The sequence below is a fragment of the Salvelinus alpinus genome, chromosome 1, assembly GCF_045679555.1.
Source record: "Salvelinus alpinus chromosome 1, SLU_Salpinus.1, whole genome shotgun sequence".
NCBI classification, from domain to species: domain Eukaryota; kingdom Metazoa; phylum Chordata; class Actinopteri; order Salmoniformes; family Salmonidae; genus Salvelinus; species Salvelinus alpinus.
Window position 1 is genome coordinate 76,195,351 of NC_092086.1, and position 1,153,433 is coordinate 77,348,783.

The following is a 1,153,433-nucleotide window of genomic DNA, read 5'->3' on the forward strand; positions in this document are numbered from 1 at the left end:
CCCTTCTGGATCATGACAACTATGGGTAAACATGTTGCAGCCTTCATCACAACAATATTATGCACTGCTTATTGACGAGAAAACGTAGGAAGTGACACACAGGCACTGTTGATTACAAAATTGGATGATGTTACATTGTTGTAAACCAAAAATGTATTCAGTATAGGCCTATACAATTATCAGGGAATAAAGCCTAATATTCTATTGTTATCAAATAGATTTTAAAGGCTATGATGATATTATATTTACCTTATTATAGAGGTGGGAATACATATCAAATAATTTGACCTCACTCTATATTCACTGTCCTCACTTTGCATTGCACGATAACAAACCATCATGCTAGCCATGACATGTAAAAGTTGTTGAATGCAGCCGGGAAAATGTTTTTGAATCCTTTAAGTTGCCAGCCGTATTCTGCTTAAATGCTTAAATCAACTCTTTCTAATTGGATTTTGAAGCCTTCGGATGGCTAATTTGGACGGCAAGTGCGTTCAGCGTTTTCCTCAGCATTTAAGTGGTGGCTTTAATCAAAAGAGCATGCGGACGATGCTCCCCCCATCCTGCTAGACAGCGCCGTGGATGGGGAGATAAACCCTTCCACTTAACCACTTAAATGAATATATCAAGAAACTAATTTGCCATTTTAATTGCGTGATTTAAGGAGACGCTGCTTCACTCTCCCTCTTCCATTTTGGTTGATTTCCAATGTGAGCGCACATTAGATTGATCTAGGAAAGACTGCAGAAATCACAACACTTAAGTCTTTTCATTTCCCCCCTAATGAAATAATTGAAATTCCTGTCACTGTCTGCACTTTAGCGGCACACATACACACACATACACACACCGGAGGCAAATGGATCGTGAAAGGTTTTTGTTTTTCCTTTTTTCCTCCGTTGCTTGTTTCCTTTTCTTTCCTCTGTCTCTATCTATTTTCGCCCTTGCAAGAGCCAAAGATTCATTCCCTCTGTCAAACCCCAAAATAGCTCAGTGCATGTCCATTTTGTCAACATTTGCTGGTCCCATTAAGTGATTGCTTGCAGAAATTACAGGGGACATTTCTCCTGATACGTTCCCTGAAACACCGCTGTGAACATTAAGGAGACATTATTGGGTCCCATTTTCTCCCGACTACAAGGTTATCCATTAGGGTGGCACACAGCCCTAAATTTTTCAATTTTCTCCCTCACCAAACTTGACTTCGCACATTATTACAGCCTCAAATTATATCCGAAAAAAAGCTATCTCGCTCCATGTTGCTCCTCTTCCTAGGGCTATTTGCCCACACTGATTCTGGAGTGTCAAAATGGGGACATAATTTGGCCTAATAATGATTGATAGGTGGATGCTTTAAAGGGTAGGAAGCATGAGTTTTTACTCACCAATGTAACATTACACAGTGTGGTCAAACACTTCGTTGTAGTCACAATCTGGTTACCTATACTACAAACATAGTTATGTTTTTGGGTTATTATATATTTATTAACTTATTTCCGGATATCTTCTAAACTACCCACAATGCACTATTTCTCAACGTCATATGGAGGATCTACTCTGTACTACCGAGTTTGTATGCTAGCTTGGTAGCTAGCTCAAGCTGGCTAATGTTATCCACTAGCCATGCTAGCATGTAATTACATTCCAGACCAAGCATACTCTTCACAGACTTTGTGGCTGTGTTATCTAGTGGGAACTTGTTAGCACAACAGGCTCTGGTGACTTCTTCCCGTAGGCTCAAAACAAAAGAGAAAATCCTACCTACTTGCTCTAAGTTGGTACTATCTCATCTCATCTTGGCTTTGTGCTAGTGCGCTAGCTGATGGACATCTGGACTCTATCTATTTGGGATTTCCCTGACCCTCCATCGGCCAGTGAAGCAACCGTCTCCCCCTGGGTTTGGTAGCTAACTCAGCAGGCATGCTTTACAAGTTTTAGTTGTGTTGTGTTAGTTGTGTTCAAACAGTTCTCCTTTAGTTGGGCACTAGCTTGCTGACCATAACTGTGGTTGTTGGCTAGGCTGGCTAGGCTAATAGCTAATTGGCTAAATAGCTAACGTTAGCTGGCTGGCTAGCTTGCTGGCTAAGATAATTGCATATAGCTAACATTATTTAATAACTGGTTAGATGGCATTATGCATTTCCAAATCTTTGGTTTACTTTAACACCCTAAGGTCAATGTCCGCACACCCGTGGAAATCTAATTAGCATTAAAAAAAATCCCCATAAAAATGTGCCAGTTTAAAGATATCTGTTTTTTTTGCATTGGAGGCGTCTCAATCCACCGCATCCGCCTGTAGCACTTCCGTATCTGCAGTGAAAGGTGACAGAGCTAGAGCGGTGTTTGTCAGACCATGGCCCGGATATTGGTCTTCTCACAAAATCGTCTGTGGCCTCTAAACGGTTTGTCCTACAAACTATTATGGAAAGGCAACAAATAAATACTTTGCCTGAACTAACCCTTTAATTAAATGTGTGTAAACTTTTGGGCTGTGAATAAGGAACCTTGAATATAGGAGTGAGCAGAGTTCAAGTGATGGCTTGATGGTTTTATTGTAGAATAAAGACATTTCCGCTTACCTTTTGCTGCTCCCACAAGTGATCTTTTCATAAAGCTTTTAGTGAGACAATTTTGACCGACAGTCTGTATTTCTATCTCACTAAAAGCTCTATTTTAAGATCCCTTGTGAGAATGGCAAACAGTAAATGAACATTACTTTATTCTACAGTTCTTTTATGTTCAGCTCCTGTGCTAAGATGGCTGTACGTAAAACACTCTCCTTTCATTTATAAGAGTCGTTTCAAAAATATATTACCATAAGAATATACTTTGTTTAGAACAAATGTTTTTGTCGTCTTCATACATCATTTGACACCCTTTTTCTTAAATGGTTTTACTCCCTTCTACCTTTTGAATGCATAATGGCCTTCCAACATACATCTATATGCATACGTGGTACCCTTTTTTACTGCACATTCCCACAGAGTGAGCAAATTACATATTACAGTGGTAAACATCTTGATACACTGTGGGTGTGTTCCTTGGACAGTCTGAATAAAGATAAATAATAAATAGAGATACATTTAAACGGCTTAATCTTGGATTATGGAACTAAACCAATGAGAATTAAACCAATGAGGGACAAGGTTTATGTTATGTACATATTCCTATAGACCTGGAGTTATTTTTAATAATAATTAAAAAATACATTTTCAAAGACTGGGAATGTGTTCATGCAACCACTTTCAGTAGTTTGGTTTTGATCAGTTTAGGCCAGGAGGCTGTGTAATCTACCTAGAAATGATGTACAATTTGGAAGATCACTTGGTCAGATAAACATTTGAATAATGTATTTATTTTTTTACGATCAGCAAACACATATGGTGTTCTTATTATAGCAAGCCAAATCAATGATATGCCGAATATTTAACTACATTTGATAAAATACTCTGCGCCAATATTTTGTTATTCAAAAGATGACCTCACCGGGTCACTGGGTAAGCAACCAAATAACCCAAACTGAGAGAAATTGTAAACCCAATACAGCGACTTACGCATTCAAAACAAACAAGTAAATACACAAACAGGTCAAGCCTCGTCAAAGCGCTTTGGGAGAGCGCCATCGTATTGGCGGTGGAGGCAGGCTCAAAGGCCACACACGCCCCCTGTAGCGCTGACATTCTCATCGTGCCTTGCCCATTAATTCTGCCATTGTTGATGCCCCGGTCTCATGGGGTCCTATCAAGCACTCAATAACCACTGCTTATCCAAAGTCCACTGGCAATTCCCCTCTCTCTGTGTGTCTGTCACTGGCTAACCCGGGCCAGCTGACAACACATGGGAGTACATTGCAACTGCCCGGGCTGCAAGCCTTTCACTGGCACTATTCAAAAGGCATTATTACCCTTTAATTGTAAGAGTCAAACTCAATTAAGCAAATCTGTTTTGGGGCAGATGCCACTCTCTGTATTTCCCTGTCGCTCTGCATGACCAAGCTGATCTCCGAGGCCTCCTGAAACAAGCCTTTGCATCGACCCCCGGCCGGGGGGGAGACATGTTGCTAATTGAGTTATCGCTGGTCATTTGCTCCCCTTAAGTGAGCAAGAAGAAAAAGGAGTTCGCCGCCTCCTCTGGGGAAGTGAGGAGTTTCCCAGCCCTGGAAAGGGAGGGAGCGAGCACCACTTAATCCACAGGGATGGGACGAAGGAGAGAGGGCTGAGGGGGTTTAGGGCAGCTCACCGGTAGCCCCATTTCAGCAGGGCGCCAGACAGCCATGGAGCACCTTTCTTTCTGCTCACACGACGGGACCCGCAGGCCCACTGCTCCTCGAGCACACTCTAACTGTGTGAAAAAAAGAGTCAACTGCTCCCATCTACTGTAAATGTATTGTACACGTCAAACAAAAACTCTTGTGGTTTGAGATTATAGTCATGTGATTGTTAATGCTATAATGCACAACTCAATGCCAATGTTCATTAGGCTTGTGTCCAAATTGTATATGGTAGCCTAAGTATTATGATTGCCTTCAATGAAAACAACCACAGAAATTGATGACATAGTGATACGACTAGCAACACGTATCTTAATCACTTGTTATATAGCCGTCACTATATCCTCCCCATCACTTTATAATAGTGGCAGGCACACAACTGGCATATTGTCAGTATTCACCCCGGTGGGGATTGAGTGAATGAGAGCACCCACCCAGTTGATTTAAATGTGTGTGATATCATGCCTCTTTCACTCCCACCTTTGTTGCCGTCAGAATGGCGAGGTCGTCACGGGTCAGCAGAGACACATCCATTGGCAGGGGGGCTGTTTTATGTGTGACTCTGCCCCTACTGAGGGGATGGATGGGGTTTGATCTTCCCCAGAATGTACAATTGTTTAAGCAGCCACACAAACATGCCCCCCTCTCGACCCCTTCCATATTCACAACCAGAACAACCAGGATGACCAAGACCCAGGGAAGTACAAGGGCTCATGTTGGGAGGATTACCCCTGAATTGGTGAGAGAATCTGGGGGGAAAAGCCTGACAACGCCACTCCTTCCTGCCTCCCGCCAGCACCTTTAGCTTAGCCTAAAGCCCCCTCACTCTATCCAGTCTGGCCGTTAAGCAGATGAGCAAACAGGCTAGACAAATGGTGGTGGAGGAGGGGTTAAGTGAAACAAGTGTTTTGTCACCTTCAACATGTGTGCTGAGGCTGCTCCATTTGGGGCCCACCACATGGTACATCTACAGGAAACTTCCAAAATAAAGGAAACACCAACATAAAGTGTGTTAATAGGGTGTTGGGCCATCACAAGCCAGAACAGTTTCAATGCACCTTGGCATAGATTCGACAAGTGTCTGGAACTAAATCGGAGGGATGCGGCACCATTCTTCCATGAGAAATTATATAATTTGGTGTTCTGTTGATGGTGGTGGAAAGCGCTGTCTCAGGCACGCAATCCAGAATCTCCCATAAGTGCTCAATTGGGTTGCGATCTGGTGACTGAGACGGCCATGGCATATAGTTTACATCGGTTTCATTCTCATCAAACCATTCAGTGACTACGTGTCATGTGGATGGGGACATTGTCATCCTATGGGGGCATAGCAATGATAGCCAAAATAATGGCCTACCCAGCATTTTTATACATGACTCTAAGCAATGGAGATGGGATGTTAATTGTTTAATTAACCACACCTGTGTGGAACCACCTGCTTTCAATATAGCCAACTTTGTTTCCATTATTTTAGTAGTTACCTGTGTATTGCCATTGAAATGTTGCATATGGCTTCAGAAAAAAAACACTTTCAAAATGTGAAAAGTTACCGTTATGTCTGAAAGTATTATGCAAAATAATTTTAAATAATTACAAATGTAGTGTAATGAAACAATACAGTAAGTTACCATGTACTAATGTTTAACACATACGACATGATTTAAAAACATTTCCCAAGAAAGAAAATTGAATTTAACCTTTATTCCATGCCAAATACATAGCATTTAATTTCAAAACTACTATCAATGCTTTATGAAGCGGTTACAGAAGTAGCTTTTAGAGGCTCACTTTTTGTCAAGAACTGAAAGGACGACTAATTCAGAGACCTCCATGTTGTTTTTGCAGTCCTCGATATAAGAGGCTTGTTAGTGCCACTGCACTCTGACTTTCCCTTGTAAAACGGCTTAATCATCACCCACATTAATTAACAACTTGTTTTGCGTTAGTAAATGGAACCCACAGTTAGTGCATAATTGAGTGTGCATTTACGTTTTTTTTCTTCCCCAGCCCCCCTCTCCTGGTTCCTCCTCCGTCAATCACGAAATGATGGCGGCTAAAGAACAAATGTGCCACTTTAGGGAGAATCGGGGCCAACAGTCAGCAAAGTAATTAACTAGATCATAAGGCAATCTTTTTAATTATCCCCTTCAGTGGCGAAGGCAAACTCTGGACTTCCTGATTACATGCCTATTGACTCTGAATCCTATAACGAAATGTTCAGCTCGTCGCTCAACTTCCTAATGGAGTCTAAAAGAGGAGTCATTTACAAATGTTGGGCGGCTATATTAAAGCAGAGTGCCTGCATACAACCTTTAAAATGTTACCGCCAATGCAATTTAGCCTGTCAAGTAGGCTTTCATGTACTTATGCTGGGGTTACCCAAGCATCAATGCAATTAGCGAACCTACATTTTTTGCCCAAGTACAGTTGATGGTTGATTTTAAACATGTTACACACCTGTTCTGCATACTCCTTTAAATCATTAGGCAATTATTTTTCTGAGGTGGGATTTATGGCTCTGAAAGACATGTTATTCAGGCTTGTGTTGTATTGTGGACACTGCATGGGGCTCTTTGAGTGGTTTTGTTTGCCGTGGACATCATGGCAGGGAAATAGGAAGTAGTGTGGCTAGTCTAAAACCCAGATGGTTTAGTTCAGATTGATTGGCAGCCTTCGCTAGACAGCATGCCAATGATCATTCCAACTCACCTATTTTGTTTTATAGTGGGGTTTCTCTGTAGCCCAGCCTTCCCAGGTTCACAATGTGTGGCTTGATATGAGCAAAAAGCTCATCGCTTCCTTCATGTGTTGCTTTTCCTCATGAAATATGTTTAGCAGTGGAACAAAGGGGAATCAGTTGGCATAATTATAAGCACAGAACCAGGTAGCATTTCTACATTAATTTGGACACCATAGTACAAGTATAGATGTGGTTATTTAAGACAAAATATTGGTTGAATCCACAGCCACAATATCCACATTCTCAGTTTCCCCTCTTACAACATTGCCAAATCGCTCAATATTACCACTTTAAGTATTGTAATTTATCAGTAATGGGCATATAGTATTCCAATAACTAGTTGTAATACTAGTAAGTATAAGTACATGTCCTCCTGTAAATATCAAAATTTTCTAAGCAAACTCTAAACACAGAAAGCCATTGAATGAGCTTCCATTGGTTTTTAAACAATAAGTGCCTTCGGGCACAGTAGCAACCTGCATGAACCTCCCCTATCGTCTATTGCACTATCAAAAGCAATTAAAAACAACTTACTAGTCCATTGTGAAGCAGCTAGATGAAATGGTAAATGCAGGCAGGGCTGAAGTTTCTTGAAACCCCACCGAGACACTCAGTGTGACTCTAAATGCAGATAATGAAGAAATGGAAAATTGAGGCCAAATTGACCCTTTCACAGCATGTTAAGTCTGTTTGTATGGGTACCTGTGGAGGCCATCCCCTTTCCCATCAATAAAATAATTTAAGAACACATTATACTTCTTTGAAAGGCCCCATTTGTCTGACCAGGTGACTCCTAAAAGACCTGTTGGATTAGAGACACCCTGCTTCAGGTACTTTTAAATCAACACACAAGCAATGACTTAGCAACCATTGTGTTCGAGTGAATATTAAAGAAAAAAAATAGAATATGCTGGTTGAAATGTTTTTAATTTGGATAAGATCTAGGTCAATGGACGGATAGGGGCATGTTAATGCTGTGTGCAACAAACACTCAGACTAACTGAGTACATGATCAGGAAACAAGATGCCATAGTTACACAAATATAACTTAGGTTATTAAGTGGTGGTACACGTTTCTTACTGTTACACAGAAGCTAGATCAATTACACCAAATGTTCAAAATAAAGATAGTCAGGTCTAAAATAGACACCCTTGATAAAGATCAGCAAAAATTCCTAAAATAATGTAAATACTGAGCTATATTGTATGCTCAACATTTCTCAAAACGTAGGGGTCAAAATTATTGACATCCCTGTTTACAATACCTCACCCTGTGAGGATAAGGGCGCTGATAAGGACGCTAAACCGTTTGAGTTGGAGAACACATTGGGAAGGATCTTAGACCCTTCCTCCATACATGGCCAAAGAACTCTACTTTCATGTCATCCTACAAATGTAAACACCTGGAGTTTGTCTAAATGGCATTGGCATCGATGCTTTAATCATATGACATTAAAATAACGCTCTTTGGTCACGCACACTAGCTGTGGTTTTGGAGATGAAATTAGAATGCATAAGCAGATAACCCATACCTAGTGTAAAATATAGTGGTGGATCTTTGATGTTATGGCGGCCTTGTTAAAAAAGTCAACGGTGTCATGAACTCATGAACACATGAATGGTGCTTGCCTACGGAGCTGTGAGGGGAACGGCACCTCCGTACCTTCAGGCTCTGATCAGGCCCTACACCCAAACAAGGGCACTGCGTTCATCCACCTCTGGCCTGCTCGCCTCCCTACCTCTGAGGAAGTACAGTTCCCGCTCAGCCCAGTCAAAACTGTTCGCTGCTCTGGCACCCCAATGGTGGAACAAACTCCCTCACGACGCCAGGTCAGCGGAGTCAATCACCACCTTCCGGAGACACCTGAAACCCCACCTCTTTAAGGAATACCTAGGATAGGATAAAGTAATCCTTCTAACCCCCCCCCCCCCTTAAAAGAGTTAGATGCACTATTGTAAAGTGGTTGTTCCACTGGATATCATAAGGTGAATGCACCAATTTGTAAGTCGCTCTGGATAAGAGCGTCTGCTAAATGACTTAAATGTAAATGTAAAAATGAACTCCACCCATACCAGTACATTTTAGCCAAAAAACCTGGTTGCCTCTGCCAGAAGGCCACAAGTGGATCTTCTAGGAAGACAACCCAAAGTGCACATCAAAATGTTTAATTGGTCACAAAAATGTACATTTTGTAATGGCCATCTCAGTCACCAGACTTGAAGCCCATGGTTTAAATTGAAGAGGGCAGCCCATAAGCGCAGATGAAGGACAAAAGGATCTGGAAGGATTATGTATGGAAGAATGGTCTAAGAACCCTCCCAATGTGTTCAAGTCATAAAACATTTTAGAAAAAGGCTCTGTGCCGTTACCCTCTGAAGGTGAGGCATCTCTCTCTTACCAAATGTATTAGTGTAAAATAGATTTCAATTTTTTTTGCATACAACATAGCTATGTATATTAATTATTTAAGAACCCCTGATTTATAGAGTAATTTTTGCTAATCTTTATCAAGGATTTCAATAATTTCAGACCCCACTATATAACACAGCACTCAGGTTGGCTTAATGAATACACAGCACACATGAGGATGCCACAAACTACAATACATTTAAAACTAATAAAAGCTACCAATGAATCAGAATGAAGTCAAAAACAAAATGGCAGCCTTGTCCTTTAAAAGGTAAAACTACAATACAAACATTGAAAATAGAATCTTGTTGAGCTCCAATCTGCAATATCTAGTTACAAACAATACACTTTACTTCACCAAAATGGTCCAACAACAATTCACTAACGCTCAACCATCATTGGGGCCGCTACCTCTCCCTGGTCTGGCTTGCACCTAGAACACACCATGTGCTCCTCATCTATAGGAAGGGGCACAGGTGTGCTCAATCACCTCCTTACCTGGAAGCAAGAACACACAAATAATCAATCCCAGAGCACATTCAATACAATAGCAACAATGCAAATGATGTAGACGTTCCAAACTCATATTGTTTGTGCCGAGGCCTATCTATCTATATGACAAAATGTGCATATTTATTTCTTACCCTGTAAGGAAAATTTCAGACAGCTTTGTTTTTGTTAACCTGCCTGCTGTCACCCTTTAAATTACCTACACAAATCATCTTAAAGCAGGGCTGCCCAAACCTCTTCCTGGAGATCTACCTTCCTGTGGGTTTTCAGTCCAACCCTAATTTAACACACCTGATTCTACTAATTAGCTGCTCAACAAGACCTTAACTAGCTGAATCAGATACCCTAAATTAGGGTTGGACTGAAAACCTACAGGACAGTAGATCTCCAGGAAGAGGGTTGGGCAGCCCTGTCTTAAAGTAATCCTTGAGCTAAAGAATACATTTTCCAAAAATGTGGGAAATGTATGCTGCTCAATATGCTTTATGGGGGTTATTGACTTGCCCTTTTTTGTTTCATTTTCAAATTTTGGAGAAGCATAGTATTTTAGTGTATGTTAGGATTGGACGTGTTATTTGCACATATCACAAGTTAGCTCATGTTGACTATTTCCAAGCAAATACTTATCAACGACATGCGGCACTTGTCATGGCACATCTCCATGTCTCCACCTGTCTGGCGTCAAGTAGAACCCTGTGTTACCTCGCCTGTCTTCCCCGATTGGAGCTCTCGGTGGCCAAACAAAGCAGTGATTTGGCATGTTAGCGTGGGTGTTGAGGCTAATAAGACAGAGGGGCCGCCGTAATGGACAGAATCTGGGCGGAATCACAGCTAGCCTTGTCGCAGCAGGGAACCAGTAATACAACTAATTTCTCCTCTGTCTCAGTAACCGCACAGACTGAAACGGGGTCAGCAAAGGTGCAGGCAGCACCAAATGAACAGCTGTTGCCTTCACGGAGCAGAAGAAGCGACACATACCAAAGCATAGAGACAAGACAATACCCCTCCCTTTCCCGCTCCCCCTTTTTCTATAAATGCAGAAGTTTGTATGTTCAAATTAAGGTCAGGACCTGTGCATATTTCTTTCATACTTCGGTAATCATTTTACAAAGCCTTCCCTATCACCCACACTGTGTTTTTGAAACACTCAATATGGGGATATGCAATGAAATGTAGGCAGGGGTCATGGTAAATTGCTTGGCCAAGGTTCGGATTGTTTGTTGGGATGTGGAAGCAATTGGTTATTACATAGATGGCTCTCGTAGGGAAATATGGGACAAGAGTCTACATTGGAAATCCTTAAGGTGGCTACATGGAGCAAAAGCCATGGTGGTAAGAAGCCGTATATACACTAATGAAACAATATACAGGTAAATTTGTAGGGTTCTGAGTGAATACAGTGTCCATCTTGCTGTTTGATTGGAATGTATTACACAGAACATGAAGATATGAATTTCTATTTTACATGGTGATTGCTACAGTATGTCATTGGAATATTGGCAGCTGTATTCTTGAATGTGTTGTATATACAATTCTAGTGCTGTAGTACTAGAGCAGGGGTTGCCAAACTTTTTCACTCAGCCCCACCCTGCGCGCACCACATTTATTTATATTGGCACAACCAATGTTCATGACACAGACTGTTCACACCCCTCTTGTGGGTGAAGAGAAGATGTTGCAGGTTTAAAGCTAATTTCCTGCAATTATACACATTTTGTCATGGGAAGCAGATCATTTTTTTTCAGTTTAACAGCTCATTTTTTTGCTATTCTATACTTTTTCCCATGTCTGATGTGTATTCATGTGATATTTACGTGACTCAAGCATTACAACAAAATCTATGGGCTAAAAAACCAAGCTAAAACACGCTATTAATAGTTGTCTAAGGTATGCAATGACTGACATGACAAGAGAAAAACTGGTGATGGACTACCCAATTTCGAAATTGCACCTTGTGCATCCTACCATTACAACTTTCAAGAGTAAAGTCACATTGTGTGAAATAAAGTCCACCTGTGTGCAATCTAAGTGTCACATGATCTGTCACATGATCTCAGTATATATATACATGTTCTGAAAAGCCCCAGAGTCTGCAACACCACTAAGCAAGGGGCACCACCAAGCAAGCGGCATCATGAAGACCAAGGAGCTCTCCAAACAGGTCAGGGACAAAGTTGTGGAGAAGTACAGATCACGTTTGGGTTATAAAAAAATATCTGAAACTTTGAACATCCCACGGAGCACCATTAAATGGAAAGAATATGGCACCACAACAAACCTGCTAACAGAGGGCCACCCACCAAAACTCATGGACCAGACAAGGAGAGGACCAAGCATTAATTGGAGAGGCAACAAAGAGACCAAAGATTACCCGGAAGGGGCTGCAAAGCTCCACAGCGGAGATTGGAGTATCTGTCTACAGGACCACTTTAAGCTGTACACTCCACAGAGATGGGCTTTATGGAAGAGTGGCCAGAAAAAAGCCATTGCTTGAAGAAAAAAAATAAGCAAACAGATTTTGTGTTCACGAAAAGGCATGTGGGAGACTCCCCAAACATATGGAAGAAGGTATTCTGTTCAGATGAGACTAAAATGGAGCTTTTTGGCAATCAAGGGAAACGCTATGTCTGGCGCAAACCCAACACCTCTCATCACTCCGAGAACACTAATCCCCACAGTGAAGCATGGTGGTGGCAGCCTCATGCTGTGGGGATGTTTTTCATCAGCAGGGCCTGGGAAACTGTTCAGAATTGAAGGTATGATGGATGTCGCTAAATACAGGGAAATTCTTGAGGGGAAACCTGTTTCAGTCCCCCAGAGATTTGAGACTGAGACGGAGGTTCACCTTCCTGCAGGACAATGACCCTAAGCATACTGCTAAAGCAACTCTTGAGTGGTTTAAGGGGAAACATTTAAATGTCTTGAAATGGCCTAGTCAAAGCCCAGACCTCAATCCAATTGAGAATCTGTTGTATGACTTAAAAATTGCTGTACACCAGCGGAACCCATCCAACTTGAAGGTGCTGGAGCAGTTTTGCCTTGAAGAATGGGCAAAAATCCCTGTGGCTAGTTGTGCCAAGCTTATAGAGACACACCCCAAGATACTTTCAGCTGTAATTGCTGCAAAGGTATAATATAATATAATATGTCACCTGTCATATCTGTTTCCGATGCATGCACCATGACACGATCTTGTCACTTCAGACATTCAGTGAAATAAGATGTGTTTTCTTGTTCCTTGACATTTGGTGACATTGTTCCTTGACATTTGGTGACACAACATTGATTATGTCTTGCTTGTTTATGTCAGTTAAAATAAAGTGTTACCAAACTATTTATGTCATACATTTCCTGCAGCTTAACACAAATTTACCCACTTAGGGCTGAAAAACCAGGTGAACACGACAGGAATCAATTAAAGCCTGTTCGTTCAGTCAGGATACAGCACTTAATGCTGATGCAGCGCTCTCATAGCAACCAACCACCAGTTCAGCCCGAGAGCAAGGGAGAAAGGGGGATGAAGGAGGTAGAGAGGGACTGAAATGCAAATACAATCTACGCTGGTGATGCATTAGGCCCTCCCCGTTAGGAGCTGTAATGGATTAAAGGCCGCAGTCACTCCACAGTTTGCCAGTCAATGTTCTTTATTTTCTTTATTTTCCGTATCGTCCCCAATCTCATTCCCTTCCCCATTCGTTCGGATGCCATTGGAAAGAGTCGATTTGCCGTCAATCGCCATCTCGGCCAGTGGCATTAATGCGCGTCCACAAAAGGATGACACGCCGCATTATCACCTCACTTGCTTTCAAATTAGAGGGGCGAGCAGCGCTCCGGCGCAGCTTGTGACTGGTTAACACTATCAGCTATTTGTTGGGGATTGGCCCTAATACAGCACCGTCTAAAGATTTCATCAGGCATTTGATGACGGAAATAAACCACTGCCCAGAGGGAAATTGCTCTGATTAATGGAATTAGGAGTTGGAGGGGAATCAATAAGGACAGGGCCCACTCACATGGGGGACGAGCCTAGCTGCAAATCATGGCAGAGGGAGACGAGTGTGGCTGCTCCAGTCCAAGGAGCTCCGCCCAAGGCCCACGGCAGCACACGGTGGCCCACCGGCACACGGCCCCCTCGGCTCTAATAGGGTCGGGGCACCACCGTGTGCATCTCGAAAAGCCAGGGATTAGCGCCGGGCCCCGCACCATGGTGGCCACTAGCAGCCGGTTCCCTTCAAATGGCCGACCATATGGGTCCTTCTAGATGCGGAGCATTTCAATACAATGCAATCCATCTCCGGAGGAAAAAATATACTGTAAAGCTTTTAAAGCAGGAGACAAACAAGCATAAAAACCGTGTGCCTATTACCCAGGCATTGTACTCGCAGGGTACCGGGGCCCATCTCCACCCCTCTCTCGTCCCAGCATTCTTAGCCAGTTAAGTGCTCTCATGGTGGAGCCTTCCCCTTAATGCACCTCTGCCCCTCACCCCGACTCCCCACCAACCCCCTCACCCCGAACGGCTTTGTGTCCAATTCCGGTCCTTTGCATGAACTGCTGCTGGCGGGTGACTAGGGGCAGATAGGGGTGGGGGGGGGTGGGGGGTGAGACTCTCTTTCTTCCATGCCCCCCTGTTTGTCCATATGATTCTCCCATTACTGAGTGACAATCAGATGAGAGAGGCATCATGCCCATTGAAGGCCATACACTTGTAGCTAGACATTAGAATATTAGAGTAGTTTGTTTTATGTCAGTCACAAAGAGGGTTGTTTTTGAAAGTACTACTGCTGCAGTAAATTTACCACCACACCGGTCTTTTGAAAACTGTTCTGGAAATTCACCCAGATTGGGTTGATGCATGGGCTGTTCTCAGAAAACCACTGTTCACATACCATAGTTTATTATATAGTTGCTATCTAAATAAATAGTATAGTAAATAGTTGCTATTTAAATAAATAGGCTACATATTCTGTAGTTCAAGTCTGGTGTATAACTGAAAAACAAGAGAGTGTTTGCACCCCTAGAAATGAGGAAGATCCTGTGTGTGTGTGCGTGTCTGCGTGTGTGCTATCACGGATCATTGATATCAGTCAATTGGCTTGCTTCTTTCTCTTTCAAAATGATTGAGATAGACCTCTTACCGCTCCCACCCCTTACCACTCAAACGCTGGCAAGTTTTTGTTCGAGGTCACTTTCCTATTCCAGGTAGCTAACCATGTTTGACAGGTGTTCTAAGACCTGTGTGAATGTCTGTAGAGATCTTTCACCATAAACTATGCATCTTACCTAAAAGTTATAGAAGTAACAAATAACTTTGGATGACTGACATGTTATTCGCTGTCTACTGGGTTCACATAATACTAGTTTTGTTACAAGACTACAAGATTAAAAGACTACGACTCCAGACAGCGACTCTTGGCTGTACCTGACTGACACCATGTAAGCTTTCTTGAGAGACTTTTCCATGATAGTGAATGCAGTTATACCCTTGTCATTGTCTGACAGGCAATTCCTGCTCTTGTAAACTTGCAAAGGCCATTTGAGCCAGTGGTGTATTGTACTTATTGAATGAGGTGTATTGGTGTTAAGGATGTTTGATGAACTAATAACTACTGTGACTTTCCTATGTTGGTGAACTGAACACCTCAGTTCAGGACATCCACAGAGTGTGCAGACCTTTGTTCAATCTCAGTACTTACACACTAACACAACTGATCAACAAATCATCAAGCTCTTGGTTTGTTAAGTCTGGTGTGTTGGTACCCACAAAGCCTACACTCCATGTCTCTCCAGGCTCAGGTTGAAAAACACTAGTTAAATGGTTTGTTTAATCATTCTCAAATCTGCAGCAGTAGTGACCCCTGCTGTCTACTGTTTGTTTTCACACTGTTGTATTAATGTCTTTTATTACATTGGCTCAAAAATGTTGACATAGGATTACATACTGTACAACAAGCAGGTCTGTGTTGACGTCAACAGGTATATATATATACCTACAGAAACAGAATGGACCCTAGAGGTTACAAATCAGCACCCATAGGCCAGGGTATTTGGTAAGAGCATGGGCTGGATCATTTAGAATCATTCGTGGGTGATGCTGCTGAATGTTGGTGATACAATAACCTAGTGGAATACTGTCAGCACCAAGAACACCCCTCATATACTACAAAACAATTTAGTATAAAACTTTAGGAAATCTTGATTGATAAAATTAGTATGGTTACAACTTACAAATGCCTTTAAAAGAACTGTAGCGAATAGCCTACTTACCTAACTGTACATTATCCAATACAGTAACTAGCCTAATAGATGCAAAACATCTTAGGACCCTAGAGATCTGCAGCTGATCGCACTACATGGAAAAAATGCTTTGCTTATTAAAATGGTTTAACGAACAACCAATTGTAGCAGAAGGATAAGATATATCTATCTCTAAATCCCTTTAGTCAAGGTTACTCCAGAGTGATCTGCTTTGCTGCAGGATCCGGCTGAGCCTGAGGTCCAGCATCTCCAGTTTGCAGTCAACAGGACTTTTCACCCATGTAAACCCCAACCGCCCTGCTCTTTTTCAACAGGGGTGTATTTACTAGGAACCAAACGGAAGCAAATGGGCAGGAACGGGGAGGGACTAACCTGAACTTGGCGTGTACTAATGAATACACCCCAGCATACTGTACCCAAGTTTTCCAGAAGCCTCAGAGAGAAGAGATGGGGCTGAGGGTATCCACCAATGCTTGCTAATCTGGAATTAATGGTGAAAACCTGCAGGGAACAGAGGACTGCATTGTGGGAGTTTCTGGCAGGTGCTTTGAAATGGCTGAAGGGGAAGAAAGGGACTTCGAGGTAATCACTGCAGATTTGTTCCTCCTGGTTTCATCCCTCCCTATGAAGATTAGACCCATACGCTCAAATGAGTCCTACCAGCAACATGACACACAGACATATTGCACATGGACTTGACAAGAGGAATAAAAGAGAGTCTTAGCTTTTGGCCTGTGGTGGTTAAAGTGAGACAATGTGAGAAATAATATCACTGACTGGGATAGCCCCATAGCATTGTGTCTAAGCCCCTCATGGTGTATTCATCAAATGCATTAAAGTAATCCCATTGCCAATAGCGTCTCCATAATGAGCTTACACAGAGGCTCTTTGGAGATTGAAACGAGCAAAACAACACCACAATTTGTCATGCTCAAAAATATAAATGATGTCAAAGAGAAGTAGAAGACCCGGGTTTGATCATGTTTCAACATCAAAGAAAACTTAAGCATGTCACCAACAAAGGACCAAATGAATGCAATCATATGAATACACAGAAACCTTGAAACTGTAAATGTAAACTCTTGGACTAACGAATGTTGTTGAATATGATATGTCGACAAACTGTCCACTCAATTGCAACAAAAACACATCTGACCAGAGAGGATTTTTACTAAGTAGAGCTACAGATGTAGAAATAACCGGCCAATATCTCCTGAAATGAAACTGATAGATGAAGGCTCTCTAAGATCTTACGCTCCTGGGAAATTAGTGTCATATCTGAGCATAGCGATAGTCTGCTGTCACAAAAGATCTTTCGCTTTTTGCCTTGAAAAAGGCCTTCCCATGACTCCCCTCAGGAACATTGAAGACACCCCACTGTTTAAGAGAGATGAAGCAAGCAGGATATCACACTAACACACAGAGACCCCCTCAAAAGCTCTTGTTTGATTCAATTCTCCCAATTCTCAAAAAATGGCTTGACAGGATTTCTAAATGGCTAACCACTGTTGAGGAGCTTGCGAATCAACTCCACTTTTTTTCTCTTCCATAGATTGTAGTTTAAAGAGGCAATCTGGGATTTGTACATCCATTCATGAAGAATCCTTTAAGGAAGGGGAACAGGCAGAATAAGAGTTGGTGAGGAACATATTTTAGTCGTTTTTTTAAAACTTCATGTGAAATAATACACTGCCTGCTAATTGAACCTTAAAATTGAGAGGGCCATACGTTTAAGGCGAGGAATATACCTGGCTGAAGCACAATGATGTGCTCTCCAAATGAAGTGGATTTTGTACTAGTGACGTTAACCCAACATCTAGCAACCTGAAGAGGTTTGGGTCATTTGGCATAACGGCTAAGTTGGTTGACATTCGCAAGGTCCTGGGATCAAGCCCCACTTCGGACTACCTCCTGACTTCGCTACAATATTGACAAATATAGTAGACAATATATAAACTCTATTTCCCATACGTCATCTTCTTTAGTAAATTCTTATAGCATCCCATAGAAGAACATTGCTGCCACCTATTGTACAAATGTGTAATATTCTCCATGTTCTAAAACACTAAATACTGGTAAATCCAGCACCTGTTTGTATGCTTACCATTCTCCATGTTATTTCAGGGACTCCCTATCTCTTCCAGATACAACCCCTAGCCTCTTATCCCCTAGCCTATGCACTTGACTAGTAGATCTGAAAGGATTGGATTGGTATGGCCATATGGCTCTAGGTATGGCAAACATTTAAACTGGTTTAGGCCTATCAGAGGAGAAAAAGAGAGCTATTACCTATCCAAATCTAATTCTTTCAGATCTACACAAGGGGCTAGTGGTTGCTTTTGGACATGGTCCTCATGAATAGTCCCTTGATCTTGCATCATAAACACCTTGATTCAAATACAATAACAACTTACCACCAGCAAAAAAATGATTGAGAACATTGTGCTTCATGGAATTAGACTATTGAGACACACAAAATAAGTATAGGCTACTCAACAATATATTAAAATACCATACTTTAACCTACTTATGGATAGCCTTTTTAACGTACTGTACTGTATATTCATATCACAGCAGGTTGATGGCACCTTAATTGAGGAGAACGGGCTTGTGGTAATGACTGGAGCGGAACCGTTCCGGCCATTATTATGAGCCATTTTCCCCGCAGCCTCCACTGATTCATCATTTAAAAAATATTAATAGTTAAATTATTTTATATAAATCATTTTAATGTTTGATATAAAAAAGGAAATATCTATATAAAACATTTTAATGTATCTATATAAAACATTTTACAGCTCTTAGGGCAACATATCCATTGTTTTTGTCAAAATTACACAAGCTCAGGAAATTTGGTTGCGAATAATTAATGGTCAACAATATTCCATGCTTGTCACTGATTTTCAAGCAGATTTAGCAGACCATGGCATGTTTTCCTCTAACTTTGTACCTTTCCTTTACTCCTTTCATATTTATTTTGATCATATGATACTCCTAAGCCCCTGCCGGTAACAAGCATACCCATAACATGGTGCTGCCACCACAATACTCATCATATTCAAAAATATTCACACCTGTAATGACTGCCAATGGTGCTTCCACCAAGTTCCCCTATTCTATTCACACTGTATACAAACGACTGCGTCTGCAGGCACCCCAACAACTACGTGGTTAAGTTCTTGGACGACACCGCTGTCCTCAGGCTCTTAAACAAGAGCTCTGACACCAATGGCTACAGTGCAGAGATTGAAGGATTTATCAGATGGTGTAATGAACATCACCTATAACTGAATGTGGAAAAAAACAAAGGATGTGGGAAAAAAACTGAGGAGATGATCCTTGACCCTAAGTCCATTGGGGACCACAGCCCCATAGTGGTACACAGAGAGAACGTTGAGCAACACCATAGTACCCTCCAAGCTCATCATCAAGCTGAAGGCCCTGGGTCTCAACCCCTCCCTGTGCAACTGGGTCCTGGACTTTCTGATGGGCCGCACCAGGTGGTGAAGGTAGGAAACAACATCTCCACTTCACTGACCCTCGACACTGGGGCCCCACAAGAGTGTGTGCTCAGCCCTCTACTGTACTCTCTGTTCACCCACGACTGCATGGCCATGCACGCCTTCAACTCAATCATCAAGTTTGCAGATGACACAACAGTAGTGGGCTTGATCACAGCAGTGGAGAAGGTGGAAAGTTTTAAGTTCCTGGGTGTACACATCACAGACAAACTGAAATGGTCCACCCAGACAGACAGTGTGGTGAAGAAGCCGCAACAGCGCCTCTTTAACCTCAGGAGGCTGAATAAATCTGAAGAAAACCCTAAACACTGACAAACTTTTACAGATGCACAATCGAGAACATGCTGTCGGGTTGTATCACAGCCTGGTACGGCAACTGCACAGCCCTCAACCGCAAGGCTCTCCAGAGGGTGGTGCAGTATGTACAACACATCACCGGGGGCAAACTACCTGCACTCCATGACACTTACAGCACCCGATGTCACAGGAAGGCCAAAAAGATAATCAAAGACAACAACCACCTGAGCCACTGGCTGTTCACACCACTATCATCCAGAAGGCGAGGTCAGTACAGGTGCATCAAAGCTGGGACCGAGAGATTGAGAAACAGCTTCTATCTCAAGGCCATCAGACTGCTAAATAGCAATCACTAACTCAGAGAGGCTGCTGCCCACATTGAGACCCAATCACTGGCCACTTTAATAAATGGATCACTAGTCACTTTAAACAATGTCACTTTAAATAATACCACTTTAAATAATGTTTACATATCTTACATTACTCATATCACATGTATTTTATACCATCTACTGCACCTTGCCTATGCCGCTCGGCCATCGCTCATCCATATATTTATATGTACATATTCTCATTCACCCCTTTAGATTTGTGTGTATTAGGTAGTTGTTGGGGAATTGTTAGATTAATTCTTAGATTTGTGTGTATTAGGTAGCTGTTGGGAATTGTTTGATTATTTGTTAGATATTAATGCACTGCTGGAACTAGAAGCACAAGCATTTCGACTACACTCACATTAACATCTGCTAACCATGTGTATGTGACCAATAAAATATGATTTGACTTGAAGTGAACTCCTATACGTACCTGGGGGTCCACATTGACAGTGGGCTGTGCTGGCACACCCATGTGGAGAGCATGTGCCACGGGAGGTTGGTGGCACCTTAATTGGGGAGAGCGGGCCTGTGGTAATGACTGGAAGGGATTTCAGCGGAATGGTATCAAATACATGTTTTCTAGGTGTTTGATACCATTCCATTTACTCCGTTCCGGCCATTATTATGATACATTCTCCCCTCAGCAGCCTCCACTGGTGTGTGCTCATGCATCCAACAGCGCTTGCACTTCTTGCATTGACTCAGGGGCTATGGAGTCAACCAGAAGATCATGCTCCTCTTGTATAGATCCACCATTGAGTCAATCTTACACTACGGCATTGTTACATGGTTTGGTAACCTTACAGTGCAGTTCAAAGCCCAAATCTTGAGACTGATGAAGACATCAGGGAAGATTATAGGCATGACACTTTTCAGACAGGTCAGAAAGGTAATATCGGACCCCACACATGCATTGAACACAGAGTTCCAGCTGATGGCATCGAGGAGGCATTACAGGGTGCCTATATGTAGGCTGAACAGACATAAACATTAGTTTGCACCACTGTCAATAAAACTGCTTAACAGCAGGGGGATCCTTAGTAAAAAATAAATACATACTGTACAGTCACCGGACAGTTTATAAGGTACACGACCCCATTCACGAAAATGGATCGCTATATAAAGCATGTAGACAGGCATCAAGGCATTCAGTTACTGTTCGATTGAAAGCTAGAATGGATCCAGTATCTCAGAGACGGCAAAAAACATCCAGTCAGCCACAGTCCTGTGGGCGAAAAACATATTGTTGATGAGAGCAGTCGAAGGAGAATGTCAAGAATCGTGGAAGCTAACAAATAAGCTCACAAATAATGGCACGGTTTAACAGTGGTGTGCAGAACAACATCGAGCAACGCATAACTCATCAATCCTTGTCACGGATGGGCTTTTGCAGCAGACGACCACACCGGCTCCACTCCTACCAGCTGAAAACAAGAAGAAGCGGCTCCAGTGGGTACGCGGTCACCAACACTCGGCAATTAAGGAATGGAAAAACATTGCCTGGAACATGACAGCGAGTTCAGTTTACTTGAGTGGCCTACGCAGTCCCCAGACCTCAACCCAATAGAGCATCTTTGGGATGAGATGGAACGGGCTGTTCTCAACGTGAATGTAACGCCGTCCAATCTGCAGCAACTGCGTGATGCCATCGCGTCAGCATGGACCAACATCCCTGTGGAACGTTTGCGACACCTTGTAGAATGCCACAAATAATTCAGGTTGTTCTGGTGGCAAGACCCAGTACTAGATTGGTGTACTTAATAAACTGGCTGGTTTTTCACCTAGTCGGCTCAGGGACTCAAACCAGCAACCTTTCTGTTACTGGCACGACGCTCTTTACCTCTAGGCTACCTGCCGACAGACATGTACTTAACCTTTTGTGTGGGGAGGGGGGTGTATGATGGGGTGTTATTCTCAGTTGATTCTATAATTGTATGTATTTATGTGGAAGCAGCAGCACTTTCTATTGTCCAAGCCAAATATCATATTAACTATGGGGTGAGAAGACAGTACTTAGTCAAGACACCAATATATTTATTATTTTAATGAATTTTGAAAATGTTTTATACATTTTCTTTCACTTTAGAAATTTGCAGTAGGTTGTATACATCTATATATATTGTTGCGTACAGCAGGTCAGCCACCGGGGGAGACTCGTCGAGGCCTGGTGACAGATGGAGTATACATCACGAGGCGATGGCTCCATCTGCTGGACATGCCAGGTCTCGACGGGATCTCCGGCCAGGACTAATTGGGGATTGGGGGTAATCAAGGGCTGATTGCTCACCAGCTGTACAAGTCTCATGAAGCTGCCAGAAGGGCAGCACACTTGGGAGAGACTGGGGGAGGAAAGGACTCCCGTATAGTTGGGGGCGGTACCAGAGGTAACCGGAGGGAGTTCAGTTTTGATCCCCACAGGATACAGCAAGTCCCGGAGCCCAGAAGACGGTTTCCCGGAGAGGGTCTCTTGGGGGAGACCTATTCTTTTCTTTTGGACTATTATTTTAATAAATACCTTTGAAACTGAGCTAATCCTACTCTGTCCGTGTCTGATCTGTGTAAACGTTTTGACCCAACCCCCTGGTCTGCCACTTTATATATATTATTATATATACACAGTTGGAGTCATTAAAACTCGTTTTTCAACCATTCCACAAATGTCTTGTTAATAAATATAGTTTTGGCAAGTTGGCTAGGACATCTACTTTGTGCATGACACAAGTCATTTTTCCAACAATTGTTTACAGACAGATTATTTCACTTATAATTCACTGTATCACAATTCCAGTGGGTCAGAAGTTTACATACACTAAGTTGATTGTGCCTTTCAAAAAAATAAAAAATAAAAGGTTAAATGTCTACACACCTTTATAGTGTTCCCACATGGCCATATTTCCATGTTACAGTGCTTCTTCACGGAAAACAGACACCTGTATTAATTAGCTGGAAGACGGTGTTGTCACTGATGTGTTGTCACTGAAAAATACTGTTGACTGCAACTGTGTTAAAACTGGTTAAAATACTGTACAGTAGCCTCCCGGGTGGCGCAGTGCTCTAGGGCACTGCATCGAAGCGCTAGCGGCGCCACCAGAGACTCTGGGTTCGTGTCCAGGCTCTGTCGCAGCCGGCCGCAACCGGGAGGTCCGTGGGGCGATGAACAATTGGCTTAGCGTCGTCCGGGTTAGGGAGGGTTTGGCTGGTAGGGATATCCTTGTCTCATTGCGCACTAGCGACTCCTGTGGCGGGCTGGGTGCAGTGCGTGCTAACCAAGGGAGCCAGGTGCACAGTGTTTCCTCTGACACATTGGTGCGGCTGGCTTCCGGGTTGGAGGCGCGCTGTGTTAAGAAGCAGTGCAGTTGGGTTGTGTTTCGGAGGACGCATGGCTTTTGACCTTCGTCTCTCCCGAGCCCGTACGGGAGTTGTAGCGATGAGACAAGACAGTAATTACTAGCAATTGGATACCACGAAGATTGGGGAGAAAAGGGGGTAAAAAAAATAAAAAATACTGTACAGTAAGAGTATATTTTGCATTTGTGAAATTATTCTGATATGATATGAAAGTTCAGGGCTTTATGTTTCTAGAACCGTACCGCAATTGAGAATTGATTCACGTTTAGATGGAGAGCTTTCAATACTAGATTCATTCTCTGATCCTTTGAATGGGTGGACAACATGTCAGTTCTTGCTGCAAGAGCTCTGATAGGTTGGAGGACGTCCTCCGGAAGTTGTCATAATTACTGTGTAAGTCTATGGAAGGGGGTGAGAACCATGAGCCTCCTCGGTTTTGTATTGAAGTCAATGTACTCAGAGTAGGATGGAAGCTAGCTGTCCTCTGGCTACACCCTGGTGCTACCCTACAGAGTGTTGTTAAGGCTAGTGTAGACCTTCATTGCAAAACAGTGTATTTGAATCAATTATTTGGTGACGTGAATATATTTAGTATAGTTTTATCTACAGTAAAAGGATAACTTTTTGAATGTTTTACAATATTTATTTTTATGAAATTCACTGAGGAGGATGGTCCTCCCCTTTCTCCTCTTAGGAGCCTCCACTGGAAAAGAGAGAGAATGACATTGTGAAGGTTGATGTGTCTGTGAAGAGTGGGAAGAAAGAAAAGATGGGGATTGAAAGGAGCGACATGTCAGTGATTCTTTGCTGATATGAATATGATTCAAAGAAAAAGTAAGGTGTGGGGATTTGTCTGACCTGTATGAGGTGTCAATGTAACAGTTTAGCTTCCGTCCCTCTCCTCGCCCCTACCTGGGCTCGAACCAGGGACCCTCTGCACACATCAACAACTGCCTCCCACGAAGCATCGTTACCCATCTCTCCACAAAAGCCCCGGCCCTTGCAGAGCATGGGGAACAACTACTTCAAGGTCTCAGAGCGAGTGACGTCACCGATTGAAACTCTATTAGCACGCATCCCGCTCACGAGCTAGCCATTTCACATCGGTTACACTCACCCCCCTTTTGACCTCCTCCTTTTCCGCAGCAACCAGTGATTCGGGTCAACAGCATCAATGTAACAGTCTGACCTGTATGAGGAGGTGTCAGTAACGTTAAAAAAAAGGCAAGCATGGGTATTTGTCTGACACTATGAGGTGTCGAGGTGGGTTTGAAGTAGCCTAGAGAAAGTGCAGTCTATCCAGGTAGCAGATTCATTATGATAGGGTGTATCTCTATCATGAAGAGGGACTGAGCATTGCATTTGGTTCGACTGGGGGCACAAGAGGTAACATGTTTTAGCTTGAGGAAAAGGGCTCCTCTCAAGAGGGTGATAACAGTGCCGTTAAGTATAAAGGTTGAGCAGCTTAAGAGGAAGGTTCCCGGTGTGTGTGAGGCCAGGCGGCTTAGCCGCAATGACGATGGAGTGAAGGAAGAGAGCATGGCTGTGTTGTTGTACTTTAAGTTGGAGGTTCTCCCTGATATGGTGTTAGAATATTGTAGCTATCAGGTTAGAGCCTTCGTACCTACAGCATTGCAGTGGTTTCGCTGCCAGAAGTTTGGTCATGCAACGACAGTGTGTAAGGCAGGATCAACTGAGATGTGTTAGATGTGGGGGTTTTCATTTAATGGAAACATGTCTGGAGGACAAGGCCCCCCAGTGTAGTAATTGTGGAGGTAGTCATGAAGCCAGGTCTACAGAATGCATGGAAAAAGTGAAACAGATACAGATAGCTAAAGTCAGAGTAGGACAGGGTGTTACATATGCAGAAGGGTTGAGGGTAGAGAATGCTCCCTCGGCCGCTGTTACAGAAGGGCAAACGGCAACAGTGAATGTTCCCATTTCAGCGTGTGGACCTCAGAAACTGTGTGTTGACAAATACCTTCATCGCGATGGTCGTGAACTGTGCAAGTAGAACACACCTTTGGACACACCTAGTCATTCAAGGGCTTTTCTTTATTTCTTACTATTTTCTACATTGTAAAATAATAGTGAAGACATCAAAACTATGAAATAACACATATGGAATCATGTAGTAACCAAAAAAGTGTTAAACAAATCAAAATATGTTTTAGATTTGAGATTCTTCAAAGTAGCCACCAGTCACCTGCCTTGATGACAGCTTTGCACACTCTATTTCTGGTATCCCACTATCTAAGGCAAATAAATCCAGGAGTAGTTAACTTCTCTAGGATAGGGGGCAGCAGTTTCATGTTTGGATGAAAAGCATACCCAAATTCAACTGCCAGCTACTCATCCCCAGAAGATAAGATATGCATATTGTTAGTATATTTGGATAGAAAACACTCTGAAGTGTCTAAAACTGTTTGAATGATGTCTGTGAGTATAACAGAATTGATTTAGCAGGGCGAAACCCCGAGGACAAACCATTCAGATTTGTTGTTGTTGTTGAGGTCACTCTCTTTTCAATGGATTTTCATTGGGAATACAGATTTCTAATTGACCTTCTTGCAGTTCCTACCGCTTCCACTGGATGTCAACAGTCTTTAGAAATTAGTTGAGGGTTTTTCCTTTGTGTAATGAAGAAGTACGGCCATTTTGAATCAGGGTCACTTGAAGTGTCCTGTTAGATAGAGGCGTATGACCAGAAAGCATGCTACAGATTGTTTTAATCCTGTATTGAACATAGGTCATCCCGTCTTCAATTTTATCGATTATTTACGTAAAAAAATACCTAAAGTTGTATTACAAAAGTAGTTTGAAATGTTTTGGCAAAGTTTACAGGTAACCTTTGAGATATTTTGTAGTCATGTTTCACGAGTTGGAACCGGTGTTTTTCTGGATCAAACGCTCCAAATAAATGGACATTTTGGATATATATCCATGGAATTAATCGAACAAAAGGACCATTTGTGATGTTTATGGGACATATTGGAGTGCCAACAACAGTAGCTCGTCAAAGGTAATGCATGAATTATATTTTTATTCTTGCGTTTTGTGTCGCGCCTGCAGGGTTGAAATATGCTTATCTCTCTTTGTTTATATTGGTGCTAACTCAGATAATAGCATCGTTTGCTTTTGCCGAAAAGCCTATTTGAATTCTGACATGTTGGCTGTATTCACAACCAGTGTAGCTTTAATTTGGTATCTTCATGTGTGATTTAATGAAAGTTTGATTATTATATAATTTTTATAGTAATTAATTTGAATTTGGCGCTCTGCATTTTCTCTGGCTTTTTGCCAAGTGAGACAGTAGCGTCCCGCCTAAACTCAGATTTTTGGATATAAATATGAACTTTACTGAACAAAACATACATCTATTGTGTAACATGAAGTCCTATGAGTGTCATCTGATGAAGATCATCAAAGGTTAGTGATTAATTTTATCTCTATTTCTGCTTTTTGTTACTCCTCTCTTTGGCTGGAAAAATTGCTGTGTTTTTCTGTGGCTATGTACTGACCTAACATAATCGTTTGGTGTGCTTTCGCCGTAAATCCTTTTTGAAATCAGACATGTTTGCTGGATTCACAACAAGTGTAGCTTTAATTTGGTGTCTTTCATGTGTGATTTCATGAAAGTTTGATTTTTATAGTAGCGTCCCACATATCCCAGAGAAGTTAATGCACGTCACTTGACTCGTATGGAGAAGGGGAAAAAGGAGCAAAGTTTATCTGTGTCATTGATGTTTGATGAGCATTTAACACCCTATGTAAAGTTGGGATTTATAAGATACGCCGTAAGAGCGTTCATGTAAAACCCGATGCAATGCAAGAAGTGTAAAAAGTTTGGCCATGTGTCAAGTGTTTGCAGACGGAAGGAATATGTTAGAGTCTGGGAATGTAAAATGTTGCAACTGTGGTGGGGATCATATGTCCCGAATTCCCTGAGTGCCCTGTTAGGGTGAAAGAGGTTGAGGTGTCAAGGATCAGGGCTGTACAGCAAATCTCCTATGTACAGAGCGTTGTGAAGAGCGTCGAAGGAGCAAGAGGCCACAGTTCTGAAGAAGATATGGTGGTGGATGCACCACAACCAGTTGCAATTGTTTTTCTTCAATCAAGTGATCTGGATACACTTATTGTGAAAAAGGTTGATTTTGTAGCATTTATAGCCACAGTTATTAATTATACTGCTGTCACGTCCGTTGATGGAATGAGGAGACCAAGGTGCAGCGTGGTAGGCGAACATCTTACTTTAAAAAAAAGGACACCAAAAACCAACAAAATACAAAACGAACGTAAAGTTCTGCAGGCTATACAGCAACTAACAAAATCAAGATCCCACAATCAAAGATGGGAAAAAGGGCTGCCCAATCAGAGACAACGATACACAGCTGCCTCTGATTGGGAACCCTACTAGGCCAACAAAGAAATAGAAACATAGATTTGCCCACCCAAGTCACACCCTGACCTAACCAAATAGAGAATAAAAAAGGCTCTCTAAGGTCAGGGCGTGACAGTACCCCCAAAGGTGCAGACTTCGGCCGCAAACCTGAACCTATAGGGGAGGGTCCGGGTGGGCATCTCATCTCGGTGGAGGCTCCGGTGCGGGACGCAGACCCCGCTCCGCTTGAGGCTCCCCCCACTTCGGTGGCACCTCTGGTGCGGGGATCGTCGCTGGGGACTCCGGACCGTAGATCATCGTCGCGGACTCCGGACAGTAGATCGTCGTCGCGGACTCCGGACCGTAGATCGTCGTCGCGGACTCCGGACCGTAGATCGTCGTCGCGGACTCCGGACCGTAGATCACTGCTGGAGGAACCGAACCACCGATCGTCGTCGGAGGCTCCTGACTGGGGACCGTCGCCGCAGGCTCCGGACTGGGGACCGTCGCCGCAGGCTCCGGACTGGGGACCGTCGCCGCAGGCTCCGGACTGGGGACCGTCGCCGCAGGCTCCGGACTGGAGACCGTCGCCGGAGGCTCCGGACTGCAGACCGTCGCAGGATGCTCCGGACCTTGGATCGTCGCTGGAAGCTCCGGGCCATGGATCGTCACTGGAGGCTCTGGGTCATGGATCGTCACTGGAGGCTTCGTGCGTGGAGCAGGCACATGACGTACTAGGCTCGAGACACGCACTGGAGGCCGGGTGAATGGAGCTGGCACAGGATATACTGGACCGTGGAGGCGCACTGGAGGTCTGGAGCGTAGAGCTGGCACAACCTGTCCTGGCTGGATGCTCACTTTAACCCGGCAAGTGCGGGGCGCTGACACAGGCGCACTGGAGATACCCTGCGTAGAGCCGGCGCAGGATATACTGGACCGAGGAGGCGTACTGGAGACCTACTAGTGACACCCCCCTTCTAGGGACGGGATGAAATAGCCCTACTAAGCCAGAGACTCAACCCCCGTAATAGGGTCAGAGGCAGAGAATCCCAGTGGAGAGAGAGGAGCTGGCCAGGCAGAGACAGAAAGGACGGTTCGTTGCTCCAGTGCCTTGCCGTTCACCTTCGCACCCCTGGGCCAGACTACACTCAATCATAGGACTTAGACTTAAAGGTCTCAATCTATTGCCAGAGGGCTGAGGACACACCACTGGGGGGGCCCTGTGTTAAGAGATAGTGTGGAGGAGGTGTTGTTGCCAATACCCACAGCATGTGTTCTGCCCGTCAGGAAGTCCGGCATCCAGTTGCAGAGAGTGGTGTCCAGATCCAGGGCTCTGAACTTGGTGTCGAGCTTGGAGGGAACAATAGTGTTGAATGCTGAACTGCAGTCAATAAACAGCATTCTCACATAGGTGTTCTTCTTGTCCAAATGTGATACCGCCGTTTGAATACTGAATAGCAATGGAGAAGGCACCTATCCCTCAATGTAACCAAGACTAAGGAGATGATTGTGGACTACAAATCAAATTTTATTTGTCACATACACATGGTTAGCAGATGTTAATGCGAGTGTAGTGACATGCTTGTGCTTCTAGTTCCGACAATGCAGTAATAACCAACGAGTAATCTAACCTAACAATTTCACAACAGCTACCTTATACACACAAGTGTAAATGGATGAAGAATATGTACATAAAGATATATGAATGAGTGATAGTACAGAACGGCATAGGCAAGATGCAGTAGATGGTATAGAGTACAGTATATACATATGAGATGAGTAATGTAGGGTGTGTAAACATTATATTAAGTGGCATTGTTTAAAGTGGCTAGTGATACATGTATTACATAAAGATGGCAAGATGCAGTAGATGGTATAGAGTACAGTATATACATATGAGATGAGTAATGTAGGGTATGTAAACATTATATTAAGTAGCATTCTTTAAAGTGGCTAGTGATACATGTATTACATAAAGATGGCAAAATGCAGTAGGTGGTATAGAGTACAGTATATACATATGAGATGCGTAATGTAGGGTGTGTAGATATTATATTAAGTGGCATTGTTTAAAGTGGCTAGTGATACATTTTTTACATGTATGGCAGCAGCCACTCAATGTTAGTGGTGGCTGTTTAACAGTCTGATGGCCTTGAAATAGAAGCTGTTTTTCAGTCTCTCGGTCCCTGCTTTGATGCACCTGTACTGACCTCGCCTTCTGGATGATAGCGGGGTGAACAGGCAGTGGCTCGGGTGGTTGTTGTCCTTGATGATCTTTATGGCCTTCCTGTGACATCGGGTGGTGTAGGTGTCCTGGAGTGCAGGTAGTTTGCCCACGGTGATGCGTTGTGCAGACCTCACTACCCTCTGGAGAGGCTTACGGTTGTGGGCGCAGCAGTTGCAGTACCAGGCGGTGATACAGCCCGACAGGATGCTCTCAATTGTGCATCTGTAAAAGTTTGTGAGTGCTTTTGGTGACAAGCCGAATTTCTTCAGCCTCCTGAGGTTGAAGAGGTGCTGCTGCACCTTCTTCACCACGCTGTCTGTGTGGGTGGACCAATTCAGTTTGTCCGTGATGTGTACGCCAAGGAACTTAAAACTTTCTACCCTCTCCACTACTGTCCCGTCGATGTGGATAGGGGGGTGCTCCCTCTGCTGTTTCCTGAAGTCCACGATCATCTCCTTTGTTTTGTTGATGTTGAGTATGAGTTTATTTTCCTGACACCACACTCCGAGGGCCCTCACCTCCTCCTTGTAGGCCGTCTCGTTGTTGTTGGTAATCAAGCCTACCACTGTAGTGTCGTCTGCAAACTTGATGATTGAGTTGGAGGCGTGCATGGCCACGCAGTTGTGGGTGAACAGGGAGTACAGGAAAGGGCTCAGAACGCACCCTTGTGGGGCCCCAGTGTTGAAGATCAGGTGGGTGGGGGCGGCCCGTCAGGAAGTCCAGTACCCAGTTGCACAGGGCGGGGTCGAGACCCAGGGTCTCGAGCTTGATGACGAGTTTGGAGGGTACTATGGTGTTAGGGCGGTAGTCGTTTAGGTCAGTTACCTTAGCTTTCTTGGGAACAGGAACAATGGTGGCCCTCTTGAAGCATGTGGGAACAGCAGACTGGGATAAGGATTGATTGAATATGTCCGGTAACACACCAGCCTTATCTCAGCTCACTGGTCACCATAGCAGCACCCACCCGTAGCACGCGCTCCAGCAGGTATATCTCACAGGTCACCCCCAAAGCCAATTCCTCCTTTGGTCGCCTTTCCTTCCAGTTCTGTGCTGCCAATGACTGGAACGAACTGCAAAAATCACTGAAGCTGGAAACTCATATCTCCCTCACTAGCTTTAAGCACCAGCTGTCAGAGCAGCTCACAGATCACTGCACCTGTAAATAGCCCATCCAACTACCTCATCCCCATACTGTATTTATTTATTTATCTTGCCCCTTTGCACCCCAGTATCTCTACTTGCACATTCATCTTCTGTACATTTATCACTCCAGTGTTTAATTGGTATATTGTAATTACTTCGCCACCATGGCCTATTTATTGCCTTACCTCTCTTATCCTACCTCATTTGCACACACTGTATATATACTTTTTCTACTGTATTATTGACTGTATGTTTGTTTATTCCATGTGTAACTCTGTGTTGTTGTATGTTTCGAACTGCTTTGCTTTATCGTGGCCAGGTCGCAGTTGTAAATGAGAACTTGTTCTCAACTAGCCTACCTGGTTAAATAAAGGTGAAATAACATTTTAAAAGTATGACGCTACAAGCTTGGCACACCTGTATTTGGGGAGTTTCTCCCATTCTTCTCTGCAGATCCTCTCAAGCTCTGTCAGTTTGGATGGGGAGCGTTGCTGCACAGCTATTTCCAGGTCTCTCCAGAGATGTTCGATTGGGTTCAAGTCCGGGCTCTGGCTGGGCCACTCAAGGACATTCAGAGACTTGTCCCGAAGCCACTCCTGCATTGTCTTGGCTATGTGCTTGGGGTCATTGTCCTGTTGGAAGCTGAACCTTTGCCCCAAGTCTGAGGTCCTGAGCGCTCTGGAGCAGTTTTTCATCAAGGATATCTCTGTACTTTGCTCCGTTCATCTTTGCCTCGATCCTGACTTATCTTCCAGTCATGGGTGCTGAAAAACATCCCCACAGCATGATGCAGCCACCACCATGCTTCACTGTAGGGATGGTGCCAGGTTTCCTCCAGATGTGACTCTTGGCATTCAGGCCAAAGAGTTCAATGTTGGTTTCATCAGACCAGAGAATCTTGTTTCTCATGGTCTGAGAGTCCTTTAGGTACATTTTGGTAAACTCCAAGCGGGCTGTCATGTGCCTTTTACTGTGGGGTGGCTTTCGTCTGGCCACTCTACATAAAGGCCTGATTGGTGGAGTGCTGCATAGATGGTTGTCCTTCTGGAAGGTTCTCCCATATCCAAAGAGGAACTCTGGAGTTCTTTCAGAGTGACCATTGGGTTCTTGGTCACCTCCCTGACTAAGGCCCTTCTCCCCCGATTGCTCAGTTTGGCTGGGCGGTCATCTCCTAGAGGAGTCTTGGTGGTTCCAAACTTCTTCCATTTAAGAATGACTGAGGCCACTGTGTTCTTGGGGGACCTTCAATGCTGCAGATATATTTTTGTACCCTTCCCTAGATCTGTGCCTCAAAACAATCCTGTCTCGGAGCTCTATGGACAATTCCTTCGACCTCATGGCTTAGTTTTTGCTCTGACATGCACTGTCAACTGTGGGACCTTATATAGACAGGTGTGTGCCTTTCCAAATCATGTCCAATCAATGGAAACAGGATGCACCTGAGCTCAATTTCGAGTCTCACAGCAAAGGGTCTGAATACTTATGTAAATAAGGTATTTCTGTTTTACATTTTTTATACATTTGCAAAAGTTTCAAAAAAATCAGTTTTCGCTTTGTCATTATGGGGTATTGTGTGTAGATTGCACATTTTTTGTTTGATTCAATCATTTTAAGAATAAGGCTGTAACGTAACAAAATATGGAAAAAGTCAATGGTCTGAGTACTTTCCGAAGGCACTGTATATGATCAAATTAGGCCTATTTGTGATTTCAGGTTAGATATTGGAAATGTAAATACTGCTACCTGTATTACCCCATTGTCTCTCAAGTAAGACAACAGAAATCAAGCAAAGCAGAACATTTTGAACACACAACATTCTCTGCTCTCATAAGCCCATGCAAAATATCCTGTGATCTATTGGCACATGCAGTCAATGTCCAGCAGAGGGCACCATGCAGCTGCATAAAATACTTTTGTTCAAACTAGAAGTCTTATATTGACCTAAAGTATGACCCTCCATAATGTGACAGAGACGTTGTTGGCAACGTCATAGATAAGTTCTTAGTTGCTATGCTTAAATATCTGGTTGATAGGCCTACTGTAGGTCAGTTCAGGGGTGCATAACTCTGGCCCTGTTGTATCACTGTCCTCCTGTTGGATTTCATCCTTGCTTTTTCACTCAACTGATTTCTAGGTCTTCAGTTGACCAGTAACATGTATTGGTCAATGAGGTGCCATGGAGAGGAAAACTGTCTGTATTGCGGAACTGGAGTTGTGCAATGTGCATCTCTGCTGTTGGTCGTGATAAAGCTGGCCAGTATATTCTACTGCTGAATATTACCCATATTTCCATTTTTATCCCAGTCAGCAAAGGCTATTGTAATGCAGTGCTCATCTTTTGTTTCATGAATGTAGATGAATGTCCTCGCATTAGGATTCAGCAGTACTACAATTATGCACATTGCAATACTCTGTTCCAACCAAAGCCTTTGTCGAGATCTCTATTGAGTAGTACCGTGTTCAACTGGGAGAGGTAAGTTAATTATTGATGAGAACGGAATATGGTATAAGTGGGGCCACAGTTTAATGGTTATATGAATAGTGTAGTGCAACCCACAGATCTGCTATGGCATAGTTATTCCACATCAGTGGAAAAGAGTCACAGTCTTTGTGTGTCTCATTCTTAGCTTGCATGAACCTCCGTCTTAAGCCTTTCTTCTCAAATTCTCTCTGTATTTATGTGGTTATTTTCATAATATATGGTGTCTATTAGATTGCCCAAGCTGATTATCATGCCAAAGTCAAAAGAAAATAAATGTCAGAAATGTCAGGCCATTCATCCATCTCTGTGGGACCGAAACGCTGTGTCATTTACCATAAAAATGATGAATTATGACTGGGTCCGCCAGAGCGCGGCACCCATCAACAGCCCGAACGGTAGCACACCTTGGCGACGCAATTCAAACTCACTGTGTGATCAGCTTCTCAATTCCTTGTCCAATTCCATAACCCTCTCTTTCCCAGTACAGTACCACATTCCCCACCCTCTCATCGTCCACTCTCGTCCTAGAGTCACTCCAACACATACAGTACCAGTCAAAAGTTTGGACACACCTAGTCATTCAAGTGTTTTTCTTTATTTGTACTATTTTCTACATTGTAGAATAACAGTGAAGACATCAAAACTATGAGAACACATATGGAATCATGTAATAACCCAAAAAGTGTTAAACAAATCAACATATATTTTATATATGAGATTCTTCAAAGTAGCCACCCTTTGCCTTGATGACAACTTTGCACACTCTTCAATAAAGAAAAACCCTGGAATGAGTAGGTGTGTCCAAACCTTTGATTGGTACTGTACATATCTACCTACATTTTCCTCGTACCGCTGCACATCGACTTAACTGGTAACACCATGTATATATCCAAGCTATCATTGTGTATTTAGTCCCCGTGTTACAATTTTGTTCTATTTTGTTCTACTATTATTATTTCTTTGTAAAATGTGTATTGTATTCTGCATCGTTGCAAAGGGCCAATAAACAAGCATTTTACTGTTGGTCCCACCTGTTGTTTACAATAAAAAAATTATTTAAATATGCAGTTTATCTCCCCGCAGGTCCCCACAGTGCCGGCCCCTTGCCCAATATATCTGCTTTTTGGGGGGGATGCCCGTACTCATAACTCAGTAGGGAGAGTGGATGTCTACTTTTCCTTCTTTGCTTCAGCACACAAGATAATTTATCAACATCTGACTGTCTCATCGCAGATGGGGGCAAGATGAGGTATAAAATGCAAACTGGTGGAAGACAACTTGAAATATGCATGAGGGACTGCGTGGTGTAGCCTCGTTGCCTGCCTGCCTAGCTCCTCATATTCCCCTCTTCATAAAGTATTTGGGCGTGTGGTGGGGCTCAAACCAGTGAATGTAGAAATTAAATGAAGGGATCACTGAGCCAAGCGGGCGGCTCAGTGATCCCTTCATTTAATCGGTACATGCACATTCATGCTGAGTTGCCATCTTAGAGCAACAGCAACAAGGAAACAGTCGGTGATTGTATTTGATTAACGCTTTATAAAACAGTATGGATTTCAGCAAACAATGAAAGGCATGCAACAAGAGGACAAACATAGGTACACGGTAAGGGTGTAAGTAATTGAAAGGTGTACATTTTGAAGTATCGACTGCACAGCAACTCGAAGGAGTTGGAGGTTCACTCCAAAAACTTTTGTCTGCACTCACCTCCGAGGACGTGGTGTCGTGGAGTTGAAATATACTTGGCTAGCCGCAGCAAGATCCCGGCACCATCCTAGTTAACCTCCAAATCTGACTCCATCACATTACACCTGCAGTAGTAGAGATTGGAGCCCTATCCTTATCTCCTTTACTCTGAGTCCTTTCACTATTTATTTTACATGGCGCAGGGCCTTCTCGGTTCTATCTCGACTGCCATAGACATTCCTGCCTGTTACCAAGCCCCTCAGGCTGGCAGAGTATTTGTGTCAGCGAATGTCAATGAATACAATAATTATTATTATGGCTTGCTTTGACGTGTGGTGCTAAGCAGGATTGTCAAAGAATCTATTTTTCCCGCATGCCTTATTTTCAGCTGCAGCAGCCCTGCCATTCCTATTGAGATGTGGCTTCAGATTTTGACAATTGATCTTGTGGATTTCATTGACACTTGGACTTGACTGCAGTTGCACTTCGCTGAACCTGACTGGAGTTGCACTTGCCCGAGCTGGTGAATTTTTTTTACCATTTGCATTAAAAACATATTTACCCTTACAAAAATACATTTGTTGCTGCAAACTAAATAGTGTGGCACAAAATGTTGTCAGATGTTTGCAAACGTTTTCCACTAGTGGTGAATCTGCGGCAAACCTTTGGCAACAATAATATTTATTGCCACTAGTGGCAAACAATTTACCAGAAGTTGTTTCAGGTGAACACGAGTTACAAAACCAGTAACCATAGATTACCAATCAACCAACCTATCGAGCTAGCTACAGTTCTTACCAAAGTTGTCCGGTGAGTGTCTAACTTATTAATTAAACTTCCTAAATGATGCCTAGTTAGTAATGTCATGTTTTATGGGATAGAGTGAAACATATTTAGTTGATAACAGTTTTAAACTGTCTGCACTACTGACTGATTAGCGCTTAGCTAGCTAACGTTAGCTATCATATTTTTGGCACAGTTCATGTGGTTGGAAGCTAGCTAACTAAAGATTTGCCTAGACACTTATATTTTTAGGTGAATACGTTACTTTCAATTAATACCAATATGCATGTCAATACGATAGTGTCACAGTTCAGTAGCATGTTAGCTAGCAACAATATGAGTTGATCTGCAATCAAAAGCAAAACTTCACTTGCAGATGAATACCCTTCCCTTACCCGTGGTGATAGAAGAGGCTGTATTAGGACGAGGATGCATAAACACCCTGGAAATATTTTTGTGGTGCACTCACTCATGACTTTTTGTTTGTATAAATGAGCCTATCGTCTTCAAGAATGATAAGGTACAGTTGAAGTCAGAAGTTTGCATACACTTAGGTTGGAGTCATTAAAATTCATTTTTCAACCACTCCACAAATTTCTTGTTAACAAACTATAGTTTTGGCAAGTCGGTTAGGACATCTACTTTGTGCATAACACAAGTAATTTTTCCAACAATTGTTTACAGACAGATTATTTCACTTATAATTCACTGTATCACAAATCCAGTGGGTCAGAAGTTTACATAGACTAAATTGACTGTGCCTTTAAACAGCTTGGAAAAATCCAGAAAATTATGTCATGGCTTTAGAAGCTTCTGATAGGGTAATTGACATCATTTGAGTCAATTGGAGGTGTACCTGTGGATGTATTTCAAGGCCTATCTTCAAACTCAGTGCCACTTTGCTTGACATTATGGGAAAATCAAAAGAAAATCAGCCAAGACCTCAAAAAAAGTCTGGTTCATCCTTGGGAGCAATTTCCAAACGCCTAAAGGTACCACGTTCATCTGTACAAACAATAGTACGCAAGTATAAACACCATGGGACCAAGCAGCCGCCATACCTCTCAGGAAGGTTCTGTCTCCTAAAGACGAACCTACTTTGGTGCGAAAAGTGCAAATCAATCCCAGAACAACAGCAAAGGATCTTGTGAAGATGCTGGAGGAAACAGGTACAAAAGTATCTATAAAAACGAGTCCTATATCGACATAAGCTGAAAGACCGCTCAGCAAGGAAGAAGCCACTGCTCCAAAACCGCCATAAAGAAGCCAGACTACGGTTATCAACTGCACATGGGGACAAAGATCGTACTTTTTGGAGAAATGTCCTCTGTTCTGATGAGACAAAAATAGAACTGTTTGGCCATAATGACCCTCATTATGTTTGAAGGAAAAAGGGTGAGGCTTGCAACTTTGCTGCATGAGGGACTGGTGCACTTCACAAAATAGATGGCATCATGAGGTAGGAAAATTATGTGGATATATTGAAGCAACATCTCAAGACATCAGTCAGGAAGCTTGGTCGCAAATGGGTCTTCCAAATGACCGCAAGCATACTTCCAAAGTTGTGGCAAAATGGCTTAAGGTAAACAAAGTCAACGTATTGGAGTGACCATCACAAAGCCCTGACCTCAATCCTATAGAACATTTGTGGGCAGAACTGAAAAAGTGTGTGCGAGCAAGGAGGCCTATAAACCTGACTCAGTTACACCAGCTCTGTCAGGAGGAATGGGACAAAATTCACCCAACTTGTTGTGGAAGGCTACCTGAAAAGTTAAAAAATTTAAAGGCAATCCTACCAAATATTAATTGAGTGTATGTAAACTTCTGACCCACTGGGAATGTGATGAAAGAAATAAAAGCTGAAATAAATCACTCTACTATTATTCTGACATTTCACATACTTAAAATAAAGTGGTGATCCTAACTGACCTAAGACAAGGAATTTTTACTTGGATTCAATTGTGAAAAACTGAGTTTACATGTATTTGGCTAAGGTGCATGCAAACTTCCAACTTCAACTGTAAGTAAATGCATGTATTATTCTCATAAATGTAGCCCATACATTGATTCTTTGTAACAATTATATATTTAAACTGTTTTGGAGACTGTTTTTTGTTCGGAATTTCGGATGATTGACGTGCCCAAAGTAAACTGCCTGTTACTCAGGCCCAGAAGCAAGGATATGCATATACTTGGTAGCATTGGATAGAAAACACTCTGAAAATAATGTCTGTGAGTATAACAGAACTGATATGGCAGGTGAAAACCATAGGAAAATCCATCCGGAATCTTTTTTGTTGTTGTTCGAAAACTTCCGGTGAAATTGCGGAGCGCCAAATTAAATTACTATAAATATTAAACTTTCATGAAATCACAAGTGCAATACCTCAAAATAAAGCTTAATAAAAGTATAGAACCTCCTTTTGATAGAAGCTGTAATCTAATTCTTACCTTAACATTTAACAATAATTATCACAGAGTGATAAGAGGGATTATGAGGGTAATTTTTTGGGAGCTTTTCTAATAACCATTCCACCTGGGTTCATGCAAGTGACTGATTGATGGTGCCTGGGAGGATTCTCAGTATCTGCAATTTGGCATTATGCACAGAACATTTTTTTGAGTTTCAAGGTCTCAGCTTGGAGAAAAGAGGACTCGTGACATATTGGTCGGTCACATGGATGAACCAAACGGTAATGATGAATAATGCAAATATAACTTGTCTGTGTAACCAGTCTGTGTTGACCACCCCCCACCCCCTAACGGGACTGCCCTGACGGAGCTCCTGACAGACGTGTACTACTTGGTGCATTCAGCTTGCTGATAATAAATAATTATGTATTTAAGATTGACTTCAGCTGTCCCTGGTGGTAATTTCCACGACAGCCTTATTTCTATTCCATTCACCCAGCTCAATGTAACATCGATAGGTTTAGGCAACTACATGATACGTTAATTTTCCCTATACCCATTATGAGGTTGCTACAACTTACAACCTAGCACAGGTCGATTTTTTTTTTTTTAAACTAATGCGCATTCTGACTGAGTGACAGCAAACTTGGTTGCCCACTGCAAGTTGAGGACACACAGACACAGCCACACACACAGACACACATAACCAGGTTTGCCAGGTCTAGCCCAATGACCTCTGAAAATCTGCCTACAAGGCCTGAAAACTAGCCCAAGAGTTGCCACATTTATCCATGAAACCCCTTTTTCATGACGTTATAGAGTGAAAAAGAAGGAATATCAACTGCATTTTTAATGACGTAGGCTAAGAAGCAAAATTTGGTTTTCCATCAAAATAATAAATATTGCAAGTTTAAGAATATGTCTCAAGGGAAAAGATAAATCGTCCTTATTAAACTCTCCAGATCAATTTCCATCAATGGATGTCGATTTAACTTGTTTTGACTGTTATGATTAAACAAAAAGGCCAGAGGTGTGGTATATGGCCAAAATACCACGGCTAAGGGCTGTTCTTTGGACAAAGCCCTTAGCCATGGTATATGGGCCATATACCACAACCCCCTGAGGTGCCTTATTGCTGTTATGAACTGGTTAACAATATAATTAGAATAGTAAAAAATATTTTGTCATTCCCATGGTACACAATCTGAGCCACCACATTTAACCATGGAAACTTGACTGGGAATATGGCCTAATATAGTAGTTATTCCCCCTGCAAGGCAATCAAAAAAGCGTAATGTCGGTATAGGGACAAAGTGGAATTGCAATTCAATGGCTCAGACACGAGATGTACAGTATGTGGCAGGGTCTACAGGCAATTTCGGACTACAAAAAGAAAACCAGCCACGTCACGGACAACGACGTCTTGCTTCCAGACAAACTAAACACCTTCTTTGCCCGCTTTCAGGATAATACAGTGCCACCGACGTGGCCCGCTACCAAGGACTGCGGGCCCCCCCTCTCCTTATCCGTGGCCGATGTGAGTAAAACATTTAAACGTGTTAATCCTCGCAAGGCTGCTGGCCCAGGCGAACTCCCTAGCCGAGTCCTCAGAGCATGCGCAGACCAGCTTGTTGGTGTGTTTACTGACATATTCAATCGCTCCCTATCCCAGTGTGCTATCCCCACATGCTTCAAGATGGCCACCATTGTTCCTGTACCCAAGAAGGCAAAGGTAACTTAACTAAATTACTATCGCTCCGTAGCACTCATTTCTGTCATAATAAAGTGCTTTGAGAGACTAGTCAAGGATCATATCACCTCCACCTTACCTGCCACCCTAGACCCACTTCAGTTTGCATACCGCCCCAACAGGTCCACAGACAATGCCATCACACTGCACACTGCCCTATCCCATCTGGACAAGAGGAATACCTATGTAAGAAGGCTGTTCATTGACTACAGCTCAGCATTTAACCCCATAGTACCCTCCAAGCTCATCATTAAGCTTGAGGCCTTGGGTCTCAACCCCGCCCTGTGCAATTGGGTCCAGGACCTTCTGATGGGCCGCCCTCAGGTGGTGAAGGTAGGAAACAACATCTCCACTTCGCTGATCCTCAACACTGGGGCCCCACAAGGGTGCGTGCTCAGCCGTCCTCCTGTACTCCCTGTTCATCCATGACTGCATGGCCATGCATGCCTCAATCATCAAGTTTGCAGACGACACAACAGTAGTGGGCTTGATTACCAACAATGACGAGACAGCCTACATGGAGGAGGTGAGGGCCCTCGGAGTGTGTTGGTCAGGAAAACAACCTCTCACTCAAAGTCAACAAAACAAAGGAGATGATCGTGGAGTTAAGGAAACAGCAGAGTGAGCACCCCCCTATCCACATCGAAGGGACAGCAGTGGAGAAGGTGGAAAGTTTAAAGTTCCTCGGTGTACACATCAGGGACAAACTGAAATGGTCCACGCACACAGACAGTGTGGTGAAGAAGGCGCAACAGCGCCTCTTCAACCTCAGGAGGCTGGAGAAATTTGCCTTGTCACCAAAAACCCTCACAATCTTCTACAGATGCACAATTGAGAGCATCCTGTCGGGCTATATCACCGCCTGGTACGGCAACTGCACCGCCCTCAACCGCAAGGCTCTACAGAGGGTGGTGCGGTCTGCACAACGCATCACCGGGGGCAAAATACCTGCCCTCCAGGACACCTACAGCACTCGATGTCACAGGAAGGCCAAAAAGATCATCAAGAACAACAACCACCTGTGCCACAGCCTGTTCACCCCGCTACCACCCAGAAGGCGAGGTCTGTACAAGTGCATCAAAGCTGGCACAGAGAGAATGAGAAACAGCTTCTATCTCAAGGCCATCAGACTGTTAAACAGCCATCACTAACACAGAGAGGCTGCTGCCTTCATACAGACTCGAATCATTGGCCACTTTATAAATGGATCACTCGTCACTTTAAATAATGCCACTTGAATAATGTTTACATATCTTACATTACTCATCTCATATGTATATACTGTATTTTATACCATCTATTGCATATTGCCTATGCCGCTCGGTCATCGCGCATCCATATTCTTATTCCATCCCTTTAGATTTGTGTGTATTAGGTAGTTGTTGTGGAATTGTTAGATTACTTGTTAGATATTACTGCACTGTCGGAAATAGAAGCACAAGCATTTCGCTACACTCACATTAACATCTCCTAACCATGTGACCAATAAAATTTGATTGGTTGAAAGCCATGGTTTATCAAATCAGCATTCAGGGCTCAAACCACCCAGTTTATAATTGTGAATAAATCCTGTTTGCGCTTGTGCATAACTATAGATAAATCCGACAGCAGAGTTTGAGTGATAAAAGTTGGACAGAGGATCTCAATCTCTGTGCAAGAAACACTCAAAAAACGAATGTTGGGGCTATTTTCTGGCAATTTTGCCATTATTATGTGCCAGATGTTAAGACTACAAACCCTTGTAAATGGCTTATTTACAAGATTGACTTGTTATTCAATAGGCATTGGCTACTGACTAAAATCTGGGTTTATAATTGCAATTCAACTTTGCCATGGTTTGCTGATCTAGATGCAGGCAGCGTATAGCCCGTGCTAGGCCAACATCTCATTTCAGGGAAAGGTCTACAATGAAACTGACATTTAAATGTGGAGAATGATACATTCGCGATAGAGCGGTGACCACGATCACAATTGATACCTTGCAATTTAATAAACTAAACATGGCCATGAACAATTAATTAATAATATAAGGCTACAACAACAAACTGCTATTCATTAAATCCAGATCCAGGTGGGCTACACAAGTGGACCAAATTGATTTACAATGACTCCAGTGATATCGTAATTTCAACATATTTATTGTACTGTATCAAATGGTAGGCTACAATGTCAGTCGCCTACAATGGCATAGAAATTAATAGCCTACTTGATGGCCAACAAATGCAAATGCAGCCTATCATTCTCCAAAGTTAATGCCATTTTCATTGTGGAAGCATGTGAAGGAGTTCCATAATTTCCATTTCAAATTTCCACTCACGCAGCACTCCAGACCCTAGATCTGAGCATGAGTAAAACCTTTCGCTTGATACAGTTATCCATAAGAAAAGTTGACATTAGAATGCAGTTTATTTTTAACCACCTCTGAGCGAATGTATCTAAAGAGCTCTAGAGCGCCTTTGAGTTTTTTTTCCATTGCTTTGTCACCGTTATTTAAGTTCCAGTGTGTTAATTTAATATGTTTTATTGAAAAAGGGTGTCTCCACAATGACCAATCTAAATAGACTACCTACAACTAGTTAAATGGTGTCACAATGTGTGTGCCTGCTGCTCTGTCTCCATGACTCAGCTGCTTTTTCTGTAGCACTCTCTCAACCCCCACATAACCCTCTGGCCCTCCCCACCATTTCCTCACTCACTCACTAGCCCAATTTGCCAGGAACCGAGAACATGGCAACCCTGCACATAGCCTACACACCCAACCCTCTACTGCTCCTGCAGCTTTTTTGCAGTGAGAACGTGCAGGGAGGTATTTTGCCAACATCTATTTAGGCATATTAAAACACTTCCGTTTTTTCAGATGACGAGTAGAATCCGATCCAACAACCAACTGTCAGTCATGTGCTGTCAAAATAACTCAACTGTCTAGTTTTCCTGTCTGTAAAGAGAAGGGCGGGCTGTATGTTGATCCTGCTGCTCTGATTGGAGAGAGTGAAGCTGTATTTCTTGTCCACTAGCTCCAAAATATCACCGATCACTTTTCCGTTTTCGGTCTGATCATTTACATTGCTGCTGCCTGCTAGTATGATAAATCACATGGTGAGGACGTTTGCTATCAAGCTATCAATGTGCATAATATCTAATAAGTGTGGCAAGGGTAGGGAAAAATATGAAACTAACCCAGGTAGCACAAACATCTGGCCCACATCTGGCCTGATTCCGGCCTGATTCCGGCATGCCAGATCTAAAACTGCTGGCCCGGGTCTGGCAGCCAGATTAGGACTGAGTCCGAAATGAATGACGGTACAGACTAGGCCCGAGTCATTCGGCCCAGATCTGGCAGCCTGAACTGAGCCAAAACAGCCATTTTAGAGCCAGAATCAGCCCAGCAATGGCCCAAATCCGATTTCCTCCCACCACTCAAATGTTTTTATATTAAATGTAAGTAGTAATATTGCAGCTATCAACAGAACTAATGACAACAAACATAAAAAGTTCTCATTTTAAAACAAAAATATAAACGCAACATGCAACAATTTCATAGATTTTGCTGAGTTACAGTTCATATGAAGAAATCAGTCAATTGAAATACATTCATTAGGCCCTAATCTATGGATTTCACATGACTGGAATACAGATATGCATCTGTTGGTCACAGAAACCTTAAAAACATGGGCCTCACAATGGGCCTCAGGATCTCATCACAGTATTTGTTTGCATTCAAATTGCCATCGCTAAAATGCAATTGGGTTCGTTGTCCGTAGTTTATGCCTGCCCATACCATAACCCCACCAACACCATGGGGCACTCTTCACAACATTGACATCAGCAAACCACTCGTCCACACAACGCGTAAGGGTGGTTGTGAGGCTGGTTGGACATACTGCCTAATTCTCTATAACTTCATTGGAGGGAGCTCATGTGTCACGTTCGTCGTTTGGATGAAGAGAGGAAGACCAAGGCGCAGCGTGATAAGAATACATTCTTCTATTTATTTAACGAAACGAAGAACACTTAAACAAACTATGCAAAACAACAAACGAACGTGAAGCTATATACTGTATTAAACAAGTGCAGACACAGGCAACTTACATATAGACAATAACCCACAAAATACCCAACGGAATATGGCTGCCTAAATATGGTTCCCAATCAGAGACAACGATAAACAGCTGCCTCTAATTGAGAACCAATCTAGGCAACCATAGACATACAAACACCTAGACTAGTAAACACCCCTTAAACATACAAAACCCCTAGACAAGACAAAACACATACATCCCCCATGTCACACCCTGACCTAACCAAAAGAAAACAAAGATAACTAAGGTCAGGGCGTGACAGTACCCCCCCCCCCCCCAAAGGTGCGGACTCCGGCCGCAAAACCTGACACAGAAGGGGAGGGTCCGGGTGGGCCTTCTTACGGTGGCGGCTCGGGTGCGGGACGTGGACCCCACTCCACCATAGTCATTACCCGCTTTGGTGGCGCCTCTGGAGCGGGGACCCTTGCAGCGAGTCCCGGACTGAAGACCGTCGTAGAGGGCGCCACTGGACGGAGGGGCAGCTCCGGACTGAGTGGTAGCTCCGGACTGAGGGGCAGCTCAGGACTGAGGGGTAGCTCAGGACTGAGGGGCAGCTCCGGACTGACGGGCAGCTCCGGACTGAGGGGCAGCTCAGGACTGAGGGGCAGCTCCGGACTGAGGGGCAGCTCCGGACTGAGGGGTAGCTCCGGACTGAGGGGCAGCTCAGGACTGAGGGGCAGCTCCGGACTGACAGGCAGCTCCGGACTGAGGGGTAGCTCCGGACTGAAAGGCAGCTCCGGACTGAAGGGCAGCTCCAGACTGAAGGGCAGCTTCGGACTGAAGGGCAGCTCCGGACTGACGGGCAGCTCCGGACTGACGGGCAGCTCCGGACTGGCGGGCGGCTCTGGCGGCTCCTGACTGGCGGGCGGCTCTGGCGGCTCCTGACTGGCGGGCGGCTCTGGCGGCTCCTGACTGGCGGGCGGCTCTGGCGGCTCCTGACTGGCGGGCGGCTCTGGCGGCTCAGGACAGACGGGCGGCTCTGACGGCTCAGGACAGACGGGCGGCTCTGACGGCTCAGGACAGACGGGCGGCTCTGACGGCTCAGGACAGACGGGCGGCTCTGACGGCTCAGGACAGACGGGCGGCTCAGGCGGCGCTGGACAGACGGGCAGCTCAGGCGGCGCTGGACAGACGGGCAGCTCAGGCGGCGCTGGACAGACGGGCAGCTCAGGCGGCGCTGGACAGACAGGCAGCTCAGGCTTGCCGAGGCGCACTGTAGGCCTGGTGCGTGGTGCCGGAACTGGTGGTACTGGGCTGGAGACACGCACCTCAAGCCGAGTGCGGGGAGAAGGAACAGGGCATACTGGACTGCCGAGGCGCACTATAAGCCTGGTGCGTGGTGCCGGCACTGGTGGTACCGGGCTGGGGGCACGCACCTCAGGGCGAGTGCGAGGAGCAGTAACAGGGAGTACTGGACCCTGGAGACGCACAGTAGGCCTGGTGCGTGGTGCCGGAACTGGTGGTACCGGGCTGGGAACACGCACCTCAGGGCTAGTGCGGGGAGGAGGAACAGGGCGTACAGGGCTCTGGAGAGGCACAGGAATCCTGGTGCGTGGTGTTGGCACTGGTGGTACTGGGCTGGGGACACGTACCTCAAGGCGAGTGCGGGGTGCTGGAACTGGAGGCCTGGTTCGTGGCACCGGCACCGGAGGACTGGTGCGAGGGGCTGCCACAGGAGAGCTGGTGCGTGGGGCTGCCACAGGAGAGCTAGTACGTGGGGCTGCCACAGGAGGTGCAGGACTAGGGAGGCGCACAGGAGGCCTGGTGCGTGGGACTGGCACTGTCATTACCAGACGGTTAGCACGCACCTCAGGACGAGTATGGGGAGCTGACTCAGGTAACATCAAAACCCGGACACGCTCCGCCGGGCGGATGTCGTGTCTCATGCACCAACACAGCAACTCCCTCATTTCACTTTCCTCCAATTTCCCCATTAATTCCTTCACAGTCTCTGTTTCACTCCCCTTGCTCACCTCCAATTCCATCTTTCAACCTATAGAATGTTGTTTTATATTATACTTATAGTTAGTGGAAGGTTAAAATGTATTGATAACCAGAATGGATGGACTTTAATTGTTGTTCAACAAACAATACGTTATTATGAGTGATAACTGTTGTGTCACATACGTTTCTGGCTGTGAACTGTCTGAGTATTTGGCGCATGGTGGTGTAAGGTGAAGACAGTTTGTCAGAGAGGCTGAGGGTGGAGAGAGAGTCTGCTGGCAGGAAGACAAACAAGCAGAGGTGTGGACTCGAGTCACATGACTTGGACTTGAGTCAGATTTGAGTCACAAATATGATGACTTGCAACTCGACTTTGACTTTAACACCAATGACTCGTGACTTGGACTTGAGCCTTATGACTCGACCTGACTTGATACCCTCCCCAAGCCCAAATATAAAAAATGCTATTAAAAAAAGTGTGCAGCGCATCAACTCTTCATTTAACGGATTACAGCAGCCAATCAAATTGTGCCAGCGGAGAAAAGGTTGTGCGTGGCAATGCAGAGGAACGTCAGCGGGTGAATTCAGATTGAGCCATTGGAAAGATGATACCCAAAAGGATTTTCAGATATACAGACTACGCTGTAGTCAACAAAAACAGATTGCAACTTGCAAAACATGCAGGAATAAAATTACAGATGGAGGCGCAACAACTTCCAACTTTGTTAGACATTTGAAGCTACGCAAAGAACGGTAAGTCGTGGCTAATATAGCCAACAGCTACAGTATATATAACTTTGAAAGTATAGCATGTAGGCTAACATAACGTTAAATCAATGAGCCTCCACACAGTCAGCCAGTGCGGGAACGTGATCATTGCACCCAAGATTGAGACCAGGCAAGATTGTGCTACTGCCCCGCTCAATGTTTTTTTTTATATGCTTACAGATTTGAACAATACCAGATGAACAAAAGTGTCACAAGAACCACGACATTCTCCAATCTCACAGTTCATGGAGACCTGTGTAGGGCAGTACAGCATGAATAATCCACAGCAGAAAGCCATCAACAATGCAATACTGTCCGACCTGGTTATTGATTGCAACTTGCCTCTATCTATTGTGGAAAACAAGAGTTTTCGTCACTTTCTGTCAGTGGTTGACAGTAAGTACAGCCCAGTGTGTCATAGAACATTGACATCAAAAGTAGAGAACCTCGCTACAGAGAGACGTTCAAAACTGAAAACTCAGTTGAGCAACACAGACCATGTTTCAGTCACAGTGGACATTTGGTCCGACCGAAAGATGAGGGTGTTCCTTGGTGTCACTGTGCACTGTATGGAGAAAGATGGAGAGAGGATACAGCTCAAGTCCAATCTCTTGGCTTGTGACCGCTTCAAACGCCCACACACGATCAAAAGAATCTGTGAGCAATTTGAGGCCATATGTGGTGACTACAGCATTAAAGATAAATTGTACTATATCATTAGTGACAATGCTGCCAACATGAGAAAAGCATTCACAATGTGCTTCCCCATTGAACAAGAAGAAGTACATGACGAAGATCACCTTGATGACCCAGAGCTCTGGAATGACCTAACCCTGGAAGACCAGCAAACAGTAGATGCTGCTATTGCAAAAGAACAGCGCTTGCAATGTTTTGCCCACACTCTCCAGCTGGTGGTGGGAGACGGCTTGAAAGAAACAAAAGTGATGACTCCTTCTCTTTCAGAGTTATCAAAAATCAGCTCACTGCTACATACAAGCACAACATTCAAAAAGGTGTTTGAGGCTGAATTTGGGGAAAGAGGCATCCCTGCTGCTGTCAACACAAGATGGAACTCAACACTGAGACAAGTGAAGGCAGTTATCCAATGTGACCATCTAAAGCTCAGTCATATTCTAGAAAAGGCTGGGCACAAGGAGTTGTTGTTCACAGTACGGGAGTGGAATAAGTTGAAGCAGTTGGTGGACATCCTGAAGCCATTTGGAGAAGCAACAGATATGACACATGGGGAGATGTTCCCTCGGTCCTTTCCCTGAATCACCACCTGGAGCAGCGGAAGCCTCAAGTCCATTTCCTGAGTGGCCTGGTCAGAATTCTCCAGGCATGCCTGAACAAAATATTTATTGGAATCTTCATCAATGTGAAAATGGCCAGGACACAAGATGGAATCACTGCCCCTTTTCAGATCCAGTCTACCTCAAAGCACCTGCCTTGGATCCAGCTTTTTCTCTGATGTGGGTGGAGCACCATGTGCTGGTCAAGGAGGAGGTGGCACAAAGAGTGAAAGGTAACTATTATTTAATGTAACTCTTTCTCATAATTTAATCCAATAATCCAAAATACTTTTTTAGTTTAACCCACTGCATCACCAATACTCTAATACCGGCCTTTTTGTTTCTGCTATGCTTTTACATGTTTTGCCAGAACTGATTCTGCAAGATGCTACAGGGACTGAGCAAGCTTGGCCTCTTGTTGATGAGGAAGAGCGAGAGGATCATAGTCTTGGACGAGTAGAAGCGCTGTTTGCAGCATACTGTAAGAGGCAGAAGAAAGCTGTTGGGACCACTCCAGCACTACAGCTAAGTCACTACCTTGACATATGCGAAGGACAGAATGCCCTCTTCCTTCACTGTCCCGAGTGGCCATCAGGGTCTTGGCAGTGCCTGCCTCCAATGCTCCGTTGGAGCGTGTCTTCAGCCATTGTGGCATCATACTGCGGCCTGCACAAATGACTGACAGACTTTTATCCAATTTGGTCTTTTGCAAATGCAATGCATCATAAGGCGCTGAGATAAGAGAAAAAATGAAACTGTTTATGCATTACACACACACGTAGTCTCCATGTTCAGGTTTTATCTCCCATCTTTGGGATCTGTATTTTTTCTCAGACATTCAGGCCAGTGTTCAAATTGTAGGCCTACTTGTAGTTCAGTGTCAGTTGTTTTGATGTATCTTTTAATAAATGATTGTAACTCTTATGGCTGCAGGGGCAGTATTGAGTAGCTTGGATGAAAGGTGCACAGAGGTGCCCAGAGTAAACGGCCTGCTCGTCAGTCATAGTTGCTAATATATGCATATTATTATTGGATAGAAAGCACTCTGAAGTTTCTAAAACTGTTTGAATTATGTCTGTGAGTATAACAGAACTCATATGGCAGGCAAAAACCTGAGAAAAAATCCAAACAGGAAGTGGAAATTCTGAGGCTGGTTGATTTTCAACCAAGATCCTATTGAAATCACAGCGAGATATGGATGAGTTTGCGCTTCCACTAGATGTCAACAGTCTGTAGAACCTTGTCTGATGCCTCTACTGTGAATGGGGGCCGAATGAGAGGGGAATTAGTCAGGTCTGCCATGACCTGACCATTCTTTGACCATGTGCGTTCACATGAGAGGGAGCTCTGTTCCATCGCTCATCTGAAGTCAATGTAATTCTCCGGTTGGAACGTTATTCAAGATTTATGTTAAAAACATTCTAAAGATTGATTCAATACATCGTTTGACATGTTTCTACTGACTGTTACGGAACTTTTGGACATTTCGTCAGCTTTTAGTGAACGTGCTTCCTGACCTTGGATTTGTTTACCAAACACGCTACAAAAATAGCTATTTGGACATAAATGATGGACATTACCGAACAAAACAAACATTTCTTGTGGAAGTGGGAGTCCTGGGAGTGCATTCCGACGAAGATCAGCAAAGGTAAGTGAAGATTTATAATGCTTTTTATGAGTTTTGTTGACTGCACAATTTGGCGGGTAACTGTATGGCTTGCTTTTGTGGCTGAACACTGTTTTCAGATTATTGAATATTGTGTTTTGCCGTAAAGCTTTTTGAAATCTGACACAGCGGTTGCATCTTTAATTCTATGTAAAACATGTATCTTTCATCAAAGTTTATGATGAGTATTTCTGTTATTTGACGTGGCTCTCTGCAATTTCTCCGAATATTTTGGAGGCATTTCTGAACATGGCACCAATGTAAACTGAGGTTTTTGGATATAAATATGAACTTAATCGAACAAGACATATATGTATTGTGTAACATGAAGTCCTATGAGTGTCATCTGATGAAGATCATCAAAGGTTAGTGATTAATTTTATGTCTATTTGTGCTTTTTGTGACTCCTCTCTTTGGCTGGAAAAATGGCAGAATTTTTCTGTGAGTTGGTGGTGACCTCACATAATCGTTTGTGGTGCTTTCGCTGAAAAGCCTATTTGAAATCAGACACTTTGGTGGGATTAACAACAAGATTACCTTTAAAATGGTATAAGATACATGTATGTTTGAGGAATTTTAATTATGAGATTTCTGTTGTTTGAATTTGGCTCCCTGCACTTTCACTGGCTGTTGTCATATCATCCCATTAACGGGATTGCAGACATAAGAAGTTATGGCAGGATTGTTTTAGGTGTCTAGAGTATATCTGGAGAGAGAGAGAGCACTACAATATTTTTGTGTTGTCATATTGATGTCTTTCTCATGGCTACCCATGTATTTCCATGGAAATATAAAGTTTATATTCATGATTTGCGTAAATTTAATATACTATTACTCTTGTTAAATATTTAATGGTATTACATTTGGTGAAGAGCACATTACGACTTGTTTAGAACTCGAAACTCAAAGTTTAAGACTTGACTTGATACTTGACCGTCTTGACTTGAGACTTGACTCGGACTTGCCTGTCTTGACTTGAGACTTGAGTGCTAAGACTTGAGACTTGTAAAACAATGACTTGGTCCCACCTCTGCAAACAAGAAGACATGCATGTATTGTCAAGCACATCGCTTTATATGGGGTTCAAGTGAGGAATGGGATCAGCTGGAAACACTAATCATTCAACCTATAGAATGTTGTTTTAAATTTTCCTTATATTTTCTTTTCAATGAAGAAGGCAGCAGCTGATTCACCATTGACGGTGTAGGGTCAACCATGAATAGTTTTGTAAAACTATTTATTGTTCTGTGGTCGACCACTAACTAATTTAGGTAGCTAACGTTACACAGAACCACCAGGACCATAAATATAAAAACATATATATTTTATGTGTTACTGTAATTCAGCGTTTAGCTTCCATAGTACACATGAAACTAAATAAACCATTGTCATCATTATTGAATCTTGATGCGCTCTTTGCCATCTCAGGGTCGCAAGATTCCTTTGTGACTCACTGGACATAGCTTGCATAGCTAACTGTGACTGTTAGCTAACTAGCATAGCTAACTGTGACTGTTAACATGGTGCTTTCTTGCCTAGTCTTAGCTAGACTACCGATGTTTTAAAAACAAAAGCTAAATTAGCTACCTAATATCACATAGGCTAGACCCTAAACATATTGACTTAGCTAGCTACCTTTGCTCTAACAGTTAGCTAAGATCGTTAACTGATGTTAATGTAGAAACTTTGACAACAACCATGACCAGCTCAGAAATAAAGCTAGCGACTGCGACAAAATACACTACTACAAATATAATAGTTACAATTACCTATTTTGAACTTTTTGGTATCTTCTCTGTCTGTCCTCGACTGTTAACCAACTGACTGACTCTCACAACGACCGCTGGAAAGTCAGGCGCCGAGTCCGGCTCGAGCAGCAACTGCTGGATCGTGTGTTTTTGGTTCCTTTAGAGGTAATGTTAGGTACCTATTAAGGATACTTCAGAAAGTATTGATGTTGGCAATTGACGATACATGTATGCTGCTATTTGCTATGTTGAAAATTACAATCACAGATTTGTAAAACAGACAAGAAATAGTAGCCTATTTTTGACTTGGTGTCAGGTCTCAATCCCAATGTAAAACTACATCTATGTTTAGGTTCAGCAAAAATTTGGCATGCAACCTTGGGTTATGACAAAGAAACACTATAACGAAGTTACACAGTTGGGGATACAATACCTGACTTATCCGGTTTACATACGTTGTTTTATTTTATTTAGTCTTCTCAGAATGTGCAGGCAGCCCATAGCCCAATGTTCGATGTCTCACAAATATGAGGTGTGCAAAAATAATACATGTGACATTAAGCAGATGCTTTTTTCCAAAGCGACATGCATTATCTTTTCCGTTCGTGGCCCAGGGAATCGAACCCACAATCATGACGTTTCGAGCTCCATGATTTTTTTCATTGACTGCCATGGTCGTTATTTATTTAGCTATTATAATAGGCTATAGACTAAATTTGTAACAGTTTAATAGGCTATTGAAATAATTCAACATGCATGGTTGTAGGCTGCATCACTCCTTCAGCCTAGGTAGCAGATGATCAAATGGAAGATATAGGCCTGTGCGTTCCTCCAGGCTGCGCTCTGCATTCCCCCGGGCACGTTCCACTATTGATATCATTCAGCCTATGTTTTTCGAAAATACAATTATTATACCACAACTGTCAGTTGGATGAATTGCCTTGGCAAATGAGAAATGCTCACTAACAGGGATGTACACAAATGTGTGCACAAAATTAGAGAGAAATAAGCTTGTTGTGCCTATGTAAAATTTGGGGGATCTTTTATTTCAGCTCTTGAAACATAGGACCCAGACTTTACATGTTGTGTTTATATTTTTGTTCAGTGTAGATACATTTCAATGTTTTTTAACACACAGTAACCAAAAACCTGATATAATTTGCAAAACAAAATGTTCGCCACAAGTTTCCCAGAATTGTTTTCCAGAAGTTCACAAGTTGCTGCAAATTAACCGCAACAGTTTGTCACAAAACTAATTTGCATGTGAAAATATGAGCTTGCTGCAAATTGGCTGAAGGTTTGCCACAACTGTTTGCCAGAAGCCTGTTTTTCCGGTTAGGGTACTTCTGTGGCTCCCCTTTTGTTGAGGCTTACCTGCTGACCAAACCGCGCGTGTGTCCGCCTGCGCTATTGTGTGCAAGTTGATTTTGTTCACCCACACCAGAAGCGATCAGGACATGCAGGTTGAAATATAAAAACAACTCTGAACCAATTCTATTAATTTGGGAACATGTCAAAAAGCATTAAACATGTATGGCAATGTAGCTAGCTAGCTTGCTGTTGCTAGCAAATTTGTCCTGGTATATAAACATTGGGTTGTCATTTTACCTGAAATGCACAAGGTCCTCTACTCCGACAATTAATCCACAGATAAAACGGTAAACCGAATTTGTTTCTCGTCATCTCTCCTCCTTCCTTCAGGCTTCTTTTTCTTCTTTGGACTTCATATGGTAGTTGGCAACCAACTTTATAGCATTACTACAACTGACCGGAGTGTGGACCTAAGTTCATCTTCCAATCACCCACGTGGGTATATGCTCCTAAAAACCAATGAGGAGATGGGAGAGGTGCATTGCAGTGCATTGAGCGTCACAAATAGAACCAATTTCTATTTTAGCGCATGGCCAAGCAGACAATGATTGAATAACATGTATGTGTACATTTATTTTGCAACGGAGCGGTGTGGTCAGCATGTTAGATGAACAGGCGAGAAAAGAGAATGTATACAAGAAATGTCTGACAGACAATTCTGTTTTCTTTGCCAGTGTAACGGATGTGAAATGGCTAGCTAGTTAGCGGGTACGCGCTACTAGCGTTTCAATCAGTTACGTCACTTGCTCTGAAACCTAGAAGTAGTGTTGCACCTTGCTCTGCAAGGGCCGCGGCCTTTGTGGAGTGATGGGTAACGATGCTTCGTGGGCGACCGTTGATGTGTGCAGAAGGTCCCTGGTTCGCGCCCGTGTCGGGGCGAGGGGACGGTTTAAAGTTATACTGTTACACCAGGCCAAAAAAGGCAGGTTTCCCTTTATGTCCTTTTACCTGCTCTTAGTCTCTCAGAGACATAGCATGTAATGCTGGCTCTTCTGCTTTTTCTATTCCCAGAAAATTGCCCTGCAAATGATGGTGAAAAGAATTATAATCAAAGTGAATATTTTGGACAGTAACCATAGTGTAGTGAAATGGCACAGTTTTTCAAAGCAAAAACATATAATTAGAGTGCATTAGCAATGCAGTTGATGGCCTCTCGAGTGAACTGTTTGGTCGTCAAAGTGTTGGACCGGGCAGGTTTGTCAATATGGAATTATTTTAATGGGTTTTCACAGGAAAGGGGCTCATTTAGGACAACTGTGTGTTCTGAGTGGGATCTGCTGAGTAGGTGCTGATTTAATGCTTTACGTAATGTTGTGTTATTTTACAGTCTGACACACACAGTCCACCCACAAGGATATTGATGGGATTGCACAACATCTTCATTGGGCACATGTTTAACCCATTGCAAAGGAACTATACTTAAAGTCACTTTTCAGTAAAAATCTACTTTTAAAAGTTAATATTCTGATAATACATACCCAAATAATGTTGCTGACTCATCCTACAGTGTATACTCGTATTTGTGGCAAAAGCATACATTGGAGAATTATTTTTTTTAAATCCCCAACTTGTCTCTCAAACAGACCGTTTAAAAAATGCTTGCTATTTCCTTATAGAGGATTATGTCATCCTCCTGATGAGGATGAACTGGCCAATCAGTGGTCTACTTACATTAATATTTTATATGACCGGTATACGCCCACGCCATTCTGTTTGGGTACGCCCACACATTTCCAACACAGAAAAGCTGCTTTTCAACATACTTAATTACCCTTTTTGGAAGGAAAACTATTTCACTCATATTGCAATTAATTATAGGTCATATTTCATAGAAATCTGGAAACACTGGACAGTTACTTTAATGCAATTATCCCAACACTTGGTGCACCATAGAAAAGTGTACAGTAAGCATGGATATGTTAACACTATAAGGGTCATTCTTGGGCTCGGGTAATATTTCAGTCCCCTGACTTTTTATATTATATTATATACATTGTGTCACCAAAATGAAAATATTTTCTATATAAATTGAAATGTCCAGTATAATGAATTGAAATAAATATAGCATTAATTTCAACTTTATTATTAAAAAATCTTATTTTTTAACTGACAATAAGAATTGTGTCATGTCCCCCAGGCGTTTTACAAAATGTTTACTTGGGAAATTAATATTGAAATTTGCACATAATTAATAACTTTTGCCATTAATGCAAACATATATTTTTGTTCTTTTGTTGAGAAAGTATTTTTATCAAATAAATGCATGATTATTGATTAAAATCACACAATTTAGCTCTGTCTCTCAGTCTACACTTAACCTCGTCACGCCAACCAAACTCTGACAATAAAAATGGTCAGTCCACCCTTATGTGCCATCATTAACAGGAAGTGACATCATTCAACCATTTTCAACTGCATGGTACAGAAACAGGCAAGTAATCACATTGTTTTATTTCTGTATTTTGATGTTTTTTAAAGTCAGGTGGGGATCATCGAGGTGACCAACTCAACACTGTTACATGAAAATATTGTTACTTCAACACAGTCTGCACTTGGGTCTTACCTGAACACTGATAGTACGAACTGGCCATGACTGACCCAGCAGACTTGGACCAGCTCCACATCGCCATCTCCTCCCAAGAAGCTCTCATTGGTAGATGTGAGGAGTTGCTTCGTGGTCTGATGGAAGGGTTCCAGGACGTGGCCGAATGTCACAACCTAGCATTGGACGCTTTGCGAGAGCAATTCCGTGGGTTGCCTACTTGGCAGCCTACCACGACAGTAACCTCCCAGCCCCTCAGTTACCCGGCTGGTTGCAGCGCCGTCGCCCCGGGTTCCCAGAAACCCCGCTTACCTCCCTCGGAGCAGTACGATGGATATTCCAGAACCTGCCGAGCCTTCCCCCACCAGTGCTCTGTTTTCGAGCTGCAGCCTTCTTCGTTCAACCTCGGACCGCTCAAAGATAGCGTACATTATTACGCTGATATCCGGGAGGGCACTCGCTTGGGCCACGGCGGTGTGGGAGTGACAATCCGGCGTCTGCCTCAGTCTGAAGGTATTTGGGGTGGGGGTGAGAAAAGTTTCAGGCTCCGGTGTCCGGAAAGGAGGCTTCCCGGAAGTTACTCCAGCTTCGGCAGGACTCCCTCAGAGTGGCAGACTATGTGGTGAATTTACGCACACTATCAGAAGAGGGTGCCTGGAACCCTGCACGGATTATCGGAGGAAATAAAGGACGAGCTTGCAGCCCGGGAACTACCGACGGATCTCGGCTCACTCATCACTTTAAACATCCGGATCGATGGTCGGCTACGGGAACGTAGGAGGGATAAGAGGTCTGATTGCGGTCCCAATCGCTCACTCAAGGATCCCACCTTGCATCTGATGAACTCCGAAGACCGCCCTTTTGCTCCTTCCTGAGCCAATGCAGCTCTGCAGGGCTAGGCTGTCTCCAGCCGAACGCGTATGCAGACTTAACACCCAGAGTTGTCTGTATTGCGGTAGTGCTGGTCATTATGTGTCTACCTGTCCCTTCAAGAGACGGAGTACTCTGGTGGGTCTTAAGGATAATGTTGCTTCTCCCCCTACTCGCCCCCCTCTCCACTCCAAGTCTCTCCAGATACTCGGCGGCCGATATGAGTCTTATGGACGTTACCCTGGCATCTGAGCTGGGAATCCCCATTCAACCCCTCTCCATTCCCATGGATGTTAGAGCGCTGGACAGGCGCTCTATAGGCTGGGTCACCCCCCCATACCACCCCCATCAACCTACGAGTGTCGGGGAACCACAGTGAGACGATCCACCTCCTGCTAATTGAGTCTCTGCAGGTTCCTGAGGTATTGGGATTATCAAATCTAATTTATTTATGAAGCCCTTCTTACATCAGCTGATATCTCAAAGTGCTGTACAGAAACCCAGCCTAAAACCCCAAACAGCAAGCAATGCAGGTGTAGAAGCACGGTGGCTAGGAAAAACTCCCTAGAAAGGCCAGAACCTAAGAAGAAACCTAGAGAGGAACCAGGCTATGAGGGGTGGCCAATCCTCTTCTGGCTGTGCCAGGTGGAGATTATAACAGAACATGGCCAAGATATTAAAATGTTCATAGGTGACCAGCAGGGTCAAATAATAATAATCACAGTGGAGGTCGAGGGTGCAACAGGTCAGCACCTCAGGAGTAAATGTCAGTTGGCTTTTCATAGCCGATCATTCATACCACTCCTGCTGTCTCTAGAGAGTTGAAAACAGCAGGTCTGGGACAGGTAGCACGTCCGATGAACAGGTCAGGATTCCATACCCGCAAGCAGAACAATTGAAACTGGAGCAGCAGCACGGCCAGGTGGACTGGGGACAGCAAGGAGTCATCAGGCCAGGTAGTCCTGATGCATGGTCCTAGGGCTCAGGTCCTCCGAGAGAGAGAAATAAATAAAGAGATTAAGAAAGAAAGAGAGAGAGTTAGAGAGAGCATACTTAAATTCACACAGGACACCGGATAAGACAGGAGAAATACTCCAGATATAACAGACTGACCCTAGCCCCCCGACACATAAACCACTGCAGCATAAATGCTGGAGGCTGAGACAGGAGAGGTCAGGAGACACTGTGACCCCATCCGACGATACCCCCGGACAGGGCCAAACAGGCAGGATATAACCCCACCCACTTTGCCAAAGCACAGCCCCTACACCACTAGAGGGATATCTTCAACCACCAACTTACCCTCCTGAGACAAGGCCGAGTATAGCCCACAAAGATCTCCGCCACGGCACGACCCAAGGGGGGGTGCTAACCCAGACAGGAAGATCACATCAATGACTCAACCCACTCAAGTGACACACCCCTCCCAGGGATGGTATGGAAGAGAACCAGTAAGCCAGTGACTCAGCCCCTGTAATAGGGTTAGAGGCAGAGAATCCCAGTGGAGAGAGGGGAACCGGCCAGGCAGAGACATCAAGGGCGGTTCGTTGCTCCAGTGCCTTTCCGTTCACCTTCACACTCCTCGGCCAGACTACACTCAATCATAGGACCTACTGAAGAGATGAGTCTTCAATAAAGACTTAAAGGTTGAGACCGAGTCTGCGTTCCAGAAAAATGGAGCTCTATAAGAGAAAGCCCTGCCTCCAGCTGTTTGTTTAGAAATTCTAGGGACAGTAAGGAGGCCTGTGTCTTGTGACCGTAGCATACGTGTAGGTATGTACGGCAGGACCAAATCGGAAAGATAGGTAGGAGCAAGCCCATGTAATGCTTTGTAGGTTAGCAGTAAAACCTTGAAATCAGCCCTTGCCTTAACAGGAAGCCAGTAGAGAGGCTAGCACTGGAGTAATATGATAAAAAATGTTGGTTCTAGTCAAGATTCTAGCAGCCGTGTTTAGCACTAACTGAAGTTTATTTAGTGCTTTATCCGGGTAGCCAGAATGTAGAACATTGCAGTAGTCTAACCTAGAAGTGACAAAAGCATGGATTAATGTTTATGCATCATTTCTGGACAGAAAGTTTCTGATTTTTGCAATGTTACGTAGATGGAAAAAAGTTGTTCTTGATATGTTCATCAAAAGAGAGATCAGGGTACAGAGTAACGCTGAGGTCCTTCACAGTTTTATTTGCAGCGACACAATCCCGCGATTGACTGGTCTACTGGTGCCATCGTGGGCTGGAGTCCGTTCTGCCATGCCCATTGCCTGAAACCAGCTCTGCCTGCCCCTGGACGTCTTCCTGGGGGCTTGGAAATAGCCCCTAACCTCTCTGCCATTCCCGCGGAGATCCAGGACCTCCAGGAGGGGTTCAGTAAGGCTCGGGCCACTTCGCTTCCACAACACCAACCGGTACCCAAGGAGGTTAAGCCGGATGCGCTGGCACGCCGCTATAGTCCCACGGCTACACCCAAGGAAGCCGAGACCTTTCCACCCTGCTCCAAAATCAATAGCCCCTCTGCTGTTCATCCTCTGTTGCCCTGTACCCTCCGTATACTTCCTACTTCTCATGTGTCTAGATCTAAACCCATGTCTCACAGCCCTTTGTCTTCTGTCTCCACCCCCCTCCAAGTGACGCCCATCTTCCCCACATATTTATACCTGTTTTTTCTCTGTCTGTGCCAGTTTGTCTTGTTTGTTCAAGTCAACCAGCCTTTTTCTCAGCTCCTGCTTTTCTCCAGTCTCCCTTTTTCTCAGACTCTGAGCCTGCCTGCCATCCTGTGCCTTTGCCCCTACTCTGGATTACCGACTTCTGCCTGACCTGACCCTGGGGCTGCCTGCCGTCCTGTACCTTGGCCCCACTACTCTGGATTATCGACCCCTTTCTGCCTTGACCTGTCGTTTGCCTGCCCTTGTTGTTGCAATAAGCATTGTTACTTCAACACAGTCTGCACTTGGGTCTTACCTGAAACCTGATGAAGGCAGTGTTGAGCACGTCAAAATACTGACCCAGAAAAAAGGGAACAATACCTTGAGAGAGAGCATCAGAGATGGAAAAGGCAAGGAAAAAGAAAAAGATCAGTGATTTAAGTGAGAGACCAGAGTCAGAAATGTAAACAGCGGAAAACAGCATACAAAAGAAGCAAGGAGTGAAAAGGAGTACTGAGGACCTTGACCACTCCTCCACAAAGTCCAGATCATGTTCCAGAGCAGTCCCCACAGCCAGGAGCGTTGAAGAATGTGGCGGACAGGTTGGTGGCTAAGGGCTGTGACATCAGTGATGCACAGTAACTTTACAAAGCCCTCAGTGACACGAACATATCAGTGAAGCTGATTGCCAATGTTGAATGTGTGATGGAGATGTTGCCAAGCCCAATTAAAGCAGTGCCCTCCAGCATGAGAATACACCAGGTCATCACCCTTGCTCCTGGTGAGCTGATGTCTCATGATGTCAGCTGCCTTTGTTCAACAAAGAAGGACCTAAACCGTACATGCTTTAAAACACAGCACTTCAGTTTCAGGCAGAAGGTCCTGGCTGCTCCAGAACAGCCAGCCAACGAGAAAAATCAACAACCTGTGGACAAAATCCAGTGGGGAAATGCAGGTCTTCTTGGACAGTGGTGTGTAGTGGAATATGATGATGACCTTTATCCAGGCATCATCCTCGGCACGGATGAAATGAGTCTACAAGTGAAATGTATGCATCGTGTAGGACCAAACCTTCTTGAGACAACATCCACTGGTTTTCAGTTTGATGAAGTCCTTGAGATGATTCCACCCCCACAGTGTGTGACATTCCGCCACATAGAGGTTGAGAGAGATGTGTGGGCCAGACTCTCAGGAAGAAAACCATGAATTAATGAATATGGTGCTCCTGAGAAGGATAGTCATGCTGACACTAGTGCTGTAGTTACAGCTGTTCTAGCATTCTAAATGCCCTTAGAAAATTGTCCTACAATTTGATGACACGTTGAACTGTTCTGATGAAACCTGTTGAATTATTTTAACCTGTTTTTGATAGGAAATTATATAAATATGTAGGGTAGTACTTACTTTTTTGTTACTATTTCAACTCAATTGGACACTACCAAATTGTGTATACTTCTGGTGCTAGGTCCAAAGAAACAAAGTAATTCATGTGCAATTGTGTAAGTGATTTCTAAGTAAATGCCTTGTCATTGCTGAATTGTAATTTAGCTATAAAAATTTTAATTAGAATACTAGAATGGACATTAACCTTCTGATAATGGTCTAAAGGTCAGCCATTTTGGTCAGGGAGTTGGTCAACCATGTGCTATGATAAGATATTGTGTAAAACTAGATGGTAACTTTACATGAAGTAAAGTTGTGGGGCTTTCTTTAGCTCTTTAAAAATATGTTTGTGGTTGTGGAAGAAGTTCAAAAAGTTTTACATTACTATTTAAAGCAAAGCAGTTACATATAGTCAAAGTTCAATTTAGTTAAATAATTGGTCTGATTACTTCAAGACTACTTTATCAACCTTATTACTTTGGATTGTGGGGCAGTTAGATGACAATGATGTCTAAACTAATGTCATGACTGTCCTGTGAGGATCAAATGGCTCAGATCAGCTTGGCAATGGTTGACAGAGACTTTTGCCCGCCCAAAACTCTAACGTCCAAAAAGTTAATACCGGAACAATATTTCTAACATAACCATTTGGGGAATGGTCAGTGGGGAACTATGGAAAACAAATGTAATATTGGTTTACATTTTGTGATTAAAAAGTTGATGGACAAAATACTGTAACTTGGAAAGTATATCCCCTTTATCTGTCAGGTTTCCATCCAATATGTTGTGCATATAATATGAACAATTATGAAAGTATTTTTGTTAAGATATTAATCTGATTTTAGGAGGTATAATCTATCTCCTATAAACTGTGTATAAGTAAGTAGCCACATCCCGAGTGAGGTCGGAGAGAGTGTCAGACGGATGGAGCCGTCCCCTTTGGCCAGAGTGTATAAAAAGCCTTGGTAACAAAATTAATGTGATCGCTACACGTCTGAAATGGTTGGAACTTTGAACCCTAACACGAGGTGAAGAAAATGATCTCACCTACCTGACCAGGACATCGCCAGTCTGCAGCTGTGCGTGTAAAGTGGTTCAAACTCTGGTTATCCACACGAGGTGGAGAAAGGAGAAAACATTCAGTTTCTATCTAACCTGTTGGGAAAGTGGCCAGAAGTTTAATGAAAAGAAAAGCAGAAAGGCATGACATTTTAGCATGAGCCCTGCCCATTCCGGCGATGTTCAGGCCCTACCCTTCCCGGGCCCAATTGCTCAACATGAAATTAGAAATACAGTAACTTCCTCTGTTAGTATCCATAGCTGATTGTCTGTACATGACTCCCTGCGCTGCCCCATGTGGTCCTCTGCGTGCGTGAGTATCCATAGCAATGGCTCCGTTTGGGCTGCTCAATGACGAGACATGATAGCTCTGTTAGCTGATGTTAGCTAGCTACTTTTCGTCACTCTAAACTCCGACAAACAGATAAAACTTTTGTTTGGTATGTGAATTTATGTAAATGTTTATAGTTATAGTAGATAAGTGTTAAAGAACTTGAAGTTAGGATAGCCTGAACATGTAAAAGTTGGTTTGGTGTATCTAGCTTGAACATTTCAATAGTTACCATTTTTGAGTATTTCATACACATTTATGCACATTTATGTAGTTATAGAATATAAAGATTTTTTATATTTTCAAGTTAAGATAGCCGGATTGTTTTAAAATTGGTCTTGTAACTTAATTGTCTGAGGAGCAGGACCATTTTTGTCACGAATCCCGCTTCCTGAGTCTGTTTTTGCCTGTGTTCTGTCCTGGAGTGTTTTTTCCGGTGTCCTGGAACGCACCCTGTCTGGTTGCCGGGCGACGTAGCTAGTTGGAGGATCTCTGAGTACCCGCACCTGTATCCCATCAGCTATCTGCACACCTGGTCCTGATCATCACCCCTCCACTTCATAAGCGCTGACCTGACATCCATTCCCTGACGGATCGTTAGCCATGAACAGTATGTTGTGCCAGCGTATCAGCCTCCAGTTTGATAGAGTTTGTTTTGTTGTTTTGTACGTCTTGCTTGCCTTGAACTTACCTCCGTTTTTTCTGTCTACAGTCATTCACCCGGAACACTCATCCCATCCCTACCTGGTCGTCGGTGACTTCAGTTACTTCCTTGGATCTGCTTACTCAATTCCATCAACTCACCTCCGCTGCCCGCTCCGCTACTTGGATTTTTCTATCACTACATTTAAACTTGTAAATAAATACTCACCTTCGTCTTACTCTCCTTGTCCTGGTCTGCTTCTGGGTTCTACTTTAGAGAACCGTGACAGAACGATCCGGCCAGGAATGAACCCAGCGGACCTGGACTCCGTTCGACATGCCATTACCCATCAGGGGAAGATATTGGGACAACAAAGCACGGCGCTACAGGAGATAGCGATTTCAGTCCAGAACTTCTCTGCTAGCTTGGCGAGTATCCAGGATCAGCTCAGTTTGCCGGCGGATTCTCCACCACCTGTTTCACCCCTCTCACCTGCCGCTTCTGGAGCGGTTTCCTTCCGTGAGCCCAAGGTACCGACGCCTGATAAATACGAAGGGGATTTGGGAAGATGCCGTTCATTTCTTATGCAGTGTGGCTAAGTGTTTGATCTGCAGCCCCATTCTTACGCCACAGACAAGGCTAGGATAGCTTTTGTTATTGAATTGCTGCGTGGTAGAGCTTTGGAATGGGCTTCAGCTGTTTGGGAACAACAGGACACCTGCATGGCGTCATACCAGGAGTTCACGGCAGAGATGAGAGAGCTTTTTGACCATCCAGTCCGAGGTAAGGACGCAGCTAAGCGGTTGTTCTCTCTTCGCCAAGGAGCTCGTTACGTGGCAGACTTTGTGATTGAGTTCCGGACATTGGCTGTGGAGAGTGGGTGGAATGAGGAGGCACTACAAGCGGCTTTTTACCAGGGGTTGTCGGAGCAACTCAAGGATGAGCTGATCTCCTATCCGGAGCCTTGTGACCTGGACAGTTTGGTCGCATTATCTATTAGGGTGGATAACAGAGTTCGAGAGAGGAGGGAGAAGCAGTGGGTCCGGTCCAATCAATCAGCTACTCGGTTACCATTCGGGTCAGGAGGTGAACCAGAAGGTGTTAATCATGTTTCCTCACACGGGATTAGTGGAGGAGTCCTGCCGCCAGATCCTGAACCTATGCAAGTGGGGCGGCACTTGACACTACAGGGGGTGCTGTTTCAACTTGGACATTTATCGTTCCCAAATTAAACTGCCTCGTACTCAATTCTTGCTCGTACAATATGCATATTATTATTACTATTGGATAGAAAACAATCTCTAGTTTCTAAAACCGTTTGAATTATGTCTGTGGGTGAACCAGAACTCTTTCTGCAGCGAAATCCATGACAGGAACTGCGAAGGTCTGAAAACGAGGCTCTGTTCTCAGATCAGTTTAAAGCTCTGTATGTATCCTATGGGTCGACATGAACTGCACCCGCCTTCCCCTGGATGTCAGTAACCAATGAGAAGTGGAATGGAGTGTCTACGTAGTTCTCAGAGCTTATAAAAGGCCAAGGAACGAAGTGAGCTCTTTTCGTCGTTCGTCATTGCGCAAAGCAAGACCTCAAGATGGCATTTTGAAACGCTCAGTTATCGGCCTTAGCTATATCCGTCTGTAATTTAATTCGATATAGGTGTTAGAAACATCATAACGAAGTTATTTAAAACCGAGTTATATCAGTTTATGCGAGTATATTGCTATTTTCGGAATTTCCTTAGTATTGCGTTTTGGGGATTTGGGCATGTTGTGGCCACATAGCTATTGTTAGCTGCTAATTCCGAAGTTGAAGACGACGTTTTACAACCAAGCAACGGTTCTTTTGGACAAAGGACACCTTGCCCAAGATTCTGATGGAAGCTCGTCCAAAAGTAAGAGCTATTTATGATATTCCGTATTTATGTGGAAAAATGTAAACGCATTTGTCCGCCATTATTGCGGCACTAGTCTGGCTGTAACGCACACTGTATGTCTAGTAACGTTAATTTTAAAAATCTAACTCAGCGGTTGCATTAATAACTAATGCATCTTTCATTTGTTGTCCAACCTGTATTTTTTAGTCAATCTAATCGATAAATAATCGTAAACTTAGGTGCCTTTCCAAGATGGCGCCGGCCAGAATGCATGACCTGTTGCCACTGATCACATTGTATAACCACGATTTGTGCTGCTAAATATGCACATTTTCGAACAAAACCTATATGCATTGTGTAATATGATGTTACAGGACTGTCATCTGACGAAGTATATCAAGGTTAGTCAAAAATTATATATCTTTTGCTGTATTGTTACGATCGCTAACCTGTGCTGCTGGTAAATTGCTTGTGTTTCTGGCTATTGTGCTAAGCTAATATAATGCTATATTGTGTTTTCGCTGTAAAACACTTAAAAAATCTGACATATTGGCTGGATTCACAAGATGTTGGGCTTTCATTTGCTGTACGCTGTGTATTTTTCAGAAATGTTTTAAGATGAGTAATTAGGTATTTGACGTTGGTCTCTGTAATTATTCTGGCAGCTTCGGCACTATTTCAGATTGCAGCTGCAATGTAGAACTGTGATTTATACCTGAAATATGCACATTTTTCTAAAAAAACATATGCTATACAATAAATATGTTATCAGACTGTCATCTTATGAAGTTGTTTCTTGGTTAGTGGCTATATATATCTTTATTTGGTCGAATTTGTGATAGCTACTGATGGAGTAAAAAACTGGTGGAGTAAAAAAAGTGGTGTCTTTTGCTAACGTGGTTAGCTAATAGATTTACATAGTGTCTTCCCTGTAAAACATTTTAAAAATCAGAAATGATGGCTGGATTCACAAGATGTGTATCTTTCATCTGGTGTCTTGGACTTGTGATTTAATGATATTTAGATGCTAGTATTTACTTGTGACGCTATGCTAGGCTATGCTAGTCAGCTTTTTTACTGTGGGGGGTGCTCCCGGATCCGGGTTTGGGAGGAATTAGAGGTTAACTAAGGACGAGCGCCAACGTAGACGTGAGACCAACAGCTGCCTCTACTGTGGTAGCTCGGGACATTACATCTCCGTTTGTCCTCAGCGCCCGTTAAACTGCTCGGCTCGTTAAGTTTGGGAGGTTTGTTAGCGAGCCAGTTTCAACCTCTCAAGAGCCCTGTCAGACCTCGTTTTCCTGCTACCCTCATAAATAAGAATCAGAGTTTAGCGATTAACGCTTTCATCGATTCAGGTGCCGATGACAGCTTCATTGATGCCGACTTAGTGGAACAGCTGGGGCTTTCCAAAGAGCAATTACCGGAAGCCATTGAAGCAACCACTCTGAACGGCAGTAGTCTGGCACGGATCACTATGAGGACTGAACCGGTTAAGATGTTGTTGTCGGGGAATCATTCAGAGGTTATTTCTTTTTTCATTTTGCCTTCCCCCCATGTTCCTCTGGTTCTTGGATACCCCTGGCTAAGAGAACACAATCCCTCGTTCGATTGGGTGACTGGAAAGGTAACTAGTTGGAGAATTGAGTGCCATGCTAACTGCCTCAGGACTGCCTGTTCTCATGCTGTCCCCAGTCGGGTCAGTGAGTCTGCTCCTCCTGATTTGTCCCTGGTTCCTGAAACATATCACGAGTTGGGTGAGGTGTTCAGTAAGCAGAAGGCTCAGTCACTTCCTCCCCACCGACCTTATGATTGTACGATTAATCTGTTCCCTGGAGCTGCCTTTCCCAAGGGACGGTTATACAGTATCTCTCGACCTGAGCGGGAAGCCCTGGAGACCTACATAAAGGAGTCTCTTGCTGCAGGTCATTCGTCCCTCGTCATCACCCCTGGGAGCTGGATTTTTTTTTGTGAGTAAGAAGGATGGCTCTCTTCGACCGTGTATTGATTATCGGGGGTTGAATGATATTACGGTCAAGAACAAATACCCCCTGCCCTTGATGAGCTCCGCTTTCGATTCTTTACAGGGTGCTACTGTGTTTACGAAGCTTGATCTACGCAATGCGTATCATCTGGTTCGGATCAAAGAGGGGGACGAGTGGTTGACTGGGTTCAATACACCTATGGGACATTTCGAGTACCAGGTGATGCCGTTTGGACTTTCCAACGCTCCAGCAGTGTTCCAAAGTTTGGTGAATGACGTGCTGAGGGATATGATCGGTCTGTTTGTGTTCGTTTACCTAGATGACATCCTGATATTCTCCAAGGAGCTTTCCAGCTACATCCAGCATGTTAAGCAGGTCCTGCAGCGGTTATTGGAGAACCGTCTGTTTGTGAAGGCAGAGAAGTGTGATTTTCACGCTCACACTACATCCTTCCTCGGGTACATCATCTCCAGGGGTGAGATCAAGATGGACCAAGAGAAGGTTCGGGCGGTTCGGGATTGGGCCCGGCCCGGTACGAGATTGCAGCTCCAGAGATTCCTGGGATTTGCGAACTTCTATCGGAGGTTTATCCGTGATTACAGCCGGGTGGCCGTCCCTTTAACTGCTCTGACGTCTTGCACCAGAATTTTCTGTTGGACTCCTGAGGCAGACCGAGCATTTCTGAACTTGAAGAGCCGATTCACCAACGCCCCGATTCTCTCTCAACCTGACACTTCCCGTCAGTTTGTTGTTGAGGTGGAGGTGGACGCATCTGATGTGGGGGTGGGCGCCATCCTGTCCCAGCGTAGCTCCACTGACGGTAAACTCCATCCCTGCGCCTTCTACTCTTGTCATCTTTCACCAGCTGAGAGAAACTACGATGTGGGTAACCGGGAGCTTCTCGCTGTGAAGCTTGCCTTGGAGGAGTGGCGTCACTGGTTGGAGGGAGCGGAGCAACCGTTTGTGGTCTGGATTGACCACAAGAATCTGGCTTACGTACAATCGGCTAAACGTCTCAACTCCCGTCAGGCTAGGTGGGCTTTGTTTTTTGGACGCTTCAATTTTTCCCTGACGTTCCGACCTGGGTCGAAGAACGGCAAGGCGGACGCCTTGCCCCGGATGTTCTCCAAGACTGAGGAGAGTGGGGCCAAGACTGAGACGATTATTCCCCAGAACCTTGTCGTGGGAGCCGTTACATGGAGGATTGAGGAGGATGTGATGGCGGCCCTTCGGACGCAGCCCGGCCCCGGTAACGGTCCACCCGGTCGGTTGTTCGTGCCTGAGTCGGTCCGTTCTGATGTCCTTCAGTGGTCCCACGCCAGCAAGATAGCTTGTCACCCTGGCGTTGCCCGGACTATGGCGCTACTGCGCAGACGATTTTGGTGGCCTGCCATGGGAGAAGATACCCGGAGGTTTGTTAACGCTTGTCCTGTTTGTGCGCAGAATAAAAGTACCAATCGGCCCAGCTCTGGGCTTCTTCACCCCCTACCTATTCCCCGGCGACCTTGGTCGCATCTGGCCCTGGACTTTGTCACGGGGTTGCCCTCTTCTGTTGGGAACACGGTCATTCTGACCATTGTGGACAGATTCAGTAAGTTCGCTCACTTTGTCCCCATCTCCAAGCTTCCATCTGCCACTGAGACGTCCGAGATCCTTGTTAGGGAGGTTTTCAGGGTCCACGGATTGCCCAGTGACATTGTTTCTGGCCGTGGTCCTCAGTTTACCTCTGCTGCCTGGAGATCTTTCTGTTTGGCCATTGGAGCTACAGTCAGTCTCACATCTGGTTTTCACCCCCAATCTAATGGTCAGGCGGAGAGAGCCAACCAGAAGATGGAGTCCACGCTGCGCTGTCTTGTCTCCTCTGATCCCACCTCTTGGTCCTCTCAGTTACCCTGGGTCGAGTATGCCCATAATACTCTCCCTTCATCTGCAACTGGGATGTCTCCCTTCCAGTGCCTGTATGGTTACCAACCTCCCTTGTTTCCTTCTCAGGAGAGGGATCTCTCGGTTCCCTCTGTCCAGGCCCACATTCGTCGTTGCCACCGGACCTGGCATCGGCCCAGGAAGGCCCTCCTTAGAGTTTCGGACCGGTATCAGATCCAGGCGAATCGTCGCCGTATTCCTGCTCCCGCTTATACCGTCGGAGATAAGGTTTGGTTGACTACACGGGATCTTCCTCTACGGACTGAGTCGAAGAAACTGTCACAGAAGTTCATTGGTCCGTTTGTGGTAGAGAGAATCATTAATCCTGTTGTGGTTCGACTCAAGTTGCCTGCAACGCTTAGAGTACACCCCACCTTTCATGTCTCCTGCCTCAAGCCGGTTCTCCTCAGTCCTCTGTTGCCCCCTCCTCCTCGTCCTCCCCCTCGGATGATCGGAGGTGGTCCTGCCTACACGGTGCGCCGCATCATGGACTCCAGACGGCGGGGTCGAGGGTTCCAGTATCTTGTGGATTGGGAAGGATATGGTCCAGAGGAGAGGAGTTGGATTCCTCGACATCAGATCCTTGATGCTGACCTGCTTCGTGACTTCTACCGCCTTCACCCTGGCGCTCCGGGTAGTACGCCCGGTGGCGTTCGTCGGAGGGGGGGATACTGTCACGAATCCCGCTTCCTGAGTCTGTTTTTGCCTGTGTTCTGTCCTGGAGTGTTTTTTCCGGTGTCCTGGAACGCACCCTGTCTGGTTGCCGGGCGACGTAGCTAGTTGGAGGATCTCTGAGTACCCGCACCTGTATCCCATCAGCTATCTGCACACCTGGTCCTGATCATCACCCCTCCACTTCATAAGCGCTGACCTGACATCCATTCCCTGACGGATCGTTAGCCATGAACAGTATGTTGTGCCAGCGTATCAGCCTCCAGTTTGATAGAGTTTGTTTTGTTGTTTTGTACGTCTTGCTTGCCTTGAACTTACCTCCGTTTTTTCTGTCTACAGTCATTCACCCGGAACACTCATCCCATCCCTACCTGGTCGTCGGTGACTTCAGTTACTTCCTTGGATCTGCTTACTCAATTCCATCAACTCACCTCCGCTGCCCGCTCCGCTACTTGGATTTTTCTATCACTACATTTAAACTTGTAAATAAATACTCACCTTCGTCTTACTCTCCTTGTCCTGGTCTGCTTCTGGGTTCTACTTTAGAGAACCGTGACAATTTTGAATAGCTACCTCTGTATTCCTATGGTTCTCATTCAAACCTATGTTATTTGATGCACATTGGAAATGGTTATAGTTCATAAAATATATATAGTATCAAATCTTTTGACAAGCAATCTAAGTAGGGTCAGTCTGAACAGCTCAACATTGGTTTGAAGTGGATAGCTTAAATTGTGACAGAGGAGATAGGTATAGAAATGTTGACGATTTTAGAAATCTAGTCTATGGCCTTTTTTTGCCATTGAAATCGATTGCTCTCCATAGCAACAGCTCTGTTTGTGCTGCGCATAGATGAGACACAAGAGAGCTGTTATTTGGCATTAGCTAGCTACTTTTCGTCACTCTAAACTCTGACAAATAGCTGTAACTTTGATTGGTAGAAGACAATTATGTTCTGATTCCAGATTTTAAAAGCAGAGAAGTAGACCAAGATGTCAGGCCCTCTGGTTTGTTTAAAGTGCTGCGAAGGTTGTAAAATTACATGTTAATGTGCTTACTAAACAACTGTATCGTTAGAATGGTAGCAGATATGTTTGTTCTGATTTGAATAGTAGAGGAAGATTTCATACTTTTTGTCTAACTTTTGGGAAAGTGTTCAACATTTTGTTGAATGTGATTAGTAAAACAGCTGTATCGTTTGATCGGTAGCAAATATTTTTGTTACAATTTCAGAATTGAATAGCAGAGAAGTAATTTAAATAATTGAGTAAAACACTTTCTGATCTAAATAATTAATTAAAACACTTTCTAAAAGTCTAAAGTAGTTTGTGCGAGCTGCCATGTTTGTTTTTCCGCATCAACCAAAGATAAGAGGTGACAAGATGAATTGCGTCTGTTTGCAGTATGTTGAAGGGGTTTGTTGTCTGCCATCATTCACTTCCCATCATTCTCTTCTGGAAGTTTACTCTAAAGATGAGTGAACCATCCCTTTACCTAGTTGTTATAACATCTTTGGTATGATAGATGTTTACATGATACCCAGAATGCATTTTATGATATCAACAAACATGACTCCACAAATAGCTGGCAGTTAGCTTAGCATTAGCTCGTTATAATTAGTACAACCTTCAAAGAATAATTTTTCACACATTATACGTGTCCATTACAATCTATGCAAGAATTGGAATGCATGATTTGTCACCAGTACTTGAAAACATGAATAAAACAGTAAATAAATATTTACTACACAAACCATTTTCTGATAATGATTTATTGATACAAGTGGTGCGTGCCAGCAGTCAATCACGTAACCTCTGACGCTCACTTGGAGCCATTCAGTGTTGTTATTAATGTATGTAGCTAGTGGACTAAGCTGTAGCGTTCACATGTCAGAAATGCAGAAATTCTGGAGATTAAAAAAAGTCTGAAAATGAAAGTGAGGAATTAGATTCTGACAGTGACTGTGAAGAGCTGCCCCCAACTTTGTGGCCATTGAGAACACTCAATCGGAGGACCCCTTGCAAACTGACGAAGTCCCAGGTCCCTCGAAAGATGGTGGAGGTGATGGAGGAAGACCAACAGTAGGTGAAGTACGAGAGGTCTGCGGTAGCTTGAAAGCAGCCAGCCATTTTACCCCTCCTGGCCCCGTTGTTGCTTTGATGAGTCCCAGTCTGGAGTGCAAAGCCCCTTGCCGTCTCCATCTGAGGCAGAGTGCTTCAAGCTGTTTCTGACAGAGGAGCTGGTGGGAGACAGTAGAGGAGACCAATCGCTATGCCTTGGAGCTACTGGGCTGGCGTTCCACCAATATATTCCCTCCAAAAGGCAAATTTCTGTTATTTGTTATGTGTTACTCATTGTCTATTTATTCCTCGTTTTATTGTCTTTCTATTATTTTTCATTTTTTCTCTCTGCATTGTTGGGAAGTGCCCGTAAGTAAGCATTTCACTGTTAGTCCACACCTGTTGTTTACAAAGCATGTGACAAATAACATATGTTTGATTTGTGAAAACAGGATTTGTCCAGGCCATTATAGTCTACAGAGGGTCCACCCTGACATCCAACATTATGAGGGGCTTGAGGTGTCCAGGTCCATGGTGATGACCATGCTGGCTCCTCATCTCGGGAAGGGCCACACTTTGTATATGGACAATTGGTACTGTAGTCCCAGACTCTTCCAGCATCTGCTCTCCAACAGCACCGGGGCTTGTGGCACAGTCCAGTTGAACAGGAAGGGGATACCGGCATTCTGAAGATGCAGACGGGGAGTTAAAGTTCAAGGAAAGTGTTGTCCTCTCCACTATACATACAGCAACCATGTTGGCCACAAAGAAGGTGGGCCACCTGATGGGAGAGAGAAAGATCAAACCAGACTGTGTGCTTGACTATAACCTCAAAATGGGGGCAGTGACATTTTTCCAACACTTTAAAGGTGGGTGAGATTGTTGGCTTCTACTTGGCAGGTCAGAAGGAAATTTTTCCTCTTGAAGGCTTTGACAAGGCTGTACATCTGGCAAAACCAGCCAACCAACCATTCTTTATCTTGCAGATGAGGGAAATCCAGATATTTTCCTTTCATTTGCAAAAACTCAGCAATCTCCTACTTCAGGTCCCACACCCTTTTAAGCACCTTCTTCCCCAAACTCAGCCATCTCACGTTTGTGTGGTAGGGGCAATGACGGACTGGCCATCTGGAGCACTGGGAGTTTTCCTGGTGGGCCGCTTGACAATTGGGGCCGATGCAATGCAAAATATATATAACCAAGTGCTGTGTGTCTGACTGGCCCAGGCGAGTGGGCTGCTGGCCCACTGCCACTGCGGTTGGGTATTATATCTGTCAGCCTCTCTCTCCCAGCCAATTACATTTGGTCCAGTCCATTCTAACTTTACCTAGGCCCCACCCCTTTCCCATCTCTGTTAAGTGGTGACATTTGGATAAATAGTGGAGTGGAGCAAGATGGACAAACAAAAAGAGAAAAAACAAAGGTGGTACTGAAAAGCAGAGAGAGAAGAGGTTAAAAAGTCCCTTGAGGCTGATGCAGCCAAATCTTTTATAACAACAAATAATTCATTTGGTGACATTACCAGTCAATCATCTCAGCCTAGTGAGCCTGAAGGCACTGACAACAGAGAGAGCAGCCCATTGAGCTCAGCAATACCAGTTCAACTGCGGTAAGACAGAAGACAATAGGGATAAGATAAGCAATGTTTGGGTTTGGCTAGCTGGCTATTTAGCTACAGTATAGTATCAGATGCCTTTTGTTGAAACAAGTGCTCGTAAATGTCACTTTTTGTGGACCAACCAATCACAGCCTGGATGGGGCGGGACATTAAAAAAAGGTTGACATGAACAGCAACCTTTTGAAAAGTTGAACTCATTGTTATGCACGAATGGTTATGAGCATTAACAAATTAGTGACTAACCAGCAATGTAGACCATTTTTCTTGGAGGATTTAATGACGGAACAAAACCTGCAAAAATTATAAATGTTGGTTGTGTATTTCTTAAACTGCTGCATTGTCCAATTGGAATTATTATTATACTAGTGGTAAATAGTATACTATTATATGAAATTATATGAATATACTAACATATCATTAATATATTAATATTATACTAACATTATACTTTTTATTTAATGTAATACTATTATACTAATATACTTGTCAAGGCTGTGGGTAACTGGTGAAAGCAGTCAGGCGCAGGAGAGCTGAGATGCGTGGACAAGGTATTTAATACAAGATAACACCAGTATAAACACAATACTATGGTGAGGGGGAACAATACCGGTACCACGAAATAAACGGGCGTAATAACAAAACCCGGCAACAAAATACCAGCTGTCAGTAACAGCCTGAACACGCACACAAACATGGGGGAAACCAGAGGGTTAAATAATGAACATGTAATGGGTGAACTGAAACCAGGTGTGTAGAAAACAAAGACAAAACAAATGGAAAATGAAAAGTGGATCGGTGATGGCTAGAAGGCCGGTGACGTCGACCGAACGCCGCTCGAACAAGGAGAGGGACTGACTCCGGCGGAAGTCGTGACAATACTAATTACTAGGATAGTGGATAGTGCATCTGCAGTGGACAGATGTAGATTGAGCCAGAGTCAGGATGCCACTGCCACCCCAATATTTTATTATTTTAAGAGGCCGAAGTCAGGGGACCTAGATATGTTTTTTAATTTCCACCCCCAACAAAAGTGTGAAAAGTCTGTGGTGCAGAAGATGGGACCAACAGGACGTGGCTGTCATACAGTGAAGAGAACCATGCTTTATTCTGCTTCAATGGCAGACTGGAAGCATATCCATCAGAGAGTGGAAGAGCATGAGAAGAGCATTATGCATAGAGGTTATGCTGAGGCCTACTTTCTAAGGTCCTCCAAAGGTAACATTGAGAGCCTGTTCATCGGCAGTCAGATGTCTGCTCATAGCACTCACTTCTGTCATCATGAAGTGCTTTGAGAGGGTAGTCAAGGATCATCACTCAACGTCAACAAAACAAAGGAGATGATTGTGGACATCAGGAAACAGCAGAGGTAGCACCCCCGCTATCCACATCGAAGGGACAGCAGTGGAGAAGGTGGAAAGTTTTAAGTTCCTTCCTCCTTTGTCAGGGACAAACTGAAATTGTCCACCCACACAGATAGTGTGGTGAAGAAGCCGCAACAGCGCCTCTTCAACCTCAGGAGGCTGAAGAAATTTGGCTGACAAACATTTACAGATGCACAATTGAGAGCATCCTGTTGGGCTGTATCACAGTCTGGTACGGCAACTGCAGCACCCTCAACCGCAAAGCTCTCCAGAGGGTGGTGCGGTCTGCACAACACATCAACGGGGGCAAACTACCTGCCCTCCATGACACCTATAGCACTCGATGTCACAGGAAGGCCAAAAAGATCATCAAGGACAAGAACCACCCGAGCCACTGCCTGTTCACCCCGCTACCATCCAGAAGGCAAGGTCAGTACAGGTGCATCAAAGCTGAGACTGAGAGATTGAAAAACAGCTTCGATCTCAAGGCCATCAGACTGCTAAACAGCAATCACTAACTCAGAGAGGTCGCTGCCTACATTGAGACCCAATCACTGGCCACTTTAATAAATGGATCACTAGTCACTATAACCAATGCCACTTTAAATAATGCCACTTTATAATGTTTACATACAGTGGGGAGAACAAGTATTTGATACACTGCCGATTTTGCAGGTTTTCCTACTTACAAAGCATGTAGAGGTCTGTAATTTTTATCATAGGTACACTTCAACTGTGAGAGACAGAATCTAAAACAAAAACCCAGAAAATCACATTGTATGATTTTTAAGTAATTCATATGCATTAATTTGCAAACGAAAAATGTGCCATGGGGAAAGATTTCAGGCAGGTGGTGTTCTGACTGGAGATGCGCAAATGTCTGAAAACTTGGGCTCTCATCGAAGAGAGAAGTTTGTCTGGCCCATCTAGCTAATTCTCGCCTTACATTAGCGTGGGATTCCTCAAGTGTAACTTGTCCACAACTGTGAGATGGTGAAATGGGCTACTTCTATGTGAATTAATAAAGAGGTGGACAGTTTATTTCAAAATGTTGTTTGAAAATAAAACAGTTTTTTAAAAATAATTTGAAATTGACTAGTTGAAACGTAGTCTATAGATAATTAGCATGCATCATGCCTTGATTTAAGGACAGCGCTATGGAACGCCGTTTGGGTCTTTGCGTGTCAAAAAAGATACACGCCAGATAACACTATTTCACAAATATGGCACGTCTCATAAATGAATGTTCATAATTTTTTACGTAGTTATTACACATTGATTACACTATCACTTGTATTTCATATGTCACAGCGATTCACCTATACGTATACTATGAGTAATAGATTTGGTTGTTAACTGTTCTTCTGATGTAAAAAAAATCTAGCTAGTTAACAATGGCTGCCCAGTTTCTCAAAAAAATATAATTTACCATCTTTGATTGCACCAGACTGCTGCTCACGGATAGAAGAGAAGGACTTTAACCATCAATAGCCAGGTAACGTTAATTTAATGTGTTGAGTGAGAGTGGTGTAACAGCTGTAAAGAAAGTAGCTAGATAATATGTTACCTAGCTACCAACGTTAGCTAGCTAGATCTGCCTGCCTTTGACATTAAACTAGTCGTTTATAAATCGTTAGCCAGCTATTGTAGCTTGCTAGCTAGCTATAGTGATGTTTGTATGAAGAATTTTTTTGTTTTTGTTGCTAGTTTGTTAAAACTGCATCATCAATGCACGATTGTCATCATACAGTTAGGGCAGAGGCTCTGAGAGTTGGCACAATCGGATTGGACGCTATATCTTCAGCGCCACTCTTTCCGACTCTCCAACGTGACTTACTACACCCCTGATACTCCCCTACTGGGACGAGGGATTGGACGCTATATCTTCAGCGCCACGCGTTCCTTTGAATCAGTTCATTTTTATAATACTGTTTGAAATGTTAACGACTCATGTTTTCTCAGTCCTTGAATCAGTTCATTTTTATATCACCAATAATAACACCACCAATTAGGACGCCACCATCAGTGAACTTTTCTTCAACCAAAGCTTTGGAAACCCCCTCCTTGCACAGAAACTGTACCCGAGGGTTCAGAGACATATCTATGTGTTTAGGTACTACTGGAGTTGGCAGTGCGCAGTGGTCCTGACACCGTTGAGGTAACTAGACAACTCGTACTGTAGCTGAACTGGAGCGGACCTTGACCAGAGTTGAAGCGATGAGAGGAGACCTTCCCAAAAGCTAAGTACTTCTCCATTCAACATAAACCCCGCCTCTCCATTTACCTTTGATTTTGAATTGCATTATCACGCTTTGTTGATGTCCCTATTGGGTTGAGGATTTATCTACTATTATTCATCATTGTTTTTTGCTTTGCCATTACTGTATTCCCTGCTTTTGGAAACAACTTCCACCCTCCCTCTATACACACTGTATGATTTAGGTGTCTAGAAAGGTACGACAGACATCTTCAACTCTTAACGGACTGGGACCAGAGATTAGAAAGAGATGGCCATAACAAAAGTTAAGTACTTCTCCATTCCATCACGACTTTTTAAAATTTGGAGAGAGCCCGGTACTTTTAAGATATACGGCCTATGGTTGAGGTCTATTGTATTTTGCTCTATGGCTCTTTAGCACAACAGCGCCATCTGCTAACAGAATATTTGTCTTCCGCTTAGTACAACACGACCCAGGAGAGGCCTACTGCAAACACTGGATTGGAGCCTTCAGAGCGTGCCTGGCGTGGGACGGCAACAGAACATTCTTAAATGGAAATTAAAACAGAACTTTACCTTTAGGAAAGCCCAATCGAGACTTTTTTTAAATTATTCCAATTAATAATTGTGTGGAACACCCTACAGTCCTCATTTTTTAAATCAAGATAGGGATTCTAATGGACCAGTGTTTTGGCTCCCGTACAGCAGCCTATTACAGTTACCAACATAACTTGTTGACACATTGTGACAGCTTGAATAATGTGGTTGAAGCTGGACTGGTGCAGAGCTCTCCAACCCTGTTCCTGGAGAACTACTGTCCTGTAGGTTTTCACTCCAACCCTAATCTAGCGCACCTGATTTTAATAATTACCTGGTTAATCAGGTTAGTAACAACTGAGGTTGGATCAAAATCCTACAGGAGGGTAGATCTCCAGGAACAGGGTTGGAGAGCCTTGGACTAGTGGATCTAGTTCTTATATCAATGCATTTGGAATTTGATAAGTCACTACAAAGGTGCAATTCCCAGAAGTGGAGCTGCCACTTAATGCAATGGATGGGAAGCTTTATCATTGCATATAGTTCTAATTCAAGGATAATGGTTTAATTTAATTTGTTATTAAATGTAGAACATCAAATTATCAGATTTGGATGAGTTGGCTGCAATACGGCAGCAGTACTTCAGTCAATGTCAGTCAATATCAGCAAAGGATATTGGTTAATAGTGTTTCTGAAAAACAACTAAACCATGAAACACCAAGACAAACAACAATATGGACTATAATTAATTTAATTGCAGATGAACGACCCTTACGTGAACAGTAACAGCCAATACTGATATTCTAACAATACATAGATGGTAAGTAGATGAATAGTTAAATGTTGATGTGCAGTCAAAATAAATAAATGCCATACCCATAAATGCTCAGTTGCTACTGTAGTTTAGTGGTACTAGATAAAATGTATACATTCAACAAATTCTGAATCATAAAAATATTTTGAAAAACAATGAATTTAGCTGCCAAATATATCTGCTGACTTGTCTAGATTAGTCTAACAAGTGGGCAGAAAAGAGGTACATTAAGATATTCAAAGAACAGGGTTCGGAAATGTACAAGTCTTTAGTACATAGCTTGTACATATACAGTATGAAACGGTGAAAGAGGAAAGGCAGAACAAGACTTGTGAATACAAGTCATTCACCCTCCAATGCTCTAACTATTATGTCACACTCCACTAAGGTGTGTTTATGCAACACAGGTCATGAATTCCCTAAAGGTATTGTAGGTGCTATGAAGGGGGAGCCTTAGTGTCACAGCACACGTGTATGCCTCTGGGTACTTCATCTTCTGCTGACCAGTGAGACTGCCTCTCGCTGTGTGGAGGAACTCTATGGTCTGGGTTTCCGCAAACCCCAGGGGCGGCACCACCGTCGCACCGGTAGCAAACTCCAACACCACTGTTAGAGGAGGACATTCTCCATCTACGGAGTACACAGTAAAACATTTAAAATACACATTCAAATCACAAATGGAATAATATGCAGTTGCCGATAGACTAACAATTGAACTGCTATCTTACCTTGCACTTCAGTCAGCCAGTCGAACCAGTTGGTATTTGGTATTTTATTAGGATCCCCATTAGCTGTTGCAAAAGCAGCAGCTACTCTTCCTGGGGTCCACACAAAACATAATACAGAATGACATAATACATAACATCATTAGACAAGAACAGCTCAAGGACAGAACTACATACATTTCTAAAAGGCACACGTAGCCTACATATCAATGCATACACACAAACTATCTAGGTCAAATAGGGGAGAGGAATTGTACTGCGAGGTGTTGCTTTATCTGTTTTTTTTAAAACCAGGCTTGCTGTTAATTTGAGCAATATGAGATGGAAGGAAGTTCCATGCAATAAGGACTCTATATAATACTGTACATTTTCTTGAATTTGTTCTGGATTTGTGGACTATAGTGGTTCCTCCTTTAAAAGTTGAGTCACACTGCGGCACACCTTGCGTGCTGCTGCAGCATTCTGTGGCACGTTATTTAATTCTCAGCCATTTCTTCTGTTACTGCAAGTTATTGCTAGTTTGACCACCAAAGGGCATCTTTGAGAAGCATTTGATAGTATTCCGTATTGGCATTACCAGAGAATTGAAAACCTTTTTTGTAATAACATAGTATATGGGATTGATTTTAGGAAATTTGGCTTAATTCATTTGATTAATATTATGCTGTTTCCATTCAGAGAAAAATTGTCAGTTTGTAAATTCAGACCGTTTCGCTCTCGAAGCGCACACTGGACATTCGGGCGAGGAGTAGGGTTGATTTGAGCGTTCTGGCCTTACAACAGCAGTCAAGCACCCAAGCTAACGTTGGCTAGCTACTTCCAGACAAAAATGAGACCACTGACCATTTTACTCGCCCTAGCAGAGCTGGTAAGGCAATTTTAGTGTTAACCAGAGCGTTGCTGACTGTAAATGTGCTGCTGGAAACAATTTAATTACGCTTTTTTCCCCGACGTTTACTGACACCGGCCATATTCAACGGGTGTTGAGCACTATTAAAGTAATTATTCTGCGCTCTGGTACACTCAGACGAGAGTGCTCTGAAATCCGTGTAGATAGTAGGCTTTTGTGGAGCGATGGTAACGATGCTTCGAGGGTGGCTGTTGTCTATGTGTGCAGAGGATCCCTGGTTTAATCCCAGGTAGGGGCGAGGAGAGGGACAGAAGCAAAACTGTTACATGGGTATCATTTTAAATCAGGAGAATCTCCTCTTTGTATTTATGTAAGTCTGGGCAGGGAGTTTTTATTTTTCCCCTACTTTTTCATTACGCAGCATAAACACAGTTTACACCATCGAGGTGCGGATGTGCCGTGGAGCCCAGTTTCATAATATGACCATATTTCCCAGCTGCTTGCCGTCGTTTTGAAGTAATCGCGAAAAAACAGGCCTTATTTTTGTGCATTTTTCATCCTGCCAGCTCCTATTAGTTCTATTGAGCACCGTGGCACCAACTCGCCTTCCGAACGTTCTATTCCCAGCTTATTGTTCAACATCACAATGCCTGCTTCGCTATTGTTGGCAATGAGACCTACTCACGTTGTTTTATAGTTAAAATGTAAACAACAAAAATAATATTGGAACTCTGCGGTTTTCCCATTGTTTCCTATGGGGGAAATATAGGCATGTCTGTCTATTTCGCCAAGTATCTCGCAATGTGTACATTTATATTTTTTTCAAGTCGGGTGTAACCATTGTGAAATGGCTAGCTAGTTAGCGGGGTGCGCGCTAATCGTGTTTCAATCGGTGAGGTCACTCGCTCTGAGACATTGAAGTAGTTGTTCCCCTTGCTCTGCAAGGGCCGTGGCTTTTGTGGAGCGTTGGGTAATGATGCTTCGAGGGTGGCTGTCTGTGTGCAGAGGGTCCCTGGTTTGAGCCCAGGTAGGGGCGAGGAGAGGGACGTAAGGAAAAATGTTACGCGGGCACCATTTTAAATCAGGAGAATCTAGTCTTTGTATTTATGTAGGTCTGGGCAGTGAGCTCGTTTGTCATCGATCGCTAGACCAGAAATAGCCAGAAGTTTAAATTTTTTCCCTACTTTTTCATTACGCAGACATAAGTACAGTTGACACCATCGAGGTGCAATGTTTACTTTCTAAACAAGTTGGTTTTTTCCAGTTTCGTCTGACGATCAGATTGTAGGTGGTAAAATAAAAAGAGATACATTTTTAATGGAATTCTAAGCATCACTCCAGTCAAAACAGGCTCTGCGGACGTTCGATTCTATTAACTTGCTATGGGCTCACGCTAGTGTTCCAGTTTAGCCAATGTTCTTAAGCCGTTTTTCAGCCTTGGGTGAATTTTGACTCGTTCTATTGTACAGCCTATAGATAACCAGAACGAATTTACGAAAGCACCCGAATGTCCATTGAGAAAGTACGACTATACCATTTAGCTAAGCTAAGAATAACGAGAATAATCAAGTCAATAAATGTTGGGTAGGTAGTTAGCCTATATTTAATATACTGGTAAGTTTGATACCTACTAACGTTAGGTAGCTAGCTAACATACCGGTACATACTGCTTTAATGATATGCTATGTGGTTCGTAAGGACAGCGTAGCTAACAAATTGTCAGCCAACATAATGTGTCAGGTAACTTATTTGAAAAGTCATTACTTTATTACATTGAGTAGCAAGCTACCCCTTGGTCGTTCGGGCAAATCTGATCTGTGATAGGAGGGGGTGTACACACCTAGCTTGGCTATTAGACTATTCTTTAGTGAAGGTTGAATAGTCTATTGTTCAGCTATTAGCCCTCCTCCCCAACTTGCAACAAATTGCTGTTCCCATCACATTCCTTTCCCTGATCCACACATCAAAACCTTTTTTATTTTCAATCAAAAATAATTGTTCTGAAAGCAACTTTTTTCCCGACACAAATGAAGTATTCACTGATTGGTATGAATATTAGTTCAGAACCTAATGTTTTAGAGACCATACACAGATCGGCTACATACTATAGCTAGCTACACATCCATAGGCAAACAGTTATGCTTATCCTCCACTACACAATAAACAAGTAAATAGTTAGCTAGCTATGTAACTTCAGCTGCATTGCAAGGCAAGCTTACACAATTGTACATTCAATTTTCAGTAAATGCTTTAGCTCGCTAGATTCTATACATCCACTGTTTCACAAGACGACAGCCTGGTTTGCTGGTTTTCTCAGGAGTCCCTAAAACATTATAGAACACAAATTTCAAATTCATTCTCCTAACACTAGCTAGCTGGCTAATGTTAGCTAGTCTGCTAAATAGCGATTTTCGTAAATTAACTTTATGACAAAAAATATGCACAAACGTTTGTCTCTACATTAAGTAACATATTCCTCTCAATTGTACATTTTTTACTTGACATGTTATGACAACTTACATCTGGTTCCACCGTAATGTTTTGTCAGCCATCTTTGTTGAAGAACGACACAAGGCAAGGGTGGCTCGCGTCAAAATTCGTCATTGGAACCACGCGATATGATTGGTCATATAAAAACCTTGGGACCCAAATGCATAATGAGTGCTCTCACTCCCCCTTGTCGTGGTCTGGAGCAATGAAGCCGTGATGCTGGGTTCCTCTAAGTCCCGCGGTGCAAGCTCACAACTTTTAAAGGAGGAACCACTGTATGAAAAGATCCCTGGTGGCATGTCTGGTGGGATAAGTGTGTGTGTCTGAGCTGTGTGTAAGTTGACTATGCAAACAATTTGGGATTTTCAACACATTCATGTTTCTTATAAAAAGAAGTGATACAGTCAGTCTCTCCTCAACTCTTAGCCAAGAGAGACTGGCATGCATAGTATTTATATCAGACCTCTGATCACAATGAAGAGCAAAACGTGCCGATGCAGATGGTGTCGTTGATTGGCTGAGATAATGGATGGGCTGGACATGCCGAGAGATGAGATCGGATTGGTCTGCCATGTAGCATGCTTCTGTCTATGAGCTGCTACGTATGTGTGGATAATCCTGTCTGCTGCAGCTTTTTTTAAAGATATCATGAAGAACTGAAAAATAGCGCTATCGGCAAAGCTCAGTGGGAAACGTTGTGATGGACTTCCCCCCAGTCTAAGGTCCTGAGCGCTCTGGAGCAGGTTTTCATCAATGATCTATCTGTACTTTGCTCTATTCATCTTTCCCTCGAGCCTGACTAGTCTCCCAGTCCCTGCTGCTGAAAAAAATCCCACAGCATGATGCTGCCACCACCATGCTTCACCATAGGGATGGTGCCAGGTTTCCTCCAGACATGACACTTGGCATTCAGGACAAAGAGTTCAATCTTAGTTTCATAAGACCATATAGAATCTTGTTTAGGTGCCTTTTGGCAAACTCCAAGCAGGCTGTCATGTGCCTTTTACTCAGGAGTGGCTTCCGTCTGGTCGCTCTACCATAAAGTTACGATTGGGGGAGTGCTGCAGAGATGGTTGTCCTTCTGGAAGGTTCTCCCATCTCCACAGAGGAACTCTGGAGCTCTGTCAGAGTGACCATTGGGTTCTTGGTCACCTCCCTGACCAAGGCCCTTCTCCCCCAATTCCTCAGTTTGGCTGGGCGGTGGCCACTGTGTTCTTGGGGACCTTCAATAATGCAGACATTTTTTGGTACCCTTCCCCAGATCTGTGTCTTGACGCAATCCTGTCTCTGAGCTCTACAGACAATTCCTTTGACATTATGGCTTGATAGTGCATGTCAGAGCAAAAAACAACTGTGGGACCTTATATAGACAGGTGTGTGCCTTTCCAAATCATGTCCAATCAATTGAATTTACCACAGGTGGTGTCACGACGTTCGTTATAGCGATGAGACAGCGTTATTTGAATACATCTTCTTTAATGAAGAAAGAACACTGAACGAACTATACAAAAACAACAAAACGAACGTGAAGCTATATCATAATAGTGCTGACACAGGCAACTAACCATAGACAATCACCCACGAAATACTCAAGGAATATGGCTGCCTAAATATGGTTCCCAATCAGAGACAACGATAAACAGCTGCCTCTAATTGAGAACCAATCTAGGCAACCATAGACATACAAAATACCTAGACTAGTCACAACCCCATAAACATACAAAAACCCTAGACAGGGGAACATATACAGTGGGGAGAAGAAGTATTTGATACACTGACGATTTTGCAGGTTTTCCTACTTACAAAGCATGTAGAGGTCTGTAATTTTTATCATAGGTACACTTCAACTGTGAGAGACGGAATCTAAAACAAAAAATCCAGAAAATCACATTGTATGATTTTTAAGTAATTAATTTGCATTTTATTGCATGACATAAGTATTTGATACATCAGAAAAGCAGAACTTAATATTTGGTACAGAATCCTTTGTTTGCAATTACAGAGATCATACGTTTCCTGTAGTTCTTGACCAGGTTTGCACACACTGCAGCAGGGATTTTGGCCCACTCCTCCATACAGACCTTCTCCAGATCCTTCAGGTTTCGGGGCTGTCGCTGGGCAATACGGACTTTCAGCTCCCTCCAAAGATTTTCTATTGGGTTCAGGTCTGGAGACTGGCTAGGCCACTCCAGGACCTTGAGATACTTCTTACGGAGCCACTCCTTAGTTGCCCTGGCTGTGTGTTTCGGGTCGTTGTCATGCTGGAAGACCCAGCCACGACCCATCATCAATGCTCTTACTGAGGGAAGGAGGTTGTTGGCTAAGATCTCGCAATACATGGCCCCATCCATCCTCCCCTCAATACGGTGCAGTCGTCCTGTCCCCTTTGCAGAAAAGCATCCCCAAAGAATGATGTTTCCACCTCCATGCTTCACGGTTGGGATGGTGTTCTTGGGGTTGTACTCATCCTTTTTCTTCCTCCAAACACGGCGAGTGGAGTTTAGACCAAAAAGCTCTATTTTTGTCTCATCAGACCACATGACCTTCTCCCATTCCTCCTTTGGATCATCCAGATGGTCATTGGCAAACTTCAGACGGGCCTGGACATGCGCTGGCTTGAGCAGGGGGACCTTGCGTGCGCTGCAGGATTTTAATCCATGACAGCGTAGTGTGTTACTAATGGTTTTCTTTGAGACTGTGGTCCCAGCTCTCTTCAGGTCATTGACCAGGTCCTGCCGTGTAGTTCTGGGCTGATCCCTCACCTTCCTCATGATCATTGATGCCCCACGTGGTGAGATCTTGCATGGAGCCCCAGACCGAGGGTGATTGACCGTCATCTTGAACTTCTTCCATTTTCTAATAATTGCGCCAACAGTTGTTGCCTTCTCACCAAGCTGCTTGCCTATTGTCCTGTAGCCCATCCCAGCCTTGTGCAGGTCTACAATTTTATCCCTGATGTCCTTACACAGCCTTCTGGTCTTGGCCATTGCGGAGAGGTTGGAGTCTGTTTGATTGAGTGTGTGGACAGGTGTCTTTTATACAGGTAACGAGTTCAAACAGGTGCAGTTAATACAGGTAATGAGTGGAGAACAGGAGGGCTTCTGAAAGAAAAACTAACAGGTCTGTGAGAGCCGGAATTCTTACTGGTTGGTAGGTGATCAAATACTTATGTCATGCAATAAAATGCAAATTAATTACTTAAAAATCATACAATGTGATTTTCTGGATTTTTGTTTTAGATTCCGACTCTCACAGTTGAAGTGTACCTATGATAAAAAGTACAGACCTCTACATGCTTTGTAAGTAGGAAAACCTGCAAAATCGGCAGTGTATCAAATACTTGTTCTCCCCACTGTATGTAAATAAGGTATTTCAGCAAAAAAAATACAAAATAGCTTTTTCATTATGGGGTATTGTGTGTAGATTGATGATGATTTTTAAAATGTATTCAATTCATTATAGAATAAGGCTGTAACGTAACAAAATGTGTAAAAAGTCAAAGGGTCTGAATGCTTTCCGAATGCACTGTAGCCCCTCTAGTAATTTACCCTTCACTAAGACCCACCTCCCTCTTGGGTACTATTGCAACCTCGGTCAACATGTTCCAGGCATTTCAGGAATCACAAGAGTAAGTACCCCATTTAAACAATTTGATTTTGGATGAAAACAGTTTTTGCAATACCCTCAATGGCTTTCATGCATTTAAAACCTGAGCAGGTTGGCGGTGTCAGACTTGACAACAGTTGCTATCCATTGGATCGCTGCGATTGGTTGCCCCAAATTCTGGGGCGGGGCTTAGCGAAGGGTCAATTTAATAGGATCTCTATGTATAAAACAGCACATTTTTCTCTCTGTCACATGGCAAAAAATAAATAATCCCCCCACCCCCTTTAGGAACACCTGCTCTTTCTATGACAAAGACTGACCAGATGAATCCAAGTGAAAGCTATAATCCCTTATTGATGTCATCTGTTAAATCCACTTCAATCAGTGTAGATGAAGGGGAGGAGACAGATTAATGAAGGATTTTTAAGCCTTGAGATAATTGAGACATGAATTGTGTTTGTGCCATTCAGAGGGTGAATGGGTAGAACACAATATTTAAGTGCCTTTGAACGGGGTATGGTAGTAGGTGCCAGGTGCATCAAGAATGGTCCACCACCCAAAGGACATCCAGCCAACTTGGCACAACTGTGTGAAGCATTGGAGTCAACATGGGCCAGCATCCCTGTGGAACGCTTTCAACGTCTTGTATATTCCGTGCCCTGACAAATTGAGGCTGTTCCAAGGGCAAAAGGGGTACAATTCAATATTAGGAAACTGTTCATAATGTCTGGTTCACTCAGTGTATATTTTTGGGGGTTGGGCTGGGACCTTGCTCGGACCTAGCAGGGCCCCGTGAAACTGTTCTATGCCACTGTTTACATACTGTTCTCCACTAACACAAGTAAACTCAGGAAAAGAGCAAAGCTGTTTTTGAGCTGAAGGGTTATAAGTAGGTCCATAAATGCTGAGTATACACTACATGACCAAAAGTATGTGAACACCTGCTTGTTGAAAATCTCTTTCAAAATCATGGGCATTAATATGGAGTTTGTCTCCCTTTGCTGCTATAACAGCCTCTGGGAAGGCTTTCCACTAGATGTTGGAACATTGCTGCAGGGACTGAATTGCTTCCATTCAGCCACAAGAGCATTAGTGAGGTCGGGCACTGATGTTGGGCGATTAGTTCCGGCTCGCAGTTGGTGTTCCAATTCATAGCAAAGGTGTTCGATGGGGTTTAGGTAAGGGCTCAGTGCAGGCCAGTCAAGTTCTTCCACACTAATCTCGAAAAACCATTTCTGCATGGACCTCGATTTGTGCACTCGGGCATTGTCATGCTGCAACAGGAAAGGGCCTTCCCCAAACTGTTTCCACAAAGGTGGAAGCACAGAATCGTCTATAATGTCATTGTATGCTGTAGCGTAAAGATTTCCCTTCAATGGAACTAAGGGGCCTAGCGCAAAAAACAGCCCCAGACCAAACTTTACAGTTGCCACTATGCATTGGGGCAGGTAGTGTTCTCCTGGAATCTGCCAAACCCAGATATACAGTGGGGCAAAAAAGTATTTAGTCAGCCACCAATTGTGCAAGTTCTCCCACTTAAAAAGATGAGAGAGGCCTGTAATTTTCATTATAGGTACACTTCAACTATGACGGACAAAATGAGAAAAAAAAATCCAGAAAATCACATTGTAGGATTTTTAATGAATTTATTTGCAAATTATGGTGGAAAATAACTATTTGGTCACCTACAAACAAGCAAGATTTCTGGCTCTCACAGACCTGTAACTTCTTCTTTAAGAGGCTCCTCTGTCCTCCACTCGTTACCTGTATTAATGGCACCTGTTTGAATTTGTTATCAGTATAAAAGACACCTGTCCACAACCTCAAACAGTGACACTCCAAACTCCACTATGGCCAAGACCAAAGAGCTGTCAAAGGACACCAGAAACAAAATTGTAGACCTGCACCAGGCTGGGAAGACTGAATCTGCAATAGGTAAGCAGCTTGGTTTGAAGAAGTCAACTGGGAGCAATTATTAGGAAATGGAAGACATACAAGACCACTGATCTGGGGCTCCACGCAAGATCTCACCCCGTGGGGTCAAAATGATCACAAGAACGGTGAGCAAAAATCCCAGAACCACACGGGTGGGACCTAGTGAATGACCTGCAGAGAGCTGGGACCAAAGTAACAAAGCCTACAATCAGTAACACACTACGCCGCCAGGGACGCCGCCAGGGACTCAAATCCTGCAGTGCCAGACGTGTCCCCCTGCTTAAGCCAGTACATGTCCAGGCCTGTCTGAAGTTTGCTAGAGAGCATTTGGATGATCTAGAAGAAGATTGGGAGAATGTCATATGGTCAGATGAAACCAAAATAGAACATTTTGGTAAAAACTCAACTCGTCGTGTTTGGAGGACAAAGAATGCTGAGTTGCATCCAAAGAACACTATACCTACTGTGAAGCATGGGGGTGGAAACATCATGCTTTGGGGCTGTTTTTCTGCAAAGGGACCAGGACGACTGATCCGTGTAAAGGAAAGAATGAATGGGGCCATGTATCGTGAGATTTTGAGTGAAAACCTCCTTCCATCAGCAAGGGCATTGAAGATGAAACGTGGCTGGGTCTTTCAGCATGACAATGATCCCAAACACACCGCCCGGGCAACGAAGGAGTTGCTTCGTAAGAAGCATTTCAAGGTCCTGGAGTGGCCTAGCCAGTCTCCAGATCTCAACCCCATAGAAAATCTTTGGAGGGAGTTGAAAGTCCGTGTTGCCCAGCAACAGCCCCAAAACATCACTGCTCTAGAGGAGATCTACATGGAGGAATGGGCCAAAATACCAGCAACAGTGTGTGAAAACCTTGTGAAGACTTACAGAAAACGTTTGACCTCTGTCATTGCCAACAAAGGGTATATAACAAAGTATTGAGAAACTTTTGTTATTGACCAAATACTTATTTTCCACCATAATTTGCAAATAATTCATTAAAAATCCTACAATGTGATTTTCTGGATTTTTTTCTCTCATTTTGTCTGTCATAGTTGAAGTGTACCTATGATGAAAAGTACAGGCCTCTCTCATCTTTTTAAGTGGGAGAACTTGCACAATTGGTGGCTGACTAAATACTTTTTTGCCCCACTGTATCCGTCGGGCTGTCAGATGGTGAAGCGTGATTCATCACTCCAGAAAACGCATTTCCACTGCTCCAAAGTCCAATGGCAGTGATCTTTACGGTGAGCTTTATTTTAACCAACTCTTGTCATTGTGCATGGGGATCTTATGCTTGTGTGCGGCTGCTCGGCCATGGAATTCCATTTCATAAAGCTCCCAACGAACAGTTCTGGTGCTGACGTTGCTTCCAGAGGCAGTTTGGAACTCTGTAGTGAGGATTACAACCGAGGATTTTGGTTGTAATACAGACCTTTTATGAACTGAATTGTTGGACAGGAGGCGTCCTGTGATGGTGCCATCATTGAAAGTCACTGAGCTCTTCAGTAAGGCCATTCTACTGCCAATGTTTGTCTATGGAGATTGCATGGCTGTGTGCTCGGGGGGGAATAGGTTTTGTCGTGCCCTCTTCACGACTGTCTTGGTTTGCTTGGGCCATGTTAGTTTGTTGGTGATGTGCACGCCAAGGAACTTGAAGCTTTCAACCTGCTCCACTACTGCCCCGTCGATGACAATGGGGGCGTGCTCGGTCCTCCTTTTTCTGTAGTCCACATGTATCTCCTTTGTCTTGATCACATTGAGAGAGAAGTTGTTGTCCATGCACCACACGGTCAGGTCTTTGACCTCCTCCCTATAGGCTGTCTCGTCGTTGTCGATGATCAGGCCTACCACTGTTGTGTCATCGGCAAACTTAATGACGGTGTTGGAGTCATGCTTGGCCGTGCAGTCATGAGTGAACAGGGAGTACAGGAGGGAACTGAGCACGCACCCCTGAGGGGCACCCGTGTTGAGGATCAGCTTTGCGAATGTGTTGTTACTTACCTTTACCATCTGGGGGCAGCGCGTCAGGAAGTCCAGGATCCAGTTGCAGAGGGAGGTGTTTAGTCCCAGGGTCCTTAGCTTAGTGATGAGCTTTGAAGGCACTATGGTGTGGAATGCTGAGCTGTAGTCAATGAACAAGATCAGTTTAGTCCTGAACCCTTATGTGAAAAAGTAAGTCCCTGTGATAAACTCTGCAGATTCTATTGACATAAATCTGATTTTGAAGTAAGAAAGTAAATATTTTGACCAAATGTGTCTTTGTGATGGCATGAACTGCTTCATAGTTCCATTCACAAAACTTATAGCAAGTTAATAACTAGTCTGTGTAGAGATATTTCATGCAAGTTAGTAATGCTAACAGTTTTTAGTTGTATGGCATATGTCATGTGACTCTGTACAGATTCTGCAAAGAGAGAAAGAAGCTACTGGAGAAGGGGTCGAGAGAGCTTCCTCGTGTATTATTTATGCCCACTGCTCTCCAGCCCACCTCTCCAGCTGCCTCCCAGCCCACCTCTCCAGCTGCCTCCCAGCCCACCTCTCCAGCCACTTCACAGGGCACCACCCCGCATGTACAGTATCAGGCTGTGGCTGGGAAACACCTGATTACTCTTCTGATTTTAACCCAGTTGATGTACGCCCCTTCCAAAAAGCAGGGCCTTGGAAAATTACAACAAGGGGTAGGAAGAGGAGAACAACTGTGATTTTGGTGGATAAACCTGTCAAGCAGGCATTGGAAGAAGTGCATCAAAAGTTAAGCACTCAACAACAACAAAAATTGCCCTGCCTTAAAAAACAGCTGGAAAGAAGCAAGCCAAGACAAACCACACTGAACAACAACAAAAACTGTCCTACTCAAGAAAAAAGCCAAAACAAAGCAGACTGAACCATAAGATTCCGATTCCTCCAACAAGGAAAACTTCTGCATTGTGTACATGGAGCACTTTAACAATTCCAAGTCCAAGGAGGTCTGGGTGCAGTGCTGGGAATGCATATTATGGGCCCACCAAGCCTGTACCCCAGGACAGCCAAACAGTACCACTGTCACAACTGTGGTACTGAATGTGAACATGTCCAACATTCAGTGACACACACACACAGACACACACCACAAACATCCAGGTGTTTAGTTTAGCCTAGTTGTCGTTTGGTTGAGAAAGACCATTTAGTGGAGGGTAAATTTATTAATTTATTAATTTTTCTGCCAAACAAAATGTTAAACATGGCAATGTTGCTCTCATGGTCTCAATAAAGGCATCCAATAATTAGTTGAATGTCATGATTTCTGCACTTTTTCATTATTTTACAATTCACCCCACTGTTACAACTAACCCAGACCATGGGGTAAATTGTAACACTTCACTCCTTGTATTTAAGACAACACTATGCATTTACAGTTTGATTTACATATATAATAACCACGCCAATTTGTAAAGGACATATGTATATTGTTTGTATCAAGTTTTGAATACACTACCATAAATGATCTCTGAGAAACTGACGAAAAGGTGAAACGTGTTACCATCCCCAGTCTCCCCTAGTGGTGCAAGGGTCAGCTGCTCCTGCAATTGCTATTAACCCATCTGCAACCGCCCACATATGTGATGAAGTGAAAAACTGAGGCCATCACCCGACCCTAACCGACAAATATAGAAAATGCGCTGTACTGTACAGTCAGAGACTGCAGAACGATTTTTTGACAAGGGGTGCAGGATATTCTTTTGCCTAATTTCGATATGTTTCTGTTAATAATTTCAGAAATTTTGGCAGGCTATTTGTTAGTCAACTTGTCTATAATTAAATACATGCAGCTTCTCTTCCGTCATTTTATATGTTGCCACAGAAGACAAAATAAACATTTGCTCACCAGAACAATATTATAGAATAAATGATTCAAATGAGTTGACATCGGTAATGTTTTCTCTGTCATCTCTGTTTATTTCTTGGAGCAAATACGTTTAGGGAGCAGGGAGAAAATACAATAGGTTATAGACATACAGTCAGTGTCCAGATTTCAGTTTCCATTTAACCAATCTAAATAGGAGGCTACAGTTCCCTTGACGTGCCATATGGCTATTTGAAGTCACATCTTGTGACAGTCGAATTTGTATAGCACCTCACAACCATCACACGTATAGGCACTGCAATCATCATCCTCTTTTACCACTTCACCAAATCATTCTCAAATATGACTTTTCTGGACCTCTTCTCGTTGTTTTCAGCTCTCCGTATCGCAGCTTTCCTCTTATTAAATGAAACTCCGACATTGTCCTTTTTGCCTCAGTGTAACTACGTTAACTTTTTCTGCCTGTTTCCAAAAGCGTTTGGATGTAGGCTATTTGGGGCGCCAGATAGCCAGATAGCCGAAAAATAATGAAAGAAAAACCTCAATGTAGCCTATAGATATATAGATTTTTATGTATTGTTTTTTCTTTATTCAACCCTACGGATACATATCCGTGGGGACTGCAGGTTATGAATCAGTTATGAGTCAACCTGCGCACCACTACCTGATAGTTTCTAAAAGAAAGCCAATAGCAAATTTGATCACATTTCTGTAGAGGTGTGGGAAGAATGTGGCAGTGACTTTTCCCAACAAATAATGCATGCCGCCTTATTGTGCCAAACACTGGCCGCGCATTCTGCATGATTGATTGTCCTTTAGAACAATTTAAAAGTAAATGCTACACTTCTATGCAAAGTACGAATTGTTGTTCAATATTTTGTTTATCAATACATGATTGTGTTTCTATCTCCTGCCTTGGTAAGTATACTTTAGGCTCTGAAATGAAATAGGCTAGGCTATGATGTCGCGCTCCTAATATCGCACAGCATTTCTGTAACCTACCCATATTGTCACATAGGCTACTGTCTATGCTACCCGTCTATTTACTTTAGAGCATGCTTGGGTATTGAATGACCAATTAATCAATTTGTTGTGTATCCGCAATAATTTAAACCAATTATGTCAGCAAAGGAGAGACATGTCCTGCAATATGATTATGATTTAGGCATATAGGCTGTAATAAAAGTACAATAAATATTAGACGACATCCTGCTATGCGATCTACCAATGTCGAATGCATCTGTTTAATCATTACGCCTACGTTTTAATGTTTTTGCCAAAAATTATTATAATCCCCTGTCCATCAAACACCTCCCATTTCCCCCAAACGAACAATAAGCATATTTGCTTGCAATACAGCTGATAAACCTTCTAGAAGTTGTGCGGACGAATAGTGTGAGATTGGCGTGGAGATATGTACACTTCCCTTCAAGTTCAAAACTGATAAATACCAACCTTTGCGGGAAAACTGGCGCACACAAGATTTAGAGTATGTTTGTGCGCACGCACCTTTGATAAATGAGGCTCCTGGACAGCAGCGTCTTTGTAAGCCACTGGAAGCCTATCCAAGCAGCCTCTTACAAATCACGACCAATACATTAGTGAAGGAGGGACTTGGTACTGCTTGTGTTGGTGGCTGCTTTACAGTCAGAGGGACCCGGGACATAGTCTGGTACACTTCACTTTTCCCAGGATTTGCGTTTGTAGTAGCCTATATCCGAGCGACAACAACATCTTCTACTACTACACAGATAAACGACCCGTCAAATCACCATGAAGAATCCTATGTTCTGGGTTTTGCTGACCGGAATGACCATTCTTCTGATTCAACAAGGTAGGCTATTTTAATTTTGCTGGAGAAATGGCAGGTGCCATTAGTGTAATAGCTATTGCATTATCATGTAGCATATATTAGGTTAGCGCGCACCTCTTCTAGAGATGCGCGCGCTTTTTATATAGGCTATTGTAGAACCCTTACATATTGCGTGGATCCGAGATTTGACATCACATGCCAAAAAAGTGGCAGCGTAGACCAAGCGATTAGTGTGGGACTTGACTGTCATGATGTTGGTGGCCTTAGTCATCAAGCAATTTCGAGGTTTGTCTCACTAGTATAGCTCCAAGTGCTTGTAAACCCAATTAAGGCTACATTATGAATATGTTCCCTATCATTGGTTCTCTGATGCAGCAATTCGTCCGTGTCTCTTGATGCACCTTGTGACTCTAACCGCCGAGCTTATTGACGCATTGTAAATTGCACTCTGACAGGAGGACTTTGCGTAAAGTTGATTAAGTATTAGTGGTTAATCCGCATCTACAACGTGTTCAGGCCATCGAAGTTAAGCCGTGTTAGCCCTCACAGGCAACCCCCGTGATTGGAAATGCGACATTTGCTATTGAGGGAGTATCCTAGCCTACTTTATTAGTGACATGTGGCATGCTTCTAATGTTTTCTCTGTAGGCCTAATTGTTGTGGGCAGCTTCACTGAATGTTTTTCTATTAGCCAACAAGTTGCTTCTTCACATAGTCCATATGTTTTAATATTTTTGTAAATACAGTAGAATCTTTTTACCTGGGGCGGTAGGTAGCCTAGAGAGTGTTTGGCCAGTAACGGAAAGAACGCTGGTTCAAATCCCCGAGCCGACTAGGTGAAAAATCGGTCGATATTCCCTTGAGCAAGGCACTTATCCCTAATCGGTCCTGCAAGTCCCTCTGGATAAGAGTATGGACTAAAATGGAAATGTTATAGACTCCATCAATCTAATTTAATCACCTGTCTTCTTATGCGCCATCATGAGAATGCCAAGGCAAGTGAGAATGGGACACATTAGGCAATGTAGGCTAGTGGATGAGCAGTTTGGTAATCCTTTTTTTTTTTGTAAGTGGCATACCGTATGTCACTTACACAAAAAAGAAGATTACCAAACTGCTCATCCACTAGCCTACATTGTCTAATGTATCCCATTCCCACTTGCCTTGGCATTCTCATGATGGCTCATTAGAGAGCCACAACAATGTGTAGAGGACAGGGATGTCCTTTGTGGAAAACAGCCCTATGACAATTTCCCCCTCCAACCACTCGGCTCTGTGTGTTGAGAATTGAGTGCATTAGATGAGCACAAGTGGCAAGGATGTGCCTCGTTGTCTAGGAGGCTGAGCAAGCTTGTGTTTTCCTCCCCTCTACCCCCTCCCTCTTCCCCCTCCTCTCCCTTGAGCCTCTCTGTGTGGCTCCGAGGCAGATCTGTCCGAGCGTTGCCAGGATGCAGCACATATTCCTGTGGCGCTCCGGCCAAGATCCTCGCAGGTCCTGTCTATTGTGTCCCCCAGTCCTTCCACCAGCCTGCCTCAGCCAAAGGCGAGAATTATTGGTGGTTAAATCGAAATTTGGAGCAACAGCTGTTGTTCGACTTCCAACCGAGAGTGCGGGGGGGTAAGCATTGTGAGGGTGTTAAGCTTCCCATGTGAAAAGACATGAAGATCCTTGCTGATGGGTAGAGTGTCCTTTTCTTATAACAAGGCTACTAAATAGAGATCACCTCCCCTGGCAAAATAGGCTGGCAAAATATGCTGTTTTAGTGCGCCCTCCCTGTGAAAAGTTTACATTTGTACATTTTAGCAGACGCTTTTATCCAGAGCGACTTAGGGTTAAGTTAAGTGCCTGTCAGTCTATGCCCACTGTGCCCATCTCTTTGTACACAATGCACATAATACCTTATAGTGCTTTTGAAAAATTAATCAATGAGCATAACACACAGATGGAACACTATTACTAGCCAAATCTGACCAATCTGCATTGAAAAGGGATGTTTAAAATTTGACGAGAAAGAGGAACATGACCAATTCACATTGAAAAGTGAGGAAGTTATACAGTAGAACCCCAGAAATGACCTATTATTTTCCTTTGCTTTAAGTTGTGCAATTTTGTTGCAAGAAAGTGCCATCTTATTGGGTTCGCCCTCATTTTTCCAAAGTGACACTTCCCCTGTGCTTCCCAGCACAATATGTTATTAAGCAAATTAGGTGCAGATGAGGATCGTGAATAATTTACACCGGTTACTACCCAGATGTGAAATTGCCACTTTGCCCGTTTCATCAAAATAACAACAGGGCTTGCTCATTTCCTGAAGGCGCAAATTATAAGTGAGAGGTTTTTAGAGGTCATAGTTATAATAGTGGGACATTTGTCACTGTTGTTTGGGACAATTTATTGTCGCAGCATTACAGTATTATAGCACAGTATTTCAACACTCATACATGTTTGTAACTTGTTGATGTGCTTGTGCTCTGTAGACACTTCTTTGTCATTTAAATCCAATCATATATAATACTGTCTATTGAAACACCATCAGGTATGCATCAGAGATGGTCTGTAAACCCGATTGCATGATGAGCAACCTTGTCTGAGACCTGACTTGTGTTAGCTCCCCGAGTGAATGTCTAAGCTTTAGCTCAGGGAACTAACACAGTCTTGTGGCACGCAGGAGACAAACCCTGGTTGGTCACATATAGAATCTGATAATTATCAGGAAAAATATTCACAGTGCTTAGGCCTACCCTTAGGCATGACATTGACAATGCTATTGACTGCCATAAAAGTATACTCACTATTCAAATGGGATGTCGATATTTTATCAGTAAATAGCTAAGAAATATGATGTGAAAAGATTCCAAATATTTGCTTCTTGCAGCTTTTCCAAACCAAAGACATTTAATGAATTAACATAAACCCTTCACCTCAAATCCATATTAATTTACCGTGTGCACAAATTGCATTCTAAAGCCGTTAAATATGTCTTCGCGGGAATTTCAATGTGCTGAATTTGCCCCGTCCTTGTTGCAGTTGGCTCTGCGCTTTCTGGAAAGAAAAACATGCTGCACTGTCATTACGCCACATTATTGTTATTGTTATTATTTTTATTATTTTTTATTGTTTTTCCACAGCGCCCCACAAACAACACAAAACTCCCACTGTACAACACATTCCCCAAGGTGATCAACATATGGTTTCCCAATTTTGTTTTTTTTGTTTAACTTTATAATATACACTGAACAAAAACTTAAATGCAACATGTAAAGTGTTGGTCCCATGTTTCATGTGCTGAAATAAAAGATCCCAGAAATGTTCCATACGCATAAAAAGCTTATTTCAATAAAATTTTGTGCACAAATGTATATACATCCCTGTTAGTGAGCATTTCTCCTTTGCCAAGATACTCCATCCATTTTATTTATTTAACTAGGCAAGTCAGTTAAGAACAAATTCTCTAACGGTATATAGCTAGATTGTTCATTTCAAATATAGTATCTGTGACCAATGATTCTCCTCAATTTCTTACTTTAGATCTGTTTCCCATTTTTTCCTTATAGGTTCTGAACCATCAGGTAGAGTTTCAATCAACCCTTGATATAACTTGGAAATCATTTTCTTTTGGTAATTCAAAAATATTTCTGAGTTGTAAGATAAGACAGATAAGATGACGCCGACAGATATGGCGCTCTGCTTCAAGCTCTTAAGCAACTTTGCAGTATTTAGTTTTTTTGTGTGTTATTGCTTACATTATTAGCCCAGAATTTGTTTTGTGTTATTACACACAGCGGGAAATACGTTTTGGATATCAGAGCGCCAGTAAATCAACAGCATTACAACCAGAAATAAAACTTTCCCAAATTGGATCCTATGTTCGTACCCCCCAGGGCAATTAAAATTATTCCAGAGGCTGCTCCAAACCCCCTCATTTAACCATGGCAAGGTGACTAGGAATATGGTGGAATACAAACAGTGTAGTTATTCCCTCCGTAAGGTAATCAAACAGGCAAAACGTCAGTACAGAGACAAAGTGAAGTTGAAATTCAACGGCTCAGACACGAGACATATGTGGCAGGGTCTATAGACAATCACGGATTACAAAGGGAAAACCAGCCACGTCGGGAACACCGACGTCTTGCTCCCGGACAAGCTAAACACCTTCTTCGCCTGCTTTGAGGATAACACAGTGCCACTGTAATGGCCCACTCCCAAGGACTGTGGGCTCTGGTTCTCCATGGCCGACCTGAGTAAAACATTTAAACGTGTTAACCCTCACAAGGCTGCTGGTGCAGACTGCATCCCTAGCCACGTCCTCAGAGCATGCGCAGAAGAGCTGGCTGGAGTGTTTATGGACCATGCCCCTATTCACATCAGCGGGACCGCAGTGAAGAAGGTGGAAAGCTCCTCAGCGTACACATTACTGACGGCAAACTGAAAAACAGCTTCTATCTTAAGGTCGTCAGACTGTTAAATAGCCATCACTAGCCGGCTTCTAGCCGTTTACACAACCCTGCACCTTAGAGGCTGCTGCCTTATATACATAGACTTGGAATCACTGGCCACTTTAATAATGTTTAAATAATGTATATACTGTATTCTATTCTACTATATTTTTGTCAATTCCACTCCAACATTGCTCAATCGAATATTTATATTTCTTAATTCCATTATTTAATTTTTAGATTTGTGTGTATTGTTGTGAATAATTTTTAGATACTACCCCACTGTTAGATACTACTGCACTGTTGGAGCTAGGAACACAAGCATTTCACTACACCCGCAATAACATCTACTAAATATGTGTATGTGACCAACACAATTTGATATGATTTGTTTTTAAGTACTTAAAAAATTGACCTTGGATAATCCAAATCTTTTTTGTAATTGATTGAATAACAGTAGAGATCCTTCATAGTACACATGTTCAAAATTCATGATGCCACTTTGGAATCAAGACTTAAAGGTGTTGTCAACACTGGAGGTAAGGTGGGGTTATTCCAAATAGGGGTATCTGGCGATATCAATTCTCTCCACCTCATGAATTTATGTAAATTGTCCCAAATACGAATGGAATTGAGAATCATTGGATGGTCTGTTTTTTTCTTCAACACATTGGACCCAAATTGGTGAATATATTTGACATCATAAGGTAAAACATGTATGGCTTTGATACTCCTCCATGCACAAGGATAGTCTGCTGTCCATTGTTTAAGTGAACGCAGTTGTGCAGCCCAGTAATACATCTTTACAAGAGGTAGTTCAAGACTTTCAGCTTTATAGGGTAAGTCTAAAACAGTCAAATTGACTCTTTAGATCTTTCCACTCCAAATAAAGTTGGAGAGCAGGCCGTTTATTTATTCAAAAAGTTGGTTGGAATTTAAACTGGCAGAGCCTGGAATAAATACATCAACCTTGGTAGTATATTAATTTTGATTATTTTGACCCTACTTAACATAGAAATAGGGAAAGATCTCCATCTCTGAACATCAGATTCAATTTGATCTAAAAGGAAAATGATAAAATTTATATGTCTCTTCCAGAATGGATGGTATCAGTACACCCAGATATTTCACATGTGTCTTTGTCCATTTCCACTTAAATTGACTTTCTAAACTTGAGAAGTCATAATTAGAAATGAGGAATTGTTTTAGTTCTCCCAATTCACTTTGAATCCTGATACCGAACCATATGTGTCAACAGTAGTCAAATAAAATATAGAGAATGTTCTTGTTCAGATAAATAAAGTAAAATGACATCTGCATACAATGATATCACATGTTGATCACCAATCTCTATGCCCCAGATTGAGCCATGAGTTATAATTATTGACGCTAGGGGATCTGGCAAAGGAAATACATAACTAGACAAAGAGCATCCCTGTTTTGTCCCTCTTGATAACTTAAATGATTCAGAGATCTGTCAATTTGTTTGTATAGATGTTACAGGGATTTGTACAATAGCTCAATCCAGGAAAGAAATACAACACCAAAACCAAACTTGCCCATTCCACCCTATCAAATGCTTTTTAGCATCTATTGATACTGCCTCTTTTGGAGAGTTCGAGTTCTTAGTATGATGAATTATATGGAAAAACGGCTGAGGTTGATCAGAAGACATCCTCTTCCGTATAAACCATTTTTGATCTGAGTAAATTTATTTTTGTATTACTGTTTCTATACAAAAAGCCAATACCATAGCAATGATTTTGTAATCCACATTCAAGAGGAATACTGGTTGGAAGGATCTGCATGACAATGGATCCTTATCTTCTTTTAAAGTAGGGTGATTATAGCCAAACAGTGACTGGGGAAGTACATTTTTCTGTCATAAGTAACATAGGCTTTAGTAATTTGGGATGAAAGTGTCTATACAATTCCACTGGGAATCCATCAGTACCAGGAGATTTCCCATTTTGGAGATTATTGATGGCCTCCAACAATTCACCTGGGGTTTTTATCAATATACATTTTCTCTTGTTCACTTATTGGTAAAATGGCCTTAAGGAAATTGTCTATATCCTCCTTTGAACTTCTGTTTTTTGGATTGATACAGTTTGTGATAAAATGTTTTATTAAAGACTGAGCTGATTTCAGAAGGATCCATTGTTATGCTACCATCTGGGATTTGGATGGTTCATTCCTCTTCCTCTTTAATTTGCTAATAAATTAAAGGTGAATTTACACCTTGCTAAACGTATTGTTGCTTTGATTCCATGGCAGCAATCTCTGCAGATCAGGTGTTATATTCAAGCTTCAAAGTATCAACTGTTGAAGTGTGCTAGCATTTCTATCTAACTGTGTTTTCTTTCTAAGTTGTGAATTTTCTGTTCTAGTATTTCTAATTCGTTATGGTCTTCTTTTTCTTTGGGGAAGAGTAAGACATCATACAACCTCTCATATATTCTTTGAGAGCTTCGCAGACAACAGTTGGGCATACTAAATGATCAACATTTATTTCCTAAAGCATCCCGGAGTCGCCTCTAAACTGTTGACATTGGGACTGGTGTTTTGCAGGTACTATTTAATGAAGCTGCCAGTTGAGGACTTGTTAGGCGTTTGTTTCTCAAACTAGACACTCCAATGTACTTGTCCTCTTGCTCAGTTCTGCACCGGGGCCTCCCACTCCTCTATCTATTCTGGTTAGAGCCAGTTTGCGCTGTTCTGTGAAGGGAGTAGTACACAACGTTGTACGAGATCTTCAGTTTCTTGGCAATTTCTTGCATGGAATAGCCTTCATTTCTTAGAACAGGAATAGACTGACGAATTTCAGAAGAAAGTTCTTTGTTTCTGGCCATTTTGAGCCTATAATCAAACCCACAAATGTTGATGCTCCAGATACTCAACCAGTCTAAGAAGATCAGTTTTATTGCATCTGTAATCATCACAACAGTTTTCAGCTGTGCTAACATAATTGCAAAAGGGTTTTCTAATGATCAATTAGCCTTTTAAAATGATAAACTTGGATTAGCTAACACAACATGCCATTGGAACACAGGAGTGATGGTTGCTGATAAGGGGCCTCTGTACAGCTTTGTAGATATTCCATTAAAAAATCTGCCTTTTCCAGCTACAATAGTCATTTACAACATTAACAATGTCTACACTGTATTTCTAATCAATTTTATGTTATTTTAATGGACAAAAATGTATAAATGACCCCAAACTTTTGAACGGTAGTGTAAGTATTCAGCTCCTTTACTCAGTACTTTGTTGAAGCACCGTTGGCAACGATTACAGCCTCGAGTCTTCTTGGGCATGACGCTACAAGCTTGGCACACCTGTATTTGGAGAGTTTCTCCCATTCTTCTCTGCAGATGCTCTCAAGCTCTTTCAGATTGAATGGGGAGGGTCGCTGCACAGCTATTTTCAGGTCTATCCAGAGATGTTTCATCGAGTTCAAGTCTGGGCTCTGGCTGGTTCACTCAAGGACATTCAGAGACTTGTCCTGAAGCCACTCCTGCATTGTCTTGGCTGTGTGCTTAGGGTTGTTGTCCTGTTGGAAGGTGAACCTTCGCCCCAGTCTGAGGTCCTGAACGCTACAGAGCAGATTTTCATCAAGGATCACTCTGTACTTTGCTCCGTTCATCATTACCTCGATCCTGACATGTCTCCCAGTCCCTGCTGCTGTAAAACATCTCCACACCATGATGCTGCCACCACCATGCTTCACGGTAGGGATGGTGCCTGATTTCCTCCAGACATGACACTTGGCATTCAAAGTGTTCAATCTTGGTTTCATCAGACCAGATAATCTTTTTTCTCATGGTCTGAGAGTCCTTTAGGTGCCTTTTGGCAAACTCCAAGCAGGCTGTCATGTGCCTTTTACTGAGGAGTGGCTTCTGTCTGGCCACTCTACCATAAAGGCCTGATTGGTGGAGTGCTACAGAAATGGTTGTCCTTCAATTGTCATTTACCTCCAATCAAGTTATAGCTCAGAGTTATATCTCCAAGTTATAGCTCCAATCAAGTTATAGTCTGGCTCAGAGCCTGGGGAACATGGGCCGTGTGTGTGTGCCTGAGTAACCAGCACTATCTACCCCGTCGACCCCAACACCCTGCAGATTGCTGAGGTGGACAGAGGCACATACTGGCGCAACCCATTCAACAGCCTCGTTAGTCCACGGCAACTGGAGGAGTTTATTGTCATGGGTACTGACGTCATCAGGAACCAGAAGCTGGGGGCGGGAGCAGGCATAAGGTCCAATAAGCACATCCTAGCTGAGGTGTGAGTGCAGAAGACCTCAGAGATGGACACGGCTCAGCAGTACCACTGTCGCAACTACCTGGGCCAGCTGCTCGACATGACTTTGCCAATTCCAATGTTACTGACAAGTTTCTGAACAAGGTGAACCCTAGTCATATTCCTGACGTGGTGCTGATCAAGAAGAGCTACAACTGCAGCAAGAGGGTGAATGGCTACTATATTGTAGTAGCTACTATATTGTAATCACTACATCCTATGGATTTGGATACTGCTTTAAAGCAACTTTCTGCAGCATTAGTAAAGATGTGATCAATACATGTTGATGATTTCATTCCTGTGCTGTTTGTAACTAACCCTAGTACAGTGGATTGTGAAAGTATTCACCCCCTTGGAAGTTTTACTATTTTGTTGCCTTACAAACTGGAATTAAAATTCATTTTTGGGGGGTTTGTATCATTTGATTTACACAACATGCCTACCACTTTGAAGATGCAAAATATTTTGTATTATGAAACAAACAAGAAATAAGACAAAAAAATGGAAAACTTGAGCGCGCGTAACTATTCACCCCCCAAAGTCAATACTTTGTAGAACCACCTTTTGCAGTAATTACAGCTGCAAGTCTCTTGGGGTTTGTCTCTATAAGCTTGGCACATCTAGCCACTGGAATTTTTGCCCATTCTTCAAAGATGAACTGATCCAGCTCCTTCAAGTTGGATGGGTTCCGCTTGTATACATCAATCTTTAAGTCATACCACAGATTCTCAATTGGATTGAGGTCTGGGCTTTGACTAAGCCATTCCAAGACATTTAATTGTTTCCCCTTAAATCCCCACCTCCCCACCTGTCACCAGCGTTAGGCGCATAATGACACTCACCTGTACTCCATAACCTCCTTGATTACCTGCCCTATATATGTCACTCCCTTTGGTTTCTTCCCCAGTCGTCATTGTTCCTGTTCTATGTCGGTGCGCGTGTTTCTTGTTTTGTTCATTTATTAATTAAATGTATTCACTCCCTGAACTTGCTTCCAGACTCTCAGCGTACATCGTTACAACAGGACTAAGATCGAATCGTACTACACCGGCTCTAACACCCGTAAGATGTGGCTGTTACGGCTGTCGTCGGAATGAGACAAAGGTGCAGGGTGGTAGGCGTACATTTTGAATTTATTATATTCCAAAAAAACAAGAAAGATAAACGACACGTAAAGTATTGAGGCGCTAAACCAGCAACTAACAAAAACAAGATCCCACAACAGAAAGTGGGAAAAAGGGCTGCCTAAGTATGATTCCCAATCAGAGACAACAATAGACAGCTGCCTTTGATTGGGAACCATACTCGGCCAAAAACAAAGAAAGACAACATAGAATGCCCACCACAAATCACACCCTGACCTAACCAAATAGAGAAATAAAACAGCTCTCTAAGGTCAGTGCGTGACAGTAGCAGTGCTTGCAAACCATTAGACTACAAAGAGAAGCACAGCCGAAAGCTGCCCAGTGACACGAACCTACCAGACGAGATAAACTACTTCTATGCTCTTTTCGAGGCAAATAACACTGAAACATGCATGAGAGCACCAGCTGTTCTGGGAAGACTGTGTGATCACGCTCTCCGCAGCCGATGTGAGTAAGACCTTTAAATAGGTCAACATTCACAAGGCTTCAGGGCCAGACAGATTACCAGGACGTGTACTGCAAGTATGCTCTTACCAACTGGCAAGTGTCTTCACTGACATGTTCAACCTCTCCCTGTCCGAGTCTGTAATATCAACATGTTTTAAGCAGACCAACATAGTCCCAAGAACACTAAGGTAACCTGCCTAAATGACTACCGACTCGTAGCACTCAAGTCGGTAGCCATGAAGTGCTTTGAAAGGCTGGTAATGGCTCACATCAACACCATTATCCCAGAAACCCTAGACCCACTGCAATTTGCATATCGCCCTAATAGATCCACAGATGATGCAATCTCTATTGCACTCCACACTGCCCTTTCCCACCTGGACATAGCCATGAAGTGCTTTGAAAGGCTGGTAATGGCTCACATCAACACCATTATCCCAGAAACCCTAGACCCACTGCAATTTGCATATCGCCCTAATAGATCCACAGATGATGCAATCTCTATTGCACTCCACACTGCCCTTTCCCACCTGGACAAAAGGAACACCTATGTGAGAATGCTATTCATTGACTACAGCTCAGCGTTCAACACCATAGTGCCTTCAAAGCTCATCAATAAGCTAAGGACCCTGGGACTAAACACCTCCCTCTGCAACTGGATCCTACGACTTCCTGACGGGCCACCCCCAGGTAGTAAGGTTAGGTAACAACACATCCGCAACGCTGATCCTCAACTCAGGGGCCCCTCAGGGGTGCGTGCTCAGTCCCCTCCTGTACTCCCTGTTCCCTCATGAATGCACAGTCAGGCACGACTCTAACACCATCATTAAGTTTGCCGATGACAACACTGGTAGGCCTGATCACCGACAACGACAAGACAGCCTATAGGGAGGAGGTCAGAGACCTGGCTGTGTGGTGCCAGAATAACAACCTCTCCCTCAACGTGATCAAAACAAAGGAGATGATTGTGGACTACAGGAAAAAGAGGACCGAGCATGCATTCATTCTCATCGACAGGGCTGTAGTGGAGCAGGTTGAGAGCTTCAAGTTTGTTGGTGTCCACATCACCAACAAACGTACATGGTCCAAGCACACCAAGACAGTCGTGAAGAGGGCACGACAAAACCTATTCCCCCTCAGGAGACGGAAAAGATTTGGCATGTGTCCTCAGATCCTCAAAAGGTTTTATAGCTGCACCATCAAGAGCATCCTGACTGGTTGCATCACTGCCTGGTATGGCAGCTGCTTGGCCTCTGACCGCAAGTCACTACAGAGGGTAATGCATACGGCCCAGTACATCACCGGGGCCAAGCTTCCTGCCATCCAGGATCTCTATACCAGGCGGTGTCAGAGGAAGGCCCTAAAAATTGTCAGACCCCAGCCACCCCAGTCATAGACTGTTCTCTCTGCTAACGCAAGGCAAGCGGTACCAGAGCGCCAAGTCTAGGTCCAAGAGGCTTCTAAACAGCTTCTACACCCAAGCCATAAGACTCCTGAACATCTAATCAAATGGCTACCCAGACTATTTTTATTTCTCCCCACCCCTTTTTTTTACACCACTGCTACTCTCTGTTATCATCTATGCATAATCACTTTAATAACTCTACCTACATGTACATATTACCTCAATAACCTCGACTAACTGGTGCTCTTGCACATTGACTCTTTACCGGTACCCCCCTGTATATAGTGTCGCTATTGTTATTTTACTGCTGCTCTAATTACGTGTTACTTGTATTTCTTACTCTTATTCTTTTTTTAACTGCATTGTTGGTTAGGGTCTCGTGAGTAAGCATTTCACCTGTTGTATTCGGCACATGTGACAATTGTTTACATTTTTCATTTGAAAATGACTGTAAAAACTGTTAATACCCCTTGGATTGATGAGGAATTTAAAAATTGGTTGAGAGGGATGAGGCAAAAGGTAGGGCAAATAAATCTGGCAGCACATTCGATTGGTAAACGTACTGCAAATTGAGTAAGCATGTGACTAAACTAAATAAAAAGAACAAGAAATTATTCTATGAAACAAAAATAATGGATATAAAGAATGATGGTAAAAAGCTTTGGAGCACTTAAAATAAAATCTTGGGCAAAAAGGCAAACTCCATCATTAATTGAATCAGATGAATCATTGGCAACATTAGCTAACTTAGGCATGACATGCCAGCAACAAAAGCTGACACTACACATCCAAGTATATCTGACAAAATTATGAAAGACAAGCATTGTACTTTTGAATTCTGTAAAGTGAGTGTGAAAGCGGTGAAAAAATATTGTTGTCTATCAATAATGACAAGCCACCGGGGTCTGACAACAAAGAGCTGCAGTTAGTGGCACAAAACCGTAAACCTCGGCTAAATCTTGTAATGAATGATTTGGAAATTGACTGAACTACTTGGAGTTCCCCTGGATTGTAAACTGTCATGGACAAAACATATTGATACAGCAGTAGCTAAGCTCGCTAAGAAGTCTGTCCATAATAAAGCACTGCTCTGCCTTCTTAACAGCACTATTAACAAGGCAGTTCATACTGGCCCTAGTTTTGTCACACCTGGACTGCTATTCAATTGCGTGGTCAGGTGCCACAAAGAGGTACTTACAAATTACAATTGGCTCAGAACAGGGCAGCACAGCTGGCTATGCTGTATGGCATTTGAAATTCTTCCATTCCAGTTGTTACACAGATTTCGGGGAAATTCTATGAAACAAAGATTTGAATCTTTCAGTAATCTTTTTATCCGCTGTTCTCTGGAGCTTTTCTCTAGATTTTTTTTACATTATCAGATATTTTCTTAATCTGCTTGAACAGTTTGCCAGTGAGGATTTCTGTTATTAATGTCTCTAAACTCACTTTGTCAGCTACTCTGTGGAGATTTCTGGTATGACGACCGTGAGATAGTCAGGTGAAGGTGATCCGTTTGACATTCCCTTTCTTTACAAAAAATCTGCCTCTTGTATACATGTAGGAAAGAACTCGAATACAATAAATAACTGAAACGTTATGTTGGCAACTGCATGTTATGGCAAATATTAGATTGAGAAATAGAGACAAATAAACATAGCGAAACAACGTGACCATGGACCAAGTAGCTGGCGACAATACTTTCAATCACACAACATTTCAGGCTGCTAATAGTGATGGGGGAAAAATCGATACAGTTACATATCGGAACATTCTTTTTTAACAATATATCGTATCGTTTTGATAATATCGCAATATTATTTTTCCGCTAGTTGGCTGTAACTGTTTGGAACATCAAATCACAAAATCACAGTCGAATCGCAACACATATCTTATCGGCACCTAAGTATCGTGATACTATTGTATTGTGAGGTCCCTGGCAATACCCAGCCCTACAGTAGTTGCTAACAAACATTGTCAAGTTCAGTGGTGTGGTCACTTGGCGTGTGGTATGGTTTAGTAAAGCAGGAAGACTGATGAATAATCCATGCAGAGGACGACTTCAGAGCAGGCCATTCATGGGTTGTCATGTCAAAGGAATGCTCAATGGAGTTCTGCCATCCAGGACCTCTACACCAGGTGGTGACAGAGGAAGGCCCCACATTTTTCTTTCTCCAGCCACCCAAGCCATAGACTGTTCTGTCTGATATCGCATGGCGGTAGCCATAAGACTGCTAAATAACTAATCAAATGGCTACCTGCATTGACCATTGTTTGCACTAACTCTATACACACACACTGGACTCTACCCACACATACTTACACACACACACACACACACACACACACACACACACACACACACACACACACACACACACACACACACACACACACACACACACACACACACGACACACACACGACACACACACATGCTTTCACACTCACCACATACTGTCTCTTATCTATCCTGTTGCCTAGTCACTTTACCACTACCTATATGTAATGTACAAACAGTGGTTCTTCCTGTAAAAGTTGCGTCATACTGCAGCACACCTTGCGGGCTGCCGTAGAATTCTATGGCACGTTATTTAATTGTCAGCCATTGTTGCCATGCTAGTTAGTGCTAGTTTGACCACCAGAGGGCATCTTTGAGACGCATTCTTCAATATTGGTGGTACTAGAGAATTTAAAACCTTTTTTTGTAACAACATAGTATATGGGATTGATTTTAAGAAATTGTGCTTAATTCATTTGATTAATATTTTGGTGTTTCTATTGCAAGAAAAATGAAAAATGAAACCCTCAGGATTTCCGTTAGGAAAATGTGGCGATGTACAACTTGACGGTCGGGAGTTGACTACCCTAATTGTAGTCTAACCAATACACAAACGGACCTTTATTTAACTAGGCAAGTCAGTTAAGAACAAATTCTATGTACAATGATGGCCTACACCAGCCAAACCTGAATGACGCTGGGCCAATTGTGCGCTGCCCTAAAGGACTTACAATCACGGCCAACCTAACTAAGAAATACATTTGAAAATACAATTCTCCCCCACTCCCCTTCATGGAAAGAGTATTGTCCTGCTAATATCCTGTAATGGCGCTTGTTCCCCGCCCTCTTCAACGCATCACTCTCCGCCTGACTCTCTGCCAATGACGAGTGACTCTCCGCTAATACCGCCTGGCTCTGGACAATACATCAGCTGTTGCCCGTATCTTTGCACACAGACAATGTTTCTCTTTCGGATGTTAAAGGTGGAGTGTGGGGCGGGGTGAGGAGTACTGGAAAGGTGTGACTTTCAGGTTACAATGGGCCATAAGTATACAGCAGAACGCCGATTGTCCTCACTTTGAGTATGCTGTAACAACATACTGTAGCACGATGACCAGGATCTCTATTCATTTAAGTGAGCAGACTAGGGCTTTCGGGAGGAACGGGAAATCTACTGGAGACATTTCAAAAATACTGGTAGACTTGGGGATTTTGGTTACGGACAGTGCTATTCGCAAACACTATCATCAGATGCCTGTGTTACGCCGAATGCAAAAGCCTGGGAAAATTAACAGGTACAGTAGGCTACAATACTGTAAAGTAGGCCTAATAATGCTTAAATAAATCGACTGCTGGTATTTACTGTATGCTGCACATTTTTACGTTGTATTCCATTTCCAGCAAGACTATTCAAGCGATCAACTCACTAATGGATGAAGATGCGCTCTGCAAAGGCCATCAAAATTGCTACAGAAAAAAGGAAGAAGATCAAGCATGCTGAGTCCCAAGCATCCCCTCAAACTCCATGTGTGGGTGGAAATTTTTCGCCAGGGACCAGGCCCATATTTAATTTTTTTATAGTAAGTTTAGCTATTTACAAAGCAAAATGTACATAAAATATTGTAGCCTACACCTCACGGACTGCTATGTGTTCCACAATAATTCACTGTTGCCTCCTTTTTCAGGTATCATGGCTCGAAATTTCTTTGAGGAAGAAATCATCAAGCGATATGCTGGACCTTATGTCAGAAAGGTATTTCTGGGACCACATTGTTTCTTTCAAGGTAGGATTATAGCAATATTTGGTTATGTTTAGGCCTATTTACATGTATATTTCTAGTATTGTACCTGATGTTACCTGTTAGGCTAAATGTATTTTTTTTCTCCTCCAAGGTGCAGACAATGACTCAAACCAAATTGTGGGATTTACACACCTACAGTAGCCGGGCTATGAAGAGTCTATTGTCCTGCTAATAGCAAACATTGTTTGCATGATGGGCTACACCTGCTACAGTACTACAGTGCACTTGTGAAAACCTGTTTTTAAAATGCCTCCAGCTGTCCATCACTACTGTAAATAAAAATAAAGCATCTTGTTTCCATTCTTTGTTGTAATCATTTGTATCTATCTTTCCAATTACTTTTAGAGTTTGGGATTTACAAATGTGTGCTGTGAGAAAATCGAATAATAATAATCGCTTTGTAAATAAGGATGAATTATGAAAGGAAAATGACATGCGCAAGAGACGGTGGTAATATTTTTATTTTTAGAGACTATAATACATGTTGTCCAGGTCAGGATAACCAAAACATTTCTTTATTAAAGACTATCAGAAAGAATGCTGGTACTTATTTATTTTGATCCAAAGCCATGAATACGTGAATCACTCAGCTTTATGTAGGTGCCGAGGCTATATGACTGCGCCATAAACTTGATTATTTAGCAGACATCACTTGCTTATATTCAGTAAACAAATACACTACCGTTCAAAAGTTTGGTGTCACTTAGAAATGTCCTTGTTTTTGTCACGATCGTTATATAAATAATCGGACCAAGGCGCAGAGTGCATAAAGTTCCACATTTTATTTATCGTGAAACTTCAAGAAAACAACAAAGAAATAACGAACGTGAAAGATCGTAGCGCACATAAGCACACATACATAAAACAATATCCCACAACGCAGGTGGAAAAAGGACCACACTAAGTATGATCCCCAATTAGAGGCAACGATCATCAGCTGCCTCCAATTGGTAACCATACTCACACCAACATAGAAAATAAAAACTAGAAAACCCCCTAGTCACGCCCTAACCTAAAACACAGGGCGTGACAGTACCCCCCCCCCCAAAGGTGCGGACTCCGACCGCAAAACCTGAACCTAGATGGGGAGGGTTAGGGTGGGCAACTAGCGTCGGTGGTCAGGGCGTGACAGTTTAAAGAAAAGCACATTTTTTTGTTCATTAAAATAACATCAAATTGATCAGAAATACAGTGTAGACATTGTTAATGTTGTAAATTACTATTGGAGCTGGAAACGGCAGATTTTTAATGGAGTATCTACACAGGCATACAGAGGCCCGTTATTAGCAACCTTCACAGAGAATAGGTCAAAGCAATATGGTGGATACCTATATTGAGCAATTGTTATAATCTGTCCAGGTCTTTCAGTATAGATGAAAGGGAGGAGATGAGGGAAGGAAGCCACTTTCGAGATGGCCCCAAATGTCTCTTCAGTCCTCATCCACCCTAACAGTTGGGCGTCGTCACTCAATACTTTTCTCTGTCAGCCGAACATCCCTACCAGTGGGAAAAGTGCCTTTTTTGCATTTGGATCTGTCCTAGTGAAGCGGAACTGTAGTGGTGGCCGTTATCGTGGACCAGATGGAAGAGTTAGCCGTTTGCTAGCACATGGTCAGTGCAGTTAATCCCTATATGTCTGATTGCTGGGAGCCTGCCCAGCGCTGGTCCGTTTGGGTGCAGGGAATGGGATAGGGCCGATATTTCAATTAGTGCTATCACTGATTGTGCTGGAAATCTTGGCAAGGCTTCGGCATTGGCAGTCTGCGAGAGTGTCATTAGGAGGCTTTTGAGGCACTGGAGACTGAGAGTAGTGTTCGGAAGTTGTGAGATGATGACACAAACCACGTTTCCATCTAGCCATTTCATGCGGATGAATTACCTGAAGCATGAAAAAAGTCACGACTGGGCTGATGGAAACATGAAATGCCGGGACAAGATTATAAAGGCCGACAGACAATTAGTTCGTATGACATGGTGGGACCTTTTTCTGTCGGTAAAATGAATTATGCGAGAAAGGGCAGGTCTTATTCTGGTGACATGATGATTGATGCTTGGAAACAAATATAAATAATATTGCTCTTATCCATAATAATATCATAATGTAGGTAGCCTACCCGCACTGTATCTAGGAGCTGTTGGCTAGAGCGCATATGCCCAGACCTGAGTGGGCACATTTGCTATATAATGCAACAGTTTCTGTGACAAAACAATAAATAGAGTTGAAAATGCGATGGAAACCGATTTAATTTAATATTCAGTACAATATGAATGTAAATATATTTTACGGCAAAGGTAATTTTTTGTGCACTACATCACGCACAGCATTTTATCCTCAAAACTTCATATTGTTTGATGCAGATTTTAAAATATTAGCATTAAACTCTGTTGCAATTTGGATGGAAACCTAGAGTTGAAGTCGGAAGTTTACATACACCTTAGCCAAATACATTTAAACTCAGTTTTTCACAATTCCTGACATTTAATCCAAGTACAAATTCCGTTTTAGGTCAGTTAGGATCACCACTTTATTTTAAGAATGTGAAATGTCAGAGTAATAGTAGAGAGAATGATTTATTTCAGCTTTTATTTCTTTCATCACATTCCCAGTGGGTCAGAAGTTTACATACACTCAATTCGTATTTGGTAGCATTGCCTTTAAATAGTTTAACTTGGGTCAAACGTTTCGGGTAGCCTTCCACAAGCTTCCCACAATAAGTTGGGTGAATTTTGGCCCATTCCTCCTGACAGAGCTGGTGTAACTGAGTCAGGTTTGTTGGCCTCCTTGCTCGCACATGCTTTTTCAGTTCTGCCCACACATCTGTAGGATTGAGGTCAGGGCTTTGTGATGGCCACTTCAATACCTTGACTTTGTTGTCCTTAAGCCATTTTGCCACAACTTTGGAAGTATGCTTGGGGTCATTGTCCATTTGGAAGACCCATTTGGGACCAAGCTTTAACTTCCTGACTGATGTCTTGAGATGTTGCTTCAATATATCCACATCATTATCCTACCTCATGATGCCATCTATTTTGTGAAGTGCACCAGTCCCTTCTTCAGCAAAGCACCCCCACAACATGATGCTGCCACCCCCGTGCCTCACGGTTGGGATGGTGTTCTTTGGCTTGCAAGCCTCCCCCCCTTTTTCCTCCAAACGTAACGATGGTCATTATGGCCAAACAGTTCTTTTTTTGATTCATCAGACCAGAGGACATTTCTCCAAAAAGTACGATCTTTGTCCCCATGTGCAGTTGCAAACCGTAGTCTGGCTTTTTATGGCGGTTTTGGAGCAGTGGCTTCTTCCTTGCTGAGCGACCTTTTAGGTTATGTCGATATAGGACTCGGTTTACTGTGGATATAGATACTTTTGTACCTGTTTCCTCCAGCATCTTCACAAGGTCCTTTGCTGTTGTTCTGGGATTGATTTGCACTTTTCGCACCAAAGTACGTCCATCTCTAGGAGACAGACGGCTGCGTGGTCCCATGGTGTTTAAACTTGCGTACTATTGTTTGTACAGATGAACATGTTACCTTCAGGCGTTTGGAAATTGCTCCCAAGCATGAACCAGACTTGTGGAGGTCTACCATTTTTTTTCTGAGGTCTTGGCTGAAAATCTTTTGATTTTCCCATGATGTCAAGCAAAGAGGCACTGAGTTTGAAGGTAGGCCTTCAAACTCATACATCCACAGGTACACCTCCAATTGACTCAAATTATGTCAATTAGCCTATCAGAACCTTCTAAAGCCATGACATCATTTTCTGGAATTTTCCTAGCTGCTTAAAGGCACAGTCAACTTAGTGTATGTAAACTTCTGACCCACTGGAATTGTAATACAGTGAATTATAAGTGAAATAATCTGCCTGTAAACAGCTGTTGGAACAATTACTTGTCATGCACAAAGTTGATGTCTTAACCTACTTGCCAAAACTATAGTTTGTTAACAAGAAATTTGTGGAGTGGTTGAAAAATGAGTTTTAATGACTCTAACCTAAGTGTATGTAAACTTCTGACTTCAACTGTAGCGACTGTGATGCAAAACTTTGGAGTGTGTCCTTTTTAGAGGATCATCATTGCCCTCTATGGCAGTTTTATTTTCACATTGATAATCCAATTAATTTGTCATCGTCCAAACACGCCTGAAGCTGACAGAGAAATTTTTGGAAATGTACAGTACCAGTCAAATGTTGACACACCTACTCATTCAAAGGGTTTTCTTTATTTTTACTATTTTCTACATTGTAGTATAATAGTTAAGACATCAAAACTATGAAATTACACATGGAATCATGTAAGAACCAAAAAAGGCTAAACAAATCAAAATATATTTTATAGTTGAGATTCTTAAAAGTAGCCACACTTTGCCTTGAGGACAGCTTCGCACACTCTTGGCATTCTCTCAACCAGCTTCATGAGGTAGTCACCTGGAATGCATTTCAATTAACAGGTGTGCCTTGTTAAAACTTAATTTGTGGAATTTATTTCCTCCTTAATGTGTTTGAGCCAATCAGTTGTGTTGTGACATGGTAGGGGTTGTATACAGAAGATAGCCCTATTTGGTAAAAGACGAAGTCCATATTATGGCAAGAAATGAGAGTAAGTAAAGAGAAACAAGAGTCCATCGTTACATTAAGACATGAAGGTCAGTCAATTTCAAGAACTTTGAAAGTTTCTTCAAGTGCAGTCACAAAAACCATCAGGTGTTATGATGGAACTGGATCTCATGAGGACCGCCACAGGAAAGGAAGACCCAGATTGCAGCCCAAATAAATGCTTCACGGAGTTCAAGTAACAGACACATCTCAAAAACAACTGTTCAGAGGAGACTACATGAATCAGGCCTTTGTGGTCAAATTACTGCAAAGAAACCACTACTAAAGGAGACCAATAATAAGAAGAGACTTGCTTGGGCCAAGAAACATGAGCAATGGACATTAGACCGGTGGAAATCTGTCCTTTGGTCTGATGAGTCCAAATTATTTATTTTTGTTTCCAACCGCCATGTTTTTGAGAGGCAGAGTAGGTGAACGGATGATCTCTGCATGTGTGGTTCCCACCATGAAGCAACGGTCCATTAAAATAACATCAAATTGATCAGAAATACAGTGTAAACATCGTTAATGTTGTAAATGACTTTTGTAGCTGGAAACGGCAGATTTTTTATGGAATATCTACATAGGCGTACAGAGGCCCATTATCAGCAACCATCCCTCCTGTGTTCCAATGGCATGTTGTGTTAACTAATCCAAGTTTATAATTTTAAAAGCCTAATTGATCATTAGAAAACCCTATTGCAATTATGTTAGCACAGCTGGAAACTGTTGTCCTGATTAAAGAAGCAATAAAACTGTCCTTCTTTAGACTAGTTGAGTATCCGGGCAATCAGCATTTGTGGGTTCGATTACAGGCTCAAAATGGCCAGAAACAAAGACCTTTCTTCTGAAACTCGTCAGTCTATTCTTGTTCTGAGAAATGAAGGCTATTCCATGTGAAAAATTGTCAAGAAACTGAAGGTCTCATACAACGCTGTGTACTACTCCCTTCACAGAACAGTGTAAGCTGGCTCTAACCAGAATAGAAAGAGGAGTGGGAGGCCCCGGTGCAAAAGAAATCTGCGGTTTCCAACTACAATAGTCATCTACAACATTAACAATGTCTACACTGTATTTCTGATCAATTTGATGTTATTTTAATGGACAAAAAAATAGCTTTTCTTTCAAAAACAAGGACATTTCTAAATGAACCCAACCTTTTGAACGGTAGTGTATTTTGATTTGTTGAAAACTTTTTTGGTTACTACATGATTCCATATGTGTTATTTCATAGTTTTGGTGTCTTCACTTATTCTACAATATAGAAAATAGTAAAAATAAAGAAAATTCCTGAAATGAGTAGGTGTGTCCAAACTTTTGACTGGTACTGTATGTGTCCAGATATGTTGGTCTTGGTAATGTATTTCTGACCTGTAAGGAAAATCAACATATTGTTTTGTAACATTGAGACTTAATTTTGTTTACTGTATGTGATGTTGACATATATGGATCTTCTGCATAATGCAAAATGTGAGTGTATTGCTGAACTGAAATGAGTTAGGCTCGGAAGTTTACAGATTGTGTGTGTGTATTCGTATGTGCGCACGGAGATACATACAGTGAGCAAATGTTTTGTTATTTTGGCTCTGTACTCCAGCACTTGGGATTTAAATTATATAAAGACTATGAGGTTAAAGTTCAGACTGTCAACTTTCGGGTGAACCATTTAGAAATTTCTGCACTTTTTGTAAATAGTCCTCCCATTTTATTGGGACATATTCACTTATATGTGTATTAAAGTAGTCAAAAGCTTAGTATTTGGTCCCATATTCCTAGCACGCAATCATTACATCAAGCTTGTGACTCTACAAACTTGTTGGATGCATTTGCTGTTTGTTTTGGTTGTGTTTCAGATTATTTTGTGCCCAATAGAAATGAATGGTAAATAATGTATTGCGTCATTTTGGGGTCACTGTTTTTGTTAATAAGAATAGAATATGTTTCTAAACACTTCTTCATTAACGTGGATGCTACTATGATTACGGATAGTGAATAGTGAATAATGATGAGTGAGAAAGTTACCGATGCACTAATATCATACCCCCAAGATATGCTAACCTCTCACCATTACAATAACAGGGGAGGTTAGAGGTATGATATTCATCCCTCTGTAACTTTCTCCCTCATTATTGTTTTAACCTCATATTCATTGTATAATTTCAAATTCAAAGTGCTGGAGTACAGAACCAAAACAACAAAAAATGTGTTATTGTCCCAATACTTTGAGCTCACTGTATGTGTGTGTGGTGGAATCATGCAACGCAATGCTAGTGATTTGTGTCACACCCCCAAGAGTGGAGCGCCAGCATTACTCAGGCAAATCATGTTAATAATATTTTTTATCACTATATCATATCATCATATCAACAGCTGTCATAGATGAGCTCCAATGGCATTTACAAACATAATTAGGCTGTATGTGGGGATGCTTATATGGATGTGCTGTCAATCTGTATTGGTTGCCTCAGCAGGCTTCCCAGAGCCCTTAGTGTGTAGGAAGATATCCTTAAGCTAACACTGTGATATTATGTTGTCAACTGATGGGTTTTACATTCACTGGAAGAGGGACTTTGTCCCAATATTGTTATAGCATGTACTGTGTATGGATGACAGATTTAATGCTGTGGTTGCGTGATATCTTGATATGAATAGGCCATTGTCAAAGGTGACCACACTCAATAATCAGCTCTAGTTAACGGTGGTCCTCCTGTGGTAAAAGGGTCATTGGCGGCATGCTCAATCAATACAGAGATTGGCTCATCGAGTTGTTGTTTATGGTTTCACATTAGTGAGATTCAACTAATCTGTATTTATTTCTCCCCTTTTTCCCCCTTTTAGTTCGATTCCTTGGAAATCTTTTTCAAGCTTCTCCGTCTGTTTTGTTAGTAAAATTGAGAAATATTAGACCTAATACTGAAAAATATATAATTAGTAGGTGTGTATATTGAAAACACACTAACGATGAAAGTTGAATGTGGATGTTGATTCAGCACCTCATTTGCATCGGAACTTCTCCACAGGTTTCTTTGCGTGACTTCAGACTGCAATGTCAAACCAAATCAAATCAAATGTTATTGGTCACATACACATGGTAAGCAGATGTTAATGCAAGTGTAGCGAAATGCTTGTGCTTCTAGTTCCGACAATGCAGTAATATCTAACAAGTAATCTAACAAATTCACAACAACTACCTTATACACACAAATGTAAAGATGTGAATGAGAATATGTACATATAAATATATGGATGAGCGATGGCCGTGCGGCATAGGCAAGATGCAATAGATGGTATAGAATACAGTATATATATATATGAGATGAGTAATGTAGGTTATGTAAACATTATTAAAGTGGTGTTATTTAAAGGGACTAGTGATACCTTTATTAAAACCTGTTACGGCTAGTCGTGCCACTAGCGGGACACCTTGACAACATCCGGTGAAATTGCAGAGTGCGAAATTCAAACTACAGTATTATAAATGTTTAATATTCATGAAATATTCGTACAATACATCAAAATAAAGCTTAACTTCTTGTTAATCCAGCCGCAGTGTCAGATTTCAAAAAGGCTTTACGGTGAAAGCACACCATTCGATTATCTGAGGACAGCGCCCTGCATACAAATGCATGAAAATAATTTTTCAACCAGGCAGTTGTGACACGAAAGTCAGAAATAGCGATATAATAAATGCCTTACCTTTGAAGATCTTCTTATGTTGGCACTCCAAAAGGTCCCAGTTACACAAATATAATATCACAAATTGTCCTTTAGTTCGATAAAGTCCTTCTTTATATCCATAAAAACTCAGTTAGCTGGCGCGCTTCAGTCAATAATCCACCGGTTTCCCTCCATCAAAATGCATAAAAAATTTATCCCAAACGTTACAGATAAACTTCTAAACAAGTCAAACAACGTTTATAATCAAACCTTAGGTACCCTAATACGTAAATAAATGATCAAATTTAAGATGGAGTATTGTTATTGTCTTTACCGGAGATAAACAAAAAGAACGTGCTCTCGTCCATGCACATGGAAACACTACAGCCAAAATGGGAGTCACTTAGAAAAACCACAACTTCTACCTCATTTTTGCAAAAACCAGACTGAAACTCTTTCTAAAGACTTGACAACTAGTGGAAGCCCTAGGAACTGCAATCTGGGAGGATTTTTGCCTTATAATAAAAGTGACAGTCATTGAAAATAGTGGTAGGCTGAATTTTCTTTGGGGGGGGATGGTTTGTCCTCGGGTTTCGCCTGCCATTTCAGTTCTGTTATACTCACAGACATTATTTTAACAGTTTTAGAAACTTTAGAGTATTTTCTATCCAAATCTACCAATTATATTATATAGCTTCTGGGCCTGAGTGACAGGCAGTTTACTTTGGGCACGCTTTTCATCCGGACGTCAAAATACTGCCCCCTAGCCCAAAGAGGTGGCCAGAGATTTGAGTCTGTATGTTGGCAGCAGCATCTCGATGTTAGTGATGGTTTAACAGTCTGATGGCCTTGAGATAGAAACTGTTTTTCAGTCTCTTGGTCCCAGCTTTGATGCAGTGGTACTGACCTCGCCTTCTGGATGATAGCGGGGTGAACAGGCAGTGGTTCGGGTGGTTATCGTCTGTCGTGTCTTTGGCTATGCCGGATTAAGTGATATGACATGCTATTCTATAAAATCCTTTCTCTGTAATTAATATTACCTGATTAAGCTAATCATGTAAATGTAATTAACTAGAAAGTCGAGGCACCACAAAAGAGTGTTTATAGAGCTGTTATCTTCCAGATAAACTCTGAAAGACCTAGTAATATTTTACATCAATATTAATCATCACCTTATTTCAGTCTCATCTGAACATCGTAGAATTCTTGGTTATCTTCACGAACCCTGGCTAACAAGTTGAATCAGCAATACAAAATTGGTTTTAATTATTATTTACTAAATACCTAACTAATCACACAGAATTACATGTACACAGAATTAATCATACATTGATTACAAATTATGTCATAAAGGAAAACGTCCCTAGCGGACAGAACAGATATGACAGCTGGTTACACAAAGAACGTGGGTTGGGTTTGAGTGAAAGAGCGGGAAGACTGAAGAACAAAGGGAGAAGCTATGTCTCTATCGGGCCGTAGGCAGCTACTCTATCGTAAATACAGAATCTTATGCATTCTAAATTACCACCCATTTGGAAAAGGAAAATGCAATAAATATTTAATCTGAGCTGCGCTTCAATAGGTTGGTGGTAGATGGAAGGCCGTGTTGCCCAACAGAGTCCTTTGTCCTTTGAAGAGTGTCTCTGGTGGTGACGGAATACGTTGTAGTGTCGTCGTTGTGTGGTAGACGGGATACTCTGTCTGTCCTCTCCTAGCCCACGTTTACAGCGGCCGCTGCTAACTCAACGGCTAGGAGGTATCACTTCTGTAGCGAATAAGAGTTCAAAGTTCATACCATTCGCAACCAAAGCTTACGCTGAGGTTGGCTTCGTTCTGTAGTTATTATCTGAATCCTTCTGACATCGGACCGTCGTCCTAATGTACCCGGAACAGGAAGTTACATTTTCGTCAAGGACTTATATAGTGAAGGGAGAGAAGGGTGTGTTTCATAGTTTATAACCCATGTCTCTTCATAGGGGCGGGTCACTGATTGAGCAGAGCTCTAATCTTATGAAAACCCAATTCTTTCATTTGGAAGCTAAAATTACATTTTATTTTCACAAATTATTTCATTTAAATTGCACAACAATTCCATGTGAATCTGATAACTATAATGTGTAGACTTTCCCAAATACAGTTTATGTCGTCCTGTCATCAGTCATAATGTCTCAGATGACAACCGAACTGACATCATATTCATTAAGTACCAACGCATATTTTCAACTGGTTCTATTACCAAAATATGGTTCCTTTCCCTCCACTTGTTTGATGTTCCCAGACTCTCTATGTTTAACAAAGGCTATTCAAGAGTCCCTCAGTAGAGTCAAGAGAGATGGAAGGGAGAAAGGTATTTATGGGGGGTTCATAAACCTTACCCACAGGCCAACGTCATGACACGTCCTTGATTATCTTTTTGGCCTTCCTGTGACATCGGGTGCTGGAGGTGTCCTGGAGGGCAGGTAGTGTGCCCCCGGTGATGCGTTGTGCAGACCGCACTACCCTCTGGAGAGCCTTGCGGTTGAGGGGGGTGCAATTGCCATACCAGGCGGTGATGCAGCCCGACAGGATGCTCTCGATTGTGTGTCTGTAAAAGTTTGTGAGTGTTTTAGGTGACAAGCCAAATTTCTTTAGCCTCCTGAGGTTGAAGAGGCACTGTTCCTGAAGTCCACGATCATCTCCTTTGTTTTGTTGACGTTGAGTGAGAGGTACTTTTCCTGACACCACACTCCGAGGGCCCTCACCTCCTCCCTGTAGGCCATCTCGTCATTGTTGGTAATCAAGCCTACCACTGTAGTGTCGTCTGCAAACTTGATGATTGAGTTGGAAGCGTGTATGGCCACGCAGTCATGGGTGAACAGGGAGTACAGGAGAGGGCTGAGAATGCACCCTTGTGGGGCCCCAGTGTTGAGGATCAGTCGGGGTGGAGATGTTGTTTCCTACCTTCACCAGATGGGGGTGGTCCGTCAGAAAGTCCAGGACCCAGTTTCACAGGGTGGGGTCAAGACCAAGGGTCTCGAGCTTAATGACGAGTTTGGAGGGTATTATGGTTTTAAATGCTGAGCTGTAGTCAAATCAAATCAAATGTATTTGTATAGCCCTTCTTACATCAACTGATATATCAAAGTGCTGTACAGAAACCCAGCCTAAAACCCCAAACAGCAAGCAATGCAGGTGTAGAAGCAGGTGTAGTCAATGAACAGCATTCTTACATAGGTATTCCTCTTGCCCAGATGGGATAGGGCAGTGTGCAGTGTGATGGCAAATGCATCGTCAGTGGACCTATTTGGGCGGTAAGCAAATTGGAGTGGGTCTAGGGTATCAGATAGGGTGAAGGTGATATGATCCTTGACTAGTCTCTCAAAGCACTTCATGATGACAGAAGTGAGTGTAATGGGGCGATAGTCATTTAGTACAGTTACCTTAGTTTTCTTGGATACAGGAACAATGGTGGCCATCTTGAAGCATGTGGGGACAGCAGACTGGGATAGGGATTGATTGAATATGTCCGTAAACACACCAGCCAGCTGGTCTGCACATGCTCTGAGGACGTGGCTAGGGATGCCGTCTGGGCCGGCAGCCTTGCGAGGGTTAACACGTTTGAATGTTTTACTCACGTTGGCCACGGAGAAGGAGAGTCCATAGGCTTTGGTAGCGGGCCATGTCAGTGGCACTGTATTGTCCTCAAAGCGAGAAAATAAGTTGTTTAATTTGTCTGGGAGCAATACGTTGATGTCCGCAACGGGGCTGGTTTTCTGTTTGTAATCCGTGATTGACTGTAGACCCTGCCACATACGTCTCGTGTTTGAGCCGTTGAATTGCGACTCTACTTTGTCTTTATATTGATGCTTTGCTTGTTTGATTGCCTTGCGGAGGGAATAGCTGCACTGTTTGTATTCGGTCATGTTTCCAGTCGCATTGCCATGATTAAAAGCGGTGGTTCGCACTTTCAGTTTTGCTCGAATGCTGCCATCAATCTACGGTTTCTGGTTAGGAAATGTTTTAATAGTCACAGTGGGTATGATATCTCCGATGCACTTGCTAATAAACTCGCTCACCGAGTCAGCGTATACATCAATATTATTATCTGAGGTTATCCGGAACATATCCCAGTCCACGTGACCGAAGCAATCTTGAAGAGTGGAATCCGATTGGTCAGACCAGCATTGGATAGACCTGAGCACAGGCGTTTCCTGTTTTAGTTTCTGTATATAGGCTGGGAGCAACAAAATGGTGTCATGGTTTCCTAAGGACCTGTAGCGAGGCGACCATCTCTGTCGGCGCCATCTTAAACTTTGTTCATTGCATTTCATGGAAGCTTATGGAGGCCCTCGTAATAAATGTTCAATGCTTGAGTGGCAATCTTAATGGCCTTTTGAGGTCAATATAAAAATGTATGTTTCTCATTAATCACAATCTCATTGTTGTGGTTTCTCCAAAATCATTTTCTTAGGTAAGTAAAACACATCATTCAATTAGGCCACAAAGAAATAGTTTTTTTGAAACAGGTCTCATTTAGCGTTTAGAAAAATCATTGTTTTCATCAAAAGCCTTAGACTGATTTTCATATGCAAATGTATTTTAATGATCAGCACTCACCAAAAGGGCTGGCAGCATGTTTCAGTTTTGCAGACTGAAGCCGCTGGGATGTTAGCCATCCCAAGTGAGGGGGCAATTAAAGCCGTTACACATGTGTGGCTCTCAGCCATTATAGTGATGGTACTACAGTAGTCTAATTCTGAAGATTCTATTAGCAAAATGCTCATTCTTCCACGACAACAGACATGTGTCTTTGAAACACATACGTGAATGACAGCCCAAATTGAAGATGAGGGCTGTTAAAGTCCCTCTCTGTGGTTTTTACTCCTGATTATCCAAGATAATTGGACAAAATTAGCCAGTCAGTCAATCAGTTCACACTACAAAGGTTTGGATTTGAATAGACTTGACACCTTTCTCTAGCCATTAAATACAGTCGGTGGTAAGTAGTTATCCATCAAGTGAAGCAATTACACTTGGTCATTCTGTAGGCTACTCATCCACCAAGGTGCTTCCATTTGAGTCAGGAGGCAAAATTGAAAGATTCCCAGGCAAGATTCTTGATTGACCATTAAACAGGTGTCTGAGTTGAAAATGGGGGACGAAAAAGCTGAAAATGGTAATGCTTTCAGAGTTTATTGGGAAGTAAGAGCTTAGAGCTTGTTTGGGGAAAAATACATTCATTTCATACCACGGTCAAGTTCCTTTTGTTTGAACAAATAGATTAACTCAGAAAAACCATTGACCTCTCTTCACTATAATGTTATTTTTTTCTGAAACATTCTTATTAAACCAACACATATTTGACTCGGGACTTTTGTCGATTGGAAAGAAAAAAATGCAAGTCATCATCAATTTAAAAAAGTGAAATGTACTGCATATCATCACTCCTGAAAGTTGGATTTACATTATAATTTGATGATATCAGTCTACAATTGGGGGCCAGTCTATAATTCATATGTATAACGTTTCCCTGAGACCCTTGGTATGCTAAATATGTAATATATTCGCCCATTCTTCTTAGTCATAGCAGATTGCACTTGGCCTCATACTAACTCATCTCATTAAAAGTTGACACGTAAGTGAGAAACGTTTGAAACACACTCATTTTCATGTCCCCAATGGATTTTGCAGTGGTGGTTGAACATTTAAAATTTGCTTGAAAATTTATGTCAGCTTTTCAGTGTCCAGGAGAGAGGATGGCAATACATTAAACATTTTTATTTTTTCTTGTCCTCTGAACTGGTGTTGCTCTGTTTTTTTTTTAAATACATGGATGTAAAAATTGTATTTAAAGGTTTGAGACCACTAAGACAGGAAATGGAAATATGGTCTGTGTTTTTACCACAATCATCAGAAAATGAATAATTTCCCCTGCAGGTATTTCTAGAAAGGCTAGTTCTGTTCTGTGATGGTATCTATTTTTAGTGACCAGGGTATAAGTGAGTTGAATGTCTCTTTCATCCTAGAGACATCAAACATACAGTTTATAGATAAGACTTGAATACAATGATAGCCGTAACAATGTACATTTGTCTTGAGTTGATTTGTCATTTTAAAAATCAGATTATATTGAATTTCCAACCTCATATATCAGCATCCAACTTCAAAACTTCAAACCTGTCGGCATACATGTTTAGCTTACCCATATTGGGTTCTAGATGACACCTAGAGTAGTGTTTGTCGCTAGTCTTATCTTTCATCTCAACTGTACTGTAAGTTATGCGCAGAAATTGAATAGTATAAGCCTACTCTGGTGTTATGAAGCAAACGGTGGCAATAAGATAATATGACATGGGCACTCTGCTGCCAAACGTGTCAAAGCACTTTTTATTTGAAATCTCACTTCTCATCTACTAGATTTGAATATCTCATTACCGACAATGAGATTTGTGTAGAACAAGATTAATTGTGATATAATAAAGACTCCATCCAGCATTAGGCTCGTTGTACAATTTCAATGAGCTAACGCCGCGCTAATGAAAGTGTAATGTGATGAACCTGTGTGCTGAGATTTGCTGGGTTTTTAAAAAGAGCTAGGGTTGGAAACATGAAGCACTGTCAAAACAGACTTTCAGACACTGGCGACCGCTGATTGGCTGAATAAATGGGTCGCGAAGTGGTTGGAGTTGTCAATAAAGCAGCATAACAGAAATATGATGCCAAGTTTTCTAATTACTGGTAGTTTCTTTGAGAAGATATACAAAGAGATCTAGTCTTATCGGGGAGGTCCGGAACAACAGCATAAATACACCTCTTTCACTTTAGCATGTCAAAAACCGAATGACCACTTCTGCACATGCTGACACCGTTTTGAACAGATTTGATTATACTATTAAGAATGAGCAGCCAGCTCACGAACGAGCGCACCAGAGAGAACGGTCGTCACTCGTTACCACAGCTACAAAGTCATGAAGCCCGCCTATTTGTACAATTTCTCTTCTTAAAGTTTGATTTAAACCTAACCCTAACCTTAACCACACTGATTATCTTATGCCATACCCTAACCTTAAATAAATGTTTTGGTTTCATACATTTTTACAATATAGCCAATTTTGACTTTGTGGCTGTGGTAACTAATGGAAAGCAAGGAGAACGCAAAAAGCATGGATGCAATAAGTGAAAACACATTATCTAACGGAGGATAGCTATTGTAGCTAACAAAATGTCACAATGATGTGCTAGCCAGGTAACTTTCGTTCTGAAATAACTTCTTATTTCTGAGTTTAGAAAGACTATGGAGCTATCTAGCAAGCTACCATACATGTGTAGCTCGCTAGCTAGCTGCTTATTTGACAAGCCCTTAACCAACAATGCAGTTCGAGATAGAGTTGAGAAAATATTTACTAAATAAACTAAAGTAAATTTAAAAAAAAAAAAGGTTACAATAAAATAACAATAACGAGGCTATATACAGGGTGTACCGGTACCGAGTCAATGTGCGGGGGTACAGGTTAGTCGAGGTAAACTATACATGTAGGTACGGGTAAAGTGACTATGCATCAATAATAAACAGCGAGTAGCAGCAGTATAAAAACATTTGTAAATAGTCGGTCCGGGTGGTCATTTGATTAATTGTTCAGCAGTCTTATGGCTTGGGGGTAGAAGCTGTAAAGGGGTCCTTTGGACCTAGACTTGGCACTCCGATACCACTTGCCTAGCGGTAGCAAAGAGAACAGTCTATGACTTGGGTGACTGGAGTCTTTGACAATTTTTGGGGCCTTCCTCTGACACCGCCTAGTATATAGGTCCTGGATGGCTGGATGCTTGGCCCCAGTGATGTACTGCACTGTACGCACTACCCTCTGTAGCGCCTTAATGTCGGATGCTGAGCAGTTGCCATACCAGGCGGTCAGGATGCCCTCGATGGTGCAGCTGTAGAACTTTGATCTGGGGACCCATGCCAAATCTTTTCAATCTCCTGAGGGGAGAAAAGGCGTTGTTGTGCCCTCTTCACGGCTGGTGTGTGTTTGGAACATGATAGTTTGTTGGTGATATGGACACCAAGGAACTTGAAACTCTCGATCCGCTCCACTACAGCCCTGTCGATGTGAATGGGGACGTGTTTGGCCCTCTTTTTCCTGTAGTCCACGATCTGCTCCTTTGTCTTGCTCACTCTGAGGAGAACTTCGGTACTGAGTAGACTGATACCCCATTTCATTGGGGTATCAATCCTCCTTCACAAGGTGAAGATCCAAGATGGCAGCATGTCAAGTCGTTTGTTTGTGACTAGTACATTTTAACCTACTAATAATCTATTTATTTATGGTTGCGTAACTTCGTTGTTGTGTAGTGCAAACTATTTTATTTTTGCTGGTGTAAAGATCACGGGTCCTCCTCAACTCGGCACTTCATTATTTGAAGTTTACCAAAGTAACTAACTCTGGCTGCCCTGAGTTCCTCCTTCGTCCGCGGAGTGTCTTGTCCAAGCTGCTCCTTTTTGCTCTTCGCCTGGCTGTCAGTGGCAGCTCAACCCGTTCTCTCTATCCCCCTCAACACCCAATCTACCTACACGCGCAAACACTCACATTGTCTCACATACACGCTGTCCCTCTCTCCACTTACCTTCGTTGGCCTCTTATTTTTTTGTCAGAGAAAATGACAATTTACGTGGTATTGCTTTGTGCACTGACTTTACTGAACTCTGGAGAAAACGAACATTGTCGCTGGGTGAGTACATCTGACAATGTGCTCTCCCGTCCATTAGACATTTTGTCTGCAGGAACTCGCTCTTTTTCACTCGGTCCACTCGTCCAAGTGCTGATGCATTTGTGGCATGATGTGAACAGTACGAATTTGTGTCACTACCAAAGTCTAATGGTTTTAAATGACTGTTTTGTATTGTCTGGAAACTCACTTGTAGAATTCGCTTGCAGTAGGTCTCTTAAAAAAGAGAAGCCGTGCAAGGTTATTAAACAGAGGTGCCTAGTTATTCTTCTTTTGTTGATATCAGGTAACGTGCAACCTAACCCTGGCCCTGATATGCAATGTCTCCAAACCCCCTCTGATTTTAAATCAAGATCTAGTTTTGGTATTTTTCATCTAAATGTACGCAGCCTGTTGTCAAAAATTGATGGGGTTAGGATTTGGGCTAAATCAACTGATGCTGATGTAATTGTGTTTTCTGAAACCTGGCTCAGCAAGTCTATTTTTGATAAGGATATTTGTATAAGTGGTTACAATGTTTATCGCACTGATCGGGTTAAGAAAGGTGGGGGTGTGGCTATATATGTAAAATCTAAATTCCATGTAAGTGTGGCAAAGTCTGAAACTATTTGTAAACAGTTGAAATTTCTTGCTTTGAATATTGAGGTTTCAAAGGGTCTCTCTATAACTGTGATTGGCTGTTATAGACCCCCCTCTGCTCTCGGTGATGCATTTTCTTCTTTGATGCACCTTATGTCTAAACTTCTTTACAGTGAAATGATCTTGATTGGTGATCTCAACTGGTGTTGGTTAAAGCCGGTGTCGGATGATTTAAAAATGTTTTGTAATTCTATGAATCTTACCAAGTTGATTAATTCACCCACTCGCCCAAATCTTAAATGCCCAGATAAATCTACCCTGATTGATTTGATATTGACAAATGTTCCACATAAATATTCTGCGGTTGGTGTTTTTTGTAATGATTTAAGTGACCATTGTGCTGTTGTTGCTGTTAGAAATACTAAGGTTCCAAAGACAAATCCACGTTTTATTCGTAAAAGAAATTTGAAGTGTTTTAATGAGCAGGCTTTCTTTCATGATTTGTTTTATTTTGACTGGAGCAAGATTGATCTTATCCCTGATGTGGAAACTGCCTGGATATTCTTTCATGATGGTTTTTTCCAAATAGTAAACAAACATGCACCATTCCGCAGGTTCAGGGTTAAAGGGCGGGATAATCCATGGTTTTCTTCTGAGCTGTCTTGTATTATTCACGACCGTAATCTAGCCTGGGCTAAAGCAAGGAAATCTTGTTCTGATGCTGATTGGCTTATTTTTAGGCAGTTAAGAAACAAGTGTTCTTTTCTTCTCCGGAAGGCCAAGTCTGAATATTTTATGTCTGTTACCACTGATAACCTGAATGACCCTAGAAAGTTTTGGAAGGCTATTAAGTCTATGTCTGGTAACAGTAATGTTAATGAATTACCGTCATGTGTTTTGAAGGACTCTGTTGCTATATATGACAAAACTGAAATGCTGAATTGTTTCAATGAGCACTTTGTATCATCTGGTAGGCTGTTTGATTCAGTGTCCTCTGTCTCTGTACAACCCTGTGTGGATGAACCAGTGTCCTCTGTCTCTGTACAACCCTGTGTGGATGAACCAGTGTCCTCTGTCTCTGTACAACCCTGTGTGGATGAACCAGTGTCCTCTGTCTCAGTACAACCCTGTGTGGATGAACCAGTGTCCTCTGTCTCTGTCCAACCCTGTGTGGATGAACCAGTGAGAGCTGGTCAAACTTTTAGCTTTCTGCCATTCTCAGTGCAGGTGGTACATAAAGCCCTGAAATCCTTAGATCAAAGAAAGCCTGCAGGTCCTGATCTTTTGGATCCCTGCTTTTTATATCTGGCAGCTGATTTTATAGCTGAACCACTTGCATATCTGTTCAATCTAACCCTGGAATGTAATGAAATTCCAAAGATCTGGAAATCAGCATTTGTCCTACCACTTTTAAAGGGGGGAGATCCAACTCTTTTAAATAATTATAGGCCAATCTCAAAGCTGTCACCCCTGGTGAAAATACTTGAAACCCTTGTAAGTGAACAGCTAAAATAGTTTTTATTTACTAACTCTATTTTATCAATGTACCAATCGGGCTTCAGGAAAAAGCATAGCACAATTACAGCAGCCATGAAGGTTTTAAATGATATCACTGAAGCCCTTGACAAAAAACAGCACTGTGTCTCACTTTTTATTGATCTCTCTAAGGCTTTTGATACAGTTGATCATGCTATACTAAGGCAGAGATTGTTGAGTGTAGGTCTTTCGGAGCATGCAGTTGCATGGTTTGCTAACTATCTGTCTGATAGAACTCAGTGCACTCAATTTGATGGGCTTATGTCTGTTAAATTGTCTGTCCTGAATGGTGTGCCCCAAGGCTCTGTACTTGGTCCTCTCTTATTCACTATTTATATAAATGATTTAGACAAAAATGTCCAAAATGCACAACTTCATTTTTATGCTGATGATACTGTTATTTACTGTTGTGCCTCATCTCTTACAAAGGCTTTCCAGAACTTGCAAACTGCTTTTTATACTGTTCAACATACCTTGTGTCAATTGAAGCTCATCCTCAATACTGACAAAACTAAACTAATGGTGTTTTCTAATGCAAGAAATAGACCTCTGAACCTTTCACCTATTACTACCTGTCAGGGCAAGGAGATTGAGGTTGTAACCTCATATAAATATCTTGGAATTCTAATTGATGACGGCCTCTCTTTTAAATTGCATATTCAACAACTTACAAAAAAATTGAAGCTGAAATTGGGATTTTATTTTAGGAATAAGGCCTGTTTTTCTTTTGAAGCCAGAAGGAGGCTAGTATCAGCTACATTTATGCCTTTACTAGACTATGGGGATATTTTATATATGAATGCTTCCGCTCAGTGTTTGAGATCAATTGACACTCTTTACCATGGCACTTTGAGATTTATTTTAAACTGCAAAACCCTTACGCACCACTGCACTTTGTATACCAGGGTTGGCTGGCCTTCTCTAGTCACTCGTAGGCTCAGTCACTGGTATACTTTTATTTACAAAGCCATTTTGGGTTTACTACCTTTTTATTTGGGCATTTTTATTGTTCAGAAATGTGGTGGGTACTCTCTTCGTTCACTAGACTTTATCCTGCTAACTGTTCCAAATGTCCGAACTGAATTTGGTAAAAGGTCTTTTATGTACTCTGCGCCATCGTCTTGGAACACCTTACAAAATAATTTTAAACTGGAAGAACTTGTCCCGATTGGTGTTTTTAAATCACTGATGAAGGATTTTGAGGCTGATTCCCTGACCTGTCAATGTTTTTAATTTGCTGTTTTTGATATTGTTATACTCTTGTGAACTCAATGGTTTTTACTAGATTACTTGTAGTTTTTCATGTTGTCTGTCTGTAATTTTTTGTAATGACTTGGTGCTGCCTATCTTGGCCAGGACGCTCTTGAAAAAGAGATTTTAAATCTCAATGAGCCCTTCCTGGTTAAATAAAGGTTGTCATGGCACCACACTGCCAGGTCTCTGACCTCATCCCTATAGGCTGTCTCATTGTTGTCGGTGATCAGGCCTACCACTGTTGTGTCGTCAGCAGACTTAATGGTGTTAGTCAAGCTTGGCCACACAGTCATGGGTGAACAGGGAGTGCAGGAGGGGATTAAGCAGGTCGTCTACTTGAAACGTGTAGGTATTACAGACTCGGTCAGGGAGCGGTTGAAAATGTCAGTGAAGACACTTGCCAGTTGGTCCGCGCATGCTCTGAGTACACGTCCTGGTAATCTCTCTGGCCACGCGGCCTTGTGAATATTGATGTGTTTAAAGGTCTTACTCACATCGGCTACGGAGAGTGTGATCACACAGTCATCCGGAACAGCTGGTGCTCTCATCCATGTTTCAGCAATTCATTGTACTCATCTGGACTCAATCAACTGCTCTCCTTACCTCCCCTATATCTGTCTGTTCCCCAGCTCTGTTCCCCGCTTCAGCATTATTGTCATCATGTCGTTTTGTTCCCCGTGTTCTGACGCTGTTCCTGTCCTGTTCCATGTCCGTTCATTAAATGTTTAACTCCCCGTACCGGCTTCTCCTCTCCAGCGTCGGTTCTTACACTAATAGACACACACCACAACCCCTCGTCTTACCTGACGTAGCTGTTCTGTCCTGCCGATGCACGGAAAACCCAGACAACTGTATATTATCCGTGTCGTCGTTCAGCTACAACGCAATGAAACATAAGATATTACAGTTTTTAATGTCCTGTTGGTAGGATATTCTCGAGCAGAGCTCATCCAGTTTATTCTTCAGTTATTGCACATTGGCCAATATAACAGATGGTAGAGGCTGGTTACCCACTCACTGACAAATTCTCACAAGGCACTCCGATCTCCTCCCCCTGTACCTCCGTCTTTTCTTCAAGCAAATGACAGGGATTTGGGCCTGGTCTCGCAGAAACAGTATATCCTTTGCGTCGGACACATTAAATAAAACATCTTTGTCCAGTTCGAGGTGTGTAATCGCTGTTCTGATATTGTCACGCTGGTATGTACAGTTGAAGTCGGAAGTTTACATACACCTTAATCAAATACATTTAAACTCAGTTTTTCACAATTCCTGACATTTAATCCTAGTAAAAATCCCCTGTCTTAAGTCAGTTAGGATACCCACTTTATTTTAAGAATGTGAAATGTCAGAATATTAGTAGAGAAGTCCCTTAGGGCGGCTCACAATTGGCCCAGCGTCATCCAGGTTTGGCTGGTGTAGGCCGTCATTGTACATAGAATTTGCTCTTAACTGACTTGCCTAGTTTGGGTATTGGTTAGACTACAATTAGGGTGTGGAAATGTTATGCTCTTAGTACTGTAGCCTACTCCTGACCGTCAGGTTGAACAGCGCAACATTTTCCAAACAGAAACCCTGAGGGTTTTGTTTTTCTTGGAATAGAAACACCATAATATTAATACAATTTATTAAGCACATTTTTTTTAAATCAATCCCATATACTATGTTCTTACAAAAAAAGGTTTTAAAATCTCTAGTACAGCCAATATTGATGACTATCAAAAGTCTCCCAAAGATGCCCTCTGGTGGACAAACTAGCACTAACTAGCATGGCAACAATGGCAACAATGGCTGACAATTTAATAACATGCCATTGAATTCTGCGGCAGCCCGCAAGGTGTGCTGCAGTATGACACAACTTTTACAGGAAGAACCACTGTATGTACAGTTGAAGACAGAAGTTTACATACACCTTAGCCAAATACATTTAAACTCAGTTTTTCACAATTCCTAACATTTAATCCCAGTAAAACGTCCCTGTCTTAGGTCAGTTAGGATCACCACTTTATTTTAAGAATGTGAAATGTCAGAATAATTGTTGAGAGAATTATATATTTCAGCTTGTGTTTCTTTCATCACATTCCCAATGGGTCAGAAGTTTACATACACTCAATTCGTATTTGGTAGCATTGCCTTTAAATTGTTTCACTTGGGTCAAACGTTTCGGGTAGCCTTCCACAAGCTTCCCCCAATAAGTTGGGTGAATTTTGGCCCATTCCTCCTGGCAGAGCTGGTGTAACTGAGTCAGGTTTGTAGGCCTCCTTGCTCGGGCACGCTTTTTCAGTTATGCCCACATATTTTCTGTAGGATTGAGGTCAGGGCTTCAGCGACTTCAATACCTTGACTTTGTTGTCCATAAGCCATTTTGCCACAATTGTGGAAGTATGCTTGGGGTCAATGTCCATTTGGAAGAACCATTTGCGACCATGCTTTAACTTCCTGACTGATGTCTTCAGATGTTGCTTCACATAATTTTCCTACCTCATGATGCCATCTATTTTGTGAAGTGCACCAGTCCCTCCTGCAGCAAAGCACCCCCACAACATGATGCTGCCACCCCCGTGCTTCACGGTTGGGATGGTGTTCTTCGCTTTGCAAGCATCCCCCTTTTTCCTCCAAACATAACGATGGTTATTATTGCCAAACAGTTCTATATTTATTTCATCAGACCAGAGGACATTTCTCCAAAAAGTACGATCTTTGTCCCCATGTGCAGTTGCAAACCATTCTCTGGCTTTTTTAATGGCGGTTTTGGAGCAGTGGCTTCTTCCTTGCTGAACGTCCTTTTAGGTTAGGTCGATATAGGACAAGTTTTACTGTGGATATAGCTACTTTTGTACCTGTTTCCTCCAGCTTCTTCACAAGGTCATTTGCTGCTGTTCTGAGATTGATTTGCACTTTTCGCACCAAAGTACGTTCATCTCTAAGAGACAGAAGAGTCTTCTTCCTGAGCGGTATGACGGCTGCGTGGTCCCATGGTGTTTATACTTGCGTACAGATGAACGTGGTACCTTCAGGTGTTTGGAAATTGCTCCCAAGGATGAACCAGTCTTGTGGAGGTCTACAATTTTTTCTCTGAGGTCTTGGCTAATTTCTTTTGATTTTCCCATGATGTCAAGCAAAGAGGCACTGAGTTTGAAGGTACACCTCCAATTGACTCAAATGATGTCAATTAGCCTGTCAGAAGCTTCTAAGCCATGTCATAATTTTCTGGAATTTTCCAAGCTGTTTAAAGGCACTGTCAACTTAGTGTATGTAAACTTCTGACCCACTGGAATTGTTATGCAGTGAATTATAATTGAAATTATCTGTCTGTAAACAATTGTATGACAAATTACTTGTGTCATGCACAAAGTAGATGTCCTAACTGATTTGCCAAAACTATAGTTTGTTAACAAGAAATTTGTGGAGTGGTTGAAAAACGAGTTAAGTGTATGTAAACTTCCGACTTCAACTGTATGATTCAGGAGACAGGCGCAGGAATGCGTAATAGTTATTTTTTTAGCCCAAAATTATGGAGTGCTGTGTAAAGGCACGGGGACAAAGACCAAACATACACGTAACAAAAACACAGGGTTGAAACCCAAACAAAAGAGCGAGGAGTACCTCTAATAAATAACACTAGTGCACAATGATTGTCACACGGGACGAGAAACGTAATCATCTACGCAAACGACAAGGGCACGAAAGCACAAAACACACAGCACAGGTACTCACACGCTAATTGACAGCCCAATGGAAGCCGAAGGGCACACTTATACAAGTACTAATCAGTGGGAATAGGGGCCAGGTGTGCGCAATGAAAGTTCCAGAGGGATCCGTGACGATATCCAGAAGCTCTTTTCAGTCATAAGTAGGGCTGTGGCGGTCACAACATTTCATCAGCTGGTAATTGTCAAGCAAATAACTGTGGGTCTCACGGTAATTGACCGTTAATTAACATAAACACATTTGCATCACCTGGCTTCCACACATAGCCTACAAGCTACTGATGCAGACCTTTGGAAAATCTACATTTTAGAAAGTTTAATAAATCCATATAATTTATTCTAGACCTTCACAATAAATCCATTATTTATTTTAGACTGGTCTAAAGAAGCATGATATGAAGAAAATGTAGTCTATTTCAGAAGAAAAGAATAGCATACTCTGAGTTGTCCTGATGTGGCCATGGCTGTGGGCTACACTAGTTCATTTAGCAGACAAGATTTGCTTAGATTTCCATGGCATTATTTTATAGTATGAAGAATACAATTGAACAAAGCTGAATGAAATTATATATTTTTTCCAAATTATTTGAGTACGCACATGCGGCAATTCTGTGTTGAGCGGTTAACAAAGAAATAGGTACTCCTATATGCTTAATTTAGTTAATGTAATGTCAGGACCCGGTACGAACTCGGTTCTTCGTCACTTAGCAACCTGAGCCACAAATACTCGGCAGAACCCAGAAGATGAGGCAGACACAGCAGTACTTGAGACGGTGTTTTAATAAAGTAAAAAGGAAAGTACTTCAGGCAAAAATATAAGTCCACAACGTCAAAAGTAATTCCAAGAGAACAAGGTATAATCTCCAAGACAAAAGTGGTAAGAACAGCAGGGGCAAAAAACCTCAAAAGAAAAATCAAAATAAATAAATAAACGAGAACAAAAACAGAGTACCTCAAGAGAATCCAACGGGAGAAACAAAAGTTCACAGCATGGCTGGGGCTGGGTGCTAACATTCAAACACAGAGCAAAGAACTGAGGAAAACTAAGGGTTTAAATACATACAAGGGAAATGAGGCACAGGTGCAAATAATAACTGGAAATAAGGGAAAACAAAAGGGTCAAAAAAGCCCAATGGGGGCATCTAGGGACCAAAACTGGAACAATCCTGGCCAAATCCTGACATGTAACTTTAGTTGTTCTACAAACGTTGGGCTATATGTTTTGATTTTTAATACATTGTAAGGCTGGATGATGCGACTCTAATGACGCAAAGTCACTTGAAAGGCATGAGCTCTGCTTTGTTTTTTGTGTAGGTTGTACACACTCCAATAGTCTCTCATTCACAATTTGACAAGCACTTGATAATGCATCAAATTTCACAGAGGCATCCCCTTTGTAGCCGTTATGCACCCTAAACAAATCCATGCCTTTGTTATGCCCTTCTCCCTGAGTGCTGCTTGCTCTGAAGCACATCCTGAGCGAGATTAACGAGCTTAAGTTTTTTGGCCACTTTAGTTGTGATACCTTATCAAAACATATAGGCTACATGAGGTGTGCGACTATGATTCTAAAAAGTAAACAAAAAAAGTATGTTTCTTATGCTGGGCATCATTCACAAGCGATAATATATCATTCACACGTGATAGGCTAATATTGTGACCCATCAGACTATTCTTGATTTTATCCTGTCTTTACATATACTGAACAATATATGTGTGAAATTTGTTCTGATTTAGAATGGACCATTATCATGCGCCTCTCTCAAAACATGTCATCTATGCACTTAAATAGTGGATGGAGGATACTTTTCCAATGATTCATTTTCATGCCAGCCAGGTAGGCTATACTCCTGTTGTAAAGATAAGCAATCTGCTTAATATTAGGATAGTTGATAATAAATATAGTATGCCTAGCCTATAGATAGCTCATGGGATCCTCCTCTATTTAGTAGAGGCCATCATTCTGTTTTCTCACGCAATTGCATAGCTTATAGAATGTTGCGCAACATGAGCTCACTGGCTCTTATGAAGTGTTTGATTTGATTTTCGATTACATTTGCATTGATGTCAGAGTGATTAGAGGGACAATAGAGTGGTGAGTACCAGGCAGTTAGCAAGTTTGGTAGGCTACTAATGACCATGAGCAGCATCAGAGCTTGGAGAAGCCTAATTACCATGACTAAACGGTCACGTGGAATTTGACTGCATTCATGACTTGTGACCGCCGGTGTGGTGGTCATAAGAGACTGTAGCACTAACATTATGTACAAAATAAGTTACAAACAATGTGAAAAAACACACAAAATAGCACAGTTTGTTTGGAGCCCGTAAAACGTCAGCCATCCCCTCTTGGAGTCATTCTCACCATCCACCATTTTTGTCCTACCAGATCCACAATAAGAAGGTTCTAGCTAGTGTATACCTCTGTCTTTCGACTTTTGTTGGATGTAGTTGTCCGGTTTATCAGGTGCCAGGCTCCCATGACTGTTATGATTATTTGTTTACAAGTTAATTACAATAAGCTTTTAATTTTAGCTCCATATGTAGCTGATGGAGTAGTTCTAGTGTCACGTGCGAAAGTAAGCTGTCTGGCGCAAGAGACTAGAGCAGACCCAGAAGTTCTGTTATAATTTATACTATGAAATCGTGCGATTTAAATTGGGGCAGTTCCCTCATAGCAAATTGCCGGCAAGACATATCCAAGCAATGTTTGCACGGCCTGTGCACCCATGGAGGCACAGCTGACGCTGCTGGAAGTCACTGCGGGGCAGAGTACTAACAGACCAGCTTGTTTTGAACAATATATTTTTTTAAACAGTAAGATGTGCACTTTTACCACGTTTCCTAAGGGATAACAGGTGTGGAGATACATACACTTAGCAGCATCATTAGTAAGGGGAGTTTATTTAGCTTGATTGGCTAGTAGCGTCTGCCACTTTCCTTCAATAAACTGTCCCATGTCTCCATATCACCACTGTTAGCCGAAATCCCGTTCAGACCAAACACACAGTCTTAATTATGTGAAATGATTTCTCACTACGGTAGGTTTTGTGTATCCACTCTAGAGGTCGACCGATTATGATTTTTCAACGCCAATACCGATACGATTATTGGAAGACCAAAAAAAGCCGATACCGATTAATCGGACACTTTTTTACATTTATTTGTAATAATAAGAATTACAACAATACTGAATGAACACCTATTTTAACTTAATATAATACATCATTAAAATCAATTTAGCCTCATAAATAATGAAACATGTTCAATTTGGTTTAAATAATGCAAAAACAAAGTGTTGGAGAAGAAAGTAAAAGTGCAATATGTGCCATGTAAGAAAGCTAACGTTTAAGTTCCTTGCTCAGAACATGAGAACATATGAAAGCTGGTGGTTCCTTTTAACATGAGTCTTCAATATTCCCAGGTAAGAAGTTTTAGGTTGTCGTTATTATAGGAATTATAGGACTATTTCTCTCTATGCGATTTGTATTTCATATACCTTTGACTATTGGATGTTCTTATAGGCACTTTAGTATTGCCAGTGTAACAGTATAGCTTACATCCCTCTCGTCGCCGCTACCTGGGCTCGAACCAGGAACACATCGACAACAGCCACCCTCGAAGCAGCGTTACCCATGCAGAGCAAGGGGAACAACTACTCCAAGTCTCAGAGCGAGTGACGTTTGAAACGCTATTAGCGCGCACCCCGCTAACTAGCTAGCCATTTCACATCGGTTACACCAGCCTAATCTCGGGAGTTGATAGGCTTGAAACAGCGCAATGCTTGAAGCATTGCGAAGAGCTGCTGGCAAAACGCACGAAAGTGCTGTTTGAATGAATGCTTACGAGCCTGCTGGTGCCTACCATCGCTCAGTCAGACTGCTCTATCAAAACATAGACTTAATTATAACATAATAACACACAGAAATACGAGCCTTAGGTCATTAATATGGTCGAATCCGGAAGAGAAGAGAAGTGACACAATTTCACCTGGTCAATATTGCCTGCTAACCTGGATTTCTTTTAGCTAAATATACAGGTTTAAAAATATATACTTCTGTGTATTGATTTTAAGAAAGGCATTGATGTTTATGGTTAGGTACACGGAGCAACGACAGTCCTTTTTCGCGAATGCGCACTGCATCGATTATATGCAACGCAGGACACGCTAGATAAACTAGTAATATCATCAACCATGTGTAGTTATAACTAGTGATTATGATTGATTGTTTTTTATAAGATAAGTTTAATGCTAGCTAGCAACCTACCTTGGCTTCTTACTGCATTCGCGTAACAGGCGGGCTCCTCGTGAGGCAGGTGGTTAGAGCATTGGACTAGTTAACCGTAAGGTTGCAAGATTGAATCCCTGAGCTGACAAGGTAAAAATCTGTCGTTCGGCCCTAAGCAGTTAACCCACCGTTCCTAGGCCGTTATTGAAAATAAGAATGTGTTCTTAACTGACTTGCCTAGTTAAATAACGGTGTAAAAAAAACTGCAAAATCTGCGTCCAAAATTACCGATTTCCGATTGTTATGAAAACTTGAATCGGCCCCAATTAATCGGCCATTCCGATTAATAGGTCGACCTCTAATCCACTCCCACGTGGAGCCGATACGCAAGGTACAAGGTACATGCCGTTTCACTAAAAACAAGCCCACACTGGATCGTCAATAGTCTGAAACCCTGTTGGGGGGGGGGGGGGGGTTAAAATAATATCTAAATCAGGAAATCCGGGGAGCCAAGACAGAAATGAATCACTCCTGTCGCTTAGCATATTTTTCCTGTGCTCTTCTTTGATACCCCAACACACTGTATCTCTCTCTCCAGATGGAGTGCCTTTTAGAAGTTTTTTGCTTTGCGGCTAGGTACTGTGTGTGAGAATGGAAGAAAGAATATGGCTATTAATTTGCAAAAGGGTGGTTAGCCATTCCCCACCTATAACTTGGGCCCATTTACTTTGTAACTCACTGTTGGAATTTGCCCGAGCAAAATAATTCAAACGAGATCTTTTTATTTCTCCAGGGGTTGCAGGTAGCCTAGTGGTTAGAGCTTTGGGCCAGTCATCAGGTTGCAGGTTGCTGGATCAAATCCCCGTGCTGACAAATCCCCTAAACTACCCATAGTTCCCTGGTAGGTAACCATTGTAAATAATAATTTATTCTTAACTGGCTTGCCTAGTTAACAAAAAAATGTATCAGACATTGTAAAGGTCTATGTGTAGCTGGTGCAGAGGAGTCAGGTGCAGGACAGCAGAGATGAGTAAATAAAAGTCACTTTACTCAAAGTCATCAAAATACAAGAAAAATCCAAGCCCACAATACAGACCACAATACAACAAACAATCACTCACAACCAAACATGGGGAACAGAGGGTTAAATAAAAAACTGGTAATTGGGTGAGTGAAACCAGGTGTGTAAGACATAGACAAAACAAATGGAAAATGAGAAGTGGATCAGCGGTGGCTAGAAGGCCGGTGACGCCGAACAAGGAGAGGGACCGACTTCGGCGGAAGTCGTGACAGACATTTCATTTTAAAAACAATATTGTATTAAATCAGCAATATGAGGCTGTTATCATGTCGCTAGTGTCTGTGTGGGTTGATAAATTCAATTCAAAAGTTGCTGATGGACGAAACCAACCAATGCTTACAAAATAATGGGGATTCGGGGCCTTCCAAACACACACACATTGAAATGCATGACTTTAAATAGAAACTCCTAAAAGATTTTCCTTTTGCAAACTTTCAGCGCAACGGCCCAAAATAGCCATGGGATTGATGACCAGTCCCTCCCCCCCCCCGCGTCCCATTCTACACTAACAATTATGACCCGTTGTATAAAGCAATTTGTGCAATCGCTTTGAGAGGTGCAGCATTTCTTTGCATAAAATCTGATTGGATTTTTACAGTCTGCTCCTGGCATGGTCGTGATTATCACTGAGAGAGGTATTCTCCGTCAATCTCCTGGATTTATTTGCCACTGTGGATGATTCATGGTCTGATAGCCCCGATTTAATTAAGAAATGCATCAGAGTTTCCAGATTTAGGAAGAGCTTAACAGGGGACGGCAGGTAAGGGCACAGCTAGGCCCTCTAGGCTTAACAACAAACAATGTGCTCTAATGTTGCTTATACTCTAGCCTTTTTTCCTTCCTAATCCATTCAGCGAGAAATCAAAGCAAGACTAATGGGTGCAACGAGAAAAGGAGTCCCCCCTTTGGGGGAACCTAGAATTACACTCATGTTTTATAGATTGCTTGTGTAGATTGAAAGTAAACATGTTATTTTCCAATCCAGGCTGTATATCTTTCCAGCTTTAGGGATGTAGGCGTATGTGCCACTGTATTTCTTTGTCAATGTTGTATTTAGTTCCCATAATGTTGCTTTCGGTCAAAAACATAAGTTCCAGCGTGTGAGAACAGTGTAATTGTGTCCCGGCTTTGTCTCAGAAAATAAATGGAAAAACATTAGGGTGAAAGTAGCCATTTCTAGAATAATGGAGGAGGAAATATTTAATGGGAGCTTTAAACGGCTTCCGGGTATCCTTGTCACGTTGTGTTTCCTTTGTAACAAAAGTTTTCTTTGTCGTAACTTGTTTTCGTCATAATTGACAGAGATCTGGACTTAGCTGACATAACCAACATTTTTCCTACATCAAATTCAATGGCTTTCAATTACATTTTTGGGCATTGAGTTGTGCAACAAACACAATGGCAGAGCAGGATGAGGAATGCGTGTGGAGCAAGCAATGTACAAATAGAATTGGTTTTACAGACATTCTGGATGTTTGTCAAAATTTGTTTTATTTCTTTGAAACGGATTCATGTCCCACTTCCTCCAATTTATCTCATATCCATTTGCAAAACAAATGAGCACAGCCAACCTAATGTATGAATTTTTGCCGAAGCCAAAGGAAGTGCATTGCTATCTGTATTATGATATTGGCTTATACTGTTCAATGGTATAGGGCAAAAAAACGAAAAGTATTAACCAAGCAATGCCACATACATATAGAATTTTAATATAATGCAGTGGCACATAGAAGAAAACTAGTTTTGACGTTAACTGTAATCAATGATGGCAACAACCTTTCTGTTTGAATTTGTTTTGTCGTCCTCCCACACGTTTCCACTGTGAGTGGTGATGCTCCAACCAACAACAGACAACTCTGAGGGCGAGACACTTTGAGCTGACAGGTAATTTTGTCTTTGTCCACGGGGCTGCAGAGTACCACCTGATTCCCTGAAACATGGTCTGTTCTCTTGTAATGTAGGGCTTTTTCGCAGTGCAATAAGACCTTAGACTAGGAGGGACAATGAGTCCAGACTGTCACTGAGAAAATGGACTCAACTCCAGCATTCTGTCTTTTCCATCTCCCTATAATACTGGAGGGTCCTGGAGAGCTGCAGTTTGGGCAGCAAAAGCTTAAAGAGTGAATTCTTCCATTAAGTTTTCTCAACGCTCCGTCCGTCGAGCTGCTGCTAAATATACATAAGGCATGTTATAGGACAAGCCAGGGCCTTTTTGTGGCGAATTTGTAAAGTGATGTCCGGCCTCCACCAAGGGGATAAAACCTGGGACCCTTCCAAGTGCGTTGGCAATCAGTCTGGCGCTTGTTTCTTTCCAGCCAAAGTCACAGGTAGCAGTCAGTTGGGCCGTCGATATTCAATTAGTTTACCCAGGAATTCTTTGCATGGGCGCCCGCGGGGGGTGGGCATTCCTCCTTATACTCCATCTGTGTCTTTCTACACTCGCTTATGTCAGCCTTGGCTGGACGACTGGACTGTCTTTATTGGATAAACATCGGAGGATGAGTGAGTGACAAAGGGCCCTCCTGGATCTTATCTCTGTGGCAGGGGAAGAGTACCCAGTGTGCAAAACCTGGTTGATATGATATCATTACAACCAGTTTACAACCCAAACTGGTTGAGAGAGTGGGGAGGGAGAGTGAGAAAGCAAGGTTGTTTTATTTTCTAATTACAATCTCAGCATCAGATCGACCTGGGTATCCTCAATGTTCTGTTGAAATGGGGTTTGAAATAGCTTTCATACTCCTGCTGCAAAGCTTGTTAGAAGATGCAGGCACTACAGAAAGTTTGTGTTTTGTTATGTGATTTGATTACAGTAGTAATTTAGAACATTCACAAGGGGTGTTTCTCAACATGCATACCACCGTGCTCCGAGCACGCAAATTGGAGCACGGGGAACAGTCGGATTAAATCCAAATCAAAGTATGTGATACGGAGCACAAAGGGCAGTTCTCAGATGCTTACTTCATTTATACACATTTCGATTTCCATATACACAAAAATCGTATTTCTCTCATTTTGTGAACACATTTGTTTACAGTACATCCCTCGTGGTGAGAATTTCTCCTTTGCCAATATAATCCATCCACCTAACAGGTGTGGCATATGAAAAAGATGATTAAACAGCATGATTATTACACCTTGTGCTGGGCACAGTATAATGCCACACTAAAATGTGCAGTTATGTCACAGCACATAATGCCAAAGATGTATCAAGTTTTGAGGGAGTGTGCAACTGGCATGCTGACTGCAAGAATATCCACCAGAGCTGTTGCCAGATAATTGAATGTTAATTTCTCTACCATAAGCCACCTCCACCGTCATTTTAGAGAATTTGCCAGTATGTCCAACCAGCCTCACAACCGCAGACCACGTGTAACCACGCCAGCCTAGGACCTCCACATCCGGCTTTTTCACCTGTGGGATCGTCTGAGACCAGCCACCAGGACAGCTGATGAAACTGTGGGTTTGCACAACCGAATAATTTCTGCACAATTTGTCAGAAACCGTCTCAGGGAAGCTCATCTGCATGCTCGTCATACTCACCAGGGTCTTGACCTGACTGCAGTTTGGTGTCGTAACCGACTTCAGTGGGCAAATGCTCACCTTGAGAAGTGTGCTCTTCATGGATTGATCCTGGTTTCAATTGTACCGAGCAGATGGCAGACAGCGTGTATGGCGTTGTGTGGGCGATTTGCTGATGTCAATGTTGTAAACAGAGTGCTCTATGGTGGCAGTGGGGTTATGGTAGGGCAGGCATAAGCTACGGACAATGAACACAATTCCGTTTTATCGATGGCAATTTGAATGCAAAGAGATACCGTGATGAGATCCTTGGGCCATCACCTCATGTTTCAGCATGATAGCTCCCGAGTGGCACAGCTTTCTAAGGCACTGTATCTCAGTGATAGAGGTGTCACTACAGACCCTGGTTCGATCCCAGGCTGTATCACAACGGGTTGTGATTGGGAGTCCCATAGGGTGGCGCACAATTTGCTCTGTGTCGTCCAGGTTAGGGGAGGGTTTGGCCAGGGTAGGCTGTCATTGTAAAATAAGAATTTGTTCTTAACTGACTTGCCTTGGTTAAATAAAAATAAATAAAAAATGATAATGCATGGCCCCATGTCACAAGGATCTGTAAACATGTCCTGGAAGCTGAAAATGTCCCAGTTCTTCCATGGCCTGCATACTCACCCAGACATGTCACCAATTGAGCATGTTTGGGATGCTCTGGATCAACTTGTACGGCAACATGTTCCAGTTCCAGCCAATATCCAGAAACTTTGCACAGCCATTGAAGAGGAGTGGTACAACTATCAACAGCCTGATCAACTCTATGTGAAGGAGATGTGTTGCGATGCATGAGGCAAATGCTGGTAACACCAGATACTGACTGGTTTTCTGATCCATGCCCCTACCTACTTTTAAAGGTTTTGTGACCAACAGATGCATATCTGTGTTCTCAGTCATTTGAAATTCATAGATTATGGCCTAATTAATTAATTTAAATTGACTGATTTCCTTATATTGTCACGCCCTGACCATAGAGAGTTTTTTATTCTCTATGTTGGTTAGGTCGGGGTGTGACTAGGGTGGGACATCTAGGTGATTATATTTCTATGTTGGCCTGGTATGGTTCCCAATCAGAGGCAGCTGTTTATCGTTGTCTCTGATTGGAGATCATATTTAGGCAGCCATTTCCCCTTTGTGCTTTGTGGGATCTTGACTATGTATAGTTGCCTGTGAGCACTATAGCAGCTGCACGTTTTGTTTTGCATTTATTGTTTTCTTTGAGTTTCACTTCAAAATAAAGAGGATGGAACCATACCACGCTGCATCTTGGTCCACTCATTGTAACGATCGTGACATATATGAACCGTAACTCACTAAAATCTTAGAAATTGTTGCATGTTGCGTAATTTTTTTGTTCAGTGTATATATATTTATATAAACATTAAAATACAAAAAGTTATGGGAAGCACAAATAAAGCATCACAAATCACCCAGAAAAAAAGGTACATTCCTCCACAAGTAAGTCCCCAATCAATACTATAAATTGGACGAACGGCACCAGAACATCAAGATTTGTTTTGTTCCAGCAATAAGGTGCATTTAAACTAAAAACAGATTTACCTAGCTCTGTGGAGACCCTACCAACTTCAAGAGTTAATCAATCCTGTTGTTCCACTGGACATCATAAGGTGAATGCACCAACTTGTAAGTCGCTCTGGATAAGAGCGTCTGCTAAATGACTTAAGTGTAAAATGTAAATGTAAATCCTATGAATGGGTTAGGCAACTCAGTTGTCCGTACTTCAACAGCAAAGTTGGATAAGACGAAAGTTTAGGAAGTACGGCCTTGTAAATAAAAAGGAGAAATGTAGAGATCTACGGGCCTTCAGCGAAGTCCAGCCAACCTTTAGATTCAGGATGCTTAACTACCTTAGACCGCAGGCTAACTGACAAAGAATGGGTGGTTAGCTAGCTACCCACAATGGATTTGTAACTAATGTTGGCCATCTACCTTTCCTAACAACATTAGTTTTAGGTCATTTTGTACATGTAAAACTAGCTAGCTAGCAAGGTTAATATGATTCACATACAACTGGCTGTTAATTGTGAAGTTACAAGCTTGCGTTTGCTTTATGTAGTTATCTTGTTTGGTCTGTATTGATTAACGGTAATGCAGTAGCACGGTAGTGCGCAGTGCTTCTCAAATGTAAATTTTTATGCGTTCTCCACACTCTTGTCCTCACAAGAACGTACTCCAGAGAACGTCCTCGGAGAACTAGCATGATAGTGTGGAGCACAGTAGCATGCATATTGAGAAACAACCAAGGTCACGTTATAACGTCAAACAGTTAGATCATAAAACAAAAATATTAAAAAATTACCCCAAGGCTACCATTTTTTGAGAAAACGAATGCACCTGCATTACATTTTTTTAAACTATAGATAACCCTTCAACCTCTCTCTGTATCTCCCAAAAAAGGAGAGAGAGAGGTGATAAAATAAGCCACAGAAACAGCATATTCTGTTTGAACTGCTGCAGATAACAGAGTTCATTGTGGAGAAACAGAGAGATGGGAAAGTGAGAGAAGGCAAAGATGATTCTTAAAGGTAGACTCAGCGAGATGACTTTGCCTGCACAAAGTAAATACAATAGTGGGTCAATTTTCGCAACAAATAAGTGTTAAAGCGTGAGGCTTAACTTCTCCTCTGTTTTGGTCCCGTAGCTACCATGGTGAAGTGCACATGTGCAGATACTCTATGAGACTGTGAGAGCGAAGACTTGCATCCCACTCATCTCAATATCTGCGTTGCTGCTTGTTGCAATGTCATCTCGCTGAGTCTACATATCAACACCATGCCCTTTGATGGAAGAGAGCGATCAGATTCATTTCTCCATGTCCTCCGTAGCCTGCATATAGATAGAGCAGCAGCAGGCGTTGCCCTCCCTTTTGTCCGCTTGAAGAGCTGGAGGGGCCACTGTAGTGTGTTTGTGGCACCTTTAAAACGCTGAGTGTTAACTTTGCCCCCCCCCCCCCCCCCCACACACACACACACACCCACTGCCCTTTCCTTGAGGTTAGACAACAGCTAAAGAGCATGTAATACATGGTTAATCACTCCCTCTGTGTGTCATGAAGGTTGACAAATGAGATTGCGGTTGCCATATATAGGCTACCCACAAAGCATATTTTTAATATCTCCTATTGGATTTGCGCAACGCTGATTCATTAACATAAACACATACTTCAACATGAACATACATCTTAGAAGAGCATCTGTCAGTATTAAATTGTGCATGTTGATGCTTTGTCTGGTGCACTCAAACTAGACAGCTGATGTGAAGGTGATCAGGTTTTGGATGTATTATGCAACACAATGGTTTACTGCCCATTAAAGATACATGAGAGTTTAGCTATGCCCCATCAACTTGTGACCGGTAGAACCATAGCAGAGGCTGGAAGCAATGATTTATTTAATGCTCAGTCCCCGCTATGGACATGTGGAGCCAACACACACGCAGACAGCAAAGACGCAGCCTGACTTCGTTGGAACACATCCCTCACCGCCGACACATTGGAAAAACTGCTGATGACGGAGGTTGAAACACCTCCCTCTTCCTCCATTCTGAAAACAGTAGAAAAACAAATACCCATTCCCTCCCCATTCCCTTGTGTTAGCATTGAAATTAGCTTTGCATACCACTAGAGCATCTGTCCGTGGCGGGAGGTAGCAGCCTAATCCTATTACAGGACGCATAGATGAGCAGACTTCTGCCTGCACAATTCTAATCTGGCCCAGCTCCCAGCGTAAGCACTTTTTTCCCTGAGCAAACTTTAGCTCAAAGGAGAATTTAGGTGCTTGTCGACCGCATTTTTTTTCTCTCCTTCGTAGAGAAAGATCATACAAATGAGTTCAATAATTTTTTTACTCTGCTGTTTTTCTTTTAAGTGACCCGCCATGCCAAAAGCAGGGCCAGTGGCTCTCCCTAAAAAGCTTTGTCTGCTATATAAACTCTGTCAACAGCACTTTGACTATGAGATAGCCCCCTGAATTATTTCCTTCAGTAGGAGAGACTGATTAGACTGGGGTGAGATACATGAAGCCTGATGCACAGTCCCACTGGACACGGGATGTGTCCAATGTGACTCGTTTCAGGAAACTAGGCGTATGTCGCACTTCATAAGAGAGGCATTTAAACGTAAACAATTTTTTTAAAATCAAAATGCATTTTTGGGCAAAAATGCTTTCTGGAAAATGTGAACTTTCATGTGCCTTAATAACAAACTTGTATTCCATCCGTAAATACAAATAAAATTGTAAGAAACCTAGTTGGTTTAGCCATGGAAAAAGTTAGGAACCTTCCTGATAGCCATGATTGGTTGAGATAATGAATGGGCTGGGCATGCTTGGAGATGAGTTTAGATTGGTCTGCTTCTGTTTATAACGTGAGCTGATCAGTATGTGTTGATACTGCTTTCTACCACGCCGTTTTTGAAATATATAACGTTAGCCATTGTGAACTACAAAAGTTTTGAACTTTTCTCAACAACATTGATGCCTTGTATTTAGCAGTCGGTATCAACAGATCAGTTGGAAAAAGTGATTTGCTATTTTCTGCACACACCACGGTCAGTGAGATCCGGAGTGACTTGACACAACACTGGCAAAACAAGATGTAGCTACAAACAAAACAGAGTTACTGTAAATGGTCCAGTCAGCTGTGAAGCGTTCATCCAAGTATACTGGTAAGAGTCTAGCTACATTTTCAGATATTATACATTTCTAATTTTGTCAGAAAGTAATTTTCATTGCAAGTTAAAGTATACTGTTAGCTAGCTAGCAAACATTAGCTTGCTGGCTTGCTAGCTAACATTACATGTAAGATCTGTGTAGTAATATTATTCTAATCAGAAAGCCATTTTGCATTCTTAGTTTTTGCCTAATGTTAGCTAGCTAACATTGAACCTTGTTGGTTAGCTTTAGCTAACTGCAGATTCATAGTACAGCTATGACAATGTTTCTACTGGTTGCTAATAGTATGAGTTGGGATTATGCCAGTTCATTGTTTAGCTTGCTAGCTAGCTACATATCTAAACAAAACACTTTGTGATTACATGACTCATCAAGTTAGCCAGGTATGTCTGGGGGTGATTATAGGATATAGGATATAGGCCTAGGACTAGATAAAGTGGACTTCTACCTGGAGTTTTTCATTATTGTAGGCTATTACTTTCACCACTTTCAGTCTTGAAATCTTTGGTTGTTTACTAAACAAATCACTTTGTTTAGCAAATTGCCTCACGTGAATTTTTAAAGAGATGGGTGGGGCTAAGGCTTAAGAGGGTGTGAACGATGCTGAATGGGTGTAGACAAAGAGGAGTGCTCCAGTAGATGTACCAAAACATTCAAGGGACATTTTCTCAAAAGTGGGGTTACAAGTTTATCAACTTTCCCATTGATCTTCAACTGCAGTGTTTGATATACCATTTTCTAGAGTCTTTACTTTATCCTATGTAAAAAAAAAAAAAAAAAAAAACACAATTTCAAATGTTGCTTCTGAATCGAGGCGGTCGGTCACAAATTAGCTTTAAAATAAAATATGGTATAAAGTGGTGACCTATGCCTGCGGCTTGCACATTGCTTTGGCAATATTGGGAGCTCAAGGCAGCCAGTTCACCCGTGATGCAAGTCAGTATTCGACGTCCATCCATGTCTGATGACATCAGGAGATGAGACGGAAACCGGTGACTAGGGGCAACAGTGAGCTCTGTTAGCTTCAAGTAGGTTTCGGTTTTGCTAGGGAGTCGTGGACGGGGATGGCGGATGCATTTGTGTCTGATTCCAAAGGTTGCAACGCCGAATCCAGCTACAGAAATGTGTTTTTGAGAAATATGTTTTAAGCCTATCCCAAACATTAACCCTTACCCTAACCATTCGGGGTGAATGCCTAACTTTAAGATTTTGGAGTTAATCCCTGAACTTAACCTTCAACACTTGATGTTTGCAACAACTTCTAAATGTCACGTTTGAGAAACATGGATGAACGTCTAATTCTTATGTGAGAGCTAGATGCGCCAAGGACTACCAGTGCCCCAGGTCTGGCGACGAGATTTGTGTGCTACGTATTTCTTAATGCTATTGCAATCCTTCTTCGACTTGGATTTGCGCAATTAAGTGTTGAAAATGTATGCCTGGATCAGTCATCACTGTGTATCTTTCTGTAATAGGCAATGTCTATGCAACAATAAATCTCTCCTGAAAAGAAATCAGTACAGACGTCAAACATAGCACCTGAAATCCCCTTTTATCCAAATGTGGATCTCTTGTCATTATCTGGAAAAATGACATGTCTGCACTCTGACTGTCGGCTCACCAATCGGACAAAAGCATAATTACGGCGGATTAGTTGTACAAATGTAGAGGGGAGAGAAAAGGGAGTACAGAATTCGTTACTCATCAAATGGTCACGTTTGACCTTTTGGATGTTGACGTCAGTACGTTTTAGAAAGCATTGAATCCTAATGAATAGAACATGCCGTCTCTCTCCTCTTTCTCCTTCCCTCTGATTTGAAGATAATGTGTCACCTGTGTTAGTCTGAGACAACAGATTCCTGCCAAAAGGGCAAACACACTTTCGCAGCCTTGCATCGCTATGCAGGGTTTATCAACCTGTTCTTAAACCCTCCAACCCCTCCTAAATCCACCGGAAGTTACAGTTACAGGAAAACGTGTTCTGAGTGCCTGTCAGCCAATGGAAAATTAAAACCTTTCCGGGGACACTGCGGAGCCGTGTCGACTGCATTACGGCGATAACGTGGCGCCGGGCTGATGGGTGAGGCAGATTTCCCTGCATCCCAACGTTAACGATATTTTAGGATTGCTTCTGGGGGTGAGGAGATTCTCCTCTCTCTCTCTCTCTCTCTCTCTCTCTCTCTCTCTCTCTCTCTCTCTCTCTCTCTCTCTCTCTCTCTCTCTCTCTCTCTCCTCTCTCTCTCTCTCAATTCAATTCAATTCAATTCAATTCAAGGGGCTTTATTGGCATGGGAAACATGTGTTAACATTGCCAAAGCAAGTGAGGTAGGTAATATACAAAAGTCAAATAAACAATAAAAATGAACAGTAAACATTACACATACAGAAGTTTCAAAACAATAAAGACATTACAAATGTCATATTATATATATGCAGTGTTGTAACAATGTACAAATGGTTAAAGCACACAAGTTAAAATAAATAAACATAAATATGGGTTGTATTTACAGTGGTGTTTGTTCTTCACTGGTTGCCCTTTTCTTGTGGCAACAGGTCACAAATCTTGCTGCTGTGATGGCACACTGTGGAATTTCACCCAGTAGATATGGGAGTTTATCAAAATTGGATTTGTTTTCGAATTCTTTGTGGATCTGTGTAATCTGAGGGAAATATGTCTCTCTAATATGGTCATACATTGGGCAGGAGGTTAGGAAGTGCAGCTCAGTTTCCACCTCATTTTGTGGGCAGTGTGCACATAGCCTGTCTTCTCTTGAGAGCCATGTCTGCCTACGGCGGCCTTTCTCAATAGCAAGGCTATGCTCACTGAGTCTGTACATAGTCAAAGCTTTCCTTAAGTTTGGGTCAGTCACAGTGGTCAGGTATTCTGCCACTGTGTACTCTCTGTTTAGGGCCAAATAGCATTCTAGTTTGCTCTGTTTTTTTGTTAATTCTTTCCAATGTGTCAAGTAATTATCTTTTTGTTTTCTCATGATTTGGTTGGGTCTAATTGTGCTGTTGTCCTGGGGCTCTGTGGGGTGTGTTTGTGTTTGTGAACAGAGCCCTAGGACCAGCTTGCTTAGGGGACTCTTCTCCAGGTTCATCTCTCTGTAGGTGATGGCTTTGTTATGGAAGGTTTGGGAATCGCTTCCTTTTAGGTGGTTGTAGAATTTAACGGCTCTTTTCTGGATTTTGATAATTAGTGGGTATCGGCCTAATTCTGCTCTGCATGCATTATTTGGTGTTCTACGTTGTACACGGAGGATATTTTTGCAGAATTCTGCATGCAGAGTCTCAATTTGGTGTTTGTCCCATTTTGTGAAATCTTGGTTGGTGAGCGGACCCCAGACCTCACAACCATAAAGGGCAATGGGCTCTATGACTGATTCAAGTATTTTTAGCCAGATCCTAATTGGTATGTTGAAATTTATGTTCCTTTTGATGGCATAGAAGGCCCTTCTTGCCTTGTCTCTCAGATCGTTCACAGCTTTGTGGAAGTTACCTGTGGTGCTGATGTTTAGGCCGAGGTATGTATAGTTTTTTGTGTGCTCTAGGGCAACGGTGTCTAGATGGAATTTGTGGTCCTGGTGACTGGACCTTTTTTGGAACACCATTATTTTGGTCTTACTGAGATTTACTGTCAGGGCCCAGGTCTGACAGAATCTGTGCAGAAGATCTAGGTGCTGCTGTAGGCCCTCCTTGGTTGGTGACAGAAGCACCAGATCATCAGCAAACAGTAGACATTTGACTTCGGATTCTAGTAGGGTGAGACCGGGTGCTGCAGACTGTTCTAGTGCCCGCGCCAATTCGTTGATATATATGTTGAAGAGGGTGGGGCTTAAGCTGCATCCCTGTCTCACCCCACGACCCTGTGTGAAGAAATGTGTGTGTTTTTTGCCAATTTTAACCGCACACTTGTTGTTTGTGTACATGGATTTTATAATGTCGTATGTTTTACCCCCAACACCACTTTCCATCAATTTGTATAGCAGACCCTCATGCCAAATTGAGTCGAAGGCTTTTTTGAAATCAACAAAGCATGAGAAGACTTTGCCTTTGTTTTGGTTTGTTTGGTTGTCAATTAGGGTGTGTAGGGTGAATACATGGTCTGTTGTACGGTAATTTGGTAAAAAGCCAATTTGACATTTGCTCAGTACATTGTTTTCATTGAGGAAATGTACGAGTCTGCTGTTAATGATAATGCAGAGTATTTTCCCAAGGTTACTGTTGACGCATATTCCACGGTAGTTATTGGGGTCAAATTTGTCTCCACTTTTGTGGATTGGGGTGATCAGTCCTTGGTTCCAAATATTGGGGAAGATGCCAGAGCTAAGGACGATGTTAAAGAGTTTTAGTATAGCCAATTGGAATTTGTTGTCTGTATATTTGATCATTTCATTAAGGATACCATCAACACCACAGGCCTTTTTGGGTTTGAGGGTTTTTATTTTGTCCTGTAACTCATTCAAGGTAATTGGAGAATCCAATGGGTTCTGGTAGTCTTTAATAGTTGATTCTAGGATTTGTATTTGATCATGTATATGTTTTTGTTCTTTATTCTTTGTTATAGAGCCAAAAAGATTGGAGAAGTGGTTTACCCATACATCTCCATTTTGGATAGATAATTCTTCGTGTTGTTGTTTGTTTAGTGTTTTCCAATTTTCCCAGAATTGGTTAGAGTCTATGGAGTCTTCAATTACATTGAGCTGATTTCTGACGTGCTGTTCCTTCTTTTTCCGTAGTGTATTTCTGTATTGTTTTAGTGATTCGCCATAGTGAAGGCGTAGACTCAGGTTTTCCGGGTCTCTATGTTTTTGGTTGGACAGGTTCCTCAATTTATTTCTTAGATTTTTGCATTCTTTATCAAACCATTTGTCATTGTTGTTCATTTTCTTCGGTTTTCTATTTGAGATTTTTAGATTTGATAGGGAAGCTGAGAGGTCAAATATACTGTTAAGATTTTCTACTGCCAAGTTTACACCTTCACTATTGCAGTGGAACATTTTACCCAGGAAGTTGTCTAAAAGGGATTGAATTTGCTGTTGCCTAATTGTTTTTTGGTAGGTTTCCAAACTGCATTCCTTCCATCTATAGCATTTCTTAATGTTACTCAGTTCCTTTGGCTTTGATGCCTCATGATTGAGTATTGCTCTGTTCAAGTAGACTGTGATTTTGCTGTGGTCTGATAGGGGTGTCAGTGGGCTGACTGTGAACGCTCTGAGAGACTCTGGGTTGAGGTCAGTGATAAAGTAGTCTACAGTGCTACTGCCAAGAGATGAGCTATAGGTGAACCTACCATAGGAGTCCCCTCGAAGCCTACCATTGACTATGTACATACCCAGCGTGCGACAGAGCTGCAGGAGTTGTGACCCGTTTTTGTTGGTTATGTTGTCATAGTTGTGCCTAGGGGGGCATATGGGGGAGGGAATGCTGTCACCTGCAGGCAGGTGTTTGTCCCCCTGTGTGCTGAGGGTGTCAGGTTCTTGTCCAGTTCTGGCATTTAGGTCGCCACAGACTAATACATGTCCCTGGGCCTGGAAATGATTGATTTCCCCCTCCAGGATGGAGAAGCTGTCTTTATTAAAGTATGGGGATTCTAGTGGGGGGATATAGGTAGCACACAGGAGGACATTTTTCTCTGTTAAGATAATTTCCTTTTGAATTTCTAGCCAAATGTAAAATGTTCCTGTTTTGATTAATTTAATGGAGTGAGTTAGGTCTGCTCTATACCAAATTAGCATTCCCCCTGAGTCCCTTCCCTGTTTCACACCTGGTAGTTTGGTGGATGGGACTACCAGCTCTCTGTAACCTAGAGGGCAACCAGTGGGTCCGTCTCCGCTATACCATGTTTCTTGCAGGATGACAATGTCTGCATTACCGATTTCTTTGGTGAAGTCCGTGTTCCTGCTCTTTAGGCCAAAGGCAGATGACCTCAGGCCTTGGATATTCCAGGATGATATAGTGAAGGCTTTTTGTTCCATAAAGTGTCCAATGTTGTTGGCCGTGTGGTTTGGCCTCAGGCCAGTAAGTGTGAGCAGAGCCTGCTGAGCATCTGGTACATGCCGTTGGCTTGGGCGAGTGTAAGAGTGGGGGTTGGGCCTGTTTGCCCGCTCACTACCTGGGCGTATGTGTGACTTCCATGTTGATGCTCTCTTTGCGGGGGTGGGGTGCATGGGGTGGGCAGGAGTGGCATAGGTCTGATCTGAGGGGGCCTAAATGGGGTGTGGGCATGGTTGATGTGGGGGGGTGTTGATTGGTTGGGGTGGGGGTGTGGATGTGTCTGGGGGTGCTGTGGTCTGGATGTAAGTCCTCTTGGCGTGGGTCCTCTATGTGTAGGTCCACGGGGGGGTCCTGCAGGTCTTGGAGGGTGTCTCGCTGGTCTGGGTGGGGTGTCTATTGATCTGTTGCTCCTGTGTGAAGTGTTGGGGCTGCGTTTGAGAGCGATGTCCTTTAGAGTCCGGACAAAGGTGGGCACTGCTGCCTTATAGAGGTGGACCTGGTCATAGAGGCTGTTCAAGTCCAGGGTGGAGTGGTGGGCCAGGAAAACATTTGGTTTTGAGGCACAGTCACGGGAAATGCTTGCGTTTACCCGCTGTATTGTAGCAGGGTGGAAGTCTTTTCGTGGTAGCAGGGTGGAGATAACCACTTGTGCATTGGGGAAAGTAGAAGAAGCTTTTTCAATCACTCCCTTCAGTGCTGTGGCCACCCTTTCCTGCTTTGCTCTCAGGTCGTTTGTGCCTGTGTGTATTATTATGTGGCTAGGTGAGCCTAGTTTGTCCTCAGACAGAAGGTCTAGGGCGCGCTGGGTGTTTGGACACCAGAGTTTAGACACACTGTGTTTGGGAAAAAGTTTTTTTCTTCTATATATTTCCCATTTGAGTCCATAAGGAGAACAATCTGTGTCTTGTGTTTGTTCTCAGTGGGTGTGGGGGGGTTGTCAGGAGGGCTATCAGGGTGGCTGACAGGGGGGGTGCTCAGGGGGGGTGAGAGCTGCTGGGCTTGGGTTTTTTCTTTTGTCTGTTCTGCTGTGATGTTGACTCTATGGTCAGGGTCTGGTGTGGACTGTTCTGCTGTGGTGTCGAGACTTTTGTCCGGTGCTGAGGTGGGCTGTTCTGCTGGCGTCTCTGTGGGGATGGCCACCTCCCTAGTGGGTTGTTCTCTGTCACATGCCATCCCCCTCAACCTCTCCTCCAGCAGTCTGATCCTCTCCTCCATCCCCCTCTCCCTCTCCTCCAGCAGTCTGATCCTCTCCTCTAGTGCTTTGTTCTGCTCCTGCTTCTGCTCTTTCTCCTGTTGAAGTTGTCTCACCACTGTCCAGAGTGCAGATATGTCTCTCTCCACCTCCAGCTCTCCTGGTCTGGTTAAGGGGTTGTTGTGCTGGACTGTTGTCTGGGTCTGTGCTGACTGGAGTGTAATCACCTGCTGTTCCAGCTCCACCTGCCTTACCTCCAGCTGGGTGAATTTATCCTTCATTTCAATGAGGGAGAAGTGCTCTGTACTGGGAGGTTGACTGTCTGCTGAGGGTTGCTCGTCTGTGGGGTTATATGATGAAGAGGTCTGGTCTGACCCGCTTGGGGTGGGGGTATCTTTATCAAGGGAGAGCTTCTCCTGCTGGGCTAATTCTTTGATTAGGTGAAAGTCCAGCTGAAACTGTTTGGGGTTGCCCTGTACCAATACTGTTCCAGACTTATATAGATTTATGTTAGCTGACTCAGAGTCCTCGTTGTCAAGTATCCTGAGTTTCCACCCCTCGTTAACCCCCCCTCTCTTAACAGAGGGGTAGTGTGCTAATATAGCACTGTGCCATGCCAGGGGATGGTTTGTGTGGAAGATAAGGTTGCTGATGTTCCCATTTTTGTAATAGTCAGCAAAAAGTGTCTCTTGATTTTCCATAAGGAGCTTCATTTTGTGCTCTTTTCTTGCCTTATCATTCTTTACACTCACAGGGTACTGTATTTTAATTACCTCTGAACAGCAGGAGGGAGCTTCTAAGGCCTCTCCATTTGGTTGGGGTAGACTATTCGACTCTCCTGCCATTGTTGGGCTAATGGTCTTTGACACCTCTCACTTGACACGTCAGTGCTAGTTGAAGCTGTATCAAGTCAGTTACAGTTGAATACAGTTGAAGCTGTATCTCTCTCAGTTCCACAAAAAATCCAAGTTTAACTAACTCTAAATCTATCTTTTTTAAAGAAAATGCTGAAAAATGCAGGAGCTCATCTGATCATCTGATCATGACCTCTCTCTCTCTCTCTCTCCTTGTTAGCTAGCTAGCTTCTTTCAGGAGAGTCCCTAGCAACTGCCTAGCAACAGGTAAACAACTTAGCTAGCTAAGAAAATTGTATAATTTTACTTTTTTCGAAAGCCTTTCTTCTTTGTTTGCTGCTTGTTTGGTCTCCTAATCAGTCTTGCAGTTTTCTTTTGCTTTTTTTCGATATACTTTCCTCTAAAAACCATGTAAAATTCAATATTTTTAGGAGCTCATCTTTTCAGCTGTTGCTGCTTAATTTGGAACTCCGGAACTCTCTCTCTCTCTCTCTCTCTCTCTCTCTCTCTCTCTCTCTCTCTCTCTCTCTCTCTCAGCAATGACACATTCAATACACATTTACAGGGAGTGGAGGGGGAGAGGGGCAATGGTACATTGTGATTAAGTTGGGTTTTAGGCAAGTGGAAGCTGAATTGTGTGGCCCGTGAAGGGTGGCAGAGCTCAGTACTTATGACATTTTCTGGGACCTGCGTTCTCCTGGAGAGGCTTGGAAACATGACCATGGAGCACTCTCCGCGGAATGATAAGTGATGGGACAGAATTTCGCCGGCATATTCAGTAGCCATGCTCAACCTAACAGAACGCTCAAGATGGAAGCGGACAACCTAGAACAGACGCGGTTCTCTTATCTGGACAAGTAAACCACATTTCCTGCCAAGTCCAGTGGCATTATAGTTTGTGCATAAAATTTTGTCAACTGTATTTGCCCTCCGGGGGCAGTCCATGTGACCTTGGCTGCATTAATTTGAATTCACTTGGTCTTTCATCTGATTCTAATTCACCCGACCAATCTGATTCTGTTAATTCTCAGAAGCATATTCTCACTTCTTTGGACTATTTTGCCTGCACTCTGAAAACAAGACCAAATTAAAAGGGAATGGATTAGCCTTAATAAGAACCACAACTTATGCTAAATGAGTCGTATCATGAATCAAGTGTATACTCAGAAAGCACCTGGTTGTATTTTGTATAACTGTGAATATATAACAAAAGGAGATGTCCTTGCTGGAATTGGACCTTCTTTTCTATGATGAATGAACAACAATAACACAATGCTATACATTTGATGAGAGCCCTATTGAATGATAGTTTCTATGATTTCAGGGTAATTGAATGTGGGCTCATGAACCTTTATGCGAGTCTAAAATAAACGTACACTTTATTGCATTGTGCTTATAAATCATATTTCCAAAAATACAGCACTGATGAATCAGAAGGAGGATGTTGGTTCTCATACTAGACCAGTCAATCCAGTTAACATAAAGATTGATCAAATCTTTAGTGCCAAAGTCTCGAATAAGGGGTGCAGATAAAGTGGTGTGTGTGTGGGGGAAAATTGCTTCCTGTAGACAGTTTTCCGTCTGCGGAGACCTGCACGCACCAAGCTAATTCACTTTGAGTGTGCAGATGGATCGGAGCACCCGCTAAATACTCAATAGACTGATAAATAGCATTCGCAGTGCTCTTGGCACGCTATCATGGCTGCAAGAGCTCTGCCGTGGTCAGAAAGTGGTAGTCTCTGGTTGCCTCTTCTACTGAAGCCTAATGCTTTGCTATATAAGCCCCAAACTAAAGTCATCTCTCTGCTTTGATAGAGATATGACCCAATCAAATAAAGAGTAATGACTAAAAGGTTAAAAGCAATATCCTTTCAGAGCTGCCATTTGTTTCTTAATACCTCTGAAACTCTGAACATTATTGATCTCTGGTGCTGCATGACTTTGCAAAGTAATTACTAGGTTATAGGATGGGATTTTGTTCCTCAAAGGATACCTTTATTACTACAATATAACCTCCCCAAAGAAATACTATGTATTCCATACAGCATGTTTATTTTGTGTGCAAGAGAGATTAAGTAATGTCCAATTTATATTTGCAATTTATAATATAGAGGTTTGGAAAATAAAATAATTTCCCCCGTCAAAATCCCCCCTGTAATATTTCTTCACATGAAATTTGGTCCCTCCGTATCTGACGTGCGGCATCTCATACGCAGGAAAGCAAACCTCTATATACATAAAGATAATAAAGCCTCTTTTTATTTCACTGTTTTTGACTTGAAAGTGAGGGGAGAGGAGGAGAGAGAGGCATATACATGGCTGGTCTTGGAGGGAAGAGAGTGTTCTGATTATTGTGCTCCATGCTGTTGCGCATGGCTCCTCTTCCCAATAGCCCGGAGCGGCCTGCTTCGACTCGGGCTGCCAACCAACCAAAGGTGGAAATCAGTATTCCTCTGAGGCTTTCCCGCCTTTCTTCCCCTCCAACTGTGATGTCGTCCACACAGGAAACTTATTTGGTTATGTGAATTATTTTTCTTCAACTATAGGAGTAAGATGATGCTCTATCCAATGCTCAAACCAATTGAATCCAAATACATATTCATTATCCTATAGTATCAGTGTTGCAAGTTTATAGTTACCATAGCAACCCCTGTCAAAAAGGGGATGCAGGTGAAATGGGAGCTAAAGAAAATATGGTGTTATAGTGAACAGAATTGTAAAATGGTTTTAGTCGGACTTGGGCCCAGCTGCTGATAGCGAGATAATATGGGCAGCAAGCTTGACCAGACCCATGCAGATGCCCAGAGCACGGCCACTAATTTCTGTATTGCATATTCTCAGGAAACATACATTTTGTATAGGGGAAGGTTCCATTGTTGGGAGGCTTGAACTCACAATTCATTATGCATGAGGCTCCACCGAATAGCATTCAACAGCATGGAGGAGGGTAGGATGGCTGAAAACAGCATAAAATAACCAGTATCAGGTTGATAATTGTAATAGTTGTTAGCATGAAGACAAAATATATCCAGGTCAACATTTTCAGGCCTAATAAACTTCACAGGCCTCGTGATACCTCAGGTATAAGTTCTTGCCCATATGCATCATTCTCTGTGCAGGTTACATAAACACCTGTGATATTAAAATCTCTGTTGTATAGCCCAGTCAAGGCACATACAGTCAGGTCCAAAATTATTGGCACCCTTGATAAAGATGAGCAAAAAATACTGTATAAAATAAATAATACAAATACTGAGCTATATTGTATGCAAAAAATGGGGGCCATTTTATGATATACTAATATAATTGCTAAAGAGACATATATAGAGGTCAAAATGATTGGCAACCCTGTTTTTAATACTCTAGCACATTGGGAGGGATCTTAGACCATTTTACCATACATAATCTGTCCAGATCCTTGATATCCTTTATCTGCTCTTATCGACTGCCCTCTTCAAGTCAAACCACAGGTTTTCAATGGGGTTCAAGTCTGGAGACTGACCACTGACCATTGCAAAATGTCTTTGTTGATTTTGATTAGTGCTTGGGGTTATTATCTTGATGGAAGATCCACTTGTGGCCAAGTGTCAGCCTCCTTGCAGAGGCAACCAGGTTTGTGGATAAAATGTCCTGGTACTTGGTAAAGTTCATGATTCCGTTGACCTTAACAAATAATATCAAAAATCAAATCAAATTATTTGTGACATGCGCCGAATACAACAGTGAAATGCTTACTTACAAGGCCTTAACCAACAATGCAGTTTTAAGAAAAAATAAGTGTTAAGAAAGTATTTACTATAAACTATATAAACTGAAGTAAAAAATAAAGAAGAAAGTAGAAAAATAACAAATAATTAGAGAGCAACAACAAAATAACAGTAACGAGGCTATATATAGGGGGCACAGGTTAGTCAAGATAATTGAGGCAAATATGTACATGTAGGTAAAGTGACTATGCATAGATAATAAACAGAGAGGAGCAGCAGTTTAAAAATAAAAGGTGGGGTTCAATGCAAATTGTCCGGGTAGCCATTTGGTTAGCTGTTCCGGAGTGTTATGGCTTGGGGGTAGAACAAGGGCCCCAGGACCAGTGGAAGAAAAATAGATGCATAACATCAAAGATCCACCACTATATTTCACAATAGGTATGAGGTACGTTTCTGCATATGCATCTGTTTTTCAATGCCATACCCATGACTGGTGTGCGTGGCCAAAAAGCTCTATTTTCATGCAATCTGACCATAGCACTGGTTCCAATCCAAATGCCAATGCCATTTATCAAACTACAGACGGGGCTATGGTCAGATAACATTAATATGGAGCTCTTTGGCCACACACACTAGTGGTGGGGTTAGCGTTGAAAAATTGAAGCATCTAAAATATGGTGGTGTATATTTAATATAAAAATATTTTTGAAAAAGGCTCAGTGTCATTATCCTCACAATGGTAGAGCACTGAAAACAGGGTTTCCAATATATATTTTTAATGTATTACTTGTTAAAGGTCCAATGCAGCCCTTTCTTATATCAACATCAAATCATTTCTGGGTAACAATTAAGTACCTTACTGTGATTGTTTTAAATTAAAATGGTCAAAAAGAAACAAAAATAGCTTTTTAGCAAAGGGCAATTGGTCTGAGTGGTGGGAGGGGCTGAAAATTAGCTGTTATTGGCAGAGAGGTTTTGAACTGTCTTTCTTATTGGTCTATTAACTTTACCGCATGGTGATGTAACCATGGAAAGCCAAAACTCCATCCCATCAAAACAGGCTGAAATTTCAGGCAGTCTTTTCAAACTGCTCTTACACTAAAAGGGCCTTATCATAATTTTCCAAATTTCACAGTACTTATTATTACAACCTCATACTGGGAAATATATATATGAAACCTAGAAAAAAAATCAAATGTTTGACTGCTGTTGGCAATTCTGAGCTTGCAATATAGGTCAGTATTTGTATGATTTATTTTATACAGTCGTTTTTGCTCATCTTTATTAAGGGTGCCAATAATGATGGACCTGACTGTATACACTGAGTATAGTAAACATTAGGAACACCTTCCCGCCGTTTTGCCCTCAGAACAGCCTCAATTCGTCAGGGCATGGACTCTACAAGGTGTAAAAAGCGTTTCACATGGATGCTGGCCCATGTTGACTCCATTGCTTCCCACAGTTGTGTCAAGTTGGCTGGATGTCCTTTGGGTGGTGGACATGTCCATTCTTGGTACACACAGGAAACTGTTGAATGTGAAAAACCCAGTAGCATTGCAGTTCTTGACACAAACCAGTGCACCTGGCACCTACAGTACTATGTCTCAATTGTCTCGAAAAAATCTTTCTTTTAGCTGTTTCCTCCCCTTCATCTAAACTGATTGAAGTGGATTTAACAAGTGACATAAATAAGTGATCATAGCTTTCACCTAGATTTACCTGGTCAGTCTATGTCATGGAAAGAGCAGGTTTTCTTAATGTTTTGTATACCCTGTGTATATCACGCCAACAGTTCACATTCACACTGTAACACACGCCTATGAAGATTAGGCTGCATCTTTTCAGAGGATTCCAATTTTCTGCTTAAAAACTTTGTTCTCTGCTGGCTAATCATCATAGGCCAATGTTTTCTCTCCACATAATTAGAATGGAGAACACAATTACAAATCCTCCAGTCAACGTGATTACCTCCTGTCACTCCCGGCACCTCGTTCCCTAATTTAATGTATTGCTCAATGATCACTCCACAGTCATAAAGGCAAGAGGCTCACTGTCCCCACTTGAAGTCCATTTCCTAACCATCAGCTTGTGCTGTCTGATAAATGCCAGCTCTGGGAGGGCACACTGTGTTTTGAAGCTATTACTGCAACCCCTGACCCACTCTCAGACACTAGTGATTAATGCCCAGGCCCTTCCCTCTGGGCACACTGGTAGAATCAACGTTGTTTCCACATTTCATTGAAATTACATTGAACCAATGTGGAATAGACATTGAATTGACGTCGGTGACCAGTGGGTTTGCTGTTCACCCCCATGTAACGTACGATACAGGATTAACAAGCCCCTGTCATCGCCAATGAGAGCAATAAATGGCTGCCTGAACTACAGTTTGGATACTGACGAGTTCTGTATATGCAATGTTATGTAAGTACTGGTGTTTAATTACACTGATGGTTGCTCGCAGTCCTGTACTAGCTAATTTGGCTTTCATCTTAAACCTACACCTGCTCTATTGGATTCTCAGGAGATGAATTTGACATTCAGTTGTAGGTGTTTGTTGGCATCCAATATCAATCAAGGATTGAAGAAAAGTAAGCTACTTTCTTTCAAACGTTAAAGATGGGCTGCTATGAAGTGAATCCATTCTATCAACCATGTAGCTTAACTAAAATATCCAGATGCTGATGTGAAATGGAATAACAATAATGTAAGATAACAGTTCATAACAAGCGTGAATATCATGATAAAAAAATAATGTATTATTTTTTAAACCTATACCATACCACCTGCATAATTACCTACACAGCTCTACAGACAGCAGTGCCTTGTATAATTGAAAAGGTGTATGAATAATCTCTTGTAATATGTAAATGGCACACCAGGGAAACACCTTGCGGTCAATTAGACTGTAAAAAGCAGAAGCCAGAGCCTAATGTAATGAAGAGATATAGGCTTGTATGGAATGACTTTCAATCAGCAGTATTCAGAACAAAAGCGACACGCCTCGTCAGCAAGTACAAGGGTTGGTAATATGTGGAGGTTAATTTCATGCGAGGAAAGTGGAGAGGAAATCAAAATTTCATCCACAAATGGACACCCTTTGAAAGACTCCCGGCAGGAACAGTGTTTTTACATGCTGTGACATTTGTGCTGTCTATTCTGATAATTTTTGGTGGGACTGGCTGCTCATTGTCAGTTCTGTCAGGATATTGGTGACGTTGCAGGTGTTGAATGTCATGTCAGCGAGAAAAGTGGATTATATTTGGTCAACAGAAGTAGGTTAGATATTGGCATGCAGCTGCCCAAGCATAGTCCCCAAAAGATCAACAAACACTATTATTTGTATTTTGCTGCCTTGGTGCATAGCATAGTTCAACTGGTGTTTTGCATCATGACCTTCATGTTCAGTGCATGCAGTTAATGTATTCAGGCTATTGTACAGTGAAAAACTGTCTACAATAATACATTAACTGGTTTTAAAATGGTGCAAGTAACTTGTTATATTTTCCTTTAAGCGGCAATCTGCCTTTGGAACATACATTTTGGACTTTTAGATGAATGATATTGATGCTGTAAGAATATAACTTATAAATGCCTCATAAGTTTAACTACTGTCATACCCCATCAGCACCCCAAAAATAAGCTTGTTTTACTCCATTGTTTGTAAACAATGGAATTGAAAACAAACACTGTACACCCTCAAAACAAGGTCAAAACCCTCACTGTCTATGAACTTCAGAGTGGTTACATTTCTCCTGCCCCGAACCTCAGCTGTTTACCAAAACAGTGGTGGGTTAGATATTTTGTTTGAATTGCAGATTTCCCCTTTAAGTGGTCCATGAAAACTAAGAAGTGTTTTTCTACTACTACAAGATGCTGCCTGCAGGTTACCCAACTACTCACACAATTCATCAATGCTTACTTTGCTGAATTAGATGACACATCTGATAAATTTGTCTCAGAATATCATCCATCAGTGAACATGCCAACAGTAAAACCCATATCCTCACCACCACCTATTCTTCATCCCGCTGTCTTTCTCTCTTTAGTAGCACTCTTTGGTCATATCCTTCATGTGTCTGGCAAGGATTACTGGGCTTGCGGGAGATCTTTGGGGAATGGCTAATTTTGTGACTCAAACCTCTCACTAGATAAACGGCTCAAGCTGCTGTACACTGAATCGGAGAGCTTTCCACATTGCACATTCCGAGCCTGCGCTGAAAGCCTGATATTAATGAAAAGGTCAAAGCAGGTGGGTGGTTTGATAGTGGCGGGCAGAAACTGCCAATTCTCTCTCTTTACCGCCACGGTGCAGAGCAAAGTGAGAAACGAAGGACTGAGCTCATGGGGTGGGGGTATTACTTAAGAAGCTCACTTAATTCACAAATGGTTTTCTGTTGCAGCCACCTTCAAATTGTAATTCAAAACATGCCAGCCAGCTTTTGTCCATCTCCTTCTAACAGCAGTCATAACTCATCTTCTTACCTCATCTTTTGTCCTTCTTTGGTGTTTGCAGCTAGATTGAGATATTAACATCCCTCAAATGTCTCAAACTCCCGACACAGACAAATTCATTCATTTGCGTATTTTAATCTATTATCCATCCGAATTAAGGTCAGTTGTAAGGCTACTAATTGGTTCTTGGATTTGAGTATCAGACTATTCTCTGTGGCACTAATGGAAATGAATGGGCAGATCTCTGGTCTGTCTAATTTGGCAATAGAGGAAAAAGACAAGACAATGATATCCCCAGCCCTTTTATTTGCTCCGAAATTTGAACTAGCAATTATACCACAGAAAGATAGGACAAGGACCTCCGCAAGTCATTTTGTTGTAGGGGTTATTATAAGTGGTCCTTTATCTTTTTCAAATTTGTTTCAAACGACTTAGTCCATTTGTATCACTACAAGATAAGTGAAGGACATTTGCCTAAGACTTAACAAAGAACTTTGATATTTATTTTATGACTGTTTGCAACTGCTATATAGACCAAAAGATCCAGTTCTGTTGATGCAAAGCTAACACATTGAGTGGTGATTATAGAATTTTGGGTAACGATTAATAGTCATGCAAATCGCAAGGTTATAGTCATAATTGTCATTTTTGTAGATTTTTTTTTTAAGCTTGTAATGTATCATAATGCATCTTTTAAAATTAGCTTCGACATACCTACTGAATATAACACCGTTTGGTTACACCACTGTCTCCCCCCCCGAAAAATTGACCGATTTTGACCTTTTAAAAATGAAGCTTCACCTCCTGAAGTGTCGTTCTGCTCATAAAATGATTACCAACTTTAACGTAAAAATGTTAAACTGCTTGAGTAAACTATATCTACTTGAAAATAACGTTGAGACAATTATGCATTAAAGACAATTATGACTGTCCATAATTGTCTGTTACACGATTATACCATTATTGTGCCAGACCTAACATTGAGGATAAATGAATAAGCAGTTTAGTTACAGGGTTTGGCACAATAATTTAAATCAGGACCATGTGTCTTGATAGCAAGCAATACAAACCACTCCAGCCCAGTGCGTTCAATAGCCCGAAAGTTGTGTATAAACGATTACCAAGGTGTCACGGCCGTCGAATGAAGTAGACCAAAGCGCAGTGTGGTGAGCGTACATATTCCTTTTTATTAGGATGACGCCGACAAAAACAATAAACAATACAAAAACAACCGTGAAGTTTAAGGCTATAGTGCCACAAACAAAGACAACTTCCCACACTGAAAGGAGGGAAAAGGGCTACCTAAGTATGGTTCCCAATCAGAGACAACGATAGACAGCTGTCCCTGATTGAGAACCATACCCGGCAAAAACATAGAAATACAAAATCATAGAAAACAAAAACATAGAATGCCCACTCCAAATCACACCCAAACCAAAATAGAGACATAAAAAGGCTCTCTAAGGTCAGGGTGTGACAGTACCCCCCCAAAGGTGCGGACTCCGGCCGCAAAACCTGAACCTATAGTGGAGGGTCTGGGTGGGCATCTATCCGCGGTGGCGGCTCAGGTGCAGGACGCAGACCCCGCTCCACCACTGGTGCGACCCCGGACGGTTCCGACCCCGGACTGGGGACCCTCATTGCGGGCCCCGGACTGGGCACCCTCATTGTGGGCCCCGGACTGGAGGCCGTCGCTGGGGGCTCCAGACTGGGGACCGTCGCTGGAGGCTCCGGACTGGAGGCCGTCGCTGGAGGCTCTGGACTGGAGGCCGTCGCTGGAGGCTCCGGAATGGAGACCATTGTGGGAGGCTTCGTGCCATGACTCCTCACTGGAAGCTTCGTGCCATGGATCATCACTGGAGGCACCCTTGCCATGGATCATCACTGGAAGCTTCGTGCCATGGATCATCACTGGAGGCTTCGTGCCATGGATCATCACTGGAGGCTTCGTGCCATGGATCATCACTGGAGGCTTCGTGCCATGGATCATCACTGGAGGCTTCGTGCCATGGATCATCACTGGAGGCTTTGTGCCATGGATCATCACTGGAGGCTTCGTGCCATGGGTCATCACTGGAGTGAGGAGACGTCTGGTATGTGGAGCTGCCACAGGGCTCACCAGGCTGGGGAGACATACAGGAGGCCTGGTTCTGGCAGCAGGCACAGGACTCACCAGGCTGGGGAGACATACAGGAGGCTTAGTTCTCGGGGCGCAGGCACAGGACTCACCAGGCTGGAGAGACATACATGAGGCTTTGTCCTTGGCAGAGGCACCGGATACACTGGGCCGTGGAGGCGCACTGGAGGTCTCGAGAGACATAAAAAGGCTCTCTAAGGTCAGGGCGTGACACAAGGGATGAATACATGTAAGACACAAGTTTGCATGCTTTAATGTAGCTGGTTTTGGGCCCTCACTTTCAAACTTTCCAATAATGTTAGAGTCAGAATTACCCAGACAGTGACTGAGTATTGATAAACCTCCACAATGATCATTGTTTTCAGTATACAGTGATCCCTCGCCACTTCGCGGTTCACTTATCGCGGATTCGCTATTTCGCGGATTTTCATAATGCATTTTTTTTTTTTTTTTGGTGCATTGTGCTCTGCATTCTGATTCGCTAAAAACTCACTCCCGCTTCTTGTATCAAAACATGCTACGAATTGTGCTATCATTTTGTCGTCTCGTGCAGTTATGTGTACGTACATAAAACAGCTTGGCAAATTTACATTAAGTTGGCCAAATTATCTTGTAATTTCGAACATCTCCTAAACCCATAATGTCGACGAAACGGCCTACACGTGAGTCACTGTATTTGTATACATGTAATAGTTGCTAATTGTAAAAAAAAAAAAAGTTTTCTATTTCGCGGATTTCACTTATCGCGGGTCATTTTCGGAACGTAACCCCCGCGATAAACGAGGGATTACTGTATTCATTTAATGTCACTTGGACTCCCAGTGTTGGGGAAGCTACTCTGAAAATATAGTTTACTAAGCTACCAATTACTTCACACTGGAAGAAGTTAAGCTACACTAAAGTTACTCTAAAGCAGCATATTCACCCCCTTTGCTATGAAGCCTCTAAATAAGATCTGGGGCAACCAATTACCTTCAGAAGTCACATAATTAGTTAAATAAAGTCCACCTGTGTGCAATCTAAGTGGCACATGATCTGTCACATGATCTCAGTATATATACACCTGTTCTGAAAGGCCCCAGAGACTGCAACACCACTAAGCAAGGGGTACCACCAAGTAAGTGGCACCATGAAGACCAAGGAGCTTTCCAAACTGGCCAGGGACAAAGTTATGGAGAATACAGATCAGGGTTGGGTTATAAAAAAATATCCGAAACTTTGAACATCCCACGCAGCACCATTAAATCCATTATTAAAAAATGGAAAGAATATGGCACCACAACAAACCTGCCAAGCGAGGGCCACCCACCAAAACTCACAGACCAGGCAAGGAGGGCATTAATTAGAGAGGCAATAAAGAGACCAAAGATAACCCTGAAGGAGCTGCAAAGCTCCACAGCGGAGATTGGAGTATCTGTCCATAGGACCACTTTAAGCCGTACACTCCACAGAGCTGGGCTTTACGGAAGAGTGGCCAGAACAAAATAAGCAAACACATTTGGTGTTCGCCAAAAGGCATGTGGAAGACTCCCCAAACATATGGAAGAAGGTACTCTGGTCAGATGAGACTAAAATTGAGCTTTTTGGTCATCAAGGAAAACGCTATGTTTGGTGCAAACCCAACACCTCATCACCCCGAGAACACCATCCCCACAGTGAAGCATGGTGGTGGCATCATCAATCTGTGGGGATGTTTGTCATTGGCAGGGACTGGGAAACTGGTCAGAATTGAAGGAATGATGGATGGCACTAAATACAGGGACATTCTTGAGGGAAACCTGTTTCAGTTTTCCAGACATTTGAGACTGGGACGGAAGTTCACCTTCCAACAGGACAATGACCCTAAGCATACTGCTAAAGCAACACTCAAGTGGTTTAAGGGGAAACATTTAATGTCTTGGAATGGCCTAGTCAAAGCCCAGACCTCAATCTAATTGAGAATCTGTGGTATGACTTAACCTTTTCACATGTACCAACACATGGGTGTGATCATTCTACAGTGGTCCCTGTAGGTTACGATCAAACCGGTGTGATTAGAATGCTTATTTAGAACTCAGAATGCATTGTATAATGTCAACAAACATGGTTCCACACATAGCTGGCAAATAGCCTAGCTCATTATAATCAGTACAACCTTCAAAAAAGTATTTTACACACATCATACATAGGTGTCCATTACAATATATGCAATAATCGGAATGCATTATTTGTCACCAGTAGTTGAAAACATGTGAATAAAACTGTAAATACATTATGCTCCATACAAACATACATATACATACTGTATGTGCCTACAGTAGAAACGACAACACAATATACAGAAAATAAGGAACTTACTTTGATAGGAACGCACACATGTCCAAAGTTATTATTTGCAAGGAAAACAACAAGGAAGGCAAAGGAAGCACCAGCAAGAAAATGTTCCAATACGGAAATACAGTTGATGTCGGAAGATTACGTACACCTTAGCCAAATACATTTAAACTCAGTTTTTCACAATTCCTGACAAGCCTCCCCCTTTTTCCTCCAAACATAACGATGGTCATTATGGCCAAACAGTTCTATTTTTGTCTCATCAGAACAGAGGACATTTCTCCAAAAAGTACGATCTTTGTCCCCATGTGCAGTTGATAACCGTAGTCTGGCTTTTTTTATGGCGGTTTTGGAGCAATGGCTTCTTCCTTGCTGAGCGGCCTTTCAGGTTATGTCGATATAGGACTCCTTTTATTATAGATACTTTTGTACCCGTTTCCTCCAGCATCTTCACAAGATCCTTTGTTGTTGTTCTGGGATTGATTTGCACTTTTCGTACCAAAGTACGTTCATCTCTAGGAGACAGAACGCGTAACCTTCCTGAGAGGTATGACGGCTGCTTGGTCCCATGGTGTTTATACTTGCGTACTATTGTTTGTACAGATGAACGTGGTACCTTCAGGCGTTTGGAAATTGCTCCCAAGGATGAACCAGACTTTTTCTGAGGTCTTGGCTGATTTCTTTTGATTTTCCCATAATGTCAAGCAAAGAGGCACTGAGTTTGAAGGTAGGCCTTGAAATACATCCACAGGTACACCTCCAATTGACTCAAATGATGTCAATTACACTATCAGAAGCTTCTAAAGCCTTGACATCATTTTCTGGAATTTTCCAAGCTGTTTAAAGGCTCAGTCAACTTAGTGTATGTAAACTTCTGACCCACTGGAAATGTGATACAGTGAATTATAAGTGAAAGACTCTATCTGTGAACAATTACTTGTGTCTTGCACAAAGTAGATGTCCTAACCGACTTGCCAAAACTATAGTTTGTTAACAAGAAATTTGTGGAGTGGTTGAAAAACAAGTTTTAATAACTCCAACCTAAGTGTATGTAAACTTCCGACATCAACTGTAAATGCATATTTGATCTGCGCAAGCATGAGTGAAGTGCAGTGGGCTCTCCTCAAACAGAGAAGTTTATCCAGCTCAGTAAAGCCTCAAACATAAATTGTCCACAATGCAGAAATTGGCTACTTCTATGTGAATTAATGAGGAGGTGGAACACACCACAAGACAAAGTGTTGTTAGACAATACAACTTTTTATGAAAATAATTTGAAATTGACAAGTTGAAACATAGCCTATAGATAATTAGCAGGCAGTGCGTGTTAACGGTACTGTTGTGTAATAATCACATTTTGGAACAGTGAGTGCATTCTGACATCACGTGCATGAAACAACTCACGCTGGGGGTGACCGTTAGAGATCTTTGGAACTCAAGTGTGAAAAGGTTAAAGATTGCAGTACACCAGTGGAACCCATCCAACTTGAAGGACCTGGAGCAGTTTTGCCTTGAAGAAAGGGCAAAAATCCCAGTGGCTAGATACCCCAAGAGACTTGTAGCTGTAATTGCTGCGAAAGGTGGGTCTACAAAGTATTGACTTTGGGGGGGTGAATAGTTATGAACACTCAAGTGTTATTTCTTGTTTGTTTCACAATAAAACATATGTTGCATCTTCAAAGTGGTAAGCATGTTGTGTAAATCAAATGATACAAACCCCCCAAAAATACATTTTAATTCCAGGTTGTAAGGCAACAAAATAGGAAAAATGCCAAGGGGGGTGAATACTTTCGCAAGCCATTGTAGAACGCTGATCTATCGGTAGTCTAAACTGTGGCAATTATTGGAGGTGTTTTCAGTCTGAGTATCTCTCTTCTCTGGCACTAGAGTCCTGCATCAGCCAACAACAATAAAACTGTCGTTGGTCCTGGAGTTAAGAGAGAACTTGGGTAAATACAATGAGGGAATTTCACATGACATGTGGACTGACAATTTTCAAAAAATATTCAGTGGGCTTTTGGTTTCTCTCCCTTTAAAAACAGAAATTAATAATTCTAAATAACAAACTGGCTTTATTAACAAATGTGTAAGAATGTCTCACCCCATGTTCAAGAATGGCCTTCTTCCCTTTATTCAGATTACAACCGCTCACTTTCTGTTATTTTAAACGAAATCATCTCTATAATATAGTAAATTTTTTAACAAGCCATAAAAGTTGCTTGCAATTTCAGTTTAATCCACCAGAAAAGACAGAAGTTAGGAACTTGTCTGTCGGCCCTGCATTAAAGACCAAAATTGGTTAAATAAAATTGTGATAAATAAAAATATATACCAGTTTAATTTAAGGACCAAAAAATTGACAGCTGTGCCATATAGATTGCAAAATAGTTGGAAAGAGATTTTCGATATACAGATTCCATGGCACATGCTTTATGAAGTCAAATGTGCCCTCTGGTGGCCAAACTAGCACTAACTAGCATTACTGGCCACAATGACTGACACATAAATAATGTGCCATAGAATTCTGCGGCAGCCTGCAAGGTGTGCTGCAGTACGACGCAACTTTTAAAGGAAGAACCACTGACAGAAAACATTATCTACTATTTCTATTGGGCACAACATTATCTGAAACACAACTAAAACAAACAGCAAATTCATCCAAAAAGCGTGTAGCGTCACATGCTTGATGTAGTCATTGCAAGCTAGGAATATGGGACCAAGTGCTAAACTTTTGATTACTTTAATACACATACAGTGGTTTCGGAAAGTATTCGGACCCCTTGACTTTTTCCACATTGTGTTACGTTACAGCCTATTCTAAAACAAATTACATTTTTTTCTCCCTCATCAATCTACACACAATACCCCATAATGACAAAGCAAAATCAGGTTTGTAGAAAACGTTGCCATTTTTTTTTTTACAAATAATTACAATTACATAAGTATTCAGACCCTTTACTCAGTACTTTATTGAATCACCTTTTGGCAGCGATTAGAGCCTCAAGTCTTCTTGGGTATGACGCTACAAACTTGACACACCTGTATTTGGGGAGTTTTTCCCATTTTTCTCTTCATAACCTCTCAAGCTCTGTCAGGTTGTATGGGGAGCATTGCTGCACAGCTATTTTTAGGTCTCTCCAGAGATATTCGATCTGGTTCAAGTCTGGACTCTGGCTGGGCCACTCAAGGACATTCAGAGACTTGTCCCGAGGCCACCCTGCATTGTCTTGGCTGTGTGCTTAGGGTAGTTGTCCTGTTGGAAGGTGAACTTTCGCCGCAGTTTAAGGTCCTGAGCACTGGAGCAAGTTTTCCTCAAGGATCTGTCTGTACTTTGCTCCGTTCATCTTCTCCTCAATCCTGACTAGTCTCCCAGTCCCTGCTGCTGAAAAACATCCCCACAGCATGATGCTGCCACCACCATGCTTCACCGTAGTGATGGTGCCAGGTTTCCTCCAGATGTGACGCTTGGCTTTCAGGCCGAAGAGTTAAATTTTGGTTTCATCATACCAGAGAATCTTGTTTCTCATGGTCTGAGAGTACTTTAGGTGCCTTTTGGCCAACTCCAAGCGGGCTGTCATATGCGTTTTACTTTTACTGAGGAATGGCTTCCGTCTGGCCACTCTAGCATAAAGGCCTGATTGGTGGAGTGCTGCGGAGATGGTTCTCCTTCTGGTAGGTTCTCCCATCTCCACAGAGGAACTCTGGAGCTCTCTCAGAGTGACCATCGGGTTCTTGGTCACCTCCCTGATTAAGGCCCTTCTCCCCCGATTGCTCAGTTCGGCCAGGCAGCCAGCTCTAAGAAGAGTCTTGGTGGATCCAGACTTCTTCCATTTTAGAGTGATGGGGACCTTCAAAGTTGCAGAAATGTTTTGGTACCCTTCCCAATATCTGTGCCTCAACACAATCCTGTCTCGGATATCTACGGACAATTCCTTCGACCTCATGGTTTAGTTTTTGCTCTGACATGCACTGTCAACTGTGGGACCTTATATAGACAGGTGTGTGCCTTTCCAAATCATGTCCAATCAATTGAATTTATCACAGGTGAACTCCAATCAAGTTGTAGAAACATCTCAAAGATGATCAATGGAAACAGGATGCACCTGAGCTCAATTTCGAGTCTCATAGCAAAGTGTCTGAATACTTATGTAAATATGGCATTTCTGTACTTTTTTTGTAATACATTTGAAAAAAATTCTAAGAACCTTTTTTGCTTTGTCATTACTGTCTTGTGTGTACAGTACATTGATGAGGGAAACAAATTGTTTAATACATTTTAGAAAAAGGCAGTAAGGTAACAAAATGTGAAAAAGGGAAGAGGGGCTGAATACTTTCCGAATGCACTTCATAAGTGAATTTGTTCCAATACTTTCGATCCCCTAAAATGGGGGGTCTATGTGCACGTCTGTGCAATTTGGCATGTCTGATGCCAAAAAAGAAAAAGATTCTTGTCTCCTCTTTTCTTTCTGCTAAAAAAGTAGATGTGTAGTTTCAGCAGTTAGTTACACCACTACATGGCAAATAAATAAAACAATTACTGAAAACACTACCAAGATTTGAATTTACCACCAAGCCACAGCAAAATATAATTAAATTAATAATTAAAATACATGTAGTTCACTACTCCCCAACACTGTGGACTCCCTGTATTTATCTATTGGCACAGCATCTTCCAACTTCTTGTTTCTTGGGACATTTATCTTAATTTGTGTCTGTCCTCTTTCCTTTCTTCATTCCTTCCTCCTACATTTCCTGCATCCTCTTTTTTCAAGCCTTGGTTTGTAGGTGCAGTACCAGTCAAAAGTTTGTACACACCTACTCATTCCAGGGTCTTTCTTTATTTTTACTATTGTCTACATTGTAGAATAATAGTGAACACATGAAATCTATGAAATAACACATTTGTAGTAATGAAAAGTGATAAACAAATCAAAATATATTTATATTTGAGATTTTTCAAAGTAGCCACACTTTGCCTTGATGACAGCTTTGCACACTCTTGGCATTCTCTCAACCAGCTTCATGAGGTAGTCACCTGGAATGCATTTCAATTAACAGGTGTGCCTTGTTAAAAGTTAATTTGTGGAATTTCTTTCCTTCTTATTGCGTTTGAGCCAATCGGTTGTGTTGTAACAAGGTAGCGGTGGTATACAGAAGATCGCCCTATTTGGCAAAAGACGAAGTCCATATTATGGCAAGAACAGCTCAAATAAGCAAAGAGAAATGACAGTCCATCATTACTATAAGACATGAAGGTCTGTCAATCCGGAAAATATCAAGAACGGATGATCAATATCAAGAACGGATGATCTCCACATGTGTAGTTCCCACCGTGAAGCATGGAGGAGGAGGTGTGATGTGTGGGGGTGCTTTGCTGGTGGAACTGTCTGTGATTTATGTAGAATTCAAGACACACTTAACCAGCATGGCTACCACAGCATTCTGCAGCAATACGCCATCCCATTTGGTTTGCGCTTAGTGGGACTATTATTTGTTTTCAACAGGACAATGACCCAATACACCTACAGGCTGTGTAAGGGCTATTTGACCAAGAAGGAGAGTGATGGAGTGCTGCATCACATGACCTGGGCTCCACAATCACCCGACTTCAACCAAATTGAGATGGTTCGGGACCGTAGTGTCACGTCCTGACCTTAGAGATCCTTTTTATGTCTCTGTTTTGGTTGGTCAGGGCGTGAGTTTGGGTGGGCATTCTATGTCTGGTGTTCTATGTTGTCCTTGTGTTGTATTTCTGTGTGTTTGGCCTGATATGGTTCTCAATCAGAGGCAGCTGTCTATCATTGTCTCTGACTGAGAATCATATTTAGGTAGCCTGTTCCCACCTGTGTTTGTGGGTGGTTGTTTCCGGTTTAGTGTTTGTTTCACCTTTCTGGACTGTTAGTTTGTCGTGTTTGTTGTTTTGGTTTAGTGTTACGTATTTGAATTAAAGAATATGAACACTTACCACGCTGCACCTTGGTCCTCTTCTTCTCCTCCAGACGACAAGCGTTACACGTAGAGTGAAAGAAAAGCAGCCAACAAGACCTCAGCATACTTGGGAACTCCTTCAAGACTGTTGGAAAAGCATTCCAGTTGAAGCTGGTTGAGAGAATGCCAAGAGTGTGCAAAGCTGTCATCAAGGCAAAGGGTGGCTACTTTGAACAATCTAAAATCTATTTTGATTTGTTCAACACTTTTTTGGTTACTACATGATTCCATATGTGTTATTTCATAGTTTTGGTGTCTTCACTATTATTCTACAATGTAGAAAATAGTCAAAATAAAGAAAAACCCTTGAATGAGTAGGGTGTTCAAACTTTTGACTGGTACTGTATGCTCCGGGTCAAACCCGATAATTGTTCTCCAAAATATTTCCATCTGAAAAGTCAAATGGGCAGGATGTCTTTATTTGAGGAGCTTTTTGGTTGTGTTCGGCACTGAGTCATTCTAAGAGGCCCTCTTTGATCTCAAGGGGTTCAGCTAATGGATATTAAAAGCATGACACAGTTGTTGACAGCATGATGCCAGGTTCTTAGTTATTAGTGTCAAGGTTTAGACACAAGGCACTCAGGGAATACCTGGTTCTCTCAAAAATCGATTTTGAAATATTCAAACTAGTGCATTCAAAATATTTTTCATTTCAAGCCATAGGCCTATGCTGAAATAAAACTGTCCAAAACATATCTTGTAAAAGCAATGTGTCTTTCGGAAATGATTGGCAAACAGATCTGCTCTCTCTATGCCAGTACATTAGTAATCATATTAGGGATGCAGATTATATCTCGGCATGAATGAATAAAATGTTCATGACATTGTAATCTGTTACACAAACTTTGAAGTAAACGCACCCTCCCCTTCTGCAATTTAAATACTTAAATTATGTAATTGGGTCAAGTTGAAAATAATACGGAATTCTCATTTCACAAAGACCCGCTGAAGCTGAGTTTGTATTCATTTATTTGTGATTACTCCACATTTGCCACATATGTTGCTGCTTCGTGAAGACTATTAGCAACAGCCTGCAGCTCTCAGAACCCCTCAAATCACGTGTTCTAGTTGTGAAGGTGTTCCACTCAGGGAAAGCATTCCACAAAGCTTGCTAGGGGCAGGTAGGCTACTGCGGAACAGATAAGCCGTGTCATTTTGCAGCACAGAACCGCTCTCAGGTATTTTCTGCCACAGACTGGCCAAACTGTAAACGGTCCGTTTGCGCCTTAAATGTAGTTGTACAGTACACTTTCATGGATGACGGCATGAGCACGGGAAATGGCCTCGAGACTACATGTACCCCATGCAACCTCGTAATTGAGACAAAAAGGGAACCAAGTTGAAGGTGCTGGGTTTATTAAATCGTAAATCACGCTTGGACAGTATAGCAATGATGGATGTGTCACACTGGCCGAAAGTCGGGCATGTTGATTTGAGTTACCTTTTGTTGGAAACCCTACTGTTTGCATTGCGTTGGCTGTATACGCCCACATCCCTCATTTATTTAATATCCATATCCATCTCCAACTCTGGTACTAAGATTGTGCCTGCTAACACATTGGACCCCATTTATGGCCACTGAATCACACTTGAACTGAGTGATATATTGTACCAGAGCCCTTACGCTCCACTGCATGTAATATTCATGTCCTCACATAAGAGACGTTTGGTGGCTCTTTCAAGTTCAGTGAACCAACAGTTTATAATGCACTATGACCAGTTTTACAATGCACTTTACCCTCTCTGTGCAATGTATTATGAATGCATTTATAGATTTAAAGCTTTTATAAAGAAAAACGTATGTGGCCATGAGCTATAATTAATTGTGTTATAACAAAGTTGTATAGACAGTTTTGTAATGCACTAGGCATCATATCTACGCTGTTGTTTTCAACAAAGTGCTTCCAGATTATCAGCAGCTTATTTAGTGTAATTCAGTTCCTGCTTAGGGACTGAGGCTATGAGACAAGCATGTTAGAGGAGAGAGAGCTGGACACAACAGCAGTACAGGGAAGGCTGTGCCAAGTACAGCCAAACACACACTCTTGTAAAAAGCGATATGTGGATATTAGAAACATTTATTTTCCATCATCTTTACTTTTAAACAAATACTCCAATACCTTTATGTTGAACGTTGAGTTTATAGATGACCTCTCATGGACATGCGTAGGTATAGTTGATTGCAATTTGTTTTATTTTTTTGAATGTCCTGTGTAAGCTTGAGCAGTTCCTAACTATCCATATTCATTTACAACCCTTGAACCCAACTGTATGCATCAATAGTTTGCCGTTATTCAATAGCATTGAGCAGCCTAATTGAGATGTGTTATCTAAATTTGCATCCATAAGGGAGTATCATATATGCACAATACTCATTAATCTTTAAACCCCTTTGGAGGTTTCCACCTACGTTTGACTGCAGGTATCAATGAGGGGAATGAACAATTTGAAATAGGCTAAGGAAGCTAACCGCCACAGCTGTCAATCTACATTAGCACTTTTCATTTCAACCATATGAATGGTCCTCTGGCAGACAGTTTCACTTTAAGCTGCCAAGTAAACATGTTAACAAAATAATTCACGGTTAATTGTCATGCAAGGTGCCACTTTGGTGCTGTTGCTAGGAGTGGAGGCAGCTGGAGATGGAGGATTGCTGGCGCACTCAAGGTGCACTACACACCCCATTGCCTTGGGAGAGTCTGACATTGTGGTGTGAGCCAAGGCACGGATCATAAAAGCTGCCGGGGCAATGTTTCTTCACCTTAAAGGGAAATATCACCCAAATTACAAATTGACACTGGTTTCCTTATCCTGTAAGCAGTCTATGGACAAGGTATGACAACAATCCATGCATTGGTTTAGTTTCCTTGGCACTTTATCCATATACTGACGTTTTAGCATTTGTGGCACAAATGCCATTCAAATCATGGGGTCGATAGTAGCATTTTTTGCGCATCATGTTCAAATCATCAATAAGTGACGTTGTTGAGCTTCACAATCAATTTGAGGTACTTTGGGATTAACAAATACAAATGCAGTTCTGCACTCTTACATCTGGCTGCCATGTTCATTCATCATACAGAAGCTCAGCTGCTCAGCTTTCTCTATTTTCTTTGCTAAGAAAGTATATTTGAGAGAGGGCCGCAGGGAATCATGGACTGGCCTGGTTTCTGGGTGGAATTTGCTTTTCAGTGCACAGAAGAGCCAAATGACTTGAGAGAACTTGATGGGTGTGATGTTCCACTCACCACTCTAAAGTTATACCAAATGTTATGCGAAGGACCATAAGGGCTCCAAAACATTGGACGACACTGACATGTCTTGATGTTGTGAGCATACGTTACGACTAGCTAGCTGTCGTTGGACTGGCAGCTAAAGGATAAACATATTTAAACAGCACTCCCATTGAGAGCATGTTGACATTTCTCTAATGGCCCACAGCAAGATCAGCACAAAATAAAATACGCTTCCCTAGCAATACATAATTCCACATTTTGTCCCATCTCTAGTAACGTGTTGCTGCTCTGCTGACTTCAATGCAAAGTTTGAAAATAATCCAGTATTTTAAATTGGTCTTTAACCTTTTTCAAATGCTTGGCTCAATCAATTATTAATCAAAGAACTCAAATTGAACAAGCTCATTTCTGCATATGTTAGTGAGGACCCTGTGGAATTGAAAGCGGTAAAAAAGCAGAAGGGCATCTGTGTAATTTTTTAAAAGAGAATGAATGTTGTTACATTTTGAATTAAACATGAAAGGAGCCATGTTGAATTTTCAACCGTCACAGCCCTCTTTTAGTTATTCCGTTTATTGTGACAATTGACGGTCGAGTAGCAACACACAGCTCCTCTTATCACTGCTACTCAGGGTCTCTCTCAGCTTAAGGATATGTGTATGTCTCGCCGACTGTTGGCAAGTGACAGGACATGGGGAGTGGTTGTTTCCACAAAATTACCATATAAAAGTGTGCCCAAATTGTCTTGAATTGAGCCTTGCCAGTATGATATTAGTATTGTTCTGTAACAACATAGCAGCTGACAATCTAAATGTTAGGACTCGGTCGCTCACAGCACCGACTGTAAAAGTACAACACCCATTGGTTCACAGAGGATATAATCAAGAATCAGGCGATGTCAATCAGGGTCAAACTGAAGGGAGGATATGTCAGGGCTTACCCCTCTCTCTGCATGAAGACAGACAGGCCTGGTATAGATCCTTATCCATCGGTCTGCAATCGGGCAATCCAATACACAATGAGATCCCTCCGGACTGAGTCAAAGTCCAAGCAATTGGCCAAGCCGAACCTGTAATTTATATTTTCCAGAGGAAAGAGTGGATCCATGTCAGCTCAGAGACTGCTCTGGCACATTTCGAATGGCAGTACAAGGATAGAAGAAACCTGCAATGGTGGAGGTGTCCATTAGATATGCCATCTGCAGGACTATTACGAAATAGTGGACAAGTCAGGGCCAAGTCACAAGCAGAGTGTTCAAACTCAGTATGATAGTCTCTTGACTTTGCTTTCACTTATCTATGTCAGAAAATATAATTTTCCTGGTGTTTGTCCTTTTGTTCCAAGCACCAGGCCCACTCTGAAAAGGGAGCTTGACACGCTACAACTGACTCTGAAACCAATGGGGGAAAGCGCTCTGGGAACACGACAGCTAGCTGAGTGTTTGAGAACAGTCATCATGGTTTCCCCACTGTGTTTGAGGCCCTAGTTATTTCCTCAACTGTTGACCTTGTGGAAATTGGTGGTTGCTCCCTGGATCCCTCGTGGTTCAGGTCACAGCAGACTGCATCTCATCCTGCAGGAAAGCCTCCTCTAAGCTCGGCTGTGTGAAGTGCCCCTCAGAACTCTAGCTAGTACTCAACAGACTTCTTTCTGCTAGAACCCAAGTGATCATTGAGTAACTGTGAGATGCTTCATGGGCCAATCCCTATATTATTAATAAGTAGATATGGCTATTTTCACAACAGAACAGAAGAGAATGAGCACAATAGAGTTTCATGTATTATTAGCAGTTTAGATGCAAAGTGTTCTTGTCAATATACACTACCGTTCAAAAGTTTGGGATCACTTAGAAATGTCCTTGTTTTTGAAAGAAAAGCACATTTTTTGTCCATTAAAATAACATCAACTTGATCAGAAATACAGTGTAGACATTGTTAATGTTGTAAATTACTTTTGTAGCTGGAAACGGCTTATTTTTTATGGAATATCTACATAGGTGTACAGAGGCCATTATCATCAACCATCACTCCTGTGTTCCAATGGCACGTTGTATTAGCTAATCCAAGTTTATAATTTTAAAAGGCTAATTGATCATTAGAAAACCCTTTTGCAATTATGTTAGCACAGCTGAAAACTGTTGTGCTGATTACAGAAGCAATAACACTGGCCTTACTACATCTGTCCATAGAACATTCTTCCAAGAGTCTTGATGATCTTCCAGGTGCTCTTTGGCAAACTTGAGTCAACTATTTGGATGAGATGGGTCCCATTATGTCTGTTGAAAACCAAACACTGCAAGACTTGAAAATGGCTGTCTAGCAATGATCAACAACCAACTTGACAGAACTTGAAGAATTTTTTTAATATTAATGTGCAAATATTGTACAATCCAGGTGTGCAAAGCTCTTAGCGATTTACCCAGAATGACTCACAGCTGTAATCGCTGCCAAACGTGATTCTAGCATGCATTGACTTAGCGGGTTGAATACTTACAGTATGTAATCAAGATAATGATTAGTGTAATTTTATTTTTTACAAATGTTTGAATTTTTGTACCACTAGGACATTACAGAGTATTTTGTGTAGATCGTTGACAACAAAATGACAATTAAATCCATTTTAATCCCACCTTGTAAAACAACGAAATGTGGAAAATGTTAATGTAATAAAATGATACTTTTTTGATCAGATTTGTATCAACAACTTCTCAACAGCTATAACAAGTTGTCCACCACAGGAAATCCTGACAACCTAATTAATAGAAATGCCCTTTTGTAGCTGCAGCTAAAGCTATGGGATGTGCAAAAACTTTTGGTTTAACAAGCCATCCGTCTTTTACTCTCTTTGAGAATGTAGACTTTACTACTAAGATTAAGTGGGTTATTTCTGAATACAATCTCCTGGTGTCTGACCTGTCTGTGTCCCCATTCTCCCCCTGAGGGAGATTTTAGTAGAAGAGACTGAGTCTGGTAAATGATAGAGCTGAGGTAAACTCAGGTGTCAGAATGTGCAATTGCGATCCCCTGTGTTATGAATAGGCTTGTCTGAGGGGAGCCTCCAAGATGGCGGAAAGCGACCTTGAGGCACAAGGTACGATAGATATAAATGTTATGACAGTGGCTTTTCTCCTCCCCTGTCATAATTAGAACAGGATATACCATTAGGGGAGTGTAGAGGAGAGAAGAGGGTGAGGCTCTACAGTGTAGCCCACACACTTTTGTTTTTCTCTTGTAGGCTTTGGGAACTGAGAAGGGCCCCCTTAGCATTTATTGCAAGTTGCAATCTGTAGTGTCAGTTTTGGTCAAACAAATACATGTTTTTAACCCAGTAGGTTGAAGGGGAAGGGTAATTAAGAGAGTACTGTGTACTGATTGGATTAAATAGAGCTACATGTAGAGTTGTGTGTGCACAAGTGTGCATGCTTGTGTGTGTGTTTGAGCATATAGCCACAATTAGACATTACATATGAGAACAATACATGTACACAATTGATCCCTGGTAGACAGTCAACTTCAATTCGCCTTTGGGCCAATGATAAGGCATTTGTGGAGCATCCCAGTAATGCTTGTAAGCTACACCTCTTCTCAGAGACCTATAGTATTGGAGACTTGAAGAAGAGTGTGTTAAACACAATTTATTGTTCCCAGCCAGGCTGGCACTACATTAATGGTTGCCTAGGGTGGTATTAAAAATGTATCAGTCACCCAGTGATAACAAGCTGCTGCTGTTCATGAGCTTGCTACTACAGCTCTATAAAGGCTTTCCAAGAACAGATGTGAGAGGTGTTTGGCCCTTGAACAAAACACAGGCTTCAAAATGATGATCCTTTGGGAAGAGAGACTCCTAGCTCTCAACCTGTGTCTGTTTCCCACTGATTGTACTGACTAAAATACTGCTTAGTTTACAGTTCAGTATATTAACTCCTAATGAAATGAAAACGATTCTTTGATGTCATCGTATCACCTCAAAGTAATTGTAAGACCTTATTTCTGCCTGGATACTGGATATCTCACAGCAAGAGGAAGCCAGGGGATAGACATAGCTGCTATTACGGCTATAGTGCCAGTGTCGGTTACATTTATCTGTAGAGAAACTAAAATGGCATTCCTCTTAGGCTCTCTCTTTCCAAGTCCTGAAAGTAATTTCATCTTGGCGCTGATTTTATGTATTGGCGGTGATGGCTACACCCAGAGTCCAATACCGATATTAAATAAAATGCTGACTGTTTCTGCTGTGCATACTAACTGCTTGTGAGAATATGAAAACCAATTCACCAGAGGGAGCCATGTCGGGGCCTTAACAGCCTGTGGTGCTACCAGATGTCCCGTGACACCGATGCTTTAAACAAGACCAATTACCAACATACAGGAATAAGGATTGCAATTTTTTTTACAACACTCTCGGTTCAGGGAGACTGCCGTTTATTTCTCACAGTGAACCTTAAAACCTTTCAGGACATTGAGGTTAATAGCGACAAAAAATCGTAGAAGCATACTACCTCAAGATAAAATACTAAGAAATGTTAATGTATGTGATTTTTTCTTTACAAGCCATTACGTTGTGCAGACTGCAGTTTTTTTTTATGATATGCATTCATCATGTCCTCTCCATTCTAAGACTAGAAGGCTGTAAGCATTGTGGCATATTAAAGGCAGTTTTTTGTAATCCCACTTCAGAATTATATTTTGTGTACCATGTGAGGAGCATAAAAAAAGAACATTTCTGCTTAATTTAGTGTTCCCCCAGATTCTGGTATGGGACTAGAAAATGCATGGTTTGAAAAGCAGTTATTGGGTCATAATCCTCTACAAGGGGCACCTGGAGAGGGTTAGGGGGAACTGGAGGCCAAATTCAGGGGACACAGATGGGACTCATGGCCAAATTCCATATCTTTGAATTAATGCTGCGTGAAATGGTCTACAACTTGTATTTTGCATCCTAAATATGGATAAAATTTGCTTCAATGGGCATGACACCTTAGACCAGGGGTGTCAAACTCAAATACCCAGTGGGCCAAAATGTAAAACCTGAACAAAGTCGCGGGCCAACATTGAACAAATTAACCTTTTAATATGGACCCAAACAAGTTTTGCTTTAACATTGAATATGGAACAAGCATCGCTTATTACCATACAATATATAATTTAATAGTGGAGACATGCAAAATCGAATTTCAAATGAAAAAACACATCAATGGCATTCATTTTAAATAAATAAAATGTAAATAAAAATCGTATGCCTCTTTTCTATTTGCAGCCTTCTGATTTAAATACCAAAATAAACTTTTTCCACTGGCTAATAATTTTACAAATAAAATGATAATAAATCAATCAACCATTCAAGCCCATGCCTTGTAGCAAGAAAAAGTGCACAAAGAAAACGTTAATTATTGCACACTGATCTAATCTGATGTGCCCAAGCCAGCACTTTGTGATGTGGCTTTTTTGAACATATTCTGTTGTGAAACCAAACTTATTTTAATCTCCTCTACTTTCTGGCTCCTTTGAGTCATGTCCAGGTCCTTGTATTTGTCAATGGTGTTTCGTTTCATAGTGTCGTCTAATGTTGTACTCCTTACTTACAGCCACGTTGACTCCACAAACAAGACAAACAGGTTTGTCTTTTACATATGTAAACAGATATTCTGCCTCCCACTTGTTCAGAAAGCTCCTGTTTTCTGCCTTTCTCTTCGCCATTTTTGGGAAGGGATAGCGCGCTGACAGTTGTAGCGTCTATGTTGCTATGACTACTGTCACAGAGGAGAGGGCGTTTCTGGGTCCTGTCCTGATTGGCGCGCGAAAACAACAGCAGAGCATTACGGGATTCGTAGTATTAGCGGTGAATGCGCTGTATAATACCGGCGGGCCAGCTCTAGTAGTAATTTGGTATTGTCTCGCGGGCCAAATATAATTACCCCGCGGGCCAAATTTGGCCCGCGGGCCAGAGTTTGACACCCATGCCTTAGACCCTCTCCAATACATCACATTGATTGTCGAGTTTCCTCTTATGACAGACAACACAGTCGTTTCCTTGTCCCATATTTCGAGAGACTGACCTCGTCATACCTGCCAGTGCTGACAAGATAAATTGATACCATGCTGACCTGTGGTTTTGGATTTTCTTCCTCTTCCTTTTCTTGGGAAAAAGTTGCGGTACTTCCTGGTGCAAAAATGATACATCAGTGCCCTAGAAAAACAAGTAATTATATCAGTGGGAGTAGAATCCCAGTGAGAGAAATCTCATCTCGCTAGCATAGCAGCAGGTCCTCAGAATCTGCCTCTCCCTTTCAAATACCCAGGAAGCAAATTGGGACGGTGACACCGGTGTGCCATATGGGGAGAATATTGTAAACAGACACATTTTTTGAGATTGCAGACTTTAAAGATGTTCTATGTGCATGTTGTTGTTTTGATGGATGTTTTTCCATCTGAAGTGCTACGCCATTGTATTATCCACTCTACCTCGAGTGCACAATACACAGAGGCGGCACCCGCATTGATGTGGACTGTCATCTATACATACAGTGGGGTTTGAAATTATTGACACCTTTGATAAAGATGAGCAACAATGACTGTATAAAAAAATATTCAAAATCTGATATGCTATAAAAAAAAAAAGAAATTCTATTTAGACCAATACAATTGCTAAGAGAAGTACATTTTGTTTAACAAGTAATACAACTAATTCTCAAAAAGGTAGGGGTCAAAGTTATTGATACCTCTAAAAATTCTTATACATAAAGTAGTAAAGAGTTTAGTGTTTGGTCCCATATTCCTTGCACGCAATGACTACATCAAGCTTGTGACTCTGTTTTGGTTGTGTTTCAGATTATCTTGTGCCCAATAGAGATGACTAGTAAATAATATATTGTGTCATTTTGGAGTCACTTTTATTGTAAATGAGAAAATAATGTTTCTAAACACCTCTACATTAATGTGGATGCTACCATGATTACAGATAATCATGAGTGAGAAAGTTACTGTTATTGGTAACAGCCTTGCCTTTCTTAAGGCTGTTGCAGCGTAGTGGTCACCTATTCGGACTTGTAAAAAGGGCCCGTTCTTTTATGTTGCATGACAGCAGATCCCAGCAAAGTCACATTTTTCCCCATGTTCCTTCAAAGTAATGTCTACAAATGAGGAGTCTCTACATGATGAAGCTGGAGAATAGAGATGTAGGGTGCACTGCATTACGCACTAAGATGGAGCCGTGTAATGGCGTTCCTCCATTGGGTTCATAATGGCTTAGTTGTTGAGGTGTAGCTGGCCTTTGTTTGCTTATGGAGTTCTATAGATTGGCCAGACCTACAGTACTTTCATCATGTGGATAAAGGCCAACCAGGAACTGGTTGGCATCATGTTTTGTACCATATAGATCCTCAAAGTATATTATAATTCTGAGCAAGTCAAATAACACTTAGTTTAGGATTACAGAGGACATGCGAGAGGAAAAATAAGAAATGGACTTTATATACTGCACATACAGGAGCCCCTGTTAGTGGCTGAGCTATGTGGGCTGTAGGCCTATCTTATTGATATTCCAGACATGTCCTTGACACCTCCCAGAGTTAATTTTATCAGATGCTGGAATTTGAGAACTACCATCTGTGTCACAATTTACTCAGATGTGGGAGGTGTTCTTTTTTCTGCAGCTGACAAACTTCACCTTGAGCTCTGTATTAATATAACTTGTATATTTAGTGCACTGTGTTTAGTGGAACCCCAGACAGACTCAGGTGGTAGTGCCGTACTCTGTTGAAGATACTTTTTTGTCAGAAGCAGCGTGCGTGTGTGTGTGTGTGTGTGTGTGTGTGTGTGTGTGTGTGTGTGTGTGTGTGTGTGTGTGTGTGTGTGTGTGTGTGTGTGTGTGTGTGTGTGTGTGTGTGTGTGTGTGTGTGTGTGTGTGTGTGTGTGTGTGTGTGTGTGTGTGTGTGTGTGTGTGTGTGTGTGTGTGTAGTGGCTTTGGCCTTCTTCAACAGCCGTTTGTAAAATTAGGCCTCTGCCTCTTTTCCATTAAGGAGATAATGCCGCCCATAACAGCAACAGACTCTCTTGCCACTAATTATTTTGGAGTAGTGATCAAACATTGATGAACAAAACTGTGTTTTGTGTTTTGCAAGGAACAAATGCTAAATAATATTCCTCTTGAGAGTTGTGAAACAAAAAATAAATGTGGGGAGTGCCTAACTATTGCGTTAATGACACTTGTTCGAACATTGAGATGGCATGTATTCTCAACAAGACGATAATTTTGAACTAGGTAAACACTATAAATAATGGAATATGATTTGGTACATTAAGTCTCAGTGCATGAATGCGCAGAACTAGGCTATATTCCATATTACTTATTGTATTGTTCTTTGGTGTAATGATGCTTGCTTTAGGGAGATGATAGTGAGACTGCTTCTTTTAAGGAGGTTTTAAGTCCTAGGGTTTGTTAGGGGATACATTAATGTATTCCTTTCACCGGCTTTTTCTTTAATTCGGATGTTATTTACTTCGCAAATACGTATGTCAAATGTATGTATTTTTTTTAAGAACTTTGTTTTTCAGCTTGGAATAAAATGATCAGCCAAGCGCAAAGGGGAGGAATCATGATTTACCTCAAAGATATCTGCACAAGGTTTATCTGTTCATGTACATCAAGCTGTGAGCAAAGCCTGTACTGAATAAGAAATTATATTCTTGGAATGTGACCATGTTGTTCTCTGGAGGGGTTACGGCTATCAGTGATATGGAGGAGAAAACAATCACAACAGCACTGATGGTTATCATTGTGATATTACAGAGCTAATGTCCTTTTTGACTCTGCGGTAGTTGGTTTGCTACCAGACCTCCTCAGACTAGCATTTCATTGAACAAATACACGTGTCCATATATTCTCTATGCTCCTCTCCTATGGTCTTGGCTAACTTCATTATTTTGGCAAATTAAAATAATTTCTCATATTAAGCTTGAGCGTTCAACGCATTATTAAAACTGATTCCAAAGAACTCTATAGATTCTATGAACTTATCATTACTCAGGGTGAGACCGAGATGCAGACACTTGAGGCAGATTTATTGAGGACACTGGGGCAGGCCAAAGGCAGGTCAAGGACAGGCCTGGGTTCATAATCCTGGTAAATAGTTGGCAGACGTAGACGGCAGGCAGGGTCAGGACAAGCAACTGGGGAGACTAGAACAAAAACTAGAAATAGGAAAAACGCTGGCAAGACTTGACGGGACAAGACAAACGGCAACAGACAAACAGAAAACACAGGTATATATACACAGGTGATAATGGGGAAAATGGGAGACACCTGGTGGGGGGTGGAGAACAGCACAAGACAGGTGAAACAGATCAGGGTGTGACAGACCTACTCTCGGCCCAGACGAACATTTGGGCAGAGGGGTATGTTGACATTTTCCTCTACCAGTGGCCGAGCAGGAAAGGGTGTTCTGGGCATACGTCACCCTAACAAGTTGCTGGCTCCAGGTGGTGGGGGTTGGCCGAGATGAGGCACAGAAGAGTCGTTATCAGGTTCTGATTGGCACGCTACGACTGGCCTTTAGATTGAGGATGAAACGAGGACAGGCTGGCCGACGACCCAGTGAGGGTGCAGAACGCCTTCCAGAATCGTGACAAGACCTGAGGACCTTGATCGGAGTCTATATCGTCAGGAAGTCCATGGATTCGGAAGACATGCTGTACCATGAGTTGGGCTGTCTCATTGGCTGAGGTTAACGGATGTGGAGAACATGCTCCTAAACCGAACGGGAAAAGACAAAGATGTCGTCAAGGTAGACAAACAAGATCCGGTTCAACATGTCACGAAGCATATCATTGACCAGAGCCTGGAACACTGCGGGAGCGTTGATCAGTCCGAATGGCATAAGCAGATACTTGCAGTGCCCTCTAACTGTGTTAAAGGTCGTCTTCCATTCGTCTTCTTCCTGTATCCGAACCAGATGGTAGGTGTTCCGAAGGTCCAACTTCGAGAATACAGTCGCCCCCTGGAGAGGCTAAAAAGCCGAGGAGAGAAGTGGTAGCAGGTAATAGTTATTTATCATGATGTCATTAAGGCCCCGGTAGTTGAAACAAGGGAGACGGGTTTTGTCCTTCTCCACAAAGAAGAACCCTGCGCCGGCAGGGGAGGTAGAATGATGAATGATCCCTGCCGTCCATGGTCTTGGTCTCCAGACCAGACAGGGAATAAAGCCACCTCCAAGGCAGTGTAGTGCAAGGGAGGAGGTCAATGGCGCAGTCATACGGTCAATGCGGCGGAAGAGATGTGGTGTGGCCCTTGTTGATAACCTCCCGGAGGTTCTAATACTCCGCAGAAACGGCGGCGAGATCTGAGGCTTTACCCAAGCCTGCAGGAGGACATCCAAGGGTGGGCTGCGCCGCATTGAGGCAATATGCTTGGGAGAATCGGCTCCAACCCCTGATCAAACCCGTAGCCCAGTTGATCAGGGAGTTGTGTCTCTGGAGCCATGACAACCCCAAGTGCATGAGGAAATACAATGAGTAGAAACTGCATGAACTCACTGTGATTCACTGACATTCGCAGGTTGATAGGAATCGTACTGTGAGTGATCCTGCCAATAGAGCGTTCGTCCAATGCTCTGGCATCCATGGAAACGGAGAGGAGTTGTGTGGGTAGTGTCCATAGAGCTCTCGTCGGCCCCAGAGTCTATGAGCACTCGTTGAGATTTAATCACCCCATAACAGGATAGCACGGAGAGGAGTAATGGGAGATGGAAGACTCCCTGTATGGCCCAATAGCATACTCGTACCTACTGATGATCCTGGGCTTTTTACTGGACAATACAATACAGACAGATTTTAGAGCTCAGTCTGCGTAAACATTCCTCAGGGGACAATCTAGCCCTGCCCAATTGCATGGGAGCCGGAGGAGGCGAGTCAATAGTCCTTGATGTTTTCTGAGGGAACTCGGGTGACATCGGACTCTCTCTCGAGTGCAATCATTCCGGGGTTCTTTGGAGGTGAATGTAAAAATGTTGACGGGCGCGTGTGGCCGGGAACAGACCTCCTCTCCCTACTGCGTTCCCGTAGTTGCCCATCGGTCCTTATGGTCAAGGCTATGAGAGAGTTGAGGTCCAATGGCAGCTCCCGGGCTGCAAGCTCGTCCTTAATTCCCTTCGATAATCCATGAAGAAACGTGTCAAACAGGGATTCCGGGTTCCAGGCACTCTCGGCGGCTAAAGTGTGAAAGTCTACCGCGTAGTTTGCCACACTGCGGGACAGTCTTGACACAGTTGAAGTAACTTTTGGGGCGCCACTCTCCCAGACAATGGAGAGTCAAACAGCTCCCTTACTTCCACCACGAAATCCTCCAGACTAAGGCAAACGGTGGATTGTTGCACCCACACTGCCGTAGCCCAGGTGAGTGCTCTCCCGGACATCAGTGTTATACTATACTCTTTGAACGGTCCAACGGAAATGAAGAGAGCTGCAGCTCGAAAATGAGGGAGCACTGGGAGAGAAAAGCCCGGCAGGTTCCGGGATCCCCAGCATAGTGCTCCAGAGAAGGTAAGCAGGGTTCTCGGGAAGCCGGGGTAGGCTGGGGAGAAACACCGCTAGTACCGGGGTTAATGAAAGTCTGGGAAGTTTCCGTTGTGGGTTGCTGCCTAATAGATAGTCTGCGGAATTGTTCCAACAATGCACTGATGGTGGCATGGGCATGGTGTTACGCCAAGGTGTGGAATCCTTCCATAAGGTTATGTAGAAACTCCTCGTGTCTTCCAATGGTGGCTCCTTGTGAGGAGACAGTGTTGAAGAGCTGGTCTGAGTCTGCTGGGTCAGTCATGGCCAGTTAATACTATCATGACTCAGGGTGAGACCCACATGCAGACACGTAAGGCAGATGGTTCAAGTCTCAGAGATGTATTGACAACACAGGGGCAGGGCAAAGGCAGGTCGAGAACAGGCATGGATTCCTAATCCTGGTAAATAGTTGGCAGACGTAGTCGGCACGCAGGCTCAGGGTCAGGACAGGCAAAATGTCGTAACCGGGGAGACTAGAACAAAAACCAGAAAGAGGAAAAAACACGGAGAAAAACGCTGCCAAGACTTGACGGGACAAGACGAACTGGCAACAGACAAACATAAAACGCAGGTATAAATACACAGGGGATAATGGGGGAAATGGGAGACACCTGGTGGAGGGTGGAGACCGAGACAGGCACAAGACAGGTGAAACAGATCAGGGTGTGACAGAACTACTCTCTCTTTTTATTATTCTTCATAGTCGTATTTCATTAAGGTAATTCTTGAGAAACTTGTTTGTCGACTTGAGTTGTATAACTGCTATTATGTGTTTTATTAGAATAGCTTTGTATAGCCACTAATATTATGTGTTTTGATAGAAACTGAAATAGATTAACCTAGTGTTGTATAACATCAAGCAATAAAATCAAGAACAACCGCAGAAAGCTCCACTCAACTCTTTGGAACATGTACTTGACTTTTATCAGATAGACACAGCATGGAACAAGACATTTTCCCAGAAATGTTGAGAAGTCTATCTGACTGGGTAAGACGTGATATAATTTTAGGATGCATAGCTAGTTTTCTCAATGCTCTCGCACAACACCAATTACAGTTAATTCTCCAGGTCAGTGGGGCTTGTCAAATTTATACAGACTGGACCTGCCTCTCTGCTTATGTAGATTTTAAGTTGATTAGCAATCTTTGTGCCTTTCCCTCATTTATTTGCAGACTACGAAGCCAGCTAGGTTCAAGGCACAAATAATAGGCTGAGAAAAAAAAGACATGATGACGCCAGAATAGAAGTCTATTGAGGGAAATAGTACTATGACCTCAGTACTTCAAACATGATATTGGTGAGAGGAGAAATGTTTCTGAAGATTTTCTGTATTATTTTTCTCCCTTTGCCATAGTTTCTATTCATAACAAACTCTCTATAATCTCTGGGGAAATTAAGCTTCATAAAATACTGATTATTGATATAGAAACACATATGAATTAATGAACAAACATATACACTACATGACCAAAAGTATGTGGACGCCTGCTTGTCGAATATCTCATTCCAAAATCATGGGCATTAAAATGGAGTTGGTCCCCCCCTTTTCTGCTATAACAGCCTCCACTCTTCTGGGAAGGCTTTCCACTAGATGTTGGAACATTGCTGCGGGGACATGCTTCCAATCAGCTACAAGAGCATTAGTGAGGTCGGTCACTGATGTTGGGCGATTAGGCCTGGCTCGCAGTCCGCGTTTCAATTCATCCCAAAGGTGTTCGATGGGGTTGAGGTCAGGGCTCTGTGCAGGCCAGTCAAGTTCTTCCACACCAATCTCGACAAACCATTTCTGTACGGACCTCGTTTCGTGCACAGGAGCATTGTCATGCTGAATCAGGAAAGGGCCTTCCCCAAACTGTTGCCACAAAGTTGAATGCACAGAATCGTCTAGAATGTCATTGTATGCTGTAGAGTTAAGATTTCCAATCACTGGACCTAAGGGGCCTAGCCCGAACCACGAAAAACAGCCCCAGACAATTATTCCTCCTCAACTAAACTTTACAGTTGGGACTATGCATTTTGGCAGGTAGCATTCCCCTGGCATCCGCCAAACCCAGATTCGTCCGTCGGACTGCTAGATGGTGAAGCGCGATTCATCACTCCAGAGAATGTGTTTCCCCTGCTCCAGAGTCCAATTGCGGCAAGCACCACTCCAGCCGACGCTCGGCATTGCGCATCGTGATTTTATGATTGTGTGTGGCTGCTCTGCTATTGAAACCCATTTTGTGAAGCTCCTGACAAACCACATCTCTCTCTGTTTGAGCCTGGTGTTTGAGTAGGCTAAACTAGCTAGTTGCATTCACTAGTTAAGTAAGTGGAAGTGAAAAACTACAACGAAATATAGCTAGCTCTTTCTCTTGCTTCTCCTTCATTTTTGAAGAAATTAATCTGTTAGAAATTTTTTAACTATTGTCTTTCTCTCATTATTATTATTATCTTTTCTCACATTAAGTAGTTGACTCACCACTGCAGTGCTAGCTAGCTGTAGCTAATGCTTTCAGTACTAGATTCATTCTCTGATCCTTTGATTGGCTGGGCAACATGTCAGTTCATGCTGCAAGAGCTCTGATAGGTTGGAGAATGTCCTCCAGAAGTCGTCATAATTACTGTGTAAGTCTATTGAAGGGGGTGAGAACCATGAGCCTCCTATGTTTTGCATTGAAGTCAATGTTGCTAGAGGAGGATGGAAACTAGCTGTCCTCCGGCTACACCATGGTGCTACCGCAGAGAGTGCTCTTGAGGCTAGTGTAGACCTTCATTACAAAACAACGTGTTTTAATAAATTATTTGGTGACATGAATATACACTGAACAAAAATATAAATGCAACATGCAACAATTTCGGATATGTTACTGAATTACATTTGACATAAGGAAATCAGTCAATTGAAATGTATTAATTAGACCTTAATCTATGGATTTCATATGACTGGGAATACAGATATGCATCTGCTGCTCACAGATACCTTCACAAATAGGTCGGAGCATGAATCAGAAAACCAGTCAGTATCTGGTGTGACCACCATTTACTTAACGCAGCGTGTCACATCTACTTTACATAGAGTTGATCAGGCTGTTGATTGTGGCCTGTGGAATGTTTTCTCACTCCTCTTCAACGGCTGTGCGAAGTTGCTGGATATTGGCAGAACTGAAACATGCTGTTGTACTCGTCGAGCCTTCCACACATGCTTAATGGGTGACTTGTCTGGTGAGTATGCAGGTCATGGAAGAAGTGGGACATTTTCAGCTTCCAGGAATTGTGTACACATGGGGCTGTGCATTATTATGCTGAAAAATGAGGTGATGGAGGCGAATGAATGCTCACCTTCGATGGCCACCAGCACGATGGAGAAGTGTGCTCTTCACGGATGAAACCCTGGTTTCAACTGTAACTGGCAGATGGTAGACAGCGTGTATGGCGTCGTGTGGGCGAGCGGTTTGCTGATGTCACCGTTGTGAACATAGTTCCCCATGGTGGCGGTGGGGTTATGGTATGGGCAGGCATATGCTAAGGACAACGTACACAATTGCATTTTATCAATGGCAATTTAAATGCACAGACTGACAAGATCCTGAGGCACATTGTCATGCCTTTTCATCCAAAATTCCGAATGCTGCCCCCTACCCTAGTGAAGTTAAGTATTGCAGTAATTTAATTCGGTGTAGTAGCTGACGTGTACGGTGTTGAGTCATTCGCATACGTAGACACACTGGCTTTACTCAAAGCCTGTGGCATGTCGTTAGTAAAGATTGAAAAAGTAAGGGGCCTAGACAGCTGCCCTGGGGAATTCCTGATTCTACCTGGATTATGTTGGAGAGGCTTCCATTAAAGAACACCCTCTGTGTTGTTAGACAGGTAACTCTTTAACCACAATATTGCAGGGGGTGTAAAGCCATAACACATACATTTTTCCAGCAGCAGGCTATGATCGATAATGTCAAAAGCCGCACTGAAGTCTAACAAAACAGCACCCGCAATCTTTTTATCATCAATTTCTCTCAGCCAATCTTCAGTCTTTTGTGTAAGTGCTGTGCTTGTTGAATGTCCTACCTATACGTGTGATACTGACTATAACTTTGGATTTTGACCCCTCCCCCCTTTGTTCAGGGACACATTATTCCATTTCTGTTAGTCACATGTCTGTGGAGCTTCTACTGCACTGTTGGAGCTAGTAACACAAGCATTCTGCTTCACCTGCCATTACACCAGCAAATCTGTGTAAGCGCCCAATGAACTGATTTAAGACCTTAGCATACCCACCGACTAATTAATTAAATTAAAACGCTTAAGCCTAGAGACTTAGCATTGACATTTTAATTCAGATAAACACCTGTCAAAACTCTTTATACTTCTTCACATCATATGCATGAGCTTCTCTATCTACAGCAGAGTGTAACCTAACCTAATCTACACTATACAGTGCCTTCACGAAGTTGACCTTTTCCACATTTTGGTAAGTTACAGCCTTATTCTAAAATGGATAAAATAAATACAAATCCTCAGAAATCTACACACAATACCCTATAATGACAAACCCTATAATTCCATTGGTCATCCTTGAGATGTTTCTACAACTTGATTGGAGTCCACCTGTGGTAAATTCAATTGATTGGACATAATTTGGAAAGGCACACACCTGTTTATATACGTTCCCACAGTTCACAGTGCATGTCAGAACACACTGGCCTCCATCATTCTTAAACTGAAGAAGTTTGGAGCCAGCAAGACACTTCCTAGAGCTGGCTGCCTTGCTGAACTGAGCAATCGGGGGAGACAGGCCTTGGTCAAGGTGGTGACCAAGAACCAGATGGTCACTCTGACAGAGCTCCAGAGTTCCTCTGTGGAGATGGGATAACCTCCCAGACGGACAACCATCTCCGCAGCACTCCACCAATCAGGCCCTTATGGTAGAGTGGCCAGACGGAAGCCATTCCTCAGTAAAAGTAAAACGCACATGACAGCCCGCTTGGAGTTTGCCAAAAGACACCTAAAGGACTCTCAGACCATGAGAAACAAGATTCTCCGGTATGATGAAACCAAGATTGAACTATTTGACCTGAATGCCAAGCGTCACATCTGGAGGAAACCTGGCACCATCCCTACGGTGAAGCTTGGTGGTGGTAGCATCCTGCTGGGGGGGGATGTTTTTCAGCGGCAGGGACTGGGAGACTAGTCAGGATCAAGGGAAATATGAACAGTGCAAAGTACAGAGAGATCCTTGAGGAAAACCTGCTCCAGATTACTCAGAACCTCAGACTGGGGAAACGGTTCACCTTCCAACAGTACAAAGACCCTACGCACACAGCCAAGACAACACAGGAGTGGCTTCGGGACAAGTCTCAATGTCCTTGAGTGGCCCAGCCAGAGCCCGGACTTCAACCCTGATCAAACATCTCTGAAGAGACCCTAAAATAGCTGTGCAGCGACGCACCCCATACAACCTGACTGAGCTTGAGAGGATCTGCGGAGAAGAATGGGAGAAATTCCCCAAATACAGGTGTGCCAAGCTTGTAGCGTCATACACAAGAAGAATCAAGGCTGTAATCCCTGCCAAAGGTGCTTCAACAATGTACTGAGTAAAGGGTCTGAAAACCTATGTAAATGTGATATTTACATGTAATTTTTTTAAATAAATTAGCAAAATCAATTCATTCATTTTTAGATAGGGCTGTAACGTAACAAAATGTGGAAAAAGTCAAGAAGTCTGAATACTTTCTGAAGGCACTGTGTATAGAAAAGTATGGACACCCCTTCAAATTCATGGATTAGGCTATTTCACCCTCCCGCATTGCTGACAGTTGTATTAAATTGAGCACACAGCCATGCAAACTCTATAGACAAACATTGGCAGTAGAATTGTATTTATTTACTTTTTTATTTCACCGTTATTTAACCAGGTAGGCCAGTTGATAACAAGTTCTCATTTACGACTGCGACCTGGCCAAGATAAAGCAAAGCAGTGAGACAAAAACAACAACACAGAGTTACACATAAACAAACATACAGTCAGTAACACAATAGAAAAGAAAAATAGAAAAATCTATGTACAGTGTGTGCAAATGTAGAAGAGTAGGGAGGTAGGCAATAAATAGGCCATAGAGGCAAAATCATTACATTTTAGCATTAATACCGGGGTGATAGATGTGCAGATGATGATGTGCAAGTAGACATACTGGGGAGCAAAAGAGCAAGAGGGTAAGTAATAATATTGGGATGAGGTAGTTATTTACAGATTGGCTGTGTACAGGTACAGTTATCGGTAAGCTGCTCTGACAGCTGATGCTTAAAGTTAGAGAGGGAGATATAAGACTCCAGCTTCAGTGATTTTTGCAATTTGTTCTAGTCATTGGCAGCAGAGAACTGGAAGGAAAAGCGCCCAAAGGGAGTGTTGGCTTTGGGGATGACCAGTGCAATATATGACCTTACTGAAGAGCTTATTGACTTTCAACGTGTCAGTTCGTATATCTGGGTTTGGCGGATGCCTGGAGAATGCTACCTGCATAAATACATAGTGCCAACTGTAAAGTTTGGTGGAGGAGGAATAATTGTCTGAGGCTGTTTTTCATGGTTCGGTCTAGGCCCCTTAGTTCCAGTGAAGGGAAATCCTAACGCTACAGCATACAATGACATTCTAGACTATTCTGTGCTTCCAATTTTGTGGCAACAGTTTGGGTGTTTCGAGATCAGTGTGGAAGAGCTTGATTGGCCTGCACTGAGCCCTGACCTCAACCCCATCGAACGCCTTTGGGATGAATTGGAACGCCAACTGCGAGCCAGGCCTAATCGCCAAACATCAGTGCCCGACCTCACTAATGCTCTTGTGGTTAAATGGAAGCAAGTCCTCGCACTAATGTTCCAACATCTAGTGGAAAGCCTTTTCAGAAGAGTGGAGGCTGTTACAGCAGCAAAGGGTCGGACCAACTCCATATTAATGTCCATGATTTTGGAATGAGTTGTTTGACGAGCAGGTGTCAGCAACCTTTTGGTCATGTAGCGTACATTGTAAACTTTAATTTGTAGGCTAGGTTGTAGCAACCTCATGTTGGTATAGAGAAAGTATAAGTATCATGTAATAGCCTAAACCTATCAATGTTACATTGCGCTGTGTGAATGGAATATGAGTGACAGTCATCCAATATGCTGTAATAGAAATAAAGCCATGCTGATAAAAATAAAATCATCCTCCCTAATCTTAAATATCACCGTTCACCACTGATCTACAGTAGTAGGTATATTAGGATCAGCTATGTCGAGAATACTGTGAATTCGTACAAGGGAGTAAACAACAGCACTTACTCATCCATACTGAGAGGGTCCTCACTTCTAATCTTCAAGGATTCTGTGGCACCACTGCCTGACTTTCAAACAGCATTAAAATAGATCTGAGCTCAACCATTGGCCGTGGAATGGTAAAGCTCTTATGTTGGGAGGTGGCTTAGAAAGAGTCAGTCAATTTCGTTTTCACGACACTTTCTCTCTTTGGTCTTATCCATTAATCTGTCAAAGGAAGAGCATACATATTTCCCAAATAAATTAGGCCCGGTTTTTGGTATCTTAATAATGGGCTACCCTGCCTGTAGACATCTTTGGTATTCATGATGATACGTTGGATTAAGTCAAGCAGCTGCTTACAAGAACATTGCTTTGTGCCCATTCGCTTCTGCCCTGCCTCCAAATGTCATTTCACTTTGGAAAGATTAAGAATGACATGTCTTCTATATCATGGTCTGCTTATTTCTCTTACGGAATATCTCATCGAGGCTCTCCTTTGAGTGTCATTTCTTTTTTCGTCCTCATTTCATATTGCACCATAGCAACCATTTGAAGGGACATCTGAGAATTCTGTTTTAAAGGAAAAGGCCTAGAGTATAATTAAAGAGCAAGCAGAAAATAAGAAGGCATCTATGATGAGACCTCAATCTTCATGATATAAACATTCACTTTCAGTCTTCATTTGAGGTGTAACTTTTTCAGTACAGCTAAAACTAATCACTGGATCTAAAGGGCTACCAAGGTGGATATGAAATAAATTAGGAGACTGTACAGTTGGTGAGATGAATTGCTGAGAGCAGTACTAAACTTAGGTCTTTGCATGTGCCAATGATATGGGGCCGCACTCATACTGTCTGTGATCAACGAATTCAACGGAACAGAGACATCATTTAGACTCCAATGACACATGTCTGAATAGGTTTCTCATCCCATTAATGTATCTTCTGACGTAAAAGAAGTTACACACATTCACCACAGAAGCCCTTCATTCTGGGAGAGGCTGTCACCGCCTGACTCTGAGTTAGGGCTTAAAGAGTATCATTGACCAACAGAACGACGTGGCAACAAAGAAAATGGTACAAAAACTGGGCGCACCATAGGATAAAAGCATGTCACTTAACGAGCGATGAGGAGGAATTCATTGTCGAGTTTGTTCCAGGGCGAGTTCGCTGCACTCCCGCTCAAGGCCAACAGACTTTTATTTGACCGTCCAGTTCACTCCTCTTTCATGGTATCACTAATGGATGGAGAAGCGCTGTGTAGCCTGATTACCATTGATTATTTCAGCGAATTCCCTATTCTCTCACTTTGTTTGCTTTGATAGAGGAAGTGTGTGAAAGAGCCTGAAGCGGGGCACTGTCTTTCCACTGTTGGGGGCCTGTTGTCTGGAAGAGGAACCAGTGAGATGGAAATTGAATGATCTACTGCTGAGCTTTGCAATACCTGGCTGAGACGGTTTTTGTAGGTTTCTTGTTCTTTAACATATACCCCTCAACTGAAATACTAATATTTAGTGATGTTGTCCATAATACAGGTTACATACGTATTTGTATTAAGAATCATCAATAACTAATTTGGTATAAATACGTCAATGGAATATTGTAGACTGTAAATCATAGACGGCTTTATGAAATACCCATAATCAAGCCAAGAAACACTGAGGTGTCATTTTGTTGTTTTAAATAGATGTTCAGTCAGTCCTAGATAAACATACACAATGATAAGGATGTTCTGAAAATATAATATAATCATTGTAGATTGGATTGAAGTTAGACCAAGACTATTACACTGTCAAATTGAAGAGCATTACGCAGTGTCTTCTTATCAGATACAGTGTGACACATTGTTATCCATGGCTGTGAATTATTGTTAATTAAATGAAATGGATTCCTTGTTCTCCATAGCATGTGTTTGAAAGTAGAGCTGAGGGTTGTCATTTTGACTGGTTACCTCGCCTCGAATTGGTAAAGTACATTTTTATCTTCTCTGGACTTTAAAAAAATATTGTTGAGTAGATGTCTGTGCCAAACGACTTCAAAGTGCTATATTTAGCTTTTTAACTTGAAGTCAATTATACATTTTTTTTAAGACCCTCAGTCCCTCAGAATTTCTGTGGTAATTCCAAACACGTCAAAAACATTCTCAAAGATAGTTGAATAACTCCAGTAGGTACATCCAGAATTTAATGAGGGCCCAGAACAGACGAAAACAAAAAGGAACACACAAAAATGCTAAATACAGTGGGGAGAACAAGTATTTGATACACTGCCGATTTTGTAGATTTTCCTACTTACAAAGCATGTAGAGGTCTGTAATTTTTATCATAGGTACACTTCAACTGTGAGAGACGGAATCTAAAACAAAAATCCCGAAAATCACATTGTATGATTTTTAAGTAATTAATTAGCATTTTATTGCATGACATAAGTATTTGATACATCAGAAAAGCAGAACTTAATATTTGGTACAGAAACCTTTGTTTGCAATTACAGAGATCATACGTTTCCTGTAGTTCTTGACTAGGTTTGCACACACTGCAGCAGGGATTTTGGCCCACTCCTCCCTACAGATCTTCTCCAGATCCTTCAGGTTTCGGGGCTGTCGCTGGGCAATACGGACTTTCAGCTCCCTCCAAAGATTTTCTATTGGGTTCAGGTCTGGAGACTGGCTAGGCCACTCCAGGACCTTGAGATGCTTCTTACGGAGCCACTCCTTAGTTGCCATGGCTGTGTGCTTCGTGTCGTTGTCATGCTGGAAGACCCAGCCACGACCCATCTTCAATGCTCTTACTGAGGGAAGGAGGTTGTTGGCCAAGATCTCGCGATACATGGCCCCATCCATCCTCCCCTCAATACGGTGCAGTCGTCCTGTCCCCTTTGCAGAAAAGCATCCCCAAAGAATGATGTTTCCACCTCCATGCTTCACGGTTGGGATGGTGTTCTTGGGGTTGTACTCATACTTCTTCTTCCTCCAAACACGGCGAGTGGAGTTAGACCAAAAAGCTCTATTTTTGTCTCATCAGACCACATGACCTTCTCCCATTCCTCCTCTGGATCATCCAGATGGTCATTGGCAAACTTCAGACAGGCCTGGACATGCACTGGCTTAAGCAGGGGGACCTTGTGTGCGCTGCAGGATTTTAATCCATGACGGCGTAGTGTGTTACTAATGGTTTTCTTTGAGACTGTGGTCCCAGCTCTCTTCAGGTCATTGACCAGGTCCTGCCGTGTAGTTCTGGGCTGATCCCTCACCTTCCTCATGATCATTGATGCCCCACGAGGTGAAATCTTGCATGGAGCCCCAGACCGAGGGTGATTGACCGTCATCTTGAACTTCTTCCATTTTCTAATAATTGCGCCAACAGTTGTTTCCTTCTCACCAAGCTGCTTGCCTATTGTCCTGTAGCCCATCCCAGCCTTGTGCAGGTCTACAATTTTATCCCTGATGTCCTTACACAGCTCTCTGGTCTTGGCCATTGTGGAGAGGTTGGAATCTGTTTGATTGTGTGTGGACAGGTGTCTTTTATACAGGTAACGAGTTCAAACAGGTGCAGTTAATACAGGTAATGAGTGGAGAACAGGAGGGCTTCTTAAAGAAAAACTAACAGGTCTGTGAGAGCCGGAATTCTTACTGGTTGGTAGGTGATCAAATACTTATGTCATGCAATAAAATGCAAATTAATTATTTAAAAATCATACAATGTGATTTTCTGGATTTTTGTTTTAGATTCCGTCTCTCACAGTTGAAGTGTACCTATGATAAAAATTACAGACCTCTACATGCTTTGTAAGTAGGAAAACCTGCAAAATCGGCAGTGTATCAAATACTTGTTCTCCCCACTGTAAATGCAAAGACAGTTCCAATTTTCCTGTCCTCAAGCTTTTTTTGAGAGTGGGGTAACTGCAGAGCTAATTTGTAACACCCAAGGGATCCTTCAATGTATTTGCCAAACCTCTGGAGAAGCCAGTTGGCACAAGTAGTGTCTGCTATGGGGGCGGGGGGAGGGGGGGGGGGGGGGCAACTGAGCACACATCATACAAACTCTGCGTTATTTGGGATTATACTGTCTTGCTCCCTAGAAAATATGACAGATTCATGTTCTGCTATAACAAACGCTGGTACGCAGTTATGTTTGAAGGCTAAGTAGAGATTGTGGGCTTGTGGGCATCTTGGAGGGATGTAGAAGTGTGAAGAGTAGGCTATAATTCTCCCAGGTATAGATGCCCACTGGTGTGCCCTCCCACTCCTACCACTGCCACCACCAGCATCAGATCTACATAGACTGTCATGGTTGCCTTGTACCCACTTAAGACTAACTAAACGAAACAGAGGCAATAATCAATATTCCCTGTTAATTGCTTTGTTTTTGATGTGTTCATGTTCACTCCATGACTGAAAATAGCCATAAGCCTACGTGATGATGTTCTGATCATTTTTTTGAATGAAGGACCTTTGCATAACCCTTGCATACAAACCTGTTATGGACACACATTTTGTTGTCAGCATCTTTGAACAGAAATGTCAGAGAAACAGTTTGTGCCATTACAGTGGAGCGTTGTGTGTTCCCATGCGTTCCCATCCACACACCAGGCCTCCTCCCCTCTCTCCCTCTGTAGTTATTGGAGAGCCCTCCCCAGTTCATCGACTGTGGTGGGGTACACACATCATCTCACTAGCTCTCTATCACATGATCTGCAGCACACTGATGATACAGCCTTTGAGACTTTTGACATGAACCCATAACCTCCCCCTTTCCCCATGAACTCCCCACCCTAAACCCAAGGCCCTGTCTCTATCCCACTCTGAGAGGGATACAGTACAGAGATCTCTCCTCCCAGCCCCACCATACCCCCCTATTTGGAGGAGCAATTTCCACCCTCCTGGCAGAACAGCAGGGACCCATGATTGATGTGGCTCTCCAGGAGTCAAGATTTTTTATGAGTTCCAGGAACTTGCAATGAAGAAAAAAATAAATAAATAAAAGAGGTAAAAATAACAGCAAAAAATGACAAACAAGAGAAGATAAATGAAAACCTTGTGGCAGTGAGCGAGCTTGGCATCCTCTAGGAGAATAAAACTCCCTTTTTCTTTACCGTTTGACTGGATAAGGAGAATTAAACAGGGGGCTGAAGGGATTATTTCTTAAGGACTGTACTGTAGAGTTACAGTACCTTCAGAAAGTATTCATACCCCTTGACTTATTACACATTTTGTTGTGTTACAGCCTGAAATCAAAATGGATTAAAAATATTTTTTTAAATATATCACCCATCTACACACAATACCCCATAATGACAAAGTGAAAACATGATTTTAAAATGTTTTGCAAATATATTGAAAATGAAATACAGAAATATCCCATTTACATACTGTAAGTATTCACACCCCTGAGTCAATACATGTTAGAATCACCTTTGGCATCGATTACATCTGTGGGTCTTTCTGGGAAAGTCTGTTATAGCTTTCCACACCTGGATTTTACAATATTTGCCCATTATTATTAAAACAATTATCTTCAAGCTCTGTCTAATTGGTTGTTGATCATTGCTAGACAACCATTTTCAAGTCTTGCCATATATTTTTAACTAAAAGCTGCTTGAACATCTAACTCAGCCACTCAGGAACATTCACTGTCTTGTTGATAAGCAACTCCAGTGTAGATTTTCCCTTGTGTTTTTGGTTATTGTGCTGCTGAAAGGTGAATTCATCTACCAGTGTCTGGAAAGCAGACTGAACCAGGTTTTCCTTTAGGATTTTGCATGTGCTTAGCTCCATTTCTTTTTTATCATGAAAAACTCACCAGTCCTTAAAAATTACAAGCATACCCATAACATGATGCAGCCACCACTGTGCTTTAAAATATGGAGAGTGGTACTCAGTAATGTCTTGTATTGGATTTTCCCCAAACATAACACTTTGTTTTCGGGACAAAAAGTGAATTGCTTTGCCAATTTTTTTTGTAGTATTACTTTAGTACCTTGTTGCAAACAGGATGCATGTTTTGGAATATTTTATTATGTACAGGCTTTGTTATTTTCAATTTGCCAATTAGCTTAGTATTGTGGAGAAACTACAATGTTGTTGATCCATCCTCAGTTTTCTCCTATCACTACCATTAAACTCTAACTGTTTTAAAGTCACCATTGGCCTCATGAGCGGTTTCCTTCCTCTCCGGCAACTGAGTTAGGAAGGACACCTGTATCTTTGTAGTGACTGGGTGTATTGATACACCACCCAAAGTCTAATGAATAACCTCACCATGCTCAAAGTGATACTCAATCTCTACTTTTATTTTATTTTGGGGATGGCAGGTAGCCTACTGGTTAGAGCATTGGGCCAGTTACCGAAAGGTTGCTGGATCGAATCCCTGAGCTGACAAGATAAAAATCTGTTGTTCTGTCACTGAACAAGGCAGTTAACCCACTGTTCCCCAGTAGCCTGTCATTGTAAATAATAATTTGTTCACAACTGACTTGCCTAGTTAAATAAAGGTTTCATTTAAAAAATTGTTTTATATAGTTTCCCTTCTTTGCGAGGCATTGGAAAACCTCCCTGGTCGTTGTGGTTGAATCTGTGTTTGAAATGTCCTGCTCGACTGAGGGACTTTACAGATAATTGTATGTGAGGGGTAAAGAGATGTCAAACACTAGTATTGCCCACACTATTTAATCAGAAGCTGCTTCTTCTCTGTTGATCCTTTTCTTACATAAAAAATAAATGTACAGTATATTGAACGCCTATGTAGCTACATGCATAGCCTACCTGATTGCTGTGCGTAAAGGAAGGATCTTGATCAAGAGCAGACAGACTATTTTGTTCCCTTCAGATTCCAACTGCTGTGATTGATGTATGCCGGGTCATGGACAATATCACTCTAGTTACCAGAGGGGATCTGATAACCAACTACACTCTAAGTACCCCTAACCACACACATACACACCCAAAAACACCAACTCCATACTGTCAGTCTTTTAAGACAAGAAAAGTTTTTATATCAGCTAAGACTTCCCAACAGATTTCATTCATGGTTACTTAAATAAGGAAAGTGCTGTGAGCTGCACCTACAGTATTTAAATATAAAGCTGAGGATATCAAATGTTATTAGCCTACTAACTGTGAACTTGTAATGGAATGGTATGTGACCGTGGTACATTTTAAAAGCCACAACAGTGGCAACAAAAGGGAAAATACCAAGAAAGGGCATATTCAAATCTAATGTCCTTATCACAACTGCACACAAAGCACGTTTGACTGTGAAATGTCAATGTTTAAGTGATGCACACAGATAATTCTTTAGTGTTACATTTTTTTGTCATTTGATTCATTGAGCTACAGAAATGACGAAAGCAGTCCTTTTATATTAAGGAAAAGAAAGATGACACATTGACAATAATGTGTTCATTTTGAATACTATACTGTAAGTTTAGTACGATTCAGCTTTGAGTCCTTGATCCTTCTACTAAATGGCATTAACAACGGACCTATTTATGTATCAAATCAAACTGTATTTGTCACATGTGCAAAATACAACAAGTGTAGACCTTACCGTGAAAGGCTTACTTACAAGACCTTAACCAACAGTGTAGTTCAAGAAAGAGTTCAGAAAATATTTATCAAATATACAAAAGTAAAAAATTATAATAAGTAACACAATAAAATAACAATAACGGGGGTAGGGGTAGGGTAGGGGTGAAGTGACTATGCATAGATAATACCCAGCGAGTAGCAGCAGCATACAAAACAAATGGGGGGGTCAATGTAAATAGTCCGGTGTCCTTTTGATTAATTGTTCAGCAGACTTATGGCTTGGGGGTAGATGCTGTTAAGGAGCCTTTTGGTCCTAGACTTGGCGCTCCATTACTGCTTGCTGTGCGGTAGCAGAGAAAACAGTCTATGACTAGGGTGGCTGGAGTCTCTGACAATTTTATGGGCTTTCCTCTGACACTGCCTATTATATTGGTATTAGATGGCAGGAAGCTTGGCCCCAGGGATGTACTAGCCGTACGCACTATCCTCTGTAGCGCCTTACGGTCAGATGCCGAGCAGTTGCCATACCAGGCGGTGATGCAACCGGTCAGGATGCTCTCGAGGGTGCAGTTGTAGAACTTTATGAGGTTCTGGGGACCCATGCCAAGTCTTTTCAGTCTCCTGAGGGAGAAACGGTTTTGCCATGCCCTCTTCAGGACTGTCTTGGTGTGTTTGGACCATGATAGTTCGTTGGTGATGTTGACACCAAGGAACTTGAAACTCTCAACCCACTCCACTACAGCCCTGTCGATATTAATGGGGGCCTGATCGGTGTGCCATTCATGTAGTTCACAATCACCACCTTTTTCTTGCTCACATTGAAGGACAGGTCGTTGTCCTGGCACCACACTGCCAGTTCTCTGACCTCCTCCCTATAGGCTGTCTCATCATTGTCAGTGATCAGGCCTACCACTGTTGTGTCGTCAGCAAACGTAATGATGGTGTTGGAGTCATGTTTGGCCACGCAGTTGTGGGTGAACAGTGAGTACAGGAGGGGACTAAGTACACACCCCTGAGGGGCCCCAGTGTTGAGGATCAGCCAGGCAGACGTGTTGTTGCCTACCCTTACCACATGGGGGCGGCCCATCAGGAAGTCCAGGATCCAGTTGCAGAGGGAGGTGTTACGTCCCAGGGTCCTTAGCTTGGTGATGAGCTTTGAGGGCACTATGGTGTTGAACACTGAGCTGTAGTCAATGAATAGCATTCTCACATAGGTGTTCCTTTTGTCCAGGTGGGAAAGGGCAGTGTGGAGTGTGATTGAGATTGCGTCATCTGTGGATCTGTTGGGGCAGTATGCAATTTGGAGTGGGTCTAGGGAATCCGGGAGGATGCTGTTGATGTGAGCCATGACCAGCCTTTCAAAGCACTTCATGGCTACCGACGTGAGTGCTACGGGGCGGTAATCATTTTGGCAGGTTACCTTTGCTTCCTTGGGCACAGGGACTATGGTGGTAGGTGGACATGGCTCTGGCTTCTTATTCTTCATGTTGCCAAGGAGACAGATTCCACCGGATCTTTGCCACTTAATTCATATCAACTCCTTATTTTCAATTTGTTGTTGCAGATTTTTACTAAATGGAAATGTTTGTGGTGTAAAAAAATGGGTTGTGTTTAGAATGGTGAAAAGCTTCTGGAAGTTGCTTGGGTACTTGGGGATTGTCACGTTCTGACCATAGTTCTTTTGTATTTTCTTTGTTTTTAGTATGGTCAGGGCGTGAGTTGGGTGGGTTATCTATGTTTTGTGTTTCTATGTTGGGGTTTGTCGTTTGGCCTGATATGGTTCTCAATCAGAGGCAGGTGTTTGTCATTGTCTCTGATTGGGAACCATATTTAGGTAGCATGTTTTGTATTGTGGGTTGTGGGTGATTGTTCCTGTTCGTGTGTTCCTGTGGTCTGTGTTCACATTTTCGGGACTGTAGTGGCTTCGGTTGTTTTTGTCAGTTTATTGTTTTGTTCATTCTTGAAAGTATTCGATTAAATATGAATACACACCACGCTGCATCTAGGACCGACCATTCTAGAACGAAGACTATCGTTACAGGGATGGTCCTCAAAGAACTACTAAGCCCCTAACTTTACAGCATATTAATCAAAAGTATTTTTTGGTGACATTTCCTGGACCTGAATAGAGCAGAATCTTAGTTTGCCGCCATGTATGCTGGCTAATTTTGTTTGCACAACCTCCTCCACAGATGTACCGCCTCCTCCAAGACTTTAGTTCCAAAGAAAATGTATTACATCAAACTGAGTATGGTGGAACACATGGGCACTGTCTAATGTCCATTGCTCATGTTTCTTGGCCCAAGCAAGTCTCTTCTTATTATTGTTGTCCTTTAGCAGCGGTTTCTTTGCAGCAATTCGACCATGAAGGCCTGATTAACGCAGTCTCCTCTGAACAGTTGATGTGACTCTATGAAGCATTTATTGGGCTGCAATTTCTGAGGCTGGTAACTCTAATGAACTTATCAAATTGTATTTGTCACATGCGCCAAATACAACCTTACAGTGAAATGCTTACTTACATGCCCTAACCAACAATGCAGTTTAAAAAAATTAAATAAGAATAAGAAATAAATGTAACAAATAATTAATGAGCAGCAGTAAAATAACAATAGCGAGGCTATATACAGAGGGTACCGATACAGAGTCAATTTGTGGGGGCACCGGTTAGTCGAGGTAATTGAGGTAATATGTACAAATAGGTAGAGTTATTAAATTGACTATGCATAGATAATAACAGAGATCCTCTTATTTCTCTTTGCTTATTTCAGCTGTTCTTGCCACAATATGGACTTGGTCTTTTACCAAATAGTGCTATCTTCTGTATACCACCCCTACCTTGTCACAACACAACTGATTGGCTCAAACGCATTAAGAAGGAAAGAAATTCCACAAATTTACTTTTAACAAGGCACACCTGTTAATTGAAATGCATTCCAGGTGACTACACCGTGAAGCTGGTTGAGAGAATGCCAAGAGTGTGCAAAAGCTGTCATCAAGGCAAATGGTGGCTACTTTGAAGATTCTCTATTTGTTTAACCCTTTTTTGGTTACTACATGATGCCTTATGTGTTATTTCATAGTTTTGATGTCTTCACTATTCTACAATGTAGAAAATAGTAAAAATAAAGAAAAACTTTTTGCAACTGTTGGTAGCGTTAGCTAGAGCTAGTCGGCTGTACCTGCCACAAAACCCCTCTATGTTTTAGTCTATAGCTTGTTCTCCATCTTCTTTTTAAATATTGGGCATGTATTTCCCTGGCTGTTCAAAACTCATTTTCTCATGTTCTCTCTTGTCTCTCTGCAGCAGACACACTGTATAGTGAGCAATATGTTTGGAACATCAAATAGCAATACTTATAGAATCATGAGAATCACAATACATATCATATCGGCACTAAATATCATGATACTATTGTATCGTGAGGTCCCTGGCAATTCCCAGCCCTAGTGCTATGTCTCTGATGTTACTGGTGGGAGGTTGTTCCAGCTAGCGTAGTCTGTGTTACCCTGTTGTTTCCTGTAAGATCTCAGACTGCTCTTCATCTTACTGCCCATTCCTGTGAATGATGGTGCATGAGGAGACACCCCTGGCATTCTGACAGTCATTCCACCTCCAATGTTTCCTACCTGTCCCCAAGTGGAATTGTGTGCTGAAAGCCTCCCCCCAAAAAGGCACCTTCGTTTTATCTCAGCACCAGCAAACTGTGAATCCTTAAGTGCATCTTATAATGGATCCTCTCACATTCAAGTCAACAGAGCATCCTGACACCTACGATCTGGGGAAATCTAGAGAAAACATGGCTGGTAATGATGAATTTAAATGCAAACGGCAAGTTGACACGGGAAACAAATTACACCCCTCACTTGGCTAAATTGCTCCAAATCGAAGACGAGTCCTGAAACTTGAGCAAATTGCATCCCTGATTTATGAAAAAATTGAATATGGGAAACAAGGTAATGGCTAATTTCTCCCCCTAGTCCAATTGACTGTGGTGGCGGGAAGATACAGGCATTGATTTGATGGATGATTACAGAATCGTTTTGAATACGTGCCATTTTGCTCATTCCCTGATCGACATGTAGGTTAGCTATTTTAGGCCTGATTCATAGATTATGAACCCTTTTATACCCATCCATTATGGCCAACCAGGGTATTCACAGTATTTATTCAGTTTCAGGAAATGTCTCTTTCTGCTCCTATACTAATGCAACTTTGATGATTATTGATGCTCATCAGAAACATGGTAGTCATACATGTAGTAGAAAAATAAAGAGTGAACAAATGTGAAAGATGATGAAGGCCAGTGATGAAGATGCGTCTAGCGACTTGCTGGCACCGAGGCCCAACGTGATGACTCAATCACGATTTATGGCATTGTGCTGATGGCTGACCATATGTTGGCTATCACAAGAGTCAAACACATCTTATTCGTGGCTTTCTCTGGGGCGGGATATTCCCACAGAACCCTGGGAGCACGGACACCGTAGGAGGTATGGAGACAGATTAAAACTTTAATGGACAAAATTAATGTTACCGTGTGAATTAAATTGTCTTGTTTGGTTTATTTCAAGAGTTCACGAAGAGCTTCACATTTTTATATGTTCTATTGTAATGTACGAGTTATCAATGTCTTTTTACAGAGTTACTTTGTTAATCTCTTCGCCAGACGGCGGTTAGTTCAGATGTGCGCTCCTCTCATTTAGATAAGAGTTGTGATGATTAGATTCAAGAATGCGTGTGATGTTTTTATGCCCTTTGTGTTTTATTTTAGCCAAGCAAAGTGATGGTAAATAAATGATGGGGGTTATTGAGTTCCGCCGTAGTCAGGATAAAAATTGAAGTGATATTTCATTCGGCACGTCATTGTAAACCAATCTTCTGGTATAGCCTATGTTACACCGCAGTGTGTTTTTATACAAAATATCTAAGTATACAAGTATCTTTCCACATTTGTAGCCTTCTGGTATGTACCATTTAATAATTGTATTCTTATTGCTTAACTGTAATAAATCAGATTACTTTTAAATAGATACGTACGGTAGTCTGTATATTGCTGAGTAATATTTCATGAATTATTCTTTGATGTATGGTCTAATGGTAAAATATATTCCAAGCCTGGCAGGTAGGAGCTTTGGGCCAGAACCGAAAGGTTGCTGGATCGAATCCCCGAGCTGACAAGATAAAAATCTGTCCTTCTGTCCCTGAGCAAGGCAGTTAGCGGAAGACACATTTCAGTTGAATGCATTCAGTTGTACAACTAACTCGGTACACTCTAAAAATAAAAGGTTCCTGGAGTATCCTTTAGGGGTTCTTCAAATTGAAACTGTGGGGAACCCATATAAGTTCGTTTTGAAGAACCCTTTAATAGGGTTAAAAGGGTTCTTCAAAGAACCCCTTTTAATGGATCCTCGAAGAACCTGTTGAAGAACCTTTTGGTGTAAAATTATTTATTACCCCCCCCCTCCCCTATTATTATTATTATTATTATTTGTATTATTATTCATAATAATATACATGACAATAACAACAATAACACAATATTTGAGTCATCAGTGTTTAATATTATTTTTGTGGAAAAGCAGAATACAAAAATTAAAATATGAGGTAAACTCCTAGCAGAGCCCGAAGTCCAATGGGTATATCCTCTGGCATGTTGTTAGTGTTGATGTTCTCCATAGCCAGAATGATTTTGCAGTGCATGGTGATCGAACAGGTTTCCTGTAATATACAGAGGTGTAGGGAGGGTGAAGTCTGTGAATCCATTTTTTTTATTATACAGATGTTTAACAAAACATGCACACGACAGTATTAATACCTTGGTTTTTGTGGTAAATGTGAATGACAAAAACTTTTCATACACATACCTTGTCCATAATGTAGAGGCCTATTGGATTTTCATTGAAAAGGTAGAGGAGGATGGTACATGTGATCTGCATAACATACCAATACCAATTGGCATACCTTTAAAGCATCCATATTCTTACCTCATTGTTGATTGATATCCATTGATTTGTGCCCATTTTCTGTTTTAGAAAGATTTGCACGAATATGAAAAGCTAGATGGAATCATTATAAAACAATATACATTTAGATCATACAAGGGACAAACCTTACCTTAAATTGAGGAGAATATGACATTTTTCAGTTAAGTGCCTGCACCTGCTGTCTTTTCAAATTCAAATCCAAATGTTTCAGTTGGGCAGTTAGGTTCCTGCAAGAACCCCCACCAACTAAGGAGTTTTCTTGATGAACCCCACCTCCTATGGGGTTCTTGGAAGAACCTTTTGGGGGGAAATTTCAGTGCCAAGAACACGAAGGTTCTTTGAAGATCTTAGAAGAACACTTGTTGAACCCCTAATTGTTTGAGTGTATCCCCCTTTTCCTTTCCTTTCCCATAGCATATATGCTTGGCCTCAAACTGTGCAGCTTTGAGCTAAGGTTATCTCAATCATTTAATGCTGGGACATTCATCGCAAGATATTAGCTATTTGTCTCTTAACCTCTTAATAATTGTATAAAGGTACACCTAGACACGTGCAATAGTACTCCATGTGGGGACGATAAGACTCGCTATCTTACTATCCAATGGGCATGTTTATTGGCCTATAGCATTCACATGATAATGGAGTCAGATTGATTATTATATTATGGTCTTATTCATCCTACACAAATTTCTGTCATCCTCAGTCGAAGTGGATTTTCACTAATCTACATACACATAGAAAGGTGTTTTGTGTACTATCACCACACCAAGCAGTTTCCCCACTCTGAACCGGCAGAACAATACAGTCAGCTCTAGCACCTATGGATCTCTGCCGACACTGCTTGCACTCAGTGTAAGACATCCTATTAAAGTGCCTGGACAGAGTAATGGGAAATCATGCTCACTTGTTTATAGCGCTTTCTTTCTTCTGTGGGGCCCGAATAAGAATGTGGCAGGTGTATCAGTGGGATTGAACAAGCACCTCCCGGTTGTCTGATAGATTGATTGCTTGACACAGGGCTGACCTTTATCTTCATCCCATTTGAGCCCTCTTCCATTTCTTTCCCACACCTCCCACTAAAAGTGGCGGTCCATTGAAGAACACTAACATGTAGGAATATTGTCTTACATTTACCCCCATTAAACTGAGGAGGATATAAAAAAATACAAAAACAACTCCGCCATTACACCCCAGTTAATATTATCCTCAGAGAGAGACGTGGCTCGGAATACATAAGGGCAGCCGGGAGTTAACTGGTGCCCAGCCTATTTAGCATACCTAATTGACCTCTAGCTCAACGCCCGTTTCTGTATTCCCCTTTCCTAATATTATTTTCTGACTCAGTGCGAGCAGACGTTTTTGTGATTCGCAAGCTTAATCACGGTTCAAGCCACCGTTCCTGTTTTGCTAAAGATGTTGATGCAACAAATGCGACACTGTGGCCTTCGGTATTGTGTGTTCTCTTCTTTTCTTCCTCAGACAGTTGTAGTGAACGGGAGCCAAGTTCACTCAGGCTTGAATGGAGGCACTGTAATTTAATAGGCCTTGCACAGTTCAAGGGTACGATTTGAAAGTGCCAAAGCAGCAATCACTGATTAATAAGTTGTAAGTTACAGTATAACTATTGCTGTGTTTGGCCATTATACATAACATTGTGTACAATGGCACAAATCCAATTAACTTTTCCAGATAAATGTAAAACAAAACAATAACACAGCATCATTACACCAAATAGGTTTTTTATTTTTATTTCAAAGAATTAGACAAAGTGCTGGACACATTTGCATGATTTAGCAGAATAACAATAGGCTAATTCTATTCATTTCTTGTCTGCTTCTTGGAATCACCCATCAGATATTGGACACTGTCACATTGAACTATTTAGCGCATGAGTACTGGCCTCAAATAGCCAGTCTATCACAATGGGATATCTCCGGAGAGACTTAGCATACTAAAAATACGCAGTGATTAACTGCTTACATCGTCCTAATGGGGATTATTAACCTGAAAACACAGAGACATCTTATTTTAAGCATGGCGAGGAAAATGACAGGAAAGAGGTTTGGATTTGCCGATAATCATGAATAAACGTTCCACAGAAATGACAGATTTTCATATTTGTGAGCCCTAGTCAGTTTTATTGACCTTTCCAAATTTTCCATTGAAGTTCACTTTGAAAGGCCATTTTTTTTGCTCATGGTGAATAATCATGAGAGGTACAGTCGAACATACCTGTATCTTTTTGTTGAGATTGCTTTTATGCATTAGACAAAGGCTGATCATATATGCACCCTGCGTCCTGATATGTTTAACTGTTAGTTAATGAAAGGCCTGAAGGTCAGCCACCGAGGCTCAGACCATTTGCCTTTAACAAAGGGTACTGTAATGGAGATCTGAGTGGCTCTGAGTCGGCTCCGTTTACCACCCCGGTTGTGGTTTAATTGATTTGGATTGCAGAATAAGGCCGGCTGACACGGTAGTAAATGCTCGGCCCCACAGTTGTTTGCCGCTCAGCTAAACGTCCCCGGGCCAATGCTGCTTTGCATGGGCTAGACACCACCTTAACAGCTCTGTTTGGGATTCATAGACTGTGGCCACCGCTGGTTCAATATTTAGCAGAACTGAGGAACTCATCGAGAAAGGACTCTCTTTTTGGCCCCCAGCCAACATCCTTCCCCAAGAAGGCCTTGAACCTGTGAGGGTATCGTGGCAACAAACTGCGGGCGAGATGGACATAGGCTGCTAATGCTGCTCCTGCTGCTTAATGAAACCAGGTTTCTCTATCCTTAAGCCATTACACTGCCTCTGTGGTGTCACAGGTAGTAGTAGCTACAGCTCTGAATTGGCTGTCACGGTACCAATTTAGGCTACACACAGCAGAGGTCGAAGATTGGAACAGATGATATGACTCATGGGTCTGCACTGCGTCGCCAGATGTATCACTCGAGCGGCTCCATAACCGTCCCATTATCCCCTGATTTAAGCTTCTCGGGGCTAATCTGTCATAACAAGCAGACCGGCCCAGCGGCCCCCAGAGATGGGCCTTGTACAGTCCCCCCTGGCTCCCTCATTCCACTTCCCAACATTCACTAGATGTTTAGTACCCCAGACCTACTCCCTCCCCCTCTTACACCCATCATCCCTCAGATAGCAGACCAATCAATCTCTGAAGGCCAGAGGGACCCTGGTTGTTGAGGGGAGGAGTGATAAGTTGAAGAGGCACGCGGCCAAATGCATTGTGATTAGCCTAGTATCAGTTAGAGGTACTCTGTCAGCGCGCGATTCCCCGTGCCAGGGAGGGCTAGCGTTAGATAAATGAGACAGGCTGGCATAAGGACATGCACATCTGCAGAGGGACTTAACAACAAGCACAGGGCTAGAAGTGGCACCTATCAACGGCGACGCAGGACGGGACAGGCTCACGGTGTCACGTGACACAATATGAAGCAAATGTCCAGTGTGCTTTGTAGAGAGGTGTGCCACGCTGTCACTGCCAAGATGGATGATCATCCTACATCACTCTGTGCTAGGGGTCCAGTCTGAAAACAACCAACACACAATGATAACAATAGTATAAACCACAAGCCTCTGTCTGTTGCATACCGTGTCAGTTGCCACAATGCTATTTATTCATGGAATTTTAACACGCTTCCCCCCACCCCGCCTCAGTTCTTAAAAAGAGATAATCAAATTCTAAATGTCCAACAGACAAATCACATTGCGACTGCTACTCCCCCCCACCTCCTCCCCCCCTCTATTGTAGAGGAATATAATCTCCCGGTTTGATCTTCAAACACATCTGAGCAGTGATCACACTGACACCTCGGTGCCAGCCTGTGTTATTCGCAACGTGTTGTCTGTGGCATATGAAATTAATGCACAGGGGTGATTTATTGGAGCCGAAGCAAAGACTTGCTGCTGGGCACGTGCGGCGCGCCGGGGTGCAGGTAACCCCTTCTGCACACACTTGCACGTACACACACACACATCTCGTTCTATATTTCTCTCTACCTCCCTCCTGCTTGCTGCCTGTGCCGCATTTCATTTGTCATTGCCTAAGTAATCTGAGGAACGTGCTGAAAGCACGGCCGGCCGCCCACTGATAACCCTGCCAAACCTGGAGGACCCCAGCTGGCAGCTCTCAGAGGGACGTTGTTCCCGAGTTAATAGAGACTGACTATAGCTCGGCTTCAAGTGGACCCTAATGTGCATCAGGAACAGAATACTTGTTTACACTTGAGAGATCTGTGAATATGAGAAGTAATCAGCACCACCAGTAATCGGCAGTACCGCAAGTAGGAAACATGTCCTCCTCGACTGCTGGTTCTTTGAATCATGCTGCCATTGATTAAAAGTCTAATCGGGCTATGGAAATCTGTGATAAATATATGGATGTATTTTTTGGTTGGTTGATTGAGATTGAAATAGATAGATTAAGATTGATAAATTGACAGACAGACGGGAGAGACCGGCTGATCGTTTCCTATCATATAAGGTTAAGGAGTGTGGAATCCTTTTCGAAATCTTGAATCCTTGTTTTCGACATCTCCCAGGCTCCTCGGCCCTTTGATTTATAACCCATTCATCTTCCATGTAGCGGGAGGTGGGTTGGACGCACTGCCATCCTCTGTTGATTATTCAGTCATTTACTCATTTAGACACAAAGTCACTATTGGAGAAAAATGTTGGCTAAAGGAATGACTGCATAAATAATCTATCTTATTTTGTTGACATCAGAGAAATCAGATTTTTAACAGGCCCTCCCACCTAAAAACATACAGATTGGGAGATTGTGTGTGTGTGTGTTGGGGAGGTGGGGGTGAAAAGACATGTCTTTAGAGTAGCCGATCATGTGATTAGATGCAGGAATTGAAAAGGCATGGGTTTTACGGCAATGTTGAATGTGTTAATGTGCTGTTAAGGAGAACTATCCTCAAGGTACGTTCATTTAAGGGAGGGGGGAATTCTACTTCAAAGCCCACGCCATCACTTTTCTTTAACCAACTATGGATGTATGGATGTAGAGAAATAAATTGAACAAGCCATCACGCCTGCTGTTCTCATAACCAAACAAATTTTTGTTGCATACCAAAACCAAGTTGTTATAACCGCCCCCTTCCCAATATGTGATGTCTCATGTGTACATAGCTACTGTATAGCAATGTTGGGGCTGGCAGAACCAATAGACAGACCAATATTGGATGATGTAGATAGCAATTCTGATAGCAAACCACGGCAATCAGATTGTGTGTAGGCTACTTTTTACCAAGTGCCACATGCCCCTTACCTTACCAGGCTTTTGAAAGTGATCGCCAAGGTCTTTTTTTGTGCCCTGACAGACTAAACAGTGGGAGTTTAGTCTATATGACTATTCTTACAATATAAGGTAAATGCAATGTACAGCATGACATAGAAGTGTACAGTATAGTCTATGGGCCTAGGCTAACCAACTTTCTCAATGACAACCAGGCGTTATGTACAGTGACATGATATGCACATGCGAACAGCTGTCAGTAAGTAAAATATCGTAAAAGTATCTTAACAAACAAAAACTCATGACCCACCTGATAATGACAGGAAAAACTTACATAAACAAATGCTGTGCTGCCCTTAAGTGCCAACTTCTCTACAAAGTACACATCAACAATGAAAAGGGACAAGAATAACCATGCTAGCATCTACAGACACAAATTCAGTAGCTAGCTAGCATGTACTGTACAACATTTACAAACCAGAAATGACTGAAATGCATACATATCACAATATAATTGTGGGATTGCTGACAACGTCACGAAAATGATGCACGTGCATCTATGTGGTCGGAATGTGTGGGTTCTTTTAATTTTGAACGGTCAGACGGCAGCTTCTTCTCATTGTTGCTAGCTTTGTGGGGAATCGTAGGGGGCTCGTTTCAGCTCGGTGTATCTTCTTATTGATACCATGTCTTGTTTTGAGGTGTTTTGACTGATGTCATGTCTATGCTAATACGGCAAACCGTTGCTAGTTAACTAATCAATAACTGTAACTTTTTTGAGAGACAACATGTGCTCATTGTGCAAATGTATTTATATTTTCAATAAACATTTGGAGACTAAATATAGTTTACATGTTGTCAACCCCGTCTGCTTTGCCACATAGTTGCGTACCCATCTGTTTTGTTGCTTAACAACCAACATGTCGATAGGACTGATTATGATTTTCAGTCTTTTTTTCTTTTTTTTTTACAGTTACCAACCTCTTCCACATGAGTACAGTGGAAGAGGTTTATGAGGGGGAATGCAGAAGGAGAAGAAATTGTGCTTCATTAAAAAGTGCACTTACAACTACAACATGAATGTACACTAATATCAGGCAAGGGAACTATTCAGATTGTGTAATTACAGTCGTATGAAAAAGTTTGGGCACCCCTCTGAGGCTGCATAATAATTTACTCTGTCGTCACAGAAAATTATCACAGTGGCATGCCATTCATTTTCTAATAAAAGCTGAGTACTGGGTTATTGTCCAGACAAAGATTTTTAGTGTAGCAATATTAAGTTGTATGAAATTAAATCAGATGTGAAAAATGTGGGCACCCTTGTCATTCTGTTGATTTTAATACCTGTAACTACTTAGCATTGGAACACACAATTGGTTTGGTGAGCTCATTAAGCCTTGCACTTCATAGACAAGTGCATCCAATCATGAGAAAAGGTATTTAAGGTGGCCAATTGCAAGTTGTTGTTGTCTTTGACTCTCCTCTGAAGAGTGTCAACATGGGGGCCTCAAAACAACTCTCAAATGACCTGAAAACAAAGATTGTTCAACATTATGGCTTAGAGGAAGGCTACAAAAAGCTATTGCAGAGATTTAAGCTGTCAGTGTCCACTGTGAGGAACATAGTGAGGAAATGGAAGACCACAGGCACAGTTCTTGTTAAGGCCAGAAGTGGCAGGCCAAGTAAAATATCGGAGAGGCAAAGGCGAAGGATGGTGAGAACGGTCAAAAACAGCCCACAGACCACCTCCAAAGACCTACAACATCATCTTGCTGCAGATGGTGTCACTGTGCATCGTTCAACAATTCAGCGCACTTTGCACAAGGAGAAGCTGTATGGGAGAGTGATGCGGAAGAAGCCTTTTCTGCACACACGCCACAAACAGAGTCGCTTGAGGTATGCAAACGCACATTTGGACAAGCCAGCTTCATTTTGGAATAAGGTGCTGTGGACTGATGAAACAAAGATTGAGTTATTTGGTCATAACAAGGGACGTTATGCATGGCGGCAAAAGAACACAGCGTTCCAAGAAAAACACTTGCTACCCACAGTAAAATTTGGTGGGGGTTCCATCATGCTGTGGGGCTGTGTGGCCAGTGCCGGTACTGGGAATCTTGTTAAAGTTGAGGGTCGCATGGATTCCACTCAATATCAGCAGATTATTGGGAATAATGTTGAAGAATCAGTCACAAAGTTGAAGTTACGCCGGCGCTGGATATTTCAACAAGACAACGACCCAAAACACTGCTCAAATTCTACCCGGGCATTTATGCAGAGGAACAAGTACAATGTTCTGGAATGGCCATCCCAGTCCCCAGACCTGAATATCATTGAGAATCTGTGGGATGATTTGAAGCGGGCTGTCCATGCTCGGCAACCATCAAACCTAACTGAACTGGAGATGTTTTGTAAGGAGGAATGGTCCAAAATACCTTCATCCAGAATCCAGACACTCATTAGAGGCTATGGGAAGTATCTAGAGGCTGTTATTTTAGCAAAAGGAGGCTCTACTAAATATTGATGTGATTTTTCTATTGGGGTGCCCACATTTATGCACCTGTCTAATTTTGTTTTGATGCATATTGCACATTTTCTGTTAATCCAATAAACCTAATTTCGCTACTGAAATATTACTGTGTCCATCAGTTATTTGATAGATCAAAATGGAATTGCTGATCCAAACACCCAATTAATTATAAATGGAAATTGTCAGGGGTGCCCAAACTTTTTCATACGACTGTATGTTACATGGCCATTCGTCCCAATTCAGCACTAACACTGAACAGCCTGTAACAGGTCAACAAGATCTTGATTAGTAATTGATTAGGTTGAACTACGTGTTGAAACTGAGACATTAGCCCACACACAAACTCCAGATCTAGAACAGGAGAACACTGGTTGTTATAGGTCATTTCCATGTAAAAGGACTTATGAGTACCAACATGTGAAGTTCAAAGGAGCATATCAAATTGGGTGTCAAATGAAAGCTAAGAGTCTATATTCTTGGTAAATGAAGGCATAGATACATTTTTCAACCATTTTCCATAAAAATGTTTTGGCATAAGTAAGGGGCTGATTTCTTGTCAAACCGATGGGAAAGGGGTCTTAGAAAACATCTACCAGAAAATGTCTTAAAAGGTATTATAAATACTTCAAAACACAATAATGCTTAAGTACATATTTAGGAACTTAATTTGATCACCCAGTTTCAGGATAACTTTCCTGCAATTTGAGGTTTAAAAAGGCTTCTGAAGATTGTAATTTCCACTTTGAAATTTCAGACTTGATTTTCCATTACGAGAAATGTGTATACCCCTACAAAATTGTCCATTAATTATAATCCACATAACAATTTACATTTCCTGTTGCTGCAGGAAATTAAAATCCTACAACTGTAAAGACCCCTGCCAAGTAAAATCAACATTCATATTTAGTTGGAGAAATTTGCCTTGTGCGTTGTAAATCCGTTACCAAAAACCCACATATCTTTAAGATATTCAGTAATTTCTCTCCCCCATGAGGAGGGAGGAGAATGAAAGTTCACAGAAGTAACACGTAAAGGTAGACCTACCAATTAGTTGTAGGGCTCTGTTTTAGGCTGTCATTAAGGCAGCACTAGTCTACAGTCGTGGCCAAAAGTCTTGATAATGACACAAATATTAATTTCCACAAAGTTTGCTGCTTCAGTGTCTTTAGATATTTTTGTCAGATGTTACTATGGAATACTGAAGTATAATTACAAGAATTTCATAAGTGTCAAAGGCTTTTATTAACAATTACATGAAGTTGATGCAAAGATTCAATATATGCAGTGTTGACCCTTCTTTTTCAAGACCTCTGCAATCCGCAATGGCATGCTGTCAATTAACTTCTGGGCCACATCCTGACTGATGGCAGCCAATTCTTGCATAATCAATGCTTGGAGTTTGTCAGAATTTGTGGGTTTTTGTTTGTTCACCTGCCTCTTGAGGATTGACCACAAGTTCTCAATGGTATTAAGGTCTGGGGAGTTTCCTGGCCATGGACCTAACATATCTATGTTTTGTTCCCCGAGCTACTTAGTTATAACTTTTACCTTATGGCAAGGTGCTCCATCATGCTGGAAAAGGCATTGTTCATCACCAAACTGTTCCTGGATGGTTGGGAGAAGTTGCTCTTGGATGTGTTGGTACCATTCTTTACTCATGGCTGTGTTCTTAGGCAAAATTGTGAGTGAGCCCACTCCCTTGGCTGAGAAGCAACCCCACACATGAATGGTCTCAGGATGCTTTACTGTTGGCATGACACAGGACTGATGGTAGCGCTCACCTTATCTTCTCCGGACAAGCTTTTTTTCGGATGCCCCAAACAATCTGAAAGGGGATTCATCCAAGAAAATGACTTTACCCCAGTCCTCAGCAGTCCAATCCCTGTACCTTTTGCAGAATATCAGTCTGTCCCTGATGTTTTTCCTGGAGAGAAGTGGCTTCTTTGCTGCCCTTCTTGACACCAGACCATCCTACAAAAGTCTTTGCCTCACTGTGCGTGCAGATACACTCACACCTGCCTGCTGCCATTTCTGAGCAAGCTCTGTACTAGTGGTGCCCCAATCCCGCAGCTGAATCAACTTTAGGAGACGGTCCTGGCGCTTGCTGGACTTTCTTGGGCGCCCTGCAGCCTTCTTCACAACAATTGAACCGCTCTCCTTGAAGTTCTTGATGATCCGAAAAATGGTTGATTTAGGTGCAATCTTACTGGCAGCAATATCCTCGCCTGTGAAGCCCTTATTGTGCAAAGCAATGATGATTGCACGTGTTTCCTTGCAGGTAACCATGGTTGACAGAGGAAGAACAATGATTCCAAGCACCACCCTCTTCTTGAAGCTTCCAGTCTGTTATTCGAACTCAATCAGCATGACAGAGTGATCTCCAGCCTTGTCCTCATCAACACTCACACCTGTGTTAACGCATGGCAAATAGGGACTTTGCAATTCCTTGCAATTCATCTGATCACTCTTCATAACATTCTGTAGTATATGCAAATTGCCATCATACAAACTGAGGCAGCAGACTTTGTGAAAATGTATATTTGTGTCATTCTCAAAACTTTTGCCCACAACTGTACAATGCACACTCTTTGGCAATTTCGACTTGTAAAAGCCAGCGCTCTGCTATTTTCTAACCCTTACGCCAGGGTTGGTAATTTACCTGTCTTTTATCAGCTAGCTTGCGCTGAGGTGGGAGGGGTGGACATTTTTGAGGTACAGTACACCAGTCAAAAGTTTGGACACACCTACCCATTCTACATTGTAGAAAATAGTAAAAATAAAGAAAAACCCTGGAATGAGTAGGTGTGTCCAAACATTTGACTGGTACTGTATGTCTTTAAAAACGTGTGCCAATGTTCCAATTTCAAGCAGCACTACTAGAGATATTTAAGACTCTTAGGAGTAACGCAATTGGTTATGACATTGATTTTGCCAGTGGAGGTTCACAGTAGCCTATCTGCAGCCTATAACCAATGTTTTATTAAAATAACACGAGCAGCAAAAGTCAACATTTCAGTTTTTTCTTTATATGAGACATTCTTTTTGTCCATGCAGCTTCTGTAAAAAAAGTTTGTCCGTTTCTATGTATGGCCTGATATGGTTCTCAATCAGAGGCAGGTGTTAGTCATTGTCTCTGATTGGGAACCATATTTAGGTAGCTTGTTTTGTGTTGGGTTTGTGGGTGGTTGTCTTCTGTCTTTGTGTTCTCTGCACCAGATAGGACTGTTTCGGTTTTGCCACATTTGTTATTTTGTATTTGTGTAGTGTTCACGTTATCGTCTTTTATTAAACATGTTGAACACGAACTACGCTGCGTCTTGGTCCGATCCCTGCTACACCTCCTCTTCAGACGAAGAGGAGGAAGGCTGCCGTTACAAATAGTGTAATGATGAGTTTGTGTTATGCCTATTTATCAGCTTTGGCGCTCATGTTTGTAGGAAATAATTTAACCGTGCACCTTGCGAATTGATATCATTTTCTTTCACGTTTTACTTTGTAAAAAGAAGCTGTTACGGGACTGTTTTATTCACTATAACTCTGTGACTAATCACATTTATTGTAAGGGAAACTAAAACATGCTACGTGTTGCAATAAGCCTTTAGAATAATGAAAAACATATCCTTGACTCTATCCGAGTTGATGAGCGAAGAGGAAGCATAAGATGCCAGCCCACTGAATGAATGACAAATAGGCGAATGGGCAATAATTGTGCATGTTACTTCACAATCAAATTTAAATTAGGCCTAACTGAATGATGAACAATAGTGTAATGATGAGTTTGTGTTATGCCTATTTTCTTGTTACTGGTGCTCATGTTAATCATTTGACCAAGCGCCTTGCGGGTTGATACCAATTCTCTTTTACGTTTTACTTTGTAAAAAGAAGCTGTTATGGGAATGTTTTATAGCCAAGATTAAGTTGACAAAAGTCTGATGAGTGACAGTATTATCATTTGTAAAATTGTACATGAAGAGAAGGGCGCATCTTATAATTGACAGATGCAGGGAACGAAGCCTTACTTGATCAAATCCTCCTTCAGATTCACATGCAAGTAAAACATTTTGATTTCTATATAGTATCAGAAAGACCGTATTCTGCATTTTCTATGACACTTACCTTTGTCAAAATTCAAGAGGTGCAGCTTGGGCTGTTGCGGTCATGACATTTTGTCAGCCGGTGATTGTCAAGCAAATAACTGCCGGTCTCACGGTAATTGACCGTTAATTAACATAAACAAATGTAGCATTTCCTGGCTTCCACACATAGCCTACAAGCCACTGATGCAAATCTTTAAAAAGTCTAATAAATCCATGTAATATATCCTACACCTTCACAATAAATCCATTATTTATTTTAGACAGGTCTAAAGAAGCAGGATATGAAGAAAATGTAGTCCATTTCAGAACAGAATAGCATGCCCTGATCTGGCTATGCCACATGGCTGTAGGCTACACTAGTTAGTTTAGCAGACAATATTTCCTTATAATTCTGTAACATTATTTTATAGTATGAAGAATACAATTGAACATAGTTGAATAAAATAGTAAGGATATGTGCACATGCAGCTATTCTGTGTTGAGAGGTTAACAAAGAAAGAGGTACTACTATATGCTTAATTTAGAGTTATTTATGTAACTTCAGTTGTGATACAAATGTCGAGCTATATGTTTCGATTTTTATTACATTCTAAGGCTGCATGATACGAGTAATGATGATTTGAAAAAAGTTGCATGAAAGGCATGAGCCTTGCTTTTTTGTGCAGGCTGTACACACTTCATCAGTCTCTCATTCACAATTTGACAAGCACTTGATAATGCCTCAAATTTCCCGACTGCATCCTCTTTGTGTGGCCGTAATGCCCCCTAAAAAAATCCATGCCTTTTGATGCCAAGTGTGCCCTTGGGCTGAACGTAGCCTAATTATGCTCAGCCCAAGGAACCATGTGAGTGCCGAAGCACCTGTTGCACTCACATGGTTCTCCGTCACATGATCGGGTCTTTCTCACAGGCTACAAGTGAAGACAGACACATCCGGGACGCAACTGCGTGGGTCCTTATTCAATTCCCTGGTGCATATTTAAGATATTGGAAGAACTGTCCACATTTACTTTGTTAGCCAACAAGATGATTAGGCCTAACAAACAGCAAAAGCACTAGCCTATGTATGTACTATTCCCCACCGTACAAAAGTTGACCTATTCTATTCTGTGGGTGTCACGTTGTATAAGGATCATAGACATTACTCCACCCAAAATACAACATGTCATGAAAAAGGCACAGGGACGAAGCCCAAAACAAATGTGTATATAAAATATACAGGGATTTAACCCTAACAAAAGAGCGAGGTTTAAACCTCTAAAGATTGCACGGGACAAGACCCATAATAACACTACATGGGACAAGACCCACCGCTGCCAACCTTGTATCTCCCGGGTGGCGCAGTGGTCTAGGGCACTGCATCGCAGTGCTAGCTGCGCCACCAGAGTCTCTGGGTTCGCGCCCAGGCTGGGCTGGGTTCGCACCCAGGCTCTGTCGCAGCCGGCCGCAACCGGGAGATCCGTGCGGCGACGCACAATTGGCATAGCATCGTCCGGGTTAGGGAGGGTTTGGCCGGTAGGGAGGGTTTGGCCGGTAGGGATATCCTTGTCTCAGTATGTAAAAATGTAATAAAATGTATGCACTCTACTGTAAGTCGCTCTGGATAAGAGTGTCTGCTCTTGGCCGGTAGGGATATCCTTGTCTCAGTATGTAAAAATGTAATAAAATGTATGCACTCTACTGTAAGTAGCTCTGGATAAGAGCGTCTGCTAAATGACTAAAATGTAAAAATGTAAAATGTAAGACCCAATAAGATAACAAGTGCACAATACACGTCGCACGAAAGCCAAAACAACAAATCACAGGTACTCACAAGACTAACGGACATGGGAACAATAACCGACAAGGACAATGGGGAACAGAGGGCATATATACGTATATCATACTAATCAGGGGGAATGCGAACCAGGTGTGCGAAATGAGACAAGACAGTCCGGGGTTGGTGGTAATGAAACCAGTTCAGTGACGCCTAGAAAGCCGTAGACGTGAATGAGCAGCAGTACTGGGGGAATCCATGACAGCGCGAGAAATAAATATTCCAAACATATTCTGTGACAGTTGTGGGATGCGATAGATCCCAAATTAATAACACCACTAGCATCAAAAAAACTGTTTTAAGCAATGAGCTTGACACAACAGATCAGAATATTTAGCTTAAAATGTTGCTAAACTATAAGGCAATATCTTTCACATTATAAGCGCAGCAATGCGCACACAGCAGTAGACTATAAGCGCAAATGTTCCATTAGTAGGAAAACACCATTCTCAAAAGTGACCGCAAATGCGATTATGCATGTAATGCCTTTATTATAAAGGTACATGTTTATGGTGAAATTATCTTTCCCAAACTTGAAACTCACATGTTGCATATGAATGCCAGTTAGGCTCTACACCCATTGTAAAGTGGATTAATGCACTTCATTTTAAGAAGTTATTTGGCCACTTTTGTAGTGATACAAACCTTATCAAAACATATAGGCCTATGGGCTAGGCTACTTGAGATGTGCGACTATGATTTGAAAAAGTCGCAAAAAAAAGCATTCACTGTTTCTTGCCTTAAGCTGGGCATCATTCACAAGTTATATGATAATATTGTCACCCATCACACTATTCTTGATTTCATCTTGTCTTTACATATACTAAATAATATATGGGTGAAATTTGTCTTGATTTAGAATGGACCATTATCATGCACCTGTCTCAAAACAGGGGCAGGGGGAAAAATACCGGTCATCTATGCACTTCCATAGATAATTGTCATGGCAGCCAGGTAGGCTATACTCCTGTTGTAAAGAGAAGCTTAATATTAGGAAAGGTGAGAAATAAATATAGTAAGCCTAGCCTATAGAAAGCTGATGGGATCCTCCTATTTTTAATAGAGGCCATCAAAACTCTGTTTTCTCACACAATTGCATAGCCTATATAAATGTTGCACAACATGAACTAATGGGCTCTCATGAAGTGTTTGATTAAATGTGATTTTCGATCACATTTGCATTGATGTCAGAGTGATTAGAGAGACAATAGAGTGCTGAGTACCAGGCACTTAGCAAGTTTGCTAGACTACTAACGACCATCAGCAGCATCAGAGCTTAGAGAAGCCTAATTACCGTGACTAAACGGTCACGTGGAATTTGACTGCCATCAAGACTTGTGACCGCTGGTGTGGCGGTAATACGGTCACCGTAACAGCCCTAGGTGCAGCTCTGTTTCCAAATGTCACTTTTTTCAAGAATATATGCGTTGTTCATGCATTCAGGGCATGGCAGCATTGCTCTGGCTACTAAGCAGACTAGTAACATAATACATGTAAAATTCTCTATTCGGTTTTCTTTTAAATACATTTTCTTATTTCCACAATGTTTCTTTAGACCTGCCAAAATTAAATTAAATGGACTTCTTTGTGATGGACTTGAACTCGTGGTTTTTAGTTTTTACTTAAAGATAGGGTAACAAATTCATGAAAATGCTATTATGTTCTTTGAAATAATAGTTTTTAGTTTTCAAATGTTACCTAAGACCTTTATAAACACAACCAAATTATTATTGTTCTAAGTGCTTTGGAAAGTATTCAGACCCCTTGACTTTATCCACATTGTGTTACATTACAGCATCATTCTAAAATGGATTATATAGTTTTTTCCCCTCATTAATCTACACCCAATACCCCATAATGACAAAGCAAAAACAGGTTTGTATAATTTTTTGTAAAAAGAAAAGTGTAAAAAAAGAAGGAAATGTCATATTTACTTTAGTATTCAGACCCTTTACTCAGTACTTTGTTGAAGCACCTTTGGCAGTGATTACAGCCTCAAGTGTTCTTGGGTATGACGCTACAAGCGTGGCACAACTGTATTTGGGGAGTTTCTCCCATTCTTCTCTGCAGATCCTCTCAAGCTCTGTCAGGTTGGATGGGGAGCGTCCATGCACAGCTATTTTCAGGTCTCTCCAGAGATGTTCGATTGGGTTCAAGTCCGGGCTCTGGCTGGGCCACTCAAGGACATTCAGAGACTTGTCCCGAAGCCACTCCTGTGTTCAATCTTGGTTTCATCAGACCTTTGGGTGCCTTTTGGCAAATTCCAAGCGGGCTGTCATGTGCCTTATACTAAGGAGTGGCTTCCTTCTGGACATTCTACCATAAAGGCCTGATTGGTGTAATGCTGCAGAGATGGTTGTTCTTCTGGAAGGTTCTCTCATCTCCACAGAGGAACTCTTTCTACTATTTAGAACGCAAGTACAGGTATTCGGACATGGCCCTGGTCTGATGTAAACTAGGACCCGGTCTAGCCATTGCATTATCAATTATTTCAGCAGTTTTTGAAATGAAGTAGGCAAATATTGAATATCTAGTCAGTTTCTACACAGTAAATATTTTACTACCCTCTGGACTCTCGATGTGGTGGGTTTTCACGAAACATGATTGATTGTAATCGCTGATTGACAGGGGAGATCCACAGAGTGATAACGCTGGCACGTGCGACTAAGGACCTGACTTTGACTGGGATACAAATAATACATAAAAGATGATAAGGCTGCACTGAGACACAGGGCTGCTGCCTCGGCTCATTCAGTGTGTGTGCGTGTGTGTGTGTGTGCTGGGACACTGATTTGTGTTTTATTATAGCCATGAGTCTTGTTTACGTCACACTTTAATTGAACGAGAGAAACAGATCATGTTCTCCTGGTTCGAATGGAAAAGAGCTTTGACTTCCTGGTTTAAGTCATGCTATAACCGATCTGTTCAGTAGCCAAATGTTTAATTTATAAGCCACTTTTTTTTATAACCACCAAAGGAAGACTGCTCTTGCTTGTCAAGCTATGGCTCTGATTTCACGTACATTCAAGCCTTTTAAATACCCTTCAGTTTACAAACCATCTCTAGCTCTTTATTGAAGCAGAACTTCAACTAGTATTTGAGCTCAGTTTGAAAACCTGATTGATTTGGTCTCTTTTCATCTCCATTGCCTATGGTAAAAAGCAGTCCTTCTACATTTCAAAATGCGTTAATTAGACAAATAAATCAGAGGTAGACTGCTGTTCTGGATCTAAGGCCGTCTACAGATGGGATACGCACATCACTATCTGGAGTCGGTCGGTGTGGTGATTGTATTATATTTATTCACAAGCATCACAACGATTGACTTAAATGGGAAAGAAGGCTGGAGCTTCTCGCACCCTTTGTAAATATGCTCTAAAGTGGCAAGAGCATCAAAGGAACTGTCCGGGACTGTATGGGGGAAAATGTAATGCTGGGAGGGAATCGCACACAGAAAGCTATTACAGACTACGCGAGCAACCTACTCTCTTGTTTTTTAATCAGTGTGACTGTTTGGGTGTAGATGTTTTTTGGGGTTTGATAGTCGACATTGAAAGGAAAGGAAAACGCAATGAGAAACAATGTCTGAGTGTTCTACATTGAGAGATTGTCTCCTTCCTATAAGCCTACATCTGGTCGTGGGTTTCTTTGTATCTAGTGGCTCTAAATCTCTGTGCCTCTCTTCTAATCACTGGCTTGGGGGGTGACAAAAGAGACAATGTCACAGCCAGACCCCCGTGGACCCCTGTCACTTGTCATGTGTGAGTGAGCCTCCAGGACACCTTTATTTGCTCCACGAGGTGCCAGTGTGTGTGTGAGATGGTGTATGTGTGTGTGCACGCCAGTTTGTAAGTGCTCGTTGGTGTGTCTATTTGTCCTCTGTACCTGCCATGCTCTCAGCGCTACACTAGGGCTACTCTCTGGGGGTCCGGCCAGTGCTTCTGCAATAAGAGCCCTGCTGGGTGGAATAACAGAGGGCCGAGACTGAGAAAGCGAGGGGCTGCACCAGCCACTTTCCCTCTGTCGTTTTGGTTTCCGCTATTATTCTATGGACTTTGCTCGCTGAGGGTCACTTAACTAGCAGCCACCCCAACCCTCCAACAATACTGAGTCATCTATGTCATACTGTATGTCCCCTGTTGAATCTTCAATCCCCCCACAACCACCCTTCCTCCTTTCTCCTCCGGCATTTTGGAATCCTTATGGCCCCAGCCAACAAGACTGATGGTGATCTGCATCGATTTCCTCTCGGCCGGTGAACGACATCGGCGGGAAGTTCATCAGAGGTGCAGGTCATGGTGACATTAATGAAGATGACAACAATGCGCCGGCTCAAATTGATCTCGATCTTTCTACCCTCTCACTCTGCTCTCTCATTCTCTCTCTCTCTGCTCTCATTCTCTATTTTCTGTCTCTCTCTCTCTTTCTCTCTTTACCCTCTCTCTCTCTGTCCTTTCAATCGAACGGCGGGATTATCTCTGCGCCGGTTTGTGACCGCTGAATATTTTATTATCGTTGGACATTTTTAAAAGTTGGGATGTCTGATTAACGAGCGTGCTTTAACCCTGCTCCGTTAAGCGAGTCGAGGAAAATATCTCTTGAGATCTGTGCATGCTTTTTGTTTCTCCTTTTTCTTCTCTGGATCTGTTAGGCAGATTGTAGGCCAGCATACATTTTTAACTGTAGAGTGGCAGACTGTAATTTTTAATGGCATGTTTCACTTCGAGTGCCGGTGGCAAAAGTCTCACTTGTTCCATTAGTACCTGGTCTGTGAGGAATAATTGGTCCCAGTGTGTAAACCTTTCAATTAGTGTGTGCAATCTGGAGCTTTTTGTCTTTAACTGTAGAACCTAATATCTCTTATATTGATCTCATCCATTAACAAATCCTGAAGAAGGCTTAAAGGGTCATTACATTTCAAAATACAAGTTTGTCAGATATTTTCAGACCTCTAAAGTGGTCTTATATTGAAAGAGTTTGATTTTGTTTGTCTTAAGTGAAGACAGCATTCATTTTTCCAAATGGTTGAATAATTTGTTATTCAACTTTGATCAAGGGATTCCCATTGAGGTCAAAATACCTCTTTCACAAGGGAGACCTAGCCAAAAAAGGCAACTAAATAATAAACACACAGATCATTCAACAAATACAGTGCATAATAGGACCAGGACGATACTCGTTAGGATCGTGGCAAGGAAACAAAACACAAAGCGGATTTCACTTAGAAAAACATCCCTAATGTTGGAAACAAACATCATTATGTTGTCAACTTGAGTCACATTTATTTATTTTCCAAGCTATAGCACACAATATTTTATTTACAGCAGGCTTGAAAAGGACCAAAGAGTTTGGTCGGCTTCGTGTTTTCATTTTTTGTCAATTTTCTTTAATATCGATATCAACAAATACCCAACATCGTTGTAAAACATGTAGACATCAATACTTTAAACAGTTGCTCACTTGCTGCAATAAGTCTGTAGCTTTGAATTCCTCTAAATACAGTATACAGTGATCCCTCGCCACTTCGCGGTTCACTTATCGCGGATTCGCTATTTCGCGGATTTTCATAATGCATTTTTTATTTTTTTTTGGTGCATTGTGCTCTGCATTCTGATTCGCTAAAAACTCACTCCCGCTTCTTGTATCAAAACATGCTACGAATTGTGCTATCATTTTGTCGTCTCGTGCAGTTATGTGTACGTACATAAAACAGCTTGGCAAATTTACATTAAGTTGGCCAGGAAGGAAGGAAGGACTAACGCTTGGTCGCTTAGCAACCATGGTGCGAATGGCCACTGAACTTAAGCGAGTAGCTGAGGAATGGGACCCTTTGATGAGCCGTTCATTACAGTTCTCCAACGTAATCGATGGTGGCATGTCGGTGTACAAGGATCTTTTTGCAAAGAAGAAAAAAGAGCGACAACAGCTGCCTATCACTATGCTCTTCTCCCGAACAAACACACCTGCACCGCGGGCTTCAGAAGAAGAGAACACTGCAGAGCGCAGTCAGGATGCAGCGGCCCAGTCTGAAGAGCAGTGAAACGGCCTACACGTGAGTCACTGTATTTGTATACATGTAATAGTTGCTAATTGTAAAAAAAAAAGAAGTTTTCTATTTCGCGGATTTCACTTATCGCGGGTCATTTTCGGAACGTAACCCCCGCGATAAACGAGGGATTACTGTATTTGTCATTTTCACAGCAATATTTTCCTACCAATTCAGGAAGTAGAAACATTCAACCTGAATGGAGGCATCAAACTCAAAGTATAATAACCATGCCCTTCGACATTACAAATATGTAATTGTTGCCTTCTCAGAAGTCTTCCTATAGACATTATCGGGGAATTTGCAAGGCACCCGTCTATTCATTGAGCTTCACTTGTGTTATTGGCCTCCGTGAGAGGAGAGGAAGCTAGTGTTGCATAGTGTTGCATAGAACCTTATCATACAATTCTGCCACAGCCTAAGTGGTTTGCTGAATAGTCACAAATGCATTGCCAAGGGCATTCCCAAGGCGACAAGCCAAATCAATGTCAGTGTATTTGCTGGGGGTTCAACAGGCACTAAGGCAGTCATTTAACACAAACTACTTTTACTGACCCAGGTGGACTCTCAAAGGCACACATTCTCCCGCTGTTTTCAGTCAATGTTGCCCGTGGAAAATCCAGACATTGACCATTTTGTCGGGTCACACTGCATGACGGTTTTGTCAAAGTGTTGGGATATGAGACATTTCTCAAGAAGCGCAGATGAAATTACTGGTGTATTACACTGCACCTACGGCTGACTGCTGGAAAAATACATTTTTCTTTAGCTGCAATATGTCTGGCCAAATGAAGGCTTTACAGTAATGGTAAAACAATGGAAAAATACTTTTGTAAAGCATCTATATTGGATGACCATGGACTGATGTTGGTCTGATGATGGTGTTACACCTGGAAACTGGGTTTTGATCCTGATCAGTCCTGGACTAAAAATCACTTTAATGGAGAATTTCCCATGATCATGCTTTTAGTCCAGGACTAGGCTTAATCTGTGTCCAGGAACCTGGACCCACATTTAAAAACAGATAGATATTGTGTCTGAAATTAGGTTTTGTTAATTTTAATTGTTGATGTTGATAAGAGGAACGACTGAAAAAAATGGTGAAATACTGTTTGCCTGTTTTTGGTCATTGGTCCATTCCAAGTATTTATTAAATGAAAAAGAAAAGATGGGATTGAAGACATTGGCACAATTCATCTAGCCTACTTTTCTGAATTTGGCCTTGATCAAATCCCGGAAACAAGCCAAGAGCACCCTTTCAACTCTCAACATATTGTTTGATTTGATGTGTCAGTGGCAAGGCTAGCAGTTTAGTCTGTTACCTCTGCCCACTAGAGTCCTCATCCGAATAGGACAGAATACAGTGTCTAAAGCGAATTGTAATGTTCACTGGCAATGAGACTGAACTGAGTCTGACTGTTGATTCCGTCCAAAGTTTGACAAACCGTTAGATGAGTTCAATACAAGGCAAACAAGGCTTTTGTCCAACCCTTAATTGGTATTCGTCCAGAACACGTTTGTACGGTGTGTCCTTCGCCCTCCATTCACTCCTTTTGCCTCTGCTAGTGAACTGTACAGTAATTAAAATGTTTTATGTGTTATCCCAGTGCACAAAAGGCAGGAAGGCAGGGAGGGAGTCATTGAAAAGGGCAACTATCGTGGAAAATAATGTACTACATTCGGCTGCGCTCCCACCAACGGGCAGAGATTAGTGCGTGTTTAACCATTGTGTGGTGTTCACTGGATATCATAAGGTGAATGCACCAATTTGTAAGTCGCTCTGGATAAGAGCGTCTGCTAAATGACTTAAATGTAAATGTAAATGTGTTCATGTTTTTGTTATTCACCCAATGTTTGCAGGTCTGATGGACCCACAACATTTTTTTTTTTTTTTTTAATAATACAGCCATAATAATTTATGTAAAACTACTTCATACTTAATACTTAGATATTGATTATATACAAGCAATATAGACAGCATGCTGTACTGTACATGGTTAATATTTGCCATTTATCTCTGCTAGATCACATTTATCAATAAAAGCGCTATTCATTTTTTTTTTTATAAAAAGTGATTATTGTAAACAAAAATCTATTATAATCAAGAAATGGGTGGAATAAATCATGTTTATCTTGAACAAATATAAATTAAACAAGGTTTTCATCACTATTGCTGTTTATTGCTTTGAACTGAACAAATTGGAAGGACAAATTTTACATACTGTACAGTTTTTTATGAAAATGATAAATGAGCCCCATTGAACACAAATTAAGGCAGGTCTACACACCACACCATGAGGGACAGAGTTTTACTGTGTGTGTGTGTTGCAAATGTATTTCTTGCACTTGATGCATGTGTACTGTGTCTTCCTGTCCTTCTTGAGTCCACACACCTCACAGCGCTTCTTCTTGTTGCTACCGGCTGCAATCTAGAATGATGAAAACACTTAGTTCAGGAATTTTACTGACATCTCACTCACTCACTCACTCACTCACTCACTCACTCACTCACTCACTCACTCACTCACTCACTCACTCACTCACATATATAGTTACAACAGGCCAAGGTAGGAGAGTCAGACACACACACATGCAACAACATCACTCACACTTACTTCTGGTATTGGAGTAGTTGGTTCTGTGGGTCGGGCAGATGGGGCACCAACATCCTCCTCCTGAACCCTCCTCATGATGGCTGCATATTATTCCTTGGGATATGTTGCCTCCTCTAGATTTGAGGTCTTACCAATGCCTTGCCCAGCTCCTTTAGAAAGAGCCGTCTCTTCTGGAGCTTCCCTCTGTTCCAATCTGGGTTCAACGCCATCCAGATGACAACGTGTTGTGTGCTGAGATGTCCAAGATGTTGAAGAATATCACAAGTGGCCAGCGTAGGGTTCTTCTTTTGCAGCTGTAGCCAGTCACCAGCTTGTCTAAATTGTCCACCCATCCTTTTGTAGCATTGTAATCAATTATGATTTCTGTTTTTTGATGTTCCTGGCCACAGATTCTCCCATCAACATGCAGCGTACGCAGGAGTACCACATTTTTGCCTTTCTTTGACACGTAGGACACTAGGGACGTGTCGGTCGTGAACACAAACTTTGAGGAATGGATAGGCATGTTCCATGTATTCAACAGCTGAGGTGGGAGCTCTGGCTTGTTTTTTCGTATTGTTCCTACTATCGTCAGCTTCTTCTTGAGGAGCTCCAGTCCCAGCTTGTGCGAAGTAAAAAAGTTATCGCATGTGATGTTGTGGTCACGGAGTCCCTGTGTCACGTCCAGGACAACCCGCATCCCTTGGTTCATCTCATGGGCTCCTCCATCTGACTTCCCCATATACACTTGCAAGTTCCACGCATATGATGAAGCAGCATCACAGGCAGCCCAGATCTTGATTCCATATTTTGCAGGTTTAGACGGTATTTATTGCCTGAAGGGGCAGTGGCCCCTAAATGCATAAGCTGCTCATCAACAGTAATGTTGGGCCCAGGGTTGTAAAACAGGGGAAGGTGGTCCACCCACTTGTCCCACACTGACCTGATTGCAGCTAGCTTATCTCTCTGCCGCCGAGCTGGTCTGGTGTCTCGGTTATCGAAGCAGATAATCCTGGAAATAATGTGGAAGTTTTCCAGAGACACCAGTTGTCTGCCAGTTTCTGAGTTTGGCCCATCTCCTTCCATCTCTCTCCAAAAACATGCCTTCCCTCCAAATTAGTGCAGTCCAGAATGATTTTCTCAATGGTGTCTGGGATGAACAGTTCAAAAGAAGACTTTATGTCCTGCACATGAGTAACCGCCATCCACATCGGCCCTGGTTGCATCCTTATCACATTGGCAGCCATGCGGGTGGCTCATACCTTGGGCAAGTAGACCATTCCATTTCAAAATGTTTTGACATCCATATTTCTCCTCCTGCAGGCTGCTGATGAGCTGGTTGCTGACGAGCTGGTCCTGGGGCTGGCTGAGGGTCAATCTCATCCTCTTCTTCCAACTCACTGTCAGACTCCGAATTGACAGAGACATGATCCTCATATTTGGAAAATTCTTCATCTTCCAAAGTGGAAGACACTCCTTCCACACTAGCTTCTCTTCCTGCAAAAATTATTTCTATGGCCCTCCGAGCAGAGATGATTTTTGCCATACTGATTTATTGTGGTAAGGAGCCGGACATGCAAAGCTATTTATTTGTTGTGTCCCTCCACCAATTTGAACCTGGCTGGGGTAGAGTGTGGGAAAATACAGAATTTTTCACAATGTATCGAAATAATGTATTGTAATAACATTGTGCAGGTTCCCGCAAGACATTGTATAGTTTCACACACTACAAAGGGTAAATAGTGTGAGAAAAGCAGGAGACAGGCAGACCAGCAGGGAGACAGACAGGTTCTTGGTGCTATGTTGAAACAGCAGGCCCAGAGAGGCGGAGGACAGAGTGAAGGCACACAGCAAACCTTTTTTGTTTCATTTTTACTTGTTTTCATCGACACACACACTTTCCCACACTTGTATTACCCTTGGCTCTAGTGGACCTGAACACCACATATGTAATATAAATGTGTAGGGGGGTGCACAGTGTGAACTCAATGAAAATGTGTTATTTTACATGTTCTTCACAGAAAATGAGCCAATGCCAATGAGTCTCAGGTTGAAAAAATGATTCATTGTATCATTTTTCTTTTAGTAAACATTGAAAATGGGTCCCACAGACCCGAACACCACACAAGGGTTAAAAATGTGTGCCAGGTCAAGGGAATATACACTGAGAGTACAAAATATTAGGTACAACTTCCTAATATTGAGTTCCACCCCCTTTTGCCCTCAGAACAGCCTTAATGTTGAGGCATGGGTTCTACAAGGTGTAGAAAGCGTTCCACAGGGATGCTGGCCCATGTTGACTCCAATGCTTCCCACAGTTCTGTCAAGTTGGCTGGATGTCCTTTGGGTAGTGGACCATTTTTGATACACACGGGAAACTTTTGAGTGTGGAAAACCCAGCAGCGTTGCAGTTCTTGACACCCTCAAGCCTGGCACCTACTACCATACCCCATTCAAAGGCACTTTAATATTTTGTCTTGCGCATTCACCCTCTGAATGGTACACATGCACAATCCATGGCTCAATTGTCTCCTTCAATAAGGGATAGTGACATCAATAAGGGATAATAGCTTTCACCTGGATTCACCTGGTCAGTTCATGTCATGGAAGGAGCAGGTGTTCCTAGTTTTTTGTACAATCAGTATAAGTTATTCTGCATGGTGATGCATTTTAAAATCACACTGTTATTAAGTACAGACATGTGTTCAAATATAGTAGGCCTATTTGTTTTCTTTCAAATACTTTGAGCATTTGATTGAGCCTGCCTGTAGTGCGAGAAAAGGTGGGGTTTTCACTTTTGGGACTATTCTGTTGGTTCCATTGATTTAACTACAGGTTGAAGTCGGAAGTTTACATACACCTTAGCCAAATACATTTAAACTCAGTTTTTCACAATTCCTGACATTTAATCCTAGTAAAAATCGCTGTCTTAGGTCAGTTAGGATCACCACTTTATTTTAAGAATGTAAAATGTCAGAATAATAGTAGAGAGAATGATTTATTTAAGTTTTTATTTCTTTCATCACATTCCAAGTGGGTCAGAAGTTTACATACACTCAATTAGTATTTGGTAGCATTGCCCTTAAATTGTTTCACTTGGGTCAAACGTTTCGGGTAGCCTTCCACAACCTTCCCACAATAAGTTGGGTGAATTTTGGCCCATTCCTCCTGACAGAGCTGGTGTAACGTAGTCCGGTTTGTAGGCCTCCTTGCTCGCACAGGTCCGCCCACACATTTTCAATAGGATTAAGGTCAGGGCTTTGTGATGGACACTCCAATACCTTGACTTTGTTGTCCTTAAGCCATTTTGCCACAACTTTGGAAGTATGCTTGGGGTCATTGTCCATTTGGAAGATCCATTTGTAACAAAGCTTTAACTTCCTGACTGATGTCAGATGTTGCTTCAATATATCCACATCATTTTCCTGCCTTATGATGCCATCTATTTTGTGAAGTGCACCAGTCCCTCATTCAGCAAAGCACCCCCACAACATGATGCTGCCACACCCATGCTTCACGGTTGGGATGGTGTTCTTCGGGCTTTTCCTCCAAACATAACGATGGTCATTATGGCCAAACAGTTCTATTTTTGTTTCATCAGACCAGAGGACATTTCTCCAAAAAGTACGATCTTTGTCCCCATGTGCAGTTGCAAACCGTAGTCTGGCTTTATTATGGCGGTTTTGGAGAAGTGGCTTTTTCCTTGCTGAGTGGCCTTTCAGGTTATGTCGATATAGGACTCGTTTTACTGTGGATATAGCTACTTTTGTACCTGTTTCCTCCAGCATCATCACAAGGTAATTTGCTGTTGTTCTGGGATTGATTTACACTTTTCGCACACAAAGTACGTTCATCTCTAGGAGACAGAAGAGTCTCCTTCCTGAGCGGTATGACGGCTGCGTGGTCCTATCGTGTTTATACTTGGGTACTATTGTTTGTACAGATGAACGTGGTACCTTCAGGAATTTGGAAATTGCTCCCAAGGATGAGCCAGACTTGTGGAGGTCTATAAATTTTTTTCTTAGGTCTTGGCTGATTTCTTTTGATATTCCCATGATGTCAAGCAAATAAGCAGTGAGTTTGAAGGTAGGCCTTGAAATACATCCACATGTACACCTCAAATTGACTCAAATTATGTCAATTAGCCTATCAGAAGCTTCTAAAGCCATGACATCAGGCACAGTCATCTTAGTGTATGTAAACTTCTGACCCACTTGAATTGTGATACAGTGAATTATAAGTGAAATAATCTGTCTGTAAACAATTTTTGGAGAAATGACTTGTCATGCACAAAGTAGATGTCCTAACCGACTTGCCAAAACTATAGGTTGTTAACAATATTTTGGGGGAGCGTTTGAAAAACGAGTTTTAATGACTCCAACCTAAGTGTATATAAACTTCCGACTTCAACTGTATATGAACCCAGGCCTGATATGTAGCCTATGCCACCGGCCCGTCTTCAACTGTTTTTATTCAAGTCTATCTACCCCCGCAGGCGAATTTTCCGACAATGAAAAACTCCAACATTGTAACCTCATGAATCACAAAATATACCAATGGCCATACTCAGTAAAAAACGCCTACCGGGTGTCTAATAACAAAGCCATATTTCTCTTCTGCAAAATGGTTGAATGGCTACACATTTGGATCCACATAGTCAATATGGATCATATCTGATGTCTGAAACTCAAATAAACACCACCACATATGATCGATACCACTAAACTTACTCACTGCACACTGAAAATGTATTTATTTTAACATACCCTGGCCGGAAACTCTCGATTGCCACTTTTGATTGAATATTGTCCAAAGTAAAGGGAATAATTTGTTGTCCTCAAAATAACTGCTCTTGGTCATCAGCTTAGCAGCAACGATTACACAGAGCTTCCCAGAATTACAATGAATAATTTAACAGACAAACAAAGTGGATTATTAGCTAAGCTTTGAATTCTCAACCAACTGTAACTGTGATCAGTGACCATTTTCCTGGGTAGGGATTATAGTATAAACTATATCCTAGAAAATGGTTGCTGTGCTTGGCAGTAGCCCAGGGGAGCCTTGGCGCACATGTGTATTTGTGTGTGTCTTTTCTGTGTTTTCTATGTTTGACACATACATGTGTGTATGTTTGTATGTGTAAGGTTCATGTGTGTTTCTGTATTGCTGCCTATATGTTTTTGTCTTGTGTGCATAGTTTCATGACTCTTTGTGTGTGTGTGTTTGTGCGTATCGCTGCCATTTTGCTTGCGCTAAGCATCCCTAACCTTTGTTACGCTATGCCAGATCCTCTGGGAGAGCCTACTCTTTGACACACACTCAGGTAACTAGTTCTCCCCTCCTCTACGGCAGCCTATCCACTTCATGAATGATCTACGGTAGCAACAGGGGACACCACTTTAGTCAGCAGGGTCCTTGATATCATGCATTGCTCTAGAGGTTGTGTGTGCTTGTATTTATCCTAATACTTTTATTTCAATCGCTATTTTTTGTTGGGCTATATTGACTCGCCCAAGTTGAATATCAAGACGGTTTACATTAATGTTTATCTTGTATAAGAGCTTATATACACTGCTCAAAAAAATAAAGGGAACACTTAAACAACACAATGTAACTCCAAGTCAATCACACTTCTGTGAAATCAAACTGTCCACTTAGGAAGCAACACTGATTGACAATAAATTTCACATGCTGTTGTGCAAATGGAATAAACAACAGGTGGAAATTATAGGCAATTAGCAAGACACCCCCGATAAAGGAGTGGTTCTGCAGGTGGTGACCACAGTCCACTTCTCAGGTCCTATGCTTCCTGGCTGATGTTTTGGTCACTTTTGAATGCTGGCGGTGCTTTCACTCTAGTGGTAGCATGAGAGTCTACAACCCACACAAGTGGCTCAGGTAGTGCAGCTCATCCAGGATGGCACATCAATGCGAGCTGTGGCAAGAAGGTTTGCTGTGTCTGTCAGCGTAGTGTCCAGAGCATGGAGGCGCTACCAGGAGACAGGCCAGTACATCAGGAGACGTGGAGGAGGCCGTAGGAGGGCAACAACCCAGCAGCAGGACCGCTACCTCCGCCTTTGTGCAAGGAGGAGCAGGAGGAGCACTGCCAGAGCCCTGCAAAATGACCTTCAGCAGGCCACAAATGTGCATGTGTCTGCTCAAACGGTCAGAAACAGACTCCATGAGGGTGGTATGAGGGCCCGACGTCCACAGGTGGGGGTTGTGCTTACAGCCCAACACCTTGCAGGACGTTTGGCATTTGCCAGAGAACACCAAGATTGGCAAATTCGCCACTGGCGCCCTGTGCTCTTCACAGATGAAAGCAGGTTCACACTGAGCACATGTGACAGACGTGACAGAGTCTGGAGACGCCATGGAGAACGTTCTGCTGCCTGCAACATCCTCCAGCATGACCGGTTTGGCGGTGGGTCAGTCATGGTGTGGGGTGACATTTCTTTGGGGGGCCGCACAGCCCTCCATGTGCTCGCCAGAGGTAGCCTGACTGCCATTAGGTACCGAGATGAGATCCTCAGACCCCTTGTGAGACCATATGCTGGTGCGGTTGGCCCTGGGTTCCTCCTAATGCAAGACAATGCTAGACCTCATGTGGCTGGAGTGTGTCAGCAGTTCCTGCAAGAGGAAGGCATTGATGCTATGGACTGGCCCGCCCGTTCCCCAGACCTGAATCCAATTGAGCACATCTGGGACATCATGTCTCGCTCCATCCACCAACGCCACGTTGCACCACAGACTGTCCAGGAGTTGGCGGATGCTTTAGTCCAGGTCTGGGAGGAGATCCCTCAGGAGACCATCCGCCACCTCATCAGGAGCATGCCCAGGCGTTGTAGGGAGGTCATACAGGCACGTGGAGGCCACACACACTACTGAGCCTCATTTTGACTTGTTTTAAGGACGTTACATCAAAGTTGGATCAGCCTGTCATTCAGATCTAGGATGTGTTATTTTAGTGTTCCCTTTATTTTTTTGAGCAGTGTATATTCATCAATACACACGTTGTGGATGTCTTACTTCAGTAAACAGGAAATGATAATGCAGACAATCCAGTACCCAAAGCCGCTATCGCTCTCCACAGAACAGCAGCGATCTGATAGGGGGACTGTGCTCCAGCCCATGCATGTAGCAGCATAGTCAACATAGTCACGTTATCTCTCTCTCTGTTTGGGCTCCTCTAACCTAATATAGCAGGCATAGAAAGACGCCTGAACGGATTCCCACTTCCCACAATGGAAGTTAGGTTGAAAATACCTGCCTCTCTCGGCCCGACCACGGTGAAACCTGCGTCCTGCCACAGGACACGTCATAAGACCAGCTCCTTTTGCCCTGTGTCCTATCCGCCTGCGTGAAGCGTGGCGACAGTGTGGGCCTTCATGGCTCCTCAAACCCAAACCTAGGCTCCTACTGGACATCAGTGTCCTCTGAGCCCATGTAGATTCCTGCAGATGTCCAGCCATGCACACGCACATGCATGCACGCACGCACACACACACACACACACACACACACACACACACACACACACACACACACACACACACACACACACACACACACACACACACACACACACACACACACACACACACACACACACACACACACACACACACACTTGTTTTACTATCCTTGTGGGGACCAAATGATTGATTCCCATTCAAAATCCTATTTCCCTAATCCTAACCCTTAACCTAACCTTAACCCCAAACCCCTAACCGTATCTCCTAAACCTAACCGGTAACCCTAATTCTAACCCTAAACCTGACCCCTAAGCCTAAAATAGTATTTTTCCTTGTGATTTTTTCTTGTTTTACTATCCTTGTGAGGACTTCTGGTCCCCACAAGGATAGTAAAACCAAACACATACACATACCCTCTTCTCTCAGCTTCTCTCTGGCTGCTATTTTGGTGCAGTGGCTTCATATCAGAAATAAAGCAGGATGATGATGATGATGATGGTGGTGGTGGTGGTTTTGGAGGTGGGGAAGGGGAGGCTTTCCTCTGTGGCTGGGCCTTTTCATACTGATTGATGAGAAAGGCAAGCTGTGTTCTGGGCAGGCTGGGGGTCCATCCTCTGGCTGTGTCTGATATACTTATCTTGGTTCAATGGGGAAATACCATAGTATAGCTGGGGGATTAGCACAGAGAGCATCACACAAACGTGACAGGGGCCCCGAGTGAAACACAATCTGGACAAGGGGGGAAAAAAGCATAGAGGGGGTGGCTCGTGACAGAAAAGCCTCTGGTTTGAGTGGGGGTTGGAGGGAGAGAAGGGGACTGAAAGTCCATGTTTTCTGTCTCTCTTGTCAATGGGTTTAAAGAGAATATGGCAATATCAACTGGGTGACAGAGCGGAGAGGGAGAAACTGAATGACAGTGTAACTGGGTTGGGGATTTACTCGCGATTGATGTGATCCTGTGTGAAATTCTGACTGTAAAGTCTCAGGTCCCTTTGGTAAATTTCATTACCATCTTTGTGTTCGTGACAGTTGTTTTTTTCCCATCATTTTCTAGTCGTGTTCTTCCCAGCAAATTCAGCATAACATGCCTCCCGGGCTTCAAAAGAACAATACAGCTTGTTGCCATGTCACAGAATTACATTATTTGTCACAGCAACGACTTGCTTAACTACAGGCCTTCACGTTATTGCATCAACTTTCATAGCAGAGAGGATTGTAGACAAGTTAAGAAATAAGCTCATCGTATTCCCAGTTTGATATACACGTGTGGTTGGTAATCATGATCAAATGTGGAATTACTTGTGAGTGACATGACCATGCAAATTAAATTAAATTATCTGTTACCTTTTTTTGTTTTGTTTTCAGCGATCTGTTTATTATTTGGCTCAATGCTATTTCTGTATTCCACATTGACTGCTCTTATAAGAAATGAACATTTGTCTCACACAGAGAAGCTTTGATATTCTGTCTGTAAACAATGGAGATTTGTAAGTCCTTAGTGCACAGGATCAAAGCAGGACCTATTTGGTTCAGTGATGTCATCCACGCTTGCATGCTCGCACAAACAGAGATGCAGGCTCGCGCACACATTCTGAAACACGCAGAAACACACACCGACATTCAGAAAAATACCAACACACACATACACACATGTACACACTTATCTGTAAGTGTGAATGTTCGTATGTTCATACACTGAGTGTACAAAACATTATGAACACCTGCTCTTTCCATGACAGACTGACCAGGTGAATCAAGGTGAAAGCTATGATCCCTTATAGATATCACTTGTTAAATCCACTTCAATCAGTGTAGAAGAAGGGGAAGAGACAGGTTAAAGAATGATTTTAAATTAAGCCTTGAGACAATAGAGACATGGATTGTGTATGTGTGCCATTCAGAGGGTGAATGTGCAGGACAAAATATTTAAGTGCCTTTGAACGGGGTATGGTAGCAGGTGCCAGGCGAAACGGTCTGTGTCAAGGACTGCAATGTTGCTGAGTTTTTCATGTTCAACAGTCTCTCATGTGTATCAAGAATGGTCCACCACCCAAAGGACATCCAGCCAACTTGATTCAACTGTGGGAAGCATTGGAGTCAAAATGGGCCAGCATTCCTGTGGAACGTTTTCGACACCTTGTAGAGTTCATGCCCCGACAAATTGATGCTGTTCTGAGGGCAATATTAGGAAGGTGTCCTTAATGTTTTGTACATTCAGTGTATACTGCAGTACAGAACATCCTTTTGTAACATGGCTTGAGGGATGGGGAAATGTTCATTTAAACAAGTCAGAACAAGAGAGATGGAGAGAAAGAAACTCATCCAGGGACATTATCTACAGCAGAATCATACAGGGCAAAAATATCATGAACCCACTGCATCACTCTAGAGACTTAACCATAGAATAAACATTGCTAGATGTCTTTTGCAATACCTACACGGTCATTCATATTTTATACATCCCTCCTTGTCATCTTGGCGTAGGGCTTCCTGGTCATAATATAGGTGTCTTGAGATAGCAAAGTACAGTACCTCTGAGAGATTTGATGTGCCAATATCCTACTTTAGACTCTTCCCTGTTTCACACTCAGCCAGGCTAACAATGTCCCAGTGGTCACTGAGGTAGGATTCAACATCTCAAGAATAAGAATGCGCCAAACACTTTCACTACATGCTCACTTGAAGCAAAAAAAATAGCCTTTGTAAAGATTTCCAAGCAAACGTGGTTGTCAAGGTGGTGTTCCAACAGACAACCACCAGTGTTTATAAAGGATTATAAATCAAAGCAAGATAAATGTTTCATACAAGAATAGTATAGTATTGATGTCCACACCTATTCTATAACCTCATGTAGTTTTCCAGATTATAGTTAATTCTGCAATATTTTCAGTAATCATCTTTAGGATGCCTCTAGAATGTCCTTGAAGACGGTAAAGTGTCTTCTACATCCTCAATACAATCTTGTGACATTTATGACCTTCAGAAACATGGCAGTGTATCTTGTAGTCTGCAACTGAAAGTAAAGTGTACAATGGAGAACATTTTGCATATGTTTGGGTATACAATACAAGGAAAATATCTAATATTCCAGATTGATTAAGTGATACATTAGAAAGTGAGAATAGAGGTCATTCAGAAAATCAGCCTTCTGTAATGAGTTGTTAGCCCAATTCCCTCAAAAAAATGTTAGTTGTCTTCTTTAACAATAATGTCTGTAATGGTGTGCCCCAGGGCTCTGTACTTGGTCCTCTCTTATTCACTATTTATATAAATAATTTAGACAAGAATGTGCAAAATGCGCAACTTCACTTTTATGCTGATGATACTGTTATTTATTGTTGTGCCTCGTATCTCACAAAAGCTTTCCAGAACTTGCAAACTGCTTTTTATACTGTTTAACACACCTTGTGTCAATTGAAGCTTATCCTCAATACTGACAAAACTAAACTAATGGTGTTTTCTAAAGCAAGAAATAGATCTCTGAACCTTTCACCTATTACTACCTGTCAGGGCAATGAGATTGAGACTGTAACCTCATAAATATCTTGGAATTTTAATTGATGATGGCCTTTCTTTTAAATTGCATATTCAACAACTTACAAAAAAATTGAAGCTGAAGTTGGGATTTTATTTTAGGAATAAGGACTGTTTTTCTTTTGAAGCCAGAAGGATGCTAGTATCAGCTACATTTATGCCCTTACTAGACTATGGGGATATTTTATATATGAATGCTTCCGCTCAGTGTTTTGAAATCAATTCACAACCTTTACAATGGCGCTTTGAGATTTATTTTAAACTGCAAAACTCTTACGCACCACTGCACTTTGTATACCAGGGTTGGCTGGCCTTCTCTAATCACTCGTAGGCTCAGTCACTTGTATACTTTTATTTACAAAGCCATTTTGGGTTTACTACTATTTTATTTGGCCATTTTTATTGCTCAGAAATGTGGTGGGTACTCTCTTCAACTGTTCCAAATGTCCAAACTGAATTTGGTAAAAGGGCTTTTATGTACTCTGCGCCATCGTCTTGGAACGCCTTACAAAATACTTTTAAACTGGAAGAACTTGTTCCAATTGGTGTTTTTAAATCACTGATTAATGATTTTGAGACTGATTCCCTGACCTGTCAATATTTTTACTTTGCTGTTTTATGATTTTGTTTTACTCTCGTGATTTCTATGGTTTTTACTAGATTACTTGTAGTTTTTCATGTTGTCTGTCTGTAATTGTGTAATGACTTGGTGCTGCTTATCTTGGCCAGGACGCTCTTGAGAAAGAGATTTCAAATCTCAATGAGCCCTTCCTGGTTAAATAAAGGTTAAATAAAAATGTAATTCAATTTAAGATTGCACTCACTTCTTGTTTCTCTTTATTTTTCTTGGTGCTCTGCCTGGCCTTCCTGGACTTCTAAAGGTAAGATATTGTAGCCTTGTATCTCTCTAAAAGGGCTATTCTGGCATGGACATTGTGTACTGTTCCCCAGGCCTATTGAATTGATCATATGATTTACTTAGAACTGTTGGCGAGATAAGTACATAGGCAGGCAGTGGGCATAAAGGATCTAGCCCAGAAGTCTAGAAATACTGTGATACACAGTTTACTGTTGGTATGATCAGTGGCTCTGCTCATCATCATCATGGTGTTGATCCAGAAACAATCAATCAATATACATTACAGGATGATCTTTGACATCGTGTTATTGTTGACATCATGTTCAACCGATTGGAAATTGTACCCTTCACAGTATCTCCAATCAGATTGTGCTGGTACTTGCACAGACATATTCAAATGATCTAGTTATATTCAGAAATTGGCCTTTGTTCTGAAGACGGTCACTCCAATAAGCCACCCTATACATCACAGATGTCTAATTGTTTTCCACCATTCCACAAATGCCTAATGAACGATCCTCAATAAGAGAGCAGAAGTGGAACGAAAAATGAAAGTACATTTTTTTGGAGCAGTCGGATGGGCAGATCTTTAATCCATCGCAATGCAAGGGGCCACTGGCAATCAAATTAACATAATTATTAATTAATATGCAAATAAGCCCAGATGTTCAATGAGCAACAGATGTGCACTTTATGTTAAACAACAGCACAATATGATGAACTGCCGGGGGAAAGCACTACTGACTGGATAGAAAGCATGGGTAATTTATTACAATGTGTTTTTAAAGATCTCAAGTTATTATTATTTCAAAGCAGGCATAACATCAGATGCCCATACAAAATTAAACTTCCCTTTCACCACCACGCCAAAAAAGCTCATTCTAATCTACTGCCACAACATCCGGGTGATGCAGGCCCAGCAATGTTACACAAAAGGCTGCAAAACAATTACTTTAAGCAGGACTATCAAATCAGTCTTGGCAGAGAACTGCCGGGCCAATACAAAAATGAGAAATAAGCGGGCTTAAATAGAGCTATTTTACTCGCTGATGAAGATGTGCCGTTAATGTTTTAGAAAAGCACATTTCACTTACAATTACAGTACCTTTGCAATATCCAACTGAGAAGGCACTCTTGAAGCCCAGTAAGGCATGAACACTTTTAAAAGTGATGAAGTGATAGGTTTGGGGTTATTTGGGGTGTTAACATGAGTATCTAGTATGTTCTCTCACCATGTGGCTCTCCCAGAAAGATGGATCGATGACAGCCAGCTAATTATCCAAAATTGTGTGAAATAAGGTTTATACCACAGCGTTTTCTGACAAGAATGCAACTCCACAGAAGGTTAGTGCCACTCAGCTGTGCGTCGTGGCAAACACCTTGCGTGTCGTGCATTATTTTCCAGAGAAGGCATAAAATGTACAAGGTATAATTGACTCAACAACAAGAACCAATATACAAATGTAGCATTCTTAATCAACCAGGAAATCAAGTCATATGTGGCTGTTTATCAACGTTAGCTGGCTAACTTAATTATCCTGATTTCTGGAATAACCTATGTTTTTGCTTTTGGCAAACCTTTCACCTTAAAGTGATAGATCACCCAAATTACAAAATGACACATTGGTTTCCTTACACTGTATGGACAATGTATGACAGCAATCCATGGTTTGGTTTCCTTGGCACTGTTTCCAAATGATAATGTTTTAACATTTGTGGCACAAATCCCATTCAAGTCATGGTGTCGATATGTCCAAATCATCTGAAAGCAGGACTCTAAATTAAAATGTTTGATTGGTAGCACTGGTGCTCCAAACTTTTAAAAAGTTAGGAGCACAACATAACATTTAGGACCACCAGAAAATCTGTTTAAATTGATTGAGATACAGCCTATATTGGGCCTATACGAATTCTAGCTACTTTTTTAATACTTTTCCTTTCGTTCTGTGCCCCTAAATGTTTGGATTTTTATGTATTTACTTAATTTATATTTTATCAGGGAGTCATAACGAGATCAAGGTCTCTTTTACAGATCAGCCCTGAATTACATAAATTACAGAAAATACACAGATCAATATAAATACAAAATGCAAGCAGAAAGAAAAACAGTCATAAAAAACAAATAAATTCATCTGTAATAAAGTCCTCAATCAGCTTTCTGAATTCCCCTAGAGGCACCAAAACATTTTTAAGATTGTTCCACAAATAAGGTACAAGAATTACCTAACTCAGTAGAGACCAAAATCCTTTCCAGAGTTAACCATCTCTGAGACTGGGTGTGTTAACTCATATGTTTAAAGTTTATTAAAGATGTTAGGTACAGTGAGACTTTTTGTAAAAGGGTTTTATAAATGAAAACATAGCAATGAATGAACATACGTGACATCGGGCAACCAACTTTCTCATAGAGAATGCAGTGATGAGTACTAAAATAGTTGCCCGTAATGAAGTGTAGTGCTCGATTATAGACAGCATCTAATGGCTTTAATGAAGTGGCAACTGCATTCATATAGATGATGTTGCCATTTTCTAAAACCGATAGGAACGTCGACTGAATAATCTGCTTTCTATCATGACACAAGGCGAAACGCAGATGCAGACACAGGATGCAGATGGTTGGAATCTTACAATGTTTATTAATCCAAAAAAAGAAAAGGCAGGAGAATGGTCGTGGACAGGCAAAAGGTCAAAACCAGATCAGAGTCCAGAAGGTACGGAGTGGCAGACAGGCTCGTGGTCAAGGCAGGCAGGACGGTCAGGCAGGCGGGTACAGAGTCCAGAAACAGGCAAGGGTCAAGACCGGGAGAACTAGGAAAAAGGAGAATAGCAAAAAGCAGGAGAACATGAAAAACACTGGTTGACTTGGAATAACATACAAGACAAACTGGCACAGAGAGACAGGAAACACAGGTATAAATACACTGGGGAAAATAATCGACACCTGGAGGGGGTGGAGACAATCACAAGGACAGGTGAAACAGATCAGGGCGTGACAGCTTTCTACTATTTAGTGAGAGGTAGCACCTATTTTAGCCAATATTTATTCCCAGCTTCTTTACTAACTCATCAATATGCCCTTTAAAATACATATTTGTATCCATCCAGATGCTCAGATATTTGTAAGCAGTGATACGATCAATATGGACACCATCCAAAGTACATACTGTATGCTTAAATCGTCTGAGTTATTTCTGGGCGCTCTAGAGAAGAACATATACTTAGTTTTACCAGCATTCAATACTAATTTCAGGTCAATAAAGTTTTTCTGTAATACAAGGAAGGCAGACTGTAGTTCAGATAGAGCCTGGTCAACCGTGGGGGCAATACCATACACAACAGTATCATCAGGATACACATTTTTTATAGACAAGTCAATATTGTTAATGTTAACAGTTAAAAGTACAGGACCCAGAATTGACCCCTGCGGGACACCTTTTGTAATATCCAGGAACCCTGATTTAACACCATCAGTAGATACACATTGAGTTATATATGTCAAGTAATTTTTAAACCAGTTACATGCAGCCTGGTCTAGGCCAATTGAGGAAATCCTCGGAATAGTTTCTATCAAATAAAAAGCCTGCCGAGATAAAATGAAGATTAAAAGCAACACTTATCGCATTCCTCTCAGTTATGATGCCAGAATCAGACAGAACTTGCTTAGGCAGGGAAGAAGAGAAATTTGTATGATTCAGTGCATTAACTGTTTTCCAAAATTTAGAAGGATCACCAGCAGAGTCAAAGATATAGCTTAAAAAGTAGCTTGATTTAGTTTTCTAAAACGAGATAGTTCATCTGTTTCAGAATTGTCTGAAAGATTGCCAGTCCACTACAGTCAGTTTTCCTGGTTCAGACCTGCTTTCTCATCTGAATGAGCTCAGATAGCTCTGAAGAAAACCAAGGGTTAGATCTATCTTTGACTCTGAATTGTTTAAAAGGGGCGTGTTTAACTGCCAGAGGAATACATATGGAGGAGAATTTTTCCAGAGCCAACTCAGGGTCATGAATACAGGAGATAGTGGCTAAATCAGAGTAGAAAATGTCATGTAAAAACGCGAGGAGAAACATTTAAAGTTATCTTCTTAATTAAATAAGGATTTTGTCAAAATGAGTAGGTGATGAGGGTAAGGCGGAGTCAGGCGCAGGACACATAAATGAGTAATAACCGTTACTTTACTCAAAAACAATATTCCATAAAGGAGACAAATAATTCAGGTCACAAAACGAGACAACTTGACAATAACAAACACGCACAAAACCAAGGGGGAAACCAGATGGTTAAATAGGGAACAATGATATTGAAATGGAAACCAGGTGTGTATAATGAAGACAAAACAAATAAAAAATGAAACATGGATTGGTGGTGACTAGAAAACCGGTGACGTCCGAACAAGGAGAGGGACCAACTTCGGCGGAAGTCGTGACAGATTTGTATTTTGCTGTTTCGTATCTCTATGCATACTATGGAACAATGATCACTGAGATCATATGCAAATACTCCACTAGACAAATATTTATAAGGGTTATTAGTAAGAATTACATCAATCAATGGATATACTGGTAAATTACCAGATTGTTAGCTAGCTAGCTAATGAGGTAACATGACTGAACAAGGTGTTAACAAATGGTTAATGGCCCACAATTAGTTTTAGAAAGCCCCACGACATGGTTTATGAATGTAAAATTTGTCCACCAAAGCATGATAGAAGGAAATAACGGTTTAGGCTAGAAACAAGCAGTTTTGGTTTTAGTAATGGTGTAACCACGGCAATCATGACGTTCACTTTTTTCTCTAAGCCACACGGAAACAGTGGTACAGTGAAGCCTAATCATTACAAATTATTACATTCCAGCTCTCACAGAAAAATATTTAGGCGCACATGCAACAAAAATGGTCGCAATTTAGAGCCCTGTCCGAGAGTACCTAAAATGTATTGTGAAGCTCAACAAATTCAGTTATAGATGATTTTAACAGGATTCATGAAAAATTATATCTGTACCATGAATTGAATTGTGCCAAAAATGCTAAAATGTTAGCATTTGGAAACAGTGCCAGGGAAACTAAACCAAGGCATGGGTTGCTGTCATACAGGACAAGGAAACATTGTAAGGAAACCGATTTATAATTGAGTAATTTGGTGAACTATTCCTTTAACCACTTGCTTGCGTGCCTACACCTAACCTTACCCAAACCCCCAACAACCCTAACTACTCGCCCACTCCCTAGCCTTCCTCAACTTAACCTGTCGCGCCTGCATGTACTGTAAATATTGGACATTTTACGATTTAAAAAATATGGCTGTTGGAGCTTGTTGGAATCCAGGAAATGTGAGTATTTGTTGTGAGATCAAGTTTAAATGTCATAGGACACAACCCGGCCTATTGTATAATATACAGCCAGACTACCTTTTGTGAACTTTCAACGAGTCCTAACAGATGAAAGACACCTCCACACATTTCCTACTCTGTCATTCCTTTTGAAACTGGCGTTAATATGCATTGTGTGGGGTCTGCTGGGTTACTGTGGAGCATGACAATTGCTGGGACTGTTTCAAATGAATACAGTATGACACCACATGAAATTGAAATAAGCATTGTAATTCTATGGCTCAAATTATATTCCATTTCTCTCTTTTTCTAAATTTTTCTTTTGCTCTTCAATCACCTCTGATTATTTAGCTGTCAGCGAATGTCTTGTGTCTGTGAACAACATCATTATTCATCATTGGCCCTCTGCGGCTGAAAAGCAGCTCGTTCCTTCAAAAGATTTTGGCAGCTCTCAGTCTCAATCAACGGGCCTTAGTAGTGAGAGGATGCGTCAAGATCACAATATGATACTTGTAATGGCATGCTCCTGGTAAACACATGAATAAGGCGGTGAGGAAAGATCCCCCATGCTGCTTCGAGTCATTTACATCTGATAAGAAAACACTGGCTGAGACACCAAAGCAAGCCTTTCAGGCCTGTTGCTCAGAGTCAAACATAGGGTACACAACAGTAACTATAAATCTGTATCTTCCACCGCTGGCGGAGAACATGCTCCCTCAGAAAGGATCCTACAGGCAGCAGGCAGACAGTGTTTTTTCTTATGATGGGAAAATAACTAGGTTCAGTGTCATTTGGCGTAACCTCACAGTGCAGTTATATCGGTGTCACTAGGAAGCACCCAGACGTATTTGACAAAGGTTTCTCCTGCAGTGTCGTGAGTTTATAGATGTCAGGTCCAACGATCGCTCCTCTAATCAGATTGTTTCATTGGGTCTTTCAGACAGTCGCCACATGGCATGCAGGTCAATAACAAAGATGAATCTTTTAGTAAGCCTGTTGCTAAGTAACACAGTGGTACAAGGCTACTGGTTTTGGCTCCTATACTGCATGTACCTCAGACAACACTGAAACATCACCTCGCACATGCAGTAAAGCAACATTGGAGCTGAGAACAGAGAATGGGTTTCATCGATCCAATTCATTCTAAATCGAAAAAACAAGATGGCCGTCACCCTTTTGTGGGGCACTATGTCCATGAAGCCTCTTGAAATGCATGTCTGAAAGCACATGGAACTAGCCTGTGATCATCAATACAATACGCTACATTTTAATATTTTTTTTTTTTTAAAGCTTAGGATATTTAAAACATACAACATACTTGCAGTGAAGCCGCTCAACAACTACATCACATTAAACATCTAACAGACTCACATCCAGAGCGACACACATAATGGGATATAAACACATATCTCTGCTGGCCACCCTCTTCGGATTTCTACGCACCATATATCTTTCAACTATGCTGTGATGTTTAACATACAATTTCAATCTATCTAATCGAATAGAATCCACAGATTGTGAGTTGAAGATAAATAAATATATTATTTTCAGCCATACCTGAGGCTGAGACCAGAAACAGACTACCTGAGGGTAATACCAAAATAAATGGTCTATTGATTCTGTATCCTCACAACAAAATCTGCAGAGCTTCGATGGTTGTATGCCCCAAATATTCAACATTTTGTTGGTGGCAAGAATTCTATATAATAATTTTAGCTGAAAAGCACAAAGTCTTCAATTTTGCGTCGTTTTATATATCAACTCATTCACCCTGTACCACGGAATCGGTACATCAAAAATTCTTCCCAACTATTTTGCAATCTGTATGGCACAGCTGTCATCATCATGGTACTCAAATGAAACTGGTATGCTTTCCTATTTATGCTATTTTTATTCCTCTGCCAGTTTTGATCCTTTATATTGGGCAGACAGACCAGTTCCCTACCTCCTCCCGCTGCCACCTGCCACCTCCATTTTTGGGGTAATATGGCAATCAATTGGTTGTAATCTTGGATTGAGCAGACCTTCCCGTGCAATTATGATAACTCCATTAAAGACATATCTCTACCATTCCAATTTACAATATAATTTAAAAACAAAATACCCTTTTCAAACATCTTTCCCATAAATACAGGTATTTTATTAACCAGCACATTTGAGTTCAGCCATAATATCTGTTGTAATATTTGTTCTATCTTTTCAGGGGGGTGAAATACGCTTAATTTACCATTGTCCGTGTGGGGGAATAACACACAAAAGGAATGGCCAGCTTTAAACTCAAAGTACATTGTTTGTTGTCTTTAGCATGACCTCTATGGTCCCAACCACAGTGCCCACCCTCACACACACATCTTCCTGACATGCAGCCCATTGTGCAACCATTAGAGAACACACAAGGATACCCATCTCCATTTGTATTGTGCAGAGTTTTTTCTTCCCTTTCTCCATGGTCAACTGAATCCAGGGCCGACCTTGCATCCCTCCTGAACACTTTTCCCTTTGTGCCTTTTAATTAAAATCGTTCTCAACTGTTGAACGAGACCTCGCTTTAGATGTATCACTGATTCCCTCCTGTTTCATAATTGTCTCTCCTTGAAGTGCAATTTGTGTTCTGAAGCCACACAGTACCTGAAAGTGAACACAGTTTTTTTTCTCACTTTCTTGGTTAACAAAAACATACTGTATATTGAAAAAAAACACCCACAGCCACCCACATTGTTTTATGTGCAGTATTGAAGTGTATGGCAACACTGTGGTTGAGGGATTATAAAACCAACATGATGCTGATCTGTCTTGAGGGATCATGGCAATCATATACAACACCATATGAGTTTGTGACTACTCTTCATGGAATGTATCACCAAAAAAAGTTGAAAACATGAGGCTGTGCTCTAGTATGCCTCTGTTTTGGGATTCATTAGTAAATATTTTGGTTTTGACAGTGGAGCCAGGTTGGCTGTGCACTGTCACAGATAATCTGGTAGTTAAAAAAAAGCTGCCATATTCAACTGTAGTGTCTCAAGTGACAGAAAAAAGTTAGGAGGTGGGTTTTAGTGGCTGTGTACCTCGCAGTTGGGAAATCATATGCTAATATGATAATAGGGAGAAATCCTACAAAACAAACTTCCACAGTACTCCTCAGCGTTTAATGGAATGTACTTGTTAATTTCCCAACTTTTTCAATTTTGTGCAGAATATATTTCCAGTAGCATTTCAGAGTTTAGAGGTGGTGAGGAACATATTTTGGTGGGACCACGGCCACCGGAATTGCCTGTTTACCGTTTTGGCGAGGCAATGGTAATTATGGTCATTCAACGGCTGATAGCGCAGCGCGCTGCCTCATGTCTTCATCCCTAAGGCAAGCCATGTTATTACATGTCAACCTGAATCAATATCGCTGGACACCTTACATTTTCTATTTGCCGTAGATCAGTGCCCTCCCTCAAGACCCCTTTTCTAAATGAGGTCAACCCCTGGCCCTCACCTGGAAATGTATTAAATTATAGCCATATATTTCAAATGACACTCGGCTGCCGCATTTTAATGAATTACCCAATATGACTGAGCACTGCTCCCTAGACATTTACAATGCCTCTTCTCCTCCCCCTCCTTCACCCCTCAAGAGGTGAGGACTACTGAGAAATGGTGCCTTTGTTTGTCGATGCTGAGGTATGTTGGTTCTTTAACCTACAGTATGAGGCATAACCTTCTCCCGAGGGAGCCTTGAAGGAGGCAGAATTCTAATAACTATGACCTTGCAGCTACCGCTTCTTGGATTGATGGTGGTCTATGCTTGCTGGGTGATGTAATCCTCAGATTTTTTGTCTGGACATTTGCCAGCAGCATGTTATTAAAACGTTTAATGTATTGGAAAAATCCTTCATCCATTATACATGGAGATTCCAGAACTTAACGTGTGGGTTGGTAGACTCACATTTGGGAAGGATCAAGGGATGGGTTTGGGTGAAATACTTCCAGGAGGTCAAAACAGATCAGAGGGGTTAAGGTTAACGAAGAGGTCTGTCTCCCTTAGAGAGTGCCGATGTTCAATGGTTATTTATGTTTGGGACCTGTGGTAGGTTTATTGGCAGTTACTAAGTGGGGTATTGAGTGTTTGTTTGCATTGTCTCTGATTGAATAATTGTAATTTTTCTCTGGAGCGACCACAACAAATAACCGTCTTCTGCATTGCTATTGATTGCTTCTCATTGACCGTCAATCGATAGCGACTGGTATCTGTGTTCAAGAACAACGAATCACATTATAAATAAGAGAAAAACATTCCCTTTGTAAATGAAATGGGTCCAGAAAATAACAGAGCAAAATCTGAAAAGTTTTTGTGGAAAATCTAACTTTTAGTTACATGGTAGTGAGTCATTCCAAAAGTTCTAGTAGTGCATATTTGGAAAACATTTCAGTAAACTTCAATCATAACATAAGTATGTGATACATTGCATCTGTAAGTAGGCCGTCATTGTAAATAAAAATGTATTCTTAACTGACTTGCCTAGTTAAATAAAGGTTAAATATATATATATATTTTAATCTGTAAAACGTGTAAAATACATCAGAATAAGGGTCCATCGAGAACAATATCTGAGGATAGCTCGTGGCTATTTACCAAAATACCATAATCTTTAAAGTAGCCTCATGATTGATGGTGCATTTCTTTTGGAATGAACATTGCCTTCAGGGACATATTTCCTTGATTCATGGCAAGGCATTCTTACCAAACATTCTCTGTATCATACCGCGATGCAATATCTTCTGACTGAATGCTTGTAACATCTAAACAGGAATCTAGTTGTTGTTATGAGGTTATGATTCAACGCTACCAATATAGCACGAGACCTCCAACGTTCCCTTCTCAAAGTGAGTCACGGTGTTTTGCCACAGAAATCGAAGTTGGACAGAACTTCTGTGACCGGGTCAAGTGAAACGACTATTTAGCCCCAGTGCCGGTTTGGGTTTAGCCCTGGTTTACTGGGCCTGCCAAGAGGTGTCACTGTCAAAATCCTGTCCAAAGAGAGAGAGGGGGGCTTCAAGTGACGAGCCTAAGCAGGAGGCTCTTTCATAGAAAACCTCAGCAAAGCCTGAATTAAAAAGCTCTACAGTGTTCCGGAAATTGATTCCCCCCTCCTACTTTTCTCTCCATCACTCGATACCCACCCGAAAGCTTTTCAGCTGTAGTTTTTTTGGCACAGCTTGTGCCCATCACTGATCTCTTAACTCTTAAATACAAAACCCCATGGAAACCCACATTGGTGTCATGTCAGTCCGCTGTTGAAGCATTCAGAGTGAGAGATTAGAATTGTGAGGAGTCCTTTTTTGTGTTTAGTGGCTTCGCCGTCCAAAGCTGGCACAAAGCACTGTAGTCACAGCAATTTGGCATGGGCAAGCATTTAGTGAGCAAAGCCTCCACAAACAGCTGTGATTGTGGCCAATGGCATAGAGTGCATTGTGTTTGGGCTTTGCTCGTATTGCTCGAGTCAATTGTGTAAGCCAGGCTTTAGAAAGAAGAAGCAAACTGTACTTATACCACAAAGAATAGGACAATCCAGTGTGAAATTAAAACTGTGAAACAAAAGACGGAAGAGAGAAATTCCAGTGTTCTTCCTCCTTCTTTTCTCAATCTTATATTATAACTAATTTGCTGGGCAATGAGCTCATTAGTTTATGTGTCTGTATAATGCAGCATTGCACATTGAGATGTTCGTAGATAAAATTAACAACATACTGAAGAGCACCATAAAGAAAGAACAGTTTTACAGAAAAGCAATACAGCACTCAATTAATTTTGTCTCAGTCAAGTGCAATATACTGATAGGCACTCTCTCCCTTTCTGCAGACAATATTTGATGTTTTAGTGAGATGTTGTGGTGATGTTTTGCAAACCCCCATGGACAGAAGATAAACTCGAGGGTAATGTGCTGGTGCTTATCTTATCTGCCAACCCTGCCACACTGCTTACTACAGCTGCGGGCGCTAATACGAATTAACTGTAACACACAACTCCATTCAAACTCATATTATTCTCTCCTCATAACAACAAAGCCATGGAAAATAAGTGTATATGGATTCTCTCTGCACTAGATCTTGATATTGTATCTTTGTCCATGCAATTACCATCCCTCTCAATTGTGCTTAATTCAGTTATCGGCTTGCAGCAGAGTAGCAATAGCATCAGACCTTGGGCCATGATTTGGGCCTTGCACAACTGGATTTGTATTTAGAAAATCAAATAAAAAGATTTGGGGTATATGCCATTTATGCATTATATTGATTTCTATTATGCTCAGCCTAGTATGTGTTTTTCTACATATAGAAAGTGTTTCACAGTACAGCTGCTCATTCTCAATATGTAGGTGCCCATTGGGACCATTTAGTAACAGAACATCTGACACTTGTACAAAGAACCCTACCTAACTACCTTATGCAGTGAGCACATTAGCTACATCCCAAATGTACAATAAAAAGTCATTGGAACTATGAAATCATGGAACTAAATCATATTATAATCCAGAATCCATAGGAAAGCATTAGGTTAGGTACTCCTTGGAGAAGATCTAGGATTCCTAGTGGCCACATTAGAACCGTGACCTCTGCCAGCCCTGTCTAAACCTTTACAATACATTGGATTTTCTCCATTTGCTGTCTCCCTTTGAAGTGGTTTCCATACATTGATTGAATAGGCCCTCAGCTTCCCCATGCTCCTCATCTCTCAGGGCTGCCAACCCTATCCCTCTATCTGACTGGGGCACCTGAATGTGTGCCAACTCAATTGGGTTTCACTATTGGCAGTGGGATTTGCCACGGTAAAAGGAACTGTCCCCAAAATGGCAGGCCAGAGGCTTGATTAAGTATCACAGGTGCATTAGTTCAGTCCAGGGCATATTGGATTCACACCTATGACCAAAGTGAGTATGGCCAAATGGGCCATGCGAGGGTAAGTCCATGCGAGGACAGGTCCGTCTGAGCCTGAGCCCCTCAGTTTCCCCCTTGGCTTAAAGGGAATGATAGCACATTGAGGGCCACAGTCCCCATTCAGGCAATAACAGCTCTTTAATGGCGCCTGCCCATTCAAAGCCATTCAACGGTGCACAAAACGTCCTGCCTTGTCCATTTCTTCTGGGCCTAGGGACTCTAGTATTTGGCCTCAGAGGTTCTTCAACAGATCACTGTCAAAGGCTCCTCGATGGATAGCTATATGGCCTCACTTTCAAGCAGAAGCGTCCAAAGCCAAGTCAAATATATATATGATGGCATATAAATTGCATGTGAGGAAAAATTCATGGGACATGGAGAGATTGAGAGCTCACGCTGTGAATCATTCTTTGGGGACAGTCAGAAAAATAGGTCACAGACAACGGTAAATCGGAGGCTGCTTTTGAAGGAGAGATGATTGCAGTATTGCTGCTCTGTGGCAATTCAAAAGAAAAGAGGATCTTACATTCAGGAAATTGTGAGGAGACACATAGTAAAGTTCAAAAAGGTCTCGGGAAGAGTGAACTCTTTTAAGATTTGACAGTAGCACTTGTTCTTCCTCATAATCAACGTTGTACTGTGTTTGGAATGGAAATTGTCTCTGCCAGGAGGTTGAAACTTGGACGTAAGTGGATCTTCCAGCAAAACAATAACCCCAAGCACTAATCAAAATCCACAAAGAAATGGTTGTTTGACCACAAAATCAACATTTTGCAATGGCCATTTCAGTCTTCGGACTTGAAGAGGGCAGTCCATAAGCTCAGTCGAATATCAAGGATCTCGAAAGATTCTGTATGGGGGAATGGTCTAAGGAATGGTATTTTTTTATCAAGGGATACAATAATTTTGGACCCCACCTGTACACACTCACACACATACTGTACATATTTAAATGTCTGAACAGAGCCAATCTGCACTTCCCTCCACTCAAATGTGCAAAACACTCTTGGGTATCCACCCTTTCCTCTGTGTTGTGCTTTGCCTTTGTAAACCTTTGCCTTGAAGGCTAGGCCATGCTCCCCTGCGACAGCATGAATAAAAGGAAATCGACGCGTCTGCTACGGTGCGCCTGTGTGTGCGTCCTTCAGGGACGTCCAACTCCAAGCAGACACTCTAGTCACTGGAGTTCCACACCTGATCAACTTAACTTTTGATTCATAGATGGTTTCTGCTAGGTAAGGAATCATGCAACAGTATACATATTTTATGTTAACAGAATGCTATCTCTAGAAACATTGCAGGAACAGTCCAGTGGGACTATAGTCACTGCATCAATTGAAGAGAATGTTTTTTGCTCTAATAATGTTTCATTCTATCCACTGTCACCTTGCAAACAAGACACAATTTACCCCCTATACATTCCGGGACGGTTTCCTGTTAGCTCTGGATGCTCAATGCACTTCCAGCCCAGCATCCACCACAGCACGGGAGCACACATTGTTCCAGCTTTCAATAATGTTGGATGGGAGCTTCCACTCCCGTCCAACATTAGCGATATTAGCTCAGTTGTGACGTCTGTGGCGCAGCATACTCCCTGCCTGTTAATGAAGCCATTTTATCCATGGCTTGCCATCCATGGCGGGTATGGTTATTTCAGAACTCTCTCAGTGATACGCTCGTTAAAGCCCCAGTGTCTCAGATCAATTGTTTCTTTGCCGAAGTGAGTAAATCTCAGTCTTGAATAGAAGCCACATCTTCATATTAAAGCTACTGTGTGTAAAAAAAAAGAACCGTAAATAGGGCGAACCCTGTTTCTGTTAAGAGACGGTATGAGAATGATGTGTGCTACACCAAAACTAGAGTTTGGATAGAATACACCATCATTTCATATCTTCATTTGAAACAATATATGGAAATACGCAATGCATTGTAACTAGGTGAGGCCCATAAATGCATTCATACTCCACCCATCCACTCATTATGGTAATCCAGTAACTCAGTAGCCTTATTTGATCAAAGGAAAAGTAATCAGTGTGACACACACAGACAGACACACACACACACACCGTCATTGTGGCGCACAGACATGCACACGGCCACACAAAAACACTCAAGACACCGAAACAAATAAACAAATTACAAAGCCAATTATGGCACGTGGCGGCATTGTAGCAAAGAGAGAGATGGAGCGAGACAGAGACTGCCGACCGTATTATCTCCCGAGAGAATTCTCAATATAAATCGTCACAGCTGTGTATATTCCCCCTCAAGCCAATACCACGACGGCTCTCAAGGAAATACACTGGACTGGAAACTGCATATCCTGAGGCCGCATTTATTGTAGTTGGGGACTTTAACAAACAAATCTGAAGAAAACACTATCAAAGATCTATCAACAGATTGGCTGTAGTACTCGCACTTCAAAAACTCTCAGCCATTCTTACTCCCCCTCCCGGGATGGCTACAAGGCCCTCCCCCGCCCTCCCTTTGGCAAATCAGATCACGACTCCATTCTGCTCCTCATTTCTCAAACAGGAAGTACTCGTGCTAAGGTTTTTCAACGCTGGTCTGACCACTGATATCATGCTCACGGACAAGGTAAACACCTTCTTCGCCCGCTTTGAGGATAACTCAGTGCCACCGACATGGGCTGCTCCCAAAGACTGTGAGCTCTCGTTCTCCGTGGCCGATGTGAGTAAGTGAATTAACCCTCGCAAGGCTGCGGGCATCCCTAGACGCGTCCTCAGAGCATGTGCAGACCAGCTGGCTGGAGTGTAAACGGACATATTCAATCTCTACCTATCCCAGTCTGCTGTCCACACTTGCTTCAAGATGTCCACCGTTGTTCCTGTACCCAAGAAAGTAAAGGTAACTGACCTAAATGACTATCGCCTCATAGCACTCACTTCTGTCATAATGAAGTGCTTTGAGACGCTAGTTAAGGATCATATCACCTCCACCTTACCCGACAGCCTAGACACACTGCAATTTGCATACCGCTCCAATAGATCTAAAGATGATGCAATCACCACTGCCCTATCCCATCTGGACAAGAGGAATACCTATGTAAAAATGCTGTTCTTTGACTACAGCTCAGTGTTCAACACCATAGTACCCTCCAAGCTCATCATTAAGCTTGAGGCCCTGGATCTCAACCCCGCCCTGTGAAACTGGATCCTGGACTTCCTGACGGGTCACCCAAAGTTGGTGATGGTAGGAAACAACACTTCCTCTACGCTAATCCTCAATACAGGGGCCCCACAAGTGTACGTGCTCTACTCCTTCCTGTACTCCCTGTTCACCCATGACTACTTGGCCACCCATGACTGCTTGGCCACGCATGCCACTAACTCAATCATCAAGTTTGCAGACGACACAACAGTGGTAGGCCTGATTACCAACAATGACGAGACAGCCTTTAGGGAGGAGGTGAGGGCCCTGGCAGAGTGGTGCCAGGAAAATAACCTCTCCCTCAACATAAACAAAACGAAGGAGCTGATTTTGGACTTCAGGACACAGCAGAGAGAGCATGCCCTCATCCACATCGACAGGACCACAGTGGAGAAGGTGAAAAGCTTCAAGATCCTCGGCGTACACATCACTGACCATCTGAAATGGTCCACCCACAACGTTAGCGTGGTGAAGCGCCTCATCGACCTCAGGAGTCTGAAACTACAGATGCACCACTGAGCGCATCCTGTCGGGCTGTATCACCTCTTGGTACGGAAACTGTACCGTCCACAACCACAGGACTCTCTAGAGGGTAGTGCGGTCTGCCCAACGCATCACCGGGGGCACACTGCCAGCCCTCCAGGACATCTAAAGCACCCGGTGTCACATGAAGGCCAAGAAGATCATCAAGGACCTCAGGCACCTCAGCCACAGCCTGTTCACCCCGCTATCATCCAGAAGGCAAGGTCAGTACAGGTGCATCAAAGCTGTGAACTAGAGACTGAAAAACAAGTTTTATCTCATAGCCAACAGACTGTTAACATACATCTTGAATAACGTTCCAACCGGAGAATTACATCGACTTCAATTGACCGATGGAACAGAGCTCCCTCTCACATGAACGCGCCAGTTCAATGCGTGGGCACCTCATGGAAGTGATTACTCATTCCTGTCTCCTTCGGCCCCCCTTCACATTAGAGTCATCAGACAAAGTTCTATTGACCGTTGACATCTAGTGGAAGCCGTAGGAAGTGAAAACCCATCCATATCTTTATGTATTTTCAATGAGAGCTTGGTTGAAAATCTGGTACCCCCAGAAAATATCCAAACAGGAAGTGGAACTTCTCAGGTTTTTGCCTGCCATATGAGTTCTGTTATACTCACAGACATAATTCAAACAGTTTTAGAAACTTCAGAGTGTTTTCTATCCAATACTAATAATAATATGCATATATTAGCAACTATGACATAGGAGCAGGCCGTTTACGCTGGGCACCTCTGTGCACCTTTCATCCAAGCTACTCAATACTGCCCCTTCAGCCATAAGTAGTTAAATAGCTATCACTAGCCAGCCTCCACGCAGTACGCTGCCCTGAACTTAGTCACTGTCACTAGCCGGCTACCAACCCGTTATTCAACTCCGCACCTTAGAGTCTCCTGCCCTATGTACATAGACATGGAACACTGGTCACTTTAACAATGGAATACTGGTCACCTTAATCATGTTTACATGCTGTTTTAACCATTTCATAGGTATATACTGTATTCTAGTCAAGGCCATCCTATTCAACTATTGCTGCACATGTATCCTACGTATTCTTCAGATATATTACATCATGTCTATACATCCCATCACATACACTGTTTATATATTTACAGTACCAGTCAAAAGTTTGGACACACCTACTCATTCAAGGGTTTTACTTTATTTTTACTTTCTACATTGTAGAATAATAGTGAAGACATCACAATTATGAAATATCACATATGGAATCATGTAGTAACCAAAAAAATCGTTAAACAAATTAAAATATATTTTATATTTGAGATTCTTCAAAGTAGCCACCCTTTACCTTGATTAATGCTTTGCACACTCTTGGCATTCTCTCAACCAGCTCAACAGTCTTGAAGGAGTTCCCACATGTGCTGAGTCCAACTCATCCCAAACCATCTCAATTGGGTTGAGGTTGGGTGATGGTGGAGGCCAGGTCATCTGATGCAGTACTTCATCACTCTCCTTCTTGGTCAAATCACCCTTACACAGTCATTGTCTTGATGAAAAATAAATTATAGTCCCACTAAGCGCAAACCAGATGGGATGGTGTATCGCTGCAGAATACTGTGGTAGCCATCCTGGTTAAGTGTGCCTTGAATTCTAAATAAATCACCGAAAGTGTCACCAGCAAAGCACCCCCACACCATCACACCTCCTCCTCAATGCTTCACTGCGGGAACCACACATGCGGAGATCATCCGTTCATCTACTCTGCGTCTCACAAAGACACAGCGGCTGAAACTCATCAGACCAAAGGACAGATTTCCAAAGGTCTAATGTTCATTGCTTGTGTTTCTTGGCTCAAGCAAGTCTCTTCTTCTTATTGTGTCCTTTAGTAGTGGTTTCTTTGCAGCAATTTGACCAAGGCCTGATTAACACAGTCTCCTCTGAACAGTTGATTTAGAGATGTGTCTATTACTTGAACTATGTGAAGTATTTATTTGGGCTGCAATCTAAAGTGCAGTTAGGGGTGTTGCGGTGACCATATTACTGCCACAACGGCAGTCACGAGTCATGAAGGAAGTCAAATTCCACATGACCCTTTGGTCACGGTGATTAGGCTTCTCCAAGCTCTGATGCTGCTGATTATCATTAGTAGCCTACCAAACTTGCTAAGTGCCTGGCACTCAGCACTCTATTGTCCCTCTAATCAATCTGACATCAATGCAAATGTAATCGAAAATCAAATCAAACACTTCATGAGAGCCCATGAGCTCATATTGCGCAACATTTCTATAGGATATGCAATTGCGGTAGAAAACAGAGTGATGGCCAGTAATAATACAAAGACGAGGATCCCATCAGCTTTCTATAGGCTAGGCCTACTATATTTATTTCTCAACACTGTAATGTACTTGTACTCTTGCTCAGTTGTGCACCAGGGCCTCCCACTCCTCTTTCTATTCTGGTTAGAGTCAGTTTGCGCTGTTCTGTGAAGGGAATAGTACACAGTGTTGTACGAGATCTTCAGTTTCTTGGCAATTTCTCGCATGAAATAGCCTTCATTCTCAGAACAAGAATAGACTGACGAGTTTCAGAAGAATGTTATTATTTTCCGGCCATTTTGAGCCTGTAATCAAACCCACAAATGCTGATGCTCCAGATGCTCACAGGAGATAATGGGCCTCTATACGTCTATGTAGATATTCCATTAAAAAATCTGCCATTTCCAACTACACTAGTAATTTACAACATTAACAATGTCTACACTGTATTTCTGATCAATTTGATGATTTCTTAATTGACAAATGTGCTTTTCTTTCCAAAACAAAGACATTTCTAAGTGACCCAAACTTTTGAACGGTAGTGTATATTGTCGAGAATACTTTGCATCTAAACTGCTAATAATACTCTATTGTGCATATTCTCTTCTGTTCTGTTATAAAAATAGCCATATCTACTTATTAATAATATAGGCATTGGCCCAATATCATTTTCACCATAGAAATGCACATTTATAGTAAAAACATTACATGCTTAGTTGGATTTGCAGTCTCTTTTTATAATGTTGTTCCCCACTAATGGAACATTTACGCTTATAGCCTACTACCATGCACACATTGCTGTGCTTATAAAGTGAAGAAATAGCCTAATAGTTTATCAGCATTTTAAGCTAAATGTTCCGATCTGTTGCGTGGTTGTACTAATTTGGGATCTATCGCATCCCACAACTGTCCTAGATTATGTTTGAAATATTTATTTCTCACACAGAATAGACTAGGTCGACTTTTGTACTATGGGGGATGGTAGATTGACATAGGCTAGTGTTTTTGCTGTTCGTTAGGCATACTTATCTTGTCGGCTGACGAAAAGTAAAATGTGCAACATTCCTTTAATATCTTCAATATGCACCTCGGAATTGGATAAGGACCCGCGCAGTTGTGTCCCTGATGTTTCTGTCTTCACTTGTATGTAGCCTGTGAGAAAGACCCGATCACGTGACGCAGTACCATGTTAGTGAGAGATGCTTCGGATTACGCAGCACACTCAGGGAGAAGTGCACAATGCAGCACTCCGGGCCGCAAAAGGCCTGGATTTTTTTAGGGCGCATTACGGCCACAAAGGGGATGCCGCTGTGAAATTCGAAGCATTATCAAGTGCTTGTCAAATTGTGAATGAGAGACTATTGGAGTGTGTACTGCCTGCTCGTGCGTTTCAAGCAACTTTTTACAAATCATCCTTAGTCTCATCATGCAGCCTTACAATGTATTAAAAATCTAAACATATAGCCCAACGTTTGTAGAACAACTAATTTACATTAATAACTCTAAATTAAGCATATAGGAGTACCGATTTCTTTGTTAATCGCTCAACATAGAATCGCTGCATCTCCATACTCCATCAATTCGTTTGGAGGAAATATTTATATTTTATTCAGCTTTGTTCAAATGTATTCTTCATTTTATAAAATAATTTAAAATAAAGCCATGAAATTATAAACAAATATTGTATGCTAAATCAACTAGTGTAGACCACAGCCATTTGGCATAGCCACATCAGGACCTAACAAAGTGTCACGATCGTCAAAGGTAGAGAGTGAGGACCAAGGCGCAGCGCGTGAAAAGAACATCTTCTTTTATTCAAAAGAGAGAAAACATGAAACGAACACTATACACAAACTAAACAAACGACCGACCGTGAAGCTAGAAACGTTGTGCACACACACACACAGGCTACAAACGTTCAACATAGACAATTACCCACAAACACCTAAAGCCTATGGCTACCTTAAATATGGCTCCCAATCAGAGACAACAATAACCAGCTGTCTCTGATTGAGAACCAAATCAGGTAACCATAGACTTTCCTAAACACCTACACTCAACCATAGACAATCCTAGACACATACACTCAACACAAACCCATACACTAAAACCAACACCCCCTTTACCATAATAAACACCCAAAACACAAACATACCCCATGTCACACCCTGACCTAACTAAAATAATAAAGAAAACAAAGAATACTAAGGCCAGGGCGTGACATAACCCCCCCCCTTAAGGTGCGAACTCCGGGCGCACCAGCACATAGTCTAGGGGAGGGTCTGGGTGGGCGTCCGTCCACGGCGGCGGCTCCGGCACTGGTCGTGGTCCCCACCCCACCATAGTCACTACCCGCTTTCTTAAACCCACTGGAATAAGGGGCAGCACCGGACTAAGAGGCAGCACCGGACTAAGGGGCAGTACCGGACTAAGGGGCAGCACCAGGATAAGGGACAGCACCAGGATAAGGGGCAGCACCAGGATAAGGGACAGCACCAGGATAAGGGGCAGTACCAGGATAAGGGGCAGTACCAGGCTAAGGGGCAGCACCAGGCTAAGGGGCAGCACCAGGCTAAGGGGCAGCTCCGGACTGAGGAACGGATCCTGGCTGGACGGCTCTGGCGGATCCTGGCTGTACGGCTCATGGCTGGCTGACGGATCTGGCTGCTCATGGCTGGCTGACGGATCTGGCTGCTCATGGCCGGCTGACGGATCTGGCTGCTCATGGCCGGCTGACGGATCTGGCTGCTCATGGCCGGCTGACGGTCCTAGCTGCTCATGGCCGACTGACGGATCTGGACGCTCATGGCTGGCTGACGGCTCTGGACGCTCATGGCTGGCTGACGGCTCTGGACGCTCATGGCTGGCTGACGGCTCTGGACGCTCATGGCTGGCTGACGGCTCTGGACGCTCATGGCTGGCTGACGGCTCTGGACGCTCATGGCTGGCTGGCGGCTCTGGACGCTCATGGCTGGCTGGCGGCTCTGGACGCTCATGGCTGGCTGGCGGCTCTGGACGCTCATGGCTGGCTGGCGGCTCTGGACGCTCATGGCTGGTTGGCGGCTCTGGCAGATCCTGTCTGGTCGGCGGCTCTGGCAGATCCTGTCTGGTTGGCGGCTCTGGCAGATCCTGTCTGGTTGGCGGCTCTGGCAGATCCTGTCTGGTTGGCGGCTCTGGCAGATCCTGACTGACGAATGGCTCTAGCGGCTCCTGACTGACGATCGGCTCTGACGGCTCGGGACAGACGGGCGGCTCTAACGGCACTGGGCAGACGGATGGCTCAGATGGCGCTGGGGAGACGGATGGCTCAGATGGCGCTGGGGAGACGGATGGCTCAGATGGCGCTGGGGAGACGGATGGCTCAGATGGCGCTGGGGAGACGGATGGCTCAGATGGCGCTGGGGAGACGGATGGCTCAGATGGCGCTGGGGAGACGGATGGCTCAGATGGCGCTGGGGAGACGGATGGCTCAGATGGCGCTGGGGAGACGGATGGCTCAGATGGCGCTGGAGAGACAGATGGCTCTGGCCGGATAAGGCGCACTGTAGACCTGGTGCGTGGTGCCGGAACTGGAGGCACCGGGCTAAGGACACGCACCTTCAGGCTAGTGCGGGGAGAAGGAACAGGGCATACTGGACACTGGATACGCACATTAGGCCTAGTGCGTGGTGCCGGCACTGGTGGTACCGGGCTGGGGACACGCACTTCAAGGCTAGTGCGGGGAGCAGCAACAGGATGCACAGGACTCTGGAGACGCACAGGAGGCTTTGTGCGTGGCGTAGGCACTGGTGGTAATGGGCTGGAGACACGCACCATTGGACGAGTGCGTGGAGGAGGAACAGGGCTCTGGAGACACACTGGAAGCCTGGTGCGTGGTGTAGGCACTGGTGGAACTGGACTGGGGCGGGGAGGTGGCGCCGGAAATACCGGACCGTGCAGGCGTACTGGCTCCCTTGAGCACCGAGCCTGCCCAACCTTACCTGGTTGAATGCTCCCCGTCGCCCGACCAGTGCGGGGAGGTGGAATAACCCGCACCGGGCTATGTAGGCGAACCGGGGACACCATGCGTAAGGCTGGTGCCATGTAAGCCGGCCCGAGGAGACGCACTGGAGACCAGACGCGTTGAGCCGGCTTCATGGCACCTGGCTCAATGCCCAATCTAGCCCTACCAGTGCGGGGCGGTGGAATAACCCGCACCGGGCTATGCACACGTACAGGAGACACCGTGCGCTCTACTGCGTAACACGGTGTCTGCCCGTACTCTCGCTCTCCACGGTAAGCCTGGGAAGTGGGCGCAGGTCTCCTACCTGCCCTCGGCCCACTACCTCCTAGCCCCCCCCAAGAAATTTTTGGGTAGTACTCACGGGCTTCCAGCCTTGCCTCCGTGCTGCCTCCTCATATCGCCTCCTCTCGGCTTTCGCTGCCTCCAGCTCTTCACGAGGGAGGCGATATTCTCCCGGTTGTGCCCAAGGTCCCTTTCCTTCCAATATCTCCTCCCATGTCCAAGAATCCTTGATGCCTTGCTCCTGTTGCCGCTTGTCACGCTGCTTGGTCCGTTGGTGGGTAATTCTGTCACGATCGTCAAAGGTAGAGAGTGAGGACCAAGGCGCAGCGCGTGAAAAGAACATCTTCTTTTATTCAAAAGAGAGAAAACATGAAACGAACACTATACACAAACGACCGACCGTGAAGCTAGAAACGTTGTGCACACACACACACACACACACACACACACACACACACACACACACACACACACACACACACACACACACACACACACACACACACACACACACACACACACACACACACACACACACACACACACACACACACACACACACACACACACACACAGGCTACAAACGTTCAACATAGACAATTACCCACAAACACCTAAAGCCTATGGCTACCTTAAATATGGCTCCCAATCAGAGACAACAATAACCAGCTGTCTCTGATTGAGAACCAAATCAGGTAACCATAGACTTTCCTAAACACCTACACTCAACCATAGACAATCCTAGACACATACACTCAACACAAACCCATACACTAAAACCAACACCCCCTTTACCATAATAAACACCAAAACACAAACATACCCCATGTCACACCCTGACCTAACTAAAATAATAAAGAAAACAAAGAATACTAAGGCCAGGGCGTGACACAAAGACAACTCAGAGTATGCTATTCTTTTCTTCTGAAATAGACTACATTTTCTTCATATCATGCTTCTTTACACCTGTCTAAAATAAATAATGGATTTATTGTGAAGGTGTAGGCTATGTTACATGGATATATTTGACTATTTTAAATTGCTTGTAGGCTATGCATGGAAGCCAGGAGATGCTAAATGTGTTTATGTTAATTAACGGCCAATTACCGTGAGACCGACAGTTATTTACTTGACAATCACCAGCTGATGAAAGTTCTTGATCGCCATTGCTCTAGGTGCAGTTAACTCTAATGAACTTATCCTTTGCAGAAGAGGTAACTATGGGTATTCCTTTCCTGTGGCGGTCCTCATGAGAGCCAGTTTCATCATAGCACTTAATGGTTTTTGCTACTGCACTTGAAGAAATGTTAAAAGTTCTTGACATTTTTCGGATTGACTGACCTTAAAGTAATGATGGACGGTCATTTCTCTTTGCTTATTTGAGCTGTTCTTGCCATAATATGGACTTGGTCTTTTACCAAACAGGGCTATCTTCTGTATACCACCCCTACCTTGTCACAACAGAACTGATTGGCTCAAACGCGTTAAGAAGGGAAAAAATTCCACAAATTAACTTTTAACAAGGAACACCTGTTAATTGAAATGCATTCCAGGGGACTACCTCCTGAAGCTGGTTGAGGGAATGCCAAGAGTCTGCAAAGCTGTCATCAAGGCAAAGGCTGGCTACTTTAAAGAATCTAAAATCTAAAATATGTTTTGATTTGTTGAACACTTTTTTTGGTTACTGCATGATTTCATATGTACTATTTCATAGTTTTGATGTCTTCACTACTATTCTACAATGTAGAAAATAGTAAAAATAAAGACATAGCCTTGAATGAGTAGGTGTGTCCAAACTTTTGACTGGTACTGCATATATTTATAATCCGGACTCCGACATTGCTCGTCCTAATATTTTAATATTTCTTAATTCCATTATTTTACTTGTAGATGTGCCTGTACTTTTGTGTATTGTTAGATATTACTGCACTGTTGGAGCTAGGAACACATGCATTTTGCTATACCCGCAAACCCATCTGCTAAATATACTAAATATGACCAACACAATTTGATTTGATTTGATTTGAGGGGGGAGAGAGGGATTAGTGAACGAGGCCAGATGGCAGAGGGAGGGAGTTCAGATGGAGTCATCTGAAGCCAGGACCTGAGGAGGGCTGAGCAGATTGGAGGATAAGCGTAACATAAACCATATTACTGGTGTTATTATTATTGTAATAATCAGAGTAATGATACAAAAGATTAAGCTTATTATGTCAAATGGTGGCAGTCAAGAGACCTGAGCCACTGATGGTGCTCTGCTCAGGGCAGAGATGAGCTCTAATGCCATTTTTCTATTTGATATGCTTTGTGTGTGTGTGTGTGTGTGTGTGTGTGTGTGTGTGTGTGTGTGTGTGTGTGTGTGTGTGTGTGTGTGTGTGTGTGTGTGTGTGTGTGTGTAAATTCAATGGAGCTAGAATTTAGTCGAGTCCATAATGGCTTAAAACTGCAGTGCAGGAGAACAATATTTGCTCCGATTCTGATATATTGCTCATAGTATTGCTCAGTAGAATGTGTAAATAAAAATAAACCCAGTCCTTTGAAATATTTTGCAACTTTTTACCAAACTTCGCCAACAAAATATTTGACAGGTCTTTGACATATTCCATAGCTTTTTACTGAACTTCACAGCCTTAAATATTTAGATGGCCTAAATATTTTGCAGACCAAAATATTTTGCTGCTGTGAGATCACTCAGAATGTTACCTGATGTGTTACAGTGCCTTCAGAAGTATTCACACCCCTTGACTTTTTTTAATTGGATTTTAAAATGATTAAATGTAGATTTTGGCACTGATCTACACACCCATAATATCAAAGTGGAATTATGTTTTTATATATCTTTACAAATTAATAGAAAAATTTAAAGCTGAAATGTCTTGAGTCAATAAGTATTCAATCCCTTTGTTATGGCAAGCCTATATAACTTCAGCAGTAAGAATTTGCTTAATAAATCAGATAATATGTTGGATGGACTAACTAACTGTGTGCAATAATGGTGTTTAACATGATATTTGAATGACTACCTCATCTCTGTACCCCACACATACAATTATCTGTAAGGTCCTTAGTCGAGCAGTGAATTTCAAACACAGATTCAACCACAAAGACCAGGGAGATTTTCCAATGCCTCTCAAAGAAGGGCACCTATTGGTAGATGGGTAAAAAATAAAGCAGACATTGAATATCCCTTTGAGCATGGTGAAGTTATTAATTACACTTTGGGTGGTGTATCAATACACCCAGTCACCACAGAGATACAGGTGTCCCTCCTAACTCAGTTGCCGGAGAGGAAGGAAACCGGTCAGGGATTTCACCATGAAGCTAATGGTGATTTTAAACCAGTTCCAGAGTTAAATGGCTATGATAGGAGAAACCTGAGGGTGGATTTTCATTGTATTTATTCCACAATACTAACCTAAATGACAGAGTGAAAAGAACGAATCCTCTACAGAATTAAAATATTCCAAAACATGCATCCTGTTTGCAATAAGGCACTAAAGTAAAACGGCATAAATGTAGCAATGAAATTAACTTTTTGTCCTGAATACAAAGCATCATGTTTTGGGCAAATCCAACACAACACATCAGTGAGTACCACTCTTCATGTTTTCAACCATGGTGGTGGCTGCATCATGTTATGGGTATGCTTGTCATCGGCAAGGACTAGGGATTGTTTTAGGGCAAAAATAAAAGAAACAGAGCTAAGCACAGCAAAGTCCTAGAGGAAAACCTGGTTCAGTCTGCTTTCCAACACACACTGGGAGACAAACCCACATGTCAGCTAAAACGCAAGGCCAATTATACACTGGAGTTAATTACCAAGACGACATGGAATGTTCCTTAGTGGCCTACTTACAGTTGACTTAAATCGGCTTGAAAATCTATGGCAAGACTGGAAAATGGCTGTCTATGTAACAACGTGTGTGTAGGTGGCAGGGAAGTCAGGCGCAGGAGAGTCGAACTTGGTATAAATGGAGTTGTTTAATAAACTTAACAAACTCCAAAACCAAAATACAACATAAATAAAAGTGGGTACAAGAACCCGTCACGCACCAATACATAATACACAAACAAACAATCTCCGACAAGGACATGATGGGAAACAGAGGGTTAAATACACAACATGTAATTGATGGGATTGGAACCAGGTGTGAAGGAAGACAAGACAAAACCAATGGAAAATGAAAAATGGATCAGTGATGGCTAGAAGATCGGTGACGTCGACCGCCGAACACCGCCCGAACAAGGAGGGACCGACTTCGGCGGAAGTCGTGACAGTCTAGCAATGATCGGCAACCAACTTGACATAGTTTTTAGAAATGTTTAAGTAATAATTGGCAAATATTGTATAATCTAGGTTTGCAAAGCTCTTAGAGACTTACCCAGAAAGACTCACAGCTGTAATCGCTGCCAGACCCAGACCCAAGGTGATTCTAAAATATATTGACTCAGGGGGTTGAATACTTATCTAATCAAAATATATTAGTGTTTTATTTTCCAGTAATCATTAGTATGTCTTTGAATTGTTCTTCCACTCTGACATTAGAGTATTTTGTGTAGATCAATGACAAAAAAATGACAATGAAATACATTTGATCCCAGTTGTAACACAACAACATTTTGACAAAGTCAAGGGTTGTGAATACTTTCTAAAGACACTGTTAAACTAACACCACACAAGCTGTTCACACCACGCAAGCTTGTGGACATTGTGATTGTATATTGATGCTGTTATGTATGTTATGTAGTAAACGTGCAATCACACCAGTTCTGAGTGAACTCTGTGCGCATTCTGTTACCTGCAATTGATTGAATTGGGGCCCAAGTTCTACAGTAATAATTTACTCATTCATCTCCACCGATTACTAAACATGTTTGGCATTTTTTATGGAAGTTAGTCGATGGGAAGTTGGTGTCAGTCAATGCATCCTTTATCCAAGTATAATCCTTTTATTGATATGGACCTGTTTGGGATAAACATAGCAGAGGGGAAAACAAGCTTGCTTGCTCTCAATATGCGCTGATCTGCCCACAAGGTCTGAACAGAAGCAGATGCAGAAAAGTAACTCATTCCTATGGTAAAATGTGGTGGTGGATCTTTGATGTTATTGGGCTATTTTGCTTCCACTGCTCCTGGGGCCCTTGTTAAGGTCGACTTTAGCTGTGTGTGTGTATGCGTGTTTGTGTGTGATCTGATCTATCTAGTGAAGATTCAGTGTCTCGCTTCTCATGTAATCTGTCACTGTCTATATGAATGTGTGCATACATGCTTGTGCATGCATGCATATATGTATTTGCGTGCATGCGCGAGCAGTCTCTGTTCTGCCAAGTGCATGTTAAAATATTTGTAATGTAATTACATTCTCCGGCTGCATTGCTTAGCATTAGAGTGGGCATGGGGACATCCTCCTGCACTGTTGAATAATACAACAAGTTCATAAACCATGTCCCAAGAACATACCTCACGTGAACACAAGGAGAGAAAAAAAACTAAAATCTGTGATGGAAATGTTGCAGAATAAAGTGTCATGAATAATTGAAGAGGTTTTTGAAAAATGTATAATTACCCCACTAGTTTGAAGGTCACATATGCACTCGAAGGGGAAATTGAGTTAAAACATTCATTTCTTGAAAAAGTGATCGATGACCAAGGGGGAACAATGATTGAGATTTTGGCTAGGCTCCATAGTTGACAAAGGTTGGGGGGAAAGGATAGTGGATTGTAGTGAATGAGGATGTCATCTATCTGCTGGCTTCTCTTATTAATGACGTGATATATCAGTCATGCACAGCTGGGATGGAGTAAGCCTACCACCGGAGCCCTCGAGACGCAGACCAAGACCCAGACTAGATATTTTGAGACCCAGACCCAACCTCTAAAAGACCCAGACCAAGACTGGATCTGATGAGACACTGACCCAACCTCTGAAGACAAAGACCAGGGCTAAGTGTATCAGGACTGTGACAAGACAGTGACAAAGTGCATAAGGCATCTTTTCCCCAACTGTTAGTCATTGCATGCCCAAACAGCTCTCACATTATACTGACTCTTGTGTTGTGTCATTATTGAGCCAATAATGCTGACACGTGATGCACTGGTACCACATGAGTTGAGAAATGCCTAAGACTATGGTATTTTCTGAAACCATTAACCAAGACTAGAACAGCAGGTGCCAAGAACCAGACCTAGGCACTCAGCCAGACCAGGACCACTGTTCTGTGTTCTCAGGACCAGGGGCCATATGTATCAAGTGTGGGATTGCTGATTTATTATCAGTTTTGCCTTTTAGATCACCATTTTTAAGATTACAAGGACAGGGGGGACCTGATCCTAGTTCAGCATTCCTTCTCTGAGAAGCTTGATACATAGGGCCCCTGGACATCAAGATTATATAACAAAGAAGGCACACCAGGCATGTGTTAAGATATTTCAAGGCCAGGGTAACTACAGGGCTCCATAAAAAAAAAAAACTTGTGAATTAATGTACTGGAGCATTTAACCCTACTAACTATGATTCTCATTTGGGCTTTGACATAAGCACACATACATGATATGAAGGAAAACACTGCAGACGTCTTCACAGGAAATTATACCCTTAAATTGCTTTTCGCTATTTTGCCACTTATCAGGCAGTTTTAAAAGGCTGTTTCTAATATGCGGCAGGAAGATAACTGCTCTGCTAGTGTATCCAACACGACTTGACAGGTCTCTGATGATGTAAGGGTGGTAAACATAAGGCTAGTGAGCTTTTACGACAAAACAGTAGACAACATGTATATTTCTGTAAAGTACTGTATCTGTGAATATAGAGCCCTTTAAAAACTCTCTCCGGGTGAAATGTTCCTCTGTGGAAGACAGTCAGAAGCAAGCAAGCTGTATGAAATGTGAAGGAAACATTCCAACAGAGAGAATACTGTTATTTGGAACCTTATTGCCCTTTCCACTTTGTTATGGCATCTAAGGTCTTGTCATATGGAGGGAAAATACACTATGGTGCTCTATTCCACAACTTGTAGTTTGTCTGGTTGGTGACATAACATCCATATGTTTTGTTGAGGATTTGTTAGCCTGTCAATTTTCCATCCTTTGATGGGGAACAGTTTTAACCCTCTATTTATCTTCCCTTCTATCCCCCTCATTTTAATATGAATCGGCTGTTGTTTCTGGGCAAATATCTTACATGATAATTAGTCTGCCCAAATATGATCAATAAAAAGTCATTAGTATGGGAATTTAGCACTGTTTAATTATTGATCACTCTTCAGAGTCGGGATCGGCACTGCATATTAAAAATACTTCAGATTGCCATCATCGAGAGTGGAATTCATTTGAATTGGTCAGAGCACCAGCTAATCTCAATGTTTTTTATTAAATTATGAGGATTTGAATTTAGTTCACATCCAACGAAGTGAGACAAGAGAAGAATACTAACTAAGAAATGAGAAAAGAGGGGGAGGGCTTTCTTCAAAAGCTAATCTTGACAATAGCGGTTATCATTATGAGCTTTTATGTTCTTGGGATCAATTAGAATTACTGCAGATTTTCGCTTTGCCTTACTTTGTTTAGAAGTTCAAATATGGGGTGTGGAGATACGTAGAGAGAAGGGGAGTGTGACTCTCCTTGTGAACTGTTGCTCATAATCATTTTTTGTTGTTACCTTTGTGGAAGAGGCCTGTAGAAAATGAAAATAAATAGCAAACCATTTTAAAGTCAAGGCTCCTAGCTTGGAAGCTTCCTCAAATCAAATCAAATGTTATTGGTCACATACACATAGTTAGCAGATGTTATTGCGAGTGTAGCGAAATGCTTATGCTTCTAGATCCGACAGTGCAGCAGTATCTAACAGGTAATATCTAACATTTCCACAATAAAACCTAATATCTAACAAATTCAACAACAAAACTTAAAACACACAATCTAGAAAAGGAATGGGATAAGAATATATAAATATAAAATATATGGATGAACAGTGACAGAGCGGCTAAGATGCAATAGATAGTGTAGTATACAGTATATACAAATGAGAAAAGTAATGTGAGATATGTAACATTCTTAAAGTGGCATTATTAAAGTGACAAGTGTTCCATTAATTAACGTGGCCAATGATATCAAGTCTGTAGGTAGGCAGCCACCTGTCTGTGCTAGTGATGGCTGTTTAACAATCTGATGGCCTTGAGATAGAAGCTGTTTTTCAATCTTTCTGTCCTAGCTTTGATGCCCCTGTACTGACCTCGCCTTCTGGGTAAAAGCGGGGTGAACAGGCAGTGGCTCGGGTGGTTATTGTCCTTGATGATCTTTTTTGCCTTCCTGTGACACCGGGTGTTGTAGGTGTCCTGGAGGGCAGGTTGTTGTAGGTTTCCTGGAGAGCAGTTCCCATACCAGGCGGTGATACAGCCCAATAGGACGCTCTCGATTGTGCACCTGTAAAAGTTAGTGAGGGTTTTCAGTGACAAGCCACATTTTTTCAGCCTCCTGAGGTTGAAGAGGCGCTGTTGCGCCTTCTTCACCACACTGTCTGTGTGCGTGGACCATTTCAGTTTGTCACTGATAAGTACACCGAGGAACTTTAAACTTTCCACCTTCTCCACAGCTGTCCAGTTGATGTGGATAGGGGGGTGCTCCCTTTGCTGTTTCCTGAAGTTCACGATCATCTCTTTTGTTTTGCTGACATTGAGTTAGAGATTAGTTTCCTGACACCACACTCCGAGGGCCCTCACCTCCTCCCTGTAGGCTGTCTCGTCATTGTTGGTAATCAAGCTTACCACTGTTGTGTCGTCTGCAAACTTGATGATTGAGTTGGAGGCGTGCATGGCCACGTAGTCGTGGGTGAACAGAGAGTACAGGAGGGGGCTGAAAATGCACCCTTGTGGGGCCCCAGTGTTGATGATCAGCGGAGTGGAGATGTTGCTTCCTACCTTCACCACCTGGGGGCGGCCCGTCAGGAAGTCCAGGACCCAGTTGCACAGGGCGGGGTCAAGACCCAGGGCCTCAAGCTTAATGATGAGTTTGGAGGGTACTATGGTGTTGAATGCTGAGCTGTAGTCAATGAACAGCATTCTTACATTTTTTAAATATATTTTTTTAATTTCACCTTTATTTAACCATGTAGGCCAGTTGAGAACAAGTTCTCATTTACAATTGCAACCTGGCCAAGATATAGCAAAGCAGTGCGACAAAAACAACACAGAGTTACACATAAACAAACGTACAGTCAATAACACAATAGAAAAAATCTATGTACAGTGTGTGCAAATGTAAAAGAGTAGGGAGTTAAGGCAAAAAAAAATGAGGAAGAAAACTATATTTACATGGGACAAGACGGGACAAGACAAAATACATGTCCGACTCCTACGCCATCTTGGATAAGGTATTCCTCTTGTCCAGATGGGATAGGGCATTGTGCAGTGTGATGGCGATTGCATCGTCTGTTGACCTATTGGGGCGGTAAGCAAATTGAAGTGGGTCTAGGGTGACAGGTAGGGTGGAGGTGATATGATCCTTGACTAGTCTCTCAAAACACTTTATGATGACCGAAGTGAGTGCTACGGGGTGATAGTCATTTAGTTCAGTTACCTTGGCTTTCTTGGGAACAGGAACATAGGTGGACATCTTGAAGCATGTCGGGACAGCAGACTGGGATAGAGATTGATTGAATATGTCCGTAAACACACCAGCCAGCTGGTCTGAGCATGCTCTAGGGATGCCGTTTAAATGTTTTACTCACGTCGGCCACGGTGAAGGAGAGCCCACAGTGTTTGGTAGTGGTTCAAGTCGGTGGCACTGTATTGTCCCCAAAGCACGCAAAGAAGTTGTTTAATTTGTCTGCGACGGGTCTGGTTTTCTTTTTGTAATCCGTGATTGTCTGTAAACCCTGCCACATACGTCTCGTGTTTGAGCCGTTGAATTGCGACTCCACTTTGTCTCTATACTGACACTTTGCTTGTTTGATTGCCTTATGGAGGGAATAACTACACTGTTTGTATTTGGCCATATTCTCAGTTGCCTTGCTATGATTAAATGCGGTGGTACGTCCTTTCAGTTTTGTGCGAATGCAGCCATCAATCCACAGTTTCTGGTTAGGGAAGGTTTTAATAGTCACAGAGGGTACATCATCCCCTATACACTTCCTTATAAACTCACTCACCGAGTCAGCGTATACTTTAATGTTGTTATCTGAGGCTACCCGGAACATATCCCAGTCTACGTGATCGAAGCAATCTTGAAGAGTGGAATCCGATTGATCAGACCAGCGTTGGATAGACCTAAGCACGGGCAATTCCTGATTTAGTTTCTGCCTATAGGAGGGGAGCAACAAGATGGAGTAATGGTCAGATTCTTTAAAAGGAGAGCGGGGGAGGGCCTTATATGCATCGCGGAAGTTAGAGTAGCAATGGTCGAGCGTGTTACTCGCTCGTGTACTGTAATCGATATGCTGATAGAATTTAGGTAGCCTTGTTCTCAAATTAGCTTTGTCAAAATCCCAGGCCACAATAAATGCAGCCTCAAGATATATGATTTCCAGTTTGCATAAAGTCCAGTGAAGTTCCTTGATGGCCATCTTGGTATCCGCTTGCGGGGGGATATACACGGCTGTGACAATAACGGAGGAGAGTTCTCTTGGGAGATAATACGGTCGGCATTTGATTGTGAGGAATTCTAGGTCAGGTGAACAAAAGGACTTGAGCTCCTGTATGTTGTTACAATTACACCATGTGTCGTTTATTCCTGTCGGCGCAATGCACTGAAAATCCTGACAGCATGTCCCAAGCTAGCCATGATTCCGTGAAACAGAGCATGTTACGATCCCGGATATCTCTTTGGAAAGCAACTCTTGCCCTAATTTCGTCAACTTTGTTAACTAGGGACTGTACATTAGCGAGTAATATACTCTGAAGCGGTGGGTGGTGTGTGCGCATCGGAAGCCTCACTTGAAGACCGCTCTGGCACCCTCTCCTCCGGTGGAATTGTTTTGGGTTGGCCTCTGGAATCAGTTCGAATATCCTGGGAGGTGCAGACAAAGGATCTGCTTTGGGAAAGTTGTATTCCTGATCGTTGTGCTGGTTGTGCCGGTAAGTTGACGTCTCTCTGATATCCAATAGTTCTTCCCGGCTGTATGTAATAACACTTCAGGTTTTCTGGGCTAACAATGTAAGAAATAATTCATAAAAGAAGAAGCGAAGCTGCCATCTCTATTGGCGCTATCTTATTGTATTGCTTTTCAAGAGGGTTTTATTGCACTGTAAACGTAGATTTATTTTCTCTGAGCAGTAGTAACAATAACATTCTATCAGTTTTAATGACCACAAAACAGTGCACGAATGTCATTGAGCATAACCATGTCAGACTGAGTCTCAGTGGAATTAGAGTTGGGAGGGTTCAGAATTCTTTTAGTCATCACTATGTTTGACATGCTATTCCTTATACTATTCTCCCTACACTGGATCAGTTAGACTACACTATTTATGATGAAAAATGTAAATGTAAGATCTGGGAATCATTATGACCATCATTCATGATAAGAGACTTCACAATAGTCCAACTGCAATCAAATGTTTTTATGGACTGCAAGCAACAATGAGAGAGAATTTTAATTGGGCGAGCTGGACATTTTTCAAAACACAGCTAAGTGCACTCCTCTGTATGATAAAGGAGTACACGTAGCAAGCAGATAATTTGCAGTATGCGTGTTTATTGTACTGGTGTTTGAAGCTGATATTTAAAAAGCAATTTCTGGCCTCAATTACATAGTCAAGTCTGTTTCAATATGCTGCCTATTATGGTAGGTAGTAAAGTGAACAATGTCATTGACAAAGCAAACTCTTTCAATCCGGGAAATTCCAGGCCCAAATGAGAGGATGTCTAGAACAGAACAAAAGCCAGGGCCAAGGATATTTTTGAAAGTAAAACATTTTCCTCTCTTCATACATTAACGTTGATCAATATTTAATGTGTGGTATAGCAGTGTTTGTTTTCTAAATGAAAACAAATGAGGTTATTGTGATTATTGTAGCTATGTATGATAATCATGGAAAACTTTATCGGAAAACAGTAATTGTCTTGCAAGCAAAATACAGGCATTTATTGACGTTGTGTCGTAACATCTTTCTTCCGTAGTGTATGTATGTATGTACAGTATGGTCATGTTCTTGTTCACAAATAAAATATGTTAGATTGAACACTGTTTATTGAAAGCAAGCCTTCTTTACAGTATGTTCAGAACCCCAATTAATTCCTTCGTTTGTCATGTTCAAACATTTCCTTTTGCTAATCTTGTAGCCAGAGTTTATACGTCTCACAACTAACTTTGGACTGAGCTCAAGCCTTCTCCTCATTCTTCTCGCAGTACTTTGTTTAGATATTCAAACACTTAATTTCTTGTTGTGAGAATGGGAAAGTCAAGGACGACATGAAAATAGAGTTGTTTGGCATTGACACATAGAAGCATATGCAGAAAAGTACCTCAATCGGGCGCAAGTGGATCTTCCAGCAAGACAATAATCCCAAGCGCTAATCAAAATCCACAAAGAAATGGTTAATTTACCACGTCCATCTCAGTCTCCGGACATGAACCCCATTGAAAACCTGTGGTTAGAATTGAAGAGGGCAGTCCATAAGAGCATACGAAAGATATCAAGGATCTAGAAAGATTCTGTATGGAGGAATGGTCTAAGATCCCTCACAACCAGTGGAGGCTCCTCAGAGGAGGAAGGGGAGGACCACCCTCCTAAGTGAATTTCAGAAAAATAAAATAGTGAAACAATAATACAGTTTACATGATAAGTACATTAGAGTTATCAGCCTCAGAAATTGCAGCCCAAATAAATGCTTCACAGAGTTCAAGTAACAGACACATCTCAACATCAACTGTTCAGAGGAAACTGCGTGAATCTGGCCTTCATTTCTTTTTTTCTTTTTTTTTTTTCACCTTTATTTAACCAGGTAGGCTAGTTGAGTACAAGTTCTCATTTGCAACTGCGACCTGGCCAAGATAAAGCATAGCAGTGTGAACAGACAACACAGAGTTACACATGGAGTAAACAATAAACAAGTCAATAACATGGTAGAAAAAAAGAGAATCTATATACAATGTGTGCAAAAGGCATGAGGTAGGCAATAAATCGAATAATTACAATTTAGCAGATTAACACTGGAGTGATAAATCATCAGATGATCATGTGCAAGAAGAGATACTGGTGTGCAAAAGAGCAGAAAAGTAAATAAATAAAAGCAGTATGGGGGGTGAGGTAGGTAAATTGGGTGGGTAGTTTACAGATGGACTATGTACAGCTGCAGCGATCGGTTAGCTGCTCGGATAGCAGATTTTTAAAGTTGTTGAGGGAGATAAAAGTCTCCAACTTCAGAGATTTTTGCAATTCGTTCCAGTCGCAGGCAGCAGAGAACTGGAAGGAAAGGCGTCCAAATGAGGTTTTGGCTTTAGGGATGATCAGTGAGATACACCTGCTGGAGCGCGTGTTGCGGGTGGGTGTAGCCATCGTGACCAGTGAACTGAGATAAGGCGGCACTTTACCTAGCATAGCCTTGTAGATGACCTGGAGCCAGTGGGTCTGACGACGAACATGTAGCGAGGGCCAGCCGACTAGGGCATACAGGTCGCAGTGGTGGGTCGTATAAGGTGCTTTAGTAACAAAACGAATGGCACTGTGATAAACTGCATCCAGTTTGCTGAGTAGAGTATTGGAAGCTATTTTGTAGATGACATCGCCGAAGTCGAGGATCGGTAGGATAGTCAGTTTTACTAGGGTAAGTTTGGCGGCGTGAGTGAAGGAGGCTTTGTTGCGGAATAGAAAGCCGATTCTTGCTTTGATTTTGGATTGGAGATGTTTGATATGAGTCTTCATATGGTTCATGGTTGAATTGCTGCAAAGAAACCACTACTAAAGGACACCAATAAGAATAAGAGACTTGCTTGGGCCAAGAAACACGAGCAATGGACATTAGACCGGTGGAAATCTGTCCTTTGGTCTGATCAGTCCAAATTTGAGTTTTTAGTTTCAACCGCCATGTCTTTGTGAGATGCAGAGTAGGTGAACAGATGATCTACGCATGTTTTCTTCCCACCATGAAGAATGGAGGAGGTGGTGTGATGGTGTGAGGGTGCTTTGCTGGTGACACTGTCTGCAATTTATTTAGGAATCAAGGCACACTTAACCAGCATGGCTTCCACAGCATTCTGCAGCTATACACCATCCCATCTGGTTTGCGCTTAGTGGGACTATCATTTGTTTTTCAACAGGACAATGACCCAACACACCTCCAGGCTGTGTAAGGGCTATTTGACCAATAAGGAGAGTGATGGAGTGCTGCATCAGATGAACTGGCCTCCATAATCACCCGACCTCAACCCAATTAAGATGGTTTGGGATGAGTTGTACCGCAGAGTGAAGGAAAAGCAGCCAACACATGCTCAGCATATGTGGGAACTCCATCAAGGATGGTGGAAAAGAATTCCAGGTGAAGCTGGTTGAGAGAAAGCCAAGAGTGTGCAAAGCTGTCATCAAGGCAAAGGGTGGCTACTTTGAAGAATCTAAGACATAAAATATATTTTGATTTGTTTAACACTTTTTTAGTTACTACAGTACATGATTCCATATGTGTTACTTCATAGTTTTGATGTCTTCACTATTATTCTACAATGTAGAAAATAGTAAAAAGAAAAACCTTTGAATGAGTAGGTGTGTCCAAACTTTTGACTGGTACTGTATATAAAAAAAGAAATCATGCTCATAAAAAAAAAATCGTCCTCCCTCATCCACTGCTGTCAACATGTTTTCCAATCTTACAAAATCTTTTTGAAAAAGGCCATTATCCTCACAAGGGGAGGGCGCTGGAGTATTGAAAACAGTGGTGCCAATACATTTGACCCCTGTCTTTTTTATATTTATTTTATTACTTGTTAGACAAAATCTCTTTCTCTTAGCACAGTATTTTTTTTCTTTGTCTTTTTTGCTCATCTTTATCAAGTGTGCCAGTAATTATGGACCCGACTCTTTATCCCATGACCGAATAACTAGTGCCAATGTGCAGAAATGTAGGTAGATCATGGAAATTGTTGGATGCAGAAGTTAAGTCTATTTTGTAAAAAAACTAAAACTAAAACCACGTAGCTAAGCGGTGTACAATTGACTTTCAATTGCACCATGACAAAGCAGAAACGAGACAGAAACATAAGACAAGTAGACCACGTATTTTTTGTCTGGCAGATGGGGGGGGGATGTCTGTGCCCAGTGGGCTGTTTGGTAACTACATCATTTGGAACCTGCACCTGCCCTTTCCATTCTCTCCAAGGAGGCAATATACTGTAGGCTATACTGTAAGAGAGCTGGGACATAGTTGCCAGAGGCTATGTCACCTTTCTGCCTTGTTGTCAGTTTGCAGTGGCTAAACAGCCCTGAGTTTATTAAGTGGGTGACCAGGAGGTTAGAGACCCTCGGTATAGTAGGTAATCTGCTAAAAATGGATTTAGCCACCCAGCAATAGGCAGTGATACTTCTTGCTGATCATTGTGCAATGAGTCTTCGGCTCAGAAGTATCCCTCCCATGGCAGCCTCTATGCTCATGTGGCTTCAGTGATGCACGCATGCAGACACAGGCAAACGTATACACACAGACACACACACACACACAGAATATTGTGTCGAAGCTGAAATAACTTTCACCAAATAAAAAGAGAAACTTCAGACGAGGCACCAATTGAAAGCTTAATGTCGTCTCTGCGACTTGAGAGATGATGGCGCTCATTCCCCAGAGATCTCTCTGAGAGTAAGCAAGTCATCATCTGATTGGCTTCAACTATCCTCTCCTCAAAATCCACCTCAACCTGTACTAGAAACGTCTTCTTGCAGATGGCCACAACGCACCGGTACTGAGGTGCAGTCATGAGGGATCCTTAAATCATATCTCCCCTTTGGCTGCGATGGTAACAGAGTAGCTACCTCTTGCAATTCCTCTTAGTCAATTCATTCAAGTGTGAGCGAAACCTCAAGTAGAGTAATTATTCTTCATTTGTTCTTAACCGGTCCCTATTACAATTTTTACCTGGATGATTTCACCTTGACTTCACCTTGATGGAAGGTTAGGAAGACCAATTGCCTACAAATTAGAACAGTCCTTAGCAAACCCTCCATCAACAAGACGAACAAAATGCCTATCAATTGACCTGCTGATATGGTCATCAAACAGGAAAGGCAAAGACCTTTTCCATGTTTGGACTAACAGTAAATGCTCACGTTTGGCTGATTCTGACAGAAAGTACTGTACATGAACATTGAAAGCATGTAACATTTTAAAGCACAGATTGTGGGCATGCTGGTTTCCCTTTTGTGAAATTGCCTTTTAATTTCTAATGAGCAATTGCACATTAGAGCATAATAGTCTCTAATTGAAGTAAATGTTGCTCCCTCGAGGGGATTCAAAATCAAGCAGCGTCAAACAATATGTGGTAATGGAATTGAAAAAGATTATATGAATTATGATGATATTAATTATTTGTAAAAATATAATTGTGTAATATAATCTTCCACTAGAAAGAGCAGCTAAGTGCACTTTTAACGTTTTGTTATCAGTGATGTTATTTTGTACCACCCACAGTTAACACATTTGAAGATAAATCTCAAGGATCCAATAGTCACGTTGGGTCATACTGAACTAGAATGGAGCTAAATGAAAAGACCAGTCTAACGAGGTTAATTGCTATATCAAAGCAGTTCATTTGATTATCTACATGAATAAACCATGAAAAAAAAAATATGCATGTACTGTATACTTGAAATACAGAAAAAAAAGGTTCATTATGGAATAAAAGTGTAGATATACATACATCACAAATCAATTATCACATTTACATTGAATTATTTTGGAAAATCAGTAAACATATAGAATCATATACCAGAGGCAACATGCATGCACGTATATTGAATGAGTACATTTTGACAGTCAAAATGTTCAAAGGAGTTTCTTCAGTCTAATTTTTCCTCAGAGGGAGACTGTGGTCGATTAAGTAGACCACATATCTTAAAACTTAATTTCTCCAAATGAATCTTGTATAAGTAGCTAAGTGGAGGTCTGAGGCCTAGTGGGGACCCATTAATGTGAGGCATTGCCTGAATCAAGACATAATTCTTGCTAAAAGTTTGTCTTATGTGGCTGATACTTTAGCATGACATTTATAAGGCATTTGTCAAAGTAGCATTCCGTAAAAGGCAGACAGATTTTGAAGTTGAAAATAAAGGAATGCCAGAGCAGTGCTTTGCTCTGTATTTTGATGCACTCAAACGGATTGTTTCTCTAGAACGTAATGTGTGGTTGATGAGGCCTACACATACAGTAAATGTCTACACTGAGTGCACAAAACATTAGGAACACCTAATCTTTCCATGACGTAGACAGGCCAGGTGAATCCAGGTGAAAGCTATGATCCCTTATTGATGTCACTTGTAAATCCACTTCAATCAGTGTAGATGAAGGGGAGGAGACAGGTTAATTAAAGAAGGATTTTTAAGCCTTGAGACAACTGAGACATGGATTCTGTGTGTGCTATTCAGAGGGTGAATGGGCAAGACAACATATTTAAGTGCTTTTGAACGGGGTATGGTAGCAGGTGCCAGGCGCACCGGTTTGAGTGTTGAGGCTGTTCTGAGGGAAAAAGGGATGCAACTCAATATTAGGAAGGTGGTGTCCCTAATGTTTTGTACAGCCAGTGTATACTGAAGTTTGGACAAATCAGTGTTACTGGTAACTTGCCTATGGGAAGATGAAATCCAACACACTTTTCATGTGTGCTGAGCTGTAAAAAAAAAAACTATGATAAGGTAGAACATGCACACTCAGATACTAAAACAAATGTCATTTGGATCGAAAAATGTCAAATTTAAAGATCAACAATTAACGGTATGGGTTGGAACTTTGAGTGTGAGGGCCCCACTTTACCTAACCACTACCTTGTCTCCCATGTTCCTTTACGTTGACTTAATAGACTCAGAGAAACTATCAATCGCACTCCACACTGCCCTTTCCCACCTGGACAAAAGGAACACCTATGTGAGAATGCTGTTCATTGACTACAGCTCAGCATTCAACACCATAGTGCCCACAAAGCTCATCACTAAGCTAAGGACCGTGGGACTAAACACCTCCCTCTGCAACTGGATTCTGGACTTCCTGACAGGCCGCCCCCAGGTGGTAAGGATAGGTAACAACACATCTGACACACTGATCCTCACACTGCTGGGGCCCCTCAGCAGTGCGTGCTTAGTCCCCTCCTGTACTCCCTGTTCACCCATGACTGCATGGCCAAGCATGACTCCAACACCATCATTAAGTTTGCTGACAACATTGAGACAGCCTATAGGGAGGAAGTCAGCGACCTGGCAGTGTGGTGCCAGGACATCAACCTCTCCCTCAAAGTGAGCAAGACAAAGTGAGCTGATCGTGGACTATAGGAAAAGGAGGGCAGAACAGGCCCCCATTAACATCGATAGGTCTGAAGTGGAGCGGGTCGAAAGTTTCAAGTTCCTTGATGTCCACATCACCAATTTATTTATTTATTTTATTTTTATTTAACCTTTATTTAACCAGGTAGGCAAATTGAGAACACGTTCTCATTTACAATTGCGACCTGGCCAAGATAAAGCAAAGCAGTTCGACACATACAACAACACATAGTTACACATGGAGTAAAACAAACATATAGTCAATAATACAGTGAAAAAAAAAATAAGTCTATATACAATGTGAGCAAGTGAGGTGAGATAAGGGAGGTGAAGGCAAACAAATATATGTATAAATAAATACCAATGAACTATCATGGTCCATACACAACAAGACAGTTGTGAAGAGGGCACGACAACACCATTTCCCCCTAAGGACACTGAAAAGATTTGGCATGGGTCCCCAGATCCTCAAAAAGTTCTACAGCTGAACCATCGAGAGCATCCTGACCGGTTGCATCACCACCTGGTATGGCAACAAATACCCCAGTCACCCAAGTCATAGACTGTTCTCTCTGCTCCCGCACGGCAAACAGTACCGGAGTGCCAAGTCTAGGACCAAAAGGCTCCTTAACAGCTTCTACCCCCAAGCCATAAAACTACTGAACAATTAATCAAATGGCCACCCGGACCTGTACCCCCGCACATTGACTCGGTACTGGTAACACCTGTATATAGTCTCGTTATTGTTATGGAAATATCTTTTGATACTTTTTGATTTGATACTTACATTTTTTTTGTAAATACTTTCTTAACTCTTAATTTCTTGAACTGCATTGTTGTTTAAGGGCTTGTAAGGAAGCATTATACGGTAAGGTCTAAACACCTGTTGTATTCCGGGTATGTAACAAATTTGATTTGATAGACCCCAGGGCAACGTATGTAGCCTAAACTTTTGAAAACCCTATACATCATCAAAGCTCTAAGCAATCTGAAACAATCTGTGCGTGTTTGGCAATTTGATTTGTGATTCCAAAGCCACCAGCAGCCATTTTCACATAAAAACACTGTTTGAAGTGAGATGACAACAAAGTGAATGACATAAAAGGCTAGCACAGCTACATTTAGTGTTCCATCACAGACCTATTGTTGCGAATGTTCCAACCCACTGGGAACAGTCAATTCAACATTTATTCCATAGTGTAATTTCATAAACATGATGTGGAAACAACGTTGATTCAACCACAGTGTGCTCAGTGTAGGGTGACTACATTTAAAATACCCAAATGCGGGACAACAGAATGATTTTGCAGGACATTTGTGATACAATGTAGTAACCTATATGCATTTTTTGGGGGGTGGGCAGAAACCCGAAAATTCATTTAGATCTTCTTGCAATTGAATTACTGTTTCATGAGCAAATTAGAGCAGATGGTGTTAACAAACTATATAGCTTCCCTGTATTTTGTTTAAATCAAAGCACATTCTGCCTAGTAGCCGGCGTTCACGCGTTGTTGAATTTTCACTACATGATAGTTTTCTTGTTGGACTATTCAGCCAACCATCCGAAAATCTCATAACAAATCAAGTGATGTTTTTGGTGTAAGAGTAACAGTATACTATGCTATTATATTTGTTTTTGTAATGTAGAATACTAATTAAGTATTGTGTTCTTCCAAGACATTGATTCAGCCAGTGGCATGTATTCATGGATGCCAAGGGAAGCCAGGCTTCCCCAAATATTTGACCAATAAAAAAAGAGAAATTATAAATCTTTCGTCTCTCTGTTTCCTTCAATTCACAAGTGGCTGAATCTCACCGGAGAAATCATCAGAGCGAGGGAAACAGCGCTCCTCTGTCTCAGTATGTGTAGCCCACGTATCTGATGCTGTCTTGACCAAAAGAGAATGACATGTTGCCGCAATAGTATTTGATTGATTGATGCCATCAAGCATTTGGCCTAATACAGCTATGTATTTTCTTTTGTAGCTCTTCATCAGAAGCACGCTTTTGTAAGTAGTGAGGCCGAGCTGTCCTCTCCATGTTTAGCTGGAATTTAGCCCAAAAAGGGTTTTGAGAAATCTGATTGGTTGACGATAGGCCTATGACATCGGCCTACGTTCTGTCTTGCGCTGCAAAGAATATAAAATCTCAACAACGATTGGAGAAGTGTTTAACATCACCAGTACCACATCCTGATGATATACTGTATATTTTTTCATAAGCGCAACGTGACCGCAAGAGACAGGCTGGAATGTCTGACTGAAATACGGGACAAATCAATATTTTATTTTCTATTGGTGGTGTTTGAATTTGTTGATAAAATTAGAATTTTTGGGGGGGTTGTGGGGTAAAGGGCCAAAATGTGGGACTGTCCTGCACAATCTAGGACATGTGGTCACCCTAGCCCAATGGGAAGAAGTATCTTACAAGGTTTTTGGGACAGCGAATGCCCATGAATATTGCATTAGCTTTCATACTTAACTAAACTCCTTTTATGTTACTGCCTGAAACTAAAAGGTAGCTGTCCTCTTTATGGATTAATAACGTTCAGGACAGATTTGCCATATTTATTTACTCCTATTTAATTGTACTTCCTACTGCTTTCCACAACAGAAGTGAAGTGCAAATGAGCTTGGGAGCGTCAAACAGACGGAATAGCAACAAATTGAAATTGGTGCCACGAATCAGCGCTGCCAAACTTTGTTGTTTGGCTAGCAGGATGTCTTCGCTCACTCGTAATGCTGTGCACCTCCAAAAGTCAATAGCTTCAAGGCCTTTCCGGGAACACTTCCGTATGGATCTCCATCTGCCAAGAAAACTGCACAAACGCTTAGCCCGACTCGGTCGGCACATTGAGTAAATAGCTGCTCTGAACCTTAGTAAAGGGACGACAAGCATTAAATACTTCCAGATTTTTTTAAACATAGGCAATCATCACATTTCTTTCTCTCTGTGGAAAGCAGGACTGTATTGCAGTTGCTTAATATTCTCGCTTAGTGAATATGAAATGGCGGGGCCTGTCTATTTGAAGGTACCATTTAAATGAGGCGGGGGCCAATCGGGCTCCCATAGCTGTGCCCTGGCATGACAAGTCACTATGGAAAAAACCTCATCAGAATAAACCTGCCAGTCATCTTAGCCACCTGACATTATGTTTTATGCCTTAAAAATAGTTAATTCCCCCTCTCTCTCCTTTGGAACTCGGAAACCGGGGGAAAGAGATTAAGCAGCGGATGTTTATAATATCAGCCATAGGTGCACTCATGCGCCGGGATGTTTTAAATCAGGCATGAAATTCATTTTCAAACTCCCTTTCAAAGGAGGCCTATGTAATGAGACCAATATGCATTGTGTTTTGGATCTGACGGCTAGCAGTCGCACTAGTAGTCTTTTATAATCTGCGCGAGTTGTACGTCTCTGTCACAAAGGTCCTCCCTTGTAGGCACCAACTGCTTTTCATCCAAACATCAGAGGCAAAAAGACTTTGACTTTGCTTGTGTTTATGTGTGTGCGGTCACAGACGGGACAGTTGTGGTAGGAATGTGTTGTGCTGGGGCTTTGTCTTTTGGCACATGTGCTAAATTATGGCACTTTGAATGCTAAATTATGGCACTTTGCTGTGATCTGGCACTTAGATTAGGCTTGCTTGGAATTGATCATGCGGCTGTCAAGGTGTCTATCGCAAGAGCCTTTAGCTAGCTTGTCTGTTTCTTTCAGTCTCTCTCTCTCACACACACTACAGTATCTCTCTTTTTCTTTCTTTCTCCCTCTCTCTCTGTCCCTCCCTCCTCTCTATCATTCCTCACTTCTCACAGCTGCTCGGGCAGTAACTTTAGTTCGCTGCACATCATATACAGTATAATCAGCGTCATACTCTCAGGCATGCTACACTTTGGTTCATGCTACACTCAGGCCCAAGTCCATTACAATAGCTTAGATACAGTGCCTTGCAAACGTATTCAGACCTTTTGGATATTTTCACATTTTATTGTATTACAAAGTGGGATTAAAAATAACTTAATTGTCATTTTTTGGCAGCAATCTACACAAACTACAATGTAATGTCAAAGTGGAAAAATATTAATACAAATTGATTAACTAAAATATAGTTGTTACATAAGTATTCAGCTCCCTGAGCCAATACATGTTGGGAACACCTTTTGCGGCAATTACAGCTGTGAATCTTTCTGGATAAGTTTCTAAAATCTTAGTTTGCACACCTGGCTTGTGCAATATTTGTCCATGATGTTGGGTATCATGGCTAGACAGCAATTTCCAAGTCTTGCTATAGATTATAAAGCAGATTTTAAAGCAAAAGTCAAAACTGGCCACTCAGGAACATTCACTGTCTTCTTGGTAAGCCACTCCAGTGTAGATTTGGCCTTGTGTTGTAGGTTATTGTCCTACTGAAAGGTGAATTCCTCTCCTAATGTCTGTTGTAAAGCAGACTGAAGCAGCTTTTCCTCTAGGATTTTTCCTGTGCTTTGCTCCATTACATTTCTTTTTTATCCTGAAAAACTCCCCAGTCCTTAACGATTACAAGCATACCCATACCATGATGCAGCCAAAACCATGTTTGAAAATAAGGAGGCAGTTACTCAGTAATGTGTTGTATTGAATTTTCCCCAAACATGAGGCTTTGCAAGTAGGCCAAAAACTGTATTCCTTTGCCGTGTTTTTTTTTACAGTATTACTTTAGTGCATTGTTACATAGAAGATGTACTCTATGTTTAGGAATATTTTTACTCTGTATATTTTTATTCTTCTTTTCACTCTGTCGTTTAGGTTATTACTGTGGAGTCACTACAATGTTGTTTTCTCCCATCACAGCGATTGAATTCTGTAGCTGTTTTAAAATCCCCAATGGCCTCATGATAACATCCCTGAGCAGTTTCATTCCTGTCCTGCAGCTCAGTTCAGAAGGCCGACTGTATCTTTGATGTGTCGGGGTGTTTTAATACATAATCCACAGAATAATTATTAACTTGACCATGCTTAAAGAGATATTTAATGTCTGATTTGTTATTGTTACCGATCTACCAATAACTGCCCTTCTTTATGAGGCTTTCGAAAAGCTCCCTGGTCTTTGTAGTTGAATCTGTGCTTGAAATGCAATACTTGACTGAGGGACCTAACATATGTTGTTTGTATGGGGGACAGAGGAAGGATTAGTCATAAAAAAATCATGGCAACCGCTTTTATTTCAGAGTCCATATTACTTATTATGTGATTTGTTCAGCCACATTTTACTCCTAAACTAATTTAGGCTTGCCTAAACAAAGGGGCTGAATACTTATTCAACGACTATATACTGGGTAGACAAAACATAAGGGACACCTGCTGTTTCCATAACATAGGCTGACCACGTGAATCCAGGTGAAAGCGATGATCCCTTATTGATGTCACTTGTTAAATCCATTTCAATCAGCGTAGATAAAGGGGAGGAGACAGGTTAAAGATTGATTTTGAAGCCTTGAGACAATTGAGACTTGGATTGTGTATGTGTGCCATTTGGAGGGTGAATGGACAAGACAACAGATTTAAGTGCTTTTGAATGGGATAGGTGCCAGGTTCACCGGTTTATGTCAAGAACTGCAAAGCTGCTGGGTTTTTCTTGCTCAACAGTTTCCCACCACCCAAACGACATCCAGCCGACTTGACACAACTGTGGGAAGCATTGGAGTCGACATGGGCCAGGATCCCTGTGGAATGCTTTAAACACTTTGTAGAGTCCATGCCTCAACGAATTTAGGCTTTTCTGAGGGCAAAGGGGCATGCAACTCAATATTAGGAAGGTGTGCCTAATGTTTTGTACACTCAGTGTATTTTAGTTAATACATATGTATTAATCTTTAAAAAAGTTTATTCCACTTTGACATTAGAGTATTTTGTGTAGATTGTTGACGAAAAATTACATTTAAATAAATGTTAATCCCACTTAGTAACACAATAAATGTGAATGGGTCTGATAATATTATCTTGATACTGAGAGAGGGTAATCTTTAATGTTGTTCAATCTTTGAAACATTATTGAATTGGAGCAAACCTAGGCCTAAACTCTTTTAAGCTCTTTGTCATGCCAGTATGTAAATCCTGTATGGTAATTACGCAATGGTTTGAAAAAACTAACAAAAATGTACATTACTCACTTCAGCTATTCAGATTAGTTTCACTTTGAACAGGGGTGGAAAAAGTACCCAATTGTCATACTTGAGTAAAAGGAAAGAGACCCTAATTGAAAATGACTCAAGTAAAAGTGAAAGTCACACAGTAAAATACTACTTGAGTAAAAGTCTAAAGGAATTTGGTTTTAAATATACTTCAGTATGAAAAGTAAATGTAATTGCTAAAATATATGTAAGTATCAAAATTCCTTTTATTAAGCAAGCCAGACGGCACTATTTTCTTATTTTTTAAATGTATTTCTACGGATAGCCAGGGGCACACTTCAACACTCTGACATTATTTACAAAAAACGAAGCATGTGTGTTGAGGCAATAGGGATGACCAAGGATGTTCTCTTGATAAGTGTGTGAATTGGACCATTTGCCTGTCCTGCTAAGCATTCAAAATGTAACAAGTATTTTGGGGTGTCAGATAAAATGTGTGGAGTAAAAAGTAAAAACATTTCTTTAGGTATGTAGAGAAGTAAAAGTAAAAGTTGTCAAGAATATAAATAGTAAAGTAAAGCACAGATACCCATAAAACCTACTAAAGTAGTACTTAGAAGTATTTTTACTTAGGTACTTTACACCACTGACTTTGACCAAGTCCAGGAGATAAATCATTTTGTAACAGCCCCATCAATTCATCTTGCGTAGCCTACTGTAGCATACACCAAGGGGAGTTAAGAGGTTTACCTGGTTGGAGGTCAGTTAATTTAATGTAAGGTCACATATTTTCCTTATTATCTTCCCACATGCATAATGATCAAATCCACAATGACATTGTGTCCACACAATGCATCCCATTTCCTCTCCCCACGCTATATTTACTGTATATATGTATATGTTTTGCATAAATATGCTTTTACCTCAAGTTCAACTCATCAGATTCCACTCCCCAGTGACATGTTAGACGAATGCTCGAGAAAGGTTTTCCCTGACGTATTTGACAAAACTGACAAGCGGCGGCTGAGCGCAAGCATAATAATGACAATCTCAGGGGACTTCAACTGACACTGTATCTGACTGCAAACGTCCATGCAGAGGCTAATACTGAGACTTCCTACCCTTGCCTTTGCCATAGACCTGCTATGCCCCCAGAACTACTGATTTCAATATCCAAACCTCTGTATTGGAATTATTCTGTTGACTGAAGTTGAGGTCAATTCAGCACAGTATTTTAGATCATGTTTACGTCACAGCTTTGGTTGAACACAATCACTGTATACAAATCACGTGTACATATTTTTACATTGCTACAGCTTAATGGGAAGGGAAAACATTACAAATGTGATCTATGGTTACTGGCAAGTACAGTTACTGGCAAGTACAGATTCATGTTCTCTTTTAAATACACAATTTGGATCCCTCCACAGCCTCATAGAGGATCTAGATAATTGTTCTAACCTCTCTGGAGTACAACTAAATTATGCTAAGTGTTATATTACGTACTGGGCCACAGAAGAATAGAACTTATACATTACCATGTAGTTCACCAATAAAATGGTCTGAAGGTGAAGTGGACATACTCGGTATTCATATCTCGAAAGAAAGACATTATCTCAGTACAATACATTTTAATAGAAAATAAGCAAAAATAAATAAGATCTTGCTACCGTGGAAAAGAAAATACCTGTCTATTTGTGGAAAAATCACCCTGATTAACTCTTTAGTCATATCCTAGTTTACCTATTTGCTTATGGCCTTGCCTTCATCTAGCAAAAAATATTCAATTTTATTTAGAACTGCAAGGCAGACAAAATTAAATGGGCCTATTTATAAAATGAATATGCATTCCAAATGTGTTATTTCATAGTTTGATGCATTCACTATTATTCTACAGTGTGGAAAATAGTAAAAATAAAGAAAAACCAATGAATGAGTAGGTGTGTCCAAACTTTTGACGGGTACTGTATATAGTATATACAGTTGAATTTGGAAGTTTACATACACCTTAGCTAAATACATTTAAACTCAATTGTTCACAATTCCTGACATTTAATCCAAGGAAAAATTCCCTGTATTAGGTCAGTTAGGATCACCACTTTATTTTAAGAATGTGAAATGTCAGAATAATAGTAGAGAGAAGGATTTATTTCAGTTTTTGTTTCTTTCATCACATTCCCAGTGGGTTAGAAGTTTACATACACTCAATTAGTATTTGGCAGCATTGCCTCTAAATTGTTTAACTTGGGTCAAACGTTTCGGGTAGACTTTGTTGTCCTTAAGCCATTTTGCCACAACTTTGGAAGTATGCTTGGGTCGATGTCCATTTGGAAGACCCATTTGCGACCAAGCTTTAACTTCCTGACTGATGTCTTGAGATGTTGTTTCAATACATCCACATACATTTTCTTCCTCATAATGCCATCTATTTTGTGAAGTGCACCAGTCCCTCCTGCAGCAAAGCACCCCCACAACATGATGCTTCCACCGCCATGGTTCACAGTTCGGACTGTGTTCTTTGACTTGCAAGCCTCCCCCTTTTTCCTACAAACATACGATGGTCATTATGGCCAAAGAGTTCTATTTTTGTTTCATCAGACCTGAGGACAAAAAGTAAGATATTTTTCCCCATGTGCAGTTGCAAACCGTAGTCTGGCTTTTTTTGGTGGTTTTGGAGCAGTGGCTCTTCCTTACTGAGCGGCCTTTCAGGTTATGTCAATATAGGACTCGTTTTATTGTGGATATAGATTATTTTGTACCTGTTTCCTCCAGCATCTTAACAAGGTCCTTTGCTGTTGTTCTGGGATTGATTTGCACTTTTCGCACCAAAGTACATTAATCTCTAGGAGACAGAACGCTTCTCCTTCCTGAGCGGTATGACGGCTGCTTGGTCCCATGGAGTTTATACTTACGTACTATTGTTTGTACAGATGACCGTGGTGCCTTCAGGCATTTGGAAATTGCTCCCAAGTATGAACCAGTTGGAAAATTCCAGAAAATGATGTCATGGCTTTAGAAGCTTCTGATAGGCTAATCATTTGAGTCAATTGGAGGTGTAGCTGTGGATGTATTTCAAGGAGTACCTTCAAACTCAGTGCCTCTTTGCTTGAAATCATGGTAAATCAAAAGAAATCAGCCAAGATCTCAGAAAAAAAGTTGTAGACATCCACAAGTCGGGTTCAGCCTTGGGGGCAATTTCCAAATGCCTGAAGGTACCACGTTCATCTGTACAAACAATAGTACGCAAGTATAAACTCCATGGGACCACGCAGCCGTCAAACCGCTCAGGAAGGAGACACGTTCTATCTCCTAGAGATGAACGTACTTTGGTGCGAAAGGTTAAAATGAATCCCAGAACAACAGCAAAGGACCTTGTGAAGGTGCTGGAGGAAACAGATACAAAAGTATTTGTATCCACAGTAAAACGAGTCCTATATCGACATAACCTGAAAAGCTGCTCAGCATAGACGAAGCCATAAAAAAGCCAGACTACGGTTTGCAACTGCACATAGGAACAAAGATTGTACTTTTTGGAGAAATGTCCTCTGGTCTGATGAAACAAAAATAGAACTGTTTGGCCATAATGACCATCACTATGTTTGGAGGACAAAGGGGGAGGCTTGCAAGCCGAAGAACACAGTCCCAACCGTGAGGCACGAGGATGGCAGCATCATGTTATGGGGGTGCTTTGCTGCAGGCGGGACTGGTGCACTTAGATAGCAAAATACAGTAGATAGCATCATGAGGTAGGAAAATTATGTGGATATATTGAAGCAACATCTCAAGACATCAGTCAGGAAGTTAAAGCTTGGTCGCAAATGGGTCTTCAAATTGGACAATGACCCCAAGCATACTTCCAAAGTTGTGGCAAAATGGCTTAAGGACAACAAAGTCAAGGTATTGGAGTGGCCATCACAAAGCCCTGACCTCAATCCTATAGAAGATTTGTGTGCAGAACTGAAAAAGCGTGTGCGAGCAAGGAGGCCTACAAACCTGACTCAGTTACACCAGCTCTGTCAGGAGGAACGGGCGGCCAAAGTTCACCCAACTTATTGTGGGAAGCTTGTGGAAGGCTACCCGAAACGTTTGACCCAAGTTAAACAATTTAAAGGCAATGCTACCAAATACTAATTGAGTGTATGTACACTTCTGACCAACTGGGAATGTGATGAAAGAAATTAAATCTGAAATAAATCATTCTCTCTATTATTCTGACATTTCACATTCTTAAAATAAAGTGGTGATCCTAACTGACCTAAGACAGGACATTTTTACTAGGATTAAATGTCAGGAATTGTGAAAAACTGAGTTTAAATGTGTTTGGCTAAGGTGTATGTAAACTTCCGACTTCAATTTGTATATACCCCAAAAATATATAGGGGATTGGAAATGGATGGAAGCCACAATCTATCTGCTATTTTAAAACTTATCTACCCCCTAAATGAAAGAATGTACAGATCACAGTGATAGCGATGGATAATTTTATGAGGAGTGTCTACTGTATAACGTAGATGTTTATTGTGAAGCTCTAACAATTGCAGCCGATGATAGTTACAACAATTTGAATTTAAATGCAAATAAAATGTATGACTTTGTCACATATCAGTGTTTACTTATGCTTTAGAATAATTTGAATGCCTTTTACCATTCCTGTCCATGCGATAAACATGTTTTATTCTTAATGTAATGCATGTGTTTTTATTTTCTTCTCTTTCTTAGGTAAGTAAAACAAATTGTTCCAACTGATTGAAAGCGGACCACCTCAAGCGATCTCATTCAGCTGCACCGCGCCGCCGGTAGAGTATTTACGCTTCACTCTGATGAAGGTTGTATTTCTTCCCAATTAATGACAAACAAAGGCCAACATCGGGCATCATTATGCATTTGCACTCGTTTACAACTGGGCGTAAGTGTTCAAAATAGTCCTCTGTAAATGTGAACCTTTCTTTGACTCCGATGCCCTTTCCAACTCATTCTTATTGCCATCTATTACACATAATGTTTTGTTACAAGCAAAGCAAAGAGTTAGCAAAGATTGTTGATGTGGGCTTAGCCTGTCTATTGATTCAGTGCCACAAGGCAGTGAAAAACTAAAGGCGTTACACAAACATCTTTCAACTGTACCATTGTCAGGAATTGTAGATGTGGTAGTAAGATGTGGTAGTAAATTACATTTTAGGGAAAGGTAGTGCTTTGCCAGTGTGCTGATGTCCCTCTCACATCTGTGTCATGCGGCGTAATTGAGGGCAAATTGCATATCAGCTCCCCATCAATGCAATTAATGCAGGAGTTGATTTTGTCTCATGGGGCATAGGGTGAACGCATATGCTCTGTGATCAGATGGTATCTTCCACATGGGCACTGAGACAGTGGCATTACAGACACTCAATTTTGACAACTGAATAGATAATTGGCAGGTTGAATCAAGCGCAGACCCTGTTCAAATACTGAAGCATCCTCCCTTCCTCCCTCCATTCACTGATCGGACTTGATTAGTGCAAGCAAGCTTTCCTCTGCCAGATGTCATCATGTCAGATCAGTGAATACCACAAGAAATCTTGAACGAAGGAAAAAGGAAAGAAGGATTCATGTTAGGAGTAGATGAACAGGGCCGCAGTCTATGCACTGGTATAGAGGACTGAAAGCATTGGTTTGTTTAGTACTGTAGTTAGAGGTATGAAAATGCATTTCCATGAACAACAGAAACATATGCTGCATTTAATCATGAATTGCATTTCCTGATAAAAATGTTACTTTAGTTCAACGGGTCCTTTGATAAATCCCTCCTTTGCCTTATTTAAAAATATATCTATTTTTTTAACCTTTATTTACCTAGGCAAGCCAGTTAAGAACAAATTCTTATTTACAATGACGGCCTACCCTGGCCAAACCCGGATGACGCTGGGCGAATTGTGCGCCACTCTATGGGACTCCCAATCACGGCCAGATGTGATACGGCCTTATCTGTGTCTTGTCTGTTTTGTTTTCGGATGAACAGTCTGGTTATTGATGCACACTGCATATTACAAACAGCACGTGTTCAATCCTGGGCAAGCGCAGTGAGGGCAGCATGATGAAAACGTTTTAATTGTTTGAAAAGATTGTATCAAATAATAACATAATAACATAGAAAAAGGGAAATTGATTGCCACAGGCTATGTTCAATACGATGCGTATACAGGTCTCTATTAGGTCTCTCTGTTTGAAGCGCTTTTGAAATAGGTTTTCAATATCACATTTCCACTCTTTTATCATTTCCCATTGTGCTCTAGCATGTATCGACAGGCTCCAGCCATGTCATTGTGTTGCTAATTTGGTGTTTTCTGATGTTCCATTTTGGTGTTGCCTGTAAACAAATTAGTATGCACCAAGTTGATAAAACACCCATCAGGGGAGGCGAAAGGGGACATTAATTGAGAAATGTAACTTAAATGTGCTCAAACCAAACAATACTATCACCTTCCAACCTCTGCCTCTACTCTCTAAATCTCTAAAAGTCCAATGCTGCCATCTTTTATCTCAATATCAAATAATTTCTAACAATTAAGTACTTTACTGTGATTGGTTTAAATTAAAATGGTCAAAAATCAATAAAAATAGCTTCTTAGCAAAGAGCAATTTCTCAAGCAAAAATGTTGCTAGGACTGTCTGGGAGTTTGAGTTGAGATGGGAAAGCCGACAAATATAGTTATTGGCAAAGAGGTTTGGAACTCTCTTTCTTATTTCCCTATTAACTAATTTACTGCATGGTGATGTCACATGGAAGGCCAAAACTCAATCAAATCAAACTTTATTTGTCACATGCGCCGAATACAACAAGTGTAGACTTTACCGTGAAATGCTGTCTTACAAGCCCTTAACCAACAGTGCAATTCAAGAGGAGTTAAGAAAATATTTACCAAATAAACTAAAGTAAAAAATTATAAAAAGTAACACAATAAAATAATAATAACGAGTCTATATGCAGGGGCTACCGGTACCGAGTCAATGTGTGGGGGTACAGGTTCGTCGAGGTAACAGAACATCATCAATAGACAAGAACAGCTCAAGGACAGAACTACATAAAAAAAATTAAAGGCACATGTAGCCTTCATATCAATGCATACACACAAACTACCTAGGTCAAATAGGGGAGAGTCGTTGTGCCGTGAGGTGTTGCTTTATCTGTTTTTTGAAACCAGGTTTGCTGTTTATTTGAGTAATAAGGGGTCTATATAATACTGTACGCATTCTTGAATTTGTTCTGGATTTGGGGACTGTGAAAGGACCCCTGGTGGCATGTTTGGTGGGGTAAGAGTGTGTGTCAGAGCTGTGTGTAAATTGACTATGCAAACATTGTGGGATTTCCAACACATGAGTGTTTCTTATAAAAAGAAGTGATGCAGTCAATCTCTCCTCAACTCTTATCCAAGAGAGACTGGCATGCATAGTATTTATATCAGCCCTCTGATTACAATGAAGAGCAAAACGTGCCGCTCTGTTCTGGGCCAGCTGCAGCTTACCTAGGTCTTTCCTTGCAGCACTGGACCACACGACTGGACAATAATCAAGATTAGACAAAACTAGAGCCTGGAGAACTTGCTTTTTGGAGTGTGGTGTCAAAAAAGCAGAACATCTCTTTATTACGGACAGACCTCTCCCAATCTTTACACCCATTGAATCTATATGTTTTGACCATGACAGTTTACAATCTAAGGTAACGCCAAGTAATTTAGTCTCCTAAACTTGTTCAACAGGCACACCATTCATTACCAGCTTCATTACCAGTCTAGAACTTAAGGAATGATTTGTAGGAGACATACACATTGTCATGCTTCTGCCAACAAATCGCCTGATACCAACAGGATTGGACACACACACACACACACACACACACACACACACACACACACACACACACACACACACACACGCTACACACAGATCACAACCGCTGCTACCAGACTCTTATTCTGATTGCAAAATTCTACACAATTTAAACACTTGTCCCCCAATTCCGCTTCCCTAAAACACGTGTAATTTTTGTACTATAAATTGTGCCTTCCTGTATTATACTTACGCAAAGAAATGTATTCAATTCTACTGAGCCATTTACTTTATATTCGTATTAATTTGCATTTCATTGGACAGTGTATACCATGTACATATAACTAATACAACTTGAAACTTATCTGTCAAACAGGTAGGAAATTATGCCTTTCTAAGGCCCTTCTCAGTAGTTGGTATTAATAATTATCTTATGAAGGTGCACAATGGGCTTTACAGACGTGGTTCCTTTGCGCTCGTTGAATACATGTAATTCAACCACTGAGAACCCTCCCACTTGCTGGCCAACTCATGGAGTTTTCATTCAATAGGGTTTTCAGCAGTAGCGGTTGGTGCCGTTTAAGATTTTTTTTCTTATTTCTATTACAGCATATTGGATGACTGTAGTATTCCATTCACCCAGCTCAATGTAACATCGATAGGTTCAGGCTACAACATGATACTTAAATTGAACTGCATCTAGCTGATCTAGGGTGTAATCATTAGTCCAATATTTGCAAATTAGAGTTTCTATTGGACAAATTCAGGTATGTTTATACCCGTTTTGTTCCCTTTGTTTCCGTTTAAGAAGCGTTTTTCAACAGAATCGGCACATTCTCCTCCTATCAACTTTCCTCTTCTCTTGTGGACAACACGTCAGCTGTCTGTGACCAGGTGAACAAAAAAAACATTTCAAGCCAGACCTTCATATCATGACCACTAACCGCTACAAACAGCCTACATTGTTGTCACGTCATAGTCAACATAGCTGCTAGAATGAACGTGTAAGTAAACCCGCTATAATTATGCAGTTCAGTGTACAGTCAGAAAGCAGTTTAGCAGTTACACTGGTGGGCCCCGGTGGCAATAAATTAATAAAAACAAAAAATTCCCTTGACTTGGAAGAGTTCTAGTGTTGGATAGCCATAGCCAGCTAGCTATCATAGTGAGCCGGGTGTTTGAGAAGGCTAAACTAGCTAGCTGCATTCACTTGCTATTTAAAATTAAATACAACCAAATATAGCTAGCTCTCTCTCACTCTTTTGTTTCTCCTTAATTTTCGAAGAAATTAATTTGTTCAAAACTGTTCAACTATTGTCTTTATCTCTCTTTGAGTCAGCTACTCACCACATTTTATGCACTGCGGTGCTAGCTAGCTGTAGCTTATGCTTTCAATACTAGATTCATTCTCTGATCATTTTATTGTGTGGACAACATGTCAGTTCATGCTGCAAGAGCTCTGATAGGTTGGAGGACATCCTCCGGAAGTTGTCATAATTACTGTGTAATTCTATAGAAGGGGGTGAGAACCATGAGTCTCCTAGATTTGTATTGAAGTCAATGTACCCAGAGGAGCTCAGAAACTATCTGTCCTCTGACTATTTTATTTAACATTTTTATTGAACCTTTATTTAACTAGGCAAGTTAATTAAGAACAAATTCTTATTTACAATGACGGCCTACCCCGGCCAAACCCTCCCCTAACCCGGACAACGCTGGGCCAATTGTGCACCGCCCTATGGGACACCCGATCACGGACGGTTGTGATACAGCCCGGGATCGAACCCAGGTCTGTAGTGACGCCTCTAGCACTGCGATGCAGTGCCTTAGAACGCTGCACCACTTGGCCCCCTACTGTAGACCTTCATTGCAAAACAGTGTATTTTTTGTCAGTTATTTGGTGATGTCACTATATTTAGCATAGTTTTATCTAAAAGGGATTACTTTTTTAATGTTTCACTTTTTAGTTTTATGAAATTCACTGACTAGGATGGTCCCACCTTCCTCCTCTGAGGTTCATCCACTGGTTTTCAGTACATTTATCTTAAGCCATCCTTTTAAATAGAGTAGAATACATAGGGAGAATGGATTCAGAAAATAGCGTCTTCGTCTCAATTTCAGCACAAACTGGTAGATTAAAAAATACTCTAATCTTGTAGATTATTTAGGAACATTTTATGGTTAGGAACGTATGTATGAATCATTTAAAAAAAACTGGTTTGGAGCGCCTTTGCGCACAAAATACATTGATAAATAAAAAATTGTGGTTTGATTCATCCTAAAAGTTGTCATATTCATGGTCAATCCATTAAATATTTGAAGATTAAAAAAAATTAAATTACAATAGGGGTTGAACAATAGTCCTATAAATCTACCCTAATTCTCTCTAATCATGGATCTGTATGACAGTTCCATAACTATTAAAATAGGTTACATGTCCCAAATTATTGCACAATGTTAGCCTAATGATCCATTAATGCTAGCGATATTTAACATGATACAAATTGTAAAATAAACCAGAGAAAAGCATATACATCAAGCCGTTTCAGTCCTACAGAAGCCTATAGCTTGAGTGTACAAATTTCACCCGCTTAAATTATGAGGGCAAACAATTAAAATTCGGAATAACAGCACAGCTATTTATATCCTAATTTACTGTGGAAAAGGGGCCGTAATACAAGTCATGTTGATATGATTTTCAGTTTGCTCCCATATGGCTGGTTTCACATTTTCTCCAGGGATCATAAGGAAATATAATCTAAAACAATTACTATGTGTATTTACAATCCTCTTCTCCAAACGGATTATTCATTTACCCAGCTCTTATCAATAGGGCTTATCCATAAGTTACAGTGCAGGGAGAATGCTGTTATTTCTATCAGAATAAAAATTAGGTAGATGCTTTTTCCACTGGTTTCCTCGCGCGTAAAGGTGGTGGAATTGAGGGAATTAAGTATCAGTAGACACCTCCGCCATGCCATCATTTATTCAATCGCCATCCTTCCTAACGAATAGGATGAATAGCTGGTTATTCTCATGCTTAGGTTCAAGGTCAGGATACGCATAAAGAGAACTAGAAAGGGAATACGGCTCCATTTACACATGCTTAACTTGTGTGGGAATCAGGGCCTTAGTAAATAAATAGAAACATTTAACAGGCGTATGGACCACGCTGCATTGACAGGAACCAGAATGGCTTTTTTTATACCTTCTCGCAAAACGTTTGATCGACGTCCCCTTGGGCGAAGGGGGGTTTGAGGTGTTGTCATGCAGCCGGAGTATCAAGTATCTTCTTGCCCCCACTATTAGACAACAGCAACTTTGAAACGAGGGCAGAGAGAGAGAGAGAGAGAGAGCGAGAGAGAGAGAGAAGCCTGTGGCTGACAATAATTGCCTGCCCACAAAGAAGGTCGTTTTCAGATGGAGGGGGGGTAAAAAAGTCATTAGTCCGGGGCCTTCTGTCAGCCCCTATGCTGATCAGTTCTCTTGGATTGAGCCGGCAGAGTAACATACCTCAATCACAGTTACAGCGGTCGGAGTGGATCTCAAAAGAATACCTATTTGAGACCTTTCAGATTAAAATGTGAGGCCCAGGACAAACTGATACAATGTAAGATTATTATTGGTCGTACGAGGAACCAGGGAGCGAGGGCTCATTTGTAGCGGTGCAGAGAGCGACGGCATTAGAGTGAAGCAACCAGCCAGAATTTAAAACAGAGAACCAGAATTAGAGAGAATTATCCAGAAAAAGAGAGAAGAAGCCAGCAGACAAGCAATGATGCTACTATTAAGACTTCCATCTCTCCACACAATGGAACCTCCACTGCAGTAGAAGTCTCTCTCCTCTCTCCAATTTCGATTCCCATCACTTTCTCGTTATCAGCACCACCACACAGCTTTGTCCTCTTGGTTGATATTGTCCCTGAAAGGCTTGTGTTGTCTCTTCGTCTAGGGCCTGTTCATTGTTATGATATCAGTTAGGCTGTAAGTAACTCTCCCTCTATCTATCATATACTGTAGCTACATGCGCCTTCACTCAACATTATAGACAAAAAAAACTTGTGTAGGTGATGATATTGTACTCAGCAATTATACCTGGCCTACGTCTGTGTTCTTGCCCAGACTCTGAAATTACACAGGCATGAATAATAGGTACAGCACAGTCCCACTTCAGAAGTGAAATGTCATGCAGGTAGTGTAGTGCCACAGAGACAACCTTTCCATTTTAATACTGTATGCTCCATTGGCGGCTCCATTATGCTAATGTTTAAGGCGATGCTGTTGAAATGATTCGTTAACATAATAGCGGGGAGCTAATTGGGCGAATTCCACGCCAGATTACTGGGAGTGGTAAATCACCTGCCATAACCTCCCAGTCATATGTGGCCACACACACACACACACACACACAAACAAACACTTGCACGTACACAAACAAATGCATGCAGGCCCCCACACACACGCCAGCATATGCATGCTCGCAAGCACGCGTACACTCACACAATACAGAGTTTAAATTAGAGTTCTACTTGTGGTTACCCGAATCGCTCACCCTGGGTTGTAGCATAGCGAGGTAGCCTGCTCACAGTACAGAGACAGACACAATGTGAGAACAGAAGTGACTGTGAAGGGAGGAAAGTCCGTCTGAATACTGAGTCAATGCCTGTTGTGTAGCTCAATCACATGGAAACCTAAGCAAATCTGACCTGACACTTTCAGATAACTTTTTACCTCGCTGACACCGTAATCACAAAACAATCTAACAATCTCACGGTTTAAAAACAGTTTATATTCATCAAAGGTGTTAATAATTTTAGACGCCACTGTATGCTAATGTAACATTATCTATTTAACTCACTGTAGTATTTCAACATGAAATCCCATCACAATCATGGAGCTGGAGACTGTTCAAATGACTAATAGGCATCTTTCATCTGAGGCTCTCAAGAGTCAAGGGTGTCAATCATTTCGGAACCGGTGTATATCCTCTCATTGCTGTGCCTTCCATGTTGTGTGGAGACGGGCCCATTGAGTTAACCAACTCCCCCCAGTATGTCTTCCCTGTAATCAGAAGGCAGTCATGTGTTAACCCAGGTCTGATAAACTGTAATACACAAAGGGACAGGTTTGCCACAATGTTTTTCATATGTGCTACATTTGCAGCTGCGTGTGTGTACAGTAACTGTCTATGAATATATGGGTGTGTATACACAAGTGCGTATTCATGCATGTACGTGTGTGTGTGTTCGTGGGTATGTCTGTGCGTGTGTGCATGGATTAAGAAATGATTAATGCCAGTAGACACTGAATCCTGTAATTGAAAATCCTTGTCGAAAGCTATCCTTAGTTGACTCTGCTGCTCTACTATGTTGATGTACATACAGTATTGTCTTTGAAGAATCAGATTGTATTCCACCATAATCAAACAAGAAAACGGTCACCCAGAGGCGGCGCTCCTAGTAGCCGGGGACTTTAATGCAAGGAAACTTAAATAAGTTTTACCTAATTTCTATCAACATGTTAAATGTGCAACCAGAGGGAAAATAACTCTGGACCGCCTATACTCCACACACAGAGATGCATTCACTCTCCCTCGCCCTCCATTTGGCAAATCTGACCATAATTCTATCCTCCTGATTCCTGCTTACAAGCAAAAATTAAAGCAGGAAGCACCAGTGACTAGATCAATAAAAAAGTGGTCAGATGAAGCAGATGCTAAGCTACAGGACAGTTTATCTAGCACAGACTGGAATATGTTCCAGGATTCATTCAATGGCATTGACGAGTACACCACATCTGTCATTGGCTTCATCAATAAGTGCATCGATGACGTCGTCCCCACAGTGACCGTACATACATACCCCAACCAGAAGATGGCAGGAAGGCCAAGCTTCCTGCCATCCAGGACCTCTATACCAGGTGGTGTCAGAGGAAGGCCCTAAAAATGGTCAAAGACTCCAGCCACCCTAGTCATAGACTGTTCTCTCTGCTACCCCACGGCAAGCGGTAGCAGGGCACCAAGTCTAGGTCCAAGAGGCTTCTAAACAGCTTCTACCCCCAAGCCATACGTTTCTTGAACATCTAGTCAAATGGCTACCCAGACTATTCACATTGCCCTCCCTCCGCACCACTGCCACTCTCTGTTGTCATCTATGCATAGTCACATTAATTTATTAATTCTACTTAGATGTACATACTACCTCAACTACCCGGTACCGGCACCCCCCTGTATATATTGTTATTTTTTATTGCTCCTCTTTAATTACTTGGTACTTTTATCTCTAATTCTTATCCGTATTTTGTAATCTGCACTGTCCGTTAGGGTCTCGTAAGTAAGCATTTCACTGTAAGGTTAGTGGAGTTGTACATACAGTACAACATACCTGTTGTATTCGGCGCATGTGACTAATAAAACGTGTAGCGCGATACAACTCCAGACAGTCTTCATATGGAATGTCTTGCATGTTAATGTCAAACCCACCATCTCCACTAACCGCCAAACTCTAAATCGCCCCTTTGTCGAGCCAAACCCCCATTGATAGCCATCAATATGCATATATTATATTCACACATCTATGCGGGTACTGTAGATCTAATGCCAGTCAATCCATATACTTTTGGTCTGTCCAGCTTTACCCACCATGTCAAGTCATGAATAGGCCATTGTATTCCGTTTCTGGGACTACAAAAACACACATCAGACCGTAGGAAGTCCATTTATCGACATAACCCATGTACACAAAAGGAGTCATTCAGTGTTTCCCACATAGTCATCATGTGACGTCTGATATTCTAGAGACCACCTACGTCCCTTATTGAATCGATATTGCCCTGTAATGAACTCTGAAAGATTGAGTTTGGGAAGCCAATTTGCAATGTCAATGCCTACCGTAGCTAACACATTCTACTTGTATTATCATCAGTGGTGGAAATAGTACAAAATACCTTAATAGAAAATTACTCAAGTTAAAGTGAATGTCACCCAGTAAAATACTACTTGAGTAAAAATCAAAGTATTTGGTTTTAAATATACAGTTGAAGAATGAAGTTTACATACACTTAGATTGGAGTCATTAAAACTTGTTTTTCAACCACTCCACACATTTCTTGTTAACAAACTATAGTTTTGGCAAGTCGTTTAGGACACCTACTTAGTGCATGGCACGAGTCATTTTCCCAACAATTGTTTACAGAAAGATTATTTCACTAATAATTCACTGTACCACATTCCAGTAGGTCAGAAGTATACATACACTAAGTTGACACTGCCTTTAAACAGCTTGGAAAATTCCAGAAAATGATGTCATGGCTTTAGAAGCTTCTGATAGACTAATTAACGTCATTTGTATCAGTTGTAGGTGTACCTGTGGATGTATTTTAAGGCCTACCTTCAAACTCAGTGCCTCTTTGCTTGACATCATGGGAAAATCAAAAGAAGTCAGCCAAGTCCTCAGAAAAAAATTGTAGACCTCCACAAGTCTGGTTCATCCTTGGGAGCAATATCCAAACGCCTGAAGGTACCAAATTCATCTGTACAAACAATAGTACGCAAGTGTAAACACCACGCAGCCGTCATACCGCTCAGGAAGGAGACGCATTCTGTCTCCTAGAGATGAACGTACTTTGGTGCGAAAAGTGAAAATCAATCCCAGAACAACAGCAAAGGACCTTGTGAAGATGCTGGAGGAAACAGGTACAAAAGTATCTAAATTCACAGTAAAACGAGTCCTATATCGAAATGACCTGAAAGGCCGCTCAGCAAGGAAGAAGCCACTGCTCCAAAACCGCCATAAAAAAGCCAGACTACGATTTGCAACTGCACATAGGGACAAAGATCATACCTTTTGGAGAAATTACCTCTGGTCTGATGAAACAAAAATAGAACTGTTTGGCCATAATGACCATCATTATGTTTGGAGGAAAAAGGGGGAGGCTTGCAAGCCGAAGAACACCATCCCAACCGTGAAGCACAGGGGTGGCAGCATCATGTTGTGGGGGTGCTTTGCTGCAGGAGGGTCTGGTGCACTTCACAAAATAGATGGCATCATGAGGTAGGAATATGATGTGGATATATTGAAGCAACATCTCAAGGCATCAGTCAGGAAGTTAAAGCTTGTCGCAAATGGGTCTTCCAAATGGACAATGACCCCAAGCATACTTCCAAAGGTGTGGCAAAATGGCTTAAGGACAACAAAGTCAAGGTATTGGAGTGGCCATCACAAAGCCCTGACCTCAATCCTATAGAAAATGTGTGGGCAGAACTGAAAAAGCATGTGCGAGCAAGGAGGCCTACAAACCTGACTCAGTTACACCAGCTCTGTCAGGAGGAATGGGCCAAAATTCACCCAACTTATTGTGGGAAGCTTGTGGAAGGCTACCCGAAATGTTTGACCCAAGTTAAACAATTTAAAGGCAATGTTACCAAATACTAACTGAGTGTATGTAAACTTCTGACCCACTGGGAATGTGGGAAAGCCGAAATAAATAATTATCTCTACTATATTTCTGACATTTCACATTCTTAAAATGAAGTGGTGATCCTAACTGACCTAAAACAGGGAATTTTTACTGGGATTAAATGTCAGGAATTGTGTAAAACTGAGTTTAAATGTATTTGGCTAAGGTGTATATAAACTTTTGACTTCAACTGTAAGTATCAATTGTAAATGTAATTGCTAAAATATACTTAAGTGTCAAAATTAAATCATTTCAAATTCTTTATATTAAGCAAACCAGACGGCACAATGTTAGTGTTTTTTAACATTTATTTACAGATAGCCAGGTGCACACTACTACACTCAGACATCATTTACAAAAGATGCATTTGTGCTTAGTGATTCCGGTGGATCAGAGGCAGTAGAGATGACCAGGGATGTTCTCTTGATAAGTGTGTGAATTGGACCATTTTTCTGTCCTGCTATGCATTCAAATGTAACAAGTACTTTTGGGTGTCAGGGGAAATGTATGGAGTAACAAGTACATTATTTTCTTTAGGAATGTAGTGAAGTAAAAGTAAAAGTCGTAAAAAATATAAATAGTAAAGTAAAGGACAGATACCCCCAAAAACTACTTGTTGTACTTTTGTACGTACCCTTTTCCTGCAGTCAAATGACCTAGTGGCCTCATGGGTGGAATGTTATTCATATTTTTCATAATTTCATAAACATACAAAATAAACGCTGGTGTTTCTATATCAAACCGTTTTGTTATATTTCAGTCTTCTGTGATGTATATAAAGTGTAATATTGGGATGCGAACTCAAAATGGAATACATTTAGACTCTGCAGTATATCTGACATGGTGCATGTGTTTTCTTTTTTGTAAGCCCATAACCATGTGTGTGAGGTGTATACTTTTGACCAAGATCAAGAAACACTCTGTGTGACCCTAATTTAGCTCACTGCAGTATACGGTTTTAAGTACTTTTCACCACTGATCATCATCCACGGGTTGCCTGGTTTCATTTTGTCGACTGGTGTCCATGTAATATGTACTGTATTACCGTGCTTTTTCTCAAGCAGGGGTGGCTTACAATTGGCAATTGAAAAGAGGAGTTTTGACAGATCAAACTCATCAACAGAGGTCTCACAGTGATTTTCAGTGCAGTCCTTACTATTCATAAATTAATGCATGATCTTGATACTAGACAAATTGATGGCACATTTATTCATGACTTAGTCAACTCAGTGGGTGGCTTTTGAATGTTCCATTGTTCCAGACTTGTAACAGCATATCAATTCATAGCATTCCATTGTAGTCTTCCACAGACTCTAGTTATGAGGCTGTGTGGGCAAATACTGTATTTTGTGCTTGTTGGGTTTGGAATATTTAGTCATTTGACTGTAGGGGGAATTTGGCATGCCTCGAAAGTCACTTTCTTTATTGGACAATAATTTTGATGCCGTCGACCAAACGCATGCATGTGTGTGGTCAGCCCCTCTAGTCTGAAAATGTATGTTATGCCTTGTGTCTGAGTTAATGGGAGTTGTCAATCAAACTGACTTGTTTTGTGTCATATTTGTAATCTTTGGTTGGACTGAGACACGAAAGGAAAGTGCGCACACAGCATTGTAAAACAATATTATTCTGATTAGATTACAGGGGAAGGATTATAATGAGTTGTTTTGCTGACCTCAAGACCCAGATAGTGACTTTTAACCATTTTAGTTGTATGTCACTGAAAATGACATTAGTTATATGTCACAAGGATAACAGGAGAAATCTGGTGATAGGGAGGAGGTGAGGATGTATTGGGGGCATTCAACACCGAGTGGGAACCTCACAAAATGTGGTTTCCCACTCGATGTTGCATGCCCTAAATAACACCCCCACTTCCTCCCTAGCACCAAATGTGTCCTGTTATTCTTCAAGCCATAGCAGTGGCATGATCCTGTGTGGCTCAAGTGGTAGACCATGGCACTTGCAACATCAGGATTGTGGGTTTGATTTGCGCTGGGGTTTCCCATACAATAAATGTATTCATACATAGTCTCACTTTGGACAAAAGTGTCTGCTAAAATGACATGTAATTGAACTACAGGTGAGGTGACGTATAACTACTATGGTTAAATGTCAGCATTCTGACATATTTCTAATGATACGTCTGGATTTTAATACCTCTGTTCTGTCTCAGATGACACAGGTGGGTTTTTGTCTGTAATGTGCTTCCGAAGGCTCACAAAAATATATTAACTATGCCTCGTAATTTTGCTTGTGTGGACCAGCTTGTGAGTACATACAGTAGAGCACTCTGCAGCCCTTTCTCCAATGCAATTTGAACTAGTTTAACTCAAGTGTATCTAGAATTGGTTCAGTAGCTGATTTTAACATTTTCCATGCTGTTTTGCAATTAACTTTTCTTTTTAAATGTCCCATTGAAAATGCTTTGACAATTTTGGGCCCCTACTCTCCCAAACTGACTATAATTAATTTCCTCTAAACTCAATTTTCATAACTACAAAATGCTGGGAAAACCAAATTGCAATGTTGATTTCTAATTTATTTCCTCTCCAAATTGTGTGCAGGGAGACGTTGATGTATTATCAGCAATCCATTAACTACGTTTCTAATAAGACACCTAATCTAAGGGGCATAAGGAGACTTCCGATAATGAAAGCGATTTAATGTCACTGTATAGACCTGTATATATCCCAGACAATGTGTAGAAAACAAAATAAATCATAGGGAATTGCATTATTTTGGATCGAAATGTACTTAAATGCTAAATTAATTTAAATACATGCCTTCTTTGTTTCCAAAACTTCACGGAAACACGTTGGAATTACACAGAGAGGGAAGGTACATAAACTCCACTGCGTCAACACAAATCAATGACAGCTAATTAAATGGTGAGGACGGGGTAAACAATGTATTGGACCACACCTTTAATGGTGACTGGCATATATTCTGCTGTCCAGGCCAATATTCCCAACAGTGAACAACGGACCCAGAATCACTGTATTCTCAAACGTTTGTTCTATTGGATTGTGGATACGTTCATTTTATTGGTTGCCTTAAAGGGACATCTTTCTAAATCATATCATCTCCAGCACCACCCCAACATCAAGATATGTGAAAATGGCTCTATTTTATGTTTTGTAGTAAATCATCAACCAATTAGTTGACAATTAGTAGGCAATTAGTAAGCACTGCCTACTCATAATTGGTTAAAATCACATGATGCACACCGATCATGTAGTTGGAAACACTTATCTTCTGTTATCTTTTTTATTACAAAACATAGAAAAACACGCCATTTTCACATATGTTGATGTTGGGGTGGTGCTGGAGAGGATGAATATGAAGTTGAAACATTTCCCTATCACGGAATACGTCAGTACAGTATTCCCAATGGAAGGAAAAAATAAATCAACAACTTAATGAAAGGAGTTTGAGAAAGACCTTTGTGTAACATCGAAAATTATTGAAGTAAATCTTACTTTTCTTGACCAGTTTAGGTGCTTTGCCATCTTGTCCAAGGCACACAACTGCTCTACTTTATAAAACTACAGTTGAAGTCGGAAGTTTACATACACTTAGGTTGGAGTCATTAAAACTCGTTTTTCAACCACTCCACAACGTTCTTATTAACAAACTATAGTTTTGGCAAGTCGGTTAGGACATCTACTTTGTGCATGACACAAGTAATTTTCCAACAATTGTTTACAGCACATTATTTCACTAATAATTCACTGTATCACAATTTCAGTGGGTCAGAAGTGTACATAGAGTAAGTTGACTGTGCCTTTAAACAGCTTGGAAAATAAAAGAAAATTATGTCATGGCTTTAGAAGCTTCTGATAGGCTAATTGACATCATTTCAATCAATTGGAGCTGTTCCTGTGGATGTATTTCAAGGTCTAACTTCAAACTCAGTGCCTCTTTGCTTGACATCATGCAAAAAAAATAAAAAATCAGCCAAGACCTCAGAATAAAATTGTAGACCTCCACAAGTCTGGTTCATCCTTGGGAGCAATTTCCAAATGCCTGAAGGTACCACGGTCATCTGTACAAACAATAGTACCCAAGTATAAACACCATGGGACCACGCAGCTGTCATCCCGCTCAGGGAGGAGATGGGTTTTGTCTCCTAGAGATGAATGTACTTCGGTGCGAAAAGTGCAAATCAATCCCAGAACAACAGCAAAGGACCTTGTGAAGATGCTGGAGGAAACAGGTACAAAAGTATCTATATCCACAGTAAAACGACTCCTATATCGACATAACCTGAAAGGCTGCACAGCAAGGAAGAAACCACTGCTCCAAAACCACCATAAAAAAAGACAGACTACTGTTTGCAACTGCACATGGGGACAAAGATTGCACTTTTTGGAGAAATGTCCTCTGGTCTGATGAAACAAAAATATAACTTTTTGACCATAATGACAGTATGTTTGGAGGAAAAAGGGGGAAGCTTGCAAGCCGAAGAACACCATCCCAACTGTGAGGTGGCAGCATCATGTTGTGGGGGTGCTTTGCTGCAGGAGGGACTGGTGCACTTGTATGTAAACTTCCGACTTCAACTGTAGATTTTTATGCTTCATATTCTTCTTATCCTTCCACTATATTGCTATTTCAGGCCTTCTATCCTGAATGGGCACACCATCAATGATGTGTCTTCTGAAGTGTGGCAAGTAAATGCAAATGGTTCATCGTATACATAAATAATTGAGCAGTATGAAAAGGCAAAAAGTATCTAATTAAACTAAAACGTTGAAATTGCCTCTTACTGTCCTACATATCGTTAAGAGCAAATTTGCATATTTTAAATTAAGTTTGGGCGAGTACACTAACTTCACTAACACCTACGGATCCAGCATCAGTCAAGCTATGGGACTTTTATTATTATTATATAGCTCAGTTATTCATAGAAGGCTGCCTCTGGATAGAGAAGCGTACAGTATCCTGGGAAAGTGCCACTGCATGAGTTGCTGGCCAGGAACTACTGTATCTGGCTACAGGCTGAGGTAGTGTTTTAATTGGTTAACTGCCATGTAGTATGTTTTGCATACGTCAATGCTCTTCCACGTTTACACGGAGGGGAAAACATGTTTTCTATTCCGTTTGCTGTCAGCCAAAACATGTTTCTCCCTCTCTATATCAGATCATTAACATAAACATGACATACATATGGGTCTTTGAACAAATCACTGTGTCTCTGAACATATTTCCCCTTAGAAATAATGACTACATTTGTTTAATGATTTTATGTGATTGATGACACTGGGTGGTTCCCAATGCTCTTCATAGCAGTCAGACCATCACAAAATGATATTGTATATTACTGTATCTTAGTCTATGGCGCTCTGGCATTGCTCGTCCAAATATTTATATATTTTAAATTCCATTCCTTACTTTAGATTTGTGTGAATTGTTGTGAAAATGTTAGATATTACTGCACTGTTGTAGCTATAAACACAAGAATTTCGCTACACCCACAATAGCATCTGCTAAACACGTACAGTTGAAGTCGGAAGTTTACATAAACTTAGTTTAAATGTATTTGGCTAAGGTGTTTCACAATTCCTAACATTTAATCCTAGTAAAAAAGGTCAGTTAGGATAACCACTTTATTTTAAGAATGTGAAATGTCAGAATAATAGCAGAGAGAATGATTAATTTCAGCTTTTATTTCTTTCATCACATTCCCAGTGGGTCCGAAGTTTACATACACTCAATTAGTATTTGGTAGCATTGCCTTTACATTGTTTAACTTGGGTCAAACGTTTTGGGTAGCCTTCCACAAGCTTCCCACAATAAGTTGGGTGAATTTTGGCCCATTCCTCCTGACAGAGCTGGTGTAACTGAGTCAGGTTTGTAGGCCTCCTTGCTCGCACACGCTTTTTCAGTTGTGCCCACAAATTTTCTATCGGACTGAGGTCAGGGCTTTGTGATGGTCACTCCAATACCCTGACTTTGTTGTCCTTAAGCCATTTTGCTACAACTTTGGAAGTATGCTTGAGGTCATTGTCCATTTGGAAGACCCATTTGCGACAAAGCTTTAACTTCCTGACTGATGTCTTGAGATGCTGCTTCAATATATCCACTTAATTTTCCTACCTCATGATGCCATCTATTTTGTGAAGTGCACCAGTCCCTCCTGCAGCAAAGCACCCCCACAACATGATGCTGCCACCCTCGTGCTTCACAGTTGGGATGGTGTTCTTCGGCTTGCAAGCCTCCCCCTTTTTCCTCCATACATAACGGTGGTCATTATGGCTAAACAGTTCTATTTTTGTTTCATCAGACCAGAAGACATTTCTCCAAAAAGTACGATCTTTGTCCCCATGTACAGTTGCAAACCGTAGTCTGGCTTTTTTATGGCGGTTTTGGAGCAGAGGATTCTTCTTCTTTTCTGAGCGGCCTTTCAGGTTATGTCGATATAGGACTTGTTTTACTGTGGATATAGATACTTTTGTACCTGTTTCCTCCAGCATCTTCACAAGGTCCTTTGCTGTTGTTCTGGGATTGATTTTCACTTTTCACACCAAATTACGTTCATCTCTAGGAGACAGAACGCTTCTCCTTCCTGAGCGGTATGGCGGCTGCGTGGTCCCATGGTGTTTATACTTGCGTACTATTGTTTGTACACATGAACGTGGTACTTTCAGGCATTTGGAAATTGCTCCCAAGAATGAACCAGACTTGTGGAGGTCTACAACTTTTTTTCTGTCTTGGCTGATTTCTTTTGATTTTCGCATGATGTCAAGCAAAGAGGCACTGAGTTTGAAGTTAGGCCTTGAAATACATCCACAGGTACACCTCCAATTGACTCAAATGATGTCAATTAGCCTATCAGAAGCTTCTAAAGCCATGACATAATTTTCTGGAATTTTCCAAGCTGTTTAAAGGCACAGTCAACTTAGTGTATGTAAACTTCTGACCCACTGGAATTGTGATTAAGTGAAATAATCTGTCTGTAAACAATTGTTGGAAAAATTACTTGTTCCATGCACAAAGTAGGTTTCCTAACCGACCTTCCAAAACTATAGTTTGTTAACAAGACATTTGTGGATGAATATGTATGAACTTTCCAATTTGTAAGTCGCTCTGGATAAGAGCGTCTGCTAAATGACGTAAATGTAAATGTAAATGTGGAGTGGTTGAAAAACGAGTTTTAATGACTCCAACCTAAGTGTGTTAAGTTCCGACTTCAACTGCATGTGACCAAGAAAGTTTGATTTGAAAACAAGGATTTAGTTTGAGGCTTGCTCTATCTTATTTGACATTGTCCACCTGAATCAACACTGCTGGCCTGAGTAGATAGATAGAGATGATTCATTCATACCCTTCAAATAGTCCCAGGTCAAACACAAAAGAATCCTGCACCGTCGGTTGTCTGTGTGGTTTACAATGATTCTTTGTGCTTTATGATATGATTATGCCGTGCCCCCCAGTCAGGCCCCGCCGACGAATCAGTATACGTGTAAATTGCTGATGAGTTTGATTAGAATTATTGTAGCGACGATTATAATGCAATTAGCATAAGCCATTTAATGAGTGGCCACGATATTGTCACATTATTTTATCAGCTGCGGCTTAACACTAGAAGTGCAGAGGCAGTCATTTTGACTGCATATTAATTTAAAATGGAAATATCATTTTTAAAGTCAAGCCCCTCTCCGTCCTTGACTTTACCTAAATAAGTGTATTTAACGGACATATTCTATTTGAATTTTTTATAAAGACGTTTTGATTTCTATATAGTATGAGAAAGAGCAGATTCCACGTTTTCTAAAAACTTCAAAAAAAAAATTGTTTTCATTTTTTTCAGAATATCACTTTTTCCAAGACTAACCGCTGTTCCATGTGCTCCACAAGTGTGAGCACCCAGCACCCAGCAGCAGATAGCATACAGTAACATAAGCTAACGAAAATGCTATTGTGTTCTTTGAATATAAATTTTTTTCGTATTCTAATATTACCCAATACTTTCAAAAACACCCAATACTTTCAAAAACACAACAAAATGATATTTTTTTCTGATAGCATATATAAAATATATTTATTACTGTTAGAATGTTGCTGTCAACTTGGCTGCTCATTGATGTTCTAAGGGGTTAGCGAGGCCCGACAGTACTGTGCAGCCGTATTCATTGACCTGGCCAAGGCTTTCGACTTTGTCAATCACCACATCCTCATCAGCAGACTCGATAGCCTTGGTTTCTCAAATGATTGCCTCGCCTGGTGCACCAACTACTTCTCTGATAGAGTTCAGTGTGTCAAATCGGAGGGCCTGTTGTCCGGGCCTCTGGCAGTCTCTATGGGGGTGCCACAGGGTTCGATTCTTGGGCCAACTCTCTTCTCTGTATACATCAATGGTGTCGCTCTTGCTGCTGGTGAGTCTCTGATCCATCTCTACGCAGATGACACCATTCTGTATACTTCTGGCCCTTCTTTGGACACTGTGTTAACAACCCTCCAGACGAGCTTCAATGCCATACAACTCTCCTTCCGTGGCCTCCAACTGCTCTTAAATACAAGTAAAACTAAATGCATATTCTTCAACCGATCGCTGCCTGCACCTGCCCGCCCATCCAGCATCACTACTCTGGACGGTTCTGACTTAGAATATGTGGACAACTACAAATAGCTAGGTGTCTGGTTAGACTGTAAACTCTCCTTCCAGACTCACATCAAACATCTCCAATCCAAAGTTAAATCTGGAATTGGCTTCCTATTTCGCAACAAAGCATCCTTCACTCATGCTGCCAAACATACCCTCGTAAAACTGACCATCCTACCGATCCTCGACTTCGGCGATGTCATTTACAAAACAGCCTCCAATACCCTACTCAACAAATTGGATGCAGTCTATCACAGTGCCATCCGTTTTGTCACCAAAGCCCCATATACTACCCACCACTGCGACCTGTACGCTCTCGTTGGCTGGCCCTCGCTTCATACTCGTCGCCAAACCCACTGGCTCCAGGTCATCTACAAGACCCTGCTAGGTAAAGTCCCCCCTTATCTCAGCTCGCTGGTCCCCATAGCAGCACCCACCTGTTGCACGCGCTCCAGCAGGTATATCTCTCTGGTCACCCCCAAACCCAATTCCTCCTTTGGCCGCCTCTCCTTCCCGTTCTCTGAAACTGGAAACACTTATCTCCCGCACTAGCTTTAAGCACCAGCTGTCAGAGCAGCTCACAGATTACTGCACCTGTACATAGCCCATCTATAATTTAGCCCTAACAACTACCTCTTCCCCTACTGTATTTATTTATTTATTTATTTTGCTCCTTTGCACCCCATTATTTCTATTTCTACTTTCCACATTCTTCCACTGCAAATCTACCATTCCAGTGTTTTACTTGCTATATTGTATTTACTTCGCCACCATGGCCTTTTTTGTCTTTACCTCCCTTATCTCACCTAATTTGCTCACATTGTATATAGACTTATTTTTCTACTGTATTATTGACTGTATGTTTGTTTTACTCCATGTGTAACTCTGTGTTGTTGTATGTGTCGAACTGCTTTGCTTTATCTTGGCCAGGTCGCAATTGCAAATGAGAACTTGTTCTCAACTTGCCTACCTGGTTAAATAAAGGTAAAATAAAATAAATAAACAAGTGTTTTAATTAATGTTGCATAATTACGACACTGCATAGCGCCAAGAAAACTCTGGTCAACACTCTGTGGTGCAGCAGGCAAGAATCCTCAAGAAAGTGTGTGCATTTCAAGGATAAACAAACGTGTAAGAGGATATGAAACAGGAGAATTTGAGTGGAAGACCGTAAGTCTGTTTAGGGATATTTGGGCCAGTTTTACCCGTAGTTTTACCCGTAATGTCATTGGCTCCTAGAGGATGTCAAGAATCCTAGGTAATAAACAGAGAGCTTAGTGCCACCCCGGCTTAATAAATGTCACTTTTTGAATCTTATTACTCCAAACAGCCCCGAAACGCATGATTAATGACACCCCTCTAATTATACATGCAGTGTTGGAAGGCGTTTGATGATCTCATCTCCAGCAATATTTATAACATGTTATTGCCAGTAGTGTTCAGATAATTCCTTTACCGACCACCCCTCACCCTCATATACGGACACATTCAAAAATGTAAAATGTGTCAATAGAATAAATCGAAAAAGGCAGCAACATTAACTGGTGGAGATTCCATCATGGTGAGAAGAGCCACTAAATATTAGGCGAGAAGGGACGTTAGGAGTTTATAGCCGTCTATGACAAGTCATTCATCGTCGCCAATTGGGTGGCTGAAGGGCAGACTCGTAAATGTTCCCAAATATATGTGACAAAAAAAACAGGTCATCCTTGGAGGGCGAGTCGAGCACTCCAAGGATGAGCCCTGACATGTCCTTAGCTAAAGCTCTGTGTTGACATTGCAGATTACCTACAGTATTAGGAGAGGGAGAGGCTATTGCTTGCCAATTGCTGTCACTGATTCTCTTAAATAAAATTACACATGATTGGATGGACTGAGAAAGTGTTGTTTTAACACTGTATTCTCTTTCTACCCTTTCTCCAAGCAGAGATTTGCATTCATGTATTCTTCTAACTATGTTTGATTCTTCAGATCTGCAACCTTAAAATGTTACTCTTCTGTTTCTCTGACTTAAATATGTCTTGAATATTCTGAGTACTTATTATACATTTGAAATCTGCATAATGGAGATTTAAATGCAAGCTTTCCTCAGAGTTGACGCTAAAACCACACACACTGGATTGTGTGTTTGTGAAGTCATGGAGAGGTGGACTGCTTTGCATCCATCAACGTCAATAGGTTCTGTCTCCTCTCTTCCTGTTATCAATCACACGGCTCCAGGAAAAATATTTCCACCACAGCCAAGGGGGAATGAGTTTGAGAAAGAAATCCATGTAACATTTAAAGGTTGCTGGGCTCATTAATGTATAATGAGGTGTCCTGAATCTTGCTTAGTTGTAGTCCAGTGTTGATTACTGTCCAGGAGTAATGTGGCGCTAAGGGCAAAGTATCTTTGGAATGAGGGGCTCATTTTCTACAAGGAGGATAGTTAGGGGGGTATGTTCCAATATTATCTCCTTTCTGCTGGAATGTGCACTCGTTCATTACTTACCACAAATCTAAAATCAATGGATTGGTGTAGGCATGGGTTAGTGGGAGTTTCAATCATATTTTTATACCAGTAATTCCCGTTCAAATCATTGGAGGGAAGTTCACACGTTGGGATTAAAGAGAGATACTTGGGACAAAGCCTAGGTCTCTGGACAGGAAAATATTTGTCTGGCACCATTTGTAAGGTTGTCTGTGTGTAGCTGGTGTATAGGAGTCAGGCGCAGGACAACAGATATGAGTAAATAAACAGATTTTACTCAACATAAATAATTGCAATACAAAAACAGAGCCCACATAAACGGACCTTGCTACATACAAACAATCACTCACAAAAAAAACATGGGGGAACAGAGGGTTAAATAATGAACAGGTAATTGGGGGATTGAAACCAGGTGTGAAAAACAAAGACAAAACAAATGAAAAATGAAAGTGGATCGGCGATGGCTAGAAGGCCGGTGACGTCGACCGCCGAACGCCGCCCGAACAAGGAGAGGGACCGACTTCGGCGGAAGTCATGACATCGTTTGAGGATGCTCATGGCATAGGCCATAAGTGTTTGTCTTCTCAATCCTTTTAGCATATTTATTTTGTCCTAAAACTCCTATTCCCACCTCTACCAATTTAGAATTGCCCTGGAAGACTCAATGAATCTTGCATTTTTGGCCTTTCCATGAAAGTGCGTACAGTACTTTAAAAATGGATAACGGTTCCTTGAAATTGAATTGATGCACGTGCATACTGTAAGTTGGTCATATCTCAAGGATGTTTCCATTTGCATAATATTGTGTTTTTTCAACATACTATATGGACAATTTATTTTCATAATCAACCTTCCTGTGTGCTGTTGATTGCGAATTGAAATGATGTGAATTCTCCTTTAGTACCGGTCTCTTTTAGATGTGGTACTTTAGATGGCCTCCCAGCAACTCTATGTAAGGGGTGCGTACTGGCGGCAGAGAAGTCAGACGCAGGAGTGCAAAAACTGTGTTTCCAAACGGTGCAGTTTAATAACAACAAAAACACCGTAAAACAGAACAATCAAATAATGGGTACATAACCCGACGCACACCAGGACAGACGTGCACTAGCACTTACAATAAACAATCACCGACAAGGACATGAGGGGGAACAGAGGGTTAAATACACAACATGTAATTGATGGGATTGGAACCAGGTGTGATGGAAGACAAGACAAAACCAAAGGAAAATGAAAAGAGGATCAGCGATGGCAAGAAGGTCAGTGACTTCGACCGCCAAACGCCGCCCGAACAAGGAGAGGGACCAACTTCGGCGGAAGTCGTGACACTCTCCATTTAATGCTATCGCCACTTGGTCCATTGACAGTATCATTTCCAGTGGTGGTTCCCCTAGAGCAGTGGTTCCCAAACTTTTTATAGTCCCGTACCCCTTCAAACATTCAACCTCCAGCTACGTACCCCCTCTAGCACCAGGGTCAAGGCACTCTCAAATTTTGTTTTTTGCCATCATTGTAAGCATGCAACACACACACTATATGATACATTTATTAAACATAAGAATGAGTGTGAGTTTTTGTCACAACTCGGCTCGTGGGAAGTGACAGAGCTCTTATAGGACCAGGGCACAAATAATAATATAATAATAATCAATAATTTAGCTCTTCATTTAGCCATCTTACATATAAAACCTTATTTGTTCATCGAAAATTGTGAATAACTCACCACAGGTTAATGAGAAGGGTGTGCTTGAAAGGATGCACATAACTCCGCAATGTTGGGTTGTACTGGAGAGAGTCTCAGTCTGTTTCCACACACAGTCTGTGCCTGTACTTAGTTTTCATGTTAGTGAGGGCTGAGAATCCACTCACATAGGTACATGATTGCAAAAGGCATCAGTGTCTTAACAGCGCGATTTGCCAAGGCAGGATACTCTGAGCGCTGCCCAATCCAGAAATCTGGCAGTGGAATTTAGATGAGGCTCTCTTGTTCAGATATCGGTAAGTGGACTGGAGGCAGGGCATGAAAGGGATAGTGAATCCAGTTGTGTGTGTCATCCGTTTTGGGAAAGTACCTGCGTAATTGCGCACCCAACTCACTCAGGTGCTACGCTATATCATATTTGACAATGTCCGTAAGCTTGAGTTCATTTGCACATAAAAAAAACATACAGTGATGGAAAGACCTGTGTGTTGTCCTTGTTAATGCAGACAGAAAAGAGCTCCAACTTCTTAATCGTAGCCTCAATTTTGTCCCGCACATTGAATATAGTTACGGAGAGTCACTGTACTCCTAGATTCAGATCATTCAGGCGAGAAAAAACTGTGTCCAAAACGTCTTTCAAGCTGTCAGGCATTCCCTTGGCAGCAAGAGCCTCTTGGTGGATGCTGCAGTGTACCCAAATGGTGTCAGGAGCAACTGCTTGCATGCACGTTACCACTCCACTATGTCTCCCTGTCATGGCTTTTGTGCCTTCAGTACAGATACCAACACATCTTGACCTGCATTTGATGTCACAAAGCTGTCCAGCTATCCAAATATCCCCTCATGTTGTCCTGGTTTGCAGAAGAGAATGTCTTCCTTAATTGAACCCCCATAAACATTACTGACATATACCAGGAGCTGTGCCAGGCCTGCCATGTCTGTTGACTCCTCCAGCTGTAACGCATATAATTCACTAACTTGTATGCAAAGCAGTAATTGTTTCAAAGCATCTTCTGCCATGTCACTGATGCGTCGTGAAACAGTGTTGTTTGATGAAGTCATTGTCTGTAGAGTTTTTTGGGGCCTTTTCCCCCAGCATTGTCCCAGCCATATCCACGGCAGCAGGAATAATTAAGTCCTCCACAATAGTATGGGGCTTGCCTGTATTAGCCACTCGGTAGCTCTCCATATGAAGCTTCTAGCCCCTTCTTATTAATGGTATCTGTTGCTTTTATACATGTCTTATTACTCGAAAGTCGTCTTTATTCTCGCTCAAAAAACTCCCGTGTTTTTTTTCTTCAAATTGTCATGTTTCGTTTCTAAATGTCTGCGCAAGAGTGAAGGTTTCCCGCGAGAGAGTAACGGTTAATGTGATTGGGTGTTAATTATTTGACTAGGCTACCTGTTTTTGACATTGTGTTGTTATTTCACTGAACACTATTTCATTTCTGGCAGTGAAACGAGGCTACTCAGGCGAGAAAATACCTCTCCCAAATGTATAGCCCCGTTGGAAAATATAGAGAATTTATTTTTATTTAGTTTATAAAAAAAAAAATGTGAATCACATTTTTATTTACCTCTGACGGAATTGCATTCCCCAGTTTGGGAATACCTGCCCTGGAGAATTAGTGTTAAAAAGTGTTAAAAAGTTTTCAAATGCAGCTATCAGCTGCTGAAACACAGACTGAAGGAAAGAATCTTCTATGCGTTTCCGGTGTTGATATCATTTTAATATTGCTTTCAAAGATGATAACAGTTCACACAGGCAATTAGTCTAGTTTTATCACGTTTTCTTTGATATACAACACTCTTAAAGATGGAAAGTTGCATTGATAGGACTATTAGGCCTACATAGAACTTTATTTTATGAAAAAGTGGTTTCTGTATTTATTGATGCTGTCATCTAGTGTGAGGCATAATGCTCAGAGTTTCCACATTATGCGACCATTTCATAGAGCTGATATTCCTTTACTTTCTCAAAGCTACGGAGTAAAGTGGACCTCTTTACTCTGGGTAGCGCTGTCCCAGATCAAATTGTCAGGATGAGAAGAACTGAGGAGGTAGAAAATTGGCTTTAGTTTTTTGATGTGTGTGTAGGCAGATGCTACTGTTCTCAGTCTCAGCTCATGGGAAAAAAATCTGTATTCAAACCCTGAACTAACCATGCTTTAATGAAGGCATATTAACAGTAGGTTGATGTCGAGGGAATATTGGCAAATGAAAGCATGTTTTACCTGTTCTCATTTTATTTTACCTTTATTTAACTAGGCATGTCAGTTAAGAACAAATTCTTATTTTCAATGACTGCCTAGGAACAGTGACGGCCACATAACAACAAAGTAGTCGATGTGGTGTGAGGACAAACACACACATTGTGGAAGATGCAGGCAGGGGAACAGAGGTGATTGATTTCTTGTTATTGTACAGGCCAATTGTTATTGGGACAGTGAACATAGCAGGGAAGCTACTCCCTATCTAATCCAACTACTGACAGAAGAAGAGATTTCAAATGTGTACCGAGGTTAGTCCAGAATGAGCTCACCATTTTTGCTTCCCGTCGATCCTTTCAGAACCCAACGTCTGGGAGGGATTTTAAGATGTAACACCGGCCATAAAAAAAATCATGACAGCTATATGTTCCCCTCTTTCTCTTAAAAGTGACTTTAACACAGTTATAACTCATGAAAACTACGTTTTCCCATTTGATCCTTCACCATCTTATGCCCCTAATAGTGACATAGGGTTATCATTAGCTGCGATATAACAAGTGCTGCATCATTCTTATGACATTGTTATCTATCTTAACGGCTCCCTTGCTCTGGTGAAGTGGTAGCGGACATATGTCACTGGTCCTCAAAATGAAATAGGGTTGTCATTAAATCAAATTATTTATTTGTCACATGCTTCGTAAACAACAAGTGTAGACTATCATTGAAATGCTTACTTACGGGTCCTTCCCAACAATGCAGACAATGCATTAGCTGCCACGATGCCTTATATCAAGTGTTGCATCATTCTTATGAAAGTGTTAGCTATTTAGCTTCATGGCAGCTGAGTTGAGGTGAAGTGTTAGCTAGCTAGCTAGCTTCATGGCAGCCAAGTTGAGGTGAAGTGTTAGCTACTAGCTGAGAGTACAGAGCTAATAAAATGCACAGCATGGAGCCAGACTGTTCAGCTCTGGGCCTCATCGACAGGGAGAAGGAAGGGGAGTCTGGTCCCTGACACAATAACTCAGCGCCGTTTACCATCCGCCTCCGAATGAGGAGTAGAGGCAATAGGGGAGGCATAAATCTTGGCTGAAATCTCTTAGATTGCATCCGAATGGCCCTTTAAACAACCACCGTGGCTGCCACTGCGACTCCATCAGAACGATCCATCGCCTTCGGCCTTGTACGATGAGTCTCTCCACTCCAATCACAGATAACAACAAAAACAAGGTGCCCCTGTGTAGAAAATGGGTGTTGGCGCTTTTCTTCTGTACTCGGAATAGCACTTGTCCTTTAGTGCACAAGTGAAAAAGAGTACTTACACATTCGAGTAGGGTTGGGCTTGCGTTTGAATGTAAAATCCATAAATGCAGAGAGCTATGTCGGAAGTAAGGTTTGTCAAGGTCAAGGAGAAAAGTGGAGCCACTTCAATCATGACTAGGCCTGTTGAAATGAACAAAGGGAAAAAGTATTGCGCACAATCTGTCAATTTATGAGCAGCCATGCATTTGGACATCAAATAATAGAAGCAGTAGAGTAGGGATTATGTTACTCAAGGTGTTCTGTGAAACTGAGTAAATAATTTCTGTTCTTTTACTCCCCTTTTTTAAAATTAATTGGTTGCTGACCGTCCTTATTTTTTCTACTGTCCTGAAAGGTATATTACCAAAAACCACCAAGTCAACTTAGCAAAGTCATCATTTGGATTTTCCTTTTTTGCTGAAATGGATAATACCACAACGAAGTATTATTATTTATTCATAAGCAGTTGTTGGCTGAGTTAACACTAAGAATGGAAAATTACTGTGCTGATCAAAAATATACTGTGTTGCAATTTAAGGAACACTAATTAAAATTTGAGGAGTGGTTTGATCGTTAGCGCCGGTGAGGCGGCCATAAGACAAATTATTAATTTCCTTATTCACGGCTGTTGGGAATGAAAGGGAAACCTATTAAAGCGGGTGAAATGCACACTGTCCGATCCTGGGGAAACTGACGAAGGCATGACCTTTCAATTCGGCAATAAAATCGGAGTGTATTGCTGTGCAATGAGGAAATGTTTTTAATCATAACAAAGTTGCTGGGTTGAAAGTCAGTCCCAATGAGGTCGTTTGTGATTTATTATTTATGATGTAAACAATTATGTCCTCGCCATATGGCGTGGCATCTGCGAGGAATACGATATGGCGGCTAAAGTTATTGGATTTCACGACCTGTCACTGACTAATGCAATGTGAAATGTCATGTGACAGTGTTGAGTGGACAATCAGTGTTAAATAGAGGTTTGACATATAGTACATTATATAATAACATTAACCATTTAATGCCTAATAAGATTTTTGTTCCACTACACAGTTCCACAAACTGCATTGGACTGCTTTGTCTAAGTGTTGGACAGCCTATGGACCTTTCAATTGATTGTTAGTTTCAAGGCCATGATCATAGTTTGGAATGTGAATGGAATAATAGCTAGATAGTTAGACAGGCGGACAGAAAGACAGGAAGGCAGGGAAGTGCACAGGCAGGCAGGCATTGGGACAGACAGGCATTTTTATTTTTATTTAATTAGGATCCCATTAGCCGACGCCAAAGGTCGACAGCTAGTTTTACTGGGGTCCGACACATAACGAAAAATAAATTACAGACAAAATACTTTACAATTTACATATATTTTAAAACATTAACATGTTGTGTGTGTTGGTGTGCATCTATCAGTTACACATACTTGTAAGTACATATACAGTGCATTCGGAAATTGAGACCCCTTGACTTTTTCCACATTTTGTTACTTTAAAGCCTTATTCTAAAATGTATTACATTGTTTTTTTCAATTTACACCTAATACCCTATAATGACGAAGCAAAACAGGTTTCCCCAAAATTTTGCAAATATCACATTTACATAAGTATTCCTTTACTCATTACTTTGTTGAAGCACTTCTTCTTGGGAATGACACTACAAGCTTAGCACACCTTTATTTGGGGTATTTCTCCCATTCTTCTCTGCAGATCCTCTCAAGCTCTGTCAGGTTAGATGGGGAGTGTCGCTGCACAGCTATTTTAAGATCTCTCCAGAGATGTTCGATAGGGTTCAAGTCCGGCCTCAGGCTGGGCCACTCAAGGATATTCAGAGAATTGTCCGGAAGCCACTCCTGAATATCTTGGCTGTGTGCTTACGGTAGTTGCCCTGTTGGAAGGCGAACCTTCGCCCAAGTCTGCTCTGGAGCAGGTTTTCATCAAGGATCTCTCTGTACTTTGCTCCGTTCATCCTTCCCTCAATCCTGACTATTCTCCCAGTCCCTGCCTCTGAAAAACATCCCCACAGCATGATGCTGCCACCACCGTGTTTCACCGTAGGGATGGTGCCAGGTTTCCTCCAGACGTGATGCTTGGCATTCATGCCAAATAGTTCAATCTTGCTTTCCCCAGACCAGATAATCTTGTTTCATGGTCTGGGAGTTCTTCAGGTGCCTTTTAGCAAACTCCAAGCGGGCTGTCATGAGCCTTTTACTGAGGAGTGGCTTCTGTCTGGCCACTCTACCATAAAGACCTGATTGGTGGAGTGCTACAGAGATGGTCTCCCATCTCCACAGAGGAACTCTGGAGCTCTGTCAGAGTGACCATCGGGTTCTTGGTCACCTCCCTGACCAATGCCCTTCTCCCCCGATTGCTCAGTTTGGCCGGGCGGAGAGCTGTAGGAAGAGTCCTGGTGGGTCCAAACTTCTTCCATTTAAGAATGATGGAGACCGCTGTGTTCTTGGGGACCTTCAATGCTGCAGAAATGTTTTGGCACCCTTCCCCAGATCTCTGCCTCAACACAATCTTGTCTCTGAGCTCTATGGACAATTCCTTCGACCACATGGCTTGGTTTTTGCTCTGACGTGCACTGTCAACTGCAGGACCTTATATAGACAGGTGTGTGCCTTTCCAAATCATGTCCAATCAATTGCATTTACCACAGGTGGAAACCAATCAAGTTGAAAAACATCTCAAAGTTGATTAATGGAAACAGGATGCACCTGAGCTCAATTTCGAGTTTCATAGCAAATGGTCTGAATAATTATGTAAATACTTTTTATTTTTTATAAATTTGCTAACATTTCTAAAAACCATTATTCTGGAGTGTTGTGTGTAGATTGATGAGGGGGGGGGAGTATTTTATCCATTTCAGAATAAGGCTGTAACGTAACAAAATGTGGAAAAAGTCAAGGGGTCTGAATACTTTCCTAATGCACTGTACACACACTAGGTTTGCTGTTCACTTGTGCTACATGAGATGGAAGTTCCATGCAGTTCCATGGAGTTCCTATCAATCTTGGCTCTGTATAACACTGTACATTTCCTTTATTTGACAGACAGACAGGCAGACATACAGGTATGTGGACAGACACGAAGGCATGCAGACAGGCTGGCATGCAGACAGACATGGGGACGGACAGAACAAACACAAAAGAAAAATAACAAACAGAAGAAAACCTGTGCAAAACAATTGTTGACTGATGATGATCCTTGATACAATCATTGAAAATGGCTTTGAGTGAGTTCAAAATAACCATTTCCCCACACATCTTGAGCCTTTACACCATGAACATGAGGTGAGTAGCAGACTACTACAAGCCTTTGTATACCATTTCAAATCCCTCAGAGTGGATGAGGAATCTCAGAATTTTGGAATGCTCAACACAGATCACATAATCAGAAATACGCCATGTGTATGCACATACTAATGTGTTTGTAAGTGGAGTGTCCCCATGTAGTTCGGTACAGCTGCAAAATAGAGGAATACCACGTGGGGATGCATGTACGTCTGCCCCCCCACCTCACCTAGACAGCTGTGTGCCTACCGATGCCATGCCGCAGACTGTGTCAAACGCTCCCACAGCGCCATATGGCACAGGCTCCACCCTCTATATAGTCCCCGCTAATTAGTACAAATCAAACTCATTTGACTCCAGACGAAATTGACTATTCATACTTTGTTGCTAGAAATTAATTATAGGCAAATTAAGGGCTCATTTTTCACATTCAGCAAATTATCTGGAACTGATATGGCTACAACTGATGGATGATGCTATAGTATAATTACAATTTGAATTTTGTGGGGAGATATCACCATTGTGGGGTTTGAATAGTATTTGTTAGCCACGCTTGATTGAGCTTGGCTGGTGCAATGGAGCCAATAGAATAGTCCCAAAAGTGTAAACCTTGCCATCTGGATGGACAGGTTTTCAAATACTATGAAATAACGATTATTGACAGTGAAGGGTTCAGCCTAGAACATGAGGGAGGGGTGACCCTAAGTTAAGAAAAGGGAAGTTCAATCAGAGACATGAGGGGAGACTGCTGGGCAGGGACCAACCAGGGTTGAGAAAATGGACGTTTAAGGAAAGGGAAGCTCAATCAAGGGTATTTAATGTTAAAGTGTTTTTTTTTTTAAACATCTGTAAAAATATATATAAAAGAAAGAATATATCTTGATTACATAAGTATTCTACCCCCTGAGTCAAATCATGTTAGAATCACCTTTGGCAGCAATTACAGCTGTGAGTGAGGCTTTCTGGGTAAGAGCTTTCCACAGCTGGATTGTGCAACATTTGCCCATTATACTTTTCAAAATTCTACGCCAACCAAGAGCATCAACCCAGATTCAGAAGAGCTATCTTCATTTTCTCTTTCCTGACTGCTGATGCGCTCTTAAAGTGGCAGCGCACTGTGAAGGCTCCGTTCAGGATTCCTGAACGGAGCCTGCAACAAGGCAATAAAGTAATACTGCAAAAAATGTGACAAATCAATTCACTTTTTTTTCTGAATACAAAGTGCTATGTTTGGGGCAAATCCAATATAACACATTACTGAGTACCACTCTATATTTTCAAGCAGTGGTGGCTGCATCATGTTATGGGTATGTTTGTAATCGTTAAGGACTGGGGAGTTTTTCAGGATAAATAAGAAACTGAATGGAGCTAAGCACAGGCAAAATCCTAGAGGAAAACCTGGTTCAATTTGCTTTCCACCAGACACTGGAAGATTAATTAATCTTTCAGCAGGACAATAACCTAAAACACAGGCCAAATCTACACTGGAGTTGCTTACAAAGAAGACAGTATACAGTGGGGAGAACAAGTATTTGATACACTGCCGATTTTGCAGGTTTTCCTACTTACAAAGCATGTAGAGGTCTGTAATTTTTATCATAGGTACACTTCAACTGTGAGAGACGGAATCTAAAACAAAAATCCAGAAAATCACATTGTATGATTTTTAAGTAATTCATTTGCATTTTATTGCATGACATAAGTATTTGATCACCTACCAATCAGTAAGAATTCCGGCTCTCACAGACCTGTTAGTTTTTCTTTAAGAAGCCCTCCTGTTCTCCACTCATTACCTGTATTAACTGCACTTGTTTGAACTCGTTACCTGTTTAAAAGACACCTGTCCACACACTCAATCAAGCAGACTCCAACCTCTCCACAATGGCCAAGACCAGAGAGCTGTGTAAGGACATCAGGGTTAAATTGTAGACCTCTACAAGGCTGGGATGGGCTACAGGACAATAGGCAAGCAGCTTGGTGAGAAGGCAACAACTGTTGTGCAATTATTAGAAAATGGAAGAAGTTCAAGATGACGGTCAATCACCCTCGGTCTGGGGCTCCATGCAAGATCTCACCTCGTGGGGCATCAATGATCATGAGGAAGGTGAGGGATCAGCCCAGAACTACACGGCAGGACCTGGTCAATGACCTGAAGAGAGCTGGGACCACAGTCTCAAAGAAAACCATTAGTAACACACTACGCCATCATGGATTAAAATCCTGCAGCGCATGCAAGGTCCCCCTGCTCAAGCCAGCGCATGTCCAGGCCCGTCTGAAGTTTGCCAATGACCATCTGGATGATCCAGAGGAGGAATAGGAGAAGGTCGTGTGGTCTGATGAGACAAAAATATAGCTTTTTGGTCTAAACTCCACTCGCCGTGTTTGGAGGAAGAAGGATGATGAGTACAACCCCAAGAACCCATCCCAACCGTGAAGCATGGAGGTGGAAACATCATTCTTTGGGGATGCTTTTCTGCAAAGGGGTCAGGACGAATGCACCGTATTGAGGGGAGGATGGATGGGGCCATGTATCGCAAGATCTTGGCCAACAACCTCCTTCCCTCAGTAAGAGCATTGAAGATGGGTCGTGGCTGGGTCTTCCAGCATGACAACGAAACGAAACACACAGCCAGGGCAACTAAGGAGTGGCTCCGTAAGAAGCATCTCAAGGTCCTGGAGTGGTCTAGCCAGTCTCCAGACCTGAACCCAATAGAAAATCTTTGGAGGGAGCTGAAAGTCCGTATTGCCCAGCGACAGCCCCGAAACCTGAAGGATCTGGGGAAGGTCTGTATGGAGGAGTGGGCCAAAATCCCTGCTGCAGTGTGTGCAAACATGGTCAAGAACTACAGGAAACGTATGAGCTCTGTAATTGCAAACAAAGGTTTCTGTACCAAATATTAAGTTCTGCTTTTCTGATGTATCAAATACTTATGTCATGCAATAAAATGCAAATTAATTATTTAAAAATCACACAATGTGATTTTCTGGATTTTTGTTTTAGATTCCGTCTCTCACAGTTGAAGTGTACCTATGATAAAAATTACAGACCTCTACATGCTTTGTAAGTAGGAAAACCTGCAAAATCGGCAGTGTATCAAATACTTGTTCTCCCCACTGTATGTGGCCGAGTTACAATTTTGACTTAAATCTGCTTTAAAATCTATGGCAAGACCTGAAAATTGTTGTTGTCTAGCAATGATCAACAGCCAATTTGACAGTGCTTGAAGAATTTTGAAAAGAATAACGGGCAAATGTTGCACAATCCAGGTATGGAAAGCTCTTACCCAGAAAGTCTTACTCACAGCTGTAATCGCTGCCAAAGGTGATTCTAACATGATTTGACTCAGGGGGTAGAATACTTATGTAATCAAGATATATTCTTTCTTTTATATATTATTTTACAAATGTTTTTTTAAAACCACTTTAACATTACTTATCTTTGATTGAGCTTCCCTTTCCCTAAACATCCCTTTTCTCAACCCTGGTTGGTCCCTGCCCAGCAGTCTCCCCTCATGTCTCTGATTGAACTTCCCTTTTCTTAACTTAGGTTCAGCCCTCCCTCATGTTCTAGACTGAACCCTTCACTGTCAATAATCGTTATTTCATAGTATTTGAAAACCTGTCGGGCCAGATGGCAAGGTTTACACTTTTGGGACTATTCTATTGACTCCATTGCACCAGCCAAGCTCAATCAAGCGCGGCTAACAAATACTATTCAAATCCCACAATGGTGATATATCCACACAAAGGTTAATCTCCCCACAAAATTCAAATTGTAATTATACTATAGCATCATCCATCAGTTGTAGCCATATCAGTTCCAGATAATTTGCTGAATGTGAAAAATGAGCCCTTAATTTGCCTATAATTAATTTCTAGCAACAAAGTATGAATAGTACATTTTGTCCGGAGCCAAAATGGGGAGTCAAATGAGTTTGATTTGTACTAATTAGCGGGGACTATATAGAGGGTGGAGCCTGTGCCATATGGCGCTGTGGGAGCGTTTGACACGGTCTGCGGCATGAAATCGGTAGGCACACAGCTGTCTAGGTAAGGTGGGGGGGCACCCGTACATGCATCCCCACGTGGGATTAGGCTATTCTGTAGCTGTACCGAACTACAATGGGGACACTCCACTTACAAACACATTAGTATATGCATACACGTATTTCTGATTATGTGATCTGTGTTGAGCATTCCAAAATTCTGAGATTCCTCATCCACTCTGAAGGGTTTGAAATGGTATACAAAGGCTTGTAGTAGTCTGCTACTCACCTCATGTTCATGGTGTAAAGGCTAAAGATGTGTGGGGAAATGGTTATTTTGAACTCACTCAAAGCCATTTTCAATGATTGTATCAAGGATCATCATCAGTCAACAACTGTTTTGCACAGGTTTTCTTCTGTTTGTTATTTTCTGTCTGTTTCTGTCTGTCTCTGTCTGTCTGTCTGCATGTCAGCCTGTCTGCATGCCTTCCTGTCTGTCCACATACGTGTCTGTCTGTCTGTCAAATTAAAGGAAACGTACAATATTATACAGAGCCATGATTGCATGGAACTCCCTTCTATCTCATCTTGCGGATGTGAACAGCAAACCTGGTTTCAAAAAAAGAATAAAGCAACACCTCATGGCACCATACCTCTCCCCATGTGACCTACTTTTTGTGTACAGTACATTTGGAAATTATTCAGACCCCTTGACTTTTTCCAAATGTTGTTACGTTACAGCCTTATTCTGAAATGGATAAAATACAACGAAACAGGTTTTTTGACATTTTTGCAAATTCATTAAAAATAGGAAGTATTTACATAAGTATTCAGAACATTTGCTATGAAACTCGAATTTGAGCTTAGGTGTATCCTGTTTCCATTGATCAACATTGAGATGTTTCTACAACATGATTGGAGTCCACCTGTGTTAAATGCAATTGATTGGACATGATTTGGTAAGGCACACACCTGTCTATATAAGGTCCTGCAGTTGACAGTGCAGAGAGACTAGTCAGGATTGAGGGAAAGATGAACCGAGCAAAGTACAGAGAGATCCTTGATGAAACCCTGCTCAGGACCTCAGACTGGAGGGAAGGTTCACCTTCCAACAGGACAACTGGTCAGGTCGCAGTTGACAACTGTGTGCAGAGATATCCTTGATGAAAACCTGCTCAGGACCTCAGACTGGTGGGAAGGTTCACCTTCCAACAGGACAACTGGCCAGGTCGCAGTTGTAAATGAGAACTTGTTCTCAACTATCTTACCTGGTTAAATAAAGGTGAAAAAAATACATAAAAACAATGACTCTAAGCACACATCCAGTACAACACAGGAGTGGCTTCCGGAAAAGTCTCTGAATGTCATTGATTGGCCCAGCCAGAGCCCGATGAAACATCTCTGGAGAGACCTGAAAATAGCTGTGCAGCAACGCTCCCCATCCAACCTGACAGAGCTTGGGGATCTGCAGAGAAGATTGGGAGAAACTCCCCAAATATAGATGTTCCAAGCTTGTAGCGTCATACCCAAGAAGACTTGAGGCTGCCGAAGGTGCTTCAACAAAGTACTGAGTAAAGGGTCTGAATACTTATGTAAATTTGATATCAGTTTTTATGTTTTAGCAAAAATGTATATAAACCTCCTTTGCTTTGTCATTATGGGGTACTGTGCATAGATTGATAGAATGATGAGGGTAAAACAATGATTTAATCAATTTTAGAATAAAAATGTAGCCTAACAAAATGTGGAAAAAGTCAAGGGGTCTGAATACTTTCTGAAGGCATTGTAATATGGTCTGAGAAGAACAATATTGTCAGGCCAGGCATTTTGCCAATATGCTAGTATGGTGTATTAGGCCTACTGCCCAAACCTCATTCCTACAGATCTTTTTTTATTACGCTGATGATACATTTTTCATGTAATGTTTTAAAAAGATTCAGAGCGGTAGATCTTGGCTTGCTTTTTGACTGCTAAAGTGATCTTGACTCAGAAAAGGTTGTAGAACACTGCTGTACACACTCCAGGCGGTGATGTATGTTTCGTGATTGTGATAATGTACAGGAACTCAAGTCCTTTTGTTCACCCGACCTAGAATACCTCACAATCAAATGCCGATTTTCGGTTATAGTCACAGCCGTGTACATTCCCCCTCAAGCCGATACCACCACGACCCTCAAAGAGCTACACTGGACTTTGTGCAAACTGGAAAGAACATATCCTGAGGCCACATTTATTGTAGCTGGGAACTTTAATAAAGTAAATCTGAGGAAAATGCTTCCGAAGTTATATTAACACATTGCCTGTAGTACTCGCGCATCCAAAACTCTCTACTATTGTTACTCCTCCTTCCAGGATGGCTACAAGGCCCTCTCCCGCCCTCCCTTTGGCAAATCAGATCAAGACTCCATCCTGCTCCTCCCTTCGTATCAGCAGAAACTCAAACAGGAAGTACCCGTGCTAAGGTCTAGTCAACACTGGTCTGACCAGCATGAGTCCATGCTTCAAGATTGTTTTGATCACGCGGACTGGGATATGTTCTGGGTTGCCTCTGAGAATAACATTGACGTACAGTATACACGGACACAGTGAATGAGTTCATCAGGAAGTGTATAGGGGATGTTGTTCCCACTGTGACTATTAAAACCTACCCAATCCAACAATCGTGCATAGATGGCAGCATTCACGAAAAACTGAAAGAGCGAACCACCACATTTAACCATGGCGAGGTGACTGGGAATATGGTTGAAAACAAACAGTGTAGTTCTTCCCTCCGTCAGTCATTCAAACAGGTAAAACGTCAGTAAGGAGACAATGTGGAGTCGCAATTTCACGGCTCATACACGGAATGTATGTGGCAGGGTCTACAGACAATCACAGATTACAAAGGGAATCTGATGTCTTGCTCCCGGACAAGCTAAACACCTTCTTCGCCCGCTTTGAGAATAACACAGTGCCACAGATGCAGCCCGCTCCCAAGGACTGTGGGCTCTCGTTCTCCGTGGACAAAGTGAGTAAGACATTTAAGAGTGTTAACCCTTGCAAGGCTGCTGGCCCAGACGGCATCCCTAGCCACGTCCTCAAAGCATGCGCAGACCAGCTGGCTGGAGTGTTTACGGACATATTCAATCTCTCCCTATCTCAGTCTGCTGTCCCCACTTGCTTCAGGATGTCCACCATTGTTCCTGCACCCAAGAAAGCAAAGGTAACTGAAGGCAAATGTAACTGAATACCGCCCCAATAGACCCACAGACGATGCAATCGCCATCGCACTGCACACTGCCCTATCCCATCTGGACAAGAGGAATAACTATGTAAGAATTCTGTTAATTGACTACAGCTCAGTCTTCAACACCATAGTAACCTCCAAGCTCATCATTAAGCTTGGGGCACTGGGTCTGAACCCTGCCCTGTGCAACTGGGTCTTGGACTTCCTGACAGGCCACCCCAGGTGGTGAAGGTAGGAAACAACACCTCTACTACGCTGATCCTCAACACAGGTGCCTCACAAGGGTGAGTGGTCAGCCCCCTCCTGTACTCCCTGTTCACCCATGACTGCATGGCCACGCACACCTCCAACTCAATCATCAAGTTTGCAGACAACACGACAGTAGTAGGCTTGATTACCAAAAATTATGAGACAGCATACAGGGAGGAGGTGAGGGCCCTGGCAGAGTAGTGCAAGGAAAATAACCTCTCCCTCAACATCAACAAAACAAAGTAGACTGTGGACTTCAGAGGGAACACTCCCCTATCCACATCGACGGGACCACAGTGGAGAAGTTCCTCGGCGTACACATCACTGACAGTGTGGTGAAGAAAATGCAACAGCGCCTCTTCAACCTCAGGAGACTGAAGAAATGTATCTTGGCCCTTAAGACCCTCACAAACTTTTACAGATGCACAATTGAAAGCATCCTTTCAGGCTGTATCAACGCCTCGTACCGCAACTGCACCGCCCACAAACACAGGGCTCTCCAGAGGGTGGTGCGGCCTGCACAACGCATCACCAGGGGCATTGCCTGCCCTCCAGGACACCTACAGCACCCGATGTCACAGAAAGGCCAAAAAGATAATCAAGGACAACAACCACCCGAGCCACGGCCTGTTCATCCACTATCATCCAGAAGACGAGGTCAGTACAGGTGCATCAAAGCTGGGACCGAGAGACGGAAAAACAGCTTCTATCTCAAGGCCATTAGTCTGTTAAATAGCCTACACTAGCCGCCTCAACCCTGCACCTTAGAGGCTGCTGCCCTATGTACATAGACATGGAATCACTGGTCACTTTAATAATGTTGACATATTGCTTAACTCATTTCATATGTACAGTGGGGCAAAAAAGTATTTAGTCAGCCACCAATTGTGCAAGTTCTCCCACTTAAAAAGATGAGAGAGGCCTGTAATTTTCATCATAGGTACACTTCAACTATGACAGACAAAATGAGAAAAAAAATCAGAAAATCACATTGTAGGATTTTTAATGAATTTATTTGCAAATTATGGTGGAAAATAAGTATTTGGTCACCTACAAACAAGCAAGATTTCTGGCTCTCACAGACCTGTAACTTCTTCTTTAAGAGGCTCCTCTGTCCTCCACTCGTTACCTGTATTAATGGCACCTGTTTGAACTTGTTATCAGTATAAAAGACACCTGTCCACAACCTCAAACAGTCACACTCCAAACTCCACTATGGCCAAGACCAAAGAGCTGTCAAAGGACACCAGAAACAAAATTGTAGACCTGCACCAAGCTGGGAAGACTGAATCTGCAATAGGTAAGCAGCTTGGTTTGAAGAAATCAACTGTGGGAGCAATTATTAGGAAATGGAAGACATACAAGACCACTGATAATCTCCCTCGATCTGGGGCTCCACGCAAGATATCACCCCGTGGGGTCAAAATGATCACAAGAACGGTGAGCAAAAATCCCAGAACCACACAGGGGGACCTAGTGAATGACCTGCAGAGAGCTGGGACCAAAGTAACAAAGCCTACCATCAGTAACACACTACGCCGCCAGGGACTCAAATCCTGCAGTGCCAGACGTGTCCCCCTGCTTAAGCCAGTACATGTCCAGGCCCGTCGGAAGTTTGCTAGAGAGCATTTGGATGATCCAGAAGAAGATTGGGAGAATGTCATATGGTCAGATGAAACCAAAATAGAACTTTTTGGTAAAAACTCAACTCGTCGTGTTGAGGACAAAGAATGCTGAGTTGCATCCAAAGAAAACCATACCTACTGTGAAGCATGGGGGTGAAAACATCATGCTTTGGGGCTGTTTTTCTGCAAAGGGACCAGGACGACTGATCCGTGTAAAGGAAAGAATGAATGGGGCCATGTATCGTGAGATTTTGAGTGAAAACCTCCTTCCATCAGCAAGGGCATTGAAGATGAAACGTGGCTGGGTCTTTCAGCATGACAATGGTCCCAAACACACCGCCCGGGCAACGAAGGAGTGGCTTCGTAAGAAGCATTTCAAGGTCCTGGAGTGGCCTAGCCAGTCTCCAGATCTCAACCCCATAGAAAATCTTTGGAGGGAGTTGAAAGTCCGTGTTGCCCAGCAACAGCCCCAAAACATCACTGCTCTAGAGGAGATCTGCATGGAGGAATGGGCCAAAATACCAGCAACAGTGTGTGAAAACCTTGTGAAGACTTACAGAAAACGTTTGACCTCTGTCATTGCCAACAAAGGGTATATAACAAAGTATTGAGAAACTTTTGTTATTGACCAAATACTTATTTTCCACCATAATTTGCAAATAAATTCATAAAAAATCCTACAATGTGATTTTCTGGATTTTTTTTCTTCTCATTTTGTCTGTCATAGTTGAAGTGTACCTATGATGAAAATTACACGCCTCTCTCATCTTTTTAAGTGGGAGAACTTGCACAATTGGTGGCTGACTAAATACTTTTTGCCCCACTATATACTGTATTCTACTGTATTTTAGTCAACGCCACTTCAACATTGCTCGTCCTAATATTTATATATTTCTTAATTCCATTATTTTACTTTTAGATGTGTGTGTATTATTAGATACTACTGCACTGTTGGAGCCAGGAACACAAGCATTTCGCTACACCCGCAATAACATCTGCTAAATATGTATGTGACCAATACATTTTTATTTGATTTGAATCCCTATATGAACACTGTCACACATAGGAATTGTCGTATTCTTGCTAATGCTCCAGACTCATGTCATGGTCCATTATGTGCCGATTGCTTTCTTCTAATGGTAGAAACGGAATCAGGGTTTGCACTCTGAGATTATGCTGCATTTGGTCCTCTGTTTGATCTAGAATGTGGGTTCACGCTTGAAAGTATTTTAATTCCAATGTTATACGTCTGTAACATGAATAAACCATGAGGGGCCAAGCTGGTTGAAGTCTTATCCAGTCATTTACTGTTATGGGCTTTTGTTAAAAAATTAAGTCAAAGTCATCTCACGGGGCCCTGTGGATGTGTTTTATGTACAGTGGGGAGAACAAGTATTTGATACACTGCCGATTTTGCAGGTTTTCCTACTTACAAAGCATGTAGAGGTCTGTCATTTTTATCATAGGTACACTTCAACTGTGAGAGACGGAATCTAAAACAAAAATCCAGAAAATCACATTGTATGATTTTTAAGTAATTAATTTGCATTTTATTGCATGACATAAGTATTTGATCACCTACCAACCAGTAAGAATTCCGGCTCTCACAGACCTGTTAGTTTTTCTTTAAGAAGCCCTCCTGTTCTCCACTCATTACCTGTATTAACTGCACCTGTTTGAACTCGTTACCTGTATAAAAGACACCTGTCCACACACTCAATCAAACAGACTCCAACCTCTCCACAATGGCCAAGACCAGAGAGCTGTGTAAGGACATCAGGGATAAATTGTAGACCTGTACAAGGCTGGGATGGGCTACAGGACAATAGCCAAGCAGCTTGGTGAGAAGGCAACAACTGTTGGCACAACATGAAGGTCATGTGGTCTGATGAGACAAAAATAGAGCTTTTTGCTCTAAACTCCACTCGCCGTGTTTGGAGGAATAGAAGGATGAGTACAACCCCAAGAACACCATCCCAACCGTGAAGCATGGAGGTGGAAACATCATTCTTTGGGGATGCTTTTCTGCAAAGGGGACAGGACGACTGCACCGTATTGAGGGGAGGATGGATGGGGCCATGTATCGCGAGATCTTGACCAACAACCTCCTTCCCTCAGTAAGAGCATTGAATATGGGTCGTGGCTGGGTCTTCCAGCATGACAACGACCCGAAACACACAGCCAGGGCAACTAAGGAGTGGCTCCGTAAGAAGCATCTCAAGGTCCTGGAGTGGCCTAGCCAGTCTCCAGACCTGAACCCAATAGAAAATCTTTGGAGGGAGCCGAAAGTCCGTATTGCCCAGCGACAGCCCCGAAACCTGAAGGATCTGGAGAAGGTCTGTATGGAGGAGTGGGCCAAAATCCCTGCTGCAGTGTGTGCAAACCTGGTCAAGAACTACAGGAAACGTATGATCTCTGTAATTGCAAACTAAGGTTTCTGTACCAAATATTCAGTTCTGCTTTTCTGATGTATCAAATACTTATGTCATGCAATAAAATGCAAATTAATTACTTAAAAATCATACAATGTGATTTTCTGGATTTTTGTTTTAGATTCCTTCTCTCACAGTTGAAGTGTACCTATGATAAAAATTACAGACCTCTACATGCTTTGTAAGTAGGAAAACCTGCAAAATTGTCAGTGTATCAAATACTTGTTCTCCCCACTGTATCTGTTCATCAATGCTGGTGCTAAATGGATTTTGCAGTTATGTATTCTATTCTGTTTTGTCATAGATTGAGTTTGTATAGCTGGAAGACTGGTACAATGTTGCAAATGAGGGGAGGCTAATTAGCGTCTGACTGCAGCACATGCCACATTAAAGGTCCTGCAAAGGCATCCTATTTCCCAAGTAAAAATAGCCTTTGAATGACCAAAACATCACCCATAACATTTGTACACTATTAAAATACTATTGTACCAATGGGCCACATATAATTCCGAGCCTAAATACTATACCTCACCCCATTTTCTCTGCAAAATGCCCTCATGGTCAACTGATAATGAACTGATAAGACTGATAAGAGCTGATAATGGACTGTTGGATATCAGACCAACAAGCAGTAATACACAATTGCATTTCTATTGTTTTGTAACGAATTACAAAATACAGTTAGTTCACTGATACAATTCTTCATCTTCACAAGAATTAGTAAAGCTTGAGTCATCTTAGAACAGGGTTTCCCAAACTCCGTCCTCAGGACCCCAAGGGGTGCACTACACAGCTGATTCAAATAATCAACTAATCATTAAGCGTTGATCATTTGAATCAGCTGTGTGGTGTTATGACAAAAAACAAAATGTGCATCCTTTTGGTCCTAAGGACCGAGTTTTGGAAACGCTGCCTTAGAAGCTGAGACATAAGGGAATGTATACTAAACAAAAATATAAACACAAAACGCAACAATTTAAAAGATTTGACTGAGTTACATATGAGGAAATCAATCAATTGAAATAAATTCATTAGGCCCTAATCTATGGACTTCATGTGACTGGTAATACCGATATGCATCTGTTGGTCACAGAAACTTAAAAAAATGGGCCTCACAATGTGCCTCAGGATCTCGTCACAGTATGTCTGTGCATTCAAATTGCCATTAATAAAATGCAGTTGTGTTCGTTGTCCTTAGCTAGTGCCTCCCATACCATGATCACAACGTTGAAATCAGCAAACCGCTCGCCCATACACATCGTCTGCAGTTGTGAGGACGGTTGCACGTACTGCCAAATTCTCTAAAACGATGTTGGAGGCAGCTTACGGCAGAGAAATGAATGTTAAATTCTCTGGCAACCGCTCTGGTGGACATTCCTGCAGTCAGCATTCCAATTGCACACTCATTTAAAACTTGAGACATTTGTGGCATTGTGTTGTCTAGCAAAACTGCACATTTTAGTGTCTATAATATTGTTCCAAGCACAAGGTGCACCTAGGGGTGTGGCGGTCACGAAATTTCGTCAGCCAGTGATTGTCAAGCAAATAACTGTCGGTCTCATGGTAATTGACCGTTAATTAACATAAACACATTTAGCATCACTTGGCTTTCACACATAGCCTACTAGCCATTTTTCTTATGTCTAATAAATCCATGTAATATAGCATACACCTTCACAATAAATCCATGATTTATTTTAGACGGGTCTAAAGAAGCAAATGTAGTCTATTTCAGAAGAAAAGAATAGCATACTCTGAGTTGTCCTGATGTGGCTATGCCAAATGGCTGTGGGCTACACTAGTTAATTTAGCAGACAAGATTTGTTTATAATTCCATGGCATTATTTCATATTATTTTATAGTATGAAGAATACAATTGATCAAAGCTGAATAAAATATAAATATTTTCTCCAAATGATTTGAAGGGGTGCGCACATGCGGCTATTCTGTGTTGAGCAGTTAACAAAGTAATAGGTACTCCTATATGCTTAATTTAGAGTTATTTTATTAATGGAACTTTAGTTGTTCTACAAACGTTGGGCTATATGTTTTGATTTTTAACCTCCACGGGATCAGTGTCCCTATACCGGGACAGTTGTTGCTAACGTGCGCCCATGTGACTAAAATTACATTGTAAGTAACATCCAACTTTCCAGGACATAGACAGCAGAAAGCTTACATTCTTGTTAATCTAACTGCACGTTCCAATTTACAGTAGCTACTGTATTACAATAAATTAAATAAATACCATGCTATTGTTTGAGGAGAGTGCACAACAACAAAACTTTTATCACGGCACTTGGTTTGTTACATTCACCTCTGAAGGTACAGTTGAAGTCGGAAGTTTACATACAGTACACTTAAGTTGGAGTCATTAAAACTTGTTTTTCAACCACTGTGTGGACATTTCTTGTTAACAAACTATAGTTTTGGCAAGTCGGTTAGGACATCTACTTCGTGCATGACACACGTAATTTTTCCAACAATTGTTTACAGGCAGATTATTTCACTTATAATTCACTGTATCACAATTCCAGTGGGTCAGAAGTTTACATACACTAAATTGACTGTGCCTTTAAACAGCTTGAAAAATTCCAGAAAATTATGTCATGGCTTTAGAAGCTTCTGATAGGCTAATTGACATCATTTGAGTCAATTGGAGGTGTACCTGTGGATGTATTTCAAGGCCTACCTACAAACTCAGTGCCTCTTTGCTTGAAATCATGGGAAAAATCTAAAGAAATCAGCCAAGATCTCGGGAAAAAAAATTGTAGACCTCCACAAGTCTGGTTCATCCTTGGGAGCAATTTCCAAATGCCTGAAGGTACCACGTTTATCTGTACAAACAATAGTACGCAAGTATAAACACCATGGGACCACGCAGCCATCATATCGCTCAGGAAGGAGATGCGTTCTGTCTCTTATAGATGAATGTACTATGGTGCGAAAAGTGCAGGCGGCGGTTTTCAACTGCGCATGGGGACAAGATCGTACTTTTTGGAGAAATCTCCTCTGGTCTGATGAAACAAAAATAGAACTGTTTGGCTATAATGACCATCGTCATTATAGTCCGACCAATCGGATTCCACGCTTCAAGATTGCTTCGATCACGTGGACTGGGATATGTTCCCGCACTGCATCGAACAACAACATTGATGAAGATGCTGATTCAGTGAGCGGGTTTATTAGCAAGTGCATCGGCGATGTTGTACCCACAGCGTCTATTAAAACATTCCCAAACCAGAACCCGTGGATTGATGGCAGCATTCGCACAAAACTGAAAGCGCGAACCACTGCTTTTAATCAGGGCAAGCTGACCGCAAACATGACCGAATACAAACAGTGTAGCTATTCCCTCCGCAAGGCAATCAAACAAGCTAAGCGTCAGTATAGAGACAAAGTAGAGTCGCAATTCAACGGCTCAGACACGAGAGGTATGTGGCAGGGTCTACAGTCAATCACGGACGAAAAAAAGGAAAACCAGCCCCGTCGCGGACCAGGATGTCTTGCTCCCAGACAGACCAAACAACTTCCTTGCGCGCTTTGAGAACAATACAGTGCCACTGACACGGCCCGCTACCAAAACCTGCAGGCTCTTCTTCACTGCAGCCGACGTGAGTAAAAAATTTAAACGGGTCAACCCTCACAATGCTGCAGGCCCAGACGGCATCTCCAGCCGTGTCCTCAGAGCATGCGCAGACCAGCTGGCTGGTGTGTTTACGGACATATTCAATCAATCCTTATCCCAGTCTGCTGTTCCCACATGCTTCAAGATGGCCACCATTGTTCCTGTTCCCAAGAAAGCTAAGGTAACTGAGCTAAATGACTACCGCCCCGTAGCACTCACTTCCGTCATCATGAAGTGCTTTGAGAGACTAGTCAAGGGGCCTCCCGGGTGGCGCAGTGGTCTAGGGCACTGCATCGCAGCCCCAGCTGCGCCACCAGAGAATCTGGGTTCGGGAGGTCCGTGGGGCGACGCACAATTGGCCTAGCGTCGCCAGGGTTAGGGAGGGTTTGGCCGGTAGGGATATCCTTGTCTCATCGCGCACCAGCGACTCCTGTAGGGAGTGCGCGCTAATCAAGGGAGCCAGGTGCACAGTGTTTCCTCCGATACATTGGTGCGGCTGGATTCCGGGTTGGAGGCGCGCTGTGTTAAGAAGCAGTGCGGCTTGGTTGGGTTGTGTTTCGGAGGACGCATGGCTTTCGACCTTCGTCTCTCCCGAGCCCGTACGGGAGTTGTAGCGATGAGACAAGATAGTAATTGCTAACAATTGGATACCACGAAATTGGGGAGAAAAGAGCATAAAAAATCATTTAAAAAAAGAGAGACTAGTCAAGCACCATATCACCTCTACCTTACCTGACACCCTAGACCCACTCCAATTTGCTTACCGCCCCAATAGGTCCACAGACAACGCAATCGCAATCACACTGCACAAACCCATCTGGACAAGAGGAATATCTATGTGAGAATACTGTTCATCGACTACAGCTCAGCATTTAACACCATAGTACCCTCCAAACTCGTCATCAAGCTCGAGACCCTGGGTATCGACCCCGCCCTGTGCAACTGGGTCCTGGACTTCCTGACGGGCCGCCCCCAGGTGGTGAGAGTAGGTAACAACATCTCCACCCCACTGATCCTCAACACTGGGGCCCCATGAGAGTGCGTTCTCAGCCCTCCTGTACTCCCTGTTCACCCACGACTGCGTGGCCATGCACGCCTCCAACTCAATCATCAAGTTTGCAGACGACACTACAGTGGTAGGCTTGATAACCAACAACGAAGAGACGGCTTACAGGGAGGAGGTGAGGGCCCTCGGAGTGTGGTGTCAGGAAAATAACCTCACACTCAACATCACCAAAACAAAGGAGATGATCGTGGACTTCAGGAAACAGCAGAGGGAGCACCCCCCTATCCACATCGGCGGGACAGTAGTGGAGAGGGTAGAAAGTTTTAAGTTCCTCGGCGTACACATCATGGAGAAACTGAAATGGTCCACCCACACAGACAGCGTGGTGAAGAAGGCGCAGCAGCGCCTCTTCAACCTCAGGAGGCTGAAGAAATTTGGCTTGTCACCAAAAACACTCACAAACTTTTACAGATGCACAATCGAGAGCATCCTGTTGAGCTGTATCACTGCCTGGTACGGCAACTGCTCCGCCCAAAACCGTAAGGCTCTCCAGAGGGTAGTGAGGTCTGCATAACGCATCACCGGGGGCAAACTACCTGCCCTCCAGGACACCTACACCACCCGATGTCACAGGAAGCCTAAAAAGATCATCAAGGACAACAACCACCCGAGCCACTGCCTGTTCACCATGCTATCATCCAGAAGGCGAGGTCAGTACAGGTGCATCAAAGCAGGGACCGAGAGACTGAAAAACAGCTTCTATCTCAAGGCCATCAGACTGTTAAACAGCCATCACTAACATTGAGTGGCTGCTGCCAACATACTGACTCATCTCCAGCCACTTTAATGATGGAAAAATTGATGTAATAAATGTATCACTAGCCACTTTAAACAATGCCACTTCATATAATGTTTACATACCCTACATTACTCATCGCATATGTATATACTGTACTCTAGACCATCTACTGCATCTTGCCTTTGCCGTTCTATACCATCGCTCATTCATATATATTTTTTGTACATATTCTTATTCATTCCTTTACACTTGTGTGTATAAGGTAGTTGTTGTGGAATTGTTAGGTTAGATAACTCGTTGGATTACTGCATTGTCAGAACTAGAAGCACAAGCATTTCGCTACACTTGCATTAACATCTGCTAACCATGTGTATGTGACAAATACAATTTGATTTGATGAAAGAAATAAAAGCTGAAATAAATCATTCTCTCTACGATTATTCTAACATTTCACATAGTTAAAATAAAATGGTGACCCTAACTGACCTAAGACAGGGAATTGTTACATGGATTAAATGTCAGGAATTGTGAAAAACTGAGTTTAAATGTATTTGGCTAAGGTGTATGTAAACTTCCGACTTCAACTGTAAATAATGTACTTACATTCAGTAATCTTGCTCTGATTTGTCATCCTGAGGGTCCCAGAGATAAATTGTAGCATAGTTTTGTTTGATAAAATACATTTTTATATTCAAATTTAGGAACTGGGTTCTAAAGTTTGAACCCCTGCTGTTTCTGTAGGCTGTGTGTAGTGGTTAGCAGTCAATGGTAATGATATGAAGGTTTGGCTTAGAAATGTTTTTTCGGATGTCCGGGGAAAGTAGGGAAAAGGTGAGAGTAGGAGAGTGCGTAGATATTGTAGTTGTGAGAAGGAATTATATTTACAACAAGCAATGTGATCATGCTGTTATGTGGCTGCTATGAAAGTTAACTGTGTTTACGTGTGATGAGGGTTGTATTCACTTCGCCGATTCTGTTGAAAAATCTTTCTTAATACATTGTAAGGCTGCATGATGAGACTCTAATGATGATTTTTTTTTAAAGTTGCTTGAAAGGCATGATCCCTGCTTAGTTTTTCGCGCAGGCTGTACACACTCCAATAGTCTCTCATTCACAATTTTACAAGCACCTGACAATGCCTCGAATTTCACAGCGACATCCCCTTTGTTGCTGTAATGCCCCTAAAAAATCCATGCCTTTTGCGGCCTGGAGTGCCGCTTTGTGCCCTTCTCCTTGGGTTTCCTGCGCAATCCAAACCTTTCTCACTCACATGGCTCTCTGTCAATTGATCAGGTCTTTCTCACAGGCTACATACAAGTGAAGACAGACACATCGGGGACTCAACTGTGCGCGTCCTTATTCAATTCCAAGGTGCATATTGAAGATATTGGAAGAACGTTCCACATTTACTTTTCGTCAGCCAACAAGATGAGTAGGCCTAACGAACAGCAAAAGCACTAGTCTATGTCAATCTACTATCCCCCATAGTACAAAAGTTGACCTATTCTATTCTGTGTGCGAAATAAATATTCCAAACATAGTCAGGGACAGTTGTGGGATGCATAAAAAAAATGTTTTATGCTATGTGGCTGAAGCAACAGATCAGACCGTTTAGCTTAAAATGTTGATAAACTATTAGGCTATTTCTTCATATTATAAGAGTAGAAATGTGTGCATGGTAGTAGGCTATAAGTGCCAATGTTCCATTAGCTTAAAACACCATTATCAAAAGTCACCACAAATGCTATTATGAATGTAATGCTTTTATTATAAAGGTGCATTTTTATGGTGAAAATTATCTTCCCTAAACTTGAAACCCACCTACTGCTTATTTTTATTTAACCCTTATTTTACCAGGTAAGTTGACTGAGAACACATTTTCATTTACAGCAACAACCTGTGGAACAGTTACATTGGAGAGTAATGAGCCAATTGTCAACTGGGGATGATTAGGTGGCCATGATCGTATGAACGCCAAATTGGGAATTTAGCCAGGACACCACGGTTAACACCCCTACCCTTACAATAAGTGCCATGGGATTATTAGTGACCACAGAGAGTCAGGACACCAGTTTAGTCCCCAGTCACTGTCCTGGGGGATTTTTTAGACCAGAGGAAAGGATGCCTCCTACTAGCCTTCCAACACCACTTCCAGGAGCATCTGGTCTCCCATCCAGGGACTGACCAGGACCAAACCAGCTTAGCTTCAGAAGCAAGCCAGCAGGGGGATGCAGGGTGGTATGCCAGTTAGGCTCTATACTCCTTGTAAAGTGGATTCATGTGCTTCATTTTAAGAAGTTATTTGGCCACTTTAGTTGTGATGCAAACCCTATTAAAACATATAGGCCTAGGCTACATGAGGTGTAAAATCAAATCGAATTGTATTAGTCACACGCGCCGAATACAACAGTGAAATGCTTAATTAGGAGCCCCTAACTGACAGTGCAGTTAAAAAAAATCGGATAAGAATAAGAGATAAAAGTAGCAAGTAATTAAAGAGCAGTAAAAAATAACAATATATACAGGGGGGTGCCGGTATAGAGTCATTGTGCGGGGGCACCGGTTAGTTGAGGTAGTATGTACATGTAGGTAGAGTTAATTAAAGTGACTAGGTGTGAGACTATGCTTAGAAAATGTCGCAAAAAAAGCTTTGTTTCTTATTATTCACAAGTGATAATATAGAATTCACAAGTGAAAGGCTAATATTGTCACCCATCAGACTATTCTTGAAAAAATACATGTCATCTATGCACTTAAATATCGAATAGAGGATGCTTTTCCCCATGGTTTATTTTCATGCCAGCCAGGTAGGCTATACTCCTGTTGTAAATATAAGCAAATATGCTTAATAATAGGAAAGTTGATATATAAATATAGTAGGGCTAGCTTATAGAAAGCTGATGGGAGCCTCGTCTTTTTATTAGTGGCCATCATTCTGTTTTCTCCCGCAATTTCATAGCCTATTGAAATGTTGCGCAACATGAGCTCATGGGCTCTCATGAAGTATTTGATTCAATTTCCGATTACATTTGCATTGATGTCAGATTGATTAGAGGGACAATAGAGTGCTGAGTACCAGATAGTTAGCAAGTTTGGTAGGCTACTAATGACCATCAGCAGCATCAGAGCTTGGAGAAGCCTAAATACCGTGACTAAACGGTCATGTGGAATTTGACTGCCTTTATGACCACCGGTGTGGCAGTAATGCAATAGCCCTAGGTGCACCTGTTTAATGATCATGCTGTTTAATCAGCTTCTTGATATGCTACACATGTCAGGTAGATGATAAATGCTCACTAATAGGTTTGTAAACAAAGTTGTACACAACATTTGAGAGAAATAAGCTTTTTGTGCGTATGGAACATTTCTGGGAACTTTTTTATTTCAGCTCATGAAACATGTTTACAACTTTACATGTTACTATAATTGTACTGGACAATTCTTTGAAGCCTACCTTTGCATTATAAATGACAATATGTTCTGAATTGTACAGTATATATTGATCAGACATTTATTTGATAATTTACAATAGGCCATCATAGACAAAATATTGATCAACATATACACTCTTGAGAAATAAAGGTGAGAAATAATGGTGAACTGTCATCTGACAGAAAAATTAATATTAGAACAATAAGACAAATATATTGTAGGCACCCCATTTGATTCGTACAATTTGTAACCTTCATCTCCCATCCGAATGCTTAAAAAAAAGAAAAAAAAAGAACGTGATATCATGTAAAAGTGAATTACTTATGCTTCAGGAAATACAACCAACTACAGAGATTGATGGGAAGGGAGCCGGGAGAGGAGAGAGACCCATGTACCCCACTTCAATCAAGCAGGCTTCAGTCACACACTTGGCTTCAGTCACCCCCAAGATTGAAGAGGGAGACAAATCCAGCATTGGCCTCCTGCTTGTCAGGCCTCTCACACTGGGCAGATGGGTCCTGGGATGGACAGCTTGCACAGCTTCCCCACATATGACGATAGATCAAGGGTGACCTCATTGAGGAGGAGCCTGTAATGTTTTTGAAAGGGAAAATGTTTGTTAAATGGGTAGTGAATTGAATTTCCTTTTATCTACTGTTCTGTGTTATGATGCTATCAATTTGTTGATGTAGTGATCTACTCATTCTACAATGTGTTTTCTGGTGTTTTTGAAGTACTCAATGTGCAATATTTGGTTGTGCACATTTTGGTGAAACTTTTCAATCTTTGTATTTGGAATGTGTGTACCAGAAATTATCATTTGATTTGAAATGAATAACTATGAATAACTATGACTAACAGTATGTTGGGTCTGTCTTCACAGGCTTCACAGCATATCCCCCTTCTTTGGTCTGTTTTCACAGCATATCCAATCAGCATTGCCTTGGGGAAAGCTGATTTTTGTATCACAGCATTGCTGCTGTGGTGGTGGCCTGGAAAGCTGTGCAGACAGGAGATGTAGACATTTTTGAAAGGTCTATCATTACAGCTTGATGATAGTGGAAAGACAAAAGAAGATGGAAAGTGAAACAATAATAACCCCCACCCCATCATCATGATTAGCCCCAATGACACAACCTACATCAACTGTAAGACAACAACCCACACAATGGAATGGCAAAATATGATTTTCAGGGGTATATTACAAAGAGTATACACACCGCAACTTCTTTTGTGTCAGCTGTGTGCTGGCAATTCTCAGACTCAATGTAGAGGGCTTAGGGACGGAAGAACAAAAACCATATAGTGACTATCAAGTGTGCTACGGAAAATGTACCATTCACAAGTCAAAGCAGCCACAGTTACAGCCACCGTGTCAGACTCAACAAACTCTGATACTTACATTATGACCAGCACTTGAAAGATCCACTGATAAAGATGGTACAGCATCCGTCCTCAGGATTAGCTTCCTGGCAAGACCCATCGAATGTTCTTCCCAATTGATAAAGCAACTTCGCTCGATATGTGCACTGCACACGCGTGTGACATGATCGTAATTTTCGGTGCAGCCTGTCCACCCGAAATGAAAAGCAGCCACTGTTGTTGGATGTCTTCATTCTTTGTAAAATAGTGTAATGTTGAATGAACAGTATGGAATCCAGTCACAGCATAGTGTGCTTTTTCCGGGTTAGTTGCCAGTATTGTTCTGCCACGTTATGCTTGAGCTATCTTACGGTTTGTAAACAAAGCTGTACGATGCGCATATGTGATGAAGGTTTTAAGGCGTTACATGTTTAAATGAGTTAAGATTATAAGATGCTACCATAGGTGTATAAAATGTATGGCATTACATGACGTTGCATAATACCTGAAGTAATGCCTGCCCCCTGAATCCTAGCGTTTGACATGGGGGAAGGGGACCAGTGACTTTATGATCAACTTTGTCATCGTACCAGCTACAGTAATTCTCTATACTTGGGTCAGTCCAATTTGATGAAAAACATAATTTTTAACACTAAAAAAAAAAAAAAAAAAGCCATGTCAATATTTATGCAATGTCTTATCGACAACATCCCCAAGTACAAGTACAACCAAGTTTGTTGTCACAAAATATATTCAGAAATAAATAAATACTGCATGTATTGTACAGCCTCCCCGCTACTCTATGATGTTGAATCGCCCCACCCACAGGGTAGCTAGCTAGTAGTTAGAGCCCAGCTCATGACAGCCAGGCTGCTGATGTATAAAGGGCCTGTATCTTTATTGCATCTCCCAGTTGGTTCTGTGTTGTTATCCATCTGCGGGCCTCGACTTAGCCTGCGTCCCAAATGGCACCCTATTCCCTATTGTGAGCTAGTAGTGGACCAAATAAGGAATAGGGTGCCATTTGTGACGCATTCTGAAGCCTTCTCCCTGTGCTCCTTCTGTACGCCTCAATAGAGTCATCAACCCTGGAGCTTTGGTAGGCCATAGACTGACTTATGTGTGTATGTATGTGGGTGGATATGTGAGTGTGTTTGTACAGTGTGTATGAATACATACTGTGTGTTTGTGCGTGCGTGTGCATTGAGTCTCCCTCACTCTGATATTCACCAAACAGAAATAAATGCCATTAACTACGTTTATTTTAAATACACAATTTCTCTTTTATGTCAGCTGGAGAAAAATGGAACACCTCTATGGGGATGCCTCATTTCCAACCAAGTTTGATTTGGAGCAAATTAGGATTCCTGAGGAGTGATGAGTAAATACCTGTTGATATTTATCACAACCGGGAAATAACAATAAAAGATGGCATCTGGGAGCATCTGATTTTGCTGATTCTGTACTGGGAGGGAAAAGTTGGTAATTGGAAGAAAGTGAAATATACTATATTTATAGTCAATTCATTCCCATGATGTCTCTTAGCAACACATTGATGTTGAAGAGTCTTTTAAATTAGTTAAAATAAATTCTAAACACAAAGGATTCCAAGAAGTAGCAGTGTAAAAGAGAATGGTTTTGAGACAGATTGATTAAAGCAGGGGTGTAAAAAACAGGTCTAAATGAAGTGTTTATGACTGAACTTCAGTGAGTACCATAAAGATTGCGCAAAAAAATATATAAAGGAGAGCAACATTATTGCCATGGATGAGACAGCAGTGTGGTTTGACATGGTCGGTTCAACTACTGTATGGGGGATACGGAACAAGATCTCACGGTCTCCCTTCAGTGTTCAACATTTGTCCAGAGAAGGGGGTTTAGGTTGTTAAACGAGAAAAAACATGATAGTTCATTTTAGGCATTAATTCCGACTCAGGGACCAGGACACACATCAAATACTGACGTGAGACAGATGTTGTTGCAACTATGGGGGATACAAGGCACAAGGCATATCGAGTGACAGAATGGTGCTTACGTGTGAAATCGGGGTGTATGATAGTCAGTCCAGTTTTTACAAGTGAGCTGTGATGGATTTGCTGTCATAATAGTCATACTGGTCATAAACAGTGTGGTAGTCTTTTCAACATTTTATTGAGCGAAAGCTGTGTGTATTAAGGAAATAGACGCCTGGCTGAAATAGAAGAGTCTCTAAAAAGCGACGTTGTGTTCAGTAATTGAAGCAAATTAACACCCGGGCTATTAATTCAAGTTTTACCGTACTCTCTTTTTCTGGTTGTCTGTCTTGCCTCTGTCATCCAATATGCTCACGGGCCCAACCTAAGCAATTAAAGACAAAATACACCAATACTCTCTCTCTGACCAACAGGTTGTTACATCAATCTAATTTCAACATAATCATCAGCACTATGTATACATTGATTCAGTGTTGATAGTAAAATGGTATGTTTGAATCATCGTAATTGTCATGCCATCAACCTAAATAAAGAGGTAAATTGAAATAAACTGTGAAGCCAGAGTGTAATGATTCATGCCTGAACATTGACTCCTACAGGTATATGAGGGTTAATGCACTTCAGTGAGAAAACAAGTCGACCATCCAGATCAAAACTATGTTTGATTCAGCTAAACTATCAGCAGCTTCCATACTTATTTGCGTAGACTACCTAAATGACATTGAATAGAAAGTAACTCCAAAGGACACCATGATTTCAATGTGAAGGTATAATATCATTCATCCATGGTTGATTGTTTTTTTTAAACTTAAGTAGTAATTTAGAAGTAGGTTCACACAATTCCTTCGACCTCATGGCTTGGTTTCTGCTCTGACATGCACTGTCAACTGTGGAACCTTATATAGACAGGTGCGTGCCTTTCCAAATCATGTCCAATCAATTGAATCTACCACAGGTGGACTCCAATCAAGTTGTAGAAACTTCTCAAGGATGATCAATGGAAACAAGATGCAGCTGAGCTCAATTTTGAGTCTCATACCAAAGGGTCTGAATGTAAATAAGGTATTTGTTTTTTATTTTTAATACATTAGCAAAAATTTCTAAAAACATGTTTTTGCTTTGTCATTATGGGCTATTGTGTGTAGATTCCTGAGGATTTTCTTTCCATTTAATACATTTTAGAATAAGGCTGTAACGTAAAAAATTTGGAAAAAGTCAAGGGTTCTGAATACTTTCCGAAAGCACTGTACTATCCAAGCAGAAGATGCATCTCCTTCAAATGTTGATGTTTGTTTGCGTATACAATTCAATATACAGTTTATCTACAATTGTAATGATTGATATGTTGGATTCACGTCTCCAACTTAACCAAAAATCGAAGTAAAAAAATTGCACTAAATCAAATCAAACTAAATGCACTTCAAATAAAGTTTGATTTGATTTTGTCCTATTAATTAACTTAGATTTTAAATTGAGATGGAGATGGGAATCCAACACATTAATTACTTGTAGATTAAATTTGAAATCGACCAATATACAAGACAATATCTAAGGTAAAAGTGTATTATTAATATCATGAATTTTGCATTCTATTTGTAGGGCTAATGTTAACTACTTCTAAACTTACAAAGATCCAATTAACCATGGATGAATCATAGTATACCTATCTACACGTTGAAATGATGGTGTCCTTTGTGGGGCAAATCAGATGTCAATCACAAACGGTTGGTGGCACCTTAATTGGGAGGGAAGGACAGGCTCGTGGTAATGGCTGGAGCAGAATGAGTGGAATGGTATGAAATACATCAAACACATGGTTTGATGCCATTCCATCTACTCCGTTCCAGCCATTCTTATGAGCCGTCCTCCCCTCAGCAGTCTCCACTGATGTCAATGTAGCCTACATAAACCCAACCTCAATCTAAATGTACTTTCACATACAGCTTGTATAAGAACAGTTTGAGGAGTTACTTTCAACTATACAATGTTATTTATGGAGTCTACGTAAATGAGTATGGAAGCTGATCACTGTCTAAATGTGTTGACATGATAGCTCAGCCAAAATGAACACAGCTTGTTTCCAAAACTAAGCAGGGTACATACAGTTAGGCATCTGGATGATAGACTTGTTCTTGTTGAAGTGCATTTGCTTTCTTATTTTTTATTGAATATTTATTTAACTAGGCAAGTCAGTTAAGAACAAATTCTTATTTGCAATGACGGCCTAGGAACAGTGCCTTGTTCAGGGGCAGAACGACAGATTTTTACCTTGTCAGCTCGGGGATTCAATCTTTCAACCTTTCGGTTACTAGTCCAACGCTCTAACCACTAGGCTACCTGCCGCCCCATATACCAGTGGGAGTCACTGTTCAGGCAGAAATCGTTGAACTGTAGCTTCACATTTTATTTCAATATACCTCTTTATTTAGGTTGATAACATGATGTTGAAACATTGACGTTGATTCAAACATGCCATTTTGCTATCAACATTGAAACCCCATACCATTTTACTATCAACATTGAAACAACGTCAAATAAAATATGTCTAATCAAATCTAAAATTTCAACCACCCAATCAATATATTGAATATAGGATCAAAACGATTGAATGCAATTTCAATGTATACAGAGTTCTGATATTGAAGTTAGAATTATGTAACAACCTGTTAGTCAGGATAAGTCAATGTATTTTTTTCTGCATTTCTACGAGGTTTAATAGACTCATGACATACTTTAGGTAGGCTAATTAATAATAATAATAATAATAATAATGAATAAGGAAAAGAAAGTCCAGACCTGATTTCCCAAAATGATATTCCGCTACCAAATATTTTTTATTATGATCATTTATATGAATTTATTTATACATATTTTATTTTACAAAAAGTGATTAGATCAATTGATAGCGACAGAGTTATACATTGTATAATATTATTTCCCATGTGCATCAGAGTCACATCTTCATCTGGCATTTAACCACTTGTTTCTAGCCTAAAGCATCACAGATTTATTAAAAAAACAACATTATTATTATGAATATTTTCTTTTTACTCCTCAATCAAGGAAGAGCCGCACCCCCCACAAAATGTTGGCGCCCGCTAGCTCTGGAACCTATCACATTTCAGCGAAGACCCAGATGCAGACAATGTCGAAGTAACAAAAGTGTATTACTAGTCCAAAAGGTACAGAACGGCAGGCAGTCTCGGGATCAAGGCAGGCAGAGATCAATAATCCAGGGTGGTGTGACAAGGTACAGAAACGGCAGGCAGGCTCAGGGTCAGGGCAGGCAGAATGGTCTAAACCGGGAAAACTAGAAAACAGGAACTAGAAACAGACAGGAGCATGGGGAAAACCACTGGTAGGCTTGTCAAACAAAAGTAACTCAACAGACACTGGGGATAATGGGGAAGATGGGCAACATCTGGAGGGTGCACAACACCTGGAGGGTGCACAACACCTGGAGGGTGCACAAAGACATGTGAAACAGATCAGGGTGTGACAGAACTCCTGGTCTAGATTGAACCTGATTGTCTCGCTCCTGGCAGGGCTGGGAGAAGAGGAGTGCTAACTCGAAGCGCCCTTGCTTTGCTCCCGTTCCCCATGCATTAGCTCCGTGCATGGTGGAAGGTGACTGGGGGCTAATAAATAGATTTTTCATTCCTCTCCAGTGGAGAGCCCGTAGCACGCTGGGCCCAGGCTGAGGTGGTGGTGGAGTAACGGCCCACTCCACCGGCTGTCTGATTCCTTGCCCAATGCCTCGGCCCCCTTTTCTCTTTTTCCACTGGGTTTTAGTGTGGATTGATACAGGCCTCTATGTTGTTTTGTTCCCCACTATTTGTTGAGATGGGACATTATAACCCTGTGCCATGTCCTGTTATTTAGAAGGGTTGATATATGGTCATATTCTTTGTCAAAAGCCTAGATCTATATTGTTGATATTCGTTGAATTGATGCAGATTCTCCATGTTCCTTAAATTGCTATGGCCCTATTCCTTGTTGTACTTTTTATATATATATTTTAATTTATTTAACCTTTATTTAACTAGGCAAGTCTTGTGACTCTCTTACCTGACTCTCCATGGTCAGTGGATTGATACTTACCTTTGTGCCACGTTACTTGTCGAGGGGTTAATACAGCTGTGTCACATCATATCACGTGTTCTATTTTATTCTGTCATGTTGCCCTATTCCTTGCCTGTCAGCCTCTTTCGATCTAGACTCTCCATGATTGATGCAGGTGTGTCCTGTGTCACATATTTTGAGGCGTTATTACAGCCTTATGCCACATCTTCTCTATTTAGCCTTAATATGGATTAAGAAAGTAGTCCCCTTCACTTATTTAGAGAGGTATATGCAGTCCTATGGCTTCCCAACTCCTCTTTTCAGACTTACTATAGCTTAAACTAGTCCCCTTCACTTCTTTAGAGAGATTAGTAAAGCCATATGGCTCGATCCCTGTTCTGTGAAATGCCAAACGTCACCCCTCCCAGGCCTATGCTGTATGTTCTTCTCTCTGCAACCTTTTTATTGGTCAATAGTCATTTTCTCTAAGAGATGCAATAGAAATTTATAGATCTGTCATTCTCATTGAAGCATGTTTGATAAGCGGTAGATCTGTTCTATGTGCACTGTGCAGTATTTCTATGCTTCCCCTCTACAAGTTTAGTTTTTGCTTCTTTTTACTTTTGGTTTTGTACATCAGCTTCAAACAGCAATTTTGCAACAGAAACATCTATTTTTGCTTATTTAAAATATATTTCAGTGCGGTTTCGATGGTACAATGATTCTCTACACTATACATTGCTTGTTGTGTCACATAAACTGAAATCTATTTCGAATTTTTGAACCAGGAAATGGCTGAGATATTTCTATATATGGCGGCTTTAAGTTATTCTACACCATATGTAAGTCACCCACTGTAGGCCTTTCTATAGATATACCTAAATAGTCCGAGCTGCAATTGCAGCCCAGTCCTCTTTTTATTAGAGGGGTACGTATGGTACTATACTGTACCCATATTCTCTTTACAGATCTTCACTTAACTAAGACAGCTTTGAAATACTGTCACATCCCTCTACGAACATCCAATGAATAATTGCAGCCCAGTAGCATGTACAACTCTGGTGACAGGCTTTCAGTGGACAGATACAAACACAGATTCAGTCCACACCTCCCTTCTCTCTGGAGATATTTATGGTTAATGGCAGCTTCACAATATGCCCACATTTACTCCCCTGCCTTCAGAAGGATGGATTCTGTGGCATGGCGCTTGCAACGCCAGGATTGTGGTTTCGATTACCGGGGCCAACCCTACGTAAAATGCATGCACAAATGACTGTAAGTTGCTTTGGATACAAGCTTCTGGTATATGGCATATATAATTATATTATACTTATGCCACTCTTATGGGCCCTGGTCAAAAGTAGTGCACTACATAGGGAATAGGGTGCCATTTGGGATGCATGGTCTGGGGGTGAAACGTTCATATGCCCCTATCTGTTGCCTGTAGATCAGGTTTGGGCAATCATACAGTATCCTGTGAGGGCTGGTGAGGTGCAGACTTTTGTGCCAGGCAAGCAGTGACACACCTGACTCTCCTAATCAAAGTCCTGATTGAGGATGGGCAATCTTACCATGCGAGGGTCAATGTGGTTGCGGGCTTTTGTTCAGGCTTTTGTTCAATCAATGGCTTGATTGAAGACTATGACCAGTTGATGAGTAGAATCAGATGTGCTATCGCTTGGCTGGAACAAAAACTAACTTCGCCACATACACTTGTCTACAGTGGGATAGATTCTGACTCCTGCCTTATGCTTCATTCCACTCTCTGCCTTCCAGCTCTAAACCGCCCATGTACCCTTCTTTCTACCGCATTTAGAGAGTAAAATACAGCCTTTTACCCAAAGCCTGCCTAACTATCCACTTCGTAAACAACTGTTGTAGACTAACAGTGAAATGCTTACTTATAAGTTATTTTCCAATAATGCAGAGTTAAGATAAAAGATTTTTTAAATGATTTAGTGACATGAGGAATAAATACACAGTGTATAACAAAACAACAATAATGAGTGAAAATAACATGGCACCAGTACTGAGTCAATGTGTAGTGGTACGAGGTAATTGAGGTAGCTACTGTATGTACGTAGGGGTAAAGTGACTAAGCAGCAGCATAGACAATAGTAGCAGCAGTGTATGTGTGTGGCGTCAGTAGCAGTGGAGGCTGGTGACTTGAAACATTTAGAAGGATGGGAGACCCACGGTATAGGTGCGGAACGCACGGAGACAACGAAGTGTGTTTAAAAAATTGTCATAGACAAATTTTATAAAGACATAGTAAAATATTATGTGGAATGGGAATCAGAGAGCTACTTACACAGTGTTGGAAAGGGATCACAGCAATGATTGAATGAGGGTATGAGGCATGAGATGAGGTGTTCAGAGGCTTGACCAGTGCAGGTGTAGTGGTCTGGGTGTAGCTGGTGCAGAGGAGTCAGGCGCAGGACAGCAGAGATGAGTAACACAAGTAACTTTACTAAAAGATTCCAATAACATGTTGTAATACCGAGCCCACAATAACGGACCGAACAAACATAAAACAATCACACACAAAAACCATGGGGAAAACAGAGAATTAAATAATGAACATGTAATTGGGGAATTGAAACCAGGTGTGTAAAACAAAGACAAAACAAATGGAAAATGAAAAGTGGATCGGCGACCACCGAACGCCGCCCGAACAAGGAGAGGGACCGACTTCGGCGGAAGTCGTGACAGCAGGACAAGATTTGACTGGGAAGACAAAAAACAATAACACAACACACTACACAGAGCTAAGAATGAGTTAGTCCAAGCAAGGGGTAAAATCATTGATGTGTAATGTGATTTGTGTATATGATTGATTCTACATACAAAATTGATAGAGGTACTCGCAGTGCTTGGAATGGAAACATTCAATGTGCCAGTGGATGAGCGGGCAAATGAGAAGTGGCTTCAGTTCATGTCAGGAGAAAGTTGACAATGGTCTCTATTGCACTCCACACAGCCCTTTCCCACCTGGACAAAAGGAACACCTACGGTGGGGCAAAAAAGTATTTAGTCAGCCACCAAATGTGCAAGTTCTCCCACTTAAAAAGATGAGAGAGGCCTGTAATTTTCATCATAGGTACACTTCAACTATGACAAACAAAATGAGAAGAAAAAAAATCCAGAAAATCACATTGTAGGATTTTTAATGAATTTATTTGCAAATGATGGTGGAAAATAAGTATTTGGTCAAAAACAAAAGTTTATCTCAATACTTTGTCATTGCCAACAAAGGGTATATAACAGAGGTCAAACGTTTTCTGTAAGTCTTCACAAGGTTTTCACACACTGTTGCTGGTATTTTAGCCCATTCCTCCATGCAGATCTCCTCTAGAACAGTGATGTTTTGGGGCTGTTGCTGGGCAAAGTAACCCCTGAAGCGTTCCTGAATAAATCCCTGATCATTCACATACCTGACGATAAATGACAACTGCAAGCAGACTGGTGGCACCACACGTCCCAGAGCGGTGGGGCAATTTTTACCCCCCAGGGCCTGGAGTTTTTCCTTATATGTTAACCTAACTAGGAAAACTCTGGACCCTATAAGGCATGACAGTGATTCATCAGTTGTAAAAAAAAAAAATTATATGGGCTATCATGGGACCAGTTTTTCCTAATCAGGTCACATGGTTTTAAAAAACTCCTGAAAAAATGTTCTGGTCCTGGCGGGAATGAAAACCCTGCCAAACTGCAGCTACCTTATATTTGTTCATATAAACATATTTAGACTCGATTAGGAGGGGGATTACCTCTACCCAGACACATAGACAACAACTGACAATTCATGCATGTTTGCATCATGCAGGCCTATGCAACTGTACAGCAGGCCTTATAAAACATGTACTCACATCTGTCATCACAATTATGTTGACAGAATAATTCCAGTTAATAATTTAAAACGTATAGGCAGCCTAGACAGCCCAATTTTGAATATTAACCAAATTTGATCACATTCACATTTTCTCCTAACACACAAATGGACAATAAATACATAACGTTACCAATTAGTTTACCCTGACCAGATGGACAGGGTGCATAGACTATATGCAGCTGCTCTTACTAGTAGCCTACAGTTGATCAGACTGAAAAATAGTCTCGTTTTCATCCCATACAGCATGTCAGATTTCCAATGTTTAGGTGTAGCCTAGGCTGCTGTTACATTTATGTCATGGGTTTTTGCTTGTGTCTATCCGGAGTGATTATGCGTTATATTTGCTAAATAAATACCAGCAGAAAGTGGAAAGCCTACTTAAGCGCAGGTGAAAAAATGTGCTGCGTCATACTCTCTCTTTAATCTAACTTTTAATGGATGATGCGATTGAAGCATTCATATCATTCGGAATTGTTTTTGATATCCCAAAAAAGACAGTTGAATGTTCGATATGTTCAGCAAGTAAAGCAAATGTAACGTGCAATTACCTCTGCAAGCTCATTGTAGTTGCCCTTGTTGGCTTTCCATCTCGTCGTGTCTCATAGTGTAAAACCAAATTCTTGCATGCCCAAAAATGCAGTGGTGGTGATAAGCCACTTTGAATACACAGACCTTTGTCATAATCGATGCAGCTTTTTCCCAAAAGCTTGAATCTGATGTGGGCATTTAAATTCTCCCTGCTTTTCTTTAGTCGTTTAGCTGAACGATCAATGTTCTTCAGGTCACTGTACCCACCTTTCGACCAAGACTCAGACTTTCCAAAAAGCAGGCAAAGCCAGCAATACAGGCGGCTCGATGAAAGGCTCCCTGTTAACCAGCTATACTTTTGATACCAGTTTGTATTGAACGCCCTCACCTTTTCATCAAGAAACTGATCTCAGGCAAAGGTTGACCCTTGCTTTTAATTCGCACCTTTTCCCTGTATCCCAGAGAATGAAAGGGGTTCTCAAACAAAAAGTCCACAACATTTTTGGCAGCATTGACCATTCTGGTGGAGAAAACTGCACACTCGCATTGGTAGCAAATTTAAATAAATTGCACTAACTGGACACAAAAATAAAGATAAAACCAAGAAAACTATTTATAATATACCTCCTCCATCTCCTGTAATTAGATTTTTTTTTAAAAATTTGAATTGAATAATATCTAAAAAATGCTCAACTATCACTCTTCACCTCTATCCAACAACGTCACCAAGCTGCTCAACACATAGAACCCCCATAACGCTCTGTGGCACAATCCCAATACAACACACTAGGTTCATTCTCTGATCCTTATTCTATGATTGGATGGACAACATGTCAGTTCATACTGCAAAAGCTTTGATTGGTTGGAGGACGTCCTCCGGAAGTGGTCATAATTACCATGTATGTCTATGGAAGGGGGTGAGGCCTCTTAGGTTTTGTATTGAAGTCAATGTAGCCAGAGGAGGACGGAAGCTAGCTGTCCTCAGGCTTCAACATGGTGCTGCCCCACAGACAGCGCTGTTGAAGTTACTGTAGACCTTAATTGCAAAACAGTTTATTTTAATAAATTATTTGGTGACGTGAATATATTTAGTATAGTTTTATCTAAAAAGCATAACCTTTTTAACGGTTTCACTATTTGTATTTGTATCACATTTCACTCCTATGAGGAGCCTCCACTGGTCAGTAGACGTGTTTGAGTGCTATGTGTGTTGGCGTGTGTGTGTGTGTGTGTGTGTGTGTGTGTGTGTGTGTGTGTGTGTGTGTGTGTGTGTGTGTGTGTGTGTGTGTGTGTGTGTGTGTGTGTGTGTGTGTTGGATGTCAGTGTAAGTACTGTATGTATGAGTGTCTGGGTAGAGTCCAATGTGTGTGCATGGAGTCAGTGCAAGATAGTTAGTGCAAAAAAGGGTCAATGGACGTAGTCCGGCTAGCCATTTGATTAGCTATTAAGCAGTCTTGTTTAGAAGTTGTATGGCTTGGGGGTAGAAGCTGTTCAGGGTCCTGTTTGTTCCAGACATGGTGCACTGGTACCGCTTGCCGTGCGGTAGCAGAGAGAACAGTCTGTGGCTTGGGTGGCTGGAGTCTTTGACAATTTTTTTGAGGTCCTGGATGGCAGTGAGCTCGGCCTCAGTGATTTACTGAGGAAAAGCAAGCAGGCATTCCGAGAAAAAAATGTATTCCCCAGGTCTCCTCTTCTTTCCTTGACTGCATCCCAAATGGTACCTTATTCCTAATATAGTGCACTACTTTTGACCAGAGCCCCATGGGCCCCAGTCAAAGGTAGTGCACTATAGGGAATAGGGTGCAATTTGAGATGGAGGACTTCTCTCTCCAGGCTGTCAATGGGTACATGCCCATTTGGGTGACTTTGGAGGGGTAACACTAAGCCCTTACTCTGTGTCCTCTCCAGTTTCAACTCCTTCCTGCTTGCTTTCTGAGGGGGTAAATCCAAGACCTGTGCCTGGTCTTCACTGCTGCTTCTTCCTAAAGCTGGATTAATGCCTAATACCAGGGCTTTTAATCCTCTCGGGTTGTACTGTAGGCTGTGAAGTAGAGGTCTGGCTGAGTGATAAACCAAACGAAAGGGAAAGAGAGGGTGATCCCTGTGTCTTCCTCTCTTATTATGTTATGGATGAATGAATATGCGTAGCGGAGCATTAGCGCACACTATTACAGCGAGCTTCTCCGTGAACTAGAAATGACTTGACGTTCGCCACCCTTTAAATAGTGATTGGGATGATGCATTTCTTCCCAGTTCATACAATGCTTTGTTCCGCAACTACATTCAGTCAGTGTGTCATTAGTTGTTTTTTAAGAATGAGCTGTGTGGGTGGCCATGGTCTTATACAGAAATACAAAGGGGACAATCTACATTTTGAAATATCAAGAAATATGTGGGCCTACTTGGCAAATAGACATTTTAACAGACTATAATCTGAGTTTTCAGGGAACAATATAGCCTACAATGCAATTTCAAATGACAGCTACAACACAGAATAGTACATGGAGCTTCTGAACATTACAATAATTAATGCATATGGTTGGTTGGCACATCTACAATACTCTCAACAGTGGTTCAACTGGAAAATGTGGTTCTATCGCCACCTGCAGGCAGACCCAGGGTGGTGCTGTTGGCTCTCACTGACTTTCCTAGCAGGGGAAAACATTTAAATGTTATATTATATTGACTGTTTATTTTTATTTGTTTATGCAAGCTCTGTACTTTGCAGAAATGTCTGCAGACATCCTTTTGTAAATTATTTCATTAATTCCTTTCATTGCTGTAAAACCTTTGTACTACTAACAAGGCCAAGTACATTACAGGGTCTGTCATTGAATTTCATGTCACTCATGTTGTGGAGTGCCTCTGTCCCCGACCATTTTCTTTTTAAACTAAGAGGGGACGGAATGTGAGAATAACATAACATCAAACCTGGGTATAGTACTTGAGAAAAAAAACGAGCTGCGCTTGACTGACTTGCTTGCCTGTCACAATGGAACTAACGCAATAGTCCCCCACCCATCTGGCACTCCAGGCAAGCTCAACCAAATGTTGAAAACATCTGAAAGATTTCCAATACCATTTGAAACAGGGTTTGCATAACATAACATAACATAACTCAACACAATACAATCACTTTTTAATCTGAATTGAATGTGAAGAAAATCTGTCCCCAAGGGGCCTTAAAAATGCATAGGTAATAGTAAGGCCCAGTATACGGCCTAGAATGTGGATGAGAAATGAGCTGTGTTAGCCTTATCATCTAAATGTTAATAGCTTTACTACTGGAAAATACTATTGACCTCCCATGGGGAAAGTAGTTAGAACCTGGAAAATACCTTCCACCTCTGCTACACTATGGACTATTATGTTGAGCATATTGATAATTCCATTAACATTTCCATGTGTTGACCTGTCCTTTCCACATCACTGTTTGTTGCAGAATAGTTTGTACTCAGTAATGTGTTAAATGTTTTGATCTTTGTGGGTTGGAAAAGGACTTCACATCAATTTTGGGTCAACAACATGTTGTGGGCTGCTGTAATGCAGTGAGATATGGCTTGAATGGAAATTGAACATAAGCCTGAATAATTAAGCTACTTCAGCGATTAGTTATTTTGTCCGGATGTGTGACTACCGTAGCTCATGTGGTTTTAGAATGGCAGAGGAAATTATTGTAGAATGGCAGAGGAAATTATTTAAGCTTAATTGGTATAGCATTATCATACAAAAAAACGACTACTACTGTTGCTGCTGGTACTACTACTACTAAAACTACTACTACTACGAGGCTGCAGCTACTAATACCAAAAATCGCTACCACTTGGCTGCTACTATTTCTAATACTTGGCTGCTTCTCCTTTACCCACTACTACTACTACTACTATTTACTACTTTAAGCATTTTAAAGGCCATTCCCACAGAGACAAGTGAATAATTGTTTAGCACAAATCTTCCTATTCTACCAAGTCATAAACTCCACACTGCCTCTGTAACCCTTTCCCCTGCTGCCGTCCACAACTCACAAGCTGAGGCATTTTTTTCTCTATATGCTACTTCATTGTCAAGAACAGAGAGTACTGTGCAGGAATTAAAATAGATTCAACCCATTTGCACAGCTGAGAATCTATCCTACCTTTGGTAGCTTAGCAACTGGCATTGGTATGCGGTATAGAGAGTTTAAGGTTGAGCGGAGGGTTAATGGAACGTATAGAGACTCGTCCCCACATGTTTGCCATTATCATCCCTGATCACTATAAGCCTGGTGGAATCGCTCTGTTTAATGGGGGATATCTGCCTATCTCCCTGTGTCCTAATGACACATGCATCATCCTGTCACTCAGCAGATGTAAATATGGACCTGGCCTTTGGCGGTGCGGTGGCAGCGTGCTTATAGGATAAACTTAAAGCAGCTACTGTGGAATAATTTGGAAGGCTTCCTTCCTTCTTGAGATCAGGGATCGGATATGTTGGATAGGTTATGTTGGATAGATTACAGGAGATCAGTGATCGGATATGTTGGATAGGTTATGTTGGATAGATTACAGGAGATCAGTGATCGGATATGTTGGATAGGTTATGTTGGATAGATTACAGGAGATCAGTGATCGGATATGTTGGATAGATTATGTTGGATAGATTACAGGAGATCAGTGATCGGATATGTTGGATAGGTTATGTTGGATAGATTACAGGAGATCAGTGATCGAATATGTTGGATATTTTAAAGTGAGGTTTGACAATGCGTTGCTTTCACGAGGCCTAATTGTTTCAAATCAGGGATCTCTTCAGTTTGGAAGGAAAGAAGGGGGCCATTTGAGGGGACTTGAGAAATTTGAATGGGTCCTGTACGGTAACTGAATTTTGTCACTTCACCACGTTCTCAATTGGTTGTTTTTGTTGCATAGAAATAAATAAATGAGATGACGCAAACCACATTTCTTGAGAACGGAGGCAGATGGGTCATTGTCTGCCTTGAACTATCTGAATCAATGACTCGTGAACTGAGTACACAAAAACTATTTCATGGACTGTATTGTTTGTGTACATTTCACTCTCGCGAAACATATTTCACTGGAACCTGTCGTGTCAAGTCGAAGCAACATTCACGTGTTCGCACCACAACACACACACCCCCCTGCATGTTTTCAATCATTGCGAGAGAGCGCCTCGGAAGGCCTCACATACAGTGTCCCCTTATTCCCCTATTGTTAAGAGCCCCCCACGCCTGTCCATCTGATGCGGGAAAAAGCAATTTCCCATTCAAATACAGTATGCTCGAAATTGCCATTAACTCCCACCACTGCAGCAATCCAAGTTCGCTGAATCTTGCAAGGCTGTGGCGGCTGCAGTACCCTTTCATGTGGTTCAATTCTGAGAAGGGAAAGGCAACACTGAACACTCAGAGCAATCCCGTAGACGGCCTGTTTCAGGTGTTCACTGTAAATTCCAATCGATTGATGCTATCGAGCGCCGTGCTGCCTGAATCCAACTTGACGGATCCCGCGGAGGCCAAGGCGTCCAAATGGCCCGGCGAATAAGGTTGTTTTGACAGATCCGTTGTGGTTAAAAGGCCCTGTATTGAGCACAGGGAGTGACTGGAGCGCAGGAGCTGCGAGACGAGAGCATTTTAAAGGCACTGCCATCAGGCCGTCACCGCCATTCACTCGGTTCAATGGCATGGTAAACCCATTTAGACCATTTGAAAAGTCACAAACACTCTGGGGAAGACTAGTTCTCCAGCCAACCCTAGTGGGACTATAGATATTGGAGTTTGGCTTTGGCTTTTTAGTAGATTTGGCCTCTCCAAGGTATTCAGAAAGTAGGATACAGAAAAGATGGATAACTTGCGCACGCGCACACCTTTTCTTATGGCTCATCAGCTTCATCTTCAGACTATGTTTAGAAAAGACAATTGTCATTGTCATGAGAACAGTCAGTTCTCTCTCGGTTGTATGAAGAAACCATATTCTCTTTCACTTGAAATATGCAAAGATTTAGTTCAGTATTCATGTATTCAGCCATTCAGATGTATGCATGTGTTCACTGCAATTTGCATATTCAGTAGTGGACTCATCGTCATTGCATGTTCAGAATTATAACCACTGTATTGGTTACATGTTAAAAAATATCCATTGTGAATAACATCAGTGGTGTATGTGGATCACACAGTGAGCTCCAAAGGTATTGGGACAAGTGGCACCGTTCTTGTTGTTTTAGCTCTGTACTCCAGCACTTGGTACAATGGTACAATGACTATGAGGTTAAAGTGCAGACTGTCAGCTTTAATTTGAGGCTATTTTCATATCGGGTGAACCGTTTAGAAATTACATCACTTTTGTACATCGTACAATCCCCATTTTAGGGGATCAAAAGTATTGGGACAAATTCACTTATAGATGTATTAAAGTAGTCAAAAGTTTAGGATTTGGTCCCATATCCCTAGCATGCAATGATTACATCAAGCTTGTGACTACAAACTTGTTGGATGCATTTGCTGTTTGTTTTGGTTGTGTTTCAGATTATTTTGTGCCCAAATAGAAATGAATAGTAAATAATGCATTGTGTCATTTTTGAGTCACTTTATTTGTAAATAAGAACAGAATATATTTATAAACACTTCTACATTAATGTAGATGTTACTGTGTTTTACGGATAGTCCGGAATGAATCGTGATGAAGAGTAATAAAGTTACAGACACACAAATATCATACCCCTCACAATTACAGTAACAGGGGAGGTTAGTATTTTGGGGGGGTATGATATTTGTGCATCTGTAACTTTCTCACTCTTCATTTTTCACGATTAATTCAGCTTCCACATTAATGTAGAAGTATTTAGAAACATTTGAAACAGTTGTTTGTGCTGGGCTATAACAAAAACATGCCCACCCAGTGGCTCTTCAGGACCGGTGTTGGAGACAGCATGCTGAAGCTGGATTACTAGAACATACAAAAGACATTGATTCTAAAAAAAAGCGGCACTATGCACAGGCAACACTGCATATGTACAGTGTGGGCTTATTTGTGGTAGATGTGGAAGTATTGGTAATGCAACGGCAACTGTAGCCACAGTAACTGAATATATTGAGATGAACTGAATTAAGCTTGCTCCATGCATCCCCCTGTCACGAATATCCGACTGGTTATCTTAGACAAACTTCTGGTTCACTAGGGTCAGCGTGAGCAAGACTCTACACATACTTATTATCTGGTTTATAAATCAGCTCAACTACCAAACCACTGGGCATGATCACATCCAAATGATGGTTAGCATCTACGCCCGTTCAATTACTAGAGCGTGTCATGGAACATTAAGATGGCGCTGCAGTGGATAGCAGCCGTTTTACGGGATCCTGACCAATTCTGCTATTTTGTGTATTTTTTACGCTGATCTTAACTTTTTATGTACATGTCTCCACCATCGTTTCCTATGACCAAAACCAGCTTCTGGAGATCATAACAGCGATCTCTAACCTTGATTTGGATTACAATGTCTAATTCAACGAGTCGGCAGCTCTGGACATTCTGCTTTCTCCGGACCAGGGCCTAATCCTCGGGACTCTAAAAGAGTCTGTAATGGTCAAGCTCAATCAGGGCAATTTAGTATGGAATGGGGAAGAATCTAGTTGTTTTTTTGTGATCTCGTTATTTTTCATCACACATGTTTGATCTGATTGAGGAACAGTATGTTTTTTGGGATAGATGTCCATGTCATTGCAAAATAGATCACACTTATTTTCTCTCTCTGTCAAACCATGCCTGTGAAACCATTGCAGAGATTGTGTCTGTTCGGTCAGGGTTGTGGATTCAATCTTGTGTCTTAATATTCCATTTTGATGCTACAGTTAAAAAGGCAGCACTTTATTTGGAATACAGTAAACCAGAAGAGGCATATCTCTTTGTGGGCAGTTCAGTGTCCTACTACTGCGTAGGCCTACTGTGCACCTTAAATAATTTTCCTATTCACAAAAGTCCTACACATACAGTTATTCAAAGTATAATCTACCTTTAGATTACCTTCTCTGACCCAAAATACGTTTATTTGATTATTTTTCCATTTCCACCTTTAATTACACTAGATCATTATTCCACAGGAGTGAGTCTGATGAGCTGAGGGATTGATACAGAGCAAAAAAGCCTTTATACTTTTGACTTCATCAAACTACATTTTTTTCTCTTTTTTTTTTATTGTGACTATCTCGGCGCAGTTTTTTAACCTGAGTAAAATGTAAAATAATGGTCGGGAAGGAGCTCGAGTTCACCGGAGCGTAAGGGAATAGGAATTAGACGAGGTTGGTTCTAATCAGCCCGTGCCATAGGTGGCTGGGAGACTATCAGCCCGGAGAGAAACTGCTTAATAACAGCTCATTAAGAGAATAGTCCATCACTGATAAGGGGGCCCCTGGGACGTGCTAATTAAAAAGAAGGGCTGTCAGGGGCTGAATTGTACCTCGGCAGTACCAGATGAACATGTAAGTTTAAGTGCGAGACAAAAGGTGCTATATGCTCTCAGTTTTCCATTGTTCTACCCACCGTGAGGCGAGGTGACCCCAGATACACTGTGCCAGGTTCCTTTAGCTGTTGTTTAACACTGGTTGTATTAAAAGTTGAAAAGGTTAAATTTGTACAATGATTCCACAAAATAAGTTAATTTTTTTTGTCCGTTTACTGTAATGTCAATGTGTGCAGGTCTGCATAGTGTGTGACTGTGTGAGCATGTGTGTATGTGTGTGTGTGTGTGTGTGCCGTGTGTGTGTCATCCCCCACTTGGTGGCAGAAGAGTTCTACTGAATGAACCTAGTTCTTCCTCGATCATCACCACATTGTTAAATGCACTGCTCCAAAAACACCATATGAGATGATTCAAGAGCACACACTTCAGTCGCCAGAGATCAACATTTGATCATTGCAGGAGTGATGAAGTTCACCTGAGTTTCATGTTCAATTTGAATATGTCCAATGTGTGCTGAGCTCAATATATTTGTTTTTATTTGGTGGTACTTTAATGGAGGTGGTGGACTTCATTGTTATGGCCTCATGTTAGATAACACTTCATTTGATGCTTCACCATGACATGAACATGACCGTTTCACTATGAAATGTAGTCTACCATGCTATAGGAAGGTTGTTAAGCAGCTGTGCAATATCAGTACAGTCAAAATGCAAACTGATACCTCTGTCATGACAAAGGTCATCTGACTTGCGTGATCACGAATGGACATGACACCCATAGAAATAGAGGCACTAAGTCACACCAACACATTTCTTAACACACTAAGATATTTCCATATTTTCAGTTTGAATATTAGTATTCACTCACAAAGACCATCCAAAGTGGAGTAGCAAATTCTTATTCCCCGTTATGTGCAGGCAAATTATTAACAGATGACAGAAGAGAGACTTACAGCTAGATAGAGAGGTAGAGAGACATTGATCAGGGTTAAATGTATCTCTCTTATCTCTCCATTGCCAGAAGCCATGAATTTTATTCCATGTCTGTTAAAAGCATCTGATCACAGGGTGGCACCCACTCTAGGCCACCGCAAATAGATAGGTTGAGAGGCTTGGCAACACTGTCACCCAGACGCTTCAGCTCCAGTGACCATATAAAAGGAAATCAAATTAAAGGTGCTCGGGATTAAGATTCTGTTAGAGACCCACCATCTCCCACATGGAGTTCAGAGTTGGAATATCAGTCTTCTTGATATTCTCTTCTTCAGTGACAAATAGCTGATTTTGCCCAGACAGTACTTAGTTAATATGATTTAGAATGTGTTTACATCTTGGTTGTTTTCCCCTTATTCATTTCATTGGTGCTGCTTCCATTGATAGTAGGGGCAAGGAGCATTCATACACAAACCATTTCTATTCTGGGAAGAATTGACTTAATGACAACCTCCTTTGGCCGCAATCGATGGGGAAGAAGGCGAAAGGTGCATTATGAAGCAAAGAAGACACATAATATCACATCACACAGTTATCTCCATCACTCTAAACTAGCGTCCTTAAAATGTAATCTCCAGAAAAGTACCCACCACATTCCTATAATGCATTGTAGATGTCACTACAATATATTTTTTCGAATGTGCTCCATTATTTAAAAGCAGTAGGTTTAGTGCATTCAAATGCTTCTTGTACTGTCAGAAAATCACTTTTGGATTCATGCACCGAACAACATATTTTTCTAACAAAATGAAATGACTGCATAGTGATTCAAACATGCTTTTCTACTTTGCGGGAAGAGGTTTTTAACTTACTGTATCTTAGAAAATATGTACGCTGCTTTACTTTGAATAGGTCTCAAATAGCACTGTTACCTTGAAATGTCACAGGTTTTTATAAACCATTAATTCAACACAAGTTCTTTCCTCACCACTAAGGTCACTTAATCATATAACCATCAGCAGCTAACCTTTGTGTATTTACAGCAGTTGTTTTTCATTGTTTAGTTCAGAATGTCCGTCACATATTACCTTGACATTTCCTGCCATTTTCAGAGTTCAACAAAAGCCAAACATTACCACAACACTTTAACGGTGAGTGGACATTCCCACTTTATCTTTATATTGTATCTCTATCCAGCTCCTGTGAAAAGTCTAACTTGCCTTGTATGTATTATACGCCCACAGGGAGTAATTATGGTACCTGTAACTGTATTTAGACAGCCTATTTAAAACAAGTCGTTGTTTAGTTTTTATTAAAATTTGATTAGAATTAGGCTATACACTGTCTTGTTAGGCCTTAGCTATACACTGTCTTGTTAGAGCCTAGTGAATTGAATCTTGCTTATTGACTATGTTGCCCATGTCCAGATGGCAATTTACAATATGCCTATGTTTAACAATGTGTTTCCATGTTGAAGAAATGCAATTAGAACAATGCGGACTGCCATTTTTCATTTCCATTCGTCTTTAAACGGTGTTAGAATGTTTATTTTAATATCTTATGTTGTTCTTGTCTTTAACTGTTCTGTACTTTATCATGTATTTGTACATTGTATGTGGACCCCAGGAAGAATAGCTGCTGCATGTGCAGTAGCTAATGGGAATCCTAATAAACTAAACTAAACCTCGTTGGTAAGCTAGCTAACTTTACCATTATATCCAAACATTTAGGGGCACAGAAAGAAAGGAAAAGGGATAGCTTCTTCAGGAAATCAATGATCACAGCAAGGAATGAATGACAGACCTCTTGCATGTGGTCATCACAAACCATAACAAGAGACAATGTATAATTTCCAATTGAATGCACCTCATTAGGAAACTTGTGCTTTTACACAGATAACTTTCAATGACAGGTATTCGTGTCAACATTTTAGCTTTTATAATAAGCAGATGTCTTTACAGTATTACATATTAGTTTCTAGGGTAGAACATGTGCTTCAAAAGTAGCTAGAATTTATAAAGGCCCAATAAATGCTGTATCTCAATTTAAAAAAGTATTTTCTGCTGCTTCTACATTTCATGTGGTGCACCAGGGCTACCAATGATTTTTTTTTTTTTAATTTAGAGCCCTGGATGGCACCATTATTTAATGTTAGACATTTGAGGCAAGACCAGCCGTGTTGGTATGTTTGGCTTAAATGTGTATACAAATTTTAGCACTATCAACATCTGTGTTTTGCTGCTGTATGTTGATAGTGTAGCACATGGGGATGTGTGAAACTTACTCCACAGCCTGAAGTGTCCACACTTGTGCCAGTGATTTGCTAGCTCTTATGTGTGGCGCCAACTTAAAAGCCGCTTCAGGAGGGTGGTCACGTGTGCTAGCAAGGCAGAGGTCCTGGGTTCGAGCCTCGGTGTGAACTGAATCCGGAGGAAGCAGTACTCGCTAAGCAAGCAGCATGACATCCTTTACACTGGTGCGGTGACCCGGATCTACAGTTGCGATGTTGAGTAGGTTTGAGGGGTGAATGTATCACATGGAGATGTGTGAAACTTCCTCTTCAACCTGATGTTTCCCCACTAACTGGTACGACACTTCAGGAGGGCGGTCACGTGCTAGCAAGGCAGAGGTCCTGGGGCCTCGTTTATCAACATTGCGTAGAAACTATTCTAAAATACTACTTACGAACGGAATTTAGAATGTTCGTACACATATAGAAAAAGTGTGATTTATCAAACCATCCTACCAGCGTCATACACACATCTAGAAGATAACCATAAATTAAATACTAATTGTTCTCAGCCTCTAGATGCATTTTGAAATGCACATAATTAATCATATGGTCAAAATCATCCCTTTAAAGCCTGTGGGGAATATACAACGCCATACCATGAAATACAATGTCGCAACCAAAAAAAGCTAAGAAAAAAAAAACATTTCAGAGTCTGAAATAGAGGTGCTAGTGTCAGAGATTGAGTCCAACCAAAATGTTTTATTAAGCTCAGTCAGTTGTGAAAATAAAAACGTAGCTACAAAGAGAGGACCGTTAAGACAATTAGTTGCTTTAGCTTCAAATATACTTTTAAAAGAGTAGTGAAAGACAGCGACCCGGCTCTATGCGTTTAACTGGTTTGTGACTCACTGACACCACCCCTGGTATTAACAAGGGAAGGACTGTATGAAGATGTATATGCTACCTGCATGTATTACAATACAGCTATACACAAAAGGCAGCATACAACAATAGTAACTAACTATTAAGATCAATATACAAATGTCACACAACTCACTTTGTGCACGTACACCATCCCACAAGTCCAGAAAGATGTTATTGAGTCCAGTTGTTGATGGGCAGAGATAGAGATGTTTCTCTCTGTCACTGCTTGTACTGTGTGACCTGTATAGACAAGAGGATGGGCAGATGTCCGGCCCCTTACTAACATTAGGGTTGTGAGGTGCTGATAACAGTCACCGGCAGGGAATTCGTAACAAGTAGGCAACACTCACCAATAAGCCATTCATTCTCAGCAGCTCAGTCCTACAGGCGTATAGCCATGAACGACATTCAGCAGCATCTTTTAAGCATCACCTGCACATTAAGAGTGGAAGCATTTTCTGTTCACAGAGTTGAACTCATTTTGGGATGGTGCTTTTATGGTGATGTGGGTGCCTTCTATTATTCCGTTTGTATTTGGGAACACATTGTTGGCAAAGAAACCCCTCTTGACTTCAACCTGTAGTGCGATGGTGTATGGAAATGATATGTTACAGTTTGTTTCGCTGATTGCATCCAAAACATTGGCTCATCGCAGGCTGTGAGATGCCGATCGGCAATCTCCCGCTGAAAAGTGTCCATTGCCAAAAACCTGAGGGTAGATAGCACTTGGAATGGCATGTGTTTGTCTTTCTAAAGTAGGTCTTAAATCCTCACAAATCCTCTTAAATCCTATAAGATTGGTTTTGGGAAACAATATCTGATGAGCCAAGCTGTACTTTCTGCAAAAAGTCCCACCTGTCTCTAAAAACACGCTCTCTTTGGCATGTGCCAAATCTTCCAACAGAGCAAGATCAGCCTCTCTGTCACGCCTGCTTCCGCTCTTCCCACCTGGCGCTCGAGGGCACCAGGCTGCCTTGCGCACCCCTGCCACCATCATTTACGCACACCTGCCTTCCCTCCTCACGCGCTTCAGCGATATTGGACTCACCTGGACTCACTCAATCACCTGTTTATTACTCCCCATACCTGCTTCTATTCTCCAGCGTGATTCCTTACAGAATGCAGCAGCCATCGCATAAAGCATTGGGGAGAACTGGCATTTTGGTTGGTGGTGACGTCGGTCCTGGGTCGCCGCCGATGGAATCGGGGGTCCTTAGACAGCTCGTCGGGCTTCCACGTACTAGCTGGCTCGAGAGGTTTCCTTGCCCCGGTTGGCTCAGAAGGCGCCCATCCCACATCGGGCCTCAGCTGGATCGTCAGGTCTTGTTCGCCCAGCCGGCCCATGAGTTCTTGTTTTGTTGGTGACGTCGGGCTTGGATTCCACGGCCGATGGAACCGGGGTTGCCTAAGCCAGCTCGTCGGGCTTCCACATCCAAGCTGGCTCGAGGTGTTTCCTTGCCTCGGTTGGCTCTGCAGGTTCCCATCCCACGTCATGCTCCGCCGGATCATCGGGCTTCCACGCCACAGCGGGATCGACAGGCGTTCATGCCTCAGCCGGATCGTCAGGCTCCTATGCCTCAGCCGGCTCGCCAGGCTCCCACGCCCCTGCTGGTTAGAGGGGAGGTTACCCCCAGCCGGCTTGCCCAGCGCCCATATCTCGGCCGGTTCGCCCAGGTGGGACACCGGGTGGTGCCCCTAGAGGGGGGGGGGGTACTGTCACGCCTGCTCCTGCTCTTCCCCCCTGGCACTCGAGGGCGCCAGGCTGCCCTGCATTACGCACACCTGCCACCATCATTTACGCACACCTGCCTTCCCTTGTCACGCACTTCAGCGATATTGGACTCACCTGGACTCACTCAACCACCTGTTTATTACCTCCACTAGATTTGTCAGTTCCCCAGCTCTGTTCCCCGCTGCTGCATTGTTTGTCAACTGTCTTTGTGTTTCCCAGGTCTGATGCTGTTCCTGTCCTGTTGCATGTCCGTTCCTAATTAAATGTCAACTCCCCGTACCTGCTTCTATTCTCCAGCGTCATTCCTTACACTCTCATACGATTTCCCATTATCTCAGTCTTTTATAGTATTTCACAAATGGTTTCACTTTCCCACGTGCCTCTAATTTAACAAATTACTGTACTTTATATGGATTATTATCATAACAAATGCACTGATGTAGTCAAATTATATGATATTGCCTGTCAAGATACAGTTGCATCAATTCACAATGGAAAAAACAATAAAGAATTTCACAAATTTTAAAAATATACACTGAACAAAAATATTAACGTAACATGTAAACATCCCAGAAATGTTTCATATGCACAAAAATCTTATTTCTCTCTTGTGCACAAATTAGTTTACATCCCTGTTAGTGAGCATTTCTCATTTGCCAAGATAATCCATCCATCTGACAGTTGTATATCAAGAAGCTGATTAAACAGCATGATCATTACACAGCGGCACATTGTGCTGAGAACAATAAAAGGTCACTCTAAAATGTGAAGTTTTGTTACACCAGAGCTGTTGCCAGATAATTTAATGTTAATTTCTCACCATAAGCCACCATCGACGTCGTTTTAGAGAATTTGGCAGGACGTCCAACCGGACTCACAACCGCAGACCATGTGTATGGAGTTGTGTGGGCGAGCGGTTTGCTGATATCAGCGTTGTGAACAAAGTGCCCCATAGTATGGGCAGGCATAAGCTACGGACAATGAACACAAATGCATTTTATCGATGTCCAATATCCAGCAACTTCACACAGCCATTGAAGAGGAGTGGGACAACATTCCACAGGCCACAATCAACAGCCTGATCAACTCTATTCGAAGGAGACATGTCTTGCTGCATGAGGAAAATGGTGGTCACACCAGATACTGACTGGTTTTCTGATCCACTCCCATACCTTTTTCTAGAGGTATCTGTGACCAACAGATGCATATCTGTATTCCCAATCATGTGCAATCCATAGATTAGGGCCTAATGAATTTATTTTGACTGATTTCCTTATATGAACTGTAACTCAGTAAAATGGTTGAAAATGTTGCGTTTATATTATTGTTCAGAATATTTTTGTTCAGTATTTTCCCCCCGTTCACTAGGCTAAGTAAGCTTCACAAGCAGTTCCCTTATTCCTCCACTTGTCACTGTCCTTACGCATGGTCATGGCTGTGCGTATATCTACTCTCAAGCAAATGTTCATATTGATAAATCTCAGACTTTGCGTGGAAGTGATCCCATGCATGGTTTACGCACATATTTGCGCCTACGCATGATTGATAAATGAGGCCCCTGGTTCTCACACCTCTGATCACCCTCTGCTGACACCATAACGGCTACTTCTGTATCAAAACAATGTGTGAGCTCAGTGGCCCGAGTGAGTCCTCATTCCTCAAGCTTCGTTGGGGGAAAAAGGAGCCTACAGACTTTCAGAATCATCTTGAGCACTGGGAGAGCACAGGTGTTGGCCAGGAACAGCTTGTGTGTTGGGCCCGTGATATTGTGATGAAGTGACAGTTAGTAGCCTCTTTGGAATTCCACCACCTCCATGTGGTGGCGTTCTGGGGTGACATGGCAGATCTTCGGTTCACACAGCTGGCCGTGGCGAGTGCCAACTGTGCCCGCCGACCGCTCCCTCCCACAGATGTCAGTGCTGGGACCCGTGACCGTATGTCTTGACCTTGTTCTCTCGCCTTAATGTCGCTGAATGGGAAGTGAAATGTGGATACTTGTAGGTGTCCCTTGAAAAATTAAAATTTGAATCTCAATGGGACAACATGGTAGAATAAAATTATCCAAATATCAATGATTTGAGATGCACCGGGCTGCTTCACGACACACGGCAAAGCTGTGGAGAAAAGGAACATATTGCTTTCTCTCTGTACACCGTCGATAAGAATAAGATTATCGACGAAGTAACATGTTTGCAATAGCAGACCTGCAGTAGTCAGAATGGTTTTAAAGGCTTGAGAGAGACTGTTGAAATGCAGCTCTCTATATATCCCAATTGTGGTTGCGGTTCCTTTTCTATTTTCCTTTCGGACAATGGTATTTAATTTGTCTTCAGTTAAACTATCTATGAAAGGTGTGAAAGCTATATGCTCAGTTTTGAGGAATGTGTGTGTGATAGGTTATTTCAGCGTGTGGCTTCCGTCGTTCAAGATGTCTACAGTATTTCACTCCCTGCTGTTTTTATAGCTGTACACTGTTTTAAAATGGGTCACCTTCATGACAGTCAAATATCTCCATAGTATGAGCTTGCATATTCATTCCAACAGCAGAGGGCCCTATTATTTATTGGTTCCTATTCATATTGGCCTCCACGTGCTGCTATAGCCTACATTACCAAGCTACAGCATCCCTTCATCATTATAGACACAAGCTCATATCCACGCCATCCACCCCTCAAACTGGTACCACCACAATCACTGCTCTTTATCCGTTAGCACACTTCAGAGTCGACTGAATTAGACTGAGAATCCCCGTGGAATCACTGATGGGGAGCAGGTGCAGTAGTGCAGGGTTTCTCAAACTCGGTCCTGGGGCCCCCCCTGGGTGCACATTTTGGTTTTTACCCGAGCAATACAAAGCTGCACTACACAGCCAAGGTGATAATGGCCAAGTCATTTTTTGCTTGTTTTTGCTGTTCTTCTAATAGGATTTTAGAGCTTTTAAATTGTATACCAGCGCATTAGGCCTAAATCAGCTTTCAAAAAATGTATTGGACGGGGGAAAAAATTCATTACCACTGAACATGATGCATCTGACTTGAATATTTTCCTTATGTTCATTTTCAAATGGATTTATTTGAATAAATTAGGGCAGATACCAATTAACAGTTGAAATAGTTATTCAATACAATGGATCGTAGTTGAGGCAAATTTTCAACACGGTTTGTGATACAATTTACTGATTTCCCATTGCCACCCATGAATGGTTTTCGGTCCCCCCTTTGCCACCCTACTAAATAAATCCTAGAATCGTCCCTGACAATAGTTTCTTGCAATACTGTACCTTGTATGGCATAAGTATGGCATGAATTTTGTCTGACAACTGACAATTTCCTAATATGGATGCTGTAACATTGGACTTAGAAGACGTTGACTTGAGCTTGCAAACTATCTCAAAGTCTTTGCCCGCTGTCATTAAATAGTCATAATGCCACATTCTTAAAGTGGCATTACACAATTTTTTGAAAATCAAAAATGCATAACCTTTTCGCTTTAGGGGTGCTTGTGAGCAAACCCATAAGCATTTTACGCCATTTGTTTGAAAGGTTTGGTATCCTAAAATAAAGGATATTGTGGTTTAATGAGGTAAGTAATGTATACATATTGTACCTCAACCATACAGAAATGTATACATATTGTACACAAACCATACAGAAATGTATACATATTGTACACAAACTATACAGCCTAAATGTAAGGTAAACAATTATCAACTAACTTCCGCCTGTATTGTACCTTTAAGACCCCTGATACAACAAATGCAGTAGCTCATAGAGTTGGTGCTCATTCCTGAATCAAGGGCTCTCAAAGACAAACCAGGAGCTTGAAACCATCCGTTGATTCACAGTACAAACAATAAGCAGTTTGGAGGGGTCATTTGTCAAGGTAAACTAATTGGTGGTAAATATACATAATATATTATAAATGCGTCATGGCAAAACATCAACCAACTCTGCCTTTGGAAAACGATCTAAGTCTAAAGTCTTCCTCGTTTCCTCATGTCATCCACATCTGTCTGGCTGTACAAACAACCCAAGGCTGCCAATATGCAAATCCAATGGTCCGTTTTGGAGGAAAGTGTCGACTGGTGTTTATATCAGTCAGAGTACTGTTTGTTTGTTCTCCACTGCTTAACATTCTGCTAAGGTGCCATTTTCCCGGGGTCTCTCTTTTGAAAGAGGGAGCGACAGCAAACTTTTTAAATCTCTCTCCCTTTTCTCTTCATGAATATCCAGATTTTTTCTCTCCTTTTGCTCTGACAGATTATGCATCATGATTTTTAATTGATCCCTCTGGGGTGGGATTTTCAATGTTTGTGGGATTTAGCATTGCTGCGGTTTGAACTCCACGCTGTGATGCCCACAGAAAACACGAACCCTTGAATACCTGACTGACTGGGGATGCATCTAATTGTCTATAGGATGATGTATACATCACTTAAGCATGTTCTCTTTTGTACAATGTTGTTTTTTAGGGCATTTTTAAGGGGAAAGTGAATTTGAGGTGTCGGGTTATGGAGAGAAGGAGGGAGAAGGAAAGCTTTTTAGGTATTAAATATTAGGTAGGAACTAGACAGCCCCCTCTTAATTTTTATCCTCCAATTTTTTATCTAGCGAGAATGAGCTTTATGGAGCGGTACTGGACTTTAATCAGTTTCCTGATGCCAAACAGCCTGGTGCCCTATTCAATGCCGATGGCAAAGTAGCCTCAAAACAAAGTGACGTATGTTAAGCACGTGGAGTAATGACTCAGGATTCCGATGCGAAAGTGTTTGCTCTCGTGACAAAAACTCATACAGTGCATTTGGAAAGTATTCAGACCCTTTGACTTTTTCCACATTTTGTTACGTTACAGCCTTATTCTAAAATTGATTAAATATTATTTTTTTCTCATCAATCTAAACACAATAACCCATAATGACAAAGCGAAAACAGGATTTTCAAAATTTTGGAAAATTCATGAAAATTAAAAACAGAAATACCTTAATGACATAAGTATTCAGACCCTTTGCTATGAAACACGAAATTGAGCTCAGATGCATCCTGTTAACATTTATCATCCTTGAAAGGGTTATTTAACTCGATTGGAGTCCACCTGTAGTAAATTCAATTGATTGGACATGATTTGGAAAGGCACACACCACACTATATAAGGTTCCACAGTTGACAATGTATGTCAGAGAAAAACCCAAGGCATGAGATTGGAGGAATTGTCCGTACAGCTCCGAGACAGGATTGTGTTGAGGCACAGATCTGAGGAAGGGTACCAAAAGATTTTTGCAGGATTGAAGGTCCACAAGAACACAGTGGTCTCCATCATTCTTAAAAGTTTGGAACCACAAAGATTCTTCCTAGAGCTTGCTGCCTGACCAAACTGAGCAATTGGGGGAGAAGGGCCTTGGTCAGGGAGGTGACCAAGAACCAGATGGTCACTCTGACAAAGTTCCAGAGTTCCTCTGTGGAGATGGGAGAACCTTCCAGAAGGACAAACATCTGTAGCACTCCAACAATCAGACTTATCTGGTAGAGTGGCCAGACGGAAGCCACTCCTCAGTAAAAGACACATGAAAGCACGCTTAGAGTTTGCCAAAAGGCACTTAAAGACTCTCAGACCATGAGAAACAAGATTCTCTGGTCTAATGAAACCAAGATTGAACTCTTTGGCCTGAATGCTAAGCGTCACATCTGGAGGAAACCTGGCACCATCCCTACGGTGAAGCATGGTGGTGGCAACATCATGCTGTGGGGATGTTTTTCAGTGGCAGGGACTGGGTGACTAGACAGGATGGAGGGAAAGATAAACGGAGCAATGTACAGAGAGATCCTTGATGAAAACCTGCTCCAGAGCGCTCAGGATCTCAGACTGGGGTGAAGGTTCACCTTCTAACAGGACAACAACCGCAAGCACACAGCCAAGACAATGCAGGAGTTGCTTAGGGACAAGTCTCTGAATGTCCTTGAGTGGCCCAGCCAGAGCCCGGACTTGAACCCAATCGAAAATCTCTGGAGAGACCTGAAAATAGCTGTGCAGCAACGCTCCCCATCCAACCTGACAGAGCTTGAGAGGATCTGCAGAGAAGAATGGGAGAAACTCCCCAAATACAGGTGTGCCAAGCTTGTAGCGTCATACCCAAGAAGACTCAAGGTTGTAATCGCTGCCAAAGGTGCTTCAACAAAGTACTGAGTAAAGGGTTGAATACTTATTTAAATGTGATATTTCCTTTTTTAAGAAAAAAATATGTAAAAAATTCTTAAAACCAGTTTTTGCTTTGTCATTATGGGGTATTGTGTGTAGCTTGATGAGGAAAAAACCTGATTTAATACATTTTAGAATAAGGCTGTAACGTAACAAAATGTGGAAAAGGTCAAGGAGTCTGAATACTTTCAGAATGCACTGTATGTACTTTATCTGCCTTCCCAATAAAAAACTGGTTGGCAAATTCTAACATATAATTTATGGGGAAAACATGTTATGTGTTTATGAAAGATGCACCATGCTGCCTTGTTGACAATATGACCAGGTGGCGAAGATTACTGTTCAATTTTCAAAGCGCGCTCCCCCGTCACCGCTTTTGCCCCCTCAACGCTTTTTTCACATCATGGGTCACAGCCCGTTGCACCCCGTTATATCTTAATAAAACTCCCTCATTGACTGTATCCATCTTAAGATAGCCAACATCCAACCTACATCTCAACCAATGACTCATCAGATCATCCAGTGCTCTCTCCCATGCCCTTTGGTATTAATGTCTTCATCCCTGCCCTCTGGGTTTTTGAGGCTTAGAGGCCAGATGATCCATGCTCATTAATGTCATACGGTCCGAGGTCATGTGTCATTGTGGTATTCCCTCGTCATTACCGCTCGTGAGTAACTTAATCTAACAAATCCTCTTATGAAGATATCATTCTCATATCATCCTATCAGTCTGTCCGTTAGCCCTCCCCACAATCCCCATGACCGATGTGGTTCTCTCTCTCTCGACATCGATCAGATGGCATAGTGATGTATTAGGATGACAGGCCATATGGATGACTTGTAATACATTATGAATATATTTCCCTAAAGCGTTTTAGCCCGGGGCTTGATGTCTGATGCATGGCGATCTGAGTTAATTTTGTCTCGTTGGCATGCAGATGAAGAGTTGGGCCTCCAAACCATCAACCACAATAATTGAACTGTCGTCCAAAAAGCTGAATTCCCTATTCATAAAATTTGCATTAGCCCCATATCGGGCGAGTTTTCTCTCCTCGACCTCTCTTACTCAAGTAGGTTGAGTGCATTTTTAAGATATACAGTAACTGTCAGAAGACAAGATTCAGAGCCTCAATATTTCAGATAGAGGTGAACAATTCAAGAGAGAGGAAACAAAGTTTTATAATGATGACCCCAAATTTGTAAAAAACAACAACAACAATTGTTTCCTGCCACTTCTAATCTGAGCCAGCTACTGGGTGACTGATGCTGACTGCAGGTCGGTGTGATACTTTGTGGGCACGGTGAAGGCTACAGAATAGCACTACCAGGAGGTGTGAGGTACAGTACATTCAGTGAGATAACATAATGGTAGGAGGAAGAAACAGCTCAATCCCTAAAGGAAATGTTATGAAATGTGACCTGTACGTTATCCATAGGACAGTGGCGGGATATTTTGGGCGACATGTCAGTTGGAAGATTCTATGCGCTAATGACACAGACAATGCCTGCATAAGCGATGACATAACATCAGCATGACCATTCATTTCTACAGTGCCTTCAGAAAGTATTCATACCCCTTGACTTATTCCACATTTTGTTGTGTTACAGCCTGAATTCAAAATGGATTAAATAAAATACAAATCTCACCCATCTACACACAATACCCCATAATTACAAAGTGAAAACATGTTTTTAGAAATGTTTGCAAATGTATTGAAAATTAAATAAATAAAGACATTATTTACATAAGTATTCACACCCCTGAGTCAATATATGTTCGAATCACCTTTGGCAGTGATTACAGCTGTCAGTCTTTCTAGGTAAGTCTCTAAGAGGTTTGCATACCTGGATTGTACAATATTTGCAAATTTTTATTTTTTCAAGTCTTGCTATAGATTTTCAAGCCGATTTAAATCAAAACTATAACTAGGCCATTGAACCTTCAATGTTGTCTTGGTAAGCAACTCCAGTGAATAGCTGAAAGATGAATTTGTCTCCCAGTGTCTGTTAGAAATCCGACTGACCCAAGGTTTTCCACTCTGATTTTGCCTGCGCTTAGCTCTATTCCGTTTTATTTTTATCCTAAAAAAATCCCTAGTCCTTGCTGATGACAAGCATACCCATAACATGATGCCACAACCACCATGCTTGATAATATGAAGAGTGGTACTCAGTGATATGTTGTGTTGGATTTGCCCCAAAAATAACGCTTTGTATTCAGGACATAAAGTTAATTTCTTTGCCACATTTTTAAAAATTTTACTTCAGTGACTTATTGCAAATAGAATGCATGTTTTGGAATATTTGTATTCTGTTCAGGCTTCCTTCTTTTCACTCTGTTGTTTAGGTTAGTATTGTGGAGTAACTATAATGTTGTTGATCCATCCTCAGTTTTCTCCTATCACAGCCATCAAACTGTAACTGTTTTAAAGTCACCATTGGCCTCATGGTGAAATCCCTGAGCGGTTTCCTTCCTTTCCGGATGCCTGTATCGCTGTAGAAAATGGGTGTATTGAAACATCATCCCAAGTGTAATTAATAACTTCACCATGCACAAAGGGATATTCAATTCATATTCAATTCATTTTACCCATCTACCAGGTGTCCTTCTTTGTGAGGCATTGAAAAACCTCCCAGGTCTTTGTGGTTGAATCTGTGTTTGACATTCACTGCTCGACTGAGGGACTACAGCTAATTGCATGTGTGGGGTACAGAGAAAAGGTAGTAATTCAAAAATCTAGTTAAACTCTATTATTGCACTCAGAGTGAGTCCATGTAACTTATTATGTGACTTGTTAAGCACATTATTACTCCTGAACTTATTTAGGCCTGCCATAACAAAGCGGTTGAATACTTATTGACTCAAGACATTTCAGCTTTTCATTTGTAATTGATTTGTAAAAATGTCTAAAAACACAATTCCACTTTGACATTATGGGGTACTGTGTGTAAACCTCAATTTTATCCATTCTAAATGCAGGCTGTAACATAACAAAATGTGGAAAAAGTCAAGGTGTGTGAATACTTTCTGAAGGCACTGTATATGAACTTAGTACATTCTGATGTGTCACAGTTTATTCCATCATATTTATTTTGTTGATGTTAATGCTTTGATTAGTGATTACCTCTTTCCACGTTTCATAATTTCCTTCCAGGTTAGGAGCAGTTAATCAGGTTTTATGATCGAAAAAATGACATTGCCAGACCCAAAATAGAGCCCGATTCCCACTATCTGATGTTAGGCGATGTCTTTTGGACGTCTTTTTTTGGTCCTCTGTCTTTTTTCCCGTCTTTTTTAGGTGGTCCTGATCCACCTTGAAATCCTAACTAATCATAGACATCCACAGACTACCGGACGGCCTATATTTGACCCAAACATAGACGCTCAGATTTGGCCCGGTCCGGACTGTCCTTGATTTAGCCCAAACTTTAGGCGTCTATAATTGGTTTAGATTTAGTCCTTTCCGGACCGGACCAAATCTGAACCAATCGTCGACATCTATGTTTCACAAGTTTGGACAGTACAGTACAGTAGAGCACAGCAGAGTACAGTACATTACAGTATACAGTAAAGTAAAATGTAGAGTACAGTACAGTACAGTGCAATACAGTAGAGCACACTAGAATACAGTAAAGAAAAGTAAAGTATAGTGTACTGTATTGTACCCTACTTTACTCTAATGTACTCTACGGAATTAAACTACTGTATTGCACGGTACTGTAATCTACTGAATTAAACTATACTGTACTATAGCATGCTTTACTGTACTGTACTATAGCATACTTTACTGTACTTTACTGTACTTCACTTATCTACTAAGTAGAGCAGTAGAAATCCTCAGTATTTAATTGAATGATTTTCTATTTGAGTGCAATAATTTCTTTATAGCCTACACTTTCTCGTTCTGGAGTTCTAACGCAAGTGGGATGGGTGTGGCTTCATGACAATGATCAAGTGCAGCTCCAACGCAGTTACACCTCCAACATAGGCAAAATATCAGGGGTGTATTCATTACGCCGGTTCTATTGCAAAACGTTTCTTACGCGGAAGCAAACGGAAGAAAACGGGGAGGGATATACCTGAATTTGTCCAATAGAAGCTCTTGTTTTTCTCTGTTTGCCTCCGTTTGGTTCTTAAAAGGTAAATGGTTTCTGTAATGCTTAAGCCCCTGCTATGAGGGTGTCAGCTATTGCCGGTTAACGCTTGATCTGATTGAATCTAGGCCTTAAACAGCTGCAAATTATCGAGATATCAAAGTGTCACCAACAAAGCCAATAGGCCTGCGGCATTCATTTTTAACTTGCAATTAGCACTTTTTGGTAGTGCACAAAGCATGCCATTCCATTAGAGCATCATTTATTTTTTTAACTCAAAGCAATGATTCCAAGTCCTATTGTTGAAGATCAAGGGGTACTAAAATAATTGTAATGACTGGAAATCTATATCTTTAATGTAAAGATATATCCTAATCATATTATTATCTGTACTGAAGTAGAAAGCAATGGGGTTAGAAGAAGCTTACATAAGCCATAAAGTAAAATGCAACATCCATTTATGGCCAGCTATGTAAACTCTAACGTTGATTTATCCTGCAACAGATGTCATTCAATTGATAATATTCATTTTTGTCTGCTTCTAATGCCTCTTAAGGGGAAAGTAATCTAAAAGAAACTGAAGTAATCAGATTATGTTACTGTGTTTGGGTAATCCAAAAGTTATGTTACTGTTTACAATTTTGGACAGGTAACTAGTAACTGTAATGGATTACATTTAGAAAGTAGCCTACACCATCACTGTGCACGTTCGAGTTCAAGAGCATCTGTTTATTAATGTTCAAACTTTAAAGTAACAGGACGGAAGCAGTCAATACTGTTTTCTGGAAAATCAAGGCAACTGTCCAAATCTTGAGATGGTTCATGTAAATCTCATGTCAGAAGAGATAGAGGCTGATTTTACTCATAAATTCCGATAAATCCATACATATCAAATCCATTATATATCAAGGCTAAAAATAAGGGCTGTCAAGGTTAATCAATTAACTTCAGTTAACTTTTTGTAATTTTAGTGCACACATTGTTTTAAATCACGAGTAATCACATTGTCTGAAAGCATTGAAAATACACTGAAAACAACCAAAATACGAAATCTATATAGCTAAAATCTACAATGCCATGTAAAAACAAGTTGCCATTGAGGTTAAAGAAAGTCTGCTTTCTAAATGAACCTAATATTGCTAATTGTTATTTAGACAAAATCAAGACGTCAATATTCTTGTAATGTTTTTGTATGAATGTTTTTTTATTACAACTCACTTTGAGCAAATTCTGAATTTGCGATTAATCACCGCAAATCCTGCGATTAACTCGATTCATTGTTTTTAACGTTTGACAGCCCTAGTTATAATCCAATACCTTGTAATTGTAAAGCCTGGCACCCCAATGGTGGAACAAACTCCCTCACGACGCCAGGTCAGCGGAGTCAATCACCACCTTCCGGAGACACCTGAAACCCCACCTCTTTAAGGAATACCTAGGATAGGATAAAGTAATCCTTCTAACCCCCCCCCCCCTTAAAAGAGTTAGATGCACTATTGTAAAGTGGTTGTTCCACTGGATATCATAAGGTGAATGCACCAATTTGTAAGTCGCTCTGGATAAGAGCGTCTGCTAAATGACTTAAATGTAAATGTAATGTAAATGTAATTATTATAGTGGAGGTTTTAATGGATTCTACCGCATAACCCTCTACTCCTCCACATGTCCCATTTAGTGCAAGAATAAACATGATGTTTCTTTTGGTGAAATCATGTTAATATTGAGTATATTAAAAGTGTTTTCATCAAACAAAGCCTTGTGATTTTCATGACAAGCAAAATGGGCTCCAAGTACCTTGACTGTCATCAATGTATTGACTTGTTCCAAGTTTTAATTCATAAATATGTATGCATATGTTTGTGCATTTGATGCAGGCCTACTGTGGCATCAACGCCTCTAGAGGCGAATGGAATTCTTCATGATCACATTGTTGCATTGATATAACTGAGGTAATAGTGTTTGATACAAAACAAACAAACACGAATACAAACATGAATAAAGGCATGAATAATATATTGATAAATTAGGGATAGAATGAAAGATGGAATTAAAATGTTCATGAGGTGGGAATTGAATGTGTTTGTGAACAGCTGCAGAAGAGAGAAGAGTTCCAAATGCTAGGTAAACGACACACGAGCATATTCTCAACGGACCAGGGCCTCATTTCCCAGAGCCTTCGTAGCATTAAGATCATCGTTAGAACAATCTTATGATGTATCTTTAGCCCAGAGTCTTAGTTAGTAACATGGCTCTTATAAACCTTGGATATGTATGAGTGATCCAGACCAAAGTGTATCGTTAGACTTCTAATGTAATATTACAAATACAGTACCAGTCAAAGGTTTGGACACACCTCATTCAAGGGTTTCTTTATTTGTACTATTTTCTACATTGTCAAATCAAATCAAATCAAATTTTATTAGTCACATACACATGGTTAGCAGATGTTAATGCGAGTGTAGCGAAATGCTTGTGCTTCTAGTTCCGACAATGCAGTAATAACCAACAAGTAATCTAACCTAACAATTCCACAACTACTACCTTATACACACACAAGTGTAAAGGGATAAAGAATATGTACATAAAGATATATGAATGAGTGGTGGTACAGAACGGCATAGGCAAGATGCAGTAGATGGTATAGAGTACGGTATATACATATGAGATGAGTACTGTAGGGTATGTAAACATAAAGTGGCATAGTTTAAAGTGGCTAGTGGTACATGTATTACATAAAGATGCAGTAGATGATATAGAGTACAGTATATACATATGAGATGGGTAATGTAGGGTATGTAAACATTATATTAAGTGGCATTGTTTAAAGTGGCTAGTGGTACATTTTTACATAATTTCCATCAATTCCCATTTTTAAGTGGCTGGAGTTGAGTCAGTATGTTGGCAGCGGCCGCTAAATGTTAGTGGTGGCTGTTTAACAGTCTGATGGCCTTGAGATAGAAGCTGTTTTTCAGTCTCTCGGTCCCTGCTTTGATGCACCTGTACTGACCTCGCCTTCTGGATGATAGCGGGGTGAACAGGCAGTGGCTTGGGTGGTTGTTGTCCTTGATGATCTTTATGGCCTTCCTGTGACATCGGGTGGTGTAGGTGTCCTGGAGGGCAGGTAGTTTGCCCCCGGTGATGCGTTCTGCAGACCTCACTACCCTCTGGAGAGCCTTACGGTTGTGGGCGGAGCAGTTGCCGTACCAGGCGGTGATACAGCCCGACAGGATGCTCTCGATTGTGCATCTGTAGAAGTTTGTGAGTGCTTTTGGTGACAAGCCGAATTTCTTCAGCCTCCTGAGGTTGAAGAGGCGCTGCTGCGCCTTCTTCACGACGCTGTCTGTGTGGGTGGACCAATTCAGTTTGTCCGTGATGTGTACACCGAGGAACTTAAAACTTTCCACCTTCTCCACTACTGACCCGTCGATGTGGATAGGGGGGTGCTCCCTCTGCTGTTTCCTGAAGTCCACAATCATCTCCTTTGTTTTGTTGACGTTGAGTGTGAGGTTATTTTCCTGACACCACACTCCGAGGGCCCTCACCTCCTCCCTGTAGGCCGTCTCGTCGTTGTTGGTAATCAAGCCTACCACTGTAGTGTCATCCGCAAACTTGATGATTGAGTTGGAGGCGTGCATGGCCACGCAGTCGTGGGTGAACAGGGAGTACAGGAGAGGGCTCAGAACGCACCCTTGTGGGGCCCCAGTGTTGAGGATCAGCGGGGTGGAGATGTTGTTACCTACCCTCACCACCTGGGGGCGGCCCGTCAGGAAGTCCAGGACCCAGTTGCACAGGGCGGGGTCGAGACCCAGGGTCTCGAGCTTGATGACGAGTTTGGAGGGTACTATGGTGTTAAATGCTGAGCTGTAATCGATGAACAGCATTCTCACATGGGTATTCCTCTTGTCCAGATGGGTTAGGGCAGTGTGCAGTGTGGTTGCGATTGCGTCGTCTGTGGACCTATTGGGTCGGTAAGCAAATTGGAGTGGGTCTAGGGTGTCCGGTAGGGTGGAGGTGATATGGTCCTTGACTAGTCTCTCAAAGCACTTCATGATGACGGAAGTGAGTGCTACGGGGCGGTAGTCGTTTAGCTCAGTTACCTTAGCTTTCTTGGGAACAGGAACAATGGTGGCCCTCTTGAAGCATGTGGGAACAGCAGACGGATAAGGATTGATTGAATATGTCCGTAAACACACCAGCCAGCTGGTCTGCGCATGCTCTGAGGACGCGGCTGGGAATGCCGTCTGGGCCTGCAGCCTTGCGAGGGTTAACACGTTTAAATGTTTTACTCACCTCGGCTGCAGTGAAGGAGAGCCCGCAGGTTTTGGTAGGGGGCCGTGTCAGTGGCACTGTATTGTCCTCAAAGCGGGCAAAAAAGTTGTTTAGCCTGTCTGGGAGCAAGACATCCTGGTCCGCGACGGGGCTGGTTTTCTTTTTGTAATCCGTGATTGACTGTAGACCCTGCCACATACCTCTTGTGTCTGAGCTGTTGAATTGCGACTCGATTTTGTCTCTGTACTGGGACTTAGCCTGTTTGATTGCCTTGCGGAGAGAATAGCTACACTGTTTGTATTCGGTCATGCTTCCGGTCACCTTGCCCTGGTTAAAAGCAGTGGTTCGCGCTTTCAGTTTCACGCGAATGCTGCCGTCAATCCACGGTTTCTGGTTTGGGAATGTTTTAATCGTTGCTGTGGGTACGACATCGTCAATGCACTTCCTAATGAACTCGCTCACCGAATCAGCATATTCGTCAATATTGTTGTTGGACGCAATGCGGAACATATTCCAATCCGCGTGATCGAAGCAGTCTTGAAGCGTGGAATCAGATTGGTCGGACCAGCGTTGAACAGACCTGAGCGCGGGAGCTTGTTGTTTTAGTTTCTGTTTGTAGGCTGGAATCAACAAAATGGAGTCGTGGTCAGCTTTTCCGAAAGGGGGGCGGGGGAGGGCCTTATATGCGTCGCGGAAATTAGTATAACAATGATCTAGGGTTTTTCCAGCCCTGGTAGCACAATCGATATGCTGATAGAATTTAGGGAGTTTTGTTTTTAGATTAGCCTTGTTAAAATCCCCAGCTACGATGAATGCAGCCTCAGGGTGTGTGGTTTCCAGTTTACAAAGAGTCAGATAAAGTTCGTTCAGGGCCATCGATGTGTCTGCTTGGGGGGGAATATATACGGCTGTGATTATGATCGAAGAGAATTCCCTTGGTAGATAATGCGGTCGACATTTGATTGTGAGGAGTTCTAGATCAGGTGAACAGAATGACTTGAGTTCCTGTGTGTTGTTATGATGATCACACCACGTCTCGTTAATCATAAGGCATACCCCCCCGCCCCTCTTCTTACCAGAAAGATGTTTGTTTCTGTCGGCGCGATGCATGAAGAAACCAGCTGGCTGCACCGACTCCGTTAGCGTCTCTTGAGTTAGCCATGTTTCCGTGAAGCAGAGCACGTTGCAATCCCTGATGTCTCTCTGGAATGCTACCCGTGCTCGGATTTCATCAACCTTATTGTCAAGAGACTGGACATTGGCGAGTAGTATGCTAGGGAGTGGAGCGCGATGTGCCCGTCTCCGAAGCCTGACCAGGAGACCGCCTCGTTTGCCCCTTTTACGGCGTCGCACAGGGTCGCCGGCTGGGATCAGATCCATTGTATTGGGTGGAAGGCAAAACACTGGATCCGTTTCGGGAAAGTCATATTCCTGGTAGGAACGATGATGAGTTGACGTTAATCGTATATTCAGTAGTTCCTCCCGACTGTATGTAATGAAACCTAAGATTACCTGGGGTACTTCTTTCTTTTCTCTCCAAAACTCTTGAACGTGCCGTCCTTGGCCAGCTCTCCTGCTATCTCTCTCAGAATGACCTTCTTGATCCAAATCAGTCAGGTTTCAAGACTAGTCATTCAACTGAGACTGCTCTTCTCTGTGTCACGGAGGCGCTCCGCACTGCTAAAGCTAACTCTCTCTCCTCTGCTCTCATCCTTCTAGACCTATCGGCTGCCTTTGATACTGTGAACCATCAGATCCTCCTCTCCACCCTCTCCGAGCTGGGCATCTCCGGCGCGGCCCACGCTTGGATTGCGTCCTACCTGACAGGTCGCTCCTACCAGGTGGCGTGGCGAGAATCTGTCTCCGCACCACGTGCTCTCACCACTGGTGTCCCCCAGGGCTCTGTTCTAGGCCCTCTCCTATTCTCGCTATACACCAAGTCACTTGGCTCTGTCATATCCTCACATGGTCTCTCCTATCATTGCTATGCAGACGACACACAATTAATCTTCTCCTTTCCCCCCTCTGATAACCAGGTGGTGAATCGCATCTCTGCATGTCTGGCAGACATATCAGTGTGGATGACGGATCACCACCTCAAGCTGAACCTCGGCAAGACGGAGCTGCTCTTCCTCCCGGGGAAGGACTGCCCGTTCCATGATCTCGCCATCACGGTTGACAACTCCATTGTGTCCTCCTCCCAGAGTGCTAAGAACCTTGGCGTGATCCTGGACAACACCCTGTCGTTCTCAACTAACATCAAGGCGGTGACCCGTTCCTGTAGGTTCATGCTCTACAACATTCGCAGAGTACGACCCTGCCTCACGCAGGAAGCGGCGCAGGTCCTAATCCAGGCACTTGTCATCTCCCGTCTGGATTACTGCAACTCGCTGTTGGCTGGGCTCCCTGCCTGTGCCATTAAACCCCTACAACTCATCCAGAACGCCGCAGCCCGTCTGGTGTTCAACTTTCCCAAGTTCTCTCACGTCACCCCGCTCCTCCGCTCTCTCCACTGGCTTCCAGTTGAAGCTCGCATCCGCTACAAGACCATGGTGCTTGCCTACGGAGCTGTGAGGGGAACGGCACCTCCGTACCTTCAGGCTCTGATCAGGCCCTACACCCAAACAAGGGCACTGCGTTCATCCACCTCTGGCCTGCTCGCCTCCCTACCTCTGAGGAAGTACAGTTCCCGCTCAGCCCAGTCAAAACTGTTCGCTGCTCTGGCACCCCAATGGTGGAACAAACTCCCTCACGACGCCAGGTCAGCGGAGTCAATCACCACCTTCCGGAGACACCTGAAACCCCACCTCTTTAAGGAATACCTAGGATAGGATAAAGTAATCCTTCTAACCCCCCCCCCCCTTAAAAGAGTTAGATGCACTATTGTAAAGTGGTTGTTCCACTGGATATCATAAGGTGAATGCACCAATTTGTAAGTCGCTCTGGATAAGAGCGTCTGCTAAATGACTTAAATGTAAATGTAATGTAAATGTACCGATGTAAGAAATAACACATAAAAAAACTAAATACTGCATATTTTCCAAGGAACGCGAAGCGAGGCGGCCATCTCGTTTCGGCGCCGGATATGCGATGGAATAATAGTGAAGACATCAAACTATGAAATAACACATATGAAATCATGTAGTAACCAAAAAAGTGTTAAACAAATCAAAATATATTTTAAATTTGAGATTCTTCAAAGTAGCCAACTTTTTCCTTGATGACAGGTTTGCACACTCTTGGCATTCTCTCAACCAGCTTCACCTGGAATGCATTTCCAACAGTATTCAATGAGTTCCCACGTATGCTGAGCACTTGTTGGCTGCTTTTCCTTCACTCTGCGGTCCAACTCATCCCAAACCATCTCAATTGGATTGAGGTCGGGTGATGGTGCAGGCTACGTCATCTGATGCAGCACTCCAACACTCTCCTACATGATTCCATATGTGTTATTTCATAGTTTTGATGTCTTCACTACTATTCTACAATGTATAAAATAGTAAAATAAAGAAAAACCCTTGAATGAGTCCAAACCTTTGACTGGTACTGTATGTATTTGAAATTTTTTGTCAAGCTTAGTTTTATCCAAAGCTGAATCCTATCCGGTACAAATTGGAAACACCTGGAACACTATGAATGCCAAGCTATTGTCAGAGGTCAGGGGAACAACAATAATACAGCATGCTCTCCAATATAACCGGCGGTACAGTCGGTTGGTGTATATAAATGCGCATATTTGCTACAACCTGAGCCCATTGCAAACTCACAATGATGGAGCTATCCTTAAAAAATACAGGCTCCCACGAGAGGAGATACTCAGACTACTCGACCTGCACTGACATTCACAGGCAATGTGTACAGGGACATTCTATGGGCGAAAAAAAAACGAATCGAGCAGTTAGGATCATACCCTCTGATAGTGAGGACAGTGAGCTTAAGGGCAGTGATAGTGAGGAAGAATGGATCAATGTAATCACTGCTAAAGGTGCTTCAACAAAGTAGTGCTTAAAGGATCTGAATTCTTATGTAAATGTGATCTGTTTTTTATTTTTAATACATTTGCGAAAATTTCTAAAAACCTGTTTTTGCTTTGTCATTATGGAGTATTGTGTGTAGATTGATGAGGAAAAAAGTATTTAATTTATTTTAGAATAAAGCTGTAACGTAATTATTTGGGGGGAAAAGTCAAGGGGGTCTGAATACTTTCGGAATGCACCGTAAGCTAAAATGTACATTCTATTCTCCTGACATTTACTTTATCTTCATATTCTTATCTTGTATTATTTCTTATTGTTGTTGCATTGTTGAGAAGGAACCTGCAAGTAAGCATTTCATTGGGTGATGTATACCATGCTTATCCCGTACATATAGCTAATGAAACTTGAAACCTGAAATGTGAATAACTGAACACGGCCCTTAGCTCTTAGCTCTCACACTTACAGGTTCACTCTGTGCTTGTTTGGGAAACACTCTTAACGTTTTAATCTCTGACTCCCTCTGGTGGCATTTTCTGAGCTACACATAAATTGTAAACTACCTACATTAGATACACTTCAATTTCAAAACTAGTCCTACAAACATGTTTAGTACTGTTAGAATGCTAGGAACAGTGGGGTTCTGATTCAGTTCTACATCAACAACGCGACTACAGAGCCAGAGCAACAGCAGGCAAAGAAAAGCGAAATCAAAATATTTAAGATATAAAATTGTGGGGTTTTGGTTCCCAAATTGTCCCCTTGTTGGGAATAAGAGTTTTGAATGTCTCGATTTGAAATAAAATATGTTACCAATTACCATTCCAAAAGGATAAAAAAAGGACAAAAAAATGATCTCTTACCTGGCGGTGGTGCTCTAAGCAGGCACAAATTCTCATAGGAACACAGCCATTTTAAAAGCGCTTTTGCAATGTGCCATGCATTCATTGTTTGTCTTACAGGAATGACATACATATGAGGAGAAAGCTGAAGTCGTAACCTTTTCCCTGATGTAATCAGAACTCCTGTCTGATTTCCAGTTCGTCCATTAGAAAATCACATGACGTGACTAGGCCACTGGAAACCAGATGTGTCTGGTGTGATCTGGTTTTGGTAGTACCTCACTGTGCGAAAATGGCTGAATGGATTTTCAAGCCTAAAAATGGCCCTAGCGATCTGGACTTTTGAGTTATCAAGCAGCTGGGAAGCGAGGCCCAGAAACGGATCAGTGCTACTGAAAGCCAGCCAAAAGCCCCCTGTGTGCTCCTTTTGGGCTGAATCTAGGACCCAATTACAGGTCACACAATCACCCGGAGGTGTCCTGTGCACAAATATAGAGATGTATGAGGGAGAGAATATGCCTTATTAATCCTTCATGATGAGATCCACATGAGATCCATTATGAGATCCGCTCTCTACTTATTTCTGTTAATCCTCTTTCCTCCGTCTGACTGAAAACTGTCTTGGCACGGTGAGGATGAAACGCGGCCCGCCGCCATCTGCTCAGAACAGCTAATAAAAGCAACGCAGTCAGACTGTTAAATTATGCCTTTTTATGATCATGATGTCTGATGGGAATGTTTGGCTACTATTGACGGCCGAGGCATTCTCTGATGGCCCACTGTCCGTTGACTCCACCCACCTATTCCCTTTTATCATTCTCAGATGAGACATGGTTGACTGAAATACTTTTTTAGGTCAGGGACTCTGATCCTATCAATTTGACTGGGCTGCCTGTTCTCCAGTCACTCCTCGACCCCCCCAACTGCCAATTTAAAACCGGTTAATATGCAGCTTATTGTCTGATGTCCCTCGTCTGTAGCACTCAAACATTACCGTGGCAACAAGTCAGGGGAAGATGGATGAGAAAAGGGGGGTGGGGGGGTCAGTTCATCGCTTGCTGTTGTACAGAAACACACCGGTCGACTGATGGTGGCCCGTCTGGTCCGAGGCTGCCCGCAGCTTTCTGTGTGTCTGTCTCATTTCACAATTCATCAAGCAAGCACAACTGTCTTCAGCCCCGGCCATCCATCATGGCCTGTCAGCCAGCCATCAAAACCTGAGAGATGAGGCCCTGGTGTTGGAATTCCATTAGTCCCAGTAGCTAGCCATCCCACCTTGTTTTGCCCTCAACGAGATAATAAAACCATCAGCAAATCAGGAGAGCTCCCCCCTTGGGATGTGAATCAGTATTAAAGCCGCATTGACTTACATTCTTTATATTTTTTTTATCCTTTTGGGTGTTTGCTCATGAATGAAATCTTTTAGCTTTTTCCCCCCTCCATTTTTTTCTTTCTGCCTTCTATTCTTTGCATATAGAAGGGTTATTTCCCCCCCCCCTCTCACAAAATGCAGGAATAGTTTGGCTTAGTGATTCTATGGCAGCTCAGACTCCATTACGTGGCTGCTGGGCGTATGTAGAACAGATGACTTAGGCTCATAAACAGATTTTGTTTCTAAATATAACTTTGCGTGTCTGTCAAATGGCAATTTGTCTAATAATGGGGGATGGTGAACAAATATCACAACAGGTGTTTCGAGACGAAAGATGGCACAATGACAGTGTTTAGGGGAGACCGGGTTTGGTTGTCACAGTGCTTATTACTCTAAATCTGGGGGGTCTGTCTAATAATTTCAAGATAAAAATGTGTGTCCTCTATGGGAGAGGTCATCCATGTGGTCAATTCAGGTCAGGATCACAAAACATTGAGGTGAGAAGAATATTTGCATTTGTCATCGTTGAAAGTAAATACTCATATGCTTGTTATTTCTTTATTAAATAGTTGTATAATGGGAGTATCCATAAACAATTACTTTTATTGAAAAGAGCTTCATTTCAAGCCTATTGTTAAGTTCCTAGGTCAAGCCAACTAGCATCTTTTTTTTTTTTTATAATATGTTTATTATTTTCCAATAAAAATAAAGTAAAAAAGACAGCAATACAAACAATGACATTCATTGTACTGTTGAATGGGATGGCCAGTTTAGAGGACAAAACAAAAGTTAACTCACACATACACAAAATAAAACAAAATCCTATTAGGTGGTACATGTATAAGAAGACAGCATATAGTCATTACAAGCAGTGTAGTTCAGCCAAAAATAAATATTGAGTGGAGTACAGCACAGAGTAGCAGCAGATCGTCAGCCCAGTTATGAAGCGGGGCTAGACCATTTATCCAGTATCGGCTGCCATATTTTGTAAAACAATGGACTTCTATTGGAGGTGTTGTATCGAATCTTTTCCATATGTATTACATTCCCTAAATCCCGTAACCACATTTCAAAGGTAGGTACAGTCTCCAATTTCCAAAATTGCAATATGAGCCTTTTGGCTAATAGAGTACACAGAGAGACAGCTTTCCCTTCCTGGTTATTCCCATCAACTGTACCAAACAGAGCGATCAATGGGTCTGGGGCTAGAACTCTATCAAAGGCCTTAGATAAGTAATCAAAAATGAGAGCCCAGTAAGCATGTAATTTAGGGCATGTCCAGAATAAGTGGGTCAACGTCCCCTCATCCTGCTTGCACCTCTCACACAGTGGTGAGGTGTCCGGGAATATTTTATGCAGTTTTACTTTTGAGTAGTGTAACCTGTGTATCACCTTAAACTGTACAAGGTTGTGTCTGGCATTCACTGAACTGTGGTTTATATTCCTGAGAGCTTCTATCCAGTCCTCATTTGAGATTTCTGAACCAAGTTCTTGTTCCCAAGCCCTTTTAATGGTGTCTGTGGATACCTCTATGTGGGCCTGTAGCACATCATACAGTCTAGAGACCGACCCTTTTGAATGGGGTTTGACAAGTATCAAGCTATCTAATGTAGGACTATTGGGCTTAATGCCATACTGTGGGATATGTGTCCTTAAGAAATTCCTGATTTGGAGGTATCTGAAAAAATGTGTTGTTGGCATGTTGAACTTTGCCTGTAATTGTTGAAATGAAGCTAACTGACCATCTATGTATAAATTACCAATTGTTGTGAGCCCCTTCTCCCTCCACTGTGAAAACACCACATCATCCAATGCAGGGTGGAAAGCATGATTCAGGCTAATCGGGCTGTCTATGTAAACAGTGGGTATGTTAAGAAAATCCCTAATCTGTTTCCAGATCCTAAGCGTATGACAAATGACTGGATTGGAGTCATAAGTGGGTTTTTTCACATATGATGGGCTATTAACAAGTGCAGGGAGTGAGGAACGTTGACAGGAGGCCTGCTCGATCAAAAGCCATGAAGGCATATCCTTCTGTCTCATCGCAGGTAAACTTTCCCTCCAGAAAGACACAATGTTCAGATTAGCAGCCCAATAATACAGTTTGAAGTGAGGAAGGCCAAAGCCCCCCTCTATCTTGTACTTGCATAAATGCTTCTTTGAAATTCTGGCTGCCTTGTTATCCCATAAAAATGGAGTTACTATTGAATCCAGTTTCTTAAAATAGCTTTGTGGTATGAAATTGGGTAGACATTGGAAGAGGTAAAGAAACCTGGGTAGGACAACCATTTTAATAGCGTTTATACGACCAACCAAGGAAATAGGCAGAGTTTTCCAGAAATCTATATTTTGTTTAAGCTGATATATTTTCATGTCCCAATTCACTTTCAATAGCTGGTCAAGGTCTCTTGTCACTACAATGCCAAGGCTTGTGAACTTGTCCCTCACTGTTCTAAACGGGGTAGATTGCAGAAATTGCATATCCACAGGCCGTGATATTGGCATCAACTCACTTTTTTGCCAGTTTATCTTGTAGCCAGAGAAGGAGCCGAATGTGTTTATCAAGTTAAGTAATGGTGGAATAGAAGTTTTAGGCTTAGACAAAAACAAAAGAACATCGTCTGCATATAGGGAAATTTTGTGCTGTGTGTCTTTTATTTTAACAGAAGCTATATCGGCACATGCCCGAATGCGAGTAGCAAGGGGTTCCATGGCTATAGCGAAGAGAGCAGGCGAAATAGGGCACCCCTGTCGGCACCCCTTGAACAGGCGGAATGACTGCGACATTTCCTGATTGGTCACAACGGACGCCATTGGGTGTGCATAAATAATTCTTATCCAATTAATAAATTCCTTTCCAAATCCGAAATGCTCCAGAACCGACATCATATACTTCCACTCAATCTGATCAAACGCCTTCTCTGCATCAAGAGCTATTACCACTGCCTCAACTTTATGATCATGATACATTACGTTGAAAAGGCGTCTCAAATTGTAGTATATATGTCGGCCCGGGATAAAACCTGTCTGGTCAGGGTGTATGATGTCGGAAATATATTTTTTCAATCGGTTTGCCAATATCTTTGTCAACACCTTGTTTTCTATGGGGAGTAACGACACGGGGCGATACGACGACATCTCCATGGAATCTCTATCTTTTTTCAAGATCAGGGCTATTGTAGCCTCATACAGTGTTTGCGGGAGTTTGGTATTTTCTTTGGATTGTTGAAACATTCGCAGCATAAGTGGAGATAGACTAGCGCAGTACTTCTTATAGAATTCTATTACATATCCATCGGGCCCAGGGGCCTTGCTGTTTGGAAATTGTGCTATCGCTGTGTTAATTTCATCTAAGGTTATCCCTGCATCGAGTGCGGCAGCTGCCCCCCTGTCTAGTTTAGGAAGTTCACATTCAGCGAGAAAGCGTTCCATAGTTTGTGGATCAGTAGCATCGCATTTTGATTGGTATAGCTCTGAGTAAAACTGCGCAAAGCATTTATTAATGTCCTGCGGATCTGTTACTATTTTACCCTTCTTGTCTTTTATTTTGTGAATAGCTCTAGATGCTTGTACCTGCCTTAGCTGTCTTGCTAATAATTTATGTGGTTTGTCCCCCAGTTCAAAATAACTTTGTTGCGTTCTAGCAAGTAAAGAGCCCACCCGTTTCGAAAGGATGGTATTGTATTCATACTTTAACTTTGTGATCTTCTCAAGGACTGTATACGAGGAATTTGTCCTAAAAACGTTCTCCTGTTCCCCTAACTCTCTTTCAATTTCTCTCAGCCTAGTATTGGCACGTTTCTTCCTCTCTGATGTATAAGAAATAATGTAACCTCTAATCACCGCCTTTAGAGATTCCCAAAGGGTGGAGTCGTCAACATCCCCCGTGTCGTTAGTACTGAGGAAAAAGGCAATCTGCTCCTTCAAATACTGACAAAAAGCCTCATCTTTCAACAGGTATGCGTCTAAGCGCCACGATCGCCGACCTGTCGACATATTGTCGAGTTTCAGCACCATGGACAGAGGAGAGTGGTCCGTAATTAGAATGGGGTGATATGTAACCGACTCAGCTGCTGAAATTAGTTTGGAGTCCAACAAAAAATAGTCAATTCTGGAATATGATTTATGAACTGATGAAAAGAAAGAATAATCCCTGTCTGTTGGGTGCGTCAGTCTCCAAATATCGACAATGTTAAGGTTTGTCATCAATGTATTTAGACAGACACTGGCATTTGATTGTTGAAGTGACCTTGATAGCTGTTTATCTAAAAGAGGATCTAACGTACAGTTAAAGTCACCTCCAACAATAACACTTGTATCCGAGATATTTGGTATGGCCTTAAATACCCTTTGAAAAAATAATGGATCATCGAAGTTGGGTCCATATAAATTGACCAAGGTTATTGGTTTTGAATTCAGTGTACCAGCCACAATAATATACCGACCATTAGGATCTGAAATCGAGGTTGAGTAAACAAAAGGAATGTTTTTCCTTATCAGGATTGCTACCCCTCTCGCTTTTGCATCAAAGTTAGACTGGTATATCTGACCGATCCAGCCGACTCGTAGCTTGGCCTGCGCGGAGCGTTTAATATGAGTTTCTTGAAGAAGCACTATGTCAGCACCCAGTGATTTAAGATGAGAAAAAACCTTAGCTCGTTTCACGACATGCCCTAATCCATTACAGTTCCAGCTGACTATCTTTATTCCACCTGGTCTACTCTGTGCTCGGTCACTATGTGGCATTTCTTATTTTAAAGCAAATTGCTGCTGTCAAACAAAACCCTGAAGAAAAACGTCCCGCCGTGCGGGAGCTTGTCATGCCACCTGTACTAATAAACGTGAACATAAAACACAGACCCCATCCCCCCTCCCGTCCCTCCACCCGTCCCTTTACTGAGTGACTTCCCCAAACGAAGCGCTCCTTGACTAACACACAAACCTTAGGGTGTCTAGACATAAAGCTTGAACTAACTCGTCGTCTATAGATGCTCCGCATATAAACTAATATTAAATAACACTTAACTTAACTCTCACGTTAGGGGGTGAGTGGCGTTAAAACATGACATGCCAAACAATGCTATATTAGCCACAACATCTCACCTATCATATAAGTCCCAATTTCTGATCTTCTGATCGAAAAGACATAGGCCGGAAATTCAATTCACACACATTCCTGGCCTGTATTTGGCCATTTAGCCTGCTGGCACAGCCGTTCTGTATCCTCAGCCGGGGAGCTTGCTTGTCAAGAACAGATCGGCCTCTTTTGCGTTGTCAAACGTACGTGTTGATCCCTCGACTGTCACCTTAAACCGGGCTGGGAAGAGGAATCCATATCGGATGTTGGCCGCCCTGCATTTGTTGCGTACCTCATCATACTCTTTCCGTTGGTTCCTCACCTCCAAGGTAAGATCTGGGTAGAAAGACACCCTGGCTCCGTTGTAGTTAAGGGGGAACTTTTGACTAGTCAGCTTGAGGATGAGATCCCTGGTGTGGGGATAGTGCAGCCTTACAATGAATGGCCTTGGTGGCCCGCCCTTGGCCGGCTTCGTTGCCTGTGCTCTGTGTGCGCGGTCGATCAGGATGGCCGTTTTGAAGTGTTCACTCCCCAGCAATGCCGGTATCAGCTCCGAGACAAATTCAGTGGGTTTCCCTTTCTCAGTGTCCTCCTGGATCCCACATATTCGGATGTTCTGGCGTCTTGAATGCGACTCGAGCATTTCCAGTCGGGCCTTCAGGGTTTTGTTGTCATTTTTGAACGTTGCGCACTGTTTCTCTATGTCTTGTAGCCTGGCCTCGTGATCGATTGTCGTCTGCTCAACCTCGTGCACCCTTCCCTTAGTTGCCTTCACAGTTTCGGCCAAAGTCCCAATACTCTTTGAGATATCAGCCAACCTTGTGTCCACCTTCTTGCTTAGTGCGTTTATGGCAGCCAGTATGTCACTTTGAGTAGGTTCTGTGGGGAACTCTTGGAAGCTAGCCTCTTCAGCTAGCTCCTCGTGGGTCGGCGACGTTGAAATTGGTTCGTTGTCTATCTCATTCCAATTATCTTGTTTAGCGCCCCCTTTTTTGTTGCCTTTTCCTTTTTTCATATTTGTTTGAAGTTATAGGTTGTGAGAGGTTAAGATAAATATTAATTGTTTCAAAATTGAGCGGAGCTCTAGCAATGCACGTCTACTCCATAGCACGCTCTCTAGCGCCCCCCCCAACTAGCATCTTAATTAGCATGGGGGGGGGGTTGTCACAATGGGCGGATTCGATTATACTGAGCCGCGGGGCACCGGTCTATAATCTACCCGGTGAGGTAGGAGCGCCCTTCTCAAATTGATCAGTAATCTGCACTGCTCGGTCATGTTGTCAACAAGGCAGCATGGTGCATCATCCAGAAACATACAACATCTCTTTTCCATAAAACATATGTTTTGAAGGCAGATAAACAGTTTTTATCAAAACCAATCACTTGTCCAGGCCAGATTGTCACAATCTGACAACCATCCCCATTGTAACAATCTACCCAGTAAGCTAAATGTTGTTGAAAAGACGCCTACAGTAGAAGGCTTCTTTTCCAGTAGTTGAAAAGATGTCTTTGTTTCACAAGTTGGACAGCACAGTACAGATCAGCAGAGCACAGTACAGTGCAGTTCAGAACAGTGCAGTGCAGTACAGTTGTCACGTGTGCTCCCTCTCCGGCCTCTAGTTCACCAGGCTGCTCGTTATGGCGCACACCTGTCACCATCGTTACAAGCATCAGCGCATAATGACACTCACCTGGACTCCATCACGTCCTTGATTACCTGCCCTATATATGTCACACCCTTTGGTTCCTTTCCCAGGCGTCATTGTTTCTGTTTCATGTCTGTGTGTCGTTCATGTTTCTTGTTTATTCATTAAATGTTTCACTCCCTGAACTTGCTTCCCGACTCCCAGTGCACACTTTAAAACAGTAAAGCAAAGTAGAGTACAGCTGAGTTTAATTCAGACATTTCTAAGTGACCTCAAACTTTTGAATGGTATTGTCTGTTGAATTCAAAAGGTACTCGCACTCAAAACCATGAAAATTGATAACCCAAGGAGGTTGAGACGCAAAATAATACAAAAAGTGTCATGCCCTGATCTTTTTCACCTGTCCTTGTGCTTGTCTCCACCCCCCTCCAGATGTCGCCCATCTTCCCCACTTAACCCCTGGGTATTTATGCCTGTGTTTTCTGTCTGTCTGTGCCAGTTGGTCTTGTTTGTTCAAGTCTACCAGCATTTGGTCTCACCATCTGCTTTTCCCCAGTCTCTCTTTTTCTCATCATCCTGGTTTTGATCCTGTCTTGACTCTGAGCCTGCCTGCCGTCCTGTGCCTTTGCCCTTACTCTAGATTACCGACCTCTGCCTGACCTGACCCTAGGCCTGCCTGCCGTTCTGTACCTTGGCCCCACTACTCTGGATTATCGACCCCTGCCTGTCGTTTGCCTCCCCCTGTTGTTGCAATAAACATTGTTACTTAAACACAGTCTGCACTTGGGTCTTACCTGAAACCTTGTCACAGCCGTCGTAAGAAGTAGACCAAAGCGCAGCGTCGTGAGCGTACATATTCCTTTTTATTTAGGATGACGCCGACAAAAACTATAAAAAATACAAAACAACCGTGAAGCTTAAGGCTATAGTGCCACAAACAAAGACAACTACCCACAACGAAAGGAGGGAAAAAGGTCTGTCCCTGATTGAGAACCATACCCGGCCAAAACATAGAACCACAAAATCATAGAAAACAAAACATAGAATGCCCATCCCAAATCACACCCTGACCAAACCAAATAGAGACATAAAAAGGCTCTCTAAGGTCAGGGCGTGACAGTACCCCCCCAAAGGTGCGGACTCCGGTCGCAAAACCTGAACCTATAGGGGAGGGTCTGGGTGGGCATCTATCTGCGGTGGCGGCTCAGGTACGGGACGCAGACCCCACTCCACCTCTGGCTCACCACACTTTGGTGGCACCTCTGGTGCGGGGATCCTCGTTGCGGGCCCCGGACTGGGGACCCTCGTTGCGGGCCCCGGACTGGGGACCCTCCTCGTTGCGGGCCCCGGACTGGGGACCCTCGTAGCTGGCCCCGGACTGGGCACCCTCGTTGCGGGCCCCGGACTGGGCACCCTCGCTGAGGGCCCCGAACTGGGCACCCTCGCTGCGGGCCCCGGACTAGGGACCCTCATTACGGGCCCCGGACTGGGCACCCTCGTTGCGGGCCCCGGACTGGGGACCGTCGCTGGAGGCTCCGGACTGGAGGCTGTCGCTGGAGGCTCCGGACTGGAGGCCGTCGTTGGAGGCTTCGTGCCATGACTCCTCACTGGAGGCTTCGTGCCATGGATCATCACTGGAGGCTTCTTGCCATGGATCATCACTGGAGGCTTCGTGCCATGGATCATCACTGGAGGCTTCTTGCCATGGATCATCACTGGAGGCTTCTTGCCATGGATCATCACTGGAGGCTTCGTGCCATGGATCATCACTGGAGGCTTCTTGCCATGAATCATCACTGGAGGCTTCTGCCATGGATCATCAATGGAGTGAGGAGACGTATGGGCAGTCTAGTACGTGGAGCTGCCACAGGGCTCACCAGGCTGGGGAGACATACAGGAGGCCTGGTTCTGGCAGCAGGCACAGGACTCACCAGGCTGGGGAGATATAATGGAGGCTTGGTTCTTGGCGGAGGCACCGGATACACTGGGGCGTGGAGGCGCACTGGAGGTCTCGAGCGTAGAGCCTGCACAACCCGTCCTGGCTGGATGGTTATCTTCGCCCTGCAAATGCGGGACGCTGGCACAGGACGCACTGGGCAGGGCAGACGCACCGGAGACACAGTGTGAAGAGCCGGCGCAGGATATCCTGGGCCGAAGAGACACACTGGAGACCAGGCGCGCTGAGCCAGTAACATCCGTCCTGGCTGGATGCTCACCCTAGCCCGGCAGATGCGGGGAGCTCGGATGTAGCGCACAGGGCTATGAACACACACTGGAGACAGTGCGCTCCACCGCATAACACGGTGCCTGACCAGTACGACGCTCTCTCCGGTAAGCACGGGGAGTTTTCTCAGGTCTCCAACCCTCAGCCAATCTCCCCTCCAGTGTGTCTCTCCTCTCGTGCCTGCTCCGTTGCCTTGACTCCAGGTAGCGAAGTCGTTCCTCCCTCGCTACTTCAGCCTGTTTCCACGGCAGGGTCTTGTCCCCTGCCATAACCTCCTCCCATGTCCAAGATGTCCTCCATTCTCTCTTCTCCCGGGCCCAAGATCCCTGCTCCTCCTGGCCACGCTGCTTGGTCCTTTGGTGGTGGGAAGTTCTGTCACGGCCGTCGTAAGAAGTAGACCAAAGCGCAGCGTCGTCAGCGTACATATTTCTTTTTATTTAGGATGACGCCAACAAAAACAATAAACAATACAAAAACAACCGTGCAGCTTAAGGCTTTAGTGCCTCAAACAAAGACAACTACCCACAACGAAAGGAGGGAAAAGGGGCTACCTAAGTATGGTTCCCAATCAGAGACAACGATAGACAGCTGTCCCTGATTGAGAACCATACCCGGCCAAAACATAGAACCACAAAATCATAGACAACAAAACATAGAATGCCCACCCCAAATCACACCCTGACCATACCAAATAGAGACATAAAAAGGCTCTCTAAGGTCAGGGCATGACAAACCTGATAAAAAGTGAAAGTGCAATGTGGTATAAAACAAAAACGGTGAATACGTTTCTGCTTATGCCTTCATCAGTGCTGTTCAAACAAGTTAGGAAGAAACATACTTAAGGAGACATAACATAACAGGCGCAACAGGTGCAAGCAGATAGTTGATTAGATACTGGCGAATAGGGAGTTAATGCATATTAACAAGGAATATGTAGAAGACTATAAAAAAATTGACAATTCAAATGTCACATATAATTTAAAAAAATTATATCAGAAGGTAATCAACTATCTGCTTGCACCTGTTGTGCCTGTTACGCACAGCAGGTGTCTCCTTAAGTACGTCTCTTCCTAATTTGTTTGTACAGCACTGATGAAGGCATAAGACGAAACTTATGCACCGTTTTTGTTTAATACTTATTACGTAAAAAAGACTGTTCACTAAATAAAGGCTTAACTTTTTTTATATATATAAAGCCTTTACTTTTTCAATTGTTGCTGATAAAAAATGGCAAACACTGTGACAATCAAATCTAATTTGATTTGTCTCGTTTTGTAAACAACAGGCGTAGACTGACAGTGAAATGCTTACTTACGGGCCCTTCCCAATAATGCATAGAGAAAAAATGAAAAAATGATAGAAAAATAACATGAGGAATAAATACACAACGAGTAATGATTACTTGGCTATATACACAATCCCATATGTGACAACCAACCCTGGGATCGGGCTGGTTGTCACAAGTGGACAGAGTGTGTTTAATGGCTTATCACTCCAATGTTGGAAAAGATATGAGGATAAAAATGGTCCCTATTTCAACCCAAAACCTTAGTCTTGTAAGACATACTGGTGCTGAGAAATACACACATTTGTAAAAAGTGTGAAAACCAACCCCGTTCTCCCCTACCCGATAACAGCGTTGTGCATTTGATTCAATGTTTATTTGTGCAGGATAAGCCTGTTGTTTTTCAATGTGCTTTTGCAGTGTAAATAGGATGTCAGTCCCTCCATTTATGACCCACTGTGAGCAGTATTATGTCCCTCTGTTATAGCAAATGTAATGTCTATCTACATTCTTGTAGCAAATGAGATGCACTGCACTGGTGTCCTAGTGAGAAGGGAAGGGAAGGTAACATGATGTTGCCTAAGAGACAACTGAAATTGATTGACACTGTAGACCGTAGACTGCCGAACCATGCCCCTGTGTACTGTGCCACACCACAAACATGCCTGATCACAAACATTATGTATCCCCCCATGCTAATTTCTCTCCTCCCCATGGCATAATTATACTGAACAAAAATAAAAATGCAACATGCAACAATTTCAACAATTTTACTGTATTACAGTTCATATAAGGAAATCAGTAATTTTTTAAATATTCATTAGGCCCTAATCTGTGGATTCCACATGACCTGGCAGGGGCACTGCATTTGTGGGTGTGGATGTGGGTACGTAGATCCGCGAGCCACTGCAACCCCTCATGATGAGTTCCACATTTTTGGCGGGCCAATCCCTGCTTTAGAGGCTGAGTAGACAAATCTTTTAATGATTTTGTATTATTTCTGGCCCTTTTCAAAGAATAGAAGAGATCTCATGTGATATAATGATGTTTTAGGATAGCTCAAGGTCTAATTCTTATGGACATATTTATTCACAGATATTTAGTAAAATATTTTCTTTTCACTAAAAGAGGGCCTCATATCAGTGGGAAGAAGCGTCCACTAGAAAGTGAATTTTCAACTCAAGAACATCCCCACTAATAATTTAAGGGACAGATTAAGGCTCACATTTACAAAGGAGACTTTGGGGAATATTTGACTTTGCGAGGTGAATTTCTGCACTCTACAGTCTTATATTATACTTGGGGGTTCCTCTTTGCTGCTCACTAGAGAGAAAGTCTTTCTATGGACGTTGTTCCAAGCAAATGTATGCCCTGCCGTCTTTCCCCTTGTCGCCCCCGGTGACAGGATTATGTCCTGTCACTGCGCCTCTCTTTGGCCCAACGGAACGAGCCCCCAATTCTGAAATCACCCACTCTGTGGTGTTTTAGTAGGTAGAGAAGATGAGCAATGTTGTCTCATCTCCCAGCAATGGCATTACTCCTTTTCCTTAATCCCTCAAATGGACCTTCAGGCAGTCAATTTGCAGCCAGCCGAGTGTGAAGCTCATCTAATGATGGGTTATTGACCCGTTTCCTGTTTTGGGCGACGAGAGTAGAGGCAAGCTGAAAGAGTTCCTGTTTTCACACATCAGGTTCGTAACGTCAGCCAACCCTCTTTCCAGTCAAACATGTACATTTCAATAAGGAAGGCTTTTTTCGGGCCACATTTCTCCCGAACGGTCATCTTCATGTCAAAACGGGCATGTCATGTAATCCTCCTGCTGTTTTAGTTTTTTTTGTCAGCCGTCACCAGCTAGCCCTGGGTCTGTAATTAAATGCCAAGCAGATGGAATCATTCTTCATAGTTATTTACATTAATTCATGCGGGGTGTAATTGAATCGGGAGGGCAGGGCTTGGATGGAGGACAGGTCTCAAGGAACTCAAGAAAAAACACATGATATCATAGCGGGATTTTTTACCATCTTCTACATAAATCGTCAGATAAAGATAAGACAACCCATCATGGCTCTGTGCTAGTCAATGTTAGTCAACAGATTTAGGTGATTGAGGAATAACACTTAACTCTGGCAGAGTGCCAAAATGCCACTGGGCCATTGCACTTTGCTCTCATTTTTTGATCTGTTGCCAGCAGGTTTACTCACTCACAGAGCACTGATTCAATTAAAATATATTAAGCTATTAGTTATATGCCGCATATATTACTTAAATGCCCAGTGCAGTCAACATTATGTTTTACCTATGTTTTATGTCATATTGTACAACAGCCGATGAAAGTAACACTGATTTTTTTATCAGTGTTATTTCCTGATAGTTGCTGGTTGAAAATACAAACTACACAGGACCTTCTAATCAGCAGGTTTGAAATAAATTGGTTAATAGACCCAAGAGAATCCCAAACCTCTCTAATAACAGCTAGTTTTTAGTTTTACCCTCCCCACTCAGACCACTCCCAGACACTCCTAGCAAATTCTTGCTTAGGAAATAGTTTTGCCCATTTTAATGGAAATCTATTACAGTAAGGTACTTAATTGTTACCCGGAAATGATTTGATATTGATATAAAAACAGCTGCATTGGAACTTTAAATCTCACATTAGAGGAATTTGGATCCCTTTACCATTCAATCAATTACTGGCACAATGTTGCATTCAAAGATGCAAGTAAATGAGCATAAAGTAAGTTTGTGATTAAATCGCATTCCCAAAGGGGCTTGGGGACATCCTCTGGTGGTAGGCCGATCTCCCTCCCTCTCTCTCTCTCTGTCTCCCCAATCTCCCTTTAGCTGTGTTTGAATACTCATACTAACATACTGTATACTACATACTTAATGAGTATATACTACATACTATTAGTTAATTTTAGTATATTGTAAACGAACGGTATCCTTTCAGTTGAGCGTACTAGCACTTTGCCTGTCTAACGGAAGTTGATGCTGTTGCTATGCAACTTCTTGCTAGCTTGTTAGCATAACAAATTACTAGCTAAACATCATACGACTTAATTAACAATCTCCATTAAGAACGCACAACGACTATACCACTTAGATAAGCTAAGAATGACATGAATAATCAAGTCAACTGGTTGCGTTCGTAAATTCACTCTGGCTATCTACTCCAATTTCAGAGCACTCTCGTCTGAGTGTGCAAGAGCGCAGAATTACTGACGAATTTACGAACACTCAACACCATTGAAAATGGCAGGTGTCAGTAAACATCGGCAAAAAAGCAGAATTAAATTGTTGCCAGGAGCACAGTTACAGTCACCAACACTTTGGATATTATGAAAAAAGCTTAACCATCTCTGCAACGGGTGAGTAAAATGGTCAGAGTGAGGTGTTCACTAATGTGTGTCTGGAAGTAGCTAGCAAGCTAGCCAACGTTAGCCAATTAGCTTGAGGGCTTGACTGCAGTTCTGAGGTCAGAACACTCGCTCAGATCAACCCTACACCTCGGCCAGAGCGTCCAGTGTACGCACTGAACGCTCCGAGATCAAAACGCAATTTACAAACACACAGTTGGGTAGCAAAAAAATAAACATCCCTTTTTCAGGACCCTGTCTTTCAAAGATAATTCGTAAAAATCCAAAAAACTTCACAGATCTTCAATGTAAAGGGTTTAAACACTGTTTCCCATGCTTGTTCAATTAACCACAAACAATTAATGAACATGCACCTGTGGAACGGTCGTTAAGACACCAACAGCTTACAGACGGTAGGCAATTAAGGTCACAGTTATGAAAACGTAGGACACTAAAGAGGCCTTTATACTGACTTTGAAAAACACCAAAAGAAAGATGACCAGGGTCCCTGCTCAGGCATGCTGCAAGGAGGCATATGTGGCCAGGGCAATAAATTGCACTGTCCGTACTGTGAGACGCCTAAGACGGCGCTACAGGGAGACAGGACGGACAGCTGATCGTCCTCGCAGTGGCAGACCACGTGTAACAACCCCTGCACAGGATCAGTACATCCGAACATCACACCTGCGGGACAGGTACAGGATGGCAACAACAACTGCCCGAGTTACACCAGGAACGCACAATCCCTCTATCAGTGTTCAGACTCTCCGCAATAGGCTGAAAGAGGCTGGACAGAGGGCTTGTAGGCCTGGTGTAAGGCAGGTCCTCACCAGACTTCACCGGCAACAACGTCACCTATCGGCACAAACCCACTATTGCTGGACCAGACAGGATTTTGCAAAAAGTGCTCTTCACTGACGAGTTGCAGTTTTGTCTCACCAGGGGTCATGGTCGGATTTGCGTTTATCGTCGAAGGAATGAGCGTTACACCGAGGCCTGTACTCTGGAGCAGGATCGATTTGGAGGTGGAGGGACCGTCATGTGCTGAGGCGGTGTGTCACAGCATCATCGGACTGAGCTTGTTGACATCCTCTTCCCTCATGTGGTACTCTTCCTACAGGCTCATCCTGACATGACCCTCCAGCATGACAATGCCACCAGCCATACTAATCGTTCTGTGCGTGATTTCCTGCAAGACAGGAATGTCAGTGTTCTGCCATGGCCAGCGAAGAGCCTGGATCTCAATCCCATTGAGCACGTCTGGGACCTGTTGGATCTGAGGGTGAGGGCTAGGGCCATTCCCCCCTAGAAATGTCCGGGAACTTGCAGGTGCCTTGGTGGAAGAGTGGGGTAACATCTTACAGCAAGAACTGGCAAATCTGGTGCAGTCCATGAGGAGGAGATGCACTGCAGTACTTAATGCAGCTGGTGGCCACACCAGATACTGACTGTTACTTTTGATTTTGACCACCTCCCTTTGTTCAGGGACACATGATTCCATTTCTGTTAGTCACATGTCTGTGGAACTTGTTCAGTTTATGTCTCAGTTGTTGAATCTTGTTATGTTCATACAAATATTTACACTTGTTAAGTTTGCTGAAAATAAACGCAGTTGACAGTGATAGGACTTTTCTTTTCTTTTTTTGCTGAGTTTAGTTAATATACTGGCAGGTTCGATGTTTTAGTATCCAACTAACATTAGGTAGCTAGCTAACATACCGGTACATTCTTCTGTAATGATTTGCTATGAGGTTCATGAGGATAGAGTTTTCAGCCAACATAACGTGTAAAGTAACTTCTTTGAAAAGTCATTACTTTATTAGATTGCTTAACATTTGTCATAATTAGTTAAAGAAATTAATTTGTATCTGCTCTCGTCGGCTGCATATTTTCCAACATTTTCTTCAAATCTGAAAATGTTTTATGAAGCCACACCCATTTTCGGAAGAATTGCATTATGGGCCCTAAAAGCACGTAAATCGTGTGCACTGCTTGTATACTTCGTATTTTGTCAAATGTAGTATGACATCCGTGAACTTTTAGCATTCTACCTATATCCATACTATGACCAATAAGCATAATTCATACTCAATTTACTTCACAAATAGTATGGTTAGGGTGGTTAGTATGAGTATTCGAACACAGCTTTTCTCTCTCTATTATGCTCTCTCACCCTCTCTCTGTCCTGGGTCGTTCCATTTCAGCAAGCCATGACACCCACCTTCTCAGATTGTTCTGAAATTGTTTCTGTAGTTAGAAACAGATAAGTATTCCTGCAACATTATTTTATTGAAAGAAATTAAGCTAATTGATTGCACCCAAATTGGCCATTTCAATTTATTGGATTCATACTGTATAATCTTCAATAAATATAGTATCCAAAGTCCGATTTGGACCAAAACTGATTAAGGCGTGAGGAATCCAAAAAATTGGTCAAAAGCTACCCACAGACCACCCAGACCCAACACCAAATCCACCCCAGTGGCCAGTATACAGTATCAGTTCCCTATGTTTGACAAGTAGTATGAAGCTGCTGTTTGGATAATTATTTATTCAACCTCTATGTAATGCATTCTCAGTGAATTTGGTGATGTTTTCCTTTCCCTGTTCAGAGAAATTAGTCATTGAAGTTTTTAGGTTTACAGTGCATTTGAAAACTATTCAGACCCTTTGACTTTTTTCACATTTTGTTATGTTACAGCCTTATTCTAAAACGGATGACTTTTTTCAATCTACACACAATACCCCATAATGACAAAGCAAAAACAGGTTTAAAAAATATATATATCACATTTACATAAGTATTCAGACCCTTTACTCAGTACTTTGTTGAAACACCTTTGGCAGCAATTACAGCCTCGAGTCTTCTTGGTTATGACGCTAAAAGCTTGGCACACCTGTATTCATCTCTGCAGATCCTCTCAAGTTCTGTCAGGTTGGATGGGGAGCATCGCTACACAGCTATTTCCAGGTCTCTCCAGAGATGTTCGATCGGGTTCAAGTCCAGGCTCTGGCTGGGCCACTCAAGGACATTCAGAGACTTGTCCCAAGCCACTCCTGCATTCTTGGCTGTGTGCTTAGGGTCGTTGTCCTGTTGGAAGGCGAACCTTCGCCCTAGTCAGAGGTCCCGAGCTCTGGAGCAGATTTTCATCAAGGATCTCTCTGTAACGGAATTTACGAACACACAGTTGGATAGTTGGTTAGATAGCATATAGTTAATATACAGTTAATATACAGGCAAGTTCGATGTATTAGTAGCCAACTAACGTTAGGTAGCTAGCTAACATACTGGTACATACTGCTGTAATGATTTGTTATGAGGTTCGTAAGGATAGCGTAGCTAACAAATTGTCAGCCAACATAACATGTAAAGTAAATTATTTGAATAGTCATTACTTTATTACATTGCTAAACATTTTCTTAACATTTGTCATAATTAGTTAAAGCAATGAATTTGTATCTGCTCTCGTTGATGTCGGCTGCATTTATTCCCCCATTTTCGAACAAAAATCTTAAAACCTGTTTTTGCTTTGTCATTATGGGGTATTGTGTGTAGATTGATGATGGGGGGAAAAAATCATAAATTTTTGAATAAAGCTGTAACGTAACAACATTTTGAAAATGTCAACGGCTCTGAATACTTTCCAAATGCACTGTAAACCTTCAATGACAAATTTTCTGAACAGGGAACGGAAAACATCACCAAATTCACTGAGAATACATTACTTAACATATACTGGTCATTTTGTGGGATTTTGGGGGTCCGTGGGTGGCTTTTGCCATTTATTTTGATTCCTCACATCTTTGGTCCGAATCGGACATTGTGTACTATAGTTACTGAATATTATATGAATCCTATCAACTAAAATGGCCAATTTGGGTGCATTCAATTAGCTTAATTTCTCAAAGTTCAATTTCTTTTAACAAAATAATATTTCAGGAATGCTGATATTATCTGTTTCTAACTACAGAAACGATTTTAGAACAATCTGAGATCGTGGGTGGCTGTCAGAAATGGTATGAAGAGAAAACCACCTCCCATGCAATCCAAGGAGTGTGTGTGTGTGTGTGTGTGTGTGTGAGAGTCCCATTTTAGCTGATGTTCAAGTGTATAAAGCCCCTGCACATCAAGGTCCTTGCCTGAGTAGTTGAAACCAGGATGTTTCAGTCAGAGCACTTCTCCTAAAAGGTCAACTCCTGCACAGTTTCCGAAGAACCCTGATGAACCCTGGTCCTGATGCAACATGAGTTATGGGAGAAGAAAATGCCCCAGTGATAGTATTTCTCTCTTCACCTTTGATTCAAGATGGCCAACAGATAGTAAAATCTACCCACCAGGATGGACCATGGGTTTCTTCTTTGTTTATAGTTATGAGAGGTTAAATGGAAATCAACCTACAGATGAACATTGGCAAACGAAGAGGCCAGTGATGAGTCACGAATCCCAGGGCGAAAATGAATAAAACAATGAGCGCGCGGGCTGTAATCATGGGCCACACTGACACACAGGACCATCCAGTCCAGGGCCTGATTATGTATCTGTAGTGTATATGACACCAATGCTTAGATAAAGAGCATATGCATAACAAGCCTGAGGGTATTAAGATGAATGTGATGCTAGAGATGCTAGTCTTGTATCAGGAAGATAGTCTACTCTCGTGCCTGGTCTATAAAATGTCAGAGTATCTGAAAGATGTCAGAATGGGGCTCCAGTTGAATGAATGTAGATTTCCGCCTAAATAGACATACCCAAACATAATTTTTTTTCATTAAAAATAACTGGTATTGTTGCATAGTTTTACAAAAATCTGAAACTCACCTTTCTGGTGAAAATAGTTATACATTGCTGAGGTGTACTAACGTTTGAGGACACAAGCTGAAGTACATAGTAGAAAATTATGAAAATATGAAAAATTATTACAAAAAAATTATATTCAACAAAAGTGGGCTTGAAATGACTGAAATGCCTTCTAAATATAGTAACAATCAAATTGTAAATTATTTACTATAAGATGTTAAATGTTTTATAACTATAAAATAATTATGATCATACTTAGTGACAGTGCAATATTGGCACTAAGTCATATAACTGTCGACAGAGAATTTCCTCCTAAATATCCACTGGGAGGCGAAGAGACATTTTTCAAATGTGTGCAGACTCGTTACAACTTCAGCTTTAAGCACAAAGTGATTTAGAGAAAAGTGGCCAAGAAAAAGTGATCTTAGTTCAATTCTATGAAATTATGTAGTATTTTTTCATGCTGAGTTTTAAATCTGGCTGAAAATATAACAGCGATGAGATTCACACACACAGGAAATAGTTCCTTTCTCTGGATAGGTCAGAGAATGTGACACGTCACTCGCAAATGTGGGTTTTGAAACCTGACACTTCAAGTCAGCTCCCCTGGGAGAGTGGAAGCTGAGAGCAGAGAGATGGGGCTCTCTGACATTATAAGACACGGGACTTATAGGAATGGTTGCAACTCTTATAAACACTTGGCAGGTCTTTTCAAATGTTTTCAAATGTATCATATCAAAATGCAACTGATATTGATACCGACTTTCTGTGTTGGTGCCCACCACTTCTGTTTACAGTACCTTATTCAAGACGATGGATTTACCATCTTTAAATTGTATATGGAAAAGAAAGATAGGGTCGCCTTAAATGAATTCAAGCGAGAATTGGTCATCTTCTATATCCCCTCAAGCCTCCTGTCTGCAATCAACATTGTGCAATGATATACCAAGAAACCAGTACCTTTGGTCCCTCTGTCTCTGCTTAAAGGCAGTTAGCCCTGCAGACCTTCAGTTCCTTTAAGTCTTTGTCTTGTGCAGGTGAGTGATCACTGGAAAGGTTTCGGTCCAATTGCACTGATGAACTAGTTAGATACCTCACAGCTACACCCTGTGTTTTCGACTGGCGTGTTGTGTATATAGGATGACAGTGACCACCTCTCTGCTTCTAGGCTTTCAAATGTAGAATTGGGGCTCCTGTGTCTGGACTTAGAGGATGACTCTACTTCTGACTATTAGAGTGACAGGAGCGATATCCAATTCAATTACTTTGGGAGACACTGGCTATGGCTGGGATGTGTCTAGAGGCTAACCCCTATAAAAGATCAGCTTTCCCTTGCCCAGCTGTGTCCTCACTCCGCCTCTGGTACCTGCTACTACTAACCTACCTCGCTCATAAATGCAGATGGCAATTTTCTATTTGATCATTTCAAAGTGTTCCTTATGCACAAAATCAAATGGATTCCGGTAGTGTGAACGATATGGAAGAAAAGATAAGTAACGTCTCTTAGTCTCGTGGAATATATCAGAAACGAAAGTGGAGCGAGAGCGAGAGATTGAAGAGTAAGGGGTAACGGAAGAGTCTTGGAAGCAGATCGATCAGGTCCGATGGAATATGTCTAGGGTTATTCAGGTGGTTTCACTATGTCATTAAGACAGTGTTTACTGACAGCGTTGTTAGGGATCAGGTCGGCGAAGTTGTTTGGATTGGACAGGATTGTGGCCTGATCAGAGGAGCATAGCCTCTGACTGTGATATATGAGTTTGCTGTGCTGGACCCTCACCTTGGGCTGACTTTGTTACCATATTTATTGCGCCGGGATTGCTGACGACTGCCTTTTTTTTCTAATTGAACATCATCCGACCTAATTCACCTCATTCTCGTGAAAGAACCAGCCAAGAAGTAAAAAAACAAAACAGGTCAAGGTTGTGGGAAGTGATGCGCATTTAGCATATTGAGAGAGTGGAGGAAATAGTGCATCTTCTTCCTTAAAATGATTGCAAGTAATAAAAGTTTGATTTTTTTTTTAAATGCTGTGGCGCATCTGCAGTTTGTGCTGCTCCCTTGTCAAACAAAAATTGCAGTGTTTTTCTTCGCCCCGAAGCCTGACAAAGGCTCATGTCTGGTATCAGTAGCAGCACCACAGTGGTAGACCTGCTGAGGTTTATGCATTATTAGTGGGGGCGGGGCGGGGACAGTGAGCAGAGCTTGTTATCTTTGCTACATGTGTGACCTCCCCCAGGAAACTCCTCCTGTAATAACTGCTCAGTGTGTGTGCTGAGTTTCTGAAACATATCCGTGGTCCGCCACATCAAAGTGTCTGTACTAATACTTTTACCCCACATTTAATGCTTGATGGGAAGATCTCATGAATTTCCACTCCTTATGTAATTGAAGGGGAGCGAGGGAGGGGTTATAATTCACCAGATAACATGAACACATTAGTATTTTTGTTGATGAGAGGGGCAATATTTTATCCCTAAACAAAGAAAACATATAGGATTTAGGGTACAATGTTCTCATACTGTGTCATACTTCGATCAGTCAAGCAGACACTCTACGGTAGACCCATATCGTTACACTGATATGCTTATGGCTGTAGCAATTATTGCACATATGGCTTCAGCAATTGGTGTACCCTTCATAATGTTGTTTACATTTGCCCTTAAGCATAATGATGTGGGGTAGAATATTCAATTCAACACGTATCTAATGTAATAATTTCAGTAGCGTATCGTAAAGTAATTTCAAGGTTTTAACTGTTTATATACTGAATGTACCTGGCTGTGAAAAGGGGTCAGAATAAGAGTTGCATTTGAATCCTGAAGCAGCATATGACTCTCGTGTTTCTGCATCCTGATTGGTTCAGTGTTATACTGTTGGTGTTATCAGTTTACACAATATTCATTGTGAGATGAACGCAAGAGCACTGTTGATCATTGGGCCTCGTAGACAATACGAGATAGTGATGACCACGAAGAGGGAATGAATAAACACTCCATTTTCTTGTTGTTGAACTCTCCCCAGCAACAACCATATTCGTGGCCACTTCTTATTTGATCTTCATGTAAACACCTTCCAATGTTCACATCCTCCATCTAGTCCCCTCTGTACCCAAACCCATGGCTGTGTGGCCTGCGCTTTAGCAAAATTATGGTTTAAGATGGGTTCAAATGGCTTAAAGTGCAGATTGGCCACGCCACACAAAATGTCCTGTGAAGGCCCTGTTCTCGGTCCGGTCTGTATCAGTTGTCGGCAGCTTGTGCTCTATGCAATATGGATTTGAACCATCTGCCGAGGGTTTGAGCTGCTCCTCCCTGTCTGCCTCTTGGGCTGACATCAGAGGACAGTACACTGGAATGAGCAGGCTATGTAGGCCACTCTGAGCATTCCATCTGAGTATCCAAGGTTGCGAGTACATTATGGAGGCTTTGCATTTCTGGCTGTCTGTTTGTTGGCATATTATCAAGAGCCACAGCCATGCAGTGGGAGATATAAAACAGGGATCAATACGTTTATGATAAAAGTTTGTGCAAAACACAGAGACAATTCATTTGGTCAGGATGCTAGCTGGCTAATTTGTTCACACAGTCGTTAGCTACGTTCATTAACTTGTCCAGGGATTTGTTGTCGACATTTAGAAAGTTTGCATAGAAAACAGATGTGAAGATTGCCTGCTACGGTGTGTTTCCATTGGTCTGTCTTATGTCAATAAAAACAACTGGAAATAATGACGTCACAAAAAAAGTGTCTGAAGTGTTTCTATTATCAATTTAGGCAAATTGCGCTTTAATAAATTGCCGACAGCCTGTATGCCCTCCCACCTATCTGTTTCATGTCTCAAGTAGCCCGCAAAAGCCAGCATGAATAGAATGTACAAATGTACTAATACATTTCATATTCTAATAATTCTCATGTGCCAAAGTATCCTCATGGTCCATGCCATTGGGAAACTTGCTCTCCTGTAGATCTGAATGAATTGGATGGTAAAACTTGCATCCAGCCACCCAGAAATGCAACGTCAAGCAATTCAAGCATTCTTGAAAGTCAAGACAATCCTTGTCCTGCAAAGAAACATAATTTTTTATAGTTGAACATTTTATTTAGCAAGCAGTAGGCATTTAGAATTAAACGTGGAGTGGAGCTTTATAGTTACGTGATGACATCACCTGCCCCGCGGACCTTCACAATTATTCGGCAATCATCATTTATTCGAAAAACACAGTTTTCATCATAATTTGATGCAATAAAGAAAGTTAGACAAAATAAAAAATCTATCCTTGTCGAACGGATACAAATGTTATCGATCTTTATAACATTTCTCTTAAAGCTGCCATTTCCATTACACATGTTGCAAGAATTTTTATTGTTGCAACATTGCTTTTGTCGAATAAACCTGGGTCAATGGAAACCTGCCTACTGAGGGAACAATATTTTGGAGCCATTTTGACATTCAGGCTTTTGAGCAGGACCAGAAACTATTTTATCAGTCTGTTTTCCATCGAGTGCTGGGTTGATTGTAGGTGGCCATTTAATCGATTTTTTTGTGTCTATATATTTTCCAGTTATTTTTCATGTCCTCTTGGTTTATTTGTGACAGGAAAAGAGACAGGACCAGTTTTGAGAGTATGGATGATGATTTATGTCAATAGATTTTATGTCTGCTTCTTCTAAAGTCTCCCAAAGGTTGCGCCAAAGAGCATATAAAGCATAAGTGTCTTCAGTTTTGAACTTTTTGAAATGTAGTGTTATTTTTTCATTAGCTAGAGATAAGACTTCAAAGGAGATCTTTAAACTACTGAAGGTGTGCGTTAGTGGTGAGTAGTAGTATTAGTATTAGTAGTAGTAGAGGTAGCAATGAGTTAGGGTTAAATGCATATGCATTTCTTTAGGATACATTAAAAGAAGCACCACTTCGTGCCATTTACTACTATAGTTGGCAGTTAGCCAAGTAGCCCAAGTACAGGCTGAGGGCACACATTACCACTATTCTGCAGTCCTGTTTCCGACTGGTGTTATTTACTGAGAAATAGTGAGGTAATAACAGTGTTCAGATTTAATGGAAGATGTTTAGTTGTGTGGGAGTTATTCCAGTAGGCTTTCGCCTCCAAATGGGGGTTAGCTAACCTTGGTTAGGTATCCTCTATATAACCTGCACTGTGAACTGGCATTAATTTTACAGTAGGTATAGGTATGAAATCGACTCGAGAGTCTGGGCCCACTTGTCCCCTATAATCTTTTTCACAGTGGTGAAATGGAACAGGATAGGAAGAAAGTGTTTTCCCTCAAAGGCTTGTCAAAAAGCTCTCTGAGGCACAGCAACTTATCAGAGGAGTTTACCACCATGTTTTGTTTTTTACGTGAGAGGGCAAATAAAGGATGCTATCATATGAGGTGAAAGAAAAATCTGTTGATGTGGTATAGACTTAACTAGCCATGGGACACACACCCACTCATGAGTGTGCACATGCACACACGCACACACACACACACACACACACACACACACACACACACACACACACACACACACACACACACACACACACACACACACACACACACACACACACACACACACACACACACACACACACACACACACACACACACACACACACACACACACACACGTGCAGTCATTCATGCACACAAACACATACCCAGCCCAGCTGTGCATCTTCCCGCTGGTTCGTCCCCTCCAGAGAACCCAGGTGACACACCGGGAAGCCACGACAACAACCCTCAGGGTAGACATCGCTGTCTTATGTCTGCCACACTTGCACCTAATTCCTCCAGCGCGTAATGAGCCACTTGATCATCATGCCACCTTTGGCTGGATCAATGCAGAGAGAGAGCAGGGAATGGAGTGTATATTTCCCCTGCTGAGGACTCCTTCTTATCAACAAAGCATAGAGTTGCACAATGGGCCAGGCTGACCCCAATGGCTTCATGTACCGTTGTGGATCAGTATGAGAGGAGACAGCGAGAAAAGCCAGTCGAGGGTGTTAAGTGGTGGAATGCAGGGAGAGGTTATCTCTGAGTGTGGGGATTTGAACTTTCGAACACATTTCTGGTTTAAAACATCCTTCATGGTTCAAATGAGTTTTGTGAATCCTCTCAATCACTCTAGCCAGCATCACTGTATTGCGTATACATTTACTGTAAATTGAAATTTGGTTACAGCAACTAAGACCAATAAATATCGTTTTATAGTTTGTTTTATAGTTTTTATATAGTTTTTTTTCAACTTTGTTGAACAAATTGTGAAAACATAATGGCATTGAGTGTCAACGAAAAAAATACATCGTTATGACTCATACTCTTTGTGTTTTGCATATGTTGTCCGTCAGATAACAATGAATCAATGACAGTATGACATCATACTGTCTGCTGTCCACTCTCTTTAAATGCTAACTAACAGCTATTCACATTTTCCAGCTGTTTCTATGTCAGACAGAGATGTCCTTTGTGCTCGGCTCATAAGTAAAACATTTCCTTTCAAAAGGGAAAGGTTAACTTTTGATGTCCATGTATGTAGTCTATTGAAATGGCATGCCAAGACCGCACAATGACAGGTGTAATAAAGGAAAATTAATAGCTGCTGAATATCATAAATAATTGGATGCCTAACAGGTGCTATGACATTTGTTCACTTTTGATTGCCATACAATGGCATTCGTTTCATAATTGCCGTGCTCACGACTGAACTCGGGATCTAAACGGACTTGCTAGCCAATACTACCTATAGCTCAGGGTAAACAACTATCTTGATGTGACAACAGTGAACACTTATTGAATGGAATTCGGAGGAGAATATACAGTTGAAGTCGGAAGTTTACATACACCTTAGCAAAATACATTTCAAATCAGTTTTTCACAATTCCTGACATTCAATCCTAGTAAAAATTCCCTGTCTTAGGTCAGTTAAGAACACCACTTTATTTTAAGAATGTGAAATATCAAAATAATGGTAGAGAGAATGATTTATTTCAGCTTTTATTTCTTTCATCACATTCCCAGTGGGTCAGAAGTTTACATACACTCAATTAGTATTTGGTAGCATTGCCTTTAAATTGTTTAACTTGGGTCAAACGTTTCGGGTAGCCTTCCACAAGCTTCCCACAATAAGTTGGGTGAATTTTGGCCCGTTCCTCCTGACAGAGCTGGTGTAACTGAGTCAGGTTTGTAGGCCTCCTTGCTCGCACACGCTTTTTCAGTTCTGCCCACACATTTTCTATAGGATTGAGGTCAGGGCTTTGTGATGGCCACTCCAATACCTTGACTTTGCTGTCCTTAAGCCATTTTGCCACAACTTTGGAAGTATGTTTGGGGTCATTGTCCATTTGGAAGACCCATTTGCGACCAAGCTTTAACTTCCTGGCTGATGTCTTGAGATGTTGCTTCAATATATCCACATCATTTTCCTGCCTCATGATGCCATCTATTTTGTGAAGTGCACCAGTCCCTCATTCAGCAAAGCACCCCCACAACATGATGATGCAAACCTCCCTCTTTTTCCTCCAAACATAATGATGGTCATTATGGCCAAACAGTTCTATTTTTGTTTCATCAGAACAGATGACATTTCTCCAAAAAATACAATCTTTGTCCCCATGCGCAGTTGCAAACCGTAGTCTGGCTTTTTTATGGTGGTTTTGGAGCAGTGGCCTCTTCCTTGCTGAGCAGCCTTTCAGGTTATGTCGATATAGGACTCATTTTACTGTGGATATGGATACTTTTGTACATGTTTCCTCCAGTATCTTCACAAGGTCCTTTGCTGTTGTTCTGGGATTGAGTTGCACTTTTCGCACCAAAGTACATTCATCTCTAGGAGACAGAACGCTTCTCCTTCCTGAGCGGTATGACGGCTGCGCGGTCCCATGGTGTGTATACTTGCGTACTATTGTTTGTACAGATGAACGTGGTACCTTCAGGCATTTGGAAATTGCTCGCAAGGATGAACCAGACTTGTGGAGGTCTACAATTTTTTTTCTGAGGTCTTGGCTGATTTCTTTTGATTTTCCCATGATGTCAAGCCAAGAGGCACTGAGTTTGAAGGTAGGCCTTGAAATACATCGACAGGTACACCTCCAATTGACTCAAATGATGTCAATTGGCCTATCAGAAGCTTCTAAAGCCATGCCATAATTTTCTGGAATTTTCCGAGCTGTTTAAAGGCACAGTCAACTTAGTGTATGTAAACTTCTGACCCACTGGAATTGTGATACAGTGAATTATAAGTGAAATAATATGTATGTAAATAATTGTTGGAAAAATTACCTGTGTCATGCACAAAGTAGATGTCCTAACCGACTTGCCAAAACTGTAGTTTGTTAACAAGAAATTTGTGGAGTGGTTTAAAAACAAGTTTTAATGACTCCAACCTAAGTGTATGTAAACTTCCGACTTCAACTGTAGATGATTCTCAGGGTTTCCTGTTCAGAAAAATATGATTAGATTTCATATCTACATGGCCATGTAAATACTGTATTTGGGTAATATTGCAGACTAAAAAGCTATATATTCAAGGCGGTTACATACGCATTTCTGTGAGACCTTGTTGTCTTTTCCCGATTCCATCTGGTAGTCACTTTAGTCATTACCATTCTCTTTGTACTGGGAGCTGAATCTGACATGCACAAGGTTAACCACAGTAAATGCATAGCCTTGACTCTGGGCTCGTAATAAGTATGTCCAACATACCTCTGCACACTCACCGGCATTCTGCCTCCACTTCGAATAACCAAGGTTACTGTGTAATAGCTACTACAGTCTGTGTATTACTGGAATTGTATGCATGTAGAGCGAACAGTGCAAGCTTCACAAAAATGCCTTTGAACATAGAAGAAATTTGTTCAAAAAACTCATATCTATTCCATTGTATATTCAAAAGAATACGTTTTTTCTGATAGCACTTCAACAATTATGTCATGTCACATTCCATGAGTTGTTTGTCACCATGATTTTTTAAATTTGATTTGCGTCCACATCTACCATTCTGTACTATTTAGCCAAGCCTATTTACATGTATACAACTCCAAGGCCTTAAACATACTCTTGACACTTCAGTCTTTTCATTTTTTTTTAAACCCTTGCACTTCTCAATTAAATCAGTCAGTTAAAGGAGGTAGATACAAAGGAGAACCATCTAACTAGTGTTCCGTTAAATGCTTGTTTTAGATGTGAAAATTTAGTCTGCACTTGTTTTCAATGACCTGCAGCGATATAGTTTTTTTTACCTGTTCCTAGTTCTGAAGAGACAAACAACTTGAACATTCATGACTGTAACGGCAGATTTCCTCCTCTTCGTCTGAAGAGGAGGTGTAGCAGGGATCGGACCAAGACGCAGCGTAGTTAGTGTCCATGTTTTAATAATAAACAACTGAACAAGACACAATACAAAATAACAAAAGTGAATCTAACCCAAACAGTCCTATCTGGTGCAATGAACACAAAGACAGAAGACATCACCCACAAAACCCAACACACAACAGGCTACCTAAATATGGTTCCCAATCAGAGACAATGACAAACACCTGCCTCTGATTGAGAACCATATTAGGCCAAACAACAAACCCAACATAGAAACACAGCATATAGATAACCCACCCAACTCACGCCCTGACCACACTAAAACAAAGACAAAACAGAGGAAAATAAAGAACGTAACAATGACATTGGCTAAGTTCAGAGAGTAGGTTATTCAATTGCATATTTTGAGTCGGAAAGATAGCAGGCTGAACCTGATAAGCCCAGAGCCCTTGGAATGTTAAACGATTAGGTGATCAATAAAATACCTTATATTTCAAAGAGCTAATCCCAACATTTTAGTAAAAGTTTCTCCCAGGGAAGCAAACATATCACTAATCAATCAATCGCTCAATATTTTCCGCTGCTCGGCAAAGGGGCGCCGTGACATTAACATAATCTTAGATGGTAATAAGTACAAGGCATTTCCTTAATTCCAGCAAGATTCAATTAGTCCACATTTAATTTGTTTTAAATTGGTAAAAAGCATGTTGTAAATCCAATCTCCATACCAAGTAATTGCTGCCAAACTCTCTGTGTGTGCTTGTGCATGTGCGCACATGTGCTGGTTTCACCACATAGAGTAGAAAGACCTACTAGGGAAAACGTAATCTGGCAATTTCATACCTGGCATTTTAAGAGAAACTACTATGTATAAATGTAGGATCTTAATTTCACCTATATTGTAACAGTAAAATAATTCTTTGATAATAATTTGAACGTTTCAGCTCTTTGCTTTCTCTGTCTGAGAAAGGTCCACTTTCTTTGGGAGAGATGGCAAATGGAACTTAATGATGGGATATATGGATGGTGACAAATTAAGTAGATATTTTTGTACCCACACTACTGTAGGAGTTGAATGAGTCTGTTCACCCTGGGGAGTGGGGCTGTAGAAAATGGCAAAATGGCAGTAACTAAAATGGACAGAGGCTAAGAAGGAATGAATGAGAGTGGGGTTTAAATGGACCTTGTGAGAGACAAATGTATATCCAAGAGGTAGATGGGATGCTTTGAACAACGTAAGCACAGCTTTTGAAAGAAGTGCTCCAAGATACAGTACTTTATCTCCCTGCCGCACTGAAAAACAACCTTTTCACTTGTTGTTGAATTGGTTAATGAACTGGATTTCATTAATACACAACTTACTTATGATTTAACAATCCATTTGAAGCAATTTGTTTTAATATAAAGTCCTTGATGAAGTGGGACATTTTTTATTTCAATCAACGGAATGTATTGTAGTACAGTCATAATGAAATAACGTAGAATAATCTGTCACACATCCGACTGTAGCTGAGGCGCAGGAGATGACGAGCAATACTGTAATGGAATGAAGTGTCCACGCACTCAGGATCACGGCACACATTTCATTTTATTAGGCTAAGCTTTCGGTCGCAAGACCTTCATCAGAGCATGCTTAGTCTAATTATATGACAGTGTGCATTGCGCCTGCGTGTGTGTGGAGACTTCATTCCATTACAGTATAGTCATAATGAACCACGTAATCAGCTATGATTTTGATCATTATATCACTACCATTGTTTCGTTGATTAGCTAGACCACCCAATTTGGCATTTTACATCTTTGAGTGGCTATGGTTGATATTTAAGCTACCAATGCTAAATATCAGGGCAAAAAACATAAAAATGCACCAAATTAAAACTATTCAATTTAGTTGAACAAGAGTTATAGGTAAAACTGTTTTCTTAGACTGAATGGATTATTCCTCATTAAAACCATTAATAATGAACGGGTAGCAGCTCATGAAGTTGTCTTGCTGCTATGCTGACGTGCATTATTTACTTACTTTTCTGCTCTTTTGCACACCAGTATCTCTTCTTGCACATGATCATCTGATGATTTATCACTCCAGTGTTAATCTGCTAAATTGTAATTATTCGATTTATTGCCTACCTCATGCCTTTTGCACACATTGTATATAGATTCTCTTTTTTTTTTTTCTACCATGTTATTGACTTGTTTATTGTTTACTCCATGTGTAACTCTGTGTTGTCTGTTCACACTGCTATGCTTTATCTTGGCCAGGTCGCAGTTGCAAATGAGAACTTGTTCTCAACTAGCCTACCTGGTTAAATAAAGGTGAAATAAAATAAAAATAAAAATTAGACATAATGCACATCAGCAATATTATGAATAATAGATAAAATCATAAGATTAAGGCCATAAAGATACAGTGGCTCTCATTGTACAGTAAATAAGGTCAACATGAAATCTAAGGTACTAAGTCATATTTCCCTTATATTCCTTTAAATAAATCACTGCAATTAAAAACAAATACAAATATTAATAATACTAATCTTTATCGGGATGATAAAAAATTGTCAGTGTAAACTTAAATGACTAAAACCAGATATAAAATATGTAGAACAGATAATGGAGCAATATTCAGTTGAAGTCGGAAGTTTACATACACTTAGGTTGGAGTCATTAAAACTTGTTTTTCAACCACTCCACAAATTTCTTGTTAACAAACTATAGTTTTGGCAAGTCGGTTAGGACATCTACTTTGTGCATGACACAAGTAATTTTTCCAACAATTGTTTACAGGCAGATTATTTAATTTATAATTCACTGTATCACAATTCCAGTGGGTCAGAAGTTTACATACACTAAGTTGACTGTGCCTTTAAACAGCTCGGAAAATTCCAGAAAATTATGGCATGGCTTTAGAAGCTTCTGATAGGCTAATTGACATAATTTGAGTCAATTGGAGGTGTACCTGTGGATGTATTTCAAGGCCTACCTTCAAACTCAGTTCCTCTTTGCTTGACATCATGGGAAAATCAAAAGAAATCAGCCAAGACCTCAGAAAAAAAGTTGTAGACCTCCACGAGTCAGGTTTATCCTTGGTAGCAATTTCCAAATGCCTGAAGGTACCACGTTCATCTGTACAAACAATAGTACGCAAGTATAAACACCATGGGACCACGCAGCCGTCATACCGCCCAGGAAGGAGACGCGTTCTGTCTCCTAGAGATGAATGTACTTTTGTGCGAAAAGTGCAAATCAATCCCAGAACAACAGTAAAGGACCTTGTGAAGATGCTGGATGAAACAGGTACAAAAGTATCTATATCCCCAGTAAAACGAGTCCTATATCGACATAACCTAAAAGGCCACTCAGCAAAGAAGAAGCCACTGCACCAAAACCGCCATAAAAAAGCCAGACTACGGTTTGCAACTCAACTACACATGGGAACAAAGATCATACGTGAAGCACAAGGGTGGCATCATCATGTTGTGGGGGTGGACCAGGGAATGGTGCACTTCACAAAATAGATTGCATCATGAGGAAGAACAATTATGTGGATATATTGAAGCTACATCTCACGACATCAGTCAGGAAGTTAAAGCTTGGTTGCAAATGGGTCTTCCAAATGGACAATGACCTCAAGCATACTTCCAAAGTTGTGGGAAAATGGCTTAAGGACAACAAAGTCAAGGTATTGGAGTGGCCATCACAAAGCCCTGACCTCAATCCTATAGAAAATGTGTGTGCAGACCTGAAAAAGTGTGTGCGAGCAAGGAGGCCTAAAAACATGACTCAGTTACACCAGCTCTGTCAGGAGAAATGGGCCAAAATTCACCCAGGGAAGCTTGTGGAAGGCTACCCGAAACGTTTGACCCAAGTTAAACAATTTAAAGGCAATGCTACCAAATACTAATTGAGTGTATGTAAACTTCTGACCCACTGGGAATGTGATGAAATAAATAAAAGATTAAATAAATTATTCTCTCTACTATTATTCTGACCTTTCACATTCTTAAAATAAAGTGGTGATCCTAACTGACCTAAGACAGGGAAATTTTTACAAGGATTAGATGTCAGGAATTGTGAAAAACTGAGTTTAAATGTATTTGGCTAAGTTGTATATAAACTTCCGACTTCACCTTTATTTTTTGAAGAACAATCACCAAAATAAAAAGTAAACAGTCATGGAGAATCAAGAATTCCCAAAATATCATGCCATTTTGTTGGCATTGATTTTGTTATAATGTTTGCGTCACTCAGATTGCATAAGCATGGCAGAATGTGTAGAATTGCAGGAATTTCACTTTAAAACTGCACATGATCTCTCAGCCCCATGGCAAAATCTGTTGAATTGCAGGAAATGTGGTTTAATACAGCAAAATATTCTATCTGCGGCCAAGAGGACGCCCTTTAAAACCACACCATTGGCCACTCCCACTACCCCAGACAGATGGAAAGATCAACGGAAGAGGGGAAAAATGTGATTTTAATCATTTTCAAATGGATGGCCCGCTGACATTACATTTAGTGTTATTATTGGTTGTCTCAGATTTCCCAAGGTGAAATAAATAGTTCTGACAGCTTTACTGCTGCATAGGCAGGGCAGTTATGTGTGACCTCTCCGTGTTATTGCTAAGGGAGTATAGGACGACCAGTGGTCTTAGATGGTAATATCCATCCAGTCATATTCAGATTTCCCTATTCCACCCGATAAATATACTGTACAGCAGTCAAAACATAGCCTTGGCATAGACATGATCCTATTGTGGCCACAGAGAAGATCAAAGGTTGCAGATGATGGTAACGATCATGGATTAACCAACAGATGAAAGACTACTAGAGCCTTGAGTCAAGGCAGTGACAAATACCACCATCCTTTCTGTTCACCCTTGGAAAGAGAGAGAAAAAGAAAGCGAGAAAGAGCAAGCGAGTAAGAGAGAGAGAAAAAGAGAAGGCAAGCCAGTGAGAAAATTGAAGAGGGATGTGGGAAGCAGGTAAATCAAAGGAGGTTGTGTGGATTTCCTAAACCAAACAAGTTGTTCCAAGCGGTGTGTAATTCACTCCACAGATGATGGGTTTTACAGCCCTTTTGCCTGTATTCTATGCAGCGGTTATCTGTAAATCTGTCAGCGAAATAATAAATTCCATTCCCCCTCTCCATAATCTAATTTGCCTTTGGTGCCAACGGTGCATCAAATGCCTCTGACTTCTTCTCCGGTGGCGGAATCCTGCACTAGTTGCCTTGGCGCTGGCTGCTGTCGCCGCGCCGACGGAGCCCGGGAGTAAATCCCACCTGTCCCACATGAGCCGCTCCGTCAACTGCCCAAAAAATCCATTATCTCGGAATGTTTTAAGGGCTTAATGGAGTCCTTATCTTTATTTTGCACTGGGAAAAATATTAATTACACAGCGTAGTAAAAGTTCCTTGGTTATCATCACCCCCCCCCCCCCCCCCCCCGCATGTACTGTATCTATCTATCCTTTTCAGTGCTGAATGCAAATGTTTGGTTCAGGCAGGTGTCGACTAAAGCCGATGTGTGTGTTTTCACAGTACTGGTGGCTGCCAATCATTGTGTCTGTTCTTGCACATCGCAACCAACCTCTGAACACAGGAGTTACTATCAACGAGATAAGGGAAAATAACAAGCATGTGAATGTCGCTTCTGTCTGGCAGGGTAGTTTGTTAGAAACCAAGGTGAGGTTTTTTGTTGTTGTGTGTTTTCCCCTTCACACAGCGTGGTGTGACATTTCTCGACAAACCTTTGGAGTGTTGTAAAGGATAAAAAAACATAATTGGTACTGTATGCTAAGATATCTACGGTGATGTATACATAGGAGATTCAGAGATCAAGCAGTATACACTTTCCCATTGTGTTCCTCTCCATAACAAGCCCTTTCCTACAATCCCTTGGTCTTAATGACTTTGTACTTCCTTTCACATTTCACTGAAGCACTAACAGGCTAGAGCAGGGAGGCAGGCAGCATCCCTTCAGTAAGGCGAGTGCAAATGAAACCCCATAATTACTAGTCACATTGAGAGAGAGAGAGGACACAAAAACAGCAATGTTTTTGGTTTTTTATTTGTACTGGAAGCATAGCTAACACGTCTGTGGATGCTGTGAATTCAATAGGAGCAGGCTCATTACAGCACAACACTTGCATCCTCTACGTTGGCGGGGTCTCCATGGTGATTAAGGTCTCACAACCTGGTCTCAGAACATTTTGTATTATTCTGTACGTAAATCCAAGACACTCCATTTAGTATGATATGTTATGTTTCGTATGGCATATATTCATTTGTGGATGTCCATCACCCATTTTGTATGATATGTTATGAATTACAATTTGTATTACATTACAAATTTGCAAAACATACAATATATTACAAATTTACAAAACATCCAATATGTTACAAATTTGCAAAACATATGATATTTACGAATTCTAGGTAGGTGACTTGGTGGCTAACGTTAGCTAGCTTGCTAATGTTAGCTAGGCTAGGAGTTAGGGTTAGAGGTTAGGGTTAAGGGTAGGGTTATGGAATGGGTTAGCTAAAAGGGTTAGGGTTAGGCAAAGGATTCGCTAAATCAGTTAAGGTTAGGGTTAGAGGAAGGGTTAGCTAACATGCTAAGTAGTTGCAAAGTAGCAAAACATTTGTAAGTAGTTGAAAGGTTGCTAGTTAGCTAAAATCCTAAAGTTGTCTGTGAAGAGATTCATCAAACTCGCAGCCTTTGGGTTGCTAGACATTCACGTTATACGCCCACCCATCAACCTCGACCAACCACCCTCCTAAGTAACCATCTGTCTTATGTAACCATATCAAACTTAATATATCATACTGAATGAATCTACTTGCACATCATCATCTGCTCATTTATCACTCCAGTGTTAATCTGCTAAATTGTAATTACTTCACTATTATGGCCTATGTATTGCCTACCTCCTCATGCCATTTGCACACACTGTATATAGACTTTCTTTTTTTCTATTGTGTTATTGACTGTACACTTGTTTATTCCATGTGTAACTCTGTGTTGTTTGTGTCGCATTGCTTTGCTTTATCTTGGCCAGGTCGCAGTTGTAAATGAGAACTTGTTCTCAACTAGCTTACCTGGTTAAATAAAGGTGAAATAAAAGTTTTTTTTTTTAAATGGAGTGTCTCGGATGTATGAACAGAATAATACAAAATGCTCTGAGACCAGGTTGGGTCTCAACACATTGAAGTTAAAAAAGGATAAATATGACACGTGGGTAATTAGAGGTAATGTTGCAGAAGAGGTGAGATAAAGAAGACGAAAATGTCGACACGCATTGGTTTAGAGCTTAATGAAGGCTTATGGTTTTCTTAGCAAGAAGGTAGAAAATAACTGTGGGGGTGGGCTTAAGCAACTGCCACATCTTTGATGTTGAGGTCTTATTAACTGACCAGTAAAGCGGTCCATACTTACGCCTCTGTCTTTCAGAAAAGGTGTACTCAGCCGTTTTACTTCAGATCAGTCCAGTTCAGACGAAATCAGCTGTGTTTTCTGTGAAAGGCTTATGGTTGGTTCTGTGAAAGGGTCAAGGTTGGTTCTGTGAAAGGGTTAACTTCTGGACTGACTTACGTTTTCTTTTTTCCTTCTGACTTCTCAGACTACCGAGTGAGCTCATTTGGAATACTTTCATAAACCCACTGTGCTATTATTACAGATAAAGAATGAAACAGCAAGGGAGCTATGTAACAGCATTCAATCAAAAGCACATTAAAGATGATTGACTAATCAAAGTCGGGGAATTGAATAGGGAAACACAGTGAACCAGATGGCCCTGCGCTGCACATACACTTTTCTACTTTATAAACTGTGAAAGAGATGTAGAAATATATATTTTTAGATGCCTTATGACTGTGCTCCATATTCATTGGAGACGTCTATGTAAGGCCTACTACACATGTTATGAGTTAGCTGACCATGACTCCATCTGCATGAACACTACTGTTGGAAAATGTATTTTAACTCACAAAATTAAGTTCTAACAAAACCTTACCAAACTGTGTGTTTGTGTGTCTTTGATAGTCAGAGTGAAATGAACTAGGCGTGAAAGCAGCTGAAGTTTATATATCATTATGGGTTCATGATGGTACATTATTAGTGACAGAGAGCAGCTTTCTTCCTCCAGAGGGAAATCTCGTCCAAGAAGATGATATTATGTCCATGAGAATAGAACCCTATAACGAATAGCCATGTGCACAGTCCCGTCTCAAGCAGACACTTTTACAATGATCTACTGCAAAATCCCTTAGAACAGCAAAACGTGTTTATTAAAGTGCAATCGTCGAGGGAAACAAACCTTCGAAGCGGAGCAGCTGTTGTGTCGCTGGATGTCGCTCACCCTCGAAAGTGCTGAGGTAAAATAATCACACACACATCCTCACAACTCACTCACAATTCTCATTAATCTGGTCCTCCCCTAATAGCCCCAGTATAAATCTCCTATTGCCTCTAAGCTGCGTTTACACAGGCAGACCAATTCTGATCTTTTTTTTCTCATTTGTCTTTTGACCAATCAGATCAGCTCTGAAAAAGAGCTGATCTGAAGTGATTAGTCAAAATACCAATAAGAGAATATCAGAATTAGGCTGCCTGTGTAAATGCAGCCTTAGACTCGATTAAAGATACAACAATAAAGTCAATTTTCTTATCAGCGCGTTGGCAACTGCATGTGAATAGATTCAAAACAGTACCAGGATACATGTTTCTTTTTTTCTCTTTTTTTTGTGGTGATGATGCTTGCTTAACTGCCCATGCTGGAGACATACAGCACTGCGGTATTGAGTGTTTCAAGAGATATGCTCCCTATAGAATGATATACTGTACAGAGTGCAGCTATTCTCTCTTCCCACAAAACTCTCTCGTAGAGACAGATTCAAACGAAGACACGTTAGAAAATACATTTAACTCCCGCCTAACCTGTGGTCAGGTAGAACTCATGTTCATCTCTCAAAACGAGTTGGTGCTCATACTGCCCAATACCTTTACTGCCCCCACACTGTGATGGCTGAATATAGTGTCACTGCAAAGTGCACTTAATCTGCCTTCCGTAATCTGCCTTCCAGTCAGGGAGACATTACCAAGGGGTGATAAAGAGGGGTCCATCGGCATCAATCTTTTTATTAGAAACTAATGGTCTCTTCCACTTCCAAGATGTCCACCGGGCACCTTGAGCTATAGGGCCTTCTCTCTTGTCGATTGCTTGAGCCCCTCCTATGATTGAGATCTGGGAGATGACTCATCCCTGTGGGGCGGGGGTACACCATCACATTCCGAATCCCGAGCCACTTGGAGTCCCTCTCCAAAGCCATAACCACCGTCTTCTTCAACAGACTCCTTTTGGTGACTGACGCCTCTCTGGACATTTTTTCACGTCTTGTTTGCTTACTTCTAATTATAGTTTTTTTCCTGGAACTCAAAACTCTAGACGAGCATATCGCGGTCGCGCACCTTCCCGGACGCGCCAAAAGCAATTCCAGTTATTCCACACTATGGGAAAACTCAGTAAAACATTCAAATGTGCTGTATTGGCTTTTCACAAAGTTCTAATGGGATGCAATTACACTGAACAAAAATAAGCATCATCAGCCGGGCGCATGACCATGGAGGACCTTCCCCTTTTATGACTGGTCCAGACAGAAGTACAGACTGACATACACTTAGCTGCCACATACATTACTTTACATGAACTGTGACAGACTGTGCATATGCGTGCCTTTTGTTGAGGACCTAAATTAGGCTAGATTAAGCAAATTGCAATCTATTGTTCTCTGAGTTTCAATGGCTCCGATGACATATACTGTATGTGGCAAATATGTGTGCGTGTATCACAAAGGGTCATTTCTACATCAGGGAACATTTTGGGTTATAAACATAATCAAACACACCCAGCTTTTATAAAATGGCTGAAAATAAATATTTTGACTGACTCATAGGACTGATATCAGCAATAAATACGGTAAAAAAGTTGCAATTGTGTATGCCTTTACTTTAGGTGCTAAAACTATATGAAGCCTGTTTTTTTATTTTAATAATGCATAAAGAAAGACATTGAGCAAGTAGTTAGTTGTTGAATGATATTGAGAATGTACAAAAGCAAACTATCCACCCAGTGGTAATTACTCATTGCATACCTGCTACAGTAATTGTTCAACTATGTGGATGTGTTTCTGTTTCCTGATTGGTGGTTGTGTCCATATAAATAGAATCTCATTCTGTGATTGGGTCATTGTGTTTGACAGACACAGGATCATGTTCAGTAGTCACAAAATGGCGGTTGTAACTGCATTTCTACTATAAAAACACTCATTTTTGGTTTCAAAGTGTTTCCTGTTCTATACTTTTAATAACGACTGCCTATAATTTCATTTGGCCCTCCTTAAAAGATAGGCTTAAAGTGTATAGGAGAGTCTTCCACTAAATAACTGCCGTTGAACTGCCAATTTTTAAGGACCTACCCTTCACACTCATTTAAACTTTGGCTGCACAAATGATTTTTAGGAATCAATAATGGAACTCCTGGAATGATGGCTCGCTTAGGCTATATACATGCACTGCTATTAGGCCTCCCGAGTGGTGCAGCGGTCTAAGGCACTGCAGTGCTTGAGGCATCACTACAGATCCGGGGTCGATCCCGGGCTGTGTCGACGCCGGCCGCGACTGGGAGACCCATGAGGCGACGCACAATTGGCCCCAGCGTCGTTCGGGTTAGGGGAGGGTTTGGCCGGAAGGGACTTCTGTGGCGGGATGCTGACACGGTTGCCAGTTATACAGTGTTTCCTCCGACACATTGGTGCGGCTGGCTTCGGGGATAAGCGAGCAGTGTGTCAAGAAGCAGTGTGGCTTGGCAGGGTCGTGTTTCTGAGAATGCATGGCTCTCGACCTTCACCTCTCCCGAGTCCGTACGGGAGTTTCAGCGATGGTACAAGACTGTAACTACCAATTGGGGAGAAGGGGTAAAAATAAAATAAATGCACTGCTATTAGATGATTGACACAAATGTAATAGCCAGGGGTGTGAAAATGCATGTTATGAGTCATGGGCAGTATATTTAGTCCGCATGCCTTTATCCACACCACCGAAACAGTTGAGTCATACCCAGCAATTTCACTTAAATTTCCCCGGTTCAAGGTTTGAATAATATAGTCTATCTGTAGGTCTAGTCTATAGCATCTGCATAAAAACACACACAGTTTATCCATGTTTACAATTGCATCCTTGATTAACAGTAATGTCCACACACCTGTACAGAGCTATTCACCAAGGTCCCTGCTACCATGACAACCCCACCCCCCTCCCCCATTCTCCCTCCTCTTGCCAGAGCTCTTACTGTGAGGGGGTTTAGCAACAAACTCAAATTGGTGGTGCATACTTGTAAAGATTGGGGAAAATAATGGATTCAATGAACCTGATACTCGTTTTTGGTTTTGAGTGAAAATAGAAAGGACATTAGTGCTGCTATCCCTGCCTATTTGAAATGTGCAACAAACCCCAAGTGCTGAAGGGATAGTGGAGATCACTAAAACTATATTGTATAGAGTCAATCACAAGAATTAATCACGCATGTGTGTTGTTGTTTGTACTCTCTTCTTCGGATTTGGCACCAGTGGTTTAAGTTTTATCACGTCATCTCAACCGAAATACCTGTTTTAGGTTTGCTCTGCGTGCTGTCCACGACTGCAACCGTTCATTTTCAATGAACGTGAAATTGCGCACTGTCATCATCAATACAAGCATTTGGACCATTCGGAAAGGAAAAGTAAACATTTCCATGCGAGCTGCGGAACAGAATGGAACAGACTGCCAATATATTTTGGAGTGCGCAGTAAGGATAGCTACCCTCTTGCATAGACTATGCTGTAGCTGGAAAACATATTTGGATTAACAGATGAACAGTAGGCTATTAACTAACCCGCGCTCGCTCCACAGGACCGCTATACGCATTTGCCTTTTAAAACAACGGAAGCATTGTCTCGACAAGCAGTGGGATTTATAAACCGAAGATGGGTATTTGTGGATACTTTACCGTGTCTTGGAAGTGCCTGGTGGTTCTGTCTTTCAGACTGCTGTTTCTTGTCCCCGCAGGTTTGCCTGTCCACAGTCAAGGGGAATCCCAAACCGATAGTAAAGTGATGGACAATATTACCGTCAGGCAAGGCGAAAACGTCTTTCTCAGGTAAAACACTTTCTCATTATTCTTACACTCACTATAATAAGTTGTATTAACTATGAGTCCAACGTTGCTTTGCCGATTTAAAGTAAAATAAGAGTGGTTTATGTCTGGTTAAATGATACGATTCTAAGTGTTGGCTGTGCTTATGATGGAACTAAGGTGCTTATGATGGAAGAAGCCCCTATACAGGCATGTGCACAGATAGGACTTTACCTTTGCAGAGCACACGCTCCTTTGCACTTCCAGTCGCCAAAGTGCTGCTTTTGGCTGGTGAAATAATTTCCCCCAAAATATTATTTGTAATATTTATTTTGTCATTGTTTTTCAGAACCCACTGCCTCAAGTGCTCTTGACATGGTCAAATTCGCCCCCCACCCAGTCCATTTGTTACACCTGTTGATTACGCAGGGCCAGCTCTAGCCTTTTGGGGGCCCTAAGCGAGATTTGGTTGGGGGTGCCGCCGTCTATTGGACATTTTCCAGTACCTTGAGAATTTTCCAGTATCTATGCTGTTTTCTTAGAAGTAGTAAGCAGAATCAATATAGGGTTAACCATTAGACATATGTAAGCAGAATGTAAGCAGAATCCATGTGATTGTGCAAAGCTGAATCATTTACATTACATTTTACATTTAAGTCATTTAGCAGACGCTCTTATCCAGAGCGACTTACAAATTGGAAAGTTCATACATATTCATCCTGGTCCCCCCGTGGGGAATGAACCCACAACCCTGGCGTTGCAAGCGCCATGCTCTACCAACTGAGCCACACGACACGGGAATCAACACAGGCCTGGTCATTCTGGGTCTTGTGAAGGACTTTGGATCGTCTACCTCACAGCAAATCATTTTAGTGGCCCCCCTCTTGACGGCAGAGATACATTTTTTTGTTTTGAAGTTAATTTCCTGCAATTTTACACAGAGGTGGCTCCACAGGTTCAAGAGATGTGTGGCAAAATGCCCATGTGTCTTTTCTGGGGCTTGGAGTTTTTCCTGATCTCATGACCTGGTCAGGTAAAACTCTGGGTTCTATTCATAGGCTATGACAAAATATTATTATTATTATAGATAGCTTCCCTTTTCATCTGTGCTATGACTATAGGTCTGGGGGTTTTCTTGTCGGGTCATGTGAATTCTAAACTCACCTGACCTGAGGCGGAAAAAAAACTTTCCAACTACCACAAACCTTGTTGTGATTCATTATGAATCTGATATCAAAAGAGCCAGAGAACAACTTCAATGGACAACATACTCTGTCGTTTAGTGAACTCCTATGGCAGGGCTGAGCGTTATGCAAAGAATGGTTACAGTGTATTTTTAAATATTAATTTCAGTCTACACACACACACTGTTAAGCAGTTGACTTTGAAAAATAAAAAAGACAGACAGGTTTCAGTGTAGAAAAGTATTTACATTTTATGTCCTGAAAACTATTAGTTCATCTCATTACAGTGCTCTTCTGCAATTATTAATTCTGGAAGCTTTATGTAAGGCAGGGTTACATTTAACACTATACACAGTAGACTTTGTAGCAAAGTATTTTTGTTATGTGTAAGTAATAATACAACTAACCTTGTGTTTTCCTGATTGGTTCCCTGGCGCTCACTGTAGGAACTGATTGCCTGTTAAATCTATATATTCAATCATTAAATCAACTATTTTCAACATTTTAATTGAAAATAATATCCCCGTTTTAATGAAGTAGATTTTATTGAATGTCACTCATTCTATTGCACTCTATTCTAACCTAACCTGCTAGTCGAAAAATACTGACACCATGGTTGCCTATCGTATTTGTGAAAGTTATGGTTGTGCCAGAATCTACCAATTCTCTCTTTCTGCATTAGCCATCCATTTTGTTATGGTTGGACAAATGTTTTCAATTGATCTGTGCCGACTGCTCTGTGGCGAATTTGTTGATTTTTTACTTTTATGACAGTGAAATTTGTGCCACAAATATTTGTGAATAATCACCAGCAGTGGAAATATAATAATATGCCAAAAAACATTAATGGACTAACAAAATGTCTGACTAACCTTTTCAGGCACTTCAGTATCAATTGGCCTTGGATAGCAGCAGCAGATAATTGTATCTTCTTTATCCTGTGCCAAACACATTTATTCAGTGAGTCTAAATTATTAATATTAGCGGCTGGCTGCATGATTGCATCAACCTAGCTAGCGGAAGTTAGCTAGCTATCTAGCTAGGCTACTCTAAAGCTAACGTTAGTAGTTTTGTGACCTAGCTATAGATTGGATAATTCTAGATAGTTTTAGACGACTTACTAAACTGCTTTTATTAAAACATATAGTGCCTTGTTTGCCCTGAACACTCTTTCATGAGGCAGGCAGGAGAGAAGGGTTTCCACTAAATAACACAGCCACAAAGTCAGATTCCGGCAGGATTCCACTTGGTTTCCACTAGCTTCTATATAGCCTCAGTCAGATTCCACAGCCACAAAGTCAGATTCCACAGCCACAAAGTCAGATTCCACAGCCTCAAAGTCAGATTACACAGCCACAAAGTCAGATACCACAGCCACAAAGTCAAAGTTTGCTTTTTGGTATTAGTTTAAGTTTAGGGTTAGGCATAAGGTTAGCAGTGTGGTTAGGGTTAAGGTTAAGGCTAGGTTTAAAATCAGATTTTAAGAATAGAAATTGTAGGAATGGGTGTGGTTTATCAGTTTGTGGCTATAGAAGCTAGTGTTAACCTTTGTGACGACTATTCCACAGACTGTAGAGGAGCGTGATCCAAAAAAAAAACAAGTGCAGAGTGCAGAGTCAAGCAACGAAGTGCTGGTGCAACCAAACCGAGTTGTTTAGAGCCGTGGTTTATAGGCTCTGTAAGCTGTAGCTAGAAGACTACTGTGAAACCACCTGTTGCAGCGAGCGTGGGGGTTACTGCTTAAAATCCTAGAGACAGGGTTGTATTCACTAGACAAAAGAGAGGCAAAGGAAATTGGGTGAGGTGCTATGTCAACTTGTCCAAAAAGAAACGCCTGCTTTCTTTTCCGTTGCAGAGGTTTTTCTATGACGTGAACTAATGAATAATGGTGCTTTCAAGACAACTTGGAACTCTGGAAAAAAAAAGGTCACATCATGACGTCAGTGATCTTCAGGTCGGAAGGTCTGAGCGCTAGAAAGATGTCAGAGTTTCCGACATGGAACTCAGAGTTGGTTGACTGCTCAAAACGATTTCCCAGTTGTTTTGAACGTGGCATATGTTTGGTAAACACATTCATGGTGCTGCTTTGAAAGTGGTGTGGCGGCGCCATACCAGATTGAAAAGTACTGGGGCAAATGCTGTCTCGCCACATGTTTTCCGGCAGCTCTTATTCTACAGATTTTTCCATGGGAGAAATAATATTTTTTTGCTGTTTTACAGCTAATTTCCTGCAATTCTACCCATTTAGCCATGGGGTGGAGATAATCTTTTGCAGTTTTAAAGCAATTTTTTCAAGCTACAACTGCCGCTTTTCTTTTAGGTCAGAAAATAAATACAAGTTACGGTCTCACTCCTACTTACTTTTAACAGTTCCTAAAATCAGAACGGATCATGGAAAAAAGTGTTTTAGTTACTCAGCTACGTGGTCTTGGAATTCTCTCCAGACCAGCTTGAAACTCAAAGATCTTGTTTCCTTGGAGGAGTTTAAAAGTTTGGTTGAGTCATATGTTACTGAGGAATTTGATTGTCATTAGGACTTCATGCGGTGGTACATATGATAGATTTGTATCTATGATGCTTGTATGTTTCTGTAATTGTAACGTGTGTCTGTCAAATTTTGTTTATGGTGTGTCTATGTCAGTAAGTTGTTATGTCTGATATTTATCTGAAACATTATTCCCTCCTCCTGCTGTCTTGGTTGGACCAGGTGTCTCTTGACAAATAGTTTTTATCTCAATGAGACTAAACTGTCTAAATAAAGCTTTTTAAAATATCCCTAAAATTATACATATTTTGCCATGTCTTATGCCACGTTAACCTTTCTGAACCACCCATCCCGGATCCGGGATAATTGTCATCAGCAACGCTGAATAGCATAGCGCCACAGTCAAATAATATTACTAGAAAATATTCATATTCATGAAATCACAAGTGCAATATTGCAAAATTTTGCTTAGACCTGTCGTCTCAGATTTTGAAATTATGCTTTACAGCGAAAGCAATACAAGCGTTTGTGTAAGTTTATCGATCGTTCGACAAAACATTAAGTACACTTAGCATCAGGTAACTTGGTCACGAAAATCAGAAAAGCAATCAAATTAATCGTTTACCTTTGATGATCTTCGGATGTTTTCACTCACGAGACTCCCAGTTAGACAACAAATGTTCCTTTTGTTCCATAAAGATATTTTTATATCCAAATACCTCCGTTCGTTTGGCGCGTTATGCTCAGAAATCCACAGGAAAAAGCGGTCACGACAACGCAGACAAAAATTCCAGATAATATCCATAATGTCCACAGAAACATGTGAAACGTTTTTTATAATCAATCCTCAGGTTGTTTTTCAAATATCTATTCGATAATATATCAACCGGGAGTGTTGGTTTTTCAATAGGACCGGGAGTAACAATGGCCGCCTTTCTCTGTTGCGCACAACTCACTCTGAGAGCCCCCACCTATCCACTTACGCAATGTGATGGTTCTCGCTCATTTTTCAAAATAAAAGCCTGAAACCATGTCTAAAGGCTGTTGGCACCTTAGGGAAGCCATAGAAAAAGGAATCTGGTTGATATCCCTTTAAATGGGTGATAGGGATGCATAAGAACAGAGAGGTTTCAAAAACAGAGGCACTTCCTGATTGGATTTTCCTCAGGTTTTAGCCTGCAATATCAGTTCTGTTAAACTCACAGACAAAATTTTGGAAACTTTAGAGTGTTTTCCATCCTAATCTGACAATTATATGCATATTCTAGTTTCGGGGGCTGAGAAATAGGCAGTTTCAAATGGGTACGTCTTTTAGCCAAAAACGAAAATACTGCCCCCTACACTTAAGAAGTTTTAATATGATATCTGAGTGAGAATGACAAAAAAAGTTGGCTAGACTAACTACCAATAAAAAAAAATATGCACATTATTCTTTTAAAAACTCTTCAAGCTCTGTTAAGTTGGTTGTTGATCTTTGCTAGACATCCATTTTCAAGTGCTGCTAAAGATTTTCAAGCAGATTTAACTGGGCCACTCACAAACATTCAATGTCGTCTTGGTAAGCAACAGTTTATATTTGGCTTTGAGTTTTAGGTTATTGTCCTGCTGAAAGGTGAATTTGTCTCCCAGTGTCTGTTGGAAAGCAGACTAAACCAGTTTTTCTAGGAATCTGCCCGTGCTTAGCTCTATTACGTTTCTTTTTATCTTAAAAAACTGCTGATTCCTTGCCAATGACAAGCCTACCCATAACACAGTAGAGGTTGTTGACTTGAAAAATTGAGGAGGATGGGAGACCACCGGTATAGGCGCAGACCGCACGGAGATGACAAAGCATGTTTCAAAAATCAGCAAAGACTAATTATTTTAACCTAAAGCATTTAATAAAGACATTTATTGTATAATATTATGGGGAATGGGAATGAGAGGGCTACTTACAGTGTTGGGAAGGGATCACAGCAGTGATTGAATAAGGGTATGAGGCATGAATTGAGGTGTTCATAGGCTTCAGTGCAGTACAGGCTCATCATGGATGGATGGTGTTGCAGAGTTAGTCCTAGTAAGGACTAAGAATGAGTTAGTCCAAGCAAGGACTAAAATCATTGATGCATGTTCATCCCATACAGCATGTCAGATCTCTAATGTTTAGGTATAGCCTGGGCTGCTGCAACATTTATGTAATGAGTTTTTACTTCTGTCTGTCCGGAGTGATTGTGTTATCACCTTTGCTAAATAAATAATGGAAGAAAGTGGAAAGAAAGCCTACTTGAGCGCATGCAAAAAAATGCCCTGCGTCGAACTCTTTTTAATCTCACTTGTAATAGATCATTCTGAATTGATTTCTACATCCCAGAGACGACAGTAGAAACTTCCATATGCTCAGCAAGTAAAGCATCGTAACGTGCAATTACCTCTAATAGCTTGTAGTTGCCCTTGTCAGCTGAACTTTTTTTCCATTTGATTATTATTTCCCTCTTGACCTTAAGTCCTCTACGTTGTATATTTATCTTTGAATATTCTTACACTTTCTTTGTGCCTCTATGTAAAAGCAAACTCTTGCCTATAAGCTGCTTGTGACCCTGCAAGTCCCTGCAGCAATGTTCCAACATCTAGTCGAAAGCCTTCCCAGAAGAGTGGAGGCTGTTATAGTAGCAAGGGGGGACCAACTCCATATTAATGCCCATGATTTTGGAATGAGATGTTCGACGAGCAGGTGTCCACATGCTTTTGGTCATGTAGTGTATGAAGAGTGGTACTCAGTTGTGTGTTGTATTTGCCACAAACACAATGCTTTGTATTCAGGACATAGTTAATTTCTTTGCCATATTTTTTTCAGTTTTACTTTAGTGCCTTATTGCAAACAGGATGCATGTTTTAGAATATTTTTATTCTGTACAGGCTTCCTTCTTTTCACTCTGTCATTTAGGTTAGTATTGTGGAGTATGTAATTGATCCATCATCAGTGTTTTCTCCTATTACGGCCATTAAACTCTGTAACTGTTTTAAAATCACCATTGGCCTCATGAAATCCCTGAGTGGTTTCCTTCCTCTCCGGAATTGAGTTAGGAAGGATACCTGTATCTTTGTAGTGACTGTGGGTGTATTGATACGCCATCCAAAGTTGAATTAATAATAACTTCTCCATGCTCAAAGGGTTATTCAATGTCTGCTTTTTTTACCCATCTACCAATTGCTGCCCTTTCTTTGCAAGGCATTGGAAAACCTCCCTGGTCTTTGTGGTTGAATCTGTGTTTGAAATTCACTGCTCGACTGAAGGATCTTAGAGATAATTGAATGTATGGGGTACAGAGATGAGGTAGTCATCCAAAAATCATGTTAAGCACTAGTATTTGGCATGAACATAATTCCACTTTGACATTATGGGGTATTGTGTGTAGGCCAGTGACACAATCTCAATTTAATACATTTTAAATTCAGGCTATAACACAACAATACTCTCTTCCTGAGAGGTGTTAGCCATACAGTGCATTTGGAAAGTATTTAGACCCCTCGACTTTTTCCACATTTGTTAAGTTACAACCTTGTTCTAAAATGTATTAGATTAAAATGTTCCCTCATCAATCTACACAAAATACCCCATGATGAAAAAGCGAAAACATGTTTTTAGAAATTTTTGCAAATGTATTGAAAATAAAAAACAGAAATACCTTATTTACATAAGTATTCAGACCCTTTGCTATGAGACTCGAAATTGGGCTCATTTGCACCTGTGGTAAATTCAATTGATTGGACATGATTTGGAAAGGCACACACTTGTCTTCATAAGGTCCCACACTTGACAGTGCATGTCAGAGCAAAACCAAGCCATGAGGTTCAAGGAATTGTCCGTAGAGCTCCGAGACAGGATTGTGTCGAGGCACAGATCTAGGAAAGGGTACCACAAAATGTTGGCAGCATTGAAGGTCCCCAAGAGCACAGTGGCCTCCATCATTCTTAAATGGAAGATGTTTGGAACCACCAAGACTCTTCCTAGAGTTGTTCGCGCGCTAAACTGAGCAATCGTGGGAGAGGGTCCTTGGTCAGGGAGGTGACCAAGAACCAGATGGTCACTCTGACAGAGCTCCAGAGTTCCTCTATGGAGATGGGAGAACCTTCCATAACGACAACCATCTCTGCAGCACTCCACCAATCAGGCATTTTATGGTAGTGGCCAGACTGAAGCCACTCCTCAGTAAACGGCACATGACAGCCCACTTGAAGTTTGCCAAAAGGCACCTAGATACTCTCAGACCATGAGAAACAAGAGCTCAAGGGTCTGAATACTTAAGTAAATTATATTTCAGTTTTTTATTTTTAATATCATATGCAAAAATTAAAAAAATAACCGTTGTTGCTTGGTCATTATGGGGTATTGTTTGTAGATTGATGAGGGCAAAAAAACGATTTAATACATTTTAGAATAAGGCTGTAACGTAAGAAAATTTGGAAAAAGTTTAGGTGTCTGAATACTTTCCAAATGCACTGTAACTATACATACTGAGGGCAGGCTGCATTCCAAATCTGTTATCCTGGTGTTTCCCGGGTTAAAGGGGCAGTGCAGTTCAGTTGATTTTCCTCTTTTTTTAATGATATTTCAAATCTGGAATTTTAGCATGTCCAGGTGGGATGGAGTTTTTGGCCCAGATCATGACATCACAATCTGATCGGATTATCTTGACCAATGACCAGTCATCTTTTATTTGCATAATGTATCCTCCATACAATTAGGAATTAGAATAGTAATTTAATTGATTGTTATCAATAAAACGTCACAACAAAGTGCAGAGTGTTCAATTTGCCTGCTGGTGGGAATCGAGACCCCAGCTCCGCTAAAACCATTGACAACTGTGTGCCGTTTTGAATGGATTGTTAAATAAACGTTAACTATTTGGTTGTAATACTGTATCATCACCTCTTGAAGAGCATAGTCAGAACTACACATTTTGGATTATTCCATGTAAAACAATTGCACACATTTAGCTCAATCATCAGAGTTATACAGCAAGAAACTGCATGCTTTTCATGATCAGTAAACTATTGATCATGTAATTTCAGATACGTGAGAGTAGCCTCACGATATCGCTCAATATTGGCCACCATTTAACAGTGGTGAAAAAAGTACTCAATTGTCATACTTGAGTAAATGTAAAGATACCTTTATAGAAAATAACTCAAGTGTAAATTAAAGTCACCCAGTAAATACTACCTGAGTAAAAGTATTTGGTAAAAAAAAAACGTAAATATCAAAAGTAAATATATTTAATAAAATATACTTAAGTATCAACAGTAAAAGTATAAATAATTTCTTATTCCTTATATTAAGCCAACCAGACGGCACAATGTTCTTGTTTTTTATATTTATGGATAGCCAGGTGCACACTCCAACACTTACACATAATTTACAAATAAAGCATTTGTGTTTAGTGAGTCCACCAGATCAGAGGCAGTAGGGATGACCAGGGATGTTCTCTTGATGTGTGTGAATTGGACCATTTTCTGTGCTGCTAATCATTCAAAATGTAAAGAGTATTTTTGGGTGTCAGGAAAAATGTATGGAGTAAAAAGTACATTATTTTCTTTTGGAATGTGGTGATGTAAAAGTTGTCAAATATATATTGTAAAGTACAGATACTAAACAAATTAACTTAAGTAGTACTTTAAAGTAATTAAGTACTTTACACCACTAACCATGAATGTGATATGAGTGATATAAAATAAAAGTGAACTATACAAGTATGAGTGGTTTAGGTTAATTTCCCGTTCTTTGGGGGCTCTGCCTGTCAAGCAGCAGAAGGGCTGTTTCTTCAACCAATGTAGGCCTACTTAGCAAAGTTAGCTAACATCCTCTTTTCAACATTGTTTTTAATGGTGTTTAATCACAATTGCTGATGACAGACATGATAGGTTACATAGCTAGTTAGCTAACAACAGATCACGTCAATATGTCTAGTTAACAAGCTAACTTTCAGTGGATAAACTAGATGATTATATATCCAAATATTGTTTGATTTGCTTACCATCTATAGTGGTGATGACAGTAGTCCGACTGACAACTTAACCAGGACGAGGACTTGCTGATGTCAAGCTCTTTCCAAAAGCCTAATCTCTGATTAAGCAAACCAAATGACACGTTGTTTGCTTACCTTGCTAGCTACATGCCAAATGAATTCTACCCTCACGTATCTGAAATTACTGATCATGAAAAGCATGCAGTTACTTGCTGTATAACTCTGATGACATCTAAATGTGGAATAATCGGAATTGTGTAGTTCTGACTATGCTCTTCAAGAGGTGATGATATTAAAACCAAATAGTTATAATATTTATTTAAAAATCCCTTAAACGGCACATAGTTGTCAATGGTTTAGCAGAGCTGGTGGTCTCCTTTAGTCTTGCTAACACCAGCCTCTCTACGTCCTTGACTTGAGTCACAGCTCGCTGTGTAGTCCAGATGATCCTATCCAGACGATCCTATCCATAAATCAGGCCTGTGTATGTACATATAAACAAATGTGTATCAACACACCCACACTGAGCATTTCAATGGCAAAAGGAGGTTCAGGGATAAAAATATATATATTTGGACTTATTTTCATGAAATAAACACAGTAATGTATTAGACATACAGTGATGATTTAAAAAATACAATTTAAAAGACTGCATGGATGGGGGCTTTAAGAAAAAGTAATCATGGTAGCATCCAAATTAATGTAGAAGTGTTTACAAACATATGTGATGGACTGGCTCCATTCGGTCTTATGTTTTTTACATTGCATAAAGGTAGAGACTCAGAGCTAGAAAATGGTATATCATACTCTACAGTTGAGGAACAATGGGAAGGTAATTCTGCTTTGAAAGTTGATAAACTTCACTTTTGAATGTTTTGGTACATACTCTTCTTTGTCTACACCCATTCAGCATCATTCACACCCTCTTAAGCTTTTGCCTCACCAATCTCCTTAAGGATTCACGTAAGGCTACGTACTAAACAAACAAAGAGTTCAAGAGTAAAGCCAGGTTTATACTACAGGTGTGTTCGTTCATTTAATCTGGAGTGCCAGACTGTTAGCTAGCATTTTCATTTAAAAAAAAAAGTTTACGTTCAAATGGCGCTCCTGTGAAGTAGTGATGTGTGACATACGCCTAGTTTCCTGAAAGGAGTCACATATTATATTCTTATTTATAATAAAAGTGACTCCAAAATGACACAATACATTCTTTACCATTAATTTCTATTGGGCACAACATTTTCTGAAACACAATCATAACCAACTGCAAATGCATCCATCGAGTTTGTAGTCACAAGCTTGATGTAGTTGTTGTAGTTGCGTGCAAGAAATATGGGACCAAATACCAAACTTTTTAATACTTTATTTCTGAGACTTTTATGGGTGTCAGTAATATTGACCCTTGGCTTAAAGAAAATGTATTACTTCAAATAAATAAAAATCTCTGAATAGTTATATTAGTATAAAATAATATTTTTACTTTTTTGGGGGCATTACTTCAGGATTGGAATATTTATTTCATACAGTCATTATTGCTCATCTTTTTCAAGGGTGATAATTTCAGACCCCACTATATATCTTTATGACTAGGTCTCAGGAGTATATACTTATACTTTTAAGTGATAATATTGCCATGTGTTTTGTTAGGCCCGAGACACCGGGTTCGAGGGTGTTCTCACTTTTATGCAACAGGGTACCAGGCCACTGTTGTTCCGAGGAGCTAGCCAACAACACAATCACTTCAAACTGAACCTTTTTTCAATTTACATTTCTTTGTATATAGCCATAAAAATTATGCCAGCTGATTCATGATTTCAACTGGCTCAGAAACACTGCCTGCCTGTCTGTTTCTTCCCGACTTGTTCATTACTATCTCTTTGAATATTGAAACAATGTTGCAAATGTAGGAGGGACAGACAGTAAGGTTTAGAAAAATCTCTGCTGTTGAAAACTAAATGTTAGTTTTAAAGAAATGTGAGATAATGTCTAGATGATTTTTATAGTGGAGATCAAGTTTATAAATTGCTTGGCTGGGCTGATGAGACAGTGGATTCCACGGTCAGATGAAACAGAGTAAATAGGCATTTTAACGTCATAGATGTAGCCGGTTGTAATTTGTGGAATAGACACCAGCTGGAATGTGGTTTTAACCAATCAGCTTCCAGGATTAGACCCACCCTTTGTATAAATCAGCAAGAGTGTAAATAATCACATACTTATTGCAGAAAACCTTTCTCTCATTTGGTGGAGGGGAACTCTACCCAGTACTTTGCCTCAAACGCTCTGATACAATCTTTGATACAATATTTCCTTAGCCATGGTGCTTGTCCCTTCCATGTTGTCAGCTAATGTAGCTGCTCTCCTTATCACTGTATATAGCCTCGTTATTGTTATGTTATTGTGTTACTTTTATATATTTTTTTACTTTAGTTTATTTGGTAAATCTTTTCTTAACTCTTCTTGAACTGCACTGTTGGTTGTAAATTGCTTGTAAATAAGCATTTCATGGTAAGGTCTACACTTGTTGTATTCGGTACATGTGACAAATAAAGTTTGATTTAATTTGAAATCCGAAGTTACTGGACTGTATCAAATCCGCACAAATTTCCAGAGCAGAGGTGCACTGCTCACTTAACTTAAAACAACACCGGCTGCTGCATGCCAATCAAGCTGTGGGTTTTCTCCCTCGTCCTCATTTCAAATATAGCACTAAATACATTTTTGAATGACTCTTGGGAGATGTGGATGGACAAAAATTACCAGTGTGGCTGCCTGATGTTTGCACATTTGCAAAACTAAGTGAATGACTAGACATTTTGTGTTCCATCCCCACCTAACTGTAATCTGAAAATTCTGAGGTTAGCGATTAGCACCCAGCGGTGAATGTCACTATGGCTACCGTGTATTGAGGGTCTTCTGAGCTGCTTATCTTCCTGGATGAGATGAGTATAGTCCCACAGCCATGTGACCTCTCTCTGTGGTGGTATAATCATCATCAACTTGCTGAACAGCAATCATTAGCCACATTTTTTAGGTTGGGTTAAGCACATACGTAAGCCTTCATATGCTAACTAGCCAAGATATTTGTGTCTACTACATAATATAGTGCAGTTTCTGCATTGTGCTATGTCTTAAAATGGACATTTTCAGCTTTATTGGCTTGATTGATATTCAATTTAAGGCTCGGCACACAATCATTTTGGTAATCTTTTTTTTGTACAACAGCCTCTGTCAACCAGTGACGTCATTATTGCAATGTAAACCTTGAATATTGTGGTAGTTTAGCAAAGACTCTGGCAATGCCCCACATTATAAGTCAATAATGATTGTTGGCAACAAGAAATCTCACAGGAAACATTAATTTATCTTTCTCCTGATTATTGTGTTATTGATTTTCATTCATGTCCATTTCCATTTAAAATACTAGATGTAATTTAAAATACTAGACGTTTTCTTTAAAGACTAGCCATCAAATCTGTTAGTGCAGAATAATTAGTTGGTGCATATAACTCCTTGCTGTTCAACAATTTCAAAATGGAGATGTATTTTGCAGGTCCATGTTTCTGTCTGAGTTGTTCGAGTTCTCTTCAAAGAAATATTCAATTTCTCCCAAAAGTTACCCCTAGACCAAGGTGATAATTTGATTTCACAGAGGGATGTTAGGGATTCTCTTTGTAATCCCATTTCCCCCACACCTTGCCTCATCTAGTCTTGCATCTATCATCTCCACGATTTCATGCATTGTCCTCAATTTGCAATTAACCTGATGCTGTAATCTTGAGACCAAGACAGGTTTGGAGATGTCGTCAGAGAACACTCAGGGGAGACATGGAATTTAGTAGCAGAGTGGATGTGGAAGGAAATGGATACTCAAGACAAACTATAACAAGGTTTTGAGAAGCCATTATGCAAATTAATGGTGCAGTGTCGCTGTACATGCACGTCCCTCACGTCTCTTGTCTGGCTTACCGATGATAAGGTACTGTAAACCTGTTATTTTTTACTTTGGCCTTATCAAAGACGAAGCGAGGAGAGGGAGTGCTGTCCGGCTGCCATGGGGTATGTCTTTGAGACAGCTGTTCGTCAGCTATTTCTATCCACAATGTCAGGGGGCTAATGGCATTGTGCTGCCATTCGCCTGGTCTGGCTTGGAACCAAAAAGCTCAATATCAAACCCAGGGCTGTGAATTCGCCACAGCTCCTTAGCTAAGGGGCCCTGGCATGCAATAAGCTCTGGCATTAACCCACTGCAGCCAACAAACACTGGCAGCTTCTCGTTATCCCCGCAGTGATAGCAATAATCACAAAAAAACGCAATCATAGAGTTCCACAAAGGCTTCCCCCAGGGAATGGAATTTGCGGTCAAACATGATTTTGTTTGTGTCATTTCCACGTCTGTGGACAGAATATGATCACTTTCAGAATTGACTATCTACCTCAGTACACCTTTCCACAAGACTTAGGCCTATTCCATTCTGACAGGCACAGGACCCATTTGGCCCGGGCCCTAATGACACAGGACAGTTTTGCTGACTGCAGTTTTGTCGGTCGTAATAAATTGCATGTTTTTTCCTGACTTGTGTCTTTCCTTCCCTTTAAAAGCTCGGGTAAGGCTGACTTGTATTATCAAAACAAATGGGTGAACTTGCCAAATCATATAAACCCGCAAAATTGCCAATCTTCAACAGAGAAAGAGGAAGACACAGTTCGCTGGCATTGGATTTGATTGTATTGTCTCCGGCATATGCAGTGGAACCAGCTTGGCCTACATTCACCAGCAATTTTTTTTTAATGGAAATAATCTTGTATTTCCTGTGGATTACAGGAGTGGGGATTCACTAAACTGAGGAACAGGGTCGGTTCACAGTATGATTTCTTGATGACTTTTGTCTTTCTCTCTTTCTTTCTCACTCCCCCGCTTTAAAGACATTTTAAGGCCTCTGGTAAACTATTCAAGAAATTACCAAGACACTAATGTGGTGTGGGAAATTGAAATTGACAGATTCATGTTTAGCTACCCAGGAAATGTTATAGGATTATTTAGGTTGATACTGTGAGAACAGAACTACTAAGCAAACCCTGAAGCACATGAAGACAGACTCTTCTACTGTAATTTGTTAGCCATTTGTTAGCAGTTCCACATAGCTGATAACCCCAGATAAATCTCTCATAAGAATGGCCAAGCTTGCTCTTATTTGTTGGGTGTTATGGTCAAAAAGTATCATGATAAATTGACCCATTTTGCTCGATAACAATAATACAATAAAATTAAATATAGTTATTTTCCATTAGCGGCAGAGCTGTATGATTCAAGAAATACATTAGCTATTTCATCTAATATTTTCAGGGAATGCATAATTGAAATTGATGTGCTACCTGTCAAAATAGGATCAAAAATGATTAGATTTATTTTTGTCTCTAGAAATTAATTTGTCTTAATCTTTTTTGTGCATATTAGCCTAGGCCTCAGCTATATAATTCACCACCTGAGATACAGTGGTGTAAAGTACTTAAGTTAAAATCTTTAAAGTACTACCTAAGTATTTTTTGGGGTAGCTGTACTTTACTTTATTATTTATATTTTTGCTTACTTTATCTTCTACTTCACTACATTCCTAAAGAAAATAATATACTTTTTACTCCATACATTTTCCCTGACACCCAAAAGAACTCGTTACATTTTTAATGCTTAGCAGGCCAGGAAAATGTTCCATTCACACACATCAAGAGAACATCCCTGATCACCCCTACTGCCTCTGATCTGGCGGACTCACTAAACACACATGCTTCGTTTGTAAAGGATGTCTGAATGTTGGAGTGTGCCCCTGGCTATCCGTTTTTTTTTTAAATTAAACAAGAAAATGGTGCCGGTCTGGTTGCCTAATATAAGGAATTTGAAATCATTTATACTTTTACTTTTGATTCTTAAGTATATATAAAACCAAATACTTTAGAAATTTTACTTGAGTAATATTTTACTAAGACTTTTTCCACCACTGCTGAGATAGTGAGAACTCAAAACACATTACCTAGATTGCTAACTCAAAATATTAATGCTGAGCGATTATTGCTTTTTGAGGTTGATTTGGTTTAGGTTCGTCCCTTGAAAAATAATCACGGTTTTCAACTTCGGTTTAGATTATTTATTTATTTTATAAATGCATTGTGGGTTGAATGCTGTAACAACACAGAATAAAGCAAATTGTGGTAGTGACTGCCCATTATGTCTACTTATTAAAACCTCTTAAGGATCCTCCCCTTCGCCTAAAATGAGAGACCCAAATCTAACTGCCTGTAGCATATTCTTGGTAATATTTTAAAGGAACCACTTTGAAGTTTGTGGAAATGTGAAAGGAATGTAGGAGAATATAACACAATAGATCTGGTAAAAGATAATACAAAGTATCTAAACAACTGTTCTTTTGTAATTTTTTTTGTACTATCCCGTTTGAAATGCAAGAGAAAGGCCATAACGTATTATTCCAGCCCATGTGCAATTTAGATGTTGGCCACTAGATGGCAGCAGTGTATGTGCAACGTTTTAGACTGAACCATTGCATTTCTGTAATTTTTTAAAATCAAGACTGCCCAAATGTGCCAAATTTGTTTATTAATAGCTTTTTATGTTCAATATTGTGCACTCGCCTCAAACAATAGCATGGTATTCTTTCACTGTAATAGCTACTGTAAATTGGACAGTGCAGTTAGAGTAACAAGAATTGAATCTTTCTGCCAATATCAGATATGTCTATGTCCTTGGAAATGTTCTTGTTACTTACAACTTCATGCTGATCGCATTAGCCTACATTAGCTCTCCGATCACGAAGAAGTTTGCTAACCATAATTTATTAACATTACTTTACTTAATAGGGCTAGGCGTCCCGTCAGCGGGACACCTGTCGACAACATCCAGTGAATGGACGTCAACATATTTTTCAACCAGCACAAACTTAATAAAATCATAAATGGCGATTTAATGAATCACTTACTTTTTGAAAATATTCCTCTGTTTGCAATCCCGAGGGTCGTTTTGTTAGATACAATCCTTCTTTATAACACAAAAAGCCTGTTTAGTTGGCACCATCGATTTCAGTAATCCACTCGTTCAACATGCAGACAAAGGAATCCAAAAAGCTACCGCTAAACTTTGTTAAAACAAGTCAAACTACGTTCCTATTTAATCCTCCGTTACCTTAAAATGTAAATAAACTATAATATTTCATAAGGAAAGAAGTATGTTCAACAGAAAAGTAAAATTAGCAAGTGTGCGTCCTCTTTGTCGCGTGCCCATAGACTGATTTCCAACTGTGACTCTTTGTACTAAACTCACATTTCTTCCTACTTTTGGAAGAAATAAGCCTGAAACCTTGAACAAAGACTGTTGACATCTAGTTGACGCCATAGGAATTGCAATCTGGGAGCTGGAATTACATAGGACCCATAGTTTTCCATTGAAAGAGCATGGGGGATCTCAACAAAAAAAATCTGTTTGGTTTTTATTTTGAATTTCGGCTACCGTATCAATTGTGTTATTGTCTCATACATTTTTTTTTAAATTTCTAAAAATTTCTAAGTGTTTTCTATTCAATGATATCAATTATATGCATATCTAAAAATTTCTAAGTGTTTTCTATTCAATGATATCAATTATATGCATATCCTGGCTTCTGGGCCTGAGTAACAGGCAATTTACTTTGGGCACGTCAGTCAGGCCGAAATTCAGAAAAAAGGACCCTAGCCCTAAGAAGTTTTAAATAAAATATTTTGTTTCTGTACATTACATATTTGTTCTTAGCATGATGACTTTATGCAATTAATAAAACCCCAATGACGGTAGTGACTGCCCATTACTGCTTATCACTTATTAATAAACCAACTTTGATAAAATATATACATTTTATTAGATTACTTTTTTTATTTCATTCCCAGTCATTATCTCATCTCGGCTCAGGCAGTATCAGCCAGCCAGCCAGCCAGCCATCCATCTCTGTGCTCCTCAAAGAGTCATCCTATTTAGCTTAGTAGCCTAACGGTGACTAACCTCGATCGGTACACATTTTCTCCACTACAACATTCAAACGAGGCTGCAATGAATACTAATGGGACTGTAGTGACTGTGTTGGCATCAAAATGTGGGGTGTGAACTACATTTCTATTCAAGTGTTGATTGACATGGTAATAGACCAATAGAAATTATCAATGGTGATTGTAAAGTTAATTACTTGTCAGTTCATCAATAGTTAATTCAACAATTGTGCGAGCCATCATGTCTCAAAAACCGTGACAGCCGCAGTTTAATTGTGAAGATACATTTAGCGTTGCTCTAAAAACCCTATTCATATTATTATTATTTTTATTTTTTTATCCCCTTCTCTCCCCAATTTTCGTGGTATCCAATCGCTAGTAATTACTATCTTGTCTCATCGCTACAACTCTCGTACGGGCTCGGGAGAGACGAAGGTCGAAAGCCATGCTTTCGACCAACCCGGAAGTCAGCCGCACCAATGTGTCGGAGGAAACACCGTGCACCTGGCCCCCTTGGTTAGCGCGCACTGCGCCCGGCCCGCCACAGGAGTCGCTGGAGCGCGATGAGACAAGGATATCCCTACCGGCCAAACCCTCCCTAACCCGGACGACGCTAGCCCAATTGTGCGTCGCCCCACGGACCTCCCGGTCGCGGCCGGTTGCGACAGAGCCTGGGCGCGAACCCAGAGACTCTGGTGGCGCAGCTAGCACTGCGATGCAGTGCCCTAGACCACTGCGCCACCCGGGAGGCACCCTATTCATATTTGACACAAACCTTCAAATAGGTATAAGGGCACACTGCGAGACCCGGGAGGCAGATTGTTTGAGTCTTGATATTTATTCAACAATCCAAAAGGGGTAGGTAAGAGAATGGTCGTGGACAGGCAAAAGGTCAAAACCAGTTCATAATCCAGGAGGTACAAAGTGGCAGGCAAGCTCGAGGTCAGGGAAGGCAGAATGGTCAGGCAGGCGGGTATGGAGTCCAGAAAACAGGCAAGGGTCAAAAACCGGGAGGACTAGCAAAAGAGAATAGAAGCAGGAGTACTGGAAAACCACTGGTTGACTTGAAAAACATACAAGACGAACTGAGAGAGGAAACACAGGGATATATACACCAGGGATAATAAGCAACACCTGGAGAGGGTGGAGACATCACATGACAGGTGAAACAGATCAAGGTGTGACAAATAGGTATGTAATGAGACAATTTATAAACTCTTTATAGTGTTTCATTGACATTTTAGAGGTGATAAGTTGGACAAATCGGGTGAAAACAGTCGTTTCCTCACACATTTCCACACCTCCCTTTCACTATCACGCAGTAGCTTTCGCTTCCCCACCTGCCATTTTTAAATAGACCTGGTGGAGCTCCATTGCCTTCTTGGTTGGAACATTGGCCGCAGGTAGCCTAGTGGTTAGAGTGTTGGGCCAGTTAACCGAAAGGTTGCTGGATCAAATCCCTGAGCTGACAAGGTCAAAATCTGTCATTCTGTCCCTGAGCAAGGCAGTTAACCCACTGTTCCCCGGGCACTGAAGATGTGGATATTGATTATGGCAGCCCCCCACATCTCTCTGATTCAGAGGGTTTGGGTTAAATGCAGAAGACACATTTCAGTTGTACAACTTCAATCATGAAGAGCTGGGCAGCATGAATGTCTTGTCAATGATTTTGCTGGAAAGGGGAGAAATTGTGCTTTACAATGGTATTCATATTACAGTTGTATTATGTTTTTAGAGCGCTAAAATAAGGTCAAATGTACGGAACAGCGCGATGTACAAAAGTGTGTTAGCTGCCTGCTGTCTGACAAAATCACAATTTCAGTCGTTTTTCAAAGTAGATAAGGTATACTTTTAAGACTGATGAATAACAACTATCAATCAATTAGATGTATTGTCGGGTAGAGATACCTAAGTAACTGTTCTCTATCCCTCTTGTTTGCAACACATTCTGGTTCTGTTCCTCCCTCTCCATGTCTGTCTGCCGGTCCCACAGGCTTTCCTGACCAAGAACCAATTAGACCTGGCAGCTGTAGGTGCAATGGATTCTAGTCATAGTAGTTAATTACCACATTTTCTGCACTTAACTATGATGCATATTGTATCCTGTTGAAAAATTCATCTTCCTACAACATTCCACAGTTCATGCTTGATTAGATTTCTGTGTAGAGAAAAGGCGTGTTGAGCTCAAACACACAAAAAAAAAAAAAAAAAATTAAACTGTAAATAAACCGAAATTTCAGCTAATTGCTCAGAACTACTATGATTTTGTTGCTAGATAGCCATGTAATTGATTAATTTAACAGTAAATGTAATGTCCTCCAAAAACTTTCCATTGGTAGTAGGGATATAACGATTCGCCAATATGTATCAGTCTATGATTCAAATGTTTAAGACATGAGTGCATTGGTCCACAGGAACCAAAACCGATCCAAATGTAGCATGTACTGTAATATGAAAATCGATTCAAACTTTACATCTCACCGGTTCACTAACTTTCAAATGACATTTTCTACCTTCCGAAAAAATAACTAATCTTTTGTGACAAATGACACGTCCTCTTCTTCAATGTAGAACTAAGCATCAAGCATGTAAGAGCTTTATAGTAATTGATCTACAAGTCATTTTGTATGCCGAACTACCCCAGGCAATAACAATAGCCTAGTCGAGCTGCGCACTGTGTGTAGCATCACGCGCTGACTAACAAGAGGTTGGCATATTCCTGATCTTGCACATCTGCAAGGCACCTTCCTCATTTAAATGCTTGTAAAAAAAAAAAAAAAAAAACGCAATATTAGGCTTTATTAGTTGAGTGACAACCAATGTAATTTGCTAGGTTATTGTTATCAAATGCAATTCATTCAAATTATTTGACCGAAATAAAAGTAAGCTTCCGGAGACACAACTCTCATCTGGCTATACCTGCTTGTCTGAGCTTACATTACATTTTACCTTCACCAATAGTTTGGTAGCTTTGCTTTAAACAATCAATGTATATGGTAATTTCTTAGATATAGTGGTTACTGTGATCATTTAATAACGAGGACAGCAATAACTTTTGCGAGCCCCACTACATGGTCGAAGAAGGAGAAGAGAAGCTCACTGCCTAAAAACTTCCAAACGGTCATAACCATTCGAATGGGTGGTAGATGCCCATTCTACCTTATATGGCTCAACTCAGGTGCCTACATACACCATAGACATATTTACACACACACACACACACACACACACACACACACACACACACACACACACACACACACACACACACACACACACACACACACACACACACACACACACACACACACACACACACACACACACACACACACACACACACACACACACACACAGAGAGAAAAAGAGAAGTGAGCTCAGAGAGGCCCAGCACATGCGTTCCATCAGCAGCAGATTTTAATTTAAAAGAAATAAGTTTATGCAAAACAAATGTGGGAATCAAATTGTATCGCATCGAACCAAATCACATTGATTTAAGGAGCGTTGTATAGCCTAATCACTGAAAATTAACCCTGAAGCAAAAATCCTTCAGTAAGAGGAAGGCAATGATGGTGACGGTAATTTCCGGTTTATCGTCCCAACTCTACTGTTTCAAGTAGCATTAGCTTTTTTGGCTAATGGCTACATCTCCTTTTCATATGGTCTTTGGTCATTTGCTCTCTGCCAGTCATGTCTTTCAGGCTAAGTCAGTGGAGAACTAACCATGAACCTGCTACAGCACAATACAGTCAGCATTTCCTCAAGCAGGGCTTCAGCTTTGCTGCATTATTGTGGTAAACTGCATTAGACTTGTCTGGCCCAGGTGCAGAGTTCAGAGAGCATTTGCAGTGCTGTAATGTTAGCGTAGCCTACTTATCGAAGACTGAAACCTTGCCCAGGTATTAGCTAGCAAGCGTGGAGAGGGAAAGGGAGAGGGTGCCCCGGATAATGTGCTTATGGGACATGAGGTTCCACCTCCCTTTTCAGCCCGAATATATTCAGTATCAAGACTGAAAGAAATACAGAGCATGCAGCATACCCGCACACACACTCACTGTAAGCTACTGGTATTCAGAATGACAGACAGAGTCTAACAGATGGATGCATTCTGACTAACACATACACAGTCAAGACACGCACACGCACACACACACACACCCACAATCAACTGCAAACAAACATACCCAAAGTGCACTGCAGTTTGTAGCCGTGGTTGGAAGTTGTTTCTTCATACATAATTAAGTGGCTTTATGGATTGAAGTTCTCACACTTCATTCATACTGATGTTCACATTTATAGTACACGCCAGTCACCACACACACTCACATCCATAACTTCAGCTAAATGGCTGTCGGATGTCGTGGCAAAGATGTAGCTCATTACAATTTGTCTTCCTTGACGTTCACTTGAGTTCGAAGACTCAAGGGTTTGTTTTATAGTTAGTGCAGAGGTCCGCATCATAATAGTTTCCTAACGCGAGGCAATTTGAGAAAGAAATACCAGTGCCTCCCTACTTATTGCTCTGGGGAGGCTCCCCTACCATTAACAGAACAGAAGAGGGATGTTAGAGATCCGTCTCTGGGATAAGAGAGAATCAGATGGTATTTAAAACATAAACTGGGTGGTTCGTGCCCTGAATGCTGATTGGCTGACAACCGTAGTATATCAGACCGTATGCCATGGGTATGACAAAACATGTCTTTTTACTGCTCTAATTATGTTGGTAACCAGTTTATAATAGCAATAAGGCACCTCAGGGGTTTATGGTATATGGCCAATATATCATGGCTAAGGGCTGTGTCCAGGCACTCCGCGATGCATCGTGCATAAGACCAGCCCTTAGCCCTGGTATATTAGCCATATACCTCTGCCCCTTGTGCCTTATTGCTTAATTGTATCTTCCCAAATGGCAGTCAGCTTGCTATGCCAACACAACCAAAGTGATACACAACCCCCCCCCCCCCCCCCCGCCCCCCCATAGTGGGAACAGAGGGATGAGACTATTGTAAAGCACTGCTGGGTTTAAGGCATCTGGTAAGACTGGAATTTCTTATAGTTCGATATCACCTAATGTTCAAAGGCCAGTCGCTCAGTACCAAGCGGTTCAATAGAAACTCATTTTTGATTCTGTTTCTTCCCTATACCATGAATATCATAAATAATAAACAGTACATCATATCATAAATACTGCTTTTCTACTGATTTTAGGATTGAAAATACAATATTTGCAACATACAATATATGCCAGTTAAAGACGACTTTTTACAAAATATTTAGATTTGCATGATCATATTTTTACCAATCATTCATGTTCATAAGCAAATTTCGTTTTTAGTTGTTGTTTTTTTCACCCATAGTGTGTGCTTTGAGGTCCCTAACTAGTATGCCTGGTGATGTAACATATTGTATTTATGCCCAAGTGTACTGAACACAATTTGGGCCAAATAAAGTGGCTTGCGAAAGTATTCACCCCTTCATGGCATTTTTCGTATTTTGTTGCCTTACAACCTGGAATTAAAATTGATTTTTGGGGAGTTTGTATCATTTGATTTACACAACACGCCTACTACTTTTAAAATGCAAAGTATTTTTTATTGTGAAACAAACAAGAAAAAATACATTACTATTCACCCCCCCAAAGTCAATACTTTGTAGAGCCACCTTTTGCAGGAAATACAGCTGCAAGTCTCTTGGGGTATGTCTATAAGCTTGGCACATCTAGCCGCTGGGATTTTTGCCCATTCTTCAAGGCAAAACTGCTCCAGTTCCTTCAAATTGGATGGGTTCCGCTGGTGTACAGCAATCTTTAAGTCATACCACAGCTTCTCAATTGGATTGAGGTCTGGGCTTTGACTAGGCCATTCCAAGACATTTAAATGTTTCCCTTAAACCACGTGAGTGTTGCTTTAGCAGTATGCTTAGGGTCATTGTCCTGCTGGAAGGTGAACCTCCATCCCAGTCTCAAATCTCTGGAAGACTGAAACAGGTTTCCCTCAAGAATTTCCCTTTATTTAGCGTCATCCATCATTCCTTCAATTCTGACCAGTTTCCCAGTCCATGCTGATGAAAAACATATATCTTTGGTCTCTTTGTTGCCTCTCTGATTAATGCCCTCCTTGCCTAGTCCATGAGTTTTGGTGAGTGGTCCTCTCTTGGCAGGTTTGTTGTGGTGCAATATTCTTTCCATTTTTTAATAATGGATTTAATGGTGCTCCATGGGATGTTCAAAGTTTCAGATATTTTTTTCATTTCACTTCACAAATTTGGACTATATTGTGTATTACATGAAATCCAAATATACTGCAGTAGTCTACCACTAATTATACACTATATTTTGATGAAATGTTTGTGTTTGTCAATGGAAGTGACAATGGTGCCATTAACAATACAGATTTTTACATTTATATTGATGGCTAGATTGAAAGAAAGAAATCTAAGGCCACCGATTGATTACACAAACAGCTATTCTACTTTATACTCTTTATTGCTTTCGCATGCAGTGCTATCGTGAAGAAGGAGCATCGCAAATTACATGCATACCTTCATGACTAATTCCAGGCAGTGTGCTCTCTTAAATGTTAATCATATAGCAGAAAACCCATCACAAACATTTTGAAAAAAGTACTGTGACATAGGATGCATAACAGCATACTGTACATCTAAAATAGTCTTCTATGTGCTTCAGTGTCGGTCTATTCCACAGAGGACGTCAGCAGTGTTTTCCACTAGGTTAAACAATCAATTAAACAGTCTAATTTTCAGGCAACTATCTTTTCCACTTAAATTAACTAGGCTATTTTTGGAAATCAAAAGGAGGTGGTCTACGGAGATAGGTGGGAAGGGCTGAGAGTAGCAGAGGGCTGGGTTTAAAAAGCTCATGATCGGTAATGGTTATTACTGAAAACTCTATATTGATGTCTGAGTACTAACTATCCCAAATGTTATGTGTATATCAAAAAAACATAAATGTCTTTGTTATGTAACAGTGTAAAAAAAAGTACCATGTTGGTAAAATGTATATGTTACATATACAGTATGTAACGAGTGGCGCAGTGGTCTAAGGCACTGCATCTCCGTGCTAGAGGCGTCACTACAGACCCTGGTTCGATTCCAGGTTGTATCACAACCAGCTGTGATTGGGAGTCCCATAGGGAGGTGCACAATTGTCCCAGCGTCGTCCGGACTAGGGTTTGGCCAAGGTAGGACATCATTGTAAATAAGAATTTGTCCTTAACTGACTTGCCTAGTTAAATAAAAATTTACTAAAAGCTGCAAAACCAACATTTTTAAAACAATGTCACTTTTGTCCTCCAAAGAGGGGTGGTGGTGGATGAGCTAATAAACAATTTAAAATGTAATTTGCTAATCAGAAAAAAAGTCAGCCAAGCCCTCTCCCGCTAGAATGAACGATCTATTGATAGGACAGGCGTCTCTCCGTCACAAAGCGAGTGATGACCTGGAAACACTGCTCCTTCATTGTCTATGTGAGTGAATTTGCTCTTCCCATACATTGTGGTAAGAATGAGTCGAATTGCCTATTGTTTTCTGGCACATTCATTTTATTTTCTTTCATGTGTTTCACATGCATCCACGGAGTGGTGGTGCACAGGCTATTTACTGTGCTTTGATTGAACAGCAAGCTTGACTAGCTTATAAAATGGGTCGAATTTACTGAATAAAGTCGATATCATATATCCTTGCCATTCATAAATCATACAACTTAAATATATGTCCATGGTATAGCATGGGGACAACTAAACTAAAGATCACGTTTGTATCTTCGATATGAAGTCCATTAAGACTTGCCAGACAGTGACTTTAAAGTGAGTGACACGTCTGTAGCATACTGAATCGCATCGGTAATGCTCCGTGTACACCGGCACGCAGTGCTGCGCGGTGAAACACCGCTACCCATTCATTTTCAATGGAAGGAAAGTGTTGAGAAACGGAGAGGGCGGGGGACCGTTGGGCGGCCGAACGTGGCGTGGGAGGCGGTGAAAAAGTTCAACATTTCCCAACTGTATGCAAATCACCAGCGGTGACCGCTGGGCAATGACCAATCATATCGTGTGGTTCCCATGACAAATTTGACGCTATGCGACCCAAGGCTGGAGACTATCTTCGGCAAAGATGGCTGACAAAAATACGAGGATGGAAGCAAATGTAAGTAATTATAACGTCATAACGAATCATGCAAAAAATTACAGTTGAGAGAAATATTTTAGGTAATGCAGAGAAAAACAATTATGCTTATTTTTTTGTCATAAAGTTAATTTACAAAAATCGCTATTTAGCAAGTTAGCTGACTAGCTAACCTTAGCCAGCTAGGTGGCTAGCTTTATGGGTGTTGTGACATGAGTATGAAATTGTAATTCTGGGTGTCCCTAATGTTTTAGGGACTCCTTAAACAACCAGCAAACCAGGCTGTCATCTTGTGAAACAGTGGATGTAAAGAATCTAGCTAGCTAAAGCCTTTGCTGTAAATTGAATGTAACATTTTGTAAGCTTGCCTTGCTGATATTTACCATGCAATGCAGCTGGAGTAATGTAGCTAGAGAAGTATATTCTTGCTTTTTGTGCAGTGGAGGATAAAAATACCTGTATCAGCTATCATAGCCAGTTGTATCAACTTCAAAACAGTCTGAATGACATTAATGAAGCATATGGATTGAGTAGAATATAATATAACTTTGTGCTAAGGATGCAAGTCGTATATACATGTAGTTATTACCATGCATGAGATCCCAACATTGTAGCATGTACATTTAATATATTCACTGATCATGTACTCTACCTTGGCAAATAAAGGTGTAGTTCAGGTATGAATGTCTGTGAGATTCTTTTTCAGTCATATCTAATTCCAGCAGTATCAAATTCCAGTCTTTGAATGATGCTGTGTCTGCATGTATGTACTACAATTATACACTTCAACAGTGTTTACCAATCCTGGTCCTGGGACATCAGTGGTTACACATTGTAACTATGCAATAGACTAGACACATGATTTAACTAGTTAAAGGCTGATTTGTAATTCGTATATACATAAATAGTATTTACAAACAGTACACTACACTTCCTATGCATCATGTAAATACTCTAAAACCGGTTCATCTCAATATTTAATTTCCTTCATCTGCATTGATCTGATAAACACAGGATAGGTGTAGTATTTCATCAAATGAGAGACTTAATTTCAACCAGTAGAGAATCTAAAATGCTTTATAGAAAGAATATCATTACCCAAGGGTTATAAATACATAATAGATGCATTATAAATTATATAATTGTAATATTATATTATAAATACAAGTTAAATCTGTATTTCAATGCACATATGGTGTGCATTATAAAAACAAAGGAATAAAGAGGATGTGGCAAGCAAGAGTGGTGTAAAAGACAGAAAGGGAAAGAGGTGAGAAAAGAGGAGCAGGGAAGACAGCATATGATTAATGAATCACAAGGCAACCCTAATATTCTCTCAGTTCATCACAATTACATAATAGCGTCTTTAGTGGTGTCTCCTAACCAGCCTTGGGCTCCCAGTCGGCCCAAAGGTTATCTTAAGTGCGGGTGAGGTGGCGATGACGAGACTGGGGGTTGGCATCCTCTCTCACATCAAAACATACCTGCAGACGATAGACAGATTGAGAGAGAGCATGTTTTTTTCTAACACTGTCAGTCATCATAATCATCAGGAAAACTGACCTTGGATCCTTACCTCTGGGACTACTACATCTATATATGTATTTCAATGTAAAGCATCTCTTTAATAATACTTCCTGTTGAGCGGACCAAGCTACCTCTCTCACCTCTGATCATGCTGTGCCCTCTATGTAACCAGTTCAGATGTGGGAGGGGTTCAGCTGATATAACCTAGAGGATTTAGGGAGAAGGGGAGAGAGGGATGAAGTGAAGGAGATAGACTGTTATTGAGAAAAGTAAGGTAGTTTAAGAGACAGTGTTCAACAGGAATGTGTGTGTGTGTGGCCTCACTTGGTAGCCACACTAAGTGGCTAGAGAGTACTGTATGCTGAAAAACATGCACAGACACATGAGGACAAATAATATAACGTATTTATAGAAATAATGAAATGTCTTACTGTTCTCCATGGTTGGCCTTTTTGCCTATTCTTTGAAGGTGGAAGGAGCCACAGTTATACACCTGAGCCTGCTTACTGCACAACACAATCCATCAATCAGATTGATACATGAGTGTGTAGGTGTGGGTTATAGGGTGTCTAATTGTTCAATTTTTTTTCAATATGGCTGACTTCAAATAGTCTGTTTTTGTTTTTGTACAGACATCACACTTTAACCTAAACAGCACCCTCACCTGAGAAGAACTTTGAATTGAATAACTGCAGTTGACATAGCTAAGTAAATTAAATAATACTCTTATTGCAATGTGGATGGCTCTTAAAAGAGGATTTGGTTGTTCATAGTGTAGTCTATGGTGTTGCCAGTGAACACCACCCTCTTCGAAGAAGTAGGAGATGAAGATCTCCTGCACACGGATTGCCTCTCTTGCTGCATTGTTGGACCCCATCCTTGCAACATCCAGCAGAGCAGCAGACTTCTCCTCTGGCACATGACGGCGAGCTACAGATCCTCTCCTGGTCCTTGTGTCCATCCTCATGAAGTTATGCAGGACACAGTTAGCCTTCACACACCTGAATTCCCCCAGGATGCAGTCCCAGATGGCCCTGGTCACCCAAGCTTGCAGTGCCCTACACGGTAACTGTAGGCAATTGTTTTGAAGGAATCTCCAGTTACAAAGTATATGTAGGAATATGGAAGATAATGTCTTTATTAGACTTTTACATCACCAGGTAGGTCATTGTCGATTACTACAGTATAATATCCCTTATAACAAATCATAGACAGATAGATAGATGCATGTGCACACACATGTGCATGTGTAATCAAATCAAATTGGTCACATACACATGGTTAGCAGATGTTATTGCGAGTGTAGCGAAATGCTTGTGCTTCTAGTTCCGACAGTGCAGCAATATCTAACAAGCAATATTTAACAATTCCACAACAGAAACCTAATAAACACACATATTAAAGTGGCCAGTGATTTTAAGTCTGTATATAGGCAGCAGCCTATCTATGCTAGTGATAGCTGTTTAACAGTCTGATGGCCTTGAGATAGAAGCTGTTTTTCAGTCTCTCGGTCCCAGCTTTGATGCACCTGTACTGACCTCGCCTTCTGGATGACAGTGGGGTGAACAGGCAGTGGCTCGGGTGGTTGTTGTCCTTGATGATCTTTTTGGCCTTCCTGTGACATCGGGTGCTGTGGGTGTCCTGGAGGGCAGGTAGTTTGCCCCCAGGAGAGCCTTGCGGTTGTGCAGGTGCTGTACCAGGCGGTGATACAGCCCAACAGGATGCTCTCAATTGTGCATCTGTAAAAGTTTGTGAAGGTTTTAGGTGACAAGCCAAATTTCTTCAGCCTCCTGTGACATCGGATGCTGTGGGTGTCCTGTTGCGCCTTCTTCACCACACTGTCTGTGTGGGTGGACCATTTCAGTTTGTCAGTGATATGTACGCCGAGGAACTTAAAACTTTTCACCTTCTCCACTGCTCTCCCGTCGATGTGGATAGGGGGGTGCTCCCTCTGCTGTTTCCTGAAGTCGACGATCATCTCCTTTGTTTTGTTGACATTGAGTGAGAGGTTATTTGACACCACACTCCAAAAGCCCTCACCTCCTCCCTGTAGGCTGTCTCGTCGTTGTTTATTTTAATTTTATTTTTTTTACCCCCTTTTCTCCCCAATTTCGTAGTATCCAATTGTTAGTAGTTACTATCTTGTCTCATCGCTACAACTCCCGTACGGGCTCGGGAGAGACAAAGGTCGAAAGCCAAAAACACAACCCAACCAAACACAACCACAACCCAATCAAGCCGCTCTGCTTCTTAACACAGCGCGCACCCAACCCGGAAGCCAGCCGCACCAATGTGTCGGAGGAAACACCGTGCACCTGGCAACCTGGTTAGCGCACACTGTGCCCGGCCCACCACAGGAGTCGCTAGTGCGCGATGAGACAAGGATATCCCTGCCGGCCAAACCCTCCCTAACCCGGGACGATGCTAGGCCAATTGTGCGTCGCCCCATGGACCTCCCGGTCACGGCCGGCTGCGACAGAGCCTGGGCTCGAACCCAGAGTCTCTGGGGGCACAGCTAGCACTGCGATGCAGTGCTCTAGACCACTGCACCACCCGGGAGGCCTGTCTCGTCGTTGTTGTTATCAAGCCTACTACTGTTGTGTCGTCTGAAAACTTGATGATTGAGTTGGAGACATGCATGGCCATGCAGTCATGGGTGAACAGGGAGTACAGGAGGGGGCTGAGCACGCACCCTTGTGGGGCCCCTGTGTGGAAGATCAGTGAAGGGGAGATGTTGTTTCCTACCTTCACCACCTGGGGGCGACCATCAGGAAGTCCAGGACCCAATTGCACAGGGCGGGGCTGAGACCCATGGCCTGAAGCTTAATGATGAGCTTGGAGGGTACTATGGTGTTGAATGCTGAGATACAGTGGTTGCTCAACTAAAATGTTTGCGTTTATGCTGTGGTTTAGTACAGTACCCTGCATCACTTACTTCATAGCTCCAGACCAGCGCAAGGGGTAGTTAGAGCACTGATTATGCTTTTGGGTCCCAAGGCGCTACTGTGCCTCTTAACTGACAATGAATGGGCGACATAAACCAAATAGAAAATTATAATTGTGCACAACTTCAGTATTACTTACTAAAACTGTTGTTACACTAAGGTTTTTATTCTAAGAGAAACTTAGACTACAATTAGGGTGTGGAAATTTTAGGATTATTTTGCTTTTACTGTAGTACTGTAGCCTACTCCCAACTGGTGACATTGTACAGTGCCCAAGACAGATACTGGTTCTATACCTGTGCCGGCCGCAACCGGGAGACCCATGAGGCGACGGTAGGCTTTCGGTTTGTCTCCCTCTAAAAACAGAAATAAATAATTCTAAATAACAAACTGGCTTTATTTACAAATTAGTAACAATGTCTCACCCCATGTTCAAGAATGTCCTTTTTCTCCCTGACTTTACATTATTTGAAAACGCAATCATCTCCAAAATATCATATTTTTTTAACAATGCGATTATTATTATTAACAACGTTTCTAGGATGGGCTATTAGCAGGACAATATATATTGGTCATATTGGTCATGGCTCCCATGTGGCGCACAATGGGATGGCCTGGCCTTCTCCAGGTTTATCCACTGAGACAGCGGTGGGCACACGAGGTTCAAGGCACGAGGGCATGGGGCACGGGACGGGCCGCAGAGCAGCGCACAGAAGAAGAACCTAGCCCATGGGGAAGGGAGGCAGAGGAAGGGGGAGCCCCACTGGGTAGCACAGAGCAACACCTTAAGGGGCATTGCACTAATAATGGCGCTGAATAGGGAAATGTTCCCGCTGTTCTTAGTGCCTGTCTGCACGTTCAAACTAAAACAATGTAACTAATAATGGTGTGGAAAAATGCCCCTTAGATATGAATTCGGAGGCCAGAAATTATTAAATATTAAAGCTTTAGACCTCTCACTAAAGGCGTCAGTCAAAAGTTATACTTAAATCCGAACTGAATTTAAGGAAAAATTACATGAAAAGCGAACATTTGTAAATCCCAAACTCTAGAAGTTATTGGAAGAGTAGATACAAATTATTTGTGACATTGTGGTTACATTAAAGAATGTAAACAAGATGTTGTGCTTTTATTTACAGTAGTGATGGACAGCTGGAGGCATTTTGAAAACAGGTTTACAAACACTTGTTTTTCACAAGTGTACTGTAGTACTGTAGCAGGTGTAGCCCTATTAGCAGAACAATAGACTCTTTATAGCCCGGCTACTGTAGGTGTGAAAATCCCCCAACTTGCAATGTATTCGTTGCTTAAGTACTCTAAAGTGTTACATTTCTAACTCAAAACAGCAGTACAGTATTTCTTCATCAACATCTGTATGCTTTCATTAATACAATAACAAGACATAGTGTCCAGCATATCTCTTGATGATTTCTTCCTTAAAGAAGTCTTGAGCCATGATACCTGAAAAAGGAGGTAATAGTGAATTATTGTGGAACACGTAGCAGTCCGTGCGGTGTAGGGCACAATATTTGATGTACCTTTTGCTTTGTAAATAGCCAAACTTACCAAACTTACCAAAAATAAAATATGGGCCTGGTCCCTGTCGAGAAATTGCCCCCCACACATGAGCGGATGCTTGAGACTCAATTTTGAGCAAATTGCTCAAGGGCCACGGTTGATTCGTCTGTGAAGATGACATCATTGAATGTCTCGCCAGCTTTGATCCATGTCTGGGACTGCAGACACGAAGTTCTTTGTTTGTCAGTTAATCATCTTGTCGAAACTAGAGAACAGTACAAAACAAGCGAACACACATGGTTAATGTTCTGAAAAAAATATATACATACTGTATATACAGCATATATATAAAATGTCTTACAGAGCCTATCCATAAATCCACACAAGTTTCTTCAACTGTCTTCTGACTGTGATTAGAGCGATGTTGTGCAGTGATGCCAGCAGATTACAGATTGCCTTGCCGATCGCTCATCATCTTCATTTATTAGTGAGTTGATGGCTTGAATAGTCTCGCTGGAAATGGAATACAATGTAAAAATGTGCAGCATACAGTAAAGATCAGCAGTCGATTTATTTCAGCTTCATTTGTAGCATTATTAGGCCTACTTTACATTACTGTACCTGTTCATTTTCCTGGGCTTTCGATAGTGTTTGTGAATACCACTGTTTGTGACCAAAATCCCGAAGTCTACTAGTATTTTTGAAATGTCTCCAGTAGATTTTCCGGTTCCTCCTGAAAGCCCTAATCTACTCACTTAAATGAAATGAGGATCCTGGATGTCGGTTTTGATGGATGGATGTAATTTTGATGTGCAGGCAGTCCTTGATTGACTTATGTGAAAGCCGGTTCCTGTCGTGAGTCTATATTGCGTTCATAGAGGAAAATGAGGACTCGCAGGTGTATGTCGATCCAAACATTGTTAGCACATAAAATGCAAGTTTCTTTATTGTGCTGTATTCCTCTGAGTATGCCACCTACAACACACACAAGGACTCGGCACTCCTGAGCTCATCTCTGATTTGGCTCGATGTCTGGAATTCAATCAGCTCAGTTTGAATTCCGGCCTCATCCAGCGAGGGTATAGTTTTCTTAGCAAGGGAGGAGTATCACGTACAAACACAATGATATCCTTGGGCATGCTGTAGTCTTCAAATCTGGTGGATAAGTTGTCCCTCAGCTGCTTGATAAAATCTTACATTACCTCTGTGACAATGCTGCGGCCTGGTCCAAATCCAACAACTCAAGCTTCCTAGTAAAGGCCTCAAATTACTCCACCATGTCCACGACTGTTTCCCTCTTCCTTGTAACTGCATATTTAACCCGTTTAAATGACGGAATATGTCCGCGAAAAAATCTTTGTGTGCATCTTGCAGTTAACGATTCAATGTTTCTGCGTAGGTCTTCTATATGGGGCGGGAATACCACTGAAAGGTCTATGCTTAGATTCACCATTACGTCTGAGATTGAATTATTTGCAAACAGCGATATTTTCATTACAAATAAGACACACTGGCTTGGCATTGGGAAAAGATGGAGAGATGAACGCATATCTCTCTGTACATTCTTCTCTGAAACTTCGATTTTCATTATCCACGTTTCTTGATACTTTTTGAGAGCGACATTTTATCTTGCTATCAAGCAAATTATTCTGAACAAATGTTTACTTTAAAAAAAGTAGTGTAGCCTACAGTAGGCTACATACTGTTGACCTGTTTTTCCCCACCAATCAACACATAGAGAAATAGACAAAAATAATAATTGAATAGAGACATGGTGATTATATGAGAGTAATAAGATCAAAATTATTATCTTATTGTCACTGAATTTATTATGTACTAAGCATATGTGTTAAACATGTTACATTTGTAGTGTAGGCCAATTCATTGTGATAATATTACAGTGGCTTGCGAAAGTATTCACCCTCTTTGGCATTTTTCCTATTTTGTTGCCTTACAACCTGGAATTAAAATAGGTTTTGGGGGGTTTGTATCATTTGATTTACACAACATGCCTATCACTTTAAAGATGAATCAAACCCCCCCAAAATAAACTTAATTCCAGGTTGTAAGGCAACAAAATAGGAAAAATGCCAAAGAGGGTGAATACTTTCGCAAGCCACTGTAAGGTGGAGGTGATATGATCTTTTGATTAGTCTCTCAAAGCACTTCATGATGACAGAAGTAAGTGCTACGGGGCAATTGTCATTTAGTTCAGTTACTTTTGCATTCTTGGGTACAGGAACAATGGTGGCCATCTTGAAGCATGTGGGGCCAGCAGACTGGGATAGGGAGAGATTGAATATGTCTGTAAACACACCAGCCAGCTGGTCTGCGCATGCTCCGAGGACGCGGCTAGGGATGCCGTCTGGGCCGGCAGCCTTGCAAGGGTTAACGCGTTTAAATGTCTTACTCACGTCGGCCACAGAGAAGGAGAGCCCACAGTCCTTGGTAGCTGGCCTTGTCGGTGGCAATGTGTTATCCTCAAAGCGGGCAAAGAAGGTGTTTGTCTGGAAGCAAGACGTCGGTGTCCGCGATATGGCTAGTTTTCCTTTTGTAGTCCGTGATTGTCTGTAAACCCTGCCACATACGTCTCGTGTCTGAGCCGTTGAATTGCGACTCCACTTTGTCTCGTTATTGACATTTTGCCAGTTTGATTGCCTTGCGGCGGGAACGACTACTCATGTTTGTATTCTGCCATATTCCCTGTCACCTTGCCATGGTGAAATGCGGTGGCTCGTGCTTTCAGTTTTGCGCGAATGCTGCCATCTATCAACGGTTTCTGGTTAGGGTAGGTTTTAATACTCATAGTGGGTACAACATCTCCTATACACTTCTTGATAAACTCATTGACCGTTTCGGTGTGCACGTCCATATTATTCTCAAATGCATTTGGAGTTTGTTTTTTACAGTGACAAATACATCAAGATAGCTAATATGAATTTAGGTAGCTGGTGATATTGTATTCACTTAGCTAGCTATCTATATAGTATGTAAAGTTGTGTAGATAGCTAGCTAGCTACGTTAGCAGCTCATTCCGTACAAATGTGCGTAACCGCGACATTCAAACGAGGCTGCAATGAAAACGAATGGGACTGTAGTGACTGTGTTGGCATCCGGGGTGTGAACCACGTTTTGATTCAGCGTTGATTGACATGGTAATGGACTAACAGTATTGGAGAAAAGATGAAAAAACGGATCCCTCTGACGCTGTACGTTACATCGTGATGTGTCACTACGTAACGTACAGCGCGCATTTGCAACTCATTTTGTGCCGTACAGCCTCTTTCCACCAGGGGTAGCCCTTCTCTCACAGATTAAAATCATGCTTAACCATATACACTTGTAAGAAAACTTCATTAGTCATGATTTTTGTCTAAATTAATATAATTATTGCTAATATTAAGCGGGCATTTCATGACTAGGGTGCCAATTGCATTTTGTTGCGCATCATTACTGCGAGCCATCATGACACTCAAAAGCCAGAACAGCTGCAGTTCACTTGTGAGGCTAACGTTAGCGCAGCCCTAAACCCCTCTTCAAATTCGACACAAACCTTCTAACAGGTATGGGATGAGACATTACATAAACTCTTTGTTTTATTTACATTTTAAAGTTGATTAGTTGGACAAATCGGGTGAAAAAACCTGTTTCCTCACACAACATATTTCCCCCTTTCACGATCAACTCGTAGCCTTCGCTCCCCACCCGCCATTTTCAAAAAGACCTGACGGAGCTCATTGCCTTCTTGAATTATGCAGAGATGGGCATCATGAAGGTCTCGTCATTGATTTTGCTGGAAAGGGGAGAAATGGTACTTCACATTGGTATTGATATTACAGTTGATCTGGAAGTATTAGGTTTTTTGGTGCGCAAAAGTAAGGTCAATTGTACGGACCAAGACGATGTACAAAAGTGAGTGAGTTTACGTTAGTTAGCTAATAATACATTGTTTTTTAACATTTTCGAAATATATTTACTTACTTGAATAGGTTCTCCCGGCCATGTGGATGATTGGAAACAGGGAAGCAAAGTTTGTTTGTCAACAGAGCGTTTTAGAGCATATTACTATTTACCTCTGAATAAATTCATGAAATGGAGAATGTATTAATCTATTTACCCATTTAATAACCAGACCTTCATACAAACTTGCTATGCTGATACCTTTACGCACAATCGAACATGCTGCCATATGCTGCCAGCACGCCCACAAGCGAGTCACTCTGGGCGGCCTCAGCGGCACTCTGCAATTTACTGCGTGCTAGTGTACACGAGCCGTAAGAGAGACATTTAGCTCCCTAATTTAGCTCCCTAATTTGCATACTGGTAGGCTTTTTGGTGAATATCTGCAGATAAACTATGAAAACATTCGATGAAGATGGTGAATCCTCCTCACTGTAGGAACAATAAGTAGGCTAGTGGAGAGAGAGCCTCAATCTCACAATATTATAAAAGAAAACAGATTGAATTGTTTTAAAAGCTAATGATATATGGTATTTTCAAAGATAATGATATAGGACTACTGATTTAATCAAGGTTTTGACCTCACTGTCAAGGTGTGTGTGTGTGTGTGTATTGTTCACTTATGCCATAAACAGACATGTCATAATAGCAACCACCTTTCCTGCCTCCCTTTTTCACCCAGTGTACTTTTTTATTAAATATGAAATCTCTAAAATTTTGTTTTTAAATAACTTGAAGCTATGAAATTAAATTTTAAAGTGGAACTGACAGCGATTTAACCACTTTGCAAATATGAAACAAACAGACAATCATAATATCAGAAAAAAATGTAAAATTCCCACTTTATGCTTCAAAAACATAGGTTCTATTCGACTCAAAATTCCATGACGTACAGTACGGAATAGATGGATGCAGTTCAATGCATGATTGCTATAGTTCACTAATACGTGTCTTGGTAATCCCCAAAATATTACTATCAGGTTGTTAATCACAGCTGAATGGGTACATTGTTTGTTGCTTCCACCCATTCGGGATGCACTGTTTCAGTTTTAATGGCTCAATATTTTGAACAAAAACAGACAACTGTAACTAAGGCTGGGAATGTCAATACAATCAAACTAGCAAGGGAAATGATCACAAGTCAGTTATAAGGTGACTAATAGGCTAGCACACATGTCAAACACAAGGCTCGTGGGCCGAATAGGACACACAAGCGAGTATAAATTATTCAAAAGTTGAGTCATCTACTTTATGAAATTACAGCCTGAGGCACTCACATTGGTGAATTCAACTTCAACTGCACCTCCCGTTTGCAGCTGTGCAGAGGAGAGAAAGTGTACAGATACATGCCACAGTTCTAGCTAGGCTACTAAAGTGTTGCAATCTGGCTTCGGTTTTTAAAGCTTGACAATGAATAACTAAAAAACAATATCTGCAACAAAACACCATGCAGAGGAGAAATATAGGCCTATTACAGCAACATTTGAGCAGTAGTTTAGGCTGGCTACTTAACTACAAGACATTTTGAGTGCACCATACATCAATGCTGCATTTAACTGCACCGGTGATCCATGCAGTGCAACAAAACTGTTAAACATGTTTTAAGTTTACATTTTACAACCAGCCTATAGTTCAGTTTTTGTTATTTGGAGTTATTAAGTAATGTCATTGGAGTAATGGGTGAGTGACCAACTTTTCCCCCTCATATCGTTTTTTGGTGGCTACAGCTAGAGATGCAGGTGTAATTTGGTTAGCTAGCAAGACATGTTATTACAGTTAGCATATCTCTTAGTCGTCAATCAAATGAACGAGCAGGCAGGCAAGTTCCCATGCAGTTGTCAAAACGTGGGTTGGGACGAGTAGCAAGCTGCAGAAGCACGAGCAGGCTACTATTCCTAATTTTGACGGCCAACCAGCTTAAAACATTTGAGAGGGTTTATCTAATGTTCCCTCGTTAGATTTTAGCTTATCTCACTCTGGCTAGCATTAGTTGTTGATCTTGTTGTTGTAGATGTGCATAGGCAACTAAGGACTCTGGGTCCTGGACAAGACAGATGTATTATTTACTGCAGTATCTATTAATTGTCCAAACGCACGCCCTCTTTCCCACTCTGTATTGCTACAGAATTTTAACAAATGCTTTACTATACTATTCACAAACATTCTATGAATTTATGAAAATGTGAAAATGACCATATCTAAGTGCTTGCTTGTCAAAACAAAGTGTCATTCTTCCTGGAGGTGTATTTTAATACGATTTCATGTTACTAAAACGCTGTCAGTTCCACTTTAACTTTCATTGTCGTGAAACACTTTTAATATAAACAAGAAGTCTATTTTAGAGATACCATCATCTACTCCTCAAACTCCAGTGTTTGTACAAAAGCTGGATTTCACATTGATGATATGTTAAACCAGTTGTACTCTTCAAAAACCAAACAGTAAATCTCAGAAGCTAAGATTATATGCATGTGTGGAGTATGTGGCTCCTTCACAGAGAACTGTGACTACCACTCCACGCGACGGGTTCAAAGGACCCATATTGACTCCCCTGAGCAAATTGGCCCCTCAAATCTGAGTGCTGTTGTCTTTTTGTAGAGTCAAGTGTCTTTTAAGTCCCTGGGAAGCGAGGGCAAATGGGGCGAATTGACAAGCAGACGAATCAATCTGGAGAAATTTCCACATCACAGAGGCTCTCAAGGCTCGCACGGAGAACAGGAGCATGTGAAGAAGATGAAGGTGCTCCAGCCGGGTTCTTCTAATCAGCCAGGGCTCCAGGAGTGACGCCATCCTTGCTCTCCCATGTTCTGCTCTGATAAAAGCATCCTTTCTTCCCTAATCAATGAAGAGAGAGGGAAAGGGCGAGAGTGAGCTAAGCTGGGGAGCTAGATCTGCAAGCTCTGCATGGTTTTAAGGGGGGGAAAGGATGAGGTTTCTAACTTTTCTTTGTAATCATCTCCTGTTTGCGTTGATGGCAGGATGACATCCAGCTGAACGTAAAACCTTGGAATAGCATTGATATGGTGTAGTGCATTAATCGTGTTCCAGCGTAACAGTTAAAAAACAATAACAATGCTCTCTTATCTGCTGACATATTTTCTGATGAATTCGAGCACACCTGAGGTTGTAGACTTTCCTCCCCTTCAAAGGTGAATGTTTTAATCAAATTTTAAAATGGGTTCATTTAGGTCTCTCATGCTGAGAAGGAAGCATCTCTACTTTGAAGTTGGCCGTTTTAATATATTTATTTTTTTGCCTCTCTGCAAAGTCAAAAACGCTAAGCCACTTAGATAACTATTTTCCTATTTGGAAAATGTATGACCTTCTATAGGGTGTTCTTTATAGCAAGTTTTGACAAGAGCACAAAAGGTTTAAACTTTTAAGAGCTCTTTCAAAGATCTCCTTGTTTCAGGTCAGATGGAAAATAAGGTTACTGTTAATTAAACTAGTTTATCTTCTCCTGTAACCTTGTTCACTCCCATAATGATGCCGGGAGAACAACTTCCACCAAGGGTTTTATTAATGCATTTAATATGGTGCCTTGGTAACTGCTGCACACTATTGTAGTTATTGCTTTTATCTTTGTCCTGTAATATAACTCAATGATATGTTGTGCGCCTCCATCAAAGCAACATAAATCTGGCATTTGAACATGCATTAAGACGAACTGCCAAACCCATTAAAACAATTACAAGCAACCCAGTCAGAGACATCAACTTGGCTTAGCACTATTACGGCAACTAACAACTCAACTCCTTATGTGAACCTTTCAACCGAAGAACCATATACAGTAGCTCCTTTTTGGAAAATATTGGTGATATGGTATATTTCCAGTTGTATAGTCAATATAAATCATCCAGAGTTTTGATATTGCATACAGACTATGAATAGACAACATGTAAAATACATTTCCATGTCAGTTGAGAACTCTGGACATTATAGTAAACTTATAATAAGATACAAAATCAGTAATCATCTGAAAAGGAAAAATGCACATATATGGTTCTTCGGTTGAGGGGTTACATTTGAGGTGTAATCTGTTTTGAGCAGAGTCGTTTTTTAACAAAAGCCTGAGTGTTATGGCCAGGTCGGCCAACAAAAAAACCTTGCGGTTCAGCCAGCTCTCCGCTGCACCTGAGGAGCCTCCTGGAGAATGATTGTATATTCTGCTGAGGTAAGCCAGAAGTTGCGCTCTCTCCCTCTGTTCTCTAACTACTCTTGAGCCAGCTGCCCCCCTATATGTTTCATGATCTAAATGTTGGCTGAGCAGCAGCAAATGTTACTTGGTATTATTTGGGATCTGCCAGAGGATTGGCTCTCGCCTCTGTTCCATACCGCCTTGGCTGCATATCAATATTTTTGAGGCAGTGTCGGCTTGCCTTTGTAGGGATAGGACAGGGTCTGCTCGTGTATTGGTCTATTCATCAATTGGAAAGTGTTATTCCAGCCGGCGACTTCTGGCTGCATGCAAATGCAATGGTGTCGGTGGGAAATTAATTATCACAGATAGGAAGCATCCGATGCGCAGGCTGACTGGCGTGAACACGGCATCCCCATGTGTGCCTTTGCCTTGTCTTATCTCGAAGGTTAAGTGTAGCTTCACACCAACTGTCTGGTCGACTGTTGCACATGGCTAGCTCCATCATTACGGCCCTGTGCACTCTTGACATTTCCATTATTTCTTATCGTGTAACAGGGCCTTTCTCCATAGTGAGCCGCGGATAAGTGTGCCTCTCGGAACGTTGGCAGTGGTTACAAATACAAACAAGCACAATAGGAATCATGTACAGTGCATTCAGAAAGTGTTCAGAGCACCTGATTTTTTCCACATTTTGTTACATTACAGCATTCTTCTAAAATTTATTAAATTACTTTTTTATCTCATCAATCTCCACACAATAACACATACTGATAAAGTGCAAACAGGTTTTTAGATTATTCTTTAAAAAAAAACATATTTACTTATTTACATAAGTATTCAGACCCTTTGCTATGAGACTCGACATTGCGCTCAGGTACATCCTGTTTCCATTGATCATCCTTGAGATGTTTCTACAACTTGATTGGAGTCAACCTGTAGTAAATACAATTGATTGGACATTTGGAAAGGCACACACCTGTCTCTTTAAGGTCCCACAGTTGACAGTGCATGTCAGAGCAAAAACCAATCCTGTGCCTCAACACAGGATTGTGTTGAGGCACAGATCTGGGGAAGGGTACCAAAAAATATCTGCAGCATTGAAGGTGCCCAAGTACACATTGGCCTCCATCATTCTTAAATGGAAAAAGTTAGGAACCACCAAGACTCTTCCTAGAGCTGGCCGGACGGCCAAACTGAGCAATCAGGGCGAAAAAGTGTATTGGTCAGGGAGGTGACCAAGAACCCGATGGTCACTCTGACAGAGCTCCAGAGTTCCTCTTTGGCGATGGGAGAACCTTCCAGAAGGACAACCATCTCTGCAGCACTCCACCAATCAGGCCTTTATGGTAAAGTGGCCAGACGGAAGCCACTCTTCAGTAAAAGGCACATGACAGCTCGCTTGCAGTTTGCCAAAAAGGCACCTAAAGGACTCTAGGACCATGAGAAACAAGATTCTTTGGTCTGATGAAACCAACATTGAACTATTTTGCCGGAATGCCAAGCGTCACGTCTGGAGGAAGCCTAGTACCATCCCTACGGTGAAGCATGGTGTTGGCAGCATCATGCTGTGGGGATGTTTTTCAGTGGCAGGGACTGGGAGACTAGTCAGGATCGAGGGAAAGATGAACGGAGCAAAGTACAGAGAGATCCTTGATGAAAACCTGCTCCAGAGCGCTCAGGAAATCAGACTGGGGTGGAGGGTCACATTCCAACAGGACAACGACCCTAAGCACACAGCCAAGACAATGCAGAAGTGACTTCGGGACAAGTCTCTGGATGTCCTTGAGTGACCCAGCCAGAGCCCAGACTTGAACCTGATCAAACATCTCTGGAGAGAACTGAAAGTAGCTGTGCAGCAACACTCCCCATCCAACCTGACAGACCTTGAGAGAATCTGTAGAGAAGAATGTGACAAACTCCCCAAATACAGGTGTGACAAGCGTGTAGCATCATACCCAAGAAGACTCGAGGCTGTAATCGCTGCCAAAGGTGCTTCAACAAAGTACTGAGTAAAGGCTCTGAATATGTATGTAAATGTGATATTTCAGTAATTGTTTTATAAATGTGCAAAAATGTCTAAAAAACCTGCTTTTGCATTGTCATTATGAGGTATTGTGTGTGTAGATTGATAATTAATTTTAGAATAAGGCTGTAACGTAACAAAATGTGGAAAAGTCAAGGAGTCTGAATACTTTCCAAATGCACTTTTAAGGGGCAGGTATAGCAGTTACAGCATGTAGTTGTTGCCTTTTTCTATGAAAAATCCTGCAGTAGGTTGATAGATGAGAGGGCTCAATGATTACACAGAATCACAGCACAAAGCATATTACAGAAGAACATCCTCAAAAGCCCAAATGTTAACTGCATGAGCCATGTGTTCACCGGCAGGTCTCTACCTAAAACTGAAATAAACACCATCCTTAGTAATATTGTTATTTTTTCACCCACTCCTTATTGTACAGGCAAACTTGTCCTTGAGCTCATATTCAATCATTCAGTGTTTTCAATAGCTACTTGCAACACAGGGATTATTGTTTGACATTATATGACCTCCAAAATGTAATAGTTTGCATTTGTAATAAAAACCTGGCCTCAAGGGGCTTAAAATTTTCCATGTTGGATAACTGCAAACATTTAGTGGTTGGGCGACTAGTCAAGTGAACTCTTGAAATAATTTGTATTTTTTGTTTATTTTTACTTTTCCTCACGTTCATGGAGCTCAACTAGAGAGACAAAATGTGGCTGATACCCAAACAAAAACAGCAGGTGTCTGAGTGGTGTTCAGTGTCACCACCTATTGTATGCAGTAATCATGCACCTATGAGCTATACCGTTAGCACTGAGGCAGATTACCATAGTAGGAAGTCCACTGTGTGAAGTTCACCCTGAATTATCAGCTAAAACATAAATATCACTGTCATGTATACCTCTGATATGCCTCCCAGTAAAGCAATAAAAAAAATCAAGAATCCCAGAAAAGTGCTAAAAATATCCAAAATTAACATGTGACTCGTTTCAGGGAACTAGGTGTATGTTGTGTGTCACTACTTCACAGGAGAGGCTTTTTATTTTATTTTTTATTTTATTTTTTTTTATTTTTTTTTTATCACAATGCGTTTTGGGGCAGAAATGCCTTCTAGAACTTTTAGCCTTTCATGCGCCTTAAAAACAAACTTGTATGGCATCTGTAAAAACACGAGCCTAGTTGGTTTAAGGCTCTCCACTTTCTGGAGGACCGAGTTTTGAAATCAGTGGAATGCCCGGTGGATGCAGAGTATAATAGCTAAGGAGATTGAGAAAATTCAGGCGTTTGATTGCAAATGCGGAGGGAATCGAACACAGAAGGCTGTTATATAAAACACCTGTCTGGATTACATCTTTAAACTAAGGGCAACCATGGCAAGCATTCATCCATGTATACGGGTAAGAGAGTCTATTTGGCTGCATTTTCAGATATTACACATTTCTAATTTTGTCAGAAAGTCATTTTCATTGGAAGTTAAAGCATACTGTTAGCTAGCTAGCTAATGTTAGCTGGCTGGCTGGCTTGCTAGCTAACGTTCCGTGTATGATCTGTGTTATTTGTATCTCAGAGCCATTTGCATTGCTATTTATAGCCTAATGTTAGCTAGCTAGCTAACTTTAAAAATAACAAAATTATTTAACCTTCATTTATTGACCCTAGCTAGTTGGTTCGCTTTAGCTACCTGTAGATTAATATAGGGTAGTAATGTCATGAGTTGGGATTATGGTTCATTGTTTAGCTAGCTACATAACTCTGATATAAACATTATAGCCAACAAACATTGGATTTGTATGATAACTACATTTAGTTTAGTTATTGTTGGCTGTCGTGATAGATATTAATCTAACTGGCTAACGACACAGCTCTGAGAGGCTGCACCGAGCACTAACACGTAGCACTGCGTAGCAAAGAACAGCCGGCGACCTGACACTCATAACCGACCCTGACATCACCCGCCCACCTGCACTTCTCTCTCGCTCTTCACATTCAACGAGAGACAGACAACAACACAGTTGTGCAGGGGGCAGTGGAGGGAGCATCTTAGTCCCCGGTGGAGCCTGGAAATGTTTGTTCCCTTGTACTGCGTGCAGCAGTGAAAACTCATTTGAATCTGCTTGGTACTCGCATGCTATTAAATGTATAATCTGTGACATGTTCGTTGTTGTCACGGGGAAAGGTCTGATGGTTACCTTCATTTGTGAAAAATGTATTGAACTTGATGCAGCTAAAGAAAGGATTGTTACTCTTCATGAATAAATAAATAATTTGACCAAGCACTTTGAATTGAATAAGGATTCAATGAGACTATCGGCATCTTTAAATGCTTCCTATCAAAACATCCAAGAGGATAATAAAGGGACCTTCCTGGACAATAATCAATTTCTGCCACTGCACCCCTCTACTAGCTTGAACCAGAAAATGGCTTCTCATTGTTCGATTCCAGGTGAGCGTAAATGGATGTGTGTCGGTGCTCCTGCCTTCTTCCCCTGCGTCCGGACTTTGCTTTGAGCCCCTTTACCAGCTGTCTTTTGCCGGGGGCTTGGGTGTTCCCTCCATGGCTGTGGATGCCCCTCCAGCTACCTCTTCCTGTCCTAGTCAATCAACTGCCTGGGCACAGCCTGGATCACCGCGGCCCCCCTCCGCTTTTCCATGCTCTCTGGATCAGAGCTCTGTACCTTTGGCTGTTATGGCCTGCATGCAGTCGGTGTCTCTGCAGCCCTCTTCTCAGGTGAGTACTGTGGCTCTGGCCTCGCAATTTGCTTAGAGACGTGGCAGAGGCCGGATCATTCTGGAAATTGTGATAGGGAGTTCGATGGTGAAGGATATATCAGTACCTGGGGAAAATACTTTGTGTTTTCCTGGGGCAAATGTTCAGGATATCACCAAGTTGCTTCCCGAGGCTGTGAGTCAGTCACCGGGGGCTGATACTGTCATGGTTCATGTGGGGTCAAATGACATTATGAAGGGCAGCTCAGAACAGCTGAAGATGGATTTAAAATAATTGATTGGGTCCTTACTTGACACCAACAAACCCCCCCATAATATCTGGCCCTCAGCCCTCCCTAAATCGTCGCTTTGAATAGTTCATCAGACTTTTAGCCCTCCATAACTGCCTACGAGACTATTGAATCTCTGTAAATGTAACATTTATTGACAATTTTGATACCTTCTGGAAACAAAGCTCCTATTATAAGGAGGATGGGATCCACCCAAATAATTTCACAGCATTATAAGGTGCCGTTTAGACAATGACTTATCAATGACCCAAGCCCAGCTCAGTTCATCCCTACCATTGTTTCGCTGAGTTGTCATAATGCTTCAGCGAATGTACATTATCCTAAGGGTGTTGGAAGACAATGTAAATAACCTAATTTATGTCCCTCTTACTGCCCGGAATGCCTCTGCTGATCCTACAGCTATTGTATGAAATATTCATATGCCTATGAACCAGAGTAATACAGTTGGCACTGAGTGTGCCCTAGTAGGAAGTCCACGGTGTGCAGCTCACCCTGCACTAATACAAATAACCTGAGTATGTCTATCTCTGCTAAGCTTTCCAGTAAAGCAAGAAAAATAATCAAGCATCCCAGAAAAGTCTTACAAATATCCCACGTTAACATATGTAGCTTAAGAAAAAAGGTTAATCAAATCAATCATTTGCTAGTAACAGATGACATTCATATTCTGACAATCTCTGAAACTCACTTAGATAATACCTTTGATGATACAGTGTAGTAATACATGGTTATAAGATCTACAGAAAATACAGAAATGCAGAAGTTGGAGGTGTAGCTGTTTATATTCAGAACCACATTCCTGTAAAGCTTAGAGAGGATCTCATGTTAAATACTTGTCACGTTCCTGACCTTATTTCCTTTGTTCAGTCTTGTTTAGTTGGTCAGGACGTGAGCTGGGTGGGCATTCTATGTTATGTGTTTCTATGTTTGGTTTAGGGTTGTCTAACTAGCCTGATATGGTTCTCAATCAGAGGCAGGTGTTTTACGTTGTCTCTGATTGGGAACCATATTTAGGTAGGCTGTTCTCACTGTTTGTTTGTGGGTGATTGTTCCTGTTCGTGCGTTCATGTGTTTATGTTCTCAAGTTCAAGACTGTAGCGTCGTTGGTTTCGTTCTGTTTATTGTTTTGTAGTTTGTTCAAGTGTTCTTCGTGTTCGTCTTCGTTTATATATGAAAGTATGTATTCAAACCACGCTGCACTTTGGTCCGATCCTTGCTCCTCCTCAGACGAGGAGGATTACGACGAGCGTTACAATACTGTTGAAGTAATATGGCTACAGGTTCATCTGCCTCACCTAAAGCCCATTCTGGTGGGAAGCTGCTATAGACCACCAAGTGCTTACAGTCAGTATCTGGATAACATGTGTAAATGCTGGATAATGTATGTGATATCAGTAGAGAGGAATACTTTCTGGGTGATTTAAATATTGACTGGCTTTCATCAGGCTGCCCACTCAAGAGAAAGCTTCAAACTGTAACTAGTGCCTGCAACCTGGTTCAGGTTAACAATCAACCTACCAAGGTAGTTACAAACAGTGCTGGAATGAAATCATCAACATGTATTGATCATATCTTTACTAATGTTGCAGAAATTAGTTTGAAATCTGTATCCAAATCCGTCGGATGTAGTGATCACAATATAATAGCCATATCTAGGAAAACCAAAGTTCCAAGGGCTGGGCCTACTATAGTGTATAAGAGGTCATACAATACGTTTTGTAGTGATTCCTATGTTGTTGATGTGAAAAATATTTGTTGGGCCATGGTGTGTAATGACGAGCAACCAGACACTGCACTTGACACATTTATGAAATTGCTTATCAGAGTTTCTAATAAGCATGCCCCCATTAAGAAAATGACTGTTAAGTCCCTGTGGTTTGATGAGGAATTGAACAATTGAATGGTTGAGAGGGATGAGGCAAAACGATGGCAAATAGATATGGCTGTACAACCGATTGGCAAACGTACTGCAAATTGTGAAATCATGTTACTAAACTGAATTAAGAAGAAGAAGAAACTACACTATGAAACAAAGATAAATGACAAAGAAAGACGGTAAAAAGCTTTGTAGCATCTTAAATGAAATGTTGGGAAAAAAGGCAAACTCAGCTCCATCATTCATTGAATCAGATGGCTCATTCATCACAAAACCCACTGATATTTTCAACTACTTTAATTAATTTTAAATTGTCAAGATTAGCAAATTTAGGCATGGCATGCCAGCAACAAACACTGACTCTATACAGCCAAGTATATCTGACCAAATTATGATAGACAAGCATTGTAATTTTGAATTCCATAAAGTGAATGTGTAAGAGGTGAAAACATTATTGTTGTCTATCAACAAGTACAGGCCACCTGGGTCTGACATCTCGGATGGAGAATTACTGAGGATGACAGTGGACGATATTTTCATTCCTATTTTCCATCTCTTCAATCTAAGCCTACAGGAAAGTGTGTGCGCTCAGGCCTGGAGGGAAGCGAAAGTCATTCCGCTTCCCTAGAATAGCAAAGCACCCTTTACTGGCTCAAACAGCTGACCAACAGCCTGTTACCAACCCTTAGTAAACTTTTGGGAAAAAATGTGTTTGACCAGATACAATGCTATTTTCCAGTAAACAAATGAACAACCGATTTTCAGCAATCTTATAGTGAAGGGCATTCAACATGTACGGCACTTACACAAATGACTGGTGATTGGCTGAGAGAAATTGAAAATAAAAAGATTGTGCGAGCTGTTTTGTTAGACTTCAGTGCAGGTTTTGACATTATCAATCATAATCTGCTGCTGGAAAAACATGTGTTATGGCTTTACATCCCCTGCTATTTCTATATTTTTCGTAGCTGTTGTTAGGTTCTGAATAAACAGAGTAAAAACTCAAATGGACGGCTAGGAAAAGCTCAAATTAAACTTTATTCAACCCACTAGGTGCTTCAGCTGCAAGCATAACATACAATCACCTCCTTGCATGTCTAAGATAAACTATCCGTCTCTGACGCTAGGCAGGAACCCAGTCTGTTGCTCTTAATGGTATTGTCATGGCCCTGCCTAAGTCTAGAATCTTCATGTGTGGAAATGTGTGTGTGCAAGATAGGACTGTAGTTGGAGAGTCGTCCCCCCTCCCAGAGGTTTCTTCTCTCTTCGACTGTTGAACTTATCTCGAGTTGAGTTCCACATCCCTCCTCCTAGTTTCACCGACCTTGGGCTTCCTTATCAGAAACTGAGACTTGACTGTTGCTCTTTACCTCCTTTCTTAGGAATTTAATATTCAGCAATAACATGTTTGAACAAACAGAAACATCTGTACTTCCTCTTGTCTTGCTCAGTAGCTTTTCATACACAAAGCTAGTTAGAACCCAACATTCCCCCTTTACTGTTCAACATTACATAAGCTTTGAAATTACTTCTAAATTAAACACCTTCGAGACTTAGGGCCTCTGTCTGCATAATCTTCACCCACGGCTTAAGGCCCTGGTCTCAACATTATAATCACGCCAACCACACTCTTACTTCCCCCTTTCTGTCATTACACCTCCCATTGTACAACTGATAATGCCATTTCAGCTGAAGCTTTTGACTTTCTCTTCCTCCTTCGGGTTCCTAAGAGAGTGATAACAAAAGACTTGGAAAAAAGAGAGAGAACACAAAGTATTGCAATTGTTATTAATGTCTTAAGCTTAATATATGGCAACAATCTAAGTTTGACAACGTGACGATTCCCACTCTCCCTTATCCTGACTATACCTTCGGGAGAATTTCTGCTGGGGTCCACAAAAATAAAGGCTTTTTTCACCTCCTCATGCTTGTACCCAGACCCCAGTCCCCCTTAGGCTGTTCCCACGCCATATCATCCTCACTTTGCCCTTCGTCTCCCTCCATGCCCACACGATACACACGTGCTGTGGCCTTAATCAGCTTTATCTCTTCTTGAGGCAAGTCTGAACATTTCAGCATTAATGCTTTCAGAAGATGATATCCCAGCGATGCCAACAATGTCACTCCTGCTACTACTAACACTGCCCCTGCTGCATACTTCAAGATACTCCTCACTTGTTCAGTGGTCCGATTCCAAGCTGTTACTATAGCATTCTTCACCACCCCTACTGAGTGTGATGAAATAGAACTATGGACGTATTCAAATAGACCCAGTTAATTTAGCTGTCACTGACACACAGCCGAAATAGATTGCCACTGGGACAGTGACGCATTTGATGACACTCCTCCCCATGAACCCCATGAAAGTGTGCTTCTCGTTGAGTCTATCACTCAAATTTAAGACCCTTAGCACAAACAGACACTGGCAGAATGTACATTTACAGGCAGGGAGTAATACTAACGTTAACATAAACTACATTCATCTTGTGTTTCTAGCATTAACTTTTCTCAGTACGGTCCCGTGTGTCCTTGTCTTATACTGTCGCGCGTGGCATGTTAATGACAGATCGGTATCAATGCATTTCTAGTCTAAATTACTATACATTTCCCCAGTGTGCAGACCTCCACAATCAACCCGATACCCCAAATAAAACAATTTTGGCCAATCGTAAATCAATTACAGCCAATGATGACCCCCCCTCCCCCCCCCCGGCACACATTCTTCTGGCATCTTTTCATTTTCTTCTTCAGATACACTACATTACCAAGAGTATGTGGACGCCTGCTCGTCGAACATCTCATTCCAAAATCATGGACATTACTATAGAGTTGGTCCCCCCCTTTGCTGCTATAACAGCCTCCACTCTTCTGGAAAGGCTTTCCACTAGATGTTGGAACATTGCTGCAGGGACTTGCTTCCATTCAGCCACAAGAGCATTATAGAGGTTGGGCACTGATGTTGGGTGATTGGGCCTGGCTCTCAGTCGGCGTTCCAATTCATCCCAAAGGTGTTTGATGGGGTTGAGGTCAGGGCTCTGTGCAGGCCAGTCATGTTCTTTCACACCAATCTCGACAAACCATTTCTGTATGGACCCTTTCCCCAAACTCTTGCCACAAAGTTGGAAGCACAGAATTGTCTATACTGAACAAAAATATAAACGCAACATGTGAAGTGTTGGTCCCATGTTTCATGAGCTGAAATAAAATATCCCATAAATGTTCCATACGCACAAAAAGCTTATTTCTCTCAAATCCATCCACCTGGTGTGGCATATCAAGAAGCTGATTAAACGGCATGATCATTACACAGGTGCACCTTATGCTGGGGGTGATAAAAGGCCACTCTAAAATGTGCAGTTTTGTCACACAAAACAATGTCACAGATGTGTTTGCAATTGGCATGCTGACTGCAGGAATGTCCGCCAGAGCTGTTGCCAGATAATTGAATGTTCATTTCTCTACCATCATCGTTTTAGAGAATTTGGCAGTACATCCAACCGGCCTCACTACCGCAGACCATGTGTAACCACGCCAGCCCAGGACCTCCACATCCATCCTTTTCACCTGCAACTCCATGCTCATGATTTTGGAATGAGATGTTCGATGAGCAGGTGTCCACATACACTATATAACCAAAGGTATCAACAATAATAAAGTGTTATAATGCCAGGCTTCTCCATCAGCTGTGTCCCTGATGACCTCTGTCTTCATCAATTGCACAGTGATTAATGCTAGCAGCTAGCACCAGTCGTTGCTACAAAAATAATCTCAACACCATACTGTCACATCCCATTTAATTTGCCTTGTTCATTAGAGGCGCAAAAAAAACACTCGATGACCGGCAGTGGCTGACTATTACAGTCATTTACTCTATGGGAAACAAATGGTTGTCTATTTTGGCGTGTCGTCAGGCATGTTCCAGCATGCCACTTCTCTGCTCACAGCAGTGGCCATCAGTGGCGTGTGGCAGGCTGGCGCTGCCTTTTGTCCTCCACAGGAAACTCAAAGTGCCAATTCACCCAGGGGGTGTGTGTGGCGAGCGTGGGCACCAGATCAAACCCCCTCCACGGGCACGTGTACCATACCAAACCCAATGCACATCAAAGGCTGGAATGACATGAAGCATTTAATACATACATCATATAGATGTAGTATTTATCTGTGGGGTATAAATACAGTGTGACAGAGGTAGGGTTGCACATTTTGGGGAATATTCAGAGGTGTAAACTTTCCGTGGGAATTAACGGTAATATATGGGAATTAACGGGAATATATGGGAATTATCGAAAATATATGCTAATTAATAGTAATACCATTTAAATATATATGTTGTTTGTATTGGACATATTTACCATATCAAATGGAGACAGAAACATAAACATTTTACCTTATCATAAGTAGACATCATTGCAAATGATTAAAAATCCTTCCAATAAAAATAAAATTTTAAAAATGTAGTTATGAATTGAACTTTAATTAAATGAGTTGACTCTTCACATGGGATGATTTCACTGAACAACAAAAGAGAATATTGAATGATCCCCAATGATCCATCGCATCTCTCAAAAATTGGGAAAAATGTATACAATTTATTTCAGCTTTTATTTCTTTCATCACATTCCCATTGGGTGAGAAGTTTACATACACTCAATTAGTATTTGGTAGCATTGCCTTTACATTTTTTTACTTGGGTAAAACATTTCGGGTAGCCTTCCACAAGCTTCCCACAATAAGTTGGGTGAATTTTGGCCCATTCCTCCTGACAGAGCTGGTGTAACTGAGTCAGGTTTGTAGGCCTCCTTGCTTGCACACGCTTTTTCAGTTCTGCCCACACATTTTCTATAGGATTGAGGTCAGGGCTTTACACCATAGGCATTGTTGATCTCTGCACCAGACAGGATGCTCTTGCCAGCATATTTGGGGTCCAACATGTACGCTGCGGCGTGTATGGGTTTCAGGCAGAAGTCTTCACGCTTTTTGATGTATTTCAGAACTGCAGTTTCCTCTGCTTGGAGCAACAGTGAAGTGGGCAGGGCGGATTTATTTTCTTACATCTGCAAGCAGAGTCTGAACATCAGACAGGATGGCATTGTTTCCTTCAATCCGTGTAATGGCTACTGCTATAGGTTTCAGGAGTTTCAGGCTGCTTTCCACTCTCTCCCAAAATACATCATCCAGGAGGATCCTCTTGATGGGGCTGTCCATGTCGGAAGAATGTGATATGGCCATTTCTTGGAGAGACTCCTTCCCCTCCAGGAGACTGTAAAACATGATGACAACACCACCCCACCAAGTGTTGTTGGGCAGCTTCAATGTGGTGATCTTATTCTTCTCACTTTGCTTGGTGAGGTAGATTGCTGCTATAACTTGATGACCCTTCACATACCTAACCATTTCCTTGGCTCTCTTGTTGAGTGTATCCATTGTTTTCAGTGTCATGATGTCCTTGAGGAGCAGATTCAATGCATGAGCAGCACAGCCAATGGGTGTGATGTGAGGGTAGGACTCCTCCACTTTAGACCAAGCAGCCTTCATGTTCGCAGCATTGTCTGTCACCAGTGCAAATACCTTCTGTGGTCCAAGGTCATTGATGACTACCTTCAGCTCATCTGCAATGTAGAGACCGGTGTGTCTGTTGTCCCTTGTGTGTGTGCTCTGGTTGAGGGGTGGAAATTATGTAGGTAATTATTCCTTGACCACGAACATTTAACCACCCATCAGAGATGATTGCAATACAGCCTGCTTTCTCTATGATTTGCTTGACCTTCACTTGAACTCTGTTGAACTCTTCATCCAGCAAATTAGTAGATAAAGCATGTCTGGTTGGAGGGGTGTATGCTGGGCAAAGAACATTCAGAAATCTCTTCCAATACACATTACCTGTGAGCATCAGAAGTGAACCAGTTGCATACTCAGCTCGAGCAAGACATTCATCAGCATTTCTCTGACTATGTTCCTCCATTGAGTCAAAAAACCTTCTGATTCGAGGAGGACCATGAGCTGTTGCTATCGATAAGGTGTCTGGTTCATCATTTTCACCTCAAATAGAAGTAGAGACACTTTTGTCAGAGGTTGCTTGTTGTGAGCGCTGAGGGAAATTTATGCACTTGGCCAGATGATTCTGCATCTTTGTTTTATTCTTCACATATGATTTGGCACAGTATTTGCAAATGTACTCAGCTTCTCCTTCTACATTAGCTGCAGTGAAATGTCTCCACACATCAGATAGTGCTCGTGGCATTTTCCTGTTACGATTATATATTTTTATATTTTTTTTAAACAAGTACAATTCCATGTACAGATAAATAGTTAAGCAGTTAGATTAAATAACTCCTTTGTATGATAAATGTTTTAAAATGAAACATGTATTGAAACAGGTGAATTAACACTCCTCAGTTAGCAGACTCAAGCAAACTAAAACCCACATGGTAGCAAAAACTAAATAGCATAACTTGTTCACAAGTTAGAAATGATTTAAACACACTTTGATGTAGGCTACTATTTACTAGTTAACAAAAAATCATGCATGTTATATAAAATATATTCACCCCACCCAGTATTGTAATCAAAACTTACCAGAAAGCATGTAGTCCTTGGCTCAGACAGTGTAGTAGTGTGGGCTCAATAGCATCTCATTCTGTGTGCAAGATATTGAGAATCAGCTGTACATGTGATGGAAGAGTGCACTGCACATGTGATGGAAGAATGCACTGTGCATGCAGAGGGTTGCAATTCCATTGAATTGGGTATAGTTTAACCAAAATATGCCACAAGACCCAGAATTGTCTTATGTGTATCCCACAAAAGGTTCACTGTTATAAGCTAACTTTTTTGATGAATTTAAGCTATATTTCCAAAATTCCAGGGTTAACTTCCCATGGAACATTTCTGGAAATTACCCGGAAAGTTTCCAACCCTATGCAACCCTAAACAGAGGCCCCTTTCACAACACCACAACCAAGTATCAGAGATAAACCCCCCAAAATACTGTTAAAGGGGCAATCTGCAGTAGCTGCAAATATTTTTTGACATATAAATGAATGATATGTACCCATTGATTCTTGAAGAATATAACTTATAAATGCCTCATGATCAAAGTTCAACTGTTGTACCCCATCAGAACTCAAAATATAAGCTTGTTTTACTCCCAATGTTTGTAGACAAAGATAATGTAAAAAAAACTATATAGCCTCAAAACATGGTTAAAACTATCATTTTGATATCATGGATGGTCAATCCTTGCATCCATAGCTCTGTCTATGAATTTGAAAGGGGTTACATTCTTCCAGCCCCGTCCTTCAGCTTGTTACTGAAACAGAGGCGGGGAGGGTACTTTGTTATTGTTTCAACTTCTGTTTGCAGCTTTGAAGGAAAAAAGACCCCCGCGGACACGTGTACAGTACCAAACACAATGCTAATCAAAAGCTGTAATGACATGAAACGTACTATACATCTCACTACCACATAAAAAGTAAGTACGTCTTACACTAGCCTTAGCGTGTGCAAGCTTTAATGGCTCATTGGAGCAGGAGCCTATCTCCTGTTTCTGTAGTGTGAGGTATCCACAAGTACACCCCCTGGATAGAACACTAGTCTATCATAGGGCCTTAACTCCAATCTATCATCTCAAGCAGACACATATCGGGTCCCATTTTTACTAGGGTATGACTCGGCTGGGAATCAAACTCCCAACTTTCCAATCTCATGGTGTACACTCTACCTACGAAGCCACTGAGTGTGGCATTACCACATACTAATTATTTGTGGGGTATAAATACAGTAACAGTATACAGCCTCCTTTACGTTATCAGAACGCAGTATTTCTCAAATCGATAACATCTGGTAAATGAGAAGTAATGAAATGATCCGTCTTTCTCAAATTCACGTGACACTGGTTAACATTATGAGGCATAGCGAAGAATAGCAATAAGGTGCTTTCACATTGACACAAGAATGAGACAATTGCTCTGGGGGAGATCACATTTTATTTTCACTTAAGCAAGAGATTAGTGCTTTCATCAATGAAGATTGGTTAATCACTTCCTTATTAATGGATACAGATACATAAAAATGGTATCCACGAGTTCATCTGACTCTGGGGAAGTAGATAAAGTTATTATTATTGCCAAAATCCCAAACTATCCCTTTAATACATTTTTATTACCATTGCATTCCTAATGTTTTATGTGCAACAGAGTGCATTCGGTTTTGTTTCAAGGGGGGCTTTAACACACAACTTTCTACACAACATCATACGCAACTCAAAGCCAACAGTCTTAGAGCCTATTTATTATTGATCCGAAAATGTGGTCGCAGGCACCGTATGGAAGGTGTGACGCAATTGCGAAGCCTCCGGAGGCACGCAAAGGCTCCGTACCGCATCGCTGTGCACCTCTCAAACTTTGTAACAATGTGGAGGGCTCCGTATAGCTCCGCATTGAGATGATTGGTTGACAGTAGGTGAGGACAGGATGTCCTGTATAAACAAACTCACTTCCTTGACAACAGCTCTGGCGCTGCTCAGCGAAGCACAAGAAGTATGAATGCCCTGACTTCGGCAGAAGCCATTACAACGTAAATGCTGCACGGTCAATGCAGACATTGGAATGACCATACAGCGCCTTTTATCCAATAGAGCAAGAAACTGGTCTGTCAGCATGAGCGACAGTTGGGTTCAGATCTCAGGGAAGGTGATGTCACCAATGTACTCCAGCCAATAAACTGAGGGTGAGTTTCACATCTAATATACAGTGGAAGTGGGAAGTTTACATACACCTTAGCCAAATACATTTATACTCAGTTTTTCACAATTCCTGACATTTAATCCTAGTAAAAATTGCCTTCCACAAGCTTCCCAGAACAAGTTGGGTGAATTTTGGCCCATTCCTTCTGACAGAGCTGGTGTAACTGAGTCAGGTTTATAGGCCTCCTTGCTCGCACACGCTTTTTCTGTTCTGCCCACAAATTTTCGATAGGATTGAGGTCGGGGCTTTGTGATGGCCACTCCAATACTTTGACTTTGTTGTCCTTAAGCCATTTTGCCACAACTTTGGAAGTATGCTTGCGGTCATTGTCCATTTACGACCAAGCTTTAACTTCCTGACTGATGTCTTGAAATGTTGCTTCAATATAACCACACACTTTTCCGACCTCATGGTGCCATCTATTTTGTGAAGTGCACCAGTCCCTCCTGCAGCAAAGCACCCCCACAACATGATGCTGCCACGCCCATGCTTCACGGTTGGAATGGTGTTCTTCGGCTTGCAAGCTTCCCCCTTTTTCCTCCAAACATAACAATGGTAATTATGGCCAAACAGTTCTATTTTTGTTTCATCAGACCAGAGGACTTTTCTCCAAAAAGTACAATCTTTGTCCCCATGTGCAGTTGCAAACCGTAGTCTGGCTTTTTTATGGTAGTTTTGGAGCAGTGGCTTCTTCCTTGCTGTTCGGCCTTTCCAGTTATGTCGATATAGGACTCATTTTTACTGTGGAAATAGATACTTTTGTACCTGTTTCCTCCAGCATCTTCTCAAGGTCCTTTGCTGTTGTTCTGGGATTGATGTGCACTTTTCTCTAGGAGACAGAACGCGTCTCCATCCTGAGCGGTATGACAGCTGCGTAGTCCCATGGTGTTTACACTTGCGTACTATTGTTTGTACAGATGAATGTGGTACCTTCAGGCGTTTGGAAATTGTTCCCAAGGATGAACCAGACTTGTGGAGGTCTACAATTTTTTTTTCTGATGTCTTGGCTGATTTTTTCTTTTTCTTCCCATGATGTCAAGCAAAGAGGCACTGCATTTGAAGGTAGGCCTTTAAATACATCCACTGTTACACCTCCAATTGACTCAAATGATGTCAATTAGCATATCAGCAGCTTCTACAGCCATGACATAATTTTCTGGAATTTTCCAAGCTGTTTAAAGGCACAGTCAACTTAGTGTATGTAAACTTCTGACCCAGTGGAATTGTGATACAGTGAATTATAAGTGAAATAATCTGTAAACAATTGTTGGAAAAATTACTTGTGTCATTCACAAAGTAGATGTCCTAACCGACTTGCCAAAACTATTGTTTGTTAACAAGAAATTTGTGGAGTGGTTGAAAAACTAGTTTTAATGACTCCAACATAAGTGTATGTAAACTTCCGACTTCAACTGTATATGCAAAATAGCATTATAAAACTTGCTGTAGGCATTCGTAACAGCTCATGGTTTCTTACAACAAGCATTACATTCATAAAACATTTCACATACACAACATGACCAAGAGTGTGTGGACACCTGCTCGTCAATCATCTCATTCCAAAATCATGGGAATTAATATGGAGTTGGTCCCCCCTTTGCTGCTATAACAGCCTCCGCTCTTCTGGGAAGGCTTTCCACTAGATGTTGGAACATTGCTGCTGGGACATGCTTCCATTCAGCTACAAGAGAATTAATGAGGTCGGGCACTGATGTTGGGCGATAAGGCCTGGCTCGCAGTCGGCCTTCCACGGGGTATTGTCTTGCTAAAACAGGACAGGGCCTTCCCCAAACTGGTGCCACAAAGTTGGAAGCACAGAATTGTTTAGAATGTCGTTGTATGCTGTAGCATAAAGATTTCCCTTCTCTGGAACTAAGGGGACCCAACAATGAAAAACAGCCACAGACCATTATTCCTCCTCCATCAAACTTTACAGTTAACACTATGCATTCAGGGAAGGTAGCGTTCTCCTGGCATCCACCAAACCCAGATTCATCCATCGAACTGCCAGAGAGTGAAGCTTGATTCAAGTCCAGAGAACGCGTTTCCACTGCTGCAGAGTCCAATGGCAGCGAACTTTACACCACTCTTAGGGTTATGTTCAGCTGCTCGGCCATTGAAACCCATTTCATGAAGCTCTCGACGAAGAGTTATTGTGCTTAAGTTGCTTCCAGAGGCAGTTTGGAACTCAGTAGTGAGTATTGAAACCGAGGGCAGATGATTTTTACGAGCTTCAGCACTCGACAGTCCCATGTTGTGAGCGTGTGAGGCTTACCACTTCGTAGCTGAGCTGTTGTTGCTCCTAGACGTTTCCACTTCACAATAACGGCACTTACAGTTGACCGGGGCAGCTCTAACAGGGCAGAAATTTGACAAACTGACTTGTTGGAAAGGTGGCATCCTATGACTGGGCCACTTTGAAAGTCACTGAGTTCTTCAGTAAGGCCATTCTACTGCCAATGTTTGTCTATGGAGATTGCATGGCGGTGTGCTCGATTTTATACACCTGTCAGTAACGGATGTGGCTGAAATAGCTGAATCCAGTAATTTGAAGGGGTGTCCACATACTTTTGTGTATTTAATGTAGGTTGTTCATAGAATGTGAAGAAAATAACAATAGCAGACTAACCAACCAGGCTATTATTCTAGATTTAAAGTCAATTGTCCTGGCTTGAATGCCAAACATATCCAGGGTTTTCACAAAATGTTATTGCATTATACACTGAGTATAAAAAACATTAAGAACACCTGCTCTTTCCATGACATAGACTGAACAGGTGAAAGCTATGATCCCTTATTGATGTCACTTGTTAAATCCACTTCAATCGGTGTAGATGAAAGGGAGGAGACATGTTAAAGTAAGCCTTGATACATGGATTGTGTATGTGTGCCATTCAGAGAGTGAATGGGCAAGATCAAAAAATGTAACTGCCTTTGAACGGGGTATGGTAGGTAGTAGGTGCCAGGCCACCCGTTTGTGTCAAGAACTGCAACGCTTCTGGGTTTTTATTGCTCAACAGTTTCTCGTGTGTATCAGGAATGGTCCACCACCCAAAGGACATCCAGCCAACTTGACACAACTGTGGGAAGCATTGGAGTCAACATGGGCCAGCATCCCTGTGGAAATGCTTTCGACACCTTGTAGAGTCCATGCCTCGACAAATTGAGGGGGGATGTAACCCAAAAGGGAGACAAGTCATACATACACTCTGCCCTCTCTCAACTTCCCTTTGACTTCGTGATAGGCACTCAAGTGTATAGCAGGGACATTTCATCACTTGACTGCCAGTGAGTGCAGTGCTGAAAGAAACCACCATGTATCCAGTCAATTTAGCCTTCCTCATATTAGCCTGAGCATCTAGTAGGGGGCGCCAAATGCATTTCCCTCTGCATTGACCTCTACACTCAAATGTTACATGCTAATATTCATTTCATGTAACCCCCTGCGATACTTGACCAAACCTATTGAACAAATATTTTCCTTTGTCACAACAACAGAGCCAATAATATTCCAGCACATATTTTTAAGTAAGGATTCAACCCATATTAGATTGCAAAAGAGCCAGTTGGAGACCTCCATTGGACATTAGAGGGGCTATAGCTTTTTTCCTCGTGGTGTAGAATGCCTGTCGCTTGCTGTTATTTCCCTCCTCTGTTTTTTATGTGTATTACAGGGCCTTATCACTTCCTACGTAACAAGGCCAATATGTTCTGTCTTCTTTAAATTTCAAGCTTATTAACAGGGGATGAAACTAACGCGGGGGGGTATTAATGGGTAGAATTAACATTTGTAGACATGATCCTCTATGAAATTTCAGTCGAGCAGCGGCAGCCCCAACTGCTTCCAACTCTCCCTCGCTCTCTCTCTGTCCCTCTCTTGCATGCAAATATATAGATTGGTTTAGTTGTTGGCTGCTGTCAAGGGATCAACTTGCAAGTGAGCTTGTAGATCTGCTACAGTAATCTCAGACCAAATCATTAACAGGAAAACCCTATTTCCCTATAACCCTATTTCCTCTGGAAATGTTTGTGTATTGTTAGATTGTTTACTTATAAGGTTTATGCACTTTCACAGCTACACCGTGGACGCCTTTCCACTCTGAGTTTTTTCCGTTTTATTGAGAGGATTTGAAGTGCCGCCAGTTTACATGCAAACACATTGAGAGCTGCCTTTGTAGTGTTGAAGGACAAATCAACAAGCTATTCAGGCTCGTTGATGACGCATCAGGGACAATTCAGCAAACAGCTTGATTTCCTGATTGCAGCCTTTGATTCGTCTGCCGAAGGTATTTTACCCAATTGTTTTGTTCCCTTTGGACTTGGCTGGATCGAGTGCTCTTGGTTCCCTGATCGAAGTACCCCATATAGCCCCACGGCAAATGTATGATTTGATTAAAAGCTGCTGCCTTTTGAGAAGGAAAATTGTTCGAAAATTGTTCAAGGAACCAAAAATGGCATGCTTGTAGAAATGGTAGGAAGCAAAAAAGTACAATAGATTACATCAAGGAGACATGGAAATTGTGGCAAAAGATAAATAAAAGGATTCATTCTAATGCCCACAATGGCTATTCACAAAAGAGTGAATCCTCACCAAGCGAGGACAAAAAAATACCATGATTTTCACAAGATTTAATCCATAGTATGGTTCTTTGGAGAAAGGATTGTTGACATATATTTGACATTTGTAAATAAAGCATAATTGAGAATGCATATTTGAGAAATAATTTATCAAAGTTGGTATATTTATGACATTGTGGCCTTACCCAGGCCTCCTTTAAGACTACATAATGTTTAATCTGTAGGTGCTACAGATTTGTAATATGAGTAGTATTTTGATTTCAATAACAATTTTTATTTATTTTATTTTATGAATATATAAAATTAAAAATACAATATTGGTCACATACACATGTTTAGCAGATGTTATTGCGGGTGTAGCGAAATGCTTGTGTTTCTAGGGAAATTATTTTAAAATATAAACATGAATATAGAAAATATAAAAATGTGATTTGGCAAATGTTTCAAATTATTGTTGAACATAATGTACTCTACTGGCATATACAAGTTTCAGAGTTGGATCTCTGCTAGTTTTAAAGATATGGCCCATTTTATACAGAGAAATTGGCATAGTAGGCAATGTAACCAATCACAGCCCTCCTTTTATTGTATCATTGCACATCCTGCAAATTACCAGCGAAGGGGACATTTTTTAATCAATTTTCACATTCACTCTGTTGGCTTACAAATTGGACTAAAAGTAGCACTCTGGAACTTTGATATGCATATAGAGTATTATGTTCAACAATATATTGACACATTTGCTGACCCAACATTTTAATGTTTTTATATTCATGTTGATATTTTTCAATTTTTATTGAAAATTGTGATTGATATCAAAATACTACTCATATTACAAGAAAGGGTAATGTTTTATATAACACTAAGTTTACATTCTCACACCTTTATTAGGAGAGGAAGTACAAAATGAACAGTGGTGGAAAAGGTACCCAATTGTCATACTTGAGTAAAAGTAAAGATACTGACTGAAGTAAAAGTGAGTCACCCACTAAAATACTACTTGAGTAAAAGTCAAAGTATTTGATTTTAAATATACTCAAAAGTAAAAGTATAAATCATTTCAAATGTATTATATATGGCAAACAGACGGCACAATTTTTATTTTATTTTAAATTTACGGATAGTCAGGTGCACACTCCAACACTCATAATTTACAAATGAAGCATTTGTGTTTAGTGAGCCAGCCAAATCAGAGGCAGTAGGGATGAGCAGGGATGTTCTCTTGATAAGTGCATGAATTGGACCATTTTCCTGTCATGTTAAGCATTCAAATTGTAACAAGTGCTTTTGGTTGTCAGGGAAAGTGTACGGAGTAAAAAGTACATTATTTTCTTTAGGAATGTATGGGTGTAAAAGTGAAAGTGGTCAAAAATATGAACAGTAAAGTGCTGATACCATCAAAAACGAGTTATGTAGTACTTTAAAGTATTTTTACTAAAGTACTTTACACCACTGAAAAGGAAGGATAAAGGCTTAGACACTGTAAACTTAGTTTGTTCCAGGGACCTGACATTTGAAGTGTTTTGTATTATTAAAGTAATTTCTGCACTACCGGTTCCCTGAATGGCTTTGGTTGATTTGATCAGTGTATTCCCCGAGGAACTCTACAGGTGTTTGAATAGAAGAATGATCATGTTCACCATGGTAATAATCATACCTTAGGATTCTCCCTGGTGTTGAATGAATGCTAAACATTTTTAGTCCTTCTGTAATAGGCTTTCATTGATGGGAACATTTCAAAGCCAAATGAATGGACAATCAGGAGGTCCAAGTTGAAACATGTCCTACTGTGCCCAATAACAATACATATGATTTCACAGAAATAAATTATATTGCAACTAATGAACACAAATCAAAGGTAATGCAAGTTTATGAACCATGATTAGGCCAAGGTATGAGGCACATTTCAATTATATATACAGTACCAGTCAAAAGTTTGGACACACCTACTCATTCAAGGGTTTTTCTTTATTTTTACTATTGTCTACATTGTAGAATAATAGTGAATACATCAACACTATGAAATAACACATATGTAATCATGTTGTAACGAAAAAGTGTTAAACTAACACTTTTTTGGTTACTACATGATTCCATATTTGACTGACTGCCTTGATTTCAGTCTTATGTACATTTGAAATTGTGTTTTTTACGTTGGATAAAAGCAGAGACACAGAGCTCCAAAATGGTACTTCATACACTGCATTTGAGGAACAATGGGAAAGTAATTCTGCTTTGAACGTTCAAATGTCCTTTGAATGTTTTGGTACTAACTGGAGAGCTCTTCTTTGTCTACACCCATTCAGTATCGTTCACACCCTCTTAAGCTTTAGCCTGGCCCCATCTCTTTAAGGGTTGATCCGAGTGTTCTGTACTAACAACAGCAGTCAAGCACCCAAGCTAACTGGCTAACTTGCTAGCTACTTCCAGACACAAATGAGAGAACAGCTCACTGAACATTACTCGCCCTAGCACAGCAAGTTAAGCAGTTTTTATGTTATCCAGAGCATTTGTGACTTTAACTGTGCTGCTGGAAACATTTTAACAACACTTTTTTGCTGACGTTTACTTACGGGTGTTGACCATTCGTAAATTCATAATTTATTCTGCGCATCTGGCACACTCAGTCGAGAGTGCTCTGAAATCGGAGTAGATGGTCAGGCTTAATTTATGATCACACCCGAAATGGTTACTTGCATAGTGGAGTCTTTTGTTGCAGATAGCTAGCTAGGTAAACAATGAACCATAATCCCAACTCATGACGTTACTACCCTGCATGAGCTATCTGACTTTAGGATATAACTAGCCAAGCAAATGGATCTGACATACGATTAAGATAATACACGTAATGTTAGCTAGCGAGGCAGCCAGCTAATGTTAGCTAGCTAGCTAACAGTAGACTTTAACTTGAAATGAAAACAACATTGTCAAAATTAGAAATGTGTAATATTTGAAAATGTAGCTAGATTATTTTACCCGTACTTATCATGGTTGGACGCATCTCCCTGTCACAGATGCCATGGTTGCCCTTAATCTGGAGACAGGTGATTTCTACATCTCCTTAGCTATCATACTTTAATTCCACTGATTTCAAAACTTGGTCCTCGAGGAAGTGGAGAGCAACACTTATGCAGTTCTACTAAGCAATATACAGTTGAAGTCGGAAGTTTACTTACACCTTAGCCAAATACATTTAAACTCAGTTTTTCACAATTCCTGACATTTAATCCTAGTAAAAATTCCCTGTTTTAGGTCAGTTAGGATCACCACTTTATTTTAAGAATGTGAAATGTCAGAATAATAGTAGAGAGAATGATTCATTTAATATTTTATTTCTTTCATCACATTCCCAGTGGGTCTGAAGTTTACATACACTCAATTAGTATTTGGTACCATTTCCTTTAAATTGTTTAACTTGGATAAAACATTTTGGGTAGCCTTCCACAAGCTTCCCACAATAAGTTGGGTGAATTTTGGCCCATTCCTCCTGACAGAGCTGGTGTAACTGAGTCAGGTTTGTAGGCCTCCTTGCTCACACATGTTTTTCAGTTCTGCCCACACATTTTCTATAGGATTGAGGTCAGGGCTTTGTGATGGCCACTCCAATACCTTGACTTTGTTGTCCTTAAGCCATTTTGCCACAACTTTGGAAGTATGCTTGGTGTCATTGTCCATTTGGAAGACCCATTTGCGATCAAGCTTTACCTTATTGACTGATGTCTTGAGATGTTGCGTCAATATATCCACCTAATTTTCCTTCCTCGTGATGCCATCTATTTTGTGAAGTGCACCAGTCCCTCCTGCAGCAAAGCACCCCCACAACATGATGCTGCCACCCTGTGCTTCACGGCTGGGATGGTGTTCTTCGGCTTGCAAGCCTCCCCCTTTTCCCTCCAAACAGTTCTATTTTTGTTTCATCAGACCAGAGGACATTTCTCAAAAAAGTACAATCTTTACTGTGAATATAGATACTTTTGTACCTGTTTCCTCCAGCATCTTTGCAAGGTCCTTTGCTGTTGTTCTGGGATTGATTTGCACTTTTCGCACCAAAGTACGTTCATCTCTTGGAGACAGAACACGTCTCCTTCCTGAGCGGTATGACGGCTGTGTGGTCCCATGGTGTTTATACTTGCGTAGTATTGTTTGTACAGATGAACGTGGTACCTTCAGGCATTTGTAAATTGCTCCCAAGGATGAACCAGACTTGTGGAGGTCTACAATTATTTTTCTGATGTCTTGACTGATTTCTTTAGATTTTCCCATGATGTCAAGCAAAGAGGCACTGCGTTTGAAGGTAGGCCTTGCAATACATCCACAGGTACACCTCCAATTGACTCAAATGATGTCAATTAGCATATCAGCAGCTTCTACAGCCATGACATAATTTTCTGGAATTTTCCAAGCTGTTTAAAGGCACAGTCAACTTAGTGTATGTAAACTTCTGACCCAGTGGAACCGTGATACAGTGAATTATAAGTGAAATAATCTGTAAACAATTGTTGGAGAAATTACTTGTGTCATGCACAAAGTAGATGTTCTAACCAACTTGCCAAAACTATTGTTTAACAATTTTTTTTTGGAGTGTTTGAAAAACAAGTTTTAATGACTCCAACCTCAGTGTATGTGAACTTCCGACTTCAACTGTACATGTATATTATTATTTTTTACAAACGCCATATATCTCGAAGGTCTTCCACTAGCAACAAATTCCCTCGGAGGGTAACAGAGTCACATAGGAAGATTTTAAATGGAGGCTATTTGTTTTGAAGGGTTCCAAGTCCTCAATTAGGTGCACGTTATTAAGAACTTGTTAGCAGTAAATATTCAATTGTTTTGTTTTCATCACTCTATGTCATTATTGTAGCGCAGAGCAATGCCACGCTACTCACCATTGTTTTCTACCCACAGCTACAATAGACTAGCCTCGTGATTACCAGACTGATTACAGCAGCGCTATCATTCGGTGGTAGCAAACATTCATGTCATCTCGCAAGATCATGCGGCTTGCGAGGCTAACAATAGACATGCTAAAGTCAGTTTGTGTTGCATGTTGAATGAGCACTGCATCTCCTCCATATGGCTAATTGAAAACATGTAACAGAAGCCATTATTTGAAATTGTGCGATACCTGGAAACAATGTCTCAATTGCAGAAAAGTGAATCCACTCAAGAGCTTCACTTGCAAATGTGTTTGTTTCATGGCAAGTGACTTGAGCACAGCAATCACGACAACATTGTGTCTTAATTAGGTTTTCATAAACATGGGAAAGGCAAGTGGGGGGTGACGAAAAAATACAAACCAGCTTTCTCTGTGAAAGGTAGATGGGATCCAAAAGAAACAAAACCCATGTGACAATAATGTTATAAATCACAATTTACTGTAAATAAGGTCCTATTTTAAAATATAAGATGGTGTTCTGTCAGTGCCTCTGACAAAGCCCACCAACAGAGGGCGACACCAACACTACATAGAACAAAGGGCAATTCAGCTTTCTGTGTTGATGTATCTCACAACCATAACCCTTTTGCCTGCAATTATTTTAGGGAATTGGTTGCAGTGGTGTCTTAGTTTTGATCCTCTACACATTTGTGAACTAGTTAGAAAGGACTGGGTGAAAGTGACCTGGCTGTATAGATATCACCATTACTTCAGAGATGTACTGTAGGTCTAGTAGAATTAGCACCAGGAAACAAACACTGTGTCACTTGATATAGGACTGAAAAAGTTATTGCATGTCAATAAGTGCATATGTAATGCTATCTATAAAATGTAGACTGTGAATCAATCTATCGCTCTCTATCCCCCTCCTCTTGTTCTGTATGTCTCTCTATCCGCCTCTCTCTCCTTCCCTTACTTTCTCCTTTCTTCTCTCTCCCTCCTTTACTGTCTTCTCTCTCTTTCTCTCATCTCTCTCTCTCTCTCTCTCTCTCTCTCTCTCTCTCTCTCTCTCTCTCAGATGCTTAAAACACTTGTCATGTGTAGTGAATAATGCATGCTAGCATGCACATGCAAACACACATCTCCTGTAGTGAGACCACAGCAGTTGCGCCTACCCCTCAGTCATCTTTTATCAAGTGAGTATTGTAATCATCACGTGTATTCCACTTAAGAATACACATTGAACTGATAAACACAGGGCTCCATTCACCCGAGTTCTAGAATGTGCGCTGTAGTCCTACTATTATCTTTGGGGTTCATTGTGAAAAAAGCAACGATGTGCAGTTAGAGGAAAGTCACATTACGGTGATGACTGTTATTCAACATTGAAAATCCACCCCTAGCATTTGAGGAGCAGATTGTTGTCAGCTGGACTGGCTGGTGGAGCATGTGTATGTGTGATAACCTGGATGTTGCTGTGGCAGATCAGAGCGTTAGGGGACCTTAGACAATCTTGCGAGGACATTGACTCTGTTGCCACTCGGGGCGCAGAGCTTGATCCGTGATGAGTATGATGGCAGACACATAGGCATAGCCTAAGATCAGACGATGCTGTTTGATCCTCAAGGGGGAGACATGGGCCCCCATACCCAAAAAAAACCTAGACCCTATAACCCCTAGGCACGTCATAGCTAGATCCAAAATAATTGGATATGTATAAGCAATATAGTAGCGGGTCCGCCTTACCCTCTGATAGGCTAGTTGGAATTTTTGCCATATTACTTAAACCAATCCAATCTATTCAGATTTACAAGTGTATACAGGGTTTTGGAGCTAAAATGTCTTCAGAAAGTATTCACACACTGGACTTTTTCCACATTTTGTTGTGTTACAACCTGAATTTAAATTGGATAAAGTTTTGATTTTTCTCACTGCCCTACACACAATAACCCATAATGTCAAAATGGAATTATGTATTTCACATTTTTTACAAATTAATTAAAAATGAAAAGCTGAAATGTCTTGAGTCAATAAGTATTCAACCCTTTTGTTATGGCAAGCCTAAATACATCCAGTAGTAAAAATGGACTTAAGTCACATAATAACTTGCACGGTCTAATAAGTGTTTAACATGATTTTTGAATGACTATGTCACGATCGTTATAAGGAGTGGACCAAGATGCAGCGTGGTATGTTTCCATCCTTTTATTTGGAGGAGAAACTTAAAGAACAAAAACAATAACGCGAACAAACGAAACGTGAAGCTCAGAGTAGTGCTCACAGACAACAATACCTAGACAAGATCCCACAAAGCACAATGGGGAAATGGCTACCTAAATATGATCCCCAATCAGAGACAATGATAAACAGCTGCCTCTGATTGGGAACCATACCAGGCCAACATAGATATATAATACCCCTAGATAACCCACCCTTAATCACACCCTGACCTAACCAACATAGAGAATAAACAGCTCTCTATGGTCAGGGCGTGAAAGAGTACCTAATTTCTCTACCACACACATACAATTGTCTGTAAGGTCCATCAGTCGAGCAGTGAATTTCAAACACAGATTCAACTACAAAGACCAGGGAGGTTTTCCAATGACTCGCAAAGAAGGGCACCTATTGCTTGATGGGGTAAAAAAATCAAAAAGCAGACATGGAATGTCCCTTAGAGCATGGTGAAGTTATTAATTATACTTTGGATGGTGTATCAATACACCCAGTCACTACAAAGATACAGGCATCCTTCCTAACTCAGTCGACGGTAATGAAGGCAAATGTTGACATTAAAACAGTTAGAGTTTAATAGGAGCGATAAGAGAAACTAGGATAGATCAACAACATTGTAGTTACTCCACAATACTAACATAAATTACAGAGTGAAAAGAAGCAAACCTGTACAGAATAAAATATTCCAAAACATGCATCCTGTTTGCAATAAGGCACAAAAGTAAAACTTTATATCCTGATGTTTGGGGCAAATCCAACACAACACATCAAGCATGGTGGTGGCTGCATCATGTTATAGGTATGCTTGTCATTGGCAAGGACTAGGGAGTCCTTTTTTTGGGATAAAAATAAATGGAATAGAGCTAAACACAGGCAAAATCCTAAAAGAAAACCTGCTTCAGTCTGCTTTCCAACAGACACTGGGGAACAAATTCAATTAAAACACAAGGCCGGGGGCGCTAGAGAGCGTGCTATGGAGTAGACGTGCATTGCTAGAGCTCCGCTCAATTTTGAAACAAATTAATATTTATCTTAACCTCTCACAACCTATAACTTCAAACAAATATGACAAAAGGAAAAGGCAACAAAAAAGGGGGCGCTAAACAAGATAATTGGAATGAGATAGACAACGAACCAATTTCAACGTCGCCGACCCACGAGGAGCTAGCTGAAGAGGCTAGCTTCCAAGAGTTCCCCACAGATCCTACTCAAAGTGACATACTGGCTGCCATAAACGCACTAAGCAAGAAGGTGGACACAAGGTTGGCTGATATCTCAAAGAGTATTGGGACTTTGGCCGAAACTGTGAAGGCAACTAAGGGAAGGGTGCACGAGGTTGAGCAGACGACAATCGATCACGAGGCCAGGCTACAGGACATAGAGAAACAGTGCGCAACGTTCAAAAATGACAACAAAACCCTGAAGGCCCGACTGGAAATGCTCGAGTCGCATTCAAGACGCCAGAACATCCGAATATGTGGGATCCAGGAGGACACTGAGAAAGGGAAACCCACTGAATTTGTCTCGGAGCTGATACCGGCATTGCTGGGGAGTGAACACTTCAAAACGGCCATCCTGATCGACCGCGCACACAGAGCACAGGCAACGAAGCCGGCCAAGGGCGGGCCACCAAGGCCATTCATTGTAAGGCTGCACTATCCCCACACCAGGGATCTCATCCTCAAGCTGGCTAGTCAAAAGTTCCCCCTTAACTACAACGGAGCCAGGGTGTCTTTCTACCCAGATCTTACCTTGGAGGTGAGGAACCAACGGAAAGAGTATGATGAGGTACGCAACAAATGCAGGGCGGCCAACATCCGATATGGATTCCTCTTCCCAGCCCGGTTTAAGGTGACAGTCGAGGGATCAACACGTACGTTTGACAACGCAAAAGAGGCCGATCTGTTCTTGACAAGCAAGCTCCCCGGCTGAGGATACAGAACGGCTGTGCCAGCAGGCTAAATGGCCAAATACAGGCCAGGAATGTGTGTGAATTGAATTTCCGGCCTATGTCTTTTCGATCAGAAGATCAGAAATTGGGACTTATATGATAGGTGAGATGTTGTGGCTAATATAGCATTGTTTGGCACGTCATGTTTTAACGCCACTCACCCCCTAACGTGAGAGTTAAGTTAAGTGTTATTTAATATTAGTTTATATGCGGAGCATCTATAGACGACGAGTTAGTTCAAGCTTTATGTCTAGACACCCTAAGGTTTGTGTGTTAGTCAAGGAGCGCTTCGTTTGGGGAAGTCACTCAGTAAAGGGACGGGTGGAGGGACGGGAGGGGGGATGGGGTCTGTGTTTTATGTTCACGTTTATTAGTACAGGTGGCATGACAAGCTCCCGCACGGCGGGACGTTTTTCTTCAGGGTTTTGTTTGACAGCAGCAATTTGCTTTAAAATAAGAAATGCCACATAGTGACCGAGCACAGAGTAGACCAGGTGGAATAAAGATAGTCAGCTGGAACTGTAATGGATTAGGGCATGTCGTGAAACGAGCTAAGGTTTTTTCTCATCTTAAATCACTGGGTGCTGACATAGTGCTTCTTCAAGAAACTCATATTAAACGCTCCGCGCAGGCCAAGCTACGAGTCGGCTGGATCGGTCAGATATACCAGTCTAACTTTGATGCAAAAGCGAGAGGGGTAGCAATCCTGATAAGGAAAAACATTCCTTTTGTTTACTCAACCTCGATTTCAGATCCTAATGGTCGGTATATTATTGTGGCTGGTACACTGAATTCAAAACCAATAACCTTGGTCAATTTATATGGACCCAACTTCGATGATCCATTATTTTTTCAAAGGGTATTTAAGGCCATACCAAATATCTCGGATACAAGTGTTATTGTTGGAGGTGACTTTAACTGTACGTTAGATCCTCTTTTAGATAAACAGCTATCAAGGTCACTTCAACAATCAAATGCCAGTGTCTGTCTAAATACATTGATGACAAACCTTAACATTGTCGATATTTGGAGACTGACGCACCCAACAGACAGGGATTATTCTTTCTTTTCATCAGTTCATAAATCATATTCCAGAATTGACTATTTTTTGTTGGACTCCAAACTAATTTCAGCAGCTGAGTCGGTTACCTATCACCCCATTCTAATTACGGACCACTCTCCTCTGTCCATGGTGCTGAAACTCGACAATATGTCGACAGGTCGGCGACCGTGGCGCTTAGACGCATACCTGTTGAAAGATGAGGCTTTTTGTCAGTATTTGAAGGAGCAGATTGCCTTTTTCCTCAGTACTAACGACACGGGGGATGTTGACGACTCCACCCTTTGGGAATCTCTAAAGGCTGTGATTAGAGGTTACATTATTTCTTATACATCAGAGAGGAAGAAACGTGCCAATACTAGGCTGAGAGAAATTGAAAGAGAGTTAGGGGAACAGGAGAACGTTTTTAGGACAAATTCCTCGTATACAGTCCTTGAGAAGATCACAAAGTTAAAGTATGAATACAATACCATCCTTTCGAAACGGGTGGGCTCTTTACTTGCTAGAACGCAACAAAGTTATTTTGAACTGGGGGACAAACCACATAAATTATTAGCAAGACAGCTAAGGCATGTACAAGCATCTAGAGCTATTCACAAAATAAAAGACAAGAAGGGTAAAATAGTAACAGATCCGCAGGACATTAATAAATGCTTTGCGCAGTTTTACTCAGAGCTATACCAATCAAAATGCGATGCTACTGATCCACAAACTATGGAACGCTTTCTCGCTGAATGTGAACTTCCTAAACTAGACAGGGGGGCAGCTGCCGCACTCGATGCAGGGATAACCTTAGATGAAATTAACACAGCGATAGCACAATTTCCAAACAGCAAGGCCCCTGGGCCCGATGGATATGTAATAGAATTCTATAAGAAGTACTGCGCTAGTCTATCTCCACTTATGCTGCGAATGTTTCAACAATCCAAAGAAAATACCAAACTCCCGCAAACACTGTATGAGGCTACAATAGCCCTGATCTTGAAAAAAGATAGAGATTCCATGGAGATGTCGTCGTATCGCCCCGTGTCGTTACTCCCCATAGAAAACAAGGTGTTGACAAAGATATTGGCAAACCGATTGAAAAAATATATTTCCGACATCATACACCCTGACCAGACAGGTTTTATCCCGGGCCGACATATATACTACAATTTGAGACGCCTTTTCAACGTAATGTATCATGATCATAAAGTTGAGGCAGTGGTAATAGCTCTTGATGCAGAGAAGGCGTTTGATCAGATTGAGTGGAAGTATATGATGTCGGTTCTGGAGCATTTCGGATTTGGAAAGGAATTTATTAATTGGATAAGAATTATTTATGCACACCCAATGGCGTCCGTTGTGACCAATCAGGAAATGTCGCAGTCATTCCGCCTGTTCAAGGGGTGCCGACAGGGGTGCCCTATTTCGCCTGCTCTCTTCGCTATAGCCATGGAACCCCTTGCTACTCGCATTCGGGCATGTGCCGATATAGCTTCTGTTAAAATAAAAGACACACAGCACAAAATTTCCCTATATGCAGACGATGTTCTTTTGTTTTTGTCTAAGCCTAAAACTTCTATTCCACCATTACTTAACTTGATAAACACATTCGGCTCCTTCTCTGGCTACAAGATAAACTGGCAAAAAAGTGAGTTGATGCCAATATCACGGCCTGTGGATATGCAATTTCTGCAATCTACCCCGTTTAGAACAGTGAGGGACAAGTTCACAAGCCTTGGCATTGTAGTGACAAGAGACCTTGACCAGCTATTGAAAGTGAATTGGGACATGAAAATATATCAGCTTAAACAAAATATAGATTTCTGGAAAACTCTGCCTATTTCCTTGGTTGGTCGTATAAACGCTATTAAAATGGTTGTCCTACCCAGGTTTCTTTACCTCTTCCAATGTCTACCCAATTTCATACCACAAAGCTATTTTAAGAAACTGGATTCAATAGTAACTCCATTTTTATGGGATAACAAGGCAGCCAGAATTTCAAAGAAGCATTTATGCAAGTACAAGATAGAGGGGGGCTTTGGCCTTCCTCACTTCAAACTGTATTATTGGGCTGCTAATCTGAACATTGTGTCTTTCTGGAGGGAAAGTTTACCTGCGATGAGACAGAAGGATATGCCTTCATGGCTTTTGATCGAGCAGGCCTCCTGTCAACGTTCCTCACTCCCTGCACTTGTTAATAGCCCATCATATGTGAAAAAACCCACTTATGACTCCAATCCAGTCATTTGTCATACGCTTAGGATCTGGAAACAGATTAGGGATTTTCTTAACATACCCACTGTTTACATAGACAGCCCGATTAGCCTGAATCATGCTTTCCACCCTGCATTGGATGATGTGGTGTTTTCACAGTGGAGGGAGAAGGGGCTCACAACAATTGGTAATTTATACATAGATGGTCAGTTAGCTTCATTTCAACAATTACAGGCAAAGTTCAACATGCCAACAACACATTTTTTCAGATACCTCCAAATCAGGAATTTCTTAAGGACACATATCCCACAGTATGGCATTAAGCCCAATAGTCCTACATTAGATAGCTTGATACTTGTCAAACCCCATTCAAAAGGGTCGGTCTCTAGACTGTATGATGTGCTACAGGCCCACATAGAGGTATCCACAGACACCATTAAAAGGGCTTGGGAACAAGAACTTGGTTCAGAAATCTCAAATGAGGACTGGATAGAAGCTCTCAGGAATATAAACCACAGTTCAGTGAATGCCAGACACAACCTTGTACAGTTTAAGGTGATACACAGGTTACACTACTCAAAAGTAAAACTGCATAAAATATTCCCGGACACCTCACCACTGTGTGAGAGGTGCAAGCAGGATGAGGGGACGTTGACCCACTTATTCTGGACATGCCCTAAATTACATGCTTACTGGGCTCTCATTTTTGATTACTTATCTAAGGCCTTTGATAGAGTTCTAGCCCCAGACCCATTGATCGCTCTGTTTGGTACAGTTGATGGGAATAACCAGGAAGGGAAAGCTGTCTCTCTGTGTACTCTATTAGCCAAAAGGCTCATATTGCAATTTTGGAAATTGGAGACTGTACCTACCTTTGAAATGTGGTTACGGGATTTAGGGAATGTAATACATATGGAAAAGATTCGATACAACACCTCCAATAGAAGTCCATTGTTTTACAAAATATGGCAGCCGATACTGGATAAATGGTCTAGCCCCGCTTCATAACTGGGCTGACGATCTGCTGCTACTCTGTGCTGTACTCCACTCAATATTTATTTTTGGCTGAACTACACTGCTTGTAATGACTATATGCTGTCTTCTTATACATGTACCACCTAATAGGATTTTGTTTTATTTTGTGTATGTGTGAGTTAACTTTTGTTTTGTCCTCTAAACTGGCCATCCCATTCAACAGTACAATGAATGTCATTGTTTGTATTGCTGTCTTTTTTACTTTATTTTTATTGGAAAATAATAAACATATTATAAAAAAAAAAAAAACACAAGGCCAAGTATACAGTAAACTGGAGTTGCTTACCAAGACGACATTTAATGTTATTGAGTTGCCTAGTTACAGTTTTGACTTACATTGGCTTGAAAATCTATGGCAATATGTGAAAATGGCTGTCTAGCAATGATCAGCCAACAATTTCACAGAGCTTGAAGAATGTTTTTTATAATAATGTGCAAATATTGTACAATCCAGGTCTGCAAAGCTCTTAGAGACTTACCCAGAATCACCCACAGCTGTAATCACTGCCAAAGGGGATTCTAACATGTATTGACTCAGGGGTGTGAATACTTACACTACAGTACAAAAGTTTGGGGAGACTTAGAAATGTCGTTGTTTTTGAAAGAAAAGCAACTTTTTTGTCCATTAAAATAACATCAAATTGATCAGAAATACAGTGTAGACATTGTTAATGTTGACCATGAGCATTGTAGCTGGAAACAGCAGATTTTTTATGGAATATCTACATAGGCGTACAGACAGCTGAAAACTGTTGTTCTGATGCAAGAAGCAATAAAACTGGCCTTCTTTAGGACTAGTTGAGTATCTGGAGCATCAGCATTTGTGGGTTTGATTACAGGCTCAAAATGGCCAGAAACAAATAACTTTCTTCTGAAACTCGTCAGTCTATTCTTGTTCTGAGAAATGAAGGGTATTCCATGCTTGAAATTGCCAAGAAACTGAAGATCTCGTAAAACGCTGTGTACTACTCCCTTCACAGAACAGTACAAACTGGCTCTAACTAGAATAGAAAGAGGAGTGGGAGGCCCCAGTGCACAATTGAGCAAGAGGACAAGTACTTTAGAGTTCTAGTTTGAGAAACAGACGCCTCACAAGTCCTCAACTGGCAGCTTCATTAAATAGTACCAGCAAAACACCAGTCTCAACGTCAACAGTGAAGAGGCGACTCCGGGATGCTGGCCTTCCAGACAGAGTTGCAAAGTAAAAGCCATATCCCAGACTGGCCAATGAAAATAAAATATTAAGATGGGCAAAAGAACATAGACAGTGGACAGAGGAACCTCTGGCACGCCTGGCACCACGCTTATTGTCACTTAGGTCACTCGTTTTGCCAGTTGTAACGTTCAATCGAACAGTGACTAAATGCCTCGATGCCTGTCTGGCTGCTTTCTATAGCAAGCCACGGCCACATGACTCACTGTCTGTAGGAGCGAACAATTTTCCTGAACAGGGTGGTGTACCGAATAAACTGGCAACTGATTGTACTTTGCCATGCTATATGAAGCAATACAGTGATATATACAGTACCAGTAAAAATTTTGGACACACCTACTCATTTAACTTCTCTGGGACGCTAACGTCCCACTTGGCCAAAAGCCAGAAAAAATGCAGCGCGCCAAATATATTACTATAAAAATCAATCTTTCATGAAATCACACATGAAATACACCAAATTAAAGCTACACATGTTGTGAATCCAGCCAACATGTCTGATTTGATACATTCACCTCTGAAGGTAAATAAAAGGAGGGTGTGATCGGGGTAGGTGGGGATGGGGTTTGGAGCTGTTCTTTGAAAAATATAAATATGAAAAGAACTGCTGCAAAAGTTTAAAATCTGTAATAAAATTATATTGAAAGAAAGTATAAATGCTATTTCATAAACCTTTATAAGACATACGTACCAGTAAAGTTTATTTTATATTGTGAGGGTAATGACAAAAATACATATTGGTTTGCACAAAAAAATGCTATTATAGATACAGTACCATGACTTGTATGGGATTTGTACCACAAATGCCAAATTGTTAGCAGTTTTAAACAGTATCAGGGAAACTTAAAGTATGGATTGCTGTCATAACTTGCCCATAGACTGCTTACAGGGTAAGGAAACCAATAATTGGGTAAACCACTACTTTAAGCAATAAGGCACAGCAGGCAAACTATAATTGTTTTATTGATATTTAGTTATATCCATAACAATGATGCTTATGCGTGATTTCTTGGCCCAGAAAAAGTTAATGTCTCATCTGGACTCCGTTTACTCTCTATTGTATAGGGGGACTGCATTTCAAAATTGAAACACTGTTTTCTGATGTCGGACAGGCAGACAACAAGGTTTACACAAACCCCCGCTGTTACAAACCAAATGCTAGGCTAGAAAAAGGGGGAAATAATGTGCAAGTTGAGATATATTCAGACAGTCACTTGAACATAATTATATTCTTATGACGCGCAGTGATAATTCCAATTGAACTGTTAGCAGGAACAGATATGCCAATATCGGTGAATATAGCATGGCTTGGAACGCTGCTCATCCAATCAGCATCTAGGATCCAAACAACCCGTTTTATAATTTTACTGACATGTATAATCAATCAAATGCATGATACCTATTATTACTGTTGTTCATCATTCAATAGGTTAGTATTGTCAATACAATGTTTCCCAGGGCAGTCATACAGTAGCCTATCCATTTTAGCTGTCAAAGTGGAGTAAAGAAAACAACAAGGCCCAACACAATGGCAAAAAAAGTCCATCCATTTCTATTGTACGCACAGACTCGGCCTGGATGCTTTGCGTGTTGTCTCCTTTACCCTCTAATAATATTACATACATGTCAGTGAATGGCTGTCACGACCGTCGAAATGAGTAGACAAGGGCGCAGGGGGACAGTCGCTGGAGGCTCCGGACTGGGGACAGTCGCTGGAGGCTGGCACAGAACGCACCGGGCTGGAGAGACGTACTGGAGGCCGGGTGCGTGGAGCTGGCCCAACGCGTCCTGGCTGGATACCCACTTTAGCTCGGTAACTGTGGAGAGCTGGCACAGGATGCACTGGGCTGTGAAGGCGCACTGGAGGCATAGTGCGTAGAGCCGGCGCAGGATATACTGGGCCGTGGAGGCGGACTGGAGGTCTGGAGCGTAGAGCTGGCACAATCCGTCCTGGACAGATGCTCACCTTAGCACGGCAAGTACGGAAAGCAGGCACAGAACGCACCGGGCTAAGGGTGCACACTGGAGGCACGGTAATTACAGGGAGTTAGTTCTTGTTCCCCCCTTTGCTCCGCTCGCCACCCTGTGTGCCGCCCCCCGCCCAATTTTTTTTTGAGGCTGCTTCTCAGGCTTCCGTCGTTTCCTTGATTCCTGGTCTCGTCGCCGTTCCTCTCTCGCTGCCTCCGCCTGCTTCCATGGCAGGGTCTTGTCCCCTGCCATTACCTCCTCCCAGGTCCAGGATGTCCTCCACTCCTGGGCACGCTGCTTGGTCACTTGATGGTGGGATCTTCTGTCACGACCATCGAAATGAGTAGACCAAGGCGCAGCGTGCATAGAGTTCCACATGTTTTATTCCGATGAAACTCACAAACAAAAATAACAAAGTGCAACGAAACGTGAAGCTATGTAGTGCTCGAAGGCAACTAGACATAGACAAGATCCCACAATCTAAGTTGGGAAAAGGGCTGCCTAAGTATGATCCCCAATCAGAGACAACGATAAACAGCTGCCTCTGATTGGGAACCATACTAGGCCAACAAAGAAATAGAAACATAGATTTGCACACCCAAGTCACACCCTGACCTAACCAAATAGAGAATAAAAAAGTCTCTCTAAGGTCAGGGCGTGACAATGGCAGATAAACAAGCAGCCTTTTACTGTTTCACTTGTATGCATATTCTCCAGCGTGTGTCTGTGTGTGTGTGTGTGTGAGTGTGTGTTGTTTACCTGCACCAGGGGCCACTGTTCTTCCTTGCTTCTCTGTGTCCAGATTGATGTTCATCAGCAGAGGCCAGACATCACTGTAAAGGCCTGACAATTGTACAGTATTGATTAGGCCCCCAGACTAATTTAAACCGCATATGGTATTATCAATATCAGGTTTCTGGCACGGTTCCGGTAGGCTAGCACATTCAATCACCTGGGTTTAGAGTTGGGGGCGGATTGGAGGATTGGATGGATGAGTGGAGCTCTGCAGCTTGAATATGGGATAATTAAACTGGAGGGAATATCCCAGACACACAGACCTTTATATTTGCAGCTAGGTGTGGTTTATGTTTTTGTGCTTTTTTAAATTCTTTGAACTTGTTTTGAGGTTGTTTTGAGATTATGGGACTGTTTGGTTAAATGATAGAAATATGGTTAATTGATGTATGTCAAATGTGAAGGGCTATACAGTGTCTTGACTAAGTTTAATGGTAAATGTGTATCTGCATTTTACAGTTGTTGTTAATCGTATTTGCTGGGTGTTTTGATAATGGTCATTCATTTGGCTGTGTGTTCTTTCTGCTAAAAGGTCATGCAAAGTTCAACACCAAACAATATGTAAGCTAGTTATACTGGACACAGTATGTTCAGATTCATATGCATTCCAAAATGTAATACTATAATTATCCAAGCTGTTAATTAGCCAAACTTAAGTTCTCAATTTTGGGGTCCCATTATCTAATGTAACTGTTAAAACATTGTCTGTGGTTGCATTGCCCACAGTGGGCTTGAAAGTTTGAGCATCAAACTGTGGCTCCAAAACGTAAAGGGGCAAATCCGAGGGTCAGGGCTCACATATTAACGGGGATAGCAATTATCCGAGTGAATGAGGCTGCGATTTCATATCCATCAAGTCTACAAAACTCTCCACTGGTAATCCTTCTTAAACTTTTCACCAGCAATTATGTCGTCGCCCGCCACATTCTACTTTAATGCCTCTTTCATCTTTCTTGGCCAACTTTTCCATAATCTTGGGCTGATTAAAAGATGGAAGTGTGAAACTAATTAAAGATCGGTTGATGCCAATGGAGTCACTGTTAAAAAATAACTATACTGAACAAAAATATATAAACGCAACATGCAACAATTTCAACGATTTTACTGAGTTACAGCTCATGTAAGGAAATCAGTCAATTTAAATAAATAAATTAGGCCCTAATCTATGGATTTCACATGACTGGGCAGGAGCATAGCCATGGGTCAGCCTGGAAGGGCATAGGCCCACCCACTTGGAAGCCAGGCCTAGCCAATCAGAATTAGTTTTTTCTCACAAAAGGGATTTATTACAGAGAGAAATACCACTCAGTTTCATCAGCTGCCCAGGTGGCAAGCAGGTGAAGAAGCCGTATGCGGAGGTCCCAGGCTGGCATGGTTAGACGTGGTCTGCGGTTGTGAGGCCGGTTGGACGCACTGCCAAATTCTCTAAAACAACGTTGTAGGCGGCTTATGGTAGAGAAATGTATATTAAATTATCTGGCAACAGCTGTGGTGGACATTCCTGCAGTTAGCATGCCAATTTCATGCTCCCTCAACTTGAGACTTCTGTGGCATTGTGTTGTATGACAAAACTGCACATTTTACTGTCCCCAGCTCAAGGTGCACCTGTGTAATGATAATGATGTTTAATCAGCTTCTTGATATTATCACATATACTCCCTCGCCGGCCTCTAGGTCATCAGGCTGCTGATTATCCAGCACACCTGTCACCATCGTCAAGCGCACCAGTGCCTCATGACACTCACCTGGACTCCATCACCTCCTTGATTATCTTCCCTAAATCTGTCACTCCCCTTGGTTCCTTCCTCAGGTGTTATTGACTCTGTTTCATGTCAGTGCGTTGTTTGTGTTTCGTGTTTATTGTTTTGTTTATTTATTAAAACACTCACTCCTTGTACTTGCTTCCTGACTCTCAGCGCACTCATTACAGATATGCCACCCCTGTCAAGTGGATGGATTATCTTGGCAGAAGATAAATGCTCACTAACAGGGATGTAAACAAATTTGTGCACCAAAATTGAGAGAAATAAGCTTATTGTGCGTATGGAAAATTTTGGTGATGAGTGCGACACGAAGGATACACTGCTTTCCCTAAACCAGGCCCAAATCTCCGTAATTTGCGTGAAGAAAAGACGGAGATACCGGGGGCAGAAGTCGGGGTGCCTTGTGAGAATTCGTTGGAGGGTGGGTAAACCGCCACTACCCTCCGTCCTATTAGCCAACGTGCAATCACTGGAAAATAAACTGGATGATCTACGATCAATACTATCCTACCAAAGGGACATTAAAAACTGTAATATCTTATGTTTCACCTTGTCATGGCTGAATGACAACAAATAATATAGAGTTGGCTGGGTTTTCCGTGCATCGGCAGGACAGAGCAGCTACGTCTGGTAAGACGAGGGGCAGGGGTGTGTGTCTATTTGTCAATAACAGCTGGCGCGCAATGTCTAATATTAAAGAAGTATCGAGGTATTGCTCCACTGAGGTATAGTACCTCATGATAAACTGTAGACCACACTATCTACAGAGAGAGTTCTCATCTATATTATTCGTATCTGTGTATTTACCACCACAAACCGATGCTGGCACTACGGCCGCACTCATCGAGCTGTATAATGCCATAAGCAAACAAGAAAATGCTCATCCAGAAGTGGCGCTCCTAGTGGCCAGGGACTTGCAGGTGAACTTAAATTAGTTTTACCTCATTTCTACCAGCATGTCACATGTGCAACCAGAGGAAAAAAAACATAGGCCACCTTTACTCCACACACAGACAGAGACGCATATAAAGCTCTCCCTCGCCCTTCATTTGGCAAATCTGACCATAATTCTATCCTCCTGATTCATGCTTACAAGCAAAACCTAAAGCAGGAAGTACCAGTGTCTCGCTCAATACGGAAGTGGTCAGATGACACGGATGCTACGCTACAGGATTGTTTTGCTAGCATAGACTAGAATATGTTCAGGGATTCATCCAATGGCATTGAGGAGTATACTACCTCAGTCACCGGGTTCATCAATAAGTGAATCGACGACATCGTCCCCACAGTGACCATGCGTAAATATCCCAACCAGAAGGTATGGATTACAGGCAACATCCGCACCGAGCTAAAGGATAGAGCTGCTGCTTTCAAGGAGCGGGACAGTAATCCGGACGCTTATAAGAAATACCGCTATGCCTTCCGACGTACTATCAAACAGGCAAAGTGTCAATACAGTACTAAGATTGAATCCTACTACACTGGCTCTTACGTTCGTCGGATGTGGCAGGGCTGGCAAACTATTATGCACTAGAAAGGAAAACCCAGCCGCGAGATGCCCAGTGACGTGATCCTACCAGACGAGATAAATGCCTGTTATGCTCGCTTCTAGGCAAGCAACAATGAAGCATACATGTAAGCACCAGCTGTTACGGACAACTGTGTGATCACACTCTTCGTAGCCGATGTGAGCAAAACCTTTAAACAGGTCAACATTCACAAGGCCGTTGAGCCAGATGGATTACCAGGACGTGTACTCAGTGCATGCGCGGACCAACTTGCAACTGTCTTCACTGACAGTTTCAACCTCAGCCTTCAACCGAGTCTGTAATACCTACATGTTCCAGAAAATGAAGGTAACCTGCCTAAATGACTACAACCCGGTAGCACTCACGTCGGTAGCCATGAAGTGGCTTAGAAAGGCTGGTCATGGCTCACATCAACACCATCATCCCGGAAACCCTAGACCCACTCCAATTCACATACCGCCCTAACAGATCCATAGATTAAGCAATCACAATCGCACTCCACACTGCCCTTTCCCACCTGGACAAAAGGAACACCTCTGTGAGAATGCTGTTCAATGACTACAGCTCAGCGTTCAACACCATAGTGCCCACAAAGCTAATCACTAAGCTAAGGACCCTAGGACTAAACACCTCCCTCTGCAATTGGATCCTGGATTTCCTGACGGGTCACCCCCAGCTGGCAAGGGTAGGCAACAACACATCTGCCACGCTGATTGTCAAGACTGGGGCCCCTCAGGGGCGCGTGCTTAGTTCTCTCCTGTACTCCCTGTTCACCCTCGACTGGGTGGCCAAGCACGACTCCAAACGATGAGACAGGACAACAACCTTTCCCTCAATGTGAGCAAGACAAAGGAGCTGATCGTAGACTACAGGAAAAGGAGTGCCAAACAGGCCTCAATTAACATAAACAGGGCCGTAGTGGAGTGGGTCGATAGTTTCAAGTTCCTTGTTGTCCACGTCACCAACAAACTATCCAAACATACCAAGAAAGTTATAAAGAGGGCACAAAAATACCTTTTCCCCCTCAGGAGACTGAAAATATTTGGCATGGGTCCCCAGATCCTCAAAAAGGTCTACAGCTGCACCATCGAGAGCATCCTGACTGGTTGCATCACCACCTGGTATGGCAACTGCTCGGCATTCCGACCGTAAGGTGCTATAGAGGGTAGTGCATATGGTCCAGTACATCACTGGGGCCAAGCTTCCTGCCATCCAGGACCTATATACTAGGCGATGTCAGAGGAAGACCCCAAAAATTGTGAAAGAATCCAATCGCCCAAGTCATAGACTGTTCTTTCTGCTCCCGCACAGGCAAGCGGTACCAGAGTGCCAAGTCTAGGTCTAAAAGGCGCCTTAACAGCTTCTACACCCAAGCCATAAGACTGCTGAACAATTCATCAAATGGCCACCCGGACTATTTACATTGACCCCTCCCCCTTTGTTTTTACATTGCTGCTACTCATTGTTTATTATCAATGCATAGTCACTTTACCCCTACCTACATGTACAAATTACCTTGACTAACCTGTACCCCCGCACATTGACTCGGTACCGGTCCCCGTGTATATAGCCTCGTTATTGTTATTTTATTGTGTTACTTTTTATTACATTTTTACTTTACATATTAAGTTTATACACAGGTGCTTCTTATTTACCCATCATTATGTCCAGTGTATTACATCCCTTTTGACTTGATGTTGTTTTTGTTGACCGCTAAACTGTTTTAACTGCACATAGCATACACTGGGTCAAGTTGTATGTAAAATACCGTCTCTTACAAACTCCTGATATAGAGTTGATATGAAGCCAACAATGTAGAGAATAGAAACCAGAAGTTTAAGCCACAGTCCGAATACTAAAATAGTGATAAATCACTGAGTTCTTTCTCATTCTAAACCTACGGTATGAAAGCTTTTGTGTTTTTAACTTGGCAAGTCAGTTAATAACAAATTCTTATTTTCAATGACAGCCTAGGAACAGTGGGTTAACTGCCTTGTTCAGTGGCAGAACGACAGATTTGTACCTTGTCAGCTAGGGGATTCGAACTTGCAACATTTCGGTTACTAGCCCAATGCTCTAACCACTAGGCTACCCTGCCGCCTCCTAACGTTTGAGGATCCTTATTCTCATTCCGAACTCACTCCAGGTTTTTGAATTTGCATTCGGGAGAGACGGTCCTCTGGATAATTCTTCTTCTATTTAACCATCTGGTGAAGCCCTCTCAACTTTTTCCCGCCCATCTGTTGAGCCGAGCAAGCACCGCCGAGACGCTTTGGAATGTTTGTACAGTCGTGGCCAAAAGTTTTGAGAATGACACAAATGTTAAATTTCACATTTACATTTACATTTAAGTCATTTAGCAGACGCTCTTATCCAGAGCGACTTACAAATTGGTGCATTCACCTTATGATATCCAGTGGAACAACCACTTTACAATAGTGCATCTAACTCTTTTAAGGGGGGGGGGGTTAGAAGGATTACTTTATCCTATCCTAGGTATTCCTTAAAGAGGTGGGGTTTCAGGTGTCTCCGGAAGGTGGTGATTGACTCCGCTGACCTGGCGTCGTGAGGGAGTTTGTTCCACTATTGGGGTGCCAGAGCAGCGAACAGTTTTGACTGGGCTGAGCGGGAACTGTACTTCCTCAGAGGTAGGGAGGCGAGCAGGCCAGAGGTGGATGAACGCATTATGGACAATAACACCCCTGGTGTTATTCACAAAGTCTTTGTTTGTATGATGCTATTTGCATATACTCCAGAATGTTATGAAGAGTGATCAGATGAATTGCAATTAATTGCAAAAGCAAATTAACTGAATCCCCCCCAAAAAAGCTTGTCCGGAGAAGCTTGTCCGGAGAAAAAAAAAGCTTGTCCGGAGAAGACAAGGTGAGCGCGACTAGTTGCTTCTCAGCCAAGGGAGTGGGCTCACTCACAATTTTGCCTAAGAACACAGCCATGAATAAAGAATGGTACCAACACATCCAGTAACTTGTCCCAACCTTAATCCCATTGAGAACTTGTGGTCAATCCTCAAGAGGCAAGTGGACAAACAAAAACCCACAAATTCTGACAAACTCCAAGCATTGATTATGCAAGAATGGGCTGCAATCAGTCAGGATGTGGCCCAGAAGTTAATTGACAGCATGCCAGTGCGGATTGCAGAGGTCTTGAAAAGGAAGGGTCAACACTGCAAATATTGACTCTTTGCACCAACTTCATGTAATTGTCCATAAAAGCCTTTGACAATTATGAAATGCTTGTAATTATTCTTCAGTATTCCATAGTAACATCAGATAAAAATATCTAAAGACACTGAAGCAGCAAACTTTGTGAAAATTAATGTGTCATTCTCAAAACTTTTGGCCACGACTGTAGATCGCCGCTGTGACTGTCAGTTTCCTTGTCGCACAGATATGAAAAAAGTCTCTGTGACTGTCACAATGTTTGTTGTCGTGGTTACCAGACTGCCACAGCAACCTGACCAATCCTCCTGTGACAAGACAATACAGGAATTCTAAAATTATTAGATAGAATGACCTACTTTTATTTTGTCACACTGTGGCAGTAAGCTACTTTCTGTACGCTACAGTACGCTACATTACCTTGCAAATAATTATGTTGTTGTGGGTTTATTTTCCTGCAATAATTCATAAAAAAATAGTTAAAGTTAACGACATCAGCTATCGTCTGGTCATTATTTGATTAGCTAACTAGCTAGCAATGAACCTAAACATTGATTAGAAAATTGCTTTTAGTTGCCTGGCTTGCTACATTGACATTTAGAGAATATTTTTTTTTAACTGAAGTTATTATTGTTGTTAAAATTGAGAAAGTATACTATTCGGAGCACTGGGTTGCTGATGTCATGCAGAGGCTGTTGTTTTGTGTTTGTACTTTTTCATAACATAAGTTTGATGTTGGGTGACAATAGAATGTCCATGATGTCGCTACGACAATTGTCTACAGACATGTCGATAGACGAACTGTAAACCACCATAAGACATATTTTTCGAGACGATATCCGATAGAAGGTGGAAAGGTGATGAGGGCCAGGCCAACGTTTTTGCACACTGCAGAACTACGTTTGAACAATGTGTTACTATTTTATAGACTATTGATAGGCCCACAGGGTTTCCTCCCTCCCACATTTGACCCAGAAAGAGCACAGAGCATGAGCTTTGCTGAGAGGCCTATATCTTTCCAGGGTTGTTAAAATAGATAGGAAATACACAGATATTAACTCCAAATCAAATTTATTTATATAGCCCTTCTTACATCAGCTGATATCTCAAAGTGCTGTACAGAAACCCAGCCTAAAACCCCAAACAGCAAGCAATGCAGGTGTAGAAGCACGGTGGCTAGGAAACACTCCCTAGAAAGGCCAAAACCTAGGAAGAACCTAGAGAGGAACCAGGCTATGAGGGGTGGCCAGTCCTCTTCTGGCTGTGCTGGGTGGAGATTATAACAGAACATGGCCAAGATGTTCATATGTTCATAAATGGTCAAATAATAATAATCACAGTAGTTGTCGAGGGTGCAGCAGGTCAGCACCTCAGGAGTAAATGTCAGTTTGCTTTTCATAGCCGATCATTCAGAGTATCTCTACCGCTCCTGCTGTCTCTAGAGAGTTGAAAACAGCAGGTCTGGGACAGGTAGCACGTCCGGTGAACAGGTCAGGGTTCCATAGCCGCAGGCAGAACAGTTGAAACTGGAGCAGCAGCACGGCCAGGTGGACTGGGGACAGCAAGGAGTCATCATGCCAGGTAGTCCTGAGGCATGGTCCTAGGGCTCAGGTCCTCCGAGAGAGAGAAAGAAAGAAAGAGAGAATTAGAGAGGAGCATACTTAAATTCAGACAGGACACCGGATAAGACAGGATAAGTACTCCAGATATAACAAACTGACCCCAGCCCCCCGACACATAAACTACTGCAACATAAATACAGGAGGCTGAGACAGGAGGGGTCAGGAGACACTGTGGCCCCATCCGATGATACCCCCGGACAGGGCCAAACAGGAAGGATATAACCCCACCCACTTTGCCAAAGCACAGCCCCCACACCACTAGAGGGATATCTTCAACCACCAACTTACCATCCTGAGACAAGGCCGAGTATAGCCCACAAAGATCTCCGCCACGGCACAACCCAAAGGGGGTTGCAACGTGTTCAGGATCACAAATAGAACTGACTTCTATTTTAGCGCTTGGCAACGCAGACGCTCATTGGTGCGCGCGAGCAGTGTGGTTGCAATATTTGAATAACATGTATGTTTAAATTTACTTTGCAACGCTTTTTCACGCGACGGGAACGGTGTGGTCAGCATGTTAGATGTTGTCCTCATAATAACCACACATGGTTTTACCGCGCAACACCTTTCAATGGAAACGGCAGGCAACTAACAAAAGTGTCCACATCTCTAACAAAAATGGATACAAAATGCAATCATGGATAATTATAAGACAGCAGGAGAATTTATAAATTGGCTACAATAATTACAAGGACTTTTCAAGCACCAAATTGATTAAAATTCAGATTTTCAAGATAGGCCTATTCCAGTACTTGAATTTCTGAGCTCCAAATTCAAATTCAAGTAAGTTACTTCAAGCCCCTTGCATTGTTTAAAATTGCAGGTGTAACATGGAAACCAAAATATATTTGTCATGTTATTTCATTATCAGATTATATTTTGAAGAAGCCCACTAGACTATGTAATTTGTTTGCATTATATCAAGGATAATTAATAAGAATAGGATTTGGTGTTGCACAATAGTCTATCCTACACAATTGCTCACAGTTGATTCAGTGTCCAATCCTAGGCACAAAAACATATGAAAACAATCATTACCTTGATGCGTTCTCTGTTAAATCTAACGAGACCCTGCTGTAAATCAAGCCGCCAACAACAGATGATCAGCATCAATTCGCTAGGGATATTTCTAGGCCGTCATTGTAAATAATAATTTGTTTTTAACTGACTTGCCTAGTTAAATAAAGGTTAAATAAAAATACAATTATATTTTATATACACAGACACACTACCAGTCCAAAGTTTTAGAACACCTACTCATTTAAGGGTTTTTCTTTGATTTTACTATTTTCAGATGATGATGTGTGAAAATATCACTCCATAATTACAGCTTGAAACCAAATGTCCATGCAACAAGTATTATGCATAATTATTGAAGAACCACATTAACCCTCCTGCTGTGTTCCAGTTGAATTTGACCGATTTACAAGTTTTCTCTCTGAAAAATGTAGTTAATTTAATCTGATTGTCAGGTTCCGTGACTTTGTCCACACAGGGCATCTGAACACACAAAATACATTTTGATGATTTTCATTCGATTTTTTGTGTTTTATTTAACTTTTGTACACCTGTGGTGTTCCCGGTCTTGAGGTTAGGCACATGCCCATTCATCAGATGGACACACTTTCCCTCCAAGACCCCCACATGTGTGTTTGAGCGCACACACACATGCCTCACTCCCCTTCTTGGCTTCCATGGCAACCCCCACGGGAACCTTTCCCCAATAGAATCTTTCCCACACAAGAACCACACCTGGTGGCATTCTCGCAAACAATCACAACATTGTTTCAATAATATATAGAACTTTTTTGGAAGCTCTTGTTTATAAAGCTTTTTTGAGGTCTTGCTCATAATTCATTCTGTGGCAGCACAATGACCAAACGATATACTGTATGTGAGGCTCTTGATCATATCTTTGATCATGACACTGGTGAGGAGGAGAGAGTCCTTGTTAAACTTTGACACTAAGTAGTCTGTGATAAATAGTACAATATGTTTCATCTGAGTATTTGTTATAGTCAAAATAATCCATACATTATGCTTTTTTTAAACTCAAAAACGAGTTGTATGAGCTCTGGTCAATGAGGCCTACAGGCCATAAACAGCAAATATAAGTTCAAAACTTGTAATGTTCACAAGAACCTAAGTTGATTAAAAGATCTAACACAACATTAGGTGATAATATATGTATTATTATGGATTTATAATCAGCTATAATGGGGCGGTCATTTTGGACCGGGAACACAGAATGAATTAACCTGAAACAAACACAACAGGTGGGTTAATGACAGTATCATTTTAGGTTTTAAGTATCAAGTAAAGGGTAAAGTGTAAAGGTAAAGTGACTTTCGGTTAGAAGCATTGGATTTTGCAATCACATACTTTTTGGGGGATTTGTGTGTCATTGAAAACTGTTTTCACCCCATAGCATAAGGAGACACTGTCACGTTCCTGACCTTATTTCCTTTGTTTTGTCTTTGTTTAGTATGGTCAGGGCGTGAGTTGGGGTGGGCAGTCTATGTTATTTGTTTCTATGTTTAGGGTTGTTAACTAGCCTGATATGGTTCTCAATCAGGGGCAGGTGTTTTACGTTTCCTCTGATTGAGAACCATATTTAGGTAGGCTGTTCACACTGTTTGTTTGTGGGTGATTGTTCCTGTGTCAGTGTTTGTGCCGCATGGGACTGTTTCGTTCGTTCGTGTGTTCCTTCCTGTTCGTGCGTTCATGTTTTATGTTCTCAAGTACAGGTCTGTTCACGTCGGTTTGTTATTTTGTATTTTGTCAAGTGTTCTTCGTGTTCGTCTTCATCAAATAAATCATTATGTATTCACACTACGCTGCGCTTTGGTCCGATCCTAGCTCCTCCACAGACAAGGAGGAAGACGAGCGTTACAGACACAAAATTTGACATAGTTCAATGTCAAATTTAACTGATTAATGCTTAATATATGATATTTTACACAGCCATTAATGCAACAATGGAAAAGTAATGTTTTATGTCACCAGATGTTGGACAATCTGTCAAGACACCAACCATGAGAAAGGGTCAAACAACGCGTCAATTTGATTGAATATGTTCCCCCCTTAATGTTATGACATGAAAAAAATTGGCTGATTATTATCAATGACTTATCAACAACTGTAACAAGTTGTAGGAAATACTCACTGGTACCCTAGTTTATAGAAAGACTAATTTACTGTAATGTAAGTTTATTTGCCTGCTCGGTAACCAGGAAACCATTACAATTTCCAGCTGATTACAATTAGGGCCATATGACACCGCTTCATTAGGGATGAACAGGGGTGCAGATATTTGTATATTTCCTTTTTTGTATGTATATGTGGATATTGTTTATGATTGACTGTATGACACAGGGTGCTCAAATTACTTATTTTTGCACTGCAGCCCTTGTATACCAATAGAGGACCACAAGTCTTTGGACTTTGTGTGTGTATAATCCTCTGCAATTTTAGTATATGTATTTGATGCCTAGTGTAACAATTGTGTGTATTTTAAATTGTCAAATAAAATACATTAAAACAAAAAACTTTTTGATCGACTTTAAGTCTTAAGGCTCAATTTTAACAAACCTAATGCAATGGTAAATCTAAGTGCTGTAGGTAGCGCTAAAGGTTCGTGGTGTGTCAGAAATATGTTTACTATTTTCGCAACCAGAATTATGGGTGCAGTAGCTGGCACTGGAGCGAAAGGGCTGGGTTTTGATTAAGAAACAAGTTGAAGGTGTGTGGGCTTGACCCCTCACTGACCTATTAGAACATGCTCCCTGGCTAAATATGTGGTTGCTTCAAGTTGTGTATTTACTGTCTTTTATGTATTGCATTGTCATCAACTCCAATTCGAATGTTAGTCCATTATAGCCTAGTTTCTTAAATACCCTACAAAAACAAAATATGGTTTTTACCACCCTTCAGAAAATACATTTATATTGTGTTTTAATGCAATTTTTTCCCCACCCTGCTCCCATGTATTCAATGTATTCTATTTCATATTTGGCTCCCGCTCTACTTCTTGGCTATAATGACGCATCTGGCAGTTCCTCCGCTATGTACTCCTAGAACTAGGGCTGTGGCGGTCATGACATTTTTTAAGCCGATTATTATCATGCAAAATACTGTTCTCAATTTAATCTTGTCTTAACTAGTATGTAAAATTTGTTTTGATTTAGAATGGCTCATTAGCAAATGGGCAGGAACAGTGGCAGGGGTAAAAAGACATGTCATCAGTACTCGAATAGCAAGTTTTGCCTGGTAGACTACTCCGGTTTTATCTGCTTAATATGAGCAGCTGAGAAATAAATATTGTAGTAGCTGGAATCCAATTATTTTTAGTGGCAACCATCAAAACTCTGCTTCCACACGGGGTTGCATATAGAAATGTCTGGGTTTAGTGACTGTACATTATTTATAATGAGGGATACCTGGAAATGAAAATGGATGGCCCTCACTTCAGTAAAATATATATTTTACCTGACCTTCCTTGAACACTTGAAAAAATAAAAAAGTGACCCTCCCATCTACCCCAAAAAATAACTAAAACATAAAGTGGATAGTAGAGAACATGCCTACTGTTTAACCTCACGCCTAGGACCGAACAGAGCCTTTAGATATGCAGTTTTAGAAACTGTTGTAAGTATTAGCCTACATGGCAAAGTAGCCAGAAGGTTGTGGATTCACATTCCACCCCGGACAAGAGTAGGGGGGATAAGATCCTCATTATAAAAGCACTGCATGAATCAATCATTTTATTTGCTGTCCGATTAAAAAATAGACATGAAGACATGAAAAACCTAGCTAACACAGAGTGGGATTGCCTTCACTCAACAAGTGTGTTTCTATGATAATAATCCCCGTTACAACAGTTCTTAGCCACATGGTTCCGCTTGCCTTACCATTTCCCCCGCATAACGAACACGTAAACAATTCAAACAAAAAACAATGACATAGACTGACAGGTTAATTGTCAATTACACTCCCACCAATCACCTGTGATTTCTGTGAAGGGGTTCTACAGTTCTGGGTCATTGCCTGAGATCTCTCCCACATTGACTTGTCCTTTGGGAAGTTCCTCCTGCCAAAGAAAGTCTGGACCTGTGAACCAGTTGGAAGCCATGAGCTGTTCTGATGTCAGACCTATGGAAGCGTGATCCGCAGGATTGTCTTCAGAGGTCACATATCTCCATTGTTCAGGATCTGTGCTTTGATGAATGCGTTGAATACGGTTAGCTACAAAGATGTGGAATCTTCTGGCTTCATTGTTGATGTAGCCAAGAACTACATTCGAGTCTGTCCAGAAGTATTCCTGTAGACCTTGTATCTCTAGCTCCTTTTTGAGCATGTCACTTGTTTGAACAGCTACCACCGCTGCTGAAAGTTCCAGTCGTGGTATGGTCGTAACCTTGGAAGGGACGACTCTCGACTTCCCTATAACTAGGGAGCAATGAACTTCTCCTGCTGTGCTGATTGTTCTGAGGTATGAGCACTCTCCATAACCTGAGGTACTAGAGTCAGAGAAGTGATGGAGCTCATAACTCTGAACTTCCTTGAAACTTGATGGCAAGTAGCCTCGTTGGATACTTACTTCAGACAAGTTTTGTAGACCTTGGAGCCAGAATTCCCACTGGGAACATAGGTCATCTGGAAGGGGTCATCCCAGTCGATCTTGTCACAACACATCTTCTGCAAGATCTGCTTCCCTGCTAGGACAAAGGGTGCCACAAACCCAAGCGGGTCTTGTTCTGAGGCTACTGTAGACAACACTCCTCTTCTTGTGTGTGGGTGCCCCTTGAGAGCTACTCTGAACTGGAACTCATCTGATGCGACACACCACAGTACACCAAGCACTCTCTCCATGTGTGGTTCACCCAGAGCCATATCCAGGTCTTTGGTACCCTCGGCACGTTCTTCCTTGGGAATTGGGGCTATAACTTCCTTGCTGTTGGAGATAAAATTGTGCAACCGAAGTTTGCCGATGCTGCAAAGCTTCCTTGCTTCTTTCACCAGCTGGGCTGCTTCAGCTTCAGACGATACGCTGGTCAACCCATCATCAACATAGAAGTTAATTTCTATGAACTGGATCAACTCCTTGCTGAAGCTTCCTCGTCTTTTGGCTGCAAGTTGTTTGAGCCCATACTTGGCGCAACAAGGAGATGAAGCTGCGCCAAAAAGGGGACCTTCATATGATACACTGAGGGTTGAGACTCTAGATCTCCGTTCTCCCACCAAAGGAAACACAGATAATCTTGGTCTTCTGCTTTCACATGAAACTGGTGGAACATGCTCTCTCACATGATTGCGACTGGACTCATACGGAAAACGGCAAAGGACACCCAGCAATGGGTTTGTCAACTCTGGACCGGTAAGGAGATGGTCTTCAAGGACGTCTCTTGAAACTTCGCTGAGCAGTCAAAAACGACTCGTATCTTCCCAGGCTTTTGTGGGTGATAAGCCCCATGGTGCGGGATGTACCATGCTGGATGCTTGTTAATTTCCTCCTCGGAGACCTTCTCAGCATCTCCACAAGCTATGGTCTCTTCCATGAAGGCTGTGTAGTCCTTGTAGTACTGTTTGTCTGAATTTTATTCATGTTTGTCTGAATTTTATTCTCGATTTTATTCTCCATGTATTACCCTCTAACCTGCAAACCAGAAAGCTTCTGGCAGGGCACTATGGTATTCCTTGAAGCCATCGTAGAAAGTTTCAGTTGTACTGGCTCCTTCCTTGTATTGAGAGCTTTTGTTGTCTCTTGAAGTGTAAAAGTGGTGTCGCTCTGGGTGTCAAGAAGTGCATACACGAGAACTTCACGATCTGGCTCGCTTGTGGTTGACACCCATACTGGAATGATTGTGGAGGTGTGAGTGATGTTAATGTCCCTTACGATATGGCCTCACTTGACGCCCTTGTTTCCAACTGGCAGCTTCATTAAATAGTACCCGCAAAACACCAGTCTCAACGTCAACTGTGAAGAGGCGACTCCGGGATGCTGGCCTTCTAGGCAGAGTTGCAAAGAAAAAGCCATATCTCTCAGACTGGCCAATAAAATGAAAATATTAAAATGGGCAAAAGAACACAGACACTGAACAGAGAAACTCTGCCTAGAAAGCCAGCATCCCGGAGTCGCCTCTTCACTGTTGACATTGAGACTGGTGTTTTGCGGGTACTATTTAATGAAGCTGCCAGTTGAGGACTTGGGAGGTGTCTGTTTTTCAAACGAGAACTCTAATGCACTTGTCCTCTTGCTCAGTTTCCTCTTTCTATTCTGGTTAGAGCCAGTTTACGCTGTTCTGTGAAGGGAGTAGTATACAGCGTTGTACAAGATATTCAGTTCCTTGGCAATTTCTCACATGGAATAGCCTTCATTTCTCAGAACAAGAATAGACTGACGAGTTTCAGAAGAAAGTCTTTGTTTCTAGCCATTTTGAGCCTGTAATCGAATGCACAAATGCTGATGCTCCAGATACTCAACTAGTCTAAAAAAGGCCAGTTTTATTGCTTCTTCTTCAACAGTTTTCAGCTGTCCTAACATAATTGCAAAGGGGTTTTCTAATGATGAATTAGCCTTTTAAAATGATAAACTTGGATTAGCTAACACAACGTGCCATTGGAATACAAGAGTGATGGTTGCTGTTAATGGGCCTCTGTACACCTATGTAGATATTTCATAAAAAATCTATAATTTCCAGCTACAACAGTAATTTACAAAATTAACAATGTCTACATTGTATTTCTGATCAATTTGATGTTATTTTAATGGACAACAAATGTGATTTTCTTTCAAAAACAAGGACATTACTAAGTGACCCAAACTTTTGAACAGTTCTGCCCACAAATGTTCTATAGGATTGAGGTCAGGGCTTTGTGATGGCCACTCCAATACCTTGACTTGGTTGTCCTTAAGCCATTTTGCCACAACTTTGGATGTATGCTTGGGTTCATTGTCCATTTGGAAGACCCATTTGCGACCAAGCTTTAACTTCCTGACTAGCTTAACTGGCGCTTCCAGAGATGCAGCCTCTCTCATCATCACCCAATGCCTAGGTTTACCTCCACTACTTACTTGCACCCTACCATGCCCCTGTCAGTGCATTATGCCCTGAATCTATCCTACCACGCCCAGAGGTCTGCTCCTTTTACTCTCTGTTCCAAACGCACTAGACAACCAGTTCTTATAGCCTTTAGCCGTACCCTTATCCTACTCCTCCTCTGTTCCTCTGGTGATGTAGAGGTTAACCCAGGCTATGTGTGTCCCCAGGCGCTCTCATTTGTTGACTTCTGTAACCGGAAAAGCCTTGGGTTCATGCATGTTAACATCAGAAGCCTCATCCCTAAGTTTGCTTTATTCACTGCTTTAGCACACTCCACCAACCCTGATGTCCTAGCCGTGTCTGAATCCTGGCTTACGAAGGCCACCAAAAATTCTGAAATTGCCATCCCCAATGTCAGGAACCAATATACACAGTCAGTTAGGAAAGCAAAAGCTAGCTTTTTCAAACAGAAATTTACATCCTGCAGCACTAATTCCAAAAAGTTTTGGGACACTGTAAAGTCCATGAAGAATAAGCACCTTCTCTCAGCTGCCCACTGCACTGAGGCTAGGAAACACTGTCACCACCGATAAATCCACGATAATCGAGAATTTCAGTAAGCATTTCTCTACGGCTGGCCACGCTTTCCACCTGGCTACCCCAACTCCGGCCATAAGCTCTGTACCCCCCACAGCAACTGGTCCAAGTCCCCCCCCATGCTTCTCCATCACCCAAATCCAGACAGCTGATGTCCTGAAAGAGCTGCAGTATCTGGATCCCCACAAATCAGCTGGGCTTGACAATCTGGACCCTCTCTTCCTAAAATTATCCGCCGCCGTTATTGCAACCCCTATTACTAGTCTGTTCAACCTCTCTTTCGTATCGTCTGAGATTTCTAAAGATTGGAAAGCAGCTGCGGTCATCCCCCTCTTCAAAGGGGGAGACCCTCTAGACCCAAACTGTTACAGACCGATATCCATCCTGCCCTGCCTTTCTAAAGTCTTCGAAAGCCAAGTGAACAAACAGATCACCAACCATCTCGAATCCCACCGTACCTTCTCCACTATGCAATCCGGTTTCAGAGTTGGTCACGGGTGCACCTCAGCCACACTCAAGGTCCTAAACGATATCATAACCACCATCGATAAAAAACAGTACTGTGCAGCCGTCTTCATCGACCTGGCCAAGGCTTTCGACTCTGTCAATCACCGCATTCTTATCGGCAGACTCAACAGCCTTGGTTTCTCAAATGACTGCCTCGCCTGGTTCACTAACTACTTCTCAGATAGAGATCAGTGTGTCAAATCGGAGGGCCTGTCGTCCAGACCTCTGGCAGTCTCTATGGGGGTGACACAGGGTTAAAATCTCGGCCCGACTCTTTTCTCTGTATTTATCAATGATGTCGCTCTTGCTGCAGGTGATTCTTTGATCCACCTCTACGCAGCCGACACCATACTGTATACATCTGGCCCTTTGGACACTGTGTTAACAAACCTCCAAACGAGCTTCGATGCCATACAACACTCCTTCTGTGGCCTCCAACTGCTCTTAAATGCTAGTAAAACTAAATGCATGCTCTTCAACCGATCGCTACCCACCCGCCCGCCTAGCATCACTAGTCTGGACGGTTCTTACTTAGAATGTGTGGACAACTATAAATACCAAGGTGTCTGGCTAGACTGTAATCTCTCCTTCCGGACTCATATTAAGCATCTTCAATCCAAAATTAAATCTAGAATCGGCTTCCTATTTCGCAACAAAGCCTCCTTCACTCATGCTGCTAAACATACCCTCGTAAAACTGACTATCCTGCCGATCCTTGACTTCGGCGATGTCATTTACAATATAGCCTCCAACACTCTACTCAGCAAATTGGATGCAGTCTATCACAGTGCCATCCGTTTTGTCACCAAGCCCCATATACTACCCACCATTGCGACTTGTATGCTCTCGTTGGCTGGTCCTCGCTACATATTTGCTGCCAAACCCACTGGCTCCAGGTCATCTGTAAGTCTTTGCTAGGTAAAGCTCCGCCTTACCTCAGCTCACTGGTCACCATAGCAACACCCACCCGTAGCACGCGCTCCAGCAGGTATATTTCGCTGGTCATCCCCAAAGCCAACACCTCCTTTGTCTGCCTTTCCTTCCAGTTCTCTGCTGCCAATGACTGGAACGAATTGCAAAAATCACTGAAGTTGGAGACTGATATCTCCCTCACTAACTTCACGCATCGGCTGTCAGAGCAGCTTACCGATCGCTGCACCTGTACACAGCCCATCTGTAAATAGCCCATCCAACATACTACCTACCTCATCCCTATATTTGTTTTTTGTTTTTTTCTGCTCTTTTGCACACTAGTATTTCTACTTGCACATCCTCGTCTGCACATCGATCACTCCAGTGTTAATTGCTACATTCTAATTACTTGGCCACTATGGCCTTTTTATTGCCTTACCTCCTTACTGAATTTGCACACACTGTATACAGATTTTCCATTGTGTTATTGACTGTACGTTGTTTCATACCATGTGTAACTCTGTGTTGTTGTCTTTGTCGCACTGCTTTGCTTTACCTTGGCCAGGTCGCAGTTGTAAATGAGAACTTGTTCTCAACTGGCCTACCTGGTTAAATAAAGGTGAAAAAAAAATAACCTCCCCATGGGCGTCTCATCCTCTGAGTATCATCTGACCACCCCATCTCTTGGACTACACCATGTGCTACATTCTCCCCATCTATGGCTCCTTCCCCCTGACCACACCAAGTGTCTGTGTCAGGTGCACAATTGGCATTTGGAATGAAAACAAGGCTAGTTTAGTCTGTGTCTGCAATAACTAAGGGTTCTTTGTTTCTGTTACTACAGGTTCACTGTTGGGTGACTGGACTGTGCAGTGTCCTGGCCTTATGAGCACCGCTCTCTCTTGTCTTCTTGCCCTAACATAGCCTTTGCACTGCTTCACCCAGCTCTTGACATCCTTACTCATTGTGGGCCAGTAATAGCTCTGTCTCTTCATTTCAAGGGTGCTTCCCTCACTATAATGCCTTCCGTGGTCAGGTTGTGTCCCATACACTTGGAGACGCAGTGGCCCTGGCACAACTAGCTGGCACACTCTCTCGCTGTCTCTAGGGTTATTGATGCGTCAGAATAGCACTCTTCAGATGTTTCCACTGATAAGTCAACTTATTCAGCTTCGGCCCCACACCACGCAGCTGATCTCATCCTGGTTAGGCATTTGTCTTCATAGCAGTGAGGACAGGACCAATGGTGGGGTCATCCCTCTGGAGTCTTTGGATATCTTTCCAACTGTATCCATGGATTTCCCCTACCATATTAACTTCTTTCATTGCGGTCCCAGGTATGCATGTACCTCTCCTGTCATCGCCACCCATTTAGGCTCTCCCTGAGGAGGAATCCATGACAGGACTTTATTTGGCTTTAGCATTCTGCTTCCTGGTGGCCGTTACCTTGACACAACCAGTTTTTCCACAGTCCTCTGTGTGTGCTACCACATGTTTCAGGTTGGCTTCCTCTGAACACTGAGTGTGGCAATCCATCTTCTTCGCACCCTTTGCCTTGATGACGAGATCTTGCAGTTCACTAATCACATTCATCCCTATGTCTGTAATTACGAACACATACTTTCCATGCAGTGTTCTCTCCATATATTCAATGTCTGCATCTAAACACCCAACAATGGGGATGTCTAGTCCAATTGAAGCTTTGAGTCTGACCTATTTAGCAGACCCTCTGCCTTTGAAATACTTCCTGAAGTATGATTATTTGATGTTGGTTACCTCTGATCCAGAATCCAATAGAAAGTTTTTGTTCATTTCAACAGTCAGGCAAGCCCCAAATGCTTTACTTTGGCGAGACTGTGTCACCCAACCTTCTGCCCATTCTGCTCTTCTGCTTCTTATCATGAATGAGCCCTGGGTACTTCTGTACATCACATGCAAAATGTTCTGTAACATCAACTGAATATGTGACAGGCTTGGATTTGTGCTCTGCGCCTTTGTCTTGCTGGCACAGCTTATTAGTATGTCCTGGCTATCCACAAGTGTAACAGATGAACCTCAAGTCATTGTCTTTTGGAGGGGACTTTTTAGGTTTACCTTCTGGGTTATGTACAACCTTGAAAAGCCCTTCTTGACGAGCAGTCAGCTTCTGTATTGCCTCATGCAGCAGTTCCAAGGTTAGGGGAGAATTGACATCTCTAGCAGCTACAGCTTTCACAGCGGATCCAGCACGCCCACTGTTCCTGGATGAAAGTACTACTCTTCTTTCTCAGACCAGGTGATTGCGGCCTGCATGAGCTCAATGAAACTCAGTTTTGTGTCCTCCTTTTGTTTTCCGTTTGATTTCCCTCCTCAGGAAATCGTCCCTGAAGCCCAGTACAAGCTGCTCCTTCAGAGCTGTGTCAGTGTCAGCACTGTTGAGTTCATCCTGCAGGTTGCTGGCATACATGCGTATAGTCTCGCCAGACATCTGCCTCCTAACATATTAGTCTTATGCCAATAGGGACATTATCACCATATGTTTCTTCCAAAATACGGAATATTTATTCTATGTCAGCCTCTCCTGCACTGAGCATGGACTTAATGGTTAGCTTGGCTTCACCCTTTAGATGCTTTTTGACTAGCTCTATTGGGTCCTGGCACTCTTGATACTTTGAATGCAGAAAGCATGGAGGCTATCCACACTTCGACACATAACTCACCAGTCTGCGTTGGGTAACCGCTACAGTCTGGGAATGTTCAGTTTTTTGGGATCTACAGTAGATCGTAGCTGGTGCCTGGTGAGCTGAGGCATGCTTGTCAATTACAGTTTTCGCCAGGGAGATTGCCTGCAGCAAGGCACTAGATTGTTCTAACAGCCTAACCTGTAGCCTTTCAAACTATTTCTTTAAATATTCTAGTTCGGACATGTTCGAGCCCTCAAAGACCTTTAACTCGTAGTACAGCGTTTAGGGGGCTGTATTTAAGGATTATTTATATTTTTGTGATGCCAGATTTGATGACGGGTAGACTAGTGCTCCTACTCGATACTCTATTGCTATGAAGCCCATTTTGTTTCTCTCACAATTACATATGATAGCCTATTAGTTAGTTCACATAAATATGAATTTATTTATTTGGACGTTGAAGCTAAAATGTTTAATTTGGCTCTACTCCAGCAAATGTTTTATATAAGGTGACAGTACTGAATGTCACTTTTTATTTTATGGTATTTTCATACATACACTATCTTGGGGCAGCAGGGTAGCCTAATGGTTAGAGCGTTGGGCTAGTAACCGAAAGGTTGCAAGTTTGAATCCCCGAGCTGACAGGTACAAATCTGTCGTTCTGCCCCTGAACAAGGCAGTTAACCCACTGTTAACCCACTGTTAACTGCCTTGTTAACCCATTGAAAATAAGAATTTGTTCTTAACTGACTTGCCTAGTTAAATAAAGATAAAAAAAAGTTTGGAGTCACTTATAAATGGCCTTGTTTTTGAAAGAAAAGCAATGTCCATTAAAATACCATAAAATTGATCAGAAATACAGTGTAGACATTGTTAATGTTGTAAATGACTATTGTAGCTGGAAACGGCAGATTTTGTATGGAATATCTACATAGGTGTACAGAGGCCCATTATCAGCAACCATTACTCCTGTGTTCCAATGGCACGTTGTGTTAGCTAATCCAAGTTTATATTTTTAAAAGGCTAATTGATCAGAAAACTATTTTGCAATTATGTTAGTACAGCTGGAAACTGTTTGTGCTGATTAAAGAAGCAATAAAACTGGCCTTCTTTAGACTGGTTGAGTATCTGGAGCATCAGCATTTGTGGGTTCGATTTTCTGGTTTCAAACTGGCCAGAAACAAATAACTTTCTTCTGAAACTCGTCAGTCTATTCTTGTTCTGAGAAATTAAGGCTATTCCATGCGAGAAATTGCCAAGAAACTGAAGATCTCGTACAACACTATTCACAGAACAGCGCAAACTGGCACTAACCAGAATAGAAAGAGGAGTGGGAGGGCCCAGTGCACAACTGAGCAAGAGGACAAGTACATTAACAATGTCTACACTGTATTTTGGAAGAGTTTGATGTTATTTTAATGGACAAAAAAGTAGCTTTTCTTTCAAAAACAAGGACATTCCCAAACTTTTGAGCGGTAGTGTATGTTTTACCTTTTAGAAATGAATGCACTTATGTATCTAGTCCCCCCCCATTTGAAGGTGTCATAAGTATTTGGACAAATTCACTTCTAGTGTATTACATTTTGTCAAAAGTTTAGTATTTGGTCCCATATTCCTAGCACGCAATGACTACATCAACCTTGTGATGCAAACTTGTTGGACGTATTTGCAGTTTGTTTTGGTTGGGTTTCAGATTATGTTGTGCCCAATACAAATAAATGGTAAATAATAGATTGTCATTTTGGAGTCACTTTTATTGTAAATAAAAATATAATATATGTTTCTGAACACTTCTACATTAATGTGGATGCAACCATGATAATCCTGAATGAATCATGTATAATAATGAGTGAGAAAGTTACAGATGCACAAAGATCATGCCAACAAAACATGATCATTTTTGAGAGGTATGATGTTTATGCTTGTAACTTTCTCGTTATTCACAATTCATGATTATCATGGTGGCATCCACATGTATATAAAAAAAAATGTATTCAGTGCTGGGCTTCTGCTTTAAACCGGTTTGGGATAGGGGGCAGCATTTTCACGTTTGGATGAAAAGCGTGCCCAGAGTAAACTGCCTGCTACTCAGTCCCAGTTGCTGGGATTTGGATAGAATTTGGATAGAAAACACTCTGAAGTTTCTAAAACTGTTTGAATGATGTCTGTGAGTATAGCAGAACTCATACGGACGGTAACGGAACTTTTTGACTTTTCATCTGCTCCTAGTGATCGCGCGTCATGAATTTGGATTACTGCGCTAAACGCGCAAACAGAAAGGAGGTATTTGGACATAAAGATTAACTTTATCGAACAAATCAAACATTTATTGTAGAACTGGGATTCATGGGAGTGCATTCTGATGAAGATCATCAAAGGTAAGTGAATATTTATAATGCTATTTCTGACTTCTGTTGACTCCAACATGGCGGATATCTGTTTGGCTTGATTTGTTATCTGAGCGCCGTACTCAGATTATTGCATGGTTTGCTTTTTCCGTAAAGTTTTTTTGAAATCTGACACAGCGGTTGCATTAAGGAGAAGTATATCTTTAATTCTGTGAATAACACTTGTATCTTTTATCAATGTTTATTATGAGTATTTCTGTGGGTTTGTGCAAATTTACGGGATGTTTTTGGAGGCAAAGCCAAATGTAAACTGAGGTTTTTGGATATAAATATGAACTTGATCGAACAAAACATACATGTATTGTGTAATATGTTGTCCCGGGAGTGTCATCTGAAGAAGAATGTCAAAGGTTAGTGATTCATTTTATCTCTATTTCTGCTTTTTGTGACTCCTCTCTTTGGTTGGAAAATCGCTGTATGCTTTCTGTGACTAGTTGCTGACCTAACATAATGATATGTTCTGCTTTCGCCGAAAAGCCTTTTTGAAATCGGACACTGTGGTTGGATTAACGAGAATTTTATCTTTAAAATGTTGTCTAATACTTGTATGTTTGAGAAATTTGAATTATGAGATTTCTGTTGATTGAATTTGGCGCCCTGCAATTTCATTTTGCTGTTAGCGAGGGGTTCCGCTAGCGGAACGGGGTTCCCAGACAGGTTAATTGATCATGCATAGTGCAAGGAAGAGGAGCGAGCCAGCCAGGCAGTGTTGTAGTACTCGAGACAGGTCTAGGTCTCGAGTCCGGTCTCGACCATGTATTGAGTTTCTCGATCTTGTCTCTGTGTCAGATACTTTTTTGTCTCGGACAATGAGGACTCATAATTTCTTCCCATAATTTATTCCCGAGATCAGCGGATAAAACCGCTTAGCCAGGCCAAATATATACACCACAGGAGGTTGGTGGTACCTTAATTGGGGAAAACGGGCTCATGGTAATGGTTTCCAGGTGTTTGATGCCATTCCATTCGCTCCGTTCCGGACATTACTATGAGCCGTTCTACCCTCAGCAGCCTCCACTAATATACACTCCTTTCAGACGGCCTCTTAACATAGGGCCAACTAGCTGGAAAAGTTTGAGGGTTTATCTAATGTTCCTTTGTTAGATGTTAGCTTATCTTGCTCTGACTAGCATTAGTTGTTGATCTTGTTGTTGTTGATGTGTATAACTGTGGCCTTTTCATGGTTGTTTGATCAATAGGACTGTAAAGTTCCCAAATGTAAGAGGACTCCCGTGGTGTTTACATATTTGCAGGAATCTATTCAGGTGTATTTTGTGGCTTTTGGCGAATGCGTTCTAATGATCTAAAGTCGCGCTGTTGTAACTGCCTGTAAACGCAGAGTAAGTTTCAAAGTGAATGATGGCAGGCCTGTGTGGCAAATGGCTTGTTTGTATAAAGGCCTACTGTAGCTCTGATTGGCTATAGCGCACCGGTCTGTGTAGACTCCGGTCCTGGACAAGACAGATATTTTTATTCGGTTTTATTTACAGCAATGTCTGTTAATTGTCCGGATGCATGGACGCTTTTTCACTCTATATTGCTATATAATTTTCACAAATGCCTTAGTACACGTCATCCCAATCATTCTAAGAATTTATGAAAATGTGAAAATGACCATATCTAAATGGTTGCTTGACAGAAAATGTTTTTAAAAAGTGTCATATTCTTCCTGACGGTGTATATGAACAGCTTTTAATAAGATTTCATGTTGCTAAAATGCTGTCAGTTCCACATTAAATGCAATAATGTTTCACACACAAGTTATTTTTAAAGAGATTGCTAACAGCAAGCGTGCTGCAATAAAAACACAGTTCCACTCACCAGATGATGATCATTTGAAACTTAACTTCAAAGCTGACAAATTAGCAACAACATCCTCTTTGAGAACACCTGATGCAGCCACTGCAAACTAGCCAACAAGCAAGCTAGCTAGACCATGGGAAAACTCCTGCTCGCTATTGCGTAGTGACCTGTTGGCCTTCAAGAAGGCAGAAGTTTCCATACGTTTTTGTAAAAACGGTCCCACCCATTGTCAAAATGTGATGCTAAAATGTTGCCCAAATAAAGTTGAATGGCAGATGCCTTTATCTAGCTTCTGATGACCTTAGCTAGCTAGATTTATCTTCCCAGAGAACAGCAAAAGAAAAATCCTGATTGGATATTTTTTTGTCTTCAGTGTTAACCCTTTCCTTTCCAACAAAATCTGAACAGATTAAATCAGAACATCATTGAAAATAATTATATCATTATAATCATTATTTTATAGATTACTATGAAGGCATAGAAGGCCCGTTGTTCCCCACTGTTTGGGTTTGTAATAATTTGTAGAGTGGCCCTATTTTCCCTCAGCATGCATTTTTTCACTTCTGAATGTCTAAAAAATCCATATCTTGTTCTGAAAGATGGACACAGAAATACTGGACATTTTGAACTCTTATGAGCCCCCCCTCCGGTTTTGACTCAGACTCAACTTGCTCTGGTCATGGTCTTGAATCGGTCTCGCTTTAGGTGGTCTCGATCAATTTTTTGTAGTTCTTTAAAGTAAATAATGCATACTTTTATGACTGCTGAATACCACCAAATAATCACTTAGATCATGCATTTTCTGGTAGAGATACATTGCGAAGAAACTGCTCTCCCTCTCGATCGCACATTATTCAACCTCCTCTCTCCATGTCTGCCAACACTAACCTAGCCTAGCAGACAGAAAAGAAACACACAGACAATGCATTATCTGTGCTTGTTATTCGAAGTGGAACAGGGGAACCCAAGAGCAGACGAGGAGATTGGGATGAAGTAACCGAGGTATTTATTGAAACACATGGGGAAGATGGAGTGCAGGCCAGGGGAAGCTCGGGTGGGTTGCAGGAAACCAGGTGCAGAGGCTGAGGCTGGAGCGAGAGGGGTTGGTACAGGGTAAGCAGGTCCTGAGGGGAATCCAATGGAGTAGTAGAGTGGGGATTCCAGGACAGAGTAGCAGGATGACAAGACGTGGTACTGGAGACAGGGACCAGAGTCAGAGCGGGCGGAATGAGCAGAGATTACGATCTGGCAGCGTAGAAGTGGCAGGGCTGAGTATTTGTAGAGGTCTTGATTATGGAACAGGTTGCAGCTGGCAGGTATCTGCTCTGACTCCAGCACACCTGTCTCCGCCCACACAATCACACACACAGAGAGAGAGAGGGAGAGAGTACTGGGGGAGTGGCGGCAGATCAAGGAGACACAGGATGATCAATAGAGGGCGTTGCAGGAGCAGATGTGACAGTGCTAAACTATGTAGGATATTGGCCTTTTGGAAACTACAACTCCCTACTACTTTGCACAGTTCGGGCTTGATCTGATTTGTCTAGAAAAACTGTTCAATGTGCACATTGAGCTCAGAGAAAAATAAAACAAAATGGAATTCAAATCATTGAACCCAGATTGGTCAATAAGTTGTTCAGAAAATGAAAATTGCTAAGCGCTTATAGCTAACCTGCCTTTGTAGGAAGTAGTCCCGTTCATTTATCATGCTGCGTGTCAGAAAAGCCAAGAAATTGTATTAGGTTTTATTGAGACAATTGATGCCTTTCAGCACATTGTTGGTTATGGTGGATGGTGTGAGGAATTTTAATTGGTACACATCCTGACATAAATATCATGCCGTTCTGTCTGAAGTGTATCATACATGTCTTTGCCTGTGAAATGTTAAACGGGGGAACAGAGAAGAGGAAAGTACAAAATATAGTCAATGGCTAATTGAGCTGAATCATAATTGGCTGTTGTCCCTGATGGGTGACCTGGATCACTGGAGAATTTTGTGCTGTTTTTTTAAAGGTGAGTTGCTGCAAGCGCCAAGCCAGCCAGCCACCAAGCGTCACGTGCCGCTGCGCCACCTCAATGCCACCCCGGACGCTGTGACTTTAGAGAAGCCTAATGGGTATTTTTTGCAAAGTGCACCTTTATTTGTGTGTGTGTCTGTTCCTCGAGAAGACAAGGTGATTTTCAGCTGGGAGCTAATCCGACTGCAGCGTGCTACGAGCAGTTGATCTGTCACACTTCATTTTTAGGCCCTGGCAAATCCAACCGAGTACTTTAATTGACCATTAATTGTGCAATAATTATTTCCTCCCTCTCCGATTATTTCAACCCTCCCCTTGGTTAGGTGGAAACAAGGGGACTTTCATGCTTGCCGTGGATGTAATTATAACACAATTACTAGTTTGGTCCAGTATAAACAGATGTACTGACATGTTATGCTGCTAAAGAGAAAATGGAGATGTAAGCGTGGACGATAGGGCTATGTATGAACTTAATTGTATTCGTCTCATTTGGTTCCGAGAATTAAATGAATGAGGCAGCCGTGTCTACAGTATGTATTTCCCTATTCACTGTCGGAGCACACAGTATGTCTACTGTATCTTCATGAAAACATGTATCTGACAAAAACATATTTTTGGGGGATATTCAAAGTCCCTGAGAAACCATTTAATAAAAATGATGAATACCATTATGTCACTGTCTCTACATGTGCGCTATTGGCATTCCTTTTTAGATTCATACAACTACACATATCTCACATTTCAGTACATTGTAACGTTTTTGTTGTTGAAAATTGTCTGCTTTTAGCCATCAAAGCGAGTTGCTAGTTCAAGGTAACGTGTGTCTGTATTGTGCCTTCATGTCCTCTTCCTTACTAACTTAAGTGCTGGGAGTTTATTCAGACATATAAATGGCTTTGAAAGTCTAGAAAAAAACGACAACTTTTGCCCAGGCGCTTTTTTGTGCGCCTCAAAAATGTCTGACTTTTACGCACCTTTGTTGCACTAATACTGTACATTGGATTAGTTATTGTTATTCGCTGGGAAAAGGGAAACAAGGGCCTCCCTTGTCTCTGATGCCTTGATTTATTGTGTTTACCCTGGTCCTGTGTAAAACATTTGTACAGGCGTGCAGAAGCTAGCGCCCCAGTGGTCTGGCCTCTGTGTGTGGGGAGCTACGAGAGAGTTAATATGATTCATGTGGGTGCTGGATCCTTGGCTGGGTTTTGTGTCCAGCTCAATTAACCGAAGGTTCATACACCCCCCCACACGCCGGGAGACCGCAGCCCATCAGCCCATCCCAATAGTTTACTGTGTGTGTGTGTGTGTGTGTGTGTGTGTGTGTGTGTGTGTGTGTGTGTGTGTGTACGTGGTTGGTTGGTTGGATGGCGTGTGTGTGTGTGTGTGTACGTGGTTGGTTGGTTGGATGGCGTGTGTGTGTGTGTGTGTGCACAAGCTAACTGTTTTGATGTGTTAATTTGGGACATGAAAACATGTGTGGGTGGATGTTTTCTTTCCTTTCTTTCCTGTTTTCTTTTCCACAGTGTCAATTGCTTTCACCCAGTGAAGCCAGCTTCGGACAAATCTCCTATTCCCCAAACAAGTGTACCGCCATCTCATTTAAGTGCCCCCACGGGGCCCAAAGCAAGCAAGTCAACCCAGCCTATATGACCCGCTGGTGACCCCAGCTAGGAGCGGATATAAAACCAGAGATGCAGTATAGTGCATTCATCTCGGAACACATGGGAAATCCCAGTGTTATTACACAGTAGCATTACAGATTTAGCTGTGCTTGCTAATTGCAGCTTGTGGTTCTATGTAAGACTTGAACCAATGAACAAGACTCATGCTGTCTTCATTCCTTTTAGGATGGCAATTTGCACTGACAATGGCAAGGCTGTTTCAAATATGGCCTGAAAACATTACTCGTACATTGTTTTCAACTGTCATGTCATCTCCCAGAGTGACTTTCCAATTGATCTCACTGAATTGTAAGCTATAGACAAATGTTTCCACCTGCTTTTTTGATTTGTGTTCTAATGAAAGGCTTTGGCCATGATAGTACTGGTCTATGAGATCACTAGTGAATCGTACTGCATGCGGACATGTGAAGTCCCCCATTGTTTTAAATGAGGGCCGGACCCACTCTATTGCCTGTGTGTGTGTGTGTGTGTGTGTGTGTGTGTGTGTGTGTGTGTGTGTGTGTGTGTGTGTGTGTGTGTGTGTGTGTGTGTGTGTGTGTGTGTGTGTGTGTGTGTGTGTGTGTGTCACAGATTTCGCACAAGTATTTGTGTCTATTTCACGATAATTTGTGATAGCGAGTTAGTGTGTCTGTGTGTGTTTGGGGTTGGAGGCTCAGGGCTATGGATCCAGCCGGCACATCAGCTCATCCACCTCGCCAGGCATCCAGAGAAACGAAGCGATCACCATAGTAACTATGGAGGCAGAAGCCGTGTGGGGTTGGTTCACCAGTGTGGTTAAAGGGAATAGAATCAATGAACTCTGACTGACTGAACAGAGCTGGGCTGGGGTGTCTCGGTGGAAAGTCTCTCTCTCTCCCTCCCTCTCTGCCTTTCTCTCTCGCTTGCCTTTCTCTCTCGCTCCCACTCTCTCTGCCTTTTCTCTCTCGCTCCCACTCTCTCTGCCTTTCTCTCTCGCTTGCCTTTCTCTCTCGCTCCCACTCTCTCTGCCTTTCTCTCTCGCTTGCCTTTCTCTCTCGCTCCCACTCTCTCTGCCTTTCTCTCTCGCTTGCCTTTCTCTCTCGCTCCCACTCTCTCTGCCTTTCTCTCTCGCTTGCCTTTCTCTCTCGCTCCCACTCTCTCTGCCTTTTCTCTCTCGCTCCCACTCTCTCTGCCTTTCTCTCTCGCTTGCCTTTCTCTCTCACTCCCACTCTCTCTGCCTTTCTCTCTCGCTCCCACTCTCTATGCCTTTCTCTCTCGCTTGCCTTTCTCTCTCGCTCCCACTCTCTCTGCCTTTCTCTCTCGCTTGCCTTTCTCTCTCGCTCCCACTCTCTCTGCCTTTCTCTCTCGCTTGCCTTTCTCTCTCGCTCCCACTCTCTCTGCCTTTCTCTCTCGCTCCCACTCTCTCTGCCTTTCTCTCTCGCTTGCCTTTCCCTCTCGCTTCCACTCTATCTCTCTCATCTTAACTGAGCCCACTATGTAATTTACATTTACATTTAAGTCATTTAGCAGACGCTCTTATCCAGAGCGACTTACAAATTGGTGCATTCACCTTATGATATCCAGTGGAACAACCACTTTACAATAGTGCATCTCAGTCTTTTAAGGGGGAGGGGGGGGTTAGAAGGATTACTTTATCCTATCCTAGGTATTCCTTAAAGAGGTGGGGTTTCAGGTGTCTCCGGAAGGTGGTGATTGACTCCGCTGACCTGGCGTCGTGAGGGAGTTTGTTCCACCATTGGGGTGCCAGAGCAGCGAACAGTTTTGACTGGGCTGAGCGGGAACTGTACTTCCTCAGAGGTAGGGAGGCGAGCAGGCCAGAGGTGGATGAACGCAGTGCCCTTGTTTGGGTGTAGGGCCTGATCAGAGCCTGAAGGTACGGAGGTGCCGTTCCCCTCACAGCTCCGTAGGCAAGCACCATGGTCTTGTAGCGGATGCGAGCTTCAACTGGAAGCCAGTGGAGAGAGCGGAGGAGCGGGGTGACGTGAGAGAACTTGGGAAGGTTGAACACCAGACGGGCTGCGGCGTTCTGGATGAGTTGTAGGGGTTTAATGGCACAGGCAGGGAGCCCAGCCAACAGCGAGTTGCAGTAATCCAGACGGGAGATGACAAGTGCCTGGATTAGGACCTGCGCCGCTTCCTGTGTGAGGCAGGGTCGTACTCTGCGAATGTTGTAGAGCATGAACCTACAGGAACGGGTCACCGCCTTGATGTGAGTTGAGAACGACAGGGTGTTGTCCAGGATCACGCCAAGGTTCTTAGCACTCTGGGAGGAGGACACAATGGAGTTGTCAACCGTGATGGCGAGATCATGGAACGGGCAGTCCTTCCCCGGGAGGAAGAGCAGCTCCGTCTTGCCGAGGTTCAGCTTGAGGTGGTGATCCGTCATCCACACTGATATGTCTGCCAGACATGCAGAGATGCGATTCGCCACCTGGTTATCAGAGGGGGGAAAGGAGAAGATTAATTGTGTGTCGTCTGCATAGCAATGATAGGAGAGACCATGTGAGGATATGACAGAGCCAAGTGACTTGGTGTATAGCGAGAATAGGAGAGGGCCTAGAACAGAGCCCTGGGGGACACCAGTGGTGAGAGCACGTGGTGCGGAGACAGATTCTCGCCACGCCACCTGGTAGGAGCGACCTGTCAGGTAGGACGCAATCCAAGCGTGGGCCGCGCCGGAGATGCCCAGCTCGGAGAGGGTGGAGAGGAGGATCTGATGGTTCACAGTATCAAAGGCAGCCGATAGGTCTAGAAGGATGAGAGCAGAGGAGAGAGAGTTAGCTTTAGCAGTGCGGAGCGCCTCCGTGACACAGAGAAGAGCAGTCTCAGTTGAATGACTAGTCTTGAAACCTGACTGATTTGGATCAAGAAGGTCATTCTGAGAGAAATAGCAGGAGAGCTGGCCAAGGACGGCACGTTCAAGAGTTTTGGAGAGAAAAGAAAGAAGGGATACTGGTCTGTAGTTGTTGACATCGGAGGGATCGAGTGTAGGTTTTTTCAGAAGGGGTGCAACTCTCGCTCTCTTGAAGACGGAAGGGACGTAGCCAGCGGTCAAGGATGAGTTGATGAGCGAGGTGAGGTAAGGGAGAAGGTCTCCGGAAATGGTCTGGAGAAGAGTGGAGGGGATAGGGTCAAGCGGGCAGGTTGTTGGGCGGCCGGCCGTCACAAGACGCGAGATTTCATCTGGAGAGAGAGGGGAGAAAGAGGTCAAAGCACAGGGTAGGGCAGTGTGAGCAGAACCAGCGGTGTCGTTTGACTTAGCAAACGAGGATCGGATGTCGTCGACCTTCTTTTCAAAATGGTTGACGAAGTCATCCGCAGAGAGGGAGGAGGGGGGAGGAGGGGGAGGAGGATTCAGGAGGGAGGAGAAGGTGGCAAAGAGCTTCCTAGGGTTAGAGGCAGATGCTTGGAATTTAGAGTGGTAGAAAGTGGCTTTAGCAGCAGAGACAGAAGAGGAGAATGTAGAGAGGAGGGAGTGAAAGGATGCCAGGTCCGCAGGGAGGCGAGTTTTCCTCCATTTCCGCTCGGCTGCCCGGAGCCCTGTTCTGTGAGCTCGCAGTGAGTCGTCGAGCCACGGAGCAGGAGGGGAGGACCGAGCCGGCTTGGAGGATAGGGGACATAGAGAGTCAAAGGATGCAGAAAGGGAGGAGAGGAGGTTTGAGGAGGCAGAATCAGGAGATAGGTTGGAGAAGGTTTGAGCAGAGGGAAGAGATGATAGGATGGAAGAGGAGAGAGTAGCGGGGGAGAGAGAGCGAAGGTTGGGACGGCGCGATACCATCCGAGTAGGGGCAGTGTGGGAAGTGTTAGATGAGAGCGAGAGGGAAAAGGATACAAGGTAGTGGTCGGAGACTTGGAGGGGAGTTGCAGTGAGATTAGTGGAAGAACAGCATCTAGTAAAGATGAGGTCAAGCGTATTGCCTGCCTTGTGAGTAGGGGGGGAAGGTGAGAGGGTGAGGTCAAAAGAGGAGAGGAGTGGAAAGAAGGAGGCAGAGAGGAATGAGTCAAAGGTAGACGTGGGGAGGTTAAAGTCACCCAGAACTGTGAGAGGTGAGCCATCCTCAGGAAAGGAACTTATCAGGGCGTCAAGCTCATTGATGAACTCTCCAAGGGAACCTGGAGGGCGATAAATGATAAGGATGTTAAGCTTGAAAGGGCTGGTAACTGTGACAGCATGAAATTCAAAGGAGGCGATAGACAGATGGGTCAGGGGAGAAAGAGAGAATGTCCACTTGGGAGAGATGAGGATCCCAGTGCCACCGCCCCGCTGACCAGAAGCTCTCGGGGTGTGCGAGAACACGTGGGCAGACGAGGCGAGAGCAGTAGGAGTAGCAGTGTTGTCAGTGGTAATCCATGTTTCCGTCAGTGCCAAGAAGTCGAGGGACTGGAGGGACGCATAGGCTGAGATGAACTCTGCCTTGTTGGCCGCAGATCGGCAGTTCCAGAGGCGGCCGGAGACCTGGAACTCCACGTGGGTCGTGCGCGCTGGAACCACCAGGTTAGAATGGCAGCGGCCACGCGGTGTGAATCGTTTGTATGGTCTGTGCAGAGAGGAGAGAAGAGGGATAGACAGACACATAGTTGACAGGCTACAGAAGAGGCTACGCTAATGCAAAGGAGATTAGAATGACAAGTGGACTACACGTCTCGAATGTTCAGAAAGTTAAGCTTACGTTGCAAAAATAAAATAAAATCTTATTGACTAAAATGATATAGTACTGCTGGCGGTGAAGTAGGCTGGCTAGCAGTGGCTGCGTTGTTGACTTTGTTTGAACGTGTAGCTGGCTAGGTAACCTCTAACTGGCTAGGTAACCTCGACAATTTCTCAAAACTACACAATTATCTTGGATACAAGGACAGCAAAGACAACTATGTAGCTAGCTAACACTACGCTAATCAAGTCGTTCCGTTGTAATGTAAGTTGTAATGTGAGTTTCTACAGTGCTGCTATTCGGTAGAAGTTGGCTAGCTAGCAGTGTTAGCTAGCAGTGTTGACTAGGTAGGAGACGGCAGCGCAGCGCGGCGGACGAAAATAGCTGGCTAGTTAACCGAATAATTACTCTAACCAACTCTAAGCTACACAATTATCTTAGATAGAAAGATAGCAAAGACAACTATGTAGCCAGCTAACACTACACTAATCAAGTCGTTCCGTTGTAATGTAATCGTTTCTCCAGTGCTGCTATGCTGCTATTCGGTGGCTAGCTGGCTAGCTAGCAGTGTTGACTACGTTACGTCACGTTCGGACGAAAAATAGCTGGCTAGCTGGCTAGCGAACCTCAATAACTACACAATTATCTTTGATACAAAGACGGCTATGTAGCTAGCTAAGATCAAACAAATCAAACCGTTGTACTGTAATGAAAATGAAAATGGTAAAACTACCTGTGGAGCGAAGCGGAATTGCGACTGCTCGCTCCAAACCGGAAATGTAATCAGAACATAGTTGTTTATATATGTTTTATAATTAGAATGATAAAGAAAAACAAATTCTAGTCGTAGGATGTTGTTGTATTTGTTTCTAGAGTTCACAGTTAAAGTTATGCATTCAGTTATGTAAAAAAAACTCTAAGAACAATTGAATATTGCCTGATAATGGCCACCTGCCTGATAAATGCAGGACCATTATAGAGAACTGTATCCTCAATCGAATGTGTGCGTTGCCCCCCATGAAGTGGTTCATGGCCACTTCTCCCCTGTTAATACCAAATCCCCCATATACTCAGCAATCATTCAGTCACCATGTTTCGCATGTTTCGCATGTTAGGGCAGATTTACAGTGCACAGACACACATGAACATTGTGTGTGAGAGAGCGCTTTTCTGCCCTCACTAAATAATCAAAACAACAATGGGTCCAACTTGTTTTCATGAAACAAAAGTCTCTATTTGACATTCTGTACTATGCTATCCTAAATGCTATGCTATGCTAAATCATTTTGTGAAATTGACCCGACTGAACAGATACCGATTCATGATCAATGGTGAAACAGTAGACAATAGCAGACATACATATGGCCTAGCACTTGCGGGGACGACTATTCCAAAGACTAATGTCGCCTGGAAGTTAGGGCTGGGCGTTATGGCCTAAAAATCATAATTTATTTTTTATTATTTTTTTTACTTATGGGCAATTCACAATATATATCTCGTTTAAAAAAATGTTTTCTCTAAATAAGTGTTCTAGTACAATTAAAGGTCAAATACAATGCATTTCAAACAGACAGCAAAAATCTAATTTTTTGCTTGTGAAGTTATACCTAGGCTAAATATAAGTCTTCCACAACCATAAGACCCACTAATAATGTAATGTTATTTTATCAAATAGTTTAATTAGCTTTTTGGTTGTTGCAATAGTCACTTTTCTGGCTTTCAAGTCTGTCTTTAAAAATGCCCTTTTTTTGTTACAAATTTAACTAGAACCGGACTAGACAGATAGTATAACAGCTTTTGCCAAAAATGCTGCTAATGGTATGTGCTACAAATGCCGTTTGCGACAAACTGAGCATTCATTTTCCAGAATCAATGTTCATTGATACTAGAGATATAAATTGGATATCGTTTGAAAATGTAACTTCTCTATCACAGTGAATGAATGTCTTAATGTGTTTTGTTGTCCATATTACCGATAATTTTGGACCAAACCTCAAATGAAAATAGCGAGTTGAAACCGTTGGCATAGAGGCAGGGGGAGGTGCTTGGTGTGTGTGTAAACCATAGAGGAAGAGGCGAAGCGCTAAAATCTGTCCAAAATAAGGACAATTTGTTTCTATGGGCTTATTTTCGACCTAAACTTGTCACCTGCCTTCCCGCCTTTGGGACAACGACTCCCATTGTTAGGGCAGAGAGACGTAAAGCTCATCATTATATACAGATCTCTGGTGTAAATTGGGAATGTATGTGCACACAGCCCAGAGGAGCGAAGGAGAGGAGACCAAAAATGCAACATGAGAACAAGCGGACATAAACGCTCATAAAAATGAAAAAACTTTGATTCTTGCGATACAGGCATTTGGAATATCGCGCAAAAACATACATTCAAATGAATTTGATCTATCGCCCAGCCCTACTGGAAGTTATCCAGGAGTTATACATTACAGCTGTTTATTTATCCTGGGTACGTGGATGCTTAATCAATCTAAGCCAAGCAAAAATAAATATAGAACTTTGTCGCAAAACAATCAAGGCTGTTTGTTGTAAAACATATTTTCCAAATAAGCTTACTGTATCCTCTGATGCTGATTCTAAAGTCATTTCCCAGGAAATGCCATTTTACCCCACATGCCATGTAATTGATTTATATGTTCAATCTCAGATATTTCCACACAAAACAGAATAAATAGTGAGGCTCTCATTATATAGTGAATCTTTTATTATGTTTTAAATGACCTCAACTATTCAGCACTATGGACTTCTTTCTGTTCATTGGCAAGTTTATGGAATGTCATACAGGTATAACTTGTGCTGTGTATGAGAGACACCTGTATAAGTGTCACTAAACTAGTAGTTTGTTGTACACACAAGTATCCTGCAGAAGGTAACTGTAAGACAAGAAAACACACTGCACATATAGGCACTTGCTCTAAGGCTAATGGATTGACATGCACTTTGGTAAAAACATTATTTTCTCCCTTTCAGGGTTAGTTTAGATCACCGAAAGCATGATGTGTGTTTGTTTGTTTGAGGTACAGTATGTAGTTATTCCTCTTAGCTGTTACCTTGGAGCGCTAACGCTGACAGATACCCATTTGTGTTGGTAAACCAAAAAATAATACAGGATTGACCATGACGATCTTGTCATTCCTTTAAAGTGCATTTAAATTACATTAGCGACCTTTTCTACTTGAGAACTAAAGTTACGCCTCTACATAAACACTGCCAACAAAATCTATTTCAAGGTGCATCATTTCAAGGTTGAATAAACAATCTTTTTTTACTTTACTTGCAACAGAGACTCTTAAAATTCACTTTTCATACAACAAAAACACATCTATGATGTTGAATTTCAAATCAAATCAAATCAAATCAAATTTTATTAGTCACATACACATGGTTAGCAGATGTTAATGCGAGTGTAGCGAAATGCTTGTGCTTCTAGTTCCGACAATGCAGTAATAACCAACAGTAATCTAACCTAACAATTCCACACTACTACCTTACACACACACACAAGTGTAAGGGATAAAGAATATGTACATAAAGATATATGGATGAGTGGTGGTACAGAACGGCATGGCAGATGCAGTAGATGGTATAGAGTACGGTATATACATATGAGATGAGTACTGTAGGGTATGTAAACATAAAGTGGCATAGTTTAAAGTGGCTAGTGGTACATGTATTGCATAAAGATGGCAAGATGCAGTAGATGATATAGAGTACAGTATATATACATATGAGATGGGTAATGTAGGGTATGTAAACATTGTATTAAGTGGCATTGCTTAAAGTGGCTAGTGGTACATTTTTACATAATTTCCATCAATTCCCATTTTTAAAGTGGCTGGAGTTGAGTCAGTATGTTGGCAGCGGCCGCTAAATGTTAGTGGTGGCTGTTTAACAGTCTGATGGCCTTGAGATAGAAGCTGTTTTTCAGTCTCTCGGTCCCTGCTTTGATGCACCTGTACTGACCTCGCCTTCTGGATGATAGCGGGGTGAACAGGCAGTGGCTTGGGTGGTTGTTGTCCTTGATGATCTTTATGGCCTTCCTGTGACATCGGGTGGTGTAGGTGTCCTGGAGGGCAGGTAGTTTGCCCCTGGTGATGCGTTCTGCAGACCTCACTACCCTCTGGAGAGCCTTACGGTTGTGGGCGGAGCAGTTGCCGTACCAGGCGGTGATACAGCCCGACAGGATGCTCTCGATTGTGCATCTGTAGAAGTTTGTGAGTGCTTTTGGTGACAAGCCGAATTTCTTCAGCCTCCTGAGGTTGAAGAGGCGCTGCTGCTGGGGGCATATTCAGCAGGGCACAACGTTCTGGACCATTCTGTTAGAAATATGTTATGTAGAACAAATCCGATATTTTTTCCACTAATTGGGTCTTTTGACCAATCACATCAGATCTTCTCACATCAGATATTTTTCAGAGCTGATCTGATTGGTCAAATTGGGCGGCTTGTCTAAACGCAGCCTCTGGCATGTAGACTAAGGAATCAAATCAGTTCTATTTATGACATTTCTATCAGCAACATTCCTCAATGTTTGCCAACTGACACAGGGTATCCTTTGCCTTTATATGCAATGATTTTACGTGCAGATGGACTAAACAAGTAAGAACAGGTTGTGTCAAAGCTTATTATGCAACTTTATGTAATTAATACAGACCCCTCAAATGATCATGACCTCACATTTGTCATGCAGTGAAGTTCATATGACAAGCGATAGTGTGAAATTTAACTGACAGCTACTGATTCAAATATAATGGGGTTAGGAAAGGGGGTACCATTCTTATTCAGAGATGGTACCTGAGTTAATGGACTGTTGATATCGTCTCATTTAGCTTCACTTCACCTTGTTATGGTGCTCTCGAATAAGGAAGCAAGCACGTGTGTTTGTGCCTCTGTCTTCTTTCGTCATGGGATGATACTATTTATATGGATATCACTGATGGGAGACATTTGTGTTTGTTGTTGATTATTATTTATTTTTGTTTATTCCCTCCAAGATTGAGTGACCAATGAAAGCTCTCCCTTCCTCTGAATGCTTTCACATTTATTTTTTACGTTTGAATCATGTTTCTTTTCTTACGACTCTATTTTGCTTTACAATTTTTGTTGTAGTTGTTGATCTAAAAAGGCACATTTATTTCCTTTTGCTTTCAGTTTGTATTTGTTTGGTTACTGATATGAATAATTTCAACTCAATACTATTGGCATCAAGTTGTCTTCATAGAAGATGACCTCTAACTGATATTGGTTGATCAAAGACGTAGATCTGTGAATTAAAATAGCTTAATAGAATACGCTGGTCAAATCAATGCATCTCCCCTGATCTGCAATGACCCACAAGCTGTGCATCTCTGCAATGTCTGATGTTTACAGGCAATGGCAATACATCCCCAGACAGTCTCCGTCTTCAAATTCATGGGAAACCCTCTGACTAATAAGCTTAGTTTAGCACCACATTTTGTTTGATATTCTCCAGTACATAGCCCTTCCATTAACTGCCTGTGGATATTCCAAAATGTGTAAAAAAAACAGCAAGACCAGCCAACACCCAAATATAAAATATGTATGTCACAGGAAACCAATATTTACCTTCCTAGTTTTTGTATTTGAACAGTATTAGTTTTACAATTGCATGCAGACTCTTTTTTTTAGAGCCGTCCATATTGTTTAATAAATGTCAACCATACAAAATGAATCTTTTGTAGTACTTAAAACATAAATTGTTGTATTCCCTATGAACTAGCCAATGATGACACTGCATTAAACATTAACCAACTCCATTGGAGCTCGCACTGAACAAAGTACACTAGAAACCTCTAGTTGTGGGGAAGAGAAATGGCATGCATTTTTAATTATATGCACAGTGCACCAAGGAAGAGGCAAGAATATGTTTATTTCACTGCTTCATTTTCACTTTCTCATAGCGCTGAAAGGGTCAACACTATTTCAGGATTAAATTGGTTTGCAGTCTGTGCGACGGTGTTGAGGGAATAATGCAGGATAAAATATTTATTTGTATTTATTTGTAGGCATTATGGGGATTTGGTGTGGAGGTTGAACACACTGTTCTGTATGATGACCTTGCATAGCACATGGTTTGAAAAGCAGGGCTCTTGCTCAACAGCACCCCATAGCAGGCGAGGGCTTTTTGCAAGTCGAGAATCATTTTACCATATAATCAATAACATGCAACCTGAGAGAGATATTGTTTGTTCTCAACAAGCTTTGCAATCTCAGAGACCCAAGTAAGTGCTACAACATAAGGGGACATCTTCCTCATGTTATGTCTATTTTATCATCCTCATATCACCTTGTCAATTACAAATTCTTAACCAATATCTCTGACTTTCCTATTACTTCTCCCCCAGTGTCTCTCAACATGCTGTTGAGTTATCTTTACATTTATAAGTACCCAGTAGGATTCTTCAATCTCCTGCTGTGCTCTCCTCGGTTTTATCTTCTGTAAGGTTTCTGGAATCATAAATAAAATCCTAACTATGGCACTTTGAGCATTTGCAATTCTGAAAAACTGAGAAAGAAGGGGCTGAATATTAAGTAAATAGTTGACTCTGGTGACATCATTTCTATTTTGAGTCGAACCAGAAGGTCCTGGGAGAGTTGCTAATGCACCATGTGTCTCTCTCGACAACCTTGTACTTTTTGCACCTCGCAATGCATCTCCTTTAGGTATTACTGGTAACAAATCCTTGTAGAGGCTTTGTGGTTACGTTCACCATGGGACACATTTGTCACAGTAGCCAGGTCCCAGGATTCATTCTTGATTCACTGTGGTGCACTTCAGAGCAAGAAGACAAAAATAGTGTCATACTTGGAGAACATTAAAAAATATATTTTAATGTTTCCATGTAAGGATAGCCCACAGTATATCATAGAAGAACATCCCACCGGGGAAACAAATGATCTTCACACTTTTAACACCCGCCCATTACAATGCATGACCAGCGCTCTACCCAGTTCCCGTGCCCTTGACTGGCAGTCCAAAAAAGGCAAAATCAGCTACACCTCAGCGCGCTCCCAGGTGATTTTGGAGGTTACCCTTTGTGAAAGAAAGTAGTCCAACAGGGTAAATAAGGCAGGAGACACCATTATGCCATCAACTGGCAACTGGGTCAGGGATTCATCAAGATCATTTCTATTTCATAATGAAGAATTGGGAGATGTTTTATAGAATGTGTTGTTGCCAATGGCTCTCTACCTTGAAATAGCGTTTGATGAATTATTAAACTTCCTGTCAAAGAGGTGGTAGTCTGTGTATTATGTTAAACGACCCCTCCAGAGGAAGTTGCCGTCACTATTTCTTCTTAATTCCTGTCCTAGTGTGGTTTAGTTCAAGCCTCCGGGGCCTCCCGGGTGGCGCAGTGGTCTAGGGCACTGCATCGCAGTGCTAGCTGTGCCACCAGAGTCTCTGGGTTCGCGCCCGGGATCTGTCGCAGCCGGCCGCGACCGGGGCGTCCATGGGGCGACGCACAATTGGCCTAGCGTCGTCCGGGTTAGGGAGGGTTTGGCCGGTAGGGATATCCTTGTCTCATCGCGCTCCAGCGACTCCTGTGGCGGGCCGGGCGCAGTGCGCGCTAACCAAGGGGGGCGGGTGCACGGTGTTTCCTCCGACACATTGGTGCGGCTGGCTTCCGGGTTGGAGGCGCGCTGTGTTAAGAAGCAGTGCGGCTTGGTTGGGTTGTGCTTCGGAGGACGCATGACTTTCGACCTTCGTCTCTCCCGAGCCCGTACGGGAGTTATAGCGATGAGACAAGATAGTAATTACTAGCGATTGGATACCACGAAAATTGGGGAGAAAAGGGGGTAAAATTTATTTAAAAAAAATAATAATAATATATACAGTATATATATTTTTTTAAACCTCCGAACACTGAGTTATGGCTCCTTATAAATATTGATTAATCAGGCATGCACATCTCCACCTTCCGTGTGCACGGCCCATATGTTCTCTGGCACACCCCACACTCCGCAAATTGTAAACACAGCAAAAAGCCACGGCCAGGGTTGCTTTGCAAATGCTACGGAGCATTACGGTTTTACCGTCGAAGCTAGAGGCTAGCTAACCTACTCCCTGGACCAATAAAGCTATCTAGTTACTAATACAATAGCCCAACTTCTTGCACATTGTTTTGATGAGTCGGTTAAAATAAGGCTGTCAGTAAAAAACTCTGAATAATCAGCTTCCATTCAGTCAGCGCATTAAACCGCTTTGCCAGGCCAAATTTCTACACTCCTTTCTTGAAACATTATTATCTTAACAAGCTTTATATCTATCATAGACATGTTTGTGCAGTGAAGAACTGATAGGCCTTCAGTGTGTGACAGGTTTGTGATTCTGAAAGGACAGCAACTGTAATACCGGCGCACTCATGTAGGAGAGTGCACTTTTTGTCAAACACAAAGGGCCAGTGGTGTAGTGGAGGGTATACACAGGTATAAACCGTATACCCACTTTCTTTTCAGTGGGTATTGCGTATACTCACTTCTTAATACCTACTGATGCGTATCAAAGTGGTGTAGTGGAGGTATACGACTTATCAATTATGTAGTACAATAGAGAAATCATGCGCAAAGTAGCCTATACAATCGCAAAGCATGTGAAATAGCCTAGTTTCACTGTAATATCATCTGCAGGCAGCAAGAGTGTGCAGCTCTCAACTGATTTTGGCATGGAGCATCTCACAGAAGAATGACATCGGTAGCCGGTAGGGTAGGAGAGACGTTTCATCTTATGATATCAACAATGGGTATGCAAACCAGGTATTGAAAAAGTTTAGTCGGAAGTGTTGGTTAGTAAAAGGGGATACATAGTCAGTTGTACAACTGAATGCATTCAACTGAAATGTGTCTTCCGCATTTAACTCAACCCCTCTGAATCTGAGAGGTGCGGGGGGCTGCCATAATCGACATCCACGTCTTCAGTGCCCGGGGAACAGTGGGTTAACTGCCTTGCTCTGGGGGAGAATGAAAGATTTTTACCTTGTCAGCTCAGGGATTCAATCCAGCAACCTTTCAGTTACTGGCCCGACACTCTAACCACTAGACTACCTACTGCTATTTATGATGCGCAATTGTCATCATTACCTGCTTGCCGTAGAGGTGTAGACATGGATGGGCCTGGGTGGACACAGGTCCACCCACTGGGCAGCCAGGCCCTGAAAGGCCCACCCAATCAGATTGATGTGGTTTAAGCATTGTTGTGGACTTAAACCATCACATTTTTGTCCTTTTCTATGAAAAAATAAATGTGATTTTGAGAGTGAAAATCTGAAAAATCTATAGGAAAACAGGATTTTTCACACAGAATGCCTTTCCTTTACTGGGCAGGCCATTTGAGAACTTTTTGGCAAAATTAGAGTATACCCACTTCTACAGGCACCCCTGCATAGGGCCGATAGAAAGACACCAGTCACACACAGCATGATGTTAAAGAATAAACAGTCCATGAACTCGGACGTAATAAGCCAGTCGGTCCCAATCATAAAAATACAACCATTAAGCATTTCCCAATCGAAATGTACAACTATTAATTCCCATTGCAAAAAATATTTCATGTTTAGCACACAAAGTAACCGGTGACCTAAAGTTTAATGTGAAACTGACAGAGTTGAACTACTTTGCAGATATGAAACAAACAGACAATCAGTCAAACATATCAAATTCCCAATTTATGCTACGAAACCAACTCTAAGAGGTTTTAAAAATAGGTTATATTTGACTCAATGTTCCATGACGTACACTAAAGCATTGTTTGCACAATAGATGGATGCAGTTCAATGCATCACTAATATAATTCACCAATACATTTCTTGGTAGTCCCAAAAATATTGCTATCAGGTTGTAAATCACAGCTGGCCTGGTATGTTGTTTGCTGCCTCCATTCGGGATGCATTGTTTCAGTTTCAATGACTCAATATTCTGGAAAAAAACTGATGAATGTAAGTAAGGCAGGGAATGTCAATACAATCAAACTAGCAAGGGCAATGATCACAAGTCATTCATAACGTGGCTAATAGGCTAGCGTATATATTTATGTAGCAAGCTAAAAACACAGAGCCCAACGTTAGCTAGGGTGAGTGGCTGACTTTTTCCTCTCATAACTTTTTTTGGTGGCTATACACAGCTAGGGATAAAGGTGTTATTTGGTTAGCTTGAAAGAACTTGAACGACTATTATCCAGTTAGCATATCTCTTGCATTCGCAAATTCACTCTGGTTATCTACTCTGATTTCAGAGCACTTTCGTCTGAGTGTGCCAGAACGCAGAACAACTGATGAATTTACGAACGTTCAACACCTGCTGAATATGACCGGTGTCAGAAACGTAGGCAAAAAAAAAGTAAGTTAGTCAGGAACGCTCTAGATAACATGTAAACAGCCTAATCAGCTCTGCTACGGCGAGTAAAATGGTCAGTGAGGTGTTCTCTCATTTGTGTCTGGAAGTAGCTAGCTAGCAAGCTAGCCAACTGTAGCCAGTTAGCTTGGGATGAGCATGCATTGGCAGGGAAGCTGCAGAAGGACTAGGAGGCTACAATTCCCCATCATTTATCAGTGCAATTTTGACGGCCATCTAGCTAAAAACGTGGAAGAGGATTTATTTAATGTTCCTTCGTTAGATTTCTATTAATTTACTTTTGAGTCATTTAGCAGACACTTATCCAGAGCAACTTATAGTAGTGTAGTGAATACATTTTCAAACTTTTTTCATACTTGTCCCCTGTGGGAATCAAACCCACAACTCTGGTGTTACAAGCACCATGCTCTACCAACTGAGGTACACGGGACCAAGCTCATCTTGCTGTGCCTAGCATTAGTTGTTGATCTTGTTGTAGCTGTGCATAACTGAGGGAGAGCGAGACTACCTTTTCATGGTTGTTTTATCAATTTGACTGTCAAGTTCCCAAATGTAAGAGGACTCCCTTGGTGTTTACATATTTGCAGGAATCCATTCAAGTGTATTTTGTGGCATTTGGCGAATGCGTTCTAATGATCTAAAGTCACGCTGTTGCAACTGCCTGTAAACACACATTCCAGTTCAAAGTGAATGATGGCAGACCTGTGTGGCAAATAGCTTGTTTGTATAAAGGCCTACTGTAGCTCTGATTGGCTATATTCGGTCTAATTTACTGCACGGCCGCTTTCCCACTCTATATTCTATAGAATTTTCACAAATGCTTTTGTATTCATAATTCCCAAACACTCTAAGAATTTATGAAAACATGAAAATGACCATATCCAAGTGGTTGCTTGTCTGAAAATGTTTAAAACATGTCATAATCTTCCTGGGGGTGTAAATGAACAGATTTCATGTTGCTAAAATGCTGGCAGTTCCACTTTAAATGCAACAATGTTTCACACACATATGTTATTTAAAAAGAGATGGCTAACAGCTGCACCATCGAGAGCATCCTGACCGGTTGTATCACCACCTGGTATGGCAACTGCTCGATATCCGACTGTAAGGCGCTACAGAGGATGGTGCGTACGGCCCAGTACATCACTGGGGCCAAGCTTCCTGCCATCCAGGACCTACATACTAGGCGGTGTCAGAGGAAGGACCAAAAAACTGTCAAAGACTCCAGTCACCCAAGTCATAGACTGTTCTCTCTGCTACCGCACGGCAAGCGGTTCCCGGAGCGCCAGTCTAGGTCCAAATGGCTCCTTAACGCCTTAACAGCTTCTATCCCCAAGCCATAATACTGCTGAACAATTAATCAAATGGCCACCTGGACTATTTACATTGACTCACTGTTTATTATCTATGCATAGTCACTTTACCCCACCTACATATACAAATTACCTCTACTAACCTGTACCCCTGCACATTGACTCGGTACTGGTAACTCCTGTAAATAGCCTTGCTATTGTTATTTTATTGTGATACTTTTTATTACATTTTTTAAATTTAGTTTATTTAGTAAATATTTTCTTAACTCTATTTCTTGAACTGCATTGTTGGTTAAGGGCTTGTAAGTAAGCATTTCACGATAAGGTCTACCTACACCTGTTGTATTCGGCGCATGTGACAAATAAAATTGGATTTGATTTGAACAACAGCAAGCGTGCTGCAATTAAAAGCACAGCTCCACTCAGCAGATGATGATCATTTGAAACTTAACTTCTTGTTGAAAGTTATTCTTGAAAAGGGAGAAGCTAACAAATTAGCAACAACATCCGCTTTGATATGACCTGCTGCAGCCGCTGCAAACTAGTCGACAGTAAAAGCAAGCTAGCTAGACCGTGGGAAAACGACTGTTCGCTATTGCGTTGTGACCTGTTGGCCTTCAAGAAGGCAGATGTTTCCATACATTTTTGTAAAAACGGTTCCACCCATCAAGCCAAAATGTGATTGGTTGATTCCACTGTCACTCCAAAATGTTGCCCTAATACAGTTGAATAGCAGATGCCTTTATCTAGTTTCTGATGGCCTAGACAATGGCTGACTTAGCTAACTAGATGTATCCCCCCAGAGACCCGCAAAAAAAATTCCTGATTGGATATTTATTTATCTTCAGTGTTAACCCTTTCCAACAAAAACTAAAGAGATTAAATGAGATCATTGAAAATATAATTATAATTATTATATTATAATAATAATTTGATCAATGCTTAGCCCTTCTCTGAAGGTGTAGAAGGCCCATTGTTTCCCACTGTGTTTGAGTTATTAATAATTTGTAGAGTGGCTCTATTTTCCCTCAGCATGCATTTTTTCACTATTCTGAATGTCTAAAGAATCCATATGTTGTTCTGAAATGTAAACACAGAAATACTTGACATTTGGAACTCTTATGATGGTGGTGATTTTACAAAATTACAGTCATAGTCTTGAATTGGACTGGCATTTTTCTGGTCTCAGTCTTGACTAGGTCTCGCTTCAGGTGGACCTCAAATGCAACACAGGTTATAGCCAAGAGAGGAGGAAGTGGTGGCTTGTTAGAGCACAGACATGGTTCTAATTTCAGTGGTGCTCATGAGGACCCCAATAGTCAAACATATTGTAATATTGGGAACCTTCAGTAGTCAATGTGTGATCGGTCCTGAGCGTAGGAGTAGACTATAATGAACATGTGGACTTTCTGTACATTGTAATGATTTATTTTCCATTGTTTGCTCAGCTTGTAACTGTAGTTGGTTATGTTAACATTATCAGAACAGGTATTGAATGATAAACAGAACAAAACATGGACCCATTCTGTGATTTATATTTTTTTATGATCCATTTAATCCACATCCTCACTTTATGTCAATATTACAATATTGCTGCTTGGCCAGCCTCTGCCTTTGGTCTGCATCCCATAGCCCGGGAGTCCTCAGTCCTGTATGGCACATGAAACAGATAGGTAGGTTGTTGAATTATCATTATGTCTGTCATGGATCCAGTCCTACATTACCATTTCACTGTTTTTAGTTTAGCCCAGAGAACTGAGAATCAGGCAGCTATTCTCTCTGTCTGTATACAGTCAAGACAGTGCTGTCAGGTTCCTACCCACTGTGTACATCAACACCTGGGTCATGCCACCCATGATTGTCCAGCCTTGTTGTAGTCCTGACTCTACTCTACTTCACCTAGGTGGCGTAAGGATTTTAGCAGCGTTGGACAATCATAGACAGTGACCTGACTTGCATTGTTGGGGAGATAATCCTCTGTCAGTTTTCTGGGCATATGTGAGTTGGGATGTTATTTACAGTGAAATAGGCCTACCTTCACAATAAGCTACTCAAATGATTGTAGACAATGCATTCTTCTGGAAAAACTTACAGATGCTCTATGCAGTAATCACTCCTCCATTTCCTGGTTGCTAAAATTCTAATGGTTAACCTAATTTCAGTTTGTGACAAACAAGCAAGTATAGTGTAGAGCATCATTGTACCATCTAAACCGCTGTGAAATAGATTTTCCATAATCATAAATATTGTATTTGGTGTACAAAATAAAAGCAGAGAAATAGCGCACATAGAACAGTCCTACAGATCTATCACATTTCTATGTGAATTTGGTTGGGTCGCCCAAAAAGTAACATATTGCAGCTTTAAAACATAATTCTGTTTTGTCCTTACAACTTTACCTGAACTGTAGTTTGCACGTTTTGATATTACTTTGCAACATTTTGTATCACATTGGCCAGCAAGCACACGTTCACTTTGACAGCTAGGTTTACTGTAGAGACACCTTGCAGTTTTGACGTCCACGTCATCGGCAGCGGTGCAGTAGCATTAGCTACTACTGGTAAAACAGTGATTTACTTACTGAGCTATATATAAACTTAGCTACTTCATATGGATTTACTTCACTGTACTGTTACCTACAGCGCATTCGGAAAGTATTCAGACCCAATTACTTTTTCCACATTTTGTTACATTACAGCCTTATTCTAAAATTGATTAAATAAACATTTTCCCTAATTAATCAACACACAATGACCCATAATAACAAAGTGAAAGCAGGTTTTTAGATTGTTTAGCAAATGTATAAAAAACAAAAAACAGATACCTTATTTACATAAGTATTCAGACCCTTTGCTATGAAACTCAAAATTGAGCTCAGGTCCATCATGCTTCCACTGATCACCCTTAAAATGTTTCTACAACTTGATTGGAGTTCACCTGTGGTAAATTAAATGGATTGGACTTGATTTGAAAAATGCACACACCTGTCTATATAATGTCCCACAGTTGACAGTGCATGTCAGAGGTTGAACCAATTGTCTGTAGAGCTCCGAGACAGGATTGTGATGAAGTACAGATCTGGGGAAGGGTACCAACAAATGTCTGCAGCATTGAAGGTCCCCAAGAATACAGTGGCTTCCATCATTCTTAAGTGTAGGAAAGTTTGGAACCACTAAGACTCTTCCTAGAGCTGGCCGCTTGGCCAAACTGAGCAATCGAGGGAGAGGGGCCTAGGTCAAGAAGGTGACCAAGAAGCAGCTCTGTGGCGATGGGAGAACCTTCCAGAAGGACAACCATCTCTGCAGCACTCCACCAATCAGGACTTTATGTTTGAGTGGCCAGACAGAAGCAACTCCTCAGTAAAAAGGCATATGACAGCCCGCTTGAAATCTGCCAAAATACACCTAAAAGACTCTCAGACCATGAGAAACAAGATTCTCTGATCTGATGAAACCAAGATTGAACTCTTTTGCCTGAATGCCAATCATCACATCTGGAGGAAACCTGGCACCCTACGGTGAAGCATGGTGGTGGCAGCATCATGCTGTGGAGATGTTTTTCAGCGCCAGGGACTGGGAGACTAGTCAGGCTGAGGGAAAGATGAACGGAGCAAAGTACAGATAGATCCTTGACAAAAACCAGAGTGCTCAGGACCTCAGACTTTGGTGAAGGTTCACCTTCCAACAGGACAATGACCCTAAGCACACAGCTAAGACAGAAGGAAATAAACAATTGAATCAATTTTAGAATAAGGCTGAAACGTAACAAAATGTGGAAAAAGTCAAGGGGTCTGAATACTTTCCTAATTATATATTTTTTTCACCTTTATTTAACTAGGCAATTCAGTTAAGAACAAATTCTTATTTACAATGACGGCCTACCCCGGCCAAACCCTAACGACACTGGGCCAATTGTGCGCCACCCTATAGGACTACCAATCACGGCCAGTTGTGATACAGCCTGGAATCAAACCAGGGTGACAGCTCTAGCGCTGAGATGCAGTGCCTTAGACCGCTGCGCCACTCGGGAGCCCATAGTATTCTAATTCACTGTATACTATAACTAGCTAGCTAGCCAGCAAAATGTTTATATAGTTAGTGACCCATGGGCCTACTCTTGATGCTGTAGCACTGATGTGCATAACATGTCTCCAGAAACGACGATGTATCCCAGCTGTGTTGACATTTCACCTGTCCACGTCTTCATCCACTTTTGATGTCACTAGCTAGCTATCCAGCTAATGTTAGCTAGGTGACGTTAGCCATGAGGCTAGCCCCTGATAAGTCGTTCGCCTAATGTATGCCTAGCCAGGCTGCTTGCTTTAATGTTTGCTCTTTTTTAAGATACAGCTGATGTGTTATGCATTGAAGTCCACAAATGAAGTGAAAAGGTGAGAGAAGGAATACAACGTGGCTGCTATGAAAGTGAACTGTGTTTACGCATGATCAGGGCTTTGTTCATTCCGCCGATTCTGTTGAAAATAATTTCTTAAAAACTGTTGGACTAATGATTACACCCTAGATCAGCTAGATGCAGGCAAGAGTGTGCAAGGCGGTATTTAATGTGTCACTGTCTGTCACCAACATTTTATCTCGACCTGTGTGCACCTATGTTGTAAACTTTCATCATAGGCTAGGTTGTAGCAATCTCACGATGGGTATAGGGAAGATTTGAGTATCATGTAGTAGCCTAAACCTATCAATGTTACAATGAACTGGGTGAATGGAATATGAATGACAGTCATCCAATATGCTGTAATAGAAATAAGGCGAAGCTCGTGATAAAATGTTTTGTCCTCCCTCATCATAAACGGCACTGATGCCTATGCTTTTCCCATTTCGGAGGAATGGCGTGAATGAAGAACAAGGAAGGTGACCGACCAGATATGCCAATCAGCCAAAGAATTTAATGTGTTCTGTTGGATCTCTTCCAGTAAAGTGCCTAAGGAAGTTCTCAGCTTTCCATTAATTGGAGTTGCATGGGCAGAGATGCACACACACGTCACATGCACACACACACACACACACACACACACACACACACACACACACACACACACACACACACACACACACACACACACACACACACACACACACACACACACGCACTACCCACGTTGTAAGTCTTCTTGTGTGACCTCCAAGTCAAGTCATCATATAACAGTAAACCTAAGGTTATCCAGGCGTTCCACAAATAGAGTATGATGAAAATTCCATTAGCTCCTACTGTAATTGCATATGATTTAGCATAGTTAACATAATCAATATAGTAATCTATTGACAGATATTAGTGATTTGTCAAACACTTGACATGGATAACCCTGGACCAACACCTCCAAAAGGTTAGCTGAACATGGGTTAAGGTTCATATGACTATGATGAAAAGGATATTGACATTTACTGTATCTCACAGAAGATGTTTGAATGCACCACATGCAGTACATATTTCTAAAGCAACAGAGGTCGGGTTCTCTTAGATATCCTAGAGAAATCCGTCCACAGAGGCATCACAAGCACTGTGGTCATTTGCTATGACCGCCATCGACATTCGATATTGAGCCTACACAAGCATGTAACTTCTGACTTATTTTTCCTTCATGACACAACAGCCTCCCTTGACACTGTCCCACCACCCTCACTCTCATCACTGGAACAGAATGCCATAGAGGGAAAGCTGTGACATCGCAAATGGGGCCTGCTGTGGTCTCTCACCTGCTGCAAAGCAATGCGTTACTTTTGCATTTGTATTTCACCTTGTGTTTGATTTGGCAATGTTTCTTCTTTCTTGTCCTACAGGTGCGCACAGGGGGACATCGTCACACACACGGCCTGGCTCAACCGGTCGAGTATACTGTACGCCGGCGAGGATAAGTGGTCTGTGGATCCCAGGGTGAGCCTGGTTACACTCAATCAGGAGGAGTTCACCATCAAGATTGAGGACGTGGACATGACAGATGAAGGCCCGTACATCTGCGCGGTGCAGACGAGCAGCAGACCGAGGACGACGTCAGTGCACATCCTCGTCCAAGGTAAGCCAACGCCTTAGAATCTAGATACAGTCTGGGCGGATGATGGAGAAAAACATATTTTGTCTGATGTACAGTATGTGTGTGTGTCTATCTCTTCGATCTCTCTCCCTCTTTGTGTGTGTGTCTTTGTGCCTGTGTCGCTCTCCCTCTCGCTCTTTCACTGTATATGTGTGCATCTCCCACTCTGGTGTATTTGGTGGCCTTCATACCCCTCAGTGAATGAGAACCTCTTATTACCCCATAGAAAAACAAATTGGTATACTTTCTCTTTCACTGTGGGATGTAAAATTGAATAAATATAAATAAAGGGAGAAGCACATGTAGAACAACACCAGTCTGGGAATGCACTTCACTAAGTCATCCGTTATTATCTGTGCAGTCGGTGGTGTACTTGTTTTATTAGCTTTTACAATCTCCCAGTAGATTCCACCTAACTTGTAAAAACTTACAGCATGGAAAGCATCCATCGTGTGGTGCTCGTTCACAGTCTAATCAATTATATACAGTACCAGTCAAAAGTTTGGACACACCTACTCATTCAAGGGTTTTTCTTTATTTTTACTATTTTCTACATTGTAGAATAATAGTGACGACTTCAAAACTATGAAATAATACATAAGGAATCATGTAGTAACCAAAAAAGTGTTAAACAAATCCAAATCCAAATAGATTTTATATTTTATATTCTTCAAAGTAGCTACCCTTTGCCTTCATGACAACTCTTTGTCACGCCTGCTCCCGCTCTCCCTCTCTGGCGCTCGAGGGCACCAGGCTGCCCTTCATTAAGCACACCTATCACCATCATTACGCGCATCAGCACTCATTGGACTCACCGGGACTCCTTCATTTTGTTGATTGACCCATCTACTGTATATCTATCTGTTCCTCCGTTGGTTCCCCGTGTCAGTATTATTGTCGTTTACGTTTCCCCTGTCCAGACGTTGTCCGTGTTCTGTTTCATGTCCGTGTTTCATTAAATGTTCACTCTCTGTACTTGCTTCTCGTCTCCAGCATCTGTCCTTACAGAATGCTGACACCAATATGTGAAGCATCAGGGAATTATTATACACTGCTCAAAAAAATAAAGGGAACACTTAAACAACACAATGTAACTCCAAGTCAATCACACTTCTGTGAAATCAAACTGTCCACTTAGGAAGCAACACTGATTGACAATACATTTCACATGCTGTTGTGCAAATGGAATAGACAAAAGGTGGAAATTATAGGCAATTAGCAAGACACCCCCAAAAAAGGATTGATTCTGCAGGTGGTGACCACAGACCACTTCTCAGTTCCTATGCTTCCTGGCTGATGTTTTGGTCACTTTTGAATGCTGGCGGTGCTCTCACTCTAGTGGTAGCATGAGACGGAGTCTACAACCCACACAAGTGGCTCAGGTAGTGCAGTTCATCCAGGATGGCACATCAATGCGAGCTGTGGCAAAAAGGTTTGCTGTGTCTGTCAGCGTAGTGTCCAGAGCATGGAGGCGCTACCAGGAGACAGGCCAGTACATCAGGAGACGTGGAGGAGGCCGTAGGAGGGCAACAACCCAGCAGCAGGACCGCTACCTCCGCCTTTGTGCAAGGAGGTGCACTGCCAGCGCCCTGCAAAATGACCTCCAGCAGGCCACAAATGTGCATGTGTCTGCTCAAACGGTTAGAAACAGACTCCATGAGGGTGGTATGAGGGCCCGACGTCCACAGGTGGGGGTTGTGCTTATAGCCCAACACCGTGCAGGACGTTTGGCATTTGCCAGAGAACACCAAGATTGGCAAATTCGCCACTGGCGCCCTGTGCTCTTCACAGATGAAAGCAGGTTCACACTGAGCACATGAACACATGTGACAGACGTGACAGAGTCTGGAGACGCCGTGGAGAACGTTCTGCTGCCTGCAACATCCTCCAGCATGACCGGTTTGGCGATGGGTCAGTCATGGTGTGGAGTGGCATTTCTTTGTGGGGCCGCACAGCCCTCCATGTGCTCGCCAGAGGTAGCCTGACTGCCATTAGGTACTGAGATGAGATCCTTAGACCCCTTGTGAGACCATATGCTGACACATGCACATTTGTGGCCTGCTGGAGGTCATTTTGCAGGGCGCTGGCAGTGCACCTCCTTGCACAAAAGCGGGGGTAGCGGTCCTGCTGCTGGGTTGTTGCCCTCCTACGGCCTCCTCCACGTCTCCTGATGTACTGGCCTGTCTCCTGGTAGCGCCTCCATGCTCTGGACACTACGCTGACAGACACAGCAAACCTTTTTGCCACAGCTCGCATTGATGTGCCATCCTGGATGAACTGCACTACCTGAGCCACTTGTGTGGGTTGTAGACTCCGTCTCATGCTACCACTAGAGTGAGAGCACCGCCAGCATTCAAAAGTGACCAAAACATCAGCCAGGAAGCATAGGAACTGAGAAGTGGTCTGTGGTCACCACCTGCAGAATCAATCCTTTTTTGGGGGTGTCTTGCTAATTGCCTATAATTTCCACCTTTTGTCTATTCCATTTGCACAACAGCATGTGAAATGTATTGTCAATCAGTGTTGCTTCCTAAGTGGACAGTTTGATTTCACAGAAGTGTGATTGACTTGGAGTTACATTGTGTTGTTTAAGTGTTCCCTTTATTTTTTTGAGCAGTGTATATATTTTTTTGTTGGTGACGGGTCCGGGTGCCGTCACCGATGGAACTGGGGGTGCCTCAGCTGGCTCGTTGGGCTTCCACGTCTTAGCTGGCTCGTTGGGCTTCCACGTCTTAGCTGGCTCGTTGGGCTTCCACGTCTTAGCTGGCTCGAGAGGGTTTCTTGCCTTGGTTGGCTCGGCATGACGATCCCACGTCATGCCTCAGCGGGATCGTCGGGCTCCCGCGCCTCAGCCGGCTTGTCCAGCGCCTGTTTCATGTCCGTGTTTCATTAAATGTTCACTCCCTGGACTTGATTCTCGTCTCCAGCATCTGTCCTTACACTCTTGGCATTCTCTCAACTAACTAGTCTTGAAGGAGTTCCCACAAATGTTGAGCACTTTTTGGCTGCTTTTCCTTCACTATGCGGTCCAACCCACTCTAAAACCATTTCAGTTGGGTTGAGGTTAGGTGTATTGTGGAGGTCAGGCCATCTGATGCAGTACTCCATCACTCTCCTTCTTGGTCAAATAGCCCTTACACAGCTCGGAGGTGTGTTGGGTCATTGTCCTGTTGAAAAACAAATTATAGTCCCACTAAGCACCAACCCAATGGGATGACGTATCGCTGCAGAATGCTGTGGTAGCCATGCTGGTTAAGTGTGCCTTGAATTCTAAATAAATCACTGACAGTGACACCAGCAAAGCACCCCCAAACCATCACACCTCCTCCTCCATGCTTCACGGTGGGAACCACACAATCGGAGATCATCCGTTCACCTACTCTGTGTCTCACAAAGACACGGCGGTTGGAATCAAAAATCTCAAATTTGGACTCATCAGACGAAAGCACTGATTTCCACATGTCTAATGTCCATAGCTCGTGTTTCTTAGCCCAAGCAAGTTTCTTATTATTATTGGTGTCCTTTAGTAGTGGTTTCTTTGCACCAATTTGACCATTAACGCCTGATTCACACGGTCTCCTCTGAACAGTTGATATTGAGATGTGTCTGTTATTTGAACTCTGTGAAGCATTTATTTGGGCTACAATTTCTGAGGCTGTTAACTCTAATGAACTTATCCTCTGCAGCAGAGGTAACTCTGGGTCTTCCTTTCTTTTGGCAGTCCACATGCACTTGAAGAAACTTTCAAAAGTTCTTGAAATTTACCGGATTGACCTTCCTTCATGTCTTAAAGTAATGTTGGGCTGTCCTTTCTCTGTGCTTATTGAGCTTTTCTTGCCATAATATGTACTTAGTCTTTTACCAAATAGGGCTATCTTCTGTATACCACCCCTATCATCGAGGCAAAGGGTGGCTTCTTTGAAGAAATATAGTTAACACTGGTTAACACTTTTGGTTAACACTTTTTTGGTTACTACATGATTCCATAGTTTAGATGTCTTTACTATTATTTTACAATGTAGAAAATTATAAAAAATAAAAAGTATATGTGTCCAAACTTTTGACTGGTAATATGGATGCGTATATTGTTATGTATTACTGCACTGTTGGAGCTAGCATTTCGCTGTACCTGCAATAACATCTGCAAAATATGTGTATGTGACCGATAAAATTTGATTTGTTTTCATAATGGAGCAGTGGCGAACATCTGTTTTGAGGTAGGCTAGCTATAATATCCTATAGGCTACATGTCTTATCGTTGATGTTTGATGGCAGACTGTAATACTCATGGAACCACATGTAGAAGAAGGTTTAGTTATAAATATATGTAATGGAACTGGAACTGTGCAATAGATTAAGCATATTGTTAACCGGGCCCCTTTGTAACAGGCAGCCAGACAAACGCTGTGTCACAATATTGCAGACCGATTATTAGCTAGTTTACTCTATAAAAGTATCCTCGACTACCGTGGTCTTCCATGCAATAAGAGCTAAAGATATGGGAAGTAGCTATAAACTGATCATAACCCTAATGTTATAACGTTTATGTGTGTGGCTCAAAACTCATTTCTGGGATTGGTTATTAGTGCATTCAATGTGTAGTCAGTGTAGTGTACTGGTTTCGATGCATATAAGCTTTGTTGATGGAGTTTGCCCCAGCAATATTTTAATGTTAAAACCGACAGTGTTCAAGCCATATGTTCTAATGAAGTGGATAATGGTCTGATTTGAGCCCCATTAACGGCATTGCACTCCTGAGATAGTATATTTTTCCTAATCAGCGGATCCTGAGGCAATTTGATTGATGGCGGTGTCATTGCTGAGCACCAGAGCATTAGGGCGGAACAGAAGAGAACTGAGCAGGCTGAGATGCAAGGCTAGTCTGTACAGTGGGGTCCGGAATGCCTTCTTAAAGATGAGCAAGAGACTGTATATAATATATATATAATATATATATAGTATTAATGCAAATACTAAGTTATATTGTATGCTTATTTTATTTTTTATTATATTAATACAATTGCTAAAGGAAATTGATTTTGTTGAACAAGTAATAATAATAAAAAAGATAGAGGTCAAAATTATTGACATCCCTGTTTTCAATACTCTAGCACCTTTCCCTTGCGAGGATAATGACGCTAAACCTTTTTCTAAAACGTTTTATGAGATTGGAGAACACATTGGGAGGGATCTTAGACCATTCCTCCATACAGAATCTTTCCAGATCCTTCATATCCTTCGTCTGCGCTTGTAGACTGCCCTCTTCAATTCAAACCACAGGTTTTCAATGGGATTCAGGTCCGGAGACTGAGATGGCCATTGAAAAATGTTTATTTTGTGGTCATTTAAACATTTATTTCTGGATTTTGATGTGTGTCTGGGGTTATTTTCTTGCTGGAAGACTCACTTGCAGCCAAGTTTGAGCTTCCTGGCAGAGGCAACCAGGTTTTTGACTAAAATGCCCAGGTACTTGGTAAAGTTCATGATGCCATTGTCCTTAACAAGGGCCCCGGGACCAGTGGAAGCAAAATATCCCCATAAAATCAGAGTACTATTACCATATTTGTAACGGTCGTTCTCCTCCTCTTCGTCTGAAGAGGAGGAGTAGGGATTGGACCAAAGCGCAGCGTTGTTATATGACATAATGAAGTTTAATAAAGTAAGACGAAAACACTTTAACAAACAAAACAAATAAACGATGTAGACAGACCTGACTTGAGAACTTACAAACTACGAAGAACGCACGAACAGGAACAGACTACATACACGAACGACAAAACGAAACAGTCCCGTGTGGTAGACATACAGACACAGGAGACAACCACCCACAAACAAACAGAGTGAAACAGCCTACCTATATATGATTCTCAATCAGAGGAATTGAATAACACCTGTCCCTGATTGAGAACCATATAAGGCTAACAAACAATGAACCTAAACATAGAAACACGTAACATAGAATGCCCACCCCAACTCACGCCCTGACCAACTAAACACATACAAAAATAAGAGAAAACAGGTCAGGAACGTGACAATATTTTACAGTAGGAATTAGGTATTTTCTGCATATTGTTCTTTCGAAGGCCAAACCCAAATCTGGTGTGCGTGACCAAAGAGCTTTATTTTCATGTCATATGACCATGTGACTCAGTATTTTCTACAGTCTTTCTTGCTCATCTTTATCAAGGGATCCAATAATTCTAGACCCCACTGTATGTTCTGTAATAGCTTGAAAAGTCATTTTCTCCCAGCTTTGATGGAAATTAGATTTAAATACCGCTGTGAGCCATAAAAGGGAAAAAATTGTATGATGTAGAATACCGGGATAGGTGCAAATTAAGGCTTTTCTGAGGCTTGGTTTATGATGATGTTATGGGAATTTGAGGACAGTGATCTTGGATGTTCTTTGGTGCAATATTGCTTACACTTACAGTATGTAGTCTTCTCAGATCTACACAGGTGCATAGGGGGTATAGGGGCTAGATGTTCTCTGGGGCTAGGGTTTTTCGAGAGATTTAATCATGAACTCTAGAATGCTCCGGTGGTGTCTGTTTCCAGTTCCACAATATTAATTACCTGCATGTATCAAGGCACAAGGCGAGACCCAAATGCAGACACAGGAGGCAGATGGTTGGAGTCTTACAATGTTTATTAATCCAAAGAGGTAGGCAAGAGAATGGTCATGGACAGGCAAAAAAGTCAAAACCAGATCAGAGTTCATGAGGTTTCATAGTGGCAGACAGGCTTGTGGTCAAGGCAGGCAGAATGGTCAGGCAGGTGGGTACAAAGTCCAGAAACAGGCAAGGGTCAAAACCGGGCGGACTAGAAAAAGGAGAATGCAAAAAGCAGGAGAACGGGAAAAACGCTGGTTGACTAAAAAACAAACAAGATGAACTGGCACAGAGAGACAGGAAACACAGGGATAAATACACTGGGGAAAATCAGTGACACTGGAGGGGGTGGAGACAATCACAAGGACAGGTGAAAGAGATCAGGCGGTGACAGAAAGGGTATTGCATATGTGACCAACCGGCTCGATTCAGTCTCATGTAGCAAAATTTGAAATTGTGTTTTTAACATTGGATAAAAGTAGAGACACAGAGCTATACACTATAGTTGAGGAACAAAGCGAAAGTAATTCTGCTTTGAAAGTTGATAAACTTGAAACCTCACTTTTAAGGAAATTACCTTTGAATGTTTTGGTACCTCCTGGAGAGCTCTTCTTTGTCTACTACACCCATTGAGTATCATTCACACCCTCTAAAGCTTTATCCCCACCCATCTCTATAAGGGTTGATCCGAGCGTTCTGTCCTAACAACATCAGTCAAGCACCCAAGATAACTGGATGACCTCTGGCTAGCTACTTCCAGACACAAATGAGAGAACAGCTCACTCTGACCATTTTACTCGCCCTAGCAGAGCTGGTTAGGCTGTTGTTATGTCATCCAGAGCATTTGTGACTGAAACTCTGCTGCTGGCAACAATTTACGTTTTTTTGACAACGTTTACTGACACCGGCCATATTCAACGGGTGTTAAGCGTTCGTAAATTCGTCAGTTGTTCTGCGCTCTAGCACACTCAGATGAGAGTGCTACCACAACAGATCCACAGACAATGCAATCGCCATCGCACTGCACACTGCCCTATCCCATCTGGACAAGAGGAATACCTATGTAAGAATACTGTTCGTCACCCACAAGGATGCGTGCTCAGCCCCCTCCTGTACTACATGTTCCCCCATGACTGTGTGGCCACGCACACCTCCAACTCAATCATCAAGTTCGCAAACGACACAACAGTATTAGGCCTGATTACCAACAATGAAGAGACATCCTACATGGAGGAGGTGAGGGCCCTAGGAGTGTGGTGCAAGGAAAATAGCCTCTCACCCAACGTCAACAAAACGAAGGAGCTGGTTGTAGACTTCAGGAAACAGCAGAGGGAGCACCTCCCTATCCATATCGACGGGACCACAGTCAAGAAGGTGGAAAGCTTCAAGTTCCTCGGTATACACATCACTGACAAACTGAAATGGTCCACCCACACAGACAGTGTGGGGAAGAAGGTACAGCAGGGCCTTTTCAACCTTAGGAGGCTGAAAGAAAATCAGCTTGGCACCTAAAACTCACACACTTTTTCAGATGCACAATTGAGAGCATCCTGTCGGGCTGTATCACCACCTGGTATGGCAACTGCACCGCCTGCAACCACAGGGCTCTCCAGAGGGTAGTGTGGTCTGCCCAATGCATCACTGGGGTCAAACTACCTGACCTCCAGGACACCTACAGCACCCGATGTCACAGGAAGGAGAAAAATATAAATCAAGGACAAAAACCCTCCGAGCCACTGCCTGTTCACCCCCCTATCATCCAGAAGGCAAGGTCAGTACAGGTGCATCAAAGCTGGGACCGAGAGACTGAAAAACAGCTTCTATCTCAAGGCCATCAGACTGTTAAATAGCCATCACTAGCATATAAGAGGCTGCTGCCCTATATACATAGACTTGAAATCACTGGCCACTTTAATAATGGAACACTAGTAACTTTAATAATGTTAACATATTTTGCATTACTCATCTCATATGTATATAATGTATTTTATCCTACTGTATCTTAGTCTATGCCGCTCTGACATTGCTCGCCCAAATATTTATAAATTCTTAATTCCATTGACTTTAGATTTGTGTGTATTGTTGTGAAATTGTTATGTATTACTTGTCAGATATTACTGAACCATAATCCCAACTCATTACGTTACTACCCTGCATGAATCTGCAGGAAGCAAACCAACCAGGTTCAATGTTAGCTAGCTAACATTAGACTATAACTAGCAAAGCAAATGGCTCTGAGAAAAGAATAATATTGCTACAGAGATCATACACGTGACGTTAGCTAGCGAGCCAGCTAAAATTAACTAGCTAGCTAACAGTACACTTTCACTTGAAATTAAAATTACTTTCTGCAAATATTGGAAACGTGTAATATCTGAAAATGTAGCTAGCTAGTCTATCTTACCCGTATACATGGCTGGACGCTTCTCCCTCTCTGTCACGGATGACATGGTTGCCCTTAGTTTGAAGATGTAATCCGGAGACAGGTGTTTTCTCCATCTCCTTAGCTATCATGTTCTAATTCCACTGATTTCAAAACTCGGTCATCCAGAAAGTGGAGAGCAACACTTATGCAGTTCTACTACGCAATATATTTTTTTAAAGCCGCGTTAGACAGGATTACCTACACATACTGACCAGCTCAAATAGACAGAAGTGTGGCAGACCAATCCGAACTCATTTCTTGACATGTCCAGCCAAATCATCTCAGCCAATCATGGCTAGCTGGAAGGTTGCTGTCTTTTTCTCTGGCTAAACCAACTAGGCTTGTATTTTAACAATTTTATTTGTATTAACAGATGACATACAAGTGTGTTATTAAGACACATGAAAGTTCACATGTTCCAGAAGGCATTTCTGCTAAAAAACGCATTTTGTTTAAAAAAAAAAGTTTACATTCAAATGTCTTTGCTGCACAGGTACAGCACTAGATTACACTTGGAACCTTTCATTTTGACAAAATGCACCATGAAAGTAGTTCATTTACTTTAGCGCTTGATGATAACTGCCAAAAGAATGAAACTGCCAGCCCATGACTCAGACAGCAGGAGTAGTTGGCTATTGGCTAACCCTCTGGGTTTCTAGATATTAACAAAAAAAACTGAAGTTGTGTGGTGAAACATCTCCTAATAAGTGGAGAGAGCTGTTAGATTTCTAATTCAGAGGGATGCTTGCTACTGTGTTGGGAGTAGGATGTGCTCGTTAGAAGAGACTTTTTGGAACAATTCATCATTATAGTCGTCATGCTTCATTCCAAATGGCACCCTATTCCCTATTAGTGCACTACTTTTCACCAACGTCCAGGTTAAAATAGGGCACTAAATGGGGAATAGGGCGTAATTTGTTTCACAGCATAGTCATCGCAGTCAGTCTTATGTGGGTTTTCAACATGAATAGTTGATGTCTTCTCAAACCTCGCTGATCATAATCTGACATTGTGGTTTTCAGATCTCCGTGTGCTTTAATTGAGTGTGCTCCTATCAGGCGACTGTGCATGTGTTTTTACATTTGTAAATGTGTAAACTCTAATAAAAGGCAGATCAAAGAGGAACGGAGGGAAAAAGTCACATGTGGGATGGAAGCAATGGGGAGGTGTCAGCGAGGGGGGAGGGGGCAACATCCTCATTACTGAGCAACCTTATGATTGGTTGTGCCGCCCCCACAATTGCACTGCTCACACCACCTTTCTACTGCAGTCACTTCCACCTACCTACTACAACCACAGTAAATTGCTCTGGCTAAAGCGCGGGGCATTTGACAAACACATCTGTGGAAAGATAAACTTACGGACGTCAAACGTTCAGCCGGCTGCACAGACCCTATGGACGCTCTAGTCTAGAATGCCTTGTTAAAATTGTGCTTTGGAAAAATATGTGAAAGTAGAAAGAAAGAAAATCTGAGTTTGCTTCATCCTAAATTAAGAAATGTAATTATTTTTCCATATATAATTAACGTACACTACCGTTCAAAAGTTTGGGATCACTTAGAAATCTCCTTGTTTTTGAAAGACAAGCACATTTTTTGTCCATTAAAATATCATCAAATTTATCAGAAATGCAGTGTAGACATTGTTAATGTTGTAAATGACTATTGTAGCTGGAATCAGCAGATTTGTTATGGAATATCTACATAGGCGTAGAGGCCCATTATCAGCAACCATCACTCCTGTGTTCCAATGGCACATTGTGTTAGCTAATCCAAGTTTATCATTTAAAAAAAGCGAATTGATCATTAGAAAACCCTTTTTCAGTTATGTTAGCAGAGCTGAAAACTGTTGAGCAGATTAAAGAAGCAATAAAACTGGCCTTCTTTAGACTAGTTGAGTATCTGGAGCACCAGCTTTTGTGGGTTCGATTACAGGCTCAAAATGGCCAGAAACAATTAACTTTCTTCTAAAACTCATCAGTCTATTCTTGTTCTGAGCAATGAAGGCTATTCCATGCTAGAAATTGCCAAGAAACTGAACATCTCGTACAACTTGGTGTACTACTCCCTTCACAGAACAGCACAAACTGGCTCTAACCAGAATAGAAAGGAGTGGGAGGCCCCGGTGCACAACTGAGCAAGAGGACATTCGAGTGTCTAGTTTGAGAAACAGACGCCTCACAAGTCCTCAACTGGCAGCTTCATTAAATAGTACCCGCAGGACACCAGTCTCAAAGTCAACAGTGAAGAGGCGACTCCGGGATGCTGGCCTTCTAGGCAGGACAAAAAAAGGACATTTCTAAGTGATCCCCAACTTTTGAACGGTAGTGTATATTAGCTACTTTCCATGATGTTGACACGTGTTACTACAATACACAAGCTGACCAGTATGAAAAGAAGTTTGAAAATGTATAAACTCTGGATAAGAGCATCTGCTAAATGACTAAAATGTTAAATGTAAATGTATTTGACCACATAGAATTAGGGGGAATTACACATCCTATAGTTAACACGATGACACAAGATCAGTTGCTTAAAACAGATGAACATCTTTGGTTTGGTACAGTTGATTTTGTCATACGCGTTGGGGGGGTCGTAGGACTGCAGCTATTATTTTCTTTCTCAAATCGAACAGATATTTTGCATTGGGCTCTCTATACAAGTAGCTGGGCACACACCAATACACTGATTTGAAAGTCAAACTATTACTTACATGACAGTCAACCATTTTCACTGTGATTTGTTGAAGTTAACAGAAAAAGTTGTTTGTTCCCTTTTCCATGATGGCAGCCTTCCGATATCAACATCCACCATTCCAAAATATAGATGAAGCCTTGTACAAATGTTCATCTAACCAACCATGTATAGGTTATTCCAAGCTTCAGTGAGGCCTTTGAATAGTGTTTATTTAAACATCTCTACACCCCAAATGTTTGCCCCCTGTTCTATTGATTTCAGCGTGATATCGATGGAAGTGATTACCAAAAAAAGTGTTGCGTTACACTTACCGTGTTGGCGACCCACTTGAATCAAAACACTTCATAATGTAGGTAGCTGTCTTCTACAAATTGCCCTCTAACCAGTGATGTACACATTATTCCCAGATTCTGTGTGGTTTTTGAGCTGTGTTCATGTTAACAGGACGTGCAATCTCATCTCCCCCCTATATCCAGTTACCATGTGTTTTTTTGAGTGGTGGTAGTTTTAACCACCCCCCCCCAATCGATGAGTTATTGCCACCTAACAACACTACAGGGTTTTTGGTGCATGTGCAGTTTATAAGATGCTTGTTTAAAAAAATTAAAGTGATATGATTACTATTGTTGCACATGTATGTGTAGACAGTACATTTTATGTTTATGTTTTCAATATATCACAAACTGTTTCTGCATATTGGTTATTGATTTGGACACTTTAAAACAGTTTTGACATTCGGCTATTTATCAATATGTCTTGTCAACATGAAGTCGCGACATCATTTTCCACTAAAGTTGTAGTAAAATATATGTATATATGCGTGTGAGCTTTGAAGCCCACAACCGAATGTTTACCGTATTGTGTACACAAAAGGTACGCTTTCTAGTACTCCTTTCTGCCACCTCTCGTCTCATGCTCCTCCCACCCCTACGGAAGGGAAGCTCCCGCTCAGCCTAGTCAAAATTGGTGGAATGGTGGAACCAGCTTCCCCCTGAAGCTAGGACAACAGAGTCCCTGCCCCATCTTCCCGAAACCATCTGAAAACCTACCTCTTCAAAGAGTATCTTAGATAATCCCACAGCACCCCCGCACCCACACATTTGTTTTGCCTTTCGTGACCTAACACTTGCACTTCACCCCACCCCCCATACTAGTACTGACTTTGTTAATATCTACTTTATTGAGGAAAAATGTACTTATGAGTGAGATATGTAGTTGTCCCACCTAACTATCTCAAAATGATTGCACTACTGTACCCGTCACTCTGGATAAGAGTGTCTGCTAAATTAATCAAATGTGTTGAAAATGCATTTGAAAATGTATTCAACTTTATCATCTGCCAAAACAAGCCGCTGCCACTTTATAATAACCATGTTTTAGTTGTTAATGAGAATGATTGAGTACTTCATGGTTATTATATTGAATATGAATAAGGGCTGTGTTTAGCGATCCTCAACTAACTGACTGACATCCAATGGCTTGACCCGTGGATACAGGTGTGATCAGATAACAATGAGATCATGACCATTTTAGAGAGATGCAAAGCTGGCAGTCCTAATCAAAGACTCCCCAGACCGTCAACGTTGCCAAGTGCTAATTTTGCTGCCTCTAGCGCTATATACGTTTCAGAGATAATATACTGTAGCTGTTGACATATTCACAATCCTCTCTCCTAGTCTTGTTTTGCCTCCGGGCTATTAGACACAATGCCAATATCCATAAAAGAAAGCATGGACTATAGAAGTGTCAGTACTATATATGCAGTCCTTGTCATATTATGGCACAAGAGGCCAATATATATATATATATATATACAGTATATATATCATTCTGCATTGAAACTATTCTAGATGGCAGAATCTTTGTACAAAAATGTGCGTTGTGTAACAGGCACATCAGCAGAATAACCCTTTCTTTGCAGGGCCTCTAGTTGATGCCAACAAGTCTATTTGTGGAAAGATCACCCTGATTAACTCTTTAGTCATATCCCAGTTTACCTATTTGCTTATGGCCCTACCTACGCCTAACGACTTGTTTTTTTAAATTATGAGGAAAAAAATATTAATTATTAACAAATAACACAATAATTATTATGGTTAAACTTAAATATTAGTAATTGATAAAAACAAACATTGTAAAAAAAAAAAAGATATATATATATACACACACACACACACACACAGTATAATCTTTGTAAATTACATCATAAATAGGACTGGTGGAGTTATGTGACACTCCAAAATTACAAATCAAATTTCATTGGTCACATACACATATTTGGCAGATGTTTTTGCGGGTGTAGCGAAATGCTTGTGTTCCTAGCTCCAACAGTGCAATAGTATTTAAAATTAATTCACAACAATACACACAAATCTAAAAGTAAAATAATGCAATTAAGAAATATATAAATATTAGATCGAGCAATGTCGGAGTGGCATTGATTAAAATACAGTAGAATAGAACACAGTATATACACAAATGAAATGAGTAAAGTAGTATGTAAACATTATTTTAACATTATTAAAGTGACTAGTGTTCCATTATTAAAGTGGCCAGTGATTCCAAGTCTATGTATATAGGGCAGCTGCCTCAAATGTGCAACATTATGTAACCGGGTGGAAGCCAGCTAGTGATGGCTATTGAACAGTCTGATGGCCTAAAGATAGAATATTTTTTTCACTCTCTCAGTCCCAGATTTGATCATCGAATCAAATGTATTTATATAGCCCTTACATCAGCTGATATCTCAAAGTGCTGTACAGAAACCCAGCCTAAAACCCCAAACAGCAAGCAATGCAGGTGAAGAAGCACGGTGGCTCGGAAAAACTCCCTAGAAATTTCAAAACCTAGGAAGAAACCTAGAGAGGTTCTAGATGATAGATGATAGAGGTTCTGGATGATAGAGGTGTGAACAGGCAGTGGCTTGGGTGGTTGTTGTCCCTGATGATCTTTTTGGCATTCCTGTGACATCGGGTGCTGTAGGTGTCCTGGAGGACAGGTAGTTTGCCCCCGGTCATGCGTTGGGCAGACCGCACCACCCTCTGGGGAGCCCTGCAGTTGCCGTACCAGGCGGTGATCCAGCCCGACATGATGCTCTCAATTGTGCATCTGTAAATGTTTGAGGGTTTTAGGGGCCAAGCCAAATGTCTTCAGCCTCCTGAGATTGAAGAGGCGCGGTTGAACCTTCTTCACTACTCTGTCTGTGTGGGTGGACCATTTCAGATCGTCAGTGATGTGTACGCCGAGGAACTTGAAGTTTTCCACATTCTCCACTGCGGTCCCGTCGATGTAGATAGAGGTGTGCTCACACTACTGTTTCCTAAAGTCCACGAACAGCTCCTTTGTTTTGTTGACGTTGAGCGAGAGGTTATTTTCCTGGCACCACTCTACCAGGGCCTCACCTCCTCCCTGTAGGCTGTCTCATCATTATTGTTAATCAGGCCTACTACTGTTGTGTCGTCTGAAAATTTGATGATTGAGTTGGGGGCATGCGTGGCAACGCAGTCATGGGTGAACAGGGAGTACAGGAGGGGGCTGAGCACGCACCCTTGTGGGGCCCCTGTGTTGAGGATCAGCGAAGTGGTGTTGTTTCCTCCCTTAACAACCTGTGGGCAGTGAAGTCCAGGACCCAGTTGCACAGACCCAGGGCCCTGAGCTTAATGATGAACTTGATTGGCACTATGGTGTTGAATGCTGAGCTATAGTCAATGAACAGCATTCTTACATAGGTATTCCTCATCCAGATGGAATAGGGCAGTGTGCAGTGTGATGGCGATTGCATCGTCTGTGGATCTATTAGGGCAGTAAGCAAATCGAATTGGGTCTAGGGTGTCAGGTAAGGTAGAGGTCATATGATCCTTAATTAGCCTCTCAAAGAACTTCATGATGATAGAAATGAATGCTACAGTGCGATAGTCATTTAGTTCAGTTACCTTTCTTTTCTTGGGTACAGGAACAATGGTGGACATCTTTTAATGAAAATGGGGACTGCAGACTGGGATAGGGAGAGATTAAATATGTCCGTGAACACTCCAGCCCGCTGGTCTGCGCATGCTTTGAGGACACGGCTAGGAATGCCATCTGGGACGCCACCATTGCGAGTGTTAACACGCTTAAATGCCTTACTCAAATCAAATCTAAGTTTATTTGTCACGTGCGCCGAATACAACAGGTGTAGGTAGACCTTACAGTGAAATGCTTACTTACAGGCTCTAACCAATAGTGTGAAAAAAGGTGTGTGTGTGTGTGTGTAGGTAAGTAAAGAAATAAAACAACAGTAAAAAGACATTTGAAAATAACAGTAGCAAGACTATATACAGACACCGGTTAGTCAGGATTATTGAGGTAGTATGTACATATGGGTATGGTTAAAATGACTATGCATATTTGATGAACAGAGAGTAGCAGTAGCGTAAAAAGAGGAGTTGGCAGGTGGTGGGACACAATGCAGATAGCCCGGTTAGCCAATGTGCCGGAGCACTGGTTGGTCGGGCCAATTTAGGTAGTATGTACATGAATGTTTAGTTAAAGTGACTATGCATATATGATCAACAGAAAGTAGCAGCAGCGTAAAAGAGGGGTTGGAGGGGGGCACACAATGCAAATAGTCCGGGTAACCATTTGGTTACCTGTTCAGGAGTCTTATGGCTTGGGGGTAAAAACGTTGAGAAGCCTTTTTGTCCTAGACTTGGCACTCCGGTACCGCTTGCCATGCGGTAGTAGAGAGAACAGGCTACGGAGAAGGAGAGTCCACAGTCCTTCGTAGTGGGCCGCGTCGGTGGCACTGCGTTATCCTCAAAGCGGGCGAAGAAGGTGTTTAGCTTGTCCGGAAGCAAGATGTGGCTGGTTTCTCTTCGTAGTCCGTGATTGTCTGTAGACACTGCCACATACGTCTCGTGTCTGAGCCGTTGAATTGCGACTCCACTTTGTCTCTGTACTGACATTTATCCTGTTTGATTGCCTTACAGAGAGAATAACTACACTGTTTGTATTCGGCCATATTCACAGTCACCTTGCCATGGTTAAATGCGGTGGTTCGCTCATTCAGTTTTGTGTGAATGCTGCCATCTATCCACGGTTTCTGGTTTGGGGAGGTCTTAAACTTTGAGTTTTTCAATGTAAATGATTATACAAAATTCTTGCAACTAATAGAAATGTTTTGCTGCTTAGAGACAGAATCATTATATCACTTGTTTTGGTACTGCCCATATGTAGCTTGTTTTTGGTCACAGGTTCAGGAATGGCTGAAGAACTGCAACATTTACCTGAAGCTAACTCTTCGAATAGCACTTCTGGGTGATTTGAAAAGTCATAACCAATTTATCAAAAATACTCTTAGCACAAATGTTTACCGTTAATTTATCATCTGTAGACACTATGAGAATATAAAATGTTCAGAACATTTGTGAAATATCACAGCAAAATATTTGGCAATTAGGAATAAAAACGGGATGGTTTTCAGAGGTAGATGGGAGGGGATGAGGGTAGCTGAAGGGTGGGACTAAAAAGAAACAAAAAAGATAACTAATGTAAAATATACTGTGTCCGTAAATTGTATATAGTACAGTCGAAAGTTTGGAGACACCTACTCATTCCAGGGTATTTCTTTATTTTTACTATTTCCTACATTGTAGAATAATAGTGAAGACATCACAACTATGAAATAGCACATATGGAATAATGTAGTAAAAGTGTTAAACATATCAAAATATATTTGAGATTTGAGATTCTTCAAAGTAGCCACCCATTGCCTTGATGACTGCTTTGCACACTCTTGACATTCTCTCAACCAGCTTCATGAGGTAGTCACCTGGAATGCATTTCAATTAACAGGTGTGCCTTGTTAAAAGTTAATTTATTTTGCCGACGACACAACAGTGGTTGGCCTGATCACCGACAACGATGAGACAGCCTATAGGGATGAGGTCATAGACCTGGCAGTGTGGTGCCAGGATAACAACCTCTCCCTCAACGTGATCAAGACAAAGGAGATTATTGTGGACTACAGAAAAGGAGGACCGAGCAGGCTGAGAGCTTCAAGTTCCTTGGTGTCCACATCACCAACAGCTGCACCATCGAGAGCATCCTGACTGTTTAAATTACCGGCAACTGCTCGGCCTCAGATCGCAAGGCACTACAGAGGGTAGTGCGTATGGCCCAGTACATCACTTGGGTCAAGCTTCCTGCCATCCAGAACCCCTATGCCAGGCGGTGTCGGAGGAAGGCCCAAGAAATTGCCAAAGATTCCAGCCACCCTAGTCATAGACTGTTCTCTCTGCTGCCCCATGGCTACGGAAAGCTTGCCATCTAGGTCAAAAAGGCTTCTTAACAGCTTCTACCCCCAAGCCATAAGACTCTTGAACAGTTAATCAAATGGCTACCCGGACTATTTGCATTGTCCCAACCACACCCCCTATTTTTACGCTGCTGCTACTCTGTTTATTGTCCATGCATAGTCACTTTACCTCTACCTACAGATAACCTCTGTACCGGTACCCCCTGTATATAGCCTCCCTACTGTTATTTTATTGTTGCTCCTTAATTATTAAAACTGCATTGTTGGTTAAGGGCTTGTAAGTAAGCATTTCCTTTTAACGTCTACACCAGTTATATATGGCGCATGTGACAAAGAAAATGTGATTTTGAATGAGTAGGTGTGTCCAGACTGGTACTGTATGTATAAGCTGGAAGTAGAAGCCTAAGTATTCTTGTCCATGAATTTACTCCAATTAGGGCAAGGTGGTAGGGTTAGTGGAAAATAATAAAGGATATATTTTTTTATAATAATAATGTTTTCAGTCTGGCCACTTAAAAAAAAAAGTAAAACGGTGTTATTATTATATTAAAACAAAAATTGATAGATACAGCGATTATCTAATAGCCTGGAAGAAAGGTTAATAACAATCTTTATGTATTTTGTGGTTCAAGATAATTTGTATTTTATCATTGTTTTGAGAGAGATAGAGAGGGGTTAGAAGCTGGAATGAGCTCCCTTGCTCAGAGGTAGTTTAACACAGCTGTTTTTACAAAACAAATTCAATTAATTGTAGATAAAGGCATACTCGGTCCTGTCAGAATGTTTACAATGTATCTGAGGTGTTAACCATGTTAGGAGAAGACCCAGATGCAGACAGTGTCTAAGTAACATAAGTTTATTACTAGAACAGGGGCAGGCAAAATGACAGGTCAAGGGCAGGCAGAGGTCAGTAATCCAGATCAGAGTCCATAAGGTACAGAACGGCAGGCAGTCTTGGTGTCAGGCAGAATGGTCAAACCGGGAAAACTAGAAAACAGGAACTAGAGAAAGACAGGAGCAAGGGGGAAAACACTGGTAGGCTTGATGTATAAAACAAACTGGCAACAGACAAACAGAGAACACAGGTATGAGTACACTGGGGATAATGGGGAACATGGGCGACACCTGGACGGGGGTGGAGACAAGCACAAAGACAGGTGAAACAGATCAGGGTGTGACATGTTAGAACTGACACAAGCTGTTCTTCTCATGTGTTCACATGAAATTGCATCTGTCCTTTCAATAGAACATAAACATTCCTGTTGAACCCACAGTAAGGCACTCTTTAATCTGCAACTGATTGTTTTAAGGCCATAGCCAGCCATTCTGAAATGGAAAATGGCTTATGCCTTATCTCCAATTCAATGTGTTCTGTCTTGGTGGTTCAGTGTCATAGTCCCTCATGACTGTATATGGCACAAGGTAGATTTTTTGTTGATGGGAGATTGCATCGCATCATGAAATAGTCTCCTCACTTCACCACTTCAAAAGAGTAGTTCGCATCACCCGAGCAAGGGAATCAGATGTAGACATCAAGGATTTGTTGAGTTGTGTTTTTTTGGGGCCGTTTTGAAGAACTGTCATTCTGGGGGATTGGATTCTCAACCTGCCTTGGTGCCTTCCATGCCTACAAACTGTTAGGGTTGCTGGGGTGGAGACGCAGTCAGGAGATTGTTGATGGGAAGCAATTACACAAATTCACACGTCGCAAGCTTTTGAATGCTTGCTTTGCCGATTTTAAATCAAGAGCCCGTTAAGTACATCAATGTCTCTCCTATTCATGTGCTAATTCATTCTTTCAAGCCGGTTTTGCTGATGTGGGAGGAAAACATCTCCACGATGATGTTTGTAGAGGGGGCAGGGAAATGTAGCCGTGAGTTTATGCCAAGATGCTAGACGCGCTGATTGAAAGGCCCAAGCTCGAAGCAGTTTGGAAAGGCAAGAGTTACTGGAGGATATTTAACATATATATCTATATATATATTCTTTAAGTAGTTGCTCGTTGTGTGTGATAAGGAGAGGAGGTCCAGGAGAAATAAAGCCAATTAGTCATACACACATACAGCACTTCCGAGCTTTCATCACTGTCACCGCATTCACGAGGGAAGATGAGAATGTTAGGCTACGGGACTGCACGGCATGTTGTTTGGTCTCTTTTCCCATAGTTGTTGTTTTTCCCTCCAATTCGCTCAGTGCTTACAGTTTGAACTTGGTCTAATTCCTCCGCACGCTTTCTTTCTCGTCCATATATTATGCTGGAAACTCATTAAAATTGAGATTTAGAGCATGAATTAGTCTGAGCTGAATAAGGATAGGATTTGCCTGAGATAATCCCTTTAAACTGTGCTTTGGCTTGAGTTAACATTCTAATGTATTGTCTAATGGTAAAGGGATCATTGACTGGTTTTTATGCAATGTGGCCAACCTGTCGACAAAATTACTTAAGGTGTTTGACTGAATGACTTCAGATATCACTTCATTTGAAATACAGTGCCACACCAGTAGATCACTGCTTTATGATGAATAAGATAGAGTGTAAGTCATAACACCTCAAGTATCTACCCAGATGAACCGTTCAAATTCATTTAAAGTAGCCCAAGTAACTGCCACAGTGTTTTGGTTGTTGTCTGCAAGTCTAGTTGATGTACACGATTAGGAAAAAAATAGGTGCTATCTAGAATCTAAAGAGGTTATTTGGCTGTCCCCATTGGAGAATGCTTTGAAGAACCCTTTGAGTTTTAGGTAGAACCCTTTTGGGTTCAATGTAGAACCCGTTCCACCCTTTTGGGTTCTACCTGGAACCCAAAAGGGTTCCCCTATGGGGACAGTCGAATAACCCTTTTTCTTAAGAGTGTATAGTGGTTAGAGCATTGGGCCAGTAACCGAAAGGTTGCTAGATCGAATCCTCGAGCTGACAAGGTAAAAATCTGTCGTTCTGCCCCTGAACAAGGCAGTTAACCCACTGTTCCTAGGCCGTCATTGTAAATAAGAATTTGTTCTTAACTGACTTGCCTAGTTAAATAAAGATTACATTTAAAAAATAAAGTCTATAAAAATTCACCCCTGAAAAAACCCACACAATTCCTAGAAATCCAAATCAATAATGAAATATTGATCCTTTGCTCTAGTAGCTGCAGGTTTTTGGGATACGCCTTAAGCAGATAACATTTTAAGATCGTCAGTACTTATTTAATGGGTCTGAGAAATTAAAAGGGAATTCTCTGCAAAGTAGATATCTCGCTCAAAGGAATGACGCAGGCCTGTTTACGATAGAAGGCAAATTGCATCAGTGGAAATGCAGATGCCGCAAATATGCTGTGCTTGATTACCAAATTTACATGTTAATCAATGCCTGGAAGAGGTCATCATTTGCATGTCAAATCATCTGACATTTCCACAAGATGCAAACAATGTTGCCGCAGCTGTGGAGCCAACATTTGAGAAGATTAATTCACTCTAAGGGTGTATATTTCTTTACCGAGGAGCAAGAACATCTTGCCTTGTCACATTGGACAAAATAAAGTGGATTGCTTACGACTTCAGTGACTGTATATGAGATGTTACAGCATTGGAATGATTGGTTTCACCTGGATGTGCAATGAAACAATATTTTTGTTGGCAATCACAGTCAAGATGACTGTAGTTGTTATTCTGGTGGATATCCTAGTTTGCTAATTGAGATGTCCTGGTTTTAGTGATCTCTACGGGCCTGAGCTTGGAAATAATTGGGTTCCGTGTCTCATAAGGCCTTGTTCAGGTAAGGGCTTCATTTCATAACAGATCAAAATCTCGAAGACCATACCACCAGGGGGTAATCTCCATTTTCTGTAATAATATGTTCTTTTCCCCTGGCTTCCAATGGTGAAGCAGCTGGGATTCTAGGTTAAGAATATAGGGCTAATACAGCCAGCTAGACACAAGCTAATTATTTTTGATTCAGCATAGCAGCCTGCTGACTTAAGAATCCTTTGAAGCTCTGAAATCCTCCATCAAAAGTGAAGGGAAGGGACAGCTCTATTATAAATAAATGTAACATGCTTTACCTCATATAAAAGATTGGAGAATTCCAATCTGGTGGCAACACATACACAAGTTGCATCCCAATTCACACCCTATTCCCTACATAGTGTACTACTATTGACCAGGGCCCAAAGATTGCCATTTGGGACACATTCTGGACACATTCACACAGGCCGATCTCTTTATTGGCCGTGTGACAGACTGTGCAATATAAAAGGAAAGACCCTCACAGGAAGCACTTTATTGGCTTTGAAAGTGCTTTTTGTGCACTCGGCTGGTTATTCGCGTTTGTAAAAATATGGTTGGTAAATAGGCCTATATGACTACCAGTAAATATGCGTATATTTTGAATGATCCGTCACACTCGTGCAGCTTTTTTGATGAATAAAAAAAGGGTCCTTTATTTCACACAGTCCTTTATTTTTAACTGTTTAATTAATTCAAGAAGCACCGTTGATGCACGTTTTTAGCGAAATCTGTATGTAAGACCTCCAAAGATAAGAAAATTGAATACAGTCGATTCATCAAAATAAAGACATGATTGTCATGAATATTGATGCTCACTTACTATTCAAAGTAAAACATTGATAGAACGATATGTTTTACCAATTACTTGAAACACGTCATCTACTATAAATGGCTGCCGCTGGTAAAACCCCTCAGGTCATTATAACTAACACACAGAGGGGTAGATAATCACACAATGGAGGGGGTACAGTGAATACAAATATGAGACACATATTTGACATATAGTCAGATTTGGGTTGCACAGTTGGAGAGGGCAAGAGGGTGGGCTGTCTTTGATACAGCAGCCTCCAGTTGTGTTGGTGTGTTCTTTTCTGTCGGTAGACTGGATAACTCAAATGTTTTTAGATTATGTGCTATTTCCTGCTGGGACAACACCCAAATATATGTTTTTTCATGCCTGACTGACAGGCAATATCTGGAAAATACAGGCATTAGTACACCAATTTGACAGTATCAAGTGGGTTTAAACTGTGTCACTGGCAGAGGATATGTCACATCCATGTAGACTACAGTCTGTTCGATAGGAGGATTTCAATTGAATATCAGTTTCTATTCAATTTTGACACATGCACTGACTAGAATCTAGGAATAGAAATTGAACGGAGCTATGCCATGGTAAATGATAAGAGCAGTCAGATGAAGTTCTGCAGTGACATGACAGCTCAAATTTAGTTCCTAAACTGAAGGTATTTTTTTAGCTCAAGAAATATTGGAAGATTCACCCCTAACTCGAAGAACTACTACAGGCCGGGAGAACCAAGACAAACAAAGTGTAGCTGACACACTTTCTGGGCACTTGTCATTCATACGGGAGGGAACTAAGGATTAACTTGACATGTGATACATTATTCATGGCAAATGTCTAGCAAAACAAGCCCAATGTGACAAAACAAGATAAAATAGTGGTGTTGCAGTTTTGATATTTATTCAGTTAGTGATCGTCAAACTTTGTATGATGGGACGCATTACTTTAAATTGTAAATACCAAGGAAACAGACACTGAAACAGATACATACAGTCCCAGTCAAAAGTTTGGACTCATTCCAGGGTTTTTCTTTATTTTTACTATTTTCTACATTGTAGACTTCAACACTATGAAATAATGAATATGGAATCATGTAATTGTTATGCTGGTGAATGAGGACCCAAAAGCGACTTAATAGAAACAGAGTCTTTATTCCAGTCTTAAACAAAAAACGATACTCCTGGATCTTATCTTAGGTAAATCCAAAACAGGAAAACTGAAATCCTCTCGTCAGTAGAGAGGAACGACTGGAGACGCGACCACAAACTGCAGGTCGCTTCGGGAAGGCACAGGCCGTAGCTGACATAGACACCTGCTCACACGCAGCATCTGAAGAAGACAAAAACACGACAGGGCGGAACAAGGACACAGAACAGCAAACATCAAACAAGGATCCGACAAGGACAGAAGCGGAAAACAGAGGGAGAAATAGGGTCTCTAATCAGAGGGCAAAATAGGGGACAGGTGTGAAAGAGTAAATGAGGTAGTTAGGAGAATGAGGAACAGCTGGGAGCAGGAACGGAACGATAGAGAGAGAGAGCGAGAGAGGGAGAGAGGGAGGGGGAGAGAGAGGGATAGAAAGAGGGAAAGAACCTAATAAGACCAGCAGAGGGAAACGAATAGAAGGGAAGCACAGGGACAAGACATGATAATCAATGACAAAACATGACAGTACCCCCCCACTCACCGAGCGCCTCCTGGCGCACTCGAGGAGGAACCCTGGCGGCAACGGAGGAAATCATCAATCAACGAACGGTCCAGCACGTCCCGAGATGGAACCCAACTCCTCTCCTCAGGACCGTAACCCTCCCAATCCACTAAGTACTGGTGACCACGTCCCCGAGAACGCATGTCCATGATCTTCCGTACCTTGTAAATAGGTGCGCCCTCGACAAGGACGGGGGGGGGGAGGGAAGACGAACGGGGGCGCGAAGAAAAGGCTTGACACAGGAGACATGGAAGACAGGGTGGACGCGACGAAGATGTCGCGGAAGAAGCAGTCGCACAGCGACAGGATTGACGACCTGAGAGACACGGAACGGACCAATGAACCGCGGAGTCAACTTGCGAGAAGCTGTCGTAAGGGGAAGGTTACGAGTGGAAAGCCACACTCTCTGACCGCGACAATACCTAGGACTCTTAATCCTACGTTTATTGGCGGCTCTCACAGTCTGCGCCCTGTAACGGCAAAGTGCAGACCTGACCCTCCTCCAGGTGCGCTCACAACGTTGGACAAAAGCCTGAGCGGAGGGAACGCTGGACTCGGCGAGCTGGGACGAGAACAGAGGAGGCTGGTACCCAAGACTACTCTGAAACGGAGATAGCCCGGTAGCAGACGAAGGAAGCGAGTTGTGAGCGTATTCTGCCCAGGGGAGCTGTTCTGCCCAAGACGCAGGGTTTCGAAAAGAAAGGCTGCGTAATATGCGACCAATCGACTGATTGGCCCTTTCTGCTTGACCGTTAGACTGGGGATGAAACCCGGAAGAGAGACTGACGGAAGCACCAATCAAACGACAGAACTCCCTCCAAAACTGTGACGTGAATTGCGGGCCTCTGTCTGAAACGGCGTCTAACGGGAGGCCATGAATTCTGAACACATTCTCAATGATGATTTGTGCCGTCTCCTTAGCGGAAGGAAGCTTAGCGAGGGGAATGAAATGTGCCGCCTTAGAGAACCTATCGACAACCGTAAGAATCACAGTCTTCCCCGCAGACGAAGGCAGACCGGTAATAAAGTCTAAGGCGATGTGAGACCATGGTCGAGAAGGAATGGGAAGCGGTCTGAGACGACCGGCAGGAGGAGAGTTACCTGACTTAGTCTGCGCGCAGTCCGAACAAGCAGCCACGAAACGGCGCGTGTCACGCTCCTGAGTAGGCCACCAAAACCGCTGGCGAATAGAAGCAAGCGTACCCCGAACGCCGGGGTGGCCAGCTAACTTGGCAGAGTGAGCCCACTGAAGAACAGCCAGACGAGTAGAGACAGGAACGAACAGAAGGTTACTAGGACAAGCGCGCGTGAGTGCTTGCTTTACCTGTCTCTCAATTCCCCAGACAGTCAACCCGACAACACGCCCTTCAGGGAGAATCCCCTCGGGGTCGGTAGAAGCCACAGAAGAACTAAAGAGACGGGATAAGGCATCAGGCTTGGTGTTCTTATTTCCCGGGCGATAAGAAATCACGAACTCGAAACGAGCGAAAAACAACGCCCAACGAGCTTGACGTGCATTAAGTCGTTTGGCAGAACGGATGTACTCAAGGTTCTTATGGTCAGTCCAAACGACAAAAGGGACGGTCGCCCCCTCCAACCACTGTCGCCATTCGCCTATGGCTAAGCGGATGGCGAGCAGTTCGCGGTTACCCACATCATAGTTGCGTTCCGATGGCGACAGGCGATGAGAAAAATAAGCGCAAGGATGGACCTTATCGTCAGAATGGAAGCGCTGGGACAGAATGGCTCCCACGCCCACCTCTGAAGCGTCAACCTCGACAATGAATTGTTTAGTGACGTCAGGAGTAACAAGGATAGGAGCGGATGTAAAACGCTTCTTGAGGAGATCAAAAGCTCCCTGGGCGGAACCGGACCACTTAAAGCACGTCTTGACAGAAGTCAGAGCTGTGAGGGGGCAGCCACCTGACCGAAATTACGAATGAAACGCCGATAGAAATTAGCGAAACCGAGAAAGCGCTGTAACTCGACACGTGACTTAGGAACGGGCCAATCGCTGACAGCCTGGACCTTAGCGGGATCCATCTGAATGCCTTCAGCGGAAATAACAGAACCGAGAAATGTGACAGAGGAGACATGAAAGGCGCACTTCTCAGCCTTCACGTAGAGACAATTCTCTAAAAGGCGCTGGAGTACACGTCGAACGTGCTGAACATGAATCTCGAGTGACGGTGAAAAAATCAGGATATCGTCAAGGTAAACGAAAACAAAGATGTTCAGCATGTCTCTCAGTACATCATTAACTAATGCCTGAAAGACAGCTGGAGCATTAGCGAGACCGAACGGCAGAACCCGGTATTCAAAATGCCCTAACGGAGTGTTAAATGCCGTTTTCCACTCGTCCCCCTCTCTGATGCGCACGAGATGGTAAGCGTTACGAAGGTCCAACTTAGTAAAGAACCTGGCTCCCTGCAGAATCTCGAAGGCTGACGACATAAGGGGAAGCGGATAACGATTCTTAACCGTTATGTCATTCAGCCCTCGATAATCCACGCAGGGGCGCAGAGTACCGTCCTTCTTCTTAACAAAAAAAACCCCCGCTCCGGCGGGAGAGGAAGAAGGCACCACGGTACCGGCGTCGAGAGAAACAGACAGATAATCCTCGAGAGCCTTACGTTCGGGAGCCGACAGAGAGTATAGTCTACCCCGAGGGGGAGTGGTCCCCGGAAGGAGATCAATACAACAATCATACGACCGGTGAGGAGGAAGAGAGTTGGCTCTGGACCGACTGAAGACCGTGCGCAGATCATGATATTCCTCCGGCACTCCTGTCAAATCACCAGGTTCCTCCTGAGAAGAGGGGACAGAAGAAACAGGAGGGATAGCAGACATTAAACACTTCACATGACAAGAAACGTTCCAGGATAGGATAGAATTACTAGACCAATTAATAGAAGGATTATGACATACTAGCCAGGGATGACCCAAAACAACAGGTGTAAAAGGTGAACGAAAAATCAAAAAGGAAATGGTCTCACTGTGGTTACCAGATACTGTGAGGGTTAAAGGTAGTGTCTCACATCTGATACTGGGGAGAAGACTACCATCTAAGGCGAACATGGGCGTGGGCTTCCCTAACTGTCTGAGAGGAATGTCATGTTTCCGAGCCCATGCTTCGTCCATAAAACAACCCTCAGCCCCAGAGTCTATCAAGGCACTGCAGGAAGCAGCCGAACCGGTCCAGCGTAGATGGACCGACAAGGTAGTACAGGATCTTGATGGAGAGACCTGAGTAGTAGCGCTCACCAGTAGCCCTCCGCTTACTGATGAGCTCTGGCTTTTACTGGACATGACATGACAAAATGTCCAGCAGAACCGCAATAGAGGCAAAGGCGGTTGGTGATTCTCCGTTCCCTCTCCTTAGTCGAGATGCGAATACCTCCCAGCTGCATGGGCTCAGTCTCTGAGCCGGTGGGAGGAGATGGTTGAGATGCGGAGAGGGGGAACACCGTTAACGCGAGCTCTCTTCCACGAGCTCGGTGACGAAGATCTACCCGTCGTTCTATGCGGATGGCGAGTGCAATCAAAGAGTCCACGCTGGAAGGAACCTCCCGGGAGAGAATCTCATCCTTAACCTCAGCGTGGAGTCCCTCCAGAAAACGAGCGAGCAACGCCGGCTCGTTCCAGTCACTGGAGGCAGCAAGAGTGCGAAACTCTATAGAGTAATCCGTTATGGATCGATCACCTTGACATAGGGAAGCCAGGGCCCTGGAAGCCTCCTTCCCAAAAACTGAACGATCAAAAACCCGTATCATCTCCTCTTTAAAGTTCTGATAATCGTTAGAACACTCAGCCCTTGCCTCCCAGATAGCTGTGCCCCACTCCCGAGCCCGACCAGTAAGGAGTGATATGACGTAAGCGATCCGAGCTCTCTCTCTTGAGTATGTGTTGGGCTGGAGAGAGAACACAATATCACACTGGGTGAGAAAGGAGCGACACTCAGTGGGCTGCCCAGAGTAACATGGTGGGTTATTAACCCTAGGTTCCGGAGACTCGGAAGACCAGGAAGTAGCTGGTGGCACGAGACGAAGACTCTGAAACTGTCCTGAGAGGTCGGAGACCTGAGCGGCCAGGGTCTCAACGGCATGACGAGCAGCAGACAATTCCTGCTCGTGTCTGCCGAGCATTGCTCCCTGGAACTCGACGGCAGTGTTGCGAGAATCCGTAGTCGCTGGGTCCATTCTTGGTCGGATCCTTCTGTTATGCTGGTGAATGAGGACCCAAAAGCGACTTAATAGAAACAGAGTCTTTATTCCAGTCTTAAACAAAAAACGATACTCCTGGATCTTATCTTAGGTAAATCCAAAACAGGAAAACTGAAATCCTCTCGTCAGTAGAGAGGAACGACTGGAGACGCGACCACAAACTGCAGGTCGCTTCGGGAAGGCACAGGCCGTAGCTGACATAGACACCTGCTCACACGCAGCATCTGAAGAAGACAAAAACACGACAGGGCGGAACAAGGACACAGAACAGCAAACATCAAACAAGGATCCGACAAGGACAGAAGCGGAAAACAGAGGGAGAAATAGGGTCTCTAATCAGAGGGCAAAATAGGGGACAGGTGTGAAAGAGTAAATGAGGTAGTTAGGAGAATGAGGAACAGCTGGGAGCAGGAACGGAACGATAGAGAGAGAGAGCGAGAGAGGGAGAGAGGGAGGGGGAGAGAGAGGGATAGAAAGAGGGAAAGAACCTAATAAGACCAGCAGAGGGAAACGAATAGAAGGGAAGCACAGGGACAAGACATGATAATCAATGACAAAACATGACAGTACCCCCCCACTCACCGAGCGCCTCCTGGCGCACTCGAGGAGGAACCCTGGCGGCAACGGAGGAAATCATCAATCAACGAACGGTCCAGCACGTCCCGAGATGGAACCCAACTCCTCTCCTCAGGACCGTAACCCTCCCAATCCACTAAGTACTGGTGACCACGTCCCCGAGAACGCATGTCCATGATCTTCCGTACCTTGTAAATAGGTGCGCCCTCGACAAGGACGGGGGGGGGGAGGGAAGACGAACGGGGGCGCGAAGAAAAGGCTTGACACAGGAGACATGGAAGACAGGGTGGACGCGACGAAGATGTCGCGGAAGAAGCAGTCGCACAGCGACAGGATTGACGACCTGAGAGACACGGAACGGACCAATGAACCGCGGAGTCAACTTGCGAGAAGCTGTCGTAAGGGGAAGGTTACGAGTGGAAAGCCACACTCTCTGACCGCGACAATACCTAGGACTCTTAATCCTACGTTTATTGGCGGCTCTCACAGTCTGCGCCCTGTAACGGCAAAGTGCAGACCTGACCCTCCTCCAGGTGCGCTCACAACGTTGGACAAAAGCCTGAGCGGAGGGAACGCTGGACTCGGCGAGCTGGGACGAGAACAGAGGAGGCTGGTACCCAAGACTACTCTGAAACGGAGATAGCCCGGTAGCAGACGAAGGAAGCGAGTTGTGAGCGTATTCTGCCCAGGGGAGCTGTTCTGCCCAAGACGCAGGGTTTCGAAAAGAAAGGCTGCGTAATATGCGACCAATCGACTGATTGGCCCTTTCTGCTTGACCGTTAGACTGGGGATGAAACCCGGAAGAGAGACTGACGGAAGCACCAATCAAACGACAGAACTCCCTCCAAAACTGTGACGTGAATTCGACGGCAGTGTTGCGAGAATCCGTAGTCGCTGGGTCCATTCTTGGTCGGATCCTTCTGTTATGCTGGTGAATGAGGACCCAAAAGCGACTTAATAGAAACAGAGTCTTTATTCCAGTCTTAAACAAAAAACGATACTCCTGGATCTTATCTTAGGTAAATCCAAAACAGGAAAACTGAAATCCTCTCGTCAGTAGAGAGGAACGACTGGAGACGCGACCACAAACTGCAGGTCGCTTCGGGAAGGCACAGGCCGTAGCTGACATAGACACCTGCTCACACGCAGCATCTGAAGAAGACAAAAACACGACAGGGCGGAACAAGGACACAGAACAGCAAACATCAAACAAGGATCCGACAAGGACAGAAGCGGAAAACAGAGGGAGAAATAGGGACTCTAATCAGAGGGCAAAATAGGGGACAGGTGTGAAAGAGTAAATGAGGTAGTTAGGAGAATGAGGAACAGCTGGGAGCAGGAACGGAACGATAGAGAGAGAGAGCGAGAGAGGGAGAGAGGGAGGGGGAGAGAGAGGGATAGAAAGAGGGAAAGAACCTAATAAGACCAGCAGAGGGAAACGAATAGAAGGGAAGCACAGGGACAAGACATGATAATCAATGACAAAACATGACAGTAATAACCAAAAAGGTGTTAAACAAATCAAAATATATTTTATATTTGAGATTCTTAAAAGTAGCCACCCTTTGCCTTGATGACTGTTTTGCACACTTGGCATTCTCTCAACCAGCTTCATGAGCTAGTCACCTGGAATACATTTCAATTAACAGGTGTGCCTTGTTAAAAGTTAGTTTGTGGAATTTCTTTCCTTCTTAAAGCGTTTGAGCCAATCAGTTGTGTTGTGACAAGAAAGGGGTGGTATACAGAAGATAGCCCTATTTGGTAAAAGACCAAGTTCATATTATGGCAAGAACAGCTGAAATAAGCAAAGAGAAAGGACAGTTCATCATTACTTTTAAGACATGAATGTCAGTCAATACTGAACATTTCAAGAACTTTGAACGTTTCAAGTGCAGTCGCAAAAACCATCAAGTGCAATGGCAACTGGCTCTCATGAGGACCGCCACAGGAAAGGAAGACACAGAGTTACCTCTGCTGCAGAGGATACGTTCATTAGAGTTACCAGACTCAGATTGCATCCCAAATAAATGCTTCACAGAGTTCAAGTAACAGACACATCTCAACATCAACTGTTCAGAGGAGACTGTGTGAATCAGGCCTTCATGGTTGAATTGCTGGAAAGAAACCACTACTAAAGTACAACAATAATAAGAAGAGACTTGCTTGGACCAAGAAACATGAGCAATGGACATTAGACCGGTGGAAATCTGTCCTTTGGTCTGATGAGTCCAAATTGGATTTTTGGTTCCAACTGATGTGTCTTTGTGAGACACAGAGTAGGTGAACGGATGATCTCCGTATGTGTGGTTCACGCCATGGAGCATGGAGGAGAAGGTGTGATGGTGTGGGTGCTTTGCTGGTGACACCATCTGTGATTTATTTAATATTCAAGGCACTCTTAACCAGCATGGCTACCACAGCATTCTGCAGCGATATGCCATCCCATCTGGTTTGCGCTTAGTGGGACTATCATTTGTTTTTCAACAGGACAATGACCCAACACACCTCCAGGCTGTGTAAGGCCTAATTGACCAAGAAGGAGAGTGATGGAGTGCTGCATCAGATGACCTGGCCTCAACGCAATAGAGATGGTTTGGGATGAGTTGGACCGCAGAGTGAAGGAAAAGCAACGAACAAGTGCTCAGCATATGTGGGAACTCCTTCAAGACTTTTGGAAAAGCATTCATGGTTGAGAGAATGCAAAGTGTGCAAAGCTGTCATCAACTCAATATATTTTGATTTGTTTTAATTCTTTTTTGGTTACTACATGATTCCATTTGTGTTATTTCATAGTTTTGATGTCTTCAATATTATTCTATTATTCTAAAATGTCAATCCTTGAATGAGTAGGTTTGTCCAAGCTGGTTGAGAGAATGCAAAGTGTGCAAAGCTGTCATCAACTCAATATATTTTGATTTGTTTTAATTCTTTTTTGGTTACTACATGATTCCATTTGTGTTATTTCATAGTTTTGATGTCTTCAATATTATTCTATTATTCTAAAATGTCAATCCTTGAATGAGTAGGTTTGTCCAAGCTGGTTGAGAGAATGCAAAGTGTGCAAAGCTGTCATCAACTCAATATATTTTGATTTGTTTTAATTCTTTTTTGGTTACTACATGATTCCATTTGTGTTATTTCATAGTTTTGATGTCTTCAATATTATTCTATTATTCTAAAATGTCAATCCTTGAATGAGTAGGTTTGTCCAAGCTTTTGACTGGTACTATACTGTAACTGTTTTGACTTGAGGTTATTATTTGTAGGGGTGCCAGTTAGGTTGTGCCTACCGTAGAAAATATTGATTTCTCCTTTTTGTTTGGGAGGGAATGAGTCCCGTCTGGTCCGTCAAGTCTACACCAATACAAAGGACTCATGTAAAAGTCAGTATGGAAATACTCTTTTCATAAACCCTTAAAACATTGGAAATAATTTCAAAACAACTGTTCTTTTGCATTAGGTGTATTACCCGAAATAAATGATCACATAAACAATGAGCTCTGGTTTCTCAAGAAAAGCCCCGTACCTCTGGCCCAAAAGAGTCCAGCCCGATAAGGAGTACAGTGAACCCAAGTGACCTTGTCCTTTCATAAAGTGATGCGTAATTACGGTCTCATTAATACAATCAGATTGCAATAAACTATTTTACCACACAACTATAAAGAGTGTCACATCTCTGTAGTCTTCACTAGAACTCAACACATAAATCATTACGGTTTAATCACACCAAAACAAATGGAAATACCGTATGTAAAAAGTTGTAGTCAGTCAGACAATCCAATCTGCCAACAGATCTCCAGCGGGGAAAGGCCATGAAGAAACAGCAGAGACCAACGTAAATCAGTAGTCCAACAATAGACATAGGTAGATCCAATAGTGGTTGATCCTGCGTCACGTTTACATTACACACTTTTTACTACAAACAAAACAAACTGGGTCTCAATGAGCTTCCAAGTTGAGGGTAGAACACTTCCCCTCCCGGGCCACTGTCACAAACCCACTTTTGTGCAGCTGATGCTGGCTATTTAATAGGGAATTAAAGGGAAAGCGCCCTATTGGAAGGAGAAGTACTGAGACGGTTCAGACAAATTCAGGGCCGTTACATGCCCCCTCCCCTGGAAAAAGCCGACCATTGCCTTGGAAGACCCATCTTGGTCTGGGAAACCGAGAAAAGTATCCTCATCACTTTCCTCTTCAAAGATATCCAGGACCTTGCGGTGCTCAATCTCCTCCAATTCCTCAGCCGAGGGGTAACAGGCCTTATGGCGTGAGACATGGACAACGCGCATATCTTCACCTGTGTCCTCATTCATCACTCGGTAGTTCAGAGGGCCCATAAGCTCCACAAGCCTACAGTGGTTGCTCAATGATGCAGGACGTAGAGGTAATTTGTGGTTTAGTACGGTACCTTGCATCACTGCTTCATTGCCCCAGACCAGCGCAAGGCGGAGTTAGAGCACTGATTATGCTTTTAGGTCCTAAGGCGCTAATGTTTCTCTAACTGACAATGAATGGGCGACATAAACCAAATAGAAACTGATAATTGTGCAAAACTTTATTACACAACTTTATTTTAAATAACTGAATGATTAGGACGAAGAAGGTGATTGAATTTAGAACAATAGTGTAAGAATTGCTATTCCACACCCTGAAAAATACACATATTTTTTGGTTTTTACTCGTCAGTATTACTTACTAAACCTGTTGTTAGAATAAAAAGTGTAACAACAGGTTTAGTGTAAGAGAAATTATATTCTATGATATTCTTAAAATATGTGTTGACTGAATATCACATGCACCGAATAAAACAGGTGTAGACCTTACAGTGAAATGCTTACTTACGAGACCCTAACCAACAATACAGTTTTAAAAAATATACGGAGAAGAATAAGAAGTAAAAGTAACAAGTAATTAAAGAGCAGCAGTAAAATAACAATAGCAAGACTATATACAGGGGGTACCGGGTCAATGTGCGGGGGCACCGGTTAGTTGAAGTAATATGTACATGTATGTATAGTTATTAAAGTGACTATGCATAGATGATAACACAGAGTAGCAGCAGTGTAAAATATGGGGAGAGGGGGGGGGGGGCAATGCAAATAGTCTGGGTAGCCATTTGATTAGATGTTTATGAGTCTTATGGCTTGGGGATAGAAGCTGTTTAGAAGCCTCTTGGACCTCCGGTACCCCTTGCCGTGCGGTAGCAGAGAGAACAGTCTATGACTAGGGTGGCTGGAGTCTTTGACAATTTTTATGGCCTTCCTCTGACACCGCCTGGTATAGAGGTCCTGGATGGCAGGAAGCTTGGCCCTGGTGATGTACTGAGCCGTTCGCACTACCCTCTGTAGTGCCTTGCGGTCGGAGGCCGAGCAGTTGCCATACCAGGCAGTGATGCAACCAATCAGAATGCTCTCAAAGGTGCAGCTGTAGAACCTTCTGAGGATCTGAGGACCCATGCCAAATCATTTTAGTCTCCTGGGGGGGAATAGGTTTTGTTGTGCCCTCTACGACTGTCTTAGTGTGCTTGGACCATGTTAGTTTGTTGGTGATGTGGACACCAAGGAGCTTGAATCTCTCAACCTGCTCCACTACAGCCCCGTCGATGAGAATGGGGGCGTGCTCGGTCCTCTTTTTCCTGTGGTCCACAATAATTTCCTTTGTCTTGATCACGTTGAGGGAGAGGTTGTTGTCCTGGCACCACACGGGCCAGGTCTCTGACCTCCTCCCTATAGGCTGTCTCGTCGTTGTTGGTGATTAGGGCTACCACTGTGTCATCAGCAAACTTAATGATGGTGTTGGAGTCATGCCTGGCCGTGCAGTCATGAGTGAACAGGGAGTACAGGAGGGGTCGGAGCACACACCCCTGAGGGGCTCCTGTGTTGAGGATCAGTGTGGCGGATGTGTTGTTACCTACCCTTACCACCTGGGGGTGGCCCGTCAGGAAGTCCAGGATCCAGTTGCAGAGAGAGGTGTTTAGTCCCATGGTCCTTAGCTTATTGATGAGCTTTGAGGGTACTATGGTGTTGAACGCTGAGCTGTAGTCAATGAATAGCATTCTCACATAGGTGTTCCTTTTGTCCAGGTGGGAAAGGGCAGTGTGGAGTGCAATAGAGATTGCATCATCTGTGGATCTGTTGGGGTGGTATGCAAATTGGAGTGGGTCTAGAGTTTCTGGGATAATGGAGTTTATGTGAGCCATGGCCAGCCTTTCGAAGCACTTCATGGCTACAGACGTGAATGCTACGGGTCGGTAGTCATTTAGGCAGGTTACCTTAGTGTTCATGGACAAAGGCACTATGGTGGTCTGCTTAAAACATGTTGGTATTACAGACTAGAACAGGAAGAGGTTGAAAATGTCAGTGACGACAATTGCCAGTTGGTCAGTGCATGCTCGAAGTACACGTCCTGGTAATCTGTCTGGCCATGCGGCCTTGTGAATGTTGACCTGTTTTAAGGTCTTACTCACATCGGCTGCGGAGAGCGATCACACAGTCTTCCGTAAAAGCTGCTGCTCTCATGCATGTTTCAGTGTTATTTGCCTCAAAGCGAGCATAGAAGTAGTTTAGCTCATCTAGTAGGCTCGTGTCACTGGGCAGCTCTTGTCTGTGTTTCCCTTTGTAGTCTGTAATCGTTTGCAAGCCCTGCCACATTCGACAAGAGTCAGACACTTTGCAAGTTTGATCGTTCGTCAGAGGGCATAGCGGGATTTCTTCTAAGCTTCCGGGTTAGAGTCCCACTCCTTGAAAGTGCCAGCTCTAGCCTTTAGCTCAGTGCGGATATTGCCAGTATTCCATGGTTTCTGGTTGGGGTATGTACTTACGGTCACTTTAGGGGACGACGTCATCGATGCACTTATTGATGAAGCCAATGACTGATGTGGTGTACTGCTCAATCCCATCGGATTTCAGTCTGTGCTGGCAAAACAGTCCTGTAGCTTAGCATCTGCTTCATCTGACCACTTTTTTATTGATCTAGTCACTAGTGCTCTGGGTGAGCGTTTTCATGTTTGCTTATTGCGGAATACAGCTCATTCAATGCTGTCTTAGTGCCAGCCTCTGACTGTGGTGGTATGTAAACAGCTTCAAAGAATACAGATGAAAACTCTAGGTAAATAGTGTGGTCTACAGCTTATCATGAGATACTCTACCTCAGTCGAGCAATAGCTCGAGACTTCCTTAGATGTCGTGCACCAGCTGTTATTTACAAAAATACATAGTACAAAAATACAAAAATACCCTTGTCTTACCATACGCCGCTGTTCTATCCTGCCGGTACAGCGTATATCCAGCCAGCTGAATGTTGATAGTGTCGTCTTTCAGCCACGACTCAGTGAAGCATAAGATATTACACTTTTGAATGTCCCATTGGTAGTTTAATCTCCCGCTTAGGTCATTGATTTTATTCTCCAAAGGTTGTACGTTTACTAGCAGAATGGAAGGAAGTGGGGGTTTATTCGATCGCCTACGAATTCTCAGTAGGCAGCCTGCCCTCTGGCCCCTTTTTCTCTCCCGAAGGGTGTGTGCTCAGCCCTCTCCTGTATTCCCTGTTCATCCACCATTGCGTGGCCATGCACGCCTCCAACTCAATCATCAAGTTTGCAGACGACACAGCAGTAGTGGGCCTGATCTCAACAACGACGAGACGGCCTACAGGGAGTCAGTGAGGGCACTCAGAGTGTGGTGTCAGGAAAACAACCTCTCAATCAACGTCAACAAAACAAAGGAGATGATCATGGACTTCAGGAAACAGCAGAGGGAGCACCACCTTATCCACATCGATGGGACAGCAGTGGAGAAGGTGAAAGGTTTTAAGTTCTTCAGCGTACACATCACAGACAAACTGAAAGGGTCCACCCACAGACAGTGTGGTGAAGAACCTCAGGAGGCTGAAGAATTTTGGTTTGTCACCAAAAACCCTCACACACTTTTACAGATGCACAATCGAGAGCATCTTGTCAGGCTGTATCACAGCCTTGTATGGCACTGCACTGCCCTCAACTGCAAAGCTCTCCAGAGAGTGGTGCGGTCTGTACAACACATCACCAGGGGCAAACTACCTGCCCTCCATGACACCTACAGCACCCGATATCACAGGAAGGCCAATAAGATCATCAAGGACAATAATCACACAAGCCACTGCCCGTTCACACCGCTATCATCCAGAAGGCAAGATCAGTACAGGTGCATCAAAGCTGGGACAGGGAGATTGAAAAACAGCTTCTATCTCAAGGTCATCAGACTGCTAAACATTGAGACCCAATCACTGGCCACTTTAATAAATGGATCACTAGTCACTTTAAACAATGGCACTTTAAATATTGCCATTTTAATAATGTTTACTTAATCTTACATTACTCATATCACATGTATTACTGTATTTTATACCATCTACTGCACCTTGCCTATGCCGCTCGGCTATTGCACGCTCTTCACCCGCCGGTCCGACTAGCATCACTACTCTGGACGATATGTGAACAACTACAAATACCTAGGTGTCTGGTTAGACTGTAAACTGTCCTTCCAGACTCACATTAAGCATCTCCAATCGGCTTCTTATTTCGCAATAAAGACTCCTTCACTCATGCTGCTAAACATACCCTCGTAAAACTGACTATCCTACCAATCCTTGACTTCTGCGATGTCATTTACAAAACAGCCTCCAACACTCTACTCAGCAAATTGGATGTAGTCTAACACAATGCCATCCGTTTTGTCACCAAAGCCCCATATACTACCCACCACTGCGACCTGTATGCTCTCGTTGGCTGGCCCTCGCTTCATATTCGTTACCAAACCCACTGGCTCCAGGTCATCTATAAGTCTTTGCTAGGTAAAGCCCCGCCTTATCTCAGCTCACTGGTCACCATACCAACACCCACCCATAGCACACGCTCCAGCAGGTATATTTCACTGGTCATCCCCAAAGCCTACTCCTGCTTTGGCCACCTTTCCTTCCAGTTCTCTGCTGCCAATGACTGGAACGAATTGAAAAAAATCACTGAAGCTGGAGACTCATTTCTCCCTCACTAACTTTAAGCATCAGCTGTCAGAGCAGCTTACAGATCACTGCACCTGTACACAGCCCATCTGTAAATAGCCCACCGTACTACCTCATCCCATATTGTTATTTATTTTTGCTATTTTGCACCCCAGTATCTCTACTTGCACATCATCATCTGCACATCTATTACTCCAGTGTTAATGCTAAATTGTAATTATTTCACCACTATGGCCTATTTAGTGACTTACCTCCCTAATCTTACTACATTTGCACACACTGTATATAGATTTTTATATTGTGTTATTGACTGTATGTTTGTTTATGTGTAAATCTGTTGTTTGTGTCGCACTGCTTGGCTTTATCTTGGCCAGGTCGCAGTTGTAAATGAGAACTTGTTCTCAACTGGCCTACCTGGTTTAATAAAGGTGAAAAATATATATATATATAAGCAAGGGATGTCTGCTAAATAATCAAGTTCATGGCACAGGCATATAGCCTCGGCACCTACATGACGCTGAGTGACTCACTCATTCATAGCTTTAGATCAAAATAAATAAGTATCAACATTCTTTCTGATAGTCTTAAATAAAGTTTTGGTTATCCTGACCTGGACACTATGTACAGTATTATAATAGCCTATTATGGGCTATTAGCAGGACAATAGACTCTTGCCAACACCTCTCTGTATTTTGAAACTTTGTGCAAGGCAATTGATCAGCATTAAAAACTTTGTGGATGGGGCCTCCCGAGTGGCAATGTGGTCAAAGACACTGAATCACAGTGCAAACTGTGTTGCTACTGATGCTGGTTTGATACCCGTGCCAGCCGCGACCGGGAGACCCATGAGGCGAAGGGGGACTTTTGGTTTCTCTCCCTTTAAAAACCGAAATAAATATTTCTAAATAACAAACTGCCTTTATTTACAAATGAATAAGAATGTCTCACCCCATGTTCAAGATTGGCCTTTTTCCTCGCTCACTTTAGGTTATTTGAAAACGTTATCATCTCCAAAATATCATTCTTTTTTAAACAAGCCATAGAAAGTTGGTTGCAATTTCAGTTTAATCAGAAAAGACAGAACAAATAATACACATATTTTGGTTAAACTCAAATATACTAATTGATAAAAAAAAACATTGGCTGTACTACATTTTCCATTCCTCCTGAAAGTCCTAATCTGCTCACTTAAATGACTAGAGATCCTGGTCATGGTGCTACAGTGTGTTGTTACAGCATAATCAAAGTGAGGACAACCGGTGATCTGCTGTATACTTATGGCCTATTGTAAGCTGAAAGTCACACCTTTCTAGTACTCCTCTCCCCGCCACAAACTCCACCGGAAAAAAACGCATGGTTGCCAAGAAAGCAGTTAGTTTTGCTAGATTGTGTGTTGAAGTCACTTTTAATTCTTAATTGATCTATCGTTTCTATCATGGGCCACTGTAATCGATGGGGGCTTAGGGTGGTACCATTCTGCTCATCTGAGGAAGATGCACATGGATCAGATTCAAACTTTGAAGACCGAGATCAAGTCATTGAAGGCAGAACAGCAGAAAGAGAAACATTGTATTAGGGCAGAGGTACGGGCAACAGCTGATGCATTAGGCGGCATTGGCGGAGAGCCAGGTGGAGAATGAGGGCGAGGAAGGAGATGGAGTCACAATCCATGCCAGACACACCTGTGAGCTCTGGAACTCCACCGCTGACAGGCAGAGTCAACATACGTGGCGGGTTCGTCAGGTTGTCGGTTCACCCTGACATTTCCATTCCTCTTCTGACAACAGAACTTGACCAACTGCTCACCAAGCACAGCGAGGGCCATCCGGACCAGTAGGCTGTTCTGCTATTCCAAGGATGTGCAACTGAAGAGAGATACCACGAGTGGACACAGAATACCAACAGGGATGGATCCCGAGGCAAATGTGGCTTACCAGTGAACCTCTCTATATCAAGGCACAAGGCGAGACTCAGATGCAGACACAGGAGGCAGATAGTTGGAGTCTTACAATGTTTAATAATCCAAAGGGGTAGGCAAGAGAATGGTCAAGGACAGGCAAAAAGGTCAAAACCAGATCATGGATCTGGCTCTGGACCAATGCATCAGCTGTTGCCCGTATGTCTGCCTTTATATAATGTTTCTCTTTCTGCTGTTCTGCCTTCAATGACTCGATCTCGGTCTTCAAAGTTTGAATCTGATCCATGATCCAGGAGGTACAGAGTGGCAGACAGGCTCGTGGTCAAGGCAGGCAGAATGGTCAGGCAGGCAGGTATAGAGTCCAGAAACAGGCAAGGGTCAAAACCGGGAGGACGAGAAAAAAGGAGAATAGCAAAAGCAGTACGGGAGAAACACGCTAGTTGACTTGACTAAACATACAAGACGAACTGGCACAGAGAGACATGAAACACAGGGATAAATGCAATGGGGAAAATAAGCGACACCTGGAGGGGGTGGAGACAATCACAGGAACAGGTGAAACAGATCAGGGCGTGACACCCTAGTGTTCATCATTAATACTGTGTCTCAGAAGTTTCTGTCCATGACTGATGCAACCTGAAAAAGCATTAAAGACAGAGTTAAGGAGTACTTGCGGTCACTGAGAAAGTCTGGACATGACCCGTTCTCCCTTATGTAAGGAATTAGGCACTTTACCATGTTTACTACAGTATGTACTGTAGGCTATGTTTACTTGTCAGACTGCACAGTAGCATAATAAACAAATGCAGGCATATTTCTTCATCAGCCTCTTTATGCTTTCGTTAATAAAATAATGACAAAAATACTCTTTCAAAATGCAGATGTTTATTTTGTTATGGATCCAGAACGAATTACTATGGGAATAAATATCACTGAATGACAGAAATATTGGAACAAAGTAGGCTAATGATGGTAAACAAATTGTTGGTTACTGGAAAATACTCTTTCAAAATTAATGGAAGAGACAGAATTCAGAGGTCAAGACAGCGCTACTCTGAGATGAGCATGGGGACTGGTCTTGATAAATCAACACGATTTTTATTTTCACTGAATCTCCGTTTGGGTATTGGTTAGACTACAATTAGGGTGTGGAAATGTTATGCGCTTAGTACTGTAGCCTACTCCCGACCGTCATGTTCTACAGCGCCATATTTTCCTAACGGAAACCCTGAGGGTTTCATTTTTTGTTTTTCTTGGAATAGAAACAGTATAATATTAATCCAATTAAATAAGCTACACTTCTTAAAATCAATCCCATATACTATGTTCTTACAAAAAAAGTTTAAATTCTCTAGTGCCCTCGGGTGGTCAAACTAGCACTAATGGTAACAATGGCTGACAATTAAATAACCATAGAGTGCCATAGAATTCTCCGGGAGCCTGCAAGGTGTACTGCAGTATGACAACGTTTACAGGAAGAACCACTGTATATGGTCCTTGCAATTTAGGAGTGAGCTTGGCTGAGAAGAATTGTTCAGCTTTTGAGTATGGATGAGAGCGAAGCCACACCCGATCACTAACCTGGAACTGCATGTCTTGTCTCTTCTTATCATAATTTCTCTTATGCTTGAGATGTGCCTTGATCATGTTCTTTGAGACAAGAGCTCTCAAGTCGTGAAGATGGCCTACCTAGTTATAGCATGCAGAGTCTGGAGTAATCTGCTGGGGCTGTAGCACCATATCCAAGGGTTCTCAGTGGTGATGACTCAGGTTCAGCTCTGCATGGGTGACTCCAGTGGACTCTTGCACAGCAGAATTCAGGGCAAATCGAAACCCGTGAAGGTGTTTGTCCCAGTGTTTGTGCTGGGTCCCAACATAGGAAGCAACCATTGTCTTCAAGGTTCGATTAACCCTCTCGGTGAGGTTCGTCTGTGGGTGATAGGCCGTGGTCAACATCTGTCTCAGGTTCCATCTTTGGCGGGTCTCAAAGAGATCAGAGACAAATTGGGAACCTCGGTCCAGCGAGTCAGGATCTCTTTCGTGAGGATGTTAGAGACGGTCCTAGCTGTAGCCTGATGAAGGGCAAAGAGCTCCACCCACTTGGCATATTAATCAACAAAAACAAGCATGTACACATTCTGTTTGGAGCTTCTAGGAAATGGACCCATCAAATCCACACCCAACATTTCCCAAGGTCGGGTAACCACAGTTTGCTGCAACTTACCAGAAGTCTTTTTTCCTTTTTGTTTGTACATTTGACAAACCTGACATTTTCAGATGTGTAACTTCACATCCATGCTCAGATGTGGCCAGTATAGTAATGCTTGCAACCGCTTGTAGGTTTTGAACCTGCCGTAATGACTAGCTAACGGGTCTTCATGGAAATGTTGCAGCAGTTGAAGGCGTAGAGGTTCAGGTATGTACATTTGGTAGAGTGTTCTGTGAGGTCGCTGTACAACTCGGTAGACTTTGTCTTCAATGATGGTCAGCTTTGTGGTAGGATTGACCATCTTTTCTCCATCTTCCAGGATAGTCTGGTACAAAGCCTGTACTTCTGGATCATCCTGTTGGGCCTTCCATATGGCCTCATGAGAGATGGGAAAGTCAGTTTTGGGTGAGTCTTGATGCTAGACAGGACAGTAGCACATGTACAGTGGTTCATCCTTAAAAAGTTGAAGTGTACTGCGGCGAAGCTTGCATGGTGCTGCAGAGTTTTATGGCATGTTATTTAAGTGTGAACCACTGGTACCATTAATGCTAGTTAGTGCTAGTTTGACCACCAGAGGGCATCTTTGAGAAGCATTTGATAGCCTTCAATAGTGGCTGTACTAGAGATTATTTTTTTTTTTTTGTAAGAACACATGCTGTCAATACTCCTCAAGGAAATGTTGGAGGACATTTATTTGAGTGGGAATGTACTAATCTTTGAAGTTGATTGCTTGTTGAACTATACAGCAGTGGGTGGCAGGTAGAGAGGCCGGCCAGCAACGGGAGAGTTGTTGTTTCGAATCCCAGGTTGTTGACAGGAAAAATCTGGTGGGAGTGGGTGGAAAATCAGATGATTGCTGGTATTATTGTCCTGACCTAGTCACCATCTCCTGCCGTTGTGCCTTTGAGCAAGGCACTTAATACCTAAACTGCTCCAGGGGCGCTGCACTGTGGTTAATCCTGTTCTCCAACCTCTCCTTGGGTATGTGTGTAGGTGTGCATCTCGGGGGGAGGGGGGACTCAGTGAAGAGTCACCAAATCATTAGATAATCCTCTGGCTTGTTGACTAAAGTGATGGTGTGACATTTGACACGCATTTAGTTCACAAATTTCCAACAAATTCTAAACGGTGCTTCAGCATTTTAGGGAGTGGCACGGGCTTACGCATCACATGCCATTCTGTTCCCAGTGACTCCCTAAATAATATGATTATTTGTATATTTGTACTGACTGTTTATTTATATTTGTGCTGACTGTTTCCTTTTTGTTCTCTGCAAGGGTTCCACAAAGACAAGAGGTAGGCCTTGCACTGCACTCTTCTCAAATAGTGTTCAAAGCACAAAGGCAATCAATACATCAGCCATGAGGTGAATTGTGTCTTGTTTGCATTTTTCTTGTACTGAACCCACATTTTTGTTGGGCTCCTCTCAGAAAAAAACATACATTTCACTGTCTTCTTGGAAAATAAATCCTTGATAGTTGAAAAAGAATAAAGAGAGAGAAAACAAAACGTGTCTGTTGACAGGACATATTGGAGATGTCGAAACACGAGGACACCTCTCTTTGGTTTGGCAGATACCTTGCCTGTCACTTGCTGGTGGGATGAAAAGCATCACAGGTGAGGCACATTGTTCTTGGTAAATAGCTTGTCAGTCCGCCATTACACTTCCTCAAAATAAAAGTGGAACAGGGATGGGAAACTCCAGTCCTCAGGGGCCTGATTTGTGGTGTCACACTTTTGCCCCAGCTAACACACCTCCAACTAATCAACACATTTTCATTTGCGAATGCAATTAGTTTAATCAGCTGAGTTTGCTACAGATGGGGAAAAAGTATGACACCACTCCAGTTCCTGATGTGGAACATACAGCGCCTCATTTAAATATAGCCTACAATATCACTATATTTCCATGTCTCATTCAAATTAAGTTGTCACAGCTTTTGTCAAAATTGAGTTTTGGTAGCAGGTTAAGGAGAACTTATACAGCAAGTTAGGATAATTAATGTAGCAGGTTAGGATAATTAGGTAAAGGTTAGGGTTAGTTTTTTTTTTAAACATCCACTTTGGACATCAATTTCACAAAAGCTGTATCCCATCTACACATGACCATAAAAAGGGGATACATTTTAAGGCTTGCTTGCAGAAGTCCCTTCTTGTATAGTAGCTCACTGCTGAACTCGCTCCCCTTCACACTTTGACTGTTTTTAGGTCAAGGTGCTATTCCTGGTGCTTCTGCTTTTTGAAGAATAAAAAATGTTTCAAAGACTAGTTTCCGGATCTTTGCAGAATTTCAGTGCTTTGCACTGTCAGGAGTGAGCTTTTGAGTGAAGAGCAGGTGTAAAGTAAAAGCTGAAATGTGTGTTCTGGTAAGAACTCCTGAAAGTGGCTGGCTGTTTCTCTTTGGATCTGCACTAGCAAAGCTCAAGGTCATACTTTTCAGATCACATCTGTGGTTTGCAACCATGTTTTGCTCTCTCTGTACCACATTCTAAAACCCCTTGTTTATGATCTGTAGAAATGGTTTCATCTGAATGTACTCCAACCAACCATAGTAATGTTTAGTGTACTTTGTTCTTTGTTCTTACTTTACATTCACCCCCAACTTGAGTAGGCCTAGTTCTAGCTGAACTTATCTGAGTGTATTGATGGTGAGCAGGCTACGGTGGCCCTTAGGTGCACCCATGGCCCAAACAGCAAACTAAGGCCTATTTAATACACTATCTCCCTTTGAGGTGGAATAACTCCTGTGACACGGTCACATTTTGATTGAGGTTATGGTTGAATAACTCTGGCTCTTTGTTCAGTCCACTGTACCAGCAGTGAATGCTTTTAAGGGTAAACTGTAATGTCAGGAAAGGCTATCTTTTTCTGAGTGCTCCTCCACTTTTCGGAGGCTGGCTTATAGGTTATAAGAGACACTGATGTAGCTGTCACAACGCTAACTTGATATCAAGATTCAGAGAACTCCTTTGCTCGCAACTGTCATATTTACAGTATTTTATATTTCAATATTTTTTATTTATCTTTTATCCAAATTCTTGGTAACAAAGTTACAATAATAATGTTCTATTAAAATGGTCAAATAATGTATGTTTTTGTTAATTGTCCAAAAAAGTCAAATAAAATGGTCAAACATAGCAAATAGCAAACAAGTGTTATTTTCTGTGTTTTGCAGTGCCACCCACAATCATCAACTTGTCGAAGGACATCGTGGTCAACGAAGGCTCCAACGTCACCCTGATGTGCCAAGCCAGTGGCAAACCAGAACCCTCGCTCACCTGGAAACTCCTCTCTCCCTCAGGTAAGACAAAACCTACAAGCCTCTCACCTCAATTACTTGTTTAATTACATTCCCGCTCTTTCTCTCTTGCTCTTTCTTTCTCACACTCTCTCGCTCATTCCCCAGCCCCCTCCACACACACACACACACACACACACACACACACACACACACACACACACACACACACACACACACACACACACACACACACACACACACACACACACACACACACACACACACACACACACACACACACACACACACACACACACACACACACACACACACACCCTCCCTCTCTCTCAACTATCCCCAGTCTGTCACCTTGACATTAGGTAACCCCAATGACACTTGGTGAACTGCATCCTTTTCCTTTATGAGTATCTCATTATCTGTCTACTACCTGTTCCCTAATCACCATTACCCACTAATGATATGTATAGAAATACATTGCTGTCAATTCATTTGGGATAATTAATTGGAGAAATGTAATGTTTTGGAGGCAGGTTCATGAATGATGGAATACATTTCAGAATCATTTGCATATTGTGAGCGTTGTTGCAAAGAGAAACATGTCACGGTTGACATCGAGTAGATTTAAAGCACTGTGCTCAAACATACCACTATCTTGTCAAGAGGACAGAAAACCACAAAATAGTCTGCCTATCTATGAGTCTATGCTTCACTTAATCAGGCGAGAGGAAGCTTGCATTTGTAATGAGCTACATTTCACGTAGATGTTATTGCGCAACAGTTTCCTCCCCTCTCTCTCTCAATCTCTCCTTTTTTTGTCACTACAAGGACCGCAGAATTTAAATGTTAATACGACAAGGATGTGACTGGCCCTGTCTTTTAGGAGATAAGTGGCGAATTGCTTTGATAGGGCTCTATTTTCCACGCACTCCAGGATTCTTCTCGACTGGGGGGAGCCATAATTGGGCCCAGTGACTGAAAAAGAGAAACTGTCACTTGTTGTGCCAGTACCCCCTGAAAACATTGAAGACGTATGCACATTTACGCAATTATCGCCTCCTTCGGTGTCTACACTTTATAGAATGGCTAAAGCAGTTAGTCTTTGAGCTATATCACTTGGCATCAAACAGGTTGATGTGCATGCAGCCAGTTGGAGGGACGGGTGGGGATGTACATACAGTGCTTTCATCCAAATTGTAATTAATAACTTCACCATGCTCAAAGGGATATTCAATGTCTGCTTTTTTATTTATACCCATCTACCAATAGGTGCCCTTCTTTGCGAAGCATTAGAAAACCTCCCTGATCTTTATAGTTGAATCTGTGTCTGAAATTCACTGCTCAACTGAGGGACCTTACAGCTAATTGTATGTGTGGGGTACTAAGAGGAGGTACTTATTAAAAAATCATGTTAAACACTATTATTGCACACAGAGTGAATTCATGCAAGTTATTATGTGATTTGTTAAGCAAATGTTTACTCCTGAACTTATTTAGGCTTGCCATAACAAAGGGATTGAATACGTATTGACTCAAGACATTTCAGCTTTTCATTTTTTATTAATTTGTAAAAATGTCTAAAAACATAATTATGGGGTGTTGTGTGTAGGACAGTGACACAAAATCTAAATTTTATCCATTTTAAATGCAGGCTGTAACGTAACAAAATGTGGAAAAAGTCTAGGGGTGTGAATACTTTCTGAAGGCACTGTATATGAACTGAGTACATTCTGATGTGTCACAGTATATGCCATCGTTGTAACGTCTGCTTCCAACTCACACTCTCAAACACGTAGATCCCCTGAACGCAGCTCACTCTCCAGATCCCAATCACCTGAATTCCTATCACCTGTTCACACACCTGTATGTCATTATCATACACTATTTAGTTCAGTTCTTTGCACCCCATCATTGGGAGGTATTGTTTGTTTTGTGATGCACTTCTATTGGGAGCTCTGTTTTTCCACGTAATTTAACACCCCTGTCTATGATAGTTTTCGCCTGCCTCACTAATAACGCCTGTACTTTAGCCTATCAGATTTCCTGTTATCAACCTATTTCCTGATCTCCTGGATGACGTTACTAGCCTTTTCCCTGCCTGTACTGTTGCCTTTTTGGACCCCCTGTGTATGACCTTCTGCCTGCCCCTGGAACCAGCTACCTGGCTCCTCCTGTGGTCCTTTACAATAAACACCTGCTGCACCCTGTGCTTGAAACCAGCTCTCTGTCTCCCTTCGTGTTCATTATAATCATATTTATTTTGTTGATGTTAATGCTTTGATTAGTGATTACCTCTTTCCACGTTTCATAGTTTCCTTCCAGGTTAGGAGCAGTTAATCAGGTTTTATGATGGAAAATAACAATGACATTGCCAGACCCAAAATAGATTCCCACTAAGTATTTGACGTCAGACGACGTCTTTTGGACGTCTTTTTTTGGGTGGTCCTGACCCGCCTTGAAATCCTAACCAATCATAGACATCCGCAGACATCCTGACGGCCTATATTTGGCCCAAACATAGACGTTCAGATTTGGTCCGGTCCGGACTGGCCTTGATTTAGCTCAAGCATAGACGTCTATAATTGGTTTAGATTTAGTCCTTTTCGGACCGGACCAAATCTGAACCAATCGTAGACATCTATGTTTCACAAGTTTGGACAGTACGGTACAGTGCAGTAGAGCACAGCAGAGTACAGTACATTACAGTGCACAGTAAAATGTAGAGTACAGCACATTACAGTACAATACAGTAGAGCAGTGACAGGCTCTCAGTTTAATAAATTCAGGTGGTAACAGTGAATACTTTATAGCTCATTACGGCTGTTATCCCAGAGGCAGGTTTTACGTTTTGTATCTACATGAGTTCTCCCCCAATTTCCCCCCTGGGTGTAGGCCTTCTCTACTGAATGCTGTATATGAGGTCATTCTAATGCTTGTGAACCATACTGTAACTGCACTAGATTGTTACTGCATTATATCCGCGTTTGGCATGCACTGATGAGAGACATTATGTTCATGCCACACATTATAATCATCATTATTCAAAAACTGTCTCAATCAACATTACGGCGTTCAACTTGTAGAATTGACTATCTAGCTATACATGTAGTCTGTTGCCTGGGTAACAGTACGAGGACACTCTTAGGTATTCTTTTAGAATCAGAACCATAGCATTTTAAAGTACCTTCCGATGTTTTCCCTTTTAATAGCATGTATTACTTCCATATTTCCCAGTGTCTAGTGATTACTAGTCCTCACAAGCCCTTTTTGTGTGTAAGTGGTCCTGTGTGGTCCCATGTGGTTCAGTTGGTAGATAATGGTGCTTGCAATGCCAGGGTTGTGGGTTTGATTCTAACCAGTACAAAAAATGACAAATGTATGCCCCCGCTACTGTAAGTTGCCCTGCTGAAATGTAAAAGTGCACATATCCCAATACAGAATCCTTTGGAAATAATGACAGCTGTTGTGTTTCTCTCCCACACGTCTACATTTCATACCTGACATTGTGTGCTCTTAAGATACAGGATACTGAACGTTATGAGTGTTACACCTTTAACAAAATCTGAATCTAAATAGAATATAAAAGAGGGCACGGACTTGTTCCTGAGTGCACGAGATAGTGACTGCATTAACTTTTTATTTAACCTTTACACCAATATTACACATGGCTGGATTTTCTTTGTTTTCTTTTAAAGTATTATGTTTATCCTTAACCACTGATTCCTCGTCTGGTCTCTTCTCTGCACCTTGGTCCAACCTCACCATGTCACAGCAAGCTTCTGTCTCAACATGGACCCATGGACTCATGCGCGATGGCTGCTGCCTCTACTGTGGCGCTCTCGGCCATCTCCGTTCTACATGCCCAGAGATGACGGGAAATGCTGGGGATCGCCAGGACAATGGGAGACCCTGCTGAGCTGTGCAGTTACACCCCAGCTACCCGATCACCGTCTGACACTACCCGCAACCATCCATTGGGACAACCGTCAGCACCACATTCAAGCCTTTGTGGACTCCGGGGCTCTGACTTCGCCAGAGAATTACAAATCCCCTGCATGAAATGTCCCATCCCTCTACAGATTCAAGCCCTCGATGGATGCCCTATTGGCTCCGGCCAGGTGGGATATCAGTCCAAGCCCATTCAACTGCAGGTTGGGGTGAACCACTCAGAGACTCTTAGTTTTCTTTTGATCACTGCTGCCGAGAACCCCCTTATCCTAGGGTACCCCTGGCTAGTGCTACATAACACACTATTCTCCCGGTCCACGGAACACCTACTAGATTGGAGTAAGAACTGCCAGACTAAATGCCTAATATCCCCATCAAGAGCCTCGCCCTGTTGCCCGGCATGCATTGAAAACCAAGACTTTTCCGCTCTTCCTCCCGAGTACTATACCTCCGGTCAGGCCTTCAGTAAGAGGCAATCCACCACCCTACCTCCTCATCGTCCATACGACTGCGCCATAGAACTTCTACCCAGCTCCACCCCTCTCCGGGGCTGTCTGTACTCCCTCTCGACCCCTGAAGCAGCAGTCATGGACAATTACATCCGGGAGTCGCTGGAGGCAGGTTTCATTCGCTCCTCCACATCCCTAGCTGGTGCAGGCTTCTTCTTCATGGGAAAGAAGGATGGAGGTCTGCGTCCCTGCATCGATTAGAGGGCTGAACAGGATTATGATTAAGAATCGTTACCCCCTACCCCTGATGTCCGCCGCCTTGGAGTTGGCCCATGGGGCCCAATTCTTCACCAAACTGGACCACCGCAACGCTTACAATCTGGTGAGGATCAGGGAGGGAGATGAATGGAAGACTGCCTTTAACACCCCGAGTGGCCACTATGAATATTTAGTCATGCCCTTCGGATTATCAAACTCACCGGCAGTCTTCCGAGCATTGGTCAATGACACGCTTAGGAATATGTTGAATCGGTTCGTCTTTGTTTACCTCAACAACATCCTGATCTTCTCCAAGACCCATCCGGAACACATCCTGCACGTCCGCAAGTCCTGAGATGCCTCCTGCAGAGTCAACTATACATCAAGATAGAGAAGTGTGAGTTCCATGTATCCCAAGTTTCTTTCCTCTACCGCCAGCATCCAAATTGACCCTGTAAAGGTGAGGGCGGTCACCGACTGTCCGCGTCCCGCCTCACTCAAACAAGTCCAGCGGTTCCTCGGGTTTGCACATTTTTACAGGCATTTTATACACAACTTTGGTGCAGCGCCTCTCACGCACCTAACCCGCAAGTCCCAGAACCGTTTTTGCTGGACCCCCGAGGCTGACAGGGCATTCGGGAAGATCAAGGGACATTTCACCTCTGAACCCATCCTCGTCCATCCTGATCCTACCCGTCCCTTCGTGGTAGAGGTGGACGCCTCGGACACCGGAGCAGGGGCGGTCCTTTCATAGCAGAACGAGGGGGACAAAAAACTGCACCCATGTGCCTTTCTCTCCAAGCGGTTCTCGCCAGTTCTCGAACGCAATAACGATGTAGACAACCGGGAGCTCTTGGCAGTTAAGTGGGCCCTTAAGGGGTGGAGACACTGGTTGGAGGGGGCACCTCGTCCTGTCGTGATCTGGACGGACCATAAGAACTTGGTTTCCATTCAAGAAGCCAAGAGGTTGAACACTCGCCAGGCTAGGTGGGATCTGTTTTTAACAGGTTCAATTTCACACTAGCCTATCGCCTGGGATCCAAGAATCAGAAAGCAGACGCCCTGTCCCACTAACACGATGTCTCTAATGAGGAGAGGGACTCTGAGCCCATCATCCCCAGATCTCGCATTGTGGACCCCATGATATGGAGTTTTGAGACCACGGTCCGACAAGGCCAGACCCGAGAACCTGACGCTGGTGGGGGTCCCACTAACATACTTTATGTTCCGTGATCAGCCCGTTCCTGAGTTCTACAATGGGGACACACATCCAGGGGTTAATCGGACACTGGAGTTCCTGAGGTGGAAATTCTGGTGGCCCAACATGATTGAGGATGTGAGATCCTTCATTACGGCCTGCTCCACCTGTGCCTAAAGCAAGTCCTCACAACAGCGACCGGCTGGGTTGCTCCAACCTCTGCCCATCCCCAGCCTTCTTGGTCCCACATGTCCGTAGACTTTATCACAGGGTTCCCCCATCCCAAGGGCTTACCACTATCCTAGTGGTCATCGATCGGTTTTCCAAGGCAGCCCATTTCATCGCCTTACCCAAGTTGCCCTCAGCGAAGGAGACCGCTGATCTCATGATTACCCATGTCTTTCGAATACACAAACTTCCCCAGGATATTGTCTCAGAATGTGGGCCCCAATTCGTTGCACGGTATTGGAAAACATTCTACTCCCTGTTGGGGGCATCGGTGAGTCTCTCCTCGGGGTTCCACCCACAGTCAAATGGGAAAACATAGCGGGCCAGCCAAGAGCTGGAGAAGTTCCTCCGCTGTCCCAGTCCTAAGTCAATGGATACTGTAATGGCATTGAATAAAAAACTACAAAACCAAAAAAAAAATACTTCCTGAATGGATTTCTCAGGTTTTCGCCTGCCAAATCAGTTCTGTTATACTCAGACACTATTTTAACAGTTTTTGAAACTTTTGAGTGTTTTCTATCCAAATCTACCAGTTATATGCATATCATATCTTCTGGGCCCGAGAAGCAGGCAGTTTAATTTGGGCATGCATTTCATCCAAAATGCAGAATGCTGCCCCCTACCTTAGAGAAGTTAAACAGGTCAACATTCACAAGGCCACAGGGCCAGATGGATTACCAGGACGTGTACTGCAAGCATGCGCTGACCAATTGGCAAGTGTCTTCACTGACATTTTCAACCTCTCCCTGTCCGAGTCTGTAATACCAACATGTTTTAAGCAGACCACCATAGTGCCTGTGCCCAAGAACACTAAGGTAGCCTGCCTAAATGACTACCGACCTGTAGCACTCACGTCTGTAGCCATGAAGTGCTTTGAAAGGCTGGTCATGGCTCACATGAACTCCATTATCCCAGAAACTCTAGACCCACTCCAATTTGCATACCGCCCCAACAGATCCACAGATAATGCAATCTCTATTGCAGTCCACACTGCCCTTTCCCACCTGTACAAAAGGAACACCTATGTGAGAATGCTATTCATTGACTACAGCTCAGCGTTCAACACTATAGTGCCCTTAAAGCACATCACAAAGCTAAGGACCCTGGGACTAAACACCTCCCTCTGCAACTGGATCCTGGACTTCCTGATGGGCCGCCCCCAGGTGGTACGGGTAGGTAACAACACATCCACAACGCTGATCCTCAACAGAGGGGCCCCTCAGGGGTGCGTGCTCAGTCCTCCTTCTTTACTCCCTGCTCACTCATGACTGCACGGCCAGGCTCGACTCCAACACCATCATTAAGTTTGCCGATGACACAACACTGGTAGGCCTGATCACTGACAACGACAAGACAAACTATAGGGAGGAGGTCAGAGACCTGGCCATGTGGTGCCAGGACAACAACCTCTCCCTCAACGTGATCAAGACAAAGGAGATGATTGTGGACTACAGGAAAAAGAGGACCGAGCACGCCCCCATTCTCCTTGACGGGGCTTCGGTGGAGCAGGTTGAGAGCTTCAAGTTCCTTGGTGGCTACATCACCAACAAACTAACATGGTCCAAGCACACCAAGACCGTGATGAAGAGGGCACGACAAATCCTATTCCCCGTCAGGAGACTGAAAAGATTTGGTATGGGTCCTCAGATCCTCAAAAGGTTCTACAGCTACACCATCGAGAGCATCCTGACTGATTGCGTCACTGCCTGGTATGGCAACTGCTCGGCATCCGACCGCAAGGCACTACAGAGGGTAGTGCGAACGGCCCAGTACATGACTGAGGCCAAGCTACCTGCCATCCAGGACCTCTATACCAGGCGGTGTCAGAGGAAGGCCCTAAAAATTGTCAAAGACTCCAGCCACCCTAGTCATAGACTGTTCTCTCTGCTACCGCATGGCAAGCGGTACTGGAGCGCCAAGTCTAGGTCTAAGAGGCTTCTAAACAGCTTCTACCCCCAAGCCATAAGACTCCTGAACAGCTAATCAAATGGCTACCCAGGCTATTTGCATCCCCCCCCTTGTTTGTTTTTAGTGCTATTCTGAGAGGCTGATCCAAGTTAGACATGTCCATGACAATTACATTTGAGTCAATTTCATGAAATCACACATGAAAGACACCAAATTAAAGCTACACATGTTGTGAATCCAGCCAACATGTCTGATTTCAAAAAGGATTTACGGGGAAAGCACACCAAACAATTATGTTAGCTCAGTACATAGCCACAGAAAAACACAGCCATTTTCTAAATATTTACTAAATATTTTTTGATTAGGGTCGCAGCATATTATACAATCTGCAAGCATGGCAGCAAAGGCTGTGATAATATGATTTATCTCCTTTTGTTTTAATATGTTAAAATGCTCTATACAGTATTCTAAGTACATAAGTGGACATTATATTTTTTCTAATAAAACAATGGCCAGTTTGGGGGGGTTGTAAAAACAAAGAGGCTATGTCTGGCACGCAAAATTTATTGTGTTTTTTCAATATGGCCCATGTGCTAATTGAGTTTGATACACCTGGGCTAGTGTATCTATTTATCTAGTTAGCTATTTATTTAGCAAGCTAAAAACACAGAGCCTAATGTTATCTAGCTAGCTAGCTGCAGGGAAGATGTCATGTCATTGCATGAGTGGGTCAGTGACTGACTTTTTCCCTTAATATTGTTTTTCAGTGGCTACAGCTAGAGAGGCAGGTGTCGTTTGGTTAGCAGGCAAGTTCCCATTCAGTTGTAAAAACATGGGTTGGGACAAGCTGTCACGTCCTGACCATAGAGAACCTTTATTTTCTATGGTGGACTAGGTCAGGGCGTGACTGGGGGGTTAGTATATTTTGTATTTTCTATGTGGGGTTCTAGGTTGTTTTTTCTATGTTGGGGTTTTGGTATGATTCCCAATTAGAGGCAGCTGGCTATCGTTGTCTCTAATTGGGGATCATACTTAAGTAGCATTTTTTTCCACCTGTGGGTTATGGGACATTGTTTTGTTTTGAGTAGTGCACCTCTGTAGTCACGGTTTGTTGTTCGTTTATTGTTTGTTTTGCTAAGTTTCACTTTATAATAAATTATGTGGAACTCTACATTCGCTGCGCCTTGGTCCATCTCTACAAACGAACGTGACAAGCATGCATTGGCAGACAAGCTGCAGAAGGACGATCAGGCTACTATTCCCCATTGTTTAAGTGCAATTTTGATCGCCAACTAGCTTAAAAAGTTTGAGAGGGTTTAGCTAATGTTCCCTCATTAGATTTTAGCTTATCTCGCTCTGACTAGCATTAGTTGTTGATCTTGTTGATGTGCATAGGTAACAGAGAGAGAGACCCTACCTTTTCATGGTTGTTTGATCAATGGGACTGTGATGTTCCCAAATGTAAGAGGACTCCCATGGTATTTACATATTTGCAGAAATCCATTCATTTCTATTTTGTGGCTTTTTGCGAAAGCATTCTAATGATCTGAAGTCGCGCATACCATAAATACCTTGTTGAGTATTGTGAAGTTCACTTATATAACCCAAGGCAGTGTATGTATCTACATGCTTTTGTAGCCTAGCCCCATACTTCATGTACTGTAGTCACCTCTTCCATTGTTGTCAAGCCTTACGTATGACGTGTGTTAAAGATATAAGAGATGGCAACAGCACACACATGGGACTGAGTTCATTATTATGCACTTATGAACCTGTCTTTTCATTTGAAGATATATTATTTGAATTATATAGGATACTGCCATTGGGATCCAATGAATAGAAAGAGTGTGCAGAGGCTCATTGTCAAACGACCAAACAGACGGAGCAATCCAGTCATCTTGAATACGAAGTTACTGCTGATTTGTTAAGTAGGTTAACTTCTCACGAGTCACCAACCCTGATCCGGTAGCACCCCCCCCCCCACTGAGTAGCATAGCTAGCATAGCGTCACAAGTAACTTGTAGCATCTAAATATCATTAAATCACAAGTCCAAGACACCAGATGAAAGATACAGGTCTTGTGAATAAAGCCACCATTTCAGATTTTTAAAATGTTTTACAGGGAAGACACAATATGTAAATCTATTAGCTAACCACGTTAGCAAAGGACACGATTTTTTTACTCCCAACAGCTTTTTCCTGCGTCAGTAGCTATCACTAATTCGACTAAATAAAAATATATATAGCCACTAACCAAGAAACAACTTCATAAGATGACAGTCTGATAACATATTTATGGTATAGCATAGTTTTTTTTGGGAAAAATGTGCATTTTTCAGGTATAAATCACAGTTCTACATTGCAGCTGCAATCTGAAATAGTGCTGACCCAGCCAGAACAATTACAGAGACCAACGTCATATAACGAATTACTCATCTTAAAACATTTTAGAAAAATACACAGCGTACAGATATTGAAAGCCCAACATCTCGTGAATCCAAACAATATTTCAGATTTATTAAATGTTTTATAACGAAAACAAAATGTAGCGCTAAATTAGCATAGCTATACCAGGCAGATTCGGCTAGGCGCCCACGGCCAGTTCACATGCACAACAGATATGATATAACATCGTAAATTGGGTCTTACTATGGCTGATCTTTCATCAGAATGTTGATCAAAGTGTCCTTTGTCAAGATGAGTCGTTGGTTCCGTTCAGAATTGTTCCTTTCCCACTCCATTTAGCACAGGTACTGGTCGAGTGGCACGGATCTCTCAAACGTAAATAAAATCAGACAACGGAACACCACAAAACTCCCGAAAAAATTCAAATAATCTGATTAAACTATATTGAAAAAACATACATTACGATGATCTGGTCACATGTATCAAACAAACTTCGAGACGGAGATAGTTTTCCTCCATAATGGCCGCACAACAGAAGACAATCGCAGCTACAAGTTGCACGATTTAGACAACCGGAAGTTGTCGGTCACGCCAAAGAATTAGCTCTCATTTCACGTCAGTCCCAGATAAACAAGATATTTTTCCTCTGACGTCCTCTTGACACCCAGAGGAAGGCCAATGAGGTGTGTTTCGGGTCATAGGGGGCACGACCATATATAGGCAGAGCGTTGAAGCTGGCATACACATCTTGCTTTTTTCTTCTTGGTCATGGAAAGTGCTGTCAAATGACTTCTGTATCACTCAGAGACAAAATTGAAACGGTTTTAGAAACTAGAGATTGTTTTCTTTCCAATGGTATTATTTATATGCATATAGTAAGAGCAATAATTGAATAAGAGGCAGTTTAATCTGTAGAGCAAATTATGCTAATGGGAAAATAGCACCCCCTGTATTCTCAAGAAGTTAACGAAGTACAGAAATACCCGCCCGCACAAAACAGTACCAGACAAAACAGGTTGCACTTACTACAAGATAATTAAACCAAATGACATGACGCCAATTTACGCTAATCACTTTCCATTCCAAATGGATACTTGCCGTATTAAAAGTTTACGGGGGGTGATCATGATGTGTATTTATTTTTCAAATGGTGAAATAAGTAAGCCGATTTGAATAGGACCACAGCTGGATGTTAAAAACTGTCTTATATTTCCATGTGGGTAGTTTGGCGTTCCAGCTGGGAAGTTAAGAAGATAACATTCTCCCTAATTAGGAAAAGCTGCTTATTCTGTTATTCCCTTGAACAGTCCCATCACTAGCCTATAAAACCAACAGAGGGAATATTATGTTTATAACAAGAACATATTCCACATTAAAATACTATTTCAATTTGAGCTGGAGCATCAAGTGCTTCCATTGCTTTAGAATACCATTAACGGAGTGTGCCGCCAGTTGGACTCCTCAGCAGAGCTAACTTAGGAGTCCTCTGATAGATTACACCCGAATTTGCCAAACTCAGGACTTTTATAGATTCAATTCATCATAATTGCCTATAAGAGGGGAAGCAGTTTTAAATGTGTGTTGTGTGTTTATGTGTGTACTGTGTATGTTGAATCATGGAGAACATTTTATAGTGATTGCATAATGGGGATAATAACAATGCAGATTGTATTTACCACAGAAAGGGGAAATTTACAGTACAACAGTGCTGCAGTGGACACTGTACTTGTTCTGCTCTTCCTACTTTTCTTACTTCAAGGTCCTCTGTTTGATAGTGCTATATTTGTTTATGACTGGCTGTTTTTTTGTTCATAGTGTAGCTGTCATAACATGATGTTTACTATTGTGTAAAGCAAAGGTGTAGTCTTTTGTAAAACTTGCTGAAACATGTGGTAACACCTCTGACACCAAGCATACCGTATATTAGAGAGCATACAGTATATTACAGTATATTACTTTGGCTTCCCCTGCTGTTTCTGTACTGTCTAAATAATAATACAAATGCTGAAGGTGTATAGAAGGTCACTGGAATTGTGCAACATTAATTAGTGGACCCATAATTGCACCCTACTACTACATACACAGTATATTGTATTACGCTTTAGTTGAAATGTGTTGGCTTGCTAAATTAAACCGATTGTAAAATAATCAGTCATGACACAGATAATGAATACTATTAGACCCACATTTATGACCTACCGTAGTGTTTTTACATTTGATAAAATTAGAGACTCAGAGCTAGAAAATGGTATATCATACACTACAGTTGAGGAACAATGGGAAAGTAATTCTGCTTTGAAAGTTGATCAACTTTGTAACCTCACTTTTGAGAAAATGGCCTTTGAATATTTTGGTACCTACTGGAGAGCTCCTCTTTGTCTACACCCACTCAGCATCGTTCACACATGTTTAAGCTTTAGCCCCGACCATCTCTTTAAGGATTCACATGTGAGGCTATGTACTAAACAACCAAAGATTTCAAGACTAAAGTCTGGCTTATACTATGGGTGTGTTTGTAAATTGAATCTGGAGTGCCAGAGTGTGCTCTGGGCGTTCATAAACTCAGATTGTTTGGCTCTCGGAAAGTTCAGAGCACAGACTGGACGCTCTGGCTGAAAAGTAGGGTCGATACGAGCGTTCTGCCCTAACAACAGGATTCAAGCACCCACGCTAAGTGGCTAACGTTGGCTAGGTTGTTAGCTCCTTCCAGACACAAATGAGAGAACAGCTAAATCTGACCATTTTACTCGCCCTAGCAGAGCTTGTGTAGGCTTTTTTTATGTTATCCAGAGCATTGGTGACTACAACTGTGCTGCTGGCAACAATTTAATTACACTTTTTTGCCAACGTTTACTGACACTGGCCATATTCAACAGGTGTTGAGCATTCGTAAATTTGTCAGTTATTCTGCGCTCTGGCACACTCAGACGAGAGTGCTCTGAAATCAGAGTAGATAGCCAGAGAAAATTTACTAGCTACGTCTATCGACAGTTGTCGCGGTGACATTATTAACATTCTATTGAAATTGCATAATGGAGTATTTTGTTTAGATATGCAGCTAGCTAGCTAAAAAAATTACCATAATCACAACTTATGATGTTACTACCCTGCATGAATCTGCAGGTAATGAACCAACCAGGTTCAATGTTAGCTAGCTAACAGTAGGCTATAACTAACAAAGCAAATGGCTCAGATATGAATAATATTACTACACAGATCATACATGTAATGTTAGCTAGCTAGCTAACAGTTTCACTTTAACTTGAAATGAAAACGAAATTAAAAACATGTAATACCCATATACATGGATGGATGCTTCTCCCTCTCTGTCACGGATGCCATGATTGCCCTTAGTTTGAAGATGTAATCAGGAGACAGTTGTTTTATACAACAGCCTTCTGTGTGTTCTCTTTTTGACTCTGTCTGCATATTTGCAATCAAACGCCAGAATTTTCACCATCTCATTAGCTATCATACTCGAATTCCACTGATTTCAAAACTCAGTCCTCCAGAAAGTGGAGAGCTACCTTGTGCAGTTCTACTACGTGATATCTTTTTAAAAAGCTGCATAATAAAGGACTACCTACACATACTGACCAGCTCATATTATAGACAGAACTCTGCTACATGGCAGACCAATCCGAACTCATCTCTCGGCATATCCAGTCCACTCATTATCTCAGCCAATCATGGCTAGCGGGAAGGTTGCTGACTTTCTGTGGCTAAACCAACTAGGCTTGTAATTTAACAATTTTGTTCGTATTTACAGATGGCATGCAAGTTTGTTATTAAGGCACATGAAAGTTCACATGTTCCAGAAGGCATTTCTTCCAAAAATAGCATTTTGATTAAAAAAAAGTTTAAGTTAATTAAAATGGCTCTCCTGTGAAGTAGTGCCGTGCGACATACAACTAGTTTCCTGGAACGTGTCACATTTTGCTTTAGTATGATAGGGAGTTTGACCCAATATTGGATTCAGGATACTATCCAACTGCAAAACGTACAGAATCTCCATCTAAACCTGTTTGATTGAAAGTGCAATTAGCTTGGAAATACAATTGTTTGTTTTTGTTTTCATTCAACTGAAATCAATGAGCATTATTCTAGATTTCATATTCCCAGAAGGTTGGCATGGAAAGTTAAAGCATTGTTGTTATTAGCTACTTTTAATTCCTCAGAAATACGAGTGATAGTGCAATACAAAACGTCCTGAGAGACACATCTCCATATGAAACAAACCAAATAAATCATTTTTGCACCCCCAAAAAATTCTCCCAGATGCTCTCCTGTGATCAAAACAGGCGCCCTGACAGCTTACTTATTTTTTATTACTCTCTTAACCATCCCCAACTGGGAGCCGCCACTGAAATTAATGGAAGGGATTTGTTATATTCCTTGCACTAATCAAAAACAAACTGAGAGATGTAGAGGTCGAAGTCCAGAGCAAGGGGCATTTAGTGGAACAGGGGAAGGGAAGTATAAATAACCAGCAGTCTGTTGTATCGACTTGAAGTTAAAGTATGCTGTTGTCAATGATTTGTGTCCCTTAGACAGCACAAGGACGCCAGTGATTCTGACTGTATCCAATTGTTTTTTGTTTCCAACTACGTATATGGCACTATTTAAGTTGTTTATGGTGTTGCATTGTCATGGTGTTCAGACAAATTGGTGTTATCCAAAGTATTTTGCTATCCAGGTTGGCGTGTTTACTGTAGTTCCATGGCAACTCCAAAATGTGTGCGATTGATAAAGACAGGAGAAACGTTAGACTATTCCAATACTCTGATAATTTAACTGCTCACTGTTCTGTTTCCCTAAGATACAGGCAGTATACACAACCGGATTCAGCTGAATACAGCCAAACCTAATGCTTATTTTCATTGCAGTAGCAGTGCAAGCTTCAATCTCTCAGCCCCACCACCACCATCACAAACAGTTCCAGTGCACTGCACTATCCTCTTGCCTCGAGGCCATTCAGTGTGGGCCCAGATATTACAAGGCTTTTCCAGAGTGACAAATAAAGAATACAATACGTATCCATCCCAAGAGGAAGAGGAGGGAGGGAGGACAGAGGAGGAGTGGAAGGAGGGGAGGAGGGATTGGTGATATTTCCGGCCCTGTATGGAGCTCTCGATGTAGTCATGACCAAGCTCAGCAGCCGCCCTGCCGCCTCACCGCTTCTCCCCGCTTCATGATAGATAGATGGCTTAGAGGCTTCTGCCAGATCAGAAGGGATCCCTGGTATCTCACACCACCACAGTACCTGACTGGCAATGTTTGTCCGCTAGACCAGGGGTCCCAAATGGCACCATATTCCCTATTTACTGCACTACTTTGGACCAGGGCTCATAGGACTCTGGTCAAAAAAAGTGCAATTTATAGGGAAAAGGGTTCCATTTGGGAGGCTGACCTGAAACCATTGGTAGTGGCCTCGGATGAATTAATATAGCCTCTCCCAAAAATGAATATATATGATGGAAATGGGGAATGAACGCACTAATAAAAAGCCACTGAAATTGACTTGGCGTCCACGTTTCTTTTTTTGAGGGGGGGTATTTGCATGTCTTGGTACTAAGACTTTGCCAGCTATTACAGACTACAAAGGGAAGCACAGCCGAGAGCTGCCCAGTGACACGAGCCTACCAGACAAGCAAAATTACTTCTAGGCTCGCTTCGAGGCAAGTAACACTGAAGCATACATGAGAGCATCAGCTGTTCTGGACAACTGTGTGATCACGCTCTCCGTAGCCGATGTGAGTACGACCTTTAAACAGGTCAACATTCACAAGGCCGCAGGGCCAGACGGATTACCAGGATGTGTACTCCAAGCATGCGCTGACCAACTGGCAAGTGTCTTCACTGACATTTTCAACCTGTCCCTGACCGAGTCTGTAATACCAACATATTTCAAACAGACCAACATAGTCCCTGTACCCAAGAACACTAAGGTAACCTGCCCTAAATGACTACCGACCCATAGCACTCACGTCTGTAGCCATGAAGTGCTTTGAAAGGCTGGTCATGGCTGATTTGATATAGGATGGCCGTACACTTCACCTCACCTCGTTGTTGTTGTTTACCTCACATGTTGGGGTTGTTGTTGTTGCTTCTTACTTCACCTATTGTTTACCTCACCTCGTGTTGTTGTTTACCTCCACAGTTGACTTGGTATCGGAGGACGAGTACCTGGACATCCCCAGTATCTCCAGACAGAGAGCGGGGACATACGAATGCACCGCCATCAACGACATCGCCACAGACGTCCAGACCGTTGAGATCACAGTCAACTGTGAGTTCAATGTCAGCCCAGTCCTGGTGTGTATTTACTAGGAACCAAACAGAAGCAAACAGGCCAAAACGGGGAGGGGCTAACCTGAACTTGTCCAGTAAGAGAGACTTGTTGCAAAACGGTTTGCTACAATGTGCACTAAGCATTCTATTCTCTTGCAGACAGTCACTGAGTCAATGGTTTCATAGGCAGGGATTTAATATAGACACATGGAGGCTTCTGCCAGCCACATGGTGGCTGCTGATTGGCTGAAAGCGCAGGGTGGTTGGAGTTGTCAACAAAGTAGCGTGACAGAAATATGATGCAAAGTTTTTGAACTACCTGTTTCTTTAAGACGATATATAAAAGTTCTGTGAATTTGAACAATAGCATAAATACACCTATTTTACTTTTACATGTAAAAAGCCGAATGACCACTGCTACACATGCTGCCACTGTTTTGAACAGATTAGATTATAATATTTAGAACTAGCAGCCAGCTCAAGAATTAACTAGTGCACCAGGGAGAGCGCAACAAGCATGCAGATGTAATAAGTGAAAACATATTATCTAACTGGGGATATGTAGCTAATATAATGTCACAAAGCACGATGCGCTAGCCATCCTGAAATAATTGAAATATTTCAGAGTTAGTCAGATATTAGTTTAGAAAGACTTGAAATTGGCATGGAAGGTAACTAGCTAGCAAGCTACCAGCTAGCTATAGCTGATGTACAATACAATTGGCCAGCCACAGTAATGCTTTTTGTCCTACCAGATCCGCAATGAGAAGGTTCTAGCTAGGGTATCCCTCTGTCCTTGGACTCGAATGTAGATGTCCAGTTTATCAGGTCCCAGGCTTCCATGACTGTTATGATTATTTATTTACAAGTTAATTACAATTATCTGTTTGCTTTAGCAGCATCTGTACCTTCTAATCTCTAGTGCGGAAGTAAGCTGTCTGGTGCGAGAGACTCATTGGGAAGGATACTAGATCAGACCCATAATTTCTGACTGAGCGCACTTTTGAGGTCCCTAGGATCGTCCATTTCCTTTGTGCTGTTATAATTTATGTTATGAAATCCTGCGGTTTCATTGGGGCGGTTCCCCCTGATAGCAAATAGCTGACAAAACAATCCAATACAATGTTCGCATGGCCTATGCGCCCGCGGAGCTGCTGGCAGTCACTGGAAGGAGTGTAGTAAGTAACAACTTGTTTTGAACAATATTTTTTTTTTTTTTCAGGAAAATGTACACATTTACCAAACTTTTATGAGCATTTCAAACATAATCTATGAATTATAGTATATATATATATATTCACATTTTTTAAAATATATATATACAGTGGGGAGAACAAGTATTTGATACACTGACAATTTTGCAGGTTTTCCTACTTACAAAGCATGTAGAGGTCTGTAATTTTTATCATAGGTACACTTCAACTGTGAGAGAAGGAATCTAAAACAAAAATCCAGAAAATCACATTGTATGATTTTTAAGTAATTAATTTGCATTTTATTGCATGACATAAGTATTTGATACATCAGAAAAGCAGAACTGAATATTTGGTACAGAAACCTTAGTTTGCAATTACAGAGATCATACGTTTCCTGTAGTTCTTGACCAGGTTTGCACACACTGCAGCAGGGATTTTGGCCCACTCCTCCATACAGACCTTCTCCAGATCCTTCAGGTTTCGGGGCTGTCGCTGGGCAATACGGACTTTCGGCTCCCTCCAAAGATTTTCTATTGGGTTCAGGTCTGGAGACTGGCTAGGCCACTCCAGGACCTTGAGATGCTTCTTACGGAGCCACTCCTTAGTTGCCCTGGCTGTGTGTTTCGGGTCGTTGTCATGCTGGAAGACCCAGCCACGACCCATCTTCAATGCTCTTACTGAGGGAAGGAGGTTGTTGGTCAAGATCTCGCGATACATGGCCCCATCCATCCTCCCCTCAATACGGTGCAGTCGTCCTGTCCCCTTTGCAGAAAAGCATCCCCAAAGAATGATGTTTCCACCTCCATGCTTCACGGTTGGGATGGTGTTCTTGGGGTTGTACTCATCCTTCTATTCCTCCAAACACGGCGAGTGGAGTTTAGAGCAAAAAGCTCTATTTTTGTCTCATCAGACCACATGACCTTCTCCCATTCCTCCTCTGGATCATCCAGATGGTCATTGGCAAACTTCAGACGGGCCTGGACATGCGCTGGCTTGAGCAGGGGGACCTTGCGTGCGCTGCAGGATTTTAATCCATGACGGCGTAGTGTGTTACTAATGGTTTTCTTTGAGACTGTGGTCCCAGCTCTCTTCAGGTCATTGACCAGGTCCTGCCGTGTAGTTCTGGGCTGATCCCTCACATTCCTCATGATCATTGATGCCCCACGAGGTGAGATCTTGCATGGAGCCCCAGACCGAGGGTGATTGACCGTCATCTTGAACTTCTTCCATTTTCTAATAATTGTGCCAACAGTTGTTGCCTTCTCACCAAGCTGCTTGGCTATTGTCCTGTAGCCCATCCCAGCCTTGTACAGGTCTACAATTTATCCCTGATGTCCTTACACAGCTCTCTGGTCTTGGCCATTGTGGAGAAGTTGGAGTCTGTTTGATTGAGTGTGTGGACAGGTGTCTTTTATACAGGTAACGAGTTCAAACAGGTGCAGTTAATACAGGTAATGAGTGGAGAACAGGAGGGCTTCTTAAAGAAAAACTAACAGGTCTGTGAGAGCCAGAATTCTTACTGGTTGGTAGGTGATCAAATACTTATGTCATGCAATAAAATGCAAATTAATTACTTAAAAATCATACAATGTGATTTTCTGGATTTTTGTTTTAGATTCCGTCTCTCACAGTTGAAGTGTACCTATGATAAAAATGACAGACCTCTACATACTTTGTAAGTAGGAAAACCTGCAAAATCGGCAGTGTATCAAATACTTGTTCTCCCCACTGTATATTATATATAATTTTTTATTGACTAATAACAATTGGGCCGCCGCCCCTAACGCACATGTGGGCGGACCGCTCAGTTTGTGTTTAGCTTTATTTTGTTGCAGTTCATCAGAAAAAGTTGCAAAAGAGGTTATGCATGCTATGCATCGTGTCTTATTGGACAATTATGGATTACGGTATTTGTTGCATGTTGGAAATTATTCTACCCTACATACAAATATGTAGTGTGACTCAGTAACCTAATAAAGTCAAATAAAAGCATTGCAAACTATGCACACTACAGATAATTCAAATAGATGGGGTATAACAGGGATGTGATGTGGTTTCAGTTCATTTGGTTTGATTCTAATCATTATAACATTAATTGTGCTATACTTGGAATGCAGCCCACATGCTCTGAAGTACCAGCTCAATTAAACGCCACTGCATTTACAAATTTGTTCTCCAAAGAATCACAATTCAACTTGATTCCAACTGTTCAACTGTATTTACACATGACCCCCATGTGATACCTTACCCCCATGTGATACCTCACATGATCCCCATGTGATACCTTTATACCGTATTACCGCCACCTCGGCGGTCACAAGTCATGAAGGCAGTCAAATTCCAAGTGACCGTTTAGTCATGGTAATTAGGCTTCTTCAAGCTCTGTTGCTGCTCATGGTCATTAGTAGCCTACCAAACTTGCTAACTGGCTGGTACTCACCACTCTATTGTCCCTCTAATCACTCTGACATCAATGAAATGTAAACCGACTATATTTATTTCTTAACTTTCCTAATATTAAGCACATTGCTTATCTTTACAACAGGAGTATAGCCTACCTGGCTGGCATGAAAATAAATCATGGCAAAAGCGTCCTCCACCTGCTATTTAAGTGCAAATAAGAAATGTTTTTCCGCTGCCCCTATTTCGAGACAGGTGCATGACAATGGTCCATTCTAAATAAATACAAATTCACACATTATTTAGTATATGTAAAGACGAGATTAAATCAAGAATAGTCTGATGGAGGTCAATAATATCACTTGTGAATTACAGTTGAAGTCGGAAGTTTACATCCACTTTAGCTAAATACATTTAAACTCAGTTTTTCACAATTCCTCACATTTAATCCTAGTAAAAATTCCCTGTCTTAGGTCAGTTAGGACCACCACGTTATTTTAAGAATGTGAAATGTCAGAATAATAGTAGAGAGAATTATTTATTTCAGTTTTTATTTATTTCATCACATTCCCAGTTGGTCAGAAGTTTACATACATTAAATTAGTATTTGGCAGTATTGCCTTTAAAGTGTTTAACTTGAGTCAAACGGTTTGGGTAGCCTTCCACAAGATTCCCACAATAAGTTGTGTGAATTTTTTCCCATTCCTCCTGACAGAGCTGGTGTAACGGAGTCAGGTTTATAGGCCTCCTTGCTCGCACACACTTTTTCAGTTCTGCCCAAAAATGTTCTATGGGATTGAGGTCAGGGCTTTGTGATGGCCACTCCAAAACCTTGACTTTGTTGTCCTTAAGCCATTTTGCTACAACTTTGGAAGTATGCTTGGGGTCATTGTCCATTTGCGACCAAGCTTTAACTTCCTGACTGATGTCTTAAAATGTTGCTTCAATATAACCACATAAGTGTCCTTTCTCATGATGCCATCTATTTTGTGAAGTGCACCAGTCCCTCCTGCAGCAAGCACTCCCACAACATGATGCTGCCACCCCCGTGCTTCACGGTTGGGATGGTGTTCTTCGGTTTGCAAGCCTCCCCCTTTTTCCTCCAAACATAACGATTGTCATTATGGCCAAACAGTTCTATATTTGTTTCATCAGACCAGAGGATATTTCTCCAAAAAGTATGATCTTTGTCCCCATGAGCAGTTGCAAACCGTAGTCTGGCTTTTTTATGGCGGGTTTGGAGCAGTGGCTTCTTCCTTGCTGAGCGGCCTTTCAGGTTATGTCGATATAGGACTCATTTACTGTGGATATAGATACTTTTGTACCTGTTTCCTCCAGCATCTTTACAAGGTCCTTTGCTGTTGTTCTGGGATTGATTTGCACTTTTCGCAAAGTACATTAATCTCTAGGAGACAGAACGCGTCTCCTTCCTGAGCGGTATGATGGCTGCGTGGTTCCATGGTGTTTATATTTGTGTACTATTGTTTGTACAGATGAACATGGTACCTTCAGGCATTTGGAAATTGCTCCCAAGGATGAACCAGACTTGTGGAGGTCTACAGTTATTTTGCTGAGGTCTTGGCTGATTTTTTGTTTTCCCATGATGTCAAGCAAAGAGGGACTGCATTTGAAGTTAAGCCTTGAAATACATCCACAGGTACACCTCCAATTGCCTCAAATGATGTCAATTAGCCTATCAGAAGCTTCTAAAGCCATGACATAATTTTCTGGAATTTTCAAGCTGTTTAAAGGCACAGTCAACGTAGTGTATATAAACTTCTGACCCACTGGAATTGTGATACAGTGAATTATAAGTGAAATAATCTGTCTGTAAACAATTGTTGGGAAAATTACTTGTGTCATGCGCAAAGTAGATGTCCTAGCCGACTTGCCAAAACTATAGTTTGTTAACAAGAAATTTGTGGAGTGGTTGAAAAACGAGTTTTAATGTCTCCAATCTAAGTGAACGTAAACTTCAGACTTCAACTGTAATATATTATCACTTGTGAATGATGCCCAGCATAAGAAACAGCCGTCGAATCATAGTCGCACACCTCATGTAGCCTAGCCCATTGGCTTATATGTTCTGATAAGGTTTGTATCACAACTAAAGTGGCCAAATAAGCACATTAATCCGCTTTACAATGGGTTTAGAGCCTAACTGGCATACATAAGCAGCGCATGAGTTTCAAGCTTTGGGACGATAATTTTCACTATAAAATTTCAAATTTATAATAAAAGCATTACATGCATACTACTACAGTACGACTACAGCTGACTACAGGTCAGCGGAGTCAATCACCACCTTCCGGAGACACCTGAAACCCCACCTCTTTAAGGAATACCTAGGATAGGATAAAGTAATCCTTCTAACCCCCCCCCCCCCTTAAAAGAGTTAGATGCACTATTGTAAAGTGGTTGTTCCACTGGATATCATAAGGTGAATGCACCAATTTGTAAGTCGCTCTGGATAAGAGCGTCTGCTAAATGACTTAAATGTTAAATGTAATGCATAATCGCATTTGCAGTCACTTTCTATAATGGTGTTTTCAGCAAATAAAACATTCCCTCTTATAGCCTACTGCCATGTGCGCATTGCTGCGCTTGTAATGTGAAGAAATAGCCTCATTGTTTATCAACAATTTAAGCTAAATGTACTCATCTGTTGTGTCAGCCACATTGCGTAAATTTTTTGGGGGATGCTAGTGGTTATATTAATTTGGGATCTATTGCATTCCACAACTGTCCCAGACTATGTTTGGAATATTTATTTATTGCACAGAATAGGTCAACTTTTGTACAATGGGGGATAGTAGAGTGACATAGGCTAGTGCTTTTGCTGTTCTTTAGGCCTACTGATCTTGTTGGCTGACGGAAAGTACATTTGCACCTCGGCAATTGAATGAGGATGTGCACAGTTGCGTCTGTCTTCACTTGTAGCCTGTGGGAAAGACCCAAACATGTGATGGAGAGCCATGTGAGCGAGAGGCGCAACACACTCAGGTAGAAGGGCACAACACAGCACTCCGTGCCGCAAAAGGCATGGATTTTTTAGGTTGCATTAGTATATGACATTAGTATATGACATTTTCAAAGGGGATGCCGTCGTGAAATTGCTTGTCAAATTGTGAATGAGAGACTATTGGAGTTTGTATAGCCTGCACAAAAAAACAAAGCAGAGTTCATGCCTTTCAAGCGACTTTTTTCAAGTTATCATTCAAGTCTCATCATGCAGCCTTACAATGTATTAAAATTCAAAACATATAAACCAGGGGGAACAAAACAACATTAATGCTGACACGGGATGTAACTGAGGCAATCGATTAAGTGATGGTGTCCAGGTGAGTCCAATGAAGCACTAATGCGCGTAATGATGGTGACAGGTGTGCGCAATGACGGGCCGCCTGGTGCCAGAGAAGGGGAGCGGGAGCAGGTGTGACAGCGTAGATGTCTTTGTTGTCTCTCTGTTGAACTCGATGGTGCTATGGTGAAGTTATCTAGGGATGTAAGACTCTAGTTTGTCCACCAGAGGTCACAATGTCCTTTTTAGTGGAGCTTTTCTCATTTTGGGGTGTTCATTAGAATAGATACTTCAGGTGTACCACATGGTGGTCAGGGGGATCTGTTCTTCCCCCTCGCCTTTGGTCAAATGTCCTAGACTACTTTACATGCAAAGCTGCAGACTGTGAATGTTCTGGTCTAGTCTTTCATAGGTTCCAACCATTTCGTAATGTTCAGCTCATGCTGTCTGTCACGCTGATCTTAGGGTCTCACCATTTTCAGCCATGTAGCCACTGCCCCACACTGTCTGGTCTCAATGGTTGATTATTCAGCGTTCAGCTCCCAACCACTTTACATGCCAGCAGTAACCCGGCATGTTTATGTCTAATGTAAATTTTGTTAGCGAGTCCTTTTAAGCACTCTGGCCAAAAGGGGCGTTCTGGGCACAAGTTCATATAAAAAGCCATTATCTCAGTTAGAAGGCTAAAATCACATTGCTATCTTCACAAAATTATTGTCATACTTAATCATATATTTTATACAACATTTAGATACAAACCTGACAACTAGAATGTGTACACCCTCAGAGATACAGTTATTTAGTTGTACCATCCTTAATGACGTCACAAAATAATAAAATAATAAACACTTTGACAGGATTGTTCTTCAATCATTTTCCACATTCTTTATGTTAGAAATATTGTTTCAATGTCCAATCTTTTGACGTTAGATTTTTTAGGCGGACCATACTCTCTCTAGACAAACATTCCTTTGGTGGATACTGAAAGGCAGAGGGGGAAAGTTCCCTCCTGCTTACGACCAAATGTTAAGGTGTAAAGACCGGCACAGCCCCCCCCCCCCCCCCCCCTTTTTCTGTGGGAGAGAGGGGTCTGGCTATCTTCAAACATGTGCCAAGCTGATCTGGCACCTTTGATCCTCACCAAGGAGAGAGAGTCAGGACGAACTAAAGTTGCATAAATAACTATAAATGAAGCATATAGGAGTACCAATTTCTTTGTTAATCGCTCAATTCAGCTTTGTTCAATGGTATTCTTTATACTATAATATAATATAAAATAATGACACAGAATTTTAAGCAAGCCTTGTCTGCTAAATGAACTAGTGTAGCCCACAGCCATTTGGTATAGCCACATCAGGACCTAACATAAGGACAACTCAGAGTATGCTATTCTGTTCTTCTGAAATAGACAACATTTTCTTCATATCATGCTTCTTTAGATCTGTCTAAAATAAATAATGGATTTATTGTGAAGGAGTAGGCTATATTACATGGATTTATTTGACTTTTTAAAATGTAGATGTTCCAAATGTCTGTATCAGTGGCTAGTAGTGGAAGCCAGGATATGCTAAATGTGTTTATATTAATTAATGGTCAATTACAGTGAGACCGACAGTTATTTGCTTGACAATCACCGGCTGATAACATTTTGTGACCGCCACAGCCCTAACCTTGACTCCCTTTCTGGCATCCTGATCCCATGAGTGCCCTCTTGTGTGCTCGTAGATGCCCCCAGTGTGTCAGAGGGCAGAGACGTTGGCGTGACCCTTGGCCAGAGAGGGGTGCTGGAGTGCGAAGTGGATGCGGTGCCCAAGGCGGACTTTGAGTGGTATCGAGACGACAGAAGGTAAATTGTTGTGCATGTTTGCAAACATGTTGAATCCATGCTTTATCCAGGGTTTTAGATTTTCCTGGAAGTTGATTTTCAAGGAAGGTCATTGGGTCATCAGCATATATATATATATGAGAGAGAGCGAGCGAGAGAGAGAAAGTCTTCCCTACAAGGACGTTTTGTGTATTGTTTTACTCGCATGGCTGAGGCAGCTCTATATGCATTTTAAATTGGTCAAATAAATTAATAAATGTATTCACTGACAACAGAGCTGTTTCCTTCTCTCCCAAGGATCTTCAACGGTTTAGACGGCATGGAGATCGAGGACGCCGGGCAGCTCTCCAAGCTGACCTTCTTAAACATCTCAGAGGCAGACTACGGCAACTACACGTGCATCGCCATCAACAAACTCGGCAGCTCCAACGCAAGCTTTGTCCTGTATGGTGAGTACATTATACCATTCAAGGTGCAAAAAAATTGGAATGTTGTGTTGGTAACACTTTCATGAATAAGCCATTATACATGCTTCTAAATGCTTCGTAAATTATTAAAGATGTTAATTATGAATGTTTACAAATAATGATATGTTTATTTATTATTAGGTTAGAAATAATTTATGAATGCCTATTCATGAAAGTTATGATAAAGTGTACTGAATATTTCTTACTTGTCTTATTTCTACACAGTGCATGACTAACACAGAACCCAAACCGTCTGCGCATGTGCACCATCGTGCGCTATCGTGCATAAATGTATTTTGTCCCCCAACACCAAACGCGATCACGACACGCAGGTTAAAATATCAAAACAAACTCTGAACCAAACAAATTAGCTAGCAACAGCAAGCTAGCTGAATAGGACAAATTAGCTAGCAAGTGCAAGCTAGCTAGCTAAATTGCCATACATGTTTAATGCTTTTCGACCTGTCCCCAAATTAATGTAATTGGTTCAGAGTTTGACTTGATATTTTAACCTGCATGTCGTGATCGCGTTTGGTGTGGGGGGACAAAATAAATGTATGCACGATGGCGCACGCGCGCAGCCGGTTTTGGTTCCGTGTAAGTTTGGGAATCTGTGCCTTAATCTAACGCAACATCATCATAATGATTTAGGTTAACAGCAACACCCTTCACATCACTGTATACCTTTAATACTGCACCCACAAAGCTAAAAACATATTGACCAGCTTGACTTTCACATTAAGGTAACATTGTCAGTGATTGTTTGCTTTTTGTTTGTTTTATATATTTTTCTGTGTTCTGTTCTTCTGGTGTAGAGGTTATTGAGCCAACTAGCTCAACACTAGTGCAAGGTTAGTACCGGTATTCAGCATGAGCATGCTTTTTGACTCACTCTCACCTATCTGATGCGCTAACAGAATTCTAACAACGCATCTTAAACATTGCCATTTTCACATTGACAACAAACTGATTAGATGCCAATATCACTGGAGTGGCACTCAGTGCTAATTCTGAGGTGACAGGAGGAATATGTTTCTGCCACTGGAAGGGGCCAGATAATGTTTGAGCAGTGCCTGACAAAATGAGATTGTCAGAAGGTTACTGGGCTGCTCATGAAAACTTTATTAGCTTCTAATTCCATTTATTAATATTGATGACAAGTTAAAAATGTATGTCTGACAAGTGACATTACCTGGAAGAGTGCCGGATGAGGAGAAAGTAAGTCAGTAAAATCCCTGTGGAAATGGTAAATGAAGAACTCCCTTTTTTAAATGTTTTGCTAACTCTGATTTGTTTTTCTTATTTCAACCGCCTAACCGCCTCGCTATGTGGCATGGCTTTATTTTTATTTTGCATGTGCTTCATCTACTGTGTAAGTATCTATCTGTCCTAAAACTATCATTTGTGTTGTATGTGTTAAAGCTGTTGTGACAATTTGTTAAATCATTTGTCTGTCTGGTTGTGGAATGGTGTCTTAATAGGAATCACAGAGACACATTCCTAATTCCCTTTTTTTTTATCAATGCCATGTGTTCTTTTCCATTCCGAACTTCCCTCTAGTTAGTTGTAACTAATACTTGTAATGAACGTTACTACTATAGCGTAGCCCTACACCTGACCTCTTAGCAATGTGTTAGCAATGCACATTTTTATGATTGATTTGATGCGTGCTCAACGTCATTGTATTAATTAGACAGATGTTTGGAATTTAAGTGAAACTGGATCATTAACTGTGGGGCCGCTCTTCAGAGATGTATTACTTGCTTTGATTTGGATTGTGGGGGGAAAGCGGCACTATTATTGTAATTATCCACATGCAGGATTAGGAATAATCTACTGTGGCAGCATAATTGGATAGATGTCCCAATAGAATAGCTGGTGAACTCCAAGAAAATCCAAAGGAAATTAGAAATCATTGTGTTACTCGGCTTCAAAGTAAAAAACTGCAATAATTTCGTCCCTCTCTCTCTCTCTCTCTCTCTCAATAATGCCCCATGTGGTCCAATATTTTTTTATATGGGATTTCGAAAGCTCTTCTGAACCATACGACCCCGCAATGCCAAAGAATGGAAATCTGTTTAACTCATATAAGCCTTATTATATAGATCATCTCGTCAGCCTCCGAAATACAGTATAAATTCACATTCAATATGAGCTTCGCACAAAGATCATTACTGAGATTAAAAATTTCATCTTGAAAGGTGACATAACACAATAGCTGTGACAATTGTCTCTAGAATTGTACCTCTCTCGCCCTCAAGAAAACTTGTCCCAAATCATATACAATATGATAAGTGTTCCAAGCACTTGGATGCTTGGAGGGCATTAGTTTATGGAGTTCGAGGACTACTCTACTTTGGCCTGGATTGTTGTTGTCTGGCCTGGATTCAATTCTTAACATTAAGAGCAAATCAATAATTCTAGATTTTGTCTCTAAATGAACAAGTCTTGGTCCCGCTCTAGGTGAATAAAATCCCAGACCTTATGGCACCATATTTTTTATGCAGTACATGATGGATAAAACATGACATACAGGTGACAAAACAGTCCTATACATTATTGTTATTAAATACTGATGACAAAACAGTTCTATACACAGTTTATTAGGTACATCCATCTAGTGCCAAACCACCATTTGCCTCTAGAACAGCCTGAATTATTCGGGCCATGGATACAAGTCAGAAATGCTCCACAGGGATGTTGGTCCAATAGGACCTGATGGCATCACACAGTTGCTGCAGATTGGATGGTGATGCACCACCGCCACCATCCTGTTCCGTTGACACCCGGCAGTATGAGTCTAGGAACTTATGCTGCTCATGCCAAATCTTCGCCAAATCTCTGCCATTAGCATGACGCAACAGGAACCGGGATTCGTCGAACTAGGCAATTTTTTTCCTTCCACTCAACTGTCCAGTGTTGAGGATCACGTGCCCAACCGAGCCGCTTCTTTCTGTTTTTAGCTGATAGGAGTGGAACCCAGTGTGGTCGTGTGCTGCAATAGCCCTTCTGTAACAAGGATCAACAAGTTGTGCGTCCCGAGATGTCGTTCTGCACACCACTGTTGTACTGTGCCGTTATTTTTCTTTTTGCGGTCCTCCTGTTAGATTGCACAGTTATTGCCATTCTCCTTCGACCTCACTCATCAATGAGTTGTTTTTGCCAACAGGACTGCCGCTGGCTGGAGGTTTTTTGGTTGTTGCACCATTCTCAGTAAACTCTAGACACTGTCGTGCGTAAAAAGCCCAGTAGGGCATCCGTTTCTGAGATACTGGATCCGGTGTGCCTGGCACCAATCATACCATGCTCAAAGTCGTTTAGGTCACTCGTTTTGCTTTTTAATGTTCAATCGAACAGTAACTGAATACCTCGATGCCTGTCTGCCTGCTTTATATAGCAAGTCACAGCCACATGACTCACTGTCTGTAGGAGCAATCCATTTTTGTAAACGGGGTGGTGTACCTAATAAACTGGTGAGTGTACTTTACTGTTATTATATACTGGTGACAAAACAGTACTAAACATAATTTTACTATATACTGGTGACGAGGGTGTTATGGGTGGGCCTTATGGGCCCTGGCCCGCCCTACCGTACCTCCTTGCCCATCCAAATAAAATATTGAAATATTGATAATATATTTGAACAAGACGCGAGCCGACAGAAAGACTCATCAGTTTCAGTTAAAGCATCCGAGCGAGAGAAACAGCACCCCTCTGTCTCAGTATGTTTACAAAAAAATAAAACATTTAACCTTTATTTAACCAGGAAGGGCTCATTGAGATTTGAAATCAATTTTTCAAGAGCATCCTGGCCAAGATAGGTAGCACCAAGTCATTACACAATTACAGACAGACAACGTGAAAAACTACAGGTAATCTAGTAAAAAAACATATAATTCACAAGAGTATAACAAAATCATTAAACAGCCAATTAAAAACATTGACAAGTCAGGAAATCAGCCTCAAAATCCTTCATCAATGATTTAAAAACACCAATCGGGACAAGTTCTTCCAGTTTAAAAGTATTTTGTGAGGCGTTCCAAGCCGATGGCACAGAGTACATATAAAAGCCCTTTAACCAAATTCAGTTCGGACATTTGGAACAGTTAGCAGGATAAAGTCCTGCAAACGGAGAGAGTACCCACCACATTTCTGAACAATAAAAATGGCCAAATAAAATGGTAGTGTCACGTTCTGACCTTAGTTCCTTTTTTATGTCTTTATTTTAGTTTGGTCAGGGCGTGAGTTGGGGTGGGCATTCTATGTTGTTTTTCTATGTTTTTGGCCTAGTATGGTTCTCAATCAGAGGCAGGTGTCGATCGTTGTCTCTGATTGAGAATCATACTTAGGTAGCCTGTTTTCCCACTATGGGTTGTGGGTAGTTATTTTCTGTTTAGTGTTTTTTGTTTGCACCTTACAGAACTATCCGTTTGTCGGTTTGTTGTTTTTGTTCAGTATTCATTCTTTATTAAATTATTATGAATACGTACCATGCTGCACTTTGGTCCTCTTCTCCTTCCACCAACGACAGCCGTAAAAGAACTACCCACCAACCAAGGACCAAGCAGCGTGGTAAACGGGAGCAGAGGATTATGGACTCATGGACATGGGAAGAGATATTAGACGGTAAGGGACCCTGGGCACAGGCTGGGGAATATCGCCGCCCCAAGGAAGAACTGGAGCCAGTGAAAGCTGAGCGGCGGCGATATGAAGAGGTAGCACGGCAGCGCGACAGGCACGAGAGGCAGCCCCAAAACATTTTTGGGAGGGGGCACACGGGGAGTGTGGCAGAGTCAGGTTGGAGACCTGAGCCCACTCCTCGTGCTTATCGTATGCAGCGCGTTACTGGTCAGGCACCGTGTTATGCGGTTAAGCGCACGGTGTCGCCAGTACGCGCCCATAGCCCGGTGCGCTATAGGACAGCCCCCCGAAAGTGTCATACGAGTGTGGGCATCCAGCCAGGGTGTATTGTGCCGGCTCAGCGTGTCTGGTCTCCGATACGCCGTTTCGGTCCAGGGTATCCTGCGCCGGCTCTGCGTGCCCGGGGTGCTGGGAGGGTGCAGTGCGTCCTATGCCTGCGCTCCGCTCGTGCCGGGTGAATGTGTGCATTGAGCCTATGGGAGAGGTGCAGGTGGTAAGCACCAGATCTCCAGTGCTCACTCACAGCCCAGTTCAACCTGTGCCTGCACTCTGGAGGGTCCGGGCTAGAGTAGTCATCCAGCCTGGGGGAGTGGTGCCAAGGCTGCGCACCAGAGCTCCAGTGCTCCCCCACAGCCCGGTCCTTCCGGTGCCTCCTCCAAGCACCAGGCCTCCTGTAGGTCTCCCCAGCCTGGTGGGTCCTGTGGCAGCCCCACGCACCAGGCTGTCTCTCCGTCTCCTCCCTCCAGATTCTCTCTCCAAGCGAGAGCCGCCCGTCTGTCCTGAGCCGCCTGAGCCGCCCGTCTGTCCTGAGCCGCTTGAGCCGCCCGTCTGTCCTGAGCCGCCTGAGCCGCCCGTCTGTCCTGAGCCGCCTGAGCCGCTCGTCTGTCCTGAGCCGCCTTAGCCGCCCGTCTGTCCTGAGCCGCCCGTCTGTCCTGAGCCGCCCGTCTGTCCTGAGCCGCCTGAGCCGCCCCTCTGTCCTGAGCCGCCCGTCTGTCCTGAGCCGCCCGTCTGTCCTGAGCCGCCTGAGTCGCCCGTCTGTCCTGAGCCGCCCGTCTGTCAGGAGCCGCCTGAGTCGCCCGTCTGTCCTGAGCCGCCTGAGCCGCCCGTCTGTCAGGAGCCGCCTGAGCCGCCCGTCTGTCAGGAGCCGCCTGAGCCGCCCGTCAGTCAGGAGCCGCCTGAGCCGCCCGTCAGTCAGGAGCCGCCTGAGCCGCCCGTCAGTCAGGAGCCTTCTATGTTGTTTTTCTAGGTTTTGTTCTAGTCGTTATATTTCTATGTGTTTGGCCTAGTATGGTTCTCAATCAGAGGCAGGTGTCGATCGTTGCCTCTGATTGAGAATCATACTTAGGTATCCTGTTTTCCCACTATGGGTTGTGGGTAGTTATTTTCTGTTTAGTGTTTGCACCTTACAGAACTGTTCGTTTGTCGGTTTGTTGTTTTTGTTCAGTATTCATTCTTTATTAAATTATTATGAATACGTACCATGCTGCACTTTGGTCCTCTTCTCCTTCCACCAATGACAACCGTTACAGGTAGTAAACCCAAAATGGCTTTGTAAATAAAAGTATACCAGTGACTGAGCCTACGATTGACTAGAGAAGGCCAGCAAACCCTTGTATATAAAGTGCAGTGGTGCGTAAGGGTTTTGCAGTTTAAAAAAAATCTCAAAGTGCCATGGTAAAGGGTGTCAATTGATCTCAAACACTGAGCGGAAGCATTCATATATACAATATGGTTTAAACCATGTATCTGATGCTGTCTGGACTAAAATAGTGTGGCATGTCATACAGCATCAGATACATGGTCTACATATAAAGGGGCGCTGTTTCGCTCGCTCGGATGCTTTCTCCGTTGATATAGTTTCAGCAGAGAGGAATAGGCGAAGCCAGAGGGTTCACTCTCGGAAAATCTGTTCAGAATAAGCCCAATGCGTTTACATGGGAATAATATTGCAGACCTAAGCTTGTCGCCTGCCTTCCCGCCTTTGGGACAAAGACTCACATTGTTAAGGCGGAGACATGAGCATCTCGTCATTACATAGGCTACAGATCTCTGGCTTCAGCCTCTTGCAAATTGGAAAGTAAAGTTGGTGGGGGCATTGTGCACTGTTAGGATGCTGGATTGCCCTAAAGTAAAATGTTTCGCCAAAATTACATAATTACTCCTGTCTAAATAAAATCTGACAAAATACTTCACCAGGGAGCATGACTTAGCCACAGAGGATCATTAGCTTATTTTAAAAAAATTGCTGTGTATTGTTTCAAATCAGAAGTGTCTAGGCCTATGTCTATTTGGGAAGCCCGCAATTTTGGAAGTGCGTGTGGCAATAGGTCTAGCTGATTGAGTTCCGGCTGTCAGTGAAAAGAGTCTAAAATATGTGTGAAGATAATGTGTCTTGAGTATTATTTAAAATGTTGCCTCAAGAAGAAGGGGAGGGGTGTGTGGCGAAGATATCTCTCAAGAATGAATGCATATTTATGAAAGTGCCCATTTGGCAATGTCTGATTTCTGATTGTCTTAACTCACTACGTACACCACTAATAAACTGAGCTTTCAGTCATTTTTTATTTGCTTCACACAAGTCAATGAAGTCTGTTTTTTAACACCCATTGCGAAAGATAGTTCCTCATTATTTGAAAAATCTTTCCAACACTCCCGGCCTCCACATGGGCGAGGATATTGGACATTTTCTCAAAGCCTATTGGATGATAACTTGTTTTTAACTAGGACAGAATAATTTATAATTTACTTTTTCCAACATAATAGGTACAGCTGATCCCCTTATTGTATGAGACACTTTTAAATGTGCCTTTAGATGCCATGCAATTCAGTACTCATCTCTAAAACAAAAGCAATTTAGGTCAAAAGAGAACAAATTAACAAATTAAATGGATGGCAATACAAACTGTACCATAGAGGCACAGAATAAGTTAGAAAAAAAAGAAAAAAAATGTAGGAAATTATTCAAGAACGATTAAGTGTAATATATTATAAAAATAAAGTGAACTGGATGAATATGGGGGGGGGGGGGAATGCACCAAATTATTTTTTAATCTTCAACATAGAAATGCTATCAAAAATAATTTACTGAAACTTCTTAAAAATGTCAGAGTCACCCATGATTTACCAAACAATATTTTGAAAGAGGAAGCAAAGTACTTTAAATTAAGCATGTTTTAGTTTCAGTCTCCTCCATCTCCACTAACCAAAGTTAATTGTATGGATTTTTTTCTATTAAATAAATTAAAATGAACAACTGTACAGAAAGACTCATGTGAAGGCCAAATTACAGAGGAGAAACTTCTTGATGCAATTAAAGCCTTTAAGTCTTGGAAAATTCCAGGGCTGGATGGCATACCAGTGGAGGTATACCAAAACTTTTTTGATGTACTCAGAGGACCGTTATTAGCATGTTTTTACCACTCCTTTAAACATATTAGATTATTAGATACTCAACAAGAAGGTCTGATTTCATTAATACTGAAACAGGATCCAAGGTGTAAATATAAAGATCCAGTCCATTAAAAAAATTGGAGGCACCTTACACTTCAGTGTAGTGATGCAAAGATTCTCGCAAAATGCATAGCGCATAGAATTAAAAAGGTATTGTTGAAATGTTAGCTATTAAAATCAGATCCAACAATAATATCAAGGGGTTAGAAATTCATAGGCTCTAGATACTTTTTCTAACCTCTCTGGCTTACAACCAAATTATGTGTACTATATTACGTATTGGATCACAAAAATATATAACTTTTACATTATTGCGTAGTTTACCAATAAAATGGTCTGACGGTGATGTGGACATACTCTGTATACATATCCCGAAAGAAAGAAATGATCTCACTACAATACATTTTAATAGAAAGTTAACAAAAATAGATAAGATATTGCTATCATGGAAAGGAAAATACCTGTCTATTTGTGATAAAAATCTGTGATTAACTCTTTAGTCATATTCTAGCGACCTGTTTTTAAAAATTATATGAGCAAAAAATATTCAATATTAGAACGGCAAGACAGACAAAAGTAAACGGGCCTATTTATATAATGAATATGAGTTTGGTGCGCAGAAATTATTAAATATTAAAGCATTAGACCTCTCACTAAAGGTGTCAGTCATACAAAAGTTATACTTAAATTCTAACTGGTTCTCTAGCGGATAAGTAAGAATGTCTCACCCCATGTTCAAAAATTGCCTTTTTCCCTTTATTCAGATTACAACCTCTCACTTTGGGTTATTTGAAAATGAAATAATATCCAAAATATCGCTATTTTTAAAACAAGCCATAGAAAGTTGGTTGCAATTTTAGTTTAATCAGAAAAGACAGAACAAATAATATGACAAATATTGTGATTAAACTCAAATATACTACTTGATAAAAAAATTAAAAAAAATGTATAATATATATTTTTAAATCATCGTAGTAAATGTATCATAAATAGGACTGATGGAGTTATGTCACACATGCAGCTAACAAAATATATGTAAATGTCTGCTCTACCCAAAGTTACAACCAACTAATTGCAGCATTACCGCAAAAATGGAAGACGGAAATGTAAGGGGGGAAATGTAAGGAACTTGTCTATCGGCCCAATGGTTAAAGAAAATTGTGAAAAATAAAAAAGTATACCAGTGTAATTTAAGGACCAAAAAAATTACAGCTGTGCCATATAGATTGCAATCTGGTTTATGAACTGATACGCAAAACGACGCTGGATTCAAAACGTTGGATTTTCTATGTAAATTATTATACATAATTCATGCAACAAATATAATGTTATATATACTGTATATGGGGGATACAACCACCTCAGCTCTGCAGATTTTGCTGCGAAGAGACAGAATCATTAGAACAGTGTCCATATGTAGCTTGTTTTTGGTCGCAGGTCCAGGAATGGCTGAAGGATTGCAACATTTACTAACTCTGAAGATAGCACTACTGGGTGATTTGAAAAGTCAGAGTCAATCAATCAATAATATAATAATACTTTTAGCAATAATGTTTATATTTTATTTACAATCTGTAGAAACTATGAGAATAGAAAGGTTCAGAACTTTTGTGAAACATCACAGCACTGTTGAAAGATATATGGAAAATAGAAATCCAATATGGATGGTGTTAAGATATAGATGGGAGGGGTTGAGTGGAGCTGAAGGGTGGGACTAATAATAATAAGAAAACTAATGTCAAATATACTGTGTCCGTAAAAAGGTATATAGGTTCAGAACTTTTGTGAAACAGCACAGTTAAAAATATATGAAAAATAGAACTCAAACTGGATGGTCTTCAGAATTAGATGGGAGGGGTTGAGGGTAGCGGAAGGATAGAAGTAAAAACAAACAACATTTTACTATTGTAAAATGTATTGTGTCCATAAAATGTATGTAGTATGTACAGTAGAAGCCTAAGTGTTGTTGTTCATTAGTTTACTCCAATTGGTGGAGGGGTGGTAGGGTTAGTGGAAAATAATAAATGAAAATCACCCCCTTTGCATTTTTCCTGTTTTGTTGCCTTACATCCTGGAATCAACATTTTTTTTTTGGGGGGGGGGGGGGGTATCGTTTGATTTACACATTATGCCTACCTCTTTGAAGATGCTATATATTTTTTTATTGTGAAACAAACAAGAAATACAGAACTGGAGCATGCATAACTATACACCCCCCAAAGTCAATACTTTGTAGAGCCACCTTTTGCAGCAATTACAGCTGCAAGTCTATTGGGGCATGGCTCTATAAGCTTGGCACATCTAGCCACTGAGATTTTTGCCCATTCTTCAAGGCAAAACTGCTCCAGCTCCTTCAAGTTGGATGGGTTCCGCTGGTGTAGAGCAATCCTTAAGTCATACCACAGATTCTCAATTGGATTCAGGTCTGGGCTTTGACTAGGCCATTCCAAGACAGGTAAATGTTTCCCCTTAAACCACTATAGTGTTGCTTTAGCAGTATGGTTAGGGTCATTGTCCTGCTGGAAGGTGAACATCCGTCCCAGTCTCAAATCTCTGGAAGACTGAAACAGGTTTCCCTCAAGAATTTCCCTGTATTTAGCGCCATCCATCATTCCTTCAATTCTAACCAGTTTCCCAGTTCCTGCCGATGAAAAACATCCCCACAGCATGATGCTGCCACCACCATGCTACACTGTGGGGGTGGTGTTCTCGGGGTGATGAGAGGTGTTGTGTTTGCTCCAGACATAGCGTTTTCCTTGATGACCAAAAAGCTACATTTTTGTCTCATCTGACCAGAGTACCTTCTTCCATATGTTTGGGGAGTCTCCCACATTCCTTTTGGCGAACACCAAACGTGTTTGCTTATTTTTTTTTTTAAGCAATGGCTTTCTTTCTGGCCACTCTCACGTTAAGCCTAGCTCTGTGGAGTGTACGGCTTAAAGTGGTCCTATGGACAGATACTCCAATCTCCGCTGTGGAGCTTTGCAGCTCCTTCAGGTTTATCTGTGGTCTCTTTGTTGCCTCTCTGATTAATGCCTTCCTTGCCTGGTCCGTAAGTTTGGTGGGCGGCCCTCTCATGGCAGGTTTGTTGTGGTGCCATATTCTTAAAAATTTGTAATAATGGATTTAATGTTGCTCCGTGGGATGTTTAAAGTTTCAGATATTTTTTTATAACCCAACCCTTATCTGTACTTCTCCACAACTTTGTCCCTGACCTGTTTAGAGAGCTCCTTGGTCTTCATGGTGCCACTTGCTTGGTGGTGCCCCTTGCTTAGTGGTGTTGCAAACTCTGGGGCCTTTCAGAACAGGAGTATATATACTGAGTGCCCCCACTTAAACATTCCATCAGCAGGAATCGGGATTGGAATATTCCTTAGTATGGGAATGACCTGATTAGCATGGCTATATTAGCTAACCTAGCTGTGCCAGAAATACCGTGGACATACAGTGTCTTCAGAAAGGATTCACACCCCTTAACTTTTTCCACCTTTTGTTGTGTTGCAGCCTGAATGTAAAATGTATTATATTTATATTTTGTTTACTGATCAACAAACAATAGGATACCCCATAATGTCAATCAAAATATATTAGTGTTTTATGTTCCATTCATATATATATATATATATGTGTGTACACTTTCTTACAAATTTTCTTCCCTTTTGACATTATGGAGTATTTTGTGTAGATCGTTGACAAAAAAATTACAATTAAATCCACATTAATCTCAATTTGTAACACAAGAACATTTGGAAAAAGTCAAAATGTGTGAATACTTTCTGAAGGCACTGTATCTATGCCGGGTAATAAGTAAACAGAACTAAAAATAACAATAATGTCCTCTTTTGAATTGGGTACCTAATAGATCTGGGTTAAAATATATTTGTGCTTGATATTTAAATAATTATTTTGTATGTGTGAGTATTTTCAAATAATATGGCACAAATCAACTACTTCTAAATGAACTATTTAAAACTTTTTTCAAATAATTTCCTATACATATGCTACTATTTGAATGTATTTTCAAATACTATTCCCAAATACCTGGATTAAATGCATGGGAGTGTATTTGCGTCAATGTATTTGAGTATTTTCAAAGACTTTCAGAGTGTATCTCCAAATACATTCATATATTCAACTACTTGTCTTTTCAAATAAAAAACATCTAAATAATTACTTCCAAATGTCTTTAAAAGTAATAGAAATACCCTAAATAGTATTTGAACCCAATGACACTAGCAACCGTTTTGCCCACGGGGTAGTTTATTATGTGCTGAGTGTCAATTACTCAGATCATTTTGCATGTGAGCAGCATTTGCTTGTGAGCTGCTCTGTTGCCATTTTTTGAGTGCCTTCTTTCATATGATCTCTCTTTTTAGAGGGGTCAACCAATGTGTTATTGTTGACTTCATCTGTGTTAGAAAAGACAACCTCTGAAACCTTTGCATTACCGGCAGGTTTGTAATGAATCCACTTTCAAATCTAACCTAATACCCACAAAACTAATTATTTAAAAAAATGTGATCAACACATGATAAAATACTAACCCATAGATTAACAGTACTGATACCTGTAGGTGACGTTAGGGGAAAGGGGGATGTAGTTGTATATTGTTGTACTACCACACACATTTGCGAATATCAGTGAGACACACCTCTCCTTGAGCAGACAGCGAGTTAAGAGTTGGTGAGAAGGTATTAGAGCAGTGAATCACTTGTTATCAGAAGATTTACATAGTGATATCCATCCGACAGGTTTAGGCAAGAGAAAGGGCCAAACCAATCTTGAATGCCTCAAACTCATCCAAATGTTTTGTTCCCTCTCCTCCGCCCTCCACCTTCGCCATGACAGGACCCGGAGCAGTGCAGGATGGGAACAGCGGCTCGATGGGGACACGCGTACACACCTACACCTGTCTACTTCTGGTCACCCTCCTTCCGTTTCTGCTCAAGTTTTGATGCAGTGGGCTTTCTGGCATCCGAGGGCAAGGTTGCATGTTTTGTGTGTTTTCTCTCACCTGGAACCACAAACGTGATGCACAGAGTGCATGGGCTACCCTACTACATCATGTCGAACCGCTAAAAAGTATTATGTAACATATACTTTTTTTATTAATTTTAGTTCAGTTTTAAGGACATAACAAGTTGCTTTTTTTTGTTTTGATTTGTTTAGTTTCACCTCCCATTATGATATGATTCTTAAATGTTTATTCATGTGGGTCTCAAAAATAGGCCTGTCCGATGTGGTTTGTCTGTTATTTACATTTAATTTATCTCAATTTCCCCTGACTGACAGTCGTCTTAGCCCCGAGAGTCTTAGCCCCAAGAGTTAAGTGTATGAGGTGAACTAAACAAACACCTCAAACACAGGCAAGGACCAGAAGGACTGAAATCCCTCTAGGGCCTAAAAGCCTGTAATCATGTTTGTTTTTGCTGTAATTATTTCGGATTCTGATACATTCACAAACCACAACGGTTAAGAAGAAATGGAATTTTGACAAATATTCTTCTTCCTCTCATCATTGTAAATTGTGATCTTTTCAGTTGTTTGTGCTATGCTATTTTTATGTTGTTTTTAACACATATATTGAAAGGGGTAAATAAAATATAAAAGTTGTATTTATTTGTGCAAAGACCATGTTTGTCTTCCCTTTTAACTTGCACAAGTCTATACAAGGTGGTTTGAAGAATAATTACTTAACTAGTTATGAATGGAAAGGGAGTTTATTTCCATTTTTGTGGACATATAACTTCAGCTAATGTAATCACTTGCAAAGTTTATTAATGTCTCTACAGCTGGTGTTACCTTAAGGTACTTTGTAAGTTATAATATATTTACAATGGTCAATTCTGAAGTGTTCCCATCTAAACTAACCAGTGCTGGTAGCTAAGGAGTAAGATCGTGTCCAATAGCAACTCTATGGATCACTCTAAGTGCAAATCCTAACTTCCACTTCAGTCACTTACTGATGCATTGATGTCAGTGGGAGACTAAGTGAAAATTGGACTGAAGTGGAAGTTAGGATCCACCTCTGAGGTTCTCAGCTGTTAATATCAGTATTTTTGTATGGTCATTGTTTTGAGTTTGTTCCAAAATACTCTCTCATAACCAATAAGTATTAACTGTTTGGTTGTGTTGAACTGGTACGTTTTGACTGGAAATTCAAATAGATTGCTTATATTGTCTCCCAATAGAGTGCAGATACATTAAAATATTCTCATACAGTGTGGTATACCGAGTTAAATAATCAGGGTTGAGTTTGGATTGATTTGAAATCGGGTATATCTTCTAGTCGATGTCTCTGTGACACTCAGGAGCTACAATAAAACATTCTATAACCATCCACTTCATTTTACGCAATTAGATTTTGTTTAACAGGCAAGCACAATCCATGCTCCATGAAATCACTGAACAAAAATATCGACGCAACATGTAAAGTGTTGGTCCCATGTTTCATGAGCTGAAATACAAGATCCCGGAAATGTTCCATATGCACAAAAAGCTTATTTATCTTAAATGTTGTGCACAAATTTGTTTACATCCCTGTTAGTGGGCATTTCTCATTTGCCAAGATAATCCATCCACCTGACAGGTGTGGCATATCAAGAAGCTAATTAAAGAGCATGATGTGCTGTGGACAATTAAAGGCCACTCTAAAATGGCAGTACGTCCAACCGGCTTCAAAACCGCAAACCACGTGTATGGCGTTGTGTGGGCGAGCAGTTTCCTAATGTCAAAGTTGTGAACAGAGTGCCCCATGGTGGCGGTGGGGTTATGGTATGGGTAGGCATAAGCTACGGACAACGAACAAAATTGCATTTTATCTATGGCAATTTGAATGCATAGAGATACCATGACGAGATCCTGAGGCCCATTGTCGTGCCATGCACAGCCCCATGTCACAAGGATCTGTGCACAATTCATGGAAGCTGAAAATGTCCCAGTTCTTCTATGGCCTGCATACTCACCAGACATGTCACCCATTGAGCATGTTTGGGATGCTCTGGGTTGACGTGTACGACAGTGTGTTCCAGTTCCTGCTAATATCCAGAAACTTTGCACAGCCATTGAAGAGGAGTGGGACAACATTTCACAGGTCACAGTCAACAGCCTGATCAACTCTGTGCGAAGGAGATGTGTCGTGCTGCATGAGACAAATGGTGGTCACACCAGATACTGACTGGTTTTCTGATCCACACTGCTACCTTTTTTAAAGATATCTATGACACACAGATGCATATCTGTATTCCCAGTCATGTGAAATCCATAGAATAGGGCCTAATACATGTATTTCAATTGACTGATCTTTGAAATTGTTTCATGTTGCGTTTATATTTTTGTTCGGTATACAAGGATTTTGCCACTTTCTGTGCAGTGCATCAACTCTTTTTCCCAGTTTATAAACTACATAGCAGTTTCTCCTCTTCATGATCATTTTTTAAACTTTATTAAAATATCTGTGCCCATATTCACAAAGCGTCTCAGAGAAGGAGTGCTAATCTGGGGTCAGTTTTGCCTTCGAAATGAATGTGTTGACATGGACAGGGGGGAATTGATCCTTGAACAGCACTCCTACTCTGAGACCCTTTATGATTGCTGACCCTGGTCTTGATTTATTTCAGTCTGTCCTCTAAACACCCTGTTTTCAATAGATACATGTACTGCAATGTAAATGTAAGCAAGACCAATGTTCAGAGTAGCGTTGACAGATGTAATAAGGGATGGATTACACACAATGAAAAGGGATATACTTGGTGTGGTATTGCTATTCCACAGTTCTCTGACAGGACATTGCAGACACACTTGAATGTTCATCTCTCATCGCTGTCTCCTAAATGATTAATTCCTGTGTTGGTTTTAACGTTGCCTATATCAGACAAAGCACTTGTTGAGCTCATGACAAACAAATCCTAATTCAGAGGTCTTAAAGGTAGACTCAACATCATGAACAGCGGGGAAACTTCCTGCTTTCTCCCAGAAATCAACAGCAACAAAATCTAATCTGCCAGGACTGCTGGTATTGCCTCTTCCTTAAGTGGGAATGCCTCAAGGAAGGTGTCCGTTTTGTCAGTCTTCTGTTGTTGATGTCAGCACGCATGTACGATGAAGTCTGACTTTAATATTGTATTCACAAATGTGGAGAAAGGGACACATTTTGATTTTTCAAACCTGTGGTGCTGCCATCAAAATAGGCCACATTACATCCGATATATGGGTGCATTTATCACACATTTCAAATGGGCTATGTCTGTGTGAGGGTCGCATTGATTTGATAATGATTAGAAATATACAGCACTGTAATTTATGATTCCCAAGGCATCGGCATCATTGTAAATTATTCTTGAACTTGGATTTCATTTGAATACATTGTTCCATATGGCAGAGCACTTAGCTAATAAAGTGAGATAGCGCACCTATTATCCACTCCACATCGGCATAATTTTTTTAACCCCAAATCCATTTAGAAATAAATACCACATGAGTATTACCCTAGTAAAATAGGTATTCAGACCTCAATGGGGTAAATAAAGGTTAAATAAGTACCACATAATTATTCAAGTGTTCTACTGTGGTAAATGTACTGATAAAACAGATCCCAATGTCTGTTGAAAGATAAGGTCATTCTAGTGACTGAAACTATATCATATGGGCTCAATGAAGGCCATGCTATGGGTAGATTCAATAAAACTTGTCTTACTTTTTTTGTAGTTGTTTTAAAACATATGTACAGAAAGCAACATCTGGGGCTTCTGAGAAGTCCACGGTATAACCATTGCAGAAACTTATTTCCAATTATTATTTTTGACTGAGCTTATATTGGACCTACCCTATAGTATAGTGCTGTTTGTGACGTGACATTTAAGTATGCATTGGAGTTTGGTTTAATTTATTTTTGAATAGGGACATTAGAAATAGCAGTGAATTGAAACAAAATTGTAGACATTTGCGGCATACGGATGCACTTTCGTCTCAGTTATCAAGAGAAATGTCTTTGTTGGTTTCTTGACCAAATCTCATGATCAACATCATTTGTATCTCTGGTGACTGGCACACACACATTCCCTCTACCCCAATACAAGACAGTCAAGTCATTCACCCGACACAGGTCAGTCAAAGTCGTTCCTTTATTCTGGTTGATTCCACAGTGAATGGAAAATTACATTCTATTTGACTCCCTGTAATGTAAAAGATTGTTGGTTCATATGTATTTTCTTGTTGAAGATTGTGTGTTCATATTTCAAACTGACAATAATAATAAAAAATGATCTTAAATGCCCCATGCTTTGACCATCTTTGTTTGAGTGCACACATTGCTATGCTTTGGAATGGCAAGTCAATCATTCATGTGTGTTTGCTTCGTTGGGTAATTGAACTAACCTGGTGTCTCCAGTTACTGTGTGGCTCCATCTTGTCAGCCATACAGTACCTGTCTAGGACCCACATGACAAACCTGCATATTGTGTATTTTTCTGTTTGGGAGACATCTCCAATCTGCTAACCTGCGTTAGGTAAATCAATCCCTTTTCACGCCAGGTGTCTGCCAGAAGGTGTAGAGAGTAGGCAGGGCAAATCCGTATTTCTGGTATATCATCAAAATAAATCAATCGCAGCATGTTTTGGACTCATTCAGCAGTTTTTACCAGATTAAGTACAATACCATTGGAAATAATGTTGAAAGTTCAAATGATGTTCCTAAATAGCCCAATGTAAAAATACAGTTTTAATGTGTCCAAATCAATAACTAATATGCAGAAACAGTTCATACTATATTGAAAACCTAAACATAAAATGTACTATCTACACATACTGTACTGTACATGTGCAACAACAGTAATCATATTACTTGTATAATTTTTTTGAGCACCTTATAAACTGCACACGTACCAAAAACCCTATTGTTTTGACAAATGGCAATAAATCACTCTTATTGATTAGTGAGGATATCAGGTTGTATACGCTGTTCAAACTACCACAACTAAAAAAAAAAACTTGGAAACTGGAGATATTTTGACATCATTGGTTAGAGGAAAACCTGCATTAGACTGCCATCTAATTTTTATAATGTTGCAATTTGATATGAGGATCACCAACAAAGAGAAATGTAACACTGTCTTGTCAATCACTCAAATATCGATTATCAGGTTGAAATCAATAGCGCAAGCGGGGGGAAATGAGGTTGCAGGTCCTGTTAAAACTAACACAGCTCAAAAAACACATGGAATCTGGGAATAATGTGTACATCACTGGTTAGAGAACAACTTGCAGAAGACACCTAGCTAAATTTGTGTTGCATTTAGATTCAAGTGGGTCGCCAAAAATCTTTTTTTATATATCCTGAAAACTTGATTGCTGACATGCAAGACATTTTGGGACTAAATCAACAAGGGACTAATGAAACAAATGTTCATTTAAGTGATAGTTTGACTCTCAAATCACTGTATTGGTGTGCGACCATCGACTTTTATACAGAGTGGCCCGAATTTTCTGTGCCAGTTGACCTTAAAAATAATTGCGTTGTAAGTGCTACAACAGACAGGCGCATATAAAAAAAATCTACGGTAACAAACCAAATATATTAATATGTTTAAAGCAATCAAATTTATTTATTTGTGATGACTGTTACTTTTATATCAAAAAACACCAATCTGAAAGAAAAAGTAATTCCACTAAATGTTGTGCTTTTATGAAAATGGGAGTAGTAGTAACAAATGTAGTATGTAGTAACAATGTAGTAACAAAAACATTGGGGAAATTTGGGACAAACTCTACTTTTTGTTCACAAATATTTTTTCATAATATTTACAACATTTGAAGTAAATATTTCGATAGATTAAAGTATCAGCTATCACAAAATGTATGCAACTAACTGGATTTATCCTCTACGTCCCTATACCGGGGTGGTTGAGCTAACGTGCGCTAATGTGATTAGCATGACGTTGTAAGTAACAGCAAACTTTCCAGGACATAGACATGTCTTATATGGACAGAAAGCTTAAAGTTTTGTTAATCCAACTGCACTTTCCAATTTACAGTAGCAGTGAAAAAATACCATGCTATTGTTTGAGGAGAGTGCACAACAACCAAACACTTTTGTCACGGCAACTGGTTTGATACATTCACCTCTGAAGGTAAATAATACACTTACATTCAGTAATTTTGCATCGATTTGTCATCCTGTAGGTACCAGAGATAAGATGTAGCATAGTTTTGTTTGATAAAATACATTTTTATATTCAAATGTAGGAACTGGGTTCTACAGTTTGAACCCCTGCTGTCTCTGGGCCCACACCCAACCTACCTCGCCATCTAGATGTGTGAAAGGTAGTGTATAAGCTAATGATCCATCATGTATGACATTCCTGGGAGTTGGGTTGAGGTCGGGTGATTGCGGAGGCCAGGTAATCTGATACATCACTTGAATTCTAAATACACTGCTCAAAAAAATAAAGGGAACACTTAAACAACACAATGTAACTCCAAGTCAATCACACTTCTGTGAAATCAAACTGTCCACTTAGGAAGCAACACTGATTGACAATACATTTCACATGCTGTTGTGCAAATGGAATAGACAACAGGTGGAAATTATAGGCAATTAGCAAGACACCCCCAATAAAGGAGTGGTTCTGCAGGTGGTGACCACAGACCACTTCTCAGTTCCTATGCTTCCTGGCTGATGTTTTGGTCACTTTTGAATGCTGGCGGTGCTTTCACTCTAGTGGTAGAATGAGACGGAGTCTACAACCCACACAAGTGGCTCAGGTAGTGCAGCTCATCCAGGATGGCACATCAATGCGAGCTGTGGCAAGAAGGTTTGCTGTGTCTGTCAGTGTAGTGTCCAGAGCATGGAGGCGCTACCAGGAGACAGGCCAGTACATCAGGAGACGTGGAGGAGGCCGTAGGAGGGCAACAACCCAGCAGCAGGACCGCTACCTCCGCCTTTGTGCAAGGAGGAGCACTGCCAGATCCCTGCAAAATGACCTCCAGCAGGCCACAAATGTGCATGTGTCTGCTCAAACGGTCAGAAACAGACTCCATGAGGGTGGTATGAGGGCCCGACGTCCACAGGTGGGGGTTGTGCTTACAGCCCAACACCGTGCAGGACGTTTGGCATTTGCCAGAGAACACCAAGATTGGCAAATTCGCCACTGGCGCCCTGTGCTCTTCACAGATGAAAACAGGTTCACACTGAGCACATGAGCACATGTGACAGACGTGACAGAGTCTGGAAACGCCATGGAGAACGTTCTGCTGCCTGCAACATCCTCCAGCATGACCGGTTTGGCGGTGGGTCAGTCATGGTGTGGGGTGGCATTTCTTTGGGGGGCCGCACAGCACTCCATGTGCTCACCAGAGGTAGCCTGCCTGCCATTAGGTACCGAGATGAGATCCTCAGACCCCTTGTGAGACCATATGCTGGTGCGGTTGGCCCTGGGTTCCTCCTAATGCAAGACAATGCTAGACCTCATGTGGCTGGAGTGTGTCAGCATTTCCTGCAAGAGGAATGCATTGATGCTATGGACTGGCCCGCCCGTTCCCCAGACCTGAATCCAATTGAGCACATCTGGGACATCATGTCTCGCTCCATCCACCAAAGCCACGTTGCACCACAGACTGTCCAGGAGTTGGCGGATGCTTTAGTCAAGGTCTGGGAGGAGATCCCTCAGGAGACCATCCGCCACCTCATCAGGAGCATGCCCAGGCGTTGTAGGGAGGTCATACAGGCACGAGGAGGCCACTGAGCCTCATTTTGACTTGTTTTAAGGACATTACATCAAAGTTGGATCAGCCTGTAGTGTGGTTTTCCACTTTAATTTTGAGTGTGACTCCAAATCCAGACCTCCATGGGTTGATACATTTGATTTCCATTGATAATTTTTGTGTGATTTTGTTGTCAGCACATTCAACTATGTAAAGAAAAAAGTATTTAATAAGAATATTTCATTCATTCAGATCTAGGATGTGTTATTTTAGTGTTCCCTTTATTTTTTTGAGCAGTGTAAATCAGACAGTGTCACCAACAAAGCACCCCCACACCATCACATCTCCTCCTCCATGGGAAAAACACATGCGGAGAGGCTGGTAACTCTTAATAAACGTATGCTCTGCAGCAGAGGTAACTCTGAGGCTTCCTTTCCTGTGGCGGTCCTCATGAGAGCCAGTTTCATCATAGCGCTTGGTAGTTTTTGCGACTGCACTTGAAGAAACTTCGAAAGTTCTTGAAATTTTTCGGATTGACTGACCTTCATGTTTTAAAGTAATGATGGACTCTCGTTTCTCTTTTTGAACTTTTCTTGCCATAATATGGACTTGGTATTTTATCAAATAGGGCTATCTTCTCTATACCACCCTACCTTGTCACAACACAACTGATTAGCTCAAACACATTAAGAAGGAAAGAAATTCCACAAATTTACTTTTAACAAGGCACACCTGTTAATTGAAATGTTTTCCATGTGACTACCTCATGAAGCTGGTTGAGAGAATGCCAAGAGTGTGCTTGCTGTCATCAAGGCAAAGGTTGGCTACTTTGAAGAATCTCAAATATAAAATATATTTTGATTTGTTTAACACTTTTTTGGTCACTACATGATTCCACATGTGTTATTTCATAGATGTGATGTCTTCACTATTATTCTGCAATGTAGAAAATAGTTTCAAAATAAAAAACAACCCTGGAAAGAATAGGTGTGTCAAAACTTTTGAATGGTACTGTATATATATTTTTCCAAACCAGAAACAAACATACACATACGAACATCAATTTACAGAGGGACACAAACAACGACTGCAGTGGCTTGCGAAAGTATTCACCCCCTTGGAATCTTTCCTATTTTGTTGCCTTACAACCTGGAATTAATATAGATTTTTTGGAGGTTTGTATCGTTTGATTTACACAACATGCCTACCTCTTTGAAGATGCTAAATATTTTTTATTGTGAAACAAACAAGAAATAAGAAAAAATACAGAAAACTTGAGCATGCATAACTATTCACCCCCGGCCCCCCATAGCCACCTTTTGCAGCAATTACAGCTGCAAGTCGTCTCTTTGGGTATGTCTCTATAAGCTTGGCACATCTAGCCACTGGGACTTTTGCCCATTCTTCAAGGCAAAACTGCTCCAGCTCCTTCAAGTTGGATGGGTTCCGCTGGCGTAGAGCAATCTTTAAGTCATACCACAGATTCTCAATTGGATTGAAGTCTGGGCTTTGACTAGGCCATTACCAAGACATTTAAATGTTTCCCTTAAACCACGCAAGCGTTGCTTTAGTAGTATGCTTAGGGTCATTGTCCTGCTGGAAGTTGAACATCCGTCCCAGTCTCAAATCTCTGGAAGACTGAAACAAGTTTCCCTCAAGAATTTCCTTGTATTTAGCGCCATCCATCATTCCTTAAATTCTGACCAGTTTCTCAGTCCCTGCCGATGAAAAACATCCCCACAGCATGATGCTGCCACCACCATGCTTCACTGTGGGGATGGTGCTCTCGGGGTGTTGAGAGGTGTTGTGTTTGCTCCAGACATAGCGTTTTCCTTGATGGCCAAAAAGCTCAATTTTAGTCTCATCTGACCAGAGTACCTTCTTCCATATGTTTGGGGAGTCTCCCACATTCCTTTTGGCAAACACCAAACCTGTTTTCTTATTTTTTCTTTAAGCAATGGCTTTTTTCTGGCCACTCTCCCGTTAAGCCCAGCTCTGTGGAGTGTACGGCTTAAAGTGGTCCTATGGACAGATACTCCAATCTCCGCTGTGGAGCTTTGCAGCTCCTTCAGGTTTATCTGTGGTCTCTTTGTTGCCTCTCTGATTAATGCCCTCCTTGCCTGGTCCGTAAATGTTGGTGGGCGGCCCTCTCATGGCAGGTTTGTTGTGGTGCCATACTCTTTCCATTTTTTAATAATGGATTTAATGTTGCTCCGTGGGATGTTCAAAGTTTCAGATATTTTTTTATAACCCAACCCTGATCTGTACTTCTCCACAACATTGTCCCTGAACTGTTTGCAGAGCTCCTTGGTCTTCATGGTGCCGCTTTTTTGGTGGTGCCCCTTGCTTAGTGGTGTTGCAGAATCTGGGGCCTTTCAGAACAGGTGTATATATACTGAGATCATGTGACAGATCATGTGACACTTAGATTGCACACAGGTGAACTTTATTTAACTAATTATGTGACTTCTGAAGGTAATTGGTTGCACCAGATATTATTTAGGGACTTCAAAGCAAAGGGGATGAATACATATGCACGCACCACTTTTCCGTTTTAATTTTTTTAAGTTTTTTTTAAACAAGTCATTTTTTTCATTTCACCAATTTGGACTATTTTGTGTATGTCCATTACATGGAATCCAAATAAAAATCCATTTACATTACAGGTTGTAATGCAAAGGGGGATGAATACTTTTGCAAGGCACTGTACATCTCATCTGCCTAGACCCACCTGCTTACACCCCCATCCCTAGTGCCTGCATTATTGTTTACCATATGTCTTTAAATTGTACCAATTAGTTTTTTTCGGTTGCCCATGCTATTTTAATATTTCAATAAAAAATATAGCATTCCCAGAAAGCATGGATTATTGAGTCATTGTTAGTTTTACACTTAAGACATGACTCTGCCGTTGTGTTGTAGAATTTGTGAATTGTGTCTATTGTATAATAAATTCAACATTTGTTTATACTGGATTAAGCCTACATTTTCATGAACTGTAATTTCGTTAGTTATGCCCCAACTTTCCCTTCATCTTATGCCAACATCGGTTCTTTTTAAATCTTCGTTCCAATAGTTGATATTTTTTTCTAAGAGATTGTCAGCTGGATATGCTCTTTGCACGATATTATCTTACCAATCACATGAACATCCTTTTCTGATTCAAATAAGATTCCCTCATGATTGCTCTGATGCCCAAAAGATTTCAAATAAAAATGTTGTAATATGTACTGTAACTTTTAAGTTGCATGTATTTGAAAAAAATCTACATTGATCAGTCCAAAATTGCTTTTTAATTATGTAATGGAAATACATTTATTTCCTGTTACCAACTACTTTACAGTTTCTATGCCTTTAGTTTTCCTTGTGGACAAATTTATCGGTGATGTCACGATCGTCGTAAGAACATTCGGACCAAAGCGCAGCGTGATATGGGTCCCACATAATATATTGACGTGAAACGCACAAAACAATAAAAAGCAAACTATACGTGAAGCTATGGAGTGCTCACAGGCAACTACACATAAACAAGATCCCACAAAACACAGTGGGGAAATGGCTGCCTAAATATGATCCCCAATCAGAGACAACGATAAACAGCTGCCTCTGATTGGGAACCATACCAGGCCAACATAGAAAAAAACTACCTAGATTACCCACCCTAGTCACACCCCGACCTAACCAACATAGAGAATAAAAAGGCTCTCTATGTTCAGGGCGTGACAGGTGAATTCTGAAAAGCTATCCAAGGATTGTTCCATAAGGTTGTGTTTTTTGGGATTGATATTGGTTCTTGTAGAATACGTTTAATTTTCTTCTATATTGTTATAGTGTTCTTAACTAGAAAGTTGCTAATGTTCTTAGCTTTGTCCTTTGAAAATATTCTGGGGATGAGCATGCGCGTCTTCAATATGTACCCATTGTTCCTCTTTAGTGCATTTAACTATGCAGTGCATTTTGTTACATTACAGCCTTATTTTAGAATGGGTTAAATGTTTTTTCCCCATCATCAATCTACACACAATGCCACATAATGAAAAAGCAAAAACAGGTTTTAGAAATGTTTGTAGATTTATTACAAATAAAAACTGATATTACATTTACATAATTCTTCAGACCCTTTACTCAGTACTTCGTTGAAGCACCTTTTACACCCTCAAGTTTTCTTGGGTGTGATGCTACAAGCTTGGCACACCTGTATTTGGGGAATTTGTCACATTCTTCGCTGCAGATCCTCTCAAGCTCTGTCAGGTTGAATGGGGAGCATCGCTGCACATCTATTTTCAGGTCTCTCCAGAGATGGTTGCTCCGGTTCAAGGGTATTCAGAGACTTGTCCCGAAGCCACTCCTGCGTTGTCTTGGCTGTGTGCTTTGGGTTGTTGTCTTGTTGGAAGGTGAACCTTCGCCCCAGTCTGAGGTCCTGAGCGCTCTGGAGCAGGTTTTCATCAAGGATCTCTCTGTACTTTGCTCCGTTCATCTTTCCCTCGATCCTGACTAGTCTTCCAGTCCCTGCCGCTGAAAAGCATTCCACAGCATGATACTGCCACCACCACTCTTCACTGTTGATAATCAGGCCAAAGAGTTCACTCTTGGTTTCATCAGACCCGAGAATCTTGTTTCTCATGGTCTGGGAGTCCTTTAGGTCCATTTTGGCAAACTCCAAGCAGGCTGTCATGTGCCTTTTACTGAGGATTGGACTCGGTTTGGCCACTCTACCATAAAGGTTTGGTGGAGTGCAGGAGTGCAGCAGAGATGTGTGTTCTTCTGGAAGGTTCTTCCACCTCTACAGAGAAGCTTTGGAGCTATGTCAGATTGACCATCGGCCCTGTGGCTCGACACAATCCTGTCACAATTCTTTTGACCTAATAGCTTGGTTTTTGCTCTGACATGCACTGTCAACTGTGGGACATTATATACACTCGTGTGTGCCTTTTCAAATCATGTCCAATCAATTTAATTTACCACAGGTGTTCTCCAATCAAGTTGTAGAAACATCTGAAGGATGATCAATGGAAAAAGGATGCCCCTGAGTTCAATTTAGAGTCTCATAGCAAAGGGTCTGAAAAGTTATGTAAATAAGGTATTTCTGTTTAAAAACCTTTTTTCACTTTGTCATTATGGAGTATTGTGTGTAGATTGATGAAGAACATTTTTATTAATACATTTTAGAATAAGGCTGTAACGTAACAAAATATGGAAAAAGTCAAGGGGTCTGAATAGTTTCCGAATGGACTATACATTGGAGAAAGACTACCATTTAAGTACTGTGGTCAGTTTGTTTCAACTTATAAACTAAATTAAAATCTAGTGGCTGGTGCTTCGGGAGAGTGGGTCCACCGGGAGACTGAAATGGGATGAGTGGAGGCCCCACTCTCACCTCAGAGAAGTGTCTGATGCCCTCCCAGTCACCCCATCCCAATCCCCCGGATAAACCCCCTCGCCATTCTCCCCAATAACCACCATTGAATCTTAGTTATAATGACAAACAAGGAATAATAATAATTCGACATCCTTTCCTAATCTCTCCAGAACTCTTATTAATTTTTCAGCGGGTTTGCAAGTCACAAGTAAATAAATTAAATGACACTGTAATATTATTAAGTCCTTCTCTCTCTCCCAAACCAAATCCATCCCTCTCCACCACACCCTCACAGTTCCCACCCCTTTACCCCACCCAAGTCAAGCTTATCACCAACTCCCATACTTGCCCTCTCTTACCCAAGTGTTTCCCAACCTGCCATCATTTCCCCCCTCCCTTCTTCTCAGTCACATTTACACCCTTCTATACATATACTAACTCATCTATTCTTATTCATTCATACACAACATATACCTATGCCTCCGCACACCCATTCTCTCCTGCCCTCCTACACATATTCATGTTCACCTTCCTTCACTCTCTCATTCATATGCACAGACACATACACACACATACACCCACGCACAACCTCTCGCCTACACACACACATCCATAGAACAATTATTGACATAAATGCTATATTTCTCCTTTTATATTGTCTTTTCACTGTCCATGTATCTCATTGCCATAGACTAATTGCATCATTACTTCCTAGAGAAGAACAGTTACTTGGGGACAATAAAGTCTAGATTGTATTGTTGAGAGAGGGAATGAATATTGTCTCAACTTACGATAAACTGGTCTTGAGCATCACTGTATGTAGCCAAGTGTGCTTATCACTTTTTTCTGCTTCTTCCTCTCCTCAGGTCACTGGGCTCTTTTTCAACTGGAAAGGTTTCCTGTAGCCTGTTCAGGGCTTCATCGGTGCTTGTGAACTCCATCCTCTGTGTTCCCTTCCATACCGACAGCACTGCCGGGAATCAGAGTTGAGATTTGATTCCTTTTTCCTCCAGTGGCTATGCGATCGTAATGAATTGTTTACGTTTTTTTCCTCAGCTTAGCAGAAAAGTCCTGGACGAATCAAATGGACTGGCAATAGATTTTGACTTTGGTCTGATAGTTCCAAAGCTTAAAGATTACCATGCAAGGTTATTTAGCGTTCTTCTGTTTCACGCCGATGCGATGGCATCGCTCTAGATCCTCCGGTGATACATCCATGCCAAGCACCTCCGATATCAGCTTGATCATGTAGCTGGAAAGGTCTCCTTTTTCTTCGTCTTCTGGTAGGGACAATATTCTCATGTTGTTTTGTCTCATTCTGTTTTCTTGCTGGTCCAGTTCATCTTCTAAAGTTTGCACCTTTGTTTCCAGAAGGCCAATTTTGTTGTCCTGTTCGTCCACATGCCCATATCTGACACAATAGACTCTACTTTCCTTTCAAGAAAATCTACTTTTTAACAACGTATTGTAACAGTTTGTTTGTTTTGGTGAGCATTGAGAGCCTTTTAGCTATGTTTTCCTGTATATTTTTTAGCTCTTCATTGCTCTCATTTGCATCTCCAATTGTTCTTTGTCTTTTCCTCTAAGGGAAGCCATGACTTACCCACAGATTGGTTCGCTGTTGTATATAACTGACCATTTACTCTCTCCCTGTTGCTTTTGAATATATTGAGCTATAGATTATAGAGGCTTAATATTGAACTATTTTGTAAATATAATCACAGTTTTGACAGTACAAAACGGAGTTACTCACTCCCCATCGGTACGTGCATGCGCCTCTCTTGATTGTTTATTTCTAATATTAGGTTATTCAAATAGTCTATGTAATACAAATCTCCAAACTTCTTTAAATGTTTTATTTTATAGCGCTATATAATGCTCCAGGGCTAATTTAGTTAGCATTTTGGCATGTTTTTTAGTTCTAAAGCAAACATTATCCCTTAGATCTAACACAGCATATATGTCAATAGTTTAAGCATATGTTGCCGAACAGTGATTAAAATATTATTTCATAATATTGACCCCAAAAAATTATCATCAGGGAGTTAGCCATCAGTGATGGAGTGACAAGCCACTGACGGAGTTGACAGCAAAAACTCAAAACATTTTTAACTCTAAAAGAAAAATATTGAAAAATATAGAAAATTATTCATATGAAAATGAAAAACAACCATTCTAATCAGGTCTTTCAGCAATCTGACAGAATTGATGTTTTACGGTGTTGACAATAATTGCATTCTTCTCTTTCTTCATTCAAGTGGTACACAACATAGCAATGTTCTTTTTCCTCAGTTGCATCATGATTCTATAACCTAATTAAAATAAACATATTTTAACCAGAATTCATATCCTATCTTAATCTATCAGGGAGATGAAGTTGACAGTTTATGGTTGTGACCATGGTGATTTCAATATTGTTTGTTTAAATATATAAAAAGTAGAGAACTTTTACTACATGTAATGAGAACATGAAATAGGGGTGCTTATGGTGTAGTTGACCTTGCTCATTCCTGATTAATTTTAGACAAATCCGATGGAGTTCTCCAGACATATATTTTAGGAATCATAGTTTTGAGAGAAACATTGTCAGAGACGGCTAATGTAAGAAACTACATAAGATATTTTTTCAGTTAATATTCATTATTGCCAGCTAAATTTACTTTTTGGGTTTAAAATTTGGATCCTTTACAAGGTCCTTTCCATGCATAGGGCCAAAATAGAAAATAATAATATTGAAAATATTTGGACAATTCCAAAGCAAATCATTTCCCTCATAACATACCCCTAAACATATTTTTTTGGCTCAAATAATGCAACACATTTTTTTTCTTTTTAATTCAATGTTTTAATTAGGATGATACTAAATAAAGCACACTCACAGTCTTTTACAACTATGACATCTATTTCTTACTGCTTTAGCCATGGAGAGAATTGAAAAATACTGTGTGCTCTAGACTAGAGCTTCCTTAGTGCATTAGCCTGAACATTTGTCGTCCCTAGAGAGGGTGTGTGGTGGCTGTCACAATAACCGGAGAGCCCCATTGATTTCTCACTGACCCTGGCCATGACTGACTGTGGCCCGATCCAAATAACAGTGCCAACTCCAGCTAATGGCCATGCCCCCAATGACTGGCTTCTTGATTCTGAGTACAAACTGTAGTGGTCTGTTTCAAGTGCTCTCCTCTCACCTATCAATTATGTACCATTACAGCATGGGGACTTCCTTAATAGGTTGAATCTTGTTTCTCTACCCTATCATACCACCACGACACCGGTTGTTAATTGCACAGAGTACAGAGCGACATTTTCACATTCTCATTCATTTCCCCATAGATTATACATGTGAAAAGAGGCGCAGAGCGCCTAGTGTTCTCCTCCAAAGACATCACTTAGAGAATAGGTCATTACCAGGAGGAATGCTATGCAGACAGATTATTATTTAAAGCCACATTTTTCCATTGGGTGTACAGTTAAGTGTGTAGCACATCTTTAGGTTTGTGTTGTTTATTGCCGTCTTTTTTCCCCCAAAATGCTTCCAAATTGGGCTCCTCTGCTGCTCTGCACTCGCTACCCTGCTGTTCTACTTCATCCTCAACCGATATTTAATTCATGCAAGCATCTGTTAGCTGCAGTTGTCAGAAAGTACAGAACGGCACCGTTAGAAAGAAAATGGACCCATCGATAAGATTACATATTTAACTGTACGGTACTTTCTATATTTTGCAAAGGGAATCACATTCCTTTAACAGGCAATTTTCCAGGAAAAGTACATAATAAATTAGGGAGAGGTTTAGTAAATACAATGGAAGTCAATGCATGTCTGTCTGGAGTCATGTTGGCTGATAATGAAAGGAGTCTCCACGCTGTAACTTACTTCATGATCAATGCAAACAGTCTATCCTCAGTTGACAGTCAGCACAGCTGGTTGCCATCATTAGCAGATAGATAGGCAGCCACTTCCCTGCTTTTATAGGCATTGAAGCACTTGTTGGTTCAACATTTAAGAAGTACATGAATAAGGCAGACCAAAAGAAAACGACAATGTTACACTTCTGAAACCATAATGACTGAATGTTTGTCAGTAATTTGACCCGTTTTTGAAAGTTAAACGCACAACATGTTGAATGTGAAACCTAACATGCCTAACTCCAAAAGGGATCCACTGAATTCTGTATATTTATTTACTCACATATTGCAAACTGGCAAGCTGAACTCAAGTTGTGTCATATTCAGGCTAACATGTGTGATGTGTATTGGGTCTTGTAAATAACAACACGTGTATATTCAAGTGTTTACCACTTTATATTTAGCTGGAAATGGCTTTCCCACAGCTTGCATTAGTAGTTGTCTCTTCAGAAGCCGAATGTTAATGTTAAGAGAGTGGACAGGTGGATTGGTTATGCACCCAAACCCATGATAGACATTTAAACACGGGAGAAAAGTCATAGCTGTTTGCTTCCTGGCTCCCCGCAGAAACCATATCTCCCAGTGTTATTCCCCCTCCTAATTAGTGTCAAAATGGAGTCACAAAGTTAGAAATCCTTCCTTACCAACTGTTTATTTCTCCCCCCCCCCAATTGTATCACTCTTCAAGGCAGTCGGATATCTTAATGGCAGGTAAAAATATTTAATTGGCCCGAAAAAAATTGCATCAAATCAAATGTATTTATATAGCCCTTCTTACATCAGCTGATATCTCAAAGTGCTGTACAGAAACCCAGACAGGAAGATCACGTCAGTGACTCAACCCACTCAAGTGACGCAATGGAAGAGCACCAGTAAGCCAGTGACTCAGCCCCTGTAATAGGGTTAGAGGCAGAGAATCCCAGTGGAGAGAGGGGAACCGGCCAGGCAGAGACAGCAAGGGCGGTTCGTTGCTCCAGAGCCTTTCCGTTCACCTTCACACTCCTGGGCCAGACTACACTCAATCATATGACCTACTGAGGAGATGAGTCTTCAGTAAAGACTTAAAGGTTGAGACCGAGTCTGCGTCTCTCACATGGGTAGGCAGACCATTCCATAAAATTGAGCTCTATAGGAGAAAGCACTGCCTCCAGCTGTTTGCTTAGAAATTCTAGGAACAATTAGGAGGCCTGCGTCTTGTGACCAAAGCGTAAGTGTAGGTATGTACGGCAGGACCAAATCGGAAAGATAGGTAGGAGCAAGACCATGTAATGCTTTGTAGGTTAGCAGTAAAACCTTGAAATCAGCCCTTGCCTTAACAGGAAGCCAGTGTAGAAAGGCTAGCACTGGAGTAATATGATACAATTTTTGGGTTCTAGTCAGGATTCTAGCAGTCGTATTTAGCACTAACTGAAGTTTATTTAGTGCTTTATCCGGATAGCCTGACAGTAGAGCATTGCAGTAATCTAACCTAGAAGAAACAAAAGCATGGATTAATTTTTCTGCATCATTTTTGGACAGAAAGTTTCTGATTTTTGCAATGTTACGTAGATGGAAAAAAGCTGTCCTTGAAACAGTCTTGATATGTTCGTCAAAAGAGAGATCAGGGTCCAGAGTAACGCCGAGGTCCTTCACAGTATTATTTGAGACGACTGTACAACCATCAAGATTAATTGTCAGATTCAACAGAAGATCTCTTTGTTTCTTGGGACCTAGAACAAGCATCTCTGTTTTGTCCGAGTTTAAAAGTAGAACGTTTGCAGCCATCCACTTCCTTATGTCTGAAACACAGGCTTCTAGCGAGGGTAATTTTGGTGCTTCACCATGTTTAATTGAAATGTACAGCTGTGTGTCATCCGCATAGCAGTGAAAGTTAACATTATGTTTTCGAATGACATCCCCAAGAGGTAAAATATATAGTGAAAACAAAAGTGGTCCTAAAACGGAACCTTGAGGAACACCGAAATTTACAGTTGATTTGTCAGAGGACAAACCATTCACAGAGACAAACTGATATCTTTCCGACAGATAAGATCTAAACCAGGCCAGAACTTGTCCGTGTAGACCAATTTGGGTTTCCAATCTCTCCAAAAGAATGTGGTGATCGATGGTATCAAAAGCAGCACTAAGGTTTAGGAGCACGAGGACAGATGCAGAGCCTCGGTCTGACGCCATTAAAAGGTAATTTACCACCTTCACAAGTGCAGTCTCGGTGCTATGATGGGGTCTAAAACCAGACTGAAGCATTTCGTATACATTGTTTGTCTTCAGGAAGGCAGTGACTTGCTGTGCAACAGCGTTAAATATTTTTTTTGAGAGGAATAGAAGATTCGATATTGGCCGATCGTTTTTTATATTTTCTGGGTCAAGGTTTGGCTTTTTCAAGAGAGGCTTTATTACTGCCACTTTTAGTGAGTTTGGTACACATGCTGATATGGTCACTAGTGTAACCAGGAGGTGAGGCCTCATTTAACAAAGTAAATTCATCAGGCTTAAGCCATGTTTCAGTGAGGCCAATCACATTAAGATTATGATCAGTGATTAGTTCATTGACTATAACTGCCTTTGAAGTGAGGGATCTAACATTAAGTAGCCCTATTTTGAGATGTGAGGTATCACGATCTCTTTCAATAATGGCAGGAATGGAGGAGGTCTTTATTCTAGTGAGATTGCTAAGGCGAACACCGCCATGTTTAGTTTTGCCCAACCTAGATCGAGGCACAGACACGGTCTCAATGGGGATAAATGAGCTGACTACACTGACTGGGCTAGTAGTGGCAGACTCCACTAAGCTGGCAGGCTGGCTAACAGCCTGCTGCCTGGCCTGCACCCTATATCATTGTGGAGCTAGAGGAGTTAGAGCCCTGTCTATGTTGGTAGATAAGATGAGAGCACCCCTCCAGCTAGGATGGAGTTCGTCACTCCTCAACAGGCCAGGCTTGGTCCTGTTTGTGGGTGAGTCCCAGAAAGAGGGCCAATTATCTACAAATTCTATATTTTGGGAGGGGCAGAAAACAGTTTTCAAACAGCGATTGAGTTGTGAGACTGCTGTAGAGCTCATCACTCTCCCTAACTGGGAGGGGGCCAGAGACAATTACTCGATGCCGACACATCTTTCTAGCTGATTTACATGCTGAAGCTATGTTGCGCATGGTGACCTCTGACTGTTTCATCCTAACATCGTTGGTACCGACGTGGATAACTATATCTCTATACTCTCTACACTCGCCAGTTTTAGCTTTAGCCAGCACCATCTTCAGATTAGCCTTAATGTCGGTAGCCCTGCCCCCTGGTAAACAGTGTATGATCGCTGGATGATTCGTTTTAAGTCTAATACTGCGGGTAATGGAGTCGCCAATGACTGGGTTTTCAATTTGTCAGAGCTAATGGTGGGAAGCTTCGGCGTCTCAGACCCCGTAACGGGAGGAGTAGAGACCAGAGAAGGCTCGGCCTCAGACTCCGACTCGCTGCTTAATGGGGAAAACCGGTTGAAAGTTTCTGTCGGCTGAATGAGCAACACCGGTTGAGCATTCCTACAGCATTTCCCTCCAGAAGCCATGAGAAAGTTGTCCGGCTGCAGGGACCGTGCGAGTGGATTTGTACTAACGTTACTATCTGTACTTACTGGTGGCACAGATGCTGTTTCATCCTTTCCTACACTGAAATGACCCTTGCCTAACGATTGTGTTTGAAGCTGGGCTTGCAGCACAGCTATCCTCGCCGTAAGGTGATCGTTCTCCTGTATATTATGAGTACAGCGACTGCAATTAGAAGGCATCATGTTAATGTTACTACTTAGCTTCGGCTGTTGGAAGTCCTGACGAACCATGTCCAGATAAAGCGTCCTGAGTGAAAAAGTTGAATGAAAAAAAGTTGAGTGAGGGAAAAACTAAAAATATAAACCATAAAGTTTAGTCAGGTAGCAAAGTAAGGTTGGCAACAAAACGCACAGCAACACGTAAACAAGTCTGCAAGTTGTGACCGGAAATGACACGTTCAGTTAGACAAATCCAAAGGAGGTCCGTGCAATGCCGACTGAGGAACAGAGGTTCACAGTCCGGGTATTTGGTGCTCATCAGAACCAAAGTGAATACCATCTGTGCTGAAAGGTACTGGGGTGCAGCTCCTTCCATGTGGGATCTCACTCAGATGGAAAATGATTTTTTATACTTGTACTTTCATGTTTTTGATTGTGGAGTGCTAATGATGATTGGGAAACTGTGTTTCACACTAGCAGCCTTTTGCTCCCCCAAAACAGCATGAAAAAAAAACTGTTTTAAAGACAAGGTGGGGTGGTATAGAGAAGATAGCCCTGTTTGGTAAAATACCAAGTCCATATTATGGCAAGAACAGCTCAAATAAGCAAAGAGAAATGACAGTCCATCATTTCTTTAAGACATGAAGGTCAGTCAATGCGGAAAAGGTCAAGAACTTTCAAAGTTTCTTCAAGTTCAGTCACAAAAACCATCAAGTGCTATGATGAAGCTGGCTCTCATGAGGACCGCCACAGGAAAGGAAGACCAAGAGTTACCTCTGCTGCAGAGGATAAGTTCATTAGAGTTACCAGCCTCAGAAATTGCAGCCCAAATAAATGCTTCACAGAGTTCAAGTAACAGACACATCTCAACATCAACTGTTCAGAGACTGCGTGAATCAGGCCTTCGTGGTCAAATTAATGCAAAGAAACCACTACTAAAGTACACCAATAAGAAGAAGAGACTTGCTTGGGCCAAGAAACACGATCAATGGACATTAAACTGGTGGAAAACTGTCCTTTGGTCTGATGAGTCTTTGTGAGACGCAAAGTAGGTGAACGGATGATCTCCGCATGTGTGATTCCCACCGTGAAGTATGGAGGTGGAGGTGTGATGGTGCTTTGCTGGTGACACTGTCGGTAATTGTTTTTGAATTCAAGGTACATTTAACCAGTATGGCTACCACAGCATTCTGCAGCGATACGCCATCCCATCTTAGCTGGACTATCATTTGTTTTTCAACAGAACAATGACCCAACACACCTCCAGGCTGTATAAGGGCTACTTGACCAAGAAGGAGAGTGTTGGAGTTGGTTTGGGATGAGTTGGACCGCAGAGTGCAGGAAAAGCGGCCAACAAGTGCTCAGCATATGTGGGAACTCCTTCAAGACTGTTGGAAAAGCATTCCAGGTGAAGCTGGTTGAGAAAATGCCAAGAGTGTGCAAAGCTATTATCAAGGCAAAGGGTGGCTACTTTGAATAATCTAAAATATATGTGTTATTTCATAGTTTTTATGTCTTCACTATTATTCTACTATGTAGAAGATAGTAAAAATAAATAACACCATTGAATGAGAAGGTGTGTCCAAACTTTGGACTGGTACTGTATATAAATGACATATTTCTGTATTTCATTTTCAATACATTTGCAAACATTTCTAAAAACATGTTTTCACTGTCATTATGGGGTTTTGTGTGTAGATGGCTGCTAAAAATTTAAATTCAGGCTGTAACACAACAAAATGTGCAATAAGTCAAGGGGTATGAATAATTTCCGAAGGCACTGTAGGTACAATATTCAGCCCTGCCATTTGCATGTTCAACCCGACCTTTCACGTCAAATATTTATGTTCAATAGACCTGGATCTAAAACCAACTGTGGTGGATTCCCTAACCTCACTTGTCAATGCTACAGCCATTTGTTTTTTCAAATGTTCCACTTGTTTGATTGTTTACTGATATTCATTTTCAATATTAAATATAGCTTTCTGGATTAGGAATAGTGTTCAATAGTTCATAGGCCAAATGTTCTAAAGCTTCATATCTGCATTGGGTGCAGATCTAAAAATCAGCTGCAGCAAGTTCCCTGATCACTATTGTCCATGCTACAGCAATTCATTTCTTAAAAATCCAATTGTTTGATTGTCTACATAAACAATGTGTACATACCAAAGGAATAACTACACAAAACAATCTGAATCATGTCTACAATTCCCTAGCCATGATTTGTCCCTTTATTACTGCCATAGGCCTACTCACACCCCATCACAGTAGGTGAGGCCCTTGAGTATATCAATTAACACTTGATCTATTTCCTGGAGTAAAAAAAGGCAGACTTGGTATATTGAACTTGTGAGGTCCTCTTGATATTTTGTGTGACTATCCCATGCCTTAATAACATCTATACACGTGAAGGTCAGAGCACTGACAATTTTCCTGTGAAATCAGGAGTGGAGTGTTAAACGGTAACATAATTAGAGGCATGGATAGGCATAATTAACTAGCACAGATCACATGAAAACTCATAAAGACAAGAACATTAATTTTGTAGAGGTGAGTTCATTAACTCTTTCAAACAAGACAATACGTTGTACAATTTAAGATTTACTGTACGGACTAGATTGTAAGAAAATCCCTTTAGTCTTCATTCCTTCATACAAATTACATTAAATAAAATGTATATGTTAAAGTAGTTATATTCATATATTCATTATATTAAAGTGTGTGATATCACGTCAAAAAAGGATGGTACTGAACATACTGATACTAAATCAACATACGAAAGTTAATTCAATGATCAAGCTACATAAACGGGTATGAGAACACATTTATTAAAGATGAATCTTCGTACAGTACCACCAAGTCATCGTAATTGAGTATCAATACAATTGAGATGGATTTCAAGGTGATTTGTTATAAGGATGTTTGGTGGTTGAAGTAGCAGGAATGGCTAATGTACTTTGGTGTTCATCCTTGAAATATGGCACATCGTCTGTGTTGCAAAGTCAAGGAGCAAAACAATTACAATGAAGTCTGGGCTTAATTTGGTTTTGCACGATTCATTGGCTACATAGGCCAACACTGCCTCAAAACAAAAGGCGATATGAGCAAAGAAATACACCAGTGCCGAGGCATCCGGAAAATAGCTCCTCTTTGTGGAGGAAACCAAAACATGATTAATGAGGTGACAGTCATCTATCTACCTTCTCATCCCTTTTGTCAAGGGCCAATGAATGTGTTGTCTGAGCACAAAAGACAGAATCCAGGGAATGATCAGCCTATGTGCTCCCTATGTATTCCAAATCCCAACCAAACAACTGTGTGTTTAACTATGCTTCCTGGATGATATTCCATATGGAGTTCTTTATCTAATGCCACAGCAGTGACCTATTGGGCCAACTAATGCCTGGTGGTGAGATTGACGAAGCCAAATGCATGCAGAAAGCCAGATAAACAAACAAACAAGCATTTAATTATCTGTTTAGTACATGACATGTATTTGTTTGGCAGGGGCAGTCATGAGTCATGACCACAGTAATATTCCATGCAATCTCCTTTTATGCACTCTGGACATGACTTGGTAGTACCCAACTTGCTAACAGTCATCAGGTCGCTAATGGCCTGGTACTCGGGGCTCTATTGTCCCTCTAACCACTCTGATATCAATGCAAATGTAATCGAAAATCACATCCAACACTTATAATGAAAATAGTATGTGCTTTTAAAACTCACCCCACTGTGATTGATCAATTTGAAGATAGAAGTTCAACAACAGGTTGAGCGGAAAACATGACCATTGTGGATGTTGTTTCAAAGCCTAATGCAACAAAATGGACAGCGCTTTCTAAGGTGATGATTGATTCAAAACACACATATGCATATTAGAGCTTATGCATATGCATAGGCATAAATAGTGTATGAGCCTAAGCCTTAAAACAATTACTGAATTAAAAATAAGAATTGTGCCGTTATACAATACATAGACTGCCTAATATTATGCATGGAAGAAAAACATTAACAACGGATTTATGATGTCTTTGGTACATAATTGGTCTAGCCTATACTCCAAAATTAAACAAATTCAGAGTTAGCCTACAATTATAGTGAATTTGTATTTGATTTTGAATAGCCTATTATTTTTCACAATTAATAATGAATACATTTACATTTTCATAATTAATAGGCTGAAATTACTTTTAGCAGAATATCTCACCTCCATGCGTTTCCCTCTCCTCCCCTCTCTCCTTCAAACCTTTCTCAAGCGTGCAGAGAGAGGGGCTGTCAACAGTTTAATTAAATATTTTTTGTTGTGAAAACAATCTTCCTGAACAGATTTGACTTGGTTTCCCAAATTAAGCACTGGGTAGATGGAGGAACAGGGTTGGAGAGCCCATGGCATACAGAGTTTGGGCGTAATGTCACCTGTCATGCAACTGCAGGCTGCATGCTCATCAAACAGTGGTTGATGTGTGGAGTGAAATAATCGGAGTAGCCTTCCCAGCATGAGTGAAAAACGAACCAGCGGAAAAGTGGCCTCCATTCGCTATTCGGGTGCATATATATGATATGTCTTTTTTCCCATGTTCCTGCCCATTTGATCATGGAACATTCTAAATCGAAACTCATTTGACATATTAGTAAAGATAAGATTAAATTGAGAATAGACTAATGGGTGAAAATATTATCACTTGATGAGATAACAACATCATTAGCCTACAGTCACATCATGCAGTCCGTATATCTTTTGATCGCTAAGAGATTGTAATGTTTGTGTCATTCACAACTAAAGCTGCCAAATAACTCATAATCTAGCATATAGGACCTGTTTCAAATGATCACTCGCATCAGAATGGGAAAAATATCCTTTCTATTTTATTCACCTAAGTTCATTCATATTCTTCTTACTATAAAATCATATAATATAAAACAATGACTTATAAGCATATCTTGTCTGCTAAATGAACAAGCCTACAGCCTATGGTATGGCGCATAGCCAGATTGTCACGACTTCTGCCAAAGTCGGTTCCTCTCCTTGTTCGGGCGGTGTTCGGCGGTCGACGTCACCGGTCTTCTAGCCATCGCCGATCCATTTTCCATTTGTTTTGTCTTGTTTTCCCACACACCTGGTTTTCATTCCCTCATTACGTGTTGGTATTTAACCCTCTGTTCCCCCCATGTCTTTGTGGGGAATTGTTTGTTGTAAGTGCACATTGTTGTCTGGTGCGCGACGAGTTTTGTACCCATACGTTGTTATTCTGGATGCCGGTGGTTTTGTATATTAAACTGCTCCGGTTTTTACCCAGTTCTGCTGTCCTGCGTCTGACTTCTCTGCCACCAGTTACGCACCCCTTACACAGATAAAATACAGTAGGCCAACTTGTATTCTGTTCTGAAATACATTTTCTTCATATCATAATGTTTCTTTAGACATGCCTAAAATAAATAATGTATTTATTGTGATGGTGTATATTCAATTGATTTATTAAACTTTTTAAAATGTAGATGTTCCAGAGGCGTGCATCAGTGGCTTGTATGCTGCTTGGATACATGAAGATGCTAAACGTGTTTATGTTAATTAACAGTCAATTACTGTGAGACTGGCAGGCTTTTGCATGACAATAACCAGCTGACAACGTTTCATGACCACCGCAGCCCTAATTCTGAATACCGGTTTACTTGCTTGCTGATTATTGGCTTTAGTTGTACGTGGCCTGTAAAGTCATAAATACAGTGTACAATACAAAACATTGTTTCTGAGCATTTAAAAACCCACTCCAGATGATTTTTCAACTTTTCCAGTTGAAAAAGGATATTCAAAGTATAAATACAGTAGTAAAGCAAACACTTAATTGGATGATCTGCAATTGCTACATCCATTTTTGGACATTTAAATTCATGACATATACCTATTGATTCTTTAAGAATATAACTTGTAAATTCCTCATGAGCTTAGTTCAATTTTCTTACCCCATCAGGACCCAAAATGTAAGCTTGTTTTACTCCTTTGTTTGTAAACAAAGTAAGTCTAAATAAACACTGTATATAGCCTCACAACATGGTTAAAACTGTCAATGTTATCTCATGGATGGTCTGTCCTTGCTTACATTGCTCTGTCTAGGAATTTGAGAGTGGTTACATTTCTCCAGCCCCATCCCTCAGCAATTTACCAAATCATTGATGGGGTGCCACTTTGTTATTGTTCAAGGAGTTGGCAATTCAAGGAGTTGGTCTGATGGGTGCACTCTGATATCATCGGCCTCCCCCTTGTGGGAACAATCGAGGACAAAATAGTAAATTTTCAAAAAATATATTCTTGGACATGTGAAATTGAATGTGCCTAAACTACAAACTTGTATGGGATCTGTAACTATGAATAAACATTTTAAATTATGAGCCTAGTTTAGCCAAGGAGAAGCACTGGGCTATGTATATAAGGAGAAAGACAGGATCCTTCCAGGCTAGCCATGAATGGCTGAAATAATTGAGGGGTTGACAATGCTGACGGTTGGCCATGCGTTTACATGTCAATTCTTAAAGAGATGGGTTGTGAACGACGCTGAATGCGTGTAAACAAAGAACTCTGTAGCATATTTCTATGCTGCAATATTTCAACAACTAAAAAATAGCTTTAAACATTACACATTAAGATAGAACAAAAGCCCTACAACAGCTCATTAATTTACTATTTCAACACAGCCATTGCTTTTTGTTAGTTGTGTAAGGTGCAAGGCACATTCTGTTATCATTTAACAGATTCCCATCAAATGTGTACACATTCTTTCTTGTCTAAGGAATTGGATGTAAAACATTTTGACATCTGTAAATTTAATTAGGCGTCTGCTTGTTGCTGTAAATACACAATGGGTCTGTCTTTGATGACATTGTCGTTTTGTGATAAGTTCTACCTTGTGACAGCTGTCATCAGGCCTGTGCTGTGAAACCATTGTCTTCTAAAAAATAAATCTGTAAAGTACTCTAGAGCCATTTAAGTGTTTACAAAGGAAGCACACCGAGAATGACAAATACAAGACAGCAATGCTTGAGTTATTGGTCAGATTGTGAGTAAGGACACTTCCCCTAGCTTCTGTACTAGAGATAAGAGGGGTTTCAGTTTCAATTAACATGTTTATATAACATTTTATATATACCTTTTCAGTTTTCACTTCATTTATTATTTCATTAAAAAATATATATAAATATTATGTTGAAGGCAGTTCTCTAACTTGGCAGTCAATTTATTCTTGAAGAATGCAATGGACTCATTACATTTTACAAAATTGTTCTTCGGCTTTCCCAATAGAACCCTTTTTGGTTCCAACTGCCAGGTCGCAGTTGTAAATGAGAACTTGTTCTCAACTGACCTACCTGGTTAAATAAAGGTGAAATAAAATGTAATCCATTTAAAAAGGGTTCTTCAAAGGGGTTGAAGGACCCTTTTAGGTTCTAGGTAGCACCTTTGTTTCTAAGAGTGTAGATGGAAACCTAATAGATGGACCCAACAGATGGTTTATGTTGACAGGCATCTTGTACATTTTAGGACACCCTCATCACAAACCTAGCTATCAGCCAGCACTGAAGATTAGTGGTGAAGAATAGCATCTGTTCATTCTCAATGTCTTAGTAAAAGCCCAAAGCAAGTTCCTATGACAGTGCACATTGCTATATATAGAGTTATGAGTTATAAACAAGGGATAAAACACTTATTTAGAGGAAAATATCATTAAGCTTTATTACACTGAACAGATACAACCATCTCTTACTCATTCTCAAATAGAAAAGATACAACTACGCCTTAACATGCACAAATAGTTCAATACTATTACGTTCATTTTGTTGCTTACCAAAAGTCATTGACATACAGTTTTTGTTAATACTTTTGACAGAACAGAAGGGAAAAATAGAAAAAGTAAATGTACAATACCATTTCATTTACAGATAGCGAATAACTTGACAAGTTACGCTGAAAAACAAATGTGCAGCATATTATCTCCTGTAGTCAATAAACGAGGCAAAAGTATTTGAACATTTGAATGTTAATAAAGTTGATCACTTACAAATTCCTGTTCCCAGTTTGAATGAATGGGATGAAGATCATAATTTAGGGTAGAACACTTTGGTGCAAATCTTTCATTGACATCATTGCATGGTTTACGCAAACGTTTGATTATTGTGCATATCTCAAATTATGATTTGTCCTATGTGCAACTGCCAAATAGTTATTTGAATTCTGCAGTAATTCCTCCCAAAACCCCCCCACTCTCAGTGGTTTTGGGGTAGTTACAATATAATTCAAATAACTATATGGCGGTTACATTTGCCAAGACCCACAAATGTTTACAAACGTACGTGTTAGGGGCTCACTGTGGGTGGAAACTGAGATTGAGTAGTGTTCCTTTAAAGTGCAAATACTTATGTGTCAGATGTGTTATCGTTCTAGCATGACATTTGCACATGTGGTTGGTTTATTGTATGTTTTTATTCAGATGTGTAATAATCATAGCAGAATGGTTAATGTTGCATGTATTTCATCTGAGAATGCAAGTTGCAGTGATGATGTCAAGGGTATCATGCGGAGACACTGATAGTGTCTTGCTCTTCTTTACAGTTTGATACATGAATGTACTTTATATGTTGTGAGGCTACAATAGTAGGAACCCCCTTGGTTTGAATAAACATCACTGGCGTAGCACACACCACACAGCCCCCACAAGGCAGGAGGACCCACAAGCTTTGGGCGGGGTCCCCCGGAGGTCGGGCCCCTCAAATAGTATATGAAAGCGTTATATGACATCCAGCTGTTCCACTGGATGTCATAAGGTGAATGCACCAATTTGTAAGTCGCTCTGGATAAGAGCGTCTGCTAAATGACTTAAATGTAAATGTAAATGTTATAAGCCATGAAAGAAAAGTTTAGAATTACAGGAAGTTATCTTTAAAACTGCAACATTTTCTTTCAACCTCATGGAAAAAATTGTAGAATAGTAGAAAATTAGCTTAGAGGATGTTAGTACAATCCTTTTCCGACAGGGATTTTTTTTTTTTTTTACAGTAGATTTGTTGGGGGAATTTTGTTGCATTATTTCAGCTTAACATGTATATTTAGGGCAATTTTATAAGGGAAAAGATCGGACCTTGCGGGGGCCCTGTGAAACTGTGCTACGCCACTAATCAACACGATGCCGATAAGTGCAATTGACATCCGTTGTTTTCTACTGTATGGATTATAAAATAATTGTTAAAAATTGCCACGTTTATCGTAACCTGAAATTAAAAAATAGACATCAAGAGTCAGCAAACTCCAAAACAATTGATATTGGAAATTGAAACATTCACAATATGCATTTCTGATGAAATTACACCCACTGTTTCCAGATAATACCTTTGTTGTTGAGTGTGGTATACTTAACCTGTGGACTGTGGTCCAACTACATTAATAATTTCAACAACAAAAAAGCAAACAAGGCACACTGCTAGCGTGATATAGATCAGGGATGGACAACTTTGATGGGGATGGGGGCCACAAAAAAATGTAACCCATCATGAGGGGCCGCAGTAGCCCCCGCCACCCCCCACCTTGCGAGCAAAACATTTTAGTGGCCCCCTCATGACAGCAAATTTGCTGACTTGCCCGTAATTGAGTGACTGCTGATGCGCGACCACATTTTTAAATTGCAAATTAAGTTGAGACCCCGACTGAGTAAAACATTTAATAATAACAATATGTATTATTATTTATTTTGGGGGGTGAAATTGGTCCACAGACCTACAAAAGAGTTGCCCATCCCTGATATAGATAATTTTACCCCCTCTTTCAGTTAAACTGCATACCTTCCATGTTTCATGATAAACATACTTCCATGTGGTATGACACTGCAATACATTATTTTGAACTTCATTTAGCCAGAGAACAAATTACTTTTGTTAGGAAGTATAGCATTTTCCAATTGCATGAAGCCAAATGTGTGTTAATTGTTTCCAATTTAACAAGTTATACTTGAAAGTGGATCCCCATGGTAACTCTGACCCTCATTTTACTTTGGGTTTATTTACAAACCCAAATCATGGATTGCTATCTGTAAAACCCTACTGTATAGTCATTTTTAGAAAATGAAACCTTTCATTAGGTATGACATTTTGGTGAACTATCCCTTTAAAATAATGGTGCAGGAAAAACGGAGAGACGGTTTCTGATTGCGTATTAGTTGTGTTGTATTATGTTGGTTCTGAGGGGTATTATGTTCATACTGTTAGCTGGACATAATTGTTTTTCGCACACAGACATACTACTTGGTGCCACTTCCTATCTGTGTGCCATTTGCTAAAGGAATCATTAACAAACATGAATGGAGTCATGTAAAACAATGAGAAAATGTGTATAGATACTTATTACTTGCCAAACGCTGAGCCTTGTTACAAAAGGCTTATGATTTGACAATTAATAAAAGGTTTCCTATGCAATTTCTGTTTGTTGTTTATAGTTTTTTACATAATTGATTAATGCATACGGGTTCATTAACTATTAATAGACCATTAATAAAGCTTTTATTGACAGCATATGTACAGTTTTGCCGAGTACCCAGTATGGTTAAACATTTGACACTTTTGTACAGTAAACTGGATGAGATTTGATCAAAAAGAGAAAACAACAACAGCTCCCTAGCTAGCCAGTCATTTGCATATGTGCTGCTTAGTTTAGTTCAGTAATGTACGTTGACTCCAGGCATGGAACAGTCTAAGTAGATATGACATCGCTATTGTTGTTTTACTGCTGCTCTTAAATTACTTGTTACTTTTGTTTCTTATTCTTATTCGTATTTACTATAATATTTGTTTTTAACTGCATTGTTGGTTAGGGGCTCGTAAGTAAGCATTTCACTGTAAGGTCTACACTTGTTGATATTCTGTGCATGTGACCAATAAGATTTGATTTGTTTCCCAGGGATCTAAATCTATCTTTCGACCCTCTCTTTGTCATAACTGCAAGATTACAGTTTTGACTAATACACCGTTCATGATCATTTATACACAGATTCGCAGAATCACAGAACTTGTGTTGGCTAAAAAAGCTTTCCTTTGAGTTTTCCTCAATTGACAGAGACATTTATCAAGAGTTACGACACTCTGGAGAACTTTGAAGAAATACTCATCAAAGGGCCACTGTACATGGGTGGGGGAGTGGCAAGAAAAACAAAACAGTTTATCCTTCTGACCTAGGAGACACCAGTCTTGATAATACTCATGTTTTACATATAAACATCAAGTTCAAAACCAGGTGTATTGTGTATTGACAACATTTCATTTGATCCGTATTCATCCAGTAATAGTAAATCATTGAATGTTCTCTTTAATAAAACACAATGCACTACATAACCTTAGTTTGTTTTCTCTTACTTTGCTTGGTTAGGGCTCTATTCAATCAGATCCGCTTTAGCCGACATCCACATAGCAGTTGTTTTGGCGGCGGCGGAGGTGGAACTGTGTTAAAGCTGTCAAATCCACAACCGGCTCCTGGCATACCTAAAGTGGACATTGCCATTGGCTGCACGGAGTCACATTAACAGAAATCCCATGCAGCCTTGTTTACAAGGTCTAACGCTGGGATGTGAGATGTAATCTACACCTCAATTAGGATGATAGAAATACTCATTATTTCAGTTAAGGATTTTTCAGTTTGAGCATAATTATATCTATATATCCTACACTTTCTCATACACTACAGTGAGTACTGTAGTATTTACCGTTAACTAGAGTATAAATACTGTGGAAATGAATTCCCAAGACAGGGGGCCCAATTTTAACCCATTATAGTCTTCAAAATGACATAGTCTGAAGGGTGTCTGTGTGTGTGTTTACGTATATGCATGCACATGTGTCTGTCTGTGTGTGTGTGTGTATACACACTCTTCTCTGCTGCTGCCTGATAACCAGGCAGTTTTGGGATGAGACCAACATGCAACAAACCAGGTGGTGATTGCATTGTGGGGTGGCTGTGCGAAGGCTGATCAGAAGTGACAGCTGTGACATTGAATGGTTCTTATTCATTTGAAAGAAAAGGAGAAGATATAACAGCTTGAGCCCCCCAAATAGATAGAGTTGATAGAGATACAGGGGACATACCTATCCTCACCCTTTATTATTCAACCCTCTGATTGATAGAACACTAGGGTCAGGGCAAAAAATGTAGAGATCAAATGGCAAGCTACATCTGTTATGGCAAATTAATTGTTTTTCACTGAACATTTTATAATGAAAGAACTTTAGAGCCTGCATTTGATACGCATGTGATCTTAATTGGATTCAAAGCCTCCTCCTACACTTGTATGTTATTGTTTCATTTTGTGTGGGCTATCATGGGAAGTAATGTGTCACATAGTCAAAAGGACTAAGGACTTTGTTTTTACAGTTCATAATTTATGGACAATGTAAAACTTTATCTTGAGCTGACATGTTGATTACTCACCATAACGGTTACATCATTGCGATTCATGGACTCACTTGTACGTATGTTTTAAAGTACATTTCCTGCAATTCCACACATTTTGCCATGGGGCAGGGAGAAAAAAGGGCAGTTTTACAGCTAATGGGGTGGAGATACTTTGTTTCAGTTTAAAGCTAATTTCCTGCAGGTCTCCACAATTTGCCATAACTTATGCCATGTTAATGATATGTTAATGATATCTGAGTGAGAGTGTCTAATCAAATCAATGGCGGCTCCCTTGAGGTCAGGGCCCGTGGGCACGTGCCCTGTGTGCCTGGTCGGTGTTCAGCCATGCTTACTACAAGTGTAGATAGCTGGCTAGACTAACTTACCAATCTAAAAATTGTTAGCTGACATGGCTAATTGAGATAAAAATTGCTGATGCACAACCAAATTTTATACTTGCACCTTGTGTATTCTACTATTTTAACTCTCAACAGTAAGTTGAGATCCCCGAGTTCCTTAAAAAAAAAGTGTTTTGTTGTTGCTGTTCTGGGGCACCCTAGCAGCCTGAGGCCGTAAGCGACCGCTTATGCCTGGAGCCGGCCCTGGCTATATCAAACAGTTAACCATGCAGGTAAAGTACATGAGAAACATTCTAAACTAGAGGACATAAATAACGTGGTTCAGTGAATTTCTGCTAGGCTCTTTGCAGAATTTTTAGAATTGATTGTGACAGTAATTTAGGTAATCAGGCAATGTCATTTGGAAACGGTTCCTAAATCAGAAACCTTTGTGTCTGTTCAATAGATATGCAGATATACACATCCACACCAGTTTCAATGTTTATTTGAATAGGGCCTGAAACAGTGAGAGGACACAAACCGACAGACATTCACAATGTTTCAATCTCTGGTCAATGCAGAGGGCTAGAATGACTTCTGGGTTTATACTCTCTTGTTTTCTGCAAGGTTTTGCCTTTTAAAGAGAGATCAGAACATTTGATCAATGACTCTCAATGACTCATTTCTCTTCACTTCTTGTAGTGGGGAGCGCAGTACGCATTTTTACATGTATCCTGTTGGAATCATGTTGTTTTTACTTTACCGTTTGCGGTTTGTTCGTAGACACCCACATTAGCTAAATGGGATTGTGGGATGTCACTGTAGTCGGTGAGAGAACAAATCACTTGTGCGGTGAATAAACTGTTTTCTTTGCACATTTCTGCCTGTGTATATCAGTCTTTTCTGTCTCAAAACTTCCTTTTCAAAAGGCGTCAGCCAATTTCAGACAACTTAAAAAGCACTGTCATCATTTGTCTTTGACTATGCAGTTCTTCTCAGTGACAACCCCCAAAACTGTGTCAGTGCTGTTTATGTTTCAACAGTGCTTGTTTTGCTGTGTATGAACTTCATTTGTCACAAATAATCCTTAAATATTTGATATTGTATTGTTCTGCCACTGAAGTTGACATTGTTTATATTGAATGGTCTGTTTTTGTTATTATTCTGTTGCATACAACTGTAAAAAATACAGTAAAATGAACAATCACATTGCGTGTTTTATTTTTTTGTAATTTACTTTAAAAAAGCTTATGTTATTGTACAGAGAACAAACAGGACAGGACACACCAGTAATCTGAATGTACACCTCAATATTTGGGCAAAACCAGTCAACTATCAACACTTACATTAACTTTTTGTTTCCCCTTTTTTACATACAAAAGGTTGGAGTGACACAAACTTGGTAGTACTACCATCACCTCAGATCAGCTTCCAGGTCGACCCTCTCCCTCCCCACCCTCCTAGATATGTCCCGTCTTCTGGTTTTTGTCCAAAAGAAGACATACCGCCAATGCAAACCCCCAAAAAAGAAGAGCAAACCAACGATGTTATTGGTGGTTCCTTTTGTTCCATTTCTTCTTCTGGGACCAAGAGTCTTGTTGTTTTTCAGTGCTGATAGAAGCTGAGGATGGCCTGTGTTGCATCAAAACTTGAGTAGGAACAAAAGGAAAACAGTCAGCAGTAGGCAGAATGAGCAGTGGGGCGACAGGGCTGCCCTGTTCACATCGTGCATCATGGTCCCGGGGCCTGTTGGGAAACATATTTAGATATTAACTTCACAGTAAGGCATCTAAAGAGGCAGTGCTTCCCCCACTTAGCTCTCTTACTGCCTCTACCCCCCTCCACAGCTAAAAAAGTGTGGGATCTATTGGCTTTAACTGACAACAAAACTGGATGTTGGCTTTAGGGCCTTTTCCTGGAAAGTAATCTAGGGGAAGGAGGACTGCAAAGAGGTCATCATCAGCAGTAACGTTCGGTAAAGAACCAACAAGATGCATTCCTCCTGCATATTGAATAGGACAGTTTGCTTTGAAAACTGAGCATATGCTCCATTAGACACTGACCATCTTAACAAAGCATAGCCAGGATCTCAAATAGCTTTTTAAACACAAATCCCTCATTCATATCAGAGATGACAGGGTATTCTATACTCTTTGATGATCAAAAAGAAACATGCAGTACAAGACAAACAACATTCCTCAAATATCTTGGCATGTGAAGTGAGGAGCACGACTGAGGCTAGAGGAGATATTCATGATTATAACGGTGAGAATAGAATAGTGTAGGATGGCTAAAGTTGCTTCTTAATATGTGTTTTTGTTGAAGTTTGTTACTCTCTGTAAACTGCTGGAACTGCATTCAAAGGAAAAGTTGACAATACACTGTAATGCTATCCTAAGAGTTTTAGAAGTTTTATATGACTCAACAAATTTGTATACTGAGCAATTGTATTCGCTATTGTATCCAAAGAGGCTCAGCTCATTCACATGATATGCCTCTAGAGATAATCAAGAAGTTGGTGCTTTTTGTCCTATTCACGGCAACAATGTTACAATGAATTAATTCATGGCTTTATTCTACATTACAAAACTGCAAGTTTGGTTCACTGTGGATTATTCCCCCACAACTATGAATAAGACCACTGACAAACAAAATGTACAGTATATGTCTGCTTTATACCCCACCATACAGACACATCTACATTTAGGCCAGGATTCAATCAGATCAGCGTTAACCCCCAGTTACCAGCAACTGCATAGTATATAATTACTTTTGTTTACGCGATGTGGGAGGTGTAACTGCATTCTGTAGCAAATCTGTAACCATGAAGTCCTTCAAAAGGCTGGTCATGGCTCACATCAACACCATTATCCCAGAAACCCTAGACTCACTCCAATTTGCATACCGCCCTAACAGATCCACAGATGATGCAATCTCTATTGCACTCCACACTGCCCTTTCCCATCTGGACAAAAGGAACACCTATGGGAGAATGCTATTCATTGACTACAGCTCAGCGTTCAACACCATAGTGCCCTCATCTCATCAATAAGCTAAGGACCCTGGGATTAAACACCTCCCTCTGCAACTGGACCCTGGACTTCCTGACGGGCCGCCCCCAGGTGGTAAGGATAGGTAACAACACATCCGCCACGCTGATCCTCAACACTCAGGCCACTCAGGGGTGTGTGCTCAGTCCCCTCCTGTACTCCCTGTTCACTCATGACTGCACGGCTAGGCATGACTACAACACCATCATTAAGTTTGTCGATGACACAACAGTGATAGGCCTGATCACTGACAACGATGAGACAGCCTATAGGGAGGAGGTCAGAGACCTGGCCGTGTGGTGCAAGGACAACAACTTCTCCCTCAATATGATCAAGACAAATTAGATGATTGTGGACTACAGGAACAAGAGGACCGAGCACGCCCCCATTCCCATCAATGGGGCTGTAGTGGAGCAGGTTGAGAGCTTCAAGTTCCTTTGTGTCCACATCACCAACAAATTAACGTGGTCCAAGCACACCAAGACAGTCGTGAAAAGGGCACGACAAAACCTATTCCTCCCCAGGAGACTGAAAAGATTTGGCATTGGTCCTCAGATTCTCTAAAGGTTCTACAGCTGCACCATCTAGAGCATCCTGACTGGTTGAATCACTGCCTGGTATGGCAACTGCTCGGCCTCCGACCGCAATGCGCTACAGAGGGTAGTGCGTATGGCCCAGTACATCACCGGGACCAAGCTTCCTGCCATCCAGGACCTCTATACCAGGCGCTGTCAGAGGAAGGCCCTAAAAATTGTCAAAGACTCCAGCCACCCTAGTCATAGACTGTTCTCTCTCCTACCGCACGGCAAGTGGTACCGGAGCGCCAAGTCTAGGTCCAAGAGGCTTCTAAACAGCTTGTACCCCCAAGCCATAAGAGTCCTGCAAATCTAATCAAATGGCCACCCAGACTTTTTGCATTGCCTCTCCCGTCCCCTTCTTTTACACCGCTGCTACTCTCTGTTGTTATCATCTATGCATAGTCACTTTAATAACTCTACCCACATGTACATATTAACCGGTGCCCCCGCACATTGACTCTGTACCGGCACCCCCCTGTATATAGTCTCGCTATTGTTATTTTACTGCTGCTCTTTAATTACTTGTTACTTTTTCTCTTATTCATATTTTTTTTAACTGCATTGTTGTTTAGGGTCTCGAAAGTAAGCATTTCACTGTAAGGTCTACACCTATTTTATTCGACGCATGTGACTAATAAAATTTGATTTGATTCAATCAGATCCAAGTTAACCTGCGGTAACCGACAACTGCATAGCATATCAGTGCTTTTGTTTAGGCAATGTCGGAGGTGTAACTGCATCGTAATTGTCAAATCCACAAGTGGCTCCAGGCGTTATACCTATCGCAGACATTGCCATTGGATGCATTAGTAGAAATCCCATGCAGCTGTATTAGAAGATCAAACACCGGAATATGTGATGTAATGTAAACTTTGATTAGGCTGATATAAATCCTTATTATTATGTTTAATGATTTTAAGTTTGAGTGTCATTATTTCTATATAGCCTACAAAAGCCCCATTCGTTGCTGACAGGTGTATAAAATCGAGCACACAGCAATGCAATCTCCATAGCCAAACATTGGCAGTAGAATGGCCCGAACTGAAGAGCTCGGTAACTTTCAAACTGGCACCGTCATAGGATGCCACCTTTCCAACAAGTCAGTTCATCAAATTTCTGCCCTGCTGGAGCTGCCCCGGTCAACTGTAAGTGCTGTTATTGTGAAGTAGAAACTTATTGTCTCAGCCGCGAAGTGGTAGGCTACACAAGCTCACAGAACGGAACTGCTGAGTGCTGAAGCTCGTAGCGCGTAAAAATCTTCTGTCCTCAGTTGCAACACTCAACACTGAGTTCTAAACTATTTTTCATGGTTCGGGCTTGGCCCCTTAGTTCCAGTGAAGGGAAATCTTAACTCTACAGCATACAAGACAATTCTGTGCTTCCAACTTTGTGGCAACAGTTTGGGTAAGGCCAGTTCCTGTTTCAGCATGACATTGCCCCTATGCACAAAGAGAGGTCCATACAGAAATGATTTGTCGAGACCCGTGTGAAATAACTTGACCGGCCTGCACAAAGCCCTGACCTCAACCCCATTGAACACCTTTGGGATAAATTGGAACTCCGACTGCGAGTCACGCCTAATCGCCCAACATCAGTGACCGACCTCACTAATGCTCTTGTGGCTGAATGGAAGCAAGTCCCCACAGCAAGGTTCCAACATCTAGTGGAAAGCCTTCCCAGAAGAGTGGAGGCTGTTATAGCAGCAAAGGCGGGACCAACTGCATATTAATGCCCATGATTTTGAGCATGTGTCCACATACTTTTGTGTTTAAACTATAGCATCTTCAATTGCTATAATTGCATCCCCAGTGCACACAATAACACAATAACATGTACAGTATTAAACCGATATTGTACTTCAACAGTAACAGTAAGGCAGTCTTACCATAGAGGATTATACTTGCATTGGTGATCCCCATGGTGTTCAGGGCAACACACGTGTAGTTTCCGTAGTCCTCTTCAGAAACATTCAAAAACATAAGCATGGATTGTTTACCTTGGCTCTCTATCTTAACCCCATTCAGTCCATTGAAGAGTCTGTAAAGAAGAAAATACATTCTTAAAATATTGGTACTGGAATCCCATATCTACTGTATATGTTTATCCATAACAAATCCATATAGCCGTGAAGTTAAAAGCTACGTCTTATCTCAATCAAATGTGGCAGGTTGGGGATATGGTTTGAAGGTGTAGTCCAGGGGTGTCAAATACATTTTGCCCCGGGGGCCGCATTTCCTTGCCATCAAAATTAGCAACAAATAGCTCTCTATCCATTGTTTTGGTAATTTTCTATTCTCCCCTGACTGTCTAGCTATTATTAGCAAGCTGGAAGTCAAGAAACGGTATAAATATAAGCCCATTATCATCTCTACACAGTTTCGATTTGGTTTTAGTCATAAAAGACATATTGAGTTTATCCCCCAGATTGGACGCCCGTATGTTTGAAACCCTTGGTGTAGTCTGTAAACAATGTCAGTATAATCCAGTCCAGTTTGAGGCCCATTGAGTGCATTGCTGTGTAGGTATTTGTGTATGTCACAGGAGGTTGGTGGGAGCTTAATTGGGGAGGATGGGCTTGTGGTAATGGCTGGAGCGGAATAGATGGAATGGTATCAAATACTTCAAACACATGTTTTCCGTGGGTTTAATGCCATTCCATTTGTGCCGTTCCAGCCATTATTATGAGCCATCCTCCCCTCAGCAGCAACCACGGGTGTATGTGTATGTCCTTGAGAAGGGTTTAGCACAAGCATGGCTGCTAGGTAAAGACTATTAGTCTCGGGAACTTACATCGACAAAAATACTTCTGAAATAAGTCTCCAGAGCTCTAATACTGAACACAGCTCATTGGGTCATGCTGAGACGACAGCTCTGGATCGCTGTACAACAATCTGCATTGTGCAAAAAAATATTTGGCTGCATCACTAATATTCCCCACACTTCACTGGCTTGTGCCGGTTCATTTCGAAACAGGATATTGTAGTGATTTATTATTTTAAAAAACAATACTTTCTCAGAGGTTGTCCAAGCAAAGCAGCCCATTGACAGAAACAAATTATGCAAAAACAAACAGAACTCGACTTTGGTGGCCATGATGATTCTCGTCCAAAGAAAGTAAAGTAATTTGAAAATTATATAGTAAATTATAATTATACAAAATTAAATATTGCCTGTAGAAAATAAAAACAACTGGGGGACATAAATCTACTAACAATCAAAAAAGGCTGAGACCCTTAAAGGCCCAGTGCAGTCAAAAACATGGATTCCTCTGTTATATGCATTACCAGACTATGTTGGAATAATACTGTGAAAATGTGAAAAGGATGACAATGTCCTTTTAGTGTAAGAGCTGTTTGAAAAGACCTCCTGAAATGTCAGCCTGTTGATGGGTGTACATGGGGTGTGGTATATGGCCTATATACAATGGTGGAATAAGTACCCGGCTGTCCTACTTGAGTAAAGTAAAGATACCTTAATAAAAAATGAGTAAAAGGGAAAGTCACCCAGTAAAATACTATTTGAGTAAAAGTTTTAAAGTATTTGGTTTTAAATATACTTAAGTATAAAAGTCAATGTAATTGCAAAATATACTGAATTATCAAAAGTAAAATGTAAAAGTATAAATCATTTCAAATTGCCTATATTAAGCAAACCAGACGGCACAATTACATTTTTATTTATGGATAGCCAGGGACACTTTCCAACACAGACATTTACAAACAAAGCTTTTGTGTTTTTGTGTTTAGTGAGTCCACCAGATCAGAGGCAGTAGGGATAACCAGGGATGTTCTCTTGATAAGTGCGTGAATTTGTCCTGCTACGCATTCAAAACGTACTTTTGGGTGTCAGCGAAAATGTATGGAGTGAAAAGTACATTATTTTCTTTAGGAATGTAGTGAAGTAAAAGTAAAAGTTGTCAAAAATATAAATATTAAAGTAAAGTACAGATACACCCCTTTAAGTAGTACTTTAAAGTATTTTTACTTGAGTACATTACACCGCTGCCTATATACCACGACTAAGGGATGTTCTTATACACAACGCAACGCGGCCCTTAGCTGTGGTGTATAGGCCATATACCACTAACCCCCAAGGTGCCTTTTTGCTTTTAGAAACCATTTGCCAACACAGTAAGGCAAAGAACGACACATCTATATTGAAAATGTTGTTTTAATAAATAAAATCTTAATACATTCCGCCAGAAAAAGTAGTCTTGTTGCTAGACTGGTTGCTATGCAACATAACCACAGGCTAGCTAGCAAGCTTTCATTAAATGTATGCAAAAACAGAGCATTAGCGCCACTTCTCAGGTGACTAACACACAGCAATTATTTATTAATGTTGATCTGAATGATGCCTTTTATTGTGCACGGATGAAAAAATTGCCCCATGTCATTGTTTGTTGTTGGCTTGCCCATGTTGTTGTTTGTTGTTGGCTTGCCCATGTTGTTGTTTGTTGTTGGCTTGCCCATGTTGTTGTTTGTTGGATCCATGCTGCTGGAAATGGATGTCATTCTTCTAGTTGGGGAAGTTGCTGCTTTGTTGTCAGAGAGAATAGTGCTCCACCGCTTCGTCGCTTCCAGATTTGGCATCCAGTAACTTTGAAGATAGGTTTCAGATCTGTGTCCACTAACAGACATTATTTCTCGTGCCTCTAGTCCGACATCCGACAGTTTCTGGATCATGGTGGTTCGGAGGCAGTGGTTTGTGTAAATCTGCGACTCCCATCGGCTTTTTGATGTACCTGAAATATATAAAATAGAATAATGTTAGCTAATAGTTAGGCCTACATAGCTACCAGTTATATTGTCAGGGTAAATTTGATTTAGCTAGCTAGCTAACAGTTACATACCATATGTATCCATTCACGGCTTTCCGTTGCTGTAGGAGGTACAACGCAGGGGCGATGGTGGGAAGGACGGACAGATGCTACTTAAGCGTAGCTATCGTGCAGAGGGGATCAGCCGGCAGTTCATACATGTATCCCCGTCCACTCTCCCTGTTCTTCTCCTGCGGGCTCTTGTGTTTTTTTTTGTGGGTTTGTTGAACGAGAGAGTCGCATACTGTAAGCCGTTCTTGTCTGTACATATATTAAATGAGTCAGGTTTCAACAGACGGTTTCCCTCCTTCCCCTTACGCTCAAAATGAAGTTGAACATCAAACCATACTTTGTTCACCAAACCATCAGGTGTTTCAGTGTCCAGAACCTTGGATTGTTTGATGAGCTGCATGTCGTTTTGTTATGGCTGAGTGGTGGGCAGCTTTGTCGCGCGCCTCTTTCCTCAAGTTTTTAATTACGTCGACAAACACATTGTTGCTTGTTGTGAATTCGGTGTCCTTCTGTATATTCCATGCCAAACTGATAGGGGGGGGGGGGTCTTTGATATGTTGGTTCAAACCAGCTCTGAGTCCAGCGTAGCTGCTAATCTCATATTCTTCGCCATTCATGTTCCTGACTGAACCATAAAAGTCCTGTAAGATGTCGTTCAGCTCCGTTTTTTGTTGTATTCTCAAACTCACAATGTATCCCTTTTTCCACACACCAGTCAGTGAAGCAGGTAAGAGCCCACTTTGTTTGTTTCACATTGTTCTTGTTTCTCTCAAGTTCATCTAAACTCTTATTTTCTATGTGGGCATGTCAAACAATTGTTGATGTAGCCAATTTATCAAGGTGAAAAGGCGCAATGATATCAAGACGAAAAGGCTAAACGTGGTATACACGCTCACATACCCACAGCTAAATGTTGCTTTAGCCAATCAGCATCCAGTATCTAAACTACCCGGTTTATAATAGTTACTAGACGAATAAGAAATACACTTCCAAACCTCTCTGCCAATAACAATTCGTTTTCAGTTTTCCCCTCTCCACTCAGAACACGTCCAGACAGTCCTAGCAAAATTCTTGCTTGAAAAATTGCTCTTTGCTAATAAGCTATTTTTGTTTCTTTTAGACCATTTTCATTTAAAAAACAATCACAGTAAGGTACATAACCTTTTCACACGTACCAACAAACAAGTGTGTTCATCTACAGTTGTCCCTGCAAAGTACGCTCAAACCGGTGGGATTACAACACTTATTTAGAATGTCAAGTTTCGATTGACGCAACAGTCAGCATTTGAGCTAGCCGCACTGTATTTTTCACAGAAACATTTTGCACAAACGCAGTCCTTACTAAGTTATGTCCTGATGGTGACCAGTTTATTTTATTTTGTTTATTTTTTCTGGCGCCAGCAAGAAACATTTTCCAGTTTGTGCAAGACTGCGTAAATATCTGCATACTTGATCTGCGGAAACACTGTGGAAGTGCTTGGGCTCTCGAAGAGAGAAGTTTGTCCGGCTAAGTAAAGGTTAAAACATAAATTCCCTGAAATGGGCTACTTTAATGTGAATTAATGAGGAGGCGGAACACACCTCAATAAAATTGTATTACATTTTTTTTGTTGTTAGAAATAATTTAAAATTCACAAGTTGAAACATAGCCTATAGATAATTAGCAGGCAGCGCGTGCTAATAGTCCTGAAATCATGTGCATAAAACAACTCACGCTCGGGCGACCGTTGGAGATATTTGGAACTCACAGGTGAAAAGGTTAATTGTTACACAGAAATTATTTGATATTGAGATTAAAATGGCTGCATTGGACATTTATAACATAGACTATTTAAAATATATATTTTAAGGACTTACCTGCGGTCCTCTTTGTACCACTCAAAATCTGCCCCAGGAACAGCAGAGGCCTCACATTGGAGCACCCCTTTTTGGCCCACTGGGGTACCTGTACTCCTGGCATTCGAAATGAAGGGAGCGTCTGTAGGATGCATGACATTAAATTAGTTTTATAGCGGTACATATCCAATTTATCATTAAAGGTAAACTCAGCAATATGACATCATCACACACAGCTGGGCAACTTTCTGCTTACAGAAATCAACAACAACATTCTGATCTGCCAAGACTGACACTATTGGGTCTTCCTAATGTGGGTATGCCTCACGGGATGGTGCACATTGGAAACAGCCTGTTTTTGCAGTCTTGAAAGATTGAAATGATGCTTTTATGAATTATGTCATATTGCTGTGTCTACCTAACTGATAACCATTCATTTGCTGTCCTTCAAACTGAACTGTTTCAAACAGATGAAGTATCTGTTATCCTGAATAATCTGTGAAGTCCTTCAATATGTTTTCTGTTGATACCAATGTACACGCTAGCTAACATGTTAAACTAATAAAAGACTTCTTAAATGAATTGATTTACCCCAGTAAGCTCTTAAAACAAGCTTGGATCAACAACAGCCTTGAAATACCATGTAGCTGATAAAAGAGCCATATTAGCTGACTATTTAGCTTTGTTTGAGTGTTGAGCTGTTTGCCGTCATTGTTTGTTTTTATGCTTACAATTGACTGTGACTTTCACCGTCCTCACATCTGGGGCGGAGATGTCATTGGAGGAGATGCATTCATACGATCCCGACTGTTCTTTAGTGATCGCTGTCATATCAACGTATTCCCCTTCAGTGACAAATTTGTGGCCTAAAAAAGAACACAAAAACATCAGTGTTTAAATGTAGAAAGCATGCAGAGGTGCACAAGGTATTACCAAAAACCCCAGGTGATTGAAATGCAGTTTCAATACCTGACTAATAATTTCGATGTGACCTAAAATGGCTCCCCAAAAGCCACATTACAACTCAAACCTTGATAATTACATAAAACTACATAGGACCATAACAAATTCCTAGCAGCAGCCGTTGAATTTGACATACACATATGCACGTACACATACTTCAGTTTTCTAACTGTCTACTGATTATGAAACAGTACTTGCAACCAGGTTAAACAGGTGTCATATCCAAGATTCATGGAAATCAACCTTTCAAGCTGTCTGCCACATTGACAAAGGTAGCGTGTAGGCTACACAACCTTATGATGTATTATTGCAAGAGAGTGTGGACCGTACCTTATCTCTATACATTAGACACTACAACATAACATTTCTTCACCTGTTCGTTAAATATTTGAACGCAGGAGCCACTCAAGGGGGAAATTCTCAAGAGATACAGTAGCAAGGTCTTGTACACAACATCAGCAGGTACCACATTACAGAAACACTGACACTCAAAATGTTATCGAATGTCAACACACATAGCATAAAATCAAATTTCCCCAGACATCAGCAGTCTTGTAGGATAATCACTGCTCTCGCAATGGACATCATAAAGTCTCTAAAGTCTTGCTATTCAAAGAAACGTGCCAGTATCAGTTCTTTATCCTCTGTGTGTGTGTGGATGACTGTGTGTGTGTGCGTGTGTGTTTCTTTCTGTGTGTGAGGGGGAAATGGGGCTGAGACTAAAATGGAGAGGCACCTTTACTTGGAGATAACCCCTTCCCAATCAGCTGAAATGTCACATACAACATTAGCATGATCTCATTACTTTCCAAAAGCCCTGGTCCCACCAGCAGCTGCTACTGCAGCTTACAGGGGACTGACTGGAAAGGTTGTGCTGGGTTGTTACTTTTAACTTTAATGGGAAACGGAAGCACAGGTAATTGAACATTTGTATTTCGTGTTTCTATCAACATTACGCAGATTGAGGCGAATAAGTGGGAATTGAGTTATTGACCATTACAGTGTTATTTTATGGTTGCAGGGTGAGTGATGGCAAGGTTAACCTAAGATAATTTGGGCTTTAGCGTGACAGCAATTCCTTGTCCAAAAGAGGGCCGGAAATGGTTAGGCCTGTATTTTCAGTTCAATCGATGAAATAATGATGTTAGGTTGTTAATGAAAGGGGAAAAGTTTGTGTACTTTCTTAAGATTTGTGATAGAGTTACTCTGCTTTTGTATCTCAGCAGCATATTCTACTTTAAGATTGAACAGATGGTAAAGGCATATGTCACAGCAATTCATTTGGAACGGGAGGTCACCAAGGGTAGGACACTTTAGCCTTAGAGAGAAATAGCATGTGCAGGCACTCTTGATTGTTGTGATTTTGCTAATTGGCCCAATGAAGACCATGATGAGTTGAACCAGGTGACAAAACAACTAGACCTTCTGGCATTCTATGTTTACCTACCCTGACTCCTGTTGGGGTTTCATTTATACATTCATATCAGTAGTGGTATGTAAGCTACACTAACCAGAGTAAGCAAAGAAATATTCAGGACTTGAGTAGGAGAAAGTTTGAAAGTAAAGTCATGTCTCTCATGGTTGATCTTAAAATGAACCTTGTGTCAAAGCAAAAAACATGTCTTCTGTTCTAATATTCATGCCAGTTTTTGGGAGGTCTGGAGGGATTTGAGAAACACATCAAGCTTGACTACATATTCCCAAAATATTATGCCAATAACTTGCTACACAGATGAGCCATATCCTCCAAACACTGTTTCCTTCTCTTTTGAAACTTTTGTAAGAGTTTGAAATTTGCTGCGCACACAGGCTCTGCCTGACTCAACCCTATTCATATTTTATTATTTTCCTTATCATTGAACGTTTTCATATTATTTCTACAACACTGCAGAAAAACAGCACCGCTGGTATACAATTGACAATAATTAATGTTTGCAGAGCGGTTTCTGCTTCAGCATAAGTTGTCTTAGCAACCAAGGCTCTTTCACCTTTTGCTGCTAAACCAGTTAACAATTCTAGAGAGAGAGAATGTTTTTGTAATGCTACCCGTAATGGTCCCCAGATGTTTGTGTCCAGTTTTCCGTTAGTAAGGAAGCATGTACAGTATGTGAGCAAAAACCTAATGTGAATCTATTTTGCATGTTTTAGAGTTAGAGTTAGGAGAACATTCCCTAAATGTCAAACAGAACTTACCCAGAACTCAGTTGCAATGTTCACTTAAGTGAAAATACCTTAAAGTACTACTTAAGTAGTTTTTGGAGGTATCTGTACTTTACTTCACTATTTATATTTTTGAGAACTTTTACTTTTACTTCATAACATTCCTGAAGATAATAATGTACTTTTTACTCCATACATTTTCCCTGACAGACAAAAGTACTCATTACATTTTGAATGCTTAGCAGGACAGGAAGGTGGTCCAATTCATGCACTTATCATGAGAACATCCCTGGTCATCACTATTGCTTCTGATTGAGTGGACTCACTAAACACACAAGCTTTGTTTGTAAATGATGTGTGAGTGTTGGAGTCTGTCCCTGGCTATCCGTAAATAATAAATAAAACGGTGGTTTCTGGTTTGCGTAAAATAAGGAATTTGAAATTATTTATATTTTTCCTTTTGATATTGAAGTATATTTTAGCAATTACATTGACTTTTGATTCTTAAGTATATTTAAAACCAAATAATTCTAGACTTTTACTCAAGTCATATTTTATTGGGTGACTTTCACTTTTACTTGAGTCATTTTCTACTAAGGTATTTTGACTTTTACTAAAGTATGACAATGAGGTACTTTTTCCACCGCTGCCATGTTCTCAGAATATCTATTATTAATGTTCTAGACACGTTTCACTGGAAGGCTGCAAGAACATTCCTGTGTCCAGTTTTCTTAGGGTTAGGGCAATATTCCATCAACATCCTACCAAACATATACAGAACATGATTGGTCTAATGTTGGTGGGACATTTTACACTGTTTTATTTTATATACACTACCGGTCAAAAGTTTTAGAACACCTACTTATTCAAAGGTTTTTCTGTATTCTTACTATTTTCACATTGTAGAATAGTAGTGAAGACATCAAAACTATGAAATAACACATATGGAATCATGTAGTGGTCAACACTTTTTTGGTTACTACATTATTCCATATGCGTTATTTCATAGTTTTGATGTCTTCACTATTATTCTACAATGTGAAAATAGTAAAAATAAATAAAAAACAATTAATCAGTAGGTGTGCCCAAACTTTTGACTGGTTCTGTATTTACAGTGCATCCGGAAAGTATTCAGACCCTTTGACTTTTTCCACATTTTGTTACGTTACAGCCTTATTCTAAAATTGATTAAATCGTTTTTCCCCTCACACAATAACCCAAAATGACAAAGCAAAAACAGATTTTTAGAAATGTTTGTGAATTTAGACAAAAACAATGGAAATATCACATTTACATAAGTATTCAGACCATTTACTCAGTACTTTGTTGAAGCACCATTGCCAGTGATTACAACCTCAAGTCTTCTTGGGTATGACGCTACAAACTTGGCACACCTGTATTTTTGGAGTTTCTCCCATTCCTCTCTGCAGATCCTCTCAAGCTCTGTCAGGATGGATGGGGAGCGTTGCTGCACAGCTATTTTCAGGTCTCTCCAGAGATGTGTTTTGGTACGCTTTACCAGATCTGTGCCTCGACACAATCCTGTCTCGAAGCTCTACGGACAACTCCTTCGACCTCATGGCTTGGTTTTTGCTCTTACATCCACTGTCATCTGTGGGACTTTATATAGACAAGTGTGTGCCTTTCCAAATCATGTCCAATCAATTGAATTTACCACAGGTGGACACCAATCAAGTTGTAGAAACATCTCAAGGATGACCAATGGAAACAGGATGCACCTGAGCTCAATTTTGAGTCTCATAGCAAAGGGTCTGAATACTTATGTAAATAAGGTATTTCTGTTTTTTAAGTTTAATACATTTGCAAAAATTTCTAAAAACCTGTTTTCACTTTGTCATTATGGGGTATTGTGTGTAGATTGCTGCGGAATATTTTTTATTTAATCCATTTTAGAATAAGGCTGTAACGTAACAAAATGTGGATAAAGTCAAGGGGTCTGAATCATTTCCGAACGCACTGTATATACTGTATATATATATATTTTGTAACTTTTTACCCCTTTTTCTACCCAATTTCGTGATATCCAATTGGTACTTACAGTCTTGTCCCATCACCGCAACTCCCGTACGGACCTGGGAGAGGCACACTTTTCTTTTAACAGAGCTGAGAAAACACAGTTCTCAACTTCCATACTGTCATTATCACAACGTGACTTAAGTGTGAGAACCACTCACCCAGCTGCTGTTTGGACGATAAGTCTTGCAAGATAGCCTAAGCCTAGATACCCTGTGGTTAGCGTTGAAGAGAATTAGGTTCAGTATCTTAAGCAATGACACTGGTAGTTCATTCAGAAGATTAGGCACAGCCACTGTAGCACAGCTACTCAAATCAAGCAGTTAGCCACTACTGCATGGCCTGTATGCCCCAATTCTATTATTGGAAAGTCTGGAGGGACTCCTTGCCCCCCTTAAGGCTACATTTAGGATCACTAGAAAGCTTTGTTAGTGCTTTACAACACTGACCTTAAGGTCTGCAAACCAAAGCAAACATGACACCATTTCCATGTTATTTAACCCAAATATTGTACGTTAAGTCGCTAGCCGTTAGCAATGTACTGTAGCTGCTAGCTGCAGAACTGTTGCTTGCAACCATTGCAACATATTAACTGTTATATTTTTGTATCAAATTAATACCTGCACAACTTCACTATATTTGTGACATTGTAAAATGGTGTTGTTTTTCTTAATACAAATCAGTATTTTCCAAGTTTCGAGCAGTTTGTTTGGGTTTGGATCGACTGCTTGTGAAGCTTCACAAACTCTTTCAAGAGAAAGCTTGCTGTGAAATATTATCACATTTCACATGGCTTTGTGTAGCGGCTCAAATCACCTTAGAGCATTGAATAAAAAAATAAGAAAATCTGCCAGCAGTCATGAAAAAGGTGAGAGATTTGTTATCTAGTGTTTATCCAAGAAGTTGTTCTATTGCCTGATTCGAAACAAACGACAGAGCACCATCAGAGAGGAAAGGGCAAGATTCTCCAAAGGCAATTCGGGCTGATGGTTCTGAGTTTTTCATCTCAGAGCCTTTTACCTGGGAACATATTCAAAGAACAAGTTCTTAACTTCTCACGAGTCACCAACCCTGATCCGGTAGCACCCCCCCCCACCCCCCACTGATTAGCATAGCTAGCATAGCGTCACAAGTAACTTGTAGCATCTAAATATCATTAAATCACAAGTCCAAGACACCAGATGAAAGATACAGGTCTTGTGAATAAAGCCACCATTTCAGATTTTTAAAATGTTTTACAGGGAAGACACAATATGTAAATCTATTAGCTAACCACGTTAGCAAAGGAGAGGATTTTTTCACTCCCAACAGTTTTTCCCTGCGTCAGTAGCTATCACTAATTCGACTAAATAAAAATATATATAGCCACTAACCAAGAAACAAATTCATAAGATGACAGTCTGATAACATATTTATGGTATAGCATATTTTTTTTTTTTAAATGTGCATTTTTCAGGTATAAATCACAGTTCTACATTGCAGCTGCAATCTGAAAAGGTGCCGACCAAGCCAGAACAATTACAGAGACCAACGTCATATAACTAATTACTCATTTTAAAACATTTCAGAAAAATACACAGCGTACAGATATTGAAAGCCCAACATCTGGTGAATCCAAACAATATTTCAGATTTCTTAAATGTTTTATAACGAAAACAAAATGTAGCGCTAAATTAGCATAGCTATACCAGGCAGATTCGGCTGGGCGCCCACGGCAAGATCACATGCACAACAGATATGATATAACATCGTAAATTGGGTCTTACTATGGCTGATCTTTCATCAGAATGTTGATCAAAGTGTCCTTTGTCAAGATGAGTTGTTGGTTCCGTTCAGAGTCGTTCCTTTCCCACTCCATTTAGCACAGGTACCGGTCGAGTGGCACGGGTTTCTCAAACGATACTAAAATCTAACAACGGAACACCGAAAAACTCCCTAAAAAATTCAAATAATCTGATTAAACTATATTGAAAAAACATACATTACGATGATCTGGTCACATGTATCAAACAAACTTCGACACGGAGATAATAATGGCCGCACAACAGAAGACAAACGTAGCTCCAATTTCCATGCAACAGAGAACCGGAAGTTGTCGGTCATGCCAAAGATTTTGCTCTCATTTCACGTCAGTCCCAGATAGACAAGAAATTTTTCCTCTGACGTCCTCTAGACACCCAGAGGAAGGCCAGTGAGTTGTGTTTCGGGTCATAGGAGGCACGACCATATATAGGCAGAGCTTTGAAGCCAGCATAAACATCTTGATTTTATGTTCTTGGTCATGGAAAGTGCTGTTGAATGACTTCTGTATCACTCAGAGACAAAATTGAAACGGATTTAGAAACTAGGGATTGTTTTCTTTCCAATGGTATGATTCATATGCATATAGTAAGAGCAATAATTGAATAAGAGGCAGTTTAATCTGTAGAGCAAATTATGCTAATGCGAAAATAGCACCCCCTGTATTTTAAGAGAATGGATATACAGTAGGCTTATATGATCAGTGCCTTGGGTGACTGTTACTCCGCATCGCTTGTATGTTAGTTATTAAACATAACACTCTAAAGCTCAAGTGCACTTAGTCCATAGGTATATTAGGAAAAACACAGACAGAACTACTGGACTGTTGCACTTTGCATCACTACCCATTCCTGAAACAGGGCCAGATAAGGTCAGCCAGTGGCTACATCTGCCATGTGGGTTGTTCAGCTCTTCACGTTACTCCTAAAAAAGAATGGTATGATGGAATAGAAATCCTAGCCAATATTAGAAAAACATCTTAAACATCTACAAACATTTGAAACCAAAGATGTATCAGTGAATCATTTGAATCATATTGATATTAACACATACCAATATTCAACTAGAATGTAACATTTCTAAGTTAATCACACAAACAAAAGAATCCCACAGGAGTTGATAAACATACATCATCATATTTAATCCAATTTCACCTCCCCACTTCTTTTCTTTCAGTAACACATTCTTGATTTGCTTCAGAAGACAGGACATTGTGCCTCAAAAAGTGCCTCAACTTTTCTAAACTGAATGACAGATTTGCCTTGAATACTCTGACACAGGCAACAAAGGAACTGGAAATGACCTGTAAATTGTCAACAGCAGAGCGATTTCTCCAAAGTCCCCGCTAAATTCAAGACAAGAACACAAAACCACAATCTTTACAGATCAAATCAACTATTTTCAACCTACGATACTCACTTCCCTTCAGTGTGGTTCTACAACAAAGTGATTGCATTGACAACGGAGACAGATCATCTGTGCATTAGAAAAGTAAATGAGAAACATATAAATAAACACCCAATGGGAGAATGCAGCTTTTGATTGACTCCGATGCCGACCGATCGCTGATTTGAGTTAGGTGTAAACAAAGCCAGAGGCCCATTGCAATTACAGCCACCAGCCTCCCTAAGAATCCTGCGGCCATTATGGAATTGTTTGTCCACAGTGAGAGAAGGCTTATTAGATTGTTAAAGGGCGAGAGTGACTGGGACATTATGAGGAGAAATGACTAATAGAGCCATCCCATCTCTTCCACCTCTGGTTTAAAGCCCCAGTGATAAGTTAGGTCCCGGCTACATTATTGAGATTAGCATCGAAAACAACGGGCTCTCCACGTTACACTTCATGTGGACTTGTTTGCATCAATCACTGAGTTCTCTGAGGAGGATGGAGTAGCTTGATGAGAGTGGAGAGTGAGTGCACGTTTGCCATAGACAAGTCTCTTGGTTGTAACAACCACATCTTTGGGGTTTGGCACACTTTATGAGGGAAAACAACACGCACACATGCATACACACAGCATCAACATAGACAGACACTGACCTGTGGTATTTTAACCCTTCAACCAAAGACCCATATACACTGTCCTTTGGGTGGTGGAACATTATTGATACACATGGAAACTGCTGGGCATGAAAAACAGTTCTTGACACACTCAAACCAGTGCGCCTGGCACCTACTACCATATCCCGTTCAAAGGCACTTAAATATTTTATCTTGCCCATTCACCCTCTGAATGGCACACATACACAATAATCCATGTCTCAATTGTCTCAAGGCTTAAAAATCCTTATATAACCTATATCCTCCCCTTCATCTACACTGATTGAAGTGGATTTAACAAGTGACAACAATAAGGGATCATAGCTTTCACCTGGATTCACCTGGTCAGTCTGTCATAGAAAGAGTAGGTGTTCTTAATGATTTGTACACTCAGTGTATGTTGGTGTTTCCTTTATTTTGGCAGTTATCTGTATATCTTATTCAGTCAGTTAAAATGGGCCGTTGGATACTGTTACACTAATCTGATATGAAGTCTGTCTATAATTGAAGCCCATGGTCTGTCTTGTTGTATTCTCCGTATTTCCCCAGTCCATTCAGCTTGAGCTGGCTAAGGGGAGCAAGGTTGTCTGTCGCTTTACCTCCTACCTTTCTGGTTTGCGGTAAATTAATATAAACGCATTATGGGATGACGTTCCACTTATAATGAGATTTTAGAGTGCTAATGATTTTATAATAAACCATTGACCATTATTAATGTTTGTCAACAAATCAAATTGCAGTATGCAATCATCGCTGGATGGAATGGTCCCTAATAGGTCTTCAAAGCGTTGATTATGACTTGTCTGCATAAACCACTTAGGAGACTGCTGAGAAACTTGATAAGGGGTGGTTATATTGAAAATAATGGGAGTGCACCGGGGACTTAGCTATTACTGTATAGCAGAAAAAAGAGGACAAAGCATTATCTTAGCAGGATAGAGGCACATTCACACACAGGCACACAATAGGCTCGCTTCAAGTGATTTACACCCTGGTTCATTCATAACCTTGCTATTTAGATCTATAGTCTTTTTGCAGGGCAGATTAGGACACTTCAGAATTTGTGCAGTTAACAGGTGTGTAAGTGTAGTGCTGTAATGCATGTAAACACTTAGGTACTTTACCTGGAAATTAAACCGGTAACTCTGAAAGCACTTTGAATCCACATTGTAGCACTATTACATCACAAGTTTCTGTTTCACATAACCTCTGATGAGCAAAGTCAAATATGTTAGCCAAACAGTATAGTTGTGTGTTTCTCAAAATATTCCTCTCATTGAGCACTCTGACCTCTCCTCAATGCTCTGGGCATCAATCCAACACACTAAAAATAATAGCACATGGAAGTGAATAGGAAATGTGATTCTAAGACATTACAATGTTAATTGGAAACGGCCTGTATACATGTATAGCTGTATTCTGTCAAAGCCTGTCAAATGAGTTATTAATATTTGTTGGTTTAATATTGGCTAATATAAGGCTTAATGATGTAAGTAAGTACTAGATACAGTATAGATGGAAGATAATCATGGACCGTGAATCAATTATGTTCATCACAGCCTTTCATCAAGAGTTGTGTATGGATCTCTGTTGTCATTTGTGGAAGCCTTCCCAATATTTATACCTCATACTGTTATGTCAATCCATTACCATGCTGTGAGTCTCATCCATGTAAAATCTTGTCAAAATATAAATAATAATAAATACAAAAATTCTAATGACAGAAAAAAAGTGTCCATATTTAGAATACCTATAAGCTATTCAATTATTTGTCAGCTCTTGTTCAATTATTTTACTAGTCTCATCCCAATGCATTATGATAGGCGTGTAATTCCCCTTCCTGTCCAATTTGTGGGATATTTTTTTTAAAGCCTTTTGAAACGGAATTGCTCTCTCAATGATCCTCATTTCATTAATACTAGCCCTACATTGTGAAAACTGCTCACCAGTTCAGTTAATTTTTATTATATCTTAATCGCCAAACCTTTTGCATAGAGGTCAAAGGCTCATATTGTGAGGGAAATCCTATTGTTACAGCCAGTGGACAATTGGAGACCTGAGTTGTATTCAGTAGGCACTAGAAGGGAGAATACGTTTTGATACGAGGAGTGAAATGGGGATTTAAAACTTGACCTTGTGCAGTAACAACACACAGCTGTTGGATAGGGCACATAAACGGTGTGCCCTACTGAACACCATCTGGTTACTGAATTGGTTTTTCTATACACTTTAGCCTTCTTCACTGTAGCTCTGTAAAGCTGTGCCAGTTGATAACAAAACCATTTAAAACAAACTTGGATCAGAATATGTCTGTACCACATCATACAATAAGACCGCAGTAAAAACTGCACATGGTCAATGATTTCAGGGGTCATATGGTTGGGTAACCACTTACTAATTCAGCTTCCCTCTTACATATTATATTGATTTATAAATGAGACAATAATGCTTAATACTATTTCTTGAACTACCAATGCATTAAGGGGGGAATTCCGACCCAAGTTAAGCGTGCGTAAATGAAACGTATTTCCCTTTTTATGCACTTTTTTTTCGACACTTATTATTTTCCACTACATTTTTTTGACCAAATAAAAGAGAAACAAAGAGGTAGGCCCACCCAAACTCCCCTTCTTAACATGTCTCCTTCCAAACCCCATATTTATGCTTCTCTAACTTTCTCACTCATCATTATTCACGATACGTTCAGGATTATCCATTTCTTGGAGCATTATTATATCAATATGGTTTCTTGCTAGAATATCAAGACAGCTGGAACGCATGATAGGAATATTAAGGCCTTTGCAATTCCATGAGAGAATATAGTGTTGCCATTATTTTTCTAAAATGTAATTGTTATCTTTAGTGTTGATAAACCCATGTGAGTAAAATAAAAAGCAGGACACACAGGGAAACCCACCCATTTGTCCCTCTCCACCCAGAAGACCCTCTCTATAAACTGTTCCCCCTTCGCCCCCCCTTCCCCCCTAGGCCCCAGCCTTTCCTCCCCGGTTCCCCCTGCCCTGCACTATAATTACAGGGTTGTAGCTTAATGGCGAGTGGCAGCCTTACATATGAAATCTCTTAAGCAGTATATTTTTGGTCTTAAGGTATTAAAACAAGTTCGATGCTCAGCAATAATAGTAATTTTCTTCCTTGTACCCACACCTGGACTTAATTCCCTCATAATTCAAACACCTTTACGTGCGGTCAAATGATGAATAAGCTCGAGCAACATGTCGATTCCAAGTGGAACAACATCTACTTCCTGTTTTTTCGATAGAAATAACACTATTCTCCATGCACTGTAATTTACACATTTTTAAGAGCTATTGATAAGGGCGAGGTAAATGAGTAAGCTGTTTGGACAAGGTGATTGTAAATCTAAATTACAATTGTTTTATATATGTTTTACCTTATGATCGCTGGAGATAAATGTGAAACCAATCAGCAAACTAAAGCACATCAGCTTTTCCACAGTAAAGTTTATGAAATTCTGGCCTCATAACTTGCAGGGATGAAATTTGGAGACCCAAACTATAGGCTTCTGTAGCCATTCGTATATAGTATAGCGCCAAACCTACCAAGTTGATTTGTGATTTCTAGAAATATATGCCTGGACTTTTCACTGTATTTTTTAAAACAATTTGTATCATGTTAAATATTAGACACTATCAGATGCCTCCATCAGTCATACCCACATACATTTATAACTGTCACTTTAGTGTTCATTTCCTTACATTTTGCATCATGCCATTACATTGTTACCTTTCTTTCCTCTGTCACGTTTGACTAGTAGTTCCTGAAGATCGCTAGCAAAAGCGGATCATATTAGGCATTACAAGTTGTGCAATAATTTGGGATATCATTATGTAATGCAGACCATATGCAGCAGTTTATACCTGGAGGATGGTGCTAGGTTTACGATGACTGGACCGTTGTCATCACAGTTCCATGATTAGTGAGGATTATTAGGGTAGATTTATAGGACTATTGTTCAAATCAAATAACATTGTATTTGTCATATCTTATTTGTAAAAATGTGGTGTAGACTAACAGTGAAATGCTTACTTACGGGCCCTTCCCAACAATGCAGAGACATTTTTTTATAATAGAAAGGTAATATAACACGAGGAATAAATACGCAATGAGTAACAATAACTTGGCTATATAAACGGGGTACCAGTACTGAGTCGATGTGCAGGGGTACGAGGTAATGGAGGTAGATACAGTGCCTTCAGAAAGTATTTATGCCTCCTGACTTATTCCACATCTTGTTGTGTTACAGCCTGAATTCAAAATGGATTAAGTTGATCTTTTTTCTCACCCATCTACACACAATGCCCTATAATGACAAAGGTCAACAACAACAAAAAATCGAAATTTTTGAATATTTTTTGAAAATGAAATACAGAAATATCTAATTTACATAAGTATTCACACCCCTGAGTCAATATTTTGAAGAAGCAACTTTCTGGATAAGTCTCTAAGAGCTTTCCACACCTGCATTGTGCAACATTTGCCCATTATTCTTTTCAAAACTCTTCAAGCTCTGTCAAATTGGTTGTTGATCATTGCTAGACAACCATTTTTAGGTGTTGCCATAGATTTTCATGCAGATTTAAGTCAAACTGTAACTCAGCCACAGTGAATGTTCCACTGTCTTCTTGGTAAGCAACTCCAGTGTAGATTTGGCCTGGTGTTTTAGGTTATTGTCCCGCTGAAAGGTGAAATCATCTGGCAGTGTCTGGTGGAAAGCAGACTGAACCAGGTTTTCCTCTAGGATTTTGCCTGTGCCATTCCGTTTATTTTTTCCCCAAAAAAACTCCCCAGTCCTTAATGATTACAAGCATACCCATAACATGATACAGCCACCACTATGCTTGAAAATAGGAAGAGTGGTACTCAGTTTTGTTGTATTATATTTTCCCCAAACATTGCACTTTGTAAAATGTAATTGCTTTGCTACATTTTTAGCAGAATTACTTTAGTGACCTGGTGCAAACAGGATGCACATTTTGGAATATGTGTATTCTATACAGGCTTCCTTCTTTTCACGCTGTCAATTAGGTTGGTATTGTGGAGTAACTACAATGTTGTTGATCCATCCTCAGTTTTCTCCTATCACAGCCATTAAACTCAATAACTGTTTTAAAGTCACCATTGAAATCCCTGAGCATTTTCCTTCCTCTCCGGCAACTGAGTTAGGAAGGGTGCCTGTATCTTTGTAGTGACTGGGTTTATTGATACACCATCCAAAGTGTAATTAATAACTTAATCAAAGGGATATTCAATGTCTTCTTTTTCCCCCATCTACTAATAGGTGCCCTTCTTTGCAAGCATTGGACAACCTACCTGGTCTTTGTGGTTGAATCTGTGTTTGAAATTCACTGCTCGACTGAAGGACCTTACAGATAATTGTATGTGTGGGGTACAGAGATGAGGCAGTCAATAAAAATAATGTTAAACAATATTATTGCACACAGAATGAGTCCATGCAACTTATTATGTGACTTGTTAAAGCACATTTTTACTCCTCAACTTATTTAGGCCTGCCATAACAAAGGGGTTGAATACTTAATTTGTAAACATTTCTAAAAACATAATTCCACTTTGACATTATGGGGTATTGTATGTAGGCCAATGAATCAATTTAAAATGCAGGCTGTAACACAACAAAATGTGGAAAAAGTCAAGGGGTGTGAATACTTTCTGAAGGCACATACTGTATGGGTAGGGGTAAAGTGACTAGGCAACAGGATAGATAATAAACAGTAGCAGCAGCGTATGTGATGAGTCAAAAGAGTTAGTGTAAATGGGGGTCAATGCAGATAGTTCGGGTAGCTATTTGGTTAACTATTTAGCAGTCTTATGGTTTGGTGGTGGAAGCTGTTCAGGGTCCTGTTGGTTCCAGACTTGGTGCATCAGTACCGCTTGTCGTGCGGTAGCAGAGAGAACAGCCTATGACTTAGGTGGCTGGAGTCTTTGACACATTCTTTTCAAACCCTATTGTACACTTTTCTCACCTTCCAATATTTCATGGATTGATCAATTGAATCTGGCAACTTTCAGGATGAATCTGTATTTTTGATTCACCGATTTTAAAAAATGCGTAAAAGCTCTCCAAAACAGTTTTTTTTTTTTTTTCATAAATAACCCTAAATAATATATAAGATCAGAATATTTTAAAATCTACCAATTGGGGCTGAAAATGAATATGCGTGTATTTACATGGCTTTCCTTCATTGATCCCTAATATTCTGAACCGTTTTCTCAATATATTCTAGTGATTCTGTCAAGAAAATGTTAATTAAAGGTACACCAAATTTAAAGGAATGGCTTTAGATAAATGTACTGAAAACCCTATTGAATGAAAACTCCACGAGAAAACCTGTTGGCCAGCAAGTGGGAGGGTTTTCAGCAATTTATTTCAATGTATTCAGCGCACGCAAGGGAACCAAGCCTGCTAAGCCCGTTACACACCTGCATAAGGTACTGTAAGTCTGAATACCAACTTCTTAGAAGTGCGTAGGAAAGGCGTGCATAGGAAAGGCATACATTTCCTGTCTGAATCGGGCCATTACTCTTCAAAAGGATTTCTTCCTTGTAGATTCAGAGCGTATTCTGATATTTCCTTGAACAGCGATATAACAGAAAAATTCACAGAATTCTTTTTAAAGTACTCGTATTTTTCAAATGTGTTTTTGCCTTTCAAAATAGGGAAATTACTTATCAAGAACCAATTTAGGGAATGACATCCGAATATCATGGACATTACTGCACATAGAGAGAGAACTGAATAATTTTGATAGCGTATAGAGCAACCGTTGAAAATACTAATTTAAAGCGGCTAAGTTCTACACTCTAAGAACAAAAGGTTCCAAAAAGGTTATTTGCTGAGGGATAGGGTTCTACCACTTGGCTGTCTATTGTATCCCCCTGTCACAGGCTCTCCTAGTCAACCCCACCTCATAAGAAGAGGAAGTACATTGTTTATGAGGATTGCCTGCTGCAGTTGTACAAGATATGTCTAGTTAGCAGTCGAATATGCAACATAGAGAAGACCAGCAAGGGGACACTGAGAATCACGCAGACATGTCCACTTTTTGAGCATTCCTATAAATGGAACAGGCCAGACACTTGAATCTGGTTGGTGACATTTGACCTGGTCAAAGGTCAAAACAGTTTAGAGTTGTGTCCCAATTCACCTCCATAACCTTGCCTGGTCGACCCCAGCCTGATTGCTGCGTTTACCATTCTATATCACTTCACATATCATGATATCTGAAGTGAAATCGAAAGGTGAATGCTGCGATCAGGTTGGTTCCACCATGCTTATCATAACCACCATTGATAATGTAATCAGTGCTCTGTGTGTGTTTATGTGTGAACGACGAGTATTGTTGATTAGGGTCCAGGAGCGGATCTACGTTGCCATGCCCATCAATGGGGTGCTGGCAAATACCTTACCTCCAGCCTCACCTTTTGCCTGCTCACCAACGGTCATCGATGGGGAGACCAGAATTAGGTAGGTTTAGTCTGACTGAGAAGTTCAAACTTCAACATGTATAATAACGTGAGTATATTCTTGTATGTCAGATATCAGCTATTCTAACTGTCATTGGTAATAGGTGTGGCTGCTTCGAGTGATGTATTGTTGTCTCTACCTTCTTGCCCTTTGTGCTGTTGTCTGTGCTCAATAATGTTTGTACAGTACCATGTTTTGTGCTGCTACCATGTTGTGCTGCTGCCATGTTGTTTTGCTACCATGATGTTGTCACGTTGTGTTGCTATCATGCTGTGTTTTCATGTGGTGCTGCCATGCTATGCTGTTGTCTTAGGTCTCTCTTTATGTAGTGTTATGGTGTCTCTCTTGTCGTGATGTGTGTTTTGTCCTATATTTATTTATTACATTTGTTTTAAATCCCAGCCCCCGTCCCCGCAGGCCTTTTGCCTTCTGTTAGGCCGTCATCGTAAATAAGAATTTGTTCTTAACTGACTTGCCTAGTCAGATAAAACAAAAAATAGAACAGTGACTGTATACGTGTTCACAGATGCATCTATGGAGCCAGCACTTGGAGACTTGCAAGATGATGTGATGATGTCCAGACTGACAGACGGGCTTAATACTGATGTCTCTAAATGGAGAGAGACCTGGCACTCGGCATACATTTTCTACCAGACACAACTTTTACTTGTATTGTCTTTTTTTATTATTGAATTGAATCGTATCAGTCAATATGGGGAGGGAGAACCTTGGGCACCAGGATCAGGGACACCACACAAGAAGATATGACCACCCTGACATGTTTGCCAAGGTAGCCCCATTACCACCAGACAAAATGCAGATAGGCACAGTATCTGTATCGGCTGGGAATGACAATGAAAGGTGAAAGGTCCACATTGCTCTATTAGCAGAACACTGCTTCTATGGTATTATGTAAATGGTTGTGTATTCTACATGAACCGGTTACTACATTTGAAAGTTGTCAAAACACTTAGTTTAGAATATCTACATAAGTTAGGAATTGTATTATTCTCAAATAACTCTGTAGGCTACTGACCAATTCAAAGCTTCCTCCGGCATTTCACCATACCTGCAGGACATTTATTCATTGTGATTGAGTGGGGGGAAACAACTGCGGGAAAGGTTCTGACAGATGGGTGTGTTTTGGTGGTGGCAAAGACACACACAGGAAACACCCACATCAAACCACACCCCCAAGCCAATTCACATTTGGCTCCCATCAAGCCAAGCCATAAAACGACCCGAATCAGCAGGTGCAGTTCCCCTTTAATAACCAGAGTTGAGGATGATTGTGTAAAATACTCAAAACCTCACCCATCATTATCATATTTCCCAGCATGCTCTATTGCAGGTTAATTTTCAGATGTATTTTTGTTTCAATGCTGTGTTTTTGCATATACATTGATTGGTTGATTAATCTTATGCTACACAAAGATTAATATATTTTTTATAAACCAATCTGTTAGGATTTGTACTTATTGCACCTGTTACTAAAATAGTTGTCCTAGTTCAGATAATTTAGGTAGTCCCATTAATCAAGCCTCCTTATCCTGGCAGCTATTCTGAATGCAGGTTGTGGGTGATTAAAAGTTCAAATTGTTGGATATCCTCAATCTAGCAATAGGAATTTCACATCACTTTTGCAAGCCAGCATAAGGTGAACTGCAGGCTTGATGTGGCCTGTAAACTAGGAGTTTCCTAACACCACTGTGTTAGGGTATAACTAGTCCCTCAAGGAAAGGCATTATGATGTACACTACCGTTCATATTTTGGGGTCACTTAGAAACACCTCACAAGTCCTCAACTGGCAGCTTCATTAAATAGTACCTGCAAAACACCAGTCTCAACGTCGACAGTGAAGAGGCGGCTCTGGGATGCTGGCCTTCTGAACCGTGGTGTATGTCATGTCCTTTCATAAAGTGTTTAATTTTAAAGGCTAATAAGGCTGGTGGAACCATTAATGGAGGGTTCTAGGAAGAACCCTTCAAATATAAAAGGGTTATCTTTCAAACCCTTCATAGAGGGTTCTAAGAATAACATTTAGAGGATAAAGGGGTTGTTAGGAGAGGCAGAACCCTTCATAGACAGTTCTAGGTAGAACAATTTACAGTGGATTCTATGAAGAACTCTACATAGAGGGTTCTAAGTAGAACACTGCAAAGGGTTCTACCTATACCAAAAAGGGTTCCCTTATGGGGACAAACCGAAGAACCCTACACAGTTATACTTAGCACTTTTCTTTCTAACAGTGTAGTGTTTTGCTTGCTCGCTGTCACCTCTCACTGGGATGGGGCAGAATCCCCCCCAATCAGCTTGCGGATAAGTAATGGGTCACCATGGTTATGCAGTTCAGACCGACCTATCCTCAAATGCCTCCCTGAACCCCCTTGATTCTGCATCTTGATCTTTAACAAGGCACTGGGAGATAAATGGCCTCAGCTCTTTACAGTACAAATATATCTTCATTAGGACAGTCATCGCCAAGACAGGGTATAATTACTGAGAGGTTTTGATTACTGACTGCCAATCAATTACTCTGATGTAATTCCTCACCCCTGAGATGGGCTGGAGTGATTACCGCTTCATTGAGTCTCTGTCTTTCTGTCTGTCTGGAGTTGTTGTCTGGGGGTTTTGTCTTGAAGGCATAAACAGCGAAGAGGTCGGAGGCACGGAGAGACAAAGAGACCTGTCAGAGCTAAAGATTAGTACCAGAGCCGATCCATTCCCTGGCTGGCTTTTCTTTCTCTTCCATGTCTGGTCAGAGCGTTTGAAATCATTCTTTGTACCAGAACTAAAAAACGTCGATAAGATTTACACACATTTGTTGCCAGACTGGCTGGCTGGCCCTTGAGAATTGTGGGCAGTTAGTTAAGAATAGAGTGTCAGCACTGAGGAAGAATGCCTCAGGTACATTGCTTTACCTGGCATAAGCTATAGCTACAGATGCTATTCAAGATATATTAGGGAATATTACTTGAACAGCTTGTTCAATTTACAAGCTGTTGATTATAATCAATAGGTTGTCCAGCAATGTTTTTTCATGTGCATTATCAAATCACATAACTACCAAACCTTTTGAATAATCAAATAATCAGGCCATTACCTCTATAAAAAACGTATAACTATTTTGCATATCAAGACGTAATGTTTAACTACAGTCTAACTTTTCAAACATCAAGGTGGAAAACAATTGACACATCTTTGGCACTGCTGTTATGCCTGTCACGTAACAAGGAACATTCGATGGCAAGACCATTTTCTTCTTGTAAAATAACATGCCCACCAATCAACTACAGATTTGAGCTGGACACATCACAGCCGAGAGATACACGACAGGATGTGAAATTCCTGGGGTGGTGTTGTATCAGCCCATTAATTGTACCTGATGATAATTAATAATGATCCTACCAGTGAGGCTTTCATGCGGTCCCTTTCGAAGGGAACCGTGACAATGCTCTGTGCGGGGATGGGAAGGCACACATCAGAATTTGGAAAGGAGAAGATAAGGGGGAACAGGGAATCAATACGAACAGGCTTCATCAGGTATGCGACTGGTTTAATAACGTGAGAATAGAGTGATTGTGCATGAAACACAGTGTAGCATGGCTAGCGTAGCATGGCTCGCTAATGATGTGGGAGGCTGATGTAGGATAGAGTTAGGTTATGTCGGAGAAGTTAGGCAGATATAGTACTCTGGAGAGACCACAAGCCATTAGCCATTGCATTGGGGGCCAAAGAGAGACAGTGTATTGAACTGGTCATTGTTGTTTTTTCTTAGGAACCATACATACGGGAAGAGTAGCTTCCAATGTAGCTACTCCTGAGGGATTTCTGAGAGTGGTCATTAGGAAAGAAACACAGGACACTGTTATTGAACTACAGGGCGGAAAGTCAGGTTGATGGTAAAACCCAGGCACAAGTATTTAGGCCTACTCTTTTCCAATGGTGATGATCTAATTATACTGAACAATAATATAAATGCAACATGCAACAATTTCAACAATTTGACTGAGTTACAGTTCATATAAGGAAATCTATCAATTTAAATAAATTCATTAGGCCCTAATCTATGGATTTCAAAAGACTGGGTAGGGGCACAGCCATGGGTGGACCTGGGAGGGCATAGGCCCACCCACTTGGGAGCAAGGCCCAGCCAATCAGTATTAGTTTTTCCCCACATAAGGGCTTTATTACAGATAGAAATACTCCTCAGCACCCCAACCTGCTCCACCTTCAGACGATCCAGCAGGTGAAGAAGCCAGATGTGGAGGTCCCGGGCTGGCATGGTTCCACATGGTATGCGGTTGTGAGGCCGGTTGGACGTACTGCTAAATTCTCTAAAATGACGTTGGATAGAGAAATCTAGTAGAGTTTCTACAAACAGCTCTGGTGGACATTCTTGCAGTCAGCATACCAATTGCAAGGCCCCTCAAAACTTGAGATGTATGTGGTATTGTGTTGTCTGACAACAGCACATTTTAGTGGCCTTTTATTGTTCCCAGCACAAGATTTATAATGATATATAATGATCATGCTGTGTGGATGGATTATTTTGACAAAGGAAAAATGCTCACTAACAGCGATATAAACCAATTTGTGCACCAAATTTGAGAGAAATAAGCTTTTGTGCGTATGGAACATCTCTGGGATATTTATTTCAGCTCATGAAACATGGGACCAACACTTCACATGTTGCGTTTATATTTTTGTTCGGTAAATAATGACTGATTCACACAATAGGGCTGACCTGAACCTCTATGCTGGCACATATCATTTTCTTTTCACATTGTTCTTTCTTTGGCCAAAGAATGAATCAGGCATAATAGTCATTCTCAAAACATGTCAGTGGGATGTCTACTCTCAGTGAGAGATTAAGCGAACAGATGATAAAAGTAGAGGGCTTTCCCGCGGGCCCTGACAGAGATCATTGAGGTGTGGTCTGCATTTTTCATGCTGATGGCGGGAGCAGGCCGTCAGACAGACAACTTTGGGATGAAAATATGTTTTAGTCCCGCACATTAGGCTACTTGGAAACTGACAACTTTCTGTTTTGTAGGTTATGATTTAGTCAATCTATTGTATTAAAACTCCTCTTTGTCGCACTATTCACACACTCTCATAATTCACTGCTTCAAGTTCAGCAGCACCTCTCCTCTCCTAGTTGGGCGTGCAAGATCAAGTGTGCCTATAGGCTATGTGTGTGGTTTCAATTAAATGCATAGGCGGAGAAGCACAGCACAGTTATCATTCCAAAGGAGAAAAAAAGAAAAATATGATTCGTTTACTACAGTTTTTCTAAATAAATATTGATAATTGAAAAAGGTGGAGGCCGGTCAACCAACATGAGTCGTGGTGCACCCAAAACATTTGATCATCATTTATAAACTATAAATATTGATAACCCATTTATTTGTTTCTGCCTGCAAATTGTCCCGCTCCTAAAAGGTAGGCTATAGCTATGCAAAACGTGAGAGAAAGTGCAAGTGTATGCTCTCATCATTCTTGCTGCTTCAAGTTCATTAGCCATATCTCGCCTCTCCTAGTTGGGCGTGCAAGATCAGGCGTGCGTATGGTCTCTATTAAATCGAGTGGGCTTTAGCCTGTGCATGGGCGGAGAAGCATGGGGCAGTTATCTTTCCAAGGAAATGAACTTCCTAAATGTGATTAAGCTATAGATTAGGCCTACTACATTGTCTGGAAATAGATATTGTCTCTGCCTGCAAATTGTCCCGCTCCTAAAACGTAGTTCAAGAGAACGAGAAAGTGCAAGTGTTTGTTCTCGCTCCAACTTTGGCTCTCTTTCAAACTATGTCTAGTCTATTGGCTGATATAGCCCAGTAATACCTATAGTGGTGCTGAGCGATTAACCGATTTTTAAAAATGTTTTAAGTAGCTCTCATGCTAGGAAAGTTTGGAGATATTTGCGCTAAGTGATTGATTGCCTCAGTGGCAACCCATCATTCAGGGTAGGTGGGGCATATCACATATCAGTTTGCAAACAATGTAAAAAATATATATATAATTGAGTTAATAAAGCTGCATACAAACATGCTCTCTTTTTTGTTTTCTTGAATAAGGCAGCTCCAAAATGCAGTTGTTTCAGCCTTGCCAATCACGTTCCACCGTGATTGGCTCATTGTTGTGTCACTCATGGGAACACTACGTCACCACCTCATGGGGACACACACTACGTCACCGCCAAATCTAAGGGTAGAGCTCAAAACATCCAAGAAGGCTCAAGGTCATTGGCCACAGATAAAATGACATTAAATCATGTTATATCTAGAGTAGCTTTGATTGGACTGATCATGTCAACATCATACTTTCAAAATCTTAGCTAGCACTTATCATCATGAAGTTGACAGCCTACTGGCAAATATTTTTTATCCTTGTTATATGAAGAGAAATAATGAAGAGAAATTATAGATAAAATGTATCAGTGCTCATCGGCCATTGGACATAAACATTACACAACAAGTTGGAAATCGCAAATTCAACAATGAGTGGTTTGGAAGGAATCAGTGGCTAACTGCAAGCATCGCCAAGCAATCATTAGCCTGCTATTCAGTGGAGTGGCTGTGTGGTCCCAAGTCTAAGACTAAGGGTCTCTTTTCCTAGTTTAAAATGAAAAAACATTCAACATTGGTCATGCTGTCAATGAAGCATGATTTGTGCCACGCTCAAAACAACTGTTAACTCGGAACTGCAAAATCTGACTTTAGTGAGTTCAAGACAACTGGGACTCTAAAAAAATTAGCTACGACTTCCATTCAACTCAGAATTGTAAATTGGGAACTGGGCCTCTTTCTAGAGCTACGACCTGGAGATCACTGACATCATCATGATTCAACTTTTTTTCCCCTAGTCTTGAAAGCACCATAAATCCAAAGAATGTCAGACTTTGATGACAAAGCTTGATGACAAAATTTGCCCACGAAGGACAGCCGCGCCACCTTCCTGTTCAAGTGAGCACAGCACAACAATGTGAGTCCAAAAATGTATTGTATGGTGCTGAATAAATTATGTATTATGCCAGGGAGATATGTATATTGTAGCTAAGAAAGTAATACTAAGTGTATGTTGTGTAGTAAGCTGTTAGTAGCCCATGTGCCTCACCCTAATAATTTGGTCTATTATCACTTCTTAATTTGGTCTACTGTTCTGACTTGGTGGTGCATATGTAACCTATAACCTGTTTTTGAGAATTGTAATCATCAAATATTGTAAGAGCTTTCATTGTCTGCTTATTATGCCCCCTTTATATATCCTACGGTTCTGACTTGGTGTACAGGGAGCACACTGTAAGAACGGCCCATGTTCTGAATTCTGTCGCTGTACATTTCAAAAGTGTTGAACAAATAGTTATATTGACTACGTCCGTCCTAGCTTGCTCATTAACGTCTTAATCGAAATTACGGATTGCCTCTTATCCGCTTGTCGTCCCCTTATGCCATAGTTTGCACATCTCAAAAACGGCAGTAAATGAGGCTGAATGAACTGTTTCGCTGCCAGACAAGGCTCCGCTGATAGCAGTGGTAAGGTAGCAGTGGTAAGGTGTTGGGATTGCAGTTGGGACTCTGCTGTTGGGACAGCTTTATGTAGGCTCTAACAGTTTTGTGGGCACCATTTGTCACCGTTATAGTGCAATAATTTTTTTGCCCCACCAAGATTTACATGGTAAAATCGCCACTTGATTGCCTTATTCACTTTGAAGAACTACTAAAATTGTGATTTTGTCAGACGGCATCGGCAGCAGCTCTATAGAGGTGAGATGATGACTTGTAATTAAATAATAAAGTTATCAAATAAAAATGATAAAGTAAGTAGTGTGAATAAATGATGTTTAATAAGTGATCAGCAGTAAAGGCAGTCACTACCATCATGGGACTTTTAATAATTGTTTTATTATTCATCCCAAATAATCCCACATTCATCCCACATAATGAATAGTGCATTCAATGTCCAAAAAATGTGCGATTCCGAAATCCGCATAAAAAAAAAAAAATCCAACCGAAACCAAACCGCCCTCAAAAAACACGAATCGCTCAGCACTAACCGATAGCCTAATAATGGGCCATGTGATAATGGTCTGGTAATTTAACCCGTTTCATGGGTTATTTTTACGCATTTTGATATTGCATATTATATATGTGCATTTTACCAGTATGCATATGGTCTCGTGAGTCTTCTCAAGTATCCCCGGTTGGGAACCACTAGCCTATAGGGTGCAGAATTGCTTGGACCATGGCTGCCAAGCAAGCTGCGTCACATACGCGGGACTGCGGTCGGTTTTAGGACTTCTTGCGTGAGCGGGTAGAAGTAAAAAATAAATAAAAAAGCCAGAGGGTGTGGTATGAAAAGCCGCAGGATGAAAAAAATCAGTCCCATGAAGACCTCTAGATCAAAGCATCATTGCTGTCACGATCCATAACTGATGATAGATGACTAGGGGCTCTATTCAATCTGTCTCGCGGAAGTTCAGCGTTACAGCGTGATTGAAATTTAAAGGCAATGTTTCTGCTTTAGCTGAGATTGCATTCGAGGTAAAGGCTGCATATGTCAGCTCAATCGGAAATTACCATCAAATTTATTTAGAGCAATCTGTAACACTTCAGCAATACTGATTCAATAGAGCCCTAAATCCTTTTAAAGTGAATATCTCAGTGATACATTTATTCAGACTGGGGTTATTTGATTTGCCTGGTACATAAATGCACTGATGCAATCAAATAACTGATTGAAGTGGTTATCCCTTAAAAAAGTAATAGGCCTAAAAAAAAAAGAGACATACTTCTGAAGTCAGCTGACAGACTAAACTGCTCTCGAAGCGCCAGACGTTCTGATTCGCCGCTTTAATCACAATTTCCCTATTTAGTGCCAGCCTTGACATGGGAAAGAAACATTCAAACATTCCACTGGCAGCAATTCCCCCAGCGTAGAAGACCACGTGTCCCCCCTAAGTGACTGTATCCTGGGCTTTTTACAAAAGTATGACAGCCACTCAGCGTGTTCCCTTTTCACCTGTCTCTCTGGCGGCCCTGGGAAGCTCTGTCATCCATGAAGGGGGATGAGGACACCTGTCAGAGGGGCCAAAGCCATAAAGAAAGCCTTCACTTAGCGGGAACACTGCAAAATGAAAATGACAATGCTACTGACGAACACCGCCACCCAATGCAGCACAACCATCCTACACTCTTAAAATAAAGGTGCAAGTTGGAACCAAATAAGGTTATTGAGAGCAATGCCATATAAGAACCATTTTAGGTTCTCTGAAGAATCATAAATGGGATGGTTCTATGAAGAACCATACAAAAATCCAAAACCAGAAATGTTTCGGCCCTCCAGGACTGGAATTGAATAACCCTGCTGTAGGGTTTTAAGCTTTATTTGCATATTTCCCAGGGTGCCTTTCGAGTGAATTTTAGAGTTACAATTACCACCCATGACCATGTTTGTTGCATTCATCAATTTTCAGTCCTGTGGCCTTCATCAAGTGAGACACAAAGTGAAGATGGTGTCATTAAATATATTTTTTGAGACAACACATTTTTCGTATTAGTGATGGGCATTCCGGCTCATTTCGGTGAGTCGGCTCAACTCACCTAAAAGAGCCGGCACTTTTGGCTCCCAAACGGGTCTTTAAAAAATTTGTTTTGTATTTTTTCAAGACAATTATTATTAAATGAAATCATACTCTACCTTAACCAAAATGTATTTAAAAATGCATTGGTTTGTTATGAAAAAGAATGCTATTAAACATTTGCATTTAAAGTCTAACTTTTTAATGTATATAAACAAAGTGCATATAAATGTAACCATTCATAACTAATACAATCTGAACAGCATAATAGAATATTGCACCATATCAAAGAAAAATATATAACAATTTGAAAAACTGCAGCATCGCACTTAAAACATTAAACTGGTCCCTCTTTTCTCTCTCTTTAGTGCCATGTTATAACCAGCAGCACACAGCAATGCTGACCATATTTGGCTTTTAAGAGAGATTTGCATTCAGAAATGCAAGCTGCCTCACTTTCGAGGGGCTGATGCGGTTTCTTCTCTCAGTAATTATTTGTCCCGTTTTCGAGAAGACCCTCTCTGAGGGAACGGATGTGGCCACTATGCAGAGTCTTCCTGTCATGACTTTAGTAAACCGTGGGTAGACAGAAGCCTTGTTCTTCCACCAGGAGGGGCTCCTCCAAATAGGATCGGACCTCCATTATGGCATCAGCTGAGGGATTCCTTCGTGCTGCATCCCCAGTTGCTCTCTCGTCAAACAGCATCCAAACAGTAGACGTTTGTGGCACTACTGCTGGATTTTCTCTCCATCTGATCCCTCTTATTTCTGTTGCCCTGGCGCCTGAGCCAGCTGACTGCTGGGGCTGTCCCTCCCTGTTGCTGAAGTTATTCTTTGAAGAGCCTCATCAATCGCTCTGGCATCACTGAAGGCTAACTTCTTAAACCCAGGGTCAAGTGCAGCGGTTTCTGATAGCACGTTATTATATTCCATTCTGTGGAACTTTTTGTCCATTGATGAACATAGGGATCATCAACTCTGTCACATTTCCTGTGGTTACATTTGCTTCTCTCTAGCGGCTGGCTGTGATTCGCTGCAGACCCTTACACAGGAGTATCATTTTTGAGGCTGTCACACAGCTGAAAAGAGAGAACAGTAACTTATTAGTTCAGGTTCATGTTTTGTCTACTGATACTACATTCTCATCTACTGCTCATATACATATATAATACTGGATTAAATAATGATGTAGTAATAACTGCTTACTGTACCTCTCTCCACTGATCTCCACAATGACCTGCTCAAAGGGTTCCAGGACTCTGCACACCTCCTCCACCACCTCACATTCCTCTTGGGTCATAGCATCAACAGGTGCATTGACAATGCCCAGGGTAGAGATGATGGCATCCTTTGACTCAAGAAACCGCTTCAACAAATAAAATGTTGAATTCCACCTTGTAGTGCAGCCTTGTTTAGGCCTCAGCTCAGGCATCCCCATCTGGTGTTGTGTAGACTTTAGTTTTTCAGCACCTACTGTGCTCCTGTGGAAGTATTCCACAACTGCTTTCACTTTGTCCACAGTGGGCTTCATCACCTTCAGAGCATCTCTTACAATCATGTTGATTGTGTGGGCAAGACATGGATGATGGGTTCATTTTAAAATGTTCATGGCTTTGGTTATAATAGCTGCATTGTCGCTAACACAACAAATCACTTTCCCATCTACTTGCCATTCTCTGGCCACTCTCAACAGTTCCTCTGCCAAGTTCTCTGAGGTGTGTCTGTCACTGAACTCAACGCAGTCCAGAAGACAGCTAGACATTGAAAAATCTTCAATGAAGTGACATGTAACCGACATGTAAGAAGTGGTTACCCTTGATGTCCAGCAGTCAGTGGTAAGGCAAACTGCAGTAGCTTTTTGGACACTTTCCCGCACTGAAGCCTGTGTGCTCTCGTACAGTTGCGGAATAAGTGATTTTTAAAGGATTTTCCTACTTGGAATTGTGTACATTGGATTTAGACTATTGCTATAATTTCTAGAACTTCTGTCCTCCACGATCGAAAATGGCTGGAAATCGGTGGCAATCATTTTAGCCAATGCAATATCAATTTGGCCTTGTTTTGCTACAGACATAGACTTTGGTATAAACTGGTCCATAGAAGACGGTGGGTCGCGGAGTAGGCCTACTTGACTGAGTGGATACATCTCCACGTCTGGTGTGCTGGCTCCACCACTATCACTAGCAGGCCCGCTAGTCTCTCGAAGCTCCGCTACAGCTAGCTTCACAGTTGGGTGCACAGTTCGCATATGCCGGTGTAGGTTATGCGTAGAACCGGCTTTATATGAGATTTTGTTTTGGCAAATTCTACACTGTGCTCTAACATTGTCTACATTATTAAAATGCATCCAGATGCTACTGTGCTTCCGACTCATTTTCCAGCTGTTGTTTTCACAGCTGTCCTTCCTCTCTCTCCTCGGCTGCTAAGTGTGTGACTGTGAGTGAGTTGGCTCGGCCCTCCCTCACGCATCTTTGGGTCATTGGTTTGCATCTTTGGTTCTCTTAGAGCCGACTCGTTCGCGGACGACTCATCACTATTTCATGCGGCCTTCTTTTACCCTATTACTGTCGCCCTGATCTGTTTCACCTGTCTGTGTTGCTTATTTCCCCCAGTGTATTTATCCCTGTGATTCCTGTCTCTCTGTGCCAGTTTGTCTTGTCTGTTTCAAGTCAACCAGTGTGTTTTTCCCGTGCTTTTGTTATTCTCTCTTTCCTCACGGTTTTGACCATTACCGGTTTTCTGGACTCTGTGCCCGGCTGCCTGACCAGTCTGCCTGCCCTGACCTCGAGCCTGCCTGCCACGCCGTACTTCCTGGACTTTGATCTGGTTTTGACCTTGTGCCTGTCCACAACTATTCTCTTGTCTACCTCGTTTGGAACTAATAATTATCAAACACTCAAACCATCTGCCTCCCGTGTCTGCATCTGGGTCTGGCCCTGAGCCTTATAAATACAGTGGCCTGAAACTCAGGATACAGGCCACATCAGGCCTGCACGTCACATTATGCTGGCTTGTAAAGTGATGTGTAATTTCCATTAGAATCCAATTTTATTCACCTGCATTCAAAATGACTGTTTGGGAAGACTAAGACAGAAGACTACCTTAAACATCTAAACTGGAACAACCATTTCAGTAAAGGGTGCAATATGGCCAAGTAACAGATTGGAATAGTTTAGAAAAATGTATGTTATTTATGTTTCAGTAGTATAAGATTAATTAATCAATCAATTTACATACAAAAACATAGATATTTGGGGGAAAAAATACTCTAAAAATCAACCAGCAGTAGAGCAAGCTGGGAAATATGATAATGATAGCGGGGTTTTGGTTAAACTCTGGTTATTCAGCACTGGGGTTATTTTACACCACTACGTGTAAATTTAACTCTTTACAGTGTTAATGTAACTTTTGAATCAATACTAGAAATGTTACACTGAGAAATCAACACGAGTTAACACTGGCCAATTTGCTGTGTGCTATGAAAGGGACACATCTGCAAGCTTCCATACATTTCAAGTACCTTTTAGAATACTGAAAAAACGCAGATGCCACGACAAGAACCCAACTCTTAATTCAAAGGTTCTTTCTTGGGAAAAAGTTATCCAAGGAACCTTAATAGCTGAAGAAGAACCATTTTAAGAACTTATACTTTTTCAGTGTATCTAGAAACACAGCACATTGTCGCCACTGAAATACTGAAATTCCCAGGCCTATCAAGGGTGTAAATCAACACAGCACATTGTCGCCACTGAAATTCCCAGGCCTATCAAGGGTGTAAATCAACATCGACAGGAATATGTGTCCTTTTCATCACTTGACGAGGTTGGATACAGTTTGAAACCGGCAAACCTAAGAGGACGTGACACGTGTTCAAACCTCTATTTTATATTTAATCTTATTCCTCAAAAACAGAACCTTTTTAATAAAAGGGTTGTTTTGAATTGAATTCGATACTTTAAAAAAAATCTATCCCTCCTCCATTTCTTGAGGTAATTACTAATCTGCATGTCAGTGGATAAGTGAAGACAATGCTTCCATCCTATTACTTTCACCAATCAAACCTTGGCAGATCCGTAATTATTTCAAGGAGGTGAGGACTCCTTCATACTGAGCCCCACATCTTCAACTGCCATGCTTCAACTGTTCCTGTATCCTATGTATTTTTGTTCTTGTATGATATAGGCCTAACTATTGCTGCTAATCCCATTCTGAGCAGGAAAGTGTAGCGGACGGTCAGACGCTACATATTTCACAGTGGCAGTGCTCTTAGTCATGCCCTGGAGGATTAATCATTGTCTGTTGACAGCCCAGCATTGATCTCTACAACCCATATGACACAGTCCTGACACACAGACTTCCCTTGACTCTCTAGGTCACTCTGCTACAAAGACCCACGGAAGCATGAGCACACACACACGTAAGCAGGGACATACACAAGCAATCACACATGCACAAGTAAGTACACATGCATGTGCACACACACACACACACTCAACAGCCCCCCACCCCATAAGACGTAGGCAGTGTTCACTGTAGATAACACAGACAATAATGTTGAAGAGCATATCTTTTTGACATAGTATGTTCATAATGTGGGGGGGTATTGGATAGGAACAACTTGACAAATCTACATTTGAAACTTAATTTTTACAAGAAAGGAATGTATTTGTGAATATTTGCTATTATACATATTTAGACTTTATCATTAGGCAATATTCCATTTCATGTTATGGTTGGTATAAATACTAGAGCAAACTATAGACAGCGTATTACTTATGGTTCAATGTAGATTTTTTTTTTAACTGGATGAATATTCCGATGTTCACAGACTAAACCCAGAACCAATGCTAATATGGATTTCCATAACAAACATACTTGCCAGAGGCAAGTATAAGAATCCAGGCATTGAGGCACAACAAAGGAACTGCCTCAGTACTCTTATGCAAAACATCTACACTGAAAAAAAACAAAAATAATGCAATTGCTTTTTATGGCTGGTCTCCTTAAGCCAATATTTAACAGAATGTCTCCTGAAGGGGAGAAATTTAGAAGCATAAAGAGCTTAGAGTAAGCCATTGATTCAGTGAAATCTAACCCCAAGGTGATATATTTGTTAATTAGACAATAAGAACAATAAAGACAGAAAAAGCTGTCCTACTTAATGACTTAAACCTTTTCTGTAGAAAAGTATTTCCCTAAAGTTTCCATCTACCGACAAACCCCCAAAAACAACCTCCTCGCAGGCATAGGGAGGAGAACGAGAGATAAACAAATATTGTCTGTTCTTTTGGACGCATCTAGTTTAAAGAATACATCTGCTTGGTCTCACACTTGCTTTTGACCCACATCCTCCCTGAGCAAAAAAAAAGAAAAGAAAGAAAAATCCATTTGCAGCCAAGAAAGTACTTCCACTTTCTTGGCTTTGAAGAAATTGACAGAATGGAGACAGTTTCAATTTGATTTAATACAAATATTGCTTTCTCAGCAGAGCACAAAAATAAACAATTGAAAAATATTCACACTTTTATTTCCACAATGCCCTAATTACGGGGAGATAGCAGCATAGTCATGTGAAAAACGTCTGTCACTTTGCAGCTAAGTAGGTTGTTTTAAGGTTTGACAAACAACACAAGGAGAAAGAAAAGCAGTCAGAATGTGGCAAGTCCTGGAATACCCCAGGAAACATTACGACACTGTCTTGCAACTTTGCAGAGCAGGAGAAAAAGAAGAGAGATTTTACTTTCCTTGTTGCCTGCTGAGAGAAGTGATTACACTATAATCATCACATTGTAGAACAGAAGGACAGAAAAAATATATTTTCACACCTGACTCCGCAGGTTCTGCGGGCTTTTTATGACTGAAATACACATACAGGTCGAAGAGATGATCAATCGAGTTACCTCAGTCCTGTACACATTGTAAAAGCAATATCATCATGGTATTCCTGATTGCTCCTGCTATGTACAAAGAATAAAAAATCCCCTTCCTTCCTCTATAAGTCTCCCTCTTGAAGACATGAGTTAGAGAGCAGATTTAAGTTCAAACATCATCACTATACCATTTTAATTATCAACTGTACCTGAGAATCAATATCGGCCTGGCATGATGGAACTTAATGACCAATGAGATTACCATATTCATGAGTGACCACAGAGGACATCTAATATAACAGTAAATGTCAAATTTCAATAAACATCCGTATGGCAGTAAGAACCACCGGTGAACAAACTCAGTTGAATTAAAGCTGGGACCGAGAGACTCAAAAACAACTTCTATCTAAAGGTCATCAGACTGTTAAATAGCAATCTCTAGTCATCTTCCACCCAGTACCCTACCCTGAACTTAGTCACTGTCACTAGCTGACTACCGCCCGGTTACTCTACCACTAAGAGGCTGCTTCCCTATGTACATAGTTATGGAACACTGGTCACTTTAATAATATTTACATACTGTTTTACTCATGTCATATGTATTCTAGTCAAGTCCATCCTATTCAACTATTGCTATATATAGTATATATACAGTTGAAGTCGGAAGTTTACATACACTTAGGCTGGAGTCATTAAAACTCGTTTTTCAACCACTCCACAAATTTCTTGTTAACAAACTATAGTATTGGCAAAATGGCAAGAAACAAAGAACTTTCTTCTGAAACTAGTCAGTCTGTTCTTGTTCTGAGAAATGAAGGCTATTCCATGCGAGAAATTGCCAAGAAACTGAAGATCTCGTACAACGCTGTACAAGGTCTTTGTTTCTGGCCATTTTGAGCCTGTAATCGAACCCACAAATGCTGATGCTCCAGATACTCAACTAGTCTAAAGGCCAGTTTTATTGCTTCTTCAATAAGCACAACAGTTTTCAGCTGTGCTAACATAATTGCAAAAGGATTTTCTAATGATCAATTAGCCTTTTAAAATTATAAACTTGCATTAGCTAACACAACATGCCATTGGAACAGAGGAGTGATGGTTGCTGATAATGGGCCTTTGTAGATATTCCATAAAGAATCAGCCGTTTCCAGCTACAATAGTCATTTACAACATTAACAATGTCTACACTCTATTTCTGATCAATTTGATGTTATTTTAATGGCCAAAAAATTTGCTTTTCTTTAAAATACAAGGACATTTCTAAGTGACCCCAAACTTATGAACGGTATAGTACCAGTCAAAAGATTGGACACAACTACTTATTCAAGTGTTTTCTTTATTTTTACTATTTTCTATATTGTAGAATAATAGTGAAGACATCAACACTATGAAATAACACATATTTTATTTGTAATTTATTTCACCTTTATTTAACCAGGTAGGCTAGTTGAGAACAAGTTCTCATTTGCAACTGCGACCTGGGCAAGATAAAGCAAAGCTGTTCGACACATACAACAACAGAGTTACACATGGAATAAACAAACATACAGCCAATAATACAGTAGAAAAAGTATATATACAGTGTGTGCAAATGAGGTAGGATAAGGGAGGTAAGGCAATAAAATATGCCATGGTGGCGAAGTAAATACAATATAGCAATTAAACACTGGAATGGTAGATGTGCAGAAGATGAATGTGCAAGTAGAGCTACTGGGGTGCAAAGGAGCAAGATAAATAAATAAATACAGTATGGGGATGAGGTAGTTGGATGGGTTATTTACAGATGGGCTATGTACAGGTGCAGTGATCTGTGAGCTGCTCTGACAGTTGGTGCTTAAAGCTAGTGGGGGAGATATGAGACTCCAGCTTCAATGATTTTTGCAGTTGGTTCCAGTCATTTGCAGCAGAGAACTCGAAGGAAAGGCGGCCAAAGGAAGAATTGGCTTTGGGGGTGACCAGTGAGATATACCTGCTGGAGCGCGTGCTACGGGTGGGTGCTGCTATGGTGACCAGTGAGCTGAGACAAGTCAGGGCTTTACCTAGCAGGTCAGATGACCTGGAGCCAGTTGGCTTGGCGGCAAGTGTGAAGCATACAGGTCACAGTGGTGGGTAGTAAATGGGGCTTTGGTGACAAAACGGATGGCACTTTGTAAGACTGCATCCAATTTGTTGAGTAGAGTGTTGGAGGCTATTTTGTAAATGACATCGCCAAAGTTGAGGATCGGTAGGATGGTCAGTTTTACGAGGGTATGCTTGGCAGCATTAGTGAAGGATGCTTTGTTGCAAAATAGGAAGCCGATTCTAGATTTAATTTTGGATTGGAGATGCTTAATGTGAGTCTGGAAGGAGAGTTTACAGTCTAACTAGACACCTAGGTATTTGTAGTTGTCCACATATTCTAAGTCAGAACCGTCCAGAGTAGTGATGCTGGACGGGCGGGCAGGTGCGGGCAGCGATCGGTTGAAGAGCATGCATTTAGTTTTACTTGCATTTAAGAGCAGTTGGAGGCCACGGAAGGAGAGCTGTATGGCATTGAAGCTCGTCTGGAGGTTAGTTAACACAGTGTCCAAAGAAGGGCCAGAGGTATACAGAATGGTGTCGTCTGCGTAGAGGTTGATCAGAGAATCACCAGCAGCAAGAGCGACATCATTGATGTATACAGAGAAGAGAGTCGGCCCGAGAATTGAACCCTGTGGCACCCCCATAGAGACTGCCAGAGGTCCGGACAACAGGCCCTCCGATTTGACACACTGAACTCTATCAGAGAAGTAGTTGGTGAACCAGGCGAGGCAATCATTTGAGAAACCAAGGCTGTTGTGTCTGCCGATAAGAATGTGGTGATTGACAGAGTCGAAAGCCTTGGCCAGGTCAATGAATACGGCTACACAGTAATGTCTCTTATCGATGGCGGTTATGATATTGTTTAGGATCTTGAGTGTGGCTGAGGTGCACCCATGACCAGCTCTAAAACCAGATTGCATAGCAGAGAAGGTACGGTGGGATTCGAAATGGTCGGTAATCTGTTTGTTAACTTGGCTTTCGAAGACCTTAGAAAGGCAGGGTAGGATAGTTATAGGTCTATAGCAGTTTGGGTCTAGAGTGTCTCCCCCTTTGAAGAGGGGGATGACCGCAGCAGCTTTCCAATCTTTGGGAATCTCAGACGATACGAAACAGAGGTTGAACAGGCTAGTATTAGGGGTTGCAACAATTTCGGCAGATACTTTTTTTTGAATCATATGGCATCATGTAGTAACCAAAGAAGTGTTAAACAAATCAAAATATATTTTATATTTGAGATTCATCAAAGTAGCCAGCGTTTGCCTTTCTGACAGCTTTGCACACTCTTGGCATTCTCTCAACCAGCTTCACCTGGAATGCTTTTGCAACAGTCTTGAAGGAGTTCCCACATATGCTGAGCACTTGTTGGCTGCAATTTCTTTCACTCTGCGGTCCAACTCATCCAAGAGGTCGGGTGATGGTGGAGGTCAGGTTATTTGATTGCAACACTCCATCATTATCCTCCTTGTTCAAATAGCCCTTACACAGCCTGGAGGTGTGCTGGGTCATAGTCCTGTTGAAAATAAATGAGAGTCCCACTAAGCGCAAACCAGATGGGATGGTGCATCACTGCAAAAACTGTGGTAGCCATGCTGGTTAAGTGTGCCTTGAATTCTAAATAAATCACAGTCAGTGTCAACAGAAAAGCACCCCCACACCATCACACCTCCTCCTCCATGCTTCACGATGGGAACCACACATGCTGAGATAATCCGTTCACCTACGTTGCGTCTCACAAAGACACGGCGGTTGGAACAAAAAATCTCAAATTTGGACTTATCACACCAAAGGACCAATTTCCACCGGTCTAATTGTCCATTGCACATGTTTCTTGGCCCAAGCAAGTCTCTTCTTCTTATTGGTGTCCTTTAGTACTTTTGGTTTCTTTGCAACAATTCGACATGGAAGGCCTTATTCACGCAGTCTGTAAATCCACATCCCGTCCCATCCAAAAAGGAAGAAACAATAATAACTTTAACACTTAAAAACACTTTATCACTTAAACATTAAAATCATATGAATATTGCCTTACCAGTATGCTGGCTGAAACAGTGAACTGTGCCTGTATTGTAAGTGAGTGAGAGCAGTGTGATTAGCAGTGAACCACAGCAGCGGTAGCTCTGGGTCATAATGACTACAGGCCCCAGATTGTCCACCCTCCTTCCCTTGCAGCCTCAGATGGCCAGAGTCATTTCTCGTCGGCTCTTCAGACCTCTGATGATTGGGTTCAATCTGGCCCACATTGATCACACTTTGTTCCACTTGAGTCCCACATGAGTAACCCCCTGCATTTGAAATGCATGACCTTTGTGGAAAACAATGACCAATCAATATGTGCTTTTCCTCATCTTACTACCGCAGATGCAGGAGTAGGTGAAAATATGAGTAAAAATGGGAAAATACTGTGAGAGGAATTGGAATTGTTTATGAACATGATTTAAAAAATTAGGACTGGGACGTTTGATCATGGGCAAACTATCACAGAAGTCAGTAAGTTATGGGCGAAACGACTATAACAGTGGTTCAATAACGTTATTTTGGTAATAGTCTTGGTATTGTTGGTCATGTTGGCTTTATGGACTACTAGCGTGTAAAAGCATTTATAGCAGTTCAAAGGAGCTGTTGTATGAATGCCTACAATACCTACCATGCAATAACCCACTATGTAATATTCCGCCTGGGTACAATGCATTCGAAATACACGGGCATTTTATATATTAATACAGGTTATACCACAGCGTTATCGAACACTCATTTCTGATTGGCTAGAAGGGGATTCTAGAAAAGACATTAAAACCAGATAATGGGACAGTTGGAAAAGATATCGGGACACCATGCAATCATGACTCAATAAGCGCCTACACATGCAGACCGTATTTGCTACAAAGTTACAGAAAGCTAAACCAACAACCACACAACCCGAAATTGGATACATTGTAAACAGAGGTCCAACTAGGAAAAAACTTAGCTAACTAACTAGTATTGATTTGTCTTTGCAGATAAATGTTTTTTTGGAGCATCTGATGACCTAACGTGGTGAGTGATGAACATTCATTTATCTGGTCCCTACTGTTGCAGTCATGACGCAAGTGGCGCTATGCTGTCAAATCCTCCCATGTTTCTATTTTGACCAGCTGTTTTCAGTAACTGATATTTTTCAATTTGGTTGTCATATTAGCAACAAACTATTTAGCTAGCTTCTAGCCTAGTGTTTGATATGCAATGAGATATCCTCGCAATGAACAGTGTCCAGTGTCCTGACGAAAAGGCAAACTTTCCTAGCTATGCCAGGCAAAATCAGGCATTCATTTTTTATTTAACCAGGCAAGTCAGTTAAGAACAAATTCTTATTTACAATGACGGCCTAGGAACAGTGGGTTAACTGCCTTGTTCAGGGGCAAAATGACAGATTTTTACCTTGTCAGCTTGGGGGTTCGATCTATCAACATTTCGGTTACTGGCCCAACGCTCTAACCACTAGGCTGCCTGCCACCCTGATTATCAGCTCCTTGTTAGGGATGTGTCCAAATGGATGTCAATAGAAAACAGCTACTTTGCTATTATTCTGGCAGCAGAGGTCGTGACTGTGTAGCCGTAGCGACGAATAAGATCGTTGCCATGGAACATAAAGAGCGAACGAAAGGGTCGCTCCATAAATATCAAACTAATTGAATGAATGACTGGGTCACGTCTCTAGCAACCAAAAGTATGAATTTGCTTATAAAAATGAAAATGTCAACGAAAATAAAGTATTTCTACCAGTAAATGTGTGTTTCATATTGTTTTCTTATCGACAACTGTGGTATAAGCGGGATAAACGCCTCCGTTCTGTACATTACCTGGGGAAAATGAACCCCGCAAAGGGACTCAGCTCTGCCTCTTCCCGCTGGGTTGTCCATTATTTCCAAGGTAAAGTACAGAACATTGGCATGTATCCACTACTTATATTATTGAGCCATGATGCATTATGAATGGTTGGTTATGTGGTTCATAACACTACCAATAGTGTTAGTTTAATACATTATTTTAACAGAGTGGGTGGTGAAAATATGTTGTTCAGTAAAGTTTCACCATCACTGCACATAATCTCTCAACAAAACAAGCCCTACTAGCTGTATCTGAACTGAGATGGAGACAGACAGCCTTTGTATCAACAGACAGACAGACAGAGAGAGAAGACATCTTGTAGGAGGCCTGGAGATCCTCCAAGGAGTGATGCATTATTAATCACTGCCGTTAAAAACACAGATGTGTCTGCATCTGGGCCCAGTTGAGAAGTTTCCTAGAGGTCTGTTGATTATGCAACCTTGCCTTCTGTGTTTTAGGAAGAGGCATCTGCAAGCTGCACCACAGGTACAGCTTTATCACTGCAGTGCAATCTGGGAGATTCATGAAGGAGAAAGTTTGTGTTCTTCTCCAAATATTCCGTTTCCAAACTTCATGTCTCTACATTTTACTCCATTGTTGTACATTTTTCATCAGTAACACTCAAGTTTGTATGGAGATCATTTTGTATTCATTATTGAAGGCCACTGGGTGGTTTTTAGCAAAACATGTATTGGTAGTGGGTGAGGGTTACTACTGTTATTGAAACTATGTAGTACTGTATCTTCGCCCTAACAATTTTTTAAGAAGAAATTGGTATGACCTATGCAGCAAACTTTAAAGTCAACCATTCACCTGGTACAGTACTTTTACCAACACAAGCTGTTGTTGTGCAATGTTCCACTTTTTAATCCAGAAAAAGCAATTGCTATAACCAAATGAAAGAAATGAAATAATAAATACATTACCGTAATTTTACTGCAGTGGGCTAAATCAGGGTCACGCATGGTCATTCTTGGTAGTCTTAAACAAATCTACTTTGAAACAAAAGAATACATCTCTCACACATGGTTGTGGGCTTAAAAAAAAGAACACACCTGTGCCTTGTCAGATATAGAGTTGACATGTATTCAATTTGACGTTTGCTTCCCAATATTACACGTTATATACATCACAGAAGACTGAACTCTAACAAAACTGACATAGAAAACACTGGATTTGCCAGGTAATTTTTTTTAATCATCATTAATTATGAAATTAAGAAAAATATGAATAACATTCCACCCATGAGGCCAAAGACCGCACCTTTGGTCATTGACTGCAGGAAAGGGCTACAGTGTTTACTTACTACTCGAGGTTAAACACTGAACATAAAATGAATAGTTTTGCCATTCAATTTGTTTCCTAGAAATGTTTCCATGTTTTCTTTTCTGGTTCTGCTCCCATAAAAATGAAGCTGTGTAGTGTTTAGGGCTGAAGTACTTGACTGATGTGATATTGCCAGAACAACGCTCAAGAGCCTCATAGGATAAGAATCTCCAAACAACAACCCAACACAAATTACAACAAACGTGACTAAGCCAAACAACGCAGACATAATATGCCAAGAGAGGTAAATCAATCTTGATTTGTTTACACTTTTCTTTAAGGAGATAAAGCCTTCACACACAAAACAAATGCTTTAGGAGAACCGATGGCAGAGGACAAATACAAGGCTACCCGTTGAGTCCTAAGCAGAACTTTGTGTATGCTGAGTAACAAGCTTTTATAATACAACACACCCTGGGCAATATTGTATCAGATTTAGGTTTCATCTTAAATGTCATGTCCTTTCTCGCCTAAGTCACTTCTAATCTTTCTCAGCAAGTGCCTTCTGAAAGACACCCACAACCCAACCAGTTGTTCAAACCTTCAGGTTTTCTTAGTGCTGGGAAGATGGCCAGTGGTGGATTAAAATATTGACATGTAACTAGATAAAGGGAAGCCTTAATGGATTTACACCCCACATTATTGCACGGGCCATGTTACTCAGCTCACTCAGGGGACCATCCGGGATGTAGGGATGGATTTCAGCCTTCCGTAGGCCCTACCTCAAAACAATCATTACATACAGTCGGGAGGAACTACTGAATATAAGAGCAACGTCAACTCACCATCATTAGGTGCAGCAGCGCCTCTTCAACCTCAGGAGGCTGAAGAAATTCGGCTTGTCACCAAAAGCACTCACAAACTTCTACAGATGCACAATCGAGAGCATCCTGTCGGGCTGTATCACCGCCTGGTACGGCAACTGCTCCGCCCACAACCGTAAGGCTCTCCAGAGGGTAGTGAGGTCTGCACAACGCATCACCAGGGGCAAACTACCTGCCCTCCAGGACACCTACACCACCCGATGTCACAGGAAGGCCATAAAGATCATCAAGGACAACAACCACCCGAGCCACTGCCTGTTCACCCCGCTATCATCCAGAAGGCGAGGTCAGTACAGGTGCATCAAAGCAGGGACCGAGAGACTGAAAAACAGCTTCTATCTCAAGGCCATCAGACTGTTAAACAGCCACCACTAACATTTAGTGGCCGCTGCCAACATACTGACTCAACTCCAGTCACTTTAATAATGGGAATTGATGGAAATTATGTAAAAATGTATCACTAGCCACTTTAAACAATGCCACTTAATATAATGTTTACATACCCTACATTACTCATCTCATATGTATATGTATATACTGTACTCTATATCATCTACTGCATCTTGCCATCTTTATGTAATACATGTATCACTAGCCACTTTAAACTATGCCACTTTATGTTTATATACCCTACATTACTCATCTCATATGTATAGACTGTACTCTATACCATCTACTGCATCTTGCCTATGCCGTTCTGTACCATCACTCATTCATATATCTTTATGTACATATTCTTTATCCCTTTACACTTGTGTGTATAAGGTAGTAGTTGTGGAATTGTTAGGTTAGATTACTTGTTGGTTATTACTGCATTGTCGGAACTAGAAGCACAAGCATTTCGCTACACTCGCATTAACATCTGCTAACCATGTGTATGTGACAAATAAAATTTGATTTGATTTGATTTGGTTTACCTACAGGAGCCACATGTACTGTAGTTTTGTCTGTATAGTTCACTTCCCTTACAAGTATCACATCCATCATGGACCATTTGATTGAACTACATTGTTAGTATTGTTTGACCACTATGAGAGGATGGTGTTCACATCCGTGATTCGTACAAGTGGAGTGCACTGAACTGAAGGGTGTTAAAGACAAAGGACTGTACTTTTCCCCAATTTTTTAAATCATTCACCACATATCCAACAGCAGAGTGAAGTAATTCCATTGATTCAATAGTAATTCAGAATGTGTGTTTTTTTTTTACCAAACATCAACTTTTCTAATCTAAGACACATTACAAAGAACAGTTCTTCAGTTCTTGTGCCACCGCCACATGGAAACCCCCAGTAAGATAATCAAGTTAAGAAATTGAATTATGAACCCCCATCACCTCATCCCCCTTTCCCCTAATCCCTCCACCCTGGCATTGGGGAATCCCATCCTGCTGACCAACTGTTTCTCCCACCTGCTTCGAGATTCCTGCTCCTTCATCCCCATCACCTGAGGGTCCAGCTCATGGGGTTTCTACCACAGGCCAGTACCCCTCGGTCTCCCTCTCACATCAAGCTTTGAGGGTGTCTGAAGCTCTCCAGCCCCCCTGTTCGGATGTGGGTGGTCGGTCCTCAAGGAGGCTCAGAAAAGGCCGGATGTCCACGGCCACTCACCGTCTTGCAGCCATCATCATTGGTAGCTCCATGGTGAGGCACATCTCGATTCCTGGAGTAAAAACCCTGTGCTACCCGGGGTCTACAGTTTAGAATATCACAGGATTTCTTCCGTCCATCCTACATAAGCAACCATGGGCTGCTGCTGTCGTTGTGCACGTGGGATCAAATTATATCAAAAAGGGTCAATCAGAGCTAATAAAACAGGATTTTATTGGGCTGACCAACACCATGAAAGGCTCTCAAAAGCAGCCGATTATCTCTGGTCCCGTGCGAAAAGTTCAGCATGCTCTTAGCGCTTCATATCTGGCTTAAATACTACTACCACTCTGTTGGCATAACTTTTATTGACAATTTCAAATATTTTTGGAAACAAAAGAGGCTCTACAGTGATAGTGGACTCCACCCAAACCATCTAGGAGCCTGGACCCGCTCATCACATTTCAAGATATTGACTCAGTGGCAGACCAAACCCTGCTTAGGTAATACCTCCCATCCTTTCTAAGTGTTATCAGCGTACCCATTCGTTTGAACTCCACTCCTAGGTCTGCTATTGTTGGCTAAAAAGAGAAGCCCACTGTGGTCTGCTCACCCAGTGCTTTAAGTTCAAATGTGAATTCCATAAACTTGAATACCCCCTCGGTTTTCAAATCAAGTATAGGGCTTGGGCTGCAGCATGATAGCAACCAAAGCCCATGTAATTCAGTTTATAAGATTCCATCATTGGTTAGTCTGATATTTCCCCATATTGACATCGCCTACGGCCTCAGGCCCTATGGTGCTAACCTTGGAAAAGTAATTTCTACTATTACTAATAAGGATAGACCACATGGTGCAGTTCTATGCAATCTTATAGCCATACCGACTATATCAATATCAACCATCAGACAGGGCCTGCAACCGCCTATTGAACGTAGCTTGTTTGAGTTGGAGATTACATGTGACTTAAAAAATTGTAAAGGACTTGGGTTGATGCATCTGAACATTAGGAGCTTACTTACTTAGAGGTGGTGGAGTGGCCATTCTTCAAAAAAATCATTTCTCAGTCTCCTTACTGAAATCCATTTCCCTTGCCAAAAAATTGGAGCTACTATCTTTAAGCCTTTGTCTGGAGAAAAATGTATCTATAACTGTTGTAAGGGTCTACCGTCCTCCCTCGTCTAACCTTTGTGCATTCGAGGAGTTAACTAGTTTGTTGTCTTCTTTTATTAAATCAAACATTATTATTCTGGGTGATCTAAATTATGATTGGGAAATGCATGCTTCAGACAATCTAAAAGACATGTGTAAGGATCTAAACCTAACCCAGTTGGTGACTAAGTCCTACACGGCCCAACCCTAAAGATTCTTCAAGTCAACTCTGATTGATCTTCCTTAACAAATACACCAGAGAAATGTGTTTTTAATGGTGTCTTCGCCCACGGCATTAGTGACCATTGCCCAGTTGTTTGTGTGAGAGATTTGAGAATAAAAAAAATCTAAGCCTTGTGTCACTTTAAAAACTTCAGTGAACAGGCTTTTTTAGTGACCTTGCTTGTATTTCAGCTATCCCTGAACCTGAGTTAGCTTTAAGCCTTTTTGCATATGTTTTCAATATAATTGTGGATAATAATGCTCCCTTCAAAGAATTAAGGGTTAAAGGTTACTCCGGAATTATCAGAAGTTTTTTATAAAATAGATGATGCTTCGGTCAGGGCCAGGAACACAGGCTTCGGCCCGGACTGACACGTTTTTAAGCTACTGGGGAATCATTGTGTAAGACAAATCAGAAAGGCTAAATCTGATTATTATGTAACCGCTCTTTCGGATTGTAGTGGGAACCAGGCTAAATTCTGGAAAACTGTCAAATCCCAGAAGGGTTCTAGTTCCTCCACTCTGTCAAATAAATTATATCAAACACTGGACTCATTACGAAAACAAAATGCCATCATTGATGCATTTAATCACCATTTTATGTCTTTGAAATAATTTCCAAGCCTATTCACTATTCACAATGATATTGGGCTGGATGCTGATAGGAGAAAATTGCTGAATGATTAGAGAAATGATAGTCAAAGCTTTTCTTTTAGGCTATTTACAGAAAAAGTCCTGGATGCTTTGCTAGCAATAGACAACAAGAAATCCACAGGGGCCGACCAATTGGATCCCAGTCTGCTTAAGTGTGCAGCGCCCATCATTGTTGGCTCAATAACCCACATTTTTCATTTAACATTGTTATCGGGAAATATTCCAAATGTATGGAAATCAGTTATTGTGCTCATAAGGGCGGGGATAGTAGTAATGTTAATAATTGTCACCATTTCAAGGCTTCCTTACCTAGCTAAGATTCTTGAATCCTTGGTAAATGTACAATGTTGAGAAATGTATTTTGAATGTAAACAAATCAGGATTTAGTTCTGGGCATAGCACTATTACAGCAACCACTTTAGTTGTTAAGGATCTTATCAATGCTTTAGACACTAAAATTAAATGGGCTGCTTTGTTGTGGACCTGTCAAAAGCTTTTCATACTGTCATGCTATTTTATTGAATAAGTTGTCCTCGATAGGCCCGAGCTCTGACACCTGTTCATTGTTTCATGATTATCTTAGAGACAGAACTCAGGCCATCGTGATTGATGGGGTTAAGTCTGAATTTCTTGATGTACATACATTTTTTGAGACCTATTCCCTTCACTACTAATATAAACACCATTGGTCAATCTGTTAAAAATAGTTAACTTCATCTATATGCGGATGATACCAGAGGTGTAAAGTACTTAAGTAAAAATACTTTAAAGTCCTAATTAGGTATTTTTGGGGGGTATCTGTACTTTACTTTACTATTTATATTTTTGACTACTTTGACTTTACGACATTCCTTAAGAAAATATTGTACTTTTTACTCCATACATTTTCCTTGACACCCAAAAGTACTCGTTACAATTTGAATGCTTAGCAGGACAGAAATATTTTACCTTGTCCATTCACCCTCTGAATGGCACACATACACAATCAATGTCTCAATTGTCTCAAGGCTTAAAAAATATTTTTTAACCCATCTCCTCCCCTTCATCTACACTGATTGAAGTGGATACAACAATTGACATCAATAAGGGATCATAGCTTTCACCTGGATTAACCTGGTCAGTCTATGCCATGGAAAGAGCAGGTGTTCCTAATGTTTTATATACTCAGCGTAGATGAGATGGTTAAGAAGCTAGGATTTAAATTGGGTTTTTCTACAGAAACAGATTGTGCCTTTCTCAAAGCAGTAGGAAGCAGATTATTCAGTCAACCTTTTTATCTGTTCTTGATTATGGTGATATTATTTATCAAAGTGCAGCTGGTACTGCACTTAAACCATTGGATGCCATCTCCCATACCAACTCTTGGATATTCTAACCCTGGGCTGGAGTCCAATAGGAATTACACATCACTTTGCAAGCCAACATATAGTGACGTGCAGGTAGGGTTGCAAAATTCGGGTACATTTCCCAGGTTTTCCAGAAATCCCAATTGGAAGATTCCTGGAAATCCTTCAACCAGGATTTATTTTCTCAAATCTGTGAATTTTGGGAAAGTTAGCGTAATTTAGCTAGGCCTCAAAATAAGGCCTTATGAGATATGCAATATATTGTCATAAAAAGTTTTATATATTTATAACATTTGCCTAGGAACTCACTTGGTGAAGGCCACAGGACTTCACAAACGGGACATTAAAAACTGTAATATCTTATGTTTCACCGAGTCGTGGCTGAACGACGACATGAAGAACATACAGCTGGCGGGTTTTAAACTGTATCGGCAGGATAGAACAGCAGCCTAGGGGTAGCGGTCTATGTATGTTGGGAAACAACACCTGGTGCACAATATCTAAGGAAGTCTCAAGGTTTTGCTCGCCTGAGGCAGACTATCTCATGATAAGCTGTAGACCACACTATCTACCTAGAGAGTTTTCATCTGTATTTTTCGAAGCTATCTACATACCACCACAGACCGATGCTGGCACTAAGACCGCACGCAATGAGCTGTATACGGCCATAAGCAAACAGGAAAACGCTCATCCAGAGGCAGCGCTCCTAATGGCCGGTGACTTGAACGCAGGGAAACTTAAATTTGTTTTTACTAAATCTCTACCAGCATGTTAAATGTGCAACCAGAGGGAAAAAAACTCTAGACCGTTTACAATTCTATCCTCCTGATTCCTGCTTACAAGCAAGATGAAAGCAGGAAGCACCAGTGACTCGGTCGATAAAGAAGTGGTCAGATGAAGCAGATGCTAAGCTACAGGACTGTTTTGCTAGCACAGACTGGAACATGTTCCGGGATTCATCCAATGGCATTGAGGAGAACACCACATCAGTCACTGGCTTCATCAATAAGTACATCGATGACATCATCCACACAGTGACCGTACATACATACCCTAACCAGAAGCCATGGATTACAGGCAACATCCGCACTGAGCTAAAGGGTAGAGCTGCCACTTTCAAGGGGCGGGACTCTAACCCGGAAGCTTATAAGAAATCCCGCTATGTCCTCCGACAAACAATCAAACAGGCAAAGCGTCAATACAGGACTAATATCGAATCGTACTACACCGGCTCCGACGCTCGTCGGATGTGGCAGGGCTTGCAAACTATTACAGACTACAAAGGGAAGCACAGCCGAGAACTGCCCAGTGACACGAGCCTACCGGACGAGCTAAATTACTTCAATGCTCACTTCTAGGCCACTAACACTGAAACATGCATGAGTGCATCAGCTGTTCCGATGACTGTGTGATCACACTCTCCGCAGCCGATGTGAGTAAGACCTTTAAACAGGTCAACATTCACAAAGCCGCAGGGCGAGACGGATTACCAGGACGTGTACTCCGAGCATGCGCTGATTAACTGGCAAGTGTCTTCACTGACATTTTCAACCTCTCCCTGTCTGAGTCTCTAATACCAACATGTTTCAAGCAGACCACCATAGTCCCTGAACCCAAGAACACGAAGGTAACCTGCCTAAATGACTACCGACTCATAGCACTTACGTCTGTAGCCATGAAGTGCTTTGAAAGGCTGGGCATGGCTCACATCAACACCATTATCCCAGAAAACCACTCCAATTTGCATACCGCCCTAACAGATCCACAGATGATGCAATCTCTATTGCACTCCACACTGCCCTTTCACACCTGGACAAAAGGAACACCTATGTGAGAATGCTATACATTGACTACAGCTCAGAGTTCAACACCATAGTGCACTAAAACTCATCACTAAGCTAAGGACCCTGGGAATAAGCACCTCCCTCTGCAACTGGATCGTGGACTTCCTGATGGGCCACCCCCAGGTGGTAAGGTTAGGTAACAACACATCCGCCATGCTGATCCTCAACACGGGGGCCCCTCAGGGGTGTGTGCTCAGTCCCCTCCTGTACTCCCTGTTCCCTCATGACTGCACAGCCAGGCACGACTCCAACACAATCATTAAGTTTGCCGATGACACAACAGTGGTAGGCCTGATCACCGACACTGACGAGACAGCCTATAGGGAGGAGGTCAGAGACCTGGCCGTGTGGTGCCAGGACAACAACCTCTCCCTCAACGTGATTAAGACAAAGGAGATGATTGTGTACTACAGGAAAAGGAGGACCGAGCACACCCCCCATTCTCATCGATGGGGCTGTAGTGGAGCAGATTGAGAGCCTCAAGTTCCTTGGTGTCTACATCACCATCAAACTAACACGGTCCAAGCACACCGAGACAGTCGTGAAGAAGGCACGGCAAAACCTTTTCCCCTTCAGGAGACTGAAAAGATTTGGCATGGGTCCTCATATCTCTAAAAGGTTCTACAACTGCACAATCGAGAGCATCCTGACTGGTTCCATCACTGCCTGGTATGGCAACTGTTCGGCCTCCGACCGCTTTGCACTACAGAGGGTAGTACGTACGGCCCAGTACATCACTGGGGCTAAGCTTCCTGCCATCCAGGACCTCCATGCGGTGTAAGAGGAATGCCCGAAAAATTGTCAAAGACTCCAGCCACCCTAGTTATAGACTGTTCTCTCTGCTACTGCACGGCAAGCAGTACCGGAGCACCAAGTCTAGGTCCAAAAGGCTTCTTAACAGCTTCTACCCCTAAGCCATAAGACTCCTGAACAGCTAATGAGAGGCTACCCAGACCCCTCTTTTACACTGCTGCTACTCTCTGTTTATTATCTATGCATAGTCACTTTAACTCTACCTACATGTACATAATACCTCAATTACCTCAACTAACCGGTGCCCCCGCACATTGACTCTGTTCCGGTACCCGTATATAGCCTCGCTATTGTTATTTTACTGCTGCTGTTTAATTATTTGTTACTTTTATTTAAAAAATATATATTATTTATTTTTTACTTAACACTTATTTTTCTCAAAACTTCTTACAGCATTCTCGGTTAAGGGCTTGTAAGTAAGTATTTCTAAAGTTGTTGTATTTGGTGCATGTCACAAATTTGATTTGATTTGACTGAAAATCTAAGAATTTAATAATCATGTCTCTCTCACTTACCAATACAGTCATGGGTGGTAACTATAATTCAATCAAAAAGGCAAGACACACTGGGACATTTTATTGGAGGTGTGGCCTTAGTTGGGGTGTTACACAAAATGTTCACGCTGATACAACTCAAATCTGGACCCCCCTATAGTGTCACAGTGACTCGATTGGTTTGAGTAATGACTACAAAATCACTTTGTGAGTGTACACTCAGATATTTTAAGTGCAACGGGTTTCCCCAAAGGTTTTTAGTAATGACAGCACATTGGGGTTTACAGTGTTGCACCATTCTACTATAGTGAACAGCTACCACTAAATGGCAGTCATTAGGCTTTATAGGCAATTGAGTTATCTGGTTTCTTCAAGATAAAATCACTACGTTTTAGAGGCATTGCCAAGCAGCTGCTTTGGATATTGAGTGCGGAATGTTTTCCAATCCCCTTGGCCTTTTTTGAGGCACGGCCAAGCAGATATAAATGCGTGGGATATAGTCTGCCACAAAGCCACTGTTTTCTACCATCATTGAAAAAAGCTCTGTCTAAGGCAGCTTTCACTGGCCCTTCCCATAGGGCGGCGCACAATTGGCCCAGCGTCGTCCGGGTTAGGGGAGGGTTTGGCCAGGGTAGGCCGTTATTGTGGATAAGAATTTGTTCTTAACTGCCTTGCCTAGTTAAATAAAGGTTAATAAAATAAAACATTCTAATGGCAAGCTAATGGTGCTGAAGGAGTGGAACACATATTCTGATTCCATTGGAGAATAAAATAGGTATTAGGTTAGGTAAAAAGTATTAGGTGTTTGGTATTAGGACATGCAACAATGGAAGTTGTGTTAGAGTCACTTGGAATTGGTGTCAGAGACACTTGGAGATGGATGTGTGACTGTCCTAATATGGACACTATATACATTGATTATTGACGTCATATCCGTCCTGATGTCAGCCTCTGACGAAAACCATGAAGAAGTTTACTTGAAGAAATAAGCAGAAGGTGTCACAACTGGGTGAGGTTATCACCAGCTGTAATAATTGCATAAAATATCTGTCACAGTATGCAATCATAATAACAGCTTGGATCATATGGTGGATGTGTCACATAAAGTGTTACTGATTCCAGATAAGCTTGGTAGATCAGACACACACTCCAAACTATCAACAAGTCATGGGAGCGTTTAAAACCTTCTATTACGGACATTGAAAATAGTTTTAGACAATGGTTATGACTGTACTTCACACAGACTTTTATCGTGTCCTGTTTTTCACTGCAGGTGATAACTGTAAAAACAGATAATATTATGCAGCAGATGCACACAGAGGAAAGTGGAGCACCAGGCGTTTAGTTTCAAAGGCATCCAATTTTACACACGGGATAATGGCATAGAAGTTACTTCAAGTAATATGTGAATCTCATTTTGAGAATGAATGGGGCATTCTTATATCCTCCCAGCATAGTTCAAAATCATTAGAGGGACTTTTTAAACTAGGTCAGGATTCTCAGTATTTACCACAGTATAATTGTTACATGGTAATCCTATTAAATGCCCAGCGCAGTCAAAAATGTGATTTTCCTGTGTTTTATATATAAATTATTCATAAAATACAAGGTTGGACTAATACTGTAAAATTGTGAAAATTATGATAATGCCCTTTTAGTGTAAGAGCTGTTTGAAAAGACCGCCTGAAATGTCAGCATATTTTGGTGGGATGGAGTTTTGGCCTGCTTGGTGACATCACCAAGCGGTAAATTAGTAAATAGACCAATAAGAAAGAAAGTTCCAAATCACTCAGCCAATAACATCTAGCTTTCAAATTTTCCCTCCCCACTCAGACCTCTCCCAGATAGTCCTATCTAAATTCTGGCTTGAGAAATTGCTCTTTGCTAAGAAGCTATTTCCGTTTCGTTTTGACAATTTTGATTGAAAACAATTACAGTAAGGTACTTAATTGTTACCCTGAAATTATTTGAAATTGAGATAAAAACGGCTGCATTGGACACTCATTGGAGACACTAATGTGTAAGATGTGTTTTTTGTTTGGTTTTGGTAAGTGGTTATGATTATACCTCCAATAAAAACCAGAACATGAGATTAAGGTGGAATATTGTCAATTATGAAGGATTTTCAGACAAACCAGGAATCAAGCCTAAATTCCCTGGTTTTACAGATATCCTGGTTGGAGGATTACGGATTTCTTGCTTATTCCCTCCTGATTCCGAGAATCCTTCAACAGGGATTTCGGGAAAACCTGGGAATTTATTGAAAGTTCACAGAATTTTGCAACCCTACTAATTATCTTATCATATTTTTAACCTAATGACAAGACAGTAATGTTGATGTCAGTGTATTAGATTTTTTTCCCTTCTCAGAGTGTTGCCAGTATTCATCGTTCTCTGTCCAATGGATAATCCCACATGATCAAATACTACAGTTTAATATAGAATACTACAGTAATGTCCTCAAAACCACTACAGTCCACAAAAACACTACCGTTTTTGAACTATAGTAACGCTGCAGTATCAATTTGCATATACCCTTCCCATTCCCCTACCCAATATCACAATTTGTGCCACCCATAAGTGAGAAACCTACATGCCAAGTATAGACCATATATTGTGTTCCCTACAGATTATAGAAGAGAGCAGAACTGCTGAACCGATCCATTCAGACCCCAGTCCTACCTACAGTACCTATCCTGAGCAAGGCAGTTAACCCACTGTTCCCCAGGCTCCGATGACGTAGATTCACAGGGGTTGGGTTAAATGTGGAAGACAAATTTCAGTTGAATGCATTCAACTGACTAGGTGTCCCCCTTTCTCTTACAGGTTATGGAGAATTTGCTCTTTTAGTGTTTCCTCAAGGAGAACACTTCTATGTCGAAGATAATAAAACAAAACACTATAGTAAATACTCCAGTATACTAAAGTCAGCAAAAACAGTACTATATATATATTTTTTTTTACTAGAGTATTTATACTATAGCAAGTCCGCAAAAACACTACAGTGAATTGGAGCTCTGTTACCCGACCCGAGCCCGATGGGCCCTGACATTATACATTGGGTTAGGGCCGGAATTGGCCTGTTTTTTCATCAATAATTAGAGTAAGGTTAGGGCTCGGCATCACTATATTGATAATTAACATTTTGAAGCTGAGCCCATATCATGGTGTCAGAAGTGCTTCAGCCTCAACGTGGTCAAAATCCACAGGAGAGATTATTTGACCAAAATAATGAACTGAATGCTGATTGGCTGACAGCCGTGGTATACCACAGGTATGACAAAACCTTTATTTTTACTGCTTTAATTATATTGGTAACCAGTTTATACTAGCAATAAGGTACCTCTGAGGTTTGTCGTATTATATGGCCAATATACCACAGCCAAAGGCTGTATCCAGGCACTCCACATTGCGCGTAAGACCAGCCGTTAGCCGTGGTATATTGGCCATATACCACACCTCCTCATGCCTTATTGCTTAAGTATACTATAGTATTCTTTCATGAGGGAGACTGCAGAGAAAGCCAGCAGAGAGGACCCAGTGTATTACATCCTCCAACAGCATGATTTTCAGAATATAATTTTATGCAGCACTGCAACTTCAATTCATCAGAAATGAATATGTCTCTCTGCTTATGTATCCTGTGGGCACTCACCAATTGCACATGAATTGTCGAGTGCCATTTTGTAAAGTGTCAAATGCTTCAATGTCAAAGGAAAAGGGACGAATCAAATTCTCTGCCATATGTGGCGAATGAGGAAGTCTGCAAACAAATTACAACAGTTGGCTTCTAGAAAAAATAGTGTTTTCACTGAGGCTTTGGATCACTTTGGCTCTGCCTAATTCAATGGTCATTAAGGACAATGAGCTTACAGTAATGCCTATTAACAAATACACGCGTACATAGATGCAGGCACACAAACATGCACACACATGCAGTGTTAGTAATTACCAATCATGTCTAAGTGTTTGACAAATGTGTCAAAAGCCTTTGCAACATGATTGCAGACAGTTTTCTATGATTCTTGCAAGCAACCGTATAAACGTGGACAATATTGTGTTACAAATATTGTTCGCCGAGGAGAACAAGGCGATATGAAACATTTGTGTCATCTCTGACTACATTACCTTTAGCAAAGAGTATTGATATTTATTCACAATAAATGGAGATACAGGAAAGTGATAATGAAGAAAGCAACCAAGGGGGACTACATGGAAGCAAAGGCACCTTGCTTGCCAACCTCATTTGTCTTTTCCATCCATAAGTTTCCAGTACAGAGAGATCAGAGTCGATGCTCTTGAACATACCCCCAGATTCATTGCCTAGAGACCACATGCCCTGTTTCTAATGCTGGTTTGTCATTGGCTAATGGTTATTGGTTGATTTGCAATGAGGAGAAAATGGAAATGTGTGAAAAGGTTTGTTTTCTTGACTTTTTAACCTTACACATACCTTTCATCAAACCAATTTAAGTATTAATCAAAAGGCCTAAAACTGACGTATATGTTTTGCACTTCAACTGTTTTGCAGCCTTTCCTTTCATGATTGACCTTCTTTCATGGACTCCTGACATCAATCTTGTCCAGAAATGGATCCCCTCTTAGACTATGAGCGTCTTCGATAGTGAATGAAAGGCAGCATAGAGGGGAGAAAGTTTGTGTTTTGCGAGTCAGTCATACAGTCTTGTTACTAAACCAGTGTCCACCAGTGATCAGAGTGATGAGCTAGTTTCCCCAAGTGATCAGGTGGATCAGGGGACGGAGTCTCTCAAGGAGAGTTTTGAGGTATCCCTTGTTTGTGAAGTTTCTCATGTTCAGAGGAGTGTTGATGGCAAACCAGATAGGGAGGATGATTTTTGTGGGGACTTGGAGGAAACATTATTTGCCTAGACAGTGGTTCCCAGAAAATAGTTCTCCCCAGTCAGGAAGGTGAGTCTTGTGTGTCTCTAACTGAGACCTGTGGAGAGAAATGTGATGTAGTGTCGCCTCGGCAGATTGAGGATGAGGTTGATTCAAGTGTCACTGAGCAACTAGGTGGTCTTAGTGGTATGATAATGGATTTGATTCCCCCAAGTGATCTGTTAGACTCAGAGATTGTCAGTGATTCTTTTGTTCCTTTAGCTGACACGTTCTTAGCCTAAGTAGAGGAGGTTGTGGTCAGCAGGCTGACCATGAGGTTGTTTGGGTGTCAGGTGTTGATTTGGCTGACACACTTCTCACCGCGCTATGGGAGGGAGGAGATTCTTCCCAGTCGTGTTGTGAGGATCCGTTGGAAGATCCGGTCTGGGTTTTGCAGGGTGACATGGCTGTGTCTTGTGATGAGAATCAGGAGCTTGAAGAAGTAAGGTTGGTGGAGAAGCCAGATCCTCCGGTGTTGTCACTTCCTGTCATTGAGGAGCAGTTGACAGTTCCTGCAGCATGTAGACCTAGTGTGTTTAGTGTTAAGGTGGAGGAAAGTGAGGAGGATATGGCTAGAGGTTCCCCTCCAGTGAGTGTGCAGGGCTGGAGCAAAGAGGCATTGGGCAACATGGATGGTGTTCCTAGTGAATGTTGTGGTCGATGTTCGAGTGTCCCTGCTGATGGTTGCTTCAAGTCTCTCATTGTTGTCTACGTATCAGATGGAGCTTGGCGCTTGTGACCATAGGTCGAGTGAATGGAGTTGGTCTCTCAGTTCAGAACCAAAGGGATTACAGGTTGTCCTATGGTTTGTTCAAGTCAGATACTTTTGGCAGGAAGAAATTACCTGAATGCAGAGCAGTGCATTTGATGGTTTTTATTTTGACTGGCTTCTTGTTTTGAGAATGGCTTTATCTCAGAGTTGAGTGTTTCTGTAGTCAGGTTGTGTAACTGCAGCTCTAGTGTTTATAGTGTACATATTGTGTCTTGGCAGTTAAATAAGTTTAATAGAAAATAAATAGGAGGGAAAAAAGTATTCAAGTTTTGACAATTCAGGAAAATAGAAATGGGTGACAGTAGCTAGGTTTAGAAATGGGTGACAGTAGCTAGGTTTAGAAATGGGTGACAGTAGCTAGGTTTAGAAATGGGTGACAGTAGCTAGGTTTAGAAATGGGTGACAGTAGCTAGGTTTAGAAATGGGTGACAGTAGCTAGGTTTAGAAATGGGTGACAGTAGCTAGGTTTCAATACAATAGGCAACAGATTTTCATGCAGATATTCTAAACTCCACGTAAAAACAATATGTACATTTTTTCACCAGAGATGTGTTACCATCAAATTGACTTGTTACAGATAAAAGGCTGTGTGATGATGTAGTGCACATAAAAATAACGTTTGCTTCCCAGAGTCAAAGTGTGACAACCACACAACAAACACATCATCGCGTGACTCCAAATTTACTTTGATACGATGGTTATTATATCAATATATGGCATAAAGGTGTTCCCACCACGATTTCTCGCATAATTCATTTTAGTTCTTAGTTTTGTCGACATTTTGGAATGTTTCCAGACAAATGTGCAGTTTCCATCAGGCCTGTCGTGACATTTTTATATCACATAAACCTGGTTTATGTGACTTTTTATATTTTGGGATGTGTTGGGGAATAGGTTAGGTAGTTTAGACAGCACACTACAGCTCACTACCACTTCCACACTCCAGGGGACAGCATCAACCTTGTCCAGATGCTGAGCCTGGTTGATAAGCACATCGGGTGCTGCCAATTAGTGTGATCGTCAGTCAGGGTTTCAGGTTTCAAGCCATGGGGCTGCTGCTGCTGTTTGGTGGCAACGACGCCTTTAGTTTGTTTTTGAGTCTTTATTCCGGGCATGCCTTTGGTATTTTTTCCTTTTGTACATATTTATCTTTTTTTACCATCTGAACAAATGTGACCCGTATCAGGAAACTAGGCGTATGTCGCGTGTCACTACTTCACAGAAGCACCATTTGAACGTAAACTTTTTTTTAAATCAAAATGCATTTCTGGGCAGAAATGCCCTCTGGAACATGTGAACTTTTATGTGCCTTAATAACAAACTTGTATGCCATCTGTAAATACGAATACAATTAATAAATGACGTGCCTAGTTGGTTTAGCCATGGAAAAAGTGGCAACCTTCCCGCTAGTCATGATTGGCTGAGATAATGAGTGGGCTGGACATGCCGAGAAATGAGTTTGGATTGGTCTGCCATGTAGCTCGCTTCTGTCTATAATATGAGCAGGTCAGTATGTGTAGGTAATCCTTTCTAACGCAGCTTTTTTGAAAGATATCACATAGTAGACCTGCATAAGTGTTGCTCTCCACTTTCTGGAGGACAGAGTTTTGAAATCAGTGGAATTAGAGTATGATAGCTATGGAGATGGAGAAAATTCTGCTGTTTAATTGCAAATATGCAGACGGAGTCGTAAAGAGAACACACAAAAGGTTCCGGATTACATCTTCTAACTAAGGGCAACCATGGCATCCATGACAGAGCGGGAGAAGCGTCCATCCATGTATACGGTTAAGATAGTCTAGCTAGCTACATTTTCCGATATTACACGTTTCTAATTTAGTCAGAAAGTCGTTTTCATTTCAAGTTAAAGTGTACTGTTAGCTAGCTAGCTAACGTTAGCTGGCTGGCTAGCTATCTGACGTTACCTGTATGATGTGTGTAGTAATATTATTCATATCTCAGAACATTTGCATTGCTAGTTATAGCCTAATGTTAGCTAGCAGATTCATGCAGGGTAGTAACGTTATGAGTTGGGATTATGGGTCATTGTTTAGTTAGTAACATGTCAAAACAAAAGACTCCACTATGCAAGTAACTATTTCAATATGGAATGGGTGTAGAAAAAGAAAAGCTCTCCAGTAGGTACCAAAAACATTCAAGGGCCATTTTCTCAAAAGTGAGGTTACAAGTTGATCGACTTTCAAAGCAGAATGGCTTTCCCATTGTTCCTCAACTGTAGTGTATGATATACCATACACTACAGAGTCTCTTTAATCCAATGTAAAAAATGACATTTATATTGTTACTACATAAGACCAAATCGAGCCAGTCGGTCACAAATAATAATCCACTTGGACTGGAAAGAGGTCAAGAGAGACAGAAGGTAAGGTTGCTGTCTCTCTGGGCACATATACAGTACATTCAACACCTAGGTGCTTACACTGATTTCTCACATAGATGCATATCAAAAATCAGGTTACAGACCAGTTAAGTAGGCCTAAGACCCAAAGACATAACGAGTACAGCACAATCAGTAGGCTAGTTATCGGTTTCGTAACATAGGTTAGGCTTGGACTGAACCTATAGGACAGTAGATCTCCAGGAAGAGGTTTGGGCAGCCCTTCTTTATGCCCTTAAAAAACAGATCTTCTGTAAAAGCATGAAGCAAATTGGGCCATGCTCATCCAAGACAGTACCAATAATTACATCAGGTAAAAGCCTTTTGCCAGTGGTAGACAGGACATTGGCCAATATCTTAACCCAAACCTTACAAGAAAACCTATGCTCATCCCTGCATGTTCACTTTACATTGTATACAATCCATTGCTGTTTGTAGAACTTTCCCATCCCACTGGGTAAGCAAACCTTTAGCATTCTGACTTTTCTCCCCACTGATTACGTGATCACTCCACTGACAGACAGCAATCAGTAATAATGTAAGATTGTTCCCATTGAAAGACATATCACAGCAAATGGAATGCCATACGTTTTCCCCTGTATAATAGTCTGATTGCCACTCATCATGAGAGCTGCCAAGAGCCAAAAACGTCAGTCCACAATGCCATAGAGCTGTCAATCATCCACTGACACTGCCAAATTAGAGGGCACAGACCTTCAAGCCTCCAACAGGAACTTTCCTAACTGGCAATTTTGTCTCCCCCAAGAAACAAATTAGAACACAATTTGGAAATAAAAGTGGATCGTTGAAGGAAAGTAGACAACTTGATTGACGGCCGCTGTCACTTCTGTGTTGTCTGTGCTGTGTCGTGTAAAAATAGCAATCTTACAACAACATTGAATGGGAGAGTGGATAAGGCAGCAAAAAGAATATCAAGCTGTTGATCAGATTGTGACAGTGCAGCAGGCATGGTGTAGGCCGCACAATGCAGCACTCATTTGCAAACTGCAAAGTCTTTAGTATTTACCATCGTTTTAAATTAGGAATGTCCAATATGAAGTTTCTGACAGTTGGACGAATGGACACTCGTAACCTCCTCCATATAACATGTGCCCCCTTTAATGGCCCACATTGATCCATTTGGCCCGGCAGTGCATTGTCCTCTACATGCACTGTTTTCCTCATGCATACATCTTCTAATCCTTTTAGAGAGGCTGGCAGCCAAAGATGAAGGGGCAGCGTTGAATAATTCACGGTTGTCCCCGATAAAAAAGAAGTGGAGACACAGGCTTGTAGTGCACTGAATCAATATTAAACTTGAATTGATCACATGCAAATAAGGGAATGACTGAGGGCAACTACATATACGGTATTAAGGGAATGGCTGATGCCCCCCCCCCCCCCCCCCCCACTGGGATGTGGACTGTAAAATGTCAACAGCAGTATTGAAAATATAATTTAGCTAATATTGTTCTCAGTGATGGCTGCTCTCCTGTCCTGTCACTTGTCATCCTCCACACTGTGAGGTGAGGTGCCTTTCTGCTTCAGTAGCTGCTTCAGTTACATTTCCTCATGTTCTTGGCTGACACCACTGAATGTGATACTCAATATTCACACCAGATAGAATAATCCCCATTCGATGCCTTGGAGGTTCTCTCATTGATTGTTTGATATTTAGTCATGCTTGTTTAGCTCAGTTATGTATAATTTGGTTTATTGGACTTATTTTCAAATGTGTAGTCAAAATATAGCCCAGTCACTTAGCAGTCACTTTACTGCAATTCTTACAGACATAAATGCTTTTTGGGAGTGGTCCATAATCAGAAGCGACAGAGATGGAGGCAAACTGGGAAAAGAGTGGAGAAATGTCACTCTAGAACGCATTTAAGTTCCTACACACGTCTGAGAATTTCTTTCCGAGGCAGCCAAACATCCCTCATCTTCTTCCTTTCTTTCTTTCATTACAGCTCGCACATAAATGCCAAGTAAGATAACCCGCCATATCTCTGCATTTCCCTGACATTAACAGACAGTCTCAGCTAAAGACATTGCTTATTGGTTTTCACAGAAGTGATTTGTGATGCTTTTGTTGGTGCTGCGTGTCCGTCTATGGCTCCTGTAATGACAACTAAATTAATATTGGTTTCCTTTCTCTGTTACTGCCCAATTCAATAGAGTAGAGTTGGTAGATCAACATTGCCACCATAATGTATGCATTGCATTGAAATGGAGTATGGTTTTAATTACACTCAATTCCAATCACGCAGAATGACACCATCTGGTTTGTTGGTGCTGCTTTATTCATACAGGGCTTTCATTAAACAGTTACCCTTTAACTCTGGGTTGTAATGAGACAAAAGTTAGCAGGAAAATGATGATATTCAATTTAAATATTGGAAAATCTGGGCATTTGTTTTAGGGTGGTTGTAAATTAATAAGGATTGGCCCTTTTTTTTCAATTTTTGCCTAAAAAGACATCCAAATCTAACTGCCTGTAGCTCAGGCCCTGAAGCAAGGATATACATATTCTTGGTATCATTTGAAAGGAAAAGCTTTTAAGTTTATGGAAATATTGAGAATATAACACATTAGATCTGGTAAAAGACAATACAAACCAAAACAACTGTTTTTTTCTTTGTACCATCATATTTGAAATGCAAGAGAAAGGCCATAATGTATTATTCCAGCCCTGGTGAAATGTAGATTTTGGCCACTAGATGGCAGCAGTGTATGTGCAAAGTTTCAGACTGATCCAATGAACCATTGCATTTCTGTTCAAAACGTTGTATCGAGACTGCCCAATTGTGCCTAATTTGTTTATTAATAACTTTTCATGTTCAAAACTGTGCACAATAGCATGGTATTATTTCACTGTAATAGATACTGTAAATTGGACAGTGCAGTTAGATTAAAATAAGTCAAAACTTCTTCAGGATCGGTGGGCCCCCTACGGGATGATTGAGCTAACGTAGGCTAATGCGATTAGCATGAGGTTGTAAGTAACAAGAACATTTCCCAGGACATAGACAGATCTGATATTGGCAGAAAGCTTAAAATCTTGTTAATCTAACTGCACTGTCCAATTTACAGTAGCTATTACATAATCCAAGTCCTTTATACTGCAGCATTATATGTTTATGCATTGTTTAAAGGAATTAGGGCAAGCAAATTGGCTTGTCCCAGCAGTGATGAGTACACGGCAGATTGGCCAGTGTTACCTAGTGTTGATTTTTCAGTGTAACATTTCTAGTGTTGATTCTTGCGGTAAATTTACTCTGTAAATGTTAAATGAACACTCATTGGTGTAAAATAACCCCAGTGTTGGTATTACGTTGAGTGTGAGTGTGTCAGTCTTACTCTGTGGAGAGTAAAACATTCCCATCAAAACCACACACATCATTATCGTATTTCCCAGCATGCTCTACTGCAGGTATATTTTGGGGGGGGGATCATTCTTATTATATGTGTTTTTACAAGTACATTGTTTGATTGATTAATCTTATGCTACACATATAATAACATACATTTGTCTTAAGTAATCCAATCAGTTAGTTAGTTTTATTCCCACCATTACTGAAATTGTTATTCCAGTTTAAAGGGTTTTGGTAGTCTCCTTTATCAATGTTTATAACTCTGATATTCAATCTGAATGCAGGTTGTGGTTGAATGAAAACTCCCACTGTTGGATATCCTAACTCTTGCTGGATTCCAAAAGGAATTATACATCAATTTGCAAGCCAGCATAATGTGACTTGCAGGCCTGATGTGGCCTGTAAACAATGAGTTTCAAGCCACTGTATTAGGGTAAACCTAGGGCATAAAAGTAAGGTTTTATGAGATATGTAATGTATTGTCATAAAGAGCTGAATTTTAATGATAACATTTGCCTAGGAACTCACTTGGTGAAGGCCAAAGGACTGAAAATGAATTCAATATTGTTTATAATATTGTAACGTCCTTAACCCAACACCTCTTGGAGTAATGGTTAAAAATACTATATGAGCAGAACACCATTGGTGCAAACTATATACACTTCGTAGTGTTAAAAAAACCTTTGATGTGTTATTGCATAACACTAAAAGTGTTAATTCCCTAACACTGACAACGTGTAACAGTGTCAGCATTAAGCACCACACTGTCAATGTAAAGAGTTACTGAAACTGTTTTAACTGTACAGAAATGAAACAAACATATAATCATAATATTAGTCTAAAATACTAAAACCAACTTTATAAGAGGTTTTAAAAATAGGTTCTATTTGACTCAAAATTCTATTACGTAGAGTAAGGCACTGTTGGTAAAATTTCATGCATGTAGTCAATGAATGATTAATAAAATGATCCAATAGATCGCTAGGTAGGTCGTCATTGGAAATGAGAATTTATTCTTAACTGACTTGCCTAGTTATATAAAGGTTAAATAAAATAGGTAGTCTCATAAAAATTGCCATCAGGCAGTAAATCACAGTTAGTACATCATTTGGCAAGTGACTTCACTGACATTTTCGACCTCTCCCTGTCTGAGTCTGTAATGCCAACATGTTTCAAGCAGACCACCATAGTCCCTGTGCCCAAGAACACTAAGGTAACCTGCCTAAACGACTACCGACATGTACATATTACCTCAATTACCTCGACACCGATGCCCCCGCACATTGACTCTGTACCGGTACCCCCTGTATATAGCCCCGCTATTGTTATTTACTGCTGCTCTTTAATTAATTGTTATTTATATATATTTTTTGTTGTTGGTATTTCTTAAAACTGCATTTTTGGGTAAAGGCTTGGAAGTAAGCATTTCACTGTAAGGTCTCCACCCGTTGTATTATGACAAATAAAATTGGATTCGATTTGTTGCCTCCAGTCATCCTGGCGACGAACTGTTTCAGTTTCACTCACCCAATATGTTGGACAAAAACGGATGAAAAGGGAAGTGATTGGGAATCTCAACACAATCAATCCAACTATGTAGTATGTGGCTAAGGCTATTGCTTATCTATTCACTCTTTATGCAGGTCTACTTATTATGCCAGCTAGCTACAGTCTATGACTTGATAGCTCAATCATTAAGCTAGCTGGAACCTAAAATGACACAGAGCCATGTACTGTAGCTGCTGGAAGGATGTCATCGCCTGGAAGTGGGTGAGTGTCAGACTTCTTCTGCAAAACTTTTTCCCAGCTTCGGTGGCTACAGCTACTGGGATTGCAGTCATTTGGTTAGCTACCAAGAAATGTGACTCATTCACTAATAAAATAGCTACTCATCTACTCAAACTTGAACGACTGTTAGCATATCTCATAGTTGTCCAAATGTATTTGGCATCGATCAAATGAGCAGGCAGGCCAGCTATAAATCACATCACTTGTTAAAACGTTGGTTATTATGGGATTGGGGCAGGCTGCTGCAGGCGGGGCAGGGAACAATTCGTCATTGTATTCACAGTGCAATTTAGACTGGCAACTACACGCTGAAAAGTGTGAGGGTTTATCTACCGTCCTCTTTGCTAGATTTCAGCTAATATGGCTCAGGCTAATGTTGTTGTTGTTGTTGTGCATAGGCAACTGAGGGATAAATAGCCTACTTCTTGGTTGTTGGATTCAATTTAAAGTTCCCAAAAGTAAAACGTGGTATTTATATATTTGCAGAAAACCATTCAGGTTTCTTTTGTGACTATGGCTAGTGCTTTCTAAATAATTATCTAAACAAAGTTGCATTGTTCTGCTGCCTGTAAGCACAGTCCAGTAGTGCAACATCAATGTGAATGGCATAGGCTATATGGCATGGTCTTTTTGCATAACAGGTCTACTCTAGCTGTGATTGGTAATGGAGCACCAGGTCTGTGTAGAGTCCGACCTGGACAAGACGGACAAGTTTTATTTGCTTTTATTTACTGCAGTGTCTATTAATTGCCCAAACGCATGGCCACTTGCTCATTCATTACTATAGAATTTTCACAAACACCAACTACTTAATTTCCAAACAATCTATGAATAATGAAAACATGAGCATGTGCATATCTATGACCTCGTCACAAAATGTCATTACATTTGATGGTGCTAAATCTGTGTCAATTCCTCTTTAACACTGAAAAGTGTGGAACCATATACACACTGGTCCAGGGTAAATTTATAAAATGTTAATTACCTTAGATTTGAGCATCTGTGGCCTCCATTTAAGAACACCCTCAATTTTCTTAAAATGTGTCATTGGTGTAACCATCATTGATGTTACTACTCCTAGCCTACTGCTTAAAAATGATTGAAAGTCATCAAGCTGCCATATCAGTTGATTTAGAATAGAACAATTCTGTTAATTTGATCAAAAATGACATGCCCAAATGCCACTGCAATTCAAGAACGACCCACCTCAAAGGTTTGCAGAGTTAGTATTGGTTGAGGCCCTGTCTTACCTTTTGCCGAGCGATGCTTCCATATGATGTTGGGTTCTGGTCGTCCAATGGCAAGACACATTAGAGTAATGTTGCTGCCCTCGTTCACTGTGATGTCCGTCGATATGTTTGTGATCTTTGCAGGTACTAAGGAAAGTGGAGAAAAAAAACATAGTACTTTCAATTATAATTTCATTCAATCATTCAATTATACATTTAGTAAGAATATAGGTACAGTACTTTTGTTAGAAAAATGTTGACCTCATCTCAACCATCACAATTCAAACCATCAAAACTATGTGGTAAGCTTACAACTCATTTATGGTCATTACCATGTAGAACATTGTACATTCTCACGAGACACTATATCATGTATAAATGTATAAATATATACTTTAGATAGGCATATGCCATTTGAATGTTGGATTTCAGTTTGCATTGACTGCTATGTGGGTGTAATAAAAGTCAAACTTGAACCTGGACTTATATGTTGCAATTGTCACATCCAGTGTAGCTAATAATGGTTATTATAATGGATAGGAAAGGCAGATAGGTAGGTAACCAGTGACTGGGGACCATGGGGTGAGTGGTTTGCTCTCCTACATCTCATTGACCTTTGGATCTCATGCTCTAATTATTATGCATTTCTAATGTTCATTTTTGGCTCATTTAGGGGACAGTTCCTAACCTACCTTTAAATGCCACAGAATATCTTTCTCCAATCCTTACAGATTTGGCTTGTCACCTAAACCCTCACAAACTTTTACAGATGCACAATTGAGAGCATCCTGTCGGGCTGTATCACCGCCTGGTATGGCAACTGGACCGCCCACAACCGCAGGGCTCTCCAGACACATCACCGGGGGCAAACTACCTGCCCTACAGCACCCGATGTCACAGGAAGGCCAAAAAGACCATCAACAACCACCCAAGCCACTGCCTGTTCACCCCGCTACCATCTAGAAGGCGAGGTCAGTACAGGTGTGCATCAAAGCTAGGACCGAGAGACTGAAAAACAGTTTCTAGCTCAAGGCCATCAGACTGTTAAACAGCCATCATTAGCACAGAGAGGCTGCTACCTACATACAGACTTGAAATCATTGGCCACTTTAATGAATGGAACACTAGTCACTTTAATAATGCAACTTTAATAATGTTTACATATCCTGCATTACTCATCTCATATGTACTGTATATACTGTATTCTATACTATCCATTGCATCTTCACCTATGCCACTCTGTAATTGCTCATTCATATATTTATATATTCTTATTCCATTCCTTTACTTAGACTTGTGTGTATTAGGTATTTGTTGAGGAATTGTTAGATATTACTTGTTAGATATTGCTGCACTGTTGGAACTAGAAGCATTTCGCTACACTCGCAATAACATCTGCTAACCATGTGTATGTGACCAATACTATTTTATTTTATTTTATTTTGATGAGACGTTCCGTTACAAATCAATGAAGAAAATACAAGTAAATTACTGAAAGTATACTGAGCAAAAATATAAATGCAACATGTAAAGTGCTGGTCCCATGTTTCATGAGCTGAAATAAAAGATAAACAAAAAGCTTATTTCTCTAAAATGTTGTGCACAAATTTGTTTACATCGCTGTTAGTGATAATTTCTCCTTTGCCAAGATAATCCATCCACCTGACAGGTGTTATATCAAGAAGCTGATTAAACAGCATGATCACTAAACAGGTGCACCTTGTGTTGGGGACAAAAAAAGGTCACTCTAAAATGTGCATTTATGGCACACAACACAATGCCACAGATGTCTCAAGTTTTGAGGGAGCGTTAAATTGGCATGCTGACTGCAGGAATGTCCACCAGAGCTGTTAATGTTAATGCCAGATAATGAATGTGCAGTTCTCTACCATAAGCTGCCTCCGACATTGTTTCAGAGAATTTGGCAGTACGTCTAACTGGCCTCACAACCGCAGACCAACTGTAACTACACCAGCCCAGGACCTCCTCATCTGGCTTCTTCATCTGCGGGATTGTCCAAGACCAGCCACCGGACAGCTGATAAAACTGTGGGTTTGCACAACTGAAGAATTTCTGAACAAACTGTCAGAAACCATCAGGGAAGCTCATCTGCGTGCTTGTTGTTCTCACCAGTGTCTTGACCTGACTGCAGTTCGGCGTCGTAACCATCTTCAGTGGGTAAATGCTCACCTTCGATGGCCACTCACGGATGAATCCTGATTTCAACTGTACCGCAGATGGCTGACAGCATGTATGGCGTCGTGTCGGTGAGAGGATTGCTGATGTCAACATTGTGAACAGAGTGCCACATGGTGGCGGTGGGATTATGGTATGGGCAGGCATAAACTACAGACAACTAGACAACTAGGTATCTGTGACCAACATATGTATATCTGTATTCCCAGTCATGTGAAATTCATAGATTAGGGCCTAATGAATGTATTTAAATTGACTGATTTCATTACATGAACTGTAACTCAGTAAAATATTTGAAATTGTTTCATGTTGCGTTTATATTTTAGTTCAGTGTAGTTCGTCTTTATGTATAGTCAATTTCACTTTAGAATTTGGTGCTGGAAATATCCGTTTTGTTGAACTCTTTACTTTTGCAAAGTAAGCATCTGAAGATGGTCAACACAACATGTAAAAATCAGAGCCTGATTTTAGTTACAGACACCTTAATCAGCCATCACTGGTTCTTATCACATCAATAATGCCATAAGTACATTACAAACCATCTCCAACCCTCTATCAACCTTAGCCGGTCAACAGTAGCAACAGCAGTCAAGTGCTTTCAAAACAGGTATAACACCTCAACCAAGGAATCTGACATTTTGTTGTAAAGCGAAGGGACACGCTAAACTACACTGCAACTCCCTCAGCGGGTCTTAACCTTTGGCAGTCTACTTTCCCTCAGTGTGACTTCAGAGCGAGGAGACCTGACCAGACTAACTGGCTGATGAAAAGCAGGGAGCAGAGTCTACACATCTCGGCCCTCCAATTCTCCCGCTGAGATGAATGGGCTGGAGAGTCTGTGAAGGAACAGTTGACCGTAGTCTAGAGGGTTGAGATCATTGTGTCAGCATTTTTCATGCTGCGGTTGGGAGCGGGTAGTAAGACAGACAACATTGGGCTGAAACTATATTTTGTCGTCCCGCAGATTATTTGGAAAAGGTCGTCTTTCTGCTTTGTGTGAGTTAGCCTAGGCCTACCTATTGTATTAAAAGCACAACTTTGTCGCATTATTCACACACTCTCAAGATTCGCTGCTTCGAGTTAAGTAGCCTACCTCTTCTCTCCTAGTTGGTCGTGAGAGATCAAGTGTGCCTAGTATACTGTATGTGTGGTCTCAATTAAATAGTGTAGGATGCCTATGCATGGGCAAAGATACTCAGTTATTGGAGAGGAAGGAAACGCCTCAGAGATTTTACCATGAGGCCATTGGTGACTTTAAAATAGTTAATAGCTGTGATAGGAGAAAACCGAGGATGCATCATCAATATGGTAGTTACTCCACAATACTAACCTAATTGACAGATGAAAAGAAGGACGCCTGTACAGAATAAAAATATTCCAAAACAAGGCACTAAAGTAATACTGCAAAAAATGTGGCAAATCAATTCACTTTTTGTCCTGAATACAAAGTGTTATGTTTGGGGAAAATCCAATACAACACATTACTGAGTACCACTGTTCATATTTCCAAGTATAGTGGTGACTGCATCATGTTATGGATATCTCTCTAATCGTTAAGGACTGGGGAGTTTTTCAGGATAATTTTTTTTATGGAATGGAGCTAAGCACAGCCAAAATCTTAGAGAAAAAACCTGGTTCAGTGTGCTTTCCACCAGACACTGGGAGATGAATTCACCTTTCAGCAGGACAATAACCTAAACCACAAGGCCAAATCTACACTAGAGTTGCTAACCAAGAGGTAGTGAATGTTCCCGAGTGGCCGAGTTACACTTTTGACTTAAATCTGCTTGAAAATCTATGACAAGACTCGAGTCTTGGTTGTCTAGCAATGATCAAAACCAATTTAACAGAGCTTGAAGTCTTGGGAAAATATTGTGCAATCCAGGTGTGCAAAGCTTTTAAAGACTTACCCAAAGGTGATTCTAATGTGTATTGGCTCTAGGGTGTGAATAGTTATGTAAATGAGATGTCAGTATTTCAATTTCAATACATTTGAAAAGAATCTACAAATATGTTTTCACTTTTCCATTATTGGGTATTGTGTGTAGATGGGAGAGACACAAATTAAATGAATCCATTTTGAATGTAGGCTGTAACACAACAAAATGTGGATTAAGTCAAGGGGTATGAAAACCTTCTGAAGGCATTGTATTTGTCTCTGCCTGCAAATCATCCTCATAAAAGGTAGGCTATATCCTATATACAAAACGTAGCTCAAGAGAAAGTGCAAGTGTCCGCTTTCATCATTGTTGCTGCTTCAAGTTTAGTAGCCATACGTGTGAGATTAGGTGTGCGTTTGGTGTCAATTAAATAGAGTAGGCTTACTTGTCCCAAAATTGCTGTCACATACGCATAAAATAACATTACGGGACTGCGGTTGGGTTCGGGACCAGCTCTTTCAGTAGCGCCCAGCGGGTGTGGGCAGGTGCGGTATGAAAACCTGCAGGTGCGGGCAGGAGCCAATGACTAAATAAGTCCTGCTCAAACCTCTACCGAAGTCATCTAGCTTGATCATGGCGGATGCCAGAGATTAAAACATGCTCAGTTGCAGTGCCCTGATGGTAGTCAGAAATCAAGACCCCAGGAAATGCGTCACTCTGTTCATGTCAGCACAGCGAGGGTGGGAGCTGATAATCAAGGTCTGTGGATGTTGGAAGATCTCTTTTGGGTGTTTATTTCACAATGGAGCTTTTAAATTTTCTGTTCTTATATGAATGGCTCCAAATGGAAAAAGTTACATACAGTTGAAGTGGGAAGTTTACATACACTTAGGTTGGAGTCATTAAAACTCGTTTTTTAACCACTCCACAAATGTCTTGTTAAACAAACTATAGTTTTGGCAAGTCGGTTAGGACATCTACTTTGTGCATGACACAAGTAATTTTTCCAACAATTGTTTACAGATTATTTCACTTATAATTCACTGTATCACAATTCCAGTGGATCAGAAGTTTACATACACTAAGTTGACTGTGCCTTTAAACAGCTTGGAAAATTCCAGAAAATTATGTCATGGCTTTAGAAGCTTCTGTTAGGCTACTTGACATAATTTGAGTCAATTGGAGGTGTACCTGTGGATGTATTTCAAGGCCTACCTTCAAACTCAGTGCCTCTTTGCTTGACATCATGGGGAAATCAAAAGAAATCAGCCAAGACCCCAGAAATTTTTTTTGACCTCCACAAGTCTGGTTCATCCTTGGGAGCAATTTCCAAATTCCTGAAGGTACCACGTTCATCTGTACAAACAATAGTACACAAGTATAAACACCATGGGACCACACAACCGTCATACCGCTCATGAAGGAGACGTGTTCTGTCTCCTAGCATATTGTGGTGCGATAAGTGCAAATCAATCCCAGAACAACGGCAAAGGACCTTGTGAAGATGCTGGAGGAAACAGGTACAAAAGTATCTATATCCACAGTGAAACGAGTCCTATGTCGACATAACCTGAAAGGCAGCTCAGCAAGGAAGAAGCCACTGCTCCAAAACCGCCATAAAAAAAGCCAAACTACGGTTTGCAACTGCTCATGGGGACAAAGATCATACTTTTTGGAGAAATGTCCTCTGGTCTGATGAAACAAAAATATAACTGTTTAGCCATAATATTCATTGTTATGTTTGGAGGAAAAAGGGGGAGGCTTGCAAGCCGAAGAAGACCATCCCAAACATGAAGCACGAGGGTGGCAGCATCATGTTGTGGGTGTGCTTTGCTGCAGGAGGGCCTGGTGCACTTCCCAAAAATAGATGGCATCATGAGGCAGGACAATTTTGTGGATATATTGAAGCAACATCTCAAGACATCAGTCAGGAAGTTAAAGCTTGGTCGCAAATGGGTCTTCAAAATGGATAATGACCACAAGCATACTTCCAAAGTTGTGACAAAATGGCTTAAGGACAACAAAGTCAAGGTATTGAGTGGCCATCACAAAGCCCAGACCTCAATCCTATAGAAAACTTGTGGGCAGAACTGAAAAAATGTGTTTGAGCAAGGCCTACAAACCTGACTCATTTACACCAGCTCTGTCAGGAGGAATGGGTCAAAATTCACCCAACTTATTGGGGGAAGGTTGTGGAAGGCTACCTGAAATGTTTGACCCAAGTAAAACAATTTAAAGGCAATGCTACCAAATACTAATTGAGTGTATGTAAACTTCTGACCCACTGGGAATGTGATGAAAGAAATAAAAGCTGAAATAAATAATTCTCTCTACTATTATTCTGACATTTCACATAGTTAAAATAAAGTGGTGATCCTAACTGACCTAAGACAGGGAATTTTTACTCTGATTAAATGTCAGGAATTGTGAAAAACTGAGTTTAAATGTATTTGGCTAAGGTGTATGTAAACTTCCGACTTCAACTGTAATTCATCATTAGCTAGAAATTGTCGAAGACTCCAGCCACCCAAGTCATATACTGTTCTCTCTGCTGCCGCACGGCAAGCGCCAAGTCTGTGACCAAAAGGCACCTGAATTGCTTCTACGACAAAGCCATAAGACTGCTGAATATTTTATCAAATTGCTACCCGGACAATTTACATTGACCCCCTTAATTATTTATTTAATTATTTATGTTAACTGACTCGCTCTGGCTCTATGCACACTCACTAGACTCTACCCCCCCCCCCCCCCCCCCCACACACACACACACACAAACCCACATGCATGCATATTGATGCCACACACACACTTACACATAGACACACTTTCACACTTCACATACCCTGCTGCTACTCTGTTTATTATACAAGTATATCCTGATTGCCTAGTCACGTTTACCCCTACACATGTACATACTGTATTACTTCAATTACCTCATCTACCTTGTACCCCTGCACATTGACTCAGTGCTGGTTCTCCTTGTATATAGTGTCATTATTGTTTTTATTGTGTTACTATGTCCTTTTTCATTTAGCAAATATTTGTCTCACTTTTTAACTCCGCACTGTTGGGAATGGGCTCGTAAGTAGGACAAAACTATAGGTAGAAACTGTAGTGTAAAATATTTTTGGAAGTAAAACGTAGCTGGATTCTCAAGCTTGGCAGCGACGATTCAGAAATCTCAGGTTTTATAGTAGGATGCTCTAAAGAGCCAAACAGCAGAGGATATTCTGAAGAGGTCAAATACTTTACACTAAGGAATAGAGGAGTATGAAATACATGGCCACATTGTTTCCTCAGAAAACGCAGCAGAGCAAAACGTGTGTGTGTTTTTTTATGTGCGTGCATGCGTGTGTTTGTATGTCTGTGCAACCTTTGACTACTTTTTACAGCGGATGTGCAACCTATAATAGACTCAAAATCCACAGATTTCGATTTAATTACTATATAATTTGTATTCGACATTAGTGGAATATTTTACCTTAGAAATCATGACAATCTACTTTTGGCAATTCTCATCCATTGACATCTGCCCACACATCAAAGGCATTGTTACAGCTATGTTCTACAAATCTATAGTTGATGTTCATTTATAACCAATCCAAAATGCAGCAAAAATGTCAAACGGATTACTAAAGATTTTCCCACCTTACTACCTGTACACCTAGTCCCCAAAAACATCAGAGACAACTTCTAGGGTCTCACCAACATATGTACTCATATGTACTCCTAAACTAAGTATGTACTCATTGTCAATTCAGGGAAGCACCCAGAGTCATAGAGCAGTAACATCTCCAAATATTTGAGTCTGGGAAGCATCATAAAACACTGGGGCTTGGGGCTGCTTGAGCATTGACGGGAGGAAAAACTAGGCCGATATCCTACTGGTTGGTGGGAGGGAAAAGGGTGACACCTGCCTTTAAACTTCCAAGCTCTTCAATTCAAAGGCAGCTCTGCTCCAGGGACTGGAACTCATACAGTAGCATGCCTGTGTTCTAGGCTCCAGTCCAAATAATGATGTTGCATGAAAGTCAAATGGAATTATTATTATTTGACCCTGCTGGTCATCCATGAAATTTTGAACATCGTTGCCATGTACTGTTATAATCTCAACCTGGCACAACCAGAAGAGGACTGGCCACCACTCAGAGCCTGGTTCCTCTCTAGGTTTCTTCTTAGATTCCTGCCTTTTTAGGGAGATTTTCCTAGCCACCGTGCTTCCACATCTGCATTGCTTGCTGTTTGGGGTTTTAGGCTGGATTTCTTTGTGACATTGGCTGAAGTAAAAAGGGCTTTATAAATACATTTGATTGATTTGATTGAATAACAAAGGTATGGCTTATGCTTATAGCTGTATTCCATTTATTTTTATCCCCCCAAAAAACTAATATCACAACCATTATACTCTGTAACTGTTTTCAAATCACCATTGGCCTCATGCTGAAATCCCTGAGAAGTTTCCTTCCTCTCCAGCAACTGAGTTAGGAAGGACGCCTCTATCTTTCTAGCGACTGGGTGTATTTATACACAATCCAAAGTAATAGTAGTTAATAACTTCACCATGCTCGAAGGGATATTCAGCATATGCTTTTTTTTATTTTTACACATCTACTGTACCAATCGGTGCCCTTCTTTGCGAGGCATTGAAAAACCTCCCTGGTCTTTGTGGTTGAATCTGTGCTTGAAATTCACTTCTCGATTGAGGGACCTTACAGGTAATTGTATGTGTGGGGTACAGAGATCAGTTAGTCATTCAAAAATCATGTTAACCACTATAATTGAACACGTAATGAGTCCATGCAACTTATTATGAGATTTGTTAAGCACATTTTTACTCCTGAACTTATTTAGGCTTGCCATAACAAAGGGGTTGAATACTTATTGATTCAAGACCTTTCAGCTTTGAATTTTTTATTAATTTAAAAAACAAATCTAGAAACTAAGTTCCACTGAAATTATGGGGTATTGTGTGTAGATCAGTGACACAAAATCTCAATTTAATAAATGTTCAATTCAAGCTGTAACACAACAAAATGTGGAAAAAGTCAAGGGGTGTGAATACTTTCTGAAGGCACTGTATATGCAGACACGTGCACAGATAGGGGTCTATGTGTGCCCTCCCACCTGCCCCTTTGCCCTCCCACTCCCCATGCGCCCTTCTGGGAGGTGGTATAAATTAGGGCAATAATTGCGGAAAAGGAATTTCATCATGGGTCCCTGATATGTAATACACAGAAATGTATAATTATGGATATCAATGTCATTCTCTTCATGGTGATATATTATAAATAGGTACACAAATGTAGGAACATGTAATATCCTCCTTTGCATGTTTGGGTATTATTCTACAAATTATTCTACATTATTTTAATGAGGTCCGCCACAAACAAGACCAAATTTAGTTGGTATGGGCCGGACCAAATCTAAACCAATAATAGACAAGTTTGGACATCAAAGTACCTAGTTTAACGTTTGCTTCCAACTCACACCCTCAAACACGTAGATCCCCTGAACGCAGCTCACTCTTCAGATCCAAATCACCTGAATTCTAATCACCTGTTCACACACTTGTATGGCATTATCACACTATTTAGTTCAGTTCTTTGCACCCCATCACTGTGAGGTATTGTTTGTTTTGTGACACGCGTCTTTCTGAGCTCTGTTTTCCCCCTGATTTACTCCTCTCGTGTATGATAGTTTTTGCCTTCCTCACTAATGACGCCTTTTGCCTATTCCCTGCCTGTACTTAAGCCTATCGGATTTACTATTATCTACCCATTGCCTGATCTCCCGGAATACGTTACTAGCCTTTCCCTGCCTGTATTGTTGCCCTTTTTAACCACATGTGTATGACTTTCTGCCTGCCCCTGGACCCAGCTACCTGCCTCCTGTGGTCCTTTGCAATAAACACCTGCTGCGCCCTGCGCTTAAAACCAGCCCTCTGCTTCCCCTCGTGTTCAATATACCTAAGGCTTGGTGGTAAACCATATTTGACTATATACCAGTTATGATACACGGACCGGTTTTGGTTTTTATTTTACCTTACATACTGGTATTTCACTGTTTGGTTTGTTAAGTGTTCAAAATATACCAAGGCACGTGGCCTGCTAATTATCTTTAAGTTATGTTTTAACTTGTCAATTTCAAATTATTTTTCATCACAGTGTTATTTTCAAACAACCATTTTAAGTGAGGTGTGTTCTGCCTCCTCATTAATTCACATAGAAGTAGCCCAGTTCACTGTGGCAAACAATTTACATTTGAATGCATGCTATGCTAATATAAGATGAGGACTAGCTAGATTAGCCGGATAAACTTCTCTCTTCGATGAGAGCCCAAGCACTCCACCTTTGATTTCCCAGATCAAGTATGCAGACATTTGCACATCTCCAGTCAGAACAGAAAACTGCACAAACATTTCCCCGTCACATTTTCTGTCTGGTGCCTGCATTGCCTTCATTGTTGTTTTCCTTACTTATGATACTTTGATAGGAACGCACACATGTCCAGAGTTAACTGCCTTATTGCATTATCATAATAGTATCTGCATATTGTGTTATGTCGTTTCTACTGTTGTACACAGTATGTACAGTGCATTCGGAAAATATTCAGACCCCTTGACTTTTTCCACATTTTCTTATGGTACAGATTTATTCTAATATAGATTTTTTTTTAAATTATTCCTCATCAATCTACACACAATACCCTGTAATGACAAAGCAAAAACATGTTTTTTGAAATTTTAGCAAACGTATAAAGGCCTGATTGATGGAGTGCTGCAGAGATGGTTGTCCTTCTGGGAGGTTCTCTCATCTCCACAGAGGAACTCTGGAGCTCTGTCAGTGACCATCACGTTCTTGGTCACCTCCCTGACCAAGGCCCTTCTCCACCGATTGCTCAGTTTGGCTGGGCGGATAGCTCTAGGAAAAGTCTTGGTGGTTCCAAACTCCTTCAATTTAAGAATGATGGAGGCCACTGTGTTCTTGGGGACTTTCAATGCTGCATACATTTTTTGGTACCTTTCCCCAGATCTGTGCCTCGACAAAATCCTGTCTCGGAGCTTTACGGGCAATTCCTTCGACCTCATGGCTTGGTCTTTGCTCTGACATGGACTGTCAACTGTGGGACCTTATATAGACAGGTGTGTGCCTTTCCAAATTACGTCCAATCAATTGAATTTACCACAGGTGGACTCCAATAAAGTTGTAGAAACATCTCAAGGATGGTCAATGCAAACAGCATGCAGCTCAATTTCGAGTCTCATTGCAAAGGGTCTGAATACTTATAGAAATAAGGTATTTCAGTTTTTTAATTTTTTATAAATGTGCAAACATTTATAAAAATCTGATTTCACTTTGTCGTTATGGGGTATTGTGTGTAGATCGATGAAAAATCAATATTTAATCAATATTAGAATAAGGTTGTAACGTAACAAAATAGAAAGGGGAAGGGGTCTGAATACTTTTCAAATGCACTGTATGTATGGAGCATAATGTATTCTGTTTGTATCCCTTTATAGCCGCAGACATGCAAGGTACGAATGTCATTACCTTCATGGTGTTATACTCAATTGTGCTTATGTAGCTAACTACATTCGTCTATTAATTCTGTAAAACAATGCTAATGGCGTCAGATAAGTATTAGCTTGTCTTGAATCCTTTGAAGCTGCCCTGGCATTATCATGACCATGGCCTGTGTATTCAATTGGCCTGTCTAGCATAGCTCTGCTCTGCCCTGCCCCCTTGTGAAGCCTTTGTGGAGCTCTTCAGTTACTGTTTCTTATATCATTCATAATTGTGATTTCATCAATGCAATTTATTATTTTTTTATAGCAGTGTTATCATGTTACTTCATTGTAATATTGTTTTCTTGCTATATCCTGATATTGTATTGTAATTACTAATAATCCCTCTGTATTCTGTACTTTCAGAAATCACACACACAAAAAGTATTGAACATTATTTGCCAGCATCATAACTGGAACTGAACATCTTTCATGGGCAGCTTTAGTATGCTAGCAACATACTGTTTGAACATACACAAAACAGCAAGAAAAGACGTAGCATGTAATGTATGTAATATGTAATGGTTGTCTATTTTATTGAAGTATTGGTAGTGGTTAAACAGCAGAAACAAAACCCCCCAAAAACTGCAATAAAACACTAACCACTTATTAATATGCATAACCCATATTTCAATATTCATGTAACGATTGAACAACACCTGCATTCCCAGCCCCCACCCCTAAAGGCATAGTATCATGGCAGGTCACCTGTCAAGTCAGTCGGTCAGTAATTGCTGCAGATCTGCTCAATAGTGCTTGAGCGTATGGTACTCCCCAAAGCATTGCGCAACACACAGGAGGTTGTCACGAGCTAAACACATGGACTTTGTCAGCCTCCTCTGCTTCCTTCTCCTGGTACCGGACAGACAGACTTCGCAGTGCCTCCGTGTGCGACTGCCTTGAGCAGCAGTTTGAGGGACTTCGGAGGGTATTGTTTGCAGTAGGACGGCCCCCAGCGGATGGATGCCGAGTGGTGTGGTGCTCCTCCAGTAGCTCTCTCATGATGTTCTCTCTGTACTTTTGGTAGGTAATCACCTCACCTATGGGGGAAAGGGGGAGGGAGTGGGGATGATGAGGGAGTGGAGATGATGATGAGTGAGTGGGTAGGTGGGTGAGATATTGTCAATATAATTACATAATGGAACTGTATGTGACTTGTACAGCATGTGAACTGTATGTCCATTTACAAACAAAATGTATTCAGTAATCATCTCACCTGTTAGCTGGCAATGAACCGTGTGGCCATTGAGGACTGCAGTGTCAATCAGATGGAAAAATATCTTATGCCATTCCACAAATCTGTTTATCATGTTATAGTCAAGTTATAGTCAAATGCAGAGTCTGGTTTGGTCTTTCTCTCTACCGTCAGGTGGTCCACCTTCCCTGTGGCCGACATATTTGCTGTATGGACAGTGGAGTGTACATGGACTTCTGTTGGGCCAGTAACCAAAAGGTTTCTGAATCGAATCCCAGAGCTAACAATGTAAAAATCTGTCGTTCTGCCCCTGAACAAGGCAGTTAACCCACTGTACCCCGGGCGCCGAAGACGTGGATGTCGATTAAGGCAGCCCCCCGCACCTCTCAGATTCAGAGGTGTTGGGTTAAATGTGGAAGACACATTCAGTTGAAGGCATTCCCTTTCTCGATTGTCATGCCACTTTACTGCCAGCTGTTGATTTTTCTCCTTGAACTCCACCTCCCCTTTCTGCATCTTCCTGCTTCCGAATGCCGGCATCCCCTTCCTGTTCAACCGGACTGTGCTACAGGACCCTATCCTGTTGGAGAGCAGATGCTGGAAGAGTGTGGGATCTCTGTACCAATTGTCCACATACAAGTGTGGCCCTTCCCAAGATGAAAAGCCAGCATGGTCATCACCACAGACCTGGACAACCAAAGCCCCTCATAATGTTGATGTTAGTGGTGGACCTTGTGTAGACTATAATGTCCTGGAAAAATCCTGACTTCATGTCGCACATAACAAAGAACTTGACCCCAAACCTGTGTTTTTTGGAGGGAATATATTGACGGAACACCAGCCTACCCTTCCATAGAATCAGGGACTCATCAAAGCATAGGTCCTTGTATGGCAAAAATGTCCAACCAAATGGCGATGTCAGGCTGGTTAGGTTGGCAGTAGCATTGTTGACGAAATGTAGGCATCGCAACAGAACTAGGAAGCAGTCTTGGGAAAAGAGAGTTGCAAATATGAGAGTTTAAACATAGGATCCGTGCTCCATTATTCCCTTAGGCAGTTCATCTTCACTATTCCCATGAGAAGGACTGTCACCAGGAAGGTTTACATTTCACTAATTGTGGTTGTCATCCATTTAGTGAGCTTCCCCCTCACTCCTGGCTCTCTCTTCTCCTGTAGCTCCAAGGCATAGCGATTGGTCTCCTCCACTATGTCTCCCACCAGCTCCTCTGTCAGAAACAACTTGAAGCACTCTGCATCAGAGGGAGATGGAAAGGGGCTTTGCACTCCAGACTGGGACTCAAAGCCAACGGCAGGACCAGGAGGGGTGAAATGGCTGACGAACTTCCAGCTACCGCAGACCTGTACTTCACCCAGTGTTGGTCGGCCTTCATCAACACCAGCATCTTCAGAGGGCCCTGGGACTTTGTTGGCGGGCAAGGGGTCCTTAGATTCTTGGCAACAAGGATGGGGGGCAGCACCTAACTGTCACTGTCAGAATCTGATTCCTCACTTTCATACTCAGACTCATTGTTAGAATTGACAAAAATCAAAAAAATGTCCACATTTGTGAGTTGTCTCCTTTTGAAAGACATTGCTAATGCTACAGCTTAGCCCACTAGCTACATACAGTATACACACAACAACACTGAATGTGAGTTCCAGAGGTTAAGTGAGTGACTGCCAGCACTCGCCATTTGTATCAATAAATCATGATCAGAAAATAGTTTGTGCAGTAATAATTTATTTACGGTTTTATTCACATTTTCAAGTGCTGGTGACAAATCATGGATTCCGATTCTTGCATAGATTGTAATGGACACATATGATGAGTGTAAAATCATTTTCTGAAGGTTGTACTGATTATGATGAGCTAATGCTAATCTAATTGCCAGCTGTGTATGGAGCCATTTTGTTGACATTAAACAAAGCATTCTGGGTGTCACGTAAACATCTGACAGACCAAACATGTTATAACAAAATGAGGTGAAGGGATGGTTCACTTGTTTTTCGAGTAAGCTTCCAGAAGTGAATGATGGGAAGTGAATTATGGTAGATGACACACCCCCTTCAACATGCATATTGCAAACAGACCCAACTCATCTTGTCACCTCTTTTTATCTTTGGTTAACGTGGAAAAACAAACATGGCGCCGTGCACAAACTCTACCAACCGTGGGATTACTTTCAACTTTTAGTAGGTGTTTTACTCAATTATTTAGAACACTGGTGAGCCCGTGATGTGAATTGTAAATAATATTTGCTATTAGCTAATTCATATTATGGTTTCTGTCAGCCGAGAGTTAGCTAAATATGTCTTATGTTAGCTCACCGTTTCTCAGTCAGCGACTAATGTAGCCTGCATTTTCCGATTTGGGTGAGAATTGTTATACTGTTGCTACTTCTTTCAAAGTCTGAACATTGCATCCAAAAATAAACTGCTCATATTGAGGACATAAAGACTGTGTTTCTGCAAAATGTTTCTGTTAAAAAAAACTGTGTGGCCATCTCAAACCCTAACTGTTGGAATCAGTCCTAACTAGTCGTTCTTTGAAGTGTTCTAATCACACCGGTTTGAATATACGCTGCAGGGACCACTATAAATTGATCACGCCCGTGTGCTCATACACATCATAGGGGTAAATGTAATATAAAAATTATGTCAATCATTCGTTCTTACCACCAGTAATAGACTGCGAACAGTTAAAATGCTAATTTGCTAGCAAGAGCTTTGGGTGAACCTTGCCTGCGAGGCATTACTGATGCCAAAAGCACCCTAGAAATGGGCACAATAAGAACTGCCATTGAATCCATTTAAAATACATGGTCATAAAGGAGAGTAATTATTCTGATAACTGAAAAGTGACTTTTTCACAAAATAGAGGGATACAAAGACAACAAATGGGGTACAGTGTGGAAATTATATAAAATTAGTGAATGAAATGCAGAAATGTATGGAAATGTAGAAATTGAAAATGCAGAACATTATTTTTGGTTGAAGTTTGAACAGTTTATTGGTCGCATACACGTAATCAATTTTAGAATAAGGCTGTAACGTAACAAAATGTGGAAAAAGTGAAGGGGTCTGAATACTTTCCGAATGCACTGTATGTTCACCAGATGAATTTACACAAGATATACTAAGAATGTTATGTACAGTAGTAGATATATTAGAGTGAGCTATGTCAAGAATCCAGTATATAAATAAATATGTGGTGTGTATAAAACGTGTAACTAAAATGCAATGTACAGTAGTAGAAGTATTACAATCAACTATGGCGAGAATACAGAATTTAAATACACAGTGTGAAATAGGAAGTGTCCAGTGGTTTAATGTCTTTATAACATGGGACAGTAGCGTTGGCTGTGCATGCGTGTATGTGCGTGTGTTTGTGAGTATGAGTTGTGTGTGTGATAGCTTGTGTGTGCGTTTTATGTGAGTGAGTGTGCTTCACCTGGTAGACGGATAGTCTCTCGGTCTTGGCTCTGATGCACTTGTACTGTCCCCGTGTGTTGGACAGTAGCCAAGTGATCAGTCGGTGACTGAGGTCCTTAATGATCTTCTTGGCCTTCATTTGACAGCGAATGCTGTAAATGTTCAGGGCTCGGTTTCCCAATAGCGATGGAACTTAGGCTCACGAGTGCTTTAATGATCTTTCCTACTGTAGCCGAAGATATGTGTCTTTCCAAATACACCATGCAGAGAGAACGGTCGCTAAGTGCGTTGTTGGAGCATGTGTCAATACTGACAGGATCAAAGGAAAGGGAGCAATGCTGTCGGATCAGCTTTCTCCATTCAAATCTTACCTTTGCATTCAAATTATTTCACAATACTGATGACGGATCAGATCCTAGAGAGATATTACCACCTACGGCTGGAAATATTGAGGTGTCTTATTCTAATGCTTACCCAATAAAAATTCACAAAATCTCAGATTTGACACATCATTGCGCACAGGTTAGTCTCCACATCATGAAAATATATTGAGACAAATTACAGACAGTAACCTACAGGTAGCAAAATAGAACTGAATTGATTGAAAATGAAATGTATTTCAGTATGATTGAAATAGGTGTCACACCAGCCTTCGCTTTGACTCCCCCTCCTGTTTGACTCCAGTTCGGCGTCGCCAGCCTTCTAGCTGCTGCCGAACCTGCTGCTGGCAAACGCCCTTCACTCATCAACCCCGGACTTGTCTCGTCATCATTACACACACCTGGTTCCAATCCTCACTCTATCACTGTATATATACTCCCTCTGTCGTTGGTCTTTGTCGGTCATTGTAAATGTTGCTTGATTTCCTGAGAGGAATCTCGCCTACGATTTCCTGAGTACTTCATTATTTTGCACTTTGGGTTTCGTCCCGCTTTTATATATATATATATATATATATATAGTGCTTTAATAAATGTCGTAGTTCTAAACCTGCGACTGCCTCCTGCCTACTTCTCTATACACTTGTGACAATAGGCCTATAACCTACTGCTTATTTCAATGCAGTCATCTCGGTTTTCATTTTAAGCATTTCTTTGTATGCGTCACTTGATTGTATCAATTGCAAAGACAGTGGACACTTCATATTTGTGGTCAACTTTGTTCTGAAATGATCGGCGTCGGCGGTCACAGAGACGGATGAACCATGTGATTCTATGTTGAGCAGAGATCTTCTGTGTATAAAGTGACGTGGGAAAGGAAAAAAGCATCTAACACGGCACTTAGCTGTTCTATGAGTGGTCTGAGGCAGGCGTTAGATTACGAGCATTTTCAAGTGCACCATTAATAAAGATGGTTTTGGGAAACAGCTCAGAGATTTAACGATGCTCCTACAAAAGGTTCTAACGATGAACTTAGCCTTAAGATGCTTTTGGGAAAGCGGGTACTGGAGGGCAGGCAGCGTGCCTCTGGTGATGTGTTGGGCTGACCGCACCATCCTCTGGAGAGCCCTGCGGTTGCGGGCGGTGCAGTTGCCGTAAACAGCTTGACAGGATGATCTCAGTTGTGCATCTGTAAAAGTTTGAGAGTCTTAGGGGCCAAGCCACATTTCTTGAGCCTCGTGAGGTTGAAGAGGAGCTGTTGTGCCTTCTTCACCACACTGTCTGTGTGGGTGGACCATTTCAGATTGTCAGTGATGTGTATAACGAGGAACTTGAAGCGTTCCATCTTCTCCACTGCGGGTCCCGTCGATGTGGATAGGGCCGTGCTCCCTCTGCTGTTTCATGAAGTCCATGATCAGCTCCTTAGTTTTGTTGACGTTGAGGGAGAGGTTATTTTCCTGGTACCACTCCGCCAGGGCCCTCTCTTCCTCCCTGTAGGCTGTCTCGTTATTGTTTGTAATCAGGCCTACTACTGTTGTGTCGTCTGCAAACTTGATGATTCAGTTGGAGGCGTGGCCACGCAGTCATGGGTGAACAGGGAGTACAGGAGGTGGCTGAGCATGCACCCTTGTGGGGCCCCTGTGTTGAGGATCAGTGAAGTGGAGGTGTTGTTTCCTACCTTCACCAACTGGGGGCATCCCATCAGGAAGTCCAGGACGCAGTTGCACAGGGCGGGGTTCAGACCCAGGGACCTGAGCTTAATGATGAGCTTGGAGGGTACTATGGTGTTGAATGCTGAGCTATAGTCAATGAACAGCATTCTTACATAGGTATTCCTCTTGTCCAGATGGGATAGGGCAGTGTGCACTGCGATGGCGATTGCATCGTTTGTGGATCTATTGGGGCGGTAAGCAAATGGAAGTGGGTCTAGGGTGTCAGGTAAGGCAGAGGTGATATGATCCTTAACCAGCCTCTCAAAGTACTTCATGACGACAGAAGTGAGTGCTACGGGACGTGCCATCAGTCTTGTGTGTTTTCATGTTCATCACTCACTCACTGTCAAAGTCCCTACCCCAGCACATAGCTACTCTGCTACAGGTTTTTTTTATGTGAAAATACAAACGCATCACTCAAACGTCACAATTGCTTGTAAACAAAAAGATTACTCTATACCCTTTCATTCTCATAACACACATCGCTAACTGAGTTATACATTTACATAAAGATTTGTTTTTAAAAGGATAAAATCATTTAATTGGGATTATATTTTGATATATCAAATTGCTATGGAAACATGAAATATCTGGGAAACGGTGAAGTAGTGATCGACAGCATCACCTTGAAAGGCAAACATTTCTCAGAGACGCAAGCTTGTGAATGTCACTCCAATCCCTGTTTTCCCCTTAGAGATGCCACCGGAAACCCCAAGGGTGAAAACGAACTAGTACCCTCAACATTGATGCGATATTAAATCCTTACATGGGCGATAGATTTATTTCTGGCCTTTATTATAATTGCTTGCCTGTTACTACCTCTGGGGGATCATGGAAGCTAAGCTGTTTGTGCAGAACATGCTGAGTGAACGTAACAGTGGGTTTGTGTAGCAATTGCCCCATCCCTTCCACTCTAATAATGTTATTAATGGGGTTGTGTTTATGGCAGTGGAATGGGCCACTGCTTCATCACCCTTGTTAAAGTGGATCATTTGGGCTGCTATCACGTTATTAGAGGTTAGGAAAAACTAGGTAATTACATTTGCTGTCTTTGCTGTCAAAAACAGCAGTCTGTTGTAGATGTGCAGGTATTTGTCTATGAGAAAAAAGCTGACATTTGTTTACACAAATGTTGTGGTTTATGGTATCGAGAGTTTGGTACTATAAGGTTCTATCTGCATTTTTGTCACCTACTGAGTTATTGACTAAGCCTCGTTCTGTTCAATGTTCTCTACATACTGTATATAGTACTCTAAATACCCCAATTCATGTTAAGTTCAATAGATTACAAGATAGAAATTGCTGACACCATTCAAACCAATGAGAGTTTGAAACTTTGCAGCCAATTATCTCAAAATTCTCTTTTTGCAGATAGAACATCATAGTCCCAAGCTCAAACACACACATATTTTTTAAAACCGCAATAGACTTGAGTTAATTTTGATTGGGGGAAATCTTTGGCATTGTGACATGGATATGGTTGGAAAATATGTAAATATAGATAGTTTCATGGCCGGTTCCAGGCATAAGCGACATAAGAGACCACTTAGGCTCCTACAGATGCAAAGCCCCCTCCTCACAGAAAATAATTAAGTATATATATATAACTAAATACAGTGCATTCGGAAAGTATTCAAACCCTTTGACTTTTTCCACATTTTGTTACTTTACAGCCTTATTCTAAAATTTATTAAATATTTTGTTTTTCATGAATCTACACACAATACCCCATAATAACAAAGCAAAAACAGCTTTTTAGACATTTTTGCAAATGTATAAAGATCACATTTACATAAGTATTCAGACCGTTTACTCAGCACTTTGTTGAAGCACCTTTGACAGCGATTACAGCCTCGAGTCTTCTTGGGTATGACGCTACAAGCTTGGCACACCTGTATTTGCGACATATGCAATGACATCACCTGGTTTAAACGTCTCTAGAGACTATAGCTCTCTCATCATTACTCAATGCCTAGGTTTACCTCCAATGTACTCACATCGTACCTTACCTGTGTCTGTACACTATGCCTTGAATCTATGCTATCGTGCCCAGAAACCTGCACCTTTTACTCTCTGTTCCGAACGTGCTAGACGGCAAGTTCGTATTGCATTTAGCCGTACCCTTATCCTACTTCTCCTCTGTTCCTCTGGTGATGTAGAGGTTAATCCAGGTCCTGCAGTGCCTAGCTCCACTCCCACTCCCCAGGTGCTCTCATTTGTTGACTTCTGTAACCGTAAAAGCCTTGGTTTCATGCAAGTTAACATTAGAAGCCTACTCCCTAAGTTTGTTTTACTCACTGCTTTAGCACACTCTGCCAACCCGGATGTCTTAGCCGTGTCTGAATCCTGGCTTAGGAAAACCACCAAAAACCCTGAAATCTCCATCGCTAACTATAACATTTTCCACCAAGATAGAACTGCCAAAGGGGGCGGTGTTGCAATCTACTGCAAAGATAGCCTGCAGAGTTCTGTATTACTATCCAAGTCTGTACCCAAACAATTCGAGCTTCTACTTCTAAAAAGTCACCTTTCCAGAAACAAGTCTCTCACTGTTGCCGCTTGCTATAGACCTCCCTCTGCCCCCAACTGTGCCCTCGATACCATATGTGAATTGATTGTCCCCCATTTATCTTCTGAGCTCGTGCTACTAGGTGACCTAAACTGGGACATGCTTAACACCCCGGCCATCCTACAATCTAAGCTTGATGCCCTCAATCTCACACAAATTATCAATGAACCTACCAGGTACAACGCAAAATCCGTAAACACGGGCACCCTCATAGATGTCATCCTAACTAACTCGCCCTCCAAATACACCTCTGCTGTTGTCAATCAAGATCTCAGCGATCACTGCCTCATTGCCTGCATCCGTAATGGGTCTGCGACCAAACGACCACCCCTCATCACTGTCAAACACTCCCTAAAACACTTCTGCAAGCAGGCCTTTCTAATCGACCTGGCCGGGGTATCCTGGAATGACATTGATCTCATCCCGTCAGTAGATGATGCCTGGCTATTCTTTAAAAGTGCCTTCCTCACCATCTTAAATAAGCATGCCCCATTCAAAAATTTAGAACTAGGAATAGATATAGTCCTTGGTTCACTCCAGACCTGTCTGCCATTGACCAGCACAAAAACATCCTGTGGCGTTCTGCATTAGCATCGAATAGCCCCCGTGATATGCAACTTTTCAAGGAAGTTAGGAACAAATATACAAAGGCTAGCTAAGGCTAGCTTTTTCAAACAGAAATTTGCATCCTGTAGTACTAACTCAAAAAAGTTCTGGGACACTGTAAAGTCCATGGAGAATAAGAGCACCTCCTCCCAGCTGCCCACTCCTCTGAGGCTAGGAAACACTGTCACCACCGATAAATCCACTATAATTGAGAATTTCAATAAGCATTTCTCTACGACTGGCCATGCTTTCCACCTGGCTACCCCTACCCCGGTCAACTGCCCGGCACCCTCCACAGCAACCCGCCAAAGCCCCCACCATTTCTCCTTCACCCAAATCCAGATAGCTAATGTTCTGAAAGAGCTGTAAAATCTGGACCCCTACAAATCAGCCAGGCTAGACAATCTGGACCCTCTCTTTCTAAAATGATATGCCGAAATTGTTGCAACCCCTATTACTAACCTGTTCAACCTCTCTTTCGTATAGTCTGAGATTCCTCAAGATTGGAAAGCTGCCACGGTCATCCCCCTCTTCATCCCCCTCCTCAAACTCTTCAAACTGCTACAAACTGCTACAGACCTATATCTATCCTACCCTGTCTTTCTTAGGTCTTCGAAAGGCAAGTTAACTTCTCTAGGGTAGAGTGCAGCATTCTGAATTTTGGATGAAAAGCGAGCCCAAATTAAACTGCATGCTTCTCGGGCCCAGAATATATTATATGCATATAACATGTAGATTTGGATAGAAAACACTCTAACGTTTCCAAAACTGTTAAAATAGTGTCTGTGAGTATAACAGAACTGATTTGGCAGGCGAAAACTTTAGAAAAATCCATTCGGAAGTATTTTTTGGAGGGGTTTTGTAGTTTTCTATTCAATGCCATAACAGTATCCATTGACTTAGGACTCAAATTGCAGTTCCTATGCCTTCCACTAGATGTCAACAGTCTTTAGAAATTGTTTCAGGCTTGTATTCTGAAAAATGAGGAAGTAAGAGCAGTCTGAATGAGTGGACCCTAAAGTGTCACAGAGCTTTTTCATGTGCGTGACCGAGAGAGTGCCTTTCTTGTTTACCTTTTATATTGACGACGTTATTGTCCGGTTGAAATATTATCGATTATTTAGGCTAAAAACAACCTGAGGATTGAATTTAAACATCGTTTGACATGTTTCTATGAACTTTACGGACACAATTTGGATTTTTTGTCTGCCTGTTTTGACTGCGTTTGAGCCTGTGGATTACTGAAGAAAACGCGCAAACAAAACAGAGGTTTTTGGATATAAAGAGACTTTATCGAACAAAAGGAACATTTATTGAGTAAATTCATGCATGCTGAGTGCAACCATATGAAGATCATCAAAGGTAAGGGATTAATTTTATCTCTATTTCTGACTTGTGTAACTCTTCTACTTGGCTGGTTACTGTTTGTAATGATTTTACTGCTGGGCTATGTTCTCAAATAATCGTAAGGTATGCTTTCGCCGTAAAGCATTTTTTAAATCTGACACCGTGGTTGGATTGACAAGAAGTTCATCTTTAAACCTAGGTAAAATATATATATTTTTTAAATATTTTGTTTTCTGAATTTTTATAATGAGTATATCTGTATTTGAATTTGGCGCCCAGCAGTTTCACTGGCTGTTGAAGAGGTGGGACGCTAACGTCTCACGTACCCAAGAGAGGTTAACAAACGGATTACCGACCATTTCGAATCCCACCGTACCTTCTCCGCTATGCAATCTGGTTTCAGAGCTGGTCATGGGTGCACCTCAGCCACGCTCAAGGTCCTAAACGACATCATAACCGCCATCGATAAGAGACATTACTGTGCAGCCGTATTCATCGACCTGGCCAAGGCTTTCGACTCTGTCAATCACCACATTCTTATTGGTAGACTCGACAGCCTTGGTTTCTCAAATGATTGCCTCGCCTGGTTCACCAACTACTTCTCTGATAGAGTCAGTGTGTCAAATCGGAGGGCCTGTTGTCCGAACCTCTGGCAGTCTCTATGGGGGTGCCACAGGGTTCAATCCTCGGGCCGACTCTCTTCTCTGATTACATCAATGATGTTGCTCTTGCTGCTGGTGATTCTCTGATACACTTCTACGCAGACGACACCATTCTGTATACTTCTGGCCCTTCTTTGGACACTGTGTTAACTAACCTCCAGACGAGCTTCAATGCCATACAACTCTCCTTCCGTGGCCTCCAACTGCTCTTAAACGCAAGTAAAACTAAATGCATGCTATTCAACCAATCACTGCCCGCACCTGCTCGCCCGTCCAGCATCACTACTCTGGACGGCTCTGAGTTAGAATACGTGGACAACTATGAATACCTAGGTGTCTGGTTAGACTGTAAACTCTCCTTCCAGACTCACATTAAGCATCTCCAATCCAAAATTAAATCTAGAATCGGCTTCCTATATCGCAACAAAGCATCCTTCACTCATGCTGCCAAACATACCCTCGTAAAACTGACCATCCTACTGATCCTTGACTTCGGTGATGTCATCTATAAAATAGCCTTCAACACTCTTCTCAACAAACTGGATGCAGTCTATCACAGTGCCATCCGTTTTGTCACCAAAGCCCCATACACTACCCACCATTGCGACCTGTAAGCTCTCGTTGGTTGGCCCTCGCTTCATACTCGTCGCCAAACCCACTGGCTGCAGGTTATCTACAAGTCTCTGCTAGGTAAAGCCCCGCCTTATCTCAACTCACTGGTCACCATAACAGCACCCACTCGTAGCACGCGCTCCAGGAGGTATATCTCACTGGTCACCCCCAAAGCCAATTCCTCCTTTGGTCGTCTTTCCTTCCAGTTCTCTGCTGCCAATGACTGGAACGAAATCACTGAAGCTGGAGACTCATATCTCCCTCACTAGCTTTAGGCACCAGCTGTCAGAGCAGCTCACAGATCACTGCATCTGTACATAGCCCATCTGTAAAAAGTCCATCTACCTACCTCATCCCCATACTGTATTTATTTATTTATCTTGCTCCTTTGCACCCCAGTATCTCTACTTGCACATTCCTCTTCTGTACATCTACCATTCCAGTGTTTAATTGCTATATTGTATTTACTTCGCCACCATGGCCTATTTTATTGCCTTAACTCCCTTATCTTACATCATTTAAACTCACTGTATATAGACTTTTTGTTTTCTTTAGTTCTGCTGTATTATTGACTGTATGTTTTGTTTATTCCATGTGTAACTCTGTGTTGTTGTATGTGTCAAATTGCTATGCTTTATCTTGGCAAGGTCGCAGTTGCAAATGAGAACTTGTTCTCAACTAGCCAACCTGGTTAAATAAAGGTGAAACATAAAAATAAAACATTTGGGAGTTTCTCACATTCTTCTCTGCTGATCCTCTCAAGCTCTGTCAGGTCGGATGGGGAGCGTCACTGCACAGCTATTTTCAGGTCTCTCCAGAGATGTTCGATCGGGTTCAAGTCTGGGCTCTGGATGGGCCACTCAAGGACATTCAGAGACGTGTCCCGAAGCAACTCCAGCGTTGACTTAGTTGTGTGCTTAGGGTCGTTATCCTGTTGGAAGGTGAATCTTCGCCCCAGTCTGAAGTCCTGAGCGCTCTGGAGCAGGTTTTTATGAAGGATCTCTCTGTACTTTGCTGCATTCATCTGTTCCTCTATCTGGACTAGTCTCCCAGTCTCTGCCGCTGAAAAACATCCTCACAGCATGATGCTGCCACCACCATGCTTCACCGTAGGGATGGTGACAGGTTTCCTCCAGACGTGACGCTTGACATTCAGGCTAAATTCAATCTTGGTTTCATCAGACCAGAGAATCTTGTTTCTCATGATCTGAGAGTCCTTTGGGGGCCTTTTGGCAAACTCCAAGCAGGCTGTCATGCACCTTTTACTGAGGAGTGGCTTCCATCTGGCCACTCTACCATAAAGGCCTGATTGGTGGAGTGCTGCAGAGATGGTTGTCCTTCTGGAAGGTTCTCCCATCTTCACAGAGGATCTCTAGAGCTCTGTCAGAGTGACCATCGGGTTCTTGGTCACCTCCCTGACCAAGGCCCTTCTCCCCCGATTGCTCAGTTTGGCCGGGCGGCCAGTTCTAGGAAGAGTCTTGGTGGTTCCAAACTCCTTCCAATTAAGAATGATGGAAGCCACTGTGTTCTTGGGGACCTTCAATGCAGCAGAAATGTTTTGGTACCCTTCCCAGGTCTGTGCCTCAACACAATCCTGTCTCGGAGCTCTACGGACAATTCCTTTGACCTCATGGCTTGGTTTTTGCTCTAACATGCACTGTCAACTGCGGGACCTTATGTAGACAGGTGTGTGCCTTTCCAAATCATGTCCAATCAATTTAATTTACCACAGGTAGACTCCAATCAAGTTGTAGAAACATTTTAAGGATGATCAATGGAAACAGGATGCACCTCAGCTCAATTTCAAGTCTCATAGCAAAGGGTCTGAATACTTACTGTATGTAAATATATATACAGTGGGGAGAACAAGTATTTGATACACTGCCGATTTTGAAGGTTTTCCTACTTCCAAAGCATGTAGAGGTCTGTAATTTTTATCATAGGTACACTTCAACTGTGAGAGACGGAATCTAAAAAATCCATCAAAAATCCAGAAAATCACATTGTATGATTTTTAAGTAATTAAATTGCATTTTATTGCGTGACATAAGTATTTGATCACCTACCAACCAGTAAGAATTCCGGCTCTCACAGACCTGTTAGTTTTTCTTTTAGAAGCCCTCCTGTTCTCCACTCATTACCTGTATTAACTGCACCTGTTTGAACTTGTTACCTGTATAAAAGACACCTGTACACACACTCAATCAAACAGACTCCAATCTCTCCACAATGGCCAAGACCAGAGAGCTGTGTAAGGACATCAGGGATACAATTGTAGACCTGCACAAGGCTGGGATGGGCTACAGGACAATAGGCAAGCAGCTTGGTGAGAAGGCAACAACTGTTGGGGCAATTATTAGAAAATGGAAGATGTTCAAGATGACGGTCAATCACCCTCGGTCTGGGGCTCCATGCAAGATCTCACCTCGTGGGGCATCAATGATCATAAGGAAGGTGAGGGATCAGCCCAGAACTACACGGCAGGACCTGGTCAATGACCTGAAGAGAGCTGGGACCACAGTCTCAAAGAAAACCATTAGTAACACACTACGCTGTCATGGATTGAAATCCTGCAGCGCACGCAAGGTCCCCCTGCTCAAGCCAGCGCATGTCCAGGCCCGTCTGAAGTTTGCCAATGACCATCTGGATGATCCAGAGGAGGAATGGGAGAAGGTCATGTGGTCTGATGAGACAAAAATAGAGCTTTTTGGTCTAAACTCCACTCGCCGTGTTTGGAGGAAGAAGAAGGTTGAGTACAACCCCAAGAACACCCTCCCAACCGTGAAGCATGGAGGTGGAAACATAATTCTTTGGGGATGCTTTTCTGCAAAGGGGACAGGACGACTGCACCGTATTGAGGGGAGGATGGATGGGGCCATGTATCGCGAGATCTTGGCCAAAAACCTCCTTCCCTCAGTAAGAGCATTGAAGATGGGTCGTGGCTGGATCTTCCAGCATGACAACGACCCGAAACACACAGCCAGGGCAACTAAGGAGTGGCTCCGTAAGAAGCATCTCAAGGTCCTGGAGTGGCCTAGCCAGTCTCCAGACCTGAACCCAATAGAAAATCTTTGGAGGGAGCTGAACGTCCGTATTGCCCACCGACAGCCCCGAAACCTGAAGGATCTGGAGAAGGTATGTATGGAGGAGTGGGCCAAAATCCCTGCTGCAGTGTGTGCAAACCTGGTCAATAACTACAGGAAACGTATGATCTTTGTAATTGCAAACAAAGGTTTCTGTACCAAATATTAAGTTCTGCTTTTCTGATGTATCAAATACTTATGTCATGCAATAAAATGCAAATTAATTACTTAAAAATCATACAATGTGATTTTCTGGATTTTTGTTTTAGATTCCGTCTCTCACAGTTGAAGTGTACCTATGATAAAAATTACAGACCTCTACATGCTTTGGAAGTAGGAAAACCTTCAAAATCGGCAGTGTATCAAATACTTGTTCTCCCCACTGTATATATATTTTTTTATACATTTAATATATTTAAATATATATGTACATATGTTTTTGTTTCGTCATTATGGGGTGTTTTGTGTAGATTGATGAGGAAAATGTTTAATTTAATTAAATTTAGAATAAGGCTGTAAGGTAACAAAATATGGAAAAAGTCAAGCGTCCTGAATACTTTCTGAATGCACTGTATATATACTCTACCAAAAATGTTCTGCAGCACTAGCCAATGTCAGCAAAACATTTTTTGCCAGCTGTCTAAACTTAGTTATCATGGTCGAATTACTGTCGCGGGGCATGTGCCCAGTGTCCCTGACCTCCACGGGCCCCACTTGATGTTGTTCGTCACTCTCACTCAAATGCCATATTAAGATAGCATAAATCATGGCAAAATGTGTAGATTTGCAGTTAATTCGTTTCAAAACTGCAAAGTTTCTCTCAGCCCCATGGCAAAAGGTGTGGAATTGCAGGAAATTGACTCGAAAACTTTTTCGCTTTGCCATCATGAAGGGGCCACTAAAATGTATGGCTTAGGGCCCCCAAAAAGCTAGAGCCGGCCATGGTTGGTTTAGTAAAGTCCCAGTCACTACTGTAACATGTTAAGGAAAAATCTTAGAGCAGCTGATACTTATTAAGCATCAGACATTATGTACATGCATCATTTGCATCTCTGCCTTGGATAAAATCCCCAAATAAAGCTTGGCAAAATAGCCTTGTATGTGCTCCTGGTTCACACCCGCTCTAATATCATTATGTAAATGAGTATGGGAAGGCAGCTCTAAGCAGGCCAAATAGCCGTAGAACTCAATAGGTGAGAAATTGACTCCCCACTCCCTGTGGTAGGAAAAAAAATGAAGAGAGCACTTCTTAATGTGTTACAAAGAAAAAAGCTTAGGAGCTGACTCTCCAATTTCTATTCTCCTAATGTCGCCAGAATATTTCAAATGCCTCATTACTTGCGTTTGAGGGACTAGATTAGAGGCTCTTCTCCATCCAATAATGAGTCCTAACGCTTATTACGCCAATGTGCATTAAATTGAGGCCAATCCTTCCTCTTTTAGACTCCCCTTATGCTAGAGTGCTAGGGCCTAATCTAAAAACAGAGAGTCACATCATTACACTTGAGGAAACCATAGAGGATAATCCAGTAGTCCGTTTAGAGGGCTTTATAATTGAATTGAATTATGCTTGCCCTCTGACACGCCACATTGTGAGTGACATTTTGCTCAGGAGATGGCATACGTTTTGAGGCCAGCCTGGAAAGACTGCCAGAATCCACCACTGTTAGGAAGGCTAAAAGGATTAGCGTTGTCTGAAATAACTCACCGAATCAGGTTTACAGGCAATGGAAGCCAATGTAATTTTGGTCAGATATGAACATTTTATGCTATATACTCTTATCTACAGTTGAAGTCGGAAGTTTACATACACTTAGGTTGGAGTCATCAAAACTCGTTTTTCAACCACTCCACAAATTTCTTGTTAACAAACTATAGTTCCGGCAAGTCGGTTAGGACATCTACTTTGTGCATGACACGAGTAATTTTTCCAACAATTGTTTACAGACAGATTATTTCACTTATAATTCACTGTATCACAATTCCAGTGGGTCAGAAGTTTACATAGACTAAATTGACAGTGCCTTTAAACAGCTTGGAAAATTCCAGAAAATGATGTCATGGCTTTAGAAGCTTATGATAGGCTAATTGACGTCATTTGAGTCAATTGGAGGTGTACCTGTAGATGTATTTGAAGGCCTACCTTCAAACTCAGTGTCTCTTTGCTTGACATCATGGGAAAATCAAAATAAATCAGCCAAGACCTCAGAAAACAATTGTAGAAGTCTGAAGGTACCATGTTCATCTGTACAAACAATAGTATGCAAGTATAAACACCATGGGACCATGCAGCCGTCATACCGCTCAGGAAGGAAACGCGTTCTGCCTCCTAGAGATGAATGTACTTTGGTGTGAAAAGTGCAAATCAATCCCAGAACAACAGCAAAGGACCTTGTGAAGATGCTGGAGGAAACAGGTACAAAAGTATCTATATCCATAGTAAAACGAGTCCTATATCGACATAACCTGAAAGGCTGCTCAGCAAGGAAGAAGCCACTGCTCCAAAACCGCCATAAAAAAGACAGACTAGGGTTTTCAACTGCACATGGGGACTAAGATCGTACTTTTTGGAGAAATGTAATCTGGTCTGATGAAGCAAAAATAGAACTGTTTGGCCATGCTGACCATCGTTATGTTTGGAGGAAAAAGGGGGAGGCTTGCAAGCCGAAGAACACCATCCCAACCGTGAAGCACGGGGGTGGCAGCATCATGTTGTGGGGGTGCTTTGCTGCAGGAGGGACTGGTGCACTTCACAAAATAGATGGCATCATGAGGTAGGAAAATTATGTGGATATATTGAAGCAACATCTCAAAACATCAGTCAGGAAGTTAAAGCTTGGTCGCAAATGGGTCTTCCAAATGGACAATGACACCAAGCATATTTCGAAAGTTGTGGCAAAAGGACAACAAAGTCAAGGTATTGGAGTGGCCATCACAAAGCCCTGACCTCAATCCTATAGAAAATGTGTGGGCAGAAGTGAAAAGCATGTGCAAGCAAGGAGGCCTACAAACCTGACTCAGTTACACCAGCTCTGTCAGGAGGAATGGGCCAAAATTCACCCAACTTATTGTGGGAAGCTTGTGGAAGGCTACCTGAAACATTTGACCCAAGTTAAACAATTTAAAGGCAATGCTACGAAATACTAATTGAGTGTATGTAAACTTCTGACCCACTGGGAATGTGATGAAAGAAATAAAAGCTGACATTTCACATTCTTAAAATAAAGTGGTGAACCTAACAGACTTAAGATAGGGAATTTTTACCGGGATTAAATGTCAGGAATTGTGAAAAACGGAGTTTAAATGTATTTGGCTAAGGTGTGTGTAAATTTCCGACTTCAATTGTAAGTAAAAAAAATCCACTAAAATGTTAAGTTAGAGAACAAACAGCTAGAAGGTGCCAGTAAGATATTCTCTTCATAAACTTTAGTGAAAATAAATGTATGCTATGGGCTTAATCAGGTCTAACCTGTGTTACAGTATTGTCAAATAAAATGGAAGAATAATGTAGTGTACTATAAGACTCTCCTTACAGGTAAAAGCTTTCAGTTTTCAGAATAGCATGCGTTTGTGTGGAAAGGAGCTGGGAATACAAAGACGGAAACAACGCCTGACAAAGCTAATTAGTACTCTATGTTGCCCAAGGCCAGTATTTAATCAAACCTGTCACAGACATACTGAATATTGCAGTATCTTTATTTTACACTACTATTACTACTTCCTGTGAAAACTGAAGTCTCCTTCGAATTTTCACTGTACCCAGAACCATTCCGCCATTTCATTTCCTGATGGAAGGAATGGAAAAGTACAATGACTCAATCATTCATGTCTTCCGCGAGTGCTATAACGTCCAAAAGTTATGGGAAGAGTTAGAAAGCTGTCTCTAAAAAGTTTTACGATGTAAGTTTACTTTTAATCCGTCTATCTGCCTATTTCAAGACTTGGCATATGGGGGTGCGGTAAGATACCCAATGGGTTGGGCAATACTCTTTCCGTCACTTATATTGAAGAAGCTATTACTTGAATACTGGAAGTAAAATGATACTCCAACGTTAAGAGAATGGAAGAATCAAATACTTTATTATTTAAATATTGAAAAAAAATCTGGCCACAGACAGAAACAACATAACACAATTTGAAGTCATATGGGGTAGAATCTTACAAGTATTAGAAACAACATTGGGTGTGGATACAGTGTGAACATGTGGGTCTGAGCAAGTGTGATGTCATTAATGTTTGTGGAAATGTATCAAAACGTTAAGTTGTTTATTGTCTTTGTCCATGTATATTTTTTAATTGTTTAAAAAAAATGTTCAATAAAATATTACAAAAAAAGGAATGGAAAAGTACATTTGCACGCTACTGGGTAAATATGCCAATGTGGATTTGATTGAATTTAGCCCTTAGTACCTATTGATGTCTACTGCTCACAAATTGCATTTGTTGCTACTGAGCTAATGATCCAACTCCTAACGACTACCCCATGTTATTAAGAAGGCAGAGATTTGATTGCTTGATTGTGTCTCTTAGAACACAGTTAGAAAGTCTGCTCAGAGGATAATGACTTTGTTTTCTCTCTGTTAGCCAAGTTGATATTAAATGCATCTCGTTTCATGTCTTCAAAGAGTTCCACACTTTGTTACTAAGCATGATAAAAAGCACGCAAAAAAGTATTCACATGATCAATTGTTTCAATTCTTCAGAACCTGCTTCTATTGATATCCTTCATATAGTATTCAAGAGTTATGAATTAAAAGGAAAGCTTATGTTCTCTGATGTTTGAAGTATAACCTACACTTCAAAAACAATCCATAAACTGGGATATTCAAATCAATTGACTGAAATACATGCTTCTGAGTACTCTCTCAAGTTTTAACTAGGCATCACATGTTAATACCTATGAAAACATGATTTGAGATTAAACAAACAAATTTGAGCTCAAACAACCTCATAGCTAAAACTTCAATATATAACAAATGTATTCCCAAAATGTACTGGCTCTGTATCACTTATCCATCACTATTAAACCAAACAGCAGACTAATACCTCACATACTAAATAAGACAGCAGATGTACCTTGCACAACTTCATAGATACATTTCAATAAGAATTCCCAAAATGCACTAGCTCTGTATCGCTTATTCATCACTTAACAAACACATGAGAAATGACTCATATTAAACAAAATAGACTTAAATGGTAGTCCCATTTTATTAGTGTGGATTGTGATGTCAACTACATTGTAGGTGTGGCGTAAATATGCCTTTCTATCGTAGCACAGACGCTTGAAAAAATACCTATGTTATTTATTCCAGTGTGTTAGAGGGAGATTACATCTGTGAAGTGTTCTAAATTATTCACATGGCATCCTATTGAGCATATGGCCAGCCACCTTATTACCTCTAGCACCTGTCCTGAACCCTGTCCCCTGCACTCTTTCCTCTTACGTCCGAGTCACTGTCTGCACTGGTGTGACGGCAGTACATCCCATGGTACCAAGCAGGGTTATTTATAGCCAAACAAACCTGGCCTGTCTCTGCGTGGGATCACACCACAACTCAGTCAAATTTTCTAGCTGCTATTACCATGAGTTTAGGGTCGGCAGTCATTAGTGAAATAGGGCCGGTAGCATGCGCATGTTTTATAAACCATAGAACCTGGGGAAAATTCCAGTTGTGTACACGGTTTTTCATTTTAATAATCCCCTTAATAAATATCTAAATTCCCACTAGAAATCAATAAATATTTTATCTAAATTCCCACTAGAAATCAATCAATATTTTAAGGGACCACAATCAAAAGGAGCCTCTTAACTAATCTACATGTTGCACATTATTTGGTTCTATCACTTGTGATTTGCCTTAGCTAGGATTGACTGTTCTATTGAATCTCAAACTAACTGGGACAGAGAGTAAAGGCAAATGGAGTTGTGGCCACGCATGTCTCCAACTCAATCAACAACACGTAGGGTCTCAGAGTGCTGCTTTTTCTCCAATGACTTTTCAAAGATTATGTTTTCATCCCCCTACCCCACTACAGGGTGCTAAAATGTCAGTTTATACAATCCAACATGAGTTTAATTAGTAATAGAAGTAGTTTTTAGTGTTGCTAATTTTCCTATTGCAAGCAAATAAATACATTTTCCAATTGAATGTCAATAAGTAGAACAAAATGGCTGTACTCGTTTTCCCATCACATAGCTGATAGTAGCATAGGAATGTACTAGTTTCGGCAGTATTCCATTCGGAATTTGTGAGTTCCCTATTTTGAGCATTGGAATGCACTCAAATTTATAGCAGAAGTGGTTGACTACCACCTCACATCTTTTCCACTTACATCAACTCTAGTACTGGAAGTAGACGGAATAAGATATGCAGCAACGAGCTTCAGATAACATATTCCTTTTGGTAGTGTTCAACACCATAGTACCCTCCAAGCTCATCATTAAGCTCGGGGCACTGGGTCTGAATCCTATCCAGGATTCAGGACTTCCTGGCGGGCATCAACATCTCCACTATGCCGATCCTCAACACAGGGGCCCCACAAGAATGCGTGCTCAGCCCCCTTCTGTACTCCCTGTTCAACCAGGAAGGCCAAGATGATCATCAAGGACCTCAGCCACCCAAGCCACGGCCTGTTCACCCCGCTACCATTGAGAAGGCGAGGTCAGTACAGGTGAATCAAAGCTGGGACTGAGAGACTGAAAAACAGCTTCTATCTCAAGGCCATCAGACTGTTAAATAGTGACCACTAAAACTTGGAGTCCACCTGTGGTAAATTCAATTGATTGGACATGATTTGGAAAGGCACACACCTGTCTATATAAGGTCCCAAAGTTGACAGTGCATGTCACAGCAAAAACAGAGCCCTGAGGTCGAGGGAATTGTCCTTAGAGCTCCGAGACTGGATTGTTTCGAGGCACAGATTTGGGGAAAGGTACCCAAAATACTTCTGCAGTATTGAAGGTCCCCAAGAACACAGTGGCTTCTATCATTCTTAAAATGAAGAAGTTTAGATATTCCAAGACTCTTCCTAGAGCTGGCCACACGGCAAAACTGAGGAATCGGGGGAAAAGGTTCTTGGTCAGGGAGGCGACCAAGAACCCGATGGTCACTCTGACAGAGCTCTAGAGTTCCTCTGTAAAGATGGGGGAACCTTCCAGAAGGACAACCATCTCTGCAGCACTCCACCAATCAGGCCTTTATGGTAGAGTGACCAGACGGAAGTCACTCCTCAGTAAAAGACACATGCCAGGCTGCTTGGAGCTTGCCAAGTGGCACCTAAAGACACTCAAACCATGAGAAACAAGATGCTCTGATGGAACCAAGATTGAACTATTTGGCCTGAATATACTTTATATAATGTATTCTAGTCAATGCCTATCCTATTTAACTGTTGCTGTATATACACTATTCTTCAGATATACTACATATTCTATCCATGTACTGTCCATATTGTCTATATATCCCTTCACATACAAACACACATATATATATATATATATATATATATATATACAGTATACTGTTGAAGTCGGAGGTTTACATACACCTTAGCCAAATACATTTAAACTCAGTTTCACAATTCCTGACATTTAAATCCAAGTAAAAAAATCCCTGTCTTAGGTCAGTTAGGATCACCACTTTATTTTAAGAATGTGAAATGTCAGAATAATAGTGGAGATAATGATTTATTTCAGCTTTAACTTCTTTCATCACATTCCCAGTGGGTCAGAAGTTTACATACACTCAATTAGTATTTGGTAGCATTGCCTTTAAATTGTTTAACTTGGTTCAAACGTTTCAGGTAGCCTTCCACCAGCATCCCACAATAAGTTGGGTGAATTTTGGCCCATTCCTCCTGACAGAGCTGGTGTAACTGAGTCAGGTTTGTCGGCCTCCTTGCTCGCGCACGTTTTTTCAGTTCTGCCCACACATTTTTTATAGGATTGAGGTCAGGGCTTTGTGATGGCCACTCCAATACCTTGAATTTGTTGTCCTTAAGCCATTTTGCCACAACTTTGGAAGTATGCTTGTGGTCATTGTCCATTTGGAAGACCCATTTGCGACCAAGCTTTAACTTCCTGACTGATGTCTTGAGATGTTGCTTCAATATATCCACACAATTTTCCTTCATCACTATCTATTTTGTGAAGTGCACCAGTCCCTCCTGCAGCAAAGCACCCCCACAACACGATGCTGCCACCCCCGTGCTTCACGGTTGGGATGGTGTTCTTTGGCTTGCAAGCCTCCCCCCTTTTCCTCCAAACATAACGATGGTCAGCATGGCCAAACAGTTCTATTTTTGTTTCATCAGACCAGAGGAAATTTCTCCAAAAAGTACGATCTTTGTCCCCATGTGCAGTTGCAAACCATAGTTTAGCTTTTTTATGGCGGGTTTGGAGCAGTGGCTTCTCCTATGCTGAGCGGCCTTTCAGGTTATGTCGATATAGGACTCGTTTTACTGTGGATATAGATACTTTTGTACCTGTTGCCTCCATCATCTTCACAAGGTCCTTTGCTGTTGTTCTGGGATTGATTTGCACTTTTCGCACCAAAGTACGTTCATCTCTAGGAAACAGAACGCGTCTGCTTCCTGAGCGGTATGACGGCTGCATGATCCCATGGTGTTTATACTTGCGTACTATTGTTTGTACAGATTACTGTGGTACCTTCAGGCGTTTGGAAATTGCTCCTAAGGATGAACCAGACTTGTGGAGATCTACAATTTTTTTCTGAGGTCTTGGCTGATTTCTTTGATTTTCCCATGATGTCAAGCTTAGAGGCACTGAGTTTGAAGGTAGGCTTTGAAATACATCCACAGGTATACCTCCAATTGACTCAAATGACGCCAATTAGCCTATCAGAAGCTTATAAAACCATGCCATAATTTTCTGGAATTATCCAAGCTGTTTAAAGGCACAGTCAACTTAGTGTATGTAAACTTCTGATCCACTGGAATTGTGATACAGTGAATGATAAGTGACATAATCTGTCTGTAAACAATTGTTGGAAAAATTACTTGTGTCATGCACAAAGTAGATGTCCTAACCGACTTGCCAAAACTATAGTTTGTTAACAATACATTTGTGGAGTGGTTAAAGAACAAGTTTTAATGACTCCAACCTAAGTCTATGTAAACTTCCGACTTCAACTGTATACACTACCGTTCAAAAGTTTGGGGTCACTTAGAAATGTCCTTGTTTTTTAAAGAAATGCATTTTTTTTGTCCTTTCAAATATCATCAAATTGATTATAAATGCAGTGTAGACATTGTTAATGTTGTAAATGACTATTATAGCTGGTAACGGCTGATTTTTAATGGACTATCTACATAGGCATACAGGAGCCCATTATCAGCAATCATCACTCCTGTGTTCCAATGGCACATTGTGTTAGCTAATCCAAGTTTATAATTTTAAAAAGCTAATTGATCGTTAGAAAACCCTTTTGCAATTATGTTAGCACAGCTGAAAACTGTTGTTCTGATTAAAGAAGCAATAAAACTGGAATAAAACTACATTAGAGTGTCTACTTTAAGAAACAGATGCCTCACAAGTCATCAACTGGCTGCTTCATTAAATAGTACCCGCAAAACACCAGTCTCAACGTCAACAGTGAAGAGGCGACTCCGGGATGCTGGCCTTCTAGGGAGAGTTCCTCTCTCCACTGTCTGTGTTCCTTTGCCCATATTCATCTATTCTTTTTATTGGCCAGTCTGAAATATGGCTTTTTCTTTGCAACTCTGCCTAGAAGGCCAGCATCCCGTAGTCGCCTCTTCACTTTTGACGTTGAGACTGGTGTTTTGCGGGTACTATTTAATAAAGCTGCCAGTTGAGGACTTGTGAGGAGTCTGTTTCTCAAACTAGACACTCTAATGTACTTGTCCTCTTGCTCAGTTTCCTCTTTCTATTCTGGGTAGAGCCTTTGCGCTGTTCTGTGAAGGGAGTAGTACACAGCGTTGTACGAGATCTTCTGTTTCTTGGCAATTTCTCACCTTTATTTCTCAGAACAAGAATAGACGAGTTTCAGAAGAAAGGACTTTGTTTCAGGTCGTTTTGAGCATGTAATAGAACCCACAAATGCTGATGCTCCAGATACTCAACTAGTCTAAAGAAGGCCAGTTTTACTGTTCTTTAATTAGAACAACAGATTTCAGCTGTGCTAACATAATTGCAAAAGGGTTTTCTAATGATCAATTAGCCTTTTAAAATGATAAACTTGGATTAGCTAACACAACGTGCCATTGGAACACAGGAGTGATGGTTGCTGATAATGGGACTCTGTACGCCTATGTAGATATTCCATAAAAAATCAGCAATTTCCAGCTACAATAGTAATTTACAACATTAACAATGTCTAACCTGTATTTCTGATCAATTTGATGTTATTTTAATGGACAAAAATGTGCTTTTCTTTCAAAAACAAGGACATTTCTAAGTAACCCCAAACTTTTGAATGGTAGTGTACATATTTATTTATACTCACGATTCCGACTTTGCAAGTCCGAATATTTCTATATTTCTTAATTACATTCTTTTACTTTTTAGATTTGTGTGTATTGTTAGATATTACTGCACTGTTGGAGCTAGGAACACAAGCATTTCGCTACACCCGCAATAACATCTGCTAAATATGTGTATGTGACCAATAAAATTAAATGTGATTTGTGTCATGAATGCGGTTGGCTCATCTTTAGCTTTACAGGTGCCTTATTCCTGGGGTTATCAGTGGACAAGGTCAATTTGCTGATTGATGTTTGCCTCTGGAGGCCTTCCCTCTGTGCAGGTTAACATGGATCTCCATTTCATTGGAGGTGGTAGAGGGGATTGCCTGCAGGGGCCAGAAGGACGACTAGAGCAGTACTGTCCCCATAGACTTTCTGATGTTTCGCTCTCCTGCCATAAAGGTAGCTTCCTAGCTTCCTGGTGCCAGTTCTGAGGAACTCCAATGTATCCCTCTCACAACCTAAACTGCAGTGAGTGCACTTAGGCTGAAATGTTCCATTAGCTAAGTGAGCTAAAGCCTTGCTATTGAGTTGCATAGACCATGTTGATGTATATCATGTTGATGTTTAGCCGTCCACGATGTGTAGAAGTTTGTCTAAATAATAACTTAGACAACATTTGCTCATGCATTTACGCATGTCTAAAACATCTACAAGCACATGATGTGTTCTTCTGTCATACTGGTTTGCAGCACTGCACGTCTGAGTCTGGCGTAGGAGGTTGCTAGTAAGAGTTCATTGGGTTTCCTTTGAAAGAGGCTATCAGACAACTGGATCAGGTATGGAGAGTGTCTCAGTATGAAATATGCATGGTTCAGCATCTTTCAATGTAAGGGTAGCATGAAATACCTTGTAATGTGCAATACGATGCTTATTGTAGTAGGCATACATGCCTTTGTAAAATTGCTTTTTGTTGATGAAATTCCTGAGGTGTGCCCTTTAATAATCTTGCACTATTCTGCCTTCTGTGGTTTTATGTAATCCATTTTATGACTTTATAGAATACACTTCATAATAACTATGGTTACATGCACACAATAAAATTACTATTGTGAGTAGTCATTAATATAAACTTTGATTCAACGTTTACATGTTTTGCAAGAAGAATGATTTCCACTAATAATCCTGTTTACATGGACACAACTGAAATCAGGCTTCCTGATGGGACTTCAGGAAATCCCCAATCAAAATAAATGTTCTACCCTCTCCGTACGTACCGTTCCCGAATCAACCCTGTAGGATCCAGACCCGGTACGATCCAAGTGAGGGAAGCAGCAGAAAAGTCATGTTTTAAGATAATTTATTAACCAGAGCTGATAAAGCGTGAGATGAGGGAGAGGTGACACTCTGGCAGGCAGGGGATGGACAGTAACCAACCAAGCCGACTCGCGCTGGAGTAGAGTAATAGCTGCTATAGCTAGATTATTTATCATCAAATATGATTACGTAGTACCTGTCATGGACTGCATCAAACCGGGAGAAGTTAGTTAAGATAGCTAATTTCTTTCTCTCTCTCTCTGCTGCAGTCACGTTCAGATCTGTATGGGCCTTCCAGACAAATCAGTTATAATTACACATACCCGAGACCTGTGACAATCATATCAGATCTGACCCAGACCCGTGACATTATTTAGAATTCTGGATCTGCTCAGGTCCCAGATCGGGTCTTGAGTATTCGGGTACTGGTGGATCCGTGAAGATCTCTAACGCAGAGTAAGGTGTTTACATGACTAATGCCATACTAGTCCTAATGCCATATGTCTAATTGTACCATGACTACTAATGATGTTTAATATCTAATTATTAGTGTGCATGTAAACATACGCAATGTTAAAAAGCCACAGAGAAGTTATACCTCACAATGTGAGATCAGGGCTGAGAAACAAGTTACACTGAACAAAAATATAAACGCAACATGCAACAACTTCAAAGATTTTACTGAATTACAGTTCATATAAGGAAAACCGTCAATCGAAATGAATTCATTAGGCCCTAATCTATGGATTTCACATGACTGCGAATACCGATATGCATCTGTTGGTCACAGATAGATACCTTAAACAAAACGTATGGGTGTGGATCAGAAAACCAATGTCACGCCCTGATCTGTTTCACCTGTCCTTGTGCTTGTCTCCACCCTCCTCCAGGTGTTGCCCATCTTCCCCATTATCCCATGGGTACTGTATTGCGGTATTGTGAGTCATTATGTGTCTACCTGTCCCTTCAAGAGACCTAGCTCATTGATAGGAATGAGTACTCTGGTGGGTCTTAAAGATGATTTTGCTTCTCCCCCTACTCGCCCCCCTCTCCATGCCACCCTGCGGTGGGGCGACCAGTCCAAGTCTCTCCAGATACTCATCAACTCGGAGGCCGATTATGAGTCTTATGGACGTTACGCTGGCATCCGAGCTGGGCATCCCTACACAACCCCTCTCCATTCCCATGAATTTTAGAGCGCTGGACGGGCGCCCTACAGGCCGGGTCACCCACCATACCACCCCCATCAACCTACGTGTGTCAGGGAACCACAGCGAGACGCTCCATTTCCTGCTAATTGAGTCTCCACAGGTGTCTGTGGTAATGGGATTCTCTTGGCTGCAGCAACACAATCCCTCGATTGACTGGTCTACTGGTGCCATCGTGGGCTGGAGCCCGTTCTGCCATGCCCATTGCCTGAAATCAGCTCTGCCTGCCCCGGGAGGTCTTCCTGGGGGCTTGGAAATTGCCCCGAACCTCTGCCATTCCCGTGGAGTACCAGGACCCCCAGGAGGGGTTCAGTAAGGTCCGGGCCACTTCACTTCCGCAAAACCGTGCGAGGTGCGCTGGCATGCCGCTATAGTCCCACGGCTACACCCCCGGAAGCCGAGACCTTTTCCCCCTGCTCCAGAGTTATTAGCCCCTCTGCTGTTCGTCCTCTGTTGCCCCATACCCTCTGTATACTTCCTACTTGTCATGTGTCTAGATGTAAACCCGTGTCTCACAGCCCTTTGTCTCCTGTTGCCTGCCGTCCTGTGCCTTTGCTCCTACTCTGGATTACTGACCTCTGCCTGACCTGACCCTGAGCCTGGCTACCGTCCTGTGCCTTTGCCACTACTCTGAATTATCAACCCCTGCCTGCCTTGACCTGTCATTTTCCTGCCCCTGTTGCTGTAATAAACATTGTTACTTCAACACAGTCTGCATTTGGGTCTTACCTGAAACGTGAAAACCAATCAGTATCTAGTGTGACTACCATTAGCCTCATGCAGCATGACATATCTCCTTCACAAAGGCTGTGTGAAGTTGCTGGATATTTTCGGGAACTGGAACATGCTGTCGTACACGTCGATCCAGAGCATCCCAAACAATCTCAATGGGTGACATGTCTGGTGAGTATGCAGACCATGGAAGAACTGGGACATTTTCAGCTTCCAGGAATTGTGTAGAGATCCTTGCGACATGGGACCGTGCATTATCATGCTGAAACATGAGGTGATGGTGGCGGGTGAATGGCACAACAATGAGACTCAGGATCTCGCCACGGTACAATGTCTCTGTGCATTCAAATTGCCATCGATAAAATGCAATTGTGTTCATTGTCCTTAGCTTATGCCTGCCCATACCATAACCCCACCACCACCATGTGGCGCTCTGTTCACAATGTTGACATCAGCAAACGCTCACCCACACAATGCCATACACGCTGTCTGCCATCTGCCCGGTGCAGTTAAAACCGGGATTCATGCATGAAGAGCACACTTCACTGGCACACTGGGGGCCATCGAAGGTGAGCATTTGCCCACTGAATTCTGTTATGACGCCGAACAGCAATCAGGTCAAGACACTGGTGAGGAAGTCTCTAGATTTTGCTCGCCTGAAGTAGAGTATATTGTGATAAGTTGCAGGCCACACTACTTGCCTAGAGAGTTTTCAGCTATACTTTTCGTGGCTGTTTATTTACCACCACAGACAGATGCTGGCACTAAGACCGCACTCAGTCAGCTGTATAAGGACATAAGCAAACAGGAAACCAGAGGCGGCGCTCCTAGTGGCCGGAGACTTTAATGCAGGGAAACTTAAATCAGTTCTACCAAATATCCATCAATATGTTAAATGTGCAACCAGAGGGAAACAATTCTAGATCACCTGTACTCCACACACAGAGAAGCGTACAAAGCTCTCCCCTGCCCTCCATTTGGTAAATCTGAACACAACTCTATTCTCCTGATTCCTGCTTACAAGCAAAAATTTAAGCAGGAAGCACCAGTGACTCGGTCTATAAAAAAGTGGTCAGATGAAGCAGATGCTAAACTACAGGACTGTTTTGCTATCACAGACTGGAACATGTTCTGGGATTCTTCCGATGGCATTGAGGAGTACAACACATCAGTCACTGGCTTTATCAATAAGTGCTTCGAGGACTTGGTCCCCACAGTGACTGTACGTACATACCCCAACCAGAAGCCATGGATTACAGGACACATTCGCACTGAGCTAAAGGATAGAGCTGCCGCTTTCAAGGTGAGGGACTCTAACCCGGAAGCTTATAAGAAATCCTGCTATGCCCTGCGACGAACCATCAATCAGGCAAAGCGTCAATACAGGGCTAAGATTGAATCATACTACACCGGCTTCGACGCTCGTCTTATGTGGCAGGGCTTGAAAACTATTAAAGACTACAAAGGGAAGCACCGCCGCAAGCTGCCCAGTGACACGAGCGTACCAGACGAGCTAAATCACTTCTATGCTCGCTTTGAGGCAACCAACACTGAGGCATGCATGAGAGCATCAGCTGTACCGGACAACTGTGTGATCACGCTCTCCGTAGCCGACGTGAGTAAGACCTTTAAACAGCTCAACATACACAAGGCTGCAGGGCCAGACGGATTACCAGGACGTGTGCTCCGGGCATGTGCTGACCAACTGGCAGGTGTCTTCACTGACATTTTCAACATGTCCCTGATTGAGTCTGTAATACCAACATGTTTCAAGCAGACCACCATAGTCCCTGTGCCCAAGAACACAAAGGCAACCTGCCTAAATGACTACAGACCCATAGCACTCATGTCCGTAGCCATGAAGTGCTTTGAAAGGTTGGTAATGGCTCACATCAACACCATTATGCCAGAAACCCTAGACCCACTCCAATTTGCATACCACCGAAACAGATCCACAGATGATGCAATCTCCATTGCACTCCACACTGCCCTTTCCCACCTGGACAAAAGGAACACTTATGTGAGAATGCTATTCATTGACTACAGCTCAGCGTTCAACACCATAGTACCCTCAAAGCTCACCACTAAGCTAAGGACCCTGGGACTAAATACCTCCCTCTGCAACTGGATCCTGGACTTCCTGATGGGCCTCCACCAGGTGTTGAGGGTAGGTAGCAACACATCTGCCACGCTGATCCTCAACACTGGAGCTCCCCAGGGGTGCCTTCTCAGTCCCTTCCTGTACTCCCTGTTCACCCACGACTGCATGGCCAGGCATGACTCCAACACCATTATTACGTTTGCAGACGACACAACAGTGGTAGGCCTGATCACCGACAACGATGAGACAGCCTATAGGGAGGAGGTCAGAGACCTGGCGGGTGGTGCCAGAATAACAACCTATCCCTCAACGTAACCAAGACTAAGGAGATTATTGCGGACTACAGGAAAAGTAGGACCGAGCACGCCCCCATTCTCATCGACGGGACTGTAGTGGAGCAGGTTGAGAGCTTCAAGTTCCTTGGTGTCCACATCAACAACAAACTAGAATGGTCCAAACACACCAAGACAGTCGCGAAGAGGGCACGACAAAGCCTATTCCCCCTCAGGAAACTAAAAAGATTTGGCATGGGTCCTGAGATCCTCAAAAGGTTCTACAGCTGCAACACGGAGAGCATCCTGACTGGTTGCATCACTGCCTGGTACGGCAATTGCTCGGCCTCTGACCGCAAGGCACTAGAGGGTAGTGCCTACGGCCCAGTACATCACTGCGGCTAAGCTGCCTGCCATCCAGGACCTCTACACCAGACGGTGTCAGAGGAAGGCCCTAAAAACTGTCAAAGACCCCAGCCACCCCAGTCATAGACTGTTCGCTCTACTACCGCATGGCAAGCGGTACCGGAGTGCCAAGTCTAGGACAAAAAGGCTTCTCAACAGTTTTTACTCCCAAGCCATAAGACTCCTAAACAGGTTATCAAATGGCTACCAGTACTATTTGCATTGTGTGCCCCCCCAACCCCTCTTTTTACGCTGCTGCTACTCTCTGTTTATCATATATGCATAGTCACTTTAACTATACATTCATGTACATACTACCTCAATTGGGCCGACCAACCAGTGCTCCCGCACATTGGCTAACCGGGCTATCTGCATTGTGTCCCACCCACCACCCGCCAACCCCTCTTTTACGCTACTGCTACTCTCTGTTCATCATATATGCATAGTCACTTTAACCATATCTACATGTACATACTACCTCAATCAGCCTGACTAACCGGTGTCTGTATGTAGCCTCGCTACTTCTATAGCCTCGCTACTGAATATAGCCTGTCTTTTTACTGTTGTTTTATTTCTTTACCTACCTATTGTTCACCTAATACCTTTATTGCACTATTGGTTAGAGCCTGTATGTAAGCATTTCACTGTAAGGTTGTTGTATTTAGCGCACGTGACAAATAAACTTTGATTTGATTTGAGCACGCAGATGAGCTTCCCTGAGATGGTTTCTGACAGTTTGTGCAGAAATTCTTCAGTTGTGCAAAGCCACAGTTTCATCAGCTGTCCGGTTGGCTGGTCTCAGATGATCCCACAGGTGAAGAAGCAGGATGTGGATGACCTGTGCTTACTCATGGTCTGCGGTTGTACTGCCACATGTCTAAAACAACGTTGGAGGTGACTTATGGTAGATAACATTCAATTATCTGGCTACAGCTCTGGTGGATGTTCCTTGCACGCTCCCTCAAAACTTTTTAGAGTGGCCTTTTATTGTCCCCAGTGCAAGGTGCACCTGTGTAATGTTCATGCTGTTTAATCAGCTTCTTGATATGCCACACCTGTCAGGTGGATGGATTATCTTGGCAAAGGAGAAATGCTCACTAACAGGGATGTAAACACATTTGTGAACAAGATCTGAGAGAATAAGCTTTTTGTGTGTATGGAACATTCCTGGGATCTTTTTTTTCAGCTCATGAAACATGGGAACAACACTTTATACGTTACATTTATATTTTTATTCAGTGTAGAATGACTAAGAATTCCTCAAGAGATAATAACTTGCATATCAGAGGTTCCAGGTTCAGAAGCATGGGTGAAGGTTACAGCTATGAAATCTTACTAAGAAACACATGTGAATGTTAGGAATTGCCAGGGCTTCCTATAAAGTCTGTCTTTTCTGTGAAAGTGGCATTGTTATCTTGTGAATACAAACTGTGATTCTCTCACTTCTCTCAGGTTTAAATGGTTGAGAGATAAATGTAGTCAAATGCCGCCTCTGCAATAATAACAACCTTGGTCCCCTTTGTAAGTATAAAGCCTTGTTACAATACTTCTTTGTGTTCTCTACAAAATTAAAAGTTTGAGGTTAAATCCAAGTTTCAGGTTTCTGTCTGGGGCTCCTGTACATTCTCCTTTGTTACTTATACCCTATTGAATTACTTCTGATCGATATCACAGATGGATGTTTCTGGAAGTGCATGCAGGTTTTCGCAAAGATATGGTTTTCCAGTTGGCGTCATTCTCAACCAAAATAGATGTAGCACTGACATTACAGCAATATCTAAGCCGATTATAATCCAAAATAGTCTTTACCAACAGAGGTTTAAAAGTTGGATAAAAACACCCATTTGCAGAAAAACACGTTTTAATGTAACTCAGCATAAGATCTATATATACAGTAATTATGAACGAGACAAGAACAATCCTACTCTTACCTCTTCCCTGTGGTGTATAAATAGGCAGGATGTCAGAAAAGGTGGTGCGGAGAGAAATGTGATTAAAAAAACAAACATCTGTGAAGCATTTCATGGCTAAACACAGCATGAAATATTAAATATTAAAATGTCCTAGCACCCATGAGTCACCTTTGCTCTCACATAGCGTTCCTCAGAGCGCTGCTCTCCATTGCAGTCCCTTTGGTTCATACAATAAAAGCCCCCCGACAAGTTCAGCCATGTTGTAGCCACCAACTTAAGAGTTGTGCAGTATCTGAGAGGGTCACGTTTAGGACGCATATAAAGTACAGGCGAAGGTCTGCCATCAGAAAACACAGCGGTTGGGAAAGCTGATTCCTTGTGTGAGAGTTATTTTTCTTTAGGCAGTGGCTGCGGAACCGACCTTTCAGGACCTTTCTTCCCGGTCAAACGTCCATGCAGCCTTCCAACCATTTGTTCTCCATCAGTTTCATGGGGATATGCATTTAGATCGTCTTGAGTTATACAGTGTTGATTCAAAATAACCTAAAGTGTTGTTTTGAATGATGTACAGTGAGTGAATTTTAGAGCAGATTCGGTTCAACTGTAACATAGCCTACCTGTGTATTTTGCCTAGCAGTGTGCGCTGTTGAATTTTGGCCACATGAGAGAAATATGTGGTGGTGTTTTTGTCTTAGAGCAACGTTATACTATGCTATTATATTCAGTTCTGTTAGTGCCTTCAGAAAGTATTCATCCCCCTTGACTTATTCCATATTTTGTTTTGTTAAAGCCTGAATTCAAAATGGAGTAACATTAAAACTGCCTGGTCTTTCAGCCTATAAGTACCCGCTAGAGAACGTTGAGAACGTTGCCGGGCGTTCCCTTTAGCATCAGATGCATATCAACCTGCAAGGTGCCAAAACATAAGCACCAACGTTTGATAAATAGTGCATCAACAATTGTAAAGCATGAATTGCCTGAATAAATATTTGTGGAAATATATCCATGTAAAAATATAACAACAACAGTTATTTGTTTAGATAGAATCAATGATATGTTTTGTATAATTCTACAAGTCCTAGTGAAAAACGTAGGCCGAAAGCTGAATTTTCGACACTTCAAGCAAATGACACAAACATTCTAAAGGTCTAATAAATACATTTCATACATGCTATTAGAATAATAATAATTTGGCTGTGTTTATAAAGGTCTTAGGGAACATTATAATAGTAAATAACTATTATTTCAAAGAACATTACAGCATTTTCTGTAGTTTGTTACTCTAGGCTATAAGTAAAAATGAAAGTTGAAAGTTGAAGTCCATCACAAAGAGGTCTATTATAATTTCATTTTTGGCAGGTCTAAAGAAACATTGTGGAAATAAGAATTTTTTTTTCAAAGAAAACAGAATAGCATACTTAAAGTTTATTATGTTACTAGTATTTGCTTAGTACCCAGATTAATGCCGCCGGGTGAGTGGTCATGTGCTGAACGCATGGACAGCACAGATATTCTTGGAAAAGTGACATTTGGAAATAAAGTGCCACCTCTTGAATGTTGAGTTATTAGACAAAGGTAGGTGCCACAGAAGCTGCAGAATATGCTGCTTCTGGTACTATACAGAAACATTTTACCTGCATGTGACTCTGAAGGAGGATTTGATAAAGTGATGCTCCTTTCCCTGCATCTGTCAATTACAACTTTGGTATAGTTCAGGTGTAGTTTCGATGTGCAAGCTGACTGAAATAGTTGTTTCCCGCTCATCAACTTGGATAGAATCAAGGATATGTTTTTTATTATTCTAAAGGCTTACTGCAACATATTCATTTCCCTTACAATAAATATGATTAGTAAAAGAGTTAGTAAATAAAACAGTCCCGTAACAGATTATTTTTACAAAGTAAAACGTAAAAGAGAATGGTATCAACCCACAAGGCGCACAGTGAAATTATTAACATGAGCACTAACACTGATAAATATAGGCATAACTAAAGCTCATCATTACACTATTGTTGTTGTACATTAAATCAACCTATTCATCATTCAGTTAGGCCTAATTTAAATTGTAAGTAACGTGCACAATTATCACCCATTCATTCATTTGTCATTCATTCAGTGGGCTGGCATCGTTTGCTTCCCTTCGCTCATCAACTCGGATAGAGTCAAGGATATGTTTTGCATTATTCTAAAGGAATACTGTAACATGTAAGCATGTTTTAGTTTCCCTTACAATACATTCAACTAGTAATAGAGTCATAGTAATTAAAACGGTCCCATAACAGCTTCTTTTTACAAAGTAAAACTTAAAAGAGAATGATATCAACGCACATGGAGCACGGCCACATTATTTGCTATAAACATGAGTGTCAAAGCTGATATATAGGCATAACACAAACTCATCAATATTATCTTCCTAAATTAAATCAACCTCTTCACCCTCCTTATCATTCAGTTAGGTCTAATTTAAATTCAATTGTGAAGTAAAGTACAGGATTATCACCCATTCATCCATTTGTCATTCATTCAGTGAGGAGAGAGAGAGACGCATTAGCACCTGGCTAGGTACCAATGTCCCACATCACGTCATTTTGGCGGTTTAAGTTGGCAATAGGTTTAGGGAAAAAGAGGAAAAAGGCTAAATACTTTTCTGATTGTGTTATCAAAAATCGGACAAATGAGCAATGTAAAATACAAACATTTAGGAAAAGTCAGGGAAGGAGTAGGACGTAGCTTTTGCCTTATTTTTTTACATTTACAAAATCAAACATCAGTGGCCGTTTGTGGTTCTAATGTTATTGATTTTTGTCTCACCCATTTATAGACAATACCCCATAATGACAAAGTGAAAACATGTTTTTAGACATTTTTGCAAATGTATTGAAAATGAAATACAGAAATGTCTCATTTACATAAGTATTCACACCCCTGAGTCAATACTTTGTAGAAGCACCTTTGGCATCGTATTTCTGGATAAGTCTGGGTAAGAGATTGCTTTCCACACCTGGATTGTGCAACATTTGTCCATTATTATTTTCAAAATTCTTCAAGCTCTGTTAAATGTGTTGTTGATCATTGCTAGACAACAATTTTCAGGTCTTGCCATAGATTTTCAAGTATATTTAAGTCAAACTCGACCACTCAGGAACATTCACTGTATTCTTGGTAAGCAACTCCAGTGTGTATTTGGCCTTGTGATTTTGGTTATTATCCTGCTGAAATGTGAATTAATCTCCCAATGTCTGGTGGAAAGCAGAGTGAACCAGGTTTCCCTCTAAGATTGCCTGTGCTTAGCTCCATTCTGTTTCTTTTTTTATACTGAAAAACGATTACAAGCATACCCATAACATGATGCAGCCACCACCATACTTGAAAATATGGAGAGGGGTACTCAGTAATGTGTTGTATTTGATTTTCCCCAAACATAACATGTTGTATTCAGGACAAACAGTTAATTGATTTTGTCAAATATTTGCAGTATTACCTTGTTGCAAACAGGATGCATGTTTTGGAATATGTTTTATTCTGTACAGGCTTCCTTCTGTTCTGTCATTTAGGTTAGTATTGTGGAGTAACTACAATGTTGATGATCCATCCTCTGTTTTCTCACATCACAGTCATTAAACTCTGTAATTTTTTTAAAGTCACCATTGACCTCATGGTGAAATCCCTGAGCGGTTTCCTTCCTCTCCGGCAACTGAGTTAGGAAGGATACTATGGTGTTATTTGCATATTGCATCCTGATTGGCCATATACTAATGAGGGCATGTGGGAATGTAGGGGTTCATGAGGAAAGCATCACACTCTCTCATGTGGCTTGTAATGTGAAGCAACATCAAGTTAGCAATACATTTGCCTTCATAAAGATACATCGTTGGTAGTTATTTTACTCACGTATAGACATGTCTGATTACACGACAAACACCTGTATCTTTGTATTGGCTGGGTGTATTGATACACCATCCAAAGTGTAATTAATAAATTCACCATGCTCAAAGAGATATTCAATGCCTGTGTTTTATTTTACGCATCTACCAATAGGTGTCCTGCTTTGCGAGGCATTGGAAATTTTCTCTGGTCATGCGCAGTAAGTGATCCGGACATGTGCAGAAGGTTTGGGACCTTCAGCGCTCAGAAAAAAAGGTCAGAGAAAATGTCGGATCCGCAGCCACTCCGTGTTCTTTATCTTAAAACAAGCACCTTTACAATCTGATAGTGAAGTGTGAAAATATAATAAGGTAGCATTTAAATCAATCTGTAAATCAAGCTTCAATAATAAACAACAATAATATATTCATTATATATTATGAAGAGTAATCATACAGTGTAGCTGACATTCTCATCAATGATCTGTTAATTACAGTTGGAAAAAACAATTTGTTCTGGGTTTACAGACTGAACAATTGTTTTAATCTGCATGCCACTGCTAATTAGGGAACATCTAATATTTTCAAATAAAATGCACTGGCTATTATTTTAGAAATGTTTCCTGTAATTAGTGTCAGGGCTAAATTCAAAAGGTTAATGAATAACAGATAATACATTGTTTTCTTAGCAAAATGTTCCATTTCCAAACAGGACAATAAACAATCCTTGGTGACTCTTGAGCAAGAAATAGCTATTGCCAAATTATGTCTAGTCCAGCAGTTATCAGTTGTTTTATGATTGCATACTATTGTCTGTTGTAGCATTGGTCCCTTTCTAAATGCAAGATCCTGTCATCGTGAGTTTATCATGTTCAGTTTTAATTCAATGTTAAATGAGTGTGTCTACATGATCTGTACCTCAAAACCCGACAAAGGGCAGTGGTGCTAATTGTTTTTGGAAACTGAGCGTAAGGGAAATTGATTTCACTGTAAATTATAACAAAAGTCCAGGTATCGACAGCTGATTTAGCAAGCCCTTGCTCTGAAACTGGGGCACGGTTATCCAACTTGCTGTGCCCCCAAATCAATACCTATCAACGATCTGAAATGAAACCTAGATTAAATCCCAATTAATCTAAGGGAGTCACGTTTGGCGAGTTCCAGTTAATTACATCATCCTGGCAAAGGTTTTTCTTCTATTTATATATCATACCTCCCCACCGGTTAAGTCAAAACGATCACAGCCACGAGTTTGAAATATTGCATCTGTAAATTCAACACTAAAGTCTGACTACCATGCAAAGACAGTGATATCAATCAGCCCTGTAAGTCTAGATGACAACTTGACTAAACTCTAATCGCAAACCCCAAGAGAACTATGAAAAATGGGCTGAATCTGACTGAAGAAAAAGTGCAGTACCTTGAACAATGAGATGCACTTTGGACGATTTGGGTTTGTTGCTCATGAGGATGGAGCACACGTAGGGCCCCTCGTCGTGTACATTCACGTTCTGGATCTTTATGCTGTACTCTGTCACGGGTGTGTTGTCCATTCGGACAACGCGAGGGTCCAGAGACCACTTGTCAGTGCCCGCATAAAGAATGGTGGTGCGATTGAGCCAAGCCACCCGCGATACCTTGCTGTCCACAGTACATCTGTGAGATAAAGAGAGAAAACAGAGAGAGAAGAGGATGAGTGTTAAGCATTCCAGCATATTTTTACAGTGGTCCATGGTGTTCATTCTATTGTAAAGCACGAGTGATACTCATTGACTGATATGTCTGACTGATAATATTGTGTGAGGATGTGGCTTTTGTATGACATTTTTGATAAAGTAAGACCTTGGGCACTCTTATACAATATAATGTTCTTCACCACTGTGGCTGGGGACCCACATGATGGGCATGCTTTTGTTTCAGACCAATACTATGCCCTTGAGTATTTGAATCACCAGGATCACCAGGATCTTGATAAAATAACTGACTTCATAGAGAGGATAGCTCTCAGTGAGGCTATACATCCACAATAGACTTCTATCTCTGGAGAGTGGCACACCAATACAAGTAATGTACACGGTTGAAGATTGTTCCTCTGTTAATCTGGGCAGGAATACTCATTGACAGTAGATGCATCTTGCATGATAACATATTCCTTGAGGTTTTGCATTGAAGGGGGATGGCAGAAGTGTGTTCAACAAGTTTCCTTTTCATATAGCTTCTCATAACCTCTAATTATGGCAGAGGTAAGTGTGTAAGAGTGTTGAATTGAGAAGTTCAAAACCCACTTAACAGACCTCCCACAAAGTTCCACTCCAGAACCTCTTCACCACTATTTCCTAGGAGTCTGGGGGGTAACACTTTACATTAAGTTGCCCCTATAACTATGCAACTATCACAGTAATAACCGTGTTAATAATCTAGTAGTTACATAATAGGGTTGATGTGGAATCAGTTCACACAATTGGAACAAGGACTGTGTAATTACACATTCACTTACTGAAGGTTATTCCACCTGTGTAACTACTGATGTTATTACACATTGTCTTGTTCCACTGTGTAACTAATGTTTTGTAATGACACGTTTGAAAGTCACCTGTGAGTTACCATGTTAATAACTCAAACCAAAATATGACCTTGTTACATGTAACTACTGTACAAGGTACCACTACCATTGAATCCACATGTAATAACAGGGTTGATAAATAGACTAGGACCTGGTGAAAACAATTGTAACCAGGCACATCCTGTCATTAACTACCAGTCATTTTAAATGTGTTTATTTCTGTGTTATGAACTGGTTCAAAGGCTATACAGAATCAAGTGTAATGTAAGAACGATGAAGTTACATAGGATATACTTAATTATCATGTACAGTACCAGTCAAAAGTTTGGACACACCTACTTATTCAAGGGTTTTTCTTTATTTGTACTATTATCTATATTGTAGAATAATAGTGAATACATCAAAACTATGACATAACACATATGGAATCATGTAGTAACCAAAGAAGTGTTAAACAAATCAAAATATATTATATATTTGAGATTCTTCAAAGTAGCCACCTTTTGCCTTGATGACAGCTTTGCACACTCTTGGCATTCTCTTAACCAGCTTCACCTGGAATGCTTTTCCAAAAGTCTTGAAGGAGTTCACACAAATGCTGAGCACTTGTTGGCTACTTTTCCTTCACTCTGCGGTCCAACTCATCCCAAACCATCTCAGTTGGGTTGAGTTCAGGTGATTGTGGAGGCCAGGTCATCTGATGCAGCACTCCACTGTTAGTCCAGACAAGCCCTGGACTAACAATTGAGTAAAACAAGATTATGTTTTGGGATCTGATGGGGTACAACAGTTGAACTAAGCTCATGCGGTATTTATAAGTAACATTCTTCAAGAATCAATGAGTATGTATCATTTAGAAATGGATATACCAGTCGCAGATTGTCATTTTCAGTGAGTTTATACCCTATATTTTAACTATACTTGCGCATGTGTCCATTGATTGGTGGTAAATGTTTGCTCATAAATTCATTTTATTCACACTTAACACTAAATTACACACACGAGGCTTAATTAGAAGTGATTCATGCATTCTATGGAAATGAAACATATGCTTAGCATTTTACAAACAAATTCTGTCACAATTACCATGGTACATTGCTTTAAATGTCAGCACATGTGCAAATTTCCCATTTACACTGGGAACCTACGCCAAGTCCGATTTGTATATCCTTGGTATTCTCCGGTTACCAGGCCCTGTGGAAAAGCCCAGTCGAACCATGTATTTGAAAAAGAGAGAAGCCTAACAAACAAACAACGTGATTTAAATTCAGGACAGATTTTTGGATCATAACCTCCATGCCTAACCTTCAATGAACTTCAGTGGAGGAATATCATAACGCTCATAATTCCATTTCCACTTCCACTGCATACTAAACAGGGACAGAGGAGAGCAAGAAAGGGAAGGGTGGGAGTACAGCTACAGTGGTGTATCTGACAGTATTTGCAGACAGATATCAAAACAATTGGAGAACTGTACTTCTGTACAAACGTGCAATGCAAATCTAAGGCTAAAGGTTAATGTATGTGATTGAAGTATTACCTAAGGAAAAGCAAAATAACAATATTCAGCAGTATAACAAAAGTTAATTCTATTGACAAAAGGCCAACAACCTTTGCTCTGTCCAGAAATGCAGCCTTATAGGATTGTTTTAGTGCAGTGAGTCTTCGTTCACTTTGCAATCTCTCATCATATCATATTTGTTCTGAAAAATTGGTTATGCATTTTATCTGACAGGATAAATAACTGACTATGGATTCCCATTATGATCTGTAGATTGTAGACCATCAGCAATCCCCACTAGATTCATTAGTCAACTGCCATTCTGTTGGTATGCAGTTACTAAGTCGTCTTTGTTGTAATCAATGTTCAAGTTTATTTCATGAAGTTAAAGAAGTCCGAGTAGACGGGCAGAGACAACAGTACCATCCTCCCGTTTCTCTTAAACTAGTTACTACTACCCTTGCTGTAAAAGTTTGTTCCATGTTGCAGTTAATGAAACTGGCAGTAAGTGTTAATTAAGCTGAATATGTACAGAGCAGAGATCTCCAAAGTTGGTCCTGGTGAGCTACTGAGTATACAGGCCTTCAGTCAGAACCACGATTAGTTTCATTAGAATAGAACATTTCCTCTTCTTGTAATTGAAATACTAATGTATAGCCACTCAAGTCATTCAATTTTTTGACTGAGAGACTTCACATTTATTGTTAATCTAAACAACGTCACAATTCATTTTCAAATCAGTTACATCACTACGTGACCACTTTAAACATGAAATTAAATGTTGAGTTTGCGCATACCCAAAACAATCAGCTATACTGTAGATCTGAGAAGAAAGAAAAAAATGGTCGTTTGCACGACTTCATTGATTGTTTTGTCTAATTAGGCCTAATTTGTTATGCAGCAACAGTGACCGTTGCTGCAGCCATTAATTCAATGATTATATCCATTGATATGATTATTCATTAAAAGCTATTTGATAGGTCTGCTTTTGAATGCATGTACGTGGGCCAAGAAGATCTCACAGTTTTACCAATTTCACTTCAGATTCTGATGTTTATCCACATTTGTCCAAATGGACAATTTTCAAGTTGATCCAAATGTCACATTCCAAAGTGTTTTTGACACCCTGGGTTGCTCCTCCTGCTCAGCATCATCCTTCCGAGGGTCGCAGGGTTACTCTTCCTGCTCAGCATAGTCCTACCGAGGGTCGCGTGCTCGATCCCAGTGGTAGTGATACCCTATCCCAAACCTTAACTCTTAACTAAGGCATTCGGAATTAATAAAGGATGACACTGAGCAGGGGGGAGAAGTAACCCAGGGTGTCAAAAACCCTTTCACATTTTACGTTTGGAGCAACTTCGAAATTTGACGTTTTAATACTACGTATTAATTGGGGAATGGACTCCACAAGGAGTCGAATGCATTCCACAGGGATGCATTCCACAATTCCACAATGCTTCCCACAGTTGTGTCATGTTGGCTGGATGTCCTTTGGGTGGTGGATCTTTCTTGATACACGCAGGAAACTGTTGAGCATGAAAAACCCAGCAGCGTTGCAGTTCTTGACACAAACTGGTGCGCCTGGCACCTACTACCTCGTTCAAAGGCACTAAAATCTTTTGTCTTGCACATTCACCTTCACCGCACACAAACAATCCATGTCTCAAGGCTTAAAAATATCCTCTTCATCTACAATGATTGAAGTGGATTTAACAAGTGACATCAATAAGGGATCATAGATGGATTCACCTAGATTCACCTGGAAAGACCAGGTATTCTTAATATTTTGTATACTCAGTGCAAACTGCTCTTCCTTCAAAAAGCAAGGCATGAAATTATGATACATTATTTATTGGGTGTTCAGCAGTGTTGGATGTGTACACATTCTCACTGCATCTTACTGTAATATCACAATTAATGATAGGGAACATATGATAGCTGTCAGAGCCGCTTGTAACCCTGTGTCATGGCTTTTGCTTCGCAGTACAATGGTGGGTGTCAACGTGAACCGCTGACAGCAAAAACTGTCAGATTCACTGTGTTCTCTGTGTTCACCCCATTCAATCAGCATTCCAAGAGAGGATTAAATGGGTGTTAACAGAGTAAAACATGGAGATGTGAAGAGTGTACAGAATGTTTGAAATGCAACGAATGACCCAAGGTTGGAAGTATTATATGGGCATTGAACATTGTTTTTTTTTTTACAAATCAGATCTTGTGACTCCAGTATAGTTCAAATAGTACAATGCCTACACAAATTGTGTTTCTGATAAACTACAGTAAGAAGGCAAAATAAGGATTCTGCAGCAATACAGACAAAAGCCCTCTTTAAGAATTAGAAACAGTTTGACAACAACACAGCAAGTGAGTACATTTTATTCACAGGACATTCTATAAAGAAGCATCTAATTAACCATGAGTGCTAATGTGCAGCAGAAGTGTAGGCAAGGGGATTGGAACCAATGACAACTACAAGATTAAACAGCTCTCAGATCTCAGACACTCTGACGTCGCTTGGCAATGACTACATTCACAAACAAAAGAGTCATTCCATTTGATTTCAATCACTTTTTGACCGCAGCCCTTTTGATTTGAACAACATTTTCTATACATATTTCCCAACGGTAGAAGTGGTCAGAAAGTTACTTTTTTTAAACCTAATTTCCCAAACATTCCGGAGATAGAGGTGCTCAAAGTTCACCCATTTTGCATACCCCATGATACCATGAGACATCCACGCCTTCATCACCCACAAAGATTAACATTTGAGTTTGATATAATTTAAAAGCTTACAAACAAACTATACAGAACTAAAATACAAACACAACATGCAACAATTTCAACGATTTTAATTAGTTAGTTCATATAAGGAAATGTATGTAAGTTTTATAAATTATATACATTTATATAATTTATATAAGTAAATCAGTCAATTGAAATGCATTCATTAGACCATAATCTATGGATTTCACATGACTGGGAAGGGGGGCAGCCATGGGTGAGCCTGGGAGGGCACAGGGCCACACACTTGGGAGGAAGGCCCACCCACTGGGGAGTCAGGCAAAGCCAATCAGAATGAGTTTTTCCCCACAAAAGGGCTTTATTATTATTACTTTATTTATAAATTCTCTGGCAACAGAGAATTGCATGCTTCCTCAAAACGTGAAACATCTGTGTCATTGTGTTGTGTGGCAAAAATGCACATTTTAGAGTGGTCTTTTATTGTCCCAGCACAAGGTGTACCTGTGTAATGGTCATGCTGTTTAATCAGCTTCTTGATATGCCACACGTGTCAGGTGGATGGATTATCTTGGTAATGGAGAAGTGCTCGCTAACAGGAAAATAACACATTTCTTCACAACATTTGTGTCACGTTCCTGACCTTATTTCCTTTGTTTTGTCTTTATTTAGTTGGTCAGGACGTGAGCTGGGTGGGTATAGTCTATGTTCTATGTTTCTAGGTTAGGTTTGTCTTATTGGCCTGATATGGTTCTCAATCAGAGGCAGGTGTTTTACGTTGTCTCTGATTGGGAACCATATTTAGGTTGCCTGTTTTCACTATTGGTTTGTGGGTGATTGTTCCTGTTCGTGCGTTCATGTGTTCTATGTTCACTAGTTCAGGACTGTAGCTTCATTGGTTTTCGTCTGTTTATTGTTTTTGTTCGTATTGAAAAAGTATTCCAATAAATATGGAAACATACCACGCTGCGCTTTGGTCCTCCTCTCTTTCCACCGACGAAAGTCGTTACAATTTGAGAGAAATAAGCTTTTTGTCATATGGAAAATGTCTGGGCTCTTTAATTTCAGCTCATGAAACCAACACTTTACATGTTGTGTTAATATATATTTTAAATAAAACTTGTAATTTTAGAACCTTTAATGTCAATTATCTTAAAACGTGTAAACTCCGATTTATTTTTCATTTTCACATATGTTGTAGCTCAGACCCTAATTTACATGATCTGGGGTGTTTGTGTAGTGCCCGCTATCGTTTGAGACACAGCATGGTCTTGAATACAGGGTGGTTGTCATTTCAATCATAGAGATTCATAGAATGGACCTATCCCTTCAGATCTCTGCAATTTAGCTGGTTCACCATTTAAATTTTAATTGAATTTAAATTGTAACTTTCAATTACTACCACAAAGATGGCCACTGGTCCACCCACGTTGAATGTCAACTTAAAATGGGAATGTCTATTCTATTATCTATATTTACTATATGATTGCAACAGATTTCCTATGGAAGGCTGACATAATAAAAAATATTCCCATTCAAGTCAGGGACAGGGCTCCGGGCAGCCGAGCGGAAATGGAGGAAAACTCGCCTCCCTGCGGACCTGGCATCCTTTCACTCCCTCCTCTCTACATTCTCCTCTTCTGTCTCTGCTGCTAAAGCCAATTTCTACCACTCTAAATTCCAAGCATCTGCCTCTAACCCTAGGAAGCTCTTTGCCACCTTCTCCTCCCTCCTGAATCCTCCTCCCCCTCCTCCCCCCTCTCTGCTGATGACTTCGTCAACCATTTTGAAAAGAAGGTCGACGACATCCGATCCTCGTTTGCTAAGTCAAACGACACCGCTGGTTCTGCTCACACTGCCCTACCCTGTGCTTTGTCCTCTTTCTCCCCTCTCTCTCCAGATGAAATCTCGCGTCTTGTGACGGCCGGCCGCCCAACAACCTGCCCGCTTGACCCTATCCCCTCCTCTCTTCTCCAGACCATTTCCGGAGACCTTCTCCCTTACCTCACCTCGCTCATCAACTCATCCTTGACCGCTGGCTACGTCCCTTCCGTCTTCAAGAGAGCGAGAGTTGCACCCCTTCTGAAAAAACCTACACTCGATCCCTCCGATGTCAACAACTACAGACCAGTATCCCTTCTTTCTTTTCTCTCCAAAACTCTTGAACGTGCCGTCCTTGGCCAGCTCTCCTGCTATCTCTCTCAGAATGACCTTCTTGATCCAAATCAGTCAGGTTTCAAGACTAGTCATTCAACTGAGACTGCTCTTCTCTGTGTCACGGAGGCGCTCCGCACTGCTAAAGCTAACTCTCTCTCCTCTGCTCTCATCCTTCTAGACCTATCGGCTGCCTTTGATACTGTGAACCATCAGATCCTCCTCTCCACCCTCTCCGAGCTGGGCATCTCCGGCGCGGCCCACGCTTGGATTGCGTCCTACCTGACAGGTCGCTCCTACCAGGTGGCGTGGCGAGAATCTGTCTCCGCACCACGTGCTCTCACCACTGGTGTCCCCCAGGGCTCTGTTCTAGGCCCTCTCCTATTCTCGCTATACACCAAGTCACTTGGCTCTGTCATATCCTCACATGGTCTCTCCTATCATTGCTATGCAGACGACACACAATTAATCTTCTCCTTTCCCCCCTCTGATAACCAGGTGGTGAATCGCATCTCTGCATGTCTGGCAGACATATCAGTGTGGATGACGGATCACCACCTCAAGCTGAACCTCGGCAAGACGGAGCTGCTCTTCCTCCCGGGGAAGGACTGCCCGTTCCATGATCTCGCCATCACGGTTGACAACTCCATTGTGTCCTCCTCCCAGAGTGCTAAGAACCTTGGCGTGATCCTGGACAACACCCTGTCGTTCTCAACTAACATCAAGGCGGTGACCCGTTCCTGTAGGTTCATGCTCTACAACATTCGCAGAGTACGACCCTGCCTCACGCAGGAAGCGGCGCAGGTCCTAATCCAGGCACTTGTCATCTCCCGTCTGGATTACTGCAACTCGCTGTTGGCTGGGCTCCCTGCCTGTGCCATTAAACCCCTACAACTCATCCAGAACGCCGCAGCCCGTCTGGTGTTCAACTTTCCCAAGTTCTCTCACGTCACCCCGCTCCTCCGCTCTCTCCACTGGCTTCCAGTTGAAGCTCGCATCCGCTACAAGACCATGGTGCTTGCCTACGGAGCTGTGAGGGGAACGGCACCTCCGTACCTTCAGGCTCTGATCAGGCCCTACACCCAAACAAGGGCACTGCGTTCATCCACCTCTGGCCTGCTCGCCTCCCTACCTCTGAGGAAGTACAGTTCCCGCTCAGCCCAGTCAAAACTGTTCGCTGCTCTGGCACCCCAATGGTGGAACAAACTCCCTCACGACGCCAGGTCAGCGGAGTCAATCACCACCTTCCGGAGACACCTGAAACCCCACCTCTTTAAGGAATACCTAGGATAGGATAAAGTAATCCTTCTAACCCCCCCCCCCCCCTTAAAAGAGTTAGATGCACTATTGTAAAGTGGTTGTTCCACTGGATATCATAAGGTGAATGCACCAATTTGTAAGTCGCTCTGGATAAGAGCGTCTGCTAAATGACTTAAATGTAAATGTAAAGTCAAAATTCCCCGATGTGTGGACCTCCAACCATCTTTGTGGTACCATTTAAAAGTTGACATGTCAATTTTATTCCCATTTTAGTACATTTATCAGCTCCAGAATGACACCAACCCTGTATTCCAACGCATGTTGTGTCTCAACCGATGGCGGGCACAACATAAAATATCAGTTTCGCGTTTTAGATAATTGACGTTAAACAGATATATAACACATTATAACGTTTGTCATAAGCCGTCATAAGTAGGTTTCAATAGTTTTCAGTCACATCATGACATGTTATAAAACCGGTTATAATGACTGTTAAAAATGACTGTTCATCCTGTTGTCATATGCTCCAATGTCAACTGTTAATAACAACTGCTATCATATAGCCTGCATGACAACTTATGTCATATGTTAGTACATGCAGTCTACATACAGATGTTATAACAGGGTGTTATGTAATTTACTAACCTCTGTGTCACATTAATACATTGAATGAAATGATGGGTGTCATAACCATGTCATATGCCCTCATAGAGTGTGTATTGACACCTTAAGTATAGTTACATTAATTAATGTGTTCATACCACAGGATGAGTTGTGAGTATCACATAACTTTACCATTCAAATTATCTATTTTTTTAAGGACACATTATAATACCAGCAACTTGACAAGAAAACACAGTAACACTATTTTAAGGTACACCTATTAGCCACTACTTAGTAGTGTGTATATACGTAGCTAATAAGTATTTATTCTATGTTATTAGTCATGTATTAGGCCTTAATTAAGTATTGTCTTATAAAAACATTATACTGTAAGTCAATTTACTGGTCAATCATTAATAACATCATTGTTAGCCATAAAAAATACATATTAATTGTTAATTCATTCAAGATACACAAGAAACGGGACTAATACGGACATAGTACCTTAAAATGTGTTCCTTATTCTGAAGTGTGACCAAATTTTGACTTGCATAAAACATGTCCAGCAATGATGTCATTGGACAGAAAGGGGCACACCTTCCCACATATTTGTCATACAGCCAACATTCAAGTCAAAATTTGATGTAAACATGACTAAACTTCCTTAAACTTCCATATACTGTATATGAATGCTGGCTGTATGGCGTATATTATGTAACATGAAACATAAAGGGTCACACCTCCCCACACTCAGGAGCAAAAGCATACAATGCTTGCATGAAACTGAAAATGTTTGTCATTTTATGAAATAAGAAATGTATTCATATATATGCCATATAGCCAACAATCAAGTACACATTTGACATGAACAATTAGCATCTAAACTTCCATAGTGTGTCTTCAAATCAGAATGACCATAATATTATTAATAATCGTGGCAAGTATATCTATGGACGTTTCGTGGCTAATTGTTGACGTCACATTTTCATTTGCGCTGGGATTCATTCTGATTGCGTATTGAAGCATGATTGACTTTTACAGGTAATTTATTGCTAGCTGTTCTGGCCTCCTGAGTGGCGCAGCGATCTAAGGCACTGCATTGCAGTGCTGAAGTGTCACTACAGCCTCGGGTTTGATGCCAGGCTGTGTTACAGCCATCCGTGACCGGGAGACCTATGAGGCGACACACAATTGGCCCAGCATCGTTAGGGGAGGGTTTGGCCGGCCGGGATTTCCTTGTCTCATTGTGCTCTAGCGACTCCTTGTGGTGGGCTGGGTGCCTGCAAGCTGACTTCGGTCGTCAGTTGGACAATGTTTCCTCCGACACATTTGGTGCGGCTGGCTTCCGGGTTAAGTGAGCAGTGTGTCAAGAAGTCATGCAGCTTGGCAGGGTCGTGTTTCGGAGGACGCATGGCTCTCAACCTTCTCTTCTCCCGAGTCTGTAGGGGAGTTGCAGCGATGAGACAAGACTGTAACTGTAACTTCTAAAAATAATAACAATAATAATAATGCTAGCTGTTTCTGTAGACTTCCAGTCATTGCTCAAATGCTAGTTATTAATGCTAACATCCTTCATATTGGACACCAGGGGTTGGAAGCGGTTCAGGGAACAGAACCAAAAACCGAAAAAGAACACGAAACCTATCCATCCGGAAAACAGAACCATTATTTTAAAAGCATGGGAACCGGCTAATAACATTATTTTACATCCCAGGCAAAAGAATGCAACAAAGCGCTTATGTAAAGCCCTCACTCTGTCACTCAGAAACGTATTCCAGTGTCTGCCTGCAAGCTGAAAATCTTTGCCAGTGTGTCTGCGTGTTTAGGCTACCTGCCCCTCCCTACTGACATTACAACTGTGATTCAGAAGATCGAGAGAGAGATTTTTAATTAGCTAGAGAAGAATGGATTACATTTTCCAATGCCAGTTAAGGATACTATAGGCCTAGTTATCAGGTTTCTCTAGCTCAAAGGACATTCAAAGTTCCTCCATAGAACCTGCTCCTCCTAGGTATAATTCTGTGGAGCTAATTTAGATAATGCACGTTATAACAAGATGCCCAGCACTTCAAGCATTCTCCTCAACCCTCTCTTGCTCTCTCCCCAACCGCATCTTGCGCCTTTGGTTACACTTGTCTTTCCATCACGCATGTAAACAACTAGCTTGCCTACTCTATTGTAATATAATGAGCTAAATGTAAAAAAAACAGGTTAAAAGGAACGGAATAAATATTTTCTGGTTCTGGTTACTTTTTCTGGTTGGAACAGGTTCAGGACTTTATTTTGCTGGTCAGAACAGTGGAATGGAACAAAAAACATGTGTGGTTGTGTTCAGAATGAAACGATTGAGAAATAATTTCACTTTCCAACCTCTGCTGGACACAGAGACATACAAATGATATCATCTGACTCTGGGGAAGTAATTAAAGGGCTTCATTGCCAAAATCTCCAACTATCCCTTTAAAAAGTGCATCGTCAACATTGTGCGATCAGATTGAATCCCAACCTCGAATGTGTTGGCTATATGACAGGTAAATTAATCCATTTCTTATCTAATGAAACTACACAAATCCTCAGTTCCAGGCAAACAATATATGCTGTTGCTCACACCAATCTCGACAAACCATTTATGTATGGGCCTCGCTTTGTGCATGAGGGTATTATCATGCTGAAATAGGAAAGCGCAGAAACAGAAAAGTTGGAAGCACTGAATCGTCTAGAATGTCATTGTATGCTGTAGCGTCAAGATTTCCCTTCACTGGAACTAAGGACCATTATTCCTCTTCCACCAAACTTTACAGTTGGCATTATGGTAGCAATCTCCTGCTATCCGCCAATCCCAGATTTGTACGTCAGACTGCCAGATGGTGAAAGGTGATTCATCACACCAGAGAACGCATTTCCACTGCTCCAGAGTTCAATGGCGGCGAGCTTTACACCACTCCAGCTTGGCCATGGAAACCCATTCCATGAAGCTCCAGACGAACAGTTCTTGTGCTGATGTTGCTTCAAGAGGTAGTTTTGAACTCGGTAGTGAGTGTTGCAACCGAGGACAATATTTACATACTACCTGCTTCAGCACTCGGCGGTCCCGTTCTGTCAGCTTGTGTGGCCTACCACTTTACGGCTGTGCCGTTTTTGCTCCTAGATGTTTCCACTTCACAATGAAAGCACTTACAGTTGACCGGGACAGCTCTAGCAAGGCAGACATTTCACAAACTGACTTTTTGGAAAGGTGGCATTGTATTACGGTGCCACGTTGAAAGTCAATGAGCTCTACAGTAAGGGCATTCTAGTGCCAATGTTTGTCTATGGAGATTGCGTGGCTGTATGCTCGATTTTATACACCTGTCAGCAATGGGTGTGGCTGAAATAGCCGAATCCAGTCATTTGAAGGGGTGTCCTCATACTTTGTATATACAGTCGTGGCCAAAAGTTTTGAGAATGACACAAATATTAATTTCCAAAACGTTTACTGCTTCAGTGTCTTTAGAAATTTTTGTCAGATGTTACTATGGAATACTGAAGTATAATTACAAGCATTTCATAAGTGTCAAAGGCTTTTATTGACAATTACATGAAGTTGATGCAAAGAGTCAATATTTGCAGTGTTGACCCTTCTTTTTCAAGACCTCTGCAATCCGCCCTGGCATGCTGTCAATTAACTTCTGGGCCACATCCTGACTGATGGCAGCCCATTCTTGCATAATCAATGCTTGGAGTTTGTCAGAATTTGTGGGTTTTTGTTTGTCCACCCACCTCTTGAGGATTGACCACAAGTTCTCAATGGGATAAGGTCTGGGGAGTTTCCTGGCCATGGACCCAAAATATTGATGTTTTGTTCCCCGAGCCACTTAGTTATCACTTTTGCCTTATGGCAAGGTGCTCCATCATGCTGGAAAATACATTGTTCGTCACCAAACTGTTCCTGGATGGTTGGGAGAAGTTGCTCTCGGAGGATGTGTTGGTACCATTCTTTATTCATGTCTGTGTTCTTAGGCAAAATTGTGAGTGAGCCCACTCCCTTAGCTGAGAAGCAACCCCACACATGAATGGTCTCAGAATGCTTTACTGTCGGCATGATACAAGACTGATGGAAGCGCTCACCTTGTCTTCTCCGGACAAGCTTTTTTCCGGATGCCCCAAACAACCGGAAATGGGATTAATCAGAGAAAATAACTTTACCCCAGTCCTCAAATGTCCAATCCCTGTACCTTTTGCAGAATATCAATCTGTCCCTAAAGTTTTTCCTGGAGAGAAGTGGCTTCCTTGCTGCCCTTCTTGACACCAGACCATCCTCCAAAAGTCTTCGCTTCACTGTGCGTGCAGATGCACTCACACCTGCCTATTGCCATTCCTGAGCAAGCTCTGTACTGGTGGTGCCCCGATCCCGCAGCTGAATCTTCACAACAATTGAACCGCTCTCCTTGAAGATCTTGATGATCCGATAAATGGTTGATTTAGGTGCAATCTTATTGGCAGCAATATCCTTGCCTGTGAAGCCCTTTTTGTGCAATGCAATGATGATGGCATGTGTTTCCTTGCAGGTAACCATGTTGACAGAGGAATATCAATGATTCCAAGCACCACCCTCCTTTTGAAGCTTCCAGTCTGTTAATCGAACTCAATCAGCATGACAGAGTGATCTCCAGCCCTGTCCTCGTCAACACTCACACCTGTGTTAACGAGAGAATCACTGACATGATGTCAGCTGGTCCTTTTGTGTCAGGGCTGAAATGCAGTGGAAATTTTTGGGGGGGATTCAGTTCTTTTGCATGACAAAGAGGGACTATGCAATTAATTGCAATTCCTCGTCATAACATTCTGGAGTATATGCAAATTGCCATCATACAAACTCAGGCAGCAGACTTTGTGAAAATTCATTTTTGTGTCATTCTCAAAACTTTTGTCCATGACTGTACAGTTGAAGTCGTAAGTTTACATACACCTTAGCTAAATACATTTAATCTAAATTTTTCACAATTCTTGACATTTAACCCTAGTAGAAATCCCTGTCTTAGGTCAGTTAGGATAACCACTTTATTTTAACTATGTGAAATGTCAGAATAATATTAGAGAGAATGATTTATTTCAACTTTTATTTCTTTCATCACATTCCCAGTGGGTCAGAAGTTTACATACACTCAATTCGTATTTGGTAGCATTGCCTTTAAATTGTTTAACTTGGGTCAAACGTTTCAGGTAGCCTTCCACTAGCTTCCCACAATAAGTTGGGTGAATTTTGGCCCATTCCTCCTGACAGAGCTGGTGTAACTGAGTCAGGTTTATAGGCCTCCTTGCTCGCACACACTTTTTCAGTTCTGACCACACATTTTCTATAAGATTGAGGTCAGGGCTTTGTGATGGCCACTCCAATACCTTGACTTTGTTGTCTTCAAGCCATTTTGCTACAACTTTGGAAGTATGCTTGGAGTCATTGTCCATTTGGAAGACCCATTTGCGACCAAGCTTTAACTTCCTGACTGATGTCTTGAGATGTTTCTTAAATATATCCACATAATTTTCCTTCCTCATGTTACCATCTATTTTGTGAAGTGCACTAGTCCAATCATGCCAATTAGCCTATCAGAAGCTTCCAAAGCCATGACATCGTTTTCTGGAATTTTCGAAGCTGTTTCAAGGCACAGTCAACTCAGTGTATGTACACTTCTGACCCACTGGAATTGTGATACTGTGAATTATAAGTGAAATAATCTGTCTGTAAACAATTTTTGGAATAATTACTTGTGTCATGCACAAAGTAGATGTCCTAACTGACTTGCCAAAACTATAGTTTGTTAACAAGAAATTTGTGGAGTGGTTGAAAAACGAGTTTTAATGACTCCAACCTAAGTGTATGTAAACTTCCGACTTCAACTGTATAATGTAACTAGCGCTAGCACACTGCTAGGTAGGTAGCTAGCACTAGCAGTTGCCAGCTAGATAGCTAGCTAGCCATCAGTGGGCCAACAAAATGTTGCATTTGCAACATCAACTACCTCATTTTATCTACCTCATTTTATCACAATTTATTTCATAATATAGCTGTCATTATTACTGTAGCCTGCACATCTTTTTCACAGCTGTCACAAATCCTGTTGTGCCCCAGCAACGTTGATTTTGTTGTACATTTTGTTTCAAAATTTGCCCATGTTTCTTGGAGATCATTTGAATAGTAAAGTTTTGTGATACTCTCAACGCATCCTCGTGTGGTATAAGCACATTCATAACTGTTTATAACACCTCAAATTATTGTCACTTTACTTAAGGTGGCTGTGAAAACTATATTAGGGCATATGACATGGTTATGACGCCCATCATTCCATTCTATGTAATAGTGTAACATAAAGGTTGGTAAATTACAAAACACCATGTTATAACATCTAGTATGTAGACTCCTATGCTGCATGTAATAACATAAGTTGTCATGTAGACTGTGTAATAGTAGTTATTAATAGTTTACAGAGCATATGACAACAGGATGAACAGTCATTTTTAACACCCATTATAACCGGTTTTATAACATCTCATGCCGTGACTCATAATTATTTTAAACTACTTACAATAGATCATGACACATGTTATGTGTTATATAGATGTTATAAAGGCTTTATGAATGCATGCATAACTACATTAAAGTGTAAATAGTTTATAAAATAGTTTGACAACCCTGTTTGTAAGCTTTTAAATGGCATCATACTCAACTGTTAATCTTTTCCAATGATGAACACTTGGATGTCTCATGGTGTGGTTGGGTATGCAAAATGGGTCAACTTTGAGCACCTCTATCTTCTGAATGTTGTGGCATTCGGGTCATTTTCTGACCACTTCTACCATGGTCAAATATGTATGGTAAGTTTTGTTCAAATCAAAAGGGGTGCGGTCAAAAAAGTGATTGAATTCAAATGGAATGACACAAAAATATGTTTCCTCCTTTTTCCCCCTCCACTTCCTTCAGCTCACACCCCCTCGTTTCCAAAATAACTACGTCATTTTGGGATTGTGTTTCGACTGCTGCAGTGAAGACAGTCATGTCTGTAAGCCATCCAGTGTTGCTGCCTCGCCATCCTTCCCTAATGATTATAGTATGAGCTCTTACACCATAAATCCATTTAACTGGAGCGGACATCCAGCAGGTTTTTTCTGGGCCTATCAATTCTGGCCGCCATCAAATATATGGTGGTGCACTCGAGCATACCTTCATGTGTGCCTCGATGATAAGTGTTACTTATGATGTGGCCTCAATTCTTCATTTAGGAATCTGGGTTGAGACATATACAGAGTTTACCCACCGCCATAGAAGCCCAACCAGACAAACACTGTTGATTAAGCGGCCCACAAAATCATCCGTTCTGGAAGGTCATTGAAAGGCGATAAATACTAGGGAATAACGAGTTGATAAAATGTTTGGGAGTGATGTCTGTGCTTCAAGGGTGTTTGCAGAGACCAGACGGCCCATTTTCCGCAACAAGCAACATTCTCATTATTGACTGATACTTTTGCCTTGGCCTCTAATGGTGAGGCCACATTGACATCATACACCATGGGCTAACGAAGTGTCAGACACTCGAGTGGAGGGACATTCAATAGAAGGATTACTAGAATTCCACTCAAGATTCCTTATTACCATTCAACAGACAGATGCCTTATTTACAGTATATAAAAATCATCCTTAATTCTTCCCTTCATCTAATATTCATATAGGTTATATTAGACAACATACAGTATTTAGTTTGATTAATAGGTTATGCATTAAACAGCAAAACCCAGTAAGTTATGCAGGAGAGAACATTTCACTTCAACTGAGCAATGCACAATGGGATTCCCCTCATGGTTTAGTGCGTTGAATGAAATATAATAACATATTCATGTACTTTGTTCCTCCTTGGGAGAACTGCATAGAGAGAAATATTTAGAAATATTGAGAATTAACATTCTATGAACCAGGATATTTAAATGTACAGTTTTTTGGCAGGCCAACTTATTGATTCAACATAATTAAATTGCCTAAATTGCCACCCTTAAGCATTAGCCAATTCAGTATGTGGTCTTGAGTTGCCAGCTACAATAGTAGAAGCAATTGTTTAAAAAAAGTATATCATACTTTGCATTTACAAGCAAATACTATTCAAATTGGATGTGTGCTGCAATCACCTAAATCTTTAGATGACCTAAATAGAACCCCAATGGCAATAGAACTCTAATGGTAAAACAACACTGTAGTGTAAACAGACCTGTCAAACTGGCCATTTACATTTCATTATGTTACATGGTTTTAGTATCTGATGAAGTCATATTACTCTTCAATGTAGTTTACTCTGGGATCGCAAGCTGTAATTCTATTTGACTCTCACTCCAACAATATCATTCTATCCGGATTGAAACGCAGACTAGTAGTGACAGCGGCATCAATTTGTGTTCATTTGCTTTCTAATAGACAGTATAAACCTATTTTCGCAAAATGTTCAGACTGATTTCTATGTCCTCACATTTTCATTTCCCTTGTGTCACTTTTTTATCAGGTTGCGGAGTGCCATGCAGTTTAAACTTTCCAAACTGATTGACTCCAGCATGCTTCAGTGGGTTAATAGCACTACTGGGAAATCTAAATTGTTGAACATTATTAATGGCCAAATGCAGATCCAATTTGGAGACATCTTGAATAGATAGAACATAAAATACAGAATCAACCTGGCACAGCAGCAGCATAACATGTAAGGGTGCAGGCAAACATATTTGGTTGATAAAAACGGAAAATGCCTTGTACTGTACATGTTATTAGTAGTATAACATTTTTTTGGGGGGTATATTGATTCACAGCAACAACATATGTGAAACCCAATGTAAAAACACCAGTATCATCCTAATGATAAGTATCAGCAATTGTTTTCACTCCAGTACAATGACTGTCCCTTAAATTATTAATCATGTCATAACCAGAACACAACTTTGGAGAAAGCTCTAAGCATAAAATGTTGTATACTAGTAGCTAGCTTATTATTTATCTGTGGACTACAGCTCTAAGATATGGATAGGTCACCAAATCGCAGCAGAGGACATTTAGTGATTGCAGATCATTGTCAGTAGCCCGGGCTGCTCCCAGGGCCCCAGCCAAGAGATAAATGATAGCCCGGCTCTAGTTGCTAGGTGGATTGATGACCATCATTACATTGGCTACAATGTACGGTAGCAACTTTGTTGGGCGCCCTCAGATAGGAGATACATATAAATGATCTCGCCACTACCTGTTACTAGCTGTCAAATCCTTGCTTCCTCCATTCTTGTTACCTCGCCTCCTCTCAAAAGGCATTGGAGGAAAGGATCCAAGGTCACTCCCTGGGACCTCCTCTTGCAATACGCTTTGCGAGGAATAGAGGAAACGAGGACAGAAGAAGGATTTCACAGCTACATGAGCCCCAAAGGATCATGGGACGGGATGACAATCTGATAACATAGTCACAAAATAATAACAAAGTAAGTAAGTAAATGACAAAGCACAATCAGGTTCAATTAAAGAGGAGTCCACTAACGAGAGCCTTCAATTCTGTTGTAAATTAAAAATGTAAATGAATGATCTAATGTCCGAGCTACTAATTAGCAGCCCTGACATTGTGAGCTTGATTTGGGCATTAGTTTGAACTGTAATTATTGAACGTACCTGGGATTCTCTCTGAACTCCCTGTGTTTGGCGTGTCTGAATTGTCGATTTTAGTGGTCAAGTGAATATGTTGTGTCATTGTCAACACAATGTGCATTATTATATCACACACTCACATAATAAAGCAAAAGGTGTATGTTGTCGTACCAGAGGGCCTATCGTGTCATAACACTGCTGCACCGGGTACGTCTCTTGTGGATCAGCAATGGAAGATCTTCTGCCATTAGTTTCAACACACACATCTTGTCCCTATCTGGCTTTTCATAGTGTTTTGCCACGTGTGAAGTTAGTAATCAACTGCACACAACAATCTGCATTTGTTATTTAGAGAACAATAACTTTGGTTTGTTGAATTGATTAATCTGCGTTCATCTGAGTTTAACGTGACTGTTATTTCACTCAAATCTATTCTGTATTGTGGGGACTATCACAACAAAACTATAGTTTTGTGATTCAGAGGGTCACTGAGATTGCAGTATGATATTGAAAGCTGATAAATTATTTATTCACTATAACTATAATAAGAGCCTTTCAAGAAAACTCAAAACCTGGAATTAATGCACATACAGCAAAGCTATTTTTCAAAATGTTCAACCATCTCAGGTCTCAGAGTCAATGTTTCTGTTGCTTTACCTACCACTAAGAAATCAGAGCTTTGTTCTTGCCAAACAAAAACTGAAATAGTTTCTGGTTAATCCTTATGTCCATTCTAACATAGTATCTTAGTGGCTATTTCTTCACATTATAAGCACAGCAATGCACACTTGGCAGTAGGCTATAAGCGCAAATGTTCCATTAGCAGGGAAACACCATTCTCAAAAGTGTCCACAAATGTGATTATGCATGTAATGCTTTTATTATAAAGGTGCACTTTTATGGTGAAAATTATCTTCCCCAAACATGAAAATCACACGCTGCATATGTATGCCGGTTAGGCTCTTAGTTCCAGTGAAGGGAAACCTTAACGCTACAGCATACAATGACATTATAGACGATTCTGTGCTTCCAACTTTGTGGCAACAGTTTGGGGAAGGCCCTTTCCTGTTTCAGCATGACAATGCCCCTGTGCACAAAGCGAGGTCCATGCAGAAATGGTTTGTTGAGATTGGTGTGGAAGAACTTGACTGGTCTGCACAGAGCCCTGACCTCAACCCCATCGAACACCTTTGGGATGAATTGGAACGCAGACTGTGAGCCAGGCCTAATCACCCAACGTTAGTGCTCGACCTCACTAAAGCTCTTGTGGTTGAATGGAAGCAAGTCCACGCAGTGGAAAGCCTTCTCAGAAGATTGGAGGCTGTTTAAGCAGCAAAGGGGGACCACCTCCCATGAGTTTGAAATGAGATGTTCGACGAGCTGGTGTACACACACTTTGTCATGTAGTGTAAAAGACAGATTATTGTCTCATCAGTTCTGAATCCCAGTTCGGTTGTGCCTTGTGAGTACTTGCTCTATTAGGACAGTGAATTTGCACATGAAAAGAAAAACAATTTAAAAAAATCGAGAAATAGCAACCGGCATTTATTCCAGGGGTTGATAATAGTATTTTAAAGCTGAAGATGCCTGTCTAAAAGCTGTTTGCACAAGCCCTAATTGGTATGTGTCAGGTGAAATTCATTCTCTCTTCAGACCTTTTAAATATTATCAAAGTATAACATTTTATAGCGTTACCCCATAGTTTAGGGAACAGAGATCAGCTCTGTTTTCCATTACCAAACACAAGACAACGCTAGACAATTGTGCACTGTTGCAATATTAAACATCCATTTTAGTTTAAGGGTGATCAAACCATGCATTACTATTTAAGGGCAAATGCTTTCACTGGCTTGTGGACTCTGAAAACAGAGTAGCAAAACAATTATTTCATTTTTTTTTTACACTTTGTTTTGAAGGTTTGCTTATACCTTCCTTTGAGTACTATGACAGAAGTAGGATTATTATATCCACTATACTGTATTTTCTTTAATAATAAAATATAAAGTTGAAATTAAACAGAATGTTGTGATTTTATTACAGATCCCTCTTTCTCAAGGATGAATGATGGAGTGCCCTTTATTTGGAGAGTGAACACATGACACTGAGGATAATGACAGTGCCATTTGTCAAGTCCTGACCAAGACTAGACCAACAGAAAATATTAGATATGTGCTCCACTGGTGGGCTGTCTGTAGGGAATACAGCTGATTGAGGAAATTGAGAAGTGAAGCAAGAAAACCATCAAAACTTCAATACCCTCTTTTCACAGAATTATTGGCTTTTCTTGAAATGTGAAAATGGCACTCTAATCCTAGTTCCCTCTAGAGCTGTCAACAAAAGAGAAGGGCTGGCATTATCTTGTAAATCTAGGCTAGCTATGAAGCTTTGTGAGGCTTTGTGTCTATTATATCACGTTGGCTCACTATTACCTGTTTATGTTAAAGTGCTGGTCAAAGAAGTCAAATAAATGTATATATATGTTATAATGTTTATATACAGTACCAGTCAAAAGTTTGGACACACCTACTCATTCGAGGGATTTTCTTTATTTGTACTATTTTCTACATTGTAGAATAATACTGAAGACATCAAAACTATGAAATAACACACATGAAATCATATAGTAACCAAAAAAGTGTTAAACACATAAAAATATATTTAATATTTGAGATTCTTCGAAGAAGCCACCCTTTCACTTGATGACAACTTTGCACACTCTTGGCATTTTCTCAACCAGCTTCATGAGGGAGTCACCTGGAATGCATTTCAATTAACAGGTGTGCCTTGTTAAAAGTTAATTTCTTAATGCGGTTGAGCCAATCAGTTGTGTTGTGACAAGGTAGGGGTGGTACACAGAAATAGCCATATTTGATAAAAGACCATGTCCATATTACGGCAAGAACACCTCAAATAAGCAAAGAGAAACAACAGTCCATCATTACTTTAAGTCAGTCAATACGGAAAATGTCAAGAACTTGTGCAGTCGCAAAAACTATCAAGCGCTATGATGAAACTGGCTCTTGTCATGGATCCCTCTGGAACTTTCATTGCGCACACCTGGCCCCTATTCCCACTGATTGTATTTGTATATATGTGCCCTTTGTTCACCATGGGGCTGTCCATTATGTTTAAAATGTCTGTTGGTGCGTGTGAGTACCTGTACTGTGTGGGCTTTCATGCCCTTGCGCAGATGATTACGGGTCTCGTCCCGTGTGTTAATCATTGTGCGCGTGTGTTATTTATTCAAGGTACTCCTCGCTCTTTTGTTTGGGTTTCAACCCTGTGTTTTTGTTATGTGTTTGTTTGGTCTTCTTCCCAGTGACTTTACACGGCATGCCGTAATTTGGGCTGAATAAAGAACCTTATTACGCATTCCTGCGCCTGTCTCCCGAATCTCTTCATACCAGCGTGACAGCTCTCACGAAGACCGCCACAGGAAAGACCCAGAGTTACCTTTGCTGCAGAGGATAAGTTCATTAGAGTTACCAGCCTCAGAAGTTGCAGCCCAAATAAATGCTTCACAGAGTTCAAGTAACAGACACATCTCAACATCAACTGTTCAGAGGAGACTGCGTGAATCAGGCTGTCACAGATTCCACCCGGTACTACTGCTCATTCTGTGCACCAGCTCTGGAGGTCTACGTCATCGGCCTCTAGGCGCCACTGAACTGTTTCATTACGCACACCTGGTTCCCATTCCTCCTGATTAGTAATTGCATATATGTGCCCTCTGTTCACCATTGTTTTGTTGGTTATTGTTCCCATGTTCGTTGGTCTTGTGAGTACCTGTGCTTTGTTGTTTCGGGCTTTCGTGCTTCGTGTATTGTGTACTCGTTATTACGGGTCTCGTCCCGTGTATTGTTGTGCATTTGTTATTACGGGTCTCGCCCCGTGTAGTGTATTGCGGGTCTCGACCCATGTATTTATTAGAGAATTAACCTCACTCTTTTGTTTGGGTTACATCCCTGTGTTTTTGTATACATGTTTGTTTTGGGCTTCGTCCCTGTGCCTTTTCATGGCATGTTGTATTTTTGGGTGAAGTATTAAAGCCCCTTATTATGTATTCCTGCGCCTGTCTCTGATAATTTATACAACGTGACACAGGCTTTCATGATCAGACTGCTGCAAAGAAACCACTTCCAAAGGACACCAATTAGAAGAAGAGACTTGCTTGGGACAAGATCCATGAGCAATAGACATTAGACTGGTGGAAAACTGTCCTTTCGTTTGATGAGTCCAAATTTGCGGTTTTTGGTTCCAACCTCTGTGTCTTTGTGAGACGCAGAGTAGGTGAATGGATGATCTCCGCATGTGTGGTTCCCACCGTGAAGCATGGAGAAGGAGGTGTGGGGGTGCTTTGCTGGTGACACTTTCAGTGATTTATTTACAATTCAAGGGAAAATAATTTGTTTTTCACCGGACAATGACTGAAAACACCCCTCCAGGCTGTGTTAGGGCTATTTGATCAAGAAGGTGAGTGATAGAGTGTTGCAACAGATGACCTGGCCTCAAAAATCACACCACCTCAACCCAATTGAGATGGTTTGGGATGAGTTGAACCGCAAAGTGAAGGAAAAGCAGCCAACAAGTGCTCAGCATATGTGGGAACTTCTTCAAGACTGTTGGAAAAGCATTCCTCATGAAGCTGGTTGAGAGAATGCCAAGAGTGTGCAAAGCTGTCATCAAGGCAAAGGTTGGCTACTTTGAAGAATCAAAAATATATTTAGATTTGTTTAACACTTTTTTGGTTACTACATGATTCCGTATGTGTTATTTCATAGTTCTGAAGTCTTCACTATTATTCTACAATGTAGAAAACAGTACAAATAAAGAAAAACCCTTGACTGAGTAGGTGTGTCCAAACTTTTGACTGGTACTGTAGGTCAGGATTCAAACCTGCTACTTCACTATGGGCCGAATCCTTAATTAGGATTTGGCTCTATATGCACCCACTAGTTGCTAGCTTAATTATTCACTAGTTGCTAGCGTAGTTACTTATTTGCAGGATTGGGTAGGTCACCTTCTAAATATAATTTATTACAATTACTAGTTACCTGTTCAATATTGTAATCAGTAACGTAACTTTTGGATTACCCAAACTCAGTAACGTAATCTGATTACATTCAGTTACTTTAAGATTACTTTCCCCTTAAGAGGCATTAGAAGAATACAAAAGTGTATGTTACCAATTGAACGACATCTATTGCAGGATAAATCAATGTTAAAGTTTACATAGCTGGCCATATATGATTTTATTTTCTGGGTTAGTTATGCAGGCTTCTTCTAACCCATTGCTTTCTACTACATATAATATGATTCAATTACATCAATTACAAGTCCAAAAAGGTATGTAGCAACTACAGATTGCCCCTTTAAGTCTATCAAAACTGTGCGAGTTTGAGCATGTGTCCATTTGGCCAATGGATAAACATTTTTTATCAGCATGAATTAGATTGAGCAAAAAACACCCCACTTTTATTCCATAGGCTGGGATCCGCACTATGCAGCTGTTACAAGAGCTCATTTTTCAAAAACAATGATATATAAGCAGCTTAAACTTCTTGAAATCAAATACATATTTAGATTTGTGAACAGCCATCCACAACAACCACAATCCGTAAGGCGCAAATAGCTAAATGAGAGAGCAGCAGTGTGAATCACATCAATGCGCTCTGTAAATAACAACAATAAGTGATATGCGTATCGCCGTAGACTACAACACTGGTGTCATCCTTACCTACAAGCGTTTATTCAAGTTGGATAATCTTTAGATGCCGACAGCTGTCGCACCATTGGAAGGCATAGCTTGGACTGTAGCCTACAAAAGCCTATTCCTGCTCTTTTCCTACAATCCATCAAACACATGTGGTGTGTCATCATAGTGGTCTCTGACTTGTAGTCAGACTCACTCAGGTTGAACAAACATGAACTTGCACCTTTTTCAAAGCTGATTTGAATGTCATTGAGAAAACAAAGTGTCAAATATTTTTTTTCACAAAGATCTTTTCTGAATGTAAAAGTAATTCTCGAAGTAATCATCTAGTTTTTCAAAAGTATCTAATGTTTTTACAATATTTTTGCTGGTAATGTAACAGATTACAGTCACCGGTTTTGTAATCCCTTCATTTCTGTGCAATTTCCGGCATGTGATTATTGTGAACACTGAGGCTGTACCCACTTTAATTTACTCTTTTAACAGTGGCCAATCAGGCTACTGTGGCTATTTCATCAGAATGTAGGCCTACAGTGCCAAAGTGGCCTACCATCAAAAACATTGGAGAAAATGCATCCTATAACATTTTAACATGGAAATAGCGGTTCTATCATTCAGCCTACAGTAGCAGCCAATGTGTGGTGTTCAGTGTAGGCTGACATTCCATGAGACTTTTGAAAAAAACATGCAGGGCTTGATATTAACCTGTTTATCCACTTGTCCTTCAGACTAAGAGGTGACTGAACATTTTGTTTAGTTTGATGCAAGAAACCACTTTTCAAAATCAAATTCATTATTATTCCCATACCCTTATTATAGAGAATCAGACAAATTATACTACCCTCTGCCTATTGGCTACTTAGCTTATTCAAGAATGTCTCATCAAGAATGTTTTAAGACATAAAAAAACTCTTTACCTGACTCTCTTTTCAAAGATGGCTAGAAATGTACATGTTTTGTAGGAAGCAATCACTCCCAGATTGCTGACTACAAATTAGCTATATTTGGACTAATACCTCAAAAACTAGCAAAGATTATGAACAAATATGCACACGTAGCTACTAGCAGCTCTCGCTTTGATCTCAAAACAAGCGCATAATAATTGTGACCACTCATGCTGTAAAACAGTCCAGTTCAAAGTGAATGGCACAAATCCATATATGGCAATGGTCTATTTGTATATAGACCTACTGCAGCTCTGATTGGTTATGGCACACCGGTCTGTGTAGAGTATGGGCCTGAGTTGTGCCTGTCAGTGCAATAGAATCCTACTCTGATGCGCTCTGCCTACAACAAAATCTCTTGCATAGTTCATTTTGTTTTGGTATGTTGCATTGAAAGAGGCTAATATTGTGTTGATTCGATCACAATTCCCACAGTAAAGGGAAAGGTTGATAGTGTTAACTAACGGGGAAAACTCTGGACTTCACTCAACTTTCTAATCTCGTGCTTCTCTGGGTGGGCTGATTTTTCTTCTGGGCAGCAGTCCCTGGGGAGCTGCGCGCCTGCACACACGCGCAGCTTAGAGGGAACATTGGATAGAGCTTTTGTCAAAATGTACTTTTCATAACAGGTTTAGGAGATCTTACACAGCAGGTTAGGATAATTAAAATATCAGGTTAGGAGAATTAGGTTAAGGTTAGGAAGAGTAAAAAATAAATAAACAACTTTTGACGTCAATTTGACAAAAGCTGTATGCCATCTAGACAGACCCCACATACCAGCAATCACATTGGAGAGGTGAAGATTGATTCATGCCAATTAGAAATCAGTATGGTGAAACAGTATGATAACTGCTACTACTGAAATTAGAATTAGTCTTGTCTGTGCTTCATTCAGATTGGTGTCGTGCAGCTGCCTGTCCACACCAATATAGACATACTGTATGCATGATCTAATCCTGACTTTGTAATGCTTTTCATCAATAACAGCCTTGTACATTGTAATACACGGCTGGCATTCCACAAAGAGTTCTGTTGGTATTTATTTGCTATTCATTTCTCCTAAAAATTGGTTTAGAACCATTGTTGTGTATAATTCATGATTGTGTGTAATACATCATAGTCTGGGTGTATCATGACTCGATGTTCCCTCACATACTGTATCTGTACATTAAATAAGGTAAAGAGGATTTCATGATGGTTTGAGCACGTTTTATAGTCATACCGATAAGCTAACAGTAAGGGGAGATACATTTAATCTGGAGCATATTAGTGTAATTACCGATAAAATGTTGCCACTTTACGGTAAATGTCTCTAATACCTATACTATGTTGTATTAAAACTGGTTATATCTCGGCATCTTCATATGCCGGAATGTACGACAGCGTCATCTACTATAATACAAATTCCACACAAAAAAAGTTTCGGAATGTTGCTTATTGTCAATTCATTGAACTGCAATGCTAAAAGGCATCTGACAACTGTCTGTGTGCATCATCATTTGGCAGCTTTGAACTAATTAGACAAATAATTAACAAAATATCTGTAATACGCCTTAATGAAAGAATGATAAGGTCAAAACAGTATTCTAAAGAAATCCTTTACACTTATTTGCAATTTGCTCTAACCACACAGCTTTCACTGCTGGAAAGAATTCCAGCTGAAGTTAAATATAATTATTTTCTCAGACAGGTGATAGAAGCCAGATGGCTTGCTTTGGTGCTAATGCATATTTATTCAGTTGCATCTTGCCTGAATTTCTTCATAGCTCTATTGTATTCTCTGGGACCTATTTCCCCACCTAATGAGAATCTTTAAAGAACAAAATATTTAACACAGAATTCCAAATTATATTGAGAAATAGAATGGAAACAAAAACATTAATAATGAATGCCTTCGAAGTGGTTTAAACTGCAAATATGTGCACAGATGGACCAGAAGGCCTATTTTGCAAACAAAATTATAGAGTTATACAGTATCTTGGACTCTGGGTTTTACAGTTCTTGGATTCCTTTTCTATCTACCTGCTCAATCATTATTGGCATTATTATGACATAATACCATGGACAAAAAAGCTTACATGTCAAATAATATATTTACAGTAGCCTATATGTACAACAAGAGATAAAGATATTATACTCATTGGGAGTATACCACAGCAATAATTTCAACGTTTGTTTTGCATACACAAATCAAACAAAGGTAATTTGTTTTTCAGAACATAGCCAAAAACTACAATGAACAGACCAATAACAGGCCACAATGGTGTAGTTTGTCCTTGGAAGTCTGATTGGTGTAAATTTGCATTGCAAAATGACCTAAAACGTGTTTAGCAGACCAAATGGTAACGGTCTTAGATTACAAATAGAGGAATAACTACCACAGCAAATGGACATGATTATAAATAGCCAAACAATATTTTGCAAAGTTCCAATATCAACTGTAACCGCCAAAAGTGACATTTAAAAAGATTGTCAGTCAGTGCTTTCATATCATTGTTAAGCTCTTCGTACAAATTGTAACCATTCAATTATCCAATCGTCCAAATATCATCATATAAGGAACAAATCATGCTGACAGAGGAGTGATATCTTATATGGTTTGTTTGTTTGTAAATATGCATCAAAGATGTGTCATTTACCATTAATCAGTCCATTGCCGTAGCAAATCAATCAGCTGGGAGAAGAAGGCCTTCACCTCAAAAATATATTTACATAATTGGAATGGTGAAGCACTCAGAGGCAAAGCCACGAAAGGGACAGGCTGGGCAGAGGCCCTAACAGATTGAACATTGGGGCCAGTGTAAAAAATGATACCTTCATTTGATTTGTTCTTTGTATTGTGTCCTGACTACTCAGAAATGTTGAGAAATGCAGTAGGATGTTCCCGGGATGTAATTGCTTAGATCACAATCATATGGTATCACTACATTACATCCCCACCCCCTCCCCCTTCCCCCACTACCTCCATCGACCCATGAAGAGACTAGCACGTCAGCGGCAGTCCATGAAGAGGTTAGCAAGGTTACTGCTTCGACTTCCACAGCCCAGCTAGCTCACTATCGCCCAGCCCGGCCCCGCCTCGTCACGGTAATGTTTTAAATCAACTTAACCACGAGGCCATGGACTATTCATTTATAGAGAAGAATCGTGATCGCGTTAAAGTGATTCTGGACATTGATATGCTATGCGCTAAACAGGACATAGCACTACGTCTAACACACCCGGTTCAAGGAGGATCAATAAGGAATAATGAGAGCTGCAGCTGCCTGTCTGCCAGGGTGTAGGACCTTTGCACTGAAATAATCACTGCTGGTCACATGTGATCACTATCATATCTCTGTTGAGGATGCTGAATTAACATGTGATCACTATCATATCTCTGTTGAGGATGCTGAATTAACATGTGATCACTATCATATCTCTGTTGAGGATGCTGAATTAACATGTGATCACTATCATATCTCTGTTGAGGATGCTGAATTAACATGTGATCACTATCATATCTCTGTTGAGGATGCTGAATTAACATGTGATCACTATCATATCTCTGTTGAGGATGCTGAATTAACATGTGATCACTATCATATCTCTGTTGAGGATGCTGAATTAACATGTGATCACTATCATATCTCTGTTGAGGATGCTGAATTAACATGTGATCACTATCATATCTCTGTTGAGGATGCTGAATTAACATGTGATCACTATCATATCTCTGTTGAGGATGCTGAATTAACATGTGATCACTATCATATCTCTGTTGAGGATGCTGAATTAACATGTGATCACTATCATATCTCTGTTGAGGATGCTGAATTAACATGTGATCACTATCATATCTCTGTTGAGGATGCTGAATTAACATGTGATCACTATCATATCTCTGTTGAGGATGCTGAATTAACATGTGATCACTATCATATCTCTGTTGAGGATGCTGAATTAACCGTGTTTATTCAGCTACTACTTCGGAAAGTGACGTTTTGGACAGCTGCAGCCCTGACATTTTCCCTAACATCAATAAACTACTAAGGGCAAGCATCATCACCCTTCCTATGACTTCATGTAGTGTTAGGAAAACTATTCTCCACTACAGACCATATCAAAACATCAATGAGTATTGCATGCCTACTGTACATCTCAACAATCTAGCCCTGTTGTCCTTTGAAAGGGAACTCGGTGACTCTTTGGACAACATTTGGCAAGCTAACAAACTATGTCAGTGTCTGTAACGGTAGCTAGCTAAAGTTAGCTGGCAAGCTAAGTCTGACACCTTTTCTGGATTTTACTCATTACCTGGCTAACTTTTTAAGCGTGAGGGGGAGTTTTGGGGTAAAGAAACAACGATTTTGATTGACCCTGTGTAAAACAATCAATAACCAATAGTACAACCTTAATGGAAACTTGAAATACTTAGCTTAGAACCATTCAGCCATTTTGGGACTAGATATGTTACATGCACAGCTACTATAGATATTCTGGCCTTCATTTTATCATACTTGCTTTATTGGTAATTTGCATAGATATTCTGTCACAGTGACCAACCTGACACAAAACACACACATCACACAGGCTGGGAGCAGCTCATGGGCACTTATAAGTAAAGTGCCTTGCTCAAGGGCACAACAGCAGTAGGTAGTATACAGAGATATTTTAGCTGGTAACCCTCTGGCTGCCGGTTATCATCCTGCCTTTCTAACCTCGAAGCTACTGCCACCCCTTGGTTTTGCTTTCCTTACTCCCTTGCCTTTGTTCAACCTTTTCACCTGGCTTATCAACCCTTCCCTCCTCAAAGTATGTAATTAAAAAATGCGGGTGAAACTATCCCTTTAAATCTCCCCCCTAGTGGTTAAGCCTAGTGTTTAAGCGCTTTAAGCGTAACAAAAAGGTTGCTGGTTCAATTCCCGGAGCCAGCGAGGTGGAAAACTCTGCCTTTCTGCCCTTGAACAAGGCGGTTAAACCCCAACAACTGCTCCCCCAGCACCGAAGATTTCGATTAAGGTGGCCCCCCGCACCTCTCTGATTCAGATGGGTTGGGTTAAAAGCGGAAGAGACATCTCGGTTGAATACATTCAATTGTGCAATTGACTAGGTACTCCCTTTCTCTTTTGCAGCAGAGGAGATAGACCAGGAAACACTCTTGTTTTTGGACGACTTGACTACAGCCTGAAGTTAAAGAAAATATGATTAAAAAAAACATGACAACAAAGGATTTAAGAAACAAACTTTCAAACAAAAGGAAACTTCTTGTCAGGGATTTTTTTTAAATAAATGTGGGGTTTGACACTTATGTAGGTGTCATAACCAGCCATAAAATAACGTATTATACGCTACATGACCAAAAGTATGTGGGCACCTGCTTGTTGAACATCTCATTCTAAAATCATGGGCATTAATATGGATTTGGTCGGGCACTGATGTTGGGCGATTAGTCGTGGCTCGCAGTCGGCGTTCCAATTCATCCCAAAGGTGTTCGATGGTGTTGAGGTCAGGGCTCTCTGCAGGCCAGTTAAGTTCCTCCATACCGATCTCGACAAACTATTTCTGTATGGATCTCGCTTTGTGCACGGGGGCATTGTCATGCTGAAACAGGAAAGGGCATTCCCCAAACTGTTGCCACAAAGTTAGAAGCACAGAATCCTCTAGAACGTCACTGTATGCTGTAGCATTAAGCTTTCCCTTCACTGGAACTAAGGGGCCTAGCCCAAACCATGTAAAACAGCCTCAGACCATTATTCAAACGTTACAGGTGCAGGTAGCGTTTCCACTGCTCCAGATTCCAATTGCAATGAGCTTCACACCACCCAGCCGACGCTTGGCAGTGCACATGGAGATCTTCGGCTTGTGTGCGGCTTCTCGGCCATGGAAACCCATTTCATGAAGCTCCTGACGAACAGTTCTTGTGCTGACTTTGCTTCCAGAGGCAGTTTGGAACTCGCTAGTGAGTATTGCAATCGACAACAGACAACGTTCTGTCAGCTTGTGTGGTTTACCACTTCGCGGCTGAGCCATTTTTGGTCCTAGACGTTTCCACTTCACAATAACAGCCGTGGCAGGTCTAGAAGGGCAGAAATTTGACAAACTGGCTTGTTGGAAAGGTGACATCCTATGTCGGTGTGTCACGCACTGACCTTAGAGAGCCTTTTTATTTCTCTATTTGGTTAGGTCGGGGTGTGATTTGGGTGGGCATTCTAGTTTTTCTATTTCTTTGTTGGCCGGGTATGGTTCCCAATCAGAGGCAGCCTTTTTTCCACCTTTAGTTTGTGGGATCTTGTTTGTGTGTAGCTGCTTTCTGCAATGCATGTAGCTTTACGTTCGTTTTGTATTTTGTTGTTTTTTTCGGTGTCATTTAAATAAAAGTAAGATGTACGTCACCTTGGTCCAATCCATCTCTAAACGATCATGACACGGTGCCACGTTGAAAGTTACTGAGCTCTTCATTAAACACATTCTAGTGCCAATGTTTGTCTATGGAGATTGTGTGGCTGTGTGCCCAAAATGGATGTGGCTGAAATAGCCGAATCCACAAATTTGAAGGTGTGTCCCCACACTTTTGTATATATAGTGTATGTCACAACATGTATAAATATATGGGTCATGACAGGTTATTACAAATTATGTCAGCTGTTACGACATATGACATAACTATGATCGCGTGATAACATGTTATGACACTGGGTGTCAAGTAAAGTGTTACCAAAAAATGTAATGATTTTTAACGAACAAGTTGGGACCAACATGGTTGAGTATCTGCTCCAGGCAGAGGTGACTAGACCCTACCCATTTGTGTTGGCTCTTGGGGACTGCTCACAGGTGTTTACAGTCATTAGTGGACAGGTATTGGAGCAAGGTACATTGTTTGAGCCACTCAATGTGTGCTTGAAGTCCTATTATATGTTTGATGTCAACTCTCCCAGACTATGTGCTCCAGCATGGTAATTCCTACAGACTACAGTGTATCCGCTGCCTGGAACAGAATCTTCTGCAGTAAGACTGTTAGGAGCATATATTTTTACCACTGAACAATAGTGGATAAGTATATCTACTCTATGTAGTGTGAGAAGTGACTGGAGGAAGCACAGCCTTTCCGGCTGATGTGTTTGTGTTTCTGTGAATTAATAAATCAATGGATGGATGAGCCATGAGTGTCTCTGATTCAGATGGGCTGGGTTAAATGCAGAAGACACATTTCGGTTGAATCAAATCCCATTTTATTGGTCACATACACATATTTAGCAGATGTTATTGCGGGTGTAGCGTAATGCTTTTATTCATAGCTCCAACAGTGCAGTAATATCTAACAATACACACAAATGTAAAAGAATGGAATTAAGAAATATATCAATATTAGGATGAGCAATGTCGGAGTGGCATTGACTAAAATACAGTAGAATAGAATACAGCATATACATATGAGATGAGTAAAGCAGTATGTAAACATTATTAAAGTGACGAGTGTTCCATTGTTGAAGTGGCCAGTGATTCCATGTCTAAGTATATAGGGCAGCAGCAGCCTCTAAGGTGCATGGTTTAGTAACTGGGTGGTTGTCGGCTTGTGATGGCTATTTAACAGTCCGATGGCCTTGAGATAGAAGCTGTTTTTCCGTCTCTCGGTCCCAGCTTTGATTCACCTGTACTGACATCGCCTTCTGGATGATAGCGGGGTGAACAGGACGTGGCTCGGGTGGTTGATGTTCTTTTTGGCCGTCCTGTGACATCAGGTGCTGTAGGTGTCCTGGAGGGCAGGTAGTTTGCCCCCCCCCCCGGTGATGTGTTGGGCAGACAACACCACCCTCTGGAGAGCCCTGCGGTTGCGTGTGGTGCAGTTGCCGTACCAGGCGGTGATACAGCCTGACAGAATGCTCTCATTTGTGCATCTGTAAAAGTTAGTGAGGGTCTTAGGAGCCAAGCCGAATTTCTTCAGCCTCCTGAAAAATTCAACTGTGCAACTGACTAGGTATCCCTTTTCCCCTTAATATTCTAATGCTAATATGATATTAGTGCACTATTTATAGCTCTGTTAAATTGACTTTTAGTTTATTTCAATGCATTTTTGCCTACTGGACAGTATGTACTTATTTGCCTTTACTTCAACTTCTGTTGCACATAAATCTTTATATTTGTATGATAATATATAATGGTATTTTTTGTTCAAGCTGGCTAAAGTGCGTTCTGGTACGCTTTCATTCTATCACGATTTATTTTCAATACGTAATGAACGCCATTAGTCATTAGTAGAGTGACTTAAACATCATATTTTACACTTGTTTTGACTCAACCCACATGTAGACCATTATTGTATGGGAAAACAGCATGATGTGTGTGTGTTGTCACCTAAAATAGCTGAACTGTGTCAGTGAATGGGAATACGTGTATCTATTGATTAGAACTGGCACTATCTGTGTTAATAACACTTAAAGCAGACGGTGTCAAGCCCAAATCAACAGGAAAGCCTTTTTACGCGTGTGAACGAGTGTGTACACGCTGGAATTAGAATGCATGGTAGTGAATGGATGAAAACAGATGGGCCGCGAGCATCAACGGCGTCATAGCGTATAAAATTAGAAGTCTATTTTTCTCACGTCTACGCTAAGCAATGCAGGTAGAATGAACGGATACATTTCCCGAAAATACACTCTTTGTGCATTGTTACCTCTGGAATTGTGACATGTATAGTTTGTGTTGATAATAACAATACTGTCAGTGCCAATAATACATATTTGAAAACAATAATGTTATGCCTACCTGTGTTGATTTCGATCACAGTCATATAGCCTTGGCAGGCTACGGCTGGGAAACTCAAGGAACTCAAAAGACAGATTTCAAGAGAAAATACTGTTAGTAGAAAGAACGAGACTAGCTACATTCTTTATAAACTGCTTGGGTGGATTAGCAGCAACTATCCTCACGTTCGTAAACTAGCACAGCAACTGTTTAGCGCAGGAAGGTACGTTGGCTCCGTTTGACCTATAAATTGAGTCAAAAGGAAAGGAACACAGAACAATAATTCAGGGCTACATAGTGAACATAACAAATACAGCTGTTTATTATGGCATATGCTACGCAGTGTACTGTATGTGAGTTGACACTCTCTAATCTCACGTGCAAATTTTTACGCAGTTGACATCGTCTACGTGTGATTTGGGCTTTACAGGCAGGCATGTTTTGTTTTTCTCAGATTGCAATCAGAGTGTGAACATCAAGTTCAACTGAGGTTTTAGTCTGATGTTTGGACTGTTTGCTTCATGAAATCATATAAATAAATTGTAATAATCAATCCTATCTCATTACATCTTATTTGATGAAATAACACATACAGTGGGGAGAACAAGTATTTGATACACTGCCGATTTTGAAGGTCTTCCTACTTACAAAGCATGTAGAGGTCTGTAATTTATATCATAGGTACACTTCAACTGTGAGAGACGGAATCTAAAACAAAAATCCAGAAAATCACATTGTATGATTTTTAGGTAATTAATTGGCATTTTATTGCGTGACATAAGTATTTGATACATCAGAAAAGCAGAACTTAATATTTGGTACAGAAACCTTTGTTTGCAATTACAAAGATCATACGTTTCCTGTAGTTATTGACCAGGTTTGCACACACTGCAGCAGGGATTTTGGCCCACTCCTCCATACATACCTTCTCCAGATCCTTCAGGTTTCGGGGCTGTCGCTGGGCAATACGGACGTTCAGCTCCCTCCAAAGATTTTCTATTGGGTTCAGGTCTGGAGACTGGCTAGGCCACTCCAGGACCTTGAGATGCTTCTTACGGAGCCACTCCTTAGTTGCCCTGGCTGTGTGTTTCGGGTCGTTGTCATGCTGGAAGATCCAGCCACGACCCATCTTCAATGCTCTTACTGAGGGAAGGAGGTTTTTGGCCAAGATCTCGCGATACATGGCCCCATCCATCCTCCCCTCAATACGGTGCAGTCGTCCTGTCCCCTTTGCAGAAAAGCATCCCCAAAGAATTATGTTTCCACCTCCATGCTTCACGGTTGGGAGGGTGTTCTTGGGGTTGTACTCAACCTTCTTCTTCCTCCAAACACGGCGAGTGGAGTTTAGACCAAAAAGCTCTATTTTTGTCTCATCAGACCACATGACCTTCTCCCATTCCTCCTCTGGATCATCCAGATGGTCATTGGCAAACTTCAGACGGGCCTGGACATGCGCTGGCTTGAGCAGGGGGACCTTGCGTGCGCTGCAGGATTTCAATCCATGACAGCGTAGTGTGTTACTAATGGTTTTCTTTGAGACTGTGGTCCCAGCTCTCTTCATGTCATTGACCAGGTCCTGCCGTGTAGTTCTGGGCTGATCCCTCACCTTCCTTATGATCATTGATGCCCCACGAGGTGAGATCTTGCATGGAGCCCCAGACCGAGGGTGATTGACCGTCATCTTGAACATCTTCCATTTTCTAATAATTGCGCCAACAGTTGTTGCCTTCTAACCAAGCTGCTTGCCTATTGTCCTGTAGCCCATCCCAGCCTTGTGCAGGTCTACAATTTTATCCCTGATGTCCTTACACAGCTCTCTGGTCTTGGCCATTGTGGAGAGATTGGAGTCTGTTTGATTGAGTGTGTGTACAGGTGTCTTTTATACAGGTAACAAGTTCAAACAGGTGCAGTTAATACAGGTAATGAGTGGAGAACAGGAGGGCTTCTAAAAGAAAAACTAACAGGTCTGTGAGAGCCGGAATTCTTACTGGTTGGTAGGTGATCAAATACTAATGTCACGCAATAAAATGCAAATTAATTACTTAAAAATCATACAATGTGATTTTCTGGATTTTTGTTTTAGATTCCGTCTCTCACAGTTGAAGTGTACCTATGATAAAAATTACAGACCTCTACATGCTTTGTAAGTAGGAAAACCTTCAAAATCGGCAGTGTATCAAATACTTGTTCTCCCCACTGTACTTACACAATAGGGCTTTGTTTCATTTTGCGATTTACATGTTTTACATATTGTACACTGTGTACAATTCTCTGACATTCTGTGATGTATTTTCTGAAATGCAGGCAATACAAATGAATGATTTGACATTCAACATTGTATCTTGACTGTGTGTAGGAAAGGGAGGGGGTGGGATGGTAGAGAAGGTACAAATATATAAGCAACATTTTAATCAGCATTACACTGACAATAACCCAAGGATTAAATAAAAAATTAGCCAGCTGCTGGGTTAAATCCCCCAACCCAATGTGATGGGTTTTGTCACAACCCAGCACACTGGGTGGTTTCAACCCAGCAATATAGTCTAATTTTCCCAGCAGCTGTGTCAAGCACTCAACACCAGGCACTTGGTTACAATCACAACCCTGCTGGGTTGAATTTAACCCAATGCTGTGTTTTGTCAAAATTGACACAGAGCTGGGTTATTGAAATGACCAGTATTGGGATATTTGTTACCCACAATAATTAATTTTGGAAAAATAATATGAATTGTCATATTAGGCATAACTCAATTTCTACCTTTTTTTACGATGGCAAAATAAATAATGTCAGTATAATAATGTTGTTTCTTTGCATTTTCTGATTGAATGCATGCACTGAAAACACATGCTTTTGCCGAAGGGCTTCCACAGGGCCGCTCAAAAAGACAATAGTTCTGAACTGGGATTGATTTAGTTTCGTTTTAATTATTTCAATTTTGTTAATTATCTTTTAAACTTCCATTGGTTGAAATCTATTGCTCAGCTCAAAGAGGCACTGAGTTTAAAGGTAGGCCTTGAATTAAATCCACAGGTACACCTCCAATTGACACAAATGATGTCAATTAGCCTATCAGAAGCTTCTAAATGCATGACATCATTTTCTGGAATTTTCCAAGCTGTTTAAAGGCACAGTCAACTTAGTGTATGTAAACTTCTGACCCACTGGAATTGTGATAGTGAATTTTAGGTGAAATAATCTGTCTGTAAACAATTGTTGGAAAAATTATTTGTGTCGTGCACAAAGTAGATGTCCTAACCGACTTGCCAAAACTATAGTTTGTTAACAAGAAATTTGTGGAGTGGTTGAAAAACGAGTTTTAATGATTCCAACCTAAGTGTATGTAAACTTCCGACTTCAACTGTATATATATACAGTGGGGCAAAAAAAGTATTTAGTCAGCCACCAATTGTGCAAGTTCTCCCATTTAAAAAGATGAGAGAGGCCTGTAATTTTCATCATAGGTACACTTCAACTATGACAGACAAAATGAAAAAAAAAATCCAGAAAATCACATTGTAGGATTTTTAATACATTTATTTGCAAATTATGGTGGAAAATAAGTATTTGGTCAATAACAACGCTTGATGGTTTTTGCGACTGCACTTAAAGAAACTCCATATTGACTGACCTTCATGTCTTCAGGTAATGATGGACTGTCGTTTCTCTTTGCTTATTTGAGCTGTTCTTGCCATAATATTGACTTGGTCTTTTACTAAATCGGGCTATCTTCCCCACCTACCTTGTCACAACAGAACTGATTGGGTCAAACAAGTTAAGAAGGAAATAAATTCCACAAATTAACTTTTAACAAGGCACATCTGTTAATTGAAATGCATTCCAGGTGACTCATGATGGTAGTCACCTGTCTTCACTATTACTCTACAATGTAGAAAATAGTAAAAATAAAGAAAAACCCTTGAATGAATAGGTGTTCTAAAACGTTTGACCGGTAGTATATATATATATATTTTTAAATGCATACAAAGATAAAGAAAAAAAAATATATATCGTATTTTGTATGCAAGGAAAATAAACAAAAAGTATCCCCCTCCCCAACCCTCTGTTCTAACTTCTAATACTAACTGTATGCACAGGTAAAATGGAAGAGAGGGAGGTGGTTGCCAACATTATTATGGCAGCTGTGCAGTAATCTTCCCTGATTGATTGAGGGATTCAAGGAGCCATCATCATTAAGTAGCATAATGGTTGGGGAGCATTTAATATTTAAATTCATGCTCTTTGAAATTAATTTTTGTAATTTCATCCCAAAAGCATTCAACTGCAGGGCACGCCCACATCATATGAATGAATGTGCAAACTTGAAAATAATAAATTGATGGTTTGGATTACAGGATGCCAAAGTCATATTTTTCCATATTCCTTGTCCAGTTAAAGGATGATTCAGTTACATTTAGATCTGTGGCCCATATTTTTTTTATGAAAAGCTCAGAGTATGATCCTTCCTATAGTTTTATATATTGCAGAGATTAGTCCTTTCGGGAGATCAGATAATCTTTTTACAAATTCCATCATTGGATAGTTCGACAGCTGGGTATCCCATGGAACTTCATATGCCAGCATAGCTAACCTAAATTGGAGATGAAGGAAAAAAAGAGTAACCTGGTAATATAAATGCTTCTTTCAGATCTTGGAATGTCCTCAAACCATTATTATCCATGATATCGTCAAGGGTACAGATATGGCATTTAGACCATTCGGGTGATGTGCAAGGCATTATTGTTAAATATTGGAGTCTGGGCATGCCATTTTATTTCCCAGTTGCATAGTTTTTACATTTTGTGCCAAAAATAAATTGTTTGAGCAACTATAGAAGCAAAGCGTAGTTTACATTTTTAAGAAATCGATGAACACCCCTTTTTCCAGGGCAAAGGGAGCCATCATATTTCTCTCCATTCTCAGCCAGGGAGCAGAAGAGTCATGCCTAAACCAATTTATAATTGGGCGAAATGCTTGTGCCCTAGAAATACAATTTGAAGTTTGGAATGGATAGTCCTCCAGCATCTTTCCCTCGCTGTAAATTTGTTAATTTAATCCGAGATCTCTTACCTTTCCATATACATTTTTATAACGCAGTGTGGATTTTATCCCAATAGCCGGAATTGGGAGACATAGGAAGCATTGAGCTCACTAAATTCAACCGAGGCAATATATTTATTTTCACAATAGTAATTCTGCCGGTTAGAGAGACTAGGATGTTAGTCTATCTACGAGGTCTGATTGAATTGATTTGAGCGTTCTGTGCGAAGGAGATGTGTCGTGCTGCATTAGGCAAATGGTTTTTGCCAATGGTTTTATCTAAATAAATAAATAAATATATTCCAAAGTATTTCAAATTAGAAAAAAACGTATTTCAAATTGGGATTCAATAAGTAGAGATGGGGTCCTCTGTCAGGTTCTTGAGGGAGAGTAGGGCAGATTTGGTTAGATTTAATTTATAACTTGAGATGGAGCTGAATTTGTCTATGACGTTCAAAGCGTTTGGGAGAGTTTATATATATTGAGTAGATAAAGTAAGATATAGTCGACGTATAATGAGATGACGTGATCTGTAGAATTGAGAGATATTGGTGTAATTTCTTTAGATTTTCAAATTGCCTGGGCCAGAGGCTCCATAGACAAAAATAGCAGAGGTGAGATGGGGTCACCTTGCCTCCTACATCTACTTATTCTGAGTGGAGCAGAGCAGATATTGCCTCTTATTACTATGGCTGAGGGATTGCCATATAGTATTTTAATCATATTAATGAAATTGGAGCCAAGTCCCATATGTTCCAAAACCGGCCAAAGATATGACCATTCTAGTCTATCAAAAGCTTTTTCTGCGTCGAGAGATTGAACTGCCTAAGGAGCTTTGGTTTCTGATGAAGCATGTAAGATATGTAATAGACAACAAAGGTTATCTGAGGATAGTTGTTTTTTAACGAACCTGCTTTGGTCTGGATGTACCAATTTGGGTAAGTTTCGAGACAGGACAAAATAATTGTTGAAGAAAGTTTGAAATCTGTGTTTATCAAAGATAGGGAGCAATAGTGAGAGGACTGGGTTGCGTCCTTACTTTTTGTTTTATAAAAAAAGTGAAATTAGCTCTGTATTTACATCCCTTCCAAATGAACCTTAGTAAATGGTTGTGTTAATCATTAAGAAATAGTTAACCAAATTGGTTCAACAATTTTAAACAGACTAATGGAGGAATACTGTCCAACCAGGTGATTTGCCTTTATTCATGTTAGCCAATGCCCTTTTGAGTTCATGGAGAGAGATTTGGGCTCCCAGCAAGCCGACTTCCTCAGTTGAGTTCTTATATATTTTAATAGGGACTCAATCTGGCTTGGTGTTGATTTACAATCAGAGGTGTACAATTATTTATAGAAATGGGAAAATTGATTTGGGTTCTGACTGTAATTCACCTGATTCAGATTCAATGGTTGCAATATCCGCTAATTGATCATTACTGCGAAGCTTGTTGGCCAGTAAACGACTGGGACAAATTCCATGGAAATAATGGTTGAGTCTAACTCGATGGATGGCAAATTCTGCACTCTGTCTTATCAATAGATTTCCTTGACTTTGGAGATTGTAGTCGCTACCTGGTCTGAAAAAAGTATTTGTTGAGAACGCTCTAATGTCATTAACAACTTTTCCAATTCTGATATCTTTTTTAATTGTGATTTAATCAGCCCAGATGCAAATGCAGTTGCATTGTTTTGAAAAAAAACTTTGATGGCGTCCCATAAAATCTGAGGATCATCAACTTAATTTTTTCTAATCAGTATGAATTCATTCAATTCAGTTTAAAATTGGAAACATTAATAAGGAAACATTAAAGTGCCATCTTGTGGCTATTTTAGGAAATGCTGACATTGTTAGCTGGCAGTAGTAAGAATGATGATCAGATAGGCTCATATGCTGAATTTCTGTTTTCTTGATCAAAGAAAATAGAGTAGATAATAGTACAACATCGATTCTGAGAATGTTTTGTGCCTGTTTGAATAGAAAGTGTACTCGGTTTCATTTGGATTATGTGGTCGCCAGGCATCAATGAGGTTGTAATCAGAGTGTGTATGTTGGAGAGCCTTGGTTGAGTATGGATTTTAGTTGGTCTTATTAGACGTCCAAAATGGCATTCACATCTGTCCCAATAACCAGTTGGAATTCAGTTAATTCTAACAATATGCTGTTCAGAGAATCAAAAAAACATAGGATCATACACATTAATAAAAGCAATTTTCTTTCCATACGGATAAATTTAAGGAAAGCGATTCTTCCTTCTTGGTCTTCACCTTTACCAAGGCTGGTGATTGTGAGTTTCTTATGTATCATTATGATTACACCCTTAGTTTTGTTTGGGGCTGATGAAAAAGCAGTCCGTTTGTATAAATGGTTCTCTATTCTAGGTGCTTGGAGCAGGTGTGTTTTTGGAGCATTGCTATATCAATATGGTTTCTTCTAGAATATCAAGACATCTGGAACATTTGATATGACTGTTCCCAGCAAATTCCACAAGAGAATAGCTAGTGTTGCCCTTGTTTTTCTAAAAGGGAATTGCTATCTTTAGTGTTGATGAACCCATGGATATGAACTAAAAAGCAGGACCCACAGGGAAACCCACCCATTGGTCGCTCCCCACCCAGAAGACCCTCTCTATAAACTATTCCCCTTAGTATAATGCCTAAACAGTCAAAAAAAAAAAAGATCGCTGTAGGAGCAATAGCACTTAATCTTCATCTATGATTAGAAACATGCTTTGATATGCAAAATACATATTTTTAAATCTCAAGGTGTCATGTCATAGCCGACACTCCATTATTTTTGCAGACATCTTGAATCTTAATTCGGAGCAGATATTTACCAGTTTTTGGAAAACGTGGTCGCATAAAAAACTGTGACATTTCATCTGCACAGTTCTTCCAGTAAATGTGTTTTTGTGATGTTTTTTGTGTACATTTTTCAAAGTAGTCCTTGTGCGTAGAGTTGTATGGTTTGTTCAAATCTGTAATCAATGTTTTTTTGTTGGACAAAGTGTAATTCCGTTTACGTGGAATTGCCCATATTGAAAGCAGGTGCTTCCTCAGAGGTGTGGTTCCTGAGTTAATTAAGTAATTAACATCCCATCATATGTAGGGTCATGTAAAAAAAATGCTGGGAAGGCCATTATTTTGGACTGTTTTTCCAAGTAGCTTATCTGGAGTAATGCTACGGGCGTGCGCGCATCAGCCATCGCCGATGAGTAGCTTAGGCTTCATCTTCATAATTTGTTGGTGATGCAGTGCCACTGGAAAGTTCATTTAGTAGCTTACTGTAGCCTATGATATACACAGGAAAAAAATATCAACTCAACATGTAAAGTGTTGGTCCCATTTTTCATGAGCTGAAATAAAATACTTTCCATTAAAAAAAAAGCTTATTTCTCTCAAATGTTTACATCCCTGTTAGTGAGCATTTTTCCTTTGCCAAGATAATCCATCTACCTTACAGGTATGGCATATCAAGAAGCGGATTAAACAGCATGATCATTACACCTTGTGCCGGGGACAATAAAAGGCCACTCTAATGTGCTGTTTGTGTTTGTCACACAACACAATGCCATATATCTAATCAAATCGAATGTTATTTGTCACATGCGCCGAATACAACAGGTGTAGACCTTAGAGTGAAATACTTACAGATCCTTAGGCCCATTGTCATCCCATTCATCCGCCGTCATCACCTCATGTTTCAGCATGATAATGCATGGCCCCATGTTGCAAAGATCTGTACACAATTCCTAGAAGCTGAAAATGTCCCAGTTCGTCCATCGCCTGCATACTCACCACAAAAGTCACCCATTGAGCAAGCTTGGGATGCTCTGGATCGACGTGTACGGCAGCGTGTTCCAGTTCCCGCCAATATTCATCAACTTCGCACAGCCATTGAAGAGTGACAACATTCCGCAGGCTACAATCAACAGCCTGGTCAACTCTATGCGAAGGAGATGTGTCGCGCTGCATGAGGCAAATGGTGGTCACACCAGATACTGACTAGTTTTCTGATTCACGCCCCTATTTTTTTTTAAGGTATCTGTGACAAACAGATTCATATCCGTATTCCCAGTCATGTGAAATCCATAGATCAGGGCCTAATGAATTCATTTCAATTGACTGATTTCCTTACATGAACTGTAACTCAGTAAAATCTTTGAAATTGTTGCATGTTGCGTTTATATTTTTGTTCAGTATTCCTCCTAATTTTGTACAATGTGTGTGTCTTCATTGGCCAGGGCTATTGTTTGCATTCAACACCAGGTCGTTTTTGTTGCTCTCAGTTAGTCACAGTCAGAATAGCCACTGAAATTTGTTCACAAAAGGCAATATTCCCATGTGTGGAAATCCTAAAAACATCTATGCTAAACTGTATGCCACTACACAAATGCGATAATAGATGCATGCAATGCTTTATTATAAAGGAAAAAAATTCTAATTATATTTCATTGGGACAATTACACAAATATTAATGCGGAAGACACACCAGAATCACTTTCCAAGAGGTGTTGAGTGTTCTTGAAGGGGCCAGTCTCAGTCCTGACTAAAATATGCTTGAAAATCAGAGACAAGGTTTGAATATTAATGTCCATCAATGATTCCCAACTAAAGTTACTGAGCTTGAGCAATTTTGACAAAAACAATGGATAACTTTGGAGCAGGTCGTGTAGATCTGTAGGAAAAAAAGCATAATTTAATCACTTCTTAGTTAAAAAATTTAAGGCAGCAAAATGAAACAACTGTTCGCGGGGTGTGCCAATATAGCATCAAAGACCATTTGTCACGATATCCCTAGTTTGAATGACTTCAGTAAACGATTTTCACTGCTCAACATAATATCCATACTTAGCATATTATATATGAGCACAAGCCAATACGATTCAAACACTAATAATTTGCTCTTCAGCACAGTATCTTGGGATATCACTTTCAGAGTTTGCCACTGATGAGCCCTAACCCTACATATTGTAGCACGTACACTACTTTCAGCAGTGAAAAAGGATCCATAAGAAAAGGGGATGCATTCTTCTTTTCAAAAAACATGCATAGCCCCAAACAATCAGTACGAATCAGAGCTTTTTCACATCCGTTTTATGTTGAACAGTCCATTTCATTTGCATCACATTAGCCATTCTAAACTTTTTTCACCACAAATGTTTCCTACCACGGTCTAACAGTTTCTCGCCTATCAAAGGAGCAATAGTCATTTGAGAGTAACAAGCTCCACACTGTACACATCATGGACAAAAATTGCAACGTGAAATTCGGATTCCTAGCTACTATTCAGAACGAACCGCACAGCACACATTGGTGTAGCTGAACATTTCTTTGGTGCATTTTTTGTGTCAAAACTGTCGGGCTGAGTTCTATTGCATTCTTTTTGTGTCAGCCTACAAAAGATTCCCTTGAAGGTTCCTGCCCACCATGATGGCTAACTAGTCGAGTGGATGATTGATCCGCTGCAGTATGTGACGATACAGTCTGTCAATAATAAAAAAGAATGGGAAACGGCCTGCCAATAAACGGGTATGTGTCCACAAACTCTAATTACCACTCTGCTCACCAAATGGGGATGTTTCATCACACCATAGACCAACAAAGAATTCTTGACAATATAGCTTGATGATGTATAGCTAGCACCACACAAAATGGATTGATGACATGCCCTTAGAATAACCGAATAATAAACACCTAACAAAATCTCCAGTGTTAGCACAGATTGGAAATAACCCTCAATACCCTGTTGATGATTGGGAATAACCCTAAAATAGCTTCTGTCTGATTCCATTCTACAAAAGGTATACATGAGTACAGAGGTACTGTAACGACGGGAACATTGTCTCCATTTCATGACCTAAAAATAGCAGCTTGATATGTTTGACAGTGGCACAGATCCCTACACACTATGGGGATTGTGTTGCATTAGAGAAACACATTCTCCAACACGTCCATAAACCGACTGAAGTTTGGCCAAAACGTGTTTTACAGTTCAACGCACACTATAGTATATTGTGTGCCAGATTTGAATTGAATATCAATGCCATACACATGCACTGCTCTTTCTAAAATCACAATTAATACGTGGATGTTGAAGGCATTCGCTCTGTTGCTTCAGACAGCATGTATGCAAATACATTTTATTCTTGTTTTGCACTTTGTTGAAAATAATAACCCAAAACGTACTACCACAAATACTCCCTCAAATTACCCCCTCTGTACAACATGTTTTTAAGCAGAATCTTAACATTAAACTACAAGAGGTGGTTTAATCAACAGAGTACTCTAACACAAAGGTTTGCCAATTTAAGATCTGACGGTATCGATATAAAAGCAATCCATAAATTCTAAGCACTCATGGAGATGCTGTTCGTAATCCAGTGGGATCTAGAATCATGCACTGAGCAAGTATCACTCGATTATTGAAATTCCTTGTCATTAGAATTGAACTACTGTCATTCCATTCAGACATGCGAGCATTGGAGTGGGAAACAGCATTCCTTGTCCTGGCTGAGGTAAAATGTATGTTTTGGGATTTCCAATGCAGATTAAAGAGGATGACGTGTCTCCTGGATATATGGTGCAGTGAAATAGGTATATTCTTAAAGTTCCCCCCATGCAATGACACAATCAGCCACTCAACCAGAGTTCTTCAATTCATTTTTTTGTTCTTTTCTCAGTTGGTAGTGGGGCCTGTCAATGCAATGCAGCAATGTTGCTCTTGTATTATCTATGCTACATATACTGTTATGATATGAAGTGGGCCGCTGTTTGTGGTCAACTTTTCTCCCGTTACAAGTCTCTGCGTAATTTGTATTCACGTTACAGATGAATTGTGTTCCATTAATACACACTAACATTACAAATGACACAATGTCCAACAGCCACAGCACCATAACCAATCACATGCAGATTAATTTGTCGATAACAGCATCTCAGATTCTGTGTATGGATACCATATCAGATTTCTTAAAAATGGCTGTTTATTGCAGCAGTATAAATCACAGGAAATTGGTATCAACTCTGTACATAATTGGCATACTGTGTACCGTCACACCCAAATACAAATCCATGTCTAAAGTTTGATCAAATATACAAATAGATACAGAATAGAAAGACTAAAATAGTGTAAATACCAGAGAAAAAAACTATGACTCCAGTGATTTCAAATTAAAGATAGAGAATACAAACTATATTACATCACAGCACACTTTTACATACAGAACAGTATATTGACCCTGTATAAACAAATGTGGTGACCTGCATTCCCTTCACAAGTTATTATTTTCCATAAGCCGGGGCCATCCCCCGTGTTGGTCAGCCTTGACACCACTGTTGTTATCAGTTTCGACAATTTACATTATTTTACACGCATTCCACCGGAGCGCAGGGACTTTGCTGCTTTCAATCGAGTGCAGAAAACATTTCGCTAACACCCGTAACGGAGGCAGTATTACTTGCAGCATCTGCCATGAATATAAAAGAATAGAAGCAAGACGATGTCCCTGTGGTGAATGTGTGGCCCATTGGAGATAACCTGATCAACTTCTGATACGTAGCTGTCCATCATCCAGACGATACCATTGCCTTTTCTTTATCTTTCATCAATCTGAATTAATACGGATGGAGTGAAGGTCTAATACTAGAAGCCAAGCCTAGCCACAGGACATGGAAGTTAAGGCCTCTCATTCCATGAGGTGTCTCATTTCCCCAATGTGTGTAGCTAAAACTGATTTCTAGTCTGATAAGTGTCAAAAGGGGAGATTTATTAACTGGACCACCGATCATTCATGATGTGGTTCTAAATGACTTATGGAATCTAAATATATAATGTAATGTATAATCTACACGTGCCAAGATATTGTATCTATGGATCATCTTCATATCATGGGTCACCATGCAACTACACCGAACAAAAATATAAACGAATGTAAATTGTTGGTCCATTGTTTCATGAGCTGAAATAAAAAATCACAGAAATGTTCCATATGCACAAAAACCTTCTCTCTTTCAAATGTGCACAAATGTGTTTACATCCCTGTTAGTGAGCCTTTCTCCTTTGCCAAGATAATCCATCCAACTGACAGGTGTGGCATATCAAGAAGCTGATTAAACAGCGTGATCATTACACAGGTGCACCTTGTGCTGGGGACAATAAAAGACCCCTCTAAAATGTGCACACAACACAATGCCACAGATGTCTCAAGTTTTGAGGGATAATGCAATTGGCATGCTGATTGCAGGAATGCCCACCAGAGCTGTTGCTAGATAATTGAATGTTAATTTCTCTACCCTGAGCCACCTCCAACATCGTTTTAGATAATTTAGCAGTACTTCCAACCGTCCTCACAACCGCAGACCACGTGTATGACATCGTGTGGGGGAGCGGTTCGCTGATGTCAACATTGTGAACAGAGTGCCCCGAGGTGGCGGTGGGGTTATGGTATGGGCAGGCATAAACTACGGACTATGAACACATTTGCATTTTATCGATGGCAATTTGAACGTGCAAACACACCATGATGAGATCCTGAGGCCCATTGTGAGGCCCATGTTTTTAAGGTATCTGTGACCAACAGATTCATATCCGTATTCCCAGTCATGTGAAATTCATAGATTAGGACCTATTACATTTATTTCAAATGACTGATTTCCTCATATGAACTGTAACTCAGTAAAATCAATGAAATTGTTGCATATTACATTTATATTTTTGTTCAGTATAATACATTTCATGACTGGACAGTCCTAAACTGAAGATTTATCCTTTGAGATTATATCTAAAGACTTCAACCAAATCCAAAATGTGTGTACTGTACACACAACACAATTTCTGTTCTTTAATCCACCCACTGCTGAACTATAATCATATCTTAATCACACCAGACACTCACAGGTACTCTCCCACTGGGCACATACGTCAGATCAATGTTCATTTTTATTTACATTTGGTTGAGTTGTCAACAAACATGAATTCAACGTGGATTTACGTTAAAAGTTGGGTGAAAAAAACACGAAATTCCCTTAAATTTATGATTTTTTGCAAATCCAATCAGTTTTCCACATTGATTCATCATCATCATATTGAACTTTTTGGTTGAAATGACGTGGAAACAACCTTTCAACCAGTTTTTGCCCTGTGTGCTGTGACGAAGACTTAGAATAATGAAGTATAACTGTAGTGCTGTATGCAAATAACCATGATCCAGACAATTAGCTCTAGATGAGACTTGTCAGTATCGCTGACTAATCTTAATTCTTTCCCCATGTCATCTCCCACTTTCCTCTGAAGCCGGTTGCTCTAACAAACACGGGCTGTGCTGACAAATGCCATCTAAGCTCAGATAAGTTTACCACATTCCCACTGGGCACACACTGGTTGAATGAACATTGTTTCCATGTCATTGCAATGAAATTACATTGAATTACATGGAAAATGCCCAATGGGTTGTTTCCTGCATGGGGAATGGAAAAAGTGAAGCGATACTTAATTATGCTCAGCATTAACTAACACTTAGCCCAATGATGGCATTGCTTGCCTCATTTGTGGGTTTGAAGCAGCCTTCCAGCACAATAACAGGGAGCACATGACTTTCACAGCTTATACTCGGTTCATAACACACACCATGATTATCTTTGTGGTATAAGTGAGATAACAAAGGTGATATGCCATCTGCTTTCCAGCAACAACAAAAAAATGTAACGTGTACCCATTGTGGTGAGGGATCGCGGTATTAGATGTGAAATGGAGAGTGACAGGAAATATGTAAAATGCCCAGCCCACACACCGCACCAAGGGGATGTGTGAAGCAAATAATGGGCAAAGCAGCAGCGCAATAACCACATTCTAACCCTTTGAGCACGAGTTGGAGCTGAGGAGACACATACAATTGATTATATGGAGCAGGGTGGAAATAAGCGCATTAAAACACCCTTTAAATGTATTTTCTGGAAAGGCTGTGGTCACCATTCATGCAATACAGCAGTCGCCAACCGGTCGATTGCGATCTGGTCGATCTTCAAGGCATTCCTAGTCAATCACCAAACATTTATATAGAAACGCCAACGATAAAGGCTTGCGCTCCTTTTTTGAAATTCGTTTTGAGCTATTGGTCGCAAGTGCACTTGATTCAGAAGCCCTGCGCACCGGGTAAGCAAAGTGTTCCCATTTTTAATAATTTAATTTGTCTGAAAATAAAAACTCCACCTACCCGGCGGATCGGGAGATCTGTGACTAAATCGAGTAGGCCTACTGCACTGGCAAATCGGAAAGCTCAAATCACAGTCCTACAGAGCTTCTGCGACCCCAGCCACAGCAAATATTGATACTAGCCTATGTAAGATTTAATAACTTTTAAAACCATGACCACAGAGAGACTATCAACGAATACAGCAAAGAGCTGCTGATTTTATGAATGAGTTCATGTTTACGTTTTTATTATTCAGCACTGTCAACCCTGTTTTTATTCAACACTTACACAACATAAAAAATGCTTATCCGTTATTCAACTCGCGCTGCAGCTCCAATGAATGAGTCGCCAAGTGTATCGATAGCCCTGCGTTTTTATTATTATTTGCAGATCGACGTGTCTATTTTAATACCAATGAATATTTAACTTTCTCTGGTCATAGGAACAACATGAATTTGTGCATGAGGCAAATGCGGTCCGACTCGAGTTACGCCATCAGGTGGAAGACGGTGTCCCCTCTCTCTGGTCAGAATTCCAATAGGGCATTTTCTAGAGCTCCGAGTTTCCGACCTGAGGATCACTGACATCATGATTTGACCTCATTTTCCCCCCGACTTCTCAGTTATCTTGAAAGCACCATGATCATCAGATGTAGGTGTCATACCATCAGTCCAGTAAAATAAAAAAGCGAATTATTTAAATGTACGCTCCGCAGTGCCTAGCAAGTGCTACACCAACTGATCTGTTTTGTTATCAAAGCTTGTGTTTTGAAATATAATATAGTCTGAGAATAACAATATTGGCAGGCCAGGCATATAGCCAATATTCTGTGATAATGTACTATTAGGCCTACTGCCCAAACCTCATTCGTACAGAACTGTTTAATTAGGTTAATGTTACATTTATAAGTCATGTTTAAAAAAAACATTGGAGCAGTAGATCTCAGCTTGCTTTTTGACTGCAAAAAAGATCTTGACTCAGAAAAGGTGGGTGACCACCGATGTAATACATTTAAATACTGTACATCAGACAGTATTGGGGAGCTATTTCATAGTTTTTTCACAGGTATATTATTTTCCCATTTCAATCTTATAGCAACCCTAAACTTTTTGACGTGACTGTTATGGGAAGAGCAGACAATCCGATATGCCCTTAAATATTTTGATATGCATCCTGGAATTAACATTTAAGAGGACCATTGCTTCTATACAAATCTCACATATGGGCAGTTTACAAGCGACGTTGTTAGGCTACATTGTATTGTTGTTTCTTCTTCAGAGCGCACTGGCGAGCAACAACATAATTTCACTCCAAGGAGTTCAAGTTTAGCACTGTATCCACACATTTCTGATTGATCGAAATGATGTTGAAGGTGAAAGGGGTGATTGAATTTACAATATACAATGGGGGTTTGTAACTAGGTTGTCACACCCTGATCTGTTTCACCCGTCTTAGTGATTGTCTCCACCCCCCTCCAGGTGTCGCACATCTTCCCCATTATCCCCTGTGTATTTTTACCTGTGTTCTCTGTTTGTCTGTTGCTAGTTCGTTTACCAGTGTTTTCCCCTCTGCTCCTGTCTCTCGATTGTTCCTGTTTCCTAGTTTCCCGGTGTTGACCATTCTGCCTGCCCTGAGCCTACCTGCCTGTCCTCCTTTGCCCCACCTTTCTGGATTACTGACCTTTGCCTGCCCTGACCCTGTGCCTGCCTGCCATCCTGCACCTTTGCCCCACCTATCTGGATTACTGACCTCTGCCTGCCCTTGACTTGCCCTTTGCCTGACCCTGTTCGATTAATAAACTGTTGTTATTTCGACGTTGTCGGCATCTGGGTCTTACCTGAAAATGTATAGGTTTGTGCTCCAGACAATTTGTTCCTGAGCTTTTAGCTATAGTCGGCAGGCCAGAACATAATTAGCTATTTGCAAATAGCTTATATACTAGCGGCCCAATTCATGGCCACATTTAACACGTGGTTAGTGGGCTAAACAATTCAATAACATCATTTTGATCTGAATACAGCGGTGCAATCACCAATGTCTCTACTAATAGGCCTACCTACCATAAAAGATATTCAACTTACTGTATTTCTCCAATGCCAAACCAGTGTCTCTTGTTTACAACGTAACTGTCGCTGTTTGCAAATAATTAAATCTGATATGTCATTATAAATCCAAGTATGAAGTTGATTTCTCACCCCAGACATGATGCCTGAGTCCGACGCAGAAAGAAGGTATAGGCCTATTTAAGGAGTGCATGGCGACAGCATTGGAGGAAATCGCTATACAGACAAATATATGGATAACATAATTGTGTCTGTCAAACAGGCAAGCCTACATCTTATTTCTTAGTGCACAAACAAAGCCCACCTGTTGGTAAATTTGTCTACTCAACTTTCAGCACCGGACTCTGTCCATATTGATTTTAGAAATACAGCCAGCACTCGCGTGTGGATCGCTATCTCAACTAATCTTTTTAATGTATTTATCCAATTATATTCCATGCGCTTGTTTTTATTACATAAATATCCCCACTAATATTGTAATTACGTTTTTAGAATTGTATTAAGCTGTTGGGTGCTTGCTTCTAGGTTGAGATTCTTGTTTCCTAATATTATTCCTTTACAATCTTCTGTAGCGAATAGAGCAGACCATATATCCATCACATTCTACATTATGTTAATGAAGTCCCCATGTAACTCAAATGTGTGTTTGGATTGCGAAGGTGTGAAACGTATCAATGAGAGAAAGAAGCCAATCAATCGTGTAAGTTCCCTTCAGTTTATGAGCCATCACTCCTCATGCAATGAAGGAGAACATAATACCAGCATTCAACTTTGATTAATTTACTGAATGACGCCTTATCAATGCATTTGAATTATGACGATCACCTTTGTCCTACAGGAAGACATCTTAGCACTACTCACACATCACATAGGCCTAAACAAAACATATAGAAAACACAGCAGGAAACAAACAATATGAACAGTCAGGCAAATACCTTTTCTACCCTACCATCCCACCCCACGCCTGCCCATTTGGGGAGTTGTTCATAATAGTGTTAGCCCCTGGCATGACACACCTCCCGAAGCGCGCAGTGAGCACCATTTAATTGTCTGATTTCTCCGACCTAATTGGAGATCAAAGCAGCGGTGGAGTGGGTGGTCTGGGCTGGAGCTCATGTGGCAGGCATTGCACTAGTTTCGCATTCTTTCAGTAGGTGAGGGGGATCCAATCAGTTTAGATGCCATGAAAAAATGAAATAGTAGGCCTATAGGCTACTCCAGTGGCATGTTATAGCCTATACATTTTAGTGTTATACAAACCTTCAGAACATACAGTGCGAAACTTGAAAGAACTTGTGGTTCTCATGGTCAAGCGAAATGATCAAATGTATCACTTGTGCACTAGTGCGCTCTGAAGAGGAAACAACGATATGTAGTCTAACAACATCGCTCCCAAGTGGCACAAATATGAGATTATGTTTCGCTATAAAAGCACTGGTCCTCTTAAATTGTAATTCCAAGCTGTACATCAAAATATTTAGGGTCATATGATGGTCTGCTCTGCCATTCCTCCCTTTCACACCAGTGCTGCCAAGAATATAGGGTTGCTGTAAGACGTAAATGAGAAAATAATGGACCTGTGAAAAAACTATTAAATAGCTCCCCACTACCATGAGAAGTTTATATTTAATGTATTCATTGAATGGTGATCACAGCCCTTCCGGAAATACATTTAAATAGTGTTTTAATGCGATTTTCTCCGACCTGCTCCATGTATTCAATGTACTCCATTTCAAATTTAGCTCCCAATGCGGCTTTACTTCCGGGATATTATGACGCATCTGGCAGTTCCTTCTCTGTATGTTCCTAGATCACAGAAACTGGACAGCCTCCATCCTGATGAGAGAACACCAAATGACCTCTATTTAAAATAAAATAAAATAGTTGCACAATTCAAAAGCTAGTAGAAACACACAGCATGAGCCATTATCTTCACCATTCACCCCAATACAGATAGATGAGTGGCGCAGCAGTCTAAGGCACTGCATCGCAGTGCTAGAGTCGTCACTACGACCCTGGCTCGAACCCGGGCTGTATCGATTAGGCCTGGCTCGCAGTCTGCGTTCCAATTCATCCCAAAGGTGTTCAATGGGGTTGAAGTCAGGGCTCTGTGCAGGCCAGTCAAGTTCTTCCACACGATCTCAACAAACCATTTATGTATGGACCTCACTTTATGCACAGGGGCATTGTCATGCTGAAACAGGAAAGGGCCTTCCCCAAACAAAGTTGGAAGTACAGAATCATCTAGAATGTCATTGTATGCTGTAGCAATCAGATTTCCCATCACTGGAACTAAGGGGCCTAGCCCAAACCATGAAAAACAGCCCCAGATGATTATTCCTCCTCCATCAAACTTTACAGTTGGCATTATGCATTCAGGGAAGGTAGCGTTCTCCTGGCATCCGCCAAACCCAGATTCCTCCGTCGGACTGCCAGATGGTGAAGTGTGATTCATCACTCCAGAGAACACGTTTCCACTGCTCCAATGACGGTGAGCTTTACACCCCTCCAGCCGACGCTTGGCATTGCACATGGTAATCTGGCTTGTGTGCGGCCATGGAAACCCATTTCACAATGCTCCCGACTAACAGACTTGTGCTGACATTGCTTCCAGAGGCAGTTTGGATATCGGTAGACGAAATGTACACCCTACGCACTTCATTACTCGGCTGTCCCGTTCTGTGAGCTTGTGTGGCCTGAGCCATTGTTGCTCCTAGATGTTTCCACTTCACAATAACAGCACTTACAATTGACCGGGGCAGCTCTGGCAGGGAAGAAATTTGACAAACTGACTTGTTGTAAATGTGACATCCTATGATGGTGCCACATTGAAAGTCATTGAGCTCTTCAGTAAGGCCATTCTACTGCCAATGTTTGTCTATGGAGATTGCATGGCTGTGTGCTCGATTTTATACACCTGTCAGCAATGGGTGTGGTTGAAATAGCCTAATGCACTAATTTGAACATACTTCACATACTTTTGCATATACAGTATTGTGTACCTGAACACGAAAAACTTTAATTTTGACCATAATTAGGCTGTGAATCATGCCACATAGAGAACCTTGTCAAAAGTATTCACACTGTATGCTGATTCATGATTGCTTGGTTTTCTTCCTAAATAATGTAAGAGACTATCCTAGCTAGCACTGATTTTGCTGTGGGATCTGATTCATGGGAAGACACTGTGGCACTTTCTTATATTGTTTGGTCTTTATTAATCTACAGTGGCTTGCACAAGTATTCACCCCCCTTGGCATTTTTCTTATTTTGTTGCCTTACAACCTGGAATTAAAATTTATTTTTGGGGGGTTTGTATCATTTGATTTACACAACATGCCTATCACTTTGAAGATACAAATATGTTTTATTGTGAAACAAACAAGAAATAAGACAGAGAAACTGAAAACTTGAGCATGCATAACTATTCACCCCCCCAAAGTCAATACTTTGTAGAGCCACCTTTTGCAGCAATTACAGCTGCAAGTATCTTGGAGTATGTCTCTACACATCTAACCACTGGGATTTTTCCTCATTCTTCAAGGCAAAACTGCTCCAGCTCTTTCAAGTTGGATGGGTTCCACTGGTGTACCGCAATCTTTAAGTCATACCACAGATTGTCAATTGGATTGAGGTCTGGGCTTTGACTAGGCCATTCCAAGACATTTAAATGTTTCCCCCTAAACCACTCAAGTGTTGCTTTAGCAGTATGCTTTGGGTCATTGTCCTGCTGGAAGGTGAACCTCCGTCCCAGTCTTAAATCTCTGGAAGACTGAAACAGGTTTCCCTCAAGAAATAATTTTCCTCTATTTAGTGCCATCCATCATTCCTTCAATTCTGCCCAGTTTCCCAGTCCCTGCCGATTAAAAACATCCCCACAGCATGATGCTGCCACCACCATGCTTCACTGTTGGGAAGGTGATTCTTGAGATGATGAGAGGTGTTGGGTTTGCGCCAGACATAGCGTTTTCCTTGATGGCCAAAAAAGCGAATTATTAATAATTATTTTGTCTCATCTGACCAGAGTACCTTCTTACATATGTTTGGGGAGTCTCCCACACGCCTTTTGGCGAACACCAAACGTGTTTGCTTATTTCTTTCTTTAAGCAATGACTTTTTTTCTGGCCATTCTTCCGTAAAGCCGAGCTCTGTGGAGTGTACGGCTTAAAGTGGTCCTATGGACAGATACTCCAATCTCCGCTGAGGAGCTTTGCAGCTCCTTCAGGGTTATCTTTGGTCTCTTTGTTGCCTCTCTGATTAATGCCCTCCTTGCCTGGTCTGTGAGTTTTGGTGGGCAGCCCTCTCTTGGCAGGTTTGTTGTGGTGCCATATTCTTTCCATGTTTTAATAATGGATTTGATGGTGCTCCGTGGGATGTTCAAAGTTTCTGATATTTTTTTATAACCCAACCCTGATCTGTACTTCTCCACAACTTTGTCCCTGACCTGTTTGGAGAGCTCCTTGGTCTTCATGGTGCCACTTACTTGGTGGTACCCCTTGCTTAGTGGTGTTGCAGACTCTGGGGCCTTTCAGAACAGGAGTATATATACTGATATCATGTGACAGATCATGTGACACTTAGATTGCACACAGGTGGACTTTATTTAACTAATTATGTGACTTCTGAAGGTAATTGGTTGCACCAGATCTTACTTAGGGGCTTCCTAGCAAAGGGGGTGAATACATATGCACAAACCACTTTTACGTTTTAATTTTTTAGAATTATTTGAAACAAGTAATGTTTTTGATTTTCACTTTACCAATTTGGACTATTTTGTGTATGTCCATTACATGAAATCCAAATAGAAATCCATTTAAATTACAGGTTGTAATGCAACAAAATAGGAAAAACGCTAAGGGGAATGAATAGTTTTGCAAGGCATTGTATTTAACACCAGTAAAGAAAATGGGAAAACAGCTAGCAACTTCTGAAAGGGACAGTGAACCTCAGACTTTTAAATTCCATTAACCCACGAATGACTAATGACCTCAGGCATGTTGTATGTTGTTACTTCCTAAAGGTGGTTTCTTCAACCCATACACATCTCTCTGTTTTGCATTAATGTGGAATTCTGGTTAATACTTGGTCTTGGTTGTTTCAATTAAGAAAAATATTCTGGTGATGATTTTAATGAGATAAAACTTTAGATTTTATAGGTGGTTACTTGACGCTTGAACCCTATTCAATCAAACCAGGAAACCGGGATAAGTACAACATGTAAATGTTCTGATATGAAACAAACTCAACTGCTTGTTCATTGAAATAATGTTCTCTCTTTGGGCTGGATCAACAATGTACATTTTTACTCACGGAAAACCTGCTTGTGTTTGAATAAGGCCCATGGACTCAATTACATTCCAAAATATTGTATATTAAAACTCTCTCAATCTCTCCCCCTAACATGCATAGACACATGTACACACACACATGTACACACACACACACACACACACACACACACACACACACACACACACACACACACACACACACACACACACACACACACACACACACAACTGCAAGTCACTGCGAGTCTGTTTTTAAACGCATGTGGACTTGCTGTCAGTAAATCCAATCCTTAATTGGGGATAATGGTGTGCCAACCAGGCCCTTACAGGCAGTGAAACAGCAATCGAGGCTTGACTTCTTGAAAAACAAGCCCACACTAATAGGAATCAACAATGCCTTGCCTTCTCTCCCTACACCTGGACTGCTTTGCATGTTCATGTGTGGAGTCTGTCTTGTGAGACAAGAAAGCTTCCCCAGCTCAGTGACCATCCTCCCAAACTGATGGTAAATGGGCCTTGTTTTTTTTCTCAAAGCCACATCCTGCTAGGAGATGGGGAGGGGAGGCAGAGATACTATAATTCCCGCTTAATCAATGCAGTATTATATGCAGCCCTTCTAACACACGTGTAAGAGGATCTCTGGCGCCCTGCTGTGCTGCGAATCAGATTTCAATGATATGCTTCTTTTCCCAGGGACCCCTGGCTTCACAAGTTGGCCATGTTTTCTGAGATGTTTCACGTGAAATCTGCAGGTAAATCTCTTGTAAGTTATTGTCAGGAAAGGGAATTTGTAGCAGTCTTCCCTGCCCACTTAACCACCAAAACCAAGAATGTGGAACACGGAGTGAAATCCTTTCTAGTGCATTGTAGCGACATTATGAAATTTAAAAGGATTACTAGTGATTATGGTGTACGAATATTATGACATCCTCGGCGTCACAAGGAGTTGGTCCGAGTATGAACAATGTAAAAAATAAAATACAAGTAAAGTGCAGTGCCAAACTGATGTACAGTTTCCATTCAAATGGGATGTCTTAAACTACAGCAGTGTTAAGAGTGACAGAGAGGAGCTATCACTGTAATTATTTGAAACAAAGTGATTTACAGATACCCAGCCTAAAACCCCAAAGAACAAGCAATGCAGAGGCAGAATTACAGTGGCTAGGAAAAACTAAGAAACCTAAGAAGAAACCCAGAGAGCGGAACCAGACTCTGATGGGTGGCCAGTCCACTTCTGGCTGTACCGGGTAGAGATGTAAAAGTGCTCTTCCGTCATCACAGACTGACATTGTCACAGACAAAGAGCATCTGTTGTTAAAGCAAAGGGTTCAATTCAAGTCAATCCAACTTTATAATTAAGAAGGCGCTGCCAGATCTCAAATAATTTCAGGTTATAGCTAGCTAGTTATCCAATTCATTTTGATGTTGTGACCCCATAATAATATTGTAATATTGTAAATTCTGCCCCAAAAACATTGATTTCTATTCAATGCTTTCGTTCAACAGTTTTCTGTTCAACACTTCATACCAAGGAAAACATTTCCAATATGTCCAGAAAAACATTGTGCGAAATGGTGTGTATGTTCTTTTATTGCTTTTTGTCCGCTTGTGATGCTTTCTGACACCAAAAAAGGTCTCTCTCTCAGAAGTCTGTAATAATAAAACTAGCTACTTCTGTGCTGTCAAAAATGAATGCATTGGCTTTCTACTAGAATTCTTTGCAAAGCAGAATGAGTTTGTGATTGTCATCCGTACAGAGAACCCAAAACATAATCAACTTTTGAACACACTTTCTCCCCCCCCCCCCCCCCACACACACACACACACACACACACACACACACACACACACACACACACACACACACACACACTCTCTCTCTCTCTCTCTCAGACTGCTACCTGCAGTGCAGCTGGCCGTAATTGAGGCGGTCTGAATCGAAAAGCGGAACTCATTTTCCTTTAATTACAGGCCATGCCATTCTCGGGGACAGAACAACAGCTATTCCTTATGCCCTGTGGGCAACCTGGGAGGCTCAAACTGAAGATGATTTTACACTCTGAGCCAGGATTCCTTCTGCAGTCAAATGGCTGGTGCCCCAGTAAGAGCTTATCATTGTGCAATAATAATGTCAGAGAAAATAGAGCACCTGAAGCCTTTAGTGCGCCCATCTTATGGAGACTTATTGTTTTTCATTGTGTTGACCTCTGTCGTGGTAAACACAGGCAATTGGATATGAATCTGCTCACCTCAGATTACAAAGTTTATTGCGTTTACAGAGACGGTGCAATTTGGTGTCTAGCTGCCAGCTCTGTGAAATATTGAGCTGTATCAGTAGAACACATTTACAGGTCTGGAAAGCCAGCCTTGGTCACTCTCATACTGTCAGCAACTTACGAGTTTTAACGGCTTATCAGCAGTGCCTAAGGCAGGGTCCACAATTCCGGTTCTGGAGAGCTATTGGTTATACAGGCTTTTGGTTCATCCCAGAACTAATACACTTGATTCACATAACCAGATTCCAGACTGAATCGCTTGAACCAGTGTTGGAGACACATAGGGTCAGTTGCAAACAAAACACAGAACATAACGAGCAGCTGCTGGTAAGCACTACGTGTTCAAATAAACTTGCTTGCAACCAAAAACCCACAAGAATAAACCAGCAGATCAGTTAATCTCCCATTGTTACTGTCAAACAAGTTAGATACCAGACTGTTGCGTTTGAGTTATCTACTCTCGGCCCCAATGAAATATCGATCTATAAGGAAAATAGCAAGGCTGGTAATTAATCACAAATATTTATTGTAAGAATATAGAACCAGTGAATTGTAAGAAAGATACTCACAGTAGAGTACAGTACAGTTCTGTACAGTAGAGTACAGTACAATACAGTAAATTATAGAGGTCTATGTTTGGGCCACATTAGAATATTATTTGTAATTTGACATACATTGATTAGACTAAATTAATGAAAACACATTATATTAACTCAATCAGGATTGGCTTGATTTAGTAACCAATTTTAGATGTTAACAGTTCAGGAATACTAAGTATACCAACCCAAGATTTACATTCTTAAAATGTGTAAAATATACTTTATTTCAATTGTGCGGAATGATTGTCAAATAGCTAAATCACACTTAGTCTGCTCATATAGTAGAACTATATTTTTCAGATGATAATGTAATGAAACAGGCAGGGAGCAGGTCTCAAACCCTCGACCTTCTAGCCCGAGGTCCGGCGCGCTATCGACTGTGCCGCAAAAGCATGCTCAAGCGGCAGAGTCGATTTCCGCGCTTATAAACCCAGGGTCGTTACACTACTCCCTCCTTTCAAAGAGCGCGTCCTCGCTCTAGCTTGCGACTTTACGTCTTACAGGAACGCGCTCACCGGCCAAGCACACGCACTGTCGTGGATGCGAGGTCTGATCCCACTTCTGACACCAATGTAATGAAACAGGCAGGGAGCAGGTCTCGAACCCTCGACCTTCTAGCCCGAGGTCCGGCGCGCTATCGACTGTGCCGCAAGAGCATGCTCAAGCGGCAGAGTCGATTTCCGCGCTTATAAACCCAGGGTCGTTACAATAATATCAACCAGGGGGGTTAGCTGCAATCAAGACCAAAAGATAACCTTGACATCCTCCTTAGCGTTGTCCAATGTTTTTTACAACAAATCAGCTGTGAGGGTGATTTAGTGCGTATTGATGGTTTAACGAGAGATCAGTTGGCGATTATCTGGTGGATTTCGATGGTTTTAATTGGCCCATGGTCGAAGGATTGCGGGTTTCGGTAATATTTGGAGGAGACATTGATCAATGAGATTTCAACCATTATTCACCCACTCAAAAAGACACCCAGATGTTTGTTGAAATCCCAAAGTGTTATCACTATGCTTTCAACCATCTATAGTGGCTTACGAAAGTATTCACCTCCCTTGGCATTTTTCCTATTTTGTTGCCTTACAACCTGGATTTAAAAATGATTTTGTGGGGTTTGTATCATTTGATTTACACAACATGCTTACCACTTTGAAGATGCAACATATTTTTTTATTGTGAAACAAACAAAAAATGGGACAAAAAACTGAAAACTTGAGCGTGCATAAATATTCAATACCTTGTAGAGCCACCTTCTGCAGCAATTACAGCTGCAAGTCTTAAGATATGTCTCTATAAGCTTGACACATCTAACCACTGGGATTTTTCCTCATTCTTCAAGGCAAAACTGCTCCAGCTCTTTCAAGTTGGATGGGTTCCACTGGTGTACCGCAATCTTTAAGTCATACCACAGATTGTCAATTGGATTGAGGTCTGGGCTTTGACTAGGCCATTCCAAGACATTTAAATGTTTCCCCCTAAACCACTCAAGTGTTGCTTTAGCAGTATGCTTTGGGTCATTGTCCTGCTGGAAGGTGAACCTCCGTCCCAGTCTTAAATCTCTGGAAGACTGAAACAGGTTTCCCTCAATAAATAATTTCCCTGTATTTAGTGCCATCCATCATTCCTTCAATTCTGCCCAGTATCCCAGTCCCTGACGATTAAAAACATCCCCACAGCATGATGCTGCCACCACCATGCTTCACTGTTGGGAAGGTGATTCTTGAGATGATGAGAGGTGTTGGGTTTGCGCCAGACATAGCGTTTTCCTTGATGGCCAAAAAAGCGAATTATTAATAATTATTTTGTCTCATCTGACCAGAGTACCTTCTTACATATGTTTGGGGAGTCTCCCACACGCCTTTTGGCGAACACCAAACGTGTTTGCTTATTTCTTTCTTTAAGCAATGACTTTTTTTCTGGCCATTCTTCCGTAAAGCCGAGCTCTGTGGAGTGTACGGCTTAAAGTGGTCCTATGGACAGATACTCCAATCTCCGCTGAGGAGCTTTGCAGCTCCTTCAGGGTTATCTTTGGTCTCTTTGTTGCCTCTCTGATTAATGCCCTCCTTGCCTGGTCTGTGAGTTTTGGTGGGCGGCCCTCTCTTGGCAGGTTTGTTGTGGTGCCATATTCTTTCCATGTTTTAATAATGAATTTGATGGTGCTCCGTGGGATGTTCAAAGTGCAAATGCAACAAAATAGGAAAAACGCTAGGGGGAATGAATACCTTTGCAAGGCACTGTAAAAGCACAACCTAATTCCAATGGGAAAACGATGTTAGCAGTTTGGTTGTGGTGTCATCAAAATGTGTTATCACTGAGCTTTCAACCATTTAAATGTTCAAAGTTCAAAATATGTCAGATATTTTATTTTAATACAACAACTTCAAGTGGTATCACTGTGCTTCATCTAGTAGCACAGCCAAATGATTGCAGTTTAGATTACAATAAAAGTACATAGTGCAAGTGATCAATGGTGTTCAAGACTCAGAACAGATTATTACAGCAATTGTGAAAATATCCACAGACCTGGGACCTTTGCATGCCATCTTGAACATGCACGCTTTCTATGATTACATAAGAAAACATGTATAGTTACAGTAGCCTAACAATGTAGCCATGGGTGTTACTCATTTTCTGATTGAATAAATACTGTTACATTAGTTTGTAAGATGGCCTTAACTGTAGGTTATTTACAGTATTACAAAAATATTATTGAACTGTGTTTGGTTGGCAACACAACCAAATATCAACATTTAAAATATATCTAATGCTTGGATAGTTTCATCTGAGCCACTGGCTTAATCCTATTCTGGAACTTTTTGGGTTTAGATGGCGACGTGAATCCAACATATTATTTGTTAACTTGTCAACAAGATAATAGGCTATTTACTGTAGAAAGAGGAGGAAGGGAAGCGCTACTAAGGTACACTATAGTATATTTTGGTAGATAGAAGGTGCTCTTTGGTAAAAGGGGTATATTGGTCATCAAAAAGAAAGGAGGACCAAGGCACTCTTCATATAATTAATTAAAATGCCTTTATTAGTATGGCATGTTCAATAGAAACAAAGTTTTTTTTAAACTGACGCGTTTCGGCTGCATGGCCTTCGTCAGGGAGTACTCTATTGAACATACCATACTAATAAAGGCATTTTAATTAATTATATGAAGAGTCCCTTGGTCCTCCTTTCTTTTTGAAGGCTATTTACTGTATTGTATAAGTGATATTGAATTGTTTTTCGTTGTCAAAAAATTCAAGTTTGTCTACAAATTAATCATTTATATGTTGAATTCATGTCTCCTTCTCAACAAAGAATCAAGGTTAAAGAATAGGACTAAATCAAATCAAACTTTATTTAAAGTGCATTAAAGAACAGTAAGTTGAGACCCCGACTGTGTTCCCCCAAAACAAGCATATACAGTGCCTTCAGAAAGTATTCATACCCCGTGTTACAGCCTGAATTTAAAATTGATAACATTTCTATTTTTTTGTCACTGGCCTACACACAATACCCCATAATGTCAAAGTGGAATTATGTTTTTCGAAATTTTTACAAATTATTAAAAAATGAAAAGCTGAAATATCTTGAGTCAATAAGTATTCAAGCCTTTTGTTATGGCAAGTCTAAACAAGTTCAGGAGTAAAAATGTGCTGTGAGGGAAATTGCATATGTTTGTGTGTATCAGATTGTACACAGATCGTATGTCTAGCATACAGTTGAAGTTGGAAGTTTACAAACATCTTAGCCAAATACATTTCAACTCAGTTTTTCACAATTCCTGACATTTAATCCACTTTATTTTAAGTATGTGAAATGTCAGAATAATAGTAGAGAGAATTATTTATTTCAGCTTATATTTCTTTCATCACATTCCCAGTGGGTCAGAAGTTTACATACACTCAATTCGTATTTGGTAGCATTGCCTTTAAATTGTTTAACTTGGGTCAAATGTTTCGGGTAGCCTTCCACAAGCTTCCCACAATAAGTTGGGTGAATTTTAGCCCATTCCTCCTGACAGAGCTGGTGTAACTGAGTCAGGTTTGTAGGCCTCCTTGCTCATACACGCTTTTTCAGGTTTGCACACAAATGTTCTATCGGACTGAGGTCAGGGCTTTGTGATGGCCACTCCAATACCTTGACTTTGTTGTCCTTAAGCCATTTTGCCACAACTTTGGAAGTATGTTTGGGGTTATTGTCCATTTGGAAGACCCATTTGCGACCAAGCTTTAACTTCATGACTGATGTCTTGAGATGTTGCTTCAATATATCCACATAATTTTCCTACATAGCCATCTATTTTGTGAAGTGCACCAGTCCCTCCTGCAGCAAAGCACCCCCACAACATGATGCTGCCACCACCGTGCTTCACAGTTGGGATGGTGTTCTTCAGCTTGCAAGCGTCCCCCTTTTTCCTCCAAACATAACGATGGTCAGCATGGCCAAACAGTTCTATTTTTGTTTCATCAGACCAGAGAACATTTCTCCAAAAAGTACAATATTTTTCCCCATGTGCAGTTGCAAACCGTAGTCTGGCTTTTTTATGGCGGTTTTGGAGCAGTGGCTTCTTCTTTGCTGAGCGGCCTTTCAGGTTATGTCGATATATGACTCGTTTTACTGTGGATATAGATATGTTTGTACGTGTTTCCTCCAGCATCTTCACAAGGTCCTTTGCTGTTGTTCTGGGATTGATTTACACTTTTTGCACCAAAGTACGTTCATCTCTAGGAGACAGAATGCGTCTCCTTCCTGAGCGGTATGAAGGCTGCGTGGTCCCATGGTGTTTATACTTGCGTACTATTGTTTGTACAGATGAACGTGGTACTTTCAGGCATTTGGAAATTGCTCCCAAGGATGAACCAGACTTGTGGAGGTCAACAGTTTTGGCTGATTTATTTTGATTTTCCCATGATGTCAAGCAAAGAGGCACTGAGTTTGGAGGTAGGCTTTGAAATACATCCACAGGTACACCTCCAATTGACTCAAATTATGTCAATTAGCCTATCAGAAGCTTCTAAGGCCATGACATCATTTTCTGGAATTTTCCAAGCTGTGTAAAAGGCACAGTCAACTTAGTGGACCGACGCTGGAGGTGAGAAGCAGGTACGGGGAGTTGACATTTAATACGGAACAGACAGGCAATAAAACAGGAACAGTGTCAGCACATGGGTAAACAAGGACATATGACAATTAATGCTGCAGCAGAGAATAGAGCGGGGAACCATATAGATATAGGGGAGGTAATGACAGAGGTGATTGAGTCCAGGTGAGTCCAATAATCGCTGATGCTCATGACGGGGAAAGCCAGGTGTGCATACTGATGGTGGTAGTAGTGCGTAATGCTGGGGTACCTGGCGCGTGAGGGAGACCGTGACAGTACCCCCCCTCTAGGGGCGCCACCCGACATTCCCACCTGGGCAAGCCTGATGGGCTGGCCGAAGCACGGCCGCTGAGCAAGCTGGCTGGGCGTAAACTCCCGACGAACTGGCAGAGGCATGGGATCCTGGCGAGCCGGGTGAGGGCTTAGGAGCTTGTCGATCCCGTTGTGGTGTGGGAGCCCGTTGATCCGGCTGAGGCGTAGCAACCTGACGAGCCGTCTGGGCATAAAAACCTAACCCCGGCTGAGGCCCGACATGGGCTGGGCGCCTTCTGAGCCAACCGAAGCTAGAACCTCTCGAGCTAGCTAGGACGTGACAGCCTGACGAGCTGGCATAGGCACCCCCGGTTCCATCGGTGTTGGCCCCCAGACCCGAAGTCACCACCAACCGGAACGCCAGCACTCCCCGATGCTTCGTTAGATGGCTGCAGAATTCTGTAAGGACCGATGCTGGAGATGAGAAGTCACTGTATCCGTGTATTCGTCGATGTTATTCTCAGAGGTTACCCGGAACATATCACAGTCCGCGTGATCAAAACAATCTTGAAGCATAGATTCCGATTGGTCAGGCCAGCGTTGAATATACCTTAGCACGGGTACTTCCTGTTTGAGTGTCTTTCTATAGGAAGGATGGAGCAAAATGGAGTCTTGATCAGATTTGAAGGGAGGGTGGGGGAGGGCCTTGTAAGCATTTCGTGTTTTACCAGCGCGAGTACTACAGTCAATGTCTTGGTAGAACTTCGGAAGCGTTTTCTTCTTCGTTAAAATCCCCAGCTACAATAAATGCGGCTTAAGGATATGTGGTTTCCAGTTTGCATAAAGTCCAGTGTAGTTCTTTGAGAGCTGTCGTGGTATCGGCATGAGGGGGAATATACATGGCTGTGACTATAACCAAAGAGAATTCTCTTGGGAGGTAATTCAGTCGGCATTTGATTGTGGGGTATTCTAGGTCGGGTGAGCAAAAGGACTTGAGTTTCTGTATGTTATCACAATCACACCATGAGAGGTTGATCATGAAACATACACCCCCGCCTTTCTTCTTCCGGTTCTTTATCTCTGTCTGCGAGATGTACTGAGAACTCAGATTTCTGAATAGACAGGGACAGTATATTCCGAGAGAGCTATGTTTCCGTGAAACAGAGTATGTTACAATCCCTGATGTCTCTCTGGAAAGAGATCGTCGCTCTGAGCTCGTCTACTTTATTACCCGGAGACTTAACATTAGCGAGTAATATACTCGGAAGCGGTGGATGGTGTGTACGCCTCCTGAGTCAGACTAGAAGTCCACTCCGAATACCTCTTCTCTGCCGGCGGTGTTTTGGAGCAGCCTCTGAAAGCCGTATTACTGGTTGTACGGTTAATATCCAATAGTTATTTCAGGCTGTATGTAATAACTGTCGTGACAATTTCCTGTATTACCAAATGATGAGAGAGCAAACCACACACCAGTCAGTTATACTTAAACTTTACCTTTAATAATAATTAAGCTTTTGCAATAGCATTTGACTTTCAACATTTCAGTATCTCTAATGAAAAGTTGAGAGTGGCCAACATAATGGCAACTGAGATCTTTTATAGCAAAGATCCACCCCCCTAGTCGACATGACAAACCACAGATAATAGGAACTGTTCACAAAGAAAGACTTTTACTTGAGAGAGGAGTATCCCATAGCTAGACAGCATTCGCTATGAATTATCGTTCAGTTTGGTCTCCTAAACAAGGTTCTTATCTCGTTCTTGGTACTTCATAGTACTAAAACATTACCTCATTCAATGGCATATATCAATTGTCAATTCTAGATATACCCATCACAAATACACCCCCTCCTGGACAAGCTCACTGAAGACAGTGAGCCTCTTAGGTCATATACTAGGTCAAGATAAGGGCAACATCAGAGGGGTAATACAATGTTTCCAGACACTGCCATACTCCTCCCCCAATGAGAAAAGGAGGGAGTGACTGGCGTACAGACATTGTATGAGATAACTAACTGGTTCCCCATTAATCATGCCATCCCTTCACATAGTTTAGGAATAGTTACAGACACATTCCCATAAGAAGACAATGTTCCATTTTGTCCTCCTCCCCTTCTGATATTCTGCATAGCACCACATGGTTTAACAGATACATTGACATATGAAGACAAGCCTGACCTCTCCCCTCTCTGGGCCCCAAGTGACTAAGCCCTAGCTGAGAAGTGATAACTGCAACTGCCAACCCTATAGTCCAAAGGGAAACATTCTAATGACAAGTATCTCACAAGCATATGATGAAAATAAAACATATTATCTATGTTACCCAACTAATTCTGATTCATCCCCAACATAACACACAAAACAAATTGTGGGCTAATAATGTAAGAAATAAAACACAAAAAAACTAAATTCTGCAAAGTTGCTGAAGAACTAGAAGCAGAGCTGCTATATCCGTCGGCACCATCTTACATATCCTCAAATGTGCTTTTGTTATCATGCTGAAATATGAGGTGATGCCAGAAGATGAATGGCACAACAATTGCCATCAGGATCTCGTCACGGTGTCTCTGTGTATTCAAATTGCCATCGAAAATGCAATTGTGTTTGTTGTCCGTAGCTTATGCCTGTCCATACCATAACCCTAATGCCACCATGGGACACTGTACACAATGCTGATATCAGCAAACCGCTTGCCAACACGATGCCATACACACTGTCTGCCATCTGCATGGTACAGTTGAAACCAGGATTCATCCGTGAAGAGCACACTTCTCCAGCATGCCAGTGGCCATCGAAGGTGAGCATTTTCCCCGTGAAGTCGGTCACGACGCCGAACTGCAATCAGGTCAAGACCCTGTTGAGGACGATGAGCATGCAGATGAGCTTCCCTGAGATGGTTTCTGACAGTTTGTGCAGAAATTCTTCGGATGTGCAAACCCACAGTTTCATCAGATGTCCGAGTGGCTGGTCTCAGATGATCCCGCAGGTGAAGAAGTCAGGTGTGGAGGTCCTGGTCTGGCGTGGTTACATGTGATCTGCGTTTGTGAGGCCGGTTGGACGTACTGCCAAATTCTCTAAAACAACATCGGAGGCAATTTATGGTAGAGAAATTAACATTAAATTCTCTGCCAACTGCTCTGTTGGACATTCCTGCATTCAGCATACCAATTGCACTCACCCTCAAAACTTGAGACATCTGTGGCATTGTGTTGTGTGACAAAACTGCACATTTTAGAGTGTCCTTTTATTGCCCCCAGCACAAGATGCAACTGTGTAATGATCATTCTGTTTAATCAGCTTCTTGATATGCCACACCTTTCAGGTAGATGCATTATCTTGGCATTATGGGGTATTGTGTGTAGGTGGGTGAGAATTATTCTTTTTTGAATACATTTTGAAGTCAGGCTTTAAATAAGACAAGGAGTATGAATACTTTCTGAAGGCACTGTATATTTTTTTAAATAAGAAAACGTTACAGCGGTACGGACCTTGGTGTCTTCATATGTAGCTATGGCCCTGTATGTAGCTAATTTAATGAGTTTGGTTATGCGGATATTCCTTGAACACCTTCTACTTATCATTGCCCCAGGCAGACGGCTCAACTGGCTGGTGAATGGGCCCCAGCTGCACCCAATAGAGAAATCAAGGCTGTGGTTGGCCACTGAATTAGCCACTACATATTGACATAAAAGGTGATCCTTCTAGTCACTACGTACCAGTAGTTTGTTTCCTGAAAACCATCACTACTCCACACATGCAGGCTCAGATGAGAGTACCCTTCGTCTAGGACTTCACTCTTTGCCTACTGAGGCTCCATACCTCAAGACCCTGTATAGCTATGGTTTGTGTCAATGGCACTCACAAGATGCCCCAGCGGCATCCAAGCAGGGCCAAATGTGATACATTTGAGAACTATCAACAAAACCCCACAAAAGGACTCTTTCTTTTTCTCTGAAAAGGACCTGAAAAAAATCCGACCAGCAACCCAGTGAGGCTGAGGTAAAAGGCCATCGTTCCCCTCGCTGCGTAGTCTTATTCCAAGGCTGCCACTCAACCGGCTGCCTCCCCGAGAACTTATTCTGTGGTCAATCAGAGATCCGCTCAACCTTGGAATATAAGTTAATACCAGGCCCCCCGCTTCTGTTGTGCAGCTTCAGGTAAGACTGACAGGGGTTGGCGTATCCCAACCCCCCAACATTCTCTCACTGAGTCACCATCATACTCTCTGCCTCTATTTAAGCTGTCAGCATCGTCAGTACAAAACAGCCCAGATGGATTCGCACAACATTTGCATACTAAGATTGATGACAGCGAGTGTGGCCAGTGGAGTGAAAATTACTTTTTTAAAATCACGCTTGTGTCGATAAATTCGTGCTTCACAGTGTGGTAATCTTTACAGTGGGCCTTTGTGTATGTCTGTGTGTACACATAATTTTCTCTAATTCCACTGGAGGCTTTACGACGGCAGATTAAATGACATAATTAATTTGCCGTCAACTTTGGTGGTGGGTACAAGTTAAAATTGAATATGTTCATGTGTATTCAATATTTCCTAGTACTAATCGTGCATGAGTTGTAGTACTAATCAACGCTGTATAATAATATCACCATGAGGAACAACAGATACCTACTTTTTCCAACAAAAATGTAGTGGTGGATGGTATCATGGTCCATCAAGCTCTGGTAGCTGCTTAGTGACTTCTTCTATGCTGTTTTGACATTTAAGATATGCCATAACCCCAAAGAAGATGCAGAGGTATTGTCAGGGGTGGAATTAGTGGCTAACTAGGAGGATATTTTTACAGCCTCACTCAGTATTACTCCCTCCCTGTTCCGTGACCAGAGGGGTTGCATTGAGAGTTAGACTACATTAGTTTCATATATTATTCTATCAATTAAACTTTCCAGTTTCCATCACTACCAATCTGATGTCATGATGATAGGAGGTTAGCATTAGTAACAAGAATCTTTTCTCACTCATCTAGTCTACGTTCATCTTAAACATATTTTTCTGATGTTTCAGTTCAGAGTACAAATGCAATACAATGCTGGTAAAATGCCTATTGACGCTATCAAACAAAACAACTCCTTAGCAATCCCTTTTCACTCAAAGAAAGAGAGGCGCAATGGCCATATTAATCATTGTCATTGCACTTTAGAATAGAGTGGAGAGCCAAGTATAAAATAAATAATTGCCTTTCCACTGTAATTCTAGACAGGACACACTGTGAAAAGTGATCTTACTTGTATGAGTGGGCCGGTGAATAGACCTTACAGCCGTCATAGTCTCATTGAGATTTTTTCCCCTCGCTCCGAGACGACGATGAACCGATTAAGGACAAGAAAACCCCTTGGCAATGGGAATGAAGTTAAATCTCTCTCTGCTTTGAACTTTTCCCATCATGCTTAGTTATCCGGCTTCCTAATGTTTGCAGTCCATTAGACCAGCACCCAGTTTCTGAAGGGAATGCCAGGGAAATATTAATAGATAAACTGATAGTCTGAATGGAGTCACACATACGCATGCAAAAGCAAAGCACTCATACAGCATGCAGAACATCCAGGAAAACAGGCTTAGTATAGGCTGGGAAGGGGGAAAGTTGCACAGAGAGTGGACTGCGTGTTGGACATTAGCATAACATTATTTCAATGTAATTTATTTAACCCTGAGATTTGTTGAATGTGTTGGTTGGTAACACTTTGTAATTACTCTCTGATCCTTATACATATTTAAATAGTATATATACACTACTTATAAATATACTGAACAAAAATATAAACACAACATGTAAAGTGTTGGTTCCATGTTTCATGAGCTGAAATAAAAGACAACAGAAATTTTCCATACAAACAAAAAGCGTATTTTTCTCAAATATTGTGCACAAATTTGTTTTCATCGCTGTTAGTGAGCATGACTTATTTGCCAAGATAATCCATCCACCTGACAGATGTGGCATATCAAGAAGCTGATTAAACAGTATGATCATTACACAGGTGCACCTTATGCTGGGGACAATAAAAGGCCAATCTAAAATGTGCAGTTTTGTCAAACAACACAATGCCACAGTCTCAAGTTTTGCGGGAGCGTGCAATTGGCATGCTGACTGCAGGAATGTCCCCCAGAGATGTACCCAGAAAACTGAATGTTAATTTCTATATCATAAGCCGCCTACAATGTTGTTTTAGAGAATTTGGCAGTAAGTCCAACTGATCTCACAACCGCAGACCATGTGTAACCACGCCAGCCCAGGACCTCCACATCCGGCTTCTTCACCTGCGGAATTGTCTGAGAACAGTCACCCGGACAGCTGATCAAACCGAGATCGGTGTGGAAGAACTTGACTGGCCTGCACAGAGCCCTGAGCTCAACCCCATTTAACTCCTATGGGATGTATTAGAACGTCGACTGCAAGCCAGGCCTAATCGCCCAACATCCGTGCCCGACCTCACTAATGCTCTTGTGGCTGAATGTGTCGTGTCTTTACTGTCATGAAATTGAAGACTTATAGTTTTTATCAAAGATTCTCTGTAATTAGTTATTACGCGATCAACTAAATAATAACGTAACTAATTAACTAGGAATTTGGGGAACCAAGGAAAAATATTCGGATTACAAAGTTATCATTTCCTAAAATAACTTTTCAGATATTTTATCTGATCAATTAGTCTTCGAATTAATAAATTATTTACTTTACCTCACGTTAGTCTCATTCCAAACGTCGTAAATTGTTGGTTATCTGCACGAACGCAGTCTTCACTATGAGTCATCCATACATCAATTGTCTTAAATAATTTATTTATTACTAACTAAGTAATTCACAGAAATGCATAAACAAACAAACAAACTTAAAATGGTTACATGAAATGATAGGAGAAATATGCCCTAGTGGGCTGAACCGGCATGGCGGCTTGTTAGACAAAGGGAAAATTGGGGGTCGACCAAGAAGTCACTACAGAGTTCATAACTATAACAATTGACATGCTAATCCTTTACAAATGAACGCTCACTCATTCGGGAACAATTGCAATCAATATATATATATATTTACACTCAGTGTGTCGTCTTGATCGCTGGAGAAAAGTTAGTTTCTGTTGGAGAGTTTCGTCTGTTTCTGTCTTGGTTATTGTGGATAGTTCAGAGTAACATTCGTTATAGAATGGATGTTTCGGCGGTTGCCGTTCTTCGCGTTCAATGATACCGAATTCCTAGCTGCAGACTAGTAGTCAATATCAAAGACTTGTTCTTATTCGTCTAAGAGTTTAACCAAGTGGTATGGTTAACAGATTCAGCAATGGTACTCAACCTTCGTTCTCCTCCTATGGAGAAAAAACATGGTCTGGTGATAATTTCTCAAGTTGGGTTTTTATTAGGAATTGCAGAAAGGGGCTGTCCCAGGATGTGTGATCCAACTGGGCTCAGGGGCGCGTCCTCGGATTTAGTTCAAATCAAAAGGGATTTGTATTTTTCTTCATTAAACAGTCCAAAATCATATTACACAATTATACAAACAGTATCATACTCACTCATTCATTTTATACAACAATTAGATGTATATAATTATATAAACAGCGGTATGGTAATGTAGCCACACAGTCTCCCATGAGTTTCCCAAGTTGTGACAAACGGACATGTTAATAGCTGGAATCTTCACCGATCTTTTATACTTTTTCCGGAACATGAAATCTGTTCGTACCTCAAGTTCTGTGAGGTGGAAGAAATCCCTTTGTTCTCTATGGAAGTTTTACCCTCTGCTATACTGTGTGTCCATGAGGAAATTCTCAGGAATTTACGACGTCTCTCTGTGACCACAGCAGCCTAGTTTTAGGGGGCAGGGAGAGGCAGGGAGAGGCAGGGAGAGGGGGTGGGGCTTGCTATACCCAAGCAGGCAACGTCATGACAAATGGAAGCAATTCCCCGCAGCAATGTTCCAATATCTAGTGGAAAGCCTTCCCAGAAGAGTGAAGGCTGTTTTGGCAGCAAAGTGGGGACCAACTCCATATTAATGTCCATGATTTTGTAATGAGATGTTCAATGAGCAGTTATTGCTAGTTAGACCAGAGAGGGCATCTTTGAGAAGCATTTCATAGTCTTCCGTATTGGCATTAGCAGAGAATTTAAAACCTTTTTTTGTGATAACATAGTATATGGGATTGATTTTAAGAAATTTGTCTTAATTAATTTGATTCATATTATGGTTTCCATTAGGATGGGATGGAAAATATGGCGCTGTACAACGTGACGGTCGGGAGAAGGCATGAGGATTGGAGGATTCTAAATTGTTTGCCTTCATGAGACAACTTTGTTCCAATATTTCTGTAAATCAGTCATATTTACAACGTGACGGTCGGCAGTACAGTACTGGGCTATTTAGCTAAAGAATCCCCACAGGGAACACGGGAGACCGTGGTTCAATTCCCTGACAGGGAGGAAGGAGTAGGCTGTCCTTGTAAATAAGAATTTGTTCTTAACTGACTTGCCTAGTTAAATAAAGGTTACACTAAGAGCATAACATTTCTGCACCCTAATTTTCTAATTCTTGTCTAACCAAAACCCAAATGGAAATTAATTAAGTGAAAATAAAAAATCTCATTGATTTATCAAGACCACTCCCCATGCTTGCCTCAGAGCAGTGCGAAACGGTGCTAAAATAGTTGTAGGCTTTTGCTTCTAACTTCAATATGCTCTTTAAATAAATAAGACCTACACCATTTTTAACAGCACATTACTCAACACTAGTGAGACTCATTTCGCCTATGGTAGGCCTACAGTATATCGAAAAATATATTTTTCAATGACGTGGCTCTCCTCCAATAATTACATTTAGAGGATTGGAGGACTCTAAATTAATATCTAGGGGCATTTTCCGTCAGGATCTGTGAGAATGTCTAAGGGGCTTTTATATCATTCTAAATTAATTATTAATAATCACTTTGCCTAAAAAGTAACAATATTTTGGAAATGAAGTATTCATTTAAACTAGATTGAGTGAGAAAAGGGCAATTCTTGAACATGGGGTGAGACATTCTCACTAATTTGTAAATAAAGCATTTGTTACTGTTATTAATTTCTTATTTCTAGAGAAACCTAACATGATTACTTAGCAAACATCACTTGCTTATATTCAGTCAACACATATTTTAAGAATATCATGGAATATTTGAACAAGTAATTCATTATGAATCCATAACGAAATAAACATCAGCATTTTGAAAGAGTATTATTATAATTATTTTATTAACGAAAGCATAAAGATGCTGATGAAGAAATAGGGCACTGTACAGTATATGCTTTTACATTTGGTTAATAAAGCATTTAAAGCATTTTGAAGATATAAGCCACCTGTTTTTGTTTTTTAGGCTACTGTGCAGTCTGACAAGTAAACATGGGAAAGTGCCTAATTCCTTACATAAGGGAGAGCAGGCCATGTCTAGACTTTCTCGGTGACCTCGAGTACTCATTAACTCTGTGTTTAATGCTTTTTCGGGTTGCATCAGTCATAAACGGAAACTTCTGAGACACAGTATTAATGTAGAACACCTGGAGGTTCACTGGTAAGCCACATTTGCCTCAGGATCCATCCCCGTTTGTATTCTGTCCCCACTCGTGGAATTTCTCTTCGGTTACACATCCTTGGAATAGCAGAACAGCATAACGGTCCGGGCAGCCCTTGCTGTGCCTGGTGAGCAGTTGGTCAAGTTCTGTTGTCAGAAGAGGAATGGAAATGTCAGAGTGAACCGACGAAAAAGTGACTCCAACACACAAATGCTGCGTACACATTTTAAGAATCTAGCTTAACTAACCGCTTTCTTGGCAACCAAGCATTTTTCCGGTGCGGCACGTTGTCCAGCCCTTTGTACACTGATCTCCACAGATGCTTGTCGAAATGGTTGTAAGCTCTGCAAAAACACATTCATGTTTTTAATACACATTGATAGGCTATATACCTTCTTTCTTTTAATTATAAAATGCTCTGAAACCAAAATACCTTTAGTATTGGTGATCCTCTCAGCTCCGGCTCATCACTCGAATTACAGTCAGAAGACAGTTGAAGAACCTTGCGTGGACTTATGGAAAGGCTCTGTCACGTTCCTGACCTGTTTTCTGTTAGTTTTGTATGTGTTAGTTGGTCAGGACGTGAGTTTGGGTGGGCAGTCTATGTTTTCTGTTTCTATGTTGGTTTAAAGGGTGACCTGATATGGCTCTCAATTAGAGGCAGGTGGTTTTCATTTCCTCTGATTGAGAGCCATATTAAGGTAGGTGTTTTCACACTGTTTGTTTGTGGGTGGTTGTCTCCTGTGTCAGTGTCTGTATGTTACGCCACACGGGACTGTTTTCGGTTTTGTTTGTTCGTTCGTTTTATGTAGTCAGTTTTCCTGTTATTGCGTTCTTCGTGTTTCATGTAAGTTCGTCGTCCAGGTCTGTCTACATCGTTTATTTGTTTTGTTAATTATTCAAGTATAGTTTGTTTTTTCGTCTTGTTTAAATAAATTATGTCATCACACAACGCTGCATTTTGGTTCAATCCCTGCTCCTCCTCTTCGGATGAAGAGGAGGAGGAAAGCCGTTACAGGCTCAGTAAGAAATGTTTTATATATATATATATATATATTTTTTTTAATACATTTTTTATAATCAGAACATTAAGCATGTGTGTTCGCTTGTTTTGTACTGTTCTGTAGTTTTGACCCAATGATTCGTCTGACAAAGAAATTTGCGTCCTGCAGGCCCAGGCATGGATCAAAGCTGGCGAGACATTCAATAATGTCATCTTCACAGACGAATCAACCGTGGCCCTTGAGCAATTTGCTCAAAATTGCTACAGGAAAAAAGGATGAAGATCAAGCAAGCCGAGTCCCAAGCATCCACTCAAACTCCATGTGTGGTGGGCAATTTTTCGCCAGGGACCAGGCCCATATTTTATTTTTGATGGTAAGTTTGGCTATTTACAGAGCAAAAGGTACATCAAATATTGTAGCCTACACCTCACAGACTTTTATGTGTTCCACAATAATTCACCTTTGCCTCCTTTTTCAGGTATCATGGCTCGAGATTTCTTTGAGGAAGATATCATCAAGAGATATGCTGGACCCTATGTCAGAGAGGTGTTTCTGGGTACACATCGTTTCTTTCAAGGTAGGATTATAGTAATATTTTGCTATGTTTAGGCCTATTTACATGTATATTTCTATTATTGTACCTCATTTTGGCTGTTAGTGTAACGGCTTTCTTCCTGGGGTGAAGGAGAGGACCAAAGTGCAGCGCGGCTAGTGTTCAACATGTTTAATAGAAGAACAAGTGAAACACTACAAACAACATACAAAATAACAAAATGTGCAAAAACCGAGACAGACCTATCTGGTGCAGACAACCACAGAGACAGGAAACAAACACCCACAAAATCCCAACACAAAACAAGCCTCCTATATATGATTCTCAATCAGGGACAACGATTACCATCTGCCTCTGATTGAGAACCATATTAGGCTGGACATAGAAACAGACAAACTAGACACACAACATAGAATTCCCACCCAGCTCACGTCCTGACCAACACTAAACAAGCAAAACACATAATAACTCTGGTCAGGACGTTACAGTACCCCCCTCCTGAGGTGCGGACTCCGAACGCACCCCTACAACTCAAGAGGAGGGTCTGGGTGGGCATCTGTCCGCGGTGGCGGCTCCGGCGGTGGACGAGGACACCACTCCACCACTGTCTTTGTCCCCCTCCTTAGCGTCCTTTGAGTGGCGACCCTCGCCCACGACCTTAGCCTAAGAATCCTCCCCAAGGCCCCCACATGATTTTGGAGGTAGCTCAGGACAGAGAGGTAGCTCAGGACAGAGAGGTAGCTCAGGACAGAGGGGCAACTCCGGACTAATGGCAACTCCGGACTGAGTGGCAGCTCCGGACTGAGTGGCAGCTTCGGACTGAGTGGCAGCTCCGGACTGAGTGGCAGCTCATGACTGTAGGGCAGCTCATGACTGTAGGGCAGCTCATGACTGTAGGGCAGCTCATGACTGTAGGGCAGCTCATGACTGGCTGACGGCTCTGGACGCTCATGGCTGACTGACGGCTCCGGCAGATCCTGTCTGGTTGGCGGCTCTGGCAGATCCTGTCTGGTTGGCGGCTCTGGCAGATCCTGTCTGGTTGGCGGCCCTGGCAGATCCTGACTGACGAATGGCTCTAGTGGCTCCTGACTGACGAACGGCTCTGACGGCTCGGGACAGACGGGCGGCTCTAACGGCTCGGGACAGACGGATGGCTCAGACGGCGCTGGGGAGACGGATGGCTCAGACGGCGCTGGGGAGACGGATGGCTCAGACGGCGCTGGGGAGACAGATGGCTCAGATGGCGCTGGGGAGACGGATGGCTCAGATGGCGCTGGGGAGACTGATGGCTCAGATGGCGCTGGGGAGACGGATGGCTCCGATGGCGCTTGGCAGACGGTCAGCTCTGACGGCGTTGGACAGACGGACAGTTCAGGCGCCGCTGGGCAGACGGGCAGTTCAGGCGCCGCTGGGCAGACGGGCAGTTCAGGCGCCGCTGGGCAGACGGCAGACTCTGGCCGGCTGAGACGCACTATAGGCCTGATGCGTGGTGCCGGAACTGGAGGTACCGGGCTGAGGGCACGCACCTCAGGGCGAGTGCGGGGAGCAGGAACAGGGCACACTGGACTCTCGAGGCACACTATAGGCCTGGTGCGTGGTACCGGAACTGGAGGTACCGGGCTGAGGGCACGCACCTCAGGGCGAGTGCGGGGAGAAGGAACAGTGCGTACAGGGCTCTGGAGACACACAGGAGGCTTGGTGCGTGGTGCCGGAACTGGAGGCACTGGGCTGGAGACACGCACCATAGGGAGAGTGCGTGGAGGAGGAACAGGGCTCTGGAGATGCACTGGAAGCCTGGTGCGTGGTGTAGGCACTGGTGGTACTGGGCTGGGGCGGGAAGGTGGCGCCGGATATACCGGACCGTGAAGGAGGACACGCGCTCTTGAGCACCGAGCCTCTCCAACCTTACCAGGTTGAATGGTCCCCGTAGCCCTGCCAGTGCGGCGAGGTGGAATAGCCCGCACTGGGCTATGCAGGCGAACCGGGGACACCACCTGTAAGGCTGGTGCCATGTACGCCGGCCCGAGGAGACGTACTGGAGGCCAGATATGTTGGGCCGGCTTCATGGCACCCGGCTCGATGCCCAACCTAGCCCTACCAGTGCGGCAAGGTGGAATAGCCCGCACTGGACTAAGCACGCGTACTGGGGACACCGTGCGCTCCACCGCATAACACGGTGTCTGACCAGTACGACGCCCTCTCACTCCACGGTAAGCCCGGGGAGTTGGCTCAGGTATCCAACCCGGCTTCGCCACACACCCCTTTAGCCCCCCCCCAAGAAATTTTTGGGTGGGCCTCTCGGGCTTCCAGCCTCTCTTATGTGCTGCCTCCTCAATCCACCGCTCCTGGGCTGTGGCTGCCTCCTTCTCCTCCCGAGAGCAGCGATCCTCTCCAACCTTAGCCCAGGGTCCTTCTCCGTTGAATATTTGCTCCCAAGACCATTCCTCCTGGTACCGCTGCTTCTGTTGCTGCTGCCCATTTCCACGCTGCTTGGTCCGGGTTTGGTTGGGTGTTTCGGCTTTCTTCCTGGGGTGAAGGAGAGGACCAAAGTGCAGCGCGGCTAGTGTTCAACATGTTTAATAAAAGAACAAGTGAAACACTACAAACAACATACAAAATAACAAAATGTGCAAAAACCGAGACAGACCTATCTGGTGCAGACAACCACAGAGACAGGAAACAAACACCCACAAAATCCCAACACAAAACAAGCCTCCTATATATGATTCTCAATCAGGGACAACGATTACCATCTGCCTCTGATTGAGAACCATATTAGGCTGGACATAGAAACAGACAAACTAGACACACAACATAGAATTCCCACCCAGCTCACGTCCTGACCAACACTAAACAAGCAAAACACATAATAACTCTGGTCAGGACGTTACAGTTAGGCTAAATGTCTTTGTGGAATTGCAGTAAATCAGCTTTAAAACAGCTACATTTTGTCACTGTGGCCAACAGGAGGGCCTTTAACATTTTCAGTCGGCAACCACACCATTGGCCATGCCCATGACTCTGCCATGACCACCACCTAAGCCCCATTTTGATCCATGTTTCATGATACTGCTTTGGAGGACATTGAACCCTTTGTTGGGACTTCTGAAATAAATATATAAATAAATAAGACACTAAATGATGTTTTCCGAACCTCTGAATAAGGCATCATAGCTTGGAGTAAAATACGTTCCCATTTGCAGATGGGGTATTTGTTTCATCTAGAGTCTAGACCAACACTGAAACTCATTGCACCTGGCTGCACTTACTGCAGTGTCAAATGCTAACACTCACAGTTTTAGGAACAAAAACAAAAATCCATTAACTACTTAAGTGTAAAAGTTTTTGCATATCAAGGGAGTGAGTGGGTGTGTTTGAAGCGCTGTTTAAAGTCTCTGGGGGTCAGAATGAGCAGATGGGCACCTTTTTGTGAATAAGTGATGATAAAGGAGGCTGATATTAGGCCAGACCCATCCAGCCAAATTGAGAGTGATGGTGGTTTGCAATGTGGGGAGGTGTTGAGGATAGATTAGACAGCCCTCTCGCCGTAAAGCAGGCCTTGCCAATCGATAAGACAAACTTCAACCAAACATATATTTTATTTACAAAGTAAGAGCTCCTCTTTTCAAGCTGAAGGAAGAACTTTCTAGACTTAACCGCGTGAGGTGCCAAGCAATGAGAACTTGGGCCAATACCATCTCTTATGTCCTCCTTCATCTGTTCACGTTGAAGTTCCAGAGGCTAAGCAAAGTACATCTGCATTTTTATGTTACCCACTTGCCAAAACTTTGTAGCCAATTTGACTAACCACTCAAGAGCACATATAATGAATCTGACCTTTGTAAGCGCTATTCTTTACTTTGTAAAGCGTTAATACTCCAGTTTATAATTGGGTGGATAACGCTTCCATTATTTATTTAAATCAGTTTTCTCAAGTTGTAAAGTAACAAACTAAAGTAAGGCTTAACCCTTGAGACATCTTAATAAATTAGTGACACTGAGTGATGATAACTTGAACAGCATTGCGAAATGTGCTCATAAACGGAAGCTTAAAATGAAAGTGTCAGGATCTAACATCGCGCATCGGTCACCGCTGCACCAAATTAATAACTGGGTAGTTCATATTTCAAATGGTGTCACAAAATGTTTATACTGAATTTTAGGGCAGGTTGAAGTAGTATAATTTGAGATCTTAATTTTTTACAAGCTTGAAGTATAACTCGAGATTTACACAGGCTATAAACAAAAGCTAAGCGGTGTAGGACCTGATTGGTACTTGGACGGGAGATCACCCTCATTCTTCCCTGTACTTGAAGGAGATCCAAATACCCTCAGGCCAAGACAGGGACACACTTTTGTAATTCCGTAGTGGTGCTCGAGATCATCTATTTTTCAATTGTGCTGCACATCTCAGAAGATGTCCATAGAAGGTTAATGTGTTTAATGAGACTTTCAACACTGTTAATCTGTGCAAAATGACTTCCAAAAAGACAACCTGGAACACCATCAAATCAAATGAATTTGTATTTGTCACATACACATGGTTAGCAGATGTTAATGCGAGTGTAGGGAAATGCTTGTGCTTCTAGTTCCAACAGTGCAGTAATATCTAACAATTCCCCAACAATTACCTAATACACACGTATCTAAAGATGTGAATGAGAATATGTACATATAAATATATGGACGAGCAATGGCCGAGCGGCATAGCCAAGATGCAATAGATGGTATAAAATACAGTATATACATGTGATATGAGTCATGTAAGATATGTAAAGATTATTAAAGTGGCATTATTTAAAGTGACTAGTGATCCGTTCATTAAAGTGGCCAGTGATTTGGTCTCAATGTAGGCAGCAGCCTCTCTGAGTTAGTGATTGCTGTTTAGCAGTCTGATGGCCTTGAGATGGAAGTTGTTTTTCAGTCTATTGGTCCTAGCTTTGATGCACCTGTACTGACCTCGCCTTCTGGATGGTAGCGGAGTGAACAGGCAGGGGCTTGGGTGGTTGATGTCCTTGATTATCTTTTTGGCCTTCTTGCGACATCGGGTACTGTTGGTGTCATATAGGGCAGGTAGTTCACTCCCGTTGATGCGTTGTGCAGACCGCACCACCCTCTGGAGAGCCTGGCGGTTGAGGGCGGTGCAGTTGCTGTACCAGGCTATGATACAGCCCGACAGAATGCTCTCGATTGTGCATCTGTAAAAGTTTGTCAGGGTTTTGGGTGACAAGACACATTTCTTTCTTTCCGACTCTCAGCGTACATCATTACAGAATGACGACTCAACAAAGGGAAGCATCAGGAAGTGTTTTTTGTTTGTTTTTGTGTTGGGGGTGATGTTGGGTCCGGGTGTTGGAGCCGGAGCTACCTGGGAGGCCTCAGCCGGTTTGTAGGCTCCCATGCCTCAGCGGGTTTGATAGGCGCCCATGCTGAAGCTGGGTGAACAGGTTCCGTGCCCCAGCCGAGGCAACCGGGGAGGTCTCAGTCAGCTCATCAGGCTCACTCCTCAGCCGATTAGTCAGGTTTCTGGCGACCGGTGACCGGTCCGCTCCGGATCCCTGGGATAGTCCCTGTGGTTGGCATCCTGCTGCTGGAGCCGAACACACCGGGAAGGGGGTACTATCACGTATGCTCTCTCTCCGGCCTCTAGGTCACCAGGCTGCTCTTTAGGGCGCACACCTGTCACCCGTGTTATGCGCATAATGACACACCTGGACTCCATCACCTCCTTGATTACCTGCCCTATATATATACAGTGGGGAGAACAAGTATTTGATACACTGCCGATTTTGCAGGTTTTCCTACTTACAAAGCATGTAGAGGTCTGTAATTTTTATCATAGGTACACTTCAACTATGAGAGACGGAATCTAAAACAAAAATCCAGAAAATCACATTGTATGATTTTTAAGTAATTCATTTGCATTTTATTGCATGACATAAGTATTTGATACATCAGAAAAGCAGAACTTAATATTTGGTACAGAAACCTTTGTTTGCAATTACAGAGATCATACGTTTCCTGTAGTTCTTGACTAGGTTTGCACACACTGCAGCAGGGATTTTGGCCCACTCCTCCCTACAGATCTTCTCCAGATCCTTCAGGTTTCGGGGGTGTCGCTGGGCAATACGGACTTTCAGCTCCCTCCAAAGATTTTCTATTGGGTTCAGGTCTGGAGACTGGCTAGGCCACTCCAGGACCTTGAGATGCTTCTTACGGAGCCACTCCTTAGTTGCCATGGCTGTGTGCTTCGTGTCGTTGTCATGCTGGAAGACCCAGCCACGACCCATCTTCAATGCTCTTACTGAGGGAAGGAGGTTGTTGGCCAAGATCTCGCGATACATGGCCCCATCCATCCTCCCCTCAATACGGTGCAGTCGTCCTGTCCCCTTTGCAGAAAAGCATCCCCAAAGAATGATGTTTCCACCTCCATGCTTCACGGTTGGGATGGTGTTCTTGGGGTTGTACTCATACTTCTTCTTCCTCCAAACACGGCGAGTGGAGTTAGACCAAAAAGCTCTATTTTTGTCTCATCAGACCACATGACCTTCTCCCATTCCTCCTCTGGATCATCCAGATGGTCATTGGCAAACTTCAGACAGGCCTGGACATGCACTGGCTTAAGCAGGGGGACATTGCGTGCGCTGCAGGATTTTAATCCATGACGGCGAAGTGTGTTACTAATGGTTTTCTTTGAGACTGTGGTCCCAGCTCTCTTCAGGTCATTGACCAGGTCCTGCCGTGTAGTTCTGGGCTGATCCCTCACCTTCCTCATGATCATTGATGCCCCACGAGGTGAAATCTTGCATGGAGCCCCAGACCCGAGGGTGATTGACCGTCATCTTGAACTTCTTCCATTTTCTAATAATTGCGCCAACAGTTGTTTCCTTCTCACCAAGCTGCTTGCCTATTGTCCTGTAGCCCATCCCAGCCTTGTGCAGGTCTACAATTTTATCCCTGATGTCCTTACACAGCTCTCTGGTCTTGGCCATTGTGGAGAGGTTGGAATCTGTTTGATTGTGTGTGGACAGGTGTCTTTTATACAGGTAACGAGTTCAAACAGGTGCAGTTAATACAGGTAATGAGTGGAGAACAGGAGGGCTTCTTAAAGAAAAACTAACAGGTCTGTGAGAGCCGGAATTCTTACTGGTTGGTAGGTGATCAAATACTTATGTCATGCAATAAAATGCAAATTAATTATTTAAAAATCATACAATGTGATTTTCTGGATTTTTGTTTTAGATTCCGTCTCTCACAGTTGAAGTGTACCTATGATAAAAATTACAGACCTCTACATGCTTTGTAAGTAGGAAAACCTGCAAAATCGGCAGTGTATCAAATACTTGTTCTCCCCACTGTATATCACTCCTTTTGGTTTCTTCCCCAGTCGTCATTGTTCCTGTTTCATGTCGGTGTGCTGTTTGTGTTACGTGTTTGTTTCATTTATTTATTACATTTATTCACTCCCTGAACTTGCTTCCAGACTCTCAACGTACATCGTTACAGTATGGAAAATGAATTCAAAGCTTGCAAAAGTAATGTAATGAAAAACACGTATTTGGTTCCCCTTCTCTCACAGATGAGATTTAAATGTTCAGTATGACTTATTAACAACCTGTTATGGATATGCAAATAATGTTGCTTAAACTACTAACAGGGTGGGAAATTAACTTTTTGGTCCATCAGCCACTGTGGCAGGTAGATAAAAAAAACAGCCACCCAGTTTTTTTTAACAACCAAAATATTTTGTGACTTTAAAAAAACAACATTTATAAATAAAAGATGAGCATGCTTTGTTTTTTAAAACAACAAATGTATTACTAGTAAGACGTAATGGGGTATTATTGTTTAATTTCATATTTGTGTCCTACGTCTTTTTAACCAATGTTCAATCAAGCACAATCATTAGGCGAGACAAACATGTACAGCTTCCTTTTTAAGGGACAGGCCATTATCGTGGTAACTTGGGCACTCAACTATCTGTGATTAAAAAAATCTCAGACTGCGATGTCTTCCGAGCAGCAGACAGTTGCAGCAAACTCATACTAACATTGTAAAACAACCTAGCAGGTGAACAAAACGATACAAATGGCCAAGAAACACGAGGACAAAGTCGCACTTTATTAGCCTTTCTTGTTAATTACATGGCTTTTTTATTTTTTTATTCGACCAAACTTCTACATACTGTATGGCCTTTGGAAGAAAATACAACTTTTCCAAAATTCTTTGTGTGACCCTCCACCAACGTGGCTGGTGAAATAGACATTCTTACCGGCCAATGACAAAATCTACCCGCACCTGTTTTGTAATGCAAGAGAAAACCAAACTCACCAACAGATTTCAACTGGTCCAGAAATCTGCTGCCAGATCCTCAACCGCACCGCACCAGACCAACCAAACACATTACACCAATCCTCATCAATCTACACTGGCTCCCTGTGCAATCCCGTATTAACTTTAAGACACTCCTCCTTACCTACAAAGCACAGACACAATTTGGCACCCACCTACCTCTTACCTTCTCCCAGTCAATGCCCCTTCCCGCTCCCTCCTCCTCTGCTGGTCTCCTTGTCTCCCCCCATTCCGCCTCTCCACTAGCTGCTTCAGCTGCTCTGCACCAAGGCTTTAGAATGCACTCACCCCACACATACAACATGCAGACACAGTCATCTCATTCAAAAATCTCCTAAAAACACACCTCTTCAAGGATGCTTATAACTATAGCCTATGTTCTATGATCGACTCTGCCCCTCCCCCCCCTTAAGTGCATACTTATGTGTCCCCAACCTACACCCTTACCCTAAACCAAGTCCATATCCTATTCCCAACCTTACCCTACCCTAAACTGGGTTTGTATCCTCTACAGAACCCCTCCATATACATTGTATTTCGGCCATCAAATCGAAATTGATTAAAGGGTAGGGAACATCTGCCACCTTTGGAAGGCTGTAAAAAGAGATTGATGATGTTTATAATATTTCTATAAAGCTCCAGAAGTGCCTTCACAGCCTATTCATACCGGCCCTCTAAATCAATAGCTGTAAAACTGACAAGTGAAAGCTGATGGAGGCATGATTTGAGTCAAATGTGCTTGTTTTTTATATGTCAGGAATTGAAGCATCTGGTATGCCCGCTACATCTATCCTGTGTAGAAATGAGTTTGAAACTATTAGGTTCTTATTTTTCAGAGTAAGTAACTCATGGACACTAGAGAAGCTTTAACCAAGTTTAATCTTGGCTGAAATCAGACATCACAGTTTATATGCATCCTACTTAAGACACTTTTCCTCCTTACAGTTTATGGCTCCACAGGAAATAAGGTAACCAGATACCAACCCTGATTACTCCCTTAAGGGGAACTGACCTCACCCCTCACCTCCTAATCCACAGATATCCATCTGTCTTCACTATATCAACACATCGCTCTCCTCTCCTCCATCAAACACATTCCAAAGCCTTCTGGCTTTTTACAAACTCTTTCTTTTCAAGGCTCTATCGTTTATTTAATATCTCAATGTTCAAAGTTTAGCCGATTCCAACAAAACAAACCAATAAGCTGGCTGGAAATGGGCTAGCCAAACTGTGGCTGGATGCATTCGTACGATTAACTCCATCATAGCTGGGAGAAAAAAAGGGACGTGAAATCAACTTGTGGACTTGAACCCGGTACATAGGGCCCCATCTGGACCTGTGGTTCCCATCTCCGAGAAAAAAATACACTACAACGAAATACAGAATATACCACACCAGGAGTGTAACCTATATTCTAATAATAATAAGGTTATATCCAAGAATAACACATTTCATTATAGAGTGAAAGTATACCTGAAAGCTGCCAACGCCTTCAATTGATATGACCTGCTCACATATCCCATTTCCTCCCGGAGAATGATGGGACCATGACTCGTCAGGTAAACGTTGCCTGAGTGTTAAGATGCTTTTGATGTTAACCCTTTCCTCCCACTTAGAACATACCGCAATCATAGTTATGTCAAATCTTTAACATTACCAGAATATTATTGTCACGTGTGCTCCCTCTCCGGCCACTAGGTCACCGGGCTGCTCGTTATGGCACACACCTGTCACCATCGTTAAGTGCACCTGCTCGTCATCAGACTCACCTGGACTCCATCACTTCCCTGATTACCTTCCCTATATATCTCACTCTCTTTGGTTCCTTCCCCAGGCGTTATTGTTTCTGTTTCAGTTTCATGTCTGTGCGTTGTTCGTGTTTCTTGTTTTGTATTATGTTACGTTTATTTATTTAAACACTCACTCCCTGAACTTGTTTCCCAACTCTCAGTACACTCGTTACAATTATCTTATACTGTAGGTCATTTGTTATCAAATATTTCTATGCAGGGTGGGATAGTTAATTTTAGCAGGATGAGACAATATTCACATAAGTAGTGTCCAACTGATGAGAAAAGGAGATAAATGAATTGATACAAATGTCAATCTGCACAGGTTTGTGCTGAATTAATATTCACTCAAACTACTCAGCATGGGGATCAACATTAAAACAAAACATGTCTTACATTGTACATTGTCAAAAGTCCTCCTGGTGACTTAATACAAAATGTAACCACATCAGAATGGGTGAGGCGCCCAACTGTACTTGCTTACCCTTTTTTTGTTGAATGTTTAAAACATACAATATACTTGCAGTGAAGCCGCTCAACAACTACTACATACTAGTCATCTCACAGACTCCCATCCAGAGCGAGGCACAGAAGCAACCAGGGTCAACGCCCTGCTCAAGGGCACGTCGACAGATCTCTCACAAGGTCAGAAAACAGGGACCCGAACCAGCGGTCCATCAGCCACTGGCCCAAGCTCCCAACCGCCAGCCTTCCAAGATCCCCCCCCCCCCCACAGTTCCCCAAGAGCTGCTCCTCAACCATCCGAGACCCCCCCCCCCGATAAAAATTAAATAAAAAAGAATAAAATCCATTCCCCCCCAAGACCTCCCCCCCAGTGCACCAACAAACCAACAGAATGAACATAAAAGAAAACAGAGAAGGACGAAGGAAAACAGAAAACAACAATGCAAAAAACAAAGACATCAAGGACAACATAAATCATAACAGCAAGGCCAACTAAATATGTTTGAGTGTATGTATGGCACTATTTACATGTGTGTCCTGTGTATGTGCACGTGTGCATTTGAATGAGAGTGTGTGTATACGCATGTGTACAAACGCCTGCACGGCATCAGCCTCAGGAAAACCGGCCTTAGCAGTAAAAACACTGCCCCTCAGTGTCATTCAAACATACTTTTTGTTATGTTTTATTTTGACTTTATTTAAAAAAATACTTTTATCTTTGACCTTCATTCTATCTCCCGCCCAGCAACTCCACTCCCACTTGTCTCCAATTCCACATCCCAACCCTCAGCTTCTCTCAGCCCCTCCCACTTATCTCTGCTGGCCACCCTCTTCGGGTTTCTACGCACCAAATATCTTTCAAATATGCTGTGATGTTTAACATTCAATTTCAATCTATCTAATCGAATAGAATCCACAGATTGCGAGTTGAAGATAAATATTTTTTACTAAGAGTATTAGTATATTATTAGTTGACTGACGCGGTCTCTAGAGATCTCCCAAAAGTACTATTCCCAGGGTCAATTTTAAATCGATGTCTTGCATTTTGAGCCATTCCTGAACCTGAGACCAGAAATAGGCTACCTGAGGGCAATACCAAAATAAATGGTCTATTGATTAAGTATCCTCACAACAAAATCTGCAGAGCTTTGATGATTGAATGCCCCAAATATTCAACATTTGTTGGTGGCAAGAATTCTATATAATCATTTTAGCTGAAAAGCACAAAGTCTTGAATCTTGCGTCATGTTATATATCAACTTATACACCCTGTACCATTGAATCGGTACATCAAAAATCTCTTCCAAATTATTTTGCAATCTGTATGGCACAGTTGTCAACATCCTGGTCCACAAATTAAACTGGTATATTTTCCTATTTGTGCTATTTTTATTCCTCCAGAAGTTTTGATCGTTTATATTGGGCAGACAGACCAGTTCCCTACCTCCTCCCGCTGCCACCTGCCTCCTACATTTTTGGGGTAATGCTGTAATCAATTGGTTGTAGTCTTGGATTGAGCAGACCTTCCTGTACAATTCTGATAACTCCATGAAAGACTTCTACCATTCTAATTTACAATATCTCTATGGATTGGATTATAGTTCATTTAGCTATCTAGCTAACGTTAACATGACATGTCTAAACAAAAGATCCGAAGTTAAAGCTTGCTGTTAGCTAGCTAACGTTAGCTGAGGTTAGGTGGCTGGCTTGCTAACATTAACTTGTGTGTATGAAGTGTGTGTTACGTTAGTGATGTTTTCTCAGAATTCCATTTCGCAATGCTAGTTATAGCCTAATGTTAGCTAGCTAACATTGAACTTATTGGTTAACTTTAGCTAGCTATAACAATCGGTTTGTATTGCTAGTTAAAGCATTCTGTTAGCTAGCCAGCTGACGTTAGATGCCTGGCTAGCTACAGTAGCTAACATTACCTGTATGAACTGTGTGTAGTGATGTTATCTCAGAATGCCATTTCACATATATTGTATAATAATGCTCAAATATTTGATAGCAAGCTAAAGTTGTTAGTTAGCAAGCCGGCCATCAAACTCCAGCCCAGCCGGCAGTATAATATCTGAATCTGTAGCTAGATTCTTACCTGTATACATGGATGAAAGTTTTACGTTAGGTTCATTGTTAGTTAGTTCATTGTTAGTTAGCAAGCCAGCCATCGAACTCCAGCTGGCTAGCTAACAGCAAGTTTTAGCTTGTAATGAAAACAACTTTCGGACAAAATTAGAAACGTTTAATATCTGAATCTGTAGCTAGAGTCTTACCTGTATACATGGATGAAAGCTTCACGGCAGACTGCAAACCTTTTTATAAGACACCCTGTGTTGTTTCCGTTTAGTTTGAACAGCTTGTTTGGCCCGTTGTGTTCCACTGATTTCAAAACGTGTTACGAAATGAGAGAGTCAGCATTGCATGGCATGATCGTCGTCCAGAAAGTAGTCCATCACAACTTTTTTCCCACTGACCTTTGTCGATAGCACCTGCCAAATTCAGGGCAGCAATGTTATTGAGAGCAGTAGCAACATATTTGCAGTTCTCCATGGCATCCCCTTACATTAAAAGGATCACATACTCATACATACTCACGTCATACACGTTTAAACCAGTCAATCCATCATATTGCATACACTAAAAAGGACATTGATACATTCACTCACAACTGACCGCTGTCCCAACTGCACTGGAGAGATAAGTACATATACCGATACAATTTACATTGCATTTAGTAGTCCAACAGCACAAGGAACGAATGAAAAAACTGCAGTACAAGCAGCTCATTTTATAGACACAAGATGCAACACCGACCAATCCAAACTCATCTCTCGGCATGTCCAGCCCACTCATTATCTCAGCCAATCATGGCTAGCGGTAAGGTTGCTGACTTTTTCTGTGGCTAAATCAACTAGGCTCGTAATTTAACAATTTTATTCGTATTTACAGATTACATAAGTTTGATATTAAGGCACATGAAAGTTCACATGTTCGAGAAGGAATTTCTGCCAAAAAACGCATTTTGATGAAAAATATATTTTTACGTTCAAAAGGCTCTCCTGTGAAGTCGTGATTTGTGACATATGCCTAGTTTCCTGAATCAGGTCACATTTTATAAGATAATCACCGAAATTGAAAAAATCCAGGCATTTATGAATAAAATCCAGTCTTACTTTATCAAAGGCCTTGTCAAAGTCCGCTAGAAATACCAGGCCTGGCTTCTTAGATGTTTCATGATGTTCTATTATTTCTAGTAGTTGTCGTATATTATTTCCAATGTATCGTTCATGTAAAAAAAACTGTCTGATCAGGATGAACAATACCTGGTAAAACCTTTTTAATTCTGAGTGCTATAAATTTCACAAGTATTTTGCTTTACAACATTGAAGTGTAAGGGGCATCCAGGTTTTTAGATAGATTGGATCTTTATATTTGCCATCTGGGTCTTGTTTTAATAATAGTGAAATCAGACCTTCCTGCTGAGTACCTGCCAGACTACCATTTCTATAGGAGTAGTTCAAACAAGCTAGCATTGGAGCTTTGAGTATATCAAAAAAGTTTGATATACCTCTACCAGTATGCCATCAAGTCTGGGGGTTTTCCAGACTGAAAGGATTTAATAGCCTCAAAAAGTTATTCCTCTGTAATTTGGCCATCGCACTGATCTTTCAGTACATTTGTTAATTTAAAAAAATCTATATATTTGGAAAGAATTCCTTACAATAATTGTCAATCAGTGGGTGAGGATGAGAAGGAAAAGAGAACATCTGCTTGAAATATGTATCTTCCTCTTTTAAAATATAATTCGGAGAATCATAGATGGCTCCATCTTCAGTAACGAGATTCTGCAAATAATTTTTGTTAGTGTTCCTGTGTTGGCGATTCAGGAAGAATTTGGTTAATTTTTCTTCATATTCCATCCAGTTTGCTTTATTTTTGTAATAGATTACATTAGATCGTTCTTGAATAAGTTCCTCCAGTTCTTGTTGTTTTTCCTCTAACTTATTTTGTGTCTTTGTAGTATCGTTTTTATTGCTATCTACCTGTACTATTAGTTCATGTATTTCCCTTGTTAGTCTGGTCTCTTTAGCCAGAAACTGCTTTTTCATTATTGTTGAATATTGAATTGAATGACCTCTGAAGGTATATTTAAAGGTATCCCAAACAATAAGGGGATTTGCTGAACCTATATTATACTGGAAAAATCTAATCATAAATTATTTTGTCTTAGTTAAAAAATGAATGGTAATCTCCAGTAAACTTTGATTACATTTCCAATATCCCCGTCCACGTGTAAATTCTATAAGACTTATGTGAAAACAAATTAGATGATGATCCGATCGCATTCTGTCTCTTATTAAAACTTTTTTAACCTTTGACGCAAGAGAGAAAGAGACAAGAAAGTAGTCAATACGACTAGCTTCTTTAAGTCTCCTCCATGTATATCTCACTAGGTCTGGGTTTTTTAGTCTCCAAATATCCACTATTTCTAATGTGTCAATAATATTTGTGATTTCCTTAATGGCACGGTGATGATAGTTTGTAGAGTGATTTCCATTATTGTCCATTGAGGTACTTAACACTGTGTTATAATCTCCCACCATAATGATTTGATCATTTGTTGCCTGTAAATTCAATAAATTGGCCTGATTTGGACCATATACAGTGGGGAGAACAAGTATTTGATACACTGCCGATTTTGCAGGTTTTCCTACTTACAAAGCATGTAGAGGTCTGTAATTTTTATCATAGGTACACTTCAACTGTGAGAGACGGAATCTAAAACAAAAATCCAGAAAATCACATTGTATGATTTTTAAGTAATTAATTTGCATTTTATTGCATGACATAAGTATTTGATCACCTACCAACCAGTAAGAATTCCGGCTCTCACAGACCTGTTAGTTTTTCTTTAAGAAGCCCTCCTGTTCTCCACTCATTACCTGTATTAACTGCACCTGTTTGAACTCGTTACCTGTATAAAAGACACCTGTCCACAACCTCAATCAAACAGACTCCAACCTCTCCACAATGGCCAAGACCAGAGAGCTGTGTAAGGACATCAGGGATAAAATTGTAAACCTGCACAAGGCTGGGATGGGCTACAGGACAATAGGCAAGCAGCTTGGTGAGAAGGCAACAACTGTTGGCGCAATTATTAGAAAATGGAAGAAGTTCAAGATGATGGTCAATCACCCTCGGTCTGGGGCTCCATGCAAGATCTCACCTCGTGGGGCATCAATGATCATGAGGAAGGTGAGGGATCAGCCAGAACTACACGGCAGGACCTGGTCAATGACCTGAAGAGAGCTGGGACCACAGTCTCAAAGAAAACCATTAGTAACACACTACGCCGTCATGGATTAAAATCCTGCAGCGCACGCAAGGTCCCCCTGCTCAAGCCAGCGCATGTCCAGGCCCGTCTGAAGTTTGCCAATGACCATCTGGATGATCCAGAGGAGGAATGGGAGAAGGTCATGTGGTCTGTTGAGACAAAAATAGAGCTTTTTGGTCTAAACTTCACTCTTCATGTTTGGAGGAAGAAGAAGGATGAGTACAACCCCAAGATCACTATCCCAACCGTGAAGCATGGAGGTGGAAACATCATTCTTTTGGGATGGTTTTCTGCAAAGGGGACAGGACGACTGCACCGTATTGAGGGGAGGATGGATGGGGCCATGTATCGCGAGATCTTGGCCAACAACCTCCTTCCCTCAGTAAGAGCATTGAAGATGGGTCGTGGCTGGGTCTTCCAGCATGACAACGACCCGAAACACACAGCCAGGGCAACTAAGGAGTGGCTCCGTAAGAAGCATCTCAAGGTCCTGGAGTGGCCTAGCCAGTCTCCAGACCTGAACCCAATAGAAAATCTTTGGAGGGAGCTGAAAGTCCATATTGCCCAGCGACAGCCCCGAAACCTGAAGGATCTGGAGAAGGTCTGTATGGAGGAGTGGGCCAAAATCCCTGCTGCAGTGTGTGCAAACCTGGTCAAGAACTACAGGAAACATATGATCTCTGTAATTGCAAACAAAGGTTTCTGTACCAAATATTAAGTTCTGCTTTTCTGATGTATCAAATACTTATGTCATGCAATAAAATGCAAATTAATTACTTAAAAATCATACAATGTGATTTTCTGGATTTTTGTTTTAGATTCCGTCTCTCACAGTTGAAGTGTACCTATGATAAAAATTACAGACCTCTACATGCTTTGTAAGTAGGAAAACCTGCAAAATCGGCAGTGTATCAAATACTTGTTCTCCCCACTGTAGATTAATGAGCCAAATCTCTTTTTCGTTCACTTTCATATTAAAAAAGATCCACCTTCTTTGCGAACTATTTGCACATTCAGATCAACATTTTTTTGTTAATTAATATCACACCTTTTGACTTCCTTTGTCAATGACAGAAAATTATTTCACCACCCCATTCCTTTTTCCACACAACTTAATCTAAGGATGTAGAGTGAGTTTCCTGTAAACAGTATATAGTGGCAAGAAAAAGTATGTGAACTCTTTGGAATTATCTGGATTTTTGAATAAATTGGTCATAAAATTAGATATAATCTTCATCTTAGTCACAACAACAGACAAACACAGTCTTCTTAAACTAATAACACACAAATTGTATTTTTCATGTCTATATTGAATACATAATTTTAAAATGTAGGTTGGAAAAAGTATGTGAACCCCTAGGCAAATGACTTATCCAAAAGCTAATTGGAGTCAGGAGTCAGGTAACCTGGAGTACGATCATTGAGACAAAATTGTAGATGTTGGTTAGAGCTGCCCTGCCCTATAAAAAACATTGACAAAATTTGAGTTGGCTATTCACAAGAAGCATTGCCTGATGTGAACCATGCCTCGAACAAAAGAGATCTCAGAAGACCCAAGATTAAGAATTGTTGACTTGCATCAAGCTGGAAAGGGTTACAAAAGTATCTCTAAAATCCTTCATGATCATCAGTCCATGGTAAGACAAATTGTCTATAAATGGAGAAAGTTCAGCACTGTTGCTACTCTCCCTTGGAGTGGCTGTCCTGCAAAGATGACTGCAAGAGCACAGCGCAGAATGCTCAATGAGGTTAAGGAGAATCCTAGAGTGTCAGCTAAAGACTTACAGAAATCTCTGGAACATGCTAACATCTCTGTTGACAAGTCTACGATACATAAAACACTAAACAAGAATGGTGTTCATGGGAGGACACCACGGGAGAAGCCACTGCTGTCCAAAAAAAACATTTCTGCACGTCTGAAGTTCGCAAAAGAGCATCTGGATGTTCCACAGCGCTACTGGCAAAATATTCTGTGGACAGATTAAACTAAAGTTGAGTTGTTTGGAAGGAAGGAACACAAAACACTACGTGTGGAGAAAAAAAGGAACAGCACACCAACCTCAACCTCATCCCAACTGTAAAGTATGGTGAAGGGAGTATCATGGTTTGGAGCTGCTTTGGTGCCTCAGAGCCTGGACAGCTTGCTATCATCGACGGAAAAATGAATTCCCAAGTTTATTAAGACATTTTGCAGGAGAATGTAAGGCTATCTTTCCGCCAATTGAAGCTCAACAGAAGTTGGGTGATGCAACAGGACAACGACCCAAAACACAGAAGTACATCAACAACAGAAGAAAATACGCCTTCTGGAGTGGCCCCAGTCAGTCCTGACCTCAACCCGATTGAGATCCTGTGGCATGACCTCAAGAGAGCGACTCACACCAGACATCCCACGAATATTGCTGAACAACCAGTTTTGTAAAGAGGAATGGTCCAAAATTCCTCCTGACTGTTGTGCAGGTCTGATCTGCAACTACAGAAAACGTTTGGTTGAGGTTATTGCTGCCAAAATAGGGTCAACCAGTTATTAAAACCAAGGGTTCACATACTTTTTCTACCCTGCACTGTGAATGTTTACACGGTGTGTCCAATAAAGACATGAAAACTCATAATTGTTTGTGTGTTATTAGTTTAAGCAGACTATGTTTGTCTATTGTTGTGACTTAGATGAAGATCACATCAAATTTTATGACCAATTTATGCAGAAATCCAGGTTATTCCAAAGGGTTCACAAACCTTTTCTTGCCACTGTATGTTATAATCCTTTTCCTTTTAGCCACGTAAAGACTGTTCCTCTTTTTTTATAATCTGCTAAACCTTTACAATTATAACTGGCTATACTTATTTCACCCCTTACCATAACTAGATACTACTCTGTCTAAATTGACCATAATGGTGCTTGTAAATTTACTGCCGTAAGAGGTATTATGACGGTCAAAATTAGAGATTTCAAAATGTCTGATATTTAGAATTCAAGAAACAGGTTCTAGCAATATGTTTTATATTCCCTATTCCCTACTTTCCCATACAATAGGGTATTATTCCACAATGTCTCTGTTCTGATATCTCCCCCTTGCTTGTTGTAAACATAAATAAACAAGTAGATAAAGACATACTGTAGAAAAGATAGACAAACAAAAAACATTCAATTATAGAAAACTTAGAGAGGGAGAGAAGAGGAGAGAAAGAGAGAGAGAGATATCAAGTGTGTATGTATAAGTCCGTATGTGTAAATGGGCATCTATTTGAGTGTGTGTGTGTTCATATCAACTTCATAGTGTTCACATATTCTTACAGTTCCCATACTTTTTTTTCGTAACCTGACGTCACCGTAGAATTTAGTACAGCCATGGTGTTATGGAGCTGTCTCGGAAGAGCTATCCGTCTATAAAGAGTTTGTCCACAATGAGATCTTGTCACTCTGATCTCCAAGTCTGTGTAGTTGGTGGAAAGTCACCTTGTTTACAGTCTCTAGAGGAAGTTTCAAGGCGGATTGTATGAACTCTCTGATCGCCCCCTCTGGATTATTATAGGCTTACTGTTTATATTTACTGAGTATGAGTCTGGAAATGAACTGTGACAACCGCCCAGAAAAGCATGGTGCCGCTGTAATATGCATCAGGTCATGCAGATATAGATAAGGTTGAATCGTTCCTTAGATTTCATATTCGCTGCACATCACACTCTTTTACTGTAAATCCTGCCCAGTTCGGATAAGAAGTGCTGTACTTATTGTTTTGGAATCTAAGTAGATCTGATCCTTATCATGGCTTCATGTAACTGTTCTGCATTAATATAAAACATTTTGTGCCGCTTTAAAGCAGAGAGAAAAAAATCTAAGCCTGGCGAGACGGACTACTGACGTGAGCGACACCGAGACGACTATTGACTGCAGGGTTATCTTCACCCCATCGCCGATGTTATCCTCAAGGATGGCGATATGCATCACTCTCCAAGAAACCTTGGAGGACTTCCTGCCTTGAGAAAGAGTGACCTTTTCAACTTCAAATGAGTGCAGGTTTAAGTCAATTGCATGGGATAGTACTTGTCATTTTGCACTTCTCCTTACCCCCTGTCTCCTTGCCTGTCACATAGAACATGGGAAGTAAGATAAGGTCCCTTCAGTGACGACTCCAAATGAACACTCATTCGCACATTCAATTCCCAAGGGAGAGTCGGTAAAGTGAAAAGTGCATCAGTAAGACAGTATGCTACTAAGGTTTATGAAGGTGGAATTGCTCGTCCTTGCTCTGGAGCTAATTTTATCAGATGTACCGACATGGTCTGGAAACATTCTATTATTTGCAGGACAAATGTGCCTCCCCTTAGGCAGACAAATGTGCGCAATGCACTCTACTGAGAACACCGTTGGCCCCTGCACCTTCACAGCTATAGATCCTCCTCCAATGCGAGCTCTTATATCCAACACGCCATAAACACCGACCCATCCAAATTATTAATTAAACTACTATCAGTGCCTATTCAGATATTCATCTTTAGGAGGGCACCTTCCCAAAGCATTTCACATGTCAGCAAATGACCATGTTATTTAATGCGGTACCCTCTTAAAATTAGATGTTTATCTTTTATTCATAGCTTCCCTGTGCCGTGGTCTGACTAGGTGTACTAAAGGTAAGAAATATTTCAGACGAGCACCATATTTCAGACGAAACATTTTCCCTCTTGATGTTCTTTCTTCTTGAACATTACTGGGCTGGATTTTCTGCAAGATAGGAACATCATCAAGGGGTGAAATAAAAGCTTTGTCATACGGCTGTTGATGTAGAGAGATCACACTTGTGGGAAGGCTCTGGCAATCCTTCACACTGACACGCAGGGCAGGGGGTGGGCACTTACAAGTACATCATCCTGGCTGGCTGCTGGGAAAAAAGCACCTTGAGTCATTCCGATAAGAAGTTTCTCTTCCTTGTTCTTTTTCCAGTTTCACAAAACTGTGTCCGAAATGACCACCATAGGCTACAGTAGGCGTGTGAATTGTAAGTATCCATGTAAGGTAAAAACATTGATATAAAATAGTACATAAAGAATGACTTCTCCAAGCTGGAATCAATATGAAATTGTTTTGAAAAACTCTGCTTAGAGTGTACAGTACAGTATCACATCGGCAAAAAAAGTATTAACATAAACACTATAAATAATGTTCTGACTTTGTAAATGAAGAATCTGCTCACTGAAAGCACAACTATTATACAGAACCGCATGATAGAACAGCACATACTTGTTGGCAGTCCATTGCATAGCCTGCCCTGTATACAGACAATGTAATTTACATCCAGGCAAATCCATCCACACCTGTGTATAACATCCCTACAAGAGAGAGAATATGTTGAGGATGCCATGATTTATCTTGTGGGTATATTAAGAGTCACTTTGCTTCTTCCTCTGGGTAGCAACTCACTTGACTACATTGCCCTTGTCCATACAACACTCGCTTTCCCTTGCAAGTATACCCCATTCATGTTTATTTGAAAAATATATATAATTAAGAACCAGATGGGCTCGACTGTAGATTTCGTCTGATCATCTTGGTGGGTTGTCGTTATCGCAGACTAAAAAGACACCTCCGGGCAAATGAAACAGTGATGGACACAGTACCTTTGACCTCAGAGAAAGGTCACGTCTTGCCTCCAACGTGATCACTGTACATGTAATATGGGAGTCGGAGGGGTCGCTGTAAACAACCTGCCTTTTATTGCTCTCATTTCCAATGCCAAGTGAGGGACATTGGATTCTACAGATGAGGAGAATGACTAGGAGAGAGCAAAACCATTAAGTGAATAGGCAATATTCTTACATTATGCTACAGTGGTTCTTCCTTTAAAAGTTGCGTCGTACTGCAGCACAGCTTGCGGGCTGCCGCAGAATTATATGGCATATGTGCATATTATTATTGCCAATTAACTTCCCTATGGGATGTGTTGCTGTGTTGCTGTAAGGTTGTCACAGTCTCTGCAATTTAGTGAGAACAGTATGCATGTATAAGTGCAGTTTAACACTAGGACTGCTCATTAATAAAAAAATTAAATTACTCTGCCATTTTAAATGGTCCTTACCTTTTCCTACATAAGTCTATATAATACACGGTTGTTGTTAGAATCTTAATATCACAGACAGAACTGGAGTTATAACCAGGGCACGTCAGTTGATAATCACCCCGATTATTGCCTCGAAACTGAACCTAAACTATACCGAAACTAATTTCACACATATAACTACAGATTAAATAAATGAAGGAAATAAAGTATGATGGGGAGAGAGGGAAAATGGTTGAGTTGATGAGCGAGGGGAAGCGAACGATGCATAATTATCATTTAGGCGCAAAAAAGCCCATATTGTTTCGCACAGAACAGGTGCTTGTATCACTACCAAATGAAAAGGTGAGAGACAGAAGAGAGGAAGGGACTGCACCGTTCGGATAGATAGAACAAGCCGGTGACAATGCTACGGGCCTATTATCAGCACGAGATGTCATCACTGAGAGAACAAAAAATAACATCAGAAACGCACATACCAGCTTATGTGACATGTACATACTCCAACTGATGTCATTACGTGAAGATGCACATGTAAGCACGAGCTGACAATAATTGACTATTTTTGACTGCTGTCATATCGAAACATATTTATTATAATGCCATTTTCTTTTGTGCTGATTTTCACTATTTATAAATCACATTTGGCGCTTATAAAGATGTATAGGCTACTGATGTTTTCATCCTTTGCATATATGAAATCTATTAAATACAATGTTAGAATGTTGCAGGCAGAATGACTGATCATTAGCTTGAAGGTGGGGTCCCTCGAGGCTCATCAATAGAGGTCGTCATGGATTCACCTGTACCCGAATCTGATATGTTTGTCATGGGTCTCGGATATGTGTCATTTTAATTGACTTGTCTGAAAGGGCCTGTACAAATTCTGAATGAGGCTGCTGCGAAAGAAAGAAAGAAAGAAAGAAAGAAAGAAAGAAAGAAAGAAAGAAAGAAAGAAAGAAAGAAAGAAAGAAAGAAAGAAAGAAAGAAAGAAAGAAAGGCGTAGCTTGTTGTTCTTGGCCAAACATAGGTCATCAAAGCGGCAATAGGTCACAGTCATAGAGCCTCCGTGTGTGGGAAAGGTTAGGAGATATCTAATCAATGGAAGATGTAATTAAAATGATGGAATAAAAAATTAAAGGAGAAGGATAGGCTACAACGACCAAGACTCAACAGGTAAGCTGCTACTTAATATTCTGAATGGAGTGCTGTTATTTGTAACTGTAGGATGAGAAAGCGCATGCACTGCAGCATCATTTAGCCTAACTAGCTAGCCAACATTACTAGCTTAACTAGCTTCTCCCGGTTTGACAGGTACTATGTAATCATATTTGATGATAAACAACTTAGCTATGGCTGCTATTAGTTCACTATAGTGTGAGTCAGCTTGGTTGGTTGCTGTCTCATCTCTGCCCCCATCCTCCCCGTGTCACTCGCTCACAGTACGGCCTCTCCGCCGCCTGCTAGAGCAACCCCTCTCTCTCCCTCCTTTCTGCTGCTTCCCTAACTCAGATTTGACTGGGTCTGGTTCCAACCAGGACTATACGGAAAGGTTCTAGTTGTCCTCGGGTCCGTTCGGAATGGGTCTATATATTTTCAAAATGTATTTATGCATATCAGGTCCGGATGGGAAAGCCCCAGGTCCAATTTGGAATGGGTCAAACTTTTTGTACCCCTGAAGACCTCTACCCAGCAGTTCTAGTGTTAAAGAGTGTACAATGCTGTCTCGGATAAGAGTCACAGTGTGTCGTAATTCTTTACTATTCCCAGTCAATATGTGGTGCAAAGGCATATTTTTTCCTTTTCATCCTCCCAAGAACGAAGTGCAGGCAAATGTATAACAATGATACTGAAGTTCAATGGCTCCATTTCCTCTGCATTTCAAAAACCTTTTAAAACTGCACACACACACACACACAAACAAACAAAAACCACACACACTTAATCTCTCTATACACACAAAAAGAAAAGCCTAGATAAATGTTACATATGCTCTCGGTGCTCCTGAAATGACAATCTAGGCACAAACATCAATAAGAGATGTCCAACAAACAAAGTATCCAGCAATGCATCACACTCCCACAAAGACTCCTCATCGACTCCCCGTGCTCCAGCACACTCACAATGACACTGTGAGAGCTCCTTCATTTTGTCAAGGCTCTGTAAATGCAGCCAGCTCTGTTGTGTTGTGATGAAGGCCCACGAGGGGGCAACACGGGGTGATTTACAATTACACCTTAATCCAGGAACCAGGTTCACCCTTCCTGTCTTTGAGGAGTTTACCAGAGCTGGAATGCCGGTTCCATGATATGGTGGGGCCATGAAGTCCACTAGGGACAATAGCTCATCTGTCACCCCCCCCTTCCCCTTTCTTTACCACCCTGAGGAGATCGGGAGGTAGGAGATAGAAGCCTTGTTATCAGATACTTTAGTCCCAAAGCGGTGTTCCAAGAAACAAAGAAGAGTCAGGGACTTATACTTCACGGGGGCATTGTCATGCTGAAACAGGAAAGGGTCTTTCCCAAACTCTTGGAAGCACAGAATCGTGTAGAACGTCACTGTATGCTGTAGCGTTCAGATTTCCCCTCACTGGAACTAAGGGGCCTAGCACAAACCATGAAAAAGAGCCCTAGACCATTATTCCTCGTTCATCATACTTTACAGTTGGCACTATGTATTCGGGCAGGTAAAGTTCACCTGGCATCCGCCAAACCCAGATTCGTCAGTCAAACTGACAGATGGTGAAGCATGATTCATCACTCTAAAGAATGCCTTTCCACTGCTCCAGAGTCCAATAGCTCGAATTTTACATTGGCATTGCGCATGGTGATCTTAGGCTTGTTTGCAGCTGATCAGCCATGGAAACCCATTTCATGAAGCTCCCAACGAACAGTTATTGTGCTGACATTGCTTCCAGAGGCAGATTGGAACTCGGTAGTGAGTGTTGCCACCGGGGACAGACAATTTTTACGTGCTACAGCACTCGCCAGTTCCATTCTGTGAGCTTGTGTGGCCTACCACTTCGCGGCTGAGTCACTGTTTCCATTTCACAATAACAGCACTTACAGTTGACCGGGTCAGCTCTAGCAGGGCAGAAAATAATTAGGGAGGAGTGAGAATTTGGGCCGAGGTCAGGTCAGAAGAGGTGATAAGGAACAGACCCCACTTAAGTTCCTGCCTAGCAAGTGAGATGTATTGGCTGTCTAGACGTGCGAGGAGGGGACCACCTAGAAGAAGGGTATACATATATGTGCTTGTGTAAACATGTCTTTGTGTTCTGCAGCTCTTGGACCCAGTGGGTGAATAAACTTGGTTTGAGCTTTGACTAGTTGTCCGTAAGTTTATTCTGTTTGTTAAGAACCTAACTCTACAAAGTGTAAATAGGATAACATTGGTCATAAGGTCAGTCTCTTCTAGAAACAGAGTTTGGAACCTCAGTGCATCACAATAAGTAAATTAAGATTGGGTTTTGGATTACATGCCCCCTTTTGCCAAGCTCCACATGCAAATTGCCCCTCCGCCCACTTAGCTTCCCTTCATTGAAGAGTTCTATTATGCTGGCCCGGGTTGAACCGTGCAATGGCTCGTCACGTCATCGGGCAAAAGCAGAGAGGGAGGAGCATCCTTCTCAAATCAAACAGTAATCTGCGTCGCTTGGTCATGCTGTCAACAGAGGCAGCCTGGTGCATCGTCCAGAAACATACATCTCTTTTCCATAAAATAAATGCTTGAATTTTCATTGTAAAAGCAGATAAAGCAATCACTTTGAATGTGAAAACACAGAATCCTACTCATCACTCCACATACTTGATTACGTCACTTTTGTTTTGAGCCGACTTCACAACTGTCTCACGGCCGGCAGGCAGCCTGGTACCAAAACAAATGCAATCACTTTTCACCCGGTTGAAACTCCTCCCACCGTTGTAACCAGGGACAGATTCATGAACCCCCTCATTGCTCCCAACGCGCTCAAAGAATCACGGACGTTTGAAACTGAAAATATATGAAAGGACAAACTATGGTTTGCATGCCCTGCTGAAGGACCCTATCATGCCGAATAGGGTCCTTCGTTGGTCCCCAGTGCTGGTGAGTATACCAGTAGCTAGACCATAGACTGTTGTTTATGTAACATTATCATCGCTAGCATAGCTGATGTTAGAAATAATTGTAAGAAAACCTTTTGTCATGATTATGATGTTGCCAGATTGACTTTAGATTCGGTATAACCACCGTATTTTTAAGCTAGCTAACATTAGCATTGCTTGCTATTTTTGACAAACTTTCCTAGCTAGTAACAGTAATGGCAACATTGCCATATCTATGAAGTAAATTTGACGATGTGATAATGCTTCAAAGTTGTTTCCTAGTAATGATTTGCCTACTATAGCAAAGTCATCATATTTCCATGTTACTCAAAGTTAGTGTAATTTAGATGACAGTCACATTAGCCTCTGAGGTGCAACCCATGTCTAGGGCACATATAAATATTGGATGCAGCTATGGTGGTACTCACGTCTGGCAACAACAGTGTACTAACTAGCAGCAACAAACGCAAATCAACCCAGGGCCATAGTAAAACATGTCACAGTTGGTTACATAGTGTAACGGCGTCACCGGCCTGAACCTAATCCAATCTGGAGCCAGTCAGTCTACATCTGTAAAGCATGGAATTAGCTTCCAACAAGATTACATTATTTCTCAAGATATGTTTATCATTGAGGGATGATGACAATCGTCTACCCTGTTTTTCTGTTAGACAAGGTGGGTGCCAGACTGATCCTCTGGTCATGAACAGATGCTTGGACCTACCAGAAGGAGAAAAGGTTGGTATCATAACATGTCCAGCACCGTGATTGCAGTGGTTTAGCGATCTATCCAACTGGTAGTTACAGTCTTGTCCCATCGCTACAACTCCCATACGGAGAGGCGAAGGTCGACAGCCATGTGTCCCCCGAAACACGACCCTGCCAAGCCGCATTGCTTCTTGACAAACTGCTTGCTTAACCCGGAAGCCAGTCGCACTAAAGTGTCGGAGAAAACACCGTACAACTGGCGACCGTGTCAGCATGCATGTGCCCGGCCCGCCACAGGAGTTGCTAGAGCGCGATTGGACAAGGACATCCTGGCCGGCCAAACCCTCCCAAACTCGGACGATGCTAGGCCAATTGTGCGCCACCTCATGGGTCTCCTGGTCGTGGCAGGGATCGAACACGGGTCTGTAGTGACGCCTCAAGCACTGCGATGCAGCCACCTAACTGGCTGCTGTGCCACTCAGGAGGCCCTTCAAAAATAATTGAATTCACTGTTCACTTGCTATGTTTGAATCAAATCAAATTTTATTTGTCACATATATGTGTTTAGCAGATGTTATTGCGGGCGTAGCAAAATGCTTGTGTTTCTAGCTCCAACAGTGATTGTCCACAGCTTGCTAGGCAATACCTCTGAATAAAAGTGTGTCATGTGACATAAGTGACATACCCTTGTGACACCTCCTCCACTGTTGCCAGTCTCCCTTGACTCCTATGAAAACTCCATCGTGAGGCATCTGATAGTGACCGGAGTTACTGCCCTGATAACACAGATGGCTTCCTCAACAACAACAGGTAATGTGTGTTATGTGAAAAGTTGTATTCAGAAATACCCGGCTTGATAAACTAGTAGATAGACTAATTCCCCAGGTAAGCAGATATAACTAGTAGAGTCATATTGTTTGTGAAGTCCATTAGCAAAAAGCTTTGTCCTTTCTTTAGAACAAAATGCAATTTACCAACTGTCTGACTATTATATCACTCTGTCACAGGCCCTCCCAGTCCACACCATTTCATAAGATTGCCTGCTGCAGTTGTTCGAGAGATGTCCAGTTTGCAGCAGAACATGCAGCATAAACAAAACCACCAAGGGGGCCCTCATCAGCATCATGCAGACAAGCCCTCACTGTGAGCATTCCTATGAATGAAACAGTCAATCACATGTTGGCAAGTATCCGGCGAGCAACCTTCACCTGTAATCGGAAACAGCTTTCACAGGCTAATCATTTGTACAAATGCAGAAAGTACTTTGATACATTTGAGAAGCCAATTGTGAAACATAATTTACAGTGCATTCGGAAAGTATTCAGACCCCTTGAGTTTTTCCACATTTTGTTACATTACAGCCTTATTCTAAATTTGATTAAATTATTTTTTCCCCCTCATCTACACACAATACCCCATAATAACATTTTTTTGTAAATTTTTGCAAATGTATAAAAAACTGAAATACCTTATTGACATAAGTATTAAGACCCTTTGCTATGAGACTTGAAATTGACCTCAGGTGCATCCTGTTTCCATTAATCCTTCTTGAGATGTTTCTACAACTTGATTGGAGTGCACCTGTGGTAAATTCAATTGATTGGACATGATTTGGAAAGGCACACACCTGTCTATATAAGGTCTGACAGTTGATAGTGCATGTCAGAGCAAAAACCAAGCCATGAGGTCCAAGGAATTGTTTGTAGACGTCCGAGACAGAAATATAGACAATATCTAACTACTTTGGAATTATACACCTCGACATTTCTAAGCATGGCAGGAACAGGACAGTTACCTAGGCATATACTGTATACATACTGTAAATTCAAAACACAAAGAAGCAGAGCACAACTAAATACATGTTTTGTTACAGATCTTAAACGGGATCCAATCCTTCTAGAAAACATTCTTCCTCGACCGAGTCAAAGTCCTTCTCGTCCAAGTTGCTCCCATCATCTGAGTTTGACTTATTATATTCAGTGTCACTATGTCTGTAAATATCCTCCAACGCCTCTTTATCGGTATACCTAAATTTTGGAAGCAAATCCTCCCTGCACAATATTCTTAGTTTTTGCTTTGTTTTTGCTTCCCTAGGGAGCAATTTTTATGCCAAAGTGATGAAAAGAATCTGTTCAAAATAGCAGGAATGAACCATTCAGAGCGCTCTGGATGCCCATAGTCCGTAGGATAACAACAACAAAATGTGTGTGCAAAGATTTAGTCAGTGGGTGGACATTCGATGTTCTAATTCTGTAATACATTATCGGAGAACACTGAAAATAGGTTACTTTTGTTCATAAGAACCAAACAATGTAGCTCTATCTCAAACACAGACCAAATCGAAGCTGACCTGATCTTGACTCTCTGGGCTGTTGATAATGCTATTTCACAGGCTGACAACTAAGATATCCTTATGATCTGTGGAGTCTCAGCTTTCAGCTCATATCAACATTCTTTATGACTTACAGTACCAGTCAAAAGTTTGGACACACTTACTCATTCCAGGATTTTTCTTTATTTTTACTATTTTCTACATTGTAGAATTATAGTGAAGATATCAAAACTATGAAATAACACATATGGAATCATGTAGTAACCAAAAAAGTGCTACACAAATCAACAAAATATTTAATATTTCAGATTCTTCAAAGTAGCCTTCACTATTTTGCCTTGATGACAGCTTTGCACACTGTTGGCCTTCTCTCAACCAGCTCCATCTGGAATGCTTTTCCAACATTCTTGAAGGAGTTCCCACATATGCTGGGATGGGATGAGGTTGGGTGATTGTGGAGGCCAGGTCATCTGATGCAGTGCTCCATCACTCTCCTTCTTGGTCAAATATCCCTTACACAGCCTGGAGGTGTGTTGGGTCATTGTCCTGTTGAAAAACAAATGATAGTCCCACTAAGCGTAAACCAGATGGGATGGCGTATCGCTGCAGAATGCTGTGGTAGCCATGCTGGTTAAGTGTGCCTTGAATTCTAAATAAATCCAGACAGTGTTCACTGCAAAGCACCCCCACACTACCTCCTCCATGCTTCACGGTGGAACCACACATGCGGAGATCATCCATTCGCATACTCTGCATCTCACAAAAACACAAAGATTTCCAACGGTCTAATGTCCATTGCTCGAGTTTCTTGGCCCAAGCAAGTCTGTTCTTCTTATTGGGTCCTTTAATGGTGGTTTCTTTTCAGCAATTTGACCATGAAGGCCTGATTCACGCTGTCTCCTCTGAACAGTTGATGTTGAGATGTGTCTGTTACTGGAACTCTGTGAATCATTTATTTTAATCATTTATTTCTGAGGCTGGTAACTCTAATGAACTTATCCTCTGCAGCAGAGGAAACTCTGGGACTTCCTTTTCTGTGGCGGTCCTCATGAATGCCAGTTTCATGATAGCACTTGAAGAAACTTTCAAAGTTCTTGACATTTTTCGGATTGATTGACCATGTCTTAAAGTAATGATGGACTGTCATTTCTCTTTGCTTATTTGAGTTGTTCTTGCCATAATATGGACTTGGTCTTTTACCAAATAGGGCTATCTTCTGTATACCACGCCTACCTTGTCACAACACAACTGATTGGCGCATTAAGAAGGAAAGAAATTACACAATTAACTTTTATGAAGGCATACCTGTTAATTGAAATGCCTTCCAGGTGACTAACTCATGAAGCTAGTTGAGAGAATGCAAAGAGTGTGCAAAGCTGTCATCAAGGCAAAGGGTGGCTACTTTGAAGAATACAATATATTTTGATTTGTTTAACACTTTTCTGGTTCCATGTGTGTTATTTCATAGTTTTGATGTCTTCACTATTATTCTACAATGTAGAAAATAATAAAAATTAAGAAAAACCCTTGAATGATGAGGTGTGTCCCAACTTTGACTGACAAACATATAAATGCAACATGCAACAATTTCAAAGATTTTACTAAGTTTTAGTTCATGTGTGACCCGTTTCAGGAAGCTAGGCGTATGTCGCACGTCACTACTTTATTGGAGGGGCCATGTATCATGCTTCTGTCTATAACGTGAGCTGCTCAGTATGTGTTGATAGTCAATTCTACCGCAGTGTTCTTGAAAGATATAACATTAGCGATCGAGAACTACAAAAGTTTTGCTACTTTTCTCAACAACATTGATGCCCTGAATTTAGCAGGCGCTATCGACAGATCGGTTGGAAAAAGTGATGGGCTCCTTTCTGCAAACGCCAGGGTCAGTGTGAACCAGAGTGACTTGACACAACGCTGGCCAAACAAGATGTAGCTACAAACAAAACTGAGTTAAATGGTTCAAGTCTGCCGTGGAGCGTTCATACATGTATACGGGTAAGAGTCTAGCTACATTTTCAGATTCTATAGATTTCTAATTTTGTCAGAAAGTCGTTTTCATTGCAAGGTACAGAGAACAGTTAACTAGCGAGCCAACGTTCGCTAGCTAACATTACGTGTATGATCTTTGTAGTAATATCATTCAAATCAGAAATTAGCTAGCTAACATTTAACCTAGTTGGTTATTTTTAGCTACCTGCAGATTCATACTACAGCTATTACAATGTTTGTATTGATAGTAGTATGAGTTGAGATTATACCGGTTCATTGTTTAGCCAGCTAGCAACATGTCTAAACAGAAGACTCCACTTTGTCAGATGATTACATGACCCATCAAGTTAGCCAGGTGTGTCTGGGGAGGGATTACGGACATCTATTGTATTTCATGAACATGTGCACATGTCTAGACAATAGTGACCCATCCACTAAGCTAGATGTGGGTGGAGAGTGGTTATAGCATTTCTTTCACATGACCCATCAATTTAGACAAGTGTGTCGGGTCAGCGTCATCTAAAAATGATGTAATATTTATGACATATTTTGATCTGGACACTTTCTGTTTTTGATATTGCTACTATGCAAGTAACCATTTCACTGTTCAGTTTACACCTTCTGTATCCTGTGCATGTGACAAATAAACTTTGATTTGATATAGTGTGTGTTTACCAGAGACGGTAATGTTTTTTACATTACCGTCTCTGGTAAACACATGCACCTGCACCAAAGTCAGATCAGGATATAGGCCAAGGACTAGATAAAAGTGTATTTTACCTGGAGTTTTTCCTTATTGTAGGCTACTACTTTTACCACTTTTAGTCTTGAAATCTTTGGTTGTTTACTACACTACTCACTCTGTTTAGCACATGACCTCCCTTGTGAATCCTAAAAGAGATGGGTGGGGGTACGGCTAAAGAGGGTGTGAACGATACTGAATGGGTGTACGCAAAGAAGAGCCCTCCAGTAGGTGTATCAAAACATTCAAGGGTCATTTTCTCAAAACGGATGTTTTGAAAAGCAGAATTACTTTCCCATTGTTCCTTAACTGTAGTGTGTGATATACAATTTTCTAGCTCTGTCTCTACTTTTGTCCAATGTAAAAAAAAAAAAAAAAATATGTTATATGAGACCGAATCGAGCCAGTCGGTCACAAATGAGGACACTCCAATAATGATGGGAGAACCAGACACTGTAACATATCTAGCATTCAAAGTCCTCCTGTATGTCCCATTTTGCATAAGTGATGGGTAAGATGGGTAATTCACATTTCACACAGGGGAATACTTGTCAGTTCTCTTATGTTTGATCGAGTATTTATTTCATCCAGTATCAATATGATTGCGTTCCTTGTTGCACCATATCACAATTTCTCTTTGCTAATAAAGCAGAGGTTCTCCGTGGATGACATGACACATTTAATTGAAGAATGTGTATGTGTTTGCAACAAATGTGTCAACTTCATACTTTGCTATAAGATTCAATAGAGGAATATACGTTTGCGGTCATTTGCTTCACATATGAAACATTATCATAACATCTGGATTTGATTAAATACTTGCTGTTGATGCATGTGACAGCACAGAGTAAATGAGGATGTGTGAGACACAGTGTGCATCCAGATTCCGATCAGCACACCTTGCTATTGAAAGAAAAAAATCTCTGCTTTCTGACAGATAGCCAAATATACATAATGCTACATTTACTTGCTGGTTAGTAAAATGCACAGAATATAATCGAAAACAGAACTGGTAATTAGCAACAGAAATGTAATATGTACTTTTTCCCTCACCAAACACATACAATTACAACAATAATGCACAGGAACGGCTTAGAATATCAATAGATTGATTACTGCGGAGGGAGTTAATTGCAATCATAAATAATGATCCCATTGTCTTGACTGTCTGATTGTAATTACATCTAATTACATGTACTAATTGTTATCATTACACGGCATGATGGGGGACTGGATGAAATGTGCTTATAATAATTTCTCTAAGTCAACAGCCTCCCTTTCTGTCTGTGAGTGAACATAAGACCTAACTGTATAATGTAAAAAAAAATTAAAAATAAAAGACCTAATATTGTTTTTCGTCCCTTTGGTCAATATGTTTAATTTCCGGTGGATATGTGTCAATGTCATATCACAATATTGCAGTTTGGGCCTTTGGTCAATATGTTTGCTGTGGATGTGTCAATGTCATGTGCAGGGTTTTGGAGTGTATTTTGATTGTTTCAGGAGAATTCATTCATGTAATGAAAAACAATTAAAGCGTTGTTTCAATGAGGTTATGGTAATTTCATGTATATGGTGTAGGAATATTCAAAGATATTCAGGTACGTATGGCAATATCTGATTGGTTCAAACTATCTATACATTGAAGCCTGAAACGGGATACTTTGTATTTGGCCATTGGTCCAATTTTACTGCAATGAATTCTAATTGGTGAACCACAGGCTATGTTTTGGTCAAAAACGAAATCCTTTCTCTTTGTTCAGAGGAAAAACAACGAGAACAGGAAAGAACGAACGTTGAAGATACACTTTCAAGCATAACAACTAAGATTTGTTCTCTTTGAATAAATATATTTTTCACCCCTTGATTTGCTTTGGGGTCTGTGTTGTTGAAGAATAACATCAACTGATAACAACAGTTCACACGGGCTACCAAGTGGCGCAGCGGTCTGCATCTCAGTGCTTGAGGAGTCATTACAGAAACCCTGGTTCAAATCCAGGCTGTATCACAACAGGCCGTGATTGGGAGTCCCATAGGGCGGTGCACAATTGGCCCAGTGTCATCTGGGTTTGGACGGTGAAAGCCGTTCATTGTAAATAAGCATTTGTTCTTAATTAATTGACTTGCCTAGTTAAATAAAGGTTACATTAAAAAATGTATATAATAATTATGTATTGCCCATTAGTTATGATGATTAAATAAATACTGTTGATTGAAAAGGCAAGTAAATATACTGTATGACTGACTAAGATGAAGATGCATTTTACTGGGTGAATCTAACAAATAAAACATGCTTTAGAGTTTTTACTACAAAGTCAAAAATACATGTTCCCACACATGAGGTTTGTTATAAAGAAATGACAGCTCTAGTCCCTACTGATGAGAATTGTTGGCCGTACTGGTCACACTGTCATCTTCTGTATTTCTAACTGCCATTTGAGAGTAGCAGTGCATGCATTCCCACACACATTTTAAATCGCCTTTATTTATTTACTCAATGTCAACTGTAACAAAGGAGCCATAGCAAGGAAAATGTCTGAATATCAAAAGTTTGTACGTCTTTTCGAACATGGCTGTCACGCTCTGACCTAAGATATCTATGTTTTCTTTATATTTTGGTTAGGTCAGGGTGTGACGAGGGTGGGTATGCTAGTTTTCGTATTGTCTAGGGCTTTTGTAGTTCTAGGGGTTTTGTAGGTCTAGGTATTTGTATGTCTATGGTGGCCTGATATGGTTCCCAATCAGAGGCAGCTGTTTATCGTTGTCTCTGATTGGGGATCATATTTAGGTAGCCATTTTCCCTTTTGTGTTCGTGGGTTCTTGTTCTATGTTTAGTTGCCTGTCTGCACTATTCATATTAGCTTCACAGTTTGTTTTGTTAGTTTGTTCAGTGTTCCTTCTTTTAATACATATAGAATGTACGCATACAACGCTGCGCCTTGGTCCGATTCGTATGACGAACGTGACAATGGCAGACAAAGAGTAAGAATAATGGACATCTCTCATCAGACGTCAATGTCAAATTATGATTAACTATGTCATCAAGAACTATGAGATCAACAGCACTAATGGAATGAATCGATAAGGTATTATGTTTTGTGAAGGAATGTGAAGTGTAGAGAATCTAATGACTGCAACAGGTTGAAAGACAAGATAATGATTCTGCAAAAGTATGTATGGTGAGGTATCTGCGATACTTACAAATCTTGTTACAGGTCTCCCGAGTGGCACAGCAGTCTAAGGCACTGCATCGCTAAGGCACAGACCCGGGTTTGATCCCAGGCTGTGTCACAGCCGGTCGTGACCAGGAGATCCATGAGGCGCCGCACAATTGGCCCACCATTGTCCGGGTTAGGCCGGCTGGGATTTCCTTGTCTCATCACTCTCTAACAACTCCATGTGGCGTGCCGGGCGCCTGCAAGCTGACTTTGGTTGCTAGCTGGACAATGTTTCTTCTGACACATTGGTGCAGGTGGCTTCCGGGTTTAGCGAGCAGTGTGTCTAGAAGCAGTGCGGCTTAGCAGTTTGAGGACACATGGCTCTCGACCTTCGCCTCTTCCGAATCCGTAGGGCAGTTGCAGCGATGGGACAAGACTGTAACTACCAATTGGATATGATGAAAAAGGGGTAACTTAAAAAATATATATATTTTACAAAACAGTGATGCAGTTGACAATATTGGTCAAATATATTATTGTAATTTATTCAATCCTATGTTGACACTAAGTGCAAATAAAAATGTTAATAAAGTTTAACATTAGTGTTGCTATTCAATCAAAACCTGTATTTAGATTTCCATGATATTACAAATAATTGTACACAGCGAGAATGTATCAGTTGAAAGCAGATTTCTTTTACTTATCCCAAAAATCAACATTCTGTTCTGATCAAATAAATGTCTGTTTGTGTTATGTGTGTGTTGATTAATACAGGTAGTCCAGTTTGCCATTTTATAGCTATTTAGCAGGCTTGGCGGTAGAAGCTGTTTAGGGTCCTGTTTGTTCCGGACTTCATGCACTGACACTGCTTGCCGTGCGGTAGCAGAGAGAACAGTCTATGGCTTGAGTGGCTGGAAGCTGTAGCGCCTTGCAGTTGGGTGCATTGCAGTACCAAGCGATGATGATGCCAGCCAGTCACGATGCTCTCAATGGTGCACCTGTATAACTTTTTGAGGATCTGAGGGCCCGTGACAAATCTTTTCAGCCTCATGAGGGTGAAGGGGTGATGTTATGCCCTCTTCACAACTGTGTGGGTGTATGTGGAACATGTTAATTCCCTAGTGATGTGGACACCGAGGAACTTGAAGCTCACGACCCGGTCGACTACAGCCCCATCTACTGTATGTGGATGGGGGCGTGCTCACCCCTTAGTTTCCTGTAGTTCACGATCAGCTCCCTTGTCTTGCTGACGTTGAGCGAGAGGTTGTTGTACTGGCAGTCTCTGACCTCCCTATAGGTTGCCTCATTGTCATCGGTGATCAGTCCTACCATTGTTGTGTCGTCAGCACACTTGATGATGATGTTGGAGTCGAGATTGGCCACGCAATCGTGGGTGAATAGGGAGTACAGGAGGGGACTATCCACACACCACTGAGAGACCCCCATGTTGATGGTAAGCGTGACAGATGTGTTGTTGCTGACCATCACAGCCTAGGGGCATTCCGTCAGGAAGTCCAGGATCCAGATGCAGAGGGAGTTGTTCAGTCCCAGGTTCCTGAGCTTGTTGATGTGCTTAGAGGTGACTATGGAGTTGAATACTGAGTTGTAGTCAATGATCAGCATTCTTACATACAGTTGAAGTCGGAAATTTACATATACTTAGGTTGCAAAACTCGTTTTCAACCACTCCACAAATTTCTTGTTAACAAACTATAGTTTTGGCAAGTCGGTTCGGACATCTACTTTTCGGACAATCATTTTCCCAACAATTGTTTTACAGACAGATTATTTCACTTGTAATTCACTGTATCACAATTCCAGTGGGTCAGAAGTTTACATACACTAAGTTGACTGAGCCTTTAAACAGCTTGAAAATTATGTCATGGCTTTAGAAGCTTCTGATAGGCTAATTGACATAATTTGAGTCAATTGGAGGTGTACCTGTGGATGTATTTCAAGGCCTACCTTCAAACTCAATGCCTCTTTGCCTGACATCATGGGAAAATCAAAATAAATCAGCCAAGACTTCAGAAAAAACATTGTAGACCTCCACAAGTCTGGTTCATCCTTGGGAGCAGTTTCCAAATGCCTGAAGGTACCACGTTCATCTGTACAAACAATAGTACGCAAGTATAAACACCATGGAACCACACAGCCGTCATACCGCTCAGGAAGGAGACGCGTTCTGTCTCCTAGAGATGAACGTACTTTGGTGCGAAAAGTGCAAATCAATCCAGAACAACAGCAAAGGACCTTGTGAAGATGCTGGAGGAAACAGGTACGAAAGTATTTTTACAGTTTTGAAATTAACCTATATCACTATAAAAAAAAATCAGGCAATAGCCAGTATTGTGCACAAAATTGTGTTTTTGTAACACTGCCACTGCACATATAACAACCTGTATACAATTTGCAGACAATCTTGTTTAACCACAATAGGCCTTTGTTCGACCATTAACATTTGTCTTGGTGGGAACAAAAGGTCAATAAAAGTCAGACAAAGAAAAGTTGGTCGGAAAATACCTAAAACAGTGCACTGAGGGAACTAGGAGGAGAGTTCAGGTGGTGGAGAGAGAGAACATTTTCCAGGGAAGAGTGATGACACGAAGGAGGTTTTGCCACTGATGAGAATTAATTAACGATGTTGAAAAGGTGCAACTAAACATGCAGTAGGAAGGGGAGGGGAGCACAGGACATAATACATTTAGATGCAGGCTGGCATCAGAAGAGGAGGAGCGGCTAGGATTACACTGCAGTGCCAAGGTGGCCGGATATAAAACATTTATGACAATCAATCTCTGTGATTTACGACAACACAGAAAAGATGAAACCTAACTTGTGTTAGATGGATGTCACGGTCGGTGTGAACAGAAGACTGATGTGTGCTCAGATGACTTTCAGAGACGAAAAACACAAAAAAGTCACTCGTGGATAATATCTAATAACTGCAGGTACAGTATCTCCCTGTAAAATGTATTTACCTTCCTTTGAACCAAAAATGTTGAAGGTTGGTTGTTTCATTGATGCAAAACCACTCAAAAATGCAACGAATGACGAAGTTAAGATGTCACCATTTCTATGAACTTGGGTGATGCTGAGGCACCAGTAGTGCACCACCAGTTCTGCGTACACTCTTAGAAAAAACTGGTGCTATCCAGAACCTAAAAGGGATTTTCGGCTGTCCCCATAGGATAACCCTTTGAAGAATCCTTTTTGGTTCCAGGTAGAACCCTTTTGGAACTCTTTTTTTCTAAGAGTGTACCTTACAAACTGCTGTGTACCATTGTCTCCAACATATTTAAATGGGATGCAACTTTGGGTCCTACTGTTTCACTATAATTTCAATATTTTGGTCCAGATAATGTCAAATAGAAGAATAAGAGCCAAATATAGTTATATTGTCAATCATCTTCAATGTAGAATTTAGCATGACGATTGTGATGTAATTTTGCCAAACAACAGTTATGGGTGAGATCAAATGTTGACTCAGGCTCTGTATCGTATCCTTCAATGTATCTCCATTCAATGTTCCTACCATATTTTCACATTGTTGTTTATTATGGTGCAAATGTTATCTTTTCAAACCCGTTTTGATTGCTGATTTCTTGGCAACCAATATCAAAATCAAGCCCCTAGAGCCCAGCAGCTCAAGCTAATGATACCCCCTGGTGCTTAAATGAGGGTATGTGGGGCCTCTGCATGTTCAACACTTCATTTATGTTATTACTCTGAGTAATTTGGCTTCATAACAATAACTCATATCCAGCCAAGCTAATAATGGAAACCAGAGCCCAAGGACCATCTGCTTGTTCCTTGGATCCAGCTGTCAATTCTCATTGATAGATTATTATCAAAATATCAATTTTCTATTTTGTGCTCTGTCATCCACAACACACAAACAGAGTTTGAGGGAATTCAGTGAGATGTGTTATTCCACGAATAGAGTGCCATTTGAGTAGTGTTATTGTCACTCTAGTGTAATTTGGTTCAAAATAACGATTTATCTCACCTAATGAGCACATGTTAAACTTTATAAAAAACCTGTTTTCCCACATAAAGAGATTAACTTCTTATGGCTGGGGGCAGTATTGAGTAGCTTGGATGAATAAGGTGCCCAGAGGTGCCCAGAGTAAACTGCCTGCTACTCAGTCCCAGAAGCTAAGATATTCATATTATTAGTATATGTGGATAGAAAACACTCTGAAGTTTCTAAAACTGTTTGAATGATGTCTGTGAGTATAACATAACTCATATGGCAGGCAAAAACCTAAGAAATCCAACCAGGAAGTGGGAAATCTGAGGTTGGTCGTTTTTCAACTCATTCCCTATTGAAGATACAGTGGGATATTGGTCATGTTGCACTTCCTAAGGCTACCACTAGATGTCAACAGTCTTTAGAAACTTGTTTGATGCTTCTACTGTGTAGTGGGGGTTAATGAGAGCTGATTGAGTAACAGGTCTGCCAGAGTGGCATGAGTTGATCACGCGCGCTCACGTGAGAGCGACCTGCGTTCCATTGCAATTCTACAGACAAAGGAATTCTCCGGTTGGAACATTATTGAAGATTTATGTTAAAAACATCCTAAAGATTGATTCTATACATCGTTTGACATGTTTCTACGGACTGTAACGCAACTTTTTGACTTTTCGTCTGGACCTAGTGATCGCGCATCATGAATTTGGATTTGTGAACTCCAGCCGCGAACAACAAGGAGGTATTTGGACATAAATGATGGACTTTATCGAACTAAACAAACATTTATTGTGGAACTGGGATTCCTGGGAGTGCATTCTGATGAAGATCATCAAAGGTAAGTGAATATTTATAATGCTATTTCTGACTTCTGTTGACTCCGCAACATGGTGGGTATTTGTTTGGCTTGTTTTGGTCTCTGAGCGCCGTTCTCAGATTATTGCATGGTTTGCTTTTTCCGTAAAGCTTTTTTTGAAATCTGACAAAGCGGTTACATTAAAGAGAAGTATATCTATAATTCTGTGCATAATACTTGTATCTTTTATCAAAGTTTATTATGAGTATTTCTGTAAATCGATGTGGCTCTGTGCAAATTCACGGGATGTTTTGGAGGCAAAGCCAAATGTAAACTGAGGTTTTTGGATATAAATATGAACTTGATCGAAGAAAACATACATGTATTGTGTACATGTTGTCCCGGGATAGTCATCTGATGAAGAATATCAAAGGTTAGTGATTCATTTTATCTTTATTTCTGCTTTTTGTGACTCCTATCTTTGGCTGGAAAATGGCTATATGCTTTCTGTGACTAGGTGCTGACCTAACATAATGATATGTTGTGCTTTCGCCGAAAATACTTTTTGAAATCGGACACTGTGGTTGGATTAACGCCTGAAGGTACCACGTTCATCTGTACAAACAATAGTACGCAAGTATAAACACCATGGGACTACACAGCCGTCTTACCGCTCAGGAAGGAGACGCATTCTTTTTTCCTAGAGATGAACGTACTTTGGTGCGAAAAGTGCAAATCAATCCCAGAACAACAGCAAAGGACCTTGTGAAGATGCTGGAGGAAACGGGTACAAAAGTATCTGTATTCACAGTAAAACGAGTCCTACATCGACATAACCTGAAAGTCCACTCAGCAAGGAAGAAGCCACTGCTCCAAAACCGCCATAAAAAAGCCAGACTATGGTTTGCAACTGCACATGGGGACAAATATCATACTTTTTGGAGAAATGTCCTCTGGTCTGATGAAACAAAAATAGAACTGTTTGGCCATAATGACCATCATTATGTTTGGAGGAGAAATGGAGAAGCTTGCAAGCCGAAGAACACCATCCCAACCGTTAAGCACGGGGGTGGCAGCATCATGTTGTGGGGGTGCTTTGCTGCAGGAGGGACTGGTGCACTTCACAAAATAGATGACATCATGAGGTAGGAAAATTATGTGGATATGTTGAAGCAACAACTTCCAAAGTTGTGGAAAATGGCTTAAGGACAACAAAGTCAATGTATTGGAGTGGCCATCACAAAGCCCTGACCTCATCCTCTAGAAAATGTGCGGGTAGAGCTGAAAAAGCGTGTGCGAGTAAGGAGGCCTATAAACCTGACTCAGTTACACCAGCTCTGTCAGGAGGAATGGGCCAAAATTCACCCAACTTATTGTGGGAAGCTTATAGAAGGCTACCTGAAACGTTTGACCCAAGGTAAACAATTTAAAGATAATGTTACCAAATACTAATTGAGTGTATCTAAACGTCTGTCTATTCTGAGACTCTTGATAGATATAGCCCCTGGTCTCCCATCCACAGATTGACCAGGCCCAACCCCAGATAGCTTCAGTCGAAATGTGCAGCATATTCAAGGTGAGCAGAAATACTGTTATCATCATCTCCATACTTTGGAGAAATGAGGTTCAGTGACATTCACTTTTGTTTTTAGCCATAGCGTATAAAATATGAGGGTTACTGATGCAGTCCAGTTAACTATGACATCTCAAAGCACTGCTTATTCTGCAACCGCTTGCCCCCACCAGCTTCCTAATGATATTTTCAGACTGATCACTAGAAATAGATGGGTGATTTGGGACGTTTGAAAAGGTCCCCAGAACGTCGATATATGCCTCACGAAAAAGTATTGCCCAGCACTGGGAGCAAACTCGTGATGCTCAGAGCCGGAGCTTGCTGCTTAGACCACATGCTAGAGTTCACAACGCTCTAGTAAGCCGCAATAATACTTGAAGATACTTGATAGTGATAGCACGTCATTTTTAATTACTTTGTTTTAAGCCTTCCCCAAACCATAGCCCGAACCATAACCTCTCAGACTAAAAACTTAAACTTAACCCTTTGAGTTGTTTCTGTTTTAACCCATTACAGTCTAAGCTGGGGGGATCATTTTGCGATTTGATTTGGAATTTTAAGACCCCTTAGGTATCAAAAAAATGTATTTGAAAAAGAATTTTTGAAAAATTGTATTTAGCCTTACTGCTATTAGCCCATAAAAACACATTGAATAAAATATCCACTAAAAATTTAAAGAAGGTTTGTTCTTAAGTGTCTGTCCTATATCTGAGAGATATATGAAAGATAAGGAAACATTTGTTCTTTTTATACATGTATTTAACCCCTTATTTTTGTCACTAAACAGACTCCATAAGTACTTCCATTAATTTTCTCAACTGGTACCGGGGAACCTTCAGATGAGTCTTGTGAGGCCTGTGGGCATCCTAGAGCACATGTACGTGTTCATGAGAGTCTCCCCCTTCCACCGAGGGGTCATATTAGTGTGTAGCCCAAACTGTTTGGATGCTACAGACAGAAGTTGGCAGATCGGCTGTACCAACTTCAGATGAGTCGCAAGACGCTTGAGGGGGTCGTAGAGCTGGTTATTTTATAGTACCTCAATAATGTGCCTGTCAACAGCCCAATAGTACAGCAGAAGCAAACTGAAAAAGGTTTGAAATGTTTTGATGCAAAAATGGAAGACAACCTAATGCTTTTATTTTTTACCCCTTTGTATCCCCAATTTTGTGATATCCAATTGGGTAGGTAGTCTTGTCCCATCGCTGCAACTCCTGTACAGACTCGGGAGAGGTAAGGTCGACAGCCATGCATTCTCAGAAATACAACCCTGCCAAGCCACACTGCTTCTTGACACACTGCTCGCTTAACCCGGAAGCCAACCGTACCAATGTGTCGGAGGAAACACTGTACAACTGGTGACCGTGCCAGTGTGCATGTGCTCGGCCTGCCACAGGAGTCGCTAGAGCACGATGGGACAAGGACATCCTGGCTTGCAAAACCTTCCCCTAATCCAGAAAACGCTGGGCCAATTGTCCGTCGCCTCATGGGTCTACCGGTCGCGGCCGGCTGAGACACAGCCCGTGATCTGTAGTGACGCCTGGACCTGGATCTGTAGTGACGCCTCAAGCACTGCAGTGCCTTAGAACGCTGCGCCACTCAGGAGGCCCAACCTAATGTTGTTTGGCAGAAACATGGGATTCATTCTTAGCATTTTGACAGGTTATGCTCCCTAATTGCATATTCTTGGGAGAAACAAATTCTAGGCACAGTCCAAATGTAAATACTGTAGATTCAGATTAAATGTGATGGCTTGTATGTCATTACTCCAAATAGCAGACACCGTAAATTAGCAGACTGCTGTAAATCAGAATTTACTTGCATACAGAAATGTGTAGATGGTATTAAGATTCTATCTAAATGTTTATGATTTAAATCAAATCTAATTTTATTTGTCACATGTGCCGAATACAACAGGCTTTACCGTGACATGCTTACTTACAAGCCCTTAACCAACAATGCAGTTCAAGAAATAGTAAATAAAAATCTTGTCAATCAAAAAGTAGTACAATAAATGCACATATCAATAACGAGGCTATATACAGGGGGTACCGCTACCGAGACAATGTGCGGGGGTACAGGTTAGTCGAGGTCATTTGTAAAGAGACTATGCATAGATAATAAACAGCGAGTAGCAGCAGTGTAAAAACAAAAACAAAAAAAATACCCTCTGTAGTGCCTTACGGTCAGATGCCGAGCAGTTGCTATGCCAGGCAGTGATGCAACCGGTCAGGAAGCTCTCGATGGTGCAGCTGTATAACTTTTTGAGGATCTGGGGACCCATGCCAAATCTTTTCAGTCTCCTAAGGGGGAAAAGGTGTTGTCGTGCCCTCTTCACAACTGTCTTGGTGTGTTTGGACCATGATAGTTTGTTGGTGATGTGGACACCAAGGAACTTGAAACTCTCGACCCACTCCACTTCAGTCCCGTGAATGTTAATGGGAGCCTGTTCGGCCCTCCTTTTAGTGATTAGCATTCCAGCATCCATAATAAGATGTGAAAAATCCATTATGCCTTTAACAGCAGACTACATACATACAGCTTTGTTTAATGGTCAAAATAAAGTTCTCTCAAGGATGGCTCTCCAAGACTCTATTATGTGTCAGGAGAGGCCACCCCACGCAACTTTCTCTTTCCAGAATGGCTCTTACTTTGCATGGTGCCAGGTTCTTGGCAAACCCAGCTGGGATGTGACATAAGATCCACTTTTCCTTCAGTCACCCCAGGCATGAATACACAGTTTGATAGCACTGCTCCTCTCAATTAAGTCTTACATGACTTGGGAGATTCAGATAGAATTTGATCACATTGTTTTCCCTCTCTAATTTTTGTGATTTAGCAGACACTCTTAACTAGAGTGACTCTCCCTCTCTATCTCTGAGTGTATACATTTCCATACTGGCACCCCATGGGAGTTGAACCCACTATACTCTACCAACTGCGCCACTTGGCTGTGGGTCTCTCTCTCTCTCTCTCTCTCTCTCTCTCTCTCTCTCTCTCTCTCTCTCTCTCTCTCTCTCTCTCTCTCTCTCTCTCTCTCTCTCTCTCTCTCTCTCTCTCTCTCTCTAATGTATTCCATCCTGAATAATCCAAATGTTTGCCCTATTCAATATACAATAAAACATTGCATTAAGATCATCTGACGACCCCATCCCACCCCTCCCTACCCCCACATAGATAAGAGTATCCCAGCAGCCCACAGCATCCTTAAAAATACATTAACCGAATCAATAACATGGACGGACAATTAAACAAGAGGCGGGTCTGCGTTAAGCATGCTATAGTTATTGCTTGAGATGAACATATGAGATAGTTATTTTTAAATTGATTATCTCTTACAAATAATAACACTATCACATACCTAAACATCACGCTTGCAACGTACATGTGTGGATATAAAGACGACTTCGTAATGAATTCCAAAACACTTTGACTAACTATAGACCACCACGCAATATGGCACGATTCACCAAGCCAATAAGGTAAAAATTAAATGACTTACTTCAAGACGGCGCTGTCCCCTTGTCTGACAGTGATGTTGTCCTTTGAAAAAGAATCCCCGCTCCTCGCTGGCACTCCTGCAGGTACAAGGAATAGCAGTCTTAGACCGATGACAACAAGGCATTTCCAAGGCGCCACAAAATAACCATAAATGCCCATTTTCCGTCACTGCTCAACTTCCACGGAAACTTGAATGTCAAATATTCCTTGCTCGGTGCAAAGTAGGTATGGCCACAGCAATTCGACTCCACTCAAGATGCTGTTGTGGTGGTCGACCTCTATTTCTTTGCCTCAAATAGAAGGTGAGAATGTGGCGTGTTATCGTTCAATATATTAAAGTAGGCAATATCTGCGGCTCCGGTACTCTTGGATATCTCCAAGAAATGTCCAGCAGCTACAACAGGCGATGTGTTTTTTCGGAAAGCTGATGTAGGCTAGACTGTTTCCCCTGCTCTGTGTATGTTATTTGTATTCGCCAAGAGATGGATGATCGCGCAAAGATGCATCAGCAAAGTCTCCACTTGGGTAGTTCTCCCGATAGCCTACAGCACAACACTGCAGTGACTCCTGAAACAAGTATGCTCTGAAATCAGTTGTGTATTCTTATTTGTCAAGTAGACTACATAAACTAAATCCACCAGACAGCGAGCTCCGCGGAATCAAGTGAAATCACTCCTTCATAATGAGTGTGTGCCTTGCGCAGGCTAGTCAGTGCTCTCTGGCGCGCAGGTTATACAACTGTGAACCATCTGCGCAGCATCCCTACTCCCGCTATTTTTACTACCCCAGTGGATGATCAAGCAAGCGATTTGTATTGATACATCTATAGGCTGTGTATATAATTCTATATATCTTAGTCTGCGTTATAATGCCAATAACCACCACAATTAATAGGCTAATCGGGTTGCCTAAATCATTAACATAATGCAGTCAATTATTTGAATACTGTATTGGGAACGCTTAGCTAATCGACTGACATGTACTCACTTTAACATATCAATGATGATCTATGCTCTGCTGAATAGTATAAGTGGAAGGCTATACTATTGTGTGTGGTGTGTGTGTGTGTGTGTGTGTGTGTGTGTGTGTGTGTGTGTGTGTGTGTGTGTGTGTGTGTGTTGGTGTGACTGCACATGCGTGTGTGAGAGATGGGAGGGGGGCATGTATTTGGAGATATATTTCACAATTTATTTTCAAATACTTATAAAACGAACATAATTGTGTACATTTAATGCTTAAATAGTATCGGTAAGAGATTTTGTTTTGTGTGTGCAGCTCATTGCCTAAATGTATATATGTAACCCTGAGACATACTGTCAATGTTGAAATTACACAATATTTGGTCCCAGTGAAGTTTGTGAGTAAATACATTTTACCTATACCTGCAGTAGGTACCATACATAGGTTTTTGCAATGTACGGCATGAGCTGGTTGTTGAATAGCTCTGCCCAAACATCGTTCCATAGCATTATCATAAGCACTTATGTGTCCTCAGGGTCTTGGCTGCAAGTAACCCTATTCCTGGAGAGCTGATGACCTGTAGTTTTTCCCTCCAACCCTAATCTAGCGCACCTGATTCTAATAATTAGCTGGTTGATAAACTGAATCAAGTTAGTTACAACTGAGGTTAGAGCGAAAACCTACAGGGGGGTAGCTCTCCAGGAACAGGATTGGAGAGCCCCGAACTAGGGTATGCAGTGCACATCACTGTGCTAGGAGAAGTTTGCATTGTTATTGTAAGCATGTTATTCCATTCTGTTATTCCATCCCAGATCACATATTAACACACCCAAAGCATTGCCCTTCTAATTTCATCCACGGAAAAATGCATATTTGTATGCATGAGGGTTGATTTGGCAGACGGAGCCAGGGATATAGGGGTCACTGTTTGTTTTGACATGCACACAGTCCCTTGGATTTACTGAGGCGGTGTTCAATTTATTATAAGGTTGTTAGTGGGGGAATTATGATGATGACCCGATCCGAAAAAATTGTGCTAAGATAAGAGTTAATTAAAACGATGTCCACGTCGAACTCAATGGCTTTTTAATTAAAACCCCTCATTCTGACCTCAGCAAATCTAAGATATGTGTTCTTAATTAACGTGGGTTGCTAGGTAGGGGGGGACGTCTCGGTGAAACACTTGTTTCCAAAACACCCCCAGCTGATTAGGGTGACAACATTGTGTGTATGATAGACTTACTATAACATTAGAGCTGTTTATCAGCTTGAACAACCTCATCTTAATTAAAAGGCCTACTCTGTGATATTTACAGACATTCTGGATAATGTAAATTAATTATACAGTATATACAAATATAACTTATAAATACCCCATGCCATGAGCTTTGAGCAGCTGTCTAACCCCACCATAACCCAACATATAAGGACGTTCTACATCCCTCAACTTTATAGCAAACCAAGTGGCAGGGTTGTGGTTTTACTGTTTTTCGAATTGCGTAGTGGGCCTTAAAGCTACAATATATAGGGCGATGGAACATTACATTTTTAACTATATGGCTGAGTCTACCATTTCAATTACCTGGGGGTTAGGAGTAAATTCACAGGTATACTTAGCAAACTTACAGTACTTTTAAAGAGTATTTAGTCACAGTAAGACTGTGTAATCCAGAGGAAATTATTTAAGCATATGGTGCCCTTCAATTAATTGAATGTGCAGTCATCTTCTTTCTGAATTATCAATAGCTCTATTCACTCAGTTCCCTGGAGAGATATTCAACATAGATATGCTGATACCTTGTATTAGGTAGGCATGGCTCATCTGACCTTTATATGACTTCCCTAGGAGGAAATGATATGCATGCTAACTAGAGTATCATTGATACTGAGCCCAGTCAATGAAGGTCTTGACCTTGAGCTCAACTCTGAATATGGCATCAATTAAGAAGTTGCTCTAATTTAGACTAAACATGCAAGAAACATGATTTTTTGGCAACTTGTTAATTTTCTAAATGTCTGAAAATAAACATTTGTCTGCATATGTAACTTTTGAAGGCAAAGTAATAAAGCGGTACTTTTTGAAGGCTTTAGCGATTTTCCTAAGCTATGCAGTCTACATTTATTTTGACAGTAGGCAAAGCATGAAAGATATCAGCAAGCACATTGATGGGTACACGGCCTGGTGAGCACTAAAGCAAATGAAAGTACTTATTTATTCCTAAGAAGTCCAGGGACAGAGAGAATGGTGGTGTTCTTTCACCCTGAAAGGGCCTGCACACAGTACTTCTTGTGCAACAGTAAATGTTGTTGTTCCTCATCTGTGATTATACTTAGTTGGGTGGAAACTCAACTGTCATCCTAGGATGGATTCCACTCCCTTGAAGGTGAATGCATTTTAGATGTAATTTCCATCAAAATGTTACTCAAATGAAACTATAATCCCGGGATGGATGGAATCAACCACTCGGATCAAATTTGGAATGGCAAAGTGAGCAAAAATATGCTTAAATTGTCAAATATTTCAAAAGAGATTAAGAATAATTTCATATGGATAATTGTCCATATTCAAGAGAGGACAGACACCATTGCAGTTTTGGGCAGCTCATGCAATCGGCAGAGATTATTAATAATGAATGACCATTCTAGGCCAATATAATGGCCCCCTATCGGACCACACTGACAAGCAGAGCCCACACTCATGATAAAAGCCTTGACCCTCAACCTTTTCTTTTGCTGGTTTTGGGGCATCTTCTACCTTAAGTTGCTTAGAGGTTCATGTTGTTTCTCATAATCAGCAGAAACATACTCCCATGGTAACCGCATGTAGCACGCCATGCTAGGCCTGAAGACACTGTAGAAATGTTGATGATGAACGAGTAAGACTACACAATGTTATTTACCGTACACTTGCTGTGGCCATACTAAGCTTGCAGATGAACATCAGATTTAGTATAAAGGGACGATTGCATACCTGGTCTATGTGTTAAGGTAATGTATTTATTGAGAAAATATTTCTTATTATGACGTTGTCAGAAATATGACCCGCCCCAAAAATTATGAAAGCGAAAGTTTGTGTGAGATGAGAAAATTGGCAGGTTGGCCTCCAAAGCTTCCCATAGGAGACGTTTCTGTTAGAGTTTTTTTTTCTACTTGTAGCATGTTAGAACAAGTTTGAAAAGAAGACTCTTTGCAGAAAAAAATATGGAAAAATTACTGTCTTGACAGTACTGGCCAACATTAATTGCTCTTTTCTGCAGTTGGAGACAAACTTTGTCCAGACCATTTTAAAATACAGTACATACAGTAAGTAGTAGGATTATTTTGCCTGAATATTTCTAAGTGCCCTCAATGGAACACTGTATTAACTCTGTGTGATGCTAACACACTTCACACACTGTTTGCGGTATCAAAGCTGCCATGCCCCATAATTATAGAGCCACGCAATGGACTCGTCATAATACCAATAAAACCGGTCAAACACGGAAATGGTTCCAATCGTTTTTTCATCATTCATTTTCCCATAAGGGATTTTAGAACCACTTCAAACAAGGTCTGTGTTTCATGTAGGTTTTCCCCGATGTGACGTTTTGATAACCGTGTAAATCTCTCTCACACAAGGTGACTTTTGTCGATATATTTGTCTCTATTTACTCTCAGATTTGAAAATGTTAATTAGCATCAAAGTAGACATCATGCAAGACTACAAATCCCCGCATGCTCCTGAACTTTATCTCTAGCTGACACCTTTGCTGTCAACTAGCAAGCTAGCTACCTTGACCCAAAACAAAAGACATGTTGAACAATTTCATTTACTGTTCCATCATTTATTTAAATAATATTTGTTGGCTTATTTATGCACTCAATGCAGTCAAATATTATGCAGTCAAATATTTTCAATGTTCCATGAATGCTAAGCAAATTGTTTGCAAAGAACCAAGTTACCTAGCTACCTCCCTAGACAGTATTGGGACACACCCTTTTCACGCCATTTCGCCCAGTGGGCGGTGCTATACATCACGGTGGGCATGGATTTCAGAGCGTATATGGGCACACACAGTGTTGAGAATGAGTCAAGCACTCTTTTAAGTCTGAATTGTGGAATCTATTCAACACAACGTTCTAGGTTGGCTAATGTCGGGTGTACACCACGCAATTTTCAAGATCCTAACATTGCTGAGCCTCTCAAATTAAATAACCGTCTGTAGTTAAATACATTTCCTGTAGTTTTTTGTCCTGTAATGGATGCTACTGTTTCATCAGGGAACCACAAAGATTAAGTAAACAAAGGGCATTGCTGAATTCACATTATGTTTGATATTTCATGCAGCCACAGAATAGAAAAAAGCTAAACAATGATTTTGTTTTCAAATTTCAAATTGTTTAAAGTTGAAAGATATCACTCACGCAAAAAAAGGGAAGGTACAATGAGTCTGAGTTATGTAAGTATGCCTACAGGATAATATGGTACATTTGGCCTCATGATAGGACCTCAAACAAATATATAAGACCAAGGAAGCCAGCGACGCTGATAGCAAATTATTTTTCTAGAAGAAACATTGAGAATTTGGGAGAGAGAGAGTACTTCATCAACTTTTAGATTGCTTAAAACACCAGTCAAATTATGCTAACTGTGAAACCTTTACAATATAATCAGCAGTTCAGACAGTAGGCTAGAGTCAGTTAATCTGATTTTGTTCAATCTAATCTCAAAGAATTCATTTTAGTGATTGATAGTATACAGGTATTGTTGAATGTTGACTAAACAAATGCAGTGAAATTAGTTTAAATCGAGTCATGATCAGTTTTATATATTTCTTTCAGAAAGCAGCATTCATTGATGTTGTTGCAAAACTTGATGTTACACATCGTTCACTTTTGGGAAAAACCGGTCCATTCACTTGGTAGCTAGCTATCATTAGTTCAAATAAAGCAAAATGATGTACTAAAATGAAAGTATAAACCCACTTTAGTGATGTCGGTTAGAAGTTATGAATGAGGTCCCAGGCGAAGGGTTCTCTGTTGAACGTGGACACGCATCGGACAGTCCTTGCACTTTGAAACCCACGCCCACTGTGGCATATAACACCGCCCACAAGCAAAATCCTCTTATTTTACCAGATCCCCTTCTTCAGCCAGTGGAGGTCGATATTTAATCCCTTATAAAGTCTGCCAAATAAATGAACAAGTTGAAATCTATTTCAATTAATGGTGTCAGAATGCACTGCTGTATTAAAGCAATTCAGAACTAACTTGTTGACATGTTCTTTTACAGATTTAAAGCCAGATTAACACATTGCAGAATGTATTCATAATCATGAATGAATAAGCATATTACCCATCAATTACTTGAAAAACCTGAACTCCAACAATTGCACTGTTGTGATTAAATCTAAATAGTAAACAATGCATACATATGCATTTCATACATAACATAACATATAAATATCTGACTCGAAGTAAAGATTAAATTATTTATTCATCAATGCCACAAACCTAGGACATCGAAAGTACCATATGAACTATAATTACTATCCGAGGGCACACAGATTCTTTTACTTTTCCATTACAGGAATTAGACGAGCACCAACAACACAACATCAGCATATTGTGGTTTTTGGTGGGTGAGTTACAAATGGAGAAACAACTGGATGCATATGGTAGGTTTAATATAAAATACTAGGTCAACTCCAGCAGAACGAGAAACACACTTAACACACTCAAAACAAGGAAGCCATGCGTAAACACAGCTATATTTACACACTTGAACCCCGCTGTCAATTGTGAGCAGTACATTTACCACTGCATTCACTCAGAATAAGCAGGACAGCATTACACAGGTAAAAAAAAGATGACAAAAACAGTACCCGACAACACTTTTAAACGTGTTACTGAGTCTAAATGCTATTAAATCAGGAGAAGTGAAGGAAGCAGCATAGGGAAAATAGGTGAACGTAGGCTGGGTTTATAGAGATAAGACTGAGTGTTCCAAAGTGATGGAAGTTTAAGGGACCATGGGACATAAAAGGCATATTGTGGAATAAGGGACAGCTAGAGAGATAGTTGGCCATAGAACAAACATAAAATGGGGTGCTGATGTGCTTCTACACCCCTTTTAGGTCGATGTCACAAATCCGGTTCATGTCCAGTAATACTCTTGAGTCTCAGTGTGTGTCCCTCGACGTCATTCCGTCTCAGTTGTAGCATTCAAATCGTGGTCATCGTGTGTCTGTGACTCACAACATTGAAGACGATAAGTGATCACAGCATTTCAACAAATTGAGCCATACATAATACAACTTAAGCATTGAGGACAGCATTTTGTTGACATCATGGACATTTACACTATGTCTACTGTGTGTGAATGATGGAATAATCTTACCCCGGCTGTAGGTCCATTTGAGAGTGTGTGGTCACTAAGGCCTGTACATCAACCAGTACTGAACCGTTGGAGACTTGGGATGCTTGCTCTCTCTCTCAAAGTGCTGCTTGAATGTCTCCGGGTCTGAAATCTATAAAGGTCAAGTACAAAATGGAGGAAGTAAAAAAATCTGTGTCTTAGATGCATTCTATTGCTTTGAATTCCGACAAACTACTACACATATGAAAGACTGTACCACACAGGCCAGTACAATAGCCTACATATGGAGAGGAACCTAAAGGCACATACAGTACCAACTAATACTACTCACCCGACAGACAAGGTAGGTGTGGACCAGTGCTGCCTTGGAAGCAGTCTTCTGGTCTGCAGCTGCTCCCTTCTTCTTAACTCAAATCATATTTTATTGGCCACATACACATATTTAGCAGATTTTATTCCGGGTGTAGCGATATGTTTGTGTTCCTAGCTCCAACAGTGCAGCAGTATCTAACAGTTCACAACAATAGACACAAATCTAAAATTAAAAGAATGGAATTAAGAAGTATATGAATATTAGGACGAGTAATGTCGCTCGTCTTTTCAGTTCGCTGCAGCTTGTTATGTTCATACAAATATTTACATGTTAAGTTTGCTGAAAATAAACGTAGTTGACAGTGAGAAGACGTTTCTTTTTTTGCTGAGTTTATGTGTATGTCAGCAATTAAATTTGATTTGATTTGTCCAGATGGGATAGGGCAATATGCAGTACGATTTTGATTGCATCGTCGGTGGATCTATTAGGGCAGTAAGCAAATTGAAGTGGGTCTAGGGTGTCAGGTAAGGTAAGGTAGCAGTGATTATTAAGATGGCACTGGAGGGGAGGGCTGCTATCTTATTGGCTCTTAACCAACCATGATTTTTTTTTTTACGTTGTTCGTAACTTGTTTTGTACATAATGTTGCTGCTACCATCTCTTATGACCGAAAAGAGCTCCTGAACATCAAAACTGGGATTACTCACCTCAAATTGGATGAGGAGTTCTTATTCAAGAGTCGGATGCGAGGGATATACTAGATAGCCGACCAGGCCCAGATCCCTGTGATTCGCTGGAAAAGGAAACGTAGGTTTCGCAGAAAGAGATCAGGATGCCTTGTGAGGATCAGGAGACGAGTGGCTAATCTGCCCTTGCCTTCTGTTCTGCTAGCTAACGTTCAATTGCTGGAACATAAATGGGACCAACTGAAAGCACGAATATCCTACCAACGGGACATTAAAAACTGTAATATCTGTAATATCCAGGTTGAAACAGCTTACCTAGTTGAGAGTTGATAAGACTCAGGAACACCCATTGGCTTCCCACCCCTTACCCACAGACACAAATAAACATTATCAAGAACACCTACTTTCACCATCTATGTTAGCTAGCTAGTTAACTAGTCAGCTAGACTGTTGGTTTATAAAGCCAAAGAAAGCTAAACTCGTTTGTATGAATTTCTAACGCATTTAAATGTCTAGACAAATAGATGGCTAAAGTAGTCATCTAGGCAGGCTAATGTTGCTAACTATCTAACCATGAGCTAGCTAGCTAGATAACAGGTATTGTGTACATTTAGAACTGTCAGTTTAAACAAATGTATTAATTACTTAATTTAGCTAAATTAGACTGTTAATTCCAAGATACTTACCTTCTGCAGTCTCATCCAGATCCCCAAGGCCCTGGTGAGTGACGTGAAGCTTGAGACAGGCATTTGTACTTCTATATGATAGCCACATTAGCAGCTAATTAGCATTTCATTTTTGGGGGGGTGGGGTAAACGCAGGCAAATATATTAATTAAAGTCACCCTTTCCGAGAGCGATTTACACGGTTATCAAAACATCCCGCCAGGCTAAGCCTACACAAAACACAGCCCTTATTGGAAGTGTTTATAAAATCCCCTATGAGAAAAATGAATGGTGGAAAAACAATTAGAACTATTGCCATGTTTGACTGCTAGGTTTAATGGGTATTATGACTCATACTGTGATACTCTATAATCACCATGTACTGTAGGCAGACTATCTTAAGTCTGCCTGTTAGGAGGCTCATCAAACACACACACACACACACACTACTGACTACTCTGGAATTGCGACAGTCTGACATGTTTCATTCCTCAACCACTCTCTCCGCCACTCTCACTGAGACAATAACAAATACAATCTCAACCAAAAGACAATGAAGTAAAAAGCCAAGAGAGCCCACAATGACATGCACTCGACATGCAGAAATGTATTTCACAATTCTTCCAGACAGTTATCCCTTTGGAAGAATGGGTGGTAATCAGGTAATGAAATTAGATATTTTCCGTATTTAATTTAACTTCTTACGTGTAAATGGATTAAGTTATTTGGCAAAGTTTTAAGTTACTTGTTTATGAAGCCAGAACCACATTTTTCTCTTACTGTCACTAACATTTCCATATTTGATTATATTAACTCAATACAAGATGATTGCCTTCCAGCATATTTCACTGTAACACAGGCAAATGGCCTGCCCACTATGTTATTTTCTTAGGCTAACCAATTGCAGAGCACTGTTATATGAAAGACTGGGGGGCACAATTACAAATGGCAATTTAAAGGAACATTTTGGAATTGAGAAGAAAAATGGGGTTAAACGTCTACATTTTCTTATCTCTGAAGTAGTCCAAGAGGCCTGAGAGAGTATATTGCATAAGTGGCCTGATATCATCTACTTCCATAAACACCATACTACCATATTTTTACTTTTTCACTAGCCTATATTGTTATCTGTTAACTAACTTCTGACATTTGATGTCAGTTTAAAAAATGTCCTTTCTTTGAGCCAACTGCATTATGAATGCATAGGAATCGATTAGATATTATGAAACAATACAGCATGTTATATAATACAATGTATTATACTACCTGTCTGTGATTCAAATAGTATTGTATGTGGGTCATTGCACCAATTAGGTGCCTTTTGAGAAGTGTAACTTAAAAAAAAAAAAAAAAATGTTTGATTTCATCTAATTTTAACATTCTAATTTCAACTTAATAAAAAACAAGTTTGCCCATCTGAAGAGTCTAACAAAAACAAATACTATAGTAAGTGCCTATTAAGTGCCAAATAACGAAACAGGGTTGATGCCTGCCTTAAATCCCCTTGTGACAGGGGGAATGGAAGCTTGATGTGTGCATTTTTTTAAATTGTTAAAACATTTGCGGAGGGATAGGGTTCTACCAAGAACCGTTTTGATCCGAAGAACCCTATTTGGAAGACAAGGGTTCTTTGTAAGGCAAAAGGTTCTACTTAGAACCTTTAACATCCTAAGAGACATTTGTGGAAGAAAAGGCTCTTTTATGATTCTTGGGAAGTCTTCTTTGGAATATAAGAAGGGCTCTACATAAAACCGTATATAATATTTTCATGCTCTATTGCAGGGATATTTTCAGAATTGTTTGTTTTAATATAATATTTGTGTTTTTGCATGTGCATTGATGGGTTGATTAATTGTATACAACACAAAGATAAACAACATACAGTTTTCGAAACTAATCCATTCTGTTAGTAATTGCACTTATTGCACCCGTTACTGATAAAGTTGATCCAGTTAAGATGATTGAGGTAGTCTCAGTATTCAATGTTCTCTACCCTGGCAATCATTCTGAATGCAGATTGCGGGTGATTAACAATTCCACATGTTGGATACCCTAACTCTGGCTGGATTCCAATAGGAATAACACATCACTTTGCAAGCCAGTATAATGTGACTTGCAGCATGATGTGGCCTGTAAACCAAGACATTCCTAACACCACTGTGTTTGGGTATAACTAGGCCCTCTTAGCAAGGCATTATGATACGCTACATGACCAAAAGTATGTGTACACCTGCTCGTCGAACATCTCATTCCAAAATCATGGGCATTAATATGGAGATGGTCCCCCTTTGCTTCTGTAACAACCTCCAGTCTTCTGTGAAGGCTTTCCACTAGATGTTGGAACATTGCTGCGGGGACTTGCTTCCATTCAGCCCCAAGAGCATTAGTGAGGTCGGGCGATTAGGCCTGGCTCGGAGTCGGCATTCCAATTCATCTCAAAGGTGTTCGATGGGGATAAAAAAAAAAAGTATATATCTTTTTTTAACCTTTATTTAACTAGGCAAGTCAGTGAAGAACAAATTCTTATTTACAATGACGACCCAAACCCAGAAGATGCTGGGCCGATTGTGCGCCACCCTTGGGACTCCCAATCACGTCCGGATGTGATGCAGCCTGGATTCGAACCACGTACTGCAGTGATGCCCCTTGCACTGAGATGCAGTGTCGTAGACCACTGCGCCACTCGGGTCAGGGCTCTGTGCAAGCCAGTCAAGTTCTTCCACACCGATCTCGACAAAACATTTCTGTATGGACCTTGCTTTGTGCATGGGGACATTGTCATGCTGAAACAGCAAATGTCCTTCCCCAAACTGTTGCCACAAAGTTGGCAGCACAGAATCATGTAGAATGTCATTGTATGCTGTAGCGTTAAGATTTGCCTTCACTGGAACTAAGGGGCCATTCTACTGCCAAAGTTTGTCTATAGAGCTTACATGGTGTTGTGACCCAACACATGGAGGGTTCTAGATAGAATAGAATGTTTTGTAATGTAGCCTGTCTATCTATGGGTAACAGGATTGATGTGTTTTGTAGTGTAGCCTGTCTATCTATGGGTAACAGAATTGACGTGTTTTGTAGTGTAGCCTGTCTATCTACTGGTAACAGGATTGACGTGTTTTGTAGTGTAGCCTGTCTATCTACGGGTAACAGGATTTGACGTGTTTTGTAGTGTAGCCTGTCTATCTACGGGTAACAGGATTTGACGTGTTTTGTAGTGTAGCCTGTCTATCTACGGGTAACAGGACTTGACGTGTTTTGTAGTGTAGCCTGTCTATCTACGGGTAACAGGATTGACGTGTTTTGTAGTGTAGCCTGTCTATCTACAGGTAACAGGATTGACGTGTTTTGTAGTGTAGCCTGTCTATCTACGGGTAACAGGATTGACGTGTTTTGTAGTGTAGCCTGTCTATCTACGGGTAACAGGATTGACGTGTTTTGTAGTGTAGCCTGTCTATCTACGGGTAACAGGATTGACGTGTTTTGTAGTGTAGCCTGTCTATCTACGGGTAACAGGATTGACGTGTTTTGCCCGACCAGCTCAGCTTTCCACCAGAAAACACCAGAAAATGGCCAAGAAGAGTAGAACCAACTCACCTGCTTTTACACTGTTATTTGACTGTTAGATGTTCAATGTTTCTATAAAAAACAGGCTTGACCTTAAAATGAGGGACAGACATAAATGAATAACTAATCACATTAAATAAATAATAATCTTAAGAAATAACTTTGTAAAAGCAACAAAATAACTAGCACTTTACAACGATGGTGAATTTGGAGAAATGTTGGGGTTAAGAGGGTTAAAATCTTCCTACAAGTCACAGAGGGTTCACGAAGGGACAAGCAGAGAAGGGTACCATGCAGAGATGCCATGCACAGATTCCAAACAATCTTAATATTGAAGAATGGTTGGAGAATGGTGAAAGATAAGATCTATGAAGTTCCAATGATACCAGGAAAGGACATTCACTAAAATTGACTTTAGTCAAACCCTCATAGATCTCATTTAACTTAGCATGGCCGTGTACAGTGCTTTTGGAAAGTATTCAGACCCCTTCTCTTTTTCCACATTTTGTTACGTTACAGCCTTATTCTAAAATTGATGAAATAAAAACATTTCCTCATCAATCTACACACAATACTCCATAATGACAAAGCGAAAACAGGTTTTTAGAATTTTCTGCAAACGCATTAAAATTGGAAAACAGAAATACCTTATTTACGTATGTATTCAGAACCTTTGCTATGAGTTTTGAAATTGAGCGCAGGTACTTCCTGTTTCCATTGATCATCCTTGAGTCCACCTGTGATAAATTCAATTGATTGAACATGATTTGGAAAGGCACACACCTGTCTATATAAGGTCCCACAGTTGACAGTGCATGTCAGAGCAAAGACCAAGCCATGAGGTTGAAGGAATTGTCCGTAGAGCACCGTGACAGGATTGTGTCAAGGGAAAGATCTGGGGAAGGGTACCAAAACAATTCTGCAGCATTGACGGTCTCCAAGAACACAGTGGCCTCCATCATTCTTAAATGGAAGAAGTTTGGACGTACCAAGACTCTTCCTAGAGCTGGCCGCCCGGCCAAACTGAGCAATCTGAGGAGAAGGGCCTTGGTCAGGAAGGTGACCAAGAACCTGATGGTCACTCTGACAGAGCTCCAGAGTTCCTCTGTGCAGATGGGCGAACCTTCCAGAAGGACAACCATCTCCGCAGCACTCCACCAATCAGGCCTTTATGGTAGAGTGGCCAGAAGGAAGTCTCTCCACATTAAAAGGCACATGACAGCCCACCTGGAGTTTGCCAAAAGGCACCTAAAGGACTCTCAGACCATGAGAAACAAGATTCTCTGGACTGATGAAACCAAGAATGAACTCTTTGGCCTGAATTTCAAGAATCACATCTGGAGGAAATCTGGCACCACCCCTACGGTGAAGCATGGTGGTGGCAGCATCATGCTGTGGGGATGCTTTTCAGTGGGAGGGACTTGAAGACTAGTGAGGATTGAGGGAAAGATGAACAGAGCAAAGTGCAGAGAGATCCTTGATGAAATTCTGCTCCAGAGCGCTCAGGACCTCAGACTAGGACGAAGGTTTACCTTCCAACTGGACAACATTCCTAAGCACACAGCCAAGACAACGCAGGCGTAGCTTCGGGACAAGTCTCTGAATGTCCTTGAGTGGCCCAGCCAGATCCCGGACTTGAACCAGATCGAACATCTCTGGAGAGACCTGAAAATGACGCTCACCATCCAACTTGACAGAGCTTGAGATGATCTGCAGAGAAGAATGGGAAAAATTCCCCAAATGCAGGTGTGCCAAGCTTGTAGCATCATACCCAAGAACACTTTAGGCTGTAATTGGTTCCAAAGGTGCTTCAACAAAGTACTGAGTAAAGGGTCTGAATACTTATGTAAATGTGATATCAGTTTTTTATTTTAAATACATTTGCAAAAATAAAAACCTTTTGTTTTGTCATTATGGGGTATTGTGTGTAGGTTGCTGAGGTGGAAAAAAATAATTTTATCATTTTTAGAATAAGGCTGTAACGTTACAAAATGTGGAAAAAGTCAAGGGTTCCGAAAACTTCCCGAATGCACTGTAGATTGACTTTCCATCAACTTGATTTGCTCACAAGAGTCAACGCAAGTCACTTTTGGTAAAGCTGGAGGTCATCATCCCATTTGAAACATTTTCCTTCAAGTTCACGATTTCAAATGCACTACTTAAATTGTAGAGTTTGAATATTCTCAAAGGACAAAACAATGCTCTTGTCTATTGCTAAGTTACAGATATATTACGATAGATACATTCCATGACAGCAAAAGCGGCATCATAGTGGAAGTATTTTCAGCTTAGCTCTTTCCATGGTAATAATAATGCAACATTAGGTTTTATGACTTTTAAATTGAATGTTAAAGCATGTCTGTTCACAGAGTCAATGTAAGCAATTATTAAAATCTTCATCGTTTTAATGTCAATTAATAGGAAAGATGCATTTCAGCCTATGAAGTGTAGGCTGACAGTATTTTCCCTTTCCTCTTCCTGTCAACAGAGGGAATAAACATTACCAACAGACAATCCTTCATAAGTGTATATTTTAATAGCTCCGAAGGCAACATTTAACAAATTGTTCTTCCACCAGCCAAAAGTATCTGATTTAGGCACCAGTGTGCTTACAAACTTTTTTTATGACAGAACTGAGGATGCATTGAAGCCCTTTCAATTTTCTCAATGTCTCTGACAAGGATGAGTCAAAAAGCCTGAAGGACGTTTTTTTTTATCCTTATCAATAGCAAAACCGCAAGTAAATATAAATCATTCTTCTTCTATTCTCTGCCTCTCTTGCAGCGGAAATGCCTGAAGGACGGGTTTTTTATCCTTATCAATAGCAAAACCGCAAGTAAATATAAATCATTCTTCTTCTATTCTCTGCCTCTCTTGCAGTGGAAATGCCTGAAGGAAGCAGCGAACGTGGCAAGACATGATATCTAAAAAAGTATATTGGAGAAAAGGCTACAAACTGTTGCACTAACATGATAAAGTATATAAAATATTACACTGTAGCAGTCATATTATAGTCTCTCTATTAAGCCTATAGTGGAACATTTAATATTATGATTGACTGGTTTTGTGACAATGTTCCAGAAATGGTTTATTTGTCTTTATTAGCATTGTGGCATCCTTTTGGTGATCTACTTGCCATCACAGCCAGGTGTGATCTGCGCTTGTTCAAACATGAGATAATTGCCAGAATAAATGACTTAAGTCATATATTCTGTTAAAAGGACATACAGTTCATTCAGAAAGTATTCAAACCCCTTCACTTTTTCACATTTTGTTACGTTACAGCCTTATTCTAAAATTGATTAAATCATTCCCCCCCCCCCCCCCCCACCTCACCAATCTACACACAATACCCCATAATGACAAAGCAAAAACAGGTTTTTAGATTTTTTTGCAAATGTATAAAAATTATATATTTGTAATTCTTTTCTGGTCTCTTCAGAGATGTTCAAGTCCGGGCTCTGACTGGGCCACTCAAGAACATTCAGTGACTTGTCCTGAAGCCACTCCTGCGTTGTCTTGGCTGTTTGCTTAGGGTCGTTGTCCTGTTGGAAGATTAACCTTCACCCCAGTCTGAGGTCCTGAGCGCTCTGGAGCAGGTTTTCATCAAGGATCTCTCTGTAGTTTGCGCAATTCATCATTCCCCCGACCCTGACTAGTCTCCCAGTCCCTGCCGCTGAAACACATCCCCACAGCATTATGCTGCCACGACCATGCTTCAGGAATGGTATCGGCCAGGTAATGAGCGCACCGTCCTCCAGACGTGACGCTTGGCATTATTTGTTTCATCAGACCAGAGAGTTTTGTTTATCATGGTCTGAGAGTCCTTTAGGTGCCTTTTGGCAAACTCCATGTGGGCATATGTGCCTTTTACTGAGGAGTGGCTTCCGTCTGGCCACTCTACCATAAAGGCCTGATTGGTGGAGTGCTGCAGAGATGGTTGTCCTTCTGGAAGGTTCGCCCATCTCCACAGAGGAACTCTGGATGACCATCGGGTTCTTGGTCACCTCTCGGACCAAGGCCCTTCTCCCCCGTTTGCTCAGTTTGGTGTTCTTGGGGACCGTCAATGCTGCAGACATTTTCTGGTACCTATCCCCAGATCTGTGCCTCAACACAATCCTGTCTCTGAGCTCCACGGACAATTCCTTCGACCTCATGGCTTGGTTTTTGCTCTGACATGCACTGTCAACTGTGGGACCTTATATAGACAGGTGTGTGCCTTTCCAAATCATGTCCAATCAATTTAATTTACCACAGGTGGTCTCCAATCAAGTTGTAAAAACATCTCAAGGATGATCAATGGAACCAGGATGCACCTGAGCTCAATTTCAAGTCTCATAGCAAAGGTTCTGAATACTTATGTAAATAAGTTATTTCTGTTTATTTTTATTTTTAGTACATTTGCAAAAAATTCTTAAAACCAGTTTTCGCTTCGTCATTATGGGGTACTGTGTGTAGATTGATTAGGAAAAAACATATTTAATACATTTTAGAATAAGGCTGTAATGTAACAAAATGTGGATAAAGTCAAGGGGTCTGAATACTTTCCGAATGGACTGTATGCTACAATATAGTAGCAGTTGTGTTTAAACTGATTATAAAGTATGACAATTCAATGCTAAACTCAATCAGCGGTCTTGAGAAAACCTAAGAGACCTACTGCAAATACAACTTGATGGATGTTCCTTCCTTCTAACGTCAGCTCTACTCATTCCAAGATCAGCTCTGTGCTGTATCAAGAAACAAGACTACACTGCCCTTTCATCAAAAAACACTTTTTGTGATCTTGAAATGATTGTAGGGCTATGGCATTAGCCTATAATTTTCCCTCTTAGTCAACAAATTGCTGTCCCAGTGATATACAGTGCAATCAGAGCGGCTGCTCCAGTGAAGGTGTGAAATCATTATGCTATGGACATGCAAGATGACCTCATAAAGATGGCTGCCACCCAGAATGAAGCAAATAGCTTCAGGCATGGAAGAGAATTTCAGCTCTCACATTAATTCGACAAGACATTCACCCTTTTTTCCATTTCATTGGAAGGTCTGCTGTATTGTTATCCTACAGTTGTCCCATCTTGAGAGATAGGGTCCTTTTGACCTAAGCCGAAGATTGTACTTGAAGAGCATGCATTACCGACTATCAAACATATTTGCCTGTTTACTGAACGATTTGAAAAATACTGTCCTACTTGGGAAGGTAAAATACTCTAACCTTGGCACAGACTGAGAAATGGTCCTTTATATAACCAGCTTCAACAAAGATCAGAGTTGGTAGGAAGAAATGTACTTGTCAATGTCTTTTACATAGGAGTATTGAATAGCTCTGTTAACTATTTCATTCCCATGTATTATCAAATGTTGATTAGCTGTTCAAATGCAGTTACTACGTCATTACAACAATAATTTTTAATCTGGTGTACATTTTGCTGGACTTTCCTACAAGTTAACGTTTTTGTTAATAGAACTCAGGAAAGAAGTGCATGCTTCACTTAGTTCCAAAAGTTTGCCCATTAACAGTATTAGGTACAGTAAAGTTCACACCCGTCCTAATTTAGGCTTAAATTGGGCCTATTCTCAACGGAGAGGGAAAGTAGACTAGAGAGATGGGACATGACTATCAAACATCTTACTTAAAACTGCCCCCATAGACAAAATCGGCAAACCCTATCAGATATGGTTTGAGTTTGGGATTTAAAAAATCTCATTGGTATGCAAACACTATCTTTGCGCTTTTTACTCTGACACTCAGGAGTATTCCTGGAGATGCTTGGGACCACAGTGTGTGGTATTGGGGGTAATATTTGAGCTCCTCTTTCGAAAATTACCTTTCTTCATGTAAGTGCCTCTGAGGTTTAGGCAATGTGAGAAGTGGTTAGTGCATTGTGGAAATGAGGTTGTTCTGTTGTTCATTCACTGCCTGCAGGCAGAATATTTGAAACAAATACAGGTGAAGAAAATTTGAATCTGTCTCGAACAGAACAACATTTATCTTGGAATATTGAATGTTCTCAGAAGCAACCGTTGAATTTTTTGTCATGAAGTCTTTGTATCGTTTATTTCAGAGCCATTTATAGAGACATGGCTCTGGATCTTATGTATAGTATTTCAATGCTTCTGTAATCCAGGAATGTTGGCCTTGAATGTTGCAGACCAATTTCAATAGTATTATCTTATAAGGTTTATGCAGATATGAGTATGGGTCAAATCCTATTCTGTTCAATCCAGGATGTCACCTTTTGTGTGAGCCTCATACAGCTGCTCGATAAACAGATCTGGCATTCCTGACTATTCAATTATAAGAAAATATAAAAAATTGAAACATTTGAGATGTTAGTTTTGTGACAATTGTTCTGTCCATCTATTCTCTAGATACGTGGCAGTGGTGGGGAGGTAGGGAGGCTTTCATCATAACAAAAAAATAACCCTACAATCTGTCTGTCCTCAGTTTTTAACCACACATTGTAAATAATGAAGGTCGTCTGTGACCTGATGCAACACCGACTTCTCCCGACCCCACCCCAAGCCACCGGGGCATTGGTTGCGTTGTTCATAAATGCCTGAATCCTAGGTCGTACTGTCACTCCCCCAGACTCTCTCAAGTCATCCCAAGATGAATATGTGCCCTAACCCTGAAATGATTGAACTGGAGATTGATTAATATTGCACAGGGAAGGACGCGCAGTGCCCCAATCCTTCACTGTCACAAAGTTGTGCTCATCCCCAAACTGCACAGAGGGGAGACAGTCAGTGATAGCCATCTTTGATGGTGGCCATATTGGGTTAAGCGGCTGCATTTTTGGGAACAAGCAAGGGGATGTTGTGTAAAGGTTTTTATGACTCCAAGTTCTGTGGACACCACACAGTAAAGTTTTATAACAGAGACGTGACTGGTTTATTAAATGTTATAGCACAGCAGGGAGTTGTAGAGATGCCTGTCTCTCTGTTATGTGGAGGAATTGTAGAATTCTACCCAGAGATTCTCCACACTCCACTTTCATTGCAGCGCCTTATACATACAGTGCTTTCAGAAAGTATTCACACCCCTTGACTTTTTTCACATTTTGTGGTACAGTCTGAATTTGAAAATGGATTAAATTCAGATTTCTTGTCACTGGCCTACACCCAATGCCCCATCATGTCAAAGTGTAATTATGTTTTTGGGAATTTTTACAAATGAATAAAAAATGAAAACCTGAAATACCTTGAGTCAATAAGTTCAGGAGTAAAAATGTGCTTAACAATTCACATAATAAGTTGCATTGACTCACTCTGTGTGAAAGAATCATGTTTACATTATTTTTTAATGACTACCTCATCTCTGTACAACTATCTAAGGTCAAATATCTAAGGCCCCTCAGTCGAGCAGTGAATTTCAAAAAACAGATTCAACCACAAATACCAGGGAAATTTTCCAATGCCTCGCAAAGAAGGGCACCTACTGGTACAGTAGGTGAGCATGGTGAAGTTATTAATTACACATTGGATGGTGTATCAATATACCCAGTCACTACAAAGATAAAGGCATCCTTCCTAACTCAGTTGCTGGAGAGGAAGGAAACCGCTCAGGGATTTCACCATGAGACCAATGGTGACAGTTACAGAGTTTAATGGCTGTGATAGGAGAAAACTGAGGAGGGATCAACAACATTGTAGTTACTCCACAATACTAACCTAATTGACAGAGTGTACAGAATAAAAATATTCCAAAACATTGTATTCAATTTGTATTCAGTAAGGATCCCCATTACTCTTCCTGGGGTCCAGCAACATTAAGGCAGTTACAGTATACACAATAAAAAATATTTCATGACATTACATTTCATAACACTTTTCACAACACATTAAGTGTTCCCCCAGGCCACCACTCTACTATCACATATCTGCAATACAAAATCCATGTGTACGTGTGTGTAGAGTGCCTGTCTTGTCATGTGTATGTGTGTCTGCGTGTGTCTCTTCACAGTCCCCGCTGTTCCATAAGGTGTATTTTTATCTTAAAAAAAAAATCTGATTCTACTGCTTGCATCAGTTACCTGATGTGGAATAGAGTTCCATGTAGCCATGGTCTGTTCTTGACTTGGGGATTGTGAAGAGACCTTTCCTATCTTGTGGTGTATGCATGGGTGTCCAAGCTGTGTGCTAGTAGTTTAAATAAACAGACACCTCGGTGCATTCAGTATGTCAACATTTCTTACAAAAACAAGTAGTGATGAAGTCAATCTCTCCTCCACTTTGAGCCATGAGAGATTTACATTCATATTATTAATTTTAGCTCTTCATGTACATTTAAGGGCCAGCCATGCTGCCCTGTTCTGAGTCAATTGTAATTTTCAGACGACCCTCTTTGTGGCACCTGACCACACGACTGAACAGTAGTCCAGGTGCGACAAAACTAGAGCCTGTAGGACCTGCCTTGTTGATAGTGTTGTTGTTCTCCCCATCTTAGCTACTGTTGTATCAACATGTTTTGACCATGACAGTTTACAATCCAGGGTTACTCCAAGAAGTTTAGTCACCTCAAATTGCTCAAATTCCACATGATTTATTACAAGATTTAGTTGACGTTTAGGGTATAGGGAATGATTTGTCCCAAATATAATGCTTTCAGTTTTTGAAATATTTAGGACTAACTTATTCCTTGACACCCATTCTGAAACGAACTGCAGCTCTTTTTTAAGTGTTGCAGTGATTTGACTTGCTGTAATAGCTGACGTGTAAAGTTGAGTCATCCAAATATATACAGTGCATTCGGAAAGTATTTGGAACCCTTAACTTTTTCCACATTTTGTTACGTTACAGCCTTATTCTAAAACGGATTAAATATGTTTTTCCCCTCATCAATCTACACATAACAGGTTTTTAGAATTGTTAGCAAATGTATAAAACAAAAAAACTGAAATATCATATTTACATAAGTATTCAGACCCTTTACCCCTTACTTTGTTGAAGCACCTTTGGCAGCGATTACAGCCTTGAGTTTTCTTGTATATGACGCTACAGGCTTGGCACACCTGTATTTGGGGAGTTTTTCACGTTTTTCCTCTGCAGATACTCTCAAGCTCTGTCAGGTTGGATAGGGAGCGTTGCTACATAGCTATTTTCAGGTCACTCCAGAGATGTTCGATCGGGTTCAAGTTCGGCCTCTGGCTGGGCCACTCAAGGACATTCAGAGACTTGTCCCGAAGCCACTCCTGCGTTGTCTTGGCTGTGCGCTTACAGTTATTGTCCTGTTGGAAGGTGAACCTTTGCCCCAGTCTGAGGTCCTAAGCACTCTGGAGCAGGTTTTCATTAAGGATCTCACTGTACATTGTTCCGTTCATCTTTCCCTCGATCTTGACTAGTCTCCCAGTTCCTGCTGCTGAAAAACATCTCAACAGCAAGAGGTTGTGCCAGGTTGTCCTTCTGGAAGGTTCTCCCATCCCCACAGAAGAACTGAAGCTCTCTCAGAGTAAACATCAGGTTCTTGGTTACCTCCCTGACCAAGGCCCTTCTCCCCCAATTGCTCAGTTTGGTTGGGTGGCCAGCTCTAGGAAGTGTCTTGGAGGTTCCAAACTTCGTTAATTTAAGAATGATGGAGGCCACTGTGTTCTTGGGGAGCGTCAGTGCTGCAGAAATGTTTTGGTACCCTTCCTCAGATCTGTGGCTCGCCACAAACCTATCTCGAAGCTCTACGGACAATTCCTTCGACCTCATGGCTTGGTTTTTTGCTTTGCATTTCAAAATCATGTCCAATCAATTAAATTTACCACAGGTGGACTCCAATCAAGTTTTAGAAACATCTCAAGGATGATCAATTGAAACAGGATGCATCAGTTACATTTTGAGTGTCATAGCAATGGGTCTGAATACTTACGTAAATCATTTATTTCTGTTTAAAAAAATATATAAATTTGCGCAAATTTCTAAAAAACTGTTTTTGCTTTGTGATTATAGGGTATTGGGTGTAGATTGATTAAGAATTATTTTAGTATAAGGCTGTAACGTAACAAAATGTGGAAAAGGTCAAGGGCTCTGAATACTTTTCTCAAGGCCAGTGGCATGTCATTAGTAAAGGTTGAAAAAGTAAGGGGTCTTGACAGCTGCCCTGGGGAATTCCTGACTTTACCTAGATTATGTTGGAGAGGCTTCCATTAAAGAACGCCCTCTGTGTTCTGTTAGAAAGGTAACTCTTTATCCACAATATAGCAGGCGGTGTAAAGGCACAACACATGTGTTTTTCATTTAGTTCAGTTATCTTTGCCTTCTTGGGTACAGGAACAATGGTGGCCATCTTGAAGCATGTGGGGAGAGCAGACTGGGATAGGGAGCGATTGAATATGTCCATAAACACACCAGCCAGCTGGTCTGCGCATGCTCTGAAGATGCGGCTAGGGATGCCGTCTGGGCCAGCCGCCTTGCGAGGTTTAACACATTTAAATGTCTTCCTCACGTCGGACACGGAGAAGGAGAGGGGGATTGCCCGCAGTCCCTGGTAGCGGGCCGCGTCGGTGGCATTGTATTATCCTCAAAGCGGGCAAAGAAGGTGTTTAGTTTGTCTGGAAACAAGACGTCAGTCTCTGTGACGTGGCTGGTTTTCTTTTTGTAGTCCATAATTGCCTGTAGACCCTGCCACATACGTCTCGTGTCTGAGCCGTTGAATTGTGACTCCACTTTGTCCCTATACTGACATTTTGCTTGTTTGATTCCCTTGCGGACGGAATAACTACACAATAAATGCAGCCTCAGGATATATGGTTTCCAGTTTACATAGAGTCCAGTGAAGTTCCTTGAGAGCCGTCAAGGTATCTGATTTGGGGGGGGGGGTATACACGCCTATGACTGTCGTCGAAGAGAATTCTCTTGGAAGATAATGTGGTAGGCATTTCATTGTAAGAAATTCTACGTCCGGTGAACAAAAGGACTTGAGTTCCTGTATGGTGTTATGATTACACCATGAGTCGTTAATCATGAAGCATACACCCCCGTCCTTCTTCTTACCAGAGAGATGTTTGTTTTTGTCGGCGCGACGCATGAAGAAACCCGGTGGCTGTACCGACTCCGACAACATATCCCGAGAGAGCCATATTTCCATGAAACAGAGAATGTTACAATCTCTGATGTCTCTCTGGAAGGCAACTCTTGCCCTAATTTCGCCCACCTAGTTGACTAGAGACTGGACATTGGCGAGTAATATACTCGGAAGCGGTGGGTGGTGCGCACGCCTTCGAAGTCTGACCAGGAGGCCGCTCCGTCTACCTCTCCTGCGGCGACATTGTTTTGGGTTGGCCTCTGGGATTAGATACAATGTCCTGGGTGGTGGTCCGAACAAAGGATCCGCTTCGGGAAAGTCGTATTCCTGGTCGTAATGTTGGTAAGTTGACGTCACTCTTATATCCAATAGTTCTTCCCGGCTGTATGTAATAACACTTAAGATTTTCTGGGCTAACAATGTAAGAAATAATACATTTAAAAAAAAATACTGCATAGTTTCCTAAGGACTCGAAGCGAGGCTCATCTTATTTATGCTAGTGCAGGGTGAGATGCACACAGTGGACTTCCTACTAGAGCTCACCGCCTCTGTGCTAACAGTAGAACTCTGGTTCATAGGCACATGATTACTGCTTACAATAGCTGTAGGATCAGCAGAGGCATTCAGGGCAGTTAGAGGGACATAAATTAGGTTACGTACCCCTGGGAAAATGTATATTTGCTGGAGCATTATGATAACTCAGCGACACAATGGTAGGGAATAACTGAGCTGGGCTTGGGTAATTGATCATTCATTGTCTCAACGCAGCCTTATAATGCTGTGAAAGGATCCAGGAACCTAAATGATTTGGGTGGATCCCATCCTCCTTATAAAATGAGCATTGTTTCCAAAAATAAAAGGAATAGAGCATTGACAAAATCCTAGAGGAAAACCTGGTTCACTCTGCTTTCCAACAGACAATAGGAAAATACACTGGGGTTGCTTACCAAGAAGAGTGTGAATGTTCCTGAGTGGCTGAGTTACAGTTTTGTCTTAAACCTTGGAATAGCTCCATTCAATTTATTTTTTAACCTGAAAAACTCCCCAGTACAAAAATACCCATAACATGATGCAGCCACCACTAGTGGTACACTAGTGTGTTGTTCAAAACAACACTTTGTATTCAGGAGAAAAAGTAAATTGCTTTGACACATTTTTGGCAGTATTCCTTTAGTGCCTTTTTGCTTCCAGGGTGTATGTTTTGGAATACTTTTATTCTGTACACTTTTATTCTGTACAGGCTTCCTTTTCCCCCCACTCAATTAGGTTAGTATTTTGAAGTAACTACAATGCAATTGATCCATCCTCAGTTTTCTCCTATCAAAGCCATTAAACTCTTTGGCCTCATGGTGAAATCCCTGAGCGGTTTCCTTCCTCTGAGTTAGGAAGGACGCCTGTATCATTGTAGTGACTGGGTATATTGAAACACCAACCAAAGTGTAATTAATAACTTCACCATGCTCAAAGGGATATTCAATGTCTGCTTTTTACATTTTTACTCATCCTTTACCCAGTTTGACTCAAGACATATACAGTGGGGAGAACAAGTATTTGATACACTGCCGATTTTGCAGGTTTTCCTACTTACAAAGCATGTAGAGGTCTGTAATTTTTATCATAGGTACACTTCAACTATGAGAGACGGAATCTAAAACAAAAATCCAGAAAATCACATTGTATGATTTTTAAGTAATTAATTTGCATTTTTTAACCTTTATTTAACCAGGTAGGCAAATTGAGAACACGTTCTCATTTACAATTGCGACCTGGCCAAGATAAAGCAAAGCAGTTCGATACATACAACAACACATAGTTACACATGGAGTAAAACAAACATACAGTCAATAATACAGTGAAAAATAAGTCTATATACAATGTGAGCAAGTGAGGTGAGATAAGGGAGGTGAAGGCAAACAAAATATATATAAAAATAAATAAAAATATAAAAAGGCCATGGTGGCGAAGTAAATACAATATAGCAAGTAAAAAAAAACACTGGAATGGTTGGTTTGCAGTGGAAGAAAGTGCAAAGTAGAGATAGAGATAATGGGGTGCAAAGGAGCAAAAATAAATAAATGAATACAGTAGGTAAAGAGGTAGTTGTTTGGGCTAAATTATAGATGGGCTATGTACAGGTGCAGTAATCTATGAGCTGCTCTGACAGCTGGTGCTTAAAGCTAGTGAGGGAGATAAGTGTTTCCAGTTTCAGAGATTTTTGTAGTTTGTTCCAGTCATTGGCAGCAGAGAACTGGAAGGAGAGGCGGCCAAAGGAGGAATTGGTTTTGGGGGTGACCAGAGAGATATACCTGCTGGAGCGCGTGCTACAGGTAGGTGCTGCTATGGTGACCAGCGAGCTGAGATAAGGGGGGACTTTACCGAGCAGGGTCTTGTAGATGACCTGGAGCCAGTGGGTTTGGCGACGAGTATGAAGCGAGGGCCAGCCAACGAGAGTGTACAGGTCGCAGTGGTGGGTAGTGTAAGGGGCTTTGGTGACAAAACGGATGGCACTGTGGTAGACTGCATCCAATTTATTGAGTAGGGTATTGGAGGCTATTTTGTAAATGACATCACCGAAGTCGAGGATTGGTAGGATGGTCAGTTTTACAAGGGTATGTTTGGCAGCATGAGTGAAGGATGCTTTGTTGCGGAATAGGGAGCTAATTCTAGATTTAACTTTGGATTGGAGATGTTTGATGTGAGTCTGGAAGGAGAGTTTACAGTCTAACCAGACACCTAGGTATTTGTAGTTGTCCACATATTCTAAGTCAAAGCCGTCTAGAGTAGTGATGTTGGACAGGCGGGCAGGTGCAGGCAGCGATCGGTTGAAGAGCATGCATTTAGTTTTACTTGTATTTAAGAGCAATTGGAGGCCACGGAAGGAGAGTTGTATGGCATTGAAGCTCGCCTGGAGGGTTGTTAACACAGTGTCAAAAGAAGGGCCAGAAGTATACAGAATAGTGTCATCTGCGTAGAGGTGGATCAGAGACTCACCAGCAGCAAGAGCGACATCATTGATGTATACAGAGAAGAGAGTCGGTCCAAGAATTGAACCCTGTGGCACCCCCATAGAGACTGCCAGAGGCCCGGACAACAGACCCTCCGATTTGACACACTGAACTCTATCAGAGAAGTAGTTGGTGAACCAGGTGAGGCAATCATTAGAGAAACCAAGGCTGTCGAGTCTGCCGATAAGAATACGGTGATTGACAGAGTCAAAAGCCTTGGCCAGGTCAATGAATACAGCTGCACAGTATTGTTTCCTATCGATGGCGGTTACGATATCGTTTATGACCTTGAGCGTGGCTGAGGTGCACCCATGACCAGCTCTGAAACCAGATTGCATAGCGGAGAAGGTATGGTGGGATTCGAAATGGTCGGTAATCTGTTTGTTAACTTGGCTTTCGAAGACCTTAGAAAGGCAGGGTAGGATAGATATGGGTCTGTAGCTGTTTGGGTCAAGAGTGTCCCCCCCTTTGAAGAGGGGGATAACCGCAGCTGCTTTCCAATCTTTGGGAATCTCAGACGACACGAAAGAGAGGTTGAAGAGGCTAGTAATAGGGGTGGCAACAATTTCAGCAGATAGTTTTAGAAAGAAAGGGTCCAGATTATCTAGCCCGGCTGATTTGTAAGGGTCCAGATTTTGCAGCTCTTTCAGAACATCAGCTGACTGTATTTGGGAGAAAGAGAAATGGGAAAGGCTTGGGCGAGTTGCTGTGGGGGGTGCAGTGCTGTTGACCGGGGAAGGGGTAGCCAGGTGGAAAGCATGACCAGCCGTAGAAAAATGCTTATTGAAATTCTCAATTATAGTGGATTTGTCGGTGGTGACAGTGTTTCCTATCTTCAGTGCAGTTGGAAGCTGGGAGGAGGTGTTCTTATTCTCCATGGACTTTACAGTGTCCCAGAACTTTTTGGAGTTTGTGTTGCAGGAAGCAAATTTCTGCTTGAAAAAGCTAGCCTTGGCTTTTCTAACTGCCTGTGTATATTGGTTCCTAGCTTCCCTGAAAAGTTGCATATCACGGGGGCTGTTCGATGCTAATGCAGAACGCCATAGGATATTTTTCTGTTGGTTAAGGGCAGTCAGGTCAGGAGAGAACCAAGGGCTATATCTGTTCCTGGTTCTAAATTTCTTGAATGGGGCATGCTTATTCAAGATGGTGAGGAAGGCATTTTTAAAAAATATCCGGGCATCCTCTACTGACGGGATAAGATCAATATCCTTCCAGGATACCTCGGCCAGGTCGATTAGAAAGGCCTGCTCGCTGAAGTGTTTCAGGGAGCGTTTGACAGTGATGAGTGGAGGTCGTTTGACCGCTGACCCATTACGGATGCAGGCAATGAGGCAGTGATCGCTGAGATCTTGGTTGAAAACAGCAGAGGTGTATTTGGAGGGCAAGTTGGTTAGGATGATATCCATGAGGGTACCCGTGTTTACGGAATTGGGGTGGTACCTGGTAGGTTCATTGATAATTTGTGTGAGATTGAGGGCATCAAGCTTAGATTGTAGGATGGCTGGGGTGTTAAGCATGTTCCAATTTAGGTCGCCTAGCAGCACGAGCTCTGAAGATAGATGGGGGGCAATCAGTTCACATATGGTGTCCAGAGCACAGCTGGGGGCAGAGGGTGGTCTATAGCAGGCGGCAACGGTGAGAGACTTGTTTTTAGAGAGGTGGATTTTTAAAAGTAGAAGTTCAAATTGTTTGGGAACAGACCTGGATAGTAAAACAGAACTCTGCAGGCAATCTTTGCAGTAGATTGCAACACCGCCCCCTTTGGCCGTTCTATCTTGTCTGAAAATATTGTAATTAGGGATGAAAATGTCAGAATTTTTGGTGGTCTTCCTAAGCCAGGATTCAGACACGGCTAAAACATCCGGGTTGGCAGAGTGTGCTAAAGCAGTGAACAAAACAAACTTAGGGAGGAGGCTTCTAATGTTAACATGCATGAAACCAAGGCTATTACGGTTACAGAAGTCATCAAAAGAGAGCGCCTGGGGAATAGGAGTGGAGCTAGGTACTGCAGGGCCTGGGTTCACCTCTACATCACCAGAGGAACAGAGGAGGAGTAGGATAAGGGTACGGCTAAAAGCTATGAGAATTGGTCGTCTAGAACGACTAGAACAGAGAGTAAAAGGAAGTTTCTGGGGGCGATAAAATAGCTTCAAGGAATAATGTACAGACAAAGGTATGGCAGGATGTGAATACAGTGGAGGTAAACCTAGGTATTGAGTGATGATGAGAGAGATATTGTCTCTAGAAACATCATTGAAACCAGGTGATGTCATCGCATATGTGGGTGGTGGAACTGAGAGGTTGGATATGGTATAGTTGAATCCAAGATGAATTGAATCCAAGATGGCGCAGCAGTCGGATGTGTCTTTGTCCTGTCTTGTCCCGTGTAAATAGTATTCGTATTTTTCGTATACATTTCGTATTTATTTTAATTTCACTTTCCATCTAGGAACTGAATATACATTCCTACATTCCGCCTCACCCAATGTGGTACGGACCTGCTATTTTTTATATACTTTAGAACCGTAACCATAATCAGAAGCTAGCCAGATAACTAGCTACTAGCTAGTAGTCAGTTAGCCACTGCCGCGGTCTTCGCCCTTAACTCGGACACAGCCAGCTTCAATACCGGGCCGATACCTGCCAGTCTGCAAGCGCGATATCAACCCAAAGCATATAGGACTGCTTTTTCTCTACCACATCACCGGATTCCTGACGCAAGCTCTGGACAATTACACCGTATTATCACAGCTAGCTAGCTGCAACCGAGTGGCTACTACTGGCTAACACCTCTGTCCCGAAGCAAGCACCAGTTAGCCTTGAGCTAGCCTCGAGCTAGGCCCATCTGCCGGCTAGCTGCAGCGCGATATCAACCCAGAGCATATAGGAATGCTTTTTCTCTACCACATCACTGGATTCCTGACGCAAGCTCTGGACAATTACACCGTATCATCACAGCTAGCTAGCTGCAACCGAGTGGCTACTACTGGCTAACACCTCTGTCCCGAAGCAAGCACCAGTTAGCCTTGAGCTAGCCTCGAGCTAGGCCCATCTGCCGGCTAGCTGCAAGCGCGATATCAACCCAGAGCATATAGGACTGCTTTTTCTCTACCACATCACCGGATTCCTGACGCAAGCTCTGGACAATTACACCGTATCATCACAGCTAGCTAGCTGCAACCGAGTGGCTACTACTGGCTAACACCTCTGTCCCGAAGCAAGCACCAGCTAGCCTTGAGCTAGCCTCGAGCTAGGCCCATCTGCCGGCTAGCTGCAAGCGCGATATCAACCCAGAGCATATAGGACTGCTTTTTCTCTACCACATCACCGGATTCCTGACGCAAGCTCTGGACAATTACACCGTATCATCACAGCTAGCTAGCTGCAACCGAGTGGCTACTACTGGCTAACACCTCTGTCCCGAAGCAAGCACCAGTTAGCCTTGAGCTAGCCTCGAGCTAGGCCCATCTGCCGGCTAGCTGAAGAGCTAGTGCCACTGCCACTGCCACGAAGCTAGCACCAGTTAGCAAACACTATTCTACAATTCACAACCTCTCTTTCGCCATCGCCATCTGGCTTGGATTCTCTGTCGACACAACCACGTCTGAGCAGACCCCCTCCGTCTGAGCAGACCACCCCCCGGGCTACTAACTTTACACGCCGCGTGCTAGCTTAGTGGAGGCCTCCTCTGCTCCATCTACGGCTGCCCCCTGGACACTATGATCACTTGGCTACATAGCTGATGCATGCTTGACTGTCCATTAATTCACGGTACTCCATTCTGTTTATTTGTGTCTTATCTGTCGGCTCTGTGCTTTAACTCAGGATCTGTGTGTAGTTAATCCGACCCTCTCTGCCTAGTCATCGCCATTTTTACCTGTTGTTGCTGTGTCAGACTAGCACCCTGTTATTGCTGCTGTTATCTTACCTGTTGTTTTAGCTAGCTCTCCCAATCAAGACCTGCAATCACTTTATGCCTTATTGTATGTCTCTCTCAAATATCAATATGCCTTGCATACTGTTGTTCAGGCTAGTTTTCATTGTCATTGTTTTGGTTTGCAATGGACCCTGTAGTTCCACTCTCCGTACCTCTGATACCCCCTTTGTCCCACCCCCCACACATGCGGTGACCTCACCCATTGAGACCAGCATGTCCAGAGATACAACCTCTCTTATCATCACCCAGTGCCTGGGCTTGCCTCCGCTGTACCCGCGCCCCTCCATACCCCTGTCTGCACATTATGCCCAGAATCTATTCTACCACGCCCATAAATCTGCTCCTTTTATTCTTTGTCCCCAACGCTCTAGGCGACCAGTTTTGATAGCCTTTAGCCGCACCCTCATCCTACTACTCCTCTGTTCCTCGGGTGATGTGGAGGTAAACCCAGGCCCTGCATGTCCCCAGTCACCCTCATTTGTTGACTTCTGCGATCGAAAAAGCCTTGGCCTCATGCATGTCAACATCAGAAGCCTCCTCCCTAAGTTTGCCTTACTCACCGCTTTAGCACACTCTGCCAATCCTGATGTCCTTGCCGTGTCCGAATCCTGGCTTAGGAAGGCCACCAAAAATTCTGAGATTTCCATACCCAACTATAACACTTTCCGTCAAGATAGAACTGCCAAAGGGGGAGGAGTTGCAATCTACTGCAGAGATAGCCTGCAAAGTTCTGTCATACTTTCCAGGTCTATGCCCAAACAGTTCGAACTTCTAATTTTAAAAATTAATCTCTCCAGAAATAAGTCTCTCACTGTTGCCGCCTGCTACCGACCCCCCTCAGCTCCCAGCTGTGCCCTGGACACCATCTGTGAATTGATCGCTCCCCATCTAGCTTCAGAGTTTGTTCTGTTAGGTGACCTAAACTGGGATATGCTTAACACCCCGGCAGTCCTACAATCCAAGCTTGATGCCCTCAATCTCACACAAATCATCAAGGAACCCACCAGGTACAACCCTAAATCCGTAAACATGGGCACCCTAATAGACATTATCCTGACCAACCTGCCCTCCAAATACACCTCTGCTGTCTTCAATCAAGATCTCAGCGATCACTGCCTCATTGCCTGTATCCGCCACAGGTCTGCGGTTAAACGACCACCCCTCATCACTGTCAAACGCTCCCTAAAACACTTCTGCGAGCAGGCCTTTCTAATCGACCTGGCCGAGGTACCCTGGAAGGATATTGACCTCATCCCGTCAGTTGAGGATGCCTGGTCATTCTTTAAATGTTACTTCCTCACCATATTAGACAAGCATGCTCCGTTCAAAAAATGCAGAACCAAGAACAGATATAGCCCTTGGTTCACTCCAGACCTGACTGCCCTCGACCAGCACAAAAACATCCTGTGGCGAACTGCAATAGCATCGAAGAGCCCCCGCGATATGCAACTGTTCAGGGAAGTCAGGAACCAATACACGCAGTCAGTCAGGAAAGCAAAGGCCAGCTTTTTCAAGCAGAAATTTGCATCCTGTAGCTCTAACTCCAAAAAGTTCTGGGATACTGTAAAGTCCATGGAGAACAAGAGCACCTCCTCCCAGCTGCCCACTGCACTGAGGCTAGGTAACACGGTCACCACCGATAAATCCGTGATAATCGAAGACTTCAACAAGCATTTCTCAATGGCTGGCCATGCCTTCTTCCTGGCGACTCCAACCTTGGCCAACAGCCCCGCCCCCCCCGCTGCTACTCGCCCAAGCCTCCCCAGCTTCTCCTTTACCCAAATCCAGATAGCAGATGTTCTGAAAGAGCTGGAAAACCTGGACCCATACAAATCAGCTGGGCTTGACAATCTGGACCCCCTATTTCTGAAACTGTCCGCCGCCATTGTCGCACCCCCTATTACCAGCCTGTTCAACCTCTCCTTCGTATCATCTGAGATCCCCAAGGATTGGAAAGCTGCCGCGGTCATCCCCCTCTTCAAAGGGGGAGACACCCTGGACCCAAACTGTTACAGACCTATATCCATCCTGCCCTGCCTATCTAAGGTCTTCGAAAGCCAAGTCAACAAACAGATCACTGACCATCTCGAATCCCACCGTACCTTCTCCGCTGTGCAATCCGGTTTCCGAGCCGGTCACGGGTGCACCTCAGCCACGCTCAAGGTACTAAACGACATCATAACCGCCATCGATAAAAGACATTACTGTGCAGCCGTCTTCATCGACCTGGCCAAGGCTTTCGACTCTGTCAATCACCATATTCTTATCGGCAGACTCAGTAGCCTCGGTTTTTCTAATGACTGCCTTGCCTGGTTCACCAACTACTTTGCAGACAGAGTTCAGTGTGTCAAATCGGAGGGCATGTTGTCCGGTCCTCTGGCAGTCTCTATGGGGGTACCACAGGGTTCAATTCTCGGGCCGACTCTTTTCTCTGTATACATCAATGATGTTGCTCTTGCTGCGGGCGATTCCCTGATCCACCTCTACGCAGACGACACCATTCTATATACTTCCGGCCCTTCCTTGGACACTGTGCTATCTAACCTCCAAACGAGCTTCAATGCCATACAACACTCCTTCCGTGGCCTCCAACTGCTCTTAAACGCTAGTAAAACCAAATGCATGCTTTTCAACCGTTCGCTGCCTGCACCCGCACGCCCGACTAGCATCACCACCCTGGACGGTTCCGACCTAGAATATGTGGACATCTATAAGTACCTAGGTGTCTGGCTAGACTGCAAACTCTCCTTCCAGACTCATATCAAACATCTCCAATCCAAAATCAAATCAAGAATCGGCTTTCTATTCCGCAACAAAGCCTCCTTCACTCACGCCGCCAAACTTACCCTAGTAAAACTGACTATCCTGCCGATCCTCGACTTCGGCGATGTCATCTACAAAATAGCTTCCAACACTCTACTCAGCAAACTGGATGCAGTTTATCACAGTGCCATTCGTTTTGTTACTAAAGCACCTTATACGACCCACCACTGCGACCTGTATGCCTTAGTCGGCTGGCCCTCGCTACATGTTCGTCGTCAGACCCACTGGCTCCAGGTCATCTACAAGGCTATGCTAGGTAAAGTGCCGCCTTATCTCAGTTCACTGGTCACGATGGCTACACCCACCCGCAGCACGCGCTCCAGCAGGTGTATCTCACTGATCATCCCTAAAGCTAAAACCTCATTTGGACGCCTTTCCTTCCAGTTCTCTGCTGCCTGCGACTGGAACGAATTGCAAAAATCTCTGAAGTTGGAGACTTTTATCTCCCTCAACAACTTTACAAATCTGCTATCCGAGCAGCTAACCGATCGCTGCAGCTGTACATAGTCCATCTGTAAACTACCCACCCAATTTACCTACCTCACCCCCCATACTGCTTTTATTTATTTACTTTTCTGCTCTTTTGCACACCAGTACCAGTATCTCTTCTTGCACATGATCATCTGATGATTTATCACTCCAGTGTTAATCTGCTAAATTGTAATTATTCGATTTATTGCCTACCTCATGCCTTTTGCACACATTGTATATAGATTCTCTTTTTTTCTACCATGTTATTGACTTGTTTATTGTTTACTCCATGTGTAACTCTGTGTTGTCTGTTCACACTGCTATGCTTTATCTTGGCCAGGTCGCAGTTGCAAATGAGAACTTGTTCTCAACTAGCCTACCTGGTTAAATAAAGGTGAAATAAAAAAAATAAAAATAAATAAATAGTGAACAGGGCTAGAGGCTCTACAGTGAAATAAGCCAATAAACACTAACCAGAACAGCAATGGACAAGGCATATTTACATTAAGGAGAGGCATGCTTAATCGAGTGATCATAAGGGTCCAGTGAGTAGAGGTTGGTTGGGGTCACGGCGATCCAGACAGCTGGCCGGGTAGATGGCTATCAGTAGCAAGATAGCATAGGATGGAAGTCTATTTTTAGACACCTCGTGCGTTTCCGTCGGTAGATTAGTGGGGTTCCGTGTGGTAGAGGGGATCAATCCAATTGGCAAAATAGTTATAGTGACCCAAGAAAAATTGTCCGATATACTTATTCAGATAGCAGCCGATAAGACAGCTAACGATTAGCGGGCCCCAGATGAGCGTTCAGGTAACGTTGCGACGGAGGTGCCAGTTGGATAACTCCCTCGGGCAGATAATGTCGGCAGTCAGTCGTGAAGGCCCGATGGGGCTCCGCATCTGCAGCAACAACAACAAAAAAACGGGTCCGGATAGGTGACTGTAGCCCAGGAGTGGCTGATGGAACTCCTCAGCTGGCTAGCTCCGGAATAATTTAAGTTTGCTCCGGGATCGACGTAAGCCAATAGTCACACGGTTTGCAGCTAGCTAGCTGTGAAATCAAGGTGCAAACGTCCAGAGCCTGCGGCTGAAATCCGGGGACACTGAGAAAAATAGTCCCGGTATGCTCCGGTCCGAGTCGCGTTGCACAAAAGTGCCGATAGATTATCGAGCTAAAGGAATAGCTGAAGACCACAAACGTGGGCAGCTGAAACACCAACGCTAGCCAGCAAACCGGCTAACTTCTAGGCAGCTTCAGATCAGCTACTGGCTAGCTTCTAGTTAGCTTCTGGTTAGCTTCTGGTTAGCCTCTGGCTAGCCTCTGGCTAGCTTCCACTGTGGATTTTCAGATTTGAGGTAAATAATACTTTTTTTTTGTAATTTGTGAGGCGGGTTGCAGGAAAGCTTTTGTAGTTGAGTTCTTGGATAATAAAATATATAAAGATATGCGAAGAAAGGTGTAAATATATATATATACAGGACACGACAAGACGAGGACAAAAAAGAACGTCTGAACTGCTAAGCCATCTTGGAAGGAGCGTGTTGACAAATATACAAATGAACTTGACAAGAGCATTGCAACCAACATCCATGTAGATGAAGGGGAGGAGACAGGTTAAAGAAAGATTGTTAAGCCTTGAGACATGAATTGTGTATGTGTGCCATTCAGATGGTGAATGGGCAATACAAAATATTTAAGTGCCTTTGAATGGGGTTTGGTAGTAGGTGCCAGGCGCACCGGTTTGTGTTAATAACTGCCACGCTACTAAGTTTTTCACGCTCAACAGTTTCCCGTGTGTATCAAGAATCGTCCACCACCCAAAGGACATCCAGCCAACTTCACACAACTGTAGGAAGCATCGTAGTCAACATGGGCCAGCATCCCTGTGGAACGCTTTTGACACCTAGTCCATACCCTGATAAATTGAGGCTGTTATGAGGGAAAATGGGACGGGTGCAACTACATATTAGGAAGGTGTTCCTAATATTTAGTATACTCAGTGTATATTTCCACTATAGAGGTTGGAATAATACTGTGAAATTGTGAAAATTAGGATAATTCCCTTTAAGTGTAAGAGTTGTTTGAAAAGTGCCAGAAATTTCAGCCAGTTTTGGTGGGTTGGAGTTTTGGCCTGCCTGATGACATCACCAGGCGGTAAATTAGTTAATAGACAGATAAGAAAGAGAGTTCCAAACCTCTCTGCCAATAACAGCTACATTGAACACAAATATAAACGCAACAGTTTCAAAGATTTTACGGAGTTACAGTTCATATAAGGAAATCGTCAATTGGCCCTAAGTCATTCATTAGGCCCTAATCTATGGATTTCACATGACTGTGAATATAGATATGCATCTGTTGGTCACAGATATATTTAAAAAAGGTAGTGGTGTGGATTAGAAAACCAGTCAGTATCTGGTGTGACCACCATTTGCCTCATGCAGTAACTCCTTCGCATAGAGTTGATAAGGCAGTTGATTGTGGCCTGTAGAATGTTGTCCCACTCCTCTTCAATAGCTGTGCGAAGTTGCTGGATACTGGTGGGAACTGTAACACATTGTCGTACACGTCGATCCAAAGCATCCCAAACATGCTAAATGGGTGACATGTCTGGTGAGTATGCAGACCATAGAAGAACTGGGACATTTTCAGCTTCCAGGAATTGTGTACTGATCAATGCGACATGGGGCCGTGCACTATCATGCTGAAACATGAGGTGATGGCTGCGGATGAATGGCACGACAATGGGCTTCAGGATCTTGTAGCGGTATCTCTGTGTATTCAAATTGCCATTGCTTTCTTCCATCTGCCCGGTACAGTTGAAATCGGGATTTATCCGTGAAGAGCACACTTCTCCAGCGTGCCAGTGGCCGTCAGTTACGACGCCAAACTGTAGTCAGGTGAAGAACCTGTGGAGGACGACGAGCAAGCAGATGAGCTTCCCTGAGACGATTTCTGACAGTTTGTGCAGAAATACTTTGGTTGTGCAAACCCACAGTTTCGTCAGCTGTCCGGGTGGCTGGTCTCAGACGATCCCGCAGCTGAAGAATCCAGATGTGGAGGTCCTGGGCTGGTGTGGTTACACGTTGTCTGCGTTTGTGAGGCCGGTTGGACGTGCTGCGAAAGTCACTAAAACAACGTTGTTGGTGGCTTATGGTAGAGGAATTAAATTATCCTCTGCTGGACATTCCTGCAGTCAGCATGCCAATTGCACGCACCCTAAAAACATAAGATATTAGTGGCATTATGTTGTGTGACAAAACTTCACATTTTAGAGTTGCCTTTTATTGTTCCCAGCACAAGGTGCACCTGTGTAATGATCATGATGTTTAATCAGCTTCTTGATATGCCACACCGGTCAGGTGGATGGATGGATTATCTTGGCAAAGGAGAAATGCTCACTAATAGGGATGTAAACTCATTTGTGCACAGAATTTGAGAGAAATAAGCTTTATGTGAGTATGTACAATTTCTGGGATCTCTTATTTCAGATAATGAAACATGGGACAAACACTTTACATGTTGCGTTTATATTTTTGTTCAGTATAGTTTTCAGTTTTCCCCTCCCCACCCAGACAGTCCTAGCAAAATTCTTGTTTGAGAAATTGCTCTTTGCTAAGAAGCTATTTTTGTTTAATTTTTATCTTTTCAATTTAGAACTGTCACAGTAAGGTACTTGATTGTTACCCTGAAAGGATTTGATATTGAGATAAAAAAAAACTGCTGCATTGGACCTTTAACATGCAACTGGGTCATTCCACGAAGTGAGTCCCTTTTGCATTTGTTTGATATGAAAGATAGATAGAAATTATATTGAAATTTTAAAAATCTGTTGTATGAAATTAAGTGCCCTTTAATATAGACCTTGTGGAGAATTCAATAAAACAGATTTTCAATATGAATAAAGACTTGCTAAAGTTCCAAAATTCAGCATTTTGACATTTCCCTCCTTGCACCCTCTGTGACTTCTTAACCCACTAACCCCCAGAAATACTTCATGTTTTCACCATCATTGTAAAGCCCAAGTTTTGGTAACAGAATTAAATGACTATCGCCCCGTAGCACTCACTTCTGTCATGATCAAGTGCTTTGAGAAGCTAGTTAAGGATCATATCACCTCTACATTACCTGACACCCTAGACCCACTTCAATTTGCTAACCGCCCCAATAGATCCATAGACGATGCAATCGCCTTCTTACTGCCTTATCTCATCTGGACAAGAGGAATACCTACGTCAGAATGCTATTCATTGATTATAGCTCAGCCTTCAACACCATAGTACCCTCCAAGCTCATCATTAAGCTTGGGTCCCTGGGTCTGAATCCCACCCTCTGCAACTGGGTCGTGGACTTCCTGACGGTCCGCCCCACAGATGGTGAAGGTAGGAAAAACATCTCCACCTCGCTGATCATCAACACAGGGGCCCCACAAGGGTGCGTGCACAGCCCCCTCCTGTACTCCCTGTTCACCCATGACTGCGTGGCCACGCCTCCAACTCAATCATCAAGTTTGCAGACGACACAACAGTAGTAGGCCTGATTACCAAGAATGAGAGACAGCCTACAGGGAGGAGGTGAGGGCCCTGGCAGAGTGGTGTCAGGAACATAACCTCTCCCTCAACAACAACAAAACGAAGGAGCTGATTGTGGACTTCAGAAAACAGCAGAAGGAGCACGCCCCTATCCACAGACAGGACCACATTGAAGAAGGTGGAAAGCTTCAAGTTCCTCGGCGTACACATCACTGACAATCTGAAATGGTCCACCCACACAGACAGTGTGGTGAAGAAGGCGCAACAGCGCCTCTTCGACCTCACGAGGCTGAAGAAATTTGGCTTGGCGCCTAAGACCTTCACAAACATTTACAGATGCACAATTGAGAGCATCCTGTTGTACTGTATCACTGCCTGGTACGACAACTGCACCGCCCGCAAACGCAGTGCTCTCCAGAGGGTGGTGCGGTCTTTCCCACACATCACCGGGGGCACACTGGCTGCACTCCAGGACACCTACAGCATCCGATGTCACAGGAAGGCCAAAAAGATCATCAAGGACATCAACCAAACGAGCCACGGCCTGTTCACCCCGCTATCATCCAGAAGGAGAGGTCAGTACAGATGCATCAAAGTTGGGACCGAGAGACTGAAAAGAGCTTCTATCTCAAGGCCATCAGACTGTTAAATAGCCATCACTAGCCGACCACCACCCGGTTACTCAACCCTGCACCTTAGAGGCTGCTGCCCTATATACTTAGACATGGAATCACTGGCCACTTTAATAATGGAACATTAGTCACTTTAATAATGTTTACATACTGCTTTACTCATCTCATATGTATGTACTGTATTCTATTCTATTGTATTTTAGTCAATGCCACTCCGACATTGCTAGTCCAAATATTTATATATTTCTTAACTCCGTTCTTTTACTTTAAGATTTGTATATTGTTGTATATTGTTAGATATTACTGCACTGTTGGAGCTAGGAACACAAGCTTTTCGCTACACCCGCAATAACATCTGCTAAATATGTGTATGTGACCAATAACATTTGATTTGATTTCATTGCGTTGACTAAGTTATTTCTCAAGATTATTATTTATTTCATGTGAAAAAAAAAAAAAGCCCCTCATTTTAAGGTCAACCGTGAACTGAACTCTTATTTTAATATGGTCAAACTATTCATATTGTCATATCATAGTTAAAAGCATCCTAGTGCCCGATAATTTAAAATCACGCAATGATTACATCAAGCTTGTGACTCTACAAACTTGTTGGATGCATTTGCTGTTTGTTTTGATTGTGTTTCTGATTATTTTTTAACCAATAGAAATTAATGGTAAATGTATTGTATAATTTTAGAGTCATTCTTATTGTAAATAAGTAAATAATATGTTAATATAATATGTTAATATGCATTCATGTGGACGCTACCATGATTACAGATAATCCTGAATTAATATTTAATAATGATGAGTGAGAAAGTATTTTTTGGGGGGGGGGGGGGGGGTTGATATTTGTTCATAGCAAGCTTAATGTAATTATCACATGCTAGGAATATGGGACCAAATACTAAACTTTGGACTACTTTAATACACATAAGTGAGTTTGTCCCAATACTTTTGGTCACCTAAAATGGGGGTGGCACATGTACAAAAAGTGCTGTAATTTAAAACAGTTCACCCGATAAGGATGAAAATATCCTCAAATTAAAGCTGACAGTCTGCACCTTCACCCCATAGTCAGTGTATCATTTCAAATCCAAAGTGCTGGAGTACAGAGCCCAAAAAAAACTAATATGACACTGTTCCAATACTTTTGGCGCTTACTGTATATCACTGCCTATGTTTTGGATTGGTAGCCCCCCCAAAAAGATCACCTTTCATCAAGCCTTAAAGAGTCATTTAAGAAGCTGAATTCAGAACCACTTTGGCCACCCTGTAGACTAGATGTCATAGCCATGCATTTCTGGAATATTGTCAGCCATTACATGGATTTGAGCAAAGATGCAAATGTGTCTGCATGCATTTGAAATAGATTTTAAGTGACGTTAAATATCTAGAACTTTTTTTTTCTTCAAAAAGGGAAGAGTTTAATTCCAAAACGCTAGATATCAATTTTCTGAGATGTTGGTAAATTGGCTATTTTTTATTTATTTTTATGAACTTACGAAAGAGGTTGTTAAATGACAGACATGTATTTGTTTGAAACCTATCACTGCATGGTTTCATTTCAGAGAGACAAACAATCACATTTTGTGGCAAAACGAGATATATCCACCTCACTCTCTGAGAAAAAAGTTGCACTGCAAAGTTTTACACAGTCAAATGTGACAACTAATTACATTTTTAGTAAAGAAGTGTACAAAGGATACATGTGTGACATCATATTTAAATACATACACTACTGTTCAAAAGTTTGGGGTCACTTAGAAATGTCCTTGTTTTTTAAAGAAAAGCTAATTTTTTGTCCATTAAAATAACATCAAATTTATCAGAAATACATTGTTAATAATGTAAATTACTATTGTAGCTAGAAACAGCTGAAATTTCTAAGTGATCCCAAACTTTTTAACGGTAGTGTGTGTATATATATATATATATATATCAACACAGTAATATGACATCTGGGCTCTGGTCAAAAGTAGTGCATTGTACAGTATAGGGAATAGGGTGCCATCTGTAATGAGGCTAGATTTTTAAATGATATGTTAAATATAGAGGATACGAACATTCCATTCCAGCTAAACAACGGATATACTGTATAGCGTTTTGCAACAAAACCAGTTGTAATACATATCTCAAATCTATACATTTTAAATCTGAGGACAGTAATATTTTACACACACACAAAGGTACCCGTAAGCATTCATTCCTGATGAAAGAACACAAATGTGAAAAATTGGTGGATAATAACTAGGCCACAACATCCTATTCCTTGAATTTATTTACAATTACTTTCAAGTCCAAAAATGGCTGTAGGAAAATTTAAAAAAAATCGCAATAGGCCGTGTTCAATACCGAAATAGTGCTTTATGATATAATTTGAAGGAGTACAGTGTCTGATATCTAACGTTTTGTAACTGCAAGAATTGGGAATGTTTCAAAGTGCATAACATGATTTACTCAAGGAATAAGGGCCGAGGGTGTTTGGTATATGGCCGATGTACCACTGCTAAGGGCCGTTTTACGCACGACGCAACGCTGAGTGCTGGGACACAGCCCTTAGCTGTGATATATTAGCCATATACCACAAATCCCAGAGTTGCCTTATTGCTATTATAAACTGGTTACCAATGTAATTAGAGCAGTACAAATAAATGTTTTGTCATACCCATGGTATATGGTCTGAAATTCCACGGCTTTCAGCATTCAGGTCGCGAACCACCCAGTTTATAATGTAGTTTATACTTAATTGGGTACTGGTTGTAAAATTGTCTTTAGCTTGGGGGAAAAATTGATTTAAATTACAAACTGAATCACCTGTAATGAATTCTTCATGCTTCAGATGATTAATTTGTGAAAGAATGATGTCATGACGACTTGTTAAATTAGCCCTTGTTGACATTAACTGGCTACACTGTGCCCAACAGTAATTATTATTCAAACTTCTTGCTGTGTTTTCCAAAGGTGTCTAATACCGAGATATGGTATTAATTTAAATTGTACCCATATAAAGTTTAAATTCAATTTGATATAGGAAGTTGTCACAATAGTTAGCCAAGTAAAAGCAATTTAATGCTCCCTTATTAGTCGTTATTATGCAGTATATGGCATTGTCTTTCTCGCTTCTCATTTCAAAGTCATATATGCGAAGTATTCAATTTAGTTGTCCATAACAAATAAAGACTATTACGGTTGGCCATGATTCCACATAACCTTGAACGAAATGCTAGGTAACCTGCGACGAGAATAGGGCTGTGAGTGAAGGATGTTGAACAATGTACAGAGTTCTTGCGGTCGCAGTATCACTGATTTCGCTCTCGCAAAATGGACTGAAGCTTGCTTGGATAAGCAGCTGTCATTTAAAGCGCTGCTATCTACTGACAGTTTGCAAGGCTCATCGAAAATAGGATGGGATGCTTGTGTTACTGGTAAGGAAGGGTCTACAAAGACGGACAACTTGGCTGAATTCAGACTAAGGGCCGCAGTCAATCAAAATAGTCCTTTCTACGTTTAGTCAGTCTGTGTTTACAGAGGGGCTAGCTATAAGGTACACACAAATGGACACGTATGCAGGCAGGCACAGACACACACACATACACCTCATTTAACCCTCACCCTAACCCTAACCTTAAACCTTACCTTAACACTTATTCTGAACCTAACCGTAACCTTAGCAAGCATTTGTTTATCAACTGATCGCTTGTTGATAGTATGACCATCTGTAGATCATCTATATGGGACTATCCAAATATAGTGTGACCAAACTATGTAACAACCACAGATAGTCAGACAGACACATACATGAAAAAATATCTGGCTGTGAGGGAGGGCAGTCAATCAGGGGGCTTATTCAGTGGGCTGCAAGATAGGAAAGTGATGTATAGCACTGATACGATACTTTATCCTACCTGCCAGAGAAGCATGTGGGCTCTACACAAAGCATTTCTTCCTGAACATTCTGTAAAGCTGAGTCCTCCTGAAGTAATGCCTGGTGTCCTTGGAAACCAGACTGCAATTGTATTTAACAACAGGAAAAAGAAAAGCTATTCCTATTGCATAAACACTACAATGTGGGTTTAACTGAATAGAGCAATGAGTGCACTGCAATAATTTGCGAGGGGCACAAAAATAATACAACCTACGATAAGGTATAGCCCCTTACATTAGCCAAAGCACAATAGCCACTAAGCAGACAATTTCAAAAGCATACGATCTCATACCTACATCCAGTTACCTTAAGTGTGTCGAATCAGAGCAGGAAAATAAAAAACACACCTTTTTTAACGTCTCATTCTTCAAGGTGTGAAATAAGAAATGATAACAGTTAATCATTCACACACATCTACTTTATTTAACATCAAGCAAGTCATAGAACTGTTCTTATAAGCTGTAACATTTCAATGCTACTCTATAATCAACAACAGGAGAGGGAGGAACAGCTTGAGAGTCCATAGTCACAGCCTTGCTGTATTTCAGATTACAAACAAAACATTTTCTCCACATACAATATCTACCGTATTAAATAATAACCAAGTCAGAGAAATGTTCCTCAAAGGTTACCATATAATTTTGATCAGCTTAAATGAAGAGAAGAAAGAGCTGTACATTAATCATTTATAAGAAAACAAACAAACAATGCAGTATAGACAGGTCCCCAGATGGAGCCACAGATTTCTCAAGTGCAATGACCTTGGAGATACAGTCAAGGCTAAACTGGTTGCCAGATTCTGTCTGATCCAATCAGCATCTTACAAGAAATCAAGGGCTCCTGTTTCACTTGCTGTTCCAGCAACTGCCATTCCCTTTGAAACTAACAAGCTGAGGGAAATACAAATAATACCAATAGTTTTGTACACACTTGTGTCCATAGCATCTGATTTCTGTGTGTGAATCCAGCTAAAGTCTACCCACTAAAATAACCCCAAGCGACATGTACTGGAATTGTGTATTATAGTGTATATAGTGGTTTGACAATCTGTTTGCAACATTTAGCATTCTCAAAAAACACAACATAACCTATATGATATGTTACAAATGATGCCCGCAAATTAAAATACTGCTAATTAAATAATAGCCATTTGTGGGGGAACAAAGTACATCTGACTATAATTTACCGTAAAACTGAAAGTACAGTAGGTGATTAAATTGTAATCTCTAATTCCAAAAAAGGTACACAACAATTAGGGCATGTGTGTATAAACATGTGGTACCACTTTGAGGTGTTTGAGCAGTACTGCTGCTGCCTAATCATCTGAATTCAGCGATTGTTTTTGTATAGCCTAAAAATAGCTAATAATTCCATGCCTCAAACAGCTGTGGCTGCTTACGTACCATACACAAACACTGTGATGAGGGCGTACAAGTGACCTTACGTTTCTTATCTGCGAAGGCGGTGAGTGGACCCGCACCTACAAGAGGTTTTCAAACATCCAATTCCGTTATGTTTACAGAGTGCGATTCACAGGAAGACGCAGACAGCATCGCAGCCTGGGTGAAATCTATAGGTCTCGGAGTGATGGATATTTCCGTAGGGTAATCGGTAGCGGAAGGTGGATGGCAAGCTTTGGTTACAACTGCCATGATTCTATAATGTTAAGAAAGGAGCATGCTGCAGTTAGATGTGGTGTTTATTTGTGTGAAGTGTATGGTAGCAGCATGTGTATATGTCTACATACAGTACTGTAGCATCTACAGGTACTTTCTTACAATTATAAAGCGGGAGAGAAGGGTATTGACAAAGCACTTCATAGCCTTGGGGAGGGGTTAAACTATGGACTGATAAGAGCCTTTTTATCTAAGCCCTGATGATGCATAGTACTGCAGAGTAGAACAATATGGATTGCGGATTCTGTGATCTATTAAGCCATTGCGTAATCGTTGATTGATGACGATTTTAAGGCAGATACAATGCACTGTGATTTTATTTTGTGATTTTATTCATGCTTGGATTATTTTTTTAATCTACTGAGCCAAACATAATTCCCCAATGTCATCACAGTGTCTGGTACAAATGTGTTCATGTAAAAAGGCTCCTGTGATGGTTTTTATGAGAGAAGGAGGGAGTGTTAGTGGAGAATGAGGGTTGTCACCAGATCCCTTGAGACCACACTAGGCTGTACTGTCCTACTCCGTTCTGTGCTTGTCCCACAGGAATAGAGAACACGATAAATCAAATACATTTCGCTGCTTAGATGCCCCCAAAGTACAGTTCGGCAATATTTTTAATTCCATCATATTTTGCATACCGTTCAATTCAATGTGATTCTGATGGCTAAGTTCATTTGAGCATGGTGTTTGCAAGACCAATGTCAAGGATTTGAATTAATATGGGCTGATATATTATATTGACTGAGTGGCTTTGAATTAAAAAAAAAACATGTTGAGGATTATTGAAGGCTAAAACAAGGCAAAACAGGCAATACACAGTGTAGAGATGACCTTGACCCTTGTGTTTCAGACATCCACCCATCTGACAAGACACTAAACCGTCCATGTAGGGGGAAGGTATTATGCTAACAGCATATATTAGCTCAGGTCTGTTTGGTTTACTATATTGGTTTTATGATACAATCATTCCATGTTTTACTCTTTCTGCTAGGGTATTACTGCTGAGGCAGTGGTCAAATAAAATCTTTATTTTACCTTCAACTCAGGCACTGGTAATGGCATAGGTCGATCAACAGTGATGGTGAGAGAGCGAGCGAGAGAGAGAGTGAGCAAGTGAGACGGAGAGAGGGGCATTTACCGAGAGAGTGAATCGGTCGCGCTAATTATCTGGTGGTATTAACAACAACCTTGCCTCCATCAATCTCTCTTTTCAGATTACCAAGCAGATTTTGGTAAACGATGCAGGGGTATTAAAACTAATGGTGACGATTTAAGGCAGGCGGTAAGGGACCTGGCATAGGAACGTGATCTGAATTCGCGATAGCAGTAACTACTGAGAGGAAGTAAGAAGGACACAGATAATCATGTTGAGGCCTTCCATTCCCCTCACTTTCCTCTTGTAGTTTTAAAAATCTGTATCAGCTTTGACCATGGGAGGATTTCCTAACTAAAATTCCTCTGGGTTGGGAGAGAATTTCTTAAATATTTTAAAATGCACAGTTTTAGGTTTAAATTAATATAAACATGAAGTTGTCTACCATGCATTCCAATTGATTTGGGACCCTTTTCTCCCCCTCCTCAAATACGGACTTTCAACAGAAGCCCAAATCTAATGGGGCAAACATAACACCCCCTTGCCATATGGCAGAACTGAGTAGCTGTGGATGTGGACCTGTTGAGGAGGAACTTGCGAGACTAGCAGTGACGCAAGGCTCCTTTGAAGGATGACTCTCTGTTATATTAGGTTTGGGAAATTGGAAAGCACTTGACAGATCCCCTTGATCTTCATTGACTTTCATCGAAGGTTGCGGACTGCATAGGAAGATTGGAGGATTACTTCAGAGTGTTTGTAGGCTTTGGTGTTAAATTAGTCATGGTTTAGTCATGGCTACACTTGTTCGGATATTTAGGAGGCAGGCTGCTGCTCCTGCCGGGGCAAGGGCTCTGTGGATGATTACCCTGTGAAAGCATGAACTGAGATCATTACAGTTCCCTGCTCTCCTCATACACCAAACGAAAGGTATCATCAGTAGCCAGATGGAGGTAAAAAAAAAATAAAAAAAAAAGTGGGATTAAATTAGGTACAGTATTCAATTCTATATTCCTTGTTTGGAAGAGAGAATGTTTTAGTTTATATGCACGTCCAACTTTGCAGTACCTCATAATGAGGGATATGAACTATGGACTATACAATTGGTTTTTTTCCATTATTATCCTTAAGCCTTTTTTTCAATTTGCATGAAAAGACAAAATTATACACTGATGAATTCTGTTTTGGTCCAGAGACACACTTAACTTTATTTGAAATGTGCAAAATTACATTAAACCATTGTACACCGGATCTGAGGCTTTTTTTCAAAGACATGCTGTATTTCTTACAAGACCCACGGAACTATTGACGGGCATGTGGTTTTGATGCTCTAAATAAAGAAATGTTAATTATCTTTCTTCAGAAAAATCTACAAGAGGCGTATTGATAAAAGGGCTGTTGTGCTTGAGAGTGAGTGATGTTGTTTCCTCACGAGGCATAAATACAGTATTGATTACCCATCTCCAGAGTTTTGGCTGTCATTTTTCTCTCCGTTCACAGTGGGACTACTGCTGGACTGTAATCACTCGGCACTCCACTGGCACTAATGTCGTCCATTAGAGCTATACCGAAATAACGAACACAATATGGTATTCCATAAATCACACGCAGCCACTTCCAGCTGTCTCGCCGAAAAGATTTACGAAGTAGTGCATGGAATGTTAGACTTCGCTCTCGTTTGCTGGCCTGAGGACGAGGTCAGGGGATATTTTTCTGATGTATCAACTTTTGGGTTCTTAATTTATGTGCTCGGAACAAGGAGACCACGTATCGCATTTCTACCATGTCTTGTTTCGTTTGGGGTGCTAATTTGCCACAAACCAAAAGTGGCTAAATTAGTCACACAGACAACAGGATTATGCAAATTAAGCCCAACGACTCCTATCATGGTTAATAGGGTCTTGAGGCTCTCCTTTGCGTGGGTGCTTTAAAAAGGGGAATTTAGTCCTGGAATGACTCCTGCATTTCCTGGAAAGAAACAAATCCTCCACTAGAACGTGTAAATTGTGGCTGGCTGTGTTGTTGAAGCCACCTGGGAGCAGCCCTGCTCTGTTGGGAAACCTAGTCTGTCTGAGGAAGAATGAGATGCAAGCTTAACATGAATAACTAATGTAGCCTACCATTGGGGCTGGAACTGCCTTTTAAGGGGCCAAACAACACAGACAATGAGGTTTCGATCATAGAAATATGCCTACTGAATTCTGAACAGCCTCCTTTTACTTCCTGGTATGGGGATAATCAATATGGTTGCCGGTTCAGCCATCACGGAACATGGACATGGAAAGCCAATGTTAGTCATCCTGTACCTATCCAGGGAGTTGGTTCCATCCTATACAGATCTGTGCTGCTCTGAATGACTCTGGCAGTCGCCATGACAGAAAGGCACACACACCTCACACTTAATGATGTCATCTCTGCCATCTGGTGGCGGTATGAAGTGTCATGGTCCCTCATGCTGTGATCACTGATGTTGTTGATCTGAATCCATTACTGGAGGCCTACAGTACATGACACCATTTCCATTTTTTGGGACTGTAAAAAACTGTTGTGATGGTTGTGTGTGTGGTGATGCAGTGTGATGAAATGTCAAACTGTGTTTTCGACGTGATATCAGCGTATTAGACAGCTTGTGAGTCAACTGACTATGAACATCATTCCTGTGGTTCCCACTTAGCCCTTCTGCTAATCTTTTCTTACTTTTCTCACTGACGCGACTCTATGTTATGTTTCCAAACTGAGATAGATTACAGAAAATTACAGGATCAAGCTCCGATTCCGAGCAAGTATACGAGGGTAATCACAAGTATTTTGTCCTTGGAAGACTAGACTTGGACGATTATAACTCACTAATGACCCACTTCTGCGGGCTAAAAGAGATGCTAATAACCGTTACACACCAATGTTCATGACCAGCTACAGTATATAAGACATTCTCAAAGACATGCATCATTCAGTATTAATGACAGGATTTTTTATTTCTTAATAATTCATCTTAAAATTGGAAGTATGGCATTTGAACGTGTTTTTATTGATATTACTGATATTAGCCATTCAGGCTTTTTTATTTTACAATAGATGATTGATCTCATCATGGGGATTTTTGCATTCCTCTGTTACAGCCTTAAGTATAGGTTTTACTTTTTAAGGTTATTAGTGGCCTCGTGTTCGTATCTGAAAAGATGTACTCCTTGCCGCTCTATTTCACAATTGGGTGATTAATAGCTACTTTAAAACAGTAAAAATGTACATGTATCTGGCCAGGAAAGTGGGGATTAACATTTATTTATTAAATGAATCATGCCCATGATACGTTCCATGAACTGATGTCCTTATGAACAAGTTATTTTATTCAATAAATCCCTTTGTATGGGTCTCTGAAAAAAATGGAAATAGGAGCGGCAAGGGATGAAGAAAAGAAGAGGAGAATGACAAGAAGAATAGCCTTTGTAGAGAAGAGTAAAGCAGAAAGAAACTAGTTACTCGTCGTTCTCTCTGCACCTGTTTCCAATTCTCCCGGACAGTAGTTGATTCATCTCTCTTCTTTATATCTGTTTCAAAAGATTTTCAACTTTATTTTAAGCAACTGGAGTACCATTGTTTGTGCTGCAGTTTGAGGCATTAGATAGTATCTGCGGGGTTGTGTCATTCCCTGCTGTGACAGAATTGCCTACACAATAAATGAGACGGATGATTTAACATCCACAATACCCCAACTGAAACATAGCTCGAACCTGGTGCGCCATCTTCCATGAAGGGAGAATAACATGACGTCAACAGTGAGGGAGTGGCGTGCAGACTTGACGTAGGGGGAAATTCTCATTTCACTTGTTGAATATACAGATACAGTAGCTCTATATTATGTGGAAAATATCAACTGGTTTGTCATGTCCAGTGGTGCATTTGAATTCCCTTCTCTCTGTTATATTCCTTGTGTGGTATCTATATATGCAGTTTATAGCACACGCCATACATAGAAATAGGAGCTGCACCATGTTTTGTCTATTTTACAGTGTTTGATGGATCAATACACTATTTCTCTGTAGACTCCGAGAAAAAAAGGAGCTATCTCAAACCGAAAAGGGTTCTTCAGCTGTTCCCATAAGCAAACCCTTTGAAGATCCCTTTTACCTCCAGGTAGAAAGAACCCTTTTGAGATCTGTGTAAAAACCTTTACACAGAGGGCTCTACATGGAACACAAAATAGTTCTACCTGGAATCAAAAAGGGTTCTACCTGGAACTACAAAGGGTTCTCCAATGTGGACAGCCGAAGTACCCTTTTGGAACCCTTTTTCCAAGAGTGTACTTTGGTTGTCAAAGTACAGTGTACTGTACACTCGGGATGGAGCTATGGGGGGGGGGGGGGGGGTGATCCACTTCAATCAGTGTAGATGATTATCAATGAGGGAGCATAGCTTTCACCTGAATTCATCTGGTCAGTTTATGTCATGAAAAGAGCAGCTGTTCCTATTTTTTCAAGGCTTGAGACAATTGAGACATGGATTGTGTTTGTGTGGGCAAGACAAATGTTTTAAGTGCCTTGAACAGGGTATGGCAATAGGTGCCAAGAGCACTGGTTTGAGTGTGTCAAGAACCTCAACACTACAGTTTCCCGTGTATCAAAAATGGTCCACCACCCAAAGGACATCCAGCCAACTTGACAGAACTGTGGGAAACATTGGAGTCCTGTGGAATGCTTTCGACACCTTGTAGAGTCCATGTCTGACTAATTGAGGCTGTTTTGATGGGTAAAGGGGGTGCAACTCAATATTAGGAAGCTGTTCTTAATGTTTTGTACACTCAGTTTATGTACACCATAATATGTGACTCATTTCAGGAAATGACTGTGTCGCGCGTCACTACTTCACAGGAGCGCCATTTGAACGTAAACTTTTTTCTTTTTTTGGCAGGGGTACCGGTACAGAGTCAATGTGTGCGGGCACTGGTTATTTGAGGTAATTGAGGTAATATGTACATGTAGGTAGAGTTATTAAAGTGACTATGCATTGATAATAACAGAGAGTAGCAGCAGCGTAAAAGAGGGGGGCAATGCAAATAGTCTGGGTAGCCATTTGATTAGATGTTCAGCAGTCTTATGGCTTGGGGGTAGAAGCTGTTTAGAAGCCTCTTGGACCTAGAATTTGCGCTCCGGTACCGCTTGCAGTGCGGTAGCAAAGAGAACAGTCCATGACTGGGGTGGCTGGAGTCTTTCACAATTTTTCGGGCATTCCTCTGACACCGCCTGGTATAGGAGGTCAAGCATGGCAGGAAGCTTGGCCCCAGTGATGTACTGGGCCGTACACACTACCCTCTGTAGTGCCTTGCGGTCGGAGGCTGAGCAGTTAACATACCAGGCAGTCATGCAACCCGTCAGGATGCTCTTGATGGTGCAGCTGTCAAACCTTTTGAGGATCTGAGGACGAATGCCAAATATTTTCAGTCTCCTGAGAGGAAATAGGTTTTGTTGTGCCCGCTTCACGACTGTCGTGGTGTGCTTGGACATAGTTTGTTAGTTTGTTGATGATGTGGACACCAAGGAACTTGAAGCTCTCAACCTGCTCCACTACAGTCCTGTCGATGAAAATGAGGGCGTGCTATGTCCTCCTTTTCCTGTAGTCCACAATCATCTCCTTTGTCTTGATCACGTTGAGGGAGAGGTTGTTGTCCTGCACTACACGGCCAGGTCTCTGACCTCCTCCCTATAGGCTGTCCCGTTGTTGTTGGTGATCAGGCCTACCACTGTTGTGTCATCGGCAAACTTAATGATGGTGTTGGAGTCGTGCCTGACCGTGCAGTCATGAGTGAACAGGGATTACAGGAGGGGACTGACCACGCACCCCTGAGGGACCCCCGTGTTGAGGATCAGCGTGGTGGATGTGTTGCTACCTACCCTTACCACCTGGGGGCGGCCCGTCAGGAAGTCCAGGATCCAGCTGCAGAGGGAAGTGTTTAGTCCCAGGGTCCTTAGCTTATTGATGAGCTTTGAGGGCACTATGGTGTTGAACGCAGAGCTGTAGTCAAGGAATAGCATTCTCACATAGGTGTTTCTTTTGTCCAAGGGCAGTGTGGAGAGCAATAGAGATTGCATTATCTGTGGATCTGTTGGGGCGGTAGGCCAATTGGTGTTGGTCTAGCGTTTCTGGGATAATGGTCTTGATGTGAGCCATGACCAGCCTTTCAAAGCATTTCATGGCTACAGACGTGAGTGCTATGGCTCGGTAGTCATTTAGGCAGGTTACCTTAGTGTTCATGGGCACGGGGACTATGGTGGTCTGCTTGAAACATGTTGGTATTATAGACTCAGACAGGGAGAGGTTGAAAATGTCAGTGAAGACACCTGCCAGTTGGTCAGTGCATGCCCGGGGGAACACACGTCCTGGTAATCCGTCTGGCTCTGCGGCCTTGTGAATGTTGACCTGTTTAAAGGTCTTACTCACATCGGCTGCGGAGTGCGTGATCACACAGTCGTCCGGAACAGCTGATGCTCTCATGCATGTTTCAGTGTTACTGAATATAATTAATTTAGCTCATCTGGTAGGCTCGTGTCACTGGGCAGCTCTCGGCTGTGCTTGCCTTTATAGTCTGTAATTGTTTGCATGCCTTGCCACACCCGGTGAGCGTCGGAGCCGGTGTAGTACTATTCGATCTTAGTCCTGTATTGACGGTTTGCCTTTTTAATGGTTCGTTGGAGGGCATAGCGGGATTTCTTATAAGGTTCTGCGTTAGAGTCCTGCTCCTTGAAAGCGGCAGTTTAGTGAGGATGTTGCCTGTAATCCATGGCTTCTCGTTGGCGTATGTATGTACAGTTACTGTGGGGACTGAGGACAGAAGCTGGGAGACGAGAAGCAAGTACAGGTTGTGAAAATGTAATACATAACAGACACGAAACAAAACACGGACAGCGTCTGGACAAGGGAAAAATATTGATATTAATGCTGACACAGGGATGCAACTGAGAGATAGACAGATCTAGAGGAGGCAATCAATAAAGTGATGGAGTCCAGGTGAGTCCAATGAAGCGCTGATGAGCTTAACGATGGTGACAGGTGTGCGTAACGATGGGCTGCCTGGCGCTCGAGAGGGGGAGCAGGAGTGACAGGGACGACGTCATCGATGCACATATTGATGAAGCCAGTGATTGATGTGGTGTACTCCTCAATGCCAACGGAATAATCCCAGGAACATATTCCAGTCTGTGCAAGCAAAACAGTCCTGTAGCTTAGCATCTGCTTCATCTGACCACTTTTTTATTGACCGAGTCACTGGTTATTCCTGCTATAATTTTTGCTTGTAAGCAGGAATTAGGATATAATTATGGTCAGATTTGCCAAATGGAGGGCGAGGGAGGGCATCTCTGTGTGTATGCATCCACACACAGAGATGCATCTGTTTGTACGTGTGGAGTAAAGGTGGTTTAGAATTATTTTACCTCTGGTTGCACATTTAACATTCTGGTAGAAATGAGGTAAAACATTTTTAAGTTTCTCTGCATTAAAGTCCCCGGCCACTAGGAGCGCCGCCTCTGGATGAGCCTTTTCCTGTTTGCTTATGGCCGTATACAGCTCATTGAGTGTGGTCTTAGTACCATCATCGGTCTGCGGTGGTATATAGACAGCTACGGAAAATATAGATGTCAACTCTCTTGGTAAATAGTGTAGTCTACAGCTTATCATGAGATACTCTACCCCAGGCGTGCAAAACCTTGAGACTTCCTTAGATTTCGTGCACCAGCTGTTGTTTACAAATATACATGGACATAAGTTATGAGCCTAGTTGGTTTAGCCATGGAAAAAGTCAGCAACCTTCCCGCTAGCCATGATTGGCTAAGATAATGTGGGCTGGACATGCCAAAAGATGAGTTCGGATTGGTCTGTCATGCAGCGCCCTTCTGTCTATAATATGAGCTGGTCAGTATGTGTAGGTTATCCTTTCTAACACAGCTTCTTTTTTTAAAGATATCATGTAGTAGACCTGCATAAGTGTTACTCCACTTTCTGGAGGACCTAATTTTGAAATCAGTGGAATTAGAGTATGATAGCTAAGGAGATGGAAAAAGTTCTGCTGTTTGATTGCAAATATGCAAACTACATAAAATGTTATGATGGGAGTGAAGTGTTATGCCAGAGAAAACACACAGCTCCATACCGTTTCCTAAACCCTGACGGGTTGTTCTCTTTAGGAAGGAGGTGGAGGGAGGGAAGGAGGGATGGATGAAGGGAGAGTGGGGAGGGCAAAGCCCATGTCTGCTGAAATGACACATCCCTAGCTCAGTGGGTTCTGTAAGCCTCTTTTCAGCCTCTTTTCTCTGGCATATCCCCATCGGCTGCCTGTACGCAAATATGAACGTGTGTGGAATAAGTCATGCTCCTCAGTGATTATGTCCCAAACATTGCCTCTATCCCCACCGCTTTAGGGTGCCGCCTCCTCTCCATTTTGTGCGAGGGACAGCTTTCTCCTCTTTTTCAAGAGAGTTAATTGCTTGACAATAAAAGCAAGGGCACGGAGAAGGTCATGACAGCTCCAATGCCAGTAAAGAACATTTCACCATCATAATGTACCCACATTCAAATAGAATGTATTGAGAAAGCCTTGGCACTGAGGCTAGCATTGTCAGGCCTCACAATGATTTATCTGCTGTTGGCTCAAAATTGTTCTCCACCTGCCCTGTGTTTAGAACGCCCATCATTTTGCCAGATAGCTATTTATGAGCCACTCAGAGGGCGTTAGTTGTTTAAGTACAGCCAAACCACACTCTCCTCTCTCTCCAACTGCTGTTTCTCGGGCCAGTCAACCCTGCGCTACAAGTGGAGGTGGATAGGACGTGTTCTTTTGTTCCCGGTTGAACTCCGAGTGGCTCGCCACACCCTACCACGTAAAAAGCATTTATAATGGATTAGTACATTGTTTATTCAACATTTATTAATCATTACCCCCACATTTGTAAATGTTAGTAACCTAGTTATTCACTCTTATAAAAGCATTTAATAATGATTCAGATAAATGCTCCAGAACATACTCAATTGCACTCCACACTACCCTCTCCCACCTAGACAAGAGGGATACCTATGTTTGAATGCTGTTCATTGACTACAGCTCAGTGTTCAACACCATAGTGCCCTTCAAGCTCATCAGCAAACTCGTGACCCTTGGACTGAACACCTCCCTCTGTGACTGGATTCTGGACTTTCTTACCCCAGGATGTGAAGGTAGGCAACATCAAGTCTGCCACACTGACCCTCAACACGGGACCCCAAAGGGGTGTGTGCTTAATCCCCTCCTGTACTCCCTATTTACCCACGACCGCGTGGTCACGCACGACTCCAACTCCGTCATCAAGTTTGCCGATGACACGACGGTGGTAGGCCTGATCACCGACGCCGATGAAACGGTCTACAGGGAGGAGGTCAGATACCAGGCAGTGGTGCCACGACAACAATCTCTCCCGTAAAGTCAGCAAGAATAAGGAGGTGACTGTGGACCACAGGAAACAAGAGGGGCTGCACACTACCATCCACATCGACAGGGCCGCAGTGGAGAGGGTCAAGAGGTTCCTCTGCGTTCACAACACTGAGGACCGAACATGGTCCTCTCACATCAGCACAGTCGACAAGAAGGCACAACTGTGTCTCTTCCCCCAAAGGAGGCAGAAGAGATGTCATGACCCCTCAAATCCTCAGTGACTTTTAATATGTGCCATCGAAAGCACCCTGACAGGTTATATCCCCACCTGGTTATGCATCTGCTTTGCCCTCAACCGCAAGTCCCTACAGAGGTTGTTGCGGACGCCCAGCGCATCACTGACATTTATCCAAGACATCACTAACAATCCAAGACATTTATGCCAGGCGGTGCCTGAGAAAGGCCCAATAAATTGTCAATAAATTGCCAAAGACTCCAGCCACCTTAGCCTGTTCTCTCTGCTCCCGTTTGGTAGGCAGTACCGGTTCTACAGGTTCTACATAGCTATATGGAATTGTTTTTTTAAAAGGTCATACCAAGGATCATTTTTCTATTTGATTCTGAATTTTAAGACCCCTTGAAGTATACAACAATAGATTTTGTTCTTTATTTGGCCTTACTGTTATTAGCCCATACAAACGGATTGAATAACAGATTTTGGGGGGGAATAGTTTAACATAACTTAGCCTACTTCAATATAATCAATCAATCAATCATTCATTCATTCATGCCATTAAACAGCATACGGGTCATTCATGCCTTTAAATACAATCAAGCGTTTTATTATTATTCCTCTTTCGTAAAATGTGCAATTAAAGGGGTATTAAAAAACCCAGAATTAGTTTTTTTTGCCCTCAAATTGTCTTATGTGATTTAAGCATTGACATGGACTCCCTATGAATAATTGTAATATTGAGAGTGAAAAACTGGAAAAATAATCCAAAACATGGAAAATGGAATATGGGAATATGCTATTTGAAAGTAAGGGGAAAAATGAGTAGCTCGCAACATGTTTCATAATTTAAAAGTAGCTCTCCTGCTAGAAAAAGGTTGGCGATCCCTGCTCTATACCCAACCACACGTCTCTACCACTCAGCCACACTGACACTCTTCTAATTCCCACATACAGTAGACACACACACATGCACCAGCGCTCACACACTCACTACTGACAACACACACTCATTACCATGCATACATCACATACGCTGCTGCCATAATTGATTATAGTGATTTATATTACCATTTGCTGCTGCTATATTGTTTATTACAATTACTATTGCCATTAGTATTTATTCTGCTACCAGCACTTTATCACCAGTGGGTGGTGAAGACGGCCCAGTACATCACTGGGACCGTGCTTACACCCATCCAGGACATCTACTGGAAACGGTGCCGGAAGGCACGCAGCATCATCAAGGACTCCATACACCCCAGTCACGAGCTGTTCTTGGGTAGACATTATTGGAGCATGAAGTCTGATACCAACAGGCTCGGAGACAGTTTCTATCTAACCCATCAGACTGCTGAACACTTGAACTGGACTGACCACCTGCTCGGATTCTCCTCACCTAAGCACACATGCACTCACTCAAGCACACAACCATACACATATACATTCATTCTACACAGACACACATCACAACTGCTGCTACCAGACTCTGATTGCCCTGCTCAGTTTATACACCGTGCCCCATCCCCCCTTTCCCCAATACAGGTGTAAATATAGGACTATTAATTGTGCCTTCCTGTACTATACTTATGCTAAAATGTATTTTCTTCTCTTCAACTGCCATTTACTTTATGTTTGTATTCTTAACTTGTAATATTTCTTATTTTTGTTGAATTGTCGAGAACGAACCTGCAAGTTGAAGTTCAATAAAACTTGAACTGTTCTATTATTATAATTGATATTTAAGCTACCAGTAATTTTTACCCATTTACAGTGCATTCGGAATGTATTCAAACACGTTGACTTTTTCCACATTTTGTTACAGCCTTATTCTAAAATGGATTAAATCGTTTTTTTCATCAATTTAGACACAATACCCCATAATGACAAAGCAAAAACAGGTTTTTAGAAAGTTTAGCAAATTAATTAAAAAAAATTATAATAATATGAAATATAACATTTACATAAATATTTAGACACTTCACTCAGTACTTTGTTGAAACACCTGTGGCAGTGATTACAGCCTTGAGTCTTCTTGGGTATGACACTACAGGCTTGGAATGGGGATTTCTCCCATTATTCTCTGCAAATCCTCTCAAGCTCTATCAGATGTCAGATTTGGATGGGGGGTGTCGATACACAGTTATTTTCAGGTCTCTCCAGAGATGTTAGATCGAGTTCAAGTCCGGGCTCTGACTGGGCCACTCAAGAACATTCAGAGACTTGTCCCGAAGCCACTCCTGTGATGTCTTAGCTGTGTGATTAGAGTAATTGTCCTGTTGGAAGGTATACCTTCACCCCAATCTGAGGTCCTGAGCACTCTGGATCAGGTTTTCATCAAGGATCTCTCTGTACCTTACTCCGTTCATCTTTCCCTCAATCATGACTAGTCTACCAGTTCCTGAAAAAGACCCCCACAGCATGATGCTGCCACCCTTCTTCTTCATCAGACCAGAGAATCTTGTTTCTCATGGTCTGAGTCCTTTATGTGCCTTTTGGCTAACTCCAAGTGGGCTGTCATGTGCATTTTACTGAGGAGTGGCTTCCATCTGGCCACTCTACCATAATGTCCTGATTGGTGGAGTGCTGCAGAGATGGTTGTCCTTCTGGAAGGTTCTCCCATCTCCACAGAGGAACTCTGGAGCTCTGTCAGAGGGACCATCGGGTTCTTGGTCACCTCCCTGACCAAGGCCCTTCTCCCCCGATTGCTCTGTTTGGCCGGGCGGCCAGCTCCAGGAAGACTTTTGGTGGTTCCAAACTTGTACCATTTAAGAATGATGGAGGCCACTGTGTTCTTGGTGACCGTCAATGCTGCAGACTTTTTTTGGTACCCTTCCCCAGATCTGTGCCTCAACAAAATCCTGTCTCGGAGCTCTACTGTCACGACTTCCGCCGAAGTCGGTTCCTCTCCTTGTTCGGGTGGTGTTCGGCGGTCGACGTCACCGACCTTCTAGCAATCACTGATCCATTTTTAATTTTCCATTGGTTTTGTCTTGTCTTCCTTCACACCTGGTTCCAATCCCATCAATTACATGTTGTGTATTTAACCCTCTGTTTCCCCTCATGTCCTTGTCAGAGATTGTTTTATTGTATGTGATTGTGCTAGTATGTGTTGGTGTGCGACGGGTTTTGTACCCACTTTGTTATTTTTATATATTTTGGTTCTTGGAGTTTGGTCAGCACTTATTAAACGACTCTGTTTATACCAAGTTCATTCTCCTGCGCCTTACTTCCCTGCCACCAACACGCACCCATTACATCTACGGACAATTCCTTCAGCCTCATGGTTTGGTTTTTGCTCTGACATGCACTGTCAACTGTCAGACCTTATATAGACAGGTGTGTGCCTTTCCAAATCATGTCCAATCAATTTAATTTACCACAGGTGGACTCCAATCAAGTTGTAGAAACATCTCAAGGATGATCAAAGGAACCAGGATGCACCTGAGCTCAATTTCAAGTCTCATAGCAAAGGGTCTGAAAACGTATGCAAATAAGGTATTTCTGTTTTATAAATTAGCAAAAATGCCTAAACACCAGTTTTCGCTTAGTCATTATAGGGGAGTGTAGATTGATGAGTATTTTTTGTATTCAAATAAATTTTAGATTAAGGCTGTAACGTAACAAAATGTGACTAATTTCAGGGAACTCTGCGTATGTCGCGCGTCACAACACACAGAAAAGAATGCAGGAAGACAACACACAGAAGGCTGTTGTATAAAACACCTGTCTCCGGATTACATCTTCAAACTATGGGCAACCATGGCATCCGTGACAGAGAGGGAGAAGCATCCATCCATGTATACGGGAAAGAGAGTCTAGCTAGCTACATTTTCATATATTACTAACATTACGTGTATGATCTGTGTAGTAATAATCTTATTCACTCAGAGCCATTTGCATTGCTAGATATAGCCTAATGTTAGCTATCTAACATTGAACCTGGTTTGTTAGCTACCTGCAGATTCATGCAGGGTAGTAACGTTATGAATTTGGATTATGGTTCATTGTTTAGCTAGTTAGCTACATGTTTAAACAAAATACTCCACTATGCAAGTAACTATTTCAATGGAATGTTTATGATGTCACTGCGACAACTGTCGATAGACATAGCTGGTAAATTCGCTCTGGCTATCTTCTCCGATTTCAGAGCTCTCTCGTCTGAGTGTGCCAGAGTGCAGAATAACTGACGAATTTACGAACGCTGAACACCATTTGAATATGGCCGGTGTCAGTAAACGTTGGCAAAAAAAAGCGTATTTCAATTGTTGCCAGCAGCATAGTTGCAGTCACCAATGCTCTGGATAACATAAAAACAGCCTGCCCAGCTCTGCTAGGGCGAGTAAAATGGTTAGAGTGAGCAGTTCTCTCATTTGTGTCTGGAAGTAGCTAGCAAGCCTGCCAACACTAGCCAGTTAGCTTGGGTGCTGTCGTTAGGTCAGAACGCTCAACCCTACTCCTCGGCCAGAGCTTCCAGTGTGCGCTCTGAACACTCTGAGAGCGAAACGCTTTTACCTGCACACTCCTGCACTCCAGATTAAATTGACGAACACACCCGTAGTATAAGACAGCCTTTAGTCTTGAAATTATTGTTTGTTTAGTACAAAGCCTCACATGTGAATCCTTAAAGGGATGGGTAGGGCTGAAGCTTAAGAGGTTGTGAACAATGCTGAATGGATGTAGACAAAGAAGAGCTCTCCAGTAGGTACCAAAACATTCAAAGGCGATTTTCTCAAAAGTGAGGTTACAAGTTGATCAACTTTCAAAGCAGAATTACTTTCCCATTGTTATTCAACTGTATTGTATGATATACCATTTTCTAGCTCTGAGTCTCTACTTTTATCAAATGTAAAAAACACAGTTTAAAATGTTGCTACATAAGACCGAATCGAGCCGGTCTGTCACAAATGTGGAAAAAGTAAAGGGGTCTTTCCCAATGCACTGTACATACCTACCTCAATCCCTCCAGTATCCCTGCACACTGTAATAACGGTACTGGCACTGCACTGACCTGGATATAAATGCATTTCTCTGTTTCTCTTCTTTTCTTTTTTACTCTCTCGTATTTTATGTGGTTTTCTTCTTATCTATATTATTACCTTATTGTGCATTGTTGGGAAAGACTTTGCAAGTTAAGCATTTCACTTTCTGCTGTATCCTGCGCATGTTTTATGATTAGTTCATGTTCACAAGGTTGACAACACTAGCAAAACATTCACATTACAAATCTTCCTCAAGTCCTTGCAACAGTTATAAACTGATCAATATATTTCCTTTCACATCCTGTGTTGTGTGCTTTGTCTTTTACCATTGATATGTTCTAGGCTATTTTGAGACCTTAACGAACGTCAGGTAATGCTGGAATATCTACCAATGGCATGTCTATCTTTTGTGAGAAATTATACTGGTCACTCAAAACATTTAATAAGTGTTTATAAAGTATAAATAGCCCACAGTTTAAACGAGGCCACATAGAAATACTTATCTAATGATTAGTAAATGGTTTATAAGAACCTATATTAAACATCTTCTGAATGGATTAAAGATGAATAAAGATGAATAAACAATTTGCTAATCCATTATAAATGCTTTACTAAGTGGAGTTATTATAAAGGGCTACCTGTACTGTCTTACAGTAACATTACAATAACATATCTCCAGTGTAGCAGGCCTGTAATAAATGAAGCTAGTTGGAGGACCTACATTGTCAGCTTGCATTATAGCTATGACAATTAAAGATGCAACATGACTGCCTTTACGTATTCATCCAAGAGGATAAATAACAAGCTAGAGGAGAAGTGACCGGAAGAGATGAGATGAATATTGTTCATATATTGACTAAGCCTCAAAATATCCGCTAGAACAGCCAATTAACAAAACATGTCAAATCAAATGTGTATTTAGAACATTGCAACCACAGAAACCGTTGAAAAGTGTGCTCAATATAATAGTTTTGCTGAGCGTGACATGTGCCATAGATATTGTAGCACCTGCCATGCTTACTTTTGTCTGGAGTCTGGTGCTTTTATACAACAAAAAAACAACACTTTGATTATCTCAACGCAATTTCCGAGACTGTGACAAGAGTGCCAAAAAGTTAAGTGGAAGAGCTTCCAGTGGGAGATACTTTGCTAATTAGCCCACTGCATAACTATAGGGCGCCCATCCCATTCTCTCAGTGGCACCAATCTGCCAGTGCCAAGCTCATTCAATGCCTCATCCCGCAGGAGTGTAGATAAAGGGTGGGCATTGTCCCTGCACGCTATACTGTAGCTAGTTAATTCCGTCTCTGCCAATCCCTCTCTCTCTCTTCCCCCTGTCTCTCTCTCCGTCTTTCTCGCTCTCTCCCTCCACCCCGACTTTTTCTCTCTGTGTGTCTCAGTCTCTTGCCCTCTATCTCTCTCACCCTCTCTCTCACTCTGTCCCTCTCTCTCAAATGCCAACATTCCCTCCCATTAGATAAGCTGCAGCTGGATCTCCCTCTCCCACCTTAAAATTGCCAAGCAAGAGGTGATTGACATCTGAATCGAGGGTGTCAGAAAAATCTGAATATTAATCTGGAGTGTAGGTGAAAGCATGTACGTGTCTTCATGTCACCTGCTCACTTTCATTACGCTAAATCATTCTGAAACCCTACCTTTCTGATCCTCCGGGGATTATAAACAGTCTGTCATGTTTCATGAGCTCTCCAGCTAATATTGCTCTGCTCCAGCTGTTTGAGGGATGTTTGAGAACCAAAGGAGCAATTTGGAAAAACTATTATCTACTTTTTGCTCCCGTCGACTGGAGATGTCAGCTCTGGTGGAGAGGAGCTTCATGCTCAAAAGGCCTTCTTTCAATATGATATCAAATATTTCGTACTAATGCGATGTAAGCAGAACATTTAGGACAAAACTCCACTTGTTTATGCCAAGACTATTACTTTGACATTACTCGTTGAGATTCACTGAACGTCATTTTCTGAGCAATTAAATATGATTATGATAACTACTGGCTTGGCTGGTTGCCAGCTTGTTTTAATTTCAGCAAATGATTCTCCATGTTGTTGTCTTGCAAACAATCTGGCTACAGCAGAAACAGACTGACAACCAGGCTACTGTGATAGCCATGTAAACAAGTATGGAGTGACTGGTACAGTGCCTTCGGAAAGTATTCAGACCCCTTGACTTTTTCCACATTTTGTTAGGTTATAGCCTTACTCTAAAATGTATTAAATAGTTTTTTCCCCCTCATCAATCTACACACAATACGCCATAATGACAAAGCAAAAATAGCTTTTTTGACATTTTTGCTAATTTATTAAAAACAATTTAAACGAAATATTACATTTACATAAGTATTCAGACCCTTAGTACTTTGATGAAGCACATTTGGCAGCGATTACAGCCTTGAGTTTCCCTGGATATGACACTACAAGCTTGGCACACCTGTATTTGTGGAGTTTCTCCCAATCTCTGCAGATCCTCAAGGTCTGTCAGGTTGGATGGGGAGCATTGTTGCACAGCTATTTCCAGGTCTCTCCAGAGATGTTTGATCAGGTTTAAGTCTGGGCTCTGGCTGGGCCACTAAAGGACATTCAGAGACTTGTCTCGAAGCCACTACTGCATTGTCTTGGCTGAGTGCTTAGGATCATTGTCCTGTTGGAAGGTTGAGCCTTCACCTAAGTCTGAGGTCCTGAGAGCTCTGGAGCAGGTTTTCATCAAAGATCTCTCTGTAGTTTGCTTCTCAATCCTGACAAGTCTCCCAGTCCCTGACGCTGAAGAACATCCCCACAGCATGATTCTACCACCATGCTTCACCATAGGGATGGTGCCAGGTTTCCTCCAGACATGACACTTGGCATTCAGACAAAGAGTTCAACTTGGTTTTATCAGACTAGAGAATCTTGTTTCTCATGGTCTGAGAGTCTTTAGGTGCCTCTTGGCAAACTCCATGCAGGCTGTCATGTGCCTTTTACTGAAGAGTGGCTTCCGTCTGGCCACTCTACCATATGATCAATGGAAACAGGATGCACCTGAGCTCAATTTTCAGTCTCAGAGCAACGGGTCTGAATACTTGTTAAATAAGGTATTTCTGTTTTTATATATTAATACATTTGCAAAAAATTCTAAAAACCTGTTTTCACTTTGTCATTATTGGGTATTGTGTGTAGATTGCTGAGGATTTGTATTTATATAACACATTTTAGAATAAGGCTTTAAGGTAACAAAACTTGGAAAAAGTCAAGGGGTCTAAATACTTTCCGAAGGCACTGTATATCAACTCAATAAAGTGGCATAATATACAATACATGCAATCATCCATTTTAGATTGGAAGACCCGTGGGACTGAAAGTGGAAGATATTACATGAGATGTGTGCAACAGTTATTTTGATATGAGTTGTGTGCATTGAGCATTGCACACGTAACAACCATGCTGAATAGAACTGCCAGAATAGAGTCAGCTAAGAGGTATGCGTAGGGTTGCAAAGGGAGGAAACTTTCTAAGTTTACCAGTAAAATACCAGAACGTTGGTATCTTTCAAGTATTTTCAACCAACGAAGAAGCTAAAAGTTATTTTGTTTGTCTCTATTGTACAAATATACCCAATGAGAAATTCCTCTCGTCTTGTCTGTTTGTGAGAAGGTGATTTCCCCAGCTGTGATTAAGTAAACTCAATGTTTTGTTTACCGCTCAACCCCATCTCGGTGGATTTAGCAATAGGGCATTCTCTAATTGTTCTCAGTGGCTGTAAAAAACACAGCACGGAATGTGGTTGACTAGACGTAAAATTTAATAAAAACGTATAAACCGTCAATGCCTGTTTATTTCCTTTTATAGATTCATCTATAAGTAGTGCAACTGCAAAATTTGGTTTTGGGGAAAACAGCCAACAAACAGAGGCTATGATGATCTAATGTGCCCTAAATCAGAGGTTGACGTTTGTCCGTGAACTAAGCAGGCTGCTGACTGTGGGACTGAGAGCCGCTGCAGCAAAGATGACAGTTGGCGAAGCTAATCCACTGCAATAATTTGGTCTGCCGTTTGAACTTTAGCATTATCTTCCTCCTCCTTCCGCGTGCCGCCAACGACTTAAACGCCTAAGCCCGATTTGACAGGTAAATTCCAAGTCTGGAACTTTCCTTATAAGAACGCAGTCAGACATTAATGAATAGCCCTGTTTTTTGGCCCCAAGTTTTCATTTCTGTGATATGTCAGATGTGAGACGAGAGTTATTCTTTTAGATCAGGGAAAGTTTTGGCCAGGCTGAGAGAGCCAGCGGGTGCTGAGCCACAGAGCTGGAATATGCTTGCACAGCTACTTCTTTGGTTTCAAGGCATCAACCGGTAACAGCGGATGGCATTATTTACTGGTTACCCGTCAGTACACAAACACGACAACATATCTTTATTTAGTATGTTCCCTCAAGTAAGGAGGAACTGCAACACTTGCTAAGCTAAGGATGGGGAATTGTTGATTATCTAGTCAGGTAAGTAAATAAATACGTCACTCAAAGGAAAACAAGTGAGGATGTAATATTGCTTGCATATCTTTATTGCAATCCATTTCACATGAAAACATGAAATGGATATAGCATTGTAATAATAATAATAATAATATTTGTCCTGTTACACATAATTGTGTAATGGAAATGTCATTTTTTTTGCATATCCCAACTCCACCGAGACACCCTCAGGGAGTAAGGTCACGGCCAGAGTCACCATTGTACAGCGCCCCTGGAGCAATTAGGGATAAGTGCCTTGCTCAAGGGCACAGCCAGATATATATATTTGTTTAACTTATCGGCTTCGGTATTTGAACCATCAACCTTTTGGTTATTGTGTTATAGCTTGAATTAAATTGATTCAATTGAGAGTTTGTGTTACTGGCCTACACACAATTCCCCACAATGTCAAAGTGGAATTATGTTTTTCATGTTTATGTTTTTTTACAACAACAAAAATGAAAAGGTGAAATGTCTCGAGTCAATAAGTATTCAACCCCTTTGCTATGGCAAGCCTACATATGTTCAGGAGTAAGAAAAAGTATTGTTGACAAAAATTGTGCAATTAAATACATTTTAATCCCACCTCGTAACACAACAATGTGGAAAAAGTCAAGGAGTGTGAATATTTTCTAAAGGAACTGTATATTTCCTGCACTATGAATGCTGTCTTCTGCCATTGTCATTCACCTGTATGGCTGAATTGTACTCCTATATTCGGATTTGAATTCTCTGCGGTATCCACAAACTAGCAGAAGTCGATTTATTTTGACGTCGAGCTTTCTAGCTAGAGTGCATTATTTCCTTACACCAGACAAGTGACTGTAAACAAGAGAGCTCAACTGCAAAGATCTAGCCTGTCTTTAAAGGGAAGCAGAGAAGCACCAGGGGCTGTCTCGCACTATAGCCCCACATCACACTGCATCACACGCCACATGCAGTCTGCCGCGCTGTGTTTTTCCTCCACAAACACCAAGAAGTAGGCTAAGGCCTTGAGAAGTCCCCCAAGTTACTTATCTCAGCAGTACGGCTGAGGATGAGCCTCCGCCTTCCTGGGATTACTAAAGTTTTAGAATGTCACAGTGTTGTCCTGCAACCTGCAGCGCATGTGTGTATAGTTGCACAGCTATTGTTTCTCTGCACAGCAGCAGCACAGCCTACAGAGTAACAAATACATTTGATTTTAAATCACTCGACTAGTCTTCGGTAATGCATTATTGAAAAGCACATTTCTCTCGCGGTTTTGCTCATGAGCAAGGCTTCTATTTGTAGCATTAACATTGAATAATCATGTTCATTCGATGTGCATAGTTTAAAAAACAAATCAGTCTCTTTTTACTTGAATAAAAGAGACAATTATTTGCATGAAAAAAACCCGGTCTTATCGAACCAGCTCTATTGGAACACTATGTTCTCTCAACAGATTGAACAGACCCCTGGTGTCCGAGAGACTGACCCTCAGCGCCATCCATCCAACCCCCAGCTAATTTCTCACACGCCCCAGGTGCCTTCCATCTCCTCTGTCTAATCCCGACCGCCGCTGTGTGGTCTTTTCATGCCCTAGTTAATTCTCACGCATCCTCCTCTCCCCTTGGTCTGGGCTGCAGTATAGCCCAGCAGAGCAGGCTGCCTCTGAAGATTTCAGACACAATCAGTAGCCACGCTGGAGCACTCGCTAGCTGGAACACATTTCAATTTGCCTGCTTCCGGGTGCTTGGGGTTCATCAAGATTTCATGGAGGACGCAAACAATTAGCCGCGAGCCATGCAAATGACCCTAGGGGACAGCCTTGCCTAGTACACAACTGACAGTAAGCAAACATTAAGAGTGGAATAACTTTACAGTCATATAGCCAAAGGATGCATCTCTCTACCAAACTATTTATAGTCCTTTCCCCCCTTAGTGAAAGCAAAAATGCTAATCTTAAACCGACATCTCTTTGAAGTGTAAGATGATACTTGAGGTGGATTATTTATGGCCATGTAGATGGAGTTGAAATCCAGTTGAGTATGCACAAATGGTCTCCCAAGGACCCAACTGACAGGACGTTAGAGAAAAAAATAAAACAACATTGCCATCCATTTTGATGTCATGGCGCATATGCGTGTCAGTTACTGCGAAGTCAGTAATCAGGCGCACACCCTTTTTAAAGCCTCTGCTTTCTCCTTCCCCCTGACGTTGGCTCTATCTGTCCCCTCTAATGACGGCTCATCATGGAGTCTGTTTGTTCCTCAGTAGTGTTTGATGCAGGTGCATTGTTAATGATATGCTTGGCCTTTTTGCTATGACACAGCAGCATCCGGGCTTGCAAAGAGGATATGGTAATGGTATTATTGTATGTTTATGCGCACGTACACATTTTAATTTCAAAGAAAGACAACAAATACCTGAGCTCTGAGCACAAGCGTTTGAAAAATAGGTCATTGCCACAACTTCTCGGAGCGTCCGTGGCACTACTTTGCCCCCCAGTGGCGCACAAGTAAGCAGCAAGTATAGATATTATTTTAATATCCTGCAGGCTTGACATTTTCTGTCTAAGACCCTATGGAGTAAATGCATATATTATCTTGCTTTCAGGGGTCAAATGGGATGTGTTGGCACACATTGAAATTGAAATGGTGTGTGTATTAGTATGGTGGTTCTAAGACGCAAAGTAGCCAAGTAGTAGTAATGAAACGCATCAGACCAGATCATTTGTAGGAGTCCCAAGTAATGAATTACTGTTGTTGCCTAACTATTTTGACCGCTATCTAGCTTACATTATATGTAGGTAGTGGTAAACGACAGATCTTTTACAACTGTTTCAACAATCAATCCCTTTAGGAGGACCGAAGAGTATACAGTATGTAGATGAGCAAGTGCCAAGGAATTTGGACAATCTTGATATTGACCTTATTTTATGTGTCACCACTCAAATAGTCAAGGGCAGCTTATTTCATGGAATACTTTGCCCTTAACAAAAGTCCACCCTATGATAGCACAAACATATTCACAGCTAAAAATAAACAATAACAAATGGTGTTTTAATCAGTGATTTATGCTGGAGTTTCTTTACTGTAACAATTTCTCTACTCCAATATGATAACATTGATTGCTTATTTTTCCCCATCTAATTGAGATGAGTTGATATTCGCCTCGTGGATTTAAAATCATGCCCGTAGCTTGAGGTCCCGACTATGATTCCCTCAACTAATTACAGTCCAAAGCCTTGAGAAGCACCATGGGTCACTGAAGGATTTACATATTTGAACTAGGGTGGAGCTTGGCACGTATGGTGTTTACCCATCAATGTGTCGTGCACCTATGACACTAGAGCAGAAAAAATGAACATGATGCATGCTGTTCTGCATGACACATAGCTTTAGTCTTTTTATAGAACTACAGATGTATGTTTGCTGTTGAGGCAAAGGAAGAGACAAGTCTCTCTCTCTCTCTCTCTCTGGCTGTGTGACTCACTGTCACGCCTCAGTCCTGCAGTAGCCAGCCTTGAACAGCAACACAATTAGCTGGCTCGGTGGTGTGTCTGTATTCTGACCCTGCAGTAAGTCATGTGAACTGGCTGTCACGAGTGTGAAGGGTCTGGCGAGATGTAGATTGTGTCACATCATTGACAGGTATGTAAATGCCCTTGGGAATGTGAGATTTTTGTGTATTTTGTTTTGCTAGTCTACCATCTTTCTTCCAAAGTTTCTCACACTATTTTATAGCTTACGAGATTTAAATCTGAAACAGAGTACTCCCTCTTTATGGGTGATGCCAGCCCCTAAGAAGCAAGCCATTGTCATCCCTTATCATTCCAATCCCTTCAAAAACAGAGAATCCCCTCATATTCCAGCAACATCTCGAAGTGATAGAAATATCCACAGTCATCCGAAACCACAACATCACCATTTCAATCGTACTCTCCTCCACCCAAAACATTTGAGATTCACTATTTGATTGTGTTGTTTTGTTTTAGTAACTCCAAAGATGGCTATGACGTTGGGTCTTGAATACAGCATCTAATACAGGCTCAGTTTGAGACAATTAGACTGTTCCAGACTGCGATTACCCACTGATGAAAGAGAGAGTGGAAATGATAGGTGTGAAATTCAAATGGGCCGGACTCCTCATTAGAGGAGGAAGAAGGCAATCTTGTGCTTTTTGGTTTACATAACATTACTCCACAGCTGCTAGGTCATCAGACATGGAAACGTGCGAAATGTGAATCGATCCCGGGAGACTACAGGTTTTAGTTGTTTTAAAGTCGTTTGTACCCAGATAAAGTCACAGATGTGTCAAAATGGAAAGATAGTGCATGTGTTATTACAGGTGGGAATTGTCATGTATTTTACTGGTGTATTCATTTCTGTAAAGTAACATCTTCATGAGAAACACAGTCGTAACATTCATGATTGCTTAAAGGGATACTTCGTTATTTCCTTCTTACCCAGATTCAGATTAACTCATGGATGTTAGCTTAGCGCAATTGCTGGAAGTCTATGTGTATCTACTAGCCAGCTCCTCCCAAAATAGCTCCTCTCTAACTACTCCAAAGCGGGGTGGTTGGTAATTTATACTCTTACAAAGCTACACATACAGTTGAAGTCGGAAGTTTACATACACCTTGACCAAATACATTTCAACTCAGTTTTTCACAATTCCTGACATTTAAACATAGTAAAAATTCCTTGTCTTAGTTCAGTTAGGATCACCACTTTATTTTAAGAATGTGAAATGTCAGAATAATAGTAGAGAGAATTATTTATTTCAGCTTTTATTTCTTTCATAACATTCCCAGTGGGTCAGAAGTTTACATACACTCAATTAGTATGTGGTAGCATTGCCTTTAAACTGTTTAACTTGGGTCAAACGTTTTGTGTAGCCTTCCACAAGCTTCCCACAATAGGTTGGGTGAATTTTGGCCCATTCCTCTTGACAAAGCTGGTGTAACTGAGTAGGTTTATAGGCCTCCTTGCTCGCACACGCGTTTTCTATACGATTCAGGTGCTTCACGATTGGGATGGTGTTCTTCGGCTTGCAAGCAAGCCTCCCCCTTTTTTCTCCAAACATAACGAGGGTCATTATGGCCAAACAGTTCTATTTTTGTTTCATCAGACCAGAGGACATTTCTCCAAAAAGTACGATCTTTGTCCCCATGTGCAGTTACAAACCATAGTCTGGCTATTTTTATGGCGGTTTTGGAGCAGTGGCTTCTTCCTTGCTGAGTGGCCTTTCAGGTTATGTCGATATAGGACTCGTTTTATTGTGGATATAGATAATTGTGTACCTGTTTCCTCCAGCATCTTCACAAGGTCCTTTGCTGTTGTTCTGGGATTGATTTGCACTTTTCCCACCAAAGTACGTTCATCTCTAAGAGACAGAACGCGTCTCCTTCCTGAGCGGTATGATGGCTGCGTGGTCCCGTGGTGTTTATACTTGCGTACTATTGTTTGTACAGATGAACGTGGTACCTTCAGGAGTTTGGAAATTGCTCCCAAGGATGAACCAGACTTGTGGAGGTCTACAGTTTTTCTTCTGAGGTCTTGGCTGATTTCTTTTGATTTTCACATGATGTCAAGCAAAGAGGCACTGAGTTTGAAGGTAGGCCTTGAAATATATCCACAGGTACACCTCCAATTGAATCAAATTATGTCAATTAGCCTATCAGAAGTTTCTAAAGGCATGACATCATTTTCTGGAATTTTCCAAGCTGATTTATGGCACAGTCAACTTAGTGTATGTAAACTTTTGACCCACTGGAATTGTGATACAGTGAATTATAAGTGACATAATCTGTCTGTAAACAATTGTTGGAAAAATGACTTGTGTCATGCACAACGTAAATGTCCTAACTGACTTGCTAAAACTATAGTTTGTTAACAAGAAATTTGTGGAGTGGTTAAAAATTAGTTTTAATGACTCCAACCTAACTGTATGTAAACTTCCAACTTCAACTGTAGTAATCAATATTTTATTAATCCGTAAATATGACTGATAAATGTAAGGAATTAGATTATATCAATTTCCTCATTTATAGACTACTTTGGGTTCTGCCTGCGCTCTCTTCCTGTGAGATTTTGCGTGGTTTGGTAAACAAAACTCCCTGAAGGCAGCCAGCTGTTGCCTACTCTAGTAGCTAAATTAACTAGCTTGCTTGCTTCTTGGCAAATCGTCATATTAACATTTGATCAATCATGTCAGACTTTGAGGTAGACGAAGAAGATCAAGGGTTGGAACCGGATGAGGGAACAGAATCGAAAAGCTTAAAATAATGTAATCTTTCGAGGAACAGAATTAGAACCGGGAGCGATAGTGATCTATACTCGTCCAGAACAGGGCCCAGTTTCCCAAAAGTATCTTAAGGATACATTAAATTATTAAATCGTAGGTGCATCATTAAATCTCGGAGCTGGTTCCCAAAACCATCATTATTAACGTTGCACTTGAGAATGCTCGGAATCTAACGCCTGCCTCAGACCTCTCGTAGAAGTTCGTCATTCTATGCTTTTTCGCACTCCCGCACTCCGCTAAAAATAGAATCACATGGATTATCCATCTCTATGTGACCACCGATAACTTCAGAACAAAATTGACTATCAACACAAAGTTGTGAATGTCTTTGCAACAAGCGACGTATACAAATATGCTTAAAATGAAAAGAGGAATGCATTAAAATATAAACAATCGTCTATAGGTCTATTTCAATGATATTGAAAAACATTTCATGTTTAATCAACTGAGTTCTATTTTGCTACTTGTAGACTACTGTCTGTAATTTGTCTCAATTTATTTCATGATGTGTAGCCTAACATGTGTGCAATGATGTGCCAAATCAATGATTTAGTGCATTTTCATTGGGTACGCATTATAATAAGCCACCTCAATATTTGCAGCTGTAGATGGTAATATCCCTCTGGGAGTTGATCCATTGTTAGTATTGTGAATTAATTCTAATTCATTCTAAATATTTTAATTGAGAAAGCTGACCCGAGAGCAGCGATGCCTTTCTTTCGATCCTATCAGGATTGACAACACTGAGATATAACTCAGTGGAACTGGAGACTGCATCCAAGATGTCCGACCATTTTCTTCAAGGTAATCTACTCATGTTCGCATACGCCGATTCATGGACCGTATATATCCGGGTTGCATTCGGTTTACAGACCAACATCACATGTTCACTAGCACAGGGAACAGGGTCGACGTCATCACGCCACCAAACAACATGGCAGACATTGGATGAATATAAAATGTTTATATCTTCAGCTTCTAAGAGAGATAGCGAGAGAGTTGGTCAGAGACAGCACACTCAAGTAGCTTTTGACATCAGAGGGGTTGAGTGTTGGTTCCTTGAGAAGGGGAGCAAATTGGGCCACTTTGAAGTCAGAGGGGACGCAGCCAAAGGTCATGGATGAATTTATGAGGGGAGTGAGGAATGGGAGAGAAGGGAGGAGGTGATGGGGTCGGGCGGGAAGGATTTCAGGAGGCCTCACCTCACTATTCGCAGGATTTCATCTGGAGAGAGAGGGGAGAAAAAGGTCAAGACGTAGGGTAGTTGTGTGAGTGGGACTAGTCGATTCAATAGGCTGAGTGAATGAGGAGCGGATGTCCTCAACCTTTTTTTCAAAGTGGTTGACAAAGTCGTCCGCAGAGAGGGAGGAGGAGAAGGTGGAGGATTCAGATGAAAAAATGAGTTTCCTAGGGTTAGAAACAGAAGCTTAAAAGTTAGAGTGATAGAAAGTGGCTTCATCAACGAATACAGAGGAAGAAAAGATAGTGAGCAGAGAGTGAAAGAATGATAGGTCCTTTTAGGTTTAGTTTTCCTCCATTTTCACTAAGTTGCCCACAGCCCTGTTTTATAAGTTTGTAATGAGTCACGCAGGAGGGGAGGGCCGAGCCGGCAGGGAGGAAAGGGAACAGTGCGAGTCATAGGATGCGTAACGGGAGGATAGTAGGGTGGAAGAGGCAGAATCAGGAGACAAAAGGGAGAAAGATTTACCAGAAGGGAAAGATGATAGGATAGAAGAGGAGAAGAGTAGTGGGAGAAAGAAAGCTAAGTTTGCTATGGTGCATAACCATCTGGGTAGGGACTGAGTGGCTAGGGTTGGACGAGAGGGAGACAGAAAAGGCAACAAAGTAGTGATCAGAGACCTGGGGGGGGGGGGGGGGGGTCCGTGAGATTAGAAGGCGAACAACCTCTAGTAAAGATGAGGTCAAGCGTATTGCCTGTCTTGTAAGTGGGGAGGGACTGGGAAAGGGGGAGGTCAAAAGAGGCAAGGAGGGTAAAGAACGCGCTGTAAATAAATTAATCAAAGGCAGAGGTCGGGAGGTTGAAGTCGCCCAATATGAAGAGCGGTGAGCCATCGTCAGGAAATTAGTTTATCAAGGAGTCAATCTCATTGAGTAACTTTCTAAGGGCACCTGGTGGGCAATAGATGACAACAGTAGCAAAGCAAAACTGTAACGACACACTTAGCGACCGTTCTCTCTGCATGGTGTTTTGGGAAAGCATGTTACAGCTTTTGGTCGTTGTAGGAAAGAAGCATCATTAAAAGCACTTGTAAGACTAAATTCCACTGCTATCAGGAAACCGGATCCGAACCGTTATTTTAAAAGCATGGGAACTGATTAATAACGTTCTTTAACGTTCTGGCATTTTTCAGTCCCACAAAAAAAAGCACCTACGCAAAGCCCTCACTCTGTCACTCAAACGTATTACAGTGTCTGCCTGCCAGCTGAAAATCTTTGCCAATGTGTGTGGGTGTAGGCCCCTCCACCGAAGCATAGTCTAGTAGCCTATTGACGTTACAAGCGTGATTCAAAAATTAGGGACGGAGATGTTTTTATTATTTATAAATAAAACCCCATTTGCTGCTGCCAAGGCAGCAGCTACTCTTCCTGGGGTCCAGCAACATAAGACATTAACATACAGTTTAAAATACTGCATGACATTACATTTCATAACACCTTACCCAACACATTCAGTGTATTCCCCTATTCTCAGAGAAGAATAGATTGACATTTTAAATGCTAGTTAAGAATACTATAGTTATCACGTCACACATTGGATTTATTAACTACAAAAAGGTAAGACGTTTTGATTCTAGCTAGCTGGTAGAAGCCACTCCTCTGCCCAGCGCTTCAAGCCAAGCCTCCTCCTCCACCCTCTCTCCCCATCAGCAAAATCTCAGTCGCATCTCGTGCCCTACACTCCGCTGTTGAATGCATATGAATAGATTGACCACTCCATAGCAAGCTGCTCTATTCACACTGATTGCTTGAGTAATTTAATGTTGAACTAAATGTGCAGATTGCCATGCCTCATTTTCCATTACTTGATAATGAAACCTTGTTCAAAGTATCTCTCTTTTTCAAACAAGCATTGCAGAGCTGGTTACAATTTCAATGGAAAGAAGAACAAAGATAGATATACAAAGATATAGAACAAATATTCCAACAAATAAAATACCTGTATTTATGGAAAATGGTATTTTGTTTTTACATGATATTGTAAATTGGAATGGTAGAGTTGTCCTTCATGGAGTTATCAGAATTGTATGGAAAGGTCTGCTCAATCCAAGAATACAATAAATTGATTACAGCATTACCCCAAAAATTGAGGAGGCAGGTGGCAGTAGGTAGGGAACTGGTCTGTCTGCCTAATATAAAGGATCAAAACTGGAACAAAAATAGCATAAATAGGAAAGTATACCAGTTTCCTTTAAGGACCAGGAGGTTGACAGCTGTGCCATACAGATTGCAAAGAGACCTTTGATGTACAAATGCCATGGCACATAGTGTATGAATTGATATATAAAACAACGGAAGATTCAAGACTTCGTGCCTTTCAGCTAAAATTATTGCAAAGAATTCTTGAATATTTGGAGCATACAATCATCACAGCTCTGTAGATTTTGTTGGGAGGATGCAGAATAAATGGACCATTTGTTTTGCTATTGCTTCAGCTAGCCTGTTTCTGGTCTCAGGTTCAGGAATGGCTGAAAAAGCATAACATTAATCTAAAATTGACCCTAGAAATAGCATTGTTGGGAGATCTGGAGAGACCTGGTCAGTCAATTACTAATACTCTTAGTAAAATGATTTATCTTCAACTCGCAATCTGTGAATTCTATTCGATTACATCAGTGGTGGAAAAAGCACCCAATTGTCATACTTGAGTAAAAGTAAAGATACCTTCATAGAAAATGACTCAAGTAAAAGTCACCCAGAAAAACACTACTTTTTAATTCATTTTATTTAACTAGGCAAGTCAGTTAAGAACAAATTCTTATTTACAATGACAGTCTAGGAACAGTGGGTTAACTGCCTTGTTCAGGGACAGAACGAGAGATGTTTACCTTGTCAGCTCAGGGATTCGATCTCGCAACCTTTCGGTTACTGGCCCAACACTCAAACCACTAGGCTACCTGCCGACCCACTTGAGTTTAAGTCAAGAAATATTTGGTTTTAAATATACTTAAATATCCAAAAGTAAATGTAATTGGAAAAATACACTTAAGCATCCAAAGTAAAAGTATAAATCATTTCAAATTGCTTATAATAAGAAGATCAGACTGCACAAATTGTTTTTTTCACGGATAGCCAGGGGCACACTACAACACGCAGACATCATTTACAAATGAAGCATTTGTGTTTAGAGAGTCCTCCACATCAGTCCTCCAGATCAGAGACAGATCAGAGACAGTACGGATGACCAGGGATGTTCTCTTGACAAGTGAGTGAATTGAACCACTTTCCTGTCCTGCAAAGCATTGAAAATGTAACAAGAACTTTTGGGTGTCAGGGAAAATGTATGAGAGTAAAAAGTACAATAGAAATGTAGTGAAGTAAAAGTAAAAGTAGTCAAAAATATAAATTGTAAAGGACAGATACCTAAAAAAAACTACTTTAGTAGTACTTTAAAGTATTTTTACTTAAGTACTTTACACCACTGGATTACATAGATTAAAACTGTATGTTAAATATCACAGCATAGTTGAAAGATATACGGCGCGTAGAAATTCGAAGAAGGTGGCCAGCAGAGATAGGTGGGATACGCTGACGGAAACGGAAGGTTGGGATGTGGAACTGGAGACAAGTGGGAGTGGTGGACGGGGGATATAATAACAGTCAAAGATAAAAGTAAAAAATAAAAAAAGTATGTTTGAATGACACTGAAGGGCAACACTGTTGCATCCTATGCCTGTTGTTTCCTGAAGCTGATGCCCGCGGAGGTAATTGTATGTGTGTACACATGCATACAGTATACACACACACTCACATTCAAAACGCACACATGTGCACACACACGGACACACATACAAGCATGTAAATAGTGCCACACATGCACTAAAACATATACAGTTGGCCTTGCTGTTTTGTTTTTGCATTGTTGTTTTCCTTTGTATCTCTTTTTTTTCTATTTTGTTAATTTTGTTGTTTGTTGGTTCATTGCGGAATGGAGGGAGCGGTGTTGTTTTGTGGTTTTTTCGTGAGGGGGGGAGACTGTAGGGGTGGGTCACAGATGGTTGTTGGCCTGGCGGTTGGGAGCTTGGGCTGGTGGCCGATGGGTCTCTGGTTCGGGTCCCCGTTTGACTTTGTGGGGGCGGGGCGCTTAACCTTGGTTGCTCCTGTGTGTCGGGATACAGTTAAATGACTGAATGTAACGTAAATGTTGAGCGGCTTCACTGCAGGTATGTTTTAATATAAAAAATAATAATATATACATACAGGCATTCGGGAAGTATTCAGATACCTTGACTTTTTCCACATTTTGTAACGTTACAGCCTTATTCTAAAATCTATTAAATTGTTATTTTCCCCCTCATCAATTGAAACACAATACCCCATAATGACAGAGAAACACAGGTTTTTAGAAATGTTTTGCAAATGTATTAAACATAAAAAACAGAAATATCACATTTACATAAGTATTCAGACCCTTTACTTAGTACTTTGTTGAAAGAACTTTGGCAGCGATTACAGTCTCTAGTCTTATTGGGTATGACACTACAAGCTTGGCACACCTGTTTTTGGGGAATTTCTCCCATTCTTCTCTGCAGATCCTCTCAAGCCCTGTCTGGTTGGATGGGAAGCATCGATGCACAGCTATTTTCAGGTCTCTCCAGAGATGTTCGATTGAGTTCAAGTCCAGGCTCTGGCTGGGCCACTCAAGGACATTGAGACTTGTCCTTGAGGCTTATAGTGCTCATAGTGCTATAGAGAGCACCTACCAGACTTCCCCCTTAACGTTCAGAGACGAGATGTTCCACAAGACTCCTGCATTGTCTTGGCTGTGTGCTTAGGGTTGTTGTCCTGTTGAAAGGTGAACCTTTGCCCCAGTCTGAGGTCCTGAGTGCTCTGGATCAGGTTTTCATCAAGGATCTCTGTGTACTATGCTCTGTTCATCTTTCCCTCGATCCTGACAAGTCTCCCAGTCCCTGCCGCTGAAAAACATCCCCACAGCATGATGCACCCCCATGCGTAGGGATGGTGCCAGGTTTCCTCCAGACGTGATGCTTGGCATTCCGGCAAAATAGTTCAATGTTGGTTTCATCAGACCAGAGAATCTTGTTTCTCATGGTCAGCGTCCTTTAGGTGCCTTTTGGCAAATTCCAAGCGGGCTGTCTTGTGCCTTTTACTAAGGAGTGGCTTCCGTCTGGCCACTCTACCATAAAGGCCTGATTGGTGGAGCACTGCAGAGATCGTTGTCCTTCTGGAAGTTTCCTCCATCTGGAGCTCAGTCAGAGTGACCATCGGGTTCTTGGTCACCTCCCTGACCAAGGCCCTTCTCCCCTGATTGCTCAGTTTGACCGAGCGGCCAGATCTAGGAAGAGTCTTGGTGGTTCCAAACTTCTTCCATTTAAGAATGATGGAGACCACTGTGTTCTTGGGGACCTTCAATGCTGCATACATTTTCTGGTACCCTTTCCCAGATCTGTGCCTCGACCCACTCTTGTCTCAGAGCTCTATGGACAATTATTTTGACCTCATGGCTTGATTTTTGTTCTGACATGCACTGTCAACTCTGAGACCTTATATATACAGGTGTGTACATTTCCAAATCATGTCCAAATCAATTGAATTTACCACAGGTGGACTCCAATCAAGTTGCTCAATTTCAAGTCTCATAGCAAATGGTCTAAATACTTATGTAAATTAGGTATTTGTTTTTTATTTTTATACATTTGCAAACATTTCTTAAAACCTGTTTTTGCGTTGTCATAATGGGGTATTGGGTGTAGATTGATGAGGATTTTTTTTCATTTCATCCATTTTAGAATAAGGCTGTAACATATTAAATGTGGGAAAAGTCAAGGGGTCTGAATACTTTTCGAAGGCATTACGAATGTGCAAAGTGTACTATATGTTACAAATTCTGGCTAGCTGGCTAATGTTAGCTAGGCTAGGGGTTAAGTTTCGGGTTAAGTTTAGGAGTTAGGTTAAACCGTTACGGTTAGAGTTAGGGGAAAGGTTAGCTAAAAGCGTTAAGGTTAGGGGAAGGGTTAGCTAAAAGGGTTAAGGTTAGGGTTAGGAGAAGGGTTAGCTAACTTGCTAAGTAGTTGCAAAGAAGCTAAAAAGTAGTAAGTAGTTGAAAAGTTGCTAATTAGCAAAAATGTGAAAGTTGTCCTTGATGAGATTTCAACTCGCAACCTTTGAGTTGCTAGACCTTCGTGTCTTTTGGGATGCTATGCGTTCACGTTATACGCACACCCATCCAATTATCTTACTTTCGTTATTGCCTTATGTAACCATGTCAAACGTAACATATGATACTAATTTGAGTGTCCCGGATTTATATTTACTATGTTACGCCTAGTCTATGACACAAGGCTGTTTAGAGAGGAGCTGGCAAGTAGATACCCATAGACTTCCAGCAATTGCACCAAGCTAAAGATATGTTACCTTCAACTTCCTTCAAACTGCATGCAGGGACATAAAAATGGTGTCCATGAGTTTGTCTGACTGGGTAAGTAGGAAATTACCCAGTATCCCTTTAAAATCTTAGCAATGCAGGATGGTGTTTATCAACAGTTTTGCTAGAATTTGAATGACGTGTTTCTGTATGTACCGGTAGTACAAAAATATATTTTTTAAATGTGAGACAATGTATGCATCCTTATTTTATTCTTGCCATAAAAAGGTTAGCAGTGTTTTCAAATCCAAGCAACAGTACAACAACCCGGAGAAGGCCTGGATTCCTAAGCAGTAAACATTGTGTGTTTCACAGTGAGTTTCCTCCTGTAAATACTGTGTCTGTTTGGAAAACATTTCAGCAAAGCAAATGGAGTTGGTTACCCTGCGTGACAATGTTCAGTGACCTTATCAGACAGTGATAAACTGGAAATGGGAAACAGAAATCAAAATACCATCGGAGACAGGCTACATCAGTCGCTCGATGGGCTTTTGGCCGGTGAAAAATGGGTTGCCTTGTTGAAAAACAGACAGTAGGACTGTATTCCATTGCCCACACCAATACTCTATAGACAACTTGATTCAACCAGTATTTTGCTGTAGTATGTCACAGTCTGCCAGCACTGCCTGTATATACTATTCAGATAATGTCAAATTATTCAAAATCAGAAAACATTTTAAAACATTCGCTCTGCTATCTATGGGCAGTGTAGAGAAGCTTAATAGGAGAGCACACTCCAAAAGCAAAGCTTGTTGTCGGTTTTCTGACTGAAAGTAGTTGAATGTCAAGATGAACCAACCCAAAATTAATGGAAAAGATAAGCACCACAAATCTGGAAATGGCAGGGTGCCTATCTTTTCCATTCATTTTGGATTTTGACATACACAGTGCACAAAACATTAGGAACACATGCTCTTTCCATGACAGACTGACAAAGTAAATCCAGGTGAAACCTATGATCTCTTATTGATGTCACTTGTTAAATCCACTTCAATCAGTGTAGATGAAGGGGAGGAGACAGGTTAAAGGACTTTTAAGCCTTGAGACATGTATTGTATATGTGTGCCATTCAGAAGGTGAATGAGCGAGACAAAAATATTTAAGTGCCTTTAAACGGGGTATGGTAGTAGGTGCCAGGTGCACCGGTTTGTGTCAAGAACTGCTATGCTGCTGGATTTGTCACACTCAACAGTTTCCCATGTGCATAAAGAATGGTCCACCACCCAAAGGACATCCAGACAACTTGACACAACTGTGGGAAGCATTGGAGTCAACATGGGCCAGCATCCCTGTGGAATGCTTTCGACACCTTGTAGAGTCCTTGCGCCGACTAATTGAGGCTGTTCAGAGGGAAAAGGGGGGGTGCAACCCAATATTAGGAAGGTGTTCCTAATGTTTTGTACACTCAGTGTTTAGGCCTATCTACAAAACAAATGGAACCTGGGACATGGACGTATCTCTACAGGAGACAACGTTTGACATCTGTAACACGAGACTGAGGTTATCCTAATATGGACACCGTACAATTGACTGGCAATGATCCATCGCAGCTCTACACATTTTTAATAACACACCTTCAGACTGTTGTACCGATGCTAAAGTCACTTGATTGATGTGATCGTTTTATCTTGTTGAATGAATGTCCTTGTTGACAGCCAATACTTCATATCTCCAATTATTTTCTCCAGTCTAGCCGAAGGACTTCAACAATCTGAGATATTATTGATTTATTTGTTGTCCTCCTTGAGACTTAATGACTGATCCAAGCAAATATTAGCTCTGACTCACAATTATCACCCCCGACACTTTTGACATGTAAAAGTGACAGCTAAAACCCTATAATTTATGATTTTGTTTGGGTCGTTCTTGAATTGCGGGTGTATTTGGCATCCCTTGCCTTTGCAACCATGATAAACATGTTCAAATAACAAATAGTTCCACATCATGTTTTTGTTTATATTGAACTAATCAATGATAAAGCATAAGTCCTTTATGCTGTAAAACTTTATGTTAATGCATTTTTTTAAGTACTTGGCTTGTTCCAGTAGTGACATGTTTTGGGGATTTAGAGATATCCATCAATTATTTTGAATGCTAGAATGTGAACAAAATGATTAAATATATTATATTGATCAATAAAACAAATAAGGCTTTTGAAATACCTATTTTTTTACCAGTATAATGTGTACCTCAGCATTATAATTGCTGTAACTACCTTGAAAATCATTCATTACAAAGATAGACAAGGACCTTGAGCATTGCAATGAGCATTTTCTCCAAAAAAGTATTAGCTACTCACGCCCGTTCAATGTGTCATACATTTGAGGATTCAATAATTAGGTGATTAATAATCCAAGGTGTCACATGGTGTTATTCAATTTAAATTAACATTGTGAGGCAATTTATTCATCATATCACTTTAGTAAATTATTTTTAAAGGATGGATGACCATAGCATTAATAAACTCATTCAGTATGCGTCTTTTAGGCCAACAACTAAGGTCACAGACGACTGAGAGTCTCAGTAGTTCAGAATAATTCTAAATTGCAGTGATGCATATCAAAACAGACTTGAAATAAGCGAGGAGCAATGAAAGAGCTCGTCATAACCTCTCCCACTCCACCAACAGGGATATGTGGACTAATTCACCTTACGATTGATTTATGTGTTTAAATGAATCAGAATGAAGTGTCAAAGAGTTGTATCTTGAGCATGATCAGCAGCTCCATCTTACTGTACAATACCCTATGGAGATAGAGGTCGCTCTTGGCTGTTCACAGTTCCACTGCTGATAGGGAGAAAGCTTTCTTACCTGAAAGAGAGAGACATTGCAATCAGTGCTGGGAAGCTTGAACACATAAATAGTGCAATATAAATGAATGAATTTGTTTTGTATGGAAAAATGTACTATCGCTCCTCACAAACGAATCATTGTAAACAACTCCTTACTGTCTCAATTCGGTTTTGATTTCCTTTTTTACTTCTATATTGTCCCAGCAGGTGTCAGTATTACTCAAGGTAAATACAATTTCAGTAGATTGCACTACAACTGCCTTTGACAGAAAACAATACACTTCTGGTTCAATTTTCTATCCAATGTGCACAACAAGAATGGCTCAAATATCCTAACCAATTTCAATAACATTAATATGGAAAGCAAGTAGGTCACTATAGTGTTTAACAAATTAATGTTAAAATACACCAGCAGATTGTTGCAGTTGGCTGCCAACTACAGCTTATAAATAATTTCTAAAGGTATAATTCCATTCTAAAGGACTAAGTTGGAATGAAGGACTTGATTTACTGGGTCTCATCATTGATTTCCTTGTCAGCTTTTAATGAATGAAGGAGTGATTAACTGGTCCTGGAACTTTGCAGTAGCCGGGAGGTCATCATTTGATTAAAGATAAAAGGACACGAGACAGAAAAGGAAAATGGCTAGACTGTTACATTCCTATTATCGTGGTGCAAAGTCTTCCTGTCTCCATCGCAAAATGAAGGGTAGTTACTGTGCCAGACAGCCACGAACCATCAATATCATCCCATCACTACCAACTACAGTCTTTCATTGTTTGAAGGAACATTTTTTTACTCCATATAAGTCCTGCTGTTCAGGAATCATTTCAATTAATTACAGAAAAACATTGGTTATTGGAGAATGCAACTTATTAAAACTGTAAAAGTTCAACTTTGTACAGCTGTCTTACAAAATGATTACCAAATAATACCATATTAAACAAAGTGTCAGGCAGTTGTGGCTTTAAATGTATTTATCTTTCAATTCAATTGATCTTTCACGACATTGGAGTGAATGATTTTAAAGCTATTAAAATCCAATTTGGCTTCATTTGGTATGTAGAATAATCAAGTCCCCTTAAGAAGTTGTCTTGACAAAGGTCTATCACTGTCACATTTGTTATTGAATGCTTACTCCACAACAACAGTGTGTGGAAGCCTACTCCCTCTGAATTCTCTCGAAGGAAAGTATGGCTACAAATTCAATGGAAGAATCATATCACTCATACAGTGATCAAGCTTTTCTTTCTTTCATACCGTGTAAACACACCAGTCAGTCATAAGCACTACAACAACAATAACTCTCAAGTGTGTGGTCTGTGGTCTGTGTATTTGGGGATTCTCTGCATACAGTTTTTTCTTGACACCAAATGTCAGCAGGAGGGAGTGGGGAAGCGATGTGAACAATTGTCTATGCACAATACTCCAGCGGCTATTGCTTGTTTCATCCTGTTTAGGCACAATGGAGTCAAGGCCCTGGAAATACAGCAGACAGAGACTAGCTTAAGTCACTGGAGCGCCAGTGTGCCCCCCCAAACCCTCATGTGCTGGCACACAGCAGCTGGCACACAGCAGCCAGACAGCCATGCTAGCCTTCAGGGGTGGCAGAGGAAGGGGCACAGCTTGGCAGCAGCTCAGGATGCCATCCATCCTTTTGAAAGGCAAATCATATTACATGGGTCTGAGCATTACCTTGCCAGCTAAATTGCCAATTTAATAGGATGTAATTGATTTATGGATACAAATTAAGGTAATTATCATCTGGGCCATAAGAGCAATATGCAGGAGGGGTTCATTAAAGGGAAACTTCAACAATTTTCAGCACCACCCCAAAATCATCATACTGTAGTTGTCTGCATTTTGTGCTCCTGTTTGAGTGTTGTCAGCTTCTGTAGAGAATAAGGTATTCATTTGGTCATTGAAGACAGTGGATTTTTTGCATTGCACTTTCAGAAGTATGTGTTTCATTTATGTGTCGTAAATGGAGGGACATGATTTAGGGATTGCAGTCTTGTTGCTCACGTGAAATAGCTTCTCAGCTAGGTCCACCGTCAGTACGGAACCAATCACACCAAAGGTCAAATCAAATTTGTCACATGCTTCGTAAACAACAGGTGTTGACTAACAGTGAAATGCTAACTTACAGGCCCTTTCCCAACAACGCAGAGAGTGAAGATAAATAATAGAAACATTTAAAAAGAATAACACAAGGAATAAATAGAAAAATAATAACATAAGGAATAAATACACAATGAGTAACGATAATGTCATTTGTCAAACTATTGTGACGTGGAATCTATGTGGAAAACACATTTGGATTTGCAAAAAGTCATCAACCAGTACTGTTTTCATCTTATTTCAAACAGCGTTGTAAACATTGAAAGTAGGATAAAATGTAAACTCAAATACAATGACTTTACATCAATCTAATTTCAACATAATCATCAGAAATATGTATACTTTGGAATCACGTTGAAAATTACACGGAGAAACGCTAAAACATTCTTTCATCCTATATTCAATTGGGTGGTTGAAATTATGTTGAATTTCACATTGGATAAGACATTTTATTTGACCTCGTTTCAATGTGGATAGTAAAGTGGTATGTTTGAATCAACGTCATTGTATCAACGTGATACCATCAATCTAAATAAAGAGGTTTATTGACGTAAAACGTGAACCCACAGTCCAACGATTCCGGACTGAACAGGGACTCCTACTGACACGAGGGGTAATGCACTTCAGTAGAACAATTCTACCATCCAGATGCTTACCTTTATGTACCCTGCTTGGCTTTGGAAACGAGCGGTTTTCGTTTCACCTGAGCTATCGTGTTACATTTAGACATTTGATCAGTTACCATACTCACATGCGTAGACTACCTAAATAACATTGAATAGTTGAAAGCAACATTGTGAAATTCAGAGTGAGGTTGGGTTTATGTGGGCTACATTGACATCTGATTTGCCCAAAGGACACCGTCATTTCAACGTGTAGCTAGGTATAGTATCATTCATCGATGGATCTTTGGAATAGTAGAAGTAGTTCACATTAGCCCTATAAATAGGTTGTCAAATTCATGACAATAATAATAATAAAACCTTTACCTTGGGATATTGGACTTCACTTCCTCAAATCCACCATCTGCAATGTGTGAGTTACAGCCTTAGTTTCCGCACAACAAAGTCAGTGTATGGCCAAGGTCCCGTTAGGGTGGAACTCTTCACTGCTGTCGCCTTTTCACCCCTCAATAAACAATTAGTTTTAGGCCAGGGGAAAACCAGGTTAGGAGATTCTTTCACAAATACTACTTTAAATTAAATCAAAAGTAGTGAAACATAGAAAATCCAGATCCACTAACGCCAGGACCCAGAAGGACATTTATTTACTTCAAGTCTCTTTGTGGTGAATCGTCAAGTATCTAGATACAGATTTGGACTGAATGGCAATTCCACCTTGACTACATCAATATGCATATGAGAAAAACACACTGCAGCCTGTAGTCTCTTTCAGTCTATTCAATGTCATTCTAACGGTCCTTTACAAAGAAAGAACCCCAAGGCTGTCATTAATATAAACTGCCAATATTTTCAAGTCACAGTCAGGTACTGGGCAACTGCTGGCCACAGTAGTTAGAGCACGAACAACACTACCATCTCTTGACCCAGCATCACCCTTTGCTCTCTGTCTGACACAGTCACTGGTGGTCACTTCATGCTGCCAGGATTTGGGCCGAAGTCACGTTGTATTAGGCCCAAATACCGGTACAGTATGGGAATAAGTACTAAAGTTGCACTTACGTGCAGTATGATGATGTAACATCTCAAGGACATGACAAAAACCAGTCGGTTGAAATCTGGTTGAAATTACATCATTGCAATGACTTTTGTCCGCTGGAAAAGTCTATCATGTTAACACATTTAATCCCGATTTTTTTCCCAGACATGAACATTTCTAAATCATGTGTCATTAGTAGCCCTTTGAAATAATCAATCATTCTTTTTTTAAATTTTCATGGAAAGTAGGTGAAAAAGCGTGTTTTATGGTCGGTCACAATGGGATAATGTGATGTATACTGAATTAACACATTTCTCCTATGCAGTCATCAAAATGCTTTTATATCCCAGCCCAGGTATTAAAACATTTAAAATGCTATCACTGGCAGTCCCCAGCATTGCCACTAGGATGCCCCACCACATTCTAGTGTGACTATTTTACACATCAAAAACACTTATACAACGCCGATATGAATACTGAGAGCAAAGACAAAAAAACAACAACCATCAACGTATTTCAACATTGTTACTTTATTGCAATATTCATTGTAACATTGTTACTTTAGTGCAACATATATTGCAATATTCATTGTAACATTGTCTTTGACATTATGCATTCAAGTAAAGGGTTACACTGAAGAAGAAAAAAAATAATATATATATATACACATATACATCCACAGCTGAAGTTCGGAAGTTTACATACAGTTAGGTTGGAGTCATTTAAACTCGTTTTTCAACCACTCCACAGATTTATTGATAACAAACTATAGTTGAGGCAAGTCGGTTAGGACATCTACTTTGTGCATGACAAGTAATTTATCCAACAATTGTTTACAGACAAATTATTTCACTTATAATTCACTGTATCACAATTCCAGTGGGTCAGAAGTTTACATACTGTTGACTGTGCCTTTAAACAGCTTCGAAAATTCCAGAAAAAGATGTCATGGCTTTAGAAGCTTCTGATAGACTAATTGACATCATTTGAGTCAATTGGAGGTGTACCTGTGGATGTATTTCAAGGCCTACCTTCAAACTCAGGGCCTCTTTGCTTGACATCATGGGAAAATCAATAGAAATCAGCCAAGACCTCCGAAAAAAATTGTAGACCTCCACAAGTCTGGTTCATCCTTGGGAGCAATTTCCAAATGCCTGAAGGTACCACGTTCATCTGTACAAACAATAGTACGCAAGTATAAACACCATGTGACCACACAGCTGCCATACGGCTCAGGAAGGAGACACATTCTGTCTCTTAGAGATGAACGTACTTTGGTGCGAAAAGTGCAAATCAATCCCAGAACAACAGCAAAGGACCTTGTGAAGATGCTGGAGGAAACAGGTACAAAAGTATCTATATCCACAATAAAACGAGTCCTATATCGACATAACCTGAAAGGCCGCTCAGCAAGGAAGAAGTCACTGCTCTAAAATCGCCATAACGAAGCCAGATTATGGTTTTCAACTGCACAAAGATCATACTTTTTGGAGAAATGTCCTCTGGTCTGATGAAACAAAAATAGAACTGTTTGGCAATAATGACCATTGTTATGTTTGGAGTAAAAAGGGGGAGGGTTGCAATCCGAAGAACATCCTCCCAACCATGAAGCACGGGGGTGGCAGCATCATGTTGTGGGGGTGCTTTGCTGCAGGAGGGACTGGTGCACTTCACAAAATAGATGGCATCATGAGGTAGGAAAATTATGTGGATATATTGAAACAACATCTCAAGACATCAGTCATGAAGTTAAAGCTTGGTCGCAAATGGGTCTTCCTAATGGACAATGACCCCAAGCATACTTCCAAAGTTGTGGAAAATGGCTTAAGGACAACAAAGTCAAGGTATTGGAGTGGCCATCACAAAGCCCTGACCTCAAACCTGTGGGGAGAACTGAAAAAGCGTGTGCGAGCAAGGAGGCCTACAAACCTGACTCACTTACACCAGCTCTGTCAGGAGGAATGGGCCAAAATTCACCAAACTTATTGTGGGAAGCTTGTGGAAGGCTACCCGAAACGTTTGACCCAAGTTAAACAATTTAAAGGCAATGCTACCAAATACTAATTGAGTGTATGTAAACTTCTGACCCACTGGGAATGTGATGAAAGAAATAAAAGCTGAAATAGAATCATTCTCTACTATTATTCAGACATTTTACATTCTTAAAATAAAGTGGTGATCCTAACTGACCTAAGACAGGGAATTTTTACTTGGATTAAATGTCAGGAGTTGTGAAAAACTGAGTTTAAATGTATTTGGGTAAGGTTTATGTAAACTTCCGACTTCAACTGCATGTATGTATGTATGTATGTATGTATGTATGTATACATACACACACACACACTATTCCAAAAACATTTCAGTCATTTTGATTGTCTTTTTCCCTTTTTCATGAACTTTTCATTTCTTCATCGAGTCCGTTGTACTGCTTCTCCTCACTCTTTATTGACTTTTATATTTTTATCTCATTGGCTTTTTCAGGCATTTTTCATTTACTCCTATCTCCTTTTCTATTGTCCGTGGTATATCTTGAAGCACTCAATGTGCAGTGGCGCTTTGCATTTCTCACATGCATAGGTAGTGTGTTTGTCAGAATCACGACATCTCTGGAACCGGTGCATCGTGTTGATTGGCCAGTGAGAAGCTTTGTCATATCTTGCCTGATCTTCAACAGTAGCAGCCAGTAGAGATCTCCTTCCGTGGCTCAGTGGTTTTGTGCCAAACTTTTGCATAAGAGACTGTGCCACTATCCGTGAGAAGGTCGATGGTCCTTCCCATAACGTCTCTGTAAAAGAAATGGCTGTTTACGAGTGCACTGTTGAGAGACCATGCAAAGATGGGCCACCACCACTTCTTAGACCTGGTGGAGATATGGTATCTTGAAACCTGTAGGTCGTGAAGGTCAACACCACCCATGTGCTCATTGTATCGGTTGATGCATTTTGGTTGTGGGACTTTGTCAAAGGCACGTTGCTCCTTGTTCCATCTCTTGACAGAGGTCTCACTGTATTTCTCCACCATGTTTGTTGCCACTGTAACAATGTTATTGTCTTTCTAACGGACCAGCAACTTGTCTCCTTGGTTCAGAACCTCAGAGGTTCCCCGGGGTAACTTCATGAATTCCTTCTGTGGCTTGAATGAGACATCAAACAGACAATTTTGCCTCATCGTTCCAGAGCTCCCATATCCTCTTCTTGTCATTTCATTGAGGAGTGCAAGCGAAGTGAAGAGGTTGTCATGAAGGAACTTGCAACCTTGAGGCACCTGAGACTGCTTTGCAAGACCAAGAATGACACTGGGTCCCTGACCCAACCCAGTCAAAGGGAGGAGAGTGTGGGATCCACCATATGGCTCCATGTGATACATGTAACCACTGGATGAGGCAAGGCTCCATAGCTTGTAACCAAAACGGATTGGTTTACCTCTTATGAATTGCTTACAGCCATGTCGGCCATAGTATCGGATCATGTATCAGATCGACTGAAAGCCATTCCCGAAATTGCATGACTTTGTATGACTGATTGAGCTCAGAGAAGATGGGCCTAACCTTAAAAAAATGGGTCGCCAGTGATCTTTGTGTTGTCAACCACATGAACTGAGGCCATTATTAAATCAAAGCGATTTAGCCGCATTGCATCTGAAATGCTTTCATTGTGTACATCACTGTCAAGTGACCAGTACATGTCTCTTCTTGGAACAGAGCTGTACCCAGATGTGACAAGGATCCCATAGAATGTAAGGAGCTCATCCATACTCAGATACAGTTGTGTGTCCTTGGTCTGGGTGGAGTAGAGGTTGGACATTTCAATGGTGATTTCTCTTAGTGTGGGTGGATATATTAGTAGGAAAACATCCATTGGGTTGGGGCAGCTTTGTTTTACACATTCTGCAGCATTTGGGCTGTATACTATATGTTTTGGAATCACAGCGGTGGCAGGCCTCTTCTATCGTTTGAACACTCAATCTTTATTTTTGACCACCTGCAGCTTTGCCCATGGCTCTTCTGGCTGGCCCCAATGGCTTGTAGAGGCCCTTGGCTCTTCTGACTGGACCCTCTGGCGGGTAGAGGCCCTTGGCTCTTCATGATCAACAGTGGAGGGGGGTGGGGGAGGGGGGGTGGTGAGGTGGTGAGGGGTAGGTAATCATCATTTATAACATTGTTCCTGTCATGATCTGTTTGCATAGGTTCAGCATATGCATTCAACAGCCTGGCTGGCAAATGGCCTGTCTCCCCCTCATAGCTGCAATGTTGCATGCTTTGTCTGGGCGGTCACCTAGATCCAACATATCCAGAACTTGACTCAAAGTGAAACTGAAAGACAAAAAAAGAGTAGAAAGTTGGGTAGAACAATAACTATGTATGTGTGTACCTAGATGCACTGTGTTATCCCGCCGGTCACTATTGTTGCTGTCAACATGTTTACTCATTCTATAACCACACTGAACAAAGTTGAGTAATTGCAAATGCATATATCACTACTAGACACCTTAAAGATGATGTGTACTAAAAATATTTGTCCTATCTTTATGTTAACATACTTTACTAACCTTTTGTTTGGGAGCTTTGATGCAGCCATCCTCTTCTCACGGTGCAACCAAACAGCTCTGGTCATGTGACAATTTACACTAAACGTGTGACACTGCACATATTTCATTGAGACCCTTTTATTATTTCAATATTTGCTGGAAATTCATTGATACATGATTCAGTAATATTTTTAGAGCCTGAAAACGTTTTTTCTACGGTCACTATTGTGACTGCTGGGATTAAAAGTGTTATTTTTGCATCATGCTCAGTCAGTATGGCGTGTGCCTTGTGTACTTGTGGATGATTCCCAGTACTGCTTATTTTTAGGATCTGGCCACCTGTACCAACACAGCTGTGTGGCACTGCCAGGGAGAGTCTGATTAGACTTGCCGTTCCTCTTCCCAAATTGAATTATCAAAAGGCTGCAATCTTCATATTCTCCCAAAAGTACATCTCAAAAGTGTGTATTCCTCTTTTCTTATCTAAGGGGCAGCAATCAGAGGCAAGGTGTAATCTATACCGCAATTACTGCTGATTACAGTCTGGTCTTCATGTATAATTACAAAGGCATTTGCTGCTAGTAGTAAAAGGAGTGACCATTTGTTTTATTGAAAAGTCAGTTTTACTTTGAAAGCAACTATTTGATCAAAGCAAATGCATTTACAACATTGTGAGATATGCAGTAAACATTTACAACCCAGTCTAATTGTTACCACAGAACAGTTAAATCAATACTTCGGTGTTGGCTTTTTTGTGTTTTACTTGTCAAAACACCGTAACTAAAACATTAATACATTTTCACAAAATAAATTCATGCTCACAGCACACATTCATTCTATACTTGGTCTTCAAAATCCTAAATTAGATAGTTAAGCTGTTTAAAATTCTGATATGACCAGTGGCGATTTAAATATGTAAATCTTGGTGGGGCAAACTCAAAACATTTGTTTTAGATGCATGAGAGCAAAACCACTACACAACACTAAACAATACATTGATTGGACTATAACGGTGACCACAAACTGTTAGGGCCTGCATTAAGCTATCCCAACAGCAGAGTCCCAACAGCAGTCCCAACACCTTACCACTGCTACACCTGGCTATCAGCGGAGTCTTGTCTGGCAGCGAAACAGTTCATTCAGCCTCATTTACTGCCTTTTAAAAAAACATAGCTGATATGACTGACTTGCTTAAGAAAATGTGGTTTCTACTGACAATTGAGATGCACAAACTATGGCATATGGGGACGACGAGCAGATAAGAGGCAATCTGCAAATTCGATTAAGACATTAATGAGCGAGCTAGGACAGACGTAGTCAATATAACTATCTGTTCAGCACTTTTGAAATGTACAACGACAGAATTCAGAACATGGGGCCGTTCTTACACTATTTTTCCTGTACATAAAGTCAGAACTGTAGGATAAATAAAGGGGGCATAATAAGCAGACAATGAAAGCTCTAACAGTATTTGATGATGACATTTCTCTAAAACAGGCTATAGGCTACATGTGCATCACCAAGTCAGAACAGTAGGCTAAATTATGACGGGAGAAGGGAGCAAATTATTAGGGTGAGGCAGATGGGCTACTAACAGCTTACTACACAACATACACTTACAGTATAACTACTTTCTTAGCTACAGAAAACATATCTCCCTGGCATATAACATCATTTATACAGCAGCATACAATACATTTCTGGACTTTCCTTGTTGTGCTGTGCTTACTTGATCAGGAAGGTGGCGCGACTTCCTTCGTGGGCAAATTTTGTCATAAAACTCGGGATCTCGGGAAAAAAACTAGGTTGAATCATGACGTTAGTGATATTCAGGTCGGAGCTCTAGAAAGAGGCCAGAGTTCCCGACTTGGAATTCCGAGTTGGATGACCGTTCAAAACGCATTGTCCCTGTCGGAGCTCGTTTTTTTCTGAGTTCCCAGTTGTCTTGAACTCACTGAAGTCTGAGATTTCCCAGTTCCAAGTTTCCAGTTGTTTTGAACGCAGGAGAAGTCATGCTGGATTGACAGCATGGTCAATGTTGAATGTTAATCCTTTTAAGGTTGGAAAAGAGACCCTTAAACCCAGACTTGGACCAAGCATACACTCAACTGAATAGCAGGCTAGTAAATGCTTTGCAGTGCTTGTAGTTAGCCAATGATTCCTTGCAAACCACTCATTGTTGAATTTCCAACTTGATGTGTAATGTTTATGTCCAATGAGCACTGATATGTTTTATCTATAATTTCTCTATATCATTTCTCTTCATATGACAAGGATTGAAAAGGATTTAACAGTAGATTGTCAACTTGATTCATGATGATGACTGCTAGCTTGCTAGCTAAGATTTTGAAAGTATGATGTTGACATCAGTCAAATCAAAGTTACTGTAGATAGTTACTGTAGATAACATAATTTGACATCGTTTTATCTGTGGCCAATGACCTTGAGCCTTCTTGGAAGGGCACTTCTAATCTATGGCAGCACCCAAGTGGTTTGAATTTTTAAGTTCTCCCCGTATATTTTGTGGTGATGTAGTGTCCCCATGAGTGACAGAACCCTGAGCCAATCACGGCACAACTAGAGAACATTACAAACCCCTACGCTCCGTGTTTTCCTGCATTTTGGAGCTGCCTTACTAAAGAAAGCAAAAAAGAGACCATGTTTGTATGCAGCTTTATTAACTCAATTACATACTTATTTTTTTACATTGCTTGCAAACTGATATGTGACACATATTAATGCCAAAATAACATGCAAAACAGGCAACAAAAATATCCAATGACGGGTCGCCACTGGATATTATAACCGTAATAATTGTTTCGGTCCTTTCGTCAATATTATGTAATGGCATGTCCTTTGCTCAAGGCAATGACATTCCCCCAGCATTATGGCCAAGCTGGGGTATATTTGATACACAAGCTGAGGTCATTTCAATCTTTCTGCACTCTGTAGCCCAGAGATTGACTGAGACAACAGAACTAGGAGAGAGAAAGAACAACTGCGAACAAACCAGACAGGCCATTTGAATTAAGCAGGCTTCATCCACCACACATTTCCTCTAACTGGCACCCAGTCATATCTCACAAACAGATAACAGCATCATAAACTCCCCTGCCATCGCAATATACTTGCCCCAAATTCAATAACAAAAAGGTGAATAGACGTCTAGTTAGATATCACGGACAGGAGCCAAAAGCCCAATGTCATTTCTGGAACTCTAAGTGAGGTGGAATGGACTGGCTATTTGCTATTTTATTCATTTTATTAGCTTTTGTGGCTTTTACAGAGTAAGAAAAATACAAAATATATCATACAAGAAAACAAGGCTGAAAACAATAGACAGGGTTATAAAGAGCATAATTTACAGATACAAAATATACAAGCGGATGCATAAAGACGTCAAACAGACAGACAATAAAAAATGTATAAAAAAGACCATTCATAACTATACAGATCAGACACACAACAAGTGTCTGTCAGACTACGCAATCACAAAGGCCAAGTATATAAATAGCCTACATAGATTAGAGTTATTCTCAAGTAGCCAAATCAGGCCAGGCCCGACAGTCCTGAAATTAAAACTTGGGCTTTGTTGGCACGGATTATTCTTCAATGCTGTAGGAAAAGCCTCAATGGGAATTAAATCAATGACTCTTTGTTCCCTTTGACTATTTGACTATCTGACGTTTCTAAAACCAAATTATCAACTCCATTATACTCCACTCTGTCTGTGTGATGTCGCTTTTTCTTCCCCAAAATCCGAATGAATGCTATGACTGGTTAATTCACTGGACTGGCTAGAGCCAGCCCTTCTAATCAGCACTGACACACACAGACAGTAAATGTAATGAATTTTGCAACAGAGTGAGCAATTGATGCATTGCTAAGTGAATCCACTTGGCTGTCTCTGATTAGATACTCTACAGCTACTAAGCACATTATCATCCCATCATACGGGTCCAGGTTAAATGTCATTATTACCCACCTGGGGCCTACTTGAGTTCATTCTGACCATGCACCTGTAGTACTGAATATGTCTCTCTTGAAGGAAGGGAGTGACTTGCCCTTTAATTAGGTTGACCAAATAATAATTGTTCCTGAAATGTATGCATTCATAAGCCATATTTACATATACTGAGTATAGAAAACATTAAGAACACCTGCTCTTTCCATGACAGACTGACATGGTGAATCCGGGTAAAAGCTATGATCCCTTATTGATGTCACTTGTTAAATCCATTTTAATCAGTGTAGATGAAGGGGAGAAGGCAGGTTAAAGAAGGATTTTTAAGCCTTGAGACAATTGAGACATGCATTGTATATGTGTGCCATTCAGAGGGAGAATGGGCGAGACAAAAGATTTAAGTGCCTTTGAACAGAGTATGGTAGTAGGCGCACCGGTTTGTGTCAAGAACTGCAATTGCTGCTGGATTTTTCATGCTCAACAGTTTCCCGTATGTATCAAGAATTGCCCACCACCCAAAGGATATCCAGCCAACTTGACACACTGTGGGAAGCATTGGAGTCAACATTGACATAGTCCAACCCTAAACATGAGTACAAGTGTTCACTGCACTCCTTCAGCCCGCAGTTGGGGGCTTGTAGGGTCTACATTCATTTATATTCCTTTACAGTATATCAGTCGTGTTTCAAGTGCATTTTAAAGTCCCTGGAAGAAATGGAATGTCAGTCGAGAGAGGAATTAGGAATCCAGGAAGGTGACTTCTGGAATGTAATCAGACCCAAAACTCAGCTAAAAGCCCATATGTAATAACTCTACTGGTATGAATAATGTAACTGATGACGCCATGAGGTGTTGACTGAATTTAGATCGTATTAACATAATAGACCTAGACGTGACACCAATATGGCCAAGAAACAGAAAGTCTGCCAGTCTTGACAATACTGCTGGCAGAACACAGATGATTTTGGATATCAAACAAGAAGTTGTTTGGGAAAAACCCGGAAACCTGAACTTCTGCTTTGAATTCAATGTATTTTTTTTGTGTGTGTCTTCTTAACTTCAGCCAACGGCATGCTCTCACAATCTGACTAAAGCCACCATCCAGACTCTCATGTAGAATTCCCTCTAACATATTATTTATTCTTCTCTGAACATCATAGAGTAAGACACCAGCATGGGGTGATACATGTTCTTTAAATAATATCACTGAATAACAAATGTCCTCTTAAACCAAAACCTTAGTTGCTATGGAAAAAACATGACAGGCAGATCAAAGGGAAATTGTCTCACTTTTCTGCAGGCTGTCGCTTCAGACTGAGCGTCATAAATCAATTCATCAATTGCTTAGCATCCTGTTATCTCTTTCTGTCTGTTCCTACGGAGAGCTAAAGCCTTTAGACCAGGGCACTAATTAAGAGGGTCTTCACATTTACTAGACATTTTGCAAAAATACCCTCAGCTACACATATACTGGCGTAGCAGTCAGTTGTCCTATCATGTCCCTTGTATATCTTTTTCTTCGCATATCTTTTTTAAATATTTTCCTAAACCTCAACTTCTAAATACTCTCCTGCAACCCACCTCACCCAATGTGGCGTGGATCTGTTTTTCTTTCTGAAGTATTTCTATTTACTTCGGATCTGGAATCCCTCAACTGAAGCTAGCCAGCTAACTACCTACCAGCTATCAGTCAGCAAACCACTACTAGCGGTCATCAGCTAACCTTTAGCTCAGAAAGCTCTCGCCAGTTCGTACAACGTGACTCAAACCAGAGCATAACGGACCTATTTTTTTCTCTCCATATCCCCAGATTCCTACCACAAACTCTGAAAATTTTCATCTGGATCTTCGCAACTAGCTAACTGCAATCCCGGGTGACAACTCCTGGCTAGCGTTTCCATCCCGGAACAAGCACCAATTAGTCTGAAGCTAGCCCGGCTAGGGCTCCTGGGCTACCACCGAAGCCCACTCCTGGGCTACAATATCCGGACCCCTTCTACTGCCGGTACGGGGCACGGAACCCAGCCGATCCTCTACGACTGGAATACCAACATAATCTGCCCGAGGATTCCAACAGGCCCCTCAGGCGCGACGTCCTCTGAAGGCCCATTCTGCTAACCGCGGCCTGCTAGCTACCTAGAGCTACTTGGAACCCTACTATTCCAAGACTGGTTTATCGACGTCACCGCACGAAGAGGCAAAAATAGACTTAGTTCCATCGCGACGTCCCCCAAAGGCCCTTCTGCTAACTGCTAGCCCCGGTCTACTAACTGCTAGCTTGCTTGCCCTGGTCTGCTAGCTTGCTTGCCCCGGTCTGCTAGCTGCTTACTTGCTAACCCGGTCTGCTAACTGCTTGCTTTCTAACCCGGTCTGCTAACTGCTAGCTTGCTAGCCCCGGTCTGCTAACTGCTAGCTTGCTAGCCCCGGTCTGATAAATGCTAGCTTGTTAGTACCGGCCTGCTAACTGTCTGAATTGCCGTGTCCCCAGCCAGCCCAACCACTCACTGGACCCATATGTTCACTTGGCTACGCATGCCTCTCTCTAATATCAATATGCCTCGTCCATTACTGTCCTGGTTAGTGATTACTGTCTTATTTCACTGTAGAGCCTCTAGCCCTGCTCAAAATGCCTTAACCAACCATGTTGTTCCACCTCCTACATATGCGATGACATCACCTGGTTTAAACTTCTCGAGAGACTATATCTCTCTCATCATTACTCAATGCCTAGGTTTACCTCCAATGTACTTGCATCCTACGTTACCTTTGTCTGTACATTATGCCTTGAATCTATGCTATCGTGCTCAGAAACCTGCTCCCTTTACTCACTGTTCCGAACGTGCTAGATGGCCAGTTCTTATAGCCTTTAGCCGTACCCTTATCCTACTTCTCCTCTGTTCCTCTGGTGATGTAGAGGTTAATCCAGGTCCTGCAGTGCCTAACTCCACTCCCACTCCCCAGGTGCTCTCATTTGTTGACTTCTGTAACCGTAAAAGCCTTGGTTTCATGCATGTTAACATTAGAAGCCTACTCCCTAAGTTTGTTTTACCCACTGCTTTAGCACACTCTGCCAACCCGGATGTCTTAGCCGTGTCTAAATCCTGTCTTAGGAAAACCACCAAAAACCCGGAAATCTCCATCCCTAACTATAAAATTTTCCGTCAAGATAGAACTGCCAAAGGGGGCGGTGTTGCAATCTACTGCAAAGATAGCCTGCAGAGTTCTGTATTACTATCCAAGTCTGTACCCAAACAATTTGAGCTTCTACTTCTAAAAAGTCACCTTTCCAGAAACAAGTCTCTCACTGTTGCCGCTTGCTATAGACCTCCCTCTGCCCCCAACTGTGCCCTCGATACCATATGTGAATTGATTGCCCCCCATTTATCTTCTGAGCTCGTGTTACTAGGTGACCTAAACTGGGACATGCTTAACACCCCGGCCATCCTACAATCTAAGCTTGATGCCCTCAATCTCACAAAAATTATCAATGAACCCATCGGGTACAACCTCAAATCCGTAAACACGGGCACCCTCAAAGATATCATCCTAACTAACTCGCCCTCCAAATACACTTCTGCTGTTTTCAATCAAGATCTCAGCGATCACTGCCTCATTGTCTGCATCGCTAATGGGTCTGCGACCAAACGACCACCCCTCATCACTGTCAAACGCTCCCTAAAACACTTCTGCGAGCAGGCCTTTCTAATCGACCTGGCCGGGGTATCCTGGAATGACATTGACCTCATTCCGTCAGTAGAGGATGCCTGGTTATTCTTTAAAAGTGCCTTCCTCACTATCTTAAATAAGCATGCCCCATTAATCTTTTTTTTAACTAGGAATAGATATAGTCCTTGGTTCACTCCAGACCTATCTGCCCTTGACCAGCACAAAAACATCCTGTGGCATTCTGCATTAGCATCGAATAGCCCCCGTGATATGCAACTTTTCAGGGAAGTTAGGAACAAATATACAAAGGCAGTTAGGAAAGCTAAGGCTAGCTTTTTCAAACAGAAATTTGCATCCTGTAGTTCAAACTCAAAAAAGTTCTGGGACACTGTAAAGTCCATGGAGAATAAGAGCACCTCCTCCCAGCTGCCCACTGCTCTGAGGCTAGGAAACACTGTTACCACCGATAAATCCACTATAATCGAGAATTTCAATAAGCATTTTTCTATGGCTGGCCATGCTTTCCACCTGGCTACCCCTACCCCGGTCAACTGCCTGGCACCCTCCACAGCAACCCGCCAAAGCCCCCACCATTTCTCCTTCACCCAAATGCAGATAGCTGATGTTCTGAAAGAGCTGCAAAATCTGGACCCCTACAAATGAGCCGGGCTAGACAATCTGGACCCTCTCTTTCTAAAATTATCTGCCAAAATTGTTGCAACCCCTATTACTAGCCTGTTCAACCTCTCTTTCGTATCGTCTGAGATTCCAAAGATTGGAAAGCTGCCGCGGTCATCCCGCTCTTCAAAGGGGGTAACACTCTAGACCCAAACTGCTACAGACCTATATCTATCCTATCCTGCCTTTCTAAGGTCTTCGAAAGCCAAGTTAACAAACAGATTAACGACCATTTCGAATCCCACCATACCTTCTCCGCTATGCAATCTGGTTTCAGAGCTGGTCATGGGTGCACCTCAGCCACGCTCAAGGTCCTAAACGATATCATAACCGCTATCGATAAGAGATATTACTGTGCAGCCGTATTCATCGACCTGGACAAGGCTTTCGACTGTCAATCACCACATTCTTATTGACAGACTCGACAGCCTTGGTTTCTCAAATGATTGCGTCGCCTGGTTTATCAACTACTTCTCTGATAGAGTTCAGTGTGTCAAATCGGAGGGCCTGTTGTCCCGGACCTCTGGCAGTCTCTATGGGGGTGCAAAAGGGTTCAATTCCCGGGCCGACTCTCTTCTCTGTATACATCAATGATGTCGCTCTTGATGCTGGTGATTCTCTGATCCACCTCTACGCAGATGACACCATTCTGTATACTTCTGGCCCCTCTTTGGACACTGTGTTAACTAACCTCCAGACGAGCTTCAATGCCATACAACTCTCCTTTTGTGGCCTCCAACTGCTCTTAAATGCAAGTAAATGCATGCTATTCAATCAATAACTGCCCGCACCTGCCCGCCCGTCCAGCATCACTACTCTGGACGGCTCTGACTTAGAATATGTGGACAACTACAAATACCTAGGTGTCTGGTTAGACTGTAAACTCTCCTTCCAGACTCACATTAAGCATCTGCAATCCAAAATTAAATCTAGAATCGGCTTCCTATTTCACAACAAAGCATCCTTCACTCATGCTGCCAAACATACCCTCGTAAAACTGACCATCCTACCGATCCTCGACTTCGGCGATGTCATCTATAAAATAGCCTCCAATTTGTCTTGCTCCTTTGCACCCCAGTATCTCTACTTGCACATTCATCTTCTGCACATCTACCATTCCAATGTTTAATTGCTATATTGTAATTACTTCGCCACCATGGCCTATTTATTGCCTTAACTCCCTTATCTTACCTCATTTTCACTCACTATATATATAGACTTATTTTTTCTTATTTTTTTCTACTGTATTATTGACTGTATGTTTTGTTTATTCCATGTGTTATTAAATCTGTGTTGTTGTATGTGTCGAATTGCTATGCTTTATCTTGGCCAGGTCGCAGTTGCAAATGAGAACTTGTTCTCAACTAGCCTACCTGGTTAAATAAAGGTGAAATAAATCAAATAAAAAATGTAAACGTGTCACGTCTCGACCTCTACCTCAAAAGGTAATGTAAACTCACCCCATTCCGTACAAATGTGCGCAACCGCAACATTCAAACGAGGCTACAAAGAAAACTAATGGGACTGTAGCGACTGTGTTGACTCCAAAATTGGGGGTGTGAACTAGGTTTCTATTCAAGCATTGATCGACATGGTAATGGCTCTATAGTATTGGAGAAAAGTTGAAAAACTGTACCCTCCGTTACATCGTGGCGTGTCATGTCGTAACGTACAGCACGCATAAAGCAACTATTTCTGTCTTACAATCTCTCTCCACCACAAGAAATGAACAGTGACGGGGGTAAGGGGGGATACCTAGTCATTCATTGCCTGCTTGAATTATGCAGAAACGGGCAGCGTTTAGGTCATGTAAATGATTCTGTTGGAAAGGGGAGAAATTGTGCTTTACAATGGTATTGACAGTACAGTTGATCTGGAAGTATTACGTTTTTGGGGCGCTAAAATAAATGCAGAAATGATTCTGTTTAGCTAGTTAGCTCGCTAACGTTACCTAGTTGTGTAGCCTATATTATAATATGAATGACCCTGTATGATAATGTTACTGTACTTTTATATTTGTTGTTAAATGTTACTGTACATTTATTATTGATATGCTAACGTTACTTGATCATGAAGCATGCTGCTAGCTAGTTAGCTGTGTATTGTTAGCTAATTTAAGGTGTATGGATGCGAAAATTTAAAAACATGGAAATTTTCCTCACATGCTTGTGGATTGTTGCATTATTCAAGAGAGCAATATGGTTCGGTTGCATTATTCCATTTTGGAATATGTTTTAGAAGAAAAGTTGCTTGGATTGTTAAATAGTTTGTGCTTACTGACTAGCGGCTACATTGATATTTGTTGCATCTACTGTGATATTGACGCCACAACGAAGGTAAGGCAATGATATAATGTGAATTGAAAAGTAGAAATCTCTTTCGCCAATCTGCTCCTCTGATATCTCTCGTGGTGAGAATAGGGCCTAAAACAGGATAATCCGCACAAGGCTATAACAATCACCTCCTGCACTTGTATGACAGTCATCAGAAAGTAAAGACTGTTTGCACACCGTGTACTATGTTCACATGTGATGTATTGGAAAACAACAGGTCTTTATCAGGTCCTAAGGGTTGAAATGTTGTTTGATAAGCCACATGGGAACAATAGATCACAGGGTGCTTAGTCTGCTTTTACTTTTTGCTGGAACATTTTCTTCGATCTCAAACACCTAATAATGTACTCATTGTACAGTATGTGATCCTTTCATATAGTAAACAATAACATTTGCATGAAATTCCACACAGAGGCACTGTAGTCAAAAATAGCACTGTGAAATGTCATGCTCTCATTCTCTATAGTACCAAGAGCCACTGTAAGGATCAACCGCAGGCCAGCCCCCCTCTAAGCTGAGGATGAGAATTCCAGTTTTAAAGTTTGAAACAGAGCTATCGGCTGGTATTGGCCACGAAAAGCCTGCAGCTGACACTGTGTGATAGGCATGTCAAGCATCTCTGCAGCAAAATACTGTGTGTATTATTCCTTGCACAATTCCTTGCACACATCCGATGACTGAATGGGTTTGTGTGGTTCGTGTTTGGTGCGAGTTCTTTTCATTCTAATCTATAAGAATGTATTTAATTGACCAATACTGATTCAAAGATAACAGTTGATGATATAAATGTAATGTGTCACCATAAATGGGAGAGGATTCTCACTTGAGGATGACTTTCCTACGCAAAAAATACTATTTGACAAAATACTTAACCCTCCATGTGAGGCGTGTGTGTGTGTGTGTGTGTGTGTGTGTGTGTGCATCTGTCTGTCTGTAAGATATGTCCATTTGTCTATACGAAAAACATTTGGCACATTAGTAGATTATTTATTCCCTCATGATAATTCATTAGCCGTAAGCGAACACCTTACGTGGTACTATGGATTGGCAAATAAGAGATCCGTTAGCTTGTTAGTGCTAAAATCACATTTAGATTACACTATGAACACCACAGAGGTTGCATGGGAGGCTATTGGGCCTGTGTGGGAGACCGTGAGCAGTGTGAGGAGTCTCACCACTTTTAGCGTTCCAGCCCTCCTGCTGTCTGCAGGCTGTTCAGAGAACAATAATGCTCCCCTGTCTTAGAGCCGGCGCAACACGACCATCTGCCGTGTCATATGAGATTTCGGCTGAGAAAAGGTTGAGTCGTGTTCTGTCGCTGCATGCATATTACATAATAGTGGGCTGCCATGTTCCGTCTCAGGGGTTCAGGGGATTTGAGTCATTGACTCTAAGGTTTCGACCCGAGTGTGATATTCAATCGGCCTTAGATCATCCACGAACAACTATTGAAGGACATATTGTAGATGAGTATTTCTCAGTGGTCCTGGTTTTTGTCATAGCCTTCTAATCACAAAGCCCTTGACTTGTTGAATCAGGTGTGTTTGTCCAGGGCTACTAACCAGTCACTCCAGAAGCAACAGATCTCAGGATCTCAGATCTCAGGATCTCAGGAAAGGAACACCACATTAGATAACCAATTAGCAAATCGTCTTGACTCCGCCACATCTGCTTGCCAGTGTTTAAAATAAGCAAAGACATTCTGGCATGACATAACTGAGCCCATGCTGGCCAAGAGAAGACTAACAATCAAAACTTCAACAACAAAAAAAATCTTTATTTCACCTTTTTTTTTGTCCAACCACAACCCTGCTTTTTTGGAGATTCTGATTTCAAACCATTGTAGAGGAAGCCGGAATCATATATATATAAAAAAAAAATGAAATACCAAAACTACTGTTGTTCTTTTGGACCTGAGCTGATAATGTTTTCACAGATCTGGACTGAGATACCTCAGTTCCGGTCCTCAAGAGCAGCAGTAGCTGGACTTTTTGGGTCATTTCAGCAGAATTTTTAAATGTCTAGACCATAGAGATCCTATTACATTACATACAAGAGGGGCTATGTCATAAACCCTCAAGGTTCCAGAATGGGAAGAAAATGGCAGCCATATTGGTCAGGGAGAAATCCTAACCTGTTTAATTGGAATGCAGTAGAAGCATAATGCTGATTTTACTTATGCAGGAACATAAAAGTAAGGGATGTGATATCAGAAATGTTGTAATAGAATGAATGTAAATGTAAAAGAGTCATAAAATAATAAATACAGTTTATACGAGTTTTATACAAATATTCTGTATAGCTTCTAAAACATACAGCGAGTTTACAAAACATTAGGAACATCTTCCTAATATTGAGTTGCACCCCATTTTGGCCTCAGAACAGCCTCAATTCGCCAGGTATGACCTCTACAAGGTGTCCACAGGGAGGCTGGCCAATATTGACTCCAATGCTTCCCACAGATGTGTCAAGTTGTCTGGATGTCCTTTGGGTGGTGGACCATTCTTGATACACACGGGGAACTGTTGATCGTGAAAAAAAACAGCAGCGTTGCAGTTCTTGACACAATCGAACTGGTGCGCCTGGCACCTACTACCATACACCGTTCAAAGGCTCTTAAATCTTTTGTCTTGCCCATTCACCCTCTGATTGGCACACATACTGTACACAATCGATGTCTCAATTGTCTCCATGTTTAAAAATCCTTCTTTAACCTGCCTCCTCCCCTTCATCTACACTGATTGAAGTGGATTTAACAAGTGACATCAAGGGATCATAGCTTTCACCTGGTCTGCCTGTCATGGAAAGAGCATGTGTTCCTAATGTTTTGTCCTCTCAGTGTGTGTAAACAGACCATAAAAGGTTAAACTGTTATGTGCTATTACATGACACAATATCAGTACTTGTAGCATTTACATCTCATCTAAGACCTGTCATCAACTGATTTCAGCCAGTGTTTGGCTTTGGATTGACTGCATTGTTTGAATGGAATGTTGGCATTTTGGCAACATTATAATGCCTATAAAACTGGTTGGCTAGCTAGCTAACAAACATATAGCGCAGATACATTTCAAATAAAATGTTCTAATAAAATTCTAATTCATTGTTTTACACTATCACAGCACTGGCAAACCATGGTTGTACAACTCCCTGACCAAGATGGCTGACCTTTAATTCCATCATAAGACGGTTCAAGTCCATTCTATTATTCTAATTCCTAATTCTATGGTTTCGACTTCCTCCCCAACGGTTAACAATCGAAAACTATACAAACAATAATAATAGCAGTAGGCCTATGTGTTTCAATTATCAGTCTCACCTCAGTCTGAGCCCACCACAATCATGTTATGCGAGAAAGTGAGAAATTTGCAGATGGCGTTTCGTGATGAGATTGTTTTGAACATTTGTTTTATAAGGATGTCGAGCTGTTCTCCTTTGGGGAAAGCTGTGGTGAGGTGTTATCTCTCAGTGACTTGCTGTGCCCGGCTCCTGGAGAGCTTCCTTACTTTTCTATTAAATAATGAATTACTAATTGTGAAACAGAGAAGCTCAGCAGGACTTACACCGAGGCTGAGATGGAAGTCTGTTGCTCAGCTAGAGTGATACATCAATAGTCATACATCAATTGATGATAGCAATAAGATGTTTACTCAGTGGTAAGATGAATCACAGTCTTTGCCTTTTGAGTCTTAAATACTTAAACACCCTGTCGGGAAGTTTGGGGTGGCCTCGACTACACAAGCGGCAATGAGTAAACAAACAACAAAAGAGTTTCAAATGCTTTTACTTTAGCTTTTAGTCTTACAGCTTTTACAAAATAAGCTTTTTATTGTCGCTGGAGTTTTAGTCCACAAAGCCGTTCTGGCAAAAGGGTAGTTAAAGATGGATGCCACCTGTAGTCTCTTGTGTCGGCATTGCTTCACTAGAGATGTTATGTTTGATACCGGAGCTCCGATGAATGCTTTGAAATCGCTAAGCAGTTTACTTCGAAGCAGTGTGTCAATGCCTGTATCACTTTATCAGAAGCACGTGATCAATGACGCCCGACGTTTCGTGTCGTCAATCAACCACCTTATTGGTTTGGTATTGGCGTCGGTAGAAGACAAAAAGGCTACCCTGCGCATGCTCTATGGCATGTGGCACATCATCTATAATAATTTGGCTGCTCTAAATTATTTCGGCCAGCAGGTGCCACTAGTGTACACTGTGTTAATCAAACTCTTGAATAATGAACCTACAGTGCCTTCAGAAAATATTCACACCCCTTGACTTTTTGTGTTAAAACCTTCTTTTAAATGTATTAAATTGAGATTCTGCTTCACTGGCCTACACATAATACTCAATAAAGTCAAAGTGGAATCATGTTTTTAGAAATGTTTAATTAATAAAAAATGAAAAGCTGAAATGTATTGAGTCAATAAGTATTCAACCCCTTTGTTATGGCAAGCCTAAATAACATCAGCAGTACACGTTTACTTAACAAGTCACATAATAAGTTGCATGGACTCAATCTATGTGCAAAACATGATTTTTTTAATGACTACCTCATCTCTGTACCGCAAACATACAATTATATGTAAGGTGCCTCAGTTGAGCAGTGAATTTCAAACACCGATTCAACCACAAAGACCAGGGAAGGTTTCCAATGCCTCACAATGAAGAGCTCCTATTGGTAGATGGGTAAACATTTAATAAAGCAGACATTTAATATCCCTTTGAGCATGAAGTTATTAAATACACTTTGGATTGTGTATCAATACACCCAGTCACTACAAAGATACAGGCTTCCTTCCTAACTCAGTTGCCGGCGTGGAAGGAAACCGCTCAGGGATTTCACCATGAGGCAAATGGTGACTTTAAAACAGTTACAGAGATTAATGGCTGTGACAGGAGAAAACTGAGGATGGATCAACAAAATTGTAGTTACTCCACAATACCAACCTAATTGACAGTGTCAAGAAGGAAGCCTGAACATAACAAAAATATTACAAAACATGCATTCTGTTTGCAACACAGCACTTAAGTAATACTCCCCAAAAAATTGAAAAGGCAATTCACTTTTTGTCCTGCATACAAAGTGTTATATTTGGGGCAAATCCAATATCTTACTGAGTACCACTCTCCATATTTTCAAGCATAGTAGTGGCTGCATCATGTTATGGGTATGCTTGTAATCGTTCAGGATAAAAAAGAAGTGGAATGGAGCTAAGTGCAGGCAAAATCCTAGAGGAAAACCTGGTTCAGTCTGCTTTCCACCAGACACTCAGCAATGAATTCACCTTTCAGCAGGATGATAACCTAAAACACAAGGCCAAATAAACTGTACACTGGAGTTGCTTACGAAGACGACATTGAATGTTCCTGAGTGGCCTACTTCCAGTTTTTACGTAAATCAGCTTCAAAATCTATGGAAAGTAGAGGTCGACCGATTAATCGGAATAGCCGATTAATTAGGGACGATTTCAAGTTTTCATAACAATCGGAAATCTGTATTTGCCATTATTATTGGGCGCCGATTTGCCATTATTATTATTTTTTATTATTATTTTTTCACACCTTTATTTAACTAGGCAAGTCAGTTAAGAACACATTCTTATTTTTTTCAATGGCGGCCTAGGAGGGCAGAACGACAGATTTTTAACCTTGTCGGCTCGGGGGATCCAATCTTGCAAAATCAATACACAAGTATATATTTTTAAACCTGCATATTTAGCTAAAAGAAATCCAGGTTAGCAGGCAATATTGACCAGGTGAAATTGTGTCATTTCTCTTGCGTTCATTGCACGCAGAGTCAGGGTATATGCAACAGTTTGGGCCTGCCTGACTCTTTGCGAACTAATTTGCCAGAATTTTACGTAATTATGACATAACATTGAAGGTTGTGCAATGTAACAGTAATATTTAGACTCATGGATGCCACCCGTTAGATAAAATACGGAACGGAATAAACGTTTTGTTTTCGAGGTGATAGTTTCCGGATTAGTCAAAGGTATATGGTTTAGAGAGAAATCGTCGACGCGTTATAATTCCTGTAATAACTTGCGGCTGAACTTGAAAGGGGTTCCTTCGTTATTTTACCGTTCATGTCTTCCATAGAGAATGTCTTGATCTACTTCAAATAAGGTCTGTGTTTCGTGCAGGCTTAAACCGCCTCTGCGTTTTGATACCCGTGTAAATCTCACTAGGATAAGGTAACGTTTGTCAACATATTTTCATAAATCCACTCTACAAAAAAAAGATCTTCGCTTATATTTAGCCAATATTGATCAGAGTTACCTTGTCCTATGGATATCTACACAGTTATAAAATTGGCAAGGTGGTGTAAGCCTACACGAAAAACAGACCTTATTTTAAGTGAATCTAAAAGTATCCTATGGAATAAATGAAGGAACTGCTTTTCAGATTTTGCTTGGTGTCATGGGAATTATGACTCGCACTTTGGTCGTCAATTCTTACCATGCCCATTATTAAAATAGGATTTCCTGCATATAGAAATTACAGTTTTTGTTTTCAACATTCATCACAGGTAACTTAAACAACATTTTTATTCAAACAGTTGAGAGTATTTGTCTCCTAAGCAGACTCTTCAGTATCATTGTCACTTCAGAGCTGTGTGTGTGTGTGTTTTACAGATGGCAGAGAAAAGCAGAGCACCAGTGTGGGACCATTACATGGAATTGGCACCAGGGAAAGCAAGGTGTCTTATTTGTCATAAAGATGTAAGCATGGGGTCAGCAAAAAAATACCACCAACCTGTGGAACCACCTTAAGAACACCCATCCAAACGCCCATAAGGAAGCAATGATGAAAAAAGCAAACGCAAAATCCCCCACCTTCTTCGGTCCCAAGCGAGAGAGTGTTCAGTGAGGTGGGGATCATTTATGATAAGCGGAGGAGCAGACTGACAGGGGACCATGCAGACAAGCTCTGCTTTCTGCACTACAACCTAAAACTTCTTAACTGGGAATATTGAAGACCCATGAAAGCTGGTGGTTCGTTTTAACAATAAAAGTGTTCATTGTTCATTCAGTATTTTTGCAATTGTCATTATTACAAACGTGTGTGTGTGTATGATATATATATAAATACATATAAAAAAAGCTCTTAGAGACTTTGCCAGAAAGACTCACAGCTGTAGTCACTGCCAAAGGCGATTTTAACATGTATTGACTCAGTGGTATGAATATATATATATATATATATATATATATATATATTTTTTTTTTACAAAATTCACTTTGTCATTATGGGGTATTGTGTGTAGTTGGGTGAGAGAAAAAAAAATTGTAATCCATTTTGAATTCAGGTTGTAACAACAAAATGTGGAATAAGTCAAGGGGTATGAAAACTTTCTTTAGGCACTGTATTTGACACAATTGGCTTGACACAAATGCTTCAGGAAGGTTCGTTTCCCCATCACTAGGCTTCAACTGGCAGAGTCTGTAACTCTCCTTCTGAGGAGTCTGTCCTAGGGGAGAGAGAAACAGTGTACATTGGAGAGTAGGACGCTGTGTCTTCCTAACTGCTCCAGTTGAGTGAGGTCCAGCCTGCACTCTTGTGCCAGTCAGTTAATTAGGGAATGCCTTGCAGGTGTGCTGATTAGTAATCCTACACAGGTGTGTGGGTGAGCAGCACTGGCCTGGTGCTGAAGGGACTGCAGCTTTCCACAGTGCTGAACTGAGTGCCGCTGTCCATTGTGCTGTAGCCAGTACTGCTGTCCTTGGTCCATGGGCCTGAAGTGAGCGCATCGGTCTCCTGTACTGAAGTGGGTAGTTCTGTCCATGGTGCTGAACTGGGCATACATGTCTTCTGTGCTTTCGCTTGTGGCCCTGTCCATGGACCTGAACAGGGCATCCTTCAGCCACAACTATGCCCATGCCTCTCACGGTACGATATACCCAAATACCCCAATTATGTGATGTTTATTTACAAGACCATTATAAATGATTACATTTACTCCACAGAGAACTAAATGTAAGACACCAATTCTTGAAAATTCCTTCTTTATGCTACAGTATTAGTTGATAATGTAACCACAACAATCATTGATTGATATAACATTCATTTAAAAAAATCAATGATCCAAAGTTTCAATGTAGATTAGTTAATGTGTAATGAGCTAACACCTTGTTTCCTTTTCAAAATGCACGTTATGCCGAATCCTTGCATGAGACATCCAAAGTCATGTGAACACATTAATAGCCGTTTGAATCTGCAAGGAAGCTGCGGAGCGAGATATTATTTCCTCAATGAACATTAAATTAAATCACCATGAGGACAATGAGGCCTGATTGGGCTCTCAGACTCCCAAATGCATGTAATTGCTGTCTAATACCGCATTAGATCTAGCCACTGGTCACAGGCATAAAGGTAGACTATCATTTTCCGACCCAGGAAACACCAATACAAAAACCTGGCCACTTGAATCAAACCACTTTCAGGCCACTTGGTCACAAATTATTATGATCTGTAGAGGGAAACTCAATTTTTAATAATATATATAAAGTTGGCTCTATGAGTTTTAAAAGTAAAGTTACGTCATTATTGGAATTGAGCTAATTTAGTCATAAAGCCTTGCAATGTTTGTCTGCTTAAATCCCTCCAAAATAGCAGTCAATAAAAATAACCCCAAGAGCATGCGCTTGAGTCAACCCCACTCCCGTCCAGTCCTCTGGCAGGTACCCCATACTGTCACGTCACGCAGGTGCACCTGAGATTAGGTTAGTTGATTTGTACTGCTGAGTTGCAGGTGCATATGTTCTACTGGCATACTGTCAAACCTGCCTTGTCCCGGTGCAACCTATATAGGAGGCTTTTATGTATTGCCTAGAACTTCTCTAATCATACAACAAAATTATATGCATTTTAAGCAAACAATAAGAAGAATCTATTTTCAAGCACCACATGTAGACACTTTACAAATGGTTATATCAACTATGAGCATCGTCAGTTAGCTACTGCCATCTATCATTGAGTACCACTGGGATGCATCCAGTAGTCTAAAGTTGTTTCCTCTCTGTGACTCCTCTTCCTCATCTGCACTGATGTGAAAAGACAGGAGGAAAGCATTGGTCAATCTGATGGCTGTAAGTCAGTAGCTCTTTGGCTGATGCTTCGGCACCGCACCCAACGCGGACCCTAATAGATAATGGAACCAATTCATCAACGGTGTCCCGTGACTTTAAGCAGAGGCCTCTAAGGTGGTAATAATCCATCAACTTGTATGTCTCCTTGACATCTCATTACGCCCAACATAAATTGAAACCTTGATGATCATCCAATGACTAAGTGTGTCCTTAGCTGGTGCACCCTAAATACTCGTATTTTCCTTTTGAGTCTGTCGTCGCTGAGGACTGACAAAGGCTGCTTTTTGGATCCTTTCTCTGAGCATTCAGTTTGACTTGGAAGGTGTTCTCTCTTTTCAGTATCTCTCTGTCCTGAACATTTTCTCACTAATGAGGTACGGGTCTCAAAATGCTGAGGAAGGTTTTGTATTAACATCTTTGTTTAAGCAGACAATGGTCTACTAGAGGATAAAAGAATGCTTGACAAAGTGATGGTAACTGTGGCATATTTATATAGTCTCTGTGATTGTGCCGATTCGGGTGAATCACTGGGCAGCTTTGGACACAGGTCTGTGTTTTGAACTTCTCCTCTACAAAGGTGTCTGTCATGAAGGAAACCGCAAGGGAGGGATGGCATGGCCTTAAGTAAAGGGTTAAGACACGACATGACCAAAAGTATGTGGACACATGCTCGTCGAACATCTCATTCCAAAATCATGGCCATTAATATGGAGTTGGTCCCCCCTTTGCTGCTATAACAGCCTCCACTCTTCTGTGAAGGATTTGCACTAGATGTTGCAACATTGCTGTGGGGACTTGCTTCCATTCAGCCACAAGAGCATTAGTGAGGTCAGGCACTGATGTTGGGTGTAGTCGGCGTTCCAATTCACCCCAAAGGTGTTCGAAGGGGTGGGGGTCAGGGCTCGGTGCAGACCAGTCAAGTTCTTCAACACCGATCTTGACAAACCATTTCAGTATGGACCTCGCTTGGTGCACATTGTCATGCTGAAACATGAAAAGGCCTTCCCGAAACTGTTGCCACAAAGTTGGAAGTATAGAATCGTCCCTTCACTAGAACTAAGGGGCCTAGCCCGAAACATGAAAAATAGCCCCAGACCATTATTCCTCATCCACCAAACTTTACACTTGGCATTATGCATTGGGGCAGGTAGCGTTCTCCTGGCATCCGCCAAACCCAGATTAATCCGTTGGACTGCCAGATGGTGAAGTGTGATTCATCACTCCAGAGAATGCGTGGCATTGGCCATGGAAACCCATTTCATGAAGCTCCCGATGAACAGTTATTGTGCTGACATTGCTTCCAGAGGCAGTTTGGAGCACGGTAGTGAGTGTTGCAACCGAGGACAGACAATTTTTACACGCTATGCGCTTCAGCAATCGGCGGTCCTGTTCTGTGAGTTTGTGTAGCCTACCACTTCACAGCTGAGCCGTTGTTGCTCCGAGACATTTCCATTTCACAATAACAGCACTTGAAAACTGACTTGTTGGAAAGATTTGAAATTCACTGAGCCCTTCAGTATGGCCATTATACTGCCAATGTTTGTCTATGTAGATTGCATGGCTTTGTCCACGATGTTATACACCTGTCAGCAACAGGCGTGGCTGTAATAGCCCAAATCCACTAATTTGAAGGGGTGTCCACATACTTTTGTTTATATACTGTACCTTAAACCACCTCCCCATAATGGCCTGTTGGTAACTCTTCCTATGAATACCCTCTTCTAATTTAATTAGGAAGCTATTATAAAGCATTATGAAGAGGGTATTCATGGGAGGTTTTACTGACGTGTTGTTGTAAGTGAATAGTTAAAAGTCTTATTACTTGGCACCAAATTATGAACAATACTGCTCCTGGTGAGGACAGTGGTGGGTATACAGGAGTGACGGCACCGTTTTCTCAAAGGCATAGAGCCTGCACTGCACACATCTTTAGCATAAAATAAATTGCCCCATGAAACAAATAGACACATTTGAAATGAGGTTGCATATCTACTGCTGTCATTTATATGAGCTCATAAATCCTCAAAATGAAAATGTAATTTAGATTTCATTATGTTTCATGAGAAGAATGATTCTTAAATGTTCTCATTAGGCTTTGTAGATAGGAGTAGGCTACTATATTACAATATCAGATCTGCCATTCATTTGCATTTATTGTAAAAAATAAAATGTACTTATTTACTTATTATTTGAATATATTTTTCACAACAAGCAATTCCCAATCCCAAATAGTATACCATGAAACAACTATCTTTGATAGCTTTTAAGATGATTACAATAGTTAGAAATGAATTCAGTACAATCCCTAGCCATGTAGCATACACATCAGACCTTTTGGCTTCTAAAGTTGCGATCAAAGTTCCAGGAGTCCGGATTCAGACCATGCATGAATTAAAATCACGGGTGGCACGCCCCACCATCTCCCGGTTGGGTGCCAGCCACTTTGCCTCTAGATTTATTCATCCTGCATCACCAAGGCATTGGGGCTTGTTTGATTGCTCAAACCTGGGCTTGATTTTCAATGTTTTTCTTTTTAGCATTTGGTGAACATGTCAGTAAGTTTCTCCTGAGGTGTACATAATAGTTTCCTTCAGTAGATGATTCAAAATAAATGTATTTAGTATACATCTTCCTTACAATTTGCCAAAAATAGCCACTAAGCAACATACACGCTGTAATGACATACTTCCTTTGATTACAAAAGTGTAATTATTACAAAGTACACAATGCCTGATTTTCCTGAGAGGCACTTTGTGTTTTCAAGGGCTTTCAGGTCAAGCATGCTGCCTAACATTAGGAGATATGATATTTCTCTGTAGCATCTCTGAAAGCACGCAAATCCTGTCAGTTAAGCTCTGAAAGATTTACCCATATTGTTATCAGTAATTCTTTAAAATTTGTCCACACGGTTAACAATGCTCTCTGGTCCTTTCCCCTTTTCCTTCTTCATGCCAGAATCTCTTCAGCCTCTCAAAATAACATTGACAGTCCCCTCCAGTTACATTTGTGACATTTTAAATAGTTTGCCTTTTTCTTACCCTTCTAAGTGCATTACCCAGACTGTTAAACAAACCATAAAGACAAGCAATCTCTTCACAAACTGAGCGCTTTCCAAACACTTTTCTCATCTGATCAAAGTGGCTATACAGGTGTTATACACAAGGCTGTATTGCCTTCTCTGTAATTCTGTAGATACCTTTATATTGTTTTGTTTAACATTTACTGCAGCTGACAGAAAATGTGATGGGAAATATTAGGTTTCTTTTCCTATACTGAAAACCTGCAGGGCCAGATGGGGGAAAATGTTACATTTTTGGGATGGCTCTTATACTAGTAGTTCGTCTTGGCAAACATAGTTATCAGTTACTGTTTACATTGTTTGAAAGTGTAATGGTTTCTCTGGAACAGCAAATAAGGATTTTTTGGTAACATTTTACTTGACACCCAGTGTCATAACACGGTCATAACCATGTCATAATCACTGTGTCAATATATCTTCCAAACACCGGCTTCGAGGACATAATCACTTTTATACAACGGGTTACCAACATATTCAAATAATAATTGACATATTTTCATTAAAAACATTATTTGGACGAATTTATTCATACTATTTCATCCTTCCACAAGATTTAGTCCCAAAACAAATCTAGGGTTGTTACCCAAGCCGGCTGGTCACTCATTCTACCGGTTCGGTTGCCAGAGACGCGACCCAGTCGTTCAGTCTTTTTGTTCGGTATTTATGGAATCGACTCAGTCGTTTGTTCTAAATGTTCCATTGCCATATTGGCTGGCAACATTCTTATCCCTTCCTTGCTTGCTAGCCAACTACGGCTAACTTACAGTCATGTCAAACAGTGCAGCCAGAATAACAATAAGGTAGCTGCATTTGCATTTGTTTAAGCTGTTTTCTAGTGACATTTCTTTGGATACATCCATAACAATGAGCTAATGATGTGCGAGTTCACCTGGCATAGAAAATGTGCTCTTTCGTCAGGACACTGTTGTTCACAGGAGCTAGCCAACACAGCTAACACAATCAGTTCAAACTGAAGCTGGAAAGACTTCAAACTAGCTGCACTTCGTTTCATTTAACTGTTCTCTATTGATAGTTCTTTGTATATATCCATAAAAAGTATGCTGATTCATGACTTCGACTGGCTGAGAAAAGCTGCCTACCTCGATCTCATCAAGACTCACGACAAGTTCATTACCATGGGACAGCTGGAGATCAAACTTGAATACTGAAACAATGTTGCAAATTTCAGAGAGACAAACAACAAGGTTTATACAAATCTCTGCTGTTGAAAACTAAATGTTAGTCTAAAAGAAATGTGAGATAATGTCTAGATGCTTTTTATAGTGATCAAGTTAAAAATTGAGATCAAATGTATAAATTGCCTGGCTGGGCTGATGAGACAGTGGATTGCGCACTCAGATGGAACAGAGTAAATAGGCATTTTAACGTCATAGATTTAGCTGGTGGTAATTTAGCTGTTGGTAACGCGGTTTTAACCAATCAGTATTCAGGATTAGACCCACCCGTTGTATAATATGTCATAACAGCTGACATATTTATCATAATATGGTCATAACACTGTCATGACTCAAATATTTACACCTGTTGTGACATATAATACATTATTTTATGGCTGGTTATGACACATACATAAGTGTCAAAACCCACATTTATTCAAATTAATGAATTCTATAAAGTCTTATTTTTTCATCATATTTTAAATGTACTTTATGACACTGCCTTGAAACATTATGACCATCCTGTGTCACTTTACTTGGACTAAGAAAATATTCTTTAAGACACTGTCAAGAAGCATTATGACCATCATAATCATATAAAACTAGAAAGGCCTATCACGTACATGCCCTTATAAACTGGGTGGTTCGAACCCTGAATGCTGATTGGCTGACAGCCATGGTATATCAGACAATATACCAAAATACAAAACATGTATTTATACTGCTCTAATTACGTTGGTAACCAGTTTAAAATAGCAATAAGGCACCTTAGGGGTTGCGTCGTGCCTAAGAACAGCCCATAGCCGTGGTATATTAGCCATATACCACACCTCCCCGGTAATGGAATGTTTTGCCTTGTGTTGTAGCTTTTGTGGGTTTTTACACTCTTATGTAGGTGTCATAACAAGTCATAAAATAATGCAATAAATATGTCACAACAGGTCTATATATATTTGTCATGACAGTGTTATGACCATATTATAGCAAGTTATGACAAGTTATGTCAGCTGTTATGAGCTCAAGATGGTGCCGACAGAGATGGTCGCCTCGCTTCGAGTCCTAAGGAAACTATGCAGTATTATTTTTTATGTATTATTTCTTACATTGTTACCCGAGGAAATCTTAAGTATTTTTTACATATATCCAATAGTTCTTCCCGGCTGTAAGAGCGACGTCAACGTACCAACATTATGACCAGGAATACGACTTTCCCGAAGTGGATCCTCTGTTTGGACCACCACCCAGGACAATGGACCTAATCCCAGAAGCTGACCCAAAACAACAGCACCGCAGAAGGCGCAGACGGAGCAGCCTCCTGGTCAGGCTCCATAGACGTACACATCGCCCACCGCTCCCGAGTATACTGTCCAGTCTCTTGACAACAAGGTAGATGAAATTCGAGAAAGGGTTGCCTTCCAGAGAGACATCAGTGATTGTAACATCCTCTGTTTCATGGAAACATGGCTCTCTCGGGATATGTCGTCGGAATCGGTTCAGCATGGCTTCTCCATGCATCGCGCCGACAGAGATAAACTCCTCTCTGGGAAGAGGAAGGGCAAGGGTGTATGCTTCATAATTAACCTCTCTTGGGAAGGGGGCAGTATTTTCACGTCCGGATGAAAAGCGTGCCCAAAGTAAACTGCCTGTTACTCAGGCCCAGAAACTAGGATGTGCATATAATTGGTAGATTCGGATAGAAAACACTCTGAAGTTTCTACAACTGTTAAAATAATGTCTGTGAGTATAACAGAACTGATATGGCAGGCGAAACCCCGAGGACAAACCACCCCCCCATTTTTTTTTTACAAATTATATTTTCAATGGCTGTCACTTTTATTATAAGGCAAAGTCCTCCCAGATTGCAGTTCCTAGGACTTCCACTAGATGTCAACAGTCTTTAGAAAGAGTTTCAGGCTGGTTTTTGGAAAAATGTGCCAGAAATTGTAGTTTTTCAAGGTGGCTCCCATTTTGACGGTAGTGTTTCCAAGCGCGTGAATGAGAGCGTGTTCTTTGGTATTTTTCTCCGGTAAAGACAATAACGATTCTCCGTCTTAAATTGTATCGTTTATTTACGTATTAGGGTACCTAAGGTTTGATTATAAACATTGTTTGACTTGTTTCGAAAAGTTTATTAGTAATGTTTGGGATTCATTTTGTATGCATTTTGATGGAGGGACACTGGGTGGATTATTGACTGAAGCGCCAGCTAAACTGAGTTTTTATGGATATAAAGAAGGACATTATCAAACAAAAGGACCATTTGTGATGTAACTGGGACCTTTTGGAGTGCCAACAGAAGAAGAGGTAAGGCATTTATTATATCGCTGTTTCTGACTTCCGTGTCGCACCTGCCTGGTTGAAATATGTTTTTCATGTTTTTCATTGTATGCGTGGCTCTGTCCTCAGATAATCGCATGGTGTGCTTTCGCGGTAAAGCCTTTTTGAAATCTGACAGCGGCTGGATTAACAAGAAGTTAAGCTTCATTTTGATGTATTATACTTGTGATTTTATGAAAGTTAAATATGTATAATTCTGTAGTTTGAATTTCGCTCTCTGCAAAATAAGAAGTTAACGACTCATGGTGTAATCATAACAACATACAGGAACTCAAGGCCTTCTGCACACTTGACCTAGAATTTCTTACAATCAAGTGCCGGCCATATTATCGGCCAAGAGAATTCTCATCAGTTATCGTCACAGCAGTGTACATTCCACTTCAAGCAGACACCAAGACGGCCCTCAAGGAATTTCACTGAACTCTATGTAAACTGGAAACCATATATCCTGAGGCTGCATTTACTGTAGCTGGGGATTTTAACAAAGCAAATTTGAGAACAAGGCTACCTAAATTCTATCAACATATTGTTTGCACTACGCAGTAATACACTCGATCACTGCTACTCTAACTTCAGAAGTCCTCCTCCACCCTCCCTTTGACATATCCGACCACAACGCCATCTTGCTCCTACCATCTTATAGGCAGAAACTCAAACAGGATGTACCAGTGACGAGAACCATTCAACGCTGGTCTGACCAATCGGAATCCACGCTTCAAGATTGTTTTGATCACGCGGACTGGGATATGTTCCGGTCAGTCTCAGATAACATCCATCTATATGCTGACTCGGTGAGTGAGTTTATAAAGAAGTGCATTGGAGATGTTGTACCCACTGTGACTATTAAAACCTACCCTAACCAGAAACCGTGGATGGATGGCGGCATTCGTGCAAAACTGAAAGTACGAACACCCGCATTTAACCATGGAAAGAGGTCTGGGAATATGGCTGAATATAAACAGTGTAGTTATTCCCTCCGGCAAGGCAATCAAATGTGAAATGCCGGCTCAGGGACAAAGTCGAGTTGCAATTCGATGGCTCAGACACAAGATGTATGTGGCAGGGTCTACAGGAAATCACGGACTACAAAAAGAACCAGTCAAGTCACGGACACCGACGTCAAGCTTCCAGACAAATTAAATACCTTCTTTGCCCACACCCCCCTCTCCTTCTCCGTGGCCGACGTGAGTAAAATATTTAAACGTGTTAACCCTCGCAAGGCTACTGGCCCAGACGGCATCCCTAGCCACGTCCTCAGAGCATGCGCAGACCAGCTGGCTGGTGTGTTTACGGACATATTCAATCGCTCCCTATCCCAGTCTGCTGTCCCCACATGCTTCAAGATGGCTACCATTGTTCCTGTACCCAAGAAGGCAAAGATAACTGAACTAAATGACTACCACCTCGTAGCACTCACTTCTGTCATCATGAAGTGCTTTGAGAGACTAGTCAAGGATCACATCACCTCCACCTTACCGGCCACCCTAGACCCACTTCAGTTTGCATACCGCTCCAACAGGTCCACAGACAATGCAATCACCATCACACTGCCCTATCCCATCTGGACAAGAGGAATACCTATGTAAGAATGCTGTTCATTGACTACAGCTCAGCATTCAACACCATAGTACCCTCCAACCTCCTCATCAAGCTGGAGGCCCTGGGTCTCAACCCCGGCCTTTGCAATTGGGTCCTGGACTTTGACGGGCCGCCCCCAGGTGGTGAAGGTAGGAAACAACATCTCCACTTCACTGACCCCACAAGGGTGCGTGCTCAGCCCCCTCCTGTACTCCCTGTTCACCTACGACTGCGTGGCCATGCACGGCTCCAACTCAATCATCAAGTTTGCAGATGACACAACAGTAGTGGGCTTGATTACCAACAACGAGTCAGCCTACAGGGAGGAGGTGAGGGCACTCGGAGTGTGGTGTCAGGAAAACAACCTCTCACTCAATGTCAACAAAACAAAGGAGATGATCGTGGACTTCAGGAAACAGCAGAGGGAGCACCCTCCTATCCACATCGAAGGGACAGCAGTGAAGAAGGTGGAAAGTTTTAAGTTCCTCGGCGTACTGAAATGGTCCACCCACACAGACAGTGTTGTGAAGAAGACGCAACAGTGCCTCTTCAACCTCAGGAGGCTGAAGAAATTTGGCTTGTCACCCAAAACCCTGTCAAACTTTTACAGATGCACAATCGAGAGCATCCTGTCGGGTTGTATCACAGCCTGGTACGGCAACTGCACAGCCCTCAACCGCAAGGCTCTCCAGAGGGTGGTGCGGTCTGCACAACGCATCACCGGTGGCAAACTACCTGCCCTCCATGAGGTCAGTACAGGTGCATCAAAGCCGGGACCGAGAGACTGAAAAACAGCTTCTATCTCAAGGCCATCAGACTGCTAAACAACAATCACTAACTCAGCGAGGCTGCTGCCTACCCAATCACTGGCCACTTTAATAAACGGATCACTAGTCACTTTAAACAATGCCACTTTAATAATGTTTACATATCTTACGTTACTCATACCACCTATTGCACATTGCCTATGCCGCTCGGCTCATCCATATATTTATATGTACATATTCTCATTCACCCCTTTAGATGTGTGTGTATTAGGTAGTTGTTGGGAAATGGTTAGATTACTTGTTTGATATTACTGCACTGTCGGAACTAGAAGCACAAACATTTCGCTACACTTGCATTAACATCTGCTAACCATGTGTATGTGACCAATAAAATGACATGGTTATGGGTGTCAAGTAAAGTGTTACAGATTTTTCTTCATACAGTAAGCAAAATCCTGGCACATTGGTAATTTTCTAGGAAAGAAACAGTGAAGGCCACTGTCTTCTAAAGCTCTGTAGTATACAGACGACAGACAGACAGACAGACAGACAGACAGACAGACAGACAGACAGACAGACAGACAGACAGACAGACAGACAGACAGACAGACAGACAGACAGACAGACAGACAGACAGACAGACAGACAGACAGACAGACAGACAGACAGACAGACAGACAGACAGACAGACACAGACAGACAGACAGGAATCTAAAAGACAAGAATTGTCCATGTCTAGTTTCAATTTAACTTCCCAGATTGCTTTTTGGCAGTAAAATATCTTCAAGTGTCAGTACTCTGCAACCGCTGCCCCCTGACACATCCCTCTGTGTGTGATTTCGTATTGCTGTCCATGCTACCTCTAGCCCTGTAGTGTGTGTGTCCGCGTGCGGGTGCCTGCAAGTGTCCATCCTCTTAGCCTGTAGTTTGTCTGCCTGTGTATATACAGTAGCAGTCCATGCTACCTCTAGCCCTGTGGTGTGTCAGCTTTGGCACAGGGGAGTGTATGCTGAGGCCTGCAGGTTCTGCCTGCACTGGGGCTTCTGTCTAATTAGATGCACACGCTGGGGCTTCCGCTCAGAGGCCTCCAATGCCTGGCTCTGCACGCCCGCATGCCTTACCTCCACGCCTGGGTCTGCACGCCCGCATGCCTTACCTCCACGCCTGGGTCTGCATGCCCGCATGCCTAACCTCCATGCCTGGATCTGCATACCCGCATGCTTAACCTCCACGCCTGGGTCTGCCTGACAGCAGCCTGGGTCTGCCTGTCCCCAATACCTGACTGGGCCCCACACCTGGGTATGCATGTCCACCCGCTTGCCTCACATCTCTGTTGCCATCCTCTTCCAAAAAGCCCATTCATTCACACACGGACACACACGGACACACACACACACAATTTGGAAATTACCTTCTGCTACTCCTAAACACTCTTCCCTCTTCAACAAAAGCTGAAGTTGTTGGTTTATATCATTCTGACTGCAAAGTGGGAACCCAACAACTGTCCTCGTAGTGCACTTGTGAATTTCACTTGTACTCAAAAGGTCACTGCAGTCATCATTGAGTGGCCTAACTATACCGAACAAAAATATAAATGCAACATGTAAAGTGTTGGTCCCACGTTTAATGAGCTGAAATAAAAGGTCCCAGAAATGTTCCATACGCACAAAAAGCTTATTTCTCTCACATTTTGTGAAGAAATTGATTTACATCCCTGTTAGTGAGCATTTCTCCTGTGCCAAGATAATCCTTCCACTTGACAGGTATGGTATTTCAAGAAGCTGATTAAAACAGCATGGCCATTACACAGGTGCACCTTGTGCTGTGGAAAGTAAAAGGCCACTCTAAAATGTGCAGTTTTGTCACAAAACACAATTCCACATATGTCTCAAGTTTTGAGGGAGTGTGCAATTGGTATGCTGACTACAGAAATGTCCACCAGAGAGCTGTTGTCAGAGAATCCAATGCTCATGTCTCTACCAATTTGTTTTAAAAAAATTGGCAGTACGCATAACCGGCCTCACAACCGCAGACCACGTGTAACCACATCCGGCTTCTTCACCTGCGGGATCATCTGAGACCAGCCAACCAGCTGACGAAACTGAGGAGTATTCCTAGCCATTTTGTGGGGAAAAACCTATTCTGATTGGCTGGGCCTGGTTCCCCACTAGGTGGGCCTGGTTCACATGGCTGCGCCCCTGCACAGCCATGTGAAATTCATAGATTAGGACATAATACATTTATTTCAATTGTTGATTTCTTTATGTGAACTGTAACTCAGTAAAATCATTGCATGTTGCATTTATATTGTTGTTGAGTGGTTCTGCTGTCTTGGTTGAGTCATATTGTATATTTATTGGCTTGGGAAACAGAGACACATACCCTAATTTACGGCTTACACTTTTAGACATTTTATTTAATTTTCAACCGTGGTCTACAGACATAGATTGCCACCGCCAACTGGGCATTAACTGCCATGTCGTCTGCAGCCTCGTTTGTATTTTCTCCCACTTGGTAAATGTATCCAGCATGATATCTGTTACATAAACACTGTCTGACAGAGATGACCCCAAGTCATACACGTAATCTGTCAAATTGTTTTGCAGCCCCCTTAATAAACTACCTCTCCGTCCTCGACCTTGTGCCACTCCGACATTGCTCGCCATAATATTTATACATTTCTTAATTCCATTCTTTTTCTTTTAGATTTGTGTGTATTGTTAGATGCTACTGCACTGTTGGCGCTAGGAACACAAGCACTTTGCTACACCCACAATAGCATCTGCTAAATATGTGTATGTGACCAATAAAATATGATTTATTTTTGGCCTCCTCCCCCCGACTTCTCCCCAGCAGCCTCTAAGCATAAATCAGCAAGGGGTCTTTCTATGTCTAAGCACACCACTGGTACTCCTCTCTCTCACCAGTGCCAACACCAGGAGGGCGAAGCAAGCGCCAACAATTAGTGAGCAGGTGCTGTCGTGCGACTTCTATGATAGCATTGCCTGTGCCTTTATTGCAATGATGCGTCACTCACCTAGTGGTTTAGCAGGCATTTGATATTTTGTTCGATGACAGACACATTTGAGATGTATTTTCGTAGCGAGTTTATTGCCTCATCGAGTGCAACTGATTATCTGGCATAGTTTTTATTTCACCCACTACTTTCCACTTAGATCATTAATACTACCGCATTCGGGTCCGTCCGGGTAAGCTATATTATAGCTGTACATACATTTAAAAAACTCAACTCAGCTTATCAAATTGGAGCCCACTTCAACCCGAATGGCACTTTATTAAAGCTGTAAGTAATGCCCTCTTCAATAGTATATCCCACAGTCTGACTCTCAACATCTGACGGACACATTTCATTCACCAATGGGTTCACCAAACAATTACAGTGAGATGTGTCCCACTCTGTGGTTCCACTTTCAAACTGTGCTGAGCTGATCTTATTGCTGGTGGTATTGTTGGTCATGATGTTCACTTCAAAGCACTGGCTGTAAGTGCATTGCCACTCTGTACTTCATCTCCAGCTCGCTCTGCTGTATTTGGCATTTTCTCTCTTAGTCATGTCCTTTTCCTGATTTGACCTTGTGTTACATAGAGACTCCAATAGAGCATACTATGAACTCCTACTTCTTCCCTATTCTTCCCGACATTTCAAACCTCCTCCCAATAACCTGAGTGATGTATGTGGCAACTGTTCACCCTCACCGCAATAAACACATTTCCATTGTAAGTCACAAAGATGCTTTTGTTGTCATTTTCCAAGTCATTTGCATCGTCCTACTGCGGGGACACAATACATTCCAGAGGACTGTTGATCTCTATCTGGAGAAGGAGAATTGAAGGACAGAGAGCAGTTATAGAGTTACAGACTTTTCGAAAAGTACTTTGTCTTTCTGCAGTTTGAGCCCCTGCTTGACCCTGAAAAGCCAAGCTATTTACGTACTCACACATAGGGTACTCTCCTCTCTCCTGAGGTAGTGATGGGATGTCAAAAACTCCTGCCGTTTATGACAAGGTCATACAGTTTACACATGAAACCAATGGCAAAGGAGCCATAACTTTCTTCAATTCTAGTATGCCAGTGTCTTCTAATAACAATTACATATTAACTATCATATTATTATTTTATTGATGGCGATATAAATGATGCAGTAAATGATCTCATACTGTCACGCCCTGATCTGTTTCACCTGTCCTTGTGATTGTCTCCACCCCCTCCAGGTGTCGCTTATTATCCCCGGTGTATTTATCCCTGTGTTTCCTGTCTCTCTGTGCCAGTTCGTCTTGTTTGTAAAGTCAACCAGCTTTTTTGTTTTTGCTTTTCCCAGTCTCTCTTTTCTCGCCCTCCTGGTTTTGACCCTTGCCTGTCCTGACTCTGAGCCCGCCTGCCTGACCACTCTGCCTGCCCCTGACCACGAGCCTGCCTATCGTCTTGTACCATTTGGACTCTGACCTGGTTACTGAGCCCCTGCCTGTCCTGACCTCGAGCCTGCCTATCGCCTAGTACTGTTTGGACTCTGACCTGGTTTATGAACTCTCGCCTGTACCCGACCTGCCTTTTGCCTACCCCTCTTGTTACAATAAATATCGGAGCTCAACCATCTGCCTCTCGTGTCTGCATGTGGATCTCGCCTTGTGCCCGTATCCATACATGTGTAGGGCTTCCAAATCCAGTAATTTAACAAAAATTCCCAGTTTTTCCAGAAATCCTGGTTGGAGCAATCCAGATTATTGCACCCAGATTATGGGAATCTTCCAACTAGAATGTCTGGAAAACCTGGGAATTTTTGAAAATAAAAAATACAAATAAAAAAGAGTGTGTAAAGCTGTCATCAGGGCAAACGGTGGCTACTTTGAATAATCTCAAATATAACATATTTTAATTTGCTTAACACTTTTTTGGTTACTACATGATTTCATAGTTTTGATATCGTCACTATTATACCACAATGTAAACAAATAGGAGAGGTTTTTCCCTTATCGACAGAGGCAGTGACATAATTCCTCTATAGCAAAATAGACCATCATTGAAACCAGACCCTGTGTGTGTGTGTGTGTGTGTGTGCGCGCGTGTGTGTAAGTAGAAAAAAAAAATGTTGACTCACCCTCACCCGTCTTTCATGTTGCTGAAATGGTGGACACTGTACACACTTTTAGTTTTTGTTGTCCTAAGCTACCTGGCTAAAATGCTTCCGTGCTAGCCTAACTTACTTCATGGGCAACGATTCGCCATTTACAGTTGGATTAGAATCACCGTTATAATCGTTGGACAGTACAGGCAGTAATTAAGTAAAACCACAAGTCTAAATTCTTATCTCCATCCATGGCTACTTTAGGAAAGGGACGGTTTTAGCTAGCTAGCCACCAGAGAACAACAACACGACGAGATGCAACAATTAAATTTTTATCTGAAAATTACATTCTGCATTTGATGTGATGTGATTGGTGTGAAGCCAAATCCAAACTGTCTTCCATTGACACCTTTTTTTGTGCGCCAGGACCATTCAGAGTAGAGCTCACTCAGTTTAGCTCAACACTGATTGGCTATTCTATTATCTATTTTTTATCAATTGAGGCCAAATGGATGCTGATGTCCCTTGCATTCAATGCAACAATGTTATACTATTTTTGAGCAAATTGCATCAGATAGATGGGCTACACATACTGAGAAAGATTTCATTCACGGTCTTGCGAATTGAAGGAAATGTATGCATCACAGAGAGACGAACGATACATGTTTTTGGTACATTTTTGGGGGAAGCCTGGTTTCCCTTGGCATCCATGAGTACACGCCACTGTGTATGTGGTCATCAGAAACAGATAATGCTCCATTGATATTCTACTGCACTGTTTCATTATCATGGTCTTTCCCACTTTCAGCAAATCTCTATCTCAATTTGTTTTCAGCACATACCAGCATGAAACTGAGGATCCGCGATCACTGCACTGCTTGACTCTTCCAACTGTATTTTCTGTGATGACCAATTCAGACCGATACCTCAGCGAAGTGCGGTGAACCATTTCATTATTTAGAATGGCATGTCTCATGGCTCAGTGGAAATGAGCATCTGACGTATTGACAGGATCTGATTATGTATTTCATTCACTGTGAAATATATCACTGCATGTAAAGTCATTTAGAAAATTTGGCAAAGGTGGGCACAGATTGAAGACTATACCTACTATGTTGCTCAAGTCCTAATACCCATTCAGTTGTAATGTTTCATGTTTCCTAACTAATACCCATTTCATCATTACAATTTCAACTTATGAAACAAAGACTATAACAATGTTCTGAAGATGATATTAAACCTACCAGCCCACAGCTTGATAGAAGACAATGGATATAGAGAAGAGATAAATAGAAAGGCTCACTGCAGACTAGTGAATAAATATGTCTTTCGGAGCAGTAGAAAATACCCCAAAGCATTCCGACCCATGCATGCCACTGTTTCAGTGGTTCAGCATTATCAGGGATGCCAGCAAAGGAGAATGTACAGCACATGTCAATGTCTTGCTTTCTGTAAACAACATTAGCAGGGGAACTGGACTCTCTCTACAACAGCTTCCCTGATGTGGAGTACAAGTTTACTCCACTCCCTTCCATTGCTCTCTCTAGTGAGTTATGGCAGGAACACAAGAATACATGATACACACATCTGTTCCCTAGTGCTAGCGGCTCTTGGCTCATTTAGTGGGCATATCAAAAGGCATTCATATTCAAGTCTGCCACTGGGGGCTTGAGATGTGAGTTTGTATTAAGGTTTGGGTTCAACTGTCTAAGTGTAGCTGTGTTCTTTTCATTATAGCTGACATTTCTAAGGGTCACTGTCTGAGACACTGTCTATGCACAAATAGCCAGTGGTGTAAAGTACTTAAGTAAAAATACTAGTAGTTTTTGGGGGTATCTGTACATAACTATTTATATTTTTGACAACTTTTACCTTTACTTCACTATATTCCAAAAGAAAATAAAGTACTTTTTACTCAATACATTTTCCCTGACACCCAAAAGTACTCGTTACATTTTGAATACTTAGCAGGACAGGAAAATTGTCCAATTCACGCACTTCTCAAGAGAACATCCCTGGTCATCCCTACTGCCTCTGATCTGGTGGACTCACTAAACACACATGCTTCGTTTGTAAATGATGTCTGAGTGTTGGAGTGTGCCACTTGCTATCTGTAAATAAAATTTTAAAAACAAGAAAATGTTGCTGACTGGTTTGCTTAATATAAGGAATTTGAAGTGATTTATACTTTACTTTAGATACTTAAGTATATTTGAGCAATTACATTTACTTTTGATAGCTAAGTATATTCTAAACCAAATACTTTTAGACTTTTACTGAAGTAGTATTTTACTGGGTGACTTTCACCTTTACTTGAGTTTGACAATTGGGTACTTTTTTCCACCACTGCAAATATCACAAACAGAATATTCCTTCCTTCAGAATAGTTTCTCATTGTCTACTATTTGCTGCTGTCGACAATATGTCGGTGTCAGAAAATCTGTCTTGGCTACTACTTACTTAAACTACAAACTGTGTACTAATCGTACTACATACTATTTAGAACACACTGTTTAATAAAAATGTATGGAGTAAGCAACAAATATCACATTACTAGGCTCACTTATACTATGTCATCTAATGTGCGATTGCGTTGATTCCTACTATTTGTTCATTTTGGTACAGCCCGTCTGATTATCAACTGATTATCAGCTGTTGTCAAACACACGTGGGTCTGAAAAGACAATTCTCTTCCTCAATAGCATGTAGATAATTCATACTACATGAAAAGCCAAAAAATGAGTATGACATCCTGGCATCGAAAGCATACTACATTTAAAAGAAATTCACATACTATAAAATGTTCTGTTTAGCATTACCCAAAAGGCCTACTATTCACGATGCAAATATGGGTATCCGGACACGGTCTATGACATTCATTCCAAAGTCGTTTTCCCGCTTGTAATTTCTTTCCAGACGTAAATTCCCATTTACAGCTACTTTTGTATAAAGACCCCAAAAATATATTTGATTGCTACTTTTTATACAGTATGGGCCTCAGAGAACAAAGCATATATGTTTGTATTAAAAAGACAATATCTATACAAAATACATACATCCATACTTACAAACAGTATCTGAGTGGAATCCATGATTCTCTCACAAATCCCGACATTATTCCTCTATAATACAGTTTAAATGGGAAAAGAGTGTTACTGCTCAGCCATTCAGCTAGTGACGCATCATTTCCAATTATATAACGTATGACAAAGCACTCTGAGCAGGTTGTGAAAATGAAGTTTTTCGGGTGATTTGATGGCCCTTATCCAGATGGAGGAACATCTTTCCCTCCGAGAGGATCGTTAGCAGATGAGACCGGTTTGCTGAACAACCACTTCCTGATGGGGGAAAAAACAGTGCACGTACAAACTTCAATTTGAAAACCACAATTGCTGCAGTCTGTATAGGTGAGGGATTCTTAAGGATCGGAATGCTGCATACCAATTGCGTGGACGGAAATACTGGACCCATCTCATTATCATATCACTGATATAAGTTATGCGAGAATCATCCATTTCTGCTATACGTTTTCTAAACAGCTAGGGTTGCATTTCACAATACACAAGTGCATTGTGTACACTTCACTCCAAATGGAAAAGTTGCAGTTAGTTTCAAACTTTTTTCTTCATCATCCCCAGTTATGGCTCTATAGCTTTCAAAGTCATCAACCACCACAATGCTTTCCCAAAAAGTCTCAGCGGAACAACAAAGCAACAACATAGAGGGCAATTCCATATAGCCAGCTAATTCTATTTGGTTAATGGTGCATGTCCATACATGACGGAATAACACATGTTACTGCACCAATGTGAGTCAGTAGTGTCATGGAGGCAGGACACACCATAACAACAACCAAGCAAGGTCCACCCCAAACCAACCCTCAGCCATGACATTGCCTAATGGAAGATGTTCCTTTTAACATGGATGACATAATCGCCCTGAAGAAGCACTGGCTCCACCAATCACAGAGCCTCTTTGTGCACTGTTTATGACAGCAACCCCAGAAGCTACACAACACTAAATGCAATCTGACAGCTGAAAACATAAACGGACCAGCTGATTGGGCTAAAAACAGGTCATCTCCCAGTGCTAGAACATTGAGTACAAAGCCAAAAATAAGTCGTTTTTGTGTGTGTGAAATACACGAAAGGTCAAATAACGCTTGTTAGATAAGTAAACCTATTTCAGAGACTAAATGAACCATGGCTAGAATAATGACACAAGAATACTTAAATTACGAATCATCCTTACAGCCCAGTCCAGCTAGAGTGTCTTTGAATTACCCTGAATGTGTGATGCCTTGTACACCTGGCAAGTTTCACATTTGGAACAGGATTGTCTGTCAGCCAAGATCGGAGCTGTCACCATGATACAAGGGGCGACTCTGAATGTGAAATAAACAAATCATAAGAGGCAAAGCGCTGATTACCTGCGTGACTCTGATGTACGATCAGAAAGGTCTGTTGTCCTGCTTTCAGACTGCTAAATCCATACTGTCATTATGTGTTCCCAATTGTTGGTATTTTATAGATCTGAAGGAACATGCCACTAGTTCAGGATGTGAATACTGGTATAACTTCATGAAGCCAGGCAATGATAGTTTGAGATTCCAACAGTGGAGGCTCCTCCGGGGAGGAAGGGGAGCACCATACTCCTCAGTGAATTTTTCCGAAAACGTAAACGGTGAAACATTACAAAAAAGTTACCCTCTTTAGATAAAACTATACTAAATATATTCAAGTCACCAAATAATTGATTAAAACATACTGTTTTGCAACGAAGGTCTACAGTAGCCTCAACAGCACTCCGTAGGGTGCGCCGTCCTATGCGACTCCCAATCACGGCCGGTTTGTGATTCAGCCTGGAATCGAACCAGGGTCTGTAGTAACACCTATTGCACTGAGATGCAGTGCCTTAGACCTCAGGAGCCCGAGTGATGTAGCCGGAGGACAGCTAGTTTCCGTCCTCCTCTGGGTACATTGACTTCATTACAAAACCAGGGAGGCTGGTAATTCTTACTCTCCATAGACTTACACAGTAATTATGACAACTTCCGGAGGACGCCCTCCAACCAATCAGAGCTCTTGCAGCATGAAGTTACATGTTGTCCACCCAATCAAAGGATCAGAGAATGATCTAGTACTGAAGGCATAAGCTACAGATAGCTAGCTAGCACTGCAGTGCATAAAATGCGGTGTATAGTTGACTCAAAGAGAGAGAAAGACTATAGTTGAACAGTTAAGAAATTAATTTCTTCAAAAATAAAGGAGAAGCGAGAGAGAGAGATCGCTATCGAATGCAGCTAGCTAATTTATCCTACTCAAACACCCGACTCAAACAGAGAGGGATGCTATGTTAGCTAGCTGGCTATGGCTATCCAACACTGAAACTCTTACAAGTCGAGGTGAGCTTTTGGTTTCATTAAAATATTGCCACTGGAGCCTGCCGGTGTAACTGCTAAACTCTGCTGACTGTACACTGTACTGCATGATTGTAGCAGGTTTACTAACGCGTTAGTTCTTGTAGCTATGTTGACTATGACGTTATAATATGGTGACAAAGATGTAGGCAGTTTGTAGCGGTTAGTGTTTATGATATGAAAGTTTGGCTTGCAATGGTTTTTTCGCCTGGTCGCAGACAGCTGATGGGAAAAGGTGAGAGGAGGAGAGTGAGTAGATGCGAGAATAAATTATACAACGATCAAAGAGATTATGTTTTATGTATGTGGCAGCAGAGAGCCATGTCTGCCCTCCCTCCCCACATCTGTGTGTGACTTTTCCCACCTACGGCTGTGTGTTACATTACCCCAGTTACCTCCATCATACATCCCTCTTGGTGTCTGGGCCACACCCCCCCAGCCCAGCTACCCTAGACAGGAGAGGAGAGGACACTGTCCGCAGTGAAGGACAGTGTGGTAGTTTCTGTTGGATTTTGGAGACAACTTTGCTCAACTTATAAGACCAGGCTTTTCCTTTGTTCTCTCTTTTTTCTTGTCCCGACAGTGCACATTACTTGTTGCTGTTTCTTTAGGGTTTTGTTTGGTGTGGGCTACGGCAGAACAGTAGCCTGTGAGAGTTTGCGTTCAATAAACTGTTTTAATTCGAGAACTGGCATTCGTTCATTTGTGATTTATCGAGGTCATTACAATATGTCAAATATGCGTTTTTCCCATTCAGTTTCACTCTTGAACCCCCCCAAGAACCGTCTCACTTTGAGAACCACTGTGCTAGCTCAACCGACCTGTGTTAACTGACAGTTTGCTGGTGCAATCAGAGGGGCGAGTTTGCGTTCGACAATCTGTTTTTGTAAGTTGATGCTGCGTATAGTCTCTGGCTGCGTGGAGAGTATTGTACTGAGACTGTGCCACAAAATGAGTGACACAATATTAGAAAACCTAGCCAGATAATTTCAAGTCCTCAGTCTCAAGTCAAAGATGTGTCCCGAGTCTTGAGGCTTCAAGTCAAGTCTCAAGTTATTTTATATTAAGTCATTCAATTTGGGACTTGAGTCAGACTCGAGTCCACACCTCTGAAAATACCTAAACTTTCACATATAAACCACATGCCACAATAGCATATTGTGACTTGATTGCTATATTTCTGCTCTCAACATGTTTTTATCTAACAAAAGTAGTTGGCTTCTGACAGCCATAAAAAGATGACAGTGAAATGTATGATTCCTTTAAGGCCTAGATTCAATCAGATCAAAAGTTAACCGACACCCGCATACTAGGTGTTTTAGTGGTGTCGGAGGTGTAACTGCATTAGAGCTGTCAAATCTGTGAGCGGCTGCTCGTGTGGTCATTGTCAACAAGCCTTAGGGTTACTCCTTGCCAGCAGCATACCACCCTGCATCCCACTGCTGGCTTGCTTCAGAAGCTAAGCAGGGTTGGTCCTGGTCAGTCCCTGGATGGGAGACAACATGCTGCTGGAAGTGGTGTTGGAGGGCCAGCAGGAGGCACTCTTTCCTCAGGTCTAAAAAAATATCCCAATGTCCCAGGGCAGCGATTGGGGACATTGCCCTGTGTAGGGAGCAGTCTATCAGATGTCCTGACTCTCTGAGGTCATTAAAGATCCCATGGCACTTTCGTAAGAGTAGGGGTGTTAACCCTGGTGTCCTGGCTAAATTCCGAAGCTGTCCCTCACAGTCACCTAATCATCCCCAGCTTACAATTGGCTCATTCATCCCCCTCCTCTCCCCTGTAACTATTTCCAGGTCGTTGCTGTAAATGAGAATGTGTTCTCAGTCAACTTACCTGGTAAAATAAAAGCCACACTCGAGTTAGAAGTTCTGAACGAGAAAATGTAGGCTATATAGAAATGACACTCAAATTGAAAATCATTAAATAGAATAATAAGTATTTATATCAGTGTTGGAACTTGTAACAAGGCTGCATGGGATTAATACTAATGCGACTCTGTGCTTCAAATGGCAATGTCCATGATAGGTATAGCGCCGGGAGACATTTTCTGATTTGACAGCTCCAATGCAATTACACCTCCAAAATCGCCTAAATAAAAACAATGAAACTGCTATGCAGTTCTCAGTTATCACGGGCTAATTGGGGCAGAACTGATTAAATTTAGCCCTTAGGGCTCTATTCAATCTGTACTGCTGAAGTGTTACAGATTGCGCGATAGAAATGTGAAAAGGTAATATCTGATTGAGCCGACATATGCAGCCTTCACATTTCAGTCATGCTGAACGTCGGTGAAACTGAATAGAGCCCTTAGTTTCCTCACACTCCTCTGAATCTCTTTCATTTTCTCTCCCTTCTTTTCTCTGACCCCCACCCACTCCGCATGAGGCAAGTTCTTCTTCACGTTTCTCTTCAACCCAGCAAGCGATGACGTCTCTGACCTTTCTCTCTTTTCTTATACTTCACCACCATAAGGCCATTGGGGCATGAACAAAATTCATCCACATGTATCTCTCTATATTGCTCTTTTCTCATATCTATGCCTTGGTGCATTTAATTCTGATTCATATAATAAAATGTAACTCTTCTTAACGCTCCAGGTGAAGATGATGGATCGTCCGATAACTGACCTTTATCCAACCTGAATTTATAGTCTGCTAGAAATGTAAGGACAATTTAGAACATCCACTGGTTGTATCTCCCACTTTCACGATGCTTCCAAATTAGAACACACTTGGTAACAATGTGTATTTATTATGATTGTGTAGACTGAATGCATTATGACTTGTTGCTATGTAATTCGTGACATTTTGTTCCATGCTGGAATTTTACAGTGATAAATACATGACCAAACCAACAAACTAGAAAACCATAACTAGCTAACATATTTTCCAGAGGGGAGAATATGACTCTTATTCAAAGCGTTTCAGTCATCCAACTCCTATGAATCTGTTAATAACCTGTGAGTAAACCTTGCTGTCAAATAGAGCAACATGTAAAGGGAGTGTGGTGCCCTTCAAAATGATGCCTCTAGGGCTGTTCTCGCTTTCCTGTCTTATGAACTGTAATCACACAGATGGTGGCACTCGTACCGGGACTGTCCTAATATGGGCACCGTACACTTGACTTGATATCCTGAGAGAAAATCTATACTGAGAAAAGGGTGTCTGCGATGTAAGCCTGTTGAAACTTTCTGAGGGGTTAAACTTTTCTGCCCTCATCTGGGAAAGGCTGGCACTCAGTCGAATGCTTATCTCTGGTATTACCAGTTAGTCTTTCTCCTCAAAATGTTCTACAGCTACACCATTGAAAGCATTCTTGACTGGCTGCATCGTCGCTTGGTATGGCAACTGCTTGGCTTCCGACCGCAAGGTGCTAGAGAGGGTAGTGTGTACTGCCCAGTACATCACTGGGGAAGAGCTCCTAGACATCTAGGACCTACATATATACAAGGCGGTGTCAGAGGAAGGCCCATAAAATTGTCCGACTCCAGCCGCCCAAGTCATAGACTGTTGTTTTCTCTGCTACTGCACTGAAAGCGGTACCAATGCACCACTATGGAACCAAAAGGACCCTGAACAGCCCCCCAGGCAATAAAACTGCTAAATAGTTAACCAAATAGCTACCCGGACTATCTGCGTTGACCCTTTTTTCACTATCTCATTTGACTTATCACATACTCTGCTGCTATGGTATATTATCTATCCTTTGTCTTGTCACTTTACCCCAACCTACAGTATATGTACAGTGCCGTGAAAAAGTATTTTCCCCCTGATTTTCTATATTTTTGCATATTTTTTTTACTGAATGTTATCAGATCTTCAACCAAAAACAAATATTAGATAAAGGGAACATGAGTGAACAAATAACACAACAATTATATACTTATTTAATTTATTTCATTCAAGTTATTCAACACCCAATGCCCCTGTGTGAAAAAGTAATTGCCCCCTTACACTCATTAACTGGTTGTGTCACTTTTAGCTGCAATGACTCCTACCAAATGCTTCCTGTAGTTGTTGATCATTCTCTCACATCGCTGTGGAGGAATTTTGGCCCATTCTTTCATGCAGAACTGCTGTAACTCAGCAACATTTTTTGGTTATCAAGCATGAACTGCTCTTTACAAGTCCTGCCACAACATCTCAATTAGGTCTGGACTTTGACTAGGCCATTCCAAAACTTCAAATGTGTTGCTTTTTAGTCATTTTCATGTAGACATGATTGTGTGTTTTGGATCAGTGTCTTGCTGCATGACCCAGCTGTGCTTCAGCTTCAGCTCACAGACGGATGGCCTGACATTCTCCTGTAGAATTATCTGATACAGAGCAGAACTCATGGATCCTTCTATTAAGGCAAGTCGTCCAGGTCCCGAGGCAGCAAAGCATCCCCAAACCATCACACTACCACCACCATGCTTGACCGTTGGTATGAGGTTCTTACTGTGGAATTCAGTGTTTGATTTTCGCCAGACATAATGGAACCAATGTTGTCCAAAAAGGTGTACTTTGAATCATCTGTCCATAAAACATTCTTCCAAGAGTCTTGATGATCTTCCAGGTGCTCTTTGGCAAACTTGAGTCAACTATTTGGATGAGATGGGTCCCATTATGTCTGTTGAAAACCAAACACTGCATAACCCTAACCCTCCACAGCGACGTGAGAGACTAATCAACAACTACAGGAAGTGTTTGGTTGCAGCTGAAAGGTGACACAACAAGTTATTGAGTGTTAAGGGGGCAATTACTTTTTCCACACAGGGGCATTGGGTGTTGAATAACTTTGTTTACGAAATGTCATTGTTGTGTTATTTGTTCACTCAGGTTCCTTTTACCTTAAATTAGGATTTGATTGAAGATCTGATAACATTCAGTATAAAGATTTGAAAAGGGGCAAATACTTTTCGAAGAACTGTAAATATCTACGTCAATTACTTCGTACCCCTGCACATCGACTTGGTACCAGTACCCCGTGTACATAGACAAGTTATCGTTACTCATTGTGGATGTCTTCCTTGTGTTATAATAATAATAATAATAATAATTAGTATTTGTATTTTTTTTGCATTGTTGAGAAGGGCCCATAAGCATTTCACTGTTAGTCTACACCTGTTGTTTACAAAGCATGAGATTAATCAAATTTGATTTGATTGATATCAGCAATCTCTAGTCCATCTTGATTCCTGGGCCTGATAGCGAAGCTAGTTCTAGAACCATAAAGAAATGGTATACAAAGGTCTAAGGCGATTTCATTGGTCCTCCAGGCTCCAGCTAACTCAATATCCATGCATTTCTAGTTGATAGGCGTGTATTGGGTGGCACTTTACTTAAAGGTAGACTCAGCAAAATGACGTGGTCTGGTCAAGAACTACAGGAAACGTATGATCTCTGTAATTGCAAACAAAGGTTTCTGTACCAAATATTAAGTTCTGCTTTTCTGATGTATCAAATACTTATGTCATGCAATAAAATGCAAATTAATTACTTAAAAATCATACAATGTGATTTCCTGGATTTTTGTTTTAGATTCCGTCTCTCACAGTTGAAGTGTACCTATGATAAAAATGACAGACCTCTACATGCTTTGTAAGTAGGAAAACCTGCAAAATCGGCAGTGTATCAAATACTTGTTCTCCCCACTGTAGTATCTGCACGAGTTCGCTTCACACTGTCTACAACGTGGTAGCCAGTTGTTGCGTAAATTAACCCACTATGCGGTTTACTTTCTGGATCTCCATCATATTACTGGGTCTACCTTTAACGTTAATAAATATGATCCATTATGATCAGGGATGTAGCTCTGATCGAGATGGTGGGAAGAAAATGTGATCATGAGAGAGAGAGAGAGAATGCCTTAGTAATAGCTTATTAATGAGTGAATAATGGATATCATCATAGCTTAACCAAATCATAACTTTGAAATGTAGTGCAATTAGCCACAAACTGCTATTTAGAACACAAAACATACCTAGGTATAGTATTCAACTTCTATTCAGGACTTGTTCATTTAAATCCTCCTAATTTAAATATGTGTTCAGGAAATATGTGTTCCCATTTAATTGCTGGTTGTTTGCAGATCGAACCTGGAAACTGCTGTTCTATTCATTCCAATGCCACATTTTTTTGCGCTAGCCTCATTCCCACTGCCCTTGAATACTGCTACAGATGTCAAGATTTCTGTTTGAACAAAACGGAACAAAATGCCTATTTCTCCACTTTAAATAATGACATTTGCTACAGCGGGAGTGCTTTGTTATGAGCCCCCCAGTGAATGTCATTCTAACTGGAAACAATGTCAACTGTAGGACATTAGTCTGAGCATATAATCAACAGAATTACACACAATCTCTTGATATTACTTTTTCTCCTATTTAGGTACATAAACAACATGTGGTAGATGCAAGTATGTCTGGATAATAATTATACTCTGGTTTCTGGTTTCGATCATTCGTTTACAACATGCATTTGCAAGTGCGTGAAAAAGCCCAACCCTTTTATGATATTAGGTCATCTTTAGATAGTGGGTAGTTGCTTTAATAAGAGAGTTGACTATGCACTCATATCTAAAAAGGTATGTTATCAACCATTCACTTCCATTTAGGGATATTGAACAAGAGTTTAATTGAGGCAGAGATAAATAATTCATGGCGATGAACAATTATTTTCCAAAGGGAAAGGAACATTATCACAAGTGCAGAAATATTCCCCGTGGCTTTTGGCAGGTTGATTGATAAGGTTTGCCTTTGAGAAGTAAAGTGAGAGCGAGAAATAAGAAGGGCGAGGTAAAATAAGAATGATAAAGAGAGCGGGAGGAAGAAAGAGAGAGTGCTGAGGACCTGAAGTGGCTCCACCGGGGGAACGTGAGACAGGATAACAGCTCGTCTGAGTGGAGCCATCTCTACCACCATCACCTCCACTTTCATCCATATAAATGCATTATGCATTGCTCATAAGGTTTTATACATGTGCTTATAACCATAAAAACGGGTGTTCAAATTAAGTGTTACCAAAAATGTGTTATTAAATTATTTATTAAAAAAAAAACATTCCATAGCTGAAATTGCACATGCACCAAGAGTGCGCCTACGTTCTCTAGTTATGCTTCCTTCCATATGCATCCCCAGTCAGGGATAAAAGCACTGTATCCTCCTTGCTTTCCTCAAACCAGCAGCAAACAGCCGGTGCTCAACAAAGTGAGGTCCTTTTTGAAGGCACAGGGTGTACACAGTGGCATATGGGGCTTGGCATTGAGCTTGTGGGCCTGGCACTCACTCCAGGGTTTCTGCCCCAGCACTCCAGCCTTAGACCTTGCAAGGATGAGTGGGCAAATGTGTATCTGTGCATGGAAGGTACCAGGACATTAGCAATGCAGTGTGCCTGTGCTTTGTCCTGCCTATCTGCCTGCCTGCCTGTCTGTCTGTGTGATTATGCAATACACATTGTGGATAGACAAGCTGTCAATTTCTGGCTCTCCCTTGCTGTGACAATATATCCAATACACACCATGGTCTCTCTGGAATTATCGGTTCAATATTCAAGTCCATGCTGTGATCCCATGAAATATTTCAGATGGTGACTTTGTTCAACTTCTTTTGCACAGAAGTAAAGTAATGTATCTGTCCAAAGGGCCTACAACAATAGCACAGCAGTGAGCTAAATCCATTATCTTCCTGCATATCCCCTCAGTTAGTTGGCTGATAGAATAACAGTTAAGTTTTATCTCACTCTGACTCACATAATCAATTCTCCAGTGAATGATGATGCATTGTCACATTCATTCTGAATGATGGAGCTTTCACTGGTCCCACTTTACATTCATGTTAAACACTAAGCCACTGACATCTAAACTCTAGCACTCATCGCTTGATGATGCAACAGGACATCGCCTTGTCTCTAGGCTGAGAGTGAAACATGGGCGAACTACAGATGTAGGATCTCAAATTAGACCTACACTCAACAGACAGTGTATTAGGTACTCCACCCCTATCACGAAAATTGATCTCTCCTACAGACAGTGAGTCACATGGCCATGGCTTGCTATATAAGCATGCAGACAGGCATCGAGGCATTCAGTTACTGTTTGATTGAACGTTATAATGGGCAAAACGAGTGACCTAAGCGGTTTGAGTGTGGAATAATTGTCGGTGTCAGGCACGCCGGATCCAGTATCTCAGAAACGGCTGCCCCTCCTGGGCATTTCCCACCTGAGGGGGTTTACTGAGAATGGTGCAACAAACAAAAAACATCCAGTCGGCGGCAGTCCTGTGGGCGAAAACAGCTCTTTCATGAGAGAGGTTGAAGTAGAATGGCAAGAATCGTCCAAGCTAACAGACGGGCCACAAACAGACAAATAACGGCGCAGTACAACATTGGTGTGCAGAACGGAATCTTGGAACGCACAACTCGTCGAGCCTTGTCACAGATGGGCTATTGCAGCAGACGACAACACCGGGTCCCACTCCTATCAGCTAAAAACAAGAAGAAGATGCTCCAGTGAGCACACAATCACCAACACTGGACAATTGAGGAGTGGAAAAACATTGCCTGGTCCGACGAATCCCGGTTCCTGTGGCATCATGCTGATGGCAGAGTCAGGATTTGGCATAAGCAGCATGAGTCAATGGACCCATCCGGCCTGGTGTCAACGGTACAGGCTGGTGGCGGTGGCGTACTGCCGTCCAATCTGCAGCAACTGCGTGATGCCGTCGCATCAGCATGGACCAACATCCCTGTGAAACGTTTCTGACTTGTAGAATCCATGCCCCGAAGAATTCAAGCTGTTGGAGGCAAACGGGGGTCCAACCCAGTACTAGATGAGTCTACCTAATAAACTGTCCATTGAGTGTACATTGTCACAGCAAAATAATCCTGCAGCAAAAGGATTTTAACATTTAGTAAATAATGTTGCTTGATTGGTGGTTAGGCTATTAGCTGGCCAAAAGGCTGCATGAAGTGTTTTCAGTGAATTGATGTAAATCACAAAGCTCATCGGCATTTCCTGTGCTGCAGGAAAATTCTCAGCAGCAAAAGAGTCAAATTAAGATCCTGCATCTGTATTGGCTATACTCTCTAAGAATGCTAGTGAATGCTGGACAATGTTCTTAAGGTATCAATGTCACCATTAGTGCTGAATAACTCACAGCAATGATGTGTGTCTCCTATTTGTCTAGTGTCGTCCAAGTGTGTGTAGAGTTTAGAGTGTGTGTTAAGTCTTACACAGTAACCCATTAGCTGGCCCTCCCTTCCCAGTAGAGGTGAGAAATTACAGCATTCCCAGAGGATAGGAAAGCACACTTCACAGCATCTTAGCCACATAATTAATTTACACTGCTTCCATTTTAGGACAGCCTCATGAGACTGACACAAGTCCTGCTGAGACTAATGTTTTCCTATTAAGGACACCTTAAATTTTATTTAGAAGTCAGCAAAGGTGGGGCTACCCACAGAGAGGCTTATAAAGAAGAATACAAGATTATATGTTTACTTCTAACCTGTGGTGATACAAGGTGTTGGATCTGTGCTGACAAGAGTTGAGTTGTTTGTCTCATTAAACTGCCTGTTTAACAATCCGTAGCTGTCAATGGTACCATTCAAATCGAATCAAACTTTATTATAAGTGCATCTAAACATCTCAATAGGCTTCATAGTAAAGTAGACAATTCCCAGCTCTCTCCAACGTTATGGGTATTTCAAATCAAATCAAATGTTATTTGTCACGTACACATGGTTAGCAGATGTTAATGCGAGTGTAGCGAAATGCTTGTGCTTCTAGTTCCAACCATGCAGTAATATCTAACAAGTAATTTGAATCTGTAATGTGGACAGATTTTACTTGATTTTAAAACGTGTACTTTAGAGAGGATATATTTTGACAAAGTATACTAAATAAACTGAAGCCTCATTTTCACAACCAATTTGATCCCCCGATCATAGCAATCCATCGTGTTAAGCCTAGCGGATCAATGAGCAGAAACAACCTGTACTGTGTGTCAGAGTTAGCAGGCTCTTAGCGTGATATTTTGATTAGTGATTCTATCAGTTTAGAAAGAAGAAAAAAAAAACTTGAATGTTCTTCGCAACTATGTCACTTAAATCAACCATGACCATCTGCTTCAACAAACAAGAATGGATAGATAGATACATTAATGAATACATTTAGGAAAAGTTAAAAGAGTGTGGAAAACAAGTCGCTGGCTTCTATGCGCTCAAGAGTGGTGGAGGAATTGTAGCTCATAAACCCACTACTTGGCATCATAGGTCAAACGGCACAAAGGACATACATATTCCGCTTCATTTTTCATGACATGCTTTGACAGATAATGGCAACCCACCTAACAATTATTTATAGTGCATTCGGAAAGTATTCAGACCCCTTGACTTTTTCCACATCTTGTTACGTTACAGCCTTTTTCTAAAATATATATATATTTTTAATCAACACACAATACCCCAGGTTTTTAAAATAGTTTTCAAATGTATTAAAAATGGGAAAAAAACTGATATCACATTTACATAAGTATTCGGACCCTTTCCTCAGTACTTTGTTGAAGCACCTTTGGCAGCAATTACAACCTCAAGTCTTCTTGGGTATGACTAATCGTATTACCGCCACACCGGCGGTCACAAGTCATGAAGGCAGTCAAATTCCACGTGACCGTTTAGTCATGGTAATTAGGCTTCTCCAAGTTCTGATGCTGCTCATGGTCATTAGTAGCCTACCAAACTTGCTAACTGCCTGGTACTCTGCACTCTATTGTCCCTCTAATCACTCTGACAACACGGCAAATGTAATCTAAAATTTGCCATAGCCACATCAGGACAACTCTAAGTATGCGATTATTTTCTTCTGAAATACACTACATTTTCTTCCTATCATGCTTCATTAGACCGATCTAAAATAAATAAAGGATTTATAGTGAAGGTGTAGGTTATATTACATGGATTTATTAGACTTTTTAAATGAAGATGTTCCAAAGGTCTGCATCAGTGGCTTGTAGGCTATGTGTGGAAGACAGGAGATGCTAAATGTGTTTATGTTAACTAACGGTCAATTACCGTGAGACCGACAGTTATTTGCTTGACAATCACCGGCTGACAAAATTGTGACCGCCACAGCCCTAGGTATGACGCTACAAAATTGGCACACCAGTATTTGGGGAGTTTCTCCCATTCTTCTCTGCAGATCCTCTCAAACTCTGTCAGGTCCGATAGGGAGTGTCGCTGCACAGCTATTTTCCGGTCTCTCCAGAGATGTTCGATTTGATTCAAGTCTGGGCCACTCAAGGACATTGAGACTTGTCCTGAAGCCACTATGCTTCACTGTAGGGATGGTGCCAGGTTTCCTCCAGATGCGACGTTTGGCATTCAGGCCACAGAGTTCAATCTTGGTTTCATCAGACCAGAGAATCTTGTTTCTCATGGTATGAGAGTCCTTTAGGGGCCCTTTGACAAACTCAAAGCGGACTGTCTTGTGCCTTTTACTGAGGAGTGTATTCCATCTGGCCACTCTACCATAAAGGCCTGATTGGTGGAGTGCTGCAGAGATGGTTGTCCTTCTGGAAGGTTCTCCCATCTCCACAGAGAAACTCTGGAGCTCTGTCAGGTTCTTGGTTATCACCCTGACCAAGGCCCTTCTCCCCCGATTGCTCAGGTTTGCCGGGTGGCCAGCTCTAGGAAGAGTCTTGGTGGTTCCAAACTTCTTCCATTTAAGAATGATGGAGGCCACTATGTTTTTGGGGAACTTCAATGTTGCAGACATTTTTTGTCACCCTCCTCAGATCTGTGCCTCGACACAATCCTGTCTCTGAGCTCTACTGACAATTCCTTCGACTTCAAGGCTTGGTTTTTGCTCTGACATGCACTGTCAACTGTGTGACCTTATAGACAGGTGTGTGCCTTTCCAAATCATGTCCAATCAATTTTAATTTACGACAGCTAGACTTCAATCAAGTTGTAGAAACATCAAGGTTGATCAATGGAAACAGTATGCACATGAGCTCAATTTCGAGTCTCATAGCAAAGGGTCTGAATTTATGTAAATAAGCTATTTGTTATTTTCTTTATACATTTGCAAAAAAATTACGTTTGCACTTTGTCATTATGGGGTATTGTGTGTAGATTGGTGAGTAATTTGTTTTATTTAATTGATTTTAGAATATGGCTGTAACGTAACAAAATGTGCAATATGTGAAGGGGTCTGAATACTTTCTGAATGCACTGTAAATAGACAATGATATGTTGCTGAAAATAAAGGCAGACAAACGGCCACTGTTTTGTTAGTCACAAAAGTCAATAACTTTCATTATGGTGTTATAAATGTGCACCTAGTGCCTTTCACACATTTCTTTTGACTGAGAGAATGAGAGAAATTGAGAATGTACGTTGTCACTTCTTATACAAATCAAATGTATTTTTTCATGTCTAAATGGCAATTCAAATGTTGTCAAAGCGTTAATTGTGTGGAATTCCATATACAGCTATAGTCGGAAGTTTACATACACCTTAGCCAAATACATTTAAACTCAGTTTTTCACTATTGCTGACATTTAATCCTAGTAAAAATTCCGTCTTAGGTCAGTTAGGATCACCACTTTATTTTAAGAATGTGAAATGTCAGAATAATAGTAGAGAGAATGATTTATTTCAGCTTTTATTTCTTTCATCACATTCCCAGTGGGTCAGAAGTTTACATACACTCAATTCGTATTTGGTAGCATTGCCTTTAAATTGTTTAACTTGGATCAAACATTTTGGGTAGCCTTCCACAAGCTTCCCACAATAAGTTGGGTGAATTTTGGCCCATTCCTCCTGACAGAGCTGGTGTAACTGAGTCAGGTTTGTAGCGCTCCTTGTTCGCACACGCTTGTTCAGTTCTGCCCACAAATCCTCTACAGGATTGAGGTCAGGGCTTTGTGATGGCCACTCCAATACCTTGAATTTGTTGTCCTTAAGCCATTTTGCCACAACTTTGGAAGTATGCTTGGGGTCATTGTCCATTTGGAAGACCCATTTGCGACCAAGCTTTAACTTCCTGACTGATGTCTTGAGATGGCACCGCAGAAGGGGCAGACGGAGCGTTCTTCTGGCCAAGCTCCATAGACGGGCACATCGCTCACCGCTCCCCAGTATACTACTCACCAATGTCCAGTCTCTTGACAGCAAGGTAGACGAAATTCGAGCAAGGGTTGCCTTCAAGAGAGACATAAGAGATTTTAACATTCTCTGTTTCATGGAAACATGGCTCACTCGGGATACCTTATCAGAGTCGGTACAGCCACCCAGTTTCTTCAAGCATCGCACAGACAGAAACAAGCATCTCTCTGGTAAGAAGAAGGGCGGGGGTGTATGCCTTAGATTAACGAGTAGTGGTGTGATCATAACAACATACAGGAACTAAAGTCATTTTGTTCACCTGACGTAGAATTCCTTACAATCAAATGCCGACCGCATTATCTACCAAGAGAATTCTCTTCGATTATAATCATAGCTGTCACGTTCCTGACCTGTTTTCTGTTTTGTATGTGTTAGTTGGTCAGGGCGTGAGTGTGGGTGGGCATTTCTATGTTATGTGTTTCTATGTTGGTAAATGGGTGACCTGATATGGTTCTCAATTAGAGGCAGGTGGTTTTCATCTCCTCTGATTGAGAACCATATTAAGGTAGGTGGTTTCACATTGTTGGTTGTGGGTGATTGTCTCCTGTGTTTGTGTATGTTGCGCCACACGGGACTGTTTCGGTTTGTTTGTTCGTTCGTTCGTTTGTGTAGTCATTTTTCCTGTTCGTGCGTTCTTCGTTAAATTGTAAGTTCTTACGTCCAGGTCGTTTATTTGTTTTGTTAATTATCAAGTGTAGTTCGTTTTCGTCTTGTCTAATAAATCATTATGTCATTTCACAACGCTGCGCTTTGGTCAAATCCTTACTCCTCCTCTTCAGACGAAGAGGAGGAGGAAACTCGTTACAATAGCCATGTATACGTATCTCCCACCAAGTAGACACCTCGACGGCCCTGAAAGAACTTCATTGGACTCTATGTAAACTGTAAACCACATATCTTGAGGCTGCATTTATTGTAGCTGGGAATCTTAACAAGGCTAATCTGAAAACAAGGCGACCTAAACTTTAGCAGCACATCGAATGTGCGACCAGGGCTGGAAAAATTCTGGATCATTGCTACTCTAACGCGATGCATACAAAGCCCTCCCTCGCCCTCCTTTCGGCAAATCTGACCATGACTCCATTTTGTTGCTCCCAGCCTATAGACAGAAACTAAAACAGGAAACGCCCGTGCTCAGGTCTGTTCAACGCTGGTCCCACCCATCTGATTCCACGCTTCAAGATGGCTTCGATCACGTGTACTGGGATATGTTTCCGGATAGCCTCAGACAAAAACATTGATGTATATGCTGATTCGGTGAATGAGTTTATTAGCAAGTGCAATGGTGATGTTGTACCCAAGGTCACTATTAAAACCTTCCCCAACCAGAAACCGTGGATTGATGGCAGCATTCTCGCAAAACTGAAAGCGAAAACCACTGCTTTTAATCATGGCAAGGCGACCGGAAATACAAAACAGAAATACCAAACAGTGTAGCTAATTCCCTCCGCAAGGCAATCAAACAAGCTAAGCGCCAGTATAGAGACAAAGTAGAGTCGCAATTCAACGGCTCAGACACGAGATGTATGTGGCAGGGTCTACAGTCAATCACGGATTACAAAAAGAAAACCAGCCCCATCGCGGACACCGACATCTTGCTCCCAGACAAAGAAAACATTTCTGCTCACTATGAGGACAATGCAGTGCCACTGACACAGCCCGCTACCAAAACCTGTGGGCTCTCCTTCACCGCAGCAAACGCGAGTAAAACGTTTAAACGTGTTAACCCTCGCAAGGCCCCAGGCACAGACGACATCCCCAGCCACGTCCTCAGAGCATGTGCAGACCAGCTGGCTGGTGTGTTTACGGACATAATCAATCCCTATCCCAGCCTGCTGTTCCCACATGCTTCAAGAGGGCCACCATTGTTCCTGTTCCCAAGAAAGCTAAGGTAACTGAGCTAAACGACTGTTACCCCATAGCACTCACTTCCGTCATCATGAAGTGCTTTGAGAGACTAGTCAAGGATCATATCACCTCCAACCTACCTGTCACCCTAGACCCACTTCAATATGCTTACTAACCCAATAGGTCCACAGAGGGCGCAATCGCAATCACACTGCTCTAACCCATCTGTACAAGAGGAATACCTATGTAAGAATGCTGTTCAACGATTACAGCTCAGCATTTAATTAAAACCATAGTATCCTACGAACTCGTCATTAAGCTCGAGACCCGGAGTCTTGACCCCGGGTCTCGACCCACCCTGTGCAACTGGGTCCTGGACCCCAGGTGGTGAAGGTAGGAAACAACATCTCCACCCCGCTGATTCTCAACACTGGGGCCCCACAAGGGTGCATTCACAGCCCTCTCCTGTACTCCCTGTTCAACCATGATCGCGTGGCCTTGCACGCCTCCAACTCAATCATCAAGTTTGCAGACGACACTACAGTGGTAGCCTTGATTAACAAAAGATTCCGCAAAGATTGGAAAGCTGCCGCGGTCATCCCCCTCTTCAAAAGGGGGTGGCACTCTAGACCCAAACTGCTACAGACCTATATCTATCCTACCCTGTCTTTCTAAGGTCTTCTAAAGGCAAGTTAACAAACAGATTACCGACCATTTCGATTACCGCCATCGATAAGAGACATTACTGCGCAGCCGTATTCATCGACTTGGCCAAGGCTTTCGACTCTGTCAATCACCACATTCTTATTGGCAGACTCGACAGCCTTCGTTTCTCAAATGATTGCCTCGCCTGGTTTACCAGCTACTTCTCTGATAGAGTTCAGTGTGTCAAATTGGACTGCCTGTTGTCCGGACCTCTGGCAGTCTCTATGGGGGTGCCACAGTGTTCAATCCTCGGGCCGACTCTCTTCTCTGTATACATCAATGATGTTGCTCTTGCTACTGGTGATTCTCTGATACACCTCTATGCAGACGACACCATTCTGTATACTTCTGGCCCTTCTTTGGACACTGTGTTAACTAACCTCCAGACGAGCTTCAATGCCATTCAACTCTCCTTCCGTGGCCTCCAACTGCTCTTAAAAGTAAAACTAAATGCATGCTATCACTGCCCGCCCGTCCAGCATCACTACTCTGGATGGCTCTGAATTAGAATACGTGGACAACTACAAATACCTAGGTGTCTGGTTAGACTGTAAACTCTCCTTCCAGACTCACAATAAGCATCTCCAATCCAAAATTAAAATCTAGAATCGGCTTCCTATATCGCAACAAAGCATCCTTCACTCATGCTGCCAAACATGCCCTCGTAAAACTGACCATCCTACCGATCCTCGACTTTGGTGATGTCATCTATAAAATAGCCTTCATCACTCTTCTCAACAAACTGGATGCAGTCTATCACAGTGCCATCCGTTTTGTCACCAAAGCCCCATACACTACCCACCATGGCGACCTGTACGCTCTCGTTGGTTGGCCCTCGCTTCATACTCATCGCCAAACCCACTGGCTACAGGTTATCTACAAGTCTCTGCGAGGTAAAGCCCCACCTTATCTCAGCTCACTGGTCACCATAGCAGCACCCACCCGTAGCACGCGCTCCAGCAAGTATATCTCACTGGTCACCCCCAAAGCCAATTCCTCCTTTGGTCGTCTTTCCTTACAGTTCTCTGCTGCCAATGAATGGAACGAACTGCAAAAATCTCTGAAGCTGGAAACACTTATCTCCCTCACTAGCTTTAGGCACCAGCTGTCAGAGCAGCTCACAGATTACTGCACCTGTACATAGCCTATCTATAATTTAGCCCAAACAACTACCTCTTCCCCTACTGTATTTATTTATTTATTTTGCTCCTTTGCACCACATTATTTATATTTTTACTTTGCACATTCTTCCACTGCAAATCTACCATTCCAGTGTTTTACTTGCTATATTGTATTTACTTCGCCACAATGGCCTTTTTTTGCCTTTACCTCCCTTATCTCACCTCATTTGCTCACATTGTATATAGACTTATATTTCTACTGTATTATTGACTGTATGTTTGGTTTACTCCATGTGTAACTCTCTGTTGTTGTATGTGTCGAACTGCTTTGCTTTATCTTGGCCAGGTCGCAATTGTAAATGAGAACTTGTTCTCAACTTGCCTACCTGGTTAAATAAAGGTTAAATAAAAAAATTAAATACCATCTACTGCATCTTGCCTACACCGTTCGGCCATCGCTCATCCATATATTTATATGTACATATTCTTATTAATTCCTTTACACTTGTGTGTATAAGGTAGTTGTTGTGAAATTGTTAGATCACTTGTTAGATATTACTGCACGGTCGGAACTGGAAGCACAAGCATTTAGCTACACTCACATTAATATCTGCTAACCATGTGTATGTGACCAATAACATTTGATATGTTGCTTCAATATATCCAAATCATTTTCTCTCCTCATGATGCCAGCTATTTTGTGAAGTGCACCAGTCCCTCCTGCAGCAAAGCACCCCCACAACATGATGCTGCCACCCCCTTACTTCATGGTTGGGATGGTGTTCTTCGGCTTGCAAGTCTCCCCCTTTTTCCTCCAAACATAACGATGGTCATTATGGCCAAACAGTTCTATTTTTGTTTCATCAGACCAGAGGACATTTTTCCAAAAAGTACGATCTTTGTCCCTATGTGCAGTTGCAAACTGTAGTCTGGCTTTTCTATGGTGGTTTTGGAGCAGTGGCTTCTTCCTTGCTGAGCGGCCTTTCAGGTTATGTCGATATAGGACTCGTCTTACTGTTGATATAGATACTTTTGTACGCGTTTCCTCCAGCATCTTCACAAGGTCCTTTGCTGTTGTTCTGGGATTGATTTGCACTTTTCCCACCAAAGTACATTCATCTCTAGGAGACAGAATACGTCTCCTTCCTGAGCGGTATGATGGCTGCGTGGTCCCATGGTGTTTATACTTGCAAACTATTGTTTGTACAGATGAACGTGGTACCTTCAGGCATTTGGAAATTGCTCCCAAGGATGAACCAGACTTGTGGAGGTCTATAATTTATTTTCTGAGGTCTTGGCTGATTTCTTTTGATTTTCCCATGAGGTCAAGCAAAGCGGCACTGAGTTTGAAGGTAGACCTTGAAATACATCCACAGGTACACCTCCAATTGACTCAAATGATGTAAATTAGCCTATCAGAAGCTTCTTAAACCATGACATCCTTTTCTGGAATTTTCCAAGCTGTTTAAAGGCACTGTCAACTTAGTGTATGTACACTTCTGACCCACTGGAATTGTGATACAGTGAATTATAAGTGAAATAATCTGTCTGTAAACAATTGTTGGAAAAATTACTTGTCATGCACAAAGTAGATGTCCTAACCGACTTGCCAAAACTATAGTTTGTTAACAAGAAATTTGTGGAGTGGTTGAAAAACGAGTTTTAATGACTCCAAACTAAGTGTAGGTAAACTTCTGACTTCAACTGTAACTGTGGACTATTTTACACTGTGCGATTGAGACAAGGATGAATACTATGAACATGTATCTTACTGTGTCAAACACATTTCTGAGTAAACGCACACCTGGGAATTCCACACCTTGTCTTTTGAAAGTCTTAATTAGATGTTTCTGTACATTTGAGACGATGTTATTTCAAGGCTCATTATCTTACAAATAACAGAGAGCAAAATATTGTGCTCCAATTTCACAGAGCTGTCAACAATAATGAATTGCGTTGAGTATGCAAAATTGATGAGAACGCTTTGTAAATCCACCTGCAAGTTGCATTATTTTACGGAAATTAACAAGAGAAACCCAAGATTTAATAGGATCATATTAATCTGCCCTCTCATACATGTAATGAAAAGCTTCCTGCAAGGACCATATAGACAGCTGGAGTACAAAACAATATAATACATCATAGTTATATGATGTATTAGGGACAGATCACAATTTATTGGGGATGAGGGGTGGTCCAAAAATAAGGGAGGGTTGCTTTGAGGAGGGTTGTGTGTTTTTTTTATTGGGCACAAGGGAGGGTAGTGTTTTTTTCCTTCTGGTTAACATTTGCTCTTTTGCAGGTTTTACTATATAATTTCTTCTATCCCAGCCACATTTCCTCATCTTCTTGCATGCGCCTCCCCTATATCAAGGTGTTTTGGTACTTCCCTCATGTACTACGCTTTTCATTGAGCTAACTTTTACTATACCACAGGTCAGTATAGTCTACCAGTCTGACTGTCTGTCTGTCCTGCCCTCTATCCACCATTCATAGTGACAATAGTGGTAAGTAGATCGTTTGCCCCGATCTGCAATAATCTAACTAGTAATCATAACGCACATAAAAGCATTCAAAGCTGCATCAAATTTCTTAACTAGTAAGATGTTGGCCTTCTCCATTGGCACCATCTTTTCATCTTTACATGACAAGAGAACAGGGCTGTGACGGTCATGGAATTTTAGATGACGGTGATTGGTAAGCCAAATGACTACAGCCTCTGTAATAACTGTTCAAATAACAGTCAAAAGTGTGAACACACCTACTCATTCCAGGGATTTTCTTAATGTTTACCATTTTCTACACTGTAGAATAGTGAGGACATCAAAACTATGAAATAACACATGGAATAATGTAGTAACCAAAAAAGTGTTAAACAAATCATAATATATTTGAGATTTGAGATTCATCAAAGTAGCCACCCTTTGCCTTGATGACAGCTTTGCACACTCTTGCATTCTCTCAACCAGCTTCATGAGGTATTCACCTGGATTGGATTTCAATTAACAGGTGTGCCTTGTTAAAAGTTAATTTGTGGAATTTCTTTCCTTAATGTGTTTGAGCTGTGTTGTGACAAGGTAGCGGTGGTATACAGAAGATAGCCCTATTTGGTAAAACACCAAGTCCATATTATGGCAAATAAGCAAAGAGAAACGACAGTCCATTACTTTAAGACGTGAAGGTCAGTCAATCCGGAAAATGTCAATAACTTTCAAAAGTTTCTTCAAGAGCAGTGGCAAAACCAAGCGCTATGATGAAATTGGCTCTCGTGAAGAATGCTGCTGCAGAGGAAAAGTTTGTTAGAGTTACAAGCATCAGAAATTGCAGTCCAAATAAATGCATCACAGAATTCAAGTAACAGACACATCTCAACATCAAATGTTCAGAGGAGACTGCATGAATCAGCCCTTCATGGTCAAATTGCTGCAAAGAAACCACTACTAAAAGACACCAATAATAAGAAGAGACTTGCTTGGGCCAAGAAACACAAGCAATGGACATTAGACCGGTGGAAATCTGTCCTTTGGACTTATGAGTCCAAATTTCAGATTTTTGGTTCCAACAGCTGTGTCTTTGTGAGGTGCAGAGTAGGTCAACGGATGATCTCCGCATGTGTGGTTCCCACCATGAAAGAGGAGGTGTGATGGTGTGGGAGTGCTTTGCTGGTGACACTGACAGTGATTTATTTAGAATTCAAGGCACACTTAACCAGCATGGCTACCACAGCATTCTGCAGCGATACTCCATCCCATCTGTTTTTCAACAGGACAATGACCCAACACACCTCCAGGCTGTGTAAGGGCTATTTAACCAAGATGGAGAGTGATGGAGTGCTGCATCAAATGACCTGGCCTCCACAAATCCCCTGACCTCAACCCAATTGAGATGGTTTGGGATGAGTTGGACCGCAGAATAAAGGAAAAGCAGTTAACCTGTGTTCAGCATATGTGGGAACTCCTTTAAGACTATTGGAAAGCATTCCAGGTGAAGCTGGTTGAATGAGTAGGTGTCCAAACTTTTGACTGGTACTGTATATATAAAAAAGACGCACATTTTCTCCTCTCCTTCACTCCTGACTAGAGGTCGACCGATTAATCGGGATGGCCGATTAATTAGGGGCGATTTTTTAGTTTTTAAAACAATCTGTAATCGTCATTTTTGGACACCGATCATGGCCGATTACATTGCACTCCACGAGGAGACTGCGTGGCAGGCTGACTTCCTGTTATGCGAGTGCAGCAAGGAGCCATGGTAAGGTGCTAGCTAGCATTAAACTTATCTTATAAAAAACAATCAATCTTAACATAATCACTAGTTAACTACACATGGTTAATGATATTACTAGTTTATCTAGCTTGTCCTGCGTTGCATATAATCGATGCGGTGCCTGTTCATTTATCATTAAATCACAGGCTACTTCGCCAAACGGGTGATTTAACAAGCGCATTCGCAAAAAAAGCACTGTCGTTGCACCAATGTGTACCTAACCATAAACATCAATGCCTTTCATAAAATCAATACACAAGTATATATTTTTACACCTGCATATTTAGTTCATATTACCTGCTAACATGAATTTCTTTTAACTAGGGACATTTTGTCACTTCTCTTGCGTTCTGTGCAAGCAGCGTCAGGGTATATGCAGCAGTTTGGGCTGCCTGGCTCGTTGCTAACTGTGTGAAGACCATTTCTTCCTAACCCAGACCGTAATTAAATTTGCCAGAATTGTACATAATTCTGACATAACATTGAAGGTTGTGCAATGTAACAGCAATATTTAGATTTAGGGATGCCACCCGTTAGATAAAATACGGAACGGTTCCGTATTTCACCGAAAGAATAAACATTTTGTCGAAATTATAATTTCCGGATTTGACCATATTAATGACCTAAGGCTCGTATTTCTGTGTGTTATTATATTATAATTAAGTCTATGATTTGATAGAGCAGTCTGACTGAGCGGTGGTAGGCAGCAGCATGCTCGTAAGCATTCATTCAAACAGCACTTTCCTGTGTTTGCCAGCAGCTCTTCGCAATGCTTCAAGCATTGCGCTGTTTATGGCTTCAAGCCTATCAACTCCCGAGATTAGGCTGGCAATACTAAAGTACTTATTAGATCATCCAATAGTCAAAGGTATATGAAATACAAATGGTATAGAGAGAAATAGTCCTATAATAACTACAACCTAAAACTTCTTACCTGGGAATATTGGAAGGCTACCTAAAACGTTTGACCCATTTAAAGGCAATGCTACCAAATACTAAATGAGTGTATGCAAACTTCTGACTCACTGGGAATGTGATGAAAGAAATAAAAGCTGAAATAAATCACTCTATTATTTTTACATTTCACATTTTTAAAATAAAGTGGTGATCCTAATTGACCTAAGACAGGGAATTCTTACTAAGATTAAATGTCAGGAATTGTGAAAAACTGAGTTTAAATGTATTTGGCTAAGGTGTATGTAAACTTCCGACTTCAACTGTATCTATATAATACATGAGGGACTATGGGTGAGTGGACCCCATTTTCTACATTGAAGAATAATAGTGAAGACATCAACAATATGAAATACACATATGGAATTACGTATGGAATCATCATCGTGGACCACAGGAAAAGGCGGGCCAAACAGGCCCCCATTAATATCAACGGAACGGGGCTGTAGTGGAGCGGGTCTTGAGTTTCAAGTTCCATGGTGTCCATATCACCAACAAATTAACATGGTCCAAACATACCAAGACAGTCGTGAAGAGGGCACGACAACACCTTTTCCCCCTCAGGAAACTGAAAAGATTTGGCATGGGTCCCCAGATCCTCAAAAGGTTCTACAGCTGCACCATCGAGAGCATCCTGCCCGGTTGCATCACCGCCTGGTATGGCAACTGCTCGGCATCTGACCATAAGGCGCTACAGAGGCTAGTGCGAACGGCCCAGTACATCACTGGGGCCAAGCTTCCTGCCATCCAGGGCCTATACAATAGGTGGTGTCAGAGGAAAGCCCATAAAATTGTCAGAGACTCCAGTCACCCAAGTCATAGACGGTTTTCTCTGCTACTGCACGGCAAGCGGTACCGGAGCGCCAAGTCTAGGACCAAAAGGCTCCTCAACAGCTTCTACCACCAAGCCATAAGACTGCTGAACAAATAATGAAATCTCCATAAACAAAAAAAGTGTTAAACAAATCAACATATGATGACTTGATGACAGCTTTGCAAACTCTTGGCATTCTCCCACCAGCTTCAACTGGAATGGTTTTCCAACAGTCTTCAAGGAGTTCCCACATATGTTGAGCACTTGTTGGCTGATTTCCCTTCACTCTGCGGTCCAACTCATCCCAAACCATCTCAGTTGGGTTGAGGTCGGGTGATTGTGGAGGCCAGGTCTTCTGATGCAGCACTACATCACTCTGCTTCTTGGACAAATAGTCCTTAAAAAGCCTGGAGGTGTGTTGGGTCATTGTCCTGTTGAAAAACAAATGATAGTCCTACTAAGCGCAATCCAGCAAAGCACCCCCATACCATCACATCTCCTCCACCATGCTTCACGATGGGAACCACACTTGCGGTGATCATCTGTTGACCTACTCTGCGTCTCACAAAGACATGACGGTTGGAACTTAAAATCTCAAATTTGGTTTCATCAGACCAAAGGACAGATTTCCACCGGTCTAATGAACATTGCTCATGTTTATTGGCCCAAGCAAGTCTCTTATTATTATTGGTATCCTTTAGTAGTGGTTTCTTTGCAGCAATTCGACAATGAAGGCCTGATTCACGCAGTCTCCTCTGAACAGTTGATGTTGAGATGTGTCTGTTACTTGAACTCTGTGAAGCATTTATTCGGACTGCAATTTCTGAGGCTGGTAACTCTAATGAACTTATCCTCTGCAGCAGAGGTAACTCTGGGTCTTCCTTTCCTGTGGCGGTCCTCATGAGAGCCAGTTTCATCATGGTGCTTGATGGTTTTTGCGACTGCACTTGAAGAGACTTTCAAATTGAAATTTTACAGACTGACTGACCTTCATGTCTTAAAGTAATGATGGACTGTCATTTCTCTTTGATTATTTGAGCTGTTCTTGACATAATATGGACTTTTACCAAATAAAGCTATCTTCTGTATACCACCCCTTCCTTGTCAAAACACAACTGATTGGCTCAAACGCATTAAGGAAAGAAATTCCACAAATTAACTTTTAACAAGGCACACCTGTTAATTGGAGTGCATTCCAGGTGACTACCTCATGAAGCTGGTTGAGAGAATGCCAAGAGATTGCAAAGCTGTCATCAAGAAAAAGGGTGGCTAATTTGAAGAATCTCAAATATAAAATTTGTTTAACTCTTTTTTGGTTACTGCATGATTCCCTATGTGTTATTTAATAGATTTGATGTCTTCAGTATTGTTCTAAAATGTAGAACATAGCAAAAATATCGAAAAACCCTTGAATGAATAGATCTGTCCAAACTTTTGACTGGTACTGTATGTAAAATGTGTTTGTAGTTCGAAGGTTCACATCCAAAAATCAATAAGCATCGTTGCAGTGGCATATAAATAATCCAACAAATTGCCTAGAGTACTATTGAAATGGACCCTTCAATAACACAACACCAGATGCCCACATGGAGTTCTGCTTGACATCTCATTTGAGTGACAGCACCTCCTACACAGCAGTGTTCTCCTGATGTCATCGCCCAGGGGGGTGCAGTGCCCCCTATAGGTCCTGTGATGCCACCGTGGAACAGATGGAGTGTTAGTAATGCAGGATTGCTAGTGACTCTCACTCTCGGGGGGTAGGGGCCACCAGAAAACATCTGCATTACTACCTGTCCTGGCTATGCTGCGTCTTCATCCTGTGCAAGCTTTCTCATTAAGCGTAATTCAGAGTCCACAGATGCAGAGAAGTGATAGTCCGGCATCCCACTGTGACATAGCTAAGCGGCTCTGAGACCACCATCCATGGGGGACGCACAGTCCATACGCGCCCCTCCCCAAATTCCCAACAAACGCGGCTCCACATACTCGTCTCCAATTAATGTTTATGTGTTGATGTCTGGGGAAATTGCTTGAGAATTCCAAAAGTAGGCTATGAAAACCAACGTCCAATATTGTAGAACACTGCTGTTGGTACACGTACACATTTTGGACTCTGATAGATGCTTTCGTCTCTTACATCACCTCGGAGTTAGTTGGCTGACTTTTGAGTGCTAGATTGACTCCTACTGACAAACAATGCTAATGAACTTGGAGTGAGCAGTGAGGTCACCCCCAATACACTATTGGTGCCATTGTTGTATGAATAAATATTGATACACCCCTGCAATGTAACCGTTTCAGCTTGTGCATTGACTTTCGGGAGTTTGTGTGCACAGGCGTAGGATCTTCAATTTGTCCAGTGTTAGTGCAGGTTTTCAGTAAATGTATGTAAATCATGAAGCTCATCTGCATTTCTTGCGGTGCAGGAAAATTCTCAGCAACAAAAGAGTGATTAAATTAAGATCCTAAATTTGTATGTTTGTGAATGCATGAAGAAGTAGGTACAATGTGGCATATGAGGCTAGTTTTGATAATGTAATGTACTACATTGGGCTAATCCTGAAAAATATTACCAGCAAAACTTTCAGAAATTAGGAATTTTACTTAAGTAATATATCAATACCAGAAGTAAATCCCCCCCATTTGTAAAACTAGACATGCTTCCCCTGAACATCAATGAAACACACTCTCTCTCCGTTGATTAACATGTCAAAGTCCCTCACAGACGCTGCATTTCCAGCTGCGACAGAAACCAATTATCCAGACCTTGAAGTCATGGATTGAAAAGTGTTGCCGTTACCCTGGAGAATATAGGCATCTCCTTTGACATGGTCCCAGAGTTATCAATATTAATTTCATTGGCTAGGATCAAAACGGGATTTGACAGTTAAGTATTTGAGGCGGCAGTTCATATGACAGACGTATAATTCACCCGACAACCTAGATCCAACCGAAGCATCATCACAACAAACTCAAAAGACAGTACAGTATATCTCGTTTACCATTCCTAATACATGCAACATATCATCTGCATATCACTGGTATTCTGCATTATATGCTGTTGCCAATGCAAGCTTTTCTTCGCATCAATTTCTGTCAACATCAAAACCCAATAGAAGCACGTTTTGGCAACCCGAAGGGAGCTTGGGAGACAACTTAGCAAGGATCACATTGAACTAAGACCAAAGCGTCTTAGTAAAATCAACAATGCCTGGACCGACTTTCCCCCACTGTGTTTCACCTGAATCTTTTCCAACAGCTTTGACAGTGACAGATCACTTCTCAGGAGAGAGAAAGAGGGGGAGAGAGAAAGGCAGTGTGTGATTGTCAAATGTAGCTCACCCAGTAAAACTCTGTTGCTACAGTGCATCACTTCGCAACAACAATACAACAGCCAGCGAGCGGGAGATGGAGCAAAAGAGATGGAGAAGTCTTACCTGGGAACACGAGCAGAGCAAACACCCACGACAGGATGAGGAAACACATGGAATTATACATTCTTCCAATTTAATCAGTTGACACCGATGGACACTTATGTTTCTTCACCCTCTTCTGTATTCTTGTTTTTCTTTCAGCGGGAATGCAGTCAACAGTGCTGTTTTGCTCTCCTTCACAATTCTCAAATCTTTCAGCTTTTCCTTCGACTGGTGTTCTCTATGCTGAAGGTTATTTAAATCCAGTGCAGGTTGTGGCAGGATGCAGCAACCGACTCCTCATTCAGTATTCACACACATACGCAGGGACCAATGCTCTGAAAGCCAAGGGAGAGGGGTGGTCCACCTCTGCTCCACTCTCATTGGTCAAGGCTTTTGGCTGTCAGTCAGACCCAGCCATTGCTCTGCTCTTGTACTATTGGTACATGAGAAGTTGCACATACTTGGACTGATATCAAGGTTGAAACATATGTAAGTAATCAGCCTCGATGCCAACTATACAAAACGTAACGTTATGACTATAACTACTGTTCCCTGGAGATGAGGTACAACATACTATGGGGAGTCATACTTTCTTGACTTTGGTTGAAGGATCACGCCAGACAAGGCCAATAAAATTCGAGCTAGGCTTGAAGCCCCGCCTTCCACATGTGATATGCGTGAGCCTCTGATTCATTCCTTCAATTTAATACCACTATTCACCGAGCGTCAGGGAGCAGAGGTTATAGTCATAACGTTACATTCCCTTTTAGTCAGTCAACTTCGGTACAACATACTATGAGGAAATATAATCACGCCCCAAGCCGACCCCAAGGATATTAAATTAAATGGCCCATCGAGACCTTGGGAATATAAAGGTTCTATCTGAAATTTTTGTAAAAAATTAGTTAGTCAAATATAATTGCTATTTAGGTAGTTCTGCATATCTCTGTGGAGTTAGAGTTGAGAAAAATATTATTTTAAGTGAGAAAAATAATTACAACTAGACATTTCTATCTGCATCAACCCATTTAAACTTGGCACTATAAGGTTCTATCTGCAATCCAATCACAAGCCTGAACAAATACAGATGAACCAATCAGAACACGTCTTTGCCATCTCCCTCTAAGTGATGGTCTAGGCTAGTCTAGCCAGTAATAATGGCAGGCAAGCAAAAAACAACACTGTCAAAAATCTTAAAGCAAATAATGTCACACCGTTGTTCAGTGATGACAATAATTCTTCTGATGATCATAATACTGTGTTTTGATGATGTGTTCTGACTTTACCTTGGTAAAATAGTGTTATTCTGTCATTTAAGTTTTCAAATAGATACAGTTTTCAAAAAAACGGAACATGTCTAATTCAGAAGTGTCAGATAGAAATTTAAGCCTGAACCCAGATTGACATTTCAGAGCGATAAAGGTCTATCTGCAGTTGCACCCCTCTAAAAATAAAGTGACTTACAAATGTCTCAAGATTTTGAACTCACCACTTTAGGTACCTTTAAGGTGAGGATCTTAATGAGTTATACAATAAGAATTCATTACCAAACAGTTCTGAGATCTGGGATGTGAAAACTGTGATGATCGATATATCAGAACATTGCTTTGTGCAGATAGAACCGTATAGTCCCAAGGTCACGCAATGGCAGACCCCCGCGAGATGCGGCAGTCTGAGTATTGCGCACATGGCGCACTGCCTAAGCACACTGTGAACTACATTGGGTGCAGTGAAATCCAGGCGACAAAACCTCACAAAAGTGTTTGGTGATGCCCAACTCACCGCAGCACAAATATCTCCTACAGTCAACCATTTAAACAACACCCAAGACTCTGCCAGACCCCTGGTGGAGTGGGCGTGTACACCGCTATGTAACCCTTGGCCTTTGTTGCTATATGCCAGGGAGCTAGCCTCCACAATCCAGTGGGAGAGACGCTGCTTAGAGAGTGCCCTGCTGCGTGCTGGATTAGAAAAACAGACAAAAAACTGGTCACATATCCGGATACCGTGTGTCTGTTCAATGTAAGTAAGTAAAGCTTGTGCCGAAAGGAGGACATATGTGACCAGATTCAGGAAACTAGGCGTATGTCGCAAGTCACGACTTCACAGGAGAGCTGTTTGAACCGAAACATAATTTTTTTATCAAAATGGTTTTTTTGGGCAGAAATGCCTTCTCGAACATATGAACTTTCATGTGCCATCATGTCAAACTTGCATGCCACCTGTGAATATGAATAAAATTGTTAAATTACGAACCTAGTTGGTTTAGCCACAAAAAAAAAGAGCAACCTACCCGCTAGCCATGATTGGTTGAGATAATGAGTGGGCTGGACATGCCGAGATATGAGTTTGGATTGGTCTACCATATAGCACGCGTCTGTCTATTGAAGCTGGTCAGTATGTTTAGGTAATCGTGTCAAACGCGGCTTTTAAAAAAAGTATTGCTTAGGAAAACTGCATAAACCTAATGTCACGTTAAAGTGTGCTGTAAACTAGCTAACATTATGTGTATGCTCTCCACTTTCTGTAGGACTGAGTTTTAAAATCTGTGGAATTCGAGTATGAAATCTAAGGAGGTGGAGAAAACACCAGTCTGGATTACATCGTCAAACGAAGGCAACCAGGCATGGCATCAGACAGGAGACGCATCCAACCATGGTGTATACTGGTAAAAATTTCAGATATTCCACGATTCTAATTTTGACAGAAAGTGGTTTCATTTCAATTGTACTGTTAGCAACCTAACGTTATGTGTATGATCTTATTCTTCGTATCTCAGACACATTTGCTTGACTAGTTATAGCCAGTTGTGATTATGGTCAATTGTTTAGCTAGCTAGCTACATGTCTTAACAAAAGACTCCGCTCTAATTTTGACAAAGTATTTTCATTTCAAGTTAAAGTGTACTATTAGCTAGCTAGCTAACGTTAGCTGGCTGGCTCGCTAACTAATGTTACGTCATGCGTTGGGATTCATTGTTTAGCTAGCTAGCTAGCTATCTAGCTACATTTCTTAACAAAAGATTCTTGTCTTAGTGTGCCAAAGCGCAGAATATCTGATGCATTTCTGAACGCTCAACACCCGTTGAATATGTCCGGTGTCAGTAAACGTCGGCAACAGAGCGTAATTCAATTGTTACCAGCAGCACAGTTACAGTCACCAACGCTCTGGATAACATGAAAAAAGCCTACCCAGCTCTGCTAGGGCAAGTAAAATGGTCAGAGTGGGGTGTTCTCTCATTATATGTCTGGAAGTATCTAGCCAATGTTAGCCAGTTAGCTTGGGTGCTTGACTGTAGTTGTGAGGTCAGAGCTTTCAGAACAACCCTACTTATTGGCCAGAGCATCCAGTGTGCACTCTGAACGCGAAACCACAGAGCGATAGGGTGAATAATGTTCAGTGAGCTGTTCTCTCAGATGTCTGGAAGTAGCTGGCAAGTACAGAACGGTTGGATCAACCCTTAAAGAGATGGATGGGGCTAAGGTTTAAGAGGGTGTTAACAATGCGGAATGGGTGTAGACAAAGAAGGCTTCTCCAGTAGTAGTACCAAAACATTGAATGACGGTTTTCTCAAAAGTGAGTTTACAAGTTGATCAACTTTCAAAGCTGTATTACTTTCCCATTGTTTCCTCAAATGCAGTGTATGATATACCATTTTGTAGCTCTGAGTCTCTACTTTTATCCAATGGAAAACACAGAAATTCAAATGTTGCTACATAAGACCGAATCCAGGTGGTGAGTCATGCTCTTAAGAAGCAAAAGGAGGAGGCGGAAAAAGGGAAATATTTCAAAGCTAAGGACCTGTAAGACATAGCTATGACTTTCAGAGCAAAGGCCGTATTTGGATGCAACATCACCTTACCGTCGCCCGGGGGGAACTAAGTGCAGGAAAGGTGTATGGATAACGCGTGGAGGTCCCTAACACATTTAACCGAGGTCAAAGCCAAGGAGGTTTTGTAGGAGAGGATCTTCAGATGCACCAACTCAAGATGCTCAAAGTGGCCAGACACAGTGCCTCCAAAACCAGTGCTAAGTCTCATGTGTGCGCAATAGGTTTAGAGACCGGTCTGAGACGACGTACACCTTTCAGGAACTGCACAACCTGGGGGTAGGCCCCTGGTGTGGCTCCGTCAATTCAATTATAACCCTCAGGGCAGAAATGTGTTAAGGAGGGTCCGAAGCCACTAGTGTGCCAGAGCATCTGTTCCCAATGGGGCACTTGGGTCCCTCATCAAGAAAAATAGATGACACTGCACATTTTCTCATTTTCCCTAGCGAACCTCTCCTATATCTGGGCAACCACCAATGGATGTAGTCTGCACTCCTGAAGAAGAAGGGCGTCCTTTGATAGCAGACCTGCACCTGAGTTGAGGCAACTGGGAACATACATTGTCCGAAGTGAGAGCAAATTGTCTGACAAACACCACATTAGCTCTGCCACCTTTCAACGCAAATGCGGAAAGGTGATATCTGCAGATGCGGTGGATTGAGACGGAGCGCATGCAAAAGATATCTCTAGCTTAAACTGATTCATTTTGATGGAGATTTTTTTATTATGTTAATTCGATTTCCGCAGGGCCACAGAAATTGTTTAAGGGTTAAAACTAAGGCAGACAAAGGCGGTGAGGGGATACCTACAGAGCCTGGTCGCCCTCACTCTTCGAGTAGCCTCTCTTAACCGGCGACAGAGTGCACAGGAGTCGGGACACATTTGACTCAACCAATGACCCCTGTGGCAGCCTAGGGGAGTCAGGTGAAACTCACAAAAAAATAATACAGCGGGAGACCGTTTTGCGGTGCTCAAATAATAGTTGTTATTTAATAAAGGTTGGGAGGAACGGGGAGGGGATATATACAACTGAAAGGCCTCTCAGGTAACGGGTGGGTCACTCTGTGTCCGGTGTGGCGGCTCCTCGGATCGCCTGTGTTAATTAACAAAACAAGAGAGAGAGAGTGATGAGTCAGGGGTTTCAATACTTGCTCTCAACTTGCGCCGGGTGGCGTGCTGCCCGGGAATGGGTCCTCTTCTCCAATTCTTCTGAGTTCTAGGTGTACCCTCTGCCTGTCTGCCCAAGAACGTGAGAATGACGCAGGAGGGGACGCAGGAGGGTTGCTGTTTTGTTCGTTTTTTCGCGTTGTTTGTAACTTATTTTTAAACTTATTTTGTACATAATGTTGCTGCTATGGTCACTTATGACTGAAAATAACTTCTGGACATCAGAACAGTGGGGGGAGCGGGCTAGTGTTTCAAAAATGGAGAATGGGCAGGCCATTCAACAGCGAATTCGAAGATACACACATCCATAAAGGGAATCGGAATTGTTTGCCCTCCGATTTTTTTTACGCGTTTCAACGGACGTGCTACCTTGTCGTGGACCTGCTGTTCCGACTCTCTCTCTCCCTCTCTCCTAGACCTGCTGTCTCGACCTATGAATCATCAGCTATGAAAAGCCAACTGACATTTACTCCTGAGGTGTTGAGGGCTGAAGAAATGTAACCACTCTCAAATTCATAGAGCTATAGATGCAAGGACTGACCATCCATGATATCAAAATTATAGTTTTAGCCAAGTTTTGAGGCTGCATTGTGTTGGTTTACATTTTCTTTGTTTACAGACATTGGAATTAACAAGCTTATATTTGGGGTTCTGATCAGGTACGACAGTTGAACTAAGTATGAGGCATTTAGAAGTTAGATTCTTCAAGAATCAATGGTTACATGTCTGTTACGTCCGTCGTTAGTGGTAGAATGACCGGACCAAGGTGTAGCGTGTTAGACATACATGTTCTTTATTAAATGTTCCACCAAAAAAACAAAAAAACAACACAACGAACGTAAAGCTTCGGAGTGCAAATACATGCAACAAACAAAGACAAGATGCCTAAGTATGATCCCCAATCAGAGACAACGATAGACAGCTGCCTCTGATTGGGAACCACACTCGGCCAAAAACAAAGAAACAGAAAACATAGAATGCCCACCCAAATCACACCCTGACCTAACCAAATAGAGAAATAAAAAGGCTCTCTAAGGTCAGGGCGTGACAGTACCCCACCCAAAAGGTGCGGATTCCGGCCGCAAAACCTGACTCTATAGGGGAGGGCCCGGGTGGGCATCTATCCTCGGTGGCGGCTCCGGTTCGGGACGTAGTCCCCGCTTCGCACGCTGATCCCTCCGCTTCCGTGGAACCGGACCGTGGATCGTCGCCGGAGACTCCGGACCGCGGATCGTTGCCGGAGGAACCGGACCGTGGATCATTGCCGGAGGCTCTGGACTGGGAACCCCCGCTGGAGGCTGTGGACTGCAGACCGCTGCTGGAGGCTCTGGACTGCGGATCGTCGCTGGAGACTCTGGACTGCGGACCGTCGCTGGAGACTCTGGACTGCGGACCGTCGCTGGAGACTCTGGACTGCGGACCGTCGCTGGAGACTCCGGACTGCAGACCGTCGCTGGAGGCTCCGGACTGGAGACCGTCGCTGCAGTTTCCGTGCCATGGATCATCACTGGAGGCTCCGGGCCATGGATTATCACTGGAGGCTTCATGCCATGGATCATCAATACAGGCTCCGGGCCATGGATCATCACTGAAGGCTTCGGACCATGGATCATCACTGAAGGCTTCGGACCATGGATCATCACTGGAGGCTTCGTACGTGGAGCCGGAACAGGTCTCACCGGACTGAGGAGACGTACTGGAAGCCTGGTGCGTGGAGCAGGCACCGGATACACTGGATCGTGGAGTCGCACTGGAGGTCTCGAGCGTAGACATGCACAACCCGTCCTGGCTGGATGCTTACTTTCACCCGAGCAAATGCGGGTGAACAAGGTCGGTGGCGGTAATGCACCTAATTTATGAAAGTTGCCAATCGCAATATAAAGTCAAGAGAAGAAAAGGCCTGGAAGGAGGAGAGATGACTAGAAATGATTCGGTTGACCGTTTTATGTGTGGATTAATTTCAGGTAAAATAACAACTCAATTTTTATATCACAGGACAAATTAGCTAGCAACAGCAAGCTAGATAAATAGGACACATTAACTAGCAAGTGCAAGCTAGCTAGCTAAATTGTCATAAATGTTTAATGCTTTTCGACCTGTCCCCAAATTTAATGTAATTGGTTCAGAGTTTGTTTTGATATTTTAACCTGCGTGTCATGATCGCGTTTGGTGTGGGGGACAAAATAAATGTTTGCACGATGGCGCATGCGCGCAGCCGGTTTGGGTCCCGTGTAAGTCTTTGATTCATTTTTTTCATTATTTTGCTCTTCACCTTGGTGTGAAAAGGAACAATTCATGTTATTATGTATCACTAGTCACTTTAAATAACGCCACTTTAATACTGTTTACATATCATATATTACCCATCTTATATGTATATACTGTATTCTATACCATCTACTGCATCTTGCCTATGCTGCACACCATCGCTCATCCATATATTTATATGTACATATTCAATTCACATATTTACATTTGTGTGTATAAGGTAGTTGTTGTGCATTTGTTAGATTACTTGTTAGATATTACTGCATAGTTGGAACTAGAAGCACAAGCATTTCGCTACACTCACATTAACATCTGCTAACCATGTGTATGTGACCAATAAAATTTGACTTGATTTGATTATTAAACAAACAATTGGAACACGAGACTGTTTTACATTGCGCCAACGAAACTGCCCCTTAGTGGAAGTACTCACCCCCTGGTCGTTGTCTGTTGAAGTTTGTATGGTTCTCAAAACTTTCCTAATCATGAACAATTAGTTATTTTTTGAATTGCCCAACTCACAGATCCCAACTTGGAGCAGGCGAGGACGAGGGTGGGAGCTGTCGGTGGAAAACCAGTAGAGGGGGTGAGTGATCGTTCCTTTCTACATTTTGCGGTAAAAAAAGAAGGAACAATACACAGAAGTAACAAATTGGGACCTGCTAATACCCTTTGTTCTGTTCTCCATCAGAGAGGTCCCACAGGCATCCATGGGATTCTCACCCTTTGAACTCATGTACGGCAGATGACCCTGGGGCATGCTGGACCTGGCAAAGGAGGCCTGGGAGCAACAACCCTCCCCTTGCTGGTCAGTTATTGAATACGTGGAGGAGATGCGTCACGGCATGGTGAGAGTCTGGCCTCTGATGCGGGAACACATTCTCCTGGCTCAGCAGGCCCAAGCCCAGGTCTACAACAGGGGGGCCCGACTCCGCAAATTCACTCCAGGAGAACTGGTCTTAGCACTCATCCCCACCCCGACTGCAAATTCCTGGCCAAGTGGCAGGAAGATACTAGATACTAGTATGAGATACTAGAATGAGTGAATGCGGTGAACTACAAAGTATATCAACTAGGGAGATGAAAACCTACCAAGTTATATCACGTGAACCTGCTAAAGCAGTGGCATGCCCCTCCCCAGGAGAGAGTGACTGCCCTATCTATTGTCCCCCTCTCCCCAAGGCTCCCAGAGGTGCCGCTGGGTCTCCAGCTTGGCCTCAGTCAACGACAGGACCTCCAGGGGCTGATCAGCAAACTTCTTCTCAACCACAGTGGCCCAGCACGACATCGGCACGAAACCTGGAAAGAAGGTGCGATTAAGGCCATACCGCATCCCAGAGGCTAAGAGAGAGACCATCTTAGAGGAGGTGAGGAAGATGTTAGAACTAGACATCATTGAAAAATCCCACAGTTCTTGGGCTAGCCCCATTGTACTATTGCCCAAACCCGATGGTAGCACTTGGTTCTGTAATGACTTCCGGAAGTTAAACAAGATTTCAAAGTTTGATGCTCACCCCATGCCCAGAGTAGACAAACTAATCGAGAGATTAGGGCCTGTCCACTTTATCTCCACATTAGATCTGACCAAGGGGTACTGGCAAAACCCGCCAAAGAAAAGACGTCCTTCTCCACCCCAGAGGGACTATTCCACTATATAGTCCTTCTGATCGGGGTGCACGGAGCTACGGCCATTTCCAACGGATGATGGAACGGATCCTGCGACCCCACCGGTATGCAGAAGCCTACCTGGATGACATAATCATTCATAATTCAGAATGGACCATGGCAAGACGCAGTCCTGAGAGCCCTACGAGAGGCCGGCCTGACGGCCAACCCCAGAAAATGCAGGCTTGGCCTAGAGGAGGCTGAATATCAGGGCTACACGACTGGCCGGGGAGCATCAAACCTCAGCAGCTATTTGAACCTGGTCTAAGCCCACCACAAAGAAGCAGGTAAAGAACTTTCATTGGGTTGGTGTGGGTTTATTCGCCAGTTTTTCACGACTGCTGCTACTTTTCATGACATGACCTGATAACGCCTGCCCCACCACGTCACTTGGACAAAAGAGGCGGACCAGGCTTTCTCCACCCTGCAGCAGGCACTGTGTGCGGAACTGGTACTCATCACCACCAACTTCCAGGAGCCCTTTGTGGTCCATACCAAACCTCAGAGGTGGGCCTGGGCGCCGTGATGTCTCAGATTCGAGGGGGCGAGGAGCATCCCCTGACATATACTACCGTTCAAAAGTTTGGGGTCACTTAGAAATGTCCTTGTTTTTGAAAGAAAAGCATATTTTTTGTTGATTAAAATAACATCAAATTGATCAGAAAGACAGTGTAGACATTGTTAATGTTGTAAATGACTATTGTAGCTGGAAAAGGCAGATTTTTTAATGGAATATCTACATAGGCGTACAGAGGCCCATTATCAGCAACCATTACTCCTGTGTTCCAATGGCACGTTGTGTTAGCTGATCCAGGTTTATAATTTTAAAGGCTAATTGATCATTAGAAAACCCTTTTGCAAGAATGTTAGCACAGCTGAAAACTGTTGTTATGATTAAAGAAGCAATACAACTGGACTTCTTTCGACTAGTTGAGTATCTGGAGCATCAGCATTTGTGGGTTCGATTACAGGCTCAAAATGGCCAGAAACAAAGAACTTTCTTCTGAAACTCGTCAGTCTATTCTTGGTCTGAGAAATGAAGGCTATTCCATGTGAGAAATTGCCAAGAAACTGAAGGTCTCGTACAACGCTGTGCACTACTCCCTTCACAGAACAGAACAAACTGACTCTAACCAGAATAGAAAAAGGAGTGGGAGCACAACTGAGCAAGAGGACAAGTACATTAGAGTGTCTAGTTGGAGAAACAGATGCCTCACAAGTCCTCAACTGGCAGCTTCATTAAATAGTACCCGGAAAACACCAGTCTCAACGTCAACAGTGAAGAGGCGACTCCGGGATGTTGGCCTTCTAGGCAGAGTTGCAAAGACAAAGCCATATCTCAGACTGGCCAATAAAAAGGAAAGATTAAGATGGGCAAAAGAACACAGACACTGGACAGAGGAACTCTGCCTAAAAAAGCCAGCATCCCGGAGTCGCCTCTTCACAGTTGACGTTGAGACTGGTGTTTTGTGGGTACTATTTAATGAAGCTGCCAGTTGAGGATCTGTGAGGCGTCTCTTCCATTAGGCAGCATACCCAGAAGCAAGTGTCATTTACATAGGGTTTGAGTTTGAACAAAACCAGTTCATTTAGTAAATCTAGCCTGCTGTAATTCTTTTCAAGGCATAGGCCTAATGCCTGTGCCTTATGTAAAAATAGTATTAGTTAGCTTGTCCCCAATAACAACAGGTTCAAGCGTATCCAGATAAACTTGCTTTGAAGATAAATCTACTCTCATTGCGCACTAACCAATGTTGCTAGAGTAGTGACTTCAACTAGCTGGCCTTGGTTTCTCAAATGATTGCCTCGCCTGATTGTATGGCATCAACGTGGTATTTATTTTATTATAATCCTTAATGTCTCATCTTTGAATATACATAGAGTCCTCTTAATTTACAGCATTTCCCTCAATCAGACAACAGAAAAATGGTGGGCAACTTGTTGTCGTGCAAGGTGTTCAAGTTCAGAACGGCTGTCAGTCAAAATCTATACAGTGCTATGAAGCACAAAGCCAGAGCTCTGATGCAATGTATAGCATGTTACTATACAGCCACTGCGTTCCAATTTAGGAGTTTATCATTGCCCAAATCTGCCATTTTTAAATAGCCCCATAACATCAAAGATCCACCACCATATTTTACAGTAGGGATGAGGTATTTTCTGCACTGTTCTTTCGAAGGCCTGGTGTGATCGGCGAGACCTCTATTTTCGCGTCATATTACAATATTTTTTGAGCATACAATACAGTTCAGTATTTGTATTATTTTATACAGTCTTTTTTGCACATCTTTATCAAGGGATCCAATAATTCCGGACCCTACTGTATATGACTTCTTTATGAGGGCTCTCCCTGCTTGCCACAGGGCTAGACTCAGGCCATCTTTTGGGATGGAAATGCAGAGTGGCAGGTTACCTTAGGGAGCACTGGCTGTAACATTTCAGACTCCAGTTCCTCAAGTCAAGGGAAGGTTTCCGTAAAAAACCTACACAAATTCAACAGTTGTGCTCTTTACTGCCTAGGTGTCTGTGCAGTAACAAAACTAGGTCATAGTTGGTTATTCAATAAAGTTTGAGAGGATCATATTACAGCCTATACGGTGCGACTCAGAGTGGGTGGCATGAGAAACAGAATAGTCATTGTCGGTTCTTTTGAGTTTTGATGTTGAGTCTCTGCCCAGCAAAGTGACGTTAGGATATTTCAGTTATCCTGTACAAGCTTATGTGCCGAATACATTACATTGTTACAGGTGTCACGCTTATGGGCATGCGGCAGCAGTGTGTAGTAGGAAGGTTCCTAGGTGTGAGAAGTGTGCAGAAGGGCATGATTCAAAGGAGTGTGTAGCATTGGAGAAATAAGCTCTATGTGTTAACTGTAGGGGTGCACATGGTGCTGGGGATCAGAAATGTCAGGTGAGAGAGAGGCAGGTTGAGGTTACCAAGAGTAGAGGGTGTCATATGCTGAGGCAGTGAAGAAAGTTGAGGAAGCTGGGTCAAGAGGGAAGGATCCTGTTGAGGATTTGTGTGAGTAGTAGATCAGTACAGAGTGATAGGTCATATGCTTCAGTAAGATTGGATTTTTAGTATCAACTGTACTGCAGGGATGGAACGTAAAGTCTCAGAAAATAGAGGTTGTGGTGGCAGCTGCAGAGAAGTTTTTGGGTGTACGAGATTTGACATCAGAAGAGTTACAGGGTGTGTTGAACGGTGGTGTCCTGTCCTTTCAGTCTGTTGGCCTGAGGTAGGACTAGATTCGTTTAAATGGTGGAGTAGGGTGGTGGGTTTTTAATGAGTGTAGATGGTAGGGTATTTGTTGATTTATTTGTTTTTCTCAAGCAAAGTATAAAAGGAGTTATACTCCGATCTAGTAGGTCTTGGTAATGCAAGATGTATTGGGTGACAACCGCTGTTAAAACTCATCGAAGAAGGTGTTCAGCCTGCACACTGATCTGTTTTGATGTTTTTGTTATCTGTGTTAGTTGAAATTGGAACTTTCCGTCCTTTTTTATTTAATCAGTGAATTTGAAACATTCATAATTAGGAGTTAGGAAATAAGTTCAACAGTTTGACAATTATAATTTTTTATTTTTTACAGCTGTGCATAATAATGAAATCAGCTGTTTCTCATATTGTTTAAAATTGATAAATATATTTGAGAGGTATGTTGTAAACTTTAGGTTTGAACCGAGGAGTTGCCATGATTTTTCCCCCTTAATTAACTTGTTGTTATCTTTAAAGGTCCAGTGCAGTCAAAAATGTCATACAGTCATGTGAAAAGGTACAGTTGAAGTCAGAAGTTTACATACAATTAGGTTGGAGTCATTAAAACTCGTTTTTCAACCACTCCACAAATATCTTGTTAACAAACTATAGTTTTGGCAAGTCGGTTAGGACATCTACTTTGTGCATGACACAAGTAATTTTTCCAACATTTGTTTAGACAGATTATTTCACCTATAATTCACTGTATCACAATTCCAGTGGGTCAGAAGTTTACATACACTAAGTTGACTTTGCCTTTAAAAAGCTTGGAAAATTCCATAAAATGATGTCATGGCTTTAGAAGCTTCTGATAGGCTAATTGACATCATTTGAGTCAATTGGAGGTGTACCTGTGGATGTATTTCAAGGCCTACCTTCAAACTCAGTGCGTCTTTGCTTGACTGGTTCATCCTTGGGAGCAATTTCCAAACACCTGAAGGTACAACGTTCATCTGTACAAACAATAGTATGCAAGTCATACTGCTCAGGAAAGAGACGCGTTCTATCTCCTAGAGATGAACGTACTTTGGTGGGAAAAGTGCAAATCAATCCCAGAACAACAGCAAAGGACCTTGTGAAGATGCTGGAGGAAACAGGTACAAAAGTATCTATATCCACAGTAAACGGAGTCCTATATCAACATAACCTGAAAGGCTGCTCAGCAAGGAAGAAGTCACTGCTCTAAAACCACCATAAAAAAGCCAGACTACGGTTTGCATCTGCACATGTGGACAAAGATCGTACTTTTTGGAGAAATGTCCTCTGGTCTGATGAAACAAAAATAGAACTGTTTGGCCATAATGACCATCGTTATTTTTGGAGGAAAAAGGGGGACGCTTGCAAGCCGAAGAACACCATCCCAACCGTGAAGCACAGTGGTGGTAGCATCATGTTGTGGGGGTGCTTTACTGCAGGAGGGACTGGTGAACTTCACAAACTAGATGGCATCATGAGGCAGGAAAAGTTTGTTGATATATTGAAGCAACATCTCAAGACATCAGTCAGGAAGTTAAAGTTTGGTCGCAAATGGGTCTTCCTAATGGACAATGACCCCAAGGATACTCCCAAAGTTGTGGCAAAATGGCTTAAGGACAACGAAGTTAAGGTATTGGAGTGGCTATCACAAATCCCTGACCTCAATCCTATACAAAATGTGTGGGCAGAACTGAAAAGCGTGTGCGAGCAAGGAGGCCTACAAACCTGACTCAGTTACACCAGCTCTGTCAGGAGGAATGGGCCAAAATTCACCCAACTTATTGTGGGAAGCTTGTGGAAGGCTACTCTCGTGGAAAATTGTGAGATTATCTTATAGTGCTTGAAAGATTATATTATAATCGTTGTATTGCATTAGAATAGTTGTTTTATTCGACAGAATAGAATCTGTAGACTATTGTGTGTTCAGTGTTCCACTGAGGATGGGCCTCTATGAGATAGCACTGACAGAGGAGATTTACGATGTCTTTGGCCAATAAAGCCTAAAGAGCATTCCAGATAGTGAGGTAATGTTTTTGTACTATGAAGTACCAGGAACGAGATTAGAACCTCGTCTTAGAGACCAAACTGAACGATAATTTATAGCTAATGCTATCTGGCTATGGGATACTCCTCTCTCAAGTAAAAGTATTTCTTTGTGAACTGTTCCTAAGATCTGTGGTTTGTCATGTCGACTAGAGGGGTGTATCTTGGCTATAAAAGATCTTGGTATTCTTGTGTAGGCACTCTCAGAATTCATTATAGACACTGAATTGATCTGAGAGTCAAAGGGAGATTTTAAAGCTCATATAATTAAAAGATGAAATTTGAGTATAACTCTGACTGCTGTGTGGTTTGTAACTCTCCTCATTTGGTAATACAGGAAATTGCCACGACATCTGGCGACGAGGATGGGATATGATTCTTCACTCGGTCACCGCTCCTGACGACCTAGGTAAATCGTGCACGAGGGATCCCTCAAACTTGGGATCTCAGGGAAACCACACTTAGGGAACGAAGCAGATGGACCCACCTTTGATCTGAGAGGCAGCGTGGAGTGGATACCACATCTCAAACGTAGTTTTTTTTAAAGAAAGAGGTGAGCGAACCACACACACTTGAAGTCAAGTTTTTTTTAAAGCCTCTGTTACGTAGGCTTTGAGTGTGTATTCCTTTGTGAAGAGGGCACATTGGAGGCTTAAACAGGGCCGAGTCAGAGGAGAGTAATCTGAGAGTTTGCGGACTCAAAGATACTCTGCTATTGGTTGGTTGCGGGCGACCTAGAGCCGTCCTGACACTGAATTGATCAGAGTGGGGATTGGTGCGGTCTGTGGGGGTGAGGGGCCAGGGTGACTGTGTGTTCTGTGTGAAACACGGTACTTGGTGAAGCCCTATTGGAAGAAGGACCTCATTCTGAAAGTGTCTGTGTGACTGTCTAAGTGAAACTCAGAGGTGGTGAATTCCAATTATTTTAAATGTGCTAGCCAGGTATGCCCTGGGTTACTCTGTGTGAGTATTTTGTTATGGGATCACTAGGTAATATATGTAGGAGCATTCTGTGTGAGTGGGGTAGGTTGACTCTGTGTGGGTAACCTTTAAATTATGTTCTGATGTTCTGTGTGAACATCTGACCAGTTCTGTGTGAACATCGGACCAATCCTGTGTTGGGGATCCTTAAAGTTCTGTGTGAGTACCTAAGAATTTCTTACGTTTTATATGGATTCTGTGAATATTTGAAAATATGATAAATTGTATGTGTGTATAATCGATTACCAGAGATTTGATAAAGTAATGCTGAGAATATAATTAGATACAATTTAAACCACCCATTCGTAGACGTAAGTAGGTTTTGAGTTGGTATCTTTAATGGATAATTTGATAAAGATGAGGTTTTAAGCACTATTAAACTGTCTACAAAATCTGGGCAATTGAGCTCTAGAAACCGATTAGAGTGTGTCCACTTTTGGTTATCTTATACTAACGATGTAACTATAAAACGCTTATTGGATTATCTCCGTCTGGGTACAACATTTGAAATAAAACTGCCCTTAACTTCTCTAGGGTAGGGGGCAGCATTCGGAATTTTGGATGAAATGCATGCCCAAATTGAACTGCCTGCATCTCGGGCCCAGAATATATGATATGCATATAACTGGTAGATTTGGATAGAAAACACTCTAAAGTTTCCAAAACTGTTAAAATAGTGTCTGTGAGTATAACAGAACTGATTTGGCAGGTGAAAACCTGAGAAAAATCAATTCAGGAAGTATTTTTTTGTTGGTTTTTGTCACGCCCTGACCTTAGTATTCTTTGTTTTCTTTATTATTTTGGTTAGGTCAGGGTGTGACGAGGGTGGTATGTGTGTTTTTGTCTTGTCTAGGGTTTTTTGTATGTCTAGGTGTGTGTGTCTAGTTTAGACATATGTAGGTCTATGGTGGCCTAGATTGGTTCCCAATCAGAGGCAGCTGTTGATCGTTGTCTCTGATTGGGGATCCTATTTAGGTTGCCATTTTCCAGTTTGGTTTGTGGGTTATTGTCTTTGTGAAGTTGCATGTATGCACTCTTTGTTTATAGCAGTCACGTTCGGTTTGTTATTTTGTTTAGTGTTCTTCGTGTTTATTTCGTCGTTCCTTAAAAGTATGTATTCACATCACGCTGCGCTTTGGTCTCCTCACTACAGCGATCGTGACAGTTTTGTAGTTTTCTATTCAATGACAATTCAGTATCCATTGACTTAGGACTCAGATCTTCAGAAATTGTTTCAGGCTTGTATTCTGAAAAATGAAGAAGTAAGAGCAGTCTGAATGAGTGGACCCTGCCGTGTCACAGAGCTTTTTCCTGCGCAAGACCGAGAGAGTGCGTTTCTTGTTTACCTTTTATATTGACGACGTTATTGTCCGGTTGAAACATTATTGATTATTTAGGCTAAAAACAACCCGAGGTTTGAATATAAACTTCAGAATACTGCCCCCTAGCCCGAAGAAGTTTTAAGTTTTTGGGGAATTTCTTTCCTTCTTAATGCGTTTCATCCATTCGGTTGTGTTGTTAGAAGGTAGGGGTGGTATACAGAAGATAGCCCTATTTGGTAAAAGACCAAGTCCATATTATGGCAAGTACAGCTCAAATAAGCAAAGAGAAACTACAGTCCATCATTACTTTGAGACACATTTCAATAACTTTAAAAGTTTATTCAAGTGCAGTCGCAAAAACTATCAGGCGCTATGATGAAACTGGCTGTCATGAGGATCGCCACAGGAAAGGAAGACCCAGAGTTACCTCTGCTGCAGAGGATAAGTTCATTAGAGTTACCAGCATCAGAAATTGCAGCCCAAATAAATGTTTCACAGAGTTCAAGTAACAGACACATCTCAACATCAACTGTTCAGAGGAGACTGCGTGAATCAGGCCTTCATGGTTGAATTGCTGCAAAGAAATCACTGCTAAAGGACATCAATAAGAAGAAGAGACTTGCTTGGGCCAAGAAACACGAGCAATGTACATTAGACCGGTGGAAATCTGTCCTTTGGTCTGATGAGTCCAAATGTTTGATTTTTGGTTCCAACCTCCGTGTCTTTGTGAGAAGCAGAGTAGGTGAATGAATGAACTCCGCATGTGTGGTTCCCACTGTGATGCATGGAGGAGGTGTGATGGTGTGGGGGTGCTTTGCTGGTAATACTGTCTGTGATTTATTTAGAATTCAAGGCACACTTAATTAGCATTGGCTACCATAACATTCTGCAGCGATACACCGTCCCATTTGGTTTGCACTTAGTGGGACTATAATTATTTTTTAAACAGGACAATGACCCAACACACTTCCAGCCTGTGTAAGGGCTATTTGACCAAGAAGGAGAGTGATGGAGTACTGCATCAGATGACCTGGCTCCCACAATCACCCGACCTCAACCCAATTGAGATGGTTTGGGATGAGTTGGACCGCAGAGTGAAGGAGGAGCAGCCAACAAGTGCTCAGCATATGTGGGAACTCCTTCAAGACTGTTGTAAAAGCATTCCAGGTGAAGCTGGTGAGAGAATGTAAAGAATGTGCAAAGCTGTCATCAAGACAAAGGTTGGCTTCTTTGAAGAATCTAAAATCTAAAATATATTATGATTTGTTTAACCCTTTTTGGTTACAACATGATTCCATATGTGTTATGTCATAATTTTGATGTCTTCACTATTATTCTGCAATGTAGAAAATAGTAAAAATAAAGAAAAGCCCTTGAATGAGTAGGTCTGTCCAAACTTTTAACTGGTACTGTATGTCTTTTTTCTTTTTTTCTTTTAATTAAAAACAATCACAGTAAGGTACTTCATTGTTACCCAGAAAATATTTGATTTAGAGATAAAAATGGCTGCATTGGACCTTTCATAGCATCAGAAAAGAGGCAAGGGAAATCTATCAGTAAGCAGTTCTAGATGATTGCAGGACTGCGTTGAGAGAAATGTATCATTACTAATCATGCGGAAAGATCGGCTTGCACCTTAGATGAGAGAATATGGGCTGATTACACATTAACTGGGCAGAATCCTATCTAATTCATCACTAAACAAGTTGGCAGACATTTGTAAAATTTGCATAGTGTATTTATTCATCTGATTGCTTTTCTGGGTCATACAAACCAACATGTGACTAAGCTGTAGATGGACAGGGTATCTAATCAGCGAAGCACTTCTCATTTCTCATCAAGTTTGCACGAAGACGGTGCTCGTTTTTGCTCAAACTGTCAAGATGTCTTTGATGTTACATTACACGCAGTTGAACAGTTTTCACACCAGAAGGATCAGAAAGGAAAACAAATAAAATATGAAAGCAAGAGAGGATTGTTGTTACACGTGTTCATTTCCAAATTGTTTTCATCTTGTCGCTCAGTATTCTCTGTCTTGTCTGTTCAATTTCGCCGGTACTATACTGTCTCCTTTTTATTTCTCAGACAAGGGAGCAAATCTACAGTGTCAGCTCCCAATTATCTGTAGCCATGTAATTCTTTGAAAGGCTGGTCATGGCTCACATCAGCACTATCATCCCAGACACCCAGGACCCACTCCAATTCGCATACCACCCCAACAGATCCACAGATGACGCAATCTCCATTGCACTCCACACTGCCCTTTCCCACTTTGACACAAGGAACACCCACGTGAGAATTCTGTTCATTGACTACATTTCAGCATTTCAACATTTGCCCACAAAGCTCTTCACTAAGCTAAGGACCCTGGGACTAAACGCCTCCCTCTGCAACTGGATCCTGGAATTCCTGACGGGCCGCCCCCCAGTTGGTGAGGGTAGGCAACAACACATCCACCACACTGACCCTCAACAGCCTATATGGAGGAGGTTAGTTCTATTATTACTTTGCACATTCTTCCACTGCAAATCTACCATTCCAGTGTTATACTTGCTATATTGTATTTACTTCGCCACCCTGGCCTTTTTTTGCCTTTACCTCCCTTAACTCACCACATTTGCTCACATTGTATATAGACTTATATAGACTTATTTTTCTACTGTATTATTGACTGTATGTTTGTTTTACTCCATGTGTAACTCTGTGTTGTTGTATGTGTCGAACTGCTTTGCTTTATCTTGGCCAGATCGCAATTGTAAATGAGAACTTGTTCTCAACTTGCCTACTTGGTTAAATAAAGGTTAAATAAAATAAAAATATGTACAGTACATAGCTGACTCAATTACCTCTTACCCCTGCAAATTGGTACTGGTACTCCCTGTTCATAGCCATGTTGTTTTCTACTCCCTATATATAGTCATGTTGTTTTTACTCATTATTTTTATTTGTTATTTACTGTGCCAAAATGTATATTATTTATTAAATGTTTTATCTTATCTTTAACTCTGCATTAAAAGGACCTGTAAGTAAGAATTTCACTGTTAGTCTACACCTGTTGTCTACGAAGCATGTAACAAATTGATTTGATTTGATTGATTTCAGGGAGGTTTTGGATCCCGTTGTATAAATTTGAAGTTGATTCATGGTGATTGATGGTCAGACCTTATACATTTTTAAAGAACCAATACAGGTGTTTTTATCTAAATATCAAATCATGTCTAAGTAACAATTAAGTACATTACTGTGATTTTTTAAAAAGTAAATAATTGTCAAAAAATAAACAAAAATAGCTTCTTCGCAGAGGACAATTTCTAAAGCAAAAATGTAGCTAGGACTGTGTGGGAGTGGTCTGAGTGGGGTTATTAACAGAGAGGTTTGGAACCATGAAAGGCCAAAACGCCATCGCACCAAAACAGGCAGAAATTTCAGGCAGTCTTTTCAAACAGCTCTTACACTAAAAGGACATTATCATAATTTTCACAATTTCACAGTATTATTCCAACCTCGTAGTGTGGAAATATATCTAAAACACTGAAAAATCAAATTTTTTGACTGCACTAGGCCTTTAAAGGTGTATTTGAAAATACTTATAGGATTAATGTGCTCATAGAGATGCGAGAAATCTTGTTGTCATCATTTTGACAGATGTGTTTGCGTATCAAACATACACTATATGTTAATGCTGACAACACTCTAAACTATTCTCTGATGAATGTCCAGTAGTTTTCTAACAGTTCATTAACTTGGCTCATAGCATTAATGATCATGACAGATTAGGGAATGGAGGCGACAATACAGTGCTGTCAATACACATGCATCCAAATGACAGAGGAACCGAAGTGACAATTTGAAATGGGGCCATTGGAAACGTGCGACAGTGCCTTGTCTTGTTGAATAGCGACGAACATGATTACATAGTCTACAAGCTGGGTTAGCATAATGACAAATACAAACTTTGTTTTGAGACACTTTCCAGCCTTGGGTTTTGCCAAGGGCAAGCACAGGAAGTGGTGCACCTTGGAGAATGGTTTTCCTCTGGGGAGGCGAGAGCTGTCCTCAAGGGGATATGGCATAAGGGGAAGTATTTGAAATGAAACAAGGCTGGAGCGAGTTGAAGGCTGAAGTGGGAGACTTTTCATCTGCAAAGAATATTAGGCTACTCGTGCCAAAATGGGGTCCCACTGGGCACAGATGTCATTTCAACATCTAGTTTTGATTGACTTTTGGTTGAGTTGTCAGCTAACATGAATTCAATGTGAAATCAACCAAAAATGTCACCATATCATTGGATTTAGGTTCAAAGGTGGGTGAAAAAAAATATGAAATTCCCTTACGTTGATGACTTATTGCAAATCCAATCAGTTTTCCACATTGATTCAAAGCGCATTAAAATGTATTTGTTGAAAGGACGTGGAAAAAACGTTGATTCAACCAGTTTTTGCCCAGTGTGGTTAACATTGAGGTTTAAATTAGTGTCCTGAGTGTATAGTGCATTCGGAAAGTATTCAGACCCCTTGACTTTTTCCACATTTTGTTACGTTACAGCCTTTTTCTAAAATCGATTACATTTATTTGTTTCCTTATCAATCTACACACAATACCCCATAATGAAAAAGCGACAACAGGTTTTTAGAATTTGTGCACAAAATAAAATATCATAAAAATAAAATATCATAAATATCTTATTTACATAAGTATTCAGACCCTTTGCTATGAGACTAGAAATTGAGCTCAGATGCATCCTGTTTCCATTGATCATCCTTGAGATGTTTCTTCAACTTGATTGGAGTCCACCTCTGGTAAATTCAATTGATTGGGCATGATTTGGAAAGGCACACACCTGTCTATATAAGGTCCCACAGTTGACATTGCATGTCAGAGCAAAAGCCAAGGCATGAGGTCGAAATAATTGTCCGTAGAGCACCGAGACAGGATTATGTCGAGGCACAGATCTGGGGAAGAGTATCATAAAATGTTTGCAACGTTAAAGGTCCTCAAGAACACAGTGGCCTAGCTATGTTACTTCAGCTGCACTGCAAATGCTTCAGATTCTATACATCCACTGTTTCAGAAGGTGGCAGCCTGGTTTGCTGGTTTTCTCAGAAGTCTCTGAAACACCAGAAATTACAATTTCATATATAATATATAATTCATTCATATAATTTCAATTATAGATTTTTATATATAATTGTTTGTCTCTACATTAACTAAGATCTTCCTCTCAAATTTACATTTTTTGCAATATTCGTAATGATGTTATAATTACTTACATTTGCTTCCATCCTAGTATTTTTGTCAGTTATCTTTGCTGAAAAAAGTCTCCAGAGTTGAGTCGCAGTGTCAAATTCGTCATGGGAACCACTCGATACGATTGGTGATCGTCCAGTGTTCGCTGATGATGATGATTTGCATAAAGTTTGGAAATGCTGAACTTTTTCACCGCCTCCCACGCTACGTTCACGCCGCTCAACGGTCCCCCGCCCACTCCGCTTCTCACTGCTTTCCTTCCAATGAAAATTAATGAGAAGCGGTGTTTCACCGCGCGATACCGCCCCTAGAGTACACGGGCCATGGTATTAGTTTCGAGACGGGACGAGAACAGTTTGGGATAGGGAGCGAGTGAGAACACTGGGTGGCATCCTTACTCTTTTGTATAAAAGCTAAATTAGTTCTGTATTCACATCTCTCCCAAATGAAACTTTGTGAACTGCTGTGTTAATCATTTAGAGCAATAGTGGACCTAATTGATTTCAACATTTTAAATGAGACAATGACGTAGAAGGTTTTAAAAAGGAAAACATTTGAAAAGTGAAAATTATTTCATTTGAATTACTTTACTTACGCAAACTCAATTATCAAACATTCTTAAAACAGTGTTTTTGATGTTGTTGCACTAGTGTGACAAGAAAGCAGAAAGCAAGACTCCAGAAAGGTTGTTTGGCACAGCTTTATTGTGCTTAGTAACATCTGTAATCCAAAATAACTTGATGCTCGATCCACTCTTCTCAAATAGTTCGAAGAGCTCCTTGGGAGTCTGCACATCCTACCCCCATTGAATGTGTTTGTCTGCACAACGTTTCATAGCCCCACCCACGCCATCTGGTGCACCCTTCCCGTGGGCCTTTTCAGAAAGGTTCCAGGTGATTTGTTTGAATCGGTAAATATATGGTAGAGTGCTGAGTAGGTACATGTTCTTCTTGTTTCTGTATTGGGTGATGGGACCATCGCTCATCATGTGGATTGTCATGATTTTGGATTCTTGTTCTTGATATCTCTTAGGACAATCTCCAGGTGAGCCCATACTGCTCTCTCATCATGTCTACGGGAGTCAGATAAGGTGGCGTAGGACTGGCTTCCTTCTGATGTGTACACAACACATGTATGGATCTTAGCCTGCTGTCTGCTCCACCCAAAGTGGAAGACCTGGATTTCTGTGGCCAATTTTCAACTGAGTCAGCAGTAACCTGTGTCCTGATGATAAAGGCATTTGCTTGATAAAGCCATCTGCAAATTGAACGTCAATTAATATAGATACAACAGATATGTAGATAGATAGATAGTAGTTATTTACGTAAACTTATTTTCAGTATTAGCTGCTTGATGTGCTTTACTATAAAACAAAAACAACTGACATAAAACACCCTTATTGTTACGTTCGTCGATGGAAGGATCGGACCAAGGTGCAGCGTGGTAAGCTTACATTTTAATTTATTAAATGAACACCGAAAAAACAACAAATACAAAACGAAACATAACGTCTAGTAGGGCTAACCAGCACAGTACCAAAAACAAGATCCCACAAACTACAGGTGGAAAAAAGGCTGCCTAAGTATGATCCCCAATCAGAGACAACGATAGACAGCTGCCTCTGATTGGGAACCATACCCGGCCAACAAAGAAATAGAAAACATAGATTACCCACCCTAGTCACACCCTGACCTAACCAAATAGAGAATTACAAGGATCTCTAAGGTCAGGGCGTGACAGTACCACCCCCCTCCCCCCCCCCCCCCAAAGGTGCGGACTCCGCAACCTATAGGGGAGGGTCCGGGTGGGCATCTATCCTCGATGGCGGCTCCGGTGCGGGACGCAGACCCCGCTCCGCCAACTTCGGTGGCACCTCTGGTGCGAGGATCGTCGCCGGAAGCTCCGGAACGTGAATCGTCAACGGCGACTCCGGACCGTAGATCGTTGTCGGGGACTCCGGACCGTAGATCGTCGTCGAGGACTCCGGACCGTAGATCGTCGCCGGGGACTCCGGACCGTAGATCGTCGCTGGGGACTCCGGACCGTAGATCGTCGCCGGGGACTCCGGACCGTAGATCGCCGCAGAAGGCTCCGGACTGGGAACCCCCGCTGGAGGCTCCGGACGGAACCCCCGCTGGAGGCTCCGGACTGGGAACCCCCGCTGGAGGCTCCGGACTGGGAACCCCCGCTGGAGGCTCCGGACTGGGAACCCCCGCTGGAGGCTCCGGACTGGGAACCCCCGCTGGGGGCTCCGGACTGGGAGGCTCTGGACTGCCTACCGTTGCTGGAGACTCCGGACTGCAGACCGTCTCTGGAGGCTCCGGGCCATGGATCTTCACTGGAAGCTCCGGGCCATGGATCATCACTGGAGGCTCCGGGCCATGGGTCATCACTGGAGGCTCCGGGCCATGGGTCATCACTGGAGGCTCCGGGCCATGGATCATCACTGGAGGCTCCGGGCCATGGGTCATCACTGGAGGCTCCGGGCCATGGGTCATCACTGGAGGCTCCGGGCCATGGATCATCACTGGAGGCTCCGCGCCATGGATCATCACTTGAGGCGTAGAGCTGGCACAACGCGTCCTGGACAAAGGACCACCTTCGCACGGCAAGTGCGGGGAGCTGGCACAGCACGCACCGGGCTGTGGATGCGCACTGAAGAAATATACATATTGGCTTAATTATGTATTTACTAACTAACTAAATAATCACAGAAATACATCAAACAAACAGTAGATATTGGTTACTAACAATGATAGAAAAGTCCCTAGTGGGCTAAACCGATATGAAGGCTTGGTAGTCAAAGGAAAGGGGTGGGGACTGAGAAAGAGCGGGAAAGACAAAATGGATTCACTACACACGGTCTATAATTATATTAATTGAAATGCTAATCCTTTGCACATGAACGGCCGCTCATTCGAGAATAATTGCAATGTATATATTTTTACGCCGGTATGTCATTGTTGTCTTCTCTGTTGGAGTACTCGATCATCCTGTATGGTTCATCAGAGTCTCTGGTTAACTTTCCCATAAGTCACAATGTCTTTCGTGGTTGTAGGTGGTTAGAATGGATACTTCAGAGTATCATTCGGAAATGTTCTCAAATGAATAGATGCTTCGGCAGTTGTCGGTATTCTCATTCTAGACTTACGTAATTATACGTCTAAGATTTTCTATTATTCTGTAGTGATCGATAGTCTCAGAGTTTAACCATTTCCAGCCATGTAGCCAATGCTCCACGTGGTATGGTCTTGTCCTTTGGTAGAGTTGTAGTGCCAACTAGGTCAACATGTCGCGTCAGCTGTCTGGTGTGAATTTCTTCAGCAGTGGGTTTTATCCTCTGTCGAAGAAGGGGCAGATTTATGACGGCTAATGTGATGTCTGGGTTCACGGGGGTGTAGCCACTGACTAGTTAATCTTTATATGAAAATCCATAGTCTCATTTAGAAGGTTAATATCACAATACATCTTTTCACAAATAGTTCCATGTTTAATCACATACGTTTCACAATATTTAGATGTAAACCTGACAGCTGGGAAATGTACACTTTAAGAGATACAGTTATGTGTGTTTCCTGTCCTTCATGAGATCACCAAATGAAACACACTCGTCATGACTGTCCCTCAAGTGTCCATGGACCATTCCCACATTCTCAAAAGTGGAAATATTGTATAATTCTCCTATTTTGGGGATTTAGGAGTTTGGCCAAGTCTCTCTTTGTTCTGGTAGATTCTCTCAGTACTGCAGTTTCTACTAGGTATTTATGACCGTGTGTGTGTGTGTGTGTGTGTGTGTGTGTGTGTGTGTGTGTGTGTGTGTGTGTGTGTGTGTGTGTGTGTGTGTGTGTGTGTGTGTGTGTGTGTGTGTGTTATATATATATATATATATCAGTGCTTTGTGATGGCCACTCCAATACCTTGACTTTGTTGTCCTTAAGCCATTTTGCCACAACTTTGTATGATTGGGGTCATTGTCCATTTGGAAGACCCATTTGCGACCAAGCTTTAACTTCCTGACTGATGTATTGAGATGTGTCTTAAATATATCCTCATAATTTTCCATCCTCAATTTTCCATCCTCCTGATGCCATCTATTTTATGAAGTGCACCAGTCCTTCCTGTAGCAAAGCACCCACACAACATGATGCTGCTTCACGGTTGGGATGGTGTTCTTTGGCTTCCTCCTTTTTCCTCCAAACATAATGATGGTCATTATGGCTAAACAGTTCTATTTTTGTTTCATCAGACCAGAGGGCATTTCTCCAAAAAGTATGATCTTTGTCCCCATGTGCAGTTGCAAACCGTAGTCTGGCTTTTTAATGGTGGTTTTGGAGCAGTGGCTTCTTCCTTGCTGAGCGGCCTTTCAGGTTATGTCGATATAGTACTCGTTTTACTGTGGATATAGATACTTTTGTACATGTTTCCTCCAGCATCTTCACAAGGTCCTTTGCTGTTGTTCTGGGATTGATTTGCACGTTTCACACCAAAGTACGTTCATCTCTAGGAGATAGAACGTGTCTCCTTCCTGAGCGGTGTGACGGCTGCGTGGTCCCATGGCGTCTATACTTGCGTACTATTGTTTGTACAGATGAACGTGGTACCTTCAGGTGTTTGGAAATTGCTCCCAAGGATGAACCAGACTTGTGGAGGTCTACAATTTTTTTTCTGAGGTCTTGGCTGATTTCTTTTGATTTTCCCATGATGTCAAGCAAAGAGGCACTGAGTTTGAAGGTAGGAAACATTACTTGTGTCATGCACAAAGTAGATGTCCTAACTTACTTGCCAAAACTATAGTATGTTAACGACTCCAACCTAAGTGTATGTAAACTTCTGACTTCAACTGTAACAACTTGATTTAACCAATGCAATTTTGGGCTCACTTATTTTTTCACCTGCACCAATTCCTTTTTAATTTAGTTTTTCTACTACGTGCATCTGATTAAATGAAGATTTCATGGTAAAAAATATGTAATTGCACAAGGATTTCACATACTTTCAAGCAGCACTGTATACATATATTTTACATCTACATGGCACTTTTATATACAGCAATCACTTAACAATAATAAATGACTGAACATAAGCTCCTTAATCCCACCCCTCAGCCACTGTCAGCCCATCCCACCTATCACCATAGACCACCCTAATTTGGTTTCCATGTGCCATATACACTGCTCAAAAAAATAAAGGGAACACTTAAACAACACAATGTAACTCCAAGTCAATCACACTTCTGTGAAATCAAACTGTCCACTTAGGAAGCAACACTGATTGACAATACATTTCACATGCTGTTGTGCAAATGGAATAGACAACAGGTGGAAATTATAGGCAATTAGCAAGACACCCCCAATAAAGGAGTGGTTCTGCAGGTGGTGACCACAGACCACTTCTCAGTTCCTATGCTTCCTGGCTGATGTTTTGGTCACTTTTGAATGCTGGCGGTGCTTTCACTCTAGTGGTAGCATGAGACGGAGTCTACAACCCACACAAGTGGCTCAGGTAGTGCAGCTCATCCAGGATGGCACATCAATGCGAGCTGTGGCAAGAAGGTTTGCTGTGTCTGTCAGCGTAGTGTCCAGAGCATGGAGGCGCTACCAGGAGACAGGCCAGTACATCAGGAGACGTGGAGGAGGCCGTAGGAGGGCAACAACCTAGCAGCAGGACCGCTACCTCCGCCTTTGTGCAAGGAGGAGCACTGCCAGAGCCCTGCAAAATGACCTCCAGCAGGCCACAAATGTGCATGTGTCTGCTCAAACGTCAGAAACAGACTCCATGAGGGTGGTATGAGGGCCCGACGTCCACAGGTGGGGGTTGTGCTTACAGCCCAACACCGTGCAGGACGTTTGGCATTTGCCAGAGAACACCAAGATTGGCAAATTCGCCACTGGCGCCCTGTGCTCTTCACAGATGAAAGCAGGTTCACACTGAGCACGTGACAGACGTGACAGAGTCTGGAGACGCAGTGGAGAACGTTCTGCTGCCTGCAACATCCTCCAGCATGACCGGTTTGGCGGTGGGTCAGTCATGGTGTGTGGTGGCATTTCTTTGGGGGGGGCGCACAGCCCTCCATGTGCTTGCCAGAGGTAGCCTGACTGCCATTAGGTACCGAGATGAGATCCTCAGACCCCTTGTGAGACCATATGCTGGTGCGGTTGGCCCTGGGTTCCTCCTAATGCAAGACAATGCTAGACCTCATGTGGCTGGAGTGTGTCAGCATATCCTGCAAGAGGAAGGCATTGATGCTATGGACTGGCCCGCCCGTTCCCCAGACCTGAATCCAATTGAGCACATCTGGGACATCATGTCTCGCTCCATCCACCAACGCCACGTTGCACCACAGACTGTCCAGGAGTTGGCGGATGCTTTAGTCCAGGTCTGGGAGGAGATCCCTCAGGAGACCATCCGCCACCTCATCCGGAGCATGCCCAGGCGTTGTAGGGAGGTCATACAGGCACGTGGAGGCCACACACACTAATCAATTTCATTGATTGTGGTAAGTTCGTTTATATAAAAAAAATTGAGATATAAATAACAAGTATGTCTACTTCACCATCCATCCATTGTATTGGTAATGTAGTGTAAACACTGTATTTTAATTATCCAACACGTAATATGGTACACTTGTCATACTTAGGTTTTTATCTTCTTTTATCTTTTTTCTTTCACCTTTATTTAACCGGGTAGGCTAGTTGAGAACAAGTTCTCATTTGCAACTGCGACCTGGCCAAGATAAAGCAAAGCAGTTCGACATATACAACAACACAGAGTTACACATGGAATAAACAAACATACAGCCAATAATACAGTAGAAAAAGTCTATATACACTATGTGCAAATGAGGTAGGATAAGGGAGGTAAGGCAATAAATAGGCCATGGTGGCAAAGTAATTACAATATACCAATTAAACACAATAATGGTAGATGTGCAGAAGATGAATGTGCAAGTAGAGATACTGGGGTGCAAATGAACAAGATAAATAAATAAATTCAGTGTGGGGATGAGGTAGATTGGATGGGCTATTTACAGATGGGCTATGTACAGGTGCAGTGATCTGTGAGCTGCTCTGACAGTTGGTGCTTAAAGCTAGTGAGGGAGATATGAGTCTCCAGCTTCAGTGATTTTTGCAGTTCGTTCCAGTCATTGGCAGCAGAGAACTGGAAGGAAAGGTGGCCAAAGGAAGAATTGGCTTTGGGGGTGACCAGTGAGATATACCTGCTGGAGCGCGTGATACGGGTGGGTGCTGCTATGGTGACCAGTGAGCTGAGATAAGGCGGGGCTTTACCTAGCAAAGACTTGTAGATGACCTGGAGCCAGTGGGTTTGGCGACGAGTATGAAGTGAGGGCCAGCCAACGAGAGCGTACAGTTTGCAGTGGTGGGTAGTAAATTGGGCTTTGGTGACAAAACGGATGGCACTGTGATAGACTGCATCCAATTTGTTGAGTAGAGTGTTGGAGGCTATTTTGTAAATGACATCGCTGAAGTAGGATAGTCAGTTTTACGAGGGTATGTTTGGCAGCATGAGTGAAGGATGCTTTGTTGCGAAATAGGAAGCCGATTCTAGATTTAATTTTGGATTGGAGATGCTTAATGTGAGTCTGGAAGGAGAGTTTACAGTCTAACCAGACACCTAGATATTTGTAGTTGTCTACATATTCAAAGTCAGAATCGTCCAGAGTAGTGATGCTGGACGGGCGGGCAGGTGCGGGCAGCGATCGGTTGAAGAGCATGCATTTAGTTTTACTTGCATTTCAGAGCAGTTGGGGGCCATGGAAGGAGAGTTGTATGGCATTGAAGCTCATCTGGAGGTTAGTGAACACAGTTTCCAAAGAAGGGCCAGAGGTATACAGAATGGTGTCGTCTGGATAGAGGTGGATCAGAGAATCACCAGCAGCAAGAGTGACATCATTGATGTATACAGAGAAGAGAGTCGGCCCGGGAATTGAACCCTGTGGCACCCCCATAGAGACTGCCAGAGGTCCGGACAACAGGCCCTCCAATTTGACACACTGAACTCTATCAGATATGTAGTTGGTGAACCAGGCGAGGCAATCATAATTATGAGATTTCTGTTGTTTTGAATTTGGCGCCCTGCAATTTCACTGGCTGTTGGTTAGGTGGAACGCTTTGATGATCTTCATCGGAATGCACTCCCAGGAATCCCAGTTCCACAATAAATGTTTGTTTTGTTCGATAAAGTCCATAATTTATGTCCAAATACCTCCTTTTTGTTCGCGCGTTTAGCCCAGTAATCCAAATGCACAGTACGCGAGCAATTAGTTCAGACGAAAAGTCAAAACAGTTATATTACAGTTCGTAGAAACATGTCAAACGATGTATAGAATCAATCTTTAGGATGTTATCATAAATCTTCAATAGCGTTTCAACCGGACAATTCCTTTGTCTTTTCATTTCTAAAGGAACAGAGCTCGCTCTCACGGACGAGCGCCTGACTGAGCTAATGGCATTCTGCCAGACCTCTTAGTCAAACAGCTCTTATTCTCTCCCCCTTCACAGTAGAAGCCTGAAACAAGGTTCTAAAGACTGTTGACATCTAGTGGAAGCCTTAGGAAGTGCAATATGACCCCATAGACACTGTATATTGGATAGGCAAAGACTTGAAAATCTACAAACCTCAGATTTCCCACTTCCTGGTTGAATTTGTTCTCAGGTTTTTGCCCGCCATATGAGTTCTGTTATACTCACAGACATCATTCAAACAGTGGTAGACACTTCAGAGTGTTTTCTATCCAAATCTACTAATATATGAATATTCTAGCTTTTGGGCCTGAGTAGCAGGCAGTTTACTCTGGGCACCTTATTCATCCAAGCTACTCAATACTGCCCCCGTTCCCAAAGAAGTTAATATGCTGACATCACCCTTACCTGAACAGCACCCTCACCTGAGAAGTAAAAATCAAAGGGATAGAAACTGGGAATTAAATAACTGCAGTTGGCATATATTACATTACCATGGGTATGTGAACACCTGCTCATCGAACATCTCATTCCAAAATCATGAGCATTAATATGGAGTTGGTGCCCCCTTTTGCTGCTATAACAGCCTCCACTCTTGTTGGAATATTGCTTCCCTGCCCTGGACCCACGCTCTACTGCTTCCTTGGATTCTGCTCCGGACCTGCTTACCCTGCCCCTACTCCCCTTGCCTCAGCCTCAGCTCCTGGTTCCCTGCTATCTGTCAAGCTTCCCCTGGCCTGCACCCCATCTCACCCCCGCTTTTCAAATAATACCTTAGTTACCTTATTCCTGTGTCTGAGTCTGCACTTGGGTTCACCTGCTCCGCCCCACTTAACACTACCAATAAAAATTATAAAACAATTTATCTTTTGTCTCTGTCTCTTTTCATAATTTTCCTTCAATTCGCAATTGGCTGTATCTATCTATGTACTGTATCTGATGGGGGGTCAATGTCTGGATAAAAAGGATACGACGTGTGGCTGTCGTAGCATTTGATAGATTTATCCCAGTGAGCATTTGGCCTCCATTGACAAAATTATTTGCCAATCAGCATTGAGCTGAGCTCAACTGTGGGTGGTCCTAGCACAGCATAACACCCTGAAGGGAGGCCAGTTTCAATATGGCGTCACAACAATCACATCAAAAGCAGAACATCATTGTCAGAAAAAAATTATGTTTCTGGAATTGGTTTCTGGTCTGCTTGTGACTTGTTGTCCTGCAGTAGCTAGCTAGCTAAATCGGCCCTTTCCAAAGCCATGGATGAAGATGGCGATTTGGACATGGTGTTTTTGCTAAATTCTCTGTACAGGCCAATGATTAGAACGACAATTCTGATCTAACGATACATTCATACATTGTGCAACTTGCCTGAGACTATTGAAGTTCAATATGTAGCCTAGATCTAGTAGGCTCACGTTAACTAGCTAGCTAATTTAGCTGGTTTAGCAAGTATTTGAGCCAGGTAGCCTAGTCTAGGACATAATAGCCTAGTCTAGGACATAATCTAAAAGTGTGTACTACTCAGTCATAGGCCATTTTGCCAACATGAAAAAGGGAAAGGCCTTGGTGTTAATCTAGTCTACAAGTAGGGTGGGTCAACATGTATTTTCTACTTGCGCGCGCACACACACTCACAGTAAAATTAGTACCATGGACAGCCACATGATATTTAGCAATGTTGATTGGACTTAACTGTTTTTGGTATCTTTTAAGTTTTAAGTTGTATCACTGTATTAGACTAATCAGAAACAAAGCAATAAAAGAAATGTCCCTTTTTCAGGACCCTGTCTTTCAAAGATAATTCGTAAAAATCCAAATAACTTCACAGATCTTCATTGTAAAGGGTTTAAAACTTCTTAGGGATAGGGGGCAGTATTCGGATGTTTGGATGACTGAGGTGCCCAAATTAAACTGCCTGTTACTCAGGCCCAGAAGCTAGGATATGCATATGCATGGTAGTATTGGATAGAACACTCTAAAGTTTCTAAAACTGTTAAAATAATGTCTGTGAGTATAGCAGAACTGATTTGGCAGGCGAAACTCCGAGGACAATCCATCCAGGATTTTTTTTTTTTTTGAGGTCATTGGATTTTCCAATGCTTTTCTTAGGGGAAGCCAAATTATTAGGACCCAGATTGCAGTTCCTATGGCTTCCACTAGATGTCAACAGTCTTCTTTTTTGTTGAAAAATGAAGAAGTAGTCGTATTCTTTCTAAGTGTCACTCAGGTGGACTCTAGTCTTTTGGTGTGCGTGAATGAGAGTGCGCTCCGTGTTGTTTTTCTCCAGTATTGGAAACAGTGTATTCCGTCTTAAATTTTATAGATTATTTACATTTTAGGGTACCTGTGGTTGGATTAGAACAGTTGTTTGAAATGTTTGGACCACGTTTACAGGTAACTTATTAGATCCTTTGTAGGCATGTTGGGCGAGTTGGAACCGGTGAATTTCTGAATCAAACGCGCCAAATAAACTGACATTTTTGGGATATAAATTAGGACTTTATCGAACAAAACGACCATTCATTGTGTAACTGAGACCTTTGGGATTGCAAAAAGATGAAGATCTTCAAAGGTAAGCAAAATTATTTTATCGCTGTTTCTGACTTTCGTGATGCATCTGTTTGGTTGGAAAATGTTTTTCATGCTTTTGTATGCGGGAGGCTGTCCTCAGATAATCGCATGGTATGCTTTCGCCGTCAAGTGTTTTGAAATCTGACAAAGCGGTTGGATTAACCTTTCTAGGACACACATTCCGCTAGCGGAATCCCTCGACAACATTCCGCTGAAAAGGCAGCGCGGGAAATTCTAAAATATTTTTTTGAAATATGTAATTTTCACACATTAACAAGTCCAACACAGCAAATGAAAGATACACATCTTGTCAATCTACCCATCGTGTCCGATTTTTAAAATGCTTTACAGCGAAAACACAACATATGATTATGTTAGATCACCGCCAAGTCCAAAAAACACAGACATTTTCCCAGCCAAAGATAGGAGTCACAAAAAATCAGAAATAGAGATAAAAATGTATCACTAATCTTTGATGATCTTCATCAGATGACACTCATAGGACATCATGTTACACAATACATGTTTGGTTTGTTCGATAATGTGCATATTTATATCCAGAAATCTCAGTTTACATTGGCGCCATGTTCAGAAAGGCATCCAAAATATCCGTAGAAATTGCAGAGAGCCACATCAAATAACAGAAATACTCATCATAAACTTTGATGAAAGATACATGTTTTACATAGAATTAAAGATACACTTGTTCTTAATGCAACCGCTGTGTCAGATTTCAAAAAAACTTTACGGAAAAAGCAAACCATGCAATAATCTGAGACGGCGCTCAGATAGAAACAACATTTCTCCGCCATGTTGGAGTCAACAGATTTACGAAATGACATTATAAATATTCCCTTACCTTTGATGATCTTCATCAGAATGCACTCCCAGGAATCCTAGTTCCACAATAAATTGTTGTTTTGTTCGATAATGTCCATTATTTATGTCCAAGTAGCTACTTTTGTTAGCACGTTTAGTACACATATCCAAACGCTCGTGCAGGTCCAGGCGAACTTCGGACGAAAACTTAAAAAAGTTATATTACAGGTCGAATAAACTTGTCAAACTAAGTATAGAATCAATCTTTAGGATGTTGTTATCATAAATATTCAATAACGTTCCAACCGGAGAATTCCTTTGTGTCTATAGAAGTAATGGAACGCAAGTCGATATCATGTGGAATGCGCATGACCAGGACCCGGTTCTCTGCCAGACCACTGACTCAAACAGCTCCCATCCGGCTCAACATCACAGTAGAAGCTTCATTCAACATTCTACAGAATGTTGACATCTAGTGGAAGCCGTAGGAAGTGCAAACAGATCCATATCCCACTGGGATTTCAATAGGCGATGAGTAGAAAATCGACCAGCCTCAGAATTCCCATTTCCTGTTTGGATTTTTTCTCAGGTTTTTGCCTGCCATATGAGTTCTGTTATACACAGACATCATTCAAACAGTTTTAGAAACTTCAGTGTGTTTTCTATCCAATAGTAATAATAATATGCATATATTAGCATCTGGGACAGAGTAGGAGGCGGTTCACTCTGGGCACGCTATTCATCAAAAGTGAAAATGCTGCCCCCTATCCCTAAAAAGTAAACAAGAAGTTAATCTTAAACCGATGAATAACATTTGTATTTTTTATGAATGTTTATTATGACTATTTCTGTATTTTGAATATGGCGCTCTGCAATTTCACAGGATGTTGTCGGGGTGGGTCGCTAGCGGAACGCCTGCGCCAGAAAGGTTAAACACTGTTTCCCATGCTTGTTCAATGAACCATAAACAATTAATGAAAAAAATAAACTTTTGTTCAGGGACACATTATCCCAAACTCGGTCTTGCCTTTATTTTCCTGGCTTGGTTTCCCCAGTGATTTTACTTACATACCACTACTGCAAATATCCAACACATAGGCTAGTCCAGCATCCAGATTGGAGCTGTAAATACAATCAAGACGGTCAAATGGCAGAGTTGTTTGTTTGGCACTGTACATCAGCACACGTTTGGATTGAAAGAGCAAGAAGACAGGAGAAGGAGCGTACTGGAATTTATTTAGGATGTTTGAAACTGGTGAGTTTTTCTGATGCTAGCAAGCATGCTCTACAGTAACGTAGGTTTGTTCACATCCACTTATGACTGGCAGCCTGGTGCAGCAGCAGCTGTGTTGTTGCCGAGCAACCGAATTGCTTGACCCAGTGTTAGAGCACTGAGCTTCGGCTGAAAAATATGTTAGCATTGTCAACATTGCCTGTAAAAAGGTAGCACATTGTTGGTTCTTGATGGACAGAAATGAGCACGTGAGAGCAATAAATTATACATTCGATAACTGTTGAACTTAGCTCCAAGTCCAATGGACACTTTATGGACGCTATAGTCCCCTTCTAATCCGACGTCTAGAAATTAAACTAGGTGGGACTGTAAAATATTAAATTACTAAAGACCCTGTTAAAAATCGGCATGTGGTTCTTGCTAACGGCCAGACGGCTCATTACGAGAGGCAATTTTTGCAATTTCCATCGACAAGGGTGTCATATTGGCTTAGATATTGTTACGTTCCCCAGCAAGAAAATCAAATAATGTCACTCACAGAAGGGGGAACTAACAAACAGTCACTGACCACAACCATAATGAAACAGATGGGGTTTTAGGAAGGGTTCTGAAAGACACTCATGGGGGTGTCCACTGAAAGTTGACTAGCAACAGCAACTTGGACCTAAAAGACACCCACCATGACCGCCCACTAAATTTGCCCAAGAACAGGCAAACAACATTAAAACCCACACCAAACTTAGACAGGAAGCAAACCAAAAAGTGAAGCAAAATGAAAATAAGGAAGATAGAGGATTGTTGGTCTAGAAATCAAATAGGGAGAGACAATTAAAGGTGTTAACCTTCCACATCTCTCAAGATAACTGGTGCACTGGGCCAGCACAGGTGAAACACCTTCCTATATAATGACTAATGAGGTGACACCAATCGGTGCGCTCCATGTGCTATTGTCCAACCTCGAAATATACATGGAAAACCAAAGCCTGTAACAATCTGATGGTGTCATATTAGCTGATGGTGTCATATTAGCTCAGGAGATTAGAAAATCATCATAGGAGCTCTATTCATATCTGACCTTTTAATTAACATTGGAGTGGACATGGCCGGTCCTCTTGATTTGGGTCGTTATTTTTCCCAGGCAGCCAGGGGAGGTGGTGGTGTGAGATGATGTCTGTCGAGTTGTTTTGTTTTCCTAAAGGGAAGAATGGGGGTGGATGAATGAAGAGGAGAGGATGGTCTATATATGGAATTGCTGCATCACTTATGGCTGAGGGCAGGTTACTGCGAGCAGCAGAGGAGACAGTTATTTTCTTCTGCTATTCACACACAGAGATAATTCCATGTTCCACCCTTTTGTTTCCCCCTCCGTCCTCGGTTTGCTGTTCTCCACCATTAATAATCTTTGAACCGACGGAGAGGGAGTAAGGTGCCAAATGTGTTGATGTCATGCTTTGTCTTAATACTTTGTTGTTCTTGCTTTGAGAACAATGCCTCTGTGTAGGTCGAAATCATTCGTTGTCTAATAGGATGAGTACAGAAATTAATAAAATTGCTATTGTGCATGTATTAACCCTACGGCCTCTCCGTTTTGCTCTTTCTATCGCCAACGTCTTACTCCACCTAATTCAAGTAATAGAGATCCACAATGGATTGCAGAAAAACTACAGTTGTCTAAGTGAGTCCTTTCTTTGCGCAGGGCGTGCCGATTGGAAATTAGACCACCAAATCAACAGGGTGAGAGAAATGGAAGGGGGGTTTGTCTGCCCTTAAGATAATTGCAAGCTGAACTGCTAATTGAAGACTCTGATCTGTCAGGGCTGGGTAGTGACTCTATTCAGGATCCAATCACCCCTATAAGGGGGAATGAAAGCTCCAGTTTTGGAAATAACATCAGATTATGTAATTGGATCAGAAATATGTGACTCTCCAGCTGGATTCGGTCTTACGTAGCAACATTTAAAAATGTGTTTTTTAAATCTGATAAAAGTAGAGACTCAGAGCTACAGAATGGTATATCACACTCTATATATTTGAGGAACAATGGGAAAGTAATTCTGCTTTGAAAGTTGATAAACTTGTAAACTCATTTTTGAGAAAATTGCCTTTGAATGCTTTGGTATCTAGTAAAGAGCTCTTCTTTGTCTACACCCATTCAGCATCGTAAGCTTTAGACCCACCCATCTCGTTTCACCCTCCGAGTGCACACTTGACGCTCTGGTCGATGATTTGTTTACCTATAGATAACATGAAAACAGCCTAAACAGCTCTGCAGGCAACAATTTCATTACGCAGACGTTTACTGACACCGGCCATATTCAACGGGTGTTGTACACTTTAGCTCAAGACATGTAGCTAGGTAAACAATGAACCTAGCTAGGAAAACAATGTGTAAACTCACACACGTTAGCTAACGAGCCAGCCAGCTAACATTAGCTAGTTAAACAACAATGAACATAGTGCCAAATCATGTTACTACCCTGCATGAATATGCTGGGAGCTAACCAACTAGGTTCAGTGTTAGCTAGCTAACATTACGCTCTAACTAGAAAAGCAAACGGCTCTGGGATACGAATAATAACGTCAGCTAACGAGCCAGCCAGCTAACATTAGCTAGCTAGCTAACAGTACACTTTAGCTTAAGACATGTAGCTAGCTAGCTAGCTAGCTAGGTAAACAATGAACCTAGCTAGGTAAACAATGTGTAAGATCACACAAGTCACCTAACGTTAGCCAACGAGCCAGCCAGCTAACGTTGCCTAGTTAAACAACAATGAACATAGTGCAAAATCATGTTGTTGCTACCCTGCATGAATATGCTGGGAGCTAACCAACCAGGTTCAATGTTAGCTAGCTAACATTCGGCTCTAACTAGAAAAGCAAACAGCTCTGGGATACGAATAATAACGTCAGCTAAGGAGCCAGCCAGTTAATGTTAGCTGGCTAGCTAACAGTTCACTTTAGCTTGAAATGAAACCACTTCCTGTCAAAATTAGAAACTGACGCTAGACTATCTTACCTGTATACATCATCATGCATAATGGACGTGTCTCCCTGTCACGGATGCCATGCCACGGTTGTCCTTAGTTTGAAGATGTAATCCGGAGACAGCTGTTTTCTCCATCTCTTTCGCTCTTATGCACTAATTCCACTGATTTCAAAACTTGATCCTCCAGAAAGTGGACAGCAACACTTATGCAGCTCCACTACACAAATGTTTTTTTAAAGCCGCTTTCGACAGGTTTACGAACCCAGACTGACCAGCTCAAATAGACAGAAACATTCTATATGGCAGTCCAAAAAGAACAAACATTAAAATGGCTCTGTGAAGTATGGGCAATACAAACAGGATAAAAAAAATGCCATCATTTTGGAGATCTAGTGTGAATCCTATATAGCATCCTATTCCCAATATAGTGCACTACTTTTGACCAGAGCCCTTTGGGCCCTTTATATGGTGTCATTTGAAACACAACCATAGTATAAACAGGAATTCAGGCTCTAGTGCAGGGATCTCCAACAGGTTGATTGCAAGCTACTAGCAGCTTGCAGCCCACCTATGAGTAGCTCGCCAAACAATTCTGAAAGTACATACATTTTACACGTTTTCACCTGCAAACTGTCATAAACAAATATCAGATATCTCAAGCTCCCGGCTACTATCTGATCAAAGCCTCATTGACATTATCCCACCCCTGGTTAGCCACACGTAGTCATTTTGAGTATTTATATTGTGTTTGTGTGGCCATGCACCCAGTTCAAGTCAACATTGGCTCTACCCTATCCTTGCAACTGGTGGGCATTACATCTGGCGTAGTTGGCAAGAGAGGGCACTGGGTACAGGTCTGGAAACATGTCCAAAGTACAGCAGCAACAGTAGGAGCCACCATTAGGTTGGTGCAATTTGCTTGTTTTAAATGGACAACATTACTGCATGGTTTGTATAGTGTTTGTATCTCAAATGGATGAACTGCCATGTTGTATACCTAATCTGTTGTCCCTCTGTCCATGTATGTATGAATGTGTGTGTGTGTGAGTGAACAGCTTGAGTAGCGGGTAAAATACGTCATGTCTCTGCAGCACTGTGGGCTCCATGGGTTTCTGTGAAGGAAACAGATGCGTGAGGGAGGATTTGGAAGACCAGGCCTGAAGGGAGGTACCTAGGAAAGTGGGTAAACGATTTAACCTATTCTTTACAGGCCCATATGAATTTAACAATCCGAGGATTTAGCCAACTCTCATTAGATGTCCAAAATCTGAAAGCAGTCGTCAGCCGCCATGATTTGGCTTTAGATGATCTTTTGGCGAAGGAAGGAGGACACTGTAACGTACTAGGTATTATTGATCCTGAGAATTGTGTTATGATCCTCCCTGACTCCTCTGAGAATATGACTGCAATAATTGATAAGATTGCTGATCTTAGTAAAACTCTCTCAAAGTCTGAAAAATCTGTTTGACAAAATTGGTGACTGGTTTAATGCTACATTTGGAAATGTGATGGGAAAAGTTATGTTGACTTTGTTTTCATAGTTTACTCCTATACTTGTAGGAGGTTTGGTGGTTTTGGTTACCGTTTATATTTGTAAGAAAATGACTGTAACTGCTCTTGAACATGCTGAAATGATGGTGTTGGTGGAAGCTGATACAAATCGTGCTGAAGGTGATACTGGTGCATTTCTGGTTTCTCTTAATCCCATTGTTTATTCAACTTGTGTGGTTCTTCCCAGGACTCAAGAGGAAATGGGAGTATAACCAGACTCATCCACCCCCACTAGCATTCCAGGAACCTCAGGAGTTGTTTCTCCCTTTAGAAGGCCATCCCTGGGATCAAATGGATACGGGGGATTTGCCTAATCTATTTAATTTCAGAGGAGAATACTATGATTGAAGCTGTGAGACTAATTAGTCTCAAAGGGGGAAATGAAAGTGGTTCACTTAGGGGTCATGATAGGGGCTGTACCAAATTTTTTGATGTATTATAATAATTGATTATGCTTATGTTGTATTAATGGAAGGGGAGGGCTTATAAGACCCCTCACTCCTTACATATATAAGGTCCTAGACTACAGATTAACAATATATATACATTATTAGGTTTAATATTGTTCCACAGTACTTTTCTAGTCTCTCTGCCTATTATGAAGAAACTGTCTGAGAAATGTGTGACTGTGAAGACAGAACTCTGCAGGGGAGTGTAAGAGATACGAGATTAGTCAGACATCCCACTATAAATCAAATTGGACATGTACTGCTAAGCTTTTAGATTGCTATATAAACAAGAGTTTTAATGTTGAGTAGGCATGGTTTTGATCTCATAAGTAGAAGATAATGACGTAGGCAGTCACTAGGGCTGGACTTCAGGTTTAATAAAATAACTTGTGACCTTTTCTTTGATGCAGAACTTACTCGGAAACATGCATTATGTTCCTGATGTCAACTTCTGTCTGCAATTGCATTAACGTCTTCGGGGTAGGTGGCAGCATTTTCACTTTTGGATAAATAGCATGCCCAAATTCAACTGCCTGCTACTCATCCCCAGAATATAAGATGTGCATAATATTAGTAGATTTGGATAGAAAACTCTGAAGTTTCTAAAACTGTTTGAATCATGTCTGTGAGTATAACAGAACTTATGTAGCAGGCAAAACCCCGAGGACAAACCATTCAGATTTTTTTTTTTTGAGGTCACTGTCTTTTCAATGAGGTTTCATTGGGACACCAGATTTCTAAGGGACTTGTTTGCAGTTCCTACCGCTTCCACTGGATGTCACCAGTCTTTGGAAATTGGTTGAGGTTTTTCCTTTATGTAATGAAGAAGTACGGCCATCTTAAATGAGAGTCACTTGAAGTAAATTGTTTGAGAGAGGCACATTACCAGAAAGGTTGCGTCAGTTTGTTTTCATTTTGTATTGAACACAGATCATCCCGTCTTCAATTTGATCGGTTATTAACGTTTAAAAATACCTAACATTGTATTACAAAAGTAGTTTGAAATGTTTTGGTAAAGTTTACATGTAACTTGAGATATCTTGTAGTGACGTTGCGCAAGTTGGAAGCTGTGTTTTTCTGGATGAAACGCGCCAAATAAATTTATATTTTGGATATATATCGACGGAATTAATCGAACAAAAGGACCATTTGTGATGTTTATGGGACATATTGGAGTGCCAACAAAAGAAGTTCGTCAAAGGTAAGGCATGAATTATATTTTTATTTCTGCGTTTTGTGTCGTGCCTGCAGTGTTGAAATATGCTACTCTCTTTGTTTACTGTTGTGCTATCATCAGATAATAGCATCTTATGCTTTCGCTGAAAAGCCTTTTTGAAATCTGACATGTTGGCTGGATTTACAACGAGTGTAGCTTTAATTTGGTATCTTACATGTGTGATTTAATGAAAGTTTGATTTTTATATCATTTTATTTGAATATGGCGCTCTGTATTTTCCCTGGCTGTTGGCCAGGTGGGACGATTGCGTCCCACCTACCCCAGAGAGGTTAATAAAGGTTTTTGAATGATTTAACCTCAGTAGGGTATGTGGGACGATAGCGTCCCACCTCGTCAGCCAGTGAAACTGCAGGGCGCCAAATTCAAAACAACAGAAATCCCGTAATTACAATTCCTCAAACATACATGTATTTTACACCATTTTAAAGATACACTTGTTGTAAATCCAGCCACAGTGTCCGACTTCAAAAAGGCTTTACCACAAAAGCAAACCAAACGATTATGTTAGGTCAGAGCCAAGTCACAGGAAAAACACAGCCATTTTTCCAGCCAAAGAGAGGAGTCACAAAAAACAGAAAGAGATAAAATGAATCACTAACCTTTGATGATCTTCATCAGATGACACTCATAGGACTTCATGTTACACAAAACATGTATGTTTTGTTCGGTAAAGTTCATATTTATATCCAAAAATCTGAGATTACATTGGCTCGTTATGTTCAGTAGTTCCAAAACATCTGGTGATTTTTTAGAAAGCCACATCAATTTACAGAAATACTCACAGTAAACATTGCTAAAAGATATAATGGTTATGCATGGAAATTTAGATCCACTTCTCCTACATGTAACCGCTGTGTCAGATTTCAATTTTTTTTATGGAAAATGCAAACCATGCAATAATCTGAGTACGGCGCTCAGACGACAAATCAAGCCAAACAGATATCCGCCATGTTGGAGTCAACAGAAGTCAGAAATAGCATTATAAATATTAACTTACCTTTGATGATCTTCATCAGAATGCACTCCCAGGAATCCCAGTTCGACAATAAATGTTTGTTTTATTCGATAATGTCCATTATTTATGTCCAAATACCTTCTTGTTGTTCGCGCGTTCAGTACACAATCTAAACTCACGACGGACGTGCAAGTCCAGCGGAAAGTACGGACGAAAAGTCCAAAAAGTTATATTACAGTCCGTAGAAACATGTCAAACGAAGTATAGAATCAATCTTTAGGATGTTTTTAACATAAATCTTCAATTATGTTCCAACCGGAGAATTCCTTGTCTGTAGAATTGCAATGGAATAGAGCTCGCTCTCATGTGAACGCCCGAGACTGAGCTCGTGGCTCTCTGGCAGACCTCTGACTCATTCCCCACTCATTCGCCCCCACTTCACAGTAGAATCGTCAAACAAGGTTCTAAGGTTCTAAAGGTTCTAAAGACATCTAGTGGAAGCCTTAGGAAGTGCAATTTGACCCCATAGACACAGTGTATTCGACAGGCCAAGAGTTGAAAAACTACAAACCTCAGATTTCCCACTTCCTGGTTGGATTCTTTCTCAGGTTTCTGCCTGCCATATGCGTTCTGTTATACTCACAGACATCATTCAAACAGTTTTAGAAACTTCAGAGTGTTTTCTATCCAAATATACTAATTATATGCATATTCTAGCTTTTATGGCTGAGTAGCAGGCAGTTTAATTTGGGCACGCTTTCATCCAAAATTCCCAATGCTGCCCCCTACCCTAGAGAAGTTAATTAAATATATTGTCATATTGCTAATTTCACCAATGAGGCAATGATTGAAAAGGTACAAGGAAACCAACCCCAACACTGAGCACTTCCCCATTCACGTCGATGAGACTGTAGTGGAGTGGGTCGAGAAATTCAAGTTCCTCTGTATCCACATCACTAAGGTACATCACTAAGGTCTATCATGTTCCAAACACACCAACACAGTTGTGAAGAGGGCATGACAATGCTTCTTCCCCCTCAGGAGGCTGAAATGATTTGGCATGGGCCCTCAGATCCTCAAAAAGTACTACAGCTGCATCATTGAGAGCATCTTTACTGGCTGCATTACCGCTTGGTAGGGCAACTGCTTGGCATCCGACCGTAAGGCGCTGTAGAACGTAGTGCGTACGGCCCAGAACATCACTGGGCCGAGCTCCCTGCCATCCAGGGCCTCTATACTGTACCAGGCGGTGTCAGAGGAAGACCATCAAATTGTCAAAGACTCCAGCCACCCAAGTCAAAGACTGTTCTCTGCTAACGCACGGCAAATGTTACCGGAACGCCAAGTCTGGGACCAAAAGGCTCCTGAACTGCTTTTATCCCCAAGCAATAAGACTGCTGAATAGTTAATCAAACGGCTACCCTGAACTATTTGAATTGACCCCTTTTTTTTTCCGCTGACTGACTATTGTACTGTCTCTATGCACACTCACAGGACTCTGCCCACACACTCACAAACACACACACACGCTCAAAAAAAACAAAAAAACAAAAGCACACACCTGTCTATATAAGGTACCACAGTTGACAGTGCATGTCAGAGCAAAAACCAAGCCTTGAGGTCAAAGGAATTGTCCGCAAAGCTCCAAGACAGGATTGTGTCGAGGCACAGATCTGGGGAAGGGTACAAAACATTTCTGCAGCATTGAACGTCCCAAAGAACACAGTGGCCTCCATCATTCTTAAATGGAAAAACTTTACAACCACCAAGACTCTTCCTAGAGCTGGCTGCCCGGCCAAACTGAGCAATCGGGGAGAAGGGCCTTGGTCAGGGAGGTGACCAAGAACCCAATGGTCAGTCTGAGAGAGCTCCTCTGTGGAGATGGGAGAATCTTCCAGAAGGACAACCATCTCTGCAGCATGCCACCAATCAGGCTTCCATGGTAGAGTGGCCAGATGGAAGCTACTCCTCAGTAAAAGGCACATGACAGCCTACTTGGAGTTTACTAAAAGGCACCTAAAGACTCTCAGACCATGAGAAACACGATTCTCTGGTCTGAAGAAACCTTACAGTGAAGCATGGTGGTGGCAGCATCATGCTGTGGGGATGTTTTCAGCGGCATGGACTGAAAGACTAGTCAGGATCGAGGGAAAGATCAACGGAGCAAAGTACAAAGATATCCTTGATGAAAACCTACTCCAGAGCACTCAGGACCTCAGACGGGGATGAAGGTTCACCTTCCAACAGGACAACGACCCTGAGCACACAGCCAAGACAATGCATGAGTGGCCTCGGGACAACTCTCAGAATGTCCTTGAGTGGCCCAGCCAGAGCCCGGACTTGAACCCGATCGAACATCTCTGGAGAGATCTGAAAATAACTGTGCAGCTTCACTTCCACATCCAACCTGACAGAGCTTGAGAGGATCTGCAGAGAAAATGGGAGAAACTCACCAAATACAGGTGTGCCAAGCTTAGCATCATACCCAATAAGACTCAAGGCTGTAATCGCTGCCAAAGGTGCTTCAACAAAGTACTGAGTAAAGGGTCTGAATTCTTATCTAATATCTTATATTTCTGTTTTGTAAAAAAACAACAGTTTTTGCTTTGTCATTATGGGGTATTGTGTGTAGATTGATGGGGGGGAAATGATTTAATTGATTTTAGAATAAGGTTGTAACGTAACAAAATGTGGAAGAAGTCAAGGGGTCTGAATACTTTCCGAATGCACTGTATGTATGTGTATGTTGTGCTTTTAGAAAGTATTCACACCTCATTACCTTTTCCATATTTTGTTGTGTTACAGCCTGAATTGTCCCTGACCTACACACAATACCCCATAATGTCAAAGTGGAATCATGTTTTTAGAATGTTTGTGTTCTTGTGGACGCAGGAGGTGGAGGGCCAGTTGCTATGTTGATGATGACGCCATGGTGTGACCTTGGGACTATAAGGTTCTCTTTGACATTTTGGTCAAGTTATTCGAATATAGTTGCTCTTTAAGTGGTCCTTTACGTGTGAGATGTCAGATTTTTTAGTACATTTACAATAACATTTTCTTAAATCTGAAAGTTCTATCAGTGCAAACCCCTTTTAACTGCTATAAAGGTTCTATCTGCAATCCTGGGTTGTCAATCCAAAATACTTTAATTCAGAAAGTGGGTGATTAATTCAGAAAGTGGGTGTTTAATATGCAACCTGTTACATACAAAACGACAACATCTCTGATATCAAATGTATTTGTTTTATTCTTACATTTCCAACACTTTGTTTCCTTTGAATTTGCGACAGTTTGCTTGTGGTGTCCCTTTAGATTCATAAGATGGTGCAAAACTCCCTGCTTCCCCATTCTCTCCCTCCATTGCCGGCCATGGTGAGAATATCCGAAATATATATCACACACAAATCCATTAGCGATTCAGCTTGGGAATCCTCAGGTTGTCATGGAGAATAGAGAGGCTTTCAAATACATCTCATTCCAATTGAGAAATAAAACACTCCACATTGGGTGGAAGGGTCATTAACATTCACTGTTTTGATAGAAAATTAGCAACAGAACAGTAGCGGCATGTCGTCTGCAAGTAAATTAAAGAGCATAACAAAAATAAATGTCTCATATTCTGGGTTCTCTATATGGCAAGTAAAGATTTCTGTTTCTTTTCCTTCGCATCACTTTGTGAATAATGTAACTGGGACTAGACTATTAATTGGGCCTCAAACCGATCTCCAGACTTGTCTGAGACCCAGCTTATCAGACTTGGAACATCTGAGAGGATCGCTTCATTAAGGATTACACACACAAGGAAAACTCAACAGATGAGAAGTATGAAGCAATAAGCTTGCTTTTCACATAAGTCTCCATCCAAGATTATATAAATCAAATATAGTGTGTTGTACTGGTACTCCTTGTATATAGCCTTGTTATTATTGTGTTGCATTTTCTGTTACTATTCTCTGGTTGCCTAGTCACTTTTACCCCTACCCACATGTACATACTGTATTCTCTCAACTACCTTTCATTACCCTAGACATTTACTCGATACTGGTACTCCTATAGAGCCTCATTATTGTGTTACTATTTTGTGAGCAAATATTTGTCTTACTTTTGAACTCTGCACTGTTGGGAATGGGCTCGTAAGTAAGCGTTTCCCTGTCAAGTCTGCATGTGTTGTATTTGGCCCATGACCAACAAAATTTGATTTGTTATAGCGCAATTAAACACAGAAACAACTTACTAAGAAACTGTACCGTTGTTGATGACTGGAACAAGTCAAGTGATGTTGCATGTGCCTTACAGTGGTTATTGTATAATGTTGCATAGTATTCACCACCTATAACAGGAATACTCAAATACAACAATCGATGTGCACTTTATTGCTTGTTCTTTTCTCCAAGGCAGTTAATTGATTGATTGTCACCAATTGGCCTTGGATTCCTCTGATCTGGTGTCCCAAGTCTGACTAGATGGGAATCAAAGCACATAAAGCCTATTCAGACAGAGTTGAAGCAACAAAATGTCAATGTACAGGACATAATATGCATATACATTTTTCAATTTACATTAGCAATGGAATGTCACATGTCGAGAGAGGCTACGGGGGCTTGGCAATATGACGTTCTTGCTCCACAGCTCAAATTTACCTTAAATGTCACAGTAACCACTAAGCATGCACACTATTCAACTAGCTATGCGAGCAACTTTTCATCAACCATATTACACTCTTCAATAATGCAGCTCGGGCTCCCGAGCCACCACTGCATCTCAGTGCAAGAGGCATCACCACAGTCCCTGGTTCGAATCCAGGCTGCATCACATCCGGCCATGATTGGGAGTCCCATAGGGCGGCGCACAATTGGCCCAGTGTTGCCCGGGTTTGGCGGGGCAGGCCGTCATTGTAAATACAAATTTGTTCTTAATTAACTGACTTGCCTAGTAAAATAAAGGTTAAAAAAAAAGCAATTCACAAGCATGTGCAGACAACTAAATGGTTTATTTTCTCATCCATACACATTAATTTAGCTGCAAGACAACACAGTCGAAGTGACACAGCTAGTTAACAACATATGTTTAGTCAAGTAACTTCAGCATAGCAAAAATAAATGTTCACCCCCATCATACAAATATAACATTTGACATTATCAATTATCAGTGCCATTCATATTATTTATTTATTTATTTATTTTATTTATTTATTTAACCTTTATTTAACCAGGTAGGCAAATTGAGAACACGTTCTCATTTACAATTGCGACCTGGCCAAGATAAAGCAAAGCAGTTCGACACATACAACAACACATAGTTACACATGGAGTAAAACAAACATATAGTCAATGATACAGTGAAAAAAAAATAATAAGTCTATATACAATGTGAGCAAGTGAGGTGAGATAAGGGAGGTGAAGGCAAACAAATATATGTATAAATAAATAAAAATATAAAAAGGCCATGGTGGCGAAGTAAATACAACACAGCAAGTAAAATAAAAACTAAAAACACTGGAATGGTTGGTTTGCAGTGGAAGAAAGCGCAAAGTAGAGACAGAAATAATGGGGTGCAAAGGAGCAAAATAAATAAATAAATACAGTAGGTAAAGAGGTAGTTGTTTGGGCTAAATTATAGATGGGCTATGTACAGGTGCAGTAATCTATGAGCTGCTCTGACAGCTGGTGCTTAAAGCTAGTGAGGGAGATAAGTGTTTCCAGTTTCAGAGATTTTTGTAGTTCGTTCCAGTCATTGGCAGCAGAGAACTGGAAGGAGAGGCGGCCAAAGGAAGAATTGGTTTTGGGGGTGACCAGAGAGATAAACCTGCTGGAGCGCGTGCTACAGGTAGGTGTTGCTATGGTGACCAGCGAGATAAGGGGGGACTTTACCTAGCAGGGTCTTGTAGATGACCTGGAACCAGTGGGTTTGGCGACGAGTATGAAGCGAGGGCCAGCCAACGAGAGTGTACAGGTCGCAGTGGTGGGTAGTATATGGGGCTTTGGTGACAAAACGGATGGCACTGTGATAGACTGCATCCAATTTATTGAGTAGGGTTTTGGAGGCTATTTTGTAAATGACATCACCGAAGTCGAGGATTGGTAGGATGGTCAGTTTTACAAGGGTATGTTTGGCAGCATGAGTGAAGGATGCTTTGTTGCGGAATAGGAAGCCAATTCTAGATTTAACTTTGGATTGGAGATGTTTGATGTGAGTCTGGAAGGAGAGTTTACAGTCTAACCAGACACCTAGGTATTTGTAGTTGTCCACATATTCTAAGTCAGAGCCGTCCAGAGTAGTGATGTTGGACAGGCGGGCAGGTGCAGGCAGCGATCGGTTGAAGAGCATGCATTTAGTTTTACTTGTATTTAAGAGCAATTGGAGGCCACGGAAGGAGAGTTGTATGGCATTGAAGCTCGCCTGGAGGGTTGTTAACACAGTGTCAAAAGAAGGGCCAGAAGTATACAGAATAGTGTCGTCTGCGTAGAGGTGGATCAGAGAATCACCAGCAGCAAGAGCGACATCATTGATGTATACAGAGAAGAGAGTCGGTCCAAGAATTGAACCCTGTGGCACCCCCATGGAGACTGCCAGAGGCCCGGACAACAGACCCTCCGATTTGACACACTTAACTCGATCAGAGAAGTAGTTGGTGAACCAGGCGAGGCAATCATTAGAGAAACCAAGGCTGTCGAGTCTGCCGATGAGGATGTGGTGATTGACAGAGTCAAAAGCCTTGGCCAGGTCAATGAATACGGCTGCACAGTATTGTTTCCTATCGATGGCGGTTAAGATATCGTTTATGACCTTGAGCGTGGCTGAGGTGCACCCATGACCAGCTCTGAAACCAGATTGCATAGCGGAGAAGGTATGGTGGGATTCGAAATGGTCGGTAATCTGTTTGTTGACTTGGCTTTCGAAGACCTTAGAAAGGCAGGGTAGGATAGATATAGGTCTGTAGCTGTTAGGGTCAAGAGTGTCCCCCCCTTTGAAGAGGGGGATAACCGCAGCTGCTTTCCAATCTTTGGGAATCTCAGACGACACGAAAGAGAGGTTGAAAAGGCTAGTAATAGGGGTGGCAACAATTTCAGCAGATAGTTTTAGAAAGAAAGGGTCCAGATTATCTAGCCCGGCTGATTTGTAAGGGTCCAGATTTTGCAGCTCTTTTAGAACATCAGCTGACTGTATTTGGGAGAAAGAGAAATGGGGAAGGCTTGGGCGAGTAGCAGAGGGGAGGGCAGTGCTGTTGTCCGGGGTAGGGGTAGCCAGGTGGAAAGCATGGCCAGCCGTAGAAAAATGCTTATTGAAATTCTCAATTATAGTGGATTTGTCGGTGGTGACAGTGTTTCCTATCTTCAGAGCAGTTGGAAGCTGGGAGGAGGTGTTCTTATTCTCCATGGACTTTACAGTGTCCCAGAACTTTTTTGAATTTGTGTTGCAGGAAGCAAATTTCTGCTTGAAAAAGCTAGCCTTGGCTTTTCTAACTGCCTGTGTATACTGGTTTCTAGCTTCCCTGAAAAGTTGCATATCACGGGGGCTGTTCGATGCTAATGCAGAACGCCATAGGATGTTTTTCTGTTGGTTAAGGGCAGTCAGGTCAGGAGAGAACCAAGGGCTATATCTGTTCCTGGTTCTAAATTTCTTGAATGGGGCATGCTTATTCAAGATGGTGAGGAAGGCATTTTTAAAAAATGTCCAGGCATCCTCTACTGACGGGATGAGATCAATATCCTTCCAGGATACCTCGGCCAGGTCGATTAGAAAGGCCTGCTCGCTGAAGTGTTTCAGGGAGCGTTTGACAGTGATGAGTGGAGGTCGTTTGACCGCTGACCCATTACGGATGCAGGCAATGAGGCAGTGATCGCTGAGATCTTGGTTGAAAACAGCAGAGGTGTATTTGGAGGGCAAGTTTGTTAGGATGATATCTATGAGGGTACCCGTGTTTACGGAATTGGGGTGGTACCTGGTAGGTTCATTGATAATTTGTGTGAGATTGAGGGCATCAAGCTTAGATTGTAGGGTGGCTGGGGTGTTAAGCATGTTAAAATTTAGGTCGCCTAGCAGCACGAGCTCTGAAGATAGATGGGGGGCAATCAGTTCACATATAGTGTCCAGAGCACAGCTGGGGGCAGAGGGTGGTCTATAGCAGGCGGCAACGGTGAGAGACTTGTTTTTAGAGAGGTGGATTTTTAAAAGTAGAAGTTCAAATTGTTTGGGAACAGACCTGGATAGTATAACAGAACTCTGCAGGCAGTCTTTGCAGTAGATTGCAACACCGCCCCCTTTGGCCGTTCTATCTTGTCTGAAAATCTTGTAGTTGGGGATGAAAATGTCAGAATTTTTGGTGGTCTTTCTAAGCCAGGATTCAGACACGGCTAAAACATCCGGGTTGGCAGAGTGTGCTAAAGCAGTGAACAAAACAAACTTAGGGAGGAGGCTTCTAATGTTAATGTTAACGTGCATGAAGCAATTATACAGAGCTAGCTAGCAAGCTAAACAAAATGTCTGCACCCTCCTCACATACTACTAGCTAACTACTGCTGCTAACTTACCTACTAAGTTATTTAGATGAATGCTACAACAGCTAACATTAGCTGAACCATAGCTAGATTGCATTTCAGCCTACTGTATTGAATTTACCTTAGAACAAACCATGCTTCACTTCATCAAGATCATGCAAGTCATTACATGACAAAAGAGAGTTTCTCAGGCTTTGTTAAAGACTTTGGTTTTTCATTTATGTTTTGAGGTTGGACTTTAGCATGTAGGGTGCGCCGATTGGTGTCACCTCGTTAGGCAGTGTGTGTTACACCTGTGCTGGTTGCCATCTCGTTAGTGGGAAGGTGTTTCACCTGTGCTGGCCCAGGTGCTATTTAAGAGTGGCTGGCCCAGTGCTCCAGTGGTCTTGATAGACGTGGAGAGTTAATACCTTAAGTTGGTTCTCCCTATTATGAGTTTCAGACAAACAAACCTTTATCTGTGCCACCTTTTTTGGTTTGTTTCCTGCCATTAGTGGCGCAGCGGTCTAAGGCACTGCATCTGAGTGCTAAAGGCGTCACTACTGGTTCCATCCTGGGCTGTATCATAACCGGCCGTGATCGGGAGTACCATAGGGCGGCGCATAATTTGCCCTTGCGTCATCCGGGTTAAGAGAGGGTTTGGCCGAGGTATGCCGTCATTGTAAAATAAGAATTAGTTCTTAATTAACTGATTTGCCTAGTTATATTAAAAATTCTATAAAGTCTGGTATGGGTTTTTCTTTTGTTTGCCTCTTCTTGGGCAAAATTTGTGGGCGCTCATGGTATGTGTCTTTTAGGTTCCAGTCGTTGTTGCTATTCAACTTTGTGGACACCCCCATGAGTGTCTTTCAGAACCCCTCCTAAAACCCTACTTGTTTCTTTTAGTTGTCACTGAATCTTTGTTAGTTCCCCCTTCTGTTTGAGTGAAATTATTTGGTACTCTTGCTGGGGAACTTAACAGCAGGCATTGCCTACTAATTGGTTGATGTCATTGGAAGCCCTTATCTTTACGTTTTACTACAAAACATAGAAACGCACCATTTTCACATGTTTGGGTGGTGTTGGAGATGATCAATATGAAGTAGAAAAATTGTTACATTTCCCTTTGAAGCTACAGCATCAATTTCAGAGTAACTGGCTTCTACTGAAATTTCAAGGAAAAAGTCAATAAAACAAGTCTTTAATAAAAGGAAAATGCCTATACATTTCAGCTGTTCCTAAAGCATTGCTTTGCTATCAAGGATTTTACTATAGGAGCATTTGGCGCAACAACAAGTCTGTTTACACAGCAATGCTCAGAGGGGGGCAACTCTTGGGTGATTGTCATGCACTACCTCCGGAGGTGGCAGGCGAGATGTGAGAAATGTGCAGCTTTACATTAGGGAAAGGGGGATACCTAGTCAGTTGTCAAACTGAATGTATTCAATTGAAATGTGTCTTCCGCATTTAACCGAACCCCTCTGATTCAGAGGGGCTGCCATAATCGACATCTACGTCTTCGGCACCCGGGAACAGTGGGTTAACTGCCTCGCTCAGAACAAGAGATTTTTACCTTGTCAGCTCAGTGATTTAATCCAGCAACCTTCTGGTTACTGGCCCAGCGCTCTAACCACAGGCTGCCATGAAAAAGTATTGGCCCCCTTTCTGATTTTCTCTTGTGATACTGAATGTTGTCAGATCTTCAACCTAAACCTAATATTTGATAAAGGGAATCTGAGTTTACAAATAACAAAAAAATTGATAGTTATTTTATTTAATAAACTAAGTTATGCAACACCCAATTCCTCTGTGTGAAAAAATAATTGGCCCCTTACACTCTAACTGGTTGTGCAACCTTTAGCTGTAATGACTGCAACCAAATGCTTCCTGTAGTTGTTGATCAGTCTCTCACATTGCTGTGGAGGAATTTTAGCCCACTCTTGCCTGCAAAACTACTTTGCCTCATCAACATTTGTGGGTTTTCAAGTATGAACTGCTCATTTCATGTCCTACCACCACATCAATTGGTATTAGATCTGGACTTTGATTAGGCCATTCCAAAACTTCAATGTGTTGCGTTTAAATCATTTTCATGTAGTCTTGATTGTGTTTTTGTATCATTATCTTGCTGCATGACCCAGCTGCACTTCAGCTTTAGCTCACAGACGGATGGCCTAACATTCTCCTGTAGAATTATCTGATACAGTGCAGAATTCATGGTTCCTTCTATTAAAGCAAGTAATTCAGGTCCTGAGGCAGCAAAGCATCCCCAAACCATCACACTATCACTACCATGTTTGAGTGTTGGTCTGAGGTTCTTACTGTGGCTTACTGTGGAATGCAGTGTTTGGTTTTCGCCAGACATAATGGAATCACTCTCGTCCAAAACGTTGCCTCAAGTTTGCCAAGAAGCACCTGGATGATCATCAAGACACTTGGGAGAATGTTCTATGAACAGATGATTCAAAAGGATAACTTTTTGGTTGACATACACTACTGGCTAACACAGTCGCGTCAACTCTGCAGATAGAATAACATCAAAGTAGCTGCATTTGCATTTGTTTAAGCTCTTTTCTAGTGACATTTATTTGGATACACGTACCTACATAGTGCCTGTTGAGGGATGACACCCACACAGTCAATTTCATCTATTTAAATAGTTTTCAAATGAGAATGTCATGTCTTTTCTTATGTCTATGTTATTCATAGTTCAGTTGAAAGCTGCAATATTACTACCTACATTTAATATAATATTACTACCAATACATATTTTTTTGGTGTAGTGGGGGAGAAGGAGGGGGTGGATTCTGATCCTAAAATGGCAGCTTTGGCTCAGTTCAGGCTGCCAGATCTGGACCGAATGACATGGTTGTCTGTACTGTCATTCATTTCGGACTCGGGCTGGATACGGCTGCCAGACCCGGGCCAGCAGTTTAAGATCTGGCTTGCGTGAATCAGGCCAGATGTGGGCCAGCTACCTGGGTGTTTTCGTTTTGAAAAGGTGCCAGTTCCAGTGTTTTGGAATCTTACTTTGTCTTACAGTATATTCATTAAATGTTTTTTTACATAGATGTAATTTCCACCACACCGTGTCACTTCTATCACTACCCATATTTTTTAGGTAAATTAGTATATTATGTATAATTTACATTGATTGATTTGTTTTAGATAGGGAAATCACATGGTTGTTATCATAATCTCATCAAAAGGTTGGGTGGAAATATATATTTTTTCATGATAAATAAATGTCTTCAGCTGTCACCAAGGCAGGTTTATACATTCAGGCGTCGTGTTCAATTATTAATATTAGGAAAACCTTAATCACTTAAAATAATATTATATTTGCGTTAATGTACAAATGTATAATAAATGTGTTATAAATGGATGTTTAATGACGTGAGAAAATATAATTTGTCTATTTTTGTCTGGGAAAAATGACAAAAATATATACATTCTTGAATAGTATGATAGCAGTCATTATTAGATATTGTTACTAGACAAATCAAAGACAATTATAATACTTCTGGTAAAATGGTGTTTCAGTAAGTTTTAATTTCTGAACTTTCAGGGCCAAAGTGCCCAAAGTTGCAGAATCACCCATATGCTGGGGTGGATCTGAGGGGTCCTTACATAATTTGCTGGGGCTAGTTTGGCCAATGAATGGTTTATGCAAAAGCACAAGTAGCCATAATTAATTTGGCCACAGAAAGGGAGGCAGACAGAGCAATAAATTGTAAAGGCAGTGATTTGGCAGATTCAATAGAATGTTTAAGAAATAAAAATTGGAATTATTCCCACAGCCAATAAAGATTATTTGGACTCCCCAATAATATCCCTTTCTTCCATAATACTCATTGGTTTGCTAGTTCCACAATGACTGGAGGGATTCTCTTTTAAGCGTATGATTTATGGTGATGTCACTAAGAAAACAGCTTTGGTGCATTATGGCACATAATTATGCTAATTGTTTGACGGCAAATGAGGATGTCTATTATCTGAGACAGACATGTCGATAGATTTTACGATCACCTGAAAAAACATTGATTGGAAAAACATTGGAACAAAACTGTTGTCATTGTCAATGTTTCATCTATCAACTGAAATACAACTGTAATGCAATGGTTAAAGAATGTGCATGTATCCTCCTCTAAAAACAAACTATTTGCAGTAATGCGTGAAGTATTAGCTTAATGATAGAGGGTGCATTCATTGTGGAACGTGTTCAGGTGAAGTACATCTACAGTGCAGTACATCTATTGTAATGAGTGTAAACTACTGCCTTGTGTATACTGTACAAGGAATAATGTTTTTCAACACTTTACCCTCACAACACTTCAGCAGTGTTTTTCAAGCAAGTTGGCATTTATTGGGATGACTCATGTACTGGAGGCAGCTTTACATGGTAGTTAGTCACTAGATTGCACAGCCACAGTCACGGCCCAACATTAACCTTATCCACACTGCTGACATTATGCCTAACCCTAACCTTAAATTAAGACTAAAAAGCTCATTTTTGTTTTCATTTTTTTTTTACAATACATAACCTATTTTGACTTTGCAGCTTGCTCATCTAGTGGAAATTGCTCAATTAAATATTAAATATATATATTTTGGAAATAAATAATCTTGACTCGCACTTAGTAGATCAGTCAATGAAGTGGCAGGTTATTGACTACTAATTTTAGCACTCGGCACGAGTCAATGGACCTCAGCCTCACGAGTCCAGACGTATCTGCTGCCGATGGATAAGCAACGTGTCCCAGTTCTGATTTCTGAAATGATTTGTTCTGCACTTTTACAAATTGGTGATATGCTTTAGCTGGTTGAGAATATTCCAATGTTGCAGCATACTGTATCTATTGCAACATGTGAGAAGTAGGTCAGTTTCTACAGAGATGTGCAAAACAGCTTATTTGCATACATTTTAGAGCGCTATGGAAGCCATCAAAGCGTTACTCTACTCAAGGAAATCACTCAGATCCTTCGACAACAACCTGTTCATACAAAACTCATTATTAGAATGATGGAGTTCAATTATAATGGGTGTTTAGGAGATAACTTTGCTACTTTGGGATATAGCTCTAGTCTCAACTTGGCACATGCAGAAGGATTGCTATGACAGAGTCATTTCAGCCCAAGGGTGATTGAATGAGCATTGCAGATGCAATTATTTTCAGCTGTGCAGTTCTTAAATTGTCTCTCCCAGAGAATAATGAATTAAGGGGATTTGCCAACGAGGTACAGATTTCCACCTACCACATTTAACATGGCCCTAGGTTAGACATTGTGAAATTGAAATGTGACAGGAGTAGGAAAATAAACAACAAACGTATATATATATATATATTTAAGAGGTTTCCTTTTATCACGAACTTCGCCCTACAGGACCATAAACATCTCTAAAAAGGGTTGGATTAGGATTGGGCCTAGACTCGTTTGCTGTGTAAAAAACAAAAACAAGGCAGTCAGTGATTTGTGATCACTGTAGCCCCAATATAAGTATATTATCCTAAGCAGCCTAATATCATCTCAGTCACACCTCTGAATCAAAGATTATCTCAACCGATTTTGATATCAGAAATACGACTTCATTTCATTCATGTGTTTTTTGGTCAGAAAAATTCTTCAACCAATAACATTTTAGCGAGCTTGATAAGTTGCTAATAATAAATTAAGCTAGTTTGCTTAACATTGACAATATGCACAAACTAGCTACATTATTGTAATTATCAAAAATATATTTGTCATCTTTTGGTTGAAAAGGTAAAAGGTCAGTTTCCCACATGTAATTCCGATTTGGAGAATCGTTCAATGGAAATGTCCCAGTCGTAACTAGGAACTTGCAATAACTCTGATAGCAAGTGAAAGCAGCATTGGATTCAGCAAAACATTTATAAATGCTGAATGACATTGAGATAATGCGATAATAAGCTATTTTCACTTTGAAGAGGGGGGAATAATGATGGTTCCGGCCATTGGATAAGTAAAAGGCAAACAAACCCAATTATGTGGGCCTTTTATGAAAGATGAGAGGCACTCAATGTAATGATTTGTTAATAACGCGCCCAACAGCCTCTCACAGGAAAAAAAACGTAATTAAGGCAGACAATTGGGACATGAACCATTTATCTTAAACATCTGCAACCGCTCGGAATCTCTCCTATTCAATTGCTCTTTTAAAGGCCCAAATTGTGAATGGAATGGAATCAGCTAGGTGACTGAGGGCTTGGCTTTATGGAGGAAGGAACCGTTGGTAGCTACAGCGTAGGTGAAGAGGAGCGCCAGGATGCCCGCTTGCCTGTCCGGGTCCAGCGCATAAAGAATCTTTGCGAAATACTGTCCCTCGTAAGCACATGTCAGCCGCCCATCAAACAGAGATGGTAATTAGTAGGCGTATGGAATGACAGACTGCCTATAATCACACACATTCCCTGGCAAGGCCCTCTGGGATACAGCAGGGCAGGCCATCTGGGAAAGGAGGGTTTGGGAAACAGGCCCAGTCTGAACCAAGCCCATCTTTGTAACAGTACTATTGTCATTTGAATCACGGTTTCGCCCACAGCAGCAGACTTTGACAAAAATTCAGCCTTGGCATTTCAGCTACACCTGCCCACATCCCCCCAACCTTTGGGTGCCTGCACCCAAATGTTGGGAACTGATCACCACACAGCCTGGAATATCCTGCCAGTAATACAGGAAGGATACGTCCCTTGTCGCTGCAGCTTGCCCAGAATGACCAGTTAGCTGTGCAACCTGGTCAGGCGCCAGAACTACAGTATAACCACTACCAAGGGTGGACTGGGACAAAAAAATTCAGCCACAACATGGGTCATAAATGGTGAACACACAATTTATAAATGGTTTATTACGGACCCTTAAAATAAAGTGTTACCGGCAAAACATGAACAAGCTGGCAGTCATTCTCTCTCTCTCCTTCTAGCTCGGTTTTCTTCAATTGAATTGTATGTATTTGAATACTTATCTAAAATGGACAGGGTGGAACACTTGAAATGCACAAATTTTAAATATGTAGTTAGGCTGTTATAAGATAATATATGGTATTATATAAGCCAATGGGTACTGTTTTGGCCGTAGCCAATGGCTACATTATGGAACTGGCGGTCTCTCCCTGTCTCGGTTTTCTTCTATTTAATTCAATATACAACCATCTGTGTTTGTCAAAGAACGATGCCGGGACTAGTTTAGGTTGATAGAGTTCCAGTGTTGTGCTTAGTTTGAAAGGGCTGTGTGCGTATGCGTATTTTTCTGCCAAGAAGTGACAGGGCTTTCAGCGAATTAAATAAGTGGAAGATAGGCGGACTTTCCAGCCTTCAGTGCAGTGGTTATGTAATGTAATCTGACACCAGAGTCAATTCTTACTACAACTCATAAACTCACTGACTGGGCTGAAGAGACTGAGACTCAGAAGCGATAAAACAATTAAATTACACAGACAGAATTGATCTTCATTTTAATACATGATGACTTGTGTTTAGTAAAAAGCACTGTATAAATGTATAGTAGATGGCTATTGCCTTACCTATGTGTTATTAAAGCCAATCTAATGACTTGTTAGGCTATGTTTCAAGTAGCCTATTGTCTAATTGTTTCACCGAATCCCCCTTCCCTAATTAGCCTACTATAGTAGGTATGAAATATATTTCATGCAATACACAGTCCAGCCAAAATATTAGGCCTAACAGGCTACATGATCTGAGTGAGTGTGCATGAGTGTCTTTCTCTGTTTTCTTCCTACCTCGACTGCACCACAGCAGATGATCTGTCAGTTCTCACAGACACTCGGACAAGCAGAACCATAACAGACCAAGGCGCAGCGTGATGATAATACATATTTTTAATAACGAAGAAGACTGAAGAAGACTGAACAAACTATACAAAATAACAAACCGAACGTGGACGCTAAATGACACGAGTGCAAACATGCAACATCACATAGACAATAACCCACAAACCAAACTGGAAAATGGCAACCTAAATAGGATCCCCAATCAGAGACAACAATAAACAGCTGCCTCTGATTGGGAACCAATCTAGGCCACCATAGACCTACATATGCCTAGACTACACACACACACACCTAGACATACAAAAACCCTAGACAATACAAAACAATAATATCCATCCTCGTCACACCCTGACCAAAATAATACAGAAAACATGGAATACTAAGGTCAGGGTGTGACAATAAGTCGGTTAATTTCACACATTTAGAAGGGTCGACCTCAAGCCTTTTTTTTGGTCTAACTTTTTCACCACTGTCAGACCCACTCTGTCAGACCCGCTCTGACAGTCAGAGCGGGTCTCACTCTCTTTGATGATGTGAGTTTTACTTTGAATGTGAATTTGCGCCACCACAGCTCAGCCAATCAGATGTTCCATAAAAAAATCAGCCTTTTCCAGCTACAATAGTCATTTACAACATTAACAATGTCTACACTGTAATTTATTATCAATTTGATGTTATTTTCATGGCCAAAAAAATAGGTTTTCTTTCAAAAACAAGGACATATCTCAGTGACCCCAAACTTTTGAACGGTGGTGTATATATTTTTATTTTTATTATTTTTGTGTGTGTCAATTTTGACAAGCCCACCCTAATAAATTATGGCATTTTCCAGAATTTCCAGACGGCCAATCCGCCCATGTTCGCCCACACATTTGCATAATTTGCTCGAAGTTCTCATTCCCATCTTTTAATTAGGAGCTTGTTATGATTGTGGCGGCAGCAGTCTGGGATGGTTATAATGCACACTGACACTGAAACATTACTCAAACACTGTTATTGTTACTAATGGCATAGTACAGAGACTATACAAGACATTGAGTTTTGAGCAGTGTCTACATGAGATTCTGAGTGGTATCAACCCTCATTTTGTCAGTAAAGTTGACTGACACTGCCTAGTGCCACCTTATTTTCCTTTTTCTGTGTACTGCAGATGTGTTGGGAGTATTCACATACACCGAGCATACTGCATAGACTGCTGCTCCCTCCCTGGGGGGTATAGTGTCTGCTTTCAGCCCTCTGTTAATGCTCCTCACTCCCCACCCTCTCTCTTTCTCGCTTTCTTTCTTGCTTTGATTACTGCGATGTGATGTCTCATCTAGTGAGAGAATTTTCTCCTTGGTGGAGACCCTTAGCATTCGAGTGTCGTTTGTTCACACGTGCCTCATTGTTGGCAGCGCTAGACATCTGCCATCTCAAACATTGAAAACACGTTAGCGTTACCACGTTGCCCCTTCCAGTTAATTTGCATGTGTTTGAGTGATGGCTCTAAATTGAAATGAGGATAATGTCTCTCTTTCTGACGGCTCAGCCTCATCGCCTTACAAATGTAGCCAGACTATGAAATAAAGTCTTAACTTTCTAAAATGTCATTTAAAACAGACCCCATGAGTTTAGTCACTTTTGGCTTGTCTGTTTTTTAGATAAAGTCAGCATATTAGTGGCATTGTTGCAAATAAGTCAAAATGAGTCCAAAATGAGTGCTTAGGGTATCAAGATGGTGAGCACATGACAGTCCACAGAAAGGTGGTTAGTGGCAGAAAGGAAGGCGTGTAACAATCTAAACCCTAATGTCAGGATAATGTCTGCCGTTTTATGGGCTCCTAACCAACTGTGCTATTTTGTGTGTTTGTTGGTATTGTTTGTAACTCATTTTGTACATAATGTTGCTGCTACCGTCTCTTATGACCGAAAAGAGCTTTTGGGTATCAGAACAGCGATTACTCCCCTCGAACTGGACAAAGAGTTTTTCTTAAATGAGTCCGACGCAAAGGATATACTGCTTCTCCGAGACCTAGGCCAATTCCCATCATTCGCGTGAAGACAATAAAGAAATACAGGGGGCGGAGATCGGAGTGCCTTGTGAGAATTCGTCGGCAAGTGGGTAACACTCCTCTACCATCCGCTCTATTGGCCAACATGCAGTCACTGGATCTCCGTTCGAGACTATCCTACCAACGGGACATTAAAAACTGTAATGTCTTATGTTTCACGAGTCGTGGCTGAACGAGTTGGCTGGGTTTTACGTGCATCGGCAGGACAGAACAGCTATGTCTGGTAAGACAAGGGGTGGGGGCGTGTGTGTCTATTTGTCAATAACAGCTGGTGCGCAACGTTTAATATTAAGGAGGTCTCGAGGTATTGCTCGCCTGAGGTAGAGTACCTCAGGATAAACTTTAGACCACACTATCTACCAAGAAAGTTTTCATCTATATGTTTCGTAGCTGTCTATTTACTGTATAAGGCCACAAGCAAAAAAGAAAATGCTCATCCAGAAATGTTGCTTCTAGTGGCCGGGGTCTTTAATGCAGGCAAACTTAAATCCATTTTACCAAATTTTTACCAGCATGTCACATGTGCAACCAGAGAGAAAAAAAACTATAGACCATCTTTACTCCACACACAGAGACGCATACAAAGCTCTCCTTCACCCTCGATTTGGAAAATCTGATCATAATTCTATCCTCCTGATTCTTGCTTTTATAAGATAAAATTAAAGCAGGATGTACCAGTGACTTGCTCAATACGGAAGTGGTCAGATGACGCAGATGCTACTCTACAGGACTGTTTTGCTAGCACAAACTCGAACATGTTCCGGGATTTATCCAATGGCATTGAGGAGTATACCACATCAGTCACCGGCTTCATCAATAAGTGCATTGACGACAACGTCCCCACAGTGACCGTACGTACATATCCCAACCAGAAGCCATGGATTACAGGCAACATCCGCACCAAGCTAAAGGCTAGAGGTAACACTTTCAAGGAGTGGGACACTACTCATGCTCTGCCCTCAGACAAGCCATCACAGGCAAAGCGACAATACAGGACTAAGGTTGAATCGTACTACACCGGCTTTGACGATCGTCGGATGTGGCAGGGCTTGCAAACTATTACTGACTACAAAGGGAAACCCAGTCGCGAGCTGCCCAGTGAAGCGAGCCTACCAGACAAGCGAAATGCCTATTATGTACACTTCGAGGCAAGCATCACTGAAGCATGCATGAGAGCACCAGCTGTTCCAGATGATCACGCTCTCCGTAGCCGATGTGAGCAAGACCTTTAAACAGGTCAACATTGACAAGGCCACGGGGCCAGACGGATTACCAGGACGTGTACTCAGAGCATGTGTGGACCACCTGGCAAGTGTCTTCACTGACATTTTCAACCTCTCCCTGACCGAGTCTGTAATACCTACATGTTTTAAGCAGACCACCCTAGAAAATGAAGGTAACCTGCCTAAATGACTACAGCCCCGTAGCACTTATGTTGATAGCCAGGAAGTGCTTTGAAAGGCTGGTCATGGCTCACATCAACACCATCATCCCAGAAACCCTAGCCCCACTCCAATTAGCATACCGCCCCAACTTTTCCACTGATGACGCAATCTCAATCGCACTCCACACTGCCCTTTCCCACCTGGACAAAAGGAACACCAATGTGAGAATGCTGTTCATTGACTACAGCTCAGCGTTCAACACCATAGTGCCCACAACACTAAGCTAAGGACGCTGGGACTAAAAACTTCCCTCTGCAATTGGATCCTGGACTTCCTGACGGGCCGCCACCAGGTGGTAAGGGTAGGCAACAACACATCTGCCATGCTGATCCTCAACACGGGGGCCCCTCAGGGGTATGTGCTTAGTCTCCTCCTCTACTCCCTGTTCACCCACGACTGCATGGTCAAGCATGACTCCAACACCATCATTAAGTTTGCGGATGACACAGCAGACAACGATGACAACAATGAGACTGCCTATTGGTAGGAAGTCAGAGACCTGGCAGTGTGGTGCAAGGACAACTACTTCTCCCTCAATGAGAGCAAGACAAAGGAGCTGATCGTGGACTACAGGAAAAGGAGGGCCGAGCACGCCCCCATTCACATCGACGGGGCTGTTCTGGAGCGGGTCGAGAATTTCAAGTTCCTTGGTGTCTACATCACCAACAAACTATCATTGTCCAAACACACCAAGACAGTCGTGAAGAGGGCATGACAACACCTTTTCCCCTTCAGGAGACTGAAAAGATTTGTCATGGGTCCTCAGATCTTCAAACAGTTCTACAGCTGCACCATCGTGAGCATCCTGACAGGTTGCATCACCGCCTGGTATGGCAATTGCTCTGCATTCGACCGTAAGGCGCTACAGAGTGTAGTGCGTACGGTCCAGTACATCACTGGGTCAAAGCTTCCGGTCATCCAGTCACCCAAGTCTTAGACTGTTCTCTAAGCTCCAAGTCTAGGTAAGCTCCAAGTCTAGGTCCAAAAGGCTCCTTAACAGCATTTACCCCCAAGCTATAAGACTGCTGAATAATTTATCAAATGGCCACCCCTTCAATTCACATTGACCCCCATTTGTTTTTACACTGCTACTACTCTCTGTTTATTATACATGCATAGTCACTTTACCTATATGTACAAATTACCTCCACTAACCTGTACCCTGGCACATTGACTCGGTACCGGTACTCCCTGTATATACAGTTGAAGTCAGAAGTTTACATACACCTTAGCCAAATACATATAAACTCAGTTTTTCACAATTCCTGACATTTAATCGTAGTAAAAACTCACTGTCCTAGGTCAGATAGGATCACTACTTTATATTAAGAATGGAAAATGTCAGAATAATAATAGAGAGAATTAATTATTTCAGCTTTTATTTCTTTCAACATATTCCCAGTGGGTCAGATATTTAAATACACTCATTGTCACGCCCTGACCTTAGAGATCCTTATTATTCTCTATGTTTGGTTAGGTCAGGGTGTGACTCGGGTGGGAAAATCTATGTTTTCTATTTCTTTGTGTTTTTGGCTGAGTATGGTTCCCAATCAGAGGCAGCTGTCTATCGTTGTCTCTGATTGGGGATCATATATAAGTTGTCATTTTCCTTTTGGGTTTTGTGGGATCTTGTTTTCTGTATAGTTTATTTGCCTTACAGAACTGTGCGCTTTCGTTTTTGTCGTTGTTATTTTGCTTTTGGTGTCATCAATAAAAAGAATGATGTACGCCTACGACGCTGCACTTTGGTCCGGTCATTCCACAAACGAGAGCCGTTACACTCATTTAGTATTTGGTAGCATTGCCTTTAAATTGTTTAACTTCGGTCAAATGTTTCGGGTAGCCTTCCACAAGCTTCCCAAAATACGATTTTGGCCAATTCTTCCTGACAGAGCTGGTGTAACTGAGTCAGGTTTGTAGGCCTCCTTGCTCGCACACACTTTTTCAGAGGTCTACAATTTTCTTTCTGAGATTAAAACTTGTTTTTCAACCACTTCACAAATTTCTTGTTAACAAACTATAGTTTTGCCATCTCGGTTAGGACTTCTACTTTGTGCACGACACAAGTCATTTTTCCAACGATTGTTTACAGACAGATTATTTCACTTATAATTCGCTGTATCAAAATTCAAGTGGGCGAGAAGTTTACATACACTAAGTTGACTGTGCCTTTAAACATGTTGGAAAATTCCAAAAAAATTACGTCATGACTTTAGAAGCTTCTGATATGCTAATTGACATAATTTGAGTCAACTGGAGGTGTACCTGTGGATGTATTTCAATGCCTACCTATAAACTCAGTGCATCTTTGCTTGACATAATGGGAAAATCAAAAGAAATCAGCCAAGACCTCAGAAAAAAAATGGTAGACCTCCACAAGTTTGGTTCATCCTTGGGAGCCATTTCCAAATGCCTGAAGGTACCACGCTCATCTGTACAAACAATAGTATGCAAGTATAAACACCATGGGACCACGCAGCCGTCATGCCGCTCAGGAAGGATATGCGTTCTGTCTCCTAATGACGAACGTACTTTGGTGCGAAAAGTGCAAATCAATCCCAGAACAACAGCAAAGGACCTTGTGAAGATGCTGGAGGAAACCGGTACAAAAGCATCTATATCCACAGTAAAACGAGTCCTATATCGACAAAACCTGAAAGGCCACTCAGCAAGGAAGAAGCCACTGCTCCAAAACCACCATAAAAAAGCCAGACTACGGTTTGCATCTGCACATGGGAACAAAGATCGTACTTTTTGGAGAAATGTCCTCTGGTCTGATGAAACAAAAATAGAACTGTTTGGCCATAATAACCATCGTTATGTTTGGAGGAAAAAGGGGGAGGAGGCTTGCAAGCCGAAGAACACCATCCCAACCGTGAAGCACGGGGGTGGCAGCATCATGTTGTGGGGGTGCTTTGCTACAGGACGGACTGGTGCACTTCACAAAATAGATGGCATCATGCGGCAGGAAAATTATGTGGATATATTGAAGCCATCATATTGAGTGGCCATCACAAAGCCCTGACCTCAATCCTATAGAAAATTTGTGGGCAGAACTGAAAAAGCTTGTGCGAGCAAGGAGCCCTACAAACCTGACTCAGTTACACCAGCTCTGTCAGGAGGAATGGGCCAAAGTTCACCCTAACTTATCGTGGGAAGCTTGTGGAAGGCTTTTTGACCCAAGTTAAACCATTTAAAGGCAATGCTACCAAATACTAATTGAGTGTATGTAAACTTCTGACGCACTGGGAATGTGATGAAAGAAATAAAAGCTGAAATAAGTAATTCTCTCTTCTATTATTCTGACATTTCACATTCTTAAAATAAGGTGGTGATCCTAATTGACCTAAGACAGGGAATTTTTACTTGGATTAAATATCTGGAATTGTGAAACAGAGTTTAAATGTATTTGGCTAAGGTGTATGTAAACTTCCGACTTCAACTGTAAGTATGCTTACATTGCATGGATGCAATATCTGCATTGCTTGCTCATTGAGGTGTTAGCCTGGGTTTCTGTATAAGCACTTTGTGACATCTGCTGATTTAAAAAGGGCTTTAAAAATACATTTGATTGATTTAATTTTAGGTAATATAACAAAATGTACAAATGAGGAGTCGGTAATTTGTTCAGAGGACCTAGTGTTCGCTCGTGGGAGATTAATTTTTGTACTTTATGTAGGTGTATAAATGCTTACATATGGTAAAAATTCAATGCTGTAATTTATCGATTGTGCATTCCTTAAAGTTAATTTAAAGTGTTAACAGATTAAATATCAAAACAAGGATGCAGTGGTGGGATAAAATTATCCGGCCTGAAATCAACAGCACGTACAAGGACATTGAGGAGAAAATCTGTGTCACATCGCTTACACTTTGTCACCATTTGGAGGGTAAATTACAAGGTAAACAGAGTATAACCACCAAACATTATTATTATTTGTTTATGGAGCTAGCAAGTTTTTTTTTTTTGCCTGTTTGATTAACCCACTGGGCATTGAATCTAGGTTGTCAGCCCAGACAGTGTATTTGGCTAAACCTAGGGATTTGCTCTGGGAGGCAAGAGCTGTTCTCACGTATAGGATATGGCGATGTGAACGCAACGGCTAACATCATTGTAGAAAAAAGGTTGTTTTCCTTAATATCGTTTTCATAGAGGTGTACTTTATTGGGACATGCACAGTAGTCTTTGCTAACTGAGTAGTAGTGAAAGCTTTCCATCAACTGCTGACCTGTTCCATGTGTCAAATCCAATTTTATTGGTCACATACACATATTTAGCAAAAGGTAGATTCCACTGTAACTCACAATTGACTCATTACATATTAAATCAACCAGCCCTTTTTTGATTGATTTCATATAGACCTATTAGTCGTTGCCAAGGGTTTAATTGAAGTAAATATATCACTCTGAGAATTCATCATAACACAAGGTGTCTAAACAAATGCACTGTATGTTTCTTCCTCCTTTCAGGTTCATACCGATTCATCCAAATCAGAGAACAATATGGCTGCTTAATCTGTTGCCAAGAAAACATGGCCAAATTGATACATTTTCACAAACATGGAGATTGCTCGCTGTAGTGGCACATGTCCAATCTGTTCTGTTGTCCCATATAATTTCACGCAGTGGTGTAAAGTACTTATGTAAAAAGTACTACTTAAGTCGTTTTTTTGTGGTATCTGTACTTTATTTCACTATTTATATTTTTTACAACTTTTACTTTTACTTCACTACATTCCTAAGGAAAAATATGTACTTTTTACTCCAAACATTTTCCCTGACACCCAAAAGTACTCGTTACATTTTGAATGCTTAGCAGTACAGGAAAATGTTCTAATTCACACATTTATCAAGAGAACATCCATGGTCATCCCTAATGCCTCTGATCTGGCGAACTCACTAAACACATGCTTAGTTTGTAAATTATGTCTGAGTGTTGGATTGAGCCCCTGGCTATCTCTAAATAAAATAAAAACTAGAAAATGTGTCTGTCTGCTTTGCTTAATATAAGGAATTTGAAATGATTTATACTTGTACTTTTACTTTTGATACTTAAGTATATTTTTGCTAACCTATTACTTTATCAAAGATATAGGGATAGATTTAATCCGGCGTGTGGCATGATTTGAAATGTTAAAGGTCATTTCCAATTGAGCTGACATAATGTTTAGCATGTTGTCTTGTGACAAGATCCCAACGCTGCCACCATACTATATGTCAAACAACTACTTTGTGCGGGTTTGTATCAGCTGTACAGTATGATTGACTTCTTATTGACTTATTCAGAAGATGGCTGAAAGAAAGTGTTACCAATATGTTAATGTTATAGAACAAAACAGAAAACCTTGACTTTTAGGCAACGTAATAGCTGGGTGCATTTGTTCTGTAAATTAGTATAATGAGGACATTCTTAATCACTAAAGTTTCATATTTCGATTTCAAAGTGATAATTGCTTAGACCACCATGTGTGACACAGGACTCAGCAATAGATTTTTATGTCTGAGGAAAGGTAATTTTTTTCGGCATTATCTGGTATTTTCTACAAACATTCTCAAAAGGTTTCTAATTGCATTCCTAGCTAAATTCCATGTATTTGTTGTTAAAACACCTGGGGCATGTTTTGTGAAAGAAATTGCTTCAGGGGTGTTTTTTGACCTGCTTAGTTATTATTATTTGATGGATGGTCTCCTGCACACTTACAGAATTACTTCAGTCGACAGCCACAAGCAAACATAGTCCCAGACCTTGTCAATTCACTACAGACTCAGGAAAATGGACATGCCATCATGTCTGGATAGAGTTTATGTCATTAATATTACATGTGTTGATGATACCATTACAACCCTTTGCTTAACAGCTACATTTGGAGCTTATTACAGAGAGCCGAACGTTTCATTTGGAGGAAAGGCAAATTCAAATAAGGGCCTCCTCCCTCAGTCGTAATGGAATTTTCCACTTACTCATTTGGCAACATCTAATTTATTTTATTTATTTTTATTTTTATTTCACCTTTATTTAACCAGGTAGGCTAGTTGAGAACAAGTTCTCATTTACAACTGCGACCTGGCCAAGATAAAGCATAGCAGTGTGAACAGACAACAACACAGAGTTACACATGGAGTAAACAATAAACAAGTCAATAACACAGTAGGAAAAATAAATAAATGAGTCTATATACATTGTGTGCAAAAGGCATGAGGAGGTAGGCAATAAATAGGCCATAGGAGCGAATAATTACAATTTAGCAGATTAACAGTGTAGTGATAAATCATCAGATGATCATGTGCAAGTAGAGATACTGGTGTGCAAAAGAGCAGAAAAGTAAATAAATAAAAACAGTAAGGGGATGAGGTAGGTAAATTGGGTGGGCTGTTTACAAGGCTTTCATCACATTGGCCAGGTGGAAAGAGAGTGCGATCTGATGGGGGGATATATTTCCTGCTGTATAATTTAGAGTAAGCTAACTACTTGGGTCAATATGCATAATTCGGTAACACTTTACTTGAAACGGTCATAACCATGACATAATATATAATATCTGACATAACTTGTCATAATATGGTCAAACCACTCTCATGACCCATATTTATCCCTGTTGTGACATATATTACATTCTTTTAGGACTGGTTATGAAACCTATATAAGAGTGTCAAAACCCACATTTATTCAAACTGTCAAGAAGTTTCCTTTAGTTTGAAAGTTTGTTTCTTAAATCAAATCAAATTTATTTATATAGGCCTTCGTACATCAGCTGATATCTCAAAGTGCTGTACAGAAACCCAGCCTAAAACCCCAAACGGCAAGCAATGCAGGTGTAGAAGCACGGTGGCTAGGAAAAACTCCCTAGAAAGGCCAAAACCTAGGAAGAAACCTAGAGAGGAACCAGGCTATGAGGGGTGGCCAGTCCTCTTCTGGCTGTGCCGGGTGGAGATTATAACAGAACATGGCCAAGATGTTCAAATGTTCATAAATGACCAGCATGGTCAAATAATAATAATCACAGTAGTTGTCGAGGGTGCAGCACCTCAGGAGTAAATGTCAGTTGGCTTTTCATAGCCGATCATTAAGAGTATCTCTACCTCTCCTGCGGTCTCTAGAGAGTTGAAAACAGCAGGTCTGGGACAGGTAGCACGTCCGGTGAACAGGTCAGGGTTCCATAGCCGCAGGCAGAACAGTTGAAACTGGAGCAGCAGCACGGCCAGGTGGACTGGGGACAGCAAGGAGTCATCATGTCAGGTCGTCCTGAGGCATGGTCCTAGGGCTCAGGTCCTCCGAGAGAGAGAAAGAAAGAGAGAAAGAGAGAATTAGAGAGAGCATACTTAAATTCACACAGGACACCGGATAAGACAGAAGTACTCCAGATATAACAAACTGACCCTAGCCCCCCAACACATAAACTAATGCAGCATAAATACTGGAGGCTGAGACAGGAGAGGTCAGGAGACACTGTGGCCCCATCCGATGATACCCCCGTACAGGGCCAAACAGGAAGGATATAACCCCATCCACTTTGCCAAGGCACAGCCCCCACACCACTAGAGGGATATTTTCAACCACCAACTTACCATCCTGAGACAAGGCCGAGTATAGCCCACAAAGATCTCCGCCACGGCACAACCCAAGGGAGGGCGCCAACCCAGACAGGAAGATCACGTCAGTGACTCAACCCACTCAAGTGACGCACCCCTCCTAGGGACGGCATGAAAGAGCACCAGTAAGCCAGTGACTCGGCCCCTGTAGGGTTAGAGGCAGAGAATCCCAGTGGAGAGAGGGGAACCGGCCAGGCAGAGACAGCAAGGGCGGTTCGTTGCTCCAGAGCCTTTCCGTTCACCTTCACACTCCTGGGCCAGACTACACTCAATCATATGACCCATTGAAGAGATGAGTCTTCAGTAAAGACTTAAAAGTTGAGACCGAGTCTGCGTCTCTCACATGGGTAGGCAGACCATTCCATAAAAATTGAGATCTATAGGAGAAAGCCCTGCCTCCAGCTGTTAGCTTAGAAATTCTAGGGACAATTAGGAGGCCTGCTCCTTGTGACCGTAGCGTACGTGTAGGTATGTACGGCAGGACCAACTCGGAAAGATAGGTAGGAGCAAGCCCATGTAACGCTTTGTAGGTTAACAGTAAAACCTTGAAATCAGCCCTTGCGTTAACAGGAAGCCAGTGTAGGGAGGCTAGCACTGGAGTAATATGATCAAATTTTTTGGTTCTAGTCAGGATTCTAGCAGCCGTATTTAGCACTAACTGACGTTTATTTAGTGCTTTATCCGGGTAGCCGGAAAGTAGAGCATTGCAGTAGTCCAACCTAGAAGCAACAAAAGCATGGATTAACTTTTCTGCATCATTTTTGGACAGAAAGTTTCTGATTTTTGCAATGTTACGTAGATGGAAAAAAGCTGTCCTTGAAACAGTCTTGATATGTTCGTCAAAAGAGAGATCAGGGTTCAGAGTAACGCTGAGGTCCTTCACAGTTTTATTTGAGACGACTTTACAACCATCAAGATTAATTGTCAGATTTAAGAGAAGATCTCTTTGTTTCTTGGGACCTAGAACAAGCATCTCTGTTTTGTCCGAGTTTAAAAGTAGAACGTTTTCAGCCATCCACTTCCTTATGTCTGAAACACAGGCTTCTAGCGAGGGCAATTTTGGGGCTTCACCATGTTTCATTGAAATGTACAGCTGTGTGTCATCCGCATAGCAGTGAAAGTTAACATTATGTTTTCGAATTACATCCCCAAGAGGTAAAATATATAGTGAAAACAATAGTGGTACTTAAACGGAACCTTGAGGAACACTGAAATGTACAGTTGATTTGTCAGAGGACAAACCATTCACAGAGACAAACTGATATCTTTCCGACAGATAAGATCTAAACCAGGCCAGAACTTGTCCGTGTAGACCAATTTGGGTTTCCAATCTCTCCAAAAGAATGTGGTGATCGATGGTATCAAAGGCAGCACTAAGGTCTAGTAGCACGAGGACAGATGCAGAGCCTCGGTCTGACGCCATTAAAAGGTAATTTACCACCTTCACAAGTGCAGTCTCAGTGCTATGATGGGGTCTAAAACCAGACTGAAGCATTTCGTATACATTGTTTGTCTTCAGGAAGGCAGTGAGTTGCTGCGCAACAGCTTTTTCAATTTTTTTTGAGAGGAATGGAAGATTCGATATAGGCCGATAGTTTTTTATATTTTCTGGGTCAAGGTTTGGCTTTTTCAAGAGAGGCTTTATTACTGCCACTTTTAGTGAGTTTGGTACACATCCGGTGGATAGAGAGGTGTTTATTATGTTCAACATAGGAGGGCCAAGCACATGAAGCAGCTCTTTAAGTAGTATTGTTGGAATAGGGTCCAGTATGCAGCTTGAAGGTTAAGAGGCCATGATTATTTTCATCATTGTGTCAAGAGATATAGTACTAAAACACTTAAGTGTCTCTCTTGATCCTAGGTCCTGGCAGAGTTATGCAGACTCAGGATAGCTGAGCTTTGGAGGAATACGCCGATTTAAAGAGGAGTCTGTAATTTGCTTTCTAATGATCATGATCTTTTCCTCAAAGAAGTTCATGAATTTATTACTGCTGAAGTGAAAGCCATCCTCACTTGGGGAATGCTGGTTTTTAGTTAGCTTTGCGACAGTATCAAAAATAAATTTTGGATTGTTCTTATTTTCCTCAATTAATTTGGAAAAATAGGATGATCGAGCAGCAGTGAGGGCTCTTCGATACTGCACGGTACTGTCTTTCCAAGCTAGTCGGAAGACTTCCAGTTTGGTGTGGCTGTCACGCCCTGACCATAGATTGCTTTGTATGTTTCTATGTTTTGTTTGGTCAGGGTGTGATGTGGGTGGGCATTCTATGTTGTATGTCTAGGTTGTCTTATTTCTATGTGTTTGGCCTAGTATGGTTCCCAGTCAAAGGCAGGTGTCAGTCGTTGTCTCTGATTGGGAGCCATATTTAGGTAGCCTGTTTTCCTTTGGGTTTTGTGGGTGGTTGTTTCCTGTGTCTGTGTTATCACCATACGGGACTGTTTCATTTTCGTTTTGTATTTCACGTTGTTATTTTGGTATTTCTTAGTGTTCAGTTAATAAACTGAATATGGACACTTTCCACGCTGCGTATTGGTCCGACATCTCTTCTCATTCCAACGACGAGCGTTACAGTGGCGCCATTTCCGTTCCAATTTTCTGGAAGCTTGCTTCAGAGCGTGGGTATTTTCTGTATACCAGGGAGATAGTTTCTTATGACAAATGTTTTTAGTTTTTAGGTGTGCAACTGCATCTAGGGTATTGCGCAAGGTTAAATTGAGTTCCTCAGTTAGGTGGTTAACTGATTTTTGTCCTCTGACGTCCTTGGGTAGGCAGAAGGAGTCTGGAAGGGCATCAAGGAATCTTTGTGTTGTCTGAGAATTTATAGCACGACTTTTGATGCTCCTTGGTTGGGGTCTGAGCAGATTATTTGTTGCGATTGCAAACGTAATAAAATGGTGGTCCGATAGTCCAGGATTATGAGGAAAAACATTAAGATCTACAACATTTATTCCATGGGACAAAACTAGGTCCAGAGTATGACTGTGGCAGTGAGTAGGTCCAGAGACATGTTGGACAAAACCCACTGAGTCGATGATGGCTCCGAAAGCCTTTTGGAGTGGGTCTGTGGACTTTTCCATGTGAATATTAAAATCACCAAAAATTATAATATTATCTGCTATGACTACAAGGTCCGATAGGAATTCAGGGAACTCAGTGAGGAACGCTGTATTTGGCCCAGGAGGCCTGTAAACAGTAGCTATAAAAAGGGATTGAGTAGGCTGCATAGATTTCATGACTAGAAGCTCAAAAGATGAAAACGTCATTTTTTTTTTTGTAAATTGAAATTTGCTATCGTAAATGTTAGCAACACCTCCGCCTTTGCGGGATGCACGGGGGATATGGTCACTAGTGTAACCAGGAGGTGAGGCCTCATTTAACACAGTAAATTCATCAGGCTTAAGCCATGTTTCAGTCAGGCCAATCACATCAAGATTATGATCAGTGATTAGTTCATTGACTATAACTGACATTGAAGTGAGGGATCTTACATTAAGTAGCCCTATTTTGAGATGTGAGGTATCACGATCTCTTTCAATAATGGCAGGAATGGAGGAGGTCTTTATCCTAGTGAGATTGCTAAGGCGAACACCGCCATGTTTAGTTTTGCCCAACCTAGGTCGAGGCACAGACAAGGTCTCAATGGGGATAGCTGAGCTGACTACACTGACTATGCTAGTGGCAGACTCCACTAAGCTGGCAGGCTGGCTAACAACCTGCTGCCTGGCCTGCACCCTATTTCATTGTGGAGCTAGAGAAGTTAGAGCCATGTCTATGTTGGTAGATAAAAAAAGCATGACTGTAAAGACTGTAAAGAAACAAATCCTTTGTCGTTGTAATCAATTCTTTACAGTCAAGCTTTTTTTCATCAACTTGTAGAAAATACACTTTATGACACTGTCATGAAGCATTATGACGACCCTGTGCCACTTTACTTGGACTAAGAAAATACACTTTATGACAATGTCAAGAAGCATTATGACCATCATAATGCCAGATAGGCCTATCACGTACATGCCCTTATATCAGTCTTAACTGGGGGCTCCCGAGTGGCGCAGCAGTCTAAGGCACTGCATTACAGACCCTGGTTCGATTCAAGGCTGTATCACAACCGGCCGTGATTGGGAGTCCCATAGGGTGGCGCACAA

The 1,153,433-nt window shown here is 41.6% G+C and overlaps 2 protein-coding genes and 2 long non-coding RNA genes across 7 annotated transcripts; 1 reads left to right on the forward strand and 3 right to left on the reverse strand.

The window, feature by feature from the left end:
- Window positions 1–92,970: 92,970 nt before the first annotated feature.
- On the forward strand, window positions 92,971–650,440 carry LOC139552360 (opioid-binding protein/cell adhesion molecule-like). Of its 3 annotated transcripts, XM_071364145.1 has the most exons (10): window positions 92,971–93,276; window positions 433,035–433,125; window positions 561,460–561,692; window positions 607,117–607,242; window positions 623,756–623,884; window positions 632,509–632,629; window positions 632,906–633,057; window positions 633,891–633,926; window positions 645,543–645,620; window positions 646,015–650,440. In XM_071364145.1, exons 1-10 carry the CDS (start codon window positions 93,216–93,218, stop codon window positions 646,119–646,121), a joined length of 1,134 nt encoding a protein of 377 aa, XP_071220246.1. In that variant the 5' UTR covers window positions 92,971–93,215; the 3' UTR covers window positions 646,122–650,440. The 3 variants fall into 3 exon arrangements, with proteins under 3 accessions (XP_071220246.1, XP_071220170.1, XP_071220327.1); XM_071364069.1 differs by lacking the exon at window positions 92,971–93,276 and having other exon boundaries at window positions 432,362–433,125; XM_071364226.1 differs by lacking the exons at window positions 92,971–93,276; window positions 645,543–645,620 and having other exon boundaries at window positions 432,371–433,125.
- Window positions 356,245–358,927, reverse strand: LOC139568232 (uncharacterized). Its single transcript, XR_011673548.1, has 2 exons — window positions 358,236–358,927; window positions 356,245–356,803 (listed from the first exon to the last, which is right to left on the reverse strand). It is a non-coding gene; the product is annotated as an uncharacterized lncRNA (long non-coding RNA).
- A 30,402-nt stretch (window positions 650,441–680,842) lies between the features above and the next one.
- LOC139530495 (opioid-binding protein/cell adhesion molecule homolog) lies at window positions 680,843–1,080,199 on the reverse strand. 2 transcript variants are annotated; one of them, XM_071326987.1, is made up of 8 exons: window positions 1,079,901–1,080,199; window positions 924,669–924,744; window positions 803,479–803,714; window positions 752,582–752,707; window positions 690,670–690,804; window positions 689,960–690,080; window positions 685,157–685,308; window positions 680,843–681,389 (listed from the first exon to the last, which is right to left on the reverse strand). In XM_071326987.1, the coding sequence occupies exons 1-8, from the start codon at window positions 1,079,959–1,079,961 to the stop codon at window positions 681,286–681,288; spliced, it is 1,011 nt and encodes a 336-aa protein (XP_071183088.1). In that variant the 5' UTR covers window positions 1,079,962–1,080,199; the 3' UTR covers window positions 680,843–681,285. The 2 variants fall into 2 exon arrangements, with proteins under 2 accessions (XP_071183088.1, XP_071183083.1); XM_071326982.1 differs by lacking the exon at window positions 1,079,901–1,080,199 and having other exon boundaries at window positions 924,669–924,958.
- LOC139530507 (uncharacterized) lies at window positions 931,277–932,136 on the reverse strand. The gene is made up of 2 exons (XR_011666056.1): window positions 932,007–932,136; window positions 931,277–931,853 (listed from the first exon to the last, which is right to left on the reverse strand). It is a non-coding gene; the product is annotated as an uncharacterized lncRNA (long non-coding RNA).
- Window positions 1,080,200–1,153,433: the final 73,234 nt, after the last annotated feature.

Coding starts and splice junctions, on each gene's coding strand:
- LOC139552360 (XM_071364069.1), top strand. CDS start 432,953: ATGGGTATTTGTGGATACTTTACCGTGTCTTGGAAGTGCCTGGTGGTT. Junction 607,243..623,755: donor GAAACTCCTCTCTCCCTCAG/GTAAGACAAAAC, acceptor TTACCTCCACAG/TTGACTTGGTATCGGAGGAC. Junction 632,630..632,905: donor TGGTATCGAGACGACAGAAG/GTAAATTGTTGT, acceptor TTCTCTCCCAAG/GATCTTCAACGGTTTAGACG.
- LOC139530495 (XM_071326982.1), bottom strand. CDS start 924,826: ATGGGCATTTATGGTTATTTTGTGGCGCCTTGGAAATGCCTTGTTGTC. Junction 685,309..689,959: donor TGGTACAAAGAGGACCGCAG/GTAAGTCCTTAA, acceptor TCTTCTTTACAG/ACTCTTCAATGGACTGAATG. Junction 681,390..685,156: donor TGCAAGTATAATCCTCTATG/GTAAGACTGCCT, acceptor GTTTCCCAACAG/GCCCCGGGACCATGATGCAC.